Source organism: Pseudophryne corroboree, chromosome 2, assembly GCF_028390025.1.
Source record: "Pseudophryne corroboree isolate aPseCor3 chromosome 2, aPseCor3.hap2, whole genome shotgun sequence".
NCBI classification, from domain to species: Eukaryota; Metazoa; Chordata; class Amphibia; order Anura; family Myobatrachidae; genus Pseudophryne; species Pseudophryne corroboree.
The window spans coordinates 228723811-229877243 of NC_086445.1; the positions used below are offsets into that span (position 1 = coordinate 228723811).

Genomic DNA, 1153433 nt, shown 5'->3' on the forward strand with positions numbered 1-1153433 from the left:
CATTTATGTGGAGACAAGATTCCTGGCTTGACCACTTTCCCTGGAAGCTTCCTCCTTGCGTGACTGCGCCCCAGACTCGGAGACTTGCATCTGTGGTCAGCAGGACCCAGTTCTGGATTCCGAATCGGCACCCCTCTAGAAGGTGAGAACCTTGCAGCCACCACAGGAGAGAAATCCTGGCCCTGGAAGATAGACTTATTTTCAGGTGCATGTGCAGGGGAGACCCGGACCATTTGTTCAGCAGATCCCACTGAAACACCCGGGCATGATACCTGCCAAACGGAATGGCTTCGTAAGCCGCAACCATCTTCCCTAGCACCCGAGTGCATTGATGAATCGACACACTTGTCGGCCTCAGAAGCACCCTGACCATGGTCTGGATTTCCAGAGCTTTGTCCACCGGAAGAAACACTCTCTGTAGCTCCGTGTCTAGGATTATGCCCAGGAAGGGCAGCCGAGTGGACGGGATCAACTGAGACTTTGGCAAATTTAGAATCCAACCGTGATGTCGCAGAACCGACAGGGAGAGATCCACATGTCTTAACAACTGTTCCTTGGACCTCGCCTTTATCAGGAGATCGTCCAAGATTGTGACCCCTTGCTTGCAAAGGAGAACCATCATTTCCGCCATTACCTTGGAGAAAACCCTCAGGGCCGTGGAAAGCCCAAACGGCAACGCCTGAAATTGGTAATGACAATCCTGTACCGCAAACCTCAAGAAGGCCTGATGAGGAGGGTATATCAGGACGTGCAAGTAAGAATCCTTTCTGTCGACTTACGCCATAAAATCCCCCACCTTTCAGGCTGGAGATCACCGCTCGAAGAGACTCCATCTTGAACTTGAACATTTTCAAGTATGGATTGAGGGATTTCAGGTTCAGAATCGGTCTGACCAAGCCGTCCGGCTTCGGCACGACAAAGAGGCTCAAATAGAACCCTTCCCCCCGTTGGGACGGGGGAACCGGCACAACGCCCCTCGGTTGACACAACTTTTGTATCGCAGCATTTACCACTTCTCTTTCGGGAAGAGAAACTGGCAAGGCCGACACGAAAAAGCGGCGGGGGGGGGGGGGGGGGGGCATATCCTGAAACTCCAGTTTGTAACCTTGGGACACTATGTCTAAGACCCAAGGATCCAGGGCTGATTGAAACAAGACCTGACTGGAGAATCAGAGACAGCCCCCCACCGGTACGGACTCCCGCAGGGGAGCCCCAGCGTCATGCTGTAGATTTGGTAGAGGCAGGGGAGGACTTTTGATCCTGGGAGCCTGACACGGCGGGCAACTTCTTTCCCCTTCCTCTACCCTTTGAGGCAAGAAAGGACGAGCCCTTTCCTTTTTTGTATTTATTAGGCCGAAAGGACTGCATCTGATGATGGGGTGCCTTTTTCTGTTGTGTGGGAACATAAGGAAGAAAAGATGACTTACCCGCAGTAGCGGTAGACACCAGGTCAGTAAGGCCGTCACCAAACAAGACACTACCTTTAAAAGGGAGAGCTTCCATATTCTTCTTGGAGTCGGCATCAGCATTCCATTGATGAATCCACAGCGCCCTCCTGGCCGAGACTGCCATGGCATTGGCTCTTGATCCCAAGAGGCCAACATCCCTCGCCGCATCCTTTAGGTAATCTGCAGCGTCCTTGATATAACCAAGAGTCAAAAGAATGTTAGCCTTATCAAGGGTATCCATATCAGAAGCCAAATTATCAGCCCACTTAGCAATAGCACTACTCACCCAAACAGACGCCACAGCAGGTCTGAGCAAAGCACCAGTATTAACGAAAATGGACTTCAATGTCGTCTCCAGCTTGCGATCCGCCGGATCCTTGAGAGCCGCCGTGTCAGGAGACGGAAGCGCCACCTTCTTGGATAGTCGTGATAGAGCCTTGTCCACATTGAGGGGACGACTCCCATTTTTCCCTGTCGTCAAAATTCTCTTAGGAAACCGCCATCTTTTGTCAGGCGACTCCCAAGCCTTTTCACAAAGCGCGTACATTTCATGAGAGGGGGGAAACTTCACCTCAGGCTTTTTCCCCTTAAATAAGCAAACCCTTGTGTCTGGAACAGCAGGTTCCTCAGAGATACGTAAAACACCTTTGATAGCTACAATCATATACTGAATACTCCTAACAACCCTTGGATGTAAAGAAGCCTCATTGAAATCGACATCGGAATCAGAGTCTGTGTCAGTATCTGCCATCTGGGTAAAAGAACGCTTTTGTGACCCTGATGTGGTCTGTACCTGAGACAAAGCCTCCTCCATGGATTTCCTCCATGTTTGTGTCTGCGAATCAGATTTATCCAGCCTCTTAGACAATAAAGCCACATTTGCATTCAGTGTACTCAGCATAGCCACCCAATCAGCAGTCGGCTGTGCCGACAGAGTCATACCCAAATCTCTCTCTGCGCCCCCAGTAACATCCTCCGGGGAGGAACACTCAGCCTCAGACATGTCGACCCGTAGTACCGACACACCCACACCAGCCAAAAACAAGGGGACAGACCCACAGGGAAGCCTGTAGAGAGAAACACAGAGGGAGTATGCCAGCTCACACCCCAGCGCCCATATACTAAAAGAGATAATATATGTGTCTAGCGCTGTCTACATAGGATAAAAGCACCAAATTTGATGTGCCCCCCCCCCCTCCCCCGTTTTGCCCCCTTGTTACTTGAGGGAGCTTGGAGGTCCGGGCCAGCGTCTCTGCAGCACTGTGGAGAGAGAGAAAATGGCGCTGGTGAGCAGTGTGCGACTAAGCCCCGCCCCTTCCTGGCGCGCTGTAGCCCACTCAATTTGAAATTTAATATACTGGCGGGGGTATTCTATACGGTGCCCGGGCACCGTATATTCGTTTTGCCAGTCCTCTGACCCCAGTAACTGCTGCCCAGGGCGCTCCCCCCCCAGCGCTCTGCACCCTGTGAGTGCCATTGGTGAAGTGTGTGTGGGAGCATGGAGCGCTGCGCTGTACCGTTACTGAAGTCTTCTGCCGTCTGATGTCTTCGGTTCTTCTAATAATCACCCGGCTTCTTTCTTCTGGCTTCTGTGAGGGGGGTGACGGCGCGGCTCCGGGAACAAGCAGCTAGGCGAACCAAGTGATCGAACCCTCTGGAGCTAATGGTGTCCAGTAGCCTAAGAAGCAGAGCCTTTAACTAAGAAGAAGTAGGTCTGACTTCTCTCCCCTCAGTCCCTCGATGCAGGGAGCCTGTAGCCAGCAGGTCTCCCTGAAAATAAAAAACCTAACAAAAGTCTTTCTAGAGAAACTCAGTAGAGCTCCCCTAGTGTGTGTCCAGTCACTCCTGGGCACAAAGTCTAACTGAGGTCTGGGGGAGGGGCATAGAGGGAGGAGCCAGTTCACACCCAGTCAAAGTCTTTTTAGTGTGCCCAAGCTCCTGCGGATCCAGTCTAAACCCCATGGTCCTTTTGGAGTCCCCAGCATCCTCTAGGACGTAAGAGAAACAATGAAACAGCTTTTCATATAATACAGATGCATATAGATACTAAAGGGACATTATGGAAATGCTTCAGTAAACAGGAAAGTCTTGAGTCTATTTTTGAAGGCTTCTATAGTTGGGGCCTCTCGCACTGTGCGGGAAGTGAGTTCCATAGAGTCGGAGCCACATGACTAAAAGCTCGACCCCCAGATGAATTACGGTAGATTCTAGGTACTGCTAAAAGTCCTTCAGCTACAGATCGCAGTAATCGAGTGGGGCAGTATGGAGTCAGAAGCTACTTCAGGTACCTTGGGCCCTGCTTATGTAGTGCTTTGAAACTCAGTAAGCCAACCTTGAAGATGATTTGCCATCTTACAGGCAGCCAGTGAAGGTAGTAGGGGATGGGTATTATATGGCTAGAACAGGGCTGGTTGGTTAACAGCCTGGCAGCTGTAATAAAATATATATAAAAAAAGTTTGATGGATTGGCACTCACCCCATTAATATTTAAAGCTCCGGTGCCCTCTGGAAAAGATTTGTACAGGATGTATCGGACAAACAGCGGCACTCAGAGACTTCTCTCTCAGTGAAAACACAGCGTGTAATTTTTTCCATACCACAGCAGGTAAAGACCAACGTTTCGGGGCATAATCGCCCCTTTGTCAAGGTGAAACAAACGTGATACAGTTAAGTCTTCTGAGTGCTGCTGTTTCAGTAATATATATATATATATATATATATATATATATATATATATATATATATATACATATACACACACATATATATGTTGTGGGGAAGGAAAGTCCTAGAAAGCATTCTGAGGGATAGTGTACAGAGGATCCTTGAAGCCAAAAGGATTATTATTAAGAACCAACACTGATTTGTGAAGGATAGATCATGTCAAACAAACTTACTAAGCTTTTATGAAACAGTTAGTGCGAACCTTGATCAGTGTAAGGCGGTGGATGTAATATTTTTAGACTTTGCTAAAGCTTTCGACACAGTGCCACACGAGACTTATCTGTAAGTTACATGAACTAGGGCTAGGGAGCACAATATGCACTTGGGTTAGTAACTGGTTAGATAAGAGGGAGAAGCATTGCGGTAAATGGAACTTTTTCAAATTGGACTGAAGTCCTAAGTGGTGTGCCACAAGGGTCTGTACTCGGACCGCTATTGTTTAACATTTTCATTAACAATCTAGCGGAAGGTCTAGAGAGCATGGTGTCAATTTTTGCAGACGATACCAAACTATGTAAAGTTATAAATTCAGAGGGAGACGCTGAGTCTCTCCAGAAAGATTTATTTAAACTGGAATCATGGGCAGCAAAATGGAGAACGAGGTTCAATACAGACAAGTGTAAAGTAATGCACCTTGGTAGAAAGAACAAAAATTTCACCTACATATTTAATAGGGTGATTTTAGGGGACTCCGTACTGGAAAACGATTTAGGTGTTCATATAGATAACAAACTTAGCAGCAGCACCCAATGTAGGATAGCGGCAAAAAAGGCAAACAAGGTACTAGCATGCATAAAGAGGCGTATTGAAGCAAGGGATGACCGTGTTATACTCCCACTATATAAAACCCTAGTGAGGCCCCATCTGGAATACTGCGCACAATTTTGGGCACCCTACTACAAAAAGGATATCCTGGAACTAAAAAAGGTTCAGAGGCAGGCAACCAAACTAATTAAGGGGATGGAGACGCTGGAATACCAGGAAAGACTTGCAAGGCTTGACATGTTCACACTGGAAAATATACGTTATGGTAAGAACTTACCGTTGATAACGTGATTTCTCTTATGTCCACAGGTATCCACAGGATAACATTGGGATATTGTCGAGCGACAGCGAAAATGGCACCAACACGGTCACAAGCTTTCTGGTCTCCCAGGATGCATTGGGGCCTAAACTATATAGTCCCGCCCACTGACTCAGTCAGATCAGTTCTTTCCACAGCGATTTTAGGCAGGAACATCAGGCAGAGACCTGTTTAGGCGATAAGAGCACACATGCACACCCTTCCATACAAGAAGGAAGAGGTTTTAGTGATTGTCTAGATCCTCAAATCAGATGCGTCAGGGTGGGATCCCTGTGGACATAAGAGAAATCACGTTATCAACGGTAAGTTCTTACCATAACGTATATTTCTCTGGCTGGGTCCACAGGATTATCCACAGGATAACATTGGGATTCCCAAAGCCATTTTAGTGGTGGGGACGCTCCTGATTGCACAGGAGGACCTTTCGCCCGAAGTCTGCGTCATGAGAGGCAAAAATATCCAAGGCATAATGTCTAATGAATGTGTTTATGGAAGACCACGTGGCTGCCTTACATATCTGTTCTGCTGAAGCACCCTGTTGTGCTGCCCAAGAAGGACCTACCTTACGTGTAGAGTGTGCAGAGACATTAGCCGGAATAGGGAGATCTGCATGAGAATAAGCTTCTGATATTACCATTCGGAGCCATCTCGCCAGCGTCTGTTTACTAGCAGGCCATCCTCTTCTATGGAATCCGTAGAGGATGAAGAGAGAATCTGTTTTCCTGATGGCACTAGTACGATCTATGTAGATTCTTAAAGCCCGGACCATGTCCAGCGACGCTTCTCCCGCAGATAGTCCCGATACCTGAAAAGCTGGGACTACAATTTCTTCATTCAGGTGAAACTTTGATACCACCTTTGGAAGATAGCTAGATCTCGTTCTGAGAACTGCTCTGTCTGGAAAAAAAACTTAGGAAAGGAGACTTACATGATAATGCTCCTAAATCAGACACTCTTCTGGCTGACGCCATTGCCAGTAAAAAAAGAACTTTAACCGTTAACCACTTAAGATCTGCTCTCTCAAGTGGTACAAACAAAGGACCCTGGAGAAATTTAAGAACTAAATTCAAATCCCAAGGAGCTGCAGGAGGAACAAATGGAGGTTGAAGTTGTACTTCTTTGAAAAAATGTACGTACATCCTGTAAATCAGCAATCTTCTGCTGAAACCATACAGTTAACGCTGAAACTTGGACCCTCAAGGAAGCAACTTTCAACCCTTTATCCAATCCTGCCTGAAGGAGATCCAAAATCCTAGCTACTTTAAAAGATCTCGGATTGAAATTTTTTCCAGTACACCAATGAATATAGGCTTGCCATATTCTATGATACACACAGGCCGAAGAAGGCTTTCTTGCTCTAAGCATAGTTTGGATTACTTGTTTCGAAAATCCTTTAGCCTCTAAGATAGAAGTTTCAACAGCCACGCTGTCAAAGACAGGCGATCCAGATGACTGTGACAACAAGGACCCTGCATTAGCAGATCTGGACGTAAAGGGAGCAGTATTGGTGCTTCCACGGACATTCTCAACAGATCTGTGTACCAATGCCTTCTTGGCCAAGCTGGAGCTATTAGAATGATCGCTCCTTTTGCCTGTTTTATCTTTCTCACTACTCTGGGTAACAGAGATATTGGAGGGAACAGATATGCCAGCTGAAACCTCCATTCTACTGACAGTGTGTCTACAAGGACCGCTCCTGGGTCCCTTGTTCTCGATCCGTACCTCGGAACTTTGTTGTTTAGACGCGACGCCATAAGGTCAATCTCCGGTAGACCCCATCTGTTCACCAGTGTCTGAAACACTTCTGGGTGTAGTGCCCATTCGGTTTCCTGAATGGTGTGCTGACTGAGAAAATCTGCTTCCCAGTTTAGTACACCCGGGACAAATACTGCTGACAATGCTGGGAGATGGAGTTCTGCCCATTTTAGAATGGGAGTTACTTCCTCCATCAATCTCTTGCTGCGAGTTCCTCCTTGATGATTGAGGTATGCTACTGCCGTCGCATTGTCTGAGCGGATCTGGACTGGTCTTCCTTGTAGATTGTCCTTTGCCTAAACTAAAGCCAAGTAAACGGCCCTTATCTCCAACAGATTTATCGGCAGGCGACTTTCCCTTGCCGTCCATTTTCCCTGGAACCATAGGCTTCCGAGTACCGCCCCCCAGCCTTGCAGGCTGGCTTCTGTTGTCAGGACTTGCCACTCTTATCCAAAAGGGTCTCCCCTTGTTTAAATGGTCTGTTTGTAGCCACCACGCTAGAGACCTTTTTACATTTATTGGAATCTTTATCATTTGCTTCTTTATCGTCTGATGATTTCCATTCCATTTGGTCAGAATAAGGTGCTGCAACGGTCTGGAGTGGAATTGCGCATACTCCACCATGTCGAAGGTTGATACCATCAGACCCAACAGTCGCATTGCTGCATGGACTGACATTGTCTGGGCTTGCAACGCTTCCTGAGCCATGACCTGCACCTTGACTATCTTTTTATCTGGTAAGAGAACTTTCTGTAGGTCTGAATCCAATATGGCCCCCAAATGAACCATCCGCTGTGAGGGATTCAGGGACGACTTTTCCCAATTTATGAGCCACCCGTGTCTCTGTAAACAAACTATCATCTGTTGAAGATGGCTCAACAGTAAATCTTGCGACTGTGCTAAGATTAAAAGGTCGTTGAGGTATGGGAATATTCTTATCCCTTGTTTGCGCAGACAAGCTGCCATAACCACCATGATCTTGGTAAACACCATGGGTGCTGTAGCTAGCCCGAACGGCAGAGCTTGGAACTGGAAATGTTCCTGGAGGATGGCAAACCTGAGGTAACACTGATGTGATAGTGCTATAGGCACATGTAGGTAAGCATCCCATACATCCAGAGATACCATGTAATCTCCCAGTTCCATAGCCAACATTATAGAGCGTAACGTCTCCATGTGGAACTTCGGGATCCATATGTATTTGTTCAACATTTTCAGATTTAGAATTGGTCGGTATGACCCATTTGGTTTCTGGATTAGAAATAGATTGGAGTAAAACCCCTGTCCCCTTTGTGCTGGAGGTACTGGGACAATCACACCTGACTGCAGTAATTTTTGGACTGCTTCTTGCAGGGCATTGGCCTTCGACTCTATACGAGATGGGCTGGTGCAAAAAAATCTTTGAGGAGGCTGCCTCCTGAATGGGAACCCATACCCCTGAGATACTACCTTCTGCACCCAAGCATCTGCTGTTGACTGTTGCCATATGTGTACAAAAAGAAGGAGTCGGCCCCCAACCCTGGAATCCTCCAGGCGGAGTCCCGTCTCTTCAGGCTGACGGTTTCTGTTCAGGTTTGGAAGCTGGCTTTTTGCTAGCCCACTGTTTCCTACCCCTGGATTTAAACTGGGGTTGCTTAGGCTCCTCTTTAGCTTTCGCTTTGCCAACGAAATGAGCAAAATTTTAAACCCTTGGACTTAGGGTTATAAGCAGCCGGAAATCTGACCTTTTTCGATTCAGCCTCTGATTCTAGGATATCCGATAAAGGTTTTCCAAATAATATATTACCGACAAAAGGCAATGCTTCCAATTCTTTCTTGGACTCCGCATCTGCCTTCCAGGTCCGTAGCCAAACTGCTCTGCGAGCGACTACTGTCAAGGCTGAAGCTTTAGAAGCAACTGTGCCTACATCAATTGCTGCTTCTTCCAAATACTGGGCAGATTGTCTTAAACGGCAAAAACGATCCTCTTGCTCCCTAGTAGGAGAAGGGATGTCATTCTCTAGTTCCTCTATCCATACGCCCATTGCCTTTGCTACCCAGGCCGAAGCCATAGCAGGTCTTACCACTGCTCCTACTAGAGAAAAAATATTTTTCAACAGGCTCTCTACCCTTCTGTCTGTGACATCATTCAATGAGGTAGATGACAGTGGTAAAGCAGATTTATGCACGAGCCGAAGAACATCTGCATCTACTTTTGGAGGAACTTCTCTTTTCGAACAATCCACAGCAGGAAATGAATAATAAGAATCCCATCTCTTAGGAATCTTATACTTTTTACTGGGCGCTGCCCAAGACTCATCCATCATTTCCGTCAGCTCATCTGACGCTGGAAATTCAGCTTTCACTGATTATGTTCGTTTAAATACAGGTGCTTTTGCTTTTAACACTGTCTTGGCTGGCTCTTCCAACGAGAGAACAGCCTTTACAGCATTAATAAGTTCAGCTACATCTTCTGAACTAAAGCTCTGCGACTGATCATCATACGGAGTTGAATCTATTGTATCATCATCATCCGATGTATCATCTTGTGTAATCTGACGTATCTGTCTTAAGGCCCATACACATTAGACGATGTCGCTCTGTGAGCGACATCGCCTAACGTTTCCCCGTCCCGGGCCGGCCGGTGGCCGCCTGTACTCGCTGAGCGATATGACCGCTCATATCGCTCAGTGACGTCACGCCCCCGCCAGCCCAGCATGAAGGTCGTGGACGACAGTCCATATCCTTCATGCATGCCCTACCGACAGCGACGATCATTGCCGACCCGTGGGGCCGCGCATCGGTCGTCGCTGGCGGCATACACACTTGACGATAAAATGAGCGACGTCGCTCAAGGAGGGGGAAAATGAGCGACGTTGCTCATTTTATCGTTAAGTGTGTATGGACCTTTAGTCTTACCTGCCCCTTAGTTGCTTGTAGAGGCTACTGGAACCAAACCATAGGAAGGGAGCTGCATGTATGGGTTCATAGTGTAACCTAACCCTTGAGGTGGTGCTACCGGAGCTAACCTGTCCGTTATTGAAGACAGAGTCTTTGCGAACATATTCCATGGTGGCTCTGTTGGTGGTTGAACTAACTCCTGTTTTTTACTTCGCTGAAAAGCGAAACAGTTTGCACACAAACCCTCATAAGTGACCAATTGATTTATATCAATTACCCCTGACTTACAAGATAAGCATGTTAGGGCTGTAGGAGTTGATAAAGCTAATTATTTATCTTATAACATTCACTATATATTGGTAAGAGACTCAGTACGCAATGGGCGTACGGGGTACCGTAATGGTACGCACTTAGCGTAGCAGACGCTAGGCCGTGGTCGAGACGCACGAGCGGCACGTTCGTTCACGGCTTACGCTGGGTATCGAGCACGCTATAGGCGGCCCGAGCACCGTAATGCTACGCTACTAGCGTAGCGGACGCTGTGTCCACGAGAGGAACACGAGCGGCGCAGACGCTCACAGGATGACACACAGTAAACCTTGTATGCAACACACTGAAAGGCTAAGCCTATACTGTAAACCTTGGTCTAGTAATGTTAACACAATGTAACGCTGATTAACCTCTATTATATAAAAGCTGCTTGAGCGATTGAGATACTCAGAAACCCTTTGTACTAGCTAGAGAAACACAGACACCTTGCTGAGGTTCCAACACCTTTACTAACGAGATTTAGCTATGTAAAAAGGGGAAAACAGTTAACAGCTTATACACTACAGCACTAACATAAAACACCTAAACAGAATAACTGAAAATGTACAATATACAACAGCGTCTTAATCCTAAACAATAACAGTGAGAGAGAGAGAGAGTATGGCAAATACAGACAGAGAATAAGTTGGTCACTGAGAACTTACACACGTGGGGAATGATCGCTAGCGCAGTCCTGGAACCAGCTCTCTAGTTAGTCAATGATGAAAACCTTTGTGGAGAGAAGACTGAGCTGGCCCAGGCTGGCTGTTCTTATATACACAACATACAGTACACTACAAAGGGCCCTACAATCTCATTGTTCATTGGACCCAGGAATCTGTCTTCACATTATAACGAAAGGTCATAGGTTGATTCGAACAGGTGGGCTGTGACTATTTCAAACTGCTCAGGTGGGAGGGAATCTCAGGTTTCCCGCCGCATGGATAATGAACTGCAAATACAGTAAATGTCCATAAACTTCTTATAAACATAACTATACGCAGGAGCGATTAATCTCTTTCAAACCAACATCGGAATGTTACTAATAATATACTCTTCCGTTGACCCTTCGTATCATGTAAAGAGGGATCTCTCTGTCCATGAACCAGTTACACTAAACAAACTTACTGATATTATTAAGGGGACCATAACCTATAAAATACACTATTTAGATTAACTATGTAACGATCGAGTCGCCCGCCAGACGCACACAAACTCTACCGTAAATGCGCATACCACGCGCCTGAGCGCACAACCGTGGAGGCGCCGTCACGCAACTGCGAATATGCGCACGCACGGGAGAGAATGTGCACGTGCAGCGGGCAAGCGCATGGGGCTAGTACAAGGCATCATAGGTCGCTATATTTTTCGACTTTGACAGTGTTATTGATAAATTCTCCTCATCACTTTTGCCGCTCACAGACATGGTATTAACCTGTTATTGACTTCACAATTTGTGACTGAAAATCACCCTATATGTCAGTATATAGAGGTGAGATCAATCTGACCACAGTGCACCTGATTTGATAGTCAGAACAGGACTGACATTACACAGAAAAGTCAGCACACATACTAGCAGTCACTCACATGTTAAAGCATTAGACATTGCCATATGAGAATACAACCTCCATAACAACTTATACATAAGTAGGAAAATTGTACTTCTGTTTTAAACTGGTTCTTTTTTTCAACATAGCATGCAGAAAACACAGAAATATACAGGTCTCATATGCAATAAGTACTAAAAATTAACAATGCATACTAAGAAGTAGAGAGAATTTTTAGTACTGTATACCCTGCCTCCGTAGAGCGGGATACTGGGAGACTCACCACACTTCCATATCCAAGCAAATACGCTCGTAAGACGCTGAGTGGATTCAGACGCTACTGGTGTACACTGCCGCTCTTGATAACGGACACGGACGCTGAGCGACTTCCACGTGTATGCAGACGCTAAAGCCTGCGACTCGGTCTGGGTGGGTTTATCTCCAGTGTACACAACCGCAGCGTCTAAGCTGCGACCGAGTACCCTCGTGGTAGTGTCTGAGCCGGAAGTGAGGTCATTTAGTTCATGAAACGAGAAACATGCGGGAACTGGCCATGAACTCGGAGGAGGGACGGCCAGGAGAGCGTCTGAATCCCCCTGTTGACTTAAACTCCCAGGATCACGGCCTCTACCTAGTCCTGGCGCCTATGATCCCCGGAGCGTAGCGCTGTCGCACTCTAGATGTTCGGCGCATCAACACACTGTTTGTAGTCTCCACCAAAATCAGTGTAGCTGTGTCCTGACCCCTCTAGTAAGAGGAAGTCTATAGACTCACCGTCTCCCCATGCTCTGGCCACAGCCTGGTTACGTCTGCTGGACCTGCTAGAACATCCGACACAGACGCCCGTCGAGACAGCACTGATACCCGAAGGTAAGCGTTGTTGCGACCCGGTGGGGAGTTGTTGGAGCGACTCTTTCTAGAATGCGTTTAAGACGCTGTTAAGATAAGTCGCTCAAAAAAAACAATATAGTAAGTCTATAAAAATAAAATAATAAAAGCTTAAGGCTGCTCTCACAGCAGCCCTGTGACCATGCGGCTTCCTGCCGCACCAAGCAAAAAACTGATCTGACTGAGTCAGTGGGCGGGACTATATAGTGGAGGCCCCAATGCATCCTGGGAGACCAGAAAGCTTGTGACCGTGTTGGTGCCATTTTCGCTGTCGCTCGACAATATCCCAATGTTATCCTGTGGATAATCCTGTGGACCCAGCCAGAGAAAGAGGAGATTAAGAGGAGACATGATCAACATTTATAAATATTTAGTGGGACAATACACAGAGCTTGCGTGGGATCTGTTTTTATTAAGACTAGCACAGAAAACACGTGGACACCCACTTAGGTTAGAGGAGAGGAGATTCCGCACACAGAGGCGGAAAGGTTTTTTCACAGTAAGGACAATACGTGTTTGGAATTCCCTGCCTGAGAAAGTAGTAATGGCAGACTCGGTCAATACTTTTAAGAATGGCCTAGATAAATTCCTAATGGATAAGGATATACAGAGTTATGGTGGATAGATCGCGTACCATAGTTATAATAAAATACAACACAACGGCCGACTTTAACAACCGATAAAATTACTCTGGAAAATAATACAGAGTAGGAGAACACATAGGTTGACCTCGACGGACGGATTTTTCTTTTTTCAACCTCACAAACTATGTAACTATATATATATATATATATATATATATATATATATAAAAAATCTGAGGGAGCCCCAGGGATGTCACTGTGCCAGGACCCAAGATTTCTGTTACCAGCCCTGTTGGCAATGCAGCTGATGGTTCTGTGATTACTACATACCTCCCAACTTGACCCTCTCCAGGAGGGACAGAATGCTCTGCTTCTGGACTTCCCTCTAAATGAATGATTGCCATCACCTGTGCTAAAACACTGTCCTAGCCATTAACCTGTAACAACTTCTGGCCCTGTTAAATCATACCTCCCAACATGACCCTCTCCAGGAGGGACAAAATGCCCTGCTCCTGGACTTTTCTCTTCATTTATGATTGCCGGCACCTGTGTTGAACAGGTTAACGGATAAGAAACGTGTTTCACTACAGGTGATGGCAATTATAAATTGAGAGAAGTCCAGAAGCAGAGCATTCTGTCCCTCCTGGAGAGGGTCATGTTGGGAGGTATGGTTAAATACTTCATCTATGTAGAGCCAACAAGACCCGGCTCCTGTCAACAACACACTAGGATTCATGTACAACACCCTCCTCCTTCTTTCAAGAGGTATGGCCATTTGTCCTGGATGCATTTTGCACTGCAATACTGCAGGCACCCCGTGGTAACAAGCTCACATTAGGACTTATCAGCGTAGACTGTGACTGCCTTTTCTGGAGTACAGTCTGCGTTCTCTCATCAGTCGTATAATGGCTGGAAGCATAAACAGGTGGATATCTGTGTATTCTACTGCTATCTACACATGATAACCACCAACATTACAACATAAGTGTGGCATGTTTTGCCACGTTTAGGCCATCTGACCATCTCTCAATGATTTGGGCATTTATTTTTGTTGTTTAACATCCTACATATTTGATGCATATTTAAATAGCTGTAATAACACAGGTAATGCACATGTTAAATGCAACCTTGCCAAACAGCATAGAACAGCATCAGACCCCAAGACTTTTGGATTGAGTTTTTGAACCATATTTGTTTCCAGTGTTTTAATTGTTATATGAATATATTTTGAAGATATGATTTGAATCCTGACCAGTTTCCTTGTGTATGATATCTATCATACCTTATTTCATAGGAGAGAGCTAATATGGAGGTAATCTGGATTTCTATTTATGCTAATGATATAGTGTTTAAGATTTAAAGACAATGGGGCAGATGCATTAACCTGGAGAAGGCATAAGAAAGTGATAAACCAGCGAAAAATGCAAGGTGAGCAATGCACCAGCCAATCAGCTCCAATATGTAAATTACCAGTTAGGAGCTGATTGGTTGCTGCATTTATCACTTCCTGATGCCTTCTCCAGGTTAATACATCTGCCCCAATATTTGCTACTGTGGCCAATTCAGATTCTTTATGGGCCCAAACTGCAACTATTGCAGTGAATGAATAGAAATAATGCAGAGCTGTTTACACTCCTTTATCTTTGCCAGAGATTTCTTGTGGACAGCAAGAGAACCCAAGTTACATTGTGAGAACTGAAATTTATACTCGTGTTCCACATTTATGTGTATAATATATACACTAATCAATATTGAAATGCATGTATAAATATATAGTATATACAACATTTTTATAGTAAAGAACAGGTCAAAATTTACATTATGGGTAAAAATGATATTTTAATGTGAGCCAATCAATTAAAATTTTAAGCATGCCCTGCAAAAGTTTATTTTTTTGCTCTTCTGAAAAATGTCTTTGTTTGATGATACCAATAATTTGTTGTAAGGAAGAAGGGATGGACGGTGCCAATCATAGTACAACTTTCTAAGAATACTGATTAAATCACCTACTATTTCCTTCAATAACAGCAGTTATTGTTAATACCTCTTGAAAGAAGGAGGAGGGTGTTGTACATGAATCCTAGTGTGTTGTTGACAGGAGCCGGGTCTTGTTGGCTCTACATAGATGAAGTATTTAACCATACCTCCCAACATGACCCTCTCCAGGAGGGACAGAATGCTCTGCTTCTGGACTTCTCTCTTAATTTATAATTGCCATCACCTGTAGTGAAACACGTTTCTTATCCGTTAACCTGTTCAACACAGGTGCCGGCAATCATAAATGAAGAGAAAAGTCCACGAGCAGGGCATTTTGTCCCTCCTGGAGAGGGTCATGTTGGGAGGTATGATTTAACAGGGCCAGAAGTTGTTACAGGTTAATTGATAGGACAGTGTTTTAGCACAGGTGATGGCAATCATTGTCAATAACAGCAGTTATTCAACAACAGTTGAATGAGCACAGCAAATCAGTTCAACCCTTTTCACACCGCACAAATAACCCGATATTGACCCGGTATATTGCCGGGTCGTCACGGGTCACTGGGGGTAATTCTGAGTTGATCGCAGCAGCAAGTTTGTTAGCAATTGGGCAAAACCATGTGCACTGCAGGGGGTGCAGATATAACATTTGCAGAGAGAGTTAGATTTGGGTGGGTTATATTGTTTTTGTGCAGGGTAAATACTGGCTGCTTTATTTTTACACTGCAATTTAGATTTCAGTTTGAACACACCCCGCCCAAATCTAACTCTCTCTGCACATGTTATACCCATTCCCCCTGCAGTGCACATGGTTTTGCCCAACTGCTAACAAATTTGCTGCTGCGTTCAACTCAGAATTAGGCCCACTGTGCGGTGTGAAAGGGTCACTCCAGAAATGCCAGGTTGCCTGACCCGGGTCAGGTGCAGTGTGAATGGGTTACCCGGGTCGATGCGACTCGGGACCTGTTCATAGCATAGGGAGAGGCGGTGCGGAGATGATTTCATCTCCCAGTACTGCCTCCACACCCGATGGCAACCCGACCCGGAATATTGTTGGGTCGGGAAGCCAGCAGAAAGGGTCCAATGCCGTGTCGCACGCGGGAAGGACCCGTTTCCAATTCCCGGGTGCGATCCGGCACTTGCGATCTGAAAGTGGTATTAGGGGTCTATTAATAAAGTAGTGAATAGGGTGGAGAAGTGAGCCAGTGGAGAAGTTGCCCATGGCAACCAATCAGCTGCAATCTATCATTTTATAGAATGCAATTGATAAATGTTACTTCAAAGCTCACTGGTTGCCGTGGGCAACTTCTCCACTGGCTCGCTTCTCCACTCTTTTCACTGCTCCATGAACGACTCGACTTCATGTAATCCATTACATTTTAAATTAAGATTTCTACACTCATTTACCAAAAACTCTCTCACACACAGTAATAAAAAAGAGACAAATCAACTCAGTATAATTTTCCATTTTATTTATAACAATATTCTGTGTTATTTAAGTTGTAAAGTAATCCAGCAAAAATTATTAAAACTCTTTTTGTAACCCTGCCTCCCCTCAATTCAGCCCGATAAACATTTTTGAAATGAGTGCTTTCCAGAACCAACATATAAACAAAAATACTGCATGTGAACATTATAAACCATTAAGCACATCGGATATAGAGGAAATGAGAGAGCGGAATGATTTTCTGGTCATGGTTTTACATTTCAAACCAAGGAATAAAAAGTAAAAAAAAGAAAAGAAAAAAAAAACTGTCAGAAAAGGTACATCTAACAAAGCCCTTAGGCTGAGTCAGATTTGGAGAGGTGCGATGACTTATCTTAATATCTCCTTTAATGTCTTTTAGCTCTTGAAAGATTAAATTGTTGTGATAAAATTAATCTGTCATTTCCACTCAACAAGGATGAGGAAACAAAGTGTGATGACAATGGGAGAACAGTAACGATTACATAGTAAGGCTATATAGTGCAACAATACTTTGAACAAAACTAAAAAACAAAGACAAGTGTCTGGCGTTACCCATGATCCTGTGGCTGGTTCGCTCATGATCTATGAATAGATTACTCAAAACCACCACCATGTTAGTGATCACTATGGGCAGAAAGGTGCAAACATTACTTTCATTGACTTCTCTCTGTCCTTGTAAAATTATTTAGAAACTTAAAAGTGACCCCAATTTATTAATGCAAATATTTATATTGTGCACTTAAAGCATTTTATTCAGTGTGCTTTTTTACTCGATAGATATTGAATTATTGCATGATTTATTCACCTCTTCTATATAGAATGGCATTTAGTATTTTATAAATAGTTGCTTTTATTGCAGTCAACTCTCCCATGTCTCATGCAGATGGAAACCTAGTAGATAGAGGACGCCCCAAACCACTCAAATTCTTCTTTCCTGTGGTAATAGAGCGTGAGCTTAAAAACCAAGTGTAATGTCAAAGTAGTCTGTTACAAAGAGTTTAGACTTCAATATCGAATGTCCATAGCAGATTTCCTCTGTTTATTAATGTGCCGCTCTGCTCATGTGCAAAATAACCCACTTGATCATCATACTATAGAGATGACTGTCAATAATCGTAGAACGTACTTGAAGAGCGACAGTTCTTCCAAGACTGTTTGTGTGTTACGTGACTGTCACATTTACAGTTCTAACATGACCATTGTTACTTCCCAGGCCCTTCCAATGTCTAGAAAAAACATATTTTTATGAAGTATGCTGCTTAACTGTATAAAAGGACAACATATTTTCTGAATGAGTAGACAAGATGATGACTCGTGACTACATAAAAACACAATTAAACCCCAACATTGTTAATACAACATTGGGCTGCAAGGCCACCAAGCAGTAAAAGGGACAGTGATCAAACACCTCACAACCATACAGATGCTTAAAGTGTACCCATATTCTTCTGGAGGCAGCCATTCTGGGGACTGAACCAATATTTAAAAGACGACAATTGAATCACCCCGTGCCTCAATAAAATCACCATTTTCTCGTGATAGCCCAAATATTGTTTCAACCCACAAATTATCTGTCAACACTGTGTGTATGTGACAAGTACTCTTCAAAAGGTGCAGTGCTACAAACAAATGTATTCCTTAGAAAATATAAAATAAAATGTTAGAGAGCCTGTGTTAAGGATTGCTGACTCTGCTCACCAAGTGTTCTATGAGAAAGGCTTGTGAGTTTGAAATAAAATTCTCATGTTTCATTAAAGTAACAATAAAACACTAGTGGGGATTATAGTGTGAAGAGACACACAAGTTAATGTGAAAAAAAACCCTGCAATTAACATTTCGGGATTGGGACAATGAAAAAAAAAACCAATATTGTTCTTAAAATAGACATTTCACCTTTCCAATACATAATGAGAAGAGGCTTAATCACAAGAGATTATTATTTTATCTCCCAAGCATCAAGCACCTCCTCATCTTGGAATCTAAGGAAAATAAAACATTTTTTGTTCTTCTAGAATCATAGTACCAAAGACGACTGCGGCAGCAAAACTGAAGCGATTAACAGAACAAAAAGCCCTTGAACTGTATGATCTTGACGGTACTGGTAGCAAAGCAGAGCTGTTTGTTGCAACACATTCATTGGGTGAGTGGGGGTTGTGGGGGAAGGGGTGGTCCTTTCTCTGGTTAGAAAAAGGGATTGTTCTTTTGGCTTTCCAGTAACCAGGCACAATAACATTTGTACAAGCAGTTCCTTGTTTGCCGTGGAAGGTGGACCCAGTCACCTGTGTGCGGACTTTCATGTTTTAACATCAGGAGCAAAGCATTCCATTCTAAGGTCCTGCAATGAGCGGCTTCCTGTTCATTCAGCTGCTGTGGCAGTAGCGGGTTGCTGAAAGTGACCAAACCATTATTCTTGTCAAAGTAAAATTTGCTCACTTGGCTTGCTAAAGGCTCGGTCTGAAGAAAAAAAAAATGACACCACTCTCTCTTCATTACGTTGTTAAAAAAATAAAAATTTAAAAACTATTATTTACTGTATGCTGTAGCTAAAACATGAAGCAATATAAAACAACTAAAGAAAAGGAAGGCGGAAATGTACTCAAAAGAGCTCTTCTGATGTGTTCTACACTGTTACTTTGTACCATTCTGGCAACTTTTGAAGTGGATAAAATAGTGTAACAGTCTTGCTCAAAAGGCCAGCCCTTGAAATGATAAAAACACCCCTTCTTGGTTTCTGTGATTCCTCTTCTTGTAAAATGAGCTGCCTTTCTTTACTATCCTAGTCTTCTTCTCTCTTTCCAGCGCTCTTATCTTCAGGACAAGATCTGCATGCCACTTTGTGTTTATTGCAGAGTCTAATTACAGGCAGGTCCCGAGCACATACGGTCAAGGAGCTGACAGGTTCCAGAAAATAATGGCAAAGAAAAAAAATATATTTATAATACTGAGATCAATATAAAAGTAGTCCTTCATTTATACACTTTATACACCGTTAGATTGTGTGTGTGTTTTTTTTCGCCATAAAAGTTTTTAAACTATTTTTTTTCTCTTTTTACTAAAATTTCTGCCCTATGCCAAAGGGTCTGAGAAGTCATCCTCTCCTCCACGGGACAGCAGCTCCCGCTTCTCGTCTGTGCTCGCTAGAGAATTCCGGCTGTTGTGAGCTCCCATATACAGAGTGGCATAGACTGGGTTGGTGAAGTTTGTAGGCTGTGATAGGGAATACAACAAAGACATGAGGATTGTGAGAATACAAAAATGTTGTGTTAAATGTACATTGAATTACATCACTGATTATTATACAGCTCATTTAAAATGGAAATCAAATAAAAAAAAGTTTTATTAGCTATAAACCAATATCAAATTAGGTAAGTAAAAAACATCCCAAAACAAAGTCCTTGAATATACAGTATACATCATTACCTGCAAGGGTGCTGTGAGGGAAGGGGGCGCTGGGGCTACAAAGTACCTGGCCAATGTAGGAGATGACACAACCATACTCACCCTGGTACAAAGCAATGAAGTGTGCCATAGTTTTTTATTTCTTTATTGGAGCACAAAAACAGCATACACTTACGGACGACAGTATAAAGACACATAGGGGGGTATTCAATTAAGTGCTGTTTTTTTCGACTAATTCGACACAGGGTATTCAATTGCGGGGGGTTCTGCCTATTTTTGAATCCATTTTCGCCCATGCCGTTTCACTTTTTTTTGTTGAATCAGCAGAAGAGAACTGCAAATTAATGAGCTACAGAAGCAAGCATATGGAATATATTTTACCGTTACCTTATCTGGATCTAAAGTGAAGTCTGCATCAAGCAGTTCTCCTACATCGTCGTCTGGCTCCCCTTCATACATTTTGTAGGTTGGATTGCCAATTTCTACATTAATGGCTCCATTGGTCATTCGCTGATGCTGGAAACCTTTAGCCCTGTAAAGGCCAAAAACATGTAAGACTAATTTGCAGTGTGAATCTAGTTATACCTGCATTTGTACAGTAGTATCAGGGACTAAAATAAATATTAATAAATAACACAGTGTAAATAATTTTCTTTTATCATAACAGAGCCGGCCATAGGCATAGGCAAACTAGGCAATTGTCTAGGGCATTTGATATGCCTAGGGGCATCAGGAGCTTCTGCTGATTAAAATGATATGCGGCATGCCTATATTACGTGTGTAACATTTCATATGCAGATACAGCCACAGTCTCACACAGTATATAGGCATGCTGCATATCATTTTAATCAGCAGAAGCGGCTTCTGCATCCTAGCCACATAGTAATGCAAATAAGATCCATTTTCATAAAAAAAAAGGTGCCCAGGGGCGTGGCCACGGCGGCAAAGGACTAGGCAGCGAGACCGAGGAGCTCCCTGGATAATTAATCCTGCATCAATCCTGGGGCTCTGATTGTGGTCTCCTCTGGACTCATCTCCTGCCTGGAGGTACTGGGGAGGCGGCGGGCACCGTTGAAGATCCGTGCGAGCGCTCCCGGCTCGCGTCGGCGGCCGCCCGGACTCCGGGCCTAGGCCGCAGTTCAGTCCCCGGCCTCGATTTTGGAGCTCCGCCGGGCGCGTGCGCGCGCGCACACGATCGAGCGCCCGAGGCGGTCACGGCGGCCAGCGGCACTGGAGAAGAGCGGCACCCCACTCCTGCACCCCCAGGGATCCACATATACATTATCCTGCTCCCCTGAAGGCTGGTGCAGGGAGGGAAGAGGGAGAAATCTGTGTGCTGGGCGGCCATTTTACCTGCAGCTCCCTGTATTACTACTCACAGCAAGGTGCAGTGTGGATGAAGACTGTACTGGGCTGGAGGATTGGATCTTGTCCCAGCAGCCCTGCCAATTGCTTATATTGTTGGAGTATCACACACTGGACATATTTATTTATACCATTGGACTCCCCTGGTCCCCCTTCTCCCTTCACTATAACAGCCGGCTATCCCAGTGCCTGGCGTGCTGCTGATACTGCGTTTACCGCCCACTGTTATACTTTTTGACACTCAATATTGGGACTCTCAGTATTGCTGGGCCTTAACACAATGGTGAGGGGCGGCCAGAGTGCGGCCGCGGCTAAACTGGAGAAGTTTGCTCGACAACCTGCATCCCAGTCGACGCAGTCATCTCCTAAGCTCTCCCCCCCTGCCAGAATGGACCCATCGGCTGGGTCCGACTCGGGGGCGAACGCACAGCCACCTGCTCCTTCCATCCAGCAGGTCCTGGAGGCCATAGCGGCCAGTGAACAACGTCTGTCGGACAAGATGGAGAAGGTGCATGTGATCTATCACTGCTGCGACAGGACGTCCAGCGAGTACGGGAGAGGGTGGGCGAAACTGATACTAGGGTCTCCAACCTGGAAGACCTCAGCGGTCCTCTACAACGATCGGTGTCTGCAGTCACACAACAAGTCACAACGTTGCAAACCAAACTCCTGTACATGGAGGGCAGACTCCGCAGAAATAATGTGAGATTCGTAGGCCTCCCCGAAAAGGAAGAGGGGGCACATCCCGAAGATTTCTTGGAATCCTGGCTAAAAGAGGCATACGGTGCTGAATCCTTTACCTCTCAGTTTGCAGTGGAGCGGGCTCACCGCGTGCCCTTCCGGCCTTTACCCCCAGGCGCCCCACCACGAACTTTTATAGCAAAATTCCTGCACTACAAGGACCGGGACTCAGTCCTGCGCCTGGGACGCGTGAAGGGCCCCCTGATCCGGAATGGAATCCGGGTGTCGGCATTTCCGGACTTTGCAGCAGACGTTCAAAAAGACCGAGCCCAGTTTCTTCCCATAAAGCGACGCCTTCGTGACCTGAACCTACCCTACTCGATGCTGTTTCCCTCCAGGTTGCGTGTGGTGGCAGACGGGGAGACCAAATTCTTCAACTCGCCCAGGGAAGCGGCTTCCTGGTTGGACAGATATGCTCCAGGGGCCCGCCAGCTGGCTCCAGACTGACATCGGGTCGCCCTCCTCTATGGGCCTACATTCCGCAAGTATAAGTCCGGGGAGCTTCCTCTCGTTTAGTGGTTCTGGACTTTGCTGAGAAGTGTTATACACGTATAAACGCATAAAGGTTTAGATATTTGGGTTGTTTTGATCTGTACGCCTAGTACAGTGTTGCCGTAGGCTTTGGGATCTCCAGGGCTAGAGTTCGGTTAGGGATATGGGTATGCCACAGTTCGGGGAGGTATACGGGGTGGGGGGATGCTTGGGGGCCGCTGTTGGCCCCTCAGCAGTTATTTTTCTGTTTTATGTTTTGAACTTACGAAGCCTATATACTTGTTATTCAGAGGGTGTGGTGGGGTCGCACTGTTTTCAGGGGTTCGGCTCGGGGTCCGGGGCCTGCGGACGACATGATTACGTGAGCGGAGCGCCGGGTGGTTGTTAGAAGTGTTGTGCCCCTGTTGATGACTTGGCCGACATGCCTCCCTTAAAAATCTTGGCGTGGAATGTCCGGGGCATCAACAGCAAAGTAAAGCGATCCTTAGTATTTAAAATGATCAAGAAATATGGCCCGGATATCATTTGTCTAAGCGAAACCCATTTGGAGGGAAATAGGCTGTTGTCGCTCTGCAGGCCTTGGGTGGGGTGGGCGTATCATTCCTCGCACTCCTCTTATTCCCGAGGGGTGTCGGTAATGATAAGGAGGACCGTACAGTTTGAGATGATCAGAGTAAATACAGATCCGCATGGTAGATACGTGTTCATAGAATGTAAACTGTTCTCACGTAATTTTTTCCTACTGTCTGTGTATGTTCCCCCCCCTTTTTCATATGTTGTCCTGCAAAAGGCCGCCTCATTTGTTGCCTCCTCCCCCCATACCCCTGTCATCTGCCTGGGGGACTTCAACGCTGTGTTGGATGCCTCTTTGGACAGATGGAGAGCTCCTCGTGATCAAGGGACGGGGGGCGGCTTAACCTCATCTGGATCTAAATTTGCAGATTTTCTAGATAGCATGCAGTGGGTAGACGTCTGGAGGATTCGGAATCCTACTCTTCGGCAATACTCCTGTTATTCGGGTACACATGGCTCTTTTTCCAGAATCGACCTGGCCCTGGTCTCACCTGGGCTTCTGCCTGGTGTGACGGATGTCCGTTACGAAGCACGGGGGGTGTCCGATCATTCGCCCCTGGTGCTCTCAATAGACGGGGACTGTCAGAGGGGACAGTCATATTGGCGACTGCACCCATCTTGGCTGGCCCAGCTGGGTGACTGCCCGGATTTAGCGTCCAAATGGGAGGGATTTTTTGCGGATAATGTGGGATCGGCCCCGGCCCCGGTTGTTTGGGATGCATTCAAAGCGTATTTGCGAGGTACATTGATTGGCAAAATTGCTGCCTGCAAGGTGGCTAGCAGGGCGATGGAAAGACAGCTTGAGACTGAGTGTAGGGATCTGGAGACGCGATACCTGACTGAGGGTACCCCCGCGCTGAAGGCCCGCTGGCTGGTGGCTCAGGAGGCCTGGCTGGCTCACCTTTCAGACAAAAATGCACGTTCCCTTTTGTTTAGGGCCACTAACATCTATATGCAGGCGGACAGACCAGGTAGCTTGCTGGCCCACTTAGTGCATTACGATCGACCTGGGACTACGATAGCGCAGCTGCTTGACTCCGACGGCTCCATGGTAGATACCACCCCTGACATCGCACAGATGTTCCTTGGCTACTTCAGGGAGGTATACGATAGCCGACTGACATGTTCCACAGAGGAATTAGACCTGTACCTGACAAATATTCCCCTTTCTAAACTCTCCCCTGAGGCTAGGGACGCCTTGGACGCGCCTCTGACCTTGGAGGAGGTGACGTCGGCGGTGGAGGTGTCTCCAAGTGGTAAATCCCCGGGTAGTGACGGTATTCCCACGGAACTATATAAACAATACATCGACTTCTTTGGTCCTCAGCTGCTTGACACGTACGTTGAAATGTTTGCCGCTAACAGCCTTCCTCCCTCAATGTCCGAGGCGATTCTCATAATGCTTCCAAAGCCTGGTAAGGATTCCAAGTTGTTGGAGTCCTACAGGCCGATCTCCCTTATCCCTACTGACGCCAAAATCCTGGCGAAAATTCTTGCTATCCGGCTCAACCTAGTAATTAAATCTATAATTCATCCGGATCAAACCGGCTTCATGCCTGGGAAATCCACATCCATTAACACCATTTTGCAGGCTCCTCGCGACTTCCCCTCGGACGCGGCTGTGGTCTCATTGGATGCAGCCAAGGCATTCGACAGTGTTGAGTGGCCATACCTATGGGGAGTCATGAGGAACATGGGCTTTGGCCCAAACTTTATTCAGTGGATCAAACTGCTATACCAGAATCCACGTGCCAGGGTCCTGGTGAACGGCTATATTTCCTCCTCCTTCCCTTTGACACGGGGCACCAGACAGGGATGCCCCCTCTCTCCTGCCCTGTTTGCCATAGCCATGGAGCCCCTCGCCTGCTTGATCAGATCGCACCCGGACATTGGGGGAATATGTACGGGTTCCTGCACCGATAAAATAGCCCTTTATGCGGATGACTTGCTGTTATTCCTTCGAGACTACGCGGTGGAGATGCCCACTGTGCTGCGGGTTATCGAGACCTTCGGTGGGTATTCGGGTCTCCGCATAAACTGGTCCAAATCATTTATTATGCCCATTATAGGCTCCCTCCCCCAGGTTCCGAAAATATCCCTGCCGCTGTGTTGGACAGTCCAGTTTAAGTACCTCGGGATTCTAATTACCAACGACCCATCAGACTTTGTGCCCTTAAACCTTGACCCTCTTGTACAGACAGTAGTGCGCAAATCGAGAGCTTGGTGTAAGCTACCACTGACAATGACGGGCAGGATCGGCCTCATTAAAATGGTAGTTTTGCCTAAACTATTATATGTTCTATTGCAGTCCCCTGTATACATCTTTCCAGCCTTCTTCAGGAAATTAAATAGCGTCCTGACGTCCTTGATATGGGTCAATAAAAGATCTAGAATAAAATTAACCACCCTCACTAGACAAAAAAGGGATGGCGACCTGGCCTTGCCCCACTTCCAACTGTATTACTATGCTGCCCAGCTATCACATATCGGTATGTGGCTTCAAGGAAGGGAGGGGGCGGAGCTGGGTCGGGCATTCCTTCGGTGCTATTACCCGGATCTTTCTCCGGCACAGGTCCTGGTGGGGGGAAACCCTTCTAGATTCTCACCTCCTATTGTCTTTCAGGCAATGAAGATATGGTTGGCATTGAAGGGCCTGCTCGGGTATGAGGGTATGGACCCAGATACTCCCCTATGGCACTCCACATTGCTTAATGAACTGAGGTCTCTAGAGGGCGAGGAGGTATGGGCTCCTTATTCGATAGACTCGCTGTCCCAGTTATACGGTGACGGTTCATTGAAATCATTTCAGCAATTAAAGGAGGAGTTTGGACTCCCGAACTCTCACTTTTACAGATTTTTACAGCTCCGGCATGCCTTGCAGGCGCAATTCGGAGATTCCCCCCCGGCGCTCCTCCCCATTCCCATAAAAACATTTCTACATTCACTGGGTCGAGTCAAGGTGATCTTCTTCACCTACTCGTACCTTCTTCAAACAATGCATGCAGACCCGCTCTCGAATCTTCGGGAGAACTGGGAGTGTGACTTGGGTCCCATAGACGGGGAAGACTGGGAGGGCGCTCTGGGCAATCCAAGCCAGGTCACCAAATCGCTGCGGTTTCAGCAGATACAGCTTTTCATTCTGCATAGATCATACATGACACCGAGCAGGCTGGCCAGATTTAGGTCTGATTGTGCTGATGTTTGTCCCAAGTGCGGGGCTGCCGGAGGCACATTCTGGCACCTCATATGGGAATGCCCGTTGCTGCAAGTGTTCTGGGCTGGGGTCGGGTCGATTCTGGAACATACGGGAATGCCGAGAGGATTGCCGACTCCGAGATTTTGTATTTTGGGGGTGGGCGACTCTGACTCTGGGTCCCGATGGGAAAGCATGTATGCCCGCAGTGTGTGCGCGCTTGCAAAAGTGTGTATCGCGCGGACATGGATGGCCCCGCGTCCTCCCTCGATAACTGCTTTCAAAAGTTTGGTAAACGATACCCTACTAAAAGAACGATATGTATATATGAAATATAATGCCCATAACAGATACGAGAAGATATGGTCTCCCTGGATCGCTTCCACATACTCCTCCCTTGCCCTTCAAACTTAGAGGGCACTGGCTCTCGCTGCGGAGGCGCTATTTGGGCCCCGGGGCGTTGGGCCGAGCCTTTTATCTCCCCTTTAATGCAGCTGGTTGACTATCTAGCTACCACACCACACCATACACACCTTAACTTGACTAGGCTTGAGTTTGTTTCAGAGGGTTTAGTTCGGGGATAGTGGGGTTGTGGGCTATATATGGCCCACTAGACGGGGTAATTACACTAAAGATGCGGGGAGAAAATATTTAAAATGTTAAGTATGTGAATCATGACCTGCTTACAGACTTCATATAATATGCATAATGCGGGAAGACCGCACGGGAATAGTAACGCGGGGAATGTCATTCATATATGTATACCATTTAAAATAAAAAAGAATGACTCAGAATATTGTGATATTCCAACTGTGCTTCCCAATGTATACTGAAATGTCTGTATCTTTAACATGCTGTTGAATAAAAATTACTCTATTTAAAAAAAAAAAAAAAAAGGTGCCCGACATTAGCATTGAGGCAACATTTATGCGGACACTAATGTATCCAAGCAGAGGCAGAGGTCACAGTGTTAGTGGAAGTGTGAGTGCTGTGTGCATGTGAGTGGGTTGGTTGTGCAGTAGTGTTCGGAATATGTGTAAGGAGCATTATGTGTGTCATGTAAAAATGCATTACTAATGTGCAACATATGTGTAAGGGGCACTATGTGTGTCATTATGTGTATAGGGGCACTAATAATGTGCGGCATATGTGTAAGGGACATTATGTGTAAAAGGACATTAATAAAGGTTGTCATAATGCGTAAGGTGCATTATGTTTATAAGGACATTAATAATGTGTCTCATATGTGTAAGGGGCATTACTGTGTAATTGTATATAAATGCATTACTAATGTGTGGCATTATGTGTATAAGGTGCTCTACTATGTGTCTTTGCGTATAGAAAGGGCACTACTGTGTCGTCTAATGTGAATAAAGAGCAATAGGGTGTGGTGTAATGTGAATAAGGAGCAATTCAGTGTGATGTCATGTGAATAAGGGGCTCTACTGTGAGGAGTAACATTTATAAGGTAAAGTAATACTACTGTGGGATGTAATTTGAATTATGGACACTGTTGCATGATCAAATGTAAATAAAGTTGCACTACTGTGTGGCGTAATTGGAATTGGGGTTACTATTGCGTGGCCATGCCCCTTGCCAGTAAAAACACATCCCTTTTTGGGCTGTGTGCCAAATGTGCAAACTGTTCCTATTTAAAATATAGGGGGTACAAACACCAAAATAAGGACTGCTATGGGTGAGCGGTGATGGTGCTGGGAAAGAGGTGCAAGGTCAGAGGCGGAACCAGCGGTGGTGCTAGGGGGCACCAGCCAAAATCTTGCCTAGGGCATCATATTGGTTAGGGCCGGCTCTGTATCATAAGCACTTATTACAGTAGGAATATGATTAAAGAGGTGTCTCTGTAGCATTTAGGAAATATAGACTTTAGATTCTCTTACCCGCTCATTCGATGTCTATACCAGAAGAATATTCCAATTCCAAGGAGAACAAGCACGATTATTAACAAAATGGGAATTACAATGGAGGCAGTCTCTGCAGAAAGATTACAGATAAAATGTCAGGTTACCAAAAGGAATATTGTGCTAATACAGAACCGATAAACACAGAGTGCAAATGTTGAGCAGGAACTTCACGTAGATTAGTGTCATCATTCAGGATAGTTTACAACTTTAAAATGTTTTCCACTTCTGATAAATTCCCCCGATCCCAATAATAACCTTTGTTTGGGACCCCCCACCAAAATATGATTACTGGGAGAGAGGGTAATAACTAAAAAAGAAAATACATACTAATAGTACATAAGATCAGCTTTATGATTCTTCTGAGCCGGGTTCTCCCCAACATAACCTGGATGTCCTATCAGCCAAGGACTGGGCGTACTAAATTGCTCTATTTATAGCCAGCCACTCCTGTGGACATAATCAAGGGTAACCGGTTCTGCACAATTCCTGGGTCACAAGGACATAAGTTCTTAAGGACTATACAACATCCACAGCGCACAGAGCCCTTTTCATAGTCTAAAGGCAGGATTCTCAATGTCCTGAATAATATGAAACTTGAAGCCATCTTGGACTGAGAGAAAGGTAAAGTCTTAAGCACAGTCCTTTCCTCATAGAAGATGAGAAATGGAGACCTACAAGACAGGGCCCGAGCCCTAGCTGTGGAGAAAGGAGGGTACTGTCAGCACCAGGTTGGATTGGGGTTATGTACTGAGGCTGCACATAAATCACTGCCTGAAAGGAGGTTTACACATCAGATAAGAGAGACTGTTGTGCATGAAAGAAAAATGAGAGGGCAGTTGCACGAACAATTAAGAATATAGTTTATATCTCTTTCAGACCCTCTAACAAATATAGCAGTTAATTAATCATTTGTCAAGAGATAGAAAACCCATTAGATTCACACTAGGACACATACTGTAGATCTTCCAAAGTCTGTGATAATTCTTTGCTTAAATAGTCTTCCAAACTTAAAGCATGGTCTGAACCACATAGTCAGAAAAGAACCTTTAGTTCTAAGGACCATCACTTCACAGCAACAACAATAAAGCCTGTAGAGGTAGTCACTCTCAACCTCAGATGTGCCCTGTATACAGTGCATCGAGTGGGGGGGGGGGGGGGGGAAATCAGCCTCCACACCCAGGTTGGCCCCCTCCTCTCCACATCGCTGTAGGCTCAGGCATTGTGCCGGAGTCTACTGCGCATGCGTAGGTCTCCGGAAACATGGCGTCTACCACGATCCAGGGACAGATTTAGTACTGTATAAGATTTTTTTTCTGCGGCTGCTGTAGCTGCAGTGGCTGTCGTGGGACTCTGAAAAGGTGTTAAAACAACATGGGTGCAATGTGTGCGACGTGGGCCCCCTCTGGACCCAGGGGCCCGAATGCACCGCACACATTGCACCCATGATAGAAATGCCAATGTCTCCACCCCTTGTTCTGTTGATTGGCTGCATTTTGAAGACATACTTGTGCAGGACCTGGCTGTCTTTGGCTGGCCCATCTTCATGTGACAAACTACTGCAGTCATTAAGTCACGACACACACTCTAAGAACCACTGGTCATAAAGAACATATATGGTAGTCTTCAGGAAATCTTTCATGTGTTGCAATTTGTGATTTCTTTCATCCAGGAATCTGGGTGTTTTATAGATCTGGAATCGAACCACTAATCCCAAATAAATAAAAATGTATGGACTCCCTCCACGGCACTCCTCAGCTTCTGTGCATGGACAAGACAGGGAGTTAAAGCTCTTAAATCTGGGAGCCTAACTAGTAGAAAAGAAATGCTTTTCCCCTTTAGCCAGATTATCCAAAAAAAGACACCACGAGAAGAGACTGTGGCATCTTCAATGTCTCAGTGTCCATGTTTCAGGCTCTTAAGCCAGCATGACTAGCGATGTTGATTCTAAGCCACCTGAGGACAGCATCAAGATCAGCATCACCTGAATACCCAGATGCTTTACAGGTGTGCTCAGCTAAAGAAAGAACACCCAAAATAGTACTACCTTTCTTCAAAGCCTCCATTACTGATCACCTCACCGCTGGCTTCATAAACCTCGGCCAATGTGTAGGGCCCATTACATTAATGCTGCACCTTCTGTGTGGTATGTTGCTGGATGTCCAATGCCGCTGCTGGCAAAAAAGTCCCAGGACTACTTGCAGCAGGAGTGAGTAGGCCCCCATAATGGGCTTCCATGATGGAAGCGTGTTGATAGCTGGAAGAGATGCAACTGGAAGAGCTAACTGGAAGTGGCCTCAGCCCAGTTCAGGCATCAAGCAGTTATCCCAGCTGCAAGGATGCCCATAAATAACAGGAAACTTATTATGGTACGTTCACAAAATGGAATCTTGGAAGTTTTTGAAACAAACTTAAGTTGCTGGTAAGATTCCATGGAATAGAGGCAGAGGAGCCTAAACTTTTGGACGTGTATCTTGGGGCAACGAACACAACCGACCAATAAATAAAAGACTAGTCCTATATAGGAACCAAACAACACAGAAGAATAACATATGGCTGGCTTGCACATGCTTTAATCACTAACGCCATTAGAGGTAGTGGATGCAGCTTAGATGATGAGGCTGGGGGCAGAGGGCTCAGGTAAAAGTCTGACTGAAGAATCAACACAGGATGGACCATCTTCACTATTACATCAGCTAAACTTGTACTCTTTAAAAATTGCAGTTGTTCTTCAAACTACTGTAGCACCCAGTCAGGCTAATTAGGGACATGTCTAGGGCTGCATCGTAACAGCTAGGCAGAGCATTACAAGGCAACTTCCATTTGATGAGCCTCACTTCTTTCAAGGAGGTGGCTGTCACCCAAAGGCCTGAGATAGGGCATGGCAAATGTCTTAAAATAAAACTAGAATGCCTTTTTACTCTAACACCCCATGGACACAGCCCTTAGTGCCCTAATCCTCTGAAGCTGTGAAAATAAAACCCAATCGAATCTGTGTGGACTGTCCTGTATAAGGAAGTAAATAAGCTTCCTGTATCTACTGCTGGCCCATACAAATAACCTGCGTGGACCATAAATGGCATGGCTTTTTATATTCAATTATTTCCCTTTTGGATTTGGTGTTGCCATGTGCAGGGATTGCTGAAGGAGCCAGACCATAAATGGTGTCCTATAACTAATGTGCCTCTTTTTTAAATAGTACCCTGTCTTTCAAACTTTAGCCTATCAGAAAAGTAATGCAACACAATTACTGACATTGAATGCAATACAACTGCTGACATGAAACATATACCTACAGTATATATACATACATACATACATACATACACATACACACACACACACACACACACACACACACACACACACACACATACACATATATATATATATATATATATAAATGTTATTTTTTTCTTACTAGAAGTCGACTCTGCTTTTCCTAGGAACACTTCACATGTAGGGCCAGTCATCTCCGATGTGCACCTAGTAAAGGGGACAGAAGTCAGTTAGAGGATGTACAGCAGTTTGTTTTGCTGTATGAACAATAGAATACACATACGTTCTATCTGTAGTTTAAAACACTGACACAACTCAATGATAAAAGAGAATTTTTGTATAGGTAAAGGTAGTTGGATATTCGGCTAGATGTGAAATGTCCATGTCCCACTAATACGAGTTTCTTTTGGTGCAAAGAGGTGAGGCATTTTGAGTCCATATGAGTAATCCACAAAAATGGCCTCTAAAAGCTCATACTGGGACCATAATAATGATGCTGTTTACTTCAGACCCTCCGTGACCCCTATCACCCAGAACAAGGAGCTCTGTTCTTGAAACTCTATTGCAATGTCTGCTATATTGCTTTCTGTTTTAACCCAATTTTCTCATCAAATAGTTAATTCATCTCAGGATACGCCTATACCAAACCAAGCAAGAAGCTTAATAGCAAAGTATTCTGTAGTAGATGGAGGGGGGAGTTTTACTCCTGTGCATTTATTAATGGATTAATAAATCTATTTTTGCTATACAATTAAAACTGCAGTACCAAAACCAATGTTATTTTACCTTTCATGAAATATTAACACACGGACAACCACTGATATTTTTATAATGCTATATTAGTCCTGATCGTCCCCTCCCCCATTAATTTTCCCATGCCATGGTAGTTCTTACTGGCACTCTGGCATCTCCGTTTGCTGGTTGATAGTACATGTCCCTCCATTCATACAGTAGTTGTTGCATGTCATGCAAGACTTGGCGATGCGTCCATCATTGCACCTTCAGAAGAAATCAAATGAGAGAGGTTATCATACCTATTTTACCTGCCAAATACACACTCCTATACACAGTACTCATTCTCTGCACGCAACTGATACACACTCCTATACACAGTACTCATTCTCTGCACACAACTGATACACACTCCTATACACAGTACTCATTCTCTGCACACAACTGATACACACTCCTATACACAGTACTCATTCTCTGCACGCAACTGATACACACTCCTATACACAGTACTTATTCTCTGCACGCAACTGATACACACTCCTATACACAGTACTCATTCTCTGCACGCAACTGATACACACTCCTATACACAGTACTCATTCTCTGCACACAACTGATACACACTTCTATACACAGTACTCATTCTCTGCACACAACTGATACACACTCCTATACACAGTACTCATTCTCTGCACACAACTAATACACACTCCTATACACAGTACTCATTCTCTGCACACAACTGATACACACTCCTATACACAGTACTCATTCTCTGCACACAACTGATACACACTCCTATACACAGTACTCATTCTCTGCACACAACTGATACACACTCCTATACACAGTACTCATTCTCTGCACACAACTGATACACACTCATATACACAGTACTCATTCTCTGCACACAACTAATACAATTTGAATGTTACATAAATAAATACAAACACCTGTTAATACACTGAGAGCTGTTATAACCTAGATCATATAAATCTAAACCACATCGTCTAGATAATTATGAAAATAAGTGTGGCTTGTTGAGGTTTTCTGGATGGGGTGGATTGGATACACAATGGAAAGATATGGTTTATCCATCCATGTGCCCAGAGAACACAGCAAACACAGACTTCCCAGGCTTGATATCTTGTTTATGGGGCTCATTTAGGTTGGATCGCAAATAACGATCCAACCGGCACTTTTACGATCGCCCCGCGGGTGCATGCGCAGGGCCCGGAGGCGGCACATTGCGGGGGCGCAGCGGCAGCCGAACGGGGGAGGGGGGGGCGTGATCACAAAAATGGTGGCAGGCTGCACGGGCAGGAGGCTACCCTATTTTTAGCAATCACTCTTAAATTGCAGTGTGACTGCTCAAGGAGACGGAGGGAGCGGTTAGCATGCTGGGCGGCCTTGCCCTGCAATGGGCGACCCCCAACATGCAATCAAAAGGATTGCAAATTCTACTACTTAGCAGAACATGCAATCCTTACTGAATCGGGTCCTATGGTCACAGTTCCAGGAAAGAGACATTTGTAGTTTCAGTAGCTGGTGGGGAGGGAACGTTTTGCTGAAAACTAGTAATAAAATAAATATAATAATCTGAACAAGGACATTTTACCATTATTATCCAATGAAATTGGTTACTTTAAGTTGCTGTTTATGTAACAGGCTAGACATGCATGGACAAAATTAATTCTTATTGTTAGCAATACTTCCACATTCAATATATTATTTAGTTTCCCTATGGGGCATGCCATAAAACAAATGTATTTTCAGAAGCACCGAAAAAGTCAGCATGAATGAAATCTGATACAACAGCCAATAAGGAATGGAAAAATAAACATCTTTCATAGCAGGTCCAGAATACAGATTTAAAATGTTCAATATATAAAACAATCTGCCTCTATTCCAGAGGATCAGCCATAGACTCCATTTTGCAATGAGACTTACGTGCAGGAAACTTTCCCACTGTTTATGTTGCATTTTCCATATACGCATCGAGTGCACCAGTGTTTCTCACAGCGGCTGCCTTCATACAGCGGAGAACAGCGGCAGTTCTTAGTCCCGTTAGCACTAAGCTGGCAGACTCCTCCATTCTCACAGTAGTCAGAACACTTTCCTTCAGAAGAGAACTCTTATGTTAGATTCTAGAGCACTTACAGCCTGGTCACACACAGAATTACACTTAGATAAACGACTTGCTTACAAATAAATAAGTGCATTGCAACGGTCAGCATTAATAAAATGATAGCAAATAATACGATTATGAGACTGCATGTCCTGCCCTGAGTTGTAGGTTTCTGCACTGAATGTGTCAGTGTTACAGCTCTATTTCTCAAAGATCAAAATACCCTACATCTAGCGAAAAAAATGTACCGGAGATATTGTGCCACCGCCACCATATCCATTAATGGGTTACAGTCACTGGCCTTTCTAAAAAAAAAAAGATCAAGGTCATACTAGTACAACTGTAATCCTTTTTCCGTTATCCCCAATTCAGGATGAATGTTAACATGTTTTAGAATCACCACTCCTTTCTCGACCCAAAACGCCTGCAGCCTGTCAATCAGCCTGCAGCTTAGGTGGCACTGCTTGTGGTCTCACAGACAGAGCTCTGAACATGTGTAGATCTCACAATTAGGCCCCTGGCCGGTATCAGCAAGGCAGCCGGGTATCTTTCCGCCGCCCTAGCAATGTTTTATGGATAAACTGCCATGGTAAGTAAATTGCTATTGCTGCAATGGAAATCCAGCCTGCTGAAAGCAGCATCGGTAAAGGCTTCTAAAGGCCAGTACTCACGGCCCGATTTGGGAGAGATGTGTGCTGAGCGAACCGCTCAGAGCACACATCTCTCCCGGCGCTCAGCACAGCGCGATCTGTGCTGAGCGTGCGGAGGGAGACGGGGGGGCGCTCATTTCACCCAGCGGGTGAAGTGAGCGACCCGCTAGATTAGCCTGCATGCAGGCCAATCTAGCAGCAGCGATAGCGATGTGCGGGGCCGCGCATCGCTATCGCTGAGGGGGCTACACACGGAGCGATGTTGCTGAAAATCTAAGCAATCTAGTCAGATTGCCTAGATTATCGCTCTGTGTGTACCCCCCTTTAGGATGCCTCCTGAATTCAAATGAATCCAAGAGACGCTTTATCCCGAGAGCTGCAGCAGGTGCTAGATCCCAAACTCCTGATTTACTGTAACATCTTTGAATTGGTGTTCTGGGTAACAGCCCTTTAAAGACCTTTTTCAGGGCAAACATCACTACTATTAAGTATCCTGTTCCTTTGAGATGCCTAGGCCTTCTATATTCCCATAGATAGGTCACCATTCCCTTGAGCTGTTTTAAGACCTGCATTCCAAGTCTGCGCTTCGTTTACTACCCACAGCAGTCCTGATTCAAAGTGTGTGTCTGGGAGGATCCAGCCAGAGTAATAAGTTATATGATGCAGTGGCATCAGCTACACACATTACCCAAGAGCTAGCAGTTCCAGGTGCACATAAATAAGCACGGTGGTAGCAGTAACCATGCTTTTACAATGGAGACAGCATGTTGGTGCTCTATAGCATTATAAAAAGTGGCAAAGTAAGCCAACCCTGGCAAAAACACATTGCTATATCTGAAGATTCAGGCTATGCGCTTGGCTAGCGCAAAGACTGCCCCAACTGAATATGATTGCCATTTCCAATTACTGCCTCACCTGAGATGGTTTAAAAAGTGGTTAATTTGGCAGATGAATAGTCGTGCACATTTTTAACCCCTTGCAACTAGTTAGAATTTCCATCCTTTCATTTTAATGTTACATATGTAATGAATGAATTGCACTATTGCACATATACCATATTTAGCATGGTGCAAAAGTGCTAATATAGGCTAGCCACCACAAAGATGGAGGATCAAGCCTTACGGTATTGACACTTGTCTCCAATGTAGTCAGCGGGACAGCGGCAGTTTGGCTGATTTCCTATGTTCACAGAGCATGTGGCATTGTTTTCACAGTAGTCCGGAGTACACACTTGCTGAAGACATGTAGGACCAGTAAACCCAGTGGCACATCTGCATGTTGGTATGCCTAGGAGATAGGGAGAAAAAAAATTCAGAAGGTTTTAGGTCAGCACACCCAAGTACAGAGTATACCTGAGGGGTTGCAGTTATGTGAACGGCGGTCAGGAGACCACTGGTCACAATATGGTGGTCACCTGACCGCTGGTCACGCTTACACAACCCATATCTGAGAAATGTTAGCATTTAAGAGTACAAATAAGCGTGGAGAAAGAAGGAGAAGGGCAGCTGAATGTTTGTGGAGACCAAGAGAAAGCAACAAGGTAAAAAAGAACGACCTCATTAATATAATGGAGCGTACTTTATTGCTGGCAGTAATTTACCCCAGCTAATAGGATATTCCCCATTATCTCTTCGGAGCACGCACTATTTGTGTGCCCGTGTCATTCTCCCGTTTCGTTACCTGTGTGTGATGGGGCACAATTTCCTCCATTCTTACAGTAGTCCCGACACTGATCAATTTCACACCTCTCTCCATGATAACTAGGTGAACAGCGGCACTTAGGTTGTTTTCTGGCATTCAGGAAACACTGCCCTCCATTCAAACACTCAAGACTGCATGCATCAGGGATGGGTTCTAAATACAGATGCAAGAGAACATTTCATAAGATACAAATACAGAAAGATCCATTCATATAGATTTGTGTTCACTTGTCTCCCCACTTACCGTCAGGTGACTGAGTAGGAGATGGGATGAGCTTGCATGTACCATTGTCCAGTCTTCTCCCATTCGGACATGTGCAAACTGGTCCACTAGGACTCAACAAGCACAGCCACTCGCACTTCTTCCGATCACATGGATTTGTCACTAAGGACAAACAGATCAAACCATTATTTATAAAGTATATATCGTATTAGTAACATTTGAATTTATACAAAGCCGCAAAAGGTTCCACAGCACAGTAACACATAACACATTGCAAAAGTACAAACATAACTTCCATCTATACATAATTACAGTGCTTAAATTACATAATCACATGGAGGACACAAAGGGGAGAGAACCCTGTCATTGGATCTTACAATCTATTAGATATAGGGCGGTATTCAATTATTTTCACCCCTTCCACACCCATCCTGTTTCTGCTGACGGGCATGGTATAATAATTTCAGCTCACTACCCCCTAGGGTAGCGAGGGCGCCCAACCCTTTACGCAGATAAAACCTGATTACTATGGGCGCGATAACAGGGATCACTTTAGAAAGAAGATTGGGTGCGATATATATAACTTGAATACCACCTATATAGTGAGAAGGGAAAACAGATGAGGAAAGCAGGGACTTTTGCCCAACATATAAATATATATCGGATTGACAGACAAACAGTATATTAACATCATGGTACCAGATACCACAGGACACTTTCAGAGGTCTTGTAGAGTCCAAAGAAGGCATACCATTATAGAGCAGTATTAGTAACCTAATTATAATATTGCTGCAAGGTGGAGCTGCCACGTATCGGCCTTTATTGCTCCACCACATACCATGATTGGATTAAGATCCAAGGCAACACCCTCAACTCTTAATCAGTTTCCTCAAACCTTTCTTGGGCAATCAATCCAGTGTAGTAGGAGACATTTTCCTGCTGAAAAGGCCAATCCCATTGGAAAATACTGTTGCCATGAAAGGATCTGCAACAATGTTTAAGTACATGGTACAGATGTGTCCTCATACATCACTGCTGCAGTCATGCCAAACAGACCAATTCGGGGGGGGGCAGGACCAGTGAAACACTGCCAATGTTGGGCATCTTTTTTGCGCCGTTCCTGGTGACAGTGCATTTTAGTCACAACTCAATGTGACACATATGCACCAGTATAGTGTGCTGATAAAGTCACACACAATATTTAAGTGTTGCATAACAAATTAATCGGCACCATCTCCTTGTGCATCATAGTTGCACTGCGTTCGTCAAAAAAGAAATGCCAAATGCTGGCAGAGTTGACCCGGACCTGGCAGCTCATGATGTATGGTGTATTGAGGATAGATGTATAAGGACACGTGTGCGTGTCAAATTAATGTCCATATGAATAGCAGAACCCAGTGTTTCCTAGCAGAACATTGTCAAAGCATCACAATTCCTCCAATAGCTTGCCTCTTCCCCACAATCTATGCAGGTGCCATCTTTTCCCTAGGACAATACACCCAACACTGGAGTATTAAAGGAAGCCTTTATTGCGAATCTGAGCCCCTGTATTATTGCTGAATCTCCCCATTATTTCAGCAATCCATAGCAATGTCCCAGTTGTTACCTTCAGGTTGCTTGTGCTGGTGGTGCAGAACCACGTCAGTAGCATGATTTATTCCCCACGTGAGGTTGGTCACTGGGCCGTGTCCAAACTTGTGCACTTTAAACACTATATTGTTTATGTATGTTACTCCAAAGATGTAATCCTCAAATATGTCAATGCTAAATGGATGGGCCAGACCTGTGACAAAATAGGAGAATAAATTATTGTTCTTGGAAAAAATAGGATTATGGTACTTAACAGATCAATCCTTTTCTTCGAATCCACAGGGGGCACTGGAGTACTCTTGGGATATTGATGGGGCGTAGCTGGGATAGGCACATTTAAATATTTATATTAGTAACGGCCCACCCCCGCCATACTCCCATAGAGACTTCAGTATTTTTCTGGGCTTCAGTCGGGAAGGTACAAGTGGAAAACAAATGCACATGAAATTACCACCAACTAGAAATGCAGTGTCCAGGGCGCAAGTTCATCCCAGTTGCCCGGAGGCAAGATAAATATCGGTGTGTGCCCCCCCCCATACTTAGATAAATATATTCATGTATCTGGCGTGGATAGATCCATTTGCTCCTATACAGGAAGCATGAGAATTCTAATTATATGACGTTATGTGTAATTGTCAGAAAAGTAGCTTCATATACTGTAGTTAGAATGCTCATATTTTCTATACAGGAGCAAACCGCTTCATCAGTGAGGTGTCTGCTTTCAGTGTAAGAGGTCGTGGATTCTAATCCTGGGTTTGACGCTTGTAAAATTTGTATCTACAGTATAATAAAGTGGGTGTGATTTGTAAGGTGCAGGGACCTGTGAGGAAGTCGACCACTGAAAAGATAGCAGCAGCTATCAATTAACTTAATTCAATGAAGTCGCAGAATGGGAGGAGAGGTGCCCCCCATTCAGAGCAGGAGCCCGGCGACAGATGACTCTGTTGCCTCCCAGAGTTACGCCTCTGGCAGTGTCAGTACCAGTGCTTGCAGGAGTGCTTCCATAATTCTACTACTCACTGAAAAGAACCCTTTGCAGCTACAGATTAAACCAGCTTCTAACTGCAAGGAGTGACAATGGGCATGATGCAGAGGTAAATGTCTCAGGAGCAGTCTCTTATAATGAGATTCCCACTGGCAGATCAGCTGCTTGCATGAGACGATAGAGCATCAGAAGAACATCGGTTGCACCATCGGACATTTCAGCAACCCTGCGGTTGCGCAGAACAGCCTTCACAATCAGAGAGGGTATTTACCAACCATTCCATGGAAGGAAATTCCATCACTTCATATATATATTTTTATTATTATCAGACATGTATGCTAATATTGTACATTTATATCACTTTACTTGACATTGATATTTTTGATTGTCACATATATGTGCACATGGCTGCATGTGTCTGCTGAGTGCCATATGTTGATGCCTAAATGTTTTTGTATTAAACAAGTGTAACATGTTCGGTGTAGCAGTGACTTTTTTTATTTGATTTTTTAATAACAACAAAAGGGCAGTAACGCAATTGTTACCTTTCTTGTTACTGATCACCACAACAGGGTCTGTTCCATTAAGACGAATACTGCTGATTATAGATAATTTGGCATCAGCCCAGTAAAGGCGCTCATTGTAATAATCCACTGCTAAGCCTGTGAAAGGAGAGTGCAAACAAAGAACACAATGAAATCAAGTCATGCTGAAGACCTTACCACCATCCAAGCTGAACTGCTGCGTGAAGTACTAACCAAGTGTGACTGGTATAACTGCTCATTACACAAAAACATATATATGTAAGAGGAGACATTGGTGAAACTGCAGTGTCATGTAATAACTTTATACAGGTACTGTCAATTCTACTATGGGGTGTATTCAATTAATGTCGGATCCTCTCCGACGGGGAAGATCCGACAGTTCAGTATTCAATGCTGGCCGCAAATGCCCAGTATTTAGACAATGCAGATTCGACTTGTTAACAAGTCGAATCTGCATTACCCTTAAACTGTCGGGAGTAGCCGTTCTTCCGACAGAAACACGTGAATCGGCGACCACGTGGTTTCAACAAGTGCCGGTTTTTCAGACAGTCGGAAAAACGGCACTTGCACTGAATAGGTCGAACGCAAATTCGACCTAATTCTGGTGAAAAGAGACGGCATTTCCGACAGTCGGAAATACCGGCAACAATTGAATACACCCCTATATGTAATATGTACTAATGATTAATACGTCAAGCTTGGTAAGTTCTTATCCTTATATTGTCATAGAACACTTTATAGAATGATGCAAGGAATACTGTCCCCCGAATATCACCCTTCTCTTATCCTGATAGCAGACTAGTATCTTGTAGCACCTACCGGTAGGCCATTGAATGTTGTCCTCTACCAAAGTCTCTCTCATTGTTCCATCCATAGATGCAGTTTCAATTTTTGGTTGGTTACCCCAGTCAGACCAGTACATAGTTCTAAATGAAAAGAGAGGTACCATTTTATAAAATGGGAATTCTGTATACCTAGGTATTAAAATAATAAAAAGGATACAAGTTGTCGATTTTACTCCTGAACAAAATAAGTGTTAGAAAGCCTCAACAAACCGCCATGACAAACCAGTGATACCTGGCTCCTTAATTACTTAGCAATGCGTACAGTATACCTCACTTTCCAGTATACCTCATATTTCCATGCAAACATCCTTTCTTATTCCATGCTTTTATTTTTATTATATTCCTTGTCAAGTTTTTCCAGTTTTCAGCAGTCTCAATACTTACATTTTTATTCTTTATTTCTATGATTTTACTTGCCCAGTTCTATTTGTGCTGCAGGATTGGGTCATAAAACCATGAGACTCAGAGATCTATTTACTAAGCATTGGAGAGAGATTAAGTACCAAGCAGCTCCTGTCATTTATCAAACCCAGCCTGTAACATGGCAGGTAGGAGCTGATTGGCTGGTACTTAATTACTGAATCTCTCTCCAATGCTTAGTACGTACATAGACCCCCGTAAGCTATTTTAAAATATTCTACTAAAGTTTTCATTTTTCTCTATTCTATGAATCTGCTCTGGAAAATATTAACAGGTGACCAAACATTGAGCACATTATTCATTACCCCCTTAAAGGATCCACCACTATGGCATGGGGTTCATCAATCATGCCAGAGATCAGTGTCTTCCGATGTTCTCCCTTCATCTGAGCCACCTCAATGACATCACGGCCTGAATCCGTCCAATAAAGGTTTCCTGCTACCCAATCAACAGCAATGCCTCTGGGCATCTTCAGGCCAGGGATCTGCAGACAAAAGAGAGGTCAGGCACATATTATACTCCCCAGGTGACCACTCCTGCTGATTATAGGGGATAAAAGCGCCCCTTAAGTTAGATATTACGTTCCACGACCGTCATTAAGCATAAGGTTGCAGGCTACATGACGGAAGTCTGCCTGTAATCCACACTAGTGGACAAACTCACATCCAGATCGGTCACCCCCTCATCGATCTGCCTCTTGTTGCGGTTGGAGGTGGTGGAAGTTAAGGGCCCAAGCAGCTCTAGATAAGAGATCTTTCCCGTGTGCCAGTTGCTCCAGTACATCTTGTTGCCCTTCACATACACGTCCATGGCATCAATGCGCACGTTCTGATCCCCTCTGAATGTCTGCTCATATGCAGAGTTGGGATTGAATGGGTAGACACTTCTGATCTCATTGTCATCAGCAATGTACAGGATTTGGTTTGCCCCTGAGAACAAGAGAATAGAATCAGGCTGCAGAAACACACTAGCAGGAGGACGCAGCTGCAACACCTTCTGCACACGACAGGGGCACTCATGATGCTGCACTGTAGAACTGCATTGCTAATGAGTGGTGGACACAAGTTTTGAGACAGTAACTCATCAACCCAATCAATGGAATACATAGCTATATGCAAAACAACAGTGCACTGTATTAAGGAATAATCAGACAATCACCCCCTCTTACCATCTGCTTTGCAAGTGTGATTCGACTTGATGAAGTTCTTTGCACAGGTGCACAGGTAGGAGCCTTTGGTGTTGTTACAGATCTGTGAGCATGTACCAAATGCCAGGCACTCATTGACATCTAGAAGAAAGTAAGGGGTAATAACAGGAGGTGAGATTCAACTGGAAACACAGTAACTAGGACTCACTATAGACCAGTATCATAGGGACAGGCATCTCATCATGGCCCATTTACTGGAGAGGGGGCGTGCCCAAGCTCAGAAGGGTGGCCACGGGCGCTCTGATGAAGGTGAACTATTATGATTGTGCAGGCACAGGGGGGTTACTCTGGTCCCATGGCTGGCACAGGCCCTCCAGGCCAATCAGTACCCACCACCCTCTCTGCACCTGTGCCTCTCATATGAAATCCTATACATATCATAAAGTGGGGCAAAATGCTTTGTATCCCTCGGAGATGTCAGTGGTTCTTAGTGTACTATAAAAATGTTCCCTCTAGTGTGTGTAGACACTTTACTATTCCAGTTATAATCTCCCAAATTTCCTGTTCCTCATCAGTTTATAACTACAACAATAATTCTTGGGTGGGACGCTCTGAGTCTTCCCACACCATTGTAAAAAAAGATTTTGAAGTACACACATACTGTACTGTTTTCTCCATCTGCAACAGGTGCACACAGATGGTGTGAGCTCACAAAGCCACATTCAACGAGAGGAGAAAACATCTAAGAATACACAGCTGCCTGGATGGCCCTTCTAACTAAGGATGTAGCAATTATCACTACGTAAAAGTTTGCAAAAGTGGGCATAAGGCTGCCATACCTAGTCTGCAGATGCCCCGTAACATTCCACCTAAGAAGTGTGCCACAAGAAAACAGTTGGAAATACTAAAGTATAACAACACTAGCTTGCCAACCTAAATCCTCCAGTGGGCTGGATAGATAGTTCTGCAGACAATAGACAACATCCAAGGACTGAGAAAAAATAAAAAAAATAAAAATAAAGGGGGAGACCAGGAGAAATCTGACCTACCAGGTGAACAGAACAGAACAAAGGAAGGATAGCAGACTAAACCTGGCCCACTGCTTACAAAAATCCTGCACCTTGACCTGTGGCTTAAGGTGCATACACACTGGGCGTTTTTTCCAGTGTGTATGCACAGTGATGATGTGAACATCGCGGGGCGGAAAATCGCACTGTTCATACACACTGAGCGATTTTACCCGGCCCAGCAATGTTCATGGGGGTGAACCGCTTTCCACAGTAGGAGAGAATGAGGACCAAAGTGGATATAAGCAACTCCATTAATAGCAGTGTGGGGCAATATGGGGAATCCACCAGATGGCAGCGGAAGCTTTCCCACATAAAATGCAAATCTATGTAAATACTGTAAGTGCAGGTTCCTGTACACAGCAGTAGATGTATTCTACAATGCCCTGTCTACTAAAGGTGAAACTACCTGCATCCACCTACTGCAGCGGGAGAACTATGTATCATTAACAGAATTGTTTTTGTACCTTTGACATTTACATTATTTCATTTCTATGTACTGCCAAGAAGAGATTAGCAATGTTCGTGCCGCAGAAGAGCACAATTTTTGAGTGAAAAGTTCCAGTAGGACTAATGGAGCATTTTGCTTCTCCGCACAATGTCATTTTGTAGTGTCTTTGTGAATTTGCAGAAATTCTAGTCTAAGAATAGCTCTGGGACAATCCATTCATTCTGCAACAAGGTCACATTCCAGCAGTGAAACAAGTGATATGGTGCAGACAGAAGCAAAGACAGATCATTTTTGACAGAAGAGTTACAGTACGAAGACTGTGCTCATCTAACACTGTACTTCAACTGAATAATGACTAAGGCTAAAATAAAAGCTGCGTTATATACAAAAAAAAGTCTAATATTCACTAATGTCGAGGTCAATTTGAATATAAAGTATTACTACTTGTAGCTGAAGGTGGCTAAATGTGACTGTTGTGTCCTTCACTAGGATAGCTGAGAGGAAATCCGCTGTGTAGAGGAAATTATCTCCCCTCACAATCAATTATTTTCTCACAGCTTTCAGTTTTGATTAGCTCTTGAAAAACTCCTGCTGTATTGTTCTCTCTGTATTGTATTGCAGCTGAAAACAATAGATGAAAGGCTTATGCTAATAAACCTTGGTGCACCTAGGTGCAGCAGAAAAGGCTAGATGAGCGTGTCTCCATCTGTACGTCTAAAAAAAGGTTATTACCAACTCTCCTATATAAGACCACTTTGTACAGATTTATCTTCACTTAGCCTCAGTATTGCATGAGACGCTGGGGTGACGGAAATGCTCAGAGACTTACAGCGTACCGTTTATCTTTACATTTGGTGTCTTATTCTCAGCACAGCAACGCCACTAAAAGTGTACTACAGATGCTGGGCCGCACAGAAATTAGTATTAAACACGTACAAAGCTGCAGATGACAGACACACAATGGATTCTGGAGCGAGAAAAAGATGCGGCCTCTGCAACATAGCACTTCCTATACAGATTCAAACACATTTGCACACAGATGTACATATATCACACATAAAATTGTTCAGTGCAGTCTAGCAATGTAGTTTGGTCGCTTCCAGGTGTTTTATTTATGTGACTAAGATGCACACTTTGAGTGAAAAAGGCAGATGCCTGGCCGAGATGTGTGCGGGCAGGGCTGCTTGGCGAGACTGAAGCCGCAGTGTATGAGGACATGTGTATTTCTATATTAGAAGTCAGGCATCAGGTTAGAGCATAGTGTACTGAAAGTAGTAAGTAAACAATCATATACTGGTTATTATTACCGGGGAAACAAGCAAAGGTTTATCAGCTTGTCCTTACCTCTGCATGCATTGCTGCCTGGAATCTTCTGGAAACCCTCTTTACAAGTGCAGTACACACTGGTTGCTGTCTGGATGCACTTCATCTCCTCTCCACAAACTGTGCTATTTTCATGGCAGCCATAGTTTTGAACATCTGTCAGATTAGACAATACGGAACATTAATCCAATGGCACTGATTTCTGACACAGTTGCCAAATTGTGGGGTCTATGTACTAAGACTTGAGAGAGACAAAGTGGACGGAGATAAAGTACCAGCCAATCAGCTCCTAAATGCTTGATGATCGGTACTTTATCTCTCTCTCCAAGGCTAAGTATATAGGCCCCCTTGCTTCTAATAATATACTTTAAATGAATTCCATGTGACTGAAGTAGAGTTCTTCATACAACTGGCACTAAAATAAATGTGTTTATCAGATCAAGTGAAGTCATACCGAACCACATGTTCCAGCAGCATTGAAGCTTTATTCTAATATTTTGCTTCAAATGTCAACATATTACAGTACTGAAGCCTTATTACATAAAGCATATGCCCTTCTATTGTGGTATGGTTTATAATGGCTTCATGTTTATCATATTTAGGCAGTAACATAATTAAATGGGTTAAAATAAGATTTTAAACCTACCGGTAAATCTTTTTCTCCTAGTCCGTAGAGGATGCTGGGCACTCCGTTAGGACCATGGGGTATAGACAGGCTCCGCAGGAGACATGGGCACTATAAAGACTTTAGATGGGTGTGCACTGGCTCCTCCCTCTATGCCCCTCCTCCAGACCTCAGTTAGAGAACTGTGCCCAGAGGAGACGGACAGTACGAGGAAAGGATTTTTGTTAATCTAAGGGCAAGATACATACCAGCCCACACCAACCACACCGTACAACTTGGAACATACGAACCAGTTAACAGTATGAAACAAAACAGCATCAGCCAGAGACTGATCAAAACCGTAACATAACCCTTATGTAAGCAATAACTATATACAAGTCTTGCAGAATTTAGTCCGCACTGGGACGGGCGCCCAGCATCCTCTACGGACTAGGAGAAAAAGATTTACAGGTAGGTTTAAAATCTTATTTTCTCTTACGTCCTAGAGGAAGCTGGGGACTCCGTAAGGACCATGGGGATTATACCAAAGCTCCAGACTGGGCGGGAGAGTGCGGATGACTCTGCAGCACCGATTGAGCAAACATGAGGTCCTCCTCAGCCAAGGCATCAAACTTGTAGAATTTAGCAAAAGTGTTTGGACCCGACCAAGTAGCCGCTCGGCAAAGTTGCAATGCCGAGACACCTCGGGCAGCCGCCCAAGAAGAGCCCACCTTCCTAGTTGAATGGGCCTTTACCGAATTTGGTACCGGCAATCCAGCCGTAGAATTAGCCTGCTGGATCGTGTTACAGATCCAGCGAGCAATAGTCTGCTTAGAAGCAGGAGCGCCAACTTTGTTGGCCGCATACAGGACAAACAGTGCCTCTGTTTTCCGAACTCGAGCCGTCCTGGCTACATACATTTTTAAGGCCCTGACTACATCAAGGGACTTGGAATCCTTCAAGTCCCCCGTAGCCACAGGCACCACAATAGGTTGGTTCATATGAAATGACAAAACCACCTTAGGCAGAAATTGAGGAAGAGTTCTCAACTCTGCTCGATCCACATGGAAAATCAGATAGGGGCTCTTGTGAGACAAAGCCGCCAATTCGGACACCCGCCTTGCAGATGCAAAGGCCAGCAACATGACCACTTTCCAAGTGAGAAATTTTAATTCAACTGTTTGAAGAGGTTCAAACCAGTGTGATTTTAGGAACTGTAACACCACGTTAAGGTCCCATGGTGCCACTGGGGGCACAAAAGGAGGCTGGATGTGCAGTACTCCGTTCACAAAAGTTTGGGAGAGAAGCCAATTCCTTCTGAAAGAATATTGATAGGGCCGAAATCTGTACCTTAATAGAGCCTAACTTTAGGCCCATATCCACTCCTGTTTGTAGAAAGTGGAGAAAACGGCCCAGGCGGAAATCTTCCGTAGGAGCATTCTTGGCTTCACACCAAGATACAAACTTCCTCCAGATACGGTGATAGTGTTTCGCCGTCACCTCCTTCCTAGCCTTTATCAGAGTAGGGATGACATCCTCCGGAATACCTTTCCCAGCTAGGATTCGGTGTTCAACCGCCATGCCATCAAACGTAACCGCGGTAAGTCTTGGAACACGTAGGGCCCCTGCTGCAACAGGTCCTCCCTGAGAGGAAGAGGCCACGGATCTTCTGTGAGCATGTCCTGAAGGTCTGAATACCAGGCCCTTCGAGGCCAATCTGGAACAATGAGTATTGTCTGCACTCTTTTTCGCCTTATGATTCTTAATATTTTTGAGATGAGTGGAAGAGGAGGGAACACATAGACCGACTGAAACACCCATGGTGTCACCAGGGCGTCTACCGCTACTGCCTGAGGGTCCCTTGACCTGGCACAATATCTCCAAAGCTTCTTGTTGAGGCGTGACGCCATCATGTCTATTTGAGGAAGTCGCCAACGACTTGTTATCTCTGCAAAAACTACTTGATGAAGTCCCCACTCTCCTGGATGGAGATCGTGTCTGCTGAGGAAGTCTGCTTTCCAGTTGTCCACTCCCGGAATGAAGACTGCTGACAAAGCGCTTACGTGATTTTCCGCCCAGCGAAGAATCCTGGTGGCTTCCGCCATTGCCACTCTGCTCCTTGTCCCGCCTTGGGGGTTTACATGAGCCACGGCTGTGACGTTGTCTGATTGAATCAGCACCGGTAGGCCGCGAAGAAGATTCTCCGCTTGTCGTAGACTTTTGTATATGGCCCTCAATTCCAGTACGTTGATGTGTAGACAAGCCTCCTGGCTTGACCATAGTCCCTGAAAATTTCTTCCTTGTGTGACTGCTCCCCATCCTCGCGTCCGTGGTCACCAGAACCCAGTCTTGAATGCCGAACCTGCGACCCTCGAGAAGGTGAGTACTCTGCAGCCACCACAGGAGAGACACCCTGGCCCTGGGGGACAGACTTATTTTCCGATGTATTTGTAGATGGGACCCCGACCACTTGTCCAGAAGGTCCCACTGAAACGTCCTCGCATGGAACCTGCCGAAGGGGATGGCCTCGTAGGTCGCCACCATTTTTCCCAGTACTCGAGTGCATTGATGGACTGACACTCTTTTTGGTTTTAGCAGGTCCCTGACCATGTTCTGGAGTTCCTGGGCTTTTTCCATTGGGAGAAAAACCCTCTTCTGTTCCGTGTCCAGAATCATGCCTAAGAAAGATAGCCGAGTCGTTGGAATCAACTGTGACTTTGGTAGATTTAGAATCCAGCCATGCTGCTGCAGCACTCTCAGGGAGAGCGACACGCTTTTCAGCAACGGATCTCTTGATCTCGCTGTTATCAGGAGATCGTCCAAGTACGGGATAATTGTGACTCCCTACCTGCGCAGGAGCACCATCATTTCCGCCATTACCTTGGTGAAAATCCTCGGGGCCGTGGAAAGCCCAAACGGCAACGTCTGAAACTGGTAATGACAGTCCTGTACAGCGAATCTCAGGTACGCCTGATGAGGGGGATATATGGGGACATGAAGGTATGCATCCTTTATGTCTAGTGACACCATAAAATCCCCCCTTCCAGGCTGGAGATAACTGCCCGGAGCGATTCCATCTTAAATTTGAACTTTTTCAAGTACAGGTTTAGGGATTTTAGATTCAGAATGGGTCTGACCGAGCCATCCAGTTTCGGGACCACAAACAGAGTTGAATAGTACCCCTTCCTCTGTTGGACTAGGGGAACCTTGATAATCACTTGCTGTTGACACAGTTTTTGAATTGCAGCTAAAACTATTTCCCTGTCTGGGAGAGAAGCTGGTAAAGCCGATTTTAAATATCCGCGAGGAGGCACCTCTTCGAATTCCAGCTTGTAGCCTTGGGATACAATTTCCATCGCCCAAGGATCCACGTCTGACTGAACCCAGACCTGGCTGAAGAGTCGAAGACGTGCCCCCACCGGCGCGGACCCCCGGAGCCCCAGCGTCATGCGGTGGATTTAGTAGAAGCCGGGGAGGACTTCTGCTCCTGGGAACTAGCCGTAGCAGGCATTCTTTTCCATCTACCTTTACCTCTGGCGAGGAAGGAAGAGCCCCGACCTCTTCTGGACTTATGCGACCGAAAGGACTGCATCTGATATTGTGGTGTTTTCTTTTGCTGTGGGGGAACATAAGGTAAAAAAGTAGATTTACCCGCGGTAGCTGTGGAAACCAGGTCCGCGAGACCCTCCCCAAATAAAACCTCACCCTTGTAAGGCAAAACTTCCATATGTCTCTGAGTCGGCATCACCCGTCCATTGGCGGGTCCACAGGGCTCGCCTAGCAGAAATTGCCATGGCGTTGGCTCTTGAACCTAACAGCCCAACGTCTCTCGCAGCATCTCTCATATATAAGGCTGCGTCTTTAATGTGACCCAAGGTCAATAAAATGCTATCCCTATCTAGGGTATCAATGTCAGATGACAAGTTATCTGCCCATGCTGCTACTGCGCTACATACCCAAGCCGACGCTATTGCCGGTCTGAGCAAGGCACCCGTATGTGCATACATTGATTTTAAGGTAGTTTCCTGTCTGCGATCAGCAGGATCCTTGAGGGCTGCCGTGTCTGGAGACGGTAGCGCCACCTTTTTGGACAAGCGCGTCAAAGCCTTGTCCACCCTGGGTGAGGATTCCCACCATAACCTGTCCTGTGCGGGGAAAGGATACGCCATAAAAATCCTCTTGGGAATCTGCAGTTTCTTGTTTGGAGTTTCCCAAGCCTTTTCAAATAACGCGTTCAGCTCATGAGATGGGGGAAAGGTTACCTCAGGCTTCTTTTCCTTAAACATGCATACCCTCGTGTCAGGGACAGAGGGGTCCTCTGTGATATGCAAAACATCTTTTATTGCAATAATCATATAATGAATACTTTTGGCCACCCTTGGGTGTAACCTCGCATCATCGTAGTCGACACTGGAGTCAGAATCCGTGTCGGTATCAGTGTCTGCTACTTGGGACAGGGGACGTTTTTGAGACCCTGGAGGGCCATGTGATACAGCCAAAGCCATGGATTGACTCCCTGTTTTTTCTCTGGACTCTGCTTTGTCCATTCTCTTATGTAATAAAGACACATTTGCATTTAAAACATTCTACATATCCAACCAATCAGGTGTCGGCGTCACCGACGGAGACACCACAATCATCTGCTCTACCTCCTCCTTAGATGAGCCTTCCGCTTCAGACATGCCGACACACACGTACCGACACCCCCACACACTCATGGATAGATATATATATATATATATGGAGACAGTCCCCCCAATAAGGCCCTTTGGAGAGACAGAGAGAGAGTATGCCAGCACACACCCAGCGCCACCGGACACTGGAATAAAATCCCAGTCAGTACAGCGCTTTTATATAAATATACTCACTGCGCCAAATAAATGTGCCCCACCCCTCTTTTTTGCCCTCTGTACATGTGTTTAGCAGGGGAGAGTCCGGGGAGCCAGCTTCTCTGCAGCGTGGAGAAAAGTGGAGAAAATGGCGCTGGTTAGTGCTGAGGGATGAAGCTCCGCCCCCTCAACAGCGGGCTTCGATCCCGCTCAAATCTTTATACTGGTGGGGGTTTTTGCAATATACTGCCCAGGGCGCCCCCCCTGCGCCCTGCACCCATACAGTGCCACCAGTGTGTGTGTAAATGCGGGAGCAATGGCACGCAGCGTTACTGCTGCGCGGTACCTCATTGAAGATCTGAAGTCTTCTGCCGCCTTTGAAGTCTTCTTTCTTCTCATACTCACCCGGCTTCTATCTTCCGGCTCTGCGAGGAGGACGGCGGCGCGGCTCCGAGACGAACGGCGAGGGTGAGACCTGCGTTCCGACTCCCTCTGGAGCTAATGGTGTCCAGTAGCCTAAGAAGCAGAGCCTATCACTTAAGTAGGTCTGCTTCTCTATCCTCAGTCCCACGATGCAGGGAGCCTGTTGCCAGCAGTGCTCCCTGAAAATAAAAAACCTAACAAAAGTCTTTTACAGAGAAACTCAGTAGAGCTCCCCTGTAATGCACCCAGTCTCCTCTGGGCACAGGATCTAACTGAGGTCTGGAGGAGGGGCATAGAGGGAGGAGCCAGTGCACACCCATCTAAAGTCTTTAGAGTGCCCATGTCTCCTGCGGAGCCCGTCTATACCCCATGGTCCTTACGGAGTCCCCAGCATCCTCTAGGACGTAAGAGAAAACCTATTCAGCTCTTACAGGGGGTCATTCAGACCTGATCGCTAGGGTGCATTTTTTGCATCCCTGCGATCAGGTAGTTGCCGCCTACAGGGGGAATTCACTGTGCAGGGGTGCGATCGCATGTGCAGGAGAGCTGCACAAACAGAAGTTTGTGAAGTCTCTGCACAGCCCAGGACATAATCAGCCGATGCCATGATCAGGGCCGGAGCTGATGCCACGATTCCTCGAACAAAACGTCTGGTCCCTCCTGCGTTTTTCTGGACACTCCCTGAAAACAGTCAGTTGCCACCCACACTCGCCCTCTTCCTGTCAATCTTCTTGCGATCGCCAGTGTGATCTGATTTTTCGCACCATCCTGTCGCTTCCCGGTGCTGCGGACCATTGCGCCTATGCATTGCGGTGCATATGCAGTTCAGACCTGATCGCATGCTTGTCAAAAATGCACAGCAGCGATCAGGTCTGGCTTAACCCCCCAGTACGAGACACAAAGTATGCTACCCACTGACTACCTAGCCCCATACGCAACTGACTTATTATGGTCAGGATATCCTCAGCATGTGGATATGGGTACCCACAGGTATGTGCCCTAAATATGCTTAGCAGGAGGAAAAGTGCATGTCCATTAATTACCTTTCTGCTGCTACACTTCATTATAGCAAACATTGATAGTGTGAGATTAGTTGTCTTTCTGTGGAAAGCTCTAATGATTCAAATGCAGTGCTATTAATCCAGACGGAAATGCTTTTGGTCAGTGAATAATTAGAAGAGAAAGATTTAAGCTTTTATGTGGCTATACTGGCAACACCCTGGCATGTAGTGGAGGTGACCAGCACTTCAGTAGAACTGACACACACTTACTAGTAGGACAGGTTTCTTCATCTGAACCATCTCCACAGTCATCGAACAGGTCACACAGAAGGGTGTTGCTGATGCACTTGTTGTTTTTACACAGGAACTCCACTTTATCCACATCACAACTCTGCGCATTGTGAAAGTCTAAAGGGGCAAATGGAAAAGTGACATTGTTCAAATCAGGTCTCTTTTTAAGGCATTAACAATATTTCCTAAATGCACATATGGAAAGTCTAAGCTGATACAAGTATAGACTGTAGCAAATGGATTTCTCCCTATTTATGTGCTAACTAGCGAAGGAGATATGTCTATAAGTAGTTACACTGAGGAATAACTCCTGACCTGGGAGATACCTTTCTCTGGGTGTACAAATGCTATGTAACAGTCTCCAGATACTGTAGTATACTGCTTTTATAATTAAACCATGTTGACAGGCTTTATGTTGATATTTGTTCGTGACTGCTATATTACTCAACCTTATTACAGGGTCTTTTGTGTTTAAGGTTAGCTAAAAAAGAAAAACTACATTGTACAACTTCAAATACAGATGTGTCCTCATACATGTAGCTTCAATACACCACGCAGAGCGAGATACCTGGCGTGAGGGAGACGCCAGATCCGGTACAACTCTGCTAACGTCTGGCATCTTTTTTTGGCAAAAGTGAATCTTCGTTGCAATGCGATACGACTAGGACACACCAGGAGATGGATTCATTTGCTATGTGACACTTGCATATTGTGTGTGATACGGAGTCTGTATACGGAGCAAAATGGAACCTGTATTGGAGAAAAGCTGCAACTACTAAATTGTAGCATTCCGTATACAGATTCAGAGACTCAGTCGCACACAGATATACAAGTGTTGCATAGCAAATTAATCAGCATAGTCTCCTGGTGCAGTGTAGCCACATTGAGACTTTAGGTGCATTTTCAGTAAACAAAGATGCACAAAGAGACCCAAGCGCTAGCAGTGCCTCACAGGACCTGGCATACAGAGAGGGGATGGTTGGTGCGACTGCAGCAATGATGTATGAGGACACATCTGTAGCCTGGAGAACATTACTACATCCCTCCAGCTTCTAGCACATGTATATTATTTGACTGCTAGAAAAACAGGGAACGCCATCACCAATTCATACAACCACTTATGGAACAAACACTTTTTAGTTTATTCCACTTCCATTCAGCATTTGGTATAAATCAAATAACTACTTCCCACACTATAGCTTTTATTTAACTTACCACAATTCTCTTCATCTGTGCCATCTCCACAGTTATCGATCCCATCACAGACCCGTGCTGTGCTCAGACAGACGCGGTCATTCCTGCAGCGGAACTGTCTGTACGGAGGACAAGTGAACCTCACTGGTAGAGACACCAAGAGAAAATGATGGACCATCAATGCATAACATCAAGCAGAACACGGATGGTTTGTAATTATTCCTTTTACAATATAGGAAAATGCAACTGTATATTTAGAGCAGTATACACATACAACCCAAGTAAATGGATTTCATAAATCCTTTTCCATCAATACCACTGAGGGGCACAGACATCACTCTGGGGAAGGCGCAGCACCACACGCAGGAAGCAGGGTACTCTACCTCCTTCTCACAGATACTTAGCTTAACGCCTACCCCTACCAAGCAGACCAGCTTTCATTAGCAAAGAGAAGACCGGTAACAGTACAAGAGCCTGCACAGGTAAACCACAACAGAACACATTCCTAAAGGGACACTGGGTGTATAGGTCTGTGACCCCAATTGGCTTCAGAGAAAGAATGTAGCTCAAAGTAAGGTAAGTTAAAAAATCTATTTTTCTCTTTCAGCCATCTAGGAGAAATAGACACCACTCTAGGGATATCCCAAAACCTTTAATTAGGGAAAGAAGTACAGTAAAGAGACCACTGTCTGCCATACCTTCCTCCCAAGGCCCACTACTGATAAAGCAACAATCTTTATCCAACAGTCCAACATACTGTATACAGGAAGAACTTGTGCTCATTCAGATACCTATTCCCAGAGGCCCTCTGCGACCATGACTAGCTAAAGCCTACAGTCCAATACCAAGTTAACTGAAATTATAGAAGGCAACTAGACTGTCTACCTAGTGAATAAGCTTATATAAGATCATGTGGACATAACAAGGACCAGATACCATTTTTGTTACTATTGTGCAAAACTAGGAGAAGAGAGGTCACATAACGAGACATGTGTAGCTTCATTCCTTCTCTCATGAGAGCCAAGGATGGAAAGTCAAAAACAGTCCTAGCAATAATGCAGAATACTAAATATTTCTAAAACAAAATAGATATGTAATTCAGATCTACTTGAGTAATATGAGCCAAGTGGACGATGGTTCGATGGTATTCAAATGATCTTGCTGTAGATACTAAGCTAGATATGGTGGTCTATGGGATAGGACTGATAATCAGTTAACACCAATTATACTGTAAGTGCCATTTTTGGAGAAATGGAACATTAAAAAAAATAGCTATAATCAGCTACTGCCTGAAATACTCCTGTTGAGCTAAAAAGAAGTAACAATGGGGCAGATGTATTAAGGGGGTAATTCAGACCTGATCGCTGGGCTGTATTTTTTGCTACCCTGCGATCAGATAGTCGCCGCCTACAGGGGGAGGGGAAAACACTGTGCAAGTGTGCGATCGCTTCATGAGCTGAGCTGCACAAAAATCAGTTTGTGCAGTCTCTGCGCAGGCCAGGACTTACTCAGCCGCTGTGATGGGATCCCGCTGATCGGGGCCGGAGCTGACGTCAGACACCCTCCCTGAAAACGCCAGATCCCGCCTGTGTTTTTCCGGACACTCCTGGAAAATTGTCAGTTGCCACCCACAAACAGCCTCTTCCTGTCAATCTCCTAGCAAACACCCGTGCGTTCGAATTTTTCGCACCATCCCGTCGCTAGGCGCTGATGCCTGTTTTTGTTATGCGATGCGCTGGCGCATAGCGGTGTATATGCATGCGCAGTTTAGATCTGATCGCCTGTTGTGCAAAAGCGCGCAGCAGCGATCAGATCTGAATTACACCGTAAGCCTGGAGAAGGGATAAAGCAGTGATAAGTGGAAGGTGATAACTCACCAGCCAATCAGCTCCTGTCATTTTTCAAATCTGCCCCAGTGTTTCATCAGCCTCATGTAACAAAATAATGCACTCAAAATAGGTAACTATGGTGCAAAACCTAGCCTAAACTTTCATATTGCATAAACAGACTGAGATTCCGTATAATCCAGCGTAAATGGACACAAAATATAATTTTCTTTTATTTTATTATGTCTTTTGCTATAGGAAGACAAGTATAATATCATATCAAGCAACATCAATATGGGATATTTGAACTTGCGTTAAAACCTTTTCTGCCACAAGTCCTCACATGGATTGTCTACATTCAGACCATGTCAACATAATGGCTGCAAATCTTCCCATTTGTGTGATCCTCACAGTGTGAAATACTGGGAGAAGTTATAAAGCAGGAGGGCCGTATTTCTTGCCCATTTTCTGCTCTGTGTTATGGGCCAGATGGTTATACACAGCCCATGGTAGTATAGGTTAAGGGAATCCTGATACAGAAATGGTACGCAGCTGCTGTGCTATAATAAGCTAATGCTGCAGGAGGCATTCTGTGTAAATAGACACATGGCTTCTCTGATCTAAAGACGCAGCACAGGATCATCTGCAAGAACATCGGATACCTGAGTAATCACCCGCAGAGACCAGTAAATATGCGTTGGCAGACACAGACACTGGCTTTTGCACACCTACAAAATGGGGCTGACATGCCCCCAATTTGACAAACGTTCCATGTTACCACCCCCTTCCCTCTCCCAAATGGCTGCAGAACAGCCATCACACCATCGGAGATGTACGTAAACATCGGCCTGTTTCAGAGCTGTATGCAAATGCATTCATACACAGCGGTTGTGCAAACATATGCAGATGCAGCAGCCACCTGGACTTGTATTATGATGCCTATCGGCAGCTTCACCAAGCCCAGAAGCTAGGTACACAGATGCAGCTTCCTTCGCAGCTCTATCGATTATCAAAATTCAGAGTAGCCCTATGGCTGCAGGAAGTAAGACTCCGGAGACATTGCAGCTGCAAATAGGACCGCAGCCTCAAACACGCACCCACAACAATCGCGTCACACCTGCGTTTTTTTCTGCTACTCCCCATTGTCATCCAAATGAACCCAGACTATAAAACTTTGTAAATAATTCCGCTCTGCGACTGCTGACAGATGACCATCGCAGAACATGTGCAGTGCAACTTATACGTATGTGTGTATGGATGATAATCGCTCCACTGCAAAAAGGAAAATCAGATGAGCATCCATCACTGATCAGGCCCCCAGCTTCTGATGAATGACGAGATGTATGATACCGACACCCTGATATTAGGACCGACTAAAGACTGGAGAGACTGACATGTAATAGCACGCTGACAGCAACTAATCAATAATTACAGGGTCCCACATAGTGGCCGAAGAGGTCTCTACAGTCACTGACATTTAGCAGTCAGTGACAGATTATATCCTATACTGCTGAATGTCTCGTATAATAATATACTGTATAACTAAAGAAATACTAATAGAAGACGGAGGTAATTCTGGTATTTTTTTTACAGGCTGTTTTTGTGAGTGCACTAAATGAGTCTTGCTATTCTCTATTTCTGCCTACTAGAAGACTCACGAGAAACTAGACATTCTACCTGAATCTGGGAAGTGGTTGGGGCAGCACTGTGATGAGGTGATTCGTGTCATGGCACCTAAGTCCTCTGCTGCAAATTGTGCATGGGGGGGGAGGTGCACTTGACCCTTGAACCTCCCCCTGTAGGATATCCTAGTGTGGTCTCTACCCAGGTATCCCAGCAGGACACAAGGTTAAATAGAGGGCATCCTATGTTCATCTCTCTCAAACACTGAACACCATTCCATAATCCTTCAGAAAATTTACAGAAAAAAAACAAAAACCCTAAAAACGAACACACAAACCACAATGGGCCTAGTTCTGATTGGGAGTGGGAGGGATTCAGTTAGAATGAGTTCTGTTCTACAAGAGTCCTACGTCCTGTTGGAGGAGCTGAACTCCAGAGGTTTGTGACCTCCAGATGGCTGAAAGAACATTTTTTATTCTTACTACAGTATATGCAAAATAGCGTGGGTAGAAGAGCTAAACACTGGTAGCTACTCACAGCATTCCTCTGGTCTCTCATCAGAGTTGTCCCCACAGTCGTCCTCGCCATCACATTTCCAAGCCAATGGTTTGCACAGTGTGTTGTTACACTGAAACTCGTCCAGTGGGCAAGTTCGGACTACTGAAGAGATGCACATTTGATAAGTACAGATTAATTATAGCTAAAAAGAAAAAACAAATCAACGTACTTTTACATACATTTTCCTAATTTAAACGAATGTATGCAAGCCTAATGTCGTTCACTAAACAATTTTTTTTTTACTCATATGTACTTCTGAAACACCACTGACGGTATCCAATTATCCACAGTGATTTTCTTTGGCGAATGGATTCACCGGGGGCTATCCAATTATCCGACAACCGGCATTTATCAGAGATTATGCTTATGGTGCCTCCGGCAGTACGAATGGTGTAATGGTTAGCATTACTGCCTCACAGCACTGAGGTCATGGGTTCAGTTCCCAGCAAGGCCCTAACTGTGTGGAGTTTGTATGGTCTCCCCATACTTGCAAGGGTTTCCTCTGGGTCCTCCGGTTTCCTCCCACAATCCAAAAATATATTGTTAGGTTAACTAGCTCCCAACAAAATTAACCCAAGTGTGTGAATGCGCATGTGGTAGGGAATATAGACTGTAAGGTCCACTGGGGCTATCATGGGGCTATGGACATAAATATTCTCTGTAAAGCACTGTGGAATATGTGCATGCTACATAAATAACGAGTAATAAATAAATAATCCCTAATAACCAGCCCTCAGAGCCACGATAACACATGGGTTCGGGAATTTATACTGGATCCCATGTGTTTTCACCTGAAAACTTTTTTTTTGGGCTGAAAATTTAATGTGGCTATTAGGATACCCTCCCATGCCTGCATAAAACTTGTTGTTATATGCTTGTCATTTGTATGCGATGCATAATGAAAGTACATAACAAACCATAAAGTTGAATTAATAAAAAAAAACAAGAATTAGGCAAGATTAAATGGGGTGAAAATTGGTGAAGTGGACAATCCTTCTAATTGCAACAATTTACCACTCATGCTATGCTACAAAATATCATCACCTGAAACCCTGCCTCTCCCACAGACTCTGGATGCCCTATCACTTCTTTCACAGCATTATGCAAATTAGCTGCTGTCTGGGCATCGCAAGTGCTGAAGAATTTATGATTATTTGAAACAAGCACATGTCCAGTCCCAGGAAGAACAGAACAGGCCAAGACTAATATAGCCTAAACCAGGGGTGGCGGTTCTTCAGCTGCGCACAGCTCTTTCTACTTTTAAATAAGGCTTCCAGCTATGAACTGGGTCTTAATGTGATTCTCCAGGCACAGAAGGCTGGTAGGAGAATGCTGGCAATAGCAGGATGATAACTGTGTTCATATCACAGAACCTTCTCCGCACAATACAGTGAAGTAACACAGCTAATCCAATCAGGGGAGGATAGTGTATTATGCTCTGCCACCTTTCTGCGAGCTCCAGTGGTAAAGTTATGTGGAGGAGGATATGAGAAGACTTTTTGGAAGGTATGATAGCCATGTGTGTGTGAAGAGAAGGCTGGTGGACATATTGGGAGGAATGATTGGCAAAGGAAGGGACATGTGAGGTGGCATAATGAAGGGGGGGGGGGGGGGGGAGGATACCTGATGAGCATATGAGGGGCTTATGGGTGGTTTGATGACATGTGAAGGGGTACAAAAGGCATATGAAGGGCAAGTGAAGAGGTCTGATTCGCGTGGAGGTTGCTCTGATGGAAAGTAGGGGGTCTGATGGTCATGTAAGAGGTAAGTGGAGATGTTTTAAGGGTATATAAAGGACATGTAAAGAGGTCTGATGGGTATTCAAGGAGTATATGGGGAGGTCTGAAGCAATTGGGATGTTCTCTAAGCCATGTGGATACATCTGTTGAGCATATAAGGGGCAGGATTGGAATGTAAGTGTCATGTGGAGAGGTCTGGGGTGCGTGGTTATTTGCGGCAGCCATACATAGTTTTTTTGGCTCTTAGTATCCGACTGATTGGCCTGCCCTGGCTTATGCTGCTATCATTACATATAAGTCTATATGTACCAATTTTATTTCACTTTAAAAGCTAGCTATTACCTTGTGCCATTGAGAGGAGTAGAAGGAGTAGATGGATAGAGGGCTTTGGGCATAGAGAAATGCCAGAATTATTTCCAGACTGGCACTGCTGGGTTCTAGACTGGGGACAGAAATGGGGTAACGGAGAATTGGAGTGAAGCAGCTTCTACGATTGTTTCGCTCATATCTAGGCAGCATTGGTTTGCCCAGTTTGTAAATCTTTAAAACTATGAACTGACTATCTTTAATTCATCTGTTTACGTGAACGTCAAATACATAATCAACAAGCAATAACTGAATATGGATATAGTGGAGTATATAAGAGGCAATCTTACCTCTAGTACTGCAGTTCATCTCATCGCTTCCATCCATGCAGTCAGCATCACCGTCACAAAGCCAGCGATGCGGGATGCAATGGTTGTTTGTACACTGGAACTGGTCAGGCTCACATCGCAACAGACAGCCTTTCTGTTTGAAGTGGAAAAAGCAGTGTGAACACAGGTGGTTATGCTACTCCAGACAAATAGGTAGATGACATGCTGATAAATGGAATAACTTGCAAGACATTAAATAAAGCAAGGGTCTTGTATATATGCATCAATGCGGTTTTTCATGTATTTCCATATGTACATAAGAGTACAGGATGGGAGCTGTTATTTTACATTTATGTTAGTCAATAAATGGAAAAAAGTAATTTTACTTTACTTGATTACTGTAAGATAACTATACTTGCTGTCTCCTGGTCACCTACATATAAGAGCTAATGGGGGAGATGTACGAGGGATAAAATGTAGAGAGATAAAGTATCAGCCAATCAGCTCCTAACTGCCATGTTACAGGCTGTGTTTAAAAAATAACAGGATCTAACTGGTTGGTGCTTTTTCTCTTCCCAGTATATTACTCTCAAAGGCTTAGTACATCTGCCCCAATATCTTTTTCTCGCTGTCCTGCATTGAACCCAACAATCTAAGCAAGCACTCTCCTTACTACCCTGCACTCATGAATCAAAGTAAGCAGTGAGGAGGAACCAGCCAGAGGCACTATAAAACAGAGCTGCTGGAGCAGCTGCACACACAACCCAGAAGCAGGCAGTTCCTGCTGCAGTTGATGAAAGTTGCTATTCTCTTTCTGGTGTCACAAGACTGGGTTGCAGCAGACACCGGAAGCGACTGTCTTATGTAATACCAGCTGGCGGTAGGGTACAGATGGTAAAATGAACCCCAAGACAAATCTCTAAAAATCAAACAAAGTAAGCCCATACTCTAACAATCCAGTTACATATTAGTTGGACCCTGCTTTATTCATAATTTATTTTATGGACCTTTAATAGGCAATAAAATGACTCGCCCATGATAAGAGATGCAACCTTCTTAAATAATTTCTACTTTTAATATACTGTAGATAATGTACAACTCCATCTGCTATCAATAACAGAGAACACTTCAAGCTGTTCATAACATATTATCCCCCCATGTGTATTGGGTTCTCACCTCATCTGATCCATCAATGCAATCATGATCCCCATCACACTTCCATCGACCAGCAATGCAGCGCCCATTGGAACATGAGAATTCACTTTCTGAACATGGTCGAGGTGCTAAAATAACATAATAAATTGGTGGTCATCTAGCTTTGAATGGTATAGTTTATAAACATTTAAACTGTAATTGTAAAAGCATAATTCGTCATCCTTCACACAGAAAAAACAGGAGTGGATGAACCCCCAGGTGGGTAAAATGAAACCCTTAAGAACACAAACTGCACCAGACATGTCAGCAATGACACTGGAAAAGCAGATTATTGTCATCAGTGCATCATATCTATCAGCCCTGTAAGCACTAGCTCTCAGTGACTAAGATGTTCCCTCGGCTTGTGCAGCCTACATATGTAATGCCAATATTATTGAATAGCAATGGGACTGATAAAAGTGGAGAAAGTGTGCTCAGCGTTCAACACCATTAACCAGACAGTATATTAAGGGATCTAATAAAAGTAATATTTATAAATCAGAAAAATGATTAGCCTGGGCACCCAAGGCGAATTCCCTAGTTTCTGTTGTGAAGGGTATTCAAAAACAAGGGAGCAGGTAAATGAGAACCGCAGAGCTCCAAGCTGGGAATCTGCTTTTATAGTCATCACAGATTATATGAATGAACATCAATGTGATTCATGTCTTAAGACATACCTAAAAGACTGAACATTGGGTGATCTCCTACATAATTCCCAAGATGATGGATTTCTGCTCTAAAAAATGTGCACGTCAGCACAGAGAAACAATGTGCCGACAATCTGGTCATTGACCGTTTGTTTACCCAATAAACTGGCAAAGTGTCTCTGTGTTCTTAGGATGGTCAGATCTCTGCAAAACCAGATATTAGGTGACTGGTCCAAAGCATGAGTGATAAACAAACAACTACAGTGGGCAGCAATCAAAACTGATTGGAGTACTGTAGTGCATTTAGACAAATCTTATTGCAAAAAAAGGATTGTACAAATACATAATAAACGTATATATATATATATATGGAAACTATGGGGCTGGTTTGGCCAGACTTGTTGGCTGGATCATTTATGACATAACTGGGGCTGGCCAGCAGATGGCCACACTGGCATGTACAGTAAGCAGTCTTTTATGTCCTGAGTTTTTCAGGAGGCATGCTTGGGTTTGTACCAGTAGGGAAACACCACACCAGGGAGAGAGAGGAGGGCAGGAAGCATACAACAAAGGGATACAGAGCGAGCAGCATGGTCAGTCAGTGGTAAATGTAAAGATTATTCAGCACCTACCTCTGGATGCCCCCAGGGACGACAGTGTTAAAATGGAGAAAAACATAACATGAGGTGAAATGGTACCAACACAAATACACAACATGTGAGAACAAGAGGTGAATTTCTATGCTGACAGAACCTCTTAAGCCACATAGAGATGATATGGATAAAGATGGATTAAGAGTTCCAGAAAACGGTGACATAAGGAAAAAGACTTAAACTAGTAATGCAGAGAAACTAAAGACGCAGTACCTTGGAGTAAGCGGAAAAACACTGCAACAATCTAACACAAAGTTTCCCAACTCCAGTCCTCAGGAAACCTGAACAGTGCATGTTTCCGGGTCTCCTCACATAGTCACAAGTGAAGTAAATAGTAACACCTGTGACTATTTTAAAATGTGTCAGTCAGTAATGAATGCACATATGCTCCAGTATGGAAAACATGTACTGTTATGGTTCCCGGACTACTGGAGCTGAAAAACCCCGATCTATAGTATAGGCTGCCGGTGAAGGCAAAACAAAACAGATGGATTCATGTTAATTTTATGGCTGCAATACGTGTAGTAAAAGGGGATGAGGTGTCTGTTGATGACCCAATCAGACCAAGTGGTCCTGTTCCCAGGCACACACATTCCAGTCATGCCTTGTTGCACCTTAGGCGGTACAGATGTTTAGCAGTTTAAAAACGTTAAAGTAAAAAATGCACATACTGCAGGTCTCCTCATCAGAGTTGTCCCCACAATCATTGTCATAATCACACTGCCAGCGCCCAGGGACACAGCGGTTGTTCTTACAGCGGAACTGATACGGTTCGCAAGTTCGTTCATCTAGAATCAGGAAACAAAGGACAGGTCAGTACAGTGAGACGTCAGGGCCTTACAAACTAAAAGATAAAGCAAGTCTACTACTGTAGAAAGTCATGTTTCCGGAAATAGTCAAAGTTTTACAAACATGATGTTTGATCCTAAAAAGAGCTAGCAGAAAAACATACATCCATATTGAATTGTGCCATAAACACAAGAGCATTAGCAAAAAATAAACCAAGTCATTTTGAAGAATATTTCATACCACATTCTTCTTTGGGTTCATCCGAACTATCCCCGCAGTCATCTTCCCCATCACATTTCCAGCGTGCAGGAATGCACCTCCCAGAGTCCTTACACCGGAACTCATCCACCCCACAGGTCATCTGAGCTGCAGAACAAGGGGAACACAAAGCTTACATATTGCACTGTCTGCATGCTATATACTAGTTTATATACATACACAATACACTAGAATATCTTTGTATTCTAACACAACAAAGGGGCACTTGATTTTCCCACAGGATACTGACCCTATGGCCCATTTATATGAACAATGTCATTTTTGGGTGTGTCATCTCAACTTAGTATGTCATTAGATATAAATGTAATTTGTATTTAATTACATGTAATTAGTATAAAACAGAAGCTCTTACTGCAGTTATCTGGTTCATCAGATGCATCCACGCAGTCATTGTCTCTGTCACACACCCAGACTCTGGGTATACAGCGCTTGTTAATTGCACACTGGAACTGATTTGGAGCACAGGTAACTTCAGCTAAAAGATAGTGAAATAAAATAATCAAACAAAGGCTTTACAAAAATACATCGTGAGGCAAAAACTTGTGTCAAAAACAAAATACCCATTCCTAACCAGAAACGAGGAGGAGGATCTGGAGAAGAGGACACCCACATTCATCCAGCAGTTAGAAAATGGCTGAATAAGCATTTCAATGGAGCCACTATGGACCTGGTCCTGGTTGGTTCGGCCACCTGGGATACAGTACCTCTTGTACTGGTGACACCTGGGCTGGCATGTGGAAGCAGCACCAGATTGTCCTATTGGTAATTTTGCATGGCAGCTGAGCTTCTTTGTTAGATTACCCCTCACTGCCTCTGTCCTCCTATCTGATATGACAGCATAGAAAATTAACAACTAGCGACAGTAGGACAGTAGTAGAAGACAACATGAAAAGAAAATAAACCTACAAAAGTGAAAGTGAACCGCTAGTGCTTCACAGTAGACAGTGTACACTGGGGGAATGCTAGAGCTCCTAAACTGCCTTCTGCTTATGGCAAGCTCCTGCACAGAATAAGTACTACTACTGTAACTGAAGGTCATCATGGCTACCAGTGTAAAAAGTAGCTGGGAGAGTGTGACATTTCTTGGTAGCCATCCACTTTTGGTGTGTGGTTGGGCAGCTGCTGTAAAGGTGAGTAGTCACCATCTTCCACTCAGTGACCCAACTCCAGCAATGGAATCAGGATCCTGCCAGTAGGGTCACAGCTATGGCATTTCCAGCACTCGCAGGGCTTTTCAGTATAGGTCTCCAGGTTACCGCAATAATCCAGGGCAAGGAAACAATACAAATAAATAAAGCTAATGCTGCAGGAGCAGCCCTATGAACACACTCTGGGGCAATCAGATTAACTGAAGCACTCCTCTGGGCACACCATGAGGTAAAGGAAGAGTATCTACAGACAAGTGCTTAGAATTGAAAGTGCCCAAACTCCACCCCCACCCCCACTATAACTAAACCTGTTCCCAGCTTTCCTGAATGATACAAGGAACAGTATTACACTACCATGAATACCATGGACATTTAAAAACAAGCACACATTGCTGGGAAATTACACTGAATCAGCACAAACAAATTTGCTATGACTTCAGTTCTAAAATGCTTACGACAATCCTTTTCATCATCTCCGTCACCGCAGTTGTCTTGACCGTTGCAGCGGAAGATGCCTGGTATACAGCGATTTGTGTTGGTGCACTTGAACTGGCTGGGCAGACATACGTGAATATCTATAGGAGGAGAAAGGAAAAGCAAAGCATCCTATGAAATCATTTACAGAAAATATGAGGGTTCCCTAACAATGTGACCCACCTAGTTAACGCAACCCTGATGGAAAGTTGCAAATTTCTGAAAATGTTTCCACAGCAAACAATGAAAGGTAGTTTGCTCCTAGCAGCCAGTGACACGTTTGCGTTTATTTTTGTAAACCGTACTAGAAATAGCATGCTTTAAATACAGCTAGCTAATGTGTGCACAATTACTTTTTCTACATAGATACCTGAAGAAAAGTTTGTATACATGTCCATAATAATCTAGTAAATAAAGTTTCAGACCTGTCAATTCAATACACTTTTTTCTTGTTCTTCACAAAACAGAACATTTAGTTTTCCAATGGAACTCAAGAGAGAACCAACCAGTGTCAGACTGGGGCATGAAGAGCCCACCGGAGGAGTGCAGCGGTAGGGGCCCGTGCTTAGGGACGTGGCCAGGTCAAGGCATAATGATCTCACCCAACGGGTGGTGGCTGGCAGTCACTGAGGCTAATGGGTCTTGTTCCTGTATAGTATCTGTATGTAAAACCTCTTATGGCATTTTGGTCATATATTGTTTTCGACTGCCGTGTAACCCAACAGAGGATTCATAAATAGGAAGAGGAGGTTCAAACTCAAATTGCATATTAAGCCCTTCAGACTACAATGCGAAATATAGCAAATATAGGTTATTTAGCATTTTTGTTTTCATCATTTGTCTAAGATTATGTTAAATTAAAAACACACGGGTTCTGGGAAGAGGGTGAGATCATCAATTTTTTCAACGTTATAAATTTTTTTTAGATTCCATTGGAAATAGATTTGACACATCTGCCAGTCGCAATGAGACATAAGGAAGCTCATATGCTTTCCCCTGGGACAAAAGTACTAACCCTCCCCTGCCTATGGCTAGACAGACCAGTGCGTTAACTGCAATAGTATTCAGGGTATCAGAATCATTTAGGCTTATGCACTACCTGAATTAAAAAGCCATACCAAAGACAATACTCCACTGGCAGAGGCCTTACCACAGTTGGCTTCATCAGAGTTGTCCTGGCAGTCATTGTCCCCATCACAGATGAATGCGGGATTGGTGCAGATTCCTGTGGAGCACTGGAATTGTCCTGGGCGGCACTTAAAGTCCGCTGTAGAGAGAAGACAGAATAAAGCCGTGGGTGGATAGGAGAGTGGCTGACAGTGACAGAATTTGATACGAACTGTATAGGACAGCAAGTGATAAAGTGCTACCTATGAAATCCGACCCTTATAGTATACTAATAGAAAAGGAGTGCACCTGTCTGTTAAAATATAACCTGGGCGTCTCAGAGCCGGATTAAGTCGCTGGGGGCCCCGGGGTACTTAAAACAGTGGGGCCCCTATTCAAGAGAGGAGGAGGACCGGGGGGGGGGGGGGGGGGGGAATGTCTCTCACATACCATCCAGTGAACGAATTGAACTCCCGTCCCCGCCAACCGTACAGACAGCAGAGCGACGGATCAGCTGTCCAATCTTGTATGAATGAAGCAGCCTGCCGCTCAGCCATTGTGGCAGCCTACTTCACTCATACGTTATTGGACAGCTGAGCCGTCCGTGCGTTTCACAGTTTTTTTGTCTATTCGACCGCCCAAAAAAAGGCATGGAGAAAACGGTGCAAAACACTGTCGAAAACTCTCGCTATTGGCAATCAAACGGTCGAATTAGTGCCGATTTTCCGACTGTCTGAAAACTCGGCACTAATTGAATATCCCCCTATGCCTCAGACATGGGCACACTAGTCATGAGCATGGCTATATCTGTAGATATTGATATATGTACTGTATACACACATATAGTAAAACACACACATTAGAATACATATATACACACACACCCATAGAGAAAAAACACCCACACCTACAGCTAAACACACAAACACACACCCATAGGAAAACACATACACACACTAAACACCAATAGCAAAACACATACACACACACCCATAGGAAAACAGATATACACATACACACCCATAGCAAAACAAACACACAAACAGCTAAACATACACACACAGCCAGCAAAACACACACACCTTTGTATTTACAGTAGTACATGTGTTTTCTGTATCCACAACTTACTTTGCTGCACCTCCTGGCTCTGGCTCCGGCAAGGCTCTTCACTGCAGGGGGTGAGTGCTGACGTCTCCAGTGCACACACTGCTGCCCTGTCAGTGACTCTCCCTCCTCCCTCCTCCCACAGCATGCAGTCACAGACAGTGCACAACACATGAAACTGATAGCTGCTGCAGCAGCGCGGTGCAGAGTTGAAGGGTGATGAGATCACCCTTCTCACTCACTGGCGCCGTGTCCTGTGTGCAGGCAGCGTGTAATGAGTCAGGCTGACTCATTACATTGCTGCCGGCTATGGGCCCCTTCACTGCGCTGGGCCTCTGTGCATTGCCCTGGCGCAAGTTTCGCCGCTGGTGGTGTGGCAGGGGGCCCTTTTGGGAAGGGGGGCCCGGGGGTACGTATCCCCGGGACCCCCCCCTTAATCCGGCTCTGGGGCGTCTGAGACCACCCCCCTTGGCCCAGAACAAACTGCCAAATTGTCTCTGCACAAATGGCTGAAGTGTGATGTAAAGCACAGGTGTATGCTGGGTCCCAAATGCTTTTACACAGAACATTCTCAGTAGGGAGAATGAAACATTTATCATGTGCACTTATTTTTACGTACGGCAATCAGCAGGCTCATCTGATCGGTCGCCACAATCATCCTCCGTGTCACATTTCCACCAGAAGGGAATACATTTGTCGTTTTTGCAGACAAACTAAAAGTTTGAGGAAAACGCAGGATTAGAAGAACCATTCTTCGCCTCTCACATCTATTCTAAATGAACCCACAAGGGACACTTCTTGCCCTCATCACAATGCATGAGGAAGTGTCTTGTTATCCAAATATTGAGGAACATGATGTACATAGAAATGGTCATGTAAGGATAACAATACTTCTTTTTATAAATCATTTCTCATTCTGCTATGTAGCACTTCTGCATTTATACTATATATCCTGGATCTACTTACCTGGCTGGCAGTGCAGTTGGATACACAGGTTTTCCCATCTGCTCCAAGATAGAAGTTGGTCGGACAAGCACACTTGTATCCCCCGTCAGGTGAAAGAAGACAGAGGTTACTGCAGCCCCCTTTGTTATTTTTGCAGGGGTGATTGGGAACTGAAACAGCAAAAGTAGATCAAAGAGACTTAATCGATGTTACGTTGCAAAAAATTGCACACAATTTGGCCGCAATGGCATTACATGCTTGGGAATAAATGCAGCTCTCCATCTGAATTCAAAGATGGCCACATCATCCCTATACAAGCATTTGTCTAATCAGACCTATACTCTGTGCAAGAGATCAGTCCTGAGTATGATCACCTCCTGAATATCCCACAATTTGGTCTTGAAGCCTGCAGCAAACAAATCCTACATGCAAGCATACTGTTGGTGGACATGGGTGAGACTGTCTGGACTCTACCAGAGGGGGCTTCTTAAAGACTGTAATTAGGATCTAATGAAGAAACAACAGACTATAAGGAGCCTTCATCAAACGCTCTTTAGGAACTCACCATCGGGTTGCCGGTAGAGATGGTAGATGTGTATGTCCATGGGTCGGTGTAGGGTGCTGATTAGCATGGACTTGTTTACTCCTGTAGTTTTGTGTGCTCGGTTGATAGATTTAGTTTCCCAATCTGTCCAGTATATGTAATCTTCAAAGAGTGTCAGGGCAAAGATGTGCGGGATATCTTGACTAAGCACTGTTGGGAGGGTAAAACATGAATTATATGGAGTAGGGGGCATGATTATCCCTTAACCGGATATTATTTCCAAAATTCCGCTCAGTAATTGTCAGGGTTGACTGAGTTAGGTAAAGAAAATCTATTTAGAACTTATCCCACACTATTTTATTTCTCTTTTACACTTTTCAAGAGTGTGCCTGTTGTAGAACACTGAGCCATTATAAAATCCACACAAGTTTTCCTTTTCCTGCCGTCTATCCCATTTAATTCAATCCACAAGCATGCTCACCTGTGTGTCTGTTGCGGCCATCGAGATCAGCAAACTGAATATAATCCTCTCTAGCGTCAGCCCAGTATATTCTGCTATTGACATAATCCAAGGTCAGACCATTGGGCCAGGTAATCTTGCTGTCCACAATGACACTGCGGTTGGTGCCATCCATACCGATCTTACCAATCAAAGAATTATCTCCCCAGTCTGTCCAATACAAGTAGCTGAAAAATTACAAAGTGGCGCAAATTTACCAATCAACCAACAGAACAGCAGTCAACTACAAGATCTCATAATAGAGCACAAATGATATTAAATAGATTTTTACCCATGCTGTACATCTACCACCAGTGCACGAGGCTCCCTCAGGCCAGAGTTAACCAGCACTGTACGATAAGCCCCATTCAGTTTGGAAACTTCAATAGTGTCCCTTCCTTTGTCACACCAGTACAGATTACCTCCAACCCAGTCCACAGCCAGTCCATCAGGGTTACTGAGTCCAGTACGATGCAGAACCTGTAATAAAAGGATGACCTCAGCTCTCCAATAAAGACTCTTGACAAATAGCTATTTGCTTTCATTGTGTAATTTGTACTAAATATTGTTCAAAGGTAAGAGTTACTGCACTCTCGCGTTTCGCACCTTTTTAAGTACTCTTCATAAACTCAGTACATATTTAGCAGTTATGTTCTCGCAACAGAACATTCTGATATTTGAATTAGTATTTCCCTCGTCCCTTAAAAAACTTCTTTCAATGCTAAGACCATTCAAAAAATATACTGGCAGACAATCATCACTTTTTACTGACAAATTGTGTATACTGTATACTACAAAAATGGGATGACCAGATGAGGCCGAGATGCTACAAATAATGTGATAACTTTGCACCGAAACCACAGGTGTGCAACATATTTTTAATAAGCAGGATATTTTTTGCACACAGATGTGTTTTACTTCTTTTATTGGCATCAGTAAATTCTCACAATTCCACTATACCATCAGTGTCACTGAGCAGCTAGTATGTGTGATATATACCTGGACGTTGCTCCCATTGATGTGCATTCGCCGGATCATGCTGCCCTGCGTAGTGACATCAGTCCAGTAGATCATCTCTTCTCGATAATCAAAGTCTAACGCAACAGCATTATTCAGGCCCTGAAGAAATAAGATTCAGTGGAATATTACCTTAGTAGTGCTCATCATCAACAGAACTTTTATGAGGAAAAAATCAGAAGCAACACTAGTCACACTACAGAGTAGACGAGGGTAACAAAATTAGGGGGGACATGTACTAAGCAGTGATAAAAGTGGAGAAGTGAGCCAGTGGAGAAGTTGCCCATGGCAACCAATCAGCATTGATGTAACATTTATAATTGGCATACAGTAAAAGGTATACAGAGCAGCTGATTGGTTGCCATGGGCAGCTTCTCCGCTGGCTCACTTTTCCACTTTTACCACTGCTTAGTACATGTCCCCTTAGGTCTGTAGGTTTAAAATGTAGTATCAACAGCTCATGAAAACAATAGCTTTATAGGATACTACAAGTACCAAATGGGTAATGGATCTAAACGACTTAAAGGGCATCACAGAAGGGTAATGGAAATACTTGGATGGGAGACATACTATGTAGTAGCCACATGGTTTGTAGATAACAATGTAGGAGAAAATTAATTTTTTTATGTACTGTACTGTAACACTGAAACAAAGAGGATTGAAAAATCTGAGCAAACAAGTTCACAAACTAAAGAAAAAAGGAAGACTGGGAGGTGTGAAGAGAAGGAAGAGATTAAAAATAGATAGAACACTGGAATCGGATATAAGCAGAATCAAATTAAAGAGAAGATAGGAAGTTTATTTTGGCCAAACTAAAAACAATTACAGCCAACAGTCATTGGGGTATATGCAATTCACGGCGAATCGCGGCAATTTTTCGCCGTTTTTTAATTCGACTCAATTCGCCAGGTGAATTCCGGCAGGTGGCTGCCGGAATTCACCATATTCAATGAAAAACGGGTTCGCCAGAATCGCGGGCGAAAATCGGCCGATTTGGCGGATTTTGCCGCGATTTTAAAAAACGGGAAAAAACGGGAAAAACCCGGAAAAAAAAATGGCGTGGGGTCCCCCCTCCAAAGCATAACCAGCCTCGGGCTCTTCGAGCTGGTCCTGGTTCTAAAAATGCAGGGGAAAAATTGGGCAGGGATCCCCCGTATTTTTAAAACCAGCACCGGGCTCTGCGCCTGGTGCTGGTGCCAAAAATACGGGGGACAAAAAGAGTAGGGGTCCCCCGTATTTTTAACACCAGCATCGGGCTCCACTAGCTGGACAGATAATACCACAGCCGGGGGTCACTTTTATGCCGTGCCCTGCGGCCGTGGCATTAACTACCCAACTAGTCACCCCTGGCCGGGGTACCCTGGGGGAGTGGGGACCCCTTCAATCAAGGGGTCCCCCCCCCAGCCACCCAAGGGCCAGGGGTGAAGCCCGAGGCTGTCCCCCCCATCCAATGGGCTGCGGATGGGAGGGCTGATAGCCTTTTGTGATAATAAAAAGATATTGTTTTTTCCAGTAGTACTACAAGTCCCAGCAAGCCTCCCCCGCAAGCTGGTACTTGGAGAACCACAAGTACCAGCATGCGGGAGAAAAACGGGCCCGCTGGTACCTGTAGTACTACTGGAAAAAAAATACCCAAATAAAAACAGTACACACACACCGTGAAAGTAAAACTTTATTACACACTACCGACACACACATACTTACCTATGTTGACACGCCGACTGCCACGGTCTCCGACGATCCGAGGTACCTGTGAAAAAATTATACTCACCTTCCAGCGTCCAGAGATAAATCCACGTCCAGAGAGATAAATCCACGTACTTGTAAAAAAAAAAAAACGCAAATACCCGCTCCATACCGGACTGAAAGGGGTCCCATGCTGACACATCAGACCCCTTTCTCCCGAATGCCGGGACATCACGTGACTCCTGTCACTGAAGTCCCTTCAGCCAATCAGGAAGCGCTACTTCCGTGGCGCTCACCTGATTGGCTGTGCGCTGTCTGTGCTGTCAGACAGCGCATCGCAAAGCCGCTCCATTACTTTCAATGGTGGGAACTTTGCGGGTAGCGGTGGGGTTAACCCGCGGTCAGCCGCTGACCGGCGGGTGACCTCACCGCTAGCCGCTAAGTTCCCACCATTGAATATAATGGACGGGGCTGTGCGATGCGCTGTCTGAGTTCAGACAGCGCACAGCCAATCAGGTGAGCGCAACGAAGTTGCGCTTCCTGATTGGCTTTAGAGACCTTTCAGTGACAGCTGTCACTGAGAGGTCTCTCTGCATTCGGGGATAGGGGTCCCATGTGTCAGCATGGGACCCCTTTCAGTCCGTTTGGTCGGGTGTCCGGTTTGTTATTTTCTACAAGTACGTGGATTTATCTCTGGACCCTGGTTGAGGGGAGTATATTGATCTTTTATTTTCAGGTATCCGTGGATTCTACATGGAGAAGAGGACCAATGTCGGCGTGTGAACATAGGTAAGTATGTGTGTGTCGACGTATGAAATAAAGTTTTACTGTCGACGGTGTGTGTGTCATGTTTTTATTTGGGTATTTTTTTTCCAGTAGTACTACAGGTACCAGCGGGCCCGCTTTTCTCCCGCATGCTGGTACTTGTGGTTCTCCAAGTACCAGCTTGCGGGGGAGGCTTGCTGGGACTTGTAGTACTGCTGGAAAAAACAATATTCTTTTCATGATCACAAAAGGCTATCAGCCCCCCCATCCGCAGCCCATTGGATGGGGGGGGGGACAGCCTCGGGCTTCACCCCTGGCCCTTGGGTGGCTGGGGGGGGGGGACCCCTTGATTGAAGGGGTCCCCACTCCCCCAGGGTACCCCGGCCAGGGGTGACTAGTTGGATATTTAATGCCACGGCCGCAGGGCACGGCATAAAAGTGACCCCCGGCTGTGGCATTATCTGTCCAGCTAGTGGAGCCCGATGCTGGTGTTAAAAATACGGGGGACCCCTATGCTTTTTGTCCCCCGTATTTTTGGCACCAGCACCAGGCGCAGAGCCCGGTGCTGGTTTTAAAAATACGGGGGATCCCCTGTCAATTTTTCCCCCGCATTTTTAGAACCAGGACCAGCTCGAAGAGCCCGAGGCTGGTTATGCTTTGGAGGGGGGACCCCACGCCATTTTTTTTTAGTATTTTACCGTTCCAGCAATAAAAAAATAAAATAAAAAAAAATAATATTTTAAAAAATATATAAATAATATTTGTGCCTCCAAAAAAAAAAGTACCTAATCCCTTCTAATATAAATAGATCTGCTATTCCCCCCAAAAAAAACACAAAAAAAAACATGTTTAAAATTTTTTTATTTGTTTTCACCCTCCAAAGTGTGGCGGATTGAAAATGACGAATTTGCTGTCTAAAAGCACTGCTGTCGAATTTCCAAACTTGAATTGAATATGCTTTGGTCGAATTGCAGCACTTGTATCATTGCAGAAAAGTCGAATTTGCAAAAATTCGAATTTCAAAAAGTCGAATTTTGAAAGTCCGTTTTTTGGTCGGAAAGCACTGAATTGCATAGGCGAATTTTTTTTTTGGTCGAAAATGACCCGAAATTCGACAATTTCGGGAATTCGACCGCAATTGCATATACCCCATTTATTGACTGCAATCAGATTAATATTTTTTTTTATTAAAATAATTTTATGCATTACAAATGCTAGCCACAAACATGGTGAAAGTTTGCCAACTTTGTCTGAAATATCCACTTGTGAAGGATATCAGGATTGACAAAAACAATACAAATCCAACTGTTTTTTTTTGGTGGAAGATAAATAAAACTGAAGACTTTACTCTGTGTGTAAGAAATCAGGTGACTGCACAACCGGACCTCATGTGACCAGTCATGGTGAACACCTATATTTAATACAAGGTTGGCAATTACTTTAAGAAGCTACGCCGTTCTGGTCTAAGCTTTATTCTAAAGCTGCTGCAAATGATCAGATTCAAATAGCCTTTAGCAAGTTGTGTTAAGGGGCCCATACATCAACGGAGTATCAGGGCAGTTCCCAGGTCTCCCGATGCATGGGTTGGCGGATTGAGTAAACCCAACATGTTGGAAATCCTTGATTCACCAGTTTCAGCTAAAAAATGCTTGTGATCAGCGAGGCTGAGATTTTTAACATGTTAAATTTTGCCACGATCATTGATGTCTGCCAATCTGTGTATTTAATTGCCAATCGCAGTCAGGGAATTGCCCAGCTGATGCAGAAGATGACGGGCACATCAACTTCCGAGACTACTGTCAGGAAAGTTAATTTAGATTTAGATATTAGCAGTGGATTTAAAGAAAACCATATTTGGAGGGAAAATGTTTAAAGTGAGACTTGATTCCAGTTACATGATATGTACCTGCTTCAGTAGTGTGTAATTGTTGCCTCCCAAGCTCAGTTTTCTCAGGTAGTATCGGTTGGCAAAAATTAAGAACGGTTCTTCAACTACAAAAAATAAAAATATACATATAATCATAAATATAAGATCTTACCACACCCACTGGTCTATCTTTTATATGCTATGACAGCATTTTATACAGTAGATTTGCATCACATAATCATATCATGGTTGCCCTTGCTGCCATTTGGACTATAACTCAATGAGGCAAGTCCATATTAATGGTTTAAGCACTGCCAACAGGTATCTAGGACCTTATTTACTAAATGCATGCTTACATTGATGTTAAGAAAAACCATCACAAGCGAGAAGCCTAGTTTAGCATGTAACGGAAAAAAAAAATCTGACAAAGTGAAAATATTAAAGACCTCATCCTTTTCATATTGGAACCAACCCTTTCTGGGCCTAATTCAAGGATGATTGCAAAAGCAAAATCTTCCTCTAATGGGCAAAACCAAGTGCACTGCAGGTGGGGGGAGCAGATATAACGTGCCAAATCTAACTCTCTCTGCACATGTTATATCTGCCCCACCTGCAGTGCACATGGTTTTGCCCATTAGAGGAAGATTTTGCTTAAATTGCAATTAACCTTGAATAAGGCCCTATATACTACAAATCTGCTGGTTTTCTCCTCAAATACTCCTTAAGACTCCTCATTAATGGCTTAAATGAATCAGGAGTGTGTAAGTGAACCCAGGGCATTCTTTTGTACATGGGGCACTTGGCTGAAGGTTTTTTTTTAATTACATTGTGCAATACAGTATATGTCATACAATTGCCCACAGTTGTGAATATGGAAAATACCAGATCTACTAATTCAGAGCTGGCACAAAAATCAGGACAGTGTGGCCTCCCATCCAATAAGATCATCATTAATAATGTGTCTTCTCCAACAATTTATCTGATTTTAAGAATCACGCCACTTAAATTAAAGGGTTTACACTTCTGTGTCCCCACTCTGCTAAACACGCCATTATTCTTCTAATAAATCCTCACAGGACAGAACCAGAGAAGAACCAAAAACAAAGTAAAATGTCTTTAAAAACCATTTAATTTTGACAAACTTTAAACAAAACTAGAGCATAAAAAAGGTGGGCAGGCAGCACGGATGGTGTAATGGTTAGCATTTGTCCTTAGGTTCAATTCTCACCATGGCTCCAACTTTGTGGAGCTTGTATATTATATTATCCCCGTGATTGCATTGGTTTCCTCCCACAATCCCAAAATATACTGGTAGGTTCATTGGCCCCCAGTAAAAGTTAACCCTAAATATCCTTTGTAAAGTTCTGTGGAATGTGTGCGCTATATAAATAACTGGTAATAGGTAAATAAATGCAATGTTCCCCAGTGGAGTCAAAGAAAAGTACTTAGAAAAAAAAAACAACAATTTGGGGACACTGGCTTCGATGCTGCCCCGATGGGAGGGTATGCTCCATAGGTGAAAAAGCGCCACCTTTCCTCCAAACTGGCACCTTTATCTACTGTACCAACACAATGAACCCAAAAAATGTCGTAAAATTATGGACCAAGGCACTCATTCCGAGTTGTTCGCTCGCTAGCTGCTTTTAGCAGCATTGCACGCGCTAGGCCGCCGCCCTCTGGGAGTGTATCTTAGCTTAGCAGAATATCGAACGAAAGATTAGCAGAACTGCTACTAAATAATTCCCTGCAGTTGCGCATGTGCGTCGGCCAAAAACAGGCATCGCCGGTCAGCGATAGGATGGTGCGAAAATTCCTATTGCACGGGCGTTCGAAAGGAGATTGACCGAATGAGGCCGTTTGTGGGTAGTAACTGACAGTTTACTGGGAGTGTCCGGAAAAACGCAGGCTTTCCCAAGCATTTTTAGGGATGGTGTCTGACGTCGGCTCCCTCCCCAAACAGCCTGTTCTCATCGCAGTAAGTCCTGGGCTGCGCACAGACTGGATTTTTGCAGCTCGGAATACACATGTGATCGCACACTTGCACTGTGAATTTATACTCCCCCTTGGGTGGCGACTATCTGAACACAGGACAGCAAAGTTAGCAGCCTAGTGAGAAAGTCTGAATTACCCCCCAAGACTGTATACCTCTCTATTCTCACAAGGCCGGCGATGCCCTTTGTTGCTATCCGACGCATGTGCGCATTGTGGTGCATGCGCAGTTAGTACCTGATCGCTGCTGTGCATTTTCGCACAGCGGGCAATCAAGTACTGACTGTATATGAGTATGCACTACAATGCGCACGCGCGTTGGACAGCAACAAAGGGCATTGCCAACCAGCGACGGGATGGTGCGAAAAATCCGATCGGATGGGCGTTCACAAGGTGATTGACAGGAGGAAGCCATTTGTGGGTGGTAACTGACCATTTACTGGGAGTGACCGGAAAAGGCAGGGGTGCCCAAGCGTTTTCAGGGATGGTGTCTGACGTCAGCTTCGGCCCCGATCAGCCTGATAATTCTTTGGGAATAAGTTTAGGAGCCTTTAGCAGGGTATTTTCCCGGGAATACTCTGCTTCCAACACCTCTGGCTCCTACCACCAAGATCAGTAGGAAAATATTTTTTCCTTTGAACAATCCAGCATCATTTGTATATTTTGCAAAGAGGTACCAGCGCTATGAGTTGTGTCGCCAATTATTCAATAAATCAATTACCACTGGATCAGTTAGAAATTTTAATAAACATAATTATCACATAAATTAAAAACGTGAAGATGAGGTATTTAGGAGTTAACCATATAATAAAAATATAAAATGCAATGTGATAAAATAAAAAATAAGAATTGGCTCTGAGGTGATATTGATTCAAATTGCTGGAAAGGACCCAACCATTATTTTAGTGGTTAATAATGGTTGGGTCCTTTCCAGCAATTTGAATCAATATCACCTCAGAGCCAATTCTTATTTTTGATTTTATCACATTGCATTTTATATTTTTATTGTATGGTTAACTCCTAAATACCTCATCTTCACGTTTTTAATTTATGTGATAATTATGTTTATTAAAATTTCTAACTGATCCAGTGGTAATTGATTTATTGAATAATTGGCAACACAACTCATAGCGCTGGTACCTCTTTGCATATTGTTTATCTTTTAGCGGGGTCTGACAAACCCCTCCCAGCTGCTGTGGTATTTTCAGTGGGTAATATATTTATTTATTTTGTATATTGTTGAATGTTTCGTCTATTTTTTATTTTTTATTTTTGCTATATGGAATGCCTGTTTGATTTTATCATACTGTATTTCATGCATTCATATATGGGCTTAATGCAGCACCACATATAGAACTTAGTAGACCAGGATTAGCACCAGCAGGGAAGATTCCCTGTATCAACTTTTGCATGCACTTTGGCATTAATCTAGTTGCACAGGCACAAATGAAGGCACCCAGGATACACTAGTGTAGAGGATTATGTGCCGGCCCTTCAGCATTCTGTGCATCGAAAATAAGGCCCTTTGTGTTGACCGCAAAATTGCAGCGCAACATTATAAGAGATTTGGGATTTTAAGTCCACCTAGGATGACGGGTCCGCTCACCTGTAACTGAACTGGACACCTTGCAGCTCATGGTGTCACTGGGTCGCATTTCATAGCCCTCCACACAAAGGCAGCGGAAGCTTCCTAAATTGTTGATGCACCTTTGGCTGCAGGGATAAGTGGTTGTGCACTCATCAATATCTACGCAAGTTTTACCGTCATCCTTCAGCCGGAAACCAGGACGGCATCTGCACTGCACGGGTTACAAAAAAACATCAATATCATAGGAGGTCAACACAGAACACAATATGTTATCTCTTGTCATATGAAATTATATTTTGTTCATATTTGAAATCAAAGGACAATGGCCCCTAAGGTATAGAGAGAGTCCTGTTCTAACCATCCCCTGCAGAACAGGAGAATCAGACAGTAAACAGGTGGGTACGCAGATTGTCCCCAGAGATTAAGTTAAAATGATCTAACAGATATAAAAATACAATAATCACATCTGGGGACACTGAGCGTATCCCGCTCGATGAGGGAGCAATGGGACATCCCCAGGGTACCGAGCTGTACTGAACAACATCTCATTGCCAAAATGGTCATGCATAGCTGAAAACTCATTGAATTAGGTAAACCAAAGACCACATGCTCAGCCAAAGCAGTATGCTGCACCACCTACAGGTGCCCAATTATCTGGAAGAATGGCTTTTACATTCATAGACCAGGATTCCTACTGCAATGTAAGAATGGAAAATCACAGCCATGATTCATCTAGCAATTGTTAGTTTGTACGCAGGCTAACCACTTTTTTAGGTATCACAGAGGACCAGGTGAATGAGGTGATCATCCAATTTTCTCACATCAAGCATTACATACATGTGTCCTTACCAATAAAAGTGGGGTGGTGACAAAAGAACCAAATCGCTAAGGTTCAGATGGAAATGGTGTAGTAGACAATGGGGGTAATTCCAAGTTGATCGCAGCAGGAATTTTGTTAGCAGTTGGGCAAAACCATGTGCACTGCAGGGGAGGCAGATTTAACATGTGCAGAGAGAGTTAGATTTGGGTGTGGTGTGTTCAATCTGCAATCTAATTTGCAGTGTAAAATAAAGCAGCCATTATTTACCCTGCACAGAAACAAAATAACCCAGCCAAATCTAACTCTCTCTGCACATGTTATATCTGCACCCCCTGCAGTGCACATGGTTTTGCCCAACTGCGACCAAAATTCCTGCTGCCATCAACTCAGAATTACCCCCAATGGGCCTAATTCAGATCTGATCGCAGCAGCAAATTTGTTAGCTAATGGGCAAAACCATGTGCACTGCAGGGGAGGGGAGAAGAAATCACATTTGCAGGGAGTTTTAGATTTGGGTGGGTTATACTGTTTCTGTGCAGGGTAAATACTAGCTTCTTTATTTTTACACTGCAATTTAGATTTCAGTTTGAACACACCCCACCCAAATCGAACTCTCTCTGCACATGTTATATCTGCCCCCCCTGCAGTGCACATGGTGCACAATGTTATACAACCACAACAATAACTATATTTGATTATTATTCATTACAATGAGAGTAAACATTAAAATAAAAATATAAATACAAATATACGAATAAAGATGTCCAACTGCCCTAGTTTTTAATGATTGGCTACTACGCCACTTCCATCTGAACCTTAGCGCTTTGATTCTTCTGTCACCACCTCATTTTTATTGTTAAATATATAGTTGTAGGGTATAACCACGACATAAGATAAGAAGCTGCTTTGTGAGCGCCCATAGGGAATCCCTCTACATTATCCTTTACATGTGTCCTTACCAAGCTTTGCTAAAACCACATCAAAGACCCCTCTGTCATGCCACAGTGATGCCTACAGTGGTATGCCCTGTTTCTGGCCATGTGTAATGTGCAAGTTCTCTCTAAAGATTGCTGTTCGTCTATTTTAAATAAGTGAGAAAACTGAAAATTTTAAAATAGCTAAATTTAGCAAAAAAAAACAAACAAAAAAAAAAAGGAAATAAAAAAAGAAGAGAAGACTAATCAATATTGTTGTTTATCCATAAAACTAACAATGGGCTGATCATGGAAAATTATGCTGTATATGTAATAGCTGTCTATAACATACAGTATATGGACAAACAATGTACAATATGATTTTCCACTTTTAGCCACAGTCAGTCTAATGTATTGTCGTTAACAAGACTTAATGCTCTTTAACAATTTTTCTGCTATTATTCTGCTCACATTATTGCTACTTTTGTGCGAAATTTCACGTTAAAAGTGCTATGATAACTCTCTAAAGTATAGTACGGTCTTCCTCTGTCGATTACGGGTAAGGTAAACCTTGTGAAAACGGTTATAAATCATCAATTAGTAGGTTATGCAGCATTCTCTGGTGTACCTTCCGGTTTCTTTATTCTCATTAATAGCTCACTATGTGTCTTCCTTTTATTATTTTATTATTTGGCTGCTCAGTTGGTGCATCTTCAGTAAGGGGCTACAGACTTGGAATATGTGGATGCGCACTGGGCCCTACTTCATTAGGGTGGTATTCCATTTAATCCACTACAGTTTTTGCTTGATACGCCCTCCTTATGACACTGCTTCCCTATTTTGGTGCAGGCTTGTAGAGTCTGGCAATTGGCAGCTAGGATTTTGGATAAGTTCTAGATCCTTGGTTCTTCTCTGTGGAGTAAACCCTCTCATTGTGAACGCCTTACTCTGGGTCCCTCTGGTTATCTCGTGGGGTGGGCACTGTGGGTCAACTGTATCAGGATGGCATCCTCCATCCCTTTTTACAGCTCTGGGTGGACTTTGGTCTTTCAAACAGTACGATTTATAGATACTTGCAGCTGTCACGCTCTGTGCCCAGTTGGAGTGAGGATGTTTAGGTGCCATGGAGGTTATCTGAGTCACCTGTACATACTTTGCTCTGCAACCTTGCTTCTAAAAAGCCTACATCTACTTCTCTTTGGTGCTATACTTGGGTTGAGGTTACAGTCTCTGAGACTACAGTGGGAAGGTGACTTGGGCCCCTTGACAGAAGATGTCTGGATGTTGGTACTTGGCTTTCCTAGTGTATCCTTGGCCAATGCTCCCCTTCAGCAGATATAGTTTTATATATCACACGGGGTCTACTGTACTCAGGTACATCATGCTAATCTTTGGTAGTTTGCCTCTACCTCCTGCCCTAAATGCAATACTCCTGTAATACGGTGACTTCTGGCATCTGCTGTGGTCGTGTCCCCTGCAGTAGACTGTGATATGGAGCCCTAGGTTTGGCCCCTGTATCTGTATTTTTGGCGTATGCCTTCCAGTTTCATTAAATTCATAATTACAACTGTGTGGGCCTGATTCGGAGGTTTACACTAATCACGTCGCTGCTGTGTCTTCTAAGAAGATATGCAAATTTTACAGGTGCCGTCAGACCTCTGACCACCACTGCGGTTGCTCAGAATGTCCGACGTAAGTAAGATGCCAGGGCCAGAACCACTGCGTAAAACAATGCAGTTGCTGGCTGTGAAATGACCCCAAAACAATTTTGACACACCTGCGTTTGAGTTGCCACACCCATTACCTCCTACAAATAGTCACTGACAATAACAATGCATCCTAATCCACAACGATTGCCATTGCAAGACCACCGCGGCACATGTAAAGTGATACTCTGGCGCATATGCAGTAGCAAAATCATCAGCCATCTGCACAAACATCGGCTTTGCATCTAGCGCTGATCAGACCCTATTTTCTCTGTTCTTCTAATGTTAGTTAAGGTGATTATTGCAAGAGTTTGGATGTCTCCACAGGCCCCGTTGCTCGCTGTCTGGATAAGTTTGGTGAATTCTAATGTTTCTACATTTGCTCTTTTAGAGACTTCTTGGCTTATCAAAATTGTGCAAATGTTTTTATTTATATTTTAAAGAATAGGAAAGTGGTCAGTAATGCCAATTCCACCTGTAATGTTTTAGTAGTCAGTAATGCCAATTCCACCTGTAATTGTTTGTTGGTCAGTAATGCCAATTCCACCTGTAACTGTTTAGTGGTCAGTAATGCCAATTCCACCTGTAATTGTTTAGTGGTCAGTAATGCCAATTCCACCTGTAATTGTTTAGTAGTCAGTAATGCCAATTCCACCTGTAATTGTTTGTTGGTCAGTAATGCCAATTCCACCTGTAATTGTTTAGTAGTCAGTAATGCCAATTCCACCTGTAGCTGTTTAGTGGTCAGTAATGCCAATTCCACCTGTAATTGTTTAGTGGTCAGTAATGCCAATTCCACCTGTAATTGTTTGGTGGTCAGTAATGCCAATTCCACCTGTAACTGTTTAGTGGTCAGTAATGCCAATTCCACCTGTAATTGTTTAGTGGTCAGTAATGCCAATTCCACCTGTAATTGTTTAGTGGTCAGTAATGCCAATTCCACCTGTAATTGTTTAGTGGTCAGTAATGCCAATTCCACCTGTAATTGTTTAGTGGTCAGTAATGCCAATTCCACCTGTAATTGTTTGGTGGTCAGTAATGCCAATTCCACCTGTAACTGTTTAGTGGTCAGTAATGCCAATTCCACCTGTAATTGTTTGGTGGTCAGTAATGCCAATTCCACCTGTAATTGTTTAGTAGTCAGTAATGCCAATTCCACCTGTAACTGTTTAGTGGTCAGTAATGCCAATTCCACCTGTAATTGTTTAGTGGTCAGTAATGCCAATTCCACCTGTAACTGTTTAGTGGTCAGTAATGCCAATTCCACCTGTAACTGTTTAGTGGTCAGTAATGCCAATTCCACCTGTAACTGTTTAGTGGTCAGTAATGCCAATTCCACCTGTAACTGTTTAGTGGTCAGTAATGCCAATTCCACCTGTAATTGTTTGGTGGTCAGTAATGCCAATTCCACCTGTAACTGTTTAGTGGTCAGTAATGCCAATTCCACCTGTAATTGTTTAGTGGTCAGTAATGCCAATTCCACCTGTAATTGTTTAGTGGTCAGTAATGCCAATTCCACCTGTAATTGTTTAGTGGTCAGTAATGCCAATTCCACCTGTAATTGTTTAGTGGTCAGTAATGCCAATTCCACCTGTAATTGTTTGGTGGTCAGTAATGCCAATTCCACCTGTAACTGTTTAGTGGTCAGTAATGCCAATTCCACCTGTAATTGTTTGGTGGTCAGTAATGCCAATTCCACCTGTAATTGTTTAGTAGTCAGTAATGCCAATTCCACCTGTAACTGTTTAGTGGTCAGTAATGCCAATTCCACCTGTAATTGTTTAGTGGTCAGTAATGCCAATTCCACCTGTAACTGTTTAGTGGTCAGTAATGCCAATTCCACCTGTAATTGTTTAGTAGTCAGTAATGCCAATTCCACCTGTAATTGTTTAGTGGTCAGTAATGCCAATTCCACCTGTAACTGTTTAGTGGTCAGTAATGCCAATTCCACCTGTAACTGTTTAGTGGTCAGTAATGCCAATTCCACCTGTAATTGTTTAGTGGTCAGTAATGCCAATTCCACCTGTAATTGTTTAGTGGTCAGTAATGCCAATTCCACCTGTAATTGTTTGGTGGTCAGTAATGCCAATTCCACCTGTAACTGTTTAGTGGTCAGTAATGCCAATTCCACCTGTAACTGTTTAGTGGTCAGTAATGCCAATTCCACCTGTAACTGTTTAGTGGTCAGTAATGCCAATTCCACCTGTAACTGTTTGTTGGTCAGTAATGCCAATTCCACCTGTAACTGTTTAGTAGTCAGTAATGCCAATTCCACCTGTAACTGTTTAGTGGTCAGTAATGCCAATTCCACCTGTAACTGTTTAGTGGTCAGTAATGCCAATTCCACCTGTAATTGTTTAGTAGTCAGTAATGCCAATTCCACCTGTAACTGTTTAGTGGTCAGTAATGCCAATTCCACCTGTAACTGTTTAGTGGTCAGTAATGCCAATTCCACCTGTAACTGTTTAGTGGTCAGTAATGCCAATTCCACCTGTAATTGTTTAGTAGTCAGTAATGCCAATTCCACCTGTAATTGTTTAGTAGTCAGTAATGCCAATTCCACCTGTGGCCTGCATTTATCAGTGTAGTGTACCTCAGTAATGTCACTGTTTTCTAATGTATTAATAAGGCTGCTATCATATAAATCCAGTTAGCTGCCTCTACCATGTGTACACAGCGTTCATATGGCTATTATATGTGAATGACAGGTACGCACTACATAAAACAAGAACTAGAATAGTGCTATTAATAATATAGGTGTGACAGCTTATCTTGGCATGATGGCATGTGTACCTTGTATCCAATCTTAAGGTCCTCACACTCTTGGCTGCAGCCACTCATCCTCTTGTTCAGACACTCATTGACAAAACAATTGAGTTCATCGGAGCCATCCCCGCAGTCATTGTTGTTATCACACAGAAGGTGTTCTGGGATGCACTTTCCATTTTTACAGAGGTAGAACGTCTCATTGCATTTGCCTTCTGCAAGAAACACAAAGCAAACTCTAAAGATCTCCAATATGTAGGACAGTGTGCGTCACTGCAGGAGTTACTTATGTAAAAGCACAGTCCTTGTAAAACCTATAGCTCAGTTAAAAGTCTCTTCTTTATTTAACCTTACCAGTGCTCGTACAACGTGGATTCTTTGGTGCTTCATCTGACCTATCATGGCAGTCAAACTCTCCATCACACTCCCACTGCTTGTTTAGTAGACACCGGCCATTAGCACAGCGGAACTCCTCAACACCGCATGTAGGATACTCTAAATATAACAAAGAAAGGAAAATGACTGGAAGCACACTACACGGTTATAATTACGTGCTGCAGCAGTTGGCACGTCAGTCTAGAGGTCACAGTTCTGCTCATCTTATGCATGAACTTATCTTAAATACCCTTCTTTGTTATTTCTGCATGATGACAGTACTGCAAAAGAATTTCCAGATACAGCACACATAATAAATAATAATAATATTAGGATCATGGATAAAGTGCTCAATATATTGTATCTGCTTGAAAAAACAAACTAAGAGGGTGATCTTTTCCAGTCGTGAAACAAGCAGCTTTGTAGCTGGCTGTCTCAAAGAGGTGCCCATTTACTTACCACACTCCGGAGACTCATCAGATCCATCGCTGCAATCAGAATCATGGTCGCACACAAACTGCTTCGGGATACACTGACGATTCTGGCACAAGAATTCCTTGGAGTCACAGGTATTGTTGAAAACTATAGTAAGGATACTGTATGAGCTTATTGTAGTAACAATTCTATTGACATTATATCAAATCTATAAACCTCATGTTTGTTATGTTTTATAGAAGTGTTGCAATGAAAGCACCCATCATTTTGTACCCTCCCTTTCCATCATATGAAACATATAAGCGTATCTGAATATGGGGCAGCAATTATCTGGGGTCCTTTCTTTTAACTGAAGACAGGAGCCATATTGCCCTGTGATCACATGCAGTCCTACTGAACGGAGTGCTATCATTAAACTGAATAAGACTAGGGGAATCTAATCCTCGAGCTACAGGCTCTTTGCTGCATTTGGGAGGTTAGGGGTGTGGGCAAGGATGCCAAACTAAACTAACCAACTATACTAGCATTGAGAAAAACAAAGCAAGAGTAATTAAAAAGCAAAACTACTTTAACAGTCATCGCTGCCTTAAAATTAATGTTCCACTCACTACAGCCAGCATGCACGCTCTCGTCTGCCCCATCTTGACAGTCTTTATCACCATCACAAAGCCAGCGGCGGAGTAGGCACACATTGGTGCCAGGGCACTGGTAGGATTCAGGACTACAGGTGGTAGATTCTAAAAGGAAAACACAGGGCTGTTGTTAACTTCACAGTTCTCTACTGGAGACATTCTTAGAAGCATAACCACGATATGTGACTTACGACAGGGGATTTCCTCATCTGATTTGTCCCCACAGTCGTCGGAACCATCACACACCCAGAGTTTGGAGATGCAGCGGTGGTTACTGCAGTTGAACTGCATGGAAGTGCAGAATTTGTCTGGCATAGGAGAGATAAGATAAGTTTGTTCAGGTCTGTGATTACAGTGTGGGAATTTAATTCAACTGGAATTGCAACTGTATTTTACAACAAATTTCCTTTTGGATTAAATATATATTGTTTTTCATCATTATGTCCATTAAAAGTATATATCTAGCGTCAATTCTACATGCTGAATGCTTCATGACTTACCACAATGGCTCTCATCTTCCCCATTCTCACAGTCATTCTCCTTATCACAGGTCCAGCTCATAGGAATGCAGCGCCCACTGGGGCAGGCAAAGTAGTTCACTGGGCACTTTCTCTTGCGAATACCTACGCAGTAAAATGGCATTTTTGGTGATCTTATCTTTTGTTTATTCAGACACTTTCAAAGATACATTAAACCAGGGATGGGGAACCTTCGGCCCTCCAGCTGTTGCTGAACTACACATACCAGCATGCCTTGCTACAGTTTTGCTATTTGGCCATGCTAAAACTGTTGCAGGGCATGCTGGGATGTGTAGTTCAACAACAGCTGGAGGGCCGAAGGTTCCCCATCCCTGAATTAAACCATTAACACTACTGGCAATGAATAAGTAGTCCGTTCCATTTTCTTAAAACTCCACATTTGAAAAATGAAGTGTGGCTGGGCCCTTCAGCACTGACGTTTGCTTCCTGACAATGCATTGTGGAAGCATCTCTGCAGGTACCCTCCCATTGGCTGCACTACCAATTACTATACCACTGGAAAGAAGAGGGCAGTTTTTATTACCTGGGCAGTTCATCTCATCCGTGAAGTCACCACAGTCGTTTGAACCATCACAGACCCAGCTGGGGGCATAGCAGAGAGAGGTCTTCTCGCACCTCTGGAAGGTCATTCCTTTTACTCCCAGCTTAAAGAAACTGTTGCAGTCAGTAATGTCTGGGGACCAAGAAGCCAGAAGCAATTAGGATGGTATGGATCCCCTTAAGAGGAAACCAATTTATGTCATCAACACATACACAGTAGACAGAACATGGGACCTATAGGCAAGGGCGGATTGGGGTTGAACACCAGCCCGGGAAATTTATGGAAGCAGCCCTAATGGGGGCAGAGCCTGTTGAGGGGGAAGGGTCTGTCAAGAGGGCGGGGTCACTCCTCAGAGGTCCTGATTCTGAGATAGACACAGTTGTGGCCTCCTTTGCTTTACGCTATGCTAATGTTTACCTGCGACTTTATGCATATGCTGCTACAATACAATTCCCTGATGTACATCTGTACGTCTGAATATACAAGGACTGATATGCCCACTTTCAGTGTCTACTGACACTGCAGTCATGCCTTTACTCTACTATTTTATTGATTTTTTATTTTACAAACCCGCTTTTTTTTAAAGTACAAGGAGGGGGAGCACACACTACATAAAGCACAGTACAGGGAGGGGGAGCACCCACTACATACAGCATAGTACAGGGAGGGGGAGCACCCACTACATACAGTACAGTACAGGGAGGGGGAGCACCCACTACATACAGCACAGTACAGGGAGGGGGAGCACCCACTACATACAGCACAGTACAGGGAGGGGGAGCACCCACTACATACAGCACAGTACAGGGAGGGGGAGCACCCACTACATACAGCACAGTACAGGGAGGGGGAGCACCCACTACATACAGCACAGTACAGGGAGAGGGAGCACCCACTACATACAGCACAGTACAGGGAGTGGGAGCACACACTACATACAGCACAGTACAGGGAGGGGGAGCACACACTACATACAGCACAGTACAGGGAGGGGGAGCACACACACTACATACAGCACAGTACAGGAAGGGGGAGCACACACTACATACAGCACAGTACAGGGAGGGAGAGCACACACTACATACAGCACAGTACAGTACAGGGAGAGGGAGCACCCACTACATACAGCACAGTACAGGGAGAGGGAGCACCCACTACATACAGCACAGTACAGGGAGAGGGAGCACCCACTACATACAGCACAGTACAGGGAGAGGGAGCACACACTACATACAGCACAGTACAGGGAGGGGGAGCACACTACATATAACAGTACAGGAAGGGGGAGCACACACACTACATACAGCACAGTACAGGGAGGGGGAGCACACACTACATACAGCACAGTACAGGGAGGGGGAGCACACACTACATACAGCACAGTACAGGGAGGGGGAGCACACACTACATACAGCACAGTACAGGGAGGGGGAGCACACACTACATACAGCACAGTACAGGGAGGGGGAGCACACACTACATACAGCACAGTACAGGGAGAGGGAGCACACACTACATACAGCACAGTACAGGGAGGGGGAGCACACTACATATAACAGTACAGGAAGGGGGGGCACACTACATATAACAGTACAGGAAGGGGGAGCACACACACTACATACAGCACAGTACAGGGAGAGAGCACACACTACATACAGCACAGTACAGGGAAGGAGCACACACTACATACAGTACAGTACAGGGAGGGGGAGCACACACTACATACAGCACAGTACAGGAAGGGGGAGCACACACTACATACAGCACAGTACAGGGAGGGGGAGCACACACTACATACAGCACAGTACAGGGAAGGAGCACACACTACATACAGCACAGTACAGGGAAGGAGCACACACTACATACAGCACAGTACAGGAAGGGGGAGCACACACTACATACAACACAGTACAGGAAGGGGGAGCACACACTACATACAGAACAGTACAGGGAGGGGGAGCACACACTACATACAGCACAGTACAGGGAGGGGGAGCACACACTACATACAGCACAGTACAGGGAGGGGGAGCACACACTACATACAGCACAGTACAGGGAGGGGGAGCACACACTACATACAGCACAGTACAGGGAAGGAGCACACACTACATACAGCACAGTACAGGGAAGGAGCACACACTACATACAGTACAGTACAGTACAGTACAGGGAGGGGGAGCACACACTACATATAACAGTACAGGAAGGGGGAGCACACACTACATACAACACAGTACAGGAAGGGGGAGCACACACTACATACAGCACAGTACAGGGAGGAGGAGAACACACTACATAGAGCACAGTACAGGGAGGGAGCACACACTACATACAGTACAGGGAGGGAGCACACACTACATACAGCACAGTACAGGGAGGAGGAGCACACACTACATACAGCACAGTACAGGGAGGGAGCACACACTACATACAGCACAGTACAGGGAGGGAGCACACACTACATACAGAACAGTACAGGGAGAGGGAGCACCCACTACATACAGCACAGTACAGGGAGAGGGAGCACACACTACATACAGCACAGTACAGGGAGGGGGAGCACACTACATATAACAGTACAGGAAGGGGGAGCACACACACTACATACAGCACAGTACAGGGAGAGAGCACACACTACATACAGCACAGTACAGGGAAGGAGCACACACTACATACAGTACAGTACAGGGAGGGGGAGCACACACTACATACAACACAGTACAGGAAGGGGGAGCACACACTACATACAGCACAGTACAGGGAGGGGGAGCACACACTACATACAGCACAGTACAGGGAGGGGGAGCACACACTACATACAGCACAGTACAGGGAAGGAGCACACACTACATACAGCACAGTACAGGGAAGGAGCACACACTACATACAGCACAGTACAGGAAGGGGGAGCACACACTACATACAGAACAGTACAGGGAGGGGGAGCACACACTACATACAGCACAGTACAGGGAGGGGGAGCACACACTACATACAGCACAGTACAGGGAGGGGGAGCACACACTACATACAGCACAGTACAGGGAGGGGGAGCACACACTACATACAGCACAGTACAGGGAAGGAGCACACACTACATACAGCACAGTACAGGGAAGGAGCACACACTACATACAGTACAGTACAGTACAGGGAGGGGGAGCACACACTACATATAACAGTACAGGAAGGGGGAGCACACACTACATACAACACAGTACAGGAAGGGGGAGCACACACTACATACAGCACAGTACAGGGAGGAGGAGAACACACTACATACAGCACAGTACAGGGAGGGAGCACACACTACATACAGTACAGTACAGGGAGGGAGCACACACTACATACAGCACAGTACAGGGAGGAGGAGCACACACTACATACAGAACAGTACAGGGAGAGGGAGCACCCACTACATACAGTACAGGGAGAGGGAGCACACACTACATACAGCACAGTACAGGGAGGGGGAGCACACTACATATAACAGTACAGGAAGGGGGAGCACACACACTACATACAGCACAGTACAGGGAGGGAGCACACACTACATACAGCACAGTACAGGGAGGGGGAGCACACACTACATACAGCACAGTACAGGGAGGGGGAGCACACACTACATACAGCACAGTACAGGAAGGGGGAGCACACACTACATACAGCACAGTACAGGGAGAGGGAGCACACACTACATACAGCACAGTACAGGGAGGGGAGCACACACTACATACAGCACAGTACAGGGAGGGAGCACACACAAGTAGTGAAACACAGACACAGGGGACCAGCGCAGCGGAATCTGTCCCAGTGGCCAATCCGCCCCTGATTACATACATAGCCACCACATTATTATAGGAATAGCACCACATTACATGTATAGCACTGCATTACACAAATAGCACCACATTACATAAATAGGCCCATCATCTTGGACAGTCATTTGGCAGCTATAGGGCTGAAGGACTTTGCATAAAAGATTGTCCCAGGGCTGGTTGTGAGTGCTGATCAGCTGACATCCTGAGAACAAGGTACGTTCTGCTCCTGTCCAGTCCCCAAACCATACACTGTGATCGGGGATGCCCTAACCCTTACACCATCATGATAATGCAAATAATTAAATTAAAAATAACCTCTCTGCCAGGTCCCCTTCAGTGCTCAGTCGCCACTTTGGCCAGTTCAGTGAGAGTGCGGGAGGTAGGGTGGCAGCGGGTGTAGTGAACCCAGCTCCTACCATCATTATGCTGCTGCTTCCGGGCCCAGGCTCGGTGAAGAGACCTTTGCTGGGCCAGGGAGATAATGCTGCTGGGCTGGGTAACTTTTTCCAGGTCCCCCATTGGAAGAACAGCTTCACCACTTTTCACGGCTAGCGGCACCCGGAAGTGCTTGCTAGCTAAACTTCTGGATTGCGTTCCAATGAACCGCAAGTACTGGAAACAGTGTGAGCCAGCCCAACCGGAGTGTGAATCGGCCTGGCTGAGGGGGATATGGGACCAGCCAATCAGAATCTGTCATGGTGGGCCAATCAGCCCCTGCCTATAGAGGAAATAATCTGCACAATTATAACCTTGTGAAATGACAAGATTATTGCAAGCTTAAAGGCAGTGACTTTGGTTAGAGTCTTGTAGCCAACAATTACACCTAGCATGCCTGTCCAGTATAATACATTATTATAAGGCGAGCTCTGGGAGGACAGAAACCTCCCGTGGAGCAGATAATTGAGGCCAAGGCTCCTAGGAAGACAAATAAGACCTTAGTAAATTGATTTATTTTTTTCCCATTGAGTGGAAAACAGAAAACAGTATAAAGTAATCAGCACAAAGGTAAAGGATTGCAGTAAATGCAGCTACTGACAAACCCCATCACAACAGTGTACTCCTTTAGACTGGGCAGTATGTTAACAACAGCAGCAAATAAAGCAGGCAATAAAAAGAAAACCCTGTCACACCTCTGTTCAGAAACATGGAGATCAGAATGCCTGATGATCATCACTAGCAACTAGGCGCTACATATAGCAGATGTTCCCAGTTAATGAACTGATAGACCCATTACTCCAAATGAAGGTCCACAGAAACTAATTTAAAGGAATTAAAGGATTTTGTATACTTCTGCGGCTATATCACTGTGCACCCTATAGTAATAGTTATCTGGTATTATTAAACAATATAGATTTGTTGGACATTAGGTCATTTTGGGGCATAGGACAATACACATAAAAAATAATGGCATTATATTATTTATCTCCACAACAGTAGACATGTAGCAATTGAATATTACTTACTGCAGTTCATCTCATCTGAGGCATCTTCACAGTCAATGAGTTGGTTACAGCGACTGGAGTTCCCAACGCAGTTCCCATCTCGGCACCGGAACTCCTCGAGCGCGCAGCCGGTTTCTGTCAGATATAGCAGAGATAGATAAGCCTGATCTCTAGGAAGAACAATGTATAGTGCCATAGGATAAGACAAAAGACTTGCCACTATAAGTACTTTACAGAGAACAACTAAGGGTAAAGGGAACAGTCCGTATTTCAAACATCACACATTGTATGAGAGTATGAATTTCAATGGGATCCATATGATGATTTTATTAAGATCATTGCCTAGGAGGACAGTACACCAAGGAGTAACAGCAGGGCAGCCCAAACGTTTGGACACACTCACTGTTGCAAGATGCCTCATCTGTGTTATCGCCACAGTCATCAAGACCATTGCACCAGTAGGCGGTGGCGATGCAACGCCCATTCATACAGTGCCGGAAACCTTTCTTACAACGCCGATTAGCTGTGGAAAAAAGGCAAAAATCATAATACTGCAATTCAAAAAAACATTTAATTCTTTTTTTAATGGGTTTACATATAAAACAAATATGCTAACAATTTTTTTCACATAGTACAAGGTGAGCTACAAATAGTTAGGATTCTCTAGCTTTCTATGCAAGGGCAGATAGTTCAATGAATAGAGTGTCTGACTGCAATGCCTCAGGCAAAGAGTTTGAATCCCAGGAATGTCAGCATCTTTGTTCATGAATGTTGTATAGGTATTAGCGATGAAAGTGGTGGGGGAAAGAAACTGGGGTATACTTCAGGAGGTGCTGGGCTTCAAAAAGGGGGAAAGGTACAAGTGAAAGTACTTAAAACAAGTGACAAGTGCCGCCAACAGCGCCCCCTACCCTGCAGCGCTATGTGCGGTGGTACACTACGCAGTACCCTAGTTATGACCATGCTCTACACTCATCCACACCATATTACATCATTCTATATTGTATGCGTCTCTCTCGCTCTCTCTCTCTCTTTATATATATATATATATATATATATATATATCTATATATCCACACTCTTGCTACAACATGGATGTGCTTCATTTTGAAGCAGCTAGTGATACAATGACAAGGAGCCAATCGGATCATTGAAATGGTAACAGCAGCATGAGGGGAGAGTGTGGAATGTCTGCACTTGGAATTTATAGTGATGACAGAGCTGGTTGCAGCAGTGACAGTGTCATGATGTGAGAAGGGATATGGAAATAAGCTGAAGTCATAGGTGCTAAACAGTGGCAGGGAGTAGGGTCCTCCAGCAGCACATGCAATTGGTGCACGGAAACCATGCTGTCAAAACTGTGTCTCTATATGAAGCCATTCATAAATCCAACCCATTTCAGGGCACATCTAACCTTTTTTGGCTCCAGCGCAAACCAAAGCACTTACCACAATAGGAGTGCTTTTCATCTGCCTTGTTTTTACAGTGGGCCACAGTATCACACGTCAAGCTGTAGTTGATGCAGTCACCATTACCACATTCAAACTCATCATGTGGATTGCAAGTAGAGTTCGGAGCTATTGAAGATAAGAACATGAAAAGTCAGTACAGTAAATGTGGTATAGGCTACTTTTAATGTGTTTTAACATTATACAGAAACAGAGTGCAGTAATACAGAATTTTATTTACTCTGAAAACTTATTTTTTTTTGAATACTTCTATTAAATCATTGTGTCAGAATTTACTGGGGGACACTGGAATACAAAAGGTGAGAACCCAGGGTCCTCCAATGGAGTCATAAAAAAATAATTTAACATAAGTATAAAAACACCATTTCTCCATCATTCTTTTGGAGGCCAACACTGTGGATGTTCCTACGCTCCTCCTATTTCATGAAGGCCTGCTCTGCAGTTCTTTTTTTTAATAAAGTAATTTTTATTCAATAATATGTAGATTGAGTTACAGACATTGCATATCAACGGCATATCACATCATCACATTAATCACATCTTCGTTTACATACATTTTGTCAGCCCGTCTGAACTTGCAACATCTGCAACCAGTATATAAATCAACATATCAGTTTTTTAATTTTTACCCTTAAACTAACCCACAAAAGGGTACATAAAAAGAAAAATAAAAAGAAATAAGAAACATAGGAAGAACATAGTGAGAAATAGTCATCTGAACTAGGACCTTATCAGTCGCATATGTACTGTATTAAGGCAAGCCCGCAGAGCTGCGCTGTCAGCCTTTTAGACATACATCATTATATATTAGATCAGTGGCACAATAGCTCTTCGGTATCCTCTATGATTGAGGGACTAGGTGGGAGTGGGGAGATTCCAGCCAGCGAGACCAAATTCTTTCAAACTTGGCCGCTGCGTTCTGTTTCATATAAATATATCTTTCCTTGAGTATTGTGTCGTTAACCAAGGTCTTGAGTGCAGAGATTAAAGGACCGCTAGGGGCCATCCAGAGTCTCGCAATGCACACCTTAGCCAAGGCACATACATTGCGAGCATATAGATCGACCGGGCCAGTCTCAGAAGTAGAGCCTCCTATCCCCAAAATACAGAATTGTGGGGTAAGCAGTCCGCCAGTCACTCCAGTACTCTCCAGCACCGATCTAACCCCCGACCAGAACACCCGTAGTCTTGGACAATCCCACACCATATGCCAAAATGTTCCCATATCCGCCTCGCACTTAGGGCAGAGACCAGATCTGCCAGTCCCAAAAGAGGCCAGTCTAGCTGGAGTCATATATGTTCTATGTAGAATGAAGAATTGGATTTGTTGGTATCTGAGGGACCTGGTGACCGTGGCGGGGTATTTCAGAGCAAGAGCCCAGTCCTCCTCACCCATGAGACCTACATCCTCCTCCCATTTTCCACGGAGACGTGTCAGCGGGTCCGCATGGATTTTGGTGAGAAGATATCCATACGCAAGGGAAACCATCTTAGTTCGACCCAATGTAGTTACAAAGGTCTTGATGGGAAATGGGAGGATTCGCGGGGGGGAATCCGCAAACTGGGACTGGAGGGCATGTCGAAGTTGAAGGTATCTGAAAAAATATGAGTTAGGTAAGCCAAACTCATCTTTCAGTTGCTGAAAGGATTTGAGTGAGTCATTTAGGTAGAGTTGGGAAATAGAGACCACCGATCTAGGGGCCCACACCTCCCGTCCCTCAAGCGCATGCAACTCAGGAAGCCAGTCAGAGTACCAAAGGGGGGTGTCTGGGTCCAGGTCGACGTACCCTAAGAGGTCTCTCAGGGCCCGCCATATTTTTAAGGCCTGAAAAATAATAGGGGGAAGGAACCGGGCCCCGCTCCCACTCAGCAGCACCTGTATAGGAGAGAGGTGAGGAAAATAGCAGCGGATAAACTCGCACTGCAAGGTATCATCACCAGAATCCCGCACCCATACACTAATATGAGTCAGCTGAGCAGCGTAGTAATACATCTGGAAATTAGGCAAGGCTAGGCCGCCATCAGAGCGCAGCCTAGTAAGAGTATTTAATTGTATCCTAGGTCGTTTGTTAGCCCAAACAAGTGAGGATAGAACACTATTTAGTTTCCTAAAGAATGTTGGATAGATATATACAGGGGATTGAAGTATAATGTATAGGAGTTTGGGCAGTATGATCATTTTGATGAGATTAACCCTGCCAGACACCGTCAATGGAAGCCTACACCAGGTTTTGGATTTGCACACTATCTGCTGCATGGTCGGGTCCAGATTCAGAGGGATGAAATCAGAAGGGTCATTAGTTATTTGGATTCCAAGGTATTTAAATTGTGTTGTCCAACATAATGGTAGGGAAATTTTTGGAACAGTAGGAGGGAGGCCTATGACTGGCATAATATATGATTTAGACCAGTTGATCAGAAGACCCGAGTGAGCACCAAAGTCCTCAATCACACGCAGCAGAACGGGCATTGACCTGGCGTAGTCTTGCAAAAATAATAACATGTCGTCGGCATAAAGTGCTATCCTATCCTCGCGTGAGCCCGTGCAAATTCCCATAATATCTGGGTGTGATCGTATCAAACAGGCCAAGGGCTCGATGGCCAAGGCAAACAGTGCGGGGGATAGGGGACAGCCCTGTCTGGTACCCCGGGACAATTGAAAGGAGGGGGATACATAACCATTCACCAAGATCCTGGCACTCGGATGCTGGTACAATAATTTAGTCCATCTGATATAGTTGGGCCCAAAGCCCATACAAGACATCACCTCCCATAAATAGGCCCATTCAATACTGTCAAAGGCCTTGGCCGCGTCCAGCGAGACCACAGCCGAGTCAGAAGGGAAGTCACGTGGGAGTTGTAAAATGGTATACAGTCTACGTAGGTTGATAGATGTGGACTTCCCAGGCATGAAACCAGTCTGATCTGGATGAATGAGGGAGGTGATCACTGTATTAAGTCGTTTTAAGTCGTACTGCCAATATCTTTGCCAGGATCTTGGCGTCGGTGGGGATTAGGGATTAGGGATATCGGTCTATAGGAATCCGGAGACCTAGGGTCTTTACCGGGCTTCGGGATCACTATTATAATTGCCTCTGACATAGAGGGGGGAAGTTCGTTATTGGAAAATATATCTAAGAATAAGGCATGGAGCCTGGGCCCGAAAAAATCAACGTGAGTTTTGTATACTTCTGAGGGAATTCCGTCACACCCCGGGGCCTTGCCATTGGGAGACATACCAATAGCCGCAGTCACCTCCGCGAGCGTCAAGGGTGCTTCCAGTGCCTCACGGGCCTCGGGGGGGAGCACTGGTAGCGAGATACCCGCCAAATAGTAGGAGAGATCCATAGTGGAGAACGTCAATTGTGAACTGTAAACTTTGGTGTAGTAGGATCGGAATAGCTGCGCAATGTCCGGTGTGGTGTCAACAAAGGACCCATCCCCATCGGACATTTGTGTAATTACAGTCCCAGGGCGATCCTGATGTATCAGCCGGGCCAGGAGGCCACCTGTCCTATCAGCCTGCATATAAATATTGAGGAAGCTATAAAAGATGCAGCTTGCTGCAGTACAGCGTATGAAAAAGGAGGGGGGACATACACTGCTAAGATGTAATATGGCTGGGAACTTAGTTTGCATTCCAGAAACACAAATTTGCCATACGTGTCAGTTTTGACCGATATTAACTCAAATTGCACCGTTTTCTTAATCAGAACAGACACTCCCCTGGAGAAGGAGGAATGAGAGGCATGATAAGCCCATCCCACCCAGGCCCGTCTCAGAGATAGCAACCTATTTCCCTGCAAGTGGGTCTCGCTGAGGCATGCAATGTCCGGGTCATATTTCTTAATCATATTTAGAACCAAAGAACGTTTGATTTTGTTATTTAGTCCCCGGACATTCCATGCCAGGAATTTCAAGTTACTCATGACCCCAGGTATATTCTATGTACCACACGGATAGACATCGCACAATATATATCCAAACATCAGCACCATTAGCCATAGCGACATATATCTCATAGGAGCTCTGCGTTATAAGCCACAATATCTGGTATATCAAACATCCCAGTTTTAGAGAAAACATAGATATGAAAAATAATAAACTAAAGAAAAGAAACCAAAAACAACAAGAAGAGCCGCAACTAGCAGCTTCCCAACCATCCCTCCCCTCCCCGTACACCACCCCGAACTCCGGCATACTTATATCCCAAAACGCCAAATCCAACTACCAAATGCTAAGAAGGCCCAGATTCTCAACTTAACCTAAACCCTCTAAACCAGTAGCACCTGAACATGGAAAAGTCTTGAGCCACCAATGCAAAAGGTGGGGGGCTCCCCGAATTGTGGTCGTCTCCTCCGGTGGTCAAGATCCCGGCATCTTCAGCGCGGGGAATCAGTCCGGAGCTAGCTGACGAGCACCCGGCGCATATCCGTCCAGCCACTGGGCCGCCTCTCTAGGAGAATTAAAAAACTTGGTCTCCCCATCCGCCACCACTCGGAGCCGAGAGGGAAACAGCATGGAGTATGAGAGGTTGAGGTCCCGCAGGCGTCGCTTGATAGGCATAAACTGGGCCCTGTCCTTCTGAACGTCCGCGGCAAAGTCCGGGAAGGCCGACACTCTGACTCCGTTGCGGACCAATGGGCCCTTTGTGCGGCCAAGGCGGAGGACCGAGTCACGATCCTTATAGTGCAGGAATTTGGCGATGAAGGTGCGAGGAGGGGCACCAGGAGGTAATGGCCGAGATGGTATCCTGTGCGCTCGCTCCACCGTGAATTGTGCCGTAAAGGACTCAGCCCCATATATCTCTTTGAGCCAGGATTCGAGGAAGTCCTCCGGCTGCGAGCCCTCCTCTCTCTCTGGCAGACCCACAAATCGGACATTGTTTCTGCGCAGTCGACCCTCCATGTCTAGGAGCTTGGTTTGGAGAGATGAGACCTGCTGGGTCACTGCGGACACGGATTGCTTAAGGGGGCCACACACATCCTCCAAGTTGGAAACACGCGTCTCCGCCTCACCCACTCTCTCACGTATACGTTGAACATCTTGTCGTAGTAAGGAGAGGTCGCACTGCACCTTTTCCATCTTATCGGAGAGACGCTGCTCACTGCCCGCTATAGCTTCCAACACCTGCTGGATAGACGGCGCCTCCGCTGTCATTGGGGAGTTGGTGATAGACGCTGGAGGGGAGCTTGAGTGTGTTGGAGAGGCACCCTGAGGTGGAGCCGATGACCCCTTGGGGTTGGGTTGCCTAGTAAATCTTTCCAGTTTGGCCGCGGCCGCACTCCGGCCTCCCCCAACCATATTGACAGATGTCGGTCACCCACTCCTCCGAGCAGAGTTGTAGTATAAAGTATAATTAGGAGACAGCAGGCTGTATGCTTTTAAAGCCGGGAAGGATCTTTGGTTCCAAATATCAATGGACAAGAGCACAGGCTTTGTGTAAAAAATAAAAAATAGTATATGATATTGATGTTATTGAGGGGAGAATGTCCTGCAGCAAATTCCAGGTAGAAGCAGAGTATTAGTGTGTGTCACACTATGAATTATTAATGTAACACAAGAGTGCATTGAGTTGCAGTGTGCATGCAGTCCTTGCAGGGTAGGCAGGGGTGTCTGTGTGCTGAGACTGTCTATTGAACTGCACCCAAAATGGCCACCGGGCTTTTAATCACTTCACCCCTTCACTGGAGTACCTGTGCCTTATTGTGTAGTCAGGAGTCTCAGGTCCTCATCAGCCAGGTACGGGAGGGCAGGAGGGCTTTCAGTGTCCCCTGCAGTGTGCCCAGCGTCAGCCAGCGTCGCCCGCCCGTTCGTCCGTCCGTCAAGAGGGTCCTGTAGCCGCGCGGCCGGGAGCGCCAAACTCGAGGCCGGGGGGTCCGGAGGAGTCACAGGCCTCAAAGCCGGAAGTCGTCCGCCGCGGTCAGACAGCGCCCAGAGACCCCGGACAAAGGTGCCCGCCGCTGCTCGGAGGTGAGGGGGGACCAGCACCGGGGGGTAGACGCTCCGGAGGGACACAGGATAGGTGCAGGATATATAAAATCGGGGAGCTCCCGGGATCCGCTGCTTACTCCCTCACCGCCGTGGCCACGCCTCCTGCTGCTCTGCAGTTCTACCAAAAACTTGCCCTTAGAACACCGAATTTACGGCATCATTGCAGTGGAGAGGGTAAACTGTTTGCAACCTGCATTAGAGCTGGAACCTCCTATCACATTTGGCTATGGACTCCAACTGAGGGGAAGGAAAGTATTTATTTATTCTTATTAAACAGCAATTTGATGGGAACATAATATTCTTGCTGCTCTGAATATTTAGAGCTTGCCAAATTACTCCAAAAATCCTCTACTCTGCTTTCTATTGGAATCCTGGTCAAAGTACAAGAAAACCTCACGCTTTGAATCAGGTTCAGCAACCTCCCTTTACTCCTGTAAGGAACACTTAGGGTTAAATTTACTAAGATGGGAGTTCTATTTAAGATGGATGTTGCCCATAGCAACCAGATTCCAGGTATTATCTTCCAGAAGGTGCTAGATAAACGAGAAGTAGAATCTGATTGGTTGCTATGGGCAACATCCCATCTGAAATAGAACTCCCACCTTAGTAATTTTACCCCTTAGAGTCTGATTCATCCCAAGACTAAAAGTACAGCAGACATCTGATGCGTTCAAGGTTTAGCTGCATGATCCTTCCAAGGTGTAATCTTGACAACAACCTATACAGCTCCACCAAGCATTGCGGCCATGCTGGCTAGCTTGGTGAGGCACCTGGTCAAGCCCTCGTATCCCCCCCCCCCCCAAAAAAAAAACAAAAAAGAGAGGGGAAAAAAAAAAAAAAAAAAAAAGGTAAGGGCTGCATTCCAGGGCTTCCGCAGACAGCATGGTCCACAAGGGAAGTGCAGTGAGCTGTGTAAGCTCAGCAACAGACTGGGCCACGGTTTCCACCCAGGTTAGCTCTGCCATTTCAGTGAAACCCCCTGTAGGCAAGTGTGGATGCTAGCCACCTGCATTATATACTGCGCGTAATGACAGCACCTGACTGGCTATTAGGCAGCATTTCAGATAGGGATAACAACTCTCCAAGGTCTCCAAGAGACCAGCACCAGGGTTATCTTTCATCCAGAACTGCCACATCTGCCTCCATGTGCCTAGTTTAGGGCTGCACCAAAAGATAGCCACACACCCCACACCTGAACCCCCCTTTCTTGAGCACCAGGGACATTGCACATACTGAACACATGGCTGGCCACAACTAAATACCCACTCAGGGGAGATATATTTACTAAATCACCAAGACTCCAGTGTGACATCAGAGGACAGCTCCTGGTACCTGATGACACTAGTGGCATGGGGTTACCAACACAGAGACCCTTCCCTGGTGAAAGTGGGCAGGCAGTGATCCTGGCAATTTTACCAACTCAGCCTGCTATACACATTCGGCAAAACAGATTCACAAAGAAAAGAAACAAAACAAAAAAAAAAAAAAGTGTAGAAAAAAAAACCTATTTGAACAATCTGCTGCCAATGTCAGCCTAAGAATAAGCACGTTGAAAAAGCTGATTTCCCAGAGGGAGGGAAGGAAGTGCAGACTGCTGTTGCTAAAGTTAAAGTGCCCAATCTCCAGCATGAAGCATCTATGGCTCTGTGTTCCAGAGTCCCCTAAAATGATGATAAGAGTAAGTACTGAAATTAAAAATCTGCGTTTGCTGAAAATTTACAGATACCCTCAGATTTAAGCTACAGAACCAAGTCAAACCTCCAGACTTCAAAAGATATGACCATCCACAAACAAACATTTTGCAAACTTATAATTTGTATTATATTGAGTCACTTTACTTACCAAGGGGAATGTTTTAGCATGCTATAAATAAAATGTTCTACCTTTGCATGTGAAATCTTCTTGCAGAATCCTATCACCTCTGCAGGAGCAGTTCACCCTCCCATCCGCAGTGAGAAGACACAGGTCTTGACAAAAACTGTTGTTGTTATTACATGGTGATAATTCACCTTGGGAAAGAGACAAAGAAAAAGTGAAGTATTAGAAATGTCACATCACAACTTGAGAATAGAATACTCCTGTGTGCTGTGAGGGCAAGTCAGGAAGATCGCTTCTAATGATACTGTCCCTCCACTATGAATACAAACTCTATTGTATACCAGTATTTGCCCCCATTAATGGTTACGAAAACTAGTAATGAGTGAACTGCACTTAAAATAATAGGCCAATCTATTAGTTAGCCCTGTATGGTGTCAGTCTAATGCGTGCATGCTGGACACCATGCACCTGGAAACTGTTGGGGACAGTGACATACTGCCAATTGCCACCAAAAAAGTTCCCTCAACTCCAATCACCTCAGATCTCACAGGGATCTTCTCCCCAATCACCATACAAACTTGGAAACCTCCATAATAGGGAACTCGCACCTAACTACTCCCCTTGTGCTGCATGTATGTGTAAAGGGAGACGTGATCACACTCCCATAATGGCACGCAGTGCTCAATTTAGGGCCACATGGGCTAAAAATGTTCAAGCTCTTATTATGAGAATCCGGAGTAGTGACCAGTGTTGTGTGGGCGTGCATACCCCCTACATCAGACCTGGCCAAAAAGTCATTTGCGAGCTACTGGTAGATCTACCAGCAGCTTGCGAAGCATCCGCCGGTAGATCGTGACCAACTTAACTGAAATAAACCTGATACGGCATCCGGGTCCTCAGAATCCCAGCTCCCAGTAGTGCAGCGCACCAGTGACGTCATGATGTCGGCCGTGTGCTGTTAGGAGCCCGCCGCCGCTGCTTCAGTTTGACTGCCTGGTCTATCTGCTTGTTACAGAGTGTGCAGAGTGCCATGGGGAGCTGCTGTACCGCCTGGTGCACGCACCAGCACATAGGCTCCCTACAGCACCAAGTACATCTGTGGACTGATCACAACACACTATCTGCAAGTGCAGGAGCCGCATCTGGAGGTAGTGTTTATGTTATATGGGGAAGAGGGGAGGGAGCTAAAGCAATTTAATATAGGTTTAATTTTTTGTGGTGGACATTCTTTTTTCTACTGTGAGGGCAATGTGTTTGAGGTTTTTCCTGTGTGGGAGCAATGTGAGAGGTTTTTTTTCTGTGTTGGGCAATGTATTTAATACTGTGGAGGCCAATGTTTAATTACACCGTGCAGTGAGGTCACGTCCCCTTTTTGTTATGCCATGCCCCCCTTGTCGGGCAAGTGCCAAATGTCCCACCCATGTAGATCACTAAAGCTTTTCAGTTTTCAAAAGTAGATCGTCTGCTCCAAAAGTCTGGCCACCCCTGCCCTACACTACGAGACCCAATGTCTACCTAAAAATGTAAACGTAAAAACATTGCATCATTTGGTGAGGAGAAAAGAGATACAACTTCAATACTTCTCATTTATGGCAGACCTTGTGGCCAGCTGGTGCTATCATGATGACTGACCCTATTCTTATGTGGAGACCTGGATCTGTAGTTCCATGGCCCTGCATGTAAGTAAAGTTTAGAGTGGGTGTGTAGATGGTATTGCTGCTTATGCAGAGTTGGATGGAAGTTTAAATGCACCTTTTTTCTTCTGTACTAGTGCACCTGAATGGTGACGTGTATCACATAGGGGGCGGTAGCACAACGGTGCATATGAACGATTGTACGCATTTATTTCCTTATGGCCATCTTGTGTTCAACTCGGTGCTCAACCCGGCCCTTTTTTTTCCCACACCAATTCAACAAAATAGCACAAAAAGTAAAAAAAAACAAAAAACAAACAAATACAAAAACACTGGGATTTTCAAGACTTTTTGATAGAATGAAAAACAAAAACCAAAAAGAAGTTGCGATATAAATTGAAACAGTTACAGCCACTAGAATATTATTATATAATTTTCTTTCGAGAAAATTCCCATGGCAAGTCTCACAGGACTTCGATTATATATACTATCTTGAACTAAGGGGTCTATTTACTAATCCCTGGATGGAGATAAAGTGACTGGAGTTAAAGTCCAAGCCAACCAGCTCCTAACTGTCATTTTTTCAAACACAGCTTGTAACATGGCAGTTAGGAGCGGACTGGCTGGTACTTTATCTCCGTCCACTTTATCTCCATCCAAGTATTAGTAAATAGACCCCTAAGAGTAGTTTGGATAATTAGACAGATATTAAACTATACATTTACATTTTTTTGGTGTTTACTATACAAAGGTTTTTTGTTTTGTTTTTAGTTTAAACCATCAAATAAGATAGTATATTATCACTGCATGAAACAAAAAAAATGAATAAAAAAAAACAAACATTGAATTGTACAATACAAAAACAAAATATTGTTTAAAGTATCATTTAAAATAATTTAGGTTCCCATAGATTAATTTTGGACAACTGACATTTTACTGTACTTACTGACCAATATCTGATATCGGCTTATACCACTGAGATGCCCATAATATACTTCAATTGTGGCACAAAGCCTCTTTGACTGTACTTTTAATATTTGTGTCCCTGCATGTCAGGGTTGATATAATGACTTTATACTTACAGCTGTTTGTATCATTTGCTACAGCAATGATGCCCATGGGTTGCTGTGGAATATCGCCTCTAAGGAGTTTCAGGTCGGAACCATCATATTTGTTTGCCCGCTGAACAGCACGCCTCACCCAGTCAGTCCAAAAGATGTAATCACCGTACACAGCTAGGCCGAAGGGGTGCACTGGGTCAGACTTTAATATCCACTGAAACACATTTATACAACAATATAATACAGCATGTTAGGATTGATATGGAAAGGCAACGCAGTAAGGAGAAAAGTATGTAGCTTTAACTTTTATCACTAATAGGGGGAAGACTGCAAGAACAAACAGCTCTGGAGAAAAGTTTACACTAAAAGAAAAATGACAGTAAAGCACATTTGCAATGCAACGGATAGATAATTCTCAGTGTCACAGTCAAATTATAAAATTATTTATCCTACTTGTAAGAGGCATATAATAAAAATCTGGGACAATGGATGTGGTTTGTGGGAATCCAAAGTGTTCTGTACCCTTTGTTGCCTGGGGTCTGAAACACTGGGGATTTTCCCTATTTTATAGATATGCGATTGTGGGTTTGGTGTTTTCAGCCCACTGGGCGCTGGGTATGAATGGAGTACAATATATTTGAAAGAGTACTAGATTTTTTTTAATATAACAAAGTATGACATATACACTGATTAAAACATAAACACATATAAAACAATAGGGTTGTGGGCATACACCCAAATGATGGTGAATAGAAGATATCAAAAGACAAAAAACAAAGCGTCAACAGGTCAAAAAAATGATGCATACAGTGTATGTGGGATTTAAACCACTAGGTGTGAAAAAGCTGTGATAAAGAGCCAGGAGCGTGAAACACGTTGGCGGCACCACTAGGAAGGACTGCTACCAGTAAAAAAACTTTAGAGCAAAGCAGGGTGTCACCGTGGACACACCCCGCTTTTTCACACTTAGTGGCTCCAGTCCCACACACTGGGTATGCATCATTTTGAGACCAATTGACTTTGTTTTTTGATATTTTCTATTCACCATCATTTGGGTGTATGCCTATCACCCTATTGTTTTATATGCCTTTATGTTTTAATCAGTGTATGTGTCATATTTTGTTATATATATATATATATATATATATATATATATATATATATATAATAAGAATTTACTTACCGATAATTCTATTTCTCGTAGTCCGTAGTGGATGCTGGGGACTCCGTCAGGACCATGGGGAATAGCGGCTCCGCAGGAGACAGGGCACAAAAATAAAGCTTTAGGATTAGGTGGTGTGTACTGGCTCCTCCCCCTATGACCCTCCTCCAAGCCTCAGTTAGGATACTGTGCCCGGACGAGCGTACACAATAAGGAAGGATATTGAATCCCGGGTAAGACTCATACCAGCCACACCAATCACACCGTATAACTTGTGATCTGAACCCAGTTAACAGTATGACAAACGTAGGAGCCTCTGAACAGACGGCTCACAACAATAACAACCCGAATTTGTTTGTAACAATAACTATGTACAAGTATTGCAGACAATCCGCACTTGGGATGGGCGCCCAGCATCCACTACGGACTACGAGAAATAGAATTATCGGTAAGTAAATTCTTATTTTCTCTAACGTCCTAAGTGGATGCTGGGGACTCCGTCAGGACCATGGGGATTATACCAAAGTTCCCAAACGGGCGGGAGAGTGCGGATGACTCTGCAGCACCGAATGAGAGAACTCAAGGTCCTCCTCAGCCAGGGTATCAAATTTGTAGAATTTTGCAAATGTGTTTGCCCCTGACCAAGTAGCAGCTCGGCAGAGTTGTAATGCCGAGACCCCCCGGGCAGCCGCCCAGGATGAGCCCACTTTCCTTGTGGAATGGGCCTTGACAGATTTAGGTTGTGGCAAGCCTGCCACAGAATGTGCAAGTTGAATTGTGCTACAAATCCAACGAGCAATCGTCTGCTTAGAAGCAGGAGCACCCATCTTGTTGGGTGCATACAATATAAACAGTGAGTCAGACTTTCTGACTCCCGCCGTTCTTGAAATATATATTTTCAATGCCCGGACCACGTCCAACAACTTGGAATCCTCCAAATCGTTAGTAGCCGCAGGCACCACAATAGGCTGGTTCAGGTGAAACGCTGACACCACCTTAGGCAGAAAATGAGGACGTGTCCGCAGTTCTGCCCTGTCCGTATGGAAAATCAGATATGGGCTCTTATATGATAAAGCCGCCAATTCTGATACTCTCCTGGCTGAAGCCAGGGCCAGTAGCATGGTTACTTTCCATGTAAGATACTTCAACTCCACCGATTTGAGCGGCTCAAACCAATGGGATTTGAGAAAATCCAAGACTACATTAAGATCCCACGGTGCCACTGGGGGCACAACCGGGGGCTGTATATGTAGTACTCCTTTTACAAAAGTCTGGACTTCAGGAACTGAAGCCAATTCTTTCTGGAAGAAAATCGACAGGGCCGAAATTTGAACCTTAATGGACCCCAATTTGAGGCCCATAGACAATCCTGTTTGCAGGAAATGTAGGAATCGACCCAGTTGAAATTCCTCCGTGGGGGCCTTCCTGGCCTCACACCACGCAACACACTTTCTCCAAATGCGGTGATAATGTTGTGCAGTCACCTCCTTCCTGGCTTTTACCAGTGTAGGAATGACCTCTTCCGGAATGCCTTTTTCCCTTAGAATTCGGCGTTCAACCGCCATGCCGTCAAACGCAGCCGCGGTAAGTCTTGGAATAGACACGGTCCCTGCTGAAGCAGGTCCGGTCTTAGAGGTAGAGGCCACGGATCCTCCGTGAGCATCTCTTGAAGTTCCGGGTACCAAGTTCTTCTTGGCCAATCCGGAGCCACTAGTATCGTTCTTACTCCCTTTTGCCGTATAATTCTCAGTACCTTTGGTATGAGAGGCAGAGGAGGGAACACATACACTGACTGGAACACCCACGGTGTTACCAGAGCGTCCACAGCTATTGCCTGAGGGTCTCTTGACCTGGCGCAATACCTGTCCAGTTTTTTGTTGAGGCGGGACGCCATCATATCCACCATTGGTTTTTCCCAACGGTTCACAATCATGTGGAAGACTTCTGGATGAAGTCCCCACTCTCCCGGGTGTAGACCGTGTCTGCTGAGGAAGTCTGCTTCCCAGTTGTCCACTCCCGGAATGAATACTGCTGACAGTGCTATCACATGATCTTCCGCCCAGCGAAGAATCCTTGCAGCTTCTGCCATTGCTGTCCTGCTTCTTGTGCCGCCCTGTCTGTTTACGTGGGCGACTGCCGTGATGTTGTCCGACTGGATCAACACCGGCTGACCCTGAAGCAGGGGTTTTGCCAGACTTAGAGCATTGTAAATCGCTCTTAGCTCCAGTATATTTATGTGAAGAGACATCTCCAGGCTTGACCATACTCCCTGGAAGTTTCTTCCCTGTGTGACCGCTCCCCAGCCTCTCAGACTGGCATCCGTGGTCACCAGGACCCAGTCCTGTATGCCGAATCTGCGGCCCTCTAACAGATGAGCACTCTGCAACCACCACAGAAGAGACACCCTTGTCCGTGGCGATAAGGTTATCCGCTGATGCATCTGCAGATGCGATCCGGACCATTTGTCCAGCAGATCCCACTGAAAAGTTCGTGCGTGGAATCTGCCGAATGGAATCGCTTCGTAAGAAGCCACCATCTTTCCCAGGACTCTTGTGCATTGATGCACAGACACTTTCCCTGGTTTTAGGAGGTTCCTGACAAGTTCGGATAACTCCCTGGCTTTCTCCTCCGGAAGAAACACCTTTTTCTGAACCGTGTCCAGAATCATTCCCAGGAACAGCAGACGTGTCGTCGGGGTCAACTGAGATTTTGGAAAATTCAGAATCCACCCGTGTTGTTGCAGCACTAGTTGGGTTAGTGCTACTCCGTCCTCCAGCTGTTCTCTGGACCTTGCCCTTATCAGGAGATCGTCCAAGTAAGGGATAATTAATACGCCTCTTCTTCGCAGAAGAATCATCATTTCGGCCATTACCTTGGTAAAGACCCGAGGTGCCGTGGACAATCCAAACGGCAGCGTCTGAAACTGATAATGACAGTTTTGCACCACGAACCTGAGGTACCCTTGATGTGAAGGGCAAATTGGGACATGTAGGTAAGCATCCTTTATGTCCAGGGACACCATAAAGTCCCCTTCTTCCAGATTCGCTATCACTGCTCTGAGTGACTCCATCTTGAACTTGAATTTTTGTATGTACAGGTTCAAAGATTTCAGATTTAGAATAGGTCTTACCGAGCCGTCCGGCTTCGGTACCACAAATAGCGTGGAGTAATACCCCTTTCCCTGTTGTAGGAGGGGTACCTTGACTATCACCTGCTGAGAAAACAGCTTGTGAATGGCTTCCAATACCGTCGCCCTGTCTGAGGGAGACGTTGGCAAAGCAGACTTTAGGAACCGGCGAGGGGGAGACTTCTCGAATTCCAACCTGTAACCCTGAGATACTACCTGCAGAATCCAGGGGTCCACCTGTGAGCAAGCCCACTGTGCGCTGAAATTCTTGAGTCGACCCCCCACCGCTCCTGAGTCCGCTTGTAAGGCCCCAGCGTCATGCTGAGGGCTTTGCAGAACCCTGGGAGGGCTTCTGTTCCTGGGCAGGGGCTGCTTGCTGCCCTCTCTTACCCCTTCCTCTGCCCCGAGGCAGATATGACTGTCCTTTTGTCCGCTTGTTCTTATAGGACCGAAAGGACTGCGGCTGAAAAGACGGTGTCTTTTTCTGTTGGGAGGGGGTCTGAGGTAAAAAGGTGGATTTTCCGGCAGTTGCCGTGGCCACCAGATCCGATAGACCGACGCCAAATAATTCCTCCCCTTTATACGGCAATACTTCCATATGTCGTTTGGAATCCGCATCACCTGACCACTGTCGCGTCCATAAACTCCTTCTGGCAGATATGGACATCGCATTTACTCTCGATGCCAGAGTGCAAATATCTCTCTGAGCATCTCGCATATAAAGGAAAGCATCCTTTAATTGCTCTATAGTCAATAAAATACTGTCCCTATCCAGGGTATCAATATTTTCAGTCAGGGAATCCAACCAGACGACCCCAGCACTGCACATCCAGGCTGAGGCGATGGCTGGTCGCAGTATAACACCAGTATGTGTGTATATACTTTTTAGGGTAGTTTCCATTCTCCTATCAGCTGGATCCCTGAGGGCGGCCGTATCAGGAGACGGTAACGCCACTTGTTTTGATAAGCGTGTGAGCGCCTTATCCACCCTAGGGGGTGTTTCCCAGCGCGCCCTAACCTCTGGCGGGAAAGGGTATAATGCTAATAACTTTTTTGAAATTAGCATTTTTCTATCTGGGTTAACCCACGCTTCATCACATACATCATTTAATTCCTCTGATTCAGGAAAAACTACAGGTAGTTTTTTCACCCCCCACATAATACCCCTTTTTGTGGTACTTGCAGTATCAGAGATATGCAAAGCCTCCTTCATTGCCGTGATCATATAACGTGTGGCCCTACTTGAAAATACGTTTGTTTCATCACCGTCGACACTAGATTCAGTGTCTGTGTCTGGGTCTGTGTCGACCGACTGAGGTAAAGGGCGCTTTACAGCCCCTGACGGTGTCTGAGACGCCTGGGCAGGTACTAACCGGTTTGCCGGCCGTCTCATGTCGTCAACTGATTTTTGTAATGTGCTGACATTATCACGTAATTCCATAAACAAAGCCATCCATTCCGGTGTCAACTCCCTGGGGGGTGACATCACCATTATCGGCAATTGCTCTGCCTCCACACCAACATCGTCCTCATACATGTCGACACACACGTACCGACACACAGCAGACACACAGGGAATGCTCTTATCGAAGACAGGACCCCACTAGCCCTTTGGGGAGACAGAGGGAGAGTTTGCCAGCACACACCCAAGCGCTATAATATATATGGGAACAACCTTATATAAGTGTTGTTCTTTATAGCAGCTTAAATATATCAAAATATCGCCAAAAAAAATGCCCCCCCTCTCTGTTTTACCCTGTTTCTGTAGTGCAGTGCAGGGGAGAGTCCTGGGAGCCTTCCTCACAGCGGAGCTGAGCAGGAAAATGGCGCTGTGTGCTGAGGAGAATAAGCTCCGCCCCCTATTTCGGCGGGCTTTTCTCCCGGAGTTTTAGATATCTGGCATGGGTTAAATACATACATATAGCCTCAATGGCTATATGTGATGTATTCTTTTGCCATAAAGGTATTAAATATTGCTGCCCAGGGCGCCCCCAGCAGCGCCCTGCACCCTCCGTGACCGCTTGGTGTGAAGTGTGTGACAACAATGGCGCACAGCTGCAGTGCTGTGCGCTACCTTCATGAAGACTGAAGAGCCTTCTGCCGCCTGTTTCCGGACCTTCAATCTTCAGCATCTGTAAGGGGGGTCGGTGGCGCGGCTCCGGGACGAACCCCAGGGTGAGACCTGTGTTCCGACTCCCTCTGGAGCTAATGGTGTCCAGTAGCCTAAGAATCCAATCCATCCTGCACGCAGGTGAGTTGAAATTCTCTCCCCTAAGTCCCTCGATGCAGTGAGCCTGTTGCCAGCAGGACTCACTGAAAATAAAAAACCTAAAAACTTTTTCTAAGCAGCTCTTTAGGAGAGCCACCTAGATTGCACCCTGCTCGGACGGGCACAAAAACCTAACTGAGGCTTGGAGGAGGGTCATAGGGGGAGGAGCCAGTACACACCACCTAATCCTAAAGCTTTATTTTTGTGCCCTGTCTCCTGCGGAGCCACTATTCCCCATGGTCCTGACGGAGTCCCCAGCATCCACTTAGGACGTTAGAGAAATATATATATATATATATATATATATATATATATATATATATATATATATATATATATATATATATATATATATATATATATATATATATATATATATATATATATATATATATATAATAAAAAAAAATCTAGTACTCTTTTAAATATATTGTACGTACTACATTCATACCCTAGCACCCAGTGGGCTAAAAACACCAAACCCACATTTGCATATGATAAAAATCTTCATTTGGCATATATAATTATACTACAATTACAAACGGGTGTATCTAAGGGTTCGAGCACCCCTGGCAAAGTAAGGGCTGGTACCCTCCCCCCATATTTGAAATAAGGAGGGTGTATCAAAAAGGGTGTGGTCTTGTGGGGAAGGGGCATGGCCAGTGCTAGTAAATATATTTCTATTTTTATAAGTGGAAAGCGGTCAAACCGCATTCAGGGATGCTACTGCAATATCTCTGTTCTCAGCGCTTCGTCGATTGGATCACATTGGCTGTAAACACCTCTGCCTGATTGACAGGCAGAGGCGTTCGCAGGGAGGGCGGGGGCAGTGATGGACCATTACGGGGGCGGCATGGGGAAAATGGGGACAGGCCGTCTGCATTTACGGGGCGGCTGAGTGACATCACACGCAGCCACCCCTATGTGAAAAATGGCGGTGGACCACAGTTGCTGCGACCACAATTAAATTGCAGCTGCAGTCGCTGAGCAGGCCATTCAGCATGCTGGACAGCCTTGCCCTGCGATGGATGAGCATCCCCCAGCATGCAGTAGAAAGGATTGCAGATTCTGCTTTTTAGCAGAATCTGCAATCCTTACCGAATAACCCCCACTGCCATTAATACATCTGATACCGCCCATAGGCACACACATATACACTTGCATACATACTGTCACACAAAACACATACAGTACATATGATATACTGTACAGTCACACATGCAGTATATACAAATAGTCACACACATGCACACGTATATACAGTCACATACATATATACTGTAGTTACACACTTATTCACATACATAATCACACACTAATACACACATAAATACAGTAGACACTTAAACACACACAAACATACATACACATATAGTCACATACATAAATGCAGTCACAGACACACATACAGACAGTATATAGTGTTTACCCCCTCACTTCACAGACAGGGTACACTCAATGCATGTACTTTAGTAGCTCCTTGTTCTCTCCCCCTCTCCTTCATGCTGCTGGGTTACCTGGCAGGGCACTTACTGACTAAGTGTCGCGTAGCCCCGCCCCCCTGTTTCCACTCCGTCCACTTCCCGTAGGTCAATGCCGTGCAGTGCAGTCTTGTGCCACCCCTCCCCTCCCTTAATCCGGATTGTACCTTGTGATTGTCTGTTACTGCCGGCGCCGGTGTCCAGCTGCACAGCACTACAGCTCCTGGCAACAAGGAATGCTGGGAGCTGTAGTTTATGTTAAGTCTGATTACAAGTGAGGTGCAGTGCGCTGCCACCTGACGCTGGCACTAACAGACAGTCACCAAGTCTGACAGTACTACTGGATTCTACCCCCTGGCCATGGATGACACTGCCAGGCGGCGCCCCCTCCTTGCCTGGCGCCCCTGGCGAGTGCCATCCTGGCCAATGGGTAGATACGCCCCTGATTACAAATACCTAAAAATACTGTATTTGGTTTAATTTTATGTTTTACTAAAGGTCACTCACATGTCTATTGGTGCCGTCATATTCGCAGCGCTCAATCTTGTCAAGAGTGGCATCGGAGAAGTACAGTTTCTCAGCTCTGTGATCTATTGCAAGTCCATTGGGGGTGCGGATGTCACGATCAATAATGATAAGCACATTGCTGCCTGTAAGTGTTGCCCGCATAATACTGGGGTGCTGCTCATTCCAGTTGGTCCAAAACATGAAGCTGCCAAAGATAGACGAGGGACTCTTTACTACTACAGAGAAATTGTATTTGCATCACAACAAAAGACACAAAGATATTTGGGCTTATATGTAACAGGCTGCTGTTTCCTGGTACCGACGTCATTTTGGTGAGATTTTTTTGTCTGCTAAATTTAAAGGAGCATAGGGGGTAATTCCAAGTTGATCGCAGCAGGAACTTTGTTAGCAGTTGGGCAAAACCATGTGCACTGCAGGGGAGGCAGATATAACATGTGCAGAGAGAGTTAGATTTGGGTGGGTTATTTTGTTTCTGTGCAGGGTAAATACTGGCTGCTTTATTTTTACACTGCAATTTAGATTGCAGATTGAACACACCCCACCCAAATCTAACTCTCTCTGCACATGTTATATCTGCCTCCCCTGCAGGGCACATGGTTTTGCCCAACTGCTAACAAAGTTCCTGCTGCAATCAACTCCCCCAATAAGTATTAAAGCAGAACCAACTTTATTTTGTTTAAAAACTGGTTTGCCACTTTAAATCAAGTGGCTATCTCACAGACATCATGCTGGGACCAGAAAACCAGCAGCCTGTTATATATGGGCCTTAGAATCAATTAAAATAATAAAATAGTAAAACAATTGAAAAAAAAAAAAAATAGAAAACGTTTCTGAAGAGTCACATTCCATTGTGACTCTCTGCTAAAGCAATACAAAACATGGCCAAAAAAAATACCACCTACTTCTGACATTCATCCAAAACAAAGGCACGTGGATGATCATCTCCAGACATAGTGACAACAGTTTCTCGCTCAAAAGCCCCAAAACGTTTTTGGTCAACAGTGTGGCGTGTGATTGTAGAAGTGGTGTAACTGGTCCAGTACAAGGTGTCCCAGGCCCGATGATAAGCCAGCCCTTCCACCGAACCTACATCTGTTACAAGGGAAAGATATTCCTGGTAAGTACTTGGGGGTTCTATTTTCTTAATATGTATTTTATTCCCCATCCGTTTTCTTCACAAAGACACATTCATACTCTTTAGACTTAGACACCTGACATTTATTTAGGTGTAAAAGGTTGCAGATGTTCAGCTCATTGTAGTGACAAAAACCTTTACGGAAACTTTCTTCCGGTCTATGCTGCTTGCTGAAGCATGACTGAATGCACAATACTTTTGGCACAAAGTAAAAACACTCTAGAGGAGAACAGCCTTCTTTATCCAGTGACTGAAGCTAAATAAAGAGGTGGGAGTGCAAAGGGTGTGACTGAACACATATTTAAGGGGAGATTTTTGGAGAAAAAAAATTGGAGGCTGTTCCTGTACAAAAAAGTACAAAAATAGTTAAATGAATACAGAAATGCCGACAACATGCCCTCTGCCCATCTTTTATGCAGGTCACTAGAAAAAGAGCTTAGAAGAATGGGATAAGAAGGGGCTTTTATTAGGAGGAGGAGGAATCTGTTTGGTTTCCAGTGTCTCTAGGGATAGACAACCCTCTGTCTGAGAAATCAGTTGCCTTAAATGCCAGCAGATCCCCCTAAATAAATGCAGCAGTTCCAAATTTCTCTAAACTCATATAAATTCTGTCAATAATGAAATGGACAAATGTCTGGGAGATGGAGACAGCCTGTAGATCATCAGCTTCTATGCAGCTACAGAGATTCAGTCCTAGCTAGCCTAGTGAGAGACTGGCTGAACAGGAAAGGACCTGGAGTTAAACAACTGGCAAGGGAACAGTATACAGTATATATAAGAAGAACAAAGATCTTACTCTCCACGACTGTCTTTCGTCCAGTGCCATCATTGTTGATCTGTTGGATGTTCCCAAAGTGGATATCACTGTAGAAGATGCGTGTTCCTCCTTTGTCACTGCTCTGATAGTCAAATGCTAGAGCAATAACATTCTTCATGTGTTCATGATCTTCAAAGGGTTTGACAGGCGCATTGAGGCTGCTTTCATCTGATAAATGTATACTTTTTAAAATGGTCCTTTCTGAATACAAGAGGTAACCGTCATACTCCCTGCAGCTCAGTCCATTTTCTGCAAGCATTCCATGGGCACAGGCACAGGTGCGTTGTCCTCCACCTCGGTAGAGGCACAATTGTTGGCAACCACCATTGTTATCAGCACATACATTTGTTCCTGTTAATTGAAACACAAATTTATCACTCCAAAATTGCTCCAGATAAAAAACTTTATTTCCCTTATTTAACCCCTTGCCTGGCTTGGTCACGTGATGCAACCGAAGCCAGGAGTCCATTACCTGGCTAATCTCTGCGTGGGGAGTTTATTTTACTACTAAGGGGTCAATCCAATGCCTGTCGCATACTCTCCAACGGAAAGGATCCGACAGTTCAGTATTCAATTAGCGGGCATTTCCGACAAGTTTTTGCCCGTTTCCAACAATGCCAATCTGACTTTTTTTTTAAAGTCGGATCAGCATTGTCGAAAACGGGCCAAAAAACCCGTCGGAACTGCCCGCTAATCCAACAAAACACGTGGATCCGCGGCTAATCCGCCGATTCACGCGTTTTCCAACAAGTCGGAAAAACGGCAACTCATTTGAATAGGTCAAATCCTGATTCGACCTAAAAAAGCCAGAAACTGTCGTCTTTCCGACTTGACGGCAATTCCAACTTCAATTGAATAGACCCCTAAGGAGGTGTGGGAGGTACTGTTATTAGTATTTAAGACCACCGTCTGTTTCCAGTGGTGGATGGGAAGTAATTTTAGAATCGGGGGGAGGGATGATTAATTAAAAATAATTTTTAAACTTTGCTAAGTAATTAAAAAACACGACAATTTGTGAGCGGTTTCGTGGGAAACAATAGTCAGCTGAGTGGTTAATACATACAGAAACTTAACGCAACCTTATACGAAACGGAATAATTTTTTGTACAGTCCACAAGTCTAACTTTATCACCTCAAAAATATACAAGGCAGCCCTTTTCCTCATTTTCACTGACAGCCAGGCCAAATATCAGTAAAGAGGTGGCATGGCCAGCCTAATCATAAGCAGCAATCAAGAGGTTGCAGCTTGTGAGTGCTCCTCCCACCCTCACACCTCTTCTAGAGACATTTAATGCTGGTGTATTACAGATTTTGCAGAGCCTTGAGAAAAACAGCTGAATGCAGTACCTGCCAGAGCCCTAGCCAAGATAATGGGAAGGACCACGCTAAGGAAATATTTACTTAGACTGTAATGCAGCTTTCATTTCAGACCACCCTCAGTGATAGTTTTCTGTAGGCAATAATAAGACCTTACTCAAATGAATTTCACTTGCTGCTAATCATCTCACATCATATGGAATCAGCAACATAAGGACTGCCAAAGGTTCCCTACGTATGGTCTTTGAGAAGGCATTGCATGTTTCAGAGCGGTGCTCTCTAGTATTGTATGTTGTTGCTTAATGGTACAACAATACTGCTCAACTGTAATAGCTAGAGAAGGAGTCCTAGCAATGGTACAGTGATGTAAATGCCAGAATAGCAGCTGTAAATTAGTGAATAGTATATCCTGTGTTCTGATGGTGCGGGCACTCCATGCAGCACATACCCTTCTGGCGGTCTTTGTTGAAGACTTTGATGTCTTTGAGCTGTACTCCTATTCCAGTTCGCAGAGAGACAGATTCTGTAGCGTTGTCCTTGTTCCCTCGTTTAATGGAGCCATTAGCATGAGTCCTGGGAGAGGGGCAGGAGCATATGTCATGGGAAGCACAAGATTAGGGAAGAAAAAGGAATCAACTTCAATAAATTATTGTTTAAGCTCTCAGGAGCCGAATCCTATCTACCCTCTCATGCTTGCACCTGTCAACCTTGCATGCCCTTGTTCTGTAGATTTGTAGTAACTTAATACTTTGCAACAGTCATTTTTTATGTTAAAGCCTTCCTGAATCCATCGGGGACACTGGGCCCTGGAAACAAAGTCTTGTTCAGAGCAATGGCAATTTATATATTCTACATTGTTAATGCCTCAGACTTTCACATTCCCAACCTGCTAGACATTTTTCTAAACAAGCCCCACATCACATGACCAGAAAAGAAAAATATATCTGGAAAACATTAAACTTTCTGATACAGTAGCTTAAATAGGAGAATCAGGGCGCACAAATACTGGGGGTGCAGTGCCCAGTAAAATGCAAGTACAAAAAACCTTGAGTGTACCCAGTTGTTGAACCCTAGACCCTGGGGATTTTTCAAAGCTGTACCATGGAGATAATATGCCAAAACAACTGTCTTACACAACATGACACCCAAAACTTATATGGACTAAAAAGGCAATAGGGCAGCTCAGTACAGGTGGCGAGTGGAATCATCATGGTACAACACTCAAGGGGATGTAGTTGGAATCCCGGCGGTCGGAATCCCGACCGCCAGAAAGCCGGCAGTGCTGCCACAGCTATTCCGACTCCTGGGTGTCCACAACACCCATGGAGTGGGAATAGAACCTTTGGCGAGCGAAGCAAGCCACCAAACCCGCAGCATGGCGAGCCCACAAGGGGCTTCAAACCGTTTGCCCCCCTGCCGGCATCCTGACGGTCGGAATTCCAGCGTTGGAATTTTGACCCCCGGGATCCCGTACCCAACCCCACTCAAGAGTCATTTACTGATCTGGAATACAGTAATAGAGCATTGGATTGTAAAGAACACGTTTTCCTACTACAATGTAAGTATGGCGAATCACAGCCGAGACCTATCTTACAACTGCCTGTATGGACACAGGCAAATACCGCCTGAAAACATCATACAGTACCACCAAATGCAAGAGATCCATGTTAATTAAAAACACCCTTGGGTAGGTGGGTGGGATGCTAATTCAAGCTGAAGAAGTCTCCATTTTGCTCTATGTTAGATTGCATAGTTTAGAACAGTTGTTCCGATTAGTATTCTAGGGTGTGCATCTGCAATTGTTTTCTTGTGTGTGGTACCACAGATCCTGGGACAGGCAGTGAAGGTCTTCAGCCCTTCAGCACTGGACTCCTTGTATCCAGGGCCGTGACTACATGTGTGCTGAGTGTGCGCTGCCCACAGTGCATAGGCACTGTAAACGCAAATGGGCACACTCTCTTCCCCGCTGCCTCCTGCGCAAAGCGGCCATGGCGGCCAGCACCCGTGCTCGCTTGAATCTGTCTGCCGTTGCCTACCCTCTCGGCCGCAGCTGGCCTGTCCCTTTCTGTCAGCTCGGCTGTCAGATTTCCTATTGTACCATTCAGAACTCCGGAGCGCTGCCTTTCACTCGGCAGCGGCGCACACGTGACTTTAGGAGCTGTAGGAAGAGTCCAGCGCAAGAGCGGACCGAAGCAGCGTGGGGTAAGTCACAGAGGCGGGGGGAGGTTACAACTGGCAGCGGGAACACACACTTGGCTCAGTGGCTCCACACTGATGTCCCTCACTGTTCCCTACACGCTATCTAAACCCACTCTCTGCTCCCCCCCTCACTCACCCACCCTCACTACTTCCTACACCCACTGTCTCTGCTCCCCTCACTCACCCACCCTCACTGCTCCCTACACTCACTCTCTCTGCTCCCCTCACTCACCCACCCTCACAGCTCCCTACACCCACTCTCTCTGCTTCCCTTATTGCTCCCTACACCCACTCTCTCTCTGCTTCCCTCATTGCTCCCTACACCCACCCAATCTCTCTGCTTCCCTTACTGCTCCCTACACTCACTCTCACTGCTCCCAACACCCCGCCTCTCTGCGCCCCTCACTCACTGCTCCCTACACTCTTCCTCACTGCTCCTTACACTCACCCACCCTCACTGCTCCCTTCACCTTTCCTCACTTTTCCCTACACTCAACCTTACTCACTGCTCTCCACAACGACCAGGGCCGTAACTAGGTGTGTAACTAGGTGTGCGCATTTGCCCTGTGGGGGCAACATCTACAGACACAATGACTGGCCGCCTATTTCCTCATCTGGTCCGCTGATTGCCACTCCTCCCGCTCCCACTCCCGCTTCCCTGTGCGCTCTGTCTGCAGCAGAGCATCTGCCGTCTATTGCCCTCAGCCCCAAGCTCTCACTCTAATGACCATATATTTGGCGCGCGCTGGCCCAACACAGCGCAAAAATGTCTAGTTACGGCACTGCCTGTATCTATAATCATAATTGCCCAATTCCAATCATCAAAGGTATGGTCAGGTTAAGGACTTCATCTCTTAGCCACCAGAGCAGCAGTCACAGTGATGGTACAATTTAGCTCACTTGGAGTAGTTTGTTATTGAATGTTCATGAATGGAATCAAGCAAACTGCAATGCTTTGAAAGTGGAGACTTTCCCAGGAGTTTCGTGTAGAAATACACCCGCATCCATATAGGAGGAAACAGACACTAGATAAGATTTTGTAATCATGTATTTTTTACACTGGGAGAAACACCCAAATAATCTCCTCACAATGCGTCTTAGTCGCAAAGCAATGTGACTAGGATGCTCCAGGAGACACTGACAATTAATTTGATGTACTGTATGACACTTGTATATCTGTGTGCGACTGAGTCTGTATACATAGCACAATGGAACCTGGCTTGGAAAAAAAGCTGCAACCGCTGCATTGTAGCGCTTTATATATAGATTCACACTCAGTCGAACACAGATGTCACATTATCAAATTAATCAGCAGACTGTGGGTTTAGAGAGTAGGGTGGTGACTGTGGGTTTAGTGGGGAGGCTGAGGATTAGGAACTAAATAAGTAAACTACTGGAGCTGAACTATCTATTACTGTAAAATACTCAAAATCTGATGCAGAAAGGCCCTTAAACGTCTTTAATTTTATTTTATTGTATAGGGTACTCTCTAAATATTATTACTGGAGGCAATCTTTAGAGAGTGAATATACACATGCAGAGATATAAACATAACCTGCTCACAGTACTGGAGATACATGCCTGACAAAGTGAACAAACAAAAATACTCAGGGTACGTTATATGTGCAAGCTCTCACCTATCACTCCAGTAGATGTAATCTTCAAAGACAGACACGGAGAACATGTCCATATTGTTGTTAGACAACACCACCTCTCTGTTCTTCCCTGTCTCAAGGTCAATCCTCTCAATCTTATCAGTACGAGCATCACACCAGTACAGCTTTCCTTCCTGCAGGACAAGCAGTGGAGAGAAAGTGAAAAGCTCACTGAATACAAACATCCAGAAATATTTAGAATGCTTAAGAGTGGGAGACTCCACCACTTCCGCTAACCAGAGTAAAACCGGGAATTAACGGGTCAACAGGAACCATTTATTGATGCAGTGCGCTGAGAATACAGGACTGCTAACCTACACTAGCGAAGCATCTGATCAGAGTATGTGTCCTGCTGGTCCATCTGTGACCAGCTATTCCTTATTGTGCATGTGATCAACACAGGGAATGGAGGCTACAAACGGAGTAACGTTCACATAAAATAATGGCATGCCACACTAACAAGTATATTGTGAGCGGGCAGAGCTTATGTAGCACAATATGGCACCTCTTCTCAGAGCGGTTTTGTATAAAAACGTACCATTTTCAACTGACCTTGCTGCACTTAACCAATTGATACAATAATTTGGCAACCGGTAAAGTGATAGGATTAATATATTGATATACTGTAATTATGACCTCCATGTAGAATAGCAGGACTGATCTATTGATTCACTGCAATCATGGCCAGACATTTCATCTGCTACTACCAGTTACACTTGTATCTGACTCACGCTGCATATAAACAAATAAACGGCAACCAACAATATTACGTGATAGAGTGGTTACCAGTGCTCTAGAAAACATAGAAAGATTAGATAGACGTCCCTCTGGGGACAATATGCTTATTGTCAATAAGAAAATCATAACATGCTAACTATATCTATACAATATAGTCAATATACACTAAGCAATAAGACACTGGAAATACTTAGCTAGCTGTCAGGACCCTGCAGTAACAATGTAACTCATAATAGCTGTATTATAAATTCTGAATCTATAAACTCTTGTAGGATTAATAGTCGTACCTCATAATCTATGGAAACTCCATTGGGCCAACTGATACTGACATCTACTAGGATAATCCTCCCACTGCCATCTAGGAAAGACCTCTCAATACGAGGAAATTGACCCCATTCAGTCCAAAACAGATACCTGCATATAAAAATACAAAAAAACACCACATAAAATGGGTTTATAAGAATTAAGGGAAGCACACTGCTACAGAAAGCCTAAAAAACAGTGCAATGCGAATAGAAGTATCCTTTACCCTTTCTCGGGATGAACAGTGATGGCTCGTGGCTTGTCCAGACCTTTTGATATCACAACATAACGGAAGGAACCATTTAGACGAGCCACCTCAATGACATCAAAGCCTTGATCTGTCCAGTAGATATTGCCTGTGGAATAAATGCAGCAGGTGGTGGGTGCACTGAGGAATTACTGCTGACTGTAGGTAGGAGTATTTAAGAACTTAAGAGTCAGTGTTTTTTTTTTTATTATTATTATTATTATTATTATTTCAACCCTCTTCCTGATTCATCTAATCACCATATTATGAAATCATGCCTTTAGGACAGCCATTTTCAGAATTCACAAGGATTAGTAGTTTGCAATGCCAGGAAGCAGGATGAGCAGAGTCTCTCTCAAATGGTGAAGGTCACACAGGAAAGACGTCAGGGCTTCTGACAATTATTCTCAAACACTATAAAATCTCTGAAGTGGATTCCTGCTATGTAGTCAAAGCTTTAGGACCATTTTAAATACTTTATCCTAAGCCTATAAATTAACATTTCAGCTCCAATTTGTGCATTAAAAACAAAATAAGTGGTGTTTCCTGCCATAGCAATAAATGCGCTGTTTACTTCATACACATGTATGCAACTAATTACTTTTGCAATGGAGAATACACTGATACATGTACCAACATATCCTAGGAGCATATTACATCCTCATTAAATACCAAAATGCCATTTGCCGCTTCTATTGGTTGTAGCACGGCACACCCCCCATGACCTGTGCATGTGGCACTGGCAAAATCCATAGGATAATTTTTTTTTGTCCCTATAACTAATCCATGGCCCTGTAGAAAATATCCTACAAAGTGTGGGTGTTGGCGATGCTGAATTATGTGTTGCAGCTTGAACAAAATTACTCATGACAGCTATAGATATTTCATACTGGCTTATCATGGCACTGGTCTGAACTGGTACGTATAACATTGAGAAATCAAACAGGGAGATTCACCAGCGCAAAGTCCTGATGAATTTAAATCAAGTTCTCCAAATGCCTAATGCAGTGTAATAGACTATAAAAGTGGTAAGAAAATGACCATTGTGAAATCATCATATTATGCCGATGATTTCGCAATGCAATGACACACGGACAACATTCATCTGGAAAGTATTTATTCTCACCCGCTATCCAGTCTACTGCAATGCCCTCAACTCTGCCAATTCCATTTGTAACCACATCCTCTCGCCAGGTCTGGTCTCGCTTAGCTCGACTGATGGTGCTAAGCCCCATGTCCACCCAGTAGATTGTGTCATTCTCTGAAAACAAACAATGCATTGACCAATTTGTTATCACACATATGTATACCTTTACTGATGGTTGTAGCTTATAGAAAACATTAACACTACAGGCAAAACTATAACAAATACAATTCTGCCCAGGAAATGATGACTGCACAGGAGACTTACTTCTGCCATGGCCTTCTGCAAAACCCACATGTGACCAATGTATGTAACCACTAGGTATAAGAGTGCCTAACAGGATCAATACTAGAACAGCAGCAGAAGGTATGTATTTGGGGTTTATGGCTACAAGCAGTGTCGTAGAGATTTCCAGGCAGGTCCCACTGTCATCTGCCAGGCAGTCCAGCACCAGTTTAGAAAAATACTTGAGAAAACAAACCAGAAAATAAAAGATCCAATATAATTTATAAAGGGACCTAGAACCTTTGATGTCAGAAACACACTGCAGAGTACAAGGTCATATAGCTAAATAGCCATATTTTACTATAATCGGTCACCAGAAATTATATGGGATAATGCACGTGTATTGATTCTGGATAAGGTGTGGAAAAGATCCATGTGAGGGACATGGGTTTATGAAGTCACGGAACAGAGGTATTCTTACCTGCATGGAAGTCCATGCCAACTGCCAAGGACGTGCCAGATACTGGAACTAAAGCATCAGATTTATCCAATGGATCCAAAGGAATGCCTCGTATGCCTTCATGTACAGAGTACAGCAAGAAGGAGCCAACTCCTGCAATAGCAGATTGGGCATTATGTCAGACTTCTGTATTTACACATTTATCATAGTTGGCAGGTGGACCCAGAAGCAGCAGGGCAGTTGGCCAAAGAGGATGCCCCAGTGCAGCTCACACGCACACATCCAATCATCCTGGGGCACCTCCTCAGACAAATCCCTTCAATCATGACTGTGTAAGAGGCTGTATTGGCGGACCAGATATTAATCTTCAGCTGCCAACATCGTTTCAGTGTTACCACAAGTTATCGAATTTAGCCAGTGCAGCCTAGACACATATTCAGTTCTTATTTAGATACAAAGGGGTCTATGTACTGAGCCTTGGAGAGAGATAGTGGACGGAGATAAAGTACATGTTACAAGCGGTGTTTAAAAAATGACAGGAGCTGGTTGGTTGGTACTTTATATCAGCCACTTTAGCTCTCTACAAGGCTTAGTACATAGGGGGTAACATTTCCAGAGAGAGTTAGATTTGGGTGGGTTATTTTGTTTCTGTGCAGGGTAAATACTGGCTGCTTTATTTTTACACTGCAATTTAGATTTCAGATTGAACACACCCCACCCAAATCTAACTCTCTCTGCACATGTTATATCTGCCTCCCCCCTGCAGTGCATATGGTTTTGCCCAACTGCTAACAAAGTTCCTTCTGCGATCAACTCTGAATTACCCCCCATAGACTCCACAATCCCATATGGACAGGTGCAGTACAATGAAGCAAATGACCGTATAAACACTGTACTCACCCTCACATGTTTGCTGCCCACTCTTGAGGCTATACCCAGCAGTGCACATACACGATCTTGTTGTAGGAGAAGTTGGAAGACACAGTTGAGAACAGTCTCCATTGTTTACTGAACAGTTGTTTGTACCTAAAATAAAAGAGTAATTAACAGTGGATAATTCCCTTAGGCCAAAAGAGAAGAGTTTTGCAGGTCTAGGTAATGGCTTCATATCCAACTTAAATATGAGACTAGCTAGGAAAATTTACCACATTCTATATATTAATTTATTACCATTCAGATAAAAAAAAAAAAACACTGATGCCAGGCGTAGATATTGTATGAATTGTTGAACAAGTACTGTGCTTATGTAACAAAATAAGAAAGAAGAAAATGTTATTCTAAACGTAGGGTAGCAGTGTTGGAAATGCAGGGAAAACAATGACCCTTCAGGCAGAGATCAGATAAGTATTACAAGGCATGTCCTTATATTAGCAACAAGGGTCCGCATTCCGAGTTGTTCGCTCACTAGCTGCTTTTAGCAGCAGTGCACACGCTAGGCCGCCGCCCTCTGGGAGTGTATCTTAGCTTAGCAGAATAGCGAACGAAAGGTTAGCAGTTCTGCTATTAAATATTTCCCTGCAGTTTCTAAGTAGCTCCAGCCCTACTCCTAGACTGCGATCACCACAGTCCGTTTAGTTCCTGGTTTGACGTCACAAACACGCCCTGCGTTCGGCCAGCCACTCCCCCATTTTCTCCAGCCACTCCTGCGTTTTTACCTGGCACGCCTGCGTTTTTTAGCACACTCCCTGAAAATGGCCAGTTTCCGCCCAGAAACACCCACTTCCTGTCAATCACACTACGATCACTCGAGCGATGAAAAAACGTCGCTCGAGCTTGTGTAAATCTACAAAGTTTTGTGTGAAAGTAATTAGCGCATGCGCATTTTTGCCGTTTTTTACTTTTTTTAAATCGGCAGCGAGCAAGCAACTCGGAATGACCACCATTGACCAAAAGCATTAGTTATTTGAAACTTATATTCAATAACGTTTACATTTGCTCTTAAATCACATTCTTTTAAGTACAATACTTTTTATTGATTTTAAGTTATAACATACAATTTAACATGTTACACCCCAACTACAGACATTGCATGGAATATTGTACTAGAGATCAAATAATCAACACACACTGAACTTGGTACAAAACATTGGTGGTCATTGCAGTTGTTTAAATACTCCAAGGAAACTTAGATAGATATATACTGTAGATAGGCAGATACTGTAGCTAGATAGATAGATATATACTGTAGATAGATAGATAGATAGATAGATAGATAGATAGATAGATAGCTTTATATAAATGTAACCTAGATATTATCTATGTGCTACCCACTCTCATCCCTCCTCTCACATGAACAACTGGGACCTCGGACATACATCCCTTCATGGAATTCTAAGTCTGGGTCTCACCATGTTGCATAAATGGCAAATCTAACCATCTATCCCAAATTTGGTAACATTTAGGTTCTGCTTTTCTGGACAGGTAAACTAATTTTTCATGTACAACTTCATTAACTAGAGACAGCCAAGCACCAACCCTAGGTCAAGTAGATGACAACCAAGACCTGGCTATGTAGACTTTTACCAGAGTATACAAATTAATGACATATCGCTGAGTGTTCTTATCAAGCATATCATCTTCAAAGGCAGCTGGTATACAAACTAATGGGGTGCAAGCATCAGTAGGAACCCCAGTTGAAGCAATAATTTGAGTAGTTTCCTCCCAAAACGAATTGACCACAGGGCAGGACCACAGCAGGTGCTAAAATGTGCCATCCATGAAGTTGCACTTAGGGCATCTAGAATCAATCCAACCCCCCCCCATACAAAGTAGGCGTTCTGGTGTCAGGTATATTCTATGAATAACCAAATTGTTGAAATCTTGTACAAGTAGTCGAAACTCAGGGGCTACCTAAAGCAGCATCCCAGGACTCCTGAGACAAGGGTCCCATATCAACCTCCCACTGTACCCTTAAGTGTAGCAAGTACGTCCTATGATGAGATGCAAGCAGGTTAGAATATAACTGGGAAATGAGATGCAAGGTACCCAGGGAGAGTATAATCAGTTTAACGGACGACTAATGTATAGTAATAGAATTATTGAGAAATGGAGTATTACAGGCGTGCCGTAGCTGCAAATACCTGTAAAAATACTGTAAGTATTTGGAACCAGATAATCAACCTGTAGTTGCAATAGTGTTTTAAATACATTCTCAGAATACAATTGTCCATTAATGGTAATGCCCCACTTACTCCATATGTCACGCAATTGTAAACCCACCAATTCTTTAAAACCCTTTGTTCCATCCAGTGGGGTATCAGGATCCCACCCATCTACCTGCATAAGGGCTTGAACATGTCTCCAGATCAGAACAGCCTGTCGAAACAATGCCAATTTGACCAGGCCAATATTGTCAGCCAGTAAATAATTTAAGGGTGTAAGACCCGTAGACATGTCAGAAGCTACTAGAGTGGGCAAAGCCAATCCCATCTCATCTTTATCCCATTCAGATATATGGGCCAATTGAGCAGCAAAATAATATAATTTGAAAAAGGGCAGTGCCATGCCCCCCTGAGTCTCTCGTGCAGGTTAATGTATCCAATTTAATCCTAACCCTTTTACTAGACCAGATTATAGAGGACAAAGCACCATCTATCCGTTTAAATACAGTTTGTGGGATGTAGATCAGGGAATGTCATAGCTCATACAAAAGCCTGGGTTGCGCCGTCATTTTAATAAGGCTAATCCGCCCCGTGACCGTAAGCGGATACTTCCCCCAAACATTTATTTTCGATTTCAAGTAGTCCAATTGGGGCTGAATACTAAGAGCTGTGTAATGAGTTGGTTCATTAGATACCCATATACCAAGGTATTTTAAATCCTCCACCCACTGAAGCGGAAGAGAAAATAAGAGTAGCTCACAAGACAAGATTTCTGAAATAGCATAATGTAAGATTTTTCCCAATTAATTAAAAAACTGGAATATTTCCCAAAATCATTAATAATGTCTAGCACTAAAGGCATGGTAACTGCATAGTTGGAGATAAATAATAATATGTCGTAAGCATATAATGCTATTTTGTCCGTCCTCGGACCTATAGTAAACCCGCAGATTGCATCAGTATGTCTAATTAAACAAGCCAGTGGTTCCACAGATAAGGCAAACAGAGTGGGTGAGAGGGGGCAGCCCTGTCTGGTCCCCCTTTGTAATGGGAACGATGAGGAAATAAAGCAGTTAACCAAAACCCTAGCACAAGGATCTGAATACAACCTGACCCACTTAATAAAACCTGGGCCTATCCCAAACCTCGAAATAGTCCCCCACAGGAACGCCCCCTCAACTGAATCGAATGCTTTAGTAGCATCTAATGAAACTATAATAGAGAAATGGGCATCCCTGCAGGGGATCTGGAGATGTGTAAAAAACTACGAAGATTTGTCATAGTGGATTTACCAGGCATGAAGCCAGTCTGGTCCTCGTGGATTAATTGGGCAATAACCGAAGTAAGTCTAATAGCCAGTACCTTAGCTAGGATTTTTATGTCAGTAGGTAGAAGGGAGATGGGTCTATATGACTCTACCTTAATGAGATTCTTGTCTGGCTTCAGCAACACTATAATTAACGCCTACGACATGGAGTGCAATAGCGCTTCCAATTCGAACAAACCATTAAACAGTGACAACAACCTGGGTACATCAAATTTGCTATGCTTTTTGTATAACTCAAGGGGTATGCCATCCAGGCCCGGAGCCTTACCACCACAAAATGATGTAATGGCCGTGTCTATCTCGTCCAGCGGAGTCAAGGCGGAGAAGGCGGAGTCAAGAAATTCCTTTGCTTCCTGGGTCAAGGATGGCAGGGGTATGCTATCAAGATACTTCTGCATATTGCTGTCCGTACAAGTTAATCTAGTGCTATACAGTTGGCTATAATAATCTAGAAACTGTCCAGTAATATCAGGAGTTTGACAATACACAGTCCCATTCCGTTCACGTATTTCAACAATAGTATTAAAAGAGTGTTCAGCCCTCTCTAACCTGGCCAAAAAGCTACCCAGTCTGTCTCCTGTAGCATACTGTGAGTGCTTAATAAACAGTAATTGATGCTTCGCCTTGTCAGCCAGACAGGTTCTCCACTCTCTCTGAGCGAACACCCAGGCCTTTCTAGAGGAATCCAAATAATCAGACAGGTATGCAAGTTCAAGAGATCTACACGAGGCCTCCAACTCGAGCTCCTCCTTCCTATAAGATCTCTTCAAATTTGCCACCGTCTGAACAAGTGTGCCCCTTAAATAGGATTTAAAAGTATCCCAAAGTATAGACAAAGAAGCCGTACCTTCAATTCGAGAAAACGCAGAATGTGTAAGAGAGAAACGCGAGTACTGCTGAACATCTGGGTGTTTATGACGCCAAGCATCAACTAATCCAATACCTTCCACCAACGCTTTAAACGGGCCACTTCCCTGTCCAGAGGAATCCCTAGAGCCAGTAAGTCTGTCAGTGACCAGATTCAGGGTATTATTATAATCTCTCAGGTTAATCACAGGGGTGTTTGGAAAATTGGCTATAGATTCAGCAGCCCTCCGTTGCGCATCATGGGAATAAGGAGGCGGAATATAAACAGCTATTAGTATCAGGGACATCGAGTATATTCTGCATTTAAGACTGATCTGCCCCAAGTTAAATATGTACCTTCTCTACCATAAATGGAACCATTTTTCTAACCAGGACAGACACCGCTCTAGGAGGGACATTCTGAGTCGATCGCACTCTGCAGTTTATCGCAGCGGTGCGATCGGGTCAGAACTGCGCATGCCAGACGGCCGAAGGCTGCAGTACGATCGCCTCTGCCTGACAGGCAGAGGCGGTCGATGGGCAGGACGAAATGGCGGCGTTTCGTGGGCGCGGTCCGGCCAACGCAGGCGTGGCCGGACCGAGCAGGGCGCAGCGGCTGCATGGCGTCACACGCAGCCGCTGCGGGCCGGAGAGAGACAAGTAGCTCCCGGCCAAGACGCTAAAGCTGCGCTGGCCGGGAGCTACTCCTAAAGTGCAAAAGCATTGCCGCTGTGCGATGCTTTTGCACTTCTGCGGTGGCCCCGGTACTGACATGCGGGGCGGGATAGCACTGTGCTAGGCGTCCCCCCGCATGTCTATGGACATGATCATAGCCCTGCAAAATTTTGCAGGGCTACGATCAACTCGGAATGACCCCCTAGAGGAGGATGTATGAGTTGAGTGATACGTCCAGCCTACCCAGTGCTTTTTTAGAGACAAAACTTTGGCCCCCACCAGGTGTGTTTCCAATAAACAGATAACATCAGGGTCATACTTTCTAATCTGTCTAAGAACGAACGCCCTCTATTTTGTCATTAAGACCCCGCATGTTCCAAGAGAGGAATTTAACCATATTGGTCACCATGTCATCTCAGTAGCACATATATCAGTAACCCTTCTAATGTAAATATTCCTAGCAGTTCAATGACGTGTATACATTTACAAATCATACTAGACAATGTAAGTACCCTTAAAACAAAAGCAGCAAAAAGAAAACATCAAGGAGGTCAACTGACCTTTCCCAACACACGCCCCCTCCCAAATCCCCCACCCTGTATAACTCCCCAAACTGTGGCATACCTCTACCCCTTAAATACAACAAAAATTCTCCCCCCTAATAAGATAAACCATCAATAATCTAATTTAAGTAGGCAAAAAATACAGTTGCGACTGAACATGTCGCAACGGTCTCCGGCCCTCAGTATTGACTCTCAATAACAGCAACCTGACCCAATATATTCTCAAAATAGAAATACGCATATCACATATAACCCAGTACACCGTGACCGAAAGGCAGCAGCTGAGGAAGGAGTCTTGTAGACACATACTCAGGAATTATGAGACAACAGTAAAAACAATATATAAAACTGACAAATATATATGTAAATACTAAGAATGTACGACCATGTATCCAAGGCACCGGAAACAAGGACAGCCACAGAGTGTTATCCAGTTCGAGCAATCATTTAAAGTCCAGATCTCCAGCACTCGTATTAAAGCACCGGAGAAATATATACGCACAGGGAGGAGTTCAACTGGAGACATGTTGGGAAACATTAGTACGGTAAACAGAAACTGAACAGTTGCACTACATTACTCCGCAGCCATAGCTTGTCTCGCCGGTCTGGCAGTGTCCAGCCACATTGAAGCCTCCCTTGGAATAGAGAAGAATTTGGTCTCCCCATCAACAACCACTCTGAGTTTAGATGGGAACAGCATTGCATATGGAATGTTCAGCTCTCGCAGGCGTCTCTTAGCAGGAGTGAATTGTGCCCTAGTTTTCTGAACCTCCACAGCAAAATCTGGAAATATAGAAACTCGGGATCTATTCCACATAATCGGACCTTTCGTACGATTCAGCCAAAGGATAGCATCCCTATCTCGATAATTCAGAAGCTTAGCAATGAGGTTGCGGGGTGGCGCCCCCGGTTGAAGAGGCCTAGGAGGAACTCGATGAGCACTTTCAACAGTAAAGAAAGGAGAGAAGGAATCAGCACCATACGTTACACAGAGCCACTTTTCAAGAAACGTTTCAGGAGCTTGGCCTTCTTCACGCTCAGGCAAACCAACAAATTGGACATTGCATCTCCTCAGCCGCCCTTCCATATCAAGCAATTTATGCTGTACATCCGTCAGCTGCGTAGCCAAAGAGTTAACTTTGGTACACAACGGAGTCACCGAGTCCTCCAGTGTAGAGGTACGGGTCTCCACTTCTCCAACTTGCTCCCGAACTTTCTGTAGGTCATGATGTATGATAGAGATATCTGATTGGACCAGCCCTATTTTCTCCGCTAGCCTGGTCTTACATGCCAACACAGCATCTAGCACTCGCTGCAGAGCCGCATCAGGGGGTGCCTCAGATGTCGACGACCCTTGAGGAGAGGGCGGTAGGGAGACAGGGTCTCAGTCAGGGGTCGCCTCTTTACGGGCAGGATGAGGCGTTCTAAAAAAATTCTCCAGCTTAGCAGCCGCGGACACCTGAATGCGGGCGCACCATTTTACCAGGCTAGAATGAAATTCACAAGGTAGTACAAGAAACAAATCAGGAGATTGCTATAGTAGATTGAGAATAACCATCTCAAAATGCTTGGGCAAGCAACCAAAATAACTATATCCAAGGAAACTTCACAGAAAAAAAAAACAACAAAAGTCAAAAATAGAGCCACAATGGAAAATGTAGCCCTCCACAGGTAAATAGATGGGGCAGAGTGCAGTAAAATCAAGTGGAATGGCAGCAGGCAGATATTACATATAACAGCTGCTGAGTCAACGGGGCACACTATACAACTGTGGATCTTAGTTAGTATTTCAGTGTCTTTGCAGCCCCTTAGAGACTTCCAACAGGGGATTCACACCAATATTACTGCAGGCAATTATAATGAGGGCTGCTTAGCAGAGTTCCCTGTGCACAAGGTGCAGTGACTGATGCTAAAATGGTGGCATTTCTCGCGTTATAGCCCACAGCAGTAGTGACCAGAGTATGCTCCTCACCCTAACAGTGGCTTAATACAGTCGGGGAACCTTACATCTGGCCTCCCGGAAGGTCTCCAATGGCCTTACCAGGAGCTGTAGCACCGAGCCAATGATGGCGGAAACGGATCCCCACAGCGGCGTCAGAGGTCAAACTGCGGGCGCTTCCCGACTCCCCCGTCCTCCTCACTTGTTTCCAGTAGCCGGTTTCTGTGTCTATCAGTCTCCGGGGTTATAGGCTGGCATCCTGCAGGGGTCCCGGCAGCGTCTCCTCTGGTACCAGCGCACGTGTCCCGCAGCTCAGCAGGTCTCCACTCACCTCCTCTGCCAGCTGCTACCACCCGATTTGGACGTGGACAGGCTCCGCACTCTGGGTCAGTGTGTACCCCGGATATTCACTCACCCCACTAGCAAGGTGGGGAGAGAATGAGAGCATGCAGAATGGTGAAACAGGATTGTCAGGACGGAGAGCACTGGGAAGCAGCTGCTACTCCATGTCCTCTGAAGCCACGCCACCCCCCCCCCCCCTTTAAATCATATTCAATGCAGCAAATGTACATAGTGGTGTGAGCTACATTATGAAGCAGCCATCCTGTAAGCAATTAGGGAAACAATCTAACAGCTGGAACCTATGAATTAAGGGGTATCCTGTTGATGGATCTACAGGGGTGCCTTGGATTGGTGGTACAGGGCCAATTCAAATTATTTATGGTCAATGTAATAAGCAAAACCAGTGTTGGTGGCTGTCAGTCATAAAATAACTGGACAATCACAAGCAAAGCTTGTCCCTCACCACACAACTGAACCTTAAGATGTGTACACATGGTGAGATTCGGGCTTACCCCGATTCTCACTATGCGACAGGGACTGAGGGGTCTATTTACTAAGCATTGTATGGAGATAAAGTCGACGGAGATAACGTCCCAACCAATCTGCTTCTAACTGCCATGTCACAGGCTGGGTTTGAAAAATGTCAGTTAGGAGCCGATTGGCTGGTACAGGTTGAGTCTCCCTTATCCAAAATGCTTGGGACCAGAGGTATTTTGGATATGGGATTTTTCCGTATTTTGGAATAATTGCATACCATAATAGATATCATGGTGATGGGACCTAAATCTAAGCACAGATGCATTTGTGTTACATATACACCTTATACACACAGCCTGAAGGTAATTTTAGCCAATATTTTTTATAACTTTGTGCATTAAACAAAGTGTGTCTACATTCACACAATTCATTTATGTTTCATATACACCTTATACACACAGCCTGAAGGTCATTTAATACAATATTTTTAATAACTGATATTAAACAAAGTTTGTGTACATTGAGCCATCAAAAACAAAGGTTTCACTATCTCACTCTCACTCAAAAAAGTCCGTATTTCGGAATATTCCGTATTTCGGAATATTTGGATATGGGATACTCAACCTGTACTTTATCTCCATCCAAGTCTTAGTAAATAGACCCCTAAGTCGGTATCGCAAGCACATAATGACTGTGCTTGCGATACTGACTATTTGCAATTTTGGCTAAATTTTAATTTTGACAAACTTTTCTACGAGATAGTCTAAATTGACTTGCCTGCACAGTCTATCTTATGCTTGCGATGCCGACCACACGGGACCACTCATCAGCATCGCATTGGGATCACAAGGTGACTTTCACCTTGCGATCTGCACTAACTTTTCTTACAATTTTGACTATATAGGGGTATATTCAATTGAAGTCGGATCCATTCAGACATTCATTTGTCGGAATGGATCCGACCTGGGCTATTCAATGCATTCTCAATGCGACTTTAAAAAAAGTCGAATTTAGATGCGGGAGCTTAGACGGGGGAGAGCCGCGGGATGACGGGGGAGAGCAGCGCTACAGCAGCAGCAATAATAGCCGCTGATCTCCCCCGTCTGCCTGCGGCTCTCCCTCATCACAACCGCCGCTCACGGCAGCGTCCCCCTGGCTCCAGCAAGCGAGGTCTTGCTTGCTGGAGCCGGGTGGACGCTGCTGTGAGCGGCAGCTGTGACATCCTCTCCAGCGCTGCTCTCCCTGTCTGGCTGCCCGCGGCTCTCCCCATCTCTGCTCTTGCATCTCACTTCAACTTTTTTTGAAGTCGAATTGAGATGGTCGAAAAAGGGGCCAAAAACCCAGTTTTTGACACAAGCGCGCAGATCGGCAGCTATTCCGCCGATCCATGTGCTTTTCGACAAGTCGAATTCCTCGACTTGTCGAATAATTTGGGGTTAGATTGAATAGGTCGGAACCCAATCCGACCTAAAAAAGTCGAAAACGGACGTCTTTTCAACAAACGGCAGCTTTTCGACTTCAATTGTCATAGTCAAAATCGTAGAAAATATCTCACCATGTGTACACACCATAAGGATGACATATAAACACAATTTACTTAATTTTTTATATAATTTAATAATTATTTCTAAATTACTCAATAAGAAACTTTTGGACTAGGGGTGCCGCAAAAAAAAAATCTGATTCTCTAGGAGGGTGCCCCGATTCAAAAAATGTTGGGAAACACTGACGTGGACTACGATTGGGAAGAGACCGCAGGGGTACACGTTTCCACCAACTTAGCTCAGATATGGTGAAACATACAAAATGACACACAAAATGATACGAGTAACAGGCTTTCGATAGTGCTTAGTGTTTAACTCAGAGTGAACAGTATGGGTGCTGGGGAGATCTGAAACACATTGGTTTGGAGTTGCCACCAGACAAAGTTTGTGCATTCCCAAAAATTAATGCACAACGACTTCCCCAAAAGTATCCTGTACTGGAGTATGCTTGTTTACCTGTCTGTATTTCTTCATCATAAACCTTCATGTGCATGACCTGGTTTGTGTTCTGCCGCAAGACCTGTGGCTCTGATCCATCCTTCTTATTACAAATCCCCATTTTATCATAGGCGTGGTCTGCCCACCATAGCTTGTCACCTAAAGAATGTAATAACAGCTTTTTAGATAGAGGTCAGATGCGGACTACCAGAATATGGTCTCCCTCAATATGCATTATTGACACAAACTTGTGTACTACTGAGATGTTTCAGTGTTAAAACTATTACACAATGGTCTACAAATCTAACCCCTTACCCATAATGGCTAATGCTGTTGCTTTTCCCAGATAAGACTTCATGGTAAGAAGAACCTCCAATCCTTTTCCATTGAGGTTACATCTATTAATGGTGCCAGCCCCAGAGTTGATCCAGTACAATTTTTTGTCAATGAAATCAATGGATAAGCCTGCAGACGAGAGACAAACAAGTATGTACAATGTATTATCCATCACCTACTAGTGTGCCTGTAACATAAATAACACAAAGCTTAGCATGCACACTCATGATCTAAGTGCAGGCACTGTATTTATGTGGGAGTCAACCCTTTAATGAGTGGGGGAGATGTACTGAGCCTTAAACTAGGTACACAATAGGTGATGACGTATAATCCAGTGGATAAGCTACACATAGAGCACATCGTTTAGTGTGTACCGGCAATCACACGTTCCTGCGGGTCATCCCATTGAGCAAACTGTATGCCCAACAATAATCCCGGCAATGACCAGATGCAGAGGAATGAGGCTGTGAACGGAGTGTACCGATATATGGTTATATTGGTTGAGCGGTCAGCCGGTACACACATAATTTAGTGTGTAACAGACGTTAATTAGAGATAAAGTGGAAAGAAAGTACCAGCCAATCCGCTCCCAACTGCCATGTTACAGGCTGTGATTAAGAAATGATAATGAGGAGCTGGTTAGTTGGTCGTTACTCTCTCTCCACAGCTTAGTACATCTGCCCCTATTTGTGCAATATGTTACCAGCTCTATGCACAAGTGTCACATATCCACATACAGTAATGATATTTCTTATGTCATTTGATACTTTATCTTGCATTTAACATTTTTAAAAGCCACTATATAAACTTTTTTATTTGAAACATCATGAGATAAGAGAAATTATTAATAATGGTTATATCATTTAGTGGATGGCTGAGCACATTTAGCTCGAGAGCTAATCAAATTGACAACTTTCACTAAAGAAAATTTAAAAAAAATTAGAATAATTGAGCAAGTATTTTACAAATTGCATCTGCGTCAATGAGTAATGTGTGCATTTGTCTAAGAAGTTGCATTTATCATGTGCTGTGTATTTTCCCAAGGCACCCTCCAGGGAATGGAAACTTGCAGTTCCTCTTCTTACTGGCACAATAATTTCCCTTAATTTCTGTCCTTATCACTGCCACTTGAAATGTAGTACAGTGCCGTGCACACAGATGGTGCTAAACAAAAACATTTGTACATAAGAGCACCAAACACCATTCAATTTTATTCACACTTTCTAATACGAAAATACAAGGAAACATGTTTTTACCCCTCATAAAACAACTTTCTGGCATAAAGCATCTTTCCGGGATATCAGCAGTGTTTATAAAATACCTGATCTACTAAAGCACACTGTGGCATCCTGTGTATTTTACTCACAAAAAATAAGCCTTTTAATACAGAAATGTAATTTACGACTATGCGAGTGACAGTTCCTATGCGAGTGCCTCTTACACTTCCATCTTATTCAAAAACATCAAATAGTTCTAGGTGAGAAAAAATAAGAATTTACTTACCGATAATTCTATTTCTCGTAGTCCGTAGTGGATGCTGGGGACTCCGTCAGGACCATGGGGAATAGCGGCTCCGCAGGAGACAGGGCACAAAAGTAAAAGCTTTAGGATCAGGTGGTGTGCACTGGCTCCTCCCCCTATGACCCTCCTCCAAGCCTCAGTTAGGATACTGTGCCCGGACGAGCGTACACAATAAGGAAGGATTTTGAATCCCGGGTAAGACTCATACCAGCCACACCAATCACACTGTACAACCTGTGATCTGAACCCAGTTAACAGCATGATAACAGCGGAGCCTCTGAAAAGATGGCTCACAACAATAATAACCCGATTTTTGTAACAATAACTATGTACAAATATTGCAGACAATCCGCACTTGGGATGGGCGCCCAGCATCCACTACGGACTACGAGAAATAGAATTATCGGTAAGTAAATTCTTATTTTCTCTAACGTCCTAAGTGGATGCTGGGGACTCCGTCAGGACCATGGGGATTATACCAAAGCTCCCAAACGGGCGGGAGAGTGCGGATGACTCTGCAGCACCGAATGAGAGAACTCCAGGTCCTCCTCAGTCAGGGTGTGCCCCTGACCAAGTATCAGCTCGGCAAAGTTGTAAAGCCGAGACCCCTCGGGCAGCCGCCCAAGATGAGCCCACCTTCCTTGTGGAATGGGCATTTACATATTTTAGCTGTGGCAGGCCTGCCACAGAATGTGCAAGCTGAATTGTACTACACATCCAACTAGCAATCGTCTGCTTAGAAGCAAGAGCACCCAGTTTGTTGGGTGCATACAGGATAACAGCAAGTCAGTTTTCCTGACTCCAGCCGTCCTGGAAACTATATTTTCAGGGCCCTGACAACATCTAGCAACTTGGAGTCCTCCAAGTCCCTAGTAGCCGCAGGTATTACAATAAGCTGGTTCAGGTGAAACACTGACACCACCTTAGGGAGAAACTGGGGATGAGTCCGCAGCTCTGCCCTGTCCGAATGGACAATCAGACATGGGCTTTTTTGAGACAAACGCCGCCAATTCTGACACTCGCCTGGCCGAGGCCAGGGCCAACAGCATGGTCACTTTCCCTGTGAGATATTTCAAATCCACAGATTTGAGCGGTTTAAACCAATGTGATTTTAGGAATCCCAGAACTACGTTGAGATCCCACAGTGCCACTGGAGGCACAAAAGGGGGTTGTATATGCAGTACTCCCTTGACAAACTTCTGGACTTCAGGAACTGAAGCCAATTCTTTCTGGAAGAAAATCGACAGGGCCGAAATTTGAACCTTAATGGACCCCAATTTGAGGCCCATAGACACTCCTGTTTGCAGGAAATGCAGGAAACGACCGAGTTGAAATTTCTTCATGGGGCCTTCCTGGCCTCACACCACGCAACATATTTTCGCCACATGTGGTGATAATGTTGTGCGGTCACCTCCTTCCTGGCTTAGACCAGGGTAGGAATGACCTCTTCCGGAATGCCTTTTTCCCTTAGGATCCGGCGTTCAACCGCCATGCCGTCAAACGCAGCCGCAGTAAGTTTTGGAACAGACATGGTACTTGCTGAAGCAAGTCCCTTCTTAGCGGCAGAGGCCATGAGTCCTCTGTGAGCATCTCTTGAAGTTCCGGGTACCAAGTCCTTCTTGGCCAATCCGGAGCCACGAGTATAGTTCTTACTCCTCTACGTCTTATAATTCTCAATACCTTGGGTATGAGAAGCAGAGGAGGGAAGACATACACCGACTGGTACACCCACGGTGTTACCAGAAACGTCCACAGCTATTGCCTGAGGGTCTTTTGACCTGGCGCAATACTTGTCCAGTTTTTTGTTCAGGCGGGACGCCATCATGTCCACCTTTGGTCTTTTCCAACGGTTCACAATCATGTGGAAGACTTCCCGATGAAGTCCCCACTCTCCCGGGTGGAGGTTGTGCCTGCTGAGGAAGTCTGCTTCCCAGTTGTCCACTCCCGGAATGAACACTGCTGACAGTGCTATCACATGATTTTCCGCCCAGCGAAAAATCCTTGCAGTTTCTGCCATTGCCCTCCTGCTTCTTGTGCCGCCCTGTCCGTTTACGTGGGCGACTGCCGTGATGTTGTCCCACTGGATCAATACCGGCTGACCTTGAAGCAGAGGTCTTGCTAAGCTTAGAGCATTGTAAATTGCCCTTAGCTCCAGTATATTTATGCGGAGAAAAATCTCCAGACTTGATCACACTCCCTGGAAAAAAATTTTTCCTGTGTGACTGCTCCCCAGCCTCTCAGGCTGGCATCCGTGGTCACCAGCATCCAATCCTGAATGCCGAATCTGCGGCCCTCTAGAAGATGAGCACTCTGTAACCACCACAGGAGAGACACCCTTGTCCTTGGAGATAGGGTTATCCGCTGATGCATCTGAAAATGCGATCCGGACCATTTGTCCAGCAGATCCCACTGAAAAGTTCTTGCGTGGAATCTGCCGAATGGAATCGCTTCGTAATAAGCCACCATTTTTCCCAGGACTCTTGTGCAATGATGCACTGACACTTTTCCTGGTTTTAGGAGGTTCCTGACTAGCTCGGATAACTCCCTGGCTTTCTCCTCCGGGAGAAACACCTTTTTCTGGACTGTGTCCAGAACCATCCCTAGGAACAGCAGACGTGTCGTCGGAAACGGCTGTGATTTTGGATATTTAGAATCCACCCGTGCTGTCGTAGAACTACTTGAGATAGTGCTACTCCGACTTCCAACTGTTCTCTGGACCTTGCCCTTATCAGGAGATCGTCCAAGTAAGGGATAATTAAGACGCCTTTTCTTTGAAGAAGAATCATCATTTCGGCCATTACCTTGGTAAAGACCCGGGGTGCCGTGGACAATCCAACGGCAGCGTCTGAAACTGATAGTGACAGTTCCGTACCACGAACCTGAGGTACCCTTGGTGAGAAGGGCAATTTGGGACATGGAGGTAAGCATCCTTGATGTCCAGGGACACCATATAGTCCCCTTCCTGGTTCGCTATCACTGCTCTGAGTGACTCCATCTTGATTTGAACCTTTGTATGTAAGTGTTCAAAGATTTCCCATTTAGAATAGGTCTCACCGAGCCGTCTGGCTTCAGTACCACAATATAGTGTGGAATAATACCCCTTTCCTTGTTGTAGGAGGGGTACTTTGATTATCACCTGCTGGGAATACAGCTTGTGAATTGTTTCCAATACTGCCTCCCTGTCGGAGGAAGACGTTGGTAAAGCAGACATCAGGAGCCTGCGAGGGGGAGACGTCTCGAATTTCCAGTCTGTACCCCTGGGATACTACTTGTAGGATCCAGGGGTCCACTTGCGAGTGAGCCCACTACGCGCTGAAACTCTTGAGACGACCCCCCACCGCACTTGAGTCTGCTTGTACGGCCCCAGCGTCATGCTGAGGACTTGGCAGAAGCTGTGGAGGGCTTCTGTTCCTGGGAATGGGCTGCCTGCTGCAGTCTTCTTCCCTTTCCTCTATCCCTGGGCAGATATGACTGGCCTTTTGCCCGCTTGCCCTTATGAGGACGAAAGGACTGAGGCTGAAAAGACGGTGTCTTTTTCTGCTGAGATGTGATTTGGGGTAAAAAAGGTGGATTTTCCAGCTGTTGCCGAGGCCACCAGGTCCGATGGACCGACCCCAAATAACTCCTCCCCTTTATACGGCAATACTTCCATGTGCCATTTGGAATCTGCATCACCTGACCACTGTCGTGTCCATAAACATCTTCTTGCAGATATGGACATCGCACTTACTCTTGATGCCAGAGTGCAAATATCCCTCTGTGCATCTCGCATATATAGAAATGCATCCTTTAAATGCTCTATAGTCAATAAAATACTGTCCCTGTCAAGGGTATCAATATTTTCAGTCAGGGAATCCGACCAAGCCACCCCAGCGCTGCACATCCAGGCTGAGGCGATCGCTGGTCGCAGTATAACACCAGTATGTGTGTATATACCTTTTTAGGATATTTTCCAGCCTCTCAGCTGGCTCCTTGAGGGCGGCCCTATCTGGAGACGGTACCGCCACTTGTTTTGATAAGCGTGTGAGCGCCTTATCCACCCTAAAGGGTGTTTCCCAACGCGCCCTAACTTCTGGCGGGAAAGGGTATACTGCCAATAATTTTCTATCGGGGGAAACCCACGCATCATCACACACTTCATTTAATTTATCTGATTCAGGAAAAACTACAGGTAGTTTTTTCACACCCCACATAATACCCTTCTTGTGGTACTTGTAGTATCAGAAATATGTAACACCTCCTTCATTGCCCTTAACATGTAACGTGTGGCCCTAAAGGAAAATACGTTTGTTTCTTCACCGTCGACACTGGAGTCAGTGTCCGTGTCTGTGTCGACCGACTGAGGTAAATGAGCGTTTTACAGCTCCTGACGGTGTTTGAGACGCCTGGACAGGTACTAATTTGTTTGCCGGCCATCTCATGTCGTCAACCGACCTTGCAGCGTGTTGACATTATCACGTAATTCCTTAAATAAGCCATCCATTCCGGTGTCGACTCCCTAGAGAGTGACATCACCATTTCAGGCAATTGCTCCGCCTCCTCACCAACATCGTCCTCATACATGTCGACACACACGTACCGACACACAGCACACACACAGGGAATGCTCTGATAGAGGACAGGACCCCACTAGCCCTTTGGGGAGACAGAGGGAGAGTTTGCCAGCACACACCAAAAACGCTATAATTATACAGGGACAACCTTTATATAAGTGTTTTTCCCTTATAGCATTTTAATATATATATATATATACATATCGCCAAATAAGTGCCCCCCCCCTCTCTGTTTTAACCCTGTTTCTGTAGTGCAGTGCAGGGGAGAGCCTGGGAGCCTTCCCACCAGCATTTCTGTGAGGGAAAATGGCGCTGTGTGCTGAGGAGAATAGGCCCCGCCCCCTTTTCGGCGGGCTTCTTCTCCCGTTTTTCTGAGACCTGGCAGGGGTTAAATACATCCATATAGCCCCCAGGGGCTATATGTGATGTATTTTTAGCCAGAATAAGGTACTATCATTGCTGCCCAGGGCGCCCCCCCCCAGCGCCCTGCACCCTCAGTGACCGCTGCTATGAAGTGTGCTGACAACAATGGCGCACAGCTGCAGTGCTGTGCGCTACCTTATGAAGACTGAAGAGTCTTCTGCCGCCGTTTCTGGACCTCTTCACTTTTCAGCATCTGCAAGGGGGTCGGCGGCGCGGCTCCGGGACGAACCCCAGGGTGAGACCTGTGTTCCGACTCCCTCTGGAGCTAATGGTGTCCAGTAGCCTAAGAAGCCAATCCATCCTGCACGCAGGTGAGTTCACTTCTCTCCCCTAAGTCCCTCGTAGCAGTGAGCCTGTTGCCAGCAGGACTCACTGAAAATAAAAAACCTAACAAACTTTTACTCTAAGCAGCTCTTTAGGAGAGCCACCTAGATTGCACCCTTCTCGGCCGGGCACAAAAATCTAACTGAGGCTTGGAGGAGGGTCATAGGGGGAGGAGCCAGTGCACACCACCTGATCCTAAAGCTTTTACTTTTGTGCCCTGTCTCCTGCGGAGCCGCTATTCCCCATGGTCCTGACGGAGTCCCCAGAATCCACTTAGGACGTTAGAGAAAAAGAAAAAAAAGAAAAATGGAACAGGTATGAATTGCCTTACTGTAAAGGAAAATGTAGAGTAGAAACAAAAACTAAAATCAGAAAAGGAAGGCCCTGTGGGGCTGATCAGAGATATATTTAAAACCGATATTGGTCTCAGTTGAGCCTTTATCACGGTCTGCACTGCGCATGTGCGTCGCAAAGAGGATTTATTCACAAAGTGATTGACAGTCAGGGACTGCTTGGGGGGAGGTAACAAGGAGTGGTGACAAAAACGCAGGCGCCTCATGGCCATTTTGAGGGCGTGTGAGGCTGCGACTGTGATCCTGTATGCAACTGCAATGTGTCGCCTTACTTTCTGTGGCCATGCTGCGCGGTCATCGGCTACTCAGATATTTTGATAATAAACTGTTCTGCGACGGATGCTGTGTCTTTGTATGGGATTTGCAAAGCTGCGTTTGCATTGTCTCATTTGCATATTGTCACACAGTCACTGCGTACACAATCGCAGCTGCCAAGGTATTTGTGTACAGATCAATCAGGCCCTGTGCCCACTTCATACTTAGGGCCACACTTGGAGACTGACAAATTACAGGCATCACTTCTACGGAAGATCTAATTAACTGCCTGTGTCCATCATTCGGTGGATGACACATAGCTTGTGTGTAGTCCTCAATAGAACCGAAATGTATATTGCAGCGGTTCGAAGCGATATACTGTATAGTTTTGGTAAGTAGCAAATCAGGTATACTTACCGTTTCGGCAGTGTGATCCGATATCCAGGTGTCCGGCGATCCTGTCTTCAGCTGCGGTCCAGTGTGGGAAAAGTGTGAATGCGAAGGCAGGTTAGGGGAAGCTGCAGAGGCTGCTGGGAAATCAAGGGTCCGGAACCAGAACAGATGCCAGGTAGAAGACAGGGGAGTAAGCAACTTCCCTGTCCGTTTCCTCATGGTGCTCTGACTATGCCATCTTGAGATGGTGAATCTGAACACAGATATGGAAAGCTCTACTTTTCATCCTCTAATGAATAGCACTTCCCACACTAAAGTTCAGTGAAGCGCTTCAGCTGCAGAGCAGGGGGTTGCCGCTGGAGAAGTAATGAAGTAATGAAGTAATGAACTTGTCCACAAAAACCCACTCTATGACTAGCAGTAAGCAGAGAAAAACCCTGCTTACCGCAAAATAATTGTTATGATAGACTTACCGTTGATAACTCTATTTCTCCTAAGTCCACAGGATAACATTGGGACATGAGTTAACGACAGTAGCTTGGCACCGAACGATCAAAGCTTTCAGACTCCCAGAATGCAACGGGCCCGTCCCTATATTCCCGCCTCCTGGCTCAGGCAAATCAGTTGTTTTCCAAAGCTCAAGGCAGCAACATCATAGAGAGCCCTATTCAGGCGAGAAGAACACACCCGCCAACCCTTCCGTACAAGAAGGAAGAGGTGAGTGAAAGAATCCTCAAATCAGGTGCGTCATGGTGGGATCCCTGTGGACTTAGGAGAAATACCGTTATCAACGGTAAGTCTACCATAACGATTATTTCTCCTGCAGGGTCCACAGGTTATCCACAGGATAACATTGGGATGTCCCAAAGAAATTTAGTGGTGGGGATGCTCCTGATTGGACAGGAGAATCCTTCACCCAAATTCAGCGTCCTGAGAGGCAAAGGTATCAAAGGTAATGGAAGACCATGTGGCTGCCTTACATATCTGTTGTGCTGCCCATGACGGACCTACCTTACGAGTAGAGTGAGCAGAGACATTAGCTGGAACAGGGAGATCAGCCTGAGAATATGCTTCTGAAATCGTCATTCGAAGCCACTTCGCCAGTGTCTGCTTGTCAGCAGGCCATCCTCTCTTGTGAAATCCATAGAGAATGAAGAGAGTGTCTCTTTTTCTACTGTTACGATCCACGTAGATCCTTAAAGTATGGACTACGTCCAACGATGCATCTCCTACAGAAAGGTCCGGCCCTTGGAAGGCCGGGGCTACAATTTCTTTGTTAAGGTGGAATTTAGACACCACCTTAGGAAGATAACCAGATTTATCTGGATGAAATATCAGAAAAGGAGGGCGACATAACAATGCTCCTAAGTCTGAAACTCTTCTAGCTGTACCAATAGCCAGTAGAAAGAGAACTTTAGCTGTCAACCATTTAAAATCCACTCGTTTTAGTGGTTCAAATGGGGCAACTTGAAGGGCCTTTAGGACTAAACTTAAGTCCCAAGGCACTGTAGGAGGAACGAAAGGAGATTGAATGTGCAGCATTCCCTGGGAAAAAAGTGCACACATCCTGTAGGTTAGCAATTTTCTTTTGGAACCATACAGTCAATGCGGACAGCTGAACTTTCAAGAAAGCCACCCTTAGAGCTTTGTCAATTCCTAAGTGAAGGAATGCTATGACTCTGGAAACTCTGGAAACTCTGAAAGACCTAGGATCAAATTTCCGGTCACTGCACCACTGAATATAGGCTTGCCATATTCGGTCATAAATGGGAGCTGAGGAAGGTTTCCTTGCTCTGAGCATTGTTTCAATTACCTGTTGTAAGAATCCTCTTGCTTTCAGGATGGAAGTCTCAACAGCCACGCCATCAAAGACAGTCAATCCAGGTGCTTGTGATAGGTGTTCTGAAGGGACGCCATGAGATCTATCTCCGGTAACCCCCACTTGTCTACCAGAATTTGGAAGACCTCGGAGTGTAAAGCCCATTCGTTTGCATGAATGGCGCGTTAAGAAAATACGCTTCCCAGTTTAGGACTCCCGGAATGAACACTGCGGACAAGGCTGGATGATGAAGTTCTGCCCACTTTAACATGTGACTTACCTCTTTCATTGCGTTTTTGCTGCGAGTTCGTTCCTGATGGTTGAGGTACGCTACTGCATTTGCATTGTCCGAGTGGATTTGGACTGGTTTCCCCTGAAGGATGTCCTTGGCCTGAATGAGTGCCATATATATGGCCCGAAGTTCCAATATATTTATTGGCAGGCAACTTTCTTCCTTGGTCCACTGTCCCTGGAAGCAACTCCTTCCTGACACCGCTCCCCAGCCCTGAAGGCTGGCATCCGTTATCAGAATTTCCCAATCGGATATCCAAAAGGGTCTCCCTTTGTCCAGATGGGATGTCTGTAGCCACCAGGCTAATGACCTCCTTACTTCCAGAGGAAGGGCCATAGTCTGAGTTTTTATTGTCTGATGTAACCCATTCTATTTGGAAAGGATCAAACATTGCAGAGGCCTCAAGTGGATCTGAGCATACTCCACCATGTCGAATGTCGACACCATCAACCCTATCACATGCATTGCTGCGTGAATGGATACCTTTTGACTGTGTAGCAGCTCCTGAATCCTTGACTGAATTTTGGATATTTTGTTCAGAGGTAAAATTACTCTCTGCAGACCCGAATCCAACACAACCTCCAAGCGAGTCATCCGTTGTAACGGAACCAGGGACGACTTTGCCCAACTTATGAGCCAACCGTGTCTCTGCAGACAAGCTATTGTCTGTTGTAGATGACAATGAAGCAATTCCTAAGATTGTGCCAGAATTAATAAGTTGCCTAGGTATGGAAAAATCCTTATTCCCTGCTGACAGAGGTAAGATGCCATTACCACCATCATTTTGTTGAAGACTCTGAGAGCTGTGGCCAGTACAAATGGTAGGACCTGAAACTGAAAATGTTGCTGGAGGATAGCAAACCTGAGAGAGCGCTGACGGGACATGAAGGTAAGCATCCCGGATATCCAGGGATACCATCAAATCCTCCGGCTCCATGGCCAAAATAATGGAACGTAACGTCTCCATATGAAACTGAGGCACCCAAATGTACTTGTTCAGCACTTTCAGATTGTGTATGGGCAGGAACGACCCATTTGGCTTCTAGACTAGAAACAAGTTGGATAAAAACCTTGTCCTTGTTGAGCAGGAGGAACTGGAATGATCACTCCTAACTGAAGCAACTTCTGAACTGCCTCTTGCAAAGCCCTGGCCTTCATTTCCACTGAAGGCGGGCTGGTACAAAAAAACCTTTGAGGAAGGTGTTTCTTGAAAGCAAACGCATAACCATGAGATACCGCTTCTTGTACCCAGGCATCTGTGGTGGACTGCTGCCAGATCTGTACAAAATGAAGAAGTTGACCTCCCACCCTGGTGTCCCCGAGGTGGAGGCCCGCACCATCAGGTTGATGGCTCATCTTCTGATTTGGAAGCCGGCCCTCTGGTAGCCCAATGCTTTTTAGTCTTACCAGACTCATGATCTAAGGGCAGGCATTCTATTTATGTGGAAGTGAAACCTTTAATGAGTGGGGGAGATGTACTGAGCCTTAAACTAGGTACACACTAGGTGATGACGTCTGATCCAGTGGATCAGATACACAGAGCACATCGTCTAGTGCAGGCATGTCAAACTCGTGGCCCTCCAGCTATTGTGAAACTACAAGTCCCAGCATGCTTTGCCAGCATACCTTCCACTGATCAGCTGGTAAAGCATGCTGGGACTTGTAGTTTCACAACAGCCTTCTGCTTTTCCTCGAGTCCGAAAGGGCAGGAAATCTAGGCTTGGATTTATGTGTGGAAGGAAACTTCACTTTCTTGGAATCTGCTTCTGACTCCTAAATACTGTTTAGGTCTTTACCAAAAAGAATATCTCCAGTAAAAGACAAAGACTACAGAACTTTTTTAGCTTTCCATGTACGTAGCCAAACCGCTCCGCGAGCTGCTACTGCTGAGGCTGATGCCTGAGAGGCAATTGTACCCATATCCAAGGCTGCTTCTTCCATAAAAATAGCCTGTTTGATATATGCAATATGAGATTTTTGCTCTCTAGATGCCATTGAAAGATCATCCTCCAATGCATCATCAGACTGCCACTGCTTTTGCCATCCAGGCTGAAGCCAAGGCTGGTCTTATGGTTGCCCCTGACAAAAAGAAAATGGTTTTTAGAAAACCATTTATTTTCCTATCCGTGACATCATTTAATGATGTTGAAGGCAGAGGTAATGTAGATTTTCGCACCAATCGAATGACATGCATATCTACTTTGGGAGCCATCTCCCTTTTTAAACAGTCCCCAGAGGATAATGGGAATTCCATTTCTTTGGAATTCTAAATTTCTTACTGGGTGTAACACAAGCCTCTTGCATAATTTTCGTCAGCTGTTCTGACCGAGGAAACTCAGTCCTAACTGTTTTGGGACGTTTAAACACAGGTGCCTTAGATTTTAACAAAGGCTCTGCTGCCTCCTCTAAGGATAGAATGGCTTTCATAGCACTAATTAGCTCAGGTATGTCTACTGAGCTGAGGCCTTCATCCTCGTCTCTGTATGCAGACCCGGAGTGCGATGAGTTCTCATCCTCCGACGAGTCCTCATCTGAAACATGTGTAGATGGTAGATGTTTCATGTCTATATGATTTACTTACCACCTACCTTTCTGACTGTTTTTGTTGAGAGGATGCTGTTTCCTGTACTGAATGTGATAAACCCCAGACGGAATGTTGCATGTAAGGGTTAATAGGGTATAGGAGCTGGCATTATCCGCTCACCTATACAGGATAATGTCTGTGCAAAAGTAGCCCATGGTGGTTCAACTTGATCCTGTGCCTGCCTTGGATTATTCAAGAGGCTTTGGTGAAAGCTAAAACAATTTGCACATAATCCATTTTGAACCAGATCATGTGAGGTTAACCCAGCTTTGCAAGACAAACATGAAATAAGTGTAGGTGCTGCTGTGGAGAGTGTATCCTCCTCACCCTTGCCTCTCTTAGACATGATAAATAATCACACACCTGTACAGTGTTTACTACACAATTTGGGACTGAAATCACTTTAAAATTTGTTAAATTGACATATAATCCGATCTCTCCCTGCCTCACCAGCATTGAGGATCGGGATACACAGAAACTGTTATTATGATTGCTGACTTTACAGGTTATACATAGTATAATAAGCAATGTGAGCACATATTCAACTACAGAAACATTTCAAGTATGTAGGAGAAACATATTACTGCATTACCTTATATAGAAGTTTAAACTTATTCAGTCGCACAGCGAAAGAAACAGCAGCAATAGTTTACAGACAGACTCCTATGCATCAGAAAAAGAAAAAAAATATACAGACAGCGCAAGTAGAATTCTTATTAAAATACCTTTCTATTTTTACTTTTATTTTTACCCTTATATTCTGTAAAAAACTCCTTTCTTACCGCTAACACTACTTTCACATAAAACAATTAGTTTTTAAAAAAGACATGGCATAGTAATATTAATTCATAACCTAGCACAATTCAATGCTCTGCTCTGTGCAATAATTTTATGCACACTCTCAAATAAGCAACTAGATACAATTAGCTCAGACTGTTTCCTTTTAGTCTTGCAAGACTGACTTAGGAAGCCGCCAATTGTTACAGGCGGAGAAACGCGTCTTATTGACTCCTATCCACCTGCAAACTAACATACTTTAGAATGCTGGGGAAAATTCTAAAGACATCCGGATAAGGCTCGTTAAAAGGGATTCAAGTACCAGAGCCGGGAGTGGAAAAGAAATTGAACCCAGGAGGAAGTGTGGTAACAATTTGCATATAGCATGGCCATGTCTTAATTAACAGCTGAGTTGTTTGAATATTCAATGCCGTTTTTGAGCGAAGCTATACATATCTGCATGTTTATTAATAAATAACCAACTGACTGCCGCTGTGTACTTAATCAGTGACACTTTCAAAACGGAAAGGAGAAATTATTGAGACTGTGTATTTGTCTTTTTCCTTTTGGAAGCGCAGTCCTCTGTGTTCCATAGCAATGTGGACTTGGAAATAACATTTCACAGCTTGAATAAGAGACTTTGTAACAACTATTGCTCTTCAGCTTGGGAATGAATCAATAAAGTTTCCAACTTAAAGTATCAATATAGAGGCTGAAGGTCTTGCAAGACTAAAAGGAAACAGTCTGAGCTAATTGTATGTAGTTGCTTATTTGAGAGTGTGCATAAAATTATTGCACAGAGCAGAGCATTGAATTGTGCTAGGTTATGAATTAATATTACTATGCCATGTCTTTTTAAAAAACTAATTGTTTTATGTGAAAGTAGTGTTAGCGGTAAGAAAGGAGTTTTTTACAGAATATAAGGGTAAAAATAAAAGTAAAAATAAAAATAAGAATTTACTTACCGATAGTTCTATTTCTCATAGTCCGTAGTGGATGCTGGGGACTCCGAAAGGACCATGGGGAATAGCGGCTCCGCAGGAGACTGGGCACAAAGTAAAAGCTTTAGGACTAGCTGGTGTGCACTGGCTCCTCCCCCTATGACCCTCCTCCAAGCCTCAGTTAGGATACTGTGCCCGGACGAGTGTACACAATAAGGAAGGATTTTGAATCCCGGGTAAGACTCATACCAGCCACACCAATCACACCGTACAACTTGTGATCTGAACCCAGTTAACAGCATGATAACAGAAGGAGCCTCTGAAAAGATGGCTCACAACAACAATAACCCGATTTTTGTAACAATAACTATGTACAAGTAATGCAGACAATCCGCACTTGGGATGGGCGCCCAGCATCCACTACGGACTATGAGAAATAGAATTATCGGTAAGTAAATTCTTTTTTTCTCTAACGTCCTAGTGGATGCTGGGGACTCCGAAAGGACCATGGGGATTATACCAAAGCTCCCAAACGGGCGGGAGAGTGCGGATGACTCTGCAGCACCGAATGAGAGAACTCCAGGTCCTCCTCAGCCAGGGTATCAAATTTGTAGAATTTAGCAAACGTGTTTGCCCCTGACCAAGTAGCTGCTCGGCAAAGTTGTAAAGCCGAGACCCCTCGGGCAGCCGCCCAAGATGAGCCCACTTTCCGTGTGGAATGGGCTTTTACAGATTTTGGCTGTGGCAGGCCTGCCACAGAATGTGCAAGCTGAATTGTACTACAAATCCAACGAGCAATCGTCTGCTTAGAAGCAGGAGCACCCAGCTTGCTGGGTGCATACAGGATAAACAGCGAATCAGATTTTCTGACTCCAGCCGTCCTGGAAACATATATTTTCAGGGCCCTGACTACGTCCAGCAACTTGGAATCCTCCAAGTCCCTAGTAGCCCCAGGCACCACAATAGGCTGGTTTAAGTGAAATGCTGAAACCACCTTAGGAAGAAATGGAGGACGAGTCCTCAATTCTGCCCTGTCCGTATGAAAAATTAGGTAAGGGCTTTTATAGGATAAAGCCGCCAATTCTGAGACACGCCTGGCTGAAGCCAGGGCTAACAGCATTACCACTTTCCATGTGAGATATTTTAAGTCCACAGTGGTGAGTGGTTCAAACCAATGTGATTTTAGGAATCCCAAAACTACATTGAGATCCCAAGGTGCCACTGGAGGCACAAAAGGAGGCTGTATATGCAGTACTCCCTTGACAAACGTCTGAACTTCAGGAACAGAAGCCAGTTCTTTTTGGAAGAATATTGACAGGGCCGAAATTTGAACCTTAATGGACCATAATTTGAGGCCCATAGACAGTCCTGTTTGCAGGAAATGCAGGAAACGACCCAGTTGAAATTCCTCTGTAGGGGCCTTCCTGGCCTCGCACCACGCAACATATTTACGCCAAGAACGGGGATAATGTTGTATGGTTACAGCCTTCCTGGCTTTGATCAGGGTAGGGATGACTTCATCCGGAATGCCTTTTTCCTTCAGGATCCGGCGTTCAACCGCCATGCCGTCAAACGCAGCCGCGGTAAGTCTTGGAACAGACATGGTCCCTGCTGGAGCAGGTCCTTTCTTAGAGGTAGAGGCCACGGGTCTTCCGTGAGCATCTCTTGAATTTCCGGGTACCAAGTCCTTCTTGGCCAATCCGGAGCCACGAGTATAGTCTTTACTCCTCTCCTTCTTATGATTCTCAGTACTTTTGGTATGAGAGGAAGAGGAGGGAACACATACACTGACTGGTACATCCACGGTGTTACCAGAGCGTCCACAGCTATTGCCTGAGGGTCCCTTGACCTGGCGCAATATCTGTCCAGTTTTTTGTTGAGGCGGGACGCCATCATGTCCACCTTTGGTTTTTCCCAACGGTTCACAATCATGTGGAAGACTTCTGGGTGAAGTCCCCACTCCCCCGGGTGAAGATCGTGTCTGCTGAGGAAGTCTGCTTCCCAGTTGTCCACTCCCGGAATGAACACTGCTGACAGTGCTATCAAATGATTCTCCGCCCAGCGAAGAATCCTTGCCACTTCCATCATTGCCCTCCTGCTTCTTGTGCCGCCCTGTCTGTTTACGTGGGCGACTGCCGTGATGTTGTCCGACTGGATCAACACCGGCTGACCCTGAAGCAGAGGTCTTGCCTGACTTAGGGCATTGTAAATGGCCCTTAGTTCCAGGATATTTATGTGAAGTGACGTTTCCATGCTTGACCACAAGCCCTGGAAATTTCTTCCCTGTGTGACTGCTCCCCAGCCTCTCAGGCTGGCATCCGTGGTCACCAGGACCCAATCCTGAATGCCGAATCTGCGGCCCTCTAGGAGATGAGCACTCTGTAACCACCACAGGAGAGACACCCTTGTCCTTGGAGACAGGGTTATCCGCTGATGCATTTGAAGATGCGATCCGGACCATTTGTCCAGCAGATCCCACTGAAAAGTTCTTGCGTGGAATCTGCCGAATGGAATCGCTTCGTAAGAAGCCACCATCTTTCCCAGGACCCTTGTGCATTGATGTACTGACACTTGGCCTGGTCTTAGGAGGTTCCTGACTAGGTCGGATAACTCCTGGGCTTTCTCCTCCGGGAGAAACACCTTTTTCTGTACTGTGTCCAGAATCATCCCTAGGAACAGCAGACGTGTCGTCGGAATCAGCTGCGATTTTGGAATATTTAGAATCCATCCGTGCTGTCGTAGTACTACTTGAAATAGTGCTACTCCGACCTCTAACTGTTCTCTGGACCTTGCCCTTATCAGGAGATCGTCCAAGTAAGGGATAATTAAGACGCCTTTTCTTCGAAGAAGAATCATCATTTCGGCCATTACCTTGGTAAAGACCCGGGGTGCCGTGGACAATCCAAACGGCAGCGTCTGAAACTGATAGTGACAGTTCTGTACCACAAACCTGAGGTACCCTTGGTGAGAAGGGCAAATTGTGTCCAGAGACACCATATAGTCCCCTTCTTCCAGGTTCGCTATCACTGCTCTGAGTGACTCCATCTTGAACTTGAACCTTTTTATGTAAGTGTTCAAGGATTTCAGATTTAAAATGGGTCTCACCGAGCCGTCCGGCTTCGGTACCACAAACAGCGTGGAATAATACCCCTTTCCCTGTTGTAGGAGGGGTACCTTGATTATCACCTGCTGGGAATACAGCTTGTGAATGGCTTCCAATACCGCCTCCCTGTCGGGGGGAGACGTTGGTAAAGCAGACTTCAGGAACCGGCGAGGGGGAGACGTCTCGAATTCCAATTTGTACCCCTGAGATACTACCTGCAGGATCCAGGGGTCCACTTGCGAGTGTGCCCACTGCGCGCTGAAATTCTTGAGACGGGCCCCCACCTTGCCTGAGTCCGCTTGTAAGGCCCCAGCGTCATGCTGAGGACTTGGCAGAAGCGGGGGAGGGCTTCTGTTCGTGGGAAGAGGCTGTTTGCTGCAGTCTTTTTCCCCTTCCTCTGCCCCGGGGCAGATATGAGTGGCCTTTTGCCCGCTTGCCCTTATGGGGACGAAAGGACTGAGCCTGAAAAGACGGTATCTTTTTCTGCTGCGAGGTGACTTGGGGTAAAAAGGTGGATTTTCCACCAGGTCCGATAGACCGACCCCAAATAACTCCTCCCCTTTATACGGCAATACTTCCATATGCCGCTTGGAATCCGCATCCCCTGACCACTGTCGCGTCCATAATCCTCTTCTGGCAGAAATGGACATCGCACTTACTCTTGATGCCAGAGTGCAAATATCCCTCTGTGCATCTCGCATATATAGAAATGCATCCTTTAAATGCTCTATAGTCAATAATATATTGTCCCTGTCCAGAGTATCAATATTTTCAGTCAGGGAATCCGACCAAGCCACCCCAGCACTGCACATCCAGGCTGAGGCGATTGCTGGTCGCAGTATAATACCAGTATGTGTGTATATACTTTTAAGGATATTTTCCAGCTTCCTATCAGCTGGTTCCTTGAGGGCGGCCGTATCAGGGGACGGTAACGCCACTTGTTTTGATAAGCGTGTGAGCGCCTTATCTACGCTAGGGGGTGTTTCCCAACGCGCCCTAACCTCTGGCGGGAAAGGGTATAATGCCAATAATTTTTTAGAAATTAGCTGTTTTTTATCGGGGGAAACCCACGCTTCATCACACACCTCATTTAATTCATCTGATTCAGGAAAAACTACGGGTAGTTTTTTCACACCCCACATAATACCCTTTTTTGTGGTACTTGTAGTATCAGAAATGTTCAAAACCTCCTTCATTGCCGTGATCATGTAACGTGTGGCCCTACTGGAAAATACGTTTGTTTCCTCACCGTCGACACTGGAGTCAGTGTCTGTATCGACCTGAGGTAACGGGCGTTTTATAGCCCCTGACGGTGTTTGAGACGCCTGTACAGGTATCATTTGCCGGCTGTCTCATGTCGTCAACAGTCTTTTGTAAAGTGCCGACACTATCACGTAATTCTTTCCATAAGACCATCCAGTCAGATGTCGACTCCCTAGGGGGTGACATCACTAACACAGGCAATTGCTCCGCCTCCACACCATTTTCCTCCTCATACATGTCGACACAGCGTACCGACACACAGCACACACACAGGGAATGCTCTGATAGAGGACAGGACCCCACTAGCCCTTTGGGGAGACAGAGGGAGAGTTTGCCAGCACACACCAGAGCGCTATATATATACAGGGATAACCTTATATAAGTGTTTTTCCCTAATATAGCTGCTGTATATATTAATATGCCAATTTAGTGCCCCCCCTCTCTTGTTTTACCCTGTTTCTGTTGTGCAGGACTGCAGGGGAGAGTCAGGGAGCCTTCCTCCAACGGAGCTGTGAGGAAAAAAATGGCGCTTGTGTGCTGAGGAGATAGGCTCCGCCCCTTTTTTGGCGGCCTTTCTCCCGCTTTTTTGTGGAAAACTGGCAGGGGTTAAATACATCCATATAGCCCAGGAGCTATATGTGATGTATTTTTAGCCATTTAAGGTATTTTCATTGCGTCCCAGGGCGCCCCCCCCAGCGCCCTGCACCCTCAGTGACCGGAGTGTGAAGTGTGCTGAGAGCAATGGCGCACAGCTGCGGTGCTGTGCGCTACCTTATTGAAGACAGGACGTCTTCTGCCGCCGATTTTCTGGACCTCTTCACTCTTCTGGCTCTGTAAGGGGGCCGGCGGCGCGGCTCCGGGACCCATCCATGGCTGGGCCTGTGATCGTCCCTCTGGAGCTAATGTCCAGTAGCCTAAGAAGCCCAATCCACTCTGCACGCAGGTGAGTTCGCTTCTTCTCCCCTTAGTCCCTCGATGCAGTGAGCCTGTTGCCAGCAGGTCTCACTGAAAATAAAAAAAACCTATTTAAACTTTTACTCTAAGCAGCTCAGGAGAGACACCTAGATTGCACCCTTCTCGTTCGGGCACAAAATCTTAACTGAGGCTTGGAGGAGGGTCATAGGGGGAGGAGCCAGTGCACAACAGCTAGTCCTAAAGCTTTTACTTTGTGCCCAGTCTCCTGCGGAGCCGCTATTCCCCATGGTCCTTTCGGAGTCCCCAGCATTCACTAGGACGTTAGAGAAAAGGTATTTTAATAAGAAATCTACTTGCGCTGTCTGTATATATATATATATTTTTTTTTTTATTTTTTTTTGCATTGAGGTAAGGGGGTAGAGAATTCCCCCTTTACAGTGAGCTGCATGTAGATTTTTTAAATATTCTGCTATAGGACATATACACAAATCAAATTAAGAATTAGCGCCAGGGGATCACTTTATTGTGCTTGTGTGTTGTTGCTTCCTATGCATCAGGCACTTATCCAACTATTCGTACTCAAAAGGTAGATAGAGACTTAGTGCTGTATAACCCGGCTCAGGAGAGTGGGATACAGGGAGACATCACCCCGCTTCCAGTATCGATCAATACATTAGCGAACGCTGAGTGGATCCAGACGCTACTAGTGAACACAACCGCCCCGTGAACCTACAGTGAGCACCGATGCACCAGTCATACAGCTGGCTATGCTGTGACTGGGTCCACTTAGATACACAGCGTCTCAGACGGAAGCGGGAACTCAGTTCATGGCGGGAAACTTGAAGAAAACTGGTCAAGAACCGGGGGGAGGGGCGACCAAGGGAGCGTCTTACTCCCCACTGCTGACATCAACCCTAGGGATTGCGGCCTCATACTACCCCTGGAGCCTATGATCCCTGAGGCCTAGCGATAGTGCACCCGAGGTGGCAGCCATGTCAGCGACTGTTCGGTAGTCTCCATCCCGAAACAGTGCGGCTGTGTCTCGCGTTTCCCCTGCTAAGTGGAACTGATGCCTTACCTTCTCCCGATGCTATGGCCACAGCCTGGTAACATCTGCTGGACTTGCTAGAACATCCTACAGAGACACCCGCCGAAACAGCACTGTAAGCCTCGTTGCAACCTGGCGGGGAGTTGCTGGAGCGACTCTAAGGTACGTGTAAGACGCTTTTTAGAAAGATTGTTAAAAAAAAAAAAAAAACTAGTAAAACTATAAAATTAAAATAAAAAAAGCTTATGGCTGCTAAAAACCAGCAGCCCATTGACCATGGTCCGGCTCCTGCCGCACCAAACATAAAACTGATTTGCCTGAGCCAGGAGGCGGGGATATAGGGATGGGTCTGTTGTATTTTGGGAGGCCGAAAGCTTTGATCGTTTGGTGCCAGTCCGCTGTCGCTACCTCATATCCCAATGTTATCCTGTGGATAACCTGCATGAGAAACAAAGCTTTTCTCTGCTCTATGAATAGACCGCATAAAGCTAAGAACATTTGTCTGAGTGGTAAGGAAACATTCGCTGATCCATATGCACATCTGAGGTGACCAGTGGATGTTAAAAGTGCTAGATGTGTGTAGTTTGCTTACCAACCGGTCCTTTATGACCGGTAAAGAGGACTTGCCGTTCTGTGCCATCCATATTAGCCATGCTGATATTGTCACCATCGGTCCAGTAGAGTTTCCTGAAAGAAACATATTGAATACGAAGTTCAGTTTGGCAAACACGTGCCCACCCCAGAACAAGATAAGAAAAAAAATGTGCAATGGAACAGAAGTTTACAGTATTTATGCAGGATCCATGTGAGGTTCCGGTCATTATTACATACATTTACATTAGACAGTGTGATCAGTTAGAGCATCATCACTGCAGCATGTCCAGCCAGGAAACATGACGCTAGTGATTGGGAGAAAGCCATCAGGACATTCAGAAATGTTATCATTGCAGAAAAAAAAAAAGTAATCAAATTCATGGCAGGTGCAGATAATAATTACATATTATTATTATTTACAATTTTGTGACTGCTGTGAGGGGTAATTATGTAGGAGCAATTAAACGTGACAGTATTGCAAATACAAAACTGCTCATGTCATTTATTTTTTCTGTGATATTTGTCAGCAATGTAATCTCTTGCTTCATTTTTTTTGATGACACTGCTAATGTGGTGACAGCAATCAGACAGATGTTATTTAATCACTTGTGTGCTCTTCCTCGTTTCATTTCACCATTCTACGGGATACTCACCCCCAGCTACATCACCCATGTTTTTCAGCCCCGCATCATTTTCAATCCAGTAAGGACTCATTGGATCAGAGAACTCCTAGCAATATCTATATGTTTGATATATAAAAGCTATCCCAACACAGAGACTGTCATCTCGCGGACATTACCAATATTGATGAAAGTTAAATATGTCAATTCATAAGGAATCAGTGACCCATTACACACACAAATAGATCCCATTTGTATAGGGACAGGTCTTGACAACAATTTGTCTATGCTGAAAATCATGCAATTTAGTGACTAGATCCTAGTGAATGCAAAGACTGCATTTTCATATACAGGTTGAGTATCCCATATCCAAATATTCCGAAATACGGAATTTTTTGAGTGAGACTGAGATAGTGAAATCTTTGTTTTCTGATGGATAGGTGTACACAAACTTTGTTTAATACACAAAGTTATAAAAAATATTGTATTAAATGACTTTCAGGCTGTGTGTATAAGGTGTATATGAAACATAAATGAATTGTGTGTAATTGTGTGTATGTGCACAAAGTTTGTTTTATGCACAAAGTTATTAAAATTATTGGATAAAATGACCTTCAGGCTGTGTGTATAAGGTGTATATGAAACATAAATGCATTCTGTGATTAGAATTGGGTCCCATTGTCATGATATATCATTATGGAATGCAATTATTCCAAAATACGGAAAAATCAGATATCCAAAAAACTTCTGGTCCCAAGCATTTTGGATAAGGGATACTCAACCTGTATTTGAAGGCTGTCTTAGCGACATTGCTAATTCCTAGTGAATGGATACCCTGCCACCTGGTGGATATTGGTTCAGCCTACAAAATACTGGTCCTGCCAATGTGTGTAAGGGTGGCTGAGTTGCTTTAGGAGGCTGGTGTCTGTCGTTGCAAATGTCTGATTTTACACAGCAGTCCATGTTGATTGATAGAAGAGTCTCTGGCGTATGTGGAAAGTGAAAGGTAACATATACAGTGTACACTGTAAACAATAATCAAATAATTAAAGTTTAAACATTTAGTGGCTAATGCACCCATGTGTGGTGAGATGAGAACTATTTCTGTACAGATCTCTCGGAAACCTTGATGAAATAATTTTTTATTCAAAAATCATTTATTTTGTACAAAAAATTAGCTGGTACACCAAACACCATATTCCTCCTCTCAATTCCCTGCAAACTGTTGAGAGCAATTTTTATGTAACTTCTTAAAGTTCAGAGAGGCACTGGTCTTATCCATTCCTGAAGGCTGGCATCTTTCATTTTAGGATGCCCTTGAATAGAACTGTGCAAATTACACATCTTCTAAACCATCTCTCATATGCAGAAATGCATGGATATTCCTCTAACAGCCAACAGACACTTCACTAGTTCTTGTAAATAGATCATCTTTCAACCTGGATGAAACAGCCACTGCTGTCAAGTGGGGAATAGCAGACCCAGAAGACCAGGCGCTGGTAAGGACCAGGTTGGATTTATGATAATGTATTATTCAACTATTGTACTCTTTTGGAAATGTGCACAAAGAAGTCTGAAATTTTGTGTTCATCAAGAGATTGTCAACATAGACTCTAGACAGTAGATAAGCAGCACTGACTGCCACAATCTGTGCGCATACCAGTGGAGCAGAAGCCAGACCAAAGAGAAGAGCCTGAATTTTGCTGCTCTCTACATGGAGTGGAGAACTACCTTATCAATCCCTGTCATCTGCCTTTACAGTCAATGTGAAAGCATTAAAACAGACAGCCCCACTATTGTGTCACATATAATGACAGGAAATAATTCTTTTTGCCATTGCCTCATTAATAATCTAATCCAACTCAAGGCCAAATAAGACATCGCCTGAAAAAGGTAGAGACTCCAGATTAATCTTGGACACTGAGGACTCTGAGTTGAGACCACGAAAGCAGAAATTCTGACTTTAATTTGACCACCATCAAGAGCTGCAGATGTTCAGATGCCTCCCAGATGTTCTCCCAAAGTTGCTAATTCAGACCTAGACCTCCCTGACTGCAAACCTTGTAAGAGTTGCTTTGACTATATTTTCATTGACTTACTGTATTGACAGAAGCAGAGGCTAAAATGGGTCTCGGTGAGGCACAAGCCACTACATAAATAGACTTGCTGTAAAAGTAGCCTAGAATAATCTATGCATTCCACACTTTATAGCTATGGCATTAGGAATTGGAATAGTGTTGGCTTTAAACAATTGCTGTAACGGGGCACAATTTGAGGTGTATCCGAGTTATCTGTATCCTCTTACGGTAATGAATAGAAAGTTAGCAAATCTACATGTAATAGCATATTGCCAGTTTCAACTGACTCCTTGCTGCCCAGGATGTGTAGTGCCTGCCAAACCACCAGCACTGCTAAATCAGCCACCACATGCAGTCCTGCAAAATCCTTGTCCAAACACTAGGAATCCTCAATGTCTCAGACTTTCCCCAGAACCTGTGATCTACCACTTCCCAAGCGGTGCATAAGCTGTCCATACCTGAATGTCTACAAGAGTAAAATGTCACACATTACAAAGTAGAAAAAGTACAGACAGAGTCCATCAATAAAATATGCAGAGTACACCGCACACAATCACCTATGCACTCCTACCCCAGCTCAAGTCACTTCCTGAAGTTGGGGACACAGAAGAGAATAGTGGCTGTTGGCCAGTGTCTATGTAGACTAAATTTCTACTGCATAGCAAAATCAGTCACAAGGTGCGCCACTGGCCAACCCCATGAGCCTGTACATCAAAAGTCACCACTGCGTAGGATGTACCCTGTGTCAACGCAGCCATCAGGCAGGAGTTAATGCCCTGCCTGATGGCACAGTGACAGCACAGAACCCCTAATCACTGCCCCATGAGTTCTTTCACAGAAGGAAGCATGTGGTGGAAGGATAAAGCTTCAGGACCAGAGGATCTTTTGCCCGCTTTGGTTCTCAGGAAGTCAATTAGAGTTGGAGATTTAAAAAAAAAAAAAAAAAAGTACATTAGGTATGCACAGCAACTTGATGAGAACGCATGGAAAAAAAAAAAAGAAAAAACCCTGCGAGATGGAAATATGAAAAATAGAGGACCTGAAGACTTTTTAAATATTTAAAGTTCCAACATCCTACAGAAGACAATCTATTTTTTTATGGGATTGCTGCTTTAAAAATGCAAAAATGTAAGTTTTTGCTGCTTTGTTTTTTTACTTCTGTAAACTCGCACATCATCCAAGACAGCAGTCTCACCTTGAGATAGTGTTCTGTACTTAGTTATTCTCACGCCTTCTAAGCTCTATCCAATTGTAAATGAGAAAAAAAACTTTCATAGTATACCATATTTCTATTTGAAAGTAGAGTGTTCATGAAATAATGGACACTAACTCAGAGCATTATAGAAAATGAGCTAGCAGTCTGATTTCAGTGAAACTAGCATTATATATTTATATAAATAAAAGTATGCAGAAGTTCATTTGTTACAATGCTGTGAATAGTGTCAGTTATTGTATGAACACCCTATAGTTTAAGACAAGCACTAATTTGACAAGCTGTTCCTAAGATCTGGTGTCGGCATTCTGACGGGTGTCGGGATTCCGGCCCCGGTTTTCCGACTGCCGGGATCTCGACAGCTGGTATCTTAACTGCATCCCGTTCCAAGTGATATGCTCAGTGTTTACGGAGGAAGTCGCAGTCAGCACATAAAGTAGCAAAGAGTATTCTACATTTTAATCAATGCAAAAAATATATATCTGTTTCGAGGACACTCACATGCTATTTGTCATAGGAGTAAACTTTGTTTTAAAGGATTATGGGGGTATGCAATTAGGCCTCTGGTTTTTTTGCCTAGGCAAAAAAACAGGACTTTTCGCTATTTTTAGGTTGAATAGGGATTTGCCTATTCAATAGCAGGGCTGTTTTTTCCCCTAGGCGAAAAATTCAGCAGGAACGAAAAACATGTGTATTGGCAAATCCACATGTTATCTCACCTGCGCTGGCAAAAACACCACTTTTCACCAATGCCTTTTCACTAAAAGGTGAAAACGCATTGGTGACAATTTCCCGAAAAACAGGTGAAAACAGCCTTAATTGAATAGGAAGGTGGGCGAAATCAGTAGCTCCGAGATTACTGGAGCTAATTGCATACCCCCCTATGGCTACTTGCGGTACCCCCAAATAATGTCATGAACCTAAAGAGCTCGTTACCATGCCATTCATCCATGTGTATAACATAAGGAAAGCCTAATCGTCCTTGAAATGTGGAACAAGTATTTTCTGTTTTGAGTATGATCAGCAAAGGCACCTTCGTGCCATGCTGCATATAGATACACGGAAAACTACTAAAAAGCAGTTAATATTTTATCACCCATTTAAAAACATAATAGTCTTGGTTATCAGTAAGGGAGGCCATAATCATTCACACAAACCTCTCTTTGTTTATTGATAAAGAAAGACAAAGTTTCCATGCAACATAACACGTCTGCATGTTCTGAGTCATCTAATAATGACAGCAGCTGTTATTCATTAATATCAGATTTCTATACTTTAGCTGTTGTAATATATACAGTGTCCTGCGTGATGGCTAACTCTATTTCAATGCATTTCGGCAGGATAAGAATAAACTATAAACCTCTAACCATAATAGTTTTATTAAAAGGTAGCCAGTGAATTCCTGGATCAGTCCTGGGGTCTGCGTGACACTGTCACCATGTCTGATCCACCATTTCCTCACTTTAATTTCCCGTAATGAACCCAGCTCTCCCACACAGATGGCTCTGCTTATTTCCACATTACTGGAAACTGCTACAATCCACCCCCACATACAGACCAGCCAGGAATAGAGGAGCAGCCAGATTGGAACAGGAAGTAGTCATATTCTCCTATGTACCACTTACACACCTATCCATAGATGCCAAGCCCTCCATATACAGAATGTTCAAGTACAACTCCACTGGGTAATTCCCTCTGTTTATAAACAGGATCAGCGGACTACCAAGAACTTTCTTAAGAAAAGAACAATTTTCAATGCCCAAGCTACAGAAAATGAAATCTGCTGTATATTCTCCGCTGAGTCCTGCAGCCATCATCCAAAGTTACAGACCAATGTGTAGGAACAGGTGTAACCTTTCACAACACAAACCATGCAAATACCATACAACAAAAAGGTACCTACTCAAGGTGCCCAAACCATGTCTAACAGGTTTGAAATTATAGCATATTAAAACAGTCAGAAAAACCTAGAACCGCTAATGGGTTTGACAGTGTTTCAAGCAGGCTCATACACCTTTAACAGTCATTGTACAACTCAAAAAAAAAAAAAAAAAAAAGGAAAAAATCTCAAAATGCCTTCTATTATAAATATAATTTTAAAGAAAAATTGTATTTTCAAAAAAAATCTTGCTGTGCTTCCATTCTCACCCTGATGGCTGGGACTGGGTGACATGATAAGAGCAGGCTGCCGGCAGATAGCAGTGCTCCCAGGATGCCGATACAAAGAACAAAAGAAAAAGAAAAAAAATCAAAAAATTCTAAAGAAGCATAAGTAGCTATAAAATGGGTGTCCAGCTCCAGACAGCACTACACAAAACATAACGTAATGCCAGCCAATGGGGTAAAGAGGTACATTTAAAGTGTTCTCTGTATGTAACCCAGTGTTTCCCAGTGGATAACATGAGAAAAAATAATCTTAATATGTGACCCACCATTCGAATCATGTTCGGGGCCTTCATAATGGTGAAATAAGATTAAATTTGAATGTGCTTTTTCAAAGATCTATAATATCTATACAAACTCCCAACATACTAAATCTGTAAGGAGGGAACCAGAAGACTGTGTGTTTTTTGAATAGACACCCGTGGAAGAGCCACTTATTGTTCTGATGTAGATAAAAATAAATACTTATACCTAATGATAATTGGATTATCTTTTATAGTAGATCCATGAGCAGAGACGAGTGCAGAATTGATAAATATTCTGTACAGTAAGACTGCTAAAGGTTACTTGAGTAGAGAACAGAAACTTCTGCCCTAAGATATATAAGTGTTCAATATATCATCTGTCAACTAAATAAATTGTGTTAAACACACACCCTTCAAGTGGATTCACCACTAGGCAGTGGGGTTTATCCAATCCTTGGATGACTGCATTCTTAAATGACCCATCTAAGCGAGCCACGTTTATTTGCTTCTTGTTGGCATCGTAACTTGTCCAAAACAGGTTCCGAGACACCCAATCAACAGCCAGCCCTTGGGCATTAGGTAAATCTGCAAGGGTAACAGAAAAAAAAACTATTTAAATAAAATGAAGAATTAAAAATACACAACAGAAAGAAGTAAAATCGGTTTGAATAAATGCATACTACACAACAGCTGCACATTGCTACTTAAGCTTCAGCATGGAAACCACACAGACACACAAAGACAACATCAATTGTATAACTTAATACCAGCAGATACGACCGTCTCTACGCCTGTGCCATTGATAAACGCTCTCTTGATGGTCTGTGTGCGGACATCTGACCAGTAGATACGCTGTTCTAGGGCATCGTAATCCACTACAGTAACATTGTCAATATCCGGGACAGTGAAAGAGATGATGTAGTTGTAATATGGGTTGTCAATGTCCACTCCGCGAATTTCCATCTGGCGAGCATACAAGAGGAATCTCCTGGATTCTGTAAGTGGCCACAGACATGGAGTGATTACATGTGTAGACAGAAGTTGTGTTTTGTAGCACAGACAACTTTATATAGAATACAGGACAAACCCTTAGTATGTTCTACACTTGTATTATTCCAATCTACACAAAAACGACATTGTAAGCTACACATGTGATAATTTAAGGTTTTCTTCATGCTATGAAGTTAATAAATGAGAACATTAATGAGAGAGAAGAGTGAAAATGGCAAGAATGGTTTGTTATGGAAAGGAGGAGTTTTGTATACTTACCAAGACATGTCTTTTTGTCTGGGGACAGCCTCATGAGGTGTGGGCAAGCGCAGGAGAAGGACTGGTTGTAAGTAATAAGGCACAAGTGACTGCAGGGCCCTTTCCCATCATTTGCCGCACATGGATTTGGAGCTATAAGTAAACATAGAAACATAGAATGTGACAGCAGATAAGAACCACTTGCCCCATCTAGTCTGACCCTTTTTTACCATATTTTAACCTCAAACCTTATTTGATCCTTATTTCTTTGTAAAGATATCCTTATGTCTAAATGTTATGTTTAAATTGCTCTATTGTCTTAGCCTCTAGCACCTCTGAAGGGAGGCTATTCCACCAGAGGTTTGTTTTAATGGGTGGTCCCATTAAAACAAACTTACAAGCACTAATCAGTACATTTCCAGGATTACACATGTTTGAGCAGCAAAATAAAAAAATAAAGTTTTTAAATTGTTGTGTAGGTCATTTTTGTTCTAACGTGTAGTAGTATGCAGTTACTAACAGTTTTCACATAACACTATGTGGGGAAGGGTAAACAGTGTATTGTATCACCTTCACCCTGTATGCTTGTACCTTGGGGTTGGCGGGAGGGATGGTACACCTGAAGGTCAAAAGGCTGAGTGTTGGTGCGCTGTACAATGGTTACATTGTGACCAGTCCATTTATTTGCCTTTGCTAATGTGTTCGTCCTCCAGTCTGTCCAGTACACCTCTCCGCCATACAGTGTGACTGCAAAAGGGTGAGATAAGTACTCATGGCCTTTAAGTACTTCAATGTGTCCAGAGCCATCATACTTTGCAGAATAAATTGCATCTGACCTGAGGAGCAAACACAACATCAAAGTAACATAATACAATCGTATGAACAGGAACATAGGCAGAAGCAAGGCACGGTCATGCTGTAGTTCTCTTTTCTTTTGGCGCGGTAATCTTATCCAAGAAATAACAACTAAAAAAAACACATTACAAAAAGATATATATATTGTTAAAACTATGGATATAGTTATGTATGTATTAGCATTATTATATAATATGTATATTCAAATACACACATATATATATACAAATTTTAAGTATATAGTTCTTTTGTCCAATAGGACTTACCCACTCATTGTGATAGCGCTGCTGAGAAACCAGATTGTGTAGCAGTAAAAGTACTCTCATCTATGTGGTGATGTGCTAACATGCGGGTGTAGTATGGTATGCCGGCGGCAGGGCTCCCGGCGACCAGCATACCGGCGCCGGGAGCCCGACCGCCGGCATACCGACAGCATGGCGAGCACAAAGGAGCCCCTTGCGGGCTCGCTGCGCTCGCCACGCTGCGGGCATGGTTTTATTCACCCTCCAGGGGGGTTGTGGACCCCCACGAGGGAGAATATCTGTCGGTATGCCGGGTGTCGGGATTCCGGCGCCGGTATACTGTGCGCCGGGATCCCGACATTCGGCATACTGAAGACCACCCCTAGCATGCCTATATGGAGCTCCTGACCCTTTAGCTGAAGCAGGCCATCTCAGACTGCGGTAGCAAGGTACATGGCCTCCTGTTATACAGCTCAGGATCCCCATGTACTTGGTTACAATGAGCAATACACTGCTGAACAAGTACCATTTTATATAAAACATACATAACAGACATTGAGGGGGGGGGGGAGTCAACTGTGCCTTTTCCGCATAAAAAAGCAGCAGGCTTTTACCGCGATTTTGGCTGATGGTCATTATCTTGCAGCTCAATCGTAGCCTGTTGTTTCACATGAAAATAACATGGATCCGGGATAAGTTCCTGGATCCATGTGTTTTTTTTTGTATTGCAAAAAATGGGCACGTTAAAGTGCCGGCTTTCAGGGCTAATTAGATAGAAATTTACCATGACTAATTGGATTCATCCCTAAGAGGAAAATTAAATGATTATCTCTCTACTGGAGAATGGAGGAAAGAAAAAAAATAGATACACCCCTGTTAAGATCCAGCACCTCATGATAAAATTGGGAATATCTAAAAATATGGCTACATTAAACCAGACACTGACCTCCAACTATACAGTATAGGACAGATCAAAGAAGTGTATAGTAAAACTTTGTACAGCTAATTGTACATACAGTATATTGTAAGTACACTGTAGCAATTTCTGTTCTGGAGTTTCCAAACTCCCCTTAAGTGTGCAAGTGAAATTCTGGTTATGTTATACCTGGCGTCTATCCACAGAATACGTTCCTCCAGATAGTCAACAGTGAGACCGTTTGGCCACCCTCCTGATCCAGTCTCTTTATGAATGATCCTGCGCCCCTCTCCACTCATAGAGGCGGCTTCAATGCGTGGCATACTGGAATCCCAGTCGGTCCAGAAGAGGATTCTTTAAATAAGCAAGATTATATTTTACCCCATTACGAATAAATACAGACGTATAGATCTTAATACGCTTTTAAATGTCATTGTTTATAGGTTACAGATAACACAATGTGGTGCAACATGAGGCAGCATGGTGGTGCAATAATTAGCTTTGCTCCCTCACAGCCCTGGGGTCATGAATTTATTGTCCTATGAGTTTATATGTTCTTCCCATGTTTGTATGGGTTTCCCCTAGGACCTCTGTTTTCTTCACACAATCCAAAAAACACACTGGTAGGTGAAATGGCTTCTGATAAAAATTAACCCTAATTTGTATGTGTGTCCATGTGGTAGGCAATATAGACTGTAAGCTCCACTGGGGCAGGAAATGATCAGAATGAGTGAATATTCTCTGTAGAGCACTGTATAATGTGTGTACTATAACAAGAACTATTAATAAATATATTTAAAGCAACAGTTAACATGTTGGCTTTGGTCAGCCTAATCTTAAACCGGCCATACACTTCATGATAATCATACAAATCAGATCACTGGTTTAAACAATTATTGTTCAGCATATGGTACTGATCAGTAATCGCTCGCAGCCTGAAATGTCTCAAAAATGATCTGAATCACTTGGTTTTCAAAAACATCAAATCCACTCAGTTATCATGCATCCAACTTCAGGGTGGAGATTGCCTCTGTAAATCACGTAGTATATGAAGGCAATCTGGTTATCAGGCAGTCACTTCCCTGTCGGCTGCACTATCATACAGTATATGGCCAGCTTACATTGATTACTGGAAGCTTGCTTTACTGTAGCAACTATGGGTATGTACAGTATACGCTATGTAGCAGTGATTTTGGTTAAGTTTTAGCAAATCAAAAATACACATCTGCAGTGGAACTATTAAACTACTTGAGAAGTACATAAAATCAAAAATAAATGTGCTGTGTAAAGCAAAGGCAATTCCTAGCAAATACCTTAATAAACATTTCAATATACCTCTGCCAAGTAATTTTAACAATTCTTATGCTCATGAAGTGCAATTATTGGTTTCCCTAAGACAGCCGATGGCTACACTAGGTAGTGTTTTTTAAGCTAAGCAACGGCTAAAATTCTGGCATTCCATTTCTTAACATTTGCAAGAACCTCCCGCTGGTCTGATGAAACAACACTATCAATTACATTCCCACGAGCTTATCTTTGGCCATGACCAATGGAAAAATGTCAGAGGAGCCAGTATTATGCGGGAATTCTAATAGCTGAACCACACATTCCTACCGAGAGATGCTCTTTTCCAATATACCAAGTAAAAAAAAACCAAAAACATATTGTAGGGTTTTGTTTTTTACATGTCTTGTGATTTTTAGTTATTCGTTGCCAACTTAAAGATTCACTTTTCAATTAAATTCATAAGGAAATGTGTTGAAGAAATTGTAATTTAAATCCGGTCCATTGTAGCTACTCTAAATGTATTGGACTCCATGGTATCAATTTCTTGTTAATGTCAACGCCCAAGTAAGAAAGTTGCTTTGAAAAAGTGTTGCTTGATAGAATGTTTAAATGTTAATGAATGCAAAACACACTGTGATCCTCATATTACAGGAGGATCTACTCAAACAAAGCAACTCGGTTTATTAAAAGTTATGGAATAATGGAGCAGATGTAAAGCAGTGATAAATGCAAGGTGATAACGCACCAGCCAATCAGCTCCTAACTATTAATTTACATATTGGAGCTGATTGGCTGGTGTGTTATCACCGTGCACTTATCACTGCTTTATCAGTTCTCCAGGCTTTATACATCTGCCCTAATGTACAGTGAAATATCAAGCATATTAACAGTCACTTCAGGGCTCTGTGACGTGGTACATATAAGCACACTAATAAGATCACTTATCTAGAAAACAATTACTCTGGGAACTCTGAAAACCCAAAAAGTAGCATAGCAAATTATTGCCGTTGCCCAATAATAATGACATACACTCATGATCACCGAGTGTCTTTCTTGTACAATAACTCTAGACTGCTAAGAAGGAAGACGCCGGGGAATGCACTATATTTTTCACCACAGTGTTCCAAACTCCGTGAAAAAAAGAAATGTAAAAAAAAAAATCAGAAAGAAAAAAATATGAAAAAATACTTTAAAGTGACTGTAAATACCAACCCATTTCGAGGATCCAGGGCAATGGCGCGAGGATGCTCAATGTCTCCAGCCAGAAGAGTTGTCCTCATTGTACCATTTAACTTGGCCACCTCAATCTGGTCCAGGTTACTTTCTACCCAATATATATTTCCAGCAATCCAATCTACAGCCAGACCCTCAGGAGTTGCCAGACCATACTGGATTATTACTTCAAAGCTGGTGAGGGCTAGAAGAACAAGAAATGACATGTGGCAATAGCACTGATAAAGAACAACTGTACCAAATACACAAATATATGTAAATATTATTATTTTATTACCACCAGTTATTTATATAGTGCACACATATGCCGCAGCACTGTCCCTGCCCCAGTGGAGCTTACAATCTATATTCCCTATCACATGTACACAGACAAATTCATGCTACGGTTAATTTTTGTTGGGAACCAATTAACCTACCAGTATATTTTTGGATTGTGGGAGGAAACTGGAGTACCCAGAGGAAACCCACACAAGTACAGGGAGAATATACAAACTCCACACCATTACAGCCATGGTGGGAATCGAACCCATGACCTCAGTGCTGTGAGGCAGTAATGCTAACCATTACACCTTCCGTAAATAGCGCAGATATGTATAATTGTGCATGTACTGGTCTCCTTACAGGAAGAGAGGTGGTTTCCATTCATTCATCTCTTCAGCCACTGTGTGGATTATCAGCACCCAGACGTGTGACAAATGTCACCTCTCACACAGAGGGCTTTAGTACAGTGTGACAGACACATATTTGTGTAGCTAAGCTAAATGATGAAGAAAACCATACAACACGCCATTTTCAGAATCAGGAACCACAAGCCATGAAAACACAATGGAGACATCAGGCTACAACTCAGATGTTATCCAGATGATAGGTCAACAGTACTAAGAGCGACAGTCAATAGGTCGACATGGTCATAAGGTCGACATGAGTTTTTTTGCTAGATTTTCACACTTTACCATTCATGTATATTATGATTGGGAATAGAAACCTTTGCCGGGCGCAGCTAGGGTACACGGTGCACTAATTGGGGTTCCCGCTCATTTTTACGGAGTAAATGATACAAACACCCCCCCCCCCCCCCCACAAAAAAAAAACTGTCGGCCTTTTTCCTGTGTAAACATTTTCTGTGTCGACCTTCTGTCCATGTCGACTTTGTGCATGTCAACCTTTTGGGGTTGACCCAATGATCCACACTTAACTCCGATAGGCCCAAGCTGAAACAGTAAACATGTAATTTGAAAGAGAACAAAACTTTACATGCTTGTTCCCTTATATGTGAGAAATACGCACATTTACGGGTATATTCAATTGAGGTCGGATCCATTACGATATGCATTTGTTGGAATGGAACTGACAAGGGCTATTCAATGCCCATCTCAATTCGACTTTAAAAAAGTCGAATTGGAGACTTCCGGTGGGCGGACCAAGAGAAGGCCGCGTTTTAGCAAGAGCTCTCTGTCTCCCACTTCTGAGATCGGCAATTAGTGCGGAGTGAGCGGTCTCCTGGACTCCACCGTAAGCTGGTGACCGCCGGAGATACTGGTGGGCAAGAGGCGTCCGTCTCCCCGGCTCCCCACCGCACCTTTCCCCCGGAACCCGAGCACCAGCTGTGGTGCGCACTGCCCGCTGTCGCTATTTTGGAAGCGGCCGGGCACTCCTGTGGCTGGCTTCCCTGCTGCATCCTCCGGTCTCCTGGCTACACACCGAAGACGTCTGCTGATGGTCCTGACGGCTCACTTACCGTCCTAACTTCGGTGCGCTCCAGGATTAACGCTGCAGCCGCCAGTCCACCTCCAGCTGATTGTCTCTTACAGCCTGCACCACCGGAGGTACTGCTCCTTCTTCCACTGCACCCTGGGACACTAGCGCTCACTCCTCGCTATATGTCTGTTCCCTGCCATTAACCCAGGTTCTGGACTCCTTGCACCCATCCAGGTACGCTGCTTAATTAAACACAGATCAGCATGACAGCACATTAGCCCACTGGTCTGATACTCCCCCTTGTCGCCTGGTGACAGAGTCACATCAGCCCCTATACTCCGCTCACGTTGCTGAGGCCACTTATCCCCTGCAGGCACCATCTTTATTTTCTGGGCTCTACTTCCATCTCCTGTTACACCAGAAGTGCCACTGTTGCGCAGATTGTGGGCTCTCTGATGTTCAGCAGTTAAGATCATAAGCTCTGTAGCACCGGTGGGTGCTTACCTGGGACCGGCAATACCTACAACTTCTCTTATACTACTAATAACTGTGACGCAGTCATAAAGTGAGACCAGCTAACACTTCTGGGACGGTGATCCCCTCATCTGGTTACTCTCAACCCCCCACCTTCAGTTTCCTCTCGTTCACGCTCTACATAGGAGCTTGTGGGGATACCTGACCTCTTAGTGCGCCTAGAGATTGTGCTTGGGGATCTCTCATCGCACGACCACTACATCACCCGAAACGGGGAGTGTTTCTATATAAATCCCCCTCCCCTGAGACCACTGTACTCCACGGTGATACCTTGATTGGCGCCGGGGCCCAAACACATCGCTCCGCTATCAACAGTGACACCTCCTTTGTACTTTGTATCTTGGACTACATTATCCTATGGTCACACCGATACAGTGCAACACAGCTCGTCTTACTTAGGCTAACCATTACTCCCTGCTGGGCAGGATATTTGACTTTTATTATTTTATTTTATCTTTTTTGCTCTCATGGATAAATACGTGGCCAAGAATGCAAAGTGGGGGCGCCCGGCAAAAGTTCGGGACACCAGAGCTTCGGCGTCCACCCCTTCTAGTCCTCCGTCTTCCCCACCAAACACCGATATCCTGGAGGGGGTGATCGATCCTTCTAAATATGCAACGGCATCTGTGGCCAGAGCTCAGGAAATCTCTGATCTGCTCTCCCCATTGTTGGACAAAAAGCTTGCTGGTTTAAAGGAAGCCATTGATTCCACCATGACGCAACTGAAGGAACATAATGCTAGACTTGACGAAGCTGAGCAGCGTATCTCCAATCTTGAAGACAACCTTACTACAGCACGCTCCATCATAGATACTCACAAAACCTCCATCATTGCCATGCAAGATAAGCTTGAGGACTTGGAGAATCGCAATCGTCGAAACAACTTACGTTTGATTGGCTTATCAGAGAATGTCAAACCCAAAGATCTGATCACCTTGGTCTCCTGTTGGTTGCCAACGGAATTGGGCTGTATGGCTGATGGAGAATCGATGATCACTGAATGAGCCCACCGCATAGGCCCTGATCACCAAGCAGATCAACGCAGGCCTCGACCGGTCATCTTTAAATTCCTCAATTATATGGATAAAGTCAAAGTGATGGAGGCGTACCGTAAAGTTCAGGAACTCTCCTATCATGGTGATAAACTGCTTCTCTTCCAGGACTTTTCCTATAACGTAGCTATGAGAAGACGGGAATTCTCACCGGTCTGCAAGATTCTATTTGGTGCAGGGATCCGCTTCGCATTGCTCTACCCGGCAAAGCTGCGGGTACATCACAATGGCAAATCCCACTTATTTGACACAGTGACTGCCTCCAAATCTTTTTCCGACTCCTTACAAAGCTCCTCGTCCCTTGCTTCTAGGTTCGGAGACTGATATTAGACCCTGGCTATGTGAATAGTGAATAGTGTTTACTACATCCCTCAAAACTGCACATATGTATGGCACTATTTTACCGTTGATGCTCTTTATTACCATTTGTATTACTAATGTTATATTACCAGGTTTCCTATATCGATGCTTCCCATGGGACGCACAAGTTATGTTTCTATTCTTTTTCTCTCTCCATTTTTTCCCTCTTCTGCTTCCCTTTCCGTCCCCCCCCCCCCCTTCCTCTGATCGGAAAATGGTATTTGGTTTATATTAGGTTACATGGACCTAAATTCTGGGTTCAAAAATTTTTGAAAATAGGACATACTGCATTTTGTTATATGACAATGTTCCTAATGTTTTTCATGTGGCGTGGGTCGCTCTTGGTTTCCCTACTCGCTGGGATATGGGAATCCTTGATCATTGTTGTGTCTTTGATATCTCCGTCCGAAAGGACAGGTGTTGGTTAGTTTGAAAGTTAACATGGCTACTTCCCCTAGAACTAAAACATGGTTACAATTCCTTACTTGGAATGTGGAGGGTTTAAATACACCAATAAAACGTAGAAAAGTACTGCAGCATCTGAAACGGTTGAAACCAGATGTGGCATTACTACAAGAGACTCACTGGAAGTCTGGGGACCCTAATGTCCTTAGGGATAACTGGATTCAAGACTATAAGGCAGCTTCCTTCTCTTAAAAAAAAAACAACAACGGGGGGTTGTGATTATATTTAACAAATCTCTTAGGTATTCCATTCTGGACACGCTTGGAGATCAGGAAGGCAGGTATTTATTTATAAAGATTCGGATAGAAGGGGAATTGTATACTCTAGCAAACCTATATGCCCCAAATTCAGGACACAACGCTTTTTTACTGATATTTATGTCCGCTTGCAGGATTGGGCCGAAGGACAGCTTATTTTAGGAGGAGATTTCAATACCGCTTTGAACCCAACTTTAGATAGATCAGGAACTTTTAGCAGTGATGGATCCTCCCTCTCCACTGCATTACACTTCCTACAGTCCACTATGAATTTGTATGACCCCTGGTGATTTCAGCATCCAGACAGCCGAGAATACACCTTCTATTCACACCCGCACCACACCTTTTCCAGGATAGACTATTGGCTACTCTCCACAACGTTGTCCTCTAGAATTTATGATACTAAAGTGGAAAATATAGCTAGCTCTGATCACGCACCCACATGGCTCTTTACTCTCCCCTAAAATTACTGCGTATAACTGGAGATTTCCTGCTTATTTATCTACGGCCCCAGATTTCAAATCTTACTTAGAGAGTAACTTTTTGAATTATGTCGATGATAACATTCAGCATACTGATGATATAAATCTCTTTTGGTCAGCTTCCAAGCCAGTACTAAGGGGTCATATCATAGCGTATGTTGCGAATAAACGTAAGACGCTTGCGGGAAGATTCCGGGATTTGAGTATGAAACTCACCAATTCCTATACTTCCTTCCTGTCCTCACCGACAGATACTAATCGTAATATATATCTCAAAACGAAACAACTCTTTGATACATTGTGCACAGAAAGAGCGCAATATACCTTAGATTATCAAAAACACAAATATTTCAGATGGGGCAATAAGGCCGGAAAACTCTTAGCTAGTGTAGTTCGCAGCCAGCGTCCGGTTACCAATGTTCTTACTCTTACTACTACTACTACTCAAACATTAGCTGACTCAGGGGATATCGCTAATGCCTTTTTAGATTATTTCAAAGATCTATACACAGCCCCCCCGGATGACGCTACTGAGGGCATGGCCTTCCTCAGGTCAGCCGACTCTCCTACGTTAACAGAGTAGGAACGGGACTCCCTGTCAGACCCTGTCACTGACCTAGAACTAACCACATTAATCAAAAACCTTGCTAATGGCAAGTCCCCCGGCCCAGACGGACTGAGTGCTGAGTATAAGATGCTATTACCACATGTGACACCTCATTTACTAGCTTTATTCAATTCCATCCTGACTGGTAAGGCCGCTCCTCCCACCTTCAACCAAGCCTGCATCGTAGTATTGCCAAAGCCAGGCAAGGACCCTACCCTAGTGCAATCTTATCGCCCGATTTCCTTGTTAAACCAAGATTTTAAACTTTTATCTGCCCTTTTGGCAAATAGATTACAACCAATTTTGTCCAGAATACTCCACCCATCCCAGACTGGCTTTGTGAGGGGGAGAGCATCGGTACATAATATAAGGCAACTGGTAGCTGCTCTGACAAACTCGGCTCAAACGCCGCATGGTTCGTCTTTATTAGTAAGCTGTGATGCTGACAAAGCATTCGATCGGGTCTCCTGGCACCATTTATTACGAGTACTTTACTGGCAACAGTTTGGTACGAGCTTTGTCCGTTTTTTCCGCACTTTGTATACCTTGCCCTCCGCATTTCTTACCATAAATGGGATGAATACTGATGCTTTCGCCCTACACAGAGGTACCAGACAGGGATGTCCCCTGTCTCCACTCCTTTTCAACCTCGCCTTAGACCCTCTCATTCGGCACTGCTATCTAGATCCCACCTGGCGGGGAATTATGATAAGATCTCATGAACTTAAGGTCTCGGCATATGCCGATGATTTGCTGTTACACTTCTCAAATCCACATGTCGCTCTCCCTAGTTTGTTGCAACTACTGACAACATTTGAATCTATTTCGGGATTCCTAGTCAATAAAACAAAAACGGAGGCTTTGGCCTTGCACCCAAAAGCGGCTCAGAACTGGAATGCTCAATTCCCCTTTCGCTGGGAATATCAAAAAATAATATACCTGGGGCTATGTATCCCCGTGCTTCCCTCTCAACTATACAAGGCTAATTTCCCGCAACTTATTGCGCGTACCCTGGCAGATTTCCGCGCTTGGAAACATTTAACTCTTTCTTACTTGGGACAGTGCCAACTGATCAAGATGATCTCCTTTCCAAGATTATTATACCCTATGCAGATGCTGCCTTTGTTATTATCAGATGCAGATTTATCAGTACTGAATAAGGCTTTTAGTAGGTTTATCTGGGCAGATAAAAAACCTTGTATTTCCCGTTTTAAATTGAGTCAGGTGCCACAGCTAGGGGGTGTCAACTTACCCTGTCTAAGGAGTTATATGCTGGCTGCGAATTATCGTTATGCCGCTGATTGGATACAAATGACGGATACTTTTGCTAATACTGGCTTGGAACAGGCTATGTGTCCTGATATATCGCTTGTTAGTTTGTTACATATGCGCCACTCTACTTTTCCAGATTCACTCAAAGATAATCTCCTAATAACGTCCACATGCACTGCATGGAGGCTCGCGCGCTCTAGGTTGGGCATCTCCAGTCATAACACAATCTTCCTCCCACTATCTCATAATGTTGGATTTCGGGGATCTACCGTTAATTTCACGCTAACCAATATGACTCAAAAAAACGTTCGATTGTTATATCAACTGTTAGATCAACAAACACTCAAAATCCTTTCCTACACAACCATCTGTGAGAAGTTCCCTCAAATACATATTCCTTTATTCGTATATTTTCAATACATAGTTATATTAAAGCCGCATTGGCTGCCTTAACGGAAACCGATAAAACTAATGGTTTGGATAAATTACTGAGATTGTCTTCAGGAGGGACTCACTCCACATCAACACTGTATATGTATATTAGAAAGACTTAACTGGGAATCCAATCAAACGGGATTGTCTAAGTGGTCTACTGATTTCCCATCTATCACAATCCCCACAATCCTTCAAGCCTTCACTCGATTGAATAAATGTCTCATTTCGGCCTCCTATGCTGAAATGAATCATCAGATATTATTGTTCCTACATTACACCCAAATTAAGATTTCAAATGGGTATAGCGCCTGACTCTAAATGTTTCAAATGTGGTAGGGTGGATGCTGACATATACCATTGCTTGTGGGATTGCTCAGAGGTGTATACATTTTGGAGTTTGATCCAAGCTTTTATTCGGGAGAAATTAGACTTCAACATTGAAATATCTCCCGAGTGGGCTTTTTGGGATATACATCTACCACACCATAGCCTCAAACCGACACCGGGGCAACGTGTCCTCTTGGCTAAGATAGCCGCAGCCGGTAAGAAAGCTGTCCTCTCTCAATGGATATCCACAGACACACTTACCCTGGCCTTATTAATGCCTCGTTTATCGTTTCTGTTCCACATGGAATGGTTAGAGATGGCGATAGACAAAGAAAAGAGAACAGAAAAGTTTTTTGATATCTGGCTTCCATATGTTCGAATGTTACCCGATTCTGTAAAAGATTCCCTCAGACAGGCTATAATACTCACCTCTTGGTATAATCTAGAACACCTCGCTATTGGTTCTCCACCCTTTTAACCCTTCTCCCTGAGGTATCACCCTCCTATTAGCTTTCATAGTGCCTGCCTTGCTCTTTTATTTAGGAGGCTCTGAGACCCCTGTTGAATGGTTACTCTTTGGGCCCTGACCTTCTGTTTTAACCGTATTATTGGTGTTACCTTCACGCTACCCGCCATGTGTTATAAGTCTTTTGTCTTGTTATATGTATTTTCATATTTCTGTATTGTGCAGTTGTCCAATAAATTGTTTAAAAAAAAAAAAAGTCGAATTGAAATGAGGGACCGGAGAGGGGGGAGAGCCGCGGGCAGACGGGGCACCGCAGGAGGATGTGGCACAGCCGCCAGACCTCACGGCAGCGTCCACCAGGCTCCAGCAAGCGGTACCTCACTTGCTGGAGCCGGGTGGACGCTGCCATGAGCGGCGGCTATGACACATCCTCCTGCAGTGCTGTAGCGCTGTAGCGCTGCTGTCCCCCGCCTGCCTGCAGCTCTCCCCCGTCTCATCCTCTCAGGTCCCTCATCTCAGTTCAACTTTTTTTTAAGTCGAACTGAGATGGTCGGAAACGGGGCCAAAACTTGTCGAATTTGGCCCCGTTTCCCTCAGAAGCACGCAAATCGGCGGCTATACCGCCAATTTACGCACTGTTCGACAAGTCGAATTCCCCGACTTGTTGAATAAAAATGCTGGGGACTGAATAGGTCGGAACCCCTTCCGACTAGTGATGAGCGGGTTCGGTTTTACTCGGTTCTCAAAACAGAACCTTATGGGCTATCCAAAACACGTGACATCCGTGAGCCATTAAGATGCTGTTTTGAGAACCGAGTAAAACCGAACCCGCTCATCACTACTTCCGACCTGAAAAAGTCGAAAACTGCCGTCTTTTCGACAAGACGCCAGTTTTGACCTTAACTGAATATACCCCATAATATGTCAGAGATATGTACACACATTACAAAACACATGAAAATTAGAACAACATTTATGACACAGCAGTATAAAAAAAAATAATAATGTCAAAGTACTATTATGTCACACCATGAACAATAAGGCTTTCTAAATGTGGCTATAATTGGTCTACGTCACCAATACCATTCTTTAGATGACTGTATAGCCAGTCACAGACCTATATATGGGATAGACCCTCTCAGTTCATCCAGCATTTTGTAGCCATGAGCCAATTTGTTAAAGGCTAATGAACATTTAATCATTGAAAGACAGATTAGTGGCGGGATGCAATGCAGTCAAAGATTGCTGGCGGTGTGGGTTGCCAGCCGACCTCAGAGGGTTTTTTTTTATAAAGGGACAATCCCTTACAAGGCATGGTTTTGTCTTGTAAGTGACTGTCCCTTAAAAAAAAAACTCCAATATCGTCCGGCAACCCGTACGTCCGTCAATCTCGGACTGCATTACATCCCACCAGAAGGCTAAAAAACTAAACTCTACCTCTTCTACAACCCAAATACAGACTGACTTCTCCATTACAGACTCTCTCACTGCACTGATAAGAACCTGAGCTATTTAAAAGTGCATTACTAAGTGTAACAGACCTTTGTATCAAAATGGTTAGGAAAAGCACCAGGAAAAGGAAGCCAGTGTGGTTCACAAAAGTAGTATCAACTAGTGTGAAAGCAAAAAAGATGGCTTTTAGGAAATACAAACAGACTCAAAATAATAACGACAAAGAGGAGTATCTGGACAGACGGAAGGATGCTAAGAAAGTGATCAGACGTGCAAAGGCAGAAGCTGAGGAGAAAATGGCCCAGTCAGTAGATAGAGGGGGCAAAACTTTTTTTAAGTATATAAGTGCAAGGAGAAAATCAAATGGAGGAATAATAAGACTTAAGACAGAGAGTGGGCATTTGGTGGAGGGAGACAAGGCAATAGCAGATCACCTAAATAATTATTTTTGCTCAGTATTTACTACAGAAGAAGGGATGGGGCCACAGTTAAATTGCAAGGACATTCATAAAAATAAGGTAGATGAAAATACATTTACAGAGGAGAAGGTCCTAACAGAACTTTCAAAACTAAAAGTGGATAAATCAATGGGACCAGATGGGATACACCCAAGGATACTCAAAGAGCTAAAAGATGTCCTGGTTACACCTTTAACAGAATTATTTAACCAGTCACTAAATACAGGTGATATTCCAGAGGACTGGAAAAGAGCAAATGTAGTTCCACTGCACAAAAGTGGAAGCAAGGAAGAAGCAAGTAACTACAGACCAGTAAGCCTTACATCAGTAGTAGGGAAAGTAATGGAAAAACTATTAAAAGAAAGAGTAGTGGAATATCTTAAATCAAACAACTTACAGGATCCAAAACAGCATGGATTTACTGGTGGGAGATCATGCCAAACAAATCTTATTGACTTTTTTGACTCTGTGATGAAAATAATAGATCAAGGGGGAGCTGTAGATGTAGCATATCTAGACTTTAGTAAGGCATTTGACACTGTCCCACATCACAGACTGCTAAATAAACTTGAAAGCCTGGGGGTGGATTATAAATTAGTGAAATGGATAAGAACCTGGTTGCAGGATAGGAAACAGACAGTTGTAGTTAATGGAGTGCAATCTATGGAGGGAAATGTTACCAGTGGAGTACCCCAGGGATCTGTACTTGGTCCAGTTCTCTTTAATATCTTTGTTGGTGACATTGCAGATGGTATTGAAGGGAAGATATGCCTTTTTGCAGATGATACAAAGATATGCAACAGGGTAGACACACCGGGAGGGGTCAAACAAATGATTGATGACCTAGGTAGGCTTGAGAAATGGTCAAGAACGTGGCAACTACAGTTTAATGCTAAAAAATGCAAAATCATGCACTTGGGTCTCAAAAACCCAAAGGCTAAGTATAGTATCAAGGGTACTATAATGGAAACTACTGAGGAGGAAAGAGATTTAGGAGTCACTATTTCAAGTGACTTGAAGGCAGGAAAGCAATGCAACAAAGCAATGAGAAAGGCAAGTCAGATGCTTGGTTGCATAGGGAGAGGAATCAGTAGCAGGAAAAAAGAAGTGATAATGCCACTGTATAGGTCATTGGTAAGGCCCCATCTGGAATACTGTGTCCAGTTCTGGAGACCCTATCTCCAGAAGGATATAAATACATTAGAGAGTGTACAAAGAAGGGCAACTAAAATGGTGCATGGCCTACATCACAAAACTTACCCGGAAAGGCTAAAAGATCTTAACATGTATAGTTTGGAGGAGAGAAGGGAAAGGGGAGACATGATAGAAACTTTCAAATATATAAAGGGTCTTAAAGTTCAGGAGGGAAACATTCTTCAAAGGAAAAGAAGTATTAGAACTCGAGGGCATACATTGAGACTGGAGGGGGGGAGGTTCAGGGGAAATTTAAGGAAAAACTACTTCACAGAAAGGGTAGTGGATAAGTGGAATAGCCTCCCATCAGAGGTGGTAGAGGCTAAGACTGTAGGGCAATTTAAACATGCTTGGGACAGGCATATGAATATCCTTACAAAGAATCAAGATTAAAAAAGGGTTGAGATTGCCTAAAGGATAAAATAAAAAAGGGGCAGACTAGATGGGCCAAGTGGTTCTTATCTGCCGTCAAATTCTATGTTTCTATGTTTCTATGCTCTAGCTCAGGGATGGGGAACCTTCGGCCCTCCAGCTGCTGTTGAACTACACATACCAGCATGCCTTGCTACAGTTTTGCTATTTGGACATGCTAAAACTGTTGCATGGCATGGTGGGATGTGTAGTTCAACAACAGCTGGAGGACCGAAGGTTCCCCATCCCTGCTCTAGCTCCTAATGAGCCCTACAGAGTGTCCAGCGTTTAGCTTTATGGACGCAGCTAGACACCCACTTGCTGTACTTTAAGCGAACACAATATCAGGGGTTTTTTTTTCCTGATTGTTATTTTTGTATTATTGCAATCACTGGTTTGCACAGTATTTCCCAGTCATCAGGTCTCATTTTTAATACACTAATACATTATTTACTTAGAACGGATTTAAAAAAATGATTCAAAGGGGCCAAAGTTTTAATAATCATGGCACGGCAGCGATTATTAACAAGAAACAGATAGAAAATATCCCAACAATTGGGGTCATTGCGAGTTGATCGTAGCCCTGCAAAATTTTGCAGGGCTACGATCATGTCCATAGACGTGCGGGGGGACGCCCAGCACAGGCCTATCCTGCCCCGCATGTCAGTACCGGCTTCCCCAACAGAAGTGCAAAAACATTGCACAGCAGCGATGCTTTTGCACTTTAGGAGTAGCTCCCGGCCAGCGCAGCTTTAGCGTGCTGGCCGGGAGCTACTCATCGCTCCCCGGCTGGCAGCGGCTGCGTGTAACATCGCGCAGGCCGCTGCGGCCCGCCCTCCGCGTGGTCCAGCCACGCCCACGAAACAGCGGGCAAACGCCGTCGTTTCGTCACCCCGCCCATCGACCGCCTCTTCCTGTCAATCAGGCAGAGGCAATCGTACTGTAGCGTCGGCCTTCGGCCGTCTGGCATGCGCCGGCGCCGCGCAGTTCTGACCAGATTGCACCGCTGCGATAAACTGCAGCGTGCAATCTGGTCAGAATGACCCCCAATGTACTAAATTTAACACACGGGGACAGCGGCAGCGATAACTGGTGTCCCCTGGGAGTTACATCCCCGGCATATTGGTGGAGTCTCATTTGTGTAACTCTCCTCTGGGGAATATGACAATGCACATGTGAAGTAAAATGAAGACGAGAACAGCGCTGGGGGTATATGTACCAAAATGTACATGAAGAAAAAAAATCCAAATACATGGAGTTACATTTGGGAATGTATATATCAGGTGATGAACTCCCTTCAGTTAGACCAGTCTGTATGGACTTGCCTAATATTGTATGGTTACTTGTAACAATCTGATTGTGATTTAGTGTATGGATCAATATAGGTTATTTAGCATGTGCTTTTAAAATTAAATAGTCTTATTTACCAAGCCGCATTGTGAATATTTTTCAGCATGCCCATTGTGGTACATATACCCCCAGACTGTTCTCTCCTTCATTTAACTTTACTTGATATTTTTTTAAGAGACTAACACAGTCCTTTGAACAGCAGCCATAGGCAGCACTGCTGCTATCACCCTTTTTTTTTTCTTTGTGCAGAAACTGCACGTGTAAAGTGTCAGGTTTGGGAGCCGGCTGGAGGCTGGGGAGAGAGATCTTGCAAATTCTCTTTCCTCTGAGTGAGACTCCATAAGCTTTAATGGGTTTATGCCATCTGATGGTGTAAACCAGTGGTCTCCAACCTTAATTGGGGTGTGAGCTACTTTTGGAAAACCTCTGAAGGAGCTACCCCCTCCCCCCAATGCGCGTGCGTTCCTGCGAAGGTGGGTGTGGCCTCACAACTACAAGTAATGCCCCCCCCCCGCGTAGTGCCAGATACACAAATAATGCCCCTCAGCCGTGCCAGATACACAAATAATGCCCCTCAGCAGTGCCAGATACACAAATAATGCCCCCCAGCAGTGCCAGATACAATTCCCCCCGCAGTGCCATTTAAAATGCCCCCCACAGTGCCAGATAAAATGCCCCCCACAGTGTCCGATACAGTGCCCCACACAGTGCTAACCCTTTCTGGCTTCTTCTACTGCCGTCGATGCTGCTCCTCCTGTATGAGGGACGGAAGGGGAGGAGAGCGCAGCGTACGCCTCTCCTGTGAAGTCCGGAGAGCGGCTGCGGTGAGGGTGACAGTCTCCGGCGGCGGCAGGCATTTAAAATATGGTGCCGGTAAGGGAGCCAATCAAAACTCGCGGTCCAGCAGCCAATCAGGTGCCACTGCTGGTCCACGAGCTATGATTGGCTGATGGCCGGCGCCATATTAAAAATGAATGGAGGAGGAGTGCCAGTGACTGCCCAAGCCCGTGCGCTCTGTGAGCTACCAAAAATACTACGGCCAGCTACCGGTAGCTCGCGAGCTACGGGTTGGAGATCACTGGTGTAAACTAAAAGGGCCATTCTCTGAGTGGCGTCTGTACACAGGAATGTATATCAAAGCAAAAAACAAAAAAAAACAAAAAAAAACGTTTGCTAGAGATGCCAGTTTTCTTAGGTTTATCTTCGTTAGAAACCACTGGATGTAATTAAAGCAAATTGATGGAAAATCTTCAGAGAACGGATTTTACACAACTTGCCACCCCGATTTTTTCAGTTTTATGAATGCAAATATCTTCTGGCTGGTGTGATAATACTCTAACTGCATGTGTGATATCCCATAAAAAAAAAGACATTTTTGACAACAGTGTAGTTGCCTGTGCCATTTTAAATAAAGTTTATTTAAAAAAAACAACCAAAAAACGGAATAGCAGTTTGAGAAGAGTCAGTTGGAGCCGTGGCGAGGACAGAGCTGGTGACGCCATTACGCAGAGACGAGCAGCTGAGAGAGGGGAGACAAATAAGCTGAAAGTTGCATGAGAGAGAAAGCAGAAGTGCAAAATTCAGCAGTGGGAGTGCAGCAATTAACAAGTAAGGTAAGAAAGGATGCTGGAAAGAAATAAATTGCGCTTAAGATGAAAGCAGCCCACAGCCAGTGGTTAAGGTGACAGCAAAACCTTAAGCACATAACACACACAAAAAATGACACCACTGTTTACATAGGCGCTTACTGACAAAGAAGGGGTCGTTTGTTGTTTCTTTCGTAACCTTCTTGAATATAAAATATTGTAATTTACATAAATAAAAGAAACACACAAAAATAGTGCAGATGGTAATGTTCAAATCATTGATATGTAGAGGTGATGATATCAGACTCCTACCAGAAAAGATGGTCAACTCAAATGTAGACGAACAGGCAACCATATGGAGCGGACAAATGCCAGTCATGCAGTCTCCTTATGTTTCCCACAATACTCCATGTTTATATAAAAACAGGGAAAGAAAACTCTGCATAGTGTAACACTGTATTTATTTGCATAAAAACATTAAAAACACATAAAGTGGGTATGGACTGGACTCTCACCAAAGATGTTAGTCTACAAGTAGAGTAGATCAAAATCACGTGTGAATACATCACAGGCGTCCCCGGACAGATGTTCCGCACACCGATGTACTCTGTGTATAATGTGTCCCTTCTTTATCAGTAAGCGCCTATGTAAACAGTGGTGTAATTTTTTTGTGTCAATTAACAAGTAAGAACGCCATGACACCCTCAGCAAGTGTCAGAGACAGGAGAGTATAAAGCCTTTATACCAGCGCTGATTTGCCTGCATTGGAGGCGAAACTGCCTCAGCAACATCTATTGATTTTGTTATGTAACAACAAAACCGGACCCCAATGTGCACATAGAGAATCCCTGCAGTGACACCAACGTTATCTGGGACTTAAATATTGTCTGCATAGATTGATTTCTATTATTAAGCAACATAGTATTAATCTCAGATTTCGTTATATTGCCATTTGTGTAATGACTTAAAGTGTATATGGTGTTTGTGGTTAAGTTGCTTGAATCAAATCTTTCCCTTCCTTACTGTAATCAGTTCCTTTTCTGGGTTACGTAGTAAACCATTTATTCTTTCATGCAAAGCCCAGTCTGCCTTTCTTTGTGTCTGGGGAAAACTTTGTCTCTCTGCCAGGAATAGGGAACGCTGCTGAAGGAGGAATATCCCATCAAGGTATCCCTGATATCCCTGACCTGTTCCACATAGTTTACACACTTGTTATACCAGGGTATTACACATGTAGTGTGAGCTATATATCCGGCCAGACTATAATTAACAGGTACAGGAAACGTGTATTTATTATTACATTAGTAATCAAACAATAACATTTTAATTATGCATACAATATATTGGATATGTTTAGGATGCCGTTAGTCGATATCCTGGCGCCAAAATCCCGACATGCGTCCAGAATACCAACATCAATGGAAATGCACCATGGGAATCCCAACAGCCGGCATGCCAAACGTAAGTATGCCGGGTACTGTTCCGGTTAGAGGGTTAGGCCGTGTTTTTATTTTATTGGGTTTCGGCACCACCAGGGAGGATGAGGGTTAGGCTGTGGTAGTATGGGGGTGAGGGGTGAGGGGGTGTTACCTTTAGGCACCACCAGGGAGGGTGAGGGTTGGAGGGGAGATAATTATACTTACCAGACCCATCGGAATTCTCCCCAATGGGATGCCGCTGTTAGTCTTTTGACCATGGACTTCCCGAACGTCGGTGACCTCTACACCCCAATATATTATTCAGTATATAATAAGGAGCAAACATGATTTAGAATTTGAATAACAGTGAAATTATATTTGTATAGTAATTGATGGAGACATTTGTGGTGGTGCAATAGAATTGGTTTTGCCATCATTAATTTATAAGGCCCCAATTACCAGAAAAACAGTATTTCCCCATCCTATGTTTAATGTGCCTCTTTGTTTTTGCCTGGCCAGACGGACAGCTAAAACGGCACGCAATATAAGAATTTTTTTAAATCAAATCTTTGGCAATTTTGGATTCTAAAACCAGATATAAATAACCAGGGATTTGCATTTTAACTTTCCAAGCTGTGGAGTATTACATCAGATGGATTAAAGGCCAAAACCTCTGGCAATACAGGATGTTGTGAGTTTGGACTCGCTGCTTAAATCACACTTGATTACACCATGTTCTAAAGATATTGTCTAGCTCAGAATATAATTAAACTTGATAGCTTGACTGAATTGTGGAATGTATGAGGTTATATGCACCTTTCCATACGCTCACAGACTTTGGCAGGAACTGCACAACCAGTAAATGTGAAGTTACTAAAATGACATGGTGTTGAGGGTGATCACAAAACTGGTATAAGCATTGGGAAGGGAGCTGGAAGGTAGGATAGCTTCTTGCAGCGTCGGAAGGGATACATTTTCAGTGTTTGTAGTTTAAGTGCACATGGGTTAATTAGGTTGGGATTCTGTAAAGTTTATAGGCAGTAGCATAGCATTTACATTAGCACATCAAAGTGACAGAAAGGAATATTGAGCAGACATTGAGCCTATTTCACAATGCAAAATAGCCTTCTTTGTTTTGCTCTGTACCTGATGCTCTTTGCTGGTATCTAGGTGCACTTGCTTTCATTGAGTAGATCTGCACCAAAAGAAGGCTGTCAATTAACCCCTTCAGTGGTGACTATTTTTACTATGTCACACCTCCCAGGGGTTGGTTTGTAAATGAATTACCTGCTCATTGCCAGGGGTTTCATGCGCGTTGCCAGGGATTTCACACACTGGGTGTCAAGCTCGTTTCCAGGGGTTTCATGCTCTGGGATCCATACTCATTGCCAAAGGGAATGCTCTTTGCCAAGGGTGTGTATATTTGCTGGCGTGACATCACAACGCAACCACGTCATTCCACAAAGCTCCGCCCACCGAGCAGAGCATGGCTATCTTCCGGAATAGCCAGTCTCCCTTGTGCAGCTGGCTCCGGAGATTTTCCAGGCATGGCACTTAAGGGGTTAAAGCAAGTGCAGCTAGATATCAGGAAAAAGCATCAGTTACAGAGCAAAAGCTTGCACCAAGAGGTGCCCACAGTTTCCCATGGAAATATAAATCTGAGATTATAATTGATAGAGTGAGAATACTGAAGAGTAATAGAGGTGAGAAGGGGGGAGGATTTTGGAGACATAATTTGCCGCGTGAAAGGGCACACCGTTATTTCCACTATGTAAAAGTACTCCACTCTAGTGCTTGGGTCTCATCCTTTAAGTTCAAAGGGATGCACTTAGAAATATCATTATCTGCAATCGTGACACTGTATGTTTTTTTAGGAGCATGCAAATCAATGTTAAATGATAATAATGTCACCTTATTCCCATGATTGATTTAAATAAGGATAAATGGAGCTGTATCTTACAAGAAAAATTTAAACCAAATAACTGGGGTGTTTGTAGAGTGGTAGAATGTAGAGTCAGCACCATCGACACTATATCCATTTAACAATAATAAAAGGTTTGGTGTTTGACATAAGATTGTGCTCATAGAGGAAAACTTTATGTCTTACACAGTAGGTGTCATATCAGTATTTTTAAAGGACACAGATAGTGAGCATCTGCCATAGTGGCCACAGACACAGATATTGGATTGGCTACAAAACTGCCAATTTAGTTTGACAGGACACTCCCTCAGTACTAGAGTAGGCTGAATGGTTAATACTGTAGCTAGAAGGACATAATTTCCAGACCCCGTAATCTCTGGTGGTATTACGCTGGTCTTGAAATACCAAAACTGTGTAACAGAATCAGTGTATGTGACCAGCCTCAAATCTGAAGGGTCAGTATTTACAGTGTTCTGTTATCAATGGCAAACATACCAAGTTCTATAACATATCACCATAATTCAACATGTATGCTAGACTTTATGGTTGTTTAAGGGATTCGGCAATCGTTATAGGTTTCATCTCAGCATGGCAAAATACCCATCCTTTAATAAGGCTTAGCAGCTACTCTGGATCAGCACATTACTCTGAAGTGATGGGAGAAATTACTAACATCCATTGGAGTTCCAAAGTGATATTGTTGAATAAATCCAATAAAGCCTAGTAACAAATACCTACAGTAAAGTAAAGGATTGTAAAGGATTGGAACATAGAAAAAGTCAACACCCCAGCCCAGCTAAAAATGCAATACCTTAGACTTTGTACATGTATTTCATTTATGAGATACAGTATAACAATCTGTTTTATTGAACACTACCATCCCAGCCTACCATAAAACATAAGAATACACTTATATCAGGTTTAGTGTAAAATACCTCCAAATATCGAAACTACTTTATATAGAACCGTAACCCCTTTCTTCCCAGAGTTATATCACCTTTCCCCCCTAACAACCCCTCTTTCCTCCTATTTTTCCCTTTAATACCCTCATAATAACATAATACTTTATTTTTTTTTTATTTTTTTTAAATGGGTTTGAATTTTATTCTAATGCTAAGTTTACAGAATTACAACTGTGCAACTCAGGTACTTTTGGTAAGACTCTTTTACCTTTGCATTCATGGTTTCTTGCTGTTGTGCTGCATTCATTCAACAATGCTGATAAACATTTCCTTATGCTGGTATATTAAAACAAAAAGCTTTTATAAAGCATAGTGACTCTTGTATTGTTTTTACAAATGTTCAAATTAATATTTTTATTTTTTTTGCTATAACCCTGGGTAACAATGAATAAAAATATAAATATACTATCTAATATATAAAAATGAAAATTTGTTCTTCTGTCTTTCTATACAAATCCACAGTTTACAAGCGAAGAACGTGAAATTTTACATACGCGTGTATTAAAACACGGCGGAGGCAACTAAAACAATTTGAAATCCCTAGCACCCCTTGGGAGGCAGACAGCAGCACAGAGTATATCAGGAGACAGCATAAGTTCGGAATTGCTGGAGCTATGTACTAAAAAATTGGTACACATGCCATACAATCTGGCAACAAACACTGTGGGGGGGTTAGACACACCTAGCACTCCTAGGGGTGAGGCAGCAGCACTGAGTATTTCAGCAGACATCATAACTCTGGAATGCCTGCAGCAATTTACAACAAAGTTGGTACACATATGACTTACACTCTGGAAACAAACACTGTGGGGGCTAGACACCCCTAGCACCCCTAGGGGTGGGACATCAGCACAGAGTATGTCAGCAGAGAGCAAAACTGTGGAAGGCCTGGAGCAATTTACACCAAACTTGGTACACATCTGACTTACAATCTGGGAACAAACACTGTGGGGGTAAGACACCCCTAGATGTGGGACAGCAGCACAGAGTATTTCAGGAGACAGTATAATTCCCGAATGTCTGGACCAATTTACAACAAACTTGGTAGGTACACATATGACTTACAAGCTGGGAACAAACACTGTGGGGGTAAGACACCCCTAGCACCCATAGGGGTGAGGCAGCAGCACAGAGTTTTTCAGCAGACAGAATAATTATAGAATGTCTGGAGCAATTTACACCAAACTTGCTACACATATGACTTACACTCTGGGAACAAACACTGTGGGGGTAACACACCACTAGCACACATAGGGGTGGGCCAGCAGCAAAGACTATATCAGGACATGCATGATATGTCAGTGATGACAGGGCTGCATGTGACAGAACCAGTGACATGATGTGAGGAGGGGAATGCAGTTAGCACAAACCCACACACTGAGAGTTATATAGTGGAAGTAGCACGGTCCCCCAGCAGCACAGAGTATATCAGGAGATACATAATGTGCTGCGCTATATAAGAACTGTAATTTTTTTTTTATAATTTCACAGGAACACTGATATGATGTGAGGAGGGGAACGGAGGCAGCAGGAAGCCACAGACTGAGAGTTGTATAATGGGAAGAGCAGGGTCCATTGGGGGACCAAAAAGGGGTCCAGCCACTACACATAGTGCGTCAAGGAAGTAATATATGCCTATATACTAGATCTCCAACCAACGTAAGTTAACGAACAACTATCATTCTAATTTACCATCCTCATCCCGTAGCGAAGCACGGGTATTCAGCTATCTACGATTTTATTTATACTGTGTGTTTAATATTTAATTTTTTGAAAAAGACATTCTTAAAATCCCGGCCAACGCAGGGTACTCCAGCTAGTGTTACATAAAGTAAACATACAATTCCATCCAAATTTCCAGATGTCATTCGGCTATACAATTAATGCATGCAGGAAATAGAGAGATCTGCAGCATGTAGACAGCTTGTGCAGCAAAATGATATATTGCCATTTTATACATTGATATTATAATACTATCCTGAAATAGTGATCATGGTTTACTGCAAGTCTTCCTTTGCACTACCTCAGTTTTACAAGCTAAGACTAGTAAGCTGTAGACACACTGTCTGTACGACATAACGAGAGCCCAGCCCCAGTCTGTCTATCACAATTTCACACCGTTTCAGCACATAAATGTGCACTGTTACAGTAAACTTCTAAGCAGCCAATCTACTTGCATACAACTAAGGGAGAATTAGCATTTTGTTTTCCCCTTACCCTCCTTCTTGCATTCGCCATCAGCCTATAATTAGCATTAACAGCAAGCTTTGAATACTAATTAACTCTTGTATCATGATTAATGTTTTCCGGCTAGGAAGGGTATCATTAAGAAGATCGTGATGTGTAATGCAGACCAGACAACTCTCTAAGCGGGATGCTGATTTGTGGTAATAGACTTCATGATCACTGCTGAATAACTTTTAATCAGCCCTCCTACATGAAACACCCCATTTTACCCTACAGAGACTGGCTGGCAACAGACTGCTATGTAGCAGACTCTGTTATAAATACCATGCTTATATCGCCTAGAATTCCACTACTACGGGGTCAATTACTAAGCGCAAAAAGCTTAGGGGCAATGCAATTAGTCGCATTAACCTGATGCCCTGCAGCCGGGCGTAAGGTCTTTGGTATTCAATTAACCGCAGAAATTAAGTCACGTCAATATTCAATAGGATTTTCTCACACCCCCATAGCAGAGTAAAATATATATTTTAAGGAACAAATGTTGGGGCTTGATTTAGAACCAATGAGACAATGCTGTAATGATTAATAAGGCAGTAAGAAGGTTTTAATTATCTTCATTTGGCTAGTAACTTACATGTCATTTTTGGGGTGGTATTCTGTAAAGTGCAGAATAACTGGTTAACAGACATGGGACAGGTATATTGGTATATTGTATGGATAGGACAAGTGTTTTTAACATTGCAGGTGTTTAATTTTGAAAAGTGGTTTAAAAAGACTCAAAAATCAGCTTACAGGCATTTTTATGCATTCCTAAATTTTACTAAAGCATTTATTTGCTGACGAACACTACCTTGCTAGCACTGCTTTTGAAAAATGGGAACCATTTGAAACCTTTTCCGACCCCAATATTTTTTATTTTGCCCAGTAATACACATTTACTGTTATCCAATATTTATTTGTAGTTTTTTTTTTTTATTATAGAGTATAGGCTGATTTATCCATTCTTACCCATAACATGGCTATTACCAGCCCATGTTACACTGTGAGGTGTTTGTATTTTCTTTAATTGGATAGCACATGTATGGGGAATGTGGATAGCCGCATTAATTGGAAATTGGTCAACATAGGTGCATTCATTTCAGCAAGAAAACTCTCACAGACAGTTGGATATGCCCTCAGATGTATCACAAAATCCCCTTTGTTGGCACTGTGTAGCTCGATTTAAGCAGGTGCACCTCAACTTTATCTTTATTTAATCTCTGGATTAAATAAAGTGTTTTTCCTTTTAAGAGTTTTAATTTTAATAAGCATTTTCATGGTGTAATGGATTTAAATTGCTGTAGAAAAGCACAGTGGTTAGCAATGCTGACTCACAGAACCTGGGTTATGGATTAGACTCTAACCTACCCATATAGAGTAAACGTACTCCCTGTACTTTTTCAAGGGTGCTCCGGTTTCATCCTACATTCCAAAGGCACAGTAATGGTTAATTAGAGTCTTACAAAATTAACCCTATTTGCAGAAGATATATTGGGATGGTACGGACATTAGCGATTGTATATTTTCTGAAAAGCACTGAGTAATATGTAGATGCTATATAGTTAGCGGGTAATAAATAATGGTTAAATTTATCTCCACATTTTGTTTTACACTTGGCAACTGCTATACAATACCATATGATTACCAATTATATCTTTAATTAGTAATTGTACAAATATTCCTTGCGCATAGGAGCACATGTAAAGCCCTGACAATTCGGAATGTATGAACTAAGCATAGACTGCACTTACCACCACTTTCAGACAGTTTCCCACGATAGATCTTGTCCTCTACCACGTCAGTCCAGTAGAGGGTGCTTTGGTTCAAGTGGAAATCAAGTGCAATGGTGTTCCTCAATCCTGGCACAAGGACACTGTAATCACCCTTGTTCAAATCTATCCGGCGGATTTCATGGCGATTTGAAAATATAATAAATGGTTTAAAGGGATCTGGAAAACAGAAGGGGAAGATGAAAGATGAATGGGTTACATGCAAGTGCTGGATTTTGAAACATGAAGTAAATAAAATAAAATAGTAAAAAAAAAAAAAATAAGAATTTACTTACCGATAATTCTATTTCTCATAGTCCGTAGTGGATGCTGGGAACTCCGTAAGGACCATGGGGAATAGCGGCTCCGCAGGAGACTGGGCACAAAAAGTAAAAGCTTTAGACTAGCTGGTGTGCACTGGCTCCTCCCCCTATGACCCTCCTCCAAGCCTCAGTTAAGATACTGTGCCCGGACGAGCGTACATAATAAGGAAGGATCTTGAATCCCGGGTAAGACTCATACCAGCCACACCAATCACACCGTACAACTCGTTATCTGAACCCAGTTAACAGTATGATAACCGTAGGAGCCTCTGAAAAGATGGCTTCCAACAATAAACAACCCGATTTGTTTGTAACAATAACTATATACAAGTATTGCAGACAATCCGCACTTGGGATGGGCGCCCAGCATCCACTACGGACTATGAGAAATAGAATTATCGGTAAGTAAATTCTTATTTTCTCTGACGTCCTAGTGGATGCTGGGAACTCCGTAAGGACCATGGGGATTATACCAAAGCTCCCAAACGGGCGGGAGAGTGCGGATGACTCTGCAGCACCGAATGAGAGAACTCCAGGTCCTCCTCAGCCAGGGTATCAAATTTGTAGAATTTAGCAAACGTGTTTGCCCCTGACCAAGTAGCTGCTCGGCAAAGTTGTAAAGCCGAGACCCCTCGGGCAGCCGCCCAAGATGAGCCCACCTTCCTTGTGGAATGGGCTTTTACAGATTTTGGCTGTGGCAGGCCTGCCACAGAAAGTGCAAGTTGAATTGTACTACAAATCCAACGAGCAATCGTCTGCTTAGAAGCAGGAGCACCCAGCTTGTTGGGTGCATACAGTATAAACAGCGAGTCAGATTTTCTGACTCCAGCCGTCCTGGAAACATATATTTTCAGGGCCCTGACTACGTCCAGCAACTTGGAGTCCTCCAAGTCCCTAGTAGCCACAGGTACCACAATAGGTTGATTCATGTGAAACGCTGAAACCACCTTAGGGAGAAATTGAGGACGAGTCCTCAATTCCGCCCTATCCGAATGAAATATCAGGTAAGGGCTTTTATAGGATAAAGCCGCCAATTCTGATACGCGCCTGGCTGAAGCCAGGGCCAACAGCATTACCACTTTCCATGTGAGATATTTCAAATCCACTGTGGCAAGTGGTTCAAACCAATGTGATTTTAGGAACCCTAAAACTACATTGAGATCCTAAGGTGCCACTGGAGGCACAAAAGGAGGCTGTATATGCAGTACCCCTTTGACAAACATCTGAACTTCAGGCACTGAAGCCAGTTCTTTCTGGAAGAAGATCGACAGGGCCGAAATTTGAACCTTAATGGATCCTAATTTTAGGCCCATAGACAATCCTGCTTGCAGGAAATGTAGGAAACGACCCAGTTGAAATTCCTCCGTAGGGGCCTTCTTGGCCTCACACCACGCAACATATTTTCGCCAAATGCGATGATAATGTTTTGCAGTTACATCCTTCCTGGCCTTGATCAGGGTAGGGATGACTTCATCTGGAATGCCTTTTTCCTTCAGGATCCGGCGTTCAACCGCCATGCCGTCAAACGCAGCAAGTCTTGGAACAGACAAGGTCCCTGCTGGAGCAGGTCCTTCCTTAGAGGTAGAGGCCACGGGTCCTCCGTGAGCATCTCTTGCAGCTCCGGGTACCAAGTTCTTCTTGGCCAATCCGGAGCCACGAGTATTGTTCTTACTCCTCTCCTTCTTATGATTCTCAGTACTTTTGGTATGAGAGGAAGAGGAGGGAACACATATACCGACTGGAACACCCACGGAGTTACCAGAGCGTCCACCGCTATTGCCTGAGGGTCCCTTGACCTGGCGCAATATCTGTCCAGTTTCTTGTTGAGACGGGACGCCATCATGTCCACCTTTGGTTTTTCCCAACGGTTTACAATCACTTGGAAGACTTCTGGATGAAGTCCCCACTCCCCCGGGTGGAGGTCGTGTCTGCTGAGGAAGTCTGCTTCCCAGTTGTCCACTCCCGGAATGAACACTGCTGACAGTGCTATCACATGATTTTCCGCCCAGCGGAGAATCCTTGCAGCTTCTGCCATTGCCCTCCTGCTTCTTGTGTCGCCCTGTATGTTTACGTGGGCGACAGCCGTGATGTTGTCCGACTGGATCAATACCGGTTGACCCTGAAGCAGAGGCCTTGCTTGAATGCCGAATCTGCGGCCCTCTAGAAGATGAGCCTTCTGTAACCACCACAGGAGAGATACCCTTGTCCTTGGAGATAGGGTTATCCGCTGATGCATCTGAAGATGCGATCCGGACCATTTGTCCAGCAGATCCCACTGAAAAGTTCTTGCATGGAATCTTCCGAATGGAATCGCTTCGTAAGAAGCCACCATTTTTCCCAGGACTCTCGTGCACTGATGCACTGACACTTGTCCTGGTTTAAGGAGGTTCCTGACCAGCTCGGATAACTCCCTGGCCTTCTCCTCCGGGAGAAACACCTTTTTCTGGACTGTGTCCAGAATCATCCCTAGGAACAGTAGACGTGTTGTCGGAATCAGCTGTGATTTTGGGATATTTAGAATCCACCCGTGCTGACGTAGCACTACCTGAGATAGTGCTACTCCGACCTCTAACTGTTCCCTGGACCTTGCCCTTATCAGGAGATCGTCCAAGTAAGGGATAATTAATACGCCTTTTCTTCGAAGAAGAAGAATCATTTCGGCCATTACCTTGGTAAAGACCCGTGGTGCCGTGGACAATCCAAACGGCAGCGTCTGAAACTGATAATGACAGTTTTGTATCACAAACCTGAGGTACCCTTGGTGAGAAGGGTAGATTGGGACATGGAGATAAGCATCCTTGATGTCTAGAGATACCATATAGTCCCCTTCTTCCAGGTTCGCTATCACTGCTCTGAGTGACTCCATCTTGAATTTGAACCTTTTTATGTAAGTGTTCAAAGATTTTAGATTTAAAATTGGTCTCACCGAGCCGTCCGGCTTCGGTACCACAAACAGCGTGGAATAATACCCCTTTCCCTGTTGTAGGAGGGGTACCTTGATTATCACCTGCTGGGAATGCAGCTTGTGAATAGCTTCCAATACTGCCTCCCTGTCGGAGGGAGACGTTGGTAGAGCAGACTTCAGGAACCGGCGAGGGGGAGACGTCTCGAATTCCAATTTGTACCCCTGTGATACTACCTGCAGGATCCAGGGGTCCACTTGCGAGTGAGCCCACTGCGCGCTGAAATTCTTGAGACGGCCCGCCACCGTGCCCGAGTCTGCTTGCAGAGCCCCAGCGTCATGCTGAGGACTTGGCAGAAGCGGGGGAGGGCTTCTGCTCCTGGGAAGAGGCTGCATGGTGCAGTCTTTTTCCCCTTCCTCTGCCCCGGGGCAGGAACGAGCGGCCTTTTTCCCTCTTGCCCTTATAGGGACGAAAGGACTGGGTTTGAAAAGACGGTGTCTTTTTCTGCTGAGAGGTGACCTGGGGTAAAAAGGTGGATTTTCCAGCCGTTGCTGTGGCCACCAGGTCCGATAGACCGACCCCAAATAACTCCTCCCCTTTATACGGCAATACTTCCATATGTCGTTTGGAATCCGCATCACCTGACCACTGTCGCGTCCATAACGTTCTTCTGGCAGAAATGGACATCGCACTTACTCTAGATGCCAGGGTGCAAATATCCCTCTGTGCATCTCGCATATATAGTAATGCATCCTTTAAATGCTCTATAGTTAATAATATACTGTCCCTATCCAGGGTATCAATATTTTCAGTCAGGGAATCCGACCAAGCCACTCCAGCGCTGCACATCCAGGCTGAGGCGATCGCTGGTCGCAGTATAACACCGGTATGTGTGTATATACCTTTTAAGATATTTTCCAGCCTTCTATCAGCTGGTTCCTTGAGAGCGGCCGTATCAGGAGACGGTAACGCCACTTGTTTTGATAAGCGTGTGAGCGCCTTATCTACCCTAGGGGGTGTTTCACAACGTGCCCTAACCTCTGGCGGGAAAGGGTATAGTGCCAATAATTTATTAGAAATCAGCAGTTTTTTTATCGGGGGAAACCCACGCTTTATCACACACCTCATTTAATTCATCTGACTCAGGAAAAACCACTGGTAGTTTTTTCACACCCCACATAATACCCTTTTTTGTGGTACTTGTAGTGTCAGAAATGTTCAATGCCTCCTTCATTGCCGTGATCATGTAACGTGTGGCCCTACTGGACATTACGTTTGTCTCGTCACCGTCGACACTGGATTCAGTATCCGTGTCAGGGTCTGTGTCGACCATCTGAGGTAACGGGCGTTTTAGCGCCCCTGACGGTGTCTGAGACGCCTGAACAGGCACGAATTGATTTGTCGGCTGTCTCATGTCGTCAACAGTTTTTTGCAAAGTGCTGACATTGTCACGTAATTCTTTAATTACTACCATCCAGTCAGGTGTCGACTCCCTAGGGGGTGACATCACTAACACAGGCAATTGCTCTGCTTCCACATCATTTTCCTCCTCATACATGTCGACACAATCGTACCGACACCCAGCACACACACAGGGAATGCTCTGATAGAGGACAGGACCCCACTAGCCCTTTGGGGAGACAGAGGGAGAGTTTGCCAGCACACACCAGAGCGCTATATATATACAGGGATAACCTTATATAAGTGTTACTCCCTGTTATAGCTGCTGTATTTATATATTAGCTGCCAATAGTGCCCCCCTCTCTGTTTTACCCTGTTTCTGTAGTGCAGGACTGCAGGGGAGAGTCAGGGAGCCGTCCTTCCAGCGGAGCTGTGAAAGAAAATGGCGCTTGTGTGCTGAGGAGAAAGGCTCCGCCCCCTTCACGGCGGCCTTTTCTCCCGCTTTTTTCAGGAAACTGGCAGGGGATAAATGCATCCATATAGCCCAGGAGCTATATGTGATGCATTTTTTTTAGCCATATAAGGTTTTTATATCGTTTTTATTGCGTCTCAGGGCGCTCCCCCCCAGCGCCCTGCACCCTCAGTGACCGGAGTGTGAAGTGTGCTGGGAGCAATGGCGCACAGCTGCAGTGCTGTGCGCTACCTTATTTGAAGACAGGAACGTCTTCTGCCGCCGCTTTCTCCGGACCTCTTCGCTCTTCTGGCTCTGTAAGGGGGCCGGCGGCGCGGCTCCGGGACCCATCCAGGCTGAACCTGTGATCGTCCCTCTGGAGCTAATGTCCAGTAGCCAAGAAGCCCAATCCACTCTGCAGTCAGGTGAGTTCGCTTCTTCTCCCCTTAGTCCCACGATGCAGTGAGCCTGTTGCCAGCAGGACTCACTGAAAATAAAAAACCTATTTAAACTTACTTCTAAGCAGCTCAGGAGAGCCACCTAGCTTGCACCCTTCTCGTTCGGGCACAAAAATCTAACTGAGGCTTGGAGGAGGGTCATAGGGGGAGGAGCCAGTGCACACCAGCTAGTCTAAAGCTTTTACTTTTTGTGCCCAGTCTCATGCGGAGCCGCTATTCCCCATGGTCCTTACGGAGTTCCCAGCATCCACTAGGACGTCAGAGAAAGGAACATTTTATGTTCACTAGCATCTCTACACCGTTGATTCAATTATTAGTCAGATTCCAATTACACCAAAGTGCAGGCATTTAGCATAGATGACGTGAGAGATGAGAGAAGGTGATTTTCGTACTTACCGTTAAAAGCTTTTCACAGAGTTTGTACGGGGACGCAGAAGATGGGTTAGGAGATAGGGCCACTGGAAAAAGAACTAACTGCTGCTACATTTAATAACCGCCTTACCTCTGAATATACAAGTATAGTAGCTTAGCACGGAGAATAAGCAGCACAGTAAATAGGGCTTATGCATTCATTGCTCTTTTGGACCCCATATACCACTTGGGGAAAAGGATTCAAAGGTAAGTAGCGGGACACATATAGGAGATGTCACAGAGCCACTCAAAGGAAGGTAAGAATGAAAAGGTTCCTGTAGAAAATTCCTGCAAAATCCAGCCTCCGCAATGCAGCAGTGTCCACTTTAACATACTGCCAGTAGAAAACATTATTTTAGGGGTTCTGGTATGAATGGTCGTCCATGTTAAGGTCGACATTCATTAGGTCGACCACTATTGGTCGACATAGACATGGTCGACATGGACTAATAGTCGATGAGTGAAAATGGTCGACGTGGGACAGGTCAACATTTATTTTTTATTTTTTTTACTGTTTCTGGAGTAATTTTTTCCATAACATGACCAAGAACCCCAATTGGCGTACCGCTTCGCTCCCCATGCCGCAGGTTACCATTCCCACGTAGTACACCTGGATGGTAAAAGTATGAAAAAGTTAAAAAAAAAATCTATTTTTTTTAAATTAAGTCATGTCGACCTTTTCATGTGTCGACCATATGTCCATGTCGACCATGTCAAACGGATACCATTTTAGGCCTGTGATTAAAGAAGTTGTTTGCCTTGTAGGGTACCAGTAGGGTGGAAATTATAGTGTGACACAACAGTTGTAGACTACTTCCGGCTTGTGCATGCAGTATATAAAAATGCTTACTACTACTAATACTACTATTCATAAAATATTTCTTAAAATGTTGCTTCTTTGGTAAAAACATGAAATTGTAGTTTTATGAAGGATTGTGTTTTAACACATAGAAAGCGAGTTATTTCCACAATTACATAGATAAAAATAGAGTCTGGATATGGCATGGTGAAAAATACGTAGTTATGGTAGACTTACCGTCGATAACTCTATTTCTCATAAGTCCTTATTATCCCCAGGATAAATATCGGGATATGAGGTAGTGTCAGCGGATTGGCACCAATGATCAAAAGATTTCGGCCTCCCAAAATGCAACGGCCAAGTCCCCAATATCCCCGCCTCCTGGCTCAGGCAATTCAGTTGCTTTCCAAAGCTCAAGGCAGGAGCATCATAGAGAGTCCCAATCAGATGAGAAGAACACACATGCACACACTTCCGTACAAGAAGGAAGAGGTTAGTAGGTGTAAGGATCCTCAAATCTGGTGTGTCAGGGTGGGATCCCTGTGGATACTGTGGACTTAGGAGAAATAGGGTTATCGATGGTAAGTCTACCAAAACTACGCATTTCTCCTGCAGGGTCCACAAATTATCCACAAGATAAACACTGGGATGTCCCAAAGCAATTTTAGTGGAGGGGACGATCCTGATTGGACAGGAGAATCCTTCACCCGAATGCAGCGTCCTGAGAGGCAAAGGTATCAAAGGCATAATGTCTAATGAATGTGTTAATGGAAGACCATGTGGCTACCTTACATATCTGTTCAGCTGAAGCACCACATTGTGCTGCCCATGAAGGACCTACCTTACGAGTAGAGTGAGCAGAGACATTAGCCGTAATAGGTAGATCAGCTTGAGAATATGCTTCTGAAATAGTCATTCGAAGCCACCTCACCAGTGTCTGCTTGTCAGCAGGCCATCCTCTCTTGTGAAATCCGTAGAGAACAAAGAGTGTCTATCTTTCTGATGGCACTGGTATGATCCACATAGATCCTTAAAGCAACTCCCGCAGAAAGGTCCGGCCCTTGGAAAGCCAGAAATACAATTTCTTTGTTAAGGTGGAATTTAGACACCACCTTAGGAAGATAACCAGATTTATCTGGATGAAATATCAGAAAAGGAGAGCGACATAACAATGCTCCTAAGTCTGAAACTCTACTAGCTGACGCAATAGCCAGTAGAAAGAGAACCTTAGCTGTCAACCATTTAAGATCCGCTTGCTTCAGTGGTTCAAATGGGGCAATTTGAAGGGCCTTTAGGACTAAACTTAGATCCCAAGGAGCTGTAGGAGGAACAAAAGGAGGTTGGATGTGAAGCATTCCTTGGAAAAAAGTGTGAACATCCTGTAGGTTAGCAATATTCTTTTGAACCATACAGTCAATGCTGACACCTGAACTCTCAAGGAAGCCACCTGTAGACCTTTCCTGCCTGAAGGAATGCTAGGACTCTGGAAACTCTGAAAGACCTAGGGTCAAATTTCCTGTCACGGCACCACTGAATATAGGCCGGCCATATTCGGTAATAAATGCGAGCGGAGGATGGTTTCCTTGCTCTAAGCATTGTTTGAATTACCTGTTGTGAGAATCCTCTTGCTTTCAGGATGGAAGTCTCAAGAGCCATGCCGTCAAAGACAGCCTATCCAGGTGCTTGTAATAGCAAGGACTCTGAGACAATAGATCTGGACGTTGAGTGAGTAGGAACGGGGTATCCACCGACAGCCTCTGCAGATCTGTGTACCAATGTCTTCTGGGCCAAGCCGAAGCTATTAATATCACGGCACCCTTTTCCCCTTGCTTTACCTTTCGCATCACCCTGGGTAACTGGGCGATTGGTGGAAACACATAGGCCAGACGAAAGTCCCATCTTACTGACAGGGCATCCACAAAGGTCGCTTTGGGATCCTTTGTCCTTGACCCGTATGCGGGAACTTTGTTGTTCTGGTGGGAAGCCATGAGATCTATCTCGGGGTGTAAAGTCCACTAGTTTCCATGAATGGCGTATCGACTGAGAAAATCCGCTTCCCAATTTTGGACTCCCAGAATGAACACTGCAAACAAGGCTGGATGATGAAGTTCTGCCCACCTTAACATGCAGCTTACCTCCTTCATTGCTTTTTGGCTGTGAGTTCCTCCCTGATGACTGAGGTACGCTACTGCCATTGCATTGTCCAAGCGAATTTGAACTGGTTTCCCCTGAAGAATGTCCTTTGCCTGAATGAGTGCCATATATATAGCCCGAAGTTCCAAAATATTTATTAGCAGGCAACTCTCTTCCTTGGTCCACTGCCCTTGGAAGCAACTTCTGACACTGCTACCCAGCCCTGAAGACTGGCATCCGTGGTCAGAACCTCCCAATCGGAGATCCAAAAGGGAATCCCTTTTGTCCAGATGGGATGTCTGTAACCACCAGGCTAATGACCCCCTTACTTCCAGAGGAAGGACCATAGTCTAAGTTATTATTGTCTGATGTAACCCATTCCATTTGGAAAGAATCAGACGTCATAGAGGCCTCGAGTGGAATTGAGCATACTCCATGTCGAAAGTCGACACCATAGATCCCATCACACACATTGCTGCGTGAATGGATACCCTTTGACTTTGTAGCAGCTCCTGAATCCTTGACTGTATTGTGGATATTTTGATCAGAGGTAAAATTACTCTCTGAAGACCAGAATACAATACAGCCCCCAAGTGTGTCATCAATTGTGACGGAACCAGAGACGACTTTACCTAATTTATGAGCCAACAGTGTCTCTGCAGACAAGCTATTGTCTGTTGCAGATGACACTGAAGCAATTCCTGAGATTGCGCCAGGATCTACTTTGGGAGCCACCTCCCTTTTTAAACAGTCTCCAGTTAGAAGAGTATAACGTGAATTTCATTTCTTTGGAATTCTAAACTTCTTACTGGGTGTTACCCAAGCCTCTTGCATAATCTTCGTCAGTTGTTCTGACCCCAGAAATTAAGTCCTGACTGTTTTGGGACATTTAAACACAGGTGCCTTGGATTTTAACAAAGGCTCTGCTGCCTCCTCTAAGGATAGAATGGCTTTCATAGCACTAATTAGCTCAGGTATGTCTACTGAGCTGGGACTTTCATCCTCATCTCTGTATGCAGACCCAGAATGCGAGGAGTCCTCGTCCGAAGAGTCCCCCTCTGAAACATGTGTAGACTGTGAAGATGTTGTTTCATGTCTGTTTGATTTATTTTCCACAGGCCTTTCAGCCTGTTTTTGTTGAAAGGCTGCAGATTCCTGGACTGGATGTTATAAACCTCAAGGGGAATGTAGCATGCAATTGTTAACAGGGTAACCTATCCCTGGTATAGGAGCTGGCATAATCCGCTCAGCTATATTGGATAATGTCTGTGCAAAAGAAGACCATGGGGGTTCAACTTGAACCTGTGGCTGCCTTGGATTATTTGGTGAAAGCTAAAACAATTTGCACATGGGCCCTCATTCCGTGTTGATCGCTCGCTAGCTACTTTTTGTAGCCGCGCATACGCATAGTCGCCACCCACGGGGGGAGTGCTTTTTTGGTTTGCAAGTGTGCGATCGCATGTGCAGCGGAGCGATACAAAAACATTTTGTGCAAAACAAGACCAGCCCTGAAGTTACTTATCCTGTGCGATGATCCTCGCGACGGAGGTCCCGGAATTGACGTCAGACACCCGCCCTGCAAATGCCTGGACACACCTGCGTTTTCCCTACCACTCCCAGAAAACGGTCAGTTGACACCCATAAACGCCCTCTTCCTGTCAATCTCCTTGCGATCGGCTATGCGAATGGATTAGTCGCTAGAAGCATTGCACAGCAACGATGCTGATTGTACGACGCGTGAGCGCATTGCGGTGCATACGCATGCGCAAATTTTGCCATTTTTTTACCTGATCGCATTGCTGCGAAAATCATCAGCGTGCAATCAACTCGGAATTACCCCCATAATCCATTTTAACCAGATCCTGAGAGGTTAACCCAGCTGTGCAAGACAAACATGAAATCAGGGTTGGTGCTGGAGAGTGTTTCCTCCTCACCCTTGCCTCTCTTAGACATGATAAATCACACCTGTACAGTTTTACCTACACAATTTGTGACTGAAATCACTTTAAACTTGTTAAAGTGACATACAATCTGATCCCTCCCTGCCTTGCACCAGCATTGAGGATCGGTATATACACAGAAACTGACAGTGAATAGTAAAGTCAGCAATCACACTAGCAATCAGTCACAAGTTATTCATTAGTATAATAAGCAATATGAGAACATATTCAACTACAGATACATTTCAAGCATGTAGGAAAAACATATTACTGCATTACCTTATATAGGACTTTTAAACGTATTCAGTCGCATAGCAAAAAAACAGCAGCAATAGTTTACAGACTCATATGCATCAGGCACTTATCCAACTACTTGTACTTAATGGTAGGTAGAGACGTAGTGCTGTATCGCCTAGCTCAGGAGAGCGGAATACAGGGAGACTTCACCCCACTTCCAGGATCGATCAATACGTTAGTGAACTGAGTGGATCCAGACGCTAATAGTGTACAGAAATACCCAGTAAACCCACAGTGAACACAGACGCCCAAGTGAACACCGACGCACCAGTCACACAGCTGCCTATGCTGCGTCTGGATTCTTTAGATGCACAGCGTCTCAGATGGAAGCGGGAACTCCGTTCAAGGTGGGAAACTCAGAGGAAACTGGTCATGAACCGGGGGGTGACCAGGGGAGAGTCTCGTTGTCACGACCTGGTGGAGAGTTGTTGTATTGTCTATTTCTAAGGTACGTGCAAGACGCTTTTTAGAAACTTCGCTCAAAAAAACCCGTAAGACTACTGTATAAAAATAAATTAAATAACAAGCTTATGGCTGCCAAAACCAGGCTACTGCCATACAAAAAAAACAAAACTGAATTGCCCGAGCCAGGAGAACTGGCCGTTGCATTCTGGGAGGCCGAAACCTTTTGATTGTTGGTGCCAATCCGCTGACACTACCTCAAATCCCAATGTTTATCCTGTGGATAATCTGTGGACCCTGCAGGAGAAATAATTATATGTGCTGACATATTCATGTCACTGTGCAGCTCCCATGGATTAGGGGGAAAAAAAAGTAAATGTGGCACAAGTACAGGGCTCTGTTATTCGCTGGTCTGCATCACATGTGCAGGCCCTGATAGGTCTAGGCCCCTTTAAGCCGGAATCTAAAAGTAAGTTCCTCCCCTGCATCCAGCTGCCATCTTTAATGCCAAATAAGGCCTTTGATGATCCCCAGTTAGAAAAACACAGTGGAGCAGTCATGACAAAACCCTCCCACCAATGTGTTGGGATCTCCAAAAGGGATCTAGGAAAGGACACTGAAGTCATGGGGTGGGCAGGGCCGCTGACATGGTCCACTGGAAGGAAACTCTTTAGACAGTAGGTGGTAAAAATACAACCAAAATACTCCCCCATGCTGCTGGGCACAGCTGAAGCAGCTCCTCAAATGGTTTAACAAAAAAAACATATAAAAAAAATAATGCAAGTAAGAGAAAATTTGTGCCCACTTCCTATGTAGGGAACGGAAAAATTATCTGAGGTTCTTATATGGAGGATGAGTCTGTTATTTTTGCACTGCCTGTCTGCTATGAGAAATACAGTAACCATATCCCACCATCTGTGCCCTCGTATTATGGAAAAGTAAATGCTAAAACTTTATTCACACGTTCAGAGAAAACATGAAGGGTAAACATACGAACTCAGTTGACTACTGCATAGATTATAGACATGCAACGTTAGCAATATTCTGTATTTATTAGGAAGGTATGACTATTCTTAATAAAAGCAACACGAGATGGTAACTACAAAGTAGATTTAATGATCACACATTACAAGCCATGTCCCTCAACAAAAACATAGCGGGCACTACGTGTACCTAGGTAATGGCCAGCTGAGGTCTGGGGAAAATATTTATGTTATGAGAAATCAGGAAAGATACATATTGCCATTCAGCATTCCCTACAGAGTATAACTGCACAGTTCCAGCTGCTCAGACCATCTTCCAAAAGCAATAGTCTCAATACAATGGCTGGGAGCGCTCGGAGACTAGAAAACAACAGTTTCTGACATACTCCGACTTTCTCGCATAAGAGGAGCAGCGGTTAGGACTGAACAAAGTGTAGTATCCGGATCCTGAACAACACGGAGCTTTAGATGGTGGATAACTGCAGAAATGAAAGGGTCACCCAAGCAGTGACTGTGTGAATGCAGAAGAGAAAGCGCTGTGTACATTTTCTGTGCAAAGCCAAAACCCTGATGCTGGAATCCACTCCCCAGCACAATACGGCTATTATAAGAGCCTGTTAATATGCTGACTGCGCCTCTCTGAGGACGACCAGAGCTGGATGAATGGTTGTGTCACTGTTTCCTTTGGCACACGTCTGCAGCACACTGAACTCATTTGGATAGGACCGGTGCTCCCGGGCCGTGGGATAAACAATGACACCCCATGTATAGAAACCGCATTAAATAGTACTAAGTTTAATAATCTGGAGCAGCACTGCCCTGGAAATCGCAAATAGTAATGCTGGTGGCAAAACAAACATATTTTCATGAAAAGGATTAAATACAAGACTCTTATTTTGTGAACAATCCCTTGTAGAACACTACAAAACCAGAATGTGAACGGGGTCACAGACATATAAAAATGAACAGCTGCAGTAGAAAGATTTGAACTTGGAGCCAACATCTGCAGTGGTGACTCCTGAACTGCAGTCCTCAATGCGAAGTTTAAACTTCCTATTGCCATAAATGTTTATACAGTGGAGAGCAGAGCGCAGGGCTATTGTTTATGCCACTTTCTAATGAGGCTTATGTGAGAGATCAGTGTAATGAAAGCAGTAACAGATAACGCTCTGGCTAAATACGAAGTCACCCAAACTATACTGTTATCATTTAAAGGGTTTAGTTTTGGGACTGGGGCTGGGAAAAAAATGGCTGCAATTAAAAACAGTATTGAAATGTATTAAATAACCTGGTACAGAGACCACTTGTATAAACAGCCATCAGTGTAGGTCCACGACCATATAAAGATAAAATAGGCTATATTAAAAGATTGAGTCCGATCATCAACAACCCATTTCCTAATGTCTGAACTTGCAGTTGTTTCAATTTGATTGTAATATATAGTTACAGATTTAATAAGGTTGTCCAGGGCAAGATTACTGCTTATACTAGCAATTGAACACACACATTGCAGTTATAAGAAAACACTCTGTACATAATATAAACTATGGGGTGTATCCAATCAGCCCCGATGCCGGTTCGGCCAATCAAAATGGCTCGATATCTCGACTGATGACCATTTGATTGGGCAAAATTTGACCCGCGACAGCGTAAAAACACATGGGACCGGGGATAAATCCCCGATCCCACATGTTATCGCGGCTCCGACGGGCCATTTATCAGGGATTATGCATAATCCCCAACAAGTGCTGGCATTGGGGGAAGTAGCACGTCGCATCGGGGCTCATTGACTGCAGTTAATTGGATACTCCCCCATGTATTTTTCTTTACCATTTTTGGTATGCTTCGAGATAACTCGAGCAACCAACCTTCTGAAAGCTGACATAACAGGAGAAAACTGCTAATAGGATGGAGGAAGAAAACCCTACAGCTTTGGAATAAAGGGACAGTACTAGCACTATCAAAGCGTAATTATGCATTCAACAAGCCAGTGGCGTAACTAGGCATTTTAGCGCTGTGTGCAAGAAATGACATTGGCGCCCCCCACGTAAGACAGGGGCAGTGCGCGCCATAGGCGCGTGATAAATATATAGGGGCGTGGCTTCATAGGGAAGGGACGTGGCCACAAAATAATAGCAATTCATACAACACTGCACAGCAGTCTCCATCATTCAAATGACACTGCACAGTAGCGCCACTACACCAGGTAGAGACCCTTTTATACATTACAGCAGACAGCGTCCCCCTTTTTACACATTACAGCAGACAGTCCCCCTTTTTACACATTACGGCAGATGGTGTTCCCCTTTTTACACATTGCGGCAGCCAGCGTCCCCCTTTTTACACATTGCGGAAGCCAGTCCCCCTTTTTACACATTGCGGCAGCCAGGCCCCCTTTTTACATATTACGGCAGATGGTGTACCCCTTTTTACACATTGCGGCAGCCGGTCCTCCTTTTTACACATTACGACAGCCAGTCCCCCTTTTTACACATTGCGGCAGCCAGTCCCCCTTTTTACACATTGCGGCAACCAGTCCCGCTTTTTACACATTGCGGCAGCCAGGCCCCCTTTTTACACATTGCGGCAGCCAGGCCCCCTTTTTACACATTGCGGCAGCCAGGCCCCCTTTTTACATATTACGGCAGATGGTGTACCCCTTTTTACACATTGCGGCAGCCGGTCCTCCTTTTTACACATTACGACAGCCAGTCCCCCTTTTTACACATTGCGGCAGCCAGTCCCCCTTTTTACACATTGCGGCAACCAGTCCCGCTTTTTACACATTGCGGCAGCCAGGCCCCCTTTTTACACATTGCGGCAGCCAGGCCCCCTTTTTACACATTGCGGCAGCCAGGCCCCCTTTTTACACATTGCGGCAGCCAGGCCCCCTTTTTACACATTGCGGCAGCCAGGCCCCCTTTTTACACATTATGGCAGACGGTGTCTGAGAGAGAGAGAGAGAGAGAGAGAGAGAGAGAGACTTACCATCTCCCCGCTGGCAGTCAGGCTCCTCGTGCAGCTTCCTCCGTGCAGGCAGGTGAGAAGGAGGAGGAGGGAGGGGGACTGGAGCCGCAGCAGCGCTATGTAATTGGTAGTAAGCGCGCTGCAGCAGTCCCCTCTTCTTCCATATTGGCTGCCTGGCGCTGCTGTGGATGCCAGCATCCACAGCAGCGCCAGACACCCAATACGGAAGAAGAGGGGGCTGCTGCAGCGGCGCTTACTACCAATAAAAAAGGGCTGCTGCGGCTCCAGTCCCCCTCCCTCTTCCTCCTTCTCCCCTGCCCGGCGCTGCTCTCTTCTCCCTCCACAGCGCGGCGGCGCACAGCACAGAACAGGCGGCATGTAATGAGTCAATTTGACTCATTACATGCCGCTGGCCGTGCACCCTCAGGGCAACTGCGCTGTGTGCCAAGCCCACTTGGCACACACGTAGTTACGGCCCTGCAACAAGCAGGATGCATAGAACAAGCAGGATGCATATACAAGCAGCATACCAAGTTCAACTATGGAACTTCATATGATGTCATTTCATTTCAGGACATTCTTACAATAAGGGAGGACTACTTTTCTTGCAGAAATAACAGCATGGCAGTGCTATTAGGTTATCAGAGTCTATCGGTGGAACCATCTCACTAGTTCAAAACACTACATTATTTTACTTTAAAAATAATTCAGGTTCAAGATTTACTTGCTGCCTGCTATGTACACTTTAAATGCACATGAAGCAATACGGGCATCAGCCAGGGGTAATGCACTACCAACTTACTGGCAAGAAGCCTAAGTAATGCCACCCAGGAAAGGAGGGAGACCGCTCTGACAAAGCAAACTTCCTGTTACAAGACATTATTCACAGACGGACACAGTTTTCCCACTATGAACACAATATTTAGAATATGTAGATGAGAAACATACAGGACACAACTTATTTGGTCATCTTCATTACCTATCTGTATCTCTGAGTAGGATATACAGGTAGGGATTCTTGTAGAAAGTACGCCTTCTTCCTCTGCTCCTCGCTGGTACGTGATGACCAGCTAGTGGCCTTGTCTTGTGCGCACTCCTTCAACCATATCCAAGAGACATAGGGTCAAATATAATAGAGTGAGAGATTTGGTAAGGTTTTTCAGTTTGTTTTTTTAAAGTGGCAATCATTTACACTGTAAAACCAGGTTGATCTTGCAATGTAAATGATTGCCACTTTAAAAACAACTGCAAAACCTTACCAAATCTCTCACTTTTTGAAACGCTCACACTATTACATTTGACCCTTGGGATCAACCTGCCTCCGAGACATGGAGGTAGTTCCCCATTCAACATTTCTTATCCAGTAAACAGATTTGTGAGGCTGCCTATAGACCCAGACTTCTTTTTAATCATTATGCCAATCCCAGACCTATCCTCAGCATTTCCTTTCCTCAGGCTATAAACGTCTCATAGAGGATACTTTCTCTACATTGCTGTGCTTCATGACAGTCTTGGATAGGGATCTGGGACAAGATCTTTCAGATGTGCTGCTCGGTTAGCTACTCAGTAGTGGAGATAATTTAAAGGTCCTTGCCGTTGGTACAGAGGCCCATCTGTGCTTGCTAGAATGTTGACAGGGGTTTCTGCCATGTGCTGGACATATGCCTTGGCTGTTGGTTCCCTGGGGTAAATGTATGAACTGTGCGCTATACCGTTTCTTTGCCATGTATGTTGGCTGCGGTGAGGCCCTGTCCATATCGGCGCTGCTGTCTAAAAGATATGCGTGGGCAATGTATGAACAGTCACCAACACCTGCTGCAGGTGGCAATGCCCATTCCGATTTCGACAACTGCAGGTGGTGATGCCCATTCACCACAGCAGGGACAGAGTTGTCCCTGCCTGTGGTGGGTGCCGGCTCCGGATAGCGCTGGGGATCTCACGTGAGTAGCGAGATCCCACGCATGCGCAGAGGAGCTGACCGGGAAGGAGAGACAGCGCGTCAACACTGAGCTGATGCGCTGTGTGCTCGAGGGACATCGTCAGAGGGAGGAGCCTTCACCCCCCCCCCCCCCCCCCTTCGGAAGACAAGATGTTAATACATCTTGTTGATGTCCCTTCCTGCTTCGCCTCGTTTAGCTACCCGTTTCATATCTGGTGGGAATGTGCTGCACTGTCACTCTTTTGGAACTCTGTGGTTTCTTTATCTAAAGAAATTATGGGCCAGGACGTTAGCTTGGAACCTCTTTTCTGGCTTCTTAAGACTGATTGTCCTGTATCATCCAACAAAAAGCCACTTTTGAAGCATCTTAACAGTGCTGCTAAGGCTGGAGATCTCAGACTCTCCCACAGCAGAATAGTTTGCCAGCTTAGAGGTCTATATGGAGATGGACGATTTTACGATGTCTGCAGCTATTAAATGTATAGAGTTCCATGTTATCTGGGGACCGAGGTACATATTTAAAGAATCTCCATCCTATTCAGGCCACACAGCAGGATTCATTAACTTGCTCCACTGTCTAATCAGTTCTCTTTTCTCCTGTGGTTTCCCCCCTTCCCTTTCCTTTTTGTGAGTCTCTTTATTGCTTTATGTTTCCTTTGTATTTTTGGTTATAATCACTGTTCACTTTGTGAATTAGAATTTATGATGTACCTTGCTTTGTTATCCATATATGCAATGTCTCATAATGTTAGTTATTTTACTATTGTTATAACTATGGGCTGTATTCATGTTTGTAAGTAAAGTAAAAAAGCAAGCAAATGGGCAGAACAATGCTGCACTGCAGGTGGGGCAGATGAAACATGTGCATAGAGCTTTAGATTTGAATCAGGCCCTCTGTTATGCCTTATATGGGTGTGTTGCACCCTTTGTCAGTGACTTTGTGATGTTAATGAAAACTTTTATTGCAAATAAATAAATAAATGTACGCCTGTGAAAGCAGGACTCCATATATAAAACTAGACATGCTTTGGCTATAATACCACATGGTCTTGCAATAGAAGAATCCTGGTTCAAGAATAAATACTAAGCTCTGAGATGAAAAATGCTGTGCATTCAACTTCCTTATCACAAAGTCCTTTGTTAGTACGTGATAGTTATTAGATGTTAAATAATGGCTTTGAGGAAAGCCGCCGAGGGCGTTGGAGGTGGGGAAATGCGTAAAGGATTATCACCCATTACATTATACTAGTACCTGCCATATAAGTACAAGCTTCCTTTTTCTAAGGACGGGGAATCTCTGGAGATGGCTGCCTAATATCAATGGTTACTACAGCACCAGCAGCCGGGAGACCTAAGCCCCAACCAAAATCGGACCTCCGAATAGGAGCCTGCCAACACAAGTAGGCTACTTTTCCAATCTGCATTGCCTGGCCAGGAGTGCAGTACATCAGGAGGTGACCACTATCCTTATTGGAAGCCTATTGTTACAATTGTTACCTATTCAGGCTTATACTGTATGTTGCAAACTGCATGTCTTGTCCTTGTTTGCTACAAACTAACACTGAATGTTACTAACTCTGTGCAACAGCTTACCTAAGAAGGCATTATGGGCGTAATTCCAAGTTGATCGCAGCAGGATTTATTTTAGCAGTTGGGCAAAACCATGTGCACTGCAGGGGAGGCAGATATAACATGTGCAGAGAGAGTAAGATTTGGGTGGGTTATGTAATTTCTGTGCAGGGTAAATACTGGCTGCTTTATTTTTACACTGCAAATTAGATTGCAGATTGAACACACCACACCCAAATCTAATTCTCTCTGCACGTTATATCTGCCTCCCCTGCACTGCACATGGTTTTGCCCAACTGCTAAAAAATTTCCTGCTGCGATCAACTTGGAATTAGGCCCTATGTTCCTATATGAGCTTGAAAATGAAAACTAAGGACTTTTCCTCAAAGCCATTATTTAACGTCTAATAACTGACACATACTAACAAGAGACGTTTTAGATGAATTCTTTTTAATCTCTACCGGCCAGTACTGTGAATATGATGTATTATTATGTTTCTTTAACTGTATTTTTATCATTTTCAATATTTTAATATCTGTTGTCCTAGCGCCCTGTTTTTTTCTTTTTTCGACTATTTCTTGCTTTTAGTGGGAGTTAAGTAGTCTCCCTCTCAGTGGCAGGTATTAACACAGATATTGGTTTCGAATCATTGAGATTAATCTCAGCGCCAGATAACTTTTATGTTTTTTTTTTTAAATACCTTATCCACCCACAGGTAGAAAACTTAAGGTGAGTACACACAGTGAGATTCTGACTTTTCAATTTTCACTATGCGATATCCACCTGTGGTCGGTATCGCAAGCCTACATAGTCTGTGCTTGCGATATTGGCTATGGGGGTAATTCTGAGTTGATCGCAGCAGGAACTTTGTTAGCAGTTGGGCAAAACCATGTGCACTGCAGGGGAGGCAGATATAACATGTGCAGAGAGAGTTAGATTTGGGTGTGGTGTGTTCAATCTGCAATCTAAATTGCAGTGTAAAAATAAAGCAGCCAGTATTTACCCTGCACAGAAACAAAATAACCCACCCAAATCTAACTGTCTCTGCACATCTTATATCTGCCTCCCCTGCAGTGCACATGGTTTTGCCCGACTGCTAACTAAGTTCCTGCTGCGATCAACTCAGAATTACCCCCTATGTGCGATTTGGACTATACTTGTATACTACATAGTTAAATTGACTTGCATGCACAGTCTATCTAGGCTTGCAATACCGATCTCGCAGGACCGCACATCGGGATCGCAAGGTGACATTCACCTTGCGATCTGCACTAACTTTCCTTGCGATTTTGACTATATAGTCAAAATCGCAAGTCAAAATCTCACCGTGTGTACACACCTTTAGAAAAAGCACAAGGAACCTTGGGGAAGGAAAACAACGTTCAGTTGCTGCACTGTGCAAGTTGCTGCAGGTCTACAAAGTTGGATAAAATAACCCTAATAAAAAATTTTAATATGTAAGATTACATAAGATTCATATGTGTACCATATAATGCTGTTCAAGTTTCCAACCCTGATCATATTGCTGCTTTCATTTTGTAGGAACTCTTTATGCACTAGATGGAGAGATGAGACAGACCAAAAACATTCTGTACCTGGGACACCCATCAAGGCAACTGCTGTTAAACTAACTTGTGAGCTGCTCAGCATGCAACATAAAGGAAGCAGTATATAATACCCTGCTCACCATAAAACATAAAGGAAGCAGTATATAATACCCTGCTCACTATACAACATAAAGGAAGCAGTATTTAATACCCTGCTCACCATACAACATAAAGGAAGCAGTTTATAATACCCTGCTCACCATACAACATAAAGGAAGCAGTATATAATACCCTGCTCACCATACAACATAAAGGAAACCGTATATAATACCCTGCTCAGCATACAACATAAAGGAAGCAGTTTATAATACCCTGCTTACCATACAACATAAAGGAAGCAGTATATAATACCTTGCTCACCATACAACATAAAGGAAACCGTATATAATACCCTGCTCAGCATACAACATAAAGGAAGCAGTGTATAATACCCTGCTCAGCATACAACATAAAGGAAACCGTATATAATACCCTGCTCAGCATACAACATAAAGGAAGCAGTATATAATACCCTGCTCACCATACAACATAAAGGAAGCAGTGTATAATACCCTGCTCACCATACAACATAAAGGAAACCGTATACAATACCCTGCTCACCGTACAACATAAAGGAAACCGCATATAATACCCTGCTCACCATACAACATAAAGGAAGCAGTATATAATACCCTTCTCATTTATTAGGTATTTAAAACTTTACCTTGTTTACCAATGTCTTAGTTTATTGGTAAAGTGTCAGTCTGTTCAGAGTGCTTATGTGGCTACAGATCCCAAATTCACTAGTAGCAGCATTATTTACAGAAATACAGTAATTCTATTTGGCTATTCTGTGTTTAGCACAGTAGCAGATTTTGCTACTGTTATCGATGGGGGTCTCCCAGCACAGGGCAAGGCTGCCAATCGTGCTAAGGGCCGCTCAGTGTTGTGATCGCAATCCAATTGTGAACGCATCACAATTTGCGACTGCAGAAAACTAGGGTCGACCCCTGCCTGCGCAGCCTGGCTGTGAAGGCAGTCGCAGGTCGACCATATTTCGCATTGCAGTGGCCGCATGTGAAGTCACGTGGCCGTCCCAAAAATAGCCCAGACCCCCTTATGTTTTCGTCGGCACGCCCCACAATGCCACATCGCCGCCCCCATCTGCCCCGCGAACTCCTGTGCCTGTCAATCAGGCAGTGGCATTCGCACCACTGAGATGTGATCACACTCTCCGGCCTGCGCAAAACGAGCACTGCGCAAGCGCACCAGAAAACGGCAACATGCTATCGCATCTCAGATGTGACCCATCCTGAATAAGGCTGTAAATGGGTTTTCATTTATTTCTTTTTTGCTTTTCAGACTTTTTTAGGGCAATACAATTAAACTGACTAAACCAATTTGTATGTATACATACCTAGACTTTTGCAGGTATCGTGTTCCGGATCCAGCACCCAGCCATCATAGCAGGAGCACTTGACTATAAACTTCTCCTGTGTACACCTCTGGCTGCAGCTTAGATGTTTCGCACAGTTATTCAGGATCTGGCACGTCTTGTTATCTGGACCAGTTTCCATTCCCAGTGGACAGGGACAGGAACACACAATACCTTCTCCAGGGGCCACTGTGCAGTTATGACTGCAGCCACCATTGTTTAGCGAGCACTGATCTGTTCAGGGTACAGAAGATATCAGATTATGCCCAGCTATTATATTTGGAACTATCACCCCCTAAGGCAGGGCTGGCAAAACCGGTCCTCGAGATCTACCAACAGTTCATGTTTTCCAGGCCTCCTTGAGATCTGTAGAATTGTCAGTTAGGAATGAATGCAGCACATCTTAATTAGTAATGACTACACCTGTGCACCAGCTAGGTGGTCTGGAAAATGTGTACTGTTGGTAGATCTCGAGGACTGGTTTGGCCAGCCCTGCCCTAAGGTCTCTTGAGAAATGTAGCTATAATATAAAAGGTGCAGTCCAAGATCAACAATTCATCCGTGGCAGACTGATTCTGTTTAGTGGAATAACGGACCACAGAACAGTGCTTTGGAAAAGTTTTATAATGTATTTCAATGCTGGGAATAAAACTTTCAAACTACAGATATGGGAATTTGAATAATTCTTTATAAAAAGTGGAAAAAAAATGTGCGCACCAAAGCACTGCAGCTAAGCGGTCAATAAAATGCGGCACGTAAAACACTCTGACAACACTGAAAATAGATTATATTAACTTTTTCAACTGTGTGTGTTTAAACCTTCTTTAAACTATTCATGGATAAATGACAATTCTAAATACGAGATAATTCTGCAATAGTGTATTACCATCTTTGGAAAAGTTTTATAATGTATGAAAAGACGGAAAATGTGGAGGGCTCTTTCAGGCCAATAAATGTAACAGTTCCTAAATGCTGACACTTCCATGTGGTTAAATACTCTTACTTGTAGAATTTGGTGTCTTTAATAATATATATCTTTTCAAAATGCCTCCTGCATTCTATTTTCCATTATCACACAAAGTGAGTGTACACAAATCTTGTGCAAGACCTTATGGATATCACTTTTGTATAATTAAGGAACTGCACTTACAGTATTCAGGCATATCACAATCATTCCAGTAAAAACTTTTCACATACAGTAAGTTGCTCTCCTTCCAGAGGAAAAAGCAACATGGGCATATCAAATATTACATGGTGTAGCCAGGGACAACCCCAAGATATGAATGACCCGCCTAGTCAGATGTTACAGCAGGTCATCAGATGTTACAACTCCGGTAGTTCAGAACTTGGAGTTCCTACCTCTTCACAGCTTAAGTGTAGACAGAGCTGGTGTACTAGACCTTTATTATGGGTATTTTAACGTATTCAAAATAATAATACACTATTCCGAAATTTGATTTTCAAACAATTTGCCGCTTCACATTTGAGCATCACCTCTATGACGAAGACACCTGACAGGCCTCCTTCGGAGATAAGTAGATTTTTGGTAGACTTACCATAGTTAAATCTCTTTCTGCGAGGTACACTGGATTCCACAGGGAATACATCGGGATGTAGAGTTGGATCTTGATCTGAGGCACCTACAGGCTAAAGCTTTGACTGTTCCCAAGATGCACTGCAGGGAGTAAATCGGGGAAGTCCTAAAACAGTTCCTCATGGGAGGGGAAGCACCGTAGAGGGCACAAGAACCCGGCGTCCAAAGGAAGCATCCTGGGAGGCGGAAATATCAAAGGCATGGAAATAATGAACGTGTTCACGGAGGACCACATAGCCGCCTTGCACAATTGTTCAGCGGACGCATCACGTTGGGCCGCCCAAGAAGGTCCAACAGACTGAGGCTTTTATAGCAGCAGGAGCTGGAAGTCCAGCCTGCGCATAAGCTTGTGCAATCACCATTCTAATCCATCTGGCTAAGGTTTGCTTATTCACAGGCCAGCCAAGTTTGTGAAAACCAAAAAGAACAAAAAGGGTATCTGACCTCTGGATAGAGGTAGTCCCCTCCATGCAGATACGGAGAGCCCGTACGACATCCAAAGACCGTTCTTTGGAAGACAAAACCAGAAGAGCTAAAAGCCGAAACCACAACCTCTTGGTTAAGATGGAAAGAAGATAACATTTTAGGTAGATAACCGGGGCAAGTTCGAAGAACTGCCCGGGGACGGTAAAAAATCAAAAAGGGTGGACGACAGGACAAAGCGCCCAAGTCCAACACCCTCTTAGCAGAGGCAATAGCCAGCAGAAACACGACCTTAAGCGTAAGGCATTAAGGTCCACAGATTCAAGAAGTTAAAATGGAGACTCTTGTAGGGCATTTAAGACAACAGAGATCCCATGGAGCCACAGGAGGGACATAGGGTGGCTGATATCGCTGGCAGATGGCGTTCCGCCCAATGGAGGATTTTTTATACTTCCAACATTGCCATGCGGAGTCGAGTGCAGTCTTGATTATTTATGTACGCCACCATGGTGGCATTGTCTGATTGTACTTGAACAAGCCTGTTCTGTACCAGAGGCAGGGCAAGCGTCAACGCATTGAACACTGCCCACAATTCCAGAATGTTTATCGGAAGGAGAGATTCCTCCCAGGTCCACCGACCCTGGAGAGAGTGTTGCTCCAACACCACACCCCATCCCCGCAGACTGGTGTCCGTTGTCAGGAGGACCCAGTTGGAGATCCAGAAGGGACGTATCCTGCTCAACTGTTGGTCCTGTAGTCACCAGCTCAGTGACAGACAAATCTCCGGCGTAAGGAGATCATTTGAGACCTGATCCGATGGGGCAGGCCGTCCCACTTGGAAAGAATTAACCTCTGCAGAGGACGGGAATGAAATGGAGTGGACTCTACTATATCGAAAGCCGACACCATGAGGCCTAGTACTTGCATCGCTGAGTGTATCAATATTCTTGGGCGAGAGAGGAAGTATCTGATCCTGGCCTGAGGCTTCAGGATTTTCTCTAGAGACAGAAACAATCTCTGGCTGTGTGTGTCCAGCAGTGCCCCCAGGTGCACTATGCTTCGAGAAAGGACCAGCGAGGACTTTTTCCAGTTGATGAGCAACCCGTGGGCTTGTAGGAATTGGGCCGTCAGTTCCAGATGACTGAGGATAACATTTTGGGAGTTCGCCAGGATCAGCAAGTCATCCAGATACGGCAGGATCCTGGTTCCCTGACGGCGGAGAAGGGCCGTCATCACGGCCATGACCTTGGTGAAGATCTGAGCTGATAATGGAGGTTGCCAATAGCAAACTGCAGATATTGTTGATGCGAGACGGCAATAGGCATATGCAGGTAAGCATCCTGTATGCCTAGGGATACCATATAGTCTTCGGGTTCCATGGCCAGTACAATAGAGCACAGAGTTTCCATATGGAATTTGGACACTCACAAATTTGTTCAATGCTTTGAGGTTGAGTATAGGCCAGAAGGACCCATTTGGCTTCGGAACTAGAAACAGGGTCGAACAGTATCCCCTGCCTCTCTGGGACAGAGGTACCGGCACTACCACTCTTGTGGTCCAGGAAGGATTGCACAACCAAGTGTAGAACTTGCGCTTTCAACGGATCCGAAGGGATAACTGTCGAGCAGAACTGGCGAGGGGGACGTCTCTTGACAGAGATTGCATACCCGTGAGAGACAACTTCCCGCACCCAGGCGTCCGAAGTGGTCTTTAACCAGACCTGGGCGAACTGCAGAAGTCGGCCTCCCACCCTGGGGTCACCCAGGTAGAGGCCCGCCATGTCATGCAGCAGGCTTGTCTTGTTTGGAAGCAGGCTGACGGGCAGCCCAGGATTGTTTAGGTTTGGACTTAGTGGATTTGGAAGTACGAGCCTGTCTCGGGTACGCATGACCCTTTTGCCTTCCATGGAGGTCGAAAGGAACTAAAAGTGGTACTCTTTGACTTCGTTGCAGAAGGATTAGTACTTGGGAGAAACACAGTCTTAGCAGTTGCCAAGTCAGTCAGAATCTTATTCAGATCCTCCCCAAAAAGGATGTTTCCCTTAAAAGGGAGCACCTCCAAGGTTTTTTTGGGGAGTCTAGGTCCACCTTCCAGGACCTCAACCACAGAATTCGGTGAGCCAGTATAGACGTAGTAGAAGCCTTGGATGCCATAACACCTGCCTGAGAGGCCGCCTCCTGAATCTAGTGGGAGGATGTGGTAATATGAGACAGATATTGTCTGGCAGTGTCAGAAATATCCTGAGGCAGCTCGTCCTCAACTGCCTGAACCCATGCTTCAATTCCTTTAGCTGCCCAGGAGGCTGCTATAGTGGGTCTGTGTACAGCACCAGTAAGAGAGTAAATAGACTTCAGGAATCCCTCCACACGCTTATCCGTCAGTTCCTTCAGTTAGGTGACAGTGGTGACAGGCAGAGTAGATGACACCACAAGACGGGCGACATGAGAGTCCACCGGCGGTGTAGTTTCCCACTTGTTACTCAACTCCGCAGGGATAGGATAACGAGCTAGCAACTTTTTAGACAGGGAAAATTTCTTTCCTGGAGACAACCAGGATTCCTGATGTATGTCAAATAAATGGTAAGAATGTGGTAAGACTACTTTAGTAACCTTCTGACGTTTGAACTTATCAGGTTTCTTAGAAGCAGTAGTGGGATTGATCTCATCATCAATTTGGAGAATTAGCATAATAGCCTCCACTAGGTCAGGAACATCAACCTGGGTTGTAGATTTCTCATCAGAAGCGACTGTATCAGTGTCTGATGGATCAGTATATTTCCCATCCTCATCAGAAGAATTTTTCGAAATATTAGTGGATTGTGAGGAAGAAATGGCCTGCTTAGATGACCGCTTGACCCCAGAGGGGCGTGGGGTAGACTTTTGTCTAACTAAAGACTGATTTAATTGTTGTAACTGGGTAGACACAGTGTCCGCACAGGGCGGATTAACTACAGGGACAAGATGTGACTGTAATTGCACAGGAGGTTCCACAGGGGGCGTAAGATGTGTCACAAGCATATTCAGCATACTTGTGAACGCTGCCCAAGGTGGTTCCTGATTGGCCACATGTGCCGCAGGCCGACTGGGAAATGTATGGCACCAAGTGCCTGAACCATCAGCTAAAACTTCCCCCTCAGGCAAATCCTTGGTGCCAGCACTGCGTGATGCAGTAGCATCCGCAGATCTCCCACCCTGTGTGGCAGACATTATACGGAATGTAGCCATAGAGCGTAACAGTACAATATAGCCAGACAAAAATAATACCTGCAAATAACCCCCTGATTTATGCGACATTAAATACAGGGCACAGAGGATTAAAGCGGTATGAGGTGACTGAAATACACAGTAAAAAAAAAAAAACACAGTATATGCTGCGTAGATAGTATATATATATATATATATATATATATATATATATAGATAGATAGATAGATAGATAGATAGATAGATAGATAGATATACATAAACACATACATAATGAGACCCTGATGCACCTAGCCCCCCAGGGTGCAGAATATAGTGACAGCAAGACGTGTGATACACTAGAATGAAATCCACACAGCAGCTACAGGCACACTCAGTCAAAGGTATAATGCAGAAGTTACTACAGATAATCAATAAAACTGCACTGGACTAGTAAAACTACATATAGATATGTATGTATATAGATATAACAATGCACAGTAGATACTGGATGTATATCACAGAATACTTATACTAAATATTCAGCTAGCAGTACACTTGTTCTTAACTAACACTGTCTAAAATGACACGTAGAATACTTAAGTGCCTGTAAATGCACAGTGCTGATGAGACAGGCGGCTTTACAGAGGAGACAGTGCCCAGCAGTCCCGGAGATCAGCCCAGCTACTTGTGTAAAGATGGCACCAAAATCTGTCAGGGAGTGAGGGAGAGTGAAATGCAGTTCCAGGGCGGGAACACCAGCAGTAGATGGCGCCCAGAGCTGGGGGAGGGGCTACAGGTCAGCGCCTTATCCCCTATGCTGGTCCTCACCACCGGGTACTGTGGAGCCTATGTAAAATGGATTTTAGTAAATCCGTCCTGTGCTTCCTGCCCTGGTGGATATAGTGGGGTCCCTGTGCAGTACAGTGTCCATGCCAGCGGCACGGTCCGTCTCCTGGGACCGTGATTTACTGGCCGGTCCCACCTGGGAGACCCTCTTACCTCCTCCCTGATGTGTAGCCACATCATCCAGGAGAGTGTCAGTGGTGGTGTACCTGAAGACCGGTGCGCCTCCGCTGCAAGTGCCCGGGAACCTGGCCACGGGAGCAAGCAGCGCTGCTGGGGAGGTGATGGAGCAGCAGCACAGAATGTCAGAATGACAAACAGTGTTGCGGCCCTTGAAGTCTTCTTAAAAAGCTCTTTTCAGGGCTGCCTAGCGCAGCCCCACCTGTTAGTGACCTGCTCTGCAGGCACCAACTTACAAACTGAGGTTATAGAGGATGCGATGCAGTGCATCCTGGGAACAGTCAAAGCTTTAGCTTGCTGGTGCCTCAGATCAAGATCCAACTCTACACCCCGATGTATCCCCTGTGGAATCCCAGTGTACCCCGCTGCAGAAAAATATTTAGCAATTATACCACCAACAACATTTCGGCATAAGGTGGCAAACTGCAATCATAGTTATAATCATCTTCATGCATTTCTTCTGGACACTAACCACTAAGTCTCATTAGTCGGCTGCTTTCCCTATCTTCTACTGAGCAGTAAAGAGGAACCTTTGCATATCCTTGAGCACCTAGTTCATTTTTTAACCAAAATTGAGCAAAATTTGAACATTCCTCCTCCCCCCCCCCCCCCCCCGAATCACATCCATAGCTCATATCTTTCTCATAGTTGATAACATCACCCTCGCCATTCCCCATGTGCCCATTGATTCCACCCTCAATGTCACTCCCCGCATAACGGTCCTCAGTCAATCCAGACAATTACACCTTTGAAGCATTGTTAATTGTCTTCCTTCCTACTTCTGGTATATCATAAAGACCCTTGTGCATACTCTTTTCTTCTGCTTTGTTTACAGCAATTTGCCCCTCACTGGACTGTGTCACCCAGCTGCCCCCGGCAGTCTGTAATGAATGGAAAGCAATCTCCTACCTGCTGTTCTGCTGTGCTCTCTGCAAATCCTTCCACTCCCCAAATCTAACAGGACACAATTCAAACTGCTAACCCTGACTGAATGTTACCACTTAGTACATCTATTACAAAGACTCCCCCCATCTGACAGACCGCCCCATCCACTGGTTTCACACCACCTGCACGTCTTCCCGCCCCTCTAGTACCTTCCCATCTCCTGTCCTCACTTGCTTGCCTACGTGGAAAGGATTCTTTACATTCGACTTTGTGTCTTCTCATGTAATTGCTATTTCCTCATGGCTTACTTTGTATTGAGATTTTACGGATGCAGTTTTTTCTTTCTGGCTCCCATATATCTGTCTGATGTAACTTGTATGGTTCAATGCTAATTTTTTCTATTCTGACTGTACGGTGCTATGAAATCTATGTCTCAATCGAAGATGATTACAATGATTCACTTACCACACAGCTCTCCTTCATCCGAGTAATCGCCACAATCATTTTCACCATCACAAAGCTTCTCAGGGGGCAGGCAGATGGAAGTGTTCTTGGCGCAGGTGTGAGATGGAGGTTTACACACCAACATGTAACAGTTCTCTTCATCAGAGCTGTCCTCACAGTCATTATCACCGTCACACACCCAGGCTTTACTAATGCACCTTGCTGCAGTAATAGAAAATACATCAATGGCTGGCATGCATAAAATGGCTTCTGCATGGATTTAAAGGAATATAGTCGAACGTATATTAACAATAAATAACTAGAGTACTTCTGAGTTTTTTGGGCCTAATATAAATTATATATATAATATATATATATATATATATATATATTTATAGAAAATAAAACCAAGCATCATAACCTCCTGTATACTACTGCCATGCCAATTACCCTATGTACAGTACACATACTGTAAATCAGAGACAATTAGGTAATCTTTACCAGAATATCATGTTACAGCTCTTTGTGCAAATGCTGTGCTGGTTTGTGCTCACCTGAATCCTTGCAGCTGAACTTGACATTGGGGTCACATGCATGTGTCACACCATCACAGTTTTTCTCATCGCTTGTATCCATGCAGTCTGTGTCACCATCACAGCGCCAGCGGCTGGGAATGCACAACCCATCCAGCCGGCACTGGAACTCATCAGTATGGCAGCCACCAGGAGGACGAGTAGCTGTTCACAAGGCATTTGTAGACGAGATTAGAAGTGACCAGTGATCAAAAGGGGGAAGAAAATAAAAATGAACAACAGTCCTTCAGAAAATAAACTGAAGGTTTGGTATAACTTTCAAGCAAGTAGTGATGTTGATGCAAATACTGCATTAGGCAGTGATTTTTTGTTTTGAGGACTATAGAAACTTGTGTTACTGCCCTTCACCTTCACCCAACCGTGTCCACATGCCTCACTGAGCAGCCTAATAGAACAGAGCTACCCCTGTCACCTGATAGCTTAGATGCAGCTGACCTGTCAGTGCCTTCCCGGCCTGTAACCAATAGTCCTGCCCTACTTACACCTGTTAGTGGGACATAAGAAAAATCCACAAGAAAATGGTAGAAGTGGTGTACTGAACTTTTAAGCAGCATTACCTACAATGGGTTCACACAAAAGTGTTCATTTATTATATATGAAATAATATCCTCATAACTTAAAGAAGGGGGCACTAGTCACCCAGGCTACAGATACTGCATGTGTAATGGTTTACGGCAAGGGGTGCATTTTTTTTCTATGGAATGCTGAACTAATATCAACAATTATGCAGGTTTTGCAAGATTAAGGGGCCCATTTATCAATGAGTTTTAGGTATTTAAAACTTGTTGCATACAGATGTGTCCTACGACATCCTTGCTGCAGTCAAGTTAATAAGCCCTTCTAGTCACACCATGCCGTGACTCGGTAGTGCAGAGTGTCTTTATGTGCAACTTTTTCCATGAAAATGTGTCTTAGTCGCATTGGCACATGAAGTGCTATGTTACATTGTTTTCCTGAAAATTACTGTAACGTAGCATTTCGTATGCAGATACAGCCACAGTTGCACACAGAATATAGGCATGCTGCATATCATTTTAATCAGCATAAGCTGCTTGGGCGTACTTTAGGCATAGCGATGCGAACAGGACATATTTTCGTCACAAAAAGGCACCCAACGTTAGCAGAGCTGCCGGCTGACTCACGCCAGGTATCTCCCGCTGCGTAGCATGTTGAGGCAAGTTGTATGAGGACACATCTGCATGATAGAAGGAGCTCCAGCCAATCAGCTCCGAACTGTTATTTTTAAACACGATAGTTAGGAGCTGATTGGCTGAAGCCCCACGCAACAAGTTTTAAATAGCTAAAACTCATGATAAATGGGCCCTTTAATAAATATACTATCATCACCTGTTTATAAGATAGTGTATTAGATGTGTCCTCTTACATCTTTGCTCTGTGCGCTATAATTCGTGTTACACATAACACGAGTGCCATTTGACTCAGTAGCGTCGAGCATCTTTTTCCCCCCCGATTTTTCCCTCGTCGATGCATAGCATTTTGTATGCAAATACATAGAATACAGGCATGCTGCATAGCATTTTAATCAACAGAAGCTACTTATGCGTACGCATTACACAGTGTCTAAAACAAATTTTTGCAGAAATAAATGCAAAAAAAGAAGCTTGGCGCTACAGAGTCCCACCATGTCATGACTTGAAGGGCTGTTTAGCGCAACTGCAGCAAGGATGTAAGAGGACACATCTGTACTTCTGTAATAAGCATGAGCTCAGCATATGTGATAGTATTATACAGTCATAACTGTGCTGCTGCTCGTCATTCTCACCTTGGTTTGTGCAGTTAGCGTGGGTCTCATCGCTGTATTCACCACAGTCATTGTCCCCATCGCATGTCCAGTGTTCTGGGATACAGCGGCCACTGTTGCACTTAAACTGGGTGCTAGAACAAGAGTGACTGCAGCCGTCCTCATCACTGTTGTCTCCACAGTCATTGTCTGAAGATTGATAGTGTACGGTTATAAACACATAGGTGGAGGCAAACAAAACTAGAGTTGTATTGGAGTAAAAGCAATAAAGCAGGAGATAGCTTTTCTAGTACTGCATAAAACAGGTGGTCAAGAACAAGGAAATTCTACTTAAACTGCTGATATCACTGCGGCTATGGGGATTTCACCATCTGCAACTGTTTACTGATAATGAAGTATAAGCAGGACTAGTTTCTTACAGGAACTTTAGATATATTCTTACTGGGCGTTTGCATTCTCTATTTTGGCAAACCAATACAGCTAGATGGAATATCAGATATCTGGATGTGTCATCTCTTCTTTCACATTACATGAATTCAACCTTAGAAAAACCTGTGCACAATTCATCAGCTATGTACACAACATCTCAAGGTTTGGCTACATTAGCTACTACATGTTAATCATATGAGCTCAAGTAATTTTAGCAAGAATAATACGGTAGAAAACGCGAGATAAAGCAGCAGACAGGTCATGATGTGTATAAAGTTTACAGAAGAATAAAAGAACCTGCAAAATTGAGGGGATGAAGTGCAAAAGACCACACCCCACAAAGCTTAGCTGAAAGCAAAGACCCTTTGAAAGTGTATTCCAGCTTAAGATGACACTATATTATTGGCCAGTACATGCCCTCATGCAACCTTTACCATAAACATCTCTAACTTTCATGGCTATTTTGGTGCTTTTCAGTCATGTACTGTATATCTATAAACAGGAAGGTGTGTGTTTTGTAACACCTCACACAGCACAGGTCAGATGTACTCTCTGTGCTGGACATGTGTCTATCCCTGCACCAATTTGTTACCATCTCCAAGGGAAATGGAAACAGTTATGTAAAAATATGTCTGAAAAGCAAATATGAATTGAGAGAAAGATAGCAACGTCTTTAGATAAAATTGCAGGACGACACATACAAGCTATTAACTTAGGGGGTTATTTATCATGTCTTGGAGAGAGAGAAAATTGTGAGAGATAAGGTACCAACCAATCAGCACCTGTCATTTTTTCAAACACAGCCTGGAAAATGCTGGTACTTTCTCTCTTACAGCTTTCTCTCTCTCCAAGCTTTGATAAATGCCCCCCCTTAGTCATCTAAAGGTGAAGAGTCCTTATGTGAAAGTAGAGCCTAAATGTTAGTGTCAAATACTTACAAGCAGTTGAAAAACCGGCCAGATCACCAACCCGCATGTTCAGTATTAGCTGACAGTTATCATACCATACAGATTACCCCAAACAAGGGCATATAGAAAACCCCAAATATGACCCCAAGCTCTATTATTTACATAGAATACGAACACAGAAACTGCATAGATCATTACATGCACCATATTTGAATGAAAGTGTAAAATCTTATGCCTGACTATCAAAGTGACAAACTAGTACTATCTTAGGCAAGTTGACCTTGACAATTGAGCACAAAGTTTCTATTATTTAAAACCTACAAATTATTAGTGAAAGTTTTTAAAAGCTTTCATCTGACAGATGAAAACATTTTGTCATTTGTTTGTAGTCACCTAAAAAATTCCACATCATTGAAATAATCAAATGTGGTTTGCTTTATTAATTACTTAATCAAATAGTCAGTGGGTTAATTACAAGAGGTGAAACTCATTCCCAAAAAGAAAAAAAATCAAAAGAGAGTAATCTCAGGGATTCTTTTGTACATCTAAATTAGTTTTAGGAATTTTTTAGATCTGTGTTTCCCAAATCCACTCCTCATACCCTCCGAAAAGATCAGGTTTTCAAGGTTTCTTTTATTATACAATGGAGACTTAAGGCCCCCACACATTAGAACGATACTGTACATGATGCGCACGATTTCGACACATCGGATCGATATATATCGGTACTAAAGCTGTAAATAGGGTACTTTTCACTAACAATAACAATCCATGGTCCCGCGAGTCATTTGTCATAGCTTCTGATCTTCCCTACATCTGAAACTATCGTCAACGACAGAAGCTCCTGGTTATGGCCACTCCTCAGATCTTTTGCAAAATCTTAAAGATGTATCTTATGTGTCGTCAAGGACTGCCGGGAAGGGAAATCATTATCGACAGCCCTCATTTGCTAGTAGCTCTAATGGTGCCCATACACTTGTGAGATTATCGGTACTAGCCTTCGATTTCGACCGCATCCGTGAGAGAAATCGAAGGATTGTATACACATTTTAGGTACCTTTTGACTTGATGCACGGGTACGTCGGATGAATCTCACGTCTCAAGATAGTATGTGCTGCACTTAATATTTATCGAATCGCAGTGCGATCGCATGTGTTTTTAAAAACACATGCTATATATCGCACTGCGTTGTGCGATGGGCACCCGCCGGGAGCAGCCCATCACGTGATTACCATGCGATCTATCGGATGATCGCATGGTAATCACTTTGGCAGTTCAGGTGTGATGCCGCTGCAATGCCCCACGATGTCGCATTGCGGGGCATTGCACAAGTGTATGGGCACCATAATATGCGGGGGCCCTTAGGGAAGTATTTACTAAAGTACTACTTTGCAAGCCACCACTTGTTGGTTCTGGTCGTGGGATCTAAAACCGCAATAATATTACATGCAAAATACCCACTGAAAACTGTTTCATTATTAAACATACTATGTACACATTAAAATGATGTGCAATCGATGCAAATTGCTTACGGTGGGACCCCTGACATCGACAAGTGCAAACACACTTGTCGATGTCTGGTGCGACGGTGGGCGGCCATCGTCTGAGATATGACCCTTCAGACATGCACGCAGGTCTGACAGGTGACGTCACAGATGATCCGCAGGAGTGCGCATCGCATGACATATCGTCTGTACACACCAGGCAATATCGTTCTGAACCAGCTGATATAGGCAGTATCTAAGCGATTTCATCCAGAAATCCTGAAAACCTGAGATGTTGAAGATGCGTGAGTACTAGATGTGGAAACAAAGATTTAAACACTGAACCTATTAAATGTAAACCATCAATCAGAATAATGGCAAACACAGTTTCTCCAATGACATCATACAATTCCCTACACTTTGAAGCTTTTATGGTTAAATTTGTAGTTAAGCAAATACCGTATATACTCGAGTATAAGCCGAGTTTTTCAGCACATTTTTTGTGCTGAAAAAGCCCCCCCTCGGCTTATACTCGGGTGATGCTCCGGAGCAGAGCGTAGGGAGCAGCCATGAGGGAGGGAGGGGGACACGGGAGCCGCAGCAGCACAATGTAATTGGTGCATGAACCAGTGACGCTGCTGCAGCCATCCCTCTCCCTGCTCTCTGAAGCACCGCCGCGCCGCCCGCCTCCTCAGCCGCTGCAGACTTTCCCTTATGTCCCAAGGCCGGCCACCGCTGCCCGCACCGCCTGCTGCTGCCCGCACTCCGCTGCCCAGTCATTCATTTACACATAGCCGGATCATGGTGAGTAGAGACAGACGGAGGCGGGGGGGTTGGGGACTGAGCATATCTGGCACTATGAGGGCATATCTGGAATATGTAGCACCGTGGGGGAATATGTAGCACTGTGGGGGAATGTGGGGGCATATCTGGCACTATGAGGGCAAATATCTGGCACCATGGGGGCATATCTAGCACTGTGGGGGTATATCTGGCACTATGAGGGCATATCTGGCACCGTGAGTGAATATCTGGCACCGTGGGGGCATATCTGGCAGTATGAGGGCTGTGTACGGCTAGAGCTGCATTTCCCACCCTAGGCTTATACTCGAGTCAATAAGTTTTCCCAGTTTTTGGGGGTAAAATTAGGTGCCTCGGTTATATTCGGGTCGACTTATACTCGAGTATATACGGTAAGTCACAGAATGGAGCAGAATAAGAGTAATTGGCAGCATGCAAATTGTAGTTTATCAATTAAAGATTTTCTAATCTTAAATAAGGGTTAAATATTTAAAATAAATGATGAAAAGACCAGTGACCTACACATCACAAGTATCCATAGTTAACAGAGAATCTGTCTTAAAATTGTTCCCAGTAATTAATTTGCCATAACAAAATTTTATTTTTTTTAGGGCTGAACACGTAATTAGATTCAGTTCATTAAAAATAAAGACCCGAGGCCTTGTGCAATTGACATGTCTATTAGCAGACTCGATAGGGAGGGCTGCATGTTTATAAGCTTTATTGTTCTACCGCTGATTCTGCAAATATTTTCACCTTAATCACTTTGCTTGTCTTGTGGTGGAGAGTTACAAATATTCCACATTGCAAAAAATAGGATTTTAGTACCTACCGGTAAATCCTTTTCTCTTAGTCCGTAGAGGATGCTGGGGACTCCAAAAGGACCATGGGGGTATAGACGGATCCGCAGGAGCTTGGGCACACTATAAAGACTTAAACTGGGTGTGGACTGGCTCCTCCCTCTATGCCCCTCCTCCAGACCTCAGTTAGAAAACTGTGCCCAGGAGAGATGGACATTTCGAGGAAAGAATTTATTGTTATAAACACGGTGAGTGTCATACCAGCTCACACCTCAAACATACCGTAGAACGTGGCATTCAGTAGAATACCAGACAACGGCATGAACAAAACACAGCCACATGCTGAGAAAATATGTAACACAAACTGTGTGTCAACACAACCAATAATAAGACACCGCTTGCCATGGCAGGAATAACGGTAGCAACCGCCTGACCGAGAAGACACACCACCAGGGTGTAACCAAAACCAATAACTGCAGACACAGTACGCACTGGGACGGGCGCCCAGCATCCTCTACGGACTAAGAGAAAAGGATTTACCGGTAGGTACTAAAATCCTATTTTCTCATACGTCCTAGAGGATGCTGGGGACTCCAAAAGAAAAGCTCCAGACCGGGCGGGAGAGCGCGGACGACTCTGCAGCACCGATTGAGCAAACAAAAGGTCCCCAAAAGTCAGGGTATCAAACTTGTAGAGCATAGTAAAAGCGTTTGAACCCGACCAAGAATCCGCTCGGCAAAGTTGAACCGCCGAGACTCCTCGGGCATCCGCCCAAGAAAAGCCCAACTTCCCAAGAGAATGGGCCTCTACCGACTTCGGAGACGGCAATCCAGCCGTAGAACAAACATGCCAAATCGCATCACAAATCCAGCGTGTAACAGACTGCCTTCCTACCTCTGTCTGTCTGTTTTTACCCAGTTTTGTTCTATTACTGTTGTTCTAATTGTAAAGCGCAACGGAATATGCTGCGCTATATAAGAAACTGTTAATAAATAAATAAATAAATAAATAACGCAGTCTCCCAAACCATGCTGGGACATACCAGACAAACAAAGCCTCTGTTTCTCCAAACCGAGCCAAATTGGTGAGCTAAATATTGGAAATCCCTGGCTAGATCGAGAGAATTTGAATCAGCTAATGCCTAAGTAACCACCGGCATCAAACTAGGCAGATTTCTGCGAAACCCAGAAACCACTCTTGGTAGAACTACCAACCGAGTTCTCAATTCCTCTCTATCCACATGAAAGATCAAACAAGGCTCTTGTGAGACAAAACCACCACTTCGGACACCCGCCTTGCGGACGTCAAAGCCAATAGCATGACCACTTTCCAAGAGAGAAATTATTATTATTATTTTTTTTGTAAAGAAACTTATTAGGCTTGCATCCACACCGGCTTGTAAAGTATGGATAAGCACTACCTCGCTAAAAGTCTTCCATAGGAGCCTTCCTGGATACACACCGAGACACATAGTTACGCCAACTACGGTGGTAACGCATTGCCGTTAGTTCTTTCCTAGCCTGAAGAATTGAGGAAACTACTTCACTGGGAACACCCGTACGGCTTAGGATATGGCATTCAACCGCCCCGCCGTCAGACGCAGCCGCAGTAAGACTTGATACACGCCCTGATCTTGTTGTAACAGTTCCTCACGTAGAGGAAGAGGGCAGAAATCTTCTATGAGTAAACCATGAAAAAATTGGATAGCCAACCCTCCTTGGCTAGACCGGATCCAAGAGGATCACCGGAACCTTTGTTCATCTTACGCTTAGCACCTTCAGAAACGTGAAAACGGAGAAGCCACATAGACTGACTAAAAACATCCACGGTGTCACAAGGGTGTCCACTGCTATAGCTTGAGTGTCCCTTGACCTGGAACAATATCCCTGAGGCCTCTCGTTGAGGCGAGACGCCCACCTGACCAATTGCGACATTCCTCAAAAACTTGTCACTTCTGTGAAAACTTCTTGACGATGACTGAATTTCTCCCGTATGGAGAACGCGCCAGCAGAGGAAATTATTTTTTCAGTCGTTCACCTCCGGAACGAAGACCGCTAATATAGCGATTACCAGACTCTCCACCCAACGGCAAAACTGTGCATCTTCTGCCATTGCCGCTTTTCTCCTTGTTCCGCGATAACGGCTTACTTACGCCACTGCCGACAAGTCGTCTGGCAGAACGAACACGGGCAGAACACGAAGAATACGTTCGTTGAAACTAACTCTTAATTCAAGAAAGGCTATTGCAGACAAGCTTTCCAACTTGACCTCATCCCCTGGAAATACGTCCCTTACAAGGACTGCTCCCCAGCCTCAGAGATCTGTATGCACGGACACCAGGATCTACACCTGGAACCCAAACCTTCATCCCTCTAGAAGGAGAGAACCGAGCAGACACCACAGGAGCGATGTCCTGGCCGTTAGGGATTATATTCTGGTGCATGTGCAGGTGAGACCTGGACCACATTCCCAAATGGTCTCCTGAAAGCCACTCTGGCATTAGACCTGCTCATCAAAAAAGGCCTCTCAGGCCGCACCCAACTGTTTTAGTAACGGAACACACTGATGAAGTGTCACAGCAAAGCTGATCCAACTCTGGATCTTCAGACCTCTTTTCACAGGAAAAACACAGAACCTTAACCGGTCATAATCTACTCTGAAACCCACCTCCGACATCTGTGTCGTTGGAAACAACAGCCAATCCCTGTGTCGAAGAACAGTCAGAGAGAAAGAACGATTTGCACCTTTATACAGGGACAACCAGACAATGTCCTGATGCTGACGCAACTCTGTATGGCGTCGCGTACTATCTCCGCTTCCAGAGTGGAACGGCAAGATCTATTAGAAAAACAGTAAAGGGAAACAACCGTTACTCAGAATGTTCCCCTTTGGATTCTATAAAAAACCCACAGGTCCTAGTCTATTCCTGGACCAACTGAAAATTAGTAGACGAGTGCCCACCGGAGTGGGGACCAGCCCGATAGACTCAGCGACAAGTGGTGGATGAGAAGGAAACAGAAAACGACATCCACTTCTGCGAACCTAACAAGGCTACAGAACTCTTACCTTTTCACCTTCCACTGTCTACACAGAAAAGGAAAAAAGAACGGCATCGAACCGATTAAAACGACTGCATCCCACAAAAGAATGCATCACCAACCGTTGTGAAGGAGGCTAACTCACGAAGTCAGACTTACCAGTGGTATCCGCCGAAGTTGACTGAATAGAGGCCTCACCAAACAGCTGAATACCTCCCCAAAGTATCTCTCGGAGATCCTGCTGTCACGTGGCAGCCTGCTGCAATGTTAAAAGGTAGAATCAACATAGGCAAGCTTACCCACTCTGGGTAGGGTAATTCTATCGGATGCCTACCCGAATACAACACTTCCTCAAGTGCATACAGTGCAAAGAAGGTCAAAGTATAGAAATAAAATATCACTTAGCTTCCTGTGTATGATCCTTTTCGACCGGGCTCTGCGTCAACCAGAAGTTGACTGTCATAATGTTCTCTCCACGTCGGGAAGAGAATAATATTCGGACTCCTTGAGAGGATCGAAACCCAACTCGTCACGGCCAATCTAGAGCTTAATCAACAGAGCAACCAGCACATGATAAGAATACCATTATTTCAGCATTCATGGATATACATCATATAATACACAATAAAACACATATACCCTAACCATGCATATATAAACCTATATCTACATATATATATATATATATATACATATAGATATAACCTATACGCAAGTGGATTGTCCAGACCTGTCAGGTCCCTAGAGACAGTAATGTGTTGTGAATGTGTATGACCATGTACTGACATGCCCCCGAAGTGGATCTATCAGGAACGTTATTGTCGACAGAAACTAAGTAAATGTCGACAGCCAGGAACAGTAAGCGGGTAAAAAATAATAATAATCTTGGAACCCCGAGGGGTCTGAGGGAAGCATACAAATACAATTTCGATAACACTCCCCCCACATATACCTAGAAATATATATATACACAGGTACAAGGCAATAACAGCCTGATCATTTTTTTTTACCCAGGAAGTACCGTTGATGCTGACAGGGCATCCACCAACAACTGTCTCCCCTAGCGTGTTTACTGTTTTAAGCACACAAACACCAACTTGCTAATACTTAATATTCCGAATCAAGTACCGCCATGCGCCGGCGAAGCCGACAGTTATCCCCACAGCAGCTTGTGACAAAGCCCTCACACCTGTCGACTAACCGATAGTGGGTAAACAAACAGGGAAACAGTGAATTTATGTATTACAGCAAGGATTATGCGTCCATTATCAATCATAATGCTATATGACACCCATATAGCATTAAAAACACTGTGCCCCCCCTCCTTCTTACTACACAGCAAGTCCTGGTGGGGTTCTAAGGAAAATGGCGCCGACTCCTCTGAGAGGGCTAAGCTCCACCCCTTCCCGGCGCGCTTAAGCCCGCTCAATATATATATATATATATATATATATATATATATATATATATATATATATATATATATATATATATATATATATATAACCCTCTATTGAGCCGGGGGAACCTATATATACGGAGTAACCCCTGCGCCCCGCACCCTCGGAAGCCGTTGGCGCTTCAGCCCGCTAAAAGTATAACTTCTCCTTTCCAGCGGGGGACCCTCTACAGTGTCTACACACTGTATAGAAGGTCCATAGCGTTAAACAGTGCTCACGATGCCGCCCAGGGCGCCCCCCCCCTCGCGCCCTGCACCCGTGTGATCCATCGGCGCGGGAGTAAGTGGCGCGCAGCGCTGCTCCATGCCGGGGGGAACGGGACACTGGCTATACACCCCGAACAAGTTGAAAACATGCTGCCTAGGGCGCCCCTCCCCCCTCGCGCCCTGTACCCGAGTGAGCCTTCGGCGCGGGAGTAAGTGGCGCGCAGCACTGCTTCCTGCCGGCGGGGGACGGGACACGGCCACCCTTCCAACTAGCATCTACACCCTGCACAAGAGTAAAACATGCCGCTCAGGGCGCCCCCTCCCTGCGCCCTGCACCCGTATGAGCCGTCGGCGCGGGAGTCCCTGGCCGTATGATGCGCTATGCTGGCGGGGGTATGGGACACGGTGCTGAGGCACCGAGAAAGCCTCTAATGCCAGCCACATAAGAACATCAGTAACTTGCTGCCCAGAGCGCCCCCCCCCAGCACCCTGCGAGTGCCGTAGTGTGGGAGCATGGAGCGCAGCGCTACCGCTACGCTTACCTCGGTTACTGAAGTCTTCTGCCGTCACTAAAGTCTTCTGATCTTCATATACTCACCCGGCTTCTCTCTTCTGGCTTCTGTGAGGGGGGTGACGGCGTGGCTCCGGGAACAAGCAGCTAGGCGCACCAAGTGATCGAACCCTCTGGAGCTAATGGTGTCCAGTAGCTGAGAAGCAGAGCCCTTGAACTAAGTAGAAGTAGGTCTGCTTCTCTCCCCTCAGTCCCACGATGCAGGGAGCCTGTAGCCAGCAGGTCTCCCTGAAAATAAAAAACCTAACAAAAGTCTTTCCAGAGAAACTCAGTAGAGCTCCCCTAGTGTGTGACCCATCACTCCTGGGCACAAAGTCTAACTGAGGTCTGGAGGAGGGGCATAGAGGGAGGAGCCAGTCCACACCCAGTTTAAGTCTTTATAGTGTGCCCAAGCTCCTGCGGATCCGTCTATACCCCATGGTCCTTTTGGAGTCCCCCAGCATCCTTTAGGACGTATGAGAAAAGGATAGAAAAAATGCAAATATAAAAAATAAATAATAATGTTTATTACTGCACTTGTGGGACAAATGTGCAGGAAATCTATTTATATGATGTTCAGCTGGCAGGATGGTGCATGTTGATCTATGCACTAACCGGCAGACTTTGAACAGTTCTTTTCGTCAGAGCCATCCCCACAATCTTTTTCTGAAACAAAGAGAAACCAACCAAAGACAACACATTGAAGACATTAAAAAAACACAGAACAGAGTAGAAAATACATACAAATGTAATTACACAGGACAGACAAACAGCACAAAAATGGACACGAACAGTATTTCCAAGTACAAGATCTTTACCCAATACACACTAAAGGCAAATGGATAATGGAATGACAAATAATAAAATAAGTTCTGGGTGTATAAAAGGCGAAAGTAATATCTGTTTTATTTTATCTGGGATAACCTGCACCCTACTATAAACTGTATATCAACTAGAAGTCACTGATGACTTCATAGGTTGAGGCGACCACTAATACCTGTAATAATGAACAGTAGGGGGTGCATGATCCCATATTACACGCATTTGCTTAATGAATACTGAATCAGAAAGAACAAAGGGGATGAATGTTACTTACAAGTGTTTATACATCACTAGTGCATTATATGAAAACAACTTTTGACCAGGCTTCTGTATCACACATAGCATACCCTCATATTATAACGTGCTGCAGTCAATTTACCTAGAATCAAAATCCTGACGGTCAAAAACCCAACAAGGTAAAAATTCCAACATGGTCAAAATACTGACATTTAAAATGTCGACCGGTCAAAAAGTCGACATGAGTTTTTCATGATTTTTTAATTGAAACCAACTTGTTCATACTTTACCATCCCAGTGTACCTGGAGGGGGAGCAATATGGGAGGGGACGTGGTACACTTATACGGTGTTCATCTTGACCTATGTCGACATACACACAAAAAAATAAAAAACTTGTGTTGAATTTTTGACTGTCAACATTTTACATGTTGGTATTTTGACCTTGACGGGATTTTAAATGTTGGTATTTTGACCTTGTCGGGATTTTGCCAGTCGGTCAGTTGTCGGGATTTTGATTTCATACTAAACTCATTATAACAGATGGATAAACATTATAATGATATCTAACAGCCCATAGTTAGAGAAACATATCCCCAACTGACATGAAAGACTCCATTTTAGAATATGTTTAAGTTCTTTTTAAATGATGTGAACTATTTATAGAAGGGTAAGATATCCCAAAAGAATTCCAATGTGACCAATTCTGACATTGATTTTTGATCATAGGACCTTATTCAGCTTCAGTTGCAGTTTTGCTAAAATAGCAAAACTGCAACTGGCTGCGATCGCATGCTGGGGGCTGCTCAGCACAGGGCAAGGCTGCCTGGCATGCAAATGCCTGGCAGCGATGCAATAGTAATGTCCGTCAGTCAGGCAGAGGCGTTCACATAACTGAGATGGCATCTCCCTAGCCCGCGCAGTGCGGGTCATTCGCGTGCGCACTACGGCGGACCTGGGGAGAATGCGAACGCATCTCGGATGCGTATACTAATAGGGTCCATGGTATTAACTCAGTTCTGTTACTTTATTTCTAATATTCCTTTCACACCGCCACAATAACTTGGGTTATTGCCGAGCTAACCCGGTCTTCATCAGGCTCAGCATTAAGCATTATTGATAGATGTTCCAAAAGGCTTGATACAATATAATGCAATGGGCTTACAGGCACATGCCTACAATATTTAGGAAAATGTCCTAAACCCATCTAAAATCTATTCGGCTTCAATAAGTTGCTGGGACAAAGTGGGTTGCAGTGTTGTACATACAGGCAACAGAAATGTGTATAACAGAAATGCTCTTTTTGAAAATATGGTATGTAACCATGGGAAATTAAGTATTGCTACCTGTATATTAAAGTTGTGACTAGCAATAGGGTAAAGGCCCCCATCCACTAGTGAGACTTATCTGAACTAAAATTCGGATCCGATTTACCCCCGATCTGCCCGTCAGCTTCCCGATAGTCCTGCGATTACGATTTGCTACTTGAGTGGGATTTTTTATATCCGATATATCGCATGCTGCATGCTCGGTTTGTGGATGGGTGTGTCCAATGTGCCAGTCATGTGACTCCTCCGAGGTATTGTCTGCGATAGGCTAGCAGGTGTACAAATGCCCTCCGATGTGCACCTTTTTACATTCAATTGCGATAAATATTCATGGCAGCCATGACTATCTGCGATTCCGATCCGAGGAGCACGGGAACGTGCCTCGGATCGGAGTCGGAGGAAAATGACATACGATATGACACTTGTTATCTGATCCCTCGTTTCGAAAGCTCGGAATGGGATGAAAAGTGGCCATATCGCACTAGTAGATGGGGGCCTTAAGGCTGCAACAGTAATATATAGTATATTGTGAGCAATTTCTATAAAAAGTCCTTATTCACCAGAGCAGTTGTCGCATTTATGTAAAAGCCAAATCATACAATACACAATCTATAACAAATGTATATACAGTAAATTATTGTTAATGTTTGGTTCCACATCACATACAATTTCTGATTTAACATATCGACATGCTAATGATGTTTGGAGCAGACAATGTGTGACTTTCATTATTCCGACCCTGTGACCTTCAGTGACCTCAGTGCCTCACAGCATTCTACACTAGAGAAATGTGTCAGACAACCATCAAAAAATAATCTCAACATTTTAAGGATTTCATTTGAAACTCTGGGGGATTTACACACAAAAGTGACACCTACCATTATCACAGCGCCAGTTTATATTGATGCAGCGACCACTGTTACAGGTAAACTGTGTAAGAGGGAAACAGGTCGGGTAAGCTGTAGACAAAGAGAAAATGGTTAAAAGTTTCTAGTACTTTTCCAAATTTCCTAGAGATAACTTCAACTTCTTAATGATAAACATAAATTTTGTTGGCATATAAAGATTCAGAATTACGAAAATGGAAACAGATATAACTGGTTTCATAACCCCAACAATAGGTTATACAGTCACAGACCGGCTTTAATTGATTCTGTCGAGACATGAACCAGCAACAAAACGAGATCTCAGACTACAGTGCACATTTAGTATGTCACTGCTGCTTTAGCATGTTGGGGAGAGCCTACACATTGGCAGAAAACAATCTACAGATGTAGCCATGTTCATCTTTGCTGCGATGCGGAATGCTGATTGGCGTGACGGGCAGCTACAGTTCGCTGCTGGCGATAGCTCCGTTTACTCCTAATAGAATGAGTGATTGCCGGCAGCGAATAGTCACAGTACTGCGTGCATCTGTATATAAGGTTTCTATGTAGTGAAGTTTTCTTACGAGTTGTTTTGTTGTTGTTTTTTTTACCTTTTGAGTCAACGATTGAAATTGTGAATTGAAAAATGAACTTTTCTGCATTAGTGAGATTCCTTTGACCGTTAACGGAATATGACAAAAACTTCCCATAGAGGTGTGTCAGGATTCCAGTCAGAGGGTGTGTTTGTAGTGGTTTTGATTACTGGCTAGTCTGATGAAGTTTAATTAACAGCTCGATTTAAGAGCTAGCTAATGGAAACCAATGTTATGTGTAAGTGGAAAAGAGCATGGAAAATGTTTAGCAGTGGTTGTGTTTGGAAATAATGTAATGTCAGTGCCATGGCTAAAGATTTGTTGTAACCATTGAAGTTTCTCTTGTGCGATTAGGAGATATTTCCCTTTTCACTTCTAATTAAATCTACTTCATTAAAATACTTTATATGGCACCAATTAAATCTACTTCATTAAAATACTTTATTTATATGGCGCCACAAGGGTTCCACAGTGCCTAACAAAGTACATAAACAGATGAGCAAAACAAGAAAACAGGGTGGCAGAAACCAAGTGTTAGGTGCCTCTGTAGGGAGTATTGAGTAGATGATCGTTTAATTAAGGGAAAGAAAATCACATAAGGGAAAAGTGTCCTGCTCTTGAGAGCTTACATTCTAAAAAGGGGAGAGGCACACATACAGGGAAGACACAGGGGGATACAGGGATGAGGGCCATGACTTCATCCCCAGATACTTTGGAGAAAGATGTCAAAGTTGGTAAGATGGATGCGGAGAGGTAGGCTGGGAGAGTCGAGGGTGGGGTGCTGAGCATCTGGTGGGATAGGATGTCCTGACATATGGCATTCATTAGATGTAAAGCGGTTGTCAATGTCAAGGGCATAGAGTGAGGATGGGAGGCATGGAGGGGGGGGAGGCAGAGGAGGGAGAGAAAGTGGTGGAGAAACACTGGGTGTTTGAGAACTGGGAGGAGATGAGGTTAATGAAATATAGGATGAGAGCATAAACATGAAAGAGGAAGGAAAAGCACACAAGGGAAGAGGGCCCTGCTCTAGAAAATAAGATTTTACTTACCGATAAATCTATTTCTCGGAGTCCGTAGTGGATGCTGGGGTTCCTGAAAGGACCATGGGGAATAGCGGCTCCGCAGGAGACAGGGCACAAAAAGTAAAGCTTTCCGATCAGGTGGTGTGCACTGGCTCCTCCCCCTATGACCCTCCTCCAGACTCCAGCTAGGTACTGTGCCCGGACGAGCGTACACAATAAGGGAGGATTTTGAATCCCGGGTAAGACTCATACCAGCCACACCCATCACACCGTACAACTTGTGATCTAAACCCAGTTAACAGTATGATAACAGCGGAGCCTCTGAAAGATGGCTTCCTTTAACAATAACCCGAATTAGTTAACAATAACTATGTACAACTTATGCAGATAATCCGCACTTGGGATGGGCGCCCAGCATCCACTACGGACTCCGAGAAATAGATTTATCGGTAAGTAAAATCTTATTTTCTCTATCGTCCTAGTGGATGCTGGGGTTCCTGAAAGGACCATGGGGATTATACCAAAGCTCCCAAACGGGCGGGAGAGTGCGGATGACTCTGCAGCACCGAATGAGAGAACTCCAGGTCCTCCTTAGCCAGAGTATCAAATTTGTAAAATTTTACAAACGTGTTCTCCCCTGACCACGTAGCTGCTCGGCAAAGTTGTAATGCCGAGACCCCTCGGGCAGCCGCCCAAGATGAGCCCACCTTCCTTGTGGAGTGGGCCTTTACAGATTTAGGCTGTGGCAAGCCTGCCACAGAATGTGCAAGTTGGATTGTGCTACAGATCCAACGAGCAATCGTCTGCTTAGACGCAGGAGCACCCATCTTGTTGGGTGCATACAATATAAACAACGAGTCAGATTTTCTGACTCCAGCTGTCCTTGCAATATATATTTTTAATGCTCTGACAACGTCCAGTAACTTGGAGTCCTCCAAGTCACTTGTAGCCGCAGGCACTACAATAGGCTGGTTCAGATGAAATGCTGACACCACCTTAGGGAGAAAATGCGGACGAGTTCGCAGTTCTGCCCTGTCCGAATGGAAAATCAGATATGGGCTTTTGTAAGATAAAGCTGCCAATTCTGACACTCTCCTGGCAGAAGCCAGGGCTAGAAACATGGTCACTTTCCATGTGAGATATTTCAAATCCACCTTTTTTAGTGGTTCAAACCAATGAGATTTTAGGAAGTCCAAAACCACATTTAGATCCCACGGTGCCACTGGAGGCACCACAGGAGGCTGTATATGCAGCACTCCCTTAACAAAGGTCTGGACTTCAGGGACTGAAGCCAATTCTTTTTGAAAGAAAATCGACAGGGCCGAAATTTGAACCTTAATAGATCCCAATTTGAGACCCATTGACAATCCTGATTGCAGGAAATGTAGGAATCGACCCAGTTGAAATTCCTCCGTCGGAGCACTCCGATCTTCGCACCACGCAACATATTTTCGCCAAATTCGGTGATAATGTTGCACGGTTACTTCCTTCCTTGCTTTAATCAAAGTAGGAATGACTTCTTCCGGCATGCCTCTTTCCTTTAGGATCCGGCGTTCAACCGCCATGCCGTCAAACGCAGCCGCGGTAAGTCTTGAAACAGACAGGGACCCTGCTGAAGCAAGTCCCTCCTTAGAGGTAGAGGCCACGGATCTTCCGTGATCATCTCTTGAAGTTCCGGGTACCAAGTCCTCCTTGGCCAATCCGGAACCACTAGTATCGTTCTTACGCCTCTTTGCCGTATAATTCTCAATACTTTTGGTATGAGAGGCAGAGGAGGAAACACATACACCGACTGGTACACCCAAGGCGTTACCAGCGCGTCCACAGCTATTGCCTGCGGATCTCTTGACCTGGCGCAATACCTGTCCAGTTTTTTGTTGAGGCGAGACGCCATCATGTCCACCATTGGTCTTTCCCAACGGGTTACCAGCATGTGGAAGACTTCTGGATGAAGTCCCCACTCTCCCGGGTGAAGATCGTGTCTGCTGAGGAAGTCTGCTTCCCAGTTGTCCACTCCCGGGATGAACACTGCTGACAGTGCTATCACATGATTCTCTGCCCAGCGAAGAATCCTTGCAGCTTCTGCCATTGCCCTCCTGCTTCTTGTGCCGCCCTGTCTGTTCACATGGGCGACTGCCGTGATGTTGTCCGACTGGATCAATACCGGTTTTCCCTGAAGCAGAGGTTCTGCCTGGTTTAGAGCATTGTATATTGCTCTTAGTTCCAGAATGTTTATGTGAAGAGACGTTTCCAGGCTCGTCCATACTCCCTGGAAGTTTCTTCCTTGTGTGACTGCTCCCCAGCCTCTCAGGCTGGCGTCCGTGGTCACCAGGATCCAATCCTGTATGCCGAATCTGCGGCCCTCCAATAGATGAGCACTCTGCAACCACCACAGAAGAGACACCCTTGTCCTTGGAGACAGGGTTATCCGTAGGTGCATCTGAAGATGCGACCCTGACCATTTGTCCAACAGATCCCTTTGGAAAATTCTTGCGTGGAATCTGCCGAATGGAATCGCTTCGTAAGAAGCCACCATTTTTCCCAGGACTCTTGTGCATTGATGTACAGACACCTTTCCTGGTTTTAGGAGGTTCCTGACAAGCTCGGATAACTCCTTGGCTTTTTCCTCCGGGAGAAAAACCTTTTTCTGAACCGTGTCCAGAATCATCCCTAGGAACAGCAGACGAGTTGTCGGCATTAACTGGGATTTTGGAATATTCAGAATCCACCCGTGCTGTTTTAGCACTTCTTGAGACAGTGCTAATCCCATCTCTAGCTGTTCTCTGGACCTCGCCCTTATTAGGAGATCGTCCAAGTATGGGATAATTAATACGCCTTTTCTTCGAAGAAGAATCATCATCTCGGCCATTACCTTTGTAAAGATCCGAGGTGCCGTGGACAATCCGAACGGCAGCGTCTGAAACTGATAGTGACAGTTTTGTACAACGAACCTGAGGTACCCCTGGTGTGAGGGGTAAATTGGAACGTGGAGATACGCATCCTTGATGTCCAAGGATACCATAAAGTTCCCCTCTTCCAGGTTCGCTATCACTGCTCTGAGTGACTCCATTTTGAACTTGAACTTCTTTATGTACAGGTTCAAGGACTTCAGATTTAGAATAGGCCTTACCGAGCCATCCGGCTTCGGTACCACAAAAAGAGTGGAATAATACCCCTTCCCTTGTTGCAGAAGAGGTACCTTGACTATCACCTGCTGAGAGTACAGCTTGTGAATGGCTTCCAACACCGTCTCCCTTTCGGAGGGGGACGTTGGTAAAGCAGACCTCAGGAAACGGCGAGGTGGATCTGTCTCTAATTCCAACCTGTATCCCTGAGATATTATCTGCAGGATCCAGGGATCTACTTGCGAGTGAGCCCACTGCGCGCTGTAATTTTTGAGACGACCGCCCACCGTCCCCGAGTCCGCTTGAGAAGCCCCAGCGTCATGCTGAGGCTTTTGTAGAAGCCGGGGAGGGCTTCTGATCCTGGGAAGGAGCTGCGTGTTGCTGTCTCTTCCCTCGACCTTTGCCTCGTGGCAAATATGAATAGCCCTTTGCTCTCTTATTTTTAAAGGAACGAAAGGGCTGCGGTTGAAAAGTCGGTGCCTTTTTCTGTTGGGGAGTGACTTGAGGTAGAAAGGTGGATTTCCCGGCTGTAGCCGTGGCCACCAAATCTGATAGACCGACTCCAAATAACTCCTCCCCCTTATACGGCAAAACTTCCATATGCCGTTTTGAATCCGCATCGCCTGTCCACTGTCGCGTCCATAAAGCTCTTCTGGCCGAAATGGACATAGCACTTACCCGTGATGCCAGTGTGCATATATCCCTCTGTGCATCACGCATATAAAGAAATGCATCCTTTATTTGTTCTAACGACAGTAGAATATTGTCCCTGTCCAGGGTATCAATATTTTCAATCAGGGATTCTGACCAAACTACCCCCGCACTGCCCATCCAGGCAGTTGCTACAGCTGGTCGTAGTATAACACCTGCATGTGTGTATATACTTTTTTGGATATTTTCCATCCTCCTATCTGATGGATCTTTAAGTGCGGCCGTCTCAGGAGAGGGTAACGCCACTTGTTTAGATAAGCGTGTTAGCGCCTTGTCCACCCTAGGAGGTGTTTCCCAGCGCTCCCTAACCTCTGGCGGGAAAGGGTATAATGCCAATAATTTCTTTGAAATTATCAGCTTTTTATCAGGGGCAACCCACGCTTCATTACACACGTCATTTAGTTCTTCTGATTCAGGAAAAACTATAGGTAGTTTTTTCATACCCCACATAATACCCTGTTTAGTGGTACCTGTAGTATCAGCTAAATGTAACGCCTCCTTCATTGCCAAAATCATATAACGTGTGGCCCTACTGGAAAATACGGTTGATTCGTCACCGTCACCACTGGAGTCATCGCCTGTGTCTGGGTCTGTGTCGACCGACTGAGGCAAAGGGCGTTTCACAGCCCCTGACGGTGTTTGAGTCGCCTGGACAGGCACTAATTGATTGTCCGGCCGTCTCATGTCGTCAAACGACTGCTTTAGCGTGTTGACACTATCCCGTAGTTCCATAAATAAAGGCATCCATTCTGGTGTCGACCCCCTAGGAGGTGACATCCCCATATTTGGCAATTGCTCCGCCTCCACACCAATATCGTCCTCATACATGTCGACACACACGTACCGACACACAGCAGACACACAGGGAATGCTCCTAATGAAGACAGGACCCACTAGCCCTTTGGGGAGACAGAGGGAGAGTTTGCCAGCACACACCAAAAGCGCTATATATATATCAGGGATAGCCTTATAATAAGTGCTCCCCTATAGCTGCTTTGTTATATAAAAATATCGCCATAAATTTGCCCCCCCTCTCTGTTTTACCCTGTTTCTGTAGTGCAGTGCAGGGGAGAGACCTGGGAGCCGTCCTGACCAGCGGAGCTGTGAGAGGAAATGGCGCCGTGTGCTGAGGAGATAGGCCCCGCCCCTTTTCCGGCGGGCTCGTCTCCCGCTATTTTGAGAAATCAGGCAGGGGTTAAATATCTCCATATAGCCTCTAGGGCTATATGTGAGGTATTTTTAGCCTTTATAGGTACTCATTTTGCCTCCCAGGGCGCCCCCCTCCCAGCGCCCTGCACCCTCAGTGACTGCCGTGTGAAGTGTGCTGAGAGGAAAATGGCGCACAGCTGCAGTGCTGTGCGCTACCTTTAGAAGACTGCAGGAGTCTTCAGCCGCCGATTCTGGACCTCTTCTGTCTTCAGCATCTGCAAGGGGGCCGGCGGCGCGGCTCCGGTGACCATCCAGGCTGTACCTGTGATCGTCCCTCTGGAGCTTGATGTCCAGTAGCCAAGAAGCCAATCCATCCTGCACGCAGGTGAGTTGACTCCTTCTCCCCTCAGTCCCTCGCTGCAGTGATCCTGTTGCCAGCAGGAATCACTGTAACATAAAAAACCTAGCTAAACTTTCTCTAAGCAGCTCTTTAGGAGAGCCACCTAGATTGCACCCTTCTCGGCCGGGCACAAAAATCTAACTGGAGTCTGGAGGAGGGTCATAGGGGGAGGAGCCAGTGCACACCACCTGATCGGAAAGCTTTACTTTTTGTGCCCTGTCTCCTGCGGAGCCGCTATTCCCCATGGTCCTTTCAGGAACCCCAGCATCCACTAGGACGATAGAGAAAACAGTAATAATGAAAGGACTGCTTCCTCTCCTAATCTACCACTGTGCTTATAAAAGTCATCATAATGTACCAGAAAGTATGTCTACTTCCAGTCTTACTACATTGCTATTAACAGATCATTATAATCAGGGTAGAAACACCAGGTAGAAGTAAAACAAATGATTGAGGATCTAGGTAGACTAGAGGAATGGTCAAAAGTGTGGCAATTACAGTTTAATGGCAAAAAATGCAAAATCATGCACTTGGGTCTCAAAAATCCAAAAGCGAAATATAGTATTAATGGCACTATGCTGGAAACTACTGAGGAGGAAAGGGATCTAGGAGTCACTATTTCAGGTGACTTAAAGGCAGGTAAGCAATGTAACAAAGCAATGAGGAAGGTCAGTAAGATGCTTGGCTGCATTGGGAGAGGAATCAGCAGCAGAAAGAAGTAATAATGCCACTGCATAGGTCATTGGTAACTAGAATACTAGAATCTAGATTACTGTGTTCAATTCTGGAGGCCATATAAAAGGATATTAATACATTCGAGACTGTACAAAGAAGGGCAACTAAAATGGTACATGGCCTACATCACAAAACATACCCAGAAAGACTAAGAAATCTCAATATGTATAGTTTGGAGCAGAGAATGGAAAGGGGGCGGATATGATAGAAACTTTCAAATATATCAAGGGTTTTAACAAAGTCCAGGAGGGAAACATTTTCCAAATGAAGAGAAGCAATATAACACAAGGACATGCACTGAGACTGGAGGGGAGAGGTTCAGTGAAAATTTGAGGAAAAATTACTTCACAGAAAGGGTAGTGGACAAGTGGATCAGAGGTGGTAGAGGCTAAGACAGTAGAGCAATTTAAACATGCATGGGATAGACATAATGATATCCTTACAAGGAAATAAGGATCAAATAAGTTTTGAGATAAAAATATGGTTAAAAAAAGGGGGCAGACTAGATGGGCCAAGTGGTTCTTATCTGCCGTCAAATTCTATGTTTCTATAATCACCATCTAGGAATACAGATTGGTCACAGCATTGAGGAACATAAAGTAAACCATCTCTGACAGCAAAAGGACATTTTTTTAACCTACGCTTACCACTCATTAGTGGGCATGTTTTAAGTAGTGTCCATAGAAGGAAGGACACCTCTATGGAAAATGTGTCTTGCTGCACCCTCATTAGATCACCTTCCTCTGTTCTAATCAGTATTTTAAAAAGCACGCCTATGATAAAAATACTACAGACTGGCCATTTTTTTATGTTTATTTAAACTCTTATGGCACAAATATTCCTGGAGCCAATGGGGGATGTGCTTGCAGGGCAAGAGACACAGAGCTCCCCTCCCCATAGAGCTCAACAGAAGTGCCTTATTCACCTTAACTGGAGGAGGACAAATTACGTTTCCTCTGTAAATGCTGCATGATGGGCTCCCAGCTTAAGGTAACATGGGAGTAACTGCTCTATCTGCTACACATGCAAACAGAAGTACTTGGAAAAGTTTAAAGTTGTACAAAACTGCTCTTCAATTCTTTTTTTTTTTATAACAATTTTGCAACAGTACTGTTTATACAGTAAATATTAGGATATCTCTGGAGGATAGTCAGATATAATTTATGGGACACACTTTAACAAGCACTAAGGATCAGAGATAAACATTTCACTGTTTCAACTACTATTTAGCAGTTCAGACAAGAGGACTAGAGAAGGCTGAAAAATAAACAAAAATGAGCCGACCCATATTCAGCATCTATTTTTCAATTATAAAGAGAGAACAACGCTTTTAAAAGACTTTCAAAGTGTCCGACTATAGAGAGAGCCAAAGTGACTCTGGAAAAGTTTCAAATGGGGCCAATTTAAGGGAATACAAAAATAACATGAAAGTTATGCAGTAACTATATTAGCATTACAAAAGTGTCCCAGTGTATCTCACAAAGCGGTTAGAGCTGCAGTTTGCAGCTTTATACGAACCTGAAAAGGAAGCCACTTAATCATTCTGAGTAGATAAAAGCGATTAGGGTATTATTTTAATATCTTGCAATGTGAAGCAACTCATCCTCATAACTCCACTGGAATATTAAAAAGTAGTGGAGGACTGTTATACTGCAATTTAGAACCTAAAGCCCAATATCAGCTACTGTAATCGCAGACTATGGGGCATATTCAATTGGGCGCAATATTTTTGCAGTAAATATTACTGTGAACCTCACAACCAATTTTTCATTACCATGAGTATGCACTCTCTTGATACCCTAGGTATTCAAATGTAAAAAAATTGGTTGCGCATTTTATTCTGGCTGGAACCTGTGGGAAATGTAAAATTAAAAAAATGAGACAAAATGTGGAATCGAATGTACCCTAGAAAAAAATAATAATACTGGGTAACAGTAATGTTTATTACTGTCCCAATTACAAAGTTTCCACATATCATTTATTTACAAATTAATTCAATGAAAACGGCAAAAAAATAAAATTAAAATAAAATAAAATTAATATAGAGTATTTTGAGTCCAATTTAAAAAAAAACGTTCAGAAAAGCAGCAATGATGAATTTAAACAGATACATACTGGAAATATATTTGGGGTGCATAAGGTAACAAAAAAACTTTTTGGGGGTAATTTGAGGCCATTTTTTTAACAAGCAATACTGACATTGGACTAATTAAGCTAAATGGAAACTACCAATTGCCTAATTAGTCACTAGGGGGTGTCCAATGGCTTATAAAGGGGTCCATGACATTTTTAGCTTAAAATAGGGATATTTTAAAATATTTTTTCAGACCTGTTCTGAAACGGTGAGAAAATAGCCTACAGAAATTACTGTGATGTTTTTCTGCCTGGCAACTGAATAGGAAAAACCTTGTGGAGGGGGGAACAACAGTGCGCTGCAGGGTTTCTTTTAAACTGCGCTTACAGTTGGATATGTCGCTATGAGGAGGTTGTACAGAAGCCACGGAGATTGTTTTTATTTTGCTTTTTGGCTGGCTTTACCATAGAAGACTGCTTTTGAGCCATGTAAGAATCTATCCTGGTTAAACATGGCTTGTCACATATGCAGCAGTACTATAGCACAGTCATGCATTAACGTATAGCACAGTGAACTCTCTTATTAATAGTATATTTACAACAAAAAGAAAAAAAAATTGTGAATTATGAATGTTTTGACACCATCCGGTTGTTCCAGAGGCATGGACAAAATCACAAGACAGCAGTGCCATACTGATTGACACTGCTGGCTTTTGTAGCAGCACCTGTTGAAATACACCACAAGAGTGATTATGTGACTTTTTAATGGCAAAATTCAGGCTGCAGCAGTCCAGATAATTGGAGCCTAGGAAACCACTGGTATTGCATTTACTACTTAGACATTCCATAAATGGACATGCCGATACTACTTCTTCAAGATTTGTATTTTGGAGGAGTTGGAACTCACCACAGGAAGAGGATTCGTCTGAACGATCACCACAGTCATCATCTAGGTCACAAGTCCAAGAACTAGGGATGCAACGGCCACTAGCGCAGGAGAACTGATTAGGAGGGCACGTCCGAGCTGTGGAGAAGGGAAGATGAAAACGTATGACTGCACAACCCAAATTGAAAAAAAGATGTGTAATAGTACACGATGAAAAAAGAAAACCAGGTGAAAGGAAGCAAGAAAGTTATTAATGTAGCTAAGGGAGAGAAAAAAAAAAAAAAAAACACACACGCAGTGTCATCTCAGTCCCAATCCAGCCTGTATCCAATGGTGATCCCTTTGCCCCCTAGAGGAAGAAGAAAAGGTCACCTGAACAAGTAGAGTTGGATTCATCCTCTCCATTGCCACAGTCATTGTCACCATCACAAAGCCAGCGGTTAGGGATACATCTGTTGTTCTCACATTTGAATCGGTCTGATGGGCAAGTGTGTTGATCTGGACAATGTAAGACCATGTATGTCACCAAAACAATTTAGAACTGTATTTTAGCTCTGTACTCACAGCATTAACCATCCAATATAAAAATGGCCATTAATGACCTCCCTGTACAGGAAGCAGCAGCAGAAATTATTACACCAACCTATGGCCCTCATTCTGAGTTGATCGCTAGCTGCTTTCGTTCGCTGCGCAGCGATTAGGTAAAAAAGCTGCACTTCTGCGCATGCTTGAGGGGGGCAGTGCACACGCCCTACGTACTTTCACAAAAGCAGATGCAGTTTCACACAAGGTCTAGCGACGCTTTTCAGTCGCACTGCTGGCCGCAGAGTGATTGACAGGAAGTGGGTGTTTCTGGGTGGTAACTGACCGTTTTCGGGGAGTGTGTGTAAAAACACAGGTGTGTCTGATAAAAACGCAAGAGTGGCTGGGGAAACGTAGGCGTGGCTGGCCGAACACAGGGCGTGTTTGGGACGTCAAAACAGGAACTAAACAGACTGAAGTGATCACTAGCTAGGAGTAAGTCTCGAGCTACTCTGAAACTACACAATCTTTTTTTGTAGCAGTTCTGCAAACCTTTTTGTTTGCACTTCTGCTAAGCTAAGAGACACTCCCAGAGGGCGGCGGCCTAGCGTTTGCACTGCTACTAAAAGCAGCTAGTGAGCGATCAACTCGGAATGAGGGCCTATGTATGAGAAAAAAAAAAACGGTTTGTAAAGAGGCTCAAGATGAACAGACTAAGGTGGAGCTGTACTAAGCAGTGATAAAAGTGGAGAAGTGTGCCTGTGGAGAAGTTGCCCATAGCAACCAATCAGCATTGATGTAGCATTTATAATTTGCATACTATAAAAGTATACTGAGCTGCTGATTAGTTGCCATGGGCAACTTCTCCACTTGTATCACTGCTTAGTACATGCCCCCCTAAAGCTGCTTTTTAAAGCAACACGGTCAGCACTACTGCACTACAGAAGCATCTCAAAACATATGTACAGTACATACTAACTGTCTACCCCATCTGTGTCACCCGCTGTCTGTCTGCCTATCTGTTTTAGAATGTAAGATTTCACGAGCAGGGTCCTCAACCCTCATGTGCTTATACTTGGCTTACTTAAACAGTCTTCAAAGGCACCAAATCCCGCAGTTTTCTGCTACCCTGATACTTGTGTCAGTGACGTCTGCTGCTGTGGCTATGTTTATTTACCCTATACTTGTCCTATAAGGTCTTTAACTATAAGTCACTATTTTCCTGTTTTGATTATTTTATGTACTCTGTAATTGGGCGCTGCGGATCCCTTGTGGCGCCATATAAATAAAGGATAATAATAATAATAATAATAATAACAATAATAAATACTGCTAGGAATCAACACCAGACACCTTAGGCCTTCCACAGAGTCATGTGTTGCACTGACAGGACACCCAGAATAAGTGCAAGTAAATTGTATCAGTCACAATAAACAATTTACAATAACTTTTTCTGATAGTTTTATCTCCCGGCATAAAGTGAACTCAGGAATTTGACAGCCAAGGACGAGGAAGAGGGGCTAGTCTTTTTCACGGGAAAAGCAGCATGTAATTAGCCACCTTACCAGGAACAGTAAGTATCAAGGTCCACATTTCCAGTTGCCCAAAGGTGGTCCAATACAACAAAACTAGATAATACTGGAATAAATGCCTTAATGGTTGAGGTCAGCCAACACAATGAGCAGTTTACAAAACAATATATCTAAAAATAGCGACAGAGGTTAACAAATGGGTCAGCTTTACTTTAACTTATGAAGTTAGGTATGGTGGCAAAGAAATAACAGCCAGAACTCAGTAACACAATCTGTGGCACAAAGCAAAAAGGAATAGATGGGACCAACTGACAGCCCATTACCTGTTTCAGTTTCCCTACAGACATGATTTAATTGCTCCAATGTGCAATCTAACTAGCACAATGTTTGTTGTGCCTACTACATCTGCAACAGCAATTAAAAACAATTGCAAAATATGTTCCATTAAAACAATTAATTACAGATACATTCTTTTACTCAAGATATCAATAGAATCACAGATTTCATGGGTCATGTGTATGTACGTGTTATCCTGCAGAGTGTTGCAATTCACTGTTACAAACAGAAACAATAGATTCGCCGGGGGCTATACTACTAGCCCCAATGCCTGCACTTATTGTGGATTATGCACACAAAGCATAATACCCGAGAAGCAGCCTTCAGAGTCGCGGTAACACGACACTGGGATCTTAATAAAGATCCCATGTGTTAACGCCCGAAAATGGCAAGTTTTCACAAAAAAACAAGCTATGATTGGATAGACCGATACTGACCTTCGACCTAACATCGCGATACTAGCCCGTTTGTTTGGGTTTTTTGCATGAAAAATTAACGTGGAAAATAGGATACCCCAAGTTGGGATGATACAGGAAAATAATGATAAGACCGGCTTTTATCAAAAGATGTGAAATTCTGGTATGCGATTAAGATTTAGTAAAACCTGCTCTGCACTCATTCTATACATGGAAAGGACTAGAACTAAAGAGCACACATGCACCCCGCACCCTACAACTGAGTACTTACGGCACAGATCAGTAGCCTCATCACTATTATCTAGACAGTCGTTGTCTCCATCACACTTCCAGCGTTCCTGGATGCAGCGGCTGTTCGAACAGGCAAACTCTCCAGGCTGGCATTGGGGTGGAGGGATGTATGATGGGTTGCCTTGAAAAATAACACAAAGTACATGCTTGTGAAAAACAGAATTTGGTATTCAATGTAGAACACAATTAGTAAGAGACATCAGGGAATCCTATGCTGTGGGGTTTTAGTGTAAGCCTTGTTTAAGGATTACATTGATTGTACATGCAAGACTACACATAGCTGGCTCTCAAGTGACCAGGTTAACAACATGGCAGAGAAGAATGTGACATTCCCAACACAGCACATTGCACTGTTATGTTCTATTATTTGCTCCATTCATTAATGGCTGGGAGCCGGGATTTAAAAACTATCGGGATATAGAAAATTCTATGAAACATGAAAAATTAGGTTTGGAGGAAGATCTTTTACAGTAAACAGATGTTATACTTGAAAGAAACACTATAGAACATATTTAAGAACACAGTACAGTCACAACTTTGTACTCCTCTCATGAAATACATTGGGGAAATGTTATTTTACACAATATTTTAACCATTAAAAATATGTTTCTGACCAGTGGCGTAACTAAAAATTTATCTCCCCCAAGCCAAAAAATTATCTGGCGCCCCCTCCCCTCATAATTGGCACTATCAAAGCGAAGAATCTGCGCACGCCAAAAAAGAGGTTTGGTTTCATTAAAATGGGTGTGGCTTCGCTGAAAGTGGTGTGGTGTTGCAGGAAAAGACCTTATACCCCAGTTTTGCAACCTGCACGCCGAGACATTGGCGAACACAGGAAAAAAAATAATCCTGATTCATGCCCCTTACATTATTTGTCATTAATCCTCCTTATAGTAATGCCTAGTATACATTATGCCACACACTGCAGTGTCCCTGAGACATTATACCACACACCGTCATGCCTGTGACACATTATGCTGCACACCGCAATGCCCCTAAGACATTATGCCACATACAATGCCCGTGATATAATATATCACACACCGCCATGCCTGTGACACATTATGACACACCCCACAATGCCCGGTATACATTATACCACATACCACAATGTCCGTGATACATTATGCCACACACCGCAATGCCCGTTATATATTATGCCATACACTGCAATGCGCATTACACATTAAGCCCTACAGTAAGGCTTCTAATTACTTTTAAATTACCTGATCGTTGCCAAGGGTTTCATGATCTTGGTTCCATGCACGGTGCCAGGGGTTTTCATGCACTGGGTGTCATGCTCGTTACCAGGGGTTTCATGTGCTGGGTGTTATGCTCATTGCCAGGGGATAATGCTTGTTGCCAGGGATTTCATGCACTGGGTGTCATGGGGAGTAATGCTGCCCAAACTGCTCCCCACTCTTTAGTGTGCCGCGGGCAACGCTGCCCGATCCCCCCATTGCTGCTGCTGCCCCCACCGCTCCACGGTGGAAGGGCTGCAGGGTGCCACCGACTGCGGCCAGCGCTATGTGCTCCCGCGGGTCTTGGCACCTCCTAGATGCTAGAGGTCAAGTATGGCCTCTAGCATGTCTCCTCCATGACGGTGACCATCTTGGAAGGGACATTTAGCAGATTGACATGCGGACGACTAGTCCGCATGTCAATCTGCTCTGAATCAGTCGTGGCGCCACCGCAGCCCTGCGCCTCCAAGCCTCTGCAGTGGCTGCGGGGGCAGTAGTTACGCCACTGTTTCTGACTACATAGATAGATATACCATATTTGGAACTAGACTTTAGATTTCCTCTGATCATTAACACATACTAGTTTTAACCATTATCCTTTTTACTGAAATGATTTTCTTGCTCTTCAAAATATAAAAAAAAAAAAAAGATAGCCTGAAGTAGAACAGTGCCTCTAGAGGCCAGTTTGTAAAGAACATTCACACACAGGTTCTTGGTTCCACCAGGGCCGTCTTTTCGTATGGGCTCTTGCCCAAGAACCCCAGGAGTATAACAACCCTATGCTGATAGCTGAGGGTCCCCTCTTTCCAGGGGTACCAGTTTTTTGAAAATCGGCACTAGAGAACCAGAGATATCGAACTTCAAAGCAGCGGTCCGCATCCAACCCTGTTAATTGTTCTTCTCAGCCAGATATCTCAGGCTCTGTATGACTTAGAGTTTTTCTGAGGGTACATTTCACTTTCGGTGGACAGTAGCAGCTTGTCTCTATTATGCCAAGAACCAGAGATATTAGCCTTCAAGCAGCTGGTCCCTGCTCAAGCTACACACGCCTAATATGCAGTTTTATATATTTGTTGGTGGATTGCTCTGGCTCCTGAACTCTGATCCCCAAGTCCCCAGTACCTCCTGACAAGTGAGACACTCTAATTGCTTATCCCATTCAAAGCTAAGAAATCTTTTTCCAGGAACTTGAGATATCTGCAGTCAAGCAAGCCGCTGTCTCACCAGAAAATGATGAATATTAAGCCCACTCCACTACCGATCCCTCCCTTACGTATTAAACACCCCCAACCACTCTGGAATTCATGTACCGGGGCCCCTTAATTAAGCCCAATGCCACCTTCTACAGTTTAGTGTTCTCCCTCTCACCCCATCTGTGCAGTAAGGGAGTAATTAGCAGAAATTACTGCTCCAGGTCCAACTTGCTGAGCGGAAGATAGAACACCCCCTACCGCCCGCGGGACATCAAAGCTGCCGCTGATAGCACCCCCACCCATAGAGGATGGGTAGGGGCCCCAGTGCATTGCTTTGCCCAGGGGCCCACACTGCTGTTAAGAATGGCCCTGGGTTCCACCAATTAATAACTTTTGTGGAGAGCATCATTCCTAAACACATCCCTTGTTTCAGGAGACTCCTACAACCTGAACTAACATCAGAGTTCAGTCCTTGGCAGTCAGGTAAATAGCACCATCAATTAAGCTCTGACAATGCATTATTAAAAGGTTTGGTTTGACAGCCTCACAGTTTTCTATTCAATCAGGTGCAATAGCTAAAAGCACCAATTTAATACCACGGCCAGATCTCCATGCAAGTTCCATTGGTGCCTGGTAAGACTGTTCATTTGTGATCTTTACTGAGTAGAGGAGAAAGCGTTATTACCGTTACAGGTGACGCCATCATCATCCAGAATCTGATCTTCAGCACAAGCACACTGTCTGCTCCCAGGCACTGCCAAGCAAAGGCTGCTGCAGCCACCATTGTTGACACGGCAAGCATTGGAGCCCACTTTAAAAAAAAAGGTACAAACACAGACATTTTAGAAAGAAGACACCGCAAAATGACTAAAAGTATATCAAAACTATTATTTTTACCTAAAATATACATATGTAACGTCTCAAAAGAAAAAAAAGATAATTAGTCAAAATGCAACAAAAAAACTGAATGGAAATGCAGACCTCTATAACCATCTTTTATTCTAAATGAAATGGCAACAAATAATGAGTAATAGCTAGCAGTGCCAAAAAATGTACATGAAAACATTAGCAGATACAACGGGATCGGTATGATTTACAGCCACTCGGGATGCCGAATGTCAATATACCGACATCGGCATCCCGAGCGGTGGAATGCCGGCAGGGGGCGAACGCAACGAACAGGTTCTATTCTCCCTCTATGGCTGTCGTGGACACCCATAGAGGGGGAATCACCAACCTCACGATAAAACAACGCATGAAGAAAAGTGTGCATCTACTTTCAATACAACCACTTTTTTTTACATTGCCTGATGATCTGTCCTTTGGTGACGGCGCCTCTGTACTTGCAAAGTGCCTGGTTACAAAATGGCTGAAGAGACTGCTCTATTTGTAACAGAATGAAAATCTACCTCATTAACTGAAAAGCTCGCATGAAGTGCCCAAGGACTATCTTTACAGGAAAAGATGAAACTCATTTACTATTTCTCACCAGCATTTGCACCACAATATTCATTAGTCAGAGATGTGTGCCTGTTGCAGTCCCTTCCCACGTGTTACAGGTGCTTTATGAGGTAGCATCGCAGCAGAGGTTATAATTTAAGGGTGCCAGCCGAAACAATGTGACAATTTTTAATTTAAGGGTGCCAGGTGAAACAACGTGTGCCAATTTCATTCATAGAGGTTTCTCAAGTTCATATCTTGCAAAAATATTCTGCACATCATATGCATGCATTCTTAAGATCTTTTATTTTGTGCTAATACCTAATTTACATATTGTTACATTTCAGTGAAGAGAATGTTTAACTTGTAACCAACGCTAAGAGGAGATGTTTTTATAAATAAAAGCATAGCAATCAAACGTAACCTAATCCGGGTGACAGACAGAAAAAGATTAGGCACCTCTGGTCTAGAGCATACACAAACTGTATGGGGTGTAGTATGGCTGACCGGCGGTCTCGTGACCGCCGGTCAGCTTATAGACGCCGGGATCCCGGCAGCATACCGACGCCGGGATCCCGGCGGGGAGGGGCGAGTGCAGCAAGCCCCTTGCGGGCTCGGTGGCGTCCTGCGGTCGCCACGGGTTCTATTCTCACTCTATGGGTGTCGTGGACACCCACGAGTGGAAATAGTCCCTGTTGGTCGGCATGCCGACCATCGGGATACTGAGCCGGCGGGATGGTGGAGGAGGTCATGTGACTGTCGGTCAGCAGACCGGCGGTCACATGAATACCACCCACTGTATGTATAGTCTGACAATAACTAGGCACAATGATGTATGCAATGATTTCTAAATCATTTTATCATAGATGCATATCATGGATCTGTAGTATTGCTGACAGTAACCAGATAACTTTAAAATGCAAAGAAAACATTAAAGTGGGAATAACATGACTGAGTACAGTACTCCGAGGCTATGGGCACTGGTACGTGGATCGCTCCCTTTTTCATTTTTCTTAAAATGGGGGTGTAACGTTTTCTTCATTTTTAAAATTACTTTTTTTTATTTTTTACACATAAAGCTGTCAATCATTATCAATTCAATGATGATTCATGTCCTGTCAAATAGGCTGCCACTGCATGACACACTAAAATTGTATCTTCATATGGATGCATTTAAGGGTTTATTTAGAATCTGCATGTATTGCAATTTAAGGTCTGTATTCTGGATACAAACGTATCAGACATGAAATGAACCCCATATGGCTAAGGATTATAATAGAACCTAAATTTGTGACATTTTATAAATCGTTTATTCACTGGCAATACTGGTGTCCAAATCACCAGATGCAATAGCAGACTAGCTGGAGTGTGAGAGAAACAGGGCCGTGGAGTTCAGTTTTGGCTCCAGTGACGACAGTATAAATGTGTCTTTCTCCCCCATACAGCGATCTATAACCCATCAGAATAATTACAGTTTTTGCTAATTTCGTAATTGTCTGCACAGCTCTATTATTCTGATCATATAAATCCTCACCTTGCTGCTGCTGGGCATCATACATTCGGATTTCAAAGATTGGTGGTCTTTCATTTCTCAGATGAGTGACAACTTTGGAGACTTGATCTAGGCGCAATATGCTGCCACTTCTGTACTCTGTCCAGAAGAGAAAGTTACCATGGTGGCACAGACCAAAAGCATGATTCAACTCTGGACCTTCATACACGGCCTAAAAAGAAAACAAAACAAGAAACAATGAGACTATTTTCCTCTTGTTTTGTCACAAGAACAAAACAGTGAACAAATCTATTGTATAATGCCCTAAGCTGTTCAGACTGTGTCCCACTGCAGTGATAGCACACCATGGACAGCTGAGAGGGGTAAATAATACAGCGGAGAGGGATGGGACAGGATGGGGATGGAACGAGGTGACTCAGCACATGGCCAATTTACTAAATGGCAATAGTGGAGTAAATTAAATTTACAATTTAAAAAGTAAACCGGAGGGGTGGCGTGGCCTGGCTGGCAACCGAGAGAGCTGCTCTTTACATGGGCTCCAGCCTGCAAGCAGCCCTTTTTGCCCCTCTCTGCACCTCCATTCCCCCTGCTTCTGTGCCCCATCCTCTCACCCCGTGTTCCTGCCTCTGTGGACGCGTGCTGCGGAATCGGGAGACAGCTCAGGCTGTCTCTGCGGATTGCGGCCCTCCTACCTATGTGAAGCCGGGGCCTGGATTTTAGAGAGATTCCGAAACGGGCGACGGAGCCACGCGCGGGTGACCGGATCCGCCCTCACTGCCGGGCCGCTCGCCGGAGCTACCCTCAACCGCTCCCCCACACAGCCTGGACTCTCCTCTGGCGGCTGGGATCGGCGGGAGCAGTGCCGCCAAACGCTTCAGCAGTGAGTAGCCCATAGCGGCGGCCATCTTCTCTCTCTGTGTAGCGGAGCAGGTGGGCTGTCCGGCATCAGGTGAGTTAGTATATGTCCCGGAGGGCTCCTAGCTGCATCCTCCTTTCTCCCCCCCAGTTCCAGCGGACCTGCATGCCTGTCGCAGGCTCTACTTTTCTGCCCTACCTCACTGCCAGACAGCTATAATGCCCCCCTCCACAGCTCCTGGAAGGCCAGATATCACCTGCAGTCCTTGGAGGGGCTCATTGCTGGTGGCCATCCTTCCTCACCTACAAGTGAGCTACCTCTCCCTTCACTACACCAGCAAATGCCCCCATCTGAGTACTTTTGTGCCTTGCTGTATATTGCTGGGGCTCCCTGATGTATTTTTAGGACTCTGGGCCTCCTTACATTATAATCTATAATCAGGGTGCGCCATCTCCTGGCTCGTGCATCCTACTACAACTGAATTATGCTCCAGCCTTCTGTGATGCTACTACGCAGGGGAATGCTCTGCTAAATCATACTGGAGGCTGCCCTGGGGGCTTCATGTTTACTCTCATTGCACATAATATAATGGAACTCTAACTTTCTATGCTATTGCTCAGTTTTGAATTCTGATCATCCTTTATTTCCGGGACTGTCATATGCCATGTCTAGGTCCAAAAAATCAGCACCATCCGCGGGTTTGACCTCCTTTATTTCTAAAATGAAGCCTAACTCATCTAAACCGCCTTCCGCCCCGCAATCTGCTCCTGTATCGGTATCAGAGGAAGAATCACCTGTGCTAGACTCTTCCATGAAAGACTGCATTTCCTCTATCCTTAATGAGATGAAGTCGTTGAAACAGGCCTTCCACTCAGAGATCCACACGGCCATCTCCGGTCTCAAGGATGAGATCTCGGACCTCGGTGCCCGTACTAATGACGTCGAACAGAAACTTAACAAAGTTATCAATTTCCAGCAGGAAATGGAGCACTCCGTTTTTGTCATGCAGGAAGACATTTACCTCCTCCAAGACCAACAGGAGGATGCAGATAATCGCGCACGACGTAACAATCTGCGCATTAAATATATTCCGGAGTCCACCCGCTTCTTTCAACATCTCCTGCCGGACACTCCACCTGAGCTTTTCCTCCTGGACAGGGCTCATCGCTCCCTGCGCCAAAAACCGTCACCATCGTCCCCTCCAAGAGATGTGGTTCTACGCTGTCATCATTTCAAAACTAAGGACAGAGTTCTAACTGCTGCTCGTAACAAGGACTTGTGTCTGTTTGAAACACATAGGCTGCTGGTATTTCAGGACTTATCCCCTACTACTCTTAAGAGGCGCTTTGATCTGAGGGAATATACCCAGATTCTCAGGGAGAACCAAATCAGATACAGATGGGGTTACTGGCTACTGGCACGATCCAAGGAGGATGCCCACCGGCTTCTTCTGAAACTGAACCTACCCCCCCCCCCCCCCCCCCAGCACCTGGCAAGCCTTCTCCCCCACAGGCTGTACCTGGCCCTCAACGCACCCCGAGCTCACCTCTCCCACAACGTGCACCTCGCCGTCTTAGGTCGACGGTCCCGGCAAAAACCTCCTCCAGACGTGACCCTCCATGAACTTTCTTCCACGAACTGCCTTGATGGGTTACTGTATATTACTATATTCTATAGTGTTTTGTATTTCAGAGGTTCCATATTTTCTTTCACTGAGCTTTTCTGATTGAGCTTTTGTTGTTAATGTTCATACGGTTCTGATGTGATTTACTGTTACCAAATGTTGCCCCGACCCCCCAGGGTCGCCCTATTCGTCCTTTTTCCTACCTCCTCTTCCCGTAGGTTCATAGGCGTGTGACGCCATGCCCTCCACTGAGCCATCATAGCCGGTTTTGAGCATAAGGGAGATATTTTCCCCCTTAATACCCCATACGGGAGCTCAAACGTGTGGACCCGTACGATAAGTACAATGGGTCTTTGGCTCGGTTTCTTGTTGCATTTGTTCTGTTTGTATTGTTCTCAATGTCTTTCTTCTCCTCTTTCTCTCTTTTTCCTACCTTCTCCCTCTCTTCTCTCCGTTGTTTCCTCAGGAGAACAACCCGGTGTGTTTAGGGATGCTATAGCTCTGCTCTTTGATACACTGTTATGTCGGTTAACGTTATAACTTACAATGTGAAGGGTCTTAATAGCCCCCAGAAAAGGACTAAATTATTTCTTTTTCTAAAACAGGTTGGGGGAGATCTGGTGTTCCTTCAGGAGACACATTTCAGAGGTACTTCCCATCCCGAATTGCGATCTAGACGTCACCCGGTAGTTATACATGCATGCGATCACTCCCAGAAGAAGCGGGGGGTCGCCATAATGGTCCCTGCCCACGTACACTTAGAGTCAGAGAAAATTATTAGAGACAAAAAGGGTAGATTTCTCATTATTGTGGGCAAACTTAATAATGTTCCTATAACTCTGATTAATGTCTTAACCCCTAATGCTAATCAGGCCTCATTCTTCGCTTCCTTAGACTCCAAGATTGCCCAATATAGAAAAGGTGAGGTTTTAATGGCAGGAGATTTCAATACCATACTCCACCACAGCCTCGATCGCTCCCACCCCCTTCCCCCTTCCCAGTCCCATACAAGCAATCGTAATTCTAGAGCCCTGTTGTCATTACTTAAAAACCACCTACTCTTTGATTCTTGGAGAGTCCTTGACCCCTTAATCAAAGACTATACTTTTTTTTCACCAGTGCATAATCTTTATACGAGGATTGATATGATTATGACTGGGAGAGATTTAACCTCTAAGATCCAAAAATTTTCTATTCATCCAATTACATGGTCTGACCATGCCCCGGTATCTTTGACCCTCTCGGGTTTGTCCCGCACCCTTTCTCCTCCCTCCTGGTCCCTCAATGACGCCCTTCTCCAGCATACTGATGTTCTGCCACAAATCTCTCAGGTACTGACTGATTACTTTAACTTGAATCAGACCCCTGGTATGTCCGATATGACCCTGTGGGAGGCTCATAAGGCAGTCCTCCGGGGCCACTTCATACAGATTGCAGCTAGGCTCACTAAACAACGCTCCCAGAAGATTTTGGTGTTGACTGATCAGGCGCCTCAATCAGATTTATTACGAAAAAGGGGATAAGGCAGACAAACGTCTTGCCAGGAAGCTGAGAGCCCAAATTTCCTCCAAGAATATCTTGTCTATCCGTACTAAACAAGGGGTATTGACACATGAGCCTGACCACATTCTTAGTGAATTTGAGGAATACTATAAATCGCTATATAATGCGGATGCGGCTTCCTCACCTTCACTGAGATTTAGCGAGGGGATTGAGTCCCTTTTGGATAAATGCAATTTACCGTCGTTGAGTGCTCCGGTGGTTTCTCAGTTGGGTTCGGAGATAACTATTGAAGAAATAGATAATGCCCTTAAGATTCAGAAACCAGGCAAGGCCCCTGGACCTGATGGTATTGTCTATTATGTATTTCAAGAAGTTCAGGGGGATTCTCCTACCCCACCTTTGCAGGCTCTTTAATGGTTTTCTGAAGGGTGATCCTTTGTTCCCCCATACACTGGAGGCTCGGATTGTCTTAATTCACAAACCAGGGAAAGAACCCTACTCGTGTTCTAGTTATCGCCCTATCTCTCTGTTAAATAATGATATTAAACTGTTCGCTAAAATCCTGGCCCTGAGATTAAATTCAGTTCTCCCGCAATTGATACATGCTGACCAGGTGGGCTTCATCCCGGGCCGACGGGCCGACAGGCTAGAGATAATACCCGAAGAACTATTAACTTAGTTTATCTCATTAACAAAGCTAAAATGCCTTCAATCCTTCTCTCGCTTGATGCAGAGAAGGCTTTTGATAAAATATTATGGCCCTTCATGTTTGGTACCTTGCGTAGGTTCGGCCTGGGAGGAAGCCTACTCCAGGGCATTCAGGCACTTTACTCCAACCCTTCGTCCAGAATTCGGGTAAATGGCAAGGACTCTTGTCTATTCCAAATTTCCAACGGTACGCACCAGGGGTGCCCCTTGTCACCATTAATTTTTGCTATGACTATCGAACCCCTGGCATGTATGGTTAGAGCGAACCCTGATATTAAAGGTATACTAGTTGAGGATGTGGAGTTTAAATTATCATTATTTGCAGATGATGTCCTGTTAACTCTTTCCTCTACCCATACATCCATCCATCCCTAACCTATTTAAAACTCTATCATCATATTCTCATTATTCAGGGTACCGCATCAACTACTCCAAGTCGGAAGCCCTTCCCTTGCATCTCAGTGAGGAAACCAGGTCTCTCCTTGCCACTAACTTTAACTTCTCTTGGCGCTCCAAGAAAATTAAATATTTAGGTGTGTTTATCACGAGTTCCTATGGGTCCCTGTATTCCGAAAATTTCCCAACCTTTTTAATTGTATTGAATCTGATCTACGAGCTTGGGACAAACAGATCATGTCCTGGTTTGGACGTATAGTCTCGGTGAAAATGAACATCTTACCCAGGCTTTTATATCTGATCCAAACAATCCTGGTACGCATCCCCGCAGAGGCTTTGTGTAGAATGCAGAAACTCTTCTTAAAATTCATATGGTCTGGTAAACCCCCTAGAGTTAAGACTTCCACCCTGATAAGAGACCCGGTGGCTGGAGGCAGAGGTTTACCGGATATCCGCAAATACTATCATGCCACTCACCTGAGCCAGGCACTTGCCTGGTTCTCTCAAACACCCCACTTACCCTGGATACAAATTGAACTTTTGTCGGCCAAGGTTTCCACTCTAGTTTCCTTACTTACACCTATTAAGCCTCATCAGAAGATACAAGCGTGCGCTCCCACTACAAAACTCACTTGCTTCCTATGGTCTTTCTGCATTCGGCATTATGGTCTCTCTACTTTCCCATCCCCCATCACTCCTATCTGGGATAACCAGGATTTCCCTCCTGGCTCCACCCTATGTTCCCATTCGTGGTTCCACCTGAATTCACGTCCGGAACTGGTTTTTGATTTTATTGAGGGTGCTTCCTGGTGCTCCTTAAACACTTTAAGTGACAAATATGGTATCACCCAACCTGTTCTTTACGAATTTCTACAACTCCGCTCTTTCTTGAGTTCCCTCCCAAAGTCTGAGGTCATTCGCCAACTTACCCCTTTTGAGCAACTCTGTGTTTACTCTCCTACACGACAAGGTATTATCTCTATATTGTATAGTTTATTACGTTCACTGAACTCAGCAGACACTCTGCCTCATGAAAGTAAATGGGAGCAGGACTTGGGCCCCCCACCTGGGGAGGATTCCTGGGAGATCATTAGGCAAAATGTCGCCCAGTCCTCTATTTCCTCCCTAGTAAAGGAAAACTCCTATAAAGTATATACCAGATGGTATCTGGTCCCAGCGACATTGCATAGGATTTTCCCTGGGTCCTCCCCATTGTGCTGGCGAGAGTGTGGTCAGATTGGAGACATCAAACACATCTGGTGGTCCTGCCCCAAAATCCGCCCTTTCTGGGTCCAAGTGAAGACCCTTATTGGATTTGTTCTTGGCACCCAAGTTACACTGGGTCCTTGGACGGCCTTGCTGGGCCTGCCTTTGTCTAATATTAGCAGCCGCACAAATTGTCTTGTACTCCACAAAAAAAAGCCCAGTATTCCTCCCATGAGTATGTCACTGTCCAAAATTTGGTATATCTCCACGATGGAGAAAACCACAGCTTCTTTGCGTGATAGGTCGGACAAATATATGAGAACATGGGAACCCTGGTTCAATTATGCTAAAACCTCTATTTCCCGGGTGCGATTTACTGTATCAAAGCCTTATTGTTTAGGTGCCAAATTCATCGAGCATTTGTTCCCTGTGTTTAGGCCTGATGGTGGTTATAGCCATCATCTATGTAGCAATCTAACCGTGAATACCCCCCTAAGTGGTCTCCTTTTCCTTTCCTTCCCCACCCTCCCTCTTCTCTCTTTCTTTCTCTTTTCATCTCTGATCTTCTCTTTCCTCTTCTCTTCTCGACTATCGTTAAATTACAGAAAATCTGTTGTCGAAACTTCTATTGCAATGCTGGGGCACCCCTCATTTCTATGTTTCTACATATCCTATGGGATATCATGTGTGTTCATTTGAAGTTATTTGGTGTCAACGTCTCCTGTTTGACCTGTATTGATTTATTCGACATCTCTTCAATAAAAATATTGCATTAAAAAAAAAAAAAAGTAAACCGGAAACCTTGTTACTGTGAGGAGCTCCTTAAATATAACACTTAAATCAAGAACGCTGCTACAATTGAACTTCCCACAGGATAATCTATCAAAGCCTCCTATATATTGCCATGTAAAGTTGACTGGATGTCCACTTAATGTCCACAATTGCCACATTTTGTTGATTATATTTATTTATCTATTTAATTACTTATGTATAGGGGTGTATCTAGGGGCCCGAGGGCCCACGGCAAAATAAGAGACTGCCCACCCCCCTTCCCCGGGACACAGAGGGGAAGTTACAGGGGACGGGAGGGACACTGAGGGGGAGTTGCAGGGAGGCTGAGAGCAGGGACACTGAGGGGTAGTTATAGGGAAGGTGAGGGCAGGAACACTGAGGGGTAGTTATAGGGAGAGTGAGGGCAGGAACACTGACGGGGGAGTTACAGTGAGGCTGAGGGCAGGGATACTGAGGTGGAGTTACAAGGAGGGTGAGGGGCATTGAGGGAGAGTTACAGGAGAGGGTGAGGGCAGGGACACTGAGGGGGAGTTATAGGGAAGGTGAGGGCAGGAACACTGAGGGGTAGTTATAGGGAGAGTGAGGGCAGGAACACTGATGGGGGAGTTACAGAGAGGCTGAGGGCAGGGATACTGAGGTGGAGTTACAAGGAGGATGAGGGGCATTGAGGGGGAGTTACAGGAGAGGGTGAGGGCAGGGACACTGAGGGGGAGTTATAGGGAGGGTGAGGGCAGGGAAACTGAGGGGGAGTTATAGGGTGGGTGAGGGCAGGGATACTGAGGTGGAGTTACAGGGAGGGTGAGGGGGAGTTACAGGAGAGGGTGAGGGCAGGGACACTGAGGGGGAGTTATAGAGAGGGTGAGGACAGGGAAACTGAGGGGGAGTTATAGGGTGGGTGAGGGCAGGGATACTGAGGGGCAGTTATAGGGTGGGTGAGGGCAGGGACACTGAGCGGAAGCCTGCAATACACACTCCCCGTCCCTTTCCTCCCCACGTAGTAACACCCATGGCAGCGCTCACTCGAGTCAAGCTCCCAGACCAAGACCAGTTATCACACAACACACGGGCTGCTTCCTGTCCCGGAGACATAGTCCAAACATTGCCCCAACCGGGAGACCAGCAACAGATTAAGATACCTTAACACGGCTCCCTCTTTCCTTCTGTGCAGGGCTCTTACACAGCAGCTAAAGGAGCGAGAGGTGCTGCTGGGCGGGCAGCCATAGATGAAAAAGCCTGACAGACCAGTGAAACAGGCAGCAGCAGGAAGTGGCGCTATACGTGGCTGGATACGGCGCCATCTGTTGTCGCTACTCGTTTCATTGACCTGTCAGGCTGTTTCACATGCGGATCCATACCCCGCCCGCCAGTGTCTCCTTGTCTCCGTGCTCTGCAATCCACCGCTGCGCTGCTGTTAAGGTGAGCCGGCAGGGGACCGTTTTAAAAAGGGGGCTTACCCCCAGGGCCCCCCTCCCCCTTAATACGGCTCTGGGCCGCCGTGGGTGGCACAGCCAGGCAGCGCCCCCTTTCGGCTGTCGCCCCTGGCGAGTGCCATCCTCGCCAAACAGCAGATACGCCCCTGCTTATGTACGACTATATGAAATACCAACCAGTAAAGCGTCTTCCCAACCATGAGCTTCAAGCATTTAGCTAACTGTGGGGTCTATTTATGAAGCTGTGAAAAGCGTGGAGAGGTTAGTGAAATTTCCCAGGAGACTCAGGGATCTATCATGAAGTAGTGAAAAGAGTGGAGAGGTTGCCCATGGCAACCAATCAGCTGTTACTTATAATTTTATAGCATGCATTTTATCAGTGTTACTTCAACACTGATTGGTTGCCATGGGCAACTTCTCCACTCTTTTCACTACTTCATGATAGATCCTTGAGTCCCCTGGGAAATTTTATCTTTGCGTATATCATCTTTTTAAGAGATATAGGATGGGATGTATTAACATACATCGCAGCGATGTTGACCGCATATGTACTAACATATGCGATCAACATCGCAATGCGGTGACGGAGGCCCCCCGCGATACCTGTAAGGTCTCTGTCACCTCTGTGGGCTCTACCTCTATTCAGCTGCCGGGAACAAGGCAGCAGGCTATCCCCGGTGCCTTCTCCTCCACCCTGCACCCGGAAGGACCTCTGGCTGCGTTGCTAGGGGGAGGAGATTACCTTCTGGAACCAGGGCTGCCTGGAGGAAGGTATGCCGGGGGCGAGGGGGGTCAGCGTCTACGGAGGGGGCGGCGGGTTTGCGGCGGCCGGCGATAAGAAGCCCATAGGTTTCTACAGGGTATCGCCATCCAGAGATGGCGATACCCTGGGCAGCGAAAAACCGTCAGTGTGGTCTTAGTACATTTGAAAATACGGTAAAACCCCCATTTTTCCCTTAGTACATCCCGCCCCTAATCTCTCATCGAGTATATGAAAATGAAAGAACAAACTTTTTAAAGAAAAAAAAGGAGTGAAAAGTTTTCTAACCTTGCGGCCAGTACCGTTGAGGTATACCATTTCAATACGGTCATAAAAGGCATCCACCCAGTATAATATCTTGTTCGGAATGTCAATGCTCAGACCGTTTGGCCACAGAACAGCTTTAGACGTAACAAAGATGCTCCGGTTAGAACCATCCATCCAGGCTTTTTCAATCTTTCCACGTTTGCTATCCTTGGGATCTTCCTCCCAGTCTGTCCAGTACATCCACCTTAAACACACATTTTAATTAAGCTATGAATGACTTGGAATGTACAGCTATCCAAGATGTACACTTTGCCTGCTCTAAATACTAGAGCAGCATGGAACAAGATACAGAAGGTGAAAAGTTCATAAAAAATGTATTATAAGAATAAACTTAGATGTAACATCTGTAATAATAACAGAAAGTTAAATTAACTAGGTAAGCCTACCAGAAACCTTTAATAATCATGATTGCAGTGGTGTTAATTTGACTTTATTATATATGTGTCAGAAGCAAATGAATAACAAGATTGATGCATCAACAGAGCAAGGTATGGACAGCTTTGAATTGTACAACAAGGAGCCTTAAATGGAAATACATGCGTCTTGCTTTCTTCCAGCAAGATAAGTGGAAACAGATGTAAGGTGGTACAGCAAGTGTCAGCAAAAAGTTCTAATCGTCTGAAAGCATTCACACTAGGTATGAGGTCTTAAATATCTATTACAGGTTGAGTATCCCATATCCAAATATTCCGAAATACGGACTTTTTTGAGTGAGAGTGAGATAGTGAAACCTTTGTTTTTTGATGGCTCAATGTACACAAACTTTGTTTAATACACAAAGTTATTAAAAATATTGTATTAAATGACCTTCAGGCTGTGTGTATAAGGTGTATATGAAACATAAATGAATTGTGTGAATGTAGACACACTTTGTTTAATGCACAAAGTTATAAAAAATATTGGCTAAAATTACCTTCAGGCTGTGTGTATAAGGTGTATATGTAACATAAATACATTCTGTGCTTAGATTTAGGTCCCATCACCATGATATCTCATTATGGTATGCAATTATTCCAAAATACGGAAAAATCCCATATCCAAAATACCTCTGGTCCCAAGCATTTTGGATAAGGGAGACTCAACCTGTACTCTCAAGTACAGCAGGCACCAAAATGGGAACATTCATTAAATAAGAAGCATATTCATAGTACGCACCCTTGTAATAAAATAAATAAAATTACCCTTGTAATAAAATAAATACATTAAATATGATGTTTGCGATGATGATGTAGCGTGCTAGTTTGTGAAAGGATGTGTACTCATCTGAACTGTACAATACAACTGCATTCTTTGCATTATAATGCAGCTAGCGAGGCTTGATTAAATAAAAAGAACGTTATTTGGAGAGGTGATGAGGTTTACAGTAGATGCTTAGAATATCAATCAGGACCAGAGAGATACACCTAGCTACAATATAAGAGTACAATTAGTGAAATATTCAAAATGTCCGTGTGAACGATAATGTGGTCAGCACAGTGCCATAGTGGTTAGCATCGTTGTCTGACAGAACTGATGCAATGGGTTCAATGGCCACCAGGAGCCACACCTGTGTGGAATCTATATGTTCTCCCCAGGTTTGTGTGGGCTTGCTTCTTGCGAGCAGGGCCCTCTCCCCATTGCCTGCTTTATATAACTGTCTCTGTACACAGTAAAGTCTGTATTTGTGTAAATTAGCAAAACAGTTTGTATAAATCTGTTCTTCTGTAGCTTGCTGTTGTTCTAGACCCTTTGTGTAATGTAATGGAACATCTTATGTATAAAGAGAATATTAAATAAATATATTCTCTGCAAAGTGTTGCATAAGATGTGGGCGCTATATAAAAAACAATGGGGTCCACTTCCGGTTCCATGGAGTGAGCTGCTCCATCTCACAGCTCCGCTCCGTGCCCGACTAATTTGCCACTTTTACAAGGCCTTACCGCCTCCAACCCTCACCTCTTTAACCCTCCCCACCTGGCGTCTACCTGTGATGGACAAATTTGTAACAGCCACGCAGCCGCCGCGCTCGCAGCAGCAGGCGCTGCTACAAGTGAAGAGAGGAGCGGTCCTGTCATGGCGCCGGACGGCGTCTCCCTCGATCACACCACGGCGTCCAAGAAGTCTGTGGCGGATACGCAGGACTCTGACCTGACATCCTCACTCAGGCACCGTGACAGCCCGCTTCTGTATGGGGATCTGGTGGACGCCATCTCATCCACCATGAGCCCGCTGCTGACCAAGGCGGTGAGTGATATTACAGCGCAGCTGCAGCACTTAAACACACGGGTCTTCACAGCGGAGAACAGGATAGGCTCCATGGCTCACAATATTGCTGATATGCAGTTTGAAATTAAACGTCTTGAAAAAGACTATTATGCCTTTATTAATAAGCTGGAGGAAATCGAAAATCGTTCCAGACGGAATAACATCAGGATCGTGGGTTTGCCTGAATCCCTAAAAGGGGCTTCCTTGGAGAATTTTGTAACTAACACATTACCCACCCTCCTTGGCATCCAGGATGCCTGTAAAGATATGGTTATAGAACGGGTGCATCGTATTGGCCCCCCTCCCCGCCAGACTGACACCCGCCCCAGAGTAACCATCTTTAAATGTCTGAGTTACACACATAAGTTGGAAATATGGCGTGCCTCCAGGAAACAGCCTGTCTTGAATTGGGAAGGCAAAAATCTCAGACTTTTTCAAGACTTTTCTGCTGAATTGACGAAAGCACGACGTGCCTTCTCCCCTATCTGCTCCCGGCTCATTGCCGAGAAGAGAAAATTTGCACTGATATATCCCGCTAAGTTAAGGATCTTCGACAAGTATAGACATTATGGGGTATATGCAATTGCGGTCGAATTCGCGGCAATTTTCGCCGTTTTTTAATTCGACTCAATTCGACAGGTGAATCCCGGAAGGTGGCTTCCGGAATTCACCATATTCAATGAAAAACGGATTCGCCAGAGTCGCGGGCGAAAATCGGCCGATTTGGCGGATTTTGCCGCGATTTTAAAAAACGGTAAAAAAAACGTGAAAAACCCGGAAAAAAAATGGCGTGGGGTCCCCCCTCCAAAGCATAACCAGCCTCGGGCTCATCGAGCTGGTCCTGGTTCTAAAAATGCAGGGGAAAAATTGGCCAGGGATCCCCCGTATTTTTAAAACCAGCACCGGGCTCTGCGCCTGGTGCTGGTGCCAAAAATACGGGGGACAAAAAGAGTAGGGGTCCCCCGTATTTTTAACACCAGCATCGGGCTCCACTAGCTGGACAGATAATGCCACAGCCGGGGGTCACTTTTATGCCGTGCCCTGCGGCCGTGGCATTAAATATCCAACTAGTCACCCCTGGCCGGGGTACCCTGGGGGAGTGGGGACCCCTTCAATCAAGGGGTCCCCCCCCCCCCAGCCACCCAAGGGCCAGGGGTGAAGCCCGAGGCTGTCCCCCCCCATCCAATGGGCTGCGGATGGGGGGGCTGATAGCCTTTTGTGATAATAAAAAGATATTGTTTTTTCCAGCAGTACTACAAGTCCCAGCAAGCCTCCCCCGCAAGCTGGTACTTGGAGAACCACAAGTACCAGCATGCGGGAGAAAAACGGGTCCGCTGGTACCTGTAGTACTACTGGGAAAAAAATACCCAAATAAAAACAGGACACACACACCTTGATAGTAAAACTTTATTACACACTACCGACACACACATACTTACCTATGTTGACACGCCGACTGCCACGGTCTCCGACGATCCGAGGGTACCTGTGAAAAAATTATACTCACCTTCCAGCGTCCAGAGATAAATCCACGTCCAGAGAGTAAAATCCACGTACTTGTTTAAAAAAAAAAAACGCAAAAACCCGCTCCATACCGGACTAGAAAGGGGTCCAATGCTTTCACATCAGACCCCTTTCTCCCGAATGCCGGGACATCACGTGACTCCTGTCACTGACGTCCCTTCAGCCAATCAGGAAGCGCTACTTCCGTGGCGCTCACCTGATTGGCTGTGCGCTGTCTGTACTGTGACAGCGCATCGCAAAGCCACTCCATTACTTTCAATGGTGGGAACTTTGCGGGTAGCGGTGGGGTCACCCGCCGGTCAGCCGCTGACCGGCGGGTGACCTCACCGCTAGCCGCTAAGTTCCCACCATTGAATATAATGGAGGGAGCTGTGCGATGCGCTGTCACAGTACAGACAGCGCTCAGCCAATCAGGTGAGCGCAACGAAGTTGCGCTTCCTGATTGGCTTAGAGACCTTTCTGTGACAGCTGTCACTGACAGGTCTCATTCGTGGAAAGGTGTCCCATGTGTCAGCATGGGACCCCTTTCAGTCAGTTATGGAGCGGGTATTTGCGTTTTTTTATTTTTAACAAGTACGTGGATTTATCTCTGGACCATGGCTGAGGTGAGTATATTGATCTTTTTTTTCAGGTATCCGTGGATTCTACATGGAGAAGAGGACCGATGTCGGCGTGTGAACATAGGTAAGTATGTGTGTGTCGGTAGTGTGTAATAAAGTTTTACTGTCGACGGTGTGGGTGTCCTGTTTTTATTTGGGTATTTTTTCCCCAGTAGTACTACAGGTACCAGCGGGCCCGTTTTTCTCCCGCATGCTGGTACTTGTGGTTCTCCAAGTACCAGCTTGCGGGGGAGGCTTGCTGGGACTTGTAGTACTACTGGAAAAAACAATATCTTTTTATTATCACAAAAGGCTATCAGCCCCCCCATCCGCAGCCCATTGGATGGGGGGGGACAGCCTCGGGCTTCACCCCTGGCCCTTGGGTGGCTGGGGGGGGGACCCCTTGATTGAAGGGGTCCCCACTCCCCCAGGGTACCCCGGCCAGGGGTGACTAGTTGGATATTTGATGCCACGGCCGCAGGGCACGGCATAAAAGTGACCCCCGGCTGTGGCATTATCTGTCCAGCTAGTGGAGCCCGATGCTGGTGTTAAAAATACGGGGGACCCCTACTCTTTTTGTCCCCCCTATTTTTGGCACCAGCACCAGGCGCAGATCCCGGTGCTGGTTTTAAAAATACGGGGGAACCCCTGTCAATTTTTCCCCCGCATTTTTAGAACCAGGACCAGCTCGAAGAGCCCGAGGCTGGTTATGCTTTGGAGGGGGGACCCCACGCCATTTTTTTTTTTAAGATTTCACCGTTCCAGCATAAAAAAAAAATAAAAAAAAAATAATATTTTAAAAAATATATAAATAATATTTGTGCCTCCAAAAAAAAAAAAAAAAGTACCTAATCCCTTCTAATATAAATAGATCTGCTATTCCCCAAAAAAAAAAAACACAAAAAAAAACATGTTTAAAAATTTTTTATTTGTTTTCACCCTCCAAAGTGTGGCGGATTGAAAATGACGAATTTGCTGTCTAAAAGCACTGCTGTCGAATTTCCAAACTTGAATTGAATATGCTTTGGTCGAATTGCAGCACTTATATCATTGCAGACAAGTCGAATTTGCAAAAATTCGAATTTCAAAAAGTCGAATTTTGAAAGTCCGTTTTTTGGTCGGAAAGCACTGAATTGCATAGGCGATTTTTTTTTAGGGTCGAAAATGACCCGAAATTCGACAATTTCGGGAATTCGACCACAATTGCATATACCCCTATGACTTTACCACCCCGGATGAAGCTGCTGATTTCCTCTGCGAAGGTCGCTCTCGCTCAGATGCGGACATCTCTGACCCTAATTGACCCTGCGGATCTCAACAGTTTTCATCGCACCGCTGTTGCTGCTCACCGCATGCAAACTGCTTTGTCCCAAAGCTTGAGGCTCAAGTCTTTGCAATTTTTGTTATTTATGTTCATATATGGTTCCTGCTCCATTACATGTTGTCCCGCCTTAAGATGAGGTTTCATGATCTAAATTCTCCCCGGGCACGGAGGGAGTAATGCTCCGGGTTTATGTTGGTTTGGTCTCTGTACCTAGGGGTTCTCCAAATTTTTCTGGGCTTCCGGAAGTTATGTGAATGTTTCATAGCTGTCCTGAACGCGCTAGTCGGGTTCTTTAGTGTTTTGTCCTTGTCTTTGTGTCCCCCACCCCACCCCCTCTGTTGTTTCCCCAGTGTCCCACCTCCTCCCTGCCTCTCTATGGGCTCTACTAGTTCCCCGCTCCTTCTCCCTGGATACCTTACAATTCAGATTACAATGCATGTGTATACAATATGGCTGAAATTAAGATTGGGTCATTAAATGTGGGGGGCTTTAACTCCCCTGCGAAGCGGAGGAAAATTTTGCTGTACTGTAATAGATTACATTTAGATATTGTTTTTGTTCAGGAGGCACACCTGGTTCCTGCGGAAATGTTGAAACTACAAATGTTGGGGTGGAAATTATTAGCTAGTGCTTCTTTTAATTCCAGGTCCCGTGGAGTAGCCATATTGATTAAACGTCAGCTCCTCTGAGAGCTTCTAAAAATGATTCCTGACACGGAAGGCAGGTTTGTCATCGCACACATTACTCTACACTCCAAACGATACACTTTATGTAATGTATATGCCCCGACAGTATACAAAAGACACTTCTTTGTGAAATTGATTACGCTATTGACACCTTATATGGATGAGGGTCTGATGGTCTGCGGTGATTTTAACCTCATCTCAGATGTTTACCTGGATAGGTCATCTGCCCCCTCACACTCTTTCTCACTTCCCAAGTACTGTATTCCCCATTTTACCACACAATTGTCCCTAGTAGACATCTGGAGAGTTATAAATCCCACTGTCAAAATATATACCTGTAGACTACCTGTTGCTGTCCCTGGCCTTGTTCACGAGAGTCTCGTCCGTGGAGATTGAGACGATATCAGTCTCGGATCACTCTCTGCAGTGGTTCTCTTTACACGTTTCTGACGAACCCCCTAACAAAATCATATGGCGTTTCCCATCCCACCTTTTGACCTCCTTGGAATTTAAATCTATGCTTCAAACTAGTTGGGAGGAATACCACGCAAATAATCGGTCCGACGCGATTGATAACCCCCCTCTATTTTGGCAAGCAGCTAAGTCGGTCCTACGGGGAAACGTTCCGTCATATGTGGCCCATTTAAACAAATCTTACGCCGCCACTTATTTATCATTGCAGAGCCTGCTATCCACTGCCTACTCAGCTTATTGCCAAAGCCCTACGGTGACCAATAAGCAAGTATACCTCACTGCTAAGACTCACTTCAACAAATACTTAAACAGTAGAGGTAATCAATCCTTATATGCGGTTAATTATCGCTACCACCGGTTTGGGAACAAGTCCGGTAAACTGCTAACTAACATGTTAAATGGCACGAGACCCTCCTCTTTAGTTCACCCCCTAAGGAAACCAGTCGGATCCCTGACATCCTCCAAAGTCCAAATTGTCTCTGTCCTCAAGGACTTCTATGCTTCCCTTTACTCACCTGGCCCTTCTCTCTCCCCTGAGAATGACGCAGTCACCTCCTCCATGTCTCTCCCTGATTCTGAATACGTTCACCCTAGATTATCCACGACACTAGATACAGATTTGACGGCCCCCATAAGCCCAGCGGAAGTCTCCTGCGTGGTTAGGTCCTTAAAACAAGGCACAGCCCCGGGCCCCGATGGGTTTGGTAGTAGCTTCTACAAGCTGATGCTTCCATGCATTCAGGACACATTGGTGCTCGTTTTTAATCACATATTGCGGTCGGGTCAGGCCCCTTTATATTTTAATGCCGCTTATATCAGAGTTTTACCTAAACCAGGACAAGATCTGACCCTGCCAGCCTCTTATAGGCCGATTTCCTTGTTGAACTCGGATTCTAAGATTCTAAGATTTTGTCTGAAAGGCTTAAAAAGATTTTACCTTCTATTATACATTCGGATCTAACCGGGTTTATTTCAGGTAGGCACTCGGTCCTGAATGTACGGAAGGTCATATCGGCAATACAACATTTACAACACACCTCAGGCTCTTCCCCACCAGGCGTCATCCTGTCACTAGACGCAGAAAAGGCCTTTGACCTTGTTCTGTGGCCACACCTTTTTAATACCATGTCTAATTTTGGGTTTTCCTCTACCTTCATCTCTTATATCAAACTTTTATACTCCAATCCCATCTCTCAGATACTATGTAACGGACAGATTTCGGACCGCTTCCCCTTATACAGGGGTACGCGACAGGGGTGCCCTCTTTTCCCTCTCCTCTTTGCAATTGCCATCGAGCCACTTGCCATCCTATTACGCAACTCATCTGGATTTAAGGGTATTACAATCTCCAACTGTGTATTAAAAGTTTCCCTCTATGCAGATGATATGCTACTCTTCATCACTGACCCACTTACCTCGATCCCACACATTATGACCCTGATCGAAGCCTTCGGCTCAGTTTCCGGCTATAAGGTAAATGTAGAAAAATCGGAACTGATGCCGATAGGTTCATATTCCTTAGATCTATCCTCTGCTCCTGCTTTCTCCCGGTTTCAGATGAATTTGTCTCAAATCAAGTATCTTGGGGTCCATGTCACCAGCAGGGTAGAAGACTTATATAAGGCAAATTTCTCCCACATTATTAAAAAAGTGACTGCCTTGATGCTGTCGTGGAACCATCTTCCTTTATCTCTATTGGGGAGGACGTCGGCGGTGAAGACCGTTATATTCCCTAAAATATTTTATATGATTCAAATGCTGCCTGTTGCCCTCACCAATGGTGATATCCTCTCCATCAACTCCGCCATCTCCTCGTTTCTATGGAATGGAAGGCGCCCCCGAATTGCTCTGGCCAAACTTATGCTTCCTAAAAAATTGGGAGGCCTGGGGATTCCTGATATCAAATCTTATACCACCTCTGTTTTCTTCCGCTATGCTGGTGACTGGTTGCTAGATGACTCCACCTTCACAGACGTAGCACTTGACAATGCCATATTTTCTCCTCTCTCCCCCGCTGCACTATTGCACCGCAAATCCTCTAGTATCCCTCACTCAGTGTATTCAAATATCATGTTTCATGACACTTACATCAACTGGATAAGTCTTCACAAGAAACTGAAATGGGATTTTCGGTTCTCCCCGTATCTCCCCCTCTGGGGTAACCCTGACTTCTCCCCCTCCCTGAACAACCCTGCGTGTCGGGCTTGGAGACGAAAGGGTGTGGCTCTCGTGAACAAGGTCTTCGACCCAGGTGGCAATGTCCTCCCCTTCGCTGATATCCAGCAACAGTTCTCCCTTCCCAACAGCATGTTTTACCTATATCTCAAGGTCAGACATTATGCGCATTCACTCCCCCGCCCGGTCCACCCTCCGACCAACACACACATCATTCTCCACCTCCTACAGTCCCGTTCAGCCATAGGATACAGACTTCATTACATCTATCCCTGGTTCATTTCTGCCAAACCAGTGGTCACCCTACTTTCGAAGAAAATACTCTGCAGCTGCGTCCCCTCACTACATGCTCTGATCTCCTGTTTTCCCGATACTTCTCATACTCTAAACATTTGCAATCTGCCTACTTACAGGAGACCCACTTTAGATTTATTCATAGGGCCTACATCTCTCCCGCCCAGAGGAAACACATGTCCGGTAATGAACTAGGTGTCTGTATGAAATGCTCTATGTCTAATGCAAAGTTTTTTCACTGTTTTTGGGGTTGTTCCAAAATATATAGATTCTGGTGTAAGTTAATAGGTTATATCAACGAAATTCTTAATGTCTCGCTCTCACCCTCACCTGAAGCATGTTTATTATTTTGGTTTGACGGTTGGGTGCTGGGTCCTCGCCCCCATACACGAATCCCCTTCCTTGTCATTATTTTAACTCTGGCAAAAAAGTTAATACTACTTCATTGGATTAAAAAAATGTCTCCCACTATACAAGAGTTGAAATCTCGTCTTCTCCAGTTAATGTATTTTGACATGAGATCTTTGCTTCTCAATGAACCATTGTCTCTATCCTCATACCACAATAAATGGGACTCGTTTTTGTGCTCGTTAGACGCTCAATCAAAACGAACATTTTCGCTATACTTTGGGAACCAAGACTGGTCCAGAATAAAATCCCACTTTGTTTGCTGAAGGCCTCCTGCTATTCCACCTCCTTGCGTGGTACCATTATCTGGAATCTGTTACAATATTATGGACATATATACTCCGGCAAATGCTTCCTCTCCTTTACAGTTTAAGATTGTATCCATCTGTCATTCATTTGCTTATAATACACTGTACACTGGTATCCTTGGTCTAACCCTCCCTCTCCCCCCCCCCCCCCCCCTCCCCTCCCATTCTATCTTGCCCCCCCCCACCCCCTAGTTCTAATTCCTTTTGTTCCTGTCTCGTCTTTTAGTCTGTCTGTATTGTCTTAACAAATCCGCAGTTTGAAGGGTTTATGTTACTCTCTCTCACTCCTTGATTATATGACCTGTTGTTTGGTTTACTTTTACCTATTACAGGGAGTGTCTCCCATTGTGATTGTAAAATTTATTCACCTTTGAAAATACAATAAAATGTGTTTACAAAAAAAAAAAGATGGATTTCAGAAACTATCTCATCATCATATCTGTAAATTGAATTGTCATCCCCAAACATGTGTTTTCTATGCGTACTGTAGATACCCTGCACGGTGGATATAAAAAGTTTGTTTGTTTTTGTGATGTAAAATCTGAAATCATGAAGGCAGTAAAGAGATCATACAATGTCCATAACAAATGATGAAGGGAAGGGGGAAAAAAAAGTCTGATTGAATGCCTAGGTGGGCTCTAAACTCCTAAAAAAAAACACAACAACAATGGGGTCTATTTACTAAGCACTGGAGAGAGATAAAGTGGACAGGGATAAAGTACCCACTAATCAGCTCCTAAATGCCATGTTACAGTCTGTGTTTGAAAAATGATTAGGAGCTGGTTGACTGGTATCTCCGTCCACTTGATCTGTGTCTAAGGCTTAGTACATAGTCCCCAATGTCTAATAAATTTCAGTCACACTGTAAACAAAATAAAATTATATTGGTGGGTCAAGTGTGATTAAAGTTTCTATACTTTAAGTAACTCTAAATAGGTTAAACTGTTGCTTACAGATTGGTGTTATAGTTCTTTATTAGAGGTAATTTTAGGCTGTAATAAGCTCCCAGCAGAAGCCTTTAATAGAATATGCAAGATGGCACAGTCTAATAGAGGACAACTATTATATGGATAATATCAGTAATAAGGGTGACCAACAATAAGTGAGACCATCAGAAGTTAGCTGGTGGTTTGACATGTAGGGCCTGTTTTTGGTATAAAAAAAAAAATATTTAAAGTAACAGGAATCGTGTAAGACTTTAACAGACCTACTTACAGTAATATATCATTACACAGCAAGCAATACTTTGCAGTACTTTTTTCAGATACGCAAAATCCTAAAAATGCCCCCAAGCCTTGCCAATGTGATACCAGTGCTAATCTAGTGCCATGGATAGCAAACACAACACACATCTGTCTTACCCATTCAATGGGTCTACCACAATGGCTCTAGGATGAGTCATCTTGCCCTCTACTAAGATTTTCCGGGACTGTGAAGCCTTCTCCAGGCGTGCCGCACTGATAGTCTTCTTTGGCCCATCATCTGTCCAGTAAAGGTTGTTTCCCATCCAATCTACAGCAAGACCTTCCACATTATGGATACCTTTGAAACATAATTTGAATCTATTCAAAATACTGTAATATTCTCATTTAAAATCCCTTTTTGTTCAAAATACAACTGTGTAATAATAAGAGTGAGCTCATGTCTGCACACACATAATCATTAACCTCTGTGGTACTATCTGTGACCAATGCTAGAAGACTGAAAAGCAAAACATTTATTATTCAATATGAGACTAGACTAAGGGGCAGATGTATTAACCTGGAGAAGGCATAGGGAAGTGATAAACCAGTGATAAGTGCAAGGTGATACACACACCAGCCAATCAGCTCCAATATGTAAATGAACAGTTAGGAACTGATTGGCTGGTGCGTTTATCACCTTGCCCTTATCACTGCTTTATCACTTCCTTATGCCATCTCCAGGTTAATACATCTGCCCCTAAATTAGGTACTTTAGTTCCTAAAATACTCACCTTTTATATGTTAAACTTGCAGTTATCTCTTACCCTTCCCATGTAACACCAGTCCTTCATGATTGCTGCATTCTGGGTAAAGGATACATTTAACAGCTACTCTAGTAAATGAAAAAGGACATTTCTGCTTCTGTAGCTTGGGGTTGATGAAACCAGAGTTGAAGATACATTAATAATTTCAGATTGTGATTTTTCAGGAAGTGTTTTGTCAAAAAAATTAAATGCTTGAATTGTTCTATCTGAATTTCAGAAAGATATGAGGACCATTCAAATGAATTATATTGAGCAGTGTGGAGGTAAGCCGAGTACATATTAAGAATACTGGAAACTGTGACAGTTATTTGCAGCCATCCAGTAGGCACGGATTTTTCAAAATTAACTCCTAATGGGGGTGAGGGGGTGAAAGGAGTAAAATGTTCGGCCCAGCAAACTTTTGCCCGAGCACATCAGTTAGTTATAAATTATTTAGTAATACATTTTGTGATAAAGACAAAATTATCAAGTACAATAATTATGTTCCTACTTCACTACTGTGGATGATTCATCTATCTCTTCTTAGCAGTCAATAAAAAGACTAACTGGCTTCTTTAATAGCAAATGTTAAGAATACAATTGATTTGTGCAAAATCACTTGTACCAAATGTTCTAATGAATATTTATAGGAAAGAAAACAAAAACGCACTGAAAGTAAACTCTTAGGAAGCGATTCAATGCGCCCGTCGGAGCAATTAAATTGTAGCTCCAATCAGGTGCCCATTATTGTTGAATCGCGCAAAAGCATTGTGTTTAGTTACGTAAAGAGGGTGAACTCATCTAAAGTCCTGTTTAGGTGCCCAAGCAATGGACTTAGTGCATATTTCTTCTCGTCACCTCAGAGGGCCGCAAGAAAAAATGTGTCTGCTAACGAGTGCCCAATCAGAGCAGCAATTGAATTGCTCCATTGGACGTCCATTAGTTAAGGTGCCTGATAAAACAACCGAAATCCCCCTCATAGATCTACTATAGATTTAACATCTATGGGGTATATTCAATTGATGTCGGATCCTTTCCGATGGAAAGGATCAGACATTTGAGTATTCAATTAGCAGCCAAATCAGACAGGATTTGGTTGTTCCCAACAATGCCAATCTGACTTTTTGTTAAAGTCGGATTGACATTGTCGGAAACGGAGCTAAAAACCTGTCAGATTCGGACGCGATTCCGACAAAACACGTGGATCCGCGGCAATTCCGCCGATCCACGTTTTCCGACCTGTCGGAAAAATGGCAGCCCAATTTAATAGATCAAAAAAGTTTCCTACCTAAAAAAGTCTTAAACTGCCGTCTTTCCAACAAGACGGCAGTTCCGACTACTTTAGAATGCTGCCCTATAACCAACTCTCCAAAATATTCTGTGTACTTTACTCAGTTTCGTAAAAGCCCATGTTCCTGCATGATTTATAGTCATTGGATTAATATACAAATTGCATATGCAATTACATTTTTGTTATTGTTAGTTTGCCACAATAACTGGATAAGGCAATTAATGTACTTTTTGTCTCCAACTCCCTTACAAATCTGAGCTGTAAGTGACAGCTGAAGTGTCAGGGAGACAGACATCTGTGAACCATAACACCTAGTTAATTAGCTGGATTTTACCAGGCTGGACAGCTCATGTCACACACATAAAAGAATGTATAAGCCTCCGGGAACTAGGGGAGAGGGAAAGGGGAATCATTTGGCAGGGAAAGCAGGACTATTCTTTCATTCCTTTGCATCAACCATACTCAAAATACAACACTGCCTAATCAGGACTACTCACACAGAGAAAGCTCTAATCAGACTAGTTCAAGTGAATAGCTTTCATACAATATAACATACAGACCTGCCTTTGGCATCATTCATAAAACTGTGAATGCACACAACACTTGTGCATGTTCTGCTAGGTTTTTCTCCACTATTGATTTCAATGCTACCAATACAAAGTGCATTCTGTACAACAGGAACGAGATTTATATAAAAATAAAAAAATTGCAAGACCGTAAAGATATTTCACAAACTGCAAAAATGGAAAACAGCAGCACATATGTTCTCTTAGGATACAAGTGGATATTTTTGTGCATGCAAGCATGGATTGTGGGAGGAGACCATGGATCTACTGACTAATATGGCAGTATTTGCCAATGGCAGGAGTGGGGATGATCAAGAGGGTTTTCTCGCAGATTGGGTTTCACAAGCAAGCCTAGTTTTTTCACTTAAGTGCAGAAAGAAATATTTTGCAGGACAGGATATAATCCGCTCCCAACTGCCATGTTACAGGCAGAGATTGAAAAATGACAGGTAGGAGCCGATTAGTTGGTACTTTATCTCCCTCGTCGGACTGGTCCACAGGGTAAAAAATCTCCGGTGGGCCCCACCGCCTGAGGGCCCACCCCCTCCTCTGGGAATCAGGTTGTAGACGGTGCACTTTAACTCTTATATATATATATACACACACACACACACACACACACATACATATATATATACACACACACACACACACATATGTTACTTGGGGCAGATGTATTAAGCCTGGAGAGGTGATAAAGCAGTGATGAGTGCAATAGGTGATAACGCACAAGCCAATTAGCTCCTAACTGTCAATTTACATATTGGAGCTGAATGGCTGGTGAGTTATCACCTTGCATTTATCACTGTTTTATCACTTCTCCAGGCTTAATAAATCTGCCCCAATGTAACATGTATCATCGTCATTATCATGCATGCACTAGCAGTATTTACTATATCTATATATTTTATGGGGCACCACACCTGGCACTCTCTAATGGTTAGCCAAGCCTTTAGAGGCTGGCAATGCCCCAAGCTATGGGTCCCTACCATTACATTTCCTGGTTGGCCCAGTCTGACACTGCTTAGTACATCTGCCCCATAGACTTATAATGGGATGCACTTTGCACTTCAGAATGTATATTTTAAGATACAGTTCGAGCAATGTAATAAAAATACACAATTATGATTCCCATACCAAAAGGAATTCCACCCTCACAATGAAGCCATACATAATGCTAATTTTAGCAATATTTTACTAGGAAAACTGAAAAGATGAAGTGAATGAAAGTTAATGTACTGTAGGACTAAGCTTACTGCGATGTAAGACAATGATGTAGGCAGATAAACAGGTGAACTTGCACACAAATAAACACTGCAGATCCACAGATTTTGCAATTCATGAATGACCCTTAGTGAACTTGGTAATAAGTGCCCCACCTTCATGGAGAATATTTTCTCGACCAGTGCCGTCGATTTTCTGTCTCCCGATCAGAAAGCTTGTGGTGTCTGCAAAGTACACAAACCCATACTCCGCATGAAAGTCCAGAGCACGAGGGTTCATTAGGTTCTCGATGGGTATCATGTGTTCGTCTGGTATATTGGCTCCCATGTCCATCCCTCGAATGATACCAGGACGTCCTCGACCATAAACCAGGAATAGTTCATGTTCCGGCTCTGAAACAAAAACAAGTCCTGACTTAGTAATTGCTGACGGTATACAAGGGGGCTGTAAATGAAAACATAGGGTTTTATCGTTCCATTATTACACAAAGAGATACTGTCCTCAACCTTTCTGCCATTGTAATTTTATATTTATATACTTGGTAAGGATAAAAAAATTATTTTTAAAAAATACACTGTTTACTGCCTCATAATTACTTTTTTAGATCTCAAGATTTGTAGTTAAATATTAGCAGATAGTTTAAACAATTTACAGTAAAATTTTGTCCCCATCAACAAGCACTGGTCAACACCCTATGGACTCTTCCAGTTATACTTATGCTGGAAAACCTTTTGTGCTTTGAAGTGGATAAAGCTTCCCATAGAAACTGCCAGGTCCATTCACGGCCACAGCGCTTGGTATTTCGGGTATTTCAAGACATATCTCCCTCATAAACAAAACCTACAGCAATTTAAAACTCTCTGGGAAATCTAACCTTACGATTTATATTAAGATTAGCACTTTTCAAGAGTGACCTTTGTCCCTTCTGGTTTTTGTTATTTTAATTGAACACACCAGATCCCACACACTACAGATAATCTCCACTAAGGAAAGAGACTATAAATCCTTATTTGCGGATAATATTTTATTATATTTATCAAACCCTGTAATCTCTCATGTAATCATCTGCTGAAATTCACACTTTCAACAAAATGATTAAGGTTCTTAAGTAATTGCAATAAATAACAAACCATGAGTATCGGGATCACGGCTTTCACTTTTCTTAAATGACTAATGGTCTGAAATAATTTGGCATAGCAGTTACCAGCAACTTTTATACTCTGTAAAGGATACTGTATATTTCCCCCACTGTTCCAAAAAGATTTGAAGGAATATAGGTTACATAATAGGTTACTCAAACTTTTGGAATGGAATTAGAGCCTCAATTAAAATGAATATTCCCCTCAGCATTCTTTGCCCATCAAGGCTCAATGGTTCTTTTTTATAAAAAACAACAACAAAAAAAACATGTATCAAACACAATGGCGGATTACCAGTGGGTGCAGACATGCCCCTGAGCCCCCTCATCTATCTGCCACAACTGTCATAGGTGCTTCTTCATTTAGGGAGAGGGGTGGTAAAATCTGGAGGACTGGGGAGACCACTACCACATCAGTGCAGTGTTTGGATCCACCGCTTGTAGTCTGTCGCCTACAGTCTCTAGAGTCAGATTGGCCAGTGTCTGGCTCCACCCCTGCCTCCCATAGTCTGTCACTACAGTCTCCAGAATTGTGAGAAGCAATAGGGGAAGTTGGGGCCACCACTTGACTTTGCACACAGACCCACTAATTCCTAGAAATGCGTCAGACTTAGGGGCCAATTTATCAATGAGTGATGATGATAAAATAATAACAAATGGTGATAAATGGTGCTCCAGTCAATCAGCTACCGTCATGACCATTACCGTTAAGAGCTGATTAGCTAGAGCACCATTTATCATACGCAATGAGTTTTAGCACTCATTGATAAATGAGCCCCTATATTCTGAAGGAAGTGTGTGAGCCCAAGACTCTCTTAAATACAATCAAGCAAACCAAAAGGAATATGTATCAAAGCTTGGAGAGAGATAAAGTACCAGCCAATCAGCTCCTGTCAGTTTATAGTGTGTTTGAAAAATGACAGTTATCAGTTGATTGGTTGATACTTTATCTCTCTCCAAGCTTTGATACAAATACCCCTAAGTGACTTGCATGGCCACCTATCTGTCCTCCTAAACGCTGGGTTGTTATTGAGCAATCAGATTGTCGACTTGGATCTAAACTATACATTATTTCTAATTTTTTCCAATTCCTATATAATGTTGGGGAGTGTGAAAACTTACAATACGTACAGATCACCATTTCATGCTCACACTCAGCTCTTCACAGTAATTATTTAGCACAATTGTTTTTAAAAACAGAGAAGAGGACTTGGGAAAAGAAGTTGATATGGCTGAGTGGACTGATATCAGAAGAAGCCGGAACGAGTTCAATTTGCACCATCACAGGTAATTTCCAACAAATTGCTCTTTTGTTGGACAAATTGTGGCCACTGACTCTTTCTGCCACACCAGTGGAATTGTCCCGCAATTTCCCAGTAAACTAGTTCTTGTAAAGATTTTCTCCCAGCACATGCCTTTGAACATACTGTAAGTCAATATCACCTTAACAAAATGTTTGGACAGAAAACCAAACCACACAACTAAAATGGCCACCAAGGCAAACATCTGTGTTGCAGTTCCATCAAGAGGAATTGTGAACTGGAAGCATAGCTATTGTTCTACAAAGTATGTTTAGGAACATGTTATTTTATGTTAAATAGGTGGTTGTGGCTCTCTGGAATAGTCAATGTCCAGCACTGCAGCAGAGAAGGGATTTTAGCTGTACACTCTTGTAGAAACTTACTTTAATGTATTTGACATTCTGACATAGGAAGTCATAGGTTACTAACTGTATCCTGGAATCAGCAAAGGCCAAGTGTTTTCTGTTTATTCGAATTTCCTGTAGAATGGTGTAAGCATAACGGGGCTCTGGGTTCTAGAAACTGGTATCCTCTGACTATCTAGAGAAGAGTGTAACATCTATAAAGATCTGATATTCCTAAGCACATTCAGTGTGGTCATTCTATATTTAATGCATTTGGAGCTCACACACATCTTCTTGCATAAAGAAACGTCTGCATCTGCTTGTGTCCTGTGACCGCTAAATGCTATTCCCCAAAATTCACCCTCTGCATCCTACCAAAAGCTGCACTGAACTATAGGAACTGGCCTGTGAGGAATTAAGTGGACACCAACCAGGTGGTGTAGCAGCAGAGTGACCACATACTAAGAAGTACACCACTCCAGATGCTATTGGAAGGCGCATGGGAGACGTGGCTACAGGAGCTGGTGCAGGAGTATGGTGAAGGAATGGTAGGAGTCTAACAGGCAGTTACTGAGGTTGGCTGGGAATGCCTATACCCTAGGAGTGGCTAAGTAAGCAAACAAGTTGCTCAAGGAAGAGTAACCTTCTACGTAACTCATAAGTAAGGTCACCCGGGCACAATATGTTTGTACATGCCAACAAAAACGATCTTGTAATGTCCTTTATAAAATGGTACTTGCCACTCATTGTCATATTATAGAAATATCACTTTTTACTGTGGTTCTCAAATTAAAGTGATATTTTATACTTATTCTCAGACTTCTGCTTGAACTGTAGTATAAAACATTTATAGAACCCATCACAATATTTTCTTTTATATCCCCCTCTTTCATTTATTCTCTTGACAAAATGAAAACCACACAACTCGATCTGCCATTGGATTTAAACATAACAGTTTTTTATACATATAAAAAATAATGTCAAGTAAAATAAAATAAAACATGGATAAGATTGAGAATAAATTATGCAACAAAATATTTAAACTCAAAATATAACAATACTGCATCAAAGAGGTGCAGAGCTTACTTTTGCATGACTTGCCATCACTGCCAAGGCTGAACCCCGATCGGCAACGACATGTTTTGCTTTTATGAGTGTTGGAAAGCAGACAAATATCCGAGCAACCTCCGGGCTTCTTGTACTGATCCAGCTCACAGGCGTGGCTCCTCACTGGAGGGAAATTCATAAGGCAATCACTGCTTTTGTTGTAAAAATGACACTATAACTATTTAATGTGGCACCGCAAACTGGTGCAGGACCACATTTACTTCTAACCCATTCAAGCCATCATTCTGCATAGCACTTACTAGTAATTGTATTAATTTACAATTTTGTTTAGAGTAATCCACTTTATATAAAATGCCTGCAAAGCATGGCAGACTAACTACAGTAATATTAAACAGTCATACTCTTTGGAGAATCGCATTGTGTCTATGTAGCAATTGTAAAAGTGATCCCACTGATATTTAAAAAAAACAACAACAAAAAAAACACAACAGTAACAAATTATACAAACATTCAATTTATTTAGAAAGTCTTAGGGTAAAGTTATCCCAGAATAAAACAAAATCAATAATTTTCCACCATGCCCAACAAGAATCCTCCCAAATTTCAGAAGACTATAAAGGGTGAATGTAGGCCAATGACATGACTAAAAGTGGGTATGCACAGTAATAAGGTGGTTTTTGACTATATGCAAACTAAACATGAAACTGAAATAAGAGGTCACAAATTGCTAATATTGAATATTTACATACTGCATTTTTTAGAACATATTTCAAACCCTTTGTGTAATGCCATAAGTAAAGCAAAATATATACACAAAGCCTACATTCTCAACCTAATTCATACTACACAATACACTATCTATTACAGCAACCAAGGTTAGTGTAAGTGTCTATTCATGAAGAAGCGAAAAGTGTGGAGAAGTGAGCCAGTGGAGAAGTTGGCCATTGCAACCAGTGTTTAGGTAACATTTATAAAATGCATTCTATAAAATTATACGTACAGATGGAGACACCCTCATCGTTGCATTTTCTCTGCCTAAACTGAGTATTTGTTACGCCTTCGCTATAGCTCAGGTTGTTGAGGAGTAGCACGGAGAGGCTCATTGAGGTGTGACAACATACACAGCATGCAAAACACATATTCACCACTGGGTGGCTAATGCTCCACTAATCCAGTATTGTAGAGCACATAGCGGCCGATGGATATACAGTATAGCAGGGGTGGCCAAACAGTCGATCGCGATCGACTGGTCGATCGCGGACATGCGACCAGTCGATCGCGATCCGCCGCCCAGCCACCCGAAGCCGCGCCTCTCCTGCCTGCCACTCTGCCTCCTCAGTCTGGTCTGCGGCAGTGACGGCCGAGTGTATAGCTCAAATCAGGTGCCGGTTCGTTAGCCAATGAGAGCTCGCGGACCAGCACCTGATTTGAGCCATACATGCTGCCGTCACCGCCGGAGATCAGACTGAGGAGGCAGAGCGGCAGACAGGAGAAGCGCGCGCTGCGCTGCGCTCTCCACACACAGCACGGTGAGCTCTTCTATGGGGGCATATCTGGCACTGTGGGGGCACATAGCTCAGTGGGGGCATATCTGGCACTGTGGGGTCATATGTGGCACTGGGGGCATATCTGGCTCTGCGGGCACATGGCACTGTGGGGGCATATCTAGCACTGTGGGGGCATATCTGGCACTGTGGGCACATGGCACTGTGAGGGCATATCTGGCACTGGGCACATGGCACTGTGGGGGCACATCTGGTACTGTGGGGGCATATCTGGCACTGTGGGGTCATATGTGGCACTGGGGGCATATCTGGCTCTGCGGGCACATGGCACTGTGGGGCATATCTGGCACTGTGGGGGCATATCTGGCACTGTGGGCACATGGCACTGAGGGCATATCTGGCACTGGGCACATGGCACTGTGGGGGCATATCTGGCACTGTGGGGGCATATCTGGCACTGTGGGGTCATATGTGGCACTGGGGGCATATCTGGCTCTGCAGGCAAATGGCACTGTGGGGGCATATCTGTAATCTGGCGCTGTGGGGGCATATCTGTAATCTGGCACTGTGGGGGCATATCTGGCACTGTGGGGTCATATGTGGCACTGTGGGGGCATATCTGGCTCTGCGGGCACATGGCACTGTGGGGGCATATCTGGCACTGTGGGGGCATATCTGTAATCTGGCGCTGTCGGGGCATATCTGTATCTGGCACTGTGGGGGCATATCTGGCACTGTGGGGTCATATGTGGCACTGCGGGCACATGGCACTGTGGGGGCATATCTGTAATCTGGCGCTGTGGGGGCATATCTGTAATCTGGCACTGTGGGGGCATATCTGGCACTGTGGGGTCATATGTGGCACTGGGGGCATATCTGGCTCTGCGGGCACATGGCACTGTGGGGGCATATCTGGCACTGTGGGGGCATATCTGGCACTGTGGGGGCATATCTGTAATCTGGCACTGTGGGGGCATATCTGGCACTGTGGGCACATGGCACTGTGGGCACATGGCACTGTGGGGGCATATCTGTATCTGGCACTGTGGGGGCATATCTGGCACTGTGGGCACATTGCACTGTGGGGGCATGTGTATCTGGCACTGAGGGGGCATGTGTTTGAGGTTTTTACCTGTGGGGGCCAATGTGTTATTTCGTGTGAGGCAGTCATTACACTCTGCGCAGCAAGGCTACGTCCCTTTTTTTAGTTATACCACGCCCACTTTTTGTTATACCACGCCCACTTTTTGTTATGCCACACCCTTTTTTCGCGCGCCTGCGACGCGCGCTATTATTCCTCCTAGGTAGATCACAAAAGCTTTTTAGCTTTCACAGTAGATCACCAACTCCAAAAGTCTGGCCGCCCCTGCAGTATAGTAATCGTACTGTAATAGTGTACCCTTAGCAAGCTCTGGCAAATGGCCAGTGACAACTGTAATTTTATACACACAGACAAAAGGTCACACGGAGAGAGTCAATCAGGAACTTGAAATGTATAGCGTACTGTAAATAAAGGGACACTGTAGAAAATATGAATTCTTTCGGGACTAAAAAAATAAATCAATAAATAAATAAAAATAGTGTATACAGACGCAAACTTATGTGTTAAAGCCATGGTCCATTGCTTAGTCTCGTAAAGATAAGACTCTCGTAATTTGAAGAGTCACACTTGTATATTTGTGTACTAAGTAGCACCTACATTTTTTTTCTAATTTTGACTGTATATCTGTATGCATGTCTGAGACTGTATACAAAGTATGACCGGACTTGTTTTGGCAAAATTAGAAAAAACAACTGTGGATGCTAATCTTTACACATATATACAATACAATTGTGTCCTTTGCGGGAATCTAATCCTAGCTCAAGGGCATGGCAAGCATCGGTGATACCACTATGCCAAGCTGTGTAGAACTCTGAAATGTGCTTTTCTTTGTGTGCATTGGAGATACTGAGCCAAACTACAGATGTGTCCTCTTACATCCTTGCTGCAGTCACTCTAAACAGCCCTTGAAATCACACCATACCGCGGCGGGTCTCCGTAGCAAAGACCGTCTTTATTTGCGAAAATGTGTCTTAGATGTAAATCAATGTAATAGGACGCACACGCAGCTTCTGCTGATTAAAATGATATGCAGCATGCCTATATACTGTGTGTGATTGCGACTGTATTGGCATACAAAATACTCTGCTACAGTGTTTTTATAGAAAACACTAACGTTTCATTTCGGATGCAGATAGAGTCGTTATTACACAAAGAATGGTGAAGCACATGCTAACCATTGGGGATACCACTAGGCAAACATAGCCACAGATTTGTACAGTAAAGTACGCCACACTAAGCTCTATGCACCACCCTGAGACCAGTCACACTGCGACTCCGTGATCGGGACAAACGCCATAGATGTTATAGATGAGCAAGGCTCCATCTGTAGCAGCTGATTGGTTGCCATGGGCAACGTCTCCACTAGCTCACTTCTCCACACTTTTCACTGCTTCATGAATATACCCTTAATCACAAATTACTACTGCAGCCATTATTGCTCACGATATTAAATTCTAAGTGATATATTACATAAGCTTCGAAAATAGGCAATATCCAAAATAGAAATATAATATTACTACTTGCAGAACTACGTAACGAAAAAACAAGCTTTTAAAATGATTGTATTTTGGTAAATACATGTTACTAAAAGTATTAGGTTTCATTTTATTGCAATTATTGTTTCTTAGAACAAAGAGGTAAAGTCATCCAGCAGATAGTTTGAATTTATTGCCTGTTTTCCAGCCATCTAAAACTGCATGAGATAGCAATCTTTTTCGAGCAGCAACCTGGGTATACACTGGAGCGATGTGCACCCAGCTGATACGTCAACATCGGAAACCTGGGTACACACTGAGCGATGTTAATGAAAGGCGAAACGACCACTTTTCCATCCTTCATTAACATACGTGGTGTCGCTAGCGATATCATATGCAGCACATCAAACCTGACGATGAGGCTAGTGCTCACAGGCACCTGCATATCGGGCATATACACTGCCCAATGGGGGTCATTCCGAGTTGATCGCTCGTTGCCGATTTTCGCAACGGAGCGATTAAGGCTAAAATGTGCATGCGCATGGTACGCAGTGCGCATGCGCTAAGTATTTTAGCACAAAACTTAGTAGATTTACTTACGTCCGAACAAAGAATTTTCATCGTTGAAGTGATCGGAGTGTGATTGACAGGAAATGGGTGTTTCTGGGCGGAAACTGGACGTTTTCTGGGAGTGTGCGGAAAAAAACCCAGGTGTGTCATGGAAAAACGTGGGAGTGTCTGGAGAAACGGGGGGAGTAGCTGGCCGTGTGTGTGACGTCAAACCAGGAACGAAACGGCCTGAGCTGATCGCAATCTGCGAGTAGGTCTGGAGCTACTCAGAAACTGCTAAGAAATTTCTATTCGCAATTCTGCTAATCTTTCGTTCGCAATTCTGCTAAGATAAGATACATTCCCAGAGGGCGGCGGCTTAGCGTGTGCAATGCTGCTAAAATCTGCTAGCGAGCGAACAACTCGGAATGACCCCCCATATGCGCCAATTTGAGTGATATTTTGGTTCTGTCTGCCGGATCAGACGGCATATCGCTCAGTGTGTACCCATCTTAATTTTCTAGCAAAATAAATTATACAGTAACATGTATGTTTGTGTGATATAGGCAGAGTATCCCCTTATCCAAAATCACACATTTTTGGTATCCCTACTGAGATTTAGCTAGATTAGCTAGATTAGCTAGATTAGCTAGATTAGCTAGATTAGCTAGATTAGCTAGATTAGCTAGATTAGCTAGATTAGCTAGATTAGCTAGATTAGCTAGATTAGCTAGATTAGCTAGATTAGCTAGATTAGCTAGATTAGCTAGATTAGCTAGATTAGCTAGATTAGCTAGATTAGCTAGATTAGCTAGATTAGCTAGATTAGCTAGATTAGCTAGATTAGCTAGATTAGCTAGATTAGCTAGATTAGCTAGATTAGCTAGATTAGCTAGATTAGCTAGATTAGCTAGATTAGATAGATTAGCTAGATTAGATAGATTAGATAGATTAGATAGATTAGATAGATTAGATAGATTAGATAGATTAGATAGATTAGATAGATTAGATAGATTAGATAGATTAGATAGATTAGATAGATTAGATAGATTAGATAGATTAGATAGATTAGATAGATTAGATAGATTAGATAGATTAGATAGATTAGATAGATTAGATAGATTAGATAGATTAGATAGATTAGATAGATTAGATAGATTAGATAGATTAGATAGATTAGATAGATTAGATAGATTAGATAGATTAGATAGATTAGATAGATTAGATAGATTAGATAGATTAGATAGATTAGATAGATTAGATAGATTAGATAGATTAGATAGATTAGATAGATTAGATAGATTAGATAGATTAGATAGATTAGATAGATTAGATAGATTAGATAGATTAGATAGATTAGATAGATTAGATAGATTAGATAGATTAGATAGATTAGATAGATTAGATAGATTAGATAGATTAGATAGATTAGATAGATTAGATAGATTAGATAGATTAGATAGATTAGATAGATTAGATAGATTAGATAGATTAGATAGATTAGATAGATTAGATAGATTAGATAGATTAGATAGATTAGATAGATTAGATAGATTAGATAGATTAGATAGATTAGATAGATTAGATAGATTAGATAGATTAGATAGATTGGATAGATTGGATAGATTGGATAGATTGGATAGATAGGATAGATAGGATAGATAGGATAGATAGGATAGATAGGATAGATAGGATAGATAGGATAGATAGGATAGATAGGATAGATAGGATAGATAGGATAGATTAGATAGGATAGATAGATAGATAGATAGATAGATAGATAGATAGATAGATAGATAGATAGATAGATAGATAGATAGATAGACAGACAGACAGACAGGTTGAGTATCCCTTATCCAAAATACCACATTTTTGGGTCCCCTACCGAGATACTGACACTATATATTATATAGAGATAGATATATAGATATTGAGATATATATATATATATATATATATAATATACATATATACGTGTCATTATCTCAGCAGGGGAACCAATGTGTGATTTTCGACTTTGAATAAGGGATACTCAACCTATTTTATCTTATATTATATATCTATACATATCTATATAGATCTATATATATTTATATATCTATATATCTCTGTGTGTTGCAGTAGGCACTCATGTAAAACACATATGGCCGGGGTGCCCTCCTTGCAAGTATAGAATATGGATGGCTTGTAGTAGTGGAAGACATCCCTCTGCTCCCATAGGACAAACACAGGCGGCACTCCACGGACTTGAACAAATGGTGATGTTTATAGGTAAAACCTATAAACATCACCATTTGTTCAAGTCCGTGGAGAGCCGCCTGTGTTTGTCCTATGGGAGCAGAGGGATGTCTCCCACTACTACAAGCCATCCATATTCTATATATATATATATATATATATATATATATATATATATATATATACACACACAGTATATATTACACACACATATACACATATTATAAATCTATATAAATATATATATACACACATATATTTACATACATATACACACACATATATATGTCATCATCTCAGTAGCAGACCCAAAAATGTGGGATTTTGAATATAACATGTGTGATAGAAATTGCTACATTTTTATCAGCCAGCGTTGTGAGCAATTGGCAATAACGGATAGGGAACTATCCTGTTAATTGCAATTTATCATGGCTGTTTTTATTGAATTTGTACAAAGAATTTATTTTAGGTTAACAAGGTATAGGGCACTCTGTTTTGCAACACAAAGTGTATGATAGATGGTCTACAATAAAACAAATATACCAGAAATCTGTGGTGTGGGAAAGAATTACAGGCAAAACGTTAACAAATATAATGCAATGCAATATGAGCAATAATATGCAGTATGTGTGGTTATACAGTCTGCCTCTGTGATCTAAATATCATCAAAAAGTAGATACACAAGGGTGCAGCATCTGTTCTGCTCAGCTAATGGTATAGCATTATATTGCCCAGGTAATATGTGCCCACTTAGATGTAAGTGGCACGCAACAGCATAATCATCCCTTACTCAACAGATATGCAATAGAATGTACAACAAAACAAAGTAACACTATTCCTTATATAGCAGAGTTACATTAATCAGACATAGAAATATGGCAAGTTTAAAATCCAAATATTTATTGTGTAAATGTGCAGTAGGTCGGGGTCCTGTGCACGGGACCTGGATCATTAAATTACGTATGCGCGTTTCGGCAGGTGTTAGCTTGTATAGGGGTGCTGCATAGCACCTTATATACCCATAATTCTACTAAAGTTAACTGGATAAGTGAGTGGAACGGAAATGTAATCCTTCCAGCCCCCTTATTGACATTGTCATCTACTGGACCAATACTGACTTAGGGGTCTGTTCATGAAGCAGTGAAAAGCGTGGAGAAAAGGACCAGTGGAGAAGTTGCCCATGGCAACCAATCAGCTTTGAAGGAAGTTTTAAGACAATTATATACTATATATAATTAGATCAGGTGCTTTTAGATGTTAATTTGCTATAAATTAGTAATATTGCCCCCTTTTAAATGGGACTAATTTAAGAATTCAGAGTCTATTCACTGATGTATCTATAATGGGTGCAGACTGTGTGTTGAACACAGGCCCCTGGGGTCCAGGGTGGCCCCACACTGCACCCAGTTTTTCAATACTTACCCTCCAGAATCCCGTGTCGGCAGAAACAGCTCTGCAGAAACAATCGGGATAATGGTGCGGCAGCCATGCTCCAGGCATTTCACGCATGCGCAGTAGAAAAATCACTGAGAAAATGACCACTGTGCTATTTTCCCAGAGACCTGCACATGCGCACTAGACTATGGGACAGCGCTACGGTCCCCTAGTGACCACAGGCCTCCCTCCTCTGTTAACACACCCTTGAGTCTATTATTATAAAATTGGAGCCTGATGTACATTAAACGTGCATGATTGATCAAATTGCGGTTGTGGCCCATCCATTTCATACCCAACGTGCACACAGGAGCGGGAATGAATAGGACTGGAAACAATGGGGATAAGTGTAACAAGAGAGAAGGGCAGAGCGGCTGAGGTGACCTGGCAGGTCCCTTTATTTAATAGTTATACCAGAAAAAGTTGCTGGTATCACTGAGGACCATTAGAAAAAAAAAGCACTGTGTACAAGACCGTAAATTTAAGTAAAATGGAGGTGTACAACTATTTTAATATATTGCAAGCAAATATACAAATCTAGAAAAAAACAATCCTTATCTACAGCTACTGTACAAATAAAAAATAAAAATAAAAAAACAGCTCCATGTTTACTAAACGGAACAAGCAATAGTAAAGACAGAGAACACAATTTTATGTAGTCTCCCTTTATGTGCAAGGTCCGTTTTATCATCACACAGCTGTTTGATTATACAAAGCAAGAGGATGCAGTGAATAATCAGTCTACAAAAGTCAAGCAATAACAAAAGGAAACTATCTACCACAAAGGAAAAACGTATTTACTGTAATGAGCATTACAGGCTCTTAAAATCCTGTAACTGCCTTTGCTTTCTAAGTGTTTAAAAAAAAGCAAATTTGATGAACTGCTAGTAACAAAAAAAAAAAAAAAAAATTGCAACAATGGCTTTCATAGCAGTGGTTGGTATTTTGGCATCTGGCAATTTATGTGACTTTATAAAAACACTATTTATCAATATCTTAATTAGGCCAGGTGAATTTTCACGGATGTACCGTACAAAAGTCTGACAACACAATCTTTGAGCTCTGCCTCTGAGGAATGGTTACTCCAATGTATACATTTACATTGTACATTTCCATTTGGAAGAATTTATTCTTATGGGGATGGCCAATAAATGACATGAGGGGAAGGGGCCACAGTTAAGTTGCAGGGATATTCAGGAAAATGAAACAAGTACATTTATAGACGAGAAGGTCCTAACAGAACTTTTAAAGCGGAGAGTGGACAGATCTATGGGGCCAGATGGGATACATAAAAAGGATACTAAAAGAATTTAAAGAGGTGCTGGTAGCACCATTTACAGAATTATTCAACCAGTCATTAGCTACAGGAGTAATTCCAGAGGACTGAAAAAGAGCGAACGTAGTCCCACTGCACAAAAGTGGAAGAAAGGAAGAGGCAAACAACTACAGACCAGCGAGTCTTACATCAGTAGTAGGGAAATTGATGGAAACACTCTTAAAATAAAGAATTGTAGATCTCACATCTAGCTATTTACAGGATACCAAACAGCATGGATTCACTGGGGAGAGATCATGTCAAACAAATCTTATTGTGTGACTAAAGTGATGGATAAAGGTGGAGCCGTGGATATAGCTTATCTAGACTTTAGTAAGGGTTTTGACACTGTTCCACATCAAAGACTGCTAAATAAACTTGAAAGCTTGGGATTGGATACTAGGATTATTGAATGGATAAGATCTTGGTTGCAGGATAGAAAACAGAGTTGTGGTAAATGGAGTGCATTCACAGGAGGGACGTTACCAGTGGAGTACCCCAGGGATCTGTACATGGACCAGTGCTTTTTAATATCTTTATTGGTGACATTGCAAATGGCATTAAAGGGAAAGTATGCCTTTTTGCAGATGACACAAAAGGTATGCAAACAGGGTAGACACACCAGGTGGGGTCAAACAAATGATTGAGGATCTAGGTAGACAAGAGGAATGGTCAAGAGTGTGGCAATTACAGTTTAATGCCCCAAAAAAATCTAAAATCATGAACTTGGATCTTAAAAATCCAAAAGGCTAAATATAGTATTAATGGCACTATACTGGAAACTACTGAGGAGGAAAGGGATCTAGGAGTCACTATTTCAGGTGACTTAAAGACAGGTAAGCAATGAAACAAAGCAATGAGGAAGGCTGGTCAGACGCTTGGCTGCATCGGGAGAGTAATCAGCAGCAGAAAGAAAGATGTAATAATGCCACTGTATAGGTCATTGGTACGGCCTCATCTAGAATACGGTGTTCAATTCTGGAGGCCATATCTTCAAAAGGATATTAATACATTAGACACTGTATAAAGAAGGGCAACTAAAATGGTGCATAGCCTACATCACAAAACATACCCAGAAAGACTAAGAAATCTCAATATGTATAGTTTGGAGCAGAGAAGGGAAATGGGGGGGGACATGATATAAAACTTTCAAATATATCAAAGGTTTTAACAAAGTCCAGGAGGGGAACATTCTCCAAATGAAAATAAGCAATAGGACACGAGGACATGCACTGAGACTGGAGGGGGAAGGGGGTTCAGGGGAAATTTTATGAAAAATTACTTCACAGAAAGGGTAGTGGACAAGTGGAATAGCCTCCCATCAGAGGTGGTAGGGGCTAAGACAGTAGAGCAATTTAAACATGCATGGGATAGACATAAGGATATCCTTACAAAGAAATGAGGATCAAATAAGCTTTGAGATTAAAAAAAATATGATTAAAAAAAAGGGGGGGCAGACTAGATGGGCCAAGTGATTCTTATCTGCTGTCAAAGTCTATGTTTCTATGAATATTAGATAGAAGTTTGGGAAATGTAATTAAGCTCTAATAACTACATGACCACATATAGAAAAAAAAAAATTACAACTAGATTTACATGAAGAATGCACAATGCACTGCACGATATCCAGACATTTAGGGCAATATCTCGTCAAGATTAACTGATCGCTTAAATCAAAGCTCAACACTTCTGGTTGTTTTTGACCATTTTATTAGCAAAACGCTTATGTATACGGTCCGTACACACTACACGATATGTTCCATGAGCAATATCGCATATTGTTTCCCCTCCCCTCCTGGGCCGCCGACAGTGTGCATAGCAAACAATATCGTACAGTGACATCATGCCGCAGCTGGCCCGTGCATGCAGCATCTGACAATAGGGGGACGATAACAATACACGGGACCGAGCTTTGTTCATCGTCCGCAGCATACACAATGGGTGACATCACACACGATATCGCTCAGAAGGCTGAAAATGAGCGACATTGTGCGTGATATTGCCTACTGTGTATATTAAGATATGAAAAAGGCTAATCATCTGATTAATGGCAAATCTGGCCAACTATTGTATATTGTGTGGGCAGCTTTACAATGCTGCTCTTAATAATTGCTATATCCAGTGCTATATAACAGCTCTTGACATACATCGCCATTCTAACCCTAGGCCAGGGGTAGGCAATAAATGGCTCTGCAGCCGATGTGGGACTACACATCCCAGCAAGTCCTGCCGCAGTTTTGCTAATAGGATATATAGTTCAACAGTAACTGGAGTATCTTGAGCTACAAATTTAGGTTATTAACCAATACAGAGGCTTTATGCTGTATTTAGGCTATACAGAGCTAGAAATATCATATTATAGAACATGGGTAGGCAACCTGTGGCACTCCAGCAGCTGTGGAACTACATAAACCAGCATGTCTTGCCATAGGTTCAGCATGTCTTAACAGCAAAACTGTCAGAGCACGCGGAGATATGTAGTTCCACAGCTTGTCTAGCCTGTATACAATATAAATATATACACACTTCATAATCACACTACACACAGGTACAGAATAAAAGTTACATACATATGCTCACACTCCTTTGGGATCTGTCTTACCAGTTGGCTGCCTCCGTTGGTGGTAAATGTGTAGAGCGCCACCTTTATCTACCCTGGTCACAACCTGGTGCTCTGTACTGTTGAACCGATTAACACGGATCACGCTGGTTTTCTGCTGCACATTGGCATGGTCCGTATTTGTAGCATACAAATAATTCTCGAAAACCGTAAGGCCATATAAATGTTCTATCTGATAGAAAGACAATGAAACAAAAACAAAACATAAATACTTAAAATATTATGAAGGCCTGAAAAGGACATGGGAAGAAGACATTCCATGAACCAGGTTGCATTTGCTCTACAGACTTCCTTCATGATCTTATTACATTTAGCAAAGTACTTTGTGCATGTATGCCAGGCCTAAACAGGAGAACGCAGGTTTCAGAATATAAACAGAAGCTAAAAATAGGTCCCTTACAGGACATATACCAGTGCACTCTTCCTCCACTAGATTTAGGTGAGATATCCAAGAAGTCTTTTACCTAGACATGCCGCTATTTATGGTGGTAACTAAATGGGTTATTCAGACCTGATCGCTGTTGTGCAAATTCACAAGCCAGACGATTATCATACGGATCGTAGTACGCATGCGCGAGGTCAAACTGCAACAAAAATCTAGCGACTTTTTTGATCGCTAGCCATACGCAAGTTGATTGACAGGAAGCGGACGTTTGGGGGTGGAAACTGTACGTTTTCTGAGTGTCAAGAAAAACGCAGGTGTGGCCAAGTGTTTTCAGGGAGGGTGTGTGATGTCCGCTCCGGCCCTGATCAGCCTGTTTCTATCGCACTAGAGTAAATCCTGGGCTATGCACAGACTGTACAAACTGAAGAAATCATTAGATGGTGAGTGAGTTGCGAACGGATTTGCAGCTGACCGGCGAACGCCGAGATTTTCGCACAGTGTACTCAGACTTCCATGCGGCGGGTTTTCAACTCTGGGTGGCAGCTTTCTTATCGCAGACCTCTGCAAATTTGCAGAGGAACAATCAGGTCTGAATAACCCCCTAAATAGCACACTTATTTATTATACTAAACTAGACATGATTCGCAAGCATATCATCTATATATTAAGGGATAAAAAATAAGAATTTACTTACCGGTAATTCTATTTCTCATAGTCCGTAGTGGATGCTGGGAACTCCGTAAGGACCATGGGGAATAGCGGCTCCGCAGGAGACTGGGCACAAATAGAAAGCTTTAGTACTACCTGGTGTGCACTGGCTCCTCCCCCTATGACCCTCCTCCAAGCCTCAGTTAGGATACTGTGCCCGGACGAGCGTACACAATAAGGAAGGATTTTGAATCCCGGGTAAGACTCATACCAGCCACACCAATCACACCGTATAACTTGTGATCTGAACCCAGTTAACAGTATGATAAACAGAGGAGCCTCTAGAAAAGATGGCTCACTACAACAATAACCCGATTTAGTTAACAATAACTATGTACAAGTATTGCAGACAATCCGCACTTGGGATGGGCGCCCAGCATCCACTACGGACTATGAGAAATAGAATTATCGGTAAGTAAATTCTTATTTTCTCTGACGTCCTAGTGGATGCTGGGAACTCCGTAAGGACCATGGGGATTATACCAAAGCTCCCAAACGGGCGGGAGAGTGCGGATGACTCTGCAGCACCGAATGAGAGAACTCCAGGTCCTCCTCAGCCAGGGTATCAAATTTGTAGAATTTAGCAAACGTATTTGCCCCTGACCAAGTAGCTGCTCGGCAAAGTTGTAAAGCCGAGACCCCTCGGGCGGCCGCCCAAGATGAGCCCACTTTCCGTGTGGAATGGGCTTTTACAGATTTTGGCTGTGGCAGGCCTGCCACAGAATGTGCAAGCTGAATTGTACTACAAATCCAACGAGCAATAGTCTGCTTAGAAGCAGGAGCACCCAGCTTGTTGGGTGCATACAGGATAAACAGCGAGTCAGATTTTCTGACTCCAGCCGTCCTGTAAACGTATATTTTCAGGGCCCTGACTACGTCCAGTAACTTGGAGTCCTCCAAGTCCCTAGTAGCCGCAGGTACCACAATAGGCTGGTTCAGGTGAAACGCTGAAACCACCTTAGGGAGAAATTGAGGACGAGTCCTCAATTCTGCCCTGTCCGTATGAAAAATTAGGTAAGGGCTTTTAGAGGATAAAGCCGCCATTTCTGACACGCGCCTGGCTGAAGCCAGGGCCAATAGCATTACCACTTTCCATGTGAGATACTTTAAGTCCACAGTGGTGAGTGGTTCAAACCAATGTGATTTTAGGAACCCCAAAACCACATTGAGATCCCAAGGTGCCACTGGAGGCACAAAAGGAGGCTGTATATGCAGCACCCCTTTGACAAACGTCTGAACTTCAGGAACTGAAGCCAGTTCTTTTTGGAAGAAGATCGACAGGGCCGAAATTTGAACCTTAATGGACCCTAATTTTAGGCCCATAGACAGTCCTGTTTGCAGGAAATGCAGGAAACGACCCAGTTGAAATTCCTCTGTAGGGGCCTTCCTGGCCTCGCACCACGCAACATATTTACGCCAAATACGGTGATAATGCTGCACTGTTACATCCTTCCTGGCTTTTATCAGGATAGGGATGACCTCATCCGGAATGCCTTTTTCCTTCAGGATCCGGCGTTCAACCGCCATGCCGTCAAACGCAGCTGCGGTAAGTCTTGGAACAGACAGGGCCCCTGCTGGAGCAGGTCCCTTCGTAGAGGTAGAGGCCACGGGTCCTCCGTGAGCATCTCTTGAAGTTCCGGGTACCAAGTCCTTCTTGGCCAATCCGGAGCCACGAGTATAGTCCTTACTCCTCTCCTTCTTATGATTCTCAGTACCTTGGGTATGAGAGGCAGAGGAGGGAACACATACACTGACTGGTACACCCACGGTGTTACCAGAGCGTCCACAGCTATTGCCTGAGGGTCCCGTGACCTGGCGCAATACCTGTCTAGTTTTTTGTTGAGGCGTGACGCCATCATGTCCACCTTTGGTTTTTCCCAACGGTTCACAATCATGTGGAAGACTTCTGGGTGAAGTCCCCACTCTCCCGGGTGGAGGTCGTGCCTGCTGAGGAAGTCTGCTTCCCAGTTGTCCACTCCCGGAATGAACACTGCTGACAGTGCTATCACATGATTTTCCGCCCAGCGAAGAATCCTTGCAACTTCTGCCATTGCCCTCCTGCTTCTTGTGCCGCCCTGTCTGTTTACGTGGGCGACTGCCGTGATGTTGTCTGACTGAATCAGCACCGGCTGACCTTGAAGCAGAGGTCGTGCTAGGCTTAGAGCATTGTAGATGGCCCTTAGCTCCAGGATATTTATGTGAAGTGACGTCTCCAGGCTTGACCACAAGCCCTGGAAATTTCTTCCTTGTGTGACTGCTCCCCAGCCTCTCAGGCTGGCATCCGTAGTCACCAGGACCCAGTCCTGAATGCCGAATCTGCGGCCCTCTAGAAGATGAGCCCTCTGCAACCACCACAGAAGAGACACCCTTGTCCTTGGAGACAGGGTTATCCGCTGATGCATCTGAAGATGCGATCCGGACCATTTGTCCAGCAGATCCCACTGGAACGTTCTTGCGTGGAATCTGCCGAATGGAATCGCTTCGTAGGAAGCTACCATCTTTCCCAAGACTCTTGTGCATTGATGCACTGAGACTTGCCCCGGTTTCAGGAGGTTTCTGACCAGTTCGGATAACTCCCTGGCTTTCTCCTCCGGAAGGAACACCTTTTTCTGGACTGTGTCCAGAATCATCCCTAGGAACAGAAGACGTGTTGTCGGAACCAGCTGCGATTTTGGGATATTTAGAATCCAGCCGTGCTGCCGTAGCACTACCTGAGATAGGGCTACTCCGACTACTAACTGTTGTCTGGATCTTGCTCTTATCAGGAGATCGTCCAAGTAAGGGATAATTAAAACGCCTTTTCTTCGAAGAAGAATCATCATTTCGGCCATTACCTTGGTAAAGACCCGAGGTGCCGTGGATAATCCAAACGGCAGCGTCTGAAACTGATAGTGACAGTTTTGTACTACAAACCTGAGGTACCCTTGATGAGAAGGGTAAATGGGGACATGGAGGTAGGCATCTTTGATGTCCAGAGACACCATATAGTCCCCCTCTTCCAGGTTCGCGATCACTGCTCTGAGTGACTCCATCTTGAATTTGAACCTCTGTATGTAAGTGTTCAAAGACTTCAGATTTAAAATTGGTCTCACCGAGCAGTCCGGCTTCGGTACCACAAACAGCGTGGAATAATACCCCTTCCCTTGTTGCAGGAGGGGTACCTTGATTATCACCTGCTGGGAATACAGCTTGTGAACTGCCTCCAATACTGCCTCCCTGTCGGAGGGAGACGTTGGTAAAGCAGACTTCAGGAACCGGCGAGGGGGAGACGTCTCGAACTCCAATTTGTACCCCTGAGATACTACTTGCAGGATCCAGGGGTCCACTTGCGAGTGAGCCCACTGCGCGCTGAAATTCTTGAGACGGGCCCCCACCGTGCCTGAGTCCGCTTGTAAGGCCCCAGCGTCATGCTGAGGACTTGGCAGAAGCGGGGGAGGGCTTTTGTTCCTGGGAAGTGGCTGTCTGTTGCAGTCTTTTTCCCCTTCCTCTGCCCCGGGGCAGAAAAGAGGAACCTTTTGCCCGCTTGCCCTTATGGGGACGAAAGGACTGAGCCGGATAAGACGGTGTCTTCTTATGTTGAGAGGTTACCTGGGGTAAAAATGTGGATTTCCCAGCAGTTGCCGTGGCCACCAGGTCCGATAGACCGACCCCAAATAACTCCTCCCCTTTATAAGGCAATATTTCCATATGCCGTTTAGAGTCCGCATCACCTGACCACTGTCGCGTCCATAATCCTCTTCTGGCAGAAATGGACAGCGCACTCACTCTTGAAGCCAGAGTGGAAATATCCCTCTGTGCATCTCGCATATATAGAAATGCATCTTTTAAATGCTCTATAGTCAACAATATACTGTCCCTATCCAGGGTATCAATATTTTCAGTCAGGGAATCCGACCAAGCCACCCCAGCGCTGCACATCCAGGCTGAGGCGATTGCTGGTCGCAGTATAACACCAGTATGTGTGTATATACTTTTAAGGATATTCTCCAGTTTTCTGTCACCTGGTTCCTTGAGGGCGGCCGTATCAGGAGACGGTAACGCCACTTGTTTTGATAAGCGTGTGAGCGCTTTATCCACTCTAGGGGGTGTTTCCCAACGCGCCCTAACCTCTGGCGGGAAAGGGTATAATGCCAATAACTTTTTAGAAATTATCAGTTTTTTATCGGGGGAAACCCACGCTTCATCACACACCTCATTTAATTCGTCTGATTCAGGAAAAACTACAGGTAGTTTTTTCACACCCCACATAATACCCTTTTTTGTGGTACTTGCAGTATCAGAAATGTTTAACACCTCTCTCATTGCCGTGATCATGTAACGTGTGGCCCTACTGGAAGTCACGTTTGTCTCCTCACCGTCGACACTGGAGTCAGTATCCGTGTCGACGTCAGTATCCACCACCTGAGGTAACGGCCTTTTTAGAGACCCTGATGGTTTTTGAGACGCCTGGACAGGGACCAGCTGATTAGTCGGCTGTCTCATGTCATCAACCGTCTTTTGTAAGGAGCGGACACTGTCACGTAAATCCTTCCATAAAGCCATCCACTCAGGTGTCGACTCCTTAGGGGGTGACATCTCTATTATAGGCAATTGCCCCGCCTCCACATCATTTTCCTCCTCATACATGTCGACACAAACGTACCGACACAGCACACGCACAGGGAATGCTCTGATAGAGGACAGGACCCCACTAGCCCTTTGGGGAGACAGAGGGAGAGTATGCCAGCACACACCAGAGCGCTATATATAGATATAGGGACAACCTTATATAAGTGTTTCTCCCTTATAGCTGCTGTATTGTTAATCACCCGCCAATTAGTGCCCCCCTCTCTTTTTTACCCTGTTTCTGTAGTGCAGGACTGCAGGGGAGAGTCAGGGAGACATCCTTCCAGCGGAGCTGTGAGGGAAAATGGCGCCTGTGTGCTGAGGAGATAGGCTCCGCCCCCTTCTCGGCGGCCTTTCTCCCGCTTTTTTGTGAAAATCTGGCAGGGGTTAAAATTCATCCATATAGCCCAGGAGCTATATGTTATGTATTTTTAGCCAGCCAAGGTGTTTCTATTGCTGCTCAGGGCGCCCCCCCCTAGCGCCCTGCACCCTCAGTGACCGGAGTGTGAAGTGTGCTGAGAAGCAATGGCGCACAGCTGCAGTGCTGTGCGCTACCTTGTGGAAGACAGGATGTCTTCTGCCGCCGATTTGCCGGACTCTTCTTGCTTCTGGCTCTGTAAGGGGGCCGGCGGCGCGGCTCTGGGACCGAGCTCCAAGACTGGGCCTGTGAGCTGTCCCTCTGGAGCTAATGGTGTCCAGTAGCCAAGAAGCCCAATCCACTCTGCACGCAGGTGAGTTCGCTTCTTCTCCCCTTAGTCCCTCGATGCAGTGAGCCTGTTGCCAGCAGGTCTCACTGAAAATAAAAAACCTAAACTAAAACTTTCACTAAGAAGCTCAGGAGAGCCCCTAGTGTGCACCCTTCTCGTTCGGGCACAAAAATCTAACTGAGGCTTGGAGGAGAGTCATAGGGGGAGGAGCCAGTGCACACCAGGTAGTACTAAAGCTTTCTATTTGTGCCCAGTCTCCTGCGGAGCCGCTATTCCCCATGGTCCTTACGGAGTTCCCAGCATCCACTAGGACGTCAGAGAAATGGCCACTTTAATCGTTACTTTTATCTACTGACAAGGATAAAAAAAAAAAAAATTTAAAAACAGTAAACTCAATGATTACAGCTGATAAAACTTGGATGAAGAGAGGAGGAGTTTCAGCGGCTGCTCATAGGAGGTAACAGCAGGGCAGCTAGCCAGATGACCGAGTTCTGGTGCCAGCGACTAAGTCTTTTTCGTAGCCAGCAGCCATGTTCCGACGGACATTTTAAGCAACCATAGGCATAGGTGTGCGCAGGGGGGGTGCCTGGTGCGCACAGGCACCCCCTAATGTCTGGCACCCCGATCTCACATGCCTGATGCAGCGATCGCTGAGCAGGCTGATTACTGTCTCCTCTGCGCTGCACCCTGTCAGGACTGCATTACTGACCGGACGCCTGGGTTAATCAAAGGTGCCACTGCCACCGGCTTTTAAACTCCCGGCTCCACCTCCATGTATAAAAACAATGTGATGTGATTACGTCATGCTGCTCGCACGCCCACCCACCACACCCGTCACATGCCCACCTCTCTCCTTCTATGCTATGCCAACGCCAGCCACTGATGAGGATCAGCATGCTGCCAGTGTTCCTCTTAGGAAGACAAATTCAATACTGCCAGGTGGTCTGCAGCAGCATTGACACGTCACTCGTTTTTCCAGCAGCCGCAGTACTAGTCTGCAACTGTCAGTGTCAGTGAGTGACTGACTTGTAAGTAAGCTGCCGCAGCTTGCAGAGGAAAGAGCTGGCTGAGGAGGAGCAGTGTAATTGCAGTGAGTGCCATCAGGGGTGTTTGTTTGGTGCACACCATAACATCTGACAATGTATCTGCTTTATTAGGATTTGTACAAGGGTGGATATTTTATATTGCATTGACCGTCAATAGATGGTGCTAGACACGCCCAAAAGGCGGTGCTAGACACAACCCTCCGACGATGCACCCCCTAATAAAATGTGCTGCGCACGCCTATGACCATAGGGCTGCTCTAATGTTCAATGTCTGTTCAATGGTGTGTCTTTGTACGCATGCAGTGGATTTGAGATTCTGCTTGTGGGCGTTTCTGTACGAATAACAGTGGCTGCAGCATTTAGCATAGATCTGCAGTCAATATGCACAAAAAGATGCACATCGCAGCTGCTACTGCGTCCAATTCTGAATCAGACCCATTGTCAACAAAAGTTAGAAACAAGATCGCGGAGAGGGAAGAGAAATCCATTTTAGAGTGCCCTCTGGGCCTATGGGAACATGACGCATTATTGCTTACGCTCACAGAATTTCTGGGATAATTACAAATTTAGAACACCCGTCCTGCAACCTACAACTTCTTTCGTCTCTGTCCCCTCACAAACACATTCACAGGACAGCAATGTTAGGAAGTATAAGATGAAGCAATAAAAGAAACAGTGCTGGGTGCTTCATCATGTTCGTTTATATGTCACACAACAGAATAATTTAAACAATATGAAATAAAAAGGTACATTTTAAGATAAATATAATTTTCTTTTCTCCAAGTGTGCCAACCAAAAAGACAATCCTGTTCTTTTGTTCTGTTGATCTCTAATATTATTGTCTTAAGCAGCAGCCCCTCTTTGTGGATTTAATTGTTTATGACTTTAGTAACTGGGGAATGATGTAATGGTAATTTGATACAAACTAGTGCAGAAGTCCAAACCCCTTCCCTTATTCCTTTACAAAACCTGGGTGGATGTAGAACTTAAAAAAAACCTAATGACAGATCCAAACCAAGTAACCTTTAGTAATATGATTTCAGCAGGAATAGTACAAAAAAAAAAAAAAATGCCTTTTGTATAGAACAGCCGTAGACCATGAAAACATGGCATGTTAGGTATGGCCAGAATGCTTTCTATACAGTATACTATATTTGCCATTAAAATTAGATCCTGATCACTAAAATGAGACACCATCGTTAATTAACACTGATATTGGAAAACATTTATATCACACACAATAGCATATATTTCCAAAAGTGATTTTACTCCAACATGCTACAAAATCATTACATAAAAGCCCCAGCATAATGGACTGACCACTTACCAACAATCCCTGAATGATGGTGTGCCTGTTCTTGCCTTCATAGTCCACCACTTCAATGTAATCCAGGTACGCATCTGCCCAGTACACTAAACGGTTCACCAGATCCAATGTGATTCCATGTGGAAAGACTATTTTACTCTCCACTAGCTTTGTTCTGTCCTGGCCGTCCATATCACACCTCTCCACTTTGGGAATCTGCCCATAATCCGTAAAAAATACTTTACTGCAAAAAAAAAGAATAAGAAATTCCTCATGTATTATTTGAAATTTGAATCCAGTTGTACATTAGCGTAAACCCATACTTCCATACTGTAGAAACAGCCATTTTGTAGGCCGAAATAGGAGTACTGTATGTAGCCAATCAATTTGCTAGGAACTAGAAATGGCACCCTCCATTGCTGGTAGGGGATGAATATACTTTAAAGGCACCTAGGGGCATATAGGGGGGCAGATGTATTAAGCCTGAAAAAGTGACAAAGAAGTGATAAGTGGAAGGTGATAACGCACCAGCCAGTCAGCTCCTGTCATATTTCAAACCCGTAATGATTGCTGGTGCGTTATCACCTTCCACTTATCGCTCGTTTATCACTTCTCCAGGCTTAATACATATGCCCCAGGGTCCAAGTTCACCGGAGGTGTGGGTTGCTGGCCAATATCTGAGGGTTTTTTTAAAAGCGGAAATCACTTACAAGGTAAAACCATAAAAATCACCCAAGTTTGGCATGGAAAAACTCAGACCCTATCACATATGTCCCATAGTGTCTTTCAGCAGTCTCTTTATGAAATTAATCCCAAGACCTCCGTTTCCTCAGCTGCTATTAATTACATGCCTATTAACCTAATTGAAATTCATCACAGAATCACTAATATACTTTAAGTGAGCAGTAATACATGATCTTAATGAGGAAGAAAATGTGTCACACTCGAGTGAGGGCTACAAAAATTTTACAAATGATAATGGGGCTGGAAGTCTATTGCCCAGAGATAGCTGGGTATATAACTGGCAAGTCATTCAAATTAAAATATTACCGTACTTTAAATGCTTTCTACTTTAATTGAAAACCTAAGTTACAATTCAGGTTGCATAGTGGGCTAATTCCAATACAGACAGACAGGACAGACAGACACACACCCACTGCAATCCCAAACAGATTCCAATGTCCTACTTTGGTTACAGGAACCCAACAATGACGCAGTACATAGCTAAATTCTTAAGTACAGTAGGAGAAGAGAATAACACAGATCATTCTGAGTAGATCAAACACTGTAAAACATATTTAAGTTGAATTTAAGTTCCACAATAGTTATCCTTTAAAATAAAACTGTGGAGGATAAAAGATACAGTATGTAGATACATCTGAATAGAATTATCAGTTGTACATATAGGGGCTAATGCAGAGTTGCAGTAATTGTACTTTCATTTAAAAATAAAAAAAAAAGCGAAGGAAATTTTGATTTTTTTAATCTATTTTATTTCTAATATTTTCGGAACTCAGGCACATATATACATATGCAGGTGAGTGCTTGTTGGTAAATTCCTCATTGTTTAAACCATTGGTTCCCAAACCTTTTTTAATCGCGGCACCCTAAGAATTTTTTTCATGGCACCACTAGGCAAAAAGTTTCTTATTCAGAAATGTAAAAAGAAATACTAAATTAAATATTAAATTGTTTATATGTCATCCTTCAATTCAATTATGTGGTAAGGGATAAGATTTGCTTCTGTTTGTCCACATATTTTATGATTGGAAGCCATATTTTATGATTGGAACCATCAATCCAAGGCACCCATGCAAGTGTCCCGAGGCACCCCAGGGTGCCACGGCACACAGTTTGAGAACCACTGGTTTAGACCATTTTATAGTAGCATCACCTGACAGAGGTATGTACTTTAGTCCGTGCTTCCAATTACAATTATACATAAAATGTTAGAAATTGTTTCCATTGATGCTTTATAACAAAATGTGCATATTGATAACCTTATATTATGAATCATCTTATATGTTATTTACTGTAAGAGGTTGCATTACTTTTTTCTTACATATGTGTGCATATTGTGTAAAGATTCAATAAAATACATACTGTAAAAAAAATTTTTTTTAAAAAACAAGCGGAAAATGTTAAAATCTGTGCTCGTTGACAGTAGCGTAATCACAAATTTTAAGCCAAGCAAATGTCATATACACTTACCATATATTTTATTTGCACAAAAACAAATTGCTATTAAGCATCAATAATCTGGTAACACCTCCAGAACGCAGCAGAAACAAGTCCCCATCGTGTGTTATAAACACACACAAAAAGGCCTAACTATATGCCAGTGCAATGAAGCCACTAACTAACATAAGCGCAGCATTTGCAAACAGCCAATCAGAAGCGATTCAGAAGTCATGTGGATGGTCAACATCAGCATCATTCATTATTTAAACCTGTCCCTGACCACCAGCTTGTAGAAACACGCCCTTACTGTACCAGGACTACGTTATATGTAAGTGGCAGAATCATAAAAAGCCGCGTGGACACATTCTACGCAATCGTGCAATTTATGCTGGCATAGTACGGACACTGCATCAGGCCCAGAATCTTTACTCTTTTATACCGATAATTCAAATGCAGATAACACACTGTGACACTGTTAAATTAACTTGTAAGCAACAATTCATCTGTAAGGGTTAATGCAGAGTGAGTGGCTAATGAAGAACTGAAGAAAGCACTAACACACCATACCTCTAATACTTCCATCCAGGATATTATGCAATGACTTCTGATGCATAAGGGATTTGCATATACCTATATTTAGATATTGTATGTTTTTTGGTTTTTTTTAGGTTTATCTTTATTTTAAATGATTGTAATAAGTATAATATGTGGGGTGTAAAGGCCCATACACACTGGGCGATTTTGAGCTGAAAGCAGGTCTCTTCTGGTGTTTTGAGCTGCTTTCAGCTCAAAGCTGCCCAGTGTGTATGCCCCAGCGATGAGCGCAGATGCGCGCTCCCGCTTCATCGCTGGCGGCAGCCGTTCATCTGCTGGTATCACCAGCAGATGAACGATGGGGTGAACGGCTTTCCATAGCGTCCTGCTATGGAAAGCCTTTCACCCCCGCTGACATCGCTGGGCAAGGGGGAAAATAGCTCAGTGTGTATACACCGAGCGATTTTCAGCCCAGCGATGTCAGTGATCATCACTGTCCATACACGCTGGGCAAAAACGCATAGTGTGTATGCACCTTAGCAGCTCTCTTTCTTCAGTTTTTGTTTAGCTCATCTTTTTTTCTGAGGGTCAACAAGCCATTTAGGAAGCTGCAGATGTCACATATTTAAAACTATTAACGCCAGTATACAGGGGTTGGTTTTTGTATCTCTTTTGAGAAGTTAATTTGCTTTATAATAATGTGTATAGAAAAAAACATTCTCCATCTGTGACTAAAGTGCATAGCTCAAATCAATGAATATAAAATAGGCTCCAATAATTGCAAAGAGGATGGGGAAAAAAGGTCACAAACCATGCTCAGTCAAGTGAAAATATATCAGCATGACATGCAGTGTCTGGCTACTCCATCAGCCGTCAGATGAAGGCCACGTCAGGGAAATTAATAATTGTTTTCCTTAGTGATGGAAAAGCAATGACGTCTGACTTGGTGACACAAAGACAACCAGGATTTATAAGTTACAATTCCACAACTTATTTCATAAACCATACAGTAATCACCAACCAGCTCCCTACATATCTATTTAATAACCGTTCTGAATATAGCGCTAGCATATGCTGCAGAGTTTACATGTTTTAGTATACCAAAAAATATAAAGTTAATACTCTTCTACTATAAACATAACTGGCTGTAAAATAGGACAATACTCAACTGGAAACATCTCATCTATAAAAAGAAGATTTTTTAATTCTGGTTCCCCACACTTTAACTATATAACTATATAATCACTCAATATATAGTATATAAGACAGTTTAGTTTGCCCTGCAGAGAATGAAAACGAAAAAACCTGGATAAGATCCAAAATTAATTTGATAAGGCTGATAACTGGGAAACGCAACACCCACCTAAGGCCTGAGAAACAAAACACCCACAAGGGCCATGGAGTGCAAACACCAGGTTAAGGTTCAGCAAACACAGGGATGATGGAATATTTACTAAGAGAGGGATGTTGTAACGTATTTTACGTACTTACTTTTTCCCCTTAACAGATGTGCAAGCTAAGGGACCAGATGTTTATTTATAAGCAATGCTGTAGCATGTCCGAAATCTCAGATTTTGGGAAGTGCTGGATGTTGTGACATTTCTTGTGAAAGACAAAGCACTGCTATGAGTAACTGAAGAATACAATTTTGTTTAATTAATATAAAAGTTTTGCTGTGTAAGCTGAATTACTCATTCCAGCAAGAGCCCATTTTTTGCCAAAACTGCAATTCCACTTGTATAGGAACACCAGGGCAGGAATACACTTAATCCCCCCCAATGATAAAACATGTGTTAATTCTCACTGGGGGCCAGCACAGAGGCCCAATGGTTAGCATTCTCCCTTACCGAAAACTGCACATTTTGGGCTCAATTTATCGTTCTTGTTTATTTATAAAGGGAAAGGACAACACTAATGGGGCAGGATGGCAAATGGTAGTACCAAGCGAGATTAGCAGCACATGGGGTAGTATTCTCTACCTGCCTCCCAACCTGCAGCCAAACAGTAAATGTCTGTTAGCATGATGACTGGTGGATGGCTGGAGTTATCCACCAATGTATTGAAACATTTGGGGAGACGGCGCAGTACCACAGGACGGGCATGTTATGACTTTTTATTTTAATTGGTTCCCGTTAATGGGTGTGTAGTGGTGCATTGCTTTGCCCAGACAGATGAGGGGAATATTTTATTGTAGTTAGTTGCCGTGAAGTAATAAAGGGGTATAATCTAGCAATGTGTTAGAGAAGGGGCAACATGACAGTGTAACGTAATGCTAACCGCAGAGGCACAGATGACATGAAATGAAGCAGACATTGGGGAATGCTGAGTGTCGTTGGGAGAGTACAGTGTACAGATACTCGTTACTATAGTCAGAGAAGCCATCCACAGATACCAACCCCACCCAGTACAATTAAGGAAAAGGTAGTGTTAAGAAGATGTATACTCCTGGATGGGTCATGTTTGCCATTGCTTGCCTATCGACAATTCTTCTTTTTCATTCATTGGAATTGGCTGATTCTTAATATTTCATCAGCAATTTGGATTGTATTCTCGGAGACTCAGCCAAACTGCAGAATTAGCCAAATCAATTTTCCTATCTCTATTCACCAACTGAAAAGAGCAATGGATTATTAACAAAGAAACATGCATCGAGGCACATACAGCTTATGTTCTCTGAAGGTTTTTCTGCTACTTCTAAAAAATTACAACAATGGTTGTTTGGGGGCGGCTGGGGTGGGGTGGGTGGAGGGGCTAATACACAAGCTAAGATTACACCTGATTGTACTGGATAACATTGGGACAGATCGAGAATGGCAGCTCTCATCTTAGGACACAAACACATAATTTTGACACATACAGTACGTTAAACAAGTTCATATTCACCAAACACTAGAAATAGGTCTTTCACTGCGCCTCAGGCAAGGTCTGAGGTCTGATTATTTACAGAAACCCAGACCACAGAGCTCTTGGCTGCGATTATTAACCATATTTAACTATTCAGCACAATCGGGCCAGCTGACAAACTAGAAATTACAGAGGACAAAAGGCCAATATGTTAATCCAGAATTGCTTAATATGATTCAATTGCTCAATATCACTGAAACACACACAAAAAGAAACCCAACAACAAACATCTGGACCATACTGTAGTATAATGGAGAGTTAAAATATCCCAACAGCATTCAAGGGGAACATTTTATTTTTTATTATTTATTTTTAATATATGTTAGTATTTCCTGGCGGCTGAGATTCCGGCCGTCAGTATGCAGACAGCGGCATCCAGGGCACCAGTATGCCGGCAGCAGGGCAAGCGCAAAGGGTCCTCTTGCAGGCTCGCTGTGCTCGCCACGCTACAGGCACGGTGGCTCGCTGCGCTCGCCACAGGTTCTATTCCCACTCTATGGGTGTCGGGGACATCAATGACTGGGAATAGCCCTGGTGCGCCGTGATTCCGGCTGTTGGCATTGTCGGCTTTCAGGATTCCGGCGTTGGCGTCCTGACCGCCGGGATCCTGACACACGGCAAATTAACTGCATCTCTGTCAGTGTAATGCTGGACATAAACAATACAATTATCTAGGTGATCCGCCTGATATCTGCGGATTGACCAAATAATTGTACTGTGTATGTGCACGATTGTTTTGAAAATATTGATCAGTCTGACATGCCGAATCGTCCAGCATATCCATCCGATACAATATTTTGAAGTTGCAAGTCAGCTACATTGGACAGTGTATGTCCTGCTGGGATACAGTCATTAGGTCGACAACACTTAGGTCGACAGTCATTAGATCAACTATTGGTCGACATGCATTAGGTCGACATGTTTTTCACCCTTTTTTTTATTATTTTTAAAATTTTCATACTTTACGATCCACGTGGACTACGATTGGGAACGGTAAACTGTGCCATGCGCAGCGGTAGCGTAGCGAGGCACCTTGCCCAAAGCATGGCGAGTGAAACGAGCCATGCGAGGGGACACGGTGCACTAATTGAGGTTCCCCGTCACTTTATGAAGAAAACGACACCAAAAAAAAAAAAAAAGTAAAAAAATTCATGTCAACCTTTTTCCATGTCGACCTAGTGACCATGTTGACCTAATGCATGTCGACCAATAGTGGTCGACCTAATGACTGTCGACCTAAGTGTGGTCGACCTAATGACCCATACCCGTCCTGCTGCGGCCAACCGATGGACCTCTCCCAAGTTCGAATATAGTGTATGCCCACAATATCTGCTGGCTGTCAGATTGAATGTGTGTCGGTCTGACAGGCATTTTATCTGACCATGTATGCCCATCATTAGAACCATCCCAATTTGACTGATGATAAATTATACTTTAGAGTTCAGATTTATCTTTTTTAAGAATTCAATTCAATGAGGCACTAAATCACGACAGTAAGTGCGGCTATATGCTTATGGCATCACCGGACTCGCAGATTATTATTCGCAGCCCTGTAAAAAAAAAAACAAAGGCTAATAACACAACAGTAAAAAACAACATTATGAAAGAATTAATGAAAAGAACAAACCCAGAATTTTTTAATGGTAATCGTTATGATGTCTAGAGCGAGTATATTGTCCAAAAATCCAACTAAAAAAATAATAGCGTTCTACATAAAGACACAGATACAGCACATACGTGCGGAATTTGTGGCACTCCGCGTAATGGCCCTCAATGAGAATGAAGAAAAACACAGGCACAGCCCTAGTGTAACAATATTCTAAACTTCTTTTGTAAATGCGTTTCAAATAATTATAGACCATATATTTCAGAAAGGCGATAAGAAGCGCAGGGGCAGTGGGATGCCACCCTATCTAGGGGTTTGTTTTTTTTAAAGTGGCAATCAGATTGCTGCTTTAGAAAATGCCTGCACCTCCAGCAAACTCGGACCCTATTACATATGCCCTGTAGTATCCATATGCTAATAACATTGCTACAGTTCCAGTAGGATTTAGAGGTTTCATTCCAGTGAAGTTGCTGGTGGTTTAAGCCAATGAAAACATTGTGACTGTATTCACAGCAAATGTGCAACAGTCCCTCAAACACACTGGGCCGGATGTAATGGAGTGCGAGACAGCCAGAGCTGCTTTTAAAAAAACGTACAAGTTCGGCCAAAATCTCGGAGCTCCAGCCGTCTCAAACTCAGTGCTGCAAGTATGGCGGTACCGTACCGCCGGCTAGACCACCTTGCAGCAGCTGTGTCCTAGGGGAGGAGAGCGCAGTGCGCATCTCTCCTGCCTTTAAGTCTGGTCTCCAGCGGCGTGTATATCAAATCAAGCGCCGGTTCATTAGCCAATCAGAGCTTGTGAACCAGCAGCCAGAGACCGGACTGAGGGGAAGGTGAGGCCTGCACTGCGCTCTCCTCCCCTTATACACAGCAAGCAGCAGCAGATCCCGGCGGGAGGCAGCAGCAGATCCCGGCGGGAGGCAGCAGCAGATCCCGGCGGGAGGCAGCAGCAGATCCCGGTGGGGGGTAGCGGCGATGAGCAGGATTACTGGGGGGATATATGTATCTGGCACTGTAGGGGCAAGTATGTGTATCTGGCACTGTGGGGGCATATGTGGATCAGGCACTGTGAGGGCATATGTGGATCAGGCACTGTGAGGGCATATGTGGATCAGGTGCCTACTACTTCTAAAGCATGTTCAGCACACCTCACCCCATGAGTTGTCGAGTATTCAGTAATGTGTAGCATTAATATGTTACACTGTCCATTCTCTTACCCCATAGCTGGATCCAGAGCAATACCCTTGGGATTAAAAAGCTCTCTGTCAAGAAGAGTGACGCAAGTGTCACCATTTTTATTGCAGACAAAGATCCGATCATCAATATCATCCACAAAGTAGAAGTTGCCCGTTAACCAGTCTATGGCCATCTGTTCTACATCTGAAAGATAAAAGCAGAAATAGCAAGTCATCAAATACATTCTCCTGCTTAATTTCATGGCGCACAAGCAGACACTGTCCTCCGTATGTATAGAACACAAATCTGAATACAAATCTTTTGTGACGTATATGGTCATCCTACTACTCACATAAGTCTATAGAGACTCAGGTTTCATCTACCAATATGTACCTGTGGAGTTCTCCTCACTAGGGAAATACAAAGGAAATCTATACTTACTACCTCTAGGTCTTTCTGTTATTACCCAGTTTTGTTCTATCACGGTTTCCAATTGTAAAGCACAACGGAATATGCTGCACTATATAAAAAACTGTTAATCAATAAAATATACCATTACTTGTACATGCAAATCAGGAAAAAGTAGGAAAGTAAAGCTCTTTATTAATGGACTGACTACATTTTAGTTTCTTCAAAGTTTATTAATTAAGTGTCTAAAGTGAAATACACACTGGGCAATAGGGACACGGTTAAGTTGCCGGCTGTCGATATCCCAGTAGTCTGAATACAGACGCCGGAATCTCAACACCCATCAGAATGCAGACGCCGGAATCCCGACAGGGTCAGGGGACTGACGCCGGAATCAAGACAGCTGGCATCCCGACCGTAAATATAGCAGGTGGATCAGGGCCTGGGGGTGGGGGGTAGGATTAGGCGCCACCCGTATAAGGGGGGGTTGTTTAGTTTTAGGCTGAGTATGGTTAGGTTTAGGCATTAAGGGGGGAGGATTAGGGTTACACTGCGGTGAATGGGGGCTAAGTGTAGGCATAGGCACCACCGAGGGAAGGTTAGGATTAGACACTAAGAGGGGAGGTTAGGGTTAGTCTGTGGGAATGGGGGGTTAGGTGGTAGGGGGAACAGACTTACCTTGACCCTGTCGGGTTTACAGATCGGGATGCCGGCGTCTGTATTCTGACTGCCAGGATCCTGTCCAGCGGTCATTCATACTGAACCCATGCAATAATAGTACCAAATATCCATTTGCTCAATACGATAATCTCAGTGTGTAAGTCGCACCCGGGACAGACTATCGTTCCAGAACTAGTTCAATATGTTCAACTGATCTGGCCCGCTGCATGACATTTCATGGAAACAAGGAGTAATTATAAGGCACATTTTGTAGTGTGCACATGATATGTCCAACATTTCTTCCTGATAGTTCATTTAAAACATCACCTTTTTTAGGGTCTGTGGGACAGATACTCATTCGGATAGGAATGATAATTCAGTATAGTGTATACACTGGAAATGGGATGTTCTCAAGATCGTTTCTGCTCTGAGAAAATCGTGTACGTAGGAGAATCAGATATCAATTTTTTCAGGCGCATCATGCATGGGGCATTCTATAAATCCCACAAAGATTTTTCTTAAATAGGTCACTCATCTTAGGCAATCTTTGGAAGAGGCTTTTTTAAAAAGATTTGGGAGAAAGCACTCCGTCTATTGGTGCTCATCTTTCCATAGAGTCTTTACCTTGTTCAATCTATGTAAACAACGGGAGCATTTATTTATTTATTTTTTATTTTTATTTTTTATTTTTTTGGGGGGGGGGGGGCAGCTTACTATATTGTTTGTGATATATACTAAAAAGGCACAAGTAAATTAGTTGTTAACTCATCAAGCATCAGATATCCATGTAAACATAAGTTATATTATGGTAGTAGCAAATGAAGGGTCCAGATTAGAAGATAGACTGAGAAGCAAACACAAACACTTAAAGCATATCACAAATCCCATCACATTCCAAAGACACGGCCATTAATATGGAGTTAGTCCACCTATTGTTTCTATTAGACATGGGTCTTCAACCTGTGGCCCTCCAGCTGCTGTGGAACCTCACATCCCAGCATGCCCTTCCACAGTTTTGCCATTAACACATGCTAAAACTGAGACAGGGCATGCTGGTATGTATAGTTCCACAGCAACTGGAGGGCCACAGGTTGAAGACCCTTGCTATAGCAGTTTCCACTTTAGTGGGCCAACTTTAGACTACAGTCTGAAACATGGCTGCATTTAAGCATTAAGGAGGTTAGGCAAGATTTAATTCATTGTAAAGGGTATTTCATTGAGTTAATGTCAAGAATCTGAAAGCCAATCAAATTCTTTCACACCAAAGTCAGTAAACCAAATTTTGGTTGGCCTTTCCCCATAAAGGCAACACACGGTTCTCTATAATGACACAGGCCAAACTGGCAACAGCCACAGATAATTATTGCTTCTCCGCCAAAGTTTAACAGTTGGCAGTATCCAATGGGGCATGGTCTGTTCTCCTGGCCTCTACCAAGCCCTGCTTCGTCCATCAGAGGACCAGATGGGGATGCTTGATTAATCAACCCAGAAGACAGTGCTTTACATCATACCAACCAACATTTTCATCTGACCTAAGGCTTGTGTGCAAGTTGGTCGCCCACGGAAACCCAGTCCATGAGGCTCCCAACTAACAGGTTTTATGCGGATGTTGTTCCCAGAATCAGTTTGGAACTCGGAAGAGAGTACTGCAACTGTGGGAGACGATATTATGTACTTCAGCACTCTGTACCTCCATTCTGTGAGCTTGTGTGGCAGATATGTTGTTGCTCCTAATCGTTTCCACTGCACAATAACAGGAAAAGTTGTCTGGGTCAGACATTTAGGGACTTCTACGGCTAATATTTAAACCATGGAGATTGCATGAGTGAGTGCTTGATTTTAGCAATGGATGTGGATGACATGGCCAAACCCACTTATACCCATTGCACAAAATAATACCCGGGTCCAACCTGGGTTACTTAACACGGTTTAAAGCCATTTCACAGCAGCACCATAGGCCGGACATGGTTTATTGTGATGTCTTTCCAATGCCGGCACTAGCAGATTACATCATATCCAAGTGGCGGTGATCCGGCTCTCTGTATGCTTTTAGCATGACCAGAGACAGATGACCTGGGTCACTCCATTCCTACCATGGGCTACTCGGGTCGGCATCTGGTTCGACTCTGGCAGCTACCAAGGTCAGTATCCTAGGTAACACAACATGGGTAGACCCCTTCAAACCAAACTTGTACCTAGGTTGCCCAAGCAATAAGGCAGGTTATAAGTTTGGCTTGAAAGGAATTAGGAGAATTGTACACAGGGTTTTGTATTTGGTGCATCTGTGTCATATAAATACATTCATACATATACACATACATACTAGAATGGCCTTGTAGCCTCCAAGGAAAAAAAAAAAAAAGATACTCTTGTACAAACTGCAGGTTGAGTAACTCCCACATGAGTATTGGCAGTAAGGGTAGGACAGCAGTTCTTTACCTTAATGCATTAAGAACATTAAAACATAAGATTGACCTTGATCTCCAAAAAATTTTTCACTGATCTTAACGGTGCAAAACATAAGAAATAGTGTTCCATATTGTTTTTAATGTAAGGCAATGCTAAATACTGTACTGGGTCTCTTATGTAAATGGATGCGATACTATATCCCGGTGGTTGGAATGCTGGTGGTCACATGACCGACCACTGAATCCCGGTTTTTAGCATGCAGACAGGGGATGGGGTAATTCATTTGGAGCAATATTCTTTCTGTCCTGGCTATTTATCAGTCTACCTGCTATATTCCTTCTCCACTGGGCTAGTAACCACTACTGTACCTGGCTAGAGACCTTCTTCCATGGGCTAGTATACCTGGCTATATTCCTTCTCCCCTGGACTAGTTATCTCCAGCTTACAAACGGTGCTGACCTTAAGGTTTTCAATTTCAGCATTAAGCTGCTTTTCTGCACAAGACAGATTATGGGTCTAAAGGTGGAAAGCAAAAGCACAGTTATTAGACAGATTTAACAAAGTGGACAGACTCCAAGACGGTTCTAATTACTAGCATAAATAGGTGTCTGCCTGGACAGGAATTTCGATACTATGTTCAACATAAACAAACATGGCCAAGCTAGAAAGCGTCAATATGCAATTTGTGGATAATGGTTTGTCCTCAATTGCCCTCTATTAGCAACTAGCATGAGACCTCGCCTGGGAACGCTCTGTGAGGAGGGGTCATGTACACAGCTGTCATAGGTTTGGGTATAGATGTCAGCCAATGGCAATAGCAACCAACTGTCTCTTTTAGACAGATGAGATCAACAAAATTTGGTTAAAAAAGGCGTTAATCTTTCTAATGGCTCGTTTCATGTACAGATGTGTCCTCATGCATCCAGCCTCAATACGCCACATAGCGTAAGATGCCTGCTGTGAGGAGCAGTCAGGTCCTATGCAACTCTGCTAATGTCGGGTGTCTTTTTTACTGAAAATGCAACTTAGTCGCAAAGCAACGCAGCTAGGACGCACCAGGAGTCTGTGCCGATTCATTAGCTATTCAACACTTGTGTATTGTGTGTGGGCTGAGTCTGTACATGGAGCAGAATAGAACTTGTTTTGTAAAAAAAAACTGCGGTTGCTACATTGTAGAACTTTGTGTACAGATCTATGGACTAAGGGGTAGATGTATGAGAAGTGTTATCAGTGTACGTTATGTGCACGGACACTGTCCTCCCATGTGCTACAGTGGCGGTGCTTGCAACATGACAGGGGCGCTATGCGCCACTGTCCATGTTGGCACTGCTACGTAAAAGATAGCACGCTGATGTGGCAGGCAATATGAACGGTCAATAGCACTGACCGTTCGGACACCTCCAGCTATAGGATTTCGACAGACTGACACGCTGTGGCCACTGACAGACATCGCCGGAGGGGGAAGTTTTCACTCCCTCTCTCCTGCAGCCTAGATGTCAATATATCTCTGCGCTATTGCTTACCACTTTGCTTCTTCACAGAGGTGAAGCGGGAAAAGGGATACCGGCATGATATGTGTTGGTATCATACATCTACCCATCAGTCTCATACAGATATACAAGTGTCATATCAAATTAATCAGTCTCCTCGTACGTCCTAGTCACATGTGACTAAGATGCATTTTCGGCAAACAAGCCGCCCAACGGTTCTCACACGACCTGGAGTGCCAATAGGGGCTCTTTAGCGTGACTGCAGCAAAGACATATGAGAACACATCTGTACCTTTATGCAATATCTCAGTGAGGGGCCATTTAAAGTTGAACACAAGTCAGTCATAATTACATTATCATAGCCTGCAATTCCAACTACCTGTACATGTCCTCAAAACTGAACTTAGCCTATGTAGGAATGTCGCTACCATCCAGTCACACCAAGTGTAGTGTGCGCTAGTCTACAGAGCGTGTAACAGGCAACAAATGGGAAGTTCCATCCACCCAGTCAACTTATATGCAATTCTGGACCACCTCTTATTGAGCAACTATCCAGCTGGTTAGTAAAAGCAATGTTACATAATCCACACTGGGCTTTGGGGACTATCTTTTTAAAATGATATAATATGCATTTATGCCAAAAACAGGCTGCGGAGCTGTGTTATTTGTGTCCAACCAAAGAACACAAAATAAATAAAATATCCACGGTAATGCTGGGTACACACTGGCCGATATATTGGCCTTTCTATTGAATGGTCGATATATCGTTGGCCAGTGTGTACCAAAGATATGTCTGTGAAAGCCGTAGTTTACAAACATATCGCGTCGGCCCAGCAGCACAGCAGACGGCCAATATATCTAACAAAATCTTGGCGTATCGTGCTGTGTGTATGGGCGGTCAGCCGCCTGCCGTACACTTGCTGCAGACGCCAGCAGTGATTGACAGCACAACTGGGCGGGCGCATGTAAATGCCCACCCAGTTTGTGACGTCAGTCCCGACGGATCGGGCAGCGTGTATGCACAACACACTGCACGGTCCGTCTGCAGATGTATCTGCAGATCAATTGATCTGCAGATATATCTACAAGTGTGTACCCAGCATTACTGTAAATTGAGCAGCTTTTGCATGTATACACAAGACTGTAGTATGTAATAACAATGACCTTAGTAGAGTTGCAAACACAAATATGTAGGTAGGTGACTGAGGGAACCGCTGCTGCTGGAAGATTGGACTCCAAGCCAGAAAGAGTCACCAGACACTACGCTGGTAGGATTAATGCAGACTTGGCAGTAAGGGAATGAAGGAGTTTTTCAGAGGTGAAACTAAAAAAGTTCTTTTGCATAGAGTTCATTTATATGCCGAAAACTTTTTAAACAACATTGCATTGTCATCCGACAGTTCACTGATAATATTTTGTGTATTACGGGTAATCTGAAATGTCAAGCCTCAGACTTGTAGTAGGAGACACCCTTGTGTGGGCTACACTTTCCTGCAAGTTGTTTGTCAAATAAATAAGTGGGAATATATTAATCATGTCCAATTTAAGCTTTGTCATCGATACAGCATATTTTTCAACTACGTTGTTGAAGAAACGTAAACTACATCCTATTGTAACACACTCTATGAAAAATACATCTGACTATGGGGCAGATGTACTAAAAGCCTTGCAGAGTGGAGAAACTTCCAACCAATCGGCTCCTGACACATTTCAAACACATCCTGTAACATGGCAGCTAGGACCTGATTTGCTGGTACTTTCTCTCCGTCTCCAAGGTTTAGTACCTTTCTCCATGTATCAAAGTTTACAACAATATCTGGCACACACAGCTTTAAATAACCAATGAGGATAAATCATGACTGGTAATGGTCATTCTCTAACGTTGATCTGTACACAGAATCTGAAAAAGACTTCCTAGGCTCCTGTGCATTGTCGGTCTTCCCAACCCCTTGATGTGGCAATAGTCAGTGGCTGCATTGATATCCGAGTGATTTATTCTATTTGATTTATGCTATATTCTATTTATATTCTAAATAGCTTCAAACTACAAGCCAAGGGCTGCTAATATAAAGTGAACGGATAGCAGCCAAAGAAGCAGGGACATATGGATATGCAGTACTGAACTACCTTACTTCTCGGGAAGGCTTGTTAAGTTATTCATTTAAAGAAAATAACGTGCATACTTGTATTGTGTATTATATTTCCATTTATTGCACACAAAAAAGAACACAATATAAGCATAATTAGAACAAGATGTAAATAAATCAATCACTGAGTAACTAATAAATAGAATGTAAGCTCTCACGAGCAGGGTTCCATTCCATCACTTATACAATCCTCTCCTCCCACCCTGCTGCTTATTTGGTATTAAGACCACTGAGGCAGAAGTGTTTAGAAACCTTGTCCATGTCCTGTAATGTTCTGTACTGTAAGTCACTTTTTTCTTGTTTTGTTCATTCTGTTTATGGACTGTAAGGTGCTGCGGACCCCTTGTGGCGCTATATAAGGATAATAATAATAATAATAATAATAATAATCATAAAAACATATTATGGAATTACGGAAAATGTGAATAAAACACGGCACATAAGACAAGACATCCCTCACCATGCAGAAATGGCCATATGACCACTAAAAACAAATACCAACATGACCTCATTGTAAAAGTAATGTGTGCTTCATTTTCACGTAGCGATTTTCAATGATGGACAAAATATTTATCATCACCAAAGACCTGGGAGAACATACTTGTCCTCCGGTTATACCCAGTGCCCATGGCATGTCAACCGAGCGAACCATCTGACAAATGCATTCTACATAAGGAAGATTCAATTGGCTGCCGGCTGTCTGTTCTCCCGGGAAAAGTTCCTGGAGATATTCCTAGACCCCAAACAACCCGCAGGCTGCAGTTAACGCTCATTTCTGCTCACACCCTTTCCTGGGGAACAGACCAAGAGACACAGCCCGCAACTACATGAATCTGCCCCATAAGGGGTTTATTTGCCCGCAATGTATTCAGGGGCACAATCTGACTAACACACAGAAACCAACCATTCTTTTCATGTTCTATACTGCACTAGACAGATACACTGATTGCTGACTATATAACATAATTCAGTAAATACTTTGCACCTACTGTAAATGTATTCCTACTGCTTACAGACCTATACTGGATAGTGACACATGATCTTCAAGCAAACACCCAACAAGAGTGGATGCCAACAATGGTCATGGAAAATAATACAGGGGTGGTTGCAAGCACTAAGGGCAAAACCAATGCAGCATAGCAGTCTGTCTAGAACACGGTGTTCAGACAATAACGGTCAAGTTATAATAAACAAATTCTGGAGATCTTGCTTAATAGTTTTGGACAACGCATATCCCAGAAATGGAAGAGTCTTGCTTCACTGAGCAACAAGTAGTCAGCTAGATGTAAAACTACACAGAATACATGAACGTTACCCATATAAATACAACCGCATGCTCCTATCCTCTCTTTAGCACAAAATGATATTCAGGATCCTTCACAGAAAAAAGTGTCCAATTTATCACTGACCAGAGCAATGAAGGCTGTTACAAAAGTGCAGTAAAGGTTTCAAGCTGAGCTTCTAGGAGAAGGAGTGAAGTAATTAGCATCCCCCTAACTTCTAAGCTGTCCCCAAACAGTGTAGGCTTTAGTAAGCAGATTTGGCATACAGAGTGTGCCTGCTTTACAAAGAAAACCCTTTATACCCCAGTGTGTTAGAGAAATTTATCCCGGAAAGAATCCGATTTGGATATTAGGTCAAAATTCCTGGAGTTTAGCACCATGATGGGCTAGGGTTGTTATGCAAAATGATTTTGCAGAATTAACAAGCTTAGACATACATTATTTTAAAGAGGCAGCACTTGTTTTTCTTTCTGCATTAGCCATGTCGGCACAAAGAACTCGCAGATACAAGGGTCAAGGTGGTTAGAAATAAAATAAACAAAAATACTATACTCCGCTCAAACAAATACATAATTAAGGTAATTAATACAGAAAAAATGCATGTACTGTGCTCAATCAACAAACAGGGAGGTATCCATCGCACGAGTTGGAACAATTTACAAGGGTGACTGGAGTGTTCTAATGGTTAGGGACAGTTTCCCAGCAATCGTCTCGGAGAACAGCGCAGATACAGTATGTTAGTGGCATCTGAACTGCATAGCAGACACACTGCTTTCATTTACACAGTGTTATAATAGCCAATACTGCTGATCGAAACTGCATAGGAGACACAAATGATTGGCTACTATACAATAAATGCAAATAAGGCCACAGAGACTTTGGTCTACATAGCAGATATGACACAACTGAACTGAACACCGCATACGCCCCAACGGAATAGGCACTGTACTGCACTGAACGTTAACCATTAAAAAGCTCATGTTATCTGGCAGGGCTGTTTCTAGCCAATTTGGCTCCCAGTGCGAGATTTAAAAATGCGCCCCCCCATGACATTAAAAAAATGCGCCCCCCCACACACACACACACACCTAGATAAAAAAACAACTTGCGTGCGCACCAGGCAAGGGGGCGTGGCCTCATCTAAATGGTTGTGGCCTCGTCTGAAAAGACTACCTCACAATCCAGTTTTTGACCCTGCTCCAACAGATCACGACCAACACAGGAAAAAAAAATTCTACCATATTAAGCCCCACACAGTAATGCCCCCTGCACCATATTATGCCACACACCGCAATGCCCTTGATACATTAAATCCCCGCACCACGGCAGGCTAAGTCCCCATTTCACACATTACAGCAGGTGTCCCCATTTTACACATTGAGAGAGAGAGAGAGAGAGAGAGAGAATACTTACAGAGGCGATTACCGCTCTTCGGCCCGCCTCACCAGTCGCTCCTCGTGCCGGCCTTTCCCTCTTCCTAACTCGGATCCCCCTCTGTACTCCGCTCGCGGGGGGGGGGGTTTCGCGGAGTGACGGGGTTGCCTCGTGACGTAACGACGCAACCCCCGTCATTCCGTGAAACTCCGCCCCCCGAGCGGGTTACTCGGGGAGAAATAGGAGGGGGAAGCTGGGAGCCACAGTTAGTGCCGTGGCGGGCGCCCAGTGCGGTTGCACTGCTCGCCTGCCCCAAGAAACGGCCCTGTTATCTGGAAATAATAGACATTTATGTAAAAATAAAAAATGTAAATTAAAAAAAGGCCTTCCATAGCTTCTGTTTCCTGTAATCTGTACTCTGGTACTGGGGTCTACTCTAGTGAAGGACATTTCAAACCATGTGTTTGCCAGTAGCCGCTGCTGACCAAATAGTAGCATTAATGTAATCATTAGTAAAGGTTGCTCAGTATAGTAGGCTAATGGCCTGTGCGTGAGCAATCAGAAAAACAAAACAAAAAAAAGAGTACACATAAAATATGCAAGGATAAGATTTCAAGTCAAAATCACCAACTTTCAAACCATAACTAAAACTCTAATTCAGCAATAATCACTCCATATATTAACAGGATACAAGGCAAGGTTATCACTAGGAAATGGAGCATGTACTATGCTTTACAGTGCATGCAATACTAGAAATTGCAAGCACACAATCTTCATAGTAGGAAATCCTGTATTCTATTTGCAACAAACTGCAGCTGTTAATGCTAGTTGCTTATTAGGCACTGATGTCATCTACAAATAAAAGACCATGGGGCATATGCAATTGCGGTCGAATTCCCGAAAATGTCTAAAAACGGGACATTTTTGCCCCCCCAAAAAAAAATCGACAATGCAATTCAGTACTTTTCGTCAAAAAAACGGACTTTCCAAATTCGACTTTTTGAAATTCGACATTTGACAAATTCGACATTCTGCAATGGTACAAATGCGGCATTTCGACAAAAGTATATTCAATTGAAGATTGTAAATTCGACAACAGTGCTTTTAGACAGTAAATTAGTCATTTTCAATCCGCCTCACTTTGCTGGCGGAATCTAATAAAAAAAATTAAAAAACATGGTGTTTTTTGTGTTTTTTTTTATTGGTAATAGCATATCTATTTATGTTAGAAGGGATTAGGCACAAGTATTTTTCAGATATTTTTTAAAATATATATATATATATATATATATATATATATATATATATATATATATATTTTATTTTTATTTTTTTTAATGGAATGGGTTAAAAATCAGAAAAAAAACTGCGTGGGGTCCCCCCTCCCAAGCATAACCAGCCTCGGGCTCTTTGAGCCGGTCCTGGTTGTAATGGGAAATGACAGGGGATCCCCCGTATTTTTAGAACCAGCACCGGGCTCTGCGTCCGGTCCTGGTGCCAAAAATACGGGGGACAAAAAGCGTAGGGGAGATAATGCCACAGCCGGGGGACACTGATATTGGTCCCTGCGGCCGTGCCATTAAAACTCCAACTAGTCACCCTTGGCCGGGGTACCCTGGAGGAGTGGGGACCCCTTCAATCAAGGGGTCCCCCCCCCTCCAGCCACCCAAGGGCCAGGGGTGAAGCCCGAGGCTGTCCCCCCATCCATGGGCTGCGGATGGGAGGCTGATAGCCTTTTGTGAAATTAAAGAATATTGTTTTTTGCAGCAGAACTACAAGTCCCAGCAAGCCTCCCCCGCAAGCTGGTACTTGGAGAACCACAAGTACCAGCATACGGGGGGGGAAACGGGCCCGCTGGTACCTGTAGTTCTACTGCAAAAAAAATACCCAAATAAAAACAGGACACGCACACCTTGAAAGTACAACTTTATTACATACATGTCGACACACACACATACTTACCTATGTTGACACGACGTTCGGTCCACTTGTCCAAGTAGAATCCACGGGGTGTACCTGAAAATAAAATTATACTCACCTAAATCCAGTGTCCAGTGATATTTGTAATCCACGTACTTTGAAAAATAAAAAAACGCATTTACCCGATCCACACGGACTGAAAGGGGTCCCATGCTGACACCCCCCTGTGACTCCTGTCACAGAAGGTCCCTTCAGGCAATCAGGGAGCGCCACGTCCTGGCACTCTCCTGATTCCCTATGCGCGTCTGAGCTGGCAGACAGCGCATCGCACAGCACCTCCATTAGTTTCAATGGTGGGAACTTTGCGGTCAGCGGTGGGGTTACCCGCGGTCAGCCGCTGACCGCAAAGTTCCCACCATTGAAGATAATGGAGGGGGCTGTGCGATGCGCGTCTGACAGCTCCGACGCGCATACAGCCAATTAGGAGAGTGCCACGACGTGGCGCTCCCTGATTGGCTGAAGGGACCTTCTGTGACAGCAGTCACGGGGGGTCTCTGCATTCGGGGAAAGAGGTCCCATGTGTAAACATGGGACCCCTTTCAGTCCGTGTGGATCGGGTAAATGCGTTTTTTATTTTATTTTGCCAAGTACGTGGATTACAAATATCACTGGACACTGGATTTAGGTGAGTATTAAGTTTATTTTCAGGTACCCCTGATTCGTCGACATTGGAGACGTGGCAGTCGGCATGTCAACATAGGTAAGTATGTATGTGTCGGCATGTGCGAAATAAAGTTGTATTTTTAAGGTGTGCGTGTCCTGTTTTTATTTGGGTATTTTTTTTGCAGAAGAACTACAGGTACCAGCGGGCCCGTTCCCCCCCCCCCCCGCATGCTGGTACTTGTGGTTCTCCAAGTACCAGCTTGCGGGGGAGGCTTGCTGGGACTTGTAGTTCTTCTGCAAAAACCTATATTCTTTCATTTTTACACATGGCTATCAGCCCCCCATCCGCAGCCCTTGGATGGAGGGGACAGCCTTGGGCTTCACCCCTGGCCCTTGAGTGGCTAGGGGGGACCCCTTGATTGAAGGGGTCCCCACTCCTCCAGGGTACCCCGGCCAGGGGTGACTAGTTGGGTATTTAATGCCACGGCCGCAGGGAGCGGTATAAAAGTGTCCCCCGGCTGTGGCATTATCTGTCCAGCTAGTGGAGCCCGGTGCTGGTACAAATAATACGGGGGACCCCTACTCTTTTGTCCCCCGTATTTTTTGCACCAGGACCAGAGCCTGGTGCTGGTTGTTAAAATACGGGGGATCCCCTGTCATTTTCCCCCCCGTATTGTGGCAACCAGGACCGGCTCAAAGAGCCCGAGGCTGGTCATGGTTAGGATGGGGGACCCCACGCAATTTTTTTTCGGGTTTTTTACCGTTTTTTTGGCATTTTTTAATATCAAATCAAAATCCGTCAATTGGCCCATTTTTCGACAGCGGGACTGTCGAATCCGTTTTTTTATTGATATGTCGAATTTCGGCACCCGCCGGCCGGAATTCGACGGTCAAATTAAAAAACGGGCGAAAAATTGCCGCAATTCGCCCGGAATTGCATATACCCCCATATCTGGGGTACAGTAGTAGGTGCTGCGTTCCTGATTCTTAGATATTCAGAAAGAAACACTTGTATACAGAAGGTATTATGATGGCTGTGTAACATTTGTGCAAAAACCTACATGCAGAACACCCACAGTGATGCTACAATATATATGAAAATAGGCCTTAAAATGGGAACTACAAGGGACCAAGAATAAAATGACTAAATAAAGGAAATCTCTCTGTCTATAAGGGGAAACAAGGCATATTGTAAGCAAGGGCTGCCATACAGGTGTGGCTCATGTACAGTCAGGAGAGAGAATTAAAGAAGCTGGACTGCCCTGGGTACAGCTAGTGTGGCTACAAGAGGAGGTCTCTGCGTATCGTTTTGAAAGAGGAGATTTTTGGAGTGCATTTGATAGATTATTAGGTGACCAAGCCAATTCAACTTGTTACTTATACTCTGCAAACGGCGTCTGGGCCAAGTAACAGCATGCGAGTTGTGGCAAGTGACCAGATTATGCAATTTAGCCACAAGATTTAAAAGCATCAGTTTTTTTAAAGGCAAAACCAGGTTGCAGATTTAAAACTACCTAGATTATGGAACTTGCCGCAACTCACAGGCCATTCCATTTATCCCAATGTCATTAGTGGAACCTGAGAAAAGAATAGGCAGGAAACAATGCAGCTCTGCGGAACGAATCAGCAGAAAAGGGCAATAGCAAGAGTGTGGGCAGAAGAACAGACCAGTGAATAAGTTATCCGTGCAGTATTCTTCCATAGACAACAAGGACTCCGCTCAGCTACGACACTATCATGTGGAAAATGAAAGCTGCATCCTTCCTGCACATATCTACATACTGGTATACTCACTGGGATGCCATATATTGGTTACATGTGATGGCCAACACCCTATTAGGAGGCTTTATATTGGTTTTGTTTTCCAGTTTTAGCAACTACTTTCTCTTTCATCCATCTGGGAGACGCTGCGTTGTTACTTGTGGGTTAGAGTGTGTGGATGGGAGTTTGGCACAGAACCTATCAAAACTAACTCATCCCCCCTCTAACCCCTCCAATCTCCAGCCTACCACTAGATCACCTCAGTTTTAGTTTTGTGCCTGAGGAGTACAGGCACAGTTTTCCTTATCTATAGATTTTAGTTAGGTTTTATTTATTTATTTTAGATTTTTCAGTTATACTTAGTCCCTGTTCACAGGTGACAAGTATAACAGGAGTGGGGTTAGTCAGTTATACATTTTACCCACTCCTTTTAGCCTCCCTATCCGTTTGATAGATAGACAGTGTCTAGATAGAAAGTCAATAGATAGACACCATATATTAGACAGACATTAGGTCGACAGTGTCAAAAGGTCGACATAAAAAGATACACATTTTTATTTAATGTAACATGTTTTTGGATTATTTCATACTTTCTCTATCCATGTCGGCATAGAGCTGGTTATAAACCTTGTGGCGAGCGCAGCGAGCCACCGTCCCCAAAGCGTGGCGAGCGAAGCGAGCCCCGCGAGGGTATGCCTTTCTACAATTGGGGGTCCCAGATGACAAAACTATCCACACAAACCACAAAAATGCAAAAAAACATGGTGTCTACCTTTTTCATGTCGACCTTTTGACCCTGTCGACCTTTTGACCCTGTCGACCTTTTGACCATGTCGACCTTTCGACCTAATGTCTGTCTAACATATGGTGTCTATCTATTGACTGACTAAATAGACACGATCTATCTTTCATACCGGAACCTTTAGCCTCTGGGGAGTCACCATACTTAGGTCACTGGGGCTTACTCGTTCCGGGCTCAGATACGAGGAGGCAACAAATCTGTCAAGGTAGGACCAATCTGTAGGCACAGGTGGGCTACCTTCCTAAAAATTTTCAGTAATCCCCCCCCCCCCCCGGTTTGACAGGGGGGGGGTTATATACGGCAGCGGACGGGGTCACTCAGATCACCGCCGCTAGTTTGACAAGAACAGAGCGCTGAGGTCCCTTCCCGGAAGGAGACGTATAGCGCGGTGCTGGAAGTACTAGCGGACGGGATCACTCAGATCACTGCCGCTAGTGTAACAGAGCAAGGTCCCTTCACGGAAGGGGACATAGGGTTACTGAAGGGGAGCGGTAGCCGCGGCGGGACGCAGGAGGGGAGATGACGTCTTCCCGCCTTGCATTCCCGCCCTGCAGCGCCTTCACGGCCGCCATCCTCACTCTGTGGGGGCGAGACTTGGCTTCAGGCGCCATCTTCTTGTTTGCTGCCGGAGTGGAAGCGGGGGACGCTGTGCTGAACGCACTGACAGGATCCAGCGTCTCACCCTATATATATCACAGGCGTGGAGCAGCATAATAGCAAGTATTGCTAGGCTGTTTATTTTGTAGAAATCGGATTCATTTTACGTTATTTTAGTACTCACACTGTGAGCTTTACAGGAGGGGTACACTATATTTCAACACATGTAGAAAGTTGTTTTTTTCTGGAAACATTATATAGAATTTTCCTGGTTGTTTGGTTATTGTTTATTTAATAAGTCACTGATAGAAAATAGCAATGGCCAGTAAGCCCGACAAACCTACTAAAGGGAAGACAGGCTCAGCTGTATATTTTGCCTGTTCTCAGTGTGGTTCAAAGCTGTCAAAGGGTAGCATGGATCCTGGTTCGCTCTGCATGGCATGCTCCCTGACACCTACAGTAGAGCAGCCTAGTGTATCAGCGGATCAGTCAGTCCCTCTATGGGCCAGGAACATGGCCGATGCTATTGCCGATTTACGTCAATCCCAGTCAGGTGTTGATTCTGGTCAGTCGGCTATGGAGCCGCCTTGGGCAAGGAATATGGGTAAAAGTATTGCAGACTTAGCAGTCTATTAACAAGATTGTGACCGATTCAAGTTCAGCGGTCGCTAAACGACAGCATCTGTTGCCCGCTATCACCTTCCCAGGGAAGGACTTAGATACGGTATCCGCTCCTCTGGAGGAGGGTGAACTGGAGTCTGAGTGGGAGGAGGCTTCCGCCTGGGAAGAAGAGGAATTATCTACAAGTTCAGGTGTCAGATTATTGATTGAGGCCACCCGTCAGACTCTTAATCTTCAGGATTCGGCGCAGACTTAGTCAGGCTTCTTCAAGCGTCAGAAAAGACAAGTAATAGTCTTTCCATCTTATACTCATTTCGCAGACATTTTGAAGGAACCTTGGCTTAAGCCAGATTCACGATTTCAGGCTCTTAAGAAATTAAGATTTTTGTATCCTTTTGCAGATGAAGACACAAAATTCTGGGAAACTGCTCCGAAGGTCGATGCTCCTATTTCTCATTTGGCGAAGGCTACGGTAATTCCTTCAGTACAATCAGTGACATTAAAGGATCTAACAGATCGAAAGATTGAAGCTATTCTTAAATCTATGTTTGCTTTATCAGGTATTTCTCTGCGTCCAATGCTTGCTAGTGCCTGGGTCCTTAAAGCCGTTGATGACTGGTTGGCCCAGGTGGTATCTGGCATGCAGTCGGATGACCCATCAGAGGCTATTCAGTTGGCTGAACAGATCTCGGAGGCTGTCACCTTTGTTGGTGAGGCCTTGCTAGACTCTGTCTCGCTACAGTCGCGGGTATCTGCTCTGGCGGTTGCAGCGAGGCATGCGCTTTGGCTTTGTGTTTGGAACGCGGACTCGGATTCAAAGCATACATTGACAGCGGTTCCATTTGAAGGAGAGTTCCTCTTTGGTTCAGAGCTTTAGAAAATTATCTCTGACACTACAGGTGGTAAGAGTCCGTTTCTTCCAGTTGCTCCTCAGAAGTCAAAAACGAATAGATTTCGGTCCTTCCGTACTCAGAGTAGGGGCGGTTTCCAGTCCTTTCGAGCCTTTTCAAGATTCCCACGTAGAGGCGTGTACCGTGGTACGGGCGCACAGGCACCTCGAAGAGCGGCAGTCAAGCCTGCCGACCAGCCTGCAGCATGACGCAAGGACTCCGCCGGAGGGATCATTGGTGGTGGGAGCGCGGTTACTACAGTTCAAGGAGGTGTGGCTCCTGTCGCATCCGGATCGGTGGGTGACTGGAGTCATAACCCGAGGTTACATTTTGGATCTCGAAGAACCTGTTCCACACCGTTTCTTCATCACTCCTCTTCCGATCGATCCCTCCAGACGACGAGCAATAATTCAGGCTACTTCCACGCTTTTAAAACAAGGAGTAATTCGTTCAGTTCCCAAGGCTCAACGCGGTCAAGGGTTTTACTCAAGTCTTTTTCTAGTAAACAAACCGGACGGTTCATTTCGACCCATTTTAAATCTAAAATGCCTGAATCCTTATCTTTCTGTCCAGAAGTTCAAAATGGAGTCGATTCGTTCGATCATCGCAGCCATGGAACCAGAGGAGTTTTTGGCATCTATCGACATAAAGGACGCTTATCTCCATGTTCCAATTTGGTCGGGTCATCAATGTCTGTTGAGGTTCGCACTAGGGCCTTGGCATTACCAGTTTCAAGCTCTTCCTTTCGGTCTTTCCACGGCCCCTCGAGTGTTTACAAAAATATTGGGTCACGTGGTGCCGGTCCTCAGAGGTCAAAGGATCAACATTACTCCTTACCTGGACGATCTACTACTAAAAACTTCCTCGCCGGAACTTCTTCAACAGCACCTACAACGCACCAGGACCACTCTGCAGTCCTTCGGATGGATTGTGAATTTCCAAAAATCTTCCCTGACTCCCTCTCAGGAGATAGTGTTTCTAGGTCTACTGTTCGACACAAGGAGTCAGAGGGTTTTTCTGCCTCAGGACAAGATTCAGGATCTCAGGTCCAGGATTCGCTCTCTGTTGCAATTGCCGAGGGTATCGGTTCTCAGATGTATGCAGGTGTTGGGCAAAATGGTAGCAACATTCGAGGCGGTACCATATGCCAGATTTCATGCTCGTGCCCTTCAGTCGCAGATTCTGGGCTCTTGGAATCAGATGGGTCCGCATCTGGACTTGCAATTATGCCGACTGTCGGTTCAGACTCGACAGTCTCTACTTTGGTGGCTTCACAGTCCCAATTTAACCAAGGGAGCACGGTTCACTGTCTGGGAATGGATGATGGTCACCACGGACGCCAGCCTCACCGGTTGGGGGGCGGTGTTTCAGTCTCAACATCTCTAGGGGCTTTGGAGCGTTCAGGAATCGAAGTTACTGATCAACATTTTACAGTTAAGAGCAATTCGGTACTCTCTGGTTCAGATACAGGACAGTGTCAGGGGTCACCCAGTACGCATTCAATCAGACAACGCCACAGCAGTAGCTTACATAAACAAGCAGGGAGGAACTCGCAGTTGGAGAGCCATGAAGGAGGTCACACATATTCTAGAGTGGGCGGAGAGGTGGATTCCGACCATATCCGCAATTCACATTCCAGGGGTAGACAACTGGGAAGCAGATTTCTTAAGCCGTCACATGATACATCCGGGGGAATGGGAACTTCATCAAGAAGTCTTTCTGACCCTGGTGTCTCAGTGGGGAACACCCGACATCGATCTCATGGCATCCCGCCTCAACCGAAAGTTACCTCAGTACGGCTCTCGCACTCAGGACCCTCAAGCAACGCTAATCGATGCATTGACAGTCCCATGGAAATTTCATCTCGGCTATGTGTTCCCTCCAATTCCCTTGATACCGCATCTTCTTCAACGCATCCGCAGAGAAGGTCTACCAGTCATTCTTGTAGCACCGGACTGGCCTCGACGTCAGTGGTACACTCTTCTTCGCAGCATGGTGGTCGGAGAACGGTTCCGTCTTCCTCTACGACCTGATCTCCTCTTACAAGGACCTGATCTCCTCTTACAAGGTCCTGGTCACCATCAGGATTTAGATAGTCTGGCTTTGACGGCTTGGTTCTTGAATCCAACATTTTAAGAGCTAAGGGGTTATCTCAACCAGTGGTAAAAACTATGCTTCAGGCTAGGAAGCCTGTCACTTCTCGTATTTATCACAGGGTATGGCGTATTTACATTGCTTGGTGTGAGAAGCGTGGGTTGTCCCCGCACCTCTTTCGTTTACCTCGTCTGCTGTCTTTTCTCCAGGAGGGTCTGACTAAAGGACTTAATTTGTCTTCACTTAAGGGACAGGTTTCAGCACTGTCGGTACTGTTTCAAAAAAGATTGGCTGTCATTCCAGAAGTTCAGACTTTCCTTCAGGGTGTACTCAGGATTCAGCCTCCTTTTGTACCTCCGGTTCCACCATGGGATTTAAATCTGGTTCTTCAGGCTCTCCAGAAACCTCCGTTTGAACCATTAAATTCTGTTGAGTTACGTTTTGTTACTCTAAAAGTGTTTTTTCTCTTGGCCATTGCTTCGGCTAGGCGTGTTTCTGTGTTAGCAGCTCTTTCTTGCAGACCACCTTTGTTGGTTTTTCACGACAATCTAGTGGTTTTACGTACAAAGCCTTCCTTTTTGCCTAAAGTTGTGTCGGCTTTCCATATGAATCAGGACATTGTTCTTCCGGCGTTTGTTCCAGACTCTTCTGGAGGGGATTGCCATTTGGCTTCATTGGATGTTGTTAGAGCATTACGCATTTATTTGTCCCGTACAGAATCTATTCGGCGTACGGATACCTTATTGATTTTGTTTGCTGCGCCCACGCGTGGCTGGCCGGGCTCTAAAAATACAGTGGCGTGCTGGGTTACTTCTGCTGTTAGGCAGGCTTATGTTTCCTCAGCGTTACCTGTTCCTGATTCTTTGAGGGCTCATTCGACTAGAGCTGTTGGGGCCTCTTGGGCTGTGCGCGGTGGGGTGTCTGTCAAGCAGTTATGTCGAGCGGCAACCTGGTCTACCGTGCATACCTTCACAAAGTTCTACCGTTTTCATACTTTTGGTTTGGAGTCTGCCTCTGTTGGGCGTCAGATTTTACGGACGGCTATGCCATCCATGTCTCCCTCCTCTAATTAGCTTGCTTTGGGTAATCCCACAAGTAACAGCGCAGCGTCCCCCAGATGGATGAAAGAGAAATAGGGATTTTTGTTACTTACCGTAAAATCTCTTTCTCTGATTCCATCTGGGGGACGCTGCGATCCCTCCCGTACTTTTGTCTGGTTTACTTGGTCATGTTCTATTCTATCTCCTCCGGCTTTGCTAAACGTTAACTGAGGTGATCTAGTGGTAGGCTGAAGATGGGAGGGGTTAGAGGGGGGAGGAGTTAGTTTTGATAGGTTCTGTGCCAAACTCCCATCCACACACTCTAACCCACAAGTAACAACGCAGCGTCCCCCAGATGGAATCCGAGAAAGAGTAGTAACAAAAATCCCTATTTTATCTATCCCCGATTCCTTCAAGTCCTACTGGCTGTTCAATGCCATGACAGTCCTTTCAGCCTTTTCAGTAGGAATGGAGATGGTTTTTTTGTGAACCTCTAAGTAATTGGTGCCTGACTGAGCTATTTAACTGTTCCCTGATCGGGAAAGAATGTGGCGGGTGCTCATCATTTACGCTTCCACCCTCCTAAGGTGGTGAGCAGAAATGTGCAAAAAGTTGGCCTTTTAGTGCGTCCAAACACCATTTTCCTTGTTGCACCAAGTACTTCAGATGGGGTTAGTGATTTTTTAGCACCTATTTTGGCACAAGTAATTACTACTTGTGTCAAAATAGGTGCTAAAAAACAATTAACCCCAAAAAAACAACTGAATAGCTGTCGGTCACGCACATTACTTAGTGGTGCACAAAAAATTCAGCTGAAGGTGAAACTCATATTTAGTAGCAAATGAAGTAAATTAAGTCAGTCCCAAAGTGATCATGTTTGAAAGTCCCCCCAATAACCTCTGAAGCTGGGACAGGGTTTGTTTGCATGTTGCATTAGCCAGAATAGATTTTGTCCCACGGTAACTAGAAGCCATTAACAACATTTACTGTTAAGCGGTTTCTGTGTAAAATACTCGCACACACGATTCCTCTTAATCGTCAAAGACATAGTCAACAACATTTTTATTTTACTTCCGCAGGTTGAGAACGAAATCAAATCTGCTACACAGATTCATCCAACAGCTGCATGTGAATTCATACTATTAGGGAAAAAGGGGGCTCTCCCAAAAGCGCTCATCTGAAAATATATTTTTATAAAGGAGTTAAAAACCCACAACAGGAATGTGATCCACCCTACAGAAGCTACGGTTATACAGCTGTGGCTTATTCTGCAACTGATACAACTGTCTGTATGTAGGCTTGACTTACCCCTCTGCTGTAAACCTTACTGACAGCTCTCAGACACTGCTGCACATTCACCATTCTCAGCAGGTGTGGAGTCAGGCAGTGCAATGTGTGATTGACAGCAAATTTAATAAAAGAAATACATAACTAAAAGGTAATTCAATTATAATGAATTTGAATTGGGTAGAGAATTCTAAAATAAATAAAAGTCGTGGATGAAAAATTAAATGTGTTGCAATGTTATAGGCTTGTCAAAACAAGGAAGAGATTATTGATTATTATCAATTTAACGTCAATAAAAAAAAGTTCGTTTTGAAGGTCCCTTTGTCTGAATTTATTTAAACAGTTGACTATTCATTAAGGGAAATTGTTTTTAAATATCAATATTAATATCTCTATATAAATATACACACACACACACACACACACACACACACGTTGTGAATTTCAATATCTAGATCCCAGAGCAGGCCTGGCCAACCTGTGACTCTCCAGCTGTTGTGAAACTACAAGTCCCAGCATGCCCTGCCACATTTTTGTTATTACAGAATGCTAAAACTTTGGTAGAGCATGCTGGGATATGCAGTTTCACAACAGCTGGAGAGCCACAGGTTGGCCAGGCCTGTCCCAGAGGGAGAATGTCAGATCGGTAATGTCAGCATTCTTTTGCCTTCCTTCCTTTGCGCAAGTTACCACATTTTGCAGCAAAACATTCCTGACTGTTCACGCACTGCTCCCTAATACATATCCTCCCATAGCCTGTTTTGGCTGTGCTCACGTGTAAAGCTCTAAATGACTAAGCTTCAGTTTAAATCATCGCATAAGTCTTCGGCTGCTGTCTGTACAGATTGTCTCTTTACTATGCCAGTAGCACGCAGGCCAATGACACATCAAAACTGGCATTTAAACCATCTTAGAGGAAACACAGCTGGGGAGCCCTCCAGCTCTATGCGTTTAGCTGGAATATTTCTACTTTAACCTCAGCCCTTTGGGGAAAGAAGAAAAAAAAAACCAACAACATTATTTTATATCCTATATTCCTACATATAAACTCAATGTGTTCCAACATTATTTAAATTCAGAAAAAAATAAACTTACATGCACCAACATACAATATTACACTTCAAAAGTGTAAAGCTAAAATCGTGTTCACATTCAGCTTCCTAATGTCAGTGAATAGACTGAGGGAAATTTGAACTAATCTTTTAACAGATATTAAAGAAAAATATATATTTGAGGAAGGTCAGTAAAATTAGATCCCCTGTACACATTGGGGTATATAAAATAAATAAATATTATATATATATATATATATATATATATATTTATTTATTTATTTTTGACAACAATTATTTTCAGATTGTTTGGGGCCTCTACATTTGGTTAGGATTTTCCATAGCTTAAAGGTTTTCATATAGATGTATTTATTGCTTATTTCTATAACTGCAGGAGAAGTTAGCTCCTGGATAACAGACATTCAAAGTGGCTCTGAGGCCAGGGGAGAAGACTGGCTACAAGTGTAGATCAGTTGTACATCTCAACCTCCCAAGAGCTGCAGTGTTGGATGTGGGGTATTGGCAAGGACAAGGACCCATGATGCACAAGGGTCCTGGGAATTTCACTTTTTAAGAACTAATGCGGTTGTCTTGAGTGTGCATCTAGGTTCATAAGATGAGACAGAATCTTCTACACTAGAAACGAAGGAACTCTCAACGTATTATATCACAGGAGCCTCAAACTGCATTGTGTGGGGAATGAAGTGTTCTGTTTCTTCTCTGGAAATGTGAACTAACTCCAAGTACAGTCCCTAAAGCCTCGAAAACATCAACACTGAAGAAAAAAAATCTGTTAAGAGCTTATACAAAACCTTGTACTGTTTCCTCGCCAACACAGCATTCAATGTGTGTTCTCAAAGCCTCCCTGTAGCATAGTGTACTATGGGCTGGAGTAGGGTAATGCGTTAGTGGCTGATATACGCAATATGGCTGAAGCATTGTTTGTGAGTGTACAGACCAAACTTGGTGACATTATTAGGATTATCAACATGTAAATCAGGGATTCTACTCTAGTATTTAAAGTACTTACCAGGCTTTATTTAAAGACTAGAGATGAACACCTGATATTAATGTCCATTAATAATCCCTTACAGGAAATACAAGTCATAAGACGTAATGGAAAGGATTATCCTTTCATGAAAGGCCAGGCCTAGGGCTGTTTGTCTAAAGGATGCAAGTGCCCTAGCAAAAAGGAAGCTATATACTGTATAATCATTGGCCCGATCAGCCATAATAGTGTATGGCCACAACATAGCACTAACTATCACTGTGTCAGGCGTGAGAAATCTTCCAGCACATCCGAAAAATGCAATAATTGGTGTTCAGATAGTGGATATACTCATACTCACCATCAGACAGAGAGACTAATGGGCCCTACACGCTTCTAGATTTCACTAAACGATATGAACGTTCTCATTCATTAATGAATGAGAACTCGTTCATACCGTTAAGTGTGTAGGCACCAACAATGAACGATGCGCGGCCTCGCTCATCGTTGGTGCCGGGTCGCTTATGCATGCAAGCCAATATGGACAATCTCGTCCATATTAGCATGCACTGCTATGGAGCCAGGTGACGGGGGGAGTGAAGAAACTTCCCTCCCCCTGTCGCCTGCCGCCGGGTCGCCCGCCGGCCAGCTCGGTGGCGGGACGGGTAACGTGTAGGGCCCTTAACTATCTCGCAGTGTATGGATGTCTGTCTGATAGGGAGTTTATACCCCTTTCACATCGCAAACTCAGGCCAGACCCAGGTTTTGAACACGGGTCCAACCCGGCTTTGACCTGGGTCAGAGCCTTTCACATCGCACTATTGACCGGGGTTATTCTGGGGATATTTTAGGGTTGGTACCTTTTTACTCAACCCGGGTTGCCCATGTTAAAACAGTGTGATGTCATTTTAAAAGGACTTTCTTGGCTCACAATGGCGAGGTTACTATACAGTAAATAAAAGGAGGGGCTCTGTGTGCAGGCCTCAGTAAGCTGACATGGAAACAGCCAATCAGCACTATTTTCTCACACCCTGATTGAATATCCCGAGTCTGTAGCTTTTACATGCACAATAACATGGGTCCAACCCGGGAATAACCCTTCTTTTAACCCGGGTTGAAATACCGGGTCGGTCGACCCGAGTTATATACTCCTTTCACACTGCCAATGCCGGATCCCACCCGGGAATTGGAAACGGGTCCTTCCGGGTGGGATCCAGCATTGGCAGCTGCTGCAGGCTTTCCCGACCCAGCAATATGACGGGGGGGATTGCCATAGCAGCAGGGGGGGGGGGGGGGTTCTGAGCCGGCGGCGGAGGTGGAGGCTGCGCTGGGAGATGAGATCATCTCCGCTCCGCCTCTCCCTATCTAGTAAATGGGTCCCATCAACTCGGGAGCCCGTTTACGCAGCCACTGACCCGGTATTCAACCCGGGTATAACACTGCTTTATACCCAGGTTGAATTTCCGGGTCAGGCGACCCGGGATTTCGGCTATGCCATTTTCACACTGCACGCCGACCCGGCGATATGCCGGGTCGATACCGGGTTATTTGTGCGGTGTGAAAGGGGTTTTAATGACTTTGGTGCTTTCACACCGCACCTCGACCTGGGTCGTCACAGCAATTATTTTGACAATATGAAGGGGTATTAACTCTCACAGTATATGGTTAGCATAAGATAACAGATTAAAGAGACAGCTATCACTCAACCAGCACATTTTCTTTCATATATGGCAAGAATTCTATTAAATAATAGTAAAATATAAGATTTATCGATTTGGAGCACGGCAACAGAAAAACAAGGTGTAAAAGGTGCCTAGGGATGAGGAGGGGGGGGGGGGGGGGGATTCTACACCGGTAAATCCCAACTTGACAGACATTGCTTTCTTTTACCTGTAAGAACGACTGCTCTATAGGCACAACCTCTCAAACACTGCTCAATATAAGCTACAAACACAACCATGTACTAATCAAATATATTCAGAAGCCAAAAGCTACATTGGTATACCATAAATACAGTGAAACCGTATCACAGCATACAACAGACACAACACTGGGATGAAGTACGGACAAAAACAATGGTCTAAAAATGGTATGCTAAAAGGAAATGCAAGGTCTATACAATGAATAAACCCGTATAAACTTACTATGCAGGCTCAGAGAGATGTTGATGGTACGCTCTTCTGTAAAACCCTTCAGGTTTGGAATTTTGGCACAGTTTAGTGTAGTCTGGGAAGGGCTGTCTCCCATATTGATCCAGCACACCGTCTCCTCAACATAGTTGAAATCCATTGCAGTTGTTTGTTTTGTGCTGGTTGGGTTAATAGTTGGCACAGGAGACCCATTCAAGTATGTGGCTAAGATATTCTGCGTGCTGGCAATAAGCAACACTGTAGGTCTGTCAACTGGCTCTAAGAAAGGTAGAAAAACATGTCATTAAACATTTTATAAGGACAGATCATCATAAAAATATCTGCAACATTTAAAAAAGTAACTTTCCGAAATAGAAGGTTATTGAGCGTGCAATAGTTTACAAAATTTTCAGGTTAAAAAAAAAGAAATGTAATTAAAAATACATAAAAAATTAAATACAAATGCAGTTTCCAGTGTGATACTGCACAGCGGCAGGAACAGCAGCTTCCTCCAGAAGGAGATGTAGCCTGCAGTCAGTGGTATAATAATCCTCTGCAGCAATGTATAGGTACTAAAGGCTCAGGAGTTATTTCTTCATTTCTCCTCCTTGGACGCAGAGTAGTAAACAAACAGAGCCCGATTTGGAGCCGATTTGTCATTGTTTGCAGTGCACATACGTCAGAAGGGAACACTTGCATCCTATTTAGAGTCATAAGCAACTCAATCACATCTCCACTTGCAGCTAAAATGGGTATACCTGGGGCACTTGCTGCAATAAAGCATAAGAGTGCCGTGGAAATGTAGACAAAATCGCAGCCTATTCAGAGAAAAGCTTATGCAAAGATAAAGAAAAGTCAGATTTTTTTTTATTTTATTTTTTGCACCCAGGATCGGGCTACTGCAAATTCTTGCTGATCGTGAAAACGGCTGCTCTCACACGCAGATGCAAAGCAACAGAGAGGCGGCATAAATGCACGTTTGTGGCTATTTTGAAGCATATTTTTTTCTTTTTTAAACGGATAGCAGCAGCACCGACCAGCTCTGATAGAGCACTAGGGCTTGCCGCAGCTCAAATATCCGATCCGCACGCTTGGAAATCAAGGACGTAATGCTGCCAGGTTGGGCACTCGCTGCTATTTCAAACCCAGTGAAGGGAGAAAGCTGCTTTCCCTCCACACAGTGCTGGTCTCCTCCAGCAGCAGCAGGGAGACTCCCATGTGCTGGGCACTGTACACCGCGCTGTGACTACTGCCACAGAGAGGAGGGCGACGACAGCACCACAGCAGCAGAGAGAGGGAAGCTTGGTAGCATCAGTGTGCAGCAGCCTCAGACACGTCAGCTCCATGGCAGCTTGTGGAGTCATCGGTCCCCAGCCCAGGAGCACATAGGGTAATAGGGAGGAAAGGGGGGGGGGGGGGGTGGAGTGGCACTACTACTACTCCTCCTCCTCTGTAGCATTATGTGCAAGGGGCACTACCACTAATGTGTAGGTGTACCGTACAAGGGGCACTACTACTACTGCGTGGCATACCGTGCAAGGAGCACTACTACTGTGTGGCCTACCGTGCAAAGGGCACTACCACTACTGTGTGGCGTACCGTACAAGGGGCACTACTACTACTGCGTGGCATACCGTGCAAGGAGCACTACTACTGTGTGGCCTACCGTGCAAAGGGCACTACCACTACTGTGTGGCGTACCGTGCAAAGGGCACTACCACTACTGTGTGGTGTACCGTGCAATGGGCACTACCACTGTGTGGCATACCGTGCAAGGGGCACTACCACTGCGTGGCATACCGTGCAAGGGGCACTACTACTGCGTGGCATACCGTGCAAGGGGCACTACCACTACTGCGTGGCATACCGTGCAAGGGACACTACCACTACTGCGTGGCATACCGTGCAAGGGGCACTACCACTACTGCGTGGCATACCGTGCAAGGGGCACTACCACAACTGTGTGGCATACCGTGCAAGGGGCACTACCACAACTGTGTGGCATACCGTGCAAGGGGCACTATTACTGTGTGGCGTAATGTGTATAAGGGACATAACGGTGGTGTAATTTGAATTGTAGTTACTATTGTGGGAGCCCATTAATCATTCAATACTTGCGGCTTAATCCCAGAAAACTGCAAATATTTAGTATCACCTTAATGTATCACTGAGGGACTGCAGCAGATATCTGTGATACATGCTGCGTTCCCTCCATTTCCGCCTGCAGCTGCAACCCCGCAGGCTTCTATAGGGCAAGCGATGTTGGCAGATTTATCAACTTCCAGAAGACTTTACCAAAAATGAGGGGCGTGTCTTGCAAGGACAGAGTATCCTGTGAGGCAATGACCCTTGTAGTGATGCCACAACCCTTGTAGCGAGGTCACTACCCTTTTCCAGATGTGTTTGTCACTGCTAACCACACCCCCTCCCCCTATTTTGTTCTCCTGGATTCGCACCTGTCCATCAGCAATACCTAATATCGTGTATTTTGAAATAAAATTTAAAAAAACAGTAATAGGGATAGGGGGAGAGTGAATAAGTAGGCACAGATGGGGGGAGAGAGAGAGAGAGAGAATAGATACAGAAGGGAATAGAGATGGGTGGTACAGGGGAAGAGATTGGTCCAAAATTGTAGTATAGAATATTGTAATGTGTGACTAATCATCAGCATATTCTATGTATCACTAACTGGTCCCATGTTATCATGTACGAAGCCAGAAACAGAAGTGATAAATGGAAAATCATTATGCAGAGATATTTTTGTCACCCTAACATTATGTGAAGATTCCCACCAGAGAATACATAACAGAAAATTATAAATAGAAATTACTGCAGTTTTGATTATTTCACAATTTCCTAAAACTTTAGTGCAAGTGATATGCAATAATACACTAATAATATTCTAGTATTCCATATACTTGAGAATTCAACAACAACAAAAAAAAACTAACCCTGGAATTAAGTATTTACTCCTCTATTTACTAAGCCTTGGACGGAGATAAAGTACCAATCAACCAGCTCCTAACTCGTTTTTCAAAGCCAGCCTGTGACATGGCAGTTATACGCTGAGTGGCTGGTACTTTATCTCCGTCCACGTTATCTTCATCCAAGGCTTAGTAAATAGACCCACTAGTCTGTAGGTAGGCGAGCACGGGACTGGAGTGAGCTGTAAAAAATGAGTCTATATCTAACCTACAGTCTGTTAGTTGTAACATATATCCCCCACCTGCTAAAGCCGTTAAACGAGGGTGGATAGGTGAAGGGCTGGATTACCTGTTAGATTTCATACTGACACACAGCACACAGCTTCCCACGGCAGGCACTGCTTGCTATAACTCTCCTTCTGAAGCTACAGGCCATGTCCCTCCCTCCTCTAATCTATCCATCTTTTTCATTGGCTAAGCAATTTTTTGTGAGAGCAGCTACTCCGCAAAGACAGTTGTCATTTGATAGGGTGTGTGATATAGATGTGCAATAAGGTATTTTGCAGAATTTGAAGTAGTCAAGTTGTTGAGGAATAACGCGCCAAAGTCGTGATTTTTTTCCCATAGAAAAAGCATTGAGAGGCGAAGCACACTTTTTACCTTTGGATTGTAAATTGCAGCGAAGCCCTTGACAAGTCCTGTTGATGTATTGAATTCTTTCTAAGACTTATACAGTAAACGGTCAGGATACAGTAAACTCTAGATGAACGCATTATAAGACACACAATAAAATTATTATTTTTTGCTCTGTTGACTAACTGCATATGATTCTGACTTACAGAGACCTCTGCAGCTGACTGGACATATCTGATTCCCTGTCAGTAACCCTGCAAATCTTTTATGCAGGACTGCACAGCTTGGGCTAAAAAAGCATGTAATTGTAAGAATTAGGCTGGCAGCACTACACTCTGGAGTACCCCAGCCCTCCTTCCCCCCCTCCCCCCTGTCCATCCCCGCAGTACAGACCCTGGCTTGCCACTAAGGACTTTTTACTTCATGCTGAACTCAGGCAGCTGGACCACTACATTGATTAGCAGGTAACACGCTCCCGGATGTGGATGATTCACACACAGATCTGAATCAAGACTCACAGTCGGTCATTCACCAAACTACCTTATGCTTGGTGAATGAGAGAGCGGGCGACATATAGCTAGTGCGTCGAAGGGGGTAGGCAAACAATATGTCTGTGAATTATGTAATTTACAGACATTTCACGACAGCTGTGCAGCACAGCCGTCGACAGATATATATGGAGATACAACGGTGCATCTGGCTGTGTGTACAATTGTTGCAGGGACAGCCCAGTTGTGACGTCAGACATGACACATCGGGCGGACGATCGGTTTGTGTGTATGCACTTACCAATCATTAGATATTTCGGCCAGATGTGTACCCAGCTTTTGTCTGCTAAAGAGAGGGGTTGGGTATGGAATCCCGGCGGTTGGGATCCCGGAGGTCAGAATACAGGAAGCAGGGTGAGTACTAGAAAGCCCGGCTCGCTATGCTCGCCACAGGTTCTATTCCCACTCTATGGGTGTCGTGTCCACGAGTGGGAATAGCCGGGGCGCTGCTGTTGGCAATTCTCAGCGGTCGGGATCCCAGTATCAGTATTTTGACCGCCGGGATAGTAACTACATCCCAAAGAGAGACCTGTCAATTGCCAGGCAAAATCTTTTGTGGTGACCTCTCTCTTGTCCTGCAGTTTCAGCATATGTAAGCCAATTTGTGTCTGCCGATTACCCAGGTGTCCATTAATTGCCATGTTTGGGAAGACCCCAAGTTCCATGTGCCTGTGGCCAGATAGGCTACAACTCAAAAAAAATAAAAAATAAAAAATAAAACCTTTTTGTTTAAACTCTATTTTTGCAAATATATACATTTTCTATCACCATAGAGTATTGAAGTCCTATTGCTGATATTATTTGGTGTGCTGGGAGATACTGGTCTTCTGCATCTTGTTAAGAATAACCTCTCCCTTTCATGTACCTGAAGAACATTCCTGAGTTGAGTGAGCAACCCCCATTTAATAGTGATATCTATCTAGTTTGGAAAACAGTCCAGGCCTTGGCAGGAGGGAAGAAATTAATACAGTTGGCCAGTTTAACATATCTTGTAATATGTGGAACTAATGTTCCCTGTTGTTACATAGAATACAGTCCGGTGTGTACCAAGTGAGTGCAGAGCATTTTTTGTAAATATATTAAAAAAAAAAAAAAAAAAATTCCACGGCAATATGAAATTTAAATTAGAAACCGAAATATTCCTGCGAAAAAGGGATGTTTGGGTCCCCAAGTAACTATCCTCAATATACTGTCCAAAACTGATCCTGCCCACACACCAGTGTAGACTATTTATTAGGGTGCAGAAAGAACCCTAGGTCTACTCGGTCTCTGGTATTTCCTTAATAGTAGTAGCCGCCGCAAGGAAAAGAAGCAGCTGTCAAAGTAATGATTGGTCAGATGGGTGTCGCTATGGTCAGTGGTGAACCCAGCCAGTATAACTGGTCACTAGATTATTGGTTACACTGATAGATGGAGTTCAGTATGAAATACCAGCAGCCGGGATCCCAACCGTCAATATACCGACAGCGGGATCCCGGCCACCAGTATGCTGGCAGCGGGGAGAGCACTAAAAAGCCCCTTGCGGGCTTGCTGCGTTCGCCATGCTGCGGGTGCGGTGGCTCGCTGTGCAAACCACAGGATATATTCTCCCTCTATGGGTGTCGTGAACAGCCACAGAGTGAGAGAAGCCTGTGGCGCCGCTATTTAGGCAGCTTTTCACTGCTTGTTGGGATTCCAGCGTCGGCACTGTGACCTCTGGGATCTCCACTAGCACGATTGTAATCGCTTCCCAATAGATGCACCGTCAAAATTCATTTAGAGCAAAGAAACGAATCCAAAAGGAGAATAATCCAACCTGCAGCCCAAATCCAGCCTTTAAAACACTTACCTGGTGTGGTCGCATCAGATGCACGCAAGCCAGGCTCAGCTTCCCTTGACATAGTCACATCTGACGCGACCAGTCAGAAACATCCACTGCACCGCACACACTGCACCCATTATAAATACACCAGTGCTTCCAGCAACCCCTTCCTCTCCCCCACCCCCACCCCACTCCCACCCCCAGCCCCTCTGCATGCTTGTTCCCTTCCCTTGGAGGGAGAGCACCACCACCCAGCGGCTGTAGAGAGGAGCAGACACCAGGGAAAGGTCAATGAAACAGCCCTCAGCCTCCCAACATATACCCAATGGCTGCGGAGAGGAGCGGACGCTGGAGAAATGTGTAGCTGCAATGTCCTGATATTTCAATCATTGATGGTACTACTGACCAATATATTTAGATTCAAAAGAAAAAAAAGATGATGTTCTGTGTTTAAAAAAAAAACAAATACATGTTTTTAATGAAATCACGTTAAATACGTTTTAAATAGATGCTGTTAACATAGGCCCTCATTCCGAGTTGTTCGCTCGGTAATTTTCTTCACATCGCAGCGATTTTCCCCTATTTGCGCATGCGCAATGTTCGCACTGCGACTGCGCCAAGTAAATTTGCTATGAAGTTTGGTATTTTACTCACGGCCTTACGAGGTTTTTTCTTTGTTCTGGTGATCGTTGTGTGATTGACAGGAAGTGGGTGTTTCTGGCGAAAACTGGCCGTTTTATGGGAGTGTGTGAAAAAACGCTGCCGTTTCTGGGAAAAACACGGGAGTGGCTGGAGAAACGGGGGAGTGTCTGGGCGAACGCTGGGTGTGTTTGTGACGTCAAACCAGGAACGAAACTGACTGAACTGATCGCAGTGGCAGAGTAAGTCTCGAGCTACTCAGAAACTGCTTAGAAATGTCTATTCGCAATTTTGAGAATCTTTCGTTCGCAATTTTGCTAAGCTAAGATTCACTCCCAGTAGGCGGCGGCTTAGCGTGTGCAATGCTGCTAAAAGCAGCTTGCGAGCGAACAACTCAGAATGAGGGCCATAATTCAGTCATGAAAAAAAAATGTGAGTGGTTTTTGGAAAACATATTAGCCAGTTAAATGGGTGTCTTGCAGCCATTATCACACAGCTAAATATATACTGCATTATAATTGAAGTTTATTGAAGCTTCATCGACTAAATACATAGAAACAGATTCTCAATAGTTTCAGGACATAAAACAACAAGTAGAAGTCCTTCTGATACTCTTACCACCCAAGCAGAACTCCTGCTTTCCCATGTGCTAGCTTACAGACCGTAATAAAATGCTGCATCACCAGAATTAAGCAAACATAAACAAGTATTACCATTCTTAGCTTTGCAGGACTTGTTGTCAGGCTGCAGCAGATATCCCTCCACACATCTACAAGTGTATGACCCTTCAGTGTTCTGGCAGGTCTGGCTACACGTTCCATAAAGCGTACATTCATCAAAGTCTAAGGAAAGACGAGAGGGTGAAGAATTCATATTTCCAGAGGTGGTTTCATCAAGTTACTTAACATATTATTAAACACAGTAATAGAGTATATAAAGTATTTCTTAATTATTTAATAGTACCAATAGGCAAGAAAAAAAAAAAAAATATATATATATATATACATATATATACACACATACATACATACATACATACATACATACACATACATACATACACAGGTTGAGTATCCCATATCCAAATATTCAGAAATACGGAATATTCCGAAATACGGACTTTTTTTAGTGAGAGTGAGATAGTGAAACCTTTGTTTTTTGATGGCTCAATGTACACAAACTTTGTGTATTAAACAAAGTTATTAAAAATATTGTATTAAATGACCTTCAGGCTGTGTGTATAAGGTGTATATGAAACATAAATGAATTGTGTGACTGTAGACACACTTTGTTTAATGTACAAAGTTATAAAAAATAATGGCTAAAATGACCTTCAGGCTGTGTGTATAAGGTGTATATGTAACATAAATGCATTATGTGCTTAGATTTAGGTCCCATCACCATGATATCTCATTATGGTATGCAATTATTCCAAAATACGGCAAAATCTGATATCCAAAATACCTCTGGTCCCAAGCATTTTGGATAAGGGATACTCAACCTGGTATGTATGTATGTATGTATGTATGTATGTATGTATGTATGTATGTATGTATGTATGTATGTATGTATGTATGTATGTATGTATGTATATATATATATATATATATATATATATATATATACACATACATACATACATACATACATATATATATATATATATATATATATATATACACATAGATAAAATAAATAAATATATATATATATATATATATATATATATATATATATATATATATATATATTTTATCTATCTCACCAGTCTACAAAAGGTGTAATTTGTTCCATGGTCACAGAACAATGTACAGCATCACGTTTTTGTCAAAATATAAAGTGCCTCTGTGACCATGGAATAAATGACTCTTTTTGTAGACTGGTGAGTGCACCCCTGGATTTATTATTGTAATACAGATTTGTTTTTTTATCGGTGGCTGCATAGCAAGAAAGGTTGCTCTGTAACAGTTTGCAGTAGGCTTTCCTATTAGTTATATATGTCAGACAATTAAATGCCAAAAACATATGCAAATATTAACTCTATCTCCTCCAATATCCCATATCAGCAAAATGCCGGTCTTTTAAGGAGCTTTTTTTTTATATACAGGTTGAGTATCCCATATCCAAATATTCCGAAATACGGAATATTCCGAAATACGGACTTTTTTGAGTGAGAGTGAGATAGTGAAAACTTTGTTTTTTGATGGCTCAATGTACACAAACTTTGTTTAATACACAAAGTTATTAATAATATTGTATTAAATGACCTTCAGGCTGTGTGTATAAGGTGTATATGAAACATAAATGAATTGTGTGAATGTAGACACACTTTGTTTAATGCACAAAGTTATAAAAAATATTGGCTAAAATTACCTTCAGGCTGTGTGTATAAGGTGTATATGTAACATAAATGCATTCTGTGCTTAGATTTAGGTCATATCGCCATGATATCTCATTATGGTATCTAATTATTCCAAAATACGGAAAAATCCGATATCCAAAATACCTCTGGTCCCAAGCATTTTGGATAAGGGATACTCAACCTATATATATCCAGAACCATAGTTCAAATTATTAGTTCTAATTTGTTAAATTAATTACTCAAATAATGCGCAGGATCCAATTACTATTTTAAAGTAAAATTAGTCTACACATTTTAGTTACACCTCAGTACTCAGGATATTGCTACCAGTTTTTATGTACAGATGTTTCCACATAAACCTATCCTCAAGTGGAACCAAACAGCCCCATTTACAGCATCTAGAACTTGGCGACTTAGCTGCACCAAATCACTAATATCTAATTCCTGGTACACAAAGGGCCTAACACAGGTCTGGTCGTTATCTGTGAAAAGATGTAAAACTACAATGGCACCTGAATCAGGGCTCTATAACCAACTCAGACACAAGTGGAGGAAGACGTGACACAGTGGTGGAAAACGTGACACAGTGGCACAGTGGTGGAAAACGTGGCACATTTGTGGAAAAATTAAAATGCTAAATTGAGGGAAAAGGCAGTTTGGAAATTGCTACCAGTGGGTTGAGCAATATGGCACAAAAAGAAGAGGTGCATGAAGACAAATTTGCGTTACTAACTGGTTATAACAGTAAAAAGGTACACCTTTACAAAGGATGTGGTGAAGGAGCTGGCTGACTGGATCTCGGCAGTCTGCATACTGCAGCTGGAATCCTGACAGATGTCACAATGCCACGGGTGTGTGTGTGTGTGTGTGTTAGGTTTAGGCACCACCCAGGGGGATTAGGGTTAGGCTGCGGTGGAAGGACAGCTAGGGTTCAGCACCCCCAGGGAGGGTTAAGCTACGGCAGGGTTAGGCAGTAGGGATTTAGGCACCTCCGGGGGGGAGGTTAGGGTGAGGCATTAATGGGGGAGGTTAGGGTTAGGCTGTGTGACGGGAGGGTTAGGATTAGGTGGTAGGGTAGAGCCCTAAATCACTCCAGTCAGGATCAGTATTATGACCACTGTAATCCCGTGCGTCGGCAATTCCTACTGAACCCCTTTTCAAAATATGTTTTCCTTCACATCTTATTTTTTTATTTTCAGTTTGCTTTTTTTAAAGTGACTATCAGCATTGTGGTCTATCTGAATATTTGTTAGAACATTATGCAATTAAAGACAGAGCTGAGTCACAATCATGTGCTTTTGATCCATTGTGCAAGAAAAATTGTTACTGACCATTGCAAGTCTTGCCGTCTTCAGCGAGCTGGAAGGAGGTGTTACAGTAACATACTGGTCCCGATGTGGTACGTGCACAGTTATGCTGACAGCCCGCTATGGTACAGTTGTGAGCATATTCTAGGAAAGGAAGAGTAGAGAAGCACAAATGTCAGCAAATAGTCTATTACATAGTAATAATATCCTGTTTAAAATACATTTTAGGAGAACGCACATTTAAAGCTCTGTCAAAACAGATCTTATTGCAACACTGTGGTAAAACTGAAGTTCACACTGCTTCCACATAGAATGCACAACCCTACCAGCAGTCAGAAATGTACACCTAAACCAGCACGAGCCATTTCATGCTCCTAAATTGTAAATTTGGGTTTACCAGATCAGATATTCACGTTATGCCGTGTGATCCGGTTAAACACTGTTTTTACATTGGTTATATATTGATGTATAAGATATTTCAGACTCTGGAAAGCTCTGGCGGTGTCTTTCAACCCATGGGGTGGGGGTAGATTACAATACTTGAACATATAATACATTTGTATTAACTTTGCGTTTGCAGCTACTTTAAATGGCTAACAAAATATAGTGTCCGATCATCTGCCAATAATAATGATAATAATTTATGATTAGTATAGTCTTTACATTTGATAGAATTCAAAATATACATTTGTAAATAAATACATAAAGAGCAAAACAAAAAATACAACAGCAAATTAAAAAAAAAACTGATTTTTTTTCAATTTTATTTGTTTTGAGGAGTTTCTTCTGAATATCAAATATATTTCAATTTCTTCTTTGTTTACTTTTCTGGACTACACAGTTGTTTTTGGTTTTTTTAATATATGTTTTTTAAACTTCTTTTCTTTCCAAAATAGTATATGCTGCCAATGTCAAGTGTCAGCCACACTGTTAACTAATATGTACAACATTTAATATTCAGTGTTCATGCCTAAGGGTTTATTTATCTTGTCTTTGGCAAGGAACAAGTCATAAATGAAGCAGTCACTAGCAGCAAAGGAGGAAATGGCAGCATCATGTCTAGTTCTCAGTGTACACAGAAAATAAATCTCCCTAGGGTTTGTATGCCTAGCATTCCACATGCAGAGAAGTTAATTGGACAGATTAATTATTATGTGCAATGATCCCATAAAGTGTGACTGTTCCACGGCTAAGTAATTGCCGCACGCAACAGTATTCAAAAAGTACTACCTTTCACAAAAGCTCAACTCGAGCAATGCATGGATGCAAAGGGTTCTGGGAAACGATAAGCAACTGAACCAAAATGTTCTACCAGTCTATCAATGAAATGAGCACTTAAAGATCTGCATTATATTCGGGTAGTGTTCCAGTATTTTAGAAGCTAGACTGCAACACCATTATGTGAACAAAATGCTGTGCTATAGGCATCACAATTTATCTGGTTCAGGAAGTTTATAAAACAATGTTTCCAAAGCAAAAGTTTAGTACATCAAGACAAAAAAAAACTGCTGCTGAATGAGAGCTGCGATTGCTGGCCAGTTGATAGCCAGATTACTTCTTTTTCACTTCCCTTGGATAACCTCAAATATGCTACTGTATTTGGTTGTTTGAGGACCTGACCTTCTCTTAGCACTGGAACTGTAAAATAACCACATCAGCATATTACAGCTCTACGCACGTTAACCTATCACCACAAACTGCCTGACCTACATACACAACTCTCTCTTTACTGTATCTGAATTCACTTTGTGCTTTACAACTAAAGAAAGATACAAAATGAAATGCAATGCTTAAAAGCCAATGCTCACTTTGCACAAATGTTGAATAGTTGTTTCATAAGCAATTTAGAAATCATTCTTTTGTTACAAATATCCCGCCTGCTTCAATTTGTTAATGGAAGTATATCCCCCTCACTATGTCCGGCCTAATGTTTAACAGATTTCCAAGGACAACCATTTGCAATAATTCAGTAAGAGAGAATAAAAAAAAAAATATATAACCATTATTCTGTCACATTAATAGGATTGAAAGTCTGCAGTATCTCCGGAATGATCATAAAGTGGTTTATTATTACAGAGATTGGGACATAGGTAGCAGAACTTGCTTGAAACTGGCAGATTTTCTGCAACACGTTGTCCTGGCAACTAGGGAAACACTTTTATGGTGAGTTTACTTAAATTGCATGCAGCAAACTGGAGATTGCAGGAAGATGAAGAGGCTTTAAACTTTCAGGAAATGGTCACTAATCATTTCTGAAAAAGTACAGTCTATAATATTTACATTCCTCACATTTTGTACAATGCACATTGAAAAAAACCCCAGCACAGCGACATTTATCAGACAACTACCACATGAGTTGTAGTCCATCACTGCCTCCTTAACCACTTGCTTGACGTGGTCGAATGGTTTGCAATCACACCAAGCTGTTTGTTATCTGACCTGGTCACAAATAATGCAACCACTGAAAAATGCAGAGTGGGTGGCTGCAAGAAGTTAATCTTCTAGCAGCTGCCAATCATAGAGACACCTCCTGGCCACTCTGCATCCCTGCACTCTTCCCCAGTGTCTACCATACTGCCAATCACTGCTGATCAGTTGGCACAGCAGTTAACCCCTCCCCCCCCCTTCCAGTGTGTACCTGTCAATTAGATTAGCAGCTGCTGGGAAAATCAAAGCCGCAACGTTCCCGATACTCTGATGAGGATGGTCGCAATGTTCCAATGTTCGAAGTAAAAAATAAAACCATATTTTACAAATGTAAAAATAAAATAATAAAATCGTTTCATGTCGCAGGATTTGTATGCGCATGCGCAGAATGCAATTCACTATACTTGCCCAGAAGTAAAAGTTCCCTGAAAATTATATTCAAGTATTGGCAACTATGTGAGTAGACAGAGGAGGAAGTGCTATGAATTATGTAGAACACATCAGCATATCCATGTACTGGATATTATACTTTCGAAAGGTACTAATTTATTTCATCCAATATTTGCAATGTAACAGCATAGTGCTGGGGAATTCAGGGCACTATCTCAGCTCTATGGGACATCATTAAGAGTAGAAAAGGAGGATGTTCTCTGAGAACACAAAGTGCCCATTGTGGGAGACTCGGCAGCTGAGTAACTGTTGCACTTGTACTGTGTCAAATCAATTTAACAGGAGAGCTCTGATGAATCCTGATGAGTGTGCATGGTCAGGAATAATTTGCAATTCTTTGATTTAGCTTCCTTCATGCTCACTCCACCATAAAAAGGAAAAGCATGATCTAGTGCAGGAAGAGCTGTTGGCAGTGACCCATAGCAATTAAAATGGGAAATACGGGTTGTATCAAGGGGTGCGTAAAATTTGGAGCATGTAACGGGCTCTTCGGGTTCACTAGTTCTTAGGGTGCATGGATAATAATCCCCAGAAAATAACAATAATTTAAAGACCACTAATGACAACATAATATTGTTATAATGTTCTGGAAAGTCAAAAAGTACACACAAGAAAAGAAAAAGAAAAAGAAAAAAAGACACCAAGCAACTCCAGCAACGTCTTATTTAGTTAAACTTAAATCAGAAGGGTAAAAAGGATTACAGGAAATCTATTTCCATGGCTGTTAAAACGTCCTTTACAAAATCCATTAGACCCAAAAGCTTGAATTAAAAGTTCCCATCCGATTTGTGATTAGATACACTCTCTACAGTAAAGTATCTAACAGTACCTGCAGCTGAACATAGTTTAAAAAGAAGCAGCCATAACTCATGGAACTTCACTACCAGCATACAGATGAGGTGTTGGTAGAGCCAGGTGTATGCAGGGGTAGGGGGACTGGATATGAACCCCCTACCACTAGAGAGACGCATATCCAGATAGAAACTATCTAACCAAGTCACCCTGTCAGACTTCTACTCACAAAATAGAGCCTTGGACTTGGGTAAAAAACATGAATCTTCTTTCAACCATTCACAATGGCTCCACTGCTGGCCTTCAATAAACCAACCATATTCATTTGTGTTCAGTAAGTTATTTATCAGACTTACAGATGTGTCCTAATACCCCTAGCCCCAATACACCACGCCGTGTGCCAGTGAGCAGCCACATCCCATGCAACTCTGCAAGCATCAGATGCAAAAGTTGTCCAGTGATGTGTGGTCAGGGTAGGCAGCACCTCATACTCCAGAGTTTTGACTATAAAAATGATTAGAATAAGACAAAGAAGAGGTTTATAACTTAAAAATATAATCTTTGTATTATTCTAATCATTTTTACAGTCAAACCTCACCACGAAAGTGTGTGTGTGTGTGTGTGTGTGTGTATGTGTATAAGTGTGTAAATCTGGCACTGATACTAGCCAGTGCCTCCTCAGCCATTGTCCTCACTGCACCTCCATGCTGCGGTCACATGTTGAACCCTTCTGGTGCAGATTTGTAATGGAGCAACGGATCCTGTAAGTAGTCTTCTCCTATCCCTATCTCTAATACCTACTCCTAGAGCTTAACCATAATACCCCCCCTCCCCCAAGTGCCTAAACCAAACCCTCCCACAGCGCAGCCTAACCCGAACGTCGACATTCTTGACTGTTATGATTTCACATGTAAACAGTTCAGATACCGGGATAGTGTACATGTCGACATTCTGAGTATAAACCCTGTCAACATAACAGTCGACAACGTGGTGTCAACATTATGATTGCATCCCGTTTACGGTCAAGGTAAAACAGAGGCAGGTTAACTCAGTGGCCGTATTCAACACCTGCCGATGTGTAGTCATGATGTGTACATCACTACGTAATACAATCGCCAAATACTGCACAGTCCTACAGTATGTGGTCTCCTACATCACAAAAAACGTCAGCCATCTTATCTGTGACCACTGTAAATTAACACTGCCATCTAGTAAACCTTTATTACATACTAGCGTTTCCCGCGGCTTTGTGCACATGTGAAGCATCTTGTGTTTCCTTTATTGCTCGTCTACCTAATGTCACATCAAAACCATATATACCTCTGCTTCTTTCTAGGTCATTAAGCTATCCAATGGTGAAAACACAAATTCACCCAGTAGTTTTTGCATGATGCTTGAATGAACAAACAAAACTTAAAAACTTTATTATATATAGAGATATGTAATGTAGAAAGGTGTTTTGCCCGTGCTACACTCAGTGCACTATGTGCAAAATAAGCTGATAAGAGAATCAATAGAGATTTACAGCTAATAGAAGAATATCCATATAGCATATTAATATGCCATAAGAGAGAGTTGGATCCCTATTCCACTTTAACTGCACGTCTCCAGTCATCAGTGCCTCTAACCATCCACTTCTGTATGCCAACTCTCATTGCACTCAAACACCAGGACCTAGTGCCAAACATGAAAAAATAACAACCTGCTTTAATGAAGCAGAGGTGCTGTCCAAAACCACAAAACCACAGATAAAAGAAGTCAGTAGGAACAAAGACTCTTCTTATGATGCATTTGGAGATCTGACAGTGCTCCAGATACAGACCCACGGCACATGTACAAACTTCTAATTGCCGCAAGATACAGGCTTAAATTGTTCAGGCCATAGGAACACTGGATCTTAAACAAAGACCAATCACTTTCAGAATGATTCGAACAAAACTAATGACTTTGTTAATAGGAAACTTGGGATTCATTTTCATGTACTCTATGGCAAAGCCTTCACCCTGTCACCCGCAGCAACCTCTCGGTAATGGGTACTAAGAGGTGTGTTTACTGTTGACACGGTTTGTCAAAGACAACTTTGAGGTGGAGGAGATGGAAAAAAACAGCACTCGCAGTCAGTGTAAAGAATGCCAGGCTCCACCGACTGTGTCATTTAAAATTTTCACCTCCAACACGCCAAGAAGCGGAGGCTTTCTTCATAAATAAAGCCCAGTGTGTCTTTGGCATATCTATGAAACTATACGCATTAAGTAAGCGCTAAACATGAAAGCACAATTTGATCCATTCAGAAAACATACATTAAACATGAATTATCAACATGTTTCACTCAATGTTATAGTGCATTTAGCTTTAAAATAGCCAGAATTAAAAAAAGGGGGGGGGGGGGGGGGGCTGGGGACATAGGAATCTGGAATATGTAGATCAGTGATGGGCAGGGGGCATGGCCTGACCGCTGTTCTGAGAGGACGTGTATGTGCAGGGCTCCGCAATCACCGGCACCTGGAGCCTCTCTAACCCGCCAACCGCCGCTCACAGCACGCCATAACACCTCCCTGTAGCCGCAGCTCAGTTTCAGGAACTGCTCGCGGGGCCCACAGTATCTGGGAGCTACCTTGGACGCTCCCGCAGATTGCGGCTTCCGCACTGCCTGAGAGCCGGGGACTAAATTCTGATATATACCCGGGCCGGACTTCCGGAACTGGGCGCTTACCCTACAAGCGCCGCCCGACTTCACCTGAGTGCTGCAGCTACCTCCTAAGATATCCCTGGTGTCCCCCAGAGGCCGTGAACCACAGAACTCACCTCAAAACACCCCATGACGGCTGAGTAAGTGCCTCCTAAATGTTTGCTGGTGCACAGCATATAATAGCAGCCGGCCATCTTGGGTCCCTGGGCTGATTGCCATCTGTGGTTTACACAGATAGTGTCTTATCCTGACTCTGCAGCTGACCTCCAATACCCATATTCCACATAGCATCTAGGTGGGTTTATTGTACTGCCATGTTTAGTGGCTAGACTTTCCCTGCTGTTTACAATTTTCCCATCTGTTATTATCGAGCTATTCACTCCCTGTGGATACTGTAGTTGTGAGCTCTGAGATGTGCTGCAGTCCTATTGATTAGATGCCAGAATACCATCCAGCACTTACTTCATTACTGGTATGACAATCTGACATTTAAAAAAAAAATAAAATAAAAAATATATAAATATAAATATAAATATATATATATATATTTATATTTATTTTTTTTTATTTTTTTTCGTTATGTGCTTTGTGATGGGCTGCAGTCCTATTGATTAGAGGCCAGGATACCTTCCAGCACTTCCTTCATCAAGGTTCTGGTAATTTGGCACTTCTTCACCAGTGGTCCCTCCCTTGTTGTTGCATTTGAGTCGATTTTAAATTGTGCCTCTACGTTGAGATTTCAGTATGCCTCCAAAAAAAATTAAAGTTTCCAAAGTTGCCTTGCAAGTGACATTCTTCAAACCCTCACCACAACAGAAATCGGCAGGTGGCAGTGGTAAATCTCCCCTGGTATGGCCAATACCGTCTGCTTCTGCCCTAGAATAGAGTTCTTTACGGGACACTGCAGTTTCCGCGGCGCCAGTCGGTGATGGCGACCCTTTAACTGTGGGAGTTATGAAATACCTATTCACTCATATCAAGGAAGAGATTGCAGCGCAGTTCCATGTCACACTTCAAGCCTGCCAGCAATCTATTGAGGATTTAGGTGACCGTACCGAGCACTTGGAGACCAAAATGGGAGAGTTTGCTGGATCCCACAATGACCTAATTGACTCCCATACTACCTTGGAGGCGGAAATTGATACGCTTAAAGATAAAATTGTAGATTTAGAGGATAGATCTCGTCGGAACAATCTCAAACTATGAGGGGTACCTGAAACGGTCTCGAATAGCTGCCTTCCTGACTACGCCATCGTCCTGTTAAAAAAAACTCCTACCCTCTGCCTTCTCTTTAGATCTCTTAATAGACTGGATTCACCGTCTTCCCAAGGCAAGGAGTGCTCCAGAGGGAGCACCTAGGGATGTTCTTATGTGAATCCACTATTTTCATATCAAAGAAGCCTTGTTGAAAGCTGCCAGACTCTCGTCTGATTCTGCGGAGACTTTGGGTGCTCTACAGTTGTTTGGTGATCTATCTGCTGCTACCTTGCTTAAACGCCGCTTATTTCAACCACTCACTACTGCTTTTAGAAAAGCGAACATCCTGTACAGATGGGGCTTCCCCACTCGTCTTCTCGTTTCCCATGATGGCTCCACTATTTCCATCTAGAATGTCGACGAAGGAATGAAACTTCTCTCTAAATAGAACATTGAGTTCATCAGCATCCTTTTCAACTGATCGGGGACTCCAGCAGGACTTGTCCCTGACGGGGAAGTCATATGTGGTAGTTTGCATTTTAACTTCTACTGTTTCTGTTCATGTTTGTTATTGCTTATGCTACCATCTAGGTTCCCAGGTATTTCCGTAGAAATTTGGTAGTCTGTATTAGTATTAATATTATTATGATATTTTTTACCTGGTTCTGTCGCTTTGTTTTATGCTACCAACCAGGCTATATTTCTGTAGCAGTATGGCAGATTGCTTTAATGCATTACATTTTACCTGGTTATGTCGATATATGTGACGTTGTCATATTTACTGTTTTCTTTACCTCACTGTATTGATTGGTGCTGGGAGTTGGGCCACCACCTCCCTAGGTTTCGGTTTAAGGTGTGCATGTTATGCCACCTTACTGTGATCCCTTTCGGGGTCATTTTGGTTATTTTGCTTTTATTGTTGCTTTCTTTTTTCATGTTTCTCACTCTCCGCCACCTATGTTCTCTTTGCTATTCTCCCTCCCCTGCCCTCTGCCAGGTGCTTGCTACCTTTTCTGTGGTATCTATATGTTTATACATTGCATTATCTTTATTTCCTTCCATTATGGTTAACATAATTTCCTTCAATGCTAAAGGATTTAACTCCCCACATAAACGTGAATTAGCCCTGAATTACTTTCATAAAATGAGAGCTGCAATAGTAGCAGTCCAGGAAACTCATTTTCAACATTCGTCCCCTCCTAAATTTTTTGACAGTAGATACCCACATTGTTACACGGCCAATAACCCTTTAAAAAAGGCTGGTGTGGCAATCTTATTTTCTCACAGTTGCCCCTTTGTATTAGATTCCATGTATTCTGACCCAGACATACGGTTTTTGATTCTTATTGGTAAATTGGATAATGTCGATGTTACTTTGGTTTCCTGCTATGAAGCAACTTCATTTTTGTAGCCTTCAAAAACATGTTAAGAGTGCTCTTATGATTTTGGGTGACTTCAATATGGTCCTAGACCCAATAGTTGACAAATCTAAATTATTTGCATCCAATCAGAGTGTCCCCCCTAACGTCTCCTCGAGTTTCTGACAACTTTTGGCTGAATATTACCTATTTGACGCTTGGAGGGCCAAACACCCGAGTGTTAGAGACTATTCCTACTACTCACCCGTTCACCGATCGTACTCCAGATTTGACTATGTGTTGTCGGATAGATGGTCTCAAATCTATACATAAAATTGAAATTTTACTGATGGCTTAGTCCAACCACTCCTTCATATTTGTATCTTGGAACTTAACTCAGAGGAAGGTTCCCCCGGGTCCTTGGAGATTGGGAAAATATATTCTGTCACAGCCGTCTGCCACTCAGGCTATTCAACATTCCTTATTGTAGTATTTGGACACTAATCGACCCGACAATACATCGCTATTCACTCATTGTTGTTCGCTCAAGGCAGTAGTCAGGGGTTCGGCCATTCAGACGGTGGCCAAACTTAAGAGGGAGTACAGGAAGGAATACGAACAGGCGATCACCGCTAGTCTGGAGACTGCCCATAAGGCAGACCCTTACAATAAAACCTGCTATAAACTTTTGCTTAAGGCTCGCGAGGCAGTTAACGCGTTTTCTCTTAGAGAAGTACAGCGTAACATACTACGCCTTAACCAGAAATTCTACTCCTTTGGCAATTGGGCGGGACGCCTCTTGGCCCGTAAACTAAGGGGTCGACACGCTCCCTTACAACGTTAAGGGAGCAAAGATAACAGACCCCAATGATATTGCTAATGAATTTGCAGACTTTTATTCAAAACTATATAACCTGAAAGACAATCCCAATACCCCGCAACCTTCCCCCTGAGCTTATTGAAGCCTTTTTAAGTAATCTCGCATTACCGTCTCTGGATAATGAGACTTGCCAGTCACTATGTCTACCATGGTCTTAGTGTTCACTCTAAGATTTTTTAAGGGCAGGGTGCTGATCATTGAGGGCACATTTTTATTTTGAAGGGCACATTTTTGATGTGACGCTTTGTGCAGAGTGCTGTGTTAAGCAGGTAGCCACAGCAGTGACGTCATTTACAGTGCCTCCTCTGCCATCCAGTTCGCTAAGGATAGAAATTGTGTTCCAGTTTCAGAGATGGGCAGGGAGTAGACAATAACATTGGAACATGCACTCTGACTGTTGCATTCTGTATACAAGGGGGTGATTTATGATCCTGCAGGGTGCACTGAAAAAGGCCAGGGTGCTTTTTCACATTTCAAAAATGGGCAGGGTGCAGCACCCTGCTGAGACAGCCTAGAAGGAACACTACATGGTCTTTATCAGAGATTAACAAGGCGATTGATTCTCTCCCATTAGACAAAGCCCTGGGTCCTGACGGGTTCCCGTCTAACTTTTATAAAACTTACAAAAAAGACCTAGGCCCTGTTTCATTATCGGTATTCAATGCAGCTTCTGATGCTAAAACATTCTCGGCAGAGATGTTAGAAGCTCAGATCGTCACAATCCCAAAACCGGGCAAATCCACAACAGCAGTTCAAAATTATAGACCCATCGCACTCTTAAATACGGATGTGAAGTTATATGCTAAACTTATTGCCCAACGTTTAAGTCCAATTTTGCCCTCTTTAATTAACGCTGACCAAGTTGGGTTCATCCCGGGTAGGCAGGCTCCTGACAACACCCGGAGAGCCCTCAACATTACAGAATTCTGCAACTCCACACAGCTTCATTTATTGCTCCTCTCCCTGGATGCCGAGAAAGCTTTTGATAGATAGATTACATTGGCAATATATGCAAGCCACTTTGATGCACTTCGGCATCAGGGAGAGGATGCTAGACTCGATATTAGCATTGTACTCATGCCCTTCTGTTAAAGTGTTGGTAAATGGCTGCTTGTCATCTGGGTTCGGTATTTCCAACGGTACCAGGTAAGGTTGTCCTCTCTCCACGCTAATCTCTGCTATAGCTATAGAGCCTTTGGCCGAGAGGATTAGGACGTCCACAAGTGTTCTAGGTCCTGTTATAGGAGACTTGTCTCATAAAATCGGTCTCTCTGCCGATGACATTTTATTGTGTATTCTACAGCCTACTTTATCTTTACGTCAGCTACACTCTATACTAGATGAGTATTCTAAAGTCTCATACTATAAGTTGAATACTTCAAAGACGGAGGCCTTGCCTTTCAATATTCAGAGTTAAATCCTTATTGATTTGAAAAGCAATTATAAATATTCTTGGCAGACTAAGTCTTTGAGGTATTTAGGAGTGCAATTGGCTAACGACGGTGATCTTTTTGATTGTAACTATATTCCTTTATTACGTGGTTTTGAGATCTTGACCAAAAAAATGGTTCTCACATGAAGTCTCCTGGTTGGGTCGAGTAGCAATTTGTTACCCAAACTCATGTACCTTTTTCACACAATCCCTAGGTCGTTCCGTAAACCCATGTGTAACAAATTTAATATAATTCTCAATTCTTATGTGTGGAAAGGGACTCGGCCTAAAATTGCCAGAAATATACTTATTTTACCTAAACAGGAAGGTGGAGCGGCCTTTCCTGACTTTGAGACGTATCATAGAGCATGTCTCCTTAATCAACTCACTGATTGGTTTAAACCAGAGAATCCGAAACCGTGAGTGACAATAGAACATTCCCTTATAGATCCCATGCCTCTATTGGAACTACTGTGGTTGCAGACGGGAGTCTCCTCACTGCGTTCTGTCTCGGGCAAGGCAGTCCGGGCGACTTTGCATGTATGGCACAAATTTGTCTCCTCATGTGAGGGCTCGCCTTGCCTGCGCCTGAATTGGCATTGTCAGTTATTGCCTCTCTCATTCCCAATTTATGTCTTCAGTCTTGGGTGACTAGTGGATTTGTAAAACTAAGGGACATTTGTGATTCAGGGGGTCTGAGTTCCTTCAGTAAAATGCAACCGACACATGATATTCCAAAGCAAGATTTTTGGAAATATTTACAGGTCGCCATTGGTTACGCAGCCAAGCTGAACTTAAAGTAGTTTCCCCATCTATTCTGAAGGTATTACTCTCCCGTCCTCAGTTATTAAGCAGTAAAGGCGGAATCTCTTGGTGGTACTCATTTTTACTCAGGGAATCTAAAAAAGGTAAAACTACCTGCTCAGATTAAGTGGGAAATGGATCTAGCTAGGCCTCTCTCTGTAGCAGATTGGAACCATATCTCTGGGTTATGTTTTAAAATTTCTAGGTGTATAAATCACTCAGAGATGTATTATAAATTGAGCCACAGGGCTATTTTACCCCGGAAAGACAAACATAAGATCTGGCCCGACACTTCAAAATATTGCTGGAGGAAATGTGGGTTTATTGGCTCCATATTTCATATTTTCTGGACCAGTCCAAAGGTGCAACCCCTGTGGCTAAGAGTATTTGCACTAATTAAGGATGTATTGGGAGGAGAGATCCCTGCTGACCCGGTAATTGCCCTATTTCACTACCACCCAAGTTTATTAACGGATGGCGATGCCTATTTACTAGGCAATGTTTTAATCACCGCAAAAGCTGCCATCGTCCAAATGTGGAAATCAGATTCGATCCCTACCCTTAACACTATTATTAATAAAAACCATAAACATGATCTTTATGAAACATCCGATTGTCCTTATTCCACGACGGCTTCATGCTCTCAGAAGAAATGGTTCAAGTGGGGTGAATACATGGAGCAGCAGGGTTCTTCATTCTCTGGAAGTGCACTTGTTGATCTGACTATATAAACTTCCTTTTAGAGCACGTTGGTATGCACCTGGCATCCCCCTCCTTTCCTGTACTTTTCCTCTCTCTTTCCCCTCTGCTCTGTGCCCCTGCTTTAGTTTCAGGTTATGTTCTTTTTTATTTCTGTGGTTACGGATTTCTGATAGTTTATGATGCGACTCTTCTGTAGACCCACGCTTCGGCGGACTAGGGCTTTCGGTGACCTTGATTTATTTACTCTTACTGTATGGTTTATGCTTATTAAGTGTTTATATGTCTGTCAAGACCCATACATGTCTACTATATGATACTCCTCTTTCTTATTTCTGTAACCTTATTGCTTACTCATTTAAACTAAATACAAACTATTGATTAAAAAAAAAAAAACGAACAACACTGATGGGCAACAGGCAGCCCTCCAAGCCTGCACCTTCAGACCCCAGTACTTTCCTGCTTTACTGTCCGCTTGGTTTGTTGCAGCTTTTAGTACTTTTATAGAATACCCGCTGATGTTATTATAGAGGTAGTGATTTGAAGGTTAGAGTGTCACTCATTAGGGCCCATAATCTGTATCACGTTGCCCATCAGTGATGCAGACCAACAGCTATGAATTACCAGGTATAGTGGGAAATTCCTAAGAACGTGACATTTCACCATCTTTTTTCCCCCAATAAAAGTTTATTTGAATTTAACATAATTAACAGCGTAGACAAATAGACAGGTAGTGCAGGAGGATACAATCCAAGAGAAATGAGCATTGACAGTTGGTCAGGAACACGTCAGTCTTAGGTTGACGCTCAATACCTAGATTAATATTCCATAGCATCCAATCAACCAGGTGGTCACATGTCAATTCCTGTCTAAACAACAGAAGTCTTAACAAATAAACAAATAAAAGAAAGGACAGAAAAGAAAGCAGAAAATAAAGAAATAGAGCGTCAAAGAGAGGGAAGGGGGGGAAAGGGTAGTGAGGTCTTTCCAATGTCTATTTGAACCGAAGAGCAGAAGTGTTGTTTCATTGTGTCGTTAAACAGTCGAATTCTAGATGTAGGGCCCAATATATGGGACTCGTATCAGGTCACATTTCTTAGGTATGTCTGTGAGGGCTTGAAGTCCAACCAGGGGTACCAAGTAGCCGTAAATCTCTGTTGGCTTTCTGGTGTTACTCATAATTCCTCCATTGACATACTGTATACACATCTATTCTACCAAACCACTCCTTCACAGTAGGTGGTGCAGTGCACCTCCAGCAAACAGGGATAACCGCTTTAGCGGCACTATTAAGAAACTTTAATAAAGACGTTTTGTATGGAGCCAGGGAACCCGTAACGAAGTTAAGAAGCCAGAAAGCAGGCTCAGAAGGGATGTCAGAACCCACGATCAACCTCGAGATTGCAACAACTTTATTCCAAAAGGGGCGCAGTAAGCTACAATCCCATCAGATATGCATCGGGGAACCAGTTTCATTATTACATCGCCAACACGTATCCTGTACACCAGGGAACATTTTAGCAAGTGTCAGGGGACATCTATACCATCGCAATAAAACCTTGAATTGCGTCTCAACCAATGAATAACTAATCGAACTTACAAAAGTGGCCTGAAAACTTTTTCCCCAGTCTTCCTCTGTTAAATCTATCTGTAGGTCATGACCCCAGTCTCTTGTGTATTTAGGGAGATCCGGGAACTTCTATTTAATCAGGAATCTATAGCATTTTGAGAGAAAATATGCCGGACGGGAAGAATCCAAGCACATGCTCTCAAAAATTGTCAAAGGTCTAGTAATACTAGGGCGGACATTACTCCAAAATACAAAGTGCTTCAGCTGGAGGTACTTCCATATCTCCGATGGTGGGAGGCTCCATTTCAACCAAAAGGTAGGGAAGCAAATTATTTCTCCATTTTCCACTAGCTGGCCAACACGTGCCACCCCCATCGACCTCCATGAATCGAACCCCCGGCCGGAGACCCCCGGAAGAAGGTCTGAGTTATTAAATAGTGGGGTCAGGGGAGAAAGTTTGGAGGAGACATACGGGAGAACCCTAAGCCTATTCCAGAATAGCAGTGTAGGGATGTGTAATAATAGGGAGCTTTGAACGCTAGGGGTAATGAGCTATGGGTGAGGATAAGGCTGTACTCTCTATAAGTACCCAGTGTTTAGTGTCGTATGATCGGGTCCACTCCATTATCCTAGTGAAATTTCTCCATCATTTTTAAGAGGTATCAGTGAACTCTTTCATTCAGGTTTGTACTTCTGTACAAACAGACCTTCATGGCAATACTTTGTGAAAACTTAGAAACATCAATATAATTAATCTTAAAATGGCTGGGAAGGAGTATCAGATTAGCAAAACTACTGCTTGCCGATTTCATGAGGTTTGCAAATCAAAGTCACGCAATACTTCACATTACTTCAAACCGCCATAGCGCTTACATCCCACAAAATTTTAGTAAGAGGCGGTTGGCTGAGATCATACATGGGGCCTGATTCAGATATGGTTGGAGGTGCCAACACTGCTGCTACAAGAAGCAGCAGCAGCGACAGCACCATTATGGTAATGCAGCAGGTGGCGTCACCCCCCCTGCATGCGTTACTGATACATGCTGCATCCTAAAACCCAGCATCGGAGGACCAGTGACAACACTGGCCGGCTGCGTGACCCATCCAGAGATCCTGGCCTAGTCACTACACCAAAATGGTGGCAACACACCTACGTTTTGGGAAGCTTAGACCGTCGCCTCCCCTTCCCTGCCCCAATGGTTGCAGACTGTCAATAACTGACAGCGTTGCCAATCTGCATCCGATGTCGCAGTCCAGGTCCGGCACATGCACAAAGTGACGAGCATCGGTACTTTGCGGCATGAGCCGCAGCTACGTTGGGACCGGAATCAGGCCCATAGTAACATCAAATCTGAACTTACAAAATAGAAACCTACAACAAGGATGGCCAGAAGCAGAAGAACCAGTCCTCTAATGCCAGGCAGGTGACATCTTGCTGGCAAGACACACCACAGAGACTACCCTTGTCATAGTTGTAGGAGATCATCACTTGCTGTCTGATATAGAGTAGTAAATGCTTTGCATAAAGAGGTTTCTTGGAGCATTTCTTAACTAAAATATAAATCCAACGCAATATGTAAACATGGAAATGTTTGTTCAAATGCAAACTGGTGGGCATGATGTTGTACCACTAGATGCAGGCAGTTGTCAGTAGTATAAGGCGGATAGATATATAGGGGAAGATCAGCATAAAATAATAACAGTACTTCATGTACATTGTAAAGCTTCTGTGACTCTTAAGCTAATAAAGTGTGATGTGAATTACTGCTCGTTAAAGTATTCCACATTAAGGGGAGAGGAAGTTTATACATGCAACATGATACAAGTAATGGCCCTACACATTAGGCGATTGGCTGCAGAGCTGCCCGACTGCCGATAAGGCCGATAGGTGACCTGGCGACGGGGGGGCTGGAGTGAAGTTTCTTCACTCCCCTGTCACCCGACCCCATAGCAGTGCATGCTAATATGGACGAGATTGTCCATATTGGCATGCATGTATGTATAAGCGACCCGGCACCAGCGATGAATGAGCGCGGGGCCGCGCATCGTTCATCGTTGGTGCCTACACACTGAACAATATGCACGAGTTCTCGTTCATTAATGAACGAGAACGTTCATATCGTTCAGTTAAATCTTTAGGTGTGTAGGGCCTATAAAACAGAATAATACAATGTTCCGATTTGTACAATGGTTGTATGTTAACCTTATTTATTGAACCCAAGTAAAATAGTGGGTTCAGTATGATTTACCGATGGACACAATGCAGACAATCATAATCCTGATAGCCATTGGACTGCAGTCAAAATACAAAAACGGGCAAAATGCCGACATTCATTATGCAGACATATTCAAAATGCCAACAGTCAGAAAACCGCCGCTTGAAATGCCGACATGTCAATACACAGACATGAGTTTTTCTGGGTTTTGTGCCAACGTAGACATAGGTCGACAAGGACACAGTCTAAGTGTACCGTGTCACCTCGCATGGCTCGCTGCGCTCGGCACACTATTATATTCCCCCTCCAGGTCCACTGCTATGGTATAGTATGAACAAGTCTGTTTTGAGGCAACAATTCCTTAATCACTTAACTGACGATTCCCCCCCCCCCCCCCCCCCAAAAAAAAAAACCGCTACGAAATTGCAGAGGTCTGCGATCAGGGGGAGGGGGGGCTGTTTTGCACTTTCCCAGCGGCTGGCATTGTATGCAGTCACTGGATGAGGGGGTCCTGCCGTGCTGACCTGTCAGCAGTGATCGCCAGCAAGGCAACACCGAGGGGACGGTGCAGGGAGGCAGAGGGACCTTCCGGTCCCTCTGACAGCAGCAGCAGAGAGGAGTTTCCCTTCCCTGCTGCTGCTAACACTGTCTATCCTCCGCGACCAGGTCAGATAAAGCACTGCCTGGTGTGGTCGCATCTGATACAGCCATGCCAGACAAGTGGTTTAAAATGCATATTGGCATTTTGACATATCGGCATTCCAAATGCTGGTATTCTATGTCTGCACTTTGAACATGTCAACATAATGAATGTCGTATTTTGACCGTGTCAGTATTTTGACTGTTGGGATTATGGCCGTTGGCATTGTGTCCGTCGATAAATCAACTGCTACCCAAAATGGTTAATTACATGTTTTATTTCAATTGTCATTTGCTTCTTTGTGCTAGTATTTCAGAAATATAACCATGATATACTGATGCACAAGATAAAAAATAATATGGATATGTGTCCTCATACATCTAGCCTCAATACGCCATGCAGCGTGAGATGCCTGGCGCGAGTAAGCCGCCAGGTCCTATGAGACTCCACTAGCATAGAGAGTCTTTTTTGCCAAAAATGCATCTTAGTAGCAACGCACCATCACACTGTGCAGATTCATTTGATATGACACTTGTATATAATAATAATTTTATTTATATAGCACTTTCTCCAGCAAGACGGAGTCTGTAAACAGAGCAGAACAGAACTTGTATTGGAAAAATGCTGCAGTTGATTCAGTGTAGCATTTTGTATGCAGAGTCAGAGACTCAGTCACACACAGATATACAAGTGTCATATATCAAATCATATAAATAATCAGCACAGGGGCGTGGTCTGGCTGCTGAAGGAGGCAGCTGTGTATTAGTGGAGCTCCCGGGACCCACAGCAAAAAAACACTCAAAGTGCACTTACCTAAAACCTCCTGCCTGCCCCAACACCTTCTCTGCCCTTCTTGTACCCCCTGCTGAGTCCCCCGAGGCACCGCGGAATCGGGGAGCAGTTTTAACTGCTCCCGCGGGTTGCGGCCTACGGGGATCACGGAAGCCGGGGCCTCGATTTTGACCTCAAGCCGGAGATGGTTCCGGGACCCGTTGCTCGGGCCGCGAACCTCCTCCGGAGCTCTGGGCCTCCTGCTGCCGCTAGCCGCTGACCGCGACTAAGCGTACCTCCCCGCTGCCTGCTGTAATTATAACACTCCCGGCGGGGACCCGGAGAAGCGTCGCGCGGGACGGAGCTGACGGGAGCCCGGCGGCCATCTTGAAAGCAGGGTCTGAGGTGTCCCTGTGAAGCCGGGGACTGAAATAGAGATTCACTCCCCCCGGATCCGTTCCGACACTCGGCCGAGTGCTGCACCCCTGCTCAGGGGCCCGGAGACGGAGCCTACACCTGCCTACATCGAGAGGCAGCGACAGGTGAGGAGGGAGACCGCGGGCCGTGGAGACGTAAGCCCCTTGAACCCTCGCTCCCGAGGCGCGGCGGCGGTGACGGAGGTCCGGAACACCCGCGGACCAGACGGAGGCGACGGCAGGTAGGTTTTTATTAGCCTGCCAGTCCCTCGCCACCCGGCGGCCCGGCGGCATCCACTGCACCTCTCCCGCCCCCTGTCGCTCAGCCAGAAAGGCGCCCAGCTTGGGCCCGACATCCGAGGCCTCCACTCCCCGCATCCGTGGGCCGGGGACTGAAGTTTGGAAGAGGCCCGGCCGTGAGTTCCGGGACCGGAACGAGACACGGCGGGCCCCAAGCACGCACCCTCAACCACCTTCCACGTCCGGAGGGCCCCTCTCCACCTGTGGCAGGCCTAATAACAGCTTCTATCAGCACTCAATGTATGGGAGTATTCATTATTTAATATTATATAACCCAATAACACACAGCTCATCGATGTGAATACACCCCTTGGAGACCCTGCACCATTTATCTCATCATATCCCACTGTGTCTGCTGAGTCCCATAGAGGACCCTTTATGATTTACAGTTCTGATATTATACCTACTTGGACCAGTGGGATTAACTCCTAATCTCCAGTGGCAGTGCCCTTTGTAATTTATGTCTTGAGCTGGAGCTCCCTCTAGTGGCCTATCCATATACATAGTTATACATGTGTCACTCAGGTCCCTTTATACTTCCCTGATAGAATCTGCAAAGGAAGTGGGTCGCTCCCTGGGAGCCGGCAATGCGGGCACCTCATATCTACTTCCACATTACCGAAGAAGCGAGATCTGATGCTCTCTATGTGCCTGTTATTCTAATAACGATCACCGATTAATGGCGTGCTAGTGCCATTCCATTGGGAGTCACCATGCTATAGGCACTTCATAGCGCACCAAGCAATGCCAAGTCTACACTTATGATATCTCTTGCAATCAAGTATTCATCTACTCATTTTTAAGCATGGTTAGATCCGGGAAAAAAAAATGTAATACCGCACAACCTAAGGAGACCGCGACCCAACCGGGAATGAGATCGTTCCTACAACCTACTCCCGCAAGGCTATCCGGAAACCTCTCTCCCTCCAGCCCGTCTTCCTGTCATTCTGCTTCCTCTGCTTCCCCGTCAATGATGGAGCAACCTATTTCACACACTCACAGTGATACCGCTCTTCAAGATATCCTGCAATTCATGAAAACACTCCCAACTAAGCAGGATATCCAAGACACCATGCGAAGGGAGCTGGCATCAATCAAACAAGATATCTCACAGCTCTCTGAAAGCGTAAACACACTGGAAGAGCACCGAGACTCCACTGATAACTTTCTGGGGTCCTTAACAGACGTTATCAAATCCCAGTCCGAAGAGATCAGATCGCTACGGTCCCGTGTATTGGATTTAGATAACAGAGGGAGGAGGAACAATTTCCGGGTGAGAGGTGTTCCGGAGGAGGTCCCCCAGGCGGGCATAGTGGATGCCTTGACGATAATCTTCAACACAATTCTGGGCAAAGACCCAGCTGCCGTCATAACATTTGATAGAGCCCACCACGCTCTAAAACCAAGGGGGCTTTCCTCCGATCGACCCCGAGACGTCATATGTCGCCTGCATTATTATTCCCAGAAGGAAGAAATCATGAATAAAGCGCGTCATATTGATGACTTGGACTACAAAGGCGACCCTATCTCCGTCTTTCAAGATCTCTCCTGGCACACCCTACAACAAAGGAAGATTCTTCGCCCCCTGACGGATGAACTCCGCAAGCGACAGCTGAAATATAGATGGGGTTTCCCTTTCAGCCTACAAGTATCTTCCTCAGGCAAGATACACTCTCTCCACACCACATCTGACCTTCCTACTTTCTGCTCCGGTCTCGGTCTCCCACCCTTAAAGGTCCCAGACTGGGACTTCACCCTCCCGGATCTACACCCACCACAGCCTTCAGGAGGGGGAGAGCCATGGCAAGTGGTCCGCAGTTCCCAAAAGAAATCCTCAAAACCACTTCCTGCACGCCAGGATCACTCCCCCACCTGAAGAAATTGTCTCCCACTACTCTGCTGATTGAACTCTGCTGTTTTCTCTGGGAGGACTGAATATCCTGACTGTGAGGTACCGGGTGAGACACGTTACACGCGGCCTAGTGTCAATTTGACCTCGTTCTGCTGTGTTCCCTTTTCCTCCCCCCCCCCCCCCCGGTCTCATTCTCAGTCCTAGAATTCAGCGACGGGACTTTATTAGAAGTTAAGTACTTGTTTCCACCGATTAATATTATTGGTTATTATAAGCTTTACTAAATTAGTATTGTACTATTACGATGTTTATGCTAAAAATAGTGCCTGTAGGGGTGACTCCCTTACCCCGATCCCGCATAAGGCCACTGTGCCCCATGGGGATGCTGGTTAATATACCTACCAGCTCCCCCATTGCGGATGTTACTATGTTTATGATGTTTCTATTTTTTGTAACCTGCTCTTTTCTTCACTCTTTTTCTCCTCATTGTTTTTTTTTTTTTTTTTGGTGAACTGTCCGAGTGCTATGCTTCTTTGTGCTGTGATGCAATGTGATGTCTATTTCAGGTGTAATTAAATTCACCTCGATCAATGCAAAGGGACTTAACACCCCCGAGAAAAGATCCCATTTACTTCGGACACTACGATCCGACAGGGTGGATGTGGCTCTAATTCAGGAGACACATTTTAAGATCTCTACTCGAGGCCCCTCCTTAGTAAATCAAAGTTATCCTCTGGCTTTTTATTCCAATAACCCTGAAAGTAAATCTAAGGGAGTCGCCATAATTTTTTCCAAAGCCCTCCAAGTGTCTAATGTCTCGGTCCATAAACTTGTCCCAGGGAGGTTACTGGTAGTCCAATGCAATATATTTTCCCAGGCATACACCCTCATATCCCTTTACGCGCCAAATCAAGGCCAAGTACCCTTTTTTCGATCCTTCCTTCCCCGGCTTGAAGCCCTTGCGATAGGTGTAGTGGTTTTGGGAGGCGACCTAAACTGGTCCATGGACCCCTCCATCGACACTTCTCCCCCAGCCCCTAGATTCTCTGAACACAAACATAGACAGGTTAGGAAGATCTTCCATGAATTTCAATTGGCTGATTCCTGGCGGGTCACACATCCCACTGATAGGGACTTCTCTTTTTTCTCACACCCACATCAGGTTTACTCACGCCTTGACTATATGTTCTTAAGCCATAGACACCTCCCCCTAATCGTAGAAGCCTCTATTGGCTCCATCACGTGGTCTGATCATGCCCCAGTATCCTTGTCCCTATCGGCCCCTTCTCGAACCCCCGGTCCTTGGACCTGGCGCCTTAATGAATCACTCTTATATGATACATACTGCAAATCAGAATTGGATAAGGCACTGTCCGATTACTTTGATATCAACGATACAGGAGAGGTATCTGAAATTACGATCTGGGAGGCCCACAAATGTGTTATACGGGGTAAACTAATCCAATTAGGCTCATTTGTGAAGAAAAACAGTCAGGCCTTGATCACTACATTATTACATAAAATTCATGCCTTAGAAACCCGCCACAAATCCTCCCTGACCCCATCAGACTTGGTGGAGTTGTCTGCGGCCCGAGCACAACTCCGAACAGCCCTTAATAACAAAACCCAAGCCACCTTACGTAGATGTAATAGTAAATATTATAAGTGGGGGAATAAACCAGGTAGGCTGTTGGCCCAAGCACTTAGATCCCAGAGATTGGCCTCCTTCATTCCTTCAATGAAAAATAACACGGGCTCCACATGCTTTAAATCTCCGGAGATAGCAGCATGCTTTAAAAACTATTATAATACTCTATATAACCTAGGTAACCCTTCCCAGGCCCATGATCCTCTCTCCAATATGTTGACAGCCAGGAAATATCTAGCCGATGTGGCATTTCCTCAACTATCACAGTCTGCCCGGAAAGCTTTAGAAGTACCTTTCACTTTAAACGAGGTGGAACATGTTATCTCTACCGCTCCCCTACGTAAAAGTCCGGGCCCAGACGGCTTCACAGCCACCTATTATAAGATGTTTAAAGAAGTTCTTGCTCCCAAAATACTGCGGGCTTTTAACTCCATATCCGCCGAAACCCACTTCTCTAGACAATCACTTGAGGCCCACATCACGGTGATTCCTAAACAAGGAAAGGACCCCTCAGTATGCTCCAGTTACAGGCCAATTTCCCTGCTTAATCTAGATCTCAAGTTCTTTGCGAAGTTAATGGCTCTTAGATTGAATGACTTTCTCCCGTCGCTCGTCCATAACGACCAAGTGGGCTTCGTACCCGGTCGTGAAGCTAAAGATAATACGACTAAACTCCTCAATCTAATCCATTTGGCCTCTAGCAGTAAGACATCCACTGTACTGTTGTCTACAGATGCCGAAAAGGCCTTCGACAGAGTAAGTTGGGACTTCATGAGAGCGGTGCTGGAGCATATTGGGCTGGGCCCACGAGCCCTCCATAGAATATTATCTTTGTATACACAACCATCAGCTAAAGTACGGGTTAACGGGATCCTCTCTGATAACTTTTTTATCAGTAATGGAACGAGACAGGGCTGCCCCATGTCCCCCCTGATTTTCGTCCTTTGTATTGAAGCCCTGGCCAGGGCGATTAGGGCTAATGACAAGATTAAGGGACTACAAGTAGGAGATATAGATTATAAACTTGCTCTATTTGCAGATGATCTGCTGACGACGGTCACTGACCCCGCACTCTCGCTCCCCAACCTGATGAGCGAGTTGGACATTTTCAGCTCATTATCAGGCTTTAAAATCAACACATCCAAATCCTATGCCCTTCATGTCTCAACCCCACATTCGGTCTTAACCGGCTTGAAAGCCACATTTCCCTTTCAATGGAGAGACTCCCACATCACTTACCTGGGAGTTCAGCTATCTAGCGACCCCTCACGTCTATTGTCCTTGAACTTCCACCCCATTCTCCAAGCCATTAGAAACGACTATTGCAGATGGCAATATCATAATCTCTCTTGGCTAGGTAGAATTAACGTTGTAAAGATGAACACGTTACCCAAACTGCTCTATCTCCTTCAGACCTTACCAATTCAGATCCCCGACTCCTGGTTCCGGACTGTGAGATCTTTGATCCAGCAATTTATTTGGCGTCGTAAGAGACCTAGGATCAGTAGATCCATCCTGACTCGACCACCTCAAAAAGGTGGGTTCATGCTCCCAGATATTAAAATTTATTACCAAGCAATCCTCTTAAACAGAGTCTTAGATTGGACCAGGAGCCGGGAGATTAAACAATGGGTGGTCTTAGAAGGTTTATGCTTACAACTGTTCCCAGAAATATTCCCGTGGCTCCCGACCTTGCCCAAACTACAACGCCCTCACCCGACCATTACTCCTACACTTTCTTTTTGGAAGGGGACACGACGAAGATCGTGTATCTCTTCTGTCTTGGGCCCCCTCACCTCCTTTCTGAGCAATCCGACTTTTCCACCTGGCCTCTCACTGGGATATTATCAAAATTGGGCGCTAGAGGGACTCTTTAGAGTGGGGCAGTTGGTCCACCCATCTGGGGTTAAACAGTTCTCGGAGATACGAGAGAAATGGGAGATCCCACAGACAGACTTCTGGAAATTCTTGCAGGTCCGACACTTCCTACACACAGATAATGCATACCGTGAGGCATCAAGGGAGCTGACCGCGTTTGAAAAAATGTGTGTGGCCCCTATGAATCCCGTACACACTGTCTCCACCCTGTACAAACTCCTATGTGCGTCTGACTCCCTGACACCTCCCCATTTTATTCAAAAGTGGGAGAGGGATCTAAACATCTCACTCTCGGACAAGGAATGGGACTATATCTTTCTTAAAACCCATAAGAGCTCCATCTGTGTCCAGGTTAGAGAAACGCAATATAAGATCCTGATGAGATGGTACAGACACCCCACTCTTTTACACGTCATCTCCCCATCCATCTCACCTACTTGTTGGAGATGTCATGGGGACCTAGGTTCTCTACTACACATCTGGTGGACTTGCCCCCTTATTAAAAATTACTGGGATGACGTAATTTCTACCTCCGGTGCTATTTTACATACCTCCGTCCCATCTGACCCGGCCTTTTGGTTATTAAATCATTCCACTACCCCAATCTCTGCCTACAAATCATCGTTATTACGACACCTGGGCAATGCCGCACGAGCAGTGATCCCCACAATGTGGAAATCTGTCAGTCCTCCCACAAGGCATACCTGGTTCTCCAGACTAGATTATTACATGAATATGGAAGATGTATTAATGAGCGCCGGGGACACGCGCCCGGAATTTACTGCTATGTGGTGGCCTTGGATAGACTACAAGACATCCGAGTCGTATAAGACTTACATTTCCTCTGCGAAATAGAGTAGATGACGGGAACCGCTTTCTGACTCAATTTATATGGGGTCCTAGACAAATAAGCTTAACTCTTAAATCATTGCACATATCTTACTCTCCTTTTCTCAACATACTCGGTTCAGTCACCTCACTCCTTTGATGTTTTCTTTTTCTTTTTCTTGTTATATACCTATCCTTTATTATGCTTCCTTAACCCAAAATGTTAATGCGGACTATAACTGTACTGAACATGCGATTATCAATCTGTGTACGCTCATGTTGTCACATAATTTTGCCATTGATTGTTACCCAGAAATGTTTGCAACCTGTTATAAGTCTGTATTGTTACAATAAAAACAGATTATACAAAAAAAAATAATCAGCACAGTTTTCATTGCATACTAGTCTCATTGCGACTAAGATGCATTTTTGGCAAAAAATATTCCGAGCGTTAGCGGAGTCTCGGGGCACCTGGCTCGCCGAGAAGGGTGGTTTGGCACTACTGCAGCAATGATGTATAAGGGCACATCTTTATTTAAGTTTTACAAACTCTAAATGTACAAATGCATGCAAATACAGATCTGCGCATTTGAAGGGGATATGATCAGTAGGTCGACCACTACTGGTCGACATACATTAGGTCGACATGGTCATTAGGTCGACATGAACAATGTAGACACAAATGTTTCTACATTTAAATTTTTTGAACTTTTTCATACTTTACGATCCATGTGGACTACGACTGGGAATAGTAACCTGTGCCGCATGCAACGGCAGTGGAGCGAGGCACCTTGCCCGAAGCTGCAAGTGGACACGGTGCACTAATTGTGGTTCCCCGTCACTTTACGAAGAAAAGGCACCAAAAAAAGTAGAAAAAAACTCATGTCGACCTTGTTCATATCGACCTAACACATGTCGACTAATAGTGGTCGACCTTATGACCCATACCCATTTGAAGATGGGCAACTACAGTGAAGTTTGGAAAACCAGAGGCAATTCCACGCAACTGCAGGTTGATAAGTAGTGCGGCTGGCGTCCTACACAGTGCATCAGACACATGTCAATTTGAAAGCTGCATACAAAGCCTATGTACTACGCATTAGTAGAACCCTGCCATTCGCAAGCCACGCATGCGCAAGGCCAAACAGCAAAAAAATCCAGCAACTTTTTTCATCGCCGGCCGTACGCAAGTTGATAGACAGGAAGCCGGCATTTCGGTGTGTTAACTCCCCATTTTCTGGGAGTGTCAGAAAAAAACGCAGGCGTGGCCAAGCGTTTTCAGGGAGGGTGTGTGACGTCAGCTCCGGTCTCGATCAGCCTGATTCTCTAGGATTAAGTCCTGGGATACGCACAGACTGGAAAAATCATTAGATGGTGAGTGAGTTGCGAACATTTTCGCAAGCCATACGCAGACTTGCACGGGATGAGTTTTCACTCTGTCTGGGTGGTGGCTATCTGATCGCAGACCTCTGCAAATTCGCAGAGGAGCAATCAGGTCTGAATAACACCCTAGGTAACTTAAAAACACAAACTAATTATTGTATTGTAACATCTAGTGACTACAGCTGAGTAATGGAAGAACTACTAGATCAATTCAAGTCTTAGAAATACAGAAAAAAAAAATCAATGTAGAAAAGTAAAATAATAAGAATTTACTTACCGATAATTCTATTTCTCGGAGTCCGTAGTGGATGCTGGGGTTCCTGAAAGGACCATGGGGAATAGCGGCTCCGCAGGAGACAGGGCACAAAAGTAAAGCTTTCCGATCAGGTGGTGTGCACTGGCTCCTCCCCCTATGACCCTCCTCCAAGCCAGTTAGGTACTGTGCCCGGACGAGCGTACACAATAAGGGAGGAATTTTGAATCCCGGGTAAGACTCATACCAGCCACACCAATCACACCGTACAACTTGTGATCTAAACCCAGTTAACAGTATGATAACAGCGGAGCCTCTGAAAAGATGGCTCACAACAATAATAACCCGATTTTTGTAACTATGTACAAGTATTGCAGATAATCCGCACTTGGGATGGGCGCCCAGCATCCACTACGGACTCCGAGAAATAGAATTATCGGTAAGTAAATTCTTATTTTCTCTATCGTCCTAGTGGATGCTGGGGTTCCTGAAAGGACCATGGGGATTATACCAAAGCTCCCAAACGGGCGGGAGAGTGCGGATGACTCTGCAGCACCGAATGAGAGAACTCCAGGTCCTCCTTAGCCAGGGTATCAAATTTGTAGAATTTAGCAAACGTGTTTGCCCCTGACCAAGTAGCTGCTCGGCAAAGTTGTAAAGCCGAGACCCCTCGGGCAGCCGCCCAAGATGAGCCCACCTTCCTTGTGGAATGGGCATTTACATATTTTGGCTGTGGCAGGCCTGCCACAGAATGTGCAAGCTGAATTGTATTACACATCCAACTAGCAATAGTCTGCTTAGAAGCAAGAGCACCCAGTTTGTTGGGTGCATACAGGATAACAGCAAGTCAGTTTTCCTGACTCCAGCCGTCCTGGAACATATTTTCAGGGCCCTGACAACATCTAGCAACTTGGAGTCCTCCAAGTCCCTAGTAGGTGCAAGGCACCACAATAAGCTGGTTCAGGTGAAACACTGACACCACCTTAGGGAGAGAACTGGGGACGAGTCCGCAGCTCTTCCCTGTCCGAATGGACAAACAGATATGGGCTTTTTTGAGAAAAAACCACCAATTTGACACTCGCCTGGTCCAGGCCAGGGCCAAGAGCATGGTCACTTTTCATGTGAGATGCTTCAAATCCACAGATTTGACTGGTTTTAAACCAATGTGATTTGAGGAATCCCAGAACTACGTTGAGATCCCACAGTGCCACTGGAGGCACAAAAGGGGGTTGTATATGCAATACTCCCTTGACAAACTTCTGGACTTCAGGAACTGAAGCCAATTCTTTCTGGAAGAAAATCGACAGGGCCGAAATTTGAACCTTAATGGACCCCAATTTGAGGCCCATAGACACTCCTGTTTGCAGGAAATGCAGGAAACGACCGAGTTGAAATTTCTTTGTGGGGCCTTCCTGGCCTCACACCACGCAACATATTTTCGCCACATGTGGTGATAATGTTGTGCGGTCACCTCCTTTCTGGCTTTGACCAGGGTAGGAATGACCTCTTCCGGAATGCCTTTTTCCTTTAGGATCCGGCTTTCCACCGCCATGCCGACAAACGCAGCTGCGGTAAGTCTTGGAACAGACATGGTACTTGCTGAAGCAAGTCCCTTCTTAGCGGCAGAGGCCATAAGACCTCTGTAAGCATCTCTTGAAGTTCCGGGTACCAAGTCCTTCTTGGCCAATCCGGAGCCATGAGTATAGTTCTTACTCCTCTACGTCTTATAATTCTCAGCACCTTAGGTATGAGAAGCAGAGGAGGGAACACATACACCGACTGGTACACCCACGGTGTTACCAGAGCGTCCACAGCTATTGCCTGAGGGTCTCTTGACCTGGCGCAATACCTGTCCCGTTTTTTGTTCAGACGGGACGCCATCATGTCCACCTTTGGTATTTCCCAACGGTTTACAATCATGTGGAAAAAACTTCCCGATGAAGTTTCCACTCTCCCGGGTGGAGGTCGTGCCTGCTGAGGAAGTCTGCTTCCCAGTTTCCATTCCCGGGATGAAACACTGCTGACAGTGCTATCACATGATTTTCCGCCCAGCGAAAAGTCCTTGCAGTTTTTGCCATTGCCCTCCTGCTTCTTGTGTCGCCCTGTCTGTTTACGTGGGCGACTGCCGTGATGTTTTTCCCACTGGATCAATACCGGCTGACCTTGAAGCAGAGGTCTTGCTAAGCTTAGAGCATTATAAATTTACCCTTAGCTCCAGTATATTTATGTGGAGAAAAGTCTCCAGACTTGATCACACTCCCTGGAAATTTTTTCCTTGTGTGACTGCTCCCCAGCCTCTCGGGCTGGGCTCCGTGGTCACCAGCATCCAATCCTGAATGCCGAATCTGCGGCCCTCTAGAAGATGAGCACTCTATAACCACCACAGGAGAGACACCCTTGTCCTTGGATATAGGGTTATCCGCTGATGCATCTGAAGATGCGATCCGGACCATTTGTCCAGCAGATCCCACTGAAAAGTTCTTGCGTGAAATCTGCCGAATGGAATTGCTTCGTAGGAAGCCACCATTTTTACCAGGACCCTTGTGCAATGATGCACTGTTTTTAGGAGGTTCCTGACTAGCTCGGATAACTCCCTGGCTTTCTCTTCCGGGAGAAACACCTTTTTCTGGACTGTGTCCAGAATCATCCCTAGGCACAGCAGACGTGTCGTCGGGATCAGCTGCGATTTTGGAATATTTAGAATCCACCCGTGCTGTTGTAGCAGTATCCGAGATAGTGCTACTCCGACCTCCAACTGTTCCCTGGACTATGCCCTTATCAGGAGATCGTCCAAGCAAGGGATAATTAAGACGCCTTTTCTTCGAAGAAGAATCATCATTTCGGCCATTACCTTGGTAAAGACCCGGGGTGCCGTGGACAATCCAAACGGCAGCGTCTGAAACTGATAGTGACAGTTCTGCACCACGAACCTGAGGTACCCTTAGTGAGAAGGGCAAATTTGGGACATAGAGGTAAGCATCCCTGATGTCCCAGGACACTATATAGTCCCCTTCTTCCTGGTTCGTTATCACTGTTCTGAGTGACTCCATCTTGATTTGAACCTTTGTAAGTGTTCAAAAAAATTTTTTAGAATAAGTCTCACCTAGCCTTCTGGCTTCAGTACCACAATATAGTGTGGAATAATACCCCTTTTCTTGTAGTAGGAGGGGTAATTTAATTATCACCTGCTGGGAATACAGCTGTGAATTTTTTCCCATACTGCCTCCTTGTCGGAGGGAGACCTTGGTAAAGCAGACTTCAGGAGCCTGCGAAGGGGAAACGTCTCGACATTCCAATCTGTACCCCTGGGATACTACTTGTAGGATCCAGGGGTCCTGTACGGTCTCAGCGCCATGCTGAGAACTTGTCAGAAGCGGTGGAATGCTTCTGTTCCTGGGAATGGGCTGCCTGCTGCAGTCTTCTTCCCTTTCCTCTATCCCTGGGCAGATATTATCTTATAGGGACGAGAGGACCGAGGCTGAAAAGACGGCGTCTTTTTCTGCAGAGATGTGACTTAGGGTAAAAAACGGTGGATTTTCCAGCAGTTGCCGTGGCCACCAGGTCCGATGGACCGACCCCAAATAACTCCTCTTCCTTTATACGGCAATACACCTTTGTGCCGTTTGGAATCTGCATCACCTGACCACTGTCGTGTCCATAACATCTTCTGGCAGTTATGGACATCGCATTTACTCATGATGCCAGAGTGCAAATATCCCTCTGTGCATCTCGCATATATAGAAATGCATCCTTTAAATGCTCTATAGTCAATAAAATACTGTCCCTGTCAAGGGTATCAATATTTTTAGTCAGGGAATCCGACCAAGCCACCCCAGCTCTGCACATCCAGGCTGAGGCGATCGCTGGTCGCAGTATAACACCAGTATGTGTGTATATACTTTTTATGATATTTTCCAGCCTCCTGTCAGCTGGTCCTTGAGGACGGCCCTATCTATAGACGGTACCGCCACTTGTTTTGATAAGCGTGTGAGCGCCTTATCCACCTTAAGGGGTGTTTCCCAACGCGCCCTAACTTCTGGCGGGAAAAGGTATACCGCCCATAATTTTCTATCGGGGGGAACCCACGCATCATCACACACTTTATTTAATTTATCTGATTCAGGAAAAACTATGGTAGTTTTTTCACATCCCACATAATACCCTCTTTTGTGGTACTTGTAGTATCAGAAATATGTAACACCTCCTTCATTGCCTTTAACGTGTGGCCCTAATAAGGAATACGTTTGTTTATTCACCGTCGACACTGGATTCAGTGTCCCTGTCTGTGTCTGTGTCGACCGACTAAAGTAAACGGGCGTTTTAAAACCCCTGACGGTGTTTTTGAGACGTCTGGACCGGTACTAATTGTTTGTCGGCCGTCTCATGTCGTCAACCGACCTTGCAGCGTGTTGACATTATCACGTAATTTCCTAAATAAGCCATCCATTCCGGTGTCGACTCCCTAGAGAGTGACATCACCATTACAGGCAATTGCTCCGCCTCCTCACCAACATCGTCCTCCTATATGTCGACACACACGTACCGACACACAGCACACACACAGGGAATGCTCTGATAGAGGACAGGACCCACTAGCCCTTTGGAGAGACAGAGGGAGAGTTTGCCAGCACACACCAAAAACGCTATAATTATATAGGGACAACCTTATATAAGTGTTTTCCCTTATAGCATCTTAATATATAAGCATATCGCCAAATTAGTGCCCCCCCTCTCTGTTTTAACCCTGTTTCTGTAGTGCAGTGCAGGGGAGAGCCTGGGAGCCTTCCCTCCAGCCTTTCTGTGAGGGAAAATGGCGCTGTGTGCTGAGGAGATAGGCCCCGCCCCTTTTTCGGCGGCCTCGTCTCCCGCTCTTAACGGATTCTGGCAGGGGTTAAATATCTCCATATAGCCTCCGGAGGCTATATGTGAGGTATTTTTAGCCAAAATAGGTATTCATTTTGCCTCCCAGGGCGCCCCCCTCCCAGCGCCCTGCACCCTCAGTGACTGCCGTGTGAAGTGTGCTGAGAGGAAAATGGCGCACAGCTGCAGTGCTGTGCGCTACCTTTAGAAGACTGAGGAGTCTTCTGCCGCCGATTCTGGACCTCTTCTTACTTCAGCATCTGCAAGGGGGCCGGCGGCAAGGCTCCGGTGACCATCCAGGCTGTACCTGTGATCGTCCCTCTGGAGCTGATGTCCAGTAGCCAAGAAGCCAATCCATCCTGCACGCAGGTGAGTTCACTTCTTCTCCCCTAAGTCCCTCGTTGCAGTGATCCTGTTGCCAGCAGGACTCACTGTAAAATAAAAAAAAAAAACCTAAGCTAAACTTTTCTAAGCAGCTCTTTAGGAGAGCCACCTAGATTGCACCCTTCTCGGCCGGGCACAAAAATCTAACTGGCTTGGAGGAGGGTCATAGGGGGAGGAGCCAGTGCACACCACCTGATCGGAAAGCTTTACTTTTGTGCCCTGTCTCCTGCGGAGCCGCTATTCCCCATGGTCCTTTCAGGAACCCCAGCATCCACTAGGACGATAGAGAAATTCTGTTATTTACAGGTTTATCCAGTTCTACTAGGACAATAAGTGAAAGGTTTTTGTTCCTCTCAAAGCAGACAATTTGCTTTCATGCACGGTTTCATCAGTAAAACACAGTATATGTTGTACCGGTATCCGGACTCTAGGTCGACACCCATTGGTCGCCAGTACGTATGTCGACACTAGAAATAGGTCAACACAGCCATTAGGTCAACATGAACAAGGTCGACATGAGTTTCCCATTTATTTATTTCTTGGGACTTTTTCATACTTTACGATCCCCGTGGACTACGATTGGGAACGGTAACCTGTGCCGAGCGCATCGGTAGCGGAGAGAGGCACCTTGCCCGCAGCATGGCGCGCCATGCAAAGGGACGCGGTGCACTAATTGGGGTTACCGGTCACTTGACGGAGAAAGAGACACCAAAAAAAAAAAAAACATAAAATAAACAACTCATGTCAACCTTTTTTCATGTCAACCTAATGGTCGTATCGATATATCCACCGTCGACCAATGGGTGTCGACATAATGGGTCCCATACCCCTCGCAACTTCAAAAGTTTATATATATATATATATATATATATATATATATATATATATATATATATATATATATACATACATACATACATACATACATACACACACATACACACACATACACACACACACATATACATACATATACATACATACACACACACACACACACACACACACACACTCACACGTACATAATATGTACATCTAAATTATGAAAAACTAAAATTAAATTATATGTAATTGAATATACCATTTATTTTTCAATACTGAACTATATCACAATGTAAGTAGTCTGTATGTACGTCTCTTACCCCTACAGAAAGGTCCTTCGTCCGAGCCATCTGCACAGTCGGTGTGGGCGTCACACAGCTTACTCATAGGTATGCAGATCTCTGTGCCAATACAGTTATGCTCATTGGGCTGGCATTTGGAAAGTTTGCTATCTGGACCTGATAAAAAGAAAAGACCACATTAATACTGTAAGAAAGAGGTTTGTGAAGCATTAAATATATGACCTGTTGGTTAACATTTTAATTTACTTTTCCTTAACGCGTTCAGAAAAGGAACAGGACCATAGCAATGCTGGGGACTCTGTATGATTAAACTCCTGTATCAAGTTCCTATTGGCCTCTAGATTGTTAGTTTGCAAGCAAAGCCCTATTACCCCTGTCTGTTATTACCCACACTTGCTTTATTTGATGTTTTGTTCCAAATTATAAAGCACTGCAGAATATACAGGTTGGCATACTATTTTTATAGGGTACCAGTCAAGCTGGTGCGATACTCTGATGGGACATGAGCTGGTTGTGAGGGGTCTTAAGTGTGGTATGCTATGTGTGGGAGAATAAGTCTGGTGTAATAAACAATAAGCAGAATATAAATAATGGTCATTGTTATGGAACATGAATGTCAGCATGCTGTAAGGTGTATCTATTCTGCATAACCATACATGCTAATGTGCTTCTTCCCCACCAATAAGCATTTTTGTTCATACTTTTGTTCTCCCCTGGGAGAGGGCAGCCAGCTTGGTGCTGCAGGGGGCGGTGCGGATGGGCGTGACGAATCACAGGGGCGTGGTGTTCCTGTCCGTATTATTGTGGCCCCACCCCCACTTTACAATGACGCTATTACAAGCACTGAACGGGGGGGGGGGGGGGGGGCTACACTTGTGCTCTGTAAGTGGGTGGCTGCACCGATGCGGGAGACTTGCTTGACCTTTGCAGGGGGGTGGGAGTGGCACCTGATTTTCAGGAGCCCCCGCCCATTCAGGAGGGTAGGCAAGAATGTTCTGGGGGCGGATGCATGACAGCTCAATGCATCCCGCCACTCTTCACAAGCATTATGATGATGTTTAATAACAGCATGTGTTTGAGAAAAATGAAATAAAAATAAAAATCACAAAGGACAGCTCTCCCGGGACGATCCTTCTCAGGGGGTTTCACGAAAAGAAGCTCATAGGCTTCTATATGGCAACGTGTTGCCCACCGCATCCAAGTCCCGGAACGTATCATATTCCGTAGCTTGGTGTATATGCAATAAGCGCCCAAACCGGTTTGGTCGCATTTTAAGCATTGGTGCATCCATCCCCCTTTGGGTGTGCCCAGCATTTCTGGAGATGCTGTGCTGTCCCCAGAGATTCTCCCTGCACTGCAGGCTCCTCCTCATTGACCAGACCGGCACTACACAATAATATAACAGTGCAGCACTCAGCTCCTGGTCACTGATCGCCAGACAAACAGAATACCTGCAAATAACCCCCTGCGTTATGCGACAGTAAATATAGGGCACAAACAGAGGCTTTAAGCGGTATGAGGTGGCTGACAGCATTTTGGTGTCACCCGCTTATAGGAGGACCCCGGGTGCAGTCCAAACCCCTTAGTGACACTAATGTACCAACCAATAAGCTCCTAACTTTCATTTTTCAAACAAAGCCTGCAACATGACAATTGGAAACGGATTGATTAGTACATTCTGGGCAGATCTACTATAGCAGCATTTATGCTGCTATAGCTCATCATACTTTCCCACTTATCGAGGCAATGCAGGAAGGAATACCGCCAAGATGTATTAACTTCTCGGCTACCAAAGAGGGGAATCGAAAACACCCCACTACGGTGATTCCTGCCAGACTTATGACGCATCAGCCTAGCGATGTATATAGTGAGATCTTGCAAATGAGATCTTGCAAATGTCAAGACATCTCTTGTGCAGCCGGACCCCCATAGAAGCGGTCACAGGTTAGCAAACATACTGGCAAGCAATCCCTGCTGATGTATGACAAAACCATGGCCACAGAAAAGATTTTTAATACATCTGAATGATTGCAAAACAGATGTTTGCAGGTACCATAGAGAAAAGTTAATTTTCTCTACGTCATTTGCTTATATACACACCAAAGTTGGTTGTGAGTGTCAATTACAACTAACAAAGACATAGGGGGGGGGGGAGAAAAATAAAATAAAAAAATCTTTAGATGACAAAGAGGGTTTTCTATATATGAACAAGAATTGGATATTGTCTTTAGGTCTACAGAGGTTGCTTGATGAGAATATAGGAAGGTGCAAGGGGAAAGCAGTGTAAGGAAATCTCAGATGAACAGCAACAAGCTATTTAGCATAGTTTCCAGACAGCATCCCCCCATTCATATACTCATCCCTGTCTCCCGCCTCCCTCTCCCCCTAGATAGGGTGTCTCAACCATTAAAGACAGCAACATGAAAACGTTCTACTAGGGAGGCTTCAAACATCCTTGTTATATTGCTTACTACAGAGCAATGATAGTGTCATGAAGCACCTGCTACATCGAATGACCTGCTCGGGATATTCATGAACATATTCCAAGCAACAATTAAAAACACAATCCAGCTCATTCAAATAAATTATGACCAAAAAGTGTTAATGCTAAAAATATTAAATTTTCCCTAAAAGCAATCTAAACTAACATCAAAGTGTGGTGCAGTCAGCGACTACGGAGCTCAATATTCAGTGTGAACAGTATGCTTTATTTCTCCCAAACAAGATATGCCTTCAAGAGACGGGATGCAGTTCATATACCGGCTGTCGGGATCCCAGAGACTCCCTAACATTATATACAGATGTATAGTACTTCTATAAATCGTCACAGTTTTTATTATAGAGCATCCAGGGTCACTGGACTCCAGATTAGACATTGTCATTTTGAACAAAGACCCTGGACCATCCAGAAAGAGCATCTGTCTTGTTCCTATGAACCATACTAACCACTGTGGTAACTCCTCCACTCACCCACTTCCTCTGGCGATAGGCAATCACTAGACCGCCTGTCGGAATCTCGGCGGTCACAATGCCGAAGCCAGAATCTCGACAGGCGGTGAAATACCGCCCCCGGAATCCCCGCGCCACAAGCTTTTCTCCCTCTATAGGTGTCCACGACACCCATAGAGGAAGAATAGATCCTGTGGTGAGTACAGCGAGCCACTGTGCCCCCCAAGGGGCTTCCTACCGCTCACCCTGCTGCTGGGATCCCGCTGTCGGGATCATGACAGCTGGGATCCCTGCCACCAGTAATACGTATGTATTCCCCTCTGGCATCTGACTATTTTGTGCTCATCTGCTGAAGCTATACCACGTAAATTCAAGGAAACTAAATTACTTTAAAGATGAAATGGTCTGGGTAAAATAAAGGGTTTAACCAATTTGGGATGCAATCAATTTGCCGGCTGTCGGGATCCCGGCGGTCAGGATACAGACCCCCATAGAGCAGGAACAGATCCTGTGGCGAGCAGAGCGAGCCCGAAGCGTGGCGAGTACAGCAAGCCCACAAGTGGACTCTAAGCGTTCGCCCCGCTGCCGGCATTCTGGTGAGCAGGGTGCCGCTGTCGGGATCTTGACAGCCGGTATCCCATCCGCCGGTAAATAGTATGTAACCCACTAATTTGTATTGATCAATAGCAAATACTATTTATCCCGTAATGCTTATGCAGCAATGCACAACTTAGAACATTCACAAGAATATGCAAGCATTTACAATGAGGTTCTGAAACAGCTTTCCCATGGCTACAGATCAGCCCTGGAGAAATGAGGACTTTATATTTATATCAAGCATAGTAAAAAAATCGGTAAATATTATTTGCCTTTTATTTCTCATTAAAAAATGAATGTAACTATAAAGTCCTCTAGGGGAAAGGCAGTGTAGAGAAGGGATAATTCTGCTGCATGATCACAACGGTTTACCAGTGCAAGGGCTACAAATTGTACGTGGAGGACAGCATAAATAAATCTAAAAGTCTTTTACATGTAACAGTGACTGCTGACATTCAGAAAATATATGGGGGTAAATGTAATGGGGTGCGAGTTGCCGGAGGTGCGGGACTTCGGGTGAGAAAGCCTGTATTTTTAAAGGGGCAATAATTTAGAAGGCAAAACCAGGTTGGTTTACCTTGTAAATGACTGCTTTAAAAATACAGGCATTCTCGGCAGACGTCCTGCACTTCTCTTCACACGGTGGAAGCAGTAATCTCCTAGGTTTTACATATTTTATTCAGCCAAATAGTTCACATATGCACTCTCATAATTATTGGTCTAGTATACAAAACACCTGCTACTACTTGTACAGACTATTGACACCCTTAAGGGCTTTGGTTCCCAAACTCTGTTCTCAAGGCACCCTAACAAAATCAGGTTTTAAATATATCCATGGTTGCACACAGATGGTTTACTCAAAATATGAATGAAGTCACTTGTGCAGAAGGATGGCTATCCTTACAACCTGGACAGTTAAGCTGGGTACACACTGGGGTGATGGGCATTCGTTCCAACATCAGAACAAATGCCCTTGAGCCCAGATTCTATGTGCACACTGGGACGACCCATCCTTCAGTAACGCACACAAGGCGGCTAAAGATATTGCTAGGTTTGATGTGCAGTACATCAAACCTAGCGTCCACTACTAGCAACTAAAGGTTTGGATGCCGCCAGTCATCATACCGACACTGGGATCCCGGTGTTTATATAGCTGTCACAGGTTTTATTACCACTCTATGGGTACGTGGACGAGTGGGAATAGTCCCTGTCAGTCGTTATGCCGAATGTCTGGCTTTTCACCAGGGGGCATCGGTATAGTAGTATAAGCGCATCCCCATACAGATATGTCCTCATACATCTTTGCTGTAGTCACGCCAAACAGACCCTCTTGGCACGCCAGGTCATGTGAGACTCTTCAAGCCCTGGTTGTCTTTTTTTTTTTTTTTGCTGAAAATGCGTCCTAGTTGCAACAGAACGTGACCATGACGCACGCAGAGACTGTGCTGAATAATTCTATATAGGACACCTGTATATCTGTGTGTGGCAGAGTTTCTGAATCACAAAGTGCTACAAAGTTGCAGCAGTAGCTTTTTTCCCAATACAAGTTCTATGCTACTCCATATACAGACTCCTGGTGTGTCCTAGTCACATTGCGGTGTGAATAAGATGCATTTTCAGCAAAACAAGATGTCCAACATTAACGTCACAAGATGGATGAGGACGTATCTCTATGTGGGATCTTTTTGGCAATTTTGTTAATTTCACCAAAGTTTTCCAGTCAGCTACAATCATGTTACAGAGAGTAATTGGTACAATATTTATATTGATATGTGGATATTTATAGTGATATGTGGATTTCTGTATTGTTGCTGGAATGTATGTTTTATTAGATTTATGTGGTCTCTTATGTATATTTTTGGGAGATGTGATTTATTGGAAATTAATTTCTTGTATATTTTGGTACACTTGGCAAATAAAAAAAAAAACAGATTCTGATTATGAATCAGGCAAAGGGTAAGATTGCATGATAACAGCGTGCATTTGTGTATAAGTGATCATTAGCAGAATGGAAAAACAAAGAATTGCTGTGGGACAATAATGCAAAACAGACAAGTATAAAGGGACCCATAAATCAGCAGCAACTTGCCCCAATTGATTGCTGATGTATGGGGGCCGTAAGGCTCTTTCAAAGCGCTGCAGAAGGCCCACAGAGCCCAATTTAATTTTAATCCATATTTATAGGTGTTTAATTACGGACACACAAATGAAAACCTTGTGTCTGGGTAAATGCCATCATACATGAGCAATTGTATAAATCTCAGAATTGAGGAGTCTTGTTCCCTAATAAAATGTAAACCTAGAAACAAGCAACATAATGCCCCCAAGAAATGCATACATCCATATAAGTGAACATTACTGGTACCAAATATCAGAATTGCTCATTTTAAAATTATGCCCATTTATTTTAACTCGTTTTAATGAGATTTGAACTATCCAAAAATACTGTTGTTGTTGTTATTATTATTATTATTTATATGGTGCCACAAAGTGTCCATGGTGCCGTATGGGTAATTGCAGTAGAACACAAAAAAAAAAAAATATATATTTTATGCAACACAATTTATATACAACGAATGACAAGTTCTGTAGTAACAAAAGCAGTCAGTAGTCCAGTGCCCTAGAAAAGCAGCTAGGGTCAGAGCTGCTCAATGATTAAGGGGGCCTACTGGAGACATGGAAAGTCACCCCTAATCAATCAACAAATTACAAGAGAGTGGAGGGCCCTGCCTGTGACAGGAGTGGGATGGGGAAGAGATAAGGAGGTATGACAGAGGTTAGGAGCAGTAGTCGAGAATGTAAAGGAAGCAACTGACTCGGCTGAAGAAATGTTAAATACAGCTACTATCAGGGACAGTGGCACAGGAAGTGGGGTAGGGGGGATGGGGTGCAAGTGAGCAGTACTCCCCTTTCAAATATTTGAGAGGTGTGCCAGTCAATGTGTTGCGTGTCTGCCCGGAGTCTGCCCAATGATTTTGTTTTCTCCACCAACATGGAATGGTAGAGCCACAGAGGAGCAGGTGGAAAGGAGGGGGGAGGGGGGGGGGGGGGGGGGGGGGGGGGGGGAGTGGGAGATCATGGATACCTCCCAGATTAACACGCATTACTCCTCCTCACCTTCCCTTGTAAATCCCCTGGTACCTCCTCCTCACAGGTCACAGAGGGTCCAGTTATAGGCGCTTAGCAGCATCAGAAGTCACAAGGCCGTGCATCTATATCTTTTGGGGATACAGGGCTCGATTCAAGTCAAGAATAGAGCAAAAAATAGGATTTTAATACCTACCGGTAAATCCTTTTCTCCTAGTCCGTAGAGGATGCTGGGGACTACAAAAGGACCATAGGGTATAGACGGGATCCGCAGGAGCTTGGGCACACTAAAAAGACTTTGACTGGGTGTGAACTGGCTCCTCCCTCTATGCCCCTCCTCCAGACCTCAGTTATAGGAACTGTGCCCAGGAGAGACGGACATTTCGAGGAAAGGATTTTTGTTAACTAAGGGCGATAAACATACCAGCCCACACCACAAACATACCGTACAACTGGAGTAGCATGAAACCAGATAACAGTATGAACTAACAACAGCAACAAGCTGAACATAACTGATACACAAACCACGTGTAACCATAAGTAACCAGTATCAATACAACTCAAAGGAACAGTCCGCACTGGGATGGGCGCCCAGCATCCTCTACGGACTAGGAGAAAAGGATTTACTGGTATTAAAATCCTATTTTCTCTTACATCCTAGAGGATGCTGGGGACTCCAGAAGGACCATGGGGTCTATACCAAAGCTCCAGAACGGGCGGGAGAGTGCGGACGACTCTGCAGCACCGATTGAGCAAACATGAGGTCCTCATCAGCCAGGGAATCAAACTTGTAGAACTTAGCAAAAGTGTTTGAACCCGATCACGCAGCTACACGGCAAAGTTGAAGTGCCGAGACCCCTCGGGCAGCCACCCAAGAGGAGCCCACCTTCCTGGTAGAATGGGCCTTTACGGACTTCGGCAATGGTAGCCCAGCCGAAGAATGAGCTTGCTGAATCGTATTACAAATCTAGCATGCAATAGTTTGCATAGAAGCAGGATTTCCAATCTTGTTGGAAGCATACAGGACAAACAGAGCCTCCGTTTTTCTAGTAAGAGCCGTTCTGGTGACATAAATTTCCAAAGCTCTTACAACATCAAGAGATCTGGGGACCGCCACAGCATCCGTAGCCACAGGCACCACAATAGGTTGGTTTATGTGAAACGAAGAAACCACCTTCGGCAGAAATTGTTGACGAGTCCTCAATTCCGCTCTATCCGAATGAAAGATCAAATATGGGCTCTTGTGAGACAAGGCCGCCAACTCGGACACACGTCTGGCAGACGCCAGAGCCAAAAGCATGACCACTTTTCAAGTGAGAAACTTAAATTCAACCTTACGCAAAGGCTCAAACCAGTGAGTCATAAGAAACTGCAACACCACTTCGAGATCCCACGGCGCCATAGGTGGCACAAATGGAGGATGGATATGCAGCACTCCCTTCACGAAAGTCTGAACCTCAGGAAGGACGGCCAATTCCTTTTGAAAGAAAATAGATAAAGCCGAAATCTGCACTTTGATGGAACCCAATTTCAGGCCCGCATCCACGCCTGCCTGCAAAAAATGGAGGAAACGACCCAAGTAAAACTCCTCCGCTGGAGCTGCTTTGGTTTCACACCACAACACATATTTTCTCCATATACGGTGATAATGTTTCGCCGTGACCTCCTTTCTAGCCTTAAGGAGAGTGGGAATGATTCCCCCGGGAATACCCTTCCGAGCTAAAATCTGGCGTTCAACTTCCACGCCGTCAAACAAAGCCGCGGTAAGTCCGGAAAAAGGCAGGGCCCCTGCAGTAACAGGTCCTCTCTTAGAGGAAGCGGCCAGGGATCTTCCACTAGTAATTCCTGAAGATCTGGATACCAGGCCCTCCGCGGCCAATCTGGAACGACGAGTATTGCCTGAACCCTTGTTCGTCTTATGATCCTCAACACCTTTGGAATGAGAGGAAGCGGAGGGAACACATACACCGACTGAAACACCCACGGAGTTACCAGGGCGTCCACTGCACAGGCTTGGGGGTCCCTTGACCTGGAACAATACCTCGGAAGCTTCTTGTTGAGGCGAGACGCCATAATGTCTGTCTGAGGAATTCCCCAACGCCTTGTCACTTCTGCAAATACCTCTTGATGAAGAGCCCACTCTCCTGGATGGAGATCGTGTCTGCTGAGGAAGTCTGCTTCCCAGTTGTCCACGCCCGGGATGAAGACTGCTGACAGAGTGCTCACGTGCTGTTCCGCCCAGCGGAGAATTCTTGCGGCTTCTGCCATTGCCGCCCTGCTCCTTGTTCCACCTTGGCGGTTTACGTACGCCACCGCTGTGATGTTGTCCGACTGGATCAGGACAGGTAGACCCTGAAGAAGGTTCTTCGCTTGTAGGAGGCCGTTGTAAATGGCTTTTAACTCGAGAACATTTATGTGGAGAGAAGATTCCTGGCTTGACCATTTTCCCTGGAAACTTCTTCCCTGCGTGACTGCACCCCAGCCTCGGAGACTTGCATCTGTGGTCAGCAGGACCCAGTCCTGGATTCCGAAACGGCGTCCCTCTAGGAGGTGAGAGCTTTGCATCCACCACAGGAGAGAGATCCTGGCCCTGGAAGATGGACTTATTTTCCGATGCATGTGTAGGTGAGACCCGGACCATTTGTCCAGCAGGTCCCACTGAAACACCCTGGCATGAAACCTGCCAAACAGAATGGCCTCGTAAGCCGCCACCATCTTCCCTAGCACCCGAGTGCATTGATGAATCGACACTCTTGTCGGTCTCAAAAGCTCCTTGACCATGGTCTGTATTTCTAGAGATTTGTCCTCCGGAAGAAACACTCTCTGAAGCTTCGTGTCTAGGATCATGCCCAGGAAGGGCAGCCGAGTCGTCGGAATTAACGGAGACTTTGGCAAATTTAAAATCCAACCGTGATGTTGCAGAACTGTCAGGGAGAGTTCCACATTCTTTAACAATTCCTTTGAATTTTACTTTGCCTTTACCTCGTTTGTATTTATTAGGTCGAAAGGACTGCATCTGTTGATGGGGTGCCTTTTTCTGTTGTGCGGGAACATAAGGAAGAAAAGATGACTTACCAGCAGTAGCGGTAGACACCAGGTCAGCCAGGCCGTCACCAAACAAGACACTACCTTTGAAGGGGAGAGCTTCCATATTTTTATTTGAGTCGGCATCAGCATTCCATTGATGGATCCACAATGTCCTCCTAGCCGAGACCGCCATGGCATTGGCTCTTGATCCCAAGAGGCCAACATCCCTCGCCGCATCCTTTAGGTAATCTGCAGCGTCCTTGCTATAACCAAGAGTCAAAAGAATATTATCTTTATCAACGGTATCCATATCAGAAGCTAAATTATCAGCCCATTTAGCAATAGCACTACTCACCCATACCGACGCCACAGTAGGTCTGAGCAACGCACCCGTATTAACGAAAATGGCCTTCAAAGACGTCTCCAGCTTGCGATCCGCCGGGTCCTTGAGAGCAGCCGTGTCATGGGACGGTAGCGCCACCTTCTTGGACAAACGGGATAGAGCCTTGTCGACATTCGGAGACGACTCCCATTTTTTCCTGTCATCAGAGGGGAACGGATACGCCATAAAAATTCTCTTGGGAATCTGCCACCTCTTGTCCGGCGACTCCCAAGCTTTTTCACAAAGAGCATTCATTTCATGAGAAGGGGGAAACTTCACCTCAGGTTTTTTCCCTTTAAATAGGCAAATCCTGGGGGCGTGGTTTGGCTGCTGAGGGAGAAAGACGTGCAGCCTAGGAGCTCCTACATATTGCCCTGCTTAAAGCCCGTTTTACATTATTTGGGCTCACCCACCTTCACATATTTCACCCTCCTGTCGCTCTGGGACCATCTGAGCTGCCCTGGGGGGACACCGCGGAATCGGGGAGTGCTTCTGAGCGCTCCTGCGGGTTGCGGCCCTCCCCCCAGACCGAAGCCGGGGCCTGGAGTAACTGAGGATCCGGACCAGTACCTCTGGAGTCGCGTTGGTACATGAACGCCCTCCCGACGATCCTGAGACCCTTGGTGCGGCTGACCAGACACCCGACTAGCTCTGCTTACCCCTGAGGACGTAGCGTTGCCGGTCCCTGGAGTCCCGGACAGCGGGCTCTGCAGCGGAGACGCGCGCCATCTTGCAGGGACCCGGAGGACACGAGGCGGCTGACGGCGGCGCAGGACACCTGATCTGCCGCTCTCCTTAACAGCGCCACAGCATTCAGCGGTGGGGACACCCGTGACGGAGCTCCGACGAGCCGGGGCGGGAACCGGTGGCCGAGAGGTAGGAAGTGCCTCTCCTGGCCCCATGTGAAACCTGGCCTGCACCCCTGCGAGTGCCCCTTCTTTATTCTCTCTGGGGCTCTTTGCCCCCCAACACACGTGCCCCAGTCTTCCTGTCCCCGCGCTCGGGCATTGGTGGGAGGGAGCCGCGGAATCGGGAGGAGGTTTAGGCCTGCTCTGCGGGTTGCGGCCCTCTCGCCTTGCAAGAGCCGGGGACTAAATTCTGGTTGTACTCCCGGACGGGAGGGGGAGCTGCACATAAGTTTTGGCACATACACCTGTGCTTCCCTCTCTATACCTCTCTGTTCCCCTCACCACCTGGACCCCTCAGTGCAGTCGCAGCCTGTGAAGGCAGAACACTTGAAGCCTCCGGACGGAGGTAATTTATGGAGGCGACCTTACAGGTGCTCCGGGGACGATAGGGGGCCTGAGGCCACGCATCGGTGAATCCTTTATGGTCTGGAACATCTTCTTAAATTCCCGACCTGAAACCTCCCCACTGGCTCCCACACTCTCGGGACCGGGAGACGGCCACACAGACACCCGTGACCCTTAACCGGGGCACGGGGGGTTCGGCCGAGTCGTGGATCCTGTGACCCTCGTCCTCCGACTGCTTCCTAACGGCCGCCGGTGTCGGCGCGGCTTCCCCACCAGGGATATGTGAGCCCCAAAAGCGGAATATGGCCAACAGGGTTTTATATGCTGCCGCACTGCCGACTTCGGTATTTCCAGGCATTCGCCTGACGTATATTATGCTACATTAAGACCAAACCACGCAGAGGGGATAGCGGGTTGAGCTTCTAACTGGGATATGTCCTAATGCTCTCTTCCTCGGGGCTCTGTTCTGGACTCTGTTCTCTTCACTTAGACAAATGACAAGACGGCGCTGCTCTGGTAAAGCATCAAAAGTTAAATCCGCAGCCACACAAGCCGCAGCCTTCCATACTCTATTTGGCACCCCCGTCCCTGACCCTACCACCTCCAACGCTCTCATTGATCACTTGCCGCCAATCATCATGGAAGATACCGGGGTCCCGCCCTCTCCAAAACATCGCCAAGCTGGATCTGCCAGTAAAGACTCTGCAGATATGGCGGCAGTCCTCATACAACTACGCTCTCTTCCGACTCGCCAAGACATCCAACAAGATTTATCCAATATGGAAAAAAGAATCCATGACTCCCTACAAGCGAGTCTCTCCAATATCCAATCTGATCTCACGCAAGTAGCAAACAGAGTAGTTGACCTGGAAGATCACAGAGATGAAACGGACTCTAAGCTCGCAGATCTCCACGATCTTGTATCCCGATACTCACATACCACCACTGAAATGAGGCGTAGACTGGATGATATAGATAACAGAGGGAGGCGGAATAACTTGAGGGTCAAAGGTCTACCCGAAGATGTGCTACCCCAGGGCCTGGTTGCGGCATTGACTACAATATTTAACGACCTTCTTGGTGCCGACCCCAGCTCTCAAATAGTGTTTGACAGAGCACATCGGGCACTACGACCGAGGGGAGCACCTACGGAGCGGCCTAGAGACGTCCTCTGCCGGCTACATTACTTCCAGGTGAAAGAGACTATCCTACAGAAGTCCAGACAGGCCTCGAACATAGCTTTCAATGGCCACCAAATCCAGATTTTCCAGGACCTTTCCTGGATGACTTTACAACAGAGGCGTCTCCTCCACCCCCTCACGGAAGCTCTTCGGAAGAAGGATATCAGATTCCGCTGGGGCTTTCCTCTAAGCGTCCAAGTTACCCGCGATGGGAACCGATATGTCCTGGAAGACTATGATGGCGTCCCAGCATTCTGCACGGCACTGGGCCTACCGTTAATCTCACTGCCAAATTGGACAGACCCTTTGCAGCTTCCCACTACGGCATTTCCCCGCAGGGAGCCTTGGAAAAGAGTGGAAGCCTCCAGACGACGCAACCGGGCGGGCAGATCCAATGAAACATCTGAAACCTCATGAATGCGTCTGCCACCCTAAACTGTGATATCCTTTTTATGCTACCTTATTGAAGGCTCACATTGATCTTTTTTTTTCTATATAGGTTGTTTCAAATTTGAGCTTCAATTACCCTGAGAATGCCTACCACTCCCGCACTATTACAAGTTATTAATGTAATTGGCTTGAGAGGCTTCCTGTGGGCCGTAAAGGATTAGGTGGCGAGATGGAGGGAGGCGGTTGATTGATTTCCCTCCTCCCATCTCCTTCCTGACCATGATGTATCCCTTTCAAATACCTTTTTACTTAACTATCTAATATTGTTGAACCCGCTGTTACCCTTTGGACCCCCTTCTCTGCTGTATATTTCTTAGACCATGGGATGCTTAATTTATACCCATGGCTATCAATGCAGAGATTACCACTACATGTTGTTGTCTAAGTCTATGTCTCTTTTTTGGTTTCTCCCTTTCTTTCTCTATGTTCATGTACCCATGTCTTCCTTTCTTTCCTCATGTGTTGACCCGACTACCCCCCCCTCCTTTATGCCACAACCAATTTCAGGTTACTTATGATCCAGCACTATGTCAGAGTCAGAGTCGTAGTCCTGATATATCGTTAAGCCAGTTGATCCCTATACTTTTTATGTATGACTAGCCTAAAAATTGTTTCCTACAATGTGAAGGGTTTAAATATCCCTGAAAAGAGGTCGGGCCTGCTGCATACCTTACATACTGATGGGGCAGAGGTTATTTTCTTACAGGAGACGCATTTCAAACGAGGGGCCTCCCCTGGTCTTCGCTCCCGTCACTTCCCCAATGGTTATTTTAACGATTATTCTGGGGCGAGGGCTAGGGGTGTTGCTATCCTTTTTGCCAAACATCTCAGATTGCTGGATGTCTCCGAAATGCTGATAGGTGATGGGAGGGGGATTTTGGTTAGAGCTACTATAGCACATCAGACATTTACCTTTGTAAATCTCTACCTTCCTAACAGAGGCCAAACTCGGTTTCTTAAAGATTCACTAGAACTAATCGAGCAGAACCTGATGGGTACTTTGGTAGTGGGAGGTGATCTTAATTGGGTCCTTGAACCTCGCTTAGATTCCTCCTCTGGGTCTCCACGGAACACGCTTAAAGAATCCAGACGATTTAGAGCTGTTCTACATGGTTTTCAACTAGTTGATGCCTGGCGTCTTTTGCATCCTTCAGATAAAGATTATACTTTTTACTCACCCCCACATAATACATACTCCCGAATAGACTACCTCTGCGTGAGCCATGCTCATCTAGATCTATTGATTGATGCGACCATCGGCCAAATAACAATATCGGATCATGCCCCAATTGCGCTCACACTTTCTCTCCGCCATCCTCCCCCCAAACACTGGCGCTGGCGATTCAATGAACAACTCCTCCGGGACCCTGTTTGTAGAGCCCAAATTGAGACAGCAATAGATGATTACATCTCTTTGAACACAACTGGCGATGTATCCCCGGTTGTACTATGGAAGGCACATAAATGTGTGATTAGAGGCCAGTGCATACAATTAGGCTCACGTCTGAAAAAACAGAAGGTTGAATGTAGAAATGCCTTACTAGAAAAAATAAAAAAACTGGAACTGACCCACAAGTCTACGCTGGCGTCGGATACTTATGCCGAACTCCAAACAGCGAGACAAGCTCTTAATACTTTACTTAGTGACGGTACCCGCAGGGCGTTCCGTAAATGCAGACATAAATATCATAGATGGGGAAACAAACCTGGTAAACTCCTGGCACGTGCTCTTAGAGCTCAGAGATCTTTAACGTACATATCTAAACTCACAGGCGCTGACGGGATATCTCGGGCCTCTGATACAGAGATAGCGGAGATTTTCCACAATTATTACTCAGCCTTATACAATCTGACCTCCACGCGGACATCAACTGCACGCACAGATCACATACGCAACATACAAATTTTTTTAGATGAAATCACTTTCCCGACTCTCCCAACAAACATTGCTCAGGCCCTAGACGACCCTTTTACTGGGGAAGAACTGCTGGCTGCCCTAAAGTCATCTCCTAACGGTAAAAGCCCAGGGCCGGATGGTTTTCCAGTCACGTATTACAAGGCCTTTCAGGAGAAACTCAGCCCCCTTCTTCTTCAGGCCTGCAATGCCATTTCATTAACGACTCCTCTATCAGGCCAGTCCTTAAGCGCCCATATTACTGTCATCCCAAAAGACTCTAAAGACCCGACGCTCCCTTCCAACTATAGACAGATATCGTTATTAAATGTAGATATTAAATTGTTCGCAAAACTTATGGCTAATCGCCTTAAACCATTACTGCCAGATATACTACACCCTGATCAGGTCGGCTTTGTTATGGGCAGAGAGGCAAGGGACAATACTATTAGAGTCATTGATCTGATAGCGCATGCGCACATAACGGATACTCCCCTCATGCTTCTTTCCACAGACGCAGAAAAGGCCTTTGATCGGGTGGATTGGGATTTTATGGAGGCAGTGCTCCGACGCTTGGGTCTAGGAGATGTTTTTTTGCAGAGAATCCTTTCATTATATAGAGCCCCGTCGGCCCGGGTAAGGGTGAATGGCGTTCTTTCTGAACCCATTTCAATCTCCAATGGCACACGTCAGGGTTGCCCGCTGTCACCCTTAATTTTTGTTCTATGCATGGAGGCCCTGGCTCGGGCAATTAGATCCAACCCTAGCATCACGGGCCTGCGAGTGGGCAAAATTGAGCATCGTCTGGCCCTCTTTGCAGACGACCTATTGGCGGTCATAACAAATCCTTTGATTTCCCTACCCAACCTTATGAAAGAATTCATACGATTCGGAGACATGTCGAATTTTAAAATTAATTATTCAAAATCCATGGCAATGAATGTCACACTCCCACCTGCTGCGGTATCCTCCTTATCGCAATCATTCCAATTCACATGGCAAAAATCCCATATTACATATTTAGGAATTCAAATCCCATCGACACTCACTACTATAGCTAGTATTAACCACACTCCTTTATTGCGCAAATTGCGACAGGAGATGAGGCACTGGCTCACGCAGAGATTCTCATGGCTAGGCCGTATAAATATAGTAAAGATGAACATTCTCCCCAGGTTGCTATACCTTTTCCAAACCATCCCTCTGAAACTTCCCCCACAATTCTTAGCCGAAGCACACAAGGCGATAAGCCATTTCATTTGGGACGGCCGGAAGCCTAGGTTCAAGCATAGCCATTTATCTAGGCTGAAATCACAAGGCGGGCAACAATTACCTATGATTTCCACATATTACCATGCCGCACTACTACATAGAATTATAGACTGGTCTCGCCCTGCTTCCCATAGGAAACAGTGGGTCGACCTGGAATCTTCTTCCACTAATCTTAACCTACAGGCAGTGCCCTGGTCCCCTAGGTTTGGTCGCTCACCACATCTTACTGTGGGGCCCACATTGGCTCTATGGAGGACACTTCGTTATAAAATGGGACTCACGTCTAAACAAACGTCCCTTATGCCTATATTCGACAATCCATTATTCCCCCCGGGCAGGTCCAATAAGATTGCTTCTAGATGGGGGGGGAGCGGGTGTGACTAGGGTGATTCACTTGATTGCACATGGCAAACTCAAAACGTTCGCTGAAATACAGAAAACGGGCGATATACCCGCTAAAGACTATTGGTTCTACCTTCAGGTACACCACTTTGTTACATCACAGCGAGAGGCGACAGACCTTTATAAGGCTCTCACTCCCTTTGAATCCATGTGCAGTCAGGAGATAGCCCCCTCACATGTGGTGTCAGGCATCTATAAGATTCTTCGACAGAGTTCTTTTCTTACGGTCCCCTCTTTCTGTGACGCCTGGGATAAAGATCTGAAACATCGGGGAATCAAGATCCAATGGGACACACATTGCAGGGTTATGGCAGTGTTCCACTAGTCTGGACATTGTGGAAACACAATACAAATTACTGACAAGATGGTATAGATGCCCGTCTCTCTTACATAAAATTTACCCCGCAGTCTCTCCCCTATGTTGGAGATGTAGTAAGGATACTGGCACATTGATCCACATATGGTGGGACTGTCCGTTAATTATCCCATTTTGGAACACAATTATGGACCTGTCAACAAAGATTTTGGGAAGCCCGGTCCCACTGGGTCCGGACTTCTGGCTACTATCACATTCAGATATACCCCCTTCTCGCTACAAGAAGTCCCTTCTTAAGCATTTAAATAATGCGGCAAGAGCTATACTCCCGGTACATTGGAAATCCACTAACCCACCGACAATATGGGAGTGGTTCCAGCGCACTGACTTCTATATGTATATGGAAGATGTTTATTCTGCCGCCTTAGACAAATATTCGGACTATGTGGCAACCTGGTTTCTCTGGATTGACTTTAAGACCACTAAGACCTATGCTGACTATGCACCCTGAATACACACTGAATATGGAAGTTCATGGGGCCCTCACACTGCCCTCTAAATGTCTTTACGTCCGTGGCTTGTTGCCCCCCCCCCACTTTTCTTCTCCTCCCTCCTTTCTTCCCCTTGTCTCCCCCCTCTGTTTGTTTGTTTTCAATGGTTTTTGCGACCTCACACTTTGTCTGAATACTGTGTTACTATGCAATATTGCTCCGAAGTTGCTCTTTATTCCAGATTCTGTAACTTTTTATGAACGTTGCACGGTTTAGGATAACGTATATGAATCTGTTAATTTCTCTTTTCGTAACCATTTATTGATGTTTTGTATATTTACAGTTGACAAGATATGAGACTGTTGTATACGCTCTATTTTTGATATGTGTGTTGACATATTTGGAAAAATGTTCTATATTACAAAATGAAAAATAAAGAATTTAAAAAAAAAAAATAGGCAAATCCTTGTTTCCTGAACCGCAGGTTCGTCAGAAATATGTAAAACTTCTTTAACAGCCACAATCATGTACTGAATACTCTTAACTACCCTTGGGTGTAAAGTAGCCTCATTAAAATAGACATTGGAATCCGAGTCCGTGTCGGCATCTGTATCTACCATCTGGGTAAATTAACGTTTTTGTGACCCTGAGGGGGTCTGCACCTGAGACAAAGCATCCTCCATGGATTTTCTCCAAGTCTGTGTCTGAGAATCAGATTTATCCAACCTCTTAGACAACAAAGCAACATTAGCATTAAGTGTACTCAACATAGCAACCCAATCAGTAGTCGACTCTGTCAACAGAGCCATTTCCAGCTCCTTTTCTGCGCCCCCAGTAACTTCCTCCGGGGAGGAACACTCAGCCTCAGACATGAAGTACCGACACCCAACACACACACTGGCCAATAAAGGGGACAGCCTACAGGGAAGCCCAGAGAGAGAAACACAGAGGCATACATTACACCACAACAATATATGTCCAGCGCTGTACTAATAATAATAAAAGCACCAAAACATTTGTGCACCCCCCCCACCCCCACCCCCGTTTTGCTCCCCTTCACGTGTGAGGAGCTTGGAGGTCCGGGCCAGTGTTCTCTGCAGCGCCTATGGAGAGAAGAAATTGGCGCTGGTTAGCTGTGCGGCTAAACCCCGCCCCTACCCGCCGCGCTTCAGTCCAACCTGAATTTGAATTTTTTATACTGGTGGGGGTCCAATATACGGTGCCCGGCCACCGAATATGTCATTTACCAGTTTAAAATACTTCAGTAACTGCTGCCCAGGGCACCCCCCCCCCCCCGAGCGCCCTGCACCCCGTAAGTGCCGTTAGTGGTATGTGTGGGGGCATGGAGCGCAGCGCTACCGCTGCGCTGTACCTCAGTTACTGAAGTCTTCTGCAGTCTGAGGTCTTCGGTTCTTCTAATAATCACCCGGCTTCTGTCTTCTGGCTTCTGTGAGGGTGGCGACGGCGCGGCTTCGGGAACAAGCAGCTAGGCGAACCAAGTGATCGAACCCTCTGGAGCTAATGGTGTCCAGTAGCCTAAGAAGCAGAGCCCTTAACTAAGCAGAAGTAGGTCTGACTTCTCTCCCCCCAGTCCCTCGATGCAGGGAGCCTGTAGCCAGCAGGTCTCCCTGAAAATAAAAAACCTAACAAAAGTCTTTCCAGAGAAACTCAGTAGAGCTCCCCTAGTGTGTGTCCAGTCACTCCTGGGCACAATGTCTAACTGAGGTCTGGGGGAGGGGCAGTTCACACCGTCAAAGTCTTTTTAGTGTGCCCAAGCTCCTGCGGATCCCGTCTATACCCCATGGTCCTTTTGGAGTCCCCAGCATCCTCTAGGACGTAAGAGAAAAGAGCAAGTAAATGTGCACCTCGGTAAAACCATGTTGCCCTGCAGGTGGGGCAGATCTAACATGTGCAGAGAGATTTAGATTTGGGAGTCCAAACTCATACCTAAATTGCAGAGTAAAAATGAAGCAGTCCAGTACTTGTGAGCTCCATGCAAATGCAGCCAGTATTTACCCTGCATGCAAGAAAATAAAGATAAATGTATTTTTACAGCTTACAATTCGACATGGTTGGGGAGAATTTAATTGTGGACGATGAGTGCAAATTACCGTTGAATCCGTGTTTAAAAAACTTGCAGTCTTCACCTGGCAGATTCACCCCCGGTTTGCTCAATCAGGGGTGAATGAATCCCACCATCGCCATAAAGTGCGGCAGCTGTTGTGCGAATTTGGTTTGGCAAACAAGTCACTTGCAATTTAATCCCCCCCCCCCCCCCCCCAACAAGGTAGAATAATGCTAGGAGGAGTCAAGACATGGGTGGATAGACTATAGGTGCTTGAATGTATACACCTACACCACCCCACAAAATAGCTGGATGGTATATGAACCCACAAAAAAAAAAAAAGGGGTGGGGGGAGTTATACCAAAATTTTATTCTTACAGCTCTTAAATAGAAATGTAATTTTCTTTTTTGTTACAACATCACATTTCTTACTAATATGTAGCCTGAGTGTCGGACTTGCCCTGTCCTGTCCACAGTTATTTATTTAGATAATGGTTTTCTATTTAAATTCTTTTGTTGAAATTATTTTTTTCACATTTACACAAATACAAAATGGTTGGAGCAAGTTTACGCACGGATATGACCTCCTGCCAAACACTTTCTTTACACAAAGACTGGCTGTCCCTGTTTACACAGCAATGCCATGTGCAGCAGTTCAAAAGGTAACCTTTCCACTCTTCTGATCACCTGCTCATTTGGTGGACCAAAGCAATAGTGTGTGTAAGTAGGACAAACATCTGTGAAATAAATGAATGACAATTATTATTGTCTATCATCAATCTTAGGCTGGGTAACACACTATGCCGACATATCTTCCAAAAGGCAGATCCGCCGACATAGTTGACGATTTGGTAAACAATATGCACGTGCCAAGTAGTCGATAGGGGAAATATTCAATAGTTCTTTATCTTGCTGATTGTGCCCAGACAAGACAGGTTTAGCTACCTAAAATGGCTAAAACCGACCAAAGTGCTAGGCGCGATGTGAAAAGTGCCATTTTGGCATCCAAACTAGTCACTTTTCGCACATTTCAGCTCGCTGGCTCCATTTGGTACCATTTACTTCCAGCCACGGGGATAAACAATTAAAACGCCCCTGATGTGTCTGCCCTGATGTCACAACTGGGTGTGCATTTGCACTTGCCCGCCCAGCTGTGACGTCAGTCCCTGCAGCCTGTGTATAAGCGGTTGGCAGGTCACCCATACACACAGCCAGACATGTCAATATAACTGTATTGGCTGTGCTGTACGGCTGTCCAGATGCCGTTCACCTACATATCGGGTGTACACACCCACCAATGCACTACAAATATATTGCCTGTTCAATGGAACGAGCGATACATGTATTAATGTATACCCAGCTTTAGTTACACTCAAGATAAAAAACAAATACATATTGTAATTATTATTGGGAAAGACCATATAAGCAGCTATGAATAGGAAGCCATTTTATACTAGGAAGGCAGGATTCAGCTTCTGTAATGCTGTGACATTCTTTGTTAAAAGTAGCCCTGTTTATTCCTGAGAAAATGTTTTGCGTTACAGCCAGACTGTCGGCTAGACATAGCAAGAAGCCAATCATTGCGTACACCTGGGAACAAGCAAGCTCTGACTGAAACTTTACATACACCCCAAGGTCATGAGGCATGTGAACAAAATCCAGATTCCGCCCTCCATGTCCTCATGATCATTCATTCTGTGGCTAGTGTCACTTATTCTGTGTAACAATTGATGCCAGCGGTTAGAGATCCTCAGTGATGTAAAGGTGAGGAGTTCCACATTTATGCTCAAATACATTGAAAAAATTGGTTTCATTTTACTGCCTAAGTTTTGCCTTTCATGTTTAGGATACTTTCAGGTGTAGTGTAGACTGTGGAACCGAAAGTTCATGATAATGTACATTACTAATCTTAAAAAGTTTAAAATAGGTCAGCATCCCCTCCTTTAGAAAGCTAATAGTTTTACTCATGAACAAGTACAGAAGATACTTGCTTGCAATCTGCTACTTAAAAATGAAGGTATTATTCAATTTTATGACACATCAATTATTTTATGTATGAAAACATTTACATATTCCAGACGTTCCCAAATACGGTCCTCAAGGCACCATGACAGTCCAGGTTTTAAGTATATCCATGGCTCAGCACAGATGGTTAAATCAAATTGGCTGAGGTACTAATCAAGTCACCTGTGGCCAAGCATGGATACACTTTAAACATGGACCGTCGGCGTGCCTTGAGGACCGCATTTGGGAACCTATGACATATACAATTGTGAATTTTGCTGGATGCTTTTTACATTTTGGTTCAACTTGTACTTTAGAAATAAATTCTGGGGGGAAAAAAGAAATTAAAACTGAAGTAAGTATCTTCAAAGCACAATACAATAGGCTACCCGCAATTACTTTACCAAAAATAGCCACAGACAGGCTCCTTACCCATTCCAATTTGGCTAAACCTAGACTTGCTATAATAATCCTTTATTCTGGGACAGGGACGGATCTAGACTTTTCTTTAGGGGGGGCGGTTTACGGTTTAATCTTGACTCCTCCCTCTACAGTCCCAACTCCTCCCATCTGCACGCCTAACTCCTCCTCTCTCAATTCTGACTGAACTTTTTGAGTGAGACTGAGATAGAGCCTTGTGATTGTTCTATGTACATGTGACTGTGCTATGGAGTAATTGTATTTATTAGCCCTAGTACCCACACACCAGCAAGTGAGGGGCAAATGCTCTGTAACCCTTGCTCTCCTGGCTCCTCTGAGCTGCTGTGGTATACGCTGCAGCACATCGTTCTGCCTCAGGCTCTCCCAGGAGAGCTCTCTTCTGCTCAAAAGTGGGCGTGGCTATGACTGTTAGGGGGGGCGGTCGCCCCCTTCGCCCCCCCCTAGATCCGGCCCTGTTCTGGGATGTCTATGGTTAACACAGGCTCTGTGGCTGATTAAAACCAGGTGAAATGCAGGCTTGAATATAGTCAACCACAGAACCTGTGTAAATCATAGGTGTCCTGGATTAAAGGGATAGTATAGCAAGTCTTGCTAAACCTGTATGCAGAACGGCAATAACACGGTATCCGTTCAGATGGTCGACCATGTTATGGTCGACAGTCATTAGGTCGACCACTATTGGTCGACATTGACATGGTCGACATGAACACATGGTTGACACATGAAAAGGTCGACACATGAAAAGGTCAACACATGAAAAGGTCAACACATGAAAAGGTCGACATAAGTTTTTTTACTTTTTTTCTTTTGGGGAACTTTTCCATACTTTACGATCCACGTGGACTACGATTGGAACGGTAATCTGTGCCAAGCAAAGCGGTAGCGGAGCGAAGGCACCATGCCCGAAGCATGGCGAGCGAAGTGAGCCATGCGAGGGGACGCGGTGCACTAATTGGGGTTTCCAGTCACTTTACGCAAAAAACGACACCAAAAAAAGTTAAAAGAACTCATGTCGACCTTTTTACGTGCCGACATTTAATGTGTCGACCATGTGTCCATGTCAACCATATCAATGTCGACCAATAGTGGTCGACCTAATGACTGTCGACCATAACATGGTCGACCATTCATACCGGAACCCAATAACACATAGAGGCTTATTGTGTGTCACCTGCCAAACTGATTTGCAGCAAGACTGAAAAATGTTCTGATTGGACAATATTCCAGACTAATTTTAAGGCCATGTGTGGAAATCAAGCCAATGGACATGCTGCAATGTAACCAGCCAGCATAAAACCACTGGCCTATTCATTTGTCTTCTAATCACTTGCAACTAAAGCCCTGGAACACCCCCATTATCCCATTGTCTTTAATTATACATATGGACTACTGGTCATCTTCAGTTCATAGAGGGAGGAGTGTACTTACAATGTTAAAAAAGGGAATCCCTATGACGCTCCCCCTGATTTCCCGGTTGATGGCATACGCTTTATTCAGAAGGCCAATCTGCCGACATTAACTGATGAGGAAAGGAAATATTTAACGTCGCCTGTGACTGAACATGAATTACTCCCTCTTATTATATCTCTGGCTACCGGTAAGTCCCCTGGCCCTGACGGCTTTGGGGCAGGTTATTATCAAATGCTTAGGGACCACCTACTCCCCATCTTCTAGCTTTGTATAACTCCTTAATTTCTGGGAAATCGCCTCCCTCAACTTTTACCGAGGCCAGGATTGTGGTGTTTCCGAAACCAGGGAAAAACCCCACTCAGGTACAATCTTATAGGCCCATATCTTTGTTAAACCAAGATCTAAAATTGTTCACCAAATTATTGGCTCAACTCCCTAGAATATTACACTCCAAACAAAATGGCTTTGTTAAGGGTCGTACCTCGGTACACAATGTACGTATGCTTGTGGCGGCTATGCACCGCATTCGCCAACTTAGTAATACTGAGGCTATTATTGTTAGTTGTGACGTGGATAAAGCTTTTGATTGCGTCTCCTGGTCACATATTCTGAGAATTCTCCAGGTTCAACAATTTGGCCCTGATTTTATTAGAATCTTCAAAATGTTATATTCTTTTCTGGAAGCCCATATAACGATTAATGGTTTACATTCCTCTTCTTTTCGACTGTCTAGAGCAGGGATAGCCAACCCTGGTCCTCAAGAGCTACCAACAGTGCACGTTTTCCAGGTCTCCTCACAGAGTCCACCTGTGGATCTTTTAAAATGCGACAGTTAGTAATAACTGCACATGTGCACCTGCTAGGTGAGCTGGAAAACGTGAACTGTTGGTAGCTCTTGAGGACCAGGGTTGGCTACCACTGGTCTAGAGGGACCTGCCAGGGCTGCCCTCTTTCCCCATTGTTCAATTTGGCCCTCGACCCCTTAATACGTACTTTCTGTCAGGATGTATCATATAAGGGAGTTGTGTTGGTTGATACTGAGGTAAAATATCAGCTTTTGCAGATGATTTGCTATTACAGTTTAGTGACCCGAAACTGGCATTGCCTAGTTTACAAACCGTTTTGAGTGATTTTCATTGTGTTTCTGGCTCTCTTATTAATTTTAACAAAACAGATCAGTTGGCTATGCACCGTACTGCAAACTGGGGTGGGGAAACTCGTTCCCTTTCCGCTGGGCACCAGACTTTTTGGTATATTTGGGACTCCGATTTCCAGGGGATATCTCCACTCTTTATTCTGTTAATTTTACATAATTTTTATTAATCAAATGTTGACTGATTTTGATAAATGGCATCATTTGCAGTTATCATATATCGTCCGTTGTCATTTGTTTAAGATGGTCTCTTTTCCCAGATTTCTTTACCCAATCCAGATGTTGCCTTGCCTTTTAACTGATCGTGATGTTGCACATATTAATAAGGCTATAGCCAAATTTATATGGGCTGGTAAACGCCCTAGGATATCATTATATAAATTGCAACAGCCGTTGGTGCTGGGAGGCATTAACCTCCTGAATGTTCAGTATTATGCCCTGCATCTAACCTACGATATGCACTGGATTGGGTGAGGGGTGTGAACAATTATGTCCGTTATTCTCTTGATCAAGCGTTTCTTTCCGATGTTACTTTAGATGCTTTATTACATTTACCATTAACTTCTTTTCCAGTGGAATTACGCGACAATCCGTTACTCTATACCCCATATTTGACCTGGCGTCTTTCACATACGAGACTTCGCCTGTCATGTACCAAGTCATTGTTTTTGCCTTTAGTTCATAATCGCGATTTCCATAATGGGAGTGCGGACATTATTTGTAATACTTGGCACCTCCATGGACTCCACTCGGTGCATCAATTTCTGGATGATGACCGATCCTCTATCCTTACTCTGTCCAAACTCACAGAATTATACTCTAATGTTACAATTCCACTGTTCACATACTTTCAATCCTGCAGCTATATTTTGAAATTAATGTCTGGGCTTTCCCAAATTGATAGAACTAACTCTTTCGATGCTTTAGTACTGGGAAGTAAAGGGGGTCTGCTCCCCATTTCTATGCTTTATGATCAGATTAGGAAAAAACCTCGACCTGTATGCGGTTACTACTGGTATGGTTAAGTGGTTGGATTCCTTTCCTGAGCTTTCTTTGCAGGCTATAGTTAAGTCTTCACTTTCATTGAACAAACAATTAATATACAGTAGTCTTCTTTTGCAGAAATGTAATACAAAATTTTGCATAGGGCCTATTACACTCCCAGACTACGTTTTATAATGGGCATATCAGATAATTCTAATTGTTTTAAATGTTCACTTCCAAAGGCCGATATCTTTCACTGTCTGTGATCTTCTGACATTGGGGGTAATTCTGAGTTGATCGCATCAGGAACTTAACAATGTTAGCAGTTGGGCTAAACCATGTGCACTGCAGGGGAGGCAGATATAACATGTGCAGAGAGGGTTAGATTTGGGTGGGTTATATTGTTTCTGTGCAGGGTAAATACTGGATGCTTTATTTTTACACTGCAATTTAGATTGCAGATTGAACACACCACATCCAAATCTAACTCTGTACTCTGCCTTATATCTACTATCTATCTACTATTGAGAAGGACCAGATTAGAAAAATTGTTCACCTTACTACATGGTATAACATGGCGACCCTGGCAGGAAACACACCTCCTTTCTAACTGGGTCATTTGGAAGTCTTTTTAGCTATGCTTACCTACCCAGTCTCTCTGGATGTATTGTATTTTTTATTGTATATTGATCCTCACCTGTTTCATTTTACTTGAGGCTCTCCCATGTGAAGCTGATTTTTTATTTAATTATTAGCAACCCTGGGTAACCCTACGTGGACTCTTATATTTACTACCATACTGTGCCTATGCCTGTCATTTATTTCATATGTACTGCTTGATTTTTCTTTTGTTAATAAACATTTTTTTTTTTTTAAAGGGAATCCCTATTTAATTTTTATTATACCTCAAAAAAGTAATTTCTGTCACCTAGGGATTATATTTGTTAACAAAAAAGTACTTCATTTAAAAAAGAAAAAGAATGGTTTGATTTCATTTCATCATTATAGGTAACTAATACTGCAATCAGCTGCATTGGCATGGATTCCATTTTGGAGATTAACAAATACATTATACCAGTGGTTCCCAAACTAAGTGCCATGGATGACATATAGGGGTCTATTCATGATCAGTGAAAATATGGAGAAGTTGGTAACCAATCAGCTACTCTGTACAATTGTATAATATGCAATTTATAAATGTTACTTCAATGCTGATTGGTTGTCATGGGCAACTTCTCCACTGGCTCACTTCTCCACACTTTTCACTACTTCATGAATAGACCCCATAACCACAAATTACTCAATGTAATAGTTTATTCTGTGTTTCTCAATACAAAAAAAACTTTTGGCCTAGGGGTGCCATGAAAAAAAAAAATTCTGATATTCTAGGGAGCCGTGATTCAAAAAGGTTTTGCGACCACTGCATTATACTACCACTTCAGAAACATGTTATCTAACAGTTTAGTCAGTCAAAAAAAGTACATAGGAAATATAATAAGTATAAGCAACTGATTACCTTCTGCTCAACTAGGCAACGCACATTCATGGTTATTATGGTGCTGTCTACTCTTGCATGTCAGATATCTAATATAGCTGGAGAAAAGATTAAAATACAATGTGCCAATTATTGGGATTTGTTGCTCTATAATACAATAACCCTCTTGTAACAATCCTTCATGTGATGTAGGACACACTTCCTGAAATAGAGATTAGACTGAAAGTATCAGCCAAATGCTCAATCTCAGAGATTTGAAACATTAAAGCGTAGTACAAATACTATGTTTACAGTTGTTACCACAAAGTGACCTCTGTTCCAATTATTTCAGTAAGTCTGAGCCCTACAAGTTCAAAGGCTGGATCTCTTATTAAATAAATTATACGGTATACGGATTTGTAATTTTGGTTGGATTAAACATGTCAATGTAAACATTCTTGTTTCAGCTGAGCAATGGTCATTTAGATAAACCTATTGCTCAGACATGCTACAACATGCATACAGTAGATCTGCATAGTACGGAACACAGGAGATTTTCTCCCTCAAATCTTTCCCCACTCTGTGCCACAGGACCTCTCAGAGAAACATGTTGTATTCCCGATTGGCAAGGAGATAAATTTTTTGAAACGTCAATCCGTAAAACAAACTTTTTTTGTTGGATCCATGAAATAAAAGTAAACTACAACATTTTAAAGACCGTTTTAAAAGCCTTGTAAAATACATAGCAGGATTTTTTTTTACATACTCTAAACTTCTGATTTGGATGAATAGGATGCTCACAGGGAAGGTGACAGAACTAAATGTATTCGTGTGGCTCCTTCCAGGGGATTAAAGGGTCTATGTACATAGTCTTGGAGAGGATTAAAGTGGGCGGAGATAAAGTACCAGCCAATCAGCTCCTAACTGTCATGTTACAGGCTGAGTGAAAAATGACAGTTAGGAGTGGGTTGGTTGGTTGGTTCTTGATCTCCGTCCACTTTATCCCTCTATAACACTTCAGTATATAGACCTCTTGGCTCCAGTGGACTAGGACTAAAGTCAATAAATACAGCGCTGCATGGAATGGTGTTCTATAAATGAGTGATGAGAAGAAGAATAAATGATAAATACTGACCCTACAGGTCAGCTTTTGTTGATCAGTGAGAAGAGCCAAATTCTCCTCAATGTCACCAGTCTGATGCTTGTTTCTAGACTCCCATTATTTGCAGCACAGTGTAAATAAACTCTTGGGAGAAAGTGTCCAGCAACATCTAAAAGCATTACTTTAGAGTCTACCAAGAGAAAGCAAATGGTGTTCTGCCATCACTGAGCAAGAAGCCGATGTGTGTTTGTTTGTTGTTCATGTGTTTATTTTTTACATAACAAGCAGTTCCCGGTCTGCACGTCTGCCTACACGTAGCACACTGCGGCTTTGTGCTCAGTTCCCAGGAATGGGCTATGGCCCTCTGATTACGTATCCCAAAAGCCAGAGTAACATGAATGAGACACTGTGAGATGGGGCTTGTGAAGACAGGAGCCTAAGCAAGTGGCGCATGTCTGTAGGGTGGGCAGTCACCGAGTTTTACACAGTCTTAATGATGTTCATTTTGCAAGACGGGAGGAAGTTTGGAAGGGAACTTGATCGGAACATTATAATGAATGAACCTAAACACTGCAGCCTTCTTATGGTCTTCACAAAATAAATTGGTCTTCAGGATACAACCTCTACATTTTTTCACAGTATTGTAAGAAATAAGTAAAACTCCAAAGTAGTTTGTAATGAAATATGAACTATATTACATACTGTACATCTATAAATCTGTCACCATTTATACACTAAAATGTTATTATACATAAGACTGTTTACCAAGGTCATACTGCTTTCAGATTGCAGAATGGCCATTTTGGTCACTCGCCATCTTCTCCCAAGCCCTCCTGTCATTTATTCATGGTCTCAGTACGCAATGGGCTTTGGGACATGAACTAGCAAAAAGCAATAGTTCCGATATGTGCAGGGATCGCAGTACGACATTACTGAGGACTAAAAACAATTTGTAGGTGTAGTACATTTTTACCACTACAAAGTGAAAACAAAGTGGGGGCTGAAAATATGTTACAGTATTAGCTTTTCTGCACTATAAGACTTATCTAGCATATGCCTTCGATTGGTTCTAAATCGAAGTGAGGTAAGGGACCTTTGACGTCACCAGGGGCGGAGCCACGTCACCAGTGGGAGGAGCGACGCCCGAACAGGGTACCCAAAAAGTACCCTCCGCTCACCACCGGGTTAATCAAGGTAATAGTTGGTGGCGTGGATAGCAGAAGAGCTATCCAGCTGACCTAGCTCATCCCCCCTGGTGATGTGGCTCCTCCCCCTGACGTCATAGGTCCCTTGGGCCACTTGGATCTAGCATCTACCATATGCCTTCTCCTGCAATGGGCACAAGCCAGCAACACTGTATACGTGCAGTATATTTTACAAGATAAAAACAAACTGTCTACTGAAAATGCACATCAAAATGCTCCTAAAGGACCCATCTTGTAGGTTTACATTATAATATATATATATATATATATATATATATATATATATATATATATATATATATATATATATATATATATATATATATATATATAATAAGAATTTACTTACCGATAATTCTATTTCTCGGAGTCCGTAGTGGATGCTGGGGTTCCTGAAAGGACCATGGGGAATAGCGGCTCCGCAGGAGACAGGGCACAAAAAGTAAAGCTTTAGGATCAGGTGGTGTGCACTGGCTCCTCCCCCTATGACCCTCCTCCAAGCCTCAGTTAGGTACTGTGCCCGGACGAGCGTACACAATAAGGAAGGATTTATGAATCCCGGGTAAGACTCATACCAGCCACACCAATCACACTGTACAACCTGTGATCTGAACCCAGTTAACAGTATGATAACAGCGGAGCCTCTGAAAAGATGGCTCACAACAATAATAACCCGATTTTTGTAACTATGTACAAGTAATGCAGATAATCCGCACTTGGGATGGGCGCCCAGCATCCACTACGGACTCCGAGAAATAGAATTATCGGTAAGTAAATTCTTATTTTCTCTATCGTCCTAGTGGATGCTGGGGTTCCTGAAAGGACCATGGGGATAATACCAAAGCTCCCAAACGGGCGGGAGAGTGCGGATGACTCTGCAGCACCGAATGAGAGAACTCCAGGTCCTCCTTAGCCAGGGTATCAAATTTGTAGGATTTTACCAACGTGTTTGCCCCTGACTAAATAGCCGCTCGGCAAAGTTGTAAAGCCGAGACCCCTCGGGCAGCCGCCCAAGATAAGCCCACCTTCCTTGTGGAATGGGCATTTACATATTTTGGCTGTGGCAGGCCTGCCACAGAATGTGCAAGCTGAATTGTATTACACATCCAACTAGCAAAAGTCTGCTTAAAAGCAAGAGCACCCAGTTTGTTGGGTGCATACAGGATAACAGCAAGTCAGTTTTCCTGACTCCAGCCGTCCTGGAACCTATATTTTCAGGGCCCTGACCACATCTAGCAACTTGGAGTCCTCCAAGTCCCTAGTAGGCGCAAGACACCACAATAAGCTGGTTCAGGTGAAACACTGACACCACCTTAGGGAGAGAACTGGGGACGAGTCCGCAGCTCTGCCCTGTCCGAATGGACAAACAGATATGGGCTTTTTTGAGAAAAAAAACACCAATTTGACACTCGCCTGGTCCAGGCCAGGTCCAAGAGCATGTTCACTTTTCATGTGAGATGCTTCAAATCCACAGATTTGACTGGTTTTAAACCAATGTGTTTTGAGGAATCCCAGAACTACGTTGAGATCCCACAGTGCCACTGGAGGCACAAAAGGGGGTTGTATATGCAATACTCCCTTGACAAACTTCTGGACTTCAGGAACTGAAGCCACTTCTTTCTGGAAGAAAAATCGACAGGGCCGAAGTTTGAACCTTAATGGACCCCAATTTGAGGCCCATAGACACTCCTGTTTGCAAGAAATGCAGGAATCGACCGAGTTGAAATTTCTTCGTGGGGCCTTCCTGGCCTCACACCACGCAACATATTTTCGCCACATGTGGTGATAATGTTGTGCGGTCACCTCCTTTCTGGCTTTGACCAGGGTAGGAATGACCTCTTCCTGAATGCCTTTTCCCTTAGGATCCGGCGTTCCACCGCCATGCCGTCAAACGCAGCTGCGGTAAGTCTTGGAACAGACATGGTACTTGCTGAAACAAGTCCCTTCTTAGCGGCAGAGGCCATAAGTCCTCTGTGAGCATCTCTTGAAGTTCCGGGTACCAAGTCCTTCTTGGCCAATCCGGAGCCATGAGTATAGTTCTTACTCCTCTACGTCTTATAATTCTCAGTACCTTAGGTATGAAAAGCAGAGGATGGAACACATACACCGACTGGTACACCCACGGTGTTACCAGAACGTCCACAGCTATTGCCTGAGGGTCTCTTAACCTGGCGCAATACCTGTCCCGTTTTTTGTTCAGACGGGACGCCATCATGTCCACCTTTGGTAATTCCCAACGGTTTACAATTATGTGGAAAACTTCCCCATGAAGTTCCCACTCTGCCGGGTGGAGGTCGTGCCTACTGAGGAAGTCTGCTTCCCAGTTTCCATTCCCGGAATGAAACACTGCTGACAGTGCTATCACATGATTTTCCGCCCAGCGAAAAGTTCTTGCAGTTTTTGCCACTGCCCTCCTGCTTCTTGTGCCGCCCTGTCTATTTACGTGGGCGACTGCCGTGATGTTTTATCCCACTGGATCAATACCGGCTGACCTTGAAGCAGAGGTCTTGCTAAGCTTAGAGCATTATAAATTTACCCTTAGCTATATTTATGTGGAGAAAAATCTCTGGAAATTTTTTCCTTGTGTGACTGCTCCCCAGCCTCTCGGGCTGGCCTCCGTGGTCACCAACATCCAAAACTGAATGCCGAATCTGCGGCCCTCTAGAAGATGAGCACTCTGTAACCACCACAGGAGAGACACCCTTGTCCTTGGATATAGGGTTATCCGCTGATGCATCTGAAGATGCGATCCGGACCATTTGTCCAGCAGATCCCACTGAAAAGTTCTTGCATGAAATCTGCCGACTGGAATTGCTTCGAAGGAAGTCACCATTTTTTTTACCATGGCCCTTGTGCAATGATGCACTGATTTTAGGAGGTTCCTGACTAGCTCGGATAACTCCCTGGCTTTCTCTTCCGGGAGAAACACCTTTTTCTGGACTGTGTCCAGAATCATCCCTAAGCACAGGAGACTTGTTGTCGGGATCAGCTGCGATTTTGGAATCTTTAGAATCCACCCCTGCTGTTGTAACAGTCTCCGAGATAGTGCTACTCCGACCTTCAACTGTTCCCTGGACTTTGCCCTTATCAGGAGATCGTCCAAGTAAGGGATAATTAAGACGCCTTTTCTTCGAAGAAGAACCATCATTTCGGCCATTACCTTGGTAAAGACCCGGGGTGCCGTAGACAATCCAAACGGCAGCGTCTGAAACTGATAGTGACAGTTCTGTACCACGAACCTGAGGTACCCTTAGTGATAAGGGCAAATTTGGGACATGGAGGTAAGCATCCCTGATGTCTCGGGACACCAGATAGTCCCCTTCTTCCCGGTTCGTTATCACTGCTCTGAGTGACTCCATCTTGATTTGAACCTTTGTAAGTGTTCAAATTTTTTTAGATTTAGAATAGGTCTCACCTAGCCTTCTGGCTTCAGTACCACAATATAGTGTGGAATAATACCCCTTTTCTTGTTGTAGGAGGGGTAATTTAATTATCACCTGCTGGGAATACAGCTCGTGAATTTTTTCCCATACTGCCTCCTTGTCGGAGGGAGACCTTGGTAAAGCAGCCTTCAGGAGCCTGCGCAGGGGAAACGTCTCGACATTCCAAACTGTACCCCTGGGATACTACTTGTAGGATCCAGGGGTCCTGTACGGTCTCAGCGTCATGCTGAGAGCTTGTCAGAAGGGTTGGAACGCTTCTGTTCCTGGGAAATGGGCTGCCTGCTGCAGTCTTCTTCCCTTTCCTCTATCCCTGGGCAGATATGACTCTTATAGGGACGAAAGGACTGAAGCTGAAAAGACGGTGTCTTTTTCTGCAGAGATGTGACTTAGGGTAAAAACGGTGGATTTTCCAGCAGTTGCCGTGGCCACCAGGTCCGATGGACCGACCCCAAATAACTCCTCTTCCCTTATACGGCAATACACCTTTGTGCCGTTTGGAATCTGCATCACCTGACCACTGTCGTGTCCATAAACATCTTCTGGCAGATATGGACATCGCACTTACTCTTGATGCCAGAGTGCAAATATCCCTCTGTGCATCTCGCATATATAGAAATACATCCTTTAAATGCTCTATAGTCAATAAAATACTGTCCCTGTCAAGGGTATCAATATTTGTAGTCAGGGAATCCGACCAAGCCACCCCAGCTCTGCACATCCAGGCTGAGGCGATCGCTGGTCGCAGTATAACACCAGTATGTGTGTATATACTTTTTATGATATTTTTCCAGCCTCCTGTCAGCTGGCTCCTTGAGGACGGCCCTATCTATAGACGGTACCGCCACTTGTTCTGATAAGCGTGTGAGCGCCTTATCCACCCTAAGGGGTGTTTCCCAACGCGCCCTAACTTCTGGCGGGAAAGGGTATACCGCCCATATTTTCTATCGGGGGGAACCCACGCATCATCACACACTTCATTTAATTTATCTGATTCAGGAAAAACTACGGTAGTTTTTCACATCCCACATAATACCCTCTTTTGTGGTACTTGTAGTATCAGAAATATGTAACACCTCCTTCATTGCCCTTAACGTGTGGCCCTAATAAGGAATACGTTTGTTTATTCACCGTCGACACTGGATTCAGTGTCCCTGTCTGTGTCTGTGTCGACCGACTAAAGTACACGGGCGTTTTAAAACCCCTGACGGTGTTTTTGAGACGTCTGGACCGGTACTAATTGTTTGTCGGCCGTCTCATGTCGTCAACCGACCTTGGCGCGTGTTGACATTATCACGTAATTCCCTAAATAAGCCATCCATTCCGGTGTCGACTCCCTAGAGAGTGACATCACCATTACAGGCAATTGCTCCGCCTCCTCACCAACATCATCCTCATACATGTCGACACACACGTACCGACACACAGCACACACACAGGGAATGCTCTGATAGAGGACAGGACCCACTAGCCCTTTGGAGAGACAGAGGGAGAGTTTGCCAGCACACACCAAAAACGCTATAATTATATAGGGACAACCTTATAAGTGTTTTCCCTTATAGCATCTTTTTTATATATTTCTAACGCCAAATTAGTGCCCCCCCTCTCTGTTTTAACCCTGTTTCTGTAGTGCAGTGCAGGGGAGAGCCTGGGAGCCTTCCCTCCAGCCTTTCTGTGAGGGAAAATGGCGCTGTGTGCTGAGGAGATAGGCCCCGCCCCTTTTTCGGCGGCCTCGTCTCCCGCTCTTAACGGATTCTGGCAGGGGTTAAATATCTCCATATAGCCCCCGGAGGCTATATGTGAGGTATTTTTAGCCAAAAAAGGTTTTCATTTGCCTCCCAGGGCGCCCCCCTCCCAGCGCCCTGCACCCTCAGTGACTGCCGTGTGAAGTGTGCTGAGAGGAAAATGGCGCACAGCTGCAGTGCTGTGCGCTACCTTAAGAAGACTGAGGAGTCTTCTGCCGCCGATTCTGGACCTCTTCTCGTTTCAGCATCTGCAAGGGGGCCGGCGGCGAGGCTCCGGTGACCATCCAGGCTGTACCTGTGATCGTCCCTCTGGAGCTAATGTCCAGTAGCCAAGAAGCCAATCCATCCTGCACGCAGGTGAGTTCACTTCTTCTCCCCTAAGTCCCTCGTTGCAGTGATCCTGTTGCCAGCAGGACTCACTGTAAAATAAAAAACCTAAGCTAAACTTTTCTAAGCAGCTCTTTAGGAGAGCCACCTAGATTGCACCCTTCTCGGCCGGGCACAAAAATCTAACTGAGGCTTGGAGGAGGGTCATAGGGGGAGGAGCCAGTGCACACCACCTGATCCTAAAGCTTTACTTTTTGTGCCCTGTCTCCTGCGGAGCCGCTATTCCCCATGGTCCTTTCAGGAACCCCAGCATCCACTAGGACGATAGAGTATATATATATATATATATATATATATATATATATATATATATATATATATATATATATATATATATATATATACACACACACACACACATACCTATATATCCATGTATATTTACAGATGGTAATTGCATTAGGCTGTTACAATTATGAGTTCATATTTTCAGATGCTAGAGTTCACTTATAAAAGGGACTTGCTAAATACTGCCAAAATATAATTAAAAAAAGAAGAAGAATTGTAAAATGAGGTTACATATTCTGTATAAGATAAAGATTGGTAATATTTACTTACATATTTCAGGATCCTCATCTGAACCATCAGGACAATCCTTCTCATTATCACACCTCCAACCGTTTGAGATGCACGTTACCTGGTCCTTGCAGGTAAAATGCCTAGAGCTGCATGTTTTTGGAGCTGAAAAACAGACAGACAGTTCATTAAATAACTATAAGCAACAGAGTACAACAATAGATTGATTGATACATGCCTCCTATTTGCAACAAATTCTAACATTAAATTATTTTGCATATTACAAGATTAATCTACAATTCTTTTTAACTCACCAACAGAACGTCAATTGTTATTGTGTTACAATCTGTCAAACTCACAAAATAACAGTCATGGCAATGGGAGAAACTGTATCCATCAAACACTCCATGCTGCAATTAAACATTACAAAACACTTGGACCACAGTCTGTGTATGTGTGTACATCCATTAAGGTCACAGCAGGACAATTTAGTCCGGACTGCTGCACATTGCTCTGAAATTGACTCTTTATTTGCTTTTCACTTTAAAGAGCAATTAGACAACAGACACCACAATTTTCATGCTCACTGTTCTAAACTTGGGACTACCAACATAAATGGCATCATCTGCCATTCTACAAATCGGTCATTCATTTGTCCAAAGTTTGCCCAGGGCTGCTTAAAAGTTATTCAGGATTTACAATGCTGAATAAGCTACATCAGAGTCCAAAAATACCAATTCCCTACTTATTACTTCATAAATAGTCAATGGAAATAAAATTAAAAAAAACAACAAAAACCACATTCAACAGTGTTCATTTACACTTTATTAGGTCTTTTTTTTTTGCAAGAGGAAAGCAGCAAAGCTATGGTCGCCTACTTCACTATGAAAGGCACAGAAATTAATGGCAGATAAGAACCTCTTAGCCCATCCAGTCTGCCTTGTACACATGTACACGCACACATTTTACACACTAGGGTTAATTTGTCAGGAGCCAATTAACATACCAATATGTTTTTGGTGTGTGAAGAAACCGGAGTACTCTGGAAACCCACGAAAGCAGTTGGAAAACATACAAACTCCACACAGTTAGGGCCATGGTGGGAATCGAACCCATGACCATCAGCGCTGTGAGGCAGTAGTGCTAACCATAACACCCTCTGTACTGCCTCAAAAGGTCATGTATAATCTATCCTGTTTTATTACAGTATCTCCAAGCAATAGGACTTAAATCACACCAGCAATCAGCCAATATTATGAATGAAATAAAACGGATTCTGAGGGCAATTGGGAGCCGGTCCTGAGCAGAGAGTTTAGGAGAGAGTTGCAGTAAATAAACTGGGAGAGGAGAAAACAGGTAAGAGCTTTGTTAGCAGAGTGAGAAAGCGGTGTACAATAGTAATGTTTCGAAGTACAGTGCAAGGGACTGGATGTGTGGAGTCGGGGATGACACCATGACAGCAGACATAGCAAAATAGGCTGTGTGACATTGTCAACTGTGAGGGAGCCTGGGGAAGGCAAAGGGTAACCCTGAGAGGAGGAGAGATGATGGGCTCTGTTAGGTAGTATTGGAAAAAAACAAAGGAACCACTGAACACAAAGGATAAAAGAGAAGAGATAGATTTAGATGCGTCCTGCATACAGGTGGTGTCAGAAGCCAAAAGGTGCATATTCATACCCCTGAGAGAAAACACACACAGAAAAAAAGTGTATAGTGCCCAGCTCCATCCGCCAGCCAGCTGGTATTTCTGCAATTGCGGTTGACATGGTCTAGTGTGCTCTAAAGTGCCACATTATTTGAAAGAGGGAACTCCCCTACTTTTAGGAAAATGCCATCCCCCATACATACTTGTACCCTTGCAGTGCTATGGACAAGTTCCACTAATCCACAGCACAATGCAGTGGGGTCACTGAAAGGTCCTCACAAGTTAGAAAGTCATATATAACTACAAATCGGACTGGTCTGGTGCTTCTAATACAGAGTCTATCTGACAAAGGCTACAGCACCGAACGCTGGAACAATTCTTTATATGAACACAAGATCTTTTTTTATTGCACACTGACAGAGGGAGTGACAAGAGTCACGCACAACATTTCATTGGGCCACCACCTTCCTCAGAACAGCTATGCTACCTATTCTGCATCGGAAGAAGGAATGTGTGCCCCTAAATATATCTGCCATTATATTTTTCTTCCTTTATCAGTTTGCATAGCCTCATTCGGAGACAGTGTTTGAAGTAGTATAGCAGTAGTACAGCAGAAGGTGAGAACAAACGAATAAGAGCACCACCACTACTGTCATTGTACAGCGGGAATGACCCATAAGAGAGATGAGGCTGCATGGCATATATTCTGGTGTTACTACTACTCTGACCACTTAAGATGTATTATTATTATTATTATTATTATTAATAATAATTATGGCCACATATTAAAATTACAGGTAAGCCATACTTTTATACACTCCTTTCTGAATTTTATCAGTATCTCAAAATGTATATCTTTGTTAGGTCTTCAATGATCATGCAATCTAATTTCAAAGTGCAGCACAGACCAATGTTTCCTACACATAAAATATACAGTCATGTGAAAGAGGTGGAAATGGTGTGTATATTTACAGTAAAGTACCAACAAACAGCACAGCTTAGACCTTTGTAAGAGCACAGAGTTCAAAGAAATAAAGTTTATATTCCTCAGGAAACCATAACCCTGCATTCAACAGATTTATTATACATTTATATGTTTTTACAAGGATATCCACCTTTTAAGAAATTCCAGCCTTATCAATAACACACTGTAGAACATTCACTGTACGGTGATAAATGACTGAACTCGTGCGTGACTGTGGTTTACAATGTATGAACCTTCTTCCTTTGGGAGCTCCCCAAAAGCTTCTGGTTGTTTTCATGGATTATCAGTGTCTGGTTAGAACGCACATAAATGGGATTATTGTGTGGTGCAAAGTGGCAGAAGGGGCCACAGAGGCCATATATGAACCCAGAAGCCAAAGAACACAATCAGGTGACAGTTTGCAAAAAATGTTTAGAGACTGTTTGACCAAGGCGCAAAGCAAATTTTAACTATGATGTATGATTGGTTGTGTCATGTTTATTTCCTATTGATGAAATTCACCTGTTATTTTTACATTTGATATCTTGATAAATTGTTCTGCAATAGATATAGGAGAAATTGTCCACCCTATGAAGAGGTGTATGTAACAACACAGACATGTCCATCAGATGTGCTATAAGATAAATTCTCGTTTTGTGTTGTTGCTATATATTATGTGGGAAATAATGTATATTAAAAGTTAATTAGTATCAGAATTAAGAGTGCCCCTACAAGAGAGATTATTTTCTCCTATTACACCTACCATTTTTTGTACTCTAGGGGGTCACAACCAGTTACACTAATGAACTGCATGCGGGTATACCCAACCTACCCAAACAATTGCTGACTATTGAGTATACCTACTATACCCTATACTGGTTCTGGAGTGATGCAGTCAATATACCATCTGTTGGGATACCAGCGAACAGGAGACTAACGCCGGAATCCTGACAGCCGGCATTTTACACACAATCGGAATCCGGATACCCGTCCGCTATTCCCACTCGGTTGGTGGGTCCACGCCACCAACAGAGTGGTAATAGAACAGATGCGTGTATTTATATTATACCCGTGGTCTCATGCAGAGCTGTGAAAAATAATTTAATGTCTTACATGCTACGAAATGTATGGTAGAAGAATATATGCAATCTATATTCTACTTATCCTTCCCTAGTTTAACACCAATCAAGAGCTGAAATGTAACATTGAAGTACTCAGGCCTCATCACAACCAGTCTGTTTCAAGCTAGAACCTCAAAAAACCTCTACAGTAATTCTTTAATAGTTAACCAACGGGACCCAGTCACATGGTCAATATTTGTGTCAACATGACGACATCCTCGGAATGTCGCCATCTCACTACAGTGTTAACATACGAAATGTCATCAGACCAGGTCACATGGTCAACAGTGACCATGTTGACACCAGAGTGTTGACATTAGATGTAGTTCAACATGCCAACAAAAACCAAATTGACATTTAAAATGTCATCATGTAAGATTTCAATATTCTCAAAATGCAGACAGATTTAGGCACCAATAGGAGCGTTAAGACTTTGGGACAAGGGACTAATATTTACTAGAACCGCCACTCCTCAGATGTCTCTGCTGGAAGTACTGCACACATGACCACTGGGACATGAGGGTGACACTTGAGCAGCTAAGCCACCAGGGGCGTTAGGTCGACATCCACTCGTGTAGACATGATGAATGCCGAAGTGGTCACTGTGGACCTGCTAAGTATGTCGACCTAATATACCACGCCTTAACTATCAAAGGGGTCGATTCTATTCGGCAACTAATGAATAGCGCCGGGAATTAGCTCCCGACGCTATTCAATTCAGCAACTAGTTACGTCGGCGATGGCCCGTTCTCGCCGACAAAACAGGTTGAATTGTCGGGAGAACGGGCATTCTCCGACTTAACTCCCCGGCGCGAGGCTGATTCCCGACAGAATCAGCCTCGCGCCGGCCGCAAGGCAGCACTTTTGTCGGGTTTCTCTTCTCATCCCCCGGGGATGAGAGAAGAATTCCCGACAATTGCAGGTAATTAGTTGCTGAATTGAATAGCGTCGGGAGCTAATTCCCGGCGCTATTCATTAGTTGCCGAATAGAATCGACCCCTAACACTAATTTATGTTCATTGTGAGAGTCATTTAATACATACGCCTTTTCAACTTCTCCCCATTTTGCCCTCCTCTCCCCCTAATAAGTATGTTGCAATCTGTAAAATGTATTTAAAATTTTCAAAATGTTACGTAAGAAGCTTTAAAAAACAAAAAATATATAAAGAAACGTCTTAGTTTGTCTCTACAGCTAATCAGTCTTGCTATATTAAAAGGACACATATTACAGGTTGAGTATCCCATATCCATATATTCCGAAATACGGAATTTTTTGAGTGAGAGTGAGATAGTGAAACTTTGTTTTCTGATTGCTCAATGTACACAAACTTTGTTTAATACACAGAGTTATTAAAAATATTGGCTAAAATGACCTTCAGGCTGTGTGTATAAGGTGTATATGATACATAAATGCATTCTGTGCTTAGACTTGGGTCCCATCGCCATGATATGTCATTGTGGTATGCAATTATTCCAAAATACGGAAAAATCCAATATCCAAAATACCTCTGGTCCCAAGCATTTTGGATAAGGGAGACTCAACCTGTATTCTTCATATTAATGTTTACAATTCATTCACTGCAAAGTAGATGGCCGTGTATTTGTTATCACAGCTGCACCTCACACAGATTGGAAAAGGAGCCATGCTGCGATTACAGTGTGGGGGTCACTGCTGGCACAAGGTTATAACCACCACACAGACCAGGTCAACTATTTCTTGAAAAACAAAATCACATTAGCTGTGGGTTAGCCCTTACTCAATTAGTGTTTGATAATGTTACACTTTCTGCAGCACAATACCTATGATTAGCCATTGACTTTTCATTTGACCTTGTTGTTTCTAGTACTGATCAGTCACTACAACTAAGTGCGATATTCAATTGTTTAATCACTCCCGATCTCCAATCTAAAGTGATGGGAGATCAAGGATGCAATACTCCATTTTTTTTCTTTTTATCGCGTTTGTCGTGACCAGAAAGGTCGGCTTTAGCAGTCTAAAGCAGCTAAACCCGTCCAAACTAATGGGCACAATGTGAAAAGTCCAGTTTGAGCAATCAAACGGGTTAATTCGCTCACTTTGGCTTGCCATTCCCGTGGGGTGCTGTGCTGAAATGCCAGTGCCAGTAGCCGATCGCTCCTGAATGGAGCAACAATTGAATAGCTCTGTTGGGTGCCATCTACTGGCTGTCGGCAAGAGAAACAATTGAATATTGCCCTAAAAATATTTTAAATAATGAAGCTAAAAGCAATATTCACATGACAACGTACGTACGTACGTAGGGGCGTAATTATTGTGGGTGCCGGGGGCTTAGAAGGCCTGCCAGACATGCGCCAAAACTGAACACTGCTGGGAGGCATGTTCCCACTGAAGGCAGCTCCGTGTTTCTCTCTAGTGACGACTACTCACATCATCACTACTGGGGAGCAGCCTGCAGAAGAGAAACCTGACCGCACAGAACTTGTAGAGGGTTTGGGGATAGCACTGGTCAGTGCGTAATATAAACAGGAGCACTATGGGGCTTATTAGAAAGTGGAGGCAGGGCCTTACTATGTAGCATAATATGAATGGTGATGTTAATGTGGGGCATCAAATTAACTAGGACACGACTATTTGTTATAAAGTTATTTTAAGTCCTATAGTAATGCCCTAAATGAAATTAGGGTAATATCATGGAGTATCAAATGAATTATGATGTTAAGGCAGTGACGTGCGGTGGGGTGAGGCAGAGCCTTTTCTGTCATACTAATGTTTGTGCCGGAGTTTTGACTATGTAAAGTATATGAAAAAATAGGATTTTAATACCTACCGTTAAATCCTTTTTTCTTAGTCCGTAGAGGATGCTGGGGTCATCATAGAACCATGGGTTATAGACGGGATCCACAGGAGACATGGGCACTTTAAGACTTTGAAAGGGTGTGAACTGGCTCCTCCCTCTATGCCCCTCCTCCAGACTCCAGTTATAGGAACTGTGCCCAGGGAGACGGACATTTTGAGGAAAGGATTTATTGTTAAACTAAGGTGAGATTCATATCAGCTCACACCTCAAGCATGCCGCAGAACGTGGCATTCAACAGAACACAAGCCAACGGCATGAACAATTGCAGCAACATGCTGACAATAACGTAACACAACATGTGTGTAACCACAACTAATAATTGCAGATACAGTAGGCACTGGGACGGGCGCCAAGCATCCTCTACGGACTAAGAGAAAAGGATTTACCAGTAGGTATTAAATCCTATTTTCTCATATGTCCTAGAGCAGGCATTCCCAACCGCGGTCCTCGAGGCACACCAACAGTGCAGGTTTTAGTGATATCCAGGCTTCAGCACAGATGGTTAAATCAAAATAACCGAGGTACTAATTAAGTCACCTGTGTTCAAGCCTGGATATCACTAAAACCAGGACTGTTAGTGTGCCTTGAGGACCGTGGTTGGGAAACACTGTCCTAGAGGATGCTGGGGTCATCATAGAACCATGGGGTTATACCAAAGCTCTAGAACGGGCAGGAGGGTGCGGATGACTCTGCAGCACCGATTGACCAAACTTAAGGTCTTCATCGGCCAAGGTGTCAAACTTGTAGGACTTTGCAAATATGTTTGACCCCGACCAAGTAGCTGCTCGGCAAAGTTGCAATGCCGAGACCCCCGGGCAGCCGCCCAGGATGAGCCCACCTTTCTAGTAGAATGCGCCTTCACTGATTCCGGTAACGGCAATCCAGCCGTGGAATGAGCACGCCGAATCATGTTACAGATCCAGCGTGTAATGGTCTGCTTGGAAGCAGGACACGCAACCTTGTTGGGAGCATACAGGACAAACAGAGCCTCTGTTTTCCTAATGTGAGCCGTTCTGGCGACATAAATCTTCAAAGCTCTGACCACATCCAGAGATTTTGACTCAGCGAGGGCATCAGTAGCCACAGGCACCACAATAGGTTGGTTCATGTGGAAAGAGGAAACCACCTTCAGTAGAAATTGTTGACGTGTTCTCAATTCAGCTCTATCTTCATGAAAGATCAAATAAGGGCTTTTGTGAAACAAGGCCGCTAACTCAGACACCCGCCTTGCAGATGCCAAGGCCAACAGGATGACCACTTTCCAAGTGACGAATTTCAACTCCACCGTCCGTAAAGGTTCAAACCAATGTGATTGAAGGAACTGCAACACCACATTAAGATCCCATGGTGCCACTGGAGGCACAAACGGAGATTGAATGTGCAACACACCTTTCACGAAAGTCTGAACTTCTGGAAGTGAGGCCAATTGTTTCTGAAAGAAAACCGATAAGGCCGAAATCTGTACCTTAATTGAGCCCAATTTTAGGCCCGCATCCACACCTGCTTGTAGAAAATGGAGAAAACATCCTAGCCGAAACTCTTCCGTAGGAGCCCCCTTGGATTCGCACCAAGAAACATATTTTCTCCAAATACGGTGGTAATGTTTAGACGTTACCCCTTTTCCGGCCTGAATAAGTGTGGGAATGACTTCACTGGGGATACCCTTACGGGCTAGGATTTTGCGCTCAACCGCCATGCCGTCAAACGTAGCCGCGGTAAGTCATGATACACGCACGGCCCATGTTGTAACAGGTCCTCGCGCAGAGGAAGAGGCCAGGGATCTCCTGAGTAATTCCTGAAGATCTGGATACCAAGCCCTCCTTGGCCAGTCTAGGACAATGAGGATCGCCCAGATCTTTGTTCTTCTTATGATCTTTAGAACCTTTGGAATGAGAGGAAGTGGAGGGAATACATACACCGACTGAAACACCCACGGTGTCACCAGCGCATCCACTGCAATTACTTGAGGGTCCCTTGACCTGGAACAATATCTCTAAAGCTTCTTGCTGAGACGAGATGCCATCATGTCTACTTGAGGAACTCCCCAACGACTTGTCACCTCTGCGAAGACTTCTTGGTGGAGGCCCCACTCTCCTGGATGGAGATCGTGTCTGCTGAGGAAGTATGCTTTCCAGTTGTCCACTCCTGGAATGAAGATCGCTGACAGAGCGCTTGTATGCTTTTCCGCCAAGCGGAAAATCCTTGTGGCTTCTTCCATTGCCGCTCTGCTTTTCGTTCCGCCCAGACGGTTTATGTACGCTACTGCTGTTACATTGTCCGACTGGATCAGTACAGGCAGACCTCGAAGATGATGTTCCGCTTGCAGAAGGCCGTTGTAAATGGCCCTTAACTCCAGAACATTTATGCGGAGACAAGTTTCCTGACTTGACCATCTTCCTTGGAATTTTTCTCCCATTGAGAATTGCCCCCCAGCCTCGGAGGCTTGCATCCGAGGTCAGCAGGATCCAGTCCTGTATCCCGAACCTGTGCCCCTCTAGGAGGTGAAAGCTGTGCAGCCACAACAGGAGTGATACCCTGGTCTTGGAAGACAGGATTATCCTCCGATGCATGTGTAGGTGGGACCCAGACCACTTGTCCAATAGGTCCCACTGGAACAATCTGGCATGGAACCTGCCAAACTGAATGGCCTCGTAGGCAGCAACCATGTTCCCCAGCAACCAAATGCATTGATGGATTGACACTCTTGCTGGTTTCAGAATTTGTTTGACCAGACTCTGAAGTTCCAGAGCCTTGTCCACTGGAAGAAAGACTCTCTGTAGTTCTGTGTCCAATATCATTCCCAAAAACAACAACCATGTCGTGTGATTTTGGCAAGTTTAGGAGCCAACCATGTTGCTGAAGAACCGTCAGGGAGAGTGCAACGTTTTGCACCATCTGGTCTCTGGATCTTGCCTTTATCAGGAGATCGTCCAAGTATGGGATAATCGTGACTCCTTGCTTGCGAAGGAGAACCATCATGTTTGCCATCACTTTGGTGAAAATCCTCGGAGCCGTGGACAGACCAAATGGCAACGTTTGAAATTGGTAATGACTATCCTGAATTGCAAACCTCAGGTAAGCCTGATGCGGAGGATAAATGGGAACATGTAAGTAGGCATCCTTTATGTCCACCGACACCATAAAATCCCCTTCCTCCAGACTGGAGATCACTGTTCGGAGAGACTCCATCTTGAATTTCTTTAGGTAGAAATTTAGGGATTTCAGGTTTAGGATTGGTCTGACCGAGCCATCCGGCTTCGGGACCACAAACAGGCTCGAATAAAAACCTTCTCCCTGTTGTGACTGGGGAACCCTGACGATAACTTGATTTTGACACAACTTTTGTATTGCTTCGCAAACTACCTCCCTGTCCGGAAGAGAAGCTGGTAAGGCCGATTTGAAAAAACGACGAGGGGGAACGTCTTGAAACTCCAGCTTGTACCCTTGGGATACTATTTGTAAAACCCATGGGTCTAGGTCCGAACGAACCCAAAACTGACTAAAGAGTTTGAGACGTGCCCCCACCGGTGCGGACTCCCGCATAGGAGCCCCAGCGTCATGCGGTGGAATTGGCAGACGCTTGGGAGGACTTCTGCTCCTGGGAACCTGACAAGGCTGGTGATCGTTCACCTCTTCCCCTTCCTCTAGTAGCAAGGAAGGAAGAACCTCGGCCCTTTCTGTATTTATTGGGCCGAAAGGACTGCATCTGATAGTGATCCGTTTTCTTTTGTTGTGGAGGAACATAAGGCAAAAAGGATGACTTACCCGCGGTAGCTGTAGATAGCAAATCATCAAGGCCGTCACCAAATCAGGCCTTACCTTTATATGGTAGAGACTCCATACTTTTCTTGGAATCAGCATCAGCATTCCATTGGTGAATCCACAACGCTCGTCTAGCTGAGACTGCCATGGCATTGGCCTTTGATCCCAAGAGACCAATATCTCTCGCAGCTTCCTTAAGGTATGCTGCAGCGTCCTTGATATAACCCAACGTTAAGAGTATGCTATCCATATCTAGGGTATCAATTTCAGAAGACAAGTTGTCTGCCCACTTTTCGATAGCACTACGTACCCACGCAGACGCAATGAAAGGTCTGAGTAGCATACCTGTGGTCGCATAAATGGACTTTAACGTAGTTTCTTGTTTACGATCTGCAGGATCCTTAAGGGCCACCGTGACAGGCGACGGGAGAGCCACCTTTTTAGACAAACATGACAGGGCCTTGTCCACAGTGGGGGGTGACTCCCACTTTTCCCTATCCGCCGAGGGAAATGGATAAGCTACCGTAATTCTTTTGGGAATCTGAAAGTTTTTGTCAGGACCTTCCCAGACTTTTTCAAATAGCGTGTTCAGTTCATGAGAGGGAGGAAACGTCACCTCAGGTTTCCTTTCCTTATACATACAGACCCTTTTATCAGGGACAGCCGGGTCCTCAGTGATATGTAGTACCTCTCTAACCGCCACAATCATGTACTGAATGCTCTTTGCCAATTTTGGATCTAATCTGGAATCGCTATAGTCGACACTGGAATCAGAGTCCGTGTCGGTATCCGTGTCTGCCAAGTGGGCCAGCGTACGTTTCTGCGACCCTGAGGGGACCTGAATTTGCAATAACATATCTTCTACAGATATCTTCCATGCCTGGGTCTGAGACTCAGACTTATCTAACCTCTTACTAATAAGAGCCACATTAGCATTCAAGGAGTTCAACACATTCACCCAATCCGGCGTCGGCGTTGCCGACAGGATCACCCCCACAGCCGTTTGTGTCCCTAATACAGCCTCCTCCTGGGAAGAGCCTTCAGCCTCAGACATGTCGACACATGTGCACCCAACACCCACAGACACACCGGGCATATAGGGGACAGACCCACAGTAAAGTCTGTCAGAGAGACACAGAGGGGATTTGCCAGCTCACAACCCAGCGCTAAATCAATGGGTCTGAAATCACCAAGAATTTGCCTCAGACCTAAAGCACTTTTACAATCACATATATATTGCACCAATTGACATGCCTCCCTCCCCGTTTTGTACCCCTGGTACTTGTCAGTGTGAGGAGGACCAGCGTCTCTGCAGCCTGCGGAGAGGAAATGGCGTCGTGAGCTGTGAGGAAGAAGCTCCGCCCCCTTAATGGCGCGCTTCTGTCCCGCTTTTTCTGATATTTATACTGGCGGGGGTTAGGACAATGCCGTGGCACTAATGTCCCCTCTTGCCAGTGGAATAATGAAGACGATTTTAGCTGCCCCCCCCCCCCCCTTCCCTGCACCCTGTAGTGCTGTGTGTGGAAGCTTGGCGCGCAGCGTCTGCCTGCTGCGTGGTACCTCAGAAAATGCCGTCAGTGAAGCTGAAGTCTTCTTTTCTTTGGTTACTCACCTGTCTTCTGGCTCTGAAAGGGGGTGACGGCCGGCTGCGGGAGTGAGCATCTAGGCGTACCCAGTGATCAGCACCCTCAGGAGCTAATGGTGTCCTGTAGCCAGAAGCAGAGCCCTTGAACTTACTGGAAGTGGGTCATACTTCTCTCCCATAAGTCCCACGAAGCAGGGAGACTGTTGCCAGCAGCCTCCCTGAACATAAAAAACCTAATGTAACCCCCTTTTTCTGTATGCAGCGGATACTATCCCTGCAGAATGCTAAGACTATATATGCCTCCACCCAAGCTATAATAATTCTATGGGGCTTGCTTGGGAAAGCCCCCTAGCTACCAATGTAGTACTGTGTTTTCCTTTAGGGTTATACTTTTTCTCAATGGGTCACTTCCCATACACTGGTGTTTGTTTTCAGGAAACTACAGCAATCCCAGGGAATAAAGGTCCACCATCCGGTAAGTATAGGCAACATTTAATAGCAAATATTATGTAAATAACAGTCTTAATGTCATACCAATCACCTCTAGCCCTTAGTACCCACCTATACATAGTACCTTGCATGCAATTTCACACAAATTACCTTGGTACCGGAAAAAAACAAAAACATATTTACCAATATAGAATGTACATGTACTTTAACCTTGAATACCCGGGTATTTCAGTATTTGGTTTAACTGTAGTAGGTAAGTTGTTGGGCACTCAAGTTTTGCATTGGTTGTAATCCTCCGCTAATAGTGAAATCCTTGTTCAATGCTCTCATGGGATGTGAGATGACATCTGGATAGCCTCCAAGTACCTGACACTTATTAAACCTGCTGTGGTGAGGTGCTCCAAATAGGGATTGTCTTCTAGCGTAAACTGTCACTCTGTAAGCATTAGATGGTGTTGAAGTCCTTACGTTACTCTCTGGTGTGTCTGCAGGATTTGTGTGCTTCAACAGACTCCATGCACACCCATACTAGTAAAGTCTTGGCTTTTATATGTCCTGTGCAGATAGAACAGGCACTCCCCTCTCTATCCTGCATGTATTTCTAGTCTGTACACTGGTAATACAGGGTCTCTGCTCACCTGTCCTGATAGAACTACCTGTTGATCAGTTAGCCTCCAGTTTATTAGGGTAGGTGCGGATACCTATCACCTCTCCTGAGTCAAAATTGCAGGCAGTTCCCCACGTACAGTTCAACTAATGTGGGACATGATACATTAAGTATTTATGCGGTCTCATTATGGTACTTTTCACAGAGCCGTAGCTACTCTTTTTACATACTATCCATCCTTATATAACAGTGGCAGAATTTGCTGTAATGGCTGTCTCAGTTAATAATATATCACTTTGTAATACTGTGAAGCTTAAGGGGTATAACTCTGGCGCACTCCCCCGGCCCCCAGGGCAGTCGGTTATCACTCTTGTAGTACTGAGTAGGCAGATGCAAAACAGAGTTCAGCCATACTGGGCTAAGGGGACTGGTTACGATCCCTTTACTGACACAGTCTCTAGTCACCTCTCTCAGGCAGGGCAACCCAGATTATTAGTACAGGTTGAGTATCCCATATCCATATATTCCGAAAATAAGATTTTACTTACCGATAAATCTATTTCTCGTAGTCCGTAGTGGATGCTGGGGACTCCGTCAGGACCAAGGGGATATAGCGGCTCCGCAGGAGACAGGGCACAATAATAAAAGCTTTAGGATCAGGTGGTGTGCACTGGCTCCTCCCCCTATGACCCTCCTCCAAGCCTCAGTTAGGATACTGTGCCCGGACGAGCGTGCATAATAAGGAAGGATATTGAATCCCGGGTAAGACTCATACCAGCCACACCAATCACACCGTACAACCTGTGATCTGAACCCAGTTAACAGTATGATAACAACGAAGGAGCCTCTGAAAAGATGGCTCACAACAAGAATAACCCGATTTTTGTAACAATAACTATGTACAAGTATTGCAGACAATCCGCACTTGGGATGGGCGCCCAGCATCCACTACGGACTACGAGAAATAGATTTATCGGTAAGTAAAATCTTATTTTCTCTGACGTCCTAGTGGATGCTGGGGACTCCGTCAGGACCATGGGGATTATACCAAAGCTCCCAAACGGGCGGGAGAGTGCGGATGACCCTGCAGCACCGAATGAGAGAACTCCATGTCCTCCTCAGCCAGGGTATCAAATTTGTAGAATTTAGCAAACGTGTTTTCCCCTGACCAAGTAACTGCTCGGCAAAGTTGTAAAGCCGAGACCCCTCGAGCAGTCGCCCAAGATGAGCCCCCTTCCTTTTGGAATGGGCTTTTACCGATTTTGGCTGTGGCAGGCCTGCCACAGAATGTGTAAACTGAATTGTATTACAAATCCAGCGAGCAATCGTCTGCTTAGAAGCAGGAGCACCCATCTTGTTGGGTGCATACAGGCTAAACAGCGAGTCAGATTTTCTGACTCCAGCCTTCCTGGAAACATATTTTTCAGGGCCCTGACAACGTCAAGTAACTTGGAGTCCTCCAAGTCCCTAGTACCCGCAGGTACCACAATAGGTTGGTTCATGTGAAAAACAGAAAACACCTTAAGGAGAAATTGAGGACGAGTCCTCAATTCTGCCCTGTCAGAATGAAAAATTAAGTAAGGGCTTTATATATGATAAAGCCGCCAATTCTGACACACGCCTGGCTGAAGCCAGGGCTAATAGCATCGTCACCTTCCATGTGAGATATTTTAAGTCCACAGTGGTGAGTGGTTCAAACCAATGTGACTTTAGGAAACTCAAAACAACATTGAGATCCCAAGGTGCCACTGGGGCACAAAAGGAGGCTGTATATGCAGTACCCCTTTTACAAACATCTGAACGTCAGGCACTAAAGCCAGTTCTTTCTGGAAGAAATTCGACAGGGCCGAAATTTGAACCTTAATGGACCCTAATTTTAGGCCCATAGACAGTCCTGTTTTCAGGAAATGTAGGAAACGACCCAGTTGGAATTCCTCTGTAGGGGCCTTCTTGGCCTCACACCACGCAACATATCTTCGCCAAATGCGGTGAAAATGTTTTGCGGTTACATCCTTCCTGTCTTCGACCAGGGTAGGGATGACTTCATCTGGAATGCCCTTTCAGGATCCGGCGTTCAACCGCCATGCCGTCAAACGCGGCCGCGGTAAGTCTTGGAACAGACAAGGCCCCTGCTGGAGCAGGTCCTTTCTTAAAGGTAGAGGCCACGGGTCTTCCGTGAACATCTCTTGAAGTTTCGGGTACCAAGTCCTTCTTGGCCAATCCGGAACCACGAGTATCATTCTTACTCATCTCCCTCTTATGATTCTCAGTACTTTTTGTATGAGAGGCATAGGAGGGAACACATACTCTGACTGGTACATCCACAGTGTTACCAGAGCGTCCACCGCTATTGCCTGAGGGTCCCTTGACCTGGCGCAATATCTAGTTTTTTGTTCAGGCGGGACGCCATCATGTCCACCTTTGGTTTTTCACAACGGTTTACAATCATGTGGAAGACTTCCCGATGAAGTCCCCACTCTCCCGGGTGGAGGTCATGCCTGCTGAGGAAGTCTGCTTCCCAGTTTTCCACTCCCGGAATGAACACTGCTGAGAGTGTTATCACATGATTTTTCGCCCAGCGAAGAATCCTTGCAGTTTCTGCCATTTCCCTCCTGCTTCTTGTGCCGCCCTGTCTGTTTACGTGGGCGACTGCCGTGATGTTGTCCCACTGGATCAATACCGGCTGACCTTGAAGCAGAGGTCTTGCTAAGCTTAGAGCATTGTAAATTGCCCTTAGCTCCAGTATATTTATGTGGAGAGAAGTCTCCAGACTCGATCACACTCTCTGGAAATTTTTTCCTTGTGTGACTGCTCCCCAGCCACTCAGGCTGGCATCCGTGGTCACCAGGACCCAGTCCTGAATGCCGAATCTGCGGCCCTTTCATAGATGAGCACTCTGCAGCCACCGCAGAAGAAACACCCTTGTCCTTGGAGACAGGGTTATCCGCTGATGCATCTGAAGATGCGATCCGGACCATTTTTCCAGCAGATCCCACGTAAAGGTTCTTGCGTGAAATCTACCGAATGGGATCGCTTTGTAAGAAACCACCATTTTTCACAGGATCCTTGTGCAATGATGCACTGATACTTTTCCTGGTTTTAGGAGGTTCCTGACTAGCTCGGATAACTCCCTGGCTTTCTTCTCCGGGAGAAAACATCCTTTTCTGGACTGTGTCCAGAATCATCCCTAGGAACAGTAGACGTGTCGTCGGAAAAAACTGCGATTTTGGAATATTTAGAATCCACTCGTGCTGTCGTAGAACTACTTAAGATAGTGCTACTCCGACCTCCAACTGTTCTCTGGACCTTGCCCTTATCAGGAAAGCGTCCATATTTCTTTTAAGAAGAATCATCATTTCGGCCATTACCTTGGTAAAGACCCGGGGTGCCGTGGACAATCCAAACGGCAGCGTCTGAACTGATAGTGACAGTTCTGTACCACGAACCTGAGGTACCCTTGGTGAGAAGGGCAAATTTGGACATGTAGGTAAGCGTCCCTGATATCCAGTGACACCATATCGTCCCCTTCTTCCTGGTTCGCTATCACTGCTCTGAGTGACTCCATCTTGATTTGAACGCTTGTATGTAAGTGTTCAAATATTTCAGATCTCACCTAGCCGTCTGGCTTCAGTACCACAATATAGTGTGGAATAATACCCCTTCCCTTGTTGTAGAAGGGGTACTTTGATTATCACTTGCTGGGAATACAGCCTGTGAATTGTTCCCAATACTGCCTCCCTGTCGGAGGGAGACGTTGGTAAAGCAGACTTCAGGAACTTGTGAGGGGGAGACGTCTCGAATTTCCAATGTACACCTGGGATACTACGTGTAGGATCCAGGAGTCCACTTGTGAGTGAGCCCACTGCGTGCTGAAACTCTTGAGATGACCCCCTACCGCACCTGAGTCCGCTTGTACGGCCCCAGCGTCATGCTGCGGACTTGGCAGAAGCTGTGGAGGGCTTCTGTTCCTGGGAATGGGCTGCCTGCTGCAGTCTTCTTCCCTTTCCTCTACCCCTGGGCAGATATGACTGGCCCTTTTGCCCGCCTGCCCTTATGGGGACGAAAGGACTGAGACTGAAAAGACTGTGTCCTTTTCTGCTGAGATGTGACTTGGGGTAACAAAAGGTGGATTTTTCAGCTGTTGCCATGGCCACCAGGTCCGATGGACCGCCCCTTTATACGGCAATACTTCCATGTGCCGTCTGGAATCTGCATCACCTGACCACTGTCGTCTGGCAGATATGGACATCACATTTACTCTTGATGCCAGAATGCAAATATCCCTCTGCGCATCTCGCATATATAGAAATGCATCCTTAAAATGCTCTATAGTCAATAAAATCTTGTCCCTGTCAAGGGTATCAATATTTTCAGTCAGGAAATCCGACCAAGCCCCCTCAGCGCTGCACATCCAGGCTGAGGCGATTGCTGGTCGTAGTATAACACCAGTATATGTGTATATACTTTTAGGATATTTTTCAGCTTCCTATCAGCTGGCTCCTTGAGGGCTGCCGTATCTGGAGACGGTAACGCCACTTGTTTTTATAAGCGTGTGAGCGCCTTATTCACCCTAAGGTGTGTTTCCCAACTCGCCCTAACTTCTGGCGGGAAAGGGTATACCGCCAATAATTTTCTATCGGAGGAAACCCACGTATCATCACACACTTCATTTAATTTATCTGATTCAGGAAAAACTACAAGTAGTTTATTCACACCCTACATAATACCCTTATTTGTGGTACTTGTAGTATCAGAAATATGTAACACCTCCTTCATTGCCCTTAACATGAAACGTGTGGCCCTAAAGGAAAATACGTTTGTTTCCTCACCGTCGACACTGGAGTCAGTGTCCGTGTCTGTGTCTGTGTCGACCGACTGAGGTAAATGGGCGTTTTTACAAGCCCCTGACGGTGTCTGAGACGCCTGGACAGGTACTAATTTGTTTGCCGGCCGTCTCATGTCGTCAACCGACCTTGCAGCGTGTTGACATTATCACGTAATTCCTAAATAAGCCATCCATTCCAGTGTCGACTCCCTAGAGAGTGACATCACCAATACAGGCAATTTGCTCCGCCTCCTCACCAACATCGTCCTCCTACATGTCGACACACACGTACCGACACACAGCACACACACAGGGAATGCTCTGACAGAGGACAGGACCCCACTAGCCCTTTGGGGAGACAGAGGGAGAGTTTGCCAGCACACACCAAAAACGCTATAATTATACAGGGACAACCCCTTATACAAGTGTTTTCCCTTATAGCATTTTTATATATGTAATCATATCGCCAAATAAGTGCCCCCCCTCTCTGTTTTAACCCTGTTTCTGTAGTGCAGTGCAGGGGAGAGCCTGGGAGCCTTCCTCACAGCAGAGCTGAGCAGGAAAATGGCGCCGTGTGCTGAGGAGAATAGGCCCCGCCCCCTTTTCGGCGGGCACTTCTCCCGGAGTTTGTGAGATCTGGCAGGGGTTAAATACATCCATATAGCCTCAAGGGCTATATGTGATGTATTTTAGCCATAAAAAAGGTATTATACATTGCTGCCCAGGGCGCCCCCCCCCAGCGCCCTGCACCCTCAGTGACAGTTGGTGACTGTTGGTGAAGTGTGCTGACAACAATGGCGCACAGCTGCAGTGCTGTGCGCTACCTTATGAAGACTGAAAGTCTTCTGCCGCCTGTTTCTGGACCTCTTCAACTTCGGCATCTGTAAGGGGGGTCGGCGGCACGGCTCCGGGACGAACCCCAGGGTGAGACCTGTGTTCCGACTCCCTCTGGAGCTAATGGTGTCCAGTAGCCTAAGAAGCAAATCCATCCTGCACGCAGGTGAGTTTTCTTCTCTCCCCTAAGTCCCTCGTAGCAGTGAGCCTGTTGCCAGCAGGACTCACTGAAAATAAAAAACCTAACTTAAACTTTTATTCTAAGCAGCTCAGGAGAGCCACCTAGATTGCACCCTTCTCGTCGGGCACAAAAATCTAACTGAGGCTTGGAGGAGGGTCATAGGGGGAGGAGCCAGTGCACACCACCTGATCCTAAAGCTTTTATTATTGTGCCCTGTCTCCTGCGGAGCCGCTATATCCCCTTGGTCCTGACGGAGTCCCCAGCATCCACTAGGACGTCAGAGAAATACGGAATATTCCGAAATACGGACTTTTTTGAGTGAGAGTGAGATAGTGAAACCTTTATTTTTTGATGGCTCAATGTACACAAACTTTGTTTAATACACAAAGTTATTAAAAATATTGTATTAAATGACCTTTAGGCTGTGTGTATAAGGTGTATATGAAACATAAATGAATTGTGTGAATGTAGACACACTTTGTTTAATGCACAAAGTTATAAAAAATATCGTCTATAATGACCTTCAGGCTGTGTGTATAAGGTGTATATGTAACATAAATGCATTCTGTGCTTATATTTAGGTCCCATCTCCATGATATCTCTTTATGGTATGCAATTATTCCAAAATACGGAAAAATCCGATATCCAAAATACCTCTTGTCCCAAGCATTTTGGATAAGGGATACTCAACCTGTAGCTGAATGGGGTTAACTCAAGCAGGGGACTCTGTGAGCTAAAGGCAGTACTAGTCTCTTCTGCGCCACCCACTGCTGGGCTTACAGGCTGGGACACTCCTCCCTCAGGCCGTTCCTATTATCTCCTCACAGCCACCTTTGGATCCCGAAAGCAGTGCTGCACACCAGCTCCAGCCAGACGCTGACATCGGTAATCACTTACCCCGATCCCTGCAGTATCACTGCATAGCGCTGCCTCTCTCCTGTCACCAGCCCTCACTCACTCCTCGCTGCCTGTCACCTGCTTGCCTCCGGAGGACCCCGGGTTGGTTCACCAACCTCCGTCACCACACCACTGCCACCTCCGACCAGTGGCGATCAATCCGGTCCCGTAGGCACTGGCACCAGACACCTTCACTCCCCCAGTCTCTGTGCCTTGCCTCACTCCAGCTGCTGCCGCACCAACTGCTCCCGCCAACTGCTGCCTTCCTCCCTGCTCGCAGGGGCCCCTCACTCCTCTCTCTTGGTCCTTACAGACCTTTCTCCCCGGGTCCACCAATCATATCAGCGGGCATCCCCTCACGCTAGGCATGCTTAGGCACCACCAACTACAAGTACACTTCATGTCATTTAATATATTATATACATTATATACAATACCTAATTAATAAAACAATCAATCTCTATTGTACATATAAACTATTAACGGGATTACACTAACAAAAAAGTATTTTTCAAAGAAACTCAGTAGAGCTCCCTGTAGTGCGTACAGTCTCACTGGGCACAATTCTAAAAACTGGAGTCTGGAGGAGGGGCATAGAGGGAGGAGCCAGTTCACACCCTTTCAAAGTCTTAAAGTGCCCATGTCTCCTGCAGATCCTGTCTATACCCCATGGTTCTATAATGACCCCAGCATCCTCTAGGACGTATGAGAAATACAAAGAATATGTTAGAAATATCTTTGTATAATTCTAATCATTTTTATAGTCCAAACTGTGGAGTAAAAAGTATATGGCAGGTGAGGCAGTGCCTCCCCAGCCTACCTTATCTGTACATCGCTGATCAAAACTCAACAAATTTACAGGAGCATATACTGCTGCTCCTGTGTATAACGCCCACATGTATATACTACTGCTCCTGTGTATAACGCCCACATGTATATACTACTGCTCCTGTGTATAACGCCCACATGTATATACTACTGCTCCTGTGTATAACGCCCACATGTATATACTACTGCTCCTGTGTATAACGCCCACATGTATATACTGCTGCTCCTGTGTATAACGCCCACATGTATATACTGCTGCTCCTGTGTATAATGCCCACATGTATATACTACTGCTCCTGTGTATAACGCCCACATGTATATACAACTGCTCCTGTGTATAACGCCCACATGTATATACTACTGCTCCTGTGTATAACGCCCACATGTATATACTGCTGCTCCTGTGTATAATGCCCACATGTATATACTGCTGCTCCTGTGTATAACGCCCACATGTATATACTACTGCTCCTGTGTATAATGCCCACATGTATATACTACTGCTCCTGTGTATAATGCCCACATGTATATACTGCTGCTCCTGTGTATAATGCCCAAATGTATATACTACTGCTCCTGTGTATAATGCCCACATGTATATACTACTGCTCCTGTGTATAATGCCCACATGTATATACCGCTGCTCCTTTGTATAATGCCCAAATGTATATACTACTGCTCCTGTGTATAATGCCCACATGTATATACTACTGCTCCTGTGTATAATGCCCACATGTATATACTGCTGCTCCTGTGTATAATGCCCAAATGTATATACTACTGCTCCTGTGTATAATGCCCACATGTATATACTACTGCTCCTGTGTATAATGCCCACATGTATATACTGCTGCTCCTGTGTATAATGCCCAAATGTATATACTACTGCTCCTGTGTATAATGCCCACATGTATATACTACTGCTCCTGTGTATAATGCCCACATGCACCCTTTGGCTCATAAATTGTGTGTAAATCTGGCTCTGGTACTAGAAATAAATACTTCTCTAGTTACATTGATGACCCTTCAAAAAAGTTGCAATATATATCTATCTATTTTCTGAAGCTTGAATACTAATAGTGATTAGCTGTAAACTATTAATCAAATACCAAAAATTAACTGCATAATCAAATAAAAAATAAAAAAAAAGCAAGCTTATCACACCATATTTCATCTCTCTTAAGTCAGATACAGAAAGAACAATAATATCCCAGCAGGTTTTATTCCCTGCATCGGATATAGGTAGTGATTACTAGTGAAATATTTAAGCTGCTTGAAAGAGGAATGGGATAGAATGCTGACTGTTCCCAACTTAAACACAGAACAGCAGTGAAATGTCAGGCTAACACAAACCTATCTATATTAATGGTGTCATATGATCAGTGAGTAAGAGGTAGACAGAAGCCAGTCACAAAAATACACTTTGCATGACACTAAAATCAAGTTGCATGTCGGTGGTGATCCTGGTATCTAATCTTGTTCTGAGAAAAGTAATCGATTATATTATGGAACATATTGAAGATGGGTCATATGACACAAGTGGGACGGAACCATTTACAGAGTCCATAGGAAATGTAGACTAATCAGATACACATAAGAAATGGGAAATGGTGATCATGAACTTTGGCAGGTGACCGCTTACAACAAGCTCATGTTATGCATTCCAAAGAAGCATGCGCCAATATACTGTATTGTCATTTGGATTGGGAGTAGACTACTCATGCAAACATCGAATGCATTAAAAAAAAAGAAAAAGAATAGTAATAATAATAGTAGTAAGAGTAATAATAATAGTAATAATAATAATAATAATAATAATAATAATAATAATAGTAATAGTAATAATAATAACCAGATATCTGAATACATACAATACAATGCCTATAAAATTAGACTATGATTGTTCATTGGGTCTTTAGAGAATGTTTGTAATATAGAACTAGGTCTTTAGAGAATGTTTGTAATATAGAACTAGGTTATGAGCACTGACAATACCCAGTGCACACATATTCACAGAAAATGTGCATAAATGATTGATAGATCCAGAACAAGACCTCCGCCATAGCCGGGATAGAATAGAAGCTGGGCTTGCACACCCCCTGCACATGATTGCTCCTCTGTACTTGCTAGCAGGAGATGCTGGGCAGACGTGACCAAAATTATATTACTTTGTTTAACATTTTGGTCACACGCTCCGTGCTTCAAGTCCATTTGTGCTGGCCAGAGTAATAGGAGACGCTCAACAAAGCACAACGAAGCAACAAGGCTCTTCTTCAGGAGAGGCTCAACATCAAATACAAAAGAGTGGATTTAAGGAATGGATATGACAATTTGGCAAAGCCTCTAAAATTCATAGACCCCCTGCCTTGATGGAAAAGGTCTCTATTGACCTACTAAATATACAGAAAAGGAGCAATTTTTTTCGCTAATAAAAGCAAAGTCGTCTTGCTGACAATAAGCAGAGAAAGCAGTCATCCTGTAACGCGTAAGATCATAAAAGATGCTCTCAGAGTGAAAAGGGGGGGGTCATCAGAAGAACAAGTAAAAATGATAATTACGTAAAGTGACAGTCCCTTAACAAAAAAAAAAAATTGCAGGCTTATCACTAGTATTGCTATAAAGAGAACAAACCTAATGAGAGAGGCATATTTTATTATTCTGTATTAATTATATACCCACTGAATGCATTGTAAATGCCATACACAACTGCAGGGCCCTCTTATTTCCAGAAATCTATATGTTACTACATGTAGCACTGCTTTATAACACGAAGGGTGACAATTATCAGCAAATCCTTTGTGATGGGAAACTGAACAAGTGCATGTTCTCATTGTCTGATTTGAAGAAAACATTGTCCCTGATGGGGATGAACAGGTTCCACTTAACTGGTAAATTGTTTTCAAAAAACCACTCAGAAATTGTCAAGTTGAGTGTATAAGGGGAAGAACATTTATTTACACTTATCCAAGACGATTTTTATAATAAAAATATATTATTATAAGAAACATTCCAAAAAAGGGCGCTCACTTCTTATCAATCTAAACAAATGTAAACAAAACCACAATGCTACCTCTTTTTGTTTTTCTTTTTCTTTCTTGATAGCAATCTAAACAAATGTAATAGTCACTACCCAGCATAAAACAGTTTGTGGCTTATAATTCCATAATATCTTGCACAAAGGTGGTCATTCCGAGTTGTTCGCTCGCTAGCTGCTTTTAGCAGCATTGCACACGCTAGGTCGCCACCCTCTGGGAGTGTATCTTAGCTTAGCAGAATAGCGAACGAAAGATTAGCAGAACTGCTACTAAATAATTCTTTGCAATTTCTGAGTAGCTCCAGACCTACTCACAGATTGCGATCAGCTCAGTCCGTTTAGTTTCTGGTTTGACGTCACAAACACGCCCTGCGTTCGGCCAGCCACTCCCCCGTTTCTCCAGACACTCACACGTTTTTCCCTGAAACGCCTGCATTTTTTAGCACACTCCCGGAAAACGCTCAGTTACCACCCAGAAACGCCCCTTTCCTGTCAAATCATTCACCGATCAGCAGTGCGACTGAAAAGCGCCGCAGGATCCACAGCAAATCTACTAAGTTTTTAGTTAAATAACTAAGCGCATGCGCAATTAGCAACAAATCGCAGCATAGCGAAAATCAGCAACGAGCGAACAACTCGGAATGACCCCCAATGTCCTTAACAGCATATAATTATCAAATACTGGTCCCTAATGATGTTGGTCTGTTGACTTCGGTCCCCTGATGGGCCATTAAAAGACCTCTTACTGATACAATCACCACCTCACAGCATGGACACCACACTCATGTGTATATATTTATTTATTCATTCAATTATATTTGTAAAATTTCGATTTTCAAACATTGGAACATCAGATCATCACCATCGGAATATCATAAACCATTGTGACTTATCTGAGTAGCCACCAGGTACACACTGTGGGGCATTAAATATTTTCCAGGCAGCTGTGCAAACCTCAGCTGGGGGGATGGGGGGGGGGGGGGGGTCCGACTGCTGTGCTGGCTAATCAGCAGTATGGCAGACACTGGGGGAGGGCGCAGGGAGGCAGAGGGGCCAGGAGGTCCCTCTGTGAGTGGTGGTCCCACTGGCCCCACCACTCAAGGCGACATCATTATGTCACATGTGCAGAGGTGGGGCTGGCATAAGACAGATCATAATCACCCTCCTTTGGTACTCATCTCACATCTGCATGTTTTTTACCTTTACCGATTATCATACATTCCATCACAGAACCCTTACAAAATGAGTCAAATCACAAACACAAATTATATGTACACTTCTTTATATATATCTTCCCATCTAAATAATAAGCATTGCATAACAAATTTAAGAGGCAGCTATAATAGATACAAGAAAAAAGGAACACACAGATAAGCCTTCATACAGCATTGCTGCAGTTGCGCCGAACAGTCCCCTCTTTGCGCCAGATCCCATGAGATACTGCTAGCGTTGGATGAATTTTTTGGGCGATTCTTTCGCTGAAACTGTGTCTAAGTTGCAACGCAATGCAACTAGGACACGCCAGGAGACTTGAATATCCATGTGCCAATGTGTCTCTTAATCTGCACACAAAGTGCTACGTGCTTCACATACATACTCAATCACACACAGATGTATAAGTGTTGCATATCAAATGAAATCAGGCACCTGGTGTGTCCTAGTCACATCACATTGTGATTAAGTCACATTTTCTGGAAAAAAAAAAAGGGGAAGATGCCAGACATTAGCAGAGTTGCACAGGACCTGTGTGGCGTATGGAGGCTAGATGTATGAGGACACATCTGTAGCATTAGTGTTTCCTGTGAGAGGAGCATGCAGTTCTACTCATATCAAAATGGCTTATTGGAGGTTATGTACTGGAGAGGAGAATGGAGAGACCATGATATAGGACAGATTTATTTAATTTTTTTTAAAGGTTTTCATAATATCTGAACACTGAGAAACAAGCACGGGTATTGCCATACTGTTATTACATTTCTCATATTACCAATTTTAGTATTTTACCAATAACCAGTTTCTAAACAATGAAAAAAGTGGTTATAAAAAGAAGGATATATGGGGAAAAAAGTTAATTATTGCAGATGCTTCCAAACCGCTAAAACCATCTTCTACAGCTGCCCTTCTTAACCACTGTATTCAATTTTTAAAATAAGATTATTAAGAATAATAAATTGCCTAAACTGTGTCGGTGCACATGCATACTTATGTTACTGCAAAGATGCTCTTCTTTGTAGGTTTATCAATAGTTAGTCACAATCCCATAAACGGAGTAAAGCACAGCAAAGGAACCATGATTTATAGCAAAAACAACAAGCAGCAGATACAGACACAAACTATACAATGTATTATTTTAATCTACATTTAGGGGGGAATTCAGTTGGCCGCAAGGTTTAGTGAGGTATTCAATTAAAAAAAAATGGTTGCAGAGTTTTCAGCTCTGAAAACCCTACGGGGAGTGGGTGGGGGGGGGGGGGGACTCATCTCTCCAGTGGTCTCCCATCTTCTCACTGAGGAGTAGGGGAGACTTGAAAGGGTCAGTGCTGCTCGGAGACTCCAGGACTTCTGGAATTTAGTGCTTTCCAATTCCCAGGTGCGACCCAGCATTGCGATCTGAAAGTGGTGCGGGAGACTACTTAGGCTAATTGGAAACTTCCAAGAAAAAAAAAGAAAAAGGAGAGCTCTATAGAAATCACTGCATCTCATTTTCTGTCCTGTAATTGAATAGCAAAACCACACGTCTGCGGGGAAAAAACTGAATTGCCCCAATAAAGAAATGTGTCAGCTGAAATAAATAAAAAGGGCGTCGATATAGTGACAAGTATACTGTATGTTCAAGGTGGTGGTGGTGGTGGTTGGTACTGTAATAGAAAGTCATCACACTGCATATTTACAAAGGTCTTTGGACAACAAACACTATGTAATAAGAAGAGGAAAGAGTGTTGTGGTTCTTTCTATCCATGACAGCAAAAGGAAACTGTAAGAACATTCACTGACCCAGGAATCGGCCCGATTTTAAAAACAGATGTTTTATGGAAAGAAAAGCAACAAGAGAATATATTCAAAACACATTCCACATTTTTTTTTTATTGTTGTTTCTACAAATGGATCTATTCCAAATATGAATAATACGGAAAGGCTAGGAAAAACAAGCTTGTTTTCCACACACAAAAAAAAAAAGTTCTCAAAAAGAAAAAGAATCCTTTAAAAAAAAATGTTAAAAAAAATATTACAATTTATTTTCCAGTGAGATTATAAAATGTGAGAACCACAGAAGACACAGGTCAGCCCCACAGCACAGCTGTCATTAGCCATTTGGAAACTAGGAACATCAGCCAACAGATCCAATCAGATCAAAAATACTAAGATACTACTAGAGCTTACAAACTTTATCTTGCAGATGTTTTCCAAATCAGTTTACATTCTCGGTTGACACGTATGTGGGAGTTCAATATTGACATTTAAAGCCACTATAAACATGCATTCTTTGTGCACAAACAGGTCATGCTTTGAAAAAAAGCCAGAATAAGAGACAAAATAATAAGAAGCATTATCCAAATTTGTTTGACACACTTTCACTTTCAAGAGCAGCAAACCATAGTGTGGGGTGGAGCAGAGTATGGTTATAGAAGGTAAAAAGAAAACATTTCCATAGCAAGCAGATTCTTGCCTTAAAACATAAAACAATGGAACTTCACTTCTGCTCTAGCATGAAAACTGCCCACAAATGCAGACGTCATAGGGCGGATTATAGATACATGATGCATTTTACATAAGCTGGCTGCAAGCAGACAGGGTTTAATTAATGAGCAGGAGGCAATATTTATACATCAGCTGGCTCTCGTTCCACCTAGCACCTTCTGTGCAGGAGAACATAACATCTCACTCCTAAGAACAAAAAGCCTTTAACATACCATAACGATGGATGCTGCCCAGTGGGATAGCCACAACGCTGTCATTGTGTATGAAACTAGCTTGTTCTGGGTCAGCAGGGGAGAAGCAACATGTACAAGTAAGAATCACAGCATCAATGCAGCCGCAGGAGTTTAAGTTTATTCATATTTTCGTGTATAGATTGAGAGATTTACGAATCTAAAAAGGTGTGTACACACGGTGAGATCCTTGCTATGCCCGATTTTGACTATTCGACTTCCCTTGAACTCCCCCAGAGCCCAGATAGCACAGATTGTACAGATTTTGACTATCTGTGTTTGAGATTTTGTCTATTTACGATTTTGACCAAGTGCCAATTTTGACTATACTTTGTACTAGATTGTGCAGGCAAGTCAATCTTGACTATCTAGTGTACGGTCTATCTAGCCTTATGATACCGACCCCACGGGAGCGTGCATTGGGATCGAATCGTTATCGCAAGCTAACACCTTGAGATATGAACTAACTTTTCATAAGATTTTGACTATATAGTCAGAATATTACCGATTTATCTCACTATGTGTACACACCTTGAGCCATGTAGGTTCCCACAGGAGGACTTTAATTTCATAACTAGACTGTATTGCAGATACGATTATGCTCGGCTTTAATCTCTGGGGCAACATTAGAAATGGCAATAGTTAAGCGAAGGCCGTGTAAAGCATTTACACCCAAAATACCAACTGTGCTAATACTGCACAATCCAGTCTGTGTCAATATATGGACCATGTTTAACAAACAAAAGACAAACCCCCTATGGGCAAGGAAAAAAGTTTAGTATGTGGACTTAAAACCAGTACACGTTTAAAGGCGAATAAACAAGCAAATTTAAAAACAACATAGGTTACAGCCAGAACAAAGCACACGGTTGAGCATTGGAAGTGCATTAATTAACAGGTGTTAAACATCCCAAGCCTCAAAGGGTACTGTGTACTTACTTACTCTCCATCTCTAGCGGATGACAGCAATTGCTGTAAACACCTGTCTCCTGAATAAGTGTTTCTCAAACTCGGTCCTCAGGGGCCCAAACAGTTCATGTTTTCCAGGTCATCTTTGAAAAGTGACAGTTGGTAATACACCTGTGCCCATCTAGGTGGTCTGGAAGATGTACACGGTTAAGCTAGGTACACACTTGACTAGTCCAATCCTTGACAGATCAGTCTCCTGACTGGCTGGCTTATCTGATATTGGACAAGTGTGCTCCCTCCGCCGACTGACCATACACCCAATCCTGGTCACCAGTCAGGTCTCCAGGTTTTAAAACATGCTTAAAAACCAGGACACCCGACCGCCAACTAATAGGCAAGTGTGTATGCTGTTGACACCGGAGCTGGCGACTGTTCTCCAATCCCACCACCTCTGCGCACTGTCAGAGTGGAGGCGGTGTGGGATACCGAGGGATCCCGGCACAGTCCACCTATTTTCCTGGACCTGGCGGTGGCGATAAGTCATGGTGGAGGGTCTGGATCCATTAGTGCAGAGTTGACTAGCAGGTGTACTGTAATGGTATTTCCCATTTTTTTGATTCAAGATTATTGTTGCTGCAAGCCGTGTCATCACTCTGTCCCCTTTTGCTAGCTAATATTAGCCAGCACGGGGCAGGGGCAGGCAGTCCAATGGCAGAGGAGGAGCTGACAGCAGCTCTTGAAGATAAACGCCAGAATCCCTGGGGGATGTGGAGGCCATGCAAAATAGCTTACAAGCACACCGGGGCAGGCCTGCTGGGACCTGCAGGCCACCTGTAAAGAACATTATTAACATATGTGCTGGTTGGTGCTCAGGAGTGGGGACCCCATTTTATTTTTTGGTGTCCCCATTTTCTGAGGAATTCCAGCCCTGGGCTGTCCGGTTTTGAAGGCTGGTTAATGTGATGGCAAGGGGACTCAAAACAGAGTGTCCCACCTGCTACGGGATTATCACCCCTGCTGGTTCCGCAGGTTATTGGGAAATCGGGGGAACCCCACACCATTTTTATTCATAATTTTCACCAGATCAGGCAAAGTTCCAGAGCTGGTTACTGGGTTCTCTAAACAGTCTGATCTACCAAGAATTGTACAAGTTCCGAGGACCAGAAGGGAGAAACATGTCCTAAATTTTTTATCTTTCTTTCACTCTGAATCCTTCTTTCAACTATTTTTGTAATTTGTTTTTATTGTTTAGTAGTTAAAAAAAAAATCTATATTAATGCAAAAAAGTAAATTAAATCTCCATCAGCTCTCAAAGAGTCATGCAAAATAAGGCAATACAATGCTAGTAGCAAAACATATTGGGATGGAAAACCATAAGTTACAAATTTATCAGAAACATGCGTCCAGAGAATAAAGATAAAACCTAAAAATGATCATGTGTGAAGTGACGCAAATTATATTAGAAAAAAGGAATAAAATACAAATACAGCACAAATGTTTAAAAAGAAACAGGAGTGGTGGGGGAGGTAAGAAGAGAGAGGAGAAAAAAAATTAGGAGGCATGAACAATCACATAATACAGGCCTGTCCAACTTGTGGCTCTCCAGCTGCTGTGAAACTACACATCCCAGCATGCCCTGCCACAGTTTAAGCATTACCTAATAGCAAAATAAAGATAGTGCATGCTGGGTCTTGTAGTTTCACAACCACTGGAGCGCCACAGGGATAATTAAAAAAAAGATAAACCCGTTTTCTCTAGAACTTTAAGACTCCCTTTTCAAAGTCTGGAAGAGTAACTCTTCACTCCTAATAGGGTAGCTGCAGAAGCAGCCATTTAACAGTGGACAGCATGGGAGAGGTTTTGTTGTCCAATGAAGAAAATGGCTTTTTTTTAGCCACCGTGACCACAGTTATCAGAAGTGAGATGATATCTTTCTTATGAGGGTCTAGCTCCCAATGATTAAACTTTGGAGCATAGCATTGGAGGGGGATCCATAGATAAATGGAAGGAAAACATGGAATTGATAAACTGAAGAACTTTGGGGGTAATTCAGATCTGATCGCAGCAGCAAATTTGTTAGCTAATGGGCAAAACCATGTGCTCTGCTGGTGTGGCAGATATAACGTGCAGAGAGAGTCAGATTTGGGTGGGTTATTTTGTTTCTGCGCATGGTAAATACTGGCTGCTTTATTTTTACACTGCAATTTAGATTACAGTTTGAACACACCCCACCCAAATCTAACTCTCTCTGCACATGTTATATCTGCCCCCCTGCAGTGCACATGGTTTTGCCCATTAGCTAACAAATCTGCCGCTGCAATCAGATCTGAATTAGGTTCTTTACCCCAAAATCTGCAAATTTTACCACATTCCCAGAAATTATGCATCAGCGTGGCTGTAGACATATTACATTTAGGGCAATGTCTCTGTTCCCCATGAACCATGCTACGCTGTTGGGCTTGCAAAATCTTTCTACTAATTTTTATGAAGCCTTCAGCAGTCTCAAAATCCGTTTAATAAATTCCATTCCTAAAAATACTGGGCCATCTTCTAGCCTTCAAATGTCTAGTTCTCCCCTTCTTTCTCAATTCTGACCTTTACCGTCTCTTATTCCCAAAGCTACCACAAAATGTAACCTTGAGACAACTGAGCTTATTTCCTTCGCCCCTCATCATCACCCTCTTATGCCCTGATCAAGCAGTTCCCCTCTACAACAGTACCCTTACTTCTGCTCCTGACTCTGCTGTTTTAGCGGTCACTACTCACCTTCACAAGTCCACGCCACATCCCTGGAATTCCAATTGCCCCAGTCACCAGCAAGAGTGTTCTTCAACCATGTGGACTTTCTCCATTTAAGATATGTGCTCTCCACTTACTATGCTGCCATTTTCCTCTGAAGTAGTTTATTTCAAAATCGTTATCTCCTTCTCAGTCCTCCAACCCCTGCTGTCTCTTTGCTACATTATGCTCCTTCCTCTGCACACCCCTTTTTCCCTTGACTTTGCCACCCATTTTATATTCAAAATTCAATACATACATCAGGATATCACCTCCCACCAGGCCCACCTCACCCCAAAAAGCCTCTTCCACTCTCCATCTTTTCCCTCAATCCTGTTTGCCTATCTGACTAACTTCCTTTTCCCCAGTTTCTGGAGATTAAATAATGGCCCTAATTCGATCATCCTCCCCATTGGACTCTATCCCCTGCCATCTACTCTGCTCCCTCTCTCCCACTACCTGTTCCTATTTTACCCACATCTTCAACCTCTCTCTCTTATGAAGCGCCATTCTCACTGAACTCAAGCATGCCCATTCTTTGGGGGGAGGGGGGGGGGGGAAACCAGCCTGACCTATCACTACCATTCCCTTTGCAGTCAAACTCCTGCTTACCACCTTTCTTTCCTGCTTGTTTCACTTCAATCTTGCTTTTGTCCTCTCCATGCTGCAGTACCTGCCATAGCTAAAGTCTTTTAACTCTTTAGATTGATGTGTGTACATTTACTTAATGGTTATTTTTAATTGCAAACCGTTATGAAGTATGAATATATATTTATAACTAAATTGGTCTTTATAAAAATAAAAGTTTGTTAACTTGAAATGTTTTATCTTTTCAATAAAATATATATTTAAAAAAAATCTAATTATATATCTCTAAAAACTAAATATTCATCCCTGAAGAAATAATTACCTTCTTGTTGACAATTCCAGGGGCCATTACACTCTGCCACTATTGACACTTTGGATAACCCTCTTCTACTGCAAATCTTTCACTGTCTTGGGGTGCATGACACTGCTCTCTCCTGGCTGTCCTCCTACCTATCTGAACTCTCCTTCTCAGTCTGTTCTCAAGACTCCACTTCCAGTTGACAATCCCCAAGGTTTGGTTCTGGGTCCCCTTCTCTTTAGAAATTCTCCTTAATAGACCACATCAGCTCTTTCGGCCTCAAATGTCTCTTATTCTGATGACACTCAGATCTAGCTTTCCTACCTTAAACGCTCAACCTCTCTCCTCACACATCTCCCACAGTCTCTCTGCAATTTCCTACTGGATGTCCCAGCGCTTTCTTAAACTTAAAATGCTTAAAGCTGGGTACACACTGGCAGATATATCGTCCGTTCGAGCGAATGGGCAATATATCACAAGACCATTGGTGGGTGTATACCTCCGATATGTCTGTGAACATCAGATGTGCAGTATAGTCGATGCCCGACATATCTACAGATATATCGGTGCATCTGGCTGTGTGTACACTTGCTGCATGGCCCGCCAGTGACTGCCATCTTAACTGGGCGGGCACATTTAAATGCCCACCCAGTTGTGACATCAGGCATAACACATCGGGGGGACTACTGGTAAGTGTGTATGCACTTACCAATCGTTAGATAGATTGGCTAGGTGTGTACCCAGCTTAAGACAGAGCTGTTCATTTTCCCACCATCTCACCCTCCTCAACTTCACTATCCATTGACAACATCACAAACTCTTCTATCAAACAAGTCTGCTGTCTTCGGAGTTATCACTGACTCCTTCCTCTCCCTCAAACACCACACCTCTCCCAATCTTGCCACTTACCACTTGAAATATTTCCAGTATCAGAACCTCTAACTATGGAGACAACAAAGACCCTCGTCAACTCACTGATCAGCTCTTGACTGGACTATCATAGCCTATCAGGCCTCCCCAATTCCAATCTCTCTCCACTCTAATCTGTCCTCAATGTTGCTGTAAAGCTCATCTTCCTCTGTAATACCCCTTTTAGACCTAAATCCAGAGTCTGAGCTTGGTAATTGAACATAGTTTCAAGCAGCGTCACGGCTGCTCAAAACCCATTTACACAACAACGTTGGACACAAGCTATTCTCAGGTCATCACTGTTTATACTGCACATGGGTTTGCCCTGCAAAACTGTGTGAGTCATAAAAGTGGACTCTAAAGGCTCATAAAGAGAACTCATAAAAAGTGAGCACCAATGAGCTCCTTTTAACTTACCCCGGGTCTAATAACCCGGGAACCCCTCTCACATAGCATATCCAAATCGGTCCCAGAAAAAACCAGGGTCGAGGACCTGAGACACAACCCTGGTTGACCCTTTCACACCAAGACATGACTTGGGTTTACCTGGAAACATATCAGGTCAAGCCCTGTCCACCAAGCCCTACACCATCTCCCCATTCAGGACCCATTCCAAACTCCTCACATTAACCTACTGACTGCAGCTCACTTCATACACCCACCCACTTTGCTCTGCCAACAACTGCCTCTCTTCCCAGCCGATTACCTCCTTTCACTCCCACTTCCAAGACTTCGCCCGAGCTGCTCTCTACCATTAAAACTCTCTACTTCTTCCTATAAGAGTCAACAACTTTCTAAAAAAAATTAAAAAAAATTATCTTCAGACTGGCCCTCAAAACCCACTTTACTAAAGCTTTTCTGCGCTCATCCGAAACTCTCTCTTTATGTGCCTCACTGTCCGTCTCCCCTCAACTACTGTATAGGCTGTAAGCTCTAATAAGCGGGAACCTCTTCCCTTTTATGTTTTTGTTTCCCTGACCCATACCATAATCTCCACCCAATTAACAGCAGCAGAAACAGACCTTTGAGCTCACCAGACTCTGCTTTTGTGGGTATTATGACTGCATATGCTACAATGTTTTTATAGCATGTGACCTACATTTTACAACGTTTTGTACTGTGCAGTTAGTCTTTATGTTCATACTGTTTTCTGTCTACATACTTTGTAAGGTGCTGCGGACCCCTTGTGGCACCATATTAAAAAAGGATAACAAAACACACATTTCTTCATTTAACACTGCAATTAAACCTTAAAGTCATTAATTCTCCTCACATAATTCTCCAGTCTCAAATAATTTAAAATCGAGGGTATGTATGTATCTGTCCTCATTATCCCTATAGATTGTAAGCTTCCTACCTCTATTGGGCTCTACAGACATGGCGATATGACGCCGAGTTGCCCGACCGCCGATACGGCATACGGGCGACCCGGTGGCGGGGGGGCAGTGACGGGAGGAGTGAAGTTTCTTCACTCCCCTCGTCACCCGGCCCCATACAAGTGCAGGCAAATATGGACGAGATCGTCCATATTGGCCTGCATGCACAGCCGACGGGGCACCAGCGATGAACGAGCGCGGGGCCGCGCATCATTCATCGCTGGTGCCTCCACACTGAAAGATATGAACGGTATCTCGACAAGTGTGTAGGGCCTATTTGTCTGTCTGTTATTTCCCAGTTTTGTTGTTGTTCCATTTGTAAAGCACAACGGAATATGCTGCGCTATATAAGAAACGGTTAATAAATAAATAATCCACCATTCACAAGAGGGTACAAGCCAATATTTTGTTATATACCTTCCACAAACCAGCAAGATTTTGCGCTGTAAAACAGCAGTCCAGGAGGCAACTAACAGTTTGTGCTATTTATTCTTTGGGCTCATGCCAACTGGCCTCTTAGAACATCAAACATATTGTACTGTACTTTCAGAACTGTACATTAGTCTAGCATTAATTACAGGTAAACACAATTAGAAGCCTACAGTGAGCTCTTATACACTAGTAAAAACCCGCCACATTTGCCATGCATTTTCACTGAAACAGCCATGCCCCCTCCCAAGCTGGCCACGCCTCCTTATCTCACGCATGCAGACGTGCTCAATTTCCCTCCGCCAACGCCTTGCCTGTTGTTCACTGCAGAGTGAACACTATTACAGCTGAGAGGTAGACAATGCTAAAGACTGAAGGTACAAAAAAAAAAAAAGTCAACATGAAAATAGTTTTAAATGGTTTACACATGTTTTGTTCAACATCTGCTTAACTTCTCACATAAACACCTACTGGAAATAGTGACCCGTGGCAAGCAAGGTGATCAAGCTCGAAACGTGGCCAGCGAAGTTTCGATTACTGTAAAAATCCAAGATTTTTGTGTTGACCTTTTGAACCCATCAACCTAATGCATGTGGACCATTCACCGTCAACCTAAAACATTGTTGCTCTATTAATGCACACCCGGAATGGTCAGGTGAAAGCACTTTGCAACCAGTATCTTTGAAAAAAAAAACCCACTTAAGACAGCTGGACTAGACAAGCATAACATGTTCCTTATCCTGTCCAAAAATATAATGGAGGAAAGTTATGATTGAAAAGTGTATATTGTGCAGGTTCCACGATAGCTACGAATGAGGGTATTTGATATATCATGTAGCTACAAAAAGAAAAATGCCAGAGTTGTTGTGATTTGCATCAGATACAGTGTAACGAGATACCGGGGTAAAGGAAACGTCTTTATCTAAAATGCTCCATTACAGTAAGTATCACATTTACAGGACTAACATGCCAAATACTTGGGGGGCATAGCAAAGCCCATTTTTGACACAATGCTCATTTGAAAAATAAAAACAACTGAGCTACACATTCCCTTTTTGGCGTAAGGGAGCTCGGTAACCAAAATAATTTTGATATGCCCTCAGTGTTCAGACTTTTTTTCCCAGTCTTCACACGAGACCCTGGGAGTACTGCCAATGACATTTTAGAAAGCACGCCCTAGAACCACAAGTAAAAATTCACCTACGCCAGTTAAATTCCAGAATATAACTACACATTTCTAGACTGTATTTACAGCTTCTCAAAATATATTAAATCACTTTTATACAAAGAAATACAAGTGCCATGCATAATCCATAAAAACCAGTCTGCATATTGTTTTACATTCAGTAGGATGCAATGCCGGTAGGGGGTTACTGGCCTGTGGCGGCAGCAAGATACCGTTGAGGGGCCACATATGTACCAATTGGAAGCTGTATATTCGATCTGCAAACCCTGTCGGTTTGGGAATACACCATCATGAGATCCGTTCAATTTGCCGGCTGTCGGGATCCCGGCGTTAAGGATACAGATGCCGGAATCCCGACAGCTGACAATACCGCCAGCTGCAATCCCGGCAAAACAGGACTATACCCACTCGTGGGTGTCCATGACACACAGAGTGGGAATACAGCCCACTCTATCTTTATTGTAAAAGAACAGAGAAAGGTTAATCCTGCCTTGTATTACTACAAAAACACAAAAGCGTTTAAACGGCAGACACTACATGTAAGCAGTGGGCCCACATTGTAAAACATATTAGTATCACATGGCATGTACCTTAAAAGGCTAAAAAAAAAAAAAAAAAAAACACAATTAAGGGAAATTATTAAATCTGGCTGCAATAGAGGAGACTGAAGCAGTATTTATTCTTTAAAAAAAAAGTACACACCAACATCCACACTGCGCTACAATGATGTGTGATCCCTGCCAACTACAGGTTACCAATAGCTGCGGAGCATTCAGCACTGTGTGTATATTATATATATATATATATATATATATATATATATATATATATATATATATATATATATATATAAAACTAAGAACCCAGCACTCACCAAAGTAAACGCACTTATCCTCAACAATTCAATAAATAAATGATGGGGGTTTGATGGCATTGGCCAATCCACTAACTAGACCCCCATCATTTATTTATTGAATTGTTGAGGATAAGTGAGTTTTACTTTGGTGAGTGCTGGGTTCTTTGTTTGTATTTATTAGAGCGATGTGGTCATGGGCTACATGCACCCCGCCCTGTGAGTGGTAAGTACAGCTGTGTACCCCGCTTTTGTGGTGGAGAGTGCTGTCTTACATGCACCCCACCCTGTGAGTGGTAAGTGCATAGCTGTGCCCCGCTTCTGGTGTGGTGAGTGCTGTGGTTTTTTCTCTGTGTGTGTATGTATGTATATATATATATATATATATATATATATATATATACACACACACATACATACATGCACACATGCATACATAAATAATTATTGGACGAAATACAGTTTAAAATTCACGGGGAAAAAAACAGGTGTCAGTGTTACAATATAGACAATATGTTAAGATTACAAAGAAATGCCGTTTTCTCTGATAATTTTGCATACTGGGAAGTCTTGTTTAAAAAGTATGCAGAGTAAATTGTACTCCCCTTTCAGCTAACTGTGACTGCACATATTGAGGCTGTCCTAGCAGACAAGCTACTGTCACATTTCGCTGTGAGGCTAGATCTTTCTCAGTACATTAGCAGCTCATATTGGAAACCAGATGCTTTAACTCAGTAGAGCAGACAGAATGCAGTTACAGTGTCAGTATACAGACATGACAGGAAGGACTCTGAATAAGCAGACAAAATATCAGATGGCATGGCTAACCACAAAGCGCCACATCACCGGACGTCCATATACTGTAGGCAACCCACTAAATGGTGAGGAGTGAACACTCTGCCCTGCCCAATCCGGAGAGACCTTGGGCTCTCCACCTTCTTGTTCCTCAGGGAGTTATCCCAGCTATCTAACTGTATACAGTCTCCATTTAATTACGGTTTTCTTTCACTTCTGGTTTGTTATCAATTAGATGGGCAAAGTTCTGTCTGCAAGCATTGAAGGTGCCTCACTGCTGTGCTCCAGTGTATGCTGTAAGTAATAACAGATCTGAGCGGTACACATGGAGGTGGGAGATCAATTTCCCAGTTAAAGGGAGGGCAATCATCTCTAAATATAGCTCCACAACCAGCCCACTTTCATGCTTGCAGATACTGTGCCCTTTGCAATCAGAGATAATCACTGCCACATACTAGCAAAGACTTTAAGCATGGTTAAAAGACCATCTAACTATTGCTTAAACTTTTTTGGATAACGGCGCCCTAGAGTATCAGAATTTTATTCACAGCACCCCTAGGCCAAAACTTTCTTACTGAGAAATTTAGAAAGAAATATTAAATGAAGTAAATAGTGTTTATATGTCATGCTTCGGGTCAGTTATGTGGTGAGAGACAAGATTTGCTTCGGTCTGTCCACATATTTTACGATCGGCAGCCACAAGCACTGGTTTTGTCTGTTACATTGACCATAAGTAATTTGATTTGGTCCTGGACCACCAATCCAAGGCACCCCTGCAAGTGCCCTGAGGCACCCCAGAGTGCCGCTGCACACAGTTTGAGAACCACTGCCTTAAGATGTATCAGGTAATGATAGAAGTTACAATGGAGTGTGCATACCATTTTTAAACTGACTGTGTGCATCCGCCAAGTGGGCTATTCAGGACTGCTTTTGCAATATTACTTGTACAGTACAGCACATAAGTTTATGTGCCACAGTACAGAATGCCACCCTCACACTGCATTGTCAGCCTCATATGGACACTGGTTAGAAGACTGTCAGGAATCATCAATCGTGGCAGCGTAGACTGCTGGTAACACACAATACAAAGAGGCATTAACAAAACACAGGCATTGGCATCAGTTCTACACACAGTGTCATCATGTAGGTGTAGCAGGCACTGCTCTGACTCAATAGCAAGATTCCTCCCACAGAGGCAACATTCCAGCAATTGCTCTAATGACTGGGAACGCAGGGGGAAAAGTATGGTCACCTGCCCCAGCCAATTCTTACCGATTAATTGGCAGTAAAAAAACATGGAATGACTTGCAGTTGGAAATTTGGTGAGCTTTGATCAGAGATGTGCGGACAAGGTGGACAAGGTAGGCAGACCATCTGTCATAGACCAGTACACTCTAGAGTTTTGACTATAAAAATGATTAGTATTATAAAAAGGTGATATTTATAAAAAAATTGTTATGAAAAAAAAATGGAGTATACTAGAGTATGAAAGGAGAGACTGCATCACCTGACCACAAGCTACTCTCACAACCATCCATATACTGTAACAGAGCTCTGACCACTTTACCACAAGACCCACACTTTTTGGGCTCTGAGATAGCCAGCTATTAATCAACTGTAATTCTAGTAATAAACAATTCTTATAAAATATATATATATTAAAACGGCAGACACTACATGTAAGCAGTGGGCCCACATTGTAAAACATATTAGTATCACATGGCATGTACCTTAAAAGGCTATACACACATATACATACACACACACACACATTAACAATATGCTGCCTATATATGTGTCTAAGCACATCTAGATAGGCATTCACTATAACAACCATTACGTCTGTTGATCTTGGTTATAATTATGTTGATGGCAATTTCTAAAGGTGAAGTAATAAATCTTGCTGGCAAAACCCGAAGAAAAAAAAAAAAAAAAAAAAAAAAGCCAAAATAATATAGGAAAACCGTATAGAAGCAGTCCATTAATGGTCATAATAAAAGTATCTGGGGTGATTAAATTGGGTCAAATGGCTTTTATATGCATTAAAATTGGAGGGGGGGGGAATTGAAAGCAAGATTTTTTTCAGCAAAATAAGCGAACAATAAATTAGGGGTACATAAAAATCTGTATAAGTATATAGTTGGATCATTTTAAGCCACTTTAAAAAAACAACGAGATTTATGGTAAGAACTTACCGTTGTTAAATCTCTTTCTGCGAGGTACACTGGGTTCCACAGGAATAACATTGGGGGTGTAGAGTAGGATGTTGATCCGAGGCACCAACAGGCTAAAAGCTTTGACTGTTCCCAGAATGCATAGTGCTGCCTCCTCTATAACCCCGCCTCTGTGCACAGGAGCTCAGTTTAGTTAACCAGTCTTATGCAGTAGCAGGCAAGAGAGACGACAACCGTTAGTAGCATATCAAAGGCATAGAACCTTAGGAACGTGTTCACTGAGGACCATGTAGCCGCCTTGCACAATTGTTCAAGGGTCGCACCACGGCGGGCCGCTCAAGAAGGTCCAACAGACCGAGTAGAATGAGCCTTGATAGTCGCAGGAGCTGGACTACCAGCCTGTACATAAGCATGTGCAATCACCATTCTAATCCATCTGGCCAGGGTCTGCTTGTGAGCAGGCCAGACACGTTTGTGAAAATCAAACAGTACAAAGAGAGAATCAGACTTCCGAATGGAGGCAGTTCTCTTCACATAGATACGGAGAGCCCGTACCACATCCAAAGACCACTCTTTGGAAAACAATTCAGGAGAGGCAAAGGCCGGAACCACAATCTCCTGATTAAAGTGGAAAGAAGACACCACCTTAGGTAGGTACCCGGGACGTGTTCTAAGAACCGCCCTGTCATGGTGAAAAAATCAGATAGGGGGACCTACAAGACAAGGCACCCAAATCTGATACCTGATAGCAGAGGCAATAGCCAGCAGAAACAATACCTTAAGAGAAAGCCACTTAAGGTCTGCAGATTCAAGAGGCTCCAGAACCACCGACAAGTCCCAAGGAGCCGCAGGCGGGACATAAGGAGGTTGAATCCGCAACACACCCTGAGTGAATGTATGAACATCAGGTAAAGTCGTAATTTTCCTCTGAAACCAAACCGACAAAGCAGAAATATGAACCTTGATGGAGGCCAGACGAAGGCCCAAGTCCAGGACCTGTTGTAGAAAGTCCAAAAGTTTGGCCGTACTAAACTTGTAAGCGTCATGATTGTTAGTAGTGCACCAAGCAAAGTAAGAATTCCAGATAAATCCGTGCAGAAGACGGTTTCCAGGCCTTCAACATGGTTTGAATGACTGCCTCAGAAAATCCTTTGGCCCTCAAAACGGAAGCTTCAAGAGCCACGCCGTCAAAGCCAACCGGGCTAAATCCTGATATACACAGGGGCCCTGAATGAGGAGATCTGGGCACTGCGGAAGTAGAAGGGGACACTCTATGGAGGGACCGTGACGGTCTGAGAACCAATGCCGTCTGAGACACGCGGGAGCGATCAGAAGTAGGATTCCACCTTCTTGCGTGAACTTCCTTATTACTCTGGGCAGGAGTGACACCGGAGGAAACACGTACAGCAGCTGAAAGTTCCATGGAATCGCCAGTGCGTCCACGAACGCTGCTTGAGGATCCCTTGTCCTTGCTCCGAAGACCGGAACCTTGTGATTATGTTTAGACGCCTTCAGGTCCACATCTGGGAGGCCCCACTTGTCCATGAGGAGTTGGAATACTTCTGGATGGAGGCTCCACTCTCCGGCGTGTACGTCCTAATGACTGAGGAAGTCCGCTTCCCAGTTTAGGACTCCCGGAATGAACACTGCCGATATGGCTGGCAGATGGCGTTCCGCCCACTGAAGAATCCTTGATACTTCCCTCATTGCCATGCAGCTTCGAGTGCCGCCTTGATGATTTATGTATGCCACCATGGTGGCGTTGTCCGACTGCACTTGAACAGGTCTGTTCTGTATCAAATGCTGGGCCAGGTTCAGTGCATTGAACACCGCCCGCAGTTCCAGAATGTTTAATGGGGAGGAGGGACTCCTCCTTGGTCCACCGACCCTGAAGGGAGTGTTGCTCCAACACCATGCCCCAACCTCTCAGACTGGTATCTGTCGTCAGAAGGACCCAAATGGAGATCCAGAAGGAACGACCCCTGCTCAATCGTTGGTCCTGAAGCCACCAGCTCAGTGACAGACGAACCTCCGGAGACAAGGAGATCATGTGAGACCTGATCCGGTGAGGCAGGCTGTCCCACTTGGCAAGAATCAATTTCTGTAGAGGGCAGGAATGGAATTGAGCGTACTCCACCATGTCGAAAGCAGACACCATGAGACCTAGCACTTGCATCGGCGAATGTATCGACACTTGCGGACAAGATAGGAAGCATCGAATCCTGTCCTGAAGTTTCAGGACCTTCTCCTGAGACAAGAACAACCGCTGGTTGTGAGTGTCTAACAACACCCCCAGGTGCACCATGCTCTAAGCAGGGACCAGGGAAGATTTCTTCCAGTTGATAAGCCACCCGTGGGCTTGCAGAAACTGGAGCGTCAGATCCAGATGGCGTAGGAGAATTTCTGGGGAATTTGCTAGAATCAACAAGTCGTCCAGATATGGGAGGATCCTGACCCCTTGACGGCGGAGTACAGCCGTCATTATCGCCATGACCTTGGTGAAGACTCTTCAACCATTCCTGGGTAAACCCTAGAAGTCGGCCCCCCACCCTGGTATCCCCCAGAGGGAGGCACGCTCCGTCATGCAGCAGGCTTGTCAGTTTTGGAAGCAGGCTGACGGGCAGCCCAGGCCCGTTTAGGTTTGGGCTTAGTGGTTTTGGAAGTGCGAGCCTGTTTCGGGTATGCCTGACCTTTTGCTTTACCTGAAGGACGAAAGGAGCAAAAGGAAGTACTCTTAGCCTTCGGTACCAAAGGAGCAGTACTAGGTAGACACACTGTTTTAGCAGAAGCTAATTCAGCCACTATCTTGTTGAGGTCCTCTCCAAAAAGAATGTGTCCCTTAAAAAGGAGCACCTCCGTGGTTTTCTTAGATTTCAGATCCACAGACCAGGACCATAACCAGAGAATCCGGCGAGCCAAAATGGACGTAGTAGAAGCCTTGGCTGCCAGAATACCAGCATCAGAAGCCGCCTCCTTAATATAATGAGATGCTGTGACAATATACGAGAGACATTGTCTAGCATTATCAGAAAAGTTGGACGGCAGCTCTGCTTCCACTTCCTGAGCCCACGCTTCAATATCCTCTGCAGCCCATGTCGCTGCAATAGTGGGCCGATGCAAAGCACCTGCTAGGGTGTAAATCGCTTTTAAAACAACCCTCCACACGCTTATCCATCGGTTCTGTCAGAGAAGTGACGGTAGTTACCGGCAAAGCTGAGGACACCACCAGCTGCGCCACTTGCAAATCCACTGGCGGGGGTGTTTCCCAATTTTTACTAAGTTCCGCAGCGAGGGGATAGCGAGCCAGCATCTTCTTGTGAGGTGTGAATTTCTTTCCTGGATTTTCCCAGGATTCCTGATGTAGGTCAACTAAATGGTCAGAATGAGGTAAAACTTGTTTAACAACCTTCTGACGTTTAAATCTGTCCAGTTTCTTAGAGGTAGCATCAGGCTCTGGGTCATCAGTACTTTGAAGAATTAGCCTGATAGCCTCCAATAAGTCAGGAACATCCACCTGAGAGCCAGATTCCCCATCAGAAGTATCTGGATCAGTGTCTGTGAGGTCAGTATATACGCCTTCTTCATCAGACGAGGTGTCTGGGACGTGGTTGGATTGTGAGGAAGTAATGGCCCGCTTAAAGGACCCCTTGGTCTTAGGCGGGCGAGGGTTAGAGTTCTGTTTAGTCAGTGAGTGGTTCAATTGCTGCAACTGAGTGGTCAGGAGATCTGCCCATGGCGGATTAACCACAGGGACCATAAGCGGTTGTACCGGCACAGGATGTCCCATAGGGAGCGTAAGTCTAGTTACCAGCGTACTTAATAACGTGGAGAAAGTAGCCCAAGGTGGGTCGTTATGAACCCCCGTTGCTACAGTTCCACTGGGGGGTAGGGAACCCCCAGAACCTGAACCCTCTGCTGCTATGTTTTCCTCTAATATGTCTGCAGCGTCACTACCACGCAATGTGGGATCAGCTCCGTCGCCCCTTGTAGCTGACATATCAGAAAGCTCAACCCAGTACAATATTAGCAGCCTAATACCTTAACAAGAACCCCCTATGCAGTGTATGAGCACAAACAGAGAATTCAAGAGGTATATGGTGACTGAAAATCACAGAGAAAAATACACAATAAGTGTATACTGTGAAACACCTATATTAAACAATAACCCTGATGCACTTAGCCCCCTCAGGGTACAGAATATAGGGATAGAAATCTGAGTGAGATACACGAAATGGAAGTCACGCAGCAGCTATATGCACACACACAGAGTCACGTGTACAATGCAGACATTATGACATGCAATAAAGCTTCACTGGACTAGCAATACAAAGCAATACTAAGTACAGCTATACAATCAATAGATATATCAATGCACAGTAAATACTGGATGTATATAACAGGGTATTTGTACTAAATAACCCTGACTAAATGCATGGTTTCTTAAGTATTCTACATGTCAGCTGACAGTGTTAGTTAAGTGTCCTGCAAAATGCATAGCGTTGACATGCAGGCGGCTTTACAGAGGAGGATTTGCTCAAACAGTCCCAGGATCAGCTCAGCTTGTGGTAATGGCGCCCAAACGCTGAGAGAGAGAGAGAGAGAGAGAGAGAGAGAGAGAGAGAGAGAGAGAGAGAGAGAGAGAGAGAGAGAGAAAGAAAGAAAGAAAGAGAAAGAGAGAGAGAGAGAGAGAGAGATGGAGATGCAGCTCCAGGGCGGGAACATTTAATCTAAATGACCCCCTGGGACTGGGGGAGGGGCTACAGGTCAAAGCCTTATCCCCTTGCTGGGCCTCACCACGGGGTACTGTGGGCTATTTAAGAAACGTTTTTTTAGTAAAACAGACCTGTGCCCTTGCCCTGGTGGTCTCCCTGTACTACCACAGTGTCCACGCCAGAGCGCGTGGCCCGCCTCCCACCGTCCACACCGGATCGCGATTTCCAATGGGTTCCGTCTGGGGGACCCTCTTTCCTCCTCCCAAAGTGCGGCCACGCGATCATGGAGAGCTGCGGCGGGGTGTGTGACTGACTGAAGCAAACTGGAGCCTCCGCTGTAAGTACCCGGCAACCAGGGTGTGGGTGTATACAGCGCCGCTGGGGGAGGTGATGGAGCTGCAGCAGGAGATGTCTGACTGACATCTGACACACACAGTGTCCCTGCTGCAGCCCTTGGAAGTCTTCAGATTTCACTTAAAAAAGCTCATCTGTTGTATGCCTGCACTGCATGGCACAAACTATAAAACTGAGCTCCTGTGCATGGAGGCGGGGTTATAGAGGAGGCGGCACTATGCATTCTGGGAACAGTCAAAGATTTTAGCCTGTTGGTGCCTCGGATCAAGATTCTACTCTACACAATGTTATTCCTGTGGAACCCAGTGTACCCCGCAAAAAAAACACACCAAGAAAACCGATTACTCCCACCTGTAAGCCTTAATACATTTGTCCCACTCATAAAGCCCCCATTCGCACTTCTTTACCCCATAAAATGACATCAATATTAGGCTGCGCGGATAATATATATATATATATATATATATATATATATATATATATATATATATATATTCTGAGCGGATTTTACGGAAAAAAAATTGGCAGTTAAGTGGTTAAGGGGTTTAAGAACCGCCATTTCTTTATTGTGAGTGCTATTAATTTACTATGAGGACCGGTTGGGCTGAGGAGCAAAGAGGCTCATGCATTATTTGGCTTTTTAAGAAGCGTTGCACAATTCTGTCAACTGTCCTGATTCTGAGGGACTGTCCCACAGTGTCAGGACACAAAACAGTATAAGCTGTGAAAAGGAAATGTCACAGGGATCAATGATCGGTAAGACATCAGCTTTTACAATCAGATTTTGGCTCTGTGCACAGCACCTGTGACCATCTGTTAAATCTAAAAACACTGTTAGAGCAGAGAGAATGGGGCTAAGAGGGCAGAATTTGTAGCCTCTGGCCTTGGTATCAAAGTACCTTGTTCCCAAATAACATTTTTATTTGTGGCACAAATAAAGAGGCCGTGGCCAAATTACAGTGATGCAACTAGGTCAGTATATGTGGCATTTGCACAGGATGACTATTATTGAACCCACCCAAAAAAAAAAAAAAGTGGGAGGAGGGGGAAGGGCATATTCATCATTATATCATTTTCGGAACTGTGATATGGTGTCAGAGTACCCTTTTCCTGCAAACTTGCCGCTAACCCTGCTGCTGTTGTAGCTTCCTTTCTCACCATATTCTAATCTGTGCTGCCGTGTCCCCCCATCCGCTCCCCAGTGTCATCTGTATTCTCTCTCCTCCGGGCTGTGGTGGCAGCTACAGTGGAGCAGTTACCTCAGACGGCTGTAGCTGACAGCAAGAGCCACAATAGATGACAAACCCCCGAAAACACAGAAGTATAGCAGGCTGCGGTGGTAGCTACAATGGAGCACGAGGGCAGTGGAGTTGGGACCTTGAGCTCAGGCTGACAATGACTGCAGGGAATATAGAGGACAGCAGGAGTGCAACTACGGAGAAGCATAACAGCCTGTGGCAGGTACAGTGATGCAGGACAGATGAGGAGTGGTGATGAGGAAGGTGAGTGACAGACCCCCCCAATGTCCACTACCATTCTTGTTAGCGGCGGGTATCGTACAGTGGACTGGGAGGGCAGTGGAGCGGCTAGCAGCAGGGAGGACACAGCAGAAAAGGATCTGAATAAATCCCTCTGTTGCACAAGCTGCAGTGTAAACTTGAACTAAGGGGCCCAGGCCAAACCACAACACCGTAACATCAGACAGAAAACATACTCCTGGCATCCACCAAACCCAGGTTCCTCCACCAGACTTCCAGATGGTGATGTTGATCTGAGGCTTGTGTGTGGCCGCTTGGCCATGGTAACCCAACCCCGGAAAACAGTTCTTGTGCAGATGTTGCATCCATAGGCAGTTTAGAGGACAGCAGTGCATGCCACACCTGAAGACAGACGTCACAAGCTTCAGCACTTAGCAGTCACGTTCTGGGAGACTGTGACATGCTGCTTCTTAACAGAGTAATTGTTGTTCCTACTTCACAACCACCACAACAACAACCACAGACAGAAATTTCATAAACTGACTTGCTGGAAAGGTGGCATCCTATGGCAGTGCAAGCGTCCACTTTTCAAGATCCAAGAGACGGGACTGTCCTGCCAAAATCAGGACAGTTTGCAAGTATAAATATTATCTAATAATAGTGCACATGTGTAAGGAGACTTCTATATGAAGCAGAGTTTATACAACTTGTTATCTTATACCAGTGGTAGACAACCCTGGTCCTCAAGAGCTTCCAACAGTCCACGTTTTCCAGCTCACCTAGCAGGTGCACAGGTGCAGTCATTACTCACCAACACCTTTTTAAAGATCCACAGATGGAGTGAATTACTTAACTTGTGATTCTGTGAGGAGACCTGGAAAACGTGAACCGTTGGTAGCTCTCGAGCACCAGGGTTGGCTACACCTGTCTAATACCATGAGTACATGCTTCCTTATAGTAAATATCCCAGCTTCAGCCTGAAACTAAACAGGTTCCTTGCATTACATGAACCTCATATGCCAGTGTGTTTTACTCTCATCAACAAATGCACTCCTTTACTGTACAGTTTAAAAATGAGGCGGGAATGCGTTGACTACTCACCTAATATAAATTATTATATAACTATACCTTGTCTAACCGTATTGCGTGTTTGACATATTTTCAGTTCACATAGAGCTCATTCTCTCACTACAGACAGAAAGACAGACACTGTACATAGATGGATATAATTATTATTACCATGTCTGGTCTGACGTTTATCATGCAAGCTGAATAACCATACAGTGGCAGGAAAAAAAGAACAATATTGAATAAATGTGATTTTCATCATACAATAGCTAGTTTCTGTGGTTTAGCTACTAAGTAGTGTCACAAAACAGAAACCAGCAACAGTATGTTTTACTAAACCCCACTGAGGTACAGCTGTCACGCTGGGAAACAATCACCTGCTTTGTTGCACATTTTACAATAAAGTATCCTAAATTAACACGGGTCGGCAAAGCATACTATTGGGGCCAAACTTCATCTATCACTACATCCTTTGCCTGCTGCTGCTGCCATCTCCCTGTGGAATATCCTTTAGTATGATGGAATTTCCTTTGAATTCCTTTTAAAGTTTCCACCCATCTAATTTGCCAAACTGTGCTGCATAGTGGACTAGTCATGCTCAGCATAAGGACCGGGGTACAAGCTCCAAACAGCACAGGGGCAAGCATTCATTCTGCCGCTACTGAGAAACATTTTTTTAGGTCAAGAAACAAAAAATAAATAAATAATAATATTCAGTGTATTTAAGAGAATTAATTCTGACAGGCATTTTGCTACTTTCTAACAGTTTAGAGAAACAAAATGACATATAGTAAATATGTACAGTATGTTTATATTCTAGTGAAGTTTAGTATCCTTAATACACACACACAAACTGAATGTGTAAATGATTCATATAGGACATTTTGTCAGAAAGGATACTATCCCTGCACCAGTTTGACAGAACGCTCATATTGATAGGTCATAACATTATATATAACCTTTGCCCTCATCACCTACTGTTGTGAAAATTGTGATGTGCTCATTGGCTACGGCTTGTTCCATTTCCACCCACCACAAAACTGAGGACAGCCAAGAGTAGACCAAATAATATTTACCATAATAAAGGGTGCACAAACGCTAGTCAAATACAAGTAAAAATGTTGATATTTTATCCTCTTAAAACACGCGGTATTCAGCAGTTTTTTTATATACACCGTAGTATATCTATCCTACAGTATATACAAGGTCTGACAAAATATCGTGCTCCAGCATGTGTGAACGCGCTGCAATTGGATAACATTTGGATCTGTTACCAGGAGTTGCTATATCAGGATAGAAAATCAATCATTGCACTGTAATAACTAAAGCATTAATCCATTATCGGTAACTTTAATTTTTTTTTTTAAATGTCACACTGAAATGAGTTGCTCAAAAGAAGCCACAAATTTAATACATATATATTTTATTTGCACCAGCTTTTTCTTCTGCTCAGTCTTACATTACTCCATTGGTGGGCTGGAGTGTGAGAGTTTAAGACTTATTAATCTGTATACAGACCTACATTTATTTCCACATAATTATGGTAAAATCAGTAATTTGACTAGCATTTTAACAATGCATCATCAGCATTCGGTTACCTTTCACCACTAGAGAACTAAGGGGAACGCACTCTGTTGCTATCAAATATGCTCTGAATGCCTTACCTTTTTGGGGCTTGCTTCCATTTTGCTAATGGAAGCAAGTCAGGGGTCTATGTACTAGTCTTGGAGAGAAGTAACAGCCAATCAGCTTCCAACTGCCATGTCACAGGCTGTGTTTGAAAAATCACAGGAGCTGGTTGGCTGGTACAGAACTTTGGGGTCTATTTACTAAGCCTTGGACAGATAAAAAGTGGACGGAGATAAAAGTACCAACCAATCAACTCCTAAATGCCATGTCACAGGCTGGGTTTAAAAAATAAGTTAGGAGCTGATTGGCTGGTTATTTATCTCCATTTTTAAATGACATTAGTCACTTTTAGGCTGGAGCTTTTCCACTTCCCAATTATTTTTCTATGCACACATGTGGCCTGATGGTATGTGCAGTGACATGGCTGGGCCGAGCACAATGAGGATAGCAAAAGCTAGGTATTGGACAGGACAGTAAAATATAGGATGCGATGTTCACTTGGGCCATTTGATAAACTGTCCTCAAGCTTCATCTCTTATTGCACAAATAGATGTTACATTCTTGACCCTATAATTCCATCACTGAGATCAGTGCACTCAGTAGAATGAGCCGTTTCAACTGTGAAATACAATTCATGGCCTTAATTAATTACATTAGGGGAACAATTAACACTTTATTTTAACCTATTCTTGTCTGCTTTACACCCCTGCTAAGGCTTCTAAAATAGAACTATTTGTTTCAGTCTGCTACCAAAAGAAGCACCATCTGTCCCAATCAACAAAAACACCACCACACTTCGGTAGACTATGAAACCAAGCTATCCTTATTCAAACGGACACTGCCTAAAATAGGTGACCATAATATCCCTTTAATCTGGGACACATATGATTTACACAGGTTCTGTGGCTGGCTAAAACCAGGTGAAAGCCAGGCTAGAGTTTAGCCAGCCACAGAGCCTGTGTAAATCATAGGTGTCCCAGATTAAAAGGGATATTATGATCACCCTACCTAAAAAGCTACATATGGCCTGGCTAGGAAGGAGTGAAACCCTGTAGACAAGTGCTTAAATATGGAGTAATTCAGAGGTTCTCAAACACAGTCCTCAAGGCACATCAACGGTCCAGGTTTTAGGTATATCCAAGGCTCAGCACACATGGTTAAATCAAATTGACTGAGGTGCTGATTAAGTCACCTTTAGCCAAGCATGGATAAAATTAAATCTGGACTGTTGGGGTGGCTTGAGGACATTGTTTGAGAATCTCTAAAGTAAGTAATTTTCCAAATACACAGTTATTTTGCAAATTCTGGATTTAAAAAAAAAACAACTTTTCAAGAGAATCATTTTTAGAAGCAGAGCAGGCTATATCAATGAAATAGTAACAAATAATATTAATTAAGAATTTGGATATGGGTGATTCTCCATGATGCAGCTACACAAATTCAAGCGACATTCTTCTCAAAAACGCCAAGATTTTAGGGGCTGTAACACACGCGCCGGCTTTTGCAGGCCGGCCGGTATTGTAATTAACAGTGCAAAGGGTAGGGTCCTTTCACACTGCACGGCCCCGGCCCGGCTGCCGAGTTGCAGCCGGAAATATCCACTGGAAGGTCCGGCTGCCGGGCCGTCTTTGAAGGCAGTGAACCGTGTCTGTGAAGGGGAGCTTTCACACACACACAAAGTTTGTCCGGCAAAAAGCCGGACAAACTTTGTCCGGCTTTTTGCCATCCGGGGAAAATCGGCTAGTGTGTTACAGCCCTATGGGTCTTAAGTTATAGGGATAAGGCATCGCTACTAAGCAATTACATTTTCATATAACAAATTTTTTAACATACCAGTTTAAAAGAAAAAAAAAGAAAAATTAAAAGCACGTGATGCACAGGACTTTCTCACTTTCTGGAGAATCACCCAGTAGTAAACCCAGGTAGACTAGGCATTCCCAACATTGGTCCTCAAGGCACGCGAACAGTCCAGGTTTTAGCGATATCCACACATGAGCACAGGTGATTTATACCCCTTTTACACAAAAATCCCGGGTTATTGCCGAGCCGACCAGAGTCTAGCCTCAGTGTAAAAGGCCCCAAAAATAATAACCTGGTTCCTGTGACCCAGCAATCCAACCTGGGAATCAACCAGGATTGAACACAGGTAGGACCTGTGTTGAGGGGCAGTGTAAACTGGTAACCCAGCTCATCCAACCCAGTAACCATGAACAGCACTGAGAGACCCCATACCTCCCAACTGCAGCATCCTGCGGGCGGTCAGGAGTTTGGGGCACAGGGCGCATGCAGCCTCATACATCCCAAGTACTCCTTAGCTCAACATAGGAAAGGATTCTAGTAGCAAGGAGCTGTTCAGACTTTAGTGAGCAGGGTCATAAGAGTGGTTAAGAGAATAGAGACTGAAGTATTTGTGGTACATCAGGAATGTCCATAGGAAGAGCAAGGGTCAGAGAGTCAGGGGGTTGCCAGGGAATAGGCAAGGCAATAGTTCTGAAGTCAAATTAGGAGTCAGAACAATGCTGGATTAAGATGAAGAAGCACATTAATCCGATAGTTTGTGCAACTGACCTTCAGTCTTCTAAACTCCAGAATGCAGAAGTTCGAAATTTGATAATGTAAAAATGGAGTTGATAACTTCTACTGTGGATCTCCAGACTCCGCACCTTTCCCCAAGTCCACAAGACCAGAGGTGAAGTACTGTGAAGTCCATCTGCATTTTTCTTTTTTTCTAGATCATTATATTTGTGCGTGTGGTATAGAATTTAGAATTTAAGCTCCAATGGGACAAGCACTGATTAAATACTCTCTACACAGCTCGGTGAAATGGGGAGGAGCTATATAAACGATAATAAATATGGTTGTGTACTTTCCAAAAGATAAACAAACACCACATTCTAAAATCAAAAAAGTAAAAGAATTCCAAAAAGCAACAAGTAGCAATAAAAAAAAAAAAAAAAAAATGTAAACTGAAGATGCATTCCATCTGAAAACATTACACTCTGAGAGAAGCATCTGAGCAGCCTAAATCTATACATTTGGGAAACAGAACCTTTGCCTAACAGATGGCTATTTCAGGCAACAAGCGAATAATTGATTTCCGGACAGAGCTGTACCGCACGCAAATGCCAAGACTGGTGTAGTCATGTCTCAGTTTACCTATGAAATGAGACCGAAATGTGATGGCTTACTGTGCAATCATTCCCTTCCTTGGCAAAAATAAGGATGTTTTCAACTTTCTCAGCTCTGCATACCCAAGTGTGAGATAATGCGGATTGTGACAGCGCTGGCATTTGTCACAGTCTACATTTTTCAAAGTTTCCATTATTAGCACTTTCATAATAAAAGTACTAAAAACAGTAATAAAAACCAATGTAAGAATTACAGATGCTGAAAAAGGTACACACACACGGAATCTTGATTTTACTCTGTTAGATGTAAAGCTGAAAAATGCAGGACATTTGCAAACGGCGGTGGCAAAAAATAAGAAAAAGAAATAAAAATGAAAGAGCAGTAAAAAGGGCATCAAAATTGCAAACGATGGACTCAAACATATGTCCATGCAACTTCTATAATATGCCAATACGGGCGGGATTCTATAAATGCCGGGATCCCCACCAGATCCTCCCAATACATTTATATAATACTATGAATGACCAAAACCATTCTTTAAAATCATCAGACTATATATTTGCAAACCCAAACTGTATACTAAATATACACATCCACATTGAAAGTAGGTATGCTGGTAACTGGAGAGCCTCATTACTATTCTAAGCATGCAAAGTTTATGCTTTACAAAGTCTGTGTGGGGGTTTTTTCTTTGTCATTATTTGCACTAGACTATTTTTTTTTTATTTCTACTCCAAAATTTTGTTATGCTTTGTTTTTGTTTTTTTATAAACCTGAAGCCACGCCAATTTTTTGTCAATGAAGGAAAAGACATTCACAAATCTACATCCTGTGGCAGATGTGCAAGCCCTTTATAACCGTACTGCCTGAGGAAGTTATTGCATTGAGTATTTCCTTGTCAAAACAATAAAAACATTACTAAATAGTTCAAACAAAGACAGTCTCCCCTGAGATGGGTAATCCCTTGTATTTCCTCTGAGCTGGAAGACTCCGGGCACACCGCCCAACGCAGAGTTTATGTCCAAAACCAACTACTTTGTGATGCCACCCCACATAGCCTTCTAAGCTTGGAGTTACAGTCAATGTCTCGCATAAAGTGACACAAGTGTAAAAAGGATTCATGACAGAACACAAGGGAACTTAATATGAATAAATATAATGCTCTCACTACTGGCAATTAGATTATAGATGGAACACAGGTGGCCCCCAGCAGCCCAGTGAGCACAGGATAGGTGCAGCAGTCTTCCACATAACATAACCTCTGCAGCACAACACAGGTAAGTCATACAGCATAGCTAAATAGAGAAAGAGGGAATGCAGTCTTCTTCCATGGGCCCTGCAATATTTCTTGGGCTGGCATTACTGAAAAACAGTGAGTGCTGGTACTCATAGCGAGTGAAGGTATGTGGGGAGGTTTGGAAATCCGAATCGAGCTTTAGACTACATGTGAGAGGATACTGGGTTCATTTTTGAAGCGGAAGGTTTGGGTGTCAGAAGGGCATTTAGGGCCTTTCGTTTTGTAATTACTGAGCTTAAAAGGCAATGTGTGGTCATTTAAAATGGTTAGAAGGCTGCAAATGCAGCCTGTAAACTGTATCAGACTGGCCATTACTGAGCTAGACTCCAAGAGTTTATTTACACAGCGTTGGGTTGTAAAACTCAACACTTTTCATTGTGTTTATGCCTGATATTTATTAGGCCAATGCTTTGGCTACGGTAGCCTTATGTTGTTAATAAAAGCATTGCCCTTTTAAATATTGTATATAAACACAATGAGAACCACCAGATTTTACAATAAGATGCTTAGTAAATATCCTCCTCAAGTGCCATTTTCTAGTATCATTTAGAAATGACAGAATCTGATAAATTACTATAGAATGCTGTACCCAGACCTTTGTACGGTTCGTTAATATGCAACAATCCTTAATCACTGGGAGGAAAATCATCATCACTACCACCACAACAGTCTGTGGGGTAAATTTACTAAGGTGGGAGGTTTTTTTTTTAGAACTAGTGATGTTGCCCATAGCAACCAATCAGATTCTATGTAACATTTATGTAGCTGCTTCTAGAAGGGATTCAGTATGATATACCGAAGGACGGGATGTCCGCAATCAGAATACCAACAGCAGCATCCCTGTCCATCAAACCCCAACAGCCCACCAGAAAGTACCCTAACCCTCCCCACTTGGTGCCTAACCCTAACCCCCCTCTCCGGTACCTAAACTATCCCCTTCACGTTACTGCACCCTAAACCGCCTTTTAATACCTAAACCTAACCTCCCACGTCAAGAAGCGAGCGTGTTCCGCTAAATGAACGTTCGGGATTCCAGGCGTCTATTTTGACACCGGAATCCAGAGCACCGTCTGGATTTTGATGCCTGCATTATGCCGCTCTTCAGGATTCCGGCATCTGTATTACGGCCGCTGGGATTCGGTCCGGCAGATTTTTAACTACATCCCTCTAGAACAGGCATTCCCAACCACGGTCCTCAAGGCACAACAACAGTGCAGGTTTTAGTGATATCCAGGCTGCAGCACAGATGGTTAAATCAAAATAACTCAGCTACTAATTAAGTCACCTGTGCTGAAGGCTGGATATCACTTAAACCTGCACTGTTGGTGTGCCTTGAGGACAGCGGTTGGGAATGCCTGCTCTAGAAGAGCATAGACAGAATCTGATTGGTTGCAATGGGCAACATCACCAGTTCTAAAAAAAAAAAAAATTCAGGTACATTTTCACACATTTCAGATCGTCATGTCAGGAGGCAGAGAGTTGAAATATGTCCCCCTGTTATTAGTGCCCGAACGTAGTAACAATTTAATGGTTCAGTTGGGTGCCATCTAGTAGCAAATATTTAATTTCCGCCACAGATAGAGGTGCTCATGTGCAAGAAGATTTAGCAAGCCACTAGTTACTAGAGGCAAGTTTATATTTCATTCAAAGCAAAAATGGCCCTGGATTACAGAGGCAGCTACCGATGTCATAGCAGTCATGTTTAAACACTTTGCAGGCACTTACTAGTAATGCAGAAGACATATGGCAAGTCTTTGACATAACCTCATCTGTGAAATGTGCAGGTCTTGGCTGCATGTGGGCTCAGCTGTGCTAGTCTGATCCCACAGACAGAAACCACAGTGCCCCCATAAACACACTGGTCAGACCAGTGGCGTAACTACCGTGGATAGGAGGTGCAGCTGCTATGGGGCCTCGGCTGCTTCCAGGGCCTGTTGCTCCCTCTGCACCCAGTCACGGGCTGCCTCAGAGGACTGCCACTCCACCTTCAACCCCGACCGTGGGATGAACATCCGCTGCTGATAGCAACCCCCTGCAGCCGCGTGGAGGATGTGGCAGAAGGTAGGGGTAGCCCTAACTGGCAGGCTCCGAGCACCAGCAGGAGAGCAGTTATTCCGCGATTTGCAGTAATTTAGGGGGCGCTTCTTAATGCTGTGAAGTGCCCGTCCCCATCAGAGACCTCTGCGAGTCTGCTGTAGTGGGTAATGTATCTCCTGCTCTCTCTCAGACACTCTCTCTTGCTACGCTCACTCTCATTCTCCCCCCCTTCCTGACACTCTCCATCACAGTCTCTCTCTCGGACACTCTCTCTCTTTCTGTGGCACTGTCTCTCTCCCGCCCTCTCTCTCTCTGACACTATTTCTCTCTCCCCCTGGCACTGTCTCTCTCTCCCCCCCCCTTGGCACAGTCTCTCTCTCTCCCCCCCCCCGGCACCGTCTCTCCCCCCCCTACCCGGCACCGTCTCTCTCTCTCTCCCCCCTGGCACCGTCTCTCTCTCTCCCCCCTGGCACAGTCTCTCTCTCCCCCCCTCCCCCGTCTCCCTCTCTCCCTCCCCTAGCACCGTGTCTCTCTCCCCCCCCCCCCCCCTGGCACAGTCTCTCTAACTCTCTTTAGGTTTAAGCTGCGGGGAAAGGGGGTTATGTTTAGGCACCCCTAGGGAGGGTTAAGGTACGGCTGCAGGAGGGGGGGGTGTACTTTTAGGTTGCGGGAAAGGAGGGTTAATCCGACCGCTGGCCCCAACCGTGCAGAATATTGCAGTTTATAGTGCTGCACACTTCTAGAGTGACATATTTTCAGATTTTGGGACTATTATACAATCATGTACTATCTGAATGGTCGACACTAGAATATATTGCACTCCCAGGATTTTTGTTTTTTGTTTTTTTTGTAGCACCCATTAGCTCTAATTAAAAGGGTTCATCCCTAATATGGTTGTATTCATTACATATCTTTCACCTACACCTTATGCGCAAACACAAGGTATCTGTCCGATATTACTGGATTAGACAGATAATTGCAGTGTGTATGCAAGTGAGCGATCCGGTAATATCGATCCGTCGGACATACCGGTTTGCCCAGCATGTCCTTCTGCTTCAATATTTTGAAAGTGTCATGTCGGCCTCAGGCAGTGTATTCCCTACTGGGAAGGAAGAGGGAAATGTCTCCTCCCAGGGGGCAGAAAGCCGATATCATGGCTAATACACTGTGACAGATCTCATAGTGTGCCTGTGATATCTGCAGGGTCAAATAAAATGCCTGTCAGCCTGACAGGCATTTTATTTGCCTGTGTATGCCCAGCTTAACATTGTAATATACATTGATTGGAGTACTACCTCTATTACCATAAGAAAATACAAGTCTGCCTTTTATAATAATGGTTTATAACTGTATAGAAGCTTTATCTTCTAGGATCTTTATCTTCATTACACTGTATTAAGCCATTATATCAACTGACAGTCATTTTGGACTATATAACTACCTCACCATGAGGGATACCCCAATATAATTTAACATATGGGGGAGATTCAAATGTTTTAAAAGTCAGTTGGGAGTCTGTTTTTTCCTATCTAATAGACAGGGAAAAACAGACACCCAACCGACTTTTCAAACATTTGAATCTACCCCATGGAGTTATTGATGATCCAGACCTGTTTATACCATCTGTTTTCTCTTACGTCCTAGAGGATGCTGGGGACTCCGTAAGGACCATGGGGTATAGACGGGCTCCGCAGGAGACATGGGCACTATAAAGAACTTTTAGTATGGGTGTGCACTGGCTCCTCCCTCTATGCCCCTCCTCCAGACCTCAGTTAGATCTTGTGCCCAGAGGAGATAGGGTGCATTACAGGGGAGCTCTCCTGAGTTTCTCTGAAAAAGAATTTTGTTAGGTTTTTTATTTTCAGGGAGCACTGCTGGCAACAGGCTCCCTGCATCGTGGGACTGAGGAGAGAGAAGCAGACCTACTTAAGTGATAGGCTCTGCTTCTTCGGCTACTGGACACCATTAGCTCCAGAGGGAGTCGGAACGCAGGTCTCACCCCACCGTTCGTCCCAGAGCCGCGCCTCCGTCCTCCTCGCAGAGCCGGAAGATAGAAGCCGGGCGAGTATAAGAAGAAAAGAAGACTTCAAGGCGGCAGAAGACTTCAGATCTTCACTGAGGTAACGCGCACCATTGCTCCCACACACAAGTCACTGATGGGTGCAGGGCGCAGGGGGGAGCGCCCTGGGCAGCAATAAACCTCTAGGGCTGGCAAACATACATATATAGGCTACAGAGGCATTATTATAACCCCCGCCAGTACTGTAAAAATGAGCGGGACCGAAGCCCGCCGGTGAGGGGGCGGAGCTTGATCCCTCAGCACTGAAAGCGCCATTTTCTCCACAGCATGGAGCTGGCTCCCCCGACTCTCCCCTGCTGAAGACACAGGGCAAAACAGAGGGGGGGGGGCACTTATTAGCAGCAGTGAGTGTATATAATGTGATATATATATATATATATATATAGCAAGAATTGGTGAAAACAAGCGCCCAAGAGTGTAGTGATTAAATTCAGGGGGAATGAAGGTGTAGAGGAAGGGATGATAAGGATCAGCTTAAAACACTTATCTGGTAGAGAGAAGCTCGGCTCAAGCAGCACTCTTTTTGTGGCTTAAAAACATGCGGATAAAACAGAAGAAAACTAACAGTGTATACCGTTTATATTTCGTATTGTGTTACTGCTTAATTTCACAGGCCTAATTAGGGAACTAGCTTATTCCCAAAGGAGATAAATATATAGCCTGGGCAGTGTATATATTAAAAATACAAAGAATTTAATAACATAATCACATAAAAATACACATAAAATGGCTGGATAACATGCGTACAGAATAAAAAATTATATCAAGCTTATCTGTCCATAACAATGGCTGGAATGCATGCATACAGAATTTAAAATTGTTTGAAGCTTATCTGTCCATAAAAGGAGATGTCTGCAGGTACTCCCAACACGTTTCGTCCGTCAGCAACAGGACTTCATCAAGGGGATGCATCCCCTGATCCTTATCATCCCTTCCTCTACACCTTCATTCCCCCTGAATTTAATCACTACACTCTTGGGCGCTTGTTTTCACCAATTCTTGCAACAGATTTTATATGCATGCCAAGCATATGTTTATGTATTACAAGCTGCCACTCAAATAATTTATTGAGAAGTGTTTATATATAAAACAGGGGTGTTTACTATATTTATTATATCTTTCACTATATTTTTAATTTCATACTTATGGTATAATTATCACAAAACTGCACCCGAGCACTGTAGTCTTCAAATGTGTGTGTGTATATATATATATATATATATATATATATATATATATATATATATATATATATATATATATTTAAACAAAAACAATAACCAATTGCGCTTGGTATAACTTTAAAACACTCAGATTTTAGTATTTCCAGTAGCTGTTCTTCCACGGTGTGGATTCTTATAACTGGTATCACCTGCAAGTATACCCTCACACCAGAGAACACACCCGAACAAAAAGACGGCCAGAATGGCCTAAATTAGATATGATACCAATTTGTTTTTATTAAAAAAAACATATAGAATTCCATAAATTCATATGAACATTTTTTTTTACAGATAAAAGGTTCCATACATTCATATAAACATTCTTAAAAGAAAAACAAATTGGTATCATATCTAATTTAGGCCATTCTGGCCGTCTTTTTGTTCGGGTGTGTTCTCTGGTGTGAGGGTATACTTGCAGGTGATACCAGTTATAAGAATCCACACCGTGGAAGAACAGCTACTGGAAATACTAAAATCTGAGTGTTTTAAAGTTATACCAAGCGCAATTGGTTATTGTTTTTGTTTATGTTATTCTTTGAAAGTTCACTAACAGGGACTTTCTCCATATTGCTGCTGGTGGGTTGAGCGCGGGGTGGAAGACATTTTTTTGTTTTATATATATATATATATATATATATATATATATATATATATATATATATATATATATATATATATATATATATATATATATATTTATTTATTTATTTATATAAAAGCGATGTTTTATCTGGGAATTCTATTTCCGGTGTCAATGGCGCTGGTTGTGTGCTGGCATACTCTCTCTCTGTCTCTCCTAAGGACCTTATTGGGGATCTGTCTCCATATAAATATCCCTGTGTGTGTGGGGGGTTGTGTCGGTACATGTGTGTTGGCATGTCTGAAGCGGAAGGCTCATCTAAGGAGGAGGTGGAGCAGATGATTGTGGTGTCTCCGTCGGCAACGCCGACACGTGATTGGTTGTACATGAGGAATGTTTAAATTTAAATGTAAATTTATTACATAAGAGATTAGACAAAAACAGAGTCCAAGGATTTGACTGTGTCACAGGGCCCTTCAGGGTCTCAAAAACGTCCCCTGTCCCAAATAGTATACACTGATACCAACACGGATTCTGACTCCAGTGTCGACTATGATGATGCATGGTTACACCCAAGGGTGGCAAAAAGTATTCATTATTTGATTATTGCAATAAAAGATGTTTTGCATATCACAGAGGGCCCCTCTGTCCCGGACACGAGGGTACACAGGTTTAAGGTAAAGAAACCCGAGTTAACGTTTCCCCCATCTTATGAGCTGAACGCATTATTTGAAAAGGCTTGGGAAACTCCAGACAAAAAACTGCAGATTTCAAAAAGAATTATTATGGCGTATCCTTTCCCCTCAAAGGACAGGTTACGGTGGGAGTCATCACCCACGGTCGACAAGGCCTTAATGCGCTTGTCCAAAAAGGTGGCCCTACCGTCCCCGTACAACACTAAAAGGTCCTGCGGATCGCAGGCAGGAAACTACCTTATAATCTATTTATACACATACGGGGGCTTTGCTCAGACCGGCAATAGCATCGGCTTGGGTTTGTAGCGCGGTAGCAGCTTGGACAGATACCTTGTCAGCTGATATTGATACCCTAGATAGGGATACCATTTTATTGACCTTAGGTCATATCAAAGACGCAGTCTTATATATGAGAGACGCTCAGAGAGACGTTGGGCTGCTAGGTTCGAGAGCCAACGCCATGGCGATGTCGGCTAGGCGAGCCCTGTGGACCCGCCAATGGACGGGTGATGCCGACTCAAAGAGGCATATGGGAACTTTGCCTTCCAAGGGTGAGCTTTTAAATTGGGGAAGGTCTAACGGACCTGGTTTCAACAGCTACCGCGGGTAAATCTACCTTTTTTGCCCTATGTTCCCCCACAGCAAAAGAAAACGCAGCAGTATCAGATGCAGTCCTCTCGGTCACATAAGTCCAGAAGAGGTCGGGGCTCTTCCTTCCTCGCCAGAGGTAAGGGTAGAGGGAAAAAGAATGCCTGCTACGGCCAGTTCCCGGGAACAGAAGTCCTCCCCGGCTTCTACTAAATCCACTGCATGATGCCGAGGTTCCACTGAGGGAGTCCGCTCCGGTGGGGGCACGTCTTCGACTCTTCAGCCACGTCTGGGTTCAGTCGGATGTGGATCCTTGGGCGATGGAAATTGGGTCCCAAGGTTAGAAGCTGAAATTCAAAGACATGCCTCCCCGCCGATTCTTCAAATCGGCTTTACCAACGGCTCCCCCAGAGAGGGAGATAGTGTGGGCGGCAATTCGAATGCTGTGCCTACAGCAAGTGATTATCAGGGATCCCTTAATGCAAGAAAAGGGTACTATTCAACCCTATTTGGGGCAACCGAAACCGGATGGCTCGGTCAGACCCATTCTCAACTTAAAATCCCTGAACCTATACTTAAAAAGGTTCAAGTTCAAGATGGAATCGCTCAGGGCAATGATCTACAGCCTGGAAGGGGGGGGGATTTTATGGTGTCACTAGACTTAAAGGATGCATACCTTCATGTCCCCATTTATCCTCCTTATCAAGCATACCTGAGATTCGCTGTACAGGCCTGTCATTTCCAATTTCAGATGTTGCCGTTTGGGCTTTCCACGGCCCCAAGGGTTTTTCACCAAAATAATGGTGGAAATGATGGTACTCCTGCGCAGGCAAGGAGTCACAATTATCCCGTACTTGGACGATCTCCTAATAAAAGCGAGATCGAAGGTACAGTTGCAGAAAAGCCTGTCGCTCTCCCTGAGAGAGTGCTGCAACAACATGGCTGGATTCTAAATCTACCAAAGTCACAGTTGGTTTCAACAACTCGGCTGTCTTTCTTAGGCAGAATTCTGGACACAGAACAGAAGAGGGGTTTTCTCCCAATGGAAAAAGCCCAGGAACTCCAGAACAGGGTCAGAGACCTGTTAAAATCAAAAAGAGTGTCAGTCTATCAATGCACTCGAGTACTGGAGAAAATGGTGGCGACCTACGGGGCCATCCCCTTTGGCAGGTTTCAGAATAACCCTGTCCCCCAGGGCCAGGGTGTCTCTACTGTGGTGGCTGCAGAGTGCTCATCTTCTAGAAGGTCGCAGGTTCGGCATTCAGGACTTAGTCCTGGTGACCACGGACGCGAGCCTCCGAGGATGGGGAGCAGTCACACAAGGAAGGTATTTTCAGGGACTGTGGTCAAGCCAGGAGGCTTGCCTACACATCTACATACTGGAATTAAGGGCCGTTTACAATGGCCTACGACAAGCAGAGAATCTTCTTCGCGACCTACCGGTTCTGATTCACTCAGACAACGTCACAGCTGTGGCTCATGTAAACCACCAAGGCGGTACAAACAGCAGAGTGGCAATGGCGGAAGCCACCAGGATTCTGCGGTGGGAAGAAAATCACGTAAGCGCTCTGTCAGTGATATTCATTCCAGGAGTGGACAACTGGGAAGCAGACTTCCTCAGCAGACACGATCTCCATCCTGGAGAGTGGGGACTTCATCAAGAAGTCTTTACAGAGATAACAAGTTGATGGGAGCTTCCTCAAATAGACATGATGGCATCACACCTCAACAAGACGCTTTGGAGGTATTGCGCCAGGTCAAGGAACCCTCAGGCAGTAGCGGTGGACGCCCTGGTGACACCATGGGTGTTTCAGTCGGTCTATGTGTTTCCTCCTCTTCCTCTCATCTCCAATATATTGGGAATCATAAGACAGAAAAGAATACTGACAATACTCATTGTTCCAGATTCCGCAGGAGCACCATCATTACCGCCATTACCTTGGTGAATATTCTCAAGGCCGTGGAGAGACCAAACGGCAACGTCTGAAATTGGTAATGACAATCCCGTACCGCAATTCTGAGGTACGCCTGATGAGGTGGATAAATGGGGACATGAAGGTATGCATCCTTTATGTCCCGAGTCACCATAAAATCTCCCCCTTTCAGGCTTGCAATGACCGCTCTTAGCAATTCCATCTTGAACTTGAACCTTTTCAGGTATATGTTCAGGGATTTTAAATTCAATATGGGTCCGACCGAACCGTCTGGTTTCAGGACTACAACATGGTCGAATAATAACCCCCTCCTTGTTGAAGGAGGGGAACCTTGACCACCACCTGTTGAAGATACAATTTGTGAATTGCAGTTAACACTGTTTCCCTCTCGTGGGGGGAAGCCGGCAGGGCCGTCGGTGAGGGGGCATCTTCTCAAAGTCCAGCTTGTATCCCTGAGACACAATATCTATTGCCCAGGGATCTAACAGGGAGTGAACCCACTTGTGGTTGAACTTACGAAGGCGTGCCCCCACCGGGCCCAGCTCTGCCTGTGGAGCCCCAGCGACATGCAGTGGATTTTTGTAGAGGCCGGGGAGGACTTCTGATCCTGGGAACTAGCTGTGTTGTGCAGCTTCTTTCCTCTGCCCCCGCCTCTGGCAAGAAAGGACGCACCTCGGACTTTCTTATTTTTTTATTCGAAAGGCTGCATTTGATAATGTCGTGCTTTCCTAGGCTGTGCAGGAATATAAAGCAAAATATCAGAATGACCAGCTATAGCTGTGGAGACCAGGTCCGAGAACCCTTCTCCACACAATCCTCAGCCTTCCATATGCCTCTTAAATCGGCATCATCTGTCCATTGCATATTCTACAGGACACGTCAAGCAGAAATCGACATAGCTTTGACTCTAGGACCCAGTATGCTCATGTCTCTTTGGGCATGTATATATATATATATATATATATATACACACACATATCTCTTAAGACAGCATCTTTAATATATTATATATATATATATATATATATATATATATATATATGCATACTAGGGTCTCAATCTCTGCTGATAATGATAAGGTACCTGTCTACGCTGCCACTGCGCTATAAACCCATGCCGACACAATCGCCGGTCTGAGTAGTGTACCAGAATGTGCACGCTCTCTGCAGGATCCCTGAGAATAGCTAATGCTACCTTCTGGGCAAACGTGACACCCTAGGGGAAGATTCCCATCACATCCTGGCCCTAGTGGGGGAAAGGATACTGCCTGAGAATTTCTTGTGGGAAGCTGCAGTCTCTTGTCTGGAGATTCCCGCTCTTTTTCCTCATGAGAGGAGGGAAATTTACCTCAGCTTTCTTCCCCTTAACATGTGTACTCTTGTGTCAGGGACAAATGAGTCATCAGTGATATGCAAATCATCTTTTATTACAATAATCATATATTGAATACCTTTCTGCCATTTTGGCTGTAACTTCGCATTATCGTAGTCGACACTGGAGTCAACTCCGTGTCGATATCAGTGTTTATTATTTTGGATAGTGAGCATTGTGAGACTCTGAAGGTCTGTGACATAGGGACAGACATGGATAGATTTCCTGTCTGTTCTCTAATCTTTTGTGCAATAAATTCACCTTAGCACTTACACATATCCAAACAGGTGTCGGCGTTGTCGACGGAGACACCCTCTCACACACATTTGCTCTATCTCCTCCTTAGGGGAGCCTTTTACCTCAGACACGTCGACACACACGTACCGACACACCACACACACAGGGGATGCTCTATTTGAAGACAGTTCCCCCACAAGGCCCTTTGGAGAGACAGAGAGTATGCCAGCACACACCCCAGCGCTATATGACCCAGGAATCACACAGTAACTTAGTGTTAACCCAGTAGCTGCTGTATATATTGTTTTTACGCCAAATTTATGTGCCCCCCCCTCTCTTTTCCACCCTCTCTATCGTGCTTCTGCAGGGGAGAGCCTGGGGAGCATCCTCTCAGCGGAGCCGTGGAGAGAAAATGGCGCTGGTGAGTGCTGAGGAAGAAGGCCCCGCCCCCTCAGCGGCGGGCTTCTGTCCCGCGATTTTGTGTAAAAATAATGGCGGGGGCTCATGCATATTACAGTGTCCAACTGTATATATGCTGCTTTTGCCAGGAGGTACTGAATTGCTGCCCAGGGCGCCCCCCCCCTGCGCCCTGCACCCTACAGTGACCGGAGTGTGTGGGTGAAATGTGGGAGCAATGGCGCACAGCTGCAGTGCTGTGCGCTACCTCATATGAAGACAGGAGTCTTCTGCCGCCGATTTTGACGTCTTCTTGCTTCAACCCGCCGGCTTCTGTCTTCTGGCTCTGCGAGGGGGACAGCAGCGCGGCTCCGGGAACGGACGACCAAGGTTAGGTCCTGTGTTCGATCCCTCTGGAGCTATTGGTGTCCAGTAGCCTAAGAAGCGCAACCTAGCCGCAGTTAGTAGGTTTGCTTCTCTCCCCTCAGTCCCATGTAGCAGAGAGTCTGTTGCCAGCAGAAGCTCTCTGAAAATAAAAAACCTAACTAAAATACTTTCTTATTAGCAAGCTCAGGAGAGCTCACTAAAATGCACCCAGCTCTGTCCGGGCACAGATTCTAACTGAGGTCTGGAGGAGGGGCATTGAGGGAGGAGCCAGTGCACACCAGTAGTACTAAATCTTTCTTAGAGTGCCCAGTCTCCTGCGGAGCCCGTCTATTCCCCATGGTCCTTACGGAGTCCCCAGCATCCACTAGGACGTTAGAGAAAGTGGGTTTTGGAGTATCACAGTGGGCCTTAATGCGAATTTAAATTCAGACCAATATACTCTAACTCCCTTGCATCCTGCCATGCAGCAAACAGCTGGTAACCATGCACTTCAAAAGCCTTGTAGTCTGCAGTCTTTTTCCAAAATGCCAGGATTTCAAGAAAGCTTTGCAGAGATTGTAACTCATGTGCTAGTCTGCAACGGATAACACATAGCTGAAAAACTTAGGCAGACTAGCCAACCTCTTTAAAGAGCTGAGGGAGGGTATAGAGAAAAAAAATTATCAGGAAAAGCATAGTCAGCATATGGCCGAATGGCTGATGGAATTTTCCAGGGCAGAGGCAACTTCCTCCCATGAGACATAATATATTCAATATGCTTAAGTTACATAACTACGACGGATGTAAAAGACATTCAGTGAACCCAACACCACAGTCTACCAACATACTTTAACAATTCTTGTATGTTTAAAGGCAGTAATGGGAAATTCAAGCGCTTACTGGCCATCATGGGAGATGTAGTTCATCAGGAGGTGAGGTATCAAATTATGTTCATTCAGCTAAGGACTAAAAGCACATTCAGGCTGCTCTGTCAGCCCGACACATGTCTGTTGAGAAATATGTATGCATTATTATTTAAAGAAAGGTCTTTTTTTATTAGACCAAAACAGACTACTCTACTGTGTACACATTGGGGGCTATTCAATTGTTTGAAAAGTCAGTTGGGAGTATGTTTTTTTTTTTTTTTTACTATCTAATAGACAGGAAAATACAGACACCCAAACGACTTTTCAAACAATTGAATTCCACCTATTGGGTGGTATTCAATTATTTTCACCCCCTTCCACAGCTGTTCTGTTTCTGCTGATGGGCTTGGTATAATCATTTTAGCTCACTACCAGGCGCCCAGCCCTTTACGCAGCTAAACCTGATGATTTCTATGGGGGGGGGAAAACACCTCCATTCTACCGAGCCTATGTTCCTTATTTTGTTATTCATCGCTCTGTTTTCCAGTTGGTAAAGGACCATACATAAGTCACATCGTCAGGACATGGTATACTAAATGACAATGGAAAAGATTACCTGCATGGATCCCCATTTCTGCTCACCACTGTAAAATCACCACTTTTATTTTTTTGTTCAAATTCTTAGGCAACAGGATTCCTCCCGGCGGCCTAAGAATCCTTTTGTGAGTCATTAAAATCTGTTACCAATTAAGACTAAATCATTCCAAATTTTAGGGACAGACTCTCATAAACAACCAGTAAGAACAACACTTGTCAAAAGCGCTGCTGTACTGTACAGTACAAAATTCTGGAGCTGAATTGTGGATTCCCTTCCCATTGCAGATATACACACACATATATTTGTATCATCAGTGCTTAGTGATGTCATTAAACACTTCATATACATCCTTAATGTTCTCTAAGCAAGTCTAGAGAATAAGGACAGATATTTCATATCACTGCAATTGGTCTCTACTGTAAAACAGACAATCTGCGGGATGAAATGCCGCCCGAGTACGGCGGCTGTGCGGGATGAATTTTCTTTACAAGGACAATCACTTACAGGGCATTACATCCAGCCGATTATATCAGAGATCAAACTACAAAGGATTTAGAATTGAAAACCAATGTTATTATAAGTATTAATATAAAAGGCGTCTAAAAATAATGTAACATGTACTGGAATGCCTCACCGACATCTAGGTTTCTTATCATTTATGGTAGATTATGCCCCATATGATGATGAGGATAGATCTACAAACTACTGTAAAATACATTTGACATCTCTCACAGCATTTCCCCCTTAGACAATACTGATATAAGGGATCATGAAGCCATACCAAAGGGAGTACCTAGATCTTCTAAAGCACAAAAACGCCCCCAACATCCCTCCTCTGAAAAAGTGATGTACATTGCTGTGCACTCCCGCGATTGGTGTAAAACACATTATGTGCAGCTCCGCTGACCAACAGGCCACTCTCTTGGCTCCTGCACTCTCCTGTTTATAGGAAAACTGCAGATTACAGATTATAAATGTAAAAAGCCATGGTTACCCTGTTATTGGCCAATTCAATAAATGACTAGTATAAATCCTGGTACAAACACCTGTGAAAGATATCTTTATTATCACTTTTCATTATCATTGATATAATGCATTACTACCATTATCACAGATTGTTTACAGGACCCTCCTGATTTTCGGCTACATAAAAGGTTGCTACGTATGTGTGTGTATGTATGTATGTAAATATATATTCGTATATCAATCTCGGACCCCTTCTTGGGCTCCTTATACGGTATCGCACTCCTCCACCTGCCCTTATATACCATATCCACATGCCCTTGATCATTTATATATGCCACCATTCCCTACTGACCCTGGAGAGTGTGTGGAGGCGAGACACCACACTTTCTCTCCCTGGCCTGCCCAGCACTGGAGCATAGACGATGGCAGACTGAGCTCTCTGCATTGTGTAACACCCCTGCGGGTCCTCCTTCCAGTTGCCGCCACACAAATGCCCGCAATATTCCAATCATACTGCAGCATTTGGGGCACTGTAAGTGACATCACAGACCCAAATCTGCTACTTGCAGATTTAAAAAAAATCTTGGTGATTTGCATAAACAGAATTTTTATGTAAATCTCTGAATGAGGTCAAATGTCACAGCAACCCTGCTTCTGTTTCTGCCGGCCATAGTGATACCCCTAAGGAGAGAACTAGAAATTAAATCAGATTTTTTTGGCCTTTACCAGCAACCTCTTGCCAACTGTTCAGTGAATACAGGGATGCCTCAACTGTGTTTACTCACCAGGTTTACTTTTAACACACAAAAATGAACTACATGTCCAAGGAGAGTCTGTCAGCAGTTGGGGCTGCTTGACAAGGTCATGACATGGTTATTTCTGTACCTGGGTTCAATCAGACATTGTAGATGCATGTAATAGGCTGGAGCCATATCTGCATTTTAGACACATTTTTTAATGCTTGGAAAAAGCTCAGACATTTTTAGGATTTTCTTCTTCTTTTTTTTTTTTTTTAATACATAAATAATTAAGCACTTAATAAATATATGTATATGCAAATATACAGTAGACCCTACAACTAGACATCCTGAATGCAAGGTAACTGGTATTTTGTAATTCTAAAAACTAAGTGGATTTTTTACAAAGCTTCAGGTTGTAAAACCCTGATCAGGTGTATGCCTGATATTTAAAAGGGCAACGTTTTTAATAGCAAAACATGGCTAGTAAAAGCATTGCCCTTTTTTTTTTTCTGCCTGGCTCCCTCACTTTCTATCCTCTGACATCTCCACCATTATCATGGGTGATTTCAATATTGCTATTGATTGTCCAAAATCTGCTGCGCATGCCTCCAAACTACTCTCTCTAACCTCCTCTCTTGGCCTCTCCCAATGGACTGACTCCTCTACTCATCAGGCAGGCCACTGCCTTGATCTAGTATTCACCAAACTATGCTCCATCTCTGAACTCACTAACACTCCTTTCCCCCTATCAGATCACAACCTTATCACCTGCATGCTTTCCTCTGTTAATTCAAACCCTGTGTTGCGGAAGTTCTCCAATCTTCCTCAAACTCGCAGAAATATTAACACAATTAATCTTCAAGAACTTTCCACTTCACTCCAACAACTGCTTTCACCTATTTCTGCATTCACCTCTCCTGAGATGGCTGTATCACACCTTAATAAGACTCTAGAACTAGCCCTTGATGAAGTGGCTCCAGCTACCCATCACACTCCACGTAGGCCTAGATGTCAACCATGGCACTCCAAATCAACAAGACAACTACAAAAACTCACACGAAAACTTGAACGTCAGTGGCGTAAATCTCGTATTTCAAGTGACTTCCTCACATATAAGACAGTCTACCATTCTTATAAAAATGCCCTGGACACTGCCAAACAAACATATTTCCAAACTCTTATCTCTGCTCAAGCCTCTAACCCCAAACGACTCTTTAATACATTTAAATCACTTCTGAATCCTCCCGCACCTACCCCACCAGCCACTATCAAGGCACAGGATCTTGCTTCCTACTTCAAGGAGAAGATTGATAAGATCCGAGATGAAATGGTATGCTCTTCGGCAGCCAGTGACCTGCTCCGTTCTGTACCTGAACCCTCTGGCACTCTTTCTTCATTTGATCCCATAAATGAAGATGAAGTATCATCACTCTTCTCATCCTGCTTCTCTACTACCTCTCCTCTTGATCCTTTACCCTCACAAATAAGTAAAGCTCTGTCTCTGGTGCTCATCCCTACCTTAACTAACATCTGTAATCTCTCTCTCTCTACTGGTATTTTTCCTTCACTTTTCAAGCATGCAGTGATTACTCCCATTTAAAAAAAACAAAATTCTGACCCTAATTCTCTCTCAAACTACCGCCCTATCTCTCAGCTCCCTTGTCTCTCTAAGCTACTTGAGAGACTTGCCTACACTCGACTCACACACTTTCTTAACTCATACACTTTGTTGGACCCACTTCAGTCAGGCTTCCGTTCCCAACATTCCACAGAGACGGCACTGACTAAAGTGGTTAATGATTTGGTCACTACGAAGTCTAAAGGCCACTACTCACTACTTATTCTTCTAGATCTATCTGCTGCATTTGACACTGTAGACCACTCTCTTCTCATACAGACACTACAATCCCTAGGTCTTAAAGACACAGCCCTTTCTTGGTTCCTATCGTACCTATCTAATCGCTCCTTCAGTGTTCGCTTCTCTGAATCTACCTCCTCTTCGCTACCTCTTTCAGTTGGAGTACCGCAAGGCTCAGTCTTGGGTCCTCTGCTTTTCTCTATCTATACCTCATCTCTTGGTAAACTAATCAGCTCTTTTGGTTTTCAGTATCATCTGTACGCAGATGATACTCAAATCTACCTATCCTCCCCTGACTTGTCCCTATCTGTACTGGACCGTGTCACTGAATGCCTTTCTGCCATCTCATCCTGGATGACATCTCGCCACCTCAAACTTAATATTTCAAAGACAGAGTTAATTATATTTCCACCGGCCAATAGTAGGTACCAACCTGATATCTCTATCACTGTTGAAAACTCGACTATCTACCCTACCCCACAAGCTCGCTGCCTAGGTGTCATCCTTGACTCTGATCTGTCCTTTGTTCCCCACATTCAATCTGTCTCAAGATCATGTTACATGCATCTAAAAAATATATCCAAAATACGACCATACCTTACACAAGACACTGCTAAAACTCTAATCCACGCTCTCATTATCTCCCGCATTGATTATTGCAATAGTCTCCTAACTGGTCTTCCCAAAACAAGACTCTCACCACTACAATCCATTCTGAATGCAGCGGCGAGGCTTATCTTCCTCGCTAGACGTTCATCGTCTGCAGATCCACTCTGTCAGTCCCTCCATTGGTTACCTGTACTCTACCGCATTCAATATAAAATACTTTTACTCACACACAAGGCCATTAACCAAACTACACCAACGTACATCACTTCGCTTAACACAAAATATCTCCCAACCCGACCTCTTCGCTCTTCACAAGATCTGCGTCTCTCATCCACACTCATTACTCGCTCCCACTCACGACTGCAGGACTTTCATCGGGCTGCACCCACCCTGTGGAATGCCCTACCACGCACAATAAGACTCTCCTCTAGTCTCCAAACCTTCAAGCGTTCCCTCAAAACTCACCTCTTTAGGCAAGCGTATCAAATTCCTGAACCGCCCACATAACTTTCATAAACCTTCCTATCAAATTACATCCACTCTTTACAGTCCACACATATCCTCACATGTCTTCTCATTCTATGCAATAGATAGCACCTTTCCTTGTGTACATATGCCTATTTCCCTATAGATTGTAAGCTTACGAGCAGGGCCTTCCTACCTCTATGACTGTTATCACCCAGTTTGTTATTGTTATTTCAAATTGTAAAGCGCAACGGAATTTGCTGCGCTATATAAGAAACTGTTAATAAATAAATAAATATCCAGCATAAATAAACACAATCAGAAGTGACCGTGTTGCTTAGTAAATAAACCCCCAAGCATCCATGCTGCAAACCTAACCCTTTAATTGTAGTTTAAAAAACAAACATTACAAATGTTGGTCATTACCAAGGAAGTTGAAATATCAAAGAAAAATGAATTCCTGCTTTGCCAGGTAGACACTTCTGCCCTCTCAAATCAATAATATGCATACTTGTCATTTCTAATGACTGCACTACTAATGTAACGTACAGATATCCTCTCGATCCCCATCCAAGCATAATACTGTACTGACATAAGCTCCTGTAGAACTGGATATCGGACAAGTAGCTGTCAGTGCAGAAGTGGCATCTAATGGATATGCTGCAGCACCTGACAAAATCACTTGTTGCACTTACTACAAGTTCTTTGTCCTGACTGGTCCAATAGGAAGGAAAAACATTTTTATTTTTTTTCCATTCAAGGACCATGTCAACCTGAGGCAATGAGTACAGAGCAACACGGGTAGCCAGCACACCAATTTTGAATACAATAAATAAAATGTTTTTAATCCAATATAGCAAAATATTGGCATGGCAGCACAAAGAATTATTATTGGCAGTCAGATATCCGGGTATTTATATTCACCCCTTGCCTAAACATGGGATCAAGGTTTCACCAATCCATCTAAGGTTTCACCAATTCCTCCAGGAAGGTGGCCGTTACCACCGAAACGGTATAGTTGACTGACTGATGGATTTGTGAAACCTGGACACCATATTTGTGGAAGGGGTGAAAATAAATACCCGGGCATCTGACTGCCAATAATTCTTTGTGCTGCTATGCCAAGATTTTGCTATATTGGATAAAATACTTTTTTTTTTTTATCATTCAAAATTGGTGTGCTGGCTACCAGTGCTGCTCTGTACCCATTGGCTCAGGTTGACATGGATCTTGCTATATTGATATTATAGCCAGCACCCTCACTGTTACTGAAAATATAGTTCCCAAAGCATGTGAGCACTCTCAATTATCAAATGGCTGATACACTGCAGAGTGATGCATAGATGTATGTCTTGAACAGTCGAAAAGGGTACCGAGGTCGACGGACAGATTAAGTATATGGCATTAATGGAATATATATATGCACGTTTTGCTGCTATATTGAATGCAGGTATCAGAAGCTGGTGTTTTTACTGGGTGGTGGTGAAGATTCCTTAAATAAATATATATGGATTTTTGATAATTGAGAGTACTCTCATGTTTTGGAACTGTGTTAATATAACCAGGCTTGGTTACAGCTGGCTTTTTGACGGAGCACCTTAAATGATCAAGAAAATGGAGGAGTGAATACATTGCTATATTATAAATAATAATAATAATATATAATACACACACACACGTTAAAAATTAAACATCAGTGTAGCTTTTTCTTTAATGGGCCTAGGTTACCATATTTCGATAACAAGGACTCCATTCTGAGATCAAAGCTTAAGCCAAGTGAGCTGCACTTTCAGGAAGAAACTGAACATTACAGTAATGGTACATGATCACAGTAGCAATAAACGGTCAGCTTATAAATCTATTGTCTTGCAGAGGATGTTTGTGAGGGAGGGGTAAGGGAGGTCAACCCTGTCAATAAGTGTTAGTCACAGATGAACAACGCGGATAAGTGACCTTGTTTTCTGTAAATTCCAGATGAATTGAAAAAAAAAAAAAAAAAAAAAAAAAAAACACCTTACAAAATTACATTAGATTGGAAGAGACCAAAATGTTTCACTTATACCCCGTTCACACTGCACAAAAAACCCGGTATCGACCCAGTGTGAACGGGTCACTGCTGAATTCCCGGCACAGTGTGAACGGGTTACCCGGGTCGATGTGACCCGGTACCCATTTACAGCATAGGGAGAGGCGGCACTGGAGATGATCTTATCTCCAACGCCGCCTCTGCACCTGCCCCCGATGGCAACCCGACCCGGCATATTGCCGGGTCAGGAAGCCACCCTGTTCACACTGCACGGGTGCAATGCCAGATCGCACCCGGGATTGATCCGTTTCCAATTCCCGGATGCGACCCAGCAATTGCAATGTGAACAAGGTACACTGCTCAAAAAAATAAAGGGAACACTAAAATAACACATCCTAGATCTGAATGAATGAAATATTCTTATTAAATACTTTGTTCTTTACATAGTTGAATGTGCGGACAAAAAAAAAAAAAAAATCACACAAAAATTAATAAAGGAAATCAAATTTATTAACCCATGGAGGTCTGGATTTGGAGTCACACTCAAAATTAAAGTGGAAAAACATACTACAGGCTGATCCAACTTTGATGTAATGTCCTTAAAACAAGTCAAAATGAGGCTCAGTAGTGTGTGTGTGTGTGTGTGTGTGTGTGGCCTCCACCTGCCTGTATGACCTCCCTACAATGCCTGGGCATACTCCTGATGAGGTGGCGGATGGTCTCCTGAGGGATCTCCTCCCAGACCTGGACTAAAGCATCCGCCAACTCCTGGACAGTCTGTGGTGCAATGTGGCGTTGGTGGATGGAGCGAGACATGATGTCCCAGATATGCTCAATTGGATTCAGGTCTGGGGAACGGGCGGGCCAGTCCATAGCATCAATGCCTTCGTCTTGCAGGAACTGCTGACACACTCCAGCCACATGAGGTCTAGCACTGTCTTGCATTAGGAGGAACCCAGGGCCAACCGCACCAGCATATGGTCTCACAAGGGGTCTGAGGATCTCATCTCGGTACCTAATGGCAGTCAGGCTACCTCTGGCGAGCACATGGAGGGCTGTGCGGCCCCCCAAAGAAATGCCACCCCACACCATTACTGACCCACTGCCAAACCGGTCATGCTAGAGGATGTTGCAGGCAGCAGAACGTTCTCCTTGGCGTCTCCAGACTCTGTCACGTGCTCAGTGAGAACCTGCTTTCATCTGTGAAGAGCACAGGGCGCCAGTGGCGAATTTGCCAATCTTGGTGTTCTCTGGCAAATGCCAAACGTCCTGCACGGTGTTGGGCTGTAAGCACAACCCCCACCTGTGGACGTCGGGCCCTCATACCACCCTCATGGAGTCTGTTTCTGATTGTTTGAGTAGACACATGCACATTTGTGGTTTGCTGGAGGTCATTTTGCAGGGCTCTGGCAGTGCTCCTCCTGTTCCTCCTTGCACAAAGGCGGAGGTAGCGGTCCTGCTGCTGGGTTGTTGCCCTCCTACGGCCTCCTCCACGTCTCCCGATGTACTGGCCTGTCTCCTGGTAGTGCCTCCATGCTCTGGACACTACGCTGACAGACACAGCAAACCTTCTTGCCACAGCTCGCATTGATGTGCCATCCTGGATGAGCTGCACTACCTGAGCCACTTGTGTGGGTTGTAGACTCCGTCTCATGCTACCACTAAAGTGAAAGCACCGCCAGCTTTCAAAAGTGACCAAAACATCAGCCAGAAAGCATAGGAGCTGAGAAGTGGTCTGTGGTCACCACCTGCAGAACAACTCCTTTATTGGGGGTGTCTTGCTAATTACCTATAATTTCCACCTGTTGTCTATTCCATTTGCACAACAGCATGGGAAATTGATTGTCAATCAGTGTTGCTTCCTAAGTGGACAGTTTGATTTCACAGAAGTGTGATTGACTTGGAGTTACATTGTGTTAAGTGTTCCCTTTATTTTTTTGAGCAGTGTATTATTAATATAACACCACTTTCAGACAGAAGCCGGGGCTTGGATCAGAGATTGTGGTCACACCTCCTCACTCCCCAAGTTCGGTGGAACCAGAGTCACAGCTCCTACCCCCCTTTCACACCGCACTTTTGGCCTGGGTTAGACCCAGGTCAGCCCTGCTATATACTGTGTGTCATAAGAAATTGACTGTTTGGGCACACAGAGATGAGGTCATGAAAAGCAGGTGGTGACTGCTCACTGCATTGCATTAACCATGGCAATGAGTTCCCACTGAGTAGCCCGAAGTTCCTGAGTTATTGCTGTTTATTTGCAGTTTCACACAACAAATGAGAGCCTGACGCAGCTGCTTACGCTGTGCTTGGCACAGTGTTCTGTCAGGGGGAGAAGGGCACAATTTCTGGCAATGTGCCATGCTGTCTGCGTCTATTTTTGTAGCTCCTTGATGACATTAGATGCAAGCCTCACTGGCCCACCCACTCAGCCAATCAGCTCTGGTTACTGCAACCTGGATCCAAAAACCTGGGTCGCACCATTTCACACACAGCGGACAACCCATGTCGGACCCAGGAAAAACCCAGGTAAATACTGTACCAGTGTTGCAATTTCGACCCAGGTTGATCAACTCACACAGGAAAATGACCCCGGTCTACTCTGTGTGAATGGGATAAAGGAAAAAAAATTCTAAGCATTTCAGTTTAAAACAGGCAATCTTCCATTTAAGGCAAGGTTTGTGTATAAATTATTATCTATTATTATTTATATGATATTGTGCCAACTAAGCAAAGACAACAAAATCTTTGTTGCAGTTACAAATGGAAAAAAAGTTATTGCTCCAGCAAGAAAAAAAAAAAAAAAGAGACCGCTACTTAAGACAAGAAAGAACAAAACTATGTACATGGATTACACTGTTGGAGTATTTTCTGTACTGTACCAGTCAACAGTGAGATCTGCATTGCTCATGTTGATTAAAGACCAACTGATATCCTGTATGCTGCGTCACTGCAGTGGATCTAGAGATACGCACACTAGCTGCAATATATATATATATATATATATATATATATATATATATATATATATATATATATATATATATATATATATATATATACATATATATATATATATATATATATATATATATATATATATATACACACACACACACACACACACACTCATACATATATACACACATACATATATACACACACACACAGGTTGAGTATCCCATATCCAAATATTTTCCGAAATACGGAATATTCCGAAATACAGTGAAATCTTTGTTTTTTGATGACTCAATGTACACAAACTTTGTTTAATACACAAAGTTATTAAAAATATTGTATTAAATGACCTTCAGGCTGTGTGTATAAGGTGTATGTGAAACATAAATGAATTGTGTGAATGTAGACACACTTTGTTTAATGTACAAAGTTATAAAAAATATTGGTTAAAATGACCTTCAGGCTGTGTGTATAAGGTGTATATGTAACATAAATGCATTCTGTGCTTAGATTTAGGTCCCATCACCATGATATCTCACTATGGTATGCAATTATTCCAAAATATGGAAAAATCCGATATCCAAAATACCTCTGGTCCCAAGCATTTTGGATAAGGGATACTCAACCTGTATATATATTTTTTTTATTATTATTATTTTTCTTTTTTTACACACATTTTTTTTTTTTTTTAACCACACTAGCGTCTGAATACAGTTATTTCATTTCTAGTGAATATTAAAGCATTGTACCAATTAAAAGAATAAATAAAAGATAAATTGTGGCTTATTGGAAATATTTACACTGTAGTATGGTCCGCCAGAACTATTCCAGCTGATTATACAATCTCTAGATGACCTCCAAAAGAAGACCTTATTCGCATAGCAAGATACTGTTTCTTTTTTATTTCGTAGGACGCTGTATTATTCACTTCAATATATTGGAGCACATAGATATAGGAGAGATAAGGGTAAAGCAAAAAAAAAAAAAAAAATCATCAAGTAACTTTGTATCTGGAACAAACCATGTTGAAATGCTAAAAGTGCATTATTTTATTTGTGCATGCAGGGTATATACTGGACAACTTTATCTTTACACTGCAATTTAGAGTTGAGCTAGGACACGCCCCTCTCAAATTTAAATCTCTGCACGTTACATCTGCCCCACCTGCAGTGCAGCATGGTTTTGACCAGGTGTACAGTTACTTGCTCTTTTCTGCTTTGCTTTCCCCTCAGAATCAGCCCCATGGAGCGATAGAGCACATACTGCACACATAACATAGACTTAAGGCCCATACACACTGGGCGATTATGAGCTGAATGCAGGTCACTTTTGGTGTGTTGAGCGGCTTTCAGCTCAAAGCCGCCCAGTGGGTATGCACAAGCGATGAGTGGTGAGCGCTGATGCGCGCTCCTGCTTCATCGCTGGCAGCCGCCGTTCATCTACTGTTATTACTAGCAGATGAACGGCGGGGTGAGCGGCTTTCCATAGCGTCCTGCTATGGAAAGCCGCTCACCCCCGCTGACATCGCTGGGCAGCGGGGAAAAGCACTCATTGTGTATGCACTGAGCGCTTATCAGCCCAGCGATGTCAGTGATCATCGCTGTGCATGCACGCTGGGCAAAAACGCCCCGTGTGTATGCACCATAATTATCATAAGTGCATCAAGAAACTCTGTATCTATATAGATTTTCTGACTTTGCAAAGTGGTATAATCTGAAGGCAAATTTGAGCTTTAAACCTGGAGGTTGTTACAGAAATAAGAGGTAAAATTGCACTTTGTGCAAGACCTTGGTCTTTGAGCTACATTGTTGGGATGTGGTAAAAGGGATGCTTGGAGTCTGCTGAAGCCTGAGCAATTTAACAACCAGCTGCTGATCACTACACAAAAAGCTGGCACCAGGTTCTGAGAAGGCCAGCCTGGGCACGTACTGTAGATGAAATCACCGACCTACAGCCACAGGTAGAGAAACCCGCTTGCTGGTTTCCAAAATTAGGATGCAAGTTTTGGCAAAAGAAAAGTTTAAGGTTCTCAAACTTTTTTGAATCACGGCGCCCTAGAGTATCAGAATGTTTTTCACAGCACCCCTAGGCCAAAAAATTCTTACATTTAATATTTATTTCTATATTTCTCATTAAGTAAAATTGTGTTTATAGGTCATCCTTAGATTTAATTGTATGGTGAGGGGCAAGATTTGCTTCTATTTGTCCACGTATTTTATGATTGACACCCAGCTGCACTGGTTATGCCTATTACATTATAAAACATAAAAATCTTTTTAATTGGTCCTGGACCACCAACCCAAGGCGCCCCTGCAAGTGTCGTAAGGCAACCCAGTGTGCCACGGCACACAGTTTGAGAACCACTGGTTTAAGGATTAAACAGTCAGCTTAGAAAACATAGCAGTCAGAAAAGAGACATGATACTTCCTAATGCTGAACCTACATCTTTTTGGAAGAGATGAAAATGACACTTTTTCTATCTTGTCCATCATAATGAAGCAAAACAATAGTTATAAAATAACATTTTCCTAGTACAGTGGCAAGGATCTCTCCTTCAAGTAGTGCCAAAGAGGGCTCAGATGCTTATTGCCAGCAGCAAAAAAATAATGTATCCTTATAGCTATGCAACAACAACAACCAAATAATAACACATACATGGGGACAGAATGATGGATACAAACATAAAAATACATGTCAATATCTATCACTAGTTTTAGCCAGCAATAACACAAGGAGCAACAGATGTCACCTTTCTGTATCTCATAAACCACCAATTTGTGATAGATAGATAGATAGATAGATAGATAGATAGATAGATAGATAGATAGATAGATAGATAGATAGATAGATAGATAGATAGATAGAACTCCTACAGGCTGCCTCTTGTATGCAGCCATGGCATAGAAATACTGCTCAGATTTTAATAATAATACATTTTATTAGTTTTTTAAAGAAAAACGGGTTCTGACTTCAAAGTAGATAAAGCTTCAAGATAAAGGGGGCATGCAATTAGACAAAGTAAATTGATCCACAAGGGGTAATTCAACTATTCCCAATAGCAGACACTATCAGGGATTTGGTTCACCTGCCATTTTTTCCTGTGGCAGTGATTGCAAAAATACATGGATCTGGGAACTTATCCTGAATCCATGTGTTTTTCACACGGAAAGGGGTAAATTGTTCTGCGAAAAAAATGGGCATTAATTGAATTGCCCAAAAAAACATTGGGCAAAAAATCATGACATAAGACAAATTTTTTTTTAGCAAAAAAATGTACTGTGACTAATTGAATTCCCCCCAATTACTTCTGGAATAACTGCACTTTTTGTGGCATTTAAATAAAAAATTTTTTACCCCAAGCCATAGTTCACGTGGTATGTTTTATGACATAACTTATTTCTTGTGGATTGAGCTCTAAAAATCTTGATTTTGGTTATCATCCTTCCTAGAAATAGGTTGTCTTAATCTGGTGTGTTTAATTATTTATTAACTTACAAATGTTTATCTCTGTGTAAATATTTAAGCATTTGCTCACTAGTCAGTACACAGCACTTGGATATGTTAAGCATAATGTATACCACTATTATGTAATTACAAGTTATTCCTGTAAAAAGGTTAATGTTCTGAAGTAGGTGTTTTCACTGTAATCATAGATCAAATATAATAAAGCACAAAATTTTTTTTTTTGGGGGGGGGGGGGGGGCATTTCTTCCAAAATTCAAGGTTGCCCGCTAACTACTACCAAATTTTTAGGAAAGTCCATTCATAAAAGATCAATACACTATTATGCTAGCCGCAACGTACAGTACACAGTATTACAGTTTATTATAAAAGAAGCCAACCACCAAGCTTAATCACGAAATAGATTAGTTTATTTATAAAAAGAATTGCTGCAGACATATATACCATATAGGGGAGTATTCAGAGTATGTGAAATGTATTTCCAGACTGCGCAATAAAACGTGCATGCATTTGTCTAAAGTAGACTTCTGCATATCATTGATTTGCACCCTACTTACTACTGGAAAGGTAGAACACAGGCAGGAAGTTGTAGGCCAAGTACGGTAAAGGCTTAGCTACAACATAATGAGACATAGATGCATCTGCCGGAACAGCTGTTCGTGAGCCTCAGATGGTGACACATGTGTACCCCTAATTACGGCTCTTTTGCTAGTTGACAGGTGTGAGCTGCATTGCCACTAAACAGCCACTTATGTCCCTGCAGCAGGAGAAAGTGATGACTGGCAGTACTCCCATGGCAGACAGAGAGGGGGATACTTTGTAATGCTAATGACCCAGTGAATAACTGGTTGGAATTACACAATCGAGTCATATTATTATGATCCCCTCCTACATAGGACGTTGGCAGCGCGTAGCCTATGAAGAAAGTCATCTGTCGTGCACTGGCTTGGTGGGTATATAAGGTGTGCGATAGGCCGTCTGCACACCTATCACCATACCCTCCATCGTACCTTTTTGACAGGTACGGTACCTTTTTTTATGGTCTGTACCGATTTTTGGCTCTCCAAACTTCCAGTGAAAGTATACGAAAAAGGGGCGTGACCATGCCACTTTACCCGTGGCCATGCCCCCTTTTCGAATTTGTACCAATTTTTATGTGTAAATTGTTGGAGGGTATGTAACACTCATTGTTGTCATGGGTAAAAGGTGAGATTTATCAGAGTTGCAAAAAGGGATGATTATTGGCTTTCGGGCCAAGAGTGGCAGTATTTCTGAAACCGCGCAGTTTGTTTGTTTGCACCTTGCCTTTAAGTTGCTACCTTGAATCACTGAGGGACGTCAGGACTCCGGTGACAGCCTCTCTCCCACAAGCCCCATGCTCAGCCTCAGTCTGAACTTGATCTTCCTGTCTGAGGCTCAATCAGACTGAGTTAGCAGCATGTAGATTGTGTAGCTGGATGGAGCATGTACAGTGGCTACAGCAGCACAGATAGGGAAGCCAATCCCGGGCCATTTTTTCAATCCCGGGTATCGGGATTGAAAAATGGCCATACCCGGGATTGGCTTTTATCTAGGTGGCCGCCCCCTCCCTCCACCCCGCCCGCCCATATAACATAACATAACATACCATATACCGAGGGCGGGCGGGAGGGGAACATCCGCTGATCACTGCTGGGAGCCGCTGACAGCACAGCGTGACCTCTCACGCTGCACTGGGGACCCGGAAAGAGGAAGCCGGGCAGCGTCTGAGCGTCCTGTGGACGCTCAACGCTGATCCCTCAATCCCCGGGATTGGAGCTTCCAATCCCGGCCATTTTTGGGCCTAAATCCCGGGATTCCAGCAATCCCGATCCCGGGATTGGCCACCATAAGCACAGAGAGCTTTATTCAAGTTTGTTAGCAAACCAAAAAAAAAAAACACACTAATGGGCAAAACCATGTGCAGTGCAGGTGGGGCAGATGTAACGTGCAGAGAGATTTAGATTTGGGTGGGGTGTGTTTAAGCTGAAATCTAAATTGCAGTGTAAAAACAAAGCAGCCAGTATTTACCCTGCACAGAAACAATATAACCCACTTTCACATATACCTGTGTCGTACGTTGAAGAAATATAAATGACAAACGTTAAAGCTATGCTACACTGTACTTTCAATCAGGTATTATAAATCCCTGTATAAGAAAAGACAAAAAGGCAAACTGTATTATTCTAATACTGGCCACATATACAGAGAGTAGTTGTTCTCGGTATCAATTTCAAAGTTGAAAATATCAAAAACAATACTTAAAAAGAATAAAACAACAATGCACATTGCTACTTGCATTGGTGCAGTACAGTGGATTGCAGAGCAATACAGCAGTATTTATTTAGGCACAGACTAATGGGAGAGAGTTGAGTAGAGCAAAACACAGAATAAGTGCGGTAGTACATCGCTTATGTAGTTCACTGGGCAACGCTGGCACATGGAAATGATAACAGAGCAGATTCCCCAGATCTGTTATCAGAGGTAAAAAAAAAAACTATTCAGTGATTTAACACGGCAGAGGACACAGCTGTGGGCCCAAGTATTGTTACTAAATTTTCAGAACAGTGTTCTTTTAAGAGAAGTGCTGAACTAATAGTTACTCATTTCTTGCAAACCCCAAAAAGTTTGTCCTATGAAAACACACACCAGTTAGATCAGAGCCTCTGCTCACACTTGCCTAAGTGGTTCCATTCCTGGCCTTTCATTGTAATGAGGCTATTACATCCAGCTTGAAGGCCAAAGAGGTAAAGCTATGTCAGGAGGTGTGTGTGTGGAGGCTGGGAGAGAGAGAGCGCAAAACTTTTCCAAAAAGTATAGCAATTACCTCAATATTAGCACTCCCGCAAAAGCAACAGACACCCTTACTCATATCTCCATTTGTATCTACCTACTGTTATACCATGGTATGCATGAGTAGTCTCCTAAATTTTTCTCTGAAGCACATTTTCACAGTAGTTTACCCATTCTGCACACTTTAAGAAGGGTATTTATCAAAGCTTGGAGAGAGATAAAGTACCAGCTTCTGCCTTACATTTTCCAGATGAAAGTTAGGAGGTCAATGGACATGATTCAATTCTGAGAGAGTTTAATAGCGCCAGGAATTAGCAGATTTCTGAAAAAGTGTCAGCGCGATGCTGATTTCTGCCCTTAGCAGGGTGGAAACATCATCGCCCCGGGCACTTAAGTCGGAGAAAGACGATTCTTCCAACAAAAGACCCTGTTTTGTCCAGGAGAACGGTCGTTCTCCGACTTACATTGGGCTGTATTTAATAGCACCGGGAGCTAATTCCCGATGCTATTCAACACTCTCAGAATTGAATCGTGCCCATTAGTTGGTACTTTATCTCTCCAAGATTTGATAAATACACCCCCTCCTACCCCTTTTAAACAGGAGGTTTCTACCTGGGACTTTTCCCGGGTTGACCCTGTCACACAGAAGAAATACCCGTGTTGATCTGCAAATTACCAGGTAGAGCTGCACTCGGTAATTTGCTTCCCTGTGTGAAAGGGGAGTCAGGCTGGGTCCGGCTAAGTGATCAGGCATTGAAACTCCGGGAAAAATTAGTGAATTTTAGATGTTTCTGTCTGAAAAGGGGTATAAGGGAGTTATTCAAAGATGGATGCAGATTTTGCTCCCGCTGCGAAATTTGCATCAATATGCTAACATGCTGGGGTGGTCGCCCAGCCCAGGGCAAGTCTACCCAGCATGTGTGGCGCCACCCCTGCCTGGGCAGCCTGGCTGCGAAGACAGGGGCACTGCTGCCATGTTTCCATATTTAGGAAATGCAGGCGACACACTGCAGGTAATGCAGGTGACGCATATTCAGGAAAAAGCGATGACACCTGCGTTTTCCAATCTCTTCCCTCCTAATGCCGCCCTTCGATCACATACTTCCGGGATGTGATCGCAGGGTGAAGGGTAGCATATTAACACCAGTGCGCAGACCCTATCGACGGGGCTGCTGCATGCAAATGCGGCAGCTACATCTAACTCTGAATACAGCCCTAAATCTGCAAGACAGTTTTAGATAAATATATGGTAAATGCTACACTGTAGCTTAGGTTCTAGGCTTTAGCACGTAATAAGGACTTTGGCTTTTATTGATTTGTTCTAGCAAGTAGAACAAATCAATACAAATCCGAACTCCCTTCCCAAGTGCCATTAGCCAAACATACAGGTTAACGTGTCTCTTCAGTCACGCGGTGCTCAATATTTGGTCAGCGAAATATCTGTATGATGTGCTTGGGAGCAGATGTAAGTTCTCATACACTAAATTAATTAGCCATCTGAATGCGAGTGATATTTTAATACTTCTCACTAAATAATTTTATACCTGGCCTATGAATGTTTAGTTCTCTTTGAATACAGGTTTTCCCAGTTTAGCACGCTTATGGATATTCATTAATCCCATATATTCCACCTACGAGGCGTGAGAAAGCAGAGTGTAAGCTACTTTTCTATAGGACATTCATATTCATAGAAGGAGCAGGGGCCCAGAGTATTTAAGAGATTGTGGGCAAATCCATACGTTGCACATTGTGACAGTAATGATTACTAGTTTATTTATCTATAAACAAGTTACCAGCCTGTCAAAATGACAGCTCATAACAGTGATGTCAGTGTCGGCAGCTGTGCGCGCCTGCAGGGAACAACACTTTAATTGCTCTGTTAGGCGCCATCTAGTGGCTGCTGGCACGCAAACCACTTGAATTCTCCCAATACAGGTGAGGAGCAGTGTTATCATCCTATATAATAAACTGCTAATAGAATATTGCAGGACCATGTCTTCACACAGATGACGATATTTGCCATGCAATGCATACCTCATAGTGCATCTATGAGATTTTTCAATTTTACTTTTCAATCCACAAACAAGTTGTTGTTGTTTTTTTGTCCATTACGGTCTATACTGATTTATCATGCTTGTAAATAACCACTGGAATTATTGCTGTATTTATACTGTCAAATTAGTTGTTTTTTTCCCCTTTACCAAGGAGTTAAATAGTGGCACTACCAATATAGGGTAACACAAAATAGATAAAATAATCAACTCATTTTAAAATGGCTACACAATCCCCTCAAGTTAAGTATTAGAGATTTCCAGTGGTTCCCCCTCACATCTGGTTTGCAAACACGTCCTTCTCCCATGAATCTCCCTTTCTCTTCCTGCCAGCGTTAAATGCCATGTCACGCACTGAAAGCGCACTGCAGCCTCGCTCTCTGGAGGAAGCCGCTGCTGTGCTTGCAGATGAAGTCTGGAAATTGCAATGGAGATGCCTTCACAATGTCAGCCTTGTTTTCTTCATCAACAGCCCCAACTGCTTATGCATAAATAATTAAAATGAAGGCAGAGGGGAATCACAAGCATACATATCCATGGAATGCACAAATAGAACTTCCCATGGACACACATCACAAAGTACAGCCATGTATTTTCCATCACTGCAGTACTAAGCATCTGTGCACACTAATATCAGGCCCATTTGCAAGTACAGAGTCTTCATCTTCACATCTGGAAATCAGATCATCATCAGGGTCATAAATACCAACACAGCCCATTATACTAAGCAGACTCCCACCTAGGCCTTTCAGAGAACTACATGACCAAGACAGTCTTTTTCAAGCTCAAATGATTTATATGCATCACAGCCCATATGGAATAGAATTCTATGCAAGGGATAGCAGAACATCCGCACATACACACAATACAGAAGAAAATCATAAAAAAAAAAAAAAATTATCCTACTGTATTAGAAAAACAGGTAATGAAATAACAGCAATTCTGGTATAAAGCAGTAACCATAATGCTATATGCACAGAATGATAGCCCAACTCATAAAGGTAACGCAGGAGAGGATCAGTAATACATAAGATGGGCATATAGATATTATATACATTTATGTAATGTACAGGAATAATAGGAATCTCACAGGATTTGCTTGATTATACAAACCTGTCATTGTAGGTATGTATTTCTGAAACCTACTGAAAAAATGGCTTGTACTGAAAGGCAGACCCTTAAGAAAAGGAATCACCCATCCCCCCAAATGGCACCTTCCTAAACAAATCACATCCCATTGTTACAGTAAAACCACAATAGACCTGATACCTTATCAAATACAAGGGCACAGGACAATGAATGATTGTATATTGCCAATGTGTTAGGAGGGGATCCATACATGGATAGTGGGGCCTTCATCTTGGTGTCACAGTGCCTTTCCCCACTAAGGTACAGGGACAATGGGGGGTGGAGGAAATGACACCGGGAACTTTACAGCAGAAATAATGTTGGCAGAGGAGCCAGATGCATTGCACAGACACAACTGATTACATTGTTACATGGAACCATTCCATGCAGGAGGCATATACACTAGCCCTCAGTATGCTCTGCTGCCACAAGCCTGTGCACACATAGGAAAGTCAGGGATGATCAGACAAGTGTGGTGCAGCCATGCTATGCTGCACATTTCCCAGATTGCAATCAGTGAGCAGGCCTGCAGCGAGAAGGTGCAATAACACAAGACATCCACCCCACCTCCCCTGTGCACGGCGCTGGATACCGGGTATAGCAATGACAAGGCTGTACTCACCATCGTTGACAGAGGTGGCGTGGACATGCAGGACGCACAGATGCAGCAGCAGCAATCCCAGAGCCACAACCACTGGAACATCTGTCCTGAAAGACGGCATTATGGGGCGAAGCACTAACGGGGGGCTAAGGAAGATGGAGGGGAGGGGGTGCCTTTATCCCCGGCTAGCCTCCGCCTGCCAGGCTCCCTCCACCACTCCTGGATACCAAGTCACCGGCAGCCACTGGGAGGGGGGGAGGTAGTCCACCCAAAATGGGACTGGTGAGGAGGCTGGAGGAAAGGGGAAAACACCAGCAAAATCTGTAGTCCAGTGTCGGGGAGATGTGTGGGGGAACTGGTGGTCAGGTAAGGGGAGGCATGCAGTCTATGCTGCTGCCCCTCTGCCTCTCCTCCTCTCTCAGCAGCAGCAGTCTTCCAGCCAGGGTGTCCCCCTGATCATGAGGGGCTGAGGAATCCAGCAGTGTTATTAATGAGAGAGGGGGAATGGCTGGAGAGAGTATGTGTGGGAGAGGAGGAGGGAGGGGAGTGATGAGGGGGGGCGGGCTTGGCGTCTCTTTCTCCCCTCCTCTAGCCCGGGCTAGGGCCGGGTGTTGTGTGAGTGTCAGTAGGCAGCAGCAGCAGCAGCAGCGATCATGTCTCATAAATAGAATGTGGATGAAAGCAGCAATCACAGTGACATGCTACATAGGCTGCAGCAGCCCTCAATCTCCAAAGCAAACACATGTCATATCTGCAAGAGCTGAATACATTCCCCACATCAGGGCTTGGAGCTTACAGTGCACCTAATAGGAACCCCTGGTGTACATGAGATTGTATACTAAATAGTTACAGTGCAATGCTGTAACATAACATCCCAATGTAGCATTCATTTCTAATTGATATTTTGTATGCATAATATCAGGGCCGCAACTAGGCGTTGGCAATGGGGCGTGTGCCCCGGCACTGGATTTGTGGGAGCGCAAAGATGGGCACTTTTCACAGTGCGAAGACCTGCGGTTGTGTGATACAGAGTGGCCGATACGCATTGGAGACACACAACAGACATCCAGCTACTTCTCCCATCACCCCAGCACCTTGTCTCCTCTTCATCCAACAGGGGACCTCATTCCGAGTTGATCGTTCGCTAGCTACTTTTAGCAGCCGTGCAAACGTATAGTCGCCACCCACGGGGGAGTGTATTTTCACTTTGCAAGTGTGCGATCATTTGTGCAGACGAGCGGGACGAAAACGTTTTTTGCAGTTTCTGAGTAGGTCTGAACTTACTCAGCCCTAGCGATCACTTCAGCCTGTCCGGTCCCGGAATTTACATCAGACACCCGCCCTGCAAACGCCTGGACAGTGGACACGTCTGCGTTTTCCCTACCACTCCCAGAGAACGGTCAGTTGACACCCATAAACGCCCTCTTCCTGTCAATCTCCTTGCGAACGGCTGTGCGAATGGAATCGTCGCTAGAAGCATTGAACAGCAACAATGCTGTTTGTACCCGTACGATGCGCGTGCGCATTGCGGTGCATACGCATGCACAGTAGTAACCTGATCTCTGCGCTGTGAAAATCGGCAGCGTGCAATCAACTCGGAATGACCCCCAGAGTTGTGTGCACAGCACCCAGGACTACTGTGGCTGAGTGACCGCATTATCTAATGATGTCGCCAACCCAGAAGTCACATTTCCCAGGAAGCACAGCAGGGCCATGCCAGTTACCGGTGTGTGTTCCTCCACACACACCGAAATAAGGACCAACAGCACCGGACTCATTACCAGGTAGCACCATAGTTTTAGGGAGCATACTGCACTGCACACTGCCAGGACTGACTGGTCCTTCCCTGGGCACTGGAAGTACATCCCCCGAGCACTGGTTGCACTGGGGTCTCCCTGCATGTGTCACCGTATTATCAGGGATTATACTGCATTGCACACTGCCTGCAGCTTGCAGCTGGCACAGCATTAGCCTTGGCACACGTGGGCACATAAGGTGATTAGGAGATTAAGGAATAAGTGTCCCCAGCTGTAACTTCTTTCCTACACTGCACACCCTCTGCCACCTGGCCACAGAAACCATACACCCTGTGGATGGCAGTCTTTTAGCAAACATTGCACCCTGATTCCCAGTTTGGGCACCATCCCTACAAGACAAATATTGGTAGCGGGGGCGTCCAATTGCTGCTTTGCCCCGAGTGACAAAAATCCTAGTTTCTGGCCTGATAATATAGCTGCGGAACTGTGGGAGGCAGTGGAGTCGGCTGCCGCCGGGCTCCTGGCCACAAGGGGGCGCATCTCCTCCACTGTCTCCCGCAGCCTGAGGACTGCGCTGCTATTGCAGATGGAGGAGCTGTGTCAATGACACGGAAGCTGCCTCCTGTAGAGTGAGATGGCACTGGCTGCAGCTAGGGGGAGCTCCAGAGCACAGCTCCTCCCGGGCCCTTAGTAAGCCAGCCGAGGGAAGCTCAGAACTCTCTGCTCCTCCATGCTCTGGATGATAGCCAAAGGTAGGCACTGTGTGGGGGGTGGGGGAGAGGTGTATTTGGGGGGAAGTACTGTGTTTTGTGTGTGCTTGTTTTTAAGTGAGATGTGTGTGTTTTTAAGGAAAGTTGTACATTCAAGTAAAAGAGGCATGTGTGTGTGTGATGTGTGTGAGAGTGGCATGTGTGTGAGAGGCATGTATGTGTATGTAAGTGGGAGGCATGTGTGTGTGTGTGTGTGTGTGTGAGAGGCATGTGTATGTAAGTGGGAGGCATGTGTATGTAAGTGAGAGGCATGTGTGTGTGTGTGAGAGGCATGTGTGTGTAAGGGGCCCTACACACTCGGCGATGCGCCGCCGAGGTGCCCGACGGCCGACGAGCGACCCAGCGGCGGGGGGGCAGTGACGGGGGGAGTGAAGTTTCTTAACTCCCCCCGTCACCCGGCTCCGTAGACTTGCAGGCAAATATGGACGATCTCGTCCATATTGGCCGGCATGCACAGCCGACATGGCCCCAGCGATGAACGAGCGCGGGGTCGCGCATCGTTCATCGCTGGGGACTCCACACTGCACGATATGAACGATATCTCGTTCATTAATGAACAAGATCGTTCATATCGTGCAGTGAAATCGCTATGTGTGTAGGGCCTATAAGTGAGAGGCATGTGTATGTAAGTGAGAGGCATGTGTATGTGAGAGGCATGTGTATGTGAGAGGCATGTGTATGTGAGAGGTGTGTGTAAGTGAGAGGCACGTGTGTGAGAGGTGTGTGTAAGTGAGAGGTGTATGTAAGTGAGAGGCGTGTGTGTTTAAGTGAGACGTGTGTTTAAGTGAATGAGGCGTTTGTCTTTTTTTTAATATATATCTAGTGTTCACGCTAGGTGTCTGCCCCTTTTTTAGACAGCTGAATCCCGCCCTGCCCGTTTTTGTGCGCCCTGCCGCCCCGCCGTTTGCTGCCTGCCGGACCCCGCCACGTCGCCGGATCCAGCCGTGCGCCGCCGGACCCGGTACGTACATGAGAGTCCCCCTGGGCTAAATTAACCTTGTAAGTATTTTGCAGCTGTAAACATTAATCTCAGTGCTTTCTACCTGGTGCAGTGTGCCTCAGTGCTCTCTACCTGGTGCAGTGTGCCTCAGTGCTCTACCTGGTGCAGTGTGCCTCAGTGCTCCCTACCTGGTGCAGTGTGCCATTAGTGCTCCCTACCTGGTGCAGTGTGCCTGAGTGCTCCCTACCTGGTGCAGTGTGCCTGAGTGCTCCCTACCTGGTGCAGTGTGCCATTAGTGCTCCCTACCTGGTGCAGTGTGCCATTAGTGCTCCCTACCTGGTGCAGTGTGCCTGAGTGCTCCCTACCTGGTGCAGTGTGCCTGAGTGCTTCCTACCTGGTGCAGTGTGCCTCAGTGCTCCCTACCTGGTGCAGTGTGCCTCAGTGCTCTCTACCTGGTGCAGTGTGCCTCAGTGCTCTCTACCTGGTGCAGTGTGCCTCAGTGCTCTCTACCTGGTGCAGTGTGCCTCAGTGCTCTCTACCTGGTGCAGTGTGCCTCAGTGCTCTCTACCTGGTGCAGTGTGCCTCAGTGCTCTCTACCTGGTGCAGTGTTCCTCAGTGCTCTCTACCTGGTGCAATGTGCCTCAGTGCTCCCTACCTGACGCAATGTGTATAATGTGCTCTATCTGGCGCAATGTGTATAATGTGCTCTATCTGGCGCAATGTGTATAATGTGCTCTATCTGGCGCAATGTGTATAATGTGCTCTATCTGGCGCAATATGTATAACGTGCTCTAGCCTCTACCTGGCGCAGTGTGTATAGGAGGTTCTAACTGGTGCAATGTGTATTAGGGGCACTACCGTGTGGTGTAATGTGAATTGACACTATTATGTGGCCACGCCCCTTCCCCACGAAACAACGCCCCTAGATTTTTGCTGCGCACCTTCGGTGCGCACTGTCCATGTTTTGCCCATAGGAATGGGAGCACCAAGCATTATAGTATGTACCTAAGTTTGCCCATTTAACTTAAAAATTTACCCTCACGAATGAAAAATGTGCCCTCCCCGTGATCAGCACCCTGCCCTAAAAAAAAAATACTACAGTGAACACTAATTATATTGGCACACCGCTGCACCAAAGCATCTCCATGGAGACCTGGTGGGTGAGGGAGCACTGTAGGTGTACTATAATGGTATGCTGGTGTCTGTTTTATTGTAATGACTGACTTGGAATGCGTCCACTTTCTATGTGTATCTATATTACTATTGGGAAAGGTACCTGAGCACCCTTCTACTGTTCACCCTGGGTGCGGGATAGCTACATATGGTATGTGTGTGTATGTGTAGGGGGGCACCAAAATGTATCATGCCTCCGGGCGACTGGGACGAACTTACGCCACTGGCTGCATGCTTGCTGAATATGTTGCTTGTGTTGCATTATAATCCCACCAAATTCCTCTAACATAAGCATTTTCGCTAATGCTCCTATTTATTGCTAATGCATAGTTGCCTACCCTCTCTCATTCTGCAGGAGACTCCCTGAAATAGTAGCAATCTCCCTCACTCCCTGAAAAGTCCAGCAATCTCCCTGAATGGGCCTTAACCCCATTAAGCAGCTGTTACATTCTTGGGGGGAAAAAATAAATCACAGATACACACATTCAAATGGGAACATCAGTGCCATTTCCCTGCATTGGTTATAAGGCACAGAGGGGGTCATTCCGACCTGATCGCTCACTGCAGTTTGTCGCAGCGATCGGGTCGGAACTGCGCCGGCGCCACAGTGCGCCGGCGCATGGCAGTCGGTGCCCAGCGATCGCCTCTGAGACAGAGGTGGTTGCTGGGCGGAAGGGGGCTGAACGGCGGCATTAAGCCGCCGTTTAGTAGGTGCGGTCCGGCCAACGCAGGCGTGGCCGCCCGTTGGGGGGGCGTGGCACAGCGGCTGCGTGACGTATCACACAGCCGCTGCGGCCAGCGGCAGCGAGACACAACTCCTGGCCAGCCACAGGAGCTGCGCTGGCCGGGAGTTACTCCACAGATACAAAGGCATCTGACATGCGGAGCGGACTAGCCCTGTGTTGGGCGTCCCCCCGCATGTCTGAGTTTGCGATCGTAGCTGTGCTAAATTTAGCAGAGCTACATCAACTCGGAATGACCCCCAATGATCCCTATGGCTACATGATTTTATATAAAGTTTCTTGTGGCCACTTACAGTATATGGAACCTCTTTTAAAGCATAATGCACAAACAATTTCTGAAAAATATAAGTGTCTTTTCTTCAACAAGTAGATCTTACTAACTTTGGGTCTGATTTACATTTGGATGTAAGTCGTCTCAGATGAAGCAGTACTCGTCCGCGCTGATAGGTGTTACTTTTACATGTCCCTGAAATGCTTTTTCAAAAGTAGGCAAGTATGCTTTAAGTCGGGTTGTGTTGTATAACCTGGGCAGAGTCAAGTTCTGCAGAAGCATGACCGGAACACAAACTGTCAGTGCAGTGCTATACGCTGGAAGTCCAGCTGCACTAAGTGAGTGTAATAACTCCACTCATACTGTATAGTCATTTTGGACGGATTGGTATTGGGTGACCGGCGGTTGGGAGACCGGCGGTCACCATACCGACTCCGGGATCCCGTCTGTGAGATGGCCAGTGGAAGGCCCTTGCGGACTTGTTGCGCTTGCCACGCAGCGGGCTCGCCACAGGTTCTATTCCCACTCTCTGGGAATAGTCTCTGTTGGTCGGCATGTCAACCGGCGGGCTAGTCCGTGTTCGGGATGCTGCCGCCAAAATTGTGACCGCCGGTCACATATCCACATCCCTTTTGGACTTGAGGAGCCTGCGTCTGGTTTTTCATTTATTGTTCCTCTTCCTGATGGCACATAGAAAGCAAAGACTCTGACACTGCTCCTGATTGGCTGCTGGTCCACTAGCTCTGATTGGCTCTCAAAAAAGGGACGTGTTACACAATAGTAATAATGCCCACAGTAGTAGCACCCCATAATAAACATAATGCCCACAGCAGTAGCGCCTCTTACACAATGCCCACAGTGGGTAGTGCCCCTTATATAGAGCCCATAGTAGTGGTGCCCCTTATGCAATGCCCGCAATAGCAGTGCCCCTTACGTCCCCAGGAGTGATGCCCCTTATGAAATGCCCCCTTTACAATGCGCTCATTAGTAGTGCCCCCAGTAGTAATGCCCTTAATGGTAATGCCCCTGTGTAATATTGCCCCCAGTAGTAATGTTGCCTGTAGTAATGCCCCCAGTCGTTTAGCCCCTGTAGTTATGCCCCCTTGTAGTTTAGCCCCCAGTAGTAATGCCTCCAAGTAGTAATGTCCCCAGTAGTTTAGCCCCTGTAGTTACGCCCCCAGTAGTAATGCCCCCAGTAGTAATGCCCTCTTGTAGTTTGCCCCAGTAGTTAGCCCCCTTGTAGCTTGCCCCCAGTAGTTTGCCCCCAGCAGATGCCCCCCAGTAGTTTGCACCCAGTAATAATGTCCCCCAGTAGGAATCCCCCCAGTAGTAATGCCCCTCTGTAGTTTGCCCCCCAGTAGTTTGCCCCCAGTACATGCCCCTCAGTAGTTTGCCCCCCAGTAGCAATGCCCTCCTGTAGTTTGCCCCCAGTAGTAATGTCCTCCAGTAGTTTGCCCCCCCAGTAGATGCCCCCCAGTTGTAATGCCCCCAGTAGTTTGCCCCCAGTAGATGCCCCTCAGTAGTTTGCCCCCCAGTAGGATGCCCCCAGTAGTAATGCCCCCAGTAGTTTTCCCCCCAGTAGTAATGCCCCCCCAGTTGTTTGCCCCAAGTAGATGCCCCTCAGTAGTTTGCCCCCCAGTTGTAATGCCCCCCCAGTAGATGCGCCACTACACAAATAAAAACAAAAAATAAACACACCATACTTACCAAGCCCCGCTCCGTGTCCGGCCGCTGCAGTCTTCTGTGCGTCCGCTCCTCGGCGCTATGGGAGAGACGTCATGACGTCTCTCCCATAGCGTGCACTGACAAAGCCGGAAGCCGGAGCTCAGTACTGAGCTCCTGCCTCCGGCTGCCGCTGTACAGGGAGACGGGCTCCCGCTGGTAACACAATCTCAGCAGGCGCCCGGCATCTACCTGTGCGGCGCCGGGGACACATGGGGTGAGGTGAGCCGGAGGAGGCGGAACTGCGTTCCGTCTCCAAGTGGAACTGATGGAATGCAGTTCCGCCCCGTTCCGGCTCACTTTAACCCCTGCCCGCGCCGCCGCAAGAGACTGGACTGAGGAACAGGAGAGGTGCGTGCTGCGCTCTCCTGCCCTCGCTGCAAGCAAGGTGGTTGGGCTGCAAAAGGATGCGGTAAGGGCGCATGTGGCCCGCGAGTTTGACACCCTTGTCATAGAGTATTAGAATTTGTTTCACGGCACCCCAAGGCCAAAGTTTCTTATTGAGAAATTAAGAAAAAAATATAAAATTAAGTAAATTATGTTGATTATATGTCATCCTTAGGTTCAGTTATGTGGTGAGGGACTGATTTTGGCAATTAAATGAAGTATAAATAATTTTAAATGGTCCTGGACCACTAAACTGCGGCACCACTGCAAGGCCCCCCAAACCCCTGCCCCCCTTTCCCGAGGCACTCCAGGGTGTCACGGCCCCCAGTTTGGAAACTACTGCCATAAAATACACTTTTTTTAACTACATGTAATACACCTTAAGGTGGGTACACACTATTAGATATATCTGCAGATCAATTGATCTGCAGATATATCTATGTACGGATCGGGCAGTGTGCTGTGCATACACACAGCCCGATCTGTCGGGGGACTGACGTCATGAACTGGGCGGGCGAGCGCTAGCGCCCGCCCAGTTCACCTGTCAATCACCGCCGGCCGCCGCAGCATGTGTACGGGCGGTCGGACGACCGCCCCGTACACACACAGCGACGGGCCAATATATCGTTAGATATATTGGCTGACGGCTGTGCTGCGCGGCCGACGCGATACGTCTGTGAACGACAGAGTTCACAGACGTATCGCCCGTACACACTGGCTGACGGTCCCGCGAAGTATCGGCCGTTCAAGAGAACGGCCGATACACCGACCAGTGTGTACGGGCCTTTAGATCTCAGTTCCTATAAGGTTTTAAATCATTGTGTACAGTAAACTACACATATTTGAATATCCTACACCAATCACAAGTAGTCAATCAGATGCGTTGGGTATGGTCGACTGGCGGCCGGGATCCTGGCGGTCAGCATACCGACGTCGGGATCCCGGCTGCCAGAATGCCAGCAGGGAGGCGGGCGAAACGAAGCTTGCAGCATTCTCCACGTTGCGGGCTCATGGACATCCACAAGTGGGAATAGTCCTCGGCCCCCTGCCGGCATTCTGGTGGCCGGGATCCCGGCTGCGGTCTGCTGACCGCCAGGATGGTGACTACATCCCATTTAGATGACTATGTGGGAGTTTTATCATTATTATCCTATTTGTATGTAAAAGATGTTGCAAGGGGAGAGCGCTACTGCATAGATTCCATACTGTTCCCTCAGGGAGGCTTCACTCCATGTACCAAGATGGCTGCTGACCTAAATACTGCACATAAGTACGGGGCCATCTTGTCAATGTCTTAGAGCATCACAGTGGGAGACAGAAGTTTTTCACTGAACTCGCCAGAGACCTGAGATTATCAGAGATCCACAACACTTCCAGTGATCCTGCACTGCTACCTGTTGCATACACTCATCAGCTGGGGAGCCGAATGACACCACTCTCATCTCAACCTCCGCTCAGTGAGAACTAGAGATGAGCGCCTGAAATTTTTCGGGTTTTGTGTTTTGGTTTTGGGTTCGGTTCCGCGGCCGTGTTTTGGGTTCGAACGCGTTTTGGCAAAACCTCACCGAATTATTTTTGTCGGATTCGGGTGTGTTTTGGATTCGGGTGTTTTTTTCCAAAAACACTAAAAAACAGCTTAAATCATAGAATTTGGGGGTCATTTTGATCCCAAAGTATTATTAACCTCAAAAACCATAATTTACACTCATTTTCAGTCTATTCTGAATACCTCACACCTCACAATATTATTTTTAGTCCTAAAATTTGCACCGAGGTCGCTGTGTGAGTAAGATAAGCGACCCTAGTGGCCGACACAAACACCGGGCCCATCTAGGAGTGGCACTGCAGTGTCACGCAGGATGTCCCTTCCAAAAAACCCTCCCCAAACAGCACATGACGCAAAGAAAAAAAGAGGCGCAATGAGGTAGCTGTGTGAGTAAGATTAGCGACCCTAGTGGCCGACACAAACACCGGGCCCATCTAGGAGTGGCACTGCAGTGTCACGCAGGATGGCCCTTCCAAAAAACCCTCCCCAAACAGCACATGACGCAAAGAAAAAAAGAGGCGCAATGAGGTAGCTGACTGTGTGAGTAAGATTAGCGACCCTAGTGGCTCTGTACTATGCCATTGGGCATCGGCCTTGGCAGACGACGTTGCTGGCATTTCATCGTCTCGGCCATGACTAGTGGCAGCAGCTTCAGCACGAGGTGGAAGTGGATCTTGATCTTTCCCTAATTTTGGAACCTCAACATTTTTGTTCTCCATATTTTAATAGGCACAACTAAAAGGCACCTCAGGTAAACAATGGAGATGGATGGATTGGATACTAGTATACAATTATGGACGGGCTGCCGAGTGCCGACACAGAGGTAGCCACAGCCGTGAACTACCGCACTGTACTGTGTCTGCTGCTAATATATAGACTGGTTGATAAAGAGATAGTATACTCGTAACTAGTATGTATGTATAAAGAAAGAAAAAAAAACCACGGTTAGGTCACTGGTATATACAATTATGGACGGGCTGCCGAGTGCCGACACAGAGGTAGCCACAGCCGTGAACTACCGCACTGTACTGTGTCTGCTGCTAATATAGACTGGTTGATAAAGAGATAGTATACTACTAATATTATATACTGGTGGTCAGGTCACTGGTCACTAGTCACACTGGCAGTGGCACTCCTGCAGCAAAAGTGTGCACTGTTTAATTTTAATATAATATTATGTACTCCTGGCTCCTGCTATAACCTATAACTGGCACTGCAGTAGTGCTCCCCAGTCTCCCCCACAATTATAAGCTGTGTGAGCTGAGCAGTCAGACAGATATATAATATATATAGATGATGCAGCACACTGGCCTGAGCCTGAGCAGTGCACACAGATATGGTATGTATGTGACTGAGTCACTGTGTGCTGTGTATCGCTTTTTTCAGGCAGAGAACGGATTATAAATAAAAGTGGTGGTCACTGGTCACTATCAGCAAAACTCTGCACTGTACACTACTGAGTACTCCTAATGCTCCCCAAAATTAGTAAATCAAGTGTCTAAACGGAGAGGACGCCAGCCACGTCCTCTCCCTATCAATCTCAATGCACGTGTGAAAATGGCGGCGACGCGCGGCTCCTTATATAGAATCCGAGTCTCGCGATAGAATCCGAGCCTCGCGAGAATCCGACAGCGTCATGATGACGTTCGGGCGCGCTCGGGTTAACCGAGCAAGGCGGGAAGATCCGAGTCGCTCGGACTCGTGAAAAAAAACATGAAGTTCTGGCGGGTTCGGATTCAGAGAAACCGAACCCGCTCATCTCTAGTGAGAACCAGTGCGTAGTGATTATGTGGGATTCATATAATATTTTATGCAATTCACAATATGAGCTTACCAGCTTCGGAGTGTTGGAGAATTATTATACACTAGGTGCTTCATCGCGCCCTACGGGCGCTATTCACACCGTCGTAAGGGGCTACGCCCCCTTAACTCCTGCACGCCTTTCTAGGGTTCAATATATGTATTATATGGAGTATTACCTGCATTCCTAGTTTTGTTAGTGGTTAAATATTGCACAATGAAAGGGCGTCGGATGGTGAAGGGGGCATAGCCCCTTGCGACGGTGTGAACAGCGCCTGCAGGGCACACTGTACAGAATGCAGAAAATGTGGGGGGGACCGCGGGTGGGGGATGGGGTCGGGAGGTGCTGTGGGTGGGGATGTGCGGGGGAGTGGGTTTCCAAAGGCGCTATGGGTGGGGGTGCCGCAGGTAGGGGAGGGGCAGGTGAGGGGATCTAGTGGATGGGGTACCGGAGATGCTGCAGGTGGGGAAGGGGCGGGTGCGGTAGAGACGCGTGTGGGGGAGGGGCAGGTGCGGGTGTGCGGCAGATGGGGAAAAGGGGTCCTGAGCCGCTGCGGGTGGTGGAAGGGTGGGTGCAGTGGGGCCGCGGGTGGGGTAGGGGGTCAGGAGGCGCTGCAGGTGGGGGAGAGGCGGTTGCGGGGGATGACTGCGGATGGGGGAAGGTGTCTGTAGATGCTGTGGGTGGAGGGGGGTCTGCGGTTGGGAGGTTCTGTGGTTGGGGGAGGGGAAGGGGAGTGGGGGCCGTGGGTGTGGTAGGGGGTCAGGAGGCGCTGTGGGTGGGGGAAGGGCGGTTGGGGGGGATGACTGCAGATGGGGGAGGGTGTCTGTAGAGGCTGTGGGTTGAGGGGGGGCGCTGTGGTTGGGAGGTTCTGTGGTTGAGTGAGGGGCAAGGGAGTGGGGGCTGTGGGTGGTGTAGGGGGCCTGGAGGCGCCGTGTGTGGGGGAGGGATGGCGGTGGTGGAGGGGCAGGTGCGGCGGATGGTGGAAGGGTCCGAAGGCGCTTCAAGTGGTGGATGGGTGGGTGCCTCGGGTGGGGTAGGGGGTCAGGAGGCACTGGGGGTGGTTGTGGGGGATGTCAGCAGATGGGGGAGGGTGTTTGTAGATGCTGTGAGTGGAGGGGGGACGGATTGGGGGGAGGGCTGTGGTAGGGGTTTGATGTGTGTACAGCAGGTATATATATATGTGTGTGGGGGGGGGGTACATGTGTGTACAGCAGGTATATATATATGTGTGTGAAGTGGGTGTGTGTACAGCAGGTATATACTGCATGTGTGTATGGAGGGAGTACATAGGGCAGGTACAGGTATATACACATAGTATGAGGGCTGCTGTGTGACACCGTGCATGATGCTGGTCGGGTGTAAGCCTCCGTGCAGTAAAGTTTCATAATAAATACGGCCTAAGAAGCGATGCCGGCTGCCCATACTGTACAGTGTGCGAGCACAGAGTAACATGTCCCCCAGCAGCACAGCACATGAGAGAGAGAGAGAGAGAGAGAGAGAGAGAGAGAGAACACCGACAAACACCCCGCACGCACACGTCTCCCACCCGAGCCAGCAACTGTCCGGCACTGTCTGACCTGCTGCCGCAGCCTCTCCTCATAGGGACACAGCAACCCCTCTATCCTCCACTGACACTCACACCTGGGGGGAAAGACCGGGACAGGCAGCCGTGTCATGGACACGCAGCGTGGGGAGAAGGAGGGTGAGAGGGGTATCATGTTGTATGTGCGGTGCGGCTGGTGTGTGGCTGTGTTACGGCTGTGTTTGCTCTCCACCGAGCACAGCCATAATCCACGATTCCACACACTGCCAGGGAAGGGAGTCCAAGCTGTTAAGCTGCAGCCAATCACATAGCCGCAGGCTGCAACTTAACATCCTATTGGCAGTGCGGCGGCTGTAAACATGAAGAGGGGAGCGCTGTGCCGCGGATCGGATTGGAAATCCGATCTGTGGTGGCTGGTGGGGGGGACCGGGGTACTAACCCCAAGAGCTCACCCCTTAATCCGTCTCTGCCGCCGCCGCACAGTGACTGATCGAGCCTCCCGCAGCCGCGGCCCATTACCCGTACTCCTCCTCCAGGCAATCACACAGTGGCCAGGTGACTGCCGCCACACCCCGCCGTCCGGTGATTGGCTAACAGCTATGAGTGATCACAAACCCTTCTCAGACACTCCGCCAATCACACGACTGGGGTCATACAGCCCCGTCCTAATCATTGGTTCTTCTATATGACATAGCACCTCCCGGCCAGGAGACACGGCCAGATCAGTCACGTGTCTGCATTTTCCTCCTATATCTTAGGCCAGATCTGTGACTCTGACTCCGCCCAGCATGTGACTCCGCCCAGCGTTAGCAAAAGAGGCACAAAGTCACAGATCTGGGCTAATATATAGATTATAATTTTTTGGTCAGATGTTTATTTTTTGTTAATTATTTCAAAATCTAACTGTATCCTCTTTTGTTATTTTCCCCTCAGCTCACTTTAAAATTGTTATAAAGGAGAAAATTATCTAAAAGCAATTATAGAGTAAGACAATTTTCCTTACTGTGTAAGCTGCAGAGCTATGGGGGTCATTCCGAGTTGTTCGCTCGCTAGCCGCTTTTCGCAGCAGTGCACACGCTAAGCCGCCGCCCTCTGGGAGTGAATCTTAGCTTAGCAGAATTGCGAACGAAGTATTCGCAATATAGCGAAAAGAATTTTCTTTGCAGTTTCTGAGTAGCTCGAGACTTACTCTTCCAGTGCGATCAGTTCAGTGCTTGTCGTTCCTGGTTTGACGTCACAAACACACCCAGCGTTCGCCCAGCCACTCCCGCGTTTCTCCAGCCACTCCCGCGTTTTTCCCAGAAACGACATCTTTTTTTCACACACTCCCATAAAACGGCCAGTTTCCGCCCTGAAACACCCACTTCCTGTCAATCACACTACGATCAGCAGAACGAAGAAAAAAACTCGTAATGCAGTGAGTAAAATACCAAACTTCTTAGCAAATTTACTTGGCGCAGCAGCAGTGCGAACATTGCGCATGCGCAGTTAGCGGAAAATCGCACCGATGCGAAGGAAAATAACGAGCGAACAACTCGGAATGAGGGCCTATATGTCCTGTTAGTTGCTTTTCATTTTACCCTTGTATGCCTTACTGCCATGTTTTGCTTATCGCACAGTGGCCCTTATTCTGAGTTGATCGCTCACTAGCTACTTTTAGCAGCCGTGCAAATGCATATTTGCCATCCACGGGGGAGTGTACTCTCGCTTTGCAAGTGTGCGAACGGCTTTGCAGACGAGCACTGCAAAAACAGTTTGTGCACTTTCTGAGTAGGTCTGGATTTACTCAGCCCTTGCGATCACTTCAGTCTTTTTGGTCCTGGAATTGATGTCAGACACCCACCCTGCAAACGCTTGGACACGCCTGTGTTTTTCCAAACACTCCCAGAAAATGGTCTGTTGAGACCCTTAAACGCCCTCTTTCTGTCAATCTCCTTGCGATCGGTTGTGCGAATGGATTCTTTGTTAAATCCATCACTCAGCAACGATCCGCTTTGTACCCGTACTACGCGCCTGCGCATTGCAGTGCATACGCATGTGCAGTTTTGCTGAATTTTGAGCTGATTTCTGCACAACGAGCGATCAACTCGGAATGACCCCCAGTGTAACCTATGTAGTGAACCCAGCATGGCTGCCTCGCCTGGTACTGTCTTGTGTAGAATAAGCAATGCATGGTTCTGAACTCTTCTAATATATTTGTCTCCCCATATATGTGTCCTTTCTTCACCTTTTGAGAGAATTTATTAATAACGACAACTTCAAGCAAAATATATCAAAAAAAAAAATGTCTATTTTTATTTTAAGTAAAATTTAGCCTCTTCTTCTTCTTCTTCTTCTTCTTCTTCTTCTTCTTCTTCTTTGTCTTATGATGATGATTATTATTATTTTGTAATTATTAATATTATTATTTACTCTGCATTCTAAAATAGGGAATTTCGGACTAAGATTGGTCTAGTAATCTTACAAACTTGTCCTATAAGAGCAACAAGATGGCGGGAGCCTCATGACTCATGAAGAGTCATCCTTCAGCACGCAGGAGAGGAAAAAACCCTTGTAGAGGAAACCTCTGGGAACCCATGGTTGAAGTTCTGCCCATCCCTCTAGGCATTAGGAGAGTATGCTGAGTTTGCCCAGACCACCCGCCCACCCACTAACCTTGCCTAACTCAGTCATCCCTTCTGTCGCCTCAAATCTGCTATTTTGACCTATTTAACCGGCCGGAGAAAAACGCACCTACACATCAATGGTGAGAGAGTAAAAAAAGAAAGCAAGAGATGAGTGGGAGTGAGGGGGATAGGGAGGGGGACAGTCATAACCACCATAGCATTAATTTCTGACGCTAACAGGGATTACAACTAGAGATGAACAGGTTCGGTTGTCAGAGAACCGAACCCTACCAGACTTTGCCTTCCGAGCCCGGATCCGATTCAGGCTCGGGTTTTCCCGCCTGACTCGTAAACCCGAACGCGGCAAAACGTCATCATCCCGCTGTCGGATTCTCGCGGGATTTTGATTGAATATAAGGAGCCGCGCGTCGCGGCCATTTTCACTCCAGTCTCGGAGGGTGGAGTAAGAGGACGTGTCTCCATCCTCCAGTGTCTGTGTGGGGGCGGGAAAGTGGGGTGGCAAGTCTTGTGATGTGTTGTGCAGCTCAGTCCATCCAGTGTAGTCACAGTGTATTGTGGTGCATCAGTCCAGGCAGTCACAGTGTTGGTGTCCTCTCCTGCCAGTGTAGCTGTATAAAGTGTTGGTGACTGTGTTGTGCTGCATCAGACCAGTGGTAGTGTCCTATCTCATCAGTCATTCCAGCGACGATATACACTGCTGCTATATGTCCACTGCTGCCGTATAATAATAATAATAATAATAATAATAACAACAACCACAAGTCTCTTACATTATTGTTGTGTTGTGCTGCATCAGACCAGTGGTAGTGTCCTGTTCATCAGTCATTCCAGTGACGATATACGCTGCTGCTATATGTCCACTGCTACAGTATTATAATAACAACAACCACAAGTCCCTTACAGTGTTGCTGTGTTGTGCTGCATCAGACCAGTGGTAGTGTCCTGTCCATCAGTCATTCCAGTGACGATATACACTGCTGCTATATGTCCACTGCTGCCGTATTATAATAATAATAATAACAACAACCACAAGTCTCTTACAGTGTTGTTGTGTTGTGCTGCATCAGACCAGTGGTAGTGTCCTGTCTCATCAGTCATTCCAGTGACGATATACGCTGCTGCTGCTGCTATATGTCCACTGCTGCCGTATAATAATAACAACAACCTCAAGTCCCTTACAGTATTGTTGTGTTGTGTACTGCATCAGACCAGTGGTAGTGTCCTGTCTCATCAGTCATTCCAGTGAAGATATACGCTGCTGCTGCTATATGTCCACTGCTGCCGTATAATAATAATGAAAGAGAATTGACAGCATAGGAAAGGAATGAGTTAAACATCTAGGGAGGGGTGGACCTAGCTGGAAGGAAAGTACAGCCCTTTGGAAAAAGGGGAGGGTTAGTATATATAGGGAAGGATAGGCATTTTGTCTCTCTCTTGTTGGTGAAATTGCCTTGTGCTGGGTGAGTGCTGCAGTGCAGTAAATTCCCCAAAGTTTTATTATAGGGCACAACTTACTTACAATACTCCTTTAGCAATGTCTTCCCGTCCTCGTCGGTCAGCTGGGACCCCAGCCCGATACCGCATGTCCGGCGGTGGGGCTGGGCCAGAAGACGGGGTGGCTGGCCTGGGGGACGGGGCCCGTCCCCTGGGACCTCCACAGGTGCGGGAAGGCAAGCGGGACGGCGGGACGGGTCGGCCTCGCCGCTTGAGGCCAGGGCGGCGTTGCCGTCTGGGCGCGGGTGGCGGGGTGGGCCGGGGGCTTCGCCGGGTCGCCCGGAGGTGACAGGGCAGCAGCCCTCACCTCCAAATACTGTGGAGGAGACATTGGTGGCCAGTGCCCACGGGCGCGCGCATGCGCGCCGCGCCGGGCGCCTTTCCGTGGAGCCGCAATCGGCTCCGACTACGCCCCCCCTTGCCGAGGCAGAGTGGTGGTGCCAGGCAGGGGGGGAGCAGGGCGGGAGACATTGTTTAGCCGAGCGAGGCCTGTCGCGGGGCCTCGCCCGGCGGAAGTTTCGGAGGTCCCTGCCGGAGGATCGCGGGCGGGAGGCAGTGGGACGCGCGCACGGCGTGCGCGCGCGCCCACGCTCGCCTCAGGCGGCGTCGCTCGCGCACGAGTGCGCGCAGCGGCGCCGCAGGCCTCCTCATCTCCCCATCCCTCTCCCCTTCAGCCGGAAACCCGGCGAGGGTCGGGGGGGTGGAGGAGGGGCAGCGATCAACCAGGTATAAGGCGGGGGCCACCCGGCAGGCGGAGGTAGCTCCAGCCTGGCGGGGGCTGGGTGCCCCCAGGGAATTACCAAGGGCATGGCACAGGCCAGGCTGCAGGTGCCGGAGGTTCCGGGCGGGGGACCGGGCCACGGCACCTCAGGGGCGCAGGCGGTTCCCCGCCTGGGCCATCTGGGCGCCAGGCAGCGGGGCACCTTGGGACAACTCTTGGGCGCCGGGTGGACCGGCGCACGCCGCCGCCGGCCCGGGAGCCCGCGGGGGTCGGCGCCACGTCCTGGGGTGGTACTGACCCTCCCGGTACGCTGGCAGCGGTTGTGTCGGCGCTGGGGCCGCTGGCGTGGCCCCAGAGTTGACAAGCGGTTCCGGTGCGCCGCCGGCGGCGGGCGGTTCCAGTTCGCGCGCAATGTCTGCAGCCCAGCGGGGCGAGTGGGAGCTTTTAGAGGAAACGCCTGGCCCCCGGGGTGCGAGGCGCGCGCCGCGACTGCTGTTTGGGCCCTCTTCCCCTTTTTCTCCTTCAGGTGAGCGCGGAGATGCGGAGATGACGGAGTCGGAAGATGAGGATGTCGGTTCTGTCATGCCGGAGGATTCCGGATCTGAGCAGTCGACGGCATCAGGTGAGACGGAGCAGTTGGGGTCGGGCTCTTGCACGCGATCGAGTTCCTACAGCTCCTCTTCTTCTTCCTCTTCCTCCTCTTCTTCCCCCCTGCCGTTGCAAGCGTCCGAAGTCAGTAGCACGACTAGGGCGAAGAAACGCGCGGCTAAATTCGCCAAGAGGGCGGCGGGGCGGCAGGCGAGGCGGAAGAGGTGAAGGCGGCTTAGCAAGGACGCTCGTAGGGCCAAGAAGCGACGCGACTTACCCGGTGTAGTTCGCTGCGAATACACTGCCGTTATGCGGGGGCTATGGGACAGCTGCCGCAGAAAGATTCGCAGGGGGGACTAGGTCGATGTGTCGTCTTTACAAAAGACGCGAAGAAGGACTTTAAAGCGGCGGCAGCAAAGAAGGGCATCGGGGCCGAAGCCTTCCGTACCTTCGATAACTGGCTGGCTGGTTTTGGGTCTTCGCGGCTTGTTACCTAGAAGATAGGCCGGACGAGCACATGAATATTATTCGGTATCTGCATCTCGTACATGATATGCAACGCACGTCGTCGGGCACTGAATGGCGTAGATATGATTAGGAGTTCCGGGAGAAGCAGGACGGATTACAGGTGATGGACTTTGGGTTTTAAGGACGTGGAAGTCTGGCTCAAGGTCACTCGGGCCTCGCAACAGGGCAAGGAGCCCCGGAACGCGGGGGCGGACGGGCTCCGCGCAGGGTCGTCCGCCCAGGGGCCCGGCGCGGACGGCGGATCGGCAAAGCCAGGTAGGTCAGCCGTCCGTGCAGGGGTACAGGCCGCCACAAAGGGAAAATGCTTCGCGTTTAACAACGCGACATGTTCCTTTGGCAAGCAGTGTCGGATTCGACACTCATGCCTGCAATGTGGCGGTTCCCACCCGGCCTCCTCCTGCTTTAAAGGTAGTCGTCAAGGTACCCGGGGTAAGCAAACTTACCCAAGATCGGCCGCGAGCGGGAGCGCTCCGCAGAGCGCCAACGCCAATTGATTTGGATACAATGGGCAGGGGGTTGGATTGGTATCCAAATAGGGCCGACGCGTTATTTTTGTTTTCAGGTTTGCGTTTTGGTTTTCGCTTGCCTGTTGCGAGCGAGGTTACGGCGAGGGCACAAAGGAACCTTCAGTCTGCTCGTGCCTTGCCTTTGGTACTGCGGGAGAAGGTAGACAAGGAGGTCAGGCTGGGCAGGATGGAGGGGCCGTTTCCATCAACCCCGGTGGAAGGCTTAGTCATCTCCCCAGTGGGTGTGGTTCCCAAGAAGACTCCAGGCGCTTTTAGGCTTATCCAGCATTTTTCTTACCCGTTGGGGGCGTCGGTCAACGACGCGATACCACCGGCTCATTGCTCGGTGGGGTATCAATCGTTTGACGAGGCGTGGGAGCTGGCCCGCAGCTACGGTGCTGGGGCCTTCATGGCTAAGATTTACGTTGAGTCCGCTTTTCGGTTGCTGCCGCTACATCCGGACTCATTTCGCTTTATGGGTTTCCGGATTGGAACGGAATATTTAATCGACAAATGCTTGCCGATGGGATGTTATCGTTTCATGCTCATGTTTCGAACGATTTAGCACATTTCTACATTGTGCGTGGAGTCTTCGTCGGGAGGTCATGGGGTCGCGCCATTACCTCGATGACTTCCTGTGTACGGGACCAGCTAACTCACCGCGATGCGGCGACTTGCTTTTCAGCATCCGAGCTCTGTTTTGTCACTTCGGAGTTCCTGTGGCCGAAGATAAAACAGAGGGGCCGGTCTCCTGTTTGTCAATTTTGGGGATCGAGATTGACACGGTGGCGGGATCGTGCCATCTGCCTAGAGACAAAGTGGTCAAGCTCCGCGACGACATTTGCCGGTTCGAGGGGTTGCGCAAGGTAAAACTGCGGCAGGCGCAATCCTTGCTGGGCATGTTGAACTTTGCTTGTCGGGTAATCCCGATGGGCGGGGTTTCTGCCGGAAGCTAGAAAGGGCGACTGCGGGGTGTGCCAGACCACACCATTTAGTGCGTTTGTCCTCAGAGATTAAGAGGGATTGGCCGTAGGGGCCTCGTTCCTGTAGGACTTCAACGGGTGTGTATATGGCAGGCTCCAACGGTGGACAGCGCTAGGTTGCAGCTGTTCACCGATGCAGCGGGGGCCGCTGGATTCGGTTGCTATCTGGAGGGATCTTGGTGCGCGGCCTCGTGGCCGGCGGAATGGCGTCGCGAAGGTTTAACTAAGGACATTTTGCTTCTTGAGCTTTTCCCCATTATGGTGGCGCTGGAGTTCTGGGGCGATCGCCTGGCTCATCGCAGCATCTTGTTTAGATGTGACAATCTGGGCGTGGTGCATGCAATGAATAACCAGAGGGCGAAGTCGCTGGTGGTTCTGCGGGTGCTGGGGCAGTTGCTGTTGACATGCCTACGTCGGAACGCGTGGTTCCGCGCGCAGCATGTGCCAGGGCTGGAGAACGGAATTGCTGACGCGTTGTCTCGAGGGCAGTGGGAAAGGTTTTGTTTGTTGGCACCCGAGGCCGACGAGCATGGTTTTCATTGTCCCGGTTATGTTTGGCAGGTGATCGGGCCGGACTGGAGGGTCTAGCGTTGCGGTCAGTCGCGCCAACCACGCTTAAGGCTTACAGGCAAGCTTGGAGCAAATGGGAGGAGTTTGTTCAAGGATGAAATTCACAAGGTAAGAGCGGGCATCGGATGATGCTTTCTTTTATTTGGCAGCTGTATTGTTTCGGGTAGGTCCAGAGCGGTGGTATCCCGATACTTGGCTGGGATTTCGTTTTCAGCAAAATAAAGGGCGTCCCCGACGTGACTAAGAATGGGATTCTGTTGACGGCGATGAAAGGATGGGCGCGAGTCGCGCCGACGCCGCCTGACAGGAGGCGGCCCATTGATGCGGCCTTGTTGCCGGCTGTCATCAGGGCGGTTGGAGGTGTCGCGTCGTTCATATTTGAGTCGCTGTTGTTCAGTTTGGCGTTCTCAATGGCTTACCACGGGGCCTTTAGGGTTTCAGAATTGGTAGCGCCTTCTATGCGAGCAGATTCGCGCATGCTTGTCGGGGACGTGGTGGTGGGTGAGAGGTCCTTGCTCTGCAGATTGCGTCGCGCTAAGGCGGACCAGGTGGGGAGAGGTCGATGGGTCACCTTGGTTCCGGCACTTGAGAAGAGCATTTGCCCAGTAAGTTTGGCAGTGCAGTATGAGGCAGTACGGCCCGACAGTCGGGGGTCATGGCTGCTGCATTATGACGGGCTGCCGATGACGAAGTATCAATTTCATTGGATGCTGGGTCGATGTTTTGCGAGCTTGGGCCTCCCACCCGCTGCGTTCGGGACGCATTCCTTCCGCATAGGAGCTGCGACGTCGGCTGCGGCGGCGGGATGTTTCATGGCTGAGATCCAGGCAGTGGGGCGATGGAAGTCGTCAAGTTACAGACGGTATATTCGCCCGTTGCATGAGATGTTGCCTCTCGCGTACTTTTTGTTCAATTACAGTTGTTTAATCATGTTGTTACAGTTCAGTACGTTATGGTGTTATGCGTTTGTCTGTCTACCCGTTTTTATCCTACTCAGGGATTAGCTACTCGCCGTTGCGGGCTTGAGCCGGCAGCGGGGGTCTGGAGTTATTTTGCGATTTTTGCCTGACTTGACGGACTGAATTCTAATACACAATTCGGCTAATCTGTTCAATCAGAGTCCCTCAGCAGGTCTTTACGCTTTCACCTCCAGCTGAGTTATTACATGTTTTACCTCTTTTTTACCCCCCCCCCTCCCCCCCCTCCCCCTTTTTGTTTATTTTCTTAATTTTGTTTTCATCTTTCCCATTTCTGTGTTCATGTTCTGCTTCAAATTGGCTGGAAGCTCGTGCAGATCGGCTAGGCCGAGACTGCTGCAATATACGGAAACAAATTTTTTCTTTTTGGCAGATCCTTCAGGTTAATGCAGTAAATTAAACAATGGTATAGATGATTAGTAACCACTTTTACCCCTTTTCCTCCTCTTCAGGTTGGTTGGAAGATGACTTGCCTATTTGGGTGGTTGGCCACTCTTATGTGTATTGGGCCGCCCAGTTTTGGCCTCGGAGGGGGCACAGATGTTTCCTAGGGCTCGAGGAGTTCGTTGGCTTGGTTGGCAAGGGATGATGTGGACGGAGTTGAGAAGTAGACTAGTGAGTCAGGCCAGCAAGCATGGAGCCCTAGGGTGTTGGTTGTCCATTTAGGTGGCAACGACCTGGGGAAGAGGACTTCTTTGGAGATGCGGTGGGCCATGATACAGGATCTGGCAAGTTTGGCCGCAGCATGGACCAATTGTGTATTGGTGTTCTCCTTGATGGTGCCAAGGTTGAGTTGGCAAGGTGTGGCGGACGGTCGCGAAATTGAGGAGGCCAGGCAGAAGGTGAATGGGGCGGTGGCGAAGTGGGTGTTGTCCCACGGAGGCCAAGTGGTTCGCCACCCTAGGATTCGGTTCAGAGACAGTCACCTTTTTTCGGCCTGATGGTGTGCATCTATCCAATGAGGGGATGATGCTTTTCCTGGAGGATCTGTTCCTAGTGTTGCAGGAGTTAGGGTGAGGTTATGGTGGCGGTGCGAAGACTCTGGGAAGGAGTCTTTCGCTGTTGGCGGAAAAGAACGGCAGTTTGTAGTTGTATGGTAAGCTGTAGTGATTTACAGTTTGATTTGGTTTAGGTGCACTCACCTCCATCGACTTATTGGCCGCTCGACCACCCGACCGGGAGGCAGCGGAATGGGCACCCATCAGGGTGGGAAGTCACTGTGGGGGTTGAGCTAGCACCTATTACCGTTTTGATAGTTTGTAGTTAAATTAGGATGGTTTTGATTTTAGCATTTTATGGTTAGCGTCAGTTTAATAGAGCCGTTCTTTTTTCTGCCACCATATGCCGGCTGAATCGGCATCTTAACAAAGTTTTCATTTACAGGTTTGCTATGGTTAGGGTCAAATAAATAGCTAGCAATTTTTCTGCCAAATTCAAGTCTCCGTGTCCTTATTTATTGGTATTAGAGGTAACGAATGCTTTACTTAGAATGAAGGGGTCCACCAAATGTCACTAGGATGTTTAGGAGAGAGAATTGACAGCATAGGAAAGGAATGAGTTAAACATCTTGGGAGGGGTGGACCTAGCTGGAAGGAAAGTACAGCCCTTTGGAAAAAGGGGAGGGTTAGTATATATAGGGAAGGATAGGCATTTTGTCTCTCTCTTGTTGGTGAAATTGCCTTCCCGCCCTCCCGCCCTGTTGGTAGAGGTTCTGGCACGGAGTGCCTTGGCGTTGAATTGTTGGCTGGTTTTATCGTTGGCTATTTATTGGCGGAAAAGAACGGCAGTTTGTAGTTGTATGGTAAGCTGTAGTGATTTACAGTTTGATTTGGTTTAGGTGCACTCACCTCCATCGACTTATTGGCCGCTCGACCACCCGTCCGGGAGGCAGCGGAATGGGCACCCATCAGGGTGGGAAGTCACTGTGGGGGTTGAGCTAGCTCCTATTACCGTTTTGATAGTTTGTAGTTAAATTAGGGTGGTTTTGATTTTAGCATTTTAAGGTTAGTGTCAGTTTAATAGAGCCGTTCTTTTTTCTGCCACCATATGCCGGCTGAATCGGCATCTTAACAAAGTTTTCATTTACAGGTTTGCTATGGTTAGGGTCAAATAAATAGCTAGCAATTTTTCTGCCAAATTCAAGTCTCCGTGTCATTATTTATTGGTACTAGAGGTAACGAATGCTTTACTTAGAATGAAGGGGTCCACCAAATGTCACTAGGATGTTTATAACAACAACCACAAGTCCCTTACAGTATTGTTGTGCTGTGCTGCATCAGACCAGTGGTAGTGTCCTATCTCATCATTCCAGTAATTGCTGTGCTGCATATTGGGGGTTATTCCGAGTTGTTCGCACGTTATTTTTTTTTGCTACGGAGCGATTAGTCGCAAACTGCGCATGCGCAATGTTCGCAGCGCGCCTGCGCCAAGTAAATTAGCATGAAAGTTTGGTATTTTACTCACGGCGTAACAAAGTTTTTTCATCGTTCTGCTGATCGTAGTGTGATTGACAGGAAGTGGGTGTTTCTGGGCGGAAACTGGCCGTTTTCTGGGAGTGTGCGGAAAAACGCAGGCGTTTCAGGGAAAACCGTGGGAGTGTCTGGAGAAACGGGGGAGTGGCTGGCCGAACGCTGGGCGTGTTTGTGACGTCAAACCAGGAACGAAACTGACTGAACTGATCGCTATTTGTGAGTAGGTCTGGAGCTACTCAGAAACTGCTAAGAAATTTCTATTCGCAATTCTGCTAATCTTTCGTTCGCAATTCTGCTAAGCTAAGATACACTCCCAGAGGGCGGAGGCTTAGCGTGTGCAATGCTGCTAAAAGCAGCTAGCGAGCGAACAACTCGGAATCACCCCCATTGTCTCATATAACTCCCAAAAAATAATGGAGAACAAAAATTTTGAGGATAAAATAGGGAAAGATCAAGAAGAACCACTTCCTCCTAGTGCTGAAGCTGCTGCCACTAGCCATGACATAGACGATGAAATGCCATCAACGTTGTCTGCCAAGGCCGATGCCCAATGTGATAGTAGAGGGCATGTAAAATCCAAAAAGCCAAAGTTCAGTAAAAAGAACCAAAAAAATAAATTTATATCGTCTGAGGAGAAACGTAAACTTGCCAATATGCCATTTACGACACGGAGTGGTAATGAATGGCTGAGGCCCTGGCCTATGTTCATGGCTAGTGGTTCAGCTTCACATGATGATGGAAGCCCTCATACTCCCTCTAGAAAACTTAAAAGAATTAAGCTGGAAAGAGCACAGAAAAGAACTGTGCGCTCTGAGATGGTATCACAAATCCCCAAGGAGAGTCCAAGTGTGTCGGCGGTTGCGATGCCTGACCTTCCCAACACTGGATGGGAAGAGGTGGCTCCTTCCACCATTTGCACGCCCCCTGCAAGTGCTGGAAGGAGCACCCACAGTCCAGTTCCTGATATTCAAATTGAAGATGTCACTGTTGAAGTACACCAGGATGAGGATATGGGTGTTGCTGGTGCTGAGGAGGAAGTTGATGATGAGGATTCTGATGTTGATGTGGTTTGTTTAAGTCAAGCACCGGGAGAGACACCTGTTGTCCTTGGGATGAAGAAGCCCATTGTGATGCCTGGGCAAACTACCAAAAAAGCCACCTCTTCGGTGTGGAATTATTTCTCCACAAATCCGGACAACAGGTGTCAAGCCATCTATTGCCTCTGTCAATCTGTAATAAGTAGGGGTAAGGATGTTAACCACCTAGGAACATCCTCCCTTATACATCACCTGCTGTGCATTCATCAGAAGTCAGTGTCAAGTTGTGAAACTTTGGGTAAGAGCGTAAGCAGTCCGCTGACACCTAAATCCATTCTTCCTCCTGTACCCAAGCTCCTGCAAGCCACACCACCAACTCCCTCAATGTCAACTTCCTCCTCAGTCAGGAACGTCCGTAGTCCTGCAGGCCATGTCACTGTCAAGACTTGGGAGTCCTCTCCTAACCGGGATTCCTCCAGAGGATCCTGGAGTGGTACGGTTGCTGTTGCTGCCGCTGCTGTTGTCGCTGCTGGGAGTCGATCGTCATCCCAGAGGGGTAGTCGGAAGACCACTTGTACTACTTCCAGTAAGCAATTGACTGTCCAACAGTCCTTTGTGAGGAAGATGAAATATGACAGCAGTCATCCTTTTGCAAAGCGGATAACTGAGGCCTTGACAGCTATGTTGGTGTTAGAGGTGCATCCGGTATCCACCATTAGTTCAGTGGGACTTAGATAATTGATGGAGAATGTGTGTCCCCGGTATCAAATCCCATCTAGGTTCCACTTCTTTGGGCAGGCGATAACGAGAATGTACACAGACGTCAGAAAAAGAGTCACCAGTGTCCTACAAAATGTGGTTGTATCCAGTGTCCACTTAACCACGAACATGTGGACAAGTGGAACAGGGCAGACTAAGGACTATATGACTGTAACAGCCCACTGGGTAGATGTATGGCCTCCCACAGCAACAACAGCAGCGGCACCAGTAGCAGCATCTCGCAAACGACAACTCGTTCCTAGGCAGGCTACGCTATGTATCACCACTTTCCATAAGAGGCACACAGCTGACAACCTCTTACGTAAACTGAGGAACATAATCGCAGAATGGCTTACCCCAATTGGACTCTCCTGGGGATTTGTGATATCGGACAACACCACCAATATTGTGCGTGCATTACATCTGGGCAAATTCCAGCATGTCCCATGTTTTGCACATACAATTAATTTGGTGGTGCAGAATTTTTTGAGAAATGACGGGTGTGCAGGAGATGCTGTCGGTGGGCCGAAAAATTGCGGGCCACTTTCGGCATTATGCCACTGCGTGCCGAAGACTGGAGTGCCAGCAAACACTCCTAAAACTGCCCCGCCATCAACTAGAGCAAGAGGTGGTAACGAGGTGGAATTCAACACTCTATATGCTTCAGAGGATGGAGGAGCAGCAACAGACCATTCAAGCCTATACATCCTCCTACGATATAGGCAAAGGAGGGGTAATGCACCTGACTCAAGCACAGTGGAGAATGATTTCCGTCTTATGCAAAGATCTCCAACCCTTCAAACTGATGAGGTCATTCCCCTCATCAGGCTTTTGCAGAAGCAGCTGGATAAATTGAAGGAGGAGCTAAGACGGAGTGATTCCGTAAAGTATGTGGGACTTGTGGATGGAGCCCTTCATTCGCTTTGCCAGGATTCAAGGGTGGTCAATCTGCTGAAACCAGAGCACTACATTTTGGCCACAACGTGCTCGATCCTAGATTTAAAGCCTACGTTGTATCTCTCTTTCCAGCAGACACAAGTGTGCAGAGGTGCAAAGATCTGCTGGTTAGTAAATTGTCAACTCAAGCGGTACGTGACCCGTCAACAGCTCGTCCTTCAATTTCTCCCGCCACTGGGGCTGCAAGGAAAAGGATAAGATCTCCTAGCACACCCGCTGGCGGTGATGCAGGGCAGTCAGGAGCGAAAGCTGACATCTGGTCCGGACTGAAGAACCTGCCAACGATTACTGACATATCTACTGTCACTGCATATGATTCTGTCACCATTGAAAGAATGATGGAGGATTATATGAGTGACAGCATCCAAGTAGGCATGTCAGACACTCCGTACGTATACTCGCAGAAAAAAGAGGAGGCAATTTGGAGGCTCTTGCACAAACTGGCTTTATTTTACCTAAGTTGCCCCCCCCTCCAGTGTGTACTCCGAAAGAGTGTTTAGTGCAGCCGGTAACCATGTTAGCGATCGGCGTAGGAGGTTACTTCCACTAAATGTGGAGAAGATGATGTTCATCAAAATGAATTATAAATTCCTCCGGGAAGACCTTTACCAGCAATTGCCTCCAGAAAGTACACAGGGACCTGTGATGGTGGATTCCAGTGGGGACAAATTAATACTCAGTGAGGAGGATGTACACAGTGAAAGGGGTGAGGAATCGGAGGATGATGATGAGGTCGACATCTTGCCTCTGTAGAGCCAGTTTGTGCAAGGAGAGATTGATTGCTTCTTTTTTTGTGGGGGCCCAAACAAACCAGTCATTTCAGCCACAGTCATGTGGCAGACCCTGTCGCCGAAATGATGGGTTTGTTAAAGTGTGCATCTCCTGTTTATACAACATAAGGGTGGGGGAGAGCCCAAGGACACTTTCATCTTGCACCTCTTTTTCTTCTTTGCATCATGTGCTGTTTGGGGACTTGTTTTTTTAAGTGTCATCCTGTCTGACACTGCAGTGCCACTCCTAGATGGGCCAGGTGTTTGTGCCGCACACGTGTGTCGCTTAGCTTAGTCATACAGCTACCTCATTGCGCCTCTTTTTCTTCTTTGCATCATGTGCTGTTTGGGGCCTATTTTTTAAAACTGCCATCCTGTCTAACACTGCAGTGCCACTCCTAGATGGGCCAGGTGTTTGTGCCGCACACTTGTGTCACTAAGCTTAGTCATACAGCTACCTCATTGCGCCTCTTTTTCTTCTTTGCATCATGTGCTGTTTGGGGCCTATTTTTTAAAACTGCCATCCTGTCTGTAACTGCAGTGCCATTCCTAGATGGGCCAGGTGTTTGTGCCGCACACTTGTGTCACTAAGCTTAGTCATACAGCTACCTCATTGCGCCTCTTTTTCTTCTTTGCATCATGTGCTGTTTGGGGCCTATTTTTTAAATCTGCCATCCTGTCTGTAACTGCAGAGCCACCCTAGATGGGCCAGGTGTTTGTGCCGCACACTTGTGTCGCTTTGCTTGGCCATCCAGCTACCTCTTTTTCATCCAGATCCAAAACCAAAACCAAAACACGAAAGGGTGGTTTTGGCAAAACCAAGCCAAAACCAAAACACGAAAGTGGAATTAGAACCAAAACACAAAACACTCTCTAATTACAACTGTACAAAGGTAACCATTCTCATCATGGTTATATCTTACTGCAATTGCGCCTTGTTAGGCACGACCGTACCGTGTACGTCTGGACGTCTAAGACGTGTGTGCGCCCCATTCACATGGATGGAAGCGGCAAATGCCGCAGCTCGGCACGGATAGGCACAGGCGCGCATAGCTGCACATTTCCCTCAGATGTAGCCATGATCAGCATGGCTACATCTGTATATAGTATTGGATAAAAACAAAAGTAATGATTAAAGCACAATATAATTCTCTTACGTCTCTGCTCATTAATAAAGATGGACCAGCCTGCAATACTGGTACACTGGGATTTAGGCAGGCAGAGAGAGAGAGTAAAGGATTTAATTGGCAACATTATAGGCTCACCATACAAGTAATGGCATTGTCCCAGTAGGTGTGAGATTTTGTTTTTATCCAATATGATGCTATACCCAAGGTCATAAGTCATATATTATAATAGTCATGCTAAAAGTCTGCCGACAAGTCGAACTAAGCTGCTTTTAGAATTTGCAATCCTTACTGAATTGGGCCCACAAAATGTATTTGTAAACAATATTTGCAGTTTTTCTTCAGGAACTAAAACAAAAAATGCTTGGGGCTACTAACACGTGGGTAAGCCACGTAAATCTTCCCATGGGTCAGTGGCGTCACAACTGCGTGTGCAGCCCTCACCTGATTGTCACCCGCCAAGGGGTGACACCAAAATGTCGGCTCCTCTTCAGTGACAGGAGCTGGGTGTTGCACTGTGACATCACGTGTAGCACCCAGCTTCTGTCACTGTGCAGGAGCCAGCACCACACACACACTAGTCACCGAGTGCAGTCTGCAACCCCCGGGATACCCGGTGCGGCAAAATGGAGATTTGGGCCACAAGGCCACGCCTCTGCCTACGAGACCATGCCCTTTTTCTCCACTGCGCGGCTTTGCATTACCATCTCCCTCCCTTCCTCTCTGGGTGTCACCAGTGACAGTGACGCCTCTGCCATGCTTGTAGCAGCTGGTCCTAATATCTATGCCTGCAGCCCTCTCCCTAAATTTTGTCGCATTCCATGTGGCATAATGTGAATTTCGGCTCATACCGTGTGCTATAATGTGAATTTCAGCTCATTCTGTGTGCTATAATGTGAATTCCGGCTCAAACCGTGCGCTATAATGTGAATTTTGACTCATTCTTTGTGCTATAATGTGAATTTCGTCTCATTCTGTGTGCTATAATGTGAATTTTGGCTCATTCTGTGTGCTATAATGTGAATTTTTGCTCATTCTGTGTGCTATAATGTGAATTTTGGCTCATTCTGTGTGCCTAAATGTGAATTACTGTTAATTCTGTGTGCTATAATGTGAATTCCAGCTCATTCCGTGTGCTATAATGTTAATTCTGGCTCATACCATGTGCTATAATGTGAATTTCGGATCATTCTGTGTGCTATAATGTGAATTTCATCTCATACCATGTGCTATAATGTGAATTTCGGCTCATACTGTGTACTATAATGTGAAGTTCGGCTCATTCTGTGTGCTATAATGTGAATTTCGGTTCATATCGTGTGCTATTATGTGATTTTTGGCTCATACCATGTTCTATAATGTGAATTACGGCTCATACCATGTGGGGACACCAGAGCATCTATTTTGTTGAGCAATGGGGGACACCGCAGCATCTATTTTGTTGAGTGTAGTGCAAGTCTGAATGTTTTTGATATATATACACAATACACACACATATATACTAGTAATGAGCGGATTCGGTTTTACTCGGCTTTACTCGGTTCATAAAACGGCATCTTATTGGCTCACGGATGTCACGTGTTTTGGATAGCCAATAAGATACCGTTTTGAGAACCGAGTAAAACCGAATCCGCTCATCACTAATATACACACACACACACACACACACACACACACACACACACACACACACACACACACACACACACATATATACATTCATATACTGTATTATACATATATAAATATTAGAGATGTGCGGCGGGCACTTTTCGTATTCTGTGTTTTGGTTTTGGATCTGGATCCCTGCTTGTGTTTTGGGTCTGGATTGATTTTGCCAAAACCACCCTTTCGGGTTTTGGTTTTGGATCTGGATGATTTTTGAAAAAAAACATAAAAAAGCTAAAATCACAGAATTTGGGGGTAATTTTGATCCTATGGTATTATTAACCTCAATAACATTCATTTCCACTCATTTCCAGTCTATTCTGAACACCTCACACCTCAGAATATTGTTTTTAGGCTAAAAGGTTGCACCAAGGTCACTGGATGACTAAGCTAAGCGACACAAGTGGGCAGCACAAACACCTGGCCCATATAGGAGTGGCACTGCAGTGACAGACAGGATGGCAGTTTTAAAAAATAGGCCCCAAGGAGAAAATCATGCAAAGAAATAAACGGTGCACCGAGGTCGCTGTGTGACTAAGCTAAGCAACACAATTGTGTGGCACAAACACCTGGTCCATCTAGGAGTGGCACTGTAGTGGCAGACAGGATGGCAGTTTTAAAAAAATAGGCCCCAAGGAGAAAATCATGCAAAGAAAAAAAAGGTGCACCGAGGTCGCTGTGTGACTAAGCTAAGCAACACAATTGTGTGGCACAAACAATAAGAAAAACAATAGTGTAAATTCCTGGCGCAAAGTTATCAGCCCAATCTAAATCCTCAACAGATCCGTCCAAATAACAGATCAAAGAAATACTCAAATACAAAAAAATGAAAGGATAGATCAAAGGCGATAACACAATCTTTACAGTAAGATATACGTCACATGTTCTGTTGTCCCTTGGGGTGATCGCTGTATCAAAAGTCTCTTAATGTTCAGACGTCAAACATGAAAAAAAGGAGATAGTACAATCTATGTGTAATATTGCTTAAAACACTGGAAATAAACAGCTTGTGAGTGTCCATAAAAAAGAGGCCTAAAGTGCCAGAGCCCAATTTGATGGTAGATAGGGATAGTGTCTCGCCACCACTCCGCAGATAATTTTGGACGTACCAAAACTCACATCAAGATAGGTAAGGACAGGTATATAAAGGTATCTTTTATCCACTATGTCATAAGGCAAGAAAGGAGTTTTAATCAATAAACGTACCCCACTCACTTTTGGAGGGGGATTGTTCCCACGTATAAAGGTATCTTTCAAATCAGGATAGCATCCACGAAATCCAATAAAAAATTTTTTTTATTAAAAGTTCATAAAAAACAACAATGGAAAGTTTTTCTATGTGGTGTCCACTTTCTGATTTGTACAAAAAACATGCAGGTCAGATGTAATAGACAAAAATTGGCATAATCCGGTTTTATGTCAATGCTGGCATGTTGAACATACTTCAAAAACGGTATTCCATAGAAAAAGTAAAAAAACAAAATTGATGAAAGAATCACTACCTGGTTTCACCAACGACGTTTCGACCTCCCTGGTCTTTTTCAAGGTGCCTATCCAGGTAGTGATGACAGAGGTATTTATGCCCCCAAACAGGAAATGATGGTTTTCCCATAGTATGCTGGGTAATGAAATTTGTAAAATTTTATACATAAAATACACATATATTAAATACACATATATTGAAGGACCATATTCATACTGTGCAGGAATGAATATATATTAATGCCTAAAGTGTTTTGTTCCTTAAATAGGAACATTGAAACTGGGAACCGCAAAGACGGACGCCATGCGTTCCATCTTGCGTTCCACTTGACCGGAAGTGGAGCCGCGTGCGTTCCACGCTGCGTTCCATTTACCGGAAGTGCATCCCGCGGCTCTTCCGGCCGGCGGTCTTTTGGGTGTAGTGAAAAATGAGTATCTGTGATCACTTGATATTACAAAAAAAAGACTAAAATGGCAGCACATTTTCTCATAATTAAATAAATGAACATGAAGAAACACTTGTTGTGAATAATATACCTTATCCAACCTCATTATATCACGAAAATAAAAATCCACAAAATTCCACAAAATATTTGGACTGAAATCTTGGCCCATAATTCTATATTTTTTCTTTAATTAAATGAAAATTAGTTTATGAGCTGATGAAATATTGATTCATTGTATGAACCATTTGAGCTCAAAGTCGGAATTTAAACCACTAGGAAGGAGTGTATTTAATTTGAATATCCAATTCATTTCTGACCTGGCCAGATTACCTTCCGTATCTCTGTCTCTCCAATTTGACCTCACTTGTTGAATTCCAAGAAAGAAAACAATTTTTGATGTAGAGCATTTGTGTGTTTTTAAAAAATGCTCAGAGAGAGTGTGTGTTGTTACACCTTTTTTAATATTACGTAGGTGCTCTGCTACTCGGGTTTTCAATGCTCTACCTGTCCGTCCTACATAAAGCAGACCGCATTCACATTTAATTAAATAAATAACATTAGTTGTATGGCATGTTATAAAATCATGGATTTTATATTCGGTGTCGTTTACTGTGAAGGAGGTGGTTTTGGATGTTTCAGATGTTATAGTTCTACATGGTAGACAAGTTCCACATCTGTGAAAGCCTTTAGTACGTATGGGATTAAATGAGTCAAAAGGCATGGCACTTCTAACTAGATGGTTTTTTAAATTATTACTCCTTCTATAAATGAACCTCGGTTTTTCCGGAATTATCTCCTTTAGGATCGGATCTCTTAGTAAGAGATGCCAGTGGTTCTTGATGATACTTTCTTGTTTTTTATAGTCCGCTCCAAAACCTGATATAAAGGCCCATTCAGCAGTATTAGTCTTCTCTGATTTATCATGAGTTTTATACAATAAATGTTTGCGTTCTATTCTGGACACTTCCAATTCTGCCTTCTCCACCACGTCTTTCTTGTATCCTTTAGATAGGAATTTTCTTTTCATAATTTCTTTTTGTTCTTCATAATTTTGATGTTCATTGCAGTTTCTTTTAAGCCTTAGAAACTGTCCCTTTGGGATTCCCTTCAACCAAAGAGGGTGATGCTGGCTTGTATAGGGAATTAAACTATTACAATCAGTGGGTTTACTGTATCCTTTGGTGTGTATCAAATTTTCCTTAATGTAAATGGTAAGATCTAAAAAATTGATCTGTTCTTGACTGATAATGAAGGTGAGTTTGATATTCAGATCATTTGAATTTAGATTAGTACAGAATGTATCCAGATCTTGACGGTCGCCCCTCCATATAAAGATTATATCGTCAATGTATCGATACCATGTCACCAAGCCCGCGCCGGCCAATGTGTTGTTCCAAACTGCACTCTCCTCCCACCATGCCATGAAGAGGTTTGCATAGCTCGGCGCGAACTTGGTGCCCATGGCTGTACCTACTTTCTGGAGGAAGTAATCCCCATTAAAGAAAAAATAGTTATTATCTAAAATAAATTGGATACTCTCCAGAATAAATTCAATCTTTTCCGGAATCATATTGGATCTCTCTAAATGCCATTTTACAGCCCTTAGACCATCTGAGTGGCTGATAATTGTATAGAGGGACGTGACGTCAGCTGTTGTCAAAAATGACCCACTTTCCCATTTTATTTTCTCTAGTTTCTGAATGGTGTCCGTAGTATCCTTTAAATATGATTTGCCTTCTATTACCAGCGGTTGAAGGTAATGATCAATCATTTCTGATAGGTTGGTGGTCAGACTCCCTGAACCTGAAATTATCGGACGTCCCGGTGGTTTTTCAGGGTCCTTATGTACTTTCGGAAGTGTATAGATGGTAGGTGTTTTGGGGTGTTCAATGTTTAAAAAACCATACTCTTTTTTAGTTAGAATGCCTTTCTCTAGGTACTTAGTGATAAGTTTAACATAGTTGTTTTTAATCCTGATCGAAGGGTCGGATTTCAGCTTTTGATAAGTACCATTGGTGTTGAGCTGTGATGATATTTCCCTGATGTAATCTTCCTTGTCCTGTATTGTGATTCCCCCACCTTTATCACAAGGTTTAATTATGATATTGGAGTCATCTTTCAACGATTTGATTGCCATTCTTTCTTTCCTAGTTATATTTTGGAGATGGTTATGTTTCTTATTTTTCATCTTCCGTACATCTTCTAAGACTGATTTTGTGAAGCTCTCAACCATACAGCCTTTTACATGTGAGGGAAAAAAAGTTGATTTCTTCTTAAAAGGGGTTGACTCCTCAGGCTCTTCTTCGATCGTCTCAGGTTTATTCATGGAAAAGAATTTTTTAAGAGTCAACTTTCGTGAAAATTTGTGTATGTCTATATGAGCATTGAAAGAATTAGTTTCAGAAGTTGGTGCGAATTTGAGTCCCTTCTGCAGAATTTTCTCCTCATCCTCGGTGAGGGTTCTAGAACTTAAGTTGAATATTTTCACCGAATCATTGTTCGTGACCTGTTCATTAGAGGTGTATATATTTTTCTTCCTGATGTTATTCTTTTTTCTCCTTTTCTTTTTTCCACCCCTCTTTCCTCTTTTAGGGGTCAATACCTCGTATTCCTTGAATAGTTTCGTGGTCCTAAAAAAGATCCTCTACCTTCTCTATATGTGTTGAAAGGTTCGAATCTATTGTAGGTATTTATTGTATCTCTTCTGTCCCATCCTTGATTTCTAAAATCCCTTCTGAAGGTTCTTTTTGGATAAATCCAATCAGTTCTGGTAAGGGGCTCCCTGCTTCTTTGGTCTGATGAATAACGTCCGGCGGGTTGCCTTGAATAATGGTAATAAGATCTTTGAGGTTTTCTTTGTTCAAGAGGATGATATGCATCTCTTCGTTCAAAATCGATATTCCCATCAAAGAAGGTCACTTCTTTCCTATGGGTCACAGTTGGTATCTCTATTTCTGATGAAGAAGATAACCCCCTATCTCCTCTGTTGTTCTTTCTCTTTGTTTGGGTTTTTTCTTTCCCACCATTTTTATAAAATTCATGGTCCCTATTTAATTTTCTTTTTTTCTTTTCGACTAGATCTTTAGTGTGTTTTTTAATTCTGAGCTCAAGTTCTTTATCTAATATTGTAAATTCTGGTAATTGTTCAAAGGGTTGTACCAGTGTCTGTAATGACGTAATTTTTTCATTTAAATCTGCTGACTTACTCCTTCTTTCTTTCACTATTAGGTGAATGAGGGAGAAAGAGCAGGTTTCCAGAATTTTTTCCCACTCCCTTTTAAATTGATCACTTGAATCAGAGAAAGAGGGGGATTTTGTGAGCCTAAGGCCTCTTTGATGGGAATATCGATTTTGAACGAAGAGATGCATATCATCCTCTTGAACAAAGAAAACCTCAAAGATCTTATTACCATTATTCAAGGCAACCCGCCGGACGTTATTCATCAGACCAAAGAAGCAGGGAGCCCCTTACCAGAACTGATTGGATTTATCCAAAAAGAACCTTCAGAAGGGATTTTAGAAATCAAGGATGGGACAGAAGAGATACAATAAATACCTACAATAGATTCGAACCTTTCAACACATATAGAGAAGGTAGAGGATCTTTTTTAGGACCACGAAACTATTCAAGGAATACGAGGTATTGACCCCTAAAAGAGGAAAGAGGGGTGGAAAAAAGAAAAGGAGAAAAAAGAATAACATCAGGAAGAAAAATATATACACCTCTAATGAACAGGTCACGAACAATGATTCGGTGAAAATATTCAACTTAAGTTCTAGAACCCTCACCGAGGATGAGGAGAAAATTCTGCAGAAGGGACTCAAATTCGCACCAACTTCTGAAACTAATTCTTTCAATGCTCATATAGACATACACAAATTTTCACGAAAGTTGACTCTTAAAAAATTCTTTTCCATGAATAAACCTGAGACGATCGAAGAAGAGCCTGAGGAGTCAACCCCTTTTAAGAAGAAATCAACTTTTTTTCCCTCACATGTAAAAGGCTGTATGGTTGAGAGCTTCACAAAATCAGTCTTAGAAGATGTACGGAAGATGAAAAATAAGAAACATAACCATCTCCAAAATATAACTAGGAAAGAAAGAATGGCAATCAAATCGTTGAAAGATGACTCCAATATCATAATTAAACCTTGTGATAAAGGTGGGGGAATCACAATACAGGACAAGGAAGATTACATCAGGGAAATATCATCACAGCTCAACACCAATGGTACTTATCAAAAGCTGAAATCCGACCCTTCGATCAGGATTAAAAACAACTATGTTAAACTTATCACTAAGTACCTAGAGAAAGGCATTCTAACTAAAAAAGAGTATGGTTTTTTAAACATTGAACACCCCAAAACACCTACCATCTATACACTTCCGAAAGTACATAAGGACCCTGAAAAACCACCGGGACGTCCGATAATTTCAGGTTCAGGGAGTCTGACCACCAACCTATCAGAAATGATTGATCATTACCTTCAACCGCTGGTAATAGAAGGCAAATCATATTTAAAGGATACTACGGACACCATTCAGAAACTAGAGAAAATAAAATGGGAAAGTGGGTCATTTTTGACAACAGCTGACGTCACGTCCCTCTATACAATTATCAGCCACTCAGATGGTCTAAGGGCTGTAAAATGGCATTTAGAGAGATCCAATATGATTCCGGAAAAGATTGAATTTATTCTGGAGAGTATCCAATTTATTTTAGATAATAACTATTTTTTCTTTAATGGGGATTACTTCCTCCAGAAAGTAGGTACAGCCATGGGCACCAAGTTCGCGCCGAGCTATGCAAACCTCTTCATGGCATGGTGGGAGGAGAGTGCAGTTTGGAACAACACATTGGCCGGCGCGGGCTTGGTGACATGGTATCGATACATTGACGATATAATCTTTATATGGAGGGGCGACCGTCAAGATCTGGATACATTCTGTACTAATCTAAATTCAAATGATCTGAATATCAAACTCACCTTCATTATCAGTCAAGAACAGATCAATTTTTTAGATCTTACCATTTACATTAAGGAAAATTTGATACACACCAAAGGATACAGTAAACCCACTGATTGTAATAGTTTAATTCCCTATACAAGCCAGCATCACCCTCTTTGGTTGAAGGGAATCCCAAAGGGACAGTTTCTAAGGCTTAAAAGAAACTGCAGTGAACATCAAAATTATGAAGAACAAAAAGAAATTATGAAAAGAAAATTCCTATCTAAAGGATACAAGAAAGACGTGGTGGAGAAGGCAGAATTGGAAGTGTCCAGAATAGAACGCAAACATTTATTGTATAAAACTCATGATAAATCAGAGAAGACTAATACTGCTGAATGGGCCTTTATATCAGGTTTTGGAGCAGACTATAAAAAACAAGAAAATATCATCAAGAACCACTGGCATCTCTTACTAAGAGATCCGATCCTAAAGGAGATAATTCCGGAAAAACCGAGGTTCATTTATAGAAGGAGTAATAATTTAAAAAACCATCTAGTTAGAAGTGCCATGCCTTTTGACTCATTTAATCCCATACGTACTAAAGGCTTTCACAGATGTGGAACTTGTCTACCATGTAGAACTATAACATCTGAAACATCCAAAACCACCTCCTTCACAGTAAACGACACCGAATATAAAATCCATGATTTTATAACATGCCATACAACTAATGTTATTTATTTAATTAAATGTGAATGCGGTCTGCTTTATGTAGGACGGACAGGTAGAGCATTGAAAACCCGAGTAGCAGAGCACCTACGTAATATTAAAAAAGGTGTAACAACACACACTCTCTCTGAGCATTTTTTAAAAACACACAAATGCTCTACATCAAAAATTGTTTTCTTTCTTGAAATTCAACAAGTGAGGTCAAATTGGAGAGACAGAGATACGGAAGGTAATCTGGCCAGGTCAGAAATGAATTGGATATTCAAATTAAATACACTCCTTCCTAGTGGTTTAAATTCCGACTTTGAGCTCAAATGGTTCATACAATGAATCAATATTTCATCAGCTCATAAACTAATTTTCATTTAATTAAAGAAAAAATATAGAATTATGGGCCAAGATTTCAGTCCAAATATTTTGTGGAATTTTGTGGATTTTTATTTTCGTGATATAATGAGGTTGGATAAGGTATATTATTCACAACAAGTGTTTCTTCATGTTCATTTATTTAATTATGAGAAAATGTGCTGCCATTTTAGTCTTTTTTTTGTAATATCAAGTGATCACAGATACTCATTTTTCACTACACCCAAAAGACCGCCGGCCGGAAGAGCCGCGGGATGCACTTCCGGTAAATGGAACGCAGCGTGGAACGCACGCGGCTCCACTTCCGGTCAAGTGGAACGCAAGACGGAACGCATGGCGTCCGTCTTTGCGGTTCCCAGTTTCAATGTTCCTATTTAAGGAACAAAACACTTTAGGCATTAATATATATTCATTCCTGCACAGTATGAATATGGTCCTTCAATATATGTGTATTTAATATATGTGTATTTTATGTATAAAATTTTACAAATTTCATTACCCAGCATACTATGGGAAACCCATCATTTCCTGTTTGGGGGCATAAATACCTCTGTCATCACTACCTGGATAGGCACCTTGAAAAAGACCAGGGAGGTCGAAACGTCGTTGGTGAAACCAGGTAGTGATTCTTTCATCAATTTTGTTTTTTTACTTTTTCTATGGAATACCGTTTTTGAAGTATGTTCAACATGCCAGCATTGACATAAAACCGGATTATGCCAATTTTTGTCTATTACATCTGACCTGCATGTTTTTTGTACAAATCAGAAAGTGGACACCACATAGAAAAACTTTCCATTGTTGTTTTTTATGAACTTTTAATAAAAAATTTTTTTTATTGGATTTCGTGGATGCTATCCTGATTTGAAAGATACCTTTATACGTGGGAACAATCCCCCTCCAAAAGTGAGTGGGGTACGTTTATTGATTAAAACTCCTTTCTTGCCTTATGACATAGTGGATAAAAGATACCTTTATATACCTGTCCTTACCTATCTTGATGTGAGTTTTGGTACGTCCAAAATTATCTGCGGAGTGGTGGCGAGACACTATCCCTATCTACCATCAAATTGGGCTCTGGCACTTTAGGCCTCTTTTTTATGGACACTCACAAGCTGTTTATTTCCAGTGTTTTAAGCAATATTACACATAGATTGTACTATCTCCTTTTTTTCATGTTTGACGTCTGAACATTAAGAGACTTTTGATACAGCGATCACCCCAAGGGACAACAGAACATGTGACGTATATCTTACTGTAAAGATTGTGTTATCGCCTTTGATCTATCCTTTCATTTTTTTGTATTTGTGTGGCACAAACACCTGGTCCATTTAGGAGTGGCACTGTAGTGGCAGACAGGATGGTAGTTTTAAAAACTAGGCCCCAAAGAGCACATAATGCAAAGAAGAAAAAGAGGTGCACCGAGGTCGCTGGATGACTAAGCTAAGCGACACAAGTGTGCGGCACAAACACCTGGTCCATCTAGGAGTGGCACTGCAGTGGTAGACAGCATGGCAGTTTTAAAAACTAGGCCCCAAACAGCACATACTTGACAATGGGGGTCATTCCGAGTTGTTCGCTCGTTAGTTTTTTTCCGCAAAGGTGCGATTTGTCGCAAACTGCGCATGCGCAATGTTCGCAGTGCGCCTGCGCCAAGTAAATTAGCACAAAAGTTTGGTATTTTACTCACGGCCTAACGAAGATTTTTCATCGTTCTGGTGATCGGAGTGTGATTGACAGGAAGTGGGTGTTTCTGGACGGAAACTAGCCGTTTTATGGGAATGTGCGGAAAAACGCAGGCGTTTCAGGGAAAAACGCGGGAGTGGCTGGAGAAACGGGGGAGTGTCTGGGCGAACGCTGGGTGTGTTTGTGACGTCAAACCAGGAACGAAACTGACTGAACTGTTCGCATTGTAGGAGTAAGTCTCGAGCTACTCAGAAACGGCTAAGTATTTTTTATTCGCAATTCTGCTAATCTTTCGTTCGCAATTCTGCTAAGCTAAGATACACTCCCAGAGGGCAGCGGCTTAGCGTGTGCAATGCTGCTAAAATCAGCTAGCGAGCGAACAACTCGGAATGAGGGCCAATGTACTTCACTTCAATTTAATTAGACAATGACTTCTGATGAATGCGCTGCAGAGAGGATGTTCCTAGGTGGTTAACATCCTTACCCCTACTTATTACGGATTGACAAAGGCAACACACGGCTTGACACCTGTTGTCCGGATTTGTGGAGAAATAATTCCACACCGAAGAGGTGGCTTTTTTGGTATTTTGCCCAGGCATGACAATGGGCTTTCTCATCCCACGGACAACAACTGTCTCACTGGTGCCTTACTCCCTTCAAAAAGGTCTGAACCTCAGGGAGGGCAGTCAATTGTTTCTGGAAGAAAATGGATAGGGCCGAAATCTGGACCTTCACAGATCCCAACCGCAGGCCCATATCCACATCGGCTTGTAGGAGACGAGAAACCGTCCCAGTTGAAACTCCACTGCAGGAAATTTCTTGGACTCACACCTAGATACATATTTTTTCCAAATTCGATGGTAATGTTTAGACGTTACTCCTTTCCTAGCCTGTATCAGGGTAGGAATAACCTTGTTCGGAATGCCCTTTCGAGCTAGTATCAGGCGTTTAACTTCCATGCTGTCAAACATGGCCGCAGTAAGTCTTGATAGGCGAACGGCCCCTACTGGAGCAGATCCTCCCGAAGAGGAAGAGGCCTCGGCTCTTCTTGCAGTAGATCCAGAAGATCCGCGTACCAAGCCCTTTTTGGCCAGTCTGGAGCAATGAGGATCGCTTGAACCCTTGTTCTCCTTATGAGCTTTAGAACTCTTGGGATGAGTGGAAGTGGAGGAAACATGTATACTGACTGGAACACTAGGGCGTCCACCACCACTGCTTGCGGGTCCCTCGACCTGGAACAGTAACGCCGAAGCTTCTTGTTGAGATGAGAGGCTATCATGTCTATTTGAGGTACACCCCAAAGATCTGTTACCTCCTTGAACACTTCCGGATGGAGACCCCACTCTCCTGGATGGTGTCTGCTGAGAAAGTCTACTCCCGGAATGAAGATTGCTGACAGCGCCAACGCGTGTTTTTCTGCCCAGAGGATGATTCTTGTTACCTCTGACATTGCAGTTCTGCTCTTCGTTCCGTCCCGTCCATTTAAGTAAGCCACTGTTGTCACATTGTCCGACTGCACTTGAACGGCCCGATTTCTCAGAAGATGGGCCGCTTGAAGAAGACCATTGTAGACGGTTCTTAGTTCCAGAATGTTTATCGGTACGCCGGCTTCCAGACTTGACCACCTTCCTTGGAAGGTTTCCCCTTGAGTGACTGCGCCCCAGCCTCGGAGACTTGCATTTGTGGTTAGAAGGATCCAGTCCTGAATTGCGAACCTGCGGCCCTCCAGAAGGTGAGGCAGTTGCAGCCACCAGAGGAGTGAAATCCTGGCCTTTGGTGACAGATGTATTCTCTGGTGCATGTGTAGATGGGATCCTGACCACTTGTCCAGGAGATCCAGTTGGAAGGCCCGAGCGTGAAACATCGCATACTGCAGAGCCTCGTAAGAGGCCACCATCTTTCCCAGAAGGCGAATACACTGATGAACCGACACCTGGGTTGACTTCAGGACATCCCGGACCATTGTTTGTATCACCAACGCTTTTTCCTCCGGAAGAAACACCCTCTGCACTTCCATGTCGAGGATCATTCCCAGAAATGACAACCTCCTGGTTGGTTCCAAATGTGATTTTGGAAGATTCAGGATCCAGCCATGTTCCCTGAGAAGCCGGGTCATGAGAGCTATGGACCGTAACAGCTTCTCCTTGGACGATGCTTTTATCAGCAGATCGTCCAGATATGGAATTATGTTCACCCCCTGTCTGCGGAGGAGAATCATCATTTCCGCCATCACCTTGGTGAATACCCTCGGTGCTGTGAAGAGGCCGAATGGGAGGGCGTGGAACTGAAAATGACAGTCCAACAGTGCTAATCGAAGATAATCTTGATGCGACAGCCAAATCGGAATGTGGAGGTACGCATCCTTGATATCCAGGGATACCAGGAATTCCCCCTCCTCCAGACCTGATATCACCGCCTTTAGAGACTCCATTTTGAACTTGAACTCCCTCAGAAAGGGGTTTAGTGATTTTAAGTTCAGAATGGGCCTGACCGAACCATCCGGTTTTGGTACCACGAAAAGGTTTGAATAGTAACCTTTGGTTTGCATATGAGGTGGTACTGGCACAATGACCTGTGCCTCCACCAACTTCTGAACGGCTTCTTGCAGGACAATCCTGTCCGCCAGCAGAGCTGGGAAGCCTGATTTGAAAAATCGGTGAGGAGGGAGATTTTGAAATTCCAGCCTGTACCCCTGAGACACAATATCTTGCACCCAGGGGTCCAGGCCGGATGACACCCAGACGTGACTGAAATGCCTAAGTCTCGCTCCCACCGGCCCCACCACTGGGGCGTGCAGTCCACCATCATGCGGTGGACTTTGCTATTTTTGTAGGGAAATAGGTTCTGGAACTGTGGGTGGGGCAGAAATAGGTGGTTACGTAGTTGGAGCTACTGAAGGGGCAGGGCATGCCATCAATTGGTGCATACATTTAAAAAAAAAAGTATTGCCCTCAGCATTGCCATATATACACATAATGCCCTCAGCAATGCCATATATACACATAATGCCCTCAGCAGTGCCGTATATCAGGGACGTGCAGTCAGGGGAGGCAATGATTAAAATAATACAAAAAGATACATATGACACATATTCTGTGTCATATGTATCTTCTTTATATTATTCTAAACATTTTAGATTATTAAACTAGTTTGGGAGGCACTGATAGCTAGTGCCTCCCGCTGACAGTGGGAACGGGGACAGAGCGGGGGGTGGGGCCAAACACTGGGTTGTAAAAGCCCATTCAAAAAAACACTGAAAGCGGCACTTCTACAAGTGCCTCGCTGACAGGGAAAGCACGCCCCTGCCAGCGAGGCACATGTGATTGGACTGCGGATCCAGTGCTGGATCCGCTGGTCCAATCACACAGCGGGACAAGAAAGAGACTCAGAGCTCTCCCTTCCGTTCCGCCACTGAGCACCGGCACCCGGGGACAGCATCCGCCTCCTCGCCTCTACCGAAGCTTCACCCACCTGCTGATCCTGCAGGCAGCAGCGCCGCGGTAGTGCTCGGCACGAGGTGAGCTACAGGCGCCAGGCGGGACGGCCCTGCTAGCCACATATACTCAGGCGCAGGGCCGTCATCAAGTGTGTGTGGGGGGGTACTCCTGTCCCGGGCTCGGAAAGAGAGGGCCCCGCTGCTGGCTCCTACTTGTAATTCCTGTGCCGTGCTGGACGCTGTCATGGTGATGGAGGAGAAGGAGGGCACAGCAGAGCAGCGTCTGGGAGATCACACTGATCACGCTTACGCTCGGCTGTCCCCTGGGTCCCGGCTTCTCTCCTCCAACTCATGACTCCTCTGACCCTGCTCCCTCCCACAGCGTAAGCTAGTCGCTCTCACCCGCAGCGGTAGCTAAGGGACAGGAGGAAGTGAGCCTTATGGGGAGAATGATTGCAATGTGCTGGTTCAGGGCTGACTGCATGCTGGGTCCCCTGCAGCTCCTTCCAATGCTTGCCCTCAGGTAGGAGAAAGGTAAGAATTTTAAGTGATATAGGGCGGGTGTACTAAAGTGAAAATGCGGTAAAACCCCCATTTTCGGGGGTTTTACCGCATTCTCATATGTATTAACCCCCGTCTACAGCATTTTTGCGGCTGAGGTTAACGCCATCAAAAGATGGCGATAACCTATAGAAGCCTATTGGCTTCTTACCGCCGCTGAGCCGTGGAGCAGGGGGTCTGTGACTATGGGAGCATCAGAGCAGCGGGGGTTGCGGGGCCGGGTGTTGTCGTCAGCAGGATGTGTGGGGTGCGAGCACAGCTGCTGAGTCCTCCCCCGCCCCCGGTATCTGTCACCTGTCGGTCTCATGCTTACCTCGTCTGCTGCCCTCGTCTGTGTCGTCTCCTGACCCCGCTGGGCACCCTCTCCCCTTTGCTATATTGCTATTAAGGCTGCCAAGCTGCAGGGAGGAGGTTCCTGGGACAACCGGAGACTCCAGGGAGGTGACGGAGATACCCCGCATACCCCCCTCACAAGTATCGCCCGGGGCCTCCGTCACCGCATTGCGATGTTAATCGCATATGTTAGTACATATGCAATCAACATCACTGCGGTAGGTGGCGAGGGGCGGCGATGTATTTTAATACATCCTGCCCATAGGGAGTTTCCACCCAATGTTATTCTTCAGTATTGAGAATAAATTCTGGTGGCGTTTAGCGGTCTCACTATCTCTCCCTATACTAGCTACCTTTTGCTGGCACCCTGCACCGCTGAGAAGTCTCACTGTCTCCTTTCAACAATCTAAAAATACTATAAACATTTATATGACATTTTTTCATTATTTTTCATTTTGTACAGCACCACACACACTTTACTATACAGTGCAAATAGCTAAATAACCGGGTTGGGGCTGATATGCCGGCAGTCAGAATACCGCCCGCGGTATCCTGATGGTTAGAAGTCCAACAGGGGGCAAGTAAGTATGAAAACCCTCACTCCCTTCCCGTAGCCTCAACCCAACCCTTCCCCCAGCAGCCTAGCCCGGAGGTGCCTAAACCTAGCCTCCCCTTCCCGCAGCCTAACCCTAATCCTCCCTGGGAGTGCCTAAACCTAACCAATCCCTTCCTGCAGCATAATTCTAACCACACTCCCCACGGCCTAACCCTCACCCCACATGCTAAACCTAACCTGACCCTCTTCCCGTGCGGCTTACCTCTGCGGCAGCCCGGCAATGACTCGTTCGGTATCCTAGCTATCGGGATTCTGGCGCCAGGCTTGTGATCCTAGTCGGGATGCTGGTGCTGGCATTCCGAGCAGTGCCGGGATTCTGGCGATGGTATTTCCACTGCCGGGATCCCAAATAACCAGGCCCTCCTTTTTTTTATTATTACGAATCAACATTGAAGTAGAGCTGCTCTTTTTACATATACTGTATTGTATACTAGCACGGATCATCTTTTAATGACCAAGAATGCTGGTTATACTTAGGAGGGGGGACCTCACGCATTTTTTTTAACTTTTTTTTTAACCCATTCAAACCCTTTTCCATTAAGTTAATGGAAGCCCTGGACAACAAAATTGCATTCATGTCCTCCTCCCACTCCCTTCCCAGTCCCAAACACTACTTTAATTTTTTTTCTTCTATAAAAATGCACAATATAGCACAAGTATGATGAGCAGGCAGGCAGGCATCGGACTGAGATGCAAATTAGTGATGGAGGGCTGGGTCAGTTGATGGTGGGCGAGTTTGTAAGCCATTGGCAATGGCAGCGGGCATCGGCTCAGAGGCAGTAGCGGGCATTGGCTCGGCGGCGGTAGGGGTCATCGGCAGGATTCGGCGGACATTATGGCTGTAGTGCCTCACCAGCCACTGACCACACCGCACGCCACTTCCGTATATACACATTGCCCCCCATAGTGCCAGATACACATTGCCCCAGGAATGTCAGATACACACTGCCCCAGTAATGCCAGATACACACTGCCCCAGTAATGCCAGATACACATTGCCCCCAGTAGTACCAGATACACATTGCCCCCAGTAATGCCAGTTACACACTGCCCTAGTAATGCCAGGTACACACTGCCCCCAGTGATGAGAGTTACACACTGCTCCCAGTAATGCCAGATACACATTGCCCCCAGTAATGCCAGTTACACACTGCCCTCAGTAATGCCAGATACACACTGCCCCCCAGTAATGCCAGATACACACTGTCCCCAGTAATGCCAGATACACACTGCCCCAGTAATGCCAGATACACATTGCCCCCAGTAGTACCAGATACACATTGCCCCCAGTAATGCCAGTTACACACTGCCCTAGTAATGCCAGGTACACACTGCCCCCAGTGATGACAGTTACACACTGCTCCCAGTAATGCCAGATACACATTGCCCCCAGTAATGCCAGTTACACACTGCCCTCGGTAATGCCAGATACACACTGCCCCCCAGTAATGCCAGATACACACTGCTCCCCGGTAATGCCAGTTACACATTGCCCCCTGGTGGTCTGATGAGAGAGTGGGGTTTGTTGAGGGGGGCAGGATCCCTCCTCATAGGGCCTGTTTGTACGCAATTGCGACCTTCCTTGCACCTTTTCCTGCAGACCAGGGGCGTATTGGGAACTAAAAGTGGCCCTGTACAATTTTGTAGAAGTGGGATTCTTTGCATTCTCCCCGCTGCCGGCATACTGGCGGCCGGGATGCCGCTAATCCCAGATGCCGGTAAATACTGATCCCTAAACTACTATTTATTGCCCAATTAAGAATAGCCAAACTGATCCTTAATTAAAATCCCTAACAATTCAACTGTGAATATTGCTATACCAGCTTATTTGTAAACTGCTTTAAAATACTTAATACACATAGAAATACTTTGGGCGTGATGTAATGCCGCCTGAGTTTGGCGCCCGTGCGGGATGCTGGCCGAACTCAGACTGTTTTAAAAGGGGTGATTGCCCCTTTAAAAAAACCTCCAAGTTCGGCCACTGAACACAATTTCAAGTTTTAGCTAATTGCGATGCTCAAAGAATCTCCAGCCACTCTAAAATTGGATCAGACTTGTAAATCAAATTTCACAATGGAAACAGTTGCTAGGAGCAAAGTATTGGTTGTCCAATTATCCAGTATATTCCAACAAAGGTTTTGTAATGTAAAAATCACCATGAAGGTCTAAAATATCTGATGTCTCAGATTCAGTTTCTAAGGCTGTGCCCAGCCGATGTGAAAGAATAGTTGATTAGTAGCAGAACTGCTGAAACAATGGAGTTGGTCACCGCCGGGCACCAGTACTCCATTGTCCCACTGCCACCGTTCAACCCAGGTCACTGGTGGCCCCAGCTCCTTTCACTAGTGCAAATTGCTTGGGCAGGGGCGGATTGGGAACAAAAAGCGGCCCTGGAAAAATTTGTACTAGTGGCCCCACATGGGCAGCACCAGAGGTGTAAGGTCTAGCCATGGGCCATGGCAGCAGAGCCGGCCTTAGGCATAGGCAAACTAGGCAATTGCCTAGGGCATTTGGTGTGCTTAGGGGCACCAGCAGCTTCTGCTGATTAAAATGATATGCAGCATGCCTATATTCTGTGTGTGACTGCGGCTGTATCTGCATACAAAATGCTACGTTGCAGTGTAGTCCTGGAAATCACTGTAATGTAGCATTTCATATGCAGATATAGCCGCAGTCACACACAGAATATAGGCATGCTGCATATCATTTTAATCAGCAGAAGCTGCTTGTGCATCCTAGCCACATAGTAATGCAAATAAGATGCATTTTTATAAACAAAAGGCGCCTGACATTAGCAGAGCTGCCAGCTGACTCATGCCAGGCATCTCCTGCAGAACTAGCGGCGGTGCTAGGGGGCACCAGCAAAAATCTTGCCTAGGGCATCATATCGGTTAGGGCCGGCTCTGCATGGCAGCAGCACCCTCCCTCCAAGACTTTCCAGATAGTGGGCATGTCCAGCATGAAGGAGGAAGTTAAAAATAAATAAAATTAAATATTATGAGCACATTATATGATACACCTTCAGAATTTAGGAAACTATATCATTCTTTAGAAAGATACATTTTCTTGCTTATTACACTAACCGTATCCCAATCACTATTCACTCATTCTTATATGTCAGCCAAGCAGGCAGACAGAGCATACACTAGATCAGTGGTTCTCAAACTCGATCCTCAGGACCCCACACGGTTCACGTTTTCCATGTCACCCAGCAGCTGCACTGTGTATCACCAACTGTCACATTTTAAAAATGAACAGGTAACCTGCAAAACATGAACCGTGTGGGGTCCTGAGGACTGAGTTTAAGAACCTGTGCACTAGATCATCTGCAATCACAGGCTAAGTGGTAAAGTCATTTTCATAAATGCAAATTATTTTGCATCTTATTCATTATGTCTATAAAAAGGACCACATGTCCTCAAACAAAACAGGCCCCACCGGTGCATCGGCCCACCGGGAATCTTCCCTGTAAACCCTATGGCCAATCCGCCTCTGGGCTTGGGTCTTATCAATTGCACTCAACTGTCACTCTGCACTCTTTCCCAGTGGCGTCATGACGGGGGTGCGGGGGGGGTGCGGCACGCACCCAGGTGTCACCCTTCAATGGGGTGACACCAAAAAGAGCTGCACACCCTGCACCTCCATCTCATCCACGCCCGCACCCACACTCACTCAGAGGCACCAAGTAATTCACGCACCCGCCTGGCCTAATTGTGTTCACCGCCGCGGCGCCGCCGGGTCCATACTGCCGCAATCTGTATACGCCGGCACTGCAGGCCATTCTGGGAGGTTGAATGTGAGGAGACTTGAGTTGAGTGCACGGCACCTACGTGGGGTGCGCCCGGCTCTCGTCTTTTGCAGCTCTCATCCCTGCCCGCCACCAACGGAGCACTGCCGGACGCACACAGAGGAGGAGACCGGATCTGTCTGTCAGGAATCGACTCACCACAGTTACATCTGTCCGTCGGTGCGGACTCCGTCCGGGGTCCCTACGTTTTGCTGTCACCCGACTCACTGTTGCCGGATGTCATCCTAGGCCTGGGAACACTCCTGTTGTCAGCAGGCGTGAGAGCACGCCGCGTTCCCGCCGGGCCGCGGCATGGGCGCCGCCATGACAGTCTCCATCAGTCTGAGTACGGCGGCCAATCCGGAGCTTGGCCGCACCTCCTTGTTCCACTCCAGCCAATGTCTGCACACCAGGGGGTATATCAGGAGCTGCAGGATGAGCCTGTAGTTGTCCTGAACTTTGTGTCACTCCTGCGACCCATGTGCCTGGATCCTCCGTGTTCCTGGTTACCTTCCTGTTCCTCCGTGTTCCTGGTTACCTTCCTGCATTTCCGTGGAACTACAAGCATCAGCAATCCCTGCGTTTACTATCTGGCTCCACACCTATCTACATCCACAGTGTGCTTCAGCCTCAGCAGTAGAGACTCTCTCTCTCCAGGTGCATTCCATCACCTCACCTGTGAAGCAGCTTGCTAGCTGCCTGTGCCTCATCAACTGCACTGTGAACTGTTACCAAGTCTCCTGCATCTGCTACCAGGTTTGCTACCATATATCACCATCTCTGCTGGTTCCACGTTTTAAACAACTCTGGTTCACTTCCCATACCAGTGAACTCATTTATCATACTGTCATATTACATTTGCCATAGACTCTCAGCTTTTACGCTGCACCATTATCATTGAATTCCTTACTGTTTATTTCTGCTGCCTTATTGTGTGAACTTTTCTGTTAATAAAACATCATTGCGCCCATGCGCAGAAACCCAATCCAGCCTCCTCACTTCTTCCCTCCAACCTCCACTGACCCACTAGCGCCCCCTCCGGGGACACAAACAAAACCGAACCTGACAGTAAGTTCAAGAACGATGGACTCGGACGGTGGTCAGAGTGTGGGGTCAGGGGCCTTACAAAATCTGGTCTCCCGCTTGGATGGTCAAGAGGCTGTGCAGCAGCAGATGTTTCAGTTCCTGCAAAAAATGTCCTCCCGGATTGATACACTGCAACAATCCCTGCCTAGTGTACCTGCTTCTCCAGTTCCAGTTACCCCAGCACCTGCAAGTGCTGTGAGTTCTTCTATGTCGGCTGCATCAGCTCCAGTGTCACGCTTGCACCTGCCCGTGCCCAGCAAATATGATGGCAGTCCGAAGCTATGTCGCGGGTTCCTTAACCAATGTGAAATCCAGTTTGAATTATTATCACACAATTTCCCCACGCCAAGATCCAAGGTTGCCTACATTATCTCACTGCTCTCTGGTTCTGCCTTGAGTTGGGTGTCTCCTCTGTGGGAACGTGCTGACCCTCTGATGAACAACTACGCTGAATTCGTGTCAACCTTCAGACGCATCTTTGACGAACCGGGTCGTGCAACATCAGCCTCTGCTGATCTTATTCAGCTTCGTCAAGGTACCCAGAGTATGGGCCAATATGTCATCCAGTTCCAGACGTTAGCTGCAGAGATCCAGTGGAATAACTAAGCCCTGGTAGCAGCCTTCTGGCATGGACTTTTGGATCGGATCAAGGATGAACTGGCAACCCGTGATATCCCTGAGCAATTGTCTGAACTAATCTCTCTGTGCATCAAGTTGGACTCTCGCATTCGTGAACGCAACAGTGAGCGTGCTCATAGTGAGCCTCGCAAGTCAAGAATGGTACCTTCAGTACAATTTCAGCCTCCACCTTCTGATGAGCCTATGCAAATTAATAGGTCCTGCTTAACTCCTGAGGAGCGGTCAAGAAGACTCCGTGAGAGACTGTGTCTTTATTGTGCGGCTACAGGTCACCAGATTAATTCTTGTACAGTGCGTTCGGGAAACGCCAGATCCTGACTTGTAAAGGAGGAGTCAAGTTGGGATCTTCTAGACAAGCTCCTTCAAATCAAGACCTTATTCTTCCTGTGACTTTAGAGACTACGGCTGGACTCCAATCTGCAACTGCGTTGGTGGACTGTGGAGCCGCGGGAAACTTTATCACTCAAGCTGCAGTAGATAAGTTTCATTTGCCTGTCTGCGAACTCTCATATCCAGTCTACATTACTGCAGTGGATGGTAGCCGAATTTCCAAGGGCTATATCTCTCACCAGACCAAGCCAGTGGTACTGGGAGTCGGGTTCCTGCATTCTGAATTAATAAAGTTTTTAGTTATTCCTCAGGCAACCTAGGAGATTGTGTTGGGTATGCCCTGGCTCCAACTACATAATCCGCGGATTGATTGGTCCACGTTACAACTCACTTCCTGGGGTTCACATTGCCGTCAGTCCTGCTTAGCTCAAGTTTACCCTATAAGGCAGTGGTTCCCAAACTGTGTGCCGTGGCACCCTGGGGTGCCGCGGGACACTTGCAGGGGTGCCTCAGGTTGGTGGTCAAGGACCAATTCAAACTATTTATTGTCAATTTAATAGGCAAAACCAGTGCTGATGGCTTCCAGTTATAAAATATGTGGACAAACAGAAGCAAATCTTGTCCCTCACCACATAACTGACCCTAAGGATGACATATAAAAATAATTTACTTAATCTAATATTTTTTTCTAAATTTCTCAATAAGAAACTTGTGGCCTAGGGGTGCCGTGAAAAAATATCTGACACTCCAGGGTGCCGTGACTCACAAAAGTTTGGGAACCACTGCTATAAGGTCTTCTGAAGTCAAGTCCTAGTCAAGTCTTCCTGTGGCTTACCAAGATTTCTCTGACGTCTTCAGTGAAAAGGCTGCTGATGTTCTGCCGCCCCATAGAGAGTGGGATTGCCCCATAGACCTCATTCCCGGCAAAAAACCACCCAGGGGGCGTACGTATCCGTTATCTGTTCCTGAAACTGAGGCGATGAGCGATTACATCAGGGAGAACTTACAGAAGGGATTCATCCGCCCCTCATCTTCACCCGCTGGTGCGGGCTTTTTCTTTGTTAAAAAGAAGGATGGAGGATTACGTCCATGCATCGACTACCGGGGTCTCAATGACATTACCATCAAAAATAACTATCCATTACCCCTCATCACTGAGTTGTTTGATAGAGTCAAGGGAGCCCGCATCTTCACCAAGTTAGATCTCCGCGGGGCCTATAATCTCATCAGAATCCGTAGTGGTGACGAATGGAAGACAGCTTTTAATACGCGAGATGGTCATTACGAGTACCTGGTAATGCCATTCGGGTTGAGCAATGCCCCAGCAGTATTCCAGCACTTCATTAACGAAATCTTCCGTGACGTTCTGTATAAGTATCTTGTAGTTTACCTGGATGATATCCTCATCTTCTCCCAAGATATCTCTTCTCATCGTCTACAAGTCCGTGAGGTCCTCCGACGTCTTCGTGAGAACCGTCTCTACGGCAAGTTGTCCAAGTGTACTTTTGAAGTTTCTTCCATACCCTTCCTGGGGTATATAATTTCCGGATCGGATCTCCAGATGGACCCGACAAAGTTGGAAGCTATTGCCAATTGGTCCATTCCGAATACGCTCAAGTCCATTCAGCGATTCCTGGGATTCGCTAATTATTATAGGAAGTTCATCCGAGGATTCTCAACTCTCATCGCTCCTATTACCAGCTTAACTCGGAAGGGGGCAGATCATTCCAACTGGTCAGAAGAAGCTTTAGCTGCGTTTCAAAAAATCACGCTGGCTTTCATGTCTGCTCCAGTTCTGTCTCAACCAGATGTTAACAAGCCATTCGAGTTGGAGGTGGATGCTTCCACAGTAGGAGTTGGAGCTGTTCTCTCCCAGAAGGGAACTGATGGGAAGATTCACGCTTGTGGATTTTATTCTCGTAAATTCCTTCCTGCAGAAGCTAACTATTCCATTGGTGACCAAGAACTACTGGCGATCCAGCTGGCCCTTGAGGAATGGAGGTATCTCCTGGAAGGGGCCAAATTTCCATTCAACATCTATACGGATCATAAAAATCTGCTTTACTTAAAGGCAGCCCAGTGTCTTAATCCTCGCCAGTCCCGGTGGGCTATGTTCTTCTCTCGTTTTAACTTTAAGCTTCATTTCCGCCCAGGTTCCCAGAATATCAAAGCAGACGCTTTGTCCCGATCTATGGAGTCCGAAGAAGAGACGTCCGATCCAGTTCCGCATTCCATTCTGAATCCAGTCGTATTTGCTTCATCTCAAGTTTCTCCTGCTCCGCCTCCTGGTAAGACTTTTGTTACCCCAGAACTGCGTCCCAAGTTGCTGTCTTGGGCTCATCAGTCCAAATTCACTGGGCATCCTGGTGTCCTAAAGACCTTCAAGTTCCTCTCCGAGACATACTGGTGGCCGAAGATGAAAGTCGACATCAAAGACTTTGTGGCATCCTGTCCTAAGTGTGCGCAGCACAAGACTCCTCGTCAGTCTCCAGCAGGTCAGTTACAGCCATTATCCATTCCCAGCCATCCCTGGTCACACCTGTCCATGGATTTCATCTCCGACCTTCCCTCTTCTCAAGGATATAATACCATCTGGGTTGTGGTTGACAGGTTTACCAAAATGGCTCATTTTGTTCCTCTCCAGGGTCTCCCTTCTGCCCCAAAACTTGCTCAAATCTTCCTACGGGAGATTTTCCGTTTACATGGACTGCCCACTGAAATTATATCTGACCGTGGAGTTCAGTTCGTGGCAAGGTTTTGGAGAGCCCTTTGTTCTGCCATGCAAGTTAGTCTCAAGTTTTCGTCGGCTTACCACCCTCAGACAAATGGGCAGACAGAGAGGGTAAACCAAGAGTTGGAAACCTTTTTAAGACTTTATGTTTCATCTTCTCAGGATGACTGGTTGGATCTGCTTCTGTGGGCCGAATTTGCCCACAACTTCCGCTACCATACTGCTACAGAAACAACTCCATTCTTTGCTGTATATGGACAACATCCTCGTGTTCCGGATTTTCAAGATCTTCCTAACATCGATGTTCCTGCCGCCACTGTTGTTTTGGGTCAGTTCTCTTCAACCTGGAAGAAGATTCATGCTTCCCTCAAGAAAACTTCCAGTCGTTATAAGTTCTTTGTTGACCGTAAAAGACGCGCAGTTCCTAGCCTGAAGCCTGGTGACAAGGTTTGGCTCTCCACTCGGAACCTCCATCTTAGAGTGCCATCGATGAAGTTCGCACCGCGCTTCATCGGTCCCTTCACCATCGAAAGAGTCATCAGTCCTGTGGCTTACAAACTCAAATTGCCTCCTTCGTTACGAATTCCTAATGCCTTTCATATCTCTCTCCTCAGACCGTTAGTCCTGAATCGCTTCCAAAGAGCTCTTCCAGTTGGTCCCAGAATACGAACCCAGCGGGGCGTAGAGTTTGAAATAGAGAAGATTCTGGATTCTCGTTGCCGGTACGGTCGTTTGCAATACCTCATCGACTGGTCCGGTTATGGTCCTGAGGAGAGAAGCTGGGTGAATTCTTCTGACGTCCATGCTCCAAGGTTGGTCCGTGTCTTCCACAGAACTCATCCTTCCAAGCAACGTGGGTGTTCGGTGCCCACCCATAAAGGAGGGGATACTGTCAGGAATCGACTCACCACAGTTACATCTGTCCGTCGGTGCGGACTCCGTCCGGGGTCCCTACGTTTTGCTGTCACCCGACTCACTGTTGCCGGACGTCATCCTAGGCCTGGAAGCACTCCTGTTGTCAGCAGGCGTGAGAGCACGCCGCGTTCCCGCCGGGCCGCGGCATGGGCGCCGCCATGACAGTCTCCATCAGTCTGAGTACGGCGGCCAATCCGGAGCTTGGCCGCACCTCCTTGTTCCACTCCAGCCAATGTCTGCACACCAGGGGGTATATCAGGAGCTGCAGGATGAGCCTGTAGTTGTCCTGAACTTTGTGTCACTCCTGCGACCCATGTGCCTGGATCCTCCGTGTTCCTGGTTACCTTCCTGTTCCTCCGTGTTCCTGGTTACCTTCCTGCATTTCCGTGGAACTACAAGCATCAGCAATCCCTGCGTTTACTATCTGGCTCCACACCTATCTACATCCACAGTGTGCTTCAGCCTCAGCAGTAGAGACTCTCTCTCTCCAGGTGCATTCCATCACCTCACCTGTGAAGCAGCTTGCTAGCTGCCTGTGCCTCATCAACTGCACTGTGAACTGTTACCAAGTCTCCTGCATCTGCTACCAGGTTTGCTACCATATATCACCATCTCTGCTGGCTCCACGTTTTAAACAACTCTGGTTCACTTCCCATACCAGTGAACTCATTTATCATACTGTCATATTACATTTGCCATAGACTCTCAGCTTTTACGCTGCACCATTATCATTGAATTCCTTACTGTTTATTTCTGCTGCCTTATTGTGTGAACTTTTCTGTTAATAAAACATCATTGCGCCCATGCGCAGAAACCCAATCCAGCCTCCTCACTTCTTCCCTCCAACCTCCACTGACCCACTAGCGCCCCCTCCGGGGACACAAACAAAACCGAACCTGACAGTAAGTTCAGGAACGATGGACTCGGACGGTGGTCAGAGTGTGGGGTCAGGGGCCTTACAAAATCTGGTCTCCCGCTTGGATGGTCAAGAGGCTGTGCAGCAGCAGATGTTTCAGTTCCTGCAAAAAATGTCCTCCCGGATTGATACACTGCAACAATCCCTGCCTAGTGTACCTGCTTCTCCAGTTCCAGTTACTCCAGCACCTGCAAGTGCTGTGAGTTCTTCTATGTCGGCTGCATCAGCTCCAGTGTCACGCTTGCACCTGCCCGTGCCCAGCAAATATGATGGCAGTCCGAAGCTATGTCGCGGGTTCCTTAACCAATGTGAAATCCAGTTTGAATTATTATCACACAATTTCCCCACGCCAAGATCCAAGGTTGCCTACATTATCTCACTGCTCTCTGGTTCTGCCTTGAGTTGGGTGTCTCCTCTGTGGGAACGTGCTGACCCTCTGATGAACAACTACGCTGAATTCGTGTCAACCTTCAGACGCATCTTTGACGAACCGGGTCGTGCAACATCAGCCTCTGCTGATCTTATTCAGCTTCGTCAAGGTACCCGGAGTATGGGCCAATATGTCATCCAGTTCCAGACGTTAGCTGCAGAGATCCAGTGGAATAACTAAGCCCTGGTAGCAGCCTTCTGGCATGGACTTTTGGATCGGATCAAGGATGAACTGGCAACCCGTGATATCCCTGAGCAATTGTCTGAACTAATCTCTCTGTGCATCAAGTTGGACTCTCGCATTCGTGAACGCAACAGTGAGCGTGCTCATAGTGAGCCTCGCAAGTCAAGAATGGTACCTTCAGTACAATTTCAGCCTCCACCTTCTGATGAGCCTATGCAAATTAATAGGTCCCGCTTAACTCCTGAGGAGCGGTCAAGAAGACTCCGTGAGAGACTGTGTCTTTATTGTGCGGCTACAGGTCACCAGATTAATTCTTGTACAGTGCGTTCGGGAAACGCCAGATCCTGACTTGTAAAGGAGGAGTCAAGTTGGGATCTTCTAGACAAGCTCCTTCAAATCAAGACCTTATTCTTCCTGTGACTTTAGAGACTACGGCTGGACTCCAATCTGCAACTGCGTTGGTGGACTGTGGAGCCGCGGGAAACTTTATCACTCAAGCTGCAGTAGATAAGTTTCATTTGCCTGTCTGCGAACTCTCATATCCAGTCTACATTACTGCAGTGGATGGTAGCCGAATTTCCAAGGGCTATATCTCTCACCAGACCAAGCCAGTGGTACTGGGAGTCGGGTTCCTGCATTCTGAATTAATAAAGTTTTTAGTTATTCCTCAGGCAACCCAGGAGATTGTGTTGGGTATGCCCTGGCTCCAACTACATAATCCGCGGATTGATTGGTCCACGTTACAACTCACTTCCTGGGGTTCACATTGCCGTCAGTCCTGCTTAGCTCAAGTTTACCCTATAAGGTCTTCTGAAGTCAAGTCCCAGTCAAGTCTTCCTGTGGCCTACCAAGATTTCTCTGACGTCTTCAGTGAAAAGGCTGCTGATGTTCTGCCGCCCCATAGAGAGTGGGATTGCCCCATAGACCTCATTCCCGGCAAAAAACCACCCAGGGGGCGTACGTATCCGTTATCTGTTCCTGAAACTGAGGCGATGAGCGATTACATCAGGGAGAACTTACAGAAGGGATTCATCCGCCCCTCATCTTCACCCGCTGGTGCGGGCTTTTTCTTTGTTAAAAAGAAGGATGGAGGATTACGTCCATGCATCGACTACCGGGGTCTCAATGACATTACCATCAAAAATAACTATGCATTACCCCTCATCACTGAGTTGTTTGATAGAGTCAAGGGAGCCCGCATCTTCACCAAGTTAGATCTCCGCGGGGCCTATAATCTCATCAGAATCCGTAGTGGTGACGAATGGAAGCTTTTAATACTCGAGATGGTCATTACGAGTACCTGGTAATGCCATTCGGGTTGAGCAATGCCCTAGCAGTATTCCAGCACTTCATTAACAAAATCTTCCGTGACGTTCTGTATAAGTATCTTGTAGTTTACCTGGATGATATCCTCATCTTCTCCCAAGATATCTCTTCTCATCGTCTACAAGTCCGTGAGGTCCTCCGACGTCTTCGTGAGAACCGTCTCTACGGCAAGTTGTCCAAGTGTACTTTTGAAGTTTCTTCCATACCCTTCCTGGGGTATATAATTTCCGGATCGGATCTCCAGATGGACCCGACAAAGTTGGAAGCTATTGCCAATTGGTCCATTCCGAATACGCTCAAGTCCATTCAGCGATTCCTGGGATTCGCTAATTATTATAGGAAGTTCATCCGAGGATTCTCAACTCTCATCGCTCCTATTACCAGCTTAACTCGGAAGGGGGCAGATCATTCCAACTGGTCAGAAGAAGCTTTAGCTGCGTTTCAAAAAATCAAGCTGGCTTTCATGTCTGCTCCAGTTCTGTCTCAACCAGATGTTAACAAGCCATTCGAGTTGGAGGTGGATGCTTCCACAGTAGGAGTTGGAGCTGTTCTCTCCCAGAAGGGAACTGATGGGAAGATTCACGCTTGTTGATTTTATTCTTCTAAATTCCTTCCTGCAGAAGCTAACTATTCCATTGGTGACCAAGAACTACTGGCGATCCAGCTGGCCCTTGAGGAATGGAGGTATCTCCTGGAAGGGGCCAAATTTCCATTCAACATCTATACGGATCATAAAAATCTGCTTTACTTAAAGGCAGCCCAGTGTCTTAATCCTCGCCAGTCCCGGTGGGCTATGTTCTTCTCTCGTTTTAACTTTAAGCTTCATTTCCGCCCAGGTTCCCAGAATATCAAAGCAGACGCTTTGTCCCGATCTATGGAGTCCGAAGAAGAGACGTCCGATCCAGTTCCGCATTCCATTCTGAATCCAGTCGTATTTGCTTCATCTCAAGTTTCTCCTGCTCCGCCTCCTGGTAAGACTTTTGTTTCCCCAGAACTGCGTCCCAAGTTGCTGTCTTGGGCTCATCAGTCCAAATTCACTGGGCATCCTGGTGTCCTAAAGACCTTCAAGTTCCTCTCCGAGACATACTGGTGGCCGAAGATGAAAGTCGACATCAAAGACTTTGTGGCATCCTGTCCTAAGTGTGCGCAGCACAAGACTCCTCGTCAGTCTCCAGCAGGTCAGTTACAGCCATTATCCATTCCCAGCCGTCCCTGGTCACACCTGTCCATGGATTTCATCTCCAACCTTCCCTCTTCTCAAGGATATAATACCATCTGGGTTGTGGTTGACAGGTTTACCAAAATGGCTCATTTTGTTCCTCTCCAGGGTCTCCCTTCTGCCCCAAAACTTGCTCAAATCTTCCTACGGGAGATTTTCCGTTTACATGGACTGCCCACTGAAATTATATCTGACCGTGGAGTTCAGTTCGTGGCAAGGTTTTGGAGAGCCCTTTGTTCTGCCATGCAAGTTAGTCTCAAGTTTTCGTCGGCTTACCACCCTCAGACAAATGGGCAGACAGAGAGGGTAAACCAAGAGTTGGAAACCTTTTTAAGACTTTATGTTTCATCTTCTCAGGATGACTGGTTGGATCTGCTTCTGTGGGCCGAATTTGCCCACAACTTCCGCTACCATACTGCTACAGAAACAACTCCATTCTTTGCTGTATATGGACAACATCCTCGTGTTCCGGATTTTCAAGATCTTCCTAACATCGATGTTCCTGCCGCCACTGTTGTTTTGGGTCAGTTCTCTTCAACCTGGAAGAAGATTCATGCTTCCCTCAAGAAAACTTCCAGTCGTTATAAGTTCTTTGCTGACCGTAAAAGACGCGCAGTTCCTAGCCTGAAGCCTGGTGACAAGTTTGGCTCTCCACTCGGAACCTCCGTCTTAGAGTGCCATCGATGAAGTTCGCACCGCGCTTCATCGGTCCCTTCACCATCGAAAGAGTCATCAGTCCTGTGGCTTACAAACTCAAATTGCCTCCTTCGTTACGAATTCCTAATGCCTTTCATATCTCTCTCCTCAGACCGTTAGTCCTGAATCGCTTCCAAAGAGCTCTTCCAGTTGGTCCCAGAATACGAACCCAGCGGGGCGTAGAGTTTGAAATAGAGAAGATTCTGGATTCTCGTTGCCGGTACGGTCGTTTGCAATACCTCATCGACTGGTCCGGTTATGGTCCTGAGGAGAGAAGCTGGGTGAATTCTTCTGACGTCCATGCTCCAAGGTTGGTCCGTGTCTTCCACAGAACTCATCCTTCCAAGCCACGTGGGTGTTCGGTGCCCACCCATAAAGGAGGGGATACTGTCAGGAATCGACTCACCACAGTTACATCTGTCCGTCGGTGCGGACTCCGTCCGGGGTCCCTACGTTTTGCTGTCACCCGACTCACTGTTGCCGGACGTCATCCTAGGCCTGGAAGCACTCCTGTTGTCAGCAGGCGTGAGAGCACGCCGCGTTCCCGCCGGGCCGCGGCATGGGCGCCGCCATGACAGTCTCAGTCAGTCTGAGTACGGCGGCCAATCCGGAGCATGGCCGCACCTCCTTGTTCCACTCCAGCCAATGTCTGCACACCAGGGGGTATATCAGGAGCTGCAGAATGAGCCTGTAGTTGTCCTGAACTTTGTGTCACTCCTGCGACCCATGTGCCTGGATCCTCCGTGTTCCTGGTTACCTTCCTGTTCCTCCGTGTTCCTGGTTACCTTCCTGCATTTCCGTGGAACTACAAGCATCAGCAATCCCTGCGTTTACTATCTGGCTCCACACCTATCTACATCCACAGTGTGCTTCAGCCTCAGCAGTAGAGACTCTCTCTCTCCAGGTGCATTCCATCACCTCACCTGTGAAGCAGCTTGCTAGCTGCCTGTGCCTCATCAACTGCACTGTGAACTGTTACCAAGTCTCCTGCATCTGCTACCAGGTTTGCTACCCATATATCACCATCTCTGCTGGCTCCACGTTTTAAACAACTCTGGTTCACTTCCCATACCAGTGAACTCATTTATCATACTGTCATATTACATTTGCCATAGACTCTCAGCTTTTACGCTGCACCATTATCATTGAATTCCTTACTGTTTATTTCTGCTGCCTTATTGTGTGAACTTTTCTGTTAATAAAACATCATTGCGCCCATGCGCAGAAACCCAATCCAGCCTCCTCACTTCTTCCCTCCAACCTCCACTGACCCACTAGCGCCCCCTCCGGGGACACAAACAAAACCGAACCTGACAGTAAGTTCAGGAACGATGGACTCGGACGGTGGTCAGAGTGTGGGGTCAGGGGCCTTACAAAATCTGGTCTCCCGCTTGGATGGTCAAGAGGCTGTGCAGCAGCAGATGTTTCAGTTCCTGCAAAAAATGTCCTCCCGGATTGATACACTGCAACAATCCCTGCCTAGTGTACCTGCTTCTCCAGTTCCAGTTACTCCAGCACCTGCAAGTGCTGTGAGTTCTTCTATGTCGGCTGCATCAGCTCCAGTGTCACGCTTGCACCTGCCCGTGCCCAGCAAATATGATGGCAGTCCGAAGCTATGTCGCGGGTTCCTTAACCAATGTGAAATCCAGTTTGAATTATTATCACACAATTTCCCCACGCCAAGATCCAAGGTTGCCTACATTATCTCACTGCTCTCTGGTTCTGCCTTGAGTTGGGTGTCTCCTCTGTGGGAACGTGCTGACCCTCTGATGAACAACTACGCTGAATTCGTGTCAACCTTCAGACGCATCTTTGACGAACCGGGTCGTGCAACATCAGCCTCTGCTGATCTTATTCAGCTTCGTCAAGGTACCCGGAGTATGGGCCAATATGTCATCCAGTTCCAGACGTTAGCTGCAGAGATCCAGTGGAATAACTAAGCCCTGGTAGCAGCCTTCTGGCATGGACTTTTGGATCGGATCAAGGATGAACTGGCAACCCGTGATATCCCTGAGCAATTGTCTGAACTAATCTCTCTGTGCATCAAGTTGGACTCTCGCATTCGTGAACGCAACAGTGAGCGTGCTCATAGTGAGCCTCGCAAGTCAAGAATGGTACCTTCAGTACAATTTCAGCCTCCACCTTCTGATGAGCCTATGCAAATTAATAGGTCCCGCTTAACTCCTGAGGAGCGGTCAAGAAGACTCCGTGAGAGACTGTGTCTTTATTGTGCGGCTACAGGTCACCAGATTAATTCTTGTACAGTGCGTTCGGGAAACGCCAGATCCTGACTTGTAAAGGAGGAGTCAAGTTGGGATCTTCTAGACAAGCTCCTTCAAATCAAGACCTTATTCTTCCTGTGACTTTAGAGACTACGGCTGGACTCCAATCTGCAACTGCGTTGGTGGACTGTGGAGCCGCGGGAAACTTTATCACTCAAGCTGCAGTAGATAAGTTTCATTTGCCTGTCTGCGAACTCTCATATCCAGTCTACATTACTGCAGTGGATGGTAGCCGAATTTCCAAGGGCTATATCTCTCACCAGACCAAGCCAGTGGTACTGGGAGTCGGGTTCCTGCATTCTGAATTAATAAAGTTTTTAGTTATTCCTCAGGCAACCCAGGAGATTGTGTTGGGTATGCCCTGGCTCCAACTACATAATCCGCGGATTGATTGGTCCACGTTACAACTCACTTCCTGGGGTTCACATTGCCGTCAGTCCTGCTTAGCTCAAGTTTACCCTATAAGGTCTTCTGAAGTCAAGTCCCAGTCAAGTCTTCCTGTGGCCTACCAAGATTTCTCTGACGTCTTCAGTGAAAAGGCTGCTGATGTTCTGCCGCCCCATAGAGAGTGGGATTGCCCCATAGACCTCATTCCCGGCAAAAAACCACCCAGGGGGCGTACGTATCCGTTATCTGTTCCTGAAACTGAGGCGATGAGCGATTACATCAGGGAGAACTTACAGAAGGGATTCATCCGCCCCTCATCTTCACCCGCTGGTGCGGGCTTTTTCTTTGTTAAAAAGAAGGATGGAGGATTACGTCCATGCATCGACTACCGGGGTCTCAATGACATTACCATCAAAAATAACTATGCATTACCCCTCATCACTGAGTTGTTTGATAGAGTCAAGGGAGCCCGCATCTTCACCAAGTTAGATCTCCGCGGGGCCTATAATCTCATCAGAATCCGTAGTGGTGACGAATGGAAGCTTTTAATACTCGAGATGGTCATTACGAGTACCTGGTAATGCCATTCGGGTTGAGCAATGCCCTAGCAGTATTCCAGCACTTCATTAACAAAATCTTCCGTGACGTTCTGTATAAGTATCTTGTAGTTTACCTGGATGATATCCTCATCTTCTCCCAAGATATCTCTTCTCATCGTCTACAAGTCCGTGAGGTCCTCCGACGTCTTCGTGAGAACCGTCTCTACGGCAAGTTGTCCAAGTGTACTTTTGAAGTTTCTTCCATACCCTTCCTGGGGTATATAATTTCCGGATCGGATCTCCAGATGGACCCGACAAAGTTGGAAGCTATTGCCAATTGGTCCATTCCGAATACGCTCAAGTCCATTCAGCGATTCCTGGGATTCGCTAATTATTATAGGAAGTTCATCCGAGGATTCTCAACTCTCATCGCTCCTATTACCAGCTTAACTCGGAAGGGGGCAGATCATTCCAACTGGTCAGAAGAAGCTTTAGCTGCGTTTCAAAAAATCAAGCTGGCTTTCATGTCTGCTCCAGTTCTGTCTCAACCAGATGTTAACAAGCCATTCGAGTTGGAGGTGGATGCTTCCACAGTAGGAGTTGGAGCTGTTCTCTCCCAGAAGGGAACTGATGGGAAGATTCACGCTTGTTGATTTTATTCTTCTAAATTCCTTCCTGCAGAAGCTAACTATTCCATTGGTGACCAAGAACTACTGGCGATCCAGCTGGCCCTTGAGGAATGGAGGTATCTCCTGGAAGGGGCCAAATTTCCATTCAACATCTATACGGATCATAAAAATCTGCTTTACTTAAAGGCAGCCCAGTGTCTTAATCCTCGCCAGTCCCGGTGGGCTATGTTCTTCTCTCGTTTTAACTTTAAGCTTCATTTCCGCCCAGGTTCCCAGAATATCAAAGCAGACGCTTTGTCCCGATCTATGGAGTCCGAAGAAGAGACGTCCGATCCAGTTCCGCATTCCATTCTGAATCCAGTCGTATTTGCTTCATCTCAAGTTTCTCCTGCTCCGCCTCCTGGTAAGACTTTTGTTTCCCCAGAACTGCGTCCCAAGTTGCTGTCTTGGGCTCATCAGTCCAAATTCACTGGGCATCCTGGTGTCCTAAAGACCTTCAAGTTCCTCTCCGAGACATACTGGTGGCCGAAGATGAAAGTCGACATCAAAGACTTTGTGGCATCCTGTCCTAAGTGTGCGCAGCACAAGACTCCTCGTCAGTCTCCAGCAGGTCAGTTACAGCCATTATCCATTCCCAGCCGTCCCTGGTCACACCTGTCCATGGATTTCATCTCCAACCTTCCCTCTTCTCAAGGATATAATACCATCTGGGTTGTGGTTGACAGGTTTACCAAAATGGCTCATTTTGTTCCTCTCCAGGGTCTCCCTTCTGCCCCAAAACTTGCTCAAATCTTCCTACGGGAGATTTTCCGTTTACATGGACTGCCCACTGAAATTATATCTGACCGTGGAGTTCAGTTCGTGGCAAGGTTTTGGAGAGCCCTTTGTTCTGCCATGCAAGTTAGTCTCAAGTTTTCGTCGGCTTACCACCCTCAGACAAATGGGCAGACAGAGAGGGTAAACCAAGAGTTGGAAACCTTTTTAAGACTTTATGTTTCATCTTCTCAGGATGACTGGTTGGATCTGCTTCTGTGGGCCGAATTTGCCCACAACTTCCGCTACCATACTGCTACAGAAACAACTCCATTCTTTGCTGTATATGGACAACATCCTCGTGTTCCGGATTTTCAAGATCTTCCTAACATCGATGTTCCTGCCGCCACTGTTGTTTTGGGTCAGTTCTCTTCAACCTGGAAGAAGATTCATGCTTCCCTCAAGAAAACTTCCAGTCGTTATAAGTTCTTTGCTGACCGTAAAAGACGCGCAGTTCCTAGCCTGAAGCCTGGTGACAAGTTTGGCTCTCCACTCGGAACCTCCGTCTTAGAGTGCCATCGATGAAGTTCGCACCGCGCTTCATCGGTCCCTTCACCATCGAAAGAGTCATCAGTCCTGTGGCTTACAAACTCAAATTGCCTCCTTCGTTACGAATTCCTAATGCCTTTCATATCTCTCTCCTCAGACCGTTAGTCCTGAATCGCTTCCAAAGAGCTCTTCCAGTTGGTCCCAGAATACGAACCCAGCGGGGCGTAGAGTTTGAAATAGAGAAGATTCTGGATTCTCGTTGCCGGTACGGTCGTTTGCAATACCTCATCGACTGGTCCGGTTATGGTCCTGAGGAGAGAAGCTGGGTGAATTCTTCTGACGTCCATGCTCCAAGGTTGGTCCGTGTCTTCCACAGAACTCATCCTTCCAAGCCACGTGGGTGTTCGGTGCCCACCCATAAAGGAGGGGATACTGTCAGGAATCGACTCACCACAGTTACATCTGTCCGTCGGTGCGGACTCCGTCCGGGGTCCCTACGTTTTGCTGTCACCCGACTCACTGTTGCCGGACGTCATCCTAGGCCTGGAAGCACTCCTGTTGTCAGCAGGCGTGAGAGCACGCCGCGTTCCCGCCGGGCCGCGGCATGGGCGCCGCCATGACAGTCTCAGTCAGTCTGAGTACGGCGGCCAATCCGGAGCATGGCCGCACCTCCTTGTTCCACTCCAGCCAATGTCTGCACACCAGGGGGTATATCAGGAGCTGCAGAATGAGCCTGTAGTTGTCCTGAACTTTGTGTCACTCCTGCGACCCATGTGCCTGGATCCTCCGTGTTCCTGGTTACCTTCCTGTTCCTCCGTGTTCCTGGTTACCTTCCTGCATTTCCGTGGAACTACAAGCATCAGCAATCCCTGCGTTTACTATCTGGCTCCACACCTATCTACATCCACAGTGTGCTTCAGCCTCAGCAGTAGAGACTCTCTCTCTCCAGGTGCATTCCATCACCTCACCTGTGAAGCAGCTTGCTAGCTGCCTGTGCCTCATCAACTGCACTGTGAACTGTTACCAAGTCTCCTGCATCTGCTACCAGGTTTGCTACCCATATATCACCATCTCTGCTGGCTCCACGTTTTAAACAACTCTGGTTCACTTCCCATACCAGTGAACTCATTTATCATACTGTCATATTACATTTGCCATAGACTCTCAGCTTTTACGCTGCACCATTATCATTGAATTCCTTACTGTTTATTTCTGCTGCCTTATTGTGTGAACTTTTCTGTTAATAAAACATCATTGCGCCCATGCGCAGAAACCCAATCCAGCCTCCTCACTTCTTCCCTCCAACCTCCACTGACCCACTAGCGCCCCCTCCGGGGACACAAACAAAACCGAACCTGACAGTAAGTTCAGGAACGATGGACTCGGACGGTGGTCAGAGTGTGGGGTCAGGGGCCTTACAAAATCTGGTCTCCCGCTTGGATGGTCAAGAGGCTGTGCAGCAGCAGATGTTTCAGTTCCTGCAAAAAATGTCCTCCCGGATTGATACACTGCAACAATCCCTGCCTAGTGTACCTGCTTCTCCAGTTCCAGTTACTCCAGCACCTGCAAGTGCTGTGAGTTCTTCTATGTCGGCTGCATCAGCTCCAGTGTCACGCTTGCACCTGCCCGTGCCCAGCAAATATGATGGCAGTCCGAAGCTATGTCGCGGGTTCCTTAACCAATGTGAAATCCAGTTTGAATTATTATCACACAATTTCCCCACGCCAAGATCCAAGGTTGCCTACATTATCTCACTGCTCTCTGGTTCTGCCTTGAGTTGGGTGTCTCCTCTGTGGGAACGTGCTGACCCTCTGATGAACAACTACGCTGAATTCGTGTCAACCTTCAGACGCATCTTTGACGAACCGGGTCGTGCAACATCAGCCTCTGCTGATCTTATTCAGCTTCGTCAAGGTACCCGGAGTATGGGCCAATATGTCATCCAGTTCCAGACGTTAGCTGCAGAGATCCAGTGGAATAACTAAGCCCTGGTAGCAGCCTTCTGGCATGGACTTTTGGATCGGATCAAGGATGAACTGGCAACCCGTGATATCCCTGAGCAATTGTCTGAACTAATCTCTCTGTGCATCAAGTTGGACTCTCGCATTCGTGAACGCAACAGTGAGCGTGCTCATAGTGAGCCTCGCAAGTCAAGAATGGTACCTTCAGTACAATTTCAGCCTCCACCTTCTGATGAGCCTATGCAAATTAATAGGTCCCGCTTAACTCCTGAGGAGCGGTCAAGAAGACTCCGTGAGAGACTGTGTCTTTATTGTGCGGCTACAGGTCACCAGATTAATTCTTGTACAGTGCGTTCGGGAAACGCCAGATCCTGACTTGTAAAGGAGGAGTCAAGTTGGGATCTTCTAGACAAGCTCCTTCAAATCAAGACCTTATTCTTCCTGTGACTTTAGAGACTACGGCTGGACTCCAATCTGCAACTGCGTTGGTGGACTGTGGAGCCGCGGGAAACTTTATCACTCAAGCTGCAGTAGATAAGTTTCATTTGCCTGTCTGCGAACTCTCATATCCAGTCTACATTACTGCAGTGGATGGTAGCCGAATTTCCAAGGGCTATATCTCTCACCAGACCAAGCCAGTGGTACTGGGAGTCGGGTTCCTGCATTCTGAATTAATAAAGTTTTTAGTTATTCCTCAGGCAACCCAGGAGATTGTGTTGGGTATGCCCTGGCTCCAACTACATAATCCGCGGATTGATTGGTCCACGTTACAACTCACTTCCTGGGGTTCACATTGCCGTCAGTCCTGCTTAGCTCAAGTTTACCCTATAAGGTCTTCTGAAGTCAAGTCCCAGTCAAGTCTTCCTGTGGCCTACCAAGATTTCTCTGACGTCTTCAGTGAAAAGGCTGCTGATGTTCTGCCGCCCCATAGAGAGTGGGATTGCCCCATAGACCTCATTCCCGGCAAAAAACCACCCAGGGGGCGTACGTATCCGTTATCTGTTCCTGAAACTGAGGCGATGAGCGATTACATCAGGGAGAACTTACAGAAGGGATTCATCCGCCCCTCATCTTCACCCGCTGGTGCGGGCTTTTTCTTTGTTAAAAAGAAGGATGGAGGATTACGTCCATGCATCGACTACCGGGGTCTCAATGACATTACCATCAAAAATAACTATGCATTACCCCTCATCACTGAGTTGTTTGATAGAGTCAAGGGAGCCCGCATCTTCACCAAGTTAGATCTCCGCGGGGCCTATAATCTCATCAGAATCCGTAGTGGTGACGAATGGAAGCTTTTAATACTCGAGATGGTCATTACGAGTACCTGGTAATGCCATTCGGGTTGAGCAATGCCCTAGCAGTATTCCAGCACTTCATTAACAAAATCTTCCGTGACGTTCTGTATAAGTATCTTGTAGTTTACCTGGATGATATCCTCATCTTCTCCCAAGATATCTCTTCTCATCGTCTACAAGTCCGTGAGGTCCTCCGACGTCTTCGTGAGAACCGTCTCTACGGCAAGTTGTCCAAGTGTACTTTTGAAGTTTCTTCCATACCCTTCCTGGGGTATATAATTTCCGGATCGGATCTCCAGATGGACCCGACAAAGTTGGAAGCTATTGCCAATTGGTCCATTCCGAATACGCTCAAGTCCATTCAGCGATTCCTGGGATTCGCTAATTATTATAGGAAGTTCATCCGAGGATTCTCAACTCTCATCGCTCCTATTACCAGCTTAACTCGGAAGGGGGCAGATCATTCCAACTGGTCAGAAGAAGCTTTAGCTGCGTTTCAAAAAATCAAGCTGGCTTTCATGTCTGCTCCAGTTCTGTCTCAACCAGATGTTAACAAGCCATTCGAGTTGGAGGTGGATGCTTCCACAGTAGGAGTTGGAGCTGTTCTCTCCCAGAAGGGAACTGATGGGAAGATTCACGCTTGTTGATTTTATTCTTCTAAATTCCTTCCTGCAGAAGCTAACTATTCCATTGGTGACCAAGAACTACTGGCGATCCAGCTGGCCCTTGAGGAATGGAGGTATCTCCTGGAAGGGGCCAAATTTCCATTCAACATCTATACGGATCATAAAAATCTGCTTTACTTAAAGGCAGCCCAGTGTCTTAATCCTCGCCAGTCCCGGTGGGCTATGTTCTTCTCTCGTTTTAACTTTAAGCTTCATTTCCGCCCAGGTTCCCAGAATATCAAAGCAGACGCTTTGTCCCGATCTATGGAGTCCGAAGAAGAGACGTCCGATCCAGTTCCGCATTCCATTCTGAATCCAGTCGTATTTGCTTCATCTCAAGTTTCTCCTGCTCCGCCTCCTGGTAAGACTTTTGTTTCCCCAGAACTGCGTCCCAAGTTGCTGTCTTGGGCTCATCAGTCCAAATTCACTGGGCATCCTGGTGTCCTAAAGACCTTCAAGTTCCTCTCCGAGACATACTGGTGGCCGAAGATGAAAGTCGACATCAAAGACTTTGTGGCATCCTGTCCTAAGTGTGCGCAGCACAAGACTCCTCGTCAGTCTCCAGCAGGTCAGTTACAGCCATTATCCATTCCCAGCCGTCCCTGGTCACACCTGTCCATGGATTTCATCTCCAACCTTCCCTCTTCTCAAGGATATAATACCATCTGGGTTGTGGTTGACAGGTTTACCAAAATGGCTCATTTTGTTCCTCTCCAGGGTCTCCCTTCTGCCCCAAAACTTGCTCAAATCTTCCTACGGGAGATTTTCCGTTTACATGGACTGCCCACTGAAATTATATCTGACCGTGGAGTTCAGTTCGTGGCAAGGTTTTGGAGAGCCCTTTGTTCTGCCATGCAAGTTAGTCTCAAGTTTTCGTCGGCTTACCACCCTCAGACAAATGGGCAGACAGAGAGGGTAAACCAAGAGTTGGAAACCTTTTTAAGACTTTATGTTTCATCTTCTCAGGATGACTGGTTGGATCTGCTTCTGTGGGCCGAATTTGCCCACAACTTCCGCTACCATACTGCTACAGAAACAACTCCATTCTTTGCTGTATATGGACAACATCCTCGTGTTCCGGATTTTCAAGATCTTCCTAACATCGATGTTCCTGCCGCCACTGTTGTTTTGGGTCAGTTCTCTTCAACCTGGAAGAAGATTCATGCTTCCCTCAAGAAAACTTCCAGTCGTTATAAGTTCTTTGCTGACCGTAAAAGACGCGCAGTTCCTAGCCTGAAGCCTGGTGACAAGTTTGGCTCTCCACTCGGAACCTCCGTCTTAGAGTGCCATCGATGAAGTTCGCACCGCGCTTCATCGGTCCCTTCACCATCGAAAGAGTCATCAGTCCTGTGGCTTACAAACTCAAATTGCCTCCTTCGTTACGAATTCCTAATGCCTTTCATATCTCTCTCCTCAGACCGTTAGTCCTGAATCGCTTCCAAAGAGCTCTTCCAGTTGGTCCCAGAATACGAACCCAGCGGGGCGTAGAGTTTGAAATAGAGAAGATTCTGGATTCTCGTTGCCGGTACGGTCGTTTGCAATACCTCATCGACTGGTCCGGTTATGGTCCTGAGGAGAGAAGCTGGGTGAATTCTTCTGACGTCCATGCTCCAAGGTTGGTCCGTGTCTTCCACAGAACTCATCCTTCCAAGCCACGTGGGTGTTCGGTGCCCACCCATAAAGGAGGGGATACTGTCAGGAATCGACTCACCACAGTTACATCTGTCCGTCGGTGCGGACTCCGTCCGGGGTCCCTACGTTTTGCTGTCACCCGACTCACTGTTGCCGGACGTCATCCTAGGCCTGGGAGCACTCCTGTTGTCAGCAGGCGTGAGAGCACGCCGCGTTCCCGCCGGGCCGCGGCATGGGCGCCGCCATGACAGTCTCAGTCAGTCTGAGTACGGCGGCCAATCCGGAGCATGGCCGCACCTCCTTGTTCCACTCCAGCCAATGTCTGCACACCAGGGGGTATATCAGGAGCTGCAGAATGAGCCTGTAGTTGTCCTGAACTTTGTGTCACTCCTGCGACCCATGTGCCTGGATCCTCCGTGTTCCTGGTTACCTTCCTGTTCCTCCGTGTTCCTGGTTACCTTCCTGCATTTCCGTGGAACTACAAGCATCAGCAATCCCTGCGTTTACTATCTGGCTCCACACCTATCTACATCCACAGTGTGCTTCAGCCTCAGCAGTAGAGACTCTCTCTCTCCAGGTGCATTCCATCACCTCACCTGTGAAGCAGCTTGCTAGCTGCCTGTGCCTCATCAACTGCACTGTGAACTGTTACCAAGTCTCCTGCATCTGCTACCAGGTTTGCTACCCATATATCACCATCTCTGCTGGCTCCACGTTTTAAACAACTCTGGTTCACTTCCCATACCAGTGAACTCATTTATCATACTGTCATATTACATTTGCCATAGACTCTCAGCTTTTACGCTGCACCATTATCATTGAATTCCTTACTGTTTATTTCTGCTGCCTTATTGTGTGAACTTTTCTGTTAATAAAACATAATTGCGCCCATGCGCAGAAACCCAATCCAGCCTCCTCACTTCTTCCCTCCAACCTCCACTGACCCACTAGCGCCCCCTCCGGGGACACAAACAAAACCGAACCTGACACTGTCCCTGCGGCTGAAGGAGCACCGCCGGGTGCTTGATTCCTGTACCTGCCGCTGCTGGAGCTGGTAGGCTTTAAAATTAAATGACAAGCCCCAGTATCTCCCCCTCCCACCCTGCATCCTCTCACTCCCAACATTTCTCAATCCCCAGCATGTCCCTCTCCCACCCTGCATCCTCTCCCACCCAGCATCTCTCAATCCCTGGCATGTCCCACCCTGCATCCTTTCACTCCCAGCATGTCCCTCTCCCACCCTGCATCCTCTCCCACCCAGCATCTCTCAATCCCTGGCATGTCCCACTCCCACCCTGCATCCTCTCCCACCCTGCATCTCTCAATCCCTGGCATGTCCCTCTCCCACCCTGCATCCTCTCCCACCCAGCATCTCTCAATCCCTGGCATGTCCCTCTCCCACCCTGCATCCTCTCCCACCCAGCATCTCTCAATCCCTGGCATGTCCCACTCCCACCCTGCATCCTCTCACTCCCAGCATTTCTCAATCCCCAACATGTCCCTGTCCCACCCTGCGTCCTCTCTCCCACCCTGTGTCCTCTCCCACCCTGCATCTTCTCACTCCCAGCATTTCTCAATCCCCAACATGTCCCTGTCCCACCCTGCGTCCTCTCTCCCACCCTGTGTCCTCTCCCACCCTGCATCTTCTCACTCCCAGCATTTCTCAATCCCCAACATGTCCCTGTCCCACCCTGCGTCCTCTCTCCCACCCTGTGTCCTCTCCCACCCTGCATCTTCTCACTCCCAGCATTTCTCAATCCCCAATATGTCCCTCTCCCACCCTGCGTCCTCTCTCCCACCCTGTGTCCTCTCCCACCCTGCGTCCTCTCCCACCCTGCGTCCTCTCCCACCCTGCATCCTCTCCCAACCTGCATCCTCTCTCACCCTGCGTCCTCTCTCACCCTGCGTCCTCTCCCACCCTGCGTCCTCTCTCACCCTGCATCCTCTTCCACCCTGAGTCCCAATCCCCACCCTGCGTCCTTTCCCACCGTGCGTCCTTTCCCACCGTGCGTCCTTTCCCACCGTGCATCCTCTCCCACCCTGCATCCTCTCCCACCCTGCGTCCTCTCCCATCCTGCATCCTTTTCCACCCTGAGTCCCAATCCCCACCCTGCGTCCTCTCCCACCCTGCGTCCTCTCCCACCCTGCATCCTCCCCCACCCTGCATCCTCTCCCACCCTGCATCCTCTCCCCCCTGCATCCTCTCCCACCCAGTGTCTCAATCCCCAGTATGTCCCTCTCCCACTTAGTGTCCCAATCTCCAGTATGTACCTCTCCCACTCAGCATCTCCCCCTTCCTCTGTCCCTCTAACCATTATGTCCTTCTCCCACCCTGAATCCCCCCTCTCACCTAATGCCCCCGTCCTCTTCAGTCATTCGTCCACCGTGTGTCCTCTCTCTTATCAGTGCCTCTTAAGGACACGCCCCTTCTGATTGGCTATACCCATTTTATCGGCGTGTGCCACAGTACACCCTCGACTGGACACTACCCCTTTCAATTTTCCATACCTCCACTTCAAAATTCCCACTTTGACCACTGTGGTATAATATATAAATAGACAGACAGAGCAAAAATAACGCAGGCTCCATCTGTATAATGTTAATTTTGTTAGTAGTATATGTCACTACTATTGCCACTACATTCAGTGATTTATGATTTACAAGTAAATCTAGTGCAAAAACATAACTAAGGATTACGTGTGGTGTGATACAGTAGGAGGTCCATGGGAAGGTGACACCATGAGTTACCACACCAGGTGACACCAACCCTAGTGACGCCTCTGCTCTTTCCCACTGCTTCACGGTTTTCCCGTGCTTGTAACTCAGCCAGCAAAACTCTGCCACCTCCTACTACTTTAATCTCTTCAGCTCCCATCCAGGCAGGCTGGCAGAAGCTCCACCTCCCAGTCCCAGATGAGGAGTGGACAGCTGCTCATAGTGAGAAGGGTGGACTCAGAGCAAGGGGCCTTAAATGGGTTTCTGGGAGCATGTGCCCTCCTCGATGATCTGAAGGGACCATAGAAGGAGGTGACAGTGTCTTAGCAGGAGATGGGGCTACCCAGCACAGAATACAGTCCTGATAGGAGAGATGGAGCTACACAGTTCTTATGTAGTGACAACTACCGACCTAAAAGGTATGAGGGACATTAGAATATGTGTATATATGTGTCTAAGTAATTGTGTCTATATATCTGTCTGTGGAACTATATATGTGTGTCTTTGTAATTCTGTATATATGTGTCTGTAACCACCCGCAGAATCCCAAGATGCAAAGTGGGTGGGTGTGTGGGCCATCAGTTCTATATTCAGCTGTGACAATCTGCATTAAATGGGGGATACAGCAGTGCTCTGCATTATATGGTGGCCACTAATGGTCTCTGTATTTATGGTGGTCACTAAAATGTTCTCTCTATTATCAGGCAATCACTGCAATGTTATCTTTGTTATATGGTGGTCATTAAAATGCTCTCCATATTCTCTGACAGTCACAAAAATGCTTTCTTTGGTGTATTATGGTAACTAAAAATATTGTATCGTGGTCATTAAATTGCTCTACGTAATGTCTGGGGGTCATTAAATTGTTTTCTGTATTCTTTGGCAGTCGCTAAAATGCTCTCTGCATTGTCTGACAATCACAAAGATTGCAGATGGAAAGAGATATTTCAACGCTACTGCACATTCATCATTGTCTGAGACTTCACTCTGTGTATTCATCAAATTAGCAGTCTAAAATCACATGGCTCTGCATCCATGGATGTACGCAAGCTATAACAGGTTAGGAAGAAATGGACTGTAACTGGATGGGGAGTACTGAGTCGCACAATACAACTCATTTTCTTCGGGACGTCATGAACGTGTCATTTATTTTACAAGTTGGCATGAGTGGTGGGGAGCAACACCTATCTTGCCTATCTTGGGGGATGTTAAGCCACTGTAGTTGATGGATCCTGTGCCTATATCATCTGAGTAGGTAGCCAGACTGGCTGACAGATATACTGCTACTCAAGAATCTGCAGTTAAATAAGAGCCGGTTTTACACTTGTGTTTCCGTAGTGTGTGAGTTGATACTTTAATCTTGGGGCACACTTTAGAAGTGTATAAGGTGGTAGGAGTACACAATTCCGTGCTCATGGCATAGCTAGATTAGGGCCTAGAGAGGACACAGGGGGCTAGATGCATCATCGCTTTGGAAGTGATAAAATGTAGAGTGAAAAAGTACCAGCCAATCAGGTCCTACCTGCCATGTCACAGGCTGTGTTTGAAAAATGGCAGCTAGGAGCTGATTGGCTGGAACACTTTTTCACTCTCCATTTTATCACTTTCCAAGTGATGATGCATCTAGCCCAAAGTGAAGTAGCAATGTAATTGGTACCCTCCTGATTTAGGCAGAAAATCTGTCCAATATGTCGACCAGGGAGAAGGAAAAAATTACCTTAAAATAATTTAAGTAGAGTATCCAAAAGCCATTCTTAATGCACTGAACAATCTTATCATGTCAGAGAAAAACTGTTTACCCAGGTGAATGAGGAAATGGTCCTGCCTACTATGTACTCTGATCCATTACAGCTTAATAAGGATAATTATGAAACTACTAGGACAGTGTTTTCATGATCTATCCTAATAATTGAATTTACTTAAAACAAAATAGTTTTGTAGTTATTTTAGGGGTTAATGGTTTTTGGTGATAGAGAAATTATTTAGCCCATTTTCTGTCACATTACCCTGATAATTTTCTCGAAGGTGACCTGTTAACACAGAAAAAGAATCAACCCCTTTTATTGCCCAGTAAAGAACGTCTACGATCTTAAACGTCTAGCTACACTTTCTTTGCACACAAGATTTATACTTTGGTCTGTCCATATAGCAAACATAATGGACCAAAGCATTATTTCTCATAATACATGTTTGTGAAAACCTCTATATAAATTTGTAACTTCAGGAGGTAACCAGATAATACTGTATGTGTCAGTGACAAACATAGGTTGTGGGAGGAAACCGGAGTGCCTGGTGAATATTGAACCCAAGACCTCTGTGTTGTGAGGCTGTAATACATTACACCAACCATGCAGCCCCACTTTGGTTTCCTCTTAAAAAGCTTCTCTTTGAAAGATATATACTAAATAAGCTCCAGCCTCTACACTAAGTTCTGTGCAAAAGACAAGGGGTCAGAGTTTCAGGTAACAGTAGAGCAGGCTAATCGTGTGATGAGTGCCTCAACTAAATAAATTGTATTAAACCATAGATCATCCTTCATTGCAACTTCTCTGAATGGGAGGTGGGACTCGGTAAGCCAATCAGGGAAGGGTCAGGACTATTCTGGGCACATCAATGGAGCAAAGCTATGTGCCATGACCATCTATGGAGGGAAGGGGGGCATGCTCTACCATCGCATTGGTGGCTAACCATTATTGCTCGATAGCCTAATCCGAAGGTGAAAGAATGTGAATAGCGTTATCAGGGGTGTCGCCAGAACTTTGTGGGCCCCATGGCAACATTTTGAAGGGGCCCCTGTCGCAAAGCTTCTAGAGAGACACCTCTCCACAGCAGTTGTTAATGCTGTGCCCTGGTTACTATTTTGCCCAATAGTAGTGCCCTAGTTCATATTATGCCACATTGTAGGGCTGCCAGTACACATTATGTAACATTACAGTATCCCCAGTTCATATTATGCAACACTGTTGTGCCTCTACTTACTGTATACTGTACCACATTACAGTGCCCCAGCATATATTATGCAGCATTATAGTGTCCTCCAGTTAGTTTTACAGTATACAACGAGCAGGTTCAGAAACATAACTAAATATAAGGCCCCTATGTACTACAAACTGGTGAAAAATATATAAAACACATGTTACTGTGACAGGGAAGGTGACCATTCTCAGCTTTCGGCCACATAGCAGCTGCACTCCCTGCACCTATGGTAGCTAATCCCCTGAGCGTTAGTGTGTCTGCCTCCAAATTGTGTCTATTGTTTATCTCCCAACCTCATCCACCCTGTCAGTTTGTCTTCTGTCTCCCATTTCTGTCTTGTTTTTATGATGAACAGTGGCACACCCCAAGAAGTATAATAGTATTTGTTTTGTAAGTTACGTTAACATTGTATTTATTGGGGCGTGGCCACGGCGGCTAGTAGATAGGCAGCAGGGTTGTGCAGCTCCCCGGCCTATTAATCCTAAAGCGATCCTGGGGCCCTCTCTGAGGCTCATCTCCGGCCGGGACGGGCCGCGCTGGGCCGCGCTGTACCGCCGTGGGGGAGCGGCGGCCGTCTCCTGCGGTCTCCTGCCGGAGCTGTCAGCCTGCGACAGCGGCCGCCCGAGCATCGGGCCTAGGCCGCCGGGAAATCCCCGGCCTCGATTGCTGGAGCTCCGTTTTGCTGCCGCGGGGGCACGCGCGCGCGAACCCGCGGTGAAGATCGGGTCACCCGGCGCCTGGGGAGTGCGGCGCCCACCACCTACACCTGCTGGGGAACCCGCCAGGCCGCTTCTGACCCCCGAGATTGGGGTGAATATACTGAGGGGAGTGACACTGTGAGTCCAGCGGCCATCTTGGCTGCAGCTGCTGCTTCCACTGCAAATCCTCTATGTGTGACCTGTGAAAGGGCTGCAGAGCTGGAAGATTTGCCCCAGCACAGGTGGTCCCACCTTTTGCCCCTTGCCTATTACTGAATAGCACATCCTACAAAATCACCCCTAGACGCCTCTGCCCCCCCCCCCCCCCACCCTTCTTCTCTGTGCTTCATTGCTGGATGTCCTGTGCTCTGGAGTGCTGCTGATACTGCACCTCATCCCTACTGCTGTGCTTTCTGACACTGAATATCGGGACTCTGAGCGCTGCTTGGACCTTGTTACTATGGTGAGGGGTGGTCAGAGCGCAGCTGCGGCTAAATTGGAGAAGTTTGCCCGCCAACCTGCTGCCCAGCCGACGCAGTCGTCCCCTAAGCCCTCTCCTTCTACCAAACCGACTCCCCCGGCCGGGGCTGGCTCGGGCGCAGACATGCAGCCATCTTCTCCTTCCATTCAGCATGTCCTGGAGGCCATAGCGGCCAGCGAACAACGCCTGTCGGACAAAATGGAGAAGGTGCAGTGCGACTTATCACTGTTGCGCCAGGACGTCCAGCGAGTACGGGAGAGGGTTGGCGAAACGGAAACACGGGTCTCTAATCTGGAAGACCTCAGCGGCCCCTTACAACGGTCCGTCTCAGCGGTTACACAACAAGTCTCGTCACTGCAAACTAAACTCCTGGATATGGAGGGGCGACTTCGCAGAAATAATGTGAGATTCGTGGGCCTGCCTGAAAAGGAAGAGGGCGCGCACCCTGAAGACTTCCTAGAATCCTGGCTGAAAGAGGCGTATGGCGCTGAATCCTTTACATCCCAATTTGCGGTGGAGCGGGCACACCGGGTGCCTTTCCGGCCTTTGCCCCCGGGCGCACCGCTGCGAACGTTTATTGCCAAGTTTCTACACTATAAAGACCAGGACTCCGTCCTGCGCCTGGGCCGTGCGAAGGGCCCCCTGCTTTGAAATGGTGTCCGGGTGTCGGCGTTTCCAGATTTCGCTGCGGTTGTCCAGAAAGATCGGGCCCAGTTTCTGCCCATCAAGCGGCGCCTTCGTGACCTGAGTCTTCCATATTTGATGCTGTTTCCCTCTAGGCTACGCGTGGTGGCGGACGGGGAAACTAAGTTCTTCAACTCTCTGAGGGAGGCGGCAGCCTGGCTGGATAGGTACGCTCCGGGCGCCCGCCAGATGGCTCCGGACTGATTGACATCCAGTTTTCTCTCTACATGGGCCTACAATATGCAAGTATAAGTCCGGGGAGCTTCCTTTTGCATTAGTTGTTCTGGACTTTACCGGGTAGTGACTTTTACGCATCAGTTTTTTGTAGTGGGGGGGTTTTTGTTTGGATCTGTGTGCTACGCATAGCACTGCCGTAGGCTTTCAGATCACCAACGTTGGAGCTTTGTTAGGGATAAAAGTATGCCACAGTTCGGGGAGGTATACGGGGAGGGGGGTTGTTGTTGGGATGTTGTCAGTTTTTCTGTTGTTTTTCTATGTTTCTCTCTTTTAATTTTTTGTTTTCCATATGTCTATTTATTGAATTGTGCGATGATGTTGTGCTATCAGGGCCCGGGGCCTGCGGACAATATGGTTTTTGGGATAGTACTCTGCACGGGCAGGTGGATACCCGGATAATGTTGATAGGCGGGCTCCCTTTTCACCTTGGGGGGTCTTTACATGCTGTGTCTCAGATAACACGATAGACGACATGCCTGCCTTAAAGATTTTGGCATGGAATGTCCGAGGCATTAATAATAAAGTAAAGCGGTCCCTAGTATTCCAAATGATAAAGAAATATGGCCCGGATATTATCTGTCTGAGCGAGACCCACCTGGAGGGAAATAGACTATTGTCGCTCCGCAGGCCTTGGGTAGGCTGGGCGTATCATTCCTCTCACTCCTCCTCTTCCAGAGGGGTGTCGGTCATGATAAAGAGAACTGTACAGTTTGAATTAATCACGCTAAATACGGATCCATATGGTAGATTTGTGTTTCTGAATGCAAGCTGAGCTCCCGTAACTTCTTTATCTTGTCTGTTTATGTTCCTCCCCCATTCTCGTATGACGTCCTGCAGAAGGCGGCTTCATTTATTGCTTCCTCTCCACACACTCCTGTTATTTGTCTAGGGGACTTTAACAACGTGTTGGATGCCTCTCTGGATAGATGGAGGTCTTCTCGGGATTCAGGGGCGGGGGGCGGCCAATCTATATCTCGATCTAAGTTTGCGGATTATATAGATAGCATGCAGTGGGTAGATGTCTGGAGGGCTCGCTACCCTACGCTTAGGCAATACTCATGTTTCTCTAGTACGTACGGCTCCTTCTCCAGAATCGACCTGGCCCTGGTCTCACCCATGCTCCTACCTAGCATAACGGATGTTCATTATGAGGCACGGGGGGTGTCCGATCATTCGCCCCTACTGCTGTCTTTTGATGTGGAGTGCCGGAGGGGACAGTCATATTGGAAGTTGCACCCATCCTGGCTGGTTCAGCTGGGAGAGTGCCCGGATTTGCCGCTTAGGTGGGAAGGGATCTTTGCGGATAACGCGAGCTCGGCCCCGACACCGGTTATATGGGATGCATTTAAAGCTTATCTACGTGGTACGCTGATAGGCAAAATAGCCGCCCGCAAGATAGAGTACAGAGCGACGGAGAGACAGCTTGAATCTGAATATAGGGACCTGGAGACCCGCTATTTGGCTCAGGGAACTCCTGCGCTGAAGGCAAGTTGGCTATTAGCTCAGGAGGCCTGGCTAGCTCACCTTTCGGATAAAAATGCGCGCTCCCTTTTGTTCAGGGCCACCAACATATACATGCAGGCGGACAGGCCAGGTAGTTTATTGGCCCATTTGGTGCACTACGACCGTCCTGGGTCCACGATAGTGCAGATGACTGGCCCTGACGGCTCCATAGTAGATAATACCCCCGACATAGCGCAGATGTTCCTTTCATACTTTAAAGAGGTCTATGACTCTCAGTTGACATGCTCCGTGGAAGACTTAGACCTGTACCTGTCCAATATACCCCTCTCCAGGCTTTCCCCCGAGGCTAGGGATATCCTAGACGCCCCCTTAACTTTGGAAGAGGTGACGGCGGCGGTGGGAATGTCCCCCAGTGGCAAGTCTCCGGGAAGCGATGGCATCCCCACTGAGCTGTATAAACAATACATACAGTTCTTTGGTTCCAAGCTGCATGAGATGTATACCGACATATTTGCCACTAATCAGCTTCCTCCCTCAATGTCCGAGGCCGTAATTATAGTACTGCCAAAGCCCGGTAAGGATCTCAAACTAGTGGAGTCCTATAGGCCGATCTCTCTTATCCCCACTGACGCCAAGATCCTGGCAAAAATCCTTGCTGTCCGGCTCAACTCGGTCATTACATCTATCATACACCAGGATCAGTCTGGCTTTATGCCAGGGAAATCCACGTCCATTAATTTGCGCAGGCTTTACACTATTTTGCAGGCTCCCCACGATTTCCCCTCGGACGCGGTTGTAGTTTCACTGGACGCGGCTAAGGCATTCGACAGCGTCGAATGGCCGTATCTGTGGGGGGTCATGACATGTATGGGCTTCAGCCCTAATTTTATACGATGGATCAAACTGCTATATCTGTTAGGAATGTTTGTGTGTTTGTGTTGCCTTGCATTATGTCTCATTCCTGCCTCTAGGGGTCTCACTTGCTGCCTTAGGTCTGAATGGCAGTTGCACACTCTGTCCATGCAGGTTGATTACCTGATTGTGAGCAGCTGTGGCCAACACCTTGTGCTGCTATTTAGCTCCAGCTCACCAGCATTCATGTGCAGATCATTGTGGTTCCATGTGGATTGTGACTAGGTTCTCTCCAGTCATTCTGTCCTGCTTCTGCCATACCTGCATCTCTGAGACATTTCCTGGAGCCTAGTTTCACCTATGCCTTATGAAACTTCTTGCCCTGCTGGAGCAATATCTGCATTCCTGAATTATTATTTGCAGTCTGTTTTCACCCCTGCCTGGTACTTCATTTTGATATGTTATTTTCCCTCTGCTTTGTTTAAACCTGGATTTCTTCATGTTCATTTTCACCTCTGCAATTAATCTGGACTGTGGCCCTCATTCCGAGTTGTTCGCTCGCAAGCTGCTTTTAGCAGCTTTGCACACGCTAAGCCGCCGCCTACTGGGAGTGAATCTTAGCTTATCAAAATTGCGAACGAAAGATTAGCAGAATTGCGAATAGAAATTTCTTAGCAGTATCTGAGTAGCTCCACACTTACTCGGCAACTGCGATCAGTTCAGTCAGTTTCGTTCACAGTTTGACGTCACAAACACACCCAGCGTTCGCCCAGATACTCCTCTGTTTCTCCAGCCACTCCCGCGTTTTTCCCAGAAACGGTAGCGTTTTTTCACACACACCCATAAAACGGCCAGTTTCCGCCCAGAAACACCCACTTCCTGTCAATCACATTACGATCACCAGAACGAAGAAAACACCTCGTAATGCCGTGAGTAAAATACCTAACTGCATAGCAAATTTACTTGGCGCAGTCGCACTGCGGACATTGCGCATGCGCATTAGCGACTAATCGCTCCGTTGCGAAAAAAAAATAACGAGCGAACAACTCGGAATGACCCCCTGTATCTAAATTCAAGCATAATCATACTCCCTGTTAAATAATAAGCCATTACTATTATCTGGGAATATTACATTCTGTTCCATGTTTATCAAGGATCCATTCTCTGTATGCTGATATCTTACTGGTTCTTTCACTGCAATAAACCTTGTTTAATTTTCACCCGGCTTCAGCTGACCTAATTTCAGGTTCTTCCCGCATGTGCACACATAGAAGCTTAGTAGTCATAACAATATCAAAGCCCATGCGCCAGGATCTTGGTTAATGGCTATGTCTCTTCCTCCTTTACTTTGACTCGGGGCACCAGACAGGGATGCCCCCTCTCCCCAGCTTTGTTTGCCATAGCCATTGAACCCTTGGCTTGTTTGGTCAGATCGCACCCGGACATTGGGGGAGTTGAATCGGGCCCATGTACTGACAAAATAGCCCTTTATGCGGACGACCTGTTACTTTTCTTACACGACTACAGTGTGGATATGCCTATAGTGTTGCAGGTCATAGAGACCTTCGGCAGATTCTCTGGTCTCTGCATAAACTGGTCCAAATAATTTATAATGCCCATTATGGGCTCTCCTCCCCGGGTCCCAAAGATTTCCCTACCGCTAAGCTGGACAGGCCAGTTTAAATATCTTGGGATCCAGGTTACTAACGACCCTTCGGATTTCATATCCTTGAACCTTGACCCACTTGTACAGCTGATTGTACGCAAGTCGAGGGCTTGGTGTAAACTCCCGCTGACAATGACAGGTAGGGTTAGCCTTGTTAAGATGATAATTTTGCCCAAACTACTGTATGTTCTTTTACAATCCCCTGTATACATATTCCCGGCCTTCTTTAAGAAATTAAACAGTATACTAACATCTCTGATATGGGCCAATAAAAGACCTAGAATAAAGTTATACACCCTCACTAGACAAAAAGTTGATGGCGGCTTGGCCTTACCTCACTTCCAACTATATTACTTTGCGGCCCAGCTGGCACACATCAGTATCTGGTTGCAGGGAGGAGATGAGGCTGGTCTATGCTGGGCGTTTCTCCGATGTTACTACCCGGACCTCTCTCCGGCGCAGATTCTGGTGGGGGGGAGCACTTCTCGACTGTCCCCTCCTATTGTTTTTCAGGCCATGAAGATCTGGCAGGCTTTGATACGAATACTCGGGTACGATAGTATGGATCCGGATACTCCCCTTTGGCACTCCGCATCACTCCCTGAACTGGGGTCTCTTGAGGGGGGGGAGGTTTGGGCCCCGTATTCAGTAACTTCCATATTTCAGTTGTACAACAATGGTACAATGAAGTCCTTTCAACAACTAAAGGAGGAGTTTGGTCTCCCAAACTCTTACTTCTACAGATTTTTACAGCTCAGGCACGCTATACAATCACAGTTCGGGGATTCTCCACCGGCGCTCCTCCCTTTCCCCATAAAGGCCTTTCTATGCGCATTGGGTCGAGTTAAGGTGATCTCCTTCACTTACTCGTACCTTATAAAAATAATTCATGCGGACCCGCTCTCGAACCTTCGGGAGCGCTGGGAGCGTGATCTGGGCCCCATAGATGTTGAGGACTGGGAGGTGGCGCTGGGGAACTCGAGCCAGGTCAACAAATCACTACGGTTCCAACAAATCCAACTCTTTATATTACATAGATCATATATGACACCGAATAGGTTGGCCAGATTTGGGGCTGGTGGCGCAGCCGCCTGTCCTAAATGCGGAGCTGCTGGCGGATCGTTCTGGCACCTGGTGTGGGAGTGTCCATCCTTACAGGCGTTTTGGGCTGGGGTCGGGTCGATTCTGGAACGTGCGGGGATACCGAGAGGAGTGTTGACTCCGGATTTTGCATTCTGGGAATGGGGGGACCTGAATCTGCGTCTAGGTGGGAGGACTTATATGCTCGCAGTATCTGCGCTCTCGCCAAGGTGTGTATTGCGTGGACATGGATGGCCCCACATTCCCCTACGATGTCTGCTTTAAAGGCCCTGGTGAATGACACAGTACTGAAGGATCGGTATATCTATATGAAAAATAATGCCCTTCCTAAACATGAGAAGATATGGTCCTATTGGATTCATTCTACATATTCTTCCCCTGCCCTTTAGAATTTAAAGAATTCATTAATTCAGTTCAGTCAGTTTCGTTCCTGGTTTGACGTCACACACACGCCCAGCGTTCGGCCAGCCACTCCCCCGTTTCTTCAGACACTCCCGCGTTTTTCCCTGACACGCCTGCGTTTTTCCGCACACTCCCAGAATACGGCCAGTTTCCGCCCAGAAACACCCACTTCCTGTCAATCACACTACGATCACTTCAACAATGAAAAATCTTCGTTCGGGCGTGAGTAAATCTACTAAGTTTTGTGTTAAAATACTAACCGCATGCGCACTGTGAACCATGCGCTAGCGCATTTTTGCCTTAATCGCTCCGTTGCAAAAATCGTCAACGAGCGAACATCTCGGAATGACCTCCTTTGTGAGTAAGTCTCAAGCTACTCAGAAACTGCTAAGAAATTTATTTTCGCAATTCTGCTAATCTTTCGTTCGAAATTCTGCTAAGCTAAGATACAATCCCAGAGGGCGGCGGCTTAGTGTGTGCAATGCTGCTAAAAGCAGCTAGCGAGCGAACAACTCGGAATCACCCCCAGAGCCCATAAATGTTAGACAGGTTTGTCAGAGCTGTACAATACTGTGGATAATATTTGAAAACTGGCCCACATTTGTGTGGTCTGAAATTTACTAAGGTCCCGAATCCATCCGAGTTTGTCTTTTTTTTCTAAGTGTCATCTCAGGAATTTACTAAACACAAATCTCGGCACTGTTGTGGCTATTCATATTGAGATACACTGCCGTCCACACAAATACGAATCAGTAGACCATCGGTCAAACGCGGCTGTTTGGTAATTTACTAAGAATTCGTATTCTCAATCACTAACGACAATAGCCAAACACTGCTGGAAAAGCATGGAATTCGTACAAAAATAGAACTTTCAAATAGAACTGCTTTTGGCTGGTGTGTTTGGAGAGTCATGCATGGATCAATGAGATCTGTGCATGCTTCACTGTGTAAAACTGTCTGAAATAGTTTTTTAAAAAATATTAAATTGCGTGGGGTCCCCCCTCCTAAGCATAACCAACCCCGGGCTCTTCGAGCCGGTCCTTGTTGTTAAAATACCGGCATAAAAACTGCGTAGGGATCCCCAGTATTTATACAACCAGCACTGGGCTCTTGGTCCAGTCCTGGTTGCAAAAATACGGGGGACAAAAGACGTAGGGGTCCCCCGTATTTTGAAAACCAGCACCGGGCTCCACTAGCCAGGGACATAGAGGTCACCAACAAGAGTGACCTTAATTAACCTTGCGGTTAGCCATAGACCGCAATTTTCCCACCATAGACAATAATGGAGGACCGTGATCAATCATTATAGCCGGATCCTTAAGTGACAGCAGTCACGAGGGTCCCGACATTCAGGGAAAGGGGATCCATGTGTAAACATGGATCCCCTTTAGTGCGATGGTTCGGGTTGTTCGGTTTGTTATTTTTTTAACCCATGGATGCCTACAGGGAAAGAAGAGGACCGATGTACACAGGATTTTGTGTTAGTATATATATATTTTTTTTTACAGGTGCCCTATTGTATTCTACATGGACAAGTGGACGTGAATAGTGGCGTGGGATGTAGGTAAGTATGTATGTATGTAAATGTGTTTTAATAAAACTTTACTGTCACAGTGTGTTGTGTTTTTTTGGGGGTATTTCTTTTGTTGTGGAACTACATGTATCAGCAGACCCTTTAATTCCCCTCATGCTGGTTCTTGTGGTTCTCCAAGTACCAGCATGCGGGGGAGGCTTACTGGGACTCAGTGGCGGAACTAGCGAGCGGTGGGCCCAGATGTGACAAAATGCTTTGGGCCCCCCCTCATCCCATCCAAGTACACCCCCTCACCCCTGGAGAGGATCTGGTGAGGGGGACCTGCTCAGGGCCAGAGGAATGAATACCTAGCAACAGTGCCGTAACGAGACAGTTTAGCACTGTGTGCAAGAAACTGCATCGGAGCCCCCTCCCCCCCCATGTAAAACAGGGGCAGTGCGCGTCATAGGCGCACGCAAAAAATATAGGGGTGTGGCTTCGTGGGGAAGGGGTGTGGACACAAAATAATACCAATTCATATAACGGTGCACAGTAGTCTCCATTATTCAAATTACGCCGCACAGTAGCACCACTACACCAGGTAGAGCCCCTTTTACACCTTACGGCAGACAGATTCCCCTTTTTACACATTAAGGCAGACAGCGTCCCCTTTTTACACATTAAGGCAGACAGCGTCCCCTTTTTACACAATAAGGCAGACAGCGTCCCCCTTTTTACACATAACGGCAGACAGCATCCCCTTTTTACACATAACGGCAAACAGCGTCCCTTTTTTACACATTAAGGCAGACAGCGTCCACTTTTTACACATTACGGCAGACAGCGTCCCTTTTTTACACATTACGGCAGACAGCGTGCCCTTTTTACACATTACGGCAGACAGCGTGCCCTTTTTACACATTACGGCAGACAGCGTCCCCTTTTTACACATAGCGGCAGACAGCGTCCCCTTTTTTGCACATTACGGCAGACAGCGTCCCCTTTTTTACACATTACGACAGACAGTGTGCCCATTTTACACATTACGGCAGACAGCATCCCCTTTTTACACATAACGGCACACAGCATCCCCTTTTAACACATTGCAGCAGACAGCGTCCCCCTTTTTACACATTAAGGTAGACGGCGTCCACTTTTTACACATTACGGCAGACAGCGTTCCCCTTTTTACACATTACAGCAGACAGCGCCCCCCTTTTTACACATTAAGGCAGACAGAAAAGAAAGAAAGAATTATACTTACTGTCTCCGCTGGCAGTCAGGCTCCTCGGTGCAGCTTCTTCTGGCAGAGATCCCGGGCAGGGGAGAAGGAGGAGGAGGGAGGTGGAGGAGGGAGCCGCAGCAGTGCTGTGTAATTGGTGGAGGCGCTGCTGCAGCTGTCCGTGTCCTTCACCATAGGCTGTCCTCTGCCGCTGTGAATGCTGGGATGCGCTTCCCAGCATTCACAGCGGCGGAGGACAGCCTATGGCGAAGGAAAGGGACAGCAGCAGCGCCTCGACCAATTACACAGCACTGCTGCGGCTCCCTCCTCCACCTCCCTCCTCCTCCCCGGTGGCCGGTGCACTCCTCTCCTCAGTGGGCGGCTATGTGATGCGGGCGGCGGTTGCCCGCAGCACACAGCAGCATGTAATGAGTCATTTTGACTCATTACATGACGCGCTGCTTTGGGCACCTGGACAGTGGTGGGCCCCAGTGCAAGGCACTGTTTGCACTGGCGGTATTTCCGCCACTGCTGGGACTTTAGTTCCACAGCAAAAAATAATATTCTGTTTTTACACACTTTTGGCTATCAGCCCGACACCCACTGCGCAGGGTTGCTGGGGACAGTCTCGGGCTTCAATCCTGGCCCTTGGGTGCCTGGAGGGGGACACCTTGATTTAAGGGGCCCCCACTCCCCCAGGGAATCCTGGCCAGGGGTGACTAGTTGGGGGGGGGGGGGTAATGCCACGGCCACAGGGACCAATATAAAAGTGTCCCTCAGCTGTGGCATTGTGTCTGTAACAAGGCGGGTGCTTACCGCCGCGGGTCCCAGGATCCGTCCTCTACCAGTGCGGCTGCCTGCGGCGCTCTGGGGTTGCACAGGGATGCGGCTGGGTCGGCATTGGGAGTGATGGCTTCCGGAGGATGGAGGGAGGACCTAGCAGCCTGCAGCTTCCTGGTGTGTATGCAGTGCTGGGAGCGGCCATGTTGGAGACCAATGGCAGCACCAATGAGCGTGATGGGTGAGTGTCAGCCAATCCTATTTTCCTGCTGCCTATAAATAGGCTGGGATTATTGCATTCTGTGCCAGTGCTTTGTTGTGGTTACTCTGTGCCTTAGCTCTGTGCTCCCGCAGTTTGTTCTGTGCGTCTCTTGTTAATTGGTCCCGTCATGCTCTCCGAGTTCTCAGCCGACTCTTGCTGCACAACTGACTCATTACATGCCGCTGTGTGCTGCGGGCCACCGCCGCCCGCCGAGGAGAGGAGCAGCAGGGATGCAGCTACCACGGTTGGGGGGTAGGGGAAAGAGGGAGGTGGAGGAGGGAGCCGCAACAGCATACTGTAATTGGTGGAGGCGCTGCTGCAGTTGTCCCTCTCCTTCCACTTAGGCTGTCCTCCGCCGCTGTGAATGCTGGGATGCGCTTCCCTCATCACAGCGGCGGCGGGCAGCCTATGTGAAAGGAGATGAACAGCTGCAGCGGCGCCTCCACCAATTATCTATTGTGTCTGTGTGCCTTAATGTGTAAAAAAAGGACGCTGTCTGCCGTAATGTGTAAAAAAGGTACGCTGTCTGCCGTAATGTGTAAAAAGGGGACGCTGTCTGCCGTAATGTGTAAAAAGGGGGACTGTCTGCCGTAATGTGTAAAAAAGGGGACACTGTCTGCCGTAATGTGTAAAAAAGGGGACACTATCTGCCGTAATGTGTAAAAAGGGCATGCTGTCTGGCGTAATGTGTAAAAAAGGGTACGCTGTCTGCCGTAATGTGTAAAAATGACGCTGTCTGCCGTAATGTGTAAAAAAGGGTACGCTGTCTGCTGTAATGTGTAAAAAAGGGTACGCTGTCTGCCGTAATGTGTAAAAAGGGGGCGCTGTCTGCCGTAATGTGTAAAAAGGGGGACTGTCTGCCGTAATGTGTAAAAAAAGGGGACGCTGTCTGCCGTAATGTGTAAAAAAGGGGACGCTGTCTGCCGTAATGTGCAAAAAAGGGACGCTGTCTGCCGTAATGTGTAAAAAGGGGACACTGTCTGCCATAATGTGTAAAAAGGGGACGCTGTCTGCCGTAATGTGTAAAAAAGGGGACGCTGTCTACCGTAATGTTTAAAAACGGGACGCTGTCTGCTGTAATGTGCAAAAAGGGCGTAATGTGTAAAAGGTGGACTCTGTCTGCCAAAATGTGTAAACAGGGGACGCTGTCTGCCGTAATGGGTAAAAAGGGGGACTGTCTGCTGTAATGTGTAAAAAGGGGACACTGTCTGCCGTAATGTGTAAAAAAGGGGACGCTGTCTGCCGTAATGTGTAAAAAAGGGGACGCTGTCTGCCGTAATGTGTAAAAAAGGAAACGTTGTTTGCCATATAGTGTTAAAAGGGCATGCTGTCTGCCGTAATGTGTAAAAAGGGCACACTGTCTGCCGTAATGTGTAAAAGGTGGACTCTGCCGTAATGTGTAAAAAGGGGACGCTGTCTGCCGTAATGTGTAAAAAGGGTGACTGTCTGCTCTAATGTGTAAAAAGGGGACGCTGTCTGCCGTAATGTGTAAAAAGGGGACGCTGTCTCCTGTAATGTGTAAAAAGGGGGACTGTCTGCTGTAATTTTTAAAAAAGGGGACTCTGCTGTAATGTGTAAAAAGGGGACACTGTCTGCCGTAATATGTAAAAAAGGGGATGCTGTCTGCCGTAATGTGTAAAAAGTGGACTCTGCCGTAATGTGTAAAAAGTGGACGCTGTCTGCCGTAATGTGTAAAAAGGGGACGCTGTCTGCCGTAATGTGTAAAAATGGGGACTGTCTGCTTTAATGTGTAAAAAAGGGGACGCTGTCTGCCGTAATGTGTAAAAAGGGGACGCTGTCTGCTGTAATGTGTAAAAAGGGGGACTGTGCTGTAATTTGTAAAAAAGGGGACTCTGTCTGCCGTAATGTGTAAAAAAGGGGACGCTGTCTGCCGTAATGTGTAAAAACGGTACTCTGTCTGCCGTAATGTGTAAAAAGGGGAATCTGTGCGGTTTAATTTGAATAATGGAGACTACTGTGCACGTTATATGAATTGGTATTATTTTGTGGCCACACCCCTTCCCCATGAAGCCACACCCCTATTTTTTAATGCGCGCCTAAGGCGCGCACTGCCCCTGTTTTGCATGGAGGGGGAGGGGGGCTCCGATGCCGTTTCTTGCACACATCGCTAAAATGTTTAGTTACGGCACTGTTGCTAGGTATCCATTTCTCTGGCCCTCAGCAGGTCCCCCTCACCAGATCCTCTCCAGGGGTGAGGGGGTGGACTTGGATGGGATGAGGGGGCAAAGCATTTTGTCGCACCTGGGCCCACCGCTCGCTAGTTTCGCCACTGCATGTGGAGAATCTTGCACCAATGCTTGTTTGGCCTCAGTTAAACCTCTTTGTTCAGTACATGTCTCCGAATTACCTACAGTATACCAGTCTTACCTAAACGTCTTCAGTAAGCAAGGGGCAGATTCTTTACCACCTTACCGTGAATGGGATTGCCCAATTGATTTGGTGGCGGGTAGGACTCCTCCCAGAGGTCGAATTTACCCGTTACCTCAGGCTATGGCTGACTACATACAAAAGAATTTGGCCAAAGGCTTTATTAGACCATCGTCATCTCCTGCAGCGTCCGGATTCTTTTTTGTCAAGAAAAAAGATGGTGGCCTGCGACCATGCATTGACTACCGCGGACTCAATGAGATCACTATCAAAAATCGGTATCCACTTCCGCTGATCCCTGAACTGTTCGATCGAGTGAAGGGGGCCACAGTTTTTACTAAACTTGATCTTCGAGGCGCTTATAACTTGATTAGAATCCGTGCAGGGGATGAATGGAAAACGGCCTTTAATACTCGGGATGGGCATTACGAGTATCTTGTGATGCCGTTTGGTCTCTGCAATGCCCCAGCGGATTTCCAAAGTTATGTGAATGAACTTTTTTGGGATCTTCTCTATAAATGCTTGGTGGTATACTTAGATGATATCCTAATATTCTCAAAAGATCTAGAGTCCCATTGTCTCCAAGTCAAGGAAGTGTTAATTCATCTGAGGAAGAATCGATTATACTGTAAATTGGAGAAATGTACCTTCGAGGTAGCATCCATTCCACTTTTGGGTTTCATCATTTCCGGATCAGAGCTACGGATGGATCCTACCAAAGTTCAAGCTATTCGTGACTGGTCAGCTTCTACGACTCTCAAAGGGATTCAACGCTTCCTTGGCATTGCCAATTTCTACAGGAAATCTATTAAGAGTTACTCCACCTTGGTTGCACCCATCACGGCCTTAGTGCGTAAAGGAGCGGATCCCTCGAATTGGACTCCTGAAGCTGCTAAAGCCTTCCTCGGTTTGAATCAAGCCTTCACGCGTGCTCCCATTCTTCGTCAACCTGACCTTAATCGTCCATTTCTCGTGGAGGTGGATGCTTCCACAGAGGCAGTTGGGGCTGTTTTATCCCAAGTTTACGAGGACAAGAAGGGCCATCTATGTGGTTATTATTCTCGAAGCTTCCTGTCTGCCGAAAGAAATTACACCATCGGGGAGCAGGAATTGCTTGCCATTAAGTTAGCATTCGAAGAATGGAGATATCTTTTAAAAGGAGCTCAACATCCCATCACAGTATACGCTGATCATAAAAATCTACTTTATCTTCAAACAGCTCAATGTCTCAATCCGTGGCAAGCAAGATGGGCTCTCTTTTTCACCCGGTTTAACTTCAAGCTCACCTATCGCCCAGGATCCTTGAATAAGAAAGCTGATGCCTTCTCCCAGTCCTTCAATTCTTCTGAATCCAATGATCTAAAAAGGGAACAAGCTATTGTAAGTCCAACATCTTTCTTAACAACTCAGATTTCTTCAGTTCCTGTACCCCCACCATGAAAAACATTTGTTGCCCCAAATCTCCGGAAACGGCTATTGACTTGGGCTCATGCTTCATCTTTTATGGGTCACCCTGGGTTCCACAAAACTCTTGAATTCATTCAACGGTCCTACTGGTGGCCACGTCTTAGAACTGACGTTCAAGAATTTATAGCCGTTTGTCCTAAAAGCGCCCAACACAAAAACCCCAAGGGCCCACCACCTGGTCTGCTACATCCGTTATCCATACCCAAAAGTCCTCAGCCGACTCTCGCTGCACAACGCTCGCCAGCACTCCAGTGTGCAGTCACGGTCATCCGCTCTCCCACCGGTGCCTTCGGATTCCACAGGATTGTCGCGGTGGTTCGCCAGCTTCAGCCTGTGCTCTTCATTCTCATCTTTGCATCATCCTGCAACCAGTTTTCACAGTACTTCATTCACATCTTCGTATCATCCAGCAACCAGTCTTCACTGTTCTTCATTCACGTCTTCGCTTCATTCAGCAACCAGTCTTCACTTTTCTTCATTCACATCCTCACATCATCCAGCAACCAGTCTTCACAGATCCACATTCACGTTTTCACATCATCCGGCTAACAGTCTTCACAGTTCTTCAGCCTTGCCTTCGCATCACTCAACAACTCAACTGCACAGTTCTTCGGTCTCATCTTTATATCAACCTACGTACATTCCTCACAGTTCTTCAATCTCGGCCTCATATCATTCAATGACTTCATTCCCTGCAGTTTCCAAATCCTGAACTAATTAGTCTCAGTCTTCCTACAGTCTCATTCTGATCTGTTATCCTTAATAAATATATGAAAAGGAATTATCTTCGTCCTCCTTGTTTCCAGCACTCAGGGGCATCTGCTCCTTCGGTTGGTCAGAGTCCCACGGATCCACAAACACAGCCTATTCTGACAGTAAGCACTGACCCCATGGATCCGACAGGTGACCAGGCCTCCGGAGGTGATGCCACGGCCAACATTCTCTCACGCCTGGAGATTCAGGAGTCCACTCAGTCGCAATTTGTGCAATTCATGCAAACCATGTCAGACCGGTTAGAGGCTCTTCACGCGGCCATCAGGGCCCCATAGTCCCCGGCTCCGGTAGTCTCTTCCTCTGCAGTAGTTCCTCCAGTGACAGTCTCAACATCACAACTGCAGCTACCTCCACCTAGCAAATTCGATGGCTCTCCGAAACTTTGTAGGGGCTTCCTTAACCAGTGCAAAATCCAGTTTGAGCTTCAGTCGGCCAATTTCCCATTGGCCCGCACAAAGATCGCATATATTATTTCTCTCCTCACTGGTCAAGCATTGGAGTGGGCATCTCCGTTATGGGAGAGAGGGGACCCAATCCTCTCCAATTATGCTGAATTGGTTTTCTCAGTCAGGAAAATCTTCGACGAGCCAGACCAAACCACCTCAGCGTCCCTTAAGATCATTCGTCTTCGGCAGGGCTCACGTCCTGTCAGTCAGTATGTGATCCAGTTCCGTACTTTGGCTTCTGAATTGAATTGGAATGAGGAGGCCTTAATCGCTGCCTTTTGGAATGGCCTTTCTGACAGAATTAAGGATGACTTGACGGTTCGGGATGTGCCCACGAAATTGGATCAACTGATTTCTACTTGGAACAAACTGGACTTGCGGTATAGGGAACCTTGTCTGGAGAAATCTAAGTTTGAACGTCCAAGCCTTCGTTTCCGGTTAAGACCTCGGCAAGATCCCTCTTTGTCTCCACCTGCTCCAGCAACTGAAGAGCCAATGCAAATCTGTTGCTCTCGGCTTTCGGAAGAAGAGCGTTATTGTCGCCGTCAGGGGAACCTCTGTATGTATTGTGGCTCTTCAGATCACTTCGTGAAGTCCTGTAAACTCCGGCCGGAAAACTCCCGCTCCTAGCTTACTCCAGAGAGGTTAAGCTAGGAGTTACTTTAGAGTCACGTACTGGAAAGGAGCCAACTTTGCCCATTTATTTGGAAGTTCCATCTTCTGTACTCTTTGTCTCAGCTTCATTAGACTCCGGAGCAACTGGGAACTTCATTTCTTCCGCCATCGCCAAGCAATTTAAGATTCGGACTGTGCGTTTGGAATAAGCAATTTCAATTACGGCGGTGGATGGGAGTCGAATCCCTGAAGGCATAATCACCTTTCAAACTACTTATCTTAAAATAAAAAAGGGGCGTATTACACTCCGAATATATTTCCTTTCTCGTGATTCCAAAAGCCTCTCATGACATGATTCTCGGATTACCTTGGTTACAAAAACATAATCCAAAACTCTGTTCGCGAACTATGGAGATCCAATCCTGGGGACAGTGGCGGAACTACCGCCAGTGCAAGCAGTGCCTTGCACTGGGGCCCGCCACTGTCAAGGGGCACAAAGCCAGCTCGGCATGTAATGAGTCAAACTGACTCATTACATGCTGCTGTGTGCTGCGGGCCACCGCCGCCCGCCGAGGAGAGGAGCAGCAGGGATGCAGCTACCACGGTTGGGGGGTAGGGGAAGGAGGAGGGAGGTGGAGGAGGGAGCCGCAGCAGCGTACTGTAATTGGTGGAGGCTCTGCTGCAGTTGTCCCTCTCCTTCCACTTAGGCTGTCCTCCGCCGCTGTGAATGCTGGGATGCGCTTCCCTCATCACAGCGGCGGCGGGCAGCCTATGTGAATGGAGATGGACAGCTGCAGCGGCGCCTCCACCAATTATCTATTTTGTCTGTATGCCTTAATGTGTAAAAAAAGGACGCTGTCTGCCATAATGTGTAAAAAAGGTACGCTGTCTGCCGTAATGTGTAAAAAGGGGACGCTGTGTGCCGTAATGTGTAAAAAGGGGGACTGTCTGCCGTAATGTGTAAAAAGGGGACACTGTCTGCCGTAATGTGTAAAAAAGGGGACGCTGTCTGCCGTAATGTGTAAAAAAGGGGACGCTGTCTGGCGTAATGTTTAAAAACGGGACGCTGTCTGCTGTAATGTGCAAAAAGGGCATGCTGTCTGCCGTAATGTGTAAAAGGTGGACTCTGCCTTAATGTGTAAAAAGGGGACACTGTCTGCCGTAATGGGTAAAAAGGGGGACTGTCTGCTGTAATGTGTAAAAAGGGGACACTGTCTGCCGTAATGTGTAAAAAAGGAAACGTTGTCTGCCGTAATGTGTAAAAACGGCATGCTGTCTGCCGTAATGTGTAAAAAGGGCACGATGTCTGCCTTAATGTGTAAAAGGTGGACTCTGCCGTAATGTGTAAAAAGGGGACACTGTCTGCCGTAATGTGTAAAAAGGGGGACTGTCTGCTGTAATGTGTAAAAAAGGGGACGCTGTCTGCTGTAATGTGTAAAAAGGGGGACTGTCTGCTGTAATTTGTACAAAAGGGGACTCTGTCTGCCATAATGTGTAAAAAGGGGACACTGTCTGCCGTAATGTGTAAAAAAGGGGACGCTGTCTGCCGTAATGTGTAAGAACGTTACTCTGTCTGCCGTAATGTGTAAAAAAGGTAATCTGTGCGGTGTAATTTGAATAATGGAGACTACTGTGCACGTTATATGAATTGATATTATTTTGTGGCCACACCCCTTCCCCATGAAGCCACAGCCCTATTTTTTATGCGCGCCGTAGGCGCGCACTGCCCCTGTTTTGCATGGAGGGGGAGGGGGGCTCCGATGCCGTTTCTTGCACACATCGCTAAAATGTTTAGTTACGGCACTGTTGCTAGGCATCCATTTCTCTGGCCCTGAGCAGGTCCCCCTCACCAGATCCTCTCCAGGGGTGAGGGGGTGGACTTGGACGGGATGAGGGGGGCAAAGCATTTTGTCGCACCTGGGCCCACCGCTCGCTAGTTTCGCCACTGCATGGGGAGAATCTTGCACCAATGCTTGTTTGGCCTCAGTTAAACCTTTGTTCAGTACATGTCTCTGAATTACCTACAGTTTACCAGTCTTACCTAGACATCTCCAGTAAGCAAGGAGCAGATTCTTTACCACCTCACCGTGAATGGGATTGCCCAATTGATTTGGTGCTGGGTAGGACTCCTCCCAGAGGTCAAATTTACCCGTTACCTCAGGCTATGGCTGACTACATACAAAAGAATTTGGCCAAAGGCTTTATTAGACCATCGTCATCTCCTGCAGCGTCCGGATTCTTTTTTGTCAAGAAAAAAGATGGTGGCCTGCGACCATGCATTGACTACCGCGGACTCAATGAGATTACTATCAAAAATCGGTATCCACTTCCACTGATCCCTGAACTGTTCGATCGAGTGAAGGGGGCCACAGTTTTTACTAAACTTGATCTTCGAGGCGCTTATAACTTGATTAGAATCTGTGCAAGGGATGAATGGAAAACGGCCTTTAATACTCGGGATGGGCATTACTAGTATCTCGTGATGCCATTTGGTCTCTGCAATGCCCCAGCAGTTTTCCAAAGTTATGTGAATGAATTTTTTTGGGATCTTCTCTATAAATGCTTGGTGGTATACTTAGATGATATCCTAATATTCTCAAAAGATCTAGAGTCCCATTGTCTCCAAGTCAAGGAAGTGTTAATTCATCTGAGGAAGAATCGATTATACTGTAAATTGGAGAAATGTACCTTCGATGTAGCATCCATTCCACTTTTGGGTTTCATCATTTCCGGATCAGAGCTACGGATGGATCCTACCAAAGTTCAAGCTATTCGTGACTGGTCAGCTCCCACGACTCTCAAAGGGATTCAACGCTTCCTTGGCATCGCCAATTTCTACAGGAAATCTATTAAGAGTTACTCCACCTTGGTTGCACCCATCACGGCCTTAGCGCGTAAAGGAGCGGATCCCTCGAATTGGACTCCTGAAGCTGCTAAAGCTTTCCTCGGTTTGAATCAAGCCTTCACGAGTGCTCCCATTCTTCGTCAACCTGACCTTAATCGTCCATTTCTCGTGGAGGTGGATGCAGGGCCGGTGCAAGGTTTCTCAGCACCCTAGGCAAATCTTAAACCTACCCCCCCGTAATTCAGGTTATGTCACACAGTAGTGCCCCTTATTCACAGTAGAGACCACTTACGCTAAACCACACAGTAGAGCCCATTCACATTCTGGTAGAGCCCATTCATGTCTTGACACACAGTGGGACTGCCCCTTATAACATTATATGTTGTACAGTAATGCCCTTATAACATTTTGCCACACAATAGTAATGCCCTTACACATTATGCCACATCAAAATTGGCTGCCGGTCCGTGATCTCCGATTGGCCCGCGGATGGCTCCAGATTCAAAATGAAGGAGTCACTGTCTCTCACATGGCTGAGAGGCCGTGTGCCAGCTGTAATCATCTCTACAGAAGTCCGCAATGGACAAACAGCAGTAGATCAGCACACCACCTCTTAGAGAAGTAGAAAAAAAGAGCATTCTTTAATTTGCAACGGTGCAATAACCGAAACGGGCTATAGGGATAGCCATCTGCCAATATGCTGACTGCATCCATGATGGTGGTCATTCCGAGTTGATCGCTCGTTTGTTTTTTTTCGCAACGGAGCGATTAGTCGCTAATGCGCAGGCGCAATGTCCGCAGTGCAACTGCGCCAAGTAAATTTGCTATTAAGTTAGGTATTTTACTCACGGCATTATGAGATTTTTTCTTCGTTCTGGTGATCGTAGTGTGATTGACAGGAAGTGGGTGTTTCTGGGCGGAAACTGGCCGTTTTATGGGTGTGTGCGAAAAAACGCTGTCGTTTCTGGGAAAAACGCGAGAGTGGCTGGAGAAACGGGGGAGTGTCTGGGTGAACGCTGGGTGTGTTTGTGACGTCAAACCAGGAACGAAACTGACTGAACTGATCGCAGTGGCTGAGTAAGTCTGGAGCTACTCAGAAACTGCTAAGAACTGTCTATTCGCAAATCTGCTAATCTTTCGTTCGCAAATCTACTATGCTAAGATTCACTCCCAGTAGGCGGCGGCGTAGCGTGTGCAAAGCTGCTAAAAGCAGCTTGCGAGCGATCAACTCGGAATGACCACCGATATTCGGATGAGTATGAATGCTTTTTGTTGAAGGCCTGAAGCTATTTACAAATTAAAGAATGCTATTTTTTTCTACTTTTCTAATGGGCCCTACACACTGCGTGATCCACCACCGAGCTGCCCGACAGTGGATACAGCTGGCAGGCGACCCGGCGGCGGGGGGCAGTGAAGTTTCTTCACTCCCCCCATCACCCGGCTCCATAGCAGTGCAGGCAAATATGTCCGAGATCTTCCATATTGGCCTGCATGCACAGCCGACGGGGCACCAGCGATGAACGAGCGCGGGGCCGCGCATCATTCATCGCTGGTGATTCCACACTGAAAGATATGAACTGTATCTTGTTCATTAATGAACGAGATCGTTCATATCTTTCATTTCTATCGCGCAGTGTGTAGGGCCCATAAGAGGTGGTGTGCTGGTCTACTGCTGTTTGTCCATTGCAGACTTCTGTAGAGATGATTACTGGATGTATTTGACTGAGCACCCAAGGATTCATTCACCCTAAGTGGGTGCGAACTTGTACTATATATAAATACACCATTATTTCACTTATTTTCAAGTATCCAGAGTGCTGCCTTATTACAAAATGGATATATACAGTGGTCGAAGTGGAAATTTTGAAGTGGGGGCATGCAAAAGTCAAGGACGGCGCGCGCGCTCCAGAAAAGGGGGAGTGGTCACTCAAAAAGGAGGCGTGTTCACCCAAAAGGGGGAATGTCCAGTGTAGTAGAACCCCTTATACTATCTAGTACTGGTGCCCCTTTCACCCTATAGCACACAGTACGAGCCGAAATTCACATTGTAGCACACTGAATGAGCCGAAATTCACCTTATAGCACACTGAATGAGCCGAAATTCACATTGTAGCACACTGAATGAGCCGACATTCATATTGTAGCACACTGAATGAGACGAAATTCACATTGTAGCACACTGAATGAGCCGAAATTCACATTGTAACACACTGAATGAGCCGAAATTCACATTGTAGCACACTGAATGAGCCGAAATTCACATTGTAGCACACTGAATGAGCCGAAATTCACCTTATAGCACACTGAATGAGCCGAAATTCACATTGTAGCACACTGAATGAGCCGACATTCATATTCTAGCACACTGAATGAGCCGAAATTCACATTGTAACACACTGAATGAGCCGAAATTCACATTGTAGCACACTGAATGAGCCGAAATTCACATTGTAGCACACTGAATGAGCCGAAATTCACCTTATAGCACACTGAATGAGCCGAAATTCACATTGTAGCACACTGAATGAGCCGACATTCATATTGTAGCACACTGAATGAGCCGAAATTCACATTGTAACACACTGAATGAGCCGAAATTCACATTGTAGCACACTGAATGAGCCGAAATTCACATTGTAGCACACTGAATGAGCCAACATTCATATTGTAGCACACTGAATGAGCCGAAATTCACATTGTAGCACACTGAATGTGCCGAAATTCACATTGTAGAACACTGAATGTGCCGAAATTCACATTGTAGCACACTGAATGAGCCGAAATTCACATTGTAGCACACTGAATGAGCCGAAATTCTCCTTGTAGCACACTGAATGAGCCGAAATTCACTTTGTAGCACACTGAATGAGCCGAAACTCACATTGTAGCACACTGAATGAGCCGAAACTCACATTGTAGCACACTGAATGAGCCGAAATTCACATTGTAGCACACTGAATGAGCCGAAATTCACATTGTAGCACACTGAATGAGCCGAAATTCACATTGTAGCACACTGAATGAGCCGAAACTCACATTGTAGCACACTGAATGAGCCGAAATTCACATTGTAGCACACTGAATGAGCCAAAATTCACATTGTAGCACACTGAAAGAGCTGAAATTGTGACAGCAGGGAAAGCCAGAGTGACGACGGGGGGAGAGAGAGTGACGACAGTGACGACAGGAGGAGAGAGTGACGACAGGGGGAGAGAGTGACGACAGGGAGAGAGAGTGACGACAGGGAGAGAGAGTGACGACAGTGATGATGGAGAGAGAGTGGCGACAGGGAGAGAGAGTGACGACAGGGAAGACAGGGAGAGAGAGTGACGACAGGGAGAGAGAGTGACGACAGGGAGAGAGAGTGACGACAGTGACGACGGGGAGAGAGAGTGACGACAGGGAGAGAGAGTGTGACGACAGGGAGAGAGAGTGACAACAGGGACAGAGAGTGACGACAGGGACAGACAGTGATGACAGGGAGAGAGAGTGATGACAGGGAGAGTGACGACAGGGAGAGAGAGTGACGACAGGGAGAGAGTGACGACAGTGACGATGGAGAGAGAGTGGCGACAGGGAGAGAGAGTGATGACAGGGAAGACAGGGAGAGAGAGTGACGACAGAGAGAGAGTGACGACAGGGAGAGAGAGTGACGACAGTGACAACGGGGAGAGAGAGTGACGACGGGGAGAGAGAGTGACGACAGGGAGAGTGACAACAGGGAGAGAGAGTGTGACGACAGGGAGAGAGAGTGTGACGACAGGGAGAGAGTGTGACGACAGGGACGACAGGGAGAGAGAGTGACGACAGGGAGAGAGTGACGACAGGGAGAGAGTGACGACGGAGAGAGAGTGACGACGGAGAGAGAGTGACGACGGAGAGAGAGTGACGACAGTGACGACGGAGAGAAAGTGACGACAGGGAGAGTGAGTGACGACAGGGAGAGAGAGGTGACGACAGGGAGAGAGAGTGACGACAGGGAGAGAGAGTGACGACAGGGAGAGAGAGTATTTTAGGTCAAGAGGTCAAGTTGCTTCCGGGAAAATTGTGTCCCAAAAGAGGGGAGGGGAGGGGGCGCAGCAAACCCTTCACATAGGCGGCCCTGGCTGGGGGTGAAGATGACTGATAATGGTGGTTGCGGCTGGCCAGGCCTGCGCCGCGACCACCGCTAGGCTAGCATAAATAAATGTTTTAAGTAAATCTTATTCAGCTGGAGTGTACCGCCCTCTAGTGGCTGCCGCCCATAGGCAGCTGCCTAAAGCTGCCTAATGGTAGCGCCTGCCCTGGGTGGATGCTTCCACAGAGGCAGTTGGGGCTGTTTTATCCCAAGTTTACGAGGACAAGAAGGGCCATCTATGCGGTTATTATTCTCGAAGATTCCTGTCTGCCAAACAAAACTACACCATCAAGGAGCAGGAATTGCTTGCCATTAAGTTAGCATTCGAAGAATGGAGATATCTTTTAAAAGGAGCTCAACATCCCATCACAGTATACGCTGATCATAAAAATCTACTTTATCTTCAAACAGCTCAATGTCTCAATCCGCGGCAAGCAAGATGGGCTCTCTTTTTCACCCGGTTTAACTTCAAGCTCACTTATCGCCCAGGATCCTTGAATAAGAAAGCTGATGCCTTCTCCCAGTCCTTCAATTCTTCTGAATCCAATGATCTAAAAAGTGAACAAGCTATTGTAAGTCCAACATCTTTCTTAACAACTCAGATTTCTTCAGTTCCTGTACCCCCACCGTGAAAAACATTTGTTGCCCCAAATCTCCGGAAACGGCTATTGACTTGGGCTCATGCTTCATCTTTTATGGGTCACCCTGGGTTCCACAAGACTCTTGAATTCATTCAACGGTCCTACTGGTGGCCACGTCTTAGAACTGATGTTCAAGAATTTATAGCCGTTTGTCCTAAAAGCGCCCAACACAAAAACCGCAAGGGCCCGCCACCTGGTCTGCTACATCCGTTATACATACCCAAAAGTCCTCAGCCGACTCTCGCTGCACAACGCTCGCCAGCTCTCTAGTGTGCAGTCACGGTAATCCGCTCTCCCACCGGTGCCTTCGGATTCCACAGGATTGTTGCGGTGGTTCGCCAGCTTCAGCCTGTGCTCTTCATTCTGGTCTTTGCAATATCCTGCAACCAGTCTTTACAGTTCCACAGTCACGACTTCGTATCATCCAGCAACCAGTCTTCACTGTTCTTCATTCACGTCTTCGCATCATCCAGCAACCAGTCTTCACTGTTCTTCATTCACGTCCTCGCATCATCCAGCAACCAGTCTTCACTGTTCTTCATTCACGTCCTTGCATCATCCAGCAACCAGTCTTTACAGTTCCACATTCACGTTTTCACATCATCCGGCTAACAGTCTTCACAGTTCTTCAGCCTTGCCTTCGCATCACTCAACAACTCAACTGCACAGTTCTTCGGTCTCATCTTTATATCAACCTAAGTACATTCCTCACAGTTCTTCAATCTCGGCCTTGTATCATTCAATGACTTCATTACCTGCAGTTTCCCAATCCTGAACTAATCAGTCTCATTCTGATCTGTTATCCTTAATAAATATATGAAAAGGAATTATCTTCGTCCTCCTTGTTTCCAGCACTCAGCGGCATCTGCTCCTTCGGTTGGTCAGAGTCCAACGGATCCACAAACACAGCCTGTCCTGACAGTGTTCCTGGCTATTGGAGCCCGGTGCTGGTTTTAAAAATACGGGGGACACCTACATCTTTTGTCACCCATATTTTTTATTTTTTGAACTAGGACCGGACCAAGAGCCTGGTGCTGGTTGTATAAATACTGGGGACACTACGCATCCCCCCCCTGGTATTTTAACAACCAGGACGGCTCAAAGAGCCCGAGGCTGGTTATGCTTAGGAGGGGGGAACCTCACGCAATTTTTTTTTTTTTTTTCATTTTAACTATTTCAGTAATGTACACAATGAAGCCATGCACGAATCACACTGATCCAGCTGGACTTCACTGTGTTAAGTCCGGCAGTGTTTTACTATTCTCTCCCGTAAAACACTGCAGGTAATACGAGTTTCATCGACATTGGTGAACTCGTATTGAAAAAACAGGGTAGTTCAGTAAATTACCATGTTTTTCCTCAAAAAGTTGCACTCTCAAACTGCCGATGTCAGCCGAAATTGACCTTGACTGACATCGGAAAAAACTAGAATCTTAGTAAATATACCCCTTAGTGATGACAAATAAAGATTGTACATGGGTACTCCTTCAATTGCACCCTGTATGTGCTACAAAACATTTTGTTTACTAATGCTGGTGCACAGCACCTTTTATTAACATGTAATGTGTAAAAATGGAAAACTTTAAAACAGTCATGGCTTTGGCAGTCCGATGAGAAACGTAGTACATTCGGCAATGTTACACCATGAAGACTTCAAAAGCAAGCCTTAGCATCTGGGTAGCTTGCATCTGAAGCCATTCTGGGTTTTGAAGAAGCACTAAATTCATGTGCAGAGATCCTGGAAGATACATAGGGTGATACATTTCACAGTCAAAACCAACAATTTTGAGTGTAGAGGGGATGAACATGGTCCAGGCTGATTCACATGTAGGATAAGTCAATTAACCTGGACTGGCTACATGAAAAAAGGGGATGGATTACTTCCTGACAACAGTGTGTGTACTAAGTAGACGTGCGCAGACCCCCGTGTGTTGTTTTGATTATAAATCATTGTTTTTTGTTTGCTTTTTTGCAAAACCACGCTTAAGTGTTTTGGATTCTCTTTTGGGCTTGGCTTTGAATCTGGGGCTCATTAAAAATTCTACAAATTGATATAAACTAGCTGGACCTGTTTTTGATCCTATAGTGTTATTAAAAGTGATGAGCGCGCTCAGTTTCAGGAAAACAGACCCACCCAAACTTCAGGGAACAGAGTGCTTCCTAGTGCCGGCTCAGGGGTTCCTACCTTACTCGGATTTGATTGTGCGTTGAATTCTCACGGATTTTGGATTCTATATGTGCCTGTAACAGTGATTCGGCACCTATTCTCATGCAACTACAGGCTATGTGCATTTGCTCCTGGCTGCGGTGCTGCCTCTCCACACTGTGTGTGTACCTCCACTCCTGGATATGGTGCTTTCTCTCCATACTGTGTATGTTGTGTACATAAGTATCAAATATAGGCCCTCATTCCGAGTTGTTCGCTCGCTAGCTGCTTTTAGCAGCATTGCACACGCTAAGCCGCCGCCCTCTGGGAGTGTATCTTAGCAGAATTCCGAACGAAAGATTAGCAGAATTGCGAATAGAAATTTCTTAGCAGTTTCTGAGTAGCTCCAGACTTACTCCTACACTGCGATCAGTTCAGTCACTTTCATTCCTGGTTTGACGTCACAAACACACCCAGCGTTCGCCCAGACACTCCCCCGTTTCTCCAGCCACTCCCGCGTTTTTCCCTGAAACGCCTGCGTTTTTGCGCACACTCCCATAAAATGGGCAGTTTCCGCCCAGAAACACCCACTTCCTGTCAATCACACTACGATCACCAGAACGATGAAAAATCTTTGTTAGGCCGTGAGTAAAATACCAAACTTTTGTGCTAATTTACTTGGCGCAGGCGCACTGCGAACATTGCGCATGCGCAGTTTGCGACTAATCACACCGTTGCGAAAAAAACTAACGAGCGAACAACTCGGAATGACCCCCAAGGTTTGAGGCAAAAATATGCTAAAAAAGAGGCAGACTAGATGGGCCAAGTGGTTCTTATCTGCCATCACATTCTATGCTTCTATGTTACATCCACTCTTGGCTGCTATGCTGACTCCACGCTGTGTCCATTCAGTCCAGTGGCTGCTGAGCTGGCTCCAGGCTGTGTCCATCCATCCGGTGTCTGAGCTGACCTATGTCCACTCTAGTCCCTTCAGGCTTCTTAGTCTAATATTGATCGAGCTAGATTATTACAGTACAGGCAGTTAGCAAATCATTGTTTATTATTTTTTATACTGCAGGAATTTATTATACATCTGTTGTACTCAGGGTTGTTTCTAGACAATTTGGCTCCCAGTGCGACATTTAAAAATGTGCACCCCCATTGACATAAAAAATGTATAGATATAAAAACAAAACTGTGTGCACGCCTTTGGCGTGTGCTCCCATGAGGGTGTGTGGCCTTGCTATAATGGGCGTGGTCTTGCTAAAATATGCATGTCCTTGCAATAAAAGACTACCTTACACCCCAGTTTTTGACCCTGCACCAACAGACCTTGGCCACCACAGGGGAAAAAAATAAATTCCACCATATTAAGCCGCACAGTAATGCCCCTTGCACCATATTATGTCGCCTGCACCATATTATGCCACATACCACAATGCCCTTGATACATTATGCCCTACAGTAAAGCTTCTAATTACTTTTAAATTACCTGCTCATTGCCAAGGGACACGTTCTGGGTGTCATGCTCGTTGCCAGGAGTTTCATGTGCTGGATGTCATACTCGGTTATTGCCAGGGGTTTCATGGGCTGGGTGACTTGCTTGTTGCCAGGGGTTTCATGCTCTTGGATCCATGCTCGTTGCCAGGGGTTTCATGCTCTGGGATGGGTGTCATGCTCGTTGCCAGGGGTAATGCTAGTTGCCATGGGTAATGCTGTTTGCCAGGCGTGTGTAATGCTGGTTGCCAGGGGTAATGCTAGTTGCCAGGGGTAATGCTGGTTGCCAGGGGTAATGCTGGTTGCAGGGGTAATGCTGCTTGCTAGGGGTGTGCAATGCTAGTTGCCATGGGTAATGATAGTTGCCAGGGGTGTATAATGCTAGTTGCTAGAGGGTGTGTAATGCTAGTTGCTAGGTGGTGAGTAATGCTAGTTGCCAGGGGTAATGATAGTTGCCAGGGGTCTGTAATGCTAGCTGTTAGAGGGTGTGTAATGCTAGTTGCAAGGGGTAATGAAAGTTGCCAGGGGTGTGTAATGCTAGTTGCTAGAGGGTGTGTAATGCTAGTTGCTAGAGGGTGTGTATTGCTAGTTGCTAGAGGGTGTGCAATGCTAGTTGCTAGGGGGTGAGTAATGCTAGTTGCCAGTGGGGTGGTGTGTGGTGTGTGTGTACAGCTCCTACTCCCGCCTACCAGTTCCTTCCTATCATATTACTCCGCTCGGGGGGTAGTTTTGAAAAATTATGCATTGCGATGTCACGATGCAAATGCGTCATCCCATGAAAATCCCCCCCCCCCCCCCGAGCTGAGTACTATGTCAGGGAGGAGGGGGAGCAGTAGGAACCAGGGAAAAGTGCAGCGGCGGGCGCCCCGTGCAGTTGCATGCCTCAAAATGGCACTGATTATACTGGTGCTGCACTGTGACTTCGCAGGCTGTACTCCACACAGTGTGAATAAATATTTGCTAAGAAAAACAATAAAAAAAAAGTATTTGTACAACTTGTGCATGTGCTGTACTGCAGTGCCTTTGTTCACAACTTCGTATAATTAGATTAAGTGCAGTGGCCATGTAAGTTGTCAGTCATTTGCAAAAAAACTGTTAGAAAAAATTATTTATTTGTACGAGTGTACGCACTGTTCTGCACTTCCTTTGTTCACAACTTCACATAATTAAATTAAGTGCAGTGTCCGCGTTACCTGTCAGTAATTTGCAAAGAAACAGGGAAAAAAAGAAAAATAATTTATTTGTAAAACTGGTGCGTGTGCTGTACCACACTACCTTTGTTCACAACTTCACATAAATAAGTACTGTATCTGCAGTGAGTTGTCAGTCATCTGCAAAAAAAAGTTTAAAAAATTGTTCATTTATCTGCTGCGTTCTGTATCACACTGCCTTTATTCACAACTTTACATAATTATATGCCCTCCTGTGACTCTGCAGTGACTTGTCATCTGTAAATAAAAAGTAGAAAAATAAATTAATCAGTTGTTTGTACAACTTGTGTGTGTTCATCAATATGGATAATGTTAACAATGATTGGAGAGAAGAGCAGCAGCAGCAGCAGCAGCAGCAGCAATCAAATACTAGTGCTGCAGCTGATGTCACCAGTCATGATGATACTAGTCCTTCAACGTCATTAGGTGTCAGAAAAATAATAACCGGAAAATCAGTGCTGAAAAAACCCCCACTAAGACAGTAGAACAAACTCTGTGTTCAGAACATTCACACACTCCTGAGGAGTGTCTAGGGGTGTCCACATTAGCTATGTGTGAGTCTGACATTTCTCTCACTGTCCTAATAGAGAAGTCTCCTTTGCTTCCTTCCACCATTTCAACACCATCTTCACATGTGGGGAGCAGTACAAGTAAAGATGGCGATGAGGACAGATTAGAAATTGTGGATTCTTGTGTGGACATGAAACAGAATGAGGGGGATAATTGTGTGTTACTACTATCTGACATGAATGAGGAGCATGAGAAGGTTGATGATGTTTATATAAATCAGCCACCAGTGGCTGCAGTTCTTGCCCATGATAAAAAGAAAGCCATTGAGATAGAAACATAGAAACATAGAATTTGACGGCAGATAAGAACCACTTGGCCCATCTAGTCTGCCCCTTTTTTTTTTATCCTTTAGGCAATCTCAACCCTTTTTGAACCTTAATTGTTTGTAAGGATATTCATATGCCTATCCCAAGCATGTTTAAATTGCTCTACAGTCTTAGCTTCTACCACCTCTGATGGGAGGCTATTCCACTTATCCACTACCCTTTCTGTGAAGTAATTTTTCCTTAAATTTCCCCTGAACCTCCCCCCTCCAGTCTCAGTGTATGTCCTCGAGTTCTAATACTTCTCTTCCTTTGAAGAATGTTTCCCTCCTGAACTTTGTTAAGACCCTTGATATATTTGAAAGTTTCTATCATGTCCCCCTTTTCCCTTCTCTCCTCCAAACTATACATGTTAAGATCTTTCAGCCTTTCCGGGTAAGTTTTGTGATGTAGGCCATGCACCATTTTAGTTGCCCTTCTTTGTACACTCTCTAATGTATTTATATCTTTCTGGAGATATGGTCTCCAGAACTGGACACAGTATTCCAGATGGGGCTGTATCAATGACCTATACAGTGGCATTATCACTTCTTTTTTCCTGCTACTGAATCCTCTCCCTATGTATCCAAGCATCTGACTTGCCTTCCTCATTGCTTTGTTGCATTGCTTTCCTGCCTTCAAGTCACTTTCCCCCTTTCCTCCTCAGTAGTTTCCATTATAGTACCCTTGATACTATATTTAGCCTTTGGGTTTTTGAGACCCAAGTGCATGATTTTGCATTTTTTAGCATTAAACTGTAGTTGCCACGTTCTTGACCATTTCTCAAGCCTACCTAGGTCATCAATCATTTGTTTTACACCTCCCGGTGTGTCTACCCTGTTGCATATCTTTGTATCATCTGCCAAAAGGCATACCTTCCCTTCAATACCATCTGCAATGTCACCAACAAAGATATTAAAGAGAACTGGACCAAGTACAGATCCCTGGGGTACTCCACTGGTAACATTTCCCTCCATAGATTGCACTCCATTTACTACAACTGTCTGTTTCCTATCCTGCAACCAGGTTCTTATCCATTTAACTGATTTATAATCGACCACCAGGCTTTCAAGTTTATTTAGCAGTCTGCTATGTGGGACAGTGTCAAATGCCTTACTAAAGTCTAGATATGCTATATCTACAGCTCCCCCTTGATCTATTATTTTCGTCACAGAGTAAAAAAGTCAATAAGATTTGTTTGGCATGATCTCCCACCAGTAAATCCATGCTGTTTTGGATCCTGTAAGTTGTTTGATTTAAGATATTAAGAGATGCCTGGACATAAGACCAAAAAGCCACCTCTTGGGTGTGGGATTATTTTTACCTGAATCCTGACAATGTTTGTGCAGGCATCTGCTCCATTTGCGAGGCCAAAGTTAGTAGAGATAGAGATGTTAACCGTCTAGGCACATGAAAACAGGATTTTAATACCTACCGGTAAATCCTTTTCTCCTAGTCCATAGAGGATGCTGGGGTCCACTTCATGACCATGGGGTATAGACAGTTCCGCAGGAGCCATGGGTACTCTCAAGACTTTTCAATGGGTGTGAACTGGGTCCTCCCTCTATGCCCCTCCTCCAGACCTCAGTTATAGGAACTGTGCCCAGGGAGACGGACATTTCGAGGAAAGGATTTACTTTAATACTAATGGTGAGATACATACCAGCTCACACCTCAACCATGCTGCACAACATGGCATTCAACATAACACACGCCAACAGGCATGAACCAATTACAGCAAACATGCTGAAACTAAGAAAACACAACATGTGTAACTCTAATAAACAAAACTGCAGGTAAAGTACGCACTGGGACGGGCGCCCAGCATCCTCTACGGACTAGGAGAAAAGGATTTACCGGTAGGTATTAAAATCCTGTTTTCTCATACGTCCTAGAGGATGCTGGGGTCCACTTCATGACCATGGGGTTTATACCAAGGCTCCGGGAGAGTGCGGATGACCCTGCAGCACTGATTGACCGAACTTGAGGTCTTCATCGGCCAAGGTGTCAAACTTGTAGAACTTAGCAAATGTGTTTGACCCTGAACAAGTAGCTGCTCGGCAAAGTTGTAATGCCGAGACCCCCCGGGCAGCCGTCCAGGATGAGCCCACCTTCCTAGTAGAATGGGCCTTCACCGACGTAGGTAACGGCAATCCAGCCGTAGAATGTGCATACTGAATCGTACCTCTGATCCAGCGCGCAATAGTCTGCTTGGAAGCAGGACCCCCAATCCTGTTGGGAGCATACAGGACAAACAGAGCCTCTGTTTTCCGTATTCTAGCTGTTCTAGTGACATAAATCTTCAAAGCTCTAAACACATCTAGAGACTTTGACTCAGTGAACATGTCAGTAACTACTGGCACCACAATAGGTTGGTTTATGTGGAAAGATGAAACCACCTTTGGAAGAAAATGTTGGCGAGTTCTCAACTCTGCCCTATCTTCATGGAAGATTAGGTAAGGGCTCTTGTGAGACAAGGCCCCCAATTCAGACACCCGCCTTGCGGATGCCAATGCCAAAAGCATCACATCGAAAACAAAGAATAGAGGACTGCGCTGTTGTGCCTCGCCTAATCAACTAAAGCTGCTACGGAGCAAAAATGAGGATATCCACTACCCCCACAAGGATACTGATAAAAAGGAAAGAATGTCTCCCAGCGCTACTGTTGTCAGGTATATAATGGTTACTTAGTGGCAATATCGGCTCAAGAAATTTAAATCACTCCAAAATCGATGTTATTTAAAATAAAATAATGTTTTATTAACACAAGAAAAACACTTCTTATATGTGGTAGACCCTAATACAGAGACCTTCACTCTTTCCAAAAATTATCTTTTTCCCTAAAGTGATCCTAATACCGGTATACACAATATAGACAAGACAATCACACACAACAATTAACATGTAAAACCAGTGATACGCTTGAGTAGCGGTTTATTCACTAGGTAAGTGCTTGTATTCCTCAGGTAGGTATGGGCATATATGAATGGTAGCTATATCACAGTCACTTGTCATATATGTAATTAGCCCAAATGTTCTAATCGATACCAGCTAACCGCTGTAAATTCCTTCCAAGATAGAGATCAGCACATGAGGCCAAAATCATCAGCTCCTAAGTAGAAAATGTCCAAGGATATTCAAGACACTTACTTCAAAGTCACAGGATAGTTAGTAGAACGGGTGTCTGCCGGCAGACATATCAGATAGCTCCGCAATCTACTAGTTTCGCCTGACACCGCAGGCTTCCTCAGGATGGCCGAGCTGTATCGAACCCCGTTCTTTTATCCTATCTGGCGTGGCAGTTGTCATGGTAGCAAATTCTCTTTCCGCGCATTCGTCCATTGCCGGGACAACCGAGTCTCCGTCTACGTCCTCCGTCTATTTGTTTCTCGTCACTATGGATACTGGACGTGCTGACGTATACCGCTCCGTCTCCCTCATTTCCATGGTACGCGTCCGTTGTCAGGACGACCAGACCTCCGTCCACGTCTTCCGTCTATTTGTTTCTCGTCGTCATGGAAACCGGACGTGCTGACGTTCACTGCTTTGTCTCATTTGTCCCCATGGTAGACGGACATGTCTCTCATATGGCGGCTCTGTTGTCATGGAGATCGGTACTGCGCAATGTTTCTAATCCTCTCTTCTACATATATGTTTGTATATATATTTATTGCATAGTGGAGTTTACCTTATATATTCCGTGTTGGTATGCCTTAATTCTCATTACTCATACTTCACTGGAGGAGCAATTCCGCACAATAAACTCCTGATATGACATATTAAAAACGTGTTTTGAACACAAACACAAAACATACATAAAAGACAGTGATTTAGACTCCCAAATTTTAAAATAATAAAAAGTAATACAGGTTGAGTATCCCTTATCCAAAATGCTTGGGACCAGAGGTATTTTGGATATGGGATTTTTCCGTATTTTGGAATAATTGCATACCATAAGGAGATATCATGGTGATGGGACCTAAGGTTAAGCACAGAATGCATTTATGTTTCATATACACCTTATACACACAGCCTGAAGGTAATTTTAGCCAATATTTTTTATAACTTTGTGCATTAAACAAAGTGTGTCTTCATTCACACAATTCATTTATGTTTCATATACACCTTATACACACAGCCTGAAGGTCATTTAATACAATATTTTTTATTACTTTGTGTATTAAACAAAGTTTGTATACATTGAGCCATCAAAAAACAAAGGTTTCACTATCTCACTCTCGCTCAAAAAAGTCCGTATTTCGGAATATTCCGTATTTCGGAATATTTGGATATGGGATACTTACTCAACCTGTATATATATAATTAATATCACCCTACGTCCCATAAAACTCGTCCCTTTGGATCTAATTTATTCTTTTAGGAAGGGTAGAAGGTCCCAAAAGCATCACCACTTTCCAAGTGAGAAACTTCAACTCTATCTCTTGTAGAGGCTCAAACCAATCCGATTGAAGGAACTGCAACACCACATTAAGGTCCCATGGTGCCACTGGAGGCACAAATGGAGGCTGGATGTGCAGAACCCCTTTCACGAAGGTCTGAACCTCTGGAAGAGCGGCCAATTGTTTTTGGAAGAAATTTGACAAGGCCGAAATCTGGACCTTGATTGACCCCAATCGAAGGCCCACCTCCACACCAGCCTGCAGAAAATGGAGAAATCGTCCCAACTGAAACTGTTCCGTAGGAGCCTTCTTGGATTCACACAAAGACACATATTTTCTCCAAATACAGTGGTAATGTTTCGACGTTACTCCTTTCCTGGCCTGAATAAGTGTGGGAATGACTTCCTTTGGAATACCCATTCAGGCTAGGATCCAGCGCTCAACAGCCATGCCATCAAACGTAGCCGCGGTAAGTCTTGATACACGCATGGCCCCTGCTGCAGCAGGTCCTCGCGAAGAGGAAGAGGCCAAGGATCTTTTATGAGCAACTACTGAAGATCTGGGTACCAAGCCCTCCTTGGCCAGTCTGGGGCAATGAAGATTCCTCGAACCCTTGTTCTTCTTATGATCCTGAGAACTTTTGGGATCAGCGGAAGTGGAGGGAAGACATACACTGACCGGAATACCCACTGGGTCACTAGCGCATCCACTGCTATTGCTTGAGGGTCTCTCTACCTGGAACAATATTTCTGAAGCTTCTTGTTGCGACGAGATGCCATCATGTCTACTTGAGGAACTCCCCAAAGACTTGTCACCTCTGCGAAGACTTCTTGGTGGAGGCCCCACTCTCCCGGATGGAGATCGTGTCTGCTGAGGAAGTCTGCTTCCCAGTTGTCTACTCCCGGAATGAAAATTGCTGACAGAGCCTTTACATGTCTTTCTGCCCAGAGGAGGATCTTCGTCACCTCTGCCATTGCCGCTCTGCTTTTTGTTCCGCCCTGCCTGTTTTTGTACGCGACTGCTGTTACATTGTCTGACTGGATCTGCACGGGATGATCTTGAAGAAGATGTACCGCCTGTTGAAGGCCGTTGTAAATGGCTCTCAATTCCAGCACGTTTATGTGAAGGCAGGCTTCCTGACTTGACCATTTTCCTTGGAAGCTTTCCCCCTGAGTGACAGCTCCCCAGCCTCGGAGACTTGCATTTGTGGTTACCAGGACCCAGTCCTGAATCCCGAACCTGCGTCCCTCTAGCAGGTGCGAGCTGTGTAGCCACCACAGGAGCAAAATCCTGGCTCTTGACGACAGGACTATCTTCCGGTGCATGTGTAGGTGGGATCCCGACCACTTGTCCAACAGGTATCACTGGAATACTCTGGCATGGAACCTGCCAAACTGTATGGCTTCGTAGGCCGCCACCATTTTCCCCAACAACCGAATGCACTGATGGATCGACACACTTGATGGTTTCAATATCTGTTTTACCATTTTCTGGATTTCCAGAGCCTTTTCCACCAGAAGAAATACTCTCTGAACGTCTGTGTTCAGAATCATCCCGAGAAAAGACAATCTTGTCGTCGGTTCCAACTGTGACTTTGGAAAATGTATGATCCAACCGTGTTGTTGGAGTATGGACAGGGAGAGTGTGATGTTCTGTAGCAACTGCTCCCTGGATCTCGCCTTTATCAGGAGATCGTCCAGATAAGGAATTATATTGACTCCTTTTTGACGAAGGAAGACCATAATTTCTGCCATCACCTTGGTGAATACCCTTGGCGCCGTGGAGAGACCGAAAGGCAACGTCTGGAACTGGTAATGGCAATCCTGAACCGCGAATCTCAGATAAGCCTGGCGAAGAGGATAAATGGAAACATGCAAGTAAGCATCCTTTATGTCTACTGACACCATGTAATCCCCCTCCTCCAGACTGGAAATCACTGCCCTGAGTGATTACATCTTGAACTTGAACCGTTTCAAGTAGAGATTCAGATTTTTTAGGTTTACGATCGGTATGACCGAGCCGTCCAGATTCTGAACTACAAAGAGGCTTGAATAAAACCCCTCCCCTTGTTGTGACAAAGGTACCAGGACTACGACCTGATCCTGACATAATTTTTGAATTGCCGCTGTTACTGCCTCTCGTTCTGGAAGAGAAGCTGGCAAGGTCAATTTGAAAAATCGGCATGGGGGAACGTCTTGAAACTCCAGATTGAACCCCTGGGATACTATCTGCAAAACCCAGGGGTCCAGGCCAGACTGAATCCAACCTTGGCTGAACAGTTTGTGACGTGCCCCCACCCAAGCAGCCTCCCGCAAGGGAGCCCCAGCGTCATGCTGTAGATTTGGCAGAAGTAGGGGTTGACTTCTGCTCCTGGGATCCTGAAGCTGCTGTGGACTTCTTTCCCTTTCCCCTACCTGCAAAGAAGGGGGAACCTTTTGCCTTTTTGTATTTGTTGGGCCGAAAGGACTGCATATGAGAGTGATATGTCTTTTTTGCCGGTGGAGGAGCAGAAGGCAAAAAAGTCGACTTACCTGCGGTAGCCACCGAGACTAACACATCTAGTCCATCACCAAATAAGGCCTCACCTTTATATGGGAGAGCCTCCATATTCCATTTGGAATCTGCATCCGCGTTCCACTTGCGAATCCACAACGCCCGCCGAGCCAACACTGCCATGGTAGCGGCTGTTGAACCCAAGAGTCCAATATCATTCATCGCCTCTAGCATGTATGCGGCAGCATATTTGATATTCCCTAATTTAAGGAATACCGTATATTCTTTTGTGCTGAAAAAGCCCCCTCGGCTTATTCTCGAGTCAAGTGGGAAGGAGGGACACGGAAGGCACAGTGCGCGCCTCTCCTTTGTCCCTCCTGCGTCTCCGGCGGCAGCGGTGGGTCCATTAAATTAAGTACCCGTTCGTGAGCTCTGATTGGCTCACGAACCGGCACTTCATTTAATAGACCTGCCGCTGGAGATGCAGGAGGGACACAGGAAAGGCGCGCACTGTGCCCTCCGTGTCCCTCCTTCACAAGACAGCGGGGGAGCACCTGAGCGTGGATGGTAAGTTGTACTTGGCACTGGGGGGAGCATATTTGGCACTTGGGGGGCATATCTGGCAGTATGAGGGCATATCTGGCACTGTGGGGGCATATCTGGCAGTGTGAGGGCATATCTGGCACTGCGGGGGCATATCTGGCAGTGTGAGGGCATATCTGGCACTGTGGGGGCATATCTGGCACTATGAGGGCATATCTGGCACTATGGGGGCATATCTGGCAGTGTGAGGGCATATCTGCCACTGTGGGGGCATATCTGGCAGTGTGAGGGCATATCTGGCACTGTGGGGGCATATCTGTCACTGTGGGTGCATATCTAGCAGTATGAGGGCATATCTGGCACTGTGGGGGCATATCTGGCACTATGAGGGCATATCTGGCACTGTGGGGGCATATCTGGCACTATGAGGGCATATCTGGCAGTATGAGGGCTGTGTACGGCTAGAGCTGCATTTCCCACCCTAGGCTTATACTCGAGTCAATAAGTTTTCCCAGGTTTTTGTGGTAAAATTAGGTGCCTCGGCTTATATTCGGGTCGACTTATACTCGAGTATATACGGTATCTCATCTTTATCAATTATGTCAATTTCCGATGACAGTCTTTCTGTGTGTCCAAAAAAAGTGCTTAAATGTATCCAATCCTTGATACAAAGTACAGTCTCTCCAGCCAGGGTCTTTAAGCAGTAGTTAGGCAGTACTAGTCAATCCTTGATACAAAGTACAGTCTCTCCAGCCAGGGTCTTTAAGCAGTAGTTAGACAGTACTAGTCAATATGAATGAGATCCAAAAGTTCACTCACCGCTATTTGTAAGTCCCACTGGTGGTCCGTTTGCCGCTGTGACCTGCAGAATATTGCCCAGCAACTGCTGCCTGGCTGGAGAGACTGTACTTTGTATCAAGGATTGGATACATTTAAGCACTTTTTTTGGACACAGTACCAAATAGAGTTACAATCATTAAGCACCTTACATGCTATTTTGGTAGAATAAACCGCATAAGCATCTCTACCAATACAGCAGGATTCATTCTTCTTGATTTATTTTATATGTTTGTCCTGTGTCATTTGTGTATGTATACCGGTATTAGGAGCACACTTGCATTTTTTAACAAGTGAATCTTTCCTTGAGTTATCAAACATATTGATGTGTAATTATCCTATATGAGCTTTTATATATACCTCGCATCAATCACACACTGCATATAATATTAATTAACCCTTTCAACCATTGCATTTCAAAAATTGGATACCTATAGATTCTCTTTTTATTTCATTTAGAAAAATAAATATCTTTAATTCTTTTATCTCTATTCGTATTATTGTCTTTTGTTTAATAGCGCTGGGAGTAACCAAAAGAATCTTTACTAACTTGCATAGACTGCCTATTGTTACATCTTCCAGTGCACTACAAGTACCACAATAGCCTGCATGAATCAAACTTTCTTCACTAGAGCTGTTAAATTTGCATAGACTGTCTGTTACGTCTGCCAGCGCACTACAAGTACCACCATAGCCCACTTACATCAAACTTTCTTCACTAGAGCTGTTTAACTTGCATAGACTGCCTGGTTGTGATGTCTGCCAGTGCACTACAAGTACCACAATAGCCTGGATGCATTGAACTTTCTTCACTAGAGCTGCTTAACTTGCATAGACTGCCTGTTGTTACAAGTAAAACAATAGAATATTAAAAATGCGTTGGAGTCTTTGGGAAAAGAAAATATATTTATGATTAAACAGGCTCACGGAGGCCTAATTGCCTAAATGCTTTTGTATAAATTTGGCGGGTGCAATGTACCACTGATTGCTTGCAAGTCCTCCTTTCTTAGAGAAGTTAACACAAACGAGAGTTTAGGGTCTACCAGTGTTGACTGGTTTAAACCACCTTGGCTTAAAACAAATAGTTAAAAACAAAAACACATTCCACATTTTTGTTGCTTGTGATCTTTATTTCAGTGAGCTGAACCAATGCAGTCAATTCACACACAACAGAGAAATTTTGAGGGTGGGAGGGTGAACCAGATCAGGGAGGTACTAAATCTGCCTAGTACCAGCTAAGATGCCACAAACTCCTCCCCTAACAATCCTATAGGACAGGAGAAAACCACAACCAACATTCTTATTTCCAATTTCATCTATATGTGAGCAAAGGTGTCGGAATGGAATCGGGGTGGCTTGCCCCCTCCAAATGTACTTGGTCACTGGGCGCAGTGTGCACGTCATATAGGCTCTCCATGGGCAGTGTCAGTGAAGAATCTGTCTGCTCCACCTCCTCCCTACCTACAGCCCTGGTACCAGCAGAGGGGCCAGCCAGTGGCGGATCCAGGGGGGGGGGGCATGCGGGCCCGTGCCCCCCCTGTCATGTCTGGCACTTTAAAAAAAAACAACAGATCAGTCCCTTTTAAAAAGAAGCGGCGGCGCAGACGGCGCCCGCCGCGATGAAGGGTCTGGCAGCGGCAGAGCCGGATTAAGGGGGGGGGGGGCATGGGGGTAAGTACCCCGGGCCGCCCAATCTAAAAGGGCCCCCCGCCGCAGATCGGATCTCTCTTCAATACGATCTGCGGCGCTGCACTTACGTGTCCCGGCTCCCCAGCACCGTTGCCCTGTCCCTGACGTCCTCCTCCTTCTTCAGTGCAGCCTGCGACACGCCAATGACTGAGCCGCAGGCTTGCTGAGCCGGACAGCAATTGGACAGCTTAGCCGTCGCTCAACTGCCCTGACTAAGAGTGCTCTAAGAGCGGTAGTCAGGGCAGCTGAGCAGCGGCTCAGCTGTCCAATTGCTGTCCGGCTCAGCAAGCCTGCGGCTCAGTCATTGGCGCGCCGCAGGCTGCACTGAAGAAGGAGGAGAGATGCGTGGAGCCCCGGAGGCTGTAGCTAATGTAAGGCTGGCTAAATTTTAATATTTTAATATATTTTATTCTTGGTCATATGTTCATATATATATATTATATATATATATATATATATGTATATGTGTATATATATATATATATATATATCTATATATCTATAGATACTCTGTAATCAAATAAAAAAGAAGGAGCGCTCTTGTGAGGCCACGCACACCTTCATGGGGCCGCATGCCTTCGGCATGCACAAGGTGCCCCCCCTGTCATTTTTTCCTGGATCCGCCCCTGGGGCCAGCCCAAAGTATATAGCCACCCACCCCCAGGGCTCTCCTCTGCCCTGCACCCAGCTCCAGAACCTACAGTGTGTAGCTATTTACTATAAGCTGGCCCCTCCGCTGGTACCAGCCCTGTGCTTTCTTACCTCACACTTTATATGTACCTCTTCCCCCTCAGCTCCCACTTCATCCTTTCTACCCCACCTTGCAACACCCCTCGAGAAAGAAAGAAAGAAAGAAAGAAAGAGAAAGAAAGAAAGCTATCTATATAAATATAGGGATCTGGTCAGGATTTTGGTGGTCGGTATTATGCCAGTCGGAATATGAACGCCGGAATCCCGACACTACTCAGAATGCCGACACTGGCATCCCGACTAGGGTCACAAGCTGGCGCCAGAATTCCTACTGCCATAATCCCGAACAAGCGTGTGCCAGCCCACCTGACAGGTAAGCCGTGGGATGTGGGGGTGGGGAAGGTTAGGTTTAGGCTGCAGGAGAGGGGGATGGTTAGGTTTAGGCTGCTAGAAGGGAGGGTTAGTGGGCCATTGGGGGAACATAAATATACTTGACTTCCACCATCGGGATCTCTCAACATCGGATTCCATGGACGGTATTCTGTCCACTGGCATCCTATCGGCAAGTCAATCCCAACCCTAAAATATATATATATATATATCTCTGTAAGGTAGGTAGTGTGGTGGGTAAGTCCAGCTGCGACATTCAGCAATTTAGATGCGCCAAATCGAAATTTTATCTTGCCCTCCCCCCCCCCCCCCAAACTAAACTGTTGTGGCGCCCCTGCCTCTGAGTGTACTTTGTATGTTTTCATTTGTTTAGTATATCTACATATATGTAAAATAATCATAACATCCTAATATCTTTAGATTGTTAATGTTGAAAGGCATGGTTGATCAAGGTTTATAATACATAGCAATATTTCACAGTATTAACGTAATAAGAAGGATTCAAATTATTTTTCATTAATACAAAAAATATGTTTAAAAAGAAACCCAACACGGTTTAAAACCTAATTTTTATTTTTAATTTTTTTTCCTACCCTTATGTCTACTACATTAGCAGTAGTAGATACCAGGGTAGGAAAAAAACATTAAAAAAACATTAGGGTTTAAACCGTTTTTGTTTTTTGCTAACGGTGTTGTGCATACTTTCTTTACTGCAGGAAATACCAACTAAACAGCCTGGTAGAGCAGGAGGAGTTGCAGTTTTTCGGTGGGGTCCATTTCACATAGTTGTGTTATGTGTCAAGAAACTGTTTTTATTGCTATAATCCTGCTCAGAATCGGTAATTGCACCACAAAAATCAAATCAAATCAAGCATGTGTACTGCTCATTTTAATAAATTGAGAATCTGCTTTCCAAGAAAAACTGTTGTTGGTCATTGTGGGGAGTATTTACCTAAAGGCCTGCTTCTCTGATCATACCCCGAACCTGGTCTTTGTAAGTACCCATGCGTCTAGTCTCAAGAATCCAGCATGATTTAGGGGTATTACACATGCAATCCTAAACCTGAGATTAGTTTTTTCAAATCTGAGTTCCATACTCGAAGGGTAGACATGACTCAAAACATGATCCACCCTGCCGAGAGAGTTAGATTTGGGTGGGTTATATTGTTTTTGTGCAGAGTAAGTACTGGCTGCTTTATTTTTACACTGCAATTTAGATTTCAGTTTGAACACCCCCCACCCAAATCTAACTCTCTCTCTGCACATGTTACATCTGCCCCACCTGCAGTGCACATGATTTTGCCCATTAGTGTGCTTTTTTTGATTTGCTAACAAACCTGAATAAGGCTCTTTGTCCTGACAGGATTAAAATAAATGTTAAGCAATATGTAGTAACAGTAGTAATATAATACACATTTCCATCATAATGCGGAAAAAGTATGTGCAAAATTCTTTTTTGGGGGGCAGTTCCAAAACCTGGTATGCAGGTGTGCGCCTGTGCACATGAAAGATGGACAAATAAATACACAGATTGCACAAAAAAATAAAACAAAGCAGCCTAGCAAACACAGCCTTAATTAAGTCCACATTTCCATGCGGTTACATATACACTTTTAGGAATTGGACAGATAAGTGGTTTTAAATAATTCTTTTTACCCACATTCAGGATGAAATGGAAATAAGAGAAAAACACTCTGAAAATACTGCAGGCAGCGTCATTGATTTTCTGGCATGTTGCATGGATTTGTGGATGACATTGCTGCTTCTGTGAATTACAGACATGTGCCGGCAACGTGGTAACCTATCCAAAGGACACTGTATTTATATATATATATATATATATATATATATATATATAGAGAGAGAGAGAGAGAGATATTATATATATATATATATATACATATACACTGCTCAAAAAAATAAAGGGAACACTTAAACAACACAATGTAACGCCAAGTCAATCACACTTCTGTGAAATCAAACTGTCCACTTAGGAAGCAACACTGATTGACAATCAATTTCACATGCTGTTGTGCAAATGGAATAGACAGCAGGTGGAAATTATAGGCAATTAGCAAGACACCCCCAATAAAGAAGTTGTTCTGCAGGTGGTGACCACTGACCACTTCTCAGCTCCTATGCTTTCTGGCTGATGTTTTGGTCACTTTTGAAAGCTGGTGGTGCTTTCACTCTAGTGGTAGCATGAGACGGAGTCTACAACCCACACAAGTGGCTCAGGTAGTGCAGTTCATCCAGGATGGCACATCAATGCGAGCTGTGGCAAGAAGGTTTGCTGTGTCTGTCAGCGTAGTGTCCAGAGCATGGAGGCGCTACCAGGAGACAGGCCAGTACATCAGGAGACGTGGAGGAGGCCGTAGGAGGGCAACAACCCAGAAGCAGGACCGCTACCTCCGCCTTTGTGCAAGGAGGAACAGGAGGAGCACTGCCAGAGCCCTGCAAAATGACCTCCAGCAAGCCACAAATGTGCATGTGTCTACTCAAACGATCAGAAACAGACTCCATGAGGATGGTATGAGCGCCCGACATTCACAGGTGGGGGGTTTGCTTACAGCCCAACACCGTGCAGGGCGTTTGGCATTTGCCAGAGAACACCAAGATTGGCAAATTCGCCACTGGTGCCCTGTGCTCTTCACAGATGAAAGCAGGTTCTCACTGAGCACATGTGACAGACGTGACAGAGTCTGGAGATGCCAAGGAGAACGTTCTGCTGCCTGCAACATCCTCCAGCATGACCGGTTTGGCAGTGGGTCAGTAATGGTGTGGGGTGGCATTTCTTTGGGGGGGCCGCACAGCCCTCCATGTGCTCACCAGAGGTAGCCTGACTGATCCTCAGACCCCTTGTGAGACCATATGCTGGTGCGGTTGGCCCTGGGTTCCTCATAATGCAAGACAATGCTAGACCTCATGTGGCTGGAGTGTGTCAGCAGTTCCTGCAAGATGAAGGCATTGATGCTATGGACTGCCCCGCCCGTTCCCCAGACCTGAATCCAATTGAGCACATCTGGGACATCATGTCTCGCTCCATCCACCAACGCCATGTTGCACCACAGACTGTCCAGGAGTTGGCGGATGCTTAAGTCCAGGTCTGGGAGGAGATCCCTCAGGAGACCATCCGCCACCTCATCAGGAGCATGCCCAGGCATTTTAGGGAGGTCATACAGGCACGTGAGGGCCACACACACTACTGAGCCTCATTTTGACTTGTTTTAAGGACATAACATCAAAGTTGGATCAGCCTGTAGTGTGTTTTTCCACTTTAATTTTGAGTGTGACTCCAAATCCAGACCTCCATGGGTTAATAAATTTGATTTTCATTGATAATTTTTGTGTGATTTTGTTGTCAGCACATTCAACTATGTAAAGAACAAAGTATTTAATAAGAATATTTCATTCATTCAGATCTAGGATGTGTTATTTTAGTGTTCCCTTTATTTTTTTGAGCAGTGTATGTATATATATATAATATATATCTATATATATATATATATATAGATATATAGAGAGAGAGAAGAGAGAGAGAGAGAGAGAGAGAGAGAGAGAACTAGTTTATTGCCCAGGGGCCCCCACAGACCTTAAGCCGGCCCTGGCTGCAGTACCCATATTCACAGATACGTGCATCTAAGTGGCCACACTCAGTGGCGAATTTCCCATTAGGCACGTGAGACACGTGCCTAGAGGCGGCACTAGTTTTGGGGGCGGCACTTGGATGCTTGTGTTGCTACTGTCAGCTGAAAAAGGACCAATAACTGCAAAATATTCTCATTGTCCTGTACCATATGCCATCTTTAATGGAGTGTAAATGGATAGAACATACACACACTGCCCCTGTAAGCTGTCCTACTTAGTAAATATGTATAATAATTTTGTATTATTCTGTTAAATTGGTTATAATCAAATGAGGGCCTATAACCAATCAATAAGTATAATAATTAGGCAGCGGTCAATACTGTTGTGCCTAGAAGCGCCCTTGCCCCTAAATCCGCCCTTGACCCCACTGACCATATCCATCTGCTTATGAAAGTAGCAATCAGGGCTGTTTTTAGCCAATTTGGCTCCCAGTGCGAAAAAAAAATGCACCCCCCCATAGATATAAAAAGAGAAAGCATATGCGCGCCGAAGGCGCACGTGCTCCCGGCAAGGGTGTGTGGCCTGTTTAAAATGGACGTGGTCTCATTAAAGTGGGCGTGGCCTCATCTGATCTCATCATCACGGCCACAGCAGGGGGAAAAAAAAAGTCCCCATTTTACACAGTACAGCAGGCAAGAGTCCCCATTTTACACATTACAGCAGGCACGTGTCCCCATTTTACACATTACGGCAGGCAAGAGTCCCCATTTTACACATTACAGCAGGCACGTGTCCCCATTTTACACATTGCGGCAGGCACGTGTCCCCATTTTACACATTACGGCAGGCAAGAGTCCCCATTTTACAAAGTACGGCAGGCAAGAGTCCCCATTTTACACAGTATGGCAGGCAAGTGTCCATATTTTACACAGTACGGCAGGCAAGAGTCCCCATTTTATACAGTACGGCAGGCAAGAGTCCCCATTTCATACAGTACGGCAGGCAAGAGTCCCCATTTTACACAGTATGGCAGGCAAGAGTCCCCATTTTACACAGTACGGCAGGCAAGTGTCCCCATTTTACACAGTACGGCAGGCAAGGGAGCATTGGGAGAGGGAGAAAGAAGGAGGCATGGGGAGAGAGGCATTGGGAGGGAGAGAGAGGAGGGCAAGGGGAGAGAGAGAGTGGTGGGCGCATGGGGGAGAGAGAGGGGCATGGGGAGAGAGAGGGGTGCGTGGAGAGAGAGGGAGACAGGCATCAGCCAGTTCGTATTGCAGAAGCCAGCACTGTCTCCCTAGACTACATTTCCCATTATGCTCACACAGGGGGAATCAAGGGTAGAGCATTATGGGAAATGTAGTCCACAAACAACTAGCCACAAGCCACACAGTGGAAGACAGTGAATGCTCACCTTGCCGGAAGGTACTGCTCACCCGACCCCCCGGGTCCCCTGCATATGTGACACATATGCCGAGCACTCCGCTCGCAGGGGCAGAGTTTTGAGCAATGACGCGGTTGCGTTGTGACGTCACGACGCAACCGCGTCATTGCATGAAACTCCGCCCCCGCGAGCGGAGTACTCGGGAGGAGGGGAAGCAGGGAGCCACAGAAGTGCCGTGGCGAGCGCCCCGTGCGATTGCACAACTCGCACGCCGCAAGAAACGGCACTGGTAGCAATCATCACTAGCTAGGGCTGGTGTTTCAATTAGGCAGTTTTAGGCAACTACCTAAGGTGCTGGGACCTGAGAATCCAGCACCCTTATGTGGCATGGAAATAGCCATGCACCAGCTAAAATGCCCATTCTTTATTCTTTTATCTTCTTACAGTAATTTCTCTCTACAGAATAAAATCTGATGTGCACTTTTCTCAGAACAGTGAGATTTTTCAATCAAAAGATCTATTTTGCAATGGTTTAAAAATAAATAAATAATAGAATCAGTTTAAAAATACAAGCAAAACATCATTAAGCTATCAATTATTGTCTGTTTTTTTTCTTGTTTTGTTTTTGGAATTAACTTAAAAAATTGTTTTTAATAAATTTACTAAGCAACACTTTTCAAAGCCGCCATGTCTTCGGTGGTTTCAGCCACTGCATTTAAAGGGTCAATAATTTGAAATAAAAAATAAGGCTTGTTTTGTAATTTAATTTTATTGCCCCTTTAAATTCAGCGCCCCACACTGCTGAAGGTGCAGTGGCTTTGAAAAGTGCAGTTTAGCAAATTTTCTCCATAGAGGTTTTTTATTTTAATTTGGCAATAGAGTTTTATGGGGTTGGAATTGAAATGCAGCTAATCGTGATGCCGGCGGTCAGAATACAGACAGCGGCATCCCGATCTTGAGAATTCCGACAGAGTTAAGGTAAGTATACTAACCTTCCCCCAATTGCCCCCTAACCTTTCCTTGCAGCAGCCTAAACCTAACCTTCCCCATCCCACTGCCTAACCCTAATCCTACCCAGGGGTGGCCAAACCTAACCCCCCTCCCTGCAGCCTAAACCTAACCCAGTACGGATGGTGTAATGGTTAGCATTACTGCCTCACAGCACTGAGGTCATGGGTTCTATTCCCACCATGTCCATAACTGTGTGTAGTTTGTATATTCTCCCCGTGCTTGCGTGGGTTTCATCCAGGTGCTCCAGTTTCCTCCCACAATCCAAAAATATACTGGTAGGTTAATTGGCTCCCAAAAAAATTAACCCTAGCATGATTGTGTGTGTGTGTGTGTGTGTATGGTAGGGAATATAGATTGTAAGCTCCACTGGAGCAGGGACTGATGTGAATGTCCAAAATACTTTCTGTAAAGCGCTGTGGGCTTGTGACCCTACTTGGGATGCTAGTGTCGGAATTCTTAGTGGGATTGGGATTCCAGTGTCAGTATTTCAACTGCTGGGATCCCGACTTTCAAATATGAAAAAAATGTATAGCAATGTAGATGGAGCATATTGTGTATCTAACGAATAATATGGAGCGCTGTAAGGAATATTAAAGCTAATATATTACATTGAATGTCCTTCCAGAAAATTTAAGCTGGGAAAGTGGGAACTCTAATTACCATAGGACTAGTAATGGTTTGTTGTTGAGTTAAGAGATTTTGTCTAAGAATCAAAGTGGGGACTATTAAGGGCTGCTGGCGTAGTCTGCCTGTAAAGAAAATATTAACAGAACCACAGGATGCAGACTATGTCTGTATTGTCTCTTATTAGAAATAAATAAATAGTAACAATAATAATAATAATAATCATCAAAACCCTTTAATACTTATCACTCTTTTGTGGCCTCCTCACCATTCTCTGTAGGCACCCAGAAGTCTTTGGAAAATAAAAGACACAAACAAACCTAGCAGTGGTGTCCGGTCCTCTGGTATTTTCTTTAGAGGTGGACTACAGGTGCCAGTGGTGCTTAATGTCCAGGCATGTTGGCATTTATTGATCCATAAGTGTAGGCATGCCGGGCAGGCTTGCTGGGACTTGTAGTCCACCTGTAAAGAAAAATATTTCTTATTCTTTGAATAATGGGTGTCATTCCGAGTTGTTCGCTCGTTGCCGATTTTCACTACGGAGCGATTAAGGCAAAAATGCGCATGGTTCGCAGTGCGCATGCGGTTGTATTTTTGCTCAAAACTTAGTAGATTTACTCACGTCCGAACAAAGATTTTTCATCGTGGAAGTGATCGGAGTGTGATTGACAGGAAGTGGGTGTTTCTGGGCGGAAACTGACCGTTTTCTGGGAATGTGCGGAAAAATGCAGGCTTTCAGGGAAAAATGCAGGAGTGTCTGGAGAAACGGGGGAGTGGCTGGGCGAACGCTGTGTGTGTGTGTGACGTCAAACCAGGAACGAAACTGACTGAACTGATCGCTATTTGTGAGTAGGTCTGGAGCTACTCAGAAACTGCTAAGAAATTTCTATTCGCTATTCTGCGAACCTTTCGTTCGCTATTCTGCTAAACTAAGATACACTCCCAGAGGGCGGCGGCTTAGCGTGTGCAATGCTGCTCAAAGCAGCTAACGAGCGAACAACTCGGAATGAGGGCCAATAACCCCGCAACCACTGCCATCACAGTATCAGCTCATGCCTGGGGGCTTCTCGGGAAGAGGGGAGGTAGGTGTTCAGACTTCCCAATGAATTCGACTCCATCTACCAGAGTGTGTAACAGTGAGTATCTTCAATAAAACCAATCCACTGGTTATAGTGGGCATCTGCTGGTGTGCGTAGAAACTCTCCTTTTATTAAGCAATTGAAAGAGGATGACATCCACCAAAGATAAGGCTAAAGCTGAAGAGAAGAACAAGGAAGAGTAACTATCCTGGGCAGAGAGGACTACTGTATGAAGTTATGTTACTGTGATAAGGCAGCCAAGTTATGTTACTGTGATAAGGCAGCACAAGAAGAAACAATGTAACAAAACTGATTCTTTATTACATCAGAAAGATGTCCACCATAACTCAATTTTGGACTATGTTTGTGCCAGCTAAACACCACGACACCTGTCCATTAACTACCCAATGTACCATATGAAGAAGGGGAATTAGCTAGACATGGGTGGTGAGTATGAGGATCTCCAACGGTTGGTGCCTCAAAGAAAGAACCTGCAAAATCCTTAAGAGTGGACAGGGCTACATAAAGACACCATCAGCTACCTCTGATGAATTAAGCAAGACACAATTATACAGTATATTGGCATTTATGTTCCTGATAAATGGGTATACATCACTTGGTGACCTATTCTTTCATTTGCTCTGAGAGTGATAGGTGCCCAGTGGGACATGTTAAGCCTGTATGGGCTCTGGATTTCCCAGCACATTGTCATCACTTCTGGTCCTACATGGGACAACCTGTCAATAGTTCTGATGTCCCGCTGGGATGTTCAATGTAGCTGCACCGCTGACTCCTCATTATTCCGAAGCACTATATTATTCAGTGGACTGTGATAATGGGGGCCAGCATTGCTTCTATGGTGCAAATTCCTCTGGATGACTTACTCACAATAAAGCGGACTGTTCCATATTTATTTATACCCCAGTTTCTTTTGGAGAATAATAAAGGTATCTAACTGCTTCTATTACCTTTAAGAGCTTTACTATATTTACTGCTGCTAGGACTGCTTCTAAGTATATACTTTTTCAGACAACAAAAATATTTGGATTTTATATAAGAGCTGTCTGTATTTACATGAATACTTATTATCCAAAACACCTAAGTTAATTACTTAATTGTTGTAATGTAGGTTTCTATATCTCATTGTCTGATACTTTATATGAAACTGAATATGATTAGTAAATATCTTGTTGCTTTTATGCAATTATCATTAGAGATTGAGCATCCCCATTCTAGTTTACTGCTGGGACCTGCACTAATACATAGGAAAATACTTAGCAAAAACCCAACATTGTAGTCAGAATCCTCCAGTACAAATCTCAGATTGTTTATAGGGCTATTATCATCTAGAAAATGTATGGCCCTTGCTGGTGGCAAAGTTTGTCACTTGGGCCTAATTCAGATGTGGACGGAGTAGTGTCGTCAATGCATTTTGCACGTGTGCTGGACCAGTATGGGTCTGCTACACAGCACGCAGATCGGCAGCAAACTGTCAGTGATTGACAGTCGGCTGCAATGACCTCTGTTTCCCAAAATTGAGGCCTGTCGACACAGTTATGGAGGACGGGCGAGGACGGGATCTCCATCCAAGGACAGAGATTTCTTGGCCTCTTTGTTATATCTACGTCAGATGGTTTGTATAACCCATGTGTCATGCAGCCGGTCCATGGTGTCGCAGCTGATACGATGAAGCACGGATCACTAATGCAAGCAGGAGGCTTGACACCTCCTGCTGCATTAACAGATAGCAACTCCATCGACATCTGAATCAGGCCCCTGATTCCTACATTCTCAAACTAGGAACTGGCTTTAATTCTGCCAATTTGGTAGAACATTGGGCCTAAACAATCCCATATAAAAGGGGTAATAGGTATATTGTACTATAGGTTCCTTTAGCCAGTCTCCAAACATGGACCCTCCATGACTCTGCGAAAAGTATAAAGGTAGTGTTTAAGAAAACTACAATGTGTTTCTGTTCATCAAATTTCCAGATCCTATTTTACTGTACGGAATTGTGGCCCTACCATTTACTTTCTGCTGTATTTATATTCCAGATGAGTTCTACAGTTGTCTGAGATATGCTATGATTTTTTACATATTTATTTTCGATATCCACCAGTCCCTTTCAGTGTATTAAAATGTTGAAACGTCTTTGTAGCAAATTATTTCCATACAGATAACTTACACCAATCATGGGGCTTGCGGACATACACATCCTAATTGTTGGCGGCTCTACACACAGACACTAATGCACTTCATGGGATAGGCTTAGCGCATTTAAGCCCACAGATTTCCGCACAACCAATGTGGATTGTCGCAGTTGAATATTAGAGAAAATACAAATATACAAACGTGCGGAAAAACATGGATGCATATGACTCAGAAATAGCCCCAGAGTCTCTACTATTCTGTTTGTATGTACCTATATTTATCACACAAGACGCGGGCACAGTGGAGTGTGATACTCAGGGAACAGTATAATGGGAAGTTTGATTTACGATCCACACAGCAAGTAATTACAGATTCTCTAAAGTATTTTTTATTAAACTCTTCGTAAGGGCTCTTCACCGCTGTATGGGCTCGGAAGTGGTTATCTTAAAAAGCAATAACTGGTAATATGTTCAATATATGTGTTGCCCTTATAGACTTTTCATGCAAGAAATACAATTTCTCTATCGTCCTAAGTGGATGCTGGGGTTCCTGAAAGGACCATGGGGAATAGCGGCTCCGCAGGAGACAGGGCACAAAAAAGTAAAGCTTTACTAGGTCAGGTGGTGTGCACTGGCTCCTCCCCCCATGACCCTCCTCCAGACTCCAGTTAGATTTTGTGCCCGAACGAGAAGGGTGCAATCTAGGTGGCTCTCCTAAAGAGCTGCTTAGAGAAAGTTTAGTTTAGGTTTTTTTTCTTTACAGTGAGTCCTGCTGGCAACAGGATCACTGCAACGTGGGACTTAGGGGGAAAGTAGTAAACTCACCTGCATGCAGAGTGGATTTGCTGCTTGGCTACTGGACACCATTAGCTCCAGAGGGATCGAACACAGGCCCAGCCGTGGAGTCCGGTCCCGGAGCCGCGCCGCCGACCCCCTTGCAGATGCTGAAGCGTGAAGAGGTCCGGAAACCGGCGGCTGAAGACTCCTCAGTCTTCATAAGGTAGCGCACAGCACTGCAGCTGTGCGCCATTTTCCTCTCAGCACACTTCACTGGGCAGTCACTGAGGGTGCAGAGCGCTGGGGGGGGGCGCTCTGAGAGGCAAATATAAACCTTATACAAGGCTAAAAATACCTCACATATAGCCCATAGGGGCTATATGGAGATATTTAACCCCTGCCTGACTGGAAAAATAGCGGGAGAAGAACCCGCCGAAAAAGGGGCGGGGCCTATCTCCTCAGCACACGGCGCCATTTTCTGTCACAGCTCCGCTGGTCAGAACGGCTCCCAGGTCTCTCCCCTGCACAGAGAGGGGGGGCACATTAATGGCTATATATATATATATTAAAGCAGCTATAAGGGAGCACTTAATATAAGGATATCCCTTGTATATATAGCGCTTTGTGGTGTGTGCTGGCAGACTCTCCCTCTGTCTCCCCAAAAGGGCTAGTGGGTCCTGTCTTCATTAGAGCATTCCCTGTGAGTTTGCGGTGTGTGTCGGTACGTGGTGTCGACATGTATGAGGACGATATTGGTGTGGAGGCGGAGCAATTGCCAAATATGCAGATGTCACCCCCCAGGGGGTCGACACCAGAATGGATGCCTTTATTTGTGGAATTACGTGATGGTTTATCTTCCCTTAAACAGTCAGTTGAGGACATGAGGCGGCCGGACAATCAATTAATGCCTGTCCAGGCGCCTCAAACACCGTCAGGGGCTGTAAAACGCCCTTTGCCTCAGTCGGTCGACACAGACCCAGACACGGGCACTGATTCCAGTGACGACGGTAGAAATTCAAACGTATTTTCCAGTAGGGCCACACGTTATATGATTTTGGCAATGAAGGAGACGTTACATTTAGCTGATACTACAGATACCGTAAAACAGGGTATTATGTATGGTGTGAAAAAACTACAAACAGTTTTTCCTGAATCAGAAGAATTAAATGACGTGTGTGATGAAGCGTGGGTTGCTCCTGATAAAAAGTTGATAATTTCAAAAAAGTTATTGGCATTATACCCTTTCCCGCCAGAGGTTAGGGCGCGCTGGGAAACACCCCCTAAGGTGGACAAGGCGCTCACACGCTTATCCAAACAAGTGGCGTTACCCTCTCCTGAGACGGCCGCACTTAAGGATCCATCAGATAGAAAGATGGAAGTTATTCAAAAGAATATATACACACATGCAGGTGTTATACTACGACCAGCTATAGCAACTGCCTGGATGTGCAGTGCTGGAGTAGTTTGGTCAGAATCCCTGATTGAAAATATTGATACCCTAGATAGGGACAATGTTTTACTGTCGTTAGAACAAATAAAGGATGCATTTATCTATATGCGTGATGCACAGAGGGATATTTGCACACTGGCATCTCGGGTGAGTGCTATGTCCATTTCAGCCAGAAGAGCCTTATGGACACGACAGTGGACAGGCGATGCGGATTCAAAACGTCACATGGAGGTTTTGCCGTATAAAGGGGAGGAGTTATTTGGAGTTGGTCTATCAGACTTGGTGGCCACGGCTACTGCCGGGAAATCCACTTTTTTACCTCAAGTCACTCCCCAACAGAGAAAGGCACCGACCTTTCAACCGCAGCCTTTTCGCTCCTACAAAAATAAGAGAGCAAAGGGCTTGTCGTACCTGCCACGAGGCAGAGGAAGAGGGAAGAGACACCAACAGGCAGCTCCTTCCCAGGAACAGAAGCCCTCCCCGGCTCCTGCAAAAACCTCAGCATGACGCTGGGGCCTCTCAAGCGGACTCGGGGACAGTGGGGGGCCGTCTCAAAAATTACAGCGCGCAGTGGGCTCACTCGCAGGTAGACCCCTGGATCCTGCAGATAATATCTCAGGGGTACAGGTTGGAATTAGAGACGGATCCTCCTCATCGTTTCCTGAAGTCTGCCTTACCAACCGTCTCTTCCGAAAGGGAGAGGGTGTTGGAAGCCATTCACAAGCTGTACGCTCAGCAGGTGATAGTCAAAGTACCCCTATTACAACAAAGAAAGGGGTATTATTCCACTCTATTTGTGGTACCGAAGCCGGATGGCTCGGTAAGGCCTATTCTAAATCTGAAGTCCTTGAACCTCTACATAAAAAAGTTCAAGTTCAAGATGGAGTCACTCAGAGCAGTGATAGCGAACCTGGAAGAAGGGGACTTTATGGTATCCTTGGACATCAAGGATGCGTATCTACACGTTCCGATTTACCCCGCACACCAGGGGTACCTCAGGTTCATTGTTCAAAACTGTCACTATCAGTTTCAGACGCTGCCGTTCGGATTGTCCACGGCGCCTCGGGTCTTTACCAAGGTAATGGCCGAGATGATGATTCTTCTTCGAAGAAAAGGCGTATTAGTTATCCCATACTTGGACGATCTCCTAATAAGGGCAAGGTCCAGAGAACAGCTGGAGACAGCTTTAGCACTATCTCAAGAGGTGCTAAGACAACACGGGTGGATTCTGAATATTCCAAAATCCCATTTAATCCCGACAACTCGTCTGCTGTTCCTAGGAATGATTCTGGACACGGTTCAGAAAAAGGTTTTCCTTCCAGAGGAAAAAGCCAAGGAGTTATCCGATCTGGTCAGGAACCTCCTAAAACCAGGAAAAGTGTCAGTACATCAATGCACAAGAGTCCTGGGAAAAATGGTGGCTTCTTACGAAGCAATTCCATTCGGCAGATTCCATGCAAGAATATTCCAAAGGGATCTGTTGGACAAATGGTCAGGGTCGCATCTGCAGATGCACCTGCGAATAACCCTGTCACCAAAGACAAGGGTGTCACTTCTGTGGTGGTTGCAGAAGGCTCACCTATTAGAAGGCCGCAGATTCGGCATTCAGGATTGGATCCTGGTGACCACGGACGCCAGCCTGAGAGGCTGGGGAGCAGTCACACAAGGAAGAAACTTCCAGGGAGTATGGACGAGTCTGGAAAAGTCTCTTCACATAAACATTCTGGAACTAAGAGCAATCTACAATGCTCTAAGCCAGGCGGAACTTCTCCTGCAAGGAAAGCCGGTGTTGATTCAGTCGGACAACATCACGGCGGTCGCCCATGTAAACAGGCAGGGCGGCACAAGAAGCAGGAGTGCAATGGCAGAAGCTGCCAAGATTCTTCGCTGGGCGGAGAATCACGTGATAGCACTGTCAGCAGTGTTCATCCCGGGCGTGGACAACTGGGAAGCAGACTTCCTCAGCAGACACGATCTTCATCCGGGAGAGTGGGGTCTACATCCAGAAGTCTTCAACATGTTAATAGACCGTTGGGAAAGACCAATTGTAGACATGATGGCGTCTCGCCTCAACAAGAAACTGGACAAATATTGCGCCAGGTCAAGAGATCCACAGGCAATAGCTGTGGACGCACTGGTAACTCCTTGGGTGTACCAGTCAGTGTATGTGTTTCCTCCTCTGCCGCTCATACCAAAGGTATTGAAGATCATACGGCAAAGAAGAGTAAGAACAATACTAGTGGTTCCGGATTGGCCGAGAAGGACTTGGTATCCGGAACTTCAAGAGATGCTCACGGACGAACCGTGGCCTCTACCTCTGAGAAGGGACCTGCTACAGCAGGGTCCCTGTCTTTTTCAAGACTTACCGCGGCTGCGTTTGACGGCATGGCGGTTGAACGCCAGATCCTAAAAGGGAAAGGCATTCCAGAAGAAGTCATTCCTACCTTGATTAAGGCACGGAAGGAAGTCACCGTGAAACATTATCACCGCATTTGGCGAAAATATGTAGCGTGGTGCGAGGATCGGAGGGTTCCGACGGAGGAATTCCAACTGGGTCGTTTCCTACATTTCCTGCAATCAGGATTATCTATGGGTCTCAAATTGGGATCCATTAAGGTTCAAATTTCGGCCCTGTCAATATTCTTCCAAAAAGAATTGGCCTCTGTCCCTGAGGTCCAGACTTTTGTCAAGGGAGTACTGCATATACAGCCTCCTGTGGTGCCTCCGGTGGCACCGTGGGATCTAAATGTAGTTTTAGATTTCCTCAAATCCCATTGGTTTGAACCATTGAAAAAGGTGGATTTGAAATATCTCACATTGAAAGTGACTATGTTACTAGCCCTGGCCTCTGCCAGGAGAGTATCTGAATTGGCGGCTTTATCTTATAAAAGTCCTTATCTAATCTTCCATTCGGATAGGGCAGAACTGCGGACTCGTCCGCATTTTCTCCCTAAAGTGGTATCAGCATTTCATCTGAACCAACCTATTGTGGTGCCTGCGGCCACTAGCGACTTGGAGGACTCCAAGTTGTTGGACGTTGTCAGAGCCTTAAAAATATACATTGCAAGGACGGCTGGAGTCAGAAAATCTGACTCGCTGTTTATATTGTATGCACCCAACAAGTTGGGCGCACCTGCTTCTAAGCAGTCGATTGCTCGTTGGATTTGTAACACAATTCAACTTGCACATTCTGTGGCAGGCCTGCCACAGCCTAAAACTGTAAAAGCCCACTCCACAAGGAAGGTGGGCTCATCTTGGGCGGCTGCCCGAGGGGTCTCGGCATTACAACTCTGCCGAGCAGCTACGTGGTCGGGGGAGAACACGTTTGTAAAATTTTACAAATTTGATACCCTGGCAAAGGAGGACCTGGAGTTCTCTCATTCGGTGCTGCAGAGTCATCCGCACTCTCCCGCCCGTTTGGGAGCTTTGGTATAATCCCCATGGTCCTTTCAGGAACCCCAGCATCCACTTAGGACGATAGAGAAAATAAGAATTTACTTACCGATAATTCTATTTCTCGGAGTCCGTAGTGGATGCTGGGCGCCCATCCCAAGTGCGGATTATCTGCAATACTTGTACATAGTTATTGTTAACTAATTCGGGTTATTGTTAAGGAGCCATCTTTAAGAGGCCCTTTCTGTTGTCATACTGTTAACTGGGTTTAGATCACAAGTTGTACGGTGTGATTGGTGTGGCTGGTATGAGTCTTACCCGGGATTCAAAATGCCTCCCTTATTGTGTATGCTCGTCCGGGCACGGTACCTAACTGGAGTCTGGAGGAGGGTCATGGGGGGAGGAGCCAGTGCACACCACCTGACCTAGTAAAGCTTTACTTTTTTGTGCCCTGTCTCCTGCGGAGCCGCTATTCCCCATGGTCCTTTCAGGAACCCCAGCATCCACTACGGACTCCGAGAAATAGAATTATCGGTAAGTAAATTCTTATTTTACATTAAATAGTATCAGCCATTAATAATCATAGTGATAGTGAACAATTACACAAAATTAAAAGAAGCCATAACAGATTAATGACCTTACAATTGGGGCCCCGTAACCTCTATAAACTACAGCTAGCTGGTTTAAGTTTGTTAGCACAAGTTCTGGGAAAGTTATTCTCCCAAAATTAGTTGTTAAGAGTCTGAAATGGATGTAGTAACAAGTAGGTAACAAAGGATGAAGATAGGTAGCTCTGCTCAGCCAGTAGTTAATATCCCTCTTTTTCTATCTAGAAATAATTACTTTTCCCTTGTTACAATTTCCTCTGATACAGTGTAACTGTAGTAGATGCCTGGAAACTATTACCACTTTCACACCGCAGCTTGTACCCGGTAATTTGCAGTTTTTACTGGCTTCCTAAACGGTTCGAGCTGCGATGTGAAAGGGTCACCTTCAATTTACCGTTTACAAAATACTGGTATTTTGAAACGGTAAAAAAGCAGGGTCCTACCCGTTTCAGACCCGTTTAATTGTGCAGTGTGAAAGGGTCTGAAACGGTATTTGCAAGCCCCAGAAGGTGATAGGCTGTCTCCATGTGTGATCTCACCAGGCAGAAGCAGGAAATAAACATTTAAAATGACAACCAGTTTTGTATGGGTGAAACGGGTTCAGTGTGAAAGGTACCAAAACGGTAATGAAATAGTAATATACTGGTTACAACATGCGATGTGAAGGGGGTTTAACTGCTCAGACCCGTTTTAAGAACCGTTTAAAGAACCGTTTCAAAAGCAGGTTTTGTGATGTGAAAGCAGCACATGTGTCCTCCTTACAGTGCTCTGGATCATCTCATGGCTCTGTGCAGTTTCCTAAGTGAAAGCTGTCTGTTGTATTCACACTGTCCTGCCAGGCACTAGACGCTTTCGTTTGCATGGCTCAGTCCTGGCTCTCTTTATAAACTGTAGCTCAAACTGTAGGTGGCAACTAGTAATAAGGAATTATATTTTCCTGAATGCAACTTAAGTTTATATGTCTAGTTAAGATTCCAGTTCTACATGGCTTGGGCAGCTGATGAGTTCAGAACTATCCTTGCCTGCAGCATTCAATCACAGTAACTGTGGATGCATCTGAAAGTGTCTCTGTCACTGCTATTATTGCCCTCCTCTAACTCTGCAAGGACTAGCGACTAGTAATGAGTGCTGTGTGGCTACTGACCTGTAGTTCATCCAACATGATGGTGCTATAACCGTCTACACACTATTGAGATGTCCCTTTGGTATCTGCAGCCAAAGCTCTCCTTCTAATCAGCCTGTTATGGCCTCCTCTCTGCCCACTAGCTGTCAGTCTCAGTACAGATATTGCCTTCTGTGCCAACTCTCTGTGGGAGGGAATCTGCATCACCACACTGCGGCTGTAGAGTCACTGCAGGAGACTGCTGCTGCAAACCGGCTGCTGTTTCCCTGAATCTGATCACTGGGAACAGGTTTTTTTTCTAAAGGCACTGCTGCCATTAGCGTTCACCATTACGCTCCCTAAAATAGCCAGCTACCAACGGTCCCCGCACCCGGCAGTGTTAACTGTCACAGTGCATGCCAGCTGTAGCACAAAATACGGGGTCTATTCATGAAGCAGTGAAAAGTGTGGAGAAGTAAGCCAGTGGAGAAGTTGCCCATGGCAACCAATCAGCATTGAAGTAACATTTATAATTTGCATACTATACAATTGTACAGAGCAGCTGATTGGTTGTCATGGGCAACTTCTCCACAGGCTCACTTCTCCACTCTTTTCACTGCTTCATGAATAGACCCCCATGTCCTTAACCCTTTCCCTGCTGCAAGTCACAAAGCGTTCAGCCAGGCTGCATTTGCAGGTGGGGGAAAAGGGCACAGAAGTCACTTAAATGTCTGTGGCAGTTCTGATGGGGTGCCACATGAGCACAGGTGAGCATAGTGCTCTATGGGAAATAAGGGCTGCTACAGGTGAAGACTGGAAGCAATTCTATAAGGTTACACATAATAAAAATCTGTGCCACTAATGGCATTCCCATTATATTTTATTCACTGCCTGTAAGTAAATAATGCCACCCTTTAAGATCGATTTTTTTTCTTCACAAGATATGCACCCGTACACCATACCATTCCTATGCTTTATCACATCTGTTTTGTCCTGTGTCAATACCATCTCAGCACACATTTGTGGTCTTGCACAGAAGCAAGTTCATTAGCTGGTCCATATAATATTACATATGTGTCAGACTTCTAAACTATACAAAGGGTGGGATGTATTAAAATACATTGCTACCCCTTGCCGCGTACCACAGCAATGCTAATCGCATATGTACTAACATATGCGATTAATATCGCAATGTGGTGACGGAGGTCCCCTGCGATACCTGTGAGAAGGTGTGCAGAGGGTCTACGTCACCTCCCTGGGCTGTCCATCTCCTCCCAGGCTGGGAAGCAGGCAGTCGGCTATACCGGGCGCCTCCTCCTCCTTCCTTCAGCCGGTAGAACCTCCGGCTGTGTTGCTAGGGGTAGGAGGAGTTTGGTTTCCAGAACCAGGGCTGCCTGGATGGAGGAAAACTGGAGGGGGTTGGCATGAGGTTGGCATGAGTGGTGCGGGCCGGCAGGATGCGGTGGATGGAAGTAAGTAGCCCATAGACTTCTATAGGGTATTGCCATCAAAAGATGGTGATACCCTCAGCGGCGAAAACGGGGGTTTTACTGCATTTTCCCTTTAGTACATCTGCCCAAAGTTTGTACTTTCTACTTCCTATATGTCTTTTAAACTCTTTGTATGGTCTAATATTTTTATCATGATACTAATAACCATTTCCAGGGATGGTCAAAGTCTCTAGTATAAATCCAGTAACTTCAAACTGACCATTTTAACCAATACGTGGTCTGCTTCTGTTCTTCAAACTTATTTCTATTTACAGTAACCAGAACTGAATCTAATTGAACTTATTCAATTGGTGCTACATTTTCCTTTAGTGCATTTCTGTAATATATATTCAGTAGGAAATGGGAGGAACAGGAAGTGGGTAATGTTTGAAGGTTTATAAACCATATACTGTAAGATGAATAGCTTGATATTTACAGTTCCCATAGACATTAATTATGCTGTATGGCTGTAGTGTCAGCTACAGTATAAATGTAAGCTACTTTAGTAAGTACTATGTTTATTTTATTACTTAAGGTTTATACTGGACCACAATGTTAAAACCAATCAAATATTACACTAGTCATGTAAAAGGCACAGTGATGAATACATGTCTGCATACAGTAATACACATCTTTTCAGTGGGAAGAAGACACCGTATGACAATTTTTATATAATTTAGTATGTTGACACCACTAGGGTACATAGATGATATTTTTTTTTATTTGGGTTGGACACATAAAAAATTGGAGAACCATCAATACAAGTAAAGAGATGATAATATTCATGGAATTTGAGAAATACATAAGAAAGGCATATTGTATTAATTGTTTTAATCAGAGACACGTAGTACTCATCCAGGGTGGATTCACAATATTCGAGGTCGACAGTTTAATCATTTAAAACTTAACTGTACAAGTCTATTAAGATATGAAGTATAAGGAAAAATCTGGACTGAAATAGTTTATAGGATGGAATTATGAAAAAAAAACAAAGCCTGGGAAGTTTGTTATTACTTTAATAAAAAAATATTAGAGATTGAAATATAATCAAATCTGTTTTTTTTAATCATTGGCACTTTCTGAGAATGGCAAGAAGTTTAGAGATATTTTACTTGCAAAACCAAAAACAACAACAACAACAACAACAACAACAACAACAACAACATATTTTAAAGAATCTTTGGAATTGGTTAACATATTATAGTTATATACCCATAAAAGATTCATGTCAAGATACAAGTTTGACAAAAACATTGGGCTTTAATTACTCATGGACTCTGTGGGTTGTAGAAAAAAATCCATGATTACCAACTAAATCAAGGCTGGAGGCAGTGGCGCACCCAGGGGGGGGTTTCCGAGCACCCAGAAGCCCCCCTCCAACAAAATTTTTTTTTTTTTTTAAAGCTGCATGAGTATTATTAATGACTGTCTAGCGTCCTCTGCAGCCTGCTGTCTTCCTGGTGGCACTTGTAAGTGCAATAAAAGTTTACTTTATTTTAATTATAGTACATATATATCCATGTGCATACATATATACACATGTATATACATACATGCATACAAATAAACACACACACACACACACACACACACACACACACACGATATATATATATATATATATATATACATGTGTATATATATGTGTACTGTATGTGTGTGTACATATATATATATATATATATATATGTATGCATGTTTAATATGCTATGTATATGTGTATATGTATGTGTGTGTGTATGTATATATATATGTATATATATATGTGTGTAGATATATGTATATATATACACACACACACACACACACACACACACACACACACACACAGACACACTAGTTTTACGGACCCAGCATATACTGGGTCACCTCAGTCCCCACCCCCGTGATTGGCTCCGCCTAGTTCTGGAAACCCCCCCATGCAAATCCTGCGTTTGCCACTGGGAGGTCATGTCAAACTATAACTGTGCTATGTATAAAATGTTGCACTGCAATACAACATACAGGAGGCTACAAGTGCCTTTGTAGCACCAGTATGTAGGCCACACAAAAATAATATCAGAAAAGGACACTTTAAACTTATCACGCTCAATTATTTTCTAGGAAGGCGTAAAAGGGATGCAACAGGTTTAATATTTGTAGGCATTCAGCATATCTGGAAATTTTGAGATTGAGGAGGCCTTTTGGCTTCTACAGTATTTCCAGATTAGAAGCCAAGTGGATTTTCCAATTATGAAACACTGACTCTGGCAGGATGGAACCTGGATTTTGATCTGGGTTCATAAATTTGAAGTAATTGAAAAAATCTGTATGATATATTTTTAATGTTGAAGCACAATCACAATTTTTTTTCAGTTGTTTTTCTACTGGAATATTTTATTACATAATTGTTTTATGCTGTAAATTGGCACATGAAGATTGCTATGAGAGTTTCGTCTGAAATCCATAAGAAATTGAAATACTACTGTACCAAATTTGTGAAGGAATGGAATACAGTTTATGTTTTTTTATGGTAATTGGCTTTATTATATTAATAATGTGTATTGTAGAGTAAATCCTTTATTCAGAGGTTCTCAACATATTATATTATATTTAAATTCTTCACATAGGATGGTCGATGTTGAATACATGTAAACTTCGGGTTGGGTACGGGTGACCGGCGATCGGGATCTCGTTGGTCAGCATACCGATGTTTGTATCCCGGCTGCCAGAATGATGACACAGTATATATATATCTGCCCTATCTTCCTCCATACATAAAGTTTATGTATGCTGACTTACAGCTGCTCATTGTGGAGACATGCCAGTTACATTTAACAAGAACAGACTACCAACATAAACTGTTCCGTTTGCCTCTGTTTATTATCGAAAATAGCTTTGGTCTTTATGAAACAGTGGATACGGAAAGAACATTTGCAGACATGTATAATTTGAATGGAAGGAAAGTGTTTGTGACACCTGTGCTAGAGATGAATGAGTCAGGTAACATTTATGAGAGATGACATAACACCTCCGGGCAGGCGGTCCTCAAAAATTTCACACCGACTTTTCTTGCTAAACACAACAATGTTCTATCAACTCACAGGTGTTAGATTCAGCAGATGCCTGCAAGTCTTGTTCAAGTGCAATGTTTTATCAAATTGATAATAATAATAAAAATCTCCTTTGTTCCACAAAGTATTGTTATTAATGACGTACTTGGAGTTCTACAGAGGAATGTCCCATGGGACACTTAGGGCCAGATGTAATAGGGTGCGATTTTGGAAAATGTGCGATTTTTACCGCACATTCACACGTTTTCCGAAAATCGCAAATGTAATAGCTTGCTTAACATATACCAAAAATTGCAAGTGAAAAATAGCATCCACATGTTTTCCCATTGAAAACAATGAAAAAGCAAATGTAATAGGATGCAATTTTTTCAATTGCACTCAAAACCTTACCAAAAATCGCCAGAATAATAGACCAGGTTTAGACTTGCGATTTTTGGAGAAGTATGCACAGATTAGTGTGATCCGTGCATGCTTCTGTCTGTAAAAGTAAAGAAAGTGTTGAAAATTTTTTTTAAATGACTTGCACCCCCCAAAAGCTTAACCAGCCCCAGACTCTTTGAGACGGTCCTGGTTGCAAAAGTACGGGGGGAAAAATTGACAATCTTTTATTTATATTTTTACACTTCATGGACAATGAAGTCGGAACCCACAGCCCAGGGGTGGCAGCCATAGCCCCGGTCTTCATCCCTGGCCCTTGGGTGCCCAAAGGGAGGACCACTTTATTGTAGGGGTCCCCACTTACCCGGGGAACCCCGGCCGGGGGTGACTAGTTAGGGGGTTTGTGATGCTTTGGCCGAAGGGACCTATATAAAAGTGTCCCCCGGCTGCAGCATCACCTCCCTGGCTAGTGGAGCCTGGTGCTGGTTTAAAAAATATACGGGGGACACCTACTTCTTTTGACCCCCATATTTTTGGAACCAGGGCCGGTCCAAGAGCCCTGTGCTGGTTGTTTAAATACGGGGGAACCCCAGTAAATTTTTTCCCCTTTATTTTTGCAACCAAGACCAGCTCAAAGAGCCCGGGAGCTGGTTATGCTTTTGGGGGAAATGTGCACGTGTTTTTTTTTTTTTTTACTTTTAACACTTTTTCCAAATTTACACAAAGAAGCATGCACGGATCTCACTGATCTGTGCATGCTTCTGACTAAGTAATAAAAACATGACATAAAAACCACATGCTTTTATTACTAAAAATTGCATGTTTCCTTTACTAAAAATCGTCAATAATCGCATGCGAATTCTGTTTTAACCTTAGAATTCGCACCGTATTACATTTGTGATTTTTAGCAATTAATTGCAAGTTACAAACATGTGGTTTGTTGTGATTTTTTAGACACCTAAAAAAATCGCACCCTATTACATCTAGCCCTCTGTGTCCGCTCCCTTCATTGGTCACCACAATTCTTAGTTTGTAAGCTAATTGTGCATGGCCATCTTTACCTTCCTTTTCATGTTGTTGCATGTCATTATTTGCATTGCAATATCCTCAATGCTAATAGAGCAGAAGAATATGTTCGTAGCCTACAAAATATATGAAGGCTGATAATAATTTCACCCATAGTGTGCAGGCATGCCGTCATTTGAAAACTGGGCGATGCATCCAACTAAGCATCCACTGCAAGCATTGTTATGTTCCCACTACTTAGGAGAAAGGGCAGATATCCAAAAACATGTGCATGAATTATAACTAACCACTATGGACCTCTTCTATAATTTTATGTACTTATTTTTAAAGAAACAAATGGTTTATTTAGAACTTTTCCATACAGAATAGTACATGACATCTAAAATAACCCACGCGGTGGTAAACAAGTATTGCATAAGGTGGGTACACACTAGGCGATGTGCTCGGTGAGCGACACCATCTAGTGTGTCCCCCTCCCAGGCTGGGCTGCCCGACGGCGGGCATTCACAGTATGCGATATCGCACAGTGGCGTTAGCCGTGGCTGGTCCGTGCATGCAGCTCATGGACGATAGTCCAAATTGAGCTGCATGTACAGCCAAGGGAGGGTTACAATGAGCGATGCGTGGTGCCGCGCATTGCTCATCGTCTGCAGCAGACACACTGGACGATATAGTAAACGATGTTGCTCAGGAAGCTCAAAATGTGCGACGTTGTTTACTTTATCGCAAGTGTACCCACCTATAAGTAACTTATTTACCAATACTATATGAGGGAATAAACAATTGCACAAATCAAGTAAGTTCTTTCGCATAGCATTAGTGAAATTGGAAGAACAATATACTTGAAGTGGTGTGAAAGGAGAGAGAGGACCTGTGGAACCCTATTAGTCTGGGGGAAGAGGAAAGGAACAGCCTAGTGGTAGGGCCTCTGATGGAAATACCAGTAGTATACTGTACATAAGCAAAAAACTGTATCCACAGAGAGGTCCAAGTAGAATAAGAAAGTTAATGGTGACCCCCATGTAGGGCATTAAAACAAGAGGTCTGACAGTTCATGTCTAATTCTCTGAGGGGGTATTAGGAAGGTGATACCATACATACCATATGGTCTGTTTTAAACCATATTTGGATAAAACCTCAGAAAAATGCTATTTTCAAAGACTTACCATATTGTTTATGAGTACCACAGCAGCGGTCAGAGATGTCCCTCTGCTATCTGTCACAAAAACAATCCCAATAGCCATCCCATCTCTCTTCTCCCTTTTGCCTCTAAACTCCTTGAGTGGGCAATTTTACAACTAACTGTTATGAGCCACGGCTGTGGCTCATTCCTGTTTTGCATGTCAGTTAGGTATTTTATGTTATTCTTCTGTTCATGTTCTCCGTGGGTGTCATGGGGTGCTCGGAACTCACCCTTAAGGAGGGGATACTATTATGAACCACAGGTAGTGGTTCATTCCTATTTTATGTTTATAAGTTGTTTCGCAGGCCAGGATTTCCCGTTGCTCTGTTTAAGAGTACTCTTGGTTGCTGCCGCTGGCGAGTCTGTGTAATTGCAGCTTGTACCCATGTGTTCAGCCTCACCTGGCTGCTAATTGCATCTTGTCAGTTTGGAGTCATGCAACAGGGCAGCTGCATGAGATTATTAATTAGGCCTCTCTGTTATATGCTGGCTCAGTGCTATTCACAGACGCTGGTGATATTTCTGGGTTTCCAGTCTGCTTGAGTTCTGAGCTTGGTTCCTGCTAGTTCCTGAGCTTCCTGTGTCGATTCCTATGTCTGATCCCGTGTCCTGCCGTGAGGCGTTCCTGTCCTGAGGTCCAGTGCCTTTGCCTGTGCCTGGTCAAGTTTCTGGCTTCTTGGTGTCCACCGGTCTGTCGTTTGGGATTCTGCCTGTCCTCCAGTTCTGAGAGTCTGTGTCAGCAGCATTGGGAGTTCCTGTCCGTTTGCCAGTATTCGTACCGGTTCCGTGAGTAGCGGCACTGCCGCGTCCGTCGGCCTAGGCCGCTGTATTCCCTTATTATTTTTGTCACTGGTGTTTTGCAGAGGGTTCTGCTTATGCTGTCACCGCCGGTACACAAAAGTATTGTGTCGGCGTGTGGTCAGCATTTCCTTTGTTGTTCTTTTCCTTTGGCGGCAAGCCGCACATACTTTGGTTTTAGGTTTGTTTGTAGCCCCTGGCCTTGTTGTTTAGTCAGAGGGCCCCTTGTTATCACCCTGTCTCGGTTCACTCTTTGTCTCTCATTAAGACCTGAGGGGGCATCGAAGTTGGGCAGACGTAATCCGCCCTTCAAATGCGGCTGCCATGGGCTCAAGCAACCATAGTCTCGCAAGAGTGTACTGACAGCACGGGCGAGACAACGGAGATAGGGCGCCAGGGGCTATTCCCTTTCCATTCCCCTTTCCCAGCGTTACGTCCTGGTGCTCTGGACTCACTTCATAACATCTCCCTTGTTCTGAGCACCAGGAACCTAACACTACCTCACTTTCTTCATCTCCTCCACCGTTCCTCTTCAATCTGAATTTGGGCTCTTTATTCTACCAAAACTTGCATAAGGTCATCAATGACTTCTTCAAATACAAAGACCAATTATCTGTTCTTATACTCTTTGATCTCACAATGGCATTTGTCACCAGTGACCACTAATTTTTTTCACAAACCTTCCAATGCATTCAGTTTTGCAACTCTGCTCTCTCCTAATTCACCCACTTGTCCAACCGCTACTTTTGTGTATCTATCGATACCTACATTTTCCCTCCACTTTCCCATCCCACCAGGTCCCCAAGATTCCTTGGCCCACTTCTTTTCTCCTTTAACACATCTTCTCTTGGCAAGTTTATCAGTTCCTTTAGATGGCTCAGAGCACTTAAAATAGGAGGGGCCAGCCTCCACTCCACCGGCCCTCCCCCTTTTGTCAGCACTGTCCCAAGTGCAGATCCGGTGGGCACATCTGACCTGTCCACTACTGTTGGCTGATGAAAAACAGAACAACAGCGCAGCAGCAGTGGGACATCATGATCCCTATGCCTCACCCTCCCAACATTAATCTGACTTTGGTTTAGGAAGGGGCATCCAGACTAAAAAGGCTGGAGCACACTGCCAATGCGTACTAAATGATTACAATTGCTGGTCGCTATAATGTATAGCTGCACATTTGCAGTGGTACATCATATAGGGAGAGAAGAGACTCGGGTCTCCTCGTTCTCTCTGCATGATGTCCTGCTGCGCTGCAGTGACTGGTGATCATGGGCAGGGAAGTGTTACAGGGGTGGCTGGGGTGATCTCCCCATTTTCACATTATCCACCCCTGGGGGCACTGCTGACAAGAGTTGAAGGGCAGGAGGAACCTTGGACCCCTTGAAGGCTTAATCCAGCATTGGTGCAGAGACAACCTTACTGAAATTAGTGGTTGATACCAATTTCTCCATTTCAGGTCATGGCGTTACAGGGTTTTTTTTACATGGTAATTGCCTGTTACTGTTGAAGTATGTTACTGAAGCCAAATGACACAATTTAAATGCCATTGTGTAGAAGTAACCTAATTGTAGGGACAGACCTGATTTAACTTGCCCAATTGCTGATACACTGTACTTGTTTTCTCACCCATATGGACAGCTCATATATTTCCCTTCGCATATTTTTGAATATACTGTACAAATTGGTGTGGAATCTGCTATTCAAGAATCTTGAGAGTTTTCACATTTAAAAACACCCCTTCCTCTCCTTCTGTATATATATTTGTTTTCCAAAAGAAGAGAGGCCAGAGGAAGTATCGGTAGATCACATATCTAAAGAAAGTAATATAACCACAAGTGTGGGTGTGCTCTCTATGGTGAAGCAATCACAACCTCAACCGCATACACTGTAATAAAGTGCTATTTCCTCTATCAGTAAAAAAAAAAATCAAAGCTGTAGACAGACCAAGTAGTCATTTATAACTTATAAATAGTAAATTTGACTATGAAGAAACTATACTTTAGCTCAGACAAAAGTTACTAGCACTCTCCTAAAGATACAAGGTGATACAGTATAGCATATTAGCCAACATATGCTCATGAGTCTCATGAGGTACAAATACAAAGCAATGCTGGGTACATAGTAAACAACAAAGCCATAACTAGGTGTGTGCTGAGGAGGTGTTGGCGGCACTTGTCAATTATCTATTTTAATTTCTTTCACTTGCAGCTTCCCCCCTTTTTTAAGACCAGCATCTCCTGACAGCCCCTGTCTCCTAACCTGACCCCTTCTGTCGCTAATACCTATGCAGCATTCATGAACTCAACTTGAAATTTCTTTGCGTTTCTGTCACACTGTCCTTTATTACATTTCAAGATGCTGACATACACGGGATTCGTACCTATGGCCTGTGGCATTGCAGTCAATCTATTCACTGAGCTAACTGCCATTGCATAGAAAGCAAGAGAATTCTAACTATTTGAAGCTTATCTTGTACTTTGCAGAAAAAATTATCAGCATTGTGGCTGAGCAGATCTATGTAGTGTGTGGCTGCAAGAGATTGGATGTGTGGCTGCACACTATATAGATCTACTCAATTACAATGCTGATAATGTTTTTTACAAAGTACCATTAGCTTCATATACAGATGTAGCCAACTTTATCTTGACTGTTTCTCCGCCGAGACGGGCGTTTAGCCACGCTAAGGCGATAGCTGAGTTTAATCACAGGCAGGCGCGTTGAGACGATCTAGATACTCATCATGCATTACACATCTCCACCACTGTGTGGCTAATGCTCCACTAATCCAGTACTTTCGATCGTACAGTATAGCGGCGGATTGATCTACAGCTCTGGCAATACTGTAGGCGTAACGGGAAGCGGTGGAAAAAGTATGGAGTACAGTACTGTATGTGTATGGAGACGCAACTACAGTAATTGTGTAAAAGGAATAATGTACAGTACAATGTATAAACACCGTGCTTTTTAAAATATAAAATATATGAGCGTCTGAGTTCGCTAATGCATAATGGGAATGGAGGACTAGCAGGAGGCGGAGGAAAACACCGTGCTTTACAAATGCGAGCGTCCGAGTCCTCTAAGGCATAAACCAACAGCAATGGGGCGAGGGCCGGGCGCTGTTTGCAGTACTTTCACACATGAAATTAGAAATCTCTCATGAGGCGTCGTGGGCTAGGGGTGAAGGCTCCCACCTCCCTCACTGGGGGTCCAGGGTTCGAGACATGATGTGCTTTCTTTCTTTTTTTTTTTTTTTTTTCTGTAATAATGCACTGTATTATTTTATTTCCATTGTAAGACAGTCAATGGAAGGATGCACACAGGTTTCACATAAATCAAAGTACATCTGCAGGAGCGATTCTTTACGCTAAATGCACCCAAACAGCGTGAATGAAATGAGTGTATTCTGGCGCTACCAACTAAGCAAAACAGTACTGTAGATCTTCAGCGTTTGTGCATTGCACAGGACCTGAATTTCCTCCCTGTGCAGGCCCCCAGGGGGGAAGGGCGATGGGGGTAGGGGGGAGACGATGGAAAATACTGTGCCTTTGAAATGCAATTACATGAGCGTCCGAGTACACTACGGCATACTGTAAACCAACACCAATGGGAAGGAAGTGCCAACCTTATTTTTAATGTGTTCCCGTGACATTCACTTTAACATTTTTTTTTTTCTCTCCAATACAGTACATCCAATGGAAGGATGCACACAGGTTTCACATAAATCAAAGTACATCTGCAGGAGCGATTCTTTACGCTAAATGCAACCTACAGTACGGTACTGTAAGTGAGCAAAATAGTACTACAGTGGGCGTTTGTGTATTGCACATGACCTGCATTCCCTCCCTGTCTACTGCATGATCTGTGCAGGCTCCCATGGGGGAAGGGCAACAGGCTAGCAGGAGGCGGAGGAAAACACCGTGCTTTACAAATGCGAGCGTCCGAGTCCTCTAAGGCATAAACCAACAGCAATGGGGCGAGGGCCGGGCGCTGTTTGCAGTACTTTCACACATGAAATTAGAAATCTCTCATGAGGCGTCGTGGGCTAGGGGTGAAGGCTCCCACCTCCCTCACTGGGGGTCCAGGGTTCGAGACATGATGTGCTTTCTTTCTTTTTTTTTTTTTTTTTTTCTGTAATAATGCACTGTATTATTTTATTTCCATTGTAAGACAGTCAATGGAAGGATGCACACAGGTTTCACATAAATCAAAGTACATCTGCAGGAGCGATTCTTTACGCTAAATGCACCCAAACAGCGTGAATGAAATGAGTGTATTCTGGCGCTACCAACTAAGCAAAACAGTACTGTAGATCTTCAGCGTTTGTGCATTGCACAGGACCTGAATTTCCTCCCTGTGCAGGCCCCCAGGGGGGAAGGGCGATGGGGGTAGGGGGGAGACGATGGAAAATACTGTGCCTTTGAAATGCAATTACATGAGCGTCCGAGTACACTACGGCATACTGTAAACCAACACCAATGGGAAGGAAGTGCCAACCTTATTTTTAATGTGTTCCCGTGACATTCACTTTAACATTTTTTTTTCTCTCCAATACAGTACATCCAATGGAAGGATGCACACAGGTTTCACATAAATCAAAGTACATCTGCAGGAGCGATTCTTTACGCTAAATGCAACCTACAGTACGGTACTGTAAGTGAGCAAAATAGTACTACAGTGGGCGTTTGTGTATTGCACATGACCTGCATTCCCTCCCTGTCTACTGCATGATCTGTGCAGGCTCCCATGGGGGAAGGGCAACAGGCTAGCAGGAGGCGGAGGAAAACACCGTGCTTTACAAATGCGAGCGTCCGAGTCCTCTAAGGCATAAACCAACAGCAATGGGGCGAGGGCCGGGCGCTGTTTGCAGTACTTTCACACATGAAATTAGAAATCTCTCATGAGGCGTCGTGGGCTAGGGGTGAAGGCTCCCACCTCCCTCACTGGGGGTCCAGGGTTCGAGACATGATGTGCTTTCTTTCTTTTTTTTTTTTTTTTTTTCTGTAATAATGCACTGTATTATTTTATTTCCATTGTAAGACAGTCAATGGAAGGATGCACACAGGTTTCACATAAATCAAAGTACATCTGCAGGAGCGATTCTTTACGCTAAATGCACCCAAACAGCGTGAATGAAATGAGTGTATTCTGGCGCTACCAACTAAGCAAAACAGTACTGTAGATCTTCAGCGTTTGTGCATTGCACAGGACCTGAATTTCCTCCCTGTGCAGGCCCCCAGGGGGGAAGGGCGATGGGGGTAGGGGGGAGACGATGGAAAATACTGTGCCTTTGAAATGCAATTACATGAGCGTCCGAGTACACTACGGCATACTGTAAACCAACACCAATGGGAAGGAAGTGCCAACCTTATTTTTAATGTGTTCCCGTGACATTCACTTTAACATTTTTTTTTTCTCTCCAATACAGTACATCCAATGGAAGGATGCACACAGGTTTCACATAAATCAAAGTACATCTGCAGGAGCGATTCTTTACGCTAAATGCAACCTACAGTACGGTACTGTAAGTGAGCAAAATAGTACTACAGTGGGCGTTTGTGTATTGCACATGACCTGCATTCCCTCCCTGTCTACTGCATGATCTGTGCAGGCTCCCATGGGGGAAGGGCAACAGGCTAGCAGGAGGCGGAGGAAAACACCGTGCTTTACAAATGCGAGCGTCCGAGTCCTCTAAGGCATAAACCAACAGCAATGGGGCGAGGGCCGGGCGCTGTTTGCAGTACTTTCACACATGAAATTAGAAATCTCTCATGAGGCGTCGTGGGCTAGGGGTGAAGGCTCCCACCTCCCTCACTGGGGGTCCAGGGTTCGAGACATGATGTGCTTTCTTTCTTTTTTTTTTTTTTTTTTTCTGTAATAATGCACTGTATTATTTTATTTCCATTGTAAGACAGTCAATGGAAGGATGCACACAGGTTTCACATAAATCAAAGTACATCTGCAGGAGCGATTCTTTACGCTAAATGCACCCAAACAGCGTGAATGAAATGAGTGTATTCTGGCGCTACCAACTAAGCAAAACAGTACTGTAGATCTTCAGCGTTTGTGCATTGCACAGGACCTGAATTTCCTCCCTGTGCAGGCCCCCAGGGGGGAAGGGCGATGGGGGTAGGGGGGAGACGATGGAAAATACTGTGCCTTTGAAATGCAATTACATGAGCGTCCGAGTACACTACGGCATACTGTAAACCAACACCAATGGGAAGGAAGTGCCAACCTTATTTTTAATGTGTTCCCGTGACATTCACTTTAACATTTTTTTTTTTCTCTCCAATACAGTACATCCAATGGAAGGATGCACACAGGTTTCACATAAATCAAAGTACATCTGCAGGAGCGATTCTTTACGCTAAATGCAACCTACAGTACGGTACTGTAAGTGAGCAAAATAGTACTACAGTGGGCGTTTGTGTATTGCACATGACCTGCATTCCCTCCCTGTCTACTGCATGATCTGTGCAGGCTCCCATGGGGGAAGGGCAACAGGCTAGCAGGAGGCGGAGGAAAACACCGTGCTTTACAAATGCGAGCGTCCGAGTCCTCTAAGGCATAAACCAACAGCAATGGGGCGAGGGCCGGGCGCTGTTTGCAGTACTTTCACACATGAAATTAGAAATCTCTCATGAGGCGTCGTGGGCTAGGGGTGAAGGCTCCCACCTCCCTCACTGGGGGTCCAGGGTTCGAGACATGATGTGCTTTCTTTCTTTTTTTTTTTTTTTTTTTCTGTAATAATGCACTGTATTATTTTATTTCCATTGTAAGACAGTCAATGGAAGGATGCACACAGGTTTCACATAAATCAAAGTACATCTGCAGGAGCGATTCTTTACGCTAAATGCACCCAAACAGCGTGAATGAAATGAGTGTATTCTGACGGACTGTGCATCTTCGGTGTGACGCTCCTTCAGCATTGCCCCCTGAACTGTGAAATGTATGCCATATTGTATCTCACTACATATCCGAGCGCTGCCACGTGCTGGGAGTTCACGGTCGGCGGCCATTTTGTCAGGTTGCTAAGCGATCCAGCTCGGTATACCGTAATGTGCATAGACCTCGCTTATCCCAATGTAATTGAGCTAGGGGATTGTGACGCTCCTTCAGCATTGCCCCCTGAACTGTGAAATGTATGCCATACTGTATCTCACTACATATCCGAGCGCTGCCACGTGCTGGGGGTTCACGGTCGGTGGCCATTTTTTGTGTGCATAGAACTCGCTTATCCACATAGGCCCCTGTGTTTTTAACTACTATATTGAGATGCACATTTCTAGGCCTACAGTATTTAATATACAGTAAGCAGCATTGTTGTTAGGCAATAATTGAAGAATTTACATACAGTACTGACATGTACTGTATGTAATGCTTGTACATCATGTCAGTCGACCCTTATGCTGTACACTACTGTAAGTCTCACAGGGCCCATGCACTTCCAAGGAGGGTTATTTACTGTACTGTATCTGTTTCATACAGGAAACTAATTGCAGTCCATAACACTGAAGTTGTATTTTCAGTACTGTACAGTATACAATACTTAAATTTGAACATCAGGTACTGGATAGTAAACATGTACAGTATTAACTTCTATCATAAAACTCTTATGCATTTTCAGATGTGTAAATTTTAGACTACAGTATTCACAAATGTTTTCTCTCCATACAGGAATTATAGTTGGACAACATGCCAGTAACTATCAACAAAACGATGAGCAAGATAATCGCCAACATGAAAAAAGAAAATAAAACCATCAAAGAGATCCATGCATGGCTCAAGGAAAGTGGCATTATAGTCACTTTAGAAACGGTGCGCTATCATGCATTCGAGAGAACAACGCCCAGATTTGTATTTCCTACAAAATGCACATGGTACGTACTGTACACTACTGTAATGTTTAAATGACTTGCTTTATACCATAAACAATTTTTTTGAAATAAAATAAAAACTTCATCAATTGTAACTGTGATTGTGCTGTTCAAGAATTCATATTTTTCATACTGTATTGTACTGTAGGAGAGTGCAACAAATTGTGGAGGAACTAACTCGTGAGGATGATGAGCGTACTGCTCTGCAAATAAAACGAATTCTCCATTCCAAGTATGACCTGGACATATCGGCCACCAGCATCAGAAGGATGCGACGGAAAATGGGATGGACCTTTGGCGCAACAAGGTAAAATACTGAAAGCAGTATAAACCATACAGTAAATGCACTGTTAATAATCCCTTGATACGTGATATAATAATGCCATAAATCATTATACAGAGTGTGTACTTTATACTATATACAGTATGTGTGTGTGTATATACTGTATATACAGTATTCTATCCCAAAAGAGATACCTACTGTATAGGCACTCAGAGACAGCAATGAAGCATTGCCGGCTTATTGTGATGATTACATACTGTATACTGTGTGTGTGTGTTTGTGTGTATGTACAGTATGTATATATATATTACTCTGTATGTAACTTAATGTACTGTATGTACAGTTTAATGTATACAGTAGGTATATAATACAGTATACTGCACATACAGTCTACTGTATATACAGTAATCTGTAAATCTGTAATTTCATAACTGTATCTGATTTCATTATTTTTGGCTCTTCACAGGATATCTCCAATGATAAGAGATGTGAATAAAGAAAAGAGAGTGGAACAGGCACGGCGATGGATTGAGAGTGGTGAAACATTTGATGATGTCATTTTCACAGATGAATCGTCTGTTGCCCTTGAGCGGTTCTCCAGAATGTCATTCAGGAAACGTAACCATATCTCTTTAAAACCACGCCCAAAGCATCCATTGAAAATCCATGTATGGGGAGGCATATCACGATTAGGAGCTGGTCCCCTATTATTTTTCGAAGGTACAGTACAGTACTATACTTTATTCTGTGCCTGTGTTCTGTAAAAATACATGTTGTACTGTAGAGTACGTGTAACTGCACAATAAAAGGAGTTGCTTATTAATGAACAACATTTTTTGATTTCTGTAGGAATCATGGATAAGAAATATTTCCAAGAAACAATAGTAGAGAAATGTATGGTGCCATTTGTGAATAAATATTACCCAACTCACCATAGGATATTCCAAGACAATGATCCTAAACACTCCGCCTCAGCCAAATTTATGGAAGAGAAAGGTATGAATTGGGAACGCACACCACCAGAGTGAGTATTCTTTCAACAGTGTACAAGTAAAATTTTGGATAGCACTCTAGTACTGTAAAAAAATTTTTTGTTTAATAAACAGTACAATATTGTATGTTTAATTTTCTCTATTTACTGTAATGTACTGTAATTAATTTTTTCTATACGCTTTTTTTTTTTTTTAATTAGATCACCAGACATGAACCCAATCGAATTAGTGTGGGCTCAATTGAAGAGGTACGTTAGGAGTGTTGCAAAGCCAACAACAAAACAGCAACTGGTGGATGGGATAAAGAAATTTTGGCTAGAAGTACTCACACCTGAACATTGTAATAATTATATAAATCACCTGTATAAAGTATTACCTGTTGTAGTTGAAAGAAATGGTCAAGCCACAAATATGTAGTTCTGTATTTTCTGTTTAAAATTTTAAATTGGTGCATTATTAAAAAAAATGATAAAATTGCCTTTGTCTGATTATTGCATAAACTAATGTAGAATATTATACAGTAGTAATGTTATTGATGTGTACTGTATGAACAGTTATTTTCAGTTTTATAAGTCCTGAATAAGAGTACTGTACATTTTGATCAGTGCAGTACATGGAATCGGATGTTGTAATACTTTATTTTTACATTAATATTGATGTTTTTCCAATAAATATTCAATTTTACAGTATGGTACGGTACAGTACATGAGGGTACCTGTACAGTATGATACGTCATTATGGGGGAGAAATACTGTATCCACTAAATGTACAGTAAAATGTTTTTTTCTTATTACAAACACACAAATGCATCTCAGATGGAAATATGCTATACACAGCAGACAGCTTATGGTGACAGAACTTCCCTACTGTATCCCCACCCATAGTCGTGGTATATTTTAGATTGCCTAATGAGACACTCCTGCAGCATTGCCAATGATTCATGTAAAACCTGTGTGCAAACAGTATCTGTATTGAATGCAAAGTACAGTAAGAGTACAGTATACAGTATTATCAGAGCCAAACCTGACCAACATGATGCCCTAGGCTAGATTTTGGCTGATGCCCTCTTGCACAGATGCTACGTAGTTCCGCCTCTAACCCTGCACCCCTTTCCCAGCACCATCACCCATTTTGGCGCTCCTACCCCCTATAATCTAAATAAGAACAATGTGCACATTTAGTGCCAGCCCAAAACAGTGTACAGTATGTTCTTGCTGGGAAGGGGCATGGTAACACAATAATACCCGAAGATGAAATGACACAACACAGTACTGCAACTTTATTCACATTATATCATGCAGTGGTGTCTCTTATTCTCATGACATCATATCATAGTACCACATTACTCCTAACAGTAATGCCCCTTATTCACATTACACCCCACCACATTCATCTTTATTTACATTAGACCACAGGTTCTCAAACTCAGTCCTCAGGACCCCACACAGTGCAGGTTTTGCAGGTCTCACAGAATCACAAGTGAAAAAATTAGCTCCACCTACTGTATGGACCTTCTAAAATGTGTCAGTTAGTAATGAATACATCTGTGCACTTGCTGGTTTACCTGCAAAACATGCACTGTGTGGGGTCCTGAGGACCAAGTTTGAGAACCACTGCATTAGACCATGCAGTAGTGCCCTTTCCTTATGTTACACCAGAAAATATTGTAGTACACCTTATACACATACAGTACAGTAATGCCACACATTAGTAATGCATTTCATATTTAAATTTTCTGATTTAATTTCATAGAGCCGCAGTCACTCACAGAATATAGGCATGTACTGTAGCATCTCATTTTATTCTGCAGAAGCTGATTATTCCCGTTTGGCTAGTTTGCCGCCTCTGTACAGTATATCACAATAGAAAAAAGTTATAGTGTCAGTGAAAAAAGCACCTCATGACAGATACTGTACACAAGCTCATGTCTAAATACTGTATACTGTAAGCAGTGACATTAAGGGGTACAGTACTGTATATGCAATTGCAGTCGAATTCCGGAAGGAATACGGAAAAAATGGACACGGGATCCCCCATCTTTTTAGAACCAGCACCGGGCTCTGCGCCTGGTCCTGGTGCAAAAAATAAGGGGGACAAAAAAAGCGTAGGGGTTCCCCATATTTTTTGAATCAGCACTGGGCTCCACTAGCTGGACAGATAATGCACAGCCGGGGGAGACTTTTATACAGGTCCCTGCGGCCATGGAATTAAATACCCAACTAGTCACACCTGGCCGGAGTACCCTGGAGGAGTGGGGGCCCCTTAAATCAAGGGGACCCCCCTCCAGCCACTCGATTATCTCTATCACCCCTGTGTATTGTAGCTAGGGGATTGTGACGCTCCTTCAGCATTGCCCCGTAGCCTGCAAAATCTGTGCTGTTATTTGCTCCATAGCTGAGTGCCTCCTAGGAGCTACTGTAGGAGTCACAGGCGGTAGCCATTTCAATTGAGTCTGCCCTGCTATAGAATTGTACAGGTATGTGTACATTACCGTACGGTGCATAGAACCTTTACAGTAGAAACTCTCCTGCAGCTTTGGCCTGCTTTACTGTATGTACTGTAAAACTTGTGTTTTGTCAGTTTGCTATGCGACCGAGCCCGGTGTAACGTACAGTACTGTAATGTGCATAGACCTCGCTTACAGTATCTCTGTGTATTTTGGCTAGGGGATTGTGACGCTCCTTCAGCATCGCCCCGTAGCCTGCACAGCTTATGCCATTTCTCATTCCATACCCAACTGCTGCCTGCCACGAGGTGGGGGTTCAGGAGGTGGGGGTTCATGGGTAGTGGTCGTTTTGACAGTGTGCTATGCGATTGAGTCCGGTGTACCGTAATACTGTATGCAATCCTACAGTAGCTTATCCCTCCCCTGTGTATTTTGGCTAGGGGATTGTGACGCTCCTTCAGCATTGCCCCATAACCTGCACAAGGGTTCAGGGGCGGCGGCCATTTTGCCAGTGTGCTACAGTATGTCATCGAGTCCGGTGTACCATAATATGCATACTGTGTATTTTAGCTAGGGGATTGTGACGCTCATTCAGCATTGCCCCATAGTCTGTACAATCTGGACTATTACTTGCTCCGTAGCCTAGGGCCTCTGTGGGGCAAGGAGTCATAGGTGGTAGCCATTTCTATTCAGTCTGCCCAGCTACAGAATTGTATGTGTACTGTGTACGGAGCATAGTACCTTAACCTGCATAGAACCTGCACATTATGGTACACCGGACTCGATCGCATAGAACCGCTCATGCAGCTACTGTATGCCCTGGTTTGCAGTATGTGAATAAAAAAAATAATAAAGTGTCTGAAAAAAACTACAGTAACATGCATTCGTACAGTACTTAAGGAATCGAACCCTGGACTCTGAGTATAGGAAGCGAAACACTTCACCACTTCGCCGCAGACAAATGTATAAATCCGTTGGTTTTGATTATGCTGTAATGGCTACGGGATTAGGACGATAACACTGTAGAAAATTCCTAATCTTGAGAGGCAATAGTGAACTTGTAACACACATCCATTTGCGACAGTGTACACTACTGGTTTTACAGTACTGTGTTTTGTCTGCGGGACTTGCACGCTCACATACAGTATTCATAAAGTATTGTAGATGGATCATATACTGTATGCTGTACTACTGTATTTGCGTCGGTGTCGTACTGTATATACTGTACAGTACTGTATTAAATAATGCAGCGTAATGAGTACAGTATTTGCTGTATGCAGCGTAATGAGACGCCTTAGTAAAGTAGTCCTTATTATGTATGTCAGTATTGTATTTTACGGGAGACCACACGCATGCGCAGTGGTGATTGTAAAAAGCGACATCTGGTGGCTGATCGCAGGTATTACACGTAAAGGTAACGCCAAACGTCAAATGTCTGTCTCCGTGCGATTAGATAGCCTCTCTGTGGCTAGGCGCGCCTCGCTACGCCACAGTACGCTGCGTATGGTCGAACGGGACAACCGCCGCGGCCACTCAAGATAAAGGTGGCTACATCTGTAGAGTTCATAGTTTGTGATTAGAATTCAACAGCTTATAGGTTTGAATCCTTGGGATGGCAGTATATTGAAATGTGTTCTCTAATCGTTCTTTCAGTGTCCGTTTCTCTGAATCCACCTCCTCTTCGCTACATCTTTCAGTTGGCGTACCATAAGGCACAGTCTTAGGTCCTCTGCTTCTCTCAATCTATACCTCATCTCTTGTGAAACTAATTAGTTCTTTTGGAGTTCAGTATTATCTGTACGCAGATTATACTCAAATCTACCAATCCTTCGCTGATTTGTCTCTATCTGTACTGGACCGGGTCGCTGAATGCCTCGCTGCCATTTCATCTTGGATGTCATCTCGCCACCTCAAACTTAATATTTTCAAAACAGAGTTAATTATATTTCCACCGGTCAATAGCAGTTACCAACCTGATATTTCTATCACTGTTGAGAACTCGACTATCTACCCTACCCCACAAGCTCGCTGCCTAGGTGTCATCCTTGACTCAGAGCTGTCCTTTGCTTCCCACATTCAATCTGTCTCAAAATCATGTTACATGCATCTAAGAAACATATCCAAAATACGATCATACCTTACACAAGTCACTGCTAAAACCCTAATCCATGCTCTCATTATCTCCCGCATTGATTATTGCAATAGTCTCCTAACTGGTCTTCCCAAAAAGAGACTCACCACTACGATCCATTCTGAATGCAACTGCAAGGCTAATATTCCTCGCTGGATGTTCATCGTCTGCTGACCAACTCTGTCAGTCCCTCCATTGGCTACCTGTATCCTACCGTATTCAATATAAAATACTGTTACTTTCACACAAGGCTATTAACCATACTACACCAACATACATCTCTTCGCTTATCTCAAAATATCTCCCAACCCGGCCCCTTCGCTCTTCACAAGATCTACGTCTCTCATCCACACTCATTACTTGCTTCCATGCATGATTACAGGACTTTCTGCAGGCTGCACCCACTCTGTGGAATGCCCTACCACATACAATAAGACTCTCCTCTAGTCTTCAAACCGTCAAGCGTTCCCTGAAAACTCACCTATTCAGACAAGCTTATCAATTTCCAGAACCAATCACATTACCTTCATAGCTTTCCTATCCAATGATATCCCCACAGTACAGTACACACATATCCCCCACATATTTTCTTTCTTCATGGTCCCGTCCTCCTGACCCTGGTTCATAACTGCTGTGATGTAATATCATGCAGCCCACCAAGAGCCTTTGCAATCTGGTGGACAACTACTGTATGCAATAGATAGCACCTATCCTTTTGTATCAATGCCTATTTCCCCATAGATTGTAAGCTTGCGAGCAGGGCCCTCCTACCTCTATGACTGTTTGTTTTTACCCAGTTTTGTCTTCTTATTGTGTCCAGTTGTAAAGTGCAACGGAATTTGCTGCGATATATAAGAAACTGTTAGTAAATAAATAAACAAACAAACAACAAGCTCTCAAGTTAAGTGCATAAATGTGGTATAAAGAGGATTTGTGTCCAAATCCATTTTCTTGCAGTGGTCTATAAATGTGTGTGTATTATATATATATATATATATATATATATATATATTATGTATATGTATGTTCAGGTGCTATGATTAACTCATGATATATTGTCTCATGATATATTGTCTCTTATGTATAGTTTCTACATTGGTATGTGAGCACTTCTGATGAGTGGCGCTGTGGATCTCTAGCTTGAATATAGTAAGTGTACATTTGTCACTGATCATACTCCACTTTGATCCTCATTATATGCTATTTTCACCCCATGTCATTAATTCTCTAGTATCTACTGGATATATGGCTCCTGACTATAGTGTTAACTGTGGTTAAACTGACACGAGGTGTATTTCTTTTGATTCACTACTGGGCATGTTACTCCTGTTGTGGCCGCAGGATGCACTCCTTTGGTGTATCAATAGTTCACTTGTGGGCCCGTGAGACTTAGTCTATGTGTTTTTTCTTTTTCTTTTTTTATAGTTTTAATGTCTTCATTGATGGAAGTAGGCTGGTCTTAAAAAAGATTTTGTTTGTGAGCGAAACGCTGACATCTGTAAAGCCACCATTATTACCAATAAAAATTGTCGAACCACTTGTGGAAAATTATTGCTTGGAGAGTGCCCCTCCTTCGATGGAACTGGTCTATATATTTGTGGATCCACTTCTTTAGTGGGTATTCACTGGGAGCACCCACCCGATGGACTTTATTTGATGAGAGTGCAGGACATATGTATATATATATATATATATATATATATACGTATGTCCTGCACATCAGGGTGTAGAGCTGGATCTTGATCGGAGGCACCAACAGGCTAAAGCTTTGTTCCCAAGATGCACTGCACCGCCTCCTCTATAACCCCGGAGCTCAGGTTTGTTAACCAGTCCAATGCAGCAGCAGGTAAAAGAGACAGCAGATGTTAGTCACATAGAACCACATTCTCACGACAGGAGAAGGGACCAGCGGCTAATGCCATACAAACCCCAAGAAGCTACTGCAAGTGCGTCAGGGTGGGTACCCTGTGGAATCCAGTGTACCTCGCAGAAAGAGATTTAACTATGGTAAGTCTACCATAAATCCCCTTTTCTGCAGCGGGGTACACTGGGATTCCACAGGGAATAACATCGGGGATGTCCTAAAGCAGTTCCTCATGGGAGGGGATGCACTGTAGCGGGCACAAGAACCCGGCGTCCAAAGGAGGCATCATGGGAGGCGGAAGTATCAAAGGCATAGAACTTACTCACGGAGAACCACGTAGCCGACTTGCACAATTGTTCAGTGGACGTGCCACGGCAGGCTGCCCAAGAAGGTCCAACAGACCTTGATAGGCTTTGATAGCAGCAGGAGCTGGGAGTCCAGCCTGCGCATAGGCTTGTGCAATCACCATTCTAATCCATCTGGCCAAGGTTTGCTTATTCGCAGGCCAGCCACGTTTGTGAAAACCAAAAAGTACAAACAGGGTATCTGACCTCCTGATAGAGGCAGTCTTCTCCACATAGATACGGAGAGCCCGTACCTCATTCAAAGACCGTTCTTTGGAAGACAAACCAGAAGAGATAAAAGCCGGAACCACAATCTCTTGGTTAAGGTGGAAAGAAGATACCACTTTAGGTAGATAACCGGGGCGAGTTCGAAGAACAACCCGGTCACAGTGAAAAATCAAAAAGGGTGGACGACAGGACAAAGCGCCTAAGTCCGACACCCTCCTAGCAGAGGCAATAGCCAGCAGAAACACAACCTTAAGCGTGAGGCATTTAAGGTCCACAGACTCAAAAGGTTCAAATGGAGACTCTTGTAAGGCATTTAAGACAACAGACAGATCCCATGGAGCCACAGGAGGAACATAGGGAGGCTGAATCCGTAAAACACCCTGAGTGAAAGTATGAACATCAGGAATAGACGCAATTTTTCTCTGAAACCACACCGACAAGGCAGATATATGAACCTTGAGGGAGGCCTGACGAAGGACTAAATCTAGGCCTTGTAACAGAAAAGCCAAAAGCTTGGAAGTTCTGAACGAATAGGCATCATTATTCTAAGCAGCACACCATGTGAAGTAAGAGTTTCAGACCTTGTAATAAATCCGTGCAGAAGCGGGTTTGCGGGCCTTCAACATAGTTTAAATAACCGGCTCAGAGAATCCTTTGGCCCTCGGGAGTGAAGCATCAAGAGCCACGCCGTCAAAGCCAGTCTGGCCAGGTCTGGATAGACACAAGGGCCCTGAACGAGGAGGTCTGGGAGTTGATGAAGTAGAAGAGGACGCTCCTTCGATAGACCTTGCAGGTCTGAGAACCAATGCCGTCTGGGCCACACCGGAGCGACTAGAAGTAGTATTCCTCTTCCCTTAAAAGGTCCACCTTCCAGGACCTTAACCACAGAATTCGTAGATATAGTAGACACCTTGACCGCCATTACACCTGCCTCAGAGGCCGCCTCCTGAATATAGTGGGAGGCTGTGGTAATATAAGACAAATATTGTCTGGCAGTGTCAGAATAATCCTGAGGCAGCACATCCTCAATTGCCTGAACCCATGCTTCAATTCCTTTCGCGGCCCAGGAGGCTGCTATAGTGGGTCTATGTACAGCACCGGTAAGAGAGTAAATAGACTTCAGGCATCCCTCCACACGCTTATCTGTCGGTTCCTTCAGTGAGGTGACAGTGGTGACAGGCAGAGTAGATAACACCACAAGACGGGCAACATGAGAGCCCACCGGCAGTGGAGTTTTTCTCACTTGTTACTCAACTCCGCAGGGATAGGATAATGAGCTAGCATCTTTTTAGACAGGGAAAATGTCTTTCCTGGAGACGACCAGGATTCCTGATGTATGTCAATTAAATGATCTGAATGTGGTAAGACTACTTTAGCACCTTCTGACGTTTGAACTTATCAGGTTTCTTAGACGCAGTAGTGGGCTCGATCTCATCATCTATTTGGAGAATCAGCTTAATAGCCTCCACTAGGTCAGTAACATCAACCTGGGTTGTAGATTCCTCATCAGAAGCGACTGTATCAGTGTCTGATGGATCAGTATATTCCCCATCCTCATCGGAAGAATTATCCGACATATTAGTGGATTGTGAGGAAGAAATGGCCCGCTTAGATGACCCCTTGGCCCCAGATGGGCGTGGGGTAGACTTTTGTCTAACCAAAGATTGATTTAATTGTTGTAACTGGGTAGACAGAGTGTCCGCCCAGGGCGGATTAACTACAGGGACAATATGTGGCTGCAATGGCACAGGAGATCCCACAGGGGACGTAAGACGTGTCACAAGCATATTCAGCATACTTTAGAACGCTGCCCAAGGTGGGTCTTGATTGGCCACAGGTGCTGCGGGTTGACTGGGAGGTGTATGGCACCCAGTGCCTGAACCATCAGCTAAAACTTCCCCCTCAGGTAAATCCTTGGTGCCAGCACTGCATGATGCAGAAGCGTTCGCGGATTTCCCGCCCTGTGTGGCAGACATTATAGGGAAGGTAGCCTTTAAGTGTAACAGTACAATATAGCCAGACAAACACAATACCTGCAAATAACCCCCTGAGTTATGTGACAGTAAATACAGGGCACAAACAGAGGATTTAAGTGGTATGAGCATAGGCGAAACTAGACATTTGGTAATGGGTGGTCCCAGTTGGGCCCCCACTCTCAAAAAGATCTACAAAGCGCGTGTGTGTGCAAAAAAATGGGCATGACAACATACTAGAAGGGGCATGGTCACTGAAAATGGGGCATATCAACATGACACGCCGCGTTTTCTTGTCACACTTGGAACATTCTTTTCAATTCCAAATGCACCTTACCTATATGATGGTTGATCACAATGTGGAACCTCTGAAGAAATGTATCCTCCCTGGGCAGACGGCGTCTTTAGTCGATATATACTATTCATGTAGGAGATCACATCGTCCAGAAGATGCCTGTTTGTGTTGGAATATTAACAAGGCCAGCAGCATAAAACAGCAGTTTAACCAGACTCGTGTCACCTCCTGCCCTCTGTGTCACTCAGCACACCATCACCTACCTCTGCATCGTCTCTCAGCACACCATCACCTACCCCCTGCGTCCTCTCTCAGCACACCATCACCTCCCCACTGCATCGTCTCTCAGCACACCATCACCTACCCCCTGCATTGTCTCTCAGCACACCATCACCTACCCCCTGCATCGTCTCTCAGCACACCATCACCTACCCCCTGTATCGTCTCTCAGCACACCATCACCTACCCCCTGCATCGTCTCTCAGCACACCATGACCTACCCCCTGCATCGTTTCTCTGCACACCATCACATTCTACGTCTGTCTCTCCACCCCCATTAATTCTCTCAGTGTCACCCCCATTTCATTCTGTGTCTCTCAGTGTGTGCACCCCCTCTCAGTGTCTCTCTCTTCCCCTTCTAAGTCTCTTATGGTTTCCCTCCCCCTATGTCTCTCACCCCTTGTCTCTCAATGTGTCTCTCTCACTCCTCCTCTCTGTTTCTCAGTGCCCCCCCCCCTTTCAGTGGCTCTCAATGTGTCTTAACCCCCCCTTCTAATATTATTACAGCAGGGTCACATCTCTTCCCCCCCTACCTCTCTGCGAGTCGGGAGCCGTTCATGGTGAGGAGACTGGAACCGGGAGCTGAGGAACGGAGCCGGCTGGAGCCAGGAGCTGAGGAATTGAGCCGACAGGGTGAGGAGGCTGGAGCCGGGAGATGAGGCCGGAGAACAGCAGGTGTGACCACAGCGGGCGGGAGGACTGTGACAGGAACGAACGAGTGCGGCGTGACATCCGCGCACATTGAATTGCATGCATGGGGAGGGGGCGGAGCTGGGTAGCAGCGCGCGGCTGTAGTCCTCCCGGGCAGCACATGCATCCCTGACTGGGAGGACACTAATTCAATTAATAAGTCATGAATACAGGGTAATGGGTGGTCCAGTGCACCCCCGGACCATCCCTCAGATTCGCCTATGGGTATGAGGTGACTGAAATACACAGTAAAAAATCCAAAACAGTATATACTGTGTAGCACTATATATATATGAAACCCTGATGCTCCTAGCCCCCCAGGGTACAGAATATAGTGATAGCAAGTAGTGTGATACACGTGAATAAAATCCACACAGCAGCTGCAGGCACACTCAGTCACAGGTACAATGCAGAAGTTATTACAGATAAACAATAAAACTGCACTGGACTAGTAAAACTACATATAGATATGTATGTATATACATATAGATATGTATGTATATGCACAGTAGATACTGGACGTATATCACAGAATACTTGTACTAAATATTCATATAGCAGTACACTTGTTCTTAACTAACACTGCCTAAAATGACATGTAGAATACTTAAGTGCCTGTAAATGCACAGCGCTGATGAGGCAGGCGGCTTTACAGAGGAGACAGTGCCCAGCAGTCCCGGAGATCAGCCCAGCTACTTGTGTAAAGATGGCGCCAAAATCTCTGTCAGGGAGTGAGGGAGAGTGAAATGGCTCCAGAGCGGGAACACCAGCAGTAGATGGCGCCCGGAGCTGGGGAAGGGGCTACAGGTCAGCGTCTTATCCCCTATGCTGGTCCTCACCACCGGGTACTGTGGAGCCTATGTAAAAAGGATTTTTGTAAATCCGACCTGTGCTCGCTGCCCAGGTGGATATAGTGGGGTCCCTGTGCAGTACAGTGTCCACGCCTATGGCACGGTCCGTCTCCTGGGACTGCGACCGGACCGTGATTTACCATTGGGTCCCACCTGGGGGACCCTCTTACCTCCTCCCTGATGTGCAACCACGCGATCCAGGAGAGCATCAGCAGTGGTGTGCCTGAAGACCGGTGCGCCTCCGCTGCAAGTACCCGGGATCCCAGCCGCGGGAGTATGCAGCGCTGCTAGGGAGGTGATGGAGCCGCAGCACAGAATGTCAGAATGACATAAACAGTGCTGTGACCCTTGAAGTCTTCGTAAAAAGCTCTTTTCAGGGCTGCCTAGTGCAGCCCCACCTGCAGGCACCAACTTACAAACTGAGCTCCAGTGCCCGGGGTTATAGAGGAGGCGGTGAAGTGCATCCTGGGAACAGTCAAAGCTTTAGCCTGTTGGTGCCTCGGATCAAGATCCAACTCTACACCCCGGTGTATTCCCTGTGGAATCCCAGTGTACCCCGTTGCAGAAATATATATACACTGCTCAAAAAAATAAAGGGAGCACTTAAACAACACAATGTAACTCCAAGTCAATCACACTTCTGTGAAATCAAACTGTCCACTTAGGAAGCAACACTGATTGACAATCAATTTCACATGCTGTTGTGCAAATGGAATAGACAACAGGTGGGAATTATAGGCAATTAGCAAGGCACCCCCAATTAAGGAGTTGTTCTGCAGGTGGTGACCACAGACCACTTCTCAGCTCCTATGCTTTCTGGCTAATGTTTTGGTCACTTTTGAAAGCTGGCGGTGCTTTCACTCTAGTGGTAGCATGAGACGGAGTCTACAACCCACACAAGTGGCTCAGGTAGTGCAGCTCATCCAGGATGGCACATCAATGAGAGCTGTGGCAAGAAGGTTTGCGGTGTCTGTCAGCGTAGTGTCCAGAGCATGGAGGCGCTACTAGGCCAGTACAATAGGAGACGTGGAGGTGGCCGTAGGAGGGCAACAACCCAGCAGCAGGACCGCTACCTCCGCCTTTGTGCAAGGAGGAACAGGAAGAGCACTGCCAGAGCCCTGCAAAATGACCTCCAGCAAGCCACAAATGTGCATATGTCTACTCAAACGATCAGAAACAGACTCCATGAGGGCCTGACGTCCACAGGTGGGGGTTGTGCTTACAGCCCAACACCGTGCAGGACGTTTGGCATTTGCCAGAGAACACCAAGATTGGCAAATTCGCCACTGGCGCCCTGTGTTCTTCACAGATGAAAGCAGGTTCTCACTGAGCACATGTGACAGATGTGACAGAGTCTGGAGACTCCAAGGAGAACGTTCTGCTGCCTGTAACATCCTCCAGCATGACCGGTTTGGAATTGGAATGGGAATTTGGTTTTATTGTCATTAAATATTCAACGCATGAACAATTAATGAAATTTTCATGTAAGCAACAAAAACAAGCACCACAAAATATGTTTAACACAAGAACAATACCATAAGATAAAGATCCATAAGGACATAGTAACACATAGACAGATACAACAATCCTATCTACATTTAGAACCATTAAGCATTGTTATAGCCCTAGGAAAAAAGCTATCTTTCAGCCGGCTGGTCTTACACAATATCGATCTATAGCGGGAGTTTGAAGGAAGCAGAGTAAATATCCCATAATTAGGATGAGTCGCATCACCCAGTATACTCCCAGCCTTCACAAGGAGCCTCTTCTCATAAACAGACTGAATACTAGGAAATTGTAAACCAATTATCTTGCCAGCAGTTTTCACAATTCTTTCCAACGATTTACGCTCTATAATACTACAATTTCCAAACCAGGCTAAAATACCGTAAGTAAGAACACTCTCGATAATACATGAATAAAAGTTAATCAAAATTATCTCTTTTATACCTGCTGATCGCATCTTCCTAAGAAAATATAAACGCTGTTGAGCTTTCTTTGTAGCAGCATTAACATGAGAGTTCCATGACAAATCATTAGATATAGTCAAGCCTAAAGGGGGGTACTCACGGGAGAGATGTGTGCTGAGCGATCTTAACACAGACCGCTCAGCACACATCTCTCACCCCGCTCAGCACTGCGCGATGTGCTGAGCGAGGGGGAAAGCCGACGGGGGGGCCGCTCACTTCACACAACGGTGAAGTGAGCGACCCGCTAGATTGAGCCTGCATGCAGCTCAATCTAGCATCGGCGATAGCGATGCGCGGGGTCGCGCATCGCTATCGCTGGAGGGCATACACACGGCAGATCCGTGCTTAAAATCTAAGCAATCTAGCAAGATTGCTTAGATTTTAAGCACGGATCTCTCCGTGTGTACCCCCCTTAAAAATCTAAAAGATGTTACAATCTTCACCTCTTGCTTATCTAAAACTAGGGGACCATAAATATACCTAATTTTAATTCTAAAATCGATAATCATCTCCTTAGTCTTTTTGACATTAAGAATCAAGTGATTTTCTTGACTCCACTCCTTCAACCTACCTACTTCAGATATAAATTGTGAGTCATCATTTCCACCAATGAGACCCACGACGGCAATATCGTCTGCAAATTTGATTATATGCACAGAATCTGACTTTGAGACGCAATCGTAGGTAAACAAAGAATAGAGTAACGGACTCAACACACATCCCTGTGGGACACCAGTGCTAATCATTACCTCACTAGCAGTGGCGTAAGTTTGTCACAGTTGCCCGGAGGCAAGATAAATATTGGTGGCCCCCTATTTCCTATATTAAGATAAATGTATGTATGTATGTATGTATGTATGTGTGCATGTATATATATACGTGTGTGTGTGTGTGTGTGTGTGTGTGTGTGTGTGTGTGTGAATATGGAGTGTTCTGAAAAAAAATTATATACTGTATTTATACATTTAATTGTCTTTTATTTTAAATCACACATTTCTTAGCAGTCATACCCAGGATTAGAAGCCATGACCTGTTACACTAACAGCAGACACTTTACTGATGGAGTTATTTGCTCCTGTAGAGCAAGCATGAGAATTCTAACTATATGAAGTTACGTGTAATTGTCAGAGAAGTAGCTTCATATAGTTAGAATTCTCATATTTCCTATACAGGAGCAAACAGCTTCATCAGTAAGGTGCCGCATCCAGTGTAAAAGGTTGTGGTTTCTAATCCTGGGTATGACACTTGTAAAATGTGTATATTCAGTATAATAAAGTGGGTGTGATTTGTAAGGTGCAGGGACCAGTGAGGAAGTCGGCCACTGAAAAGACAGCGGCAGCTATCAAATAACTTAATTCAATGGTGTCACAGAATGGGAGGAGAGGTGCCCCCTTCAGAGCAGGAGCCCGGCGGCAGATGACTCCGTTGCCTCCCAGAGTTCTGCCTCTGCTCACTAGTAATTTTATTATTAGTCCTGACTGCCTGCGGCCTGTCTGTTAGAAAATCAAAAATCCATCTGCAGACAAAACTGTCCAAACCTAGCTGAGTCAATTAACTAAAGAAGTGGTAATAACAGTGTTAAAAGCCGAACTGTAGCCTACAGATAAAATTCTTACGGAGGAATTCCTATTTTCTAAATGGGTGAGCACGTGGTGAAGTAAAGTGAGAGCAGCATCATCGGTTGATCTATTTGCTCTATATGCGAATTGAAAGGGATCCAAGCTATCCGGTAAAAAACCCTTTATATGTCTCATAACTAATTTCTCGAATTACTTCATTATAAGTGAAGTAAGAGCAATTGGCCTGAAGTCATTTGGCTCGCTGGTATTACTTTTTCCATTTTTTGGAATGGGAACAATTACTGGTGATTTAAAACTTTTGGGGACAACACATTGGGCAAGTGAAAGATTAAAAATTATAGTAAAAATTCCCGCTAACTGTTCAGAGCAATTTTTAATTACACTCCCTGGAATTCCATCGGGACCAGGGGCTTTACTAGATTTAATAGTGGCAAAGCACTTCTTTACAGACAATTCGTCCAATACCAATGGCACACCCTCACCCTCATTTACTCCCCACCTAGGAGGAAAATCAACAACCTTATCGAAACGTGAATAAAAAATATTCAATGTTTCACCAAACAGTCTGTGGTGCAACGTGGCGTTGGTGGATGGAGCGAGACATGATGTCCCAGATGTGCTCAATTGAATTCAGGTCTGGGGAACGGGCGGGCCAGTCCATAGCATCAATGCCTTCGTCTTGCAGGAACTGCTGACACACTCCAGCCACATGAGGTCTAGCATTGTCTTGCATTAGGAGGATGTTTGGCAGTGGGTCAGTAATGATGTGGGGTGGCATTTCTTTGGGGGGCCGCACAGCCCTACATGTGCTCGCCAGAGGTAGCCTGACTGCCATTAGGTACCGAGATGAGATCCTCAGACCCCTTGTGAGACCACATGCTGGTGCGGTTGGCCCTGGGTTCCTCCTAATGCAAGACAATCCCAGACCTCATGTGGCTGGAGTGTGTCAGCAGTTCCTGCAAGACGAAGGCATTGATGCTATGGACTGGCCCGCCCATTCCTCAGACCTGAATCCAATTGAGCACATCTGGGACATCATGTCTCACTCCATCCACCAACGCCACGTTGCACCACAGACTGTCCAGGAGTTGGCGGATGCTTTAGTCCAGGTCTGGGAGGAGATCCCTCAGGAGATCATCCGCCACCTCATCAGGAGCGTGCCCAGGCGTTGTAGGGAGGTCATACAGGCACGTGGAGGCCACACAATACTGAGCCTCATTTCGACTTGTTTTAAGGACATTACATCAAAGTTAGATCAGCCTGTAGTGTGTTTTTCCACTTTAATTTTGAGTGTGACTCCAAATCCAGACCTCCATGGGTTAATAAATTTGATTTCCATTGATAATTTTTGTGTGATTTTGTTGTCAGCACATTCAACTATGTAAAGAACAAAGTATTTAATAGGAATATTTAATTCATTCAGATCTAGGATGTGTTATTTTAGTGTTCCCTTTATTTTTTTGAGCAGAGTATATTTTTGTGGAAACGGGCATCATAGCATGGGCTTTCTATAGGATCAATCTTGTTATGCCCCTTCCCCATGGGGGGGGGGGGGGGCGCCAACTCTCTCTCTGGCACAGAGCATGAAATAGTCTAGTTATGGCTCTGGTAAACATTGTGTGTACCCAGCGATGACACAGCATGATGGCATAAAACAATGCGCCATCCATACACACTGCATGATTCAGTGAATAACGGTGCTATGTATCCTTTGCCCACCGCATAAAAAATGCATGGGTTCCCTGGGTTGTCCCATTGAGCATGCAGGATGTATGACAGGACGACCCAGAGAACGACCTACGGAAAGGTGTGAACACAGATACATACTTAGCGATGTGCACAATATATTGTTCCGATCCGCGCCGGAACAATATATTGTCCGATTAATCACCTATTGTGTACCCGGCTTAAGATACCTGTTATTATTAAAGAATATAAAACCAGGGGATAAACCAGGCCTGGCCAACCTGTCGCTCTCCAGCTGTTGTGAAACTACAAGTCCCAGCATGCCCTGCCACAGTTGTGTTATTAGGGAATGCTAAAACTGTGACAGGGCATGCTGGGACTTTAAGTTTCACAACATCTGGAGAGCCACAGGTTGGCCAGGCCTGGGATAAATCAACCTCATAGCCCAAATATGATTCCCGGCTGCTCCTTTAGGACCCCATCTAAAAAACAATTTACAATTTACTTACAAGGTGGTAGCAAAATCCAATTCTGAGGTGGAAGAGGATGTATTGAAGGAGTGTGGACTTTTGAATACGGTGGAAGAGGGTGTATTGGAGGAGTGTGGACTTTTGAATGCGGTGGAAGAGGGTGTTTTAGAGGAGTGTGGACTTTTGAATGCGGTGGAAGAGGATGTATTGCAGGAGTGTGGACTTTTGAATGCAGTGGAAGAGGATGTATTGCAGGAGTGTGGACTTTTGAATGCAGTGGAAGAGGATGTATTGCAGGAGTGTGGACTTTTGAATGCGGTGGAAGAGGGTGTATTGCAGGAGTGTGGACTTTTGAATGCAGTGGAAGAGGGTGTATTGGAGGAGTGTGGACTTTTGAATGCGGTGGAAGAGGGTGTATTGGAGGAGTGGGGACTTTTGAATGCGGTGGAAGAGGGTGTATTGGAGGAATGTGGACTTTTGAATGCGGTGGGAAAGGGTGTATTGGAGGAATGTGGACTATTGAATGCAGTGGAAGAGGGTGTATTGGAGAAGTGTGGATTTTTGAATGCAGTGGAAGAGGATGTATTGGAGGAGTGTGGACTTTTGAATGCGGTGGAAGAGGGTGTATTGGAGGAGTGTGGACTTTTGAATGCGGTGGAAGAGTGTGTATTGGAGGAGTGTGGATTTTTGAATGCAGTGGAAGAGGATGTATTGGAGGAGTGTGGACTTTTGAATGCGGTGGAAGAGGGTGTATTGGAGGAGTGTGGACTTTTGAATGCGGTGGAAGAGGGTGTATTGGAGGAGTGTGGATTTTTGAATGCGGTGGAAGAGGATGTATTAGATGAGTGTGGACTTTTGAACACTGCTGGCAATGCAGAAAGCGTTTGCTTCACCGCTCTGCTTGTCGAATCTCCACATCGCTTTTGTGAATTCCCTTATGTTTATGTTGGGAGATTTTTCGGCTGACAAAGCAGCTGGGATGGTGGTGTCTATTCATGCTGCTCTAGTCTTTATACAATTGGGTGGGATTCCACACAGAACACGAATGGGCTGACACTGAGATGGACGCTGCAGTGTCTATGTGTGCATTCCATAACACGGACCCTCTTTGTGCACCTGGATAGCCACCTCACCACCCAGGAATGCCCAGAACATTTCCAGTAAACTTCATACTGTGCATCTCAATCGCTACTGCACCTTCATGGGAGGCATGTGCTTTGCGACTTTTTAACTTAGACCCATGCACATCGACCATTTTTGTGCAAATCAACATTGTGTGAGGCTCAGAATCAGCTCCTTAAGGTCAAATTGTACTGGAGAAATGTGTGTGAAACTCCCAAGTGCAGAATGAGCTGATTAATCCAGGAACAGTGTTTGCTCATCTCTAGATTTGCTTATTTTTTTTATACCAGAGTGATGGAAAGCAGGTAGCCCTGAGGTCTCACGCTGCTCTCCAAGTATCTACCTACAGTCCAGACTCCTTCCTAATTTATTGGCAGATTTGTACAGTAAGTAGGTTGTAACACTTTTTAAAGTGCCTGCTAATGTATTATTACAGTTAGGCATCTCTTTCCTTGAATTAAATATATTGGGCCTGATTCATAGCTGTACAGCAGTGACGTCCAGTGACGTACGGTGGGATGAGGCAGAGCCTTTCCAGTCATACTAACGTATATGCCAGAGTTTTGACTATATAAAGTATATGAAAAATAGAAAGAATATATAAGAAATATCTTCATTGTATTATTCTAATCATTTTTACAGTCAAAACTCTGGAGTTTAAAGTCTATGGGGTGCATTCAATTCAAGTCGTGAAATTTCCCAACTTGTCGGATTAACAGGAGTTTAAGGTCGAATCTGGATTCGACCTATTCAGTCATACTCCTGTTTATCTGACAAGTCAGAAAATCTGACTTGTCTGAAAGCACGTGAATCGGTGGCTTAATCAGACAGGTATTAGCCCCGTTTCCGGCAATATCAATCCGACTTTAAAAAAAGTCTGATTGGCATTGTTAGGAACGGCCAAACCCTGTCGGATTTGAATACTGCATTGTTGGATCCTTTCCGTCTGAACTTGCTTATCTTTTCTGCACTTCTCTGATCAAAACTGCTGCACCTGTGTATAATGCCCACATGAAGCCTTTGGCTCATATATTGTGTGTAAATCTGGCTATGGTACTAGCCAGTGCCTCCTGAACCATTTACCTCACCGCACGTCCCTTATGTATGCTAATGCTGGAACAGATGTAATTTTTGACTCATCGATGCAGATCCAGAAAAGTTTGGCTCCTCGAGTAAGCCTACACCATGGTCACTCATAATGGCCGCTGCTACTGAGGCGCTGCAGACGTGATTCCTGTGTACAGGATGGCAGTCGGCGGCTGATACCTGCTCTAAAAATGGTCCAACAGACCTCCTGTCAATCACATGCAAATAAATACTCATTGTGAGTGTAATCACATGTCAATCACTGCACATGCGCACTGTGGCAGAGACAAATGCGCAGTTTAAAATATTGAAATATTCTAATTACTCTATTTAATATACTGAAAGTATAAATCTTCCAAGAGATTAGTTACAGTGGGCCCATAAAATGCAAGAAAACAGTGCAGCACATTTTTAATGCATAGTAACACCTACTAACACCTATGGTAAAACATCTCACATGGGTAAGTTCATGGGCTAAAGGGCAGACTTATACCCCTTTTCCACCTACGAGCACGGGTGCTCAGCCCCTTTCCCATCAGCAGTCACCAACCCGGCATATTGCCGGGTTGGTGACGCTGCTAGTGACGCGGCAGGGACGGCACTGGGCGATCACATGATCTCCCAGCACCGCCCTTCCATACAGTGTAAATGGGAGCCATGTCGTATCGACACGGCTCCCGTTTACACTACAACCCCACCCGGATCATTCCCGTGTCCTACCCAGGTAGATACCCGGGTAGGATTCATGGGTCACTTGATCCGCGTTTTTGCGGAGGGGACCCTTTTCCCATTGCAAAAAACATGGGTAAATCCGCGCCCCCGTGCATTTACCCGTGTTTTTTGAGCTAGTTGAAAAGGGGTATTACTGGCCATCTGCACAGGCTCTTGCTGGACAATTTATTTTTATTTTTTTACAGTGACAACTGTGCTTGGCTTGCAAGTCTTAGTACTTACCTGGTTCAAAATATAACCTTCTATCACATTTGCACCTCACCCCAATTGGGTGGTCTTCTGTATGCCGAATGTCGGGATCCCGGCGCACAGTATACCGGCGCCGGAATCCCGACACCAAGCATACTGACAACTATTCTCCCTCGTGGGGGTCCACGACCCCCCTGGAGGGAGAATAAAATAGTGTGGCGCGCGTAGCGCACCACCGTGCCCGCAGCGTGGCGAGCGCAACGAGCCTGCAAGGGGCCCCTTTGCGCTCGCCACGCTGTCGGTATGCCGGCAGTCGGGCTCCCGGCGCCGGTATGCTGATCGTCGGGAGCCCGAGCGCCGGCATACCGTACTACACCCCCCAATTATATAGCTGGACAATTCCATGAAAATTTGAACATAGAGGCTAAAACATAAAAGTCAACACTGTTTTGCTAATAGAGGAAAATTATTTTGATTTGTGATCTAGTGCTTCACATTAGGGCTCTTTAACATTTCGGCGTTCACTGAATGAAAACAATATTCTTGGCAGGCTTTCATTCATTTGCATATAGCAATGCAAATATAGGTGTTTGATTAAATTATCACATAATATCTCAATTTCTGGGTTAAGCTAATGTAAATAAGGCAATTTTAACAGTCATAAATAATTCTTTCTCCATGATATGAGGTAAAAAAAGGTTAAAAAAAGTTTAATTATTTATTCTGATTTTGAGATATTTCCTCAAAATTAAAATTTATATAAAAGTTTCTGACCAGATGCGGAAGACTATAGCGCAGTTGATCAGCTTATCAAATGTTTCAACAATTGTAACTAACATTCCCTTTTCATAAAGTATATAGAGAACACAGTTTGGAGTGTCTTCTTTGATTGTATCTATCTATCTATCTATCTATCTATCTATCTGTCTATCTGTCTGTCTGTCTGTCTGTCTGTCTGTCTGTCTGTCTGTTTATCCAAATACACACTGTGGGGTAAATTTACTAACATTCGTATTTTCCCGTTTCAGGTCAAAGTTCAATCACGAATGACATCGAAAGTGTAAAACTGCAACTTTTTGAATTTATTACGACTAATTTACTAAGCTGTCGTATTCGGGTTTTTCTTTTGTTCCGATGTCGATGTCATTCGTGTTTTTTTTTTTTTACGGCAGTGATTAGCAAAACACTGCCGACTTTTTAAAAATGAATCTCGGCCGGATCTGTGTGATCCGTGCTGGGGTTCATTTTATTTATTTTTTTAAATTAAACAGTGTAAAATAAAAAAAAAAAATTGCGTGGGGTCCCCCCTCCTAAGCATACCAGCCTCGGGCTCTTTGAGCCGATCCTGGTTGCAGAAATATTGGGAAAAAAATGACAGGGGTTCCCCCATATTTAAGCAACCAGCATCGGGCTCTGCGCCTGGTCCTGGTTCCAAAAATACGGGGGAGAAAAAAGAGTAGGGGTCCCCCGTATTTTTAAAACCAGCACCGGGCTCCACTAGCTGGACAGATAATGCCACAGCCGGGGGTCACTTTTATATAGTGCCCTGCGGCCGTGGCATCAAAAATCCAACTAGTCACCCCTGGCCGGGGTACCCTGGGGGAGTGGGGACCCCTTCAATCAAGGGGTCCCCCCCCCCAGCCACCCAAGGGCCAGGGGTGAAGCCCGAGGCTGTCCCCCCCCATCCAATGGGCTGCGGATGGGGGGGCTGATAGCCTTTTGTGATAATGAAAAGATATTGTTTTTAGTAGCAGTACTACAAGGCCCAGCAAGCCTCCCCCGCATGCTGGTACTTGGAGAACCACAAGTACCAGCATGCGGCGGAAAAACGGGCCCGCTGGTACCTGTAGTACTACTACTAAAAAAATACCCAAAAAAAGACAAGACACACACACCGTGAAAGTAAAGATTTATTACATACATGCACACAAACATACATACATACTTACGTTATGTTCACACGCAGGTCGGTCCTCTTCTCCAGTAGAATCCAAGGGGTACCTGTTGAATAAATTCTACTCACCAGATCCAGGGTCCCAGGGTCCTCGGGGCAACCATTTGTAATCCAGGTACTTGAATAAAATAACAAAACGGATACCCGAGCCACGAACTGAAAGGGGCCCCATGTTTTCACATGGGACTCCTTTCCCCGAATGCCAGAAACCCACTCTGACTTCTGTCTAAGTGGGTTTCTTCAGCCAATCAGGGAGCGCCACGTTGTAGCACTCTCCTGATCGGCTGTGTGCTCCTGTACTGACTGACAGGCGGCACACGGCAGTGTTACAATGTAGCGCCTATGCGCTCCATTGTAACCAATGCTGGGAACTTTCTGCTCAGCGGTGACGTCACTTTAGGTCAACCGCAGGGCAGAAAGTTCCCACCATTGGTTACAATGGAGCGCATAGGCGCTACATTGTAACACTGCCGTGTGCCGCCTGTCACTCAGTACAGGAGCACACAGCCGATCAGGAGAGTGCTACAACGTGGCGCTCCCTGATTGGCTGAAGAAACCCACTTAGACAGAAGTCAGAGTGGGTTTCTGGCATTCGGGGAAAGGAGTCCCATGTGAAAACATGGGGCCCCTTTCAGTTCGTGGCTCGGGTATCCGTTTTGTTATTTTAATCAAGTACCTGGATTACAAATGGTTGCCCCGAGGACCCTGGGACCCTGGATCTGGTGAGTAGAATTTATTCAACAGGTACCCCTTGGATTCTACTGGAGAAGAGGACCGACCTGCGTGTGAACATAAGGTAAGTATGTATGTATGTATGTATGTTTGTGTGCATGTATGTAATAAATCTTTACTTTCAAGGTGTGTGTCTTGTCTTTTTTTGGGTATTTTTTTTAGTAGTAGTACTACAGGTACCAGCGGGCCCGTTTTTCCGCCGCATGCTGGTACTTGTGGTTCTCCAAGTACCAGCATGCGGGGGAGGCTTGCTGGGCCTTGTAGTACTGCTACTAAAAACAATATCTTTTCATTATCACAAAAGGCTATCAGCCCCCCCATCCGCAGCCCATTGGATGGGGGGGGGGGCAGCCTCGGGCTTCACCCCTGGCCCTTGGGTGGCTGGGGGGGGGGACCCCTTGATTGAAGGGGTCCCCACTCCCCCAGGGTACCCCGGCCAGGGGTGACTAGTTGGATTTTTGATGCCACGGCCGCAGGGCACTATATAAAAGTGACCCCCGGCTGTGGCATTATCTGTCCAGCTAGTGGAGCCCGGTGCTGGTTTTAAAAATACGGGGGACCCCTACTCTTTTTGTCCCCCGTATTATTGGAACCAGGACCAGGCGCAGAATCCGATGCTGGTTGCTTAAATATGGGGGAACCCCCGTCATTTTCCACCCAATATTTTTGCAACCAGGATCGGCTCAAAGAGCCCGAGGCTGGTTATGCTTAGGAGGGGGGACCCCACGCAATTTTCTTTTGGGAAAAAAACCACTTTCCCACCCCTTCCCACTGATAGACATGCACGGATCTCATGGATCCCTGCATGCCTATGCAATCACGAATATAAAAAGCAGGTCTGCTTTTTTTTAGCACTTTTTTGCGATTTGTAATTTTTCACGGCAGTGTTTTCCTCTTTGGAGATTTGCACTTTTTAGTAAATTACCGAGTTCTACTAATTTGCTGGCGTATTTTGACCGATGGTGTATTCATTCGTATTTTTTTACAACTACTTCCAAAAAAATACGAATGCCCTCATCACTGCCGTGATTATTGCTTAGTAAATTACCGAGATGACACTTTGATGAAAAAACGGCATCTCGGTCAAAATCGGGACCTTAGTAAATCTACCCCTGTGTTATCTACATTTGTAATGGCTTGCTATAAGGTATTATTTAGCTGAGCATTTACATCTTGCTAAGTGAGTCTGTAGCAAATTGTCTTTTCTTCGAACCAAGCAATGATCTGTATACTGCATGTTTAATGTAATGCAAACATCGCTAGAAGGAAGAATTGATGAATATTTAAGTCCTGTGATTCTCAAGATCAAAGGCAGCTTCTGCTTACAGGAGAAGGATAAGAGTATGACAAACAAGTATGATTGAAGCTTCAGTTTAGGGGTGGTGTCCTAAATCACATGCTGTCTCCCTGACACACTGCATGGTGTAGGACAGAGGTTCTCAAACTCGGTCCTCGGGGGCACACACAGTGCATGTTTTGCAGGTCTCCTCACAGAATCGCAAGTGAAATAATTAGCTCCACCTGTGGACCTTTTAAAATGTGTCAGTGAGTAATTAATACACCTGTGCACCTGCTGGGTTACCTGCAAAACATGCACTGTGTGGGCCCCCGAGGACCGAGTTTGAGAACCTCTGGTGTAGGAGGTGAAGCAGAGGAACAAAATTAATTAAAACCTTTTTAATAAAGGAATTAATAGCTTTTGGGGCCTATTCATTATCTTAATTATCAGGAGCGGAGTGGCCCCTGATAGTTAAGTATCCAACTTGATGTGAGTAGCAGCAGTGGAAACAATCACATGAGCAATTCACACATAGGGGGATATTCAATTGTTTGAAAAGTCGGTTGGGGTCTGTTTTTTCCTGTCTATTAGATAGGAAAAAACAGACACAAAACTGATTTTTCAAACAATTGAATATCCCCCACTATACGCAAAAGAATCCCTCTTCACAACCCCTGACCTTCTCCCCATAAGAAGGAGCGGGGGGTGCGGGAGCAAACGCCATGGCGAAGGTTCCCACTATCAAAATTTTGTATTTTTGGAGCTTGATGAATTTAGGTCCCCAGATAGGGAGTGCAAGGTAAGTTATACCCCTTTCACATCGCACAAATAACCCGGTATCGACACGGCATATTGCCGTGTCGACACGGGTCAGTGTGCGATGTGAAAGCACTTTGCGTGAATTAGCGGGTCGCCTGACCCGGTAATTCAACCCGGTATAAAAGAAGGATTATACCCGGGTTGAATACCGTGCCAGGTGCAGTGTGAATGGGAGCCGCGTCGATGCGACACGGTTCCCATTCACAGCATAGGGAGAGGCGGCGCAGGAGATGAGCTCATCTCCCAGCGCCGCCTCCACCCCCGCCCCTGCTGCTGCTGCGCCCCCCGCTGCTATGGCAACCGACCCGGTATATTGCCGGGTCGGAAAGCCATCAAAGGAGACCAAATGCCGGATCCCACCCGGTAAGGACACGTTTCCCTTACCGGGTGGGATCCGGCATTTGCGATCTGAAAGCGGTATTAATTGTCGGGGCCATTCATTACTAAGGTAAAATGGGAGATATCAAGGATATCTCCTGTGTTACCTTTATAATGAATGGCCTGATACTTAATTTCTACAATAGTAAAGTAGGTGAAATGTTGATTTGTTTGTAGGTAAACATACCCTTAGTGTAATTGGTTTACATTTGAATGCACCCGTCTTATCTCAGTCTACCCATCTAGACACAGGCGTTATAAGTAGCAGAGGGGTCTATTTACTAAGTGCACGGAGATAAAGTACCAGCCAATCAGCAACTACCTGGGATGTCACAGGCTGGGTTTGAAAAAAAATGACATTTAGGAGCTGGTTGGCTGGGACTTTATCTCCCTGCACTTTATCTCCATCCAAGGCTTAGAAAATAGACCCCAGAATCTCACAAATCTAGATGGCCATATATGCATGTACACAATGGTCTGGGTACGCATTGCCAGGGCCAGTACTACCATATAGAAAGCTTTAGGTACATCAGATGCCTAATGCACCACTAAGACTGCCTGACACAGAAATTAAGGATGTTGTTTGCACAAGGAACTCTACCAATTAAAATCATCTGCTCCTGTTAAGCCTGCCCGCTGTGCTTCTATTACGTGGTTGGCCAAACAATACAGGTTTGTGAACCCTTCAGAATTTTCTATTATTCTGATTAAATTTGCACTAAAACTACCTCATAGTTTCACAAAAGTTCTAAAAATAAAGAGAACCAAATCAAATCAGACAAAAAATAGACATGCTCAATTTTTTATAGAGGAAAATGATCTAATATCACATATCTGTGAGTGGCAAAAGTATGTGAACCTTAAGGCTTAGCAGATATTTTGAAGGTGAAATTAGAGTCAGGTATTTTCAATCTATGGGATAACATTCCGGTGTGAGTGGAAAACCAGACTTTTAAAAGAAGAACAGGGACCTATCAGACTCTGATGTTCATAACACATGTTTGTGGAAGTTTAATATGCCAAGAACAAAGGAGATTTCTGAGGACCTCAGAAGAAGAGTTGTTGATGTTCATCAGCCTGGAAAAGGTTACAAAACCATCTCTAAAGACTTTGGACTGCACCAATCAACAGTCAGACAGATTGTGTACAAATGGAGGAAATTCCAGACCATTATTAACCTCCCCAGAAGTTGTCGACCAACAAAGCTCACGACAAGAGCAAAGTGTCTAATAGTTTGCAAGGTCACAAAGGAACCCAAGGTAAACTTTAAGCAACAGAAGGCCTTTCTCGAATTAGCTAATGTAAATGTTCATAAGTCCACCATCAGGAGGACACTGAACAGCAATGGTGACATAGCAGTATTGCAAGGAGAAAGCCGCTGCTCTCCAAAAAGAACATTGCTGCCCGTCTGCAGTTTGCTAAAGATTACCTGGACAATCCAGTCGGCTATTGAAAAATGTTTTGTGGACAGATGAGTCCAAAATAGAGCTTTTTGGTTTAAATGAGAGGTGTTATGTTTGGAGACAGGCCAACACTGCATTTCACTAAAAAACCTTATACCATCTGTGAAACATGGTGGTGGTGGTATCATGGTTTGGGCCTGTTTTGCTGCATCTGACCCAGAATGACCTGGTATCCTTGATGGACAATTCATTCTAAATTATACAAAAATATTCTAAAGGAAAATGTCAGGACATCTGTCCATGGGCTGCATCTTAAAAGAATGTGGGTCATATAGCAAGACAATGACCCAAAGCACATGAGTCTTTAAACCAAAGAATGGTTAAAGAAGAATAAATTTAAAGTTTTGGAATGACCAAGTCAAAGTCTTGACCTTCATCCAATTGAAATGTTGTTAAAGGATCCAAAATGAAAACTCACCAACATACCAGAGTTGAAGCTGTTTTGTACGGAGGAATGGGGTTAAATGCCTACAAGCCGATGTTCAGGACTAATCAGCAATTACCGGAAATGTTTTACATCAAGTTATTGCTGCACAAGGAGGTCATACCAGATACTGAAAGCAAAAAGGTTCACATACTTTTCATATACTCACAGAAATTAGATATTGGATCATTTTCCTCAATAAAAAAAAAAATGAGCATGTGTAATGTTTTGTCTCATTTGTTTGATTTGGTTTTCTTTATCTACTTTTAGGGCTTGTGTGAAAATCTGAGGTAGTTTTAGGGCAGATTTCAGCAGAAATATAGAAAAATCTAAAGGGTTCACAAACTTTCAAGCACCGATGTAACTGTCATCCCATTACAGACATCAGGAAACATTCTGTCTCATGACAGACTGGCAAGCCTCATTTCTTTACCTGGTGTTTTCTCTATATGCCAATAAATTTATCTGCTAGGGTGTCAGGAAATGTTCCAAGCAACACCAATGCCAGAGTCTATTTTCTTCATTTGGAGCCAGCGCTGCTGGGACATGAACATCATTATCTTACCTGGAATCAACTGACCTGCTGTTCTACCAATCCTAGACTTGATTCCCTGCACATGACTCCAGAGACTTGTCAGCAGCCAGGGTGCCACATATACCCCTATCCCTGGCCACTACTCATGGCCAGTACAACTACTGCTTGCTAGTTCCAGTCTTCAATTTCCAGAGTTTGGCTCCACAGTGCAGTGTGCTCCATCAGAAGCTGTAACTCTCTGAGCTCTAGCCATTATTGCTAAGTGCTATCCACAGTCTACTGTGTGTTCCTGAGGTACTTTCAGGGCTAGTTCCTGCTACTGAGCACTCTCATAGTCTCCAGTGTGTTTCAGTACTGCTGCTAGTATTACTAAGCACTATCCAGAGTCTCCTGTGTGTTCCTGAGATACCCCCACCACTAGTTCCTGCTACTGAGTGCTCTAAGTCTCCAGTGTTTTCGTTCTGCTGGTAGTATTACTAAGACATATCCACAGTCTCCTGTGTGTTCCTGAGATATTCTCAGTGCTAGTCCCTGCTACTGATTGTTCTCACAGTTTCTAGTGTGTTCCTGTCCTACTGCTAGTATTACTAAGCACTATGCAATCTCCTATGTGTTCCTAAGATACTTCCACCACTAGTTCCTGTTACTGAGTGTTCTCACAGTGCCCAGTGTGTTCCTGTTCTGCTGCTAGTATTACTAAGCACTATCCAGTCTCCTGTGTGTTCCTGAGATACCCCCTCCACTAGTTCCTGCTACTGAGTGCTCTCACAGTCTCCAGTGTGTTCCTGTTCTACTGCTAGTATTACTAAGCACTATCCAGTCCCGTGTGTTTTCCTGAGATACTTCCAGTGCTAGTCTCTGCTACTGAGTACTCTCACAGTCTCCAGTGTGTCCTAATTGTGCTGCCAGAATGACTAAGTGCTCTCTCCAGTTTCCTGTGTGTTGCCGGCAGTGTCGGACTGGAGCATGAAGGGCCCACCGGGGGTATGCAGTGGTAGGGGCCCATGATTAGAGGTGTGGCCATCCTCCAAAGGGGGTGTGGCCAGCCACCACAGAGATTTGGCTAACCATTATAGAGTACCTGGCCTGGACTCCTTGATAATTTATATAGTAATTAATGCTAGTGCATGCATGATAATGTGCCAGATTAATGACAGCAATGCACTGTAGAGAATACATCATAATCCTGTGCAGTATAAGGTAACATATGTATAATATATAATTCAAGTGCACAGTCTAGAACCTGATCCCTAGAGTAGGATGGGCCCCCAGGCAGTGAGGCCTACCGGTGGTTTCCCCTGTACCCCTGTGGGCCAGTCCGAGCCTGGTTGCCGGTAAACTCCAGGTGCTGGTCATTATTACTGAGCACTCTCACAGTCTCCAGTGTGTACTTGTTGTGTTCCAAGTACCAGCTAATATCACTGAGTGTCTCTCAGTCTCCAGTGTATTCCAGTTGTGCTCCAGGTATCAGCTATTACCAGTGAGCACCTCTACACATTCTCCAGCATCAATCACTACTGGTCGGAACTCCTCACATTCTCCAGTATACTCCTGGGTATCACCAACATAGATCACTCTGTTGCCATTCTACACAAGCTTCTGTTTACTATTGTGCTACTGTGCTACCATCACACAGAGTGTCCTCTGAATATCCATTGACTCCTGTGCTAACTTGCTGTCCTATATCCTCAAGGGCTCTCTGTTTAACCTGTATGGGACACTCTCTGCAGTCCGTTGTCTTGAATATATATGACAGTTCCTTCTGGTAATCAGTGCCTGTTACATTGTGACTTTCAGAGCTCTACTTGTTCTGCCAGTATGAATAACATAGTCCCATTTCTTATATGAGGAGAAACCATATTAAACCTCATAGCTTTCATTATACTGGCCCTGATTCCAGACAAATAACAGATTACTATTATTATTATTATTATTATTATTATTATTATTACTATCCTTTATTTATATCACGCCACAAGGGATCCGCAGTGCTCAATTACAGAGTACATAAATAAAAAATCAAAACAAGACAATAGGGACTTACAGTTGAAGACAATATAGGACAAGTACAGGATAAATAAACACTGACATAAGTATCAGGGTGTCAGAAAACCGCGGGATTAGCACATGAGGGTTGAGGGCCCTGCTCGTGAGAGTTTACATTCTAAAGGGGAGTTCCTGATACATTCGCTGCAACATGGATGCAAAACTCTCTAACAGAACCCGCATAGGGGCATTCTTTACAGTCAGTAGAGTCAGACTTTGAATGCAGCTGTTTTTTTGAAAGACTCTCTCATTATCAATAGAGGATACAATCTGACTACAACTCCCTACCCAATCTTAGTAGCACACCTGGGACAGACCGATACAACACCATCTGATGTGACAGACCTTCAGCTGCGATTGCAATACCTAAACCAGGGGTGCTGTGTGCAGGTCTAATAATGACTCATCCCATCCTTAGTATTTTCGTTTGGAATGCCTGAGAAACTTTGTTCCAAAATTAAACACGTTGGGTGATCCTGTATGGTTTTGTGGACACTGACACCTAGGAAGAATCACTGCCACTGGGGGCTCATACTCAGCACAGTCAGCAGCAGATTTTCCATCTCTTCCATGGGATCTGGGTGGCTCATCCATTAATTAATATTCAATTTAGGTACTTTTGATATTGTATGTGTATTTAATCTGTTTTCTTCATATATGAAACATAAGATTACTACAGTATGAGTCCCTTTTGTGTATTTGGTGCTGGGTTATATTCCAGATTGGAGACAATTAGGAATTGTGGAGAAGCTTTTCCATGAGAGGACCATATCATGGTTTCCATTATCCAATAGTGGAGTTATGTCAGACAAGCTCATCTGTATATTGTTACACATATGCATAATGCTTACCATCAATAAGCAGGGTGTCCTACTTACCACACTAAGAGCACCTTTCTGTTATTCATTCTATCTATCTATCTATCTATCTATCTATCTATCTATCTATCTATCTACCTATTTATATTCCTGTTACAATGAAGCACAAGGGCTTTCATTTTAAGTATTGAGCTCAAATTCTTAAAGTTTATTGAATGCCCTCCAAATTGTATGAGAAATGTTTGCTTCACTTTACATCCACCTTGACATTGTGCAGCTTTCAGATGCTCATTAGGGGAATAGCTTCCAGGATCTATATGTTAATGTTCTGCTGAGTTGTACGCATCTATCTGACCACACTACCCTTTTCCACACATTTGGTTTCAAAGCAGTCATTATTATCAGTGCGAAAAAGCCAGCTGAGCCATTTACCTGGAAACCAGTGCATGCGGAGTAGACACTGGCTCAGTAACAGAGCCTCTACATTTATGCCGCTGGCTAGAGAAGAGGGGGCCTGGAGGGAGACTGCACATGGCATCCCTCCTCTTGTAATATGACCCTGCATCCATATATGTGTGTGATCGGCTATGGAGCATGCGTAGTGCTAAAAACCGCAACATTGGTTTGCAAACAGACTAGCATCATGCAACCCTGCATCAGTATACATGGCCGTAACTAGGTGTGTGCGGAGTGTGCCACCGCACATAGCGCTGCAGGGTATGGGGCGCTGTTGGCGGTACTTGTCAATTATCTGTTTTAATTACTTTCACTTGAAGCTTCCTCCCTTTTAAAAGCCCAGAAATTCCCCTAAGGCCCCTATCTCCTACCTCCACCCCTAATACCTATACAACATTCATGAACTTAACTTGATAGCTCTTGATAGCACTTTGTTATTCAGTCACACTGTCCTTTCTTAAATTTCAAGATGCTGACAAACCCGGGAATTAAACCCACTGCTTGTAGCATTGCAGTCAGACACTGTATTCATTGAGCTATCTGCCCTTGCATAGAAAGCAAGAGAACTCTGAGCTAGAGAAATCTAACTATTTGAAACATACCTTGTACTTTGAAAAAAAAAAATGATCTGCATTGCAGCTAAGCATATCTATGTATTGTGTGGCTGCTAGGGATTGGATCATATTTACCTACATTTAATCTGGCTGTTCCGACAGGAAGCAACCAGGACGGCTGACCATGGGGCGTGACTCCAAAAAGGCTGTGGTCCGGGAGCTTGGAGTCATGATCATGGCATCACGGCCCCACTCTACAATGCCTGCATTACCAGCATTATAAAATGGGGGGCGGGACTATGATGATACGAATTGCATCATCGTCCCACCCACTTTCACTCCAGCAGGCTCTGGGGGTGAGAGAGGGACAGTGTTGAGGGTGCAGGGGTGTAAACATTATGCAGGAAACTTGCACACTCTTCAGGGTGGCCGGGAGTACCCAGAGCCGGCCCTAGGCATAGGCAAACTAGGCAATTGCCCAGGGCATCTGGTATGCCTAGGGGCACAAGCAGCTTCTGCTGATTAAAATGATATATGGCATGCCTATATTCTGTGTGTAGCATTTTGTATGCAGATACAGCCACAGTCGCACACAGTATATAGGGATACCGCATATCATTTTAATAAGCAGAAGCTGCTTGTGCATCCAAGCCACATAGCAATGCAAATAAGATGCATTTTCATAAAAAATAGGCACCCGACGTTAGCAGAGATGCAAGTTGACTCACGCCAGGAACTATATGTGTCATTATGTGTATAAGGGCATTAATAATGTGTAACATATGTGTAAGGGGCACTATGTGTGTCATTATGTGTATAAGGGCACTAATAATGTGCGGCATATGTGTAAGGGAAATTATGTGTATAAGGGCATTAATAAGGGTTGGCATAATGTGTAAGGTGCATTATGTTTATCAGGACATTAATAATGTGTGTTATATGTGTAAGGGGCATTACTGTGTGGTATTATGTGTATAAATGCATTACCAATGTGTGGCATTATGTGTATAAGGTGCTCTACTGTGTGGCATAACGTATAGAAAGGGCACTACTGTGTGGTCTAATGTGAATAAAGAGCAATATGGTGTGGTGTAATGTGAATAAGGAGCAATATGGTGTGGTGTAATGAGAATAAAGAGCAATATGGTGTGGTGTAATGTGAATAAGGAGTAATTCAGTATGATGTTATGTGAATTAGGGGCACTACTGTTAGGAGTAATGTATACAAAGGTAAAGTGGTACTACTGTGTGATGTAATGTGAATAAGGGACACTATCGTATGATAAATTGTGAATAAAGTTGCACTACTGTGAGGCATAATTTGAATTGAGGGTACTATTGTGTGGCCATGCCTCTTGCCAGCAAAAACACATACCTTTTTGGCCTGTGCACCGAATGTGCACACTGTTCTTATTTAAATTACAGGGGGTAGGAAAAAAAAAAAAAAAGACTGCTATGGGTGGGGGGGGGTGATGGTGCTGGGAAAGGGGTGCAGGGTCAGAGGCGGAACTAGCGGTGGTGCTAGGGGGCACCAGTTAAAATCTTGCCTAGGGCATCATATTGGTTAGGGCCGGCTCTGGGAGTACCACCCAATTTTCAGGATCCTCCCGGCCATTCCGGGAGTGTAGGTAAGTATGGATTGGATGTGTGGCTGCACACTACATACAGTAGATCTGCTCAATTGCAATGCTGATTATTGTTTTTTTTGCAAAGTACAAGTAGATTTATATTGTTAGAGATCTCATTGTTTTTATGCAAGCAGATCAATGAGTATGGCATTTGACTAGAATGCTACAGGTTATAGGTTTGAATCCTGAGTATGACAGTATATTGAAATGTGTTATTTAATAAAGGTATTGTATCTGAATAACAGCGAGCTCTCAGGTGCATGAACGTGGTATAAATAGTATGTGTCCAAATCCATTATCATACAGTGTTCTATAAATGTGTGTGTATATAAATATATACACTGCTCAAAAAAATAAAGGGAACACTAAAATAACACATCCTAGATCTGAATGAATGAAATATTCTTATTAAATACTTTGTTCTTTGCATAGTTGAATGTGCTGACAATAAAATCACACAAACATTATCAATGGAAATCAAATTTATTAACCCATGGAGGTCTGGATTTGGAGTCACCCTCAAAATTAAAGTGGAAAAACACACTACAGGCTGATCCAACTTTGATGTAATGTCCTTAAAACAAGTAATAATGAGGCACAGTAGTGTTTGTGGCCTCCACGTGCCTGTATGACCTCCCTACAATGCCTGGGCATGCTCCTGATGAGGTGGCGGATGGTCTCCTGAGGGATCTCCTCCCAGACCTGGACTAAAGCATCCGCCAACTCCTGGACAGTCTGTGATGCAACGTGACATTGGTGGATGGAGCGAGGCATGATGTCCCAGATGTGCTCAATTGGATTCAGGTCTGGGGAACGGGCGGGCCAGTCCATAGCATCAATGCCTTCGTCTTGCAGGAACTGCTGACATACTCCAGCCACATGAGGTCTAGCATTGTCTTGCATTAAGAGGAACCCAGGGCCAACCGCACCAGAATATGGTCTCACAAGGGGTCTGAGGATCTCATCTCGGTACCTAATGGCAGTCAGGCTACCTCTGGTGAGCACATGGAGGGCTGTGCGGCCCCCCAAAGAAATGCCACCCCACACCATTACTGACCCACTGCCAAACCGGTCATGCTGGAGGATGTTGCAGGCAGCAGAACGTTCTCCTTGGCGTCTCAAGACTCTGTCACGTCTGTCACGTGCTCACTGAGGACCTGCTTTCATCTGTGAAGAGCACAGGGCGCCAGTGGCGAATTTGCCAATCTTGGTGTCCTCTGGCAAATGCCAAACGTCCTGCACGGTGTTGGGCTGTAAGCACAACCCCCACCTGTGGATGTTGGGCTCTCATACCACCCTCATGGAGTCTGTTTCTGATCATTTTATTAGACACATGCACATTTGTGGCTTGCTGGATGTCATTTTGCAGGGCTCTGGCAGTGCTCTTCCTGTTCCTCCTTGCACAAAGGCGGAGGTAGCGGTCCTGCTGCTGGGTTGTTTCCCTCCTACGGCCTCCTCCATGTCTCCTGATGTACTGGCCTGTCTCCTGGTAGCGCCTCCATGCTCTGGACACTACGCTGACAGACACAGCAAACCTTCTTGCCACAGCTCGCATTGATGTGCCATCCTGGATGAGCTGCACTACCTGAGCCACTTGTGTGGGTTGTAGGGAGGTCATACTGGCACTTGGAGGCCACACACACTACTGAGCCTCATTTTGACTTGTTTTAAGGACATTACATCAAAGTTGGATCAGCCTGTAGTGTGTTTTTCCACTTTAATTTTGAGGGTGACTCCAAATCCAGACCTCCATGGGTTAATAAATTTGATTTCCATTGATAATTTTTGTGTGATTTTGTTGTCAGCACATTCAACTATGTAAAGAACAAAGTATTTAATAAGAATATTTCATTCATTCAGATCTAGGATGTGTTATTTTAGTGTTCCCTTTATTTTTTTGAGCAGTATATATATATATATATATATATATATATATATATATAGTATCAGGTGCTAGGGGTTCGACGACCAATGGTGTTTAAAACAAATGCTTTTGGAAGATGCAATAAACTTTAAAAATATACATATATTGACGGAGCAAAAAGATATTTTTTGGGGGTTAAAAGAGTTTTTCAACAGATTTATTTAAAAAAAAATGACATATATATAGAGGTGAAAAAACAGCACACTTTAAATGAATAAACATAATATCATGTAGACTGTATAGGGTGGGACTATGCAATAGACGTAAAAGGACTGATATAAAAGACTAATAAAGATGTGTGTACCTACATAAAACACAAAAAAGGGGAATTTTTTGTAAAAAGCTGTAGCACCAATAAAAATAAACATAGAGTGCAGGTTGAATAAAAGCTGTAAAATGTATTGTAAAATATGTAAAAAATATTTGAAAATAGTCTTGTCATAATATATGGAGGGTCAAGACAGGAGTGCCCAATGCGTTTCGTCAGTCTGACTTCATCAAGGGGTATCTTGTCAGACTGACGAAACGCGTTGGGCTCCTGTCTTGACCCAACATATTAAGATAAGCTATTTTGAATTTTTTTTATATTTTACAATATATTTTACAGCTTCTATTCAACCTGCACTCTACTTCTATTTTTATTGGTGCTACAGCTTTATACAAAAAAATTCCCCTTTTTTGTGTTTTACGTAGGTACACACATCTTTATTAGTCTTTTATATCAGTCCTTTTACGTCTATTGCATAGTCCCATCCTATATATTCTACATAATATTATGTTTATTCATTTAAAGTGTGCAGTTTTTTAACCTCTATATATATGTCATATTTTTTTTGAAAATAAATCTGTTGAAAAACTCTTCTAACCCAAAAAAAATCTCTTTTTGCTCCGTCGATATATGTATATTTTTAAAGTTTATTGAGTCTTCCAAAAGCATATGTTTTAAACACCATTGGTCGCCGAACCCCTAGCACCTTATACTCTATCCAAAAAACTTTATAGCATCTTACCAATGCGAAAAACTCTAGGGACTGGCTGACACCCTCTATTAGGGAGTGTTTATTTGTCGAGCTCTGACTTTTATTTAGGGTTTTTCACCATCACATGTGGCGCTACACTTTCATTATATATATATATATATATATATATATATATAAATGTGCAAACGGATCGGCAATCGCCTTGCTGAGTTTGAAATGCTCCGGTGCCCTCTGGAGATCAAAATCCATAAATATACCAATTCCATTCAGCGGCACTCAGAGACTGGTAACGGCGTCAGGCTTTGAAAAACATCTTGTGCTTTAATGAATCAAAACAAACTGCATACCAACGTTTCGGGGCGCAACCGTCCCTTTGTCAAGGTGAGCAAAACAGAGAGTGAACATTAAGTTAAAACGACATACCTTTATATGTGAGGAAGACCCATCGGCGGGAAGAACAGCTGAGAACAAGGAAGCTGGGTTGCTTCCATCCCGGCTTGAGTGACGTGTGCTGGGCTGCGGTCATGTGATTCCGTTGTATCGCTGAGGTTTCAGACGTCGTCCTGGTAACCTCCAGTAAACGGAGCAGTGCAGGTCTCACGTCGTGGTCATGGCAACCAAGAGTGTCCGTGTACTCCCGTCTCCAGCGGTCACTGACCGTAGCTGTGATTGGAAAAAGTATCATGAATACACTGAATGTTGTGAGAAAAACATACTTGTGCCGCATTGTTAAAAATGTTTACAACACTAAGTGCACCCTAAATGGTATGTCAGTACAAATCTGTAATGTAATCTGTTACAACTCATGGTCCACCCTGCAGCGGACTATGTCTCGAAACTATACTTGGTGATTGGGCTGACAGTTACTTGTAGCATGTTGCCCATGGGGTTATACAACAGGGTTTGGGTCCCGTTGTTGATACTTTCCGATGGGTATATGGTACGAGTGTTAGAGACGCAGTTATTAGTTTTAAATAAGCATGCAGCTGAGTGTTGTGTCACTATATATTCTACCTATATGGTCGCATGTTCTTATATTGTGTGGATGCTGTCCTGTCCCACGATTGGTCAAGGAAGCATTGTCACCACCTTAATGGACATTAAATGAAAAAGACAAACATGCAGTTGAAATATGTTACCAATCTGTTAGAGTCCTGACGGCAACACTGGTGCATTAAAGGAGCACTCATACACTAACGCTCCATTGGATCCTGTCGTTGAGGCCCTTGGGTCTTGTGGTGTCCAACTTGAATTGCCAACGTGCCTCAAGTCTTAACAATGCGCCAGCTCTGTCGCCCCCTCTCATGTTCTTGGGTATATGGTCACTGATTTGGAAACATAAGTCTCTAAGAGAGTGGCCTCTTTTGGCATAGTCACAAAAATACAGGAATAGTCAACCTCTGCGCTCTGGGCGGCTGCAGTTGTGTAAAACCCTGGTGTCACCCCACACCTACCAACATGAACAATGGAAAAAAATGGGAACTACCTCAACCGCGCTCAGCTTACTGAAGTCCACTTGAATGTTCAGGAGTCTGTCAGTTCGAAAAAAAGAGAGGAGGTCGTCTTCCAATCTTTTTTGTATACACCTAGTCCATATGGTGGAGAATTCCTACTAGGTTAGTCCAAAGTCCCTCAAAAAAAATAGAAGAACAATATCGTGTAGTATGTCCTAGATTCGAGGGCGATCAGTGTTTCTAGATTCTGTGATTAGTCACGATGGTTCGTACCGTACTCACGTCTCAAAGGAAGAGTTTCCACTCATAAAGGTTTCTTTATGGGTCCAAACTTCTCCTTGCTGGATGGATAGGTATTCGGTCTCCCTTCAAGTCCTCCCAATGTGATCCCAAAATGTAAAAGACAGGGAGAAGAACGCCCCAATCAATAAAACACAGTGGCTTGGATTTTTTCACCCCACTGCTAGCTGAAAATTAAATCAGCGTACCGTACTCACACTCAGAATATATTCAATAATCACATAAAGGTATCTTTTGACCGTGGTTGCAACATTCAGATAAATCAACTTAAATGTCAGAGTATAAATGGGCAAGCGTACCCCACTTACAGCCTTCAGTGGGAATGATAAGCCCGTAGCGGTTTCTTTTTCCACTCCCTCCCCAAGAAGTGGATCTCCAATGTCAGAAACTTCCAATCTCGATGAAATAAAACATGTATCACGAGTGGGAAGCAGTAAAGGAATTTATTTACAAATTGGGCACAATCCTAATGGACGGTCCAGCAGATGTTAACACAGTCTAAAGGATGAGATAGATCCGGATTACCTCACCTCAAAACAGGGTAGTCTGGAAAGTCCTTAGGTGGTATACAGCCCTCACACCAACGCGTTTCGACCAGGAGGTCTTTATCAAGGTGGCCTTGATAAAGACCTCCTGGTCGAAACGCGTTGTGCCCAATTTGTAAATAAATTCCTTTACTGCTTCCCACTCGTGATACATGTTTTATTTCATCGAGATTGGAAGTTTCTGACATTGGAGATCGCTTGCCCATTTATACTCTGACATTTAAGTTGATTTATCTGAATGTTGCAACCACGGTCAAAAGATACCTTTATGTGATTATTGAATATATTCTGAGTGTGAGTACGGTACGCTGATTTAATTTTCAGCTAGCAGTGGGGTGAAAAAATCCAAGCCACTGTGTTTTATTGATTGGGGCGTTCTTCTCCCTGTCTTTTACATTTTGGGATCACATTGGGAGGACTTGAAGGGAGACCGAATACCTATCCATCCAGCAAGGAGAAGTTTGGACCCATAAAGAAACCTTTATGAGTGGAAACTCTTCCTTTGAGACGTGAGTACGGTACGAACCATCGTGACTAATCACAGAATCTAGAAACACGGATCGCCCTCGAATCTAGGACATACTACACGATATTGTTCTTCTATTTTTTTTGAGGGACTTTGGACTAACCTAGTAGGAATTCTCCACCATATGGACTAGGTGTATACAAAAAAGATTGGAAGACGACCTCCTCTCTCTTTTTTTCGAACTGACAGACTCCTGAACATTCAAGTGGACTTCAGTAAGCTGAGCGCGGTTGAGGTAGTTCCCATTTTTTTCCATTGTTCTTTTGGCATAGTGTCTGGCAACTGGTTGTTCGGACTTGTTCTGACTAAGAGCGGCTTTCACCGCTGACCTGTGCATGGCAAAACGTTCTCTGGCGGTACGTACCGTCTTGCCCACGTATTGGAGGTTACACGGACATGTGATCAGATAGATAATATGTGTAGTAGGGCATGTAAGAACATGCCGTATGGTATATATCTTGTCCATGGCGCTTGATGCAAATGTTCCTCCTGTACTCATACACTTGCATGTTTCGCACCCAAGGCACTTGCAGCATCCGGGAGGTCTCGTCAGGAACGTGTTCAATGGAGTATTCTTGAAGTTCGTAATATCAGAATGCACGACATAGTTTTTGATGCTTTTGCCCTTAGTGTGGCACACCATCGGTCGTTTCTTGCGTAGAGACGTTAACCTCTGATCTGTAGCGACTATGAGCCATAAGCCTTTAAGGGCCCTGGGTACCACTGGAATTGATGTATTGAATTTGGAAACAAATGGCAAAATCTGTGTTTCCGTTTTGTGTTTTTGAGTTAATAGATCTTCCCTGTTCATCGCTGCTACTTCACTCTCGCGCGTGTGTAAGGTGCCCAGTTTGTATCCCCTTTGGACAAAGCGCTGCGTTATATCCGAGAGTGCCCCCTTTAATGCACCGGGATTGCTAGTGATCCTAGCTGCCCGAATGTATTGGGACTTGGGTAGTCCTTTCTTTAGAGCCACTGGATGGTGGCTGTTGTACCAGAGTAATGTGTTTTTGTCTGTGGGCTTGTGATATATATCTGTTTGTTATCCATCCTTGGTGATAGATACTTTGACATCCAGGTAATTCAGTTGTTGAGCATCACTCTGTGCTGTTACTCTGAGGGGTGAGCACCTGCTGTTAATGATTTGAATCAGATCATCTAATTTTTCATTACCACCAGCCCAGAGGATAAATATGTCATCTATATACCTTGAGTAGTGTAGTATATATTGTGAAAACTCACTGTTGTTAAAGAACATAAGTTGTTCCTCGGCCAGCATGAAGACATTAGCGAAAGATGGAGAAACATTGTTTCCCATGGCACAGCCGCTTACTTGGCGATAGAATCTACCATCGAATAAAAAGTAATTACGCTTAAGCGTTAGTTCCAACAGACTTAGGAACAGGGCATGATCTACAGAATTCATATTAGTATGTATCAGAAATTGTTTCATGGCCGCCAGTCCCTGGCTGTGGGGGATGCTTGTGTAAAGACTGCAAATGTCTATTGTGCAGATTAGAGTGTCCGGTGGTATCATGGTTATTGATCTTAGATGGTTAAGAAAATCAGTGGTGTCCTTTATATGATGCGGTTGTTGACCAATGAGTGGTTGCAACACACTGTCCAGAAATTTAGAGATAGACTGATAGAGTGACTTATGCGCTGAGATTATGGGCCTTCCAGGTGGATTTACCATAGTTTTGTGGATTTTGGGCACCATAAATAGAATGGGAACCATCGGGAATTCCTGCTTAAGGGTCATGCACAGCTTGTTGGATATTAGTTGAGATGTGGCTGCCCCGTCCAAGATGCTATCGACTTCCCTCTTGTACTCCATCGTGGGATCCGATGGCAGCAGTTCGTAAACTTGATGGTCCGCGAGCTGCCTGTACACCACCATCTTATAGTCAGTCAAGTTCAGAATCACGATCCCGCCCCCCTTGTCGGCGGGGCGGACTACAATATCATTGTAGTCTCCAAGTTGTTTAAGGGCCTTGTATTCCGACCGTGATAGATTGTGGTGCGTGTTCTTATCGGCAGCTGTATATCTGGACACTGATTCATCCATCAGTCTGCTGAATGTTTTTATAGACGAGTTGGTGGACATTGGGTCAAACCTGGATTCCCGTATTGTGCTGATGAAAGCTTGATGTGGTTCAGTGGGTGCGGTGGGGATGTGATCTTAAAAGTGTTCCTGTAAGCGGAGTTTGCGTGTAAATTTATGAAGATCTATTTGCCGGTTGAGGTCATCAAATTTTTTGTTGGGGATAAATGATAGGCCATAATTGAGGACCTTGGTCTCTAGGTCACTTAGTTGGCGATCTGTCAGATTGTAAACTACGTCCTCTTTCTGGATGTGGTGTTTCTGGAGCCTTGAGTTTTGTTGTCCCCTGCGGGTGGGCATCCTCTTGTTTTTGTGGCTGCCGGAACGGCAGGCGTTGCCCCTAAAGGGGTACTACTGCGTTCAGAGGGGCCTTCAGAGTCGACTATGGCAAAGTCGCTATCGCTGTTTGAAGTCACCACCTCCCTCGGTCGCTCCTCCCTCCTTTTGCGCCAGTTATTTCTGGACCTGTAATTGTACGGTTTATGGTTGCCCGGTTCTCCTTCTGCCAACCATCGGTAGACCTTATTGGTCTCATAGTCCTCCTTGACCATGAGTTGTTTCCCTCTTTTGAATTTGATGAGATCCCTCTTATGGTTGTCGATTTGAGTTTGGATCTTTTGTACTAACGTTTGGTTATTCTCCGCTGTTAACAGGTGTTGATGTTCGCCTTCAAGTTGTCGTATCTTGTCCCTGGTTATTTTGAGTTCCCGACCAGCCTCCTCCACCACCAACAGCATGAGGTCCATGCTGCATTTGTTTAAGATCCCTATCCACCGGCTACAAAACTCAGTGTTGAATCGGCCGATGGTGGGGACATTGCGGATACGGAATCCTCTAGGGATCAATTTATCCCGATGGTAATTGGATAAAGAAATGCCATGCATGAGGAAATCTAATTCCCTTTTCTTTAATTTAATTAACTGGTGATGTACGTCGTCCATGCTGAGTTTTTCATCGGCTTCAGTCAATTCCTCTGTAAATAGTAAACGGTCAGCGCCAGCGCTGGTGAACGTGTACGTGTCGCCAGATTGGTCACTTGAACGCCTTGGCCCGTGAGTTGCGACATGTTTTAAACTGACCAGCAGTATATGGGTGTCTTATGCCTTGAACCAATGTAATCTCAAGAAGGTGCACCGTGCATATAGAGAAAAGTTGCCAGTGCGTATAAAAGAGATTCTTGTGGAACATATATAAAAGAAAGATTGCTGGAGTGCTTTTTCCCAATCTTTGGATAAAGTGCTAGTGAAAAAAAAGGTGCCAGCGCAATGTGCTGTGCTTGCCTCCTGTGACTCCTCCCTCACATTCAGATATTTGTAAAAACTGAAGACAGTATTAGATTATGGCAACACACGTCCGGGGGTGCCTTATCCCAGGAGGGCGATGGGGGAGGGAACCCCTAAAGTCCAATGGATAAATGTGCAAACGGATCGGCACTCGCCTTGCTGAGTTTGAAATGCTCCGGTGCCCTCTGGAGATCAAAATCCATAAATATACCAATTCCATTCAGCAGCACTCAGAGACTGGTAACGGTGTCAGGCTTTTAAAAACATCTTGTGCTTTAATGAATCAAAACAAACTGCATACCAACGTTTCGGGCGCAACCGCCCCTTTGTCAAGGTGAGCAAAACAGAGAGTGAACATAAAGTGAAAACGACATACCTTTATATGTGAGGAAGACCCATCGGCGGGAAGAACAGCTGAGAACAAGGAAGCTGGGTTGCTTCCGTCCCGGCTTGAGTGACGTGTGCTGGGCTGCGGTCATGTGATTCCGTTGTATGGCTGAGGTTTCAGACGTCGTCCTGGTAACCTCCAGTAAACGGAGCAGTGCAGGTCTCACGTTGTGGTCATGGCAGCCAGGAGCGTCCGTGTACTCCCGTCTCCAGCGGTCACTGACCGTAGCTGTGATTGGAAAAAGTATCATGAATACACTGAATGTTGTGAGAAAAACATACTTGTGCCGCATTGTTAAAAATGTTTACAACACTAAGTGCACCCTAAATGGTATGTCAGTACAAATCTGTAATGTAATCTGTTACAACTCATGGTCCACCCTGCAGCGGACAGTGTCTTGAAACTATACTTGGTGATTGGGCTGACAGTTACTTGTAGCATGTTGCCCATGGGGTTATACAACGGGGTTTGGGTCCCGTTGTTGATACTTTCCGATGGGTATATGGTACGAGTGTTAGAGACGCAGTTATTAGTTTTAAATAAGCATGCAGCTGAGTGTTGTGTCACTATATATTCTACCTATATGGTCGCATGTTCTTATATTGTGTGGATGCTGTCCTGTCCCAGACGACGTACATCACTAGTTAATTAAATTAAAGAAAAGGGAATTAGATTTCCTCATGCATGGCATTTCTTTATCCAAATACCATCGGCATAAAATGATCCCTAGAGGATTCCGTATCCACAATGTCCCCACCATCGGCCGATTCAACACTGAGTTTTGTAGCCGGTGGATAGGGATCTTAAACAAATGCAGCATGGACCTCATGCTGTTGGTGGTGGAGGAGGCTGGTTGGGAACTCAAAATAACCAGGGACAAGATACGACAACTTGAAGGCGAACATCAACACCTGTTAACAGCGGAGAATAACCAAACGTTAGTACAAAAGATCCAAACTCAAATCGACAACCATAAGAGGGATCTCATCAAATTCAAAAGAGGGAAACAACTCATGGTCAAGGAGGACTATGAGACCAATAAGGTCTACCGATGGTTGGCAGAAGGAGAACCGGGCAACCATAAACCGTACAATTACAGATCCAGAAATAACTGGCGCAAAAGGAGGGAGGAGCAACCGAGGGAGGTGGTGACTTCAAACAGCGATAGCGACTTTGCCATAGTCGACTCTGAAGGCCCCTCTGAACGCAGTAGTACCCCTTTAGGGGCAACGCCTGCCGTTCTAGCAGCCACAAAAACAAGAGGACGCCCACCCGCAGGGGACAACAAAACTCGAGGCTCCAGAAATACCACATCCAGAAAGAGGACGTAGTTTACAATCTGACAGATCGCCAACTAAGTGACCTAGAGACCAAGGTCCTCAATTATGGCCTATCATTTATCCCCACCAACAAATTTGATGACCTCAACTGGCAAATAGATCTTCATAAATTTACACGCAAACTCCGCTTACAGGAACACTTTCAAGATCACATCCCCACCGCACCCACTGAACCACATCAAGCTTTCACCAGCACAATACGGGAATCCAGGTTTGACCCAATGTCCACCAACTCGTCTATAAAAACATTCAGCAGACTGATGGATGAATCAGTGTCCAGATATACAGCTGCCGATAAGAACACACACCACAATCTATCACGGTCGGAATACAAGGCCCTTAAACAACTTGGAGACTACAAGGATATTGTAGTCCGCCCCGCCGACAAGGGGGGCGGGATCGTGATTCTGAACTTGACTGACTATAAGATGGAGGTGTACAGGCAGCTCGTGGACCATCAAGTTTACGAACTGCTGCCATCGGATCCCACGATGGAGTACAAGAGGGAAGTCGATAGCATCTTGGACGGGGCAGCCACATCTCAACTAATATCCAACAAGCTGTGCATGACCCTTAAGCAGGAATTCCCGATGGTTCCCATTCTATTTATGGTGCCCAAAATCCACAAAAGTATGGTAAATCCACCTGGAAGGCCCATAATCTCGGCGCATAAGTCACTCTATCAGTCTATCTCTAAATTTCTGGACAGTGTGTTGCAACCACTCATTGGTCAACAACCGCATCATATAAAGGACACCACTGATTTTCTTAACCATCTAAAATCAATAACCATGATACCACCGGACACTCTAATCTGCACAATAGACATTTGCAGTCTTTACACAAGCATCCCCCACAGCCAGGGACTGGCGGCCATGAAACAATTTCTGATACATACTAACATGAATTCTGTAGATCATGCCCTGTTCCTAAGTCTGTTGGAACTACTGCTTAAGCGTAATTACTTTTTATTCGATGGTAGATTCTATCGCCAAGTAAGCGGCTGTGCCATGGGAAGCAATGTTTCTCCATCTTTCGCTAATGTCTTCATGCTGGCCGAGGAACAACTTATGTTCTTTAACAACAGTGAGTTTTCACAATATATACTACACTACTCAAGGTATATAGATGACATATTTACCCTCTGGACTGGTGGTAAGGAAAAATTAGATGATCTGATTCAAATCATTAACAACAGGTGCTCACCCAGCAGAGTAACAGCACAGAGTGATGCTCAACAACTGAATTACCTGGATGTCAAAGTATCCATCACCAAGGATGGATTACAAACAGATATAGATCACAAGCCCACAGACAAAAACACATTACTCCGGTACAACAGCCACCATCCAGTGGCTCTAAAGAAAGGACTACCCAAGTCCCAATACATTCGGGCAGCTAGGATCACTAGCAATCCCGGTGCATTAAAGGGGGCACTCTCGGATGTAACGCAGCGCTTTGTCCAAAGGGGATACAAACTGGGCACCTTACACACGCACGAGAGTGAAGTAGCAGCGATGAACAGGTAAGATCTATTAACTCAAAAACACAAAACGGAAACACAGATTTTGCCATTTGTTTCCAAATTCAATACATCAAGTCCAGTGGTACCCAGGGCCCTTAAAGGCTTATGGCCCATAGTGGCTACAGATCAGAGGTTAACCTCTCTATGCAAGAAACGACCGATGGTGTGCCACACTAAGGCAAAAGCATCAAAAACTACGTTGTGCATTCTGATATTACGAACTTCAAGAATACTCCATTGAACACGTTCCTGATGAGACCTCCCGGATGCAACAAGTGCCTGGGTTGCGAAACATGCAAGTATATGAGTACAGGAGGAACATTTGCATCAAGCGCCATGGACAAGATATATACCATACGGCATGTTCTTACATGCCCTACTACACATATTATCTATCTGATCACGTGTCCGTGTAACCTCCAATACGTGGGCAAGACGGTATGTACCGCCAGAGAACGTTTTGCCATGCACAGGTCAGCGGTGAAAGCTGCTCTTAGTCAGAACAAGTCCGAACAACCAGTTGCCAGACACTATGCCAAAAGAGGCCACTCTCTTAGAGACTTATGTTTCCAAATCATTGACCATATACCCAAGAACATGAGAGGGGGCGACAGAGCCGGTGCATTGTTAAGACTTGAGGCGCGCTGGCAATTCAAGTTGGACACCACAAGACCCAAGGGCCTCAACGACAGGATCCAATGGAGCGTCTTTTAATTCGGCGTCCAGTGACGCTCTTTGTACATTAGTGTATGAGTGCTCCTTTAATGCACCAGTGTTGCCGTCAGGACTCTAACAGATTGGTAACATATTTCAACTGCATGTTTGTCTTTTTCATATAATGTCCACTAAGGTGGTGACAATGCTTCCTTGACCAATCTTGGGACAGGACAGGATCCACACAATATAAGAACATGCGACCATATAGGTAGAATATATAGTGACACAACACTCAGCTGCATGCTTATTTAAAACTAATAACTGCGTCTCTAACACTCGTACCATATACCCATCGGAAAGTATCAACAACGGGACCCAAACCCCGTTGTATAACCCCATGGGCAACATGCTACAAGTAACTGTCAGCCCAATCACCAAGTATAGTTTCGAAACACAGTCCGCTGCAGGGTGGACCATGAGTTGTAACAGATTACATTACAGATTTGTACTGACATACCATTTAGGGTGCACTTAGTAGAGATGTGCACTTGAAATTTTTCGGGTTTTGTGTTTTGGTTTTGGGTTCGGTTCCGCGGCCGTGTTTTGGGTTCGACCGCGTTTTGGCAAAACCTCACCGAATTTTTTTTGTCGGATTCGGGTGTGTTTTGGATTCGGGTGTTTTTTTCAAAAAACCCTAAAAAACAGCTTAAATCATAGAATTTGGGGGTCATTTTGATCCCAAAGTATTATTAACCTCAAAAACCATAATTTCCACTCATTTTCAGTCTATTCTGAACACCTCACACCTCACAATATTATTTTTAGTCCTAAAATTTGCACCGAGGTCGCTGGATGACTAAGCTAAGCGACCCTAGTGGCCGACACAAACACCTGGCCCATCTAGGAGTGGCACTGCAGTGTCACGCAGGATGGCCCTTCCAAAAAACACTCCCCAAACAGCACATGACGCAAAGAAAAAAAGAGGCGCAATGAGGTAGCTGTGTGAGTAAGCTAAGCGACCCTAGTGGCCGACACAAACACCTGGCCCATCTAGGAGTGGCACTGCAGTGTCACGCAGGATGTCCCTTCCAAAAAACACTCCCCAAACAGCACATGACGCAAAGAAAAAAAGAGGCGCAATGAGGTAGCTGTGTGAGTAAGCTAAGCGACCCTAGTGGCCGACACAAACACCTGGCCCATCTAGGAGTGGCACTGCAGTGTCACGCAGGATGGCCCTTCCAAAAAACACTCCCAAAACAGCACATGACGCAAAGAAAAATGAAAGAAAAAAGAGGTGCAAGATGGAATTGTCCTTGGGCCCTCCCACCCACCCTTATGTTGTATAAACAGGACATGCACACTTTAACCAACCCATCATTTCAGTGACAGGGTCTGCCACACGACTGTGACTGAAATGACAGGTTGGTTTGGACCCCCACCGAAAAAGAAGCAATTAATCTCTCCTTGCACAAACTGGCTCTACAGAGGCAAGATGTCCACCTCATCATCATCCTCCGATATATCACCGTGTACATCCCGCTCCTCACAGATTATCAATTCGTCCCCACTGGAATCCACCATCTCAGCTCCCTGTGTACTTTGTGGAGGCAATTGCTGCTGGTCAATGTCTCCACGGAGGAATTGATTATAATTCATTTTAATGAACATCATCTTCTCCACATTTTCTGGAAGTAACCTCGTACGCCGATTGCTGACAAGGTGAGCGGCGGCACTAAACACTCTTTCGGAGTACACACTTGTGGGAGGGCAACTTAGGTAGAATAAAGCCAGTTTGTGCAAGGGCCTCCAAATTGCCTCTTTTTCCTGCCAGTATAAGTACGGACTGTCTGACGTGCCTACTTGGATACGGTCACTCATATAATTCTCCACTATTCTTTCAATGGGGAGAGAATCATATGCAGTGCCAGTAGACGACATGTCCGTAATCGTTGTCAGGTCCTTCAGTCCGGACCAGATGTCAGCATCAGCAGTCGCTCCAGACTGCCCTGCATCACCGCCAGCGGGTGGGCTCGGAATTCTGAGCCTTTTCCTCGCACCCCCAGTTGCGGGAGAATGTGAAGGAGGAGATGTTGACAGGTCGCGTTCCGCTTGACTTGACAATTTTCTCACCAGCAGGTCTTTGAACCCCAGCAGACTTGTGTGTGCCGGAAAGAGAGATCCAAGGTAGGTTTTAAATCTAGGATCGAGCACGGTGGCCAAAATGTAGTGCTCTGATTTCAACAGATTGACCACCCGTGAATCCTTGTTAAGCGAATTAAGGGCTCCATCCACAAGTCCCACATGCCTAGCGGAATCGCTCTGTGTTAGCTCCTCCTTCAATGTCTCCAGCTTCTTCTGCAAAAGCCTGATGGGGGGAATGACCTGACTCAGGCTGGCAGTGTCTGAACTGACTTCACGTGTGGCAAGTTCAAAGGGCAGCAGAACCTTGCACAACGTTGAAATCATTCTCCACTGCGCTTGAGACAGGTGCATTCCACCTCCTATATTGTGCTCAATTGTATAGGCTTGAATGGCCTTTTGCTGCTCCTCCAACCTCTGAAGCATATATAGGGTTGAATTCCACCTCGTTACCACTTCTTGCTTCAGATGATGGCAGGGCAGGTTCAGGCGTTTTTGGTGGTGCTCCAGTCTTCTGTACGTGGTGCCTGTACGCCGAAAGTGTCCCGCAATTCTTCTGGCCACCGACAGCATCTCTTGCACGCCCCTCTCGTTTTTTAAATAATTCTGCACCACCAAGTTCAAGGTATGTGCAAAACATGGGACGTGCTGGAATTTGCCCATATTTAATGCACACACAATATTGCTGGCGTTGTCCGATGCCACAAATCCACAGGAGTCCAATTGGGGTAAGCCATTCCGCGATGATCTTCCTCAGTTGCCGTAAGAGGTTTTCAGCTGTGTGCGTATTCTGGAAACCGGTGATACACAGCGTAGCCTGCCTAGGAAAGAGTTGGCGTTTGCGAGATGCTGCTACTGGTGCCGCCGCTGCTGTTCTTGCGGCGGGAGTCCATACATCTACCCAGTAGGCTGTCACAGTCATACAGTCCTGACCCTGCCCTGCTCCACTTGTCCACATGTCCGTGGTTAAGTGGACATTGGGTACAGCTGCATTTTTTAGGACACTGGTGACTCTTTTTCTGAGGTCTGTGTACATTTTCGGTATCGCCTGCCTAGAGAAATGGAACCTAGATGGTATTTGGTACCGGGGACACAGTACCTCCAACAAGTCTCTAGTTGGCTCTGCAGTAATGATGGATACCGGAACCACGTTTCTCACCACCCAGGATGCCAAGGCCTCAGTTATCCGCTTTGCAGCAGGATGACTGCTGTGATATTTCATCTTCCTCGCAAAGGACTGTTGGATAGTCAATTGCTTGGTGGAAGTAGTAAAAGTGGTCTTACGACTTCCCCTCTGGGATGACCATCGACTCCCAGCAGCAACAACAGCAGCGCCAGCAGCAGTAGGCGTTACACGCAAGGATGCATCGGAGGAATCCCAGGCAGGAGAGGACTCGTCAGAATTGCCAGTGACATGGCCTGCAGGACTATTGGCATTCCTGGGGAAGGAGGAAATTGACACTGAGGGAGTTGGTGGGGTGGTTTGCGTGAGCTTGGTTACAAGAGGAAGGGATTTACTGGTCAGTGGACTGCTTCCGCTGTCGCCCAAAGTTTTTGAACTTGTCACTGACTTATTATGAATGCGCTGCAGGTGACGTATAAGGGAGGATGTTCCGAGGTGGTTAACGTCCTTACCCCTACTTATTACAGCTTGACAAAGGCAACACACGGCTTGACAAATGTTGTCCGCATTTCTGTTGAAATACTTCCACACCGAAGAGCTGATTTTTTTGGTATTTTCACCAGGCATGTCAATGGCCATATTCCTCCCACGGACAACAGGTGTCTCCCCGGGTGCCTGACTTAAACAAACCACCTCACCATCAGAATCCTCCTTGTCAATTTCCTCCCCAGCGCCAGCAACACCCATATCCTCCTCATCCTGGTGTACTTCAACACTGACATCTTCAATCTGACTATCAGGAACTGGACTGCGGGTGCTCCTTCCAGCACTTGCAGGGGGCATACAAATGGTGAAAGGCGCATGCTCTTCACGTCCAGTGTTGGGAAGGTCAGGCATCGCAACCGACACAATTGGACTCTCCTTGTGGATTTGGGATTTCGAAGAACGCACAGTTCTTTGCTGTGCTTTTGCCAGCTTGAGTCTTTTCATTTTTCTAGCGAGAGGCTGAGTGCTTCCATCCTCATGTGAAGCTGAACCACTAGCCATGAACATAGGCCAGGGCCTCAGCCGTTCCTTGCCACTCCGTGTGGTAAATGGCATATTGGCAAGTTTACGCTTCTCCTCCGACAATTTTATTTTAGATTTTTGAGTCCTTTTTTTACTGATATTTGGTGTTTTGGATTTTACATGCTCTGTACTATGACATTGGGCATCGGCCTTGGCAGACGACGTTGATGGCATTTCATCGTCTCGGCCATGACTAGTGGCAGCAGCTTCAGCACGAGGTGGAAGTCGATCTTGATCTTTCCCTATTTTTGGAACCTCAACATTTTTGTTCTCCATATTTTAATAGGCACAACTAAAAGGCACCTCAGGTAAACAATGGAGATGGATGGATACTAGTATACTTATGGATGACGAGCGACTGCCGACACAGAGGTAGCTACAGCCGTGGACTACCGTACTGTGTCTGCTGCTAATATAGACTGGATGATAATGAGATAAAATTAAAATATATATATATATATATATCACACTAGTACTGCAGCCGGACAGGTATATATTATGTAATGACGGACCTGCTGGACACTGTCTGTCAGACTCAGCACTGCAGACTCCTAAAGTAAGCTACTAGTATCAAGAAGATAGAAAAAAAAAAAACCACGGGTAGGTGGTATACAATTATGGATGGACGAGCGACTGCCGACACAGAGGTAGCTACAGCCGTGGACTACCGTACTGTGTCTGCTGCTAATATAGACTGGATGATAATGAGATAAAATTAAAATATATATATATATATATCACACTAGTACTGCAGCCGGACAGGTATATATTATGTAATGACGGACCTGCTGGACACTGTCTGTCAGCACTGCAGACTCCTAAAGTAAGCTACTAGTATCAAGAAGATAGAAAAGAAAAAAAAACCACCGGTAGGTGGTATACAATTATGGATGGACGAGCGACTGCCGACACAGAGGTAGCTACAGCCGTGGACTACCGTACTGTGTCTGCTGCTAATATAGACTGGATGATAATGAGATAAAATTAAAATATATATATATCACACTAGTACTGCAGCCGGACAGGTATATATTATGTAATGACGGACCTGCTGGACACTGTCTGCAGAATGCGTTTATAAAAACACCACACGACGAGTGTTTAACTTTTTCAGGCAGACAATCACAATATACTGGTGGTCAGCAGACAATCACAATACTGGTGGTCAGTGGTCACTGGTCAGTCACACTGGCAGTGGCACTCTGGCAGCAAAAGTGTGCACTGTACTTAAAATATGTACTCCTGCTATAACTGCTCCCCAGTCTCCCCCACAATTAAGCTGTGTGAGCAGTGAGCACTCAGCATAGTCAGATAATGATATACAGTATTACATATGATGCAGCACACTGGGCTGAGCACAGATATGGTATGTGAGTGTGTCACACTGTGTATCGTTTTTTTTCAGGCAGAGAACGGATTAATTAAACTGGTGGTCACTGGTCACACTATCAGCAGCAAGTAGTACTCCTCCTAATAATATGCTCCCCAAAATTTGTGTCTCTCTCTAGTACTCTAGTCTAAACGGAGAGGACGCCAGCCACGTCCTCTCCCTATCAATCTCAATGCACGTGTGAAAATGGCGGCGACGCGCGGCTCCTTATATAGAATCCGAGTCTCGCAATAGAATCCGAGCCTCGCGAGAATCCGACAGCGGGATGATGACGTTCGGGCGCGCTCGGGTTAACCGAGCAAGGCGGGAAGATCCGAGTCGCTCGGCCCCGTGTAAAAAAACCTGAAGTTCGGGCGGGTTCGGATTCCGAGGAACCGAACCCGCTCATCACTAGCACTTAGTGTTGTAAACATTTTTAACAATGTGGCACAAGTATGTTTTTCTCACAACATTCAGTGTATTCATGATACTTTTTTCAATCACAGCTACGGTCAGTGACCGCTGGAGACGGGAGTACACGGACGCTCCTGGTTGCCATGACCACGACGTGAGACCTGCACTGCTCCGTTTACTGGAGGTTACCAGGACGACGTCTGAAACCTCAGCGATACAACGGAATCACATGACCGCAGCCCAGCACACGTCACTCAAGCCGGGACGGAAGCAACCCAGCTTCCTTGTTCTCAGCTGTTCTTCCCGCCGATGGGTCTTCCTCACATATAAAGGTATGTCGTTTCCACTTAATGTTCACTCTCTGATTTGCTCACCTTGACAAAGGGACGGTTGCGCCCCGAAACGTTGGTATGCAGTTTGTTTTGATTCATTAAAGCACAAGATGTTTTTCAAAGCCTGACGCCGTTACCAGTCTCTGAGTGCCGCTGAATGGAATTGGTATATTTATATATATATATATATATATATATATATATAGAGAGAAAGAGATTGAGACGGCGGCACTCAGGAAATAAAACACAACCACAGCCACTTGTGTAGGCCAACGTTTCAAAGCATGTGCTTTTTCGTCATTTTTTGCATATTGTATATATATATATATATATATATATATATATATTAAACAAAATGTGGGAAGAGGCATCATAGCATGGGCTTTGTCTGGGATCAGTTTTGTCATGCCCCTTCCTCACGAGGCATGTGCCTTATGTCCCTATTGGAAAAATGGTGGATAAGGGAGTCAGTTCTCTTTCTGGCACAGGGCACCAAACAGTCTAGTTACGGCTCTATCAGTACACTATACTGCATGGAAGCTACGCTTAGGTCGTCCACATAATGAAGATGTTTCAGATACTTTGTTAAAGTCAGAACAAAGTACAAGATTTTGTATATGCTTTTACCTAGTGAGCCTGTCATGGAGCCATTATTCTTCAAACAGGCTCAGAAAGTCATTCTAGAACTTCTGTTACAGTAATATATGCACTAATCATGCACATTCATGCATGAGAACAGCAAACCAAAGACAGCTCATTAATAATTTGCTCTGCATTACTTTTCTGTAAGTCTTATACAATAACAATCAGAGCATTATGATTTGTATGCTATTATGTAACACAGTACATTGGACAATGGCATCTAGATGAGTGCACTTCATACAGTACAATAGCAGGGATTACAAGTGGAAAATAAGGTCTCTGTTTCCTTCTCCATACTTTATGTTTTCAATGTTTAACTGAAGAAAATAAACTGTGCACTGTATATATCTGTATCCACCATGTGTAAGCCTTGACTGGGACTTATCCACAGGACAGAGCTTGGATGGCAGCATACATTTATGCTCATTTACCGTATTTTTATTTTATTGCTCTGTATAGGACACATTCATTAAGGGGGTTGGAGTATGGTGTAAGCATGCAGGATTCATGATGACTGATTTAGGGCAATGATTAGCATTAGCCATCATTAGCGTTAGTCATCATTACCAGCACTGGTGCACACTAGCTAGAATGGCCGCCCTAAATTCCCTGTTAGCTGGACACAGCCTGTCACTATGTTGCTGCAATAACCTACATTGTTATCACTCCTTGTCCCAGCAATAGAAAATCTAGTTTTGCCCAAATCTTTCAAGAAAATGTTTCCAGGGCAGCTGAGTGTTACTCAGTTCCTTGGGGATACTGGATGACAGTCATTCTTCAGTGCCCGTGTGCATGAATAACCCAGATTTGCCAGTTCAATGGATCTGGAAGGCCAAATTTGGGCTTTTAGTGCCAGATACGCTAAAAAAGATATAATTATTTTAACATAATATTGTAAAAAACGTAATAAGCTGTATTTAAATAGGACAACATTTTTTTTCCAATACGACCCTGCCCATCGCGGTCCTCTATATAGTAAATCAGTGAATGGAGAGGTAATTGCTAGAGAGACTTGGTGAACGCCGGGCCTGATTCGCAGATGTACACTAATGCATTCGCCGCAGTGATCCTGCATGCAGCAGATGTGCAAAAATGTGCTAATGCTGTAGCCACCTGAAAATGGATTCAGACGCCCACCGGGTATAAATGGGGAACACAACTCTCAGTCCGTACAGTATAAACTGAATAGACAGAGGTTTTAAACTTAAACTAAGCTCTTCACCTTGAATGAAGAATTTGATAAGTGTGTACTACGTTATCCCGATGCTCGGGATCCCGGCGCCCAGCATACCGGCGCCGGGATCCTGACTGCCGGAATTCCGGCAGCGGGGAGAGTGCAAAAGAGCCCCTTGCGGGCTCGGTGGTATGCTATGCATTCCAAGCTACTTATTCTCCCTCCAGGGGTGTCGTTGACACCCCAAGAGGGAGAATAGTTGTCGGTATCCCGGCGATTTGGATCCCGGCGCCGGTATGCTGAGCGCCAGGGTCCCGACAGCTGGGATATCAAGTGCCTCCCTTTGAGAAATATGTTTCACGTTTTTTTTCACATTTATTGTACTGTTGTTTATGCAAACATGATGTCTACAGATGTATCCTCATACAGTTATCCTTTTTGCTCCATACGTGCAGCTTACATGCTCCGCCATGGGTAACGATTCCCAGACACTTGTACTTTTTCCTGAATTTTGTGTCTTATTCGCATCATCACCACCACAAACATGCTTATTGTGTACTAGGCATTTAGGATTAGTATTTTTGTCACAGAGGAATAGGTTGTTGTGCTCACAAATTAAGCACAACGAGGCATGGCACAGCTCACTTGTATTGGTCCTGAGATGCCCTGAGCACCTGTATGCATGCAGTGTCCAGGATACCTGTACTAGGGATGGCCATCAACCATTGATGATTCAAAATAATCAATGGATTATGGTCAATGTTGAATACTTTTGCCATCGATGGGGGAGAACCATATGGTTTCCCACCATCAATGGTATAGAACCACCTGATGGTTCTTCTCCCTTCCCTCTACAGAGTGCAGAAGCACGGAGCATATCTCTGCCCCCCGACTCCTGTGAAGCCACACCCCCAGCTACTGATTGGCTCTTGGGCCAGTCAGTGAAACTACAGGGATGACTATTGGGTTTGTAACCATCGATGGTCATCTATTGCATAGTATGCAACCATCGATGGACACATGCTATTTGGATGGTAGGCACGCCGATGGCCATGGTACATTTGTTGCATTAGTGATGCAGATAAGACACATAATTTGTGAGAAAGTCTCTTGCGGGACGTCTGTGGTGCATCACATGAGGCTGCTTGCCTCAATTTGATGATAGGCAGGGTCGGACTGGCCATCTGGCACTTCTGGCAAATGCCAGAAGGGCTGATGGCCAGATGGGCTGGTCCAGCCAAACAGAGAGCAGGGCTGGCAGAGCCGCACAGCCTCCCAGCTCTCTGCTCATCCACTCTCCCTCCCCCTCCCACCGACCCGTGGCTGGTAAACAGATAGATGCGGGTGTGCCATGAGGCCAGGACCCCCTGACTCGTGGTACACCACCCCAGTGAGTTGTGGCCATGCACAGTGATGTGCCAGGGCTGCTTCCCGGCATCAGTCTGTCCCCGAGGAGAGGTGGAAAGGTGTATGTGGACAGATATGTATGTGCTGTTTGGGATAATTATATCGTACAGCTGTATTTGTAGATGCTTTGTGTAAATGTGGGACTCAAGGTCTGATTTAGATGTGGTTGCTAAAGCAATCGCATCTGCATTTTTTTTTCGCAGATGCATACAGTGGCAGTTGTGTACAGTGGCCGATTTTATGTTTGACTTGCAGGACTCTAGTAAAATCCCCCCCCAAAAAAATCTGCATCCTCAGTAAGCCAGTTGCAGTCCCTGACTACACTTGTTACACTGTAACTGGCACCGACTTCCTATTGGAAGTCCTACCTGCCTGTCACCTGTAGAATAGGCTGTCCCAATTGGAGATGTTTCCTCCCTGTGGGAAGCCACTCCCTGCCTGATCGTCAGCCCTAGCCGGCTTCTGTGGGCTGCAGTCAATGCAGTCCATAGAAGCCGGGGATTTGAGCATGAGCAGCCCAGCTGCCAGCCAGATCTATTGCAGTGCTGTCTCCTCGCCTCCCCCTCCCTCCCAGCATGGGTAGCGACAACCCCCCTGCCAAAAACAGGTAGGATACGCTGCTGCTTGCAAATAAATTCTCTTTGCAAGCGTAGTCGCATTTCATTGCAATTCAATCACCACGTGTGCGCATTGCAGCTAGGATGCCTGTGCGCATTGCAGCTAGGATGCCTGTGCGCATTGCAGCTAGGATGCCTGTGCGCATTGCAGCTAGGATGCCTGTGCAGTCGAATGATTAACGCTCAACTGCATAAATATCGAAATAGCCACCACATCTGAATCAGGCCTTCAGTTCGATGATTCGGATTTGTATCATACTTGCCTACTTTTGAAAACTAGTTTCAGGGAGATTGTAGGTGTAAGCAGAAGCTTTGTGTCATGCTCGACCCAAAGGGTGTGTCTAACTCCACCTATGGGTATGTCTATTGCCATAATGGGGCGTGTCCTTCATTGTTAGGCGCTCACTCCAGTGACTATATGACATATCTCCCAACTTTTGTCCCTCTGAAAGAGCGACATCTGCGCGCGTGAAGCGCACGTGCAAAAGGGGTGTGGCTTATTAAAAGGGGCGTGACTTCACGGGAGGGGCCACGAACATGATCCACACCCTGTTTTCATCACTGAGGGGGCATGCCCAGCGCTCTATGAGCTGCTGGCATGGCCCCTCTCCTATCTCCAGTGCATAGACGCTGTGCGACGGGGACGAGCGCCCAGCCAAAGGCGAGGTCACCTTAACATATTGCTGAACTAGCTACTCCTGTAGTCATCCCTAGTGCAGTGAAGCCGGGAGTGCACAAAGTAGTAGGACCAGGAACGGCACGCCAGCCGATAGCCTCCGACGGGGACGCCCGTCCGTACCATCAATTGGAACTGGACCTGCCTCTCCAAAGCAGGAGAGCTATTCATTCGGTAAGCGTATCCAAGTTTCACCTTTCATATAGTGACTGTAATAAGAACTCTTCCAGCGGGAGGAGCTAAAATCAAGATTATTATCCCAAAGATTGGGGCATATCAATATTGCTATCCTCTGGAATTGTTTGGAACTGTCATTTAAAATGTAATATTCATTAGTCACAGGAGACCGCAGAATTATCCCAACGCATATTGTGGAGAATTGTATTGGTGTGGATACATTCAGTTTAAATAATTGCAACATAGTATGCTGATATTGCAAGTGTATCCACCCCGTACAGCTGAAATTGTTACATGCAGTGCTTTTATTGTCTTGTATGATCTCTGAGAGTGTTAAGTAAAAGAAATATTGAGTATATGTGGTTTTAAATGTGATTTTATGGTTGATCTTAATTGTTTAATAAATCCTCTTTGTTATTGGACAGCGCTTTCATAATTTATTCACTATCCCTATAAAGCTGACCCTATCCCTATAACACTGACCCTATCCCTATAACACTGACCCTATCCCTATAACACTGACCCTATCCCTATAACACTGACAGTATGCCTATAACACTGACCCTGTACCTATAACACTGACACTATTCTATACAATAACGCTGACCCTATCCCTATAACACTGACCCTATTCCTATAATGCTGACACTATCCCTATAACACTGACTCTATCCCTATAACACTGACACTATGCCTATAACACTGACCCTGTACCTATAATGCTGACACTATTCTATACTATAACGCTGACCCTATCCCTATAACGCTGACCCCATTCCTGTAACGCTGACCCTATCCCTGTAACGCTGACCCTATCCCTATAAAGCTAACCCTATCCCTATAACACTGACCCTATCCCTATAACACTGACCCTATCCCTATAACACTGACCCTATCCCTATAACGCTGATCCTATCCCTATAAAGCTGACCCTATCCCTATAACACTGACCCTATCCCTATAACACTGACCCTATCCCTATAACACTGACCCTATCCCTATAAAGCTGACCCTATCCCTATAAAGCTGACCCTATCCCTATAAAGCTGACCCTATCCCTATAACACTGACCCTATCACTATAACGCTGACCCTATCCCTATAATGCTGACACTATGCCTATAACACTGACTCTGTACCTATAACGCTGACACTATTCTATACTATAATGCTGACCCTATCCCTATAACGCTGACCCCATTCCTGTAACGCTGACCCTATCCCTGTAACGCTGACCCTATCCCTATAAAGCTAACCCTATCCCTATAACACTGACCCTATCCCTATAACACTGACCCTATCCCTATAACACTGACCCTATCCCTATAACGCTGATCCTATCCCTATAAAGCTGACCCTATCCCTATAACACTGACCCTATCCCTATAACACTGACCCTATCCCTATAACACTGACCCTATCCCTATAAAATCCCTATAAAGCTGACCCTATCCCTATAAAGCTGACCCTGTCCCTATAAAGCTGACCCTATCCCTATAACACTGACCCTATCCCTATAACGCTGACCCTATCCCTATAATGCTGACACTATGCCTATAACACTGACTCTGTACCTATAACGCTGACACTATTCTATACTATAATGCTGACCCTATCCCTATAAAGCTGACCCTATCCCTATAAAGCTGACCCTATCCCTGTAACGCTGACCCTATCCCTATAACACTGACCCTATCCCTATAACGCTGACCCTATCCCTATAACGCTGACACTATACTATACTATACTATACTATACTATAACACTGACCATATCCTTGTAACTCTGTCCCTGGCCCTATAACGCTGACCCTATCCCTGTAACTCTGACCCTGTCCCTATAACTCTGACCCTATAATGCTGACTCTGGCCCTATAACGCTGACCCTATTCCTGTAATGCTGACCCTATCCCTGTAACACTGACCCTATACTATAACACGGACCGTCCCCCTGTAACTCTGACCCAGTTCCTATAACTCTGACCCTATAACGCTGACCCTGTCCCTATAATGCTGACCCTATTCCTGTAATACTGACCCTACACTATAACACTGACCCACCCCCTGTGACTTTGACCCAGTCCCTATAACTCTGGCCCTATAACGCTGACCCTATACTTATAACACTGACCCTGTCCCTATAACACCGACCCTCCCCCTGTAACTCTGACCCAATCCCTATAACTCTGACCCTATAATGCTGATCCTATCCCTATAACTCTGACACTATCCCTGTAAGTCTGACACTATCCCTGTAACACTGTCCCTGTTCCTATAATACTGTCAGCGCTCCCCCTAGGATGAGTGACAGTCAGCTTGGGCAGCAATAACATGTAATCACTCAGCACCCATCACTCAGTACCCACTTTGTTAATTTTCTTCAGCCCTGCCCTGCTCTCCCCACCCCAGCCACATGGACCCCATCCAAGACGCAGGTTGGCTTTTTTGGTTACCTTACATTCTGTGCTGCTGCCGCCACTGGTGATGAGGTCTCTGCAGCCGCTACTGATGGAGTCTCCGCTGCCGCCGCTGCTGGGGTCTCCGGGTCTCCGCTGCTGGGGTTTCCACTGCTGCCGCTGCTGGGGTCTCCGCTGCCACCGCTGCTGGGGTCTCCGCTGCCGCCGCTGCTGGGAACTCTGCTGCCACCGCGCACACAGCCTCCCTGCCAGCTGCGCATCGATAACCCCACGATGGCCAGCAATTAAGCAACATCCAGGCCCCGCCCACGGTACTTCCCAACTGGCGCATGCATATTCCCACAAAAATAGTTTAAAAAACTGGAGAACAGGGCTGATTTGCGGGGCAGCGGGAGGTTGAGGTCAAAACCGAGAGCCTCCCGATGAATGCGGGAGGGTAGGCAAGTCTGCTGCACACACAGATCCCCTCCCCCCACATTACATTATACACAGCATACAGTACATAGCCCCCCTCCCCCATATTACACCCTGTACATAACATTTGAACACAGCACACACAGATCCCCTCCCCTCACATTACATTATACACAGCATACAGTACATAGCCCCCCTTGCCCATATTACACCCAGTACATTACATCAAACACAACACACACAGATCCCCTCCCCCCACATTACATTATACACAGCATACAGTACATAGCCCCCCTCGCCCATATTACACCCAGTACATTACATCAAACACAGCACACACAGATCCCCTCCCCCCACATTACATTATACACAGCATACAGTACATAGTCCCCCTCCCCCATATTACACCCTGTACATAACATTAAAACAGCATAAAGACCCCCTCCCCCACATTACTTTAAACACAGCATACAGTACACTACACAGCCCCCCCTCCCCCCCTATTACATTATACACAGCATACAGTACACTACACAGCCCCCCATATTACATTATAGACAGCATACAGTACACTACACAGCCCCCCATATTACATTATACACAGCATACAGTACACTACACAGCCCACTCCCCCCCCCACCCCCATATTAGGCCCAGTACCACATTGAACTGCATCATGCACACATCACACACAGCCTCCATTCCCCCTCGTTACCCTTAGCACTCACCTGCGTATGTTGCTCCTTCTACTATAGGCTGGGAGCTGACCCCTGACACACCGCCAGTGAGAGGTGAGGAGCAGGAGAAGGAAGCTGAGGCTGCAGCTGCTGGGTTGATCCATGCTACAGCCCTGAGTGTGTTGGGAGGAGCGAGTCGCAGGAGAGCAGAAGCAGAGCCCTGCTGCAGTGTGCAGGACACACAACCCTGCGGTGGACGGTCAGGAAGTCTCCCGTGCTGGCCACGCCCCCCCCCCCCCACCTCTCCGGACTCGCGCATGCGCGGTACTTATAATCAGACAAGGAGCTTTAAAAACCGGGAGGGCTGTCAGGGTTTCCGGGGCAGCGGGAGGCTCATCTGCAAATCGATAGCCTCCCGCTGAATGCGGGAGGGTAGGCAAGCCTGATTTGTATGCTTCCAAGAATATTTGTCCTGTGTGTTAAAAATACCTATAAACAATTTTGAATGTGATTCTGAGTGTTTGTGATTGCATACGGTATAATTTGCAGTGCTAAATGTGTGAGATGTGCTGCCACATAAACTGTACTGTATGTAAAGATTGGGGGCGGGATGTATTAACATACATCGCCGCCCCTCACCGGTTACCGCAGCGATGTTGATCGCATATGTACTAACATATGCGATCAACATCGCGATGCGGTGACGGAGGCCCCCCGCGATACCTGTTAGGAGGTCTGCGGGGGGTCTCCGTCACCTCCCCGGGGTCCCCACACTGGCTAGATGCCGGGAAGCAGCAGCAGGCTGCCCCCGGCACCTCCTCCTCCCCCGTGCAGCCGGAAGGACGTCCGGCTGCGTTGCTAGGGGGAGGAGGACACTACCTTCCGGGTCCAGGGCAGCCTGGAGGAAGGTAAGCCAGGGGGAAGGGGGGTCGGCGTCTGCGGCGGGGGTCGACGGTGTCGGCGGGTTGCGGCGGTCGGCGAAAAGAAGCCCATAGGCTTCTATAGGGTTTCGCCATCCAGAGATGGCGAAACCCTGGACGCCGAAAACGCTGCGGTAGGGTCTTAGTAAATATGAAAATGCGGTAAAACCCCCGTTTTCGGGGGTTTTACCGCATTTTTGCTTTAGTACATCCCGCCCTGGGAGTGATGTCTGTTGTTTTAGTAGAAGCCTCGGTTACACTAGGAATTCAGTTTTTTTGGACTAAATATAAAATTAGTTGAATTTGAGAAAGTCAAACAGATGTGAACACGATGAAGTTCGTTTAACCATATTCACAATTACATTGATACATTTTAACTGTTTTATACCACACTGCGACCATGAGCCTGATTCATGGTGGTTATTCAGTAAGGATTGCAGATTCTGCTAAAAAGCAGAATCTGCAATCCTTTCTATCGCATGCTGGGGGCGCTCATCGCAGTACAAGGCCACCCAGCATGCTGATTGCCTGCCAAGCGGCTGTGACCGCAACTGTTGAAGACCTCCTGGAGCCTAGGCTGCGTATGCAGGCGTTACACTGCTGTTTTCATGATTGGAGTGACTGTATGTGATGTCATGCAGCTGCCTCGAAAACGCTGTTGGCTCACTCCCGTTTTACCAGTGCCGCCATCGCAATGGTCCGTTGCCGCTCCCTGCCCACCCTACAAACACCTATCCCTGTCAATCAGGCAGAGGCATTCATAGCCAATGCGATCAGATTGCATCGGCTGCTAACGCACGCATGGGAGGGGACCTGCGCATGCGCACTGCCATCGGGACGAGGTCATTGTAGTTGCATCGCTTAGCAAATCAGGTTGCTTAGTGATGCGGCCTAAATAAGCCCCCATGCTTGTAAGTAAAGCAAAACAACTTTGTGTCTGGAACAAACCATGCTGCCATGTAGGAGACGCAAATATATTTTGATTTTTTTCCGTGCAGGGTAAATACTGGCTGCTTTTGCTTGTAGCCCACAAATGTTAGACGTCTTTATTTTTACATTGCAATTTAAATTTTAGTTTGAACTAACCCCATCCAAATCTAAATCTCTCTGCACATGTTACATCTGCCCACGCTGCAGTGCAGTATGGGTTTTGCCCAGTTGCTTGCTTTTTTGCTTTTCCTACAGACATGAGTCAGGTCCCATGTGCTTGAACTGCAAACACAAAAATTAGTTTGTGCTCCAAGTTTTGTATATATTTTTTGGCTAGTAAAAAAATCTTATTTAAATAGTTTTTCTTTTAATTTAAATATTTGAAAACACTAATGTTAACAAAAACCACAAACGCTAACTACAAACAGCAAACCTTGAATAAATTGGACGGGTGATCAAATACTTTCCGCCGTAAGGAAATGTAAGCAAGTGATGCAAGCACAAAGAAGTACAGATATGGGCCCTCATTCCGAGTTGTTCGCTCGTTCTTTTTCATCGCATCGCAGCGATTTTCAGCAAACTGCGCATGCGCAATGTTCGCACTGCGGCTGTGCCAAGTAAATTTGCTAAGAAGTTTGGTATTTTACTCACGGCATTACGAGGTTTTTTCTTCGTTCTGGTGATCGTAATGTGATTGACAGGAAGCGGGTGTTTCTGGGCGGAAACTGGCCGTTTTATGGGAGTGTGTGAAAAAATGCTGCCGTTTCTGGGAAAAACGCGGGAGTGGCTGGAGAAACGTGGGAGTGTCTGGGCGAACGCTGGGTGTGTTTGTGACGTCAAACCAGGAACGAAACTGGCTGAACTGATCGCAGTGGCAGAGTAAGTGTCGAGCTACTCAGAAACTGCTTAGAAATTTCTATTCGCAATTTTGAGAATCTTTCGTTCGCAATTTTGCTAAGCTAAGATTCACTCCCAGTAGGCGGCGGCTTAGCGTGTGCAATGCTGCTAAAAGCAGCTTGCGAGCGAACAACTCGGAATGAGGGCCATTGGCCCTCATTCCGAGTTGTTCGCTCGTTCTTTTTCATCGCATCGCAGCGATTTTCCGCAAACTGCGCATGCGCAATGCTCGCACTGCGGCTGCGCCAAGTAAATTTGCTAAGAAGTTTGGTATTTTACTCACGGCATTACGAGGTTTTTTCTTCGTTCTGGTGATCGTTGTGTGATTGACAGGAAGTGGGTGTTTCTGGGCGGAAACTGGCCGTTTTATGGGAGTGTGTGAAAAAATGCTGCCATTTCTGGGAAAAACGCGGGAGTTGCTGGAGAAACGGGGGAGTGTCTGGGCGAACACTGGGTGTGTTTGTGACGTCAAACCAGGAACGAAACTGGCTGAACTGATCGCAGTGGCAGAGTAAGTGTCGAGCTACTCAGAAACTGCTTAGAAATTTCTATTCGCAATTTTGAGAATCTTTCGTTCGCAATTTTGCTAAGCTAAGATTCACTCCCAGTAGGCTGCGGCTTAGCGTGTGCAATGCTGCTAAAAGCAGCTTGCGAGCGAACAACTCGGAATGAGGGCCATTGGCCCTCATTCCGAGTTGTTCGCTCGTTCTTTTTCATCGCATCGCAGCGATTTTCCGCAAACTGCGCATGCGCAATGTTCGCACTGCGGCTGTGCCAAGTAAATTTGCTAAGAAGTTTGGTATTTTACTCACGGCATTACGAGGTTTTTTCTTCGTTCTGGTGATCGTTGTGTGATTGACAGGAAGTGGGTGTTTCTGGGCGGAAACTGGCCGTTTTATGGGAGTGTGTGAAAAAATGCTGCCATTTCTGGGAAAAACGCGGGAGTGGCTGGAGAAACGGGGGAGTGTCTGGGCGAACACTGGGTGTGTTTGTGACGTCAAACCAGGAACGAAACTGGCTGAACTGATCGCAGTGGCAGAGTAAGTGTCGAGCTACTCAGAAACTGCTTAGAAATTTCTATTCGCAATTTTGAGAATCGGCGGCTTAGCGTGTGCAATGCTGCTAAAAGCAGCTTGCGAGCGAACAACTCGGAATGAGGGCCATTATGTGAGGCAAGACATTTAATATTAGGCAGACAGGATAAGAACACATGAAATAAAGGCTATAAAATCAGTCCTATTGCAGGGACCGCACCAGGGAATATTCTGAAAACAGCATCTTCTCCAGCAGCAAACCGTCAGTGTTCATTGTTCTTAGCTCCCTGCTAGACTGTTGTGGTAAAATTCAATTGTGTGATTATACTAGAGCTATCAAAATGTCTAATTAATTTAGTGGTTGTGAATTGAATTCTCTGTAGCACTTGTTTTAGCCTGTGGGGTAGAGTAAGTGCTGGAAATAAGAACAAGTATCAAGCATTCTACAAGAATGTGATTATCATTTACAGTGTATCCTGGAAATGGAAGTGTTGACAATTGTCCCTAACAAGGACCAAAATGCACATATGTACAGTTGAGTAGTCATAATGCTTTTTAACTCTTTTATGCCCGGAGTGCACATCTTGATAACTTTCTAACTTAGGGCCTAATTCAGTAAGGATCGCTTACTGCAGTTTCTCGATGGTCGGGAACTGCGGACACACAGGACCTGTTCTGCGCATGTGCAGAACGGGTCCTGTGATATGCATCACAGGGATGCGAATGCCTCTGCTTGATTGACAGGCAGAGGCATTCAGAGGGAGGTACGCGGAGGGCCAGCTTTGGGGAGTGGCGATGCCAAGGACTGCCTCGCAAGCCGCACTGTAACAGTAATACTGGGTAAGCTCAGGCTTACTCAGCCTGTCGGCGCAGATGAACACCGGTGGTCTCGATGCTTATCATAGATCCGGCAGTATCGTAAATGCAGGAAAGAGGTGGTATGCACCTCCTCCTGATCTATCTGAGCATTGCTGCTCAATAAGATCACATAAACACTGATGGGCTTTACAGCTGTAACTTTATTTGAAAATACATGTATACATAGGCATCATTGTACCCAATGCAGGGAGATGGAACTGATGATCCCATTTGAATGCATAGATCTCTGATTTCTGTTTTTCCAGGTATATAAAATAGCAACATATTGTGGGTGAAGTGCAATCAGGGAGATTGCTAGACTCTTCGGGAAGTCAGGGAGACAGCTAGTTAGTTGACATGTAAATAGTTGACACAAAAAAAGGGACTGCATCATATGCAGCCCCTAGAAGCCAGACAGGGCTGCCGTAGTAGCAGGGGAGTGGCCTCCCATGGTAAGCGCTCTCTCAGCTACTGCAGTCAGACAGGTAGTCCAAAGAGGAGAACACACCTCTCCTAGGGACTGCCAGTGCGGCTGCGGATAGCAGAGAGGCCTTCCAATGGAACGTTCATGCCACTGCTAGGCAGTCCTTGCGTTTGGTGGATCTTACTGCGGGGACTGCATCATACACAATGAGAGTTCCTGTGCACAATGCACCATTTAAAATAATAATATTCAAATACAAAATCAGCAGCATTAACCCATCCCAAATGTTCATCTAGCTCTCCATTATAATTGGTAGCCCATGGGTGGAATTTAGATGGGTGCAAGGTTTTCTCCACAAAAATATCCTGCGACCATTATGACCAATTTTGTTTTACTACAGATCTGTTGGCTCCCAATACCCTCAGTATCCATTTAAAAAAAATGATTATAGGGTTTTCAGCTTTGAAAACCCAGCGGCGCAAAATTATAGTTACCCGTCTGGTGGTCTCTCCTCTATCTTTCCACTGAGGAGGGGGCTGCTGTGAGGCTCAGGGGCTGCTGGGATATGTAGTTCTTCCAGCTGCTTCCTCCGGGTGGGGGGTGGGAGGGTCGCTCACTGGGAGTTACACACACATACACACTCATGCACACCCAGACACTCACTTACGCTTTTACACTTAACGCTGCTGCAGAAGGCTGGATCCCGATGCTGGAGGAGAAGGCACTTCTTCAGAAGGTGTGAAATTACAGATTAATTAAGCTAATTGGAAACTTTGAACAACTAAATTTGTCATCTTGTGGGGGTGCTGCAAGGGTGCACGAGCAAATTCTGGTGAGTTTTCCTAAAAATAAATATTTTAGGAAAAATCAGACTTGCTCTGAGTGAAACAAAAATGTGATTTCTACAGAAATCACTGCGTCTCATTTTCTCTCCTGCAATTGAATAGTAAAACCCTGCGGCTGTGGGAACAAACCACTACCTTGGGATTTTTTTACATTTCCTGCACTTAATTGAATTCATCTACATGTATGCGATTTCCCCTTAGAGGCTCTTGTCCGTTATGCCAGGACCAGTGACCCCAATTGTGTAATTTACCCAAGCCCTGGTAGTTTCTGGAAAAGGACATACACTGACCAGAATAGAACTGATTACACGGGGACTGCAAGACCCAACTATAGTGAAAATAAGCCCAGGCTGCATAACACTGGGGTTGGTAGAGGATTCATGAGGCAGAGCAAGCTATTATATATATATATATATATATATATATATATATTTATTTGTGTTTTTATTTTTAAACAGTGCACTGTGTATGGAAAAGGTATTAATATACAGGTACCAATTTTGTGACCAGATGGTGTGTTCAAAACGAAACAGTGGACTGTCGATTGTGTTCAGAGTTTCGTGCATCTATTCGGCTGCACAACTACTTCTGCTTGTGGAAGTAGCCGTCATCTGCTAGCACTAATCCATAGTTAGTTAAATGCTCATTCTGCACCATCCATATCCTTGTAACAAGAGATCTGTCTAAAGTCAGACAGATCTCTCCGTATGCTGGCATATGAATTGCCAGAGGTAATTCCGTCTACATGCCCATGACCATCCTACTGAACACTTATCATACAAATGAACAGTTATTTGCTGCCCATATACACTGCAAGTGTAGGTGTGCTGAGATATGTATGACACTAAGGGGGTAATTCTGAGTTGATCGCAGCAGCAAGTTTGTTAGCAATTGGGCAAAACCATGTGCACTGCAGGGGGGCAGGTATAACATCTGCAGAGAGAGTTAGATTTGGGTGGGTTATTTTGTTTCTGTGCAGGGTAAATACTGGCTGCTCTATTTTTACACTGCAATTTAGATTTCAGTTTGAATACACCCCACCCAAATCTAATCTCTCTGCACATGTTATATCTGCCCCCCCCCCCCCCCCTGCAGTGCATATGGTTTTGCCCAACTGCTAACAAAATTGCTGCTGCGATCAACTCAGAATTAGGCTCTAAATCCCCCACACTTGCTCAAAGTTGTGTATGCTCAACTATGCATCATGCACAGAGCAAAAAATAGCAAGCTCTGTCTGCAAAACCAACTTGCGTGCAAATCAGCTCCTATGTGATGTGTACAGGCACTACTCTGCCGAAAAGGTTCCTAAAAAACGTAGAGGACAAGAACTGATCTCCAACAGCCTTAGATGTACAAATGCTTTTCTAGTTGCCCTCTGGGCTTTACACAGAATTGACAAAAACTATTTGAATGACTCATCATTCTCCTTATTTAAGCCATAAATAATTCTTTACATTTATAAAGTGGTGGGAAATAAGACAGTGTACTTTCTAAGTACATTTTTATTTTTCAACCTTCTCAGAGATGTGTACTGTGATTTGCTCTAGGCAGATCATCAACCTGCAGGTATAAAACTAAGGCATTTCGTATTGTGTACTTCATAAATTACCTGTGTTCAAGTGACAGACATACAAACTGACCTACAACTCAAACTGTCACAAGGGGTAAGGCCGGAAATGGAATAAAATAGCTTACTGTACTTTCCAGGCCATGATACATATAGGAGCAGACAAATATATTATGGACAAATGAGATAGGCAAAGTTGGTGACTTGCAGCCAGGTAGGCACAGAAGGACACAGTGCAGGGCGCGTGACGCGTCATAGAGGGTAGGGTGGGAACAGAGCAAATTATAGAAGGCTGTAGAGGGTGTGTGGTTTCAGTGGTTGTGTCATTATGACCACACCCGCACTATACAATGCGGAGATTACCGATACTGCACAACAGGGGGTTTGGCTATGATGGTGCAATTTACTGCGAATCGCACCATTACAGTTCTAAGTAGTGTGTAACGGGAGGCTGCAGGAGGTTTGCACACTTTTCCGGGTGGCCGGGAGTGCCACACCCAATTTTCAGGAGCCTCCCTGTCATTCTGGGATAAACAAGTATGGAGATAGGTTGTAAATACATTATATAAAGGGTACGGTACAGTATATAGCTTTATATAGATTCTAGTAACTTTTCTCTAAGAGCTATGCAATATTATAAGTTGCAGCATTCCATGGATCATTGCTAGTTATTTGTGGAAGGGATAAAAGATGTTCAATGAAAATAGCATTTTATTACTCATTGGCAATTTTGCATATACAGTATTCAATTTTTTATGGTTTATTAAAATGACCATATCTAGTCCCCATGAATATTATTAAAGGAAAGTGCATAAGATATCAAATTGTACTCACAATATTTATAAATGAGGATGAGTGGAACATGCAAAAATAAAGCAAATTAATATATCCATCTTGAGTAAACATTTACACTTCATAAACCGTTTGTAGTTTCTGCATAAGCATTATACCGTGCTGATTCATAAGACGAGAAAATAAAACTTTGGTTACATTACAATGAATTAAAGGGCAGCTATTCCCAAAAATTAGATATTTGTATATGAGGCACAACGCAATACATACAAACAAACAAAATGTATTGCTGAGCCTCTACCTGACTTTCCACTACAGCTTCGTTATATACTGTACTGTAGTAAAGTTTGTTTCAATATTCCATGAATTCTAATCCACAGCTACAGTACTATAGATCCACAGCTCACTCGCCTCTAGACAAAATGGATCTGAAATTATTTATTCCCGTTTATTATGTACAGAACAAAAAGATAAAGCATAGCATTTCACTTATGTTTGCTTTAGATATCATTGTTTTTGTCCCAGTTTATGAATCCACTAAACTACCATTTGCAAAGTACTTTTTTGCCACTGAGGAGTGTGTACCAACAACACCTAAGCCAGTGGTTTCCAAACATTTTTGAATCATGGCGCCCTAGAATATCAGAATTTTTTTCACGGCACCCCTAGGCCAAAAATTTCTTATTGAGAAATTTAGAGAGAAATATTACATTAAGTAGATCGCGTTTATATGTCATCCTTAGGGTCAGTTGTGTGGTGAGGGACAAGATTTGCTTCTGTTTGGCCACATATTTTATGACTGGCAGCCACCAGCACTGGTTTTGCCTATTATATTGACCATGAATAATTTGAATTGGTCCTGCACCACCAACCCAGGGCACCCCTGCAAGTGTCCCGAGGCACCCCAGGGAGCCACGGTACACAGTTTGGGAACCTCTGACCTAAGCAGTAAACATAAATGAACGCATAAGTTATTTTAGTTGTTTTTCTTTAGAACAAAAATAAAATAATATATATATATATATATATATATATATATATAAGAGATGTGCACCGGAAATTTTTCGGGTTTTGTGTTTTGGCTTTGGATTCGGTTCCGCGGCCGTGTTTTGGATTCGGACGCGTTTTGGGAAAACCTCCCTGAATTTTTTTTGTCGGATTCGGGTGTGTTTTGGATTCGGGTGTTTTTTTTTCAAAAACCCCTCAAAAACAGCTTAAATCATAGAATTTGGGGGTAATTTTGATCCTATAGTATTATTTACCTCAATAACCATAATTTCCACTCATTTCCAGTCTATTCTGAACACCTCACAATATTATTTTTAGTCTTAAAATTTGCACCGAGGTCGCTGAATGACTAAGCTAAGCGACCCAAGTGGGCGGCACAAACACCTGGCCCATCTAGGAGTGGCACTGCAGTGTCAGACAGGATGGCACTTAAAAAAATTGGCCCCAAACATCACATGATGCAAAGATAAAAAAAAAAAAAAAGGTGCAAGATGGAATTGTCCTTGGGCCCTCCCACCCTCTCTTATGTTGTCTAAACAGGACATGCACACTTTAACAAACCCATCATTTCAGCTGCAGGGTCTGCCACAATCTCTTCTTGCTCAAACTGGCTCTACAGAGGCAAGATGTCCACCTCATCATCATCCTCCGATTCCTCACCCCTTTCACTGTGTACATCCCCCTCCTCACAGAGTATTAATTCGTCCTCACTGGAATCCCCCATCTCAGGTCCCTTTTTACTTTCTGGAGGCAATTGATGGTGAATGTCACCATGGAGGAATTGATTATAATTCATTTTGATGAACATCATCTTCTCCACATTTTCTGGAAGTAACCTCGTACGCCGATTGCTGACAAGGTGAGCGGCTGCACTAAACACTCTTTCGGAGTACACACTGGAGGGGAGGCAACTTAGGTAAAATAAAGCCAGTTTGTGCAAGGGCCTCCAAATTGCCTCTTTTTCCTGCCAGTATATGTACGGACTGTCTGACGTGCCTACTTGGATGCTGCCACTCATATAATCCTCCACCATTCTTTCAATGGTAACAAAATCATATGCAGTGACAGTAGACGACATGTCAGTAATCGTTGGCAGGTCCTTCAGTCCGGACCAGATGTCAGCACTCGCTCCAGACTGTCCTGCATCACCGCCAGCGGGTGGGCTCGGAATTCTTACGCTTTTCCTCGCAGCCCCAGTTGCGGGAGAATGTGAAGGAGGAGCTGTTGACGGGTCACGTTCCGCTTGAGTTGACAAGTGTCTCACCAGCAGGTCTTTGAACCTCTGCAGACTTGTGTCTGCCGGAAAGAGAGATACAACGTAGGCTTTAAACCTAGGATCGAGCACGGTGGCCAAAATGTAGTGCTCTGATTTCAACAGATTGACCACCCGTGAATCCTGGTTAAGCAAATGAAGGGCTCCATCCACAAGTCCCACATGCCTAGCGGAATCGCTCCGTTTTAGCTCCTCCTTCAATCTCTCCAGCTGCTTCTGCAAAAGCCTAATGAGGGGAATGACCTGACTCAGGCTGGCAGTGACTGAACTAACTTCACGTGTGGCAAGTTCAAAGGGTTGCAGAACCTTGCACAACGTTGAAATCATTCTCCACTGCGCTTGAGTCAGGTGCATTTCACCCTCCACATTTTTGTTCTCCATTTTTTAATGTGTGGAATTATATGCCAGTAATATTATTATATCAATAGCAATTGCCTACTGTACTGTACAATTATATACTGTTGGTTACCAAAATGCTGCACTGTACTACTATATATACTGCTCACAAAAATGCAGCACAGATATGGAATGGATACTTTCAGTGACACAGAGCTGCAAGATACAGCAATGGCCTACTGTACTGTACAACTATATACTGTTGGTCACCAAAATGCTGCACTGTACTACTATATATACTGCTCACAAAAATGCAGCACAGATATGGAATGGATACTTGCAGTGACACAGAGCTGCAAGATACAGCAATGGCCTATTGTACTGTACAACTATATACTGTTGGTCACCAAAATGCTGCACTGTATTACTATATATACTGCTCACAAAAATGCAGCACAGATATGGAATGGATACTTTCAGTGACACAGAGCTGCAAGATACAGCAATGGCCTACTGTATTGTACAACTATATACTGTTGTCACCAAAATGCTGCACTGTACTACTATGTATACTGCTCACAAAAATGCAGCACATATATGAAATGGATACTTGCAGTGACACGGAGCTGCAAGATACAGCAATGGCCTACTGTACTGTACAACTATATACTGTTAGTCACCAAAATGCTGCACTGTACTACTATATATACTGCTCACAAAAATGCAGCACAGATATGGAATGGATACTTGCAGTGACACAGAGCTGCAAGAAACAGCAATGGCCTACTGTACTGTACAACTATATACTGTTGGTCACCAAAATGCTGCACTGTACTACTATATATACTGCTCACAAAAATGCAGCACAGATATGGAATGGATACTTGCAGTGACACAGAGCTGCAAGATACAGCAATTGCCTACTGTACTGTACAACTTTATACTGTTGGTCACCAAAATGCTGCACTGTACTACTATATATACTGCTCACAAAAATGCAGCACAGATATGGAATGGATACTTGCAGTGACACAGAGCTGCAAGATACAGCAATGGCCTACTGTACTGTACAACTATATACTGTTGGTCACCAAAATGCTGCACTGTACTACTATATATACTGCTCACAAAAATGCAGCACAGATATGGAATGGATACTTTCAGTGACACAGAGCTGCAAGATACAGCAATGGCCTACTGTACTGTACAACTATATACTGTTGGTCACCAAAATGCTGCACTGTACTACTATATATACTGCTCACAAAAATGCAGCACAGATATGGAATGGATACTTCCAGTGACACAGAGCTGCAAGATACAGCAATGGCCTACTGTACTGTACAACTATATACTGTTAGTCACCAAAATGCAGCATACTGAGCACAGATATTTGCAGCACACTGAGCACAGATATGGAGCTTTTCAGGCAGAGAACGTAGATATTTGCAGCACACTGAGCACAGATATTTGCAGCACACTGAGCACAGATATGGAGCTTTTCAGGCAGATAATGTAGCCACGTCCTCTCTGTTCAATCTCCAATGCACGAGTGAAAATGACGGCGACGCGCGGCTCTTTATATAGAATATGAATCTCACGAGAATCCGACAGCGGGATGTTATATTGTTGGATAAATTGTTTGTACTGTTATGCCCACTGCACCCCAATATGCTGTACCCCAGTGTGACTTTGTTCAGGGACAATTCCATCTTGTACTACTTTTAATTTCTGCCACTGCTGTGTGCCAATGTTTCTTAGATGTGCTATAAACTGCTGTATGTTTGTCCCACTGCTCTGTTGCTTAGTAACCAGCAAGCTCGCTGTAGTCTTTGGCCTAAAGCAGATGAAAACAATATTGTGAGCTTTGAGGTGATCAGAATTGACTGGAAAATCACACACGTTTTTTACTTTTTATTTTGATTATAGTTTTTCTTTTTTAACATAGACATTCCTATTATTGGGCCTAATTCTGAGTTGATCGCAGCAGCAAGTTTGTTAGCAATTGGCCAAAACCATGTGCACTGCAGCCCCCCTGCAGTGATATAACATGTGCAGAGAGAGATAGATTTGTGTGTGGTGAGTTCAATCTGCAAACTAAATTGCAGTGTAAAAATAAAGCAGCCATTATTTACCCTGCACAGAAACAAAATAACCCACCCAAATCTAACTCTCTCTGCACATGTTATATCTGCCCCCCCCCCCTGCAGTGCACATGGTTTTGCCCAACTGCTAAAAAATTTCCTGCTGCGATCAACTTGGAATTACCCCCATTGTTAGTGCCAGCCTTTATATAGATGTTACCCTCCCTACCTGAGAGGTGAGTGCATTGAACTGCAATTTAGTGACGTGTTAAGCATATTTGATAGGGACTTATAGAGAATTGGGGTCCCTTGATGACGGACTGCAAGCTTAAATGTTTTGATCAAAATATGAACAAAGTCCCCATGCTTTTATTTGCTACATATACACAGATTTCCAGTATAATATTGTTAGCTCTGATAGCAAAACTCTGCCATGTAGTAATACACGCCCCTTATTTATGTAATTAATAGCACACAAGGTGGGGCGGGGGTTACTTCTTTACAGAAAAAGTTACAGAGTTACCAGGCTGCGCTTTTGCGAACACTCAAGCCCCCCCCCCCCCCTCCTCCCCACTGTTTTAAGATGATATCTCAGCTTGGGTTTAAACATAAATAGAATTATATAAGGTTTTGATTATAGTTTCTCTGCAGTGGTTTCTTTGCTGGGGATAGTCTTGAGATTTAATGAGAGGCTGCACTGAAAAAAATAACTGGATCTCAGAGTCACGTGTCATCCACACACGCAGCAAGATCTGGTTATGATCATAAATTGTTGACAGGGACAATTAGATACCATCTCTGGGGGCATAACACGGCTTGTTTATTGAGGTTACCCAGCATGAGAAGCGACCTTCCTAAAAACAAGAAAAGGGAGATAAAGAGAAAGAGGGGAAATACAGATTCATTTGTTACGTTGTAGATATCATACAAACGTCAGGGCTTCCAGGTGTTATATAAGTGGAAATGGAGAAAGATGAGTCACGGATATCCGATGGGTTTAGGAGCCCTATAAGTCAGCCTATGGAATTCTAAACATGCAGTAAGTGTTCAACTCCCGTTATATTCATTAGTTTTACTTGTTCAAAAGTAATTTTATGTTTTAGATGGGTTCCAATGTATAGGTCAACGTGATCAAAGGTCAGCAAAAATTAAAAGAGAAATACTCTCAGTGTTGTACACATAAGTTTTGATCTCATTCTAGTTACTTACTTACTGTATATTGCACTCTCATTGACTGTGCTGTCTTAAGTGCCCCATACACTAAAACGATAATGCCCGATTTCAGCCCAATTCGGGCATTCGGGTCGATATATTGGGTGAAATCGGGCATTTTCGTTGTGCTGTACACCCGATCCGATGCGCATTCCCGTGAGCATCGGATCGGATCACCCTTGATCCGACATATCACGAGTGCTGCACTCATGATAAGTTGGATCCCGCAGGAATGGCTGGGATAGTAAGATACATCGTTTGCAAAAGGACAGAATATGATGTATCTTTTACTATCCTGCAGCCTGAGAGGCTGCCGGGAGGTTGAAGGGAAATCCTACATGACATGACGGACTGTCATGTCGTATAAGTGTATGGGGCCCTTTAGAGTGGGCCTACACTACTTGTAACAGACCCACCTCATCAAGCAGGTCAGAAGCAGGAGTCTGATTATTCTACTCTTCACCAACATGTATGAGTGAGAGAAGACGCTCATATGTCATTCACTACCTATGCACATGGTGTCTAGGGATATTGCACACAGCAGAAGTTATCACCATACTATATGTGGCTACTATACTGTAAGGCTAGCGCCCCACAGCGGCCAAGCGGGTCCGTACAGCAAGACCCATTTGGCTGTGCGGCAGTCTCGCTGCCGCCAGATCCAACCACAGCATGCTGCGGATGAGCCGGATGACAGGACAGCTGGATTTCGATGTGAACACATACATTTCAATGTATGTGTTCACACAGTGCGGCTGTGCAGCAATGCGCTCTATTGAAATCCCGTGTGTCACTGGCCAGATCCTGTTCTGTGGCATCCCGCAGAACAGGATCCGTGGGCACAAGAAACCCCCCTCCCGGCTAACAACGGGACCCGCTTGACCGCTATGTGTGGCCCTAGCCTAACTATACTATTATGACATTTATATGACACACAGAGGATATTGATTATCCCATGTTCTGTATACTGTACTGTCAGGGCCGGCAACAGAAATCTTGGGGCCCGGTACAGTGATATCTCGGGGGCCCCCCTCAGATTATTTATAAGACATTCTTAATATGGGGAAAGACTCACCTGCGCTGCACTCCCCAGTAATTAGAACCGAACACCGCACAGTGGGTACTATACAGCCCCCACATCCCACCAGAAGAGGCCGGTGCAGGGTGCCGGAATCCTGGCCAGGGGACCTGCCATGTCCCATAACTAAGCTGGACCTGGAAGAGCGGGTGCACACTCGCGCCGCACAGTCACTGTGTGTGAGAGGCTCCTGTCACTCTGCCTATAGCTCGCTGCCCTATTTGGCAAGATGGCTGACATCACTGCCGGCCACTAAGTGGCGTATCCTTGGGGCCCCTCTTAGTTTTGGGGCCCGGTACAGGTGTCCCCTTTGACCCCCCCTGTCGCCGGCCCTGTGTACTGTTGGCTTACATTGATTATATTAGATGTGTCTGCATTGCCATTGTCATATACCGTTTTCTTGCAACCTTCTTATTACCACATTCCCTCCTAATTATACACCTTTTATAATTATATGGTGAAATTGTGACGTTCACATGTGTGTAACCAGTTTTGGGTTTCCCTTTAACTATGAGCAACTGACATTTTTACATTCTGGGATTATTTTCCCTGTATATTCTGTATTATTGTCTTGATGTTTTGTCGCTGTGAAATGGCTATGCTGGGCATACTCTGCCCCTAGATTACCTTGTATGCTGGGCATGCTCTGCCCCTAGATTGCCTTGTATGCTGGGCATGCTCTGCCCCTAGATTGCCTTGTATGCTGGGCATGCTCTGCCCCTAGATTACCTTGTATGCTGGGCATGCTCTGCCCCTAGATTACCTTGTATGCTGGGCATGCTCTGCCCCTAGATTACCTTGTATGCTGGGCATACTCTGCCCCTAGATTACCTTGTATGCTGGGCATGCTCTGCCCCTAGATTGCCTTGTATGCTGGGCATGCTCTGCCCCTAGATTACCTTGTATGCTGGGCATGCTCTGCCCCTAGATTACCTTGTATGCTGGGCATGCTCTGCCCTTACATTACCTTGTATGCTGGGCATGCTCTGCCCTTACATTACATTGTATGCTGGGCATGCTGTGCCCTTACATTACATTGTATGCTGGGCATGCTGTGCCCTTACATTACATTGTATGCTGGCCATGCTCTACCCTTACATTACCCTGTATGCTGGCCATGCTCTGCCCTTACATTACCCTGTATGCTGGGCATGCTCTACCCCTAGATTACCTTGTATGCTGGGCATGCTCTACCCCTAGATTACCTTGTATGCTGGGCATGCTCTACCCCTAGATTACCTTGTATGCTGGGCATGCTCTGCCCTTACATTACCTTGTATGCTGGGCATGCTGTGCCCTTACATTACATTGTATGCTGGGCATGCTCTACCCTTACATTACCCTGTATGCTGGCCATGCTCTGCCCTTACATTACCCTGTATGCTGGGCATGCTCTACCCCTAGATTACCTTGTATGCTGGGCATGCTCTACCCCTAGATTACCTTGTATGCTGGGCATGCTCTACCCCTAGATTACCTTGTATGCTGGGCATGCTCTGCCCTTACATTACCTTGTATGCTGGGCATGCTCTGCCCTTACATTACATTGTATGCTGGTCATGCTGTGCCCTTACATTACATTGTATGCTGGGCATGCTGTGCCCTTACTTTACAGTGTATGCTGGCCATGCTCTGCCCTTACATTACCCTGTATGCTGGGCATGCTCTGCCCTTACATTACCTTGTATGCTGGGCCTGCTCTGCCCTTACATTACCTTGTATGCTGGGCATGCTCTGCCCTTACATTACATTGTATGCTGGGCATGCTGTGCCCTTACATTACATTGTATGCAGGCCATGCTCTGCCCTTACATTACCCTGTATGCTGGGCATGCTCTGCCCTTACATTACCTTGTATGCTGGGCCTGCTCTGCCCTTACATTACCTTGTATGCTGGTCATGCTCTGCCCTTACATTACCTTGTATGCTGGGTATACTTTGCCCTTACATTACCTTGCATGCTGGGCATACTCTGCCCTTACATTACATTCTATGCTGGGCGGGGGTGGTATGCAAGGTCGACCACACTTAGGTCGACAGTGTCTAGGTCGACCACTATTGGTCGACAGTAAGTAGGTCGACATGGTTTCTAGGTCGTCAGTGACTCTAGGTCGACATGACAGAAGGTCAACATGAGTTTTTGCACTTTTTTTGGTTTTGTTTTCTCTGTACAGTGACCGGGATCCCCAATTAGTGCACTGCGTCCCCTCGCTTCGCTCGTCATGCTTCTGGCAAGGTGCCTCGCTCTGCTACCGCTGCGCTCGGAACAGGTTTCTGTTCCCAATTGTAGTCTACGTAGATCGAAAAGTATGACAAAGTAAAAAAAATTACTTTTTTGTGTGTGAAAAACTCATGCCGACCTTTTGTCATGTCGACCTAGAACATGTCGACCTACAGTCCCTGTCGACCTAAAAACCATGTTCACCTACTTTCTGTCGACCAGTAGTGGTCGACCTAGACAGTGTCGACCTAAGTGTGGTCGACCTAGAGACCGGATATTATGCTGGGCATACTCTGTCCTTACATTACCTTGTATGCTGGGCATACCCTGCCCTTACATTACCTTGTATGCTGGGCATTCTCTGCCCTTACATTACCTTGTATGCTGGGCATACCCTGCCCTTACATATGTTTATAAAACTAAGCCCCATGTCATAATGTGATATTTTTAAAATTTCTAAATAAACTTTATGTTTTAACTGTAAATATTATATGATCTTGTGCTCAGTGGCACGGTAAGATTAGGGGTGAGGGAGCCCCTAGGCACAACATTAATGGCTGCCCCCCGCCTGCCTATTTTTATTATTCTTTTTTTATTATAGCCAATTTAAAAGAGTAAGAAAAAAAAGCCACTAACTATGACATTTTAATTATGTATACATATTTACTAAGAAGGAGAGCTTACTGGGGCAGTATTTTCAGGTATTACTTGTTTACACTCCATTCAAGATAGTACATGGTAGTTGTTTACACTCCATTCAAGATAGTACATGGTACAGTACAGGGGAAATATTTTGCAGTTACTGGCAATTTTGGGGCTGATAGTACCAACACAAGCATCCAAGTGCCGCCCCCATACAAGTGCCACCGCTAGGCACATGCCTCACAGAGCAGTATCAGCAGTCTCCTATGCCAATGCGGGTGGGGGTAGCAATCACATTAATCATGCGTCCCCCTCCTGGATGTGCTCCTGGCTGTGAGGCTCACTATGCCCCTTGTCCAGTGGGAAGTTCTACTTCTCAACACGTAAAGTATTTTTTTCATATATTTGTCTAAGGGGACATTACCATGCCTTCTTCAATTAGGCCATGCTCATGCTCATGGGAGATCCTCCACACAGTGACTACTGGCCTTGTGGCCACTCATATGAATGTGGAGATATCCTAACTAGAGAATTTCATTTTCAACAGTGATTTGTGAGTGCTTAGGTTCTCTTCCCCTTTCCCTAACCTTTGGATGGTCAAATTATCGACAGGGTCAAAAGGCCAACAGGTAAAAGGTAGACGGGGCTTAAGGTCAACAGGTACAAAAGGCCAACAGGTTTAAAATGTTGACATGACAATGGACGACACAAGTTTTTATGTTTTTTTTAAATGGTTTTCCACTTTTGGATGATTTACCATCCACATGGACTATGATTGGGAATAGTAACCTAAGCCTGCTAGGGTACACGTTTATACTAACTGTGGTACATATGATGAAACACACAAAATGACATCCATAAAACTCCAAAAAACTTATGTCAGCCATTTTTGTATCAACAATTTTCATGTCGTCTTTTGACCCTATTGACATTTTGTATCCTTTGACCTTACATACCGTCTACCTTTAATCTGTCGACCTTTTGAACATGTTGACCTTTTGACCTTGTCGATTTAATGTATGTTGACCATATGGGGTTGATGTAATGACTGCCTTTCTAGTAATTTCAGATCTTCTAAACCACACCTGTTCTAGACACAGCTGGTGTATCTGTCTATGTGAATGAGAGATAGTTTATAGATTAATTCTAAGTCATTAAGAAAAAATTTCCAGCAAGTGGAATCAGCGAACAGATGTTAGGAATGAAGTATTTTAGCTTATGCAGGTATTGTTAACATCTGCCATTTGTCTTCAGGTTGTCTGATACCTCATAGTCCATTTCATTACTGACTAAAGTGTCTATTTATCACCATCCGCATCTGATGATGTGAATGACAGGTGATAAACTCGACCCAACTTGCACTGCGATAATTGAGTACATCGCATAGATGTATCAATTATCGCATGCAGGGACAGAGCTTGCAGTCAAGCTCTGTCCCTGTGATGCCTCTCCGCAGCATCATCGGTGTATTTTTAATAAAAAATACCCCAATGTCCTGCTGCGTATGCGCCACCGCCCTTCACTACCACTGCCATCGGGTCCCCTTCCCCCTCGCGACTATCCCCGCGCTCAAAAGAGCCCCTTTACCCTGGATTTTATACTAACCTGTTCAGGAGCTGCCGGGTGCCAGGACCTTCTACTGCGCTGTATACGTCTCTTCCAACCAGTCCATCTTAGAGTAGCTGTCATTTACCGCCCCCCCCTGGCGTTGCTTCCAAATTCATCGACAACTTTGCTTCCTGGCTTCCTCACTTCCTCTCTTCTGACATTCCTTCCATTATCCTAGGCGATTTCAACATCCCTATTGACATCCCCACACAATCCCCTGCCTCTAAACTCCTTAACCTCACCTCTTCACTTGGTCTCTCCCAGTGGACCTCCTCACCCTCCCATGTGAATGGGAGCTCACTGGATCTGGTCTTCACTCACCGCTGTGATATTTCTGATTTTTCCAATTCCCCATTTCCACTCTCTGACCACCACCTGCTCTCCTTTAACCTATCTCTCTCGACTTCCCCATCTCTACCTCCCAAGGCTACCATCACTAAGCGTAACATTGAGGCTATTGACACTACATTCCTTTCCTCCCTGTTTGACTCACTCCTCTCTCCTATTCTCTCTCTCTCTCATGCCCTGAACAAGCCACTTCCATATACAATGCATCCCTTACTTCTGCTCTTGACTCTGTTGCTCCACCAACCACTATTCACCCTCGCAAATTAACACCTCAACCCTGGCACACCAAATGCACCAGATATCTGCAAAAATGCTCACGTACTGCTGAGCGACACTGGAGGAAATCACGCTCTAAGGCAGACTTCCTCCATTTTAAACTTATGCTCTCATCCCTCAGTGCGGCCCTTTCTCTTGCTAAACAGTCATACTTCAAGAACCTCATCTCCTCCCAGTCTTCCAACCCCCGGTGCCTCTTTGCGACTCTCAACTCACTCCTCTGCCCACCTCCACCTCGTCTCCCTTCCTCACTCTCTGCTCTTGACTTTGCCACTTACTTCACATCCAAAATTGACTCCATACGTAAGGACATCACATCACACCAGACCATCAGTAACCAGCTTTCCCCCATCCCTTACCACCCCTCCCCATCCCTCCCACCTATTCTGACCTCTTTCTCCCATGCAACTGGAGAGGAAGTCATGGCCCTCATTCGTTCCTCATCTGGTCCTCACCCCCCTCCAACTCCCCACTTGACCCTATCCCCTCCCGCCTCCTCCGCTACCTCTCTCCTTCTGCTTGTTCCCATCTTTCCCACCTTCTCAATCTCTCCCTCTCATCAGGCACTGTCCCCTCTGCCTTCAAGCATGCACTCATCTCTCCTATTCTTAAAAAACCTACCCTTGATCCAAACACTCTCTCCAAGTACCGACCCATCTCTCTCCTCCCTTTTGCCTCCAAACTCCTTGAGCGTATTGTCTACAACCGCCTTACTTCCTTTCTTTCCTCACACTCACTACTTGACCCATTCCAGTCTGGCTTTTGTCCTCTCCACTCAACTGAAACTGCCCTTACAAAAGTATGCAATGACCTCCATGCTGCTAAATCTAAGGGACACTACTCTCTACTTATTCTACATGATCTCTCTGCTGCTTTTGACACTGTGGACCATCTTCTCCTACTGCAAATCCTTCACTCCATTGGTCTGCGCGACACTGCCCTCTCTTGGCTGTCTTCCTACCTCTCTGACCGTTCATTCTCTGTCTCTTCTCATGACTCCACCTCCCCCTCACTTCCACTAACTGTAGGTGTACCCCAAGGTTCTGTCCTTGGTCCTCTCCTCTTCTCTCTCTACACATCCTCACTAGGTAAGCTCATTAGTTCTTTTGGTTTCCAATATCATCTCTATGCTGATGACACCCAAATCTATCTTTCCTCTCCAAACCTCTCCCCTGCTCTCCTCACTCGTATCTCCAACTGTCTCTCTGCTACCTCTTCCTGGATGTCCCAGCGCTTTCTTAAACTTAACATGTCTAAGACCGAGCTGATCATCTTTCCTCCCTCCCGCATAACCTCACCTCCTACAATCTCATTATCTATTGATGGCACTACTATCTCCTCTAGCCCCCAAGTGCGCTGTCTTGGAGTAATCCTTGACTCCTCCCTCTCCTTCAAACCACACATTCAGCACCTCTCACAAACCTGCCGTTTTCATCTAAAAAATATTTCCAGGATCAGACCCTTTCTGACCCAGGATGCTACTAAGACTCTTATCCACTCACTGGTCATCTCCAGACTGGATTACTGTAATCTCCTCCTGACTGGCATTCCTGACAAACACCTCTCTCCACTCCACTCTATCCTCAATGCTGCTGCCCGGCTCATTTTCCTCACCAAACGCACTACGTCTACCTCTCCTCTCTTACTAGACCTTCACTGGCTCCCCTTCCCTTTCAGAATCCATTTCAAGCTTCTCACACTCGCTTACAAAGCCCTCACCCACTCCTCTCCCTTCTACATCTCTGATCTTATCTCCCTTTACACTCCCACCCGTCCTCTTCGCTCTGCTAATGCACAACGACTTTCCTGCCTACGGATTACCTCCTCCCACTCCTACCTCCAAGATTTTTCACGTGCTGCACCACTTCTCTGGAATTACCTACCTCTCCCCCTCAGACTCTCCACCTCTCTACAAAACTTCAAACGGGCTCTCAAGACCCACTTCTTCACCAAACCCAGCCAAATCTCATCCTAACCCTCTGTTCTACACTCTCTATGTACCCCATCTGTGTCACCCCTGTCTGTCTACCCCTCCCCTTTAGAATGTAAGCTCTCACGAGCAGGGCCGTCTTCCCTCATGTGCTTATCCTTTCTTACTTTAATAATCTTCAACTGCATCAACTCCAGCAGTCTTCTGCCACCTGATACTTATTCCAATCATCTGCTGATGTAACTATGTTTATTTACCCTGTACTTGTCCTATACTGTCATCAACTGTAAGTTGCTGTTTTCCTGTTTGATTATTTATGTACTCTGTAATTGGGCGCTGCGGAACCCTTGTGGCGCCATATAAATAAAGGATAATAATAATAATAATAATAATAATAATAATAACAACCCTCGGTGCTGTAAAGTGCGCTGCCACTTTGCAGCATCACTTTACTGCACCAGGGTCACAGCGCAGCATATGGGGGACCGTTGCCCGACAGCCAGCACCGGAGCAACGGACACTGGCTCCCTGGACAGGTGAGTATGTTTTGTGTTTTTTTTTTAAAACTTTTTTTAAAGCAGTGATCAGCTTGTGTGTTCAACGGACACACATAGCTGATCACACTGCCGGATCCCTGCAAGGCTTTCTCTGCCAGGGGTGAGAGAAAGCTGGGCAATAGGGTGCACATCGCAGTGCTGCCCTGTGATGATTATCACAGGGCACACTGCGGTATTTAAAAAAATATATAGTGAATTTGGCCACGTCACATTTCCAATTATACGTATGGGGAATGCAATGTGGCTTACTAAAAAAAATTACAATTAAAGGGTTTGGAGCAGTTTTTCATGAAAACTGCTCCAAATGCCCTTTAATACATTCAGGTGATAGTAAAATAATGTGAAAAGGGTGTGAAAACACCCTTTTTAACATTATTTCAGTAAAAATAATGTTAATAAATGGGCCCCTTGATCATTTAGAAAATTCTATTATTTAGCAGACTTCTTAAGACCATCATTAGTTAAACAGTATAAAAATACCATGGATACATCCAAAAATATTTGTCTGATAAATGAACTGTTGACTTAACATGCTACAAATAAAATTTAAATGCAGTTACTAATTATGCCATATGAATAATATTCATATTTTAGGAAATCTGGTGGCGAAAACCCTAAAACATAAAAAGTGTATAAGGTGTACCTGTTAGGGTCTCCTGCCCTGTGCTGCCACGTCGTCATGGCAACCGGGAGACAAGTGCTAGTGGAGTAACCTGAGCGCAGCTGATACTCCGGTTCGGGTCTTTTGCTGTGCAGTGGTTATAGGCTCTGTGCACGGCAGGGAATCCGGTGCTGGTTTTTGTGCTCACAGTCTGTGAGGTCTGAGTGGGGCGTGGACAGCACCTGCTTTATAAGGCCTCTTTTCAGGGTAAGCAGATGCTGCTGAATCTTTGTTGGTTAGTCAGTTCATGAAAGTTAGCCAGTACTGTGTAGCTTTGTATTTGTTTGTTGCTTACTGCAAATAGGCCTGGGGATTTGGTATTACACTCTGCCAATCCAGACCTAGCAGTAAGACTGGAGTCAGTCGTTTAGCTTGCTGGGGTTCTGTTACTACTCTGTGAACTTAGCAAGTTTGCGGCTGTATTCTAAGACTTGCCTGTCTAATCCTGTCTCACTGTGCTAGGTGTCAGGGGTCAGTTTAGTGGCAGTAAGCTAAAACCTGTGCACTGCAAGTGAGAAATAGGATTGTGGAGACTCTCCTTGTGTCTATCATTCCATCTCTGACCAAGGAGTTTACTGCCACACCCGTTGGTAACCCTTTAGGGTTTTGCTGTTGCCCTTAGCAACAGCATTTCGGGTTCTCTACGTATTAAAACACAACATCTTGCTTTTTCCATCTGTGCAGTTCTAATACAAGGGAGATACCCAGTTCCTTAGCCTCTGGGCTTCTCTGTTCACTTTGTGTGTATTTTGTTACCCTAATACCTTCTGTGTACGTTATGTCATATTCCCCAGTTTGTCTGTGAGTCCATTTGTTTTGCATAACAGTTCAAACACCAGTACATTCCTGCAGACACTGGAGTGCATAACAGTTCTGACACCAGTACTTTCCTGCAGGCACTGGTGTGCATAACAGTACCATATAAAGAATAGTTTGTACTGTTCTGTGCACTCCACCCCAGTATGCTCAATACCTCAGTGAGCTTTGTCCACTTCATGTATATTTAAAAGTGGTCTGACTCCATGCAGTATGAGCCGAACTGCCAGTTGAATAAAAAAAGATATTGTTGTATAAGTTATTTTTACTGTTCTGTGCACTCTACCCAGTAGCGGATCTTGCCACGGGCAAGCAGGACTTTTGCCCAGGGCGCCGCCTTTGCGGAGGGCGCCGGCGTCCCCCGCTGTGTCCGCTGTGTCCCCTGCTGGTCCCCAGCTGTGTCCGCCACTGGTCCCCCGCTGTGAAGGGAACTAGACGCTATCCGTCTAGTTTCCCTTCGTGGAGTGGACCTTTGCTGTGCGGTGCGCGATGACATCATCACGCACAGCACAGCATTGTGGGACTGACACAGACGCTAGGGGTCATAATTTTCCTCTAGTGTCTATCTATGCTGTGCTATGGGAGAGACGTCATGACGTCTCTCCCATAGATATGAGGAGAGAAGCGGCGCCAGCGGAGGTCTGCAGTGATCAGGATTCAGGAGCAGGGATAGTAAGTATTAATTTTTTTTTGTGTAAGCAGCGCTACTCCTACAGGGGGCACAAATTGGGGCACAACTCTACAGGGGGCATAACTGACTATGCCCCCTGTATGATGCCATGCCCCTATTTTCCGACCGGGGCACCAAAAGGGCTAGAACCGGCCCTGACTCTACCCAGTTAGCTCTGTACTCCAGTGAGCTTTATTCACTTCATGTACATATAAAAGCGGTCTGACTCCACACAACTTGAGCTGAGCTGCCAGTTAAAAAATGGATAACGATCACTTTAGAGAAGAGCAGGAGCAGCAACCAACTACTGTTGCTGCAGCTGCTGCAACCAATCATGGTAATGATACCAGTCCTTCAACGTCATCTAGATGCTCAAGGGTATAGTGGATTTAAGTCAGGGCATCTGAAAATACAAAATATATATTTTACAGGGGTAAAGACAAAAACACCTCTATTAAAGGGAAAGTTTAGTGCAGCTAAACATAAAATTGGCAACATGCCATTCACCACATGCTGTGGCAAGGAAAGGCTCAGGCTTCAGCCTTTATGAGTTGTGGTTGTGAAATTGTCAGTGTTGCATCTTCTTCCTCTCATGATGATGCAAGACCTTTTCACTTAAGAGTCTAGAAGAGTTGTCAAAAAAATTAAAACCACTAAAGCAGTAGAACAAACTGTGTTCAGAAATAGAAATGCCACAAATCCCTGACAAGTGTTTACATGAGTGTTGTGTGTTAGCCTGACCTTTGTGATACTGTACTCATAGCAAAGCATATTTCCACCATTTCTGAACCCCCTGCAAATGTGGGGATAAGCAGCACAAGTCAACATGCTGACTTAGAAATTGAGGATGCTACCGTGGTGGTGCAAGAGGATGAGGGGGATATGGGTGTAGCTGATGCCAGTGATAATGAGGATGTTGAGTTTGAGGTTGTTTGTATAAGTCAGGCACCAGTGGAAGAAGTTCTTGCCCATGTTAAGAAGGCCATTGTCATGCCTGGGCACAGGAACAAAAAAACACCTTTTATGTGTAGAATTATTTTTACCCAAATCCTGACAATTTTTACCCAAATGCTGACAAAAATTTCCCTGCCACCAACTGAAGCAAGAGGTGGTGATAAGGTGGAATTCCACACTTTACGTGCTTCAGCAGATGGAGGAATAGCTAATAGCCATCAACAGCTGCACAACAAGCCATGACATTGGGAGAGAAGGGAGACTATATATTACTCCAGTGCAGTGGAGAATACTTTCCATCTTGTGCAAGGTGCTGAAACCCTTTGAAGTAGTCACCTGTGAAGTGAGTTCACTGCAAGCTTGAGTTAGGATTCCTCTAATTAGACTTTTGGAAAATCAGCTTGAGAAATTGAAGGAGGAGATGAAATGAAGCAATTACGCTAAGTCTGTGGAACTTGTAGATCAAGTCCTTTATTCACTTCACCAGGATCCAAGAGTTGTTAATATCTCAAAATCGGATTACTACATTTTTGATCTTAGGTTTAAGTCATACAGCGTGTTTTTCTTTCCAACAGACCATGATCTAAAGAGATGCAAAGAGCTCCTGGTAGGCGAGTTGGCAACCCAAGTAACATATGGCACTATGACGTCTCCTTCTGTTTCTCCGACAACTGCTTCTGCCAATAATAAACTCAGCTGTCCAAAAAGACCCAGTGGTGATGTACAATATTTTGACATCTGGTTGGGTCTAAAAAAATTGCCTAAAATTAGTGACACCTCTACAGTAACTCCATCTAATACAGTTACCATCCAAATGGTGGAAGGTTATTTTAATGACAGCATACAAATAGACATGTCATAGAGTCCCTACTGAAGACTACTGGAAGGACAAAAAGGCAATTTGGAGGCCCTTGTACAAACTGGCTTTGCATTACTTTAGCTGCCCACCATCCAGTATGTACTCAGAAAGAGTTTTGAGCATAGCTGGGAACCTTGTCTGCAATTGGCATAGGAGGCTGCTTCCTCAAAATGTGGAAAAGATTATGTTCATAAAATAAATTACAAATTCCATGAGGAAGACCTTTACTAGCAATTACATCACAGTACAGAGCCTTCTGTAATGGTGGATTCCAGTGGGTATGAATTAATATTTTGTGTGTATGATGTACTCACAGATGAGGGTGAGGATGAGAATGGTAATTGCGATGACATTTTGCCACTTAATAGCTGTTGTCTTTACTACCTTAAGCCCATTGATAGCTTGTTTTGCAGGGACCCAAACAAACCAGTCACTTCAGCCACAAAAGTGTCAGTCCCTGTTGCTAAAGTGCTTGGTTTGTTAAACTGTGCATGTCCTTTTTAATTACCAACATAAGGGTGGGTGGAAGGGCCTAAGGACAATTTAATTTTGCACCACTTTTCATTCATGCCACTGCTGTGTGGCAATGTTTCATAGATTTGCTATAAACTGCTGTATGTTTGCACGGTTGCTCTGTCGCTTAGTAACTAGCCAGCTCGCTGCAGCCTTTGGTAAAAACAATATTGTGAGCTGTGATATTGTCAAATTTTACTGGAAATAACAGGAAAGTGATGTTATTGAGGTTATTAATACCATAGGAACAAAAAAAAGGAACAAATTATGTGATTTTAGATTTTTTAAAATAATAATACATTTTTAATTAAAAACCGAAACCAGTCACAATGTTTTGGGAAAACCAAAATCAAAACTGAACGACAAATTATGGGCCCTACACATTAAACAATCTGCCGCCGAGCTGCCCATCGGCGGATACGGCCGACGGGCGACCCGGCAGCGGGGGGGCCAGTGACATGGGGATTGAAGTTTCTTCACTCCCCCCTTCACATGGCTCCATAGAAGTGCAGGCAAATATGGTCGAGATCATTCATATTGGCCTGCATGCACAGCCGACGGGGCACCAGCGATGAACGAGCGTGGGGCCGTGCATCGTTCATCGCTTGTGCCTCCACACTGAAAGATATGAATGGTATCTTGTTCATTAATGAACGAGGTCATTCATATCTTTCAGTCAGATCGACCAGTGTGTAGGGCCTATTAGAACAAAAACAGAAAAAATGGAGGGTGCACATCTCTAATTTTTATAACCATTTATTTTTCTTTTCAGACAATGTAAGTTTATTTTTTTAATTTGAAATGCAAAATCATTTTGTTAAAAGCATATATGAGAAAAATTACTATATTAATTAAATATCATAAAAGTGGCATGTTATTCTGAGGTTATCTAACCACCACTTATTGGTCATTAGTATAAGAAGAGGCAGTACTGTGCCAGAGCCTTTGCCCTCCAGTACGCGTACACCATCTTTCCAAATATCAATGGAAAAATGGCGGCACCGATCACTTACAAAGGTTTTAGCGCTCGGACTGTGGCTGCCAACATAGGTAGGAGGAGGCTGTGCTGCACACAGGTCCCCTCACCTGTTATAATGCCCCTGAGCAGATGAGAACATTTTAAATATGTTGACAGATTTAGAGCTAGTAGGTGGCACTTCTTAGTTTAACTCTAAATAACACTGTAAAAATGAAGCCGACCTGTGTATGTGTGCGCCAGGGCTTGACTGGCCATCTGTCTCTTCTGGCTAATATCAGAGGGGCTGATGGCCTGTTAGACCGGACCGGAAACAAAGAGTGCTGGGCTTGCTGAGCAGCCTTCTGGCTCGCTGCTTGCCTGCCCACCCGCCTGATCGTGTGCGGTACACAGATAGATGGGGATGGACGTGCCCCCTCAGCCATGGCTGCGCTCCCTTGTCGTGCGCCTGTGGTGCAAGCATACAGTAACATTATCATTTACATCCCTTACTTCACAACATGATTGTAAAATACGGGATTCTCCCTTACATTCCGGGAGAGTAGGGAAGTATGAGTTGTTCCATACTTTACAATTACTTACTATGTTACTATGAATATTTTTTTATAGACATTATTATTATATTATAATGTTCAGACGATGTAAGTTTCTACTTTTTTTCATATGAAATTCAAAATATGTGAAAATTGCTTATGTTAATTTAATATCCTAAAAGTGACAATTTAATAGTAAACATTCCAGAATACTAATATTCCTTTCTGTGTTAGATATTTAACTACTCCCTCCCCCCTCCCCCCAATTCTAAAATGTTACCATTGTTTTTTCTAATTTGAATATTTTTTAAAGTTTGTCATAATAAAAAATATTGCATTAGTTAATTTCTTTTCTCATTTGTGTTTAACCGTATACCCAAGAGTCCTATAACGTGCCACTTGTACAATACATTTTTGTTTTCTTTAATGAGTATAAAGAATTCATAATGAATCAACTTGTATTTGCAATGTAAATCTTGGTCCCTCAGCCAAAGACGGACCCAAACAAATGTCTCCTTAGACTTGGCTATCACTTGTATGCAGACTGCAGACACTGATATGAGATATGGAATTTCCTTTGTTATTCAAAACAGTCATTTTAAGCCTAACGTTGACTATAAAAGATGTCATATTATCCAGCAATCAAACATTTCAAATTGTCAAAACGTGGTTCTATACATGTATAAAATTAGTCTCTTTATTCATGATTCCTCGTGTCTTGCAAAGATATGATGAATGTAAATAACAAAATACATATATTATGAATTTCACATTTTTTTCTCAAGCTGAAGTAAGTAGATCATTATGTGTAGGATGTAGAGCTGGAATTATAGTTTACTAAGTGTTAATAGGCTGGACGTTATACAACTTTAGCATTCTATTGGCGGGATGTATCAAGCATCGCATTTTTAATGCATGCATACAGTGCTTAAAGTGGTCCTGGAGAGGTGGTGGAATTCACAACCCCCCCTCCCGCACCAGCTCTAAAGGGATTGTGCGTGCCGTAGGCACGCACACCTTAAAAAGGGGTGTGGTCTCAAATAAGAAAGGGGCGTGGTCACCCAAAAGTATCCCCAATTTAAATTATGTAGAGCTGCCCCTGTAGAGCTGCCCCAGTACAGATGCCCCCTGCAGTTATGTCCCCAGTACAGATGTCTCCTGTAGTTATACCCCCAGTAAAAGCTGCCTCCTGCAGTTATGCCCCCAGTACAGATGCCCCCAGTAGAAGCTGTGCCCTGTAGTTATGACTCCCATAGAAGCTGCACCAGTACAGATGCCCCCAGTAGAAGCTGCCCCCTGTAGTTATGCCCCCAGTACAGATGCCCCCTGTAGTTATTCCCCCAGTAGAAGCTGCCCCCAGTACAGATGCCCCAGTACAGATGCCACCTGTAGTTATGCCCCCAGTAGAAGCTGCCCAAGTACAGATGCCCCCTGTAGTTATGCCTCCAGTACAGATGCCCCCAGTAGAAGCTGCCCCAGTACAGATGCCCCCTGTAGTTATGCCCCCAGTAGAAGCTGCCCCCAGTAGAAGCTGCCCAAGTACAGATGCCCGATGTAGTTATGCCCCCAGTACAGAAGCCCCCTGTAGTTATGCCCCCAGTAGAAGCTGCCCCCTGTAGTTATGCCCCCAGTAGAAGCTGCCCCCTGTACAGATGCCCCCAGTAGAAGCTGCCCCCAGTACAGATGCTCCCTGTAGTTATGCCCCCAGTAGAAGCTGCCCCCTGTAGTTATGACCCCAGTAGAAGCTGCCCCCAGTACAGATGCCCCCTGTAATTATGCCCTCAGTAGACGCTGCCCCCCCCAGTAGAAACTGCCCCAACTACAGATGCCCCCTGTAGTTATGCCCCCAGAAGAAGCTGCCCTCAGTAGAAGCTGCCCGCAGTAGATAACCCCTGTAGTTATGCCCCCAGTACAGATGCCCACTGTAGTCATGCCCCCCAGTAGAAGCTGCCCCCTGTAGTTATGCCCCCAGTACAGATGCCCACTGTAGTTATGCCCCCAGTAGAAGCTGCCCCTGTAGTTATGCCCCCAGCACAGATGCCCCCAGTAGTTATGCCCCCAGTACAGCTGCCACCAGTAGAAGCTGCCCCCAACTGTCGCCGCTTCACACACACAAAAAAACACACACAGTACTCATCAGCCCCGCTCCTGCTTTTGGACCGCTGACCTCCGCCTGGCCGCCTGCTTCTCGGATCTATGGGATAGACGTCATGACGTCTCTCCCATAGCGCTACACAGCCGCACACAGCGGAAGCTGGAGCTCCGGCTGCCACTGTGGGGAAGGTGCCAGCGCCCACTGGTAACACAACCTCAGCGGGTGCCTGGCATCCCCATACGGCTCCGGGCTCACATTCTGGGTTAGGTGAGCCGGAGGAGGCGGAACTGCGTTCCGTCTCCAATTGGAACTGACGGAACACAGTTCCGCCTCGTTCCGCCTCACTTTAACCTCTGCATGCATAGCTGCATCTAATAACGCCATATGCATGTACAATTGCGAATAAAATCGCAAAGGACAGCACTTCTTGTTTATGACCCAGGATTCCTTAGGCATGCGCTGGCCGATGGGGACACAGTCAGGGATCCTACTGGAAAACGCATGGGGATTTCTGGGCTGAGATGCACACAGGCCATTGCCTATCAGGTACAAGCTCTGTAAAGTTTCATTTCCCTTTGTACATATGTGAAATGCTGTTGTGGATTAGATGGCGCTAACGTTCATGCAAGGGTGGAAATTGTGAGGGAGTAAGGATACTTAGCTATGCTCTGTGTATCGCCGCGGTTGACTGGAGAGGCTCTACGTTCGGGTCCCCGATGTAACGTTCGACCACGGACAGAGTAAAAGAGATAAAAACACACAATGTGTAGTATTGTTACATGCAAAATGGTATAAAACTTCACCAATCTCATCCGGCGTACCTCACTTACAATGTGAGTCGTCGGATGATAAATATAAAGGTATCTTTTTTGCGTAAAAGATAATTTTTCTTCACATGAACACACCTCACTTACATAAAAGCAGGTGTTTATACTCCTATAAAGGTATCTTTCTTGACCATAGCCACTTTTTCACAAAGAGATGGTAAAAAAATGTTGGTACGTAATCAGCGTACCTAACACTCACTGTGACAGCTGTATGTCTCCTCACATCATGGTTTCTTTAAAAAGGGCTCCGTCCAGAAAAGGTAAAGGAATGTAAATTTATTCAACGATAAAAGACTTAATAAAAGGCTTGAATCAGCGTAAAAGTCAAATTCCGGGGGAGGTCATGCCTTGAAAAAGAGTCCTTTGACTCGAAACGCGTTGGGTAAGAGGGGATATTGCATCAGAAGACCAGTCATTTCACTCCTAGGGAAGGTAAGACCTTGTCTTATTTGTATATTTGGGACTTACACAAGTTGGCCACTTTTATGTTCCAAGACGGTTTTTGACCTCCCCCGGAATTTGACTTTTACGTTAGGTACGCTGATTACGTACCAACATTTTTTTACCATCTCTTTGTGAAAAAGTGGCTATGGTCAAGAAAGATACCTTTATAGGAGTATAGGAGTATAAACACCTGCTTTTATGTAAGTGAGGTGTGTTCATGTGAAGAAAAATTATCTTTTACGCAAAAAAGATACCTTTATATTTATCATCCGACGACTCACATTGTAAGTGAGGTACGCCGGATGAGATTGGTAAAGTTTTATACCATTTTGCATATAACAATACTACACATTGTGTGTTTTTATCTCTTTTACTCTGTCCGTGGTCGAACGTTACATCGGGGACCCGAACGTAGAGCCTCTCCGGTCCACCGCGGCGATACACAGAGCATAGCTAAGTATCCTTACTCCCTCACAATTTCCACCCTTGCATGAACGTTAGCGCCATCTAATCCACAACACCACTTTTTTTGTCCAAATTCTAGGACCTTTTGGGATAGGTCCAATTTTGGATTTAGAAGGCAGCTTACGGTAGACAAGAAGCGCCATTAAGGATTTTCACTTCTTCTATAGCATATGTGAAATGCTGTCAAAGCTCCAAAATGACCGCAGTTTTTAGAGTTAATCACTGGTGTATCTATAATGGGTGTACTGTGTGCAGTGCCCACAGCCAACACCCTGCACTCATTTTTCAATGGATGGGATGATAAATACATGGACCTGACAGATATGTTTTCACCCTACTCCTAGTGCTAGGTGCTCCAACCACCTATTTTGTGTCATCTCTTATAGGTGCGACTTACCCCACCCAGTGTAATCCTACATAGTGAACTCAAGATGGCTGCCTCGCCTGGTACCTTATACAAACCCTGGAAATTATTACCCATAATGATTGCACCAACCCTACACTGCTTATTGTGCTCTCTAGGTTTTGTTATTTTAATTATTTCTGTGCTGTTCTCTTATTTCTGTGTTGTTCTCTACTTATTGTAATTATTGTTGTTGTTGTTGTTATTATTAATTATTATTATTATTATTATTATTATTATTATTATTATCCAAAATGCTTAGGACCAGAAATATCTTGAATTTTTTACAATATTTTTAATGATTTTGTAATGATTTTGTGCATTAAACAAATTTATTGTACACTGAACAATTAGAAAGCAAAGATGTCACTATGTCTCGCTATAAATTCTGTATTTTGGTTTTGTGTTTAAGATAGATAGATAGATAGATAGATAGATAGACAGATGCACATCTACATCCATTTGCATGATTCTCAAAATAAGTCCCATCCTTAGCATGTTTTCTCTGCTTTAGAACAGCTTGCAGTGTTTGATCATCCAGATGGTTTGTCTATATAGAAGCTAAAAATAAGTGACAGAAACATAGGGGGGAAAAGGAAAAACACTGTAATAAAGAATTCAAATCTAAAATTATTATTTTATACACAGATGAAAATTAAATAAATGTAGCGAGTAAACAAACACTTGAGCTTCTGCAATTAAAATATTAATATTTCATATAGTGATAAAAATGGAATATATTTAATTGGTTAATAGAATTTAGTTTCAGTTTCATATACCAGTTATACCTGAAATGATTGCAAGTTCCACTCTCAAAAGATCTGAACCAATAATATCTGCAGTCCCTTGTCTGATTGTGGGGTAGGGACACTCAGACCCAAGCTCTGGAGATCCTCAGTTTCACCAACCAGTTCCTGCTCAGGGCCTGATTCAGAGATGTACTGTATGCAAGCTTAATGGTTTGTGTAAATTTCCGATGGTTACTGATTTGCACATGTGCAGTATCAGCTCTGCACGTGTGGATGCAACAAAGTCTCAGTGCTACATAAGCAGCAGCATAATTGACATGCCGTAGCCATTTTATGGGTGGGGTGGGGTGGGGTGGGGTTGGCGACGTTGAGTGTTTTACAAAATGTGGGCTGTGACTACATTGGCCATCCTAAATAACGTGAGGGTTACTCAGTTGGGCAATGTTTATGTAGATTATCCGATGCTGTGTTTTGGGGCACAGCAGCGGATCAGAGAAGCAGACATCTATTTACACAAGATGCATCATTTCACACAGCTGCTGCATAGTAAGACACAGCAGCAGTGTGAAGAGCATCCACCTCTGAATCAGCTCCTGAGCATACTAGACTCCTTTTCATACATCATCCTAATGAGTCACAATAGTATTCCATGCAGCACTCCATGGCAACAATAAGATAAGGTTATCTCCTCTACCACCACATCCGTGTCTTTCATCTGAATGGGGCCATGTTTCGTCCATTGGAGTATTGGGCCTAAAGGGGGGGTACTCACGGAGCGATCGCTGCTCAAAATCTAATCAATATGACTAGATTGCTTAGAATTTATGCATGATCTCTCCGTGTGTACACCCCACATCGATAGCGATGCGTAGTTCCGCGCATCGCTATCGCTGGTGCTAGATTGGCCTGCATGCAGGTTCAATCTAGCAGGTCGCTCATTTCACCTGCTGGGTGAAATGAGCGACCCCCCCCATCTCCCCCCACACACTCAGCATCGTGCTGTGCTGAGGGGGGGAGAGATGTGTGCTGATCTCTTCGCTCAGCACACATCTCTCCCCAAATCGGGCCCTGAATACGGCCCATAACTCCAGAAGGATGACTACCTGGGACTCTGATTGAATCAGGTTTCTCTTTTTTTTCATGGCCTCTTTGCCTATATTGGAAAGCAGGAGCTAGTTGGCTTGGGCAGATGCTTTGGGGGGCGGGGGGGGGGGGGGGGTGTTCATTATGTCTCTCCGTGCAATCACTTCCATGTTATAGTCAACATATAGCTCATCAGCAGGGAATCTTGCACATATCTGTAGTGACTAGACCAGGGCCCTCCACACTGTTGCAAATATTTCCCTGATACAGATGCCTAAAGAACATGAGGTGTATAGACTACATCTCCCAGAAGTCACTGCACTGCTCATGCGCCCAAGAAAGATTTAGTCCACGAGGGTGAGCTGCTTCCAGACTGTTCTCTCCAAAGTAGCTCAGCAGGCAGGGCCTGATTAATGGTTCCAGCCGCCCTAGGATAATAGAGAACAACCCCCTTGTACAGGCATATATAGAAAATAAAATATATGAAAACTATTTATAACCATATACTAACATCTACCAGACCCACCTGACTAGTATTTAGCATTCTAGTGACCACTGAGAGCATTCTTGTGATCGCCACACAATACAGAGTTCAGGCCCCCTCTACCAGTCACTTCATCACCTCCTCCAGCACCCACATATTCCGCAGCACTTTTACAGAGAATACTTGGCCATTCACATCAGTCCCTGCCCCAGTGGAGTTTCCAGTAAATATTCCCAACCACATGTACATGCCCACACATTCACATTAAAAGGCTTCTTCAGACACTTTCTCCATCATAATATCCTCCAGGCAACCCCAATAATTAAATACAGTACTCCAAGCATAACCCCTGTAATAATGTGATCCAGAACTCCTCAGAAAAGATATATTCCAAACCCACATCTCTTATAGATGTAGCTAATAGATCTGACCATTGCCAGTAATGTCCATCTTCATATAACTTGTTTACAGTAGAGATGAGCGGGTTAGATTCTCAGAGATCTGAACTCCCCCCAACTTCATGCTCCGAGCCCAGATCCGAGTCCGACTCGGGACTTCCTGCCAGACTCGGAAACCAGAATGAGGCAAAATGTCATCATCCCGCTGCTGAATTCTCGCGGGTTCTGGATTCCATATAAACAGCCGCGAGTCGCCGCCTTTTTCACTACGGACTTGGAGAGTGAGGGAGACAGATCTCTATCTCTCTCTGTGGGTGGTGGAATCGGGTAAGATCAGTGTGTGCTCTGTAGGGGTGCTGTTTCTGTGTCACTGTGGTGTCCCTGTGATGTTAGGGGTGCTGTCCTGGCTGTCACTGGTGTTTCATGTGCTGTTAGGGGTGCTGCAGCTGTACATGGGTGTTCCTGTCCTGGCTGTCACTGTACAGGGGGCAGGGGCACTGTCCTCCGGTATGCAGTGAATATACAGGGGTGCTGGCCGTGTCTTGTATGCTGTAAAAATTCAGGGGTGCAGTGAAAAGAAATGTACACTGGCCCTGTCTTGTATGCTGTAAAAATTCAGGGGTGCAGTGAAAATAAATGTACACTGGCCCTGTCTTGTATGCTGTAAAAATTCAGGGGTGCAGTGAAAATAAATGTACACTGGCCCTGTATGCTGTAAAAATAAAAGGGTGCTGTTGTTAAAATATAAGTACACTGGTCCTGTATGCTGTAAAAATACAGGGGTGCTGTTGTTGAAATAAAAGTACACTGGTCCTGTATGCTGTAAAAATACAGGGGTGTAGTGAAAATAAATGTACACTGGCCCTATCTTGTATGCTGTAAAATTACAGGGGTGTTGTAAAAATACAGGGGTGCTGGCACTGTCCTGCATGCTTTAAAAATACATGGGTGCTGTGAAAATAAATGTACAGTGGCCTTGTCCGGTATGCTGTAAAACTACAGGGGTGCTGTGAATATAAAGCAGTGCTAGCGCTGTCTTGTATGCTGTAAAATTACAGGGGTGTTGTGAAAATGCACGGGTGCTGGCACTATATGCTGTTAAAATATCACAAATCCCCAAGGAAAGTCCAAGTGTGTCCGTGGTTGTGATGTCTAGTCCTGACCTTCACAACACTATATGGAAAGAGGAGGCTCCTACCACCATTGCACGCACCCTGCAAGTGCTGGGAGGAGCATCGCCAGTCCAGTTGCTGATATTAAGATTGAGGATGTCACTATAGAAGTATGCCAGGATGAGGAGGATATTGGTGTAGCTGGCGCAGTGGAGGAAGTTGATGATGAAGCTTCTGGTGGTGATGTGGTTTGTTTGAATAAGGCACAAGTGTAGACAGTTGTTGTCCATGGGATGAGAAAGCCCATTGTCATGCCTGGGCAAAATACCAAAAAAGACACCTCTTCAGTGTGAAAATATTTCTCCACAAATCCAGACAACAGGTGTCAAGCCATGTGTTGCCTTTGTCTGTACATAATAAGTAGGGCAAGGATGTTAACCACCTAGGAACATCTTCCCTTATATGACACCTGCAGTGCATTCATCATAAGTCATTGTCAAGTTCAGAAACTTTAGGTAAGAGCATAAGCAGTCCACTGACACCTAAATGATGTGGTTTGTTTGAATATTATTTCTCTGTGAGGATGAGGATGTAAACACTGAAGGGGGGAATCTGAGGATGAGGACGACATCTTGCCTCTGTGGAGCTAGTTTGTGCAAGGAGGGATTAATTGCTTCTTTTTTGGTGGGGGCCCAAACAAAAGCAATCATTAAAGCCACAGTTGTGTGGCAGACCCTATAGCTGAAATTATTGGTTTGTTAAAGTGTGCATGTCCTGTTTATACAACATAAGGGTGGGTAGGTGGGCCCAAGGACAATTCCATCTTGCACATCTTTTCTTTGCCACATCATTCCAGGGGTGCTGCCCTATATGGGGTGCTGCCCTTCTGCCCTATCAATCCAGGGGTGCTGCCCCACTGCTGTTTAAGTCCAGGGGTGTTGTTGCCTGTCTGCTGTCCTGTTTAATTCTCCAGGGGTGCTGCCTATGCTGTAAAAATCCAGGGGTGATTTAATTATGGTTCAGCAGCCCAACATCCTGATTATCACTAGCAGTTCAATCTGAATATCAATTGTTTATTCATATTTTAGCAATTGGTCAAATACAGATTGAGATAGCTAAGTATTCAGCCTATTTATATAATATTAAGTATATATTTTATATTTTTTATTAATTTCAAATAATTAATCCCTACTACAAATAGTATTAAGGCTGGGCAATAATGTCTTGGAGTTTACCATTGGCCAGTCTATAAAAAAGTAGTGGCACTGGGTCCAACTCCGGTCGGTCTTACTGGCTGGTGGCTACAGTGTACTGGGCTGGGGTGGCTGGGGCTTGCTGGGGCTGGGCACTTCAGCAGACACTGTTACTCCTCATCCTCTTTGCTCGGTGCTGGCCTGGCTGGGCGCATCAGCAAACACTGTCACTCCCCGGCTTCCCCCCTCGGTGTCTGCAGCGGGTGGGTATGGCACGTGACGTCATGGTGCATGTGATGTCCACAGTGCTCCTCTGGGAATGGAACCAGCCAGGGCGAGAATTTTTGGGGTGAGTACAATAAGTACCGGGCAACGGGCGCTGTGCCCCCCCAGTACCCAGCACTCCAGGCTGCCTATTGGTTGATCAGGCCCCTTTGATTGGCAGAGCTGTCCTCCAGTGAAGGTCGCTGGATTAAGTTGCCCAGCAGCCGTGCAGCTGTGTGAGGACTGAGTTGCTTCTGCAGTGTGGTCGCAGTTGGGGTTGTGTGCAGCTGGGAGTGAGGGCTATGGCTGTAGTTGTCAGTGGAGCTCCAGTACTCTGGCACAATGATGAAAAGTCACTTAAGGTCCCCCAGATGGAGAAGATCATGTAGAACCTGTTTGCTTTCATTAAGGTACGGGTCCCTTCCTTCTAGGGGTATGTGCCTTGTATGGCACCCCATTATTTGGATATGGCGGAGCCCTGTTGTCACTCTTATAGCATGGCTAGGGTCCGCTGGATAGGCCTATAACATATAAAGAGGCAGTGGTTAAGGATGGTTGCCTGATATGTCCTCCTGTATAGGGGAGAAGGGGCTTTGAGTGGTATGTATAATGTAGCCCAAGTAAAAGGGAGCTGGGGCTTTGGAGAAATATGTCTGATGTAACCCCCCCAGTATAAGGGAGCAGGGGCTTTGGATGGTATGCATATTACCTCAGTATAACAGAGCAAGGAAATGGGGCGGTCTGAAGTAAGTGCAGCTACAGTAGAACATGGACAGCCTATTATTGCTGGTTGACACTGAACCCTGCTGACAGGCCTGAAGTGCTGTGCAGTCAAGTTAAGGGCCCTGGGTATATAAGAGCCAGTGTTTCCCCTGTCTATCTTTTCCACACATCTCTGATCAAAACTCACCTGCTTTCCAGGAGTTTATCCTGCTGCACCTGTGTATAATGCCCACATGAACCCTTTGGCTCATATATTGTGTGTAAATGTGGCTTTGATGCTAGCCAGTGCCTCCTGAGCCATTTACATCACTGCACGTCCCTGGTGTCCTCATACATCCAGCCCCAATACTCCATGCAGCACGAGATGGCAGGAATGAGCAAACAGGTCCCGTACAACTCTACTAGCATCAGGCATCTTTTTGCCAAAAATGCATCTTAGTCACAAAGCGATGCATCTAAGATTCACCAGGAGAATGTGCTAATTAATTTGAAATGTGAGACTTGCACATCTGTGTGCGACTGAGTGTATACAAAGCACAACGGTACTTGGCATGGAAAAGAGACACAACCGTTGCACTGTAGCACTTTGTATACAGATTCAGAGACTCAAGATATACATTGGATATGTTGGATGCATTTTCTGGTTCAGAAGATGCAAAAAAAGACTCCCAGTGCAGCACAGAGTCTCACAAAACCTGCCACGCTGAGCAGTTCTGTTTGGTGCGACTGTGGCAATAATGTATGATGACACATCTGTACAAACATAAAAATTGACAAAAAATTGATAAACAACAGCAATAAAACTTTGCATGGTATAAACCGAACTGATGTTCCGATTCAGACCTGATCACTGCTGTGCGTTTTCGCACGGAGGGCGATTATTGAACCACTGCGCTTGTGTATGCACCGCGATGCGCATGCGCATTGCCAAGAAGGGACAGGATGGTGCGAAAAGTTCAATCGCACAGTTGTTCGCAAGGTGATTGACTGGAAGCAGACGTTTGTGGTTGGTAACTGCCCGTTCTCTGGGCGGGTGTGTGACGCCAGCTCCAGCCCTGATTAGCCTGATTCCTTCACACTGTAGGAGTAAATATTGAGCTATGCACAGACTGCGCACACTGCACAGATTGAGAAAAACATTAGATGGTGAGTGTGATGCGAACGGATTTTCACACAGCGTACACATGCAATTGCACACTTGCACAGGGCAAATTTTCACTCCCATTGGATGACGACTATCTGATCGCAGGACAATGTAATTTGCAGCACACCGATCAGGTCTGAATCGGGCCCTGAATTATCATTTAGAATGTTCTCTGCTCTTAAATGGACAGTGACTGATTTACCGACAGTATGTCAAATGAGTATCATTCTGTATGTCATGTCCTCTGTCAAATGGTTTTAAACCACTTCATGATATGAAAAAACCTATGTGGGATGCAGGACGATTTTGTTGCCTGAAGCTGTATAACACACTGTTTCTCTGACGTCCTAGTGGATGCTGGGAACTCCGAAAGGACCATGGGGAATAGCGGCTCCGCAGGAGACTGGGCACAACTAAAGAAAGCTTTTAGGTCACCTGGTGTGCACTGGCTCCTCCCACTATGACCCTCCTTCAAGCCTCAGTTAGATTTTGTGCCCGGCCGAGGTTGGATGCACACTAGGGGCTCTCCTGAGCTTCTAAAAAGAAAGTATATAATTAGTTTTTTTATTTTACAGTGAGACCTGCTGGCAATAGGCTCACTGCAGCGAGAAACTAAGGGGAGAAGAAGCGAACCTACCTGCTTGCAGCTAGCTTGGGCTTCTTAGGCTACTGGACACCATTAGCTCCAGAGGGATCGACCGCATGGAACTGGCCTTGGTGTTCGGTCCCGGAGCCGCGCCGCCGTCCCCCTTACAGAGCCAGAAGCAAGAAGAGGTCTGGAAAATCGGCGGCAGAAGACATCAGTCTTCACCAAGGTAGCGCACAGCACTGCAGCTGTGTGCCATTGCTCCTCATACACACTTCACACTCCGGTCACTGAGGGTGCAGGGCGCTAGGGGGGGGGCGCCCTGAGCAGCAATAAAAACACCTTGGCTGGCAAAAATACCACAATATATAGCCCCAGAGGCTATATATGTGATAATTACCCCTGCCAGAATCCATAAAAAAGCGGGAGAAAAGTCTGCGAAAAAGGGGCGGAGCTATCTCCCTCAGCACACTGGCGCCATTTCTCCCTCACAGCTCCGCTGGAAGGAAGCTCCCTGGCTCTCCCCTGCAGTCTACACTACAGAAAAGGGTAAAAAAGAGAGGGGGGGGCACTAAATTTAGGCGCAGTATATATAACAGCAGCTATAGGGGACATAATTCAGTTAGTCCCTGCATTATATAGCGCTCTGGTGTGTGCTGGCATACTCTCACTCTGTCTCCCCAAAGGGCTTTTGTGGGTCCTGTCCTCTGTTAGAGCATTCCCTGTGTGTGTGCGGTGTGTTGGTACGGCTGTGTCGACATGTTTGATGAGGATAATGATGTGGAGGCGGAGCAGATGCCTATAGAAGGGATGTCACCCCCTGCGGGGCAGACACCTGAGTGGATGGACTTATGGAAGGAATTGCGTGCACGTGTCGACTCCTTACACAAAAAATTTGACGACATGCCAAATGCGGGACAGCCGGCTTCTCAGCTCGTGCCTGTCCAGGCGTCTCAAAGGCCATCGGGGGCTCTAAAACGCCCGCTACCTCAGATGGCAGATGCGGATGTCGACACGGATACTGACACCAGTGTCGACGACGAAGAGTCTAGTCTAATGTCCACTAAGGCCATTCGTTGCATGATTGAAGCAATGAAAGAGGTGTTACAAATTTCTGATATAAACCCAGGTACCACTAAAAAGGGTATTATGTTTGGGGAGAAAAAACTACCCGTAGTTTTTCCCCCATCAGAAGAATTAAATGAAGTGTGTGAAGAAGCGTGGGCTTTCCCTGATAAAAGATTGGTAATCTCTAAGAAGTTACTAATGGCGTTCCCTTTCCCGCCAGAGGATAGGTCACGTTGGGAGACACCCCCTAGGGTGGATAAAGCGCTCACACGTTTGTCAAAAAAGGTGGCACTACCGTCTCCGGATACGGCCGCCCTCAAGGAACCTGCTGATAGAAAGCAGGAGGCGATCCTGAAGTCTGTATATACACACTCAGGCATTATACTTAGACCAGCTATTGCGTCAGCATGGATGTGCAGTGCTGCCGCTGCGTGGTCAGATTCCCTGTCAGAAAATATTGACACCCTAGACAGGGACACTATTCTGCTAACCATAGAGCATATAAAAGACTCAGTCTTATACATGAGAGATGCACAGAGGGAGATCTGCCGGCTGGCATCTAAAATAAGTGCATTGTCCATTTCTGCTAGGAGAGGCTTATGGACTCGCCAGTGGACAGGGGATGCAGATTCAAAAAGGCACATGGAAGTTTTGCCTTATAAGGGTGAGGAGTTATTTGGGGATGGTCTCTCGGACCTAGTTTCCACAGCAACTGCTGGGAAGTCAGCATTTTTACCCCATGTTCCCTCACAGCCTAAAAAGGCGCCGTTTTATCAGGTACAGTCCTTTCGGACTCAGAAAAACAGGCGTGGAAAAGGCGGGTCCTTTCTGTTCAGAGGCAGAGGTAGGGGAAAAAGGCTGCAACAAACAGCAGGTTCCCAGGAGCAAAAGTCCTCCCCCGCTTCTTCCAAATCCGCCGCATGACGGTGGGGCTCCACAGGCGGAGCCAGGTACGGTGGGGGGCCGCCTCAAAAATTTCAGCGATCAGTGGGCTCGCTCACAGGTGGATCCCTGGATCCTGCAAATAGTATCTCAAGGGTACAAACTGGAATTCGAGGCGTCTCCACCCCACCGGTTCCTAAAATCTGCCTTGCCGATTACTCCTTCAGACAGGGAGGCTGTGCTAGCGGCAATTCACAAGCTGTATTCCCAGCAGGTGATAATCAAGGTGCCCCTACTTCAACAAGGTTGGGGTTACTATTCCACACTGTTTGTGGTACCGAAACCGGACGGTTCGGTGAGACCCATTTTAAATTTGAAATCCTTGAACACATACATAAAAAAATTCAAGTTCAAGATGGAATCGCTCAGGGCGGTTATTGCAAGCCTGGACGAGGGGGATTACATGGTATCCCTGGACATCAAGGATGCTTACCTGCATGTCCCCATTTACTATCCTCACCAGGAGTACCTCAGATTTGTGGTACAGGATTGCCATTACCAATTCCAGACGCTGCCGTTTGGACTCTCCACGGCACCGAGGGTGTTTACCAAGGTAATGGCGGAAATGATGATACTCCTTCGAAAAAAGGGAGTTTTAATTATCCCGTACTTGGACGATCTCCTAATAAAGGCGAGGTCCTAGGAGCAGTTGTTGGTGGGAGTAGCACTATCTCAGGAGGTGCTACACCAGCACGGTTGGATTCTGAATATTCCAAAATCACAGCTGGTTCCGACGACACGTCTACTGTTCCTGGGTATGATTCTGGATACAGTCCAGAAAAAAGTGTTTCTCCCGGAGGAGAAAGCCAAGGAGCTGTCATCTCTAGTCAGAGACCTCCTGAAACCAAAACAGGTATCGGTGCATCACTGCACGCGGGTCCTGGGAAAGATGGTGGCTTCTTACGAAGCAATTCCTTTCGGCAGGTTCCATGCCAGAATCTTTCAGTGGGACCTGTTGGACCAATGGTCCAGATCGCATCTTCAAATGCATCGCCTAATAACCCTGTCTCCAAGAACCAGGGTGTCTCTGCTGTGGTGGCTGCAGAGTGCTCATCTTCTAGAGGGCCGCAGATTCGGCATACAGGACTGGGTCCTGGTGACCACGGATGCCAGCCTTCGAGGCTGGGGGGCAGTCACACAGGGAAGAAACTTCCAAGGACTATGGTCGAGTCAGGAGACTTCCCTACACATAAATATTCTGGAACTAAGGGCCATTTACAATGCCCTAAGTCAGGCAAAATCCCTGCTTCTACACCAGCCGGTACTGATCCAGTCAGACAACATCACGGCAGTCGCCCATGTAAATCGACAGGGTGGCACAAGAAGCAGGATGGCAATGGCAGAAGCCACAAGGATTCTCCGATGGGCGGAAAATCACGTACTAGTACTGTCAGCAGTGTTCATTCCGGGAGTGGACAACTGGGAAGCAGACTTTCTCAGCAGGCACGACCTCCACCCGGGAGAGTGGGGACTTCATCCAGAAGTCTTAACGCTGATTGTAAATCGATGGGAACGGCCACAAGTGGACATGATGGCGTCCCGCCTAAACAAAAAACTAGAGAGATATTGCGCCAGGTCAAGGGACCCTCAGGCGATAGCTGTGGACGCTCTAGTGACACCGTGGGTGTACCTGTCAGTTTATGTGTTCCCTCCTCTGCCTCTCATACCAAGGGTACTGAGAATAATAAGAAAACGAGGAGTAAGAACAATACTCGTGGTTCCGGATTGGCCAAGACGAGCGTGGTACCCGGAACTTCAAGAGATGATCTCAGAGGACCCATGGCCTCTGCCGCTCAGACAGGACCTGCTGCAGCAGGGGCCCTGTCTGTTCCAAGACTTACCGCGGTTGCGTTTGACGGCATGGCGGTTGAACGCCGGATCCTGAAGGAAAAGGGCATTCCGGAGGAAGTCATTCCTACGCTGATTAAAGCCAGGAAAGATGTAACTGCAAAGCATTATCACCGCATATGGCGGAAATATGTTGCTTGGTGTGAGGCCAAAAAGGCCCCAACAGAGGAATTTCAACTAGGTCGATTTCTGCATTTCCTACAAGCAGGAGTGACTATGGGCCTGAAATTAGGCTCCATTAAGGTACAGATCTCGGCTCTGTCGATTTTCTTCCAGAAAGAACTAGCTTCACTACCTGAAGTTCAGACGTTTGTGAAAGGAGTGCTGCATATTCAGCCCCCGTTTGTGCCTCCAGTGGCACCTTGGGATCTCAACGTGGTGTTGAGTTTCTTAAAATCACATTGGTTTGAGCCACTTAAAACCGTGGATCTAAAATATCTCACGTGGAAAGTGGTCATGTTATTGGCCTTGGCTTCAGGCAGGCGTGTGTCAGAATTGTCAGCTTTGTCATGTAAAAGCCCTTATCTGATTTTCCATATGGATAGGGCGGAATTGAGGACTCGTCCCCAGTTTCACCCTAAGGTGGTATCAGCTTTTCACTTGAACCAACCTATTGTGGTGCCTGCGGCTACTAGGGACTTGGAGGATTCCAAGTTACTGGACGTAGTCAGGGCCTTGAAAATTTATGTTTCCAGGACGGCTAGAGTCAGGAAAACTGACTCGCTATTTATCCTGTATGCACCCAACAAACTGGGTGCTCCTGCTTCTAAGCAGACTATTGCTCGCTGGATTTGTAGCACAATTCAGCTGGCGCATTCTGCGGCTGGACTGCCGCATCCTAAATCAGTAAAAGCCCATTCCACAAGGAAGGTGGGCTCATCTTGGGCGGCTGCCCGAGGGGTCTCGGCTTTACAACTTTGCCGAGCTGCTACTTGGTCAGGGGCAAACACGTTTGCAAAATTCTACAAATTTGATACCCTGGCTGAGGAGGACCTTGAGTTCTCTCATTCGGTGCTGCAGAGTCATCCGCACTCTCCCGCCCGTTTGGGAGCTTTGGTATAATCCCCATGGTCCTTTCGGAGTTCCCAGCATCCACTAGGACGTCAGAGAAAATAAGATTTTACTCATCGGTAAATCTATTTCTCATAGTCCGTAGTGGATGCTGGGCGCCCATCCCAAGTGCGGATTGTCTGCAATACTTGTACATAGTTATTGTTAACTAAAGGGTTATTGTTGAGCCATCTGTTGAGAGGCTCAGTTGTTTTCATACTGTTAAACTAGGTATAGTATCACGAGTTATACGGTGTGATTGGTGTGGCTGGTATGAGTCTTAACCGGGATTCAAAATCCTTCCTTATTATGTCAGCTCGTCCGGACACAGTGTCCTAACTGAGGCTTGGAGGAGGGTCATAGTGGGAGGAGCCAGTGCACACCAGGTGACCTAAAAGCTTTCTTTAGTTGTGCCCAGTCTCCTGCGGAGCCGCTATTCCCCATGGTCCTTTCGGAGTTCCCAGCATCCACTACGGACTACGAGAAATAGATTTACCGGTGAGTAAAATCTTATTTTTTGACACATGTGATGATTTTGCACAGAATCTCCCCAAGAATTTAAGCACTGATGTGTCTGATAGATGAGTGCAGAGAGATACATACAAGGCTTTTAGCTGTCACGAGGCCATCACATTCCTACGGCTTTTTCGGATGTACTCTTTATGACAATGATATCATGGCTGTGATTTATTGCTAAGACACATCATAATCACTGCCAAGAGAATGTTAAGAAAATATACCAAGCATCACAGAACAAGAGTTTCATTGCAATATTGCCATCTGTAATCCTGAAGGTGCCAAAGAAAAGAAAAGTAACATATTTAGAACATAATGATGTTTTTGCTTTTTATTCTTCATGGCTTGCTAGGGGTGTCAAATTTTCTGTTGCTCATTCTCTAAACTTGCTTACAACAAACAATGGAGAATAACGCCACTTACAAAAGTCCTCCCTTCCCTGTAAATATGTAGTCAGCCTTCTCAGAAATCACTTCCATCCATGTATATATAGAAATGTGGTTTAGTTTTTAGACTCAGCATGAATTTCACAAGAGTTTTAGTCACAGCAGGCCATGCAGAGATAATCCCAAATGCCGTTATACAACAATAGTATCATTTCTTAAACTCTGTAACTGGGAAGAGGAAATGCTTTTGCAACAATTATGGTGCAATAAGTTATAACTGCCCCCTCCCACTCTGCGGAGTTACTGCAGCTAATAGGAGTAATCTATTTATATACCAAATAACTGATTTATTCAGCAGTGCAGACCATGATCATTTATTGCAATTTTCCTTACTAGTCAAGCTTGCAATCTAATCTGGGTGCTACGCCATAACCATCTATCAGAAGGTCACAGGGAGCCAACATTACAATTTCACACAAGGCTCCTGCAAGTCTCTCAGTATCATTATTTAGAAGTCAGTGAACCGGACCACCACGTTTCTCCTGATTAAAGTGCAAATGGCCCCAGTATACATTTTCAGATGTTTTAGAGAAGGGATAACAGCACCGTTCTGCTTTGTCCTTGTTAGAAATGTTGCCTGAATTTTTTGAATCCCACACCTGGGGCACAGTGACATACAGTATAAATGATGGATCCAGAAGGCAGCTTTCTAATAGAGGGAAGCAAGGAAAGTGCCCACATGCTGCTTCTGATTTACTGTAGAGCTGTTTTGTGTATATAGATCAAGGTTTAAACAAAAGACGACTCTTTCATTCTCTTCTACATCAGGGGTGGGGAACCTTTTTTCTACCAAGGGCCATTTGGATATTTATAAAATCCTTCGGGGGCCATACAAAAATGATCAACTTAAAAATGAGCCTTTCCCCAGTAGTTATGCCCCCAGTAGATATAGCCCCAGTCAGTCGTTATGCCCCCAGTAAGTATGCCCCATTAGATATGCCACCAGTCAGTTGTTATGCCCCATTAGATATGCCCCCTAGTAGCGATGCTTACACATACACATTAAAAGAAAAAAAAAACCACAATACTCACCAGCCCCGCTCCTGCTTCTGGACCGTTGCCCTCCACCTGGCCACTCGCTCCTCAGAACTATGGGTGAGAAGTCATGACATCTCTCCCATAACACCGCTCAGCAGCACACGCACACTGGCAGAGCCGGAAGCCGGAGCTCAGGAGTGAGCTCCTACCTCCGGCTGCTACTGGGGGTAAGAAGCCAGGCGCCCACTAGTAACAAAATGTCAGCGGGCGCCCGGCTAGGTGAGCCTGGCCGGGCCGGATCAAGTGGCTCTGCGGGCCTTATACGGCCCTTGGGCCTGAGGTTTCCCACCCCTGTTCTACATAAATAAACACAAGCAATAACAGTAATGTAACATACATATATATATATATATATATATATTCTACAGAATGTCTATAATATGTAATGTTTTATTATTTCATTGTCTATACTATACAACAGCCATTTCTTATAAATAATAGACAATTCAGTCATGTTTATGTAAATATTGTTTGTATTGTAGCACAATAATGTAGATCAGATAAATGCGCTAGTAGAACATTATAAAATAAAATATACAAATGAGGAGCAGTACTTTCCTTATGAGTTTTCAAATGTTTATTCAGATCATTTTTGAATGTCAGATATCGATAGAAATAAGGCTTTATGGTAAATATGGAGATCGTGGCTCTGGAACCTGTCTCCTAGGTACTGTTCTCAACCTTCGTCTGAATAACTTTCCGCTTCTGCCACTAGGATAGCACTCCTGTTACCTGCTTCCAACAGGTTTCAGGACCTCTCCCTTCCTCAGGGCACTGCCTTGCGGTTTTTAAAACGCCAATCATTTACAAGCAAAACCAATCTGTTTTTGACATTAAATACGGGCAGACTTGCACAAGGTCCGGCAGCTGATAGGCTATTACATAGGTTCTCAAACTCGGTCCTCAGGACCCCACACAGTGCATGTTTTGCAGGTAACCCAGCAAGTGCACAGGTGTATTAATTACTCACTGACACAATTTAAAAAGTCCGCAGGTGGAGCTAATTACCTCACTTGTGATTCTGTGAGGAGACCTGCAAAACTTGTACCGTGTGGGGTCCAGAGGACCGAGTTTGAGAACCTGTGGGCTATTACATTCAGCCCCTTGAGTTCATAATAAATTGGTTAGAGGCATATTTATAAAGCTGTACATTTTATCCCCAATAAGTTTAATATCTTATCTCCACATAGTGGGGTATATTTACTAAGGTCCCGATTTTGACCGAGATGCCGTTTTTTCTTCAAAGTGTCATCTCGGTAATTTACTAAGCAAAAATCACGGCAGTGATGAGGGCATTCGTAATATTTTGGAAGTCCTAGGAAAAAAATCACGAATCAATACACCATCGGTCAAATACGCCTGCTATTTGGTAGAAATCGGTCATTTACTAAAAAGTGCAAAACACAAACACTGCCGACAATAGCCAAACACTGCCGTGCTAAAATACAAATCGTGAAAAAGTGCTAAAAAAAAACAGACCTGCTTTTTTATCACGTGTTTGTATAGGCATGCACGGATCCATGAGATCCGTGCATGTTTTTCAGTGGGAAGGGGTGGGAAATGTTATAATTTAAAAAAAATTGCGCGGGGTCCCCCCTCCTAAACCAAACCAGCCTCGGGCTCTTTGAGCCGGCCCTGGTTGCAAAAATATGGGAAAAAAATTGACAGGGGTTCCCCCATATTTAAGCAACCAGCACCGGGCTCTGCGCCTGGTCCTGGTTCCAAAAATACGGGGGACAAAAAGCGTAGGGGTCCCCCGTATTTTTGAAACCAGCACCGGGCTCCACTAGCTGGACAGATAATGCCACAGCCGGGGGTCACTTTTATACAGTGCCTTGCGGCCGTGGCATCAAATATCCAACTAGTCACCCCTGGCCAGGGTACCCTGGGGGAGTGGGGACCCCTTCAATCAAGGGGTCCCCCCCCCAGCCACCCAAGGGCCAGGGGTGAAGCCCGAGGCTGTCCCCCCCATCCAATGGGCTGCGGATGGGGGGCTGATAGCCTTTGTTGAAAGTTATGAATATTGTTTTTAGTAGCAGTGCTACAAGTCCCAGCAAGCCTCCCCCGCAAGCTGGTACTTGGAGAACCACAAGTACCAGCATGCGGCAGAAAACCGGGCCCGCTGGTACCTGTAGTACTACTACTAAAAAAATACCCCAATAAAGACATTACACACACACACCTTGAAAGTATAACTTTAATGCATACATACACACCACCATATACACATACTTACCTTATGTTCACACGAGGGTCGGTCCCCTTCTCCAGTAGAATCCATGGTGTACCTGTTGAAAAAATCCTACTCACCAAATCCAGTGTAGAGGGCTCCTCGGATAATCCATTTGTAATCCACGTACTTGTAAAAATAAAAAAACGGGACACCCGACCACGAACTGAAAGGGGACCCATGTTTTCACATGGGACCCCTTTCCCCGAATGCCAGAAACCCCCTCTGACTGATGTCTAAGTGGGTTTCTTCAGCCAATCAGGGAGCGCCACGTTGTGGCACCCTCCTGATCGGCTGTGTGCTCCTGTACTGTCTGACAGGCGGCACACGGCAGTGTTACAATGTAGCACCTATGCGCTCCATTGTAACCAATGGTGGGAACTTTGTGGTCAGCGGTGAGGTCACTTTCGGTCAACCGCTGACTACAAAGTTCCCACCATTGGTTACAATGGAGCGCATAGGCGCTACATTGTAACACTGCCGTGTGCCGCCTGTCAGACAGTACAGGAGCACACAGCCGATCAGGAGGGTGCCACAACGTGGCGCTCCCTGATTGGCTGAAGAAACCCACTTAGACATCAGTCAGAGGGGGTTTCTGGCATTCGGGGAAAGGGGTCCCATGTGAAAACATGGGTCCCCTTTCAGTTCGTGGTTGGGTGTCCCGTTTTTTTTATTTTTACAAGTACGTGGATTACAAATGGATTATCCGAGGAGCCCTCTACACTGGATTTGGTGAGTAGGATTTTTTCAACAGGTACACCATGGATTCTACTGGAGAAGGGGACCGACCCTCGTGTGAACATAAGGTAAGTATGTGTATATGGTGGTGTGTATGTATGCATTAAAGTTATACTTTCAAGGTGTGTGTGTAATGTCTTTATTGGGGTATTTTTTTAGTAGTAGTACTACAGGTACCAGCGGGCCCGGTTTTCCCGCCGCATGCTGGTACTTGTGGTTCTCCAAGTACCAGCTTGCGGGGGAGGCTTGCTGGGACTTGTAGTACTGCTACTAAAAACAATATTCATTACTTGCAACAAAGGCTATCAGCCCCCCATCCGCAGCCCATTGGATGGGGGGGACAGCCTCGGGCTTCACCCCTGGCCCTTGGGTGGCTAGGGGGGGACCCCTTGATTGAAGGGGTCCCCACTCCCCCAGGGTACCCCGGCCAGGGGTGACTAGTTGGATATTTGATGCCACGGCCGCAAGGCACTGTATAAAAGTGACCCCCGGCTGTGGCATTATCTGTCCAGCTAGTGGAGCCCGGTGCTGGTTTAAAAAATACGGGGGACCCCTACGCTTTTTGTCCCCCGTATTTTTGGAACCAGGACCAGGCGCAGAGCCCGGTGCTGGTTGCTTAAATATGGGGGAACCCCTGTCAATTTTTTCCCCATATTTTTGCAACCAGGGCCGGCTCAAAGAGCCCGAGGCTGGTTTGGTTTAGGAGGGGGGACCCCACGCAATTTTTTTTTAAAGTTTAAACATTTTTTTTTTTTTTACAAGGTGCACAATGAAGCCCTGCACGGATCTCTCAGATCCGGCCGAGATTCATTGTATTAAAGTCGGCAGTGTTTTACAAGTCACTCACGTAAAACACTGCCTAAAAAAACGAATGACATCGACATCGGAAAAACCGAAAATGCAGAATACGGCAGCTTAGTAAATTAGTCGTAATCAATTCAAAAAGTTGCATATTTACACTTTCGATGTCATTCGTGATTGAACTTTGACCTCAAACGGGAAAATACGATTCTTAGTAAATTTACCCCAGTGTGTCAATAGGAAAAAATAAAGCAAGGCAATGTGTTTGGATGTTCTTAGGGACATTGGGGGTCATTCCGAGTTGATCGCTAGCTAGCTAGTTTTAGCAGCCGTGCAAACGCTATGCTATGCTTGCAAACGCTAACATTTTCATTTGGAGTCACATTACATGCATGAAATATGTAAAAAAAACAAAAAACAAAAAAAACAACAACTCAATGGCCAACTGTAGCATGGTGCGGGATTCTGAAAGATTTTGGTGAGTTGACAGTCATGTTTAGAAAGGAATCCCATTAGCATAACCGGCCCTAAGTATTCCTTCATTATCAATGTATGCACAGTATGTCGCCAGTTGGCATGTTTTCAGAGAACCACGGAGCTAGAAGAAATTTATGCTCTTCTTGTGAAAGTAGCCTATATCCTAGCAAGCCTGGGCAGGAGAGCAATTGTATTCAGGGGAGACCAACATCAGTTCCCAGATTAAAGGCTAATCTGATTGATTTTGGCAGAGGGGGACAAAAGTGGTTCCCGCTAATCACGTTAACCTGACTTTAGTTAGTAAGAGAGAAATCATTGCTTTAAAAGAAAAACAGTGGAGGTGTGGGCCTTCCTCTACTAATCACATCCAACCCAGCACCATGGACCTGATAGAGAGGTGGATGTTATTGCAGTAGCAACTGCATCTATTGCCATTGGTGCTACTGCGTCTTTATGCTAATGCAGCTTACTGAGATGCTTATTGGCTGCAGTGCTAATTCAGCGCTGTGTGGGACATTATGTCCCCAGAATGTCCATCAGAACATGGCTGCTGGTACCAGTGCAATTACAGCAAAAGCCGCAGTCACTGGCGCCACACGCCATCTGGCTAGCCACCCCCTAGAAATGGATATGCATGCAATTTCAATCTGCTTCTTTCTGCAATAACCATCAGTATGCATTCACAGTGCAGCTCAGACACACCTGTAGACTCAAAACATTGGCCGCTTGTGTGCAGTGCCCCAACAGCTTCCACTTCTGAATCAGGGCCAGGGACTTCCCATAACCCCTTGTGTCAGTGGTGGATAAGGGACACAGGGGGAGTTTTATTAAAGCTTGGAGAGAGAGATAAAGTATCAACCAATCAGCTGATTGATTGATTAATATCTCTCTCCACTTTATCCATCTCCAAGCTTTGATAAATATTGCCCCAAGGGTGATGACTCAGAGTGGATGAGTGGAGAAGTTGCCTATAGCAACCAATCAGCTTTGAGGCAGCATTTATCAAGTACATGCTACAAAATGATAGGGAGATGCTATGGGCAACTTTTCCACTTATCTGCTGGTCCACTCTTTTCACTGCTTGATATTCCCAAGTGGCTATCTATACGGGATCCGGTCTGGAGATCGACAGTGTCTAGGTCGACAATGTTTAAGTCGACCACTATAGGTCGACAATCACTAGGTCGACATGGATGGAAGGTCGACAGGGTTTCTAGGTCGACATGTGCTAGGTCGACAGGTCTAAAGGTCGACATGAGTTTTTCACATTTTTTTTTCTTTTTTCATACTTAACGATCCACATGGACTACGATTGGAACGGTAAAGTGTGCCGAGCGAAGAGGTAGTGGAGCGAAGGCACCATGCCCGAAGCATGGCGAGCGAAGCGAGCCATGCGAGGGTACGCGGTGCACTAATTTGGGATCCCGGTCACTCTACGAAGAAAACGACACAAAAAAACCCCACTCATGTCGACCTTTAGACCTGTCGACCTAGCACATGTCGACCTAGAAACCCTGTCGACCTTCCATCCATGTCGACCTAGTGACTGTCGACCTATAGTGGTCGACCTAAACATTGTCGACCTAGACACTGTCGATTTGATGAACCACACCCATCTATACTTAGGGCCGGATTAAAGTCCACATGGACCTGGGGCTGAAACTTTTTAAGGGCCTTACTGAGAAGGGAAGGACCTGTGACCAGCACTTTGTAGGTGGGGCCAGTGATATGTGGGCATATATATCCCATACACTATTAGCCTCAATGTCTCCCTAAATATATGCAAATAGAAAAACTACGTTTTAGGAAAATAAAAAAAAACTATAAACACAATATTAATACTTATGATTTATTGCCGGGTAGCTGGGTAGCTGGTCATCACCGTGATGAATGGTATAATGGATGGAATGGATGAATCTATAGATTGTAAGCTTGCGAGCAGGGCCTTCCTACCTCTATGACTGTTTGTTATTACCCAGTTTTGTTATATCATTGTTATTTCCAATTGTAAAGCGCAACGGAATTTGCTGCGCTATATAAGAAACTGTTAATAAATAAATAATGAATGGCCTATTTTTATGTGGAGGCCTGGAGCTGGACTTCTTCTGCCCCATTGTTAATCTGGCCAAGTGACTATACTGACAATCTAATGTAATGTAATGGAGCTAAAAAACAATACAGTGAATAATAAAATGTTTGGAGCCTAAGCATGGTTCAGTTCCCTGAAACGCAAAGTTTACTGTAGAATTGTGTGTAAATTCGGTCATCTTTTGTGCTATTTGGCATAAATGTTACAGATGTTGAAACATTTTGATTACATAACATAAAAAGGCAACAAATTGTACTATAGTTCAGTTGGCTGGTAAAACTTGTTTACGGAAAAGCACAAGTAACTGAAGTAATTAGGTCTGATATTTCACCCACAAACTTAATGCTTACTTAGATGTGAGGCTAGGAGATCCCTAGAAATAACTCAGTGGTTGCCACTGCTGCCTATGTACATTACATGAACACAGGCAAATTCAGATTAAATTAATTCACAGTATTAATAGTATGAAATTAACTGCCATATAGGCAGTGCTGCAGGTATGGCGGTACAGAGCGGTACGGCGTATCGGTAAGAAATTCCCAACCGGTACGCCATACCACCGGGTCATCCACCATACCTGCAGCTCGCTGCTGTGTGAGGGGAGGAGAGCGCAGTGCAGCGCCTCTCCTGCCCCTCAATGCTCTGTGATGTGTCTGGTCTCTGGCGGTGGTGGCGGGGTGTATCTCAGTAAGTTTGTTAGACAATCAGAGCTAGTGGACTGGCAGCCGCAGCTCCTGATTGGCTGCCGGTCTGCGAGCTCTGATTGGTTAACGAACCGGCGCTTCATTTGAGATACCTGCCACCAGAGACAGGACTTCACGAGCAATGAGAGGCATGAGAGGCGCGCGCTGTGCTCTCCTTCCCTCACACAGCTGTAGCAGAGGAAGCGGTGAGCAGCAGGGGGGGCACTCGGGGTCAATGTGTATCTGGCACTGTGGGGTAATATGTATCTGGCACTCTGTGGCAATGTGTATCTAGTACTCCGGGGTAATATGTATCTGGCACTCTAGGGCAATGTGTATCTGGCACTGTGGGGCAATGTGTATCTGACACTCTGGGGCAATGTGTATCTGGCACTCTGGGGCAATGTGTATCTGGCACTGTGGGGCAATGTGTATTTGACACTCTGGGACATTTGTGTATCTGGCACCATGGGGCATTTGTGTATATGGCACTGTGGGGTAATATGTATCTGGCACTGTGAGGCAATGTGTATCTGGCACTCTGGGGCAATATGTATCTAACACTCTGGGGCAATGTGTATCTAACACTCTGGGGCAATGTGTATCTGGCACTCTGGGGTATTTGTGTATCTAGCACCGTGGGGCATTTCTGTAACTGGCACCATGGGGCATTTGTGTATCTGGCACCGTGGCTTAATATGTATCTGGCACTCTGGGGCAAGGTGTATCTGGCACTCTGGGGTAATGTGTATCTGACACTCTGGGGCAATGTGTATCTGACACTTTGAGGCAATGTGTATCTGGCACTCTGGGGCATTTGTGTATCTAGCACCGTGGGGCATTTCTGTAACTGGCACCGTGGGGCATTTGTGTATCTGGCACCATGGCTTAATATGTATCTGGCACTCTGGGGCAAGGTGTATCTGGCACTCTGGGGTAATGTGTATCTGACACTCTGGGGCAATGTGTATCTGACACTTTGGGGCAATGTGTATCTGACACTCTGGAGCAATGGGTATCTGGCACTCTGGGATAATATGTATCTGTCACTCTGGGGCAATGTGTATCTGGCACTGTGGGGCATTTGTTTATCTTGCATCATGGGGCAATTGTGCATCTGGCATCATGGGGCATTTGTGTATCTGGCACTGTTGGGTGTCAAAGTCGAAAAATATCATGATGCATATGCCTTGTACTAACCCCTCATGCAGACGCGCGCTGCTCGTGCACCCACTCCCCCGTACGTGCACATACCTGCAAGTTGCGTAAGGGATGCAACAGCGTCTCGTGCGCATGAGATGTGTATTTACGGTGGCATTTGTAAGCGTGTAGCGTGCGACTCGATCGTAGCATATTTAACTCACATAGCGTATATTGTAGTGAATATTCCCCTTAACAATGTCAGAAAGTATGTTTAGTTTAAACGGTTCCTGGACAGAGAAATTCCTCTTTGCATGATAGGAAGGGTCAGATAAAGGTTGAACGGTGGTGTCTAGTATCCAGCTGTAGAGTATTTTTATAGTAACATTTCGGTGTTGGTTAGGAAGAGATTGCTCGCTCCTGCGCATAGTTATGTACAAAAGTAGTTTATAGATATTTACTGTATTTGCTGTTCATTACCCATGCGGCGGGAATCCTAAGGATACCTCCCACCTGAGCAGTTGGAGAAAGGCACAGTCCACCTGTTCGAACCCACCTATGACCTTTTGTTATAATGCAGAGACACATTCCTGTGTCCAATGAACCATGAGATTATAGGGACCATTGTATTGTTACTGTATGTTGTGTATATAAAGACCACCATTGCCTGTCCAGTCACTCACTCTCTCTGCAAGGTTTTCACATTGAAGGCTGAGGGCTGGATTCAGGACGCGCCTGCGAATCATTCCCACGTGTGTAAGTTCTCTGTAGCCATTTTGTTATCCTCTGTGTTTGCCATTTGTTCTCATTGTGTACTCATTCTGTTTTCTTGTGTTTGCGATCGTTCGCTATTGTTCATATTATTCCTCGTTATTCTGTTTAGGTTTTTATGTTAGTTTTGTAGTGTATAATCTGTACTGTTTTTCCCCTTTTACTCAAATAGAATTATCCACTGGGTGTTAGAGCCTAAGTGGTTTTTATATCCTAACCAGGTCTTGTGTTTTCACTAGTTACTGTAAAGGGTTTTCTTAGCGTCTCAATCGCTCAAACAGCTTTCATATTATCAAGGTTAATAAGCGTTACATCATTGTAGTATTACATTGCTAAGGTTTTGAGTATAAGCATACCCTTACTGTGTGTTGTTAACAAGGTTTACTGTGTGTCATTCTGTGAGCGTCTGCGCCGCTCGTGTCTCACTCTCACGGCGCTGCGTCCGCTACGCCAATAGCGTAGCAGTACGGTACTCGGTACGCCTATATCGTGTTCGATACTAAGCGTGAGTCTGTGAGCGTACGTGTCGCTCGTGCGTCGTGCCCACGGCCTAGCATCTGCTACGCTGAGTGCGTACCCTTACGGTACGCAGTGCAATAATAGCGTACTTAGTCCATAATAGAATATAGCTTAATGTTTTTAGGTAATAACTCACTTTATCAATTGGGGGCATCGTCCGGGCCTCCTCATATCTGCAACCAAGCAGAACCAGGCAGACTTTATCCATCAGCAAAGGGCGGGAAGGTAGTATCCCCTGTTAGCCGTTTGGTGGTTGGGGATACGGTAAGTGCTAATTAGATAAGCGTCTGCTCCGTTTGGTTTGTAGGGATGCTGGTGGGATCCGGAACCGAAAGGTAAGAACGTTAAGCTATTGTCTTTTAAATCTGTTTACATTTCTGTATTGGTGAAAATTGCGCACGCAATGCACGCACACACACACTTGTATTTCCATTTGCGTATTTTCACATATCTACCTTTCTGTTTGCCATTAGCATTGATCACGTGCTGAGAAAATTTGTTGCTATTTAGCTAAAAGTAAAAGTAATACTTAAGGGAGTAATTGTAAAACACGCACGCAGCCTGACCCAGTTATAAAGGTTATACAGGAGATACTGTGTGGTGCTTGGTAAACGATTATAGTTAAATATCGTTTGCATTTATAGAAGCGTGTTATTTGTGTTACTGCGGACAAATCCGGCCTGTGTACACATGTCTCTGACCAAGTGCGAGACAGCGTACGCAACGCAAAGGCTTACACACGTGGCGTAAATTACGCAACGTGCGTACAGATACGCCCACTAAATACAAATCACACAATAGCATTGTTTTAGTAGTAGATACGGAAGCCACGCGATAATAGCACAAATTTGTTCAGTTTCCAAAATTTAGTTTAAAAAGATCCTCCTCTCGTTGCATTACCTCTGGGATTAGCCTGTGTTACCTGAATGAAAGAAATTTTCTGTACAGAAAAATCAAAGTATATATGAAGTGAAAGAGCGTGTGTATTCAAGTAAAGTTTTTTCTGGTGTGAACCTTGAGAAAAATCGAGATCTCGTAGAAGGATACCCATGAAGTGAACACGTGGTGGCGTGGGAGAAGGCCATCTCACGTTTAAAGTGAATAAGGTAAGAGGAGCAATTAGTGTTACAGCAGACCAGAAGGTCCGCGAAAGTCAGAAAGCCGTTAAAAGTACCTATACGAAGTTTCTGAAGACCCTGACTTAAGAAAGGTCAGAGGTAGAGAGTGCTACCCCGGGGGTTGGCACAGTACCCATATAGGCCCGTTTTGAGAATACGCTCCGGCTGAAGGTTTCGCAGCCTAAACAACCGATTCCGCTGGTCGTTCTGCGGATAAGTAATAGTTACTTATACGCATTGCGACTGTACCGCATGTAATTGTGTGCATTAGTTGGTTACCTTGATACCCATTACGCAATTTGCGTACGCTTTGCGGGATCATAAACACTATTTGTACATTCTAACGTGATTTGTGTAGGTTTTTTTTTATTTTAAGGGAGGTTCGCTGTTCACTCAGAAATTCTCCAGCAACTGATACTTACTGGGGAGGGTAGCATACTCCCACACGCCCCAGTAAGTAGAGGTCACATAGGGACCCTGGGTTGAGTACGCCAGCGCAGAAGAAGTGTGTGGGCATATTGGTCGACGTGGGCGAGAGTGGGTGAAGGCACTCGTTGGACTTTCACCGTCGCCTTACCTCTGGGAACGTGGTTTTTGTAGGAATTCGCTGAGAGGGCAATACCTGCAAAGAATGGGGGCCAGTTGCTCAAGTAAGGGACGATCAACCAAGGTTCAGGTTGATATTATTCCGCGGCCAGCCGGGTCGGCGAGGTACATAATGTGTGAAAAATATGGATCACACGCAGAGGTTTTATGCAATGAGTGGGAACGTATGACTGTGAACGATGGGGAGAAGTTTCCCAGGGTAGGCAGTTTTAATCCTGAGGTTTTGCAAAATTTAAGGAGAAGGATATGTCTAATAAAATCTGGCAAGCAACGGATTAGACATTATGATTATTTACAGTTATGGCAACAGGAAGGCGAGATACAAAGAGGATTAGCTCAAGCAGCTGGTTCCAATCCTATCAGGAAACTGATAGCTACCGCACCACCACCACCATACATAACAGGAGAGAAAGTGGCTACAGAGAATGGCATACTGGTATATGATAAAAGTGCACTTAATAAATGTATAAATGATTAGAGTAAAGTTGATAAGTGTATTGATGCTAATGTTAACCCGTGCAAGTTGTATCCTGTCTTAAACTTCCCTCAGGACTGCGACCAGGAAGATGAGCCTACCACAATATCGGCACTCTCTCTAGCAGCCACCATAAGAGAGACTACAGTGGGCACGGCCCAACCAGTAAGAGGAGTAGCAAAGGCCCCTAGTGGAGGGACAGGTGAGGTCGTGTCCGCAGGTAAGTACGGTACTGTACATTATGCAGAAACAATTACACCACACATTGTAGAATCAACCCAGAGTGATGTGATTGAACTTAATCCTGTCAGGGTAATTGCAGTCCCAAATGGAAAAACTGATGCTACAGGAGTCACTCCCATCAGGAACATTGCAATGCATTGTCCCTTTTCCCGGACAGAATTAAGAACAATTATGTCTGAATTCCCTGATCCTAGGAAAGATCTAGTTGCAAGCCAAAGGTTCATTAGAGAATTAGGTAACTCTGCAAAACCCAATAACAAAGATTGGCGGACATTGCTGAGGGCATGCTTGCCCCCCAATATCGACTCTGCGAAGTTTATCACTGATTGTAGGTTAGATGAAGAGATGCCTCTCACTGATGAGTACAACCAGGACAATGTAAAACGTATCAACCTGCAGTTAGGAGTATATTTCCCAACTGTTGTCAAGTGGAACAAAATCTTCTCCATAAGACAAAAAGAAGGGGAAACTGCTTCTGATTATTTCCATCGGGCACTGCAGGAAATGGCTAGGTACACTGGAATAGAAGACGTTAAGACAAATATGCACCATAGGGAAGTAGCAGTTTCTGTATTAATGGATGGTTTAAAGGAAGTGTTGAGGACAAGGGTACAGACCACTCAACCTAACTGGAGAGGTATGTCGGTGACTGCTTTGAGAGAGACCGCTATTGAACATGATCGGAACATCATGAGACACAGGGAGTCACAGGGCGATAAGCTGATGGCAGTAAGTACACAAGCCCTTACAACGAAGCCACCTCAGCCTAAGCCCCAGACCCCTGTGGGTAAGTCAAATGTGATAAAATGTTATAACTGTAGCAGAGAAGGACATATTGCACGGAATTGTATGTTTAACGACCCATATAAGGTATACCAACCCCCTAGACAACGACAAGACACACGTAATTGGGATCAGGGACCGCAGAGACAGAGTTATGAGCCACATGCAGGGGAAACAAGAAGGTAACCACCAAAAAGAGACTGGCAAGTCTCTGAAAATTCCCAGTTACCCCCTTCACATGTTGTAGCTGCCAGCGTGCTGCGGGGAGGTCACCACATACAATAGGGGTGGGGCCACACCTGTAGTCTGCAGCCAGTGAAATTAATTGCGAGCCTTGGAAGTGAACCCGAGGTCACAATTGATGTAGCTGGTAGATCTCTACCTTTCCTTGTAGACACGGGGGCGGCCAAGTCAGTGTTAAATTCAACAGTGGGTATGAAGACCACTGGTAAAACAATTCCAGCCATGGGAGTAACAGGAGTAGTACAACACTACCCTTTAAGCAAACCAGCAGAGATTACGATAGGGCCTTTGCAGACCAAGCACTCCTTTCTGCTAGCTGCATCGGCTCCGAGTAATCTACTTGGGAGAGATTTACTGTGCAAGATGGGGTGTATCATATATTGTACTCCTGGAGGTGTGTTCTTAGATATACCCGAGAATCACGCTCAGGAAGTGCAGGATATGCTAGATTCCCCACAAAGGTTAATGTCACACACTGATGTTACAGATAGGTGTCCGTCAAAGGTAGAGAAAATAATTTCCCAGATACCGGAGTCACTTTGGACCAAGGATGGACAAGACACTGGATTAATGGCAAATGTAGCTCCTGTAGTAGTCCAAGTACAAGATGGTAGGATAGCTCCACAAATCCCACAGTATCCTCTGAAGCCAGAGGTGGAGTTAGGAGTTTACCCAGTAATAGAGCGCTTGCTACAACAGGGCATTCTGGTTAGGACGTCCAGCACTGCCAATAGTCCCATCTTCCCTGTGAAAAAGAGTGGGGGGAGGGGTTACAGGCTAGTGCAGGATCTAAGGGGGATCAACCAAATAGTTGAGAGCCAATTCCCCATAGTGCCAAATCCAGCCGTCATCCTTATGCAAATCCCTCCCACTGCAAAATTTTTCACTGTTATTGACCTCTGCTCCGCCTTCTTCTCGGTACCTCTGCACCCTGACAGCCAATATTTGTTTGCATTCACATACAGAGGAGTACAGCACACCTGGACTCGCTTACCACAAGGTTTCATTGACAGCCTAAGTATTTTCTCACAGGCTTTGCATGATTGTCTACAATCCTTTCAACCTGAGAGCGGATCAGTATTAATACAGTATGTAGATGACTTACTGCTATGTTCCGATTCACTCGAATCATCCTTGAGAGACACGAAACAGCTTCTGTTTCATCTTTCTGATACGAGACACAAGGTTTCAAAGGATAAGTTGCAATTATGCCAGACCAAGGTAAAATATTTGGGACATTGCTTGACGCAAGGACTGAGACACGTCACTGCTGATAGAGTACAGGCGATTCGCGACATGACTCTGCCACAAACCCAGCAACAGATTTGCACTTTCCTAGGAATGTGTGGGTACTGCCGTAACTGTATCCCAGGGTTTTCCATACTAGCCTTACCTTTACAAGAGATGGTCTCATCAAACAAACCAGATCGGATTTCGCACACAGATGAGTCCGAACTGGCATTTGAGAGACTCAAACAGTGCCTAACGCAGGCACCAGCATTAGGTATGCCAGATTATGGGAAACCCTTTGAACTGTACGGTACGGAAAGTGCTGGGTGTGCGGTAGGTGTTTTAACCCAGAAGCATGGTGATGCCAGCAGGCTGGTAGCCTACTACAGCGCTCAGCTAGACACGGTAGCACGATCCCTCCCCACATGCTTGCAAAGTGTTGCAGCGATAGCATTGCTAGTGAGTAAAAGCGAAGATGTAGTGTTAGGACACAACCTGACCATCTATACACCTCATGCAGTGTCAGCCTTACTGAATTCTGCCCAAACCAGACACGTCTCATCCGCACGGTTTACAAGGTGGGAATTAGCACTAATGGCCCCTGTAAACATCACCATAAGGAGATGCAGCGCACTAAATCCTGCAATGTATCTCCCAGGTGTGCCTGGACAGGCACAAAGGGTGGGGGATGAGAGTAATGTTGAAGGAGGATTTAGTACAGACACTGACACACATGATTGTATGGAATATTTGACCCAAAATTTCACTGCAAGGCCTGACATCAGTGACAACCCACTGGAAGGTGTAGATTTTACTTTCTACACTGACGGTAGTTGCCACAGACAGACGGACTCGGGAGACTTGTGTACTGGATACGCAGTCGTAGACGACAAAGGTACCATAGAAGCGGAACCCCTGGGCCCACCTCACTCAGCACAAGTTGCTGAGCTGGTCGCCCTAACCAGAGCGTGTGAATTGGCTAAAGGTAAGTCAGCCAATATCTACACGGATTCTAGGTATGCCTTTGGAGTAGTGCATGATTTCGGGGCCCTATGGCGCCTCAGAAATTGCATGACGGCAGCTGGCACACCCGTGGCGCATGCGACCCACATCAAAAGACTCTTAGCAGCAATACAGGAACCTGACAGAGTGGCTGTTATCAAGTGTAAAGCCCACATGTACAGCCAAGACCCAGTGTCACTTGGTAACAGCCGGGCAGACGGAGCTGCTAAATTAGCAGCCAGTACCCCCATACAGACAGACATCACACAACTGATGGTATTCAGGGGGTCATTCCGAGTTGTTCGCTCGCAAGCTGCTTTTAGCAGCTTTGCACACGCTAAGCCGCCGCCTACTGGGAGTTAATCTTAGCATATCAAAATTGCGAACGAAAGATTAGCAGAATTGCGAATAGACACTTCTTAGCAGTTTCTGAGTAGCTCCAGACTTACTCGGCATCTGCGATCAGTTCAGTGCTTGTCGTTCCTGGTTTGACGTCACAAACACACCCAGCGTTCGCCCAGACACTCCTCCGTTTCTTCAGCCACTCCCGCGTTTTTCCCAGAAACGGTAGCATTTTTTCACACACTCCCATAAAACGGCCAGTTTCCGCCCAGAAACACCCACTTCCTGTCAATCACATTACGATCACCAGAACAAAGAAAAAAACCTCGTAATGCCGTGAGTAAAAAACCTAACTGCATAGCAAATTTACTTGGCGCAGTCGCACTGCGGAGATTGCGCATGCGCATTAGCGACTAATCGCTCCGTTGCGGAAAAAAAATAACGAGCGAACAACTCGGAATGACCCCCTCAATACCGTCAACACACAGAAATTGAGTGAAATGCAAAATTTGTGTTCTCCACAGGAAAAGGCAGTCTGGAGGTCAAAAGGATATGGCCAGGAGTCCTCAGGACTCTGGACAGATGGACAGGGTAAGCCAGTGGCACCCAGAGCATACCTTCCGAGTTTAGCGGAGGCGGCACATGGGCTGACTCATCTAGGTAAAGAAGGTATGTGCAAGTTGGTAAGAGCCGACTGGTGTGCACCAGGATTTTCTTCCCATGCGAGTTAGAGGGCAATGACATGCCTCACCTGCTTGAGGAAGAACATTGGAAAGGCGATACCAACAGAACCATCCCATATTCCGCCAACGGACGGCCCTTTTCAGGTAATACAAATTGATTTCATACAATTGCCACCCTGTAGAAATGTAAAGTATGTATTGGTTTGTATTGATGTGTTTTCAAATTGGGTTGAAGCGTTCCCCGCTGCCACAAATACCGCTACGTTTACTGCAAAGAAAATTGTGCAGGAATTTGTGTGCAGGTATGGTATCCCTAGGGTAATTGGAAGTGATAGGGGTACCCATTTTACAGGTGAAGTCTTTCAGGTAATGTGCAAATTAATGGGAATTAATAGTAAGCTGCATACTCCGTACCGCCCACAGGTGAGTGCGAAAGTGGAAAGAGTAAACAGCACTATTAAGAACAAGTTGAGCAAAGTAATGGCTGAAACTGGATTGTTGTGGCCAGAAGCTTTGCCACTTGTATTGTACAGCATCAGAACCACTCCCAGGTCCCCTCTTAATCTGTCACCCTTTGAAATTCTTTTTGGTCGACAACCCCATGTAATGATTGACCCCCAGGATGATTTGAAATGTAACAATGAAGTCACTGTAAAGTATTTGGTTAAGATGAGCAAGCAGTTGAGGAATCAGAATAGCAATCTTGTCAGACTTGGTTTTGTCTGTGTCCCCGGAGGGGGCGCTAGTGGGTCAGTGGAGGTGGATGGGAGAAAACGAGGAGGCTGGATTATGTTTCTGCGCATGAGCGCAATGATATTTATTAGACAGATGGTTCACAAAACGGCAGCAGAAAATAACAGTAGGAAATGCAAATGTCAATTGTACAGCGTGGCAGCTGAAAGTCTATGGTAACAGAATGAATGGTGACAGATGAAATGATAACCGGTAGTGATGATAACAGATGAGTGATAACTTGGCAGAGAATATTCTGGTATGGGAACCAGAGCAGATTAAAACATGGAACCAGCAGAGATGGTGTTGTATGGCAAACCTGGTAGCAGAGGCCGGAGTCTGACTATGTCCACAGTGCAGGTGATGAGGCACTGGCAGCATGCAAGCTGCATCACAGGTGGAGAGATGGAACACACCTGGAGTCAGTCTCAACTGCTAGGCTGAAGCACACAGAGATGGTGGTGAGTGTGAAGCCTGTAGATGGAAGCAGGTATTGCTGGGGCTTGTAGTTCCACGGAGCTGTGAGAAGTAACCAGGAGTACAGAGTCTTAAGTAGATAGCCAGGAACACGGAACAGCAGGTAGGTATCCAGGTACACGGAGGAAACAGGAACCAGATCCTTACACATGAGTCGCGGGAGTGACACAAAGTTCAGGATGCCTGCAGACTGATCCTGCAGCTTCATATATACCCCTTGTTACACAGTCATTGGTGGAGTGAGGAAAAGTGGGTGCGGCCAAGCACCGGATTGGCCGCCGTATGCTGACTGCTGGAGGCTGTCATGGCGGCGCCCATGCCGCGGCCTAGCGGGAACGCAGCGTGCTACACGCCCGCTATCACAGGAGCGCTCCCAGGCCCAGGATGGCGTCTGATGGCAGAGACGCGGATGACAGATGAACGCAAGGACCCAGGACGGAGTCCGCAGCGGCGGACAGATGTCACCGTGGTGAGTCGATTCCTGACAGTACCCCCCCCTTTAAGGGTGGGCACCGAACACCCACGTGGCTTGGAAGGATGAGTGTTATGGAAGACACGGACCAACCTTGGAGCATGGACATCCAACGAATTTACCCAACTTCTCTCCTCTGGGCCATAACCGGACCAATCGACAAGGTATTGAAGACGTCCATACCGGCAACGGGAATCCAGAATCTTGCCAATCTCGAACTCCACGCCCCGCTGAGTTCGAACTTTGGGACCAACTGGAAGAGCTCTTTGGAAACGATTCAGGACTAAAGGTCTGAGGAGAGAAACATGAAAAGCATTAGGTATTCGCAGAGAAGGTGGTAACTTCAGCTTGTAGGCCACAGGGTTGATGACTCTTTCGACAGGAAAGGGACCAATGAAACGTGGTGCAAATTTCATAGACGGGACCCTAAGACGGAGGTTCCGGGTAGACAGCCAAACCTTGTCCCCAGGTTTCAGGCTAGGAACTGCACGTCTTTTGCGATCAGCAAAGTATTTATACCGGCTGGAGGCCTTTTTGAGAGAAGTGTGAATCTTCCTCCAGATTGAAGAAAACTGACTCAGGGCAGTAGTGGCAGCAGGAACATCCATGTGAGGGAGTTCTTAGAAATCTGGAACACGAGGATGTTGCCCATACACTGCGAAGAATGGAGTTGTTTCAGTAGCAGTGTGGTAGCGGAAGTTGTGGGCAAACTCGGCCCATGGGAGCAGATCAAACCAGTCATCCTGAGAAGATGAAACATACAACCTTAAAAATGTCTCTAGTTCTTGATTTACCCTCTCTGTCTGCCCATTCGTCTGAGGGTGGTAAGATGACGAGAACTTCAGTTTAACCTGCATGGCAGAACAGAGAGCCCTCCAAAACCTCGCTACAAACTGTACACCTCGGTCGGATATTATTTCTGAGGGTAGACCATGTAAGCGGAAAATCTCCCGTAGGAAGATTTGGGCGAGTTTTGGGGCAGAAGGGAGACCCTGGAGAGGAACAAAATGGGCCATCTTGGTAAATCTGTCCACTACAACCCAGATGGTATTGTATCCTTGAGAAGGAGGAAGGTCGGAGATAAAGTCCATGGACAGGTGTGACCAAGGGCGACTAGGAACAGACAATGGTTGTAACTGACCTGCTGGAGACTGACGAGGAGTCTTGTGCTGCACACACTTAGGACAGGATGCCACGAAATCCTTGATGTCAGCTTTCATCTTTGGCCACCAGTATGTCTCAGAGAGGAACTTGAAGGTTTTCAGAACACCGGGATGACCAGTGAACTTGGATTGATGGGCCCAAGACAACAACTTGGGACGGAGTTCTGGGGAAACAAAAGTCTTACCAGGAGGAGGAGCTGGGGAGACTTGAGATGCAGCAAATACCACTGGACTCAGGATGGAATGTGGAACTGAGTCAGACGTTTCCTCTACGGATTCCATAGATCGGGATAAGGCGTCAGCTTTAACATTCTGCGAACCTGGGCGGAAATGAAGCTTAAAGTTAAAACGTGAGAAAAACATAGCCCACCTGGACTGGCGAGGATTAAGGCACTGGGCTGCCTTTAAATATAGCAGATTTTTATGATCCGTGTAGATGTTGAACGGATGTTTGGCCCCTTCCAGGAGATACCTCCATTCCTCGAGGGCCAGCTTAATCGCCAGTAGTTCTTGATCTCCAACGGAATAGTTAGCTTCTGCAGGGAGGAATTTACGAGAATAAAATCCACAGGGGTGGATTTTCCCATCAGTTCCCTTCTGGGAGAGAACAGCTCCAACTCCAACTGTAGAGGCATCCACCTCCAACTCGAACGGTCTGTTTACATCTGGCTGGGACAGAACTGGAGCAGACATAAAGGCCAGCTTGATTTTCTGGAAGGCCGCTAAAGCCTCTTCTGACCAGTTGGAATGATCTGCCCCTTTCCGAGTTAAGTTGGTAATAGGAGCGATGAGAGTGGAGAATCCCCGAATAAATTTCCTATAGTAGTTGGCAAATCCCAGGAACCGCTGAATAGACTTGAGAGAATTTGGAATGGACCAATTGGCAATGGCTTCCAACTTTGTCGGGTCCATCTGGAGATCCGATCCGGAAATTATATATCCCAGGAAGGGTATAGAGGAAACTTCAAAGGTACACTTGGATAGTTTACCGTAGAGCCGGTTCTCACGAAGACGTCGGAGGACTTCACGGACTTGTAGACGATGAGAGGGAAGATCTTGGGAGAAGATGAGGATATCATCCAGATAAACAACGAGGTATTTATACAGAACGTCACGGAAGATTTCGTTCACAAAGTGTTGGAACACTGCTGGGGCATTACTCAACCCGAATGGCATTACCAGGTACTCGTAATGACCATCTCGAGTGTTAAAAGCTGTCTTCCATTCGTCACCACTCCGGATTCTGATGAGGTTGTAGGCACCGCGGAGATCTAGCTTGGTGAAGATGCGGGCTCCTTTAACTCTGTCAAATAATTCGGTAATGAGTGGTAATGGATAACTATTTTTAATGGTAATGTCATTGAGACCCCGGTAGTCAATGCATGGACGCAGTCCTCCATCCTTCTTTTTAACAAAGAAGAAGCCTGCACCAGCGGGTGATGATGAAGGACGAATGAATCCCTTCTGTAAACTCTCCCTGATGTAGTCGCTCATCGCTTCAGTTTCGGGAACAGATAACGGGTAGGTACGCCCCCTAGGTGGCTTCTTGCCAGGAAGGAGATCGATGGGACAATCCCATTCTCTATGGGGCGGCAGGACATCCGCGGCTTTTTCACTGAAGACATCAGAGAAATCTTGATAAGCCGCAGGAAGACTTGACTGGGTTTTTACTTCAGTAGACTTAATTGGACAAACTTGGGCTAAACAGGACTGATGGCAATGTGAACCCCATGAAGTAAGTTGTAACGTTGACCAGTCAAACTGTGGATTGTGTAGCTGGAGCCAGGGCATGCCCAAAACGATCTCCTGGGTGGCTTGAGGAATGACTAAGAACTTTATTAATTCTGAGTGTAGGAACCCAACTCCCAAAACCACTGGTGCAGTTTGGTGAGAAATATTCCCCTTGGAGATTCGGCTACCATCCACGGCGGTAATGTAGACTGGGTAAGAAAGTTCACATACAGGCAAGCAAAATTTATTTACTGCAGCTTGGGTGATGAAATTTCCTGCGGCTCCACAGTCCACTAATGCTAATGCAGACTGAAGCCCAACTGAAGTCTCTAAAGTCACAGGAAGGATAAGGTCTTGATTAGAAGGAGCTTGTCTAGAAGATCCCAACTTGACTCCTCCTTTACAAGTCAGGATCTGGCGTTTCCCAGACGCACTGTGCAGGAATTAATCTGGTGACCTGCAGCCGCACAATAAAGACATAGTCTCTCACTAAGTCTTCTTGACCGCTCCTCAGGAGTTAGGCGGGACCTATTTATTTGCATAGGCTCATCAGAAGGTGGAGACTGGAACTGTACGGAAGGTATCATCCTTGATCTGCGTGGCTCACTCCGAGCACGTTCATTGTTGCGTTCGCGGATGCGAGAGTCCAACTTGATGCACAAGGAAATTAAATCGGACAATTGTACAGGAAGATCGCGGGTTGCCAGTTCGTCCTTGATCCGATCAGAGAGTCCATGCCAGAAAGCTGCTACCAGGGCTTGATTGTTCCACTGAATCTCTGCGGCCAACGTCTGGAACTGGATGACATATTGTCCCATACTACGGGTACCTTGACGAAGTTGGATTAGGTCGGCAGAAGCTGATGTTGCACGACCAGGCTCGTCAAAGATCCGTCTGAAGGTTGACACGAATTCTGCATAGTTGTTAATCAGAGGGTCGGCACGTTCCCACAGAGGAGACACCCAACTCAAAGCAGATCCAGAAAGTAGAGAGATGATGTAGGCAACCTTGGATCTTGACGTGGGGAAATTATGTGACAACAATTCAAACTGGATTTCACATTGGTTGAGAAACCCGCGACATAACTTTGGGCTGCCATCATACTTGCTTGGCACGGGCAGGTGCAGACGTGACACTGGAGCTGATGCAGCCGGCATAGAAGGACTCACAGTACTGGCAGGTGCTGTAGTAACAGGAACTGTAGGAGTGTGTACACTAGGCAGGGATTGCTGTAGTGTATCTATCCGGGAGGACATCCCTTGCAGGAACTGGAACATCTGCTGCTGCGCAGCCTCTTGACCATCCAAACGGGAGACCAGATTTTGCAAGGCCTCTGACCCCACACTCCGTCCACCGTCCGAGTCCATCGTTCCTGAACTTACTGTCAGACTTGGTTTTGTCTGTGTCCCCGGAGGGGGCGCTAGTGGGTCAGTGGAGGTGGATGGGAGAAAACGAGGAGGCTGGATTATGTTTCTGCGCATGAGCGCAATGATATTTATTAGACAGATGGTTCACAAAACGGCAGCAGAAAATAACAGTAGGAAATGCAAATGTCAATTGTACAGCGTGGCAGCTGAAAGTCTATGGTAACAGAATGAATGGTGACAGATGAAATGATAACCGGTAGTGATGATAACAGATGAGTGATAACTTGGCAGAGAATATTCTGGTATGGGAACCAGAGCAGATTAAAACATGGAACCAGCAGAGATGGTGTTGTATGGCAAACCTGGTAGCAGAGGCAGGAGTCTGACTATGTCCACAGTGCATGTGATGAGGCACTGGCAGCATGCAAGCTGCATCACAGGTGGAGAGATGGAACACACCTGGAGTCAGTCTCTACTGCTAGGCTGAAGCACACAGAGATGGTGGTGAGTGTGAAGCCTGTAGATGGAAGCAGGTATTGCTGGGGCTTGTAGTTCCACGGAGCTGTGAGAAGTAACCAGGAGTACAGAGTCTTAAGTAGATAGCCAGGAACACGGAACAGCAGGTAGGTATCCAGGTACACGGAGGAAACAGGAACCAGATCCTTACACATGAGTCGCGGGAGTGACACAAAGTTCAGGATGCCTGCAGACTGATCCTGCAGCTTCATATATACCCCTTGTTACACAGTCATTGGTGGAGTGAGGAAAAGTGGGTGCGGCCAAGCACCGGATTGGCCGCCGTATGCTGACTGCTGGAGGCTGTCATGGCGGCGCCCATGCCGCGGCCTAGCGGGAACGCGGCGTGCTACACGCCCGCTATCACAGGAGCGCTCCCAGGCCCAGGATGGCGTCTGATGGCAGAGACGCGGATGACAGATGAACGCAAGGACCCAGGACGGAGTCCGCAGCGGCGGACAGATGTCACCGTGGTGAGTCGATTCCTGACAAATCTAAAGCTGGTGATTCCTGATCTGCCAGACAGTAATTGTCATGACATTGAACCTGGGGATTATGTAATGATTCGGAATTTTCTACGCTCAGGTTGCCTGATTGACCGTTGGGAAGGACCGTACCAAGTCTTACTGACCAGCACGACAGCATTGAAGGTTGCCGAAAGAGAGACTTGGGTCCACTCGTCCCACTGTAAGAAGGTCGCTGACCCAGAGAGAGCCCGTGACAAAGAGCAGAATGTGGAGGAAACCATATCACTGGAGTGTCTGTTCCGGGAAGGCTGAGAGGCAGAACTGTTGTCACGGCACCTGAGCACAGAGAACTACAAGATCAGAGGCGGTTGTCGAGCCAAGTTTTCTTTCCCTCCTAGTTGTTTTTTTTCCCCCATTACAACTCTTTCTTTCTCCTCCTGTAAGATGGACTCGCCCCAAGAGACTGCAGTCCGTGTTTTCCTGTTGACCCTGTTGTTGACCAGAGCAGTCTGTTTCGGTGAGAGTACCAGTGAGGTCGAGAAAGGATCTGGAATGGGTTCTGATGACCAGGATGGATTCGTAGAATTCCAAGAGCAACACAATCACCGAGCAAAGGCGAGTATCAGAAAACGATCTGGTAGCCATGACACTAACAGACATTGTGAAGGATTGTTAGCTGAAGAGAATTGTATATGTAGGAATTGTGACAACATAGTTGAGGACGGGTGCATCCAGAGATGTCAGTCCAGCATTAATATCAATATGGACCGTCATCCATTGAGTGACTATCACTCATTAGTGGGTAAGGTTTTAAACCAGACAGAATGCTGGGTGTGCTCACAAGTACCTCAAGGTCATAGAAAGTCAGGACTAGTGCCATACTCTTTAACGATAGATGAGGTACTTGAATTAAGGGGTGGGAGACCGGTGGACAAGAAATTTAATATTTCTAGGCCTCCTAGTTTGAAGCTCCACCAATATCATGTGGATAGGTCCTTAATATGTTTTAACATTTCCAATCCCCGAAAGCCGGGAAATTGGGAAGTGACATGGAACAACCGAACCATGACATTCTCACACAGAGCCGATAGAATGCCCGTAGATTCAGAGCTTATACGCCAAATAGCCAACAGTGGAAGATATTTCCAATATAGGTACACTCTTGGAAGTAGGCCCATGCGAGTTGGAGAAGTATCACCAGAATACTGTGCGCATATCATACAACCTGATACGTGTACTAGTCAAATCAGAGAGTTAGGGATAGGATTTTTCACCTGGAAGGTTTGTAATATGGTTATGTCATATTCTGTCCCATATGTCCTCCCCGATGATGCATATTTTATATGTGGGAGGAAGGCGTATAAGAGTCTTGCCCCAAACTCAGAGGGATTGTGTTACATTGGAAGAGTGTTACCAGAAGTAATGACCATTACCCATGATAGAATGAAAGATGTTCACCGCAATGCTTAAGCTCCTTACACTCACACCCATTACGAACACATTGTAAAGAGACACCTTATAGATAGGACAGAGCATGCAGCCTCTGATTTGATCCACGAATCCACCGGGATTCAACTCCTGCTCGCGCTAGATATCACCCGTACCGCCAGAGGAGTTATAAATTTTAGGTATATTACCGCGCTAGCGAACCTGATAGACAATATCACCGAGATGTATGATGACACCTTTAGAAATACTGGGAGAGAATTGCAAGCTTACAAAACGGAACTGATCCAGCACAGGATGGTTCTCAATTACATCACAGCAGTGACAGGAGGGTATTGTGTCACCCTAGCAACTCAGTATGGTGTGAAGTGTTGTACGTATATCACAAACAGCACTGAGGACCCAACCGAGATCATAGATCAAAACATGGACGATATCTTGCAATTGAAGTGGGAGTTCCGAAGGAGACACAACCTTACCCTTGCTTCTGTGGGTAATGAACTGACCGGCTGGGTATCATGGTTGAACCCACGCAATTGGTTCTCAGGTTTAGGAGAATGGGCTCAAAATGTTATCGTTGCTGTAGGGAAATTCCTCTTATGTATCCTAGGAGTTGTCATAATGATTGGATTGATATTCAGATGTGTTCGAATTTTAATGAATTGCAAGCGTAGTACCAAATTGATGAGTTTGAGGAGCGAGGGCATTGTAACAACTACTAGTTTAATTTATGACCCATCAATCGAGACAATGTTGTGATAAGACGTGATTCCACGGTCCGTTTCTTTCACCCGTTTCTCCTTTGTTTTTCTCCAAGGTAAAAAGACACCGACTCGGAAGAAGATTTTGATGACCCATTATACAGACCATTGATGAACTTTGTCACAGCCATTTGATGAACTGTTAGAGACTTTAATTTTTATGGACACTTGAAGAGCTTTGCTTGCCACACAGCAAAGACACAGCAATCCGGACAAGGCTTCAACAAGACATCAACAAGACATCAACAAGACTCCAACAGACGCCCAAGGACCACCACATATATATATATTCATACGAATGCATTTATAACGCATGTTTCTTATCTTCATCTCTTCTATCTTCAGGTAGTGGCACACTTAGTCGACAGGTGATATAGACACATATATTAGCACTCACATATTTTCCCCCTTCATGTATCATCAACTAATGTGCACCCCATTTGTTGGAACTAAAAACTGAAAAGAGCTCGGTTGAGTTTATTAGCCCACTTACAGACCCTTAATGTTAGGCGCCGGGGTCCGCTTGTCTGCGCGGCCCGGCGCCTAGCAACTAGGGACGCTGTGCGCGTACAGCCGCCGGCTCCCTAGCAACGCTAGACGCCGGGCGCGCTGAGCCGCACGGACCCTAGCAACGGGGACGCCACTGGCGGACCGCGTTCCCCGTTGCTAGGTCCTTTGAATTCATAAGTGCACCTGTTCCCTGGCCGTGCAGCAAGGCAGCTGCACGGCATTTATTCTAATCAGCTCTGTCAGCAGCTGATTGGAGGACTCCTGATTAAATACACTCTCAGGGCTTCTCACAGACGCCGGTAATAGCTTCCTGCATGCTGCCTTTGTTTGCTGAGAGTCTGTTTCCAGTCCTGCTGTATCCGGTCATTCCAGTCCTCTGAAGTCCTGTACTCGGGAGTTATCATCTCGTCCCTGGAGTCCTGACTGATCACCGTTTAACATCCAGTGGTGTTCGTGAGTCGCGGCTCTGCCGTGTGTAGCGGCTCGGCCGCTTTACCCTTTATGTTTTGTGTTTTGGAGCATTTGCTGAGGGTTCCGCTTCCACAGGTCCACTCTGGTATTCGGCGGTGCCGGGTAGGAGTATTGGACAAGTGGATTTTGGTTGTCCTTTTCCCTGGCGGTTTCTCCGCACATACTTTAGGTTTTGTAGTTAGCTCATAGCCCCTGGCCTGTTTGTTTAGTTAGAGGGCCTCTTGTCATCATCCTGTCTCGGATTTCCCTTTGTCTCTCACTAAGACCGGGGGGCATCGGAGTTGGGCAGACATAATCCGCCCTTCAAACGCGGCTGCCAAGGGCTCAAGAAACCATAGTCTCGCAAGGGATTTCTGACAGCACGGGTGAGACAACAGAGTTAGGGCGCCAGGGGCTATTGTTCTTTCCTGCTCCCTTCCCCAGCATTCCGTTCCAGCGCTCCGGTCCTTGCCATAAGATCTCCTCTGACCAGGAGTGCTGGAATCATAACATTATTACCGGCCATACCAAAACTTAAAATTAAACGGGGTTTAATTTTTTCTCATTCAGTTTTGTGAGAGTTTATCGGCCTCATGAATCCGACAGGTTTAGGGCCAAATCCCGGTCAGTTCTTAGTCAGCCAGATGCAAGAACTTAACTCAGATGTTTCAGGATCTTTCTCTTCGGGTGAGATCGCAGGAAGATCTTTTGCGAGCCTCCCCGAAGGTAGTCCCTGAACCAAAGATGCATTTGCCAGACCGTTTTTCTGGCGACAGAAAATAATTTTTTAATTTCAAGGAATCCTGTAAACTATATTTCCGTTTAAAACCTACTTCCTCTGGTACTGAATCTCAGCGGGTTGGGATAATTATTTCTTTACTCCAGGGGGATCCTCAGACCTGGGCATTCGGTTTAAGGGCAGAGGATCTTGCGTTGTTGTCAGTAGATGCTTTTTTTGAGTCTTTAGGGCTTTTGTATGATGACCCTGGTAGAGAGGCGTCCGCTGAAAGTCAGCTGCGCGCTCTCAAACAAGGTAGAAATCCTGCGGAGGTTTATAGTACGGAGTTTCGCCGCTGGTCGAACGACTGTGGCTGGAATGACCCAGCCCTGCGCAGCCAGTTTCGCCTCGGCTTATCAGAGTCTATAAAAGACAGTCTCCTCCAGTACCCCGCTCCTGAGACTCTCGATAGACTCATGGAGCTTTCTATTAAGATTGATCGTCGTCTCAGAGAGCGGAGGACTGAAAGAGGAGCACCTATAAGGTCAAGTCCGTGTGTATATTCCATTCCTGAAGACATAGAGGAGCCCATGCAGATGGGTCTCTCCCGGCTGTCCCCTGAGGAAAGAGCCAGAAAGCAAAAATCCGGTCTTTGTCTGTACTGTGGGGGTAAGGGACATTTTGCTCGAAACTGTCCGAACAAGTCGAGAAACGCTTTTGACCAGGTGAATTGTGAGGGGGTTCACCTAGGTCTGCAGCTTATCTCCTCGAATAACTCCCTTTTAGTCCCAGTTAAGGTTTCCTTTGGCAGCCTCAGTTCTTTGGTGTCGGCTTTTGTCGACAGTGGAGCTGCAGGAAACTTTATGGATTTAACTTGGGCTAAGGCCTTAGGCATTCCTCAGTTACCTTTGGGTAGGTGTGTCACCATGCATGGCTTAGATGGGAGTCCGCTGTCCAATGGGGTTATTTCTCTCCGTACACCCCCTGTACTACAGTAGGAGCTCTACATTCCGAAAAGATCGAGTTCTATCTTACACATTGCCCAGCAGTTCCAGTTGTTCTGGGTCACCCTTGGCTGGCCTTTCATAATCCCACCATTGATTGGCGGTCAGGGGAGATTTCACAATGGGGTACTTTTTGTGCTAAGGAATGTATTACGTTTCCCGTCAGAGTAGCAGCTATCATTCCAGAACTCATCCCTGTGGAATACCGGGAGTTTGCTGATGTTTTCTCCAAAGGCAATGCGGACATTCTACCTCCCCATCGGCCTTATGATTGTGCTATTGAGCTAATTCCTGCTGCCGCTTTGCCAAAGGGAAGATTATATGCATTATCCGGGCCAGAAACTGCGGCTATGAATGATTATGTTAAGGAGAGCCTGGAGAAAGGATTTATTAGACCATCAAAATCTCCTTTAAGTGCAGGCTTCTTCTTTGTGGAGAAAAAGGATGGCTCGCTTAGACCTTGCATTGACTTTAGAGCCCTGAATAAGATCTCAGTTAAAAACACTTATCCTTTGCCGCTGATTTCTGTACTCTTTGACCAGTTACGTTCGGCTGTGATTTTTTCTAAAATTGACCTTAGAGGAGCGTACAACCTCATCCGAATTAAATCTGGAGATGAGTGGAAGACGGCCTTCAGTACTCAGTCGGGTCACTACGAGTACCTGGTGATGCCGTTCGGCTTGTCTAATGCTCCAGCAGTTTTTCAAGACCTCATTAACGATGTGCTCCGTGACTTCCTAGGGAAATTCGTGGTCGTTTACTTAGACGACATCCTGATTTATTCTGAATCAATGGAACAACATGTTACCCAGGTGCGTCTGGTTCTTCAAAAGTTACGTGAAAATCATCTATATGCCAAGCTGGAGAAGTGTGAGTTCCATGTCACGGAAGTATCTTTTTTAGTGTACATTATTTCCCCTCGGGGATTTTCCATGGAACCAAAGAAGCTCCAGGCCATCCTTAGTTGGGCGCAACCCACCAATTTAAAAGCAATTCAGCGCTTTTTAGGGTTTGCGAATTATTATAGGAGGTTCATTCATTCTTTTTCTGACCTGGTTGCTCCCATTGTAGATCTGACAAAAAAAGGAGCGGATCCTACCAACTGGTCGCGTGAAGCTGAGTTGTCCTTCCGGGCCTTGAAACAAGCCTTTGTCTCGGCTCCAGTCCTCAAACATCCCAATCCGGAATTGCCCTTTGTTGTGGAGGTTGATGCCTCGGAGGTTGGAGTGGGGGCTATCCTTTCTCAAAAGGATCCGGAGTCTCTGGAGCTACACCCTTGTGCCTTTATGTCCAGGAAATTCTCCTCCGCTGAATCCAACTATGACGTTGGTAATCGGGAGTTACTGGCGGTAAAGTGGGCTTTCGAGGAGTGGAGGCATTGGCTGGAGGGAGCAAAACATACTATTTCAGTATTGACTGACCATAAGAATCTGCAATACATCGAATCGGCTAAGCGGCTTAATGCCCGGCAGGCACGTTGGGCTTTATTTTTTACTCGTTTCAAATTTATAATCACTTTCAGGCCTGGTTCCAAGAATACTAAGGCTGATGCCCTGTCACGCAGCTTTCTTCTGGTTCACAATAACAGTCCTGTTACTCCCATACTTCCATCTTCGGTCATCTGGGCAGGCCTCACACAAGATTTATTTACCCAGTTAAAACAGCTTCAACATCAAGCTCCTGGAAATACTCCTGCTGGTCGTCTTTACGTCCCTGAGTTTTTGAGAGCTACTGTTTTAACGGAATTCCATGATAACAAAGTTTCCGGGCATCCGGGAATCTCTAAGACTTTGGAGTTAGTCTCTCGCTTAGTATGGTGGCCTGGTCTTTCTAAAGACGTTAAGGAGTTTGTTTATTCATGTCAGGCTTGTGCACAGCATAAGGTTCCCCGTTCCTTGCCTATCGGGCAACTTATGCCCTTAAATGTTCCTCTCAGGCCATGGTCTCATATCTCCATGGATTTTGTGGTTGACCTTCACCTTTCAGCCAGATTCCGAGTCATATGGGTGGTAGTGGACCGTTTTAGCAAGATGGCTCATTTTATTGCTCTTCCCCGATTGCCTTCTGCCCAAGGGTTGGCAGTTTTGTTTCTCCGCCATGTTTTCAGACTTCATGGGTTGCCTACTGACATTGTTTCTGATCGGGGTCCACAATTCATCGCACAATTCTGGAAATGTTTTTGTGCCTCGTTAAAAATGAAGTTGTCGTTAACATCCGGTTACCACCCACAATCCAACGGGCAAACCGAGCGAGTTAACCAATCATTGAAACAGTATTTAAGTTTGTATTCAGCCAAACTCCAGAATGATTGGTCTGAGTTTCTTCCGTTGGCGGAGTTTGCTTACAACAATTCTTGTCATTCCTCCACGAAAGAGTCTCCATTCTTTTCAGTTTTTGGTTTCCACCCCAGAGCTAATTCTTTTTTTCATCATTCCTCAGTCTCCTCGCTAACCTTAACCTCCCATCTCAGAGCCATTTGGAGAAAGGTGCACCTTGCTCTCAGAAAAGCGGCCTTTCGTGAGAAGAAATTTTCTGACAGGCTCCGACGTCCTTGCACTTTTAAGGTGGGAGATAGGGTGTGGTTGTCGACTCGCAACATCAGGCTTCGACAATCCTCGGCTAGACTGGGACCCAAATTTATTGGGCCATTTCGTATTATTAAAAGAGTCAACCCAGTTGCCTTCCGGTTACGTTTACCAAGGTCTCTCAGGATTGGAAATACGTTTCATTGCTCCCTGTTGAAACAATACATTTCTTCCAGTAGATTTCCTCGGAGGATCTCTCAGGGTAGATCTCCGGTGGATGTACAGGGACAACAGGAGTTGGAGAAGGTTCTCGATTCCAAATTGTCCCGGGGCCGGCTTTATTTTCTGGTTCACTGGAGAGGCTATGGTCCGGAGGAAAGGTCTTGGGTCCTGGATAAGGATCTTCATGCCCCGAGGCTCAAGAGGGCATTTTTTCGGGAATTTCCTCGGAAATCCTGGCTTTAGGGGTTCCTTGACTCCTCCTCAAGGGGGGGTACTGTTAGGCGCCGGGGTCCGCTTGTCTGCGCGGCCCGGCACCTAGCAACTAGGGACGCTGTGCGCGTACAGCCGCCGGCTCCCTAGCAACGCTAGACGCCGGGCGTGCTGAGCCGCACGGACCCTAGCAACGGGGACGCCACTGGCGGACCGCGTTCCCCGTTGCTGGGTCCTTTGAATTCATAAGTGCACCTGTTCCCTGGCCATGCAGCAAGGCAGCTGCACGGCATTTATTCTAATCAGCTCTGTCAGCAGCTGATTGGAGGACTCCTGATTAAATACACTCTCAGGGCTTCTCACAGATGCCGGTAATAGCTTCCTGCATGCTGCCTTTGTTTGCTGAGAGTCTGTTTCCAGTCCTGCTGCATCTGGTCATTCCAGTCCTCTGAAGTCCTGTACTCGGGAGTAATCATCTCGTCCCTGGAGTCCTGACTGATCACCGTTTAACATCCAGTGGTGTTCGTGAGTCGCGGCTCTGCCGTGTGTAGCGGCTCGGCCGTTTTACCCTTTATGTTTTGTGTTTTGGAGCATTTGCGGAGGGTTCCGCTTCCACAGGTCCACTCTGGTATTGGGCGGTGCCAGGTAGGAGTATTGGACAAGTGGATTTTGGTTGTCCTTTTCCCTGGCGGTTTCTCTGCACATACTTTAGGTTTTGTAGTTAGCTCATAGCCCCTGGCCTGTTTGTTTAGTTAGAGGGCCTCTTGTCATCATCCTGTCTCGGATTTCCCTTTGTCTCTCACTAAGACCGGGGGGCATCGGAGTTGGGCAGACATAATCCGCCCTTCAAACGCGGCTGCCAAGGGCTCAAGAAACCATAGTCTCGCAAGGGATTTCTGACAGCACGGTGAGACAACAGAGTTAGGGCGCCAGGGGCTATTGTTCTTTCCTGCTCCCTTCCCCAGCATTCCGTTCCAGCGCTCCGGTCCTTGCCATAAGATCTCCTCTGACCAGGAGTGCTGGAATCATAACACTTAATACGGGATAAGAAGGATTCAATGTATACTTCGCAATACCTCGAAGCTTATTTTTAGAACATGTACAGCACGATGATACATGACCCCTCAGACATGGATTTCATACATACATACTTTTACTATCTCACTAGGTCATACATTTCCCACCTTCTCCTCTCCTCCCTACTCTCAATCATAATAAGGTATTTCATGGTAATATATATTTTTCTGCTTAAAGTGTTTAGATAGTGGCAGTTATTGTTGACTGCCAAAGGGTGGACTGTCAAAGTCGAAAAATATCATGATGCATATGCCTTGTACTAACCCCTCATGCAGACGCGCGCTGCTCGTGCACCCACTCCCCCGTACGTGCACATACCCGCAAGTTGCGTAAGGGACGCAACAGCGTCTCGTGCGCATGAGATGTGTATTTACGGCGGAGTTTGTAAGCGTGTAGCGTGCGACTCTATCGTAGCATATTTAACTCATATAGCGTATATTGTAGTGAATATTCCCCTTAACAATGTCAGAAAGTATGTTTAGTTTAAACGGTTCCTGGACAGAGAAATTCCTCTTTGCATGATAGGAAGGGTCAGATAAAGGTTGAACGGTGGTGTCTAGTATCCAGCTGTAGAGTATTTTTATAGTAACATTTCGGTGTTGGTTAGGAAGAGATTGCTCGCTCCTGCGCATAGTTATGTACAAAAGTAGTTTATAGATATTTACTGTATTTGCTGTTCATTACCCATGCGGCGGGAATCCTGAGGATACCTCCCACCTGAGCAGTTGGAGAAAGGCACAGCCCACCTGTTCGAACCCACCTATGACCTTTTGTTATAATGCAGAGACACATTCCTGTGTCCAATGAACCATGAGATTATAGGGACCATTGTATTGTTACTGTATGTTGTGTATATAAAGACCACCATTGCCTGTCCAGTCACTCACTCTCTCTGCAAGGTTTTCACATTGAAGGCTGAGGGCTGGATAGAGGACGCGCCTGCAAATCATTCCCACGTGTGTAAGTTCTCTGTAGCCATTTTGTTATCCTCTGTGTTTGTCATTTGTTCTCATTGTGTACTCATTCTGTTTTCTTGTGTTTGCGATCGTTCGCTATTGTTCATATTATTCCTCGTTATTCTGTTTAGGTTTTTATGTTAGTTTTGTAGTGTATAAGCTGTACTGTTTTTCCCCTTTTACTCAAATAGAATTATCCACTGGGTGTTAGAGCCTAAGTGGTTTTTATATCCTAACCAGGTCTTGTGTTTTCACTAGTTACTGTAAAGGGTTTTCTTAGCGTCTCAATCGCTCAAACAGCTTTCATATTATCAAGGTTAATAAGCGTTACATCATTGTAGTATTACATTGCTAAGGTTTTGAGTATAAGCATACCCTTACTGTGTGGTGTTAACAAGGTTTACTGTGTGTCATTCTGTGAGCGTCTGTGCCGCTCGTGTCTCACTCTCACGGCGCAGCGTCCGCTACGCCAATAGCGTAGCAGTACGGTACTCGGTACGCCTATAGCGTGTTCGATACTAAGCGTGAGTTTGTGAGCATACGTGTCGCTCATGCGTCGCGCCCACGGCCTAGCGTCTGCTACGCTGAGTGCGTACCCTTACGGTACGCAGTGCGATAATAGCGTATTTAGTCCATAATAGAATATAGCTTAATTTTTTTAGGTAATAACTGACTTTATCATGGGGCATATCAGGCACTGTAGGAGCATATCTGGCACGGTGTGGGCATATCTGGCACTGTGAGGGCATATGTGTATTTGGCACTATTGGGGTCATATGTGTATCTGGCCCAATTTTCATTGGCCACGCCCCATGTGGCATTTGGCCACACTCATTTCAGGGCACGTGGGCCTTCAGTGCACGCACACAGTACCTATAAGACATTTTTTCTACTTGCACCACTGCATATAGGTTGTAGAGTTATCAAGTATTTGCTCTTCTAAAGTATATTCCGATGGTATTGCTTAATATGATATTGCTGTCTATAAAAGGTAATTGCAGGCTATTAAAGGATTATGACAGAGCTTTAGAGTATTCTATGTTCTAAGGAGTTCTAGGGATATAACTGTGATTTCCGATGCTGTAAAAAAGCCCAGACTCAGGGACCACATCTGTTTCTCATGAAGTTGTCAGAGATATAGGAGCTTAGAGGTGTTATGGAATGCTAGGAATGTAAGCCCACCCCTCAAGGGGTACAGCAATGAGGTCAAAAACACAGTGAAAGTCCCCCTGTTTCTTTGCCCTTCTTTACTAATATTAAACCACCAATTTCCAGTTTTAGTTGAATGGAACACATACAGTAGAACACATCTGCATAATGTGCATTATTCTACAAGCTTCATCATGTACAACCAGCTTTGGCTACTGAAAGTAATGGCAACGAAAATAAATAACATATCCATCAGAGCTGTAACAAGTTGGATGTTAGTATAAATACTTAATTATCTATAAAGCCACCACTGTTTCTGAAGTGCTCATTCATTTCCTTTCCAAAACAGGTCAGCAGGCTCTAAATGTATCCTACCAAATAATGGCAATTCTCTTTAGCTGCTCTCTTTGATTGGGCAATTAAACTGTGTACAACTCTATAAAAGTGTCCTCTGTTAATGCTGTTAGAACATACACAACATTTTTTTGCAACTACTTTGTATTGAACTGCTTGGCTTTTACCCTTCTCACCAGCATGTAAATCAGACCTACAGTATGGAGGTGAGAGAGAGAGAGAGAGAGAGAGAGAGAGAGAGAGAGAGAGAGAGAGAGAGAGAGAGAGAGAGAGAGAGAGAGAGAGAGAGAGAGAGACTTGCTTTCTGATTGTTTTCTTTTAAAGAGAAACTAAAGTAAACTGTCACAAAACACACGTTCCCTGCATATTTGCTGCTGTCTGTGGTCACATCCTGCTGAGAGCTCTGTTTTTTGGCTTTTGGTTTAGTTCTGGCATGTAAAAAGGCAAAAGTAACACTGCCATCTCCACATTGATATAGTACAGTAGTATAAAACTACAGCTAGCTTAACCCCACAATAATAGTATGTTACAGTGGTTCTGTTACCTATTTATAATGGATTAATACGTCAGACAGCTGTTGGCAAAAGGGATTAATAATTTACTGACAAAACAGAAAAAATAGTAATGATAAAGACACACACTTGTTTCCATGAGGATAAATATAATAACAATACAATTAAAGTTTGTCCATTAAATTATTATTAATATTATATTAATAAAACTTCAATTTATCTTCCAGTGCTTTACAGGAAGGAGCTAAAATGAACATAACATAACACATTGGGGGGTAATTCAGAGTTGATTGCAGCAGCAAATTTGTTAGCAGTTGGGCAAAACCATGGGGGTCATTCTGAGATGATCGTAGCTGTGCTAAATTTAGCACAGCCACAATCATTCACACTGACATGCGGGGGGACGCCCAGCACAGGGCTATCCCGCCCTGCATGTCAGTGCCGGACCCCTCTGCAGAAGTGCAAAGGCATCACACAGCGGCGATGCCTTTGCACTTCAAGATTAGCTCCCGACCAGTGCAGCTTTAGCGTGCTGGCCGGGAGCTACTTGTCGCTCCCCGGCCCGGTGCAGCTGCGTGTGATGTCACGCAGCCGCTGTGCCCCCCCCCCCCCCCGTATGGTCCAGCCATGCCTGCGTTGGCCAGACCGCACCCACAAAACGGCGGCCAAACGCCGTAATTCTGCCCCCCCCCCGTCTGGCGACCGCCTCTGCCTGTCAATCAGGCAGAGGCGATCGTAGTGGACCGATGGCCTCAGGCTACCTGGCATGCGCTGGCGCATGCGCAGTTCTGACCCAGTTGCACTGCTGCGATAAATTGCAGCGTGCGATTGGGTCAGAATGACCCCCCATGTGCACTGCAGGTGTGGCAGATATAACACGTGCAGAGAGAGTTAGATTTGGGTGGGTTATTTTGTTTCTGTGCAGGGTAAATACTGGCTGATTTATTTTACACTGCAAATTAGATTTCAGTTTGAACACACCCCACCCAAATCTAATCTCTCTGCACATGTTATATCTGCCCCCCAGCAGTGCACATGCATGGGGGTAATTCCAAGTTGATTGCAGCAGGATTTTTGTTAGCAATTGGGCAAAACCAGGGCCCTCATTCCGAGTTGATCGGTCGCAAGGCGAATTTAGCAGAGTTACACACGCTAAGCCTACGCCTACTGGGAGTGTATCTTAGCTTCTTAAAATTGCGACCGATGTATTCGCAATATTGCGATTTCAAACTACTTTGCAGTTTCTGAGTAACTTCAACCTTACTCTGCCTGTGCGATCAGTTCAGTGCTTGTCGTTCCTGGTTTGACGTCACAAACACACCCAGCGTTCGCCCAGCCACTCCTCCGTTTCTCCAGCCACTCCTGCGTTTTTTCCGGAAACGGTAGCGTTTTCATCCACACGCCCATAAAACGCCGTGTTTCCGCCCAGTAACACCCATTTCCTGTCAATCACATTACGATCGCCGGAGCGATGAAAAAGCCGTGAGTAAAAATACTATCTTCATTGTTAAATTACTTGGCGCAGTCGCAGTGCGAATATTGCGCATGCGTACTAAGCGGATTTTCATTGCGATGCGATGAAAAATACCGACCGATCAACTCGGAATGAGGGCCCATGTGCACTGCAGGGGAGGCAGATATAACATGTGCAGAGAGAGTTAGATTTGGGTGTGGTGAGTTCAATCTGCAATCTAAATTGCAGTGTAAAAATAAAGCAGCCAGTATTTACCCTGCACAGAAATAAAATAACCCACCCAAATCTAACTCTTTCTGCACATGTTATATCTGCCTCCCCTGCAGTGCACATGCTTTTGCCAAATTGCTAACAAAAATCCTGCTGCGATCAACTTGGAATTATCCCCATGGTTTTGTCCAACTGCTAACAAATTTGCTGCTGCAATCAACTCTGAATTACCCCCATTGCACGTGATGCAAGCTATGCTTAAATCTGTTTATTAAATACTGAAAGGCGAGTGATAAAGGGGTTATGTCTTGTTAAATGGGGCCTATGTTACAGGGATTAAATATGTTTTACTGGCAGATAGGATGCCGACTGTCAATATCCCGACAGCGGCATCCCACCCACCAGAATGCCGGCAGAGGGGCGATTGCAGAGAATCCCCTTGCGGACTTGCTGCACGCGCCACAGGATCTATTCCCACTATATAGGTGTCTTGGACACCTACGAGTGGCAATAGCCCTGGTGCAAAAGCTGTCGGCATTATTGGCTGTCCAGATTTTGGCATCAGTATCCTGAACGCCGTGATCCCGACAGCCGGTATTTTAACTGCAACCCTGTTATAGGAAGATAGGAGTGCTCACCAGGGAGAGTGAAAGATTACAGTATAAATGCTTCTGACAACTTTTTCTTTCCAAATGCTGTTGATATTGCAGATCCCAAAAGCACAAGAGATAGATGATCCAAAATCTTTCATGGTGGAGTTGGACTGAGTTGGTCTGCCAAACTCACAGTGCAATTTTGATGCCTCATCTAGTGTAAGGGGTCCTGAGGCTGCCAAAAGTCAGTTTAGTTAGGACGTTGTCTACCATTCTCAGACTGATGGCCTAGCCAATTTAATTGTACATTAAAGGCAATGTTTAGAAGATTTGTTCAAACAAAGGAAAATAGGATTTTAATTTCCTACCGGTAAATCCTTTTCTCGTAGTCCGTAGAGGATGCTGGGGTCCACATTAGTACCATGGGGTATAGATGGGTCCACTAGGAGCCATGGGCACTTTAAGAGATTAATAGTGTGGGCTGGCTCCTCCCTCTATGCCCCTCCTACCAGACGCAGTTTAGAAACTATGCCCGAGGAGACGGACATACTTCGAGAGAAGGAAATTCACAGATAGTGGTGAGATTCACACCAGCTCACACTTACAACAAAAGGAAAGCCAAGCTTACCAACTTAGAACGATTCAGCAATGGCTGAACTCATGCAGGAACATGAAGCACTGGGAGGGCGCACAGAATCCTCTACGGACTACGAGAAAAGGATTTACTGGTAGGTAATAATAATTCTATTTTCTCTTACATCCTAGAGGATGCTGGGGTCCACATTAGTACCATGGGGATATACCAAAGCTCCCAGTACGGGAGGGAGAGTGCTGAGGTTCCTGCAGAACTGATTGACCAAACGTTCGGTCCTCAGAGGCCAAAGTATTGAACTTGTAGAACTTAGGAAACGTGTTCGACCCTGACCAAGTAGCTGCTTGGCAAAGCTGAAGAGCCAAGACACCCCGTGCAGCCGCCTAGGAAGAACCCACTTTATGAGTAGAGTGGGCCTCAACAGATTTCGGACATGGCAGTCCTGCCATAGAATAAGCGTGTTGGATGGTGAACCTGATCCAGCGAGAAATTGTCTGCTTGGAAGTGTCCTACCCAACCTTGTTGGGATCATAAAGGAAAAATAGAGCGTCTGACTTTCTGTGACGAGAAGTTCTCTTCACATATATTTTCAAAGCCCTCACAACATCCAAGGACCTTTAATATTAATTAATAGGACACCTTCTTATTTACAGTGTATCATAACATGAGATACACTTACAACCACTAAATATAGATAGATGATCTCTAAACTGTTCTGTGTTAGTGTTTATTCCAACAAGTACAGGAGAGCCCTGGAGAATAAGATACATATGTGTCTGGCTGATAATTGGATACATGGTTAGAAACAACTAGCCAATGTTTCCATTCAAAGGGCAACATAGTGTACTGAGAATTCTAGAGAATAAATCACTCTAGTACATGCACAGTTATCATCATTTGTACGCATGTATATTTATTGACATTTAATGGATACATCATAAGTAAGGAGAATAAGGCAATAGAACACAGTGCTGTGTCAAAGTCAGAAAAATATCTCTATGCACACTACCATATTTGCACCTCACACAGGTCCGTGCTGTGCATGCGTGCGCTCTCCCGTACGTGCGCATACTCACAGTCGCGGGCACCCGCAGGCGCACGGTATGCGTATTTACGGTAGAGTTTATGTGATCGTAGCGTGCGACTCAATCATTACATATTTTCACTATATAATGTATTTTGTAGATCATGGTCCCTTTGATAGATTCTGAAAGTTTAGTTAACATAGCATGTTCCTGAACAGAGAGATCCCTCTTTGTATTGTACGAAGGGTCTAACAGGGGTCATACAGTGGTGTTTGGTACCCATCGGAAGAGTATTTAAATAGCAATATTCCGGTGTTGGTTTGGAGCGGATTAATCGCTCATGCGAATAGTTATGGACATAAGAAGTTTATGTCCATTTACTATTATTTGTTCTTATTTAGTCATGCGGCAGGAAACTCAGTGTCCCACCCACCTGAACAGTTGGAAGCAGTCACAGCCCACCTGTATGAATCAACCTATGACCTTTTGTTATAATGCGAAGCCGAATTCCTGTGTCCAATGAACAATGAGATTGTAGGGACCATTGAATTGCATTGTGTGTGGGGCATAAATAGGCAGGCCGACCATATCCAGTTCACTCTCTTCAACGGTTCTCATTGCTGATAATCGGGAGCTGGATATCGAGGCGCATGCGATCGTTTCCCCTTGTGCGTAAGTGTTTCTCCGCAACTATATTGATCTTCTTGTTATTGTGGGCCAATTTCTCTCTCTCTCTCTCCTTTCTCCTCTTTCTCTCTTATTTTCTCTTAAATAGTAATTGTATTATATTTCCTGTGTAGTTATCTGGTTAGGTAGTCTATGTTATATTGTAGTGTATGATTTGTATTTGTATTAATTCTTTTGCAAGTATATCATTCAAAATATATATATTAGGCGTTGGACCCTAAGCCCAGGTATCTGTGTAATTCTTATAGTGTTTAGTATTCTCAGAGCGTCGGTGACGCTCAAACAGCTTGTAAGTTAATAAGGTTACACTAGGTTGCATCTACACCCTATCTCTACACTAAGGTTTTACAGCATACTGCATTGTTTATGGTTTAGATACAAAGGTTTAACATTGTGAGCGTCAGCGCCGCTGGTGATCTCCTCGTGGTCCCGAGCGTCCGCTACGCTATAGCGAATCATTACGTTAGTCAGCAGCCAATAGCGTGCCTGCCAGTGATCTCTTGGCCGAAAGCGAACGTGACGCTTGAGCGTCTCGACTACGGCTAAGCGATTGTTACGCAACGTGCGTACCCTTACGGTACTTCATACGTAGATAGCGTACAGTGTTCTTAGACCTCATAAAGGGTATTATATAAGATAAATATTTAGCTTTATCAATTGCGGGCTCGTCCTGTCCTTCACATATCTGCACTAGGTAATTTCAGCAGACATTATCCAGCAGCAAAGGGCGGGAGATCATATTCCTCGTAGTGCTGTTTGGATAAGCGTCTGCTTCTCTTAGTAAAGGGTGCTGAAGGAATCCGGGAACCGGAGGTAAGAACAACACGCTAGTCTTTTTTAAAACTGTTTATTTTTCTGCCTTGCGTACACACGCACGCATATCTGCATTTCTTTTTTTCATTTGTGTATTTTCGTATATCACTCTCCTGTTTGCCAGTTTTATAGTTGATAAACGTGCTAAGAGAGATTTGCCGCTATTTCATAGTTTAAGAGTAAAAGTAATATAGTTAAAGTATAGACAAACACACAGCTGTGCCTGAGAGACAAGGCGAAGTCAGTGTGGTGCGTGGTAGATGATAAAGGATCATCTACATTGATAAACGTATAAATTGTGTTACGGTGGATCTTTGCTTTGCGTACACGTGTCTCTAACAAAGGACTGAGATTTGTGTACGCAATCCAAGGGCCGACGCACGCAGCGTATATTACGCAACGGAGCGTACGGGTACGCCCACGTAACTCAAATCACAAGCGTTAATTTTTTTTCAACGCGATAAATACCGCAACGCGGTAAATAACGCAAGGCGATAAATCGCGCAAATCTATTTTAAAATTCGAAATTTAAATTAATAGATCCTTCTCCTAATTTGTAACACATCTGGTCTAAAGAGAAATTTCTGCGCAGAAATAGAAATAGAAACAAAAGTGTATATGTGGTGAGTGAGTGTTTGTTTTTACAATTTTTGAGGTTGAACCACAAGAAAAGTCGAGTTCTCGTGAGGTACATGCGTGTAAGTGACGTACATGGTGGCTAGGGAGGCATCCCTGGTTAAAACATACAATTTGAGCATTAGAGTGTAGCAGACCAGGAGGTCATACTGTAACAGACCAGGAGGTCATAGCAGACCAGCAGGTTCAGGTACAGCAGACAAGGAAAATACAATAAAAGGGAAAAAGGGGGTTGTCAGACTTGGTTTTGTCTGTGTCCCCGGAGGGGGCGCTAGTGGGTCAGTGGAGGTGGATGGGAGAAAACGAGGAGGCTGGATTATGTTTCTGCGCATGAGCGCAATGATATTTATTATACAGATGATTCACAAACGGCAGCAGAAAATAACAGTAGAAATGCAAATGTCAATTGTACAGCGTAATAGCTGAGAGTCTATGGTAACAGAATGAATGGTGACTGAAGAAATAATAACCGGTAGTGATGATAACAGATGAGTGATAATTTGGCAGAGAATATTCTGGTATGGAAACCAGAGCAGATTAAAACATGGAACCAGCAGAGATGGTGTTGTATGGCAAACCTGGTAGCAGAGGCAGGAGTCTGACTATGTCCACAGAGCAGGTGATGAGGCACTGGCAGCGAGCAAGCTGCATCACAGGTGGGGAGATGGAACACACCTGGAGTCAGTCTCTACTGCTAGGCTGAAGCACACAGAGATGGTGATGAGTGTGAAGCCTGTAGATGGATGCAGGTATTGCTGGGGCTTGAAGTTCCACGGAGCTGTGAAAAGTAACCAGGAGTACAAAGTCTCAGGTAGAAAGCCAGGAACACGGAACAGCAGGTAGGTATCCAGGTACACGGAGGAAACAGGAACCAGATCCTTACACATGAGTCGCAGGAGTGACACAAAGTTCAGGATGCTTGCAGACTGATCCTGCAGCTTCATATATACCCCTTGTTAAACAGTCATTGGTGGAGTGAGGAAAAGTGGGTGCGGCCAAGCACCGGATTGGCCGCCGTATGCTGACTGCTGGAGGCTGTCATGGCGGCGCCCATGCCGCGGCCTAGCGGGAACGCGGCGTGCTACACGCCCGCTATCACAGGAGTGCTCCCAGGCCCAGGATGGCGTCTGATGGCAGAGACGCGGATGACAGATGAACGCAGGGACCCAGGACGGAGTCCGCAGCGGCGGACAGATGTCAGCTTGGTGAGTCGATTCCTGACAGTACCCCCCCCTTTAAGGGTGGGCACCGAACACCCACGTGGCTTGGAAGGATGAGTGTTATGGAAGACACGGACCAACCTTGGAGCATGGACATCCAACGAATTTACCCAACTTCTCTCCTCTGGGCCATAACCGGACCAATCGACAAGGTATTGAAGACGTCCATACCGGCAACGGGAATCCAGAATCTTGCCAATCTCGAACTCCACGCCCCGCTGAGTTCGAACTTTGGGGCCAACTGGAAGAGCTCTTTGGAAATGATTCAGGACTAAAGGTCTGAGGAGAGAAACATGAAAAGCATTAGGTATTCGCAAAGAAGGTGGTAACTTCAGCTTGTAGGCCACAGGGTTGATGACTCTTTCGACAGGGAAGGGGCCAATGAAACGTGGTGCAAATTTCATAGACGGGACCCTAAGACGGAGGTTCCGGGTAGACAGCCAAACCTTGTCCCCAGGTTTCAGGCTAGGAACTGCGCGTCTTTTGCGATCAGCAAAGTATTTATACCGGCTGGAGGCCTTTTTGAGAGAAATGTGAATCTTCCTCCAGATTGAAGAAAACTGACTCAGGGCAGTAGTGGCAGCAGGAACATCCATGTGAGGAAGTTCTTGGAAGTCTGGAACACGAGGATGTTGCCCATATACTGCAAAGAATGGAGTTGTCTCAGTAGCAGTGTGGTAGCGGAAGTTGTGGGCAAACTCGGCCCATGGGAGCAGATCAAACCAGTCATCCTGAGAAGATGAAACATACAATCTTAAAAATGTCTCTAGTTCTTGATTTACCCTCTCTGTCTGCCCATTCGTCTGAGGGTGGTAAGATGACGAGAACTTCAGTTTAACCTGCATGGCAGAACAGAGAGCCCTCCAAAACCTCGCTACAAACTGTACACCTCGGTCGGATATTATTTCTGAGGGTAGACCATGTAAGCGGAAAATCTCCCGTAGGAAGATTTGGGCGAGTTTTGGGGCAGAAGGGAGACCCTGGAGAGGAACAAAATGGGCCATCTTGGTAAATCTGTCCACTACAACCCAGATGGTATTGTATCCTTGAGAAGGAGGAAGGTCGGAGATAAAGTCCATGGACAGGTGTGACCAAGGGCGACTAGGAATAGACAATGGTTGTAACTGACCTGCTGGAGACTGACGAGGAGTCTTGTGCTGCACACACTTAGGACAGGATGCTACGAAATCCTTGATGTCAGCTTTCATCTTTGGCCACCAGTATGTCTCAGAGAGGAACTTGAAGGTTTTCAGGACACCGGGATGACCAGTGAACTTGGATTGATGGGCCCAAGACAGCAACTTGGGACGGAGTTCTGGGGAAACAAAAGTCTTACCAGGAGGAGGAGCTGGGGAGACTTGAGATGCAGCAAATACCACTGGACTCAGGATGGAATGTGGAACTGAGTCAGGCGTTTCCTCTTCGGATTCCATAGATCGGGATAAGGCGTCAGCTTTAACATTCTGCGAACCTGGGCGGAAATGAAGCTTAAAGTTAAAACGTGAGAAAAACATAGCCCACCTGGACTGGCGAGGATTAAGGCACTGGGCTGCCTTTAAATATAGCAGATTTTTATGATCCGTGTAGATGTTAAACGGATGTTTGGCCCCTTCCAGGAGATACCTCCATTCCTCGAGGGCCAGCTTAATCGCCAGTAGTTCTTGATCTCCAACGGAGTAGTTAGCTTCTGCAGGGAGGAATTTACGAGAATAAAATCCACAGGGGTGGATTTTCCCATCGGTTCCCTTCTGGGAGAGAACAGCTCCAACTCCAACTGTAGAGGCATCCACCTCCAACTCGAACGGTCTGTCTACATCTGGCTGGGACAGAACTGGAGCAGACATAAAGGCCAGCTTGATCTTCTGGAAGGCCGCTAAAGCCTCTTCTGACCAGTTGGAATGGTCTGCCCCTTTCCGAGTTAAGTTGGTAATAGGAGCGATGAGAGTGGAGAATCCCCGAATAAATTTCCTATAGTAGTTGGCAAATCCCAGGAACCGCTGAATAGACTTGAGAGAATTTGGAATGGACCAATTGGCAATGGCTTCCAACTTGGTCAGGTCCATCTGGAGATCCGATCCGGAAATTATATAACCCAGGAAGGGTATAGAGGAAACTTCAAAGGTACACTTGGATAGTTTACCGTAGAGCCGGTTCTCACGAAGACGTCGGAGGACTTCACGGACTTGTAGACGATGAGAGGGAAGATCTTGGGAGAAGATGAGGATATCATCCAGATAAACAACGAGGTATTTATACAGAACGTCACGGAAGATTTCGTTCACAAAGTGTTGGAACACTGCTGGGGCATTACTCAACCCGAATGGCATTACCAGGTACTCGTAATGACCATCTCGAGTGTTAAAAGCTGTCTTCCATTCGTCACCACTCCGGATTCTGATGAGGTTGTAGGCACCGCGGAGATCTAGCTTGGTGAAGATGCGGGCTCCTTTAACTCTGTCAAATAATTCGGTAATGAGTGGTAATGGATAACTATTTTTAATGGTAATGTCATTGAGACCCCGGTAGTCAATGCATGGACGCAGTCCTCCATCCTTCTTTTTAACAAAGAAGAAGCCTGCACCAGCGGGTGATGATGAAGGACGGATGAATCCCTTCTGTAAATTCTCCCGGATGTAGTCGCTCATCGCTTCAGTTTCGGGAACAGATAACGGGTAGGTACGCCCCCTAGGTGGCTTCTTGCCAGGAAGGAGATCGATGGGACAATCCCATTCTCTATGGGGCGGCAGGACATCCGCGGCCTTTTCACTGAAGACATCAGAGAAATCTTGATAAGCCGCAGGAAGACTTGACTGGGTTTTTACTTCAGTAGACTTGATTGGACAAACTTGGGCTAAACAGGACTGATGGCAATGTGAACCCCATGAAGTAAGTTGTAACGTTGACCAGTCAAACTGTGTATTGTGTAGCTGGAGCCAGGGCATGCCCAAAACGATCTCCTGGGTGGCTTGAGGAATGACTAAGAACTTTATTAATTCTGAGTGTAGGAACCCAACTCCCAAAACCACTGGTGCAGTTTGGTGAGAAATATTCCCCTTGGAGATTCGGCTACCATCCACGGCGGTAATGTAGACTGGGTAAGAAAGTTCACATACAGGCAAGCAAAATTTATTTACCGCAGCTTGGGTGATGAAATTTCCTGCGGCTCCACAGTCCACTAATGCTGATGCAGACTGAAGCCCAACTGAAGTCTCTAAAGTCACAGGAAGGATAAGGTCTTGATTAGAAGGAGCTTGTCTAGAAGATCCCAACTTGACTCCTCCTTTACAAGTCAGGATCTGGCGTTTCCCGAACGCACTGTGCAGGAATTAATCTGGTGACCTGCAGCCGCACAATAAAGACAAAGTCTCTCACGAAGTCTTCTTGACCGCTCCTCAGGAGTTAGGCGGGACCTATTTGTTTGCATAGGCTCATCAGAAGGTGGAGACTGGAACTGTACGGAAGGTATCATCCTTGATCTGCGTGGCTCACTCCGAGCACATTCATTGTTGCGTTCGCGGATGCGAGAGTCCAACTTGATGCACAGGGAAATTAAATCAGACAATTGTACAGGAAGATCGCGGGTTGCCAGTTCGTCCTTGATCCGATCAGAGAGTCCATGCCAGAAAGCTGCTACCAGGGCTTGATTGTTCCACTGAATCTCTGCGGCCAACGTCTGGAACTGGATGACATATTGTCCCATACTACGGGTACCTTGACGAAGTTGGATTAGGTCTGCAGAAGCTGATGTTGCACGACCAGGCTCGTCAAAGATCCGTCTGAAGGTTGACACGAATTCTGTATAGTTGTTAATCAGAGGGTCGGCACGTTCCCACAGAGGAGACACCCAACTCAAAGCAGATCCAGAAAGTAGAGAGATGATGTAGGCAACCTTGGATCTTGACGTGGGGAAATTATGTGACAACAATTCAAACTGGATTTCACATTGGTTGAGAAACCCGCGACATAACTTTGGGCTGCCATCATACTTGCTTGGCACGGGCAGGTGCAGACGTGACACTGGAGCTGATGCAGCCGGCATAGAGGAACTCACAGTACTGGCAGGTGCTGGAGTAACAAGAACTGTAGAAGTGTGTACACTAGGCAGGGATTGCTGTAGTGTATCTATCCGGGAGGACATCCCTTGCAGGAACTGGAACATCTGCTGCTGCGCAGCCTCTTGACCATCCAGACGGGAGACCAGATTTTGCAAGGCCTCTGACCCCACACTCCGTCCACCATCCGAGTCCATCGATCCTGAACTTACTGTCAGACTTGGTTTTGTCTGTGTCCCCGGAGGGGGCGCTAGTGGGTCAGTGGAGGTGGATGGGAGAAAACGAGGAGGCTGGATTATGTTTCTGCGCATGAGCGCAATGATATTTATTATACAGATGATTCACAAACGGCAGCAGAAAATAACAGTAGAAATGCAAATGTCAATTGTACAGCGTAATAGCTGAGAGTCTATGGTAACAGAATGAATGGTGACTGAAGAAATAATAACCGGTAGTGATGATAACAGATGAGTGATAATTTGACAGAGAATATTCTGGTATGGAAACCAGAGCAGATTAAAACATGGAACCAGCAGAGATGGTGTTGTATGGCAAACCTGGTAGCAGAGGCAGGAGTCTGACTATGTCCACAGTGCAGGTGATGAGGCACTGGCAGCGAGCAAGCTGCATCACAGGTGGGGAGATGGAACACACCTGGAGTCAGTCTCTACTGCTAGGCTGAAGCACACAGAGATGGTGATGAGTGTGAAGCCTGTAGATGGATGCAGGTATTGCTGGGGCTTGAAGTTCCACGGAGCTGTGAAAAGTAACCAGGAGTACAAAGTCTCAGGTAGAAAGCCAGGAACACGGAACAGCAGGTAGGTATCCAGGTACACGGAGGAAACAGGAACCAGATCCTTACACATGAGTCGCAGGAGTGACACAAAGTTCAGGATGCCTGCAGACTGATCCTGCAGCTTCATATATACCCCTTGTTAAACAGTCATTGGTGGAGTGAGGAAAAGTGGGTGCGGCCAAGCACCGGATTGGCCGCCGTATGCTGACTGCTGGAGGCTGTCATGGCGGCGCCCATGCCGCGGCCTAGCGGGAACGCGGCGTGCTACACGCCCGCTATCACAGGAGCGCTCCCAGGCCCAGGATGGCGTCTGATGGCAGAGACGCGGATGACAGATGAACGCAGGGACCCAGGACGGAGTCCGCAGCGGCGGACAGATGTCAGCTTGGTGAGTCGATTCCTGACAGGGGTATGATCAAAGGCGCCCAAAACTAAAAAACACAAATTTAAAGAAATTGGGAGGGAGTATCGACATAAAAAATATATATAAATGAATTAATTCCAACAATACTTTGTGTATTCTTCAAGCGGGTCTCACTCAGAACGTCCGTCTATGTTGAGAATCCTCAATGAATATGTAAAAACAGAAAAACAATAACAAAAAACCAATGTGTAGTAGGTTTAAAAGAAAAAGTCTGTGTAAAAATGGTGTCCAGAGGATGGAGCCCTAGTGAATGGGGAACTTGATAGCAGAAAGGACAGGATCTCACCACCAATTCTTTCAAGATTAAGGACGTACCAAAACTCACAATAAGAGAGATGGGGAAAGGGACATAAAGGTATCTTTTTCTGATCGATAAAAGGTACAGTGTACCTCACTCACATGTACAGCAGAAGGTTTCCTCATATAACGGTATCTTTAGAAAAAGGTCCAACGAATTCAATTTCAATAAAATGATTTTGTTTATTATTTGGCAAAAAGCCAATTTAAAAAATAAAATAAAATACAATAAGCCAATGCAAAAACCTTATTTGTGTGGTAACAGCGGGGGTATGGGGAGAAGATGTTGATAAACTCCAAAACAAAAGGGTAGTCCGGAATCCCCTCTTGTAAATCAGCCCCCCGTGTACCTTACAAATGGTTCGAGATGATCAGGCTTAGGTCGATAAAATTAAAATCCACTCTCAGCATGCACCAACGCCGTTTCAACCCTAAGGTCTTAGGGTTGAAACGGCGTTGGTGCATGCTGAGAGTGGATTTTAATTTTATCGACCTAAGCCTGATCATCTCGAACCATTTGTAAGGTACACGGGGGGCTGATTTACAAGAGGGGATTCCGGACTACCCTTTTGTTTTGGAGTTTATCAACATCTTCTCCCCATACCCCCGCTGTTACCACACAAATAAGGTTTTTGCATTGGCTTATTGTATTTTATTTTATTTTTTAAATTGGCTTTTTGCCAAATAATAAACAAAATCATTTTATTGAAATTGAATTCGTTGGACCTTTTTCTAAAGATACCGTTATATGAGGAAACCTTCTGCTGTACATGTGAGTGAGGTACGCTGTACCTTTTATCGATCAGAAAAAGATACCTTTATGTCCCTTTCCCCATCTCTCTTATTGTGAGTTTTGGTACGTCCTTAATCTTGAAAGAATTGGTGGTGAGATCCTGTCCTTTCTGCTATCAAGTTCCCCATTCACTAGGGCTCCATCCTCTGGACACCATTTTTACACAGACTTTTTCTTTTAAACCTACTACACATTGGTTTTTTGTTATTGTTTTTCTGTTTTTACATATTCATTGAGGATTCTCAACATAGACGGACGTTCTGAGTGAGACCCGCTTGAAGAATACACAAAGTATTGTTGGAATTAATTCATTTATATATATTTTTTATGTCGATACTCACTCCCAATTTCTTTAAATTTGTGTTTTTTAGTTTTGGGCGCCTTTGATCATACCCCCTTTTTCCCTTTTATTGTATTGACTTTCACCTGTGTTTGGGCAGGTATAGGGGTTTGATTGGGCAGACCTTTGTTGCGCCAGAGTTCACTACCTATTTTTCTCTACAGCAGACAAGGAAGTCCGCTATACAGTCCACAGGCACAACACCTAGAAAGGGTTGGTGCAACACCCATATAGGCCATACAAGCTCTGGCTGAAGGAATTCGCAGCCGCAATTTTCGATTCCACTGGTCGCTCCGTACATAAGATTAGTTGCTTATGTGCTGAACGATTGTACCGCACGTAATTGTGTGCATTAGTAAACCTGACCGGTACTATTTATTTGTGTACGAAGGCCATAAACGCTATTTGTACATTCTAACGTGATTTGTGTAATTTTTTTTATTTTAAGGGAGGTTCGCTGCTCACTCAGGAACTATCCAACAACCAATAGTTACTGGAAAGAGTAAGTGTTCTTCGGATCATCCTCACAGGTTCCAGTAAATAGAGGTTCAGGTCGCAGGGGCCCTAGGTCGAGTACGCCAGCACCATATCGGTGTGATCAGGTCGTATTGGTCGGCGTGGGCGAGTGAGTGGGGTACTCGGTAAACCGCCACCGTCAGCCTATTTTGAACATTTTGGTTTGCGTAAGGGTTGGTTGAATAAAGCAACACCTTCGAACTATGGGGGCCACTTGTTCAGGTAGGGGGCGATCAACCTCGGTTCGGGTTGATTCAGTGAACCGACCAGTCGGGTCGGCAAGATACGTAATGTGTGAGAAATACGGAAGTCACACAGAAGCTTTATGTGATGAATGGGAGAGAATGACGGTACATGACGGGGAGAAATTCCCAAGAGTAGGTAGCTTCAGCACAGAAGTGTTAACGAATTTAAGGAGAAGGATATGTCTCATTAAATCAGCCAAGAGACGAATCAAACATTATGATTATTTACAGTTGTGGCAACAGGAGGGTGACATACAGAGAGGATTGGCTCAGGCGGCGGGATCTGGCTCGATCAGAAAACTGATAGCCACGGCCCCACCGCCACCATATATATCGGGAGAAAAATTGGTTGCGGAGAATGACGCACTAAGGTGTAACACACAAATACTTAGCAACTGTGTAAATGTTAAAGATAATGTTAACCAATTAACCAATGCAAGTATTAACCCGTGCAAGTTGTACCCTGTTTTGAACTTTCCTCAGGAGTGTGATCAAGAGGACGAATCGGCAACAATTTCAGCGCTCTCTCTAGCAGCCACCATAGCAGAGACCACAGTAGGCACAGCTCAACCCCCGAGATTAGTAACAAAGGCCCCTAGCGGAGGGATAGGTGAGGTCGTATCAACGGGTAAGTACGGCACCATACACTATGCTGAAACTATTTCACCACAGCCTGTAGAATCTACACAGGATGAGGTTGTTAGAGTTAATCCTGTTAAGGTAATAGTAGTTCCAAATGGGAAAACAGACACTTCAGGAGTCACTCCTGTTAGGAACATTGCCATGTACAGCCCATTTTCCCGAATGGAATTAAGGACCATAGTGTCGGAATTCCCTGACCCTAGAAAAGACTTAGTTGCCAGCCAAAAATACATCAGAGACCTAGGTAACACGTTAGAGCCCAACAACAAAGACTGACAGATATTGCTGAGAGCATGTTTACCCTCCAATGTCGACGCAGCTCAATTTTTAGCTGACTGTGGATTAGATCAGGATGTACCTCTTACAGATGTGTACAACAAAGACAATGTAAAAAGAATAAGCTTACAGTTAAAAGAGTATTTCCCAGCCGTAGTTAAATGGAACAAAATATTCTCCATTAAACAGAAGGAGTCAGAAACAGCTGCAGAGTATTTTCACAGAGCATTATCAGAAATGGCAAAATACACAGGCATAGAGGACATTAAAACAAACATAAACCATCGAGAAGTAGCAGTATCGGTACTGATGGATGGTTTAAAAGAGTCATTGAAGACTAGGGTACAGACCACACAACCATGTTGGCGAGGTCTGTCTGTGGCTACTTTGAGAGAGGCTGCTATTGATCACGATAGGAACATCACCAGACACAGGGAACAACAAGGTGATAAGTTAATGGCAGTAAGTATACAGGCCCTGACCACAAGGCAGCCTTTGTTTATATCACCAAACCCTGTGGGTAAGTCAAATGTGGTTACTTGTTATTCTTGTCATAAACAGGGACACATGGCACGAGATTGTAGAATGAAGAATTCACGAAACTCATACCAACCCCCTAGACAACGACACGACACACGACATTGGGAGCAAGGTCCGCAGAAACGGAGTTATGAGCCACATACAGGGGAAACAAAAAGATACCCCCCGAACAGAGACTGGCAAGCCTCTGGTAGCTCCCAATTAACTCCATCACAAGTAGTTGCTGCCAGCGGGATTCAGGGAGGTCACCATACCCAATAGGGGTGTGGCCATACCTGTAATCTGCAGCCAGTAAAATTGATTGCAAGTCTTGAAAGTGAGCCAGAAATTGCAATCAATGTAGCTGGTAAATCATTAAACTTTCTTGTAGACACAGGGGCGGCCAAATCAGTGATAAATTCGACAGTGGGCATGAGAACCACTGGTAAGACAATTCCAGCCATAGGGGTAACGGGAGTAGTCCAGCACTACCCTGTTAGCAAACCAGCCGAGATTACAGTAGGGCCTTTACATACCAAGCATTCCTTTTTGCTGGCTGCATCGGCACCGACTAATCTCCTGGGAAGAGACTTACTGTGTAAAATGGGGTGCGTCATTTATTGTACTCCTGAAGGTGTATTCTTGGACATACCTGAGAATCACGCTCAGGAAGTGCGAGACATGTTAGACTCCCCGTCAAAATTAATGTCACATACCATTATGACAAATAGGACTCCCTCCCAAGTAGAAGAAATGACATCTCAGATACCAGAGTCACTTTGGACTAAAGATGGACAGGACACTGGATTAATGGCAAACGTAGCTCCGGTAGTTGTACAAGTAAAAGATGGTAGGATAGCTCCAAAAATCCCACAGTACCCTCTGAAGCCAGAGGTGGAGTTAGGAGTGTATCCCGTAATAGAGCGCTTGCTACAACAGGGCATTCTGGTAAGAACGTCCAGCACTGCCAATAGTCCCATCTTCCCTGTTGAAAAGAGTGGGGGGAGGGGTTACCGGCTAGTGCAGGATCTAAGGGGAATTAACAAAATAGTTGAGAGTCAGTTCCCCGTAGTGCCAAATCCAGCTGTCATCCTAATGCAAATCCCTCCCACTGCGAAATTTTTCACTGTTATTGACCTCTGCTCCGCTTTCTTTTCGGTACCTCTGCACCCTGACAGTCAATATTTGTTTGCATTTACATACAGAGGAGTCCAATACACATGGACTCGATTACCACAAGGATTCATAGATAGCCCAAGTATATTTTCTCAGGCTTTGCATGATTGTTTACAGTCTTTCCAACCAGTGAGTGGATCAGTATTAATACAGTACGTGGATGATCTACTACTGTGTTCTGAGTCATTGGAAGCATCCCTGAAGGATACGAAACAGCTCCTGTTTCATCTTTCAGACACAGGACACAAGGTTTCCAAAGACAAGTTGCAATTATGCCAAACTAAGGTTGCCTTATTGACAGATGGGAAGGACCATACCAGGTCTTATTGACTAGCACTACAGCATTGAAGGTTGCTGAGAGAGAGACTTGGGTTCATTCGTCCCACTGCAAGAAGGTTGCTGATCCAGAGAGGTCCCGTGATAAGGAACAGACGGTAGAGGTTGTATCACTGGAGTGTCTGTTCCAGGAAGATTGAGGCGGCACCTGAGCATTGAAAATCACAAGAACAAAAGCAGTTGTCGATCCCCTGTTCCCTTTTATTGTTTTTCTCCAACTCCCCATCCCCTCTCCCTCAAATTATTTTTTTTCCCCCTTCTCATTCTTCTCCGTTTCCTCCTACAAGATGGACTTGCCCCAAGAGACTGTGATCCGGATTTTCCTGTTGACCATGATGTTGACCAGAGCAGTCTGTTCCGGCGAGAGTACCATGGAGGTCGAGAGAGGTTCTGGAATGGGTTCTGATGACAGAGATGGAGGCGTAGTTTTCCAAGAACAACATAATCAACAAGCAAAGGCGAGTATCAGAAAACGATCCGATAGCATTGACCATAGAAGGAATTGTGAAGGATTGTTAGCTGAAGAAAACTGTATCTGTCAGCTCTGTAACAATGTCATTGAGGATGGGTGCATAAAGAAATGCCAATCCAGTTTTAATATCCATATGGACCGGCATCCATTGAGTGACTATCACTCCTTAGTGGGTAGTGTGTTAAATAAAACAGATTGTTGGGTATGCTCTCAAGTACCTCAAGGTCATAGCAAATCAGGGCTAGTACCATTTCCTTTAACGTTAGGGGAGGTACTTGAGTTATGTGGTAGGAGACCGGTGGACAGGAGGTTTAATATCTCCAGCCCTCCTAGTTTGAAGCTCCACCAATACCATGTGGATAGGTCCCTATTATGTTTTAACATCTCCAATCCCCGAAAGCCGGGAAATTGGGAAGTGTCATGGAGTAATCAAACCATGACCTTTTCACATAGAGCAGATAGAATGCCTACAGATACAGAGCTTATACGCCACATAGCCAGTAGAGGAAAATCTTTCCGGTATAGGTATACCTTAGGAAATAGGATTACTAGAGTTGGAGAGGTATCACCAGGATACTGTGCACATATCGTACAACCTGATACGTGTACTAAGCAGATGGAAGAATTAGGGTTAGGAGATTTCACATGGAAGGTGTGTAATATGGTTATGTCCTACTCCGTCCCATATGTTCTCCCCGATGATGCATATTTCATATGCGGGAGAAAGGCGTATAAGTGGCTTGCCCCAAACTCTGAAGGATTGTGTTATATTGGAAAAGTACTGCCTGAAGTAATGACTGTATCACATGACAAAATGAAAGACATACACCGTGTTGCCCAAACTCCTTATACTCACACCCATTACGAGCACGTAGTTAAACGACACCTGATAGAAAGAACAGAGCATCCGGCCTCTGACATGATCCATGAATCCACCGGGATTCAGTTTCTAATCGCGTTAGACATCACTCGCACCGCTAGAGGAGTGTTGAATTATAAATACATATCTGCGCTCGCCAATTTGTTAGATAATATCACTGAAATGTATGATGACACGTTTAGGTATACTGGAAGGGAACTTCAAGCTTATAAAACAGAACTGGTACAGCATAGAATGGTTCTTAATTACCTCACAGCAGTGACAGGCGGATATTGTGTCACACTGGCAACACAATACGGCGTGAAATGTTGCACATATATTACGAATAGCACAGAGGACCCGGTCGAGGTCATAGACCAAAAGATGGACGATATTCTCCAACTGAAGTGGGAATTTCGCAGGAGACACAATCTCACTCTTGCTGCTGTAGGTAATGAGCTGACTGGTTGGGTGTCATGGTTGAACCCGCGAAATTGGTTCTCTGGTTTAGGAGACTGGGCTCAAGGAGTCATAATGGATGTTGGGAAGTTTCTCCTATGTATCTTAGGTGTTATCATAACGATTGGTTTGATATTTAGATGCGGTCAGGCTTTAATGAAGTGCAAACATCGTACCAGGGTAATGAGTTTAAGGAGCAGGGAAACTGTAATTCCAATGGACTTGATTTATGACCCAAATGTAGAAACAATGATGTGATGAAAATGCGATTTCTACGGTCTGTTTCTTTCACCTGTTTTTCCGTTTCCTCCAAGGTAAAAAGACCCACTTGGACGAGGAATTTGATGAGCCGATATACAGACAACAGAGGGATTAAAGAAGAAGTTTTGACAACCTGATACACAGATTTTTGATGAACTATGCCATGGATCCCCAGTTTCCCTAGAAATTTTAAAATTACGCTAGCCCAACACTTTTGTAAATCTATGGACATTGACAGCTTTTGCTCGCACCTTATGGGCAAAAGCACAAAGAAGACTGCATTCAACAGACACCAAACAAGACCTCAATCGACGAATGTACATTTACCTGACATAGAATACCACCGCATTTACCGTAATTATGTCTTTTCTTCATTTCTACAACCCTCAGGTAATGACACACATAGTCGATAGGGAATACAGGCACAGATATCAGCAATCACATATCTCCCCCATTCATGTATCATCAACTAAAATGTGCTCCCCCATTTTGTTACAACCAAAGCCGAAAAGAGCTCGGTAAAGTTTGACAGCCCATCCACAGACCCGTACCACGGGATAAGAAGGAATTCAAATGTATACTTCGCAATACCTCGAAGCTTGAGTTAAAACACGTACGGCACGATGATACATGACCCCCAAGCACGGATTCATACACACATGCTTCTGCTATCTCACTAGGTCATACCCTTTTCCTACCTTCTCCTCTCCTCCCCTACCCAACCACGTAAATGTATTAACCCCTGACATATATTTTTCCCTTTTTGAAATGTTTTAGAAGGTGGCAGTTATTATTGACTGCCAAAGGGTGGACTGTCAAAGTCAGAAAAATATCTCTATGCACACTACCATATTTGCACCTCACACAGGTCCGTGCTGCGCATGCGTGCGCTCTCCCGTACGTGCGCATACTCACAGTCGCGGGCACCCGCAGGCGCACGGTATGCGTATTTACGGTAGAGTTTATGTGATCGTAGCGTGCGACTCAATCATTACATATTTTCACTATATAATGTATTTTGTAGATCATGGTCCCTTTGATAGATTCTGAAAGTTTAGTTAACATAGCATGTTCCTGAACAGAGAGATCCCTCTTTGTATTGTACGAAGGGTCTAACAGGGGTCATAGAGTGGTGTTTGGTACCCATCGGAAGAGTATTTAAATAGCAATATTCCGGTGTTGGTTTGGAGCGGATTAATCGCTCATGCGAATAGTTATGGACATAAGAAGTTTATGTCCATTTACTATTATTTGTTCTTATTTAGTCATGCGGCGGGAAACTCAGTGTCCCACCCACCTGAACAGTTGGAAGCAGTCACAGCCCACCTGTATGAATCAACCTATGACCTTTTGTTATAATGCGAAGCCGAATTCCTGTGTCCAATGAACAATGAGATTGTAGGGACCATTGAATTGCATTGTGTGTGGGGCATAAATAGGCAGGCCGACCATATCCAGTTCACTCTCTTCAACGGTTCTCATTGCTGATAATCGGGAGCTGGATATCGAGGCGCATGCGATCGTTTCCCCTTGTGCGTAAGTGTTTCTCCGCAACTATATTGATCTTCTTGTTATTGTGGGCCAATTTCTCTCTCTCTCTCTCCTTTCTCCTCTTTCTCTCTTATTTTCTCTTAAATAGTAATTGTATTATATTTCCTGTGTAGTTATCTGGTTAGGTAGTCTATGTTATATTGTAGTGTATGATTTGTATTTGTATTAATTCTTTTGCAAGTATATCATTCAAAATATATATATTAGGCGTTGGACCCTAAGCCCAGGTATCTGTGTAATTCTTATAGTGTTTAGTATTCTCAGAGCGTCGGTGACGCTCAAACAGCTTGTAAGTTAATAAGGTTACACTAGGTTGCATCTACACCCTATCTCTACACTAAGGTTTTACAGCATACTGCATTGTTTATGGTTTAGATACAAAGGTTTAACATTGTGAGCGTCAGCGCCGCTGATGATCTCCTCGTGGTCCCGAGCGTCCGCTACGCTATAGCGAATCATTACGTTAGTCAGCAGCCAATAGCGTGCCTGCCAGTGATCTCTTGGCCGAAAGCGAACGTGACGCTTGAGCGTCTCGACTACGGCTAAGCGATTGTTACGCAACGTGCGTACCCTTACGGTACTTCATACGTAGATAGCGTACAGTGTTCTTAGACCTCATAAAGGGTATTATATAAGATAAATATTTAGCTTTATCAGCTGGTACTCCTGAAAATATACACAAATATTGGAGCATAAGAATACTAGAATTCAATAAAAGAGTATAATAGTTATATATAAGAATAAGAGACGGCACATGATTTGGTTTTAAATTTATTATTTTTTCACGCAGACAAAAATGTTTCTAAAAAACTTTTCTCATCACGTTTTTCTATTTCTTTATTGTTTTTAATATTTAGCTTTGTATGACCTTGTATCTAGGTCATAATAACACCACATGTGGGATTACGAATAAAATAACATATTCCATGTGGGTATTGGTATTTCAGTTTTGAAACATGTACTAAGTAATAAATAAATACAATAAAATCAAATTCTTTATTTAAGACACACATAATATATGTGAATGGGATAGAGTGCACCCTGATAAACTGATCCCTGTCACAAGTCTTTTTATATCCATTCTTTGAATCAGTGGGTAGCACCAATGTTCTAATATATGTGGAATTATGCACAATAGAAATTAAAACATATAATCCCTTGTATAACTATCAATCATAAATAGTTCTGGTGCGGGATATTCTCTTCTAAACCTCAGGAAGAGCCGCCAATTGTTTCAGGAAAAAAATGAACAAGGCCGAAATCTGGACCTTTATGGAGCCCAAGCGTAGGCCTACAGCCACACCTGCTAGCAGAAAGAGGAGAAACCATCCCAGTTGAAACTTCACCACAGGAAACTTCTTGGATTCACACCAAGACACATACTTTTTCCAGATCTGATGGTAATGTTTTGACATTACTCCCTTCCTAGCCTGTACCAGAGTAGGAATGATCGTTTTTGGAATGCCTTTCCGAGCTAAGATCTGGCGTTCAACCTCCATGCCATCAAACATAGCATCGGTAAGTCTTGATAGGCGAATGGCCACTGTAGGAGAAGGTCCTGGCGAAGAGAAAGAGGCCTCGGATCCTCCAGCAGTAATTCCAGAAGATCAGTTACCAAGCCCGTCTTGGCCAGTCCGGAGCAATGAGGATCGCCTGAACTCTTGTTCTTTTTATGAGCTTGAGAATCCTTGGGATGAGTGGAAGTGGAGGGAACACATACACTGACTGGTACGTCCACGGAGTTACCAGTGCATCCACCGCCATTGCGTGTGGGTCTCTCGACCTGGAACAGTACCTCCGAAGCTTCTTGTTGAGACGAGAGGCCATCATGTCTATCTGAGGTACACCCCATCGGCTTGTCACCTCTGCGAACACCTCTGGATGGAGGCCCCATTCTCCTGGATGGAGATCGTGTCTGCTGAGGAAGTCCGCTTCCCAGTTGTCCACTCCCCGAATGAAGATTGCTGACAGCGCCACCGCATGCTTTTCTGCCCAGAAGAGGATTCTTGTTACCTCTGACATCGCAGCTCTGCTCTTCGTTCTGCCCTGTCTGTTTATGTAGGACACCGCTGTGCCGCTTGTAGAAGGCCATTGTAAATGGCCCTTAGTTCCCGAACATTTATCGGAAGGAGAGATTCCTGCTTGAACCACCTTCCTTGGATATTTTCCCCTTGGGTGATGGTTCCCCAACCTCTTAGACTTGCGTCCGTGGTTAGAAGGATCCAGTTCTGAATCCCAAACCTGCGGCCTTCGAGTGGGTGAGAAGCTTGGAGCCACGAGAAGAGTGAAATTCTGGCTTTTGGCAAAAGGCGTATCTGCTGGTGCATGTGAAGGTGTGATCCCGACCACTTGTCTAGGAGATCCAGTTGGAAGAACCTCGCATGGAATCTTCCGTACTGAAGAGCCTCGTAGGAGGCAACCATCTTCCCCAGAATGCGAATACACTGATGAACCGATACCCGGGTTGGCTTCAGAAGCTCCTGGACCATTGATTGCATCACCAAAGATTTCTCCACCGGTAGAAATACCTTCTACACTTCCATGTCGAGTATCATCCCCAGGAAGGGCAGTCTCTTTGTCAGCTCCAAATGTGACTTTGGAAGATTCAGCATCCACCCATAATTCTGGAGTAGCAGAGTTGAGATAGCAATACTCTGCCACATCTTCTCCTTGGAAGATGCTTTTATCAGCAGATCATCCAGATATGGAATTATGTTCACACCCTGTCTGCGGAGGAATAGCATCATCTCTGCCATGACCTTGGTGAACACCCTCTGTGTTCTGGATAGGCCAAAAGGCAGTGCCTGGAACTGATAGTGACAGTCCAGCAGCGCAAATCTGAGATAAGCCTGGTGAGGTGGCCAGATCGGAATGTGAAGGTACGCATCCTTGTTATCCAGGGATACTAGGAATTCCCCCTCCTCCAGACCTGAGATCACCGCTCTCCGAGACTCCATCTTGAATTTGAATTCCCTCAAGTAGGGGTTCAATGACTTTAGGTTTAATATTGGCCTTACCGAGCCGTCTAGTTTCAGTACCACAAACAGGCTTGAGTAATAACCCTTGTGTTGTAGGTGAAGTGAAACTGGAACAATGACATTTGTTTGAACCAATTTTTAAATGGCTTCCTGTAGGATGGCCCTTTCTGTCAGGGAAACTGGTAAGCCCGATTTGAAGAATCTGTGAGGTGGGAACTCTTGAAACTCCAGCCTGTAACCCTGGGCAACAATATCTTTTACACAGGGGTCTAGGCATGATGATGCCCAAACGTGACTGAAAGCTTTCAGTCTCGCTCCCACCTGCCTGACCTCCAAGCTGATGATTTTGAGGAAACAGAATCTGGTTTCTGTTCCTGGGAACATGATGGTGCAGATTTCTGGACTTTCCCCGACCTCCTCTAAAGAAGGTGGGCGGGGGTTTGGATTTTTTAAATTTTCCCAAAGGTCCCAAAGGACTGCAGTGTAGGCGAAGGATAAGATTTCCTAGCCAGGTGATGTTGCTGAGGGAAGAAAGGTTGACTTACCCGCAGTTGCCATGGAGATCCATGCATCCAATGCATCCCCAAACAGAGCCTGACCTGTGAAGGGTAGGTTCTCCACACTTCTCTTGGATTCTGCATCCGCAGTCCATTGGCGTAGCCAGAGTCCTCTGCACGCTGAGACCGCCAGAGAAGTAGCCCTCGCATTCAGCATGCCAAGGTCCTTCATGGCCTCCACCATGAACCCCGCAGAATGTATGTAACGTAAGAACAAATCAATGTCACTCCTATCCATAGTATCTAAGTCCTCTAGCAATGTGCCGGACCACTTCACTATGGCTTTAGAAATCCATGCACAAGTAATAGTGGGCCTTAAAGCTATGCCAGTAGCAGTGTATAGTGATTTGAGTGTAGTCTCAATTTTGCGGTCAGCCGGCTTTTTCAAAGTGGTTGAACCACGAACAGGTAAAACCACCTTTTTTGACAACCTAGATACAGAAGTGTCAACTATAGGGGTTTTTTCCCACTTTTTTCTATCCTCTTCAGGAAAAGAGAAAGCAATAAGAACCCTTTTTGGGATCTGGAATTTTTTCTCTTGGTTTTCCCAGGATTTTTCAAACAAAGAGTTTAACTCCTTGGAAACCGGAAAGGTAAGCGAGGATTTCTTACTTTCTGTAAAATAAGATTCCTACAACTGTTCAGGTACATTCTCAGAAATGTGTAAAACATCACTAATGGCTTCAACCATTAGTTGCACCCCTTTAGAAAGGGGTGCATCCCACCCCTGCATATCCCCATCACCGTCCCCTTTATCAGAGTCGGTATCAGTGTCAGCTTGCATTATCTGGGCAAGTGTACACTTTTGTGGGTATGTAGGTGGGGTTTTTGATGAAGTAGTGGGGGCCAAATGTTGTAACCCCTCCACAGATTTCCTCAAAAACTGCATCTCTTTCTCAGTATGTGACATCCTTGAAGAAATCTGGGATATCATTCCCCATAAAGAATCCACCCATGGGGGTTCGGATTCCAAAGGCTGAGACAGTATATTGCATTCCTGAGTACAATGGAATAGACTCCTCAGGAGAAGATAAACACTCTGCAGCACAGGGCACAGAGTCCTTAGACATGGTAATGTGGGATACACACACACACACACACACACACACACACACACACACACACACACACACGAAAATGTCAGATACAGTTTCCCCCCAGAGTACCTTCAGAGAGTCACAGAGTCAAAGGAGCCAGCCACCCAGCGCCCCTGTGGGCAGTTATTATGATAAAAGCCCAGCGCTGACTAACTAACCTTAATAGGTTAATTAGTACTAACAATACACTCCTCCCCTGTCTATAACACCCTGGTACAGCAGAGGATAACTGGACTTATGTGGAGGGACAGCGCTCCCTGTCAGCATCTTCCTTCCATGTCTGCAGAGAGAAAAATGGCGCTGGTGAGTGCTGGATCCACTCTGAGGAGAAGCCCCGCCCCCAGTAATGGCACGTGGCTACCCACACAAATTTGATTATACTGGCCAGAGGTATACTATACTAACAGCGGGATTAGCACCTGTTAGCTTCTTTGACCAGTTTAGGGTGACCGCGCTGGCCCAGGACGGCCCTCCAAGTGCCTACACTTAGTGTTGCTGAACCTTCATGGAGCACAGCCTGTCACAGCTGCGCCCCCACCCTTATGCCGCCATACCCACCGGCGACCCGCTAACCGGGATGCTGGCGCTGTCCTCACCACCTTCTATCTTCTGGCTCTGTTAGGGGGTGGCGGCCGTGCTGCGGGAGTGAGCGGTCACCTCGTGGGCTTGCGATCATCACCCACAGGAGCTCAGTGTCCTGTCAGCGGAGAAAGAGAACCATTAACTTCTAGAGTTGGTTCCTACACCCCCCTAAGTCCCACAAAGCAGGAAGGCTGTTGCCAGTAGCCTTCCTGTAACCTAATGCTCTAATAAAATAAAAAAAAAACTAAGAAAACTCCTAAGAGCTCTCCTAGGTGTGACCTGCTCCTCTGGGCACATTTTCTAAACTGAGTCTGGTAGGAGGGACATAGAGGGAGGAGCCAGCCCACACTATTAATCTCTTAAAGTGCCCCTGGCTCCTAGTGGACCCGTCTATACCCCATGGTACTAATGTGGATCCCAGCATCCATAGGACGTAAAAGAAACAATGGTGAACTTGATGTGCAGTTGATATTGCAGTTATATAAGGACACACCTGAGGATGATTCAAACAATGAACAGCCCAGTTACTTAATCAGTAATGTTGGTTTATTGAAGCGTAACAGATACAGCCATACTCACTGTTACAGGTACACTGGTGATGGAGAGGCGCTTGAGTGGGGTGGATTTTCATACAACTCAATAGCCGGTAAGTTTATACTAAAAATGGGTAGCGGTGCAGGGATGCTGGAGCATGTTGTGGATTGCAGGTAACACACTACACAATCTCACACAGTCTCAAGATGGCTTTTTCATATGCTCAGTATTGATCTCGATGGCCATTTTGGGACAGGTCATAAAACCTCACTGGTGGACAGAAAGACTGGAATCCGCACAGTAGTGCACTCCTCTTTCTGTCCTCCTGGTCTTACTGACCATTTCTGGCCTTCCATCAACTTTGTGGCTCTACCACATATACACCAAAAACTTCTGTGCATGTGTCAATCTTTACAATAGTAGAATACCAAGGCTTAGAAAGATGGTTAAACGTACACATTTGTTTAATGAAATGATTAATATTTGAAGGATATAATTTGTTGTTATGTAAAGGTGTTGCTCAGTCACCAGCTACCCAGATGGATACTCAAGAAATAGAAAGATTCACAAACAGGTTGAATGAAAAGAATAGTGGCAATTAACATGTTTAGAATAGCCCATCAATTTCATAACAAGAAATCATAAAACTCCCTATCATTACACTCCCTATGTAATAGATCTGCATCACATATGCACAAAGTTAGTTACTGTTCATTAAAAAATATTTACCACTTTTCTTTATATCGACCTCACCCTTCCTTCTGATCTTACTGAGGGGCCTATTCATTATATATAATGGGCCCATTCTTGATGATGCATAGGCAAACTGAAAGAGGTAGAGATGTGTACAGTATGCTGGTATGCTGATTTGTTTTACAGTAATTTAATGGTTCTTTTCACATACACCTTTATAGTGATGAATACACCTTTATAGTGATACTATAGCATTGCTTAGGTAATCAAAACAATTACTACAACTCTCACCAGCTGCACAGTGAACTAGGATACTATAGCCTGCACTGTCTGTTTTGCTTAGGTAATCTGGAGTTACTGTTATAAGCAGAATTTAGCCTGTTTAATTGTTAGATATTTGGATAATTTGGGATGGCCTCCTCCCCTATCATTATTTGTTTGTTTTAGCTTTTATTGCCCATCAGTGGGTGTTGGGCAATGGGTGGGATTTTAATCAGTGAACCTATACCTTACACATGTTTGTATTAGTTCATATCAGAGTATTGTAGGCTGATTAAGCCTGGCTGTAGGACTCTAAGAGAGTAGGCTCAAAGGGAGAAGATATATCATTTTAATATCAAAGCCTGGACTTAGCCTGGACATAAACTGGACGAAAACAGAAAGAAAACAGCTAACAACACAAATAACAACAGATGAACTACTTAACAATATCAACTGTGTATGCAAATTTATCACCCTCCAACTTTTACTCTGTGAACACTATGCAACCCATTTGCAGAAAGGAACATATGTAAGATCAAGTTTCCATCCATAATCAGGATCACAAAGGTCTTCATTGGCACAATTGTGAGTTCACCTTCTTACCACACCTAACAACTCCTGTCTGTGTAACCTGGACAATAAGCACTGTATTTCCATGTTTTTGACGCACTTAATTTTTCATTTCTCCTTCAGTTACTTGTTTATTTATTTGCAGTATTCACAAACCTCTTCATGCACATGCTGAAACCTATATAATTTTGTCTTTACACACTTGCAAATCCAGTCTGAATTTCTTTTGCTTGTTGCTTACCCTGTCATGTTCTCTCATTTCTAACACATCCTTCAATTTCAATTTCTGCATCTACATAAACTTTCTGCTGTAACCAAATTTTAATGCCACTGAACACTTCCAACACTGTACTTTTACCTGCATTTCTGCAATTCTACTGCTCTGTTCATCTTACAAACACCACTCCTATTTCCAAATTTATCATACTACCTACCTCATCCACACTACAGCATGTCTAGCCTGTCAGTATCACCCCCCAACATTCATTGTCTGCCCTATCCTTTTCTCTGTCCCCTGCTCCCACCTCTATCCTTCTCCCCTAGTCTCCTACATTTCCTTCTCTCCCCCCCCTTTGTCTCCCATCCACTCCACTGCCTCACTTCCACTCCTCCCCTGACATCCCACTGTCATTCACCTCTACGCTACCATGGGCCCAATCATCCACCACTCTGCCCTGCTCCCTCCCTCCTCTCCCTACCTCACCTCATATACCTCTGTACCACACTTTACTCCCTCCATGCTCAACTGCTGCAGTGGCCTTTCCTAGCCCAGGAGCCAGCACCCTCACTACATCCTCTGTATCCCTGTCTTCTAAATCTATCTCACCTCATTGCTACAGCAACCCTGATAATCTCATTCACATCACTCCCTCAGACTCTCAACCTCTCTCCTGTGCCCCCTGGAAAGCCAGATCTATCTGTAATAAACTGGTCCCCATCCATGACCTTTTCTTCTCAAATTCCTTGCATCTCCTAGTCATCACTGAAACTAGGATTACCCCTCTGACACAGTTTCTCCCACTGCTCTTTCTGCAGGGGGGTCTCACATTCTCACCCCCCCCCCCCCGACCTGGGGGTCGCCACGGTGGTGGTGTTTGGCTCCTACTACCCTCTAGCTACTCATACCAACTCATACCACCAGAACCATCCCTTACATTCTCTACAGTTGAGGTCCATGCCATATGCCTCTTCCAACATGTTCATCTTCGAGTAGCTGTCATTTACCGCACCCCTGGTATGCCCTCCAAATTCCTTGACAACTTTGTTTCCTGGCTTCCTCATTTCCTCTCTTCTGACATTCCCTCCATTATCCTAGGTGATTTCAACATCCCTATAGATAACCCTTCAAAATCACCTGCCTCTAAACTCCTTAACCTCACCTCTTCTTCTCTTGGTCTCTCCCAGTGGACCTCCTCCCCCTCCCATGTGAGTGGAAGCTCACTGGATCTGGTCTTCACTCACTACTGCGATCTTTCTGATTTCTCCAACTCCCTGTTCCCCCTCTCTGACCATCACCTGCTCACTTTTAACCTATCTCTATCTGCTTCTCCATCTTTACCACCTAAGACTACCATCACAAAGCGTAATATTGAGGCTATTGACACCACTTCCCTATCTTCCCTGTTTGACTCACTACTCTTTCCTATTCTCTCTTTCCTGCCCTGAACAAGCATCTTCCCTATACAATGCATCCCTTACCTCTGCTCTTGACTCTATTGCCCCACCAACCACTATTCACCCTCGCACATCGACCCCTCAACCCTGGTACACCAAATGCACCAGATACTGTATCTGCAAAAATGCTCACGTACCACTGAGTGACATTGGAGGAAATCACGCTCCAAGGCCAACTTCCTCCACTACAAATTTATGCTCTCATCCTACTTTGCTGCCCTTACCCTATCTAAACAATCACTTCAAAAACCTCATCTCCTCCCAATCCTCTAACCCCCATCACCTCTTTGCCACTGTCAACTCGCTCCTCTGTCCACCCCGCCTCAACTCCCCTCTTCACTTTTTGCTCTTGACTTTGCCACCTACTTCACATCCAAAATTTACTCCATTCATCAGGACATAACATCCCACCAGAACCTGAGCAACCCCCATCCTCCATTTCCCAACCCCCCCTCTCCTTCCCTCCCACCAACTCTGACAGCTTTCTTCCCTGTATCTGGAGAGGAAGTCGTTGTCCTCATCTGGTCCTCACCCCCCTTCACCTCCCCACTTGACCCTATTCCCTCCCGCCTTCTCCGCTTCCTCTCTTCTTCTGCCTGTTCTCATCTTTCCCATCTACTCAATCTCTCACTCTCATCAGGCACTGTCCCTCCTGCCTTCAAGCATGCACTTGTCTCCCCTATTCTTAAAAACCTATCCTTGATCCAACCAATCTCTCCAACTACCGACCCATCTCTCTCCTCCCTTTTGCCTCCAAACTCCTTGAGCGTATTGTCTACAACTGCCTCACTGTCTTTCTTTCTTTCCACTCACTGCTTGACCCCTTCCAGTCTGGTTTCCATCCTCAGCACTCCACTGAAACTGCCCTCACAAAAGTCTGCAATGACCTACTTGCTGCTAAATCCAGGGGCCACTACTCTCTGCTTATTCTCCTTGACCTCTCTGCTGCTTTTGACACTGTAGACCACCCTCTCCTCCTGCAAATACTTTACTCACTTGGTTTGCGTGATACTGCTCTCTCTTGGCTGTCCTCCTACCTTTCTGACTGTTCCTTCTCTGTCTCCTCTCATGACTCTACCTCCCCCCACTTCATTTACCAGTAGGTGTCCCCCAAGGTTCTGTTCTTGGGCCTCTCCTTTTCTCTCTCTATACATCCTCATTAGGTGAGCTCATTAGCTCTTTTGACTTAAAATATCATCTCTACGCTGACGATACTCAAATCCACCTTTCCTCCCCTGACCTCTCCTCTGCTCTCCTCACTCGTATCTCCAACTGTCTCTCTGCTATCTCCTCCTGGATGTCCCAGCGCTTTCTTAAACTTAACATGTCTAAGACTGAGCTGATCATCTTCCCTCCCTCCCGCATAACCTCACCTCCCACAAGTTCATTATCCATTGATGGCACAACTATCTCCTCTAGCCCCCAAGTGCGATGTCTTGGAGTAATCCTTGACTCCTCCCTCTCTTTCAAACCACACATTCAGTACCTCTCACAAACCTGCCATTTCCATCTCAAAACCATCTCCAGGATCAGACCCTTTCTCACCCAGGACACTACTAAGACCCTCCTCTACTCACTGGTCATCTCCAGATTGGACTACTGCAATCTCCTCCTATCTGGCCTCCCTCACAAATGCCTCTCTCCACTCCAATCTATCCTCAATGCTGCTGCCCATCTCATCTTCCTCACCAAATGTACTACATCCAGATCCCCTCTCTTGCATGACCTTCACTGGCTACCCTTCCCATTCAGAATCCAATTCAAGCTTCTCACACTCACAAAGCCCTCCCCCACTCTTCTCCCTCTTGCATCTCTGGCCTTATCTCTTTACATTCCCACCCATCCTCTTCGCTCTGCTAATGCACGCCGTCTCTCCTGCCAACTGATTACCTCCTCCCACTCCCACCTACAAGATTTTGCATGTGCTGCTCCCTATCTCTGGAATGCTCTACCTCTCCCCATCCGACTCTCCACCTCTCTACAAAACTTCAAACAGGCTCTCAAAACCCACTTCTTTACCAAACCCAGCCAACTCTCCTCCTAACCCTCTTGTCTATGTTCACTGTCTACCCCTTCTGTGTCACCCCAGTCTGTTAGCACCTCACCTTTTAGATTGTCAGCTTGCAAGAGCAGGGCCTTCTTTCCTCATGTGCCTTTCCTTTTCTTACTTACACTATCTTATACTCCTTACTCCCTTTGATGGCACCTAACCCCGGGTTTTTCTATACCTGTCCTATATTGTCTTGAACTGTAAGTGCTGTTTTCTTGTTTGCTCATTTGATTATGTATGTGTAATAGGCACTGCGGATCCCTTGTGGCGCCATATAAATAAAGGATAATAATAATAACAACAATAATAAAATGAATTCTATAACAGGGATATCTCTTTTATAACAGGAATATCTCTTCTATAACTGGGTTATCTCTTCTATAACTGGGTTATCTCTTCTATAACTGAGATATCTCTTTCTCAAAACATTGCAGAATTTTAATAATAATTCCACTAAACAGAATATAAGTTTGCACATAGGCATATGAGATATCATGTGAAATATGGAATTATTAAGAAGACATTGAATTTCTATCTGCTTCCCATTAATTTGCTTCTTATGGTTGAAAGTCATATAGATTGTTTCACTAATAACAGATAGGTATAGAGATATCCAAATCATTGATTATAGAAAAAATGTTGATGCATCTTCCTTATGGAAATTTACAAATACCTGGAAGAAATCCTTAATCACGGATCATATGCTGATCTTAGTTTGTAGCTGGGTCCCAAGCCTCAATGCATATACACATTCCTTTATTGGACAGCACCCAGGTCTTTAGAGCCAACATCGGTTAACCCCAGGGTTACGTATGCACAGTGACTGCACAGGTCACCACATTAGATATAGATTTTAATAGCTAATTATTCCACATAATATGACAGATCTCTTCAGAAATAGGCAACATTTGTAATTCTTACAATGTTGTTTATTTCATGATACTGAGCCAGCCTCAGGTAAGATCACCTGTCATTAAGAGACAGTACATTGTCAGGATGGAGTAAAGGGCCCCTTACATCTGTAGCGGCTTCCCCGATCCAGTCTGTTTTGCCGATCAAAAATGCAGATTGGCGGCCATTAGTGAACGGTGACTCATTATGGAATCAGGGAAATTGAACATGGTAAAAAATTTCCCGATTTGCTGATCCCGATTTGTTTTTGGTTGGGATCAGCAAATCAGGGAAATTCAACATGTTGAATTTTCCCGTTACACCAGCCCAGACGGGGAACCTTAAGATGCTTTCATGTCACTCAGCACCAATCACAACACACTCCTAACACACAGACAAACCTGTAAAAACAGTGTCTTCTAGTGCCTGTGCTCTGCTCAACTACTGACCTTCTAGTCAGCAACATCTGGTTTATTCTAAACTGTGATTTTCACATTTGCTTTTACCAATACAGTCTACTGCACTGGTAAACATGTATTAATGACACATAAGAAAAAGTTTGTGCCGCATTCTAAAACTGTAAATGTAGCATGAAAATTTTAGAATGCAGATGTGGGAACGAGCCCATAAGTAGCCATTTATCCTGTCTTAAGATGTGTTTTTCAGGCACCAGCAGCTGAGAAGCCCATTAGCAGCCGCTTTGTGTGGACAAGGCCTCACAATAACAGACATATTGTACTTGGATGCACAGTCCACTTGTGGATATACACAGACATACATTGTAAATTAAACATTTGTACAAAATTTACAGTGAGAATGTAACTGTATATGTTTCACTATTTCCTTTAAACTATAAAACTAGGTAACGACTGGGTCACTGTTGCTAGTTTTCATTGCAGATAAAAAAAGGAATGAAAGAATGAGATGGGTAGTCTTATGAAAGGAGAGGTGAAGGTAACTAATGTGACTGATAGTTTTAGATTTGCCCTTAGAACTAGTGTGTGTCCATTTCCTACTAACTCAGTCCAAATAACATTAAAATGTTTTTATTATTTTATTATACACAATAATACATGGAAGACATGGTCATGCCAGACCTTAAAGACGAAGACTACAGTGTCCTCCAGCAGTGACTACACATGCAGAGACCTGATGCTAATAAAAGTGAAACTATTTTAACATTTTGTTTATTTATGTATTATCAGTTTCTTATATATAACGCAGCATGTTCCATTGCGCTTTACAATTGGAACAACAGTAATAGAACAAGACTGGGCAAAAACAGACAGACGTAGAGGTATGAACAGTGCAAGGTCTCTCCGCACCCATAGGTGTGCGCAGGGGGGGTGCCTGGTGCGCACAGGCACCCCCTAATAGCTGGCACCCCGATCTCACATGCCTGATGCAGCAATTGCAGAGCAGGCTGATTACTGTCCCCTCTGCGCTGCACCCTGTCAGGACTGCATTACTGACCGGATGCCTTGGTTAATCAAGGGTGCCACTGCCACCGGCTTTCAAACTCCCGGCTCCACCTCCATGTACAAAAACAGCGTGATGTGATTTACATCATGCTGCTCGCACGCCCACCCGCCACATGCCCACCTCTCTCCTTCTATGCTATGCCAACGCCAGCCACAGATGAGGATCAGCATGCAGCCAGCGTTCCTCTTAGGAAGACAAATTCAATACTGGCAGGCGGTCGGCAGCAACATTGACACGTCACTCGTTTTTCCAGCAGCAGCAGTACTAGTCTGCGACTGTCAGTGTCAGTGAGTGACTGACTTGTAAGTAAGCTGCTGCAGCTTGCAGGGGAAAGAGAGGGGGAGCCAGACCAGGCTGAGGAGGAGCAGTGTAATTGCAGTGAGTGCCATCAGGGGTGTTTGTTTGGTGCACACCACAACATCTGACAATGTATCTGCTTTATTAGGATTGGTACAAAGGTGGATATTTTATATTGCGTTGACCGTCAATAGATGGTTCTAGACACGCCCAAAAGGCGGTGCTAGACACACCCTCCGACGGTGCACCCCCTAATAAAATGTGCTGCGCACACCTATGTCCGCACCTTAGGCAAAGCTTCAGCCTAGTGCCCCCTAACCTGCAAAAATATCTCCACTTGTACTCCTACTAAACTTTGTTATGTCCCTTTGTGCAGCAATTTACATCGCTGCCAATGAAGTGCTCTGCTCCGTTACTGCTGTATCTGCAGGGAGGAAGCGTATTGCTGGCATGGATAATCTCCTGCTACCGCTGTAAGTGTTGTCGTTACAAAGTAGCTGGCGGCTGTGATAGATGCTGGGACACTTCCGCTGTGTGCGGTGGCAGAGCACTCTCCGCTCTCTATGTGTGCCTTGCCTGTCCGTCTGTGCCGCGGCACTGCTCTCCTTGTACAGCCAGGCTGTGTTCTCTCCGTAAATGATATGGTGATGTGTTTCCCCGCCTAAATGATCATCGGCGGCTTCCTCAGACCAATAATCCTAATGTATCCTGTGCTCCCTTTTTAAAGGGACCAAATATTTTGCATATGTGTTGTAATTATGCATTCCACACCTCGTTTTCATGTTGTCAGGTGTTGCAGCTCATATAGTAGTAGTGTCTGTAAATGGTTACATAGTAATACATGTTAAAGCACTCAGGCTACAAACTTTCCATATATTGTACACAATGTACCTTTACAGATAGGAGATATAATACTTGCACATTCCTTCTGTTTTTTGTATATGTAAAAGTAACAAAGGAGAAATGGATATCAGCAATTTTTATCTTATTCACAATCAGTAGCGGATCTTGCCACGGGCAAGCAGGACTTTTGCCCGGGGCGCCGCCTTCCGGAGGGCGCCGTCGCCGTCCGGAGGGTGCTGCACCATGGCAAGATCCGCTGCTGCTGTGCCCCCTGCTGCCCGCTCTGTCCCGCTGCCGCTGCCCCCCGCTGTGAAGGGAACTAGACGTGTAGCGTCTAGTTTCCCTTCGTGGAGAGGACCTTTGCTGTGCGGTGCGCGATGACATCATCGCACACTGCACATCATTTCAGCAGCGCTACTACTGTACAGGGGGCGTAACTGACCACGCCCCCTGTATGAAGCCACGCCCCTATTGGCCATCCGGGGTGCTAGAAGCCCAAGAACCGGCCCTGTTCAGAATACATCTCGCTCATATTCATGTGAAAAAACTTTTTCTATATAGACATATATGTCCAGATCATAAATATAATACTATTAACCATATCGGGATTATGAAACCCCTTAATAATATTACTGCTCCCCCTATCACAATTTTCATGTATGCATGGACCTTATGGGGGTCATTCCGACCCGATCTCTTGCTGCAGTTTGTCGCAACGCATCGATCGGGTCGGAACTGCACATGCACAGTGCGCCGGCACATGGCAGTCTTCTTTGCCTAGCATTTGCCTCTGAGACAGAGGCGGTCGCTTGGCGGGAGGGGGCTGAACGGCGATGTTAAGCCGCCGTTTAGTAGGTGCGGTCCGGCCAACGCAGGCATGGCCGGACCGTTGGGAGGGGTGTGCCGCAGCGGCTGCATGATGTCTCACGTGGCAGCGACACACACACAACTCCCGGCCAGCGGCAGGAGCTGCGCTGGCCGGGAGTTACTCCACAAATACAAGAGCATCGCCGCTGTGCGATGCTTTTGTATTTGTGCGGGGGGGGGGGGGGGGGCGGCACTGACATATGGGGTGGACTAGCCCTGTGCTGGGCATCCCCCCGCATGTCAGGGAAGATGACCGTAGCTGTGCTAAATTTAACACAGCTACGATCAACTCGGAATGACCCCCTATAATTCAACCCGCCCATGCATTGGTACATATCCACAGACCCCAGATATACAAAACACCACCCATATATATAGATATATAGGGGTATATTTACTAAGGTCCCGATTTTGACCGAGATGCCGTTTTTTCTTCAAAGTGTCATCTCGGTAATTTACTAAGCAAAAATCACGGCAGTGATGAGGGCATTCGTAATATTTTGGAATTCCTAGGAAAAAATCACGAATCAATACACCATCGGTCAAATACGCCTGCAATTTGGTAGAAATCGGTCATTTACTAAAAAGTGCAAAACACAAACACTGCCGACAATAGCCAAACACTGCCGTGGTAAAATACAAATCGTGAAAAAGTGCTAAAAAAAAACAGACCTGCTTTTTTATCCCGTGTTTGTATAGGCATGCACGGATCCATGAGATCCGTGCATGTTTTTCAGTGGGAAGGGGTTGAAAATGTTATAATTTTTCCACAAAAAAAAATGCGTGGGGTCCCCCCTCCTAAACCAAACCAGCCTCGGGCTCTTTGAGCCGGCCCTGGTTGCAAAAATATGGGGGAAAAATTGACAGGGGTTCCCCCATATTTAAGCGACCAGCACCGGGCTCTGCGCCTGGTCCTGGTTCCAAATATACGGGGGACAAAAAGCGTAGGGGTCCCCCGTATTTATGAAACCAGCACCGGGCTCCACTAGCTGGACAGATAATGCCACAGCCGGGGGTCACTTTTATATAGTGCCTTGCGGCCATGGCATCAAATATCCAACTAGTCACCCCTGGCCGGTGACTAGTCACCCCTTCAATCAAGGGGTCCCCCCCCCCAGCCACCCAAGGGCCAGGGGTGAAGCCCGAGGCTGTCCCCCCCATCCAATGGGCTGCGGATGGGGGGCTGATAGCCTTTGTTGAAAGTAATGAATATTGTTTTTAGTAGCAGTACTACAAGTCCCAGCAATCCTCCCCCGCAAGCTGGTACTTGGAGAACCACAAGTACCAGCATGCGGCGGAAAACCGGGCCCGCTGGTACCTGTAGTACTACTACTAAAAAAATACCCCAATAAAGACATGACACACACCTTGAAAGTATAACTTTAATGCATACATACACACCTCCATATACACATACTTACCTTATGTTCACACGAGGGTCGGTCCTCTTCTCCATGTAGAATCCATGGTGTACCTGTTGAAAAAATCCTACTCACCAAATCCAGTGTAGAGGGCTCCTCGGATAATCCATTTGTAATCCAGGTACTTGTAAAAATAAAAAAACGGGACACCCGACCACGAACTGAAAGGGGACCCATGTTTTCACATGGGACCCCTTTCCCCGAATGCCAGAAACCCCCTCTGACTGATGTCTAAGTGGGTTTCTTCAGCCAATCAGGGAGCGCCACGTTGTGGCACCCTCCTGATCGGCTGTGTGCTCCTGTACTGTCTGACAGGCGGCACACGGCAGTGTTACAATGTAGCGCCTATGCGCTCCATTGTAACCAATGGTGGGAACTTTGAGGTCAGCGGTGAGGTCACTTTCGGTCAACCGCTGACCACAAAGTTCCCACCATTGGTTACAATGGAGCGCATAGACGCTACATTGTAACACTGCCGTGTGCCGCCTGTCAGACAGTACAGGAGCACACAGCCGATCAGGAGGGTGCCACAACGTGGCGCTCCCTGATTGGCTGAAGAAACCCACTTAGACATCAGTCAGAGGGGGTTTCTGGCATTCGGTGAAAGGGGTCCCATGTGAAAACATGGGTCCCCTTTCAGTTCGTGGTCGGGTGTCCCGTTTTTTTATTTTTACAAGTACGTGGATTACAAATGGATTATCCGAGGAGCCCTCTAAGTGAAGAGATGTATGTGTAGAATACCGGAAACTAAAGGAGAGAGCGGATCCACAGATGATGAACGTCTTGCGAAGCCTTGCAGCTACATTCAAACTGGATTGTAGTGGTGAGAGCCTATTTTTGGGGGAGACCAGTCAGGAGACTATTGCAATAATCAATGCGGGACATATTGAGTGCATTGATTACAGTTTTTGCTGTGTCTTGTGTAAAATATGGTCATATTTTTTTAACATTTGAACCTAAAATAAAAAAAATAAAAAAAAGCAACCCTAAAACTAAATAACTCTGGTTAAATCTGCCTGTCTTGAGATAAAATAAGGTAAAGACTATTGAGTACAGGGGCTATTTACGAATTTAAAATAAGACAGAGGAATTTTGCTTAACAGTGGTGCATATATCCAATTATTAAAATATAACCTTTATTTCATATCATGTTAAAAGTAGAGATGTGCACCGGACATTTTTCGGGTTTTGTGTTTTGGTTTTGGATTCGGTTCCGCGGCCGTGTTTTGGATTCGGACGCGTTTTGGCAAAACCTCACCGAAAATTTTTTGTCGGATTCGGGTGTGTTTTGGATTCGGGTGTTTTTTACAAAAAACCCTAAAAAACAGCTTAAATCATAGAATTTGGGGGTCATTTTGATCCCATAGTTTTATTAACCTCAATAACCATAATTTCCACTCGAGTCTGAACACCTCACACCTCACAATATTATTTTTAGTCCTAAAATTTGCACCGAGGTCGCTGGATGGCTAAGCTAAGCGACACAAGTGGCCGACACAAACACCTGGCCCATCTAGGAGTGGCACTGCAGTGTCAGGCAGGATGGCACTTCAAAAAAATAGTCCCCAAACAGCACATGATGCAAAGAACAAAAGAGGCGCACCAAGGTCGCTGTGTGACTAAGCTAAGCGACACAAGTGGCCGACACAAACACCTGGCCCATCTAGGAGTGGCACTGCAGTGTCAGGCAGGATGGCACTTCAAAAAAATTGTCCCCAAACAGCACATGATGCAAAGAAAAAAAGAGGCGCACCAAGGTCGCTGTGTGACTAAGCTAAGCGACACAAGTGGCCGACACAAACACCTGGCCCATCTAGAAGTGGCACTGCAGTGTCAGGCAGGATGGCACTTCAAAAAAATTGTCCCCAAACAGCACATGATGCAAAGAAAAATTAAAGAAAAAAGAGGTGCAAGATGGAATTGTCCTTGGGCCCTCCCACCCACCCTTATGTTGTATATAAACAGGGCATGCACACTTTAACGAACCCATCATTTCAGCGACAGGGTCTGCCACACGACTGTGACTGAAATGACTGGTTGGTTTGGGCCCCCACCAAATAAATAAGCAATCAATCTCTCCTTGCACAAACTGGCTCTACAGAGGCAAGATGTCCACCTCATCATCATCCTCCGATTCCTCACCCCTTTCACTGTGTACATCCCCCTCCTCACAGATTATTAATTCGTCCCCACTGGAATCCACCATCTCAGGTCCCTGTGTACTTTGTGGAGGCAATTGCTGCTGGTGAATGTCTCCACAGAGGAATTGATTATAATTCATTTTGATGAACATCATCTTCTCCACATTTTCTGGAAGTAACCTCGTACGCCGATTGCTGACAAGGTGAGCGGCTGCACTAAACACTCTTTCGGAGTACACACTGGAGGGAGGGCAACTTAGGTAGAATAAAGCCAGTTTGTGCAAGGGCCTCCAAATTGCCTCTTTTTCCTGCCAGTATACGTACGGACTGTCTGACGTGCCTACTTGGATGCGGTCACTAATATAATCCTCCACCATTCTTTCAATGGTGAGAGAATCATATGCAGTGACAGTAGACGACATGTCAGTAATCGTTGGCAGGTCCTTCAGTCCGGACCAGATGTCAGCACTCGCTCCAGACTGCTCTGCATCACCGCCAGCGGGTGGGCTTGGAATTCTTAGCCTTTTCCTCGCACCCCCAGTTGCGGGAGAATGTGAAGGAGGAGATGTTGACGGGTCACGTTCCGCTTGACTTGACAATTTTCTCACCAGCAGGTCTTTGAACCTCTGCAGACTTGTGTCTGCCGGAAAGAGAGATACAACGTAGGTTTTAAATCTAGGATCGAGCACGGTGGCCAAAATGTAGTGCTCTGATTTCAACAGATTGACCACCCGTGAATCCTGGTTAAGCAAATTAAGGGCTCCATCCACAAGTCCCACATGCCTAGCGGAATCGCTCTGTTTTAGCTCCTCCTTCAATGTCTCCAGCTTCTTCTGCAAAAGCCTGATGAGGGGAATGACCTGACTCAGGCTGGCAGTGTCTGAACTGACTTCACGTGTGGCAAGTTTAAAGGGTTGCAGAACCTTGCACAACGTTGACATCATTCTCCACTGCGCTTGAGTCAGGTGCATTCCCCCTCCTTTGCCTATATCGTGGGCAGATGATAGGCTTGAATGGCCTTTTGCTGCTCCTCCATCCTCTGAAGCATATAGAGGGTTGAATTCCACCTCGTTACCACCTCTTGCTTCAGATGATGGCAGGGCAGGTTCAGGAATGTTTGGTGGTGCTCCAGTCTTCTGTACGCGGTGGCTGAATGCCGAGAGTGGCCCGCAATTCTTCGGGCCACCGACAGCATCTCTTGCACGCCCCTGTCGTTTTTTAAATAATTCTGCACCACCAAATTCAATGTATGTGCAAAACATGGGACGTGCTGGAATTTGCCCAGATGTAATGCACGCACAATATTGCTGGCGTTGTCCGATGTCACAAATCCCCAGGAGAGTCCAATTGGGGTAAGCCATTCTGCGATGATCTTCCTCAGTTCCCGTAAGAGGTTGTCAGCTGTGTGCCTCTTATGGAAAGCAGTGATACAAAGCGTAGCCTGCCTAAGAACGAGTTGGCGTTTGCGAGATGCTGCTACTGGTGCCGCCGCTGCTGTTCTTGCTGCGGGAGGCAATACATCTACCCAGTGGGCTGTCACAGTCATATAGTCCTGAGTCTGCCCTGCTCCACTTGTCCACATGTCCGTGGTTAAGTGGACATTGGGTACAACTGCATTTTTTAGGACACTGGTGAGTCTTTTTCTGAGGTCTGTGTACATTTTCGGTATCGCCTGCCTAGAGAAATGGAACCTAGATGGTATTTGGTATCGGGGACACAGTACCTCAATCAAGTCTCTAGTTGGCTCTGAATTAACGGTGTATACCGGAACCACGTTTCTCACCGCCCAGGCTGCCAAGGCCTGAGTTATCTGCTTTGCAGCAGGATGACTGCTGTGATATTTCATCTTCCTCGCAAAGGACTGTTGGACAGACAATTGCTTACTGGAAGTAGTACAAGTGGTCTTCCGACTTCCCCTCTGGGATGACGATCGACTCCCAGCAGCTACAACAGCAGCGCCAGCAGCATTAGGCGTTACACTCAAGGATGCATCGGAGGAATCCCAGGCAGGAGAGGACTCGTCAGACTTGCCAGTGACATGGCCTGCAGGACTATTGGCTTTCCTGGGTAAGGAGGAAATTGACACTGAGGGAGTTGGTGGTGTGGTTTGCAGGAGCTTGGTTACAAGAGGAAGGGATTTAGTGGTCAGTGGACTGCTTCCGCTGTCACCCAAAGTTTTTGAACTTGTCACTGACTTATGATGAATGCGCTGCAGGTGACGTAGAAGGGAGGATGTTCCGAGGTGGTTAACGTCCTTACCCCTACTTATTACAGCTTGACAAAGGCAACATACGGCTTGACACCTGTTGTCCGCATTTGTGTTGAAATAATTCCACACCGAAGAGGTGATTTTTTTTGTATTTTGACCAGGCATGTCAATGGCCATATTCATCCCACGGACAACAGGTGTTTCCCCGGGTGCCTGACTTAAACAAACCACCTCACCATCAGAATCCTCCTTGTCAATTTCCTCCCCAGCGCCAGCAACACCCATATCCTCATCCTGGTGTACTTCAACAGTGACATCTTCAATTTGAATATCAGGAACTGGACTGCGGGTGCTCCTTCCAGCACTTGCAGGGGGCGTGCAAATGGTGGAAGGCGCAAGCTCTTCCCGTCCAGTGTTGGGAAGGTCAGGCATCGCAACCAACACAATTGGACTCTCCTTGGGTATTTGTGATTTAGAAGAACGCGCAGTTCTTTGCTGTGCTTTTGCCAGCTTAAGTCTTTTCATTTTTCTAGCGAGAGGATGAGTGCTTCCATCCTCATGTGAATCTGAACCACTAGCCATGAACATAGGCCAGGGCCTCAGCCGCTCCTTTCCACTCCGTGTCGTAAATGGCATATTGGCAAGTTTACGCTTCTCCTCAGACGCTTTTAATTATGATTTTTGGGTCATTTTACTGAACTTTTGTTTTTTGATTTTACATGCTCTCTACTATGACATTGGGCATCGGCCTTGGCAGACGACGTTGATGGCATTTCATCGTCTCGGCCATGACTAGTGGTAGCAGCTTCAGCACGAGGTGGAAGTGGATCTTGATCTTTCCCTATTTTAACCTCCACATTTTTGTTCTCCATTTTTTAATGTGTGGATTATATGCCAGTATCAATAGCAATGGCCTACTACTATATATACTGCGCACAACTGAAATGCACCACAGGTATGGATGGATAGTATACTTGACGACACAGAGGTAGGTAGAGCAGTGGCCTTCCGTACCGTACTGCTATATATACTGGTGGTCACTGTGTCAGCAAACTGCAAAACTAAAATGCACCACAGGTATAGAATGTAGATGGATAGTATACTTAATGATGACACAGAGGTAGGTACAGCAGTGGCCTTCCGTACCGTACTGCTATTATATATAGTATACTGGTGGTCACTGTGTCAGCAAACTGCAAAACTAAAATGCACCACAGGTATAGAATGTAGATGGATAGTATACTTAATGACGACACAGAGGTAGGTACAGCAGTGGCCTACTGTACCGTAATGCTATATATTATATACTGGTGGTCACTGGTCAGCAAAACTCTGCACTGTACTCCTATATAATATTATACTGGTGGTCCCCAGTCCCCACAATAAAGCAGCACACTGAGCACAGATATGGAGTGTTTTTCAGGCAGACAACGTATACTGGTGGTCACTGTCAGCAAAACTCTGCACTGTACTCCTGCTATATAATACAGCTGCTCCCCAGTCCCCACAATTAAGCAGTGTGAGCACAGATATATGCAGCACACTGAGCACAGATATGGAGCATTTTTTTCAGGCAGAGAACGGATAACTGGTGGTCACTGATCAGCAAAACTCTGCACTGTACTCCTCCTATATTATACAGCTGCTCCCCAGCCCTCCCCACAATTAAGCAATAGTGCACAGCACGATCAAGTTCAACAATAACGGAGAGGACGCCAGCCACGTCCTCTCCCTAACATTTCCAATGCACGAGTGAAAATGGCGGCGACGCGCGGCTGCTTATATAGAATCCGAATCTCACGAGAATCCGACAGCGGGATGATGACGTTCAGGCGCGCTCGGGTTAACCGAGCCATACGGGAGAATCCGAGTATGGCTCGGACCCGTGTAAAAAGGGTGAAGTTCGGGGGGGTTCGGTTTCCGAGAAACCGAACCCGCTCATCACTAGTTAAAAGAGGTGTTAGCGAAATATAGCATTAAAATAAAGAATAAGTGAATAAAGTTCAAGAAAAAGTGGTTAAAAATTATAAACTCCTGCGCCTCATGAATCCACTGATCTGTATGTTTGTCACAATAAATTATATATGTGCAATTGCGTCCTATATGATGTGTCACTGCATGCATTGAGTAAATTGTGTAATGTTCTGTCTAGTACTGGCAACTCACTGGCACTTTAAATATTTGGATTGATTTTAATTGTTAATATCATACTCTAGACTCTACAGCGCTCCGGGCAGAGAGGAGGGGGCCCGAACGGAGGTGGCTGAACATGGGCCTCCTCCTCTCATAAAACGCCCCTGCGCCTCGGTGCAACTTTTAGGCCTAAAAACAATATTGTGAGGTGTGAGGTGTTCAGAATAGACTGGAAATGAGTGGAAATGATTGTTATTGAGGTTAATAATACAGTAGGAACAAAATTACCCTCAAATTCTGTGATTTTAGCTGTTTTTATGTTTTTTAAAAAAATCATCCAGAACTAAAACCAAAACACGAAAGGGTGGTTTTGGCTAAACCAAGCCAAAACTAAAACACGAAAGGGTGGTTTTGGCTAAACCAAGCCAAAACCAAAACACGAAAGTGGAATTAGAACCAAAACCAAAACACAAAATACGAAAAGTGCTAGCCACACATCTCTAATTTGTACTGGTATGTAACTCTTGCTCCATTCGCCTGCTTTAGAGCAGTTTTCTTCTTTTGTCCATTTATACAAAAATGTTCAATAAACGCTACTTGCGTGCAAAAAACAAAAGAAACGAGAGCCTAAATGTTGCCATGCCTAAAGATGGTGGAATATTGTGGCTCCATTGATGCAAGACTTGTCCGTCACTACCAGAGGTGAGAGACATTTTCTGTTTAGTTGGACTGGTCTACTAGGTAAAGAAGAAAAAATAAGTATAAAAGGCTGTGCAGATATTTATAGATAAAATAGTCTCAAATGCTTATTAATAACTAATAATAGCAACAACATTTTATTAGTTAGATACTAACTATCATGAAAAATACATGTTTGGGTATAAAGGGCTTGATTTTAAGGCTGGGTACACATCAGAACAATGGGGCAGATTTATTAACCTGGAGAAGGCATAAGGAAGTGATAAACCAGTGATATGTGCAAGGTGATAAACGCCCCAGCCAATCAACTCCAGTATGTAAATTAACAGTTAGGCGCTGATTGGCTGGTGCGTTTATCACCTTGCACTTATCACTGGTTTATCACTTCCTTATGCCTTCTCCAGGTTAATACATCTGCTTCATTGTGTATTACAGCCGACCCAACGCCTGATGGAAGGATATATCAGGTGGCCGTACACCCTGACCATGCGATATAGCCTTCCTTCCAGCATTCACCTGCATGTCAATGGTGTGCAGCACATCAGATGGGACGACCCCGCTAATGACGTATGTGAATGTTTGATGTAGCGTACAATGTGTGATGTGGACGTTATGTTGTTCTAATTTGTCTCAAAATGACATACAGTATTGTCCAATGCTGTATATTGCTTAATGTGTACCCTACCTTAGTCATACAAGGTGGAAATGTAAACAGATCCTTCATCCTACGGATACCTGCAAACTGCGCATGCACTGTACAAAGCAATCACCAAATTCACATGTACAGACATTGACAAATTCACATGGACGGAGATTGAAAGTGCACATGGATTGACTGATCCATGCATAGACAGACCAATCTTTCTGTGAAACTGGCATTTTTGGATGGATCTTTGCACTAACCGCAACATGGAAAAGCAGTGGACAGGTGAGCTTTTTGCTATAACACTGCTTCCAGCTCTTCACCATATCCTGCCAAGATAACATTGGTAAATTCATGTGCAAATAACGCATTTCAGGTTGCAAATTTATGTAAAAATATTTATCACATCCTCATTAAACATGTATATTGTGATACATATGTCCCTTAGGGACAAAAAATAATAAAAATAATAAAAATATAAAATTTTCACCTAGTTTTATAGAAATTAAGGATTAGGACCATTCATCAACAGTGTCACAGATATCTTCTGGTTACAATTCTCTTCTGATAATTTCCACAGTCCCCATACTTTAATATTGGATGTGGAAATTGTGCCATTCATAAAGTTCCAAGAATTTTTTTTTTCAGAACTTGTGTGCAAAACTATACTTCATTCTGAGATAACGCACAGCCTCCGATAGTCTGCACAAGTTGCCATTTACATGGCAGCTTGTGCAGTAGAAAGGATCCTTTTAGATCCACCAGCTCCGTACTCACCGCACCCTTCACCTCCGGCTGTGTTTGATCACTGTATGTGTTCCAGCTGTGTCAGATCTCTCCTGTGCTGGCCTCCAGTGCAGACTCCTCTGGAGCCTATCAGTCAGCAGGCCCCCAGTATCCAGACAGATTACTGTAATTACCACTGCATCTGGAGGAGGGGCCTATGTGAGTGACAGCTCAACCGCTGGTGCCCATACAGCAGATAGTGCATGCATGTGATATCCACTATGCATGTGCAGCTGCGAAGATTATCAGAAGATTATCGGAATAGAAGAGCTACAGATGAGAACTCCTAAAATTCCAAAAAGATAACTCCACTAAAAGAGCAGCTTTTCGGAAGTGATACTGTAGGTTGGGAGGCATAGTGAATGCCTCTAAAATCATATTTGAACTCGCAGTGAGTTCAGAACATAATTATCACTAGTGATGATTATGTCATAATGAATAGGCCCCTTAGTGGGATAGGAAATACTATTTTGTCAAAGACTTTTTCCAGATACAAATGAACAACTATGTTGTATACAGATTTCAAGGAATGCAACGAAGTCAAGGAAGCAACGGGCGCTAAAATTATGATTACTTATGATTGTCGTTCATGGACAACATTTAGTTGGGTGTGAGGTTGTGAAAGGCTGTGAATAGGTTGCCATGATTTTTTTCTTGGCATTGTCCTGGATGGTGGCTTGAAACATCGGATATCAGCCACAATCAAATGCTCATTCTTTCATCTGAGGAACATAAACAGAATCAAACACTTAATTTCCTCTGAAGATCTAACAAAAGTCATCATACATGCATTAGTATCATCTCGATTAGACTACTGAAATGCAGTGCCCTCTACGTTGCAAAATAATTGTGCCGCTTACAGCTGGTACAAAACGCAGTTGCCAGGCTGTTAACCACCCTGTTCTAGCCACATAAGACCCATTCTCTACTCCCTCCACTGGTTGTCTGTTAGACGGCAAATCATCTTCAAAATGGGCTTACTGAGTTTCAAAGCTCTACATGACCATGGCCCAAGAAGCTTTTGATTCCATACTGTTCCACTCGATAGCTGCGATCTGTAGATGAAGGACTTTTAGCAGTACCTAGAATCTCTCGTAATTCATCTGGGGTTCAAACTTTTAGGCATGTGGCTCCAACTCTCAGGAACTCACTTCCCTGCATAATTCAAGAGGCCCCCACTCTAGAATCCTTCAAAAACATACTCAAGACTTTTCTGTTTACTCAGCATTTCCATAATGTCCCTTTAGTATCTCCATTCTCTCTGTATTTATGAAAAGCTTTGCTGTACTTCATTGTTTCTGTTCTATATTATGTTCATTCTATCTTTTAAGCACCTTGAGTCCCATTGGAGAAAGTGCAATACAGAAATAAAATTATTATTATTATTATTATTTTTTTTTAGTAAGAATTTAAAAATTGTGGTTGAGAAGGAAGTCAGTTGACCAGCCACTGAATAGATTTTTAATTGTGTCTGTCACTTCCTGGTCAGTCCTGATTGGATCATCCAAAACTTACCTCTCTACACTACAGCAGACAATTTGGGGGTCGAGATGGCTGTAAAATATTTTTGACTGATTCCATATCATCCTAGTTTGCTGTGTATATAGCATAAAGATTTATAGTGCTGCAGGAAGTTATCGCAAACATTGTCAGGATGGGAAACGTGGGTACCATTAAGTCTACAGTGGTACCATAGTTTCTGCAGCGACCATTGGCAAGATTCACCATCATTTTTCCATGTTTACCCTACCTGTGATACAGTACTTGTGTTGAAAATAACTGCATCACTTATCTGCTTTGTTTGCACATACGAAGTTTCATTGACTGTGTTGTGTTGTTTAAACGTTCAGTGAGTGATGGACAGGTGGACAGGATGGCACTAAAGTCTTGCACTTTAGTGTAATATTCTGTTTTTGTTATGTACAAAACAGATGATGTGAAATGTCAGGGAACTGTTGGTCAGCAGGGAAGAATATTTCACCGTAGCAGGTGCCGGACAACACCAGCCCACAACGTAGCCACCAGTCCCACTGGCATGCTGTGACATTATGGATTCAATTTCTGTCACTGTGAGGCAACCTTCTGTCATTTTGAAGGGATGGTTTAAGACCTCTACATTCCAAGAAATAAAGTTGAAGGTATTAGCAACTTTTTTTCCAGTTTGCAAAGAAGGGGGGAGGTAGTGTGCACAAGTTTTGATTACTAAATAGTAGTACGTTGTATTGGTGTGTGGCCGGATATGTTAACTTATTACACTTCTCTCAAATTATTAATTACACCTAGAGAACATTTTTGTTTTTATTGTGTTGTTCAGGCGGTGCTCCCCATGAGTCAGAGAAATGCGTATTTGGATAAAGAAGAGAGAGAAGACTCTTGTTTGGGGGCACTCTGGTTAACTCTATTTCCAGCTAGAGAGTTAGATAGTGAAGAACTGGAGCATGGATCAGCCAATGCCAGTTACCGATAAAGAAAAGAAAGAAAGACAATTACTATAGAATTTCTATGACAGGGCACATTAATCCTCCAGTAAATAATTCAAGGTAGTCCTGGAGAGACTGAAAGCCTGATTCTGAGATGGAAATAAGAGCAAGTAACTCTTGATAAGTGCTTAGTTATACAACTTTCCTTAGGAATGCTGCTGAAAGGATCAAAGTGCATCCCAACCAGTGCTGCAAGTATGGCGGTACAGGGCGGTACTGCGTACCGGTAAGAAATTCCCAGCTGGTACCACCGGGCTGCCACCTTGCAGGTACCGTGTCGGGGAGAGGAGAGTGCAGCATGTGTCTCTCCTCTCCTACCCTTCTCCTGCCCAGTCAGTTCCGTGACCGGTGGTCTCTCCTCCGAAACTGGCGGTGTATTACATCAAATGCTGGTTCATGAGCCAATCAGAGCTTGCCAACTGGCAGCCAATCAGCAGCCGCCGCTGCTGGACTGCGAGCTCTAATTGGCTCATGGACAGGCACCAGATTTGTGATACAGGGCGCCGTCACCGCAGGAGGAGACCGGACTGAGGGCAGGAGAGGGGCAGGAGGTCTCCTCTCCCTGACAGTCACACTTCACAGCTGGCCCCATGCAGCAGCAACAACAGTGAGTTGCACTGTTGTGGGCATATATGGCACTGTGTGGGCATACATGGCACTGTGTGGGCATATCTGGCACTGTGGGGGCATATCTGGCACCATGGGGGCATATGTGTATCTGGTACTGTGGGGGCATATCTGGCACTGTGCGGGCAAATGTGTATCTGGCACTGTGAGGGCATATGTGTATCTGGCACTGTGGGGGAATATGTGTATCTGGCACTGTGCAGGGATATCTGGCACCATGTGGGCATATCTGGCACTATGGGGGCATATGTGTATCTGGCACTGTGGGGGCATACCTGGCACCGTAGGGGCATATCTGGCACCATGGGGGCATATGTGTATCTGGCACTGTGCAGGCATATATGGCAATGTGCGGGCATATCTGGCGCTGTGCGGGCATATGTGTATCTGGCACTGAGGGAGCATATTTGTATCTGGCACTACACTACTGGTGGCATATGTGTATCTGGCACTATTGGGGGCATATGTGTATCTGGCACTGCACTATTGGGGTCATATGTGTAACACTCCCCCATTTAATTGGCCATGCCCCATTTGGCCTATGACCACACCCATTTTTTGGGTGTGGACTTCGGCACGCACACACAGTACCACTAAGACATTTTTTTTTACTTGCACCACTGATCCCAACAGGAGTACAGCTAAATCTCTAAAAACAAAACAAAAAGTAATGCAAACAAAGTACAAAAATATTATTGATACATAAAAATCATAATTTCAAGGTCACTCAAGAAACATTTTCCTAGATGTACATTTGATATATACACATAACTTCTCCCACATATGGATCACAACTCACACAGGGGCAATAATGTTAGATTTATTGAGTGATTAATCTTACACTAAGTACCCAAAGTCACCATTAATGACATAAGTGATTACGTAAGTGAATTGATTGATTGATTATTGTTCGTTTCAAGAGCGCATCGTTTTCGAGTCTGTGGCTAAATATAAACTATACATGTTGAATTTCCAAGTAAACAGGTTATATTGGTTTTCCTATGATACACAATGTTGTTAGCACAAACCCCAAAGCCTATAGTATCTGCCCCTGCCTCTGTATTTCAACATTTGCTGAATATGCTGATATTATTATGCAGCTGATTGTCAAGGAATTACCTTGTCTTGTTCTTGGTAATAATGATTCTTTTGGCAATTGCGTACTATTAAAGATTGGAAAGATGATTGAGTATTGATAGCTGACCAAATATTTTATATGAAGAAATATTATTATGTAGGTTCTCAAACTGAATATGGTTTCTATTGCATGCATTGTGTATTTTATTTGAGATCTAATGTCCTGCTGTTGAGAGAGATTAGGAGATCTAATGTCCTAATGTTTGTATGCATACTCTGTATGATGCTGCGTATATTTTGGGGTCTCTTATACATAAAAGATAATAATATTTTATGTACGTTTTGCTTAAATCTAAGGACATTCATAGAAGGGAACTCACTTAGCTTAGGGGTTTACCCAGCAGTTATTTGATAGCTATACGAAATAAGCTATTCAATTAAGTATCCTTTTCCCCGCGCAGTAAACCAGGGGTTAAAGCCCTGATTCTGTGTAAACTGTAAAATCTCATGGGTTTTCCTGCATGTTAAAATGCAGAATCTGTTTTGTAATGAAGTTTTTTTCTCGCAGCCTGATGATATGCGTCTGGTACTAATTAGCATAGAGGATTTCACAGCTAATTGAATCAGGAAGCCCGATCAATTAGTAGCGGAGTAAACCCTGTGGCAAATTGAATTCCCCCACTTGTGTTTTATCTAGTGATATTAAAATTACTACTGTAATTCTGTCTAACAATGTCAAAGCATAAGCCGAGTTTTATGAACTATATGAATAACTTTGATCTACAGCAAGACTTGTATTTACTAGTAGATGAAGCATAAAGGAACAAGGCTGTGAAGTTTACTGTGCTCTGGAGCTGTGTAGCAGTAGAGGAGACAGGTAGGCTTGCGACATGAGGACAGCTAAGAGTACTCAAGCTCTCCTCTGATGTTCCTTCTATGCTGGAACAGTTTAATATATGTGGATGTGAATAACGCATAACAATATAGACATCAGACTGATTACACGTGACTATTTCTATGCTAAGTGCAGAAATGCATCCTGTATATATTTACCCAATCCAATTATAGCATTGAGATGTGGTTGCATCAAGGTGCACCAAGATGACCGATAGGATTGACCACACAATTTTCTCTTTTGCATGTAACTCTACACATTACATTATCTAATTTTGTGTATGAACAGGGTAATGTGTTTCTTGCATTTATTCCTAACATTGTAAATAAACTCATATTGATGTGCAGATGATTATGGGCCTAATTCAGACCTGGTCGCAAGCAGGCATTTTTTGCACTGCTGCGACCAGGTAGTCGTCGCCTACAGGGGGAAGGGGTAATCGCTGTGCAGGGGTGCGAATGCATGTGCAGAGAGCTGCACAAACAAAAGTTTGTGCAGTCTCCGTACAGCTCAGGACTTACTCAGCAGCTGCAATGATCCGGCCTGGAGCTGACGTCAGGAACCCTCCCTTAAAACGGCTGGACACGCTTGCGTTTCTTCGGACACTCCTTAAAAATGGTCAGTTGACACCCACAAACGGTCTCTCTTCCTGTCAATCTTCTTGTGATTGCTTTCTTCGTAACATCCGTCGCAGTCTAGCGATCCCCGTCACCGGTGGCCAACGCACCTGCGCATTGTGGTGCATATGCATGCGCAGTTCAGACCCGATCGCACCGCTGCAAAAAAAGCTAGCATGCGATCGGTTCTGAATGACCCCCTATGAGAGGCTGAAGATTGTTCTGCACATCCTTCAGCGTTTCCAGGCTAACTTGAGGTGATAGTCTGGGGTGTGGTATTATCTTATCTGAAATAAAAATGTCAACACCATAATGTTGACATGTTCAGCGTTTCGACATTCACAAGTTCGATACTGGCATACAGTTATGTCAATAGTGATTCTCCTATGTTACCCTAACCCTAATTGCAGTATGTCTGGCAACTTTTTTATATTCTACTCCAGGAGAAGCCTGGAGACATGAAACAGCTGTGCATGATGGGGGATGGAGCCGTGTGCATCTACGTCATTAGGCCCTGCCCCATCCCGCGTTTCATGGGTCATCAAGGATGGGGTGGGGCTAAAAATATCCAGATTAAAGCCACTTTAGCTCCACTACCTCCATACAAACCCATGATAACCTGCATTTTCTATCCTGTCCTGACCACTTTCCCGCGGGTGTGGGGGTCTACCCGAAAAATCGTGAGTCTTCCATGACTTGCAACAGAGTAGGTAAACACAGTATGAATTGCAGACTAGCCCTAACCCTAATTTCATCATGTGTTGATGCTGTGACTTGAAAATGTCAACATTATGTCAGTGTTGATATTCAGGACCATGGTGACGTTATGGTGTTTTAAATACTGACATATTGGACAAGCTGACTACATCCCGATAGCCTGAACCAGCATGTCAGCTCTTTGTCACCATCCAAAACAGGAATAAACATGACTTTTAAATGGTCTCACTGAGCTTGATCTTTTATTGCTGTTCCTCTTTGTACTAGAGATGTGCGGCGGGCACTTTTCGTGTTTTGTGCTTTGGTTTGGAACTGGATCCCCGCTCGTGTTTTGGATCTGGATAGGTTTTGCCAAAAACCACCCTTTTCGGTTTTGGTTTTGGATCTGGATGATTTTTGAAAAAAACAAAAAATAGCTAAAATCACAGAATTTGGGGGTAATTTTGATCCTACGGTATTATTAACCTCAATAACATACATTTCCACTCATTTCCAGTCTATTCTGAACACCTCTCAATATTGTTTTTAGGCCTATAAGTTGCATCGAGGTTGCTGTATGACTAAACTAAGCAACACAAGTGTGCGGCACAAACCTGGCCCATCTAGGAGTAGCACTGCAGTGGCAGACAGGATGGCACTTAAAAAAACAAGTCCCCAAACAGCACATCATGCAAAGAAGTAAAAGAGGTGCAATGAGGTAGCTGTATGACTACACTACATACATGTGTCCTAACTCTGCAACATTTACAATTTGTTACAGGTACTGAGAGATTTAAAGACAGTGTTGCAATAAAACACATATTTGCAGTTCCAAGATGATATGAACAAGATGATAAGAACACTCTAACTAGCTGACAAACCTGTGACCCCAAACAGAGAGAAATATATAAGACAGAGTAATCAAGATACCAGCACACACAGATTATATAAGCAAACAAGCCTTTATTTTGAATAATAATCACATAGATTAAACATTGATCAGAATTTTGTAGTTTTTAATATCACACTTTGTTTTCTCATCACATTATATTTTATATTTCACCAGTCCCTATAATATTTAATATATATCCAATAATGAATAGATATTTTAACAAGTATCTTGATTCCAGTGCATCCGAAAATAATGCTTTTCTTCTTCTTTTATTCATTTGTATATACAGCAGTATCACTGGACATATACGGCAGTACCACTGGACTGGATTTATACGGCAGTATCACTGGACTTATACGGCAGTACCACTGGATATATACAGCAGTATCACTGGACTTATACGGCAGTACCACTGGATTTATACAGCAGCACAGGGACACCACCACTGGACTGATGCTGCACAACACAGCACCACTGGACTGGACTTATACAGCAGCACTGGACATATGGCAGCAGAGGATACCACCACTGTGACTGGACTTATGCAGCACAAAACACCACCACTGGACTGATGCAGCACAACACAGTACTACTGGACTGGACTTATACAGCAGCACTTGACATATGGCAGCAGAGGACACCACCACTATGACTGGACTTATGCAGCACAAGACACCACCACTGGACTGATGCAGCACAAGACAGCACTGGAATGACACACATAAGACTGAGCAGGTCACCACACCACTTTCCTGCACAGACAGACACTGAGGAGAGAGACATGTCCTCTCGCTACACTCTCCAGGACTGGAGTGAAAATGGCGGCGACGCAAAAACCCACGAGAATCCGACAGTGGAATTATGATATTTTGCCTCGTTCTGGTTTCCGAGTCTGGTGGGAAGTCCCGAGCCTACCTCGGATCTGGGCTCGGGATGTGATGTTCGGTAGGGTTCGGTTCTCAGAGAACCGAACCCGCTAATCTCTACTTTGTACAAGACAAATTGGATCAAATCAGAGCCGTCTTAACAGCAGTGTAGGCCCCTGGGCACTGCTATGCACTGGGCCCCCTACCCATGCTCCAGCGGTAGGGGTGGGCGGAGCTATCAGTGGCAGCTTTGATGTCCTGCGGGCGGTAGGGAACGTTCTATCTTCCGCTCAGCATGTAGGACCTGAAGCAGTGATTTCTGCTAATTACTCCTTTACTGCACAGATGGGGCTAAACTGTAGAAGGGGGCATTGGGCTGAATGAAGAAGCCCTGGTACATGACTTCCAGGGTGGTAGGGGGTGTTTAATATGTAGGGGAGGGGTGGATAGTGGAGTGAGCTTAATATTTATAATTTTACGGTAGGAGGGCAGCTTGCTTGACTGCAGATCTCTCAAGTTCCTGAAAATATATGTCTTAGCTTTGAATGGAATAAAATACTAAAGAGTCCCACCTTTCAGAAGGTTCTGGGGACTTGGGGATCAGAGTTCAGGAGCCAGAGCAATTCACCAATGAATATATACAACTGCATACCAGGAGTGTGAAGCTGGAGCAGGGACCAGCTGCTTGAAGGCTGATATCTCTGGTTCTGGGCATAGTAGAGACAAGCTACCAGTGTCCACTAAAAGGGGAGAGCCACAGCTTTTGGATTATACCCTTAGAAATACTCAAAGTCAGACAGAACCCGAAATATCTGGCTGGGAAGAGCAATTAACAGGCTTGGATGGGGACCACTGCTTTCAAGTCGGATATCTCTGGTTCCCCAGAGCCGATTTTCAAAAATCTGGTACCCCTGGAAAGAGGGGACTCTCAGCTATCAGCCTAGGGCCCTTATTATCTTGGGGCCCTTGGGCAAGAGCCCATTGAGCCCATACGAAAAGACGGCCCTGTCAAATGACCCTGAGTACAAAGAACTAAGGTATGGTGTTATATGTGTAGATAAAGCAAACAATTTGTTAAAAAAGAAATATAAACTAAACATAAACTCAATTTAATGAAGGTAACGAATGTGGAAAAACGTATCACTGTTATAAATCTTTGACTTTGTATGAACAGTAATATGGCATGGTATTCCTGCAGTATATGTTGAGTGAATATATTGTACTGTCAACTAGAGATGAGTGGGTTCAGTTCCCTGAGAACCGAACCCCCCCCGAACTTCATCCTCTGAGCCGGTATCCGAGGCCAGCTCAGGACTTACCGTCAGACTCGGAAACCAGGACAAGGAAAAACGTCATCATCCTGCTGTCGGATTCTCGCGGGTTTTGGATTCCATATAAACTGGCGCGCGTTGCAACCATTTTCACTCCGGACTTGGAGAGTGAGGGAGACAGACCTCTGTCTTTCTGTGGGTGGTGGTGTCGGGTGGGGTTAGTGTGTGCTCTGTAGGGGTGCTACTGCAGTCACTGTGGTGTACCTGTGCTGTGTTAGGAGTGCTGTCCTGGCTGTCACTGGTGTTTCAAGAGCTGTTACGGGTTATGCAGCTGTACATGGGTGTTGCTGTCTTGGCTGTGTTGTACAAGGGGCAGGGGGCACTGTCCTCCGGTATGCTGTTAAATATAGGGGTGCTGCTTTTAAAATAACATTACACTGGCCCTGTATGCTGTAAAAATTCAGGACTGCAGTTGTTAAATGTTAAAAGCACACTGGTCCTGTATGCTGTAAAAATATAGAGGTGCTGCTGTTAAAATAACATTACACTGGCCCTTTATGCTGCAAAAATTCAAGGGTGCATTTGTTAAAAATTAAAAGCGCACTGCTCCTGTATGCTGTAAAAATATAGGGGTGTTGCTGTTAAAATAACATTACACTGGTCCTATATACTGTAAAAATTCAGGGGTGCAGTTGTTAAAAATTAAAAGCACACTGGTCATGTATGCTGTAAAAATATAGGGGTGCTGCTGTTAAAATAACATTACACTGGCCCTGTATGCTGTCAACATTCAAGGGTGCAGTTGTTAAAAATGAAAAGCACACTGGTCCTGTATGCTGTAAAAATATAGGGGTGCTGCTGTTAAAATAACATTACACTGGCCCTGTATGCTGTAAAAATAAAAGGGTGCAGTTGTTAAAATAAAAGTACACTGGTCCTGTATGCTGTAAGAATATATAAGTGCTATGAAAATAAATGGTCACTGTTCTGTGTGCTGTAATAATAAAGGGGTGCTGTCCTGAGAAATGGAGAACAACAATCTGGAGGAAAAAATAGTGGAAGATCAAGAACCACTTCCAGTTTCTAGTACTAGTGCTGAAGCTGCTGCTACCACCAGTCATTACATTGATGATGCAATTCCATCAACATCTGCTAAGGCCAATGCCCAATGTCATACAGGGCAAAATTCAAGAAGCAAATATTAATAATCAGAAAAAAAGAAATTATCTGATGAGAAATGTAAAATTGGCAATATGCCATTCACAACACAATGTGCAAGGAAAGGCTAAGGCCTTGACCTATGTTCATGACTGGTGGCTCAGCTTCTCATGACGATGGAAGCACTCCACCCTTTCGAAAAATTTAAAAAAATGAAGCCTGTTAAAGCACAGGAAAAAACAACTGTGCGTTCAGAGACATCATAAATCCCCAAGGAGAGTCCAAGTGTGTCTGCGGTTGTGATGTCTATGCCTAACCTTCCTAAGACTGTATTGAAAGAGGAGGCTCCTACCACCATTTGCATGCCCCCTGCAAGTGCTGTGAAAGAGCACAACCAGTCCAGTTGCTGATATTGAGATTGAGGATATCACTGTAGACGTACACCAGGATGAGGAGGATATTGGTGTAGCTGGCGCTGAGGAGGAAGTTGACAATGAGGATTCTGATGGTGATGTGGTTTGTTTGAATAAGGCACCAGTGGAGACAATTGTTGTCCGTGGGATCAGAAAGCCCATTTTGATGCCTGGTTAAAATACCAAAAAAGCCATCTCTTCGGTGTGGAATTATTTCTCAACAAATCTGGACAACAAGCCGTGTGTTGCCTCTATCAATCTGTAATAAGTAGGGGTAAGGATGTTAACCACCTAGGAACATCCTTCCTTATAATGTACGTCACCTGCAGCACATTCATCAGAAGTCAGTGTCAAGTTGTGAAACTTTGGGTAAGAGCATAAGCAGTCTACTGACACCTAAATACCTTCTTCCTCTTGTACCCAAGCTCCTGCAAGCCACACCACCAACTCCCTCAACATCAACTTCCTCCTCAGTCAGGAACGGAAGTAGTCCTGCAGTCCATGTCACTGGCAAGACTGAGGAGTCCTCTCCTAACAGGGATTCCTCCGGAGGATCCTTGAGTGGTACGCCTGCTGTTGCTTCCGCTGCTTTTGCTGCCGCTGCTGTTGTTGCTGCTGGGAGTCGATCATCATCCCAGAGGGGAAGTCGGAAGACCAGTTGTACTACTTCCAATAAGCAATTGACTGTCCAACAGTCCTTTGTGAGGAAGATGAAATATGACAGCAATCATCCTTTTGCAAAGCGGATAACTGAGGCCTTGACAGCTATGTTGGTGTTAAACGTGCGTTCGGTATCCGCCATTAGTTCAGTGGGACTCAGAGAAATGTTTGAGGTACTGTGTCCCTGGTATCAAATCCCATCTAGGTTCCACTTCTCTAGGCAGGTGATACCGAGAATGTACAGAGACATCAGAAAAAGTGTCCTAAGTGTCCTACAAAATGCAGTTGTACCCACTGTCCACTTAACAACGGACATGTGGACAAGTGGAACAGGGCAGACTAAGGACTATGGTGGTCATTCCGAGTTGATCGCAGCCAGCAACTTTTTGCTGCTGCTGTGATCAACTAATCCACGCCTATGGGGGAGTGTACTTTAGCTTAGCAGGGCTTAGATCGCTTGTGCAGCCCTGCTAAGCTAAAACATTTTCAAGCAGAACTTGACCAGTCCTGGACATACTTACCCTGTGCGATGATCTCTGCGATGCAGAAGCTGCTTCTGATGTCAGACATCCACCCTCCGTTGTTCTGGACACGCCTGCGTTTTCCAATCCACTCCCCGAAAATGGCTGCAAACGCTGTGGAGACGCCCAGATCTGCCTTCTTCCTGTCCATTTCTTTGCAGTCCGCTCTGCGACCGCTTTATTCTCAAGACGCGACGTAACCTGGCTTACCCCAATTAGACTCTCATGGGGATTTGTGATATAGGACAACGCCACCAATATTGTGCGTGCATTACATCTGGCAAATTCCAGCATGTCCCATGTTTTGCGCATACAATTACTGTAATTTGGTGGTGGAGAATTTTTTGAAAAATGACAGGGGCATGCAGGAGATGCTGTTGGTGGCCCGAAAAATTGCGGGCCACTTTCGGCATTCAGCCACCGCGTGCCGAAGACTGAAGCGCCACCAAACACGCCTGGTGGAATTCAACACTCTACAGTATATGCTTCAGAGGACGGAGGAGCAGCAAAAGGACATTCAAGCTTATACATCCACCTATGATATAGGCAAAGTAGGGGGAATGCACCTGACTCAAGCACAGTGGAGAATGATTTCCGTCTTGTGCAAGGTTCTCCAACCCTTCGAACTTGGCACACGTGAAGTCAGTTCAGACACTGCCAGCTTGAGTCAGGTCATTCCCCTCATCAGGATTTTGCAGAAGCAGCTGGAAAAATTGAAGGAGGAGCTAAGACGGAGCGATTCGGCTAAGTATGTGGGACTTGTGGATGGAGCCCTTCATTTGCTTTGCCAGGATTCAAGGGTGGTCAATCTGTTGAAATCAGAGCACTATATTTTTGCCCACCGTGCTTGATCCTAGGTTTAAAGCCTACGTTGCATCTCTCTTTTCGGCAGACACAAGTCTGCAGATATTCAAAGACCTGCTGGTGATAAAATTGTCAACTCAAGTGGAACATGACCCGTCAACAGCTCCTCCTTCACTTTCTCCCACAACTGGGGCTGCGAGGAAAAGGATAAGATTTCCTAGCCCACCCGCTGGCGGTGATGCAGGGCAGTCAGGAGCGAGTGCTGACATCTGGTCCGGACTGAAGGACCTGCCAACGATTACTGACATGTCTACTGTCACTGCATATGATGCTGTCACCATTGAAAGAATGGTGGAGGATTATATGAGTGACAGCATCCAAGTAGGCATGTCAGACAGTCCATATGTATACTGGCAGGAAAAAGAGGCAATTTGGATGCCCTTGCACAAACTGGCTTTATTTTACCTAAATTCCCCCCCCCCCCCTTCCTCCAGTGTGTACTCCAAAAGAGTGTTTAGTGCAGCCGCTCACCTTGTCAGCGATCAGCGTAGGAGGATACTTCCACAAAATGTGATGAAGATGATGTTCATCAAAATGAATTATCAATTCCTCCGGGAAGACATTTACCAGCAATTGCCTCCAGAATGTACGCAGGGACCTGTGATGGTGGATTCCAGTGGGGACGAAATAATACTCTGTGAGGATGATGTACACAGTGAAAGGGATGAGGAATCGGAGGATGAGGATGAGGTGGACATCTTGCCTCTGTAGAGCCAGTTTGTGCAAGGAGAGATTGATTGCTTCTTTTTTGGTGGGGGGCCCAAACAAACCAATCATTTCAGCCACAGTCGTGTGGCAGTCCCTGTCGCTGAAATGATTGGTTTGTTAAAGTGTGCATGTCCTGTTTATACAACATAAGGGTGGGTGGGAGGGCACAAGGACAATTCCATCTTGCACCTCTTTTTCTTCTTTGCATCATGTGCTGTTTGGGGCCTTGTTTTTTTAAATGCCATCCTGTCTGCCTCTGCAGTGCCACTCCTAGATGGGCCAGGTGTTTGTGCCGCACACTTGTGTCGCTTAGCTTAGTCATACAGCTACCTCATTGCACCTCTTTTTCTCTTACGTCCTAGAGGATGCTGGGGTCCATATTAGTACCATGGGGTATAGACAGGTCCACCAGGAGCCATTGGCTGGTGACAGCCTCCCTGCAGTGTGGGACTGAGGGGGGGGGGGGAGCAGTGTCCGCCCTGCGGGGTCTTGAGCCACTGCCCCCGCTGACTGGATGTTGAGCTCCAGAGGGGTCTGATCGTGCCTCGCTGCAGGGGAATGCTCGCCCCGGCAGCCAGCCACCACCCCCTCAGGATGCTGAAAATAGGCGAGTGAGTCACTGTCCCCCCTTGCAAGCAGGGGGACAGTGTGAATGTAGGTGGCTAGTGGGTAGGAGCGCGGTCTTAACCTCGCTCCTGGAAGGCTCAGCGGTACTGCGGTGCGGCGCTGGGGGGGGGGCACCCTGGGCCAGCTTCGGACCCGAAACTGACCACAAGCAGCCTGTCGGGGTCTAAGGATCCAAGCCAGCTTGAACTCCTCTGGCCAGTATAATCTGCATAGAGCAGGAAGACAGCGCCATTGAGGGGGCGGAGCTTCTCCTCAGAGCGGACCCAGCAGTGTTCAGCGCCATTTTCCAGCCTGCAGCTCACTGCTAGTGGATGCCAGGTTCCTCCTGCTCAACTCCAGCTATCTGTACGGTACCAAGGGGTTGTAGAAGGGGGGGGGGGGGGGAGACTGTGTTAAGGCTGTTTCACCTACTAAAGGACAAAGTCAGTGCATGTTTAGGGTTTCCCTATACTCTAACAGCGCTGTGTGTGGGTTGGCTCCAATCTCTGTTTCTCTGCCGTTCTTGGGGGGGAAACTCTGTCTGCCCAGTACCCTGTGTGTTTGTGGGGTGTTTGAGGTTGTGTGTCAACATGTCTAGGAACACTGTTTCATATGCTGCAGAGGAGTTGTCTTCCCAGGAAGACTCCATTCCATGTATCCAGGATTGCACTGTTTTAGCGCAGATCCCAGCTAGAGAGCCAGAATGGTTAGTCTCTCCGAGGAGGACTATTTCTCAGATTTCTGATAGGGTTGCCAGGACTGAGCATGCCACTCAGGTCCTCCAGTTCTCTATGGTGGTATGGTCTGATACAGCCTCCTCGGGGTCCCCTGCGGTACATTCTCAAAAACATGTGCGGGCAATTATGCAGGATGACATGGACACCGACTCTGACGCTGCAGACGGTGATGGGGATGTGTTGAGGTGGACTGCATCACTTGCCAAGGGGGTGCCGTTAATGATTGAGGCTGTTAGGGATGTTTTACACATTTCGGACACGTCTCCGGAACAGGTGGAGGAGGCCTTTTTTACAGATAATAAGAAGCCCCCCCCCCCCCCCCCCCCTCACCTTCCCGGCATCCAAAGAATTGAATGCTATCTTTGAAAAGGCATGGGAAACTCCGGAAAAGAAATTCCAGATTCCCAAGAGGGTCTTGGTAGCTTTTCCCTTCCCAGAGGAGGATAGGAAGAGATGGGAGTCCCCGCCAATAGTCGACGCCTCTGTCTCCAGGCTGTCCAAACAGGTGGTATTACCGGTCCCGGGTTCTACCGCGTTAAAAGACCCGGCAGATCGCAAGGTGGATGCTACGCTGAAATCCATTTACACGGCTCAGGGGCTATATTGCGGCCTACTATTGCCTGTGCTTGGATTGCTAAAGCTATTGCCAGGTGGTCAATCACTCAGCAGGAGGAATCGACTACGCTGGACAAAGGTGACGTTTATTTATTTTTACGTAATATTCAGGATTCTGCAGGATTGCTGGTGGATTCCATGAAGGACCTGGGTTCCATGACTGTGGGGATCTCCTCCATGTCCGTCTCGGCTCGCAGAGGTCTCTGGCTGCGCAACTGGTCTGCGGACGCGGAATCCAGGAAGTGTGTGGAAGGCCTACCATACAAGGGTCAGGCTCTCTTTGGGGAGGCACTGGATGCGTGGATTGCCACGGCTACTGCGGATAAGTCTCCTTTTCTCCCCTCAGCTGCACCGGCTACGAAGAAGCCCTTTTCGTCTACCACGTCACAGTCCTTTCGGCCTGCGAGGCCTAGAAAGAATAAGCCTTCGAACACCTTCTTCAGAGGTGGTCGTGCCAAAGGAAAGAAACCTGCTCCCGCAGGTTCCCAGACCCAGAAGCCCACTTCTGATACCCCTAAATCCTCCGCATGACGCTGGACAGCTAGTCCTGGAGGACGGTCAGGTGGGGTCAAGACTCCGGCACTTCAGCTACGTCTGGGTGTCGTCGGGTCTGGACCCCTGGGTTCTGGATATAGTGTCCAGAGGGTTCAGACTGGAGTTTCAAGATCCCCCGCCTCACCGTTTTTTCAAGTCAGGCTTGCCAGCGCAACTGGCAGACAGGACAATTCTTCTGGAGGCCATCAGAAAACTGGTGGTGTCAGAGGTAATTGTTCCGGTCCCACTTCAGCACTGGAACAAGGGTTATTATTCAAACCTTTTTGTGGTACCAAAACTGGATGGTTCGGTACAGCCTATTCTAAACTTAAAATCTTTGAACCCTTATCTCAGGGAGTTCAAATTCGAGATGGAATCTTTGAGAGCTGCCATCTCAGGACTGTCGGAGGGGGAGTTCCTGGTGTCCCTGGACATCAAGGATGCTTACCTCCACATTCCCATTTGGGCGCCGCATCAGGCATATCTCAGGTTTGCGCTGATGGACGATCACTATCAGTTCCAGGTGCTGCCGTTTGGCCTCTCCACAGCACCAAGGATCTTCACCAAGGTGATGGCGGAGATGATGGTTCTCCTCTGCAAACAGGGGGTGAACATAATTCCATATCTGGATGATCTTCTGATCAAGGCGTCGTCCAGGGAGAGGTTGTTGCGTTCCATCGCACTCATGACACTGCTGCTCGGGAGGCACGGTTGGATCCTGAACCTTCCAAAGTCTCATCTGGAGCTGACAAGGCGGCTGTCTTTCCTGGGAATGATCCTCGACACGGAACTGCAGATTGGGTATTTCTCCCGGTGGAGAAAGCGTTGGTGATTCAAGCAATGGTCCGGGAGGTCCTAAAGCCTGCCCGGGTATCGGTTCATCAATGCATACGCCTTCTGGGGAAGATGGTTGCTGCCTACGAGGCTCTGCAGTACGGCAGGTTTCATGCTCGACCCTTTCAGCTGGACCTATTGAACCAGTGGTCGGGCTCTCACCTACACATGCACAAGAGGATACGCCTGTCTCCGAAAGCCAGGATTTCACTTCTCTGGTGGCTGCAACTTCCACACCTTCTGGAAGGGAGAAGGTTCGGAATTCAAGACTGGATCCTTCTAACCACAGATACAAGTCTAAGAGGTTGGGGGGCAGTCGCTCTGGGGTAAACCTTTCAGGGACGATGGTCGGATCAAGAGTCACTTCTCCCAAGAAACATCCTGCAACTCAGGGCTGTTTACAACGCCCTTTTGCAAGCAGCACACCTTCTACAGGATCGGGCTGTTCAGGTGCAGTTGGACAATGTGACCACAGTGGCCTACATAAACTGACAAGGCGGAACGAAGAGCAGGGCTGCCATGTCAGAGGTGTCAAAAATCCTCATCTGGGCAGAAAGGCACGCGGTGGCAATGTCGGCAATCTTCATTCCGGGCGTAGACAACTGGGAAGCAGACTTCCTCAGCAGACACGATCTCCATCCAGGGGAGTGGGGCCTCCATCCGGAGGTGTTCGAGGAGGTAACCGGTTGGTGGGGGGTTCCCCACATAGACATTATGGCCTCACGCCTCAACAAGAAGCTACGTTCCAGGTCAAGAGACCCACAGGCAGTGGTGGTGGACGCACTGGTAACACCGTTGGTGTTCAAGTCAGTGTATGTGTTCCCTCCACTTCCTCTGATACCAAAGGTTCTTCAGCTCGTAAGAAGAACAAAGGTTCTGGTAATCCTCATTGCGCCGGACTGGCCAAGGAGGGCTTGGTACGCGGATCTGCTGGATCGTCTGCTGGAAGATCCACGGCCTTTACCTCTTCGGGAGAATCTGCTTCTGCAGGGGGCGTTCGCTTATCAAGACTTACCGTGGCTACGTTTGACGGCATGGCGGTTGAACGCCAGATCTTAGCTCGGAAAGGTATCCCGAGTGAGGTCATTCCTACCCTGATACAGGCCAGGAAGGGGGTAACGTCTAAACACTACCATTGCATTTGGAAGAAATATGTTTCTTGGTGTGAGGCCAAGAAGTTTCCAGCGGTGGAGTTTCAACTTGGACATTTTCTCCTTTTCCTGCAAGCAGGGGTGGATATGGGGCTGAGACTGGGCTCCCTCAAGGTCCAGATCTCTGCTTTGTCCATCTTCTTCCAAGAACAATTGGCTGTTCTTCCTGAGGTTCAGACCTTTTTGAAAGGGGTTCTGTACATCCAGCCTCCCTTTGTGGCGCCTACGGCTCCATGGGATCTTGATGTGGTGTTGCAGTTCCTGGAATCTGCTTGGTTTGAGCCTCTACAGGAGGCTGACCTCAACTTTCTCACGTGGAAGGCGGTCACCTTGTTGGCCTTGGCTTCTGCACAACGCGTGTGTCGGAATTGGGGGCTTTATCTTGTAAAAGCCCCTATCTGATCTTGCATGAAGACAGGGCGGAACTTAGGACTCGTCCACAGTTCCTACCTAAGGTTGTGTCGGCTTTCCACATCAACCAACCTATTGTGGTGCCAATGGCTACTGACTCCTCAATTACGATAAAAGGCCTTGGATGTAGTGAGGACTTACGTGAAGAGGACGGCTCGTCATAGGAAAAGTGACTCTCTGTTTGTCCTCTATGATCCAAAGAAAATTGGATGTCCTGCTTCTAAGCAGTCAATTTCCTACTGGATCAGGTTCACTATCCAGCATGGTTATTCCATGGCAGGATTGCCATGTCCGAGATTTGTAAAGGCCCACTCGATACTTTGGCCTCTGATGACCACAAGTTTGGTCAAGCAGTGTTGCAGGAGCCTCCGCGCTCTCTCTCCCGTACTGGGAGCTTTGGTACATCCCCATGGTACTAATATGGACCCCAGCATCCTCTAAAATGTAAGAAAAAATAGGATTTTGGTTACCTACTGGTAAATCCTTTTCTCGTAGTCCGTAGAGGATGCTGGGCGCCCGCCCAGCGCTTCGATTCCTGCATTGGTTTTATGGTTCAGTGTTACCTGGTTCCTAGGTAAGTTCTGCGTTATTTACTGTTTCAGCTGTTGCTGCAGTTGTTGGTCCGGCATGTTGGCCGAATTCTCATGTTTGTGTGAGCTGGTATGAATCTCGCCACTATCTGTGTAATTCCTTCTCTCGAAGTATGTCGTCTCCTTGGGCACAGTTTCTAGACTGAGTCTGGTAGGAGGGGCATAGAGGCAGGGCCGGATTAAGCATTTGGGGGGCCCGGGTCACTTAAGACTGGGGGGCCCACCACCTCTTGTCACCACTGCCCACCTGGCTGTGCCGGCTTTATGTGTACCTCCTCCCCCCACACGTCCTGAGTACCCAAAACCCCTCCCCTGATAAACCACTTTTTTTCCCCCAGAGATGGAGACAGCCTTGTCAGTGATGCGTGTGCATAAGGTATACTGGGGTAAATGTATGATATTGGCACATATCGTGCCGCTATCACACTTCCCACTTCGCCTCTTTACCAAGGCGAAGCGGGAAGCACTAACGCCAAGATGTATAAACATCTTGGCTGCCAGGGAGGGGGAGTTTTCTGGCGATGCCTGTTGGTGGCCACTGCGCATAAGCCTAGTGCTGATGCGTTGTATCTATCCCTTCCAGCCAGCTTACTGGGCATGCGTAAGATCTCGGAAGACCTCACATGCAGCTGAGTGCCAGCACCTGCCACAGCCAGGGAGAGCTCTATAGCTGCAGATGTCAGAACAGTCAGTGCCACTGACCGTTCATACATTGCCCTGCACATCTCCCTGCTATCTTTTAGATAGCAGCGCCGACATGGACAGGGGAGCATAGCGCCCCTGTCACTGGGCACACCGCTGCTATAATACGGTATCCGGACTCCAGGTCGACAACAAAAAAGTCGACACACCTTAGGTCGACGCCAACTGGTCGACACACCTTAGGTCGACATGGACAAAATGTCGACATGGACAAAAGGTCGACAGGAACAATGTCGACATGTAAAAAAAGGTCGACATGAGTTTTTCACAATTTTTTTCTTTTTTGGAACCTTTTCATACTTAACGATCCACGTGGACTACGATTGGAACGGTAATCTGCGCTGAGCGTAGCGAAGGCACCATACCCGAAGCATGGCGTGCGAAGCGAGCCATGCGAGGGGACGCAGTGCACTAATTGGGGTTCCCGGTCACTCTACGAAGAAAACGACACAAAAAAACCATAAAAAACTCACGTCGACCTTTTTCCATGTCGACCTTGTTCCTGTCGACCTTTTGTCCATGTCGACCTAAGGTGTGTCGACCAATTGGTGTCGACCTAAGGTGTGTCGACCTGGAGTCCCAGACCCCTATAATACATGGTGAAAAAGCTGTATCATAACCTGTGCTGATACCACTCTCCACCCCATACTATATCATACATCTACCCCGCTTTGCAGTATGTACGCTATATGTAAGTTATATTCTGCTAAATTTTTTTATATATATATATATATATATATATAGATAGATAGAGAGAGAGAGATATATAGATATATATATATATATATATATATATATATAGATAGATAGATAGAGAGATTATATATATATATATATATATATATATATATATATATATGGATACATGTATAGATAGGTAGATATATATATATATATATATATATATACACAGTATATACCGTATTTTTTGGACCATAAGACGCACCTGACCATAAGACGCACCTAGTTTTTAGAGGAGGAAAACAGGAAAAAAAAATATTCTGAACCAAATAGATTCTGTTACATTGTCTTATATAGCGCAGCAAATTCCTTTGCACTTTACAATTGTAAACAGAGATAAAACAAATTGGGTAACAACAGACAGACTTGGAGGTAAGAGGGCCCTGCTGCAAGTTTACAATCTATACTGTAGACACAGACATCAGCTTTACAGGCTCTGAGAAAGGAAGAGGTGAGGGGGGGAGAGCGGGGGGACTCACTTTATTGCCTGTCACAGCCTGTCAGTTTACGCTGCCCAAAGCACTCTACTCTGAGGAAGGAATCGGAGGAGGTGAGGGGAGGGAGCGGAGGAGTCACGTGATGCCGGCGCTCTCAGATGACGGGCTCTGAGATGACGGCAAAGCAGCAGCAGCAGACAGGACCCGCCGCTACCCGCACCCGATAACTGCTGCCTCTCCCACCCAGTGCGCTCCCACCCAGCGCATTGAGAGCGCTCCATAAGGTCTTTATTGCTCTGCATATGTATTATTCGGACCATAAGACGCATGTACTTTTCCCCCCACATTTTTGGGGAGAAAAAGTGCGTCTTATGGTCCGAAAAATACGGTATATATATATATATATATATATATTTTTTTTTTACTCCATACCCTCATGAAAACCCTGTGTTTGTCCCTCTCTACCTTGCTCTGTAGAAGAACACAGGATCACTCAGACGGCAAACAGACACTCACTGCCATTGATGAGCCCCTCCCATGATGAGGCTGCTGCAGATCTCCTCCACGGGCCAGAGAAGCATGTGATGAGCTCCACCAATCAGAGCTCAGCATATGCCTCTCTGCCCTTTAGTGCAAAGTCTCCTGGGACTTAATCAGCTCCCAGTAATGCACTGCACTTGTGTGCAGTCAGTGTGCCCTTGCTCCCGATGCTCAGCATGTACTGTAGCTGCCGGTGCCCATTAATCATAGAGGCTCCGGCAGCCAGGTGAAGCTACAGCACTAACCAACACCCATGTGCCGTCTTGAAACTTAAAAATAAAAAAAAACACATCAAACTAAATGCTGACCACGGGGGGCCCCAAGACAGATGGGGCCCGGGGTTACCTACCCCCTGTGATCCCCCCTTAATCCGGCTCTGCATAGAGGGAGGAGCCAGCCCACACTATTAAACTCTTAAAGTGCCAATGGCTCCTGGTGGACCCGTCTATACCCCATGGTACTAATATGGACCCCCAGCATCCTCTACGGACTACGAGAAAATGATTTACCGGTAGGTAACCAAAATCCTATTTTCTTCTTTGCATGATGTGCTGTTTGGGGCCTATTTTTTAAATCTGTCATCCTGTCGGCCACTGCAGTGCCACTCCTAGATGGCCAGGTGTTTGTGCCGCACACTTGTGTCACTTATCTTAGTCATCCAGCCACCTCAGTGCAATCTTTTGGCCTACAAACAATATTGTGAGGTGTGACGTGTTCAGAAAAGACTGGAAATGATTGGAAATTAATGTTATTGAGGTTATACCCAATTCACTGACTACACTGGACTGGACAGCACAACACAGCACCACTTTATACAGCATCACTGGATATATGGCAACAGAGTACACCAACACTGTGACTGGCTGGACTGATACAGCACAATACACGGACTACACTGGACTGGACAGCACAACACAGCACCACTTTATACAGCTATACTGGCAGGAGAGGACACCAACACTGTGACTGGCTGGACTGATGCAGCACAATGCACTGACTACACTGGACTGAACTGAGCAGCACAACACAAAAATGTGCGGCGTCTTATATGGAATCCAAATCCCGCGAGAATCCGACAGCGGGATGATGACATTTTGCCGCGTTCGGGTTTCCGAGTCAGGCGGGAAAATCCAAGCCTGACTCGGATCCGGGCTCGAGACATGAAGTTCGGTAGGGTTCGGTTCTCTGAGAACCGAACCCGCTCATCTCTAGTACAAATGTGTACTGAGTATGAAGGCCACCACTTGGTGATATCATATTCATAACCAATTGAAAATAAACTGTGTTCCATGCACTTTATCACCCTTTATGCAGCTAAACAACCCCTGCATTTGTCTACTCAGTTCCACTTCCTGTAAGGTCACATGGGGAGAGATGTATCAAACCTTGGAGAAAGATAAAGTGGAAAGATAAAAAGTACCATCCAATAATATTCTAACTGCTATTTTACAGGCTGTATTTGAAAATTAGAAGTTGATTGGTTGGTACTAGGGATGAGCGGGAACCGACCCCCCCTTCCCCCAAACTTTGCAATCCAAGCCGGGATCCGATTCAAAACAAGGCAAAACCTCATTATCCCGCTGTCGGATTCTCGTGGGTTTTGGATTCTATATAAGTCCCCAGTGTTCTGCACCATCTTAACTCCAGCATTGGAGAGTGTACTGGACGGACGTGCCCTTCGGCAATACTGGGTGTCGTGATGTGGGGTGGGTGCTCTGTCAGCTGTACTGGAAAGGTGTGCTGTCTCTGCTGTATCAGTCCAGGGGTACCCTGTCTGCTGTATCAGTCCAGGGGTGCCCTGTGTGCTGTATAAGTCCTGGGGTGCTCTCTCTGCTGTATCAGTCCAGGGGTACCCTGTCTGCTGTATAAGTCCTGGGGTGCCCTGTCTGCTGTATAAATCCAGGGGTGCCCTGTCTGCTGTATCATTGCAGGGGTACCCTGTCTGCTGTATAAGTCCTGGGGTGCCCTGCCTGCTGTATAAGTCCGGGGGTACCATGTCTGCTGTATAAGTCCAGGTGGGCCCTGTCTGCTGTATCAGTCCTGGGGTGCCCTGTCTGCTGTATCAGTCCCGGGGTGCCCTGTCTGCTGTATCAGTCCAGGGGTGCTGCTAAGTCTGCCGTATCAGCCAGGGGTGCTCTGTCTGCTGTATCTGAAAGGGGTGATCTGTCCATCCATCCAGGAGCTCCGCCCCAGTTTAAAATTAAAATATAAAAAGCTAAAAACAAAAAGCCTAAAATTATAATTATAAAATATATACAATTTTTATTTTATTTTCATAAGTACTGTGACTATTATTTCCTGCTGATACACGTATTGTGCAACGCTGTCAGTGAAGTAAACTGCAGTGTGTAATTATTATATATATTTCTGACTCAATTGTGCAACACGGTTGAACTTAGTTTGGAAACTGCCAGCTTGAGTAAGGTCATTCCCCTCATCAGGCTTCAGCAAAAGCAGCTGGAAAAAGTGGAGGAGGAGCTGAAACAGAGCTAGGTTTAAGTCATACGTTGTGTCTTTCTTTCCAAAGGGCACAAATCTGCAGAGATGCAAAGAGCTGTTGGTGAGAAAACTGTCAGCTCAACATCTCCTCCTTCGTTTTCTCCAGCAACTGCGGCTGTGAGGAAAAAACTACATTTTTATAATAGACCCGCTAGCAGTGATGCAGATCAGTCAGGAACAAGTTTTAACATCTGGTCCGGAGAGATGGAGCTGCCTACAATTACTGTCACTGCATATGATGTCACCATTGAAAGAATGGTTGATGACTATTTCAGTGATAGCATCCAAATAGGCATGTCAGCAGAGCCGGCCATAGGCATAGGCAAACTAGGCAATTGCCTAGGGCATTTGATATGCCTAGGGGCATCAGCAGCTTCTGCTGATTAAAATTATATGCAGCATGCCTATATTCTGTATGTAGCATTTCATATGCAGACACAGCCACAGTCTCACACAGTATATAGGCATGCTGCATATCACTTTAATCAGAAGCTGCTTGTGCATCCTAGCCACATAGCAATGCAAATAAGATGCATTTTCATTAAAAAAAGGTGCCCAACGTTAGCATTGAGGCAAGATTTGTGAGGACACATCTGTATCCAAGCAGAGGCAGAGGTCACAGTGTTAGTGGAAGTGTGAGTGCTGTGTGCATGTGAGTGGGTTGGTTGTGCAGTAGTGTTCGGAATATGTGTAAGGAGCATTATGTGTGTCATGTAAAAATGCATTAATAATGTGCAACATATGTGTAAAGGGCCACTATGTGTGTCATTATGTGTATAAGGGCATTAATAATGTGTGGCATATGTGTAAGGGGCACTATGTGTGTCATTATGTGTATAAGGGCATTAATAATGTGTGGCATATGTGTAACAGGGTACTACTGTATGTGTGTCATTATGTGTATAGGGGCACTAATAATGTGCAGCAAATGTGTAGGGGGCACTATGTGTGTCATTATTTGTATAAGGGCATTAATAATGTGCGCAATATGTGTAAGGGACATTATGTGTAAAAGGGCATTAATAAAGGTTGTCATAATGTGTAAGGCGCATTATGTTTATAAGGACATTAATGTGTCTCATATGTGTAAGGGACATTACTGTGTGGAATTATGTGTATAAATGCATTACTAATGTGTGGCATTATGTGTATAAGGTGCTTTACTATGTGGTGTTGCATATAGAACGGGCACTACTGTGTCATCTAATGTGAATAAAGAGCAATAAGGTGTGGTGTAATGTGAATAAGGAGCAATTCAGTGTGATGTAATGTGAATAAGGGGCTTTACTGTGAGGAGTAACGTTTATAAGGTAAAGTGATACTACTGTGGGATGTAATATGAATTATGGACACTATCGCAAGATAAAATGTGAATAAAGTTGCAGTACAGTGTGGCGTAATTGGTTACTATTGTGTGGCCATGCCCCTTCCCAGCAAGAAGATGCCCCTTTTTGGGCTGTGCGTCAAATATACGAACTGTTCCTATTTAAAATATAGGGGGTACAAGGACTGCTATGGGTGAGGGGTGATGGTGCTGGGAAAGAGGTGCAAGGTCAGAGGCAGAGGTGCTAGGGGGCACCAGCCAAAATCTTGCCTAGGGCATCATATTGGTTAGGGCCGGCTCTGCATGTCAGACAGTCCGTTTCAATACTGTCAGGAAAAAGAGGCAATTTGGAGGCCCTAGCACAAACTTGCTTTGTTTTACTTAAGTTTCGTACCCTCCAGTGTGTACTCAGAAAGAGTATTCAGCGCAGCTGGGTACCTTGTCAGCGATCAGCATAGGAGGTTACTTCCCCGGAATGTGTAAAAGATGATGTTCATCAAAATGAATTACAAATTCCACGAGGAAGACCTTTACCAGCAATTACTTACAAAAAGTACAGAGGGACCTGTGATGGTGGTTCCCTGCGAGGATGAATTAATAGTCTGTGAAGAAGAGGATGTACACACTGATGTGGGTGAGGAATTGGTATTGATAGATACAGATCCAAAACCAAAACACAAATGGCCCGGTGCACACCCCTAGTTGGTATTTTATTTCTCTCCACTTTATCTCTCTCATCTCCCCGTTGAGAGATTATAATATTATTATTATTATTATTATTATTATTATTATTATTGTTACTACTACTGCATTATGTCTACACACCTTTTGAAGTCTGGCATTTCTGTTACCATTCCATTTTACTATGTACCATTATATGCAATATACTGAATGCTTTGCATGCCTCTCCATCCCTCCGCATCATGGATTACTTACTCTTAACATTCCTTCCCTGCCCCGCTTTCCGTCTAATCCCATTACCCAGTATCTCAGCCCACTTCAACCTACTGTACTTTTTATTTTCTCTGTAATTTCCCATGGCATGTTATACTTCTGTGAATTGCTCATCCTGCCCATTATAACATACTATGCACAGGTTGTCTTCCCCGGGTACTCTTAAAGGCAGGATGAACAATGTATGCAGTGCCACTGGCGTAAAGCCACTGCGGAGGCTTGGAGGCGCCAGGCTTGGGGGGGGGGGGGGAGGGGGGTGCAATGATTCCCATGCGGACTAGCTGTCCGCATGTAAATCATACTTTCCTACCCTACTGCAAGCCCCAAGAAGTTTTCTCCCAGAATAATGTGTCACAGGCATGATGGTGTATGGTGTACTGTATCACAGGCATTGTATGTGCTATAATGTCTCAGGGGCATTGCAGTGTGTAGCATATTGTATAACGGACATTGTATTTCCTTGTATTGCTTATCACACATTGTAGCAGATGTAGTATGCCCAAGATGGCTGCCTCGCCTGGCACTCTGTTGTGTAGAACGAAGAATGCATACCTCTGATGATTTTTCAAGAATCTTACCTAGTATTTTTACTTTCTCTTATTATGTGTAATCAATTTGATGCCTAGTATTTTTTAGAGATGTGTGCAGACCACCAGTCTTTGGTTAGAATTCATCATCTTGTTTTGGCTTTGTTTTTGGCAAAACCACCCTCATGTGTTTTGATTCAGATTTGTTTTTTGGCTCAGTTTTGTATTCCTTTAAAATTGATAGAAATATATAAACATTAATAAACAAATATTGATAAAAATCTATAAAAACAGCTAAAATCATGTAATTTGGACCTGTTTACATGCAATCCAAAACCCGCGTTTGGTTTTTAAACCCGAGTTCCGAACTGACAACTGACCCAAGACGGGACTCGATTCCACTCGGAACCCCAGAGCGATTAAGAACTTGGACTTGCTTCTGCTTGTACTAGGAATCCCTAAGTTTGGGTGTGTTCAGGAAAACTGAGCCACACATCTTTCATACTCTTACTTTCCCTTATTATGTGTAATCAATTCCAGGCCAGTATTTTCACTATCCCTTATTACAGTGTATGTGTCATCTATTCCAGGCATTGCCTATTCTCAGGGCCACCATGAACAGAGATGGGCCCATTTACTGCACATGTCCAGCTCAGTATAGGATGTTATGCCACATGGCCACAACAAATTTATTGTACATGCAAACACCTCGTTACCACCCAGTTGCCACCACTATCCAGTAATGCCCATCCAGCTACCCACGAGAAGCAAATAAGATGCGTATATATTTCCACATGCCCTGTCCTTTACATGCAATTGTTCTCACATGACTTGTACATTCATATATTTTTGTTTTATTTTGTTTGTTTTCTTACTGAACCGGTGCTGCAGAACTTGTGGCACATTATAAATAAACTTTGATGTTGTTGATGATGACTCCCAATATAACGGTTTGTTCAGATCGGTATTTTCTTAGGGGCATTGCACCTCACAGCACATATAACAGACAGAGTATTTGAGATTCTGGTTGTATACTGTATAAGCTATATATGTTTGATGGAGAGCTAGTAGATATTCCCATACACTTCACTTTTTTTTTATTTTAGCCGCAGTGCACAGTACATTTTCTTCATAATCGTTGTCCTTTAAGCAACATATAAACATGTTTTTCCACCCTTTAGTTCCACTCTAATTCCCACTTTACATAAGCTACGCTGTTTTATATTCAGGATTGAGATCAAGCGATAGTGAGAGCCGATTTTGGAAGGACCAGCCAGTATTGTCTAACAATACAGCAACATTAGAATTTCACGATCATGTATATATAACATTATAGAAAAAAACAGAAAGGATGAAGGATCAAGGGGAAAAATCTGCAGCAACCACATGATGTCGTTGAGCAATTTTCCCCTCCTCCTTTGTCCCAAGAACATATGGGGCTCCTTTTGCAGTGTTTGTTAAGCAATACTCTCACCGCAGGTCAGACCAGAGTAAAAACCGCCTGGATGTCTCCCAGATGTGAATTCTTTCTAGGATGAGAGAGAACTCACCCCTCCCCAATTTCCTGTGTCTGTCAGATGGGGAAAGGCTGTGTTCGCTCACAACACTGTACTTATTTAAGCTATATTATACAGCCCGAGTGCCATGTCAAACAAAAAAGGTGGGCATGACCATACCGTACCTCACAAAATGTTAAAAGAATTACCAAAATTTGAATACCGGGTATTTTATTTTTATTGTATGTGATGCAGCTGCTCTGCGTAACTGAAACTAAAGTTAATTATCAACAGATGTGTATTACTTTTTGTGTTTTCATAGGTTTGGTGTTTTGCTTTTATCCTTTTTTGTTTACTCACATTTATCTAAGCCTTTGTACCATTTTGGCATTAAGCCCTTCTGCATGCGGATGTTGAAATCATACATTCAGCGTCCATTAAAAATGTTAAAGACTTTTTCATGCTGATAGATCTAAAAATAATGGAATGGACATGTATTCACACATTCTGACAACCATTTGCTATTGATTTGCATCAATTCCAAGGTTGCATGTGGAATTAATGATCTTTATAATGAGGATCTATGGCAGAGCTCTGTTAGTATATACTGCATGCTTCACATCCATTGTTCAAATTGCAGTGATGTCCTGATTTTGGAGGACTGTCCCATGGTCCCGTATCCTGGTTATTATGGTGATTGGAAGGTATTAAACAGCCACATACTGCCACAATGTGTGCCTTAAAATATTGGCTTTTTCTTTTTTTTTTTAAATGACCCCAGTGTGCTGCATACCCTCCAACATGACCCGCCCCATTAGGTACAAAATGCTCTGTTTCTGGACTTCCCTCCTAATTTATTATTGCCATCACCTGTGAAGAAACAGCTTTCTTATAGTTAACTAGTTCAACACAGGTGATGGAAATCATAAATTAAGAGGGAAGTCCAGAAACAGAGCATTTTGTACCTAATGGAGCGGGTCATGTTGGAGGGTCTGTGTGCTGCAGCTGAACCCGCGTATTACTGGGTATCTCCACAAGCAGTGTAGCAGCTCAGCCCTCTGAAAACTGCATCTAGGACATGAGTGGTCAAGTTGTTATTAAGTTTAAATATGCTGAATGCACAGAAAAGTAGGTCAAAACAGCATGTGGTGGCTTTGGCATTTTTTCTGTTAACTGACGACCCCCTCCAGAAAACTGTTCAGAAATTGTTGGGGTATTGTTATTACTTAATAAAGTTTAAAAAGTGTTTTTAATAATGTATTACAATATTTTATTTAAAACAAAATGTATCTAGAAGGTGTTTTGCACACACTATCCCACCTTAGGTCACCATTATAAAATAACGTCCCACCCCCCCTTGGCAATAGAGCCCCCCAGTGGTCTTATATCCCAATAATAGTAACCCAACACCCACTTTGTAGCAAAAATAAATAAAAAAAATGTTGTATAAACCAACTCGGTAAAAAGCCCCTTTTTTGCACCCCCCTCCTACAATGTGACCAATGTATTTTTTTCCATTATTTTACCCCCCTCTAGCATCATTTACCTTTATTCTAACCCCCCCACACTAGTGATAGATTTCCCCGGTGGTTTACCACCCCACTCCCATGGGCATATACCCCACTCCCCCACATGCAGAGTAAAGCAGAGTGTGTGATGATCAGTCCCCCCTGCTGCAGGACTGAGGGTCATGAAAACTAGCACCAGGTAGTTGCAGGCCCGCCGTCAGGGGAGTGCTGGGGGCACAGCTGTTTCAGGCCCGGCCTCTCTAACAGAGAGGAGAGGGCGTGGGCCGCTCATGCCGCCATCCGCCCGCCACCGAAAGTCCCCGTCCGCTGCCATTTTCCGCAGCTCCCTAATGAAAATGTCCCTTTCAAAATGGCCACCATCTCAGAGGAGACAGTTATTAAAGATACTAGAGGAGGCTCCAGTATCTTTAATAACTGTCTCCTCTGAGGCGGTGGCCATTTTGGGAGTGATGTTTTTAATAGTTCTAACTATTCAAAAGAAGCAGGCAGGTGTGAATAGGTGGCAGTAGCAATGGCTGGGGAGGAAGAACCCCCTGACAACGAGCAAAACCCCTTGACATTGAGCAGAACCCCCTGACAATGAGCAAAACCCCTTGACAACGAGCAGAACCTCATGATAACGACCAGGTACTGCATAATTATTGTGTGGGCATATTTTGGTGACAAGGGCATTAATGTGGAGGCATAATATGTTGTCAAGGGCATTAATGTGCAGGGCATAATGTGGTGACGGGCATAACTGTGGGGGCATAATATGGTGTCAGGAACATTACTGTGGGGACTTAATATGATGCAAGGAGCATAATATGGTGTTGCTCTGTATGTGCATAGGATTTTTTTAATTTAAAAAACATATATTTTATTTTATATCTTTTTGTAGGGAGGGGGCTACCTATTTTATCAGTCCCAGGCCCCACGATTTCTGATGGCAGCCCTGGGTAGTTGACCGGACATGGAGGGGCGGAGTCTTACCCCACCAGTGGTTTTCACCAGGGAACCATGCAAGGGTATTTGGGCTTCGTTGCACCTGGCTAGCCGGCCATGGCCCCCTGTCTGGGTTACCTGGAGCTAGTACTAAAAGGGAATGGAGCTTTGAGAAGTTAGCAGAGGACTGCCAAATAGCATTTCAGGTAGTTGGTGAATGAACTTGCACTGATGGTCTGGGAGTATCAGGCTTGCACTGATGGTCTCACAATAACAGGCTTGCACTGATGGTCTGGTAATATCAGATTTGCACAGATGGTCTGAGAATATCGGACTTGCACCAAAGGTCTGGTAATATCGGACTTGCACCGAAGGTCTGGTAATATTGGACTTGCACTGATGGTCTGGCAATATTGGACTTGCACCAATGGTTGAGAAATACAGGAAGTGCGGTAGTGACTGGAACTCTGAGGCGCACAGCTGCAAAGCTCACACACAGAGCTGTGTGACTTATAGCACTGGCAACCTGAACGCTTAGAAGCAAAAACCTTTAAACCCCTTGGTGATACACAATTGGCTGGGGGTGTCTGCTGACACCCAAGCTACATGGAATTGGTCAGAAACTGGTCAGCTGACACTAAGCAAGATGGCAGTGTCCATGCTGCTGGGCTGGCAGGAGCATCGCACACAGAGGACCCAGCCCCAACCGCTGAGGCTACTGCTGCCATGCGAACAGCACGCTGCTGGACTGCCAAAGCACGCTGGACCCTCACAAGTGGTCTGAGAGGTAGGAAACGGGGACTGACTTTAGCAGCATCCTCTAGGGCCGTGACAAAACCTTCTTATCTACTTATAGTCGTATAAGATTTGGTCTAAACTTGGAGACATGCCATTTTTAATGATGAGCATTTGTTAAATGTTCCCACTGATGACAGTAAGTATCCTTTGTCTATAGGCCGGTGGGATGTATAATCTATGCCATGCGTGGGGAGGCTTGGATAGTCTATATACCAGGGGGTTGATGCAGTGACGTGCGGTGGGGTAAGGCAGGCGAGGCAGAACCTTTCCTGTCATACGTTGTGCCAGAGTTTTGACTGTATAATGTGTATGAAAAATACAAAGAATATGTTAGAACTATTTTCTTTGTATTATTCTAATAATTTTTATAGTCAAAACTCTGGAGTACAACGTCTATGGCAGGTGAGGCAGTGCTTATCTTTTCTGCACATTTCTGATCAAAACTCACCAATTGATCAGGAGTTTATACTGCTGCAACTGTGTATAATGGCCACATGCACCCACCCTTTGGCTCATATATTGTGTGTAACTCTTCCTCTGGTTCTAGCCAGTGACTCCTGAACCCTTTACCTCACCTCACGTTCCTGGGTTGAGGGGAAGCCTAGGTTTAGGGGGTGTTGCCACATACCCTTTCTCCTGAGCCTACACCGCATATGGCTCTAGATTGTTAGTGTTTCCCAACTCTAGTTGCTCCTAGTTGCTGCACATTTTAATAAATCCACAGGAGGTACTAATCATTTTACTAATTATCCATCCGAGATTCAGGAGCCTCCCAGACATTCTGGGACACTAGGCAAGTATTTCTAATAATACGGAGGAGATTGTATCATAGAAACGGATAAATAAATAAATATATACATATATATATATATATATATATATATATATATAACAGATGGGACCATGTTTATCTTGACCTTTAATAGGATTAATTGAGACTGGGCAGTTGGACTTAATCCCCTGCTGTATTGTTCTCTGTATTGTATTGCAGCTGAGAACAATAGTTGAAGGGTTTAAGTTAATAAACCATGTTGTGCCTAGGCGCAGCAAACTAGCCAAGATAACCGTGGACCCATCTGTATATGATATGTGGTTAACATACTGCATACTGCCACACGGGATTCCGGCAATCACAATGCCGACACCAGGATCCCGCACAGGCTTTTCTCCCTCTATGGGTGACCATGACACCCACAGAGGGAGAATATAACCTGTGGCGAGCGCAGCGAGCCCGCAAGGACTTACTAATGCTCGCCACTCTGTCGGCATCCTGGTGGCTGGCATCCCAGCCACTGGTAACACACACCATATATATGTATATGTGTATGTATATATATATATATATATATATATATATATATATATACAAAAAAACTATGCAGTATACATGACAATGAGATAAAATTGAGAGTACCAGAAAGTTCACTTATTGTAAACAGGAATAGGATGTGAAGAACCAGGACAAGGTGTAATGGGGGTAATTCTGAGTTGATCGCAGTAGCAAGAAAGTTAGCAATTGGGCAAAACCATGTGCACTGCAGGGGGGGCAGATATAACATTTGCAGAGAGAGTTAGATTTGGGTGGGTTATTTTATTTCTGTGCAGGGTCAATACTGGCTGCTTTATTTTTACACTACAATTTAGATTGCAGATTGAACACACCGCACCCAAATCTATCTCTCTCTGCACATGTTATATCTGCCTCCCCTGCAGTGCACATGGGCCCTCATTCCGAGTCGTTCGCTCGTATTTTTCATCGCATCGCAATTAAAATCCGCTTAGTACGCATGCGCAATATTCGCACTGCGACTGCGCCAAGTAATTTAACAATGAAGATAGTATTTTTACTCACGGCTTTTTCATCGCTCCGGCGATCGTAATGTGATTGACAGAAAATGGGTGTTACTGGGCGGTAACACGGCGTTTTATGGGCGTGTGGATGAAAACGCTACCGTTTCCGGAAAAAACGCAGGAGTGGCTGGAGAAACGGGGGAGTGTCTGGCCGAACGCTGGGTGTGTTTGTGACGTCAAACCAGGAACGACAAGCACTGAACTGATCGCACAGGCAGAGTAAGGTTGAAGTTACTCAGAAACTGCAAAGTAGTTTGTAATCGCAATATTGCGATTACATCGGTCGCAATTTTAAGAAGCTAAGATACAGGCCCAGTAGGCGTAGGAATGAGGGCCATGGTTTTGCCCAATTGCTAAAAAATTTCCTGCTGCGATCAACTTGGAATTACCCCCCCTAAACAGTCAGACTATTAAATTTAGCTTCTTGTAAAGTTTTCTTTTTTAATTATACATAAGCAGTGGATATATTTGCAAACAAACACTAGTTTTGTCTGCAGTACTCCCCTCACTTCTGCTGACCTGTTCTCTCCTCAGATAGGCAGTGTCTAGTGGACCAACAACACTCATACAAAGGGAGTGTCAGGCTGGTAAATGCCAGGCTTCGATGAATCGGCCAAACCTCATGTACTCTGGATGCCAAGTAAATAAACATTTGGAATAGGGTAGAATTCGTAATATTACACCCAAGAAGAAAAATTCAGTTTCGGGTGGAATTATTCTTTAAGCCACAATGTTCTCATTATCCAAGTGATCCAGATGTTTTGCATGCATGAATAACATTTTAAGCTATATAACGTTTAGGATTGAAGATGAAGGGGACTGCATGCCTTGCTGCAGCTGCAGTACCAGAGATAAGACGACTCTACAGGTCACTGCTATTTATAAATATCCTAAAATTGCCTTTAAGGTCCACGGTCGAGGAAGAACAATGTGATCTGTTTCCCAGTCTCCTAGAGTGCCTGGTGGGGATCTGGGGTTAAAAAGACAGCAGCTGCCCCATAGGAATGCATTAAAGATGTATAAATAATAAACTAACGCATACGCAAAGTGAATACAATTTGCAATGTGATCTGTGATCTCTTCTCTTCCAATTCATTTCTATAATGTGTCTCTATGTACTAATATTTTCTGGTTTACTATACTACCTATGTTCCACGCTATTAATTTAATTAGGTATGGCATTTGCAATTTGGAATTACCTTTTAATTCTCTTATCCAAGGCCTTTTTATGCATGTAGAGCAGTTAATCAAAGAACATTATTAATCTTCCAAATAGCTAATATTGGGGGTCATTCCGAGTTGTTCGCTCGCTAGCTACTTTTAGCAGCCATGCAAACGCATAGTCACCGCCCACGGGGGAATATACTGTATTTTCGCTTTGCAAGTGTGCGAATGCCTTTGCAGCTGAGCGCAGCAAAAACATTTTGTGCAGTTTCAGGGTAGCTCTGGACTTACTGTACTCAGCCCTTGCGATCACTTCAGTCTTTTTGGTGCCGGAATTGACGTCAGACACCCGCCTTGCAAACGCCTGGACACGCCTGCTTTTTTCCAAACACTCCCAGACAACGGTCAGATGCCACCCATAAACGCCCTCTTCCTGTCAATCACCTTGCGTTTGGCTGTATGAATGGAATCTTCGCTAAATCCATTGCCCAGCACTGATCCTCTTTGTACCCATACAACGCACCTGCGCATTGCAGTCCATACGCATGCGCAGTTTTGCCATTTTTTTACCTGATCGCTGTGCTGCTAAAATCGGCAGCGAGTGATCAATTAGGAATGACCCCCATTGTTTCTTCTCATTACTATATGATTTGGTCAACTGTATTATTTCTTCTGCTCATACTGGGCACTGGAGAACACTGTTTATGCACTGTCAGCATTGCATGATGAATTGCAGCAAAAGAAAACTAAAAACAAATGCAAGGAGAGGTGTCTACTGACCCCTTTTGGAATGACTATTATTATTTTAAAATGTAACAAATTGGTTATGTAAATGTTTTTGTCTGCTTTCTAGAAAAATAAGAATATGTTTAATTGGTGTCCTATCTGTCTGTGGACTGGGGTAGGATATATTAGTTCAGTTTGACAGCAATCTCAAATGTAATGACTCCCCTATTTATCAATAATCGCATTTGCAATGCCATCTGGGAGTGATATAAGCATTTAAAATCACACTACAAGATGCAATGACATCTTACAGATGTATGAAGGAGCAGTGAGCACACACAGGGACAGAGGCTTACAAAGGAGCCCCTCCCTGCGATCTGTTTGATCAGTGCCAGGATGTCTGCACATCTCTTCTGGTAATTTTTGTGAAGAATAGCCCATAGGCTACAATGGGGCTAACGCCATATTCAAATTTACCTGTTTTTCCCATACCTCTCTCTTTCTGTCCTCTCCCATATCAGCTCCTGTCAGCCATCTCATCAAGGATGGTGCAATGTTTCCCGACAATCGAATTTCCTTAAACTTAACCCAGTGTCAGGAAAGAGTTAAAGGGAAATGCTGGGGAGAGGTGGTGTAAAGCTGAAAAGGTGTGGTCCACTGATTGAAGGGATGTAATTCAGAGTGCTGCTATGCTCACCATAATATACAGAGAGCTTTGCAGTGATTTCATATAATGCAGGGAGCATCACAATGCCTGCCATATAATGAATGCACTGAGCAATGCAGTGACTGCCATATAATGCAAAGAGTAATACAGTGAACGCAATATAATGCAGAGAGCATTGCAGTGCCAGCCATATGATATAGAGCAACAGAGTGACCAACAAACAGTAGCAGCACCAGGGTTGGTGACACTTGATGCAGCCAAGAGTCCAAAAAGGGTGTGTGGTCTCATGGGTAGGTGGCATGGCCTCAATGAAGCCCTGTTTGCATCACTATGGCGTGGTTGCCTCATGGAAAGCATTCCCAGAGATGCAGGGCTGCTCCAGAGACTCTGGCTGCACTGCCAACTACTTTTCAGGCCCACACCTCCCTTGTGATGACTCTGCCACTATATAATACAGAAAGCATCACAGTGATCGCCATACTGTATAATGCAATGCTGTGACCGCTAATTAATGCAGAGTGCAACACATGGATCGCCATATAATAAAGATAATGCAGTGACTATATATAATGCAGTGTGATGCAGTGACTGACCATATAATACAGAGAGCAGTGCAATAACTGCCATATATTACAAAGAGCAATGCTGTCACTGCCATATAATACAGAGAGCATCACAGTGACTGCCTTATAATACAGAGTGAATTTAATATGCTGACAGCATGACATATGTCTTGTTTGAGTTACTTTTAAAACAGTGACTGAGTGTATAAGTCTAAAGAGAGAAAGCCATTTTGTGAGAGAATTATAAACTGAGCTTTTGAATTATTAAGTGTTAAAGATACAGTAAATGTATTAATGTGGAAGTGTGTTTATAAGGCTTTATCACTGAAAAAGTCAAAGCTATTGATCTCTGAAATCAAGAAAGACCAGCATTCAATGTTAATCCTTTTACTTTTGCCTATTGTGGATTACATGCATGTTAGAGGACATTAACTATCTAGCAAGAGAATACCACAATGACATAACTTTGTGTTCACTTAATGTAAATGACTGATCCTTCTAGGTTTTTGATTGTTTGCTGAGCTATAATCCATTTTCCTATTTCTTTATAGAGTATGTGTGTAATGTCAAAGTTATTGTGTGTGTTTAGAATCTAGTGCATTGCAGTAATTGAGAAACTGCATTTTCCCTAGTGTGAGGAAATCAAGGTACGGGTGCCCTCTCCCGGGGTAGATGGGCATTTCCAAACACACAGCAGCCAGGAAACAACAGACAAGGCCAGGATTTTCACACAATCTAGCCATAACTAATTTTATGGTGCAGTACAAAAAATATATAAAAAGAAATCCTATTCAATCTAGGCTTCTAACTAAACAGAATGGTTCCCTCTCTGAGTGGTTAGATCTAATGTCCCTGCCACAAAACATAAGCACAATACTCACAGCCAGGTGTCTCTCAACAGGGCTGCTGCCTGTTTCCCCATAAGCACAATACTCACAGCCAGGTGTCTCTCAACAGGGCTGTTGCCTGTTCCCCAGGTAGTGAGACACAAAGTAAAACCCTGACACACCTTTATTAGCCTCTGCAGGTGCAAGCACTAATTACCCTGTTCTCAGACTGAGGACCTGAAGACCCCAAATATGGCTAATGGATGGAGCCCGCCCTCACTTTCCATCCATAACCCCAGGAACCCTTAAAGTTTTTATTGCGCTAGTTTTAACCAAATAGTTGCTGCAACAGGTTAATATAGAGAAGTCTATTTTACTATTCAAGAGTGTTATTATACATTGCCTATTTATTTCTGTATTGCAAACTACTGTCTTCTATTTGACATATTGCATATGTGCCAAATTGCACACCTGTATTGTGTCTATTGTTATCCTCATACGGTGACCTGCCCTGAACTTATATACCGTTACACCCATTTAATAATTAAACTACTTGATTATTCTATTTATCAAGGCTACCATTCTATTTATCAAGGCTACCATGTTATATTATTTAACTGTGTGTATAGGGCTAGCCTGTCTGCTACAGCCTGAGGTGGGTAAGCTTGTGTAATTGTTGCCAGAGAAGTAGGGAGATCTGCTGGAGCTGCCATCTGAGCACTGGAATTTCTATAATGGGTGCAGTGTGTGCAGTGCACACAGGCCCCTGAGTCCAGAGGGGGCCCCCACTGCACACACTGCACCCATTTTTAAAATACTCACCCCTCCGAAGTCCAGCGCCGGCATCCACAGCGCTATTAGAACTCCGTGAAAATGGCTCAGTAGAGAAATCTCAGGGAAAATGGCCACTGCGCCATTTTCCCAGAGATTTGCGCATGCGCAGTAGAGTTTGATCCCTCTAGTGCTCAGACTCTACAGCGCTCCGGGCAGAGAGGAGGGGGCCCGAATGTAGGAAGCTGAACACGGACCTCCTCCTCTCTTAAAACGCCCCTGCATCTGAGCTGTGAAACCTAACTTACCTGTGCCCACACCAACAACCGAGGATGAACTTGTAATGAATGGTGCTCTAGCATGTATAAAAACTTAGCAAAATACCAGTAGTGATGAAAAGTTTTCCCTGTCCTCTAAATTTACATAATTGTTAATTTAAACTGGTATTACAGTATGATTAAAATATTGGTTTTGTGTCTTTAACTTAACATGCTGTGTCTTAAACATTTATTACAATATTTATTATCTGTGTTCTTAGAAAGTCTATATTTTGATTCTGGAAAAGGGCGACAATTATTTCTTGGCAAATACAGACTGATTTAAAAACCACACCTGTGTGTTTATTCATGCTATTGCTAATGGCATTAAGTTTAAGATGCATATAAAATATGACAGCAAAATAGGTAAGAAATATGACAGTGCTCAGCCACACCTGCATATTGTACGGTGCCAGCTGTGCAGCAATATAACAGCACTAAACATTAAAGAAAAGCTTTCGAGTAGAAAGAAAGAAAACATATTCTTTTTCATAAAGTGGCACACAAGGGTTTGGGAAATGCTTAATCTAATTATAATTGTGTTTTTATTTTTATTTTTTCATTTTTATTATAGTTGGTAGAGGGTTTATTTCAGATTCACTGAGAAAGTACCTCTGGGGTCCTAACCTTGGGAATGAGAGAAGTCCCCATTGCATTTCTAAATGCCCTTCTGCCAAAACATATTTTGGTTTTCTAGGTTCCAGGATCCCTCCACCTTGCCCCACTATTATTCTGTTGATGACATCACCAGCTATTCTGTCCTCTAAGTCCACTACCTCTGAGTCATCCTTCACTTCGCTCTCCTGTACTCCCCACATTCTGGCCTTCTCTCAACTTGCTGCATCCACCTCTGTAATGGGCAGGATACATCAAGCATCGCATTTTGCTTGCGAAGCATACTGACACTCTTCGCAGGTATAATGATGTTTACTAATGCCGTATGCTTGAATAAAATCAGAAAGGACAGCTCTTGCGGTAATAGCTGTCCTATGTGATGATAGGACTTCCGGGTTTATGACCCAGAGTCCCATCTGCACATGCGTCTAGTGACACACACACCACAGGAAGTGCTGAGAGGTATCTGATTGTGATTGGATCCCTCTCAGCGAGGAAATGTGAAAGAAGTCCATAGGCTTCTATATGGCAACTCCATTTAAAGATGGCATTGTCCACTGCATCCAAGCCAAGGCATTTTTTTGGAGGTTTGTCCGCATTTTACAGCTTGATGCATCCTGCCCAATCTCTTCAAAATGTGGGCCTTCATCACCCCTAATACCCCCAAAAATCTTATCTGCATACTCATAATTCCAACCTTGAAAACTGTAATTTCCTATTCTCCTCCCTCTCTCTCTATGCTACTCACTTCAATCTAGCATCAACACTGCTGTTTTTCTCATTTTGCTCTCCAGCCATACGGACTCTGCTACCAACCTCTGCAAACTGGGACTCCAACTCAATCACATATTAAACCCACAACCACTCTGTTCCTCCCCCTCTAACCTCATCTCTGTCCATACTCCCTCCTGCCCACTCTGCTCCTCCTCTAGCCTCCACTTTACCTCCATCTTGGTCAGTTCCTCTCACACTCAACTCCAAGATTTCGATCCATGTTACCCACTCCTCTGGAACTCACTCCCTCGGATTGTCTACCAGTTTCTCCAGTTTTAAATGTGCCCTAAAAACTCACCTTTTATCAAAGCTTAAAAGCTATTCTCATAACTTGCCACTTACAGTATTTCCTCTGCCCTTCCACCATGTATCCTCTCAAGCTCACCCTGCAGCTATTCACTTCTACTCCCTAGGGGTCTATTGAATGCATGCCGGATCCTCTCCGATGGAGAGGATCCGACAATGCAGTATTCAATTTGTGGGCAAACCCGACTGGTTTTGCCAATTTTCGACAATGCCAAACCAACTTTTTTTAAAGTTGGATTGACATTGTCGAAAATGGGACTAAAACCTGACGGATTTGGCCGCAAATCATGATCATGATTTGATCATGATTTGACCTATTCAATAGGGCTGCCATTTTTCCGACTTGTTAGAAAACACGTGGATTGGCAGATTAGCCGTGAACCCACGTGTTTTCCGATTAGTCAGAAAAATGGCAGCCCTATTGAATGGGTCAAATCATGATTCGTCCTAAAAAAGTCGGAATCTGCCGTCTTTCCTAACAGACTGCAATTCCGACTTCAATTAAATAGACCCCTTAGTATTAAAACTTTCACAGGCACTTCCCTCATCTGCATATTCTCCCCCTAGCACAATCCATGTCGCCAGTGCACTGTCCTCTTGTCTCCTACTCCTTTGTAGCTTTGAGATTGTTTTCCCCCCAACATATCTGTAAGAGGGTGGCGGTGTGGTGTGGAGCCTGCTGCCATGCAGGTGTAGTTTCGCTACTCACCAGGCGCCGCACTCTCTCACCTTCAGGTACCGGAACCTTCAACAGACCTGGAAATCTTCAGTCGGATCGGGACACGGCGATTCCCTCTCGGAGCTGACGGACGAACGAGCTGAGGAGAAAATAGACTACCTTAAGGGGGGGTATCAACCCTTCTTCCACCGGAAAAGGGGATACCCCAGGGGTGACGGCGACCTTCACCGGTTGGGTGAAAGGTCATCACTGGCACAAAGCCTCAGCCACCCAGATTTCACACCCTCGCACTCTCGCGCGTAGTGTGATGAAGGGGTTCTCACGTCCGTGAGCCAACCCCTATTCCGGCGCTCGGGGACAGACAAAGGGACAAACGTACACAGATGCTACTCACCATCAGTTCCGCACTGCAAACGTCTTCTCCTCTTACAGGTCCCTGTAAGGAGGCAAACAAACAAACAGCCGTGCAGGGCCTAACTCCAACCTAGTGTAACACCCATATACTAACTACAACGGCAGAGCCCTCAAACTAGCTCTGTGGGTGTGGTGCAACAAAACTGAACACAGACTTAAACTTACACTTTGCCCTGCACGGTAACACACATATCCTATCACAATCACAGTGCAAGCATCTACCACGGTGCTGTCTCTTTGATCACTTATATACCTTCTCTCGGGAGTGGGCACCGTACAGCTCACCCACCTCCCGTACACTGTCTTTCCAGGGGCTCAGGCCGAGCGGGCCTGCCTACCTAAACACCTCGGGGTGGACTGGACCTAGCGCCCAGTGCCACCTGTATTCACCTTCGGGAGAACCTCTTATTGATTGGGCCTAGTGCCCCCTATTTGCGCACGGGCCCGAGGCCCGACATTACCCACAGGCCTAGCGCCCGCCTAACTCGTCACTCGTTGGGTGACCTGGGCCTAGTACCCAGGGTCACCTTATATCCACCTAATTTGCCAAAATGAACTAGGGCCTAATGCCCTCTAATGCCCAACAGGCCTATTGCCTGATATGCCCCTCGGGCCTATTGCCCGCCTACTACGCCGTTAAGGTGGCTTGGGCCTAACGCCCAAACCACCAAATCAAATGGTGACCCCAAACTCCTATCTGCGCCACAGGCCTTGTGCCTGAACTGTGCCCCTGGGCCTAATGCCCGTCCCTGATGGTCTAGGGAGGAAAGGGGAGGGGGTGGAAGTTGCCTCACTGAGGCCTCACCTGCACCGGGGGTCTCCTGCGCCCTCTTCTGCCGCTGACCTGTCCTGGCCAGTGGCGCCGCCTCCGCTCTTCAGCGTCCAGCCACCGCTGGACATCTTCCTTCCGCAGCCCGACATCTTTTGGCCTCTTCAGTGGCCACCGGAGCTCTTCACCACTCTTTGGCGCGGCCTCCGTCTTCTCCTGGCGGCGTCCTCTTCTTCAGCGCTCCTGCGCGCGGCTGTCCCCTTCGGCTCCCGCCCGGCGTCTGACGTCAGATGCCCTTCTCTGATTGGCCGCCGCTCTAGGAGCCGCGATTGGCTCCCGGAGGGCGCCAATATTTGAATGCCTCCGCAGCCTCCGGTCCGGTGCAGGGAAGAGTCTAATCCCTGCACCGGACACCCGCCGCTCCTGCACACGGACAGGCGCTGGGGACAGACAAGTTGCCTCAGCACTGCCATACACACTCTCCCGCCGGGGACACAGATCCCCTGCGTGCTGCTGCTGGGATGTATCCTGGGGTACAGGACACATCTCCACATATCTGTTACATTTAAATTGACTACTGATTTGTCCCCCCTTCCCCTGCATCTCCCCCACCTCACCACTGCATGTTCATTCAAACCAGTTTTGAAAAACGGGTGTTTCTAATTTTCTAATGGTAAAAACATTGATTGTTATTTGATGTTATATTTTATGCTTTACTGTGATTTCTCGGCAATTTGGCAGTGGGCTTGAGTTTAGTAAATCTGCAGGATGATGTTCCACTTGAAGACCACCAAGAAAACAATGAATGATTTTCTCTCTTTTACACATTACCATGACCACAGCCTAGGGAGGTCAGCATTTTCGACTCCCCTAGGGGAATACTGTCGAGTACTGACCAGGCTGTGGGTCTGTATTTTATAGTGTGACAGCTCAGCCTGACATAGACTGGTGCTTGTTTCTGCTTTATCATCTTTCACCGGGCTTTTTGTCACTGGCATTTATGATAAACTTTCCTGGCTATGAGAGTATGGGTCATGTCCTTTTTCTAAAACCATTTTCTTTATTCTCTAAAGATAGGTATTTGGAACCACAAGTTTTACACCTCATAAGAGGCATGCAGTATGTAGAGATTCAGCCTACTTTAAATAGGCCACATTTCCAGTGGGAGTGTTACACTTGTGCACTCCATTACTGTAAGAAACCCACAATCCACAACTCAAAGTGTGGAGATCCACCAGAGCAAGTCATGTTCAGCTTAAAATTATACATTGTTTCACTGAACATGGACAGTGCAAAAACAGGAACATAATGTAGTAGTCAATTCTTATTAATTTCCAAGCATAGACAAAAATAAGGGCGGATAAGCAGTGCCACCTCCATAGCTACAGGGCTAAGGGGACAGCAATGTTGTTCCCATGACTGTGCCCCTTTGTTGTGACTTCATGATATCACATGTTGGGGGCGGGAGGGGTTATCACCTTTTCATTTTCAGATTCCCAGAATGTGGTTGTGAGCAGGTGTGTGGCCAAAATTGCATTTTATATGCCTCAGCCCCCTCATGCACTTATACCTGTATATGGCATAGAGCCCCCTTCATGACCACCAACCAAGAGCCCCCTCATGCCCTTCATTGCCGCCATTGAAAGTCCAGTCCAAAGTTTGATATACATAACTACTCTCATGACTCCACAACTAGCTCTTCCTGACTTTTGGCTTTGCACATTGAACACTTCACTCATTCTGAGGAGCATCTTCAAATGCAGAGCCATTGAATAGACAGGAGGTGAAAGGTCAGCATGGGCCAGCCAGTGTGTCACCGAGACTGGACCCCACTGTGGGATTCCACCCCTCACACACACACAGTGCTGGTCATACTCACCAAACCCAGGGCTCGTGGCTGGAGCTCCTGGAAAACTGCTGGTTGTCAGAGCTCCCTGCTGCTGTGACCTCCGGAGCTGTAAAGTGAGCTGCCGCTTTGCAGTATCACTTTACTGCACTGGAGCTCATAGGAGCATTCTGAGGGTAGGGGGAAAAGGGGAAGCTACTGCACTAGTATAATGTTGTGTATTATTTATGTATTTTTATTATTCTAAACCCCATATTATTTTCTGTTTCATAAATTTGAATTAGTTATGGGGGTGCTGCCACACACCTAAGTGTTACCAACTTTGCAGAACTTGTATACCAAAAAGAAAAAAGGATTGGTCTCAAGTGGCGCACAAAAACAATTCAACAATTACCTAAAATGTAACTTTTATTTCAGTTCATCTAAAAAGACCTGTAACTGTGAAATATTAAAACCAACATATAATGACAAAACATAGTGTGATAATTAAAAACACACGCTGCACTCTGAGTGTCATGCACTGCTGCTTTATTTACCTTTTGGGTACAATGACCTCTATGTGTTTTATGTGTATTTTCTGATATTGTGTGAATAAAGATGTACCAGTATCCGTATTGCAATCTGTCTCTGTTTTGAATCAATTACCAAATTCTCCAGTATATTATGAGATATTATATCTCATCTGGGATTTTTCAATGTATCTGTGTCAGTACACTTGCTCCAGGATTTTGCTGGCTGCTGGCTGATGAACCCCTATCTCATATATCCACAGATTTTACTCTGCAAAGTACATATTTAGGATTACAGTTTCCCGCAGTTTATTGTTTGTTTCTTATTCCTTAATATCACCTTGTATGATCAATTAGGATTCCATATTATCAACTAGTGCTCTCAATCGATGTAGTCAGCACTGTTGATGTAAGGAAAATATGCTATATCTTACTGTTGGTACATTCCACCTTTTATTACAGTAATTATAGCTTTTATTTTCAACTCAAATGGTATCCACTAGGTGAGAGTGTATTATTCTCTAAGGTGTTAATTATATCACTGCGTACTGCTCCTTTTTATTGCAGAGAAATAGTACTTTATTGTGAGAAATTCATTCAGGGGGATCCACTTCTCTATATATGCAGCTTTACCCTGGAATAAGTGAGTTGACACATAAATTTGTTTCCAAAATAATCCACTCGTTTGTTTCTCTCTGGAGATTCGGTTATTTTAGTAACAGATTTGTTGCATTTTGTCTATTTACAGTCTGGGGTTATTGGGTACACTTGATGCTTAATGTGTATCAACCTCCTGCCCTTCCACCTCTATTAATACATAATTGTTTGCAGTGTATACAGAGCAGCTGCCTGCTACTGAATTTTGTGTGAGGGCAGTAATGGTTTCCTATTCAGCAATAAACAGTTTCAGCTCTCTAATCTATATTTAGTGTCTTATAATACTGTATTCAGTTCTCTATAAACTGCTGCTGGTGGCTGGATGCTAGATATACTTGTAAGCAGGCAGTTGTTCACTTAACATGTATTTAGTGTATGTCGCTTACAATGTATTCCACACACTTGCATCAATTAGTTATTGGATACAATCTGCATCTCTCAGCCAATTAACTAGAGACAGCCGTGGTTTCATACCCTATCATATTGTATTTAGCTTTAGAATCCTGTAATACACCACGGGCACCTCTATATATGCAGTCTATGCAGGAGTATATTAGACACTACAGTATGTCTCTCTTCTAATAATAGACTTTCTAGATAGCTGTTTACTTTTGCTGCTAATTGTTAGACTCGCCACCCCTCTGTATCAGGAGTACATTAATGGTCACAATCACACTCAGACATATACACATATATTTAGCATGCATGCATTATTCCCACTCTAGTGCAGCGTGAACCGCCGACGCGCGTTTCACAGAGTGTTTTTTCAGGGCTAACCCGAATGTCTCCGGTAACCGGATTATCACGGTACCGCTGCTCCAATCACGGCCCGATTTCAGGGTCACGTGATTTCTTAATCCAATCGCAGCGCGGCACCTATGTTAGAGACTCAGACAAAATGTCTCCAATCACGTGTTGTCCCTAGACCTATCATGGAACCTGTAGTACTGTTTGCTAGAGGGAAGGACACTGTTAGAATGGTGTCTCCTACTGTGGGTTCCCGGTCACATGACTCGGTTTGACACTTACAATGGGATTCCTATATATAGAGTCTGTTATATCACATGGTTTCTCCAGACCAATCCTATAACATGCATTTTGTTCACTAGGAGTAAATCCAATATTGTAAATGTGTCCCCTCATATGTATTCCGTTTTTTGATCGCCTACTCTGTTTTGGTCCATATATTAGATGGAGAGGTTCCCTTGATTTTGATCATATTACATAATTATTTCTTCTACTTGTATCCTTACTGTGATGGTATAATTATACCTTCTATCTTATACATGAGAAAGCTATTATAGATTTCGTTATTTTATATTAAATTGATTACATTAATACTAATGTTATAATAAACGTAGCTTTGAGTGAAATTTGAGTGACGTGCAAGATAAATAAAAAATATGATATTGAAAGCTTATATACCAGCATTGATCATAAGAGGGGAGTGGCTGCCATTAAATATTTTTTGAACATGGGGATACACCATGATTTTAACGACTTTCTGATCTCCCTGTTAGAGTTCATATTAACTAAGAACTACTTTATCAGTGAAGAAAAATTCTACCTCCAGGTTAGAGGGACAGCGATGGGGACAGCTTGTGCCCCATCGTACGCTAACCTCTACCTGGGGTGGTGGGAGAAAGAACACGTGTTCAATGAAACCCTGGAAAAATACACGCAACATATCCTGTTATACCTCCGCTACATAGACGACGTCCTGATCATCTGGGAGGCAACCGGAGAACTTTTGGAGGAATTCATCACTACTCTGAACCATAACGATCTGAATCTGCGATTAGTTGGTGAGAAAAGCCAAAAGGAAATCAATTTCTTGGATTTGTGTATCAAAATCGAGATTGATGGCAAGATAAGCACTGATATTTTCCGGAAGAAAACAGCAACGAACAGTATACTCCATTATGATAGTTCACACCTACCAGCAACCCTTAAAGCTATTCCTAAAGGAGAATTACTTCGCACAAAAAGGAACTGCTCTAACGAACAAGTCTACTCAGAACGTGAGAAACAGGTCTGTGACCGCTTGAAAAAGAGAGGTTACAGCAATAGGAGCATTAAATCTGCTGTGAAAAGTGTGGAAACCTACACAAGAGACTCCCTTTTGACCCCCAAAATTAGATCACAGAGAGACGAACCAGTCAGATTCATTGGGACATACAATCCACAATGGAAGAAAATAAATGGAATCCTACAGAAACATTGGCCAATTTTACAAACTGATGATACATTAAGCCAAATTCTGCCTACCAGAGTAAAAAGCAGTTGGAGGAGATCCAAAAATCTACGAGATTTGGTGGTTCGCAGTCATCTTTCGACCCCTACCAAACAATTGTACAATAAAAAGGGCTCCTATCAATGCGGCAGATGTAAAGCCTGCAAATACATGACACCAAAGCAGTCTTACATAGACAAATATGGCAAAAAATGGCTTATTCAGAATTTCATCAGTTGTACCACAATGGGCGTGGTATACCATCTAGAATGCCCGTGTGGGAAGCGGTATATCGGCAAAACTATTCGACCCCTTAAGGTACGGATATTGGAGCATGCCAATAACATCAAAAATGCAAAACAAGATGTCAGCAAATTCAAGACCTTGACATCAGTAGCCAGGCACTTCCTACAATACCATGGAGGTGAAAATGCAGGTCTGAAGGCCTATGGCATGCAAAGTATCCAATTGGGCATTAGAGGTGGCGATTTAGACAATGAACTTCTGAAATTGGAAACAAAACTGATATTCTTAATGGATAGTCAGTACCCATTGGGACTGAATGAATACAATAGTTATCAACCATTTCTATAATTTAATTACTAGCCAGTTCTGTTACGAAGACTAATGTAATATATCTATTCCCCAATAACCCCTTTAGAAACAGCATACAAACTGGGACAATTACCACCTGGGATAATTAATAATGGAAAAGGGTGACAACAACTTTCCCTATAAGAAAGATTTATGGATTATAGACAGTTCCAACACGGAAATAATATTGTTAGGAGACTCAGAAAGTCAATACTTACCTAGTGACCTGGACCCTGAGAACCTGGGGGGAAAAAAAGGGAAGAGAAAAAAAGATATAAGAATGGACATATGGGATAGATGGAGAAATCCGTATGATTAAGATCAATGGATAAGTATAAAGATAGAGGATCATATTACAATATCTACACAATCCCTATAATGGAATACAGACACATCACCCAATGCAGCACATTTAGTACTGCATTAAAACTTTGCACAATAAATCACAGACATATCACTAGAAAGAAGTACAGGTAGTACTGTACTGACTTTCAGCACAATATGATCATGAAGATATGATCATTATTATTATTTTTCACCAAATATTTTTATCAGTCACACAATTATTATTAATTTTATTAAATTAACTCAGTAAGCACTGAAATTCACTAATTTAAATGCACAGGACCCATATAAGTTGAAATGGGTCGCAATCAGTCACGGTTCACATAAGTTTGGTCACCTTTATTAATTTTGTGGTTTGGTTCTGTTTATTTCGATTTTTTTACTTTTTATTTATTTTTTATTTATCTTGCACGTCACTCAAATTTCACTCAAAGCTACGTTTATTATAACATTAGTATTAATGTAATCAATTTAATATAAAATAACGAAATCTATAATAGCTTTCTCATGTATAAGATAGAAGGTATAATTATACCATCACAGTAAGGATACAAGTAGAAGAAATAATTATGTAATATGATCAAAATCAAGGGAACCTCTCCATCTAATATATGGACCAAAACAGAGTAGGCGATCAAAAAACGGAATACATATGAGGGGACACATTTACAATATTGGATTTACTCCTAGTGAACAAAATGCATGTTATAGGATTGGTCTGGAGAAACCATGTGATATAACAGACTCTATATATAGGAATCCCATTGTAAGTGTCAAACCGAGTCATGTGACCGGGAACCCACAGTAGGAGACACCATTCTAACAGTGTCCTTCCCTCTAGCAAACAGTACTACAGGTTCCATGATAGGTCTAGGGACAACACGTGATTGGAGACATTTTGTCTGAGTCTCTAACATAGGTGCCGCGCTGCGATTGGATTAAGAAATCACGTGACCCTGAAATCGGGCCGTGATTGGAGCAGCGGTACCGTGATAATCCGGTTACCGGAGACATTCGGGTTAGCCCTGAAAAAACACTCTGTGAAACGCGCGTCGGCGGTTCACGCTGCACTAGAGTGGGAATAATGCATGCATGCTAAATATATGTGTATATGTCTGAGTGTGATTGTGACCATTAATGTACTCCTGATACAGAGGGGTGGCGAGTCTAACAATTAGCAGCAAAAGTAAACAGCTATCTAGAAAGTCTATTATTAGAAGAGAGACATACTGTAGTGTCTAATATACTCCTGCATAGACTGCATATATAGAGGTGCCCGTGGTGTATTACAGGATTCTAAAGCTAAATACAATATGATAGGGTATGAAACCACGGCTGTCTCTAGTTAATTGGCTGAGAGATGCAGATTGTATCCAATAACTAATTGATGCAAGTGTGTGGAATACATTGTAAGCGACATACACTAAATACATGTTAAGTGAACAACTGCCTGCTTACAAGTATATCTAGCATCCAGCCACCAGCAGCAGTTTATAGAGAACTGAATACAGTATTATAAGACACTAAATATAGATTAGAGAGCTGAAACTGTTTATTGCTGAATAGGAAACCATTACTGCCCTCACACAAAATTCAGTAGCAGGCAGCTGCTCTGTATACACTGCAAACAATTATGTATTAATAGAGGTGGAAGGGCAGGAGGTTGATACACATTAAGCATCAAGTGTACCCAATAACCCCAGACTGTAAATAGACAAAATGCAACAAATCTGTTACTAAAATAACCGAATCTCCAGAGAGAAACAAACGAGTGGATTATTTTGGAAACAAATTTATGTGTCAACTCACCTATTCCAGGGTAAAGCTGCATATATAGAGCAGTGGATCCCCCTGAATGAATTTCTCACAATAAAGTACTATTTCTCTGCAATAAAAAGGAGCAGTACGCAGTGATATAATTAACACCTTAGAGAATAATACACTCTCACCTAGTGGATACCATTTGAGTTGAAAATAAAAGCTATAATTACTGTAATAAAAGGTGGAATGTACCAACAGTAAGATATAGCATCTTTTCCTTACATCAACAGTGCTGACTACATCGATTGAGAGCACTAGTTGATAATATGGAATCCTAATTGATCATACAAGGTGATATTAAGGAATAAGAAACAAACAATAAACTGCGGGAAACTGTAATCCTAAATATGTACTTTGCAGAGTAAAATCTGTGGATATATGAGATAGGGGTTCATCAGCCAGCAGCCAGCAAAATCCTGGAGCAAGTGTACTGACACAGATACATTGAAAAATCCCAGATGAGATATAATATCTCATAATATACTGGAGAATTTGGTAATTGATTCAAAACAGAGACAGATTGCAATACGGATACTGGTATATCTTTATTCACACAATATCAGAAAATACACATAAAACACATAGAGGTCATTGTACCCAAAAGGTAAATAAAGCAGCAGTGCATGACACTCAGAGTGCAGCGTGTGTTTTTAATTATCACACTATGTTTTGTCATTATATGTTGGTTTTAATATTTCACAGTTACAGGTCTTTTTAGATGAACTGAAATAAAAGTTACATTTTAGGTAATTGTTGAATTGTTTTTGTGCGCCACTTGAGACCAATCCTTTTTTCTTTTTGGTATACAAGCTCATAGGAGCAGCAGGGAGCCCCGATAACCTTCAACCCGCACCGGAGCACCGACTAGCGGACCCTGCGTAGTTGTGTATGTATTTTTTCCTTTTTTTCCTAAATCACAATGATCAGCTTGTGTGACACACAGAGCTGATCTCGCTGCCAGCTCCCTGCGCAGCGTTCTTCATATGGTTGACATACATTAGGTTGACAGAGTCAATCGATTGTCGGGGTCAAAAGGTTGACAGGCAAAAGATAGACAGTGCTTAAGGTCGACATATACAAAAGGTCAAATGGTTTCAAAAGGTCTAAATGACAATGGTCAACACACATATGGGCGACACAAGTTGTTGTTTTTTACGTTTCCCGACTATTGTTTGAGTTACCATCTATGTGGATGATGATAGGAAATAATAACATTACCCGAAGTGTGGTGAGTGAAGCGAGCCCGTGAGGATACAGGTTTACACTGATTGTGATCATATATGATGAAACATACAAAATGACAAAAAAAAAACACCCAAAATTTGTGTTGACCTTTTTACCCTGCTGACCTACTGTACCTGTCGCTCTTACCCACTTCTATCCTTTACCTGTTGACCATTTCACCCTGTTGATCTTTTGACCCTGTCAACTTAATTCATGTCAACCATACGGGGTCAATCTAATAAATGTGTACCTGCTTTGAAAACCCTGCGGTGAAAGAAAAAAAAAAAGTTGGATATTTACCTCTGTTAGGCTGAACCACTGCTCATGGTCTTCTCCCATCCATCCTTACACAGGGAGGTGGCTGCTGGGAGGGGAAGGGGCTTCTGGGGAAATTTGATTCACACACACACACACACACACACACACACACACACACACACACACACACACACACACACACACACACGGGGGGGGGGGGTTCTTACATGCATACACATACTGGGGGTGGGGTGCAAGTCACACACAAACAAGCACCAGGGGTCATGCACACAGACCTGTGGTCACATACCTGAAAGACCACACACAGTCACACACACTCACCACTGGGGTACAGGGGGGCCCACACCGCACACCCTGTACCCATTATTTTTATTATTTACCCTCCGGAGTCCAGCAGTGCTGCAGGAATCACGGGGGAAAATGGTGCGGTGCCATTTTCCTGGTAGTTCACGCAGGCGCAGTAGAAAAATCACTGGTGCCCGCTGCTCCATTTTCCCAGAGAACTGTGCATGCGCTGTAGACTCTCCTGGGTCCCATAGAGGCCCTAGAGCCAAGAGCTAAGCACTGCTGGCTAGAGAGGAGGGGCCCAGTTGGAGCCTACACACAGGCCTACTCATCTCTAGAAACGCTCCTGACAGTCACACATACTTACACGCACCGCTGCTGCAGAAGACCGGATCCTGGCAGACTGGAAGAAGAAGAGAGAGCTTCAGAAGGTGAGTAATTAAGGACTAATTAAGTTAATTGGAAACTACAAATTACTTTATTAGTCATTAGGGGATGTCTTGCAGGGATTTTTCGTACAAATAATGATTTTAGGAAAAATCAGACTTGCTCTGGGTGTGCGAGAAAATCACTGCGGCTCATTTTCTCTCCTTCAATTGAATAGGAAAAACCCAGCACCATGGGGTTTTTAAAAAATGAGCGCACAATTGAATATGCCCCTTAAAATAACGTGTCCAGCAGCTAAGTGTCCCTTCTAGAGCCTTCAAAAGGTCAGACTTTTTGCTTGTGATTGTAGAAACTAAGGGGCCTATTTAACACCATCTGCATCCAAGGATGCAGATGTGAGGTGATAAAATCGCCCATAATCGCACTGCGATAATTGATTACATCACACTGATATATCAATTATCGCATGCAGGGTCAGAGTTTGCTCTGTCACTGTGATGACACTCCGCAGCATCATCTGTGAATTTTTCGAAAAAATACCCCGATGTCTTGCTATGCATGTGCCGGCATCGCCACTACCACCGACACCGGGTCAACCCCCCGTCGCGACTACCCCCCCCCCCCCTATGCACCACAGACACCCTTTCCCCGCAGATCCATTGGACACACAGAGCCAGGGGGCAGAGAGAGCTGGGCAAAGGCTGCATATTGCAGTGCTACCCTGTGATTTTGCTACCCTGTGATTTTGCTAGCCTGAGCTGGTGAAATTATCACAGGGCACACTGCAGTGTTTTTTTTTACATTTTTTTTTTATTAAATTCGGCCATATCGCATTCCCCGTTATTCGGTATGCGATGTGGGTTACTAAAAAAAAAAATAGAATTAAAGGGTTTGGAGCAGTTTTTCATGAAAATGGCTCCAAATGCCCTTTAATACATTTATTTATTACCAGTTATTTATATAGCGCACACATATTGCAGCACTTTACAGAGAATATTTGGCCATTCGCATCAGTCCCTGCCCCAGTGGAGCTTACGATCCATATTGCCTACCACATGTACACACACACACACATTCACGCTAGGGTTAATTTTGTTGGAAGCCAATTAACCTACCAGTATATTTTTGGATTGTGGGAGGAAACCAGAGTACCCGGAGGAAACCCACGCAAGTACGGGGAGAATATACAAACTCCGCACAGTTAGGACCATGGTGGGAATCGAACCCATGACCTCAGTGCTGTGAGGCAGTAATGCTAATCATTACACCATCCATACTGATACATTGGAGTGGTACTAAAATAATGTGAAAAGGGTGTTGAAAACACCCCTTTCACATTTTTTTTGTAAAAATAATGTTAATAAATAGGTCTCCAAGTATGATAACTGTGTAACGTATATATGCTGAATGTTGCAAGAAAATTAGTTAAACCTTCTAAGTTTGTTGCATTAATTTCTCAATGTAAAATGATTTAGTATCTCTTTGCCACATATGGATAAGATATTTTGTGTTCACACAGTGCCCTCTAGTGGTAAAGTGTGTACTTACAGTACTTTAGGTATTTAAAATTGAACTTGTGCTTTGATATTATATATATATATATATATATATATATATATATACAAAATTGAAATGCCGGCACTCCGTCTCCAGAATATTAAGGTGCCTCGGTGCCTCCAGTACAATGCTGTGCAGCAAGGTAATGTATAGTGCGAAAACAGTGGCACTCAAACGGACTTCCAATTCATCAAATAAATGGGCGCAGCACGCCTCCGCTGGTTAACGTTTCAGTTTTATTCTCAAAACTTTCGTCAGAACAAAGTACATAAGTAAAAAGCTTACCTTTATACCACAAGACCCGTGAAGACACCCACATGGAAACGAAAACTGCTGGACGCAGGGTCGGTGACGTCACGCTCCCGCGACGTGCGCTCTTGTGCGCATGTGCCAAACCCTCCGTTGCCTAGCAACATACAAAACATAGTGTGAAAAATAAGAATTTACTTACCGATAATTCTTTTTCTCATAGTCCGTAGTGGATGCTGGGGACTCCGTAAGGACCATGGGGGGGATAGCGGCTCCGCAGGAGACTGGGCACATCTTTAAGAAAGCTTTAGGACTATCTGGTGTGCACTGGCTCCTCCCCCTATGACCCTCCTCCAAGCCTCAGTTAGGATACTGTGCCCGGATGAGCGTACACAATAAGGAAGGATTTTGAATCCCGGGTAAGACTCATACTAGCCACACCAATCACACCGTACAACTTGTGATCTGAACCCAGTTAACAGCATGATAACAGAGGAGCCTCTAGAAAAGATGGCTCACTACAGCAATAACCCGATTTTTTGGTAACAATAACTATGTACCAGTATTGCAGACAATCCGCACTTGGGATGGGCGCCCAGCATCCACTACGGACTATGAGAAATAGAATTATCGGTAAGTAAATTCTTATTTTCTCTAACGTCCTAAGTGGATGCTGGGGACTCCGTAAGGACCATGGGGATTATACCAAAGCTCCCAAACGGGCGGGAGAGTGCGGATGACTCTGCAGCACCAAATGAGAGAACTCCAGGTCCTCCTCAGCCAGGATATCAATTTTGTAGAATTTTACAAACGTATTTGCTCCTGACCAAGTAGCTGCTCGGCAAAGTTGTAAAGCCGAGACCCCTTGGGCAGCCGCCCAAGATGAGCCCACCTTCCTTGTGGAGTGGGCATTTACAGATTTTTGGCTGTGGCAGGCCTGCCACAGAATGTGCAAGCTGAATTGTACTACAAATTCAACGAGCAATAGTCTGCTTAGAAGCAGGAGCACCCAGCTTGTTGGGTGCATACAGGATAAACAGCGAGTCAGATTTCCTGACTCCAGCCGTCCTGGAAACATATATTTTCAGGGCCCTGACAACGTCTAGCAACTTGGAGTCCTCCAAGTCCCTAGTAGCCGCAGGCACCACAAATAGGTTGGTTCAGGTGAAACGCTGAAACCACCTTAGGGAGAAACTGAGGACGAGTCCTCAATTCCGCCCTGTCCGAATGGAAAATCAGATAAGGGCTTTTTCAGGATAAAGCCGCCAATTCTGACACGCGCCTGGCCCAGGCCAGGGCCAACAGCATGACCACTTTCCATGTGAGATATTTTAACTCCACAGATTTAAGTGGTTCAACCAATGTGACTTTTGGAACCCAAAACTACATTGAGATCCCAAAGTGCCACTGGAGGCACAAAAGGAGGCTGTATATGCAGTACCCCTTTTACAAACGTCTGAACTTCAGGGACTGAAGCTAGTTCTTTTTGGAAGAAAATCGACAGGGCCGAAATCTGAACTTTAATGGACCCTAATTTTAGGCCCATAGACAGTCCTGTTTGCAGGAAATGTAGGAATCGACCCAGTTGAATTTCCTCCGTCGGGCCTTACTGGCCTCGCACCACGCAACATATTTTCGCCAATTGCGGTGATAATGTTTTTGCGGTTACATCCTTCCTGGCTTTGATCAGGATAGGGATGACTTCATCCGGAATGCCTTTTTTCCTTCAGGATCCGGCGTTCAACCGCCATGCCGTCAAACGCAGCCGCGGTAAGTCTTGGAACAGACAGGGTCCTTGCTGGAGCAGGTCCCTTCTTAGAGGTAGAGGCCACGGATCCTCCGTGAGCATCTCTTGAAGTTCCGGTTACCAAGTCCTTCTTGGCCAAACCGGAGCCACGAATATAGTGCTTACTCCTCTCCATCTTATCAATCTCAGTACCTTGGGTATGAGAGGCAGAGGAGGGAACACATACCCTGACTGGTACACCCACGGTGTTACCAGAGAGTCTACAGCTATTGCCTGAGGGTCCCTGGACCTGGCGCAATACCTGTCGAGTTTTTCCCAACGGTTTTTAATCATGTGGAAGACTTCTGGGTGAAGTCTCCACTCTCCCGGGTGGAGGTCGTGCTGAGGAAGTCTGCTTCCCAGTTGTCCACTCCCGGAATGAATACTGCCGACAGTGCTATCACATGATTTTCCGCCCAGCGAAGAATCCTTGCAGCTTCTGCCATTGCCCTCCTGCTTCTTGTGCCACCCTGTCTGTTTACGTGGGTGACTGCCGTGATGTTGTCCGACTGGATCAACACCGGCTGACCTTGAAGCAGAGGTCTTGCTAAGCTTAGAGCATTGTAAATGTCCCTTAGCTTCAGGATATTTATGTGAAGTGATGTCTCCAGGCTTGACCATAAGCCCTTGATATTCCTTCCCTGTGTGACTGCTCCCCAGCCTCGCAGGCTGGCATCCGTGGTCACCAGGACCCAGTCCTGAATGCCGAATCTGCGGCCCTCTAGAAGATGAGCACTCTGCAACCACCACAGGAGGGACACCCTTGTCCTTGGTGACAGGGTTATCCGCTGATGCATCTGAAGATGCGACCCGGACCATTTGTCCAGCAGGTCCCACTGGAAAGTTCTTGCGTGGAATCTGCCGAATGGGATTGCTTCGTAGGAAGCCACCATTTTACCCAGAACCCTTGTGCATTGATGCACTGAGACTTGGCTTGGTTTTAGGAGGTTCCTGACTAGCTCGGATAACTCCCTGGCTTTCTCCTCCGGGAGAAACACCTTTTTCTGGACTGTGTCCAGGATCATCCCTAGGAACAGAAGACAAGTCGTCGGAACCAGCTGCGATTTTGGAATATTGAGAATCCAATCGTGCTGCCGCAAAACTACCTGAGATAGTGCTACACCGACCTCCAACTGTTCCCTGGATCTTACCCTTATCAGGGAATTGTCCAAGTAAGGGATAACTAAAATTCCCTTCCTTCGAAGGAATATCATCATTTCGGCCATTACCTTGGTAAAGACCCGGGGTGCCGTGGACCATCCATACGGCAGCGTCTGAACTGATAGTGACAGTTCTGTACCATAAACCTGAGGTACCCTTGGTGAGAAGGGTAAATTTTGACATGAAGGTAAGCATCCCTGATGTCCCGAGACATCATGTAGTCCCCTTCTTCCAGGTTCGCAATCACTGCTCTGAGTGACTCAATCTTGAATTTGAACCTCTGTATGTAAGTGTTCAAAGATTTTAGATTTAGAATCGGTCTCACCGAGCCGTCTGGCTTCGGTACCACAACAGTGTGGAATAATACCCCGTTCCCTGTTGCAGGAGGGGTATCTTGATTATCACCTGCTGGGAATACAGCTTGTGAATGGCTTCCAAAACTGTCTCCCTGTCAGAAGGAGACATCGGTAAAGCCGACTTTAGGAAACGGCGAGGGGGAGACGTCTCGAATTCTAATTTGTACCCCTGAGATATCACCTGAAGGATCCAGGGGTCTACTTGCGAGTGGGCTAATGTATATTGGAAAGACTACCTGTACTTTATGAGAAAGAATGGCGACACACAGAATGTCGATTAGACATGCTTTAGAAGGTTCAGATTCTGAACAGCCTGTGGCTCGGCACTTTAAATTGCATCGACACAGTTTGGCCACCTTACGTTACAAGCTCATAGACCATGTCCCCCCAAGTGTAAGAGGAGGAGATAGAGGCAAGAAACTCCTACAATTGGAAGCTAGATGGATCCATTTTCTGGACACGGTGGCCCCAAGAGGATTAAATGAACAATTGAATTTTAATTGTTTTATTTGATTGCTTGTTTTATTTTAGTTTAAAGTGCAGTGCTTTCCCTTTGCTCTAACAACGCATTTACTTTACACTGAGCCTATTATAAGGTTGCAACCTGGCACTAGGTTGCTTTGTAGTTCATATAGAGATATTGTGGCTTGTTAGCGTGTAGTCATGGTGATGGTTATTTTCACACTATGTTTTGTATGTTGCTAGGCAACGGAGGGTTTGGCACATGCGCACAAGAGCGCACGTCGCGGGAGCGAGACGTCACCGACCCTGCGTCCAGCAGTTTTCGTTTCCATGTGGGTGTCTTCACGGGTCTTGTGGTATAAAGGTAAGCTTTTTACTTATGTACTTTGCTCTGACGAAAGTTTTGAGAATAAAACTGAAACGTTAACCAGCGGAGGCGTGCCCATTTATTTGATGAATTGGAAGTCCGTTTGAGTGCCACTGTTTTCGCACTATATATATATATATATATATATATATATATATATATATACATACAGTGCATCCGAAAAGTATTCACAGCGCTTCACTTTTTCCACATTTTGTTATGTTACAGCCTTATTCCAAACAGAAATAAATTTATTTTTTACCCCTCAAAATTCTACACACAATACCCCATGACAAAGTGAAAACAGTTTTCTTTAGATTTTCAGATCTCTTCAGAGATGTTCAATCGGATTCAAGTCTGGGCTCTGGCTGTGCCACTCAAGGACATTCCCAGAGTTGTCCCGAAGCCACTCCTTTGATATCATGGCTGTGTGTTAGGGTTGTTGAACTGCTGAAAGATGAACCATCGCCCCAGTCTGAGGTCAAGAGCACTCTGGAGCAGGTTTTCATCCACGATGTTTCTGTACATTGCTGCATTCATCTTTCCCTCTATCCTTACTAGTCTCCCAGTTCCTGCCACTGAAAAACATCCCCACAGCATGATGCTGCCACCACCATGCTCCACTGTAGGGATGGTACTGGACTAGTGATGAGCGGTGCCTGGTTTTCTCCAAACATGACATTCACGCCATTCTGGCATTCACACCAAAGAGTTCAATCTTTGTCTCATCAGACCAGATAATTTTGTTTCTCATGGTCTGAGAGTCCTTCAGGTGCATTTTGACAAACTCCAGACGGGCTGCCATGTGCTTTTTACTAAGGAGTGGCTTTAATCTGGGCATTGTACCATACAGACCTGATTGGTGGATTGCTGCAGAGATGGTTGTCATTCTGGAAGGTTCTCCTCTCTCCACAGAGGAATGCTGTAGCTCTGAAAGAGTGACCATCGGGTTCTTGGTCACCTCCCTGACTAGGGCCCTCCTCGCTCGATCGCTCAATTTAGATGGCCGGACAGCTCTAGGAAGAGTCCTGGTGGTTCTGAACTTCTTCCATTTACGGATGATGGAGGCCACTGTGCTCATTGGGACCTTCAAAGCAGCAGATTTTTTTTTTCCAGGTGTGTGCCTTTGTGCCTTTCCAAATCATGCCCAATCAACTGATATTACCACAGGTGGACTCCAATTAAGCTGTAGGAACATCTCAAGGATGATCAGTGGAAACAGGATGCACCTGAGCTCAATTTTGAGCTTCATGGCAAAGGCTGAGAAAACATGTGATTTCTTGTTTTTTATTTTTAATAAATTTGCAAAAATCTAAAAAAAAAACTTTTTTTCACATTGGATTCAATTATGGAGTATTTTGTGTAGAATTTGGAGGGAAAAAATGAATTTATTCCATTTTGGAATAAGGCTGTAACTAGATGTGTGTCGGACACGTTTCAGGTTTTGTGTTTTAGCTTTAGATCTGGATCCCCACTCATGTTTTGGATCTGTATTGGTTTTGCCAAAACCACCCTTTCAGGTTTCGGTTTTGGATCTGGATTATTTTGGAACAAAAACATAAAAACAGCTAAATTCACAGAATATGGTGGTAATTTTGATCCTACGGTATTACTAACCTCAATAACATTCATTTCCACTTATTTCCAGTCTATTCTAAACACCTTACATCTCGCAATATTGTTTTTAGGCCAAAAGGTTGCACCAAGGTCGCTGGATGACTAAGCTAAGCGACACAAGTGGGCGGCACAAACACGTGGCCCATCTAGGAGTGGCACTGCAGTGGCAGATAGGATGAAAGTTTTAAAGACTAGGCCCGAAAGAGCACATAATGCAAAGGGAAAAAAAAGAGGTGCAAGATGGAATTGTCCTTGGGCCCTCCCACCCACCCTTATGTTGTATAAACAGGACATGCACACTTTACCAAACCAATCATTTCAGCAACAGAGTCTGCCACATGACTGTGGCTGAAATGATTGGTTTGTTTGGGCCCTCGCCAAAAAAGAAGCAATTAATCCCCCCACCAAAACAGAAGAAATTAATCTCTCCTTGCACAAACTGGCTCTACAGAGGCAAGATGTCGTCCTCATTCTCATCCCCCGATTCCTCACCTTTTTCAGCGTGTACATCCTCATCCTCACAGAGTATTAATTCGTCCCCACTGGAATCCACCATCACATGTCCCTGTGTACTTTCTGGAGGCAATTGCTGGTAAAGGTCTTCCTGGAGGAATTTATAATTCATTTTGATGAACATCACCTTCTCCACATTTTCTGGAAGTAACCTCCTACGCCGATCGCTGACAAGGTTACCGGCTGCACTAAACACTCTTTCGGAGTACACACTGGAGGGGGGGCAACTTAGGTAAAATAAAGCCAGTTTGTGCAGGTGCCTCCAAATTACCTCTTTATACTGCCAGTATACATACAGACTGTCTGACATGCCTACTTGGATGCTGTCACCGATATAATCCTCCACCATTCTTTCAATGGTGACAGCATCATATGCAGTGACAGTGGACATGTCAGTAATCGTTGACAGGTCCTTTAGTCTGGACCAGATGTCAACACTTGCTCCTGACTACCCTTCGTCACCGCCAGAGGGTGGGCTAGGAAATTTTATCCTTTTCCTCGCAGCCCCAGTTGCGGGAGAAACTGAAGGAGGAGCTGTTGACAGGTCACGTTCCGCTTGAGTTGACAATTTTCTCACCAGCAGGTCTTTGCACCACTGCAGACTTGTGTCTGCCAGAAAGAGAGATACAACGTAGGCTTACCTAGGATCGAGCACGGTGACCAAAATATAGTGCTCTGGTTTCAACAGATTGACCACCCTTGAATCCAGGTAAAGCGTATGAAGGGCTCCATCCACAAGTACCACATGCCTAGCGGAATCGCTCCATCTTAGCGCCTCCTTCAATTTCTACAGCTACTTCTGCAAAATCCTGATGAGGGGAATGACATGACTCAAGCTGGCAGTGTCTGAACTGATTTCACGCGTGGGAAGTTCGAAAGGTTAGAGAACCTTGCACAAGACGGAAATAATTCTCCACTGCTCTTGAGTCAGATGCATTCCACCTCCTTTGCCTATATCATAGGTGGATGTATAGGCTTGAATGGCCTTTTGCTGCTCCTCCATCCTTTAAAGTATATAGAGTGTAGAATTCCACCTCGTTACCACCTCTTGTTTCAGGTGATGGCAGAGCAGGTTCAGGAGTGTTTGCTGGGGCTCCAGTCTTCGGCATGCAGTCACTGAATGTCGAAAGTGGCCCGCAATTTTTTGGGCCACCGACAGCATCTCGTGCACACCCCTTTCACTTTTCAAAAAATTCTGCACCACCAAATTAATTGTATGTGCAAAACATGGGACATGCTGAAATTTGACCAGATGTAATGCATGCACAATATTGGTGGCTTTGTCAGATATCACAAATCCCCAGGAGAGTCTAAGTGGGGTAAGCCATTGTGCAATGATGTCCCTCAGTTTCCCTAAGAGGTTGTCAGCGGTGTGCCTCTTATGGAAATCGGTGATACATAGCGTGGCCTGCCTAGGAACAAGTTGGCGTTTGTGAGATGCTGCTATTGGTGCCGCTGCTGTTGCTGCTGCGGGGGGCAATACATCTAGCCAGTGGGCTGTCACAGTCATGTAGTCCTTAGTTTGCCCTGCTCCACTTGTCCACATGTCCGTGGTTAAGTGGACACTGGGTACAACTGCATTTTTCAGGACACTGAGGACACTTTTCTTAATGTCCATGTACAGTCTGGGAATCGCTTGCCTACTGACGTGGCGTCTAGATGGGATTTGGTGCCAGGGACACAGTACGTCCATCAACTGTCTAAATCCCACTGAACTAATGGTGGATACTGGATGCACGTCTAACACCAGCATAGTTGTTATGGCCTCAGTAATCCGCTTTGCAACAGGGTGACTGTTGTCATATTTCATCTTCCTCGCAAAGGACTGTTGGACAGTGAATTGCTTAGTTGAAGTAGTTCAAGTGGTCTTCCGACTTCCCCTCTGGGATGACGATCGATTCCCAGCAGCAACAACAGCAGCGGCAGCAGCAGTAGGCTACCACTCAAGGATCCTCTGGAGGAATTCCAGTTAGGAGAGGACTCCTCAGACATTCCAGTGGCATGGCCTGCAGGACTACTTACGTTTCTAACTGAGGAGGAAATTGAGGGAGGGAGTTGAGGGAGTTGGTGGTGTGGCTTGCAGGAGCTTGGGTACAAGAGGAAGAAGGGATTTAGGTGTCAGTGGACTGCTTACGCTCTTACCCAAAGTTTCTGAACTTGACAATGACTTCTGATGAATGTGCTGCAGGTGACGTATAAGGGAGGATGTTCCTAGGTGGTTAACATACTTACCCCTACTTATACGGATTGACAAAGGCAACACATGGCTTGACATCTGTTGTCTGGATTTGTGGAGAAATAATTGCACACCGAAAAGGTGAGTTTTTTGTATTTTGCCCTGGCATGACAATGGGCTTTCTCACCCCAAGGACAACAACTGTCTACACTGGTGCCTTATCAAACAAACCACATCACCATCAGAATCCTCATCGTTAACTTCCTCCTCAGCACCAGCTACACCAATATCCTCCTCATCCTGGTGTACATCTACAGTGACATCCTCAATCTCAATATCAACAACTGGACTGGCGGTGCTCCTCCCAGCACTTGCAGGGGGCGTGTAAATGGTGGTAGGAACACCCTCTTTCCATACAGTCTTGGGAAGGTCAGGCCTAGACAACACAACTGTGGACACAGTTGGACTCTCCTTGGGGATTTGTGATATCTCTGAACGCACAATTGTTTTTTCCTGTGCTTTAACAAGCTTCATTTTTTTTTACTTTTCAAGAGGGAGGAGGGCTTCCATCTCATGAGAGGCTGAGCCACCAGTCATGAACATAGGCCAAGGCCTTAGCCTTTCCTTGCCACTTCGTGTCATGAATGACATATTGCCAACTTTACGTTTCTCATCAGATAATTTCTATTTTTTCTAATTATTTATTTTTGGTTCTTGGATTTTACATGCCCTCTATGACATTGGGCATCGGCCTTAGCAGACAACGTTGATGGAATTGCATTATCAATGTCATGACTGGTGGCAGCAGCAGCTTCAGCACTAGTACTAGGAACTGGAAGTGATTCCTGATCTTCCACTATTTTTTCCTTCAAATTGTTCTCCATTTCACAGAACAGCACCCCTTTAGTATTACAGCACCCCTGTATTCATACAGCATACAGTACCAGTGTGCTTTTATTTTAACAACAGCTACACCCATGAATTTTTACAGCATACAGGACCAATGTGCTTTTATTTTAACAACAGAAGCGCCCCTGATTTTTTTTTTACAGCATACAAGACTGGGTCAGCACTCCTTTATTTTCACAGCATACAGGACCAGTGTGCTTTTTTAAACAACTGCACCCCTGAATTTTTACAGCATACAAGACTGGGAAAGTGTGGCATACTGGAATGTTAGGAGACAACAGATTTTGGAAAGTTCCAAAAGCCTTTTGATTCTTATAAGTGAGTGGGGGAGTTTATGACCCCAAAACCAGTTACTTGCAGACCCTGTGACATGTAAAGAGTTAGGACAGGAAGTGTAGGGGGTTTTAGTAGAAGGAACAAAGCAGAGGCTAGAGTGCAGTGTGAGCTGAGGACTGAGGATGGAAGGCACAGGCTAAGTGTCCAGGAGAAACGCAGTCTGGGGACTGTGGAACAAGCATGGAACTCCACAGTCCCTGGCATAATAGAACAGCATGTAGGTGCTGCTAGGAAGAGCAAGAGATATCCAGATTTGCAGTGTGAGAGCCACAGTATGCAGAGTACAGTGGAAGGAACCAGGAACAAAGGCATCTTCAGGGATACCCAAGAAGCAGGACGGGAGGTGTGAGTCTGCGGGAGAGGAAGAGCTGGGTGAGTGATAGGAAATCACGTGTGGCGGAAGGCCCCCAGTAACGTGTCCATGAGAGATCCCGTTTAGATAGAGCCCCTAGCGAATGGGGGAGAACACACTGAAATTAATCTCAGTTTGCGGAAGCCGCACTACTGATTCCCAGAGACTGCACTGGTATGTACTGTACTGTAATACTGTCACATCACTGTTAATGCTGTTATTGCCAGTGAAGCAAATGAAAGGAGATGTAACCTGATGTAACCCATATGAATATTGTGCTGGAGAGAAGAAAAAGAAGTTAAATGTTACTGTCGTGATAACCCTGTCTGAACTGTGAATAAACTGCTTGCTTATGTGATGAAATGGCCTGGCGTGACAATGCTTTTAAAATCACTGATGGACCTGCCGCTGCCCAGCTACCACAAAAGCACCCCTGTATTTTCACAGTATACAGGACCAGTGTGCTTTTATTTTAACAACAGCTGCACCCTTGATTTTTTACAGCATGCAGGGCCAGTGTACTTTTATTTTAATAACAGAAGCACCCCATAATTTTTGCAGCATACAGGGCCAGTGCAATATTATTTTAATAGCAGCACCCCTGTATTTTTACAGCATACAGGATCAGTGTACTTTTATTTTAACAACAGCAACCCTTAATTTTTAGAGTATGCAGGGCCAGTGTAATATTTTTTAACAGCAGAACCTATGTATTTTCACAGCATACAGGATCAGTGTACTTTTATTTTAACAACAGAAGCAACCCTGAATTTTTACAGCATACAAAACTGGGCCAGCACCCCTGAATTTTCACAGCATACAGGACCAGTGTGCTTTTATTTTAACAACTGCGCTCCTGAATTTTTACAGCATACAAGACTGGGCCAGCAACCCTGTCTTTTCTAAGCATACAGGATCAGTGTGCTTTTATTTTAACAATAGCTGCTCCCCTGAATTTTTACAGCATACAGGACCAGCGTACTTTTAGTTTAAGAACAGTAGCAATCCTGAATTTTTACAGCATACAAGACTGGGCCAGCACCTCTGTATTTTCACAGCATACAGGACCAGTGTGCTTTTATTTTAACAGCTGCACCCCTGAATTTTTACAGAATATAAGACTGGGCCAGCACCCATGTATTTTCACAATATACAGGACCAGTGTGCTTTTATTTTCACAACAGGTGCACCCCTGAATTTTTACAGCATACAGGACCAGTGTACTTTTTTTTAACAACAGAAGCACCCCTAAACTTGTAAAGCATACATGGCCAGTGTAATATTAATTTAACAGCAGCAACTCTGTATTTTTACAGCATACAGGACCAGTGTCCTTCTATTTTAACAACTGCACCCCTGAATTTGTACAGCATACAGGACCAATGTGCTTTTATTTTAACAACAGAAGAACCCCTGAATTTTCACAGCATACAAGACTGGGCCAGCACCCCTGTATTTTTACAGCATACAAGACCAGTGTCCTTTTTTTAACAACTGCACCCCTGATTTTTTACAGCATACAGGGCCAGTGTACTTTTATTTTAACAACAGTACCCCTGAATGTTCATAGCATACAGGATCAGTGTGCTTTTATTTTAAGAACAGAAGCACTCCTGAATTTTTACAGCAAACAAGACTGGACCATCACCTCTGTATTTTCACAGCATACAGGACCAGTGTGCTTTTTTTAACAACTGCACCCCTGAAATTTTACAGCATACAAGTCTGGGCCAGCAACCTTGTATTTTCTAAGCATACAGGATGTGTGCTTTTATTTTAATAGATGCTCCCCTGAATTTTTACAGCATACAGGACCAGCGTGCTTTTAGTTTAAGAACAGTAGCAATCCTGAATTTTTCAGCATACAAGACTGGGCCAGCACACACTCTGTATTTTTACAGCATACAGGACCAGTGTGCTTTTTTTAACAACTGCACCCCTGAATTTTTACAGAATATAAGACTGGGCCAGCACCCCTGTATTTTTACAGCATACAAGACCAGTGTCCTTTTTTTAACAACTGCACCCCTGATTTTTTACAGCATACAGGGCCAGTGTACTTTTATTTTAACAACAGCACCCGTGAATGTTCACAGCATACAGGATCAGTGTGCTTTTATTTTAAAAACAGGTGTACCCCTGAATTTTTACAGCATACAAGACTGGGCCAGCAACCCTGTATTTTCTCAACATACATGATCAGTGTGCTTTTATTTTAACAATAGCCGCTCCCCTGAATTTTTACAGCATACAGGACCAGTGTGCTTTTATTTTAAGAACAGAAGCAATCCTGAATTTTTACAGCATACAAGACTGGGCCAGCACCCCTGTATTTTCACATCATATAGGACCAGTGTGCTTGTATTTTGACAGCTGCACCCCTGCATTTTTACAGAATATAAGACTGGGCCAGCACCCATGTATTTTCACAGCATACAGGACCAGTGTGCTTTTATTTTAACAACAGCTATAACCCTGAATTTTTACAGCATATATGACCAGTGTAGTTTTATTTTAACAACAGAAGCACCCCTGAATTTATACAGCATACAGGGCCAGTGTAATATTAATTTAACAGCAGCACCCCTGTATTTTTGCAGCATACAGGACCAATGTCCTTTTAACAACTGCACCCCTGATTTTTTACAGCATACAGGACCAGTTTGCTTTTATTTTAACAACAGAAGCATCACTGAATTGGGCCAGCACCCCTATATTTTCACAGCATACAGGATCAGTGTGATTTTATTTTAACAGCAGCACCCCTGTATTTTTACAGCATACAGGACCAGTGTACTTTTACTTTAACAACTGCACCTCAGATTTTTTACAGCATACAGGACCAGTGTGCTTTTATTTTAACAACAGAACCCCTGAATTTTTACAGCATACAAGACTGAGCCAGCATCCCTGTATTTTCACAGCATACAGGACCAGTGTGTTTATTTTAACATCAGCACCCCTGAATTTTTACAGCATACAGGGGGACAGTGCCCCTGTCCCATTTACAACACAGTGACAGCCAGTACAGCAACACCTAGGTACAGTTGCAGCGTCCCTAACAAAACATGAAACACCAGTGACAGCCAGGAAAGCACCCCTAACAGCACAGGTACACCACAGTGACAGGAGCAGCACCCCTACAGAGCTCACACTGACCCCCCCCCCCCCCCCCGATGCCACCACCCACAGAGTGTCAGAGGTCTGTCTCCCTCACTTTCCAAGTCCGGAGTGAAAATGGCAGTGACGCTCGGCTGTTTATATGGAATCCAAAAACCGCGAGAATCCATCAGTGGGATGATGACACTTTGCCTCATTCTGGTTTCCGAGTCTGGCGGGAAGTCCCGAGTCAGGCTTGGATCCCACCTCGGAGCGTGAAGTTGGGGGGGGGGGGTTCGGTTCTCTGGGAACTGAACCCACTCATCTCTAGCTGTAACATAACAAAATGTGGAAAAAGTGAAGCGCTGTGAATACTTTCCGGATGCACTGTAAGTGTTGTGATCTGTGCATCCTTTGATATTTGTTTTTACAATAAGAATCTGTGCTGTCACTAGTACATCTTTCTACAGTAATTCACTTTGGTTATTGTAAATATATTGGGTACCAGGTCACCAGCTAGTCCCTTGTATTTACGTTATGTGAAAATTATGGTCTGAGATGTACTACTGCATCTGAATCTGGATTTTGGGACAAGGAAGTATCAGGGGCCAAGGGGCGCTTTAAGAGAGGATGAGGCCCATGTGCAGCCTCCTCTGTTTGGGCCGCCTCCTCTCTGCCAGCAGCGCTGAGAGTCTGAGCTCTAGAGCGCTCAGACTCTACTGTGCATGCTCAGATCTCTGTGAAAAAAAGTGTGGTGGCCATTTTCCCAGTGATTTCTCTACTGCACATGCACAGAACTCTGTGAAAATGGCGCTGCACCATTTTCACAGTGATTTAATAGCGCTGCTGATGTCAGCGCGGGACTCCGAAGGGGGGGATTGTTCAATATATGGGTGCAGCGTGTGTGGAGTGGGCCCCCCCTGGACTCAGGGGCCCGTTTGCACTGCACACACTGCACCCATTATAAATACACTCGTGCAGGCTGCAGAGTAGTCATATAAGAAAATAAGAATTTACTTACCGATAATTCTATTTCTCGGAGTCCGTAGTGGATGCTGGGGTTCCTGAAAGGACCATGGGGAATAGCGGCTCCGCAGGAGACAGGGCACAAAAAGTAAAGCTTTTCCAGATCAGGTGGTGTGCACTGGCTCCTCCCCCTAGGACCCTTCTCCAGACTCCAGTTAGGTACTGTGCCCGGACGAGCGTACACAATAAGGGAGGATTTTGAATCCCGGGTAAGACTCATACCAGCCACACCAATCACACCGTACAACTTGTGATCTAAACCCAGTTAACAGTATGATAACAGAGGAGCCTCTGAAAGATGGCTCCCTAAACAATAACCCGAATTAGTTAACAATAACTATGTACAAGTATTGCAGATAATCCGCACTTGGGATGGGCGCCCAGCATCCACTACGGACTCCGAGAAATAGAATTATCGGTAAGTAAATTCTTATTTTCTCTATCGTCCTAGTGGATGCTGGGGTTCCTGAAAGGACCATGGGGATTATACCAAAGCTCCCAAACGGGCGGGAGAGTGCGGATGACTCTGCAGCACCGAATGAGAGAACTCCAGGTCCTCCTTTGCCAGGGTATCAAATTTGTAGAATTTTACAAACGTGTTCTCCCCTGACCACGTAGCTGCTCGGCAGAGTTGTAATGCCGAGACCCCTCGGGCAGCCGCCCAAGATGAGCCCACCTTCCTTGTGGAATGGGCCTTAACAGATTTAGGCTGTGGCAGGCCTGCCACAGAATGTGCAAGTTGAATTGTGTTACAAATCCAACGAGCAATCGACTGCTTAGAAGCAGGCGCACCCAACTTGTTGGGTGCATACAGTATAAACAGCGAGTCAGATTTTCTGACTCCAGCCGTCCTTGAAATGTATATTTTTAAAGCTCTGACAACGTCCAACAACTTGGAGTCCTCCAAGTCGCTTGTAGCCGCAGGCACTACAATAGGCTGGTTCAGGTGAAACGCTGATACCACCTTAGGGAGAAAATGCGGACGCGTCCGCAGCTCTGCCCTATCCGAATGGAAAATTAAATAAGGGCTTTTATAAGATAAAGCCGCCAGTTCAGATACTCTCCTGGCGGACGCCAGGGCCAGTAACATAGTCACTTTCCATGTGAGATATTTCAAATCCACATTTTTTAGTGGTTCAAACCAATGGGATTTGAGGAAATCTAAAACTACATTTAGATCCCACGGTGCCACCGGAGGCACCACAGGAGGCTGTATATGCAGTACTCCTTTGACAAAAGTCTGGACCTCAGGAACTGAGGCCAATTCTTTTTGGAAGAATATTGACAGGGCCGAAATTTGAACCTTAATAGATCCCAATTTGAGACCCATAGACAATCCTGATTGCAGGAAATGTAGGAAACGACCCAGTTGAAATTCCTCCGTCGGAGCACTCCGATCCTCGCACCACGCAACATATTTCCGCCAAATGCGGTGATAATGCTTCGCGGTGACTTCCTTTCTTGCCTTAATCAAGGTAGGAATGACTTCTTCTGGAATGCCTTTTCCTTTTAGGATCTGGCGTTCAACCGCCATGCCGTCAAACGCAGCCGCGGTAAGTCTTGGAATAGACACGGTCCCTGCTGAAGCAGGTCCTGTCTTAGAGGTAGAGGCCACGGATCGTCCGTGACCATCTCTTGAAGTTCCGGGTACCAAGACCTTCTTGGCCAATCCGGAGCCACTAGTATCGTTCTTACTCCGCTTTGCCGTATGATTCTCAATACCTTTGGTATGAGAGGCAGAGGAGGAAACACATACACCGACTGGTACACCCAAGGTGTTACCAGCGCGTCCACAGCTATTGCCTGCGGATCTCTTGACCTGGCGCAATACCTGTCCAGTTTTTTGTTGAGGCGAGACGCCATCATGTCCACCATTGGTCTTTCCCAACGGTTTATTAGCATGTGGAAAACTTCTGGATGAAGTCCCCACTCTCCCGGGTGAAGATCGTGTCTGCTGAGGAAGTCTGCTTCCCAGTTGTCCACTCCCGGGATGAACACTGCTGACAGTGCTATCACGTGATTCTCCGCCCAGCGAAGGATCCTGGCAGCTTCTGCCATTGCACTCCTGCTTCTTGTGCCGCCCTGTCTGTTTACATGGGCGACTGCCGTGATGTTGTCCGACTGGATCAACACCGGTCTTCCTTGAAGCAGAGGTTCCGCCTGGCTTAGAGCATTGTAGATTGCTCTTAGTTCCAGAATGTTTATGTGAAGAGACTTTTCCAGGCTCGACCACACTCCCTGGAAGTTTCTTCCTTGTGTGACTGCTCCCCAGCCTCTCAGGCTGGCGTCCGTGGTCACCAGGATCCAATCCTGTATGCCGAATCTGCGGCCCTCCAATAGATGAGCCCTCTGCAACCACCACAGAAGAGATACCCTTGTCCTTGGAGACAGGGTTATCCGCAGGTGCATCTGAAGATGCGTGCATTGATGTACAGACACCTTTCCTGGTTTTAGGAGATTCCTGACCAGGTCGGATAACTCCTTGGCTTTTTCCTCGGGAAGAAAAACCTTTTTCTGAACCGTGTCCAGAAACATCCCTAGGAACAGCAGACGAGTTGTCGGCATTAATTGGGATTTTGGAATATTCAGAATCCATCCGTGCTGCTTTAGCACCTCTTGAGATATTGCTAATCCCATCTCTAGCTGTTCTCTGGACCTTGCCCTTATTAGGAGATCGTCCAAGTATGGGATAATTAATACGCCTTTTCTTCGAAGAAGAATCATCATCTCGGCCATTACCTTTGTAAAGACCCGAGGTGCCGTGGACAAACCAAACGGCAGCGTCTGAAACTGATAGTGACAGTTTTGTACAACGAACCTGAGGTACCCCTGGTGTGAGGGGTAAATTGGAACGTGAAGATACGCATCCTTGATGTCCAAGGATACCATAAAGTCCCCTTCTTCCAGGTTCGCTATCACTGCTCTGAGTGACTCCATCTTGAACTTGAACTTCTTTATGTACAGGTTCAAGGACTTCAGATTTAGAATAGGCCTTACCGAGCCATCCGGCTTCGGTACCACAAATAGAGTGGAATAATACCCCTTCCCTTGTTGTAGAAGAGGTACCTTGACTATCACCTGCTGAGAGTACAGCTTGTGAATGGCTTCCAAAACCGTCTCCCTTTCGGAAGGGGACGTTGGTAAAGCAGACTTCAGGAAACGGCGAGGTGGATCTGTCTCTAATTCCAACCTGTACCCCTGAGATATTATCTGCAGGATCCAGGGATCTACCTGCGAGTGAGCCCACTGCGCGCTGTAATTTTTGAGACGACCTCCCACCGTCCCCGAGTCCGCTTGAGAAGCCCCAGCGTCATGCTGAGGCTTTTGTAGAAGCCGGGGAGGGCTTCTGTTCCTGGGAAGGAGCTGCCTGTTGCTGTTTCTTCCCTCGACCTCTGCCTCGTGGCAGATATGAATAGCCCTTTGCTCTCTTATTTTTAAAGGAACGAAAGGGCTGCGGTTGAAAAGTCGGTGCCTTTTTTTTGTTGGGGAGTGACTTGAGGTAGAAAGGTGGATTTCCCGGCTGTAGCCGTGGCCACCAAATCTGATAGACCGACTCCAAATAACTCCTCCCCTTTATACGGCAAAACTTCCATATGCCGTTTTGAATCCGCATCGCCTGTCCACTGTCGCGTCCATAAAGCTCTTCTGGCCGAAATGGACATAGCACTTACCCGTGATGCCAGTGTGCAGATATCCCTCTGTGCATCACGCATATAAAGAAATGCATCCTTTATTTGTTCTAACAACAGTAAAATATTGTCCCTGTCCAGGGTATCAATATTTTCAATCAGGGACTCTGACCAAACTACCCCAGCACTGCACATCCAGGCAGTCGCTATAGCTGGTCGTAGTATAACACCTGCATGTGTGTATATACTTTTTTGGATATTTTCCATCCTCCTATCTGATGGATCTTTAAGTGCGGCCGTCTCAGGAGAAGGTAACGCCACTTGTTTTGATAAGCGTGTTAGCGCCTTGTCCACCCTAGGAGGTGTTTCCCAGCGCTCCCTAACCTCTGGCGGGAAAGGGTATAATGCCAATAATTTCTTTGAAATTATCAGCTTTTTATCAGGGGCAACCCACGCTTCATCACACACGTCATTTAATTCTTCTGATTCAGGAAAAACTATAGGTAGTTTTTTCACACCCCACATAATACCCTGTTTAGTGGTACCTGTAGTATCAGCTAAATGTAACGCCTCCTTCATTGCCAAAATCATATAACGTGTGGCCCTACTGGAAAATACGGTTGATTCGTCACCGTCACCACTGGAATCAGTGCCTGTGTCTGGGTCTGTGTCGACCGACTGAGGCAAAGGGCGTTTTACAGCCCCTGACGGTGTTTGAGGCGCCTGGACAGGCACTAATTGATTGTCCGGCCGCCTCATGTCGTCAAACGACTGCTTTAGCGTGTTGACACTATCCCGTAATTCCATAAATAAGGCATCCATTCTGGTGTCGACCCCCTAGGAGGTGACATCCCCATATTTGGCAATTGCTCCGCCTCCACACCAATATCGTCCTCATACATGTCGACACACACGTACCGACACACAGCAGACACACAGGGAATGCTCTAAACGAAGACAGGACCCACTAGCCCTTTGGGGAGACAGAGGGAGAGTCTGCCAGCACACACCAAAAAGCGCTATATATGACAGGGATAGCCTTATAATAAGTGCTCCCTTATAGCTGCTTTATATATATCAAGATATTGCCATTAAATTTGCCCCCCCTCTCTGTTTTACCCTGTTTCTGTAGTGCAGTGCAGGGGAGAGACCTGGGAGCCGTCCTGACCAGCGGAGCTGTGAGAGGAAATGGCGCCGTGTGCTGAGGAGATAGGCCCCGCCCCTTTTCCGGCGGGCTCGTCTCCCGCTATTTTGTGAATACAGGCAGGGGTTAAATATCTCCATATAGCCTCTGGGGGCTATATGTGAGGTATTTTTAGCCTTTATATAGGTTTACATTTGCCTCCCAGGGCGCCCCCCCCCAGCGCCCTGCACCCTCAGTGACTGCGTGTGAAGTGTGCTGAGAGGAAAATGGCGCACAGCTGCAGTGCTGTGCGCTACCTTTAGAAGACTGCAGGAGTCTTCAGCCGCCGATTCTGGACCTCTTCTTACTTCAGCATCTGCAAGGGGGCCGGCGGCGCGGCTCCGGTGACCATCCAGGCTGTACCTGTGATCGTCCCTCTGGAGCTGATGTCCAGTAGCCAAGAAGCCAATCCATCCTGCACGCAGGTGAGTTCTCCCCTCTGTCCCTCGTTGCAGTGATCCTGTTGCCAGCAGGAATCACTGTAAAATAAAAAACCTAAGCTAAACTTTCTCTAAGCAGCTCTTTATGAGAGCCACCTAGAATTGCACCCTTCTCGGCCGGGCACAAAAATCTAACTGGAGTCTGGAGGAGGGTCATAGGGGGAGGAGCCAGTGCACACCACCTGATCTGGAAAAGGTTTACTTTTTGTGCCCTGTCTCCTGCGGAGCCGCTATTCCCCATGGTCCTTTCAGGAACCCCAGCATCCACTAGGACGATAGAGAAAATTATATTAGTTAGTAAAGCTTGGATTGAGACACTGACGTATTTAAATAGGTGCAGTATGTGCAGTGTACATGGGCCCCCAGGGTCCAAGGGGGGTCCACATCGCACACTCTGCACCCATTTTTTTCAATACTTACCCTTTGGAGTCCCGCGTTGCAGCAGCAGTGCTGCAGAAATCACTGGGAAAATGGCATGACAGCAAGCACAGTAGGAAAATCACTGGGAAAATGGGCATCGTGCCATTTTTCCAGAGAACTGCACATGTGCACTAGACTCTGGGACAGCGCTAGGGTCCCCTAGTGACCCTACTGCCCTACGCCATTCCGTGTGCACCTCACACTTTGCACCCATTATAGATACACTTATGTTTGCACTGTTTGGTTGGGGAATCAGTATATACAGGAAGGGTAGTAATCAGAAATCGTGAAGCCCCATATACAGATATGTCCTTTTGCACTGTAGCTCAAATTGCATCAAATGGCCTATTTCAGCTCATCAGGTCCTGTGTTGACTTGGTCATGCTGTCCTTTTTGATTAATATGGTTACCTTATTTGTGTACACAACTGGAAGGGACAAAACTACATTGTTAGTGTGCACTGACCTGACCACCGCCAAGTCCATTTGCTTCATCTGCGACTGTGTACGTGTGTTATACCGATTCATGTGCAGTTAAAGTCACAGCCTAGCTCTCTAGTACACTGTGAGCAGCTTTTACTGAATATGTTATGTGACTAAGACACAAAATGAAAGAAAAATATAGTACACTACTCCTCTCGCAGCATCTCAGTTGCGCCTGGCGTCTTGCGCTATATGTCATACAGACAACCAGTAAGTGAGGACACATCTGTTCTAGGGCCAATCATACCATACAGAGAGCATCACAATGATTGCCATACATTACAAAGAACATGCTAGGGACTTTCACACCAAACATGGAATAGAACAGTTTCCACCATATGTTACAGACAACCTATTAGGGACCACCGTACCATACAGAGAGCATCACAGTGACGTTCATACATTACAGAGAGCATACCAGTGAGCACTAAATCATACAGAGAGCATTACCGTGACCACCATACTTTACGGAAAGGTGTCTACGGAAACTCTGCTACATCACTAAACTTGAACACACATACTTCCAACAGGTTATGAGCCCAGATACAGAAGTTTTAAGTACACAGGCCACAAGCTACTAAAACACCAACCAGAGCTGGCAGAACCCGCTCAGCAAGGGTATGCACTGCAGGGAGGCGCCGGCCAGGAGAGGCACTCGCCCCACTCTGCTACCCTGCTGCTGGGTCCACCATTACTGCCGCTGCGCTTGTCAAACTGACAGGCAGTGGCACGGGCAATGTGAACAGCGGTGCCTGCTCATTATTCATAGCAGGTCTGGCTGACTGTGTCCCCAGCGTCTGACCTGCTGGGTGTATTTCAGCGCTGGTGCCTGCCATGTGGTACTTAGTTAGCAAGCTGCCGCTGCAGCGTTCCCATAGGCGGAGCCCCAAGCAGCATTAATGAAGACCGGAATGGGGGAGGAGACTTACAGTTCCCCGGCTGCGGAGGCTCCATAGCAGGATGTTGTAACTGCCATGGCCTGGACTTTGCTGGAGCTTAGGTGAGAGAGGATGTGTTGTTCAGAGTGGGCTCACCTAAGCAGCTCACAGCCAGCACCGAGAGAGTAAGCTAAAGTACCAGGACTTCAGGCTGAAGGTGAACTCCAGATAGTGGCAGCCAGAAGGTAATGTAGTGTAACCCTAATCCTAACCCCCCCACAGCCTAACCCCAACTCCCCTGAAGGACTAACCCTAACCCAACTACCCCCCGCAGCCTAAGCCTAACTCTCCCTCCCTGCAGCCTAACCCTCACTTTCTGCAGCCTGACCCTAACCTCCCTCTCCTGCAGCCTGACCCTAACCTCCCCCTCCTGCAGCCTGACCCTAACCTCACCCTCCCACAGCCTGACCCTAACTTCCCGCAGCCTGACCCTAACCTCCCGCAGTCTAACCCTCCCCTCCCACAGCCTAACCCTAACCCTCCCTCCCCGCATCTTAACCCTCCCTCCCCTCAGCCTAACCCTAACCCTCCCCTCCCGCAGCCTAGCCCTCCCCTCCCACAGCCTAATCCTAACCCCCCCCCGCAACCTAACCCTAACTCTCCCTCCCTGCAGCCTAACCCTAACCCTTTCTTCTCGCAGTCTAACCCTCCCCCTTCCCCGCAGCCTAACCCTAACCCTTTGCCCCAAACAGCCTAACCCTCCTCTGCATACTTACGTTAAGGATTCCGGCGCCGGCATTCTAACAGGTGTCAGCATTCCGGCGCTGGTCTCCTGATGGCCGGCATCCGTACCTTAGGATGCCAACTACATCTCGCTGATATGATGTTTGTCCTTACTACTACCCCCAACCAGTACCTACCACTACTATGATCACATAGATTACAGATTATTTCTGTTGAAGTTTTGATCGCTACACATAAGGTGTGCAGTGGGGGTGAGTGTTTTATATGTATGGCAGCCTGTCTGATCCAAGAATTGGCTTAAGCTTTTTTTAACTTGCATGCTGCCAGCTATTACATAGTTCTGGGTATGGGCAAAAAAAATAAGCTATTATTTAAAATTGCAAATATTTGGTGCTTGTGTTGCGTCTTCTTTTTCTTTCTCTCCTTACATAATAAGTACACTTCTTGAATTTGGGATGGGATTGCAGTGCCAGCGGACAGTATGCCAGCAGGTCAGAATACCGACTGCAGCACCCTGATGATCATAATCCCAACAGGGGAAGAAAAGTATACTTACCTTCCCCTAATGGCTCCCTAACCCTTCCTTGCAGCAGCCTAATCCTCCCCCTGCCACAGCCTAACCCTAACCCTCCCCATGGTGCCCAAACTGAAGCTATGGTCACAGTCTGTATACTGAAATGCTTTGATTCCAGTGTGTTTCTGGAAATGCAGAGTAAGCTTGTTTGAGCCACATGTAGCCTTCCCAAGTACACTGATAACCAGTGCAGTGGCATTAGCATAGAGTCACAAACACAACTGAAGCAAAAGATGCAAGGCAGGCCACGATTGCCTCCAATTTATAGGGAGTATACCACCACCCCCAGACCCCATATTCTCAACAGACCCACCCCTTTTAGGGCTGCTTCTAGAAATGTTAAACAGGGCCAGTGTAACCCACTCACTGGCACCCGCTACAGTGGGCATAATGTGTATAAGGTGCACTACTACCAGTTGGCATTATGTGTATAAGTGGCACTACTAGTGTGGGCATTATGTGTATAAGCAGCACTACTACTGTGGGCATTATGTGTATAAGCGGCACTACTACAGGCATTATGTGTATAAGCTGCACTACTACTGTGAACAATACATATAAAGGTCACTACTGTGGCATAATGTGAATAAGGGGCACTACTACTGTATAAGGTGTTATGTGTTCCCAGTGCAGTGTGATAGTACAAAGGCTGATTAGAGCACAGACACTGCCCAATTATGTCTGTAAGAAGCAAACATACAGCAACTATATACATAGTGGGGTTAATCATGCTACTGTAAAAGCTGCAGAAAATTATACCTGGAAGTTTGCTATGAAAATGAATGAAATATCATGTTTCTGTGCATGGTAAATACTGGCTGCTTTATTTTTACACTACAATATATATTGCAGTTGGAACACACCCCACCCAAATCTAACTTTCGCTGCACATGTTACATCTGCCCAACCTGCAGTGCACATGGTTTTGCCCATTTGTGTCCTTTCTTTTGTTTGCTAACGACTCTGAATAACCCCCTATATCATACATGGGACGTTGTCAAATAAAAGACATGTGAACAGCATTGCAGGCAACATTTCAATACAGAGGTCTCATGAGAAGGGTAAATATAAGATGTTTAATGCATAACCTAAAGTTAGGTAAATGCAGCAGTATGAGCGAGTATATTTACAAAATAATGTAAGAGGTCACCACAGTGATTTTGCAGAACATGACACCTGAGTGAGACTTCCTAGTTGTAGCGTTGTAAGAAAACACAGCAAAGTTAACAACAGACACAGGAGGTAATTCAGACCTGATCGCTGCTGTGCATTTTCGCACAGCGGCTGATCGGGTTCAAACTGCGCATGCGTATGCACCGCAATGCGCAGGTGTGTCACACAGGTACAAAGCGGATTGCCGCTCAGTGATGGGTTTGTGCGATGGATCCATTCGCACAGGCGATCACAAAGAGATTGACAGGAAGAAGGCATTTGTGGGTGTCAACTGACCGTTTTCAGGGAGTGTCTGGAAAAACGTAGGCGTGTCCATGCGTTTGCAGGGAGGGTTCCTGACGTAAATTCCGGACCCGGACAGGCTGATGTGATTGCAGTGGCTTAGTAAGTCCTGGGCTGCGCAGAGATTGCACAAAATCTGTTTTTACAGCTCTACTACACATGCGTTCACACACTTGCACAGCTAAGATACACTCCCCCTGTAGGCAGCGACTACCTGATCGCAGCAGTGCAAAAATTGCTTGCTAGTGATCAGGTCTGAATTAGGCCCACAGTCAGAGTAGTTACTACAGTTGCAAGAACTCTTACCCTGTGAGTCACATGCTGAGACTACTACATTGCATACAAAAGGTGAAAAATTCAGAAAGTTCAAGTGCTTAAACTATCACAAGGTAGGTCACAAAGCAAATTGAGTGCTTGCAAAAGAATTTGAATCCTATGCACAGCAAGAAATGTGATGGCAAAGATGAGTCAGCCCTGAGTATTACAGATAACTGCAGAAAAGATTGTTGGTATATCGATTCAGGTACATCAAGGCATTTTAGCTGCAATGAGGAGTGTTATCCAAATGTTACCCTATCACAATCAAAGTGATTGACAATCTAGTATTTTCAGCTACAGATGGAGCCATGCTAGTCGTGGCTCCTTCTGTGACTAGGCGCACCCGCCCATGTGTGCCTGGATGCTGTGAGCGTCTCCATCTGGTTGGGCGCGCACAACCATAACACATAAATGGAGAGCATCTCTGTTCGGGTGCGCGCGCGCACCCAGATGGAGACGCTCTGGAAGGAAAGCACCTATGTGCATTCCCAGCGTGACTAGGAGGACAGATCGCCTAGTCACACCGGGAGTGCACGTTTGCGATGGGGCTCCATCTGTACAAAAGTTGAAAAAATGAAAGCCCACTTGAGAGTTGAAGCAAGGACAAAAGTCATAGAGATCCAAGTGCATTATGTACCAGAAATGGAAACAAATCTTATAGCCATAAGTGTCCCAGAACAGAAAGTTCACAAAGGTTGTGCGGGAGGGTGGGAAAATGATCAGCTCAGTCTTAGACATGTTAAGTTTAAGAAAGCGCTGGGACATCCAAGAAGAGATAGTAGAGAGACAGTTGGATATACGAGTGAGGAGAGCAGGTGAGAGGTCAGGCGAGGAAAGGTAGATTTAAGTATCATCAGTATAGAGATGATATTGTAAGTCAAAAGAGCTAATGAGTTAACCTAGAGAGAATGTATAGAGAAAGAAAAGTAGAGAACCAAGAACAGAACCTTGGTGGACATCTACAATTAGTGTAAGTGGGGGGGGGGGGGGGGGGCAGGTGGAGCCAAGAGAGGAGACAGAGAAGAAATGGTCAGAGAGATGAGTATAGCCAGGAGAGGGCAGTATCATGCAGACCAAGGGAGTGAAGGATTTGCAGAAGGAGAGGGTGGTCCACCATGTCAAAAGCAGCAGAGAGGTCAAGGAGAATAAGCAAAGAGTAGCGACCCTTGGATTTAGCAGACAGGAGGTCATTGCAGACTTTCGTGAGGGCAGTTTCAGTAGAGTGAATGGGACAGAAGCCAGACTGGAATTCGTCAAGCAGTGAGTGGGAGGAAAGAAAGGCAGTAAGGCGGTTATAGACAATACGCTCAAGGAGTTGGGAGGCAAAAGGGAGAAGAGAGATGGGTTGATAGTTGGAGAAAGTGTGTGGATCAAAGGTAGGTTTTTAAAGCATAGGGTAGACAAGTGCATGCTTGAAGGCAGAGGGGACAGTGCCTGATGAGAGAGAGAGAGAGAGATTGAGGAAGTGGGCAAGATGGGAGCAGGCAGAGAGAGAGGTAGCAGAGGAGGCAAGAGGGGATAGGGTCAAGTGGGGAGGTGGAGGGGGGTGAGGAACGGACGAGGGCCATAACTTTCTTACCAGATACATGGGAGAAAGATGTCAGAGTTGGTAAGCAGAGGGGTGGTCAGGAAAAGGAGGTAGCGGGTTGCTGATTCTTTGGTGAGATGTGATGTCCTGATGTATGGAGTAAAATTTTGGATGTGAAGTAAGTGGCAAAGTCAAGAGCAGAGAGTGAGGAGTGGAGACAAGGTGGGGGTGAGCAGAGGAGGGCATTGAGAGTGGCAAAGGGGCGCTGGGGGTTTAAAGACTGGGAGGAGATGAGGTTCTGGAAGTACAGTATGAGCGAAATGGCAGCACTGAATGATGAGAGCACAAGTTTGAAATGGAGGAAGTCTGCTTTAGAGCGTGATTTCCTCCATTGTTGCCCAGCAGTATGTGAGCATTTTTGCAAATATCTGGTGCATTTGGTGTGCCAGAGTTGGCGTGTTGATCTGCACGGGTGAATAGTGGTTGGTGGAGCTACAGATTCAAGAGCAGAAGTTGTTGTTTAGAAGCTAAAATCGCCTGTCTGCTATTAGCCTATTATTTTGGGGATTTGTATGTTGATTTTGTGTTCGATTTTCAAATCGAAAGTTTATATATCAGGTGATCCTATATTTGCTTATGTAAAAGTACCAATGTTTTGCCAATATTATATTCAATTGTACATTCGATTTTGCCTTTAGTAAATCTCTACATTGCAAAATCTAATGCAAGGCGAATGAAAAATCACCAAAGATCCAAAATCGAACATTAGTAAATACTGTGAAAATATGTTCCAAGAGAGAGTAGTCTTTAGGTTAAAGACAGCTTTGGTTGGTTTAGCAGAGTGGCTATTGTTAGTACATTCAGCTAGATCAGGGGTGGGCAATTATTTCAGCTGGGGGGCCACCGAACACTTTCCAGTGACTATCAGAGGGCCGCACCGCCCCCCAGGCCCCCTTCCGCATGGTGAGCCTAATTCAGACCTGATCGCTAGGGTGCGTTTTTTGCACTGCTGCGATCAGGTAGTCGCTGCCTACAGGGGGAGAGGGAAATCGCTGTGCAGGAGTGCGATTGCATGTGCAGGAGAGCTGCACAAACAGGAGTTTGTGCAGTCTCTGCACAGACCAGGATTAACTCACCCGCTGCGAAGATCGGGGCCGGAGCTGACGTCAGAATCCCTCCCTCCAAACGCCTGGAATGCGTTTTTTTGGACACTCCTCTAAAATGGTCAGTTGCCACCCACGAATGGCCTCTTCCTGTCAGTCACCTTGCGATTGCCCATGGGATCGCTTTTTTTGCACCATCCCGTCGCTGTCCGTCACTGCAGACTGACGCGTCTGCGCATTGCGGTGTATGCGCAGTTCAGACCTGATCGCTGGCTGTACGAAAACGCAGCCTAGCGAGTGTGATGGATACAGCAGTTACCTGGTGCAGAAGAAAGACTGTTGCTAGGATGTGGTGGGTTGGCAGCAGGAAGGGCACTTTGGGCAGTCTCTGGCACATGGTGTATTGAGGATAGCGGCTTCAGGAAAGATGCACAATAACATGTCCAAGAGCCACAGATCTCTTTCAGTTCTGCTACTGGCTCCTAAATGACGGAGGAAGCTCAGCACATGGACACAGCAGCAGCAGTGACACACATAGAGGGCATCCATGAAGAGGTCATACAAATATCCATTCACAGTGTGCCCAACACTCACATTTAGGGCCTCCCAGAAGGGTTGGTTCTATATCGGAGGGGCTGAAGGGACCTTGTGACGTATTGAGGGGAGGAGCTACGTCACCAGGGGGAGGAGCTACGGGCGAACAGGGTACCCGAAAAGTACCCTCGCGGGCTCGCTTCGCTCGCCGCGCTTCGGGCACGGTGGCTCGCTCCGCTCCGCTTCGCTCACCACCTAATTACTAAAGGTAATAGTTGGTGGCGTGGATAGTAGAGGAACTATCCCACTGGCCTAGCTCCTCCCCCTTGCGTCGTAACTCCTCCCCCTTACGGAAAAGGTCCCTTAGCCCACTTGATTCTAGCATCTACCCTCCCAGAAGACCCTCCTGCAGCACCCAACATACCTTAGTCCCGGAGGAGTCCTGTGTATGTTTTTATCTGCACCTTATATTCCACAGACAGGAGCAGATAATAGGGCTGGGAGATATGGGCTGCAGATTCAGCAGGGGTGGCTGTTATCAGAGGATGCTTGCCAATTGCTATTGGAAACGGTAGCTGGGGCACAGCAGCAGCCTCCTCTGAACTGCTTTTTACACTGGCGTGAACAGGCAGGAGACTCTGTTCATTACGTCAGACGTCTCCTCCGGAGGTTCCCTGGCCGGCAGCAGCAGCCAGCACAGCCCGCGTATGCGTCGGGCCGTTGCTGGCCATGACGCGAGCAGGGAGACCCGCAACCTGGATTTCCTCAGCGGCGCTGGCGGCTTCAGAGGTACTGCAGTGCTGTGCAATGACAAGCCGCTCAGCCTGTCGGGCCGCTTGCCATTGCACGCTGGTGAGAGGCAGCGGGCCGGGCAGGATCGGATCGCGGGCCGCATCCGGCCCGCGGGCCGTATTTTGCCCACCCCTAAGCTAGATGCTGTACTATTAGAGATGGACTCTGGGAGTCATTCCGAGTTGATCACACCGTAGAAGTTTTTTCCAGCCGTGTGATCAGACAGTCACCGCCTATGGAAGAGTGTATTTTAGCATAGCAAGTGTGTGATCGCTTGTGCAGGGGAGCTGTGCCAAAAGTTTTTGTGCAGCTTCTGAGTAGCTCTGAACTTCACTTCAGCCTGTCAGGTCCCGGAATTGACGTCAGACACCCGCCCAGCAAATGCCTGGACATGCCTGCGTTTTCCACGGCACTCCCAGAAAACAGTTGCCACCCAGAAACGCCTTCTTGCTGTCAATCACCTAGAGATCGCAGCTGCGATTGTGTTCTTCGTAAGGTCCCACGCTGCCTGGCATTTCCCGTTGCCGGGCAGCGACGTGCCTGCACATTGCGGTCTCTGCGCATGCGCAGTTCAGGCCCGATCGCACCGTTGCAAAAAACTGCAGCGTGCAATCGGGTCAGAATGACCCCCTTTGTACTTTCAAAGACTGATCACTGCCTTTACCACAAGCACATAGAGCAAATGTTGTTCATCATTGTGAATGTCGATGATCTGTTACGAAAAAGGCCAGGAGAAGCACAAAACAAGTGTCAAGCATCTGCTAGTGCAGAAATTAAAGTTAAAAGCCCTAGGACAGGGGTGGCCAAACAGTCGATCGCGATCAACTGGTCGATCGTGGACATGCGACCAGTCGATCGCGATCCGCCGCCCAGCCACCCGAAGCCGCGCCTCTCCTGCCTGCCGCTCTGCCTCCTCAGTCTGGTCTGCGGCAGTGATGGCCGAGAGTATAGCTCAAATCAGGTGCCGGTTCGTTAGCCAATGAGAGCTCGCGGACCGGCACCTGATTTGAGCCATACACGCTGCCGTCACCGCCGGAGATCAGACTGAGGAGTCAGAGCGGCAGACAGGAGAAGCGCGCGCTGCGCTCTCTACACACCAACGGTGAGCTCTTCTATGGGGGCATATCTGGCATTGTGGGCACATAGCTCAGTGGGGGCATATCTGGCACTGTGGGGTCATATGTGGCACTGGGGGCATATCTGGCTCTGCGGGCACATGGCACTGTGGGGGCATATCTGGCACTGTGGGGGCATATCTGTAATCTGGCACAGTGGGGGCATATCTGGCACTGTGGGGGCATATCTGGCACTGTGGGGTCATATGTGGCACTGGGGGCATATCTGGCTCTGCGGGCACATGGCACTGTGGGGGCATATCTGTAATCTGGCGCTGTGGGGGCATATCTGTAATCTGGCACTGTGGGGTCATATGTGGCACTGGGGGCATATCTGGCTCTGCGGGCACATGGCACTGTGGGGGCATATCTGGCACTGTGGGGGCATATCTGTAATCTGGCGCTGTGGGGGCATATCTGTAATTTGGCACTGTGGGGTCATATGTGGCACTGGGGGTATATCTGGCTCTGCGGGCACATGGCACTGTGGGGGCATATCTGTATCTGGCACTGTGGGGACATATCTGGCACTGTGGGCACATGGCACTGTGAGGGCATTTCTGGCACTGTGGGCACATGGCACTGTGGGGGCATATCTGTGTCTGGCACTGTGGGAGCATATCTGGCACTGTGGGCACATGGCACTGTGGGGGCATGTGTATCTGGCACTGTGGGGGCATATGTGTTTGAGGTTTTTACCTGTGGGGGCCAATGTGTTATTTCGTGTGAGGCAGTCATTACACTCTGCGCAGCAAGGCTACGTCCCTTTTTTTAGTTATACCACGCCCACTTTTATACCACGCCCACTTTTTTGTTATGCCACACCCTTTTTTGCGCACGTGCTATTATTCCTCCTAGGTAGATCACAAAAGCTTTTTAACTTTCACAGTAGATCACCGACTCCAAAAGTCTGGCCGCCCCTGCCCTAGGACCTTCTTATCACCTGTCAGACTTGAGAATCTTACAAAACTTGGAGGCAGGAACTTTCACTATTGAAAGGCAGACATAGGGCCTGATTCTGTAAGGATTTCAGTTTCTGCAAAAAAGCGGTTTCTGCGATCCAATAGTTGCTGTCCAGAAATAGCGAAAAAACGCCCATCGTAAAAATTGCGAATGCATCGCAATATGTGGGCTGATCACAAAATCATATGCAATTACAGGAATATCGGTGGTCATTCCGAGTTGTTCGCTCGCTAGCTGCTTTTAGTAGCATTGCAAACGCTAGGCCGCCGCCCTCTGGGAGTGTATCTTAGCTTAGCAGAATAGCAAACGAAAGAGTAGCAGAATTGCTACTAAAAATTTTCATGCAGTTTCTGAGTAGCTCCAGACCTACTCCTAGATTGCGATCACCTCAGTCCGTTTAGTTCCTGGTTTGACGTCACAAACACGCCCTGCGTTCGGCCAGCCACTCCCCCGTTTCTCCAGACACTCCCGCGTTTTTCCCTGACATGCCTGCGTTTTTTAGCACACTCCCGGAAAACGCTCAGTTACCTCCCAGAAACGCCCCTTTCCTGTCAATCACTCACCGATCAGCAGTGCGACTGAAAAGCGTTGCACGAACACCAGCAAATCTACAAAGTTTTGTGTTGAATAACTTAGCGCATGCGTGCTGCGTACCATGCGCATGCGCATTTTCCACCTAATCGCTGCGTTCGAAAAACGGCAACGAGCGAACAACTCGGAATGACCACCCTCGTCCTCAATTTTTGCTAAACAAGAAGCTGCAAGTGGTCATTACTGACATCAGAGGCCCTCCTTAAAAATGCCTGGGCACGCCTGTGTTTATTCAGACACACCACATAAAACGGCGGGTTTCCTCCCAGAAACGCTGGCTTCGTGTCACGCAAACAGTGGCTCCATTGCGATCACAATGTGTACACATTTTCTGTCACTGTTTTTGCTAGCACGTGCGCAATGCAAACGCTGCGCATGTGCAGTCATTCGATAATTGCCCAGATTGTGAATCACAAATTTTTACGATCCAACCTGAATCGGGCCCATAAATTGAAGCAATACTTACAAAGTATAAAATGTCATATGTAAAGCCAAGGAATACTCCCACTAACAATAGCACTGTCACCAACAAGCGTGGAAGAGATAGAGGACACGAAAAAGGTTCCTCATCAAAGCACAATTGGAAGTTTCATGTATAGGAATTTGTCCAGACACCACACAAGCTGTGAGCCAGGTGAAACAATTTGCCATTAATCCTGGGAAGCAATATTAGACTGCAGTTAAAAGGACTACCTGAAGGGTTGAACTTCCTTTAGACTGGAATATACCAAGTCTGGGAATCGAACATTAAAATCTTGGTTTAGATGAGGATGACCACTGTTCACATCTGTTTGTCCTAGAATGCACAGTCGTCATCTGGGAAAGTAGAAAGCAACACACTGTAGCCCTATCCAGCACTGAGGTGGAATACATGGCACTTATAGAAACAGCCAAGTAAGCTCTATATCTAAAAGAGAATGCAAATTGAGTCTTTTAATTTTGCATGAGACTAACAACGAGAAATGTGACAAAGTGCAATTGAATTATCTTACAGTACCAAGCATACTATTATTAGACACCACTTCAACTGTGAGTTAGTGGAGAAAAGGTCTGCTTTATTTTTACACTGCAATTTAGATTTCAGTTTGAACACACTCCACCCAAATCTAACTCTCTCTGCACATGTTATATCTGCCCCCCCCCTGCAGTGCACATGGGAGGTCATTCCGAGTTGTTCGCTCGCAAGGCGATTTTAGCAGAGTTGCTCACGCTAAGCCGCCGCCTACTGGGAGTGAATCTTAGCATCTTAAAATTGCGAACGAAGTAATCGCAATATTGCGATTACACACCTCGTAGCAGTTTCTGAGTAGCTTCAGACTTACTCGGCATCTGCGATCAGTTCAGTGCTTGTCGTCCCTGGTTTGACGTCACAAACACACCCAGCGTTCGCCCAGACTCTCCTCCGTTTCTCCGGCCACTCCTGCGTTTTTTCCGGAAACGGTAGCGTTTTTTCCCACACGCCCATAAAACGGCCTGTTTCCGCCCAGTAACACCCATTTCCTGTCAATCACATTACGATCGCCAGAACGATGAAAAAGCCGTGAGTAAAATTACTAAGTGCATAGCAAATTTACTTGGCGCAGTCGCAGTGCGGACATTGCGCATGCGCATTAAGCGGAAAATCGCTGCGATGCGAAGATTTTTACCGAGCGAACAACTCGGAATGAGGGCCTTGGTTTTGCCCAACTGCTAACAAATTTGCTGCTGCGATCAACTCTGAATTACCCCCCATGTGTACTGCAGTTGATAAATTTTTAACATCAATCATTTTTATTACATTTTTGTGTTGCAAAACAGGGGTACAGAAGGAAGAGAAGGGGGGGGGGGAATAGGCACATGAATACATGAGACAACATAATGGCAAACATGTACATAGAGGGGGTCATTCCGAGTTGTTCGCTCGCAAGCTGCTTTTAGCAGCTTTGCACACGCTAAGCCGCCGCCTACTGGGAGTGAATCTTAGCTTATCAATATTGCGAACGAAAGATTCGCAATATTGTGAAAATACTTCTCTGTGCAGTTTCTGAGTAGCTCGAGACTTACTCTGCCAGTGCGATCAGTTCAGTGCTTGTCGTTCCTGGTTTGACGTCACAAACACACCCAGCGTTCGCCCAGACACTCCTCCGTTTCTCCGGCCACTCCCGCGTTTTTCCCAGAAACGGTAGCGTTTTTTCACACACACCCATAAAACGGCCAGTTTCCGCCCAGAAACACCCACTTCCTGTCAATCACATTACGATCACCACAACGAAGAAAAAACCTCGTAATGCCGTGAGTAAAATACCTAACTGCATAGTAAATTTACTTGGCGCAGTCGCACTGCGGACATTGCGCATGCGCATTAGCGACTAATTGCTCCGTTGCGAGAAAAAAATAACGAGCGAACAACTCGGAATGACCCCCAGAGTTCAAAGTCAGTCAAACAGGTACATCAGAGAAACTGCAGTGGACCTAAAACAATAGAAGATAAAAGAGAAACAAAAAAAAGAAGGCGACAATAGAGATGTGCACCGGACATTTTTCGGGTTTTGTGTTTTGGTTTTGGATTCGGTTCCGCGGCCGTGTTTTGGATTCGGACGCATTTTGGCAAAACCTCCCTGAAATTTTTTTGTCGGATTCGGGTGTGTTTTGGATTCGGGTGTTTTTTCCCAAAAACCCCTCAAAAACAGCTTAAATCATAGAATTTGGGGGTCATTTTGATCCTATAGTATTATTAACCTCAATAACCATAATTTCCAGTCTATTCTGAACACCTCACACCTCACAATATTATTTTTAGTCCTAAAATTTGCACCGAGGTCGCTGGATGACTAAGCTAAGCGACCCAAGTGGCCGGCACAAACACCTGGCCCATCTAGGAGTGGCACTGCAGTGTCAGACAGGATGGCACTTAAAAAAAATTGGCCCCAAACATCACGATGCAAAGATAAATTAAAGAAAAAAGAGGTGCAAGATGGAATTGTCCTTGGGCCCTCCCACCCACCCTTATGTTGTATAAACAGGACATGCACACTTTAACAAACCCATCAATTCAGCGACAGGGTCTGCCACACGACTGTGACTGAAATGACTGGTTGGTTTGGGCCCCCACCAAAAAAGAAGCAATCAATCTCTCCTTGCAAAAACTGGCTCTACAGAGGCAAGATGTCCACCTCCTCGTCATCGTCCGATTCCTCACCCCTTTCACTGTGTACATCCCCCTCCTCACAGATTATTAATTCGTCCCCACTGGAATCCACCATCTCAGGTCCTTGTGTACTTTGTGGAGGCAATTGCTGGTGAATGTCTCCACAGAGGAATTGATTATAATTAATTTTGATAAACATCATCTTTTCCACATTTTCTGGAAGTAACCTCGTACGCCGATCGCTGACAAGGTGAGCAGCTGCACTAAACACTCTTTCGGAGTACACACTGGAGGGGGGGCAACTTAGGTAAAATAAAGCCAGTTTGTGCAAGGGCCTCCAAATTGCCTCTTTTTCCTGCCAGTATACGTACGGACTGTCTGACGTGCCTACTTGGATGCGGTCACTCATATAATCCTCCACCATTATTTCAATGGTGACAGAATCATATGCAGTGATAGTAGACGACATGTCAGTAATCGTTGGCAGGTCCTTCAGTCCGGACCAGATGTCAGCACTCGCTCCAGACTGCCCTGCATCACTGCCAGTGGGTGGGCTCGGAATTCTTAGCCTTTTCCTCACAGCCCCAGTTGCGGGAGAATGTGAAGGAGGAGCTGTTGACGGGTCACGTTCCGCTTGACTTGACAAGTGTCTCACCAGCAGGTCTTTGCACCTCTGCAGACTTGTGTCTGCCAGAAAGAGAGATACAACGTAGGCTTTAAAACTAGGATCGAGCACAGTGGCCAAAACGTAGTGCTCTGATTTCAACAGATTGACCACCCGTGAATCCTGGTTAAGCGAATTAAGGGCCCCATCCACAAGTCCCACATGCCTAGCGGAATCGCTCCATTTTAGCTCCTCCTTCATTCTCTCCAGCTTCTTCTGCAAAAGCCTGATGAGGGGAATGACCTGACTCAGGCTGGCAGTGTCTGAACTGACTTCACGTGTGGCAAGTTCAAAGGGTTGCAGAACCTTGCACAACGTTGAAATCATTCTCCACTACGTTTGAGTCAGGTGCATTCCCCCTCCTTTGCCTATATCGTAGACAGATGTATAGGCTTGAATGGCCTTTTGCTGCTCCTCCATCCTCTGAAGCATATAGAGGGTTGAATTCCACCTCATTACCACCTCTTGCTTCAGATGATGGCGGGGCAGGTTCAGGAGTGTTTGCTGGTGCTCCAGTCTTCGGCACGCGGTGGCTGAATGCCGAAAGTGGCCCGCAATTCTTCGGGCCACCGACAGCATCTCTTGCACGCCCCTGTCGTTTTTAAAAAAATTCTGCACCACCAAATTCAATGTATGTGCAAAACATGGGACGTGCTGGAATTTGCCCACATGTAATGCACGCACAATATTGGTGGCGTTGTCCGATGTCACAAATCCCCAGGAGAGTCCAATTGGGGTAAGCCATTCTGCGATGATGTTCCTCAGTTTCCATAAGAGGTTGTCAGCTGTGTGCCTCTTATGGAAAGCGGTGATACAAAGCGTAGCCTGCCTAGGAACGAGTTGGCGTTTGCGAGATGCTGCTACTGGTGCTGTTCTTGCTGCGGGAGGCAATACATCTACCCAGTGGGCTGTCACAGTCATATAGTCCTGAGTCTGCCCTGCTCCACTTGTCCACATGTCCGTGGTTAAGTGGACATTGGGTACAACTGCATTTTTTAGGACACTGGTGACTTTTTTCTGACGTCTGTGTACATTCTCGGTATCGCCTGCCTAGAGAAATGGAACCTAGATGGTATTTGGTACCGGGGACACAGTACCTCAATCAATTCTCTAATTCCCTGTGAATTAACGGTTGATACCGGACACATGTTTAACACCACCGCAGCTGCCAAGACCTGAGTTATCCGCTTTGCAGCAGGATGACTGCTGTGATATTTCATCTTCCTCGCAAAGGACTGTTGGACAGTCAATTGCTTACTGGAAGTAGTACAAGTGGTCTTCCGACTTCCCCTCTGGGAAGTCGGAAGACCACTTGTACTACTTCCAGTAAGCAATTGACTGTCCAACAGTCCTTTGCAAAGAAGATGAAATATCACAGCAGTCATCCTGCTGCAACAACAGCAGCGCCAGCAGCAGTAGGTGTTACACTCAAGGATGCATGCAGGAGAAATCCCAGGCAGGAGAGGACTCGTCAGACTTGCTAGTGACATGGCCTGCAGGACTATTGGCTTTCCTGTCTAAGGAGGAAATTGTCACTGAGGGAGTTGGTGGTGTGGTTTGCAGGAGCTTGGTTACAGGAGGAAGGGATTTAGTTGTCAGTGGACTGCTTCCTCTGTCACCCAAAGTTTTTGAACTTGTCAATGACTTCTGATGAATGCGCTCCAGGTGACGTATAAGGGAGGATGTTCCTATGTGGTTAACGTCCTTACCCCTACTTATTACAGCTTGACAAAGGAAACACACGGCTTGACACCTGTTGTCCGCATTTCTGTTAAAATAATTCCACACCGAAGAGGTGATTTTTTTTGTAATTTGACCAGGCATGTCAATGGCCATATTCGTCCCATGGACAACAGGTGTCTCCCCGGGTGCCTGACTTAAACAAACCACCTCACCATCAGACTCCTCCTTGTCAATTTCCTCCTCAGCGCCAGCAACACCCATATCCTCATCCTGGTGTACTTCAACAGTGACATCTTCAATTTGACTATAAGGAACTGGACTGCGGGTGCTCCTTCCAGCACTTGCAGGGGGCGTGCAAATGGTGGAAGGTGCCACCTCTTCCCGTCCAGTGTTGGGAAGGATAGGCATCGCAACCGACACAATTGGACTCTCCTTGGGGATTTGTGATTTAGAAGAACGTACAGTTCTTTGCTGTGCTTTTGCCAGCTTAAGTCTTTTCATTTTTCTAGTGGGAGTGCTTCCATCCTCATGTGAAGCTGAACCACTAGCCATGAACATAGGCCAGGGCCTCAGCCGTTCCTTGCCCCTCCGTGTCGTAAATGGCATATTGGCAAGTTTGCGCTTCTCATCAGACGCTTTTCATTTTGATTTTTGGGTAATTTTACTGAACTTTTGTTTTTTGGATTTTACATGCTCTCTACTATGACATTGGGCCTTGGCAGACGACGTTGATGGCATTTCATCGTCTCGGCCATGACTAGTGGCAGCAGCTTCAGTACGAGGTGGAAGTGGATCTTGATCTTTCCCTATTTTACCCTCCACATTTTTGTTCTCCAATTCTAATGTGTGGAATTATATGCCAGTAATATATCAATAGCAATGGCCGACTGTACCGTACTGCTATATATATATATATATATATATACTAGTGGTCAGCAAAATTCTGCACTGTCCTCCTACCATATACTGCGCACATCTACAATGCAGCACAGATATGGATAGTATACTTGACAACACAGAGGTAGAGCAATGGACTACTGTACCGTACTGCTATATATATATACACTGCTCAAAAAAATAAAGGGAACACTAAAATAACACATCCTAGATCTGAATGAATGAAATATTCTTATTAAATACTTTGTTCTTTACATAGTTGAATGTGCTGACAACAAAATCACACAAAAATTATCAATGGAAATCAAATTTATTAACCCATGGAGGTCTGGATTTGGAGTCACCCTCAAAATTAAAGTGGAAAAACACACTACAGGCTGATCCAACTTTGATGTAATGTCCTTAAAACAAGTCAAAATGAGGCTCAGCAGTGTGGGTGGCCTCCACGTGCATGTATGAACTCCCTACAACGCCTGGGCATTCTCCTGATGAGGTGGCGGATGGTCTCCTGAGGGATCTCCTCCCAGACCTGGACTAAAGCATCTGCCAACTCCTGGACAGTCTGTGGTGCAACTGTGGTTGGTGGATGGAGCGAGACATGATGTCCCAGATGTGCTCAATTGGATTCAGGTCTGGGGTACGGGCGGGCCAGTCCATAGCATCAATTCCTTTGTCTTGCAGGAACTGCTGACACACTCCAGCCACATGAGGTCTAGCATTGTCTTGCATTAGGAGGAACCCAGGGCCAACCGCACCAGCATATGGTCTCACAAGGGGTCTGAGGATCTCATCTCGGTACCTAATGGCAGTCAGGCTACCTCTGGTGAGCACATGGAGGGCTGTGCGGCCCCCCAAAGAAATGCCGCCCCACACCATTACTGACCCACTGCCAAACCGGTCATGCTGGAGGATGTTGCAGGCAGCAGAACATTCTCCTTGGCATCTCCAGACTCTGTCACGTCTGTCACATGTGCTCAGTGAGAACCTGCTTTCATCTGTGAAGAGCACAAGGCGCCAGTGGTGAATTTGCCAATCTTGGTGTTCTCTGGCAAATGACAAACGTCCTGCACGGTGTTGGGCTGTAAGCACAACCCCCACCTGTGGACGTCGGGCACACATACCACCCTCATGGAGTCTGTTTCTGATCGTTTGAGTAGACACATGCACATTTGTGGCTTGCTGGAGGTCATTTTGCAGGGCTCTGGCAGTGCTCCTCCTGTTCCTCCTTGCACAAAGGCGGAGGTAGCGGTCCTGCTGCTGGGTTGTTGCCCTCCTACGGCCTCCTCCACGTCTCCTGATGTACTGGCCTGTCTCCTGGTAGGGCCTCCATGCTCTGGACACTACGCTGACAGACACAGCAAACCTTCTTGCCACAGCTCGCATTGATGTGCCATCCTGGATGAGCTGCACTACCTGAGCCACTTGTGTGGGTTGTAGGGAGGTTATACAGACATGTGCAGGCCACCCACACTACTGAGCCTCATATTGACTTGTTTTAAGGACATTACATCAAGTTGGATCAGCCTGTAGTGTGTTTTTCCACTTTAATTTTGAGGGTGACTCCAAATCCAGACCTCCATGGGTTAATAAATTTGATTTCCATTTATAAGTTTTGTGTTATTTTGTTGTCAGCACATTCAACTATGTAAAGAACAAAGTATTTAATAAGAATATTTCATTCATTCAGATCTAGGATGTGTTATTTTAGTGTTCCCTTTATTTTTTTGAGCAGTGTATATATACTGGTGGTCAGCAAAATTCTTCTCTGTCCTCCTACTATATACTGCGCACAACTACAATGCAGCACAGATATGGATAGTATACTTGACGACACAGAGGTAGAGCAATGGACTACTGTATGTACTGCTATATATATATACACTGGTGGTCAGCAAAATTCTGCACTGTCCTCCTACTATATACTGCGCACAACTACAATGCAGCACAGATATGGATAGTATACTTGACGACACAGAGGTAGAGCAATGGACTACTGTACCGTACTGCTATATATATATATATATATATATACTAGTGGTCAGCAAAATTCTGCACTGTCCTCCTACTATATACTGTGCACAGCTACAATGCAGCACAGATATGGATACTATACTTGACGACACAGAGGTAGAGCAATGGACTACTGTACCGTACTGCTATATATATACTGGTGGTCAGCAAAATTCTGCACTGTCCTCCTACTGTATACTGCGCACAACTATAATGCAGCACAGATATGGATAGTATACTTGACGACACAGAGGTAGAGCAATGGACTACTGTACCGTACTGCTATATATATATATACTGGTGGTCAGTAAAATTCTGCACTGTCCTCCTACTATATACTGCGCACAACTACAATGCAGCACAGATATGGAGCGTTTTCAGGCAGAGAACGTAGGTATTTGCAGCACACTGAGCACAGATAATTGCAGCAGACTGAGCACAGATATTTGCAGCACACTGAACACAGAAACTGAGAGAACACAGCCACGTCCTCTCGCTATCATCTCCAATGCACGAGTGAAAATGGCGGTGATACGCGGCTCTTTATATGTAATACGAATCTCGCGAGAATACGACAGCGGGATGATGATGTTCGGGCGCGTTTGTTTTAACCGAGCAAGGCGGGAAGATCTGAGGCTGCCTCGGAACCGTGTAAAATAGGTGAAGTTCGGAGGGGTTCGGATCTCGAAGAACCGCACCCTCTCATCTCTAGCGACAATGGGCACATTATATATACAGCTCTGAGAGGCAATCCTAGGCTTAGGGGGGGGGGGACCTCAACAGCCGAGAGGTCATAAGGGTGCATGTCCGGGGAGGGGGGACGTAGTATCAATGTAGCGCCCTCACCCTCCGTGATAAACGAACTAAGGGGGATTTAGCGGAAAAGGAATACGGGATGTACTCAGTCTCCATCAAAAAGTGCAACTGGATTTTGTGTATAACTTTCAATAAGGGAGGCAATGTGGATTGTTTCCAGTTCTGGGCCAGGGCTGCACGTGCAGCGAGACAGATATGGCCTAAAACATAATGTAAATGAGCACTCACGGATCGCGGGTACACATTCAATAAAGCTATGAGAGGGGAAGGGGACAAGTCAAGCTCCAGAACTTTATTGATTAGCCCAAATACCTCAACCCAGTACAATTGAATATGGGGACATGTCCAAAAAATATGGAAGAGGTGGCCAACAAAACTTTGAACATGCAGGCCAAATCATGTGCAACCTACCAGGTGTGAGGTATAATCTGTGTAGTAACTTGACATGCATTTCGGAGTGATTCAGGCATTTAGCATTGTAAAAGATGACAAAAAAATGTGCTGCCATTGAGAATCATGTAGAGTACAGCCAATATCCACCTCCCGCCTGATTTGGGCTCTAGATTTGGAAACGGGGGTCATTGTCAGTAATGCTCTGTACCAGAAGGAAATCTCACCCTTAGAAGTATCATTAGAGAGTCGGCCTATGACATGTGAAATAGAGGGGGGGAGGGGGGGAGAGTACGGTGGAGGCTATTCCACCAGTGTTGTATTTGATAGTATCGGAACCTTTCAGAGTTGGGCAGAGAGAAGCGTCCCTGGATGTCAGAAAAAGAGCCAAGCACAGACCCATTAAACAAGTCTCCCAGGAACCACACCCCCCTGGAACGCCAATTTGCCAGATTGAGATTAGGGACTATGGCGGCCACCGTACGTAACGATACTAAAGACAAATTATGATAGGAAGGGAATAGTAAATCGGAAAGGGGGAAGATAAAAAACCATTACTGAAGACCCGGGCCGATGGAGAGCTAGACAAGGCTAATATAGATGAAAGGATTTGATCGTGAAGGCCGAATTTTAACAATACTTCTCGCATATAAGACCAGTTTAAGCGGTCAAAGGCCTTTTCCGCATCCAAAGATAACAGAAGGAGACCTTGCTTACGGGCTAAGGAATCTACAAGGTTAAATACCCTGCATGTATTATCAGACTCTTGTCTTCCGGGTATAAAGCCAGCCTGGTCCGGATGTATCAGGGAGGGAAGGAGGGCATTTAATCGGTAAGCTATTAGTTTAGCATATATTTTAATGTCCCCGTTCAATAGCGCAATGGGGTGGTAATTTTGACAAGAAGTCAAATCCTTACCCAGTTTGGGGATCATAACAATACGAGCCTCTAGCATCTTCTCAGGGGGTGTGCCCCGAGAGGTAATGTCATTGTAAACTGCCACCAGAGAGGAAGCCAGGAGATCCTGGAGTGAAACATAAAAGTCATTAATAAAGCCATCGGGGCCCGGTGCTTTACCCTTAGGGAGATACTTAATCACCCTAAGGGTTTCTGATGCGGACCAAGGGGCATTCAGTATCTCTAATTGATTGTCTGAAATGGAAGGGAGTTTTAAACAGCTAAGAAGGAGTTGATAGAAGGAGTGGGCTGAGGTGTAGAGGGGTCAGTCGAGAGGTTATAAAGTTGGGAGTAGAAGTTGGCAAACTGATTCGATATCTCCAGAGGGTTAGAAATTTTGGCGCCCGTGGGGGATACAATAAGCCTAATTCTATTCCTAGCTTGCTGCGCTCTAAGCTTATGGGCAAGCATTTTCCCCGGTCTGTTCCCCGCTAAATAAAATTTTTGACGCATCCTATACAGTGAGGCCTGGGTGCGTGCCATAAGTAATTTCTGGAGTTGGGACCTAGTGTCAGCCAACTCCTTCTGGAGGGATTTCGAAGGTCTAGATTGATTTTTGTCCTCTAACTCCTTTAACTTAAGCTCCAAAACGGTCTGACGTTGCTGATTACGTTTTTTTAGCCGTGCTCCAGCCTGTATCGCCGCCCCCCTAGTAACGGCCTTAAGTGCGCACCAAAAATTCAGGGTGGACGTGTCTGAGGGGGAATTAAATTCCAAATAGGACGAGATGCTATCAACTATCATTTTTTTTGATACGGGAATAGTCAGTAAGCAACATCCCATGTAAGAATCAGCGGGGCATGGTCTGACCAGGTTATAGGGAGAATGTCTACGGATCTGGCAAACTGGAGGGTCCATTTATCCGAAAACATAAAATCAATACGGGAGTAGGAATTATGGATGGGGGAGTAATAGGTGTACTCATGGCCAGTAGGGTTTTGCACTCAAATATCATAGAGGTCAAATTCAACTAAGAGATTACGAAAGGCTAAACATGGGGCATTAGAGGAGGCTGAAGAGGAGGAAGAGGGCCTGGGAGACCTGTCCAACTTAGGGTCAAGAACTAAATTAAAGTCCCCTGTGAGAAGAAGGGAGCCAGTACAAATCTTCTGAATAGCCAAACATAGTTTACGGAAAAAGGCCACTTGGTTTGAATTAGGGGCATATGCTGTGGCCAGAGTAAATGGCTTATCATTTAAAAGGCCGCTCAGTATAAGGTATCGGACATTTTCATCGGCTATCTGGAAATGCAAGGTGAAGGAGATGGAATTCCTAAACAATATAGCCACACCGTTCCTCTTAAGGGGTCCATTAGCAAAGTAACCTAAAGGGAATCTACGGTCTTTAAAAATAGGGGGCTCTAATGATGAAAAGTGCGTCTCCTGCAGTGTGACAATATCCGCTTTATGTCTAGCAAAATAATCCAAAGCCAGCCTTCGCTTATTAGGGGAGTTCAACCCCTTAACATTCATGGATAAAACCTGAACCATCGAAGCAAACTAATGTATGTTGTGGGTGGTGAATGACTTTGACACATATAAAGAAAAGCTTGTCTCAGGCAATTAATACCTATATCATAACAGAGGGGGAGGGAGGGAAAGGGAGGATGAAGGGAGGGGAAGGGAAAAGAACAATCCAAAACGACCCAGTACATCAGGACGGCATAACTACTGCAAGGAAAGCAAAAAAAAATGCAGTAGTGTATTACCAGGGGGGAACATGTGGCCTAGCGCCACCACCCATGAACCTAAGCAAGAAAAAAAAAGAAAGCAGGAACAAATATGCCTACCAACAGGATAAAATAGGACAAAAAACAGATACATATGATCTAGGTTATAGACACAGAGTTGGGACTCCTTCAACACAACTACGAACAGGGTAACTCACGTGACCGCATCAAGGATAATAACTGAGTCCCATCCATGACAACGGTACGGAATAAAGTCCATAGTCAAAGCCAGAACTGGAAGAGTTGACTTCAGGCGATGGACCACTCCGATTGGAGAGTTGACTGTTTCTTGGATCCAGAATGCACTGTGACAGGGATATCCCACTCCGCCAATAATTTTACTCCAGCATCCAATGAAGCAACTGTGTAGAACTCATTTTTATACGAGATGATGAGCTTTACCATGAAACCCCATCTATAAGTAATCTCCTGATCACGGAGCGCCAGAGTAATAGGGATAAACGATCGACGTTTGGCCAAAGTCAGGGCAGAGAAATCCGGGAAAGCTGTAATCCGCCAAGCACTTTAGAATCTGAGTCACCCGCCGCTCTGGCCGCTTTCAGGATGCGTTCTTTCGTCGTAAAGAAATGCACTCTCATGAGCGTATCTCTCGGGAGCGAGGGAGCAACCAAGCGTGGTTTAAGCAGTCTATGAATCCTGTCTATAAGCAGCTCCCTGGGGTCGGCTCTGGGCAAGAGCTTCCTAAATAGTGTGCTGGTGTAATCTTCCAACTCAGAATTCTGCACGGAGTCCAGAATGCCTCGGATTTTGATATTACGCCGAGATCGGTCCTCTATATCTGCAATCTTGATTTTAAGCGCCTCAAGTTCACTTTGCTGCTGGTCATGGGCCGCTATGAGGTCATTATGAGACGAGACCAGTTCCTCTACTTTCCGTTCCAGATGGTCTGTACGTTCTCCTATAGCGTGCAATTCCGTCTTAACCTCCCGAACAGCGGCTGTGAGATCTTGAGTCAACTCAGATTTAAACGCTGAGAGGGCCTGGTACAGAGTTTCGACCGTGAGAGGGGCATCAGAGTCAGGGTCAAACCCTGGCCCAGAGGTAGGGCTGCTGGGGGAATCTTGCGCAGAAGCGGCAACCGGGGACTTCCGTATAGAAGAGGCGGCAGGGGCCACTTTCTGAGATGGGAAAGATACTCTGGGAGGCAGCACCTAACCTTTTTTGGAGGCATACTGATGGAATGTGATTCTGCAGGCAAGGCGGCGATGATGGAAAAGCTCAGGATCTCTCAGAATATATGGCGGAGAGTTAGGTAAGCAAAAAGGACAAGGGTGGTGGCATACAAGCAGTCTGGACTACATCAGAAGATCGGTGTCACAAATGGCCAGGCAGAGGATCATCACTAGCCTGCAGCACCCAGAGGGTGGACTCCCAGCCGGGAGAGATGGGTGAGAGGTCTGTCACCCAGCTAGCATACAGCAGCACAGTGTCTCAGGTGTCAGGCAAACACTGCTGCACTTATGGATTACACTCCCCTCCAGGGATACCTCTGCATCGGTGTGTAGGGGCCAGCAGGCATGAAAGGAGCAGACAGGAGAAATAGGCCACCCACAGCTGCAGGCAGGCTGGGAGAGGCCAATTCTGGGCTTCCACGCCGATAGAGCACTTCCGGCGGGGAGGAAACACGAATCCAGGCCGCAGCTCCCGGTTCACATGTAGGCCGCAATCAGCAGGAGCTCTCAGGGAGGCAGCAGTTCACACCACACCCCCCCCCCCCCCCCGTGGGGGGACATCCAGGGGGTCCAGATGGTGGAGGAGATCGGCCGGCGCTCGTAGGAGCAAAATGAAGCAGCTGAGGCAGAGGTTGGGTGAAGCAAGATGGCCGCCGGGAGGAGAGGAGCCAGAGCAGACACGCCGCAGCCCTCTGGAGGGCAAACAAGGGAGCCTCGTCCTCATTGCTGGTCCTGGAGGGCTAGGGCAGGTAGGAGGCTGCGGGGGAACCTCGTCAGGGGTGGGAGGAAGCCGCCACGTATCCCGACTCGGCTGCATTCCGGAACCGGAGCCCGCTTCCGGGGAGGTCCCAAACTCGAGGTCCCAGTCCCAGAGCGGGAGGTAGGCCTCAGCTGCTAGAAGTTGCAGGGGACCGCTCTCCAGCCCCCCCGAGACCCGCACGCTATGTAGAGCCGCGGGCAGAACCAATTGGAGTGTTATGAGCTGCAGGGGCTAATCACAGAACAAAAACTAAACCTCTGGCAGCAGAAGCTCTGAGACTGCACGTCTGCACAGAGCTAGGTCCAGGCCACGTCCCAGTTGATAAGTTTTAAATAGATGTTCGTAACCTAATTCAATCATAAAAAAATTCTCAGACCCTTTGGGCCTAATTCAAGGTTGATCAAAAATGCAAAATCTTCCTTTAATGGGCAAAACTATGGTGGTCATTCCGAGTTGTTCGCTCGCTGCCGTTTTAGCAGAATTGCAATCAGGCTAAAAACCGGCAATTCTGCGCATGCGTATGGGCAGCAGGGCGCACGCGCAAAGTACTTTCACACAAAACTATGCAATTTTACACAGGGCTGTCTGACTCTTTTCAGTCGCTCTGCTGATTGGTGAGTGATTGACAGGAAGTGAGTGTTTCTGGGTGCTAACTGAGTGTTTTCCGGGAGTGTGCTAAAAAACGCAGGCGTGCCAGAAGAAAATGCAGGAGTGGCTGGGGAAACGGGGGAGTGGCTGGCAGAACGCAGGGCGTGTTTGTGACGTCAAACCAGGAATCAAACGGACTGAGGTGATCGCAATCTAGGAGTAGGTCTGCAGCTACTCAGAAACTGCAGGGAAATATTTAATAGCAGAACGGCTAACCTTTCGTTAGCAATTCTGCTAAGCTAAGATACACTCCCAGAGGGCGGCGGCCTAGCGTTTGCAATGCTGCTAAAAGCAGCTAGCGAGCGAACAACTCGGAATGAGGGCCAATGTGCAGTGCAGATGGGGCAGATATAACATGTGCAGAGAGAGTTAGATTTTTATATATATATATAAATTTCACTGTTATATGTTAAACTACACTTTTTAAACTTATATATTATTATCATTAAATAAACTTCATATATATTTTTTTCATTATATTTTGGCAACCTGATATTTTTATATGTACCTTATATATAGTAGTATTTCCGATTTATAAACACCAGTGGTCGCCGATACCCCTATCACACCCTTGATATATATATCTACACAAATACTATATGAGGGACTCTTAAAAACCGTACTGATGCTTGCCCCATTGCTCTCTGTTTCTGACTTATACCTGGCTATGCTCGGCGTCCGTCACATACAGCATCCAATCTGGCGGCACTCAGGGATAAAGAAACAGGGCAAGACACATTATCTCCTTCATCAGATGGAGGAGAAAACCTGTCTTGGCCTGTTTCTTTATCCCAGAGTCCTGCCAGATTGGATGCTATATCTAGAATGTTAACCAGGGGTGGTGTGTGGTATAATGAAAACAGGTGTAGCATTATTTATTTACTGAGAACAATACTTTGTTGCTTAATGGATACTGAGACTCTATGACAATAAATTCTCTACCCATGCTGGGCTAACACACATCTGCGCAAAACCTTTTATATTCAGTTGTTTTATTGTATGTGATTGAAAAGGTCCCTATGTATAATATATTTGTATTTTTATGAAAACCTGAGGTATTTTCTGCATCATTAACCCTTGGTGCAAATTGGTTTTGTAACTGCCCACAGTGCAGCCCAGAGTTCCTAATACAGGGCATCAATGGACCTTTACTGGTGCACACTGGTGCTGTAACTGCCGACAGTTCAGTCAAGAGCTCCTAATAGTAATATAGGGCAGCACTAACCCTTCATGGGTGCGCACTGGTGATAAAAACTGCCAGCAAAAATATTGGGTGTGTGGCAACTTCCAAAGGTGCCAGTGTGTCACTATTACTATAAGTGCAGTGAGTCGCAGCAGTGTGTAAATAAATAAATATGACAAAATAAAATAAAAAAAAACTTGTGTGTGTTCAGGGCCTGGCAGTGGCGCTGTGTTGCGCTCAGTAGGTGCTATGCTACCATGTTAATAATATAAGCGAATGTGTGAACAGAAGTGTGAAGTTGTATTTAGTTCAAAAACAGTTTTTGTTCTACAATTTTTGTGTGTTCAGCACCGGGCAGTGGCACCATGTTACAATAGATGCTCAGTAGGTGCCGTGCTACTGCATTCATAATTTGGATCATATCTACTCACAAAGTTTAAGAAAGGGAACCTGAAATCTTAATATTTCACAGTGTTAAAGAAAAGATGTAGAGGTGACATCTTTAAAACATACAAATCATTGCCCATAAAAAGAACACTAAGGTTGAAGAACAAACTGTGTGTACACAAATCTCTGAGAAGAGTCTTTGAGTTTCCATGGTAGTTATGTGTGAGTCTGACATTTCTGGCAATGTACACAGATAAATCTCCTTCCACCATTTCTGCATCATCTGCAAATATGGGGATGAGCAGTACAAGTAAAGATGGTGATGATGACATAATAGAAATTGAGGATGCTAGTTTAGAAATGCAATTACTTGAGTGGGATATTTGTGCACTATCTGACAATAATGAGTATATTGATGATAAGGATATTGATGATGAGGAGGATGTTAGTTGTGAAAGTCAGCCACCAGTGGCAGCAGTTCTTGCTCATGATAAAAAAAAGCCATTGTCATGCCTGGGCGTAAGACCAAACAGTAGCTCTTGGGTGTGGAATTATATTTACCCAAATCTTGACATCTGTTCATTTGTGATGCCAAACTTAGTAGAGGTAGGGACATTAACCTCCTAGACACCTACACCCTGTTATGTCATTTGCAGCAAGTTCATAAATTATATTTTACAAAATTATAATAATTTGTAAAATAATAACAAGCAGTTCAGTATCAGCTACCACATTTTGGACCAGCACATGCAATTTCCACCGCCAACACCCTCGTCATCAACTTCCCCATTACAGTAGTTCTTCCAAAATATTGTTTTGTGAAGGCCTAAACAAACCAAGCACCTTAGCCACAAAAGTGGAAGTCCCTGTTGTTGAAATGCTTGGTTTGTTAAACTGTTCATGTCATTTTTAATATCCAATATAAGGGTGGGTGAGAGGGCCAAAGAACATTTTCATCTTGCACCACTTTTCTTTAAATTATGGGCTGTTTGGGGGCATTGGTGATAGTCTATTTGCAGAGACAAACATTATTATTGGTTTGGTTATTTGACTTTACTAATTTGTAACACATTTTAACCAGTGGTGCCTTACACATTTTTATTTTAATCAGTCAATCAATCGATCAATCAATCAATCAATCAATCAATCATTCTTGTATTCTTTTGTGGCCTTTTCTCTTTTCAGTTGCTGCAAAATAGATGTCGATATAGTCCACATCTCAATTTAAATTTTTGTAATAATCTACTCAATCAATATATCATTCTTTTGCCTGCCTTCCACTACATATCTCACATATCTCACCTCCATTCCCTATACAATCCTTGGTTCTCTGAGCTAGTTTTTGATTAACTAAAACATTCTTGGTTACTTTCTATGTGGTTGTTTAGTTTATTACACTGCCATCCTCCTGTTTGCCACTGCTGTGTGGCAATGTTGCATAGAGGTGCTATACTCTTTTAAACTGCCATGTGTTTGTGCTCTGTCATGTAGCCAGTCAGCTCGCTGCAGCCTTTGGTCAATATTGGGGAAAACAATATTGTGAGCTGTGAGGTGGCCAAAATTGACTGGAAATTACTGGAAATTAATGTTTCCAGCATTTAAAAAAAATACAAATCCAGGGTGGTTTTGTGAAACCAAAACGTGAAAATTAGCCCAGATTCAAAACCAAAACAGTTCAGCGCACATCTCTAGTATTTTCAGTAAAGGTGTAACTGGATCTTCTCAGTAATTATTCTGTAATGACAATTGCTATTTGCTGAGCCCAATTATATTTAAACAGCAAGAGTTTCCAGAGTATGCATAATTACTGTTATGAGCCACGGCTGTGGTTCATTCCTGTTTTGCATGTCGGTTAGGTAATTTATGTTATACTTCTGTTTATGTTCCCCGTGGGTGTCATGGGGTGCTTGGAGCTCTCCCTTAAGGAGAGGATACTGTTATGAACCACAGGTAGTGGTTCATTCCTATTTTATGTTTATAGTTCTCTTGCAGGCCAGGATTTCCCTTTGCTCTGGTTTAGAAGATTATTGTTTGCTGTCAGTGATGAGTCTGTGTAATTGCAGTCTGTTCCCATGTGTTCAGCCTCACCTGGCTGCTAATTGCATCTTGTCAGTTTGGAGTCATGCAACAGGTCAGCTGCATGACATAATTAATTAGGCCTCTCTGTTATATGCTGGCTGAGTGCAATTCACAGACGCTGGTGATATTTCTAGGTTTCCAGTCTTCCAGAGTGCTTGAGTTCTGAGCTTGTTCCTGCCAGTTCCTGAGCTCCTGTCTAGCAGTGTCTGTCTAGCTGCTTCCTGTGTCGATTCCTGTGTAAGTCCCTGTGTCGATTCCTGTGTCTGATCCCGTGTCCTGCCGTGAAGCGTTCCTGTCCAGAAGTCCTGTGGCTTTGCCTATGCCTGGTCGAGTTTCTGGCTTCTTGGTGTCCACCGGTCTGTCGTTTGGGATTCTGCCTGTCCTCCAGTTCTGAGAGTCTGTGTCGGCAGCATTGGGGGTTCCTGTCCATTTGCCAGTATTTGTACCGGTTCCGTGAGTAGCGGCTTTGCCGCGTCCGTCGGCCTAGGCCGCTGTATTCCTTGGTTGTATCTGTCACTGGTGTTTTGCAGAGGGTTCTGCTTATGCTGTCACCGCCGGTACACAAAAGTATTGTGTCGGCGTGTGGTCAGCATTTCCTTTGTTGTTCTTTTCCTTTGGCGGAAAGCCGCACATACATTTAGTTTTAGCCTACTAAGCCCCTGGCTTTGGTTGTTTCAGTTAGAGGGCCCTTGTTATTACCCTGTCTCAGTTCACGCTTTGTCTCTCTTTAAGACCTGAGGGGGCATCGGAGTTGGGCAGACCTAATCCGCCCTTCAAACGCGGCTGCCATGGGCCCAAGAAACCATAGTCCTGCAAGCGTGAATTGACAACACGGGTAAAACAACGGAGGTAGGGTGCCAGGGGCTATTCCCGTTCCATTTCACCAAATCCAGTATTACGTCCTGGTGCTCTGGACTCACTTCATAACATCTCCCTTGTTCTGAGCACCAGGAACCTAACAATTACCAATTTTAAGCTGCTTTGCACCAACCTTAGAAGAACCGTGTGGCACCTATACTGACTTTGGTATTATATGTATTACTGTATATCAGAGGTTCTCAAACGCGGTCCTCGAGGCACCTCAATTGTCCAGGTTTTAAATTTAGAGAAAATTAAGAATAAACGTATCCAGCACTAATGTGCATTCAGCCGTTTGCACTGATTGGGTGCATTTGTCTCTCCAATACCGGATAGCATGTCATGTGAACAGAATAAAAAATTGTACATAGTCAAGTACAACTCAATAACAGATGTTTTAGCACACTTGTGCAACAAAATTGATATGCAGCTACAATATGTGCAAATTGGTGTGTACCCCACACATCAGAGAGACAATATGCACGAAAAAGAGATTTTGCACGTAAAACTAGAGCGCCTACCAAACATCACATTACAACATGCAACATATCAGTGTGCAAATATGGATAACAAAATAGATGCAATCCCCATAGAATGAAGTGCAGTCCTCAATAGATAGAGGTATTGAATGAATGGATGATCTTTCTGAGGGACTTCTCCAAACACAAGCAAAATGTGGATTTATAAATCCTTGGATGGACCTGCAAGATAAGTGTCTCCATTCCCCAATATGACTGAGGAAGGTGAGAGACACTAAACAACATGGACCATAGTGTAGTAGTATTAAAATCCACAATAATTTAATGCGGGTGGGGGTGCCCTGTGTGCTGTATCTGAAAAAGGGGTGCTCTCTGTCTGTTGTATCTGAAAAATTGGTGCTTTCTCTGTGTGCTGCATCTGAAAAAGAGGTGCTCTCTCTGTCTGCTGTATCTGAAAAAGGGGTGCTCGCAATGGATTGCACCTGAATGAGGAGGGGGCAGCAGTGCTGGGGGGCAGGATGTTTAGAAGGTTGGAGGAGCTTTTAAACTAGATGTCTGGTGGAGGGATTAGAAAAAAGCTACGGGATCATTAGTGAGTGCAGCAAGGGGGGGTATTAAGCATAATGGGAGTGGAGAAGGGGGGATTGGAAGAACAGCAAGAATTTGAAAATCAGGGAATGACCTGTGTGCTGTATCTGAAAAAGGGGTGCTCTCTGTCTGCTGTATCTGAAAAACGGGTGCTTTCTCTGTGTGCTGTATCTGAAAAAGAGGTACTCTCTCTATCTGCTGTATCTGAAAAAGGGGTGCTCTCTGTCTGCTGTATCAGAAAAAGGGGTGCTGTCTCTGCTGTATCTGAAGGGGTGATCTGTCCATCCATCCAGGGGCTCTGTCCCAGTGTAAAATGAAAATAATAAAAGCTAAAAACAAAAAGCCTAAAATTCTAAAAAAAATAAGATTTTACTCACCGGTAAATCTATTTCTCGTAGTCCGTAGTGGATGCTGGGAACTCCGAAAGGACCATGGGGAATAGTGGGCTCCAAAGGAGGCTGGGCACTCTAGAAAGATTTATGACTACCTGGTGTGCACTGGCTCCTCCCACTATGACCCTCCTCCAAGCCTCAGTTAGGACACTGTGCCCGGACGAGCTGACATAATAAGGAAGGATTTTGAATCCCGGGTAAGACTCATACCAGCCACACCAATCACACCGTACAACTCGTGATACTATATCCAGCTTGACAGTATGAAAACAACTGAGCCTCTCAACAGATGGCTCAACAATAACCCTTTAGTTAGCAATAACTATTTACAAGTATTGCAGACAATCCGCACTTGGGATGGGCGCCCAGCATCCACTACGGACTACGAGAAATAGATTTACCGGTGAGTAAAATCTTATTTTCTCTGACGTCCTAGTGGATGCTGGGAACTCCGAAAGGACCATGGGGATTATACCAAAGCTCCCAAACGGGCGGGAGAGTGCGGATGACTCTGCAGCACCGAATGAGAGAACTCAAGGTCCTCCTCAGCCAGGGTATCAAATTTGTAGAATTTAGCAAACGTGTTTGCCCCTGACCAAGTAACAGCTCGGCAAAGTTGTAAAGCCGAGACCCCTCGGGCAGCCGCCCAAGATGAGCCCACCTTCCCTGTGGAATGGGCTTTTACTGATTTAGGATGCGGCAGTCCAGCCGCAGAATGCGCCTGCTGAATCGTGTCACAGATCCAGCGAGCGATAGTCTGCTTAGAAGCAGGAGCACCCAGCCTGTTGGGTGCATACAGGATAAATAGCGAGTCAATTTTCCTGACTCTAGCCGTCCTGGAAACATAATTTTTCAAGGCCCTGACTACGTCCAGTAACTTGGAATCCTCCAAGTCCCTAGTAGCCGCAGGCACCACAATAGGTTGGTTCAAGTGAAAAGCTGATACCACCCTAGGGAGAAACTGGGGACGAGTCCTCAATTCTGCCCTATCCATATGGAAAATCAGATAAGGACTTTTATATGACAAAGCCGCCAATTCTGATACACGCCTGGCCGAAACCAAGGCCAATAACATGACCACTTTCAACGTGAGATATTTTAGATCCACGGTTTTTAGTGGTTCAAACCAATGTGATTTTAAGAAACTCAACACCACGTTGAGATCCCAAGGTGCCACTGGAGGCACAACCGGGGGCTGAATATGCAGCACTCCTTTTACAATGTCTGAACTTCAGGTACTGAAGCTAATTCTTTCTGGAAGAAAATCGACAGAGCCGAGATCTGTATCTTAATGGAGCCTAATTTTAGGCCCATAGACACTCCTGCTTGTAGGAAATGCAGAAATCGACCTAGTTGAAATTCCTCTGTTGGGGCCTTTTTTGGCCTCACACCAAGCAACATATTTTCGCCATATGCGGTGATAATGTTTTGCAGTTACATCTTTCCTGGCTTGAATCAGCGTAGGAATGACTTCCTCCGGAATGCCCTTTTCTTTTAGGATCCGGCGTTCAACCGCCATGCCATCAAAACGTAGCCGCGGTAAGTCTTGGAACAGACAGGGCCCCTGCTGCAGCAGGTCCTGTCTGAGCGGCAGAGGCCATGGGTCCTCTGATATAATTTCTTGAAGTTCTGGGTACCAGGCTCTTCTTGGCCAATCCGGAACCACGAGTATCGTTCTTACTCCTCGCCTTCTTATTATTCTCAGTACCTTTGGTATGAGAGGCAGAGGGGGGAACACATAAACCGACTGGTACACCCACGGTGTTACCAGAGCGTCCACAGCTATCGCCTGAAGGTCCCTTGACCTGGCGCAATATCTTTTATAGCTTTTTGTTGAGGCGGGACGCCTTCATGTCCACCTGTGGCCTTTCCCAATGGTGTACAATCCTTTGGAAGACTTCTGGATGAAGTCCCCACTCTCTCGGGTGGAAGTCGTGTCTGCTGAGAAGATCTGCTTCCCAGTTGTCCACTCCGGGAATGAACACTGCTGACAGTGCTAACACATGAATTTCCGCCCATCGGAGAATCCTTGTGGCTTCTGCCATCGCCATCCTGCTTCTTGTGCCGCCCTGTTGGTTTACATGGGCGACTGCCGTGATGTTGTCTGATTGGATCAGGACCGGCTGGTTTTGAAGCAGAGGCCTTGCCTGACTCAGGGCATTGTAAATGGCCCTCAGTTCCAGAATATTTATGTAGGGAAGTCACCTGACTTGACCAAAGTCCCTGGAAGTTTCTTCCCTGTGTGACTGCCCCCCAGCCTCAAAGGCTGGCATCCATGGTCACTAGGACCTAGTCCTGTATGTCGAACCTGCGGCCCTCTTGAAGATGGGCACTCTGCAGCCACTACAGTAGAGATACCCTGGTCCTTGGAGACAGGGTTATCAGCCGATGCATCTGAAGATGCGACCCGGACCACTTGTCTAACAGGTCCCCCTGAAAAGTTCTTGCATGGAACCTGCCGAATGGGATTGCTTCGTAGGAAGCTATCATTTTTCCCAGGACTCGTGTGCAATGATGCACCGATAACTGTTTTGGCTTCAGGAGGTCTCTGACTAGAGATGACAGCTCCTTGGCTTTCTCCTCCGGGAGAAACACTTATTTCTGGTCTGTGTCCAGAACCATCCCCAGGAACAGTAGACGTGTCGTAGGAACCAGCTGTGACTTTGGACTGTTTAGAATCCAACCGTGCTGTTGTAGCACTTTCCAAAATAGTGCTACCCCGACTAGCAACTGCTCCTTGGACCTCGCCCTTATAAGGAGATTGTCCAAGTACGGGATAATTAAAAACTCCCCTTTTTCGAAGGAGTATCATCATTCCGGCCATTACCTTGGTAACACCCTCGGTGCCATGTACAGTCCAAACGGCAGAGTCTGGACTTGGTAATGGTAATCCTGTACCACAAATCTGAGGTACTCCTGGCGAGGATAGTAAATGGGGACATGCAGGTAAGCATCCTTGATGTCCCGGGATACCATGTAATCCCCCTCGTCCAGGCTTGCAATAACCGCCCTGAGCGATTCCATCTTGAACTTGAATTTTTTTATGTATGTGTTCAAGGATTTTAAATATAAAAAAGGGTCACACCGAACCATGCGGTTTCGGTACCCCAAACCGTGTGGAATAGTAACCCCGTCCTTGTTGAAGTAGGGGCACCTTAAGTATTACCTGCTGGGAATACAGCTTATTAATTGCCTCTAGCACAGCCTCCCTGCCTGAGGGAGTTGTCGGCAAGGCATATTTGAGGAAACGGCGGGGGGAAGACATCTCGAATTCTAGCTTGTACCCCTGAAATACTACTTGAATGAAACAGGGATCCACCTGTGAGCGAGCCCACTGATCGCTGAAATTTTTGAGACGGCCCCCCACCGTACCTGGCTACACCTGTGGAGCCCCCGCGTCATGCTGTGGACTCAGAGGAAGCGAGAGAAGAATTATGATTCTGGGAACAGGCTGACTGGTGCAGCTTTTTCCCTCTTCCCTTGTCTCTGTACAGAAAGGAAGCGCCTTTGACCCGCTTGCTTTTCTGAAGCCGAAAGGACTGTCCCTGATAATACAGTGCTTTCTTAGTCTGTGAGGAAAACTGAGGTAAAAATATTTCTTCCCAGCTGTTGCTGCGGATACGAGGTCCCAGAGACCATCCCCAAATAATTCCTCACCCTTATAAGGCAGAATCTCTATGCGCCTTTTAAAGTCAGCATCACCTGTCCAGTGACAGGTCTCTAATACCCTCCTGACAGAATGGACATTACATTCATTTTGGATGCCAGCCGGCAAACTATCCCTCTGTGCATCCCTCATATATAAGACGACGTCTTTAATATGTTCTCATGTTAGCAAACTAGTATGTTTGACAGGGTCACCGACCACGCTGCAGCAGCACGCTCTGCAGGTTTCAGTCTAGTACCTGAGTGTGTAAATACAGACTTCAGGATAGCCTCCTGCTTTTTATCAACAGGTACCTTCAAAGTGGCCGTTCCTAAAACGGCAGTGCCACCTATTTTGACAACCGTGTGAGCGCCTTATCCACCCTAGGGGATATCTCCCAGCGTAACTTATCCTCTGGCGGGAAAAGGTACGCCATCAGTAACTTTTTAGAAATTACCAGTTTCTTATCAGGGGGAACCCACGCTTTTCACACACTTCATTCATTCAACTAATGGGGGAACAAAACACTGCCTGCTTTTTCTCCCCAAACATAAAAACCCATTTTTAGAGGTTAATGTCAGAAATGTGTAACACATTTTTTATTGCCGGGATCAAGTCACGGATGTTCCTAGTGGATTGTGTATATGTCTCAACCTTGTCGACACTGGAGTCAGACTCCGTGTCGACATCTGTGTCTGCCATCTGAATGAGCGGGCGTTTTTGAGCCCCTGATGGCCTTTGAGACGCCTGGGCAGGCGCGGGCTGAGAAGCCGGCTGTCCCACAGCTGTTACGTCATCCACCCTTTTATGTAAGGAGTTGACACTGTCGGTTAATACCTTTCACCTAACCATCCACTCTGGTGTCGGCCCCACAGGGGGCGACATCACATTTATCGGCATCTGCTCCGTCACTATATAAGCCTCCTCCTCAAACATGTCGACACAGCCGTACCGACACACCGCACACACACAGGGAATGCTCTGACTGAGGACAGGACCCCACAAAGCCCTTTGGGGAGACAGAGAGAGAGTATGCCAGCACACACCAGAGCGCTATATAATGTGGGGATTAACACTATAACTGAGTGAATTTTCCCCATAGCTGCTTGTATATACAATATTGCGCCTACATTTAGTGCCCCCCCTCTCTTTTTAACCCTTTGAGCCTGAAAACTACAGGGGAGAGCCTGGGGAGCTTTCTTCCAGCTGCACTGTGAAGAGAAAATGGCGCCAGTGTGTCTGAGGGAGATAGCTCCGCCCCTTTTCCGCGGCCTATTCTCCCGCTTTTTTCTGGATTCTGACAGGGGTATTTACCACATATATAGCCTCTGGGGCTATATATTGTGGTATTTTTGCCAGCCAAGGTGTTTTTATTGCTGCTCAGGGCGCCCCCCCCAAGCACCCTGCACCCTCAGTGACCGGAGTGTGAAGTGTGTATGAGATGCAATGGCGCACAGCTGCAGTGCTGTGCGCTACCTTGGTGAAGACTGATGTCTTCTGCCGCCGCTTTTACGGACCTCTTCTTGCTTCTGGCTCTGTAAGGGGGACGGCGGCGCGGCTCCGGGACCGAACACCAAGGCTGGGCCTGCGGTCGATCCCTCTGGAGCTAATGGTGTCCAGTAGCCTAAGAAGCCCAAGCTGGCTGCAAGCAGGCAGGTTCGCTTCTTCTCCCCTTAGTCCCTCGCTGCAGTGAGCCTGTTGCCAGCAGGTCTCACTGAAAATAAAAAAACTAATTCTATACTTTCTTTCTAGAGGCTCAGGAGAGCCCCTAGTGTGCATCCAACCTCGGCCGGGCACAAGATCTAACTGAGGCTTGGAGGAGGGTCATAGTGGGAGGAGCCAGTGCACACCAGGTAGTCATAAATCTTTCTAGAGTGCCCAGCCTCCTTCGGAGCCCGCTCTTCCCCATGGTCCTTTTGGAGTTCCCAGCATCCACTAGGACGTCAGAGAAATATATATATTTTTGTTTGTGCTGTACCCCAGTGTACTATAAAAATTTTATTTTATTATCATAAGTACTGTAACACTGCCGGTTAGACTGCAGTATATTATTTCTTACTCATACATGTATTGTGCTATGCTGTCGGTTAAGACAATCGCAGCGGGTGATTATTATTATATACATTTCTGACTCATTTGTGCGACGCTGTCGGTGAAGTCAACCACAGTGTGTAATTATTATATTCATTTCTGACTAATTTGTGCAATGCTGTCGCTAAAGTCAACCGCAGTGTGTAATTATTATATACATTTCTGACTCATTTGTGCAATGCTGTCTGTGAAGTCAACTGCAGTGTGTAAATTATTATATACATTTCTGACTCATTTGTGCAATGCTGTCAGTGAAGGTCAACCCCACTTTGTGTTGATAGAAATGGAGACTACTATTAGTGCTGAAGCTGCTGCCACTAGTCAGGACATTGACAATGCAAGTCCGTCAACGTAATCTGCTAAGGCAGATGCCGAGGGGCATAGAGGACTTAAGTCAGGGTATGTAAAATCATTTAATTTTAGAGTGGTAAAGAAAAATAAATCAAAAGGAAAGTTAGCTGCAGAGGCAGTAAGACAAACTGCGCATTCAGAATCAGAACCATCAGACATTCTTGAGGAATGTTTAGGGGTGTCCACGTCAGCTATGTGTGAGTCTGACATTTCTCACACTGTCCTCATAGAGAAGTCTCTTTCACCTCTTTCCACCATTTCTGTACCATCTGCCCATTTGGGGAGCAGTATAAGTAAAGATGGTGATGAATCTGATGAGGAGGGTGATGAATCTGATGAGGAGGACATAATACAAATTGAGGATTTGTGAAAGTGGGACAGGATATGTGTGTACTATCTGACAGTAAGGATGTTGCTGATGATGTTATTTGTGTAAGTCAGCCACCGGTGGCTGCAGTTGTTGACAGTGATAAAAACAAAGCCATTGCGATGCCTGGGGATAAGGCCAACAAAGCCACCTCTTGGTTGTGGGATTACTTTTACCCCAAATTCTGACAATGTTTATGAAAGCATCTGCTGCATTTGTGAGGCCAAATTTAGTAGATGTAGGAACGTTAGCCATCTCGGAACCTTCTACATGTTAGGTCTTCTTGTACAAGATTATAATGTAATTAACACCTCATCATCAACATCCTCAGAGTAATTACTTAACGGAGGAAGTCTTTCTAAAAACATTGTTTTGTGGGGGCCCAAACACATCAATCATTTCAGCCACAAGTGACGGTCATTGTCACTGAAATTATTGGTTTGTTAAACTGCATATCCTGTTTAATATATACAACAGGTAAATGTGTGGCTTAGAGACTGGTGTAAGAAAGAAGGGTTTGTGTTCCTGGAACACTGGGCAGACTTCTCAGTCAGGCGCCATCTTTTTTTCGCGATGGATTGCACCTGAATGAGGAGGGGGCAGCAGTGCTGGGGGGCAGGATGGTTAGAAGGTTGGAGGAACTTTTAAACTAAATGTCTGAGAGGAGGGATTACGAAGAAGCTACGGGATCATTAGTGAGTGCAGCAAGGGGGGTATTAAGTATAATGGGGGTGGAGAAAGGGGGAGGGGAAGAACAGCAAGAATTTGAAAATCAGGGAATGCTAAATTAGGAAGGGAAAGGATACCAATGAATAGACAAATAGATAAAAGTATTAATAACCTAAAATGTATGCTTGCAAATACAAAAAGCCTTTCAGGCAAAATGGGGGAATTAGAAATGCTTGTAATGAAGGAACAATACGATATTATAGGTATCACGGAGACATGGTGGGATAATTCTCATGATTGGGCAGCTAACTTGGAGGGTTATACTCTTTTCAGGAGAGACAGGGCTATTAAAAGAGGGGGTGGTGTTTGTCTTTTTGTTAAACCATTTCTAAAACCATACTTAAAGGAGGTTATTTACGAGGGAACTGGAGATATTGTGGAGACATTATGGGTTGAAATTTCTATAGGAAAGAAATGTACAAAAAACCTTTCTATAGGGATGTGTTATAAACCACGTGATATTAGCGTGACTGAGGAAGCGCAACTCTTGATGCAAATCGAGAAAGCTACAGGAGTGGAAAAGGTCCTAATCATTGGGGACTTTAATTATCCGGACTTAAATTGGGCCAACAAATCATGTGATAGAGTTAGGGGTAAAAGGTTCTTAAATATGCTAAAAGATAACTACTTGTCGCAAATAGTCGAAGAACCAACCAGAGTAGGATTATACTGGACCTAGTACTAACTTTTTGGGACAAAAACACACATGCATCCTACACTCTAAATGGGGAAAATAACTGTGGTGGAAAAATATTTGGAGGAGCTCATAGATAATAGGCTGAATAACAGTGCACAATGTCAAAATGCAGCAAAAAAAGGCAAGTAAAGTGCTTGCGTGCATAAAACATGGCATTGAGACAAGGGAAGAGGATGTAATCCTGCCACTGTACAAATCATTGGTACGTCCGCACCTGGAATATTGTGTTCAATTTTGGGCACCATATTATAAAAAACATATCGGGGAACTAGAAAGAGTTCAAAGGTGAGCTACTAAATTGATTAAAGGGTTAGAGACAATGGAGTATGAGGAAAGGCTTACTAGGTTAAATATGTATACACTAGAAAAGAGGCGTCTAAGAGGAGACATTAGTAATATCTTCAAATATGTAAAGGGTCATTACAAGGGATTGGCAGGGGATTTGTTTATTAAAAGAACTCTGTATAAGACATGTGGGCACTCGCTGAGGCTAGAGGAGAGAAAACTCTGTAAACAACGTAGGAAAGGGTTCATCACGATAAGGGCAATAAAGATTTGGAACTCCCTGCTGGAGAAGGTAATAATGGCAGACTCAGTAAATGCATTTAAAAATGGATTTGACAAATTTTTAACTGGAAAAAGTATCCAGGGTTATAGCATTTAACATAGTGACTTTAATATCTGGGAGTGGTCAGAATCATAGTTGTCAATTGGTACTAAACTATTACTTCAGCAGGTGCATTATAATATGAACAGCTTAAAACAGAATTCAGGTTGAACCCGATGGGCATTTTACCTCTTTTCAACCTCACTAACTATGTAACTAACAACGTGGAGATAATAGCAAATACCACAGTAGGCGAGACATTGGGTAACAGTGATCATAATATTATTATTATTATTACATTTTATTTATAAGGCGCCACATGTGTTTCGCAGCGCCGTACAAAGGACAGTACAGGGAGACAAAACATAGCATTACAGTAAATAAATAACAGAAATAGTGTACAGGTAACATAGAGCACCACACATTCTCAAGACATAATACAGCTAAGATGTAAGTATTGAGGGATTGATCATCGTACTACTAGAGGCTGGTGGCCATAGATGGAAATGAGCCTTTACTTGCAGGGTAAAGATGGTCTTTGAGTAGGGGAGAGCTGCGAGTGAAATGTGTTGAGACAAGGGCTTAGATAACAAGAGGAAAGAGGGCCCTGCTCTGAAGAGCTAACAATCTTGTGGGGAGGGGCGACAGACAGATGACAAGAGGTGCAGGCAAGCGGGAGTTAGCCTGATGGCAGTATGCAAGCAAAGCTGATATGTTCACGGCATGAGGCAGGGGGGTGGAGGCGCGGCTTCAGGACTGGGTTATGCATCGGGAGGGTATGCTTTGATGTTTTAGTGGGTCTTTGATGAATAGGTGGGTTATCATTACATTTGACATTAGCTTTCAAAAGCAGCACTCTAAGGTACAACTAAGACACTTAACTTTTAAAAAAGCTAATTTTAACATGCTGAAACATGCACTAAAGGACTTAGATTGGGAAACTTTGTTTCAGGGAAAGAACGCTGCTGAAATGTGGGATGTTTTTAAAATGATGCTAGACAAATATACCCATAAGTGCATCCCCATGGGCAGTAAAAATAAGAGTATTAAATTCAAACCAATGTAGTTAAACAAACAGGTAAAGGAAGAAATGGATAAAAAGCGGTGAGCATTCAAAGCTTTCAAATCAGATGGGAAGGCGGAGTCATTCCGGTACTACAAGGAATGTAAAAAAAAATGCAAAACAGAAATCAGAGCAGCTAAAATAGAAGACAAAAAGCACATCGCTAAGGAGAGTAAGACTAACCCTAAAAAAATTATTTAAGTACATAAATGGTAAGAGGCTAAAAAAAGAGAATATAGGACCAGTAAAAAGTGAACTGGGATTCTTGATAAATGACGACAAAGAAAACGCTGAAATATTGAACACATTTTGTTCTTCAGTGTTTACTAGAGAGGACCAGATGGTGGAATTAGTGAGTAACTACAATAATAATAGTAAATGATAAAGGCCCATTGCTTAATACTTATCTGTCTGAGGAAGTAGTCCCAGAGCGATTCAAAAAAAATTTAAGACTAATAAATCTCCTGGTCCAGATGGACTTCATCCTAAGGTTCTGATGGACCAAAATGCTGAAATAGCAAGGCCACTGTATCTGATTTTCACTGATTTACTTACATCAGGCATGGTACCAAAGGACTGGCATATAGTGGATGTAGTCCAAATATTTAAAAAGAGAATTAAACTTCATCCTGGTAACTATACACCGGTTAGTCTGACATCAATAGTGGGAGAACATTGGAAAGTATACTAAGGGACAGCATACAGGATTACTTGGAGAACTACCATGCTATTACTAAGAACCAGCATGGTTTTTTGAGAAATAGGTCATGCCAAATTAATTTGATTAGCTTCTATGAGATAGTAAAAAAAGCTTTTGATGCGTTGCCTCACAGGTGGCTAATTTTTCAATTATTGGAGCTCAGTATAGGAGACACTATTTGTACATGTGTGAGTAATTGACTTGATAACAGGTAACAGTGAGTGGTGGTTAATAGGATTTTTTCTACTTGGGCTAAAGTAATCAGCGGGATACCGCAGAGTTCTGTGCGGGGGGCACTATTGTTTAACATATTTATAAATGATCTAGGAGAAGGACTAGAAAGCACAGTGTCAATTTTTGCAGATGATACTAAAATATGTAGGGTAATCAAGTCAGATGTGGATGTGGAGTTTCTACAGAGCGATTTATTTAAACTGGAAGTTTGGGCAACAAAATAGTGTATGAGGTTTAATGTGGAAAATTTTTAAATTATGCGCTTTGGGACTAAGAATAAAGATGCAATTTACCAATTAAATGGGAAAAAAATAGGGGAAACAGTTTTAGAAAAGAATTTGGTGGTGTTCATTGATAGTAGATTTAGCAGCAACACACAATGTCAAAGTGCAGCAACAAAGGCAAATATGGTGTTAGCATGCATTCAGGGGCGGATCCAGAAAAAAATTACAGGGGGGGCACCATAAGTGGTTGTGCTATCAAGGAGGGGTGGAGTCAGAAGTGGAGTGGGCGTGACCAAGTTTTAGTGGGTGTGACCAATTGTGTGAGGGTGTGTGGTCAAGTGCTCAATGTGCTCAAAGGGTAGATGCTAGAAACAAGTGGGCTAAGGGACCATCTCCATCAGGGGGAGGAGCTATGCCAGCGGGATAGTTCCTCTACTATCCACGCCACCAACTATTACATTTAGTAATCAGGTGGCGAGCGAAGCGAGCCCGCGAGGGTACTTTTCGGGTACCCTGTTTGCCCGTAGCTCCTCCCCCTGGTGACGTATCTCCTCCCCTAAGTACGTCAGAAGCTCCCTTCTCCCACTCGGATATAGAATCAACCGCGCTCAAAGTGCACCATTCTCCCTCCCCAGGTCACCCCCCCCCCCCCAGCAAAAGACCGCTCACAGCAGGCAGCAGCACCATTCCCTCCCCCAGTCACCCCCACTCCCCCCCCAGCAAAAGACCGCTCACAGCAGGCAGCAGCACCATTCTCTCCCTCCCCAGATCACCCCCCAGCAAAAGACCACTCACAGCAGGCAGCAGAACTATTCTATCCCGTCCCCGGGTCACCCCCCCCCCCTCCCCAAACAAAAGACCACTCACCAGTAGAAAGCAGGGCCAGTCAGGCAGGCGTCGTCTTCTTGCTCGGCTGGCGGCTGCTCTCCCGGACCCTTGCGCTGCTGTGCACTGTTCCTTGGTGCTGTCCCTCAGCGGTGGCGGGCGGCGGCGGTGCGCTGTCCCTCAGCGGTGGCGGGCGGCGGCGGTGCGCTGTCCCTCAGCGGCGGGCGGCAGCGGTGCGCTGTCCAGCGGCGGCGGGCGGCAGCGGTGCACTGTCCCTCAGCCGCCGCCGTGGCCTGGATCTGTGTTCCTCCTCCTGCTCGGCTCCTGACCTGCACTGACTGCAGGTCACATTTCTCCAGGGAGCCAATCAGGAGGAGGAACACACACATGCAGAGCAGCAACTAACAGGAGAGGGGGACATGTCGGGTGCCGGGTGCGTGTAGCAGCGCAGACTGTTAAAAATGACAGGGGGGGCACGTGCCTTGGTGCCCCCCCCCTAAATCCGCCACTGCATGCATTAAAAGGGAATTGAGACAAGGGATGAGTATGTAATCCTGCCACTGTACAAATCATTGGTACGTCTACATCTTGAGTATTGTGTACAGTTCTGGGCACCACACACTATAAAAGAGACATATTAGAACTTGAAAAGGTTCAGAGGCGAGCTACCAAATTGATTAAGGGGTTGGAGACACTGGACTATGAGGAGAGGCTTTCTAAATTAGATATGTTTACACTAGAAATGAGATTACTAAGAGGAGATATGATTAATATTTACAAATATATAATGGGGCAATATGCAGAGCTATCAGGTGATTTGTTTATTAAGAGACCTCTATACAAAACGCACGGACACCTGCTAAGGCTTGAGGAGAGGAAATTTCGTACTCAGCGCAGGAAGGGATTCTTCACTGTAAGGGCAATACGAATATGGGATTCACTGCCAGAGAAGGTTGTAATGACGGACTCAGTCAATGCATTTAAAAATGGGTTAGATACATTTGTAACAGAAAAAGATATACGAGGATACAGCCTTTAGCCAGAATAGAATAGGGAATACAGTATAATTCAGGTTGAACTCAATGGACTACTGGTCTTTTTTCAACCTCACCAACTATATTACTATTTAACATAAGGGTGGGTGGGTAGTCAATTCCATCTTGCACCTTATTTATTTGCGTTATGTGCTCTTTGAAGCACTTTTTGGGCATAGTTTATAAAACTGCCATCCTGTCTGCCACTCAGTGCCACTCCTAGATGTGCCAGGTGTTTGTGCCATCCACTTCTTTCGCTTAGTTTAGTCATCCAGCTACCTTGATGCAACCTTTTGACCTAAACTGGGTAAAAACAATATTGTGAGCTGTGAGGTGCTCAAAATAGACTGGAAATTAGTGGAAATTAATGTTATTGAGGGTAATAATACTGTAGGAACAAAAACACCTCCAAATTCTGTGATTTTAGCTGTTTTCATGATATATTTATTTTTAAAAGAACCAAAACCAAACTTACAAGGGTGGGTTTGGAAAAACCAATCCAAAACCAAATCACGAAGAAAAAAACCCCAAACCAAAACCTGAGAAATGGCCAGGCGCACATCTCTACTGATTTGATATGGGGTTGCGATGGTACCTGGGATTACCAATCAAAGACAAAACCAGAAGTGACGTTGCGGCCCCGGTGCCCGACTGAGCTTGGATGCCAGGGTTACCATGACACTAATAACGTGTTATTCAGGATGACCTGTGCGAAGCAGGGGAACATGGGACTTATAGTCGATTGTGTATAGGATCCAGCTACGTTCAGGGAGAAGCGTTTGGTTTATGAGTGCTATTTATTCTGTTACTGGGAGGAGTTAGTACCCACATACCTTTACTTCATCTTGAAAAATACCCCAGTTAGGAATGGAAACGCGTCAGTGGTATATGCAGAGGACCGGAGTTTCCATCTGGGCAGAGTCTGGAGGATTGGATTTCCCTGTATTCCTACAATACCACACTCTGTTTAGAACTGTTTGGCCACAGTTCTTTACAATCCGGTAATTGACTTTGTATAGCCATTCGTAGATACCTACGTCCTAACAGCAGGACACTCTGGTGTGCTGCCGTGAGGGTGTGTGTGTTAGGTTTAGGCAGGAGAAGGGGGTTTAGGGTTAAAGTGCGGGGCCGGGAAGATCAGGGTTAGGGACCAGGGAGGTAGGGTTAGGGTTAGGCACATAGAAGCGTAGGTAAGGGATAGGCATCAAGCGGTTGGGATTAGGGTAGAGGGCAGAGGAGGGTTAGTGGGCTTTCTGGTGGCTTGTCGGGATTATGATGGATGGGATGCCGCTATCGGCAAATCATACTGAACCCCATTTTTTTGTATATGTTTTTATTCATGATTTATATATGTTTCACATGTGATTAAATCGTACTTCACTATGTACAATCTTTTTTATTCTGTTCACATGACATGCTCTCCGGTATTGGAGAGACAAATGCACTCAATCAGTACAGATGGCTGAATTCACATTAGCGCTGGACACATTTATTCTTAATTTTCTCTGTATTTTCTGCATTTTGTAGAGGGTAGAGGACACCTTCTAGAGAATTTACTTACAAGCTGCTGGTGGTTTGAGCATGTTGCATCTTCACAATTGTGTGCCTCAGGTTTTAAGTTTATCCATGCTTGGCCACAGGTGACTTAATTAGTACTTCAGTCAATTTGATTTAACCGTCTGTGGTGTGCCATGGATATACCTAAAACCTAGACCGTTGGGGTGCCTTGAGGACCGTGTTTTATAACCTCTGTGTTATATGAATATTGCTTGTATGTATATATAATGTAATTGGCAAATAGTTTAAGATTCAGTTATAAGTAGAATGTATTAAGGGAACAGTGTTTTACAGTAAGTGTTACTGAACTAGTGAGTAACTATTAATGTATTTTTTTTCCATACTCATTCCTTTCAATATGACCCTCTCCAGGAGGGACAGAATGTTCTGCTCCTGGACTTCCCTCTTAATTTATGATTGCCATCACCTGTGATGAAACACCTTTCTTATCTATTGACCTGTTTAAAACAGGTGCCGGCAATCATAAATTAAGAGAAAGTGCAGGGGCAGAGCATTTTGTCCCTCCTGGAGAGGGTCATGTTGGGACTCAGGTAAGCATACTGTTTTCACTTTGATGTACTATAATTGGGTAATGTTTACTTACCTTTAATGTTGCTGTTTCATGGATGAAATCCAATGAAAAGTATATGGAAATAACAACTTGTTCTTTCTGCCGAGATCTCCAGGAGAGAAGAGTTCCTGCAAAATAATACAAAATAAACAAAACTCTTGTTGTTTAAACCTATTTCTATGTCTTTTTCCCCTAAGAACACAATGGGGGTCATTCCGAGTTGTTCGCTCGGTATTTTTTTCTCGCAACGGAGCGATTAGTCGCTAATGCGCATGCGCAATGTCCGCAGTGCGACTGCGCCAAGTAAATTTGCTATGCAGTTTGGTATTTTACTCACGGCATTACAAGGTTTTTTCTTCGTTCTGGTGATCGGAGTGTGATTGACAGGAAGTGGGTGTTTCTGGGCGGAAACTGGCCGTTTTATGGGAGTGTGTGAAAAAACGCTACCGTTTCTGGGAAAAACGCGGGAGTGGCTGGAGAAACGGGGGAGTGTCTGGGTGAACGCTGGATGTGTTTGTGACGTCAAACCAGGAATGAAACTGACTGAACTGATCGCAGATGCCGAGTAAGTCTGGAGCTACTCAGAAACTGCTAAGAAGTGTCTATTCGCAATTCTGCTAAACTTTCGTTCGCAATTTTGATAAGCTAAGATTCACTCCCAGTAGGCGGCGGCTTAGCGTGTGCAAAGCTGCTAAAAGCAGCTTGCGAGCGAACAACTCGGAATGACCCCCAATGTACACTTCCTAAGGAAAATGACTATTCTAGAATTGTGCTGTTATAGTAGGGCAGCAAAAGGTTAATATGTTTTAATAATGTTGTTTAGCCTTAGAGGATTTCAAGATAACACTTTAACTCAATAAAATTGTGGATATAATAACTTTAATAAAGATTATAGTGTTTTAAACAACTTAACCTAGTGCCCAGTGTACTGCAAATATACTGAGAAGGCCATGAGACTTAACTCCATACAAACCAGTCATGGACTCTTTTTTACTTAATTTAACTTATTTCTGTCCATTCAGTTGACAAAAAGGTTAAAACAGATGCTCACTAAAGACATCAGAATCGTCTTCTATGGAAAGACTACATTATTCCCTCGAATCATGTAGCTTTGATTCATCAGAATTTATAGCTGTACAAATTCATTGCCAACTTGTCGAGGTGTATGATGATAATTTCATGTCACGGAAATAGGTTTGGGTTTGGTGTACTGCCTTTGATAAAAGCAGGACAGATGTTCAAGATAACCAGTTATCCCACAGGTTCAGCACGTCCACCACGGGCAGTGCACCAACCCAAACCTGTTTCCTTCACATGAAGTTATCACCAAATTTCAGCTGCCTATGTACCCTTTAGACACAGAAACCTGATCATACTACGCACCTCAAAGTTTGACCATGTTTCCATCAGCCCCACCATATTACAACTGATGTTGGGGAAAAACGACTTATATGAGTCGCAGTCTAATGGCCATGACGGGAAGCAGTGGTCTACCTGCTCCTGCTTTGCAGGAAATTACAATGAGATAGTGAACGTTACACATGTGAGAGGTCTTGGTACCTTATGTCACAATCCATCACATAATCGGATCCCAGAATATGATATTTCTCCTATTGTGCGTGTGATATGTTATTTCCTGTGAACTGCTTGTGGACATAACCCCAAGAGGTCTGCCTAGCATTTCCCTCTGCTAGGTTGTAAATATTGTGGACATAACACCAGGGGGTTATCACTGGTGCATTTCCCCAAGCCACTCTGTACTAAGGCCATAAAATAGGATTTTAATCACCTACCGGTAAATCCTTTTCTCGTAGTCCTTAGAGGATGCTGGGGTTCCATTCCATTTAGTACCATGGGGTATAGACCTGTCCCTTGGGAGCCATGGGCACTTTAAGAGTTTAATAGTGTGGGCTGGCTCCTCCCTTTATGCCCCTCCTACCAGACTCAGTCTAGACACTGTTCCCGAGGAGACGGACATACTTCGAGAGAAGGAAATACACAGATAGTGGTGAGATTCACACCAGCTCATACCGAAACGAAAAACTATGCTGACCAGCATGCAACATAGAGAAACCATGCTAATCAGCATGCAACATGGAGAAACCATGCAAACCAGCATGCAACTGGAAGAAATCAAGCGAATCAGCATGAAACATGAAGAAACCATGCCAACCGGCATGCAACATGAAAGAAACCATGCCAACCGGCATGCAACATAAAAGAAACCATGCTAACCAACCGGAACATGGAGAAACCATGTTAACCAGCATGCAACATGAAGAAACCATGCTAAGCAGCACACAACACCTAATCAGCAGGCGCTAGAAGAAACCATGCTAATCAGCAGGGAAGAGGAACAGCAACAGCTGAACCAATACTTAACCAAGTAACAACGCAGGAAACGAAGCGCTGGGCGGGCACCCTGCATCCTCTACAGACTACGAGAAAAGGATTTACCGGTAGGTAATTAAAATCCTATTTTCTCTTACGTCCTAGATTCTGGGGATCCATTTAGTACCATGGGGATGTACCAAAGCTCCCAGTACGCGAGGGAGAGTGCTGAGGCTCCTGCAGAACAAAGTGACCAAACTTAAGGTCCTCAGAGGCCAAAGTATCGAACTTTTAGAACATAGCCAATGTGTTCGACCCTGACCAAGTAGCTGCCCGGTACAGCTGCAAAGCCGAGACACCTCGGGCAGCCACCCAGGAAAAAAACAATTTACGGGTAGAGTGGGCCCTAACAGAATTTGGACTCGGCAATACTGCCATAGAATAAGCATGCTGGATAGTAAACTTGATCCAGCGAGAAATCATCTGCATAGAAGCAGGACACCCAACCTTGTTGGGATCATAAAGGACAAACAGAGTATCCGACTTTCTGTGACGAGAAGTTCTTTTCACATAAATCTTCAAAGCCCTCACAGCATCCAAGGACTTTGAGGTAACTGAAGTGTCAGTAGCCACTGGCACCACAATAGGTTGGTTGATATGAAAAGCTGAAACAACCTTTGGAAGAAATTGCTGATGCGTTCTGAGCTCAGCTCTATCCTCATGGAAAATCAAGTAGGGGCTCTTGCATGACAATGCCCCCAATACTGATACACGTCTAGCAGATGCCAATGCCAACAGTGTGACTGCCTTCCAAGTAGGAAACTTGACGTTCACCTCCTGTAAAGGCTTGAACCAATCTGATTGCAGGAACTGCAGCACCACATTAAGATTCCATGGTGCCGTAGGAGGCACAAAGGGTGTTGGATGTGCTGAACCGCTTTCAAGAAAGTCTGAACCTCAGGGAGAGCAGCCAATTGTTTCTGGAAGAAAATGGACAAGGCCAAAATCTGGACCCTCATGGAGCCCAAGCGTAGGCCCACATCCACACCTGCTTGCAGAAAGAGGAGAAACCATCCCTTTGAAACTTGATGGAGCCTAACTTTAGGCCCTTATCCACGCCTACTTGTAAGAACAGTAGAAACCAGCTCAGACAAAATTCCACAGGGGAATATTTTCTACCCTCGCCCCAAGTAACATATTTCTTCCAAATATGGTGGCAATGTTTGGATGTAACTACTTTACAGGACTGGACCATAGTGGAAATAACCTTGGAAGGGAGACCCTTTCTAGTTAAAATCTCCCTCTCAACTTCCAAGCCATCAAACGTAGCTGCTGTAAGTCTGGATAGACAAATGGACCTTGTTGAAGAAGGTCCTTATGTAGTGGTAGAGGCCAGGGTTCCTCCTGAACCAATGACAGGAGGTCCGCATACCAGGCCTGTCGAGGCCAATCTGGGGCAATCAGAATCACCTGAACACTTTCCTTTTTTGATTATTTTTGGAACTCTGGGAATAAGAGGAAGAGGAGGAAACAGGTACACAAACTGGTAAGTCCATTGTGTCGTCAGAGCATCTACCGCTATTGCTTGTGGGTCCCTCATTCTGAAGCAGTAACGATGGAGCTTCTTGTTGAGATGAGATGCCATCAAGTCTATTTGTGGACAGCTCCACAGGTGAATCAGTTGCTGAAAAACCTGAGGGTGAAGGCCTCATTCCTCTGGATGGAGGTCGTGTCTGCTGAGGAAGTCCACTTCCCAGTTGTCCACTCCTGGAATGTATATGACTGAGATGGCCCTTGCATTGGCTTCCAATCAGAAAAGTATTTCTTGACACCTCTCGCATTGCAGCCCTGCTTCTTGTTCCTCCCCATCGATTGATGTACGCCACTGCTGTGACGTTGTCCGACTGCTCCTGGATGGCATGATTTCGAAGGAGGTATGAGGCTTGCAGGAGAGCATTGTAAATTGCTCTGAGTTCCAGGATGTTGATTGGAAGTGCAGATTCCTGACCCGACCATTTTCCCTGGAACTGCGCCCCTTGGGTCACAGCTCCCCAACCGCGGAGGCTGGTGTCTGTTGTCAACGGAGTACAAGACTGGATATTGAAACGCTGACTCTCCACCAGATGGGAGACTTTCAGGCCCCATAGTAGGGATATCCTTGTTTTTGGCGACAGAGTTATAAACTGATGCATATGCAGGTGAGAACCCAACCATTTGTCCAACAGATCCAGTTGGACTAGCCGTGCATGAAACCTGCCGTACTGTATTGACTCGTAAGAGGCTACCAGCTTGACCAGCAAGCGAATGCAGGGATGAATTGAGATCCTGCGTGGTTTTATTGCCAAGCAGACCATAGTCTGAATAGTCAAGGCCTTGTCGATTGGAAGGTAAACCTTCTGAGACACCGTATCCAGGATCATTCCTAGGAACTGAATTCTCTGCGATGGTTCCAGGTGAGATTTCTTGAAATTGAGGACCCATCCATGATCCGTAAGCAGATGAGTAATCAAGTTGATGCTGCGCAGCAGTTGTTCCCGGGACATAGCCTTTATCAGGAGATCGTCCAGGTATGGGATTATGTTGACACCCATCACGCGCAATTGCAGCATCATCTCTGCCATGACCTTCGTGAATACCCTTGGGGCTGTAAAGAGACCAAAGGGTAAGGCCTGAAACTGGAAGAGTTGGTCCAGTACCGCGAACCATAGGAACGCCTGATGAGGTGGCCATATTGGGATATGCAGGAATGCATACTTGACATCCAGGGAGACCAGGAACTCACCCTCCTACAGACTTGCTATCACAGCTCTCAGTGATTCCATCTTGAATTTGAACACTCGAAGATAAGGGTTCAGGGATTTGAGGTTCAGGATCGGCCGTACAGAACCGTCCGGTTTCGGGACTACAAAGAGGCTTGAATAAAACCCCTTTGTGTGGAGTTGAGGAGGTACTGGGACAATAACTCCTGTTGAAAACAGTTTTTTGAACAGCCTCCTGCAAGGTAACCCTTGCTATAGGTGAAGCTGGTAAGCCCGACCTGTAGAATCTGAGAGGAGGGAGTTCCTGGAATTCCAGCCGGTACCCTTGGGATACGAGATCCCTCACCCAAGGATCCTGGCAGGACTCTGCCCATATGTGGGCAAAGTGTTGAAGGTGAGCACCTACCTGAAAATCGCCTTGAGCTGGGGCCACGTCATGCGAAGGGCTTTGTGGAAGAGATCCAGAGGCCTGACCCGAAGTTCCAATAGCCACTGGTTTACGGGACTTACCGCAAGTTTCTCTAGCAGCATTGGAGGCACCTCTGGCTCTGACTCTAAATCTGGCCACATGAAAGGACTGCAGAGAGGGCCCAGGATAGGGAAGTCTAGCAGGTAGCGCAGCAGACGGCAGATATGTAGATTTACCTGAAGTCACCTGAGATATCCACTTGTTCAGTTCTTCCCCAAACAAGGCATCAACTGTATAAGGAAGGTTTTCCACCCCCTTTTTAGAATCAGCATCTGATGACCATTGTCGCAGCCATAGGGCTCTGTGAGCCGATACTGCCATCGCTGAGGTACGGTCATTAATGATACACAGTTCCTTAACAGCCTCACTCATGAAGTCCGCAGCATCTTGGATATGTTGAAGTAAAGTAACTATCTCCTCCTCAGGTAGTGTATGCAACCCATGTAATATGACATCAGACCATTTGACCATGGCTCTGAAAATCCAGCTGCACACTATGGTAGAGCGTTGGGCTACACCTACAGCAGAATAAATAGATTTAAGAGTGGTCTCCATTTTGCGATCAGCAGGCTCTTTGAGAGAAATAGCCCCCGGTACTGGTAGTACAATTTTACGTGACAGCTGGGACACAGACATATCCAATTTTGGGGGGTTTTCCCAGATTTTCCTACCCTCTACAGGAAATGGGGATGAATTTATTATATATTTAGGAGTGATTTTTTTTTATCAGGATTTAACCACGCTGCCTTAGTCAGAGAATCTAATTCCTTAGAAACTGGGAAAGTTGCAGAGGATTTTGGCTTTACATTAAAATGCAATTCCTCTGTAGGTTCTGTTTCCTTGTCAGGAATATTGAGAACCTCCCTTATAGCAAAAATTAGGGCCTCAACTCCCGGGGATAGAGAATTATCCTCGACCTCACCTCATTCATCCTCATCTAATTCTGGTAATTCAAAATCAGTCAGACTGCAGAATCTATGGGAGAGTGCGTTTGTGAGAGACCAACAGGGGGGGCTAGGGAGCCTGTCTGTGGTCAGTAGTGGTTAACATGAATGTTTCAGGGTTTGCCTCTCCTGTTTAGCTATGGGTAACTCTGAATTTATGTTTGTAATCATAGTTTTAAAGGATTCCAGCCACTCAGGTTCCTTTCCATCACTACCCTGTGAGGGTAGGGACCCTTGTGAGGAAGGTGTAAACCTAGCCTTGAATGCAGTACACAAAGACTTATTGGTAGACATGCTTTTGCAACAAACACAGAGTTAAGAGAGAAAACACAGTACAGTATAATAAAGACAGCACACTTATGCTAGATAACCCTGAATGGAGTGTCACAGTCAAACAGCGCCCCGCCGGGTATGTATATAATATAATTTATCTCACAGCGGTTACACAGCTGAATATTTTGCTCCCCCCCCTCACTATAACCCTCTGGTACCAGTTTCGTTGGTGATACAGTGGGTCCTGTGGAGGAGCAGCCTGCAAGCAGCCTGTACAGCAGCCGCAGCAGCAGGAAATGGCACCTCAGAGCCGTTGGTCCCGCTCTCCGAGAAGTCCCGCCCCTGTAATGACGCGCAGTCCCTCTCAGTATTTTTATACTGGCATCTCCATATAATATAATAAAAATTAGTGTGGAACCCTTTTTATGTTAAATCGTCAGTGGGCACCGCAGCCGGTAGCTGGATGAACACTGTCCCTTTATGCCGCCATTTTGCACTGGGGACCCACTAAGCGGGACCCCGGCATATTTCTCACTGCACCGTGTCTTCAGCATCTGTTAGGGGTGGTCAAGGGGTATAAGATCAGCACCTCAGAAACTCAGTGTCCTGTCAGCGGGATACGAGCCATTAACTTTTTAGGCAGGCAGACTGGTTGCCAACCAGTGCTGCCTGAAAATAATTAACTAAAATACATTTCTGAAGAAAACTCTCTTGAGAGCAACAGAATGCACCCGGCTCCTTGGGCACATTTTTCTAAACTGAGTCTGCTAGGAGGGGCATAGAGGGGAGGAATCAGCACATACTGTTAATTTCTTAAAGTGCCAGGCTCCAGTGGACCTGATCTATACCCCCATGGTAATCTACTATTCCCCAGTATCCACTAGGATGTTAGAGAAATGGGATTAATATCAGCATCCCTAACAAGAGGAAAAAGGGTACAGGAAACAAAGAGGAAATCTATGGGAGAAAAGGTCTGATGTGCTGCCGATAGGCATGAATATTCTCTTTGTGTAGGGTTTAAAGCTCTCCATACATCCACTAATTGAAGAGTTTACAATAAAACGGGAATACCAAGTTTGGGATTCTTCAGTTTAAGCTCATGGCTATAAGATCTACCTAGAACATGGTGAGCGGTCAGGTTGAAATTGCTTTATTGATATAAAGGTGAGTAATAATTTTATAATCTTCATGAAAAAGGATTTTGAATAGGTGCATAAATCGGGTAAAGTGTGTAAGCAGTATTATATAAGGAAAATTATACTATTAAATATCTGCCTTAAGGATCAGATTGGATGGATATTACTTCTATAAGTATAGATTTAGACACTAAAATGACGATACCCCTAGACTTCGAGTTAAATGGGGTTGACGCTAAGAGCCTCCACTTAAGCATTTGCAATTTTAAGATCTCTGGGGGAAGGAGATGAGTCTCTTGGAGACATGCAATATCTATAGATTGTGTCTGTAAATATAGCAGAACCTTACAGCGTTTAGCCGGAGAGTGGATACCACCAACATTGAAGGATCCAGTTTTCAATTCAGTCATAGGTATCAGGGTGGAAACGACTTCATAATGCAGGATAAGGGATAAGTGTTAGCGACAGTCTCAATTCGTACAGCCTGGATGAAGGGAGGCAAGAGGGAAGAAAGGGGGAGGGAAACAAATAACAACAAGACATGGGGAATACAACAATAAACATCTTGAGCACGATCAACGTGCTATTAGTCAATAGGACCATTTTGACATTCCGCATACGTAACAAAAGTAATAAGAAGAGCATAACCCACCTAGTGGATTAGCGTAGTATAGAAAGATTTACCAGGGCATGACAGATTCTCCAGGGCCCTTTGAATAAAAGAAATAAACAACTATCTCGACACACCAGTTTATTCAGTAACTAAATGGAGAATTTAACTAATAAATCTATGTATATTAGATCAGGATATGAGGAGAGTTGCGATTTTTAGAGAAACTGAACCCAAACTATAATGTTTATGGCAAACTATAATGACAACAACACTGTGCATCAGAGTGAACAAAATGAGTCAATTAGAACACATGAGAAACTCCATAAGCGGTAGACGGTATATGTCATCTAGAGGGATCTCAGGTTAAGCCGAAGGTCAGTAATATCTGCAGATGTATCACCCTGATCATCATTCAAAAAGGCCTGTGCATCCTCTGGACTTGTGAAGTTGTAGTGGGTGTCCGCCATGAAGATTCTAAGTCAAGCTGGGTATATGAGAGCAAATTTCCAGTTTTCAGAGACCAATCTAGAGCAAATAGGGGAAAAGGACTTGAGTGCTCTGGAAAGTTCTAAAGAGAAATCCTGGAAAAGTCTCAGTTATTTTCCTTCCCACATGAAATTTTGTACTGTGTGGGATGCTTTCCAAAATGAAACCTTAAGAAGGTCCTTTAGGCACCTGAATAGCGTGACCCTAGGGCGAGATTCATTATGTCTGGAGGGGGGGTGGGGTCCTACACAGTGTACTCGTTCCACCAGTAAATCTTTGCATTCATCTTCAATACCTTACAATTTGGGAAAGGAAATTGAGACTAAGGATACAAAAGCCGAACCATTTACAGTTGCTATTGTTACGACGCAAATTATTTTCTACGTCGTCCAATTTGTTCTACAGCTGAAAGTTTTCTTTCTGTAATTTAACAACATCACACTGTGCCCTATGCTTATCATGGCAAAGTGAGCCAAGTCTGTTCCCAGAGTCTGAAACCTTTGTAGTAAGGTGTTGTAGCTGTTGGGATATATCAGCGACTGCTTTTGTGAGTAATGGGGACATAGTGGACTTAATAGCGTCCACTATATCGCCGTAAGTGACCAGAGAGTCTGGGTTGTGGCATACCTGGGGCAGATCAGAATGCTCCTGGGGTGCTGCAGCTTTCTTGGAGGCTGGTGTGGACAGAGCTGAGTCTGTGTCCGGCACCATATTGGGGTCCGTGCCGCACTACTCCTGCTGTGGCTGCTGCACCTTCTGTGAGGACGCTGGAGCCAGATACTTTATGGGTGCTGTCAAGGTGGGTGAGTGAGATGTGCGGCCGAAATCAGCCATGAAGTGACAGGCGAGAGGGTACCTTTTTCTTTCTTTGCCTTTTTTTTCAGGTGCTAACTGATATCTAGTCCCAGCTCTTAATTAACTTTTGAGGATGCTCTATTAGCGGCATCCTGGAGTTAAAATCCTGACACTTACAAAAAATGTAACCTAACCCTAATCCCTTACTCCCCTAACTCTAACCCAACTTTACTGCAGCCTGACCCTAAGCCTCTTCCCCCCATAGTCTAACCCTAACCCTAATGCCCCTCTCCCGCAACCTAAATCTAACCCTTCCTTCCCCACAGTCTAACCCTAACCTTCCCCGATGGTCCTTGATACAAACCCCCCTACCTGCAGTCTAACCCTAATCCTCATTGGTGATGTCTAACCCTAACCCCCCTTTCCCGCAGCCTAAACCTAACCCTCCCTCCCCCACAGCCTGACCCTAACCTTCCACGGTGGTCCCTAACCCAAACTCACCCTACCTGCAGCCTAACCCTCATTGGTGGTGTCTAACCCTAACTTCCCTTTCCCGCAGCCTAAACCTAACCCTCCCTCCCCCGCAGCCTCACCCTAACCTTCACTGGTGGTGCTTAATCATAACCACCACCACCACCTGCAGCCAAACTATAACCCCCCTACAGCCTAACCCTAAACCTCCACAGTGGTGCCTAACCATAACCCCCCTACCTACCTGCAGCCTAACCCTCCCACCCCCGCAGTCTAACCCTAACCCTCCCTCCATAGCTTAAACTTGGCATCGGCATTCTGAGCAGTGTAGGGATTCCGCCGTCGGCATTCCAACTGCTGGGATGTCGAATTGTGGTATCTTGACCAGATCCCTATATTACCATATCTAAATAAACGGTGAATAAATACCATTTGACAATTTCTAAATAAAAATATGTATATATTTATTTTTTTTAAATATCTTTTGGGTTTTTTATTGGTTCCAAAGCTTACAGAATAGTAAAATATGAACATGTCATCATGTTACAATGCACTTAAGAACCTAAAGTGAGAAACATAGTATATTACATCAAAACAGACAATAAAGTTATATAAAAAATAGGGGTGTGCGCCGGGCCATTTTTTGTGTTTTGTGTTTTGGTATTAGATCTGGATCTCCTTTGTGTTTAGATCAGTATTGGTTTTGCCAAAACCACTCTTGCGGGTTTTGGTTTTGGATCTGGATTTATTTTTTTAAAATCATGAAAACAGCTAAAATAACAGAATTTGGGGGTGTTTTTGTTCCTACAGTATTATTGACCTCAATAACATTCATTTCCACTCATTTCCAGTCTATTCTGAACACCTCACAGCTCACAATATTCTTTTTATCCAGTTTAGGCCAAAGGGTTGCCCCGAGGTAGCTGGATGACTAAGCTAAGCGAAAGCAGTGGGCAGGAATCATGTGGAAGTTAACAATATATGTTTAAATGCTGTAATCATGTTAAAATTATTTAAAATTAGGATCAAGTTCTTCTGTTCCTCAAAGATATCTTTGACACGAAGAAGGTTCGCTAATCATCCATTAAAAATTATTTTCAAATTAGGAACAAGTTATCTGTTCCTCAAACATATCTTTGACATGGAGAAGGTTAGTTAAATTCATTTAATATAATTTATATTAAGTTTTTTTGTTTTGTTTTTTTAACTTTTTATTGTGCGATTTTCAAATAAATTGAACACAATCAAAGAGAAAGATAGAATAGACAAATGTGATAACATATATGAAATACCAGGAAACCAAAAAGTAGAGCAGTATAATTCACAAGACACACACATAGGGTAAAAAGATAAGAGAAGCTAAGAGGGTGGGTAGAGGGGGGGGGGGGGGTGAGAGAAGGCATATTCCAGAGTACCTGTATACAAATTAGCAGACAGTCATAAAATTTATAAGGCAGTCAGTCCTAACATTAGAGGGACATAAACATTTTGATACCACTGATTGTTTGGGTGACAGGTACAGAGTATAGGCTGTAAGGATCAGCAGTAAGAAGATAAGTCAATATGCAGTTCAACATGAATACAGACATTAATTTCTGGAGATTTGCAGGAAGGGACTATAGATTGAGATAAACCTTAGCTCTTGACCAATCTTGAGTGCCTAAATAACATGAAATTGTGTGTCTAGAGTCATCATCCAGAGATTGAATGTATAGGTCCCATTTATTGTGAAAGGACTATAAAGAAAAGACTTAGTTCAGTAGAAGAGATCGTATATCAAAATATAAAGACATCAGTAGTCTAAATTTCAATTCCTGTAGGGTGGGCGCTGATTTCCTGGACCAGTGTATGAGGATTTGTTTTTTGGCTAGAGTTAATATGAGAACAATAGGAGGTATGCGGCGGGGAGAATTAGTCCCAAGATTCCAGTCATCAAAGCAAAACAAAAGACATGCTTCAGGGGTGGGAGTTAAAGATACATTCAGAATATTGGCCCTCATTCCGAGTCGTTCGCTCGGTATTTTTCATCTCATCGCAGTGAAATTCCGCTTAGTGCGCATGCGCAATATTCGCACTGCGACTGCGCCAAGTATCTTTGCTATGAAGATAGTATTTTTACTCACGGCTTTTTCATCGCTCCGGCGATCGTAATGTGATTGACAGGAAATGGGTGTTACTGGGCGGAAACACGGCGTTTTATGGGCGTGTGGCTGAAAACGCTACCGTTTCCGGAAAAAACGCAGGAGTGGCCGGAGAAACGGGGGAGTGGTTGGGCGAACGCTGGGTGTGTTTGTGACGTCAAACCAGGAACGACAAGCACTGAACTGATCGCACAGGCAGAGTAAGTGTGGAGCTACTCTAAAACTGCTAAGTAGTTTGTGATCGCAATATTGCGAATACATCGGTCGCAATTTTAAGATGCTAAGATACACTCCCAGTAGGCGGCGGCTTAGCGTGTGTAACTCTGCTAAATTCGCCTTGCGACCGATCAACTCGGAATGAGGGCCATTATTCAGAAAGTTAACTGTCTTAAACCAAAACCTGAGAATCTTAGAGCATTCCCAGATGCAATTAAATAATTTAGCATTATGCATTGAACATTTTGTGCAGATCCCGGTGTCCGCACCGCCCATATATTTCCGTTGAGCTGGTGAGATGTATGCTCTGTGAAGGAATCTAAGATGTATTTCCTGTAGATAGGCTGAGTGCAAATATTTAGAGTATTTGCAGTACTGCAATAAAAGAACATCAGAAGGGCATGGGAAGGTGGGAATATCCGATTTCCATTGTGTGAGCAACTTCTGCGAGTAGAAAGGGGTATTAAGCTTCGCTTCTACCAAGTGGGGGTATAAGTGGCAAAGCCTGTATGTCCCTTTGGTTCTATGCTGTAGTAGTTTAATTATAATATGTGAGTCATGAGTTAGGGAGTCGGGGAGAGAGAGCGAGTGTACATAGTGTCTCACCTGTACATAGAGGTAGAAATGTTTGTTCGGGAGTAGAAATTGTTGCTGCAGATCAGCAAAAGCACCCGGGTCGAAAACTTTGTTCACAAGAACTATACCTTCGCATCTCCACACCTGGAGCAGTGGGTTTTGAATTGAGGGTAGGAATTCGGGATTGCCCCAAAGTGTGAGGAAGGGGAAGAATCGAAAGTCCCTCTTCAATTTTTTATGTAGGCTAATCCATAAAATGTAGGTATCATGAAAAATTACATTGGAATAGATATGTTTCGGAACAGCTGAGGATTTGAGATTTAATAGTGCAGAGGGAGAGTAAGGGGTAAAAATCACCAGATCCAATAGAACATCAGTGTAAGTAGACTTGTCCACCAACCAGTCCCCCGCATAGCGATAGAATACAGATATGGCATACAGGTATGCCTTGAAATCTGGAACACCAAGACCACCATGTGATCTAGGAAGCATCAGTTTCGAGAGCGCAATTCTGGTCGTTGTCCTTTCCATAGAAAGGAGGAAATAGAGGAGTTAATTGTCAGAATGTCACTGTTGACTAAGGCAATCGGCAGCAATTGAATGGGATAAAATATTTTCGGGAAGATCACCGTCTTAACAACTGCCACCCTACCCAGCAGGGAAAGGGGAAGCATGTCCCAGGATGACATCAGTGTAGTTATCTTCCGAATGATAGGGGGAAAATTTGCTTTATATAAATTTTCAACTTTGTTGGTAATGAATATCCCTAAGTATTTTATTTGAGAGGTGCTGATTTTAAAACGTGAGAAGACCAGTGAAGAAACGAGATCCATTGAATAAACACCTAACAGCAGGATCTCTGATTTGTCAATGTTGATTTTATACTGATTCCTTGCCAAAGTCATCACTCAATGACATGATAATGGGAACTGAGTTCAAGGGATCAGTGACAAAAAGCAACATATCGTCTGCAAAGAGCGAGACTTTTAGTTCATGAGTTGAGATTTTTATTCCCTTAAATCCAGTGGACTCACGCAGTAAAATGGCTAGGGGTTCTATCGCAATGGCAAATAACAGGGGTGGCAAGGGGCATCCCTTTCTTGTGCCCCTGTAGAGGGAAAAATTGTCTGAAATTTGGCCATTGCATACAATTTGAGGGAGTGGGTTGGTGTATAACAATTTAATATAGGATACAAAGACAGGGGGTTGGCCGAAATGGGTCATGGTGGAATACAGGTGTGGCCAAAGTACAAGGTTAAAGGCCTTCCCAGCGTCAAGAGACATGATGACCCCTGGAGGGGAAGAGTCAGAAAAATGTTGAAGATGTTGGACAGCCGAAATGACCTTTCTTACACTGAGTACCGAGTGTCTGCCAGAAATAAATCCAGTTTGGTCTTGGTGGATAATTGAAGGTAAGACCACTTTAAGTCTATCTGCAAGTATTTTCGCAAGGATCTTATAGTCCGAGTCTAAAAGTGATATCGGCCTATATGATCCCGGGCAAGTGAGATCTCTCCCTGGCTTAGGTAAGAACTTAATGTAGGCCGCATTAAAGTAAAGAGGGGGAAGACCAGACTGTAACATATAATTGAAAGTGTCAACCAATGTGTCTAAAATCTGGTGAAGCATATATTGGTAAAAGTTACCTCTGTAGCCATCCGGGCCAGGTGCTTTGCCCTGCTTTAATAGTTTGATTGTTTTTGTAACTTCAGCAGGAGTGATAGGGCCGATCAAATTTTTTTCCATGGTAGTGTCTATTTTTGGGAAAGAAACAGTGGACCAAAGTGGATTGTGTCTGGGGGAGGATGCCTCTTCCCTATTAGAGGTTAGTGGGTTGTGGGAATATAGGGCAGAGTAAAAATCCTTCATGACCTATAGTATCTGTTTGTTTAAGGAAGTTAAGGAGTCATCTGGGCCTTTTAGGGGGTGAACTATCGCTGAAGGCCTGGTACCATTCAATATATTAGTTATTAACTTGCCCGTCTTGTTACAAAAACGGTGATATCGATAGTTGACTTTATACAAAGATTTATTCCCTCTATTGCTTAAATTTTAATTAAAGTGTGTTTTAGCCATAGAATATTTTTGCTTATTAGATACAGTGGGGTTTTGACAGTAGTCCGAGTAAGTAGAAGACAAATTATATTGCAGTGTAAGGTAAGAAGAGGCATGGGCCCTATTTAATTTTGCCATATAAGATAGGATTGCGCCTCTCAACACAGATTTTGCCGTTTGCCAAAATAAAGGAGGGTTGGTGCTTGCGTGGGACTGGTTGTTGGAACAAAAATCCTTCCAGCTATCGATCAACATATTTTGAAATTATGGGGAAACCAAAAGGTGGGAGGGGAATCGCCACAGGACCTTGGAGGGTGGTTCATCAGAAATGTGTAAAGAAAACAACTGCATCGAGTGATCTGATAGAGATATTGGTTCAATATCCACAGCAGAGACTCTTGTGAACAAAGTCCGCAAAATTAGCATACAGTCAATTCTTGACAAAGTATGGTAAGCAGATGAGAGGCAAGTCTATTGTTATGTTCAACGTACTCGGAACCCGAGAGACAGGGTGGCAGTAGATGAGTTCCGAGTACAGAAATGTGATGCTGCAGTTTGGGCAGAGATTTGCAGCGACCCCTAACGGAAAACCCTGACTCCGTTGTCCTTCCCTAGTGGTCGGTTAACGCCTGCAAGACTATGGTTTCTTGGGCCCACGACAGCGGAGTTTGAACGGGCGGATTAGGTCTGCCAAAACTCCGATGCCCCCCGGTTTTAGTTAGTGACAAGGCGTTAACTGAGACACAGAGAGAGAACAAGGTGGAAAACTAAATAAGACAGACACAAAAGCGAAAGGGGAAACCACAGAAAATAATACATTAATTTATGTGTGGCGTGGCCACCAAGAAAAACCGTAATCAAAGTAACGCTGCACAAATGCCAAATACGAATCCGTCGTAGTTCGGCAAGGACAACAGTGGCGGAACAGACAAGAGCCAGACTGCAGTACACAGACTCACCACATAATGACCAAATATCTGACAGGTGAGGCTTAACACATAGAAAACAGGCTGCAGTTACACAGACTCACCATCGGCGGCCAACAAGAGTCTTCTAAACAAGTACAAGAAAAATCCTGGCATGCAACAGAACTATAACATAAAATTCATGAACAGAAAGCAAACATGAATGAACCACTGCTTGTGGTTCATAACATGTATTTCTTGGAAGTGGGATTGGTAACTCTGCAAATATCCACTAAGGAAAGTTGGGATGTAAACTGGGGAATTCCAATTTAGGTAAGGAGAAGGACTTTTTGGGAGCAGAGGATCTGCCAAGGTATTTGTCTGAAAAGAGGTTGAAGTCCCCACATACTATCAAGTCCCCGTCCATATAAGGTGTCAGTTCTGCGAGCAACTTCATAAAGAAGTGTTTAGTATATAGAGTTGGGGCATAAATATTACAGAGTGTATATGGCTTAGAGTGAAGTAATATATATTTAGTTAATTTATAATTATTACTATTAAAATATTAATTTGAATTAATCACAATGTGGTAATAAAAAAAATTATGAAAACAGGACAATAAGTTATACCATAAGAATATGAGCTATGGACATAGCACCCTGAAATGGATGGAGCACGCCTGGATGTATACTGGGAGAATACAGCACAAACTATTTAAAAAAATACGTATTTTATTTTGGGTGGACTGACAGAACACCCCTAGATGGATGGAGCAACTTCAGTCCCCGGATGTATACTGGGATGACATAGTACAAAATATTTTAAAAAAGAATGTATTTAAAAAAAACTACGCATTAGTCAGGGCTCAAGATTTCAGTTCACAAAAAGATGAATTAGGCGAAGAAGAATAAAAAAAGACAATATTTTAGATGCTGTAATCATGCTTTTAATTTACTTTGGATCAAGTTCTTCTGTTCCTCAAAGATGTCTTTGACATGCAGAATTATAGTTATATTAATTTAATTTAAATTTAGTTAATTTTGACCCCCAGAGCCGGAAAGTTTGGAGGTATGCAATGGGGATGAGGGCAGCAGGACCCAGGCCCCTGTGTACTGTGACTGCTTTGTGGCAATGTTTCTTAAATATGCTATAAACTGCCGTGTGCTTTATCAATTAGAAACAAGCCAGTTCGCTGCAGTCTTTGGCCTAAAGTGAATGAAAACATTTTTGTGAGCTGTGAGGTCAAAATTGACTGGAATGACTAGAAATAAGTGGAATTTAATGATATTCAGGTTAATAATACTCTAGGAACAAAAAATAAGAATTTACTCACCGGTAATTCTATTTCTCGTAGTCCGTAGTGGATGCTGGGGACTCCGTCAGGACCATGGGGATTAGCGGCTCCGCAGGAGACAGGGCACAAAATTTAAAAGTTTGACCACTAGGTGGTGTGCACTGGCTCCTCCCCCTATGACCCTCCTCCAAGCCTCAGTTAGGATACTGTGCCCGGACGAGCGTACACAATAAGGAAGGATTTTGAATCCCGGGTAAGACTCATACCAGCCACACCAATCACACCGTACAACTTGTGATCTGAACCCAGTTAACAGTATGATAAACGTAGGAGCCTCTGAAAAGATGGCTCACAACAATAAACAACCCGATTTTTTTGTAACAATAACTATGTACAAGTATTGCAGACAATCCGCACTTGGGATGGGCGCCCAGCATCCACTACGGACTACGAGAAATAGAATTACCGGTGAGTAAATTCTTATTTTCTCTGACGTCCTAGTGGATGCTGGGGACTCCGTCAGGACCATGGGGATTATACCAAAGCTCCCAAACGGGCGGGAGAGTGCGGATGACTCTGCAGCACCGAATGAGAGAACTCCGGGTCCTCCTTAGCCAGGGTATCAAATTTGTAGAATTTTACAAACGTGTTCTCCCCTGACCACGTAGCTGCTCGGCAGAGTTGTAATGCCGAGACCCCTCGGGCAGCCGCCCAAGATGAGCCCACCTTCCTTGTGGAGTGGGCATTGACAGATTTAGGCTGTGGCAGGCCTGCCACAGAATGTGCCAGTTGAATTGTGCTACAAATCCAACGAGCAATCGTCTGCTTAGAAGCAGGAGCACCCAGCTTGTTGGGTGCATACAGTATAAACAGCGAGTCAGATTTTCTGACTCCAGCCGTCCTTGAAATATATATTTTCAATGCTCTGACAACGTCCAGCAACTTGGAATCCTCCAAATCGCTAGTAGCCGCAGGCACCACAATAGGCTGGTTCAGGTGAAACGCTGATACCACCTTAGGAAGAAACTGAGGACGCGTCCTCAATTCTGCCCTGTCCGAATGGAAAATCAGATATGGGCTTTTATACGATAAAGCCGCCAATTCCGACACTCTCCTGGCTGAAGCCAGGGCCAGTAGCATGGTTACTTTCCATGTAAGATATTTCAAATCCACCGATTTGAGTGGCTCAAACCAATGGGATTTGAGAAAATCCAAAACTACATTGAGATCCCACGGTGCCACTGGGGGCACAACCGGGGGCTGTATATGTAGTACTCCTTTTACAAAAGTCTGGACTTCAGGAACTGAAGCCAATTCTTTTTGGAAGAAAATCGACAGGGCCGAAATTTGAACCTTAATGGACCCTAATTTGAGGCCCATAGACAATCCTGTTTGCAGGAAATGTAGGAATCGACCCAGTTGAAATTCCTCCGTCGGGGCCCTCCTGGCCTCACACCACGCAACATATTTTCTCCAAATGCGGTGATAATGTTGTGCAGTCACCTCCTTCCTGGCTTTGACCAGGGTAGGGATGACCTCTTCCGGAATGCCTTTTTCCCTTAGGATCCGGCGTTCAACCGCCATGCCGTCAAACGCAGCCGCGGTAAGTCTTGGAATAGACACGGTCCCTGCTGAAGCAGATCCCTTCTTAGAGGTAGAGGCCACGGATCTTCCGTGAGCATCTCCTGAAGTTCCGGGTACCAAGTCCTTCTTGGCCAGTCCGGAGCCACTAGTATCGTTCTTACTCCCCTTTGCCGTATAATTCTCAGTACCTTGGGTATGAGAGGCAGAGGAGGGAACACATACACTGACTGGTACACCCATGGTGTTACCAGAGCGTCCACAGCTATTGCCTGAGGATCTCTTGACCTGGCGCAATACCTGTCCAGTTTTTTGTTGAGGCGGGACGCCATCATGTCCACCATTGGTCTTTCCCAATGGACCACAATCATGTGGAAGACTTCTGGATGAAGTCCCCACTCTCCCGGGTGAAGATCGTGTCTGCTGAGGAAATCTGCTTCCCAGTTGTCCACTCCCGGGATGAACACTGCTGACAGTGCTATCACATGATTTTCTGCCCAGCGAAGAATCCTTGCAGCTTCTGCCATTGCCCTCCTGCTTCTTGTGCCGCCCTGTCTGTTTACGTGGGCGACTGCCGTGATGTTGTCCGACTGGATCAACACCGGCTGACCCTGAAGCAGAGGTTTTGCCAGGCTTAGAGCATTGTAGATTGCTCTTAGTTCCAGTATATTTATGTGAAGAGACGTTTCCAGGCTTGACCACACGCCCTGGAAGTTTCTTCCCTGTGTGACCGCTCCCCAGCCTCTCAGGCTGGCATCCGTGGTCACTAGGACCCAGTTCTGTATGCCGAAACTGCGGCCCTCTAACAGATGAGCACTCTGCAACCACCATAGCAGAGACACCCTTGTCGACAATTTTATCCGCTGATGCATCTGCAGATGCGATCCGGACCATTTGTCCAGCAGATCCCACTGAAAAATTCGTGCATGGAATCTGCCGAATGGAATCGCTTCGTAAGAAGCCACCATTTTTCCCAGGACTCTTGTGCATTGATGCACAGACACTCTCCCTGGTTTTAGGAGGTTCCTGACGAGTTCGGATAACTCCCTGGCTTTCTCCTCCGGAAGAAATACCTTTTTCTGAACAGTGTCCAGAATCATCCCTAGGAACAGCAGGCGTGTCGTCGGGATCAGTTGGGATTTTGGAAAATTCAGAATCCACCCGTGCTGTTGGAGCACTACTTGGGTTAGTGCTACTCCGACCTCCAGCTGTTCTCTGGATCTTGCCCTTATCAGGAGATCGTCCAAGTAAGGGATAATTAATACGCCTTTTTTTTCGTAGAAGGATCATCATTTCGGCCATTACCTTGGTAAAGACCCGGGGTGCCGTGGACAATCCAAATGGCAGCGTCTGAAACTGATAATGACAGTTTTGTACCACGAACCTGAGGTACCCTTGGTGTGAAGGGCAAATTGGGACATGAAGGTAAGCATCCTTGATGTCCAAGGACACCATTAAGTCCCCTTCTTCCAGATTCGCTATCACTGCTCTGAGTGACTCCATCTTGAACTTGAATTTTTGTATGTACAGGTTCAGAGATTTCAGATTTAGAATAGGTCTTACCGAGCCGTCCGGCTTCGGTACCACAAATAGCGTGGAGTAATACCCCTTTCCCTGTTGTAGAAGGGGTACCTTGACTATCACCTGCTGAGAATACAGCTTGTGAATGGCTTCCAATACCGTCGCCCTGTTGGAGGGTGACGTTGGCAAAGCAGACTTTAGGAACCGGCGAGGGGGAGACTTCTCAAATTCCAACCTGTAACCCTGAGATACTACCTGCAGGATCCAGGGGTCCACCTGAGAGTGAGCCCACTGTGCGCTGAAATTCTTGAGGCGACCCCCCACCGCCCCTGAGTCCGCTTGTAAGGTCCCAGCGTCATGCTGAGGCCTTTGCAGAAGCCGGGGAGGACTTCTGCTCCTGGGAAGGAGCTGCTTGCTGCAGTCTCTTACCCTTTCCTTTGCCTCGGGGCAAATATGAATGTCCTTTTGCTCGCTTGTTCTTATAGGAACGAAAGGACTGTGGCTGAAAAGACTGCGTCTTTTTCTGCTGGGAGGTGACCTGAGGTAAAAAGGTGGATTTCCCGGCTGTTGCCGTGGCCACCAGATCCGATAGACCGACCCCAAATAATTCCTCCCCCTTATACGGCAATACTTCCATATGCCGTTTGGAATCCGCATCACCTGACCACTGTCGCGTCCATAAACTTCTTCTGGCAGATATGGACATCGCACTTACTCTTGATGCCAGAGTGCAAATATCTCTCTGTGCATCTCGCATATATAGAAATGCATCCTTTAAATGCTCTATAGTCAGTAAAATACTGTCCCTATCCAGGGTATCAATATTTTCAGTCAGTGACTCCGACCAAGCCACCCCAGCACTGCACATCCAGGCTGAGGCGATTGCGTATGTGTGTATATACTTTTTAGTGTATTCTCCAGCCTCCTATCAGCTGGATCCTTGAGGGCGGCCGTCTCTGGCGACGGTAACGCCACTTGCTTTGATAAGCGTGTGAGCGCCTTATCTACCCTAGGGGGTGTTTCCCAGCGCGCCCTAACCTCTGGCGGGAAAGGGTATAATGCCAATAACTTCTTTGAAATTAGCAGTTTTCTATCGGGGGTAACCCACGCTTCATCACACACTTCATTCAATTCCTCTGATTCAGGAAAAACTACCGGTAGTTTTTTCACACCCCACATAATACCCCTTTTTGTGGTACTTGCAGTATCAGAGATATGCAAAACCTCCTTCATTGCCGTGATCATATAACGTGTGGCCCTACTGGAAAATACGTTTGTTTCTTCACTGTCGACACTGGATTCGGTGTCCGTGTCTGGGTCTGTGTCGACCGACTGAGGTAAAGGGCGTTTTACAGCCCCTGACGGTGTTTGAGACGCCTGGACAGGTACTAACTGGTTTGCCGGCCGTCTCATGTCGTCCACCGACCTTTGCAGCGTGCTGACAGTATTACGTAATTCCATAAATAAAGCCATCCATTCTGGTGTCGACTCCCTAGGGGGTGACATCACCATTACAGGCAATTGCTCCGCCTCCACACCAACATCGTCCTCATACATGTCGACACACGCGTACCGACACACAGCAGACACACAGGGAATGCTCTGATAGAAGACAGGACCCCACTAGCCCTTTGGGGAGACAGAGGGAGAGTTTGCCAGCACACACCCAAGCGCTATAAAATATATAGGGACAACCTTAAATAAGTGTGTTCCCCTTATAGCAGCTCAAATATTGTTAATATCGCCAAATAAGTGCCCCCCCTCTCTGTTTTTACCCTGTTTCTGTAGTGCAGTGCAGGGGAGAGCCTGTGAGCCTTCCTAGCAGCGGAGCTGTGTAGGAAAATGGCGCTGTGTGCTGAGGAGAATAGGCCCCGCCCCCTTTTCGGCGGGCTTCTTCTCCCGGTTTTTCTGAAAACCTGGCAGGGGTTAAATACATCCATATAGCCCCAGGGGCTATATGTGATGTATTTTAGCCAGAATAGGTATTTCTCATTGCTGCCCAGGGCGCCCCCCCCAGCGCCCTGCACCCTCAGTGACCGTTGGTGTGAAGTGTGCCGAGAGCAATGGCGCACAGCTGCAGTGCTGTGCGCTACCTCATGAAGACTGAGAAGTCTTCAGCCGCCGGTTTCTGGACCTCTTCTCTTTTCGGCATCTGCAAGGGGGTCGGCGGCGCGGCTCCGGTGACCCATCCAGGCTGTACCTGTGATCGTCCCTCTGGAGCTAGTGTCCAGTAGCCTAAGAAGCCAATCCATCCTGCACGCAGGTGAGTTCACTTCTTCTCCCCTAAGTCCCTCGTTGCAGTGAGCCTGTTGCCAGCAGGACTCACTGAAAATAAAAAACCTAATAAAACTTTTTCTAAGCAGCTCTTTAGGAGAGCCACCTAGATTGCACCCTGCTCGGACGGGCACAAAAACCTAACTGAGGCTTGGAGGAGGGTCATAGGGGGAGGAGCCAGTGCACACCACCTAGTGGTCAAACTTTTAAATTTTGTGCCCTGTCTCCTGCGGAGCCGCTAATCCCCATGGTCCTGACGGAGTCCCCAGCATCCACTAGGACGTCAGAGAAAAAGGCCAAAATTATGTGATTTTATTTATTTTTTTGTAAATTTTTGGAGAAAAAAACAAAGACAAAACCAGTAACGGCAGAAATCCAAAACCGAATCCAAAACCAAAACTGGACAACGAATTAGAACAAAAAACAGCAAAAATGGTCCTGCGCACATCTCTAATAGTATAACTACCTACATTTTTCTATTGAATTTGTAGTTACTTTTCAATTTAGTACTTTGAAAAATTAGAGGAAAAGCCATCTTAGAATAGTGTGCAAATATAATGTCCGGCCAGAGATTTCAGATAAACATTCATTTGTTTGTCTATTGATGCAAAGTGAGGAGTGTCTCATTATTCTGATGTGAAGGATAATCTTGTTTAAACAAAGGATTGTTCCCTACACTTAGCTGAAATTGTATTAATATTACTATTATTATAATTAATTTGTAAAGCAGTACAGTACTCAGTGCTCCGTGTCATCAGACAGTGAGGAAAACAAGATATGCTTAAAACAGGGACATACAGTATAAGGTGGTCAAAATTAATGCAGACATGAAAACAAAGGGTCTTGCTCATGAGAGAGCTTGTATTTTAATTGGCCGAGCGCACAGCTGTAACAAGAGTAATAAGTGTGGCTCAGAGTGGAGACTGACACAATTTTGAGGGTGCATAAGTGTGGCTAGTGTGGGTGCTACTACTGTAAGCTCTAATAAGGAGATGAAGCACAGTTACACCTGAGTTCTCCAATAACTGGGATCCCATGATACCATTTACCACAAAGTTTTGAGCATCTATTCACTGTTGCTCTACAGCAGAGAGGTGAGTGACATGAGCCTCCCAACTGCCCCAACCCCCCACCCCCACCCCACCACCACCGCCGGCAGTGGGAACGCAGGATTTCTAGAGGGGGGTTTCCAAATGCAGTACACAATCTCCCATTCTGCGAAACGTTGGAGCAATTGTGGGAGTCTGGGGGAGCGGTAGAAGAACCTAGTAAAGACCCTGGAGATTAATGTATACTGTATTACAGTATTAATATTTAACACTGTAGATGGTCTATAGTATAGGCTGTATCACACATTTAAATAATATAAATAAGTGGTCAGGAAAAAGATTAAACATACCATAATAAATAAATAAATAAATACACAAACATAATAGAACCAGTCCTGCACTTTTTAAGCACACATTCTCCCACCTAATTGTAAGGCTCTTGTCTTTTCTTCCTGGTAACTACTCTCTTGTCCAGTGTACTGATTGAGGAGTCACACAGCAAACTTGGTAGAAGAAGATGCTACCACTGGGCATGTGCAGCAGCTCTGCTCTGTCCCTTAAACTGCATTATGTGGTGATAGCTCTAGTTATCGTATTATATACCATTGCTATTGTTTTCATAATTTGAGCCACTTGCCAAGAGGAGGGGGGTTTCTGGGCAACCGGAAACCCACCCTGCGTTTGCCTATGACAGGACACTGCAGCCCGCAGTTGGGACAGTGGTACAGTCACAAAAACACAGGACTGCCCAACGAAAATTGGGACAGTTGGGAGGTATGCATTACAGAGAAGCCTTGCCTTATTTTGTATCCTACTTAAATCTATGCATACATGCACCAACAGTTAAATCTGTTTTCCAAATATGACTAAGGAGTTGAACTTTTTCATGAATATTAATTATATGGATTGGATAGTGCAGGCAGGTAAACCTCTTCCATGTCCTGATTCCTCACCCCTCCCAAGTGCTGCATCTTAAGCTGGGTACACACTACGCAATGTGTGTACCCAGCCAAGCCAACAAGCGACGGGACCCTTCATGCGGCTAGTGCCTACACCCATGCTGATGCCGGGTCCGACAGGGGGAGCCATGCGACATGCTGCATTTTTCAGCATGTCATCGCTAGCGACATCTCCCATCAGCCCTGCTGCAGGGATGACCAGGGATGGCGCTAGCGACCCGTGGGAGTGCGCATATGACATTAGATGATGTTCCCAATAAGTCACTTTGATCCATGGGATCAGGCAACATATCGTCTAGTGTGTACGGTACCCAACATTACATTATGCCAGCAATTAGGTCCCTCCTCCTTCACAGCGCCATCTTCCCACTACAGATGTCCGGGCTCGGTTATCAGAAAACCAAGCCTGCCCAAACGTCAGTGATCTGAGAGAATCCGAGCCATGGCTTGAGTTTTCCTGCCAGGCTTGGCATCCAAATTGAGGCAAAACTTCATCATCCTGGCATCAGGTCTCGCAGGTTTTGGGTTCGATATACAGTACTGTGCAAAAATTTTAGGCAGGTGTGGAAAAAATGTTGCAAAGTAAGAATGCTTTCAAAAATAGAAGTGTTAATAATAGTTTATTTTTAGCAATTAACAAAATGCAAAGTATATGAGCAGAAGAGAAATCTAAATCAAATCAATATTTGGTGTGATCACCCTTTACCTTCAAAACAGCATCAGTTCTTCTAGGTACACTTGCACACAGATTTTGAAGGAACTCGGCATGGAGATTGTTCCGAAGATCTTGGGATCTAAACAGAGATCCTCCAATCCTTCTGTCTCTTCATGCCAGCGGGGGGTTACAGCAGGCATCTAGACACACAAAAAAGTACAGCACGGGCATAATGGCAGGAGTTGTGCAAATACACGTTTGGAGTGATACGGCTTCTAGGTCCCCATATACTGTTATCATTGAGATCTTTTTTGTATAGTAAAACAATGTTGCTTTTTTTGCGTGTTTTAGTTCTTTATAATAAAATAACATAGGGAGGAAAATTTCAGGGTAAAATAGTTTTTCGGTAAATGAGAGAATTTGTTGATGGTCTGAATACTTTCACAAGGTACTGCACACAGTTTGAAAGATGAGGCTTTATATCGCTATGTACCACTCACTATACACCGATCACAGGCCTTAGCAGACATTTATGGGGCAATAAGGAAATTGTACTGTATGTTTCGCCTGTATCAGTCTTATAAATAAGGCAGGAAGCTGTCAGGAGTAAATGCTCTGACCACCATCTCTATGCTATAATATTGCTGCACAGGGCCTGACATCAGCCACACAGCAACACAGTGAGCTCTGTCACTATGGATTGAGATGGCAACATGTGTTGCTGATTGGTTGACTGTCGAAGATTGTCCACCAATCCAGAGGGAGCAGTAAGTGTGCGGGGACAGAGGGATGATGTCACAGTGACAGAGTGATGACATCACAGAATGATGATGTCACAGTGACAGAGGTGGCAATGGCAGCAGTGGGTATAAGAGGAGGGCAGGCAGCTGAGCAAAACGGAAGAGCCGAAAGGAGGAGAAGGCAGCAGGTGAGGGGAATGGAGTAGCCGAGAGGAGAAGTAGGAGGCAGGTAAGGAGGATGAGGCGACGAAATGTTAAGATGAGTGGGGACGGGTGAGAAGAGAAGCGGTGGACAGGAGAGGAGATGAGTCGGGTGAAGATGGGGGTGGCGAGGACATGTCTTGAGGGGGCTGGGGACTTGTTTTGAGGGGTGTGGTGATGGGTGAGGATAAGGAGGACGACCTGCGAGGAGGAAGAGACGGCGGGCAGGTGAGGAGGACGGACTAGCTGAGGGAAGGAGACGGAATGGTGAGGCGAGGAGCGGGGACAGGGGAGAAGATGATTGGGGACGAGTGATGATGAGGGGACGTGTGAGGAGAGGAGCGGGGACAGGTAGGAGGGGACGGGGACAGGAGAGGAGGACGGAGGAGCTGAGAGGAGGAGACAGAATGGTGAGGCGAGGAGCGGGATGGATGAGGAGGCGTCGGTGATGGGTGAGGAGAGGGTAGACACTAGATTCAAGTGGCCTAAGGGACCTTTTACATCAGGGGGAGGAGCCACGGCACAAGGGGGAGGAGATAATTCCTCTACTATCCACATCACCAACTATTAACTTTAGTAACCCGGTGGTGAGCGAGCCACCGAGCCCGAAGTGTGGCGAGCGTACATTTCGGGTACCCTGTCCGGCCGTGGCTCCGTCCCCTGGTGACGTCAGAGGCCCCTTACCCCACTCCGATTTAGAACCAACCGAGAGGAGAGGGTCGGGCAAGGAGAAAAGATAAGCTGAGAGGAGTAGCGGGTCAGTGAGGGGAAACACTGGGACAGCAGTACGGACGGGACACCAGCACTCAGCATTAGAGGCCCCGCCCGCTTGACGGGTCAAACATACTTGACAGCATGGGGTAAGACCGGCATCTGCCTCCCCAGGGCGTGCATCATTGGGGCATTATTACGTCATACACGTGCCATGAGCTTTCACACATCATACGCGGAGCAGGGAGCGGTCATACCTCATACACATAATTCTCTCGCACGTAGAGTTTGCAGTAGGTACATGTGATAGTTCCAGCTTCTTTTATACACAGGTGAATGGTTACTGCTATGAGAAATTGCAATGTGTATATAACTGTAAGTCATTGGATACATTTTATTGTGCAAACATAAGTCTCTAATATAACAACTTGCATGTATTTTACGTGAAGCTACGTTGTAGGCATAGCAGCATATAAGCAGATACATATGAATTTTATTTTATTTTTAGCACTCTTCATATTACAGTCTTTATATTGTATATCAGAAGATTCTTTTAAGTGTGAAACGGGATCCCAGCAGTCGAAATACCGTCGCCAGAATCCCGCCACTACTTGGAATGCCGACATCGATCACAATCCTGGCGCTGGCATCATGACCGCTGGGCGCTGGGGGGTGGTGTTAGGCTCCAAGGTTGGGGGTGGGGGGGAGATTAGGCTCCACTGGGGAGGCTTAGGCTGCCGGGGGATGGGGCATGGGGGTTAGAGTCAGGCTGCGGAAAAGGATGGTTAGGGGGTTTGGGGAATAGGGATAGAATACTTACCTACTAGGCGTCAAGATCCTGAGCATCGGGATGCCATTGTCGTTATTATGACTGCCGTCATCCCACGCGCTGGGATCCCGATGCCATCGGGGGGTTACAGCAGGGGTCTAGACACAAAGTACAGCACGGGCATAATGGCATGAGTTGTGCCTAAAATAGCAGATGAAAAAAATGCAAATGCGCCTGTTTAAGTGATGTGGCTTCTAGGTACCCATATACTGTTATCTTTGAGATCTTTATTGTATAATAAAACAATGTTACTTTATTTTTATTTTGCTTTTCAGTTCTTTATAATAAAATAACGGAGGAAAATTTCAGGGTCAAAATTGTTATTCGGTAAATGAGGGAATTTGTTGATGGTGTGAATACTTTTGCAAGGCACTGCAGACAGGGGGTAATTCAGACCTGATCGCTAGGGTGCGATTTTTGCATCCCTGCGATCAGGTGGTTGTCGTTTACAGGGACAGGGGGAAATCACTGTGCAGGTGTGCAATCGCATATGCAGGAGACCTGCACAAACAGCAGTTTGTGCAGTCTCTGCACAGCCCAGGACTTTCTCAGTCGCTGCAGTGATTGGGGCCTGAGCTGACATCACGAATCCTCCCACAAAACGCCGAGTCCCTCCTGCGCTTTTCCAGACACTCCCTAGAAACGGTCAGTTGCCACCCACAAACGGCCTCTTCCTGTCAATCTTCTTGTGATCGCCGGTGCATTCGGATTTTTCGCACCATCCCTTCGCTGACTGGCGCTCTTCGTCGCTGCGGACCATCGTGCCTGTGCATTGCAGTTCATACGCATACGCAGTTCTGACTTGATCGCCTGCTAAACGCACAGCAGCGATTAGGCCTGAATTACCCCCACAGTGTGAAAGATGAGACTTTATATCGCTATGTACCACTCACTAGTCACTATACACCACTCACAGGCCTCAGCAAACATTTATGGGGCAATAAGGAAATTGTACTGTATGTTTCGCCTGTATCAGTCTTATAAATAAGGCAGGAAGCTGTCAGGAGTAAATGCTCTTACCACCATCTCTATGCTATAATATTACTGCACAGGGCCTGACATCAGTCACACAGCACAGGGGGCTCGGTACTATGGGTTGAAACAGCAGCATGAGCTGCTGAACGGTTGATGGTCGGGCACAGAGGAATTAAGTCACAGTGACAGAGGCGGGGTTACGTCACAGAGGGATGAAATCACAGTGACAGAGGCAGGATTACGTCACAGAAGGATGACGTCACAGTGACAGGTGGCAATGGCAGCAGTGGGTAGAAGAGGAGGAGGTCAGGCAGCTGAGCCGAACGGAGGAACCGAGTGGAGGAGGCAGGTGAGGGCAGCGGAGGAGCTGAGAGGAGGACGGAGGAAGATTCAGGTGAGTTGAGCAGAGGAGCCGAGAGGAGAAGGAGTACGAGGGAGGTGAGGAGGATGGAGGAGATGAGAGGATCAGACGAAATATTGAGAGGAGTGCAGACGGGTGAGAAGAGGGTCGGGGACAGGTCTTGAGAGGAGCCAGGTCATGTTTTGAGGGGGTCGGGGACATGTCTGAGGGGGCGGGGACATGTTTTGAGGGGTGTGGGGACAGGTGAGGATGAGGAGGACAGGTAGGGGGTGGAAAGAGACCACTAGTGGGTCTCTATCAAAGAAGACTTTCCAAGTGGTGCACTCTCTTTTTTGTAGTAAAGTGAGTTGAAGATTAAAATCTAGCTTTTATTCAACAATATTTAAAAAAGGTAATTTTACAGACATGACACATGATATATAATTTTGTCTGCCTGGGGGGAAAAAATGGGGGCTCTAAAATATAGTACGTTATCTTTCCCACCTATAACCTATATTAAACCTATATAAAGAGGACTCATTCCCACATAAATCACTATAAGCAAAAACTGAGATTGTTTTGAAAAAATATATGTGCATATAAACAATATGTGGAACAAATTCCTTCCAATATCTAATCCATTAATAATTGAGATCCTTGTTCGGATACTTCGATCTCACAAGGATTGTGAGAGGTGGTTCCTACTGGGACATATTATTCAAGTACTACAAAATGTTAGGATACTATAGGAGGCTTAAATGCACTTAGAATATCGCTCCATATATTGAGCAAGAAGCTAGATATAAGCTGGTAACATGAACCTGCCGATTTCCAAATTAATTGACCAAATCAAGACAGTGCCACTTAGTGTTATGAAATCAATAAGATTTTCGGGTATGTCCCAGTACTGCTTAATGTTATGCAAACATTTGTGATTACAGGTATGTTTCTAAGGCAGTATACCAGCATAGAGCATATAATATACAATGACAGTAAAGCCTTTATTCAAACAGATGCAAACTGGGGAGAAAGTGCCGCAGGTGGGGAGGGGTGGGCGCTGGGGTGCCACGGGTGAGGGAGGGGCCGGCACGGGAGTGCCACGGGTGGGGGAGAAGCGGCCGTGGGGGGTGTCGCGGGTGGAGGAGGGTGCAGGGGTACCGTGGGTGGGGGAAGGGTGGGTGCAAGGGTGCCGCGGGTGGGGGTGAGTGCGAGGTTGGGTTGGGGAGGTAGGGTGCGGTGGTGCCGCGGGTTGGGGAGGGGCGGAAGGGGTTTGTGCATCAACTACTCACCATAAAGTAAAAGTATCATGGCCTGCATCCAGCCACCTCTCCTATATATTTGGGCAGATCTGTGACTCTATGACTCTGACTCCGCCCAGCATTGTGACTCCGCCCAGCATTAGGAATTAAGTCACAGAGTCACAGATCTGGGCTAATATATAGGAGATGACAGTAAAGCCGTTCGTTATTCAAACAGATTCAAATCAGTTCCACTCGATGTTATGCAATCAATCAGAATTACAGATGACTTGGATAAATATACTGTTTTTGGTTCCATATAACGTATAGTCAGATTAGTCTTGTAATAACAGTGTTATTATTATTATTATTATTACATTTTATTTATAGGGCGCCACAAGTGTTTCGCAGCGCCATACAAAGGACAGTACAGGGAGACAAAACTTAGCATTACAGTAAATAAATAACAAAAATAGAGTACAGGTAATAAAGAGCACCACAATTCTCAAAACATAATACAGCTTAGATGTAAGTAGCGAGGGAGTAATCATCGTACTACTTGGTGCTGGTGGCCATAGATAGAGATGAGCCTTTACCAGTAGGAGAAAAAGTTTCTTTGCTGCGGTGCGAACGGGTCAGAACTGCGCATGCACGGCGACTGCATTGCACACGCGCGTCGTTGCCTGGCGATGGCCGTCGCCGGACAGCGGCCAGAACAAATAAGAAAGGGATCGCTAGCGCGATCGTAAGAAGATTTACAGGGTGGAGGCATTCCGGGGCGTCTACTCACCGTTTTCCGGACGTGGAGATCCGAACGCAGGTGTGTCCAGGCGTTTGAAGGGTGGATGTCTGACGTCAATCCCGGGACCTTCATCGCTGGATCCGTCGCACAGGGTAAGTAAGTCTGACCCTGGTCTTATTTTGCAGGAAACTTTTTTAACATAGCAGGGATGCACAAGCGATCGCAGCCCTGCTATGCTAAAATACACTCCCCCATAGGCAGCATCAAGTTGATCGCACAAGCAGCAAAAAGTTGCTACGTGTGATCAACTCGGAATAAGGGCCCATGTTCATGTAAGCTTTGTAGCCACACTCCACAAAAATTAGTAACAATGAACCCCTAAGTTCTTATCCTGAGATTCAACTCAACACCATATATATATGGGGGTCATTCTGATCCATTCGCTCGCTGCTGTGTATCGCAGCCGAGCGAACGGGTCTCTACTGCGCATGCGCTGGCGCATGCCAGAAGGCCGTGGCAGGGCTGCGATCGTCTCTGCCTGATTGACAGGAAGATTCGGTCGCTGGGCAGGAGGGGATGAAACGCGTTTCGTAGGCGTGGTCCGGCCAACGCAGGTGTGGCCGGACCGAACAGGGGTGGGCCGCAGCAGCTGCGTGACGTCACACGCAGCCGCTACAGGCCGGGGAGCGAGGAGTAGCTCCCGGCCAGCACGCTAAAGCTGCGCTGGCCGGGAGCTACTCTTGAAGTGCCGCTGTGCGATGCCTTTGCACTTCTGCGGGGGGTGGGGGGGGGATCCGGCACTGACATGTGGGACGGGCTAGCCCTGTGCAGGGAGTCCCCCCCCGCATGTCAGTGTAAATGATCGTAGCTGTGCTAAATTTAGCACAGCTACGATCAACTCGGAATGACCCCCCATATCTCTCTCACAGATAAGGTAAATTCAGTGTAACCAGGGCTGTGATCATATACCTGAGGGGCGGGAATAGGTCTTGAGAGGAGCCGGGACATGTTTTGAGAGGTGTGGGGACATGTCTGAGGGGGGCGAGGACATGTCTTGACAGGGGCGTGGACATGTCTGAGGGGGCAGGGACATGTTTTGAGGGGTGTGGGGACGGGTGAGGATGAGGAGGACGTAGGAGCTGAAAGGAGATGGAATGGTGAGGCAAGGAGAGGGTACAGGGGAGGTGATGATTAGGGACGGCTGATGATGAGGGTATGGGTGAGGAGAGGAGTGGGGACAGATCTTTAGGGTGAGCGGGGACAGGTAGGAGATGGAGCGGGTATGGGTGGGGAAAGGAGCTGGGACAGGTGAGGAGTGTGGATGGAGGAGCGGAGCGAAGAAGATTGAATGGTGAGGTGAGAAGCGGTACGGGTGAGGAGGCGTCGGTGATGGGTGAGTAGGAGCGTGTCACGTGAGGAGAAAGGACGAGCTGAGACGAGGAGCGGGTCAATGATGAGAAACACTGGGACAGCAGCAGCATGGACTGGACACTGGCGCTCATCATTAGAGGCCGCACCAGCCAGACGGGTCAGACATAGGTGACACAGCGGGGTAAGAGCGGCGTCTGCCTCCCCAGGGTGTGCCTCATAGGGGTATTATCACGTCATAGGGTATTTTTATGTAATAGGAGCATTATTACATCATACATGTGCCATGGGCATTATTACGTCATATGCGAGCTTTGTGCATTATTACATCATACGCGAGCTTTGGGCATTATTATGTCATACGGGGCATTATTACATCATACGCGAGCTTTGGGCATTATTATGTCATACGGGGCATTATTACATCATACGCGAGCTTTGGGCATTATTATGTCATACGGGGCATTATTACGTCATACACGAGCTTTGGGCATTATTACATCATACGCGAACTTTGGGCATTATTATGTCATACGGGGCATTATTACATCATACGCGAGCTTTGGGCATTATTATGTCATACGCGTGCCTTGGGCGTTATTACGTCATATGCATGCCATGGGCATTATTACACCCTACGTGTGCCATGGGCATTATTACGTCATACGCGGAGTAGTCATACCTCATACACTTAATTCTCTTGCACGTAGAGTTTGCGGTAGGTACAGGTGATAGTTGCAGCTTCTTGTATACACAGTTGAATGGTTACTGCTCTGAGATACTGCAATGTGTATGTAACTGTAGGTCACTGGATACATTTTATTGTGCAAATATGAGTCTCTAATATAACAACTTGCATGTATTTGAAATGAAGCTATGCTGTAAGCATCTCCTATATATTAGCCCAGATCTGTGACTCTGACTCATTTCCTAATGCTGGGCAGAGTCACAATGCTGGGCGGAGTCAGAGTCATAGAGTCACAGATCTGCCCAAATATATAGGAGAGGTGGCTGGATGCAGGCCATGATCCTTTTACTTCATGGAGAATAGTTGATGCACCTTTTCTCCCCCCGCACCTGCCCCTCCCCCACCTATGGCACCCCCGCACCTCCCTCACCCGTGGCAGCCCCGCACCCGCCCTACCCCACCCACGGTACCCATGAGTAGTCAGAGTATAAACCTCAACAGGCCGAAAATGCGACATCCACCCTGGACCAATTTTATTATCCCCTGCACTGGATTTTTTATTCTCAGAGTCTAAAACTCGACAGGCCGGATGTGCAACATCCTCCTAGGACCAATTTTCTCACCCCATGGACTGAATTGTTTAACCTCAGAGTCTATAACTCAACAGGCCAGATATACGTCATCCACCCAGGGCCAATGGTCTAAAACTCGACAGGCTGTATAAGCGACATCCACCCAGGACCAATTTTCTCACCCAAAAAACTGAATTGTTTAACCTCAGAGTCGATAACTAAACAGGCCGGATATACGACATCCACCCAGGGCCAATTTTCTCACCCTGTGGACTTGATTTTTTAAACTCGGCATCTTAAACTCTAAAGGTTGGATGTATGTCTTCCAGCCAGGTCCAATTTTCACGCGCCGCAGACTGGATTCACTCGACATGCCGGATATGAAACATCCTCCCAGGACCAATTTTCTCACACCACGGACTGAATTGTTTAACCTAAGAGTCGATAACTCAACAGGCCGGATATACGACATCCACCCAAGGCCAATTGTCTTACCCTGCAGACTGCATGGTTTGTTTGTTTAACCTTAGAGTCCAAAACTCGAGTGGCCGCATATGCAACATCTGCATTATGACCAATTCTCTCAACCCACGGATTGGATTATTTATCTCAGAGTCTAAAACTCGAAAGGCCAGATCTGCGGCACCCACCCACGTCCACTTTTCTCACCCCACCGACTAGTTTTTTAACCTCAGAGTCTAAAACTTGACAGGACGGATATGTTACATCTGCCCAGGACCAATTTTGCAACCATGTGGACTGGATTATTTAACATCGGCATTTTAAACTCTAAAGGTTGGATGTATTTCTTCCGGCCAGGACTAATTTTCTCACGCCCCGGACTGGATTGTTTAACCTCAGCGTCTAAAACTCAACAGAACGGATATGTGAGATCTGCCCAGGACTAATTTTCTCACCCACGGACTGTATTGTTTAAGCTATGAATCTAAAACTCGTCAGGCCGTATATGCGACATCCTCCAGGACCATTTTTCTAACCCCACGGACTGAACTATTTAGCCTTAGAGTCTATAACTCAACAGGCCGGATATACGACATCCTCCCAGGGCCAATTTCCTCACCCTGCGGACTGGATTTTTTTAAATCAGAGTCTTTAACTCTATAGTACGTATATGCGACTTCTGCCTATGACCAATTCTCTCACCCTGCGGACTGGATTATTTAACGTCGGCATCTTAAACTCTAAATGTTGGATGTATGTCTTCCAGCCAGGACCAATTTTATCACCCCACAGACTGGATTGTTTAATCTCAGAGTCTAAAACGCAACAGGCCGGATATGCGACCTCATCCCTGGACCAGTTTTATCAACCCACGGACTAGATTGTTTCACCTCAGAGTTTAAAGCTCGACAGGCCGAATATGCAACATCCTCCCAGGACCAATTTTCTAACCCCACGGTCTGAATTATTTAGCCTTAGAGTCGATAAATCAACAGGCCGGATATACGACATCCACCCAGGGCCAGTTTTCTCACCCTGCGCACTAGATTTTTTAAACTCAGAGACTAAAACTCTATAGTACGGATATGCGACTTCTGTCTAGTACCAATTTTCTCACCCCGCGGACTGAATTATTTAACGTCGGCATCTTAAACTCTAAAGGTTGGATGTATGTCTTCCGGCCAGGACCTATTTTCTCACCTCGCAAACTGGATTGTTTAACCTCAGAGTCTAAAACTCGATAGGACGGATATGTGACATCCACCTTTCTCACCCCATGGACTGGATTATTTAACGTAGACATCTTAAACTCTAAAGTTTGGATGTATGTCTTCTGGCCATGACCAATTTTCTCGCCCTACGGACTGGATTGTTTAACCTCAGAGTCTAAACCTCTACAGGCCGCATATGCGACATCCACCCAGGATCAATTTTCTCACCACCCGGACTGGATCGTTTACCCTTAGAGTCTAATACATGACAGTCCGGATATGCGACATCCTCCTTGGACTAATTTTATCACCCCACAGACTAGATTGTTTAACCTCAGAGTCTAAATCTAGACAGGCCGGATATGTTATATCTGACCAGGTCCAATTTTATCATTCTGCGGATTGGATTATTTAACGTAGGCATCTTAAACTCTAAAACTTGGAGGTATGTATTCGGGCCAGGAACAATTTTCTCACCCCCCGGACTGGATTGTTTAACCTTAGAGTCTAAAACATGACAGGCCGGATATGCGACATCCCCCCTGGACCAATTTTATCACCCCACGGACTGAATGTTTAACCTCAGAGTCTAAAACTCTACAGGCCGGATATGCAACATCAGCCTACGACCAATTTTCTCAACCCACGAACTGTATTGTTTTATATCGGCATCTTAAACTCTAAAAGATGTGTGTACAGTATGTCTTCTGGCCAGGACCAATTTTCTCACCCCAAGGACTGAATTGTTTAACCTCAGAATCCAAAACTTGACAGGCCGGATATGCAACACCCTCCGAGGACCAATTTTCTCACCCTGCGGACTGGATTATTTAACATCGGCATTTTAAACTCTAAAGGTTGGATGGATGTATTCCGGCCCGGACCAATTTTCTTACCTCGCAAACTGGATTGTGTAACCTCAGAGTCTAAAACTCGACAGAACGGATATGTGACATCCGCCTTTCTCACCCCGTGGACTTGATTAGTTAACATAGGCATTTTAAACTCTAAAGTTTGGATGTATGTCTTCCAGCCAGGACCAATTTTCTCACCCCACGGACTGAATTGTTTAACCTCAAAGTCGATAACTCAACATAACGGATATACCACATCCAACCTGGGCCAATTTTCTCATTTTGCGAACTGGATTGTTTGTTTGTTTAACCTCAGAGTTCAAAACTCGAAAGGCCGGATATGCAACATCTGCCTTGGACCAATTTTCTCACCCCACGGACTGGATTGTTTACCTCAGAGTCTAAAACTCGACAGACCGGATATGCGACATCCACCCAGTACCAATTTTATCACCGTCCGGATTGGATTATTTAACGTCGGCACTCTAAAAGTTGGAGGTATGTATTCGGGCCAGGATCAATTTTCTCACCCCATGGACTGGATTGTTTAACCTCAGAGTCTAAAACTCGACAGACCGGATATGCTACATCTGCCCAGGACCAATTTTATCACCCTGCGGATTGGATTATTTAACGTCGGCACTCTAAAGGTTGGAGGTACTGTATGTATTCGGGCCAGGATCAATTTTCTCACCCCGTGGACTGGATTGTTTAACCTCAGAGTCTAAAACTCTACAGGACGGATATGTGACATCCACCCAGGACCAATTTTCCCACCCCGGTACTGTATTGTTTACCATCGGCATTTTAAACTCTACAGGTTGGATGTATGTATTCCGACAAGGACCAATTTTCTTACCCCCCGGACTGGATTGTTTAAGCTTAGAGTCGATAACTCATCAGACCGGATATAGGACATCCACCCAGGGCCAATTTACTCACCCTGCGGAATGGATTTTTTAAACTCAGAGTCAAAAACTTGACAGGCCAGATATGCGACTTCCACCTAGGACCAATTTTTTCACCCCGCGGAATGGATTTTTTAACCTCAGAGTCTAAAACTCGACAGGTCATATATGTGACAAAGCACCCATGACCAATTTTCCTACTCCACGGACTGGATTGTTTAACCACAGAGTCTAAAATTACAGAGGCCGAATATGCATTATTCTCCCTAGACCAATTTTCTTAGCCCACGTCCTTAATTGTTTAACCTCAGAGTCGATAACTCAGCAGGCCAGATATACGACATCCACTGAGGGCCAATTTTCTCACCCTGTGGACTGGATTTTTTAAACACAGACTCTAAAACTCAACAGGCCGGATATGAGACATCCTCCCTGGACCAATTTTATCACCCCACGGACTAGATTGTTTAACCTAAGAGTCTAAAACTCTACAGGACTGATTTGTAACATCCTCCATGGACCAATTTTCTCACCCTGCGATCTGGATTATTTAACATCGGCATTTTAAACTCTAAAGGTTGGATGTATGTCTTCCGGCCCGGACCAATTTTCTTACCTCGCAAATTGGATTGTGTAACCTCAGAGTCTAAAACTCGATAGAACGGATATGTGACATCCGCCTTTCTCACCCCGTGGACTGGATTATTTAACATAGGCATTTTAAACTCTAAAGTTTGGATGTATGTCTTCCAGCCAGGACCAATTTTCTCACCCCACGGACTGAATTGTTTAACCTCAGAATTGATAACTCAACATAATGGATATACCACATCCAACCAGGGCCAATTTTCTCATTCTGCTTACTGGATTGTTTGTTTGTTTGTTTAATCTCAGAGTCCAAAACTCGAAAGGCCGGATATGCAACATCTGCCTTTGGCCAATTTTCTCACCCCACGGACTGGATTGTTTACCTCAGAGTCTAAAACTCGACAGACCGGATATGCGACATCCATCCAGTACCAATTTTATCACCCCACGGACTGGATTGTTTAACCTCAGAGTCTAAATCTTGACAGGCCGGATATGTTACATCTGCCCAGGACCAATTTTATCACCCTGCTGATTGGATTATTTAATGTCGGCACTCTCAAGGTTGGAGGTATGTATTCGGGCCAGGATCAATTTTATCACCCCGTGGACTGGATTGTTTAACCTCTGAGTCTAAAACTCTACAGGACGGATATGTGACATCCACCCAGGACCAATTTTCTCACCCCGCGTACTGGATTATTTAACATCGGCATTTTAAACTCTAAAGGTTGGATGTATGTATTCCGACAAGTACCGATTTTCTTACCCCACGGACTGGATTGTTTAAGCTTAGAGTCGATAACTCAACAGACTGGATATAGGACATCCACCCAGGGCCAATTTACTCACCCTGCGGAATGGATTTTTTAAACTCAGAGTCTAAAACTTGACAGGTCAGATATGCGACTTCCACCTAGGACCAATTTTTTCACCTCGCGGAATGGATTTTTTAACCTCAGAGTCTAAAACTCGACAGGTCATATATGTGACAAAGCACCCATGACCAATTTTCCTACTCCACGGACTGGATTGTTTAACCACAGAGTCTAAAATTACACAGGTTGAATGTGCAACATCCTCCCTAGACCAATTTTCTTACCCCACAGCCTGAATTGTTTAACCTCAGAGTCGATAACTCAACAGGCCAGATATACGACATCCACCGAGGGCCAATTTTCTCACCCTGTGGACTGGATTTTTTAAACACAGACTCTAAAACTCAACAGGCTGGATATGCGACATCTGCCTAGGTCCAATTTTCTCACCCCGCAGAATGGATTGTTTAACATCAAAATCTAAAATTTAACAGGCCAGATGTGTTACTTCTGCCCAGGACCAATTTTCTCACCCTGCGGACTGGATTATTTAACGTCGGCATCTTAAACTCTAAAGGTTGAATGTATGTCTTCCGGCCAGGACCAATTTTCTCACCCCAAGTACTGGATTGTTAACCTCAGAGTCTAAACCTCGATAGGCCGTACATGTGACATCCACCCAGGATCAATTTTCTCACCCTCCGGACTGGATTGTTTAACCTTAGAGTCCTAAACATGACAGGCCGGATATGCGACATCCTCCCTGGACCAATTTTATCACCCCACGGACTAGATTGTTTAACCTCCGAGTCTAAAACTCTACAGGCCGGATAGGCGACATCAGCCTTGGACCAATTTTCTCACCCCACGAACTGTATTATTTTATATCGGCATCTTAAACTCTAAAAGTTGAATGTACAATATGTCTTCTGGCCAGGACCAATTTTCTCACCCCACGGATTGAACTGTTTAACCTCAGAATCCAAAATTCGACAGACCGGATATGCAACACCCTCCGATAACCAATTTTCTCACCCTGCGGACTGGATTGTTTACCTCAGAGTCTAAAACTCGATAGACCGAATATGCGACATCCACTCAGAACCAATTTTCTCACCCCACTGACTGGATTGTTTACCTCAGAGTCTAAAACTCGACAGACCGGATATGCGACATCCACCCAGTACCAATTTTATCACCCCACGGACTAGATTGTTTAACCTCAGAGTCTAAAACTCTACAGGACTGATATGTAACATCCTCCATGGACCAATTTTCTCACCCTGCGGTCTGGATTATTTAACATAGGCATTTTAAACTCTAAAGTTTGGATGTATGTCTTCCAGCCAGGACCAATTTTCTCACCCTACAGCAGGCATTCCCAACCGCGGTCCTCAAGGCACACCAACAGTGCAGGTTTTAGTGATATCCAGGCTTCAGCATAGATGGTTAAATCAAAATAACTGAGGTGCTAATTAAGTCACCTGTGTCCAAGCCTGGATATCATTAAAACCAGGACTGTTAGTGTGCCTTGAGGACCGCGGTTGGGAAACACTGCCCTACAGACTGAATTGTTTAACCTCAGAGTGGATAACTCAACATAATGGATATACCACATCCACCCAGGGCCAATTTTCTCACCCTGTGGACTTGATTTTTTAAACTCGGCATCTTAAACTCTAAAGGTTGGATGTATGTCTTCCGGCCAGGTCCAATTTTCACGCGCCGCAGACTGGATTCACTCGACATGCCGGATATGAAACATCCTCCCAGGACCAATTTTCTCACACCACGGACTGAATTGTTTAACCTAAGAGTCGATAACTCAACAGGCCGGATATACGACATCCACCCAAGGCCAATTGTCTTACCCTGCAGACTGCATGGTTTGTTTGTTTAACCTTAGAGTCCAAAACTCGAGTGGCCGCATATGCAACATCTGCATTATGACCAATTCTCTCAACCCACGGATTGGATTATTTATCTCAGAGTCTAAAACTCGAAAGGCCAGATCTGCGGCATCCACCCACGTCCACTTTTCTCACCCCACCGACTAGTTTGTTTAACCTCAGAGTCTAAAACTTGACAGGACGGATATGTTACATCTGCCCAGGACCAATTTTGCAACCATGTGGACTGGATTATTTAACATCGGCATTTTAAACTCTAAAGGTTAAATGTATTTCTTCCGGCCAGGACTAATTTTCTCACGCCCCGGACTGGATTGTTTAACCTCAGCGTCTAAAACTCAACAGAACGGATATATGAGATCTGCCCAGGACTAATTTTCTCACCCACGGACTGTATTGTTTAAGCTATGAATCTAAAACTCGTCAGGCCGTATATGCGACATCCTCCAGGACCATTTTTCTAACCCCACGGACTGAACTATTTAGCCTTAGAGTCTATAACTCAACAGGCCGGATAGGCGACATCAGCCTTGGACCAATTTTCTCACCCCACGAACTGTATTATTTTATATCGGCATCTTAAACTCTAAAAGTTGAATGTACAATATGTCTTCTGGCCAGGACCAATTTTCTCACCCCACGGATTGAACTGTTTAACCTCAGAATCCAAAATTCGACAGGCCGGATATGCAACACCCTCCGATAACCAATTTTCTCACCCTGCGGACTGGATTGTTTACCTCAGAGTCTAAAACTCGATAGACCGAATATGCGACATCCACTCAGAACCAATTTTCTCACCCCACTGACTGGATTGTTTACCTCAGAGTCTAAAACTCGACAGACCGGATATGCGACATCCACCCAGTACCAATTTTATCACCCCACGGACTAGATTGTTTAACCTCAGAGTCTAAAACTCTACAGGACTGATATGTAACATCCTCCATGGACCAATTTTCTCACCCTGCGGTCTGGATTATTTAACATAGGCATTTTAAACTCTAAAGTTTGGATGTATGTCTTCCAGCCAGGACCAATTTTCTCACCCTACAGCAGGCATTCCCAACCGCGGTCCTCAAGGCACACCAACAGTGCAGGTTTTAGTGATATCCAGGCTTCAGCATAGATGGTTAAATCAAAATAACTGAGGTGCTAATTAAGTCACCTGTGTCCAAGCCTGGATATCATTAAAACCAGGACTGTTAGTGTGCCTTGAGGACCGCGGTTGGGAAACACTGCCCTACAGACTGAATTGTTTAACCTCAGAGTGGATAACTCAACATAATGGATATACCACATCCACCCAGGGCCAATTTTCTCACCCTGTGGACTTGATTTTTTAAACTCGGCATCTTAAACTCTAAAGGTTGGATGTATGTCTTCCGGCCAGGTCCAATTTTCACGCGCCGCAGACTGGATTCACTCGACATGCCGGATATGAAACATCCTCCCAGGACCAATTTTCTCACACCACGGACTGAATTGTTTAACCTAAGAGTCGATAACTCAACAGGCCGGATATACGACATCCACCCAAGGCCAATTGTCTTACCCTGCAGACTGCATGGTTTGTTTGTTTAACCTTAGAGTCCAAAACTCGAGTGGCCGCATATGCAACATCTGCATTATGACCAATTCTCTCAACCCACGGATTGGATTATTTATCTCAGAGTCTAAAACTCGAAAGGCCAGATCTGCGGCATCCACCCACGTCCACTTTTCTCACCCCACCGACTAGTTTGTTTAACCTCAGAGTCTAAAACTTGACAGGACGGATATGTTACATCTGCCCAGGACCAATTTTGCAACCATGTGGACTGGATTATTTAACATCGGCATTTTAAACTCTAAAGGTTAGATGTATTTCTTCCGGCCAGGACTAATTTTCTCACGCCCCGGACAGGATTGTTTAACCTCAGCGTCTAAAACTCAACAGAACGGATATATGAGATCTGCCCAGGACTAATTTTCTCACCCACGGACTGTATTGTTTAAGCTATGAATCTAAAACTCGTCAGGCCGTATATGCGACATCCTCCAGGACCATTTTTCTAACCCCACGGACTGAACTATTTAGCCTTAGAGTCTATAACTCAACAGGCCGGATATACGACATCCTCCCAGGGCCAATTTCCTCACCCTGCGGACTGGATTTTTTTAAATCAGAGTCTTCAACTCTATAGTACGTATATGCGACTTCTGCCTAGGACCAATTTTCTCACCCTGCGGACTGGATTATTTAACGTCGGCATCTTAAACTCTAAATGTTGGATGTATGTCTTCCAGCCAGGACCAATTTTCTTACCTCACAATCTGGATTGTTTAACATCAGAGTCTGAAACTCGAAAGGACGGACATGTGACATCCACCCAGGACTAATTTTCTCACCCCGTGGACTGGATTATTTAACGTAGGCATCGTATACTGTAAAGGTTGGATGTATGTCTTCCAGCCAGGACCAATTTTATCACCCCACAGACTGGATTGTTTAATCTCAGAGTCTAAAACGTAACAGGCCGGATATGCGACCTCATCCCTGGACCAGTTTTATCAACCCACGGACTAGATTGTTTCACCTCAGAGTCTAAAGCTCGACAGGCCGAATATACAACATCCTCCCAGGACCAATTTTCTAACCCCACGGTCTGAATTATTTAGCCTTAGAGTCGATAAATCAACAGGCCGGATATACGACATCCACCCAGGGCCAGTTTTCTCACCCTGCGCACTAGATTTTTTAAACTCAGAGACTAAAACTCTATAGTACGGATATGCGACTTCTGTCTAGTACCAATTTTCTCACCCCGCGGACTGAATTATTTAACGTCGGCATCTTAAACTCTAAAGGTTGGATGTATGTCTTCCGGCCAGGACCTATTTTCTCACCTCGCAAACTGGATTGTTTAACCTCAGAGTCTAAAACTCGATAGGACGGATATGTGACATCCACCTTTCTCACCCCATGGACTGGATTATTTAACGTAGACATCTTAAACTCTAAAGTTTGGATGTATGTCTTCTGGCCATGACCAATTTTCTCGCCCTACGGACTGGATTGTTTAACCTCAGAGTCTAAACCTCTACAGGCCGCATATGCGACATCCACCCAGGATCAATTTTCTCACCACCCGGACTGGATCGTTTACCCTTAGAGTCTAAAACATGACAGTCCGGATATGCGACATCCTCCTTGGACTAATTTTATCACCTCACAGACTAGATTGTTTAACCTCAGAGTCTAAATCTAGACAGGCCGGATATGTTATATCTGACCAGGTCCAATTTTATCATTCTGCGGATTGGATTATTTAACGTAGGCATCTTAAACTCTAAAACTTGGAGGTATGTATTCGGGCCAGGAACAATTTTCTCACCCCCCGGACTGGATTGTTTAACCTTAGAGTCTAAAACATGACAGGCCGGATATGCGACATCCCCCCTGGACCAATTTTATCACCCCACGGACTGAATGTTTAACCTCAGAGTCTAAAACTCTACAGGCCGGATATGCAACATCAGCCTAGGACCAATTTTCTCAACCCACGAACTGTATTGTTTTATATCGGCATCTTAAACTCTAAAAGATGTATGTACAGTATGTCTTCTGGCCAGGACCAATTTTCTCACCCCAAGGACTGAATTGTTTAACCTCAGAATCCAAAACTTGACAGGCCGGATATGCAACACCCTCCGAGGACCAATTTTCTCACCCTGCGGACTGGATTATTTAACATCGGCATTTTAAACTCTAAAGGTTAGATGGATGTATTCCGGCCCGGACCAATTTTCTTACCTCGCAAACTGGATTGTGTAACCTCAGAGTCTAAAACTCGACAGAACGGATATGTGACATCCGCCTTTCTCACCCCGTGGACTTGATTAGTTAACATAGGCATTTTAAACTCTAAAGTTTGGATGTATGTCTTCCTGCCAGGACCAATTTTCTCACCCCACGGACTGAATTGTTTAACCTCAAAGTCGATAACTCAACATAACGGATATACCACATCCAACCTGGGCCAATTTTCTCATTTTGCGAACTGGATTGTTTGTTTGTTTAACCTCAGAGTTCAAAACTCGAAAGGCCGGATATGCAACATCTGCCTTGGACCAATTTTCTCACCCCACGGACTGGATTGTTTACCTCAGAGTCTAAAACTCGACAGACCGGATATGCGACATCCACCCAGTACCAATTTTATCACCGTCCGGATTGGATTATTTAACGTCGGCACTCTAAAAGTTGGAGGTATGTATTCGGGCCAGGATCAATTTTCTCACCCCATGGACTGGATTGTTTAACCTCAGAGTCTAAAACTCGACAGACCGGATATGCTACATCTGCCCAGGACCAATTTTATCACCCTGCGGATTGGATTATTTAACGTCGGCATTCTAAAGGTTGTAGGTACTGTATGTATTCGGGCCAGGATCAATTTTCTCACCCCGTGGACTGGATTGTTTAACCTCAGAGTCTAAAACTCTACAGGACGGATATGTGACATCCACCCAGGACCAATTTTCTCACCCCGGTACTGTATTGTTTACCATCGGCATTTTAAACTCTAAAGGTTGGATGTATGTATTCCGACAAGGACCAATTTTCTTACACCCCGGACTGGATTGTTTAAGCTTAGAGTCGATAACTCAACAGACCGGATATAGGACATCCACCCAGGGCCAATTTACTCACCCTGCGGAATGGATTTTTTAAACTCAGAGTCAAAAACTTGACAGGCCAGATATGCGACTTCCACCTAGGACCAATTTTCTCACCCCGCGGAATGGATTTTTTAACCTCAGAGTCTAAAACTCGACAGGTAATATATGTGACAAAGCACCCATGACCAATTTTCCTACTCCACGGACTGGATTGTTTAACCACAGAGTCTAAAATTACACAGGCCGAATATGCATTATTCTCCCTAGACCAATTTTCTTAGCCCACGTCCTTAATTGTTTAACCTCAGAGTCGATAACTCAGCAGGCCAGATATACGACATCCACTGAGGGCCAATTTTCTCACCCTGTGGACTGGATTTTTTAAACACAGACTCTAAAACTTTACAGGACTGATTTGTAACATCCTCCATGGACCAATTTTCTCACCCTGCGATCTGGATTATTTAACATCGGCATTTTAAACTCTAAAGGTTGGATGTATGTCTTCCGGCCCGGACCAATTTTCTTACCTCGCAAATTGGATTGTGTGACCTCAGAGTCTAAAACTCGATAGAACGGATATGTGACATCCGCCTTTCTCACCCCGTGGACTGGATTATTTAACATAGGCATTTTAAACTCTAAAGTTTGGATGTATGTCTTCCAGCCAGGACCAATTTTCTCACCCCACGGACTGAATTGTTTAACCTCAGAATTGATAACTCAACATAATGGATATACCACATCCAACCAGGGCCAATTTTCTCATTCTGCTTACTGGATTGTTTGTTTGTTTGTTTAATCTCAGAGTCCAAAACTCGAAAGGCCGGATATGCAACATCTGCCTTTGGCCAATTTTCTCGCCCCACGGACTGGATTGTTTACCTCAGAGTCTAAAACTCGACAGACCGGATATGCGACATCCATCCAGTACCAATTTTATCACCCCACGGACTGGAATGTTTAACCTCAGAGTCTAAATCTTGACAGGCCGGATATGTTACATCTGCCCAGGACCAATTTTATCACCCTGCGGATTGGATTATTTAATGTCGGCACTCTCAAGGTTGGAGGTATGTATTCGGGCCAGGATCAATTTTCTCACCCCGTGGACTGGATTGTTTAACCTCAGAGTCTAAAACTCTACAGGACGGATATGTGACATCCACCCAGGACCAATTTTCTCACCCCGCGTACTGGATTATTTAACATCGGCATTTTAAACTCTAAAGGTTGGATGGATGTATACCGACAAGTACCGATTTTCTTACCCCACGGACTGGATTGTTTAAGCTTAGAGTCGATAACTCAACAGACTGGATATAGGACATCCACCCAGGGCCAATTTACTCACCCTGCGGAATGGATTTTTTAAACTCAGAGTCTAAAACTTGACAGGTCAGATATGCGACTTCCACCTAGGACCAATTTTTTCACCTCGCGGAATGGATTTTTTAACCTCAGAGTCTAAAACTCGACAGGTCATATATGTGACAAAGCACCCATGACCAATTTTCCTACTCCACGGACTGGATTGTTTAACCACAGAGTCTAAAATTACACAGGTTGAATATGCAACATCCTCCCTAGACCAATTTTCTTACCCCACAGCCTGAATTGTTTAACCTCAGAGTCGATAACTCAACAGGCCAGATATACGACATCCACCGAGGGCCAATTTTCTTACCCTGTGGACTGGATTTTTTAAACACAGACTCTAAAACTCAACAGGCTGGATATGCGACATCTGCCTAGGTCCAATTTTCTCACCCCGCAGAATGGATTGTTTAACCTCAAAATCTAAAATTTAACAGGCCAGATGTGTTACTTCTGCCCAGGACCAATTTTCTCACCCTGCGGACTGGATTATTTAACGTCGGCATCTTAAACTCTAAAGGTTGAATGTATGTCTTCCGGCCAGGACCAATTTTCACACCTCGCAAACTGGATTGTTTTACCTTAGAGTCTAAAACTCGATAGGACAGATACGTGACATCCACCTTTTCGCCCCGTGGACTGGATTATTTAACGTTGGTATCTTAAACTCTAAAGTTTGAATGTATGTCTTCCGGCCAGGACCAATTTTCTCACCCCAAGTACTGGATTGTTTAACCTCAGAGTCTAAACCTCGATAGGCCGTACATGTGACATCCACCCAGGATCAATTTTCTCACCCTCCGGACTGGATTGTTTAACCTTAGAGTCCTAAACATGACAGGCCGGATATGCGACATCCTCCCTGGACCAATTTTATCACCCCACGGACTAGATTGTTTAACCTCCGAGTCTAAAACTCTACAGGCCGGATAGGCGACATCAGCCTTGGACCAATTTTCTCACCCCACGAACTGTATTATTTTATATCGGCATCTTAAACTCTAAAAGTTGAATGTACAATTTGTCTTCTGGCCAGGACCAATTTTCTCACCCCACGGATTGAACTGTTTAACCTCAGAATCCAAAACTCGACAGGCCGGATATGCAACACCCTCCGATAACCAATTTTCTCACCCTGCGGACTGGATTGTTTACCTCAGAGTCTAAAACTCGATAGACCGAATATGCGACATCCACTCAGAACCAATTTTCTCACCCCACTGACTGGATTGTTTACCTCAGAGTCTAAAACTCGACAGACCGGATATGCGACATCCACCCAGTACCAATTTTATCACCCCACGAACTGGATTGTTTAACCTCAGAGTCTAAATCTTGACAGTCCGGATATGTTACATCTGCCCAGGACCAATTTTATCACCCTGCGGATTGGATTATTTAACGTCGGCACTCTAAATGTTGGAGGTATGTATTCGGGCCAGGATCAATTTTCTCACCCCGTGGACTGGATTGTTTAACCTCAGAGTCTAAAACTCGACAGACTGGATATGCTACATCTTCCCTGGACCAATTTTATCACCCCACAGACTAGATTGTTTAACCTCAGAGTCTAAAACTCTACAGGACTGATATGTAACATCCTCCATGGACCAATTTTCTCACCCTGCGGTCTGGATTATTTAACATAGGCATTTTAAACTCTAAAGTTTGGATGTATGTCTTCCAGCCAGGACCAATTTTCTCACCCTGCAGACTGAATTGTTTAACCTCAGAGTGGATAACTCAACATAACGGATATAGCACATCCAACCAGGGCCAATTTTCTCATTCTGCGGACTGGATTTTTTGTTTGTTTAACATCAGAGTCCAAAACTCGAAAGGCCGGGTATGCAAAATCTGCCTTTGGCCAATTTTCTAACCCCACAGACTGGATTGTTTACCTCAGTCTAAAATTCGACAAACCGGATATGCGACATCCATCCAGTACCAATTTTATCACCCCACGGACTGGATTGTTTAACCTCAGAGTTTAAACCTTGACAGGCCGGATATGTTACATCTGCCCAGGACCAATTTTATCACCCTGCGGATTGGATTATTTAACGTCGGCACTCTAAAGGTTGGAGGTATGTATTCAGGCCAGGATCAATTTTCTCACCCCGTGGACTGGATTGTTTAACCTCAGAGTCTAAAACTCTACAGGACGGATATGTGACATCCACCCAGGACCAATTTTCTCACCCCGCGTACTGGATTATTTAACATCGGCATTTTAAACTCTAAAGGTTGGATGTATGTATTCCGACAAGGACCAATTTTCTCACCCCACGGACTGAATTGTTTAACCTCAAAGTCGATAACTCAACATAACGGATACACCACATCCAACCTGGGCCAATTTTCTCATTTTGCGAACTGGATTGTTTGTTTGTTTAACCTCAGAGTTCAAAACTCGAAAGGCCGGCTATGCAACATCTGCCTTGGACCAATTTTCTCACCCCACGGACTGGATTGTTTACCTCAGAGTCTAAAACTCGACAGACCGGATATGCGACATCCACCCAGTACTAATGTTATCACCGTCCGGATTGGATTATTTAACGTCGGCACTCTAAAAGTTGGAGGTATGTATTCGGGCCAGGATCAATTTTCTCACCCCATGGACTGGATTGTTTAACCTCAGAGTCTAAAACTCGACAGACCGGATATGCTACATCTGCCCAGGACCAATTTTATCACCCTGCGGATTGGATTATTTAACGTTGGCACTCTAAAGGTTGGAGGTACTGTATGTATTCGGGCCAGGATCAATTTTCTCACCCCGTGGACTGGATTGTTTAACCTCAGAGTCTAAAACTCGACAGACCGGATATGCGACATCCACCCAGTACCAATTTTATCACCGTCCGGATTGGATTATTTAACGTCGGCACTCTAAAAGTTGGAGGTATGTATTCGGGCCAGGATCAATTTTCTCACCCCATGGACTGGATTGTTTAACCTCAGAGTCTAAAACTCGACAGACCGGATATGCTACATCTGCCCAGGACCAATTTTATCACCCTGCGGATTGGATTATTTAACGTCGGCACTCTAAAGGTTGGAGGTACTGTATGTATTCGGGCCAGGATCAATTTTCTCACCCCGTGGACTGGATTGTTTAACCTCAGAGTCTAAAACTCTACAGGTCATATATGTGACAAAGCACCCATGACCAATTTTCCTACTCCACGGACTGGATTGTTTAACCACAGAGTCTAAAATTACACAGGCCGAATATGCATTATTCTCCCTAGACCAATTTTCTTAGCCCACGTCCTTAATTGTTTAACCTCAGAGTCGATAACTCAGCAGGCCAGATATACGACATCCACTGAGGGCCAATTTTCTCACCCTGTGGACTGGATTTTTTAAACACAGACTCTAAAACTCAACAGGCCGGATATGAGACATCCTCCCTGGACCAATTTTATCACCCCACGGACTAGATTGTTTAACCTAAGAGTCTAAAACTCTACAGGACTGATTTGTAACATCCTCCATGGACCAATTTTCTCACCCTGCGATCTGGATTATTTAACATCGGCATTTTAAACTCTAAAGGTTGGATGTATGTCTTCCGGCCCGGACCAATTTTCTTACCTCGCAAATTGGATTGTGTAACCTCAGAGTCTAAAACTCGTTAGAACGGATATGTGACATCCGCCTTTCTCACCCCGTGGACTGGATTATTTAACATAGGCATTTTAAACTCTAAAGTTTGGATGTATGTCTTCCAGCCAGGACCAATTTTCTCACCCCACGGACTGAATTGTTTAACCTCAGAATTGATAACTCAACATAATGGATATACCACTTCCAACCAGGGCCAATTTTCTCATTCTGCTTACTGGATTGATTGTTTGTTTGTTTGTTTGTTTAATCTCAGAGTCCAAAACTCGAAAGGCCGGATATGCAACATCTGCCTTTGGCCAATTTTCTCACCCCACGGACTGGATTGTTTACCTCAGAGTCTAAAACTCGACAGACCGGATATGCGACATCCATCCAGTACCAATTTTATCACCCCACGGACTGGATTGTTTAACCTCAGAGTCTAAATCTTGACAGGCCGGATATGTTACATCTGCCCAGGACCAATTTTATCACCCTGCGGATTGGATTATTTAATGTCGGCACTCTCAAGGTTGGAGGTATGTATTCGGGCCAGGATCAATTTTCTCACCCCGTGGACTGGATTGTTTAACCTCAGAGTCTAAAACTCTACAGGACTGATTTGTAACATCCTCCATGGACCAATTTTCTCACCCTGCGATCTGGATTATTTAACATCGGCATTTTAAACTCTAAAGGTTGGATGTATGTCTTCCGGCCCGGACCAATTTTCTTACCTCGCAAATTGGATTGTGTAACCTCAGAGTCTAAAACTCGATAGAACGGATATGTGACATCCGCCTTTCTCACCCCGTGGACTGGATTATTTAACATAGGCATTTTAAACTCTAAAGTTTGGATGTATGTCTTCCAGCCAGGACCAATTTTCTCACCCCACGGACTGAATTGTTTAACCTCAGAATTGATAACTCAACATAATGGATATACCACATCCAACCAGGGCCAATTTTCTCATTCTGCTTACTGGATTGTTTGTTTGTTTGTTTAATCTCAGAGTCCAAAACTCGAAAGGCCGGATATGCAACATCTGCCTTTGGCCAATTTTCTCACCCCACGGACTGGATTGTTTACCTCAGAGTCTAAAACTCGACAGACCGGATATGCGACATCCATCCAGTACCAATTTTATCACCCCACGGACTGGATTGTTTAACCTCAGAGTCTAAATCTTGACAGGCCGGATATGTTACATCTGCCCAGGACCAATTTTATCACCCTGCGGATTGGATTATTTAATGTCGGCACTGTCAAGGTTGGAGGTATGTATTCGGGCCAGGATCAATTTTCTCACCCCGTGGACTGGATTGTTTAACCTCAGAGTCTAAAACTCTACAGGACGGATATGTGACATCCACCCAGGACCAATTTTCTCACCCCGCGTACTGGATTATTTAACATCGGCATTTTAAACTCTAAAGGTTGGATGTATATATTCCGACAAGTACCGTTTTTCTTACCCCACGGACTGGATTGTTTAAGCTTAGAGTCGATAACTCAACAGACTGGATATAGGACATCCACCCAGGGCCAATTTACTCACCCTGCGGAATGGATTTTTTAAACTCAGAGTCTAAAACTTGACAGGTCAGATATGCGACTTCCACCTAGGACCAATTTTTTCACCTCGCGGAATGGATTTTTAAACCTCAGAGTCTAAAACTCGACAGGTCATATATGTGACAAAGCACCCATGACCAATTTTCCTACTCCACGGACTGGATTGTTTAACCACAGAGTCTAAAATTACACAGGTTGAATATGCAACATCCTCCCTAGACCAATTTTCTTACCCCACAGCCTGAATTGTTTAACCTCAGAATCGATAACTCAACAGGCCAGATATACGACATCCACGAGGGCCAATTTTCTCACCCTGTGGACTGGATTTTTTAAACACAGACTCTAAAACTCAACAGGCTGGATATGCGACATCTGCCTAGGTCCAATTTTCTCACCCCGCAGAATGGATTGTTTAACCTCAAAATCTAAAATTTAACAGGCCAGATGTGTTACTTCTGCTCAGGACCAATTTTCTCACCCTGCGGACTGGATTATTTAACGTCGGCATCTTAAACTCTAAAGGTTGAATGTATGTCTTCCGGCCAGGACCAATTTTCACACCTCGCAAACTGGATTGTTTTACCTTAGAGTCTAAAACTCGATAGGACAGATACGTGACATCCACCTTTTCGCCCCGTGGACTGGATTATTTAACGTTGGTATCTTAAACTCTAAAGTTTGAATGTATGTCTTCCGGCCAGGACCAATTTTCTCACCCCAAGTACTGGATTGTTTAACCTCAGAGTCTAAACCTCGATAGGCCGTACATGTGACATCCACCCAGGATCAATTTTCTCACCCTCCGGACTGGATTGTTTAACCTTAGAGTCCTAAACATGACAGGCCGGATATGCGACATCCTCCCTGGACCAATTTTATCACCCCACGGACTAGATTGTTTAACCTCCGAGTCTAAAACTCTACAGGCCGGATAGGCGACATCAGCTTTGGACCAATTTTCTCACCCCACGAACTGTATTATTTTATATCGGCATCTTAAACTCTAAAAGTTGAATGTACAATATGTCTTCTGGCCAGAACCAATTTTCTCACCCCACGGATTGAACTGTTTAACCTCAGAATCCAAAACTCGACAGGCCGGATATGCAACACCCTCCGATAACCAATTTTCTCACCCTGCGGACTGGATTGTTTACCTCAGAGTCTAAAACTCGATAGACCGAATATGCGACATCCACTCAGAACCAATTTTCTCACCCCACTGACTGGATTGTTTACCTCAGAGTCTAAAACTCGACAGACCGGATATGCGACATCCACCCAGTACCAATTTTATCACCCCACGGACTAGATTGTTTAACCTCAGAGTCTAAAACTCTACAGGACTGATATGTAACATCCTCCATGGACCAATTTTCTCACCCTGCGGTCTGGATTATTTAACATAGGCATTTTAAACTCTAAAGTTTGGATGTATGTCTTCCAGCCAGGACCAATTTTCTCACCCTACAGACTGAATTGTTTAACCTCAGAGTGGATAACTCAACATAACGGATATACCACATCCAACCAGGGCCAATTTTCTCATTCTGCGGACTGGATTTTTTGTTTGTTTGTTTAACATCAGAGTCCAAAACTCGAAAGGCCGGGTATGCAACATCTGCCTTTGGCCAATTTTCTAACCCCACGGACTGGATTGTTTACCTCAGAGTCTAAAACTCGACAAACCGGATATGCGACATCCATCCAGTACCAATTTTATCACCCCACGGACTGGATTGTTTAACCTCAGAGTTTAAACCTTGACAGGCCGGATATGTTACATCTGCCCAGGACCAATTTTATCACCCTGCGGATTGGATTATTTAATGTCGGCACTCTAAAGGTTGGAGGTATGTATTCAGGCCAGGATCAATTTTCTCACCCCATGGACTGGATTGTTTAACCTCAGAGTCTAAAACTCAACAGGCTGGATATGCGACATCCGCCTAGGTCCAATTTTCTCACCCCGCAGAATGGATTGCTTAACCTTAAAATCTAATATTTAACAGGCCAGATGTGTTACTTCTGCCCAGGACCAATTTTCTCACCCTGCGATCTGGATTATTTAACATCGGCATTTTAAACTCTAAAGGTTGGATGTATGTATTCCGGGCCGGACCAATTTTCTTACCTCGCAAATTGGATTGTGTAACCTCAGAGTCTAAAACTCGACAGAACGGATATGTGACATCCGCCTTTCTCACCCCGTGGACTGGATTATTTAACATAGGCATTTTAAACTCTAAAGTTTGGATGTATGTCTTCCAGCCATGACCAATTTTCTCATACCACGGATTGAATTGTTTAACCTCAGAATTGATAACTCAACATAATGGATATACCACATCCAACCAGGGCCAATTTTCTCATTCTACTTACTGGATTGATTGATTGTTTGTTTGTTTGTTTAATCTCAGAGTCCAAAACTCGAAAGGCCGGATATGCAACATCTGCCTTTGGCCAATTTTCTCACCCCACGGACTGGATTGTTTACCTCAGAGTCTAAAACTCGACAGACTGGATAAGCGACATCCATCCAGTACCAATTTTATCACCCCACGGACTGGATTTTTAACCTCAGAGTCTAAATCTTGACAGGCCGGATATGTTACATCTGCCCAGGACCAATTTTATCACCCTGCGGATTGGATTATTTAATGTCGGCACTCTAAAGGTTGGAGGTATGTATTCAGGCCAGAATCAATTTTCTCATCCCGTGGACTGGATTGTTTAACCTCAGAGTCTAAAACTCTACAGGACGGATATGTGACATCCACCCAGGACCAATTTTCTCACCCCGCGTACTGGATTATTTAACATCAGCATTTTAAACTCTAAAGGTTGGATGTATGTATTCCGACAAGGACCAATTTTCTTACCCAACGGACTGGATTGTTTAAGCTTAGAGTCGATAACTCAACAGACCGGATATAGGACATCCACCCAGGGCCAATTTACTCACTCTGCGGAATGGATTTTTTAAACTCAGAGCCGAAAACTTGACAGGCCAGATATGCGACTTCCACCTAGGACCATTTTTTTCACCCCGCGGAATGAATTTTTTAACCTCAGAGTCTAAAACTCGACAGGTCATATATGTGACAAAGCACCCATGACCTATTTTCCTACTCCACGGACTGGATTGTTTAACCACAGAGTCTAAAATTACACAGGCCAAATATGCATTATTCTCCCTAGACCAATTTTCTTAGCCCACGTCCTTAATTGTTTAACCTCAGAGTCGATAACTCAGCAGGCCAGATATACGACATCCACTGAGAGCCAATTTTCTCACCCTGTGGACTGGATTTTTTAAACACAGACTCTAAAACTCAACAGGCCGGATATGAGACATCCTCCCTGGACCAATTTTATCACCCCACGGACTAGATTGTTTAACCTCAGAGTCTAAAACTCTACAGGACTGATTTGTAACATCCTCCATGGACCAATTTTCTCACCCTGCGATCTGGATTATTTAACATCGGCATTTTAAACTCTAAAGGTTGGATGTATGTATTCCGGCCCGGACCAATTTTCTTACCTCGCAAATTGGATTGTGTAACCTCAGAGTCTAAAACTCGACAAAACGGATATGTGACATCCGCCTTTCTCACCCCGTGGGCTGGATTATTTAACATAGGCATTTTAAACTCTAAAGTTTGGATGTATTTCTTCCAGCCAGGACCAATTTTCTCACCCCACGGACTGAATTGTTTAACCTCAGAATTGATAACTCAACATAATGGATATACCACATCCAACCAGGGCCAATTTTCTCATTCTGCTTTCTGGATTGTTTGTTTGTTTGTTTAATCTCAGAGTCCAAAACTCGAAAGGCCGGATATGCAACATCTACCTTTGGCCAATTTTCTCACCCCACGGACTGGATTGTTTACCTCAGAGTCTAAAACTCGACAGACCGGATATGCGACATCCATCCAGTACCAATTTTATCACCCCACGGACTGGATTGTTTAACCTCAGAGTCTAAATCTTGACAGACTGGATATGTTACATCTGCCCAGGACCAATTTTATCACCCTGCGGATTGGATTATTTAATGTCGGCACTCTCAAGGTTGGAGGTATGTATTCGGGCCAGGATCAATTTTCTCACCCCGTGGACTGGATTGTTTAACCTCAGAGTCTAAAACTCTACAGGACGGATATGTGACATCCACCCAGGACCAATTTTCTCACCCCGCGTACTGGATTATTTAACATCGGCATTTTAAACTCTAAAGGTTGGATGTATGTATTCCGACAAGTACCGATTTTCTTACCCCATGGACTGGATTGTTTAAGCTTAGAGTCGATAACTCAACAGACTGGATATAGGACATCCACCCAGGGCCAATTTACTCACCCTGCGGAATGGATTTTTTAAACTCAGAGTCTAAAACTTGACAGGTCAGATATGCGACTTCCACCTAGGACCAATTTTTTCACCTCGCGGAATGGATTTTTTAACCTCAGAGTCTAAAACTCGACAGGTCATATATGTGACAAAGCACCCATGACCAATTTTCCTACTCCACGGACTGGATTGTTTAACCACAGAGTCTAAAATTACACAGGCTGAATATGCAACATCCTCCCTAGACCAATTTTCTTACCCCACAGCCTGAATTGTTAAACCTCAGAGTCGATAACTCAACAGGCCAGATATACGACATCCACCGAGGGCCAATTTTCTCACCCTGTGGACTGGATTTTTTAAACACAGACTCTAAAACTCAACAGGCTGGATATGCGACATCTGCCTAGGTCCAATTTTCTCACCCCGCAGAATGGATTGTTTAACCTCAAAATCTAAAATTTAACAGGCCAGATGTGTTACTTCTGCCCAGGACCAATTTTCTCACCCTGCGGACTGGATTATTTAACGTCGGCATCTTAAACTCTAAAGGTTGAATGTATGTCTTCCGGCAAGGACCAATTTTCACACCTTGCAAACTGGATTGTTTATCCTTAGAGTCTAAAACTCGATAGGACAGATACGTGACATCCACCTTTTCAACCCGTGGACTGGATTATTTAACGTTGGTATCTTAAACTCTAAAGTTTGAATGTATGTCTTCCGGTTAGGACCAATTTTCTCACCCCAAGTACTGGATTGTTTAACCTCAGAGTCTAAACCTCGATAGGCCGTACATGTGACATCCACCCAGGATCAATTTTCTCACCCTCCGGACTGGATTGTTTAACCTTAGAGTCCTAAACATGACAGGCCGGATATGCGACATCCTCCCTGGACCAATTTTATCACCCAACGGACTAGATTGTTTAACCTCCGAGTCTAAAACTCTACAGGCCGGATATGCGACATCAGCCTTGAACCAATTTTCTCACCCCACGAACTGTATTATTTTATATCGGCATCTTAAACTCTAAAAGTTGAATGTACAATATGTCTTCTGGCCAGGACCAATTTTCTCACCCCACGGATTGAACTATTTAACCTCAGAATCCAAAACTCGACAGGCCGGATATGCAACACCCTCCGATAACCAATTTTCTCACCCTGCGGACTGGATTGTTTACCTCAGAGTCTAAAACTCGATAGACCGAATATGCGACATCCACTCAGAACCAATTTTCTCACCCCACTGACTGGATTGTTTACCTCAGAGTCTAAAACTCGACAGACCGGATATGCGACATCCACCCAGTACCAATTTTATCACCCCACGGACTGGATTGTTTAACCTCAGAGTCTAAATCTTGACAGTCCGGATATGTTACATCTGCCCAGGACCAATTTTATCACCCTGCGGATTGGATTATTTAACGTCGGCACTCTAAATGTTGGAGGTATGTATTCGGGCCAGGATCAATTTTCTCACCCCGTGGACTGGATTGTTTAACCTCAGAGTCTAAAACTCGACAGACTGGATATGCTACATCTTCCCTGGACCAATTTTATCACCCCACAGACTAGATTGTTTAACCTCAGAGTCTAAAACTCTACAGGACTGATATGTAACATCCTCCATGGACCAATTTTCTCACCCTGCGGTCTGGATTATTTAACATAGGCATTTTAAACTCTAAAGTTTGGATGTATGTCTTCCAGCCAGGACCAATTTTCTCACCCTGCAGACTGAATTGTTTAACCTCAGAGTGGATAACTCAACATAACGGATATACCACATCCAACCAGGGCCAATTTTCTCATTCTACGGACTGGATTTTTTGTTTGTTTGTTTAACATCAGAGTCCAAAACTCGAAAGGCCGGGTATGCAACATCTGCCTATGGCCAATTTTCTAACCCCACGGACTGGATTGTTTACCTCAGAGTCTAAAACTCGACAAACCGGATATGCAACATCCATCCAGTACCAATTTTATCACCCCACGGACTGGATTGTTTAACCTCAGAGTTTAAACCTTGACAGGCCGGATATGTTACATCTGCCCAGGACCAATTTTATCACCCTGCGGATTGGATTATTTAATGTCGGCACTCTAAAGGTTGGAGGTATGTATTCAGGCCAGGATCAATTGTCTCACCCCGTGGACTGGATTGTTTAACCTCAGAGTCTAAAACTCAACAGGCTGGTTATGCGACATCTGCCTAGGTCCAATTTTCTCACCCCGCAGAATGGATTGCTTAACCTTAAAATCTAATATTTAACAGGCCAGATGTGTTACTTCTGCCCAGGACCAATTTTCTCACCCTGCGATCTGGATTATTTAACATCAGCATTTTAAACTCTAAAGGTTGGATGTATGTATTCCGGGCCGGACCAATTTTCTTACCTCGCAAATTGGATTGTGTAACCTCAGAGTCTAAAACTCGACAGAACGGATATGTGACATCCGCCTTTCTCACTCCGTGGACTGGATTATTTAACATAGGCATTTTAAACCCTAAAGTTTGGATGTATGTCTTCCAGCCAGGACCAATTCTCTCACCCCACGGATTGAATTGTTTAACCTCAGAATTGATAACGCAACATAATGGATATACCACATCCAACCAGGGCCAATTTTCTCATTCTGCTTACTGGATTGATTGTTTGTTTGTTTGTTTGTTTGTTTAATCTCAGAGTCCAAAACTCGAAAGGTCGGATATGCAACATCTGCCTTTGGCCAATTTTCTCACCCCACGGACTGGATTGTTTACCTCAGAGTCTAAAACTCGACAGACCGGATATGCGACATCCATCCAGTACCAATTTTATCACCCCACGAACTGGATTTTTAACCTCAGATTCTAAATCTTGACAGGCCGGATATGTTACATCTGCCCAGGACCAATTTTATCACCCTGCGGATTGGATTATTTAATGTCGGCACTCTAAAGATTGGAGGTATGTATTCAGGCCAGAATCAATTTTCTCATCCCGTGGACTGGATTGTTTAACCTCAGAGTCTAAAACTCTACAGGACGGATATGTGACATCCACCCAGGACCAATTTTCTCACCCCGCGTACTGGATTATTTAACATCAGCATTTTAAACTCTAAAGGTTGGATGTATGTATTCCGACAAGGACCAATTTTCTTACCCCACGGACTGGATTGTTTAAGCTTAGAGTCGATAACTCAACAGACCGGATATAGGACATCCACCCAGGGCCAATTTACTCACTCTGCGGAATGGATTTTTTAAACTCAGAGCCGAAAACTTGACAGGCCAGATATGCGACTTCCACCTAGGACCATTTTTTTCACCCCGCGGAATGAATTTTTTAACCTCAGAGTCTAAAACTCGACAGGTCATATATGTGACAAAGCACCCATGACCAATTTTCCTACTCCACGGACTGGATTGTTTAACCACAGAGTCTAAAATTACACAGGCCAAATATGCATTATTCTCCCTAGACCAATTTTCTTAGCCCACGTCCTTAATTGTTTAACCTCAGAGTCGATAACTCAGCAGGCCAGATATACGACATCCACTGAGGGCCAATTTTCTCACCCTGTGGACTGGATTTTTTAAACACAGACTCTAAAACTCAACATGCCGGATATGAGACATCCTCCCTGGACCAATTTTATCACCCCACGGACTAGATTGTTTAACCTCAGAGTCTAAAACTCTACAGGACTGATTTGTAACATCCTCCATGGACCAATTTTCTCACCCTGCGATCTGGATTATTTAACATCGGCATTTTAAACTCTAAAGGTTGGATGTATGTATTCCGGCCCGGACCAATTTTCTTACCTCGCAAATTGGATTGTGTAACCTCAGAGTCTAAAACTCGACAGAACGGATATGTGACATCCGCCTTTCTCACCCCGTGGGCTGGATTATTTAACATAGGCATTTTAAACTCTAAAGTTTGGATGTATGTCTTCCAGCCAGGACCAATTTTCTCACCCCACGGACTGAATTGTTTAACCTCAGAATTGATAACTCAACATAATGGATATACCACATCCAACCAGGGCCAATTTTCTCATTCTGCTTTCTGGATTGTTTGTTTGTTTAATCTCAGAGTCCAAAACTCGAAAGGCCGGATATGCAACATCTGCCTTTGGCCAATTTTCTCACCCCACGGACTGGATTGTTTACCTCAGAGTCTAAAACTCGACAGACCGGATATGCGACATCCATCCAGTACCAATTTTATCACCCCACGGACTGGATTGTTTAACCTCAGAGTCTAAATCTTGACAGGCTGGATATGTTACATCTGCCCAGGACCAATTTTATCACCCTGCGGATTGGATTATTTAATGTCGGCACTCTAAAGGTTGGAGGTATGTATTCAGGCCAGGATCAATTTTCTCACCCCGTGGACTGGATTGTTTAACCTCAGAGTCTAAAACTCTACAGGACGGATATGTGACATCCACCCAGGACCAATTTTCTCACCCCGCGTACTGGATTATTTAACATCGGCATTTTAAACTCTAAAGGTTGGATGTATGTATTCCGACAAGTACCGATTTTCTTACCCCACGGACTGGATTGTTTAAGCTTAGAGTCGATAACTCAACAGACTGGATATAGGACATCCACCCAGGGCCAATTTACTCACCCTGCGGAATGGATTTTTTAAACTCATAGTCTAAAACTTGACAGGTCAGATATGCGACTTCCACCTAGGACCAATTTTTTCACCTCGCGGAATGGATTTTTTAACCTCAGAGTCTAAAACTCGACAGGTCATATATGTGACAAAGCACCCATGACCAATTTTCCTACTCCACGGACTGGATTGTTTAACCACAGAGTCTAACATTACACAGGCTGAATATGCAACATCCTCCCTAGACCAATTTTCTTACCCCACAGCCTGAATTGTTAAACCTCAGAGTCGATAACTCAACAGGCCAGATATACGACATCCACCGAGGGACAATTTTCTCACCCTGTGGACTGGATTTTTTAAACACAGACTCTAAAACTCAACAGGCTGGATATGCGACATCTGCCTAGGTCCAATTTTCTCACCCCGCAGAATGGATTGTTTAACCTCAAAATCTAAAATTTAACAGGCCAGATGTGTTACTTCTGCCCAGGACCAATTTTCTCACCCTGCGGACTGGATTATTTTACGTCGGCATCTTAAACTCTAAAGGTTGAATGTATATCTTCCGGCCAGGACCAATTTTCACACCTCGCAAACTGGATTGTTTAACCTTAGAGTCTAAAACTTGATAGGACAGATACGTGACATCCACCTTTTCGCCCCGTGGACTGGATTATTTAACGTTGGTATCTTAAACTCTAAAGTTTGAATGTATGTCTTCCGGCCAGGACCAATTTTCTCACCCCAAGTACTGGATTGTTTAACCTCAGAGTCTAAACCTCGATAGGCCGTACATGTGACATCCACCCAGGATCAATTTTCTCACCCTCCGGACTGGATTGTTTAACCTTAGAGTCCTAAACATGACAGGCCGGATATGCGACATCCTCCCTGGACCAATTTTATCACCCCACGGACTAGATTGTTTAACCTCCGAGTCTAAAACTCTACAGGCCGGATAGGCGACATCAGCCTTGGACCAATTTTCTCACCCCACGAACTGTATTATTTTATATCGGCATCTTAAACTCTAAAAGTTGAATGTACAATATGTCTTCTGGCCAGGACCAATTTTCTCACCCCACGGATTGAACTGTTTAACCTCAGAATCCAAAACTCGACAGGCCTGATATGCAACACCCTCCGATAACCAATTTTCTCACCCTGCGGACTGGATTGTTTACCTCAGAGTCTAAAACTTGATAGAACGAATATGCGACATCCACTCAGAACCAATTTTCTCATACCACTGACTGGATTGTTTACCTCAGAGTCTAAAACTCGACAGACCGGATATGCGACATCCACCCAGTACCAATTTTATAACCCCACGGACTGGATTGTTTAACCTCAGAGTTTAAACCTTGACAGGCCGGATATGTTACATCTGCCCAGGACCAATTTTATCACCCTGCGGATTGGATTATTTAATGTCGGCACTCTAAAGGTTGGAGGTATGTATTCAGGCCAGGATCAATTTTCTCACCCTGTGGACTGGATTGTTTAACCTCAGAGTCTAAAACTCTACAGGACAGATATGTGACATCCACCCAGGACCAATTTTCTCACCCCGCGTACTGGATTATTTAACATCGGCATTTTAAACTCTAAAGGTTGGATGTATGTATTCCGACAAGGACCAATTTTCTCACCCCACGGACTGAATTATTTAACCTCAAAGTCGATAACTCAACATAACGGATATACCACATCCAACCTGGGCCAATTTTCTCATTTTGCGAACTGTATTGTTTGTTTGTTTAACCTCAGAGTTCAAAACTCGAAAGGCCGGATATGCAACATCTGCCTTGGACCAATTTTCTCACACCACGGACTGGATTGTTTACCTCAGAGTCTAAAACTCGACAGACCGGATATGCGACATCCACCCAGTACCAATTTTATCACCGTGCGTATTGGATTATTTAACGTCGGCACTCTAAAAGTTGGAGGTATGTATTCGGGCCAGGATCAATTTTCTCACCCCATGGACTGGATTGTTTAACCTCAGAGTCTAAAACTCGACAGACCGGATATGCTACATCTGCCCAGGACCAATTTTATCACCCTGCGGATTGTATTATTTAACGTCGGCACTCTAAAGGTTGGAGGTACTGTATGTATTCGGGCCAGGATCAATTTTCTCACCCCGTGGACTGGATTGTTTAACCTCAGAGTCTAAAACTCTACAGGACGGATATGTGACATCCACCCAGGACCAATTTTCTCACCCCGGTACTGTATTGTTTACCATCGGCATTTTAAACTCTAAAGGTTGGATGTATGTATTCCGATAAAGGACCAATTTTCTTACCCCACGGACTGGATTGTTTAAGCTAAGAGTCGATAACTCAACAGACCGGATATAGGACATCCACCCAGGGCCAATTTACTCACCCTGCGGAATGGATTTTTTAAACTCAGAGTCAAAAACTTGACAGGCCAGATATGCGACTTCCACCTAGGACCAATTTTTTCACCTCGCGGAATGGATTTTTTAACCTCAGAGTCTAAAACTCGACAGGTCATATATGTGACAAAGCACCCATGACCAATTTTCCTACTCCACGGACTGGATTGTTTAACCACAGAGTCTAAAATTACACAGGCTGAATATGCAACATCCTCCCTAGACCAATTTTCTTACCCCACAGCCTGAATTGTTTAACCTCAGAGTCAATAACTCAACAGGCCAGATATATACGACATCCACCGAGGGCCAATTTTCTCACCCTGTGGACTGGATTTTTTAAACACAGACTCTAAAACTCAACAGGCTGGATATGCGACATCTGCCAAGGTCCTATTTTCTCACCCCGCAGAATGGATTGTTTAATCTCAAAATCTAAAATTTAACAGGCCAGATGTGTTACTTCTGCTCAGGACCAATTTTCTCACCCTGCGGACTGGATTATTTAACGTCGGCATCTTAAACTCTAAAGGTTGAATGTATGTCTTCCGGCCAGGACCAATTTTCACACCTCGCAAACTGGATTGTTTAATCTTAGAGTCTAAAACTCCATAGGACAGATACGTGACATCCACCTTTTCGCCCCGTGGACTGGATTATTTAACGTTGGTATCTTAAACTCTAAAGTTTGAATGTATGTCTTCCGGCCAGGACCAATTTTCTCACCCCAAGTACTGGATTGTTTAACCTCAGAGTCTAAACCTCGATAGGCCGTACATGTGACATCCACCCAGGATCAATTTTCTCACCCTCCGGACTGGATTGTTTAACCTTAGAGTCCTAAACATGACAGGCCGGATATGCGACATCCTCCCTGGACCAATTTTATCACCCCACGGACTAGATTGTTTAACCTCCGAGTCTAAAACTCTACAGGCCGGATAGGCAACATCAGCCTTGGACCAATTTTCTCACCCCACGAACTGTATTATTTTATATCGGCATCTTAAACTCTAAAAGTTGAATGTACAATATGTCTTCTGGCCAGGACCAATTTTCTCACCCCACGGATTGAACTGTTTAACCTCAGAATCCAAAACTCGACAGGCCGGATATGCAACACCCTCCGATAACCAATTTTCTCACCCTGCGGACTGGATTGTTTACCTCAGAGTCTAAAACTCGATAGACCGAATATGCGACATCCACTCAGAACCAATTTTGTCACCCCACTGACTGGATTGTTTACCTCAGAGTCTAAAACTCGACAGACCGGATATGCGACATCCACCCAGTACCAATTTTATCACCCCACGGACTGGATTGTTTAACCTCAGAGTTTAAACCTTGACAGGCCGGATATGTTACATCTGCCCAGGACCAATTTTATCACCCTGCGGATTGGATTATTTAATGTCGGCACTCTAAAGGTTGGAGGTATGTATTCAGGCCAGGATCAATTTTCTCACCCTGTGGACTGGATTGTTTAACCTCAGAGTCTAAAACTCTACAGGACAGATATGTGACATCCACCCAGGACCAATTTTCTCACCCCGCGTACTGGATTATTTAACATCGGCATTTTAAACTCTAAAGGTTGGATGTATGTATTCCGACAAGGACCAATTTTCTCACCCCACGGACTGAATTATTTAACCTCAAAGTCGATAACTCAACATAACGGATATACCACATCCAACCTGGGCCAATTTTCTCATTTTGCGAACTGTATTGTTTGTTTGTTTAACCTCAGAGTTCAAAACTCGAAAGGCCGGATATGCAACATCTGCCTTGGACCAATTTTCTCACACCACGGACTGGATTGTTTACCTCAGAGTCTAAAACTCGACAGACCGGATATGCGACATCCACCCAGTACCAATTTTATCACCGTGCGTATTGGATTATTTAACGTCGGCACTCTAAAAGTTGGAGGTATGTATTCGGGCCAGGATCAATTTTCTCACCCCATGGACTGGATTGTTTAACCTCAGAGTCTAAAACTCGACAGACCGGATATGCTACATCTGCCCAGGACCAATTTTATCACCCTGCGGATTGTATTATTTAACGTCGGCACTCTAAAGGTTGGAGGTACTGTATGTATTCGGGCCAGGATCAATTTTCTCACCCCGTGGACTGGATTGTTTAACCTCAGAGTCTAAAACTCTACAGGACGGATATGTGACATCCACCCAGGACCAATTTTCTCACCCCGGTACTGTATTGTTTACCATCGGCATTTTAAACTCTAAAGGTTGGATGTATGTATTCCGATAAAGGACCAATTTTCTTACCCCACGGACTGGATTGTTTAAGCTAAGAGTCGATAACTCAACAGACCGGATATAGGACATCCACCCAGGGCCAATTTACTCACCCTGCGGAATGGATTTTTTAAACTCAGAGTCAAAAACTTGACAGGCCAGATATGCGACTTCCACCTAGGACCAATTTTTTCACCTCGCGGAATGGATTTTTTAACCTCAGAGTCTAAAACTCGACAGGTCATATATGTGACAAAGCACCCATGACCAATTTTCCTACTCCACGGACTGGATTGTTTAACCACAGAGTCTAAAATTACACAGGCTGAATATGCAACATCCTCCCTAGACCAATTTTCTTACCCCACAGCCTGAATTGTTTAACCTCAGAGTCAATAACTCAACAGGCCAGATATATACGACATCCACCGAGGGCCAATTTTCTCACCCTGTGGACTGGATTTTTTAAACACAGACTCTAAAACTCAACAGGCTGGATATGCGACATCTGCCAAGGTCCTATTTTCTCACCCCGCAGAATGGATTGTTTAATCTCAAAATCTAAAATTTAACAGGCCAGATGTGTTACTTCTGCTCAGGACCAATTTTCTCACCCTGCGGACTGGATTATTTAACGTCGGCATCTTAAACTCTAAAGGTTGAATGTATGTCTTCCGGCCAGGACCAATTTTCACACCTCGCAAACTGGATTGTTTAATCTTAGAGTCTAAAACTCCATAGGACAGATACGTGACATCCACCTTTTCGCCCCGTGGACTGGATTATTTAACGTTGGTATCTTAAACTCTAAAGTTTGAATGTATGTCTTCCGGCCAGGACCAATTTTCTCACCCCAAGTACTGGATTGTTTAACCTCAGAGTCTAAACCTCGATAGGCCGTACATGTGACATCCACCCAGGATCAATTTTCTCACCCTCCGGACTGGATTGTTTAACCTTAGAGTCCTAAACATGACAGGCCGGATATGCGACATCCTCCCTGGACCAATTTTATCACCCCACGGACTAGATTGTTTAACCTCCGAGTCTAAAACTCTACAGGCCGGATAGGCAACATCAGCCTTGGACCAATTTTCTCACCCCACGAACTGTATTATTTTATATCGGCATCTTAAACTCTAAAAGTTGAATGTACAATATGTCTTCTGGCCAGGACCAATTTTCTCACCCCACGGATTGAACTGTTTAACCTCAGAATCCAAAACTCGACAGGCCGGATATGCAACACCCTCCGATAACCAATTTTCTCACCCTGCGGACTGGATTGTTTACCTCAGAGTCTAAAACTCGATAGACCGAATATGCGACATCCACTCAGAACCAATTTTGTCACCCCACTGACTGGATTGTTTACCTCAGAGTCTAAAACTCGACAGACCGGATATGCGACATCCACCCAGTACCAATTTTATCACCCCACGAACTGGATTGTTTAACCTCAGAGTCTAAATCTTGACAGTCCGGATATGTTACATCTGTCCAGGACCAATTTTATCACCCTGCGGATTGGATTATTTAACGTCGGCACTCTAAATGTTGGAGGTATGTATTCGGGCCAGGATCAATTTTCTCACCCCGTGGACTGGATTGTTTAACCTCAGAGTCTAAAACTCGACAGGTCATATATGTGACAAAGCACCCATGACCAATTTTCCTACTCCACGGACTGGATTGTTTAACCACAGAGTCTAAAATTGCACAGGCTGAATATGCAACATCCTCCCTAGAACAATTTTCTAACCCCACAGCCTGAATTGTTTAACCTCAGAGTCAATAACTCAACAGGCCAGATATATACGACATCCACCGAGGGCCAATTTTCTCACCCTGTGGACTGGATTTTTTAAACACAGACTCTAATACTCAACAGGCTGGATATGCGACATCTGCCAAGGTCCAATTTTCTCACCCCGCAGAATGGATTGTTTAATCTCAAAATCTAAAATTTAACAGGCCAGATGTGTTACTTCTGCTCAGGACCAATTTTCTCACCCTGCGGACTGGATTATTTAACGTCGGTATCTTAAACTCTAAAGGTTGAATGTATGTCTTCCGGCCAGGACCAATTTTCACACCTCGCAAACTGGATTGTTTAATCTTAGAGTCTAAAACTCCATAGGACAGATACGTGATATCCACCTTTTCGCCCCGTGGACTGGATTATTTAACGTTGGTATCTTAAACTCTAAAGTTTGAATGTATGTCTTCCGGCCAGGACCAATTTTCTCACCCCAAGTACTGGATTGTTTAACCTCAGAGTCTAAACCTCGATAGGCCGTACATGTGACATCCACCCAGGATCAATTTTCTCACCCTCCGGACTGGATTGTTTAACCTTAGAGTCCTAAACATTACAGGCCGGATATGCGACATCCTCCCTGGACCAATTTTATCACCCCACGGACTAGATTGTTTAACCTCCGAGTCTAAAACTCTACAGGCCGGATAGGCAACATCAGCCTTGGACCAATTTTCTCACCCCACGAACTGTATTATTTTATATCGGCATCTTAAACTCTAAAAGTTGAATGTACAATATGTCTTCTGGCCAGGACCAATTTTCTCACCCCACGGATTGAACTGTTTAACCTCAGAATCCAAAACTCGACAGGCCGGATATGCAACACCCTCCGATAACCAATTTTCTCACCCTGCGGACTGGATTGTTTACCTCAGAGTCTAAAACTCGATAGACCGAATATGCGACATCCACTCAGAACCAATTTTCTCTCCCCACTGACTGGATTGTTTACCTCAGAGTCTAAAACTCGACAGACCGGATATGCGACATCCACCCAGTACCAATTTTATCACCCCACGGACTGGATTGTTTAACCTCAGAGTCTAAATCTTGACAGTCCGGATATGTTACATCTGCCCAGGACCAATTTTATCACCCTGCGGATTGGATTATTTAACGTCGGCACTCTAAATGTTGGAGGTATGTATTCGGGCCAGGATCAAATTTCTCACCCCGTGGACTGGATTGTTTAACCTCAGAGTCTAAAACTCGACAGACTGGATATGCTACATCTTCCCTGGACCAATTTTATCACCCCACAGACTGGATTGTTTAACCTCAGAGTCTAAAACTCTACAGGACTGATATGTAACATCCTCCATGGACCAATTTTCTCACCCTGCGGTCTGGATTATTTAACATAGGCATTTTAAACTCTAAAGTTTGGATGTATGTCTTCCAGCCAGGACCAATTTTCTCACCCTGCAGACTGAATTGTTTAACCTCAGAGTGGATAACTCAACATATCGGATATACCACATCCAACCAGGGCCAATTTTCTCATTCTGCGGACTGGATTTTTTGTTTGTTTGTTTAACATCAGAGTCCAAAACTCGAAAGGCCGGGTATGCAACATCTGCCTTTGGCCAATTTTCTAACCCCACGGACTGGATTGTTTACCTCAGAGTCTAAAACTCGACAAACCGGATATGCAACATCCATCCAGTACCAATTTTATCACCCCACGGACTGGATTGTTTAACCTCAGAGTTTAAACCTTGACAGGCCGGATATGTTACATCTGCCCAGGACCAATTTTATCACCCTGCGGATTGGATTATTTAATGTCGGCACTCTAAAGGTTGGAGGTATGTATTCAGGCCAGGATCAATTGTCTCACCCCGTGGACTGGATTGTTTAACCTCAGAGTCTAAAACTCAACAAGCTGGATATGCGACATCCGCCTAGGTCCAATTTTCTCACCCCGCAGAATGGATTGCTTAACCTTAAAATCTAATATTTAACAGGCCAGATGTGTTACTTCTGCCCAGGACCAATTTTCTCACCCTGCGATCTGGATTATTTAACATCAGCATTTTAAACTCTAAAGGTTGGATGTATGTATTCCGGGCCGGACCAATTTTCTTACCTCGCAAATTGGATTGTGTAACCTCAGAGTCTAAAACTCGACAGAACGGATATGTGACATCCGCCTTTCTCACTCCGTGGACTGGATTATTTAACATAGGCATTTTAAACTCTAAAGTTTGGATGTATGTCTTCCAGCCAGGACCAATTTTCTCACCCCACGGATTGAATTGTTTAACCTCAGAATTGATAACGCAACATAATGGATATACCACATCCAACCAGGGCCAATTTTCTCATTCTGCTTACTGGATTGATTGTTTGTTTGTTTGTTTGTTTGTTTAATCTCAGAGTCCAAAACTCGAAAGGCCGGATATGCAACATCTGCCTTTGGCCAATTTTCTCACCCCACGGACTGGATTGTTTACCTCAGAGTCTAAAACTCGACAGACCGGATATGCGACATCCATCCAGTACCAATTTTATCACCCCACGAACTGGATTTTTAACCTCAGAGTCTAAATCTTGACAGGCCGGATATTTTACATCTGCCCAGGACCAATTTTATCACCCTGCGGATTGGATTATTTAATGTCGGCACTCTAAAGGTTGGAGGTATGTATTCAGGCCAGAATCAATTTTCTCATCCCGTGGACTGGATTGTTTAACCTCAGAGTCTAAAACTCTACAGGACGGATATGTGACATCCACCCAGGACCAATTTTCTCACCCCGCGTACTGGATTATTTAACATCAGCATTTTAAACTCTAAAGGTTGGATGTATGTATTCCGACAAGGACCAATTTTCTTACCCCACGGACTGGATTGTTTAAGCTTAGAGTCGATAACTCAACAGACCGGATATAGGACATCCACCCAGGGCCAATTTACTCACCCTGCGGAATGGATTTTTTAAACTCACAGTCTAAAACTTGACAGGTCAGATATGCGACTTCCACCTAGGACCAATTTTTTCACCTCGCGGAATGGATTTTTTAACCTCAGAGTCTAAAACTCGACAGGTCATATATGTGACAAAGCACCCATGACCAATTTTCCTACTCCACGGACTGGATTGTTTAACCACAGAGTCTAAAATTACACCGGCCAAATATGCATTATTCTCCCTAGACCAATTTTCTTAGCCCACGTCCTTAATTGTTTAACCTCAGAGTCGATAACTCAGCAGGCCAGATATACGACATCCACTGAGGGCCAATTTTCTCACCCTGTGGACTGGATTTTTTAAACACAGACTCTAAAACTCAACAGGCCGGATATGAGACATCCTCCCTGGACCAATTTTATCACCCCACGGACTAGATTGTTTAACCTCAGAGTCTAAAACTCTACAGGACTGATTTGTAACATCCTCCATGGACCAATTTTCTCACCCTGCGATCTGGATTATTTAACATAGGCATTTTAAACTCTAAAGGTTGGATGTATGTATTCCGGCCCGGACCAATTTTCTTACCTCGCAAATTGGATTGTGTAACCTCAGAGTCTAAAACTCGACAGAACGGATATGTGACATCCGCCTTTCTCACCCCGTGGGCTGGATTATTTAACATAGGCATTTTAAACTCTAAAGTTTGGATGTATGTCTTCCAGCCAGGACCAATTTTCTCACCCCACGGACTGAATTGTTTAACCTCAGAATTGATAACTCAACATAATGGATATACCACATCCAACCAGGGCCAATTTTCTCATTCTGCTTTCTGGATTGTTTGTTTGTTTAATCTCAGAGTCCAAAACTCGAAAGGCCGGATATGCAACATCTGCCTTTGGCCAATTTTCTCACCCCACGGACTGGATTGTTTACCTCAGAGTCTAAAACTCGACAGACCGGATATGCGACATCCATCCAGTACCAATTTTATCACCCCACGGACTGGATTGTTTAACCTCAGAGTCAAAATCTTGACAGGCTGGATATGTTACATCTGCCCAGGACCAATTTTATCACCCTGCGGATTGGATTATTTAATGTCGGCACTCTCAAGGTTGGAGGTATGTATTCGGGCCAGGATCAATTTTCTCACCCCGTGGACTGGATTGTTTAACCTCAGAGTCTAAAACTCTACAGGACGGATATGTGACATCCACCCAGGACCAATTTTCTCACCCCGCGTACTGGATTATTTAACATCGGCATTTTAAACTCTAAAGGTTGGATGTATGTATTCCGACAAGTACTGATTTTCTTACCCCACGGACTGGATTGTTTAAGCTTAGAGTCGATAACTCAACAGACTGGATATAGGACATCCACCCAGGGCCAATTTACTCACCCTGCGGAATGGATTTTTTAAACTCATAGTCTAAAACTTGACAGGTCAGATATGCGACTTCCACCTAGGACCAATTTTTTCACCTCGCGGAATGGATTTTTTAACCTCAGAGTCTAAAACTCGACAGGTCATATATGTGACAAAGCACCCATGACCAATTTTCCTACTCCACGGACTGGATTGTTTAACCACAGAGTCTAACATTACACAGGCTGAATATGCAACATCCTCCCTAGACCAATTTTCTTACCCCACAGCCTGAATTGTTAAACCTCAGAGTCGATAACTCAACAGGCCAGATATACGACATCCACCGAGGGCCAATTTTCTCACCCTGTGGACTGGATTTTTTAAACACAGACTCTAAAACTCAACAGGCTGGATATGCGACATCTGCCTAGGTCCAATTTTCTCACCCCGCAGAATGGATTGTTTAACCTCAAAATCTAAAATTTAACAGGCCAGATGTGTTACTTCTGCCCAGGACCAATTTTCTCACCCTGCGGACTGGATTATTTAACGTCGGCATCTTAAACTCTAAAGGTTGAATGTATGTCTTCCGGCCAGGACCAATTTTCACACCTCGCAAACTGGATTGTTTAACCTTAGAGTCTAAAACTTGATAGGACAGATACGTGACATCCACCTTTTCGCCCCGTGGACTGGATTATTTAACGTTGGTATCTTAAACTCTAAAGTTTGAATGTATGTCTTCCGGCCAGGACCAATTTTCTCACCCCAAGTACTGGATTGTTTAACCTCAGAGTCTAAACCTCGATAGGCCGTACATGTGACATCCACCCAGGATCAATTTTCTCACCCTCCAGACTGGATTGTTTAACCTTAGAGTCCTAAACATGACAGGCCGGATATGCGACATCCTCCCTGGACCAATTTTATCACCCCACGGACTAGATTGTTTAACCTCCGAGTCTACAACTCTACAGGCCAAATAGGCGACATCAGCCTTGGTCCAATTTTCTCACCCCACGAACTGTATTATTTTATATCGGCATCTTAAACTCTAAAAGTTGAATGTACAATATGTCTTCTGGCCAGGACCAATTTTCTCACCCCACGCATTGAACTGTTTAACCTCAGAATCCAAAACTCGACAGGCCGGATATGCAACACCCTCCGATAACCAATTTTCTCACCCTGCGGACTGGATTGTTTACCTCAGAGTCTAAAACTCGATAGACCGAATATGCGACATCCACTCAGAACCAATTTTCTCACCCCACTGACTGGATTGTTTACCTCAGAGTCTAAAACTCGACAGACCGGATATGCGACATCCACCCAGTACCAATTTTATCACCCCATGGACTGGATTGTTTAACCTCAGAGTCTAAATCTTGACAGTCCGGATATGTTACATCTGCCCAGGACCAATTTTATCACCCTGCGGATTGGATTATTTAACGTCGGCACTCTAAATGTTGGAGGTATGTATTCGGGCCAGGATCAATTTTCTCACCCCGTGGACTGGATTGTTTAACCTCAGAGTCTAAAACTCGACAAACTGGATATGCTACATCTTCCCTGGACCAATTTTATCACCCCACAGACTAGATTGTTTAACCTCAGAGTCTAAAACTCTACAGGACTGATATGTAACATCCTCCATGGACCAATTTTCTCACCCTGCGGTCTGGATTATTTAACATAGGCATTTTAAACTCTAAAGTTTGGATGTATGTCTTCCAGCCAGGACCAATTTTCTCACCCTGCAGACTGAATTGTTTAACCTCAGAGTGGATAACTCAACATAACGGATATACCACATCCAACCAGGGCCAATTTTCTCATTCTGCGGACTGGATTTTTTGTTTGTTTGTTTAACATCAGAGTCCAAAACTCGAAAGGCCGGGTATGCAACATCTGCCTTTGGCCAATTTTCTAACCCCACGGACTGGATTGTTTACCTCAGAGTCTAAAACTCGACAAACCGGATATGCGACATCCATCCAGTACCAATTTTATCACCCCACGGACTGGATTGTTTAACCTCAGAGTTTAAACCTTGACAGGCCGGATATGTTACATCTGCCCAGGACCAATTTTATCACCCTGCGGATTGGATTATTTAATGTCGGCACTCTAAAGGTTGGAGGTATGTATTCAGGCCAGGATCAATTTTCTCACCCCGTGGACTGGATTGTTTAACCTCAGAGTCTAAAACTCAACAGGCTGGATATGCGACATCTGCCTAGGTCCAATTTTCTCACCCCGCAGAATGGATTGCTTAACCTTAAAATCTAAAATTTAACAGGCCAGATGTGTTACTTCTGCCCAGGACCAATTTTCTCACCCTGCGATCTGGATTATTTAACATCGGCATTTTAAACTCTAAAGGTTGGATGGATGTATTCCGGGCCGGACCAATTTTCTTACCTCGCAAATTGGATTGTGTAACCTCAGAGTCTAAAACTCGACAGAACGGATATGTGACATCCGCCTTTCTCACCCCGTGGACTGGATTATTTAACATAGGCATTTTAAACTCTAAAGTTTGGATGTATGTCTACCAGCCAGGACCAATTTTCTCACCCCACGGATTGAATTGTTTAACCTCAGAATTGATAACTCAACATAATGGATATACCACATCCAACCAGGGCCAATTTTCTCATTCTGCTTACTGGATTGTTTGTTTGTTTGTTTGTTTGTTTAATCTTAGAGTCCAAAACTCGAAAGGCCGGATATGCAACATCTGCCTTTGGCCAATTTTCTCACCCCACGGACTGGATTGTTTACCTCAGAGTCTAAAACTCGACAGACCGGATATGCGACATCCATCCAGTACCAATTTTATCTCCCCACGGACTGGATTTTTAACCTCAGAGTCTAAATCTTGACAGGCCGGATATGTTACATCTGCCCAGGACCAATTTTATCACCCTGCGGATTGGATTATTTAATGTCGGCACTCTAAAGGTTGGAGGTATGTATTCAGGCCAGAATCAATTTTCTCATCCCGTGGACTGGATTGTTTAACCTCAGAGTCTAAAACTCTACAGGACGGATATGTGACATCCACCCGGGACCAATTTTCTCACCCCGCGTACTGGATTATTTAACATCAGCATTTTAAACTCTAAAGGTTGGATGTATGTATTCCGACAAGGACCAATTTTCTTACCCCACGGACTGGATTGTTTAAGCTTAGAGTCGATAACTCAACAGACCGGATATAGGACATCCACCCAGGGCCAATTTACTCACTCTGCGGAATGGATTTTTTAAACTCAGAGCCGAAAACTTGACAGGCCAGATATGCGACTTCCACCTAGGACCATTTTTTTCACCCCGCGGAATGGATTTTTTAACCTCAGAGTCTAAAACTCGACAGGTCATATATGTGACAAAGCACCCTTGACCAATTTTCCTACTCCACGGACTGGATTGTTTAACCACAGAGTCTAAAATTACACAGGCCGAATATGCAACATCCTCCCTAGACCAATTTTCTTACCCCACGGCCTTAATTGTTTAACCTCAGAGTCGATAACTCAACAGGCCAGATATACGACATCCACCGAGGGCCAATTTTCTCACCCTGTGGACTGGATTTTTTAAACACAGACTCTAAAACTCAACAGGCTGGATATGCGACATCCGCCTAGGTCCAATTTTCTCACCCCGCAGAATGGATTGTTTAACCTCAAAATCTAAAATTTAACAGGCCAGATGTGCTACTTCTGCCCAGGAACAATTTTCTCACCCTGCAGACTGGATTATTTAATGTTGGCATCTAAAGGTTGAATGTATGTCTTCCGGCCAGGACCAATTTTCACACCTCGCAAACTGGATTGTTTAACCTTAGAGTCTAAAACTCGATAGGACAGATACGTGACATCCACCTTTTCGCCCCGTGGACTGGATTATTTAACGTAGGTATCTTAAACTCTAAAGTTTGGATGTATTTCTTCTGGCCAGGACCAATTTTCTCACCCCAAGTACTGGATTGTTTAACCTCAGAGTCTAAACCTCGACAGGCCGTACATGTGACATCCACCCAGGATCAATTTTCTCACCCTCCGGACTGGATTGTTTCACCTTAGAGTCTAAAACATGACTGGCCGGATATGCGACATCCTCCCTGGACCAATTTTATCACCCCACGGACTAGATTGTTTAACCTCCGAGTCTACAACTCTACAGGCCGGATAGGCGACATCAGCCTTGGACCAATTTTCTCACCCCACGAACTGTATTATTTTATATCGGCATCTTAAACTCTAAAAGTTGAATGTACAATATGTCCTCTGGCCAGGACCAATTTTCTCACCCCACGGATTGAACTGTTTAACCTCAGAATCCAAAACTCGACAGGCCGGATATGCAACACCCTCCGATAACCAATTTTCTCACCCTGCGGACTGGATTGTTTACCTCAGAGTCTAAAACTTGATAGACCGAATATGCGACATCCACTCAGAACCAATTTTCTCACCCCACTGACTGGATTGTTTACCTCAGAGTCTAAAACTCGACAGACCGGATATGCGACATCCACCCAGTACCAATTTTATCACCTCACGGACTGGATTGTTTAACCTCAGAATCTAAATCTTGACAGTCCGGTTATGTTACATCTGCCCAGGACCAATTTTATCACCCTGCGGATTGGATTATTTAACGTCGGCACTCTAAATGTTGGAGGTTTGTATTCGGGCCAGGATCAATTTTCTCACCCCGTGGACTGGATTGTTTAACCTCACAGTCTAAAACTCGACAGACTGGATATGCTACATCTTCCCTGGACCAATTTTATCACCCCACAGACTAGATTGTTTAACCTCAGAGTCTAAAACTCTACAGGACTGATATGTAACATCCTCCATGGACCAATTTTCTCACCCTGTGGTCTGGATTATTTAACATAGGCATTTTAAACTCTAAAGTTTGGATGTATGTTTTCCAGCCAGGACCAATTTTCTCACCCTGCAGACTGAATTGTTTAACCTCAGAGTGGATAACTCAACATAACGGATATACCACATCCAACCAGGGCCAATTTTCTCATTCTGCGGACTGGATTTTTTGTTTGTTTGTTTAACATCAGAGTCCAAAACTCGAAAGGCCGGGTATGCAACATCTGCTTTTTGCCAATTTTCTAACCCCACGTACTGGATTGTTTACCTCAGAGTCTAAAACTCGACAAACCGGATATGCGACATCCATCCAGTACCAATTTTATCACCCCATGGACTGGATTGTTTAACCTCAGAGTCTAAACCTTGACAGGCCGGATATGTTACATCTGCCCAGGACCAATTTTATCATCCTGCGGATTGGATTATTTAATGTCGGCACTCTAAAGGTTGGAGGTATGTATTCAGGCCAGGATCAATTTTCTCACCCCGTGGACTGGATTGTTTAACCTCAGAGTCTAAAACTCTACAGGACGGATATGTGACATCCACCCAGGACCAATTTTCTCACCCCGCGTACTGGATTATTTAACATCGGCATTTTATACTCTAAAGGTTGGATGTATGTCTTCCAGCCAGGACCAATTTTCTCACCCCACGGATTGAATTGTTTAACCTCAGAATTGATAACTCAACATAATGGATATACCACATCAAACCAGGGCCAATTTTCTCATTCGGCTTACTGGATTGTTTGTTTGTTTGTTTGTTTGTTTAATCTCAGAGTCCAAAACTCGAAAGTCCGGATATGCAACAGCTGCCTTTGGCCAATTTTCTCACCCCACGGACTGGATTGTTTACCTCAGAGTCTAAACCTCGACCGGCCGTACATGTGACATCCACACAGGATCAATTTTCTCACCCCCCGGACTGGATTGTTTAACCTTAGAGTCTAAAACATGACAGGCCGGATATGAGACATCCTCCCTGCACCAATTTTATCACCCCACGGACTAGAATGTTTAACCTCAGAGTCTAAAACTCTACAGGCCGGATATAGGACATCCACCCAGGGCCAATTTACTCACTCTGCGGAATGGATTTTTTAAACTCAGAGCCGAAAACTTGACAGGCCAGATATACGACTTCGACCGAGGACCATTTTTTTCACCCCGCGGAATGGATTTTTTAACCTCAGAGTCTAAAACTCGACAGGTCATATATGTGACAAAGCACCCATTACCAATTTTCCTACTCCACAGACTGGATTGTTTAACCACAGAGTCTAAAATTACACAGGCCGAATATGCAACATCCTCCCTAGACCAATTTTCTTACCCCACGGCCTTAATTGTTTAACCTCAGAGTCGATAACTCAACAGGTCAGATATACGACATCCACCGAGGGCCAATTTTCTCACCCTGTGGACTGGATTTTTTAAACACAGACTCTAAAACTCAACAGGCTGGATATGCGACATCTGCCTAGGTCCAATTTTCTCACCCCGCAGAATGGATTGTTTAACCTCAAAATCTAAAATTTAACAGGCCAGATGTGTTACTTCTGCCCAGGACCAATTTTCTCACCCTGCGGACTGGATTATTTAACGTCGGCATCTTAAACTCTAAGGGTTGAATGTATGTCTTCCGGCCAGGACCAATTTTCACACCTCGCAAACTGGATTGTTTAACCTTAGAGTCTTAAACTCGATAGGACAGATACGTGACATCCACCTTTTCGCCCCGTGGACTGGATTATTTAACGTAGGTATCTTAAACTCTAAAGTTTGGATGTATGTCTTCCGGCCAGGACCAATTTTCTCACCCCAAGTACTGGATTGTTTAACCTCAGAGTCTAAACCTCGACAGGCCGTACATGTGACATCCACCCAGGATCAATTTTCTCACCCCCCGGACTGGATTGTTTAACCATAGAGTCTAAAACAAGACAGGCCGGATATGAGACATCCTCCCTGGACCAATTTTATCACCCCACGGACTAGATTGTTTAACCTCAGAGTCTAAAACTCTACAGGACTGATTTGTAATATCCTCCATGGACCAATTTTCTTACCCTGCGATCTGGATTATTTAACATTGGCTTTTTAAACTCTAAAGGTTGGATATTTGTATTCCAGCCCGGACCAATTTTCTTACCTCGCAAATTGGATTGTGTAACATCAGAGTCTAAAACTCGACAGAACGGATATGTGACATCCGCCTTTCTCACCCCGTGGACTGGATTATTTAACATAGGCATTTTAAACTCTAAAGTTTGGATGTATGTCTTCCAGCCAGGACCAATTTTCTCACCCCACGGACTGAATTGTTTAACCTCAGAATTGATAACTCAACACAATGGATATACCACATCCAACCAGGGCCAATTTTCTCATTCTGCTTACTGGATTGTTTGTTTGTTTGTTTGTTTGTTTGTTTAATCTCAGAGTCCAAAACTCGAAACGCCGGATATGCAACATCTGACTTTGGCCAATTTTCTCACCCCACGTACTGGATTGTTTACCTCAGAGTCTAAAACTCGACAGACCGGATATGCGACATCCATCCAGTACCAATTTTATCACCCCACGGACTGGATTTTTAACCTCAGAGTCTAAATCTTGACAGGCCGGATATGTTACATCTGCCCAGGACCAATTTTATCACCCTGCGGATAGGATTTTTTAATGTCGGCACTCTAAAGGTTGGAGGTATGTATTCAGGCCAGAATCAATTTTCTCATCCCGTGGACTGGATTGTTTAACCTCAGAGTCTAAAACTCTACAGGACGGATATGTGACATCCACCCAGGACCAATTTTCTCACCCCGCGTACTGGATTATTTAACATCAGCATTTTAAACTCTAAAGGTTGTATGTATGTATACCGACAAGGACCAATTTTCTTACCCCACGGACTGGATTGTTTAAGCTTAGAGTCGATAACTCAACAGACCGGATATAGGACATCCACCCAGGGCCAATTTACTCACTCTGCGGAATGGATCTTTTAAACTCAGAGCCGAAAACTTGACAGGCCAGATATGCGACTTCCACCGAGGACCATTTTTTTCACCCCGCGGAATTGATTTTTTTTACCTCAGAGTCTAAAACTCGACAGGTCATATATGTGACAAAACACCCATGACCAATTTGCCTACTCCACGGACTGGATTGTTTAACCACAGAGTCTAAAATTACACAGGCCGAATATGCAACATCCTCCCTAGACCAATTTTCTTACCCCACGGCCTTAATTGTTTAACCTCAGAGTCGATAACTCAACAGGCCAGATATACGACATCCACCGAGGGCCAATTTTCTCACCCTGTGGACTGGATTTTTTAAACACAGACTCTAAAACTCAACAGGCTGGATATGCGACATCCGCCTAGGTCCAATTTTCTCACCCCGCAGAATGGATTGTTTAACCTCAAAATCTAAAATTTAACAGGCCAGATGTGTTACTTCTGCCCAGGACCAATTTTCTCACCCTGCGGACTGGATTATTTAACGTCGGCATCTTAAACTCTAAAGGTTGAACGTATGTCTTCCGGCAAGGACCAATTTTCACACCTCGCAAACTGGATTGTTTAACCTTAGAGTCTTAAACTCGATAGGACAGATACGTGACATCCACCTTTTCGCCCCGTGGACTGGATTATTTAACGTAGGTATCTTAAACTCTAAAGTTTGGATGTATGTCTTCCGGCCAGGACCAATTTTCTCACCCCAAGTACTGGATTGTTTAACCTCAGAGTCTAAACCTCGACAGGCCGTACATGTGACATCCACCCAGGATCAATTTTCTCACCCCCCGGACGGGATTGTTTAACCTTAGAGTCTAAAACAAGACAGGCCGGATATGAGACATCCTCCCTGGACCAATTTTATCACCCCACGGACTAGATTGTTTAACCTCAGAGTCTAAAACTCTACAGGACTGATTTGTAATATCCTCCATGGACCAATTTTCTCACCCTGCGATCTGGATTATTTAACATCCGCATTTTAAACTCTAAAGGTTGGATGTATGTATTCCGGGCCGGACCAATTTTCTTACCTCGCAAATTGGATTGTGTAACCACAGAGTCTAAAACTCGACAGAACGGATATGTGACATCCGCCTTTCTCACCCCGTGGACTGGATTATTTAACATAGGCATTTTAAACTCTAAGTTTGGATGTATGTCTTCCAGCCAGGACCAATTTTCTCACCCCACGGATTGAATTGTTTAACCTCAGAATTGATAACTCAACATAATGGATATACCACATCCAACCAGGGCCAATTTTCTCATTCGGCTTACTGGATTGTTTGTTTGTTTGTTTGTTTAATCTCAGAGTCCAAAACTCGAAACGCCGGATATGCAACATCTGACTTTGGCCAATTATCTCACCCCACGTACTGGATTGTTTACCTCAGAGTCTAAACCTCGACAGGCCGTACATGTGACATCCACCCAGGATCAATTTTCTCACCCGCCGGACTGGATTGTTTAAACTTAGAGTCTAAAACATGACAGGCCGGATATGAGACATCCTCCCTGGACCAATGTTATCACCCCATGGACTAGATTGTTTAACCTCAGAGTCTAAAACTCTGGACGGGTATGTGACATCCACGTTTTCGCCCCGTGGACTGGATTATTTAACATAGGTATCTTAAACTCTAAAGTTTGGATGTATGTCTTCCGGCCAGGACCAATTTTCTCACCCCAAATACTGGATTGTTTAACCTCAGAGTCTAAAACATGACAGGCCGGATATGAGACATCCTCCCTGGACCAATGTTATCACCCCATGGACTAGATTGTTTAACCTCAGAGTCTAAAACTCTACAGGCCGGATAGGCGACATCAGCCTTGGACCAATTTTCTCACCCCACGAACTGTATTATTTTATATCGGCATCTTAAACTCTAAAACTAAATGTACAATATGTCTTCTGGCCAGGACCAATTTTCTCACCCCACGGATTGAACTGTTTAACCTCAGAATCCAAAACTCGACAGGCCGGATATGCAACACCCTCCGATAACCAATTTTCTCACCCTGCGGACTGGATTGTTTACCTCAGAGTCTAAAACTCGATAGACCGAATATGCGACATCCACTCAGAACCAATTTTCTCACCCCACTGACTGGATTGTTTACCTCAGAGTCTAAAACTCGACAGACCGGATATGCGACATCCACCCAGTACCAATTATATCACCCCACGGACTGGATTGTTTAACCTCAGAGTCTAAATCTTGACAGTCCGGATATGTTACATCTGCCCAGGACCAATTTTATCACCCTGCGGATTGGATTATTTAACGTCGGCACTCTAAATGTTGGAGGTATGTATTCGGGCCAGGATCAATTTTCTCACCCCGTGGACTGGATTGTTTAAACTCAGAGTCTAAACTGGACAGACTGGATATGCTACATCTTCCCTGGACCAATTTTATCACCCCACAGACTAGATTGTTTAACCTCAGAGTCTAAAACTCTACAGGACTGATATGTAACATCCTCCATGGACCAATTTTCTCACCCTGCGGTCTGGATTATTTAACATAGGCATTTTAAACTCTAAAGTTTGGATGTATGTCTTCCAGCCAGGACCACTTTTCTCACCCTGCAGACTGAATTGTTTAAGCTCAGAGTGGATAACTCAACATAACGGATATACCACATCCAACCAGGGCCAATTTTCTCATTCTGCGGACTGGATTTTTTGTTTGTTTGTTTAACATCAGAGTCCAAAACTCGAAAGGCTGGGTATGCAACATCTGCCTTTGGCCAATTTTCTCACCCCACGGACTGGATTGTTTACCTCAGAGTCTAAAACTCGACAAACCGGATATGCGACATCCATCCAGTACCAATTTTATCACCCCACAGACTGGATTGTTTAACCTCAGAGTCTTAACCTTGACAGGCCGGATATGTTACATCTGCCCAGGACCAATTTTATCACCCTGCGGATTGGATTATTTAATGTCGGCACTCTAAAGGTTGGAGGTATGTATTCAGGCCAGGATCAATTTTCTCACCCCGTGGACTGGATTGTTTAACCTCAGAGTCTAAAACTCTACAGGACGGATATGTGACATCCACCCAGGACCAATTTTCTCACCCCGCGTACTGGATTATTTAACATCGGCATTTTAAACTCTAAAGGTTGGATGTATGTATTCCGACATGGACCAATTTTCTTACCCCACGGACTGGATTGTTTAAGCTTAGAGTCGATAACTCAACAGACCGGATATAGGACATCCACCCAGGGCCAATTTACTCACTCTCCGGAATGGATTTTTTAAACTCAGAGCCGAAAACTTGACAGGCCAGATATGCGACTTCCACCGAGGACCATTTTTTTCACCCCGCGGAATGGATTTTTTTAACCTCAGAGTCTAAAACTCGACAGGTCAGATATGTGACAAAGCACCCATTACCAATTTTCCTACTCCACAGACTGGATTGTTTAACCACAGAGTCTAAAATTACACAGGCCGAATATGCAACATCCTCCCTAGACCAATTTTCTTACCCCACGGCCTTAATTGTTTAACCTCAGAGTCGATAACTCAACAGGCCAGATATACGACATCCACCGAGGGCCAATTTTCTCACCCTGTGGACTGGATTTTTTAAACACAGACTCTAAAACTCAACAGGCTGGATATGCGACATCTGCCTAGGTCCAATTTTCTCACCCCGCAGAATGGATTGTTTAACCTCAAAATCTAAAATTTAACAGGCCAGATGTGTTACTTCTGCCCAGGACCAATTTTCTCACCCTGCGGACTGGATTATTTAACGTCGGCATCTTAAACTCTAAAGGTTGAATGTATGTCTTCCGGCCAGGACCAATTTTCACACCTCGCAAACTGGATTGTTTAACCTTAGAGTCTTAAACTCGATAGGACAGATACGTGACATCCACCTTTTCGCCCCGTGGACTGGATTATTTAACGTAGGTATCTTAAACTCTAAAGTTTGGATGTATGTCTTCCGGCCAGGACCAATTTTCTCACCCCAAGTACTGGATTGTTTAACCTCAGAGTCTAAACCTCGACAGGCCGTACATGTGACATCCACCCAGGATCAATTTTCTCACCCCCCGGACTGGATTGTTTAACCTTAGAGTATAAAACAAGACAGGCCGGATATGAGACATCCTCCCTGGACCAATTTTATCACCCCACGGACTAGATTGTTTAACCTCAGAGTCTAAAACTCTACAGGACTGATTTGTAATATCCTCCATGGACCAATTTTCTCACCCTGCGATCTGGATTATTTAACATCCGCATTTTAAACTCTAAAGGTTGGATGTATGTATTCCGGGCCGGACCAATTTTCTTACCTCGCAAATTGGATTGTGTAACCACAGAGTCTAAAACTCGACAGAACGGATATGTGACATCCGCCTTTCTCACCCCGTGGACTGGATTATTTAACATAGGCATTTTAAACTCTAAGTTTGGATGTATGTCTTCCAGCCAGGACCAATTTTCTCACCCCACGGATTGAATTGTTTAACCTCAGAATTGATAACTCAACATAATGGATATACCACATCCAACCAGGGCCAATTTTCTCATTCGGCTTACTGGATTGTTTGTTTGTTTGTTTGTTTAATCTCAGAGTCCAAAACTCGAAAGGCCGGATATGCAACAGCTGCCTTTGGCCAATTTTCTCACCCCACGGACTGGATTGTTTACCTCAGAGTCTAAACCTCGACCGGCCGTACATGTGACATCCACACAGGATCAATTTTCTCACCCCCCCGGACTGGATTGTTTAACCTTAGAGTCTAAAACATGACAGGCCGGATATGAGACATCCTGCCTGCACCAATTTTATCACCCCACGGACTAGATTGTTTAACCTCAGAGTCTAAAACTCTACAGGCCGGATATAGGACATCCACCCAGGGCCAATTTACTCACTCTGCGGAATGGATTTTTTAAACTCAGAGCCGAAAACTTGACAGGCCAGATATACGACTTCCACCGAGGACCATTTTTTTCACCCCGCGGAATGGATTTTTTAACCTCAGAGTCTAAAACTCGACAGGTCATATATGTGACAAAGCACCCATTACCAATTTTCCTACTCCACAGACTGGATTGTTTAACCACAGAGTCTAAAATTACACAGGCCGAATATGCAACATCCTCCCTAGACCAATTTTCTTACCCCACGGCCTTAATTGTTTAACCTCAGAGTCGATAACTCAACAGGCCAGATATACGACATCCACCGAGGGCCAATTTTCTCACCCTGTGGACTGGATTTTTTAAACACAGACTCTAAAACTCAACAGGCTGGATATGCGACATCCGCCTAGGTCCAATTTTCTCACCCCGCAGAATGGATTGTTTAACCTCAAAATCTAAAATTTAACAGGCCAGATGTGTTACTTCTGCCCAGGACCAGTTTTCTCACCCTGCGGACTGGATTATTTAACGTCGGCATCTTAAACTCTAAAGGTTGAATGTATGTCTTCCGGCCAGGACCAATTTTCACACCTCGCAAACTGGATTGTTTAACCTTAGAGTCTAAAACTCGATAGGACAGATACGTGACATCCACCTTTTCGCCCCGTGGACTGGATTATTTAACGTAGGTATCTTAAACTCTAAAGTTTGGATGTATTTCTTCTGGCCAGGACCAATTTTCTCACCCCAAGTACTGGATTGTTTAACCTCAGAGTCTAAACCTCGACAGGCCGTACATGTGACATCCACCCAGGATCAATTTTCTCACCCTCCGGACATGATTGTTTAACCTTAGAGTCTAAAACATGACTGGCCGGATATGCGACATCCTCCCTGGACCAATTTTATCACCCCACGGACTAGATTGTTTAACCTCCGAGTCTACAACTCTACAGGCCGGATAGGCGACATCAGCCTTGGACCAATTTTCTCACCCCACGAACTGTATTATTTTATATCGGCATCTTAAACTCTAAAAGTTAAATGTACAATATGTCCTCTGGCCAGGACCAATTTTCTCACCCCACGGATTGAACTGTTTAACCTCAGAATCCAAAACTCGACAGGCCGGATATGCAACACCCTCCGATAACCAATTTTCTCACCCTGCGGACTGGATTGTTTACCTCAGAGTCTAAAACTTGATAGACCGAATATGCGACATCCACTCAGAACCAATTTTCTCACCCCACTGACTGGATTGTTTACCTCAGAGTCTAAAACTCGACAGACCGGATATGCGACATCCACCCAGTACCAATTTTATCACCTCACGGACTGGATTGTTTAACCTCAGAGTCTAAATCTTGACAGTCCGGATATGTTACATCTGCCCAGGACCAATTTTATCACCCTGCGGATTGGATTATTTAACGTCGGCACTCTAAATGTTGGAGGTATGTATTCGGGCCAGGATCAATTTTCTCACCCCGTGGACTGGATTGTTTAACCTCACAGTCTAAAACTCGACAGACTGGATATGCTACATCTTCCCTGGACCAATTTTATCACCCCACAGACTAGATTGTTTAACCTCAGAGTCTAAAACTCTACAGGACTGATATGTAACATCCTCCATGGACCAATTTTCTCACCCTGTGGTCTGGATTATTTAACATAGGCATTTTAAACTCTAAAGTTTGGATGTATGTTTTCCAGCCAGGACCAATTTTCTCACCCTGCAGACTGAATTGTTTAACCTCAGAGTGGATAACTCAACATAACGGATATACCACATCCAACCAGGGCCAATTTTCTCATTCTGCGGACTGGATTTTTTGTTTGTTTGTTTAACATCAGAGTCCAAAACTCGAAAGGCCGGGTATGCAACATCTGCTTTTGGCCAATTTTCTAACCCCACGGACTGGATTGTTTACCTCAGAGTCTAAAACTCGACAGACCGGATATGCGACATCCACCCAGTACCAATTTTATCACCTCACGGACTGGATTGTTTAACCTCAGAGTCTAAATCTTGACAGTCCGGATATGTTACATCTGCCCAGGACCAATTTTATCACCCTGCGGATTGGATTATTTAACGTCGGCACTCTAAATGTTGGAGGTATGTATTCGGGCCAGGATCAATTTTCTCACCCCGTGGACTGGATTGTTTAACCTCACAGTCTAAAACTCGACAGACTGGATATGCTACATCTTCCCTGGACCAATTTTATCACCCCACAGACTAGATTGTTTAACCTCAGAGTCTAAAACTCTACAGGACTGATATGTAACATCCTCCATGGACCAATTTTCTCACCCTGTGGTCTGGATTATTTAACATAGGCATTTTAAACTCTAAAGTTTGGATGTATGTTTTCCAGCCAGGACCAATTTTCTCACCCTGCAGACTGAATTGTTTAACCTCAGAGTGGATAACTCAACATAACGGATATACCACATCCAACCAGGGCCAATTTTCTCATTCTGCGGACTGGATTTTTTGTTTGTTTGTTTAACATCAGAGTCCAAAACTCGAAAGGCCGGGTATGCAACATCTGCTTTTGGCCAATTTTCTAACCCCACGGACTGGATTGTTTACCTCAGAGTCTAAAACTCGACAAACCGGATATGCGACATCCATCCAGTACCAATTTTATCACCCCATGGACTGGATTGTTTAACCTCAGAGTCTAAACCTTGACAGGCCGGATATGTTACATCTGCCCAGGACCAATTTTATCATCCTGCGGATTGGATTATTTAATGTCGGCACTCTAAAGGTTGGAGGTATGTATTCAGGCCAGGATCAATTTTCTCACCCCGTGGACTGGATTGTTTAACCTCAGAGTCTAAAACTCTACAGGACGGATATGTGACATCCACCCAGGACCAATTTTCTCACCCCGCTTACTGGATTATTTAACATAGGCATTTTATACTCTAAAGGTTGGATGTATGTCTTCCAGCCAGGACCAATTTTCTCACCCCACGGATTGAATTGTTTAACCTCAGAATTGATAACTCAACATAATGGATATACCACATCAAACCAGGGCCAATTTTCTCATTCGGCTTACTGGATTGTTTGTTTGTTTGTTTGTTTGTTTAATCTCAGAGTCCAAAACTCGAAAGGCCGGATATGCAACAGCTGCATTTGGCCAATTTTCTCACCCCACGGACTGGATTGTTTACCTCAGAGTCTAAACCTCGACCGGCCGTACATGTGACATCCACACAGGATCAATTTTCTCACCCCCCCGGACTGGATTGTTTAACCTTAGAGTCTAAAACATGACAGGCCGGATATGAGACATCCTCCCTGCACCAATTTTATCACCCCACGGACTAGATTGTTTAACCTCAGAGTCTAAAACTCTACAGGCCGGATATAGGACATCCACCCAGGGCCAATTTACTCACTCTGCGGAATGGATTTTTTAAACTCAGAGCCGAAAACTTGACAGGCCAGATATACGACTTCGACCGAGGACCATTTTTTTCACCCCGCGGAATGTTTTTTTTAACCTCAGAGACTAAAACTCGACAGGTCATATATGTGACAAAGCACCCATTACCAATTTTCCTACTCCACAGACTGGATTGTTTAACCACAGAGTCTAAAATTACACAGGCCGAATATGCAACATCCTCCCTAGACCAATTTTCTTACCCCACGGCCTTAATTGTTTAACCTCAGAGTCGATAACTCAACAGGCCAGATATACGACATCCACCGAGGGCCAATTTTCTCACCCTGTGGACTGGATTTTTTAAACACAGACTCTAAAACTCAACAGGCTGGATATGCGACATCTGCCTTGGTCCAATTTTCTCACCCCGCAGAATGGATTGTTTAACCTCAAAATATAAAATTTAACAGGCCAGATGTGTTACTTCTGCCCAGGACCAATTTTCTCACCCTGCGGACTGGATTATTTAACGTCGGCATCTTAAACTCTAAAGGTTGAATGTATGTCTTCCGGCCAGGACCAATTTTCACACCTCGCAAACTGGATTGTTTAACCTTAGAGTCTTAAACTCGATAGGACAGATACGTGACATCCACCTTTTCGCCCCGTGGACTGGATTATTTAACGTAGGTATCTTAAACTCTAAAGTTTGGATGTATGTCTTCCGGCCAGGACCAATTTTCTCACCCCAAGTACTGGATTGTTTAACCTCAGAGTCTAAACCTCGACAGGCCATACATGTGACATCCACCCAGGATCAATTTTCTCACCCCCCGGACTGGATTGTTTAACCTTAGAGTCTAAAACAAGACAGGCCGGATATGAGACATCCTCCCTGGACCAATTTTATCACCCCACGGACTAGATTGTTTAACCTCAGAGTCTAAAACTCTACAGGACTGATTTGTAATATCCTCCATGGACCAATTTTCTTACCCTACGATCTGGATTATTTAACATTGGCTTTTTAAACTCTAAAGGTTGGATATTTGTATTCCAGCCCGGACCAATTTTCTTACCTCGCAAATTGGATTGTGTAACATCAGAGTCTAAAACTCGACAGAACGGATATGTGACATCCGCCTTTCTCACCCCGTGGACTGGATTATTTAACATAGGCATTTTAAACTCTAAAGTTTGGATGTATGTCTTCCAGCCAGGACCAATTTTCTCACCCCACGGACTGAATTGTTTAACCTCAGAATTGATAACTCAACATAATGGATATACCACATCCAACCAGGGCCAATTTTCTCATTCTGCTTACTGGATTGTTTGTTTGTTTGTTTGTTTGTTTAATCTCAGAGTCCAAAACTCGAAACGCCGGATATGCAACATCTGACTTTGGCCAATTTTCTCACCCCACGTACTGGATTATTTACCTCAGAGTCTAAAACTCGACAGACCGGATATGCGACATCCATCCAGTACCAATTTTATCACCCCACGGACAGGATTTTTAACCTCAGAGTCTAAATCTTGACAGGCCGGATATGTTACATCTGCCCAGGACCAATTGTATCACCCTGCGGATTGGATTATTTAATGTCGGCAACTCTAAAGGTTGGAGGTATGTATTCAGGCCAGAATCAATTTTCTCATCCCGTGGACTGGATTGTTTAACCTCAGAGTCTAAAACTCTACAGGACGGATATGTGACATCCACCCAGGACCAATTTTCTCACCCCGCGTACTGGATTATTTAACATCAGCATTTTAAACTCTAAAGGTTGTATGTATGTATACCGACAAGGACCAATTTTCTTACCCCACGGACTGGATTGTTTAAACTTAGAGTCGATAACTCAACAGACCGGATATAGGACATCCACCCAGGGCCAATTTACTCACTCTGCGGAATGGATCTTTTAAACTCAGAGCCGAAAACTTGACAGGCCAGATATGCGACTTCCACCTAGGACCATTTTTTTCACCCCGCGGAATGGATTTTTTTACCTCAGAGTCTAAAACTCGACAGGTCATATATGTGACAAAACACCCATGACCAATTTGCCTACTCCACGGACTGGATTGTTTAACCACAGAGTCTAAAATTACACAGGCCGAATATGCAACATCCTCCCTAGACCAATTTTCTTACCCCACGGCCTTAATTGTTTAACCTCAGAGTCGATAACTCAACAGGCCAGATATACGACATCCACCGAGGGCCAATTTTCTCACCCTGTGGACTGGATTTTTTAAACACAGACTCTAAAACTCAACAGGCTGGATATGCGACATCCGCCTAGGTCCAATTTTCTCACCCCGCAGAATGGATTGCTTAACCTCAAAATCTAAATTTTAACAGGCCAGATGTGTTACTTCTGCCCAGGACCAATTTTCTCACCCTGCGGACTGGATTATTTAACGTCGGCATCTTAAACTCTAAAGGTTGAATGTATATCTTCCAGCCAGGACCAATTTTCTCACCTCGCAAACTGGATTGTTTAACCTCAGAGTCTAAAACTCGATAGGACGGGTATGTGACATCCACGTTTTCGCCCCGTGGACTGGATTATTTAACATAGGTATCTTAAACTCTAAAGTTTGGATCTATGTCTTCCGGCCAGGACCAATTTTCTCACCCCAAGTACTGGATTGTTTAACCTCAGAGTCTAAACCTCGACAGGCCATACATGTGACATCCACCCAGGATCAATTTTCTCACCCGCCGGACTGGATTGTTTAAACTTAGAGTCTAAAACATGACAGGCCGGATATGAGACATCCTCCCTGGACCAATGTTATCACCCCATGGACTAGATTGTTTAACCTCAGAGTCTAAAACTCTACAGGCCAGATAGGCGACATCAGCCTTGGACCAATTTTCTCACCCCACGAACTGTATTATTTTATATCGGCATCTTAAACTCTAAAACTAAATGTACAATATGTCTTCTGGCCAGGACCAATTTTCTCATCCCACGGATTGAACTGTTTAACCTCAGAATCCAAAACTCGACAGGCCGGATATGCGACATCCACCCAGTACCAATTATATCACCCCACGGACTGGATTGTTTAACCTCAGAGTCTAAATCTTGACAGTCCGGATATGTTACATCTGCCCAGGACCAATTTTATCACCCTGCGGATTGGATTATTTAACGTCGGCACTCTAAATGTTGGAGGTATGTATTCGGGCCAGGATCAATTTTCTCACCCCGTGGACTGGATTGTTTAACCTCAGAGTCTAAACTCGACAGACTGGATATGCTACATCTTCCCTGGACCAATTTTATCACCCCACAGACTAGATTGTTTAACCTCAGAGTCCAAAACTCTACAGGACTGATATGTAACATCCTCCATGGACCAATTTTCTCACCCTGCTGTCTGGATTATTTAACATAGGCATTTTAAACTCTAAAGTTTGGATGTATGTCTTCCAGCCAGGACCACTTTTCTCACCCTGCAGACTGAATTGTTTAAGCTCAGAGTGGATAACTCAACATAACGGATATACCACATCCAACCAGGGCCAATTGTCTCATTCTGCGGACTGGATTTTTTGTTTGTTTGTTTAACATCAGAGTCCAAAACTCGAAAGGCCGGGTATGCAACATCTGCCTTTGGCCAATTTTCTCACCCCACGGACTGGATTGTTTACCTCAGAGTCTAAAACTCGACAAACCGGATATGCGACATCCATCCAGTACCAATTTTATCACCCCACAGACTGGATTGTTTAACCTCAGAGTCTAAACCTTGACAGGCCGGATATGTTACATCTGCCCAGGACCAATTTTATCACCCTGCGGATTGGATTATTTAATGTCGGCACTCAACAGGCCAGATATACGACATCCACATAGGGGCCAATTTTCTCACCCTGTGGACTGGATTTTTTAAACACAGACTCTAAAACTCAACAGGCTGGATATGCGACATCTGCCTAGGTCCAATTTTCTCACCCCGCAGAATGGATTGTTTAACCTCAAAATATAAAATTTAACAGGCCAGATGTGTTACTTCTGCCCAGGACCAATTTTCTCACCCTGCGGACTGGATTATTTAACGTCGGCATCTTAAACTCTAAAGGTTGAATGTATGTCTTCCGGCCAGGACCAATTTTCACACCTCGCAAACTGGATTGTTTAACCTTAGAGTCTTAAACTCGATAGGACAGATACGTGACATCCACCTTTTCGCCCCGTGGACTGGATTATTTAACGTAGGTATCTTAAACTCTAAAGTTTGGATGTATGTCTTCCGGCCAGGACCAATTTTCTCACCCCAAGTACTGGATTGTTTAACCTCAGAGTCTAAACCTCGACAGGCCGTACATGTGACATCCACCCAGGATCAATTTTCTCACCCCCCGGACTGGATTGTTTAACCTTAGAGTTTAAAACAAGACAGGCCGGATATGAGACATCCTCCCTGGACCAATTTTATCACCCCACGGACTAGATTGTTTAACCTCAGAGTCTAAAACTCTACAGGACTGATTTGTAATATCCTCCATGGACCAATTTTCTCACCCTGCGATCTGGATTATTTAACATCCGCATTTTAAACTCTAAAGGTTGGATGTATGTATTCCGGGCCGGACCAATTTTCTTACCTCGCAAATTGGATTGTGTAACCACAGAGTCTAAAACTTTACAGAACGGATATGTGACATCCGCCTTTCTCACCCCGTGGACTGGATTATTTAACATAGGCATTTTAAACTCTAAAGTTTGGATGTATGTCTTCCAGCCAGGACCAATTTTCTCACCCCACGGATTGAATTGTTTAACCTCAGAATTGATAACTCAACATAATGGATGTACCACATCCAACCAGGGCCAATTTTCTCATTCGGCTTACTGGATTGTGTTTGTTTGTTTAATCTCAGTGTCCAAAACTCGAAAGGCCGGATATGCAACAGCTGCCTTTGGCCAATTTTCTCACCCCACGGACTGGATTGTTTACCCCAGAGTCTAAAACTCGACAGACCGGATATGCGACATCCATCCAGTACCAATTTTATCACCCCACGGACTGGATTGTTTAACCTCAGAGTCTAAATCTTGACAGGCCGGATATGTTACATCTGCCCAGGACCAATTTTATCACCCTGCGGATTGGATTATTTGATGTCGGCACTCTCAAGATTGGAGGTATGTATTCGGGCCAGGATCAATTTTCTCACCCCGTGGACTGGATTGTTTAACCTCAGAGTCTAAAATTCTACAGGACGGATATGTGACATCCACCCAGGACCAATTTTCTCACCCCGCGTACTGGATTATTTAACATCGGCATTTTAAACTCTAAAGGTTGGATGTATGTATTCTGACAAGTACCAATTTTCTTACCCCAGGGACTGGATTGTTTAAGCTTAGAGTCGATAACTCAATAGACTGGATAAAGGACATCCACCCAGGGCCAATTTACTCACTCTGCGGAATGAATTTTTTACACTCAGAGCCGAAAACTTGACAGGCCAGATATGCGACTTCCACCTAGGACCATTTTTTTTCACCCCGCGGAATGGATTTTTTAACCTCAGAGTCTAAAACTCGACAGGTCATATATGTGACAAAGCACCCATGACCAATTTTCCTACTCCACGGACTGGATTGTTTAACCACAGAGTCTAAAATTACACAGGCCGAATATGCAACATCCTCCCTAGACCAATTTTCTTACCTCACGGCCTTAATTGTTTAACCTCAGAGTCGATAACTCAACAGGCCAGATATACGACATCCACCGAGGGCCAATTTTCTCACCCTGTGGACTGGATTTTTTAAACACAGACTCTAAAACTCAACAGGCTGGATATGCGACATCCGCCTAGGTCCAATTTTCTCACCCCGCAGAATGGATTGCTTAACCTTAAAATCTAAAATTTAACAGGCCAGATGTGTTACTTCTGCCCAGGACCAATTTTCTCACCCTGCGGACTGGATTATTTAACGTCGGCATCTTAAACTCTAAAGGTTGAATGTATATCTTCCGGCCAGGACCAATTTTCTCACTTCGCAAACTGGATTGTTTAACCTCAGAGTCTAAAACTCGATAGGACGGGTATGTGACATCCACGTTTTCGCCCCGTGGACTGGATTATTTAACGTAGGTATCTTAAACTCTAAAGTTTGGATGTATGTCTTCTGGCCAGGACCAATTTTCTCACCCCAAGTACTGGATTGTTTAACCTCAGAGTCTAAACCTCGACAGGCCGTACATGTGACATCCACCCAGGATCAATTTTCTCACCCCCCGGACTGGATTGTTTAACCTTAGAGTCTAAAACAAGACAGGCCGGATATGAGACATACTACCTGGACCAATTTTATCACCCCACGGACTAGATTGTTTAACCTCAGAGTCTAAAACTCTACAGGACTGATTTGTAACATCCTCTATGGACCAATTTACTCACCCTGCGATCTGGAATATTTAACATCGGCATTTTAAACTCTAAAGGTTGGATGTATGTATTCCGGGCCGGACCAATTTTCTTACCTCGCAAATTGGACTGTGTAACCTCAGAGTCTAAAACTCGACAGAACGGATATGTGACATCCGCCTTTCTCACCCCGTGGACTGGATTATTTAACATAGGCATTTTAAACTCTAAAGTTTGGATGTATGTCTTCCAGCCAGGACCAATTTTCTCACCCCACGGATTGAATTGTTTAACCTCAGAATTGATAACTCAACATAATGGATATACCACATCCATCCAGGGCCAATTTTCTCATTCTGCTTACTGGATTGTTTGTTAGTTTGTTTAATCTCAGAGTCCAAAACTCGAAAGGCCGGATATGCAACATCTGCCTTTGGCCAATTTTCTCACCCCACGGACTGGATTGTTTACCTCAGAGTCTAAAACTCGACAGACCGGATATGCGACATCCATCCAGTACCAATTTTATCACCCCACGGACTGGATTTTTAACCTCAGAGTCTAAATCTTGACAGGCCGGATATGTTACATCTGCCCAGGACCAATTTTATCACCCTGCGGATTGGATTATTTAATGTCGGCTCTCTAAAGGTTGGAGGTATGTATTCGGGCCAGAATCAATTTTCTCATCCCGTGGACTGGATTGTTTAACCTCAGAGTCTAAAACTCTACAGGACGGATATGTGACATCCACCCAGGACCAATTTTCTCACCCCACGTACTGGATTATTTAACATCAGCATTTTAAACTCTAAAGGTTGGATGTATGTATTCCGACAAGGACCAATTTTCTTACCCCATGGACTGGATTGTTTAAGCTTAGAGTCGATAACTCAACAGACCGGATATAGGACATCCACCCAGGGCCAATTTACTCACTCTGCGGAATGGATTTTTTAAACTCAGAGCCGAAAACTTGACAGGCCAGATATGCGACTTCCACCTAGGACCATTTTTTTCACCCCGCAGAATGGATTTTTTAACCTCAGAGTCTAAAACTCGACAGGTCATATATGTGACAAAGCACCCATGACCAATTTTCCTACTCCACGGACTGGATTGTTTAACCACAGAGTCTAAAATTACACAGGCCGAATATGCAACATCCTCCCTAGACCAATTTTCTTACCCCATGGCCTTAATTGTTTAACCTCAGAGTCGATAACTCAACAGGCCAGATAAACGACATCCACCGAGGGCCAATTTTCTCACCCTGTGGACTGGATTTTTTAAACAAAGACTCTAAAACTCAACAGGCTGGATATGCGACATCCGCCTAGGTCCAATTTTCTCACCCCGCAGAATGGATTGCTTAACCTCAAAATCTAAAATTTAACAGGCCAGATGTGTTACTTCTGCCCAGGACCGATTTTCTCACACTGCGGACTGGATTATTTAACGTCGGCATCTTAAACTCTAAAGGTTGAATGTATATCTTCCGGCCAGGACCAATTTTCTCACCTCGCAAACTGGATTGTTTAACCTCAGAGTCTAAAACTCGATAGGACGGGTATGTGACATCCACGTTTTCGCCCCGTGGACTGGATTATTTAACGTAGGTTTCTTAAACTCTAAAGTTTGGATGTATGTCTTCCGGCCAGGACCAATTTTCTAACCCCAAGTACTGGATTGTTTAACTTCAGAGTCTAAACCTCGACAGGCCGTACATGTGACATCCACCCAGGATCAATTTTCTCACCCGCCGGACTGGATTGTTTAAACTTAGAGTCTAAAACATGACAGGCCGGATATGAGACATCCTCCCTGGACCAATGTTATCACCCCACGGACTAGATTGTTTAACCTCAGAGTCTAAAACTCTACAGGCCGGATAGGCGACATCAGCCTTGGACCAATTTTCTCACCCCACGAACTGTATTATTTTATATCAGCATCTTAAACTCTAAAAGCTAAATGTACAATATGTCTTCTGGCCAGGACCAATTTTCTCACCCCACGGATTGAACTGTTTAACCTCAGAATCCAAAACTCGACAGGCCGGATATGCAACACCCTCCGATAACCAATTTTCTCACCCTGCGGACTAGATTGTTTACCTCAGTGTCTTAAACTCGATAGCCCGAATATGCGACATCCACTCAGAACCAATTTTCTCACCCCACTGACTGGATTGTTTACCTCAGAGTCTAAAACTCGACAGACCGGATATGCGACATCCACCCAGTACCAATTATATCACCCCACGGACTGGATTGTTTAACCTCAGAGTCTAAATCTTGACAGTCCGGATATGTTACATCTGCCCAGGACCAATTTTATCACCCTGCGGATTGGATTATTTGACGTCGGCACTCTAAATGTTGGAGGTATGTATTCGGGCCAGGATCAATTTTCTCACCCCGTGGACTGGATTGTTTAACCTAAGAGTCTAAAACTCGACAGACTGGATATGCTACATCTTCCCTGGACCAATTTTATCACCCCACAGACTAGATTGTTTAACCTCAGAGTCTAAAACTCTAGAGGACTGATATGTAACATCCTCCATGGACCAATTTTCTCACCCTGCGGTCTGGATTATTTAACATAGGCATTTTAAACTCTGAAGTTTGGATGTATGTCTTCCAGCCAGGACCACTTTTCTCACCCTGCAGACTGAATTGTTTAACCTCAGAGTGGATAACTCAACATAACGGATATACCACATCCAACCAGGGCCAATTTTCTCATTCTGGGACTGGATTTTTTGTTTGTTTGTTTAACCTCAGAGTCTAAACCTTGACAGGCCGGATATGTTACATCTGCCCAGGACCAATTTTATCACCCTGCGGATTGGATTATTTAATGTCGGCACTCTAAAGGTTGGAGGTATGTATTCAGGCCAGGATCAATTTTCTCACCCCGTGGACTGGATTGTTTAACCTCAGAGTCTAAAACTCTACAGGACGGATATGTGACATCCACCCAGGACCAATTTTCTCACCCCGCGTACTGGATTATTTAACATCGGCATTTTAAACTCTAAAGGTTGGCTGTATGTATTCCGACAAGGACCAATTTTCTTACCCCACGGACTGGATTGTTTAAACTTAGAGTCGATAACTCAACAGACCGGATATAGGACATCCACCCAGGGCCAATTTACTCACTCTGCGGAATGGATTTTTTAAACTCAGAGCCGAAAACTTGACAGGTCAGATATGCGACTTCCACCGAGGACCATTTTTTTCACCCCGCGGAATGGATTTTTTAGCCTCAGAGTCTAAACTCGACAGGTCATATATGTGACAAAGCACCCATTATCAATTTTCCGACTCCACGGACTGGATTGTTTAACCACAGAGTCTAAAATTACACAGGCCGAATATGCAACATCCTCCCTAGACCAATTTTCTTACCCCACGGCCTTAATTGTTTAACCTCAGAGTCGATAACTCAACAGGCCAGATATACGACATCCACCGAGGGCCAATTTTCTCACCCTGTGGACTGGATTTTTTAAACACAGACTCTAAAACTCAACAGGCTGGATATGCGACATCCGCCTAGGTCCAATTTTCTCACCCCGCAGAATGGATTGCTTAACCTCAAAATCTAAAATTTAACAGGCCAGATGTGTTACTTCTGCCCAGGACCAATTTTCTCACCCTGCGGACTGGATTATTTAACGTCGGCATCTTAAACTCTAAAGGTTGAATGTATATCTTCCGGCCAGGACCAATTTTCTCACCTCCCAAACTGGATTGTTTAACCTCAAAGTCTAAAACACGATAGGACGGGTATGTGAAATCCACGTTTTCGCCCCGTGGACTGGATTATTTAAAGTAGGTATCTTAAACTCTAAAGTTTGGATGTATGTCTTCCGGCCAGGACCAATTTTCTCACCCCAAGTACTGGATTGTTTAACCTCAGAGTCTTAACCTCGACAGGCCGTACATGTGACATCCACCCAGTATCAATTTTCTCACGCGCCGGACTGGATTGTTTAAACTTAAAGTCTAAAACATGACAGGCCGGATATGAGACATCCTCCCTGGACCAATGTTATCACCCCACGGACTAGATTGTTTAACCTCAGAGTCTAAAACGCTACAGGCCGGATAGGCGACCTCAGCCTTGGACCAATTTTCTTACCCCACGAACTGTATTATTTTATATCGGCATCTTAAACTCTAAAAGTTGAATGTACAATATGTCTTCTGGCCAGGACCAATTTTCTCACCCCACGGATTGAACTGTTTAACCTCAGAATCCAAAACTCGACAGGCCGGATATGCAACACCCTCCGATAACCAAATTTCTCACCCTGCGGACTGGATTGTTTACCTCAGAGTCTTAAACTCGATAGACCGAATATGCGACATCCACTCAGAACCAATTTTCTCACCCCACTGGCTGGATTGTTTACCTCAGAGTCTAAAACTCAACAGACCGGATATGCGACATCCACCCAGTACCAATTTTATCACCCCACGGACTGGATTGTTTAACCTCAGAGTCTAAACCTTGACAGTCCGGATATGTTACATCTGCCCAGGACCAATTTTATCACCCTGCGGATTGGATTATTTAACGTCGGCACTCTAAATGTTGGAGGTATGTATTCGGGCCAGGATCATTTTTCTCACCCCCGTGGACTGGATTGTTTAACCTCAGAGTTTAAAACTCGACAGACTGGATATGCTACATCCTCCTTGGACCAATTTTATCACCCCACAGACTAGATTGTTTAACCTCAGAGTCTAAAACTCTACAGGACTGATATGTAACATCCTCCATGGACTAATTTTCTCACCCTGCGGTCTGGATTATTTAACATAGGCATTTTAAACTCTAAAGTTTGGATGTATGTCTTCCAGCCAGGACCAATTTTCTCACCCTACAGACTGAATTGTTTAACCTCAGAGTGGATAACTCAACATAACGGATATACCACATCCAACCAGGGCCAATTTTCTCATTCTGCGGACTGGATTTTTTGTTGTTTGTTTAACATCAGAGTCCAAAACTCGAAAGGCCGGGTATGCAACATCTGCCTTTGGCCAATTTTCTCACCCCACGGACTGGATTGTTTACCTCAGAGTCTAAAACTCGACAAACCGGATATGCGACATCCATCCAGTAGCAATTTTATCACCCCACGGACTTGATTGATTAACCTCAGAGTCTAAACCTTGACAGGCCGGATATGTTACATCTGCCCAGGACCAATTTTATCACCCTGCGGATTGGATTGTTTAACCTCAGAGTCTAAAACTCTACAGGACGGATATGTGACATCCACCCAGGACCAATTTTCTCACCCCACGTACTGGATTATTTAACATCTGCATTTTAAACTCTAAAGGTTGGATGTATGTATTCCGACAAGTACCAATTTTCTTACCCCACGGACTGGATTGTTTAAGCTTAGAGTCGATAACTCAACAGACCGGATATAGGACATCCACCCAGGACCAATTTACTCACTCTGCGGAATGGATTTTTTAAACTCAGAGCCGAAAACTTGACAGGCCAGATATACGACTTCCACCGAGGACCATTTTTTTCACCCCGCGGAAAGGATTTTTTAACCTCAGAGTCTAAAACTCGACAGGTCATATATGTGACAAAGCACCCATTACCAATTTTCCTACTCCACAGACTGGATTGTTTAACCACAGAGTCTAAAATTACACAGGCCGAATATGCAACATCCTCCCTAGACCAATTTTCTTACCCCACGGCCTTAATTGTTTAACCTCAGAGTCGATAACTCAACAGGCCAGATATACGACATCCACCGAGGGCCAATTTTCTCACCCTGTGGACTGGATTTTTTAAACACAGACTCTAAAACTCAACAGGCTGGATATGCGACATCTGCCTAGGTCCAATTTTCTCACCCCGCAGAATGGATTGTTTAACCTCAAAATCTAAAATTTAACAGGCCAGATGTGTTACTTCTGCCCAGGACCAATTTTCTCACCCTGCGGACTGGATTATTTAACGTCGGCATCTTAAACTCTAAAGGTTGAATGTATGTCTTCCGGCCAGGACCAATTTTCACACCTCGCAAACTGGATTGTTTAACCTTAGAGTCTTAAACTCGATAGGACAGATACGTGACATCCACCTTTTCGCCCCGTGGACTGGATTATTTAACGTAGGTATCTTAAACTCTAAAGTTTGGATGTATGTCTTCCGGCCAGGACCAATTTTCTCACCCCAAGTACTGGATTGTTTAACCTCAGAGTCTAAACCTCGACAGGCCGTACATGTGACATCCACCCAGGATCAATTTTCTCACCCCCCGGACTGGATTGTTTAACCTTAGAGTCTAAAACAAGACAGGCCGGATATGAGACATCCTCCCTGGACCAATTTTATCACCCCACGGACTAGATTGTTTAACCTCAGAGTCTAAAACTCTACAGGACTGATTTGTAATATCCTCCATGGACCAATTTTCTTACCCTACGATCTGGATTATTTAACATTGGCTTTTTAAACTCTAAAGGTTGGATATTTGTATTCCAGTCCGGACCAATTTTCTTACCTCGCAAATTGGATTGTGTAACATCAGAGTCTAAAACTCGACAGAACGGATATGTGACATCCGCCTTTCTCACCCCGTGGACTGGATTATTTAACATAGGCATTTTAAACTCTAAAGTTTGGATGTATGTCTTCCAGCCAGGACCAATTTTCTCACCCCACGGACTGAATTGTTTAACCTCAGAATTGATAACTCAACATAATGGATATACCACATCCAACCAGGGCCAATTTTCTCATTCTGCTTACTGGATTGTTTGTTTGTTTGTTTGTTTGTTTGTTTAATCTCAGAGTCCAAAACTCGAAACGCCGGATATGCAACATCTGACTTTGGCCAATTTTCTCACCCCACGTACTGGATTGTTTACCTCAGAGTCTAAAACTCAACAGACCGGATATGCGACATCCATCCAGTACCAATTTTATCACCCCACGGACTGGATTTTTAACCTCAGAGTCTAAATCTTGACAGGCCGGATATGTTACATCTGCCCAGGACCAATTTTATCACCCTGCGGATTGGATTATTTAATGTCGGCACTCTAAAGGTTGGAGGTATGTATTCAGGCCAGAATCAATTTTCTCATCCCGTGGACTGGATTGTTTAACCTCAGAGTCTAAAACTCTACAGGACGGATATGTGACATCCACCCAGGACCAATTTTCTCACCCCGCGTACTGGATTATTTAACATCAGCATTTTAAACTCTAAAGGTTGTATGTATGTATACCGACAAGGACCAATTTTCTTACCCCACGGACTGGATTGTTTAACCTTAGAGTCGATAACTCAACAGACCGGATATAGGACATCCACCCAGGGCCAATTTACTCACTCTGCGGAATGGATCTTTTAAACTCAGAGCCGAAAACTTGACAGGCCAGATATGCGACTTCCACCTAGGACCATTTTTTTCACCCCGCGGAATGGATTTATTTACTTCAGAGTCTAAAACTCGACAGGTCATATATGTGACAAAACACCCATGACCAATTTGCCTACTCCACGGACTGGATTGTTTAACCACAGAGTCTAAAATTACACAGGCCGAATATGCAACATCCTCCCTAGACCAATTTTCTTACCCCACGGCCTTAATTGTTTAACCTCAGAGTCGATAACTCAACAGGCCAGATATACGACATCCACCGAGGGCCAATTTTCTCACCCTGTGGACTGGATTTTTTAAACACAGACTCTAAAACTCAACAGGCTGGATATGCGACATCCGCCTAGGTCCAATTTTCTCACCCCGCAGAATGGATTGCTTAACCTCAAAATCTAAATTTTAACAGGCCAGATGTGTTACTTCTGCCCAGGACCAATTTTCTCACCCTGCGGACTGGATTATTTAACGTCGGCATCTTAAACTCTAAAGGTTGAATGTATATCTTCCAGCCAGGACCAATTTTCTCACCTCGCAAACTGGATTGTTTAACCTCAGAGTCTAAAACTCGATAGGACGGGTATGTGACATCCACGTTTTCGCCCCGTGGACTGGATTATTTAACATAGGTATCTTAAACTCTAAAGTTTGGATGTATGTCTTCCGGCCAGGACCAATTTTCTCACCCCAAGTACTGGATTGTTTAACCTCAGAGTCTAAACCTCGACAGGCCATACATGTGACATCCACCCAGGATCAATTTTCTCACCCGCCGGACTGGATTGTTTAAACTTAGAGTCTAAAACATGACAGGCCGGATATGAGACATCCTCCCTGGACCAATGTTATCACCCCATGGACTAGATTGTTTAACCTCAGAGTCTAAAACTCTACAGGCCGGATAGGCGACATCAGCCTTGGACCAATTTTCTCACCCCACGAACTGTATTATTTTATATCGGCATCTTAAACTCTAAAACTAAATGTACAATATGTCTTCTGGCCAGGACCAATTTTCTCACCCCACGGATTGAACTGCTTAACCTCAGAATCCAAAACTCGACAGGCCGGATATGCAACACCCTCCGATAACCAATTTTCTCACCCTGCGGACTGGATTGTTTACCTCAGAGTCTAAAACTCGATAGACCGAATATGCGACATCCACTCAGAACCAATTTTCTCACCCCACTGACTGGATTGTTTACCTCAGAGTCTAAAACTCGACAGACCGGATATGCGACATCCACCCAGTACCAATTATATCACCCCACGGACTGGATTGTTTAACCTCAGAGTCTAAATCTTGACAGTCCGGATATGTTACATCTGCCCAGGACCAATTTTATCACCCTGCGGATTGGATTATTTAACGTCGGCACTCTAAATGTTGGAGGTATGTATTCGGGCCAGGATCAATTTTCTCACCCCGTGGACTGGATTGTTTAACCTCAGAGTCTAAACTCGACAGACTGGATATGCTACATCTTCCCTGGACCAATTTTATCACCCCACAGACTAGATTGTTTAACCTCAGAGTCTAAAACTCTACAGGACTGATATGTAACATCCTCCATGGACCAATTTTCTCACCCTGCGGTCTGGATTATTTAACATAGGCATTTTAAACTCTAAAGTTTGGATGTATGTCTTCCAGCCAGGACCACTTTTCTCACCCTGCAGACTGAATTGTTTAAGCTCAGAGTGGATAACTCAACATAACGGATATACCACATCCAACCAGGGCCAATTTTCTCATTCTGCGGACTGGATTTTTTGTTTGTTTGTTTAACATCAGAGTCCAAAACTCGAAAGGCCGGGTATGCAACATCTGCCTTTGGCCAATTTTCTCACCCCACGGACTGGATTGTTTACCTCAGAGTCTAAAACTCGACAAACCGGATATGCGACATGCATCCAGTACCAATTTTATCACCCCACAGACTGGATTGTTTAACCTCAGAGTCTAAACCTTGACAGGCCGGATATGTTACATCTGCCCAGGACCAATTTTATCACCCTGCGGATTGGATTATTTAATGTCGGCACTCTAAAGGTTGGAGGTATGTATTCAGGCCAGGATCAATTTTCTCACCCCGTGGACTGGATTGTTTAACCTCAGAGTCTAAAACTCTACAGGACGGATATGTGACATCCACCCAGGACCAATTTTCTCACCCCGCGTACTGGATTATTTAACATCGGCATTTTAAACTCTAAAGGTTGGATGTATGTATTCCGACATGGACCAATTTTCTTACCCCACGGACTGGATTGTTTAAGCTTAGAGTCGATAACTCAACAGACCGGATATAGGACATCCACCCAGGGCCAATTTACTCACTCTGCGGAATGGATTTTTTAAATTCAGAGCCGAAAACTTGACAGGCCAGATATGCGACTTCCACCGAGGACCATTTTTTTCACCCCGCGGAATGGATTTTTTAACCTCAGAGTCTAAAACTCGACAGGTCATATATGTGACAAAGCACCCATTACCAATTTTCCTACTCCACAGACTGGATTGTTTAACCACAGAGTCTAAAATTACACAGGCCGAATATGCAACATCCTCCCTAGACCAATTTTCTTACCCCACGGCCTTAATTGTTTAACCTCAGAGTCGATAACTCAACAGGCCAGATATACGACATCCACCGAGGGCCAATTTTCTCACCCTGTGGACTGGATTTTTTAAACACAGACTCTAAAACTCAACAGGCTGGATATGCGACATCTGCCTAGGTCCAATTTTCTCACCCCGCAGAATGGATTGTTTAACCTCAAAATCTAAAATTTAACAGGCCAGATGTGTTACTTCTGCCCATGACCAATTTTCTCACCCTGCGGACTGGATTATTTAACGTCGGCATCTTAAACTCTAAAGGTTGAATGTATGTCTTCCGGCCAGGACCAATTTTCACACCTCGCAAACTGGATTGTTTAACCTTAGAGTCTTAAACTCGATAGGACAGATACGTGACATCCACCTTTTCGCCCCGTGGACTGGATTATTTAACGTAGGTATCTTAAACTCTAAAGTTTGGATGTATGTCTTCCGGCCAGGACCAATTTTCTCACTCCAAGTACTGGATTGTTTAACCTCAGAGTCTAAACCTCGACAGGCCGTACATGTGACATCCACCCAGGATCAATTTTCTCACCCCCCGGACTGGATTGTTTAACCTTAGAGTCTAAAACAAGACAGGCCGGATATGAGACATCCTCCCTGGACCAATTTTATCACCCCACGGACTAGATTGTTTAACCTCAGAGTCTAAAACTCTACAGGACTGATTTGTAATATCCTCCATGGACCAATTTTCTCACCCTGCGATCTGGATTATTTAACATCCGCATTTTAAACTCTAAAGGTTGGATGTATGTATTCCGGGCCGGACCAATTTTCTTACCTCGCAAATTGGATTGTGTAACCACAGAGTCTAAAACTCGACAGAACGGATATGTGACATCCGCCTTTCTCACCCCGTGGACTGGATTATTTAACATAGGCATTTTAAACTCTAAAGTTTGGATGTATGTCTTCCAGCCAGGACCAATTTTCTCACCCCACGGATTGAATTGTTTAACCTCAGAATTGATAACTCAACATAATGGATGTACCACATCCAACCAGGGCCAATTTTCTCATTCGGCTTACTGGATTGTGTTTGTTTGTTTAATCTCAGAGTCCAAAACTCGAAAGGCCGGATATGCAACAGCTGCCTTTGGCCAATTTTCTCACCCCACGGACTGGATTGTTAACCCCAGAGTCTAAAACTCGACAGACCGGATATGCGACATCCATCCAGTACCAATTTTATCACCCCACGGACTGGATTGTTTAACCTCAGAGTCTAAATCTTGACAGGCCGGATATGTTACATCTGCCCAGGACCAATTTTATCACCCTGCGGATTGGATTATTTGATGTCGGCACTCTCAAGATTGGAGGTATGTATTCGGGCCAGGATCAATTTTCTCACCCCGTGGACTGGATTGTTTAACCTCAGAGTCTAAAATTCTACAGGACGGATATGTGACATCCACCCAGGACCAATTTTCTCACCCCGCGTACTGGATTATTTAACATCGGCATTTTAAACTCTAAAGGTTGGATGTATGTATTCTGACAAGTACCAATTTTCTTACCCCACGGACTGGATTGTTTAAGCTTAGAGTCGATAACTCAACAGACTGGATAAAGGACATCCACCCAGGGCCAATTTACTCACCCTGCGGAATGGATTTTTTAAACTCAGAGTCTAAAACTTGACAGGTCAGATATGCGACTTCCACCTACAACCAATTTTTTCACCTCGCGGAATGGATTTTTTAACCTCAGAGTCTAAAACTCGACAGGTCATATATGTGACAAAGCACCCATGACCAATTTTCCTACTCCACGGACTGGATTGTTTAACCACAGAGTCTAAAATTACACAGGCCGAATATGCAACATCCTCCCTAGACCAATTTTCTTACCGCACGGCCTTAATTGTTTAACCTCAGAGTCGATAACTCAACAGGCCAGATATATACGACATCCACCGAGGGCCAATTTTCTCACCCTGTGGACTGGATTTTTTAAACACAGACTCTAAAACTCAACAGGCTGGATATGCGACATCCGCCTAGGTCCAATTTTCTCACCCCGCAGAATGGATTGCTTAACCTCAAAATCTAAAATTTAACAGGCCAGATGTGTTACTTCTGCCCAGGACCAATTTTCTTACCCTGGGGACTGGATTATTTAACGTCGGCATCTTAAACTCTAAAGGTTGAATGTATATCTTCCGGCCAGGACCAATTTTCTCACCTCGCAAACTGGATTGTTTAACCTCAGAGTCTAAAACTCGATAGGACGGGTATGTGACATCCACGTTTTCGCCCCGTGGACTGGATTATTTAACGTAGGTATCTTAAACTCTAAAGTTTGGATGTATGTCTTGCGTCCAGGACCAATTTTCTCACCCCAAGTACTGGATTGTTTAACCTCAGAGTCTAAACCTCGACCTGCCGTACATGTGACATCCACACAGGATCAATTTTCTCACCCCCCGGACTGGATTGTTTAACCTTAGAGTCTAAAACATGACAGGCCGGATATGAGACATCCTCCCTGCACCAATTTTATCACCCCACGGACTAGATTGTTTAACCTCAGAGTCTAAAACTCTACAGGCCGGATATAGGACATCCACCCAGGGCCAATTTACTCACTCTGCGGAATGGATTTTTTAAACTCAGAGCCGAAAACTTGACAGGCCAGATATGCGACTTCCACCTAGGACCATTTTTTTTCACCCAGCGGAATGGATTTTTTAACCTCAGAGTCTAAAACTCGACAGGTCATATATGTGACAAAGCACCCATGACCAATTTTCCTACTCCACGGACTGGATTGTTTAACCACAGAGTCTAAAATTACACAGGCAGAATATGCAACATCCTCCCTAGACCAATTTTCTTACCTCACGGCCTTAATTGTTTAATCTCAGAGTCGCTAACTCAACAGGCCAGATATAAGACATCCACCGAGGGCCAATTTTCTCACCCTGTGGACTGGATTTTTTAAACACAGACTCTAAAACTCAACAGGCTGGATATGCGACATCCGCCTAGGTCCAATTTTCTCACCCCGCAGAATGGATTGCTTAACCTTAAAATCTAAAATTTAACAGGCCAGATGTGTTACTTCTGCCCAGGACCAATTTTCTCACCCTGCGGACTGGATTATTTAACGTCGGCATCTTAAACTCTAAAGGTTGAATGTATATCTTCCGGCCAGGACCAATTTTCTCACCTCGCAAACTGGATTGTTTAACCTCAGAGTCTAAAACTCGATAGAACGGGTATGTGACATCCAAGTTTTCGCCCCGTGGACTGGATTATTTAACGTAGGTATCTTAAACTCTAAAGTTTGGATGTATGTCTTCTGGCCAGGACCAATTTTCTCACCCCAAGTACTGGATTGTTTAACCTCAGAGTCTAAACCTCGACAGGCCGTACATGTGACATCCACCCAGGATCAATTTTCTCACCCCCTGGACTGGATTGTTTAACCTTAGAGTCTAAAACAAGACAGGCCGGATATGAGACATCCTTCCTGTACCAATTTTATCACCCCACGGACTAGATTGTTTAACCTCAGAGTCTAAAACTCTACAGGACTGATTTGTAACATCCTCCATGGACCAATTTTCTCACCCCGCAGAATGGATTGCTTAACCTCAAAATCTAAAATTTAACAGGCCAGATGTGTTACTTCTGCCCAGGACCAATTTTCTCACCCTGCGGACTGGATTATTTAACGTCGGCATCTTAAACTCTAAAGGTTGAATGTATATCTTCCGGCCAGGACCAATTTTCTCACCTCGCAAACTGGATTGTTTAACCTCAGAGTCTAAAACTCGATAGGACGGGTATGTGACATCCACGTTTTCGCCCCGTGGACTGAATTATTTAACGTAGGTATCTTAAACTCTAAAGTTTGGATGTATGTCTTGCGGCCAGGACCAATTTTCTCACCCCAAGTACTGGATTGTTTAACCTCAGAGTCTAAACCTCGACCGGCCGTACACGTGACATCCACACAGGATCAATTTTCTCACCCCCCGGACTGGATTGTTTAACCTTAGAGTCTAAAACATGACAGGCCGGATATGAGACATCCTCCCTGCTCCAATTTTATCACCCCACGGACTAGATTGTTTAACCTCAGAGTCTAAAACTCTACAGGCCGGATATAGGACATCCACCCAGGGCCAATTTACTCACTCTGCGGAATGGATTTTTTAACCTCAGAGTCTAAAACTCGACAGGTCATATATGTGACAAAGCACCCATGACCAATTTTCCTACTCCACGGACTGGATTGTTTAACCACAGAGTCTAAAATTACACAGGCCGAATATGCAACATCCTCCCTAGACCAATTTTCTTACCTCACGGCCTTAATTGTTTAACCTCAGAGTCGATAACTCAACAGGCCAGATATACGACATCCACCGAGGGCCAATTTTCTCACCCTGTGGACTTGATTTTTTAAACACAGACTCTAAAACTCAACAGGCTGGATATGCGACATCCGCCTAGGTCCAATTTTCTCACCCCGCAGAATGGATTGCTTAACCTTAAAATCTAAAATTTAACAGGCCAGATGTGTTACTTCTGCCCAGGACCAATTTTCTCACCCTGCGGACTGGATTATTTAACGTCGGCATCTTAAACTCTAAAGGTTGAATGTATATCTTCCGGCCAGGACCAATTTTCTCACCTCGCAAACTGGATTGTTTAACCTCAGAGTCTAAAACTCGATAGGACGGGTATGTGACATCCACGTTTTCGCCCCGTGGACTGGATTATTTAACGTAGGTATCTTAAACTCTAAAGTTTGGATGTATGTCTTCTGGCCAGGACCAATTTTCTCACCCCAAGTACTGGATTGTTTAACCTCAGAGTCTAAACCTCGACAGGCCGTACATGTGACATCCACCCAGGATCAATTTTCTCACCCCCCGGACTGGATTGTTTAACCTTAGAGTCTAAAACAAGACAGGCCGGATATGAGACATCCTTCCTGGACCAATTTTATCACCCCACGGACTAGATTGTTTAACCTCAGAGTCTAAAACTCTACAGGACTGATTTGTAACATCCTCCATGGACCAATTTACTCACCCTGCGATCTGGAATATTTAACATCGGCATTTTAAACTCTAAAGGTTGGATGTATGTATTCCGGGCCGGACCAATTTTCTTACCTCGCAAATTGGACTGTGTAACCTCAGAGTCTAAAACTCGACAGAACGGATATGTGACATCCGCCTTTCTCACCCCGTGGACTGGATTATTTAACATAGGCATTTTAAACTCTAAAGTTTGGATGTATGTCTTCCAGCCAGGACCAATTTTCTCACCCCACGGATTGAATTGTTTAACCTCAGAATTGATATCTCAACATAATGGATATACCACATCCATCCAGGGCCAATTTTCTCATTCTGCTTACTGGATTGTTTGTTAGTTTGTTTAATCTCAGAGTCCAAAACTCGAAAGGCCGGATATGCAACATCTGCCTTTGGCCAATTTTCTCACCCCACGGACTGGATTGTTTACCTCAGAGTCTAAAACTCGACAGACCGGATATGCGACATCCATCCAGTACCAATTTTATCACCCCACTGACTGGATTTTTAACCTCAGAGTCTAAATCTTGACAGGCCGGATATGTTACATCTGCCCAGGACCAATTTTATCACCCTGCGGATTGGATTATTTAATGTCGGCTCTCTAAAGGTTGGAGGTATGTATTCAGGCCAGAATCAATTTTCTCATCCCGTTGACTGGATAGTTTAACCTCAGAGTCTAAAACTCTACAGGACGGATATGTGACATCCACCCAGGACCAATTTTCTCACCCCACGTACTGGATTATTTAACATCAGCATTTTAAACTCTAAAGGTTGGATGTATGTATTCCGACAAGGACCAATTTTCTTACCCCATGGACTGGATTGTTTAAGCTTAGAGTCGATAACTCAACAGACCGGATATAGGACATCCACCCAGGGCCAATTTACTCACTCTGCGGAATGGATTTTTAAAACTCAGAGCCGAAAACTTGACAGGCCAGATATGCGACTTCCACCTAGGACCATTTTTTTCACCCCGCAGAATGGATTTTTTAACCTCAGAGTCTAAAACTCGACAGGTCATATATGTGACAAAGCACCCATGACCAATTTTCCTACTCCACGGACTGGATTGTTTAACCACAGAGTCTAAAATTACACAGGCCGAATATGCAACATCCTCCATAGACCAATTTTCTTACCCCATGGCCTTAATTGTTTAACCTCAGAGTCGATAACTCAACAGGCCAGATAAACGACATCCACCGAGGTCCAATTTTCTCACCCCGCAGAATGGATTGCTTAACCTCAAAATCTAAAATTTAACAGGCCAGATGTGTTACTTCTGCCCAGGACCAATTTTCTCACACTACGGACTGGATTATTTAACGTCGGCATCTTAAACTCTAAAGGTTGAATGTATATCTTCCGGCCAGGACCAATTTTCTCACCTCGCAAACTGGATTGTTTAACCTTAGAGTCTAAAACTCGATAGGACGGGTATGTGACATCCACGTTTTCGCCCCGTGGACTGGATTATTTAACGTAGGTATCTTAAACTCTAAAGTTTGGATGTATGTCTTCCGGCCAGGACCAATTTTCTAACCCCAAGTACTGGATTGTTTAACTTCAGAGTCTAAACCTCGACAGGCCGTACATGTGACATCCACCCAGGATCAATTTTCTCACCCGCCGGACTGGATTGTTTAAACTTAGAGTCTAAAACATGACAGGCCCGATATGAGACATCCTCACTGGACCAATGTTATCACCCCACGGACTAGATTGTTTAACCTCAGAGTCTAAAACTCTACAGGCCGGATAGGCGACATCAGCCTTGGACCAATTTTCTCACCCCACGAACTGTATTATTTTATATCAGCATCTTAAACTCTAAAAGCTAAATGTACAATATGTCTTCTGGCCAGGACCAATTTTCTCACCCCACGGATTGAACTGTTTAACCTCAGAATCCAAAACTCGACAGGCCGGATATGCAACACCCTCCGATAACCAATTTTCTCACCCTGCGGACTGGATTGTTTACCTCAGTGTCTTAAACTCGATAGCCCGAATATGCGACATCCACTCAGAACCAATTTTCTCACCCCACTGACTGGATTGTTTACCTCAGAGTCTTAAACTCGACAGACCGGATATGCGACATCCACCCAGTACCAATTATATCACCCCACGGACTGGATTGTTTAACCTCAGAGTCTAAATCTTGACAGTCCGGATATGTTACATCTGCCCAGGACCAATTTTATCACCATGCAGATTGGATTATTTGACGTCGGCACTCTAAATGTTGGAGGTATGTATTCGGACCAGGATCAATTTTCTCACCCCGTGGACTGGATTGTTTAACCTAAGAGTCTAAAACTCGACAGACTGGATATGCTATATCTTCCCTGGACCAATTTTATCACCCCACAGACTAGATTGTTTAACCTCAGAGTCTAAAACTCTAGAGGACTGATATGTAACATCCTCCATGGACCAATTTTCTCACCCTGCGGTCTGGATTATTTAACATAGGCATTTTAAACTCTAAAGTTTGGATGTATGTCTTCCAGCCAGGACCACTTTTCTCACCCTGCAGACTGAATTGTTTAACCTCAGAGTGGATAACTCAACATAACGGATATACCACATCCAACCAGGGCCAATTTTCTAATTCTGGGACTGGATTTTTTGTTTGTTTGTTTAACCTCAGAGTCTAAACCTTGACAGGCCGGATATGTTACATCTGCCCAGGACCAATTTTATCACCCTGCGGATTGGATTATTTAATGTCGGCACTCTAAAGGTTGGAGGTATGTATTCAGGCCAGGATCAATTTTCTCACCCCGTGGACTGGATTGTTTAACCTCAGAGTCTAAAACTCTACAGGACGGATATGTGACATCCACCCAGGACCAATTTTCTCACCCCGCGTACTGGATTATTTAACATCGGCATTTTAAACTCTAAAGGTTGGCTGTATGTATTCCGACAAGGACCAATTTTCTTACCCCACGGACTGGATTGTTTAAACTTAGAGTCGATAACTCAACAGACCGGATATAGGACATCCACCCAGGGCCAATTTACTCACTCTGCGGAATGGATTTTTTAAACTCAGAGCCGAAAACTTGACAGGTCAGATATGCGACTTCCACCGAGGACCATTTTTTTCACCCCGCGGAATGGATTTTTTAGCCTCAGAGTCTAAACTCGACAGGTCATATATGTGACAAAGCACCCATTATCAATTTTCCGACTCCACGGACTGGATTGTTTAACCACAGAGTCTAAAATTACACAGGCCGAATATGCAACATCCTCCCTAGACCAATTTTCTTACCCCACGGCCTTAATTGTTTAACCTCAGAGTCGATAACTCAACAGGCCAGATATACGACATCCACCGAGGGCCAATTTTCTCACCCTGTGGACTGGATTTTTTAAACAAAGACTCTAAAACTCAACAGGCTGGATATGCGACATCCGCCTAGGTCCAATTTTCTCACCCCGCAGAATGGATTGCTTAACCTCAAAATCTAAAATTTAACAGGCCTGATGTGTTACTTCTGCCCAGGACCAATTTTCTCACCCTGCGGACTGGATTATTTAACATCGGCATCTTAAACTCTAAAGGTTGAATGTATATCTTCCGGCCAGGACCAATTTTCTCACCTCGCAAACTGGATTGTTTAACCTCAAAGTCTAAAACACGATAGGACGGGTATGTGAAATCCACGTTTTCGCCCCGTGGACTGGATTATTTAAAGTAGGTATCTTTAACTCTAAAGTTTGGATGTATGTCTTCCGGCCAGGACCAATTTTCTCACCCCAAGTACTGGATTGTTTAACCTCAGAGTCTTAACCTCGACAGGCCGTACATGTGACATCCACCCAGGATCAATTTTCTCACCCGCCGGACTGGATTGTTTAAACTTAAAGTCTAAAACATAACAGGCCGGATATGAGACATCCTCCCTGCACCAATGTTATCACTCCACGGACTAGATTGTTTAACCTCAGAGTCTAAAACGCTACAGGCCGGATAGGCGACCTCAGCCTTGGACCAATTTTCTTACCCCACGAACTGTATTATTTTATATCGGCATCTTAAACTCTAAAAGTTGAATGTACAATATGTCTTCTGGCCAGGACCAATTTTCTCACCCCACGGATTGAACTGTTTAACCTCAGAATCCAAAACTCGACAGGCCGGATATGCAACACCCTCCGATAACCAAATTTCTCACCCTGCGTACTGGATTGTTTACCTCAGAGTCTTAAACTCGATAGACCGAATATGCGACATCCACTCAGAACCAATTTTCTCACCCCACTGGCTGGATTGTTTACCTCAGAGTCTAAAACTCAACAGACCGGATATGCGACATCCACCCAGTACCAATTTTATCACCCCACGGACTGGATTGTTTAACCTCAGAGTCTAAACCTTGACAGTCCGGATATGTTACATCTGCCCAGGACCAATTTTATCACCCTGCGGATTGGATTATTTAACGTCGGCACTCTAAATGTTGGAGGTATGTATTCGGGCCAGGATCATTTTTCTCACCCCCGTGGACTGGATTGTTTAACCTCACAGTTTAAAACTCGACAGACTGGATATGCTACATCCTCCTTGGACCAATTTTATCACCCCACAGACTAGATTGTTTAACCTCAGAGTCTAAAACTCTACAGGACTGATATGTAACATCCTCCATGGACCAATTTTCTCACCCTGCGGTCTGGATTATTTAACATAGGCATTTTAAACTCTAAAGTTTGGATGTATGTCTTCCAGCCAGGACCAATTTTCTCACCCTACAGACTGAATTGTTTAACCTCAGAGTGGATAACTCAACATAACGGATATACCACATCCAACCAGGGCCAATTTTCTCATTCTGCGGACTGGATTTTTTGTTGTTTGTTTAACATCAGAGTCCAAAACTCGAAAGGCCGGGTATGCAACATCTGCCTTTGGCCAATTTTCTCACCCCACGGACTGGATTGTTTACCTCAGAGTCTAAAACTCGACAAACCGGATATGCGACATCCATCCAGTAGCAATTTTATCACCCCACGGACTTGATTGTTTAACCTCAGAGTCTAAACCTTGACAGGCCGGATATGTTACATCTGCCCAGGACCAATTTTATCACCCTGCGGATTGGATTGTTTAACCTCAGAGTCTAAAACTCTACAGGACGGATATGTGACATCCACCCAGGACCAATTTTCTCACCCCGTGTACTGGATTATTTAACATCGGCATTTTAAACTCTAAAGGTTGGATGTATGTATTCCGACAAGTACCAATTTTCTTACCCCACGGACTGGATTGTTTAAGCTTAGAGTCGATAACTCAACAGACCGGATATAGGACATCCACCCAGGGCCAATTTACTCACTCTGCGGAATGGATTTTTTAAATTCAGAGCCGAAAACTTGACAGGCCAGATATGCGACTTCCATCTAGGACCATTTTTTTCACCCCGCGGAATGGATCTTTTAACCTCAGAGTCTAAAACTCGACAGGTCATATATGTGACAAAGCACCCATTACCAATTTTCCTACTCCACGGACTGGATTGTTTAACCACTGAGTCTAAAATTACACAGGCTGAATATGCAACATCCTCCCTAGACCAATTTTCTTACCCCACGGCCTTAATTGTTTAACCTCAGAGTCGATAACTCAACAGGCCAGATATACGACATCCACCGAGGGCCAATTTTCTCACCCTGTGGACTGGATTTTTTAAACACAGACTCTAAAACTCAACAGGCTGGATATGCGACATCCGCCTAGGTCCTATTTTCTCACCCCGCAGAATGGATTGCTTAACCTTAAAATCTAAAATTTAACAGGCCAGATGTGTTACTTCTGCCCAGGACCAATTTTCTCACCCTGCGGACTGGATTATTTAACGTCGGCATCTTAAACTCTAAAGGTTGAATGTATATCTTCCGGCCAGGACCAATTTTCTCACCTCGCAAACTGGATTGTTTAACCTCAAAGTCTAAAACACGATAGGACGGGTATGTGAAATCCACGTTTTCGCCCCGTGGACTGGATTATTTAAAGTAGGTATCTTAAACTCTAAAGTTTGGATGTATGTCTTCCGGCCAGGACCAATTTTCTCACCCCAAGTACTGGATTGTTTAACCTCAGAGTCTTAACCTCGACAGGCCGTACATGTGACATCCACCCAGGATCAATTTTCTCACCCGCCGGACTGAATTGTTTAAACTTAAAGTCTAAAACATGACAGGCCGGATATGAGACATCCTCCCTGGACCAATGTTATCACCCCACGGACTAGATTGTTTAACCTCAGAGTCTAAAACTCTACAGGCCGGATAGGCGACCTCAGCCTTGGACCAATTTTCTTACCCCACGAACTGTATTATTTTATATCGGCATCTTAAACTCTAAAAGTTGAATGTACAATATGTCTTCTGGCCAGGACCAATTTTCTCACCCCACGGATTGAACTGTTTAACCTCAGAATCCAAAACTCGACAGGCCGGATATGCAACACCCTCCGATAACCAAATTTCTCACCCTGCGTACTGGATTGTTTACCTCAGAGTCTTAAACTCGATAGACCGAATATGCGACATCCACTCAGAACCAATTTTCTCACCCCACTGGCTGGATTGTTTACCTCAGAGTCTAAAACTCAACAGACCGGATATGCGACATCCACCCAGTACCAATTTTATCACCCCACGGACTGGATTGTTTAACCTCAGAGTCTAAACCTTGACAGTCCGGATATGTTACATCTGCCCAGGACCAATTTTATCACCCTGCGGATTGGATTATTTAACGTCGGCACTCTAAATGTTGGAGGTATGTATTCGGGCCAGGATCAATTTTCTCACCCCCGTGGACTGGATTGTTTAACCTCAGAGTCTAAAACTCGACAGACTGGATATGCTACATCCTCCCTGGACCAATTTTATCACCCCACAGACTAGATTGTTTAACCTCAGAGTCTAAAACTCTACAGGACTGATATGTAACATCCTCCATGGACCAATTTTCTCACCCTGCGGTCTGGATTATTTAACATAGGCATTTTAAACTCTAAAGTTTGGATGTATGTCTTCCAGCCAGGACCAATTTTCTCACCCTACAGACTGAATTGTTTAACCTCAGAGTGGATAACTCAACATAACGGATATACCACATCCAACCAGGGCCAATTTTCTCATTCTGCGGACTGGATTTTTTGTTGTTTGTTTAACATCAGAGTCCAAAACTCGAACGGCCGGGTATGCAACATCTGCCTTTGGCCAATTTTCTCACCCCACGGACTGGATTGTTTACCTCAGAGTCTAAAACTCGACAAACCGGATATGCGACATCCATCCAGTAGCAATTTTATCACCCCACGGACTTGATTGTTTAACCTCAGAGTCTAAACCTTGACAGGCCGGATATGTTACATCTGCCCAGGACCAATTTTATCACCCTGCGGATTGGATTGTTTAACCTCAGAGTCTAAAACTCTACAGGACGGATATGTGACATCCACCCAGGACCAATTTTCTCACCCCGTGTACTGGATTATTTAACATCGGCATTTTAAACTCTAAAGGTTGGATGTATGTATTCCGACAAGTACCAATTTTCTTACCCCACGGACTGGATTGTTTAAGCTTAGAGTCGATAACTCAACAGACCGGATATAGGACATCCACCCAGGGCCAATTTACTCACACTGCGGAATGGATTTTTTAAATTCAGAGCCGAAAACTTGACAGGCCAGATATGCGACTTCCATCTAGGACCATTTTTTTCACCCCGCGGAATGGATTTTTTAACCTCAGAGCCTAAAACTCGACAGGTCATATATGTGACAAAGCACCCATTACCAATTTTCCTACTCCACGGACTGGATTGTTTAACCACTGAGTCTAAAATTACACAGGCTGAATATGCAACATCCTCCCTAGACCAATTTTCTTACCCCACGGCCTTAATTGTTTAACCTCAGAGTCGATAACTCAACAGGCCAGATATACGACATCCACCGAGGGCCAATTTTCTCACCCTGTGGACTGGATTTTTTAAACACAGACTCTAAAACTCAACAGGCTGGATATGCGACATCTGCCTAGGTCCAATTTTCTCACCCCGCAGAATGGATTGCTTAACCTTAAAATCTAAAATTTTAACAGGCCAGATGTGTTACTTCTGCCCAGGACCAATTTTCTCACCCTGCGGACTGGATTATTTAACGACGGCATCTTAAACTCTACAGGTTGAATGTACAGTATATCTTCCGGCCAGGACCAATTTTCTCACCTCGCAAACTGGATTGTTTAACCTCAGAGTCTAAAACTCGATAGGACGGGTATGTGACATCCAAATTTTCGCCCCGTGGACTGGATTATTTAACGTAGGTATCTTAAACTCTAAAGTTTGGATGACCAATTTTCTCACCCCAAGTACTGGATTGTTTAACCTCAGAGTCTAAACCTCGACAGGCCGTACATGTGACATCCACCCAGGATCAATTTTCTCACCCCCCGGACTGGATTGTTTAACCTTAGAGTCTAAAACAAGACAGGCCGGATATGAGACATCCTCCCTGGACCAATTTTATCACCCCACGGACTAGGGCCCTCATTCCGAGTTGATCGGTCGCAAGGCGAATTTAGCAGAGTTACACACGCTAAGCCGCCGCCTACTGGGAGTGTATCTTAGCATCTTAAAATTGCGACCGATGTATTCGCAATATTGCGATCACAAACTACTTAGCAGTTTTAGAGTAGCTCCACACTTACTCTGCCTGTGCGATCAGTTCAGTGCTTGTCGTTCCTGGTTTGACGTCACAAACACACCCAGCGTTCGCCCAACCACTCCCCCGTTTCTCCGGCCACTCCTGCGTTTTTTCCGGAAACGGTAGCGTTTTCAGCCACACGCCCATAAAACGCCGTGTTTCCGCCCAGTAACACCCATTTCCTGTCAATCACATTACGATCGCCGGAGCGATGAAAAAGCCGTGAGTAAAAATACTTTCTTCATAGCAAAGATACTTGGCGCAGTCGCAGTGCGAATATTGCGCATGCGCACTAAGCGGAATTTCACTGCGATGCGATGAAAAATACAGAGCGAACGACTCGGAATGAGGGCCTAGATTGTTTAACCTCAGAGTCTAAAACTCTACAGGACTGATTTGTAACATCCTCCATGGACCAATTTTCTTACCCTGCGATCTGGATTATTTAACATTGGCATTTTAAACTCTAAAGGTTGGATGTATGTATTCCAGCCCGGACCAATTTTCTTACCTCGCAAATTGGATTGTGTAACATCAGAGTCTAAAACTCGACAGAACGGATATGTGACATCCGCCTTTCTCATCCCGTGGACTGGATTATTTAACATAGGCATTTTAAACTCTAAAGTTTGGATGTATGTCTTCCAGCCAGGACCAATTTTCTCACCCCACGGACTGAATTGTTTAACCTCAGAATTGATAAATCAAAATAATGGATATACCACATCCAACCAGGGCCAATTTTCTCTTTCTGCTTACTGGATTGTTTGTTTGTTTGTTTGTTTGTTTGTTTAATCTCAGAGTCCAAAACTCGAAAGGCCGGATATGCAACATCTGCCTTTGGCCAATTTTCTCACCCCACGTACTGGATTGTTTACCTCAGAGTCTAAAACTCGACAGACCGGATATGCGACATCCATCCAGTACCAATTTTATCACCCCACGGACTGGATTTTTAACCTCAGAGTCTAAATCTTGATAGGCCGGATATGTTACATCTGCCCAGGACCAATTTTATCACCCTGCGGATTGGATTATTTAATGTCGGCACTCTAAAGGTTGGAGGTATGTATTCAGGCCAGAATCAATTTTCTCATCCCGTGGACTGGATTGTTTAACCTCAGAGTCTAAAACTCTACAGGACGGATATGTGACATCCACCCAGGACCAATTTTCTCACCCCGCGTACTGGATTATTTAACATCAGCATTTTAAACTCTAAAGGTTGGATGTATGTATTCCGACAAGGACCAATTTTCTTACCCCACGGACTGGATTGTTTAAGCTTAGAGTCGATAACTCAACAGACCGGATATAGGACATCCACCCAGGGCCAATTTACTCACTCTGCGGAATGGATCTTTTAAACTCAGAGCCGAAAACTTGACAGGCCAGATATGCGACTTCCACCTAGGACCATTTTTTTCACCCCGCGGAATGGATTTTTTAACCTCAGAGTCTAAAACTCGACAGGTCATATATGTGACAAAACACCCATGACCAATTTGCCTACTCCACGGACTGGATTGTTTAACCACAGAGTCTAAAATTACACAGGCCGAATATGCAACATCCTCCCTAGACCAATTTTCTTACCCCACGGCCTTAATTGTTTAACCTCAGAGTCGATAACTCAACAGGCCAGATATACGACATCCACCGAGGGCCAATTTTCTCACCCTGTGGACTGGATTTTTTAAACACAGACTCTAAAACTCAACAGGCTGGATATGCGACATCCGCCTAGGTCCAATTTTCTCACCCCGCAGAATGGATTGCTTAACCTCAAAATCTAAATTTTAACAGGCCAGATGTGTTACTTCTGCCCAGGACCAATTTTCTCACCCTGCGGACTGGATTATTTAACGTCGGCATCTTAAACTCTAAAGGTTGAATGTATATCTTCCAGCCAGGACCAATTTTCTCACCTCGCAAACTGGATTGTTTAACCTCAGAGTCTAAAACTCGATAGGACGGGTATGTGACATCCACGTTTTCGCCCCGTGGACTGGATTATTTAACATAGGTATCTTAAACTCTAAAGTTTGGATGTATGTCTTCCGGCCAGGACCAATTTTCTCACCCCAAGTACTGGATTGTTTAACCTCAGAGTCTAAACCTCGACAGGCCGTACATGTGACATCCACCCAGGATCAATTTTCTCACCCGCCGGACTGGATTGTTTAAACTTAGAGTCTAAAACATGACAGGCCGGATATGAGACATCCTCCCTGGACCAATGTTATCACCCCACGGACTAGATTGTTTAACCTCAGAGTCTAAAACTCTACAGGCCGGATAGGCGACATCAGCCTTGGACCAATTTTCTCACCCCACGAACTGTATTATTTTATATCGGCATCTTAAACTCTAAAACTAAATGTACAATATGTCTTCTGGCCAGGACCAATTTTCTCACCCCACGGATTGAACTGTTTAACCTCAGAATCCAAAACTCGACAGGCCGGATATGCAACACCCTCCGATAACCAATTTTCTCACCCTGCGGACTGGATTGTTTACCTCAGAGTCTAAAACTCGATAGACCGAATATGCGACATCCACTCATAACCAATTTTCTCACCCCACTGACTGGATTGTTTACCTCAGAGTCTAAAACTCGACAGACCGGATATGCGACATCCACCCAGTACCAATTATATCACCCCACGGACTGGATTGTTTAACCTCAGAGTCTAATCCTTGACAGGCCGGATATGTTACATCTGCCCAGGACCAATTTTATCACCCTGCGGATTGGATTATTTAACGTCGGCACTCTAAATGTTGGAGGTATGTATTCGGGCCAGGATCAATTTTCTCACCCCGTGGACTGGATTGTTTAACCTCAGAGTCTAAACTCGACAGACTGGATATGCTACATCTTCCCTTGACCAATTTTATCACCCCACAGACTAGATTGTTTAACCTCAGAGTCTAAAACTCTACAGGACTGATATGTAACATCCTCCATGGACCAATTTTCTCACCCTGCGGTCTGGATTATTTAACATAGGCATTTTAAACTCTAAAGTTTGGATGTATGTCTTCCAGCCAGGACCACTTTTCTCACCCTGCAGACTGAATTGTTTAAGCTCAGAGTGGATAACTCAACATAACGGATATACCACATCCAACCAGGGCCAATTTCCTCATTCTGCGGACTGGATTTTTTGTTTGTTTGTTTAACATCAGAGTCCAAAACTCGAAAGGCCGGGTATGCAACATCTGTCTTTGGCCAATTTTCTCACCCCACGGACTGGATTGTTTACCTCAGAGTCTAAAACTCGACAAACCGGATATGCGACATCCATCCAGTACCAATTTTATCACCCCACAGACTGGATTGTTTAACCTCAGAGTCTAAACCTTGACAGGCCGGATATGTTACATCTGCCCAGGACCAATTTTATCACCCTGCGGATTGGATTATTTAATGTCGGCACTCTAAAGGTTGGAGGTATGTATTCAGGCCAGGATCAATTTTCTCACCCCGTGGACTGGATTGTTTAACCTCAGAGTCTAAAACTCTACAGGACGGATATGTGACATCCACCCAGGACCAATTTTCTCACCCCGCGTACTGGATTATTTAACATCGGCATTTTAAACTCTAAAGGTTGGATGTATGTATTCCGACATGGACCAATTTTCTTACCCCACGGACTGGATTGTTTAAGCTTAGAGTCGATAACTCAACAGACCGGATATAGGACATCCACCCAGGGCCAATTTACTCACTCTGCGGAATGGATTTTTTAAACTCAGAGCCGAAAACTTGACAGGCCAGATATGCGACTTCCACCGAGGACCATTTTTTTCACCCCGCGGAATGGATTTTTTAACCTCAGAGTCTAAAACTCGACAGGTCATATATGTGACAAAGCACCCATTACCAATTTTCCTACTCCACAGACTTGATTGTTTAACCACAGAGTCTAAAATTACACAGGCCGAATATGCAACATCCTCCCTAGACCAATTTTCTTACCCCACGGCCTTAATTGTTTAACCTCAGAGTCGATAACTCAACAGGCCAGATATACGACATCCACCGAGGGCCAATTTTCTCACCCTGTGGACTGGATTTTTTAAACACAGACTCTAAAACTCAACAGGCTGGATATGCGACATCTGCCTAGGTCCAATTTTCTCACCCCGCAGAATGGATTGTTTAACCTCAAAATCTAAAATTTAACAGGCCAGATGTGTTACTTCTGCCCAGGAGCAATTTTCTCACCCTGCGGACTGGATTATTTAACGTCGGCATCTTAAACTCTAAAGGTTGAATGTATGTCTTCCGGCCAGGACCAATTTTCACACCTCGCAAACTGGATTGTTTAACCTTAGAGTCTTAAACTCGATAGGACAGATACGTGACATCCACCTTTTCGCCCCGTGGACTGGATTATTTAACGTAGGTATCTTAAACTCTAAAATTTGGATGTATGTCTTCCGGCCAGGACCAATTTTCTCACCCCAAGTACTGGATTGTTTAACCTCAGAGTCTAAACCTCGACAGGCCGTACATGTGACATCCACCCAGGATCAATTTTCTCACCCCCCCGGACTGGATTGTTTAACCTTAGAGTCTAAAACAAGACAGGCCGGATATGAGACATCCTCCCTGGACCAATTTTATCACCCCACGGACTAGATTGTTTAACCTCAGAGTCTAAAACTCTACATGACTGATTTGTAATATCCTCAGTTGACCAATTTTCTCACCCTGCAATCTGGATTATTTAACATCCGCATTTTAAACTCTAAAGGTTGGATGTATGTATTCCGGGCCGGACCAATTTTCTTACCTCGCAAATTGGATTGTGTAACCACAGAGTCTAAAACTCGACAGAACGGATATGTGACATCCGCCTTTCTCACCCCGTGGACTGGATTATTTAACATAGGCATTTTAAACTCTAAAGTTTGGATGTATGTCTTCCAGCCAGGACCAATTTTCTCACCCCACGGATTGAATTGTTTAACCTCAGAATTGATAACTCAACATAATGGATATACCACATCCAACCAGGGCCAATTTTCTCATTCGGTTTACTGGATTGTTTGTTTGTTTGTTTAATCTCAGAGTCCAAAACTCGAAAGGCCGGATATGCAACAGCTGCCTTTGGCCAATTTTCTCACCCCACGGACTGGATTGTTTACCTCAGAGTCTAAACCTTGACCGGCCGTACATGTGACATCCACACAGGATCAATTTTCTCACCCCCCGGACTGGATTGTTTAACCTTAGAGTCTAAAACATGACAGGCCGGATATGAGACATCCTCCCTGCACCAATTTTATCACCCCACGGACTAGATTGTTTATCCTCAGAGTCTAAAACTCTACAGGCCGGATATAGGACATCCACCCAGGGCCAATTTACTCACTCTGCGGAATGGATTTTTTAAACTCAGAGCCGAAAACTTGACAGGCCAGATATACGACTTCCACCGAGGACCATTTTTTCACCCCGCGGAATGTGTTTTTTAACCTCAGAGTCTAAAACTCGACAGGTCATATATGTGACAAAGCACCCATTACCAATTTTCCTACTCCACAGACTGGATTGTTTAACCACAGAGTCTAAAATTACACAGGCCGAATATGCAACATCCTCCCTAGACCAATTTTCTTACCCCACGGCCTTAATTGTTTAACCTCAGAGTCGATAACTCAACAGGCCAGATATACGACATCCACCGAGGGCCAATTTTCTCACCCTGTGGACTGGATTTTTTAAACACAGACTCTAAAACTCAACAGGCTGGATATGCGACATCTGCCTAGGTCCAATTTTCTCACCCCGCAGAATGGATTGTTTAACCTCAAAATCTAAAATTTAACAGGCCAGATGTGTTACTTCTGCCCAGGACCAATTTTCTCACCCTGCGGACTGGATTATTTAACGTCGGCATCTTAAACTCTAAAGGTTGAATGTATGTCTTCCGGCAAGGACCAATTTTCACACCTCGCAAACTGGATTGTTTAACCTTAGAGTCTTAAACTCGATAGGACAGATACATGACATCCACCTTTTCGCCCCGTGGACTGGATTATTTAACGTAGGTATCTTAAACTCTAAAGTTTGGATGTATATCTTCCGGCCAGGACCAATTTTCTCACCCCAAGTACTGGATTGTTTAACCTCAGAGTCTAAACCTCGACAGGCCGTACATGTGACATCCACCCAGGATCAATTTTCTCACCCCCCGGACTGGATTGTTTAACCTTAGAGTCTAAAACAAGACAGGCCGGATATGAGACATCCTCCCTGGACCAATTTTATCACCCCACGGACTAGATTGTTTAACCTCAGAGTCTAAAACTCTACATGACTGATTTGTAATATCCTCCATGGACCAATTTTCTCACCCTGCGATCTGGATTATTTAACATCCGCATTTTAAACTCTAAAGGTTGGATGTATGTATTCCGGGCCGGACCAATTTTCTTACCTCGCAAATTGGATTGTGTAACCACAGAGTCTAAAACTCGACAGAACGGATATGTGACATCCGCCTTTCTCACCCCGTGGACTGGATTATTTAACATAGGCATTTTAAACTCTAAAGTTTGGATGTATGTCTTCCAGCCAGGACCAATTTTCTCACCCCACGGATTGAATTGTTTAACCTCAGAATTGATAACTCAACATAATGGATATACCACATCCAACCAGGGCCAATTTTCTCATTCGGCTTACTGGATTGTGTTTGTTTGTTTGTTTAATCTCAGAGTCCAAAACTCGAAAGGCCGGATATGCAACAGCTGCCTTTGGCCAATTTTCTCACCCCACGGACTGGATTGTTTACCTCAGAGTCTAAAACTCGACAGACCGGATATGCGACATCCATCCAGTACCAATTTTATCACCCCACGGACTGGATTGTTTAACCTCAGAGTCTAAATCTTGACAGGCCGGATATGTTACATCTGCCCAGGACCAATTTTATCACCCTGCGGATTGGATTATTTGATGTCGGCACTCTCAAGATTGGAGGTATGTATTCGGGCCAGGATCAATTTTCTTACCCCGTGGACTGGATTGTTTAACCTCAGAGTCTAAAATTCTACAGGACGGATATGTGACATCCACCCAGGACCAATTTTCTCACCCCGCGTACTGGATTATTTAACATCGGCATTTTAAACTCTAAAGGTTGGATGTATGTATTCTGACAAGTACCAATTTTCTTACCCCACGGACTGGATTGTTTAAGCTTAGAGTCGATAACTCAACAGACTGGATATAGGACATCCACCCAGGGCCAATTTACTCACCTTGCGGAATGGATTTTTTAAACTCAGAGTCTAAAACTTGACAGGTCAGATATGCGACTTCCACCTACAACCAATTTTTTCACCTCGCGGAATGGATTTTTTAACCTCAGAGTCTAAAACTCGACAGGTCATATATGTGACAAAGCACCCATGACCAATTTTCCTACTCCACGGACTGGATTGTTTAACCACAGAGTCTAAAATTACACAGGCCGAATATGCAACATCCTCCCTAGACCAATTTTCTTACCGCACGGCCTTAATTGTTTAACCTCAGATTCGATAACTCAACAGGCCAGATATATACGACATCCACCGAGGGCCAATTTTCTCACCCTGTGGACTGGATTTTTTAAACACAGACTCTAAAACTCAACAGGCTGGATATGCGACATCCGCCTAGGTCCAATTTTCTCACCCCGCAGAATGGATTGCTTAACCTCAAAATCTAAAATTTAACAGGCCAGATGTGTTACTTCTGCCCAGGACCAATTTTCTCACCCTGGGGACTGGATTATTTAACGTCTGCATCTTAAACTCTAAAGGTTGAATGTATATCTTCCGGCTAGGACCAATTTTCTCACCTCGCAAACTGGATTGTTTAACCTCAGAGTCTAAAACTCGATAGGACGGGTATGTGACATCCACGTTTTCGCCCCGTGGACTGGATTATTTAACGTAGGTATCTTAAACTCTAAAGTTTGGATGTATGTCTTGCGGCCAGGACCAATTTTCTCACCCCAAGTACTGGATTGTTTAACCTCAGAGTCTAAACCTCGACCGGCCGTACATGTGACATCCACACAGGATCAATTTTCTCACCCCCCGGACTGGATTGTTTAACCTTAGAGTCTAAAACATGACAGGCCGGATATGAGACATCCTCCCTGCACCAATTTTATCATCCCACGGACTAGATTGTTTAACCTCAGAGTCTAAAACTCTACAGGCCGGATATAGGACATCCACCCAGGGCCAATTTACTCACTCTGCGGAATGGATTTTTTAAACTCAGAGCCGAAAACTTGACAGGCCAGATATGCGACTTCCACCTAGGACCATTTTTTTTCACCCCGCGGAATGGATTTTTTAACCTCAGAGTCTAAAACTCGACAGGTCATATATGTGACAAAGCACCCATGACCAATTTTCCTACTCCACGGACTGGATTGTTTAACCACAGAGTCTAAAATTACACAGGCCGAATATGCAACATCCTCCCTAGACCAATTTTCTTACCTCACGGCCTTAATTGTTTAATCTCAGAGTCGCTAACTCAACAGGCCAGATATACGACATCCACCGAGGGCCAATTTTCTCACCCTGTGGACTGGATTTTTTAAACACAGACTCTAAAACTCAACAGGCTGGATATGCGACATCCGCCTAGGTCCAATTTTCTCACCCCGCAGAATGGATTGCTTAACCTCAAAATCTAAAATTTAACAGGCCAGATGTGTTACTTCTGCCAAGGACCAATTTTCTCACCCTGCGGACTGGATTATTTAACGTCGGCATCTTAAACTCTAAAGGTTGAATGTATATCTTCCGGCCAGGACCAATTTTCTCACCTCGCAAACTGGATTGTTTAACCTCAGAGTCTAAAACTCGATAGGACGGGTATGTGACATCCACGTTTTCGCCCCGTGGACTGGATTATTTAACGTAGGTATCTTAAACTCTAAAGTTTGGATGTATGTCTTCTGGCCAGGACCAAATTTCTCACCCCAAGTACTGGATTGTTTAACCTCAGAGTCTAAACCTCGACAGGCCGTACATGTGACATCCACCCAGGATCAATTTTCTCACCCCCCGGACTGGATTGTTTAACCTTAGAGTCTAAAACAAGACAGGCCGGATATGAGACATCCTTCCTGGACCAATTTTATCACCCCACGGACTAGATTGTTTAACCTCAGAGTCTAAAACTCTACAGGACTGATTTGTAACATCCTCCATGGACCAATTTTCTCACCCCGCAGAATGGATTGCTTAACCTCAAAATCTAAAATTTATCAGGCCAGATGTGTTACTTCTGCCCAGGACCAATTTTCTCACCCTGCGGACTGGATTATTTAATGTCGGCATCTTAAACTCTAAAGGTTGAATGTATATCTTCCGGCCAGGACCAATTTTCTCACCTCGCAAACTGGATTGTTTAACCTCAGAGTCTAAAATTCGATAGGACGGGTATGTGACATCCACGTTTTCGCCCCGTGGACTGGATTATTTAACGTAGGTATCTTAAACTCTAAAGTTTGGATGTAGGTCTTGCGGCCAGGACCAATTTTCTCACCCCAAGTACTGGATTGTTTAACCTCAGAGTCTAAACCTCGACCGGCCGTACACGTGACATCCACACAGGATCAATTTTCTCACCCCCTGGACTAGATTGTTTAACCTTAGAGTCTAAAACATGACAGGCCGGATATGAGACATCCTCCCTGCTCCAATTTTATCACCCCACGGACTAGATTGTTTAACCTCAGAGTCTAAAACTCTACAGGCCGGATATAGGACATCCACCCAGGGCCAATTTACTCACTCTGCGGAATGAATTTTTTACACTCAGAGCCGAAAACTTGACAGGCCAGATATGCGACTTCCACCTAGGACCATTTTTTTTCACCCCGCGGAATGGATTTTTTAACCTCAGAGTCTAAAACTCGACAGGTCATATATGTGACAAAGCACCCATGACCAATTTTCCTACTCCACGGACTGGATTGTTTAACCACAGAGTCTAAAATTACACAGGCCGAATATGCAACATCCTCCCTAGACCAATTTTCTTACCTCACGGCCTTAATTGTTTAACCTCAGAGTCGATAACTCAACAGGCCAGATATACGACATCCACCGAGGGCCAATTTTCTCACCCTGTGGACTGGATTTTTTAAACACAGACTCTAAAACTCAACAGGCTGGATATGCGACATCCGCCTAGGTCCAATTTTCTCACCCCGCAGAATGGATTGCTTAACCTTAAAATCTAAAATTTAACAGGCCAGATGTGTTACTTCTGCCCAGGACCAATTTTCTCACCCTGCGGACTGGATTATTTAACGTCGGCATCTTAAACTCTAAAGGTTGAATGTATATCTTCCGGCCAGGACCAATTTTCTCACCTCGCAAACTGGATTGTTTAACCTCAGAGTCTAAAACTCGATAGGACGGGTATGTGACATCCACGTTTTCGCCCCGTGGACTGGATTATTTAACGTAGGTATCTTAAACTCTAAAGTTTGGATGTATGTCTTCTGGCCAGGACCAATTTTCTCACCCCAAGTACTGGATTGTTTAACCTCACAGTCTAAACCTCGACAGGCCGTACATGTGACATCCACCCAGGATCAATTTTCTCACCCCCCGGACTGGATTGTTTAACCTTAGAGTCTAAAACAAGACAGGCCGGATATGAGACATCCTTCCTGGACCAATTTTATCACCCCACGGACTAGATTGTTTAACCTCAGAGTCTAAAACTCTACAGGACTGATTTGTAACATCCTCCATGGACCAATTTTCTCACCCCGCAGAATGGATTGCTTAACCTCAAAATCTAAAATTTAACAGGCCAGATGTGTTACTTCTGCCCAGGACCAATTTTCTCACCCTGCGGACTGGATTATTTAACGTCGGCATCTTAAACTCTAAAGGTTGAATGTATATCTTCCGGCCAGGACCAATTTTCTCACCTCGCAAACTGGATTGTTTAACCTCAGAGTCTAAAACTCGATAGGACGGGTATGTGACATCCACGTTTTCGCCCCGTGGACTGGAGTATTTAACGTAGGTATCTTAAACTCTAAAGTTTGGATGTAGGTCTTGCGGCCAGGACCAATTTTCTCACCCCAAGTACTGGATTGTTTAACCTCAGAGTCTAAACCTCGACCGGCCGTACATGTGACATCCACCCAGGATCAATTTTCTCACCCCCCGGACTTGATTGTTTAACCTTAGAGTCTAAAACATGACAGGCCGGATATGAGACATCCTCCCTGCTCCAATTTTATCACCCCACGGACTAGATTGTTTAACCTCAGAGTCTAAAACTCTACAGGCCGGATATAGGACATCCACCCCAGGGCCAATTTACTCACTCTGCGGAATGAATTTTTTACACTCAGAGCCGAAAACTTGACAGGCCAGATATGCGACTTCCACCTAGGACCATTTTTTTTCACCCCGCGGAATGGATTTTTTAACCTCAGAGTCTAAAACTCGACAGGTCATATATGTGACAAAGCACCCATGACCAATTTTCCTACTCCACGGACTCGATTGTTTAACCACAGAGTCTAAAATTACACAGGCCGAATATGCAACATCCTCCCTAGACCAATTTTCTTACCTCACGGCCTTAATTGTTTAACCTCAGTGTCGATAACTCAACAGGCCAGATATACGACATCCACCGAGGGCCAATTTTCTCACCCTGTGGACTGTATTTTTTAAACACAGACTCTAAAACTCAACAGGCTGGATATGCGACATCCGCCTAGGTCCAATTTTCTCACCCCGCAGAATGGATTGCTTAACCTTAAAATCTTAAATTTAACAGGCCAGATGTGTTACTTCTGCCCAGGACCAATTTTCTCACCCTGCGGACTGGATTATTTAACGTCGGCATCTTAAACTCTAAAGGTTGAATGTATATCTTCCGGCCAGGACCAATTTTCTCACCTCGCAAACTGGATTGTTTAACCTCAGAGTCTAAAACTCGATAGGACGGGTATGTGACATCCACGTTTTCGCCCCGTGGACTGGATTATCTAACGTAGGTATCTTAAACTCTAAAGATTGGATGTATGTCTTCTGGCCAGGACCAATTTTCTCACCCCAAGTACTGGATTGTTTAACCTCAGAGTCTAAACCTCGACAGGCCGTACATGTGACATCCACCCAGGATCAATTTTCTCACCCCCCGGACTGGATTGTTTAACCTTAGAGTCTAAAACAAGACAGGCCGGATATGAGACATCCTTCCTGGACCAATTTTATCACCCCACGGACTAGATTGTTTAACCTCAGAGTCTAAAACACTACAGGACTGATTTGTAACATCCTCCATGTACCAATTTACTCACCCTGCGATCTGGATTATTTAACATCGGCATTTTAAACTCTAAAGGTTGGATGTATGTATTCCGGGCCGGACCAATTTTCTTACCTCGCAAATTGGACTGTGTAACCTCAGAGTCTAAAACTCGACAGAACGGATATGTGACATCCGCCTTTCTCACCCCGTGGACTGGATTATTTAACATAGGCATTTTAAACTCTAAAGTTTGGATGTATGTCTTCCAGCCAGGACCAATTTTCTCACCCCACGGATTGAATTGTTTAACCTCAGAATTGATAACTCAACATAATGGATATACCACATCCATCCAGGGCCAATTTTCTCATTCTGCTTACTGGATTGTTTGTTAGTTTGTTTAATCTCAGAGTCCAAAACTCGAAAGGCCGGATATGCAACATCTGCCTTTGGCCAATTTTCTCACCCCACGGACTGGATTGTTTACCTCAGAGTCTAAAACTCGACAGACCGGATATGCGACATCCATCCAGTACCAATTTTATCACCCCACGGACTGGATTTTTAACCTCAGAGTCTAAATCTTGACAGGCCGGATATGTTACATCTGCCCAGGACCAATTTTATCACCCTGCGGATTGGATTATTTAATGTCGGCTCTCTAAAGGTTGGAGGTATGTATTCAGGCAAGAATCAATTTTCTCATCCCGTGGACTGGATTGTTTATCCTCAGAGTCTAAAACTCTACAGGACGGATATGTGACATCCACCCAGGACCAATTTTCTCACCCCACGTACTGGATTATTTAACATCAGCATTTTAAACTCTAAAGGTTGGATGTATGTATTCCGACAAGGACCAATTTTCTTACCCCATGGACTGGATTGTTTAAGCTTAGAGTCGATAACTCAACAGACCGGATATAGGACATCCACCCAGGGCCAATTTACTCACTCTGCGGAATGGATTTTTTAAACTCAGAGCCGAAAACTTGACAGGCCAGATATGCGACTTCCACCTAGGACCATTTTTTTCACCCCGCAGAATGGATTTTTTAACCTCAGAGTCTAAAACTCGACAGGTCATATATGTGACAAAGCACCCATGACCAATTTTCCTACTCCACGGACTGGATTGTTTAACCACAGAGTCTAAAATTACACAGGCCGAATATGCAACATCCTCCCTAGACCAATTTTCTTACCCCATGGCCTTAATTGTTTAACCTCAGAGTCGATAACTCAACAGGCCAGATATACGACATCCACCGAGGGCCAATTTTCTCACCCTGTGGACTGGATTTTTTAAACACAGACTCTAAAACTCAACAGGCTGGATATGCGACATCCGCCTAGGTCCAATTTTCTCACCCCGCAGAATGGATTGCTTAACCTCAAAATCTAAAATTTAACAGGCCAGATGTGTTACTTCTGCCCAGGACCAATTTTCTCACACTGCGGACTGGATTATTTAACGTCGGCATCTTAAACTCTAAAGGTTGAATGTATATCTTCCGGCCAGGACCAATTTTCTCACCTCGCAAACTGGATTGTTTAACCTCAGAGTCTAAAACTTGATAGGACGGGTATGTGACATCCACGTTTTCGCCCCGTGGACTGGATTATTTAACGTAGGTATCTTAAACTCTAAAGTTTGGATGTATGTCTTCCGGCCAGGACCAATTTTCTCACCCCAAGTACTGGATTGTTTAACTTCAGAGTCTAAACCTCGACAGGCCGTACATGTGACATCCACCCAGGATCAATTTTCTCACCCGCCGGACTGGATTGTTTAAACTTAGAGTCTAAAACATGACAGGCCGGATATGAGACATCCTCCCTGGACCAATGTTATCACCCCACGGACTGGATTGTTTAACCTCAGAGTCTAAAACTCTACAGGCCGGATAGGCGACATCAGCCTTGGACCAATTTTCTCACCCCACGAACTGTATTATTTTATATTAGCATCTTAAACTCTAAAAGCTAAATGTACAATATGTCTTCTGGCCAGGACCAATTTTCTCACCCCACGGATTGAACTGTTTAACCTCAGAATCCAAAACTCGACAGGCCGGATATGCAACACCCTCCGATAACCAATTTTCTCACCCTGCGGACTGGATTGTTTACCTCAGAGTCTTAAACTCGATAGCCCGAATATGCGACATCCACTCAGAACCAATTTTCTCACCCCACTGACTGGATTGTTTACCTCAGAGTCTAAAACTCGACAGACCGGATATGCGACATCCACCCAGTACCAATTATATCACCCCACGGACTGGATTGTTTAACCTCAGAGTCTAAATCTTGACAGTCCGGATATGTTACATCTGCCCAGGACCAATTTTATCACCCTGCGGATTGGATTATTTGACGTCGGCACTCTAAATGTTGGAGGTATGTAATCGGGCCAGGATCAATTTTCTCACCCCGTGGACTGGATTGTTTAACCTAAGAGTCTAAAACTCGACAGACTGGATATGCTACATCTTCCCTGGACCAATTTTATCACCCCACAGACTAGATTGTTTAACCTCAGAGTCTAAAACTCTAGAGGACTGATAAGTAACATCCTCCATGGACCAATTTTCTCACCCTGCGGTCTGGATTATTTAACATAGGCATTTTAAACTCTAAAGTTTGGATGTATGTCTTCCAGCCAGGACCACTTTTCTCACCCTGCAGACTGAATTGTTTAACCTCAGAGTGGATAACTCAACATAACGGATATACCACATCCAACCAGGGCCAATTTTCTCATTCTGCGGACTGGATTTTTTGTTTGTTTGTTTAACATCAGAGTCCAAAACTCGAAAGGCCGGGTATGCAACATCTGCCTTTGGCCAATTTTCTCACCCCACGGACTGGATTGTTTACCTCAGAGTCTAAAACTCGACAAACCGGATATGCGACATCCATCCAGTACCAATTTTATCACCCCACAGACTGGATTGTTTAACCTCAGAGTCTAAACCTTGACAGGCCGGATATGTTACATCTGCCCAGGACCAATTTTATCACCCTGCGGATTGGATTATTTAATGTCGGCACTCTAAAGGTTGGAGGTATGTATTCAGGCCAGGATCAATTTTCTCACCCCGTGGACTGGATTGTTTAACCTCAGAGTCTAAAACTCTACAGGACGGATATGTGACATCCACCCAGGACCAATTTTCTCACCCCGAGTACTGGATTATTTAACATCGGCATTTTAAACTCTAAAGGTTGGCTGTATGTATTCCGACAAGGACCAATTTTCTTACCCCACGGACTGGATTGTTTAAGCTTAGAGTCGATAACTCAACAGACCGGATATAGGACATCCACCCAGGGCCAATTTACTCACTCTGCGGAATGGATTTTTTAAACTCAGAGCCGAAAACTTGACAGGTCAGATATGCGACTTCCACCGAGGACCATTTTTTTTCACCCCGCGGAATGGATTTTTTAGCCTCAGAGTCTAAACTCGACAGGTCATATATGTGACAAAGCACCCATTATCAATTTTCCTACTCCACGGACTGGATTGTTTAACCACAGAGTCTAAAATTACACAGGCCGAATATGCAATATCCTCCCTAGACCAATTTTCTTACCCCACGGCCTTAATTGTTTAACCTCAGAGTCGATAACTCAACAGGCCAGATATACGACATCCACCGAGGGCCAATTTTCTCACCCTGTGGACTGGATTTTTTAAACAAAGACTCTAAAACTCAACAGGCTGGATATGCGACATCCGCCTAGGTCCAATTTTCTCACCCCGCAGAATGGATTGCTTAACCTCAAAATCTAAAATTTAACAGGCCAGATGTGTTACTTCTGCCCAGGACCAATTTTCTCACCCTGCGGACTGGATTATTTAACGTCGGCATCTTAAACTCTAAAGGTTGAATGTATATCTTCCGGCCAGGACCAATTTTCTCACCTCGCAAACTGGATTGTTTAACCTCAAAGTCTAAAACACGATAGGACGGGTATGTGAAATCCACGTTTTCGCCCCGTGGACTGGATTATTTAAAGTAGGTATCTTAAACTCTAAAGTTTGGATGTATGTCTTCCGGCCAGGACCAATTTTTTCACCCCAAGTACTGGATTGTTTAACCTCAGAGTCTTAACCTCGACAGGCCGTACATGTGACATCCACTCAGGATCAATTTTCTCACCCGCCGGACTGGATTGTTTAAACTTAAAGTCTAAAACATGACAGGCCGGATATGAGACATCCTCCCTGGACCAATGTTATCACCCCACGGACTAGATTGTTTAACCTCAGAGTCTAAAACTCTACAGGCCGGATAGGCGACCACAGCCTTGGACCAATTTTCTTACCCCACGAATTGTATTATTTTATATCGGCATCTTAAACTCTAAAAGTTGAATGTACAATATGTCTTCTGGCCAGGACCAATTTTCTCACCCCACGGATTGAACTGTTTAACCTCAGAATCCAAAACTCGACAGGCCGGATATGCAACACCCTCCGATAACCAAATTTCTCACCCTGAGGACTGGATTGTTTACCTCAGAGTCTTAAACTCGATAGACCGAATATGCGACATCCACTCAGAACCAATTTTCTCACCCCACTGGCTGGATTGTTTACCTCAGAGTCTAAAACTCAACAGACCGGATATGCGACATCCACCCAGTACCAATTTTATCACCCCACGGACTGGATTATTTAACCTCAGAGTCTAAACCTTGACAGTCCGGATATGTTACATCTGCCCAGGACCAATTTTATCACCCTGCGGATTGGATTATTTAACGTCGGCACTCTAAATGTTGGAGGTATGTATTCGGGCCAGGATCAATTTTCTCACCCCCGTGGACTGGATTGTTTAACCTCAGAGTCTAAAACTCGACAGACTGGATATGCTACATCCTCCTTGGACCAATTTTATCACCCCACAGACTAGATTGTTTAACCTCAGAGTCTAAAACTCTACAGGACTGATATGTAGCATCCTCCATGGACCAATTTTCTCACCCTGCGGTCTGGATTATTTAACATAGGCATTTTAAACTCTAAAGTTTGGATGTATGTCTTCCAGCCAGGACCAATTTTCTCACCCTACAGACTGAATTGTTTAACCTCAGAGTGGATAACTCAACATAACGGGTATACCACATCCAACCAGGGCCAATTTTCTCATTCTGCGGACTGGATTTTTTGTTGTTTGTTTAACATCAGAGTCCAAAACTCGAAAGGCCGGGTATGCAACATCTGCCTTTGGCCAATTTTCTCACCCCACGGACTGGATTGTTTACCTCAGAGTCTAAAACTTGACAAACCGGATATGCGACATCCATCCAGTAGCAATTTTATCACCCCACGGACTTGATTGTTTAACCTCAGAGTCTAAACCTTGACAGGCCGGATATGTTACATCTGCCCAGGACCAATTTTATCACCCTGCGGATTGGATTGTTTAACCTCAGAGTCTAAAACTCTACAGGACGGATATGTGACATCCACCCAGGACCAATATTCTCACCCCGTGTACTGGATTATTTAACATCGGCATTTTAAACTCTAAAGGTTGGATGTATGTATTCCGACAAGTACCAATTTTCTTACCCCACGGACTGGATTGTTTAAGCTTAGAGTCGATAACTCAACAGACCGGATATAGGAAATCCACCCAGGGCCAATTTACTCACTCTGCGGAATGGATTTTTTAAATTCAGAGCCGAAAACTTGACAGGCCAGATATGCGACTTCCATCTAGGACCATTTTTTTCACCCCGCGGAATGGATTTTTTAACCTCAGAGTCTAAAACTCGACAGGTCATATATGTGACAAAGCACCCATTACCAATTTTCCTACTCCACGGACTGGATTATTTAACCACTGAGTCTAAAATTACACAGGCTGAATATGCAACATCCTCCCTAGACCAATTTTCTTACCCCACGGCCTTAATTGTTTAACCTCAGAGTCGATAACTCAACAGGCCAGATATACGACATCCACCGAGGGCCAATTTTCTCACCCTGTGGACTGGATTTTTTAAACACAGACTCTAAAACTCAACAGGCTGGATATGCGACATCCGCCTAGGTCCAATTTTCTCACCCCGCAGAATGGATTGCTTAACCTCAAAATCTAAAATTTAACAGGCCAGATGTGTTACTTCTGCCCAGGACCAATTTTCTCACCCTGCGGACTGGATTATTTAACGTCGGCATCTTAAACTCTAAAGGTTGAATGTATATCTTCCGGCCAGGACCAATTTTCTCACCTCGCAAACTGGATTGTTTAACCTCAAAGTCTAAAACACGATAGGACGGGTATGTGAAATCCACGTTTTCGCCCCGTGGACTGGATTATTTAAAGTAGGTATCTTAAACTCTAAAGTTTGGATGTATGTCTTCCGGCCAGGACCAATTTTCTCACCCCAAGTACTGGATTGTTTAACCTCAGAGTCTTAACCTCGACAGGCCGTACATGTGACATCCACCCAGGATCAATTTTCTCACCCGCCGGACTGGATTGTTTAAACTTAAAGTCTAAAACATGACAGGCCGGATATGAGACATCCTCCCTGGACCAATGTTATCACCCCACGGACTAGATTGTTTAACCTCAGAGTCTAAAACTCTACAGGCCGGATAGGCGACCTCAGCCTTGGACCAATTTTCTTACCCCACGAACTGTATTATTTTATATCGGCATCTTAAACTCTAAAAGTTGAATGTACAATATGTCTTCTGGCCAGGACCAATTTTCTCACCCCATGGATTGAACTGTTTAACCTCAGAATCCAAAACTCGACAGGCCGGATATGCAACACCCTCCGATAACCAAATTTCTCACCCTGCGCACTGGATTGTTTACCTCAGAGTCTTAAACTCGATAGACCGAATATGCGACATCCACTCAGAACCAATTTTCTCACCCCACTGGCTGGATTGTTTACCTCAGAGTCTAAAACTCAACAGACCGGATATGCGACATCCACCCAGTACCAATTTTATCACCCCACGGACTGGATTGTTTAACCTCAGAGTCTAAACCTTGACAGTCCGGATATGTTACATCTGCCCAGGACCAATTTTATCACCCTGCGGATTGGATTATTTAACGTCGGCACTCTAAATGTTGGAGGTATGTATTCGGGCCAGGATCAATTTTCTCACCCCCGTGGACTGGATTGTTTAACCTCAGAGTCTAAAACTCGACAGACTGGATATGCTACATCCTCCCTGGACCAATTTTATCACCCCACAGACTAGATTGTTTAACCTCAGAGTCTAAAACTCTACAGGACTGATATGTAACATGCTCCATGGACCAATTTTCTCACCCTGCGGTCTGGATTATTTAACATAGGCATTTTAAACTCTAAAGTTTGGATGTATGTCTTCCAGCCAGGACCAATTTTCTCACCCTACAGACTGAATTGTTTAACCTCAGAGTGGATAACTCAACATAACGGATATACCACATCCAACCAGGGCCAATTTTCTCATTCTGCGGACTGGATTTTTTGTTGTTTGTTTAACATCAGAGTCCAAAACTCGAAAGGCCGGGTATGCAACATCTGCCTTTGGCCAATTTTCTCACCCCACGGACTGGATTGTTTACCTCAGAGTCTAAAACTCGACAAACCGGATATGCGACATCCATCCAGTAGCAATTTTATCACCCCACGGACTTGATTGTTTAACCTCAGAGTCTAAACCTTGACAGGCCGGATATGTTACATCTGCCCAGGACCAATTTTATCACCCTGCGGATTGGATTGTTTAACCTCAGAGTCTAAAACTCTACAGGACGGATATGTGACATCCACCCAGGACCAATTTTCTCACCCCGTGTACTGGATTATTTAACATCGGCATTTTAAACTCTAAAGGTTGGATGTATGTATTCCGACAAGTACCAATTTTCTTACCCCACGGACTGGATTGTTTAAGCTTAGAGTCGATAACTCAACAGACCGGATATAGGACATCCACCCAGGGCCAATTTACTCACTCTGCGGAATGGATTTTTTAAATTCAGAGCCGAAAACTTGACAGGCCAGATATGCGACTTCCATCTAGGACCATTTTTTTCACCCCGCGGAATGGATTTTTTAACCTCAGAGTCTAAAACTCGACAGGTCATATATGTGACAAAGCACCCATTACCAATTTTCCTACTCCACGGACTGGATTGTTTAACCACTGAGTCTAAAATTACACAGGCTGAATATGCAACATCCTCCCTAGACCAATTTTCTTACCCCACGGCCTTAATTGTTTAACCTCAGAGTCGATAACTCAACAGGCCAGATATACGACATCCACCGAGGGCCAATTTTCTCACCCTGTGGACTGGATTTTTTAAACACAGACTCTAAAACTCAACAGGCTGGATATGCGACATCCGCCTAGGTCCAATTTTCTCACCCCGCAGAATGGATTGCTTAACCTCAAAATCTAAAATTTAACAGGCCAGATGTGTTACTTCTGCCCAGGACCAATTTTCTCACCCTGCGGACTGGATTATTTAACGTCGGCATCTTAAACTCTAAAGGTTGAATGTATATCTTCCGGCCAGGACCAATTTTCTCACCTCGCAAACTGGATTGTTTAACCTCAAAGTCTAAAACTCGATAGGACGGGTATGTGAAATCCACGTTTTCGCCCCGTGGACTGGATTATTTAAAGTAGGTATCTTAAACTCTAAAGTTTGGATGTATGTCTTCCAGCCAGGACCAATTTTCTCACCCCAAGTACTGGATTGTTTAACCTCAGAGTCTTAACCTCGACAGGCCGTACATGTGACATCCACCCAGGATCAATTTTCTCACCCGCCGGACTGGATTGTTTAAACTTAAAGTCTAAAACATGACAGGCCGGATATGAGACATCCTCCCTGGACCAATGTTATCACCCCACGGACTAGATTGTTTAACCTCAGAGTCTAAAACTCTACAGGCCGGATAGGCGACCTCAGCCTTGGACCAATTTTCTTACCCCACAAACTGTATTATTTTATATCGGCATCTTAAACTCTAAAAGTTGAATGTACAATATGTCTTCTGGCCAGGACCAATTTTCTCACCCCACGGATTGAACTGTTTAACCTCAGAATCCAAAACTCGACAGGCCGGATATGCAACACCCTCCGATAACCAAATTTCTCACCCTGCGTACTGGATTGTTTACCTCAGAGTCTTAAACTCGATAGACCGAATATGCGACATCCACTCAGAACCAATTTTCTCACCCCACTGGCTGGATTGTTTACCTCAGAGTCTAAAACTCAACAGACCGGATATGCGACATCCACCCAGTACCAATTTTATCACCCCACGGACTGGATTATTTAACCTCAGAGTCTAAACCTTGACAGTCCGGATATGTTACATCTGCCCAGGACCAATTTTATCACCCTGCGGATTGGATTATTTAACGTCGGCACTCTAAATGTTGGAGGTATGTATTCGGGCCAGGATCAATTTTCTCACCCCCGTGGACTGGATTGTTTAACCTCAGAGTCTAAAACTCGACAGACTGGATATGCTACATCCTCCCTGGACCAATTTTATCACCCCACAGACTAGATTGTTTAACCTCAGAGTCTAAAACTCTACAGGACTAATATGTAACATCCTCCATGGACCAATTTTCTCACCCTGCGGTCTGGATTATTTAACATAGGCATTTTAAACTCTAAAGTTTGGATGTATGTCTTCCAGCCAGGACCAATTTTCTCACCCTACAGACTGAATTGTTTAACCTCAGAGTGGATAACTCAACATAACGGATATACCACATCCAACCAGGGCCAATTTTCTCATTCTGCGGACTGGATTTTTTGTTGTTTGTTTAACATCAGAGTCCAAAACTCGAAAGGCCGGGTATGCAACATCTGCCTTTGGCCAATTTTCTCACCCCACGGACTGGATTGTTTACCTCAGAGTCTAAAACTCGACAAACCGGATATGCGACATCCATCCAGTAGCAATTTTATCACCCCACGGACTTGATTGTTTAACCTCAGAGTCTAAACCTTGACAGGCCGGATATGTTACATCTGCCCAGGACCAATTGTATCACCCTGCGGATTGGATTGTTTAACCTCAGAGTCTAAAACTCTACAGGACGGATATGTGACATCCACCCAGGACCAATTTTCTCACCCCGTGTACTGGATTATTTAACATCGGCATTTTAAACTCTAAAGGTTGGATGTATGTATTCCGACAAGTACCAATTTTCTTACCCCACGGACTGGATTGTTTAAGCTTAGAGTCGATAACTCAACAGACCGGATATAGGACATCCACCCAGGGCCAATTTACTCACTCTGCGGAATGGATTTTTTAAATTCAGAGCCGAAAACTTGACAGGCCAGATATGCGACTTCCATCTAGGACCATTTTTTTCACCCCGCGGAATGGATTTTTTAACCTCAGAGTCTAAAACTCGACAGGTCATATATGTGACAAAGCACCCATTACCAATTTTCCTACTCCACGGACTGGATTGTTTAACCACTGAGTCTAAAATTACACAGGCTGAATATGCAACATCCTCCCTAGACCAATTTTCTTACCCCACGGCCTTAATTGTTTAACCTCAGAGTCGATAACTCAACAGGCCAGATATACGACATCCACCGAGGGCCAATTTTCTCACCCTGTGGACTGGATTTTTTAAACACAGACTCTAAAACTCAACAGGCTGGATATGCGACATCCGCCTAGGTCCAATTTTCTCACCCCGCAGAATGGATTGCTTAACCTCAAAATCTAAAATTTAACAGGCCAGATGTGTTACTTCTGCCCAGGACCAATTTTCTCACCCTGCGGACTGGATTATTTAACGTCGGCATCTTAAACTCTAAAGGTTGAATGTATATCTTCCGGCCAGGACCAATTTTCTCACCTCGCAAACTGGATTGTTTAACCTCAAAGTCTAAAACTCGATAGGACGGGTATGTGAAATCCACGTTTTCGCCCCGTGGACTGGATTATTTAAAGTAGGTATCTTAAACTCTAAAGTTTGGATGTATGTCTTCCGGCCAGGACCAATTTTCTCACCCCAAGTACTGGATTGTTTAACCTCAGAGTCTTAACCTCGACAGGCCGTACATGTGACATCCACCCAGGATCAATTTTCTCACCCGCCGGACTGGATTGTTTAAACTTAAAGTCTAAAACATGACAGGCCGGATATGGGATATCCTCCCTGGACCAATGTTATCACCCCACGGACTAGATTGTTTAACCTCAGAGTCTAAAACTCTACAGGCCGGATAGGCGACCTCAGCCTTGGACCAATTTTCTTACCCCACGAACTGTATTATTTTATATCGGCATCTTAAACTCTAAAAGTTGAATGTACAATATGTCTTCTGGCCAGGACCAATTTTCTCACCCCACGGATTGAACTGTTTAACCTCAGAATCCAAAACTCGACAGGCCGGATATGCAACACCCTCCGATAACCAAATTTCTCACCCTGCGTACTGGATTGTTTACCTCAGAGTCTTAAACTCGATAGACCGAATATGCGACATCCACTCAGAACCAATTTTCTCACCCCACTGGCTGGATTGTTTACCTCAGAGTCTAAAACTCAACAGACCGGATATGCGACATCCACCCAGTACCAATTTTATCACCCCACGGACTGGATTATTTAACCTCAGAGTCTAAACCTTGACAGTCCGGATATGTTACATCTGCCCAGGACCAATTTTATCACCCTGCGGATTGGATTATTTAACGTCGGCACTCTAAATGTTGGAGGTATGTATTCGGGCCAGGATCAATTTTCTCACCCCCGTGGACTGGATTGTTTAACCTCAGAGTCTAAAACTCGACAGACTGGATATGCTACATCCTCGCTGGACCAATTTTATCACCCCACAGACTAGATTGTTTAACCTCAGAGTCTAAAACTCTACAGGACTGATATGTAACATCCTCCATGGACCAATTTTCTCACCCTGCGGTCTGGATTATTTAACATAGGCATTTTAAACTCTAAAGTTTGGATGTATGTCTTCCAGCCAGGACCAATTTTCTCACCCTACAGACTGAATTGTTTAACCTCAGAGTGGATAACTCAACATAACGGATATACCACATCCAACCAGGGCCAATTTTCTCATTCTGCGGACTGGATTTTTTGTTGTTTGTTTAACATCAGAGTCCAAAACTCGAAAGGCCGGGTATGCAACATCTGCCTTTGGCCAATTTTCTCACCCCACGGACTGGATTGTTTACCTCAGAGTCTAAAACTCGACAAACCGGATATGCGACATCCATCCAGTAGCAATTTTATCACCCCACGGACTTGATTGTTTAACCTCAGAGTCTAAACCTTGACAGGCCGGATATGTTACATCTGCCCAGGACCAATTTTATCACCCTGCGGATTGGATTGTTTAACCTCAGAGTCTAAAACTCTACAGGACTGATTTGTAACATCCTCCATGGACCAATTTTCTTACCCTGCGATCTGGATTATTTAACATTGGCATTTTAAACTCTAAAGGTTGGATGTATGTATTCCAGCCCGGACCAATTTTCTTACCTCGCAAATTGGATTGTGTAACATCAGAGTCTAAAACTCGACAGAACGGATATGTGACATCCGCCTTTCTCACCCCGTGGACTGGATTATTTAACATAGGCATTTTAAACTCAAAAGTTTGGATGTATGTCTTCCAGCCAGGACCAATTTTCTCACCCCACGGACTGAATTGTTTAACCTCAGAATTGATAACTCAACATAATGGATATACCACATCCAACCAGGGCCAATTTTCTCATTCTGCTTACTGGATTGTTTGTTTGTTTGTTTGTTTAATCTCAGAGTCCAAAACTCGAAAGGCCGGATATGCAACATCTGCCTTTGGCCAATTTTCTCACCCCACGTACTGGATTGTTTACCTCAGAGTCTAAAACTCGACAGACCGGATATGCGACATCCATCCAGTACCAATTTTATCACCCCACGGACTGGATTTTTAACCTCAGAGTCTAAATCTTGACAGGCCGGATATGTTACATCTGCCCAGGACCAATTTTATCACCCTGCGGATTGGATTATTTAATGTCGGCACTCTAAAGGTTGGAGGTATGTATTCAGGCCAGAATCAATTTTCTCATCCCGTGGACTGGATTGTTTAACCTCAGAGTCTAAAACTCTACAGGACGGATATGTGACATCCACCCAGGACCAATTTTCTCACCCCGCGTACTGGATTATTTAACATCAGCATTTTAAACTCTAAAGGTTGGATGTATGTATTCCGACAAGGACCATTTTTCTTACCCCACGGACTGGATTGTTTAAGCTTAGAGTCGATAACTCAACAGACCGGATATAGGACATCCACCCAGGGCCAATTTACTCACTCTGCGGAATGGATCTTTTAAACTCAGAGCCGAAAACTTGACAGGCCAGATATGCGACTTCCACCTAGGACCATTTTTTTCACCCCGCGGAATGGATTTTTTAACCTCAGAGTCTAAAACTCGACAGGTCATATATGTGACAAAACACCCATGACCAATTTGCCTACTCCACGGACTGGATTGTTTAACCACAGAGTCTAAAATTACACAGGCCGAATATGCAACATCCTCCCTAGACCAATTTTCTTACCCCACGGCCTTAATTGTTTAACCTCAGAGTCGATAACTCAACAGGCCAGATATACGACATCCACCGAGGGCCAATTTTCTCACCCTGTGGACTGGATTTTTTAAACACAGACTCTAAAACTCAACAGGCTGGATATGCGACATCCGCCTAGGTCCAATTTTCTCACCCCGCAGAATGGATTGCTTAACCTCAAAATCTAAATTTTAACAGGCCAGATGTGTTACTTCTGCCCAGGACCAATTTTCTCACCCTGCGGACTGGATTATTTAACGTCGGCATCTTAAACTCTAAAGGTTGAATGTATATCTTCCGGCCAGGACCAATTTTCTCACCTCGCAAACTGGATTGTTTAACCTCAGAGTCTAAAACTCGATAGGACGGGTATGTGACATCCACGTTTTCGCCCCGTGGACTGGATTATTTAACATAGGTATCTTAAACTCTAAAGTTTGGATGTATGTCTTCCGGCCAGGACCAATTTTCTCACCCCAAGTACTGGATTGTTTAACCTCAGAGTCTAAACCTCGACAGGCCGTACATGTGACATCCACCCAGGATCAATTTTCTCACCCGCCGGACTGGATTGTTTAAACTTAGAGTCTAAAACATGACAGGCCGGATATGAGACATCCTCCCTGGACCAATGTTATCACCCCACGGACTAGATTGTTTAACCTCAGAGTCTAAAACTCTACAGGCCGGATAGGCGACATCAGCCTTGGACCAATTTTCTCACCCCACGAACTGTATTATTTTATATCGGCATCTTAAACTCTAAAACTAAATGTACAATATGTCTTCTGGCCAGGACCAATTTTCTCACCCCACGGATTGAACTGTTTAACCTCAGAATCCAAAACTCGACAGGCCGGATATGCAACACCCTCCGATAACCAATTTTCTCACCCTGAGGACTGGATTGTTTACCTCAGAGTCTTAAACTCGATAGACCGAATATGCGACATCCACTCAGAACCAATTTTCTCACCCCACTGACTGGATTGTTTACCTCAGAGTCTAAAACTCGACAGACCGGATATGCGACATCCACCCAGTACCAATTATATCACCCCACGGACTGGATTGTTTAACCTCAGAGTCTAAATCTTGACAGTCCGGATATGTTACATCTGCCCAGGACCAATTTTATCACCCTGCGGATTGGATTATTTAACGTCGGCACTCTAAATGTTGGAGGTATGTATTCGGGCCAGGATCAATTTTCTCACCCCGTGGACTGGATTGTTTAACCTCAGAGTCTAAAACTCGACAGACTGGATATGCTACATCTTCCCTGGACCAATTTTATCACCCCACAGACTAGATTGTTTAACCTCAGAGTCTAAAACTCTACAGGACTGATATGTAACATCCTCCATGGACCAATTTTCTCACCCTGCGGTCTGGATTATTTAACATAGGCATTTTAAACTCTAAAGTTTGGAGGTATGTCTTCCAGCCAGGACCACTTTTCTCACCCTGCAGACTGAATTGTTTAAACTCAGAGTGGATAACTCAACATAACGGATATACCACATCCAACCAGGGCCAATTTTCTCATTCTGCGGACTGGATTTTTTGTTTGTTTGTTTAACATCAGAGTCCAAAACTCGAAAGGCCGGGTATGCAACATCTGCCTTTGGCCAATTTTCTCACCCCACGGACTGGATTGTTTACCTCAGAGTCTAAAACTCGACAAACCGGATATGCGACATCCATGCAGTACCAATTTTATCACCCCACAGACTGGATTGTTTAACCTCAGAGTCTAAACCTTGACAGGCCGGATATGTTACATCTGCCCAGGACCAATTTTATCACCCTGCGGATTGGATTATTTAATGTCGGCACTCTAAAGGTTGGAGGTATGTATTCAGGCCAGGATCAATTTTCTCACCCCGTGGACTGGATTGTTTAACCTCAGAGTCTAAAACTCTACAGGACGGATATGTGACATCCACCCAGGACCAATTTTCTCACCCCGCGTACTGGATTATTTAACATCGGCATTTTAAACTCTAAAGGTTGGATGTATGTATTCCGACATGGACCAATTTTCTTACCCCACGGACTGGATTGTTTAAGCTTAGAGTCGATAACTCAACAGACCGGATATAGGACATCCACCCAGGGCCAATTTACTCACTCTGCGGAATGGATTTTTTAAACTCAGAGCCGAAAACTTGACAGGCCAGATATGCGACTTCCACCGAGGACCATTTTTTTCACCCCGCGGAATGGATTTTTTAACCTCAGAGTCTAAAACTCGACAGGTCATATATGTGACAAAGCACCCATTACCAATTTTCCTACTCCACAGACTGGATTGTTTAACCACAGAGTCTAAAATTACACAGGCCGAATATGCAACATCCTCCCTAGACCAATTTTCATACCCCACGGCCTTAATTGTTTAACCTCAGAGTCGATAACTCAACAGGCCAGATATACGACATCCACCGAGGGCCAATTTTCTCACCCTGTGGACTGGATTTTTTAAACACAGACTCTAAAACTCAACAGGCTGGATATGCGACATCTGCCTAGGTCCAATTTTCTCACCCCGCAGAATGGATTGTTTAACCTCAAAATCTAAAATTTAACAGGCCAGATGTGTTACTTCTGCCCAGGACCAATTTTCTCACCCTGCGGACTGGATTATTTAACGTCGGCATCTTAAACTCTAAAGGTTGAATGTATGTCTTCCGGCCAGGACCAATTTTCACACCTCGCAAACTGGATTGTTTAACCTTAGAGTCTTAAACTCGATAGGACAGATACGTGACATCCACCTTTTCGCCCCGTGGACTGGATTATTTAACGTAGGTATCTTAAACTCTAAAGTTTGGATGTATGTCTTCCAGCCAGGACCAATTTTCTCACCCCAAGTACTGGATTGTTTAACCTTAGAGTCTAAAACAAGACAGGCCGGATATGAGACATCCTCCCTGGACCAATTTTATCACCCCACGGACTAGATTGTTTAACCTCAGAGTCTAAAACTCTACAGGACTGATTTGTAATATCCACCATGGACCAATTTTCTCACCCTGCGATCTGGATTATTTAACATCCGCATTTTAAACTCTAAAGGTTGGATGCATGTATTCCGGGCCGGACCAATTTTCTTACCTCGCAAATTGGATTGTGTAACCACAGAGTCTAAAACTCGACAGAACGGATATGTGACATCCGCCTTTCTCACCCCGTGGACTGGATTATTTAACATAGGCATTTTAAACTCTAAAGTTTGGATGTATGTCTTCCAGCCAGGACCAATTTTCTCACCCCACGGATTGAATTGTTTAACCTCAGAATTGATAACTCAACATAATGGATATACCACATCCAACCAGGGCCAATTTTCTCATTCGGCTTACTGGATTGTTTGTTTGTTTGTTTGTTTAATCTCAGAGTCCACAACTCGAAAGGCCGGATATGCAACAGCTGCCTTTGGCCAATTTTCTCACCCCACGGACTGGATTGTTTACCTCAGAGTCTAAAACTCGACAGACCGGATATGCGACATCCATCCAGTACCAATTTTATCACCCCACGGACTGGATTGTTTAACCTCAGAGTCTAAATCTTGACAGGCCGGATATGTTACATCTGCCCAGGACCAATTTTATCAACCTGCTGATTGGATTATTTAATGTCGGCACTCTCAAGATTGGAGGTATGTATTCGGGCCAGGATCAATTTTCTCACCCCGTGGACTGGATTGTTTAACCTCAGAGTCTAAAATTCTACAGGACGGATATGTGACATCCACCCAGGACCAATTTCTTTCACCCCGCGTACTGGATTATTTAACATCGGCATTTTAAACTCTAAGGGTTGGATGTATGTATTCCGACAAGTACCAATTTTCTTACCCCACGGACTGGATTGTTTAAGCTTAGAGTCGATAACTCAACAGACTGGATATAGGACATCCACCCAGGGCCAATTTACTCACCCTGCGTAATGGATTTTTTAAACTCAGAGTCTAAAACTTGACAGGTCAGATATGCGACTTCCACCTACAACCAATTTTTTCACCTCGCGGAATGGATTTTTTAACCTCAGAGTCTAAAACTCGACAGGTCATATATGTGACAAAGCACCCATGACCAATTTTCCTACTCCATGGACTGGATTGTTTAACCACAGAGTCTAAAATTACACAGGCCGAATATGCAACATCCTCCCTAGACCAATTATCTTACCGCACGGCCTTAATTGTTTAAACTCAGAGTCGATAACTCAACAGGCCAGATATATACGACATCCACCGAGGGCCAATTTTCTCACCCTGTGGACTGGATTTTTTAAACACAGACTCTAAAACTCAACAGGCTGGATATGCGACATCCGCCTAGGTCCAATTTTCTCACCCCGCAGAATGGATTGCTTAACCTTAAAATCTAAAATTTAACAGGCCAGATGTGTTACTTCTGCCCAGGACCAATTTTCTCACCCTGCGGACTAGATTGTTTAACCTCAGAGTCTAAAACTCTACAGGACTGATTTGTAACATCCTCCATGGACCAATTTTCTCACCCCACAGAATGGATTGCTTAACCTTAAAATCTAAAATTTAACAGGCCAGATGTGTTACTTCTGCCCAGGACCAATTTTCTCACCCTGCGGACTGGATTATTTAACGTCGGCATCTTAAACTCTAAAGGTTGAATGTATATCTTCCGGCCAGGACCAATTTTCTCACCTCGCAAACTGGATTGTTTAACCCCAGAGTCTAAAACTCGATAGGACGGGTATGTGACATCCACGTTTTCGCCCCGTGGACTGGATTATTTAACGTAGGTATCTTAAACTCTAAAGTTTGGATGTATGTCTTGCGGCCAGGACCAATTTTCTCACCCCAAGTACTGGATTGTTTAACCTCAGAGTCTAAACCTCGACCGGCCGTACATGTGACATCCACACAGGATCAATTTTCTCACCCCCCGGACTGGATTGTTTAACCTTAGAGTCTAAAACATGACAGGCCGGATATGAGACATCCTCCCTGCTCCAATTTTGTCACCCCACGGACTAGATTGTTTAACCTCAGAGTCTAAAACTCTACAGGCCGGATATAGGACATCCACCCAGGGCCAATTTACTCACTCTGCGGAATGAATTTTTTACACTCAGAGCCGAAAACTTGACAGGCCAGATATGCGACTTCCACCTAGGACCATTTTTTTTCACCCCGCGGAATGGATTTTTTAACCTCAGAGTCTAAAACTCGACAGGTCATATATGTGACAAAGCACCCATGACCAATTTTCCTACTCCACGGACTGGATTGTTTAACCACAGAGTCTAAAATTACACAGGCCGAATATGCAACATCCTCCCTAGACCAATTTTCTTACCTCACGGCCTTAATTGTTTAACCTCAGAGTCGATAACTCAACAGGCCAGATATACGACATCCACCAAGGGCCAATTTTATCACCCTGTGGACTGTATTTTTTTAAACACAGACTCTAAAACTCAACAGGCTGGATATGCGACATCCGCCTAGGTCCAATTTTCTCACCCCGCAGAATGGATTGCTTAACCTTAAAATCTAAAATTTAACAGGCCAGATGTGTTACTTCTGCCCAGGACCAATTTTCTCACCCTGCGGACTGGATTATTTAACGTCGGCATCTTAAACTCTAAAGGTTGAATGTATATCTTCCGGCCAGGACCAATTTTCTCACCTCGCAAACTGGATTGTTTAACCTCAGAGTCTAAAACTCGATAGGACGGGTATGTGACATCCACGTTTTCGCCCCGTGGACTGGATTATTTAACGTAGGTATCTTAAACTCTAAAGTTTGGATGTATGTCTTCTGGCCAGGACCAATTTTCTCACCCCAAGTACTGGATTGTTTAACCTCAGAGTTTAAACCTCGACAGGCCGTACATGTGACATCCACCCAGGATCAATTTTCTCACCCCCCGGACTGGATTGTTTAACCTTAGAGTCTAAAACAAGACAGGGCGGATATGAGACATCCTTCCTGGACCAATTTTATCACCCCACGGACTAGATTGTTTAACCTCAGAGTCTAAAACTCTACAGGACTGATTTGTAACATCCTCCATGGACCAATTTACTCACCCTGCGATCTGGATTATTTAACATCGGCATTTTAAACTCTAAAGGTTGGATGTATGTATTCCGGGCCGGACCAATTTTCTTACCTCGCAAATTGGACTGTGTAACCTCAGAGTCTAAAACTCGACAGAACGGATATGTGACATCCGCCTTTCTCACCCCGTGGACTGGATTATTTAACATAGGCATTTTAAACTTTAAAGTTTGGATGTATGTCTTCCAGCCAGGACCAATTTTCTCACCCCACGGATTGAATTGTTTAACCTCAGAATTGATAACTCAACATAATGGATATACCACATCCATCCAGGGCCAATTTTCTCATTCTGCTTATGGATTGTTTGTTAGTTTGTTTAATCTCAGAGTCCAAAACTCGAAAGGCCGGATATGCAACATCTGCCTTTGGCCAATTTTCTCACCCCACGGACTGGATTGTTTACCTCAGAGTCTAAAACTCGACAGACCGGATATGCGACATCCTTCCAGTACCAATTTTATCACCCCACGGACTGGATTTTTAACCTCAGAGTCTAAATCTTGACAGGCCGGATATGTTACATCTGCCCAGGACCAATTTTATCACCCTGCGGATTGGATTATTTAATGTCTGCTCTCTAAAGGTTGGAGGTATGTATTTAGGCAAGAATCAGTTTTCTCATCCCGTGGACTGGATTGTTTAACCTCAGAGTCTAAAACTCTACAGGACGGATATGTGACATCCACCCAGGACCAATTTTCTCACCCCGCGTACTGGATTATTTAACATCAGCATTTTAAACTCTAAAGGTTGGATGTATGTATTCCGACAAGGACCAATTTTCTTACCCCATGGACTGGATTGTTTAAGCTTAGAGTCGATAACTCAACAGACCGGATATAGGACATCCACCCAGGGCCAATTTACTCACTCTGCGGAATGGATTTTTTAAACTCAGAGCCGAAAACATGACAGGCCAGATATGCGACTTCCACCTAGGACCATTTTTTTCACCCCGCAGAATGGATTTTTTAACCTCAGAGTCTAAAACTCGACAGGTCATATATGTGACAAAGCACCCATGACCAATTTTCCTACTCCACGGACTGGATTGTTTAACCACAGAGTCTAAAATTACACAGGCCGAATATGCAACATCCTCCCTAGACCAATTTTCTTACCCCATGGCCTTAATTGTTTAACCTCAGAGTCGATAACTCAACAGGCCAGATATACGACATCCACCGAGGGCCAATTTTCTCACCCTGTGGACTGGATTTTTTAAACACAGACTCTAAAACTCAACAGGCTGGATATGCGACATCCGCCTAGGTCCAATTTTCTCACCCCGCAGAATGGATTGCTTAACCTCAAAATCTAAAATTTAACAGGCCAGATGTGTTACTTCTGCCCAGGACCAATTTTCTCACCCTGCGGACTGGATTATTTAACGTCGGCATCTTAAACTCTAAAGGTTGAATGTATATCTTCCGGCCAGGACCAATTTTCTCACCTCGCAAACTGGATTGTTTAACCTCAAAGTCTAAAACACGATAGGACGGGTATGTGAAATCCACGTTTTCGCCCCGTGGACTGGATTATTTAAAGTAGGTATCTTAAACTCTAAAGTTTGGATGTATGTCTTCCGGCCAGGACCAATTTTCTCACCCCAAGTACTGGATTGTTTAACCTCAGAGTCTTAACCTCGACAGGCCGTACATGTGACATCCACCCAGGATCAATTTTCTCACCCGCCGGACTGGATTGTTTACACTTAAAGTCTAAAACATGGCAGGCCGGATATGAGACATCCTCCCTGGACCAATGTTATCACCCCACGGACTAGATTGTTTAACCTCAGAGTCTAAAACTCTACAGGCCTGATAGGCGACCTCAGCCTTGGACCAATTTTCTTACCCCACGAACTGTATTATTTTATATCGGCATCTTAAACTCTAAAAGTTGAATGTACAATATGTCTTCTGGCCAGGACCAATTTTCTCACCCCATGGATTGAACTGTTTAAGCTCAGAATCCAAAACTCGACAGGCCGGATATGCAACACCCTCCGATAACCAAATTTCTCACCCTGCGTACTGGATTGTTTACCTCAGAGTCTTAAACTCGATAGACCGAATATGCGACATCCACTCAGAACCAATTTTCTCACCCCACTGGCTGGATTGTTTACCTCAGAGTCTAAAACTCAACAGACCGGATATGCGACATCCACCCAGTACCAATTTTATCACCCCACGGACTGGATTGTTTAACCTCAGAGTCTAAACCTTGACAGTCTGGATATGTTACATCTGCCCAGGACCAATTTTATCACCCTGCGGATTGGATTATTTAACGTCGGCACTCTAAATGTTGGAGGTATGTATTCGGGCCAGGATCAATTTTCTCACCCCCGTGGACTGGATTGTTTAACCTCAGAGTCTAAAACTCGACAGACTGGATATGCTACATCCTCCCTGGACCAATTTTATCACCCCACAGACTAGATTGTTTAACCTCAGAGTCTAAAACTCTACAGGACTGATATGTAACATCCTCCTTGGACCAATTTTCTCACCCTGCGGTCTGGATTATTTAACATAGGCATTTTAAACTCTAAAGTTTGGATGTATGTCTTCCAGCCAGGACCAATTTTCTCACCCTACAGACTGAATTGTTTAACATCAGAGTCCAAAACTCGAAAGGCCGGGTATGCAACATCTGCCTTTGGCCAATTTTCTCACCCCACGGACTGGATTGTTTACCTCAGAGTCTAAAACTCGACAAACCGGATATGCGACATCCATCCAGTAGCAATTTTATCACCCCACGGACTTGATTGTTTAACCTCAGAGTCTAAACCTTGACAGGCCGGATATGTTACATCTGCCCAGGACCAATTTTATCACCCTGCGGATTGGATTGTTTAACCTCAGAGTCTAAAACTCTGCAGGACGGATATGTGACATCCACCCAGGACCAATTTTCTCACCCCGTGTACTGGATTATTTAACATCGGCATTTTAAACTCTAAAGGTTGGATGTATGTATTCCGACAAGTACCAATTTTCTTACCCCACGGACTGGATTGTTTAAGCTTAGAGTCGATAACTCAACAGACCGGATATAGGACATCCACCCAGGGCCAATTTACTCACTCTGCGGAATGGATTTTTTAAATTCAGAGCCGAAAACTTGACAGGCCAGATATGCGACTTCCATCTAGGACCATTTTTTTCACCCCGCGGAATGGATTTTTTAACCTCAGAGTCTAAAACTCGACAGGTCATATATGTGACAAAGCACCCATTACCAATTTTCCTACTCCACGGACTGGATTGTTTAACCACTGAGTCTAAAATTACACAGGCTGAATATGCAACATCCTCCCTAGACCAATTTTCTTACCCCACGGCCTTAATTGTTTAACCTCAGAGTCGATAACTCAACAGGCCAGATATACGACATCCACCGAGGGCCAATTTTCTCACCCTGTGGACTGGATTTTTTAAACACAGACTCTAAAACTCAACAGGCTGGATATGCGACATCTGCCTAGGTCCAATTTTCTCACCCCGCAGAATGGATTGCTTAACCTTAAAATCTAAAATTTTAACAGGCCAGATGTGTTACTTCTGCCCAGGACCAATTTTCTCACCCTGCGGACTGGATTATTTAACGACGGCATCTTAAACTCTAAAGGTTGAATGTATATCTTCCGGCCTGGACCAATTTTCTCACCTCGCAAACTGGATTGTTTAACCTCAGAGTCTAAAACTCGATAGGACGGGTATGTGACATCCAAATTTTCGCCCCGTGGACTGGATTATTTAACGTAGGTATCTTAAACTCTAAAGTTTGGATGTATGTCTCCTGGCCATGACCAATTTTCTCACCCCAAGTACTGGATTGTTTAACCTCAGAGTCTAAACCTCGACAGGCCGTACATGTGACATCCACCCAGGATCAATTTTCTCACCCGCCGGACTGGATTGTTTAAACTTAAAGTCTAAAACATGACAGGCCGGATATGAGACATCCTCCCTGGACCAATGTTATCACCCCAAGTACTGGATTGTTTAACCTCAGAATCCAAAACTCGACAGGCCGGATATGCAACACCCTCCGATAACCAAATTTCTCACCCTGCTTACTGGATTGTTTACCTCAGAGTCTTAAACTCGATAGACCGAATATGCGACATCCACTCAGAACCAATTTTCTCACCCCACTGGCTGGATTGTTTACCTCAGAGTCTAAAACTCAACAGACCGGATATGCGACATCCACCCAGTACCAATTTTATCACCCCACGGACTGGATTGTTTAACCTCAGAGTCTAAACCTTGACAGTCCGGATATGTTACATCTGCCCAGGACCAATTTTATCACCCTGCGGATTGGATTATTTAACGTCGGCACTCTAAATGTTGGAGGTATGTATTCGGGCCAGGATCAATTTTCTCACCCCCGTGGACTGGATTGTTTAACCTCAGAGTCTAAAACTCGACAGACTGGATATGCTACATCCTCCCTGGACCAATTTTATCACCCCACAGACTAGATTGTTTAACCTCAGAGTCTAAAACTCTACAGGACTGATATGTAACATCCTCCATGGACCAATTTTCTCACCCTGCGGTCTGGATTATTTAACATAGGCATTTTAAACTCTAAAGTTTGGATGTATGTCTTCCAGCCAGGACCAATTTTCTCACCCTACAGACTGAATTGTTTAACCTCAGAGTGGATAACTCAACATAACGGATATACCACATCCAACCAGGGCCAATTTTCTCATTCTGCGGACTGGATTTTTTGTTGTTTGTTTAACATCAGAGTCCAAAACTCGAAAGGCCGGGTATGCAACATCTGCCTTTGGCCAATTTTCTCACCCCACGGACTGGATTGTTTACCTCAGAGTCTAAAACTCGACAAACCGGATATGCGACATTCATCCAGTAGCAATTTTATCACCCCACGGACTTGATTGTTTAACCTCAGAGTCTAAACCTTGACAGGCCGGATATGTTACATCTGCCCAGGACCAATTTTATCACCCTGCGGATTGGATTGTTTAACCTCAGAGTCTAAAACTCTACAGGACGGATATGTGACATCCACCCAGGACCAATTTTCTCACCCCGTATACTGGATTATTTAACATCTGCATTTTAAACTCTAAAGGTTGGATGTATGTATTCCGACAAGTACCAATTTTCTTACCCCACGGACTGGATTGTTTAAGCTTAGAGTCGATAACTCAACAGACCGGATATAGGACATCATCCCAGGGCCAATTTACTCACTCTGCGGAATGGATTTTTTAAATTCAGAGCCGAAAACTTGACAGGCCAGATATGCGACTTCCATCTAGGACCATTTTTTTCACCCCGCGGAATGGATTTTTTAACCTCAGAGTCTAAAACTCGACAGGTCATATATGTGACAAAGCACCCATTACCAATTTTCCTACTCCACGGACTGGATTGTTTAACCACTGAGTCTAAAATTAAACAGGCTGAATATGCAACATCCTCCCTAGACCAATTTTCTTACCCCACGGCCTTAATTGTTTAACCTCAGAGTCGATAACTCAACAGGCCAGATATACGACATCCACCGAGGGCCAATTTTCTCACCCTGTGGACTGGATTTTTTAAACACAGACTCTAAAACTCAACAGGCTGGATATGCGACATCTGCCTAGGTCCAATTTTCTCACCCCGCAGAATGGATTGCTTAACCTTAAAATCTAAAATTTTAACAGGCCAGATGTGTTACTTCTGCCCAGGACCAATTTTCTCACCCTGCGGACTGGATTATTTAACGACGGCATCTTAAACTCTAAAGGTTGAATGTATATCTTCCGGCCAGGACCAATTTTCTCACCTCGCAAACTGGATTGTTTAACCTCAGAGTCTAAAACTCGATAGGACGGGTATGTGACATCCAAATTTTCGCCCCGTGGACTGGATTATTTAACGTAGGTATCTTAAACTCTAAAGTTTGGATGTATGTCTCCTGGCCGTGACCAATTTTCTCACCCCAAGTACTGGATTGTTTAACCTCAGAGTCTAAACCTCGACAGGCCGTACATGTGACATCCACCCAGGATCAATTTTCTCACCCCCCGGACTGGATTGTTTAACCTTAGAGTCTAAAACAAGACAGGCCGGATATGAGACATCCTCCCTGGACCAATTTTATCACCCCACGGACTAGATTGTTTAACCTCAGAGTCTAAAACTCTACAGGACTGATTTGTAACATCCTCCATGGACCAATTTTCTTACCCTGCGATCTGGATTATTTAACATTGGCATTTTAAACTCTAAAGGTTGGATGTATGTATTCCAGCCCGGACCAATTTTCTTACCTCGCAAATTGGATTGTGTAACATCAGAGTCTAAAACTCGACAGAACGGATATGTGACATCCGCCTTTCTCACCCCGTGGACTGGATTATTTAACATAGGCATTTTAAACTCTAAAGTTTGGATGTATGTCTTCCAGCCAGGACCAATTTTCTCACCCCACGGACTGAATTGTTTAACCTCAGAATTGATTACTCAACATAATGGATATACCACATCCAACCAGGGCCAATTTTCTCATTCTGCTTACTGGATTGTTTGTTTGTTTGTTTGTTTAATCTCAGAGTCCAAAACTCGAAAGGCCGGATATGCAACATCTGCCTTTGGCCAATTTTCTCACCCCACGTACTGGATTGTTTACCTCAGAGTCTAAAACTCGACAGACCGGATATGCGACATCCATCCAGTACCAATTTTATCACCCCACGGACTGGATTTTTAACCTCAGAGTCTAAATCTTGACAGGCCGGATATGTTACATCTGCCCAGGACCAATTTTATCACCCTGCGGATTGGATTATTTTAGTGTCGGCACTCTAAAGGTTGGAGGTATGTATTCAGGCCAGAATCAATTTTCTCATCCCGTGGACTGGATTGTTTAACCTCAGAGTCTAAAACTCTACAGGACGGATATGTGACATCCACCCAGGACCAATTTTCTCACCCCGCGTACTGGATTATTTAACATCAGCATTTTAAACTCTAAAGGTTGGATGTATGTATTCCGACAAGGACCAATTTTCTTACCCCACGGACTAAATTGTTTAAGCTTAGAGTCGATAACTCAACAGACCGGATATAGGACATCCACCCAGGGCCAATTTACTCACTCTGCGGAATGGATCTTTTAAACTCAGAGCCGAAAACTTGACAGGCCAGATATGCGACTTCCACCTAGGACCATTTTTTTCACCCCGCGGAATGGATTTTTTAACCTCAGAGTCTAAAACTCGACAGGTCATATATGTGACAAAACACCCATGACCAATTTGCCTACTCCACGGACTGGATTGTTTAACCACAGAGTCTAAAATTACACAGGCCGAATATGCAACATCCTCCCTAGACCAATTTTATTACCCCACGGCCTTAATTGTTTAACCTCAGAGTCGATAACTCAACAGGCCAGATATACGACATCCACCGAGGGCCAATTTTCTCACCCTGTGGACTGGATTTTTTAAACACAGACTCTAAAACTCAACAGGCTGGATATGCGACATCCGCCTAGGTCCAATTTTCTCACCCCGCAGAATGGATTGCTTAACCTCAAAATCTAAAATTTAACAGGCCAGATGTGTTACTTCTGCCCAGGACCAATTTTCTCACCCTGCGGACTGGATTATTTAACGTCGGCATCTTAAACTCTAAAGGTTGAATGTATATCTTCCAGCCAGGACCAATTTTCTCACCTCGCAAACTGGATTGTTTAACCTCAGAGTCTAAAACTCGATAGGACGGGTATGTGACATCCACGTTTTCGCCCCGTGGACTGGATTATTTAACATAGGTATCTTAAACTCTAAAGGTTGAATGTATGTCTTCCGGCCAGGACCAATTTTCACACCTCGCAAACTGGATTGTTTAACCTTAGAGTCTTAAACTCGATAGGACAGATACGTGACATCCACCTTTTCGCCCCGTGGACTGGATTATTTAACGTAGGTATCTTAAACTCTAAAGTTTGGATGTATGTCTTCCGGCCAGGACCAATTTTCTCACCCCAAGTACTGGATTGTTTAACCTCAGAGTCTAAACCTCGACAGGCCGTACATGTGACATCCACCCAGGATCAATTTTCTCACCCCCCGGACTGGATTGTTTAACCTTAGAGTCTAAAACAAGACAGGCCGGATATGAGACATCCTCCCTGGACCAATTTTATCACCCCACGGACTAGATTGTTTAACCTCAGAGTCTAAAACTCTACAGGACTGATTTGTAATATCCTCCATGGACCAATTTTCTCACACTGCGATCTGGATTATTTAACATCCGCATTTTAAACTCTAAAGGTTGGATGTATGTATTCCGGGCCGGACCAATTTTCTTACCTCGCAAATTGGATTGTGTAACCACAGAGTCTAAAACTCGACAGAACGGATATGTGACATCCGCCTTTCTCACCCCGTGGACTGGATTATTTAACATAGGCATTTTAAACTCTAAAGTTTGGATGTATGTCTTCCAGCCAGGACCAATTTTCTCACCCCACGGATTGAATTGTTTAACGTCAGAATTGATAACTCAACATAATGGATATACCACATCCAACGAGGGCCAATTTTCTCATTCGGCTTACTGGATTGTTTGTTTGTTTGTTTGTTTAATTTCAGAGTCCAAAACTCGAAAGGCCGGATATGCAACAGCTGCCTTTGGCCAATTTTCTCACCCCACGGACTGGATTGTTTACCTCAGAGTCTAAAACTCGACAGACCGGATATGCGACATCCATCCAGTACCAATTTTATCACCCCACGGACTGGATTGTTTAATCTCAGAGTCTAAATCTTGACAGGCCGGATATGTTACATCTGCCCAGGACCAATTTTATCACCCTGCGGATTGGATTATTTGATGTCGGCACTCTCAAGATTGGAGGTATGTATTCGGGCCAGGATCAATTTTCTCACCCCGTGGACTGGATTGTTTAACCTCAGAGTCTAAAATTCTACAGGACGGATATGTGACATCCACCCAGGACCAATTTTCTCACCCCGCGTACTGGATTATTTAACATCGGCATTTTAAACTCTAAAGGTTGGATGTATGTATTCCGACAAGTACCAATTTTCTTACCCCACGGACTGGATTGTTTAAGCTTAGAGTCGATAACTCAACAGACTGGATATAGGACATCCACCCAGGGCCAATTTACTCACCCTGCGTAATGGATTTTTTAAACTCAGAGTCTAAAACTTGACAGGTCAGATATGCGACTTCCACCTACAACCAATTTTTTCACCTCGCGGAATGGATTTTTTAACCTCAGAGTCTAAAACTCGACAGGTCATATATGTGACAAAGCACCCATGACCAATTTTCCTACTCCACGGACTGGATTGTTTAACCACAGAGTCTAAAATTACACAGGCCGAATATGCAACATCCTCCCTAGACCAATTTTCTTACCGCACGGCCTTAATTGTTTAACCTCAGAGTCGATAACTCAACAGGCCAGATATATACGACATCCACCGAGGGCCAATTTTCTCACCCTGTGGACTGGATTTTTTAAACACAGACTCTAAAACTCAACAGGCTGGATATGCGACATCCGCCTAGGTCCAATTTTCTCACCCCGCAGAATGGATTGCTTAACCTCAAAATCTAAAATTTAACAGGCCAGATGTGTTACTTCTGCCCAGGACCAATTTTCTCACCCTGGGGACTGGATTATTTAACGTCGGCATCTTAAACTCTAAAGGTTGAATGTATATCTTCCGGCCAGGACCAATTTTCTCACCTCGCAAACTGGATTGTTTAACCTCAGAGTCTAAAACTCGATAGGACGAGTATGTGACATCCACGTTTTCGCCCCGTGGACTGGATTATTTAACGTAGGTATCTTAAACTCTAAAGTTTGGATGTATGTCTTGCGGCCAGGACCAATTTTCTCACCCCAAGTACTGGATTGTTTAACCTCAGAGTCTAAACCTCGACCGGCCGTACATGTGACATCCACACAGGATCAATTTTCTCACCCCCCGGACTGGATTGTTTAACCTTAGAGTCTAAAACATGACAGGCCGGATATGAGACATCCTCCCTGCACCAATTTTATCACCCCACGGACTAGATTGTTTAACCTCAGAGTCTAAAACTCTACAGGCCGGATATAGGACATCCACCCAGGGCCAATTTACTCACTCTGCGGAATGGATTTTTTAAACTCAGAGCCGAAAACTTGACAGGCCAGATATGCGACTTCCACCTAGGACCATTTTTTTTCACCCCGCGGAAAGGATTTTTTAACCTCAGAGTCTAAAACTCGACAGATCATATATGTGACAAAGCACCCATGACCAATTTTCCTACTCCACGGACTGGATTGTTTAACCACAGAGTCTAAAATTACACAGGCCGAATATGCAACATCCTCCCTAGACCAATTTTCTTACCTCACGGCCTTAATTGTTTAATCTCAGAGTCGCTAACTCAACAGGCCAGATATACGACATCCACCGAGGGCCAATTTTCTCACCCCGCAGAATGGATTGCTTAACCTTAAAATCTAAAATTTAACAGGCCAGATGTGTTACTTCTGCCCAGGACCAATTTTCTCACCCTGCGGACTGGATTATTTAACGTCGGCATCTTAAACTCTAAAGGTTGAATGTATATCTTCCGGCCAGGACCAATTTTCTCACCTCGCAAACTGGATTGTTTAACCTCAGAGTCTAAAACTCGATAGGACAGGTATGTGACATCCACGTTTTCGCCCCGTGGACTGGATTATTTAACGTAGGTATCTTAAACTCTAAAGTTTGGATGTATGTCTTGTGGCCAGGACCAATTTTCTCACCCCAAGTACTGGATTGTTTAACCTCAGAGTCTAAACCTCGACAGGCCGTACATGTGACATCCACCCAGGATCAATTTTCTCACCCCCCGGACTGGATTGTTTAACCTTAGAGTCTAAAACAAGACAGGCCGGATATGAGACATCCTTCCTGGACCAATTTTATCACCCCACGGACTAGATTGTTTAACCTCAGAGTCTAAAACTCTACAGGACTGATTTGTAACATCCTCCATGGACCAATTTTCTCACCCCGCAGAATGGATTGCTTAACCTCAAAATCTAAAATTTAACAGGCCAGATGTGTTACTTCTGCCCAGGACCAATTTTCTGACCCTGCGGACTGGATTATTTAACGTCGGCATCTTAAACTCTAAAGGTTGAATGTATATCTTCCGGCCAGGACCAATTTTCTCACCTCGCAAACTGGATTGTTTAACCTCAGAGTCTAAAACTCGATAGGACGGGTATGTGACATCCACGTTTTCGCCACGTGGACTGGATTATTTAACATAGGTATCTTAAACTCTAAAGTTTGGATGTATGTCTTGCGGCCAGGACCAATTTTCTCACCCCAAGTACTGGATTGTTTAACCTCAGAGTCTAAACCTCGACAGGCCGTACATGTGACATCCACACAGGATCAATTTTCTCACCCCCCGGACTGGATTGTTTAACCTTAGAGTCTAAAACAAGACAGGCCGGATATGAGACATCCTCCCTGGACCAATTTTATCACCCCACGGACTAGATTGTTTAACCTCAGAGTCTAAAACTCTACAGGACTGATTTGTAACATCCTCCATGGACCAATTTACTCACCCTGCGATCTGGATTATTTAACATCGGCATTTTAAACTCTAAAGGTTGGATGTATGTATTCCGGGCCGGACCAATTTTCTTACCTCGCAAATTGGACTGTGTAACCTCAGAGTCTAAAACTCGACAGAACGGATATGTGACATCCGCCTTTCTCACCCAGTGGACTGGATTATTTAACATAGGCATTTTAAACTCTAAAGTTTGGATGTATGTCTTCCAGCCAGGACCAATTTTCTCACCCCACGGATTGAATTGTTTAACCTCAGAATTGATAACTCAACATAATGGATATACCACATCCATCCAGGGCCAATTTTCTCATTCTGCTTACTGGATTGTTTGTTAGTTTGTTTAATCTCAGAGTCCAAAACTCGAAAGGCCGGATATGCAACATCTGCCTTTGGCCAATTTTCTCACCCCACGGACTGGATTGTTTACCTCAGAGTCTAAAACTCGACAGACCGGATATGCGACATCCATCCTGTACCAATTTTATCACCCCACGGACTGGATTTTTAACCTCAGAGTCTAAATCTTGACAGGCCGGATATGTTACATCTGCCCAGGACCAATTTTATCACCCTGCGGATTGGATTATTTAATGTCGGCTCTCTAAAGGTTGGAGGTATGTATTCAGGCCAGAATCAGTTTTCTCATCCCGTGGACTGGATTGTTTAACCTCAGAGTCTAAAACTCTACAGGACGGATATGTGACATCCACCCAGGACCAATTTTCTCACCCCGCGTACTGGATTATTTAACATCAGCATTTTAAACTCTAAAGGTTGGATGTATGTATTCCGACAAGGACCAATTTTCTTACCCCATGGACTGGATTGTTTAAGCTTAGAGTCGATAACTCAACAGACCGGATATAGGACATCCACCCAGGGCCAATTTACTCACTCTGCGGAATGGATTTTTTAAACTCAGAGCCGAAAACTTGACAGGCCAGATATGCGACTTCCACCTAGGACCATTTTTTTCACCCCGCAGAATGGATTTTTTAACCTCAGAGTCTAAAACTCGACAGGTCATATATGTGACAAAGCACCCATGACCAATTTTCCTACTCCACGGACTGGATTGTTTAACCACAGAGTCTAAAATTACACAGGCCGAATATGCAACATCCTCCCTAGACCAATTTTCTTACCCCATGGCCTTAATTGTTTAACCTCAGAGTCGATAACTCAACAGGCCAGATATACGACATCCACCGAGGGCCAATTTTCTCACCCTGTGGACTGGATTTTTTAAACACAGACTCTAAAACTCAACAGGCTGGATATGCGACATCCGCCTAGGTCCAATTTTCTCACCCCGCAGAATGGATTGCTTAACCTCAAAATCTAAAATTTAACAGGCCAGATGTGTTACTTCTGCCCAGGACCAATTTTCTCACCCTGTGGACTGGATTATTTAACGTCGGCATCTTAAACTCTAAAGGTTGAATGTATATCTTCCGGCCAGGACCAATTTTCTCACCTCGCAAACTGGATTGTTTAACCTCAAAGTCTAAAACACGATAGGACGGGTATGTGAAATCCACGTTTTCGCCCCGTGGACTGGATTATTTAAAGTAGGTATCTTAAACTCTAAAGTTTGGATGTATGTCTTCCGGCCAGGACCAATTTTCTCACCCCAAGTACTGGATTGTTTAACCTCAGAGTCTTAACCTCGACAGGCCGTACATGTGACATCCACCCAGGATCAATTTTCTCACCCGCCGGACTGGATTGTTTAAACTTAAAGTCTAAAACATGACAGGCCGGATATGAGACATCCTCCCTGGACCAATGTTATCACCCCACGGACTAGATTGTTTAACCTCAGAGTCTAAAACTCTACAGGCCGGATAGGCGACCTCAGCCTTGGACCAATTTTCTTACCCCACGAACTGTATTATTTTATATCGGCATCTTAAACTCTAAAAGTTGAATGTACAATATGTCTTCTGGCCAGGACCAATTTTCTCACCCCATGGATTGAACTGTTTAACCTCAGAATCCAAAACTCGACAGGCCGGATATGCAACACCCTCCGATAACCAAATTTCTCACCCTGCGTACTGGATTGTTTACCTCAGAGTCTTAAACTCGATAGACCGAATATGCGACATCCACTCAGAACCAATTTTCTCACCCCACTGGCTGGATTGTTTACCTCAGAGTCTAAAACTCAACAGACCGGATATGCGACATCCACCCAGTACCAATTTTATCACCCCACGGACTGGATTGTTTAACCTCAGAGTCTAAACCTTGACAGTCCGGATATGTTACATCTGCCCAGGACCAATTTTATCACCCTGCGGATTGGATTATTTAACGTCGGCACTCTAAATGTTGGAGGTATGTATTCGGGCCAGGATCAATTTTCTCACCCCCGTGGACTGGATTGTTTAACCTCAGAGTCTAAAACTCGACAGACTGGATATGCTACATCCTCCCTGGACCAATTTTATCACCCCACAGACTAGATTGTTTAACCTCAGAGTCTAAAACTCTACAGGACTGATATGTAACATCCTCCTTGGACCAATTTTCTCACCCTGCGGTCTGGATTATTTAACATAGGCATTTTAAACTCTAAAGTTTGGATGTATGTCTTCCAGCCAGGACCAATTTTCTCACCCTACAGACTGAATTGTTTAACCTCAGAGTGGATAACTCAACATAACGGATATACCACATCCAACCAGGGCCAATTTTCTCAGTCTGCGGACTGGATTTTTTGTTATTTGTTTACCTCAGAGTCTAAAACTCGACAAACCGGATATGCGACATCCATCCAGTAGCAATTTTATCATCCCACGGACTTGATTGTTTAACCTCAGAGTCTAAACCTTGACAGGCCGGATATGTTACATCTGCCCAGGACCAATTTTATCACCCTGCGGATTGGATTGTTTAACCTCAGAGTCTAAAACTCTGCAGGACGGATATGTGACATCCACCCAGGACCAATTTTCTCACCCCGTGTACTGGATTATTTAACATCGGCATTTTAAACTCTAAAGGTTGGATGTATGTATTCCGACAAGTACCAATTTTCTTACCCCACGGACTGGATTGTTTAAGCTTAGAGTCGATAACTCAACAGACCGGATATAGGACATCCACCCAGGGCCAATTTACTCACTCTGCGGAATGGATTTTTTAAATTCAGAGCCGAAAACTTGACAGGCCAGATATGCGACTTCCATCTAGGACCATTTTTTTCACCCCGCGGAATGGATTTTTTAACCTCAGAGTCTAAAACTCGACAGGTCATATATGTGACAAAGCACCCATTACCAATTTTCCTACTCCACGGACTGGATTGTTTAACCACTGAGTCTAAAATTACACAGGCTGAATATGCAACATCCTCCCTAGACCAATTTTCTTACCCCACGGCCATAATTGTTTAACCTCAGAGTCGATAACTCAACAGGCCAGATATACGACATCCACCGAGGGCCAATTTTCTCACCCTGTGGACTGGATTTTTTAAACACAGACTCTAAAACTCAACAGGCTGGTTATGCGACATCTGCCTAGGTCCAATTTTCTCACCCCGCAGAATGGATTGCTTAACCTTAAAATCTAAAATTTTAACAGGCCAGATGTGTTACTTCTGCCCAGGACCAATTTTCTCACCCTGCGGACTGGATTATTTAACGACGGCATCTTAAACTCTAAAGGTTGAATGTATATCTTCCGGCCTGGACCTATTTTCTCACCTCGCAAACTGGATTGTTTAACCTCAGAGTCTAAAACTCGATAGGACGGGTATGTGACATCCAAATTTTCGCCCCGTGGACTGGATTATTTAACGTAGGTATCTTAAACTCTAAAGTTTGGATGTATGTCTCCTGGCCATGACCAATTTTCTCACCCCAAGTACTGGATTGTTTAACCTCAGAGTCTAAACCTCGACAGGCCGTACATGTGACATCCACCCAGGATCAATTTTCTCACCCCCCGGACTGGATTGTTTAACCTTAGAGTCTAAAACAAGACAGGCCGGATATGAGACATCCTCCCTGGACTAATTTTATCACCCCACGGACTAGATTGTTTAACCTCAGAGTCTAAAACTCTACAGGACTGATTTGTAACATCCTCCATGGACCAATTTTCTTACCCTGCGATCTGGATTATTTAACATTGGCATTTTAAACTCTAAAGGTTGGATGTATGTATTCCAGCCCGGACCAATTTTCTTACCTCGCAAATTGGATTGTGTAACATCAGAGTCTAAAACTCGACAGAACGGATATGTGACATCCGCCTTTCTCACCCCGTGGACTGGATTATTTAACATAGGCATTTTAAACTCTAAAGTTTGGATGTATGTCTTCCAGCCAGGACCAATTTTCTCACCCCACGGACTGAATTGTTTAACCTCAGAATTGATAACTCAACATAATGGATATACCACATCCAACCAGGGCCAATTTTCTCATTCTGCTTACTGGATTGTTTGTTTGTTTGTTTAATCTCAGAGTCCAAAACTCGAAAGGCCGGATATGCAACATCTGCCTTTGGCCAATTTTCTCACCCCACGTACTGGATTGTTTACCTCAGAGTCTAAAACTCGACAGACCAGATATGCGACATCCATCCAGTACCAATTTTATCACCCCACGGACTGGATTTTTAACCTCAGAGTCTAAATCTTGACAGGCCGGATATGTTACATCTGCCCAGGACCAATTTTATCACCCTGCGGATTGGATTATTTAATGTCGGCACTCTAAAGGTTGGAGGTATGTATTCAGGCCAGAATCAATTTTCTCATCCCGTGGACTGGATTGTTTAACCTCAGAGTCTAAAACTCTACAGGACGGATATGTGACATCCACCCAGGACCAATTTTCTCACCCCGCGTACTGGATTATTTAACATCAGCATTTTAAACTCTAAAGGTTGGATGTATGTATTCCGACAAGGACCAATTTTCTTACCCCACGGACTGGATTGTATAAGCTTAGAGTCGATAACTCAACAGACCGGATATAGGACATCCACCCAGGGCCAATTTACTCACTCTGCGGAATGGATCTTTTAAACTCAGAGCCGAAAACTTGACAGGCCAGATATGCGACTTCCACCTAGGACCATTTTTTTCACCCCGCGGAATGGATTTTTTAACCTCAGAGTCTAAAACTCGACAGGTCATATATGTGACAAAACACCCATGACCAATTTGCCTACTCCACGGACTGGATTGTTTAACCACAGAGTCTAAAATTACACAGGCCGAATATGCAACATCCTCCCTAGACCAATTTTCTTACCCCACGGCCTTAATTGTTTAACCTCAGAGTCGATAACTCAACAGGCCAGATATACGACATCCACCGAGGGACAATTTTCTCACCCTGTGGACTGGATTTTTTAAACACAGACTCTAAAACTCAACAGGCTGGATATGCGACATCCGCCTAGGTCCAATTTTCTCACCCCGCAGAATGGATTGCTTAACCTCAAAATCTAAAATTTAACAGGCCAGATGTGTTACTTCTGCCCAGGACCAATTTTCTCACCCTGCGGACTGGATTATTTAACGTCGGCATCTTAAACTCTAAAGGTTGAATGTATATCTTCCGGCCAGGACCAATTTTCTCACCTCGCAAACTGGATTGTTTAACCTCAAAGTCTAAAACTCGATAGGACGGGTATGTGAAATCCACGTTTTCGCCCCGTGGACTGGATTATTTAAAGTAGGTATCTTAAACTCTAAAGTTTGGATGTATGTCTTCCGGCCAGGACCAATTTTCTCACCCCAAGTACTGGATTGTTTAACCTCAGAGTCTTAACCTCGACAGGCCGTACATGTGACATCCACCCAGGATCAATTTTCACACCCGCCGGACTGGATTGTTTAAACTTAAAGTCTAAAACATGACAGGCCGGATATGAGACATCCTCCCTGGACCAATGTTATCACCCCAAGTACTGGATTGTTTAACCTCAGAATCCAAAACTCGACAGGCCGGATATGCAACACCCTCCGATAACCAAATTTCTCACCCTGCGTACTGGATTGTTTACCTCAGAGTCTTAAACTCGATAGACCGAATATGCGACATCCACTCAGAACCAATTTTCTCACCCCACTGGCTGGATTGTTTACCTCAGAGTCTAAAACTCAACAGACCGGATATGCGACATCCACCCAGTACCAATTTTATCACCCCACGGACTGGATTGTTTAACCTCAGAGTCTAAACCTTGACAGTCCGGATATGTTACATCTGCCCAGGACCAATTTTATCACCCTGCGGATTGGATTATTTAACGTCGGCACTCTAAATGTTGGAGGTATGTATTCGGGCCAGGATCAATTTTCTCACCCCCGTGGACTGGATTGTTTAACCTCAGAGTCTAAAACTCGACAGACTGGATATGCTACATCCTCCCTGGACCAATTTTATCACCCCACAGACTAGATTGTTTAACCTCAGAGTCTAAAACTCTACAGGACTGATATGTAACATCCTCCATGGACCAATTTTCTCACCCTGCGGTCTGGATTATTTAACATAGGCATTTTAAACTCTAAAGTTTGGATGTATGTCTTCCAGCCAGAACCAATTTTCTCACCCTACAGACTGAATTGTTTAACCTCAGAGTGGATAACTCAACATAACGGATATACCACATCCAACCAGGGCCAATTTTCTCATTCTGCGGACTGGATTTTTTGTTGTTTGTTTAACATCAGAGTCCAAAACTCGAAAGGCCGGGTATGCAACATCTGCCTTTGGCCAATTTTCTCACCCCACGGACTGGATTGTTTACCTCAGAGTCTAAAACTCGACAAACCGGATATGCGACATTCATCCAGTAGCAATTTTATCACCCCACGGACTTGATTGTTTAACCTCAGAGTCTAATCCTTGACAGGCCGGATATGTTACATCTGCCCAGGACCAATTTTATCACCCTGCGGATTGGATTGTTTAACCTCAGAGTCTAAAACTCTACAGGACGGATATGTGACATCCACCCAGGACCAATTTTCTCACCCCGTGTACTGGATTATTTAACATCTGCATTTTAAACTCTAAAGGTTGGATGTATGTATTCCGACAAGTACCAATTTTCTTACCCCACGGACTGGATTGTTTAAGCTTAGAGTCGATAACTCAACAGACCGGATATAGGACATCATCCCAGGGCCAATTTACTCACTCTGCGGAATGGATTTTTTAAATTCAGAGCCGAAAACTTGACAGGCCAGATATGCGACTTCCATCTAGGACCATTTTTTTCACCCCGCGGAATGGATTTTTTAACCTCAGAGTCTAAAACTCGACAGGTCATATATGTGACAAAGCACCCATTACCAATTTTCCTACTCCACGGACTGGATTGTTTAACCACTGAGTCTAAAATTACACAGGCTGAATATGCAACATCCTCCCTAGACCAATTTTCTTACCCCACGGCCTTAATTGTTTAACCTCAGAGTCGATAACTCAACAGGCCAGATATACGACATCCACCGAGGGCCAATTTTCTCACCCTGTGGACTGGATTTTTTAAACACAGACTCTAAAACTCAACAGGCTGGATATGCGACATCTGCCTAGGTCCAATTTTCTCACCCCGCAGAATGGATTGCTTAACCTTAAAATCTAAAATTTAACAGGCCAGATGTGTTACTTCTGCCCAGGACCAATTTTCTCACCCTGCGGACTGGATTATTTAACGACGGCATCTTAAACTCTAAAGGTTGAATGTATATCTTCCGGCCTGGACCAATTTTCTCACCTCGCAAACTGGATTGTTTAACCTCAGAGTCTAAAACTCGATAGGACGGGTATGTGACATCCAAATTTTCGCCCCGTGGACTGGATTATTTAACGTAGGTATCTTAAACTCTAAAGTTTGGATGTATGTCTCCTGGCCATGACCAATTTTCTCACCCCAAGTACTGGATTGTTTAACCTCAGAGTCTAAACCTCGACAGGCCGTACATGTGACATCCACCCAGGATCAATTTTCTCACCCCCCGGACTGGATTGTTTAACCTTAGAGTCTAAAACAAGACAGGCCGGATATGAGACATCCTCCCTGGACCAATTTTATCACCCCACGGACTAGATTGTTTAACCTCAGAGTCTAAAACTCTACAGGACTGATTTGTAACATCCTCCATGGACCAATTTTCTTACCCTGCGATCTGGATTATTTAACATTGGCATTTTAAACTCTAAAGGTTGGATGTATGTATTCCAGCCCGGACCAATTTTCTTACCTCGCAAATTGGATTGTGTAACATCAGAGTCTAAAACTCGACAGAACGGATATGTGACATCCGCCTTTCTCACCCCGTGGACTGGATTATTTAACATAGGCATTTTAAACTCTAAAGTTTGGATGTATGTCTTCCAGCCAGGACCAATTTTCTCACCCCACGGACTGAATTGTTTAACCTCAGAATTGATAACTCAACATAATGGATATACCACATCCAACCAGGGCCAATTTTCTCATTCTGCTTACTGGATTGTTTGTTTGAATGTTTGTTTGTTTGTTTAATCTCAGAGTCCAAAACTCGAAAGGCCGGATATGCAACATCTGCCTTTGGCCAATTTTCTCACCCCACGTACTGGATTGTTTACCTCAGAGTCTAAAACTCGACAGACCGGATATGCGACATCCAGCCAGTACCAATTTTATCACCCCACGGACTGGATTTTTAACCTCAGAGTCTAAATCTTGACAGGCCGGATATGTTACATCTGCCCAGGACCAATTTTATCACCCTGCGGATTGGATTATTTAATGTCGGCACTCTAAAGGTTGGAGGTATGTATTCAGGCCAGAATCAATTTTCTCATCCCGTGGACTGGATTGTTTAACCTCAGAGTCTAAAACTCTACAGGACGGATATGTGACATCCACCCAGGACCAATTTTCTCACCCCGCGTACTGGATTATTTAACATCAGCATTTTAAACTCTAAAGGTTGGATGTATGTATTCCGACAAGGACCAATTTTCTTACCCCACGGACTGGATTGTATAAGCTTAGAGTCGATAACTCAACAGACCGGATATAGGACATCCACCCAGGGCCAATTTACTCACTCTGCGGAATGGATCTTTTAAACTCAGAGCCGAAAACTTGACAGGCCAGATATGCGACTTCCACCTAGGACCTTTTTTTTCACCCCGCGGAATGGATTTTTTAACCTCAGAGTCTAAAACTCGACAGGTCATATATGTGACAAAACACCCATGACCAATTTGCCTACTCCACGGACTGGATTGTTTAACCACAGAGTCTAAAATTACACAGGCCGAATATGCAACATCCTCCCTAGACCAATTTTCTTACCCCACGGCCTTAATTGTTTAACCTCAGAGTCGATAACTCAACAGGCCAGATATACGACATCCACCGAGGGACAATTTTCTCACCCTGTGGACTGGATTTTTTAAACACAGACTCTAAAACTCAACAGGCTGGATATGCGACATCCGCCTAGGTCCAATTTTCTCACCCCGCAGAATGGATTGCTTAACCTCAAAATCTAAAATTTAACAGGCCAGATGTGTTACTTCTGCCCAGGACCAATTTTCTCACCCTGCGGACTGGATTATTTAACGTCGGCATCTTAAACTCTAAAGGTTGAATGTATATCTTCCGGCCAGGACCAATTTTCTCACCTCGCAAACTGGATTGTTTAACCTCAAAGTCTAAAACTCGATAGGACGGGTATGTGAAATCCACGTTTTCGCCCCGTGGACTGGATTATTTAAAGTAGGTATCTTAAACTCTAAAGTTTGGATGTATGTCTTCCGGCCAGGACCAATTTTCTCACCCCAAGTACTGGATTGTTTAACCTCAGAGTCTTAACCTCGACAGGCCGTACATGTGACATCCACCCAGGATCAATTTTCTCACCCGCCGGACTGGATTGTTTAAACTTAAAGTCTAAAACATGACAGGCCGGATATGAGACATCCTCCCTGGACCAATGTTATCACCCCAAGTACTGGATTGTTTAACCTCAGAATCCAAAACTCGACAGGCCGGATATGCAACACCCTCCGATAACCAAATTTCTCACCCTGCGTACTGGATTGTTTACCTCAGAGTCTTAAACTCGATAGACCGAATATGCGACATCCACTCAGAACCAATTTTCTCACCCCACTGGCTGGATTGTTTACCTCAGAGTCTAAAACTCAACAGACCGGATATGCGACATCCACCCAGTACCAATTTTATCACCCCACGGACTGGATTGTTTAACCTCAGAGTCTAAACCTTGACAGTCCGGATATGTTACATCTGCCCAGGACCAATTTTATCACCCTGCGGATTGGATTATTTAACGTCGGCACTCTAAATGTTGGAGGTATGTATTCGGGCCAGGATCAATTTTCTCACCCCCGTGGACTGGATTGTTTAACCTCAGAGTCTAAAACTCGACAGACTGGATATGCTACATCCTCCCTGGACCAATTTTATCACCGCACAGACTAGATTGTTTAACCTCAGAGTCTAAAACTCTACAGGACTGATATGTAACATCCTCCATGGACCAATTTTCTCACCCTGCGGTCTGGATTATTTAACATAGGCATTTTAAACTCTAAAGTTTGGATGTATGTCTTCCAGCCAGGACCAATTTTCTCACCCTACAGACTGAATTGTTTAACCTCAGAGTGGATAACTCAACATAACGGATATACCACATCCAACCAGGGCCAATTTTCTCATTCTGCGGACTGGATTTTTTGTTGTTTGTTTAACATCAGAGTCCAAAACTCGAAAGGCCGGGTATGCAACATCTGCCTTTGGCCAATTTTCTCACCCCACGGACTGGATTGTTTACCTCAGAGTCTAAAACTCGACAAACCGGATATGCGACATTCATCCAGTAGCAATTTTATCACCCCACGGACTTGATTGTTTAACCTCAGAGTCTAATCCTTGACAGGCCGGATATGTTACATCTGCCCAGGACCAATTTTATCACCCTGCGGATTGGATTGTTTAACCTCAGAGTCTAAAACTCTACAGGACGGATATGTGACATCCACCCAGGACCAATTTTCTCACCCCGTATACTGGATTATTTAACATCTGCATTTTAAACTCTAAAGGTTGGATGTATGTATTCCGACAAGTACCAATTTTCTTACCCCACGGACTGGATTGTTTAAGCTTAGAGTCGATAACTCAACAGACCGGATATAGGACATCATCCCAGGGCCAATTTACTCACTCTGCGGAATGGATTTTTTAAATTCAGAGCCGAAAACTTGACAGGCCAGATATGCGACTTCCATCTAGGACCATTTTTTTCACCCCGCGGAATGGATTTTTTAACCTCAGAGTCTAAAACTCGACAGGTCATATATGTGACAAAGCACCCATTACCAATTTTCCTACTCCACGGACTGGATTGTTTAACCACTGAGTCTAAAATTACACAGGCTGAATATGCAACATCCTCCCTAGACCAATTTTCTTACCCCACGGCCTTAATTGTTTAACCTCAGAGTCGATAACTCAACAGGCCAGATATACGACATCCACCGAGGGCCAATTTTCTCACCCTGTGGACTGGATTTTTTAAACACAGACTCTAAAACTCAACAGGCTGGATATGCGACATCTGCCTAGGTCCAATTTTCTCACCCCGCAGAATGGATTGCTTAACCTTAAAATCTAAAATTTTAACAGGCCAGATGTGTTACTTCTGCCCAGGACCAATTTTCTCACCCTGCGGACTGGATTATTTAACGACGGCATCTTAAACTCTAAAGGTTGAATGTATATCTTCCGGCCTGGACCAATTTTCTCACCTCGCAAACTGGATTGTTTAACCTCAGAGTCTAAAACTCGATAGGACGGGTATGTGACATCCAAATTTTCGCTCCGTGGACTGGATTATTTAACGTAGGTATCTTAAACTCTAAAGTTTGGATGTATGTCTCCTGGCCATGACCAATTTTCTCACCCCAAGTACTGGATTGTTTAACCTCAGAGTCTAAACCTCGACAGGCCGTACATGTGACATCCACCCAGGATCAATTTTCTCACCCCCCGGACTGGATTGTTTAACCTTTGACTCTAAAACAAGACAGGCCGGATATGAGACATCCTCCCTGGACCAATTTTATCACCCCACGGACTAGATTGTTTAACCTCAGAGTCTAAAACTCTACAGGACTGATTTGTAACATCCTCCATGGACCAATTTTCTTACCCTGCGATCTGGATTATTTAACATTGGCATTTTAAACTCTAAAGGTTGGATGTATGTATTCCAGCCCGGACCAATTTTCTTACCTCGCAAATTGGATTGTGTAACATCAGAGTCTAAAACTCGACAGAACGGATATGTGACATCCGCCTTTCTCACCCCGTGGACTGGATTATTTAACATAGGCATTTTAAACTCTAAAGTTTGGATGTATGTCTTCCAGCCAGGACCAATTTTCTCACCCCACGGACTGAATTGTTTAACCTCAGAATTGATAACTCAACATAATGGATATACCACATCCAACCAGGGCCAATTTTCTCATTCTGCTTACTGGATTGTTTGTTTGTTTGTTTGTTTGTTTAATCTCAGAGTCCAAAACTCGAAAGGCCGGATATGCAACATCTGCCTTTGGCCAATTTTCTCACCCCACGTACTGGATTGTTTACCTCAGAGTCTAAAACTCGACAGACCGGATATGCGACATCCAGCCAGTACCAATTTTATCACCCCACGGACTGGATTTTTAACCTCAGAGTCTAAATCTTGACAGGCCGGATATGTTACATCTGCCCAGGACCAATTTTATCACCCTGCGGATTGGATTATTTAATGTCGGCACTCTAAAGGTTGGAGGTATGTATTCAGGCCAGAATCAATTTTCTCATCCCGTGGACTGGATTGTTTAACCTCAGAGTCTAAAACTCTACAGGACGGATATGTGACATCCACCCAGGACCAATTTTCTCACCCCGCGTACTGGATTATTTAACATCAGCATTTTAAACTCTAAAGGTTGGATGTATGTATTCCGACAAGGACCAATTTTCTTACCCCACGGACTGGATTGTATAAGCTTAGAGTCGATAACTCAACAGACCGGATATAGGACATCCACCCAGGGCCAATTTACTCACTCTGCGGAATGGATCTTTTAAACTCAGAGCCGAAAACTTGACAGGCCAGATATGCGACTTCCACCTAGGACCATTTTTTTCACCCCGCGGAATGGATTTTTTAACCTCAGAGTCTAAAACTCGACAGGTCATATATGTGACAAAACACCCATGACCAATTTTCCTACTCCACGGACTGGATTGTTTAACCACAGAGTCTAAAATTACACAGGCCGAATATGCAACATCCTCCCTAGACCAATTTTCTTACCCCACGGCCTTAATTGTTTAACCTCAGAGTCGATAACTCAACAGGCCAGATATACGACATCCACCGAGGGACAATTTTCTCACCCTGTGGACTGGATTTTTTAAACACAGACTCTAAAACTCAACAGGCTGGATATGCGACATCCGCCTAGGTCCAATTTTCTCACCCCGCAGAATGGATTGCTTAACCTCAAAATCTAAAATTTAACAGGCCAGATGTGTTACTTCTGCCCAGGACCAATTTTCTCACCCTGTGGACTGGATTATTTAACGTCGGCATCTTAAACTCTAAAGGTTGAATGTATATCTTCCGGCCAGGACCAATTTTCTCACCTCGCAAACTGGATTGTTTAACCTCAAAGTCTAAAACACGATAGGACGGGTATGTGAAATCCACGTTTTCGCCCCGTGGACTGGATTATTTAAAGTAGGTATCTTAAACTCTAAAGTTTGGATGTATGTCTTCCGGCCAGGACCAATTTTCTCACCCCAAGTACTGGATTGTTTAACCTCAGAGTCTTAACCTCGACAGGCCGTACATGTGACATCCACCCAGGATCAATTTTCTCACCCGCCGGACTGGATTGTTTAAACTTAAAGTCTAAAACATGACAGGCCGGATATGAGACATCCTCCCTGGACCAATGTTATCACCCCAAGTACTGGATTGTTTAACCTCAGAATCCAAAACTCGACAGGCCGGATATGCAACACCCTCCGATAACCAAATTTCTCACCCTGCGTACTGGATTGTTTACCTCAGAGTCTTAAACTCGATAGACCGAATATGCGACATCCACTCAGAACCAATTTTCTCACCCCACTGGCTGGATTGTTTACCTCAGAGTCTAAAACTCAACAGACCGGATATGCGACATCCACCCAGTACCAATTTTATCACCCCACGGACTGGATTGTTTAACCTCAGAGTCTAAACCTTGACAGTCCGGATATGTTACATCTGCCCAGGACCAATTTTATCACCCTGCGGATTGGATTATTTAACGTCGGCACTCTAAATGTTGGAGGTATGTATTCGGGCCAGGATCAATTTTCTCACCCCCGTGGACTGGATTGTTTAACCTCAGAGTCTAAAACTCGACAGACTGGATATGCTACATCCTCCCTGGACCAATTTTATCACCCCACAGACTAGATTGTTTAACCTCAGAGTCTAAAACTCTACAGGACTGATATGTAACATCCTCCATGGACCAATTTTCTCACCCTGCGGTCTGGATTATTTAACATAGGCATTTTAAACTCTAAAGTTTGGATGTATGTCTTCCAGCCAGGACCAATTTTCTCACCCTACAGACTGAATTGTTTAACCTCAGAGTGGATAACTCAACATAACGGATATACCACATCCAACCAGGGCCAATTTTCTCATTCTGCGGACTGGATTTTTTGTTGTTTGTTTAACATCAGAGTCCAAAACTCGAAAGGCCGGGTATGCAACATCTGCCTTTGGCCAATTTTCTCACCCCACGGACTGGATTGTTTACCTCAGAGTCTAAAACTCGACAAACCGGATATGCGACATTCATCCAGTAGCAATTTTATCACCCCACGGACTTGATTGTTTAACCTCAGAGTCTAAACCTTGACAGGCCGGATATGTTACATCTGCCCAGGACCAATTTTATCACCCTGCGGATTGGATTGTTTAACCTCAGAGTCTAAAACTCTACAGGACGGATATGTGACATCCACCCAGGACCAATTTTCTCACCCCGTATACTGGATTATTTAACATCTGCATTTTAAACTCTAAAGGTTGGATGTATGTATTCCGACAAGTACCAATTTTCTTACCCCACGGACTGGATTGTTTAAGCTTAGAGTCGATAACTCAACAGACCGGATATAGGACATCATCCCAGGGCCAATTTACTCACTCTGCGGAATGGATTTTTTAAATTCAGAGCCGAAAACTTGACAGGCCAGATATGCGACTTCCATCTAGGACCATTTTTTTCACCCCGCGGAATGGATTTTTTAACCTCAGAGTCTAAAACTCGACAGGTCATATATGTGACAAAGCACCCATTACCAATTTTCCTACTCCACGGACTGGATTGTTTAACCACTGAGTCTAAAATTACACAGGCTGAATATGCAACATCCTCCCTAGACCAATTTTCTTACCCTACGGCCTTAATTGTTTAACCTCAGAGTCGATAACTCAACAGGCCAGATATACGACATCCACCGAGGGCCAATTTTCTCACCCTGTGGACTGGATTTTTTAAACACAGACTCTAAAACTCAACAGGCTGGATATGCGACATCTGCCTAGGTCCAATTTTCTCACCCCGCAGAATGGATTGCTTAACATTAAAATCTAAAATTTTAACAGGCCAGATGTGTTACTTCTGCCCAGGACCAATTTTCTCACCCTGCGGACTGGATTATTTAACGACGGCATCTTAAACTCTAAAGGTTGAATGTATATCTTCCGGCCAGGACCAATTTTCTCACCTCGCAAACTGGATTGTTTAACCTCAGAGTCTAAAACTCGATAGGACGGGTATGTGACATCCAAATTTTCGCCCCGTGGACTGGATTATTTAACGTAGGTATCTTAAACTCTAAAGTTTGGATGTATGTCTCCTGGCCATGACCAATTTTCTCACCCCAAGTACTGGATTGTTTAACCTCAGAGTCTAAACCTCGACAGGCCGTACATGTGACATCCACCCAGGATCAATTTTCTCACCCCCCGGACTGGATTGTTTAACCTTAGAGTCTAAAACAAGACAGGCCGGATATGAGACATCCTCCCTGGACCAATTTTATCACCCCACGGACTAGATTGTTTAACCTCAGAGTCTAAAACTCTACAGGACTGATTTGTAACATCCTCCATGGACCAATTTTCTTACCCTGCGATCTGGATTATTTAACATTGGCATTTTAAACTCTAAAGGTTGGATGTATGTATTCCAGCCCGGACCAATTTTCTTACCTCGCAAATTGGATTGTGTAACATCAGAGTCTAAAACTCGACAGAACGGATATGTGACATCCGCCTTTCTCACCCCGTGGACTGGATTATTTAACATAGGCATTTTAAACTCTAAAGTTTGGATGTATGTCTTCCAGCCAGGACCAATTTTCTCACCCCACGGACTGAATTGTTTAACCTCAGAATTGATAACTCAACATAATGGATATACCACATCCAACCAGGGCCAATTTTCTCATTCTGCTTACTGGATTGTTTGTTTGTTTGTTTGTTTGTTTGTTTAATCTCAGAGTCCAAAACTCGAAAGGCCGGATATGCAACATCTGCCTTTGGCCAATTTTCTCACCCCACGTACTGGATTGTTTACCTCAGAGTCTAAAACTCGACAGACCGGATATGCGACATCCAGCCAGTACCAATTTTATCACCCCACGGACTGGATTTTTAACCTCAGAGTCTAAATCTTGACAGGCCGGATATGTTACATCTGCCCAGGACCAATTTTATCACCCTGCGGATTGGATTATTTAATGTCGGCACTCTAAAGGTTGGAGGTATGTATTCAGGCCAGAATCAATTTTCTCATCCCGTGGACTGGATTGTTTAACCTCAGAGTCTAAAACTCTACAGGACGGATATGTGACATCCACCCAGGACCAATTTTCTCACCCCGCGTACTGGATTATTTAACATCAGCATTTTAAACTCTAAAGGTTGGATGTATGTATTCCGACAAGGACCAATTTTCTTACCCCACGGACTGGATTGTATAAGCTTAGAGTCGATAACTCAACAGACCGGATATAGGACATCCACCCAGGGCCAATTTACTCACTCTGCGGAATGGATCTTTTAAACTCAGAGCCGAAAACTTGACAGGCCAGATATGCGACTTCCACCTAGGACCATTTTTTTCACCCCGCGGAATGGATTTTTTAACCTCAGAGTCTAAAACTCGACAGGTCATATATGTGACAAAACACCCATGACCAATTTTCCTACTCCACGGACTGGATTGTTTAACCACAGAGTCTAAAATTACACAGGCCGAATATGCAACATCCTCCCTAGACCAATTTTCTTACCCCACGGCCTTAATTGTTTAACCTCAGAGTCGATAACTCAACAGGCCAGATATACGACATCCACCGAGGGACAATTTTCTCACCCTGTGGACTGGATTTTTTAAACACAGACTCTAAAACTCAACAGGCTGGATATGCGACATCCGCCTAGGTCCAATTTTCTCACCCCGCAGAATGGATTGCTTAACCTCAAAATCTAAAATTTAACAGGCCAGATGTGTTACTTCTGCCCAGGACCAATTTTCTCACCCTGCGGACTGGATTATTTAACGTCGGCATCTTAAACTCTAAAGGTTGAATGTATATCTTCCGGCCAGGACCAATTTTCTCACCTCGCAAACTGGATTGTTTAACCTCAAAGTCTAAAACTCGATAGGACGGGTATGTGAAATCCACGTTTTCGCCCCGTGGACTGGATTATTTAAAGTAGGTATCTTAAACTCTAAAGTTTGGATGTATGTCTTCCGGCCAGGACCAATTTTCTCACCCCAAGTACTGGATTGTTTAACCTCAGAGTCTTAACCTCGACAGGCCGTACATGTGACATCCACCCAGGATCAATTTTCTCACCCGCCGGACTGGATTGTTTAAACTTAAAGTCTAAAACATGACAGGCCGGATATGAGACATCCTCCCTGGACCAATGTTATCACCCCAAGTACTGGATTGTTTAACCTCAGAATCCAAAACTCGACAGGCCGGATATGCAACACCCTCCGATAACCAAATTTCTCACCCTGCGTACTGGATTGTTTACCTCAGAGTCTTAAACTCGATAGACCGAATATGCGACATCCACTCAAAACCAATTTTCTCACCCCACTGGCTGGATTGTTTACCTCAGAGTCTAAAACTCAACAGACCGGATATGCGACATCCACCCAGTACCAATTTTATCACCCCACGGACTGGATTGTTTAACCTCAGAGTCTAAACCTTGACAGTCCGGATATGTTACATCTGCCCAGGACCAATTTTATCACCCTGCGGATTGGATTATTTAACGTCGGCACTCTAAATGTTGGAGGTATGTATTCGGGCCAGGATCAATTTTCTCACCCCCGTGGACTGGATTGTTTAACCTCAGAGTCTAAAACTCGACAGACTGGATATGCTACATCCTCCCTGGACCAATTTTATCACCCCACAGACTAGATTGTTTAACCTCAGAGTCTAAAACTCTACAGGACTGATATGTAACATCCTCCATGGACCAATTTTCTCACCCTGCGGTCTGGATTATTTAACATAGGCATTTTAAACTCTAAAGTTTGGATGTATGTCTTCCAGCCAGGACCAATTTTCTCACCCTACAGACTGAATTGTTTAACCTCAGAGTGGATAACTCAACATAACGGATATACCACATCCAACCAGGGCCAATTTTCTCATTCTGCGGACTGGATTTTTTGTTGTTTGTTTAACATCAGAGTCCAAAACTCGAAAGGCCGGGTATGCAACATCTGCCTTTGGCCAATTTTCTCACCCCACGGACTGGATTGTTTACCTCAGAGTCTAAAACTCGACAAACCGGATATGCGACATTCATCCAGTAGCAATTTTATCACCCCACGGACTTGATTGTTTAACCTCAGAGTCTAAACCTTGACAGGCCGGATATGTTACATCTGCCCAGGACCAATTTTATCACCCTGCGGATTGGATTGTTTAACCTCAGAGTCTAAAACTCTACAGGACGGATATGTGACATCCACCCAGGACCAATTTTCTCACCCCGTATACTGGATTATTTAACATCTGCATTTTAAACTCTAAAGGTTGGATGTATGTATTCCGACAAGTACCAATTTTCTTACCCCACGGACTGGATTGTTTAAGCTTAGAGTCGATAACTCAACAGACCGGATATAGGACATCATCCCAGGGCCAATTTACTCACTCTGCGGAATGGATTTTTTAAATTCAGAGCCGAAAACTTGACAGGCCAGATATGCGACTTCCATCTAGGACCATTTTTTTCACCCCGCGGAATGGATTTTTTAACCTCAGAGTCTAAAACTCGACAGGTCATATATGTGACAAAGCACCCATTACCAATTTTCCTACTCCACGGACTGGATTGTTTAACCACTGAGTCTAAAATTACACAGGCTGAATATGCAACATCCTCCCTAGACCAATTTTCTTACCCTACGGCCTTAATTGTTTAACCTCAGAGTCGATAACTCAACAGGCCAGATATACGACATCCACCGAGGGCCAATTTTCTCACCCTGTGGACTGGATTTTTTAAACACAGACTCTAAAACTCAACAGGCTGGATATGCGACATCTGCCTAGGTCCAATTTTCTCACCCCGCAGAATGGATTGCTTAACATTAAAATCTAAAATTTTAACAGGCCAGATGTGTTACTTCTGCCCAGGACCAATTTTCTCACCCTGCGGACTGGATTATTTAACGACGGCATCTTAAACTCTAAAGGTTGAATGTATATCTTCCGGCCAGGACCAATTTTCTCACCTCGCAAACTGGATTGTTTAACCTCAGAGTCTAAAACTCGATAGGACGGGTATGTGACATCCAAATTTTCGCCCCGTGGACTGGATTATTTAACGTAGGTATCTTAAACTCTAAAGTTTGGATGTATGTCTCCTGGCCATGACCAATTTTCTCACCCCAAGTACTGGATTGTTTAACCTCAGAGTCTAAACCTCGACAGGCCGTACATGTGACATCCACCCAGGATCAATTTTCTCACCCCCCGGACTGGATTGTTTAACCTTAGAGTCTAAAACAAGACAGGCCGGATATGAGACATCCTCCCTGGACCAATTTTATCACCCCACGGACTAGATTGTTTAACCTCAGAGTCTAAAACTCTACAGGACTGATTTGTAACATCCTCCATGGACCAATTTTCTTACCCTGCGATCTGGATTATTTAACATTGGCATTTTAAACTCTAAAGGTTGGATGTATGTATTCCAGCCCGGACCAATTTTCTTACCTCGCAAATTGGATTGTGTAACATCAGAGTCTAAAACTCGACAGAACGGATATGTGACATCCGCCTTTCTCACCCCGTGGACTGGATTATTTAACATAGGCATTTTAAACTCTAAAGTTTGGATGTATGTCTTCCAGCCAGGACCAATTTTCTCACCCCACGGACTGAATTGTTTAACCTCAGAATTGATAACTCAACATAATGGATATACCACATCCAACCAGGGCCAATTTTCTCATTCTGCTTACTGGATTGTTTGTTTGTTTGTTTGTTTGTTTGTTTAATCTCAGAGTCCAAAACTCGAAAGGCCGGATATGCAACATCTGCCTTTGGCCAATTTTCTCACCCCACGTACTGGATTGTTTACCTCAGAGTCTAAAACTCGACAGACCGGATATGCGACATCCAGCCAGTACCAATTTTATCACCCCACGGACTGGATTTTTAACCTCAGAGTCTAAATCTTGACAGGCCGGATATGTTACATCTGCCCAGGACCAATTTTATCACCCTGCGGATTGGATTATTTAATGTCGGCACTCTAAAGGTTGGAGGTATGTATTCAGGCCAGAATCAATTTTCTCATCCCGTGGACTGGATTGTTTAACCTCAGAGTCTAAAACTCTACAGGACGGATATGTGACATCCACCCAGGACCAATTTTCTCACCCCGCGTACTGGATTATTTAACATCAGCATTTTAAACTCTAAAGGTTGGATGTATGTATTCCGACAAGGACCAATTTTCTTACCCCACGGACTGGATTGTATAAGCTTAGAGTCGATAACTCAACAGACCGGATATAGGACATCCACCCAGGGCCAATTTACTCACTCTGCGGAATGGATCTTTTAAACTCAGAGCCGAAAACTTGACAGGCCAGATATGCGACTTCCACCTAGGACCATTTTTTTCACCCCGCGGAATGGATTTTTTAACCTCAGAGTCTAAAACTCGACAGGTCATATATGTGACAAAACACCCATGACCAATTTTCCTACTCCACGGACTGGATTGTTTAACCACAGAGTCTAAAATTACACAGGCCGAATATGCAACATCCTCCCTAGACCAATTTTCTTACCCCACGGCCTTAATTGTTTAACCTCAGAGTCGATAACTCAACAGGCCAGATATACGACATCCACCGAGGGACAATTTTCTCACCCTGTGGACTGGATTTTTTAAACACAGACTCTAAAACTCAACAGGCTGGATATGCGACATCCGCCTAGGTCCAATTTTCTCACCCCGCAGAATGGATTGCTTAACCTCAAAATCTAAAATTTAACAGGCCAGATGTGTTACTTCTGCCCAGGACCAATTTTCTCACCCTGCGGACTGGATTATTTAACGTCGGCATCTTAAACTCTAAAGGTTGAATGTATATCTTCCGGCCAGGACCAATTTTCTCACCTCGCAAACTGGATTGTTTAACCTCAAAGTCTAAAACTCGATAGGACGGGTATGTGAAATCCACGTTTTCGCCCCGTGGACTGGATTATTTAAAGTAGGTATCTTAAACTCTAAAGTTTGGATGTATGTCTTCCGGCCAGGACCAATTTTCTCACCCCAAGTACTGGATTGTTTAACCTCAGAGTCTTAACCTCGACAGGCCGTACATGTGACATCCACCCAGGATCAATTTTCTCACCCGCCGGACTGGATTGTTTAAACTTAAAGTCTAAAACATGACAGGCCGGATATGAGACATCCTCCCTGGACCAATGTTATCACCCCAAGTACTGGATTGTTTAACCTCAGAATCCAAAACTCGACAGGCCGGATATGCAACACCCTCCGATAACCAAATTTCTCACCCTGCGTACTGGATTGTTTACCTCAGAGTCTTAAACTCGATAGACCGAATATGCGACATCCACTCAAAACCAATTTTCTCACCCCACTGGCTGGATTGTTTACCTCAGAGTCTAAAACTCAACAGACCGGATATGCGACATCCACCCAGTACCAATTTTATCACCCCACGGACTGGATTGTTTAACCTCAGAGTCTAAACCTTGACAGTCCGGATATGTTACATCTGCCCAGGACCAATTTTATCACCCTGCGGATTGGATTATTTAACGTCGGCACTCTAAATGTTGGAGGTATGTATTCGGGCCAGGATCAATTTTCTCACCCCCGTGGACTGGATTGTTTAACCTCAGAGTCTAAAACTCGACAGACTGGATATGCTACATCCTCCCTGGACCAATTTTATCACCCCACAGACTAGATTGTTTAACCTCAGAGTCTAAAACTCTACAGGACTGATATGTAACATCCTCCATGGACCAATTTTCTCACCCTGCGGTCTGGATTATTTAACATAGGCATTTTAAACTCTAAAGTTTGGATGTATGTCTTCCAGCCAGGACCAATTTTCTCACCCTACAGACTGAATTGTTTAACCTCAGAGTGGATAACTCAACATAACGGATATACCACATCCAACCAGGGCCAATTTTCTCATTCTGCGGACTGGATTTTTTGTTGTTTGTTTAACATCAGAGTCCAAAACTCGAAAGGCCGGGTATGCAACATCTGCCTTTGGCCAATTTTCTCACCCCACGGACTGGATTGTTTACCTCAGAGTCTAAAACTCGACAAACCGGATATGCGACATTCATCCAGTAGCAATTTTATCACCCCACGGACTTGATTGTTTAACCTCAGAGTCTAAACCTTGACAGGCCGGATATGTTACATCTGCCCAGGACCAATTTTATCACCCTGCGGATTGGATTGTTTAACCTCAGAGTCTAAAACTCTACAGGACGGATATGTGACATCCACCCAGGACCAATTTTCTCACCCCGTATACTGGATTATTTAACATCTGCATTTTAAACTCTAAAGGTTGGATGTATGTATTCCGACAAGTACCAATTTTCTTACCCCACGGACTGGATTGTTTAAGCTTAGAGTCGATAACTCAACAGACCGGATATAGGACATCATCCCAGGGCCAATTTACTCACTCTGCGGAATGGATTTTTTAAATTCAGAGCCGAAAACTTGACAGGCCAGATATGCGACTTCCATCTAGGACCATTTTTTTCACCCCGCGGAATGGATTTTTTAACCTCAGAGTCTAAAACTCGACAGGTCATATATGTGACAAAGCACCCATTACCAATTTTCCTACTCCACGGACTGGATTGTTTAACCACTGAGTCTAAAATTACACAGGCTGAATATGCAACATCCTCCCTAGACCAATTTTCTTACCCTACGGCCTTAATTGTTTAACCTCAGAGTCGATAACTCAACAGGCCAGATATACGACATCCACCGAGGGCCAATTTTCTCACCCTGTGGACTGGATTTTTTAAACACAGACTCTAAAACTCAACAGGCTGGATATGCGACATCTGCCTAGGTCCAATTTTCTCACCCCGCAGAATGGATTGCTTAACATTAAAATCTAAAATTTTAACAGGCCAGATGTGTTACTTCTGCCCAGGACCAATTTTCTCACCCTGCGGACTGGATTATTTAACGACGGCATCTTAAACTCTAAAGGTTGAATGTATATCTTCCGGCCAGGACCAATTTTCTCACCTCGCAAACTGGATTGTTTAACCTCAGAGTCTAAAACTCGATAGGACGGGTATGTGACATCCAAATTTTCGCCCCGTGGACTGGATTATTTAACGTAGGTATCTTAAACTCTAAAGTTTGGATGTATGTCTCCTGGCCATGACCAATTTTCTCACCCCAAGTACTGGATTGTTTAACCTCAGAGTCTAAACCTCGACAGGCCGTACATGTGACATCCACCCAGGATCAATTTTCTCACCCCCCGGACTGGATTGTTTAACCTTAGAGTCTAAAACAAGACAGGCCGGATATGAGACATCCTCCCTGGACCAATTTTATCACCCCACGGACTAGATTGTTTAACCTCAGAGTCTAAAACTCTACAGGACTGATTTGTAACATCCTCCATGGACCAATTTTCTTACCCTGCGATCTGGATTATTTAACATTGGCATTTTAAACTCTAAAGGTTGGATGTATGTATTCCAGCCCGGACCAATTTTCTTACCTCGCAAATTGGATTGTGTAACATCAGAGTCTAAAACTCGACAGAACGGATATGTGACATCCGCCTTTCTCACCCCGTGGACTGGATTATTTAACATAGGCATTTTAAACTCTAAAGTTTGGATGTATGTCTTCCAGCCAGGACCAATTTTCTCACCCCACGGACTGAATTGTTTAACCTCAGAATTGATAACTCAACATAATGGATATACCACATCCAACCAGGGCCAATTTTCTCATTCTGCTTACTGGATTGTTTGTTTGTTTGTTTGTTTGTTTAATCTCAGAGTCTAAAACTCGAAAGGCTGGATATGCAACATCTGCCTTTGGCCAATTTTCTCACCCCACGTACTGGATTGTTTACCTCAGAGTCTAAAACTCGACAGACCGGATATGCGACATCCATCCAGTACCAATTTTATCACCCCACGGACTGGATTTTTAACCTCAGAGTCTAAATCTTGACAGGCCGGATATGTTACATCTGCCCAGGACCAATTTTATCACCCTGCGGATTGGATTATTTTAGTGTCGGCACTCTAAAGGTTGGAGGTATGTATTCAGGCCAGAATCAATTTTCTCATCCCGTGGACTGGATTGTTTAACCTCAGAATCTAAAACTCTACAGGACGGATATGTGACATCCACCCAGGACCAATTTTCTCACCCCGCGTACTGGATTATTTAACATCAGCATTTTAAACTCTAAAGGTTGGATGTATGTATTCCGACAAGGACCAATTTTCTTACCCCACGGACTAAATTGTTTAAGCTTAGAGTCGATAACTCAACAGACCGGATATAGGACATCCACCCAGGGCCAATTTACTCACTCTGCGGAATGGATCTTTTAAACTCAGAGCCGAAAACTTGACAGGCCAGATATGCGACTTCCACCTAGGACCATTTTTTTCACCCCGCGGAATGGATTTTTTAACCTCAGAGTCTAAAACTCGACAGGTCATATATGTGACAAAACACCCATGACCAATTTGCCTACTCCACGGACTGGATTGTTTAACCACAGAGTCTAAAATTACACAGGCCGAATATGCAACATCCTCCCTAGACCAATTTTATTACCCAACGGCCCTAATTGTTTAACCTCAGAGTCGATAACTCAACAGACCAGATATACGACATCCACCGAGGGCCAATTTTCTCACCCTGTGGACTGGATTTTTTAAACACAGACTCTAAAACTCAACAGGCTGGATATGCGACATCCGCCTAGGTCCAATTTTCTCACCCCACAGAATGGATTGCTTAACCTCAAAATCTAAAATTTAACAGGCCAGATGTGTTACTTCTGCCCAGGACCAATTTTCTCACCCTGCGGACTGGATTATTTAACGTCGGCATCTTAAACTCTAAAGGTTGAATGTATATCTTCCAGCCAGGACCAATTTTCTCACCTCGCAAACTGGATTGTTTAACCTCAGAGTCTAAAACTCGATAGGACGGGTATGTGACATCCACGTTTTCGCCCAGTGGACTGGATTATTTAACATAGGTATCTTAAACTCTAAAGGTTGAATGTATGTCTTCCGGCCAGGACCAATTTTCACACCTCGCAAACTGGATTGTTTAACCTTAGAGTCTTAAACTCGATAGGACAGATACGTGACATCCACCTTTTCGCCCCGTGGACTGGATTATTTAACGTAGGTATCTTAAACTCTAAAGTTTTGATGTATGTCTTCCGGCCAGGACCAATTTTCTCACCCCAAGTACTGGATTGTTTAACCTCAGAGTCTAAACCTCGACAGGCCGTACATGTGACATCCACCCAGGATCAATTTTCTCACTCCCCGGACTGGATTGTTTAACCTTAGAGTCTAAAACAAGACAGGCCGGATATGAGACATCCTCCCTGGACCAATTTTATCACCCCACGGACTAGATTGTTTAACCTCAGAGTCTAAAACTCTACAGGACTGATTTGTAATATCCTCCATGGACCAATTTTCTCACACTGCGATCTGGATTATTTAACATCCGCATTTTAAACTCTAAAGGTTGGATGTATGTATTCCGGGCCGGACCAATTTTCTTACCTCGCAAATTGGATTGTGTAACCACAGAGTCTAAAACTCGACAGAACGGATATGTGACATCCGCCTTTCTCACCCCGTGGACTGGATTATTTAACATAGGCATTTTAAACTCTAAAGTTTGGATGTATGTCTTCCAGCCAGGACCAATTTTCTCACCCCACGGATTGAATTG

General features: G+C 44.9%; 1 protein-coding gene and 1 long non-coding RNA gene across 6 annotated transcripts; one reads left to right on the top strand and one right to left on the bottom strand.

Annotated features, from left to right (window-relative positions):
• Nucleotides 1-16647: 16647 nt before the first annotated feature.
• LRP1 (LDL receptor related protein 1) lies at nucleotides 16648-503292 on the bottom strand. Of its 5 annotated transcripts, XM_063952429.1 has the most exons (90): nucleotides 436357-436619; nucleotides 416691-416813; nucleotides 408296-408372; nucleotides 381440-381577; nucleotides 348595-348714; nucleotides 345615-345743; nucleotides 338372-338635; nucleotides 312783-312945; nucleotides 304362-304584; nucleotides 295566-295755; nucleotides 283364-283507; nucleotides 279650-279886; nucleotides 275788-275968; nucleotides 264352-264574; nucleotides 254810-254999; nucleotides 252521-252646; nucleotides 249382-249522; nucleotides 246677-246802; nucleotides 246326-246442; nucleotides 235623-235703; nucleotides 222705-222872; nucleotides 220883-221065; nucleotides 220350-220550; nucleotides 212757-213008; nucleotides 190760-190957; nucleotides 168055-168259; nucleotides 165745-165909; nucleotides 164134-164378; nucleotides 163564-163695; nucleotides 163062-163289; nucleotides 162705-162879; nucleotides 155974-156068; nucleotides 134797-134946; nucleotides 134500-134640; nucleotides 124130-124255; nucleotides 123251-123382; nucleotides 122527-122661; nucleotides 121380-121509; nucleotides 121138-121264; nucleotides 120095-120246; nucleotides 116707-116831; nucleotides 114921-115292; nucleotides 113892-114081; nucleotides 112969-113173; nucleotides 104444-104636; nucleotides 101793-101918; nucleotides 93895-94023; nucleotides 92850-92969; nucleotides 92468-92581; nucleotides 87163-87312; nucleotides 86601-86723; nucleotides 86292-86408; nucleotides 86077-86205; nucleotides 85493-85615; nucleotides 85013-85153; nucleotides 84686-84873; nucleotides 78471-78663; nucleotides 74915-75000; nucleotides 70540-70659; nucleotides 69833-70020; nucleotides 69523-69728; nucleotides 69063-69251; nucleotides 68519-68667; nucleotides 68172-68265; nucleotides 66492-66608; nucleotides 65323-65442; nucleotides 64072-64194; nucleotides 63681-63806; nucleotides 63323-63439; nucleotides 61334-61440; nucleotides 60179-60311; nucleotides 57763-57885; nucleotides 53798-53920; nucleotides 52562-52699; nucleotides 45456-45590; nucleotides 42615-42734; nucleotides 42110-42375; nucleotides 41752-41930; nucleotides 41001-41107; nucleotides 40182-40298; nucleotides 38668-38844; nucleotides 37083-37223; nucleotides 36819-36992; nucleotides 36261-36425; nucleotides 34311-34479; nucleotides 32520-32624; nucleotides 31768-31832; nucleotides 28326-28419; nucleotides 20451-20595; nucleotides 16648-19871 (listed from the first exon to the last, which is right to left on the bottom strand). In XM_063952429.1, exons 4-90 carry the CDS (start codon nucleotides 381504-381506, stop codon nucleotides 19731-19733), a joined length of 13359 nt encoding a protein of 4452 aa, XP_063808499.1. In that variant the 5' UTR covers nucleotides 381507-381577; nucleotides 408296-408372; nucleotides 416691-416813; nucleotides 436357-436619; the 3' UTR covers nucleotides 16648-19730. The 5 variants fall into 5 exon arrangements, with proteins under 5 accessions (XP_063808499.1, XP_063808497.1, XP_063808498.1 ...); XM_063952427.1 differs by lacking the exons at nucleotides 408296-408372; nucleotides 436357-436619 and adding an exon at nucleotides 502774-503278; XM_063952428.1 differs by lacking the exon at nucleotides 408296-408372.
• On the top strand, nucleotides 182363-212763 carry LOC135011078 (uncharacterized). Its single transcript, XR_010210247.1, has 4 exons — nucleotides 182363-182508; nucleotides 183839-183942; nucleotides 188274-188441; nucleotides 211296-212763. It is a non-coding gene; the product is annotated as an uncharacterized LOC135011078 (long non-coding RNA).
• Nucleotides 503293-1153433: the final 650141 nt, after the last annotated feature.

Coding starts and splice junctions, on each gene's coding strand:
- LRP1 (XM_063952427.1), bottom strand. CDS start 502,873: ATGCCGTCTTTCAGGACAGATGTTCCAGTGGTTGTGGCTCTGGGATTG. Junction 255,000..264,351: donor TCAACGGTACTGGCCGCAAG/GTTAGAAAACTT, acceptor TTTTCTTTTTAG/GCCGTGTATGAAGGTCCAGA. Junction 115,293..116,706: donor CAACAAAGACCGCCAGAAGG/GTATGTGCTGCA, acceptor TTCAATTAACAG/GAACAAATGTATGTGCTGAT.